This window comes from Tamandua tetradactyla, chromosome 3 (genome assembly GCF_023851605.1).
Source record: "Tamandua tetradactyla isolate mTamTet1 chromosome 3, mTamTet1.pri, whole genome shotgun sequence".
Lineage (NCBI taxonomy): Eukaryota > Metazoa > Chordata > Mammalia > Pilosa > Myrmecophagidae > Tamandua > Tamandua tetradactyla.
This window is the reverse complement of record NC_135329.1, coordinates 103,124,157-104,277,589: the sequence shown is the minus strand read 5'-3', so window position 1 is coordinate 104,277,589 and position 1,153,433 is coordinate 103,124,157. Positions and strand designations below refer to the sequence as shown.

Genomic DNA, 1,153,433 nt, shown 5'->3' with positions numbered 1-1,153,433 from the left:
TCTCTTTTTGGTAGAGCCACGAGAAAGCCAGCAGATGCTGCCATGTTCGCCATGTGCCCTTCCAGCTGAGAGAGAAACATTGAACGTTGGCCTTCTTGAACCAAGGTATCTTTCCCTGGATGCCTTAAATTGGACATTTCTATAGACTTGTTTTAATTGGGACATTTTTCTCGGCCTTAGAACCATAAATTAACAACTCATTAAATTCCTCTTTTTAAAAGCCGTTCCGTTTCTGGTATATTGCATTCCAGCAGCTAGCAAACTAGAACATGATTCTTTTAATTTGTTGTTAAATTCGATTTCCTAATATTTATTGAAAATTTTTGCATCTATGTTTATTAGGGAGATTGGTCTGTTGTTTTCCTTTCTTATAGTGTCTTTAACTGATTTTGGTATTAGAGTGATGTTAGCTTCATAAAATGAGTTAGGTAGTGTTCTTTTTTCCTCAATTTTCTGGAAAAGTTTGAGCAGGATCAGTGTTAGTTCTTTTTGGAATGTTTGACAAAATTCCCCTGGGAAGGCATGTGGTCCTGGCCTTTTCTTTGTAGTTAGATTTTTGACAGCTGATTTTCTCTCTTTACTTGTGACTGCTTTATTGAGAGCTTCTTTTTCTTCTCAAGTCAGTGTAGCTTGTTCGTGTGTTTCTAGGAATTTGTCTAGTTCATCTAAGTTGTATAGTTTGTTAGCATATTGTTGTTCATAGTATCCCCTTATGATTTATTTTATTTCTTCAGGGTCTGTGGTAATCCACCCCTTCTCATTTCTGATTTCGTTTATTTGAATCCTGTCTCTTTTTTTCTTTGTCAGTCTTGCTAGTGGCCAGTCAATTTTATTGATTTCTCAAAGAACCAACTTTTAGTTTTATTTATTCTTTCTATTGTTCTTTTGTTCTCCCATTCATTTAACTCTGCTTTAATCTTTGTTATTTCTCTTCTTCTGTTTGCTTTAGGGTTAGTTTGCTGTTCTTTCTCAAGTTCCTCCAAGTGAGCAGTTAAGTCCTTGATTTTTGCTCTTTCTTGTTTTTTAATATAGGCATTTAGGGCAATACATTTCCCTCTAATCACAGCCTTTGCTGCATCCTGTAAATTTCTTCTCATTTTCATTAGTCTCTAGATAGCTACTGATTTCTCTAGAAACTTCTTCTTTGATCCACTGGTTATTTAATCTCCATATATATGTGAAAGTTCTCATTCTTTGGTGGTTATTGATGTCCAACTTCATTCCATTGTGATCAGAGAAAGTGCTTTGAATTACTTCAGTGTTTTTAAATTTATAAAGACCTGTTTCATGCCCCAGCATATGATCTATCCTGGAGAATGTTCCATAAGCACTAGAAAAGAATGTATATACTGGTGTTTTGGGGTGTAATGACCTATATATGTCTGTTAAGTCTAGTTCATTTATCAAATTGTTTAACATCTCTGTTTCCTTGCTGATCCTCTGTCTGGTTGTTCTATCTATAGAGGAGAGTGGTGCATTGAAATCTCATACTATTTTTGTTGAAATATCTGTATAGCTCCTTTTAGTTTTGCCAGTGTTTGCCTTATGTACTTGGAGCTTCTTGATTGAGAGCATAAATATTTATGATTGTTATTTCTTCTTGATGAATTATCCCTTTTATTAATATGTAGTATCGTTCTTTGTCTCTTATGATGTATTTACATTTAAAGTCTATTTTGTCTGATATTACATAGCTATTCCTGCTTTCTTTTGGTTACAGCATGCGTGGGTCATCTTTTTCCATTCTTTCACTTTCAATCTATTTGTGTCCTTGGTCTAAGATGAGTGTCTTTTTTAATTTATTTTTGTTTTTATTTATGAAACATAACCACATACAAACACAAACATTCTTACCATATGATTATTCCATTCTTGTTATATAATCAATAACTCACAATATCATAAGATGAATGTCTTTTAAGCAGCATATAGCTGCATCATATTTCTTAATCCAGTCTGCCAACCTGTATCTTTTAATTGGTATGTCTAGTCTATTAACATTCAAAGTTATTACTGTAACAGCATCTCTTGAATCCATTATCTTATCCCTTGAATTTTACTCATTAGATCTATATATTCTTTTCCCTCTTTTTCTTTTTATCCTTTAAGTTACCCTTATTGGTACTCTTCAATTCTGTATTTCTTGTTGGACTGGTCTCTTTTCTGACAAAGTCTCTCAGCATTTGTTTGTCTATGAACATTTTAATCTCTCCCTCACTTTTGAAGGACAGTTTGGCTGGGTACAGAATTCTTGGCTAAAAGTCTTTATCTTTCACATCTCAAATACATTGTACCACTGCCTTCTCACCTCCATAATGCCTGTTGTGAAGTCTGAATTCAGTGTTATGTGGTTTCTTTTGTATGTAGCAGATTTTTTCTCTTGCCACTTTCAGGATTTTCTGCTTCTGTTTGACATCTGACAGCCAGATTAGTATGTGTCTTGAAGTAGCTTTTGGATTTATTCTACTTGGGTGTCTTTCATTTGCATATTTATATCTTTTATAAAGGTTGAGAAGTTTTCCCCCTTTATATCTTCAACTAATCTTCCTGGTCCTCAACTCTTCTCTTCCCCTTCTGGAACACCAATGATTTTTTTTTTATTTGTGCACTTTGTTATGTCCATCATTTCTCCAAGATCCTACTCAAGTTTTTCCATCTTTTTTATCATTTACTCTTTTGTGTGTTCAAAATCAATTGTCTTGTCCTCTAGTTCACTAATTTTTTCTTCTGCCTCTTCAAATCTGCTGTTGTGTCTCTAGTATGCTTTTTATTTGGTCTACAGCATTTTTAATCTCTGTGATACCTGTTTATTTTTTCAAATTCCTCCTTATGCTTTCCTAGTCTTTTCTTGGTATCCTTTATGTCATTAGCCAACCCACTGATTTTATTTAGTAGAGTTTATGAACATCTTTGATTAGTTGTTCTGAAGTTTGTATCTCCTCTGGTGTTTTAACTTGGTCATTAGGCTGGGCCATATCTGTCTGTATCTTTATATGTTTGTGATTTTCTGTTGCTTTGAGGATGTAATTATCTTGATAGAATTACTTTTGAAGTTGATTTTCTTCAGTAATCTAAAGTTTTGTATTTGGGTAATGGGTATGGGGCAGGATGCGGAGCTTGGGCTTGGGCACAGAGATGTGGTGATGGGTTGTGATGCAGGGATAGATGTTGGTTGGGGGTGCTATCTTGATGCCTATTAGCTTAGGGTACCTGGTTGTGGGATGATGGTGTGGGACGATGGTGTGGGACTTTGTGGCAGGGGGCAGCAAGGGTAGGCCTTGGAGCACAGGAGCAGGGCACGGCCTGGCAGACAAAAGGCAGGGCATGGCAGGAGATGGATAGTGGAGGGCTGTGCAGATAGATGCACAAGTGGACAGGTTGTGAGTGGGCACATGGAGTGTGGGGGTCATGGGAATCAGGGTGTGGGGTTCAGGGCACCGAGGTTGGTGGCAGAGTGGGTGAGGTGCAGGTGTGTGTTTGTGCAGGGGGAGGTGGTCCAAGGGGACTGGGATGAGGATGCTCACGTTTGCAGGAGAGGGGCACAGGTCTTGGAGGAAGCTGGGCAGGGATAGGGAGCAGAGTGTATGTGAGTGTGCATGGGGCATGTGGAGGGGGGCAGTGCAGGGGTGTGTAAGTGTGCAGGGCATGGTTGTGTGACCAGTGCCATGTGAGTACCTGCCAGGTGGAGGTTTGGGGAACTTGTGCTAGGGGGTGGGGCAAGTGTGTGCCTCTGTGTTGGGAAGGAGGGGCTGTGGTGGGGCTGCACTCCTGCTTAGCACAGTGGGGGCATGGTGTATGAGTCGAGGGGTTGGGGCACAGATGCGTGGGTGCCAGGGCAGGCTGTATGTGGATGTGCACCTGTAGTTGTCTAGGGTGGCTGACTGCTGATGTACATGTCAGCAGAGCTGGGGGGTGGGGTTATGTGCATTTGCAGTTCATGGGGGCTGGGTGCAGGGGTCAAGGGTTCAGGGCATGTATGTGTGGGTGCTGGAATGGATAAGATGCAGGTATGCGTGTACATGGATCTCAGGGAAGAGGGTCCTGGTGTGTGCGTGTGTAGAACTTGGGGTTCGGGTTGGGGTTGAGCATGTGCATGGACTCTGGTGGATGTGACCTGGATGTGCGGGTGAGTGTCTGTGTACAGTCTGAGGGCAGGGTGTGGGTGCATGTGTGTGCAGGGCAGGGTGGGGTAGGATGCAGGGGTGAGGGGATGGAGCATGGAATTGTGGGTGCTTGGGTAGTCAGAATGTGGGTCTCTGCATGTATGGGTCTGGGGCCACAGTGCTGGTGTGTATATGCGCAGAGCTCACGGGGGTGGGGGAGGTGGGGAGCGATGGGCTGGGCGCAGGTGCGTGAGGGGATGGGGTGAGAGTGTGTGCTTACATGGGAGAGGTGGGCAGGGATGGGATGGGTATGTGAGTGTGCATGAGGCAGTGGTTTGGGGCAGGAGTGCTTGAAGCACTATGGTTAGGGCTTTGGTACATGGGCGTGGTGGTGGGGCCAGGGGGTGGGGTTCAGGTGCGTTGGGTGTGGGGGTGGTCATAGGTCATGTTGGGGTGGGAGGCACACATTGTGGGACATATTCAAGAAATGAATCGTTGCTTACTTCCTAGCTCTTGTCTTCTCGTCTGTGCACTCCTGAGGGTTCTGTGCCGTTTTGAAAGGGGTGCTTTAGGCTGTTTGCACTAGCTGGATTGTCTTCAGTTCTCTGAGTGTGAATTCCTCAGCTTTTGCAACTAGGGCCTCCCTGTGTGGTACAGAACATGCAGGTCACTTACACCCTGGAATTGCTGTCCTGGTCATTTTCCCATTATTTCTGTAGCTGTTCCTTGGAACAGGGGTGAACCTGACCTTTCCTATTATGCCATCTTGGAAATTTTGATACTCAAAAGTTTTTAATTCTGAGGAGATCCTATTTGTCTATTATTTCTTTCATTGCTTGTACTTTTGGTGTGAAGTCTAAGAAACCATTACCTACCACAAGATCTTAAAGATGTTTGCCTATGTTGTCTTCTAGGAATTTTATAGACCTGGTTCTTATTTTAGGTCTTTGATCATTTTGAGTTAATTTTTTTGTATGATGTGAGATAGGGCTCCTCATTCATTCTTTTGGATATGGATATCCAGTTCTCCCAACACCACTTATTGAACAGACTGCTTGCCAGTTGGGTGGACTTGACAGCCTTGTCAAAAATCAGTTGGCTGGGCAAGCCACGGTGGCTCAGCAGGCAGAGTTCTCACCTGCCATGCCAGAGGACCTGGGTTCGATTCCTGGTGCCTGCCCATGTTAAAAAAAAATCAGTTGGCCATCTGAAGGGGGGATGGCATATCTAGGAGGGGGGAGGAGGCTACATGGGAGATGGGGTGCCCGCCTCAGCCTCTGAAGGACCCAATACCTGATTCTTGTGTGTAAACAGCTGGTTTGGGGGTGTGTGTGCCCCGCTGATGGTGTGCTCAGTAGGTGAAAACCAGATTGGTGAGGGATAGATGGGCACCAGTCCCTCACAATCATCTCGACATTTATTCAGTGAATGATCATTTTGAAGATGCCTCCATGGAAGACAGTACATTGAATTCAACAAGTATTTATTGAGCATCCGCTGTATGCCATATATTAAGCTTGAAAATGGGGCTTTGGAATTGCAGCAGTGACTAAGACAATGTCCCTTTTCTCAAGGAGTAATTGGTAGCAACAGGAAAAATCACACAACTAAACTAATAAGATAATTTCTGATGGTTGTGCCAGCTATGATGAAAATAAGATGATGAAGAACAAGTGACTGAAACAGAGAGGATGTTCAGGATGGGGCCCGATGATGAAAAGGAGCCATTCGTGCAAAGGTTTGGGGGAAGTACATTCCAGGCAGAGGAAATAGCAATGGCAAGGGCTGGGAGATGAAAAAGAGATAGAGATGGAGTCTTGAGGATTTGGGGGCATGGAAAGGCCCCAAGACCAGTGAGTATGGGGTGTACTTGAGGAACATGATGGCTTTATGTTGAACTGAAGCTGGAGGGCAAATGGTTGGATAGGCCTTACAACTCTAGTTAAGGAGTTCTCTGGGCTGTGGGCAGTCAGGGAACATTTCTGAGCTGGAGGATGACATGATTAGAGCTGTGCTTTAGGGAGATGAAGGGGTGTCCATGTGTTGTGCATGGACCCATAAGAGGGAAGTTTGACTATAGGAAGATTGACAAAACGTTTTAAAATATGTCCACAAATTCTTTGATACTCCTCCCTTCAAAAGGAGGAGCCCAAACACCACACCCAGTCCCCTTCATTGTGAACTGTGTTTAGTAGACTTGGTTCTAACTAATGAAATGTGGCAAAAGGGCTGGTGTGAGAGATCTGAGATTAGGACATAAAGGCATTGTGGTTTCTGCCATGCTCTCTATTTTTTATTGTTCACTCCATGGGAAGCCAGCTGCCATGACCTGAGAACTGGAGCAGCCCTGTGAAGAGGCCACGTGGCCAGACATTCTAGTGATCCAACCTGAAATGATCCTCTAGCCCTGGTCAGGCCTTCACATGATGCAGCCAGAGCCATCATCTTCACTGTAGCCTTTGCAGAGACCCTGAGCTAGAACTATGCAGTTAAGCTGCTCCCCGATTCCTGACCCAAAGTGTGCTGGTTTGAAAGGATGTATGTATGTACCCTAGAAAATTCATGTTATAATCCTAATCCCATTTTGTAAAGGCAGCCGTTTCTTCTAATCCCTATTCAGTACTGTATGTTGGAAATTTTAATTAGCTTATCTCCATGGAAATGTGATTTAGTCAGTGTGGGTATTAAACTTGATTAGGTAGAGACATGTCTCCACCCATTCCAGGTGGGTCTTGGTTAGTTTTACTGGAATCTTTTAAAAGAAGCAGCTTTGGAAAAAGCTAGAGCACGACATAGCCACGAGAAGCAGAGAGTCCACCAGCCGGCGACCTTTGGAGATGAAGAAAATGCCTCCCAGGGAGCCTCATGAAGCAAGAAGCCAGGAGAGAAAGCTAGCAGATGGCACCATGTTCACCAAGTGCCTTTCCAGACGAGAGAGAAACTCTGACCATGTTTGCCATGTGCCTTTCCATTTGAGAGAAACCCTGAACTCCATCAGTTTTCTTGAATCAAGGTATCTTTTCCCTGGGTGCCTTAATTTGGACATTTTTTTTTTCATTCTAAAGAGCATGTGTTTATGTGTGTTATGCCTATTGGTATTTATTTATTTATTTATTTATTTATTTTTTATTAATTAAAAAAATTAACTAACAAAACATTTAGAAATCATTCCATTCTACATATACAATCAGTAATTCTTAATATCATCACATAGTTGCATATTCATCATTTCTTAGTACATTTGCATCGATTTAGAAAAAGAAATAAAAAGACAACAGAAAAAAATAAAACGATAATAGAGAGAAAAAAAAGAACTACCTCACATGCAGCTTCATTCAGTGTTTTAACATAATTACATTACAATTAGGTAGTATTGTGCTGTCCATTTCTGAGTTTTTGTATCCAGTCCTGTTGCACAGTCTGTATCCCTTCAGCTCCAATTACCCATTATCTTACCCTATTTCTATCTCCTGATGGTCTCTGTTACCAATGACATATTCCAAGTTTATTCACTAATGTTGGTTCATATCAGTGAGACCATACAGTATTTGTCCTTTAGTTTTTGGCTAGTCTCACTCAGCATAATGTTCTCTAGGTCCATCCATGTTATTACATACTTCATAAGTTTATTCTGTCTTAGAGCTGCATAATATTCCATCGTATGTATATACCACAGTTTGTTTAGCCATTCGTCTGTTGATGGACATTTTGGCTGTTTCCATCTCTTTGCAATTGTAAATAATGCTGCTATAAACATTGGTGTGCAAATGTCCGTTTGTGTCTTTGCCCTTAAGTCCTCTGAGTAGATACCTAGCAGTGGTATTGCTGGGTCATATGGCAATTCTATATTCAGCTTTTTGAGGAACCGCCAAACTGGCTTCCACAGTGGTTGCACCATTTGACATTCCCACCAACAGTGGATAAGTGTGCCTCTTTCTCCACATCCTCTCCAGCACTTGTCATTTTCTGTTTTGTTGATAATGGCCATTCTGGTGGGTGTGAGATGATATCTCATTTAATTTGGACATTTTTATAGACTTGCTTTAATTGGGACATTTTCTCGGCCTTGGAACTGTAAACTAGCAACTTATTAAATTCCCCCTTTTAAAACCATTCCGTTTCTGGTATATTGTATTCTGGCAGCTAGCAAACTAGAACACACAGAAACTGAGCTTCATAGATGTTTGGGGGATAATATGTTAATGCAGCAACAGATAATTAACACAAGTATATTACCAAGCTGTTGAATTGGAAAAAGAGAAAAAGAAAGAAAAACACTTCAGGCCACAAAATATTCATTGTGTAAAACTTCAAAAATACTGTAATTGAGGGAAAAAATATTTTGTTGTGATTCATCCACCAATATCAAAAAACATCCACTCTTGACAATTTGATTTATTTCTAGTTATTTTTCCTCTATGTATTTTTTTTTAATCTGGCTGATCTCATTTTATATCATGCAATTTTCATGTAAAGTAATAATTTAAGCATTTTTCCATGTGGCTACTAAGTTTTCACAGCACAGGCTTCTCCCCAATTAAATGCCAAACCACTTGGAAGGACATTGACTTTGAAAACCTTTATTTCAAGTCTTATTGGTATTTTCTTTATCAAAGTTAAAGTATCTTATCTGTTGTTATTGCAAAAGTAAAATATGCTGGTAATAAAAAGTCATACTACACAAAATTATATAAGGTAAAAAGCAAACACCTCCCTGAACTCTAGAAAAAGGGCACTGCTTTAAATGTGATATATAAACTTCCAGAATGTTAATGTATATAAGTACACACATGTGTATAAAGTTATTTATACCATTAGAGTAGTACTATATGTAATTTTTAGTAATCTGTTTTTTTTTTTTTTTTGTATGGCAGGGGTCACATTCCATTCTTTTTCCATGTGATTATCCTCTTATTGCAGCACCATTTGTTGAATTTTTGTTTGGTTTTCTTTTCTTTCTTGGCTTGTTTGTTTGTTTTGGGAAGTGCATGGGCTGGGAATCGAACCTGGGTCTCTCACATGGCAGGTGAGAATTCTACCACTGAACTACCCTTGTACCCCCAGTAACCTGCTATTTACACATAATATTATAATCCCTTTTCTCTTTCCATGTAGTATATAGATCCTTCTCCAGACCAGCCTAATACATGTTGTATGGTTATACTGTAATTTATTTAATCAATCCCTTCTCAAAGGACATTTAGGTTGTTTTCATCTTCTTTGCTGTTAGAAACAATACTACAGTGAACATCTTTGGTATGTATGTTATTGCACACTTGTCAGTTATTTCCTTAGGATAAATTCACAGAAAGAGATTAAGCAGTCTAAGGAGATGCATATTTAAACTGTTCATCTATATAATTACTGTTAAGCCTCTGAAAGTTTGCAGCTGTCTGCTCTCCCTGCAGAGCATAGACTTACCTGTTTCCCCACATTTTCACCAACCCTGGCCATTATTAGCCTTTTATATCTTTGCCAATCCGACAAGTGCAATGTAATGCAGCTCGTTGTTTTCACTTGCATTTCTTTGATGAATAAAAATGTGAATATCTTTTTGTATGTTAAAAAAAATCAGTTGGCCATAGATGCAAGAGTCTGTCTTTGAACTCTCAATTCAATTCCATTACTCAATATTTCTATCCTTATGCCAGTACCATGCTGTTTTGACCACTGTAGTTTTGTTACATGCTTTAAGGTCAGGAGGTGTGAGTCCTCCAAATTTGTTCTTTTTCAAAATGTTTATGGCTATTTGGGGTCCCTTATTCTTCCAAATAAATTTGATAATTGTTTTTCATTTCTGTGAAGTTGTCTGTTGGAATTTTGATTGGGATTGCATTGAATCTGTAAAAAAATTAGGGTAGAATTGACAACTTATTAATATTTCTTCCAATCTATGATCTTTGATTTCTTTTAGCAGTATTTTGTATTATTCTGTGTTTAAGTCTTTTACATCCTTGGTTGAATTTATTCTTAAGTATTTGATTCTTTTAGTTGCTTTGAAGGTGAAACTTTTTTCTTGATTACCTCCTCAGATTGCTCATTACTAGTGTATAGAAACACCACTGATTTTTTGCTTGTGGATCTTGTAGATCTTGTATCTTGCCCTTTGCTGAACTTGTTTATTAGTTCAAGTAGTTTTGTCATAGATTTCTCAGGATTTTCCAAGTGTAGTATCAGGTTACTTGCAAATAGTGAAAGTTTGACTTCTTCCTTTCCAAACTGGATGTCTTTTATTTTTCTTGCCCAACTGTTCAAGGTAGATCTAGCGCAGTGTTGAATAACAATGGTGACAGTGGGCATCCTTATCTTGTTTTATGTCCTAGTAGGGGAGCCCTTTGTCTTTCACCATTGAGTATAATGTTAGCTGTAGGTTTTTCATATATGCCCTTTATCATGTTGAGTAAATTTCCTTGTAGTTCTTGTTTTTGAAATGTTTTTATCAAGGAAGGATGCTGGAGTTTGTCAAATGCCTTTACTGTATCAATTGAGTTGATCATTTTGTTTTCTCCCTCCTGTTTATTAATACGGTGTATCACATTAATTGAGTTTCTTGTGCTGAAACATTCATGCATACCTGAGATAAAACCCACATGATGGTAGGAAATTCTTTTAATGTGCTGTTGAATTCAATGTGCAATTATTTTGGTGAAGATTTTTGAGTCTATATTCATAAGAGAAACTGGTCCATAATTTTGTTTTCTTGTAGTATCTTTATCTACCTTTGGTATTAGGGTGATATTGGCTTCATAGAATGAATTAAGTAGCATTCCCTCCTCTTTACTTTTGTGGAAGTTTTTGAACAAGAGTGGTATTAATTCTTCTTGGAATGTTTGGTAGAATTCACCTGTCAAGTCATTTGTTCCTGGTCTTTTCTTTATTAGGAGATTTTTGATGACTGATTCAATCTCTTTATGTAATTGTCTGTTGAGGTCTTTTGTTTCTTCTAGAGTCAGTGTGGGTTATTCATGTTTCTAGGAGTTTGTCCATTTCATCTAAGTTGTCTAATTTGTTGGCATGCAGTTCATAGTATCATCTTATGATCCTTTTTTATTTCTGTGGGATCAGTAGTCAAGTCTCCCCGTTTGATTTCTGATTTTATTTATTTGCATCTTCTCTGTTTTTTTCTTTACAAGTCTTTTACATCCTTGGTTAAATTTATTCCTAGATATTTGACTCTTTTAGTTACTTTTTTTTGGGTGCATGACTGGGAATCGAACTCGGATCTCCTGCATGGATAGCAAGCATTCTACCACTGAACCACCCATGCACCCTCTTTTAGTTACTTTTTAAATGGAATTTTTTTTCTTGATTTCCTCTTCAGTTTGCTTGCTACAATGAGCTAAGAGTTTTTCAATTTTATCAGTATTTTCAAAGAACAACTTTTGGTTTTATTAATGATTTCTATTGTTTTTAATTTCTCATTTTCATTTATTTCTGCTTTTGTCTGGGGAGGGCTGAAAGAACAGCTCAGAGCTAGGACCCAGCAATCAGGATTCGCTAATCAAAAGCCAGATCAGTGCTCAGTCATGCTCCTCCACCCCATTCTTCAGGAAGATAATTTTTATGTTCCTTTCTGATAGCAGCAGATACCCAGGGACCATGTCCCAAGATGGCCTTCCAGGAGAATGGGGAATGGGTGCTGTTAGCTGCCATGTGGAGGGAGCTACTCAAAGTTGTTTTTTTTTTTTTTTTTTTTTAACCACAGTTTATCATCCTTTTACTCCTACTCTTCCCTGGATACTTTTCTCATGACCATGGCCTAGTGTTCTGGCCAAACTCTTGGCTTCATTTGCGATCTCTCTCTTCCTTGTTCACTAGCTCCATCCGCAATCTCTTTCCTGCCTCAGAGCCTATCCACTTTGCCTACAAGCTCTTCAATGTGGTTATTGTCTTCTATCATTCAAATCTTAGTTCAAAGCCCTCTTTAAATATGCTTCCTCTTGCTCCACAGTGTACTATTTACCCCCATTGTTCTGTTAATTACTCTCTATTGTGTTTCCATTTTCATTTGATTAGATTACTTTTTATAATAAAAACAGCCATTAAGCACTATCTTAAAAGTATTCAAATATAGAATATTTTTTTAAAAAAATAGACATTTCTCTCAAAGAATGGGGAAGGAAAAACAGTAATTTATGCTTGCAGATTGGAGTAGTAAGCAGAGTGTGGGTGGGTAAAGTCCTAGAAAGCAATAGGAGGGAAAAGAAAGAAATAGAATGATGAACTAAAAAAAGTGAAAATAATGGGATTGGCTTATGTTAGCAAGAATTGATTATCTTTTTTTACTCTGGAGAGGTGCCAGCACAAATTACATGTCAGTACTCAACTCTTGATTTAATGGACTAATGAAAGGCAAAAGGAAGTATAAATGAATCCAAAGTAAGGGTAATTTTGAAAAATTATATTTGATTTTAGAATTCAGTCAGAGGTACATGAACCGCAGATGTTCACCATCCCTCCTAGGACCATGCTTATTTTTAGCAGCCCAGGCAGCAACTGTTAATGAAGACTATAGAGCAGGCTGCCCTCCCCAACCCCCACAGCTAGATTTACAACTTCTACTCATCTTTTAAATTAAAAAGGTATAAAAGTAAATCAATAGACTGAAACATTTTTCTAGTATAGATTGATGGAACTAACAAACTGACCTAACCTGTCACGGCTGATTGAACTTCACCTACCCCTGGCGAACTGGAGAGCCCCACCTTCCTATTCCTAACAATCTCTGAAGCGTACCAAATGTTTAAGCACAGAAGTGTAACCAGAAAAGACATTGTTCTTAATTTTTCTTGGTTTCAATAAACCCTGCTCTATAAATATGCCACTCTTCCTCCCCTTAGCATGGTTCTTGGTTCAGTCAGCTTGACTGCTTCTCGGGCTGTCCCTCTCAAGCTCTCTATAAAGCGTGCCTTGATCTGTTGAGGTCTGTCTGCTTCTTCTTTTCATGCACACTTCACCTCTACTCTCCTTCACTTTCCTTTCACGGATAAGTCTCATTCAGTCTGAAATGTATTTCTATAGTTTTGCCTTCCTGCTTCACATCCTCTAATCGTAAATAAACCTAGCCTATATTCCAACTTTGCCAGCAGTTTGAGCCCAAACTGACTTCCTCTTACTGAAACTTCTTTGATTCTTATGCTGTATGGCTTAGTAATTATTACATGAGTATATATCTTATTTTCTTAATGGTTCTATAAGCTCCTTGAGATTATGAAATATGTATGCCCTGTATTTTGGTGAAATCTAAAGCATTCCCAGCTCAGTTCAGGGCTAAAGGAAGGTATTAAAATTTTTAAAAAGAATTTTTTTGAGGGTTCTATTAATATATACTTGCTCAAAGTGGAAAACTTACTTGAGCTCTCTAGGCTGAATCTCATTTTGGCCTATGTCTATATGTGTATCATTAATGATATTTAATTTTTTATTTCTCCCCGATTAGTTTAAAAAGCACTGGGAAAATTACTTATTTTTGATTCACATGTGAAACAGTGTACTGCTTTTTAAGAATGAAAATACTTCTGAATAATTATAAATATGTTTGGATATTTGGGAATATTCTATATCTGGGTAAAATCGTTCAAAATAGGATTTTAGTAATGGATATGTGATACATATTTTAAAACAAACATAAAATATCTTCTTGAAAATTTGCCTTTGTAGCAAATCCAGCTATTCAAATTCTTTTCTCTCAAGCCCCAAAAATGCTAGGGCATTTCCAGCTTTGAGTTTATCCTGAAAAAGAAAGAGAAAGTTTTATTTTCAAGTATTATTGGTTGTTTTAAAGTACTTTATTGACTACCTTTATCAGGTTTAAAAAAAAATCAACTCCCCAAAATGAGAGAAAAATATTAGCTGATTAAACAGTTAACTCATAAAAATCTTCTTGATCCATGTCAAGATTTAGATTGATTAAATATGAAACTTAATTGTACAGGGGGAGGAAAGAACTTAGAAGGGGGAGACCTATCTTAGAAAAGTCTCCTTCTTTAGAACCTCTGGAGGACTCTGTAATGGGTCTTGAAGAATAATTAGAGGCAAATACAGAGAAAAGGTACAATTTAGGTCTATGGGACAAGAGGACTGGAAACTGCCTAGAAGTCATCTAGCCATCCCCAATCTAAGATATGTGTTGTCCTTTCACATGGACTCAAATAAAAGGGAAGCTCTTTTGGGAGCAAGAGAAAAGATATAGATGAGCGATCTCAAAATATTGCATAAATCTGTACGTTTCATTAATTTCTCATGAGAAAAGGACTCCCCCCAATTTTTTGGCCTTCTCCACGGCTACAAATTATATGAACTCCTCAGTAAGCGTGCCCATGATTTAAGTTCTAACTTTGTCGTACCTTAATGATATGTGTCCAACTTGCAAAGGGCAGGCATATAGCTGAGGGTGGAAGGAACCTATATGGGGTAATGTAACATCCATGCCATTTAATGGATACCTATACACTGCGACCACTTCCAGGTTCTTAGATAGCCATGAAGAGTGGGTGATTCAAGGCAGAAACCTCTTACTCAGAGGTCTTCCCTGATCCAGACTTGGTCATCTTCCTTTGGAGGAAGATTTCAGAAGATACCATTATTGCCCTTCTTGCTTCTCTGAGAAACCATCTGCTTTAAAATAAGTTGGTATCAGGTGTCCTTTGAAGGATATACACTTTGGTTTGTTGGACGGAAACCTGATGCTGCAGTTAGGAGATTTAGGATTGCATCCATGTGCTGCAACCCAACAGTTAAATCACAATAGACAAACTACTCAACCCTGAATCTCATCTCCTTTCCACATCTACATAGTGGAATGCATCTACTATCTCCCATTGTCCTCATCAAATAGATTTTTTTGTTGTTGTTCTCTCTCTCTCTCTCTCTCTTTTTTTAAACTTTTAAAATTCTATAGCATAACATATATATAAAGCAAAAAATTAAAAATAAAAGTTTTCAAAGTACTCTTCAACAAGTGGTTACAGGACAGATCTGGGAGTTTGTCATGGGCTACCATATGATCCTCTCATATTTTTCCTTTTAGCTAGAGGATAATGGGCTTAAATCCTTTTTTATCATCACAATCGACTTTTTCTTTTCCTTCTTTTTTTGTGAAAAATAACGTATATACAAAAAAGCTATAAATTTCAAAGCACAACACCACCATTAGTTGTAGAACATATTTCAGACTTTGACATGGGTTACAATTTTACAATTTTAGGTTTTTACTTCTAGCTGCTCTAAAATACTGGAGACTAAAAGAGATATAGATTTAATGATTCAGATTCTCATTCATTTGTTAAGTCCTGTCTTCACTGTATAATTTCACCTCACCTTTGATCTTTCTGTCCTTCCCTTTAGGTGTGTTTGGGGTATGGCCATTCTAAATTTTTGATATTGGAAGTGTCTGTCACTAATATGGGGTAGGGAGATGGAACTATCTGATGTTCTGGAGAGGCTGGACTAGGTTTCAGGACTTATCTGGACCAGGGACCCACTTGGAGGTTGTAGGTTTCTGGAAAGTTACTCTAGTGCCTGGAACCTTTGTGGAATCTTATATATTGCCCTAGGTTTTTTTTAGGATTGGCTGGAATGGTCCTGGTTGGGGGTTGGCAGTTTATGATAGGTAGCAAGGTCAAACGGAAGCTTGCGTAAGAGCAACCTCCAGAGTAGCCTCTGGACTCTATTTGAACTCATCAAACAGAATTTAAAATTTTATTTTATTTAGCAGTCGTAACTTCGTATTGTTCTAAAATTCAAGTAGTATAAAGTTTTTCTTCTGCTACTACCACCCAGTTTTTCTTCCCAGAGTTAGTTTTTTGTCTGTTTTCCCAGAGATATTTTAAACATAATAATTATATTTAGGAATATAGATATAGATATTCTTTTTTTCTCGTACACAAATGGAAATATTCTATATACAGTTTTACAGCTTGCTTTTTAACTTAAAATCTTAGAAATTAAGTTCGAATTCCTTTTTATGCTGCATATATTCCACTATAAAGGTATATTATTATTTATTTAGCTGTTGTCCTATAGATGGTTTTCAGAATTTTGTCATTACATTGTTACAATGAGTAACTTTGCACAGAATGTCACTTCAAATTAATGAGACAGTATAAAAAACTTTATGCAAGCTTTTAAAAAAGACCTGAAAGTGATAAGCCAATAAAAATTAATAATAAAAGCCATAATATGATTATTTTTCCAAGAAACTCTTAAGCTATTTGGGGTGATATGATTTCAGTTTAATTTTGGTTAACTGTATAGAAAGTGTTTCATTATCAACCTTTATTGTAAGAAAAACACAACTTAAAATCTTAGGTAGAGGTTTCTACCTTAATAAGTAACTATTTACCAATTCAATACTACTGTCTTAAAGTGGGTAAGTGCCAAAGGACACATTTCTTGAGTAAAACAGTCTGAGGGTCCCCAGTTAACAAATTTCAACTAGTAAGCATCAGAATGGATGCTATTTGGCATCTATTGATGTGCTTTAGGCCTACTGAGAAGAAAGATTTTCTTAAGGATTAAAGCAGAGTTAAAGCTCAAGGGAACTTTTGGATTGTAGTTCTCATGAAAGATGAGATTTATGTAAGAAGATTATGACTAAGACTTTTGTAAGATCGGTTAAATGCTTTTATATATCCCCATGTTTGCCCTTTTGTCATTCCTGACTCCTGGTAGTGACTGGTAGTGAAGCCCTGTAGGAAGAGCTTATGTTTCTAGGGAGAGGGGTGGAGGAGAGGCAATAGTAAGGGAGAAGATTTTGAAGAGAGTGCATTACATTCTAAATCCATCTTGGTTTAGGAGCCCCAGGGATAGAATAGGTGGTGGCAGCATTATAGTACATTTTTGTATCATTTATCCACTCTAAAAGTCAAATGCTAAAAAAAAAAAAAAAAAAATAGTTGTTTGAGTATTATGATTCCTTGCACTTTGTTATTCAAGATTTTAGTATCAATAGCAAAATAACAATCATTGCAACCTTTGAAATGGGAAGTTTTATAACAAATATCAAAAGTAGAATTTTAACATTTTTTTATGATTCATCTAACATGCAAACATAAATATATGCTTCTTTACAGTTTTCTTTCTTACTATTATGAATTTGGTTGTACTAGGTTGACTTTCCTTTGCCCTTTAATAGTTCAGCTATTTCTGGATATAGAGTTAACAATTCCAGGAATATTAAGGTTAACGCTTCTTCTGTTCTTTGTTATCATTTGTCAGAGTACTCTGAAAACAAACCCAATTAGGGCAAGAAAAGTCAGGAGGGAGACCATAAAGTAAAAGGCATTTACCTTTGTTTCTTCGTCAAATTTTTCCATCGACTCTATCAATTTCCCAGGTTCCAGTTCACCTAATGGAAAGGGGTAGTCAGATCCCAAAATGACTTTATCCTGAGAAAAGGAAAATATATTTCGTCAGTCATAATGTTTACCTCCTGTAAACTTAATTGTACTTACTTATTACAAGGACTTTTATGGTAAAATACCAGATTTCTTCCTGATTAATAGAAACATAAAACTGGTCTAAAATTTTAAAGATTTAATACATTCAGAATGTATCATGACTTTTTCTCCAGAAGATGTCGCTATTAGGTCTTAAATCAGTCCATATCCTCCCTTTGTTTTCTTTTCCTCCCTTCCCTGCCTACCACTCTACCTTTCAGATGAAATATAGAATACTGAAATATAGGAAGCAGGCTTTTGTTTAATAAAACATACTGATGGCTTCAGATGAAGTTAAGAATTCTATCTTTAAATGATATATTGCAATTGATTCCACAATTTCTGCAAACACGCTAGTTGAAAAGGAGAAATAAAATACAAATAATTAGATGAAAAGTCAAAAAGCAAACAAAAAAAACCTCACAACTCTTGTTTCTACTAACTGGATTTTGTCTGTTTTAAAAAATGACGTATGTTCAAATTTCCATTTAACACTGTAAACAGGCTTTTCCATGTCTACAATTATATTAAGCAGCATGTTAGCCAATGTGCTAGCATCTATGTGTACCCTGGTCAACAAAACAGATGTGGTTTCTGTCCTTAAGGAACTCATAATCTAGTGATTAAGACAGATATTTAAATCAACAGTGGCAATCTATCAAAATAAAACATGAGATACAAAACAAATTTTGAGCTAGAAACTTCTAAAGTTATATCCCACCCACATACATGTACAGGAAATATATACAGAGAATTTAATGCGATGTTATTTGTAACAGCAATATCTGGCCAACTAAATTATAGTATATCCAAAAATAAAAAAGCATGAGGATTATGTACATATACTGAAATGGAATAATCTCCAAGTTGTATTTAAAGACAGATAAAAGGTCTAGAACCCATGTGTCTACCAAAGCTTCTGTTTCTGTTTTTAAGAAAGGACTTAAAGACACATAAATATATGTTTGCATGTATACAGTCTATTTCAGGGATAATACCTAAGAATCAGGTAATATTAGTTGCCTAACAGGTGATCTCCTATTATTTCCAAAAATACATATTTTACATATAATAAAATTCACCCTAAGTGTACAATTCAGTGTTTTTTTGTATATTCACAAAGTTGTATAATTACTCCTATGTACTTCCAGACCATTTATATCATTCCCTCCCCAAATAAACCCCATACCCATTAGTATTAATTCCCCAATCTTCTCTCCCTAGTCCCTGGAAAACATGAATCTATTTTCTGTCTCTGTGGAAGTACCTATTCTGGACTTTTCATATACATGGAGTCATAAAATATGTAGCCCTCTTTCATTTAGCATAATTATTTCCAAGTTCATCTATGTTGTAGCATGAGTCAGTACTTTATTCCCTTCTATGGCTATAGAATATTCCAGTGTTTAAATATACTACGTTTTATTTATCCATTTATCAGATAATGGACATTTGGGTTGTTTACATTTTCAGCTATTATGAATAATGCTTCTATGAACATTTGTATACACGCTTTTATATAAACATATGTTTTCATTTTTCTAGGGTTTATCCCTAGGAGTGGAATTATTGGGCTGTATGATGATTCCATGATTAACATTTTGAGGAACTGCCACACTGCTTTCCATAGTGTCTGGACTATTCTACATTCCCACCAGTAATATATGAGGGTTCTAATTTCTCCATGTCCTTGTTAGCACTTGTTTTGTCCGTCTCTTTGATGATAGCCATGCTAGTGCATGTGAAGTATCTCATTGTGGTTTTGATCTGTATTTCCCTAATTATTAATTATTTTGAGCACCTGTTCATGTGCTTGTTGTCTGTTTGTATGTCTTCTTTGGAGAAATGTCTATTCAGATCCTTTGCCCATTTAAAAAATGGGTTGTGTTTTTATTATTGAGATGTGAGAGTTCTTTATATTCTTCTGGATACTAGACCCTTATCAAGATTATGATTTGCAGATATTTTCTCCCCTATTAGGTTGTCTTTTCACTTTATTGATAGTGTCCTTTGAGACACAAATATTTTTATTTTTAAAATTCCAATTTATTTAATTTTTTGTATATGGTGAGAAGTAGGAGTCTACCTTCATTCTTTTGCATATGGATATCTAGTTTTCCTAGCATCATTTGTTGAAGAGAGTATTCTTTCCCCATTGAGTGGACTCTGCATACTTGTCAAAAATAAATTGGCCATAAATGTGAGGGTTTATTTCTGACCACTTGACTTGGTTTCATTGGGCTATATGTCTGTCCTTTCCTATTACCATACTTTTTTGATTATAGTAGCTTGTAATAAATTTTAAAATCGCGAGATCTGAGCCCTCCAATTCTGTTCTTTATCAAGAAAGTTTTGGCTATTTGGGGCTGCTTATCCTTCCAAATAAATTTGATTTTTGGTATTCCATTCCTGCAAAGAAGGCTGTTGGACTCTTGAGTTGGATTGCATTGAATCTGTAAATGGCTTTGGGTAGAACTGACAGCTTAACAAGTTAGTCTTCCAATCCATGAGCATGGAGTGATCTTCCATTGATTTAGGTCTTTAATTTCTTTCAGCAATGTTTTGTAATTTTCCATGTACAAGTCCTTTATATCCTTGGTTAGATTTATTCCTAGATACTTAATTCTTTTACTTTACTTTACTTGGAAATGGAATTGTTTTCCTTATTTCTGGATTAGATTGTTCATTACTATGAACATATTATTATTATGAGAGTATAGAAACACCACTCATTTTGTATGTTGCTCTTTTTTTAACTGTAATTTTTTAAATTGAAAAACAAACATACAACTTGCAATGGATTTGAGGCAAATTGTGCCATAAGCAGATTTTCTTTAAGTAGCTAAACAAAGTTTAGAAAGCAAGTAATATTAAAAGAAAATGTTTCTGGGGCGGGCCGCGGTGGCTCAGCGGGCAAAGTGCTTGCCTGCCATGCCGGAGGACCTCGGTTCGATTCCCGGCCCCAGCCCATGTAAAAAACAAACAAACAAACAAAATACAATAAAACAAGAAAATGTTTAAAGATGTTTCCCTTTCTTCCTTCCTTCCTTCCTTCTCTCTGTCTTTCCTTCCCTTCCTAAAAAAAAAAATAAAAAAAAAAAAAAAAAAAAAAAAGAAAATGTTTCTGGTACAGGACCAGCAGTACAAAAAAATAGTGTATGAGTATCTGGATTATACACCCATTTTGCAATAGTGCAACTTTAAGTACATATTGTTGACTGTCCATGGTCCACACAAAGTTACAGCTCCATACTTCAACAGCAACATGCCAACAATTCCTAAAGAAATCTACTTTTAGAAAGGCATAACCCAGGTATTCTCTCATTTGACCAACTCCATCTAAGTTTAGATGTGCAGAAGGGCTTAGATATATTCAGAGTAAGCCACATGCAACATGTTACTTGATCAATTTTCTAAAATAAGGTTCAGGACAATGACAGTAAGATAAGGGAAGGAAATATGGAGGAATGAAATCTGAATTACTATACATGCATATTTTTTTGACAGTAGGGGAAACCTTTTACAGATAAGTTACAAACAAAGAAAAGGCAAATAAACAATTTTGTACAAGAAATTTAACACATTCTGTACAATGTCTTCACTTTGCTGTCATCATTTGTACAAACTCTTCATAGTTTACTTGACCATCCCCATCAATATCTGCTTCCCTGATCATTTCATCAACATTTTCATCTGTTACCTTCTCTCCAAGGTTTATCATCACAAGGTAAAGCTCTGCTGCACTAATATAGCCATTACTATCTTTATCAAACACATGGAATGCTCCTCTAATTTCTTCTTTACCGTATGTGTCTTTCATTTTCCTTACCATCATTGTCAGATATTCTGGAAAGTCGATTGTACCATTACCATCAGCATCTCTACTTCATTAATCATGTTCTGTAACTCTGCTTCTGTGGGATTCTGCCCAAGAGACCTCATTACAGTTCCCAGTTCCTTTGCTGTTATAGTTCGATCACCATCCTTGTCAAATAATGAAAAAGCTTCTTTGAATTCTGCAATCTGCTCTTCAGTCAGTTGGTCAGCCATGCTGCAAGTGTTACCGGTCTCCCAGACGCGACCACAGAAGTGCTCTACTCACTAGCTCCATTCGGATTAATACATGTTGATCTTATATCCTGCCACTTTGCTGAATTCATTAATTAGCTTTGTTGTGGATTTCTCAGAATTTTATCTATATAGGATCACATCACCTCAAATAGGGAAAGTTTGACTTCCTTTCCAATTTGGATATTTAAAATTTCTTTTTATTGTCTAATAATTCTGGCTAAAACTTCCAGAAGAATGTTGAGTAACAGTGGTGACAGTGAACATCCTTGCTTTTTTCCTTATTTTAAGGGGAAAGCTTTCAGTCTTTTACAGTAATTATTATATTAGCTGTGGGTTTTTAATATATACTTTATATTATGTTGAGGAAGTTTTCCTTCAATTTCTAGTTTTCTGAGTATAATAGTAGGGTATTACATTAAGTGCTTTACTTATGTTGAACCTTTGCATACCTGGGATAAATCCCACTTGATCATGGTGTGTAATTTTTAAAATATGCTGTTGGATTTGGTTTGCTAGTACTTTGCTGAGCATATTCATAAAGGATATTGTTTTGTCATTTTCTTTTCTTGGGGTATCTTTATCTAGCTTTGATACTAGAGTGATGCTAGCCTTTGAGAATGAGTTAAGAAGTATTCTTTCCTCTTCAACTTTTTAGAAGAGTTGGGAAAGTGTTAATTCTTGCATGTTTGGCAGAATTCACCAGTAAAGCCATCTGGTCTTGTATTTTTGTTGTTGGCAAGTTTTTGATGAATGATTCAATCTTTTTATTTATAATTGGTGTGTGAAAGTGTTTTGTTTTTTCTAGAGTCAGTATAGGTTGTTTATGTGTTTCCAGGAATTTGTCCATTTCATCTAAATTGTCTGATATTTTGTATTCCATCATCGATTGCCCAATTTCTGCCATCTTCTATCTCTTAATAACTGTGCCCTTAAATTTAATTCTCAGAATTTTCTCATTATAGTTAGTTTATATTAGTGAGACCATATATTATCTGTCCTTTTGTTTCTGGTGTATTTCACTCAACATGATGTCCTCAAGGTTTATTTACCTCATTGCATGCCTCATGTGGGTCAGTCTTTTTTAATTTTTTCTGCCTATCTCAGCCTTTTGACTGGAGAATTTAATCATTTTACATTTAAACTTACTACTGATAATATTGGACTTTTTTCCTGCCATTTTGCTACTTGTTTTTTGTAAGTCTTATACTTTTTTGGTCCTCAGTTTTTCTGTTAATGCCTGCTTTCATATTTATTTGATTTATTTTTAGTGTACTATTTTGGATTCCTTCTTATTTCTTTGTGTATGTATGTGTGTGTTTTCAGATATTTTCTTTGAGGCTACAAGGGGGTTTAAATCTAACAATTTCCTAAGTATATAAATATCATGTTGGTTTTAATACCAGTTACAAACCCATACCCCTCCATCCTCCTTACTTTCTTTTTTTTTGTACTTGCCACAAACTCTGTCTTTATATATTTCATGTTCAAAGCCTTAGATTTAATTTAACATTAATTTTTGGCATTTGCATTTTAAGGTCTACAAGAAGTGAAAAATGGAGTTACATACCAAAAATACAATATAATAATACTGGCTTTTATGATTTCTGATATAATTACCTTTGTAAAGTTACCAGAGATCTTTCTTTCTTTCTTTTTTTTTTTTTTAATTGTTATTAGAGAAGGTGGGTTTACAGAAAAATCATTCAGAAAATACAGAGTGTTTCTGTATTTTCTGCTGTTGTTGGGTGGAATGTTCCATAAATGTCTATAAGGTTTAATTCTTTAATAATTTTGTCTGTTTTTTCTTTTTGATCTTCCATCTAGTTGTGTCTGTTATTGAAAGTGGGATATTGAAGTCTCCCACTATTATTGTTGAATTGTCTCACTTGTCAATAATCAGTCTTTTCTTCATGTATATTGAGGTTGTGTTGTCAAGTACATATTCGTTTATAATTATTATATCTTTTAGATGGATTGTTCCTTTTATTGTTATAAAATATCCTTTGTCCCAGTAACAATTTTTTTTGGCATGGGCAGGCTCTGGGAAGTGAGCCCAGTAAAAATTTTTGTCTCTAAGTCTATATTGTCATATATTAGTATAGCCACTCCATCCCACTTTTGGTTACTGTTTGCATGGTATATCTTTTTCTATTATTTTACTTCTAACTTGTTTATGTCTTTGTATCCAAAGGGTGTTTCTTGTAGAAAGCCTATATTTGGATAATTTTTAAAATCTACTTTTCCAATCTCTGCCTTTTAATAGAGTATTAAATTCATTTATATTTATTGATAAATTTACAATGGACATTTTGCATTTTTTTCCTGCATGCATGCCTTATATCTTTTTTATTCTTCTTTTTCCCAGTGCTGCCTTCTTTTGTGTTAAACATATATAAATTAAAAATATATGTATTAAATATATATATTAAAATATATTTTTAAATATTTTTATTGTCAAACCTTAGCAAACATACAAATATTCTTTACATACAAATATTCTATACATGGTGCACAAACAATGGCTCACAATATCATCATATAGTTGTATATTCATCACCATGATTATTTCTTTGAATATTTGCATCACTCTGGCAAAAGAAATAAAAAAGAAAAAACTCATACATACCATACCCCTTACCCCTCCCTCTCATTGATCACTAGTATTTCCATCTACCCAATTTATTTTAACCTTTGTTCACCCCATTCTTTATTTTTTATCCATATTTTTTTACTCATCTGTTCGTATCCTAGATAAAAAGAGCATCAGACATAAGGTTTTCACAATCACACAGCCACGTTGTAAAAGCTATATCATTATATAATCATCTTCAAGAAACAAGACTGCTGGTACATAGCTCTACAGTTTCAGGTACTTCACTCTAGCCACTCCAATATACCATAAACTAAAAAGGGATATCTATATAATGCATAAAATAACTTCCAGGATAACCTCTCAACTCTGTTTGAAATCTCTCAGCCACTGACAGTTTATTTTTTCTCATTTCTCTCTTCCCCCTTTTTGTTGAGAAGGTTTTCTCAACGCCTTGATGTTGAGTCCTGGCTCCTCCTAGAATTTCTGTCCCATGTTGCCAGGGAGATTTACACTCCTGGGAGTCATGTTCCACACAGAAGGGGGAGGGCAGTGAGTTCACGTGCCACATCAGCTTAGAGAGAGAGATCACATCTGAGCAACAAAAGAGGTTCACTGGGAGTGACTCTTAGGCCTAATTTTAAGTAGGCTAAGCCTATCCTTTGCAGGGATAAGTTTCATAGAGGCGAACCCCAAAACTGAGGGCTTGGTCCTTTGATCTGGCTGTCCCCACTGTTTGCGAGAACATCAGAAATTCTCCAAATGGGAAAGTTGAATACCTCCCCATTTCTCCCCATTCCTGCAAGGGCACTTTGCAAATATTTCTTTATTCACTGTCCAAATCACTCTGAGATTTATTGGGGCATCACACTAACATGGACAATGCAATAAGATCTAAGGTCCTATTCAAGATTCCATATACTTATGATGTTCAATTAAACTGACCATACAGTTAAATTAGGAAATGCACTCACCAAAATATAAATTTTGCACCAAATAAACATTTCTCTATTTAGTCTCACATAGAAGTTGAAGTTTTAAAATATGGATATCATCCTTTACCCAGTCTTCTGATAAACCTTAGTCCTATCCAGATGAGCTTCATTCATATATCTACTTGATGTCTGATCACTTTCTAATAAAGAGTTCTTGTGTGGGGTACTGCTAACTTTCATAGCTTCAGAGCTCTAACTCTGAGTCTCAGGTGTCACATAAATACCCAATGTTTCTGGGAAACACTATGTTATATACAAGTATCTCAGTATCTGAGAATTTAGAGTTAACAGTTACACCTCCTGAATATATATGACTGCTGTAAGAGCTTATAATCTAGGACCTTTTACAATATGTCCCAACCAGATATCCCATGCTCTCAACTTTAGTTCACCAAAGTTTTATATTATATTTAGTCCATATGATTGAGGTATGATAATATTTGTCTTTTTGGTTCTGATATTTCATTCAACATATAGCTCTTAGGTTCATTCATCTAGTTGCATACCTCGCAACTTCATTCCTTCCTGTAGCCTCTCAATAGTCTATAGTATGTATACACCGTGGTCCTCCCTTCCATTCCTTAGTTGTTGTACACTTAGGCCACCCCCATTCATTGTGGGTTTATTTTTTTTTCCTGCATGCCTTATGTCTTTTTATTCTTCTTTTTCCAATACTGCCTTCTTTTGTGTTAAACGTATATTTTCTCGTGTACAATTTTAATTCACTTTTCTGTTCTTTACCTATATTTTTGTTAGTGTTTAAGCTAGGAATTACAATTAACACCTTAGTTTATAATAATCAAGTTTAGATGAACAGCAATTTAATTTCTAAGTACATTTTAACAAGTAGTTATAGAATAGATTTTAAAATTTGGTATGGGTTTACAGTTCCAGGATTTTTCATTTTTTATTCTAGTTGTTCCAAGGTACTGGAGACCAAAAAAAATCAATATAATGATTCAGCAGTCATACTCATTTGTTAAATTCTATCTTCTCTGTTATACTCTTCCTTCTCTCTTTTTTTTTTGTGATAAATAACATATATACAAAAAAGCGATACATTTCAAAACACAGCACAATTACTCATAGAACAGATTTCAGAGTTTGATATGGGTTACAATTCCACAATTTTAGGTTTTTACTTCTAGCTGCTCTAAGATACCGGAGATTAAAAAAATATATATCAGTATAATGATTCATCAGTCATACTCATTTGTTAAACCTTCCCTTCTCTGTATAATTCTACCATCAACTTTGATCTTTCTCCCATTCTTTAGGGGCATTTGTGCTATATCCATTCTAACTTTTTCATGTTGGAAAGAACTATTGGTAATATGGGATGGGAGGATGGAACTATTTGATGTTCTGGAGAGCCTGGCCACTCTGCATTTCAGGACTTTTCTGGTTCAGGACCCATCTGGAGACTGTAGGTTTCTAGATAGTTGTCCTAATGCATGGAACCTTTGTAGAATCTTATATATTGTCGTAGGTATTCTTTATGATTGGCTGGAATGGTTTTGTTTGGGGTTTGGCAAGTTAATGTAGATAGTAATGTCTAACCGAAGCTTTAGTAAGAGTGACCTCCATGTAGCCTCTCAAGTCTATTTGAACTCTCTGACACTGATACCTTATTTGTTATACTTCTTTCCCCCCTTTTGGTCAGGATGGCATTGTTGATCCCAGGCTCATCCATGGGAGTCATCTTCCACACCACCAGGGAGAGTTTCACCCCTGGATGTCATGTCCCACATAGGGGAAGGGCAATGGTTTCACTTGCAGAGTTTGGCTTAGAGAGAGAGGCCATATCTGAGCAACAAAAGAGGTCCTCTGTATATGACTCTAAGTCATACTTATAGATAGGCTAAGCTTCTCTGCTACAAGAGTAAGCCACAAGATGAAGGGCTTGGTCTATTGATTTGGGTGTTCCTAATGTTTTTTTTTCTTTCAATTTTATATTAATTAAAAAAAAATTAGAACGAAATACAAAAATTCCCAACACATACACTCAGCAGTTCACAATATCATCACATAGTTGCACAATCATCATCATGATCATTTTCCAGAACATTTGCATCAATTCAGAAAAAGAACTAAAAAGACAACAGAAAAATAAAACAAAAACAGAAAAAAAATTTTTTTTACATACCATACCCCTTACCCCTCCCTTTCATTGATCACTAGCATTTCAAACTAAATTTATTTTAGCATTTTTTTCCCTTATTATTTATTTTTATTCCATATGTTCTACTCATCTGTTGACAAGGTAGATAAAAGGAGCATTTGACACAAGTTTTTCACAATCACACAGTCACGTTGTGAAAGCTATATCATTATACAATCATCATCAAGAAACATGGCTCCTGGAACACAGCTCTACATTTTCAGGCAGTTCCTTCCAGCCTCTCCACTACATCTAGGATAACAAGGTGATATCTACTTAATGCGTAAGAATAACCTCCAGGATAACCTCTTGACTCTGTTTGAAATCTCTCAGCCATTGACACTGTGTTTCATTTCACTCTTCCCCCTTTTGGTTGAGAAGGTTTTCTCAATCCCTTGATGCTGGGTCTCAGCTCATTCTAGAGTTTTTCTCAATCCCTTGATGCTGAATCTCAGCTCATTCTGGGATTTCTGTCCCACATTGCCAGGAAGATCCACATCCCTGAGAGTCATGTCCCATGTAGACAGGGGGAGTGTGGTGAGTTTGCTTGCTGTGTTGGCTGGAGAGAGAGGCCACATCTGAGCAATAAGAGAGGTTCTCTTGGGGGTGACCCTTAGGCCTAATTTTAAGTAGGTTTGACCTATCCCCTGTGGGGTTAAGTTTCATATGAACAAACCCCAAGACTGGGGGCTCAGCCTATAGCTTTGGTTGCCCACACTGCTTGTGAGAATATCAAGAATTCAACTTGGGAAGGTTGAATTTTCCCCCATTCTCACCATTCCCTGAAGGGGACTTTGCATATACTTTTCCACTTACTGATCAGATCACTCTGGGATTCATCAGGGCATCACCTGGACAAACCAACAAAATCTCATGTCCTACACAAAGTTCCACATACTTAAGGTGTTCAACCAACTATCTACGTAAGTTATATTAGGAGATGCACTAGTCAAAGTATAAATTTGTACCAAATAAACATTTTTTGCTTTAGTTTCACACATAAGTTGAAATTTTAAAATGTTAATTACCATCTATTTTCAGCACACTGCAGTAATGACATTCTTTTGTTCTTCCTCATGCAAAAACATTTTTTAAATTTGTACATTTAGTCACTATCATTATACACTCTAGACATTCCTAGATTATACCATCTCAATCTTTATCGTCTTTCTTTGTGATTTCATTTATGCCCCAGCCCTTCTCCCTCTATCATTCTCATATGCAGCTTCATTCAGTGTTTTAACATAATTGTATTATAGTTAGGTAATATTATGCTGTCCATTTATGAGTTTTTAATTTATTAATTAAAAAAATTAACAAACAAAAATATTAACATATCATTCCATTCTACATATATAATCAGTAATTCTTAATATCATCACATAATTGCATATTCATCATTTCTTAGAACATTTGCATCAATTTAGAAATAGAAATAAAAAGACAACAGAAAAAGAAAGAAAGTGATAACAGAAAAAAAAGATTATAACATACCATACCCCTTACCCCTCGCTTTCATTTATCACCAGCATTTCAAACCAGATTTATTTTAACATCTGTTCCCCCTATTATTTATTTTTATTCCATATGTTCTACTCATCTGTTGATATGTAGATAAAAGGAGCATCAGACACAAGGTTTTCACAATCACGCAGTCACATTGTGAAAGCTATATATCATTGTTCAATCATCATCAAGTAACATGGCTACTGGAACACAGCTCAACATTTTCAGGCAGTTCCCTCTAGCCTCTCCGCTACATCTTGAACAACAAGGTGATATCTACTTAATGCATAAGAATAACCTCCAGGATAACCTCTTGACTCTGTTTGGAATCTCTCAGCCATTGACACTTAGTCTCATTTCACTCTTCCCCCTTTTGGTTGAGAAGGTTTTCTCAATCACTTGATGTTAGTTCTCAGCTCATTCTAGGGTTTTTTTCAGTCCCTTGATGCTGAGTCTCAGCTCATTCCAGGATCTCTGTCCCACGTTGCCAGGAAGTTCCACACCCCTGGGAGTCATGTCCCATGCAAAGAGGGGGAGGGTGGTGAGTCTGCTCATCATGTTGGCTGGAGAGAGAGGCCACATCTGAGTAATAAAAGAGGCTCTTTTGGGGATGACTCTTAGGCCTAGATTTTAAGTAGACTTGACCTATTCTTTGTGGGATTAAGTTTCATATGAACAAACCCCAAGACTGGGGGCTCAGCCTATAGCTTTGGTTGTCCACACTGCTTGTGAGAATATCAAGAATTCAACTTGGGAAGGTTGAATTTTACCCCATTCTCACCATTCCCCGAAGGGGATTTTGCAAATACTTTCCCACTCACTGATCAAATCACTCTGGGATTTATCAGGGCATCACTCTGGACAAACCAACAAAATCTCCTGTCCTACCTGAGACTCCAAGTACTTATGGCATTCAATCAAGCTATGTACATAAGTTGTATTAGGAAACGCACTAGTCAAAATATAAATTTTGTACCAAATAAACATTTTTTGCTTTAGTCTCACACATAAGGTGACATTTTAAAATATTAATTACCATCTATTTTCAGCACCCTGCAATAATGACATTCCTTTGTTCTTCCTCGTGCAAAAACATTTTTAAAATTTGTACATTGTACATTTCACTATTATTATACACTCTAGGCATTCCTAGATTATACTATCTCAATCTTTAACATCTATCTTTCTTTCTGATTTCATTTATGTCCCCAGCCTTCCTCCCTCTATCATTCTCGCATGCAGTTTCATTCAATGTTTTAACATAATTACATTACAGTTAGGTAGTATTGTGCTGTCCATTTCTGAGTTTTTGTATTCAGTCCTGTTGCATATTCTGTATCCCTTCAGCTCCAATTACCCAATATCTTACCCTATTTCTATCTCCTGATGGTCTCTGTTACCAACGAAATATTCCAAGTTTCTTCACTAATGTCAGTTCATATCAGTGAGACCATACAGTATTTGTCCTTTTGTTTCTGGCTAACCACACTTAGCATAATGTCCTTAAGGTCCATTCATGTCATCACATACTTCATAACTTTATTCTGTTTTACAGCTGCATAATATTCCATCTTATATAAATGCCAGTTTGTTTAGCCAACCTCTGTTGATGGACATTTTGGCTGCTTCCATCTCTTGGTAATTGTAAATAATGCTGCTATAAACATTGGTGTGTAAATGTCCGTTTGTGTCCTTGCCCTCATGTTCTTCGAGTAGAGACAGCACATAGATGGGTCGTGTTTTTTAATCCATTCTACCAGGCTATGTCTTTTGACTGGAAAGTTTAATCCATTAATATTCAATGTTATTACTGCATGGGTAGTACTTTCTTCTACTACTTTGCCTTCTGGATTTTATACGTCATATCTGATTTTTATTATTTATTTTTATTCCATATGTTCTACTAGTCTGTTGACAAGGTAGATAAAAGGAGTATCAGACACAGTCACACTACAAAAGCTATATCATTATACAATCGTCATCAAGAAACATGGCTACTGGAACACAGCTCTACATTTTCAGGCAATTCCCTCCAGCCTCTCCATTACATCTTTTTTTTTTTTTTTCCATTACGTCTTGAATCAGTTATTTTTCTGAAATAAAAGCTCACTTGATTGCTGCAAATTTTTGGCTAATTTCCAGAGTCCTGAAAAAGTTGATTCTGACATATTTCCAGTATTGTTCCTTTTATGGAGGAAAGGATTTTTGGAGATCCTTATTCTATCATCTTCACTATTACTTGTATTACATTTTGAATTGGAGATAGGCATTGTTGGATAATTGCTACCACATTTTATCCCTCAGGTGGACAATTCTGAGCAAATTCTCATAGTTCTCTTGAAGGTCCCAGAGGATTGAGTCCCAGTTGCATTAAGTGATGGCTGGCTTGATAATCCACCTTTATATTGGCTTTCCCTCCTAAACAGTCTCACTCTTTCATTTCCTCCACTCCCATTATCTGGAATTGTTTCCCCAAATAAAGCCTTTTTCTCAGGCTCTGTTTTCACAGGGAACCCAAGAAAAACAAAAAAAATGGTCAACACTTGCTTTTCATGTTTTCATCACACTTTTACTTTTTTTATCGAATGTATCTGACTTTCTCCCCATAAGTCCACCGAAACTGCACTTTAATAAGGCTGCCAAATCTGATGGACCTTCAATCCTTATCTTTTAAACACTTTTTCCTTCAAATTTCTTGCATTTTTCCTTCAATATCACTCTTCTGGTTTTCCTTCTACCTCATTGGTTCTCTGTCTCTTTTGTGGGCATCCTTCCTCTGTCTTCCATTTCTGCAACCACTGTACCCCCAGTGTTGATTTTACGTATTGCTCTATCCTTAGCCATCTTCTCTTTCATTGTTACTCTACTCATGCTGCTTGGGAGTCTTATCCATAAGACCTCATCTTAACTAAATGCCTAACTCCTAAGATTCAAGTTCTTGATATATGGCTCTTGGATACCTTCTCTTTTCTGCCTCACAAACAATTAAAACTCAACATGTTCTATAATATAGAACTCCTAATATTTATCTGACAACATAGTCACTCTCATTCTTTCTTGCTTCCTTGTACTCTTCTCTCACTCTTTTGCTTTCTTCCCCATTCCCAGTTCCTACATTCTGTATTTCTTCTATTTGCTCCCTCAGATCTTCTCTCTATCCCTTTTCACTTTTTTTTCTTCTCCAGGAGGCTGACTTATATGAACTACAAAGCAGGCTCCCTTGCCTTCTGGTTTACAGTTGATCTTATTGGACAACAGAGACAGGAGATGGGAGGATGGAAAGCAAATGTCTCCCTGCTCCACCCTGTGGGGTTATTGCAGACTGGCTTCAACTAAAGGTATCAATTCTTTTCTTTTCTGCTAACCTTCTTCACAGAGACCCTTCTGTCTTCAGGTTTTGGTATGGAATGGTAAATGGAGCTTCCCACACTTTTGTAAATAATTCATTTATTAGTTTATCTCAAATTCTTCCAGTTTGAGCATGCCATCTTATTTTCTGCTAAATCAATAATTCTGTGTTCCAGCTGTACCACCCTTTATAAGGTTTCCTAACTCTACTGAGTGGATTCCTCTGGTTGGAATGCTTTGTCCAGCTCAGAACTTCTATTTTTATTGATTAATTAATCAACATTCGGTTGACTTTTTTATTTTGACAGAATTGCAAACTTACAGAAAAGTTACAAGAACATTCAATATAACCTTTACCAAGATTCACCATTTGTGTAGATTTTTTGTCCTCTTTGCTTTATCATTCTTTCTGTATAGATATTTACATATATAGGCATATTTTTCTGAACTGTGAGTAATTTGGAGACATTTTTGCCTCTTATTTCTAAATAAATCAGTATGTATTGCCAAAGAAAAGACACTCTCATGTATAACCATGGCGTATTTCTCAAAAATCACAAAACTAATATTGATACATTACTATTTTATTAACCACAGTCCATATACAAAGATCACTATTGGCCCAATAATGCGCTTTTCAGCTAATTATTTTTCTTAGTCCAGGATCCAATTGATCACCCATTAATTGCAGTTATGTGTCTGAAGTTTCCCTTAATTTTGAAAAAGTTCTCCTTTTTTTTTTTTCATTGTTGACTTGAATATTTTCAAATAGTACAGGTCAGTTATTTTGTAGAATATCCCTCAGTTCTGGTTTGTCTTATGTCTCATGATTAGATATAAATTATCCACTTTTTAAGAAATACTACAGAAGTGATATTGTGTCTTCCAGTGCATATTTACTAGCTAGAAAGCTAGAATTCCTTATCTGTTATTTTTAGGTAATATTTAGGTGATAATTACTTTGTAAAATACAACATTCAATTTGATGAGTTTTGGCAAATGTATACATCCATGTTACTCATACCCTATATACAGAACATTTCTACCAACTCAGAAACACTTTTTAATCATTCTCCTCTCTGGTAATGATTTTTACCAGACAACTGATTTTTTTTCACCATAGACAAGTTTTGCCTGTTTAAAATTCCTCCTGAATGGAATCATACATTATATGCTCTTTCATGTCCAGTTTCTTTTACTGAGCCTTCTGTGAGAAATATTTATATTTTTATGAGCCCCAGTAATTTTATTCTTTTTTGTTGCTGAGTAATATTCCTTGTATATTTTCCAAATATACTACAATTTGTTTACTTATTCTTCTGCTGATGGACATTGAAGTAATTTCCAGTTTTTGGCTATTTTGAATAGAGCTACCATGAACATTCTTGTCCAAGCCTTTTTTGTGGATATATATTTTAATTTCTTTTGGGTAAATACCTAAGTGTAAAACTGTCAGGTCATAGGGTAAAAGATATTCTACTGGCAGTGTAAGAAAGTCCTAGTTGCTCCACGTCCTTGCCAACAATTTTTCTGTTTTTAGGCATTCTAATAGATGTGTAGTGGTTTCTTATTGTTGATTTGTATTTCCCTGATGAACTAATGGTATTATTATAAGCCTTAACATATGAGTATTGGTTAGCTGTATATCTTCTTTTGGGGAGCATCTATTAAAGTCTTTTGTCATTTAAAATTAGTTATTGTTTAGTTGTAGTAGTTCTTTGTATATTTTCAATATAATGCCAATGTTAAATATATGATTTGGGAATATTTTATCCCATTCTGTGGCTTTCCTATTTTATTAATATTATCTGTTGATTAGGTACAATATTTAACCTGATGAAATCTAATTTGTTTTTTAATGGTCATTGTTTCTGTGTCCTGGCCAAGACATCTTGTCCTACTTCAAGCTCTGAGCCCAGGTCTGGTATAGAGTGGGTGTTTATTTATTTATTTATTTATTTTTTAATTAAACTGGGCCACTATTACAGTTTTCTTTACTACTCTCCATGATTCCATTTATCTACTTCAATCAGTACCAAATGCTGGAGAGAATGATCTTTGAAAATACACATCTGATCATTCTATATCCCTGCTTAAAATTCTTTAATAATTTCCCATTGCCTAGAAGGTAAAGCTCAAATTTTTTAGCATGGCATAAGTGGCCCCCAGAAAATGTGAGAAAGAATTTTTCCAAACCTGAGCTGGGGCAGAAGTTTGTTGACTGATGTGAAGAGCTGTTTTTTTCTGGGGAACAATTAGTAGTCCTGACAAAATGTTTGAGCAGTTTTTTTAATGGACTTTAATGAGCTGAAGAACCCCTTAGAAAACCCATTCAATTGACTGTTAGTTTTAGAACTAGTCTAAGACTTCACTAGTCTTACAAAGAGGCTAATTGTCCTTAACTAGTTATTCTTTCCCTCCTCTTCTTCAAATACAGTTTAACAATTATCTAACCACTTTTTCCCCTTATAAAATGTCTCTGCCGAGATGGAGTCTTTAATTTGGACATTTTAGAAATCCTCTTCTCTCTAGGCAAGTTTGAAATAAATCTCTGACACATGCTTATAATCAGTCTGAAGGTTGCTTTAACAAATATGTGTTGAAGTAGTGAGTGCCTGAATATGTGAAAGAGGAATGTCTTACAGTAATGAGACCCAAAATAGTAAATGTTTTCTAAATACTCTAAACTTGAGCTGTTGTGAGGATAAATGACGCTTTAATTTCTATCAAATAAGAAAAGATTTTCCTAGGTTTTATAAATACATTACATGAAATAATATGGGAAAGTATATAACAAAGTTTAAGAGAAGGTCATGATAGACTAAAAGTCTATTTGTAGATTTCCATATTCATTACAGTATGAAACCAAACAAATATATGTGCTGATAGAAGCCCCAAAGACCCAAAGTAATGTCTATTCACATCTGTAGCAACAGCTGATCTCATTCTGAACTGCCCGCTTCATAGTCACTGGGGGTTCATTTGTCCTTATTTCTAATCTCCTCTTGCTTAAGCTGTTTACAATTCCCAAGCACAACATGCTTTCTTTATTTTTTTAAATTTTTTTATAATTAAAAAAAAATTAACTAACACATTTAGAAATCATTCCATTCTACATATGTAATCAGTAATTCTTAATATCATCACATAGATGTATGATCATCATTTCTTAGTACATTTGTATCGATTTAGAAAAAGAAATAGCAAGACAACAGAAAAAGAAATAAAATGAAATATAGAGAAAAAAATAAAAATAAAAAATACAAAAAATATATATAAAAACAAAGAAACAAACTAACAAAAAAACTATAGCTCAGATGCAGCTTCATTCAGTGTTTTAACATAATTACATTACAATTAGGTAGTATTGTGCTGTCCATTTTTGAGTTTTAGTATCTAGTCCTGTTGCACAGTCTGTATCCCTTCAGCTCCAATTACCCATTATCTTACCCTGTTTCTAACTCCTGATGGTCTCTGTTACCAATGACATATACAACATGCTTTTAAATGTCCCATGCTTATATTACATTTTTCAGCTACTTTTATTGAAATCTAAACTTTAATTTTGCTTTCTAGCCAGGAATTCTTCCATTCTTAGTGTTATAGTTTCCTTAGATATAACTATGTTTTGAAGATGTTCTGTTCTGTTTTCCTTTGTAGAAAGCAAATGATTTAAAAGCAGAAGTGAAAACCACTCTTCTGTAATTCATCTTTCCCAATTAAGATGCTTTCTGGTTTTCCTTCCTATCATGAATTTGGATGCCCATTGCAGAGCACCAAGGAAATCATGGTTTGACTATTTTAAATTATTTAGTAGCTATTGTTCACAACTTCTCTCTATAGGAGGTTAATTATCCACTTGTGATTACCTGGTTTGTGAATTTTTCATACTTTTTATCTATCTTACAGCTTTCATTGATATCTGCTGGTAAACTTTTGGCCATTTATAGATTATTAGTAATTTCATAATGGAGAAGGAAACATATAAAAGAACTGGAAATTAAAGTCTGTTAGTGGAGTTTCTTTTTTCAAAGGGAGAAGAGGGGAAGACAGGCAGAGGAAAAGATGGGCAGAAGAGATCCCTTAAGAATTGCAGATACTGTAGGATGAAGGTCACATTCCATGATGCATAATATCTGTCTTTTACTGGATAGAAACTTAATAAATACTGCTTGAGTTAAAAATATTTTTTTCTGTTGTTATTTTGATCATCCATTGTTTTATAATTCCAAATATATTATGTTAAGGAGGAATTCAATGTAGCCTTGGGTGACTGTTGCCCCATTTCTCATTGACTTAAGCCCTCTCTAATACCCAGGGCATTCATGACATCTTAGATTTCCAAATAACATATGTATAAGGTAATTTCCCAGAAACCTACAACTGCCAGATGAGTCCCTGGACCAGAAAAGTCCTGAAACCTAGAGGGCCCAGCCTCTGCAGAACATCAGCTAGTTGCATCTCCCTATCTCATATTATTGACAGCCCCTTCCAATACGAAAAAGGTAGAATGGCCATAGCCTAGATACCCCTAAAGAGAGGGATACAAAGATCAAAGGTAATGGTGGAGTTATACAGAGAAGATAGGGTTGAACAAATGAATATGATTGCTGAATCACTAAATTGATATTTCTTCTAATCTCCAGTATCTTAGAGCAGCTAGAAGTAAAAACCTAAAATGGTAAAATTGTAACCCACACCAAACTCTGAAATCTGTTCTACAACTAATTGTTGTGCTGTGCTTTGAAATTTATTGCTTTTCTGTATATATGTTATTTTTCACAAAAAAGAAAAAAAAAAGGTCGATTGTAATGATAAAAAATATTTATTCCTTGTAGCCTCCTATATTGTGGAGCAGTTAGCAGGAAAAAATCTGAGAGGACTGAATGGTAGCCCATGACAAACTCTGGCATCAATCCTGTAACTACTTGTTGAAAAGTGCTTTGAAAACTGTTGCTTTTTTCCTTCTTTGCTTTGTATATATGTTATATTATACAATTAAAAAGTTAAAAAAAATCGGTGGTGTTTCTAAACACTAGTAATGAGTAATCTGAGGAGGAAATCAAGAAAAAAATTCCATTTACTATAGCAACTAAGAATCAACTATGTAGGAATGAATTTAACCAAGGATGTAAAGGATTTGTACATGGAAAACTACAAAAACTTGCTAAAATAACTCAAAGATGATCTCAGTGAATGGAAGGACATTCCATGCTCATGGATTAGAAGACTAAATATTGTTAATATGTCAGTTCTACCTAAATTGATTTACAGATTCAACGCAATGCCAATAAAAATTCCAACAGCATATGTTGCAAAAATGGTAAAGTCAACCATCAAATATATTTGGAAGGGTAAGGAACCCCCAAAAGCCAACACCGTCTGGAAATGAAGAACAAAGTTGGAGGACTCACAGTCCCTGACTTTAAAGCATATTACAAAGCTACAGTGGTCAAAACAGCATGGGGAGAGGGGGCCCAAGATGGCGGCTTAGTAAGGTGTGCGCGTTTTAGTTCGTCCTCCAGAGCAACTAATAAATAACCAGAAACAGTACAGAACAGCTCCCGGAGCCACAACAGAGACCGGACACACAGCGTACACCGGTCTGGACCAGCTGGACTGGCTGCGAATCTCCACAACAGTGAGTTCCCCGAGCTGCGCGCACTTCCCCAAGCCGTGGCGGCCGGGGTCCCTCCCTCACAGGCGGCTTTCTGGACTGGCTGCGAGTCTCGGAATAGCGAGTTCCCCAAGTCATCGCGGCCGGCGGCTGGCTGCGAGTCTCCGGACCGGCTGCGAGTCTCGGAACAGCGAGTTTCCCAAGCCGCGGTGGCCGGCGGCCAGCGCCCCTTCCCCACAGGCAGCTTCCCAGACCGGCTGCGAGTCTCCAGACTGGCTGTGATCTCGGAACAGTGAGTTCCCCAAGCCGCAGCGGCTGGCGACTGGCGCCCCTCCCCCACAGACGACTTCCCGGATGGAAAGGAAAGAGTCTCCAACAGTAGCAGGGACTGAGTCCAACCAAACACCAATAGTGGCATTAATAAACAAATTCTGACTACTAAAAATAGGCCCCCAGCTCAGGCGAAACTGATCAAGGTGGAAGTCGCCTATTGGGCTAACTGAAAAAGAGGAAAGAGGACGAAACAGAGCCTTCTGCGGCTGTTTCTACAGAGGCTTGGTTGCCTCTGGACTCAGCACCAGGATTACACAGGCTGCAACTGCCCCAAATGCAGAAACAGGCTGCTTTCAGGGCTGTCTACCACCTGAACCTTCCCCACGGGAGGGGTGAAACGCAACTCAGGTGGAATCTCTCTCTCAAGGAATTCAGATCCCAGGGCTTCGCAATTTGAAGCCATTAAAACCAGCCTACAACCTTTCCTCTGTCTCCACCACGCCCCCAGCAGGGAGAGCCTTCCAAAGTTAAAGGAGCCACAACATATTTTGCTGGTGGGACCCGCAGACAGACAAGCGCCACATACTGGGCAGGATAAGAAAAACAGAGCCCAGAGACTTCACAGGAAAGTCTTTCAACCTGCTGGGTCTCACACTCAGGGAAAACTGACGCAGGTGATTCCTCGTCCCCGAAAGGAGGCCAGCTTAGTCCGGGAAAACCCGGCTGGAGTCTGTGATACCTATGTAGACCCTCCTAAGGGTAGGGAGGGAAAAGGCACCTTACAAGCAGGATAAGAAACAAGAAAATAAGAATGGAAAATTTACCCTCTGTTAAACAAAACTTAAGCTAGAGGCCCAGAAAAAGCTGAACTGAAGGTCAATGAACAGATAGACAACAAACTCATCTAGCAAGAAAACCCTAGGTAAGATAAGTGAAAGAAATCTCCAGAATAAACTAATTAAGGTAATTAAATGTTCAGACGCCAGCAAAAAATAACAAATCACACCAAAAAATTGAAGATATGGCCCAGTCAAAGGAACAAACCAATAGTTCAAATGAGATACAGGAGCTGAGACAACTAATTCTGAATATACAAACAGAAATGGAAAACCTCTTCAAAAACCAAATCAATAAATTGAGGGAGGACATGAAGAAGGCAAGGAATGAACAAAAAGAAGAAATGGAAAGTCTGAAAAGACAAATCACAGAACTTATGGGAATGAAAGATACAGTAGAAGAGATGAAAAAAACAATGGAAACCTACAATGGTAGATTTCGAGAGACAGAGGTTAGAAATAGTGACCTGGAGGAAGGAATATCTGAAATCCAAAAAGAAACAGAAACTATAGGGAAGAGAATGGAAAAATTTGAGCAGGGGCTCAGGTAATTGAATGATAATATGAAGTGCACAAATAGACGTGTTGTGGGTGTCCCAGAAGGAGAAGAGAAGGGAAAAGGAGGAGAAAAACTAATGGAAGAAATTATCACTGAAAATTTCCCCACTCTTTTGAAAGACTTAAAATTACAGATCCAAGAAGTGCAGCGCACCCCAAAGAGAATAGATCCAAATAGGTGTTCTCCAAGACACTTACTAGTTAGAATGTCAGAGGTTAAAGAGGAAGAGAAGATCTTGAAAGCAGCAAGAGAAAAACAATCCATCACATACAAGGGAAACCCAATAAGACTATGTGTAGATTTCTCAGCAGAAACCATAGAGACAAGAAGACAATGGCATGATATATTTAAATTACTAAAAGAGAAAAACTGCCAACCAAGACTCCTATATCCAGCAAAATTGTCCTTCAAAAATGAGGGAGAAATTAAAACATTTTCATACAAAAAGACACTGAGAGAATTTGGGACCAAGAGACCAGCTCTGCAAGAAATACTAAAGGGAACACTAGAGACAGATACGAAAAGACAGAAGAGAAAGGTATGGAGAAGAGTGTAGAAAGAAGGAAAATTAGGTATGATATATATAATACAAAAGGCAAAATGGTAGAGGAAAGTATTACCCAAACAGTAATAACACTAAATGTTAATGGACTGAATTCCCCAATCAAAAGACATAGACTGGCAGAATGGATTAAAAAACAGGATCCTTCTATATGCTGTCTACAGGAAACACATCTTAGACCCAAAGATAAACCTAGGTTGAAAGTGAAAGGTTGGGAAAAGATATTTCATGCAAATAACAACCAGAAAATAGCAGGAGTAGCTATACTAATATCCAATAAATTAGACTTCAAATGTAAAACAGTTAAAAGAGACAAAGAAGGACACTATCTACTAATAAAAGGAACAATTCAACAAGAAAACATAACAATCATAAATATTTATGCACCGAATCAGAATGCCCCAAATACGTGAGGAATACACAGCAAACACTGAAAAGGGAAATAGACACATATACCATAATAGTTGGAGACTTCAATTCCCCACTCTCATCAATGGACAGAACATCTAGACAGAGGATCAATAAAGAAATAGAGAATCTGAAAATTACTATAAATGAGCTAGACTTAACAGACATTTATAGGACATTACACCCCACAACAGCAGGATACACCTTTTTCTCAAGTGCTCATGGATCATTCTCAAAGATAGACCATATGCTGGGTCACAAAACAAGTCTCAACAAATTTAAAAAGATTAAATTATACACAACACTTTCTCGGATCATAAAGGAATGAAGTTGGAAATCAATAATAGGCAGAGTGCCAGAAAATTCACAAATACGTGGAGGCTCAACAACACACTCTTAAACAACAAGTGGGTCAAGGAATAAATTACAAGAGAAATTAGTAAATATCTCGAGGCGAATGAAAATGAAAACACAACATATCAAAATCTATGGGATGCAGCAAAGGCAGTGCTAAGAGGGAAATTTATTGCCCTAAATGCCTATATCAAAAAAGAAGAAAGGGCAAAAATTCAGGAATTAACTATCCACTTGGAAGAACTGGAGAAAGAACAGCAAACTAACCCCAAAGCAAGCAAAAGGAAAGAAATAACAAAGATTAGAGCAGAAATAAATGAACTTGAGAACATGAAAACAATAGAGAAAATGAGTAAGACCAGAAATTGGTTCTATGAGAAAATCAATAAGATTGATGGGCCCTTAGCAAGATTGACAAAAAGAAGAAGAGAGAGGATGCAAATAAATAAGATCAGAAATGGAAGAGGAGACATAATCACTGACCTCACAGAAATAAAGGAGGTAATAACAGGATACTATGAACAACTTTATGCTAATAAAAACAACAATGTAGATGAAATGGACAAGTTCCTAGAAAGGCATGAACAACCAACTTTGACTCAAGAAGAAATAGATGACCTCAACAAACCAATCACAAGTGAAGAAATTGAATCAGTCATTCAAAAGCTTCCCAAAAAGAAAAGTCCAGGACCAGATGGCTTCACATGTGAATTCTACCAAACATTCCAGAAAGAATTAGTACCAACCCTGCTCAAACTCTTCAAAAAAATTGAAGTGGAGGGAAAGCTACCTAAATCATTCTATGAAACCAACATCACCCTCATACCAAAACCAGGCAAAGATATTACAAAAAAAAAGAAAACTACAGACCAATCTCTTTAATGAATATAGATGGAAAAATCCTCAACAAAATTCTAGCAAATCAAATCCAGCAACACATTAAAAGAATTATACATCATGACCAAGTAGGATTCATCCCAGGTATGCAAGGATGGTTCAACATAAGAAAATCAATTAATGTAATACACCATATCAACAAATCAAAGCAGAAAAATCACATGATCATCTCAATTGATGCAGAGAAGGCATTTGACAAGATTCAACATCCTTTCCTGTTGAAAACACTTCAAAAGATAGGAATACAAGGGAACTTCCTTAAAATGATAGAGGGAATATATGAAAAACCCACAGCTAATATCATCCTCAATGGGGAAAAATTGAAACCTTTCCCCCTAAGATCAGGAACAAGACAAGGATGTCCACTATCACCACTGTTATTCAACATCATGTTGGAAGTTCTAGCCAGACCAATTAGACAAGAAAAAGAAATACAAGGCATCAAAATTGGAAAGGAAGAAGTAAAACTATCACTGTTTGCAGATGATATGACACTATACATCGAAAACCCTGAAAAATCCATAGCAAAACTACTAGAGCTAATAAATGAGTACAGCAAAGTAGCAGGTTACAAGATCAACATTCAAAAATCTGTAGTGTTTCTATACACTAGTAATGAACAAGCTGAGGGGGAAATCAAGAAACAAATTCCATTTACAATTGCAACTAAAAGAATAAAATACTTAGGAATAAATTTAACCAAAGAGACAAAAGACCTATATAAAGAAAACTACAAAAAACTGTTAAAAGAAATCACAGAAGAACTAAATAGATGCAAGGGCATACCGTGTTCATGGATTGGAAGACTAAATATAGTTAAGATGTCAGTTCTACCTAAATTGATTTACAGATTCAACGCAATACCAATCAAAATCCCAACAACTTATTTTTCAGAAATAGAAAAACCAATAAGCAAATTTATCTGGAAGGGCAGGGTGTCCCGAATTGCTAAAAGTATCTTGAGGAAAAAAAACGAAGTTGGAGGTCTCACGCTGCCGGACATTAAGGCATATTATGAAGCCACAGTGGTCAAAACAGCATGGTATTGGCATAAAGATAGATGTATCGACCAATGGAATCGAATAGAGTGCTCAGATATAGACCCTCTCATCTATGGACATTTGATCTTTGATAAGGCAGTCAAGCCAACTCACCTGGGACAGAACAGTCTCTTCAATAAATGGTGCCTAAAGAAATGGATATCCATATGCAAAAGAATGAAAGAGGACCTGTATCTCACACCCTATACAAAAGTTAACTCAAAATGGATCAAAGATCTAAACATTAGGTCTAAGACCATAAAACAGTTAGAGGAAAATGTAGGGAGATATCTTATGAAACTTACAATGGGAGGCAGTTTTATGGACCTTAAACCTAAAGCAAGAGCACTGAAGAAAGAAAGAAAGAAATGGGAGCTCCTCAAAATTAAACACTTTTGTCCATCAAAGAACTTCATCAAGAAAGTAAAAAGACAGCCTACACAGTGGGAGACAATATTTGGAAACAACATATCAGATAAAGGTCTAGTATCCAGAATTTATAAAGAGATTGTTCAACTCAACAAAAAAAGACAGCCAATCCAATTACAAAATGGGAAATAGACTTGAACAGACACTTCTCAGAATAGGAAATACAAATGGCCAAAAGGCACATGAAGAGATGCTCAATGTCCCTGGCCATTAGAGAAATGCAAATCAAAACCACAATGAGATATCATCTCACACCCTCCAGAATGGCCATTATCAACAGAACAGAAAATGACAAGTGCTGGAGAGGATGTGGAGAAAGAGGCACACTTATCCACTGTTGGTGGGAATGTCAAATGGTGCAACCACTGTGGAAGGCAGTTTGGCGGTTCCTCAAAAAGCTGAATATAGAATTGCCATATGACCCACCAATACCATTGCTAGGTATCTACTCAGAGGTCTTAAGGGCAAAGACACAAATGGACATTTGCACACCAATGTTTATAGCAGCATTATTTACAATTGCAAAGAGATGGAAACAGCCAAAATGTCCATCAACAGACGAGTGGCTAAACAAACTGTGTTATATACATACGATGAAATATTATGCAGCTCTAAGACAGAATAAACTCATGAAGCATGTAATAATACGGATGGACTTAGAGAACATTATGCTGAGTGAGACTAGCCAAAAACTAAAGGACAAATACTGTATGGTCTCACTGATATGAACCGACATTAGTGAACAAACTTGGAATATGTCATTGGTAACAGAGACCATCAGGAGATAGAAATAGGGCAAGATAATGGGTAATTGGAGCTGAAGGGATACAGACTCTGCAACAGGACTGGATACAAAAACTCAGAAATGGACAGCACAATACTACCTAATTGTAATGTAATTATGTTAAAACATTGAAAAAAAAAAAGATAGGTCTCCAGGATCTAATTACAGAGTCAGGACTCTTAACTTTTTAACTACTTAAGGAGTCTGTGTGCCTCAGTATATGCCAGAAAATGATAAATACTAGGAATTTCTGACTTGGAGAATATTGCCTGTAGCTACTTATGGAATGAATGAAATTTTGAATAAGCTAAAGGACTGTGAAATTAAAGATAATTAAGACAAGAGCGAAAATGTGATAATTGATCCAGCAAGTGATTTACTGGAACTCTGGTTGCTGACTGATCCTATGTGAACCAGAATTTGTGAAAGGTGGGATGTTAGGCAAACTTATAGAAGGACACCCTGCAATAACCCAAAGGAATGGTTAATAACTTTCTTAAGTGGTTATAATAGACTGTGGATACCAACTTCCTAGCAGACTCTATTTTCTTATCAAATTGTAGGTTGGAAGAAGCAAACACCCATGTGGGAGAGCCTAGATGGCAGACAAATGAGAATAACCTCTAGCCAACAGCCATAGACCAAGGTCTTCAATCCATCAGTTAGTTTAAGAGGAAGTAAATGCTGCTAAATGCTAGCTGAATGAGCTTGTAAGTGGATCCTCTCCAAACCAATCCTTCAGATGAGACCATAATTCTTGGTCAAGGTTTAGCTGTCTGCTAACATCATGCAGTTTGTGTCCAAATGCTAATACAATGTTGTTGGTGGTTTGAAAATATTATGTATCCTACAAAAGCCATGTTTTAATCCTGAACCAAACTTGTGCAGGCAGCCATTTCTTTTAATCCTGATTCAATACTGCAACTCAGAAGCTTTTAATTAGATAGTCTCCATGGGGATGTGACACATTCAATTGTGAGTGTGACCATTTTAATTAGATGAAGATGTGATGCCATCCATCCCAGGTGGATCTTGATTAGTTTACTAGCATTTTTAAAAAGGAAATAATTTGAAGAAACCTCAGAAATGACAGAGCTTCCAGAACTTCAGAGCATAGTTGACACAGATGCTAAAACTTGGAGAAGAGAGTCATGGGTATTTGGAAATGATTGTAGCCCAGCAGACATTGCCATGAGACATTAAGCAAGTCAGAAACTGGAGAGACCATGGGAAATCAAGAGACGAATGCCAGTCCGTGAAAGTGAGAAACCCCCACAGGAACAGAGTCTTAAAGCAACCAAGCCCATGGGCAAGGGACCTTCAGATGCCAGCCATGTAATTACCCAGCTGACAGATCTATTCCTGATCCATTGGCCTTCCTTGAATTGTGGTATATTCCTTCAATGCCTTAATTTGGACATTTTTATATGTTTAGAACTGTAATCTTTAAATCAATAAATTCCCTTTATAAAAAAAAAAACTGCATGGTACTGACACAAGAATAGCTATATTGACTAATGGAATCAAATCAAGAATTCAGATATAGGCCCTTACATCTATGGCCAATTAATATCACAAAAGTGAATAGATAAGCCACTCAAGGGGAGAAAATGTCTAAAATGCTGTTCAAGAAAAGTAAATAAAAACCACTATGAGATACCACTTCATACCCTCTAGAATGGCTACTATTTAACAACATCAACAAAAAAAGAAAACTACAAGTTTTGGAGGGGATATGGCAAAATAGGAACATGGGGCTGAGATGGCGGCTTAACAATGTGTGCATTTTAGTTTGTCTTCCAGAACAACTACTAAATAACCAGAAACAGAACAGAACAGCTCCTAGGGCCACATCAGTGACTGGACACACAGTGTACCCCAGTCTGCACCAGCTGGACTGGCTGCAAGCTGCCCCAGAACCATGAGTTCCCCAAGCCGCGGCTGCCGGTGCTTCTCCCCCACAGGCTGCTTCCCAGAGGGGGAAGGAAAGAGACTTTACCAGTAGCAGCGGCTGAGGCCAACCAAATGCCAATTGTGGAATTAATTAACAAATTCTGACTGCTAAAAATAGGCCCCCAGCTCAGGAGAACCTGGTCAAAGTGGAGGTCGCTCATTTTAGCCCCCACACCAAGGGGGCAGGGCTGACAGAAAAAGGAAAAGAAGGAAACAGAGGTTTTTGTGTGGCTATGTTTCTACAAAGGCTTGACTGCTTTTGGATACAGCAGCAGGGCTCCTTAGGCTGCAGCTGCCCCAGGCATAGGCAGAAACAAGCTCGTCTGAGGGCTTCTCTGGAACCTGTGCCTTCCCCAGGGATGGGTGAAGCCCAACTCAGGTGGAATCCCTCCCTCAAGGAATTCAGACACCAGGACTTGGTAATTTGAAGCCATTAAAACCAGCCTACAGGCGGCCACGGTGGCTCAGCAGGCAAAAATGCTCGCCTGCCATGCTAGAGGACCCGGGTTTGATTCTTGGTGCCTGCCCATGTAAAAAAAAAAAAAAAAAAAAAACCAGCCTACAACGTCTCCTCTGTCTCCACCACATCCCCAGCAGAGAGAGTCTGCCAAAGTTAAAGATACCACATCATTTCATGCTGGTGGGACCTGCAGGCAGACAAGCACCACATACTGGGGAGGATAAGAAAAACAGAGCCCAGAGACTTCACAGGAAAGTCTTTCAACCTGCTGGGTCTCACCCTCAGGGAAAACTGATGCAGGTGACTCTTTCCTCCTGATAAGAGGTCAGTTTGGTCTGGGAAAATCTAGCTTGGTTCTATAATACCTAAGTAGACCCTCCTAAGTGTGTGTGGGGGAAAGGCACCATACAAGTAGGGCAAGAAACAAGAAAACAAGAACTGAAAAATTCACCTCTGTTAAACAAAACTTAAGCTAGAGGCCCAGAGAAAGCTGAATTGAATGTCAAAGAACAGACAGACAACAAATTCATCCAGCAAGAAAACCCTAGATAAAAGAAGTGAAAGTAATTAAATGCCTAGATGCCAGCAAAAAATAACAAATCACACTAGGAAAATTGAAGATATGGCCCAGTCAAAGGAACAAGCCAACAATTCAAATGAGATACAGGAGCTGAAACAATTAATTCAGAATATACAAACAGACATGGAAAACCTCATCAAAAACCAAATCAATGAATTGAGGGAGGATATAAAGAAGGGAAGGAATGAACAAAAAGAAAAAATCAAAAGTCTGGAAAAACAAATCACAGAACTTATGGGAATGAAAGGCATGGTAGAAGAGATGAAAAAAAAATGGAAACCTACAATGGTAGATTTCGAGAGACAGAAGATAGGATTAGTGAACTGGAGGACGGAACATCTGAAATCTGGCAAGGAAAAGAAAATTTAGGGAAAAAAATGGAAAAATATGAGCAGGGACTCAGGGAACTGAAGGACAATAAGAAGCGCACAAATATAAGTGTTGTGGGTGTCCCAGAAGGAGAAGAGAAGGGAAAAGGAGGAGAAAAACTAATGGAGAAAATTATCACTGAAAATTTCCCAACTCTTATGAGAGACTTAAAATTACAGATCCAAGAAGTACAACATACCCCAGAGAGAATAGATCCAAATAGACGTACTCCAAGACATTTACTAATCACAATGTCAGAGGTCAAAGAGAAACAGAGAATCTTGAAAGCAACAAAAGAAAAGCAATCCATCACGTAAAAAGGAAGCCCAATAAGACTGTGCGTAGATTTCTCAGTAGAAACCATGGAGGCAAGAAGACAGTGGGATGATATATTTAAATTATTAAAAGAGAAAAATTGCCAACCAAGAATTCTATATCCAGCAAAATTGTCCTTCAAAAATGAGGGGGAAATTAAAGCATTTTCAGACAAAAAATCACTGAGAGAATTTGTGACCAAGAGACTGGCTCTGCAAGAAATACTAAAGGGAGCACTAGAGACAGATATGAAAAGACAGAATAGAGAGGTGTGGAGAAGAGTATAGAAAGGAAGACTATGAGTAAAGGTAAAAAGAAGGAAAATTAGATATGACATATAAAATCCAGAAGGCAAAACAGTAGAAGAAAGTACTTCCCTTGCTGTAATAACTCTAAATTTTAATGATTAAACTCCCCAATCAAGAGACATAGACTGGCAATATGGATTAAAAAACAGGACCCATCTATATTCTGTCTCTACTCAAAGGACATGAGGGCAAGGACACAAATGGACATCTGCACACCAATGTTTATAGCAGCATTATTTACAATTACCAAGAGATGGAAACACCCAAAATGTCCATCAGCAGATGGTTAGCTAAACAAACTGTGGCATATACATACAATGGAATATTATGCAGCTGTAAGACAGAATAGAGTTATGAAGTATGTAACAACATGGATGGACCTTAAGGACATTATGCTGAGTGTGATTAGCCAAAAACGAAGGACAAATACTGTATGGTCTCACTGAAATGAACTGACGTTAGTGAATAAATTTGGAATATTTCATTGATAATAGAGACCATCAGGAGATAGAAATAGGGTAAGATATTGGGTAACTGGAATTGAAGGGATACAGATTGTGCAACAGGACTGAATATAAAAACTCAGAAATGGACAGCACAATACTACCTAACTGTAATGTAATTATGTTAAAACACTGAATGAAGCTGAATGTGAGAATGATAGAGGGAGGATGGCTGGGGGCATAAATGAAATCACAAAGAAAGATACACGATAAAGATTGAGATGGTATAATCTAGGAATGCCTGGAGTGTATAATGATAGTGAGTAACTGTACAAATTTAAAAATGTTTTTGCATGAGGAAGAACAAAGAAATGTCATTACTGCAGGGTGCTGAAAATAGATGGTAATTAATATTTTAAAATTTTAACTTTGTGAGACTAAAGTAAAAAATGTTTATTTGGTACAAAATTTATATTTTGTCTAGTTCATCTTATAATATAACTTATGTAGATAGTTAGTTGAACAACATAAGTACATGGAACCTTGGGTAGGACATGAGATTTTGTTGGTCTGTCCAGAGTGATGCCCTGATATATCCCAGAGTGATTTGATCAGTGAGTGGAAAAGTATTTGCAAAGTCCCCTTCGGGGAATGGTGAGAACGGGGGAAAATTCAACCTTCCCAAGTTGAATTCTTGATATTCTCACAAGCAGCATGGACAACCAAAGCTATAGGCTGAGCCCCCGGTCTTGGGGTTTGTTCATATGAAACCTAACCCCACAGGGGATAGGTCAAACCTACTTAAAATTAGGCCTAAGATTCACCCCCCAGAAAGCCTCTTTCGTTGCTCAGATGTGGCCTCTCTCGCCAGCCAACACGACGAGCAGATTCACCACCCTCCCCCTGTCTGCGTGGGACATGACTCCCAGGGGTGTGGACCTTTCTGGCAACGTGGGACAGAAATCCGAGAATGAGCTGAGACCCAGCATCAAGGGATTGAGAAAACCTTCTCGACCAAAAGGGGGAAGAGTGAAATGAGGCAAAGTGTCAATGGCTGAGAGATTCCAGACAGAGTCAAGAGGTTATCCTGGAGGTTATTCTTATGCATTAAGTAGATATGACCTTGTTATCCAAGATGTAATGGAGAGTCTGGAGGGAACTGCCTGAAAATGTAGAGCTGTGTTCCAGTAGCCATGTTTCTTGAGGATGACTGAATAATGATATAGCTTTCACAATGTGACTGTGTGATTGTGAAAACTTTGTGTCTGATGCTCCTTTTATCTACCTTGTCAATAGACAAGTAGAACATAGGGAATAAAAATAAATAATAGGGGGAGCAAATGTTAAAATAAATTTAGTTTGAAACACTAGTGATCAATGAAAGGGAAGGATAAGGTGTATGGTATATAAAATTTTTTTTTTCTGTTTTCGTTTTATTTTTCTGTTGTCTTTTTAGTTCTTTTTCTGAATTGATGCAAATGTTCCAAGAAATGATCATGATGATGAATATGCAACTATGTTTTGATATTGTGAATTACTGATTATATATGTAGAACGGAATGAGCATATATTAGGAATATTTTTGTTTCTTTCTTGTAACTTTTTTTAATTAATAAAAGATTAAAAAAAATAGGAAAACTTGTTCTTTGCTGGTGGGAATATAAAATGGTGTAGCCACTGTGGAAGACAGTTTGGCAGTTCCTCAGAAAACTAAGTATAAAATTACCACGTGACCTGCAATCCCTCTGCTAGGGATATACCCAAAAGAATAGAAAGCGGTGAATTGAACAGATATTTGCACATTAATGATCATAGTAGCATTATTCACAATTGCCAAAAGATAGAAGCAACCCAAATGTCTATTACTGATGAATGGATAAACAAAATGTAAATATGTACTGGAATATTACTCAGCATTAAAAAGCAATGAATTTCTGGTTCATATGGCAACATGGTTGAACCTTTAGAACATCATGTTGAGTGAATTAAGCCAGACACAAAGGGACAGATATTGTATGTTCTCAATATGAAATAATTTAGAATAAGGAAACTCATAGAACTAGAGTCTAGAATATAGATTATCAGGGGCTGAGTTAGGAGTAGCGAATGGGAAGTTAATGCTTAATTTGTACAACATTTCTATTTCGATTAATTGTAAAGTTTGGGAAATGGATGGTGATGATAGTACAACATTGTGAGTGTAATTAACAGTTCTGGATTACATATTGAATGTGGTTAGAAGGGGATATTTTAGGGTGTATATATGTTACAAGAATAAATTTAAAGGATGAAACATGGAACTATACAATACAATAAACTCGATTGTAAATTATGGGCTATAGTTATTAGTACAATTATAAAAATGTTCTTTCATGAATTATAAAAAATGTATCACACTAATGCAAGGTGTTAATAATAGGGTGGTATATGGAAAATCACACCCTAATGTAAACTAGAGTATAGGTAATGGTACAATTATGATAAATTATAATATTCTTTCATCAATTGTAACAGAGGCATCACACTAACGCAAAGTATTAATAATGGGGGTAGGGGTAAATGGTAATGCTATATTTTTTACCTAATTTTTCTATTACCTACAACTTCTCTAATTAAATAATTAAACAAAAAAGATTCTATTAAACCTAAGGGAGTAATTCTAATGGTGAACATTTCAGGTACCATGGCTGCCTCTTCTCTGATTCTGAAATTATAACTTCTAGACAGATGCTGGCTTTCCATATTTGACAGTAAAGCAGTGGATTATCTTGATCGATTTCCCAGTATCAACACTCTGCTTTAATATATGTATTCTTCTCCAAAGCCAGAGCACACATCTCTGTATGAGGTGAAAATCTTACTGAGGTGATAATAATAGTGATTAATATTCCTGCCAGGGATGAGGAATAAACTGCTCACTTGCTGGGATGCATTAACATTTTCAAATTATCAGGGAATGCTGCAAACATCAAAAGATGTGTCTTACTAAATACATTCTAACAGTGGAAGAGACTTCATTTATCTTTTTTTTTTTTTTTTTTTTTTTTTTAAAGACAGAGAGAAGGAAGGAAGGATAGAAGGAAGGAAGGGAAACATCTTTAAACATTTTCTTGTTTTATTGTATTCTGTTTCTCCGTTTTTGTTACATGGGCTAGGGCCGGGAATCGAACCGAGGTCCTCTGGCATAGCAGGCAAGCACTTTGCCCGCTGAGCCACCGCGGCCCGCCCTCATTTATCTTTTTAAAAATAGAACAATAAATGGTATTCTCATGAGCATATTTCATTAGTAGCATTTGTAGTAAATATGACATAATTAGGTTATAACATAGCTTAATACAAAAATTTAAGTATACCCAGGGTTCAATTTGTTCCCTGAGACATAACTTCCTAAGAAAGACCCAAGTTTAATTCAGGCAATGCAAAGTAAGATTAGCCTTATATATCCAAGGTCATCACACACTTCAATTAAATAAATATTGACTTAGCACCTCCTATTTGTGAATCACTGGAAGAGGTGATATGAATCCATGACGTTTGTATAGTCCTTTGGCATATTATTATATTAAATCTTCACATCAACTCTGTGTGGTTATCATCCCTTGATATAAGGTCATCCAGCAAATATGTAGTAGAGCTCGAGTTGAATGTTTCATTTCTCACAACTTCTTGAGGAAATGAGTAAGTTATGCCCTTGTTCTCAGGAAGCTAATATGCAGCATAACAGGGCTATGCTCTATTGAGTATTGTAGTGCATGGGAAAATATCATTTAACCAGAATACCTAGATTCTGAAATATTAAAATAAATTTAAATTTGAGGTTATGTGGGGATTAGGCAGAAAGCTCTTTTTGTTTTAATCCATGTTGGAAATCTTTCTAATATTTATGGTGCATTCTACTGTCTAGAATACCCTGTAAATAATCAAAGCTTTTTGTGATGGTAAAAGATCTTTTCAGTGCTTCCAGATCATTTTGATCATTTACTTTAGAACCCCTTGCACAGGACAGTCCTGAATGTTGAAGATATAGAAGGTTCAGAAAAGCCATGAAGCTTTGGCCTTTGGGCTTGACTGTTCTCTAGTTTAGGTTAATCTTCTAACCTATAGGCCAAATGCCCAAGACAAGGTCTCATTAATGCCTATTTTGAGAGTTTGGAGCATAAATGCTTGAAATGACACACTGTTGTTCCTAAAAAGTGAACTGATCTGTGAGATAAAAACTTTCTATTTTGCTGACCAGGAATTTCTGGTTTCTATTTTAAAAATAAAGAAAAGAACATATTGAATAGATATTTTGGTTTTAGTGGTTGAAGTCGAACTTGCAAAGAAAAACTTCTACACGTTTTCTTTAAAAATGAGGTAAAACTCATAAGATAAAATTATCTATTTTAAAGTGCACAATTCAGTAACATTTAGGACATTCACAATATTGTGCAAACATCACCTCTGTCTAGTTCCAAAACATTTTTATCTTCCTATAGTGTTGCACCATTTTACATTCTAAGCAGCAACATACAAAATCATAATTTCTCCACAGCCTTGTCAACTCTTGCTATTTTCCTCTTTTTTTTTTTAAAGCTAATCTAGTGGGTTTTTTTAAGTGGTATCTCATTGCAGTTTGAATTTACATTTCTCTAATGATTAATAATGTTAGGCATCTTTTCATGTAGGTATTGACCATGTGTAGATATTCTTTGCAAATGTCTATTCAAGTCCTTTTTAAATTACTTTTTTTTTTGTCTTTTTTCTTGTTGAGTTGTAGGAGTTAATGATATATTCTGGATATTAAACCCTTGTCACATATATGATTGTCAACTATTTTCTCCCAGGATTAGTTTGCACTAACCTTTGATACATTAAAGTTTTTAATTTTGATGAAGTTTAATTTATCTATTGCTACTGTTGCTCATGCTTTTGGTATTCTATCTAAGAATTCATTGCCCAATCTGAGTGTTCTAGCTTGCTAGCTGCCAGAATGCAACACCCCAGAGACAACTGGCTTTCAATAAAAGGGAATTTATTCAGTTAATGTATAGTTCTTCAGAGCAAAGGCACCTAACTTTCAACCGAGGTTCTTTCTTACATGGGAAGGCACAGGACTCTGCTGACCTTCTCTCCAGGCGTCTGGGTTCAACAGCTTTCCCCAGGGCAATTCCTTTCTGCATCTCCAAAGACCTGGGCTGAGCTGTGAGTGCTGAGATGAGGTATGCTGAGCTGCTTGGGCTGTGCTACGATGAGCTCTCTCATTTAAACACCAGCCAATTAAATCAAACATCATTCACTGTAGCAAGCATGCCTCCTAGCTAACTGCAGATGTAATCAGCAACAGATGAGGTTCACATGCCATGGGCTCATGTCCATAGCAATATATGGCACCTTCACCTGGCCAAGTTGACACCTGAATCTAACTACCACACCAAGTCTACAAGACTTGGAAACTATAAGAATTTCTCCTATGTTATCTTCTACATTTTAGCTCTTATTTATAGGTCATTGATCCATTTTCAGTTTTTATATATATTATGAGGTAGGGGATCAATGTGGTGCACTACACTGATTGATTTTTACACATTCCTGAAATAAATCCCAATTGGTAAAGGTGTATAGTTCTTTTAATGTACTGGTGGGTTCAATTTGCTAGTATTTTGTTGAGGATTTTGCATCTGTATTCATAATTATGTTAGATTGAATAAGGAACTGTAGAGGAAACATGTTCTTAATCTTAATCTCATTCCTGTGGGCATGAACCCATTGTAAATAGGACTTTTCGAAGATGTTAATTTTAGTTAAGGTGTGGCTAATGGAATAAGGATGGGGCTTAATCCTATTTTTGGAGGCCTTATAAAGAAAAAGCTTTTTTTTTTCTTGCATTTTGAAATCCAGTTTTCCCAACACTATTTGTTGAAAATACTATTCTTTCTTTCTCTAAGTTGCATGGACTTGACACCCTTGTTGAAAATCAATTGGATATAGATGTATGGGTTTATTTATGAACTTTGAATTCTATTCCCTTGATCTATTTGTCCTTATGTTAGTACTACATTATTTTGGTTATTGGTAGCTTTGTAATAAGTTTGGAAATCAGGAAGTGTGAGTCTGGTTTTTGCAGATTGATCCTGCCTCCTGCAACTTTGCTGAATTCACTTATTAGCTTCAGTAGCTTTCTTGTGGATTCTTAGGGATTTTCTATTTAGGATCATGTCATATATAATTAGCGATAGTTTTTCTTCTTCCTTTCCAATACAGATGCTTTTCTTATTCAGTTATTCTGGAGAGAATGTCCAGAAAAAATCGAGTAGCAGTGGTAAATGCAAACATCCTTGTCTTGTTTCTGATCTTCAGAGGGAAATCTTGCAGTCCTTCACCATTGGGTATGATGTTTTTGTGGTGTTTTTTTTCTTTTTTCTTTCCATAAACGCCCTTTATCGTGTTGAGGAAGTTGCTTCTCTTCCTAGTTTTTGAGTGATTTTTATCATGAAAGAGTGCTGGGTTTTGTGAATGCCTTTTCTGTGTCAGTTGTGATATTCCTGAGTTTTTTTTTTTTTCTCTTCTATCAATGTGGTGTACTACATTGATTGATTTTTATATGAAGAACTATCCTTATGTTCCTGGAATAAATTCCACTTGTTACCATATAGTCCTTTTAATGTACTGTGGGTTCAAATTGCTAATATTTTGTTGAGGATTTTGTATCTGTATTGATAATATGTTAGATTGAGTTAGGAAATTCAGAAAGGAAAAATGTTCTTAATCTTAATCTCATTCCTATGGGCTGTTGAACCCACTGTAAATAGGACCTTTTGAAGATGTTACTTTTAGTTGTGGCCAATGGAATGTGGATGGGGCTTAATCCTATTACTGGAGGCCTTATAAAGAAGAAGCCAGGGTTTTTTTTTTTTTTTCTTTCTTTTGCTGGAGAGATGCAAATGTTAAAAAAAAATGATCATGGTGATGAATACACAACTATGTGATGATATTTTGAGCTATTGATTGTAACCATGTCAAGAATGTTTGTATGGCTCTTCTTTATAATAAAAATATTTAGAAAAAGAAAGAAAGAAAGAAAGAAAAAAAGAAGCCATAGGGAGGAGCCAGAAACTGGAAGTCAGTGGGAACACAGAAGAGAAAGGAGAGGAATTTGCTGTGTGATGGGAAAGCCAAGGAACCCACGGATTGCCAGCCAGCTCTAATACTATATTGACCTTAGGAGGAAGTAAGCCTCCCAGCCTCTGAAAACATGAAACAATAAATACTCATTGTTTAAACCAACCCATTGTGTGGAATTTACCATAGGAGCATGGAAACCAAGACAATAAAGGACATTGATCTGTAATTTTTCCTTTTCTTCTGATGTGTTTATTTAGCTTGGTATCAGGTTGGTGCTGGCCTCCCAAAATGATTTAAGAAACATTCCTTCCTCTTCAATTTTTTTGAAGAACTTGAAAAGGATTGGTGTTAATTCTTCTTTGAATGTTGGTAGAATTCACCAGTGAAGCCATCTGGTCTTTTGGATTTTTCTTTATTGGGAAAGTTTTAAATACTAATTCAATCTCTTTACTTGTTATAGGTTTGCTGAGATTTTCTACTTTTTCTGTAGTCAATTTAGGTAATTTGTGTGTTTCTAGGAATTTGTCTGTTTCATCTAGGTTATCTAATTTGTTGGCCTATCATTTTTATTGTATTCTCTTATGATCCTTTTATTTCTGTAAGGTTTGTAGTAATGTTCCCAGTTTTATTTTCTAATTTTAGATATTTGTAACTTTTGTCTTTTTTTGTCAGTGTAGCTAAAGGTTTGTCAATTTTATTGATACTTTCAAAGAGCAAACTTTTGGCTTTGTTGATTTTCTCTACTATTTTTCTATTCTCTATTCTACTTATTTTTGTTCTAATCTTCAGTATTTCCTTCCTTCTGCTAGCTTTAGGTTGTGTTGCTCTTCTTTCTCTAGCTTGTTAAGGTATAAGGTTAGGTTGTGTTTCTTTTTTTTAATGTAATAATGAACATCCATACATTTCCCTCTGAGCACTTATTTTCTGTATCCCATAAGTTATGATGTGTTTCTGTTTTTACTCATCAAGGCATTTTCTCATTTCCCTTGCAATTTCTTTTTTGATCCATTAGCTTTTTAAGAGTGTATTTGATGGTGTATGGGTTCAGTGGAGTAGTTTGTAGCTGTTAATGAGAATAAGGTAGACCTATGTATTAAAGTAAAGAGAGCTCCATGATTTTCACTACTAAAATAAGTAAAATAATATTGTGTGGACTCTCAAGTGGCACTTTGGAGAGGGCCCATCTGGGGATGAACTTTTCCTCCCATCCAAACCCAGCACCAATGTACAAGCCATGTGTAAAAACCACCTTTGAAATAAAACCTTCAGCTCCAGTCAAGCCTTCAGATGACTGCAGCCCAGACTGACATCTTGCCTGCAACCTAATGAGAAACCTGAGCCAATTAAGGTGCTCCTAAATTCCTGACACACAGAGACCATGAGAGAGAATAGGTGCTTATTATTATTTTAAGCCACTAGGTTTTAGGGTAATACTTATGCAGCAATAGATTACCAGTAATCTAGTCAATATTATGATATAGCCATAATAGGATGATGACTGACTTCTCAAAAATCTCTCCGTCTAACTATGTAAAGTATATTTTCTAGAATCAAGTTAATATAAGGCAAAAAAGTTTCCCTTTTTCTCATATTTTCACAGTGATAGACTGAAAATGTATAACTAGCTTTCTTTGTATCTGACTTAAAAAATAAGTAATTGTAGATTAAAAACACAGAATTTTAGAGATGGAAGGAAGCTTAAAGATTATGTAGTTTAAGTCCTCCTTGACCAGATATCAAAGTTTGATATATTTGGTGCTATAACTGATTTTGGTTTGCATGTATGAATGACATATATTTATTCTTAAAATATTTAAGTTTTTTGATATGTAAAAGCGATGCCTATATTTAAACAATCAAATGTTACTAATATATAATAAATATAAAAAATATATAATCTGGACAGGTTGCTCTCTAGCCCAGCTGTCATGCTTGTACTTTTCTTAGCCAGTCTGTTTTGGGGATTGGTTTTGAAAGAGAATTTGCTGACGCCAATATAAGTAGAATAAGGAGGCATTACTATTTTCAAGACAATCTCTAAATTTTTAATATATACTCCTGATATGTCCTGGATTCACCAGCTTGTGAGGTCACATAAAAAGAAGTCACATTTGTTTTTGATGCCCAATTTGTAATAGTTCAAGTTTTCATAGTTTGAATGTAAGATCTCAGCACCATTAACATTGCCAAGTGCTTTCTGAGTTTTTGTGGGTGTTCCCAAAAGGTGTGCATGCACATGTGCTCATCATCTACTCTATCCACGAGCTGCCATGAGATATTTGCCATATTCTTCCTTTTCTGCTCTGGCCCCTTAACGTGTATTGCCCTGGGTGCTATTTAAAGGTGCTGATAGTATCCTTCATTAGGGTGGATTTTGTATTTGTCAAGGGTATTGTCTTCTGTTGTTGCCATTTCTAAGAATACTAGGGGAGTATACTAGGCTTGATGTGGTGGTAAATAGAATGACACCTTTCCCCAATTCTGTGCTATCCCCCTCCTCCCTTACTCTAAGTCCAGAATCTTACAAAGTCTCTCAAAAAGAGCCACTTATTCATCTTCTCTCCTTTGTAGTTCATACATATATCTCCCCATTGCCCCTCCCTCCAAATCAATAACAATCAGCTGTCACAACCAACTGTTAACCACCCATCTCTTTTAGCAACAACACAAAAGCTAGAAGGCTCAAAGACAGAGCCCAATCACATACGTAATTACCTAACTAGAATGTTTGATGATTGTATTCTAGTGTTTTTCTCAAACCAGATAAAATGACTTTCACCTTTCAAATGACAGAACTCTTTTTCTGCTAAACAAAATTTCAAAAACCTTAGGGTCTAATCTTAACCCAAGTATCCTGTTGCAAATCTTTAAGTATGTCCAAAAGAAGCCCTCAAAGATTTTTGCTTGTTGAAACTGGGGAAACATTTTAGAGATATCTGGAAGTATTAAAATGGAATTGGAATAGTAAATACTTCAGACTTTTCACTACTTCAGACTTTTGCTTTTGCCTTAAAACTTATCTAACTTGCTGAGTTAGCATTTCCAAAGAATACTTCAAGGTAGAGGTGCCATCAACAGGGAAATCGGCTGGCAGATCACAACAGAGGAAAAACTTCTCCTTATGGAGTTTAAAGTAACACTGTGCTGATATTTTCAGCTAAGCAAGAGAATCATTTTCAAAACTTAGGCCATATTATGCCAGGAAGAAATTTTGCAGCCTGGTGTTATATAGACCTTTCATCATCTTGATTGCTGCCTACCTACGGAGTGCGATTTTCCAGCACTGCATTTCTTCTCTCTCTCTAATGTTTCAGTTATCCCCATTTAGAGGATGAAGACAATTGTGTTCACAATAAGAGGTAGAGCAAGGACTTTAACCTAGGTGGATTTGTTGGCTCTTCCCTGTTTACCACATTTTCACCTATCTTTTTTTTTTTTTTACGGTATAGGAATGTCCCTAGGAAAGAAGCCAGGTATGTGGATTATCTGGAATTTCTCCAGCATGCATAAAAGTTCTCTGGTGATATATACCCTATGTTGAGAGGGGTCCTGGAGAGGATCCCTGTGCAAGCAGATCTAATCTCAAACCTCATTGTCTTCCTTTCTTCTAGTGCCTTTTCTTCTATCCTTCTTCTGGAAGGAGGTCAATTAACTGATTGCTGATCCTGAATCTGCTCACATAACCAATCTGAATGGCAATTTGGTCTTACCTTTCCTATGACATCTATTAACAGCTTGAGAGCCAGAGGATCATGAACCAAGGAATCTGTATAAAAAGAACCAAGGTATTTCCTTGGATTGGTTGGATTGTCCTGGGCACACAGATCTGGGCGCATGTTAAATCCATGTGATATTCTTCCCACTGTGAAGGGGAAGGCACCGCCTGCAAGTAAAACACATTACTGAGGGGCTAGTATTGATTGGAAAGGATTCCTTTCAGTCTTAACATTATGTGCAAGAAGTTACTTGAGCTCATTTTATTAACAGTATTAACAAAGGAACTTTTGGCTTCCAAATGCTGGGAGAAGACCCAGGAGAAATGACCTGAACTCTTCTAGGAATTCTGACTTGAGGAATTTATCCTAAAGAGACAAGACAAGTATGTTAAGATATGTGGCCAAAGGTCTCAAATATAGTGTGACTGTATTAGCAAAATATAGAGAAAATCTATTTCTGGGTTGGTAAATGTCTGAATTATGATGGCATACATGTATGCAACTATCAAAAATGATGGAGCTCTGTATTTATTGACATGGAAAGATGTCTTTTTCATGCTGAGTGGGAAAACCAAGTTAGAGAATAACATGTATAGTTTGATGTTATGTGTCTGTTATGTGTTTTAGACCTATCCATAAACAGTAAGGAATGGTAGGGACTATGGAAAACTGGAGAGCTTATAGTCTTATTAGAGGAACTTAAATAAAAAACAAAATAAAAACTTCCCACCAAACTTTACCTGCAAAAATGGGTTTTGTCTCCAAACAGTTATATATTTGATGACTAAAATGATGGCTGGAAGGAAAGGTTCTTACCTCCATGTGCAAAACACACTTTCAGGTTAGGAAACTTCGTAAACACTCCACCCATGATCATGGAGCAAATGGCCATAGTGGTCTCTGCAGGCATTCCTGAAGGTGGAAACAATCATAAGGTGTAATAGGGGCTTGTTACCTCAAGCAAGAAGCAGCTCAGTTGTACTAAGGGAAGTGGCAATTTGTCATAATTGTTTGTGCCCCAGCATGGTTAGATGGTGAACCATTTGAAGTTTCCTATTTGCTGTTAGATGGTAGAGACATCTAGAGGCTAGAACACAGTCAAGAAACCAGAGTACCCAGCTTTAGTCTTCATTCCCTTTGAGTTCAGTTTTGGATGCCATGGGGCAAGTGGAATGCGGAAGTCAGTTCAACCGTAGGACGACCTGATTTTTTTGCCTCCTGGCCTTTGACAAGTTACTTAATGCCTCTGAGGCTTTGGGTCTTTATCTGTAAGGTGTTGCTCATCTTGCAAGGCTTTTATGGAGCTCTGAAAGGTGATTATGTTAGCAAAGTTCCTGGCTAGAACTTCGCATTGGAGGTGCTCAGCAAATATTAATTATCTCTCTGTGCCTTGGATTTTCTTTTTCTTTAAAATTGGAATAATAATGGTTCATTTCTGCCAATGGGTCAATTGGAGATTCAGCAGACAGCACTCAGCACTTAGTAAGCATTCAATAAACATTAACTTTTATTTTTCCTGGCAAATCTTTGCCACCTCTTGGAGCTGAGGTTGAAAATAACCAAATGAAAATGAATTATTTAAACTGCTTTGGGCTCCTAACAGAAGCAGCTGGTCCATGTCTGATGTCTTTATCCTCATGGAGCTGGTCCTGTCTACTTTTCCAGATCACTGATTTTCAGACCGACTCAGAAATCTCTGATTACTCCATAGCTAAAGCTGTGCCTTCTGGGGAAGTCTGACCCTCCAGATGCCAAAAGTGGCCTTCGTCTGATGCTTATTCTGTCCTAGACCATCGCTGTTCCATTTTCTGGGTCCCTGATCACCTGAGAAGTGCTGGTAAGTCTGTCCCTGGGCATTCTAGAAACCTCATGTACTCTTAACTATCTGGGAGTGGCTTGTGGGCAAAACTTCCTGAAGGCAGGGGAATGAACAGCTCCCTTCTAGTCCTGTAATTCTGTTCTCCATTGATTACTTGGATCATATCCCCATAATCCATTATTCACACGGTTAGCCAAAATGGAATCTTTATAATAAATGAGATCATGACCTCCCCTGCTTGAAATCCTTCAATCCTCTAATGGTCATCCTCTACCTTTAGAATAAAATTCAAACTCTTTACCATTAGTCATAAGGCCCTGTACAGTTTTGGCCCTGCGTTCTTCCCTACCCTCACCTCAAGCCACTTCTCCCACTCATGCCAGTCACCTAAAATCTTTTCATTCATTCACCAGATATTTATTAGGCAGTAAACGAGGAAAACAAGGTCCCTGAACTAAAAAATTATGTTCTAGTTGGGTTAATAGATATCAGACAAATGAATGAAAAAGATAATTTCGGATTATGAACAGTGCAATGAAGACACTAAATTAGGTACCATGAAATTGAGTGGGTAGTCAGGGAAGCCTTCTCTGCATAGGTGACTTTTGGATGGATAACCCGAATAAAGAACAGGGACCAGCTATATGTAGATCTGAAGAGGAGGTTTAGAACAGGAGGAAGAGGAGATGATGCCCGTAGATGAGACTTTTGAAAAGCTTTGCTCTGAAGCAGGGTGAAAGGACTGGAAGATGAAGGGAAATGTGGAAATGTGAGATCAACGAAGGCTTTGTTTTGTTTTGTTTTGGCCTGAGGCCTTTGTATCTGCTGTTTATGCTGTCCATTTCCGTCTTTTCCTGGTTCTTTGTACAGCAACTTGTACTGGTTTGAAACTGTTTTGTACCCCAGAAAAGCCATGCACCTAATCCTAATGCAATCATTTGGGGACAGACCTATTTGGGTGGGATATTTTGATTAGGTTGTTTCCATGGAAATGTGACTCATGCAGTTGTGGGTGGGACCTTTTGATTAGATTTCTTCCATGAGATGTGACCCTGCCCATTCAAGGTGGGTCTTAATTAGCTTCCTGAAATTGTCTAAGAATGGAGCATTTTGGAGATTGCTCCAGACACTGATGTTTGGAGATGCTTGGAGAGCTGACAATAAGAGGGGATGCCTAGACACAGATATCTGGAGATGCTTGGAGATAGATAGAAGCTCAAAGAGGAGGCCACTGAAACCAGGAGATGAAGCAACGAAATCCAGGAGCAAAGGGCCAGTAGACATTGCCAGATACCTTTCCATGTGACAGAGAAACCCTGTATAGGATTGGCCTTTCTTGAGTGAAGATTCCTTTTGCTGAGGGCTTAATTTGGACATTTTTATGATTTTAGAATTGTAACTTGTGACTTAATAAATCCCCTTTATAAAAGCTAATCCATTTCTTGTACATTGCGTTCAGGCAGCATTAGCAAACTGAAACACTCCTTATACTTCAAGCCTTAACTAAAATACTATTTCCTCACATGGGCCTTTTCTGGCATCTTCTAAAACATCTGCCACCAACCACATTCCACTCCCTACCCCCATTACCTCCTCAAAGCACTTGGTATTGCCTGAAAGCCTGTTTGTCTGTTTATTTGTATGCTTGTTTATGTTCTATTTCCTCAAACCAGAATATGATCTCTATGAAAGCAGAGGTTTTGTTCATCTTTCTATCCTTGGTGCCTGGAATAGGGCCTGGCATGCTAGAGGGGATCAATATATTCTTGCTGGAGAAATGAATGATGAAATGACTTTATATACAAATTTTATCCTCTGTTTTACATATGGGGAACTTCTGACTATAAATCAGTTTGTGGCACTTTTTGAAGTTGTATGAACCAGAATGAGAATTTCTTTCAAGGTGACCAGCACTCACAGGAGCAAACAATGCCAGAGCAGAAAGAGACCTTGAAAGAATCCAGACCAACTCTTTTGTTTTATGAATAAGTAACTGGGGTCTAAAGAGTTGAAGTGACTTGCTGTAGGTTATACAGCAAAATAGAGACTAAGCTATGACAAACATTCAGTTTTTTGACTTTCAGTATATTACTCTAATTCTTCATGATAGTGCCATTTAAGTTACTTCCTAATTATTTATGCTAATTATACTGGAGAAAGTATAGATAATGGCCCTTTAAAAAAACCCACAGCTTTTCAGTTAAGAACTGGCTTTTCCTTGGTTTGTAGATAACCTTGTACTTTTTACTTGTGGTTTCAGAAGTATACATGGGTTTTGCATCTGGCTCCATCTCTTCTTTTCAGGACTCATAGCAAGGGGTTGGATATACCAAACAGGAGTTCCTCCTCTCTCACTTGCCATTTCCCTCTTGTGGAACCATGAATGAAAACTGCAGGAGGCAAAGGGCAGAGTAGACAATTGGAAAATTAAAAGCCTGGATCATCTACAATCTAGTACTTCAGATCTTTGTTTGGTGGAAGCTGAACTCCACGTTTCTCATTTCTAAGAGGTGATGCTATTATCAGCTTCTTTAAATCTCCTAGACAGGCCTTGTTTCTTTTCTCTGGAGCCTCTTTGGGAAGCTGTGCAGTGAGATGGTTAAGAGCATGAGCTTTGGAATCAGACAGATCTATGCTTAAATTCCATTTCCATGTATTTGCTTTGTGACTTGGGCAGCTTACCTAACCACTCCGAGACTTGTTCTCTCCATGTATAAAATGGTCATTATAATGTTAACCTCAAAGAGTTCTGTGTGAATATGGTTAAAATTAAATGAAATAATATACATAGTACTTGTCTGAGTAAGGACTCAATAAATGGTAATTGTTACTACTCACAATCCTGTTAATTATTTGTATTTTCTTTCTTTGGAATAATAAGGTTACATAGATGTTTGGTTTGATGGTTTGGAGCTATGTGTTCAGGAAAACATGTTCTTAAATTTGGCCTATACCTGTAAGTGTGAACTCTTATAAATAGGATCTATTGATAAGGTTACTTCAGATAAAGTGTGGTCCTGGATGAGTTGTAATCCTATTTCTGAAGGCCTTACAGGGAAGGTCAGGGAGAGAAAAAGCTACAGAGGAAGCAGCCAGAAGCTGAAAGTCAATGTACCCTGGAAGACATGGACAAAGTTAGGAGAGGCCACCATGTGCATTGCTATGTGTCAGAGGAGCCAAGGAGTAAGAATTACCATCAGCCAGCCCCAGAAATCCCGTTTTCAGTAAGAAAGCATAACCTTAATGGTAGCTTGATTTGGATCTCTTCTAGCCTCAAAACTGTGAGCCAGTAAATTCCCAATGTTTAAGGCAGCCCAAGAATTGGTCCTTTTTTCCTGGACTTCCAAGTAACACAAACCTACGAGCCAAGGGAGCCAGTACTTGGCCATCCTTCCATCCATTTGCATGTCCCAGGGGTGCACAAACAGGGAGCATTTGAGTCTTTCAGCTACCTTCAAAGAAACAATGAGAGAGGGTTACTTGGATGAGCCAGCACCTAAAGGGTACTGTTTTAGAGAAAATGTTTTTCTCTGGTCTTCATTGATCTGAATACATTAAAAATAGTCTGAAGTTGTTTCTTGATCTTTGTAAAAGAGTCATTGGTAAACGCTGCTTCTGGTTGGGAAGAAAAGGACACCTAGAATTAACGAGGGGAGCTGATAGATTTACCATTGAGGTGGATACATTTAATATATTTATTGGCAAAACTCTTCACAAGAAACATCTAACAGTCAAACACTTTGGGTGAGAACAAATGTTCAAGCACTAATCTGCAATTCAAATGCAGGGGAAGTTTTCCTTGTTGACTCCTACTTAGTCCACTCCCTTGGAAAGACTGCTGGGATTGTATCCTTGGAGTCAGGGCTGATGTTTTCACTCTTTTCCCCCATTTTCTAAATCTGAGGATATATAAAGTAAAAGAGGCAGGAGCTCAGGGCTAATCTGGGGCAGGGTGGCTTGACACAAGCTATCTGGCCATTCATCCACCTGACACTAGGTAGGAATTACTGGGGTCTTCAGGTATTGACAAAACCCTATGAGTCCAACTGAATCCCTTAACAGTTTGCTGTGAATGAGATGATCACAAAGAGGAAATAACTCTCAGTTCCTTAGCCAGGCAGGTACTGAGCTGAATGTCATGGACAAACTTGTTGTTAAAGTACTTAATTGCCAGAGACAAGGTGGAGGTGACTCTTGTTATGAACAGCGAAGTCCGAAAGCAGTATTCAGAATAGTATGACTTGCAGAGACCTTTGGCATTGGCTAGTTGATCATGGGGAATTTAGAAGGGAAATAGATGGTCAGTCCACTAAATTCTTACTTGATCTGTATAAATATAAGAGTTCTGGGCAAAGCAAACGAAATTCTTACTTGAATCACACAGACAAGAGAGTCAGAGCCCCTTAAACAAAACCCAGACTTGAGACAGTTTACAGACTGAGAACCCCTTGAAGGAAAGGAAGGCTGGGTCCCACTGGGGAAGGATCCTGCTATATTGCCAAAGATTTATACCATTTATCTTCCTCCAAACCTTCCCCAAAGGGATCTAAGGCCTTTACTAGGTGACTGTGCAATGGGGAAAGAAAATTATTAGACATTTTGGGAATTATTAAGACACTGGCTTGGACCTGACATTAATTCCAGGAGACCCAAAATATCACTTTTGGAGAACAGGTGATTAATGGAGTTTTAGCTCAGGCCCATCTCATAGTAGGGTCAGTGGGGCCCTGAACCCATTCCACAGTTATTTTCCCAGTCCTGGAATGCATAATTTGAAATGGACATACTGAGTAAATGACAGAATCCCCACAATTCGTTCCCTGACTTGTAAAGTGAAAGCTATTTTGGTATGAAAGGCCAAGTGAAAACCACTAGAACTGTCTCTACCTAGTAAAAGAGTAAATCAAAAGTAATTCCACATTCCTGGGGGGATCACAGAGATGAGTGCCACCATCAAGGACTGAAGGATGCAGGGTGATTCTCATCACATCCCCGTTTAACTCTCCTATTTGGTCTGTGCAGTAAACAGATGGATCTTGGGGGATGACTGTAGATTATCATAAACTCAGCCAGGTGGTGATTCCAAATGTAGCTGTTATTCCAGACGTGTTATCATTGCTTGAGAAAATCAACATATCCCCTAGTACCTGGTATGCAGCTACTGATTTTGCAAATGCTTTTCTTCTCAATACTGAAAGTTTACTTTCAGCTGGCAAGGTCAGCAATACATCTTTACTGTCCTATCTCAGGGGTAAATCAATCAACTCATTCTCCAGCCCTGTGCCATAATCTAGACCACAGGGAAGTTGATCACCTCTCCCATGAGACATCACACTGCCTTGTATATTGTTGACATTATGCTGATTGGACCTAGTGAGCACGAAGTAGCAACTACTCAAGATTTATGGTAAGATATTTGCATGTCAGAGGATGGGAGACAAATCCAACAAAAATTCAGGGTTCTTTCACCTGAGTGAAATGTCTAGATATCCAGTGGTATGGCATATGTTGAGATATCCCTTCTAAAGTGGAGGCTAAGATATTACATTTGGCCCCTCCTACAACTAAGAGCACAATGGCTAGTTGGCCTTTATGGATTTTGGAGGCAACATATTCCTTTTTTGGGTGTTCTACTTGAGCCCATTTATGCAGTGACCTGAAAAGGTGCTAGTTTTGAGGGCAGACTGGAACTAAAGGAGGATCTCCAACAGGTCCAGAATACTGTACAAGTTGCTCTGCCACTTGTGCCATATGATCCAGCAGATCCAATGGTACTAGACATTTCAGTTGCAAATAGGCATGCTGTTTGGAGCCTTTGGCAGGCCCCTATAGGGGAATCACAGCGTAGACCCTTAGGATCTTGGAGCAAAGCACTGCAATCCTATGGAGATAACTACTTTTCATTTGATAAAGAGCTTTTGGCCTGGGTCTTTGCAGAGACTGACCATCAAGTTGCCATGAGACCTGAATTGCCTATCAAGTCCTGGGTATTGTCTGACCCACCAAGTCATAAATTTGGGTGTGCATAGCAGCACTCTATCAGCTAATGAAAGTGGGGTATATGAGATTGGCCTTGAGTAAGCCCTGAAGGTGCAAGTAAGTTACATGAGAAAGTGTCCCAAATACCCATGTCCCCCACTCTTGCCATGTTTCCTTCCCTTTTCCAGACTATACCTATGGGCTCATGGGAAATTCCCTATTATCACTTGACTGAGGAAGAGAAAACTTAGGCCAAGTTTATAGACATTTCTTCATGATATGAAGCTACCACCAAAAAGTGGACAGCTACAGCACAACTGCCCCTTTCTGGGACAATCCTAAAGGACAGAGGTAAAGGGAAACCCTCCTATTAGGCAGAACTTTGAACAGTATACTTGGTTGTTTATTTTGCTTGAAAGGAGAAATAGGTACAGGTGCATTTGTCTGCTGACTCGTGGGCTGTGGCCAATGGTTTGGCTGGATGGTAAGGGACTTGGAAAATTGGTAACAGTGATGTCTGGAGAAGAGGTATGTGGATAGACATTTCTGAATGAGTGAAAAACATGGAAGATATTTGTGTCCCATTTGAATGCTTACCCAAGAGTGATTTCAGCACAGAAAGATTTTAATAATCCAGTGGATAGGGTGGCCTGTTCTGTGGATACCAGTTAAGGTCTTTCCCCATTCACTCCTGTGATTGCCCAGTGGGTTCCCTCTAAAGTGGTAGGAATGGAGGTTATGCATGGACTCAGCAACATGGTCTTCCACTCACTGAGGATCACCTGATGAGCCAGTACTGAGGGCCCGTATTCCAGCATCAGAGATCAACATTTAGTCTCTGATATGGCACCATTCCCCACGATCTCTGGTGGTAAGTTGATTACATTGGGCTATTCCAGCATGGAATGGGGGGTGTTTTGTTCTCATTGTTCTATTCCAGCATGGAATGGGGGGTGTTCTTACGGGAATAGACACATACTCCAGGTATGGATTTGCCTTCCCTGCACACAATCCGACTTCCAAAACTCCCACCCAAGGATTTACAGAATTTTTTATCCACCATTGTGGTATTCCACATAGCATCACTTCTGATCAAGGAATGCAGTTCACAGCAACTGAAATATGGGTATGGACACATGCTTATGGAATTCACTGAACTTATTTGCATTCCATCATCCTGAAACAAGAGATTGATAGAATGGTGGAATGCCTTTCTGAAGACTTAATTACAGTGCCAACTAGGTGACAGTACCTTGCAGAGTTGGGGCAATATTCTTAAGGAGGCCATTTGTGCTCTAAATTAGCATCTACTCTGCCGTGCTGTTTCTTCCATAGCCAGTGCTCATGGGCTTAGGAATCAAGGGGTGAAGATGGGAGTGGCACCACTTACAATTATCTCTAGTGATCCACATTTTTTACTTCCTGTCCCTGAGACTTTAAGCTCTGCTGGTCTTATTTCCAAAAGGAGGAATGCTACCACAAAGAGACATAACTAATTCCACTGAACTAGAATTTCAGGCGCCACCCAGTCACTTTGGGCTTATGCCTCTGAATCAACAGGCAAATAAGGGAATTACTGTGCCTACTGGGGTGAGTGATCCTGATTATCCAAGAGGAAATAGGATTGCTACTACATAAGGGAGGTAATGAGAAGTTTGATTGGGACATAGGAGACTCCCAATGGCATCTTTTAGTACTACCATGCTCTGTGACTAAAGGCAGTGGAAAACTGCAACAACATAATCTGGAAGAACCACTAATGACCCAGGCCCTTCAGAAATGGAGGTTTGGATCACCCTATCAGGCAAAGAAGCAAGATCAGTTGAGTTACTTGCTGAGAGGAAAGGGAATATGGAATGGATAATAGAAGAAGGTAATTATAAGTATGAGTTATGTCCACTTAACCAGTTGCAGAAATGAGAACTATAGTGGTTATGAGTATTTTGTCATTGTTTCATTATGAATATGTTTGTATATATACATAGAACAAATATCTTTCTTTTCCCTCTTACCTCCTTTTCATATAAGAAGAAATGATTAATTTTATGTCATAGTATTGAAGTTTGAGGATATCAATTTAACAGTAATTATTACAAAAGACTTGCATCTTGTTCTGGGGAAAGTGTTAGTGTGTTTCCAGTTGTACACAGGATACTTGAATTATGTTAGGTGAAAATATGACTGTTATTATTTTTCTTTAGAGGTTAAATACAGCTTAAAAAGATGTGTATGATTGTCAAGTTGATAAGGGGAGAACCAAGCTGCTGTAAAGATGTGTCCCAGAATTGAAAAGTGTATAGAAAAGGGGGCACTGAGAGAGAGAATTTAAACAAAACATCGGGGCTAGAGATAAAATTGTGCACACAACCAAGCAGAACAGATCAAAATTTCCAGAGAAGAACAGAGGAAAGGAAGCTTTCTCCTCTTAGTGCAAGACAGAAAAAGTGCAATCTTAAAAACTGTACTGATATCCAAGACAATAAACAGATGAAGAAGAGTAGAGTAAATCTGAATACACATGGGCTACTCTAAAGGTCTAGAATAAGTTGGACCAAGCATCAAAGAAAACCTTAACACAAAGCCAGCCAACAATAAAACTCTAGACCATAGGGAGAAACTGATCTTCAGAATTAACACATCAAAATAAATAGATACCCAGACATCAGCCAAAAGTTTATAAGCCAGAAATAAATGGTTCAGTCAGGAGAAAAATTAAAACTTTGGAGGATATTTAGAAGTTGGTACAACTAATGAAAGATGTTCATGCAAATATCCAAAGTCAGTTCAAGGAGATGAAGGCAAATAGGCATAAAGAGAGAAAGGATATTAGGAAGACAATAGTATAAAGAGTATAAAGAGAAATTTGAAATTATAAAAAGAAACAATAGAAACTATCAGGATCAAAGGCATAATAGTAGAAATTAAAAATAAAATAGAGGAGCAGACAGGGCAAGGTGGTGACATAGGGAGATGTGGAATTTAGTTCATCCTCTAGGGCAGCTAGTAAACAGTAAGAGCTGTCTGGAAAACTGGGGAACTTCTGTGATCAGACACACATCATATACCAGTTTGGAATGGGTGGAATGGCTGAGATCAAAGCACAGAACTGTAAGTAACGTTTCTGAAACTGTGGAGGCTGGCCCCCCTTCCCCACTGGCATGGTAGACAGTTTTTTTTTTAGAAATCAAACCATTCTACATATGCAATCAGTAATTCTTAACATCATCACATAGATGCATGATCATCGCTTCTTAGTACATTTGCATCAGTTTAGAAGAACTAGCAACACGACAGAAAAAGATATAGAATGTTAATATAGAGAAAAAAAATAAAAGTAATAATAATAGTAAAAAAAAAAAAAACAAAAAACCTATAGCTCAGATGCAGCTTCATTCAGTGTTTTAACATGATTACTTTACAATTAGGTATTATCGTGCTGTCCATTTTTGAGTTTTTGTATCTAGTCTTGTTGCACAGTCTGTATCCCTTCAGCTCCAATTACACATAATATTACCCTGTTTCTAACTCCTGCTGGACTCTGTTACCAATGACATATTCCAAGTTTATTCTGGAATGTCTGTTCACATCAGTGGGACCATACAGTATTTGTCCTTTAGTTTTTGGCTAGACTCACTCAGCATAATGTTCTCTAGGTCCATCCATGTTATTACATGCTTCATGAGTTTATCCTGTCTTAAAGCTGCATAATATTCCATCGTATGTATATACCACAGTTTGTTTAGCCACTCGTCTGTTGATGGACATTTTGGCTGTTTCCATCTCTTTGCAATTGTAAATAACGCTGCTATAAACATTGGTGTGCAAATGTCCATTTGTGTCTTTGCCCTTAAATCCTTTGAGTAGATACCCAGCAATGGTATTGCTGGGTCATATGGCAATTCTATATTCAGCTTTTTGAGGAACCGCCAAACTGCCTTCCACAGTGGTTGCACCATTTGACATTCCCACCAACAGTGGATAAGTGTGCCTCTTTCTCCACATCCTCTCCAGCACTTGTCATTTTCTGTTTTGTTGATAATGGCCATTCTGGTGGGTGTGAGATGATATCTCATTGTGGTTTTGATTTGCATTTCTCTAATGGCCAGGGACATTGAGCATCTCTTCATGTGCCTTTTGGCCATTTGTATTTCCTCTTCTGGTAGGTGTCTGTTCAAGTCTTTTTCCCATTTTGTAATTGGGTTGGCTGTCTTTTTGTTGTTGAGTTGAACAATCTCTTTATAAATTCTGGATACTAGACCTTTATCTGATATGTCATTTCCAAATATTGTCTCCCATTGTGTAGGCTGTCTTTCTACTTTCTTGATGAAGTTCTTTGATGCACAAAAGTGTTTAATTTTGAGGAGCTCCCATTTATTTATTTCGTTCTTCAGTGCTCTTGCTTTAGGTTTAAGGTCCATAAAACCGCCTCCCATTGTAAGTTTCATAAGATATCTCCCTACATTTTCCTCTAACTGTTTTATGGTCTTAGACCTAATGTTTAGATCTTTGATCCATTTTGAGTTAACTTTTGTATAAGGTGTGAGATACGGGTCTTCTTTCATTCTTTTGCATATGGATATCCAGTTCTCTAGGCACCATTTATTGAAGAGACTGCTCTGTCCCAGGTGAGTTGGCTTGACTGCCTTATCAAAGATCAAATGTCCATAGATGAGAGGGTCTATATCTGAGCACTCTATTCGATTCCATTGGTCGATATATCTATCTTTATGCCAATACCATGCTGTTTTGACCACTGTGGCTTCATAATATGCCTTAAAGTCAGGCAGCGCGAGACCTCCAGCTTCGTTTTTTTCCTCAAGATGTTTTTAGCAATTCGGGGCACCCTGCCCTTGCAGATAAATTTGCTTATTGGTTTTTCTATTTCTGAAAAATAAGTTGTTGGGATTTTGATTGGTATTGCATTGAATCTGTAAATCAATTTAGGTAGGATTGACATCTTAACTATATTTAGTCTTCCAATCCATGAACACGGTATGCCCTTCCATCTATTTAGGTCTTCTGTGATTTCTTTTAGCAGTTTTTTGTAGTTTTCTTTATATAGGTTTTTTGTCTCTTTAGTTAAATTTATTCCTAGGTATTTTATTCTTTTAGTTGCAATTGTAAATGGGATTCGTTTCTTGATTTCCCCCTCAGCTTGTTCATTACTAGTGTATAGAAATGCTACAGATTTTTGAATGTTGATCTTGTAACCTGCTACTTTGCTGTACTCATTTATTAGCTCTAGTAGTTTTGTTGTGGATTTTTCCGGGTTTTCGACGTATAGTATCATATCGTCTGCAAACAGTGATAGTTTTACTTCTTCCTTTCCAATTTTGATGCCTTGTATTTCTTTTTCTTGTCTAATTGCTCTGGCTAGAACCTCCAACACAATGTTGAATAATAGTGGTGATAGTGGACATCCTTGTCTTGTTCCTGATCTTAGGGGGAAAGTTTTCAATTTTTCCCCATTGAGGATGATATTAGCTGTGGGTTTTTCATATATTCCCTCTATCATTTTAAGGAAGTTCCCTTGTATTCCTATCTTTTGAAGTGTTTTCAACAGGAAAGGATGTTGAATCTTGTCGAATGCCTTCTCTGCATCAATTGAGATGATCATGTGATTTTTCTGCTTTGATTTGTTGATATGGTGTATTACATTAATTGATTTTCTTATGTTGAACCATCCTTGCATACCTGGGATGAATCCTACTTGGTCATGATGTATAATTCTTTTAATGTGTTGTTGGATACGATTTGCTAGAATTTTATTGAGGATTTTTGCATCTGTATTCATTAGAGAGATTGGTCTGTAGTTTTCTTTTTTTGTAATATCTTTGCCTGGTTTTGGTATGAGGGTGATGTTGGCTTCATAGAATGAATTAGATAGTTTTCCCTCCACTTCGATTTTTTTGAAGAGTTTGAAGAGAATTGGTACTAATTCTTTCTGGAACGTTTGGTAGAATTCACATGTGAAACCATCTGGTCCTGGACTTTTCTTTTTAGGAAGCTTTTGAATGACTAATTCAATTTCTTTACTTGTGATTGGTTTGTTGAGGTCATCTATGTCTTCTTGAGTCAAAGTTGGTTGTTCATGTCTTTCCAGGAACCCGTCCATTTCCTCTAAATTGTTGTATTTATTAGCGTAAAGTTGTTCATAGTATCCTGTTATTACCTCCTTTATTTCTGTGAGGTCAGTAGTTATGTCTCCTCTTCCATTTCTGATCTTATTTATTTGCATCCTCTCTCTTCTTCTTTTTGTCAATCTTGCTAAGGGCCCATCAATCTTATTGATTTTCTCATAGAACCAACTTCTGACCTTATTGATTTTCTCTATTGTTTTCATGTTTTCAATTTCATTTATTTGTGCTCTAATCTTTGTTATTTCTTTCCTTTTGCTTGCTTTGGGGTTAGCTTGCTGTTCTTTCTCCAGTTCTTCCAAATGGATAGTTAATTCCTGAATTTTTGCCTTTTCTTCTTTTCTGATATAGGCATTTAGAGCAATAAATTTCCCTCTTAGCACTGCCTTTGCTGCGTCCCATAAGTTTTGATATGTTGTGTTTTCATTTTCATTCGCCTCGAGGTATTTGCTAATTTCTCTTGCAATTTCTTCTTTGACCCAGTCGTTGTTTAGGAGTGTGTTGTTGAGCCTCCACGTATTTGTGAATTTTCTGGCACTCTGCCTATTATTGATTTCCAACATCATTCCTTTATTGTCCGAGAAAGTGTTGTGTAAGATTTCAATCTTTTTAAATTTGTTGAGACTTGCTTTGTGACCCAGCATATGGTCTATCTTTGAGAATGATCCATGAGCACTTGAGAAAAAGGTGTATCCTGCTGTTGTGGGATGTAATGTCCTATAAATATCTATTAAGTCTAGTTCATTTATAGTAATATTCAGATTCTCTATTTCTTTGTTGATCCTCTGTCTAGATGTTCTGTCCCTTGATGAGAGTGGTGAGTTGAAGTCTCCAACTATTATGGTATATGAGTCTATTTCCCTTTTCAGTGTTTGCAGTATATTCCTCACGTATTTTGGGGCATTCTGATTCGGTGCGTAAATATTTATGATTGTTATGTCTTCTTGTTTAATTGTTCCTTTTATTAGTATATAGTGTCCTTCTTTGTCTCTTTTAACTGTTTTACATTTGAAGTCTAATTTGTTGGATATTAGTATAGCCACTCCTGCTCTTTTCTGGTTGTTATTTGCATGAAATATCTTTTCCCAACCTTTCACTTTCAACCTATGTTTATCTTTGGGTCTAAGATGTGTTTCCTGTAGACAGCATATCGAAGGATCCTGTTTTTTAATCCATTCTGCCAATCTATATCTTTTGATTGGGGAATTCAGTCCATTGACATTTAGTGTTATTACTGTTTGGATAATATTTTCCTCTAACATTTTGCCTTTTGTATTATATATATCATATCTGATTTTCCTTCTTTCTACACTCTTCTCCATACCTCTCTCTTCTGTCTTTTCGTATCTGACTCTAGTGCTCCCTTTAGTATTTCTTGCAGAGCTGGTCTCTTGGTCACGAATTCTTTCAGTGACTTTTTGTCTGAGAATGTTTTAATTTCTCCCTCATTTTTGAAGGATAATTTTGCTGGATATAGGAATCTTGGTTGGCAGTTTTTCTCTTTTAGTATTTTAAATATATCATCCCACTGTCTTCTAGCTTCCATGGTTTCTGCTGAGAAATCTACACAAAGTCTTATTGGGTTTCCCTTGTATGTAATGGATTGTTTTTCTCTTGCTGCTTTCAAGATCTTCTCTTTCTCTTTGACCTCTGACATTCTAACTAGTAAGTGTCTTGGAGAACGCCTATTTGGGTCTAATCTCTTTGGGGTGCGCTGCACTTCTTGGATCTGTAATTTTAGGTCTTTCATAAGAGTTGGGAAATTTTCAGTGAAAATTTCTTCCATTAGTTTTTCTCCTCCTTTTCCCTTCTCTTCTCCTTCTGGGACACCCACAACACGTATATTTGTGCGGTTCATATTGTCCTTGAGTTCCCTGATACCCTGTTCAAATTTTTCCATTCTTTTCCCGATAGTTTCTGTTTCTTTTTGGAATTCAGATGTTCCATCCTCCAAATCACTAATTCTATCTTCTGTCTCTTTAAATCTATCATTGTAGCTATCCATTATTTTTTCTATGTTTGCTACTTTATCCTTCACTTCCATAAGTTCTGCGATTTGTTTTTTCAGTTTTTCTATTTCTTCTTTATGTTCAGCCCATGTCCTCTTCATGTCCTCCCTCAATTTATCGATTTCATTTTTGAAGAGGTTTTCCATTTCTGTTCGTATATTCAGCATTAGTTGTCTCAGCTCCTGTGTCTCATTTGAGCTATTGGTTTGTTCCTTTGACTGAGCCATATTCTCGATCTTTTGAGCGTGGACAGTTATCTTCTGCTGCTGGCGTCTGGGCATTTATTCAGATTTCTCTTGGTGTTGGACCCAGCAAGGTTGTAATATTTTTCTGTGAAATCTCTGGGTTCTGTTTTTCTTATCCTGCCCAGTAGGTGGCGCTCGTGGCACACGTTTGTCTGCGGGTCCCACCAGTAAAAGGTGCTGTGGGACCTTAAACTTTGGAAAACTCTCGCCGTCCTGGGGGTTCGCTAGCCGAAGCGGCTTGAGCTGGCCCGGGGTCCGAACGCAGGGAGGGTGTCCGAACGCAGGGAGGGTTGCTGGTCGCCGCAGCCAGCGAAAGAGCCCATCCGAATTTCCTAGTCGGCCCTGGGCAACAAGCGTGGCGGGAGGGCGCCAGCGGCAGCGGCCCGCCCGAGAGAGTGCACGTTCCCCGGGAGTCACGGGGTCACCGTTCTCCGCGGCCTGGGGGTTTCCGATCCAATTCTCTCAGTTGGTCCGGGGGCTGCGCGTGGTGTGGGCGCCAGTCACCTTGGTTTCAGGGGACCACCTCTCCAATTCTCCCAGCCGGCCCGGGAAGGGGGAAGGGAGTAACTCCGGCCGCTTGCCACCCCGCCCGGTAAGGCCCGCGTGCCTCGGCGATCTCACCCGAGCTGCTTCTCTCAGCCAGCCAGCCGTTCCAGGATGGGGTACGCTGTCTTTTTTATCTCTGTTGTGGCTTTGGGCGCTTTCTGTATCGTTTCTACTCCCCTAGTAGGTGTCCTGGAGAAGAAACTAAGATCCGCGCGTCTTACTAAGCCGCCATCTTCCAGGAAGTCCCCATAAGTTTTGATATGTTGTGTTTTCATTTTCATTCACCTCTAGGTATTTACTAATTTCTCTTGCAATTTCTTCTTTGACCCACTTGTTGTTTAAGAGTGTGTTGTTGAGCCTCCACGTATTTGTGAATTTGCTGGCACTCTGCCTATTATTGATTTCCAACTTCATTCCTTTATGATCCGAGAAAGTGTTGTGTATGATTTCAATCTTTTTAAATTTGTTAAGACTTGCTTTGTGACCCAGCATATGGTCTATCTTTGAGAATGATCCATGAGCACTTGAGAAAAAGGTGTATCCTGCTGTTGTGGGATGTAATGTCCTATTAATGTCTGTTAAGTCTAGCTCATTTATAGTAATATTCAGATTCTCTATTTCTTTATTGATCCTCTGTCTAGATGTTCTGTCCATTGATGAGAGTGGGGAATTGAAGTCTCCAACTATTATGGTATATGAGTCTATTTCCCTTTTCAGTGTTTGCAGTGTATTCCTCACGTATTTTGGGGTATTCTGGTTCGGTGCATAAATATTTATGATTGTTATGTCTTCTTGTTTAATTGTTCCTTTTATTAGTAGATAGTGTCCTTCTTTGTCTCTTTTAACTGTTTCACATTTGAAGTCTAATTTGTTGGATATTAGTATAGCCACTCCTGCTCTTTTCTGGTTGTTATTTGCATGAAATATCTTTTCCCAACCTTTCACTTTCAACCTATGTTTATCTTTGGGTCTAAGATGTGTTTCCTGTAGACAGCATATAGAAGGATCCTGTTTTTTAATCCATTCTGCCAGTCTGTGTCTATTGAGTGGGGAATTCAGTCCTTTAACATTTAGTGTTATTACTGTTTGGATAATATTTTCCTCTACCATTTTGCCTTTTGTATTATATATATCATATCTGACTTTCCTTCTTACTACACTCTTCTCCATACCTCTCTCTTCTGTCTTTTCGTTTCTGACTCTAGTGCTCCCTTTAGTATTTCTTGCAGAGCTGGTCTCTTGGTCACCAATTCTCTCAGTGACTTTTTGTCTGAGAATGTTTTAATTTCTCCCTCATTTTTGAAGGACGATTTTGCTGGATATAGGAGTCTTGGTTGGCAGTTTTTCTTTTTAGTAATTTAAATATATCATCCCACTGTCTTCTAGCTTCCATGGTTTCTGCTGAGAAATGTACACATAATCTTATTGGGTTTCCCTTGTATGTGATGGATTGTTTTTCTCTTGCTGCTTTCAAGATCCTCTCTTTCTCTTTGACCTCTGACATTCTAACTAATAAGTGTCTTGGAGAACGCCTATTTGAGTCTGATCTCTTTGGGGTGCACTGCACTTCTTGGATCTGTAATTTTATGTCTTTCATAAGAGTTGGGAAATTTTCAGTGATAATTTCTTCCATTATTTTTTCTCCTCCTTTTCCCTTCTCTTCTCCTTCTGGGACACCCACAACACGTATATTTGTGCGGTTCATATTGTCCTTGAGTTCCCTGATACCCTGTTCAAATTTTTCCATTCTTTTCCCTAAAGTTTCTGTTTCTTTTTGGAATTCAGATGTGCCACCCTCCAAATCACTAATTCTATCTTCTGTCTCTTTAAATCTATCATTGTAGGTATCCATTGTTTTTTCCATCTTTTCTACTTTGTCCTTCAATCCCATAAGTTCTGTGATTTGTTTATTCAGCCTTTCTATTTCTTCTTTTTGTTCAGCCCATGTCTTCTTCATGTCCTCCCTCAATTTATCGATTTCGGTTTTGAAGAGGTTTTCCATTTCTCTTTGTATATTCAGAATTAGTTGTCTCAGCTCCTGTATCTCATTTGAACTATTGGTTTGTTCCTTTGACTGGGCCATATTTTCATATTTCTGACCGTGATCCGTTATCTTCTGCCTGCGTCTGGGCATTTAGTCAGATTTCCCCGGGTGTTGGACCCAAGAGGTTGAAAGATTTTTCTGTGAAATCTCTGGGTTCTTTTTTTCTTATCCTGCCCATTAGGTGGCGCTCGTGGCACACGTTTGTCTGTGGGTCCCACCAGTAAAAGGTACTGTGGGTCCTTTAACTTTGGAAAACTCTCACCGTGGGGTGGTTCGTCAGCCGAAGCGGCTTGGAAGAGTGCCAGCCGGGCCGGGGGTCCAAACGCCGGGAGGGTCGCCAACCGCCACAGTCCAGGAGAGCGCCCGTCCAAATTTCGTAGTCGGTCTGGGGTGTCAAGCGTGGCGGGAGGGCGCCAGCCACCGCGGCCCGGGAGAGTGCACCGTTCCCAGCCAGACTGGGGAGTCACGTGTTTGGAAGGGACTCCCCCCGTCACCCTTTTCTGTGGCCTGGGGATTTCCGATCCAATTATCTCAGTTGGTCTGGGGGGCCGTGCATGGTGGGGGCGCCCGTTGCCGCGGCTTGTGGGGACCGCCTGCCGAATTCTGCCAGCTGGCCCGGGAAGGAGGGGGGAGGGACTCCGGCCGCTTGCCACCCTGGCCCGGGGAACCCCGCGCCCCTCGGCGATCTCACCGGAGCGGGTTCTCCCAACCAGTCAGCCATTCCAGGATGGGGTATGCTGTCTTTTTAATCTCTGTCGTGGCTCCAGGAGCTGTTCTGTATCGTTTCTACTCCCCTAGTAGCTGTTCTGGAGGAGGAAAGGTGAGGATGGCAAGGCTGTCAAGGACGGTGGCGGAGGAGCCGGTGAAGGTGGAAGAGGGCACGGTGGTGGTTGGAGAGCCTCTGGAGTAGGAGGAGAAAGGGAAGGATAAGATGGCGAATGGAGTGCCGCCGGAGCCTAAGGGGAAAGAGAAGGGCAAGATGGCGGCGGGCGCGCTGGCAGAGAAGGGGGAAGAGGAGGGCTAGATGGCCGCGGGAGTGCCGGCGGAGAAAGAGGAAGAGGAGGGCTAGATGGCGGCGGGCACGCCGGCGGAGAAGGGGGAAGAGGAGGTCTAGGGTAGACTGTTTTTTAATCAGTTCCCCAGGGGAAAAATAAGCAATCTCTACTAGAAGTAAGGCAAGGAGAGCTCAAGCAAGCTCCAATTGGGGATTTAATTAACAAATTTGGACTGCTGAATACAAGCTCTGAGCACAGATAAACATGGAGTAATCACAAAAGGGACCCGAAGGTTTCTCCTGGCAGAGAGGCGGCAGGACTGACGAAAAAGAAAAGAAAACAAAACAAAACAAAGCAGGCTTTTGTCATTAGCTAAGCTCAGAATACTGGAAAATGGCTGTGCTCCAAAAAAAAGGGGCACACAAAACTGGGTACCAAATCCCACTCTTGATTGGCAAACCCAGGAGGCTGAGGACTGGCTCTGAAAAGGATTATTTTTCTTTTTTCCTTTAAAGAAAACAAACAAAACTTTTTAGCAGCCCATTAAAGAAAAACACAGGTATTTTCAATTTTCAGCATTGTCCTAGGCAAGGGCAGAGTTAAGATATGTTTGAGAGACAAAGTTACTAGGTGAAGGAGATAATTCCGTCAAGGGCATCTCTTCCCCAAGAAAAGGGGCTGCCAGGTTTCAGCACCAATGGCAGCTCTTATTCAGAGAATTCAGAATCTAGGGGCTGAGAAACTGAAACAGCTTCAGCCTGCCTTCAGCCTCAGCAGTTGTCTCAACCACAGCCCTGGCAGTTACAGAGTTTGCTGAGAATTCATGGCACCATACCACTTTACACCAGTGGGGATCTGTGTGGTAACAAGCACTACCTGCTGGGAAGTATAGGAAGAGCACAGAATCAAGAGGCCTCACAGGAAAGACTGGCACAACTGATAGGTCTCATTCTCAAGAAACTTTGATACTGATTACATCCTCTTCCTGGGATCTTGGTCCGTCTTGTCTGGGAAAATATGACTGGAGTAGATCATATCTAGGGAGGCCCTCTTTAAAAAAAATTCCATATAGGCAGGGCAAGAACCAGAAAAACAAGAGCTGAAAAATTCTGATCAATTAAACAGAAGCTATGCTAGAGATCTAGAATAAGTTGAACTGAATGTGAAAGAGCAGATAGATAACAAAGCCAACCAAGAAGAAAATTCTAGGTGAGGGAAAACATCCTTCAGAATAGACTAATCAAAGGAACCAGATGCTTAGACACCAACAAAAATTCATGAGTCATACTAGGAAGCACAAAGATATGGCCCAATGTAAGGAATGAACTAACACTTCACATGAGATACAGGAATTGAAACAACTAGTTAAAAATGTTCAAGCTAATCTTCAAAATCAAATCAATATTTGAAGGAAAATATTGCCAAAGAGATGAAGGATATAAAGAAGACACTGGAGGACCAGATGGAAGAACTTGAAAGCCTGGAAGAACAACAATGGCAGAACTTAAGTGAATGAAAGACACAATAGTAGATTTGAAAAACACAGTTGAGACATATAACAGCAGATTTGAAGAGGCAGGAGAAAGGATTAGTGAACTAGAGGACAGGACATCTGAAATCCTACATACAAAGAACAGATAGGAAAAGAATGGAAAAATATGAGCAAGGTCTGAGGGAATTGAATGATAACATGAAGCACATGAATATACTTGTTATTGTTTTCCCAGAAGGAAAAGAGAAGAGAAAAGGGGCAGAAAGAATAATAGAGGAAATAATCACTGGACATTCCCCAACTCTTGTGAAAGACATAAAATTAAAGATCCAAGAAGCACAGTGTTCTAGTTTGCTAGCTGCTGGAATGCAATATACCAGAAATGGAATGGCTATTAAAAAGGGAAATTTAATGAGTTGCTAGTTTACAGTTCTAAGGCCGAGAAAATGTCCCAATTAAAACAAGTCTAAAGAAATGTCCAATCAAAGGCATCTAGGGAAAGATACCTTGGTTCAAGAAGGCCGATGAAGTTCAGGGTTTCTCTCTCAAGTGAGAAGGCACATGGCGAACACAGTCAGGGCTTCTCTCTCAGCTGGAAGGGCACATGGTGAGCACGGTGTCATCTGCTAGCTTTCTCTCCTGGTTTCCTATTTCATGAAGCTCCCCGGGAGGTGTCTTCTTCTTCATCTCTGAAGGTCGCTGGCTGGTGGACTCTCTGCTTTGTAGTGTTGCCCCCCCAATCTCTCTGAATCTCTCATTCTCCAAAATGTTTCCTCTTTTATAGGACTTCAGAAACTAATCAAGACCCACTCAAATGGGTGGAGACATGTCATCCCCTAATCCAGTTTAACAACCATTCTTAACTAAATCACATCAACTAGGGAAATGATCTCATTACAGTTTCAAACATACAGTATTGAATAGAGATTATTCTACCTTTATGAACTGGGATTTATATTAAAACATGGTTTTTCTTAGGGGGCATGCTTCCTTTCAAACCAGCACACACAGAGACCCTAAACAGACTAGATCTGAATAGACCTACTCCAAGACACTTACAAATCAGATTGTCAAATGTCAAAGGCAAAGAGAAGCAGTAAGAGAAGAGCAACCCATCACATACAAAGGATAAAACTATGTACAGATTTCTCAGCAGAAATCAGGGCGGCAAGAAGGCAGTGGTATGATATGTTAAGATACTGAAAACAAAACACTGTCAACCAAGAATTCTCTATCTGGCAAAACTGTCCTTCAAAAATGAGGGGGAGTTTAAAATATATTCAGATATTTATTTTGTACAAAATTTATATTTTCTGTAACACATTATCTAATTTAACCTGTATGGTCAGTTTATTTAAACAACTTAATTGCATGGATCCTAGAATAGGGAATGAGATCTTTCTTGTATAATACTCTGATATACCCCAGAGTATTTTGAGGAGGAAATAAAAATGTGTTGACAAAGTCTCCTTGAGGGACTGGGGAAAATGTGGAAATATTAAACTTCCCAACCTGGGAAATTCCTGATACTCTCTCAAGCATTAGGGATTCCCAATTTAATAAGTCAAGCCTCCTATCTTGGGACGTGCCCTTAAGAAACTTATTCCTGCAAAGGAGAAGCTAAAACTACTGATAATTATGCGTGAGTCACCTCAGAGAACCACTTTTGTGCTCAGATATGGCCTCTCTCTCTATGCCAATTCTTCAGGTAAACTCATTACTCCTCCCCCCCCCCCCCACCATGTGGGACATGACTCCCAGGGACAAGTCTCCCTGGCAACACAGGACATGACAACCAGAGATGAGCCTGGTCCTGGCATCATGGGATTGTGAAAGTCTTCTGGACCAAGAGGGGAAAAAGAAATGAAACAAAATAAAGTTTCAATGGCTAAGAGATTTCAAATGGAGTCAATAGGTCACTCTGCAGGTTATTCTTTTGCATTATATAGATATTCCTTTTTAGTTTCTAGAGTATTAGAATAGCTAAAAGAAAAGACTTGAAACTTTTGAATTGTAATCCAGTAGCCTTGATTCTTGAAAGTTATTGTACAACTGTGTGGCTTTGGTGGTGTGACTGTGTGATTGTGAAAATCTTATGACTGACTCTCTTTATCCTGTATACAGCCTGGTGAGTAATAAAATAGAGACAAAAATTAAACAAACAAACAATAGAGGAATAAGCATCATGGGATATTTGGGGTTTTCTTTATTTTTACTTTTATTTTTATGGAGTAATGAAAATGTTCTAAAATTGTGGTGGTTAATGCACAACTGTATGATTATAATGTGAGCCATTGATTGTATACTTTGGATGGATTATATGATGTGTGAGTATATCTCAATAAAACTGCATTTAAAAAAAATTACAATAGAGGCATGCAATGCAGATTTGAGCATGCAGAATGAAGAATTAGTGAATTAGAATACAGGACACTGAAAACAATACAGGCAGAAAACAGAGAAAAGAATAGAAAAAATTGAGCAGTGTGTTAGGGATTTCAGTAACAGCAGGAAATGCACAAACATATATGTCTTGGATGTCCTAGAAGGCAAAAAGAAGGAAAAAGGGACAGAATATGTGAGGAAATAATGGCTATAACTTCCTATAGGTATACCTGCCTAAGAAGCACAATATACTCCAAGTATCATAAACCCCAATAGACCCACTTGGAGACATATTAATCATAATGCCAATTGCCAAAGATCAAATGGAATTTTGAAAGCAGCAGGAGAAAGCAGTTTGTCACATACAAGAGATCCTCAATAAGACTAAGTGCCAATTTCACATAAAAAACCATGGAGGTGAGAAGACAGTAGTATAATATATTTATGGTACTGAAAGGCAAAAACTACCAATCAAAATTCTTTATCCAGAAAAATTGTCCTTCAGAAATAGGGGAGAGTTTAAAATATTCACAGATAAGAGAGTTTGTCAGCAAAATGCCTGCACTACAAGAATTACTAAAGGGAGTACCGAGGATGAAAGACAGGAGAGAGAGTGGCTTGGAATAGTGTGAAGAAATGAAGATCTTCAGTATAGGTAATTGAAAGAGTGAATACAAAACTCAGAAGTACTGTATCTTCAATATACAGCTCTACCCTTTAATTCCTATGAGTTAGAATATAATCAAACTTGAAAAAGACATTTTCCCTCATAATGGGCATGCAAAATATAAACATAATGTGGACAAAATAAGATAAATATAGAAAATCAATAAGGAAATAGAGAACTTGAATAATATCATAATTGAACTAGACCACACAGGCATATATAGAACATTGAACCCCAAACATATTTATACCTTCTTCTCTATTACATGGGTTGTTCTCCAGGATAGACCACATATTGGGTCATGAAACAAGTTTCAATAAATTTAGAAAGATTGAAATTACACAAAGCATCTTCTCTGACCATAATGAAATGAAGCTGGGAATAATAACTGGCAGAGAACTGGAAAATCCACAAATATGTGGAAGTTAACACACTCTTAAACAATCAATGGTTCAGAGAATAAATTGCAAGAGAAATTGTAAATATCTTGAGACTTAGAAAACAAGACCATGACATTTCAAAACTTATGGGATGGATCAGAGGCAATGCAGAAGGGGAAAATTTATAGCCCTAAATGCCTACATTAAAAAGAGGACAGAGCTAAAATCAAAACTTAACTGCACACCTGGAGGAACTAGAAGAATAAAAGAAAAATAAATCCAGAGTAAGTAGAAGGAAAGAAATAACAAAAATCTGAATAGAAATAAATGAATTGAGAATGATAAAACAATAGAGTATTGACAATACCAAAAGTTGGTTCTTTGAAAACATCAATAAAGTTGATAAACCCTTAGCTTGACCGACAAATTAAAAAAGAGAGAAGACGCAAATAAATAAAATCAGAAACAGACAGACATTACTATAGACTCCACAGAAATAAAAATATCATGAGAGGATACTATGAACAATTGTATGCCAACAAATTAAACTACCTGCATGAAATGGACAGACTCCTAGAAATACATGAACAACCTATACTGACTCTAGAAGAAATAGATGTCAGCAGACCATTTATAAGTAATGTGATTGATTCAGTTATAAAAAATGTTCCAAAAAAGAAAAGCCCACTCTTATTCAACATTGTGTTAGAAGTTGAAGCCAAAGCAATTAGGCAAGAAAAAGAAATAGAAGGAATCCAAGTTGCAAAAGAAGAAGTAAACTTTCTTTATTTGCAGATGATGTGATCCTATATATAGCTAGTACTAAAAAAACTACAATGATGCTACTAAAGTTAAGAACAAATTCAGAAAAGTGACAAGTATCAGTGTTTCTATATACTAGTGTTCTAGTTTGCAAGCTTCCAGAATGTGATATACCAGAAATGGAATGGCTTTTAAAAAGGGGAATTTATTAAGTTGCAAGTTCACATGTTCTAAGGCCATGAAAATGTTCCAATTAAGGCAAGTCTATAAAAATGTCCAAATTAAGGCACCAACAAGAGGTTACCTCCACTCAAGAAAGGCTGATAAAGTTCAGGGTTTCTTTCTCAGCTAGAAAGATACATGGCTAACATGGCAATGTCTGCTGGCTTTCTCTCCAGGCTTCTTGTTTTCATGTAGCTCCCCCAGGGGTGTTTTCCTTCATCTCCAAAGGTCTTTGAGTATGTGGGCTCTAGGGGCGCTGCAGTTTTTTCCAAATGTTTTAAAGGATTCCAGTAAACTAATCAATACCCACCTGGAATAGGTGGAATCACATCTTTCTCTAATCAAAGATTAATACTCACAATTGTGTGTGCCACATGTCCATGGAGATAATCTAATCAAGCCTCCAACCTACAATGCTGAATAGTGATTAAAAGAAATGACTGCCTCCACAAGATGGATCAGAATTGAAATATGGCTTTTCTAGGGTACATAATCGTTTCAAACCAGCACAACTAGTAATGAACACTCTGAGGAGGAATTAAAAAAAATTCCATTTTTAATAGCAACTAAAGTAATCAAATATCTAAGATTATATCTCACTGAGGATATAAAAGACTTGTACACAGAAAACTATTAGACATTGCTAAAAGAAATCAAAGAAGACCCAATAAATGGAAGGACATGTATTTATTTGTTCATGGATTGGAAGACTAAATATTGTTAAGATGCCAATTCTACTCAAAATGATTTCCAGATTAAATAAAATCCCAATCAAAATTCCAACAGCTTTCTGTGCATAAATGGAAAAGGTAATGATCAAATTTATTTGGAAAGGTAAGTTGGCCTGAATAGCTAAGACCAATCTTAAAAAAGAAGAATGAAGTTGAAGGACTCACACTTCCTGACTTTAAAATTATTACAAAGCTTTGGTGGTCAAAACAGCATGGTACTCGCACAAGGATAGCTATTTAGACAAATAAATCAAACTGAGACTCAGAAATAGATATTCACACCTATGGCCAATTGCTTTTTAATAAGGCTATCAAGTCCATTCAATTGGGAAAGAGTAGCCTCTTTAACAATTGGTGCTGGGAGAATTGGATGTGTATGCACAAAAGAATGAAGGAGGACCCCTATCTCATACTATATACAAAAATTAACTCAAAATGGATCAAAGACCCAAATACAAGAACCAGGACTATAAAGATCCAAGAAGAAAATGTAGGAAAGCCTGTTCAGGATCTGGTATTAGGCAATGGTTGCTCAGACTTTACATCCAAAGCACGAGCTACAAAAAAAGTAGATAAATAGAACCTCATCAAAATTATGAATTTCATGCATCAAAGGACTTTATCATGAAAGCCAAAAAGACAACCTACTCAATGGGAGAAAATATTTGGAAACCACAAATCACATAATTGTGAATGTAATTAACAGTACCGAATTATGTACGTGAATGTGGTTAAAATGTGGTTTCAGGTCATGTATATGTTACTAGAATAGAAATTCAAATGTAAAACATGGAACTATACAACATAGTAAACCCTATATTAAGCAATGGACAGTAGTTAATACTACAAGTATATTCTTTCTTCAGTTATGGCCAGGGTACCACACTGATGCAAGGCATTTTATGGCTGGAGGGGTGTACACCCATAAACTTGTGGTTTTTACATGGTCTTTCTGTAGATCTATAATATTCTAATCACACACACAAAAATTGCCGATCAAGAGTTCAATACCTGTCAAAATGTTTTTTAAAAATTAGGGAGGGTTTAAGACATTCCCAGCTAAACAAAAGCTGAGCCAGTGACTTCCTTACCGCTAGACTGACCCTACAAGAAATGCTAAAGGGAATTTTCCTGGTTGAAAGAAAAGGACAATAGACAATAGATTAAAGCCACATTAAGAAATACTGACTGGTAAGGGTAATTACATGGGTAAATATAAATGTCAGTACTATTGTATTTTTGGTTTGTCAATCCACTTTTTACTTTCTACAGGATCTAAAAGGCAAATGCATATCAAGTAAAGATAAATCAATGGTTTAGGCTCAGGACATACATATATATATATATATCACACACACAAATTATGTATATGATGTATAGGATTCAGAATGTGTGTATATATAAATTACATATATATAATATATCTTTAAAATTATATATATATAATGTAAAGATAAATCAATGGTTTAGGACAAGACAGGTTCTTCTTGTGACAAGAACTACATAAAGGTAAAGGGATGGAGGGGTATAGGATCGAAGTTTTTGTGTGCTTCTGAAGTTAAGATGATTTTAAAACAAATGAGATCGTTTAGACTTATAATGTTAAATTGAAGCCCAATGGTAACCACAAAGAAAATATCAGATAATGTGCAAATTAATAGAGACAGAAATTAGAGTATAGGTTGCAAGGGGTAGGGGGCAAGGCAATAAGTAGTTGATGCAAAATGAGTGTAGGGTTTCTGTTTGGTGTGAGGGAAAGGTTCTGGTAATGGATTGTGGTGAGGAGTATATTGCAACATTGTGAATTGACTGATCCCTTTGAATGGTATGCTTGGGAGGGGGTAGGATGGAAAGATTTATGTTGTATATATGCTTTCACAATTAAAAAAAAAAGGAAAGATAAAATAAACAGACAATGGCAACTAAGTGCAATACATGATACTGGAGGGAATCTAAGAATATAGGAGAAAAGGCTCAAAAGGACATTATTGGGACATAAAAATATTGGAATATAGAATGTAAGATTTATATCAATGTTAAATTTCTTGAACTTGATAGCTGGTGATTATGTAAGTGAATAACCTTGTTCATGGGAAATGTACATGGAAGTATTACGTGTCCAAGGACTATGATATGTGCAACATGCTCTTAAATGTTGAGAATATAGTTAGATGATAGAAAAATAGATAGATAGATGGATGGGTGGACGGATGGGTGGATGGGTGGGTGGGTGAGAGAGAGAGAGATGGCAAAGGTGACAAAATGTTAAAATCGGTGGATCTGAGTATGTGGAGGTGTAGTGGGAACATGGAGTTCTCTGTATGGGGCTTTTATTATTTTGCAACTGCCCTATTTGTTTGAAATTATTTCAAAATAAAAAGTTAAAAATTTTCCTTAACAGATATTGAATTTTGGTGCTTATCAAAGTTTAAAACAGATTTTCTGTTGAGTATTTCCTTTACAACTATATTGCAGTGCTTGAATGACTCATCATATCTTTACGTACCCCAGGAAGGGAAATATTTTGGCTGACACCAGAATTTTTAAAATGAAGAAACATTTCTGGAACAACAGGGGATTCTGGAAATGGCAGGCAAAGGTTGGATTAGAGAACAATCATCAAATTCTATAGTTTCTAACAAGCAGAAGAGATATGCATCTTTTGAGAGGAGAGGAATTATTTGGTTTCTGACAATAGGTATAGGGTAAAAAGAGAATATTGAGTTCTTGGGATGGTTTGGGCCTAGCGAAGGCATGTTCTGGTGGCATCTCAGTGTAATTGACTTCTCTGAGGATTAAACTTTTCCTATGTGCCTATGCTGCTTCATTTTTATTCAATTCAAGTCAACTCATATTTTTGAGCATCTTCTAAATGTGAGGCATTGTAGAGGTCACAAAAAGAAGTCACAAAGAAAAGTTATACTCTAAAAATCATAAGTAATGTTAACAGAGAACTTACCATTTCCCAAAGCTCTCATAAGAATTTACATTTATTAACTAGTTTAATTATTTATGAGATGAGCACTATTATTATTCCTTCCATTTCACAGAGAAGGAAATTAAAGCAGATAGAGACTAAATAACTTATCCAGGCTTTGTGACTGATAAATGCCTATCTGCATCAGTAACTGAAAACAACTGAGCATTTACTATTGGGTTCACTACCTAAGAAGAGTGGTCCAGGAGCTAAGGAGGACTGCTAGATGCTCGGGAGTGCCAGGCTTACTGCCCCCCCCCTTTTTTAAACATTTCTTATTGTGAAATACAACATAAATACAAAAAAAGCAATAATTTTCAAAGTACATTTTAAGAGATAGTTATAGAACAGATTTCAAAGTTTGGTATGAGTTACAGTTCTACAATTTCAGGTTTTTCCTTCTAGCTGCTCAAAGACACTGTAAACTAAAAGAAATATCAATATAATGATTCAGCAGTCATACTCATTTGTTAAATTCTATCTTCTCTGTTATAAGTCCTCCTTCTACTTTGATCCTTCTCCCAGTCTTTAGGGATCTTTGGGTTATGCCCATTCTAATTTTTGCATGTTGAAAAGGGGTGTCGACAATATGAGATGGGGGTTGGAACTGGTTGATGTTCTTAGAGACGTTTTCCCCTCTGGGTTTCAGGACTTATTTTGCCTAGGAATCACCTGGAGGTCACAGGTTTCTGGAAAGTAAACATAGTGCCTGCAACTTTTGTAGAAACTCAGAGCTATAGGTGCTCCTTAGGGTTAACAGGAATGATGTTGGTTGAGGTTTGGCAAACCATGACAATTAGCAATATCTAGCTGAAGCTTGCATGTAAGTAGCCTCCAGAATAGCCTTCAACTCTATTTGAAGTCTTTTAGCCACTGATACCTTATTTTGTTATATATTTTCCCCCACTCTTTGGTCAGGAAGGTGTTGTTGATCATACAGTGGTAGGGCCAGGCTCATCCCTGAGAGTCATGTCCCACATTGCCAGAGAGACTCTCACCTCTGGATGTATGGGGGTGGGGCTAATGGTTTTCCTTCTAGAGCTTAGAGAGAGAGAAAGGCGATATATGAGCAACAAAAGAGGTTTCCTGAAGTAACTCTTAGGCATAATTTTAGGTAGGGTTAGCTTCTTTGCTGCAGAGATAAGTTTCATAAGAGCAAGCCTCAAGATCAAGGGTTTGGCCTATCAACTTGGGAGTCCCTAATATTTGTGAGAGTATCAAGAGTCTCCAGGATGGGAAAGTTTAATAGTTCTATACTTTTTCTCCAATTTTTACCAATACTTTAAAATTATCTACCTAATATACTCTGGAATGTATCAGGGTATTACATTAAGCTAAATAGAATTACAGGCTCTCCTTGCCATTCTGGGTCCATGTATTTGGGTTGTTTAAATGAGCTGTCTAGACAGGCTGAGTTAGAGTGTGTGCTACAGAAAATTTAGGTTTTGGATAAAATAAACCTCTCTTCCTTTGGTCTCATATAGTAGATGAAGTTCTAAAATATAGACAGTATATTCTTTTGCCCTGTTTTCTGATTTATCTTAGTTCCAACCAGATGCTTCATTCTTATCTTTCATTGAGGGCTTATCTCTTTTTTGGTTTCTTTAACAGTTATATGTAGTAATGATGACTTTCAGAGCTGTAGAGCTCTAATTCTGAGTCATAGGTGTCACACATGTAACCACAGATCCAGGGAAATACCAGGTTATACACATATATTACAGTATCTCGGAATCTAGAAATAACACAATTCTGGACTAAATGTGACTGCTTACAGTCTAGGCCCCAAATTTCTAAAAGTATTTTCTAAAAGAGTCCATACAATATTTGTTCTTTTGTTTCTGGCTTATTTTGCACAACATAATGTCCCCCCAAGGTTCATTCACCTTGTTGCATGCCTTATGACTTTGTCTCTTTCTGTAGCCATACAATATTCTGTCATATTTATACAACACAGTTCACCTTTCTGCTTCTCAGTCAATGTGCCCCTCGGCCACCTCCATCCATTGGCCACCAAGGATAAGATCTAAAACAAACAATTCATGTCTCCAGTATCCTTATTTAGTTGTATAATCATCAACACTCTCAATTTTAGACAATTTTCATTGCTCCAAAGGGAAAAATAATAGATAAACACATCTTCACCAAATAGAAAATTAAAATTCCCCTTAACTCTTGTCTCTCCCCTCCCCCCAATTATTCACCCCCCATATTGCTGTGGTACTGTTGATGTCTTCCTATTAACTATAGGCCATAGCAAGCAATAGTAGTTTTCCTCCTTTACCCCTCTATTATTGACTCTTTGTGCAAGATTAATAGCTTTTAAGTAGTTCATGCAAGAACTTATTTATATTTGTAGTGCTAATCAGTGGGATACATGGCTCTATATGCCTTTCAATCATATTCACTTTCAATATGGCAATATTACTTATATTACTTATAACCCCATTAATAAACTACCATCACTTTTTTCCATTCCCTTATATTTAAATTCAGCCTCATTAAGTTCAACCTCTAGCTTTGGTGTATCTCTAGGTCCCCTATATTCTACATTATAAGCCTCTGAGTCCACCATTACCAGGGTCATAATAGCAAAATCATACAGTATCTATCATTTTGTGTCTGGCTTATTTTAATCAGCATTACGTCCTCCTGGTTCATCCGTGTTGCCATATGCTTCAGGACCTTAGTTCATCTTTCTGTTGCATAATAAATTCCACCATATGCATATGCCATATTTTGTTATCCATTTGTTTGTGGTTAGGCACTTGGGTTTTCATCTTTTGGCTTTTGTGAATAATACTGCTATGAACATCGGTGTGCAAATGTCTGTTTATGTCACTACTTTTAGCTCTTCTGGGTATATACCAAGTAGTGGTATTGCTGGGTCATAGGGCAACTTGATAGTTCTGTGGAATCGCCAAACTGCCTTCCACAGTGGCTGTACCATTATACATTCCCACCAGCAGTGAATAGGTGTTTCAGTTTCTCCACATCCTCTCTAATATTTGTAGTTTCCTGTTTGTTTAATAGCAGTCATTCTTATTTATTGTAGTTTTGATTTGCATTTTCCTTATAGTTATTGAAGATGAGTGTCTCTTCATGTGCTTTTTAGCCATTTGTGTTTGTTCTTTGGAAAAAATGTGTGTTTATAACTTTTGTCCATTTTATAATTGGGTTGTTTGTTCTTTTGTTGTTGAGCTGTATGATTTCTTTATGAATACAGGACATCAAACTTTTATCCGATATGTGGTTTCCAAATATTTTCTCCCTTTGACTTGGCTGCTTCTTCACCTTTTGATGAAGTCATTTAAGGCATAGAAGTATTTGATTTTGAGGAGTTCACATTTATCTACTTTTTCTTTTGTTGCTTGTGCTTTGGGTGTAAAGTTTAAGAAACTTCCTATTACTAGGTCTTGAGGATGTTTCCCTGTATTATCTTCTAGAAGTTTTATGGTACAGGCTCTTATATTAGGCCTTTGATGCACTTTAAGTTAATTTTTGTATAGATTGTAAAGTAGAGGTCCTCTTTCATTCTTTTGCTATTGATATTAAGTTCTCCCATACTCATTTATTGAAAAGACTATTCTTTTCCAGTTCAGAATAGAGCAACTTGTCGAAGAGCAACTGACCATGATTTGTTCATCTATCTCCCCAGTCTCAATTCAATTCCACTGGTCAGTACTTCTGTTTTTGTGCCAGCATCATGTTGTTTTGACCACTGTGGCTTTATAATAAGCTGTAAAATCAGGAAGTGTTAGTCCTCCCACTTACCTCTTCTTTTAGGCTATTTTTAGCGATTGGAGGTCTCTTTCCCATCCAAATAAATTTGATAACTTGCTTTTCCAAATCTTCAAGGTAACTTGTTTGAATTTTGATTGGTATTGCATTGAATCTGTAGATCAGTTTGGGTAGAATTGAAATCTTAACTACATTTTACCTTCCTACCCATGAGCATGAAATGTCTTTCTACTTGTTTAAATCTTCTTTGAGTTCTTTTAGCAATGTTTTGTAGTTTTCTGTGTATAGGTCTTTTACATCTCTGGTTAAGTTTATTCTGAGATGGTTGATTCTTTTAATTGCTCTTTTGAAGGGAATTTTCCCCTTAATATTCTCCTCAGTTAGGTCATTACTTATATATAGAAATATTACTAATTTTTTGTACATGAATCTTTTATCCCGCCACTTTACTGAGTATGTTTATTAGCTCAAGTAGCTTTGTCGTAGATTTCTCAGGATTTTCCAAGTATGGTATCATGTCATCTGCAAATAATGAAAGTTTTACTTCTTCCTTTCTGATTTAGATACCTTTTATTCTTTTTCCTGCCTCTAGCTATAACTTCTACTACTATGTTGAATAATAGTGGTGACAGAGGGTATCCTTGTCTCATTCCTGATCCTAAAAGGAAGGCTTTCAATCGCTCTCTGTTAAGTACGATGCTGGCTATGGTTTTTTCATATATGCCCTTTATCATATTGAGGAAATTTCTTTCAATTCCTACCTTTTGAAGTGTTTTTATCAGAAAGGGATGCGAATTTTGTTTAATGCCTTTTCAGCATCACTCAAGATGATCATGTCATTTTTCCCTTTCAATTTGTTAACGTGGTGTATTACATTGATTATTTTCCTGTGTTGATGCAACCTTGCATTCTTGGTATAAAAGCTACTTGGTTGTAGTACATAATTCTTTTCATGTGTCATTGGATTTCCTATTATTTTGTTGAGAATTTCTGCATCTATATTTATTAGGGAGATTGGCCTGTATTTTTCCTTCCTTGTAGCTTCTTTACATGGTTTTGGTATTTAAGTGATAGTAGCTCCATAAAATAAGTTACGTAGTTTTCCTTTTTCCTCAATATTTTGGAAGAGTTCTTTTTGGGATGTTTGATAAAATTTCCCTGTGAAGCTATCTGGCCCTGGGCTTTTCTTTGTAGGAAGATTTTTGATGACAGATTGAATCTCTTTAGTTGTGATTAGTTTGTTGAGATTTTCTATTTCTTCTTGAGTCAGTGTAGGTTGTTCATGTGTTTCTAGAAATTTGTCCATTTCCTCTAAGTTGTCTAGTTTTTTTGGCATATAGTTGTTCATACTATCCTCTTTTACATTTTTTTTTATTTCTTTAGGATCCATGGTAACAACCCCCCTCTCATTTCTTATCTTGTTGATTCACATCCTCTCTCTTTTTTTCTTTTTCAGCCTAGCAAGGGATTTATTGATTTTTTTCAAAAAGCCAACTTTTGGTTTTGTTAATTCTTTCTATTGCATTTTTTTTTTGTTCTCCAGTTTGTTTATTTCTGCTTTAATCTTTGCTATTTCTCTTTTTCTCCTTGCCTTGGGGTTAGCTCACTGTTCTTTTTGTAGTTCCTCCAGGTAAATACTTAAGTCCTCGATTTTGCTCATTCTTCTTTTTTCATATGGGCTTTTAGGGTGATCAATTTCCCTCTCAGCAACACTTGTCACATCCCATAAGTTTTGATATGTTGTATTCTCATTTTCATTTGTCTCCAGATATTTACCAATTTCTCTTTTGACTCACTTATTGTTTAAGAGTGTGTTATTAATCTCCATACATTTGTGAAAGTTCTGGTTCTGTGGTGGTTATTAATTTCCATCTTCATTCTATTGTGATCAGAGAAAGTGCTGTGAGTAATTTCAGTCTTTAAAAATTTATAAGGACCTGTTTTGTGGCCCAGCATATGAGATGTCCTGGAAAATGTTCCATGAGCACTAGAGAGTATATCCCCGTGTTTTGGGGTGTAATGATCTATCTATCTATCTATCTATCTATCATCTATCTATCTATCTATCTATCTATCTATCTATCTATCTATCTATCTATATATCTGTTAGGCCTTTTTCATTTATTGTTTTAAGTTCTCTATTTCCTTGTTGATATTCTGTCTAGTTGTTCTATCTATAGAGGAAAATGGTGTATTGAAGTCTCTCATTATTATTGTTGAAACGTCTATTGTTTCCTTCAATTTTTTTCACACTTTCCTCCTTTTATTAAATAAACTTTTTAGCTTAGAAAAATTTTAGATTTTGCAACAGCAAAAGTTGCAAAGATAATGCAGTTTCCTGTGTACTCTTCACTTATCTGGAAAAATGCGAACATCTTACAGAACTATGGTACATTTGTCAAAACCAAGAGATCGACACTGGTATATTGCTATTCACTAAATCTAGACCTTATTCACATTTCCAGTTTTCTCCCATATGTTTTCTTTTGTTGTTGTTGTTCCAAGATTCAATCCAGGATACCACATTGCATTTAGGGTTGCATCTCTTTCAAATTCTATTGGTCATCTTTCCATGAGATAGAGAATGTGTGGGAAAGCTTTTGCCATTACTGAGCTGGGGAAACTAGGGGTTGAAAAACATATGTGACTGAGTTCTCGTAGCAGGATAGTGAGAGTGAGAGGACTGTTGATCACTCTGGACCTTCCTCTAGCTCCCACCACCCAGGACTCCTGGTTTTTAGACGCCTCTCTGTAATATCCCACCACTGCAATTAGACAATGAAAGATGTTCCAACCAGAGAGGGCATGGCCCTTAAGAAGATCTGGTCCCTGTCCCATTACTTCTTTCCCTAGACTCTGAGGGCCAGGACACTGTCTTAATACTTCAGATGGGCAGAGCAAGGCCCTGTGCAAGAGAAAGAGAATGGTAGAGAGAGGGAATGGAAGAGGGAAGAGAGTGGGAACACTGTTATTTGCCTACCCCAAATAATTTGTGATAGATTTAAAATGACTACAAACTAAAGAATAAAAAAGTATTTGCAAAGTCCCTTTGAGGGGTTGGGGAGAAAGGAGGAAATATTCAACTTCCCTATCTGGGAAATTCCTGATATTCTCACAAGCAATTGGGACAATGAAATTAATAAGGCTGAGCCCTCAATCTTGGGGCTCACCCCTATGAAGCTTTTTCCAGCAAAGGAGAAGCTAAGCCTACTCATAATTATGCCCAAAATCACTCCTAGAGAATCTCTTTTGTTGCTCATATGTAACCTTTCTCTGTAAGCCAACCGGGCAGGTGAACTCATTGCCCACCGCCCCCACCCCCGCCCCCAATTGGGACATGACTCCCAGAGGTGTAAATATCCCTGGCAACATGTGACAGAACTCCTGGGATCAGCAGGGACCCAGCATCAAGGGATTGAGAAAGCCTTCTCCCCCTTCTTGATCAAAAGGGGAAGAGGGAAATGAGACAAAACAAATTCTCAGTGGCTGAGAGACTTCAAACAGAGTCAAAAGGTTATCCTAGAGATTATTATTTTGCATTATATACATATTCCTTTTTAGTTTATGGTATATTGGATGGCTGAAGGGAAGTACCTGAAATTGTCAAATGGTGTTCCAGTAGCCTTGATTCTTGTAGAGGTTTGTATAACTATATAGCTTTTACAATGTAACTGTAACTGTGTGATTGTGTGAATCTTGTGTCTGATGCTCCTTTTATCCAGGGTGTGGACAGATGAGTTAAAAAAACAAAGATAAAAAAATTAAATAATAGGGGGAGATAAAGGGTAAAAACAGGGTAGATTGAAATACTGTTGGTCAGTGAGAGAGAGAGGGGTAAGTGGTATGGGATGTATGAGTTCATTTTTTCTTCTTTTTATTTATTTTTCTGGAGTGATAAAAATATTCTAAAAATGATCATAGTGAATAACTCACAACTATGTGATTAAAAAAAGAATTGAAAATGTTGCATGTACTATATGGGGTCTAGTGGATGTGTTGTCACTAGAAGATAAACAACTTTGCATTGTCTTCTTGGGAAACCACTAATTTCTTACTCTGAGAAAGTCAGTGTTTATAAACATGTTTATAGGGCTTACCTCTCTGAGAGCACATTAAATTGGCCCAAAATAGAGTAGACAATTAATACATGTGAAATTGCTGAATGTTTCAAACTATGACATATTGAGTATTTTATATTGAAAGTGATAAATATTTATATCAATAAACATCTTTAGAACTGTTAAAAAAAAATGGCCACAAACTCTTTGCCACTCCTCCAATCATGAGGTGTAGTCTGTTTCACCACCCCTTGAATCTAGACCAGCCTTGTGATTTGCTTTGATCAGAAGAAGTTAGCAGAAGTGGTGCTTTACCAGTTGTGGGCCTATGTCTCAAGAAGCCTTGCAGCCTCTACTCTCTTTCTTCAAAACTTGAGGTTATCATGTTAATGAGTCTGAGTTAGCCTGCTGTAGAAGAGAACTGTGTCAACCTAACCAATAGCTGGTCAATTGCAAGACAAGTCAGTAAGGCTGCCCTAGACCATCCCACCCCAGCTGAGCTGACCACTCACTGCAGCTCCTGAGTGACCCAAGATGATATCAGTAGAACTGCCCAGATAAGTCCAGCCAATATTGCAAAACCATAGAATTGTGGGCAAATAATTGTTAGGTTTTGGGATCGTTTGGTACACAGCAAAGGCTAGCTGATACATGAATCCTTATTTCTCTCTTGGTAACAGGATTCCAATTAATTTTAGAAGACAGCATGCACCAGTCCCAGAAGATGGAACATGATTGGTTTCCCAGTCATGACAATTTTGTTCTTTACTGTCTTAAGCTTTACAGCAAGGGGTGGCAATGGTACCTGGTTTGAACCAAGAAGACATAAGTGGAAATATGCATGATGGGGAGAGGAAGAAAGTTACTCTCTGGGAAAGGTTTTACATCCTGATAGAAGTGGACAGGACCAACTCCTCCCAAGCTCCTTCCTTCCTTGAATGCAGGCATGATTCCAGGAGGTGTAACAGTCATCTTGTGATCATGAAGTAACAATGACGGAAAGGCCAAAAGGATCAGAGACATGAGCTTTGACTTAGCTGAGCTGCTAAACCAGTGCCAATGGGCTATCAGTCTCCATATTTCATGTCATATGAATAAACAAATCTCTCTGTTTAAGCCACTTTAACCTAAGTTTCCATTTGCTTTCAGCTGAAGTATTCCACAAAATAGGGTATATAAAGATGAAAAATTTTAAAGCCCTATAACCTGACTTGATAGGGGGCATGTTGTGGGGGTCCTCTGAGATCATGTCTACGAGGTTCTGCACCTTAGCTGGATCCAGGACCAATGGCAGCAGCTGGATGAGCATGTGTAGTGGCACTTTGTGCACGGTGGCAAAGCAGCCTGAGTGGATGTACCACCCTGTGCACTTCTGCTCATCCCAGGTCCCTTGGATGCCCCTGGCCTGCCTCGGCCCTACCTAGCACTTCTTCCATGTGCAGCTCCATCACCCCACTGATGTAGCCAGAGGTGCTCTCTTCAGTTTTGCCAGTGTTTGCCTCATGTACTTTGCACCTAGTTGATTAGGAAAATAAATATTTATGATTGCTATTTCTTCTTGGTGAATTTTCCCTTTTATTAATATATATTGTCCTTCCTTGTCTCTATGATAACTTCATGTTTGAAGTCTATTTTGCCTGATATTAGTAAAGCCACTCCTGCTTTCTTTTGGCTATAGCTTGCGTGGAACATCTTTTCTCATGCTTTTACGTTCAATCTATGTGTATCTAAGATGAGTCTCTTGTAAGCAGCATATAGATAGATCATATTTTAATCCATTCTGCCAATCTGTATCTTTTAATTGGTGAGTTTAGCAATTAACATTAAAAATCATTACTGTAAAGGCTGCTCTTGAATCTACCATCTTTTCCTTTGGTTTTTATTTGTGACATCTATATATTCTTTTCCCTCTTTCTCTTTTTATCCTTTAAGTCACCCTGCTGATACTCTTCAATTCTGTGCCCTCCTCCAGACCTCCCTCTCCTGTCTTTTTTTCCCAGCCAATACAACTCCCTTTAGTATTTCTTGTAGGGCTGGTCTCTTGTTAACAGATCCTCTCAGCCTTCGTTTTTCTGTGAAAATTTTAATTTCTCCCTCACTTTTGAAGGACAACTTAGCTGGATAAAGAATTCTTGACTAGAAGTCTTCCTCTTTCAGGAACTTAAATATATCATACCATTGCCCTCTCATCTCCATAATACTTGTTAAGTAGTTTGAACTCAGTCTTATGTGGTTTTTCTTGTATGTAGTGAATCACCTTTTCTCTTGCTGCTTTAAGGACTTTATGTTTCTCTTCAACATTTGACAGACTAATTAGTATGTTTCTTGGAGTAGGCTTATTTGGATTTGTTCTATTTGAGATTTGTTGGCCTTCTCTGTTTTGCGTATTTATATATATTATAAGGGTTGGGAAGTTTTCCCCCTTTATTTCTTCAACTAATCTTCCTAGCCATTTACTCTTCTCTTCTCCTTCTGGGACACCAGTGATTCTTGTCCATGATTTCCCTGAGATCCAACTCTAATTTTTCCAACTTTCTTGCCGTTTGTTCTTTTCTGTGCTCATATTCAATTGTCCTATTCTTTAGATTGCTTATTCCTTCTTCTACCTCTTCAAATCTGCTGTTGTATGTCTCTAGTATATTTTTAATTTGGTCTATAGTAGCTTTCATCTCTGTGAGATCTGCTATTTTTCTATTTATTCCTTGAAATTCTTCTTTATGCTCTTGTAGTGTCTTCTCAATCTCCTTTAATGGGTCGTTAGTCAACTCATTGAATATATTTAGGAGATTTGTATGGAATATCTTTGATTAGTTCAAAATGCTATGCCTCCTCTAGTATTTTAATTTGGTCATTTTCTGGGCCGTATCTGCCTGCATCTTCATACACTTTGTGATTTTCTGTTGGCTTCAAGGCATTTGATTATCTTGATAAAGTTGTTTTGAAAGTTAACTTCCCTCACCTTCTAAGGTTTTGTATTTGCTTGGGTTTACATTGAAGGCCTCCTTTTGTGCTTGGTTTGTCAGTAATTCCCCACCAAGCCAAGGCCTGGACCTCATAGTGGGGATGCAACTCCACTTGAGGTCTGTAAAATGCTAGGCAGATAGGCCATTTTTCATACTTACTTTCCACTTCTTCCCAGTAGATGAAACTCTTGGGCCACCTCTTACCCTCAGGCTCATCTCTCCCTGACAGTGGCAGCCAGCTGAGCTGGATGAGGATCCAGTGCTTATTCCAATTAGGGCCACTGGTCTTGGTCCACACTGAAAGCTGCCAATCCCAGAGTTGTAGGTTGGGTAGTGTGCACCTTGGCAGAGACATCTCACGGTGGCCCCCATGTTTCTGCTTAGAATGGCCTTGGACTGTGGGACTACATGCTTAAATTGCCTCTGCCCAAATCAGAAATGCCTGGTGGCTCAGCTCAGCATGCATCTTGCTTCCACATTTTCCCTGTCTCTTTGTCTGTGCATGCCTGAGGTCACCATGCCTTTGTGTGGAATGGGGAGTGGTATCAGGACCCAGAAAATCTGTCTTGACTGCCAATTTGCAGATTGGCTCCACTCTGTGTTTCCCCCTCCTCCTAAGGGGAGATCCTGTCAGTCTCTGCCAAATAACCAGGCACTCAGACTAGCCTTTCTCAGGGGTTGGGGGCAGGCACTGTGCTCTGACTGGATGGTCTCTGTGAGGCAGAGAAAACAAATCTTCTGGTGTGTGGGGTCCCCATGGGAGTTCCCAGGTGCAAAGCTATGAGGGAAGATCTCCCAGGCTAGCTGCTGGGGTAGTGTATTAGCTAGGGTTCTCTAGAGAAACAGATTCAGCAGGAGATATCTATAAATATAAAATGTATTAAAGTGTCTTGTGTAACCATGGGAATATACAGTCCAAGGTCTGTATTGCAGGCTGTGAGCTGGCAGCTCTAATGAAGGTCCTCAGTGAACTCTCAGGAGAGGCTGGCTGGCTGAAGCAGGAAGAGTGATAGTCTCTTCTGAATCCTCCTTAAAAGCCTTCTTGCAGAAGACAGTCCTCTTAGCAAATGCAATCAGCTGTGGATGCAGCCAACATGGCCATGATTTAAGTTCATGAAATGTCCTTGCAGCAACAAACAGGCCAGTGCTTTCCCAACCAGACAACTGGGCACCATTACTTGGCCAAGTTGACAAATGAACCTGACCATGACAGGTAGATTGGAGGTCAGGGGCATTCTGTTCCTTTGGATGCCTCACCTTCCTGCATGCTGTCACCCCCCCCCCCACCGTGGGGTCACAATGGAGCACACTCACCCCATTTTCTCATCCAAGTTTCTCTGCTTTTTCATCCAGGACCTCCTTATATAGTATAAAGACCCTCTTGGAATTGCAGTCCCAGTCATTTTTTTTGTCACGTCTCTCATTATTCCATGGAGCAGGGGTGAACTCAGCCTATTCTATTCTGCCATCTTCTCAGAAATCCCCCTGGATTGCTCTTTTGGTGTAGGTGTTGGGAAAAATAGCAAAGGAGAATATGGATGGCTTTGCAATAATTTTCCCCTGGGAAGCCCCTGGCTTAGGGCTGGATAGTGAAATGAGGGTATCAAAGTTGCTGAAGCACTCAAAGATACAAAGGGTTCAAAGGAACAGAGGAAGAGATAATTTCATGGCTTTTTCCCCTACAGAAAGTCAACTGCTCCAATCTTACCAGGCTCACCTTTAAATGACAATCCAACTAGGCTCCCAGTAATTCCTCTCATTCGTTTCAGCATATATTACTGACGTAAGTTAGTGTATTGTGAGGTAGGCAAGCCTGGTAATCAAATGCAGTGTCAGTCTCAGGATATTGCAAGTCAACTGGGATCAGAATGCATTCCATGAATCCCCTGAGAGATGGGTAGCCCCCAAACAGCCTAGTTAGAATGATTGATGGGTTGTGCTAGTCGCACAAAAGAAAATACCCATTTGGATTCTAGCCGGCTGTTGTTGCTTTTTAAGCCTTTTCGTAATTCATAAACCAAATTCCAATAAATAATAAAATAACTTGCAGCTGAAATCTCTCTCACACTGTGCTGAAATGATTTGGATTCACAAGTAAATAAATCCTATTTCAAAGCACATCAGAATGATGAAAACACTCACTGCACCAGCTAAGCCATTACAGCCAACAAGCTTCAGGGAGTTCAATATTTAGAGGAACATTAAATCTTTCAAATCATTAAGAAGTAATTTAACAGTCAGGCTCCCAATTTGTGGGCCATCTCCATAGATACAAGCATGGAAAAGAGTTTGCATGTAGTAAGAGCTCAGTAAATATTGAATGATCAGTGATTAGAATGCCTAGTTAGTTCACAACCATCTATTTACTTTATAATTAAAGATTTTATCTTTGCAGTGAAAATCATAGAAAACAGTACTATCATAATTCTAGGGGGAAAGTAAGAAATTCAAAAAGTAATTATGCATCTTGAATGTTGTTAGTGAGGAAAGCAGGCTTAGTAACGCAAAGTAGAGGAAAAGGTAGAGGAAGACTGATGGAGATGACTATGGGGCTGTGGACATTTCAAGTTGGGCACTTCAAAAACTGATGACATTGAGGTTTTTTAAAAAATATTTTTATTGTAAACAAACTACAAACATTCTTGACATGGTTACAATCAATGCTTCACAATATCATCACATAGTTGTGTATTCATCACCATGATCATTTTTTTGAATATTTGCATCTCTCCAGTAAAAGAAATAAAAAAGAAAAAAAAGAAAAACTCGTACATGCCATACTCCTTACCCGTCCATAACATTGACTAATTGTATTTCAATCTACTCAATTTATTTTAACCTTTGTTCCCCCCATTATTTGTTTATTTTTTTCCATATTTTTTGCTCATCTGTCCATACCATAGATAAAAGGAGCAGCAGAGTTTTCACACACAGTCACATTGTAAAAGCTATATCATTATACAGTCATCTTCAAGAAACATGGCTACTGGAACACAGCTCCACAGTTTCAGGTACTTCCCTCTAGCCACTCCAATACACCATAAATTAAAAAGGAGATATCTATATAATGTGTAAGAATAACCTCTTGACTCGGTTTGAAATCTCTCAGCCACAGATAGTTTGTTTATTTTATTTATTTATTTATTTATTTTTGCAAGGGCAGGTACCGGGAATTGAACCTGGGTCTCTGGTATGGCAGGCAAGAACTCTGCCTGCTGAGCCACCGTGGCCCACCCTGACATTATTTTGTCTCATTTCTCTCTCCCTATTTTGGTCAAGAAAGTTTTCTCAACCCTTTGATGCTGAGTTCCAGCTCATCCTAGGATTTCTGTCCCATGTTGCCAGCGAGGTTTATACCCCTGGGAATCATGCCCCACTGGCACTGAGCTTTTAAAAGTTTATTTTATTGTGAAACATTTTGAGTACAGAAAGGTGTGAAGGGTAGTACAGTGAACATACACATACCATCTAGTTTCATCAAATGTTAACATTTTGATGGCCTTATTTTTCATTACACATTTTCGAAAGACATGGTTTAGAAACTATCTTAATAAAGAACTGGCTAAATCATAATGTATGAGTATATTAAAAATTATGCAGTTATTTAAAAATGATACCTTCTGAGAATTTTCAGTCAGTTTGGAAATTATCAGTTAGGATATAAAATCACATGTAGAATTCCAATCTTGTTAAAATATAGGTATAAAAAACCCAGATGATAACAGTAATTATCTGTCTTTGAGTGTTGAAATTATGATTTTTGTTTTCCTTTTTAATTTCCACAATTCTTTCAAAATTATGAAATAATTTCACAGTTTTGAAAAACAGTAACTGTTTCTATTCAAAGCAAAAATAAATGCATTTCTTTTTCTTTGAATGTCATTGACATGATAATTACACACAGTGGCAGTGAAAGGGTAACAGTTTGGCTTCCCAATGAAAGCTTATAAGGAGATCAAGGTGGGTATGAAGATGAGAGGTTTCACTGAGTCTCAGGGATGGCCTATGAAGCATTTTCCCTGTCCATCTTCTGCAGAATGGCCCACTCCCTTCTGGGAACTCCTTCCCACACCTCCTACTCACATGTAACATGTCATTTCTAATTCTCCCTCCCCTCTTCCCTTCAGCTCCCAGCACAGTGACTGGCCTGGCCTGGCAGTCATTTGCACCTTGGGTGAGTGAGCAAGTGTGGGGAACTCACCGCATAGACTGGGAAGAGTTCTGGTGCATTCAGGTCCCACTCGTTGATGTGGGAGCCAATCTGAACCCCTGGAAAGTCCAGCTCCCTCACACAGCGCTCCAGCTCCTTGATAGCCAGCATGGGGTCCTGCATGGGCAATGTCCCCAGACCCACGAACCTCCTGGGGTAGCTGGCAACAGTAGCAGCTAGGTCGTTGTTTAAAAGCTGGCACAGTTCTAAAGTGTCCTGAGGCTTAGCCTGGTCAAGACAAGAAAGGGAAAACCACATGGATCAAAGCCTACTTCTTTGGACATTTACTGTGAGCAACACCTCCCCTGGGCTAATTTTTTCATCACTATCAGTGGTTTTACCCCTCAGAAAACTGAAGTACAGAGTGGCAGAGGCCTTAGCCACAGAAGACCCAGAAGCCAATCTTTGTAAAAGCAAAGAAAACTTCTAATGAGAAAAATCGAGGCTATCATCAGAAGGGAAAGACACATCCTACCCTAGGGATGGAGTGAGGATTGGTTGCCTGACAAACCACAGACAGGATCCTGAGGACTATATTCTACTTTCCAGTGGAAATAAAATGTGTTCCATAGATCTAATTTTAAGTTTACAGTACATCTCACTTCCAACTAGGCATAACTGAATGCTCAGTAGTAGCATGCAACTAGTGGCTACTGTACTGACAGTGCGTCTAGAGCAGAGGCTTGGCTGAGAAGACAGGTCCTGAGGAGACTTCAGTATGAGAGGCAAAGGGACTCTGATCTCTAAAGGGGAGAAAAGTGGGGGGCTTCTTCTTCTCCCCCCAGTGAGACTGATTTCAAGGCTTAAATCATCTGACTACTTGCAAGGGAGCTGGACACGAGCCTTCACCCACAAAGGAGATGGTTTGAGGGTTCAAACTTACCCAGTAGCTAAACATAACAGGAACTGTGGAAAGGGCTTGCACCGTCACTCCTGGACACAGACATAAACAAAGGCAAAGCTGGTGAGAAAGGTAGTCCAGACACTTCTTCTGTATTACCCTAGGACCAAGGAGCTCAGGAGGTTTCCCACCAACCTTCTCTGTTGCTCTCTTCCCCTCATTACTTCCCCTCCTCCTTCTCACAGGTCGTCTGTCCTAGCCTTCCTCATCCCTCAGCCTGAGGTCTTAGGGAGAGGTAAAGGTTGGAGAAAAATGAGAAAGTTAAAGGAAAAATGATTGCCCCCATTTTTCTATCCTCCTTCATGGCTTATTTTGTCTCATCAAATGTCCCACAGGTTCATTCACATTGTTGCATGCCTCACAACTTTGTTCCTTTTTGTAGCAGCACAACCTTTGTTCATAAGTATACACCACCGTTTGCCATTCTACTTCTCTGTCAGTGCATCCTTCAGCCACCTGTATTCATCGGGCATCATGTAGAGGGCCCAAAGTCCGCAGTCTATCAACATTCTCAATTTTAGGTAATCTCATCGGTCCCAAGAGAAAGAAAACCAATAAACACACCCTCGCCAAATAGGAAATCTAAACCTTCTCTTAACTCTTGTTCCTCCCCCCATTATTTACCTCTGCTGATGCTGGGGTAGTGCTGATGGTTTCCTTTTGAAAATTGCTCATAGCATGCAATAGCAATTTTCCCCCTGTACCCTGGACTTAAACATTTTTATACAAGAATCATATTTTTGAAGTAATTCTTACAAGAACTAATTCATATCTTTAGTGTTAATCAGTGGGACACATAGGTCTATACAACTCCTTTCAATCTTGTTCATCTTCCATATGGTAATATTACTTACAGACCCACTAGAGAATCACCTTCACTCCTATCTATTCCCCAATATTGTAGTTCAACCTCGTTAGCTAATGGGTCACCCATCTCTAGCTTTTATGTATCTCTTAGTCCCCTATATTCTGTATTATAAACCTCTGATTATACTTTTATGCTGGTCATAAAAGTGGAATCATGCAGTATCTATCCTTTTACGTCTGGCTAACTTCACCCAGCATTATGTCCTCAAGGGTCATCCATCTTGTCATGTGCTTCAGGATGTCAGTTTGTCATACTGCTGCATAATATTCCATCTTATGTGTATACCACATTTTGTTGATGCATTCTTTTGTTGATGGGCATTTGGTGTGTTTCCATCTTTTGGCGATTGTGAATAATGCTGCTATGAACATCAGTGTGCAAATGTCTGTTTGTGTCATTGCTTTCAGCTCTTCTGGGTATATGCCAAGTAATGCTATTGCTGGGTCATAGGGCAACTTGATATTTAGTTTCCTAAGGAACCGCCAAACAAGTCTTCCATAGTGGCTGCACCATTATACATTCCCACCAACAGTGCGTAAGTGTTTCAGTTTCTCCACATCCTCTGTAATATTTATAGTTTCCTGATTGTTTAATAGCAGCATTCTTATGGCGTGAGGTGGTATCTCATTGTAGTCTTGATTTCCCTTATAGCCAATGAAAATGAGCATCTCTTCATGTGTTTTTGAGCCATCTGTATTTGCTCTTCAGAGGAATGCCTATTTATATCTTTAGCCCATTTTATGCTTGGATTGTTTGTTCTTTTGTTGTTGAGTTGTACGATTTCTCTGTATATAGAGGAAATCAAACCTTTGTCTGATATGTGATTCCCAGAATATTTTCTCCCATTGGGTTGGTTGCCTCCCCACCTTTTTCACAAAGTCTTTCAAAGTGAAGAAGCATTTGATTTTGAGGAGTTCCCATTTATCTATTTTTTCTTTTGTTGCTTGTGCTTTGGGTGTAAAGTTTAGGAAGATACCTCCTAATATTAGGCCTTGAAGATGTTTCCCTACGTTTTCTTCTAGATGCTTTATGGTGCAAGGTTCTTATATTTAGGTGTTTGATCCACTTTGAGTCAGTTTTTGTGTAGGGTATAAGATAGGGGTCCTCTTTCATTCTTTTGGCTACTGATATCCAGTTCTTCCATGCCCAGATATTGAAAACACTGTTTTTTTCCCAGTTCAGAGGATTTGGGAACCTTATCAGAAATCAGTTGACCATAGATTTGGCGGTCTATTTTCTGCACTCTCGATTCAATTCCATTGGTCAGTGCTTCTATATTTGTGCCAGGACCATGCTGTTTTAATCACTGTGGCTTTATAATAGGTTTTAAAGTCAGGGAGTGTTAATCCTCCCACTTTGTTCTTCTTTTTTACGATGTGTTTAGCTATTCGGGGTCTCTTTCCCTTCCAAATGAACTTGGTAGTTAGCTTTTCTAAATCTTCAAAGTAGGTTTTTGGAATTTTGATTGGTACTGTGTTGAATCTTTAGATCAATTTGGGGAGAACTGACATCTAAACTATATTTAGCCTACCTATTAATGAGCAGGGAATGTCTTTCAAGTTATTTAGATCTCCTTTGATTTCTTTTATTAATGTTATGTAGTTTTCTGTGTACAAGTCCTTGACATCTCTAGTTAAGTTCATTCCTAAGTACTTGATTCTTTTGAATTGCTATTTTGAATGGAATTTTTTCCTTAACTTACTCCTCAGCTAGGTCATTGCTTGTGTATAGAAATGTTACTGATTTTCACACATTCATTTTATATCCTGCCACCTTGCTGAATTTGTTTATCAGCTGAAGTAAATTTGCTGTAGATTTCTCAGGATCTTCCAAGTATAGAATCATATCATCTGCAAATAATGAGAGCTTTACTTCTTCCTTTCCAATTTGGATGCCTTTTATTTTTTCGTCCTGACTGATTGCTCTAGCTAGAACTTCTAGCACAATGTTGAATAATAGTGATCTTAGGGGGAAAGCTTTCAGTCTCTCTCCATTGTGTATGATGCTAGCTTTTGGTTTTTCATATATTCCCTTTTTATTTTTATCATATTGAGGTAATTACATTTGATTCCTATCTTTTGGAGTGTTTTTATTAGAAAAGGATGCCGAATTTTGTCAAATGCTCTTTCAGCATCAATCGAGATGATCATGTGATTTTACCTTTTTGATTTGTTAGTGTGCTATATTATATTAATTGATTTCCTTGTGTTGAACCATCCTTGCATTCCTGGTATAAACCCCACTTGGTCATGGTGTATAATTCTTTTAATGTGTTGTTGGATTCAATTTGCTAATATTTTATTGAGAATTTTTGCATCTATATTCATTAGGGAGATTGGTCTGTAGTATTCCTTTCTTATAGCATCTTTACCCAGTTTTTTGGTATTAAAATGATATTAGTTTCATAAAATGAGTTAGGTAGAGTTCCTTTTTCCTCAATTTTTTGGAAAAAATTGAGCAGCATTGGTGTTAGTTCTTTTTGGAATGTTTGATAAAATTCCCCCATGAAGCCGTCTGGCCCTGGGCTTTTCTTTCTAGGAAGATTTTTGATGACTGATTGAGTCTCTTTACTTGTGATTGGTTTGCTGAGATCTTCTGTTTCTTCCTGGGTCAGTGCAGTTTGTTTGTGTGTCTCCAGGAATTTGTCCATTTCATCTAAGTTGTCTAGTTTGTTGGTGTATAGTTGTTCGTAGTATCCTCTTATGATTTCTTTTATTTCTTCAGGGTCTGTAGTAATGCACCCCTTCTCATTTCTGATTTTGTTTATTTGCATCCTGTCTCATTTTTTCTTTGTCAATCTTACTAATGGCCCACCAATTTTATTGATTTTCTCAAGGACCCAACTTTTGGCTTTATTGATTGTTTCTATTGTTCTTTTGTACTTCCACTCATTTATCTCTGCTTTAATCTTTGTTATTCCTCTTCTTTTATTTGCTTTGGGGTTAGTTTGCTGTTCTTTCTCAAGTTCCTCAAGGCATGCTGTTGTCATTGATTTTTGCTTTTTCTTGTTTTTTTTTTTGCATGGGCAGGCACTGGGAATTGAACCTGGGTCTCCGGCATGGCAGGTGAGAACTCTGCCTGCTGAGCCCTGTGGCCCACCCTCTTGATTTTTAATATAGGCATTTAGGGCAATAAATTTCCCTCTTAGCACAGCCTTTGCGACATCCCATGAATTCTGATAAGTTGTATTTTCATTTTCATTCATCTCCAGATAGCTACTGATTTCTCTAGCAATTTCTTCTTAGACCCTCTGGTTGTTTAAGAGGGTGTTATTTAGTCTCCTCATGGTTGTGAATGCTCTTCTTCTTTGGTGGTTATTGAGATCCAGCTTCATCCCATTGTGATCAGAGAAAGTGCTTTGAATAATTTCAGTGTTTTTAAATTTATAGAAACCTGTTTTGTGCCTCAGTATATGCTCTATCCTGGAAAATGTTCTGTGAGCACTAGAGAAGAATGCATATCCTTGAGCTTTGGGGTGCAATGACCTGTATGTGTCTGTTATGTCTAATTCACTTATCAAGTTATTTAGCTTCTCTATTTCTTGTAGATCTTCTGTCTGGTTGTTGTATCTATAGAAGGGTGTGGTGCATTAAAATCTCCTACTATTATTGTTGAAACATCTGTTGCTCCCTTCAGTTTTTCTTTTCTATTTTTAACATGGGCAGGCACCGGGAATTGAACCTGGGTCTCCGGCATGGCAGGCGAGAACTCGACCTCCTGAGCCACCGTGGCCCACCCACTCCCTTCAGTTTTGCCAATGTCTGTCTCATGTACTTTAGAGCTCCTTGCTTGGGAGCATAAACATTTATGATTGTTATATCTTCTTGGTGAATTGACCCTTTAATTAGTATATAATGTCCTTTGTCTCTTATGTTGTCTTTACATTTAAAGTCTATTTTGTCCGATATTAGTGTAGCTACTCCTGCTTTCTTTTGGTTACAACTTGCATGGAAAATCTTTTTCCATCCTTTCACTTTCAATCTATTTATATCTTTGTGTCTAAGATGAGTGTCTTGTAAGCAGCATATAGCTGGATTATGTTTCTTGATCCATTTTGCCAATCTGTATCTTTTAATTGGTAAATTTAGTTCATTAACATTCAAAATTATTACTGAAAAGGTGTTTCTTGATTCCACCATCTTATCTTTTTAAATTTTATTTGTCAGCTCTATCTGTTCTTACAGTAGTTTGCTAGTTGCCAAATGCAACACACTAGAGATGGATTGGCTTTTAATAAAAAGGGATTTATTTTGTCAGTTCTTCAGAGGAAAGGCAGCTAACTTTCAACTGAGGTTCTTTCTTATGTGGGAAGGCACAGGATGGTCTCTGCGGCCTTCTCTCCAGGCCTCTTGTTCCAACAACTTTCCCTGGGGTGATTTCTTTCTGCATCTCCAAAGGCCTGGGCTGAGCTGCAAGTGCTGAGATGAGGTATGCTGAGCTGCTTGGGCTGTGCTACATTGCCGCTTTCTCATTTAAGCTCCAGCCAATTAAGTCAAACATCATTCATTGCAGCAGGCATGCCTCCTAGCCGACTGCTGATGTAATCAGCAACAGATGAGGTTCACATACCATTGGCTCATGTCCACGGCAACAGAACTAGGTGCTTTCACCTGGCCAAGTTGACAACTGACTCTAACTGCCACAGTTCTTTCTTGTCTTTCTTTTTGTATTATTTAAATTACCCTTAGTGGTACTCTTCAATTCTGTGCCCTCCTCCAGACCACCCTCTCCTGTCTTTTTTTCAGCTGGCAGAACTCCTTTTAGTATTTCTTATAGGGCTAGTCTCTCTCTCTCTCTCTCTCTCTTTTTTCATATGATCATTCCATTCTTGTTATATAATCAATAACTCACATTATCATCACATAGTTGTATATTCATTATCATGATCATTTCTTAGAACATCTGGATCAATTCAGAAAAAGCAATAAAAAGAAAACTGAAAAAAATTCATACATACCATATCCCTTACCCCTCCCCTTCACCGATCACCAGCATTTCAATCTACTAAATTTCTTTTAATATTTGTTCCCCTTATTATTTATTTTTAATCCATATGTTTTACTTGTCCGTTGGTAAGGTAGACAAAAGGAGCATCAGACACAAGATTCTCACAACCACACAGTCACACTGCGACAGCCATATCATCAAACAATTATGTTCAAGAAACACGGCCACCAGAGCTCAGCTCCACAATTTCAGGCAGTTCCCTCCAGCCTCTCCATTACACCTTAACTAAACAGGTGATATCTATTTAATGCATAAGCCTAACCTCCAGGATAACCTCTTGACTCTGTTTGGAATCTCTCAGCCATTGACACATTATTTTGTTTCATTTTGCTCTTTCCCTTTTTTTGTTGAGAAGATTTTCTCAATCCCTTGATGCTGAGTTCCAGCTCATTCTAGGATTTCTGTCCCATGTTGCCAGGAAGGTCCACACCCCTGGGAATCATGTCCCATATAGAGAGGGGGAGGGCAGTTAGTTTGCTTGCTGTGTCAGCTGAGAGAGAGAGGCCACATCTGAGAAACAGAAAAGGTTCTCTTGGGGGTGACTCTAAGGCCTAATTTTAAGTAGGCTTATCCTATCCTTTTTGGGGTTAAGTTTCATATGAACAAAATAAGGCTGGTCTCTTGTTGATGAATTCCTTCAGGACTTCTTTGTCTGTGAAAACTTTAATCTCTCCCTCAGTTTCGAAGGACAATTTGGCTCGGTACAGAATTCTTGGCTGGAATTCTTCCTCTTTCAGGATCTTGAATATATCATACCACTGCCTTCTCACCTCCAGGGTGCTAGTTGAGTAGTCTGAACTCAGTCTTATTTGGTTTCCCTTGTAGTAGAAGATTGTTTTTCTCTTGCCACTTTCAGGATTTTCTGCTTCTCTTCAACATTTGACAGACTGATTAATATGTGCCTTCGGGAAGGCCTATTTGGATTTATTCTGTTTAGAGTTCATTGGGCTTCTTTAACTTGTATATTTATGTCCTTTATGAAGGTTGGGAAGTTTTCCCCCATTATATTCTCAACTACTCTTCCTAGCACTTTACTCCTCTCTTTTCCTTCTGGAACACCAGTGATTTGTTGTGTGCTTCTAGTATGTTTTTTATTTGGTCAACAGAGTCTTTAATCTCTGTGATATCCGCTATTTTTCTATTTATTCTTTCGGATTCCTTTTTATGCTCTTCTACTGTCTTCTTGATCTACTTTATGTCATTTGCTATCCCACTTATTTTATTTTAAGTAGAGTTGTATGAACATCTTTGATTAGTTGTTCCAATGTCTGTGTCTCTTCTGGTGTTTTAATTTGGTCATTAGGCAGGGCTATATCTGTCTGCATTGTGATATGCTTAGTGATCTTCTGCTGTCTTCATGGCATGTAAATATCTTGATTGATTTTCTTTGGGAGCTGATTTCTTTCAGTAGTCTAAGGCCTTCTGTTTGTGGGATGGTCGTACAGCAGGAAGCAGGGCACGGAGTGGGGCATTCAGTTCGGTGATTTGTTTCATGGCAGGTACAGATGCAGGTTGGGGATGTTTCATTGATGTTTATGGATATGGGTGTCCAGCACCCATGAAGGATGTAGCTGTGCAGGTGCACTGGTCTGAGGGGTGTAACCCTGGCGTGTGTGGGTTTAAGGCATCGGGCCCTTTGTGTGCATGCGTAGAGCTGTGGCAGTAGGTCGTCATTATGCCTTCGTGGATTGGGGATAGATGTGACCTGGCTGCACAGATCGGCACTTTCTCAGAGCTGGGAAGAGAGGCTAGGGCCATCTGCATGCATGGCTCTAGGACTGCTGTACAGTGCAGTTCCCAGAGCTGAATGACATGATTAAGGGCCTGTGCACATGTGTCGGCCTGGGAGTGCTGTAAACTGATGCGCAGACTTGGGGGTCGTGGTGGAGTGAGGCTGTGCGACACTATGGGCAGGGGTAGCTTAGGTATCGAGGTCAGTACCTGCAGCCTTTATGCACTAGCAACAGCCTACAGGGAACAGGGAGGGGGAGATAGTGCTCAGGAGGGGTGCAGGAGAGGTGGGCTGCACTTGGGGTGGGGGTTTGGTGCAGGTACGTGCACTGGGGGCTGGTGGGGTGGGGGCGCCTGGATTGCAGGAAATGGGAATGGGTGATGGGGTTCAGGTGCATGGGGTGTGGGTGGGTCGCAGGTCACTGGGTGCGCTGGTGAGGGTAGCACGTCCAGGGACTGTGGCCTGACCTACTTCCTAGTCCTAGGGTCCCGTCTGTGCACTCCTGCGGGCTCCGTGGCTCCTTGGCTCCACACCAGTCTCCAGTTTTCTACTTCTCAGTTCCTCAGCCTCTGCAACCCAGGCTTGTGGTGCAGGTAGCTCTCCGAGGTCAGCTGCATTCCCATATTCCCACCTCAGTCACCCTCCTGTCCCTTCTCTAAGTTTTCCGTGGAGCAGGGCTAATCTCGAGCTTCTCTATTTGGCTATCTTCCCAGAAGCCCCCTCCTCCTGCATTGTGTCCCTGCCCCACACCCTGCAGGTTTTGGCCTTAAAATTTTAACAAGTGTCCCAAGTGATTCTTATCATGAGGAGATTTGGAAGAAAGCATTTGTGGTGGAAGAGAGGGGCTGCTTTAGGAAGAATCCCAACTTTGCCATTTACTAGTTGTGTGATCCTGAGTTGTGCCCTATTTAGGAACTAGCTTCATTAGTAACTCAACCTTGTTGAAGCCTTAAGAGATTTACACATATTATCTCATTGTTACCTTAGTATTTTGTTCTTTCTCACCTATGTGTGGGATCTTGTGATAAAGTGACCCAGGGGCCACCAATTCCATTTCCCTCTCTGTGAAGGTGGCGTAGACTGCTTGAATCTTTTGCTCTGGGCCACCATCATTTAATTTTCTCTCCTCTGCAGAAGCAGTAGGATGTGGTGGTTATGCCCCTGGGGCCACACTGAGTTCAAATACTGTTTGTGCCACTTACAAATTGTGCAGTCTTGGGAAAATTTTTAACCTCTGTTCCTTGGTCTCTTTATGTGCCCAATGGGCATGATATTAGATCCTACATCATAGGGTTGTCATAGGGATTAAAGTGAGCTGAGATATTTTAAGAATTTACCACAGTGTCTGGCACGGTCAATGCTCAGCAATGGATAGCCATGACCATCCATTCAAGGACAGCCATGGGATGAAGCAACAAAACCAAAGGAGACACAAGTGCAGGCATAGGCAATGGCTTCTGACATGAATCATCTGAGTTTCATTCCCACAGATTTTCTCCATGAAAGTGTGGGCCTTGTCCTAGCTTCATATTTGTTGTAGGTCTGTAGAGGACGTCCTCTTTCCACCACCTCTCCCATGCCAACAGACCTCTAGAACTGGGGTTTATACGCTACATTTTGTGGAATGGTCTGTGGAGGTGCTTCAGGTTTTTGGCAGAGTTTATATATAATATGAATTTGCATATATAATGTATATGCAAAAAAGTGAGAGATTTCTAAGTACATTTTAAAAAGTAATTATAGAACAAATTTCAAAGTATGGTATGGGTTACAGTTTTACAAGTTATAAGAGCAGGTATTTTTTTTCTACCTGCTCTAGACACTGGAGAGTAAAAAGAAATACCAATATAATGATTCAGTAGTCATATTTATTTGTAATATCCTATCTTCTCTGTTACAATTCCTCCCTCTAATTTGATCCTTCTCCTAATCTTTAGGGATATTTGGGAAGTGATTATTTTAACTTCTTCATGTTGAAAAGAGGTATCAACATTTAAATATATTTTTAGCTATTAAACAATCTATAAAGCAATAGTCACCTGGAAAAAATGTATCTCTTATGGGTGGAATTGTGTCCCACAAAAAAAACATGTTCAAGTTCCAATCTCTGGTCCTGTGAATTTGGGAATAAGATCTTTGGACCCTATTTATTTGGAAGTAGGGTCTTTAAAGATATTATTAGCTAAGATGAAGCCAAAATGAAGTAGGGTGGGTGCTAATCAATATTACTGATGTCCTTATAAGAAGGGGAGAATTGGACACACAGAGACAGATGAGAGGAGAATGTCATGCGATAACTGAGGCAGAGTTGAGCCACCACAGAAGCCAGGAGAGGGGCATGGAACAGATTCTTCCTGACAGACTTCAGTGGACGTACAACCCTGCTGACACTTTGATTTTGGGCTTCTAGTCTCCAGAGCTGTGAGAGACTAGATATCTGTAGTTTTTAAGCCACATGGTTTGTGATAACTTTGTTACAGCAGCCTTAAGAAAATAAGATAATATCTTACTCCAAATTCTAATATGCCAGAGACCACCTACTCATTTGGGCTGAGGTTAATTTATTTTGTGCAGACCTTGGAATAAAATGACTCCTATCATCTCTATGTATATATTTGAACTTTCTTGTAAAGTTATCTTTGATTAGGGAGGGATTAGTTCTAGCCTGTTATTTTATTTATGGGTATGTCTGAATTGTTTGTTTTCTTGTTAACATTTAGGCCTGGCAATGTCAGTGGTGTTGACTACCTCATCTCAGCCTGTGAGCATGCCCACACATGCCCTGGTGGCTCTGAGTGTCCTCTTGGATTGTGTGCCCCTCCAGTGTCACAGCCAGCCACGCAGTCACAAGTGCAAGTATAATGTAGCCATCACATCACATTTTAGATAGTATTTGAAATTATTTTAAATGATGGGGACTTGTGTAATCTTTAAATATAAGATAAGGAATACCAACTGTTGTTAGAAATTGTTAGTGCTTCAGCTCTGAAATGAAGATTTCCTAATTCTCCTCGCTCAGACTTCTAGATTTGTTTCTTCATTGAGTATTCTGAGACAATACAATTAACTTGAATTTTTTTTTAACTGTACATCAAAACAAGCTGCAGGAAGAAACTGCAATCCAAGCAGGTAATTGGCATCCATAGTCTGTGATTTCTAATGTTTACTGTTTGTACTGACGTTATAATAAGTAAATATGATACACTTGAACTTAATTTTTAAAAAATGATAAAATGCTACTTTTTACTTTCTTATGATATAGGATTTATTTTAAAAGCTATGCCTGATTAAAAACAAAATAAAGCCAGAGTCTAACAGCATTGTAGTGGAAGGTCCCATACCTTCTCCAGAGCAGCTGATGGTAGAAAGGAGGTTAGAGGTCGCCATCACCTAAAGTGGGCCAAATTCCATCAAACTTAAACAATAAACTTTAAGGGCAGACACTGCTTTTGTGTCTGAGGCAAACACTGGTAGCATTTCTCACTGTAAGTACCTGTTTGGTCCATTTCTCTTATACGAACTTCTGGATCCCAGCAGTTCTCTTGGATCACCCTGAAGACCTTCCCATCTTTCACCATCTTTGCTTCTCCCTAGAGCAGAAAACTCACATCAGCAAAAAAGTAACCGAAGTGCACTTGGATTAACCCTTCCTGGCCTGGCTTGGAATGTTTCTCCCCTAACATTTTCAGGGATTTGTACTTAATCCTCACAGAAGTAGAAATCTGTTTATTTACCAGAATGCAGCTTCTCTTCCTCATGCCTTTTTATTGGCCATGAGCTGATACTCTGTGGATGTCAGTGGCTGGACACAGAGATAGCAAGGCCAAGGTTGTGGGCTTTTTGGGCTGCATGAGTGAGGATGGCTTGTCACCTTGCCAATCTGAACCACTGAAAGACTATAATAAGGACTGAAGAGGATGGCCCAGTTGGCAACTGGGAAGCTCTATGTCCATATCATTTCACAACTAGTAAAGACTTAGGAGATAGATCATCTAGTCTAATTCTCTTGTTTTATAGAGAAGAAACAGATGGATAGTGAGAGTAAGTGATTTGTCTAATGGAGCAGGGCCTGCTGATAACAGTGCCTGCAGAAGGAGGCAAAGGAGTGAATCAGTCTAGCAGCACATATAAAATTTGGTACCAAGCTGCTTGCTTCCACCAGGTTTCATACCTGCCAGTGTCTACTGCCTTTTAATGCTCAGTGCAAGGGGCCAAACTAAATGGCCATGCAAAATATGGCAGGGGGCTCTACTTTGGACCTCTAGCTTGTGATTCCTAAAGGAATGTCTCCCTTTTCTTTTGGAGTCAAGTCTCTGAAATCACCTTTCCCAGGTTCAAATCTCTGCTCCACAGCATACTATATGGACTTGAGCATGTTAACACACCTGAGCCTCAGTTTGCTCATCTTTAAAATAGGGACAGTCCATATGACTTACCTTAAAGGGACCTTGTGAAGATGAAATAGGATAATCCATTCAAAGCACTGAGTGCGGTATATGCCATGTGTTAAATGTTAGTTACCACCCTCACTAGTTATTAATGATGTGTGGCTAATTAGGGCCTAGCCCATCACCTGGTGTTTTCTGCTTCAGGGCCTTGTGGTTACCCTTAGGCCTTATGGCATGGCCAAGTGAGCATGTGGTCAGCAAAGACCTTGAACTTGTCTTGTTGAGTCCTCTCAAGGACTTGATCATGATTTGCATCCTGGCCTCACCACAGTTTCCTTCTTCATACTTCTGTTCTACAGACTAGTCCTCTTTCCCTGCTCCTACATGGAGAAGCCTACCCACTTTTCACCTTGGGATTCAATAGCACCTTCATATCTTACATGTGTAAGGAAGAAATCAAATTTCTGTTTTCATTTCTCATGGACTGGAGAAAAGGTCAGTGAGCTAGTGGCTTGTATAACTGTGACAGTGTCTACACTATGACAGTTCTGGGTCTCTGACACCAAGGCTTCAGAATTAACTTGGTTCTATTCTGATCCTCTGCTGACCACACCAGCAACTAAACCATCTCCCTAGGTTGAGGAATGTCATGCAGGAGCCTTGTTGAAGGCAAGGCCTAGCCTCTCTACAAAAATCCAATAGCACTTGCCCAACTTGGTCCAAGTTTGGGCGGTTGATACTTAGTCTTAATCTGGATCAAGTGATACAAATAGACAGGAACAGTTGACTTTATTCTGGTAGTGGTTCTAGCCATAACCATGGGCAATGCCCAATTAGCAGTGGTGCTGGTGCCTGTGTCTGGTATCTAGCTGAGAGGCAGCAGCACCCTGAATAGGCCATTCCTATTGTATGGCCTTGGCCATACACCTGGGTTCCCTTAATCTCTGCATTTTATAAGCTTTGTTCTCCAAACTTTTTGTAATCCCTGAGGAGGTTAAAATAATTTCAACACATTCTTTTTCTGTGTATACTAAATGTTGTTGATTTCTGTTATTTGCAAGCAAGAGTCCTGACATGCTATTTCAGACAAAGCAGAGCATGTTAAAGCTGGAATGAATCATTTAGTCCAACTCTTGCTTTTTACCAATGAATCCATGAGATGCAGTGACTTGTCCAAGGCCACATACTTAGTTGGTATAGAGCTGGGACAAGAACCTAGGTTTATATAGGCATTTCTTACCCCGCCAGGGTAATATTTGGTAATAGGTAGGCAAAAGTTAATTACTATAATTTTTAAAGAGGTTTGATTATTTGGGGTTACTATTCTCCTTACATGGTAGGAAAATCAGACTCACTAAATTTCTCTCCCCACATCCTTTATGCTCTATCCTTGGTAAGGAAAATGAATGTCAGCAGTTGTCAGTGGTGCTCTCTCCAAGTAAGCCCTGCTATAGAGCAGCTACAGCCCTATAATAGGCCACCAATTCTCATTGGTTTTTCAGCCAGAATTTTGGGACTTGATAGCTCTTATAAAGGGTCAATTATGGATCCCTCTCACTTTGCATTCAGAAATCCAGTATCCCTGCTACAAATGTGCCTCAGGAATCAGTACCTGTTTCCAGTGAAGGAAGAGGGAAAGGCTGAGGCTGAGGTCTCCTATATACTGTTTCTAACTTGGACTGCAATATGATCCAAGATCTTAAACTAGACTAAGAAACAAGTTCTTGGAGTAATCTGCTCTAATTTATTCAACCCTTAACTCAATCCTTATTTGTCTTAAACTCACAGAAAACATTCTTTTTTTTTTAATTAAAGAATTCCTCCAACCAACCATGAGCACCTAGACAATTCTTTCAAATATATTTCTAATAATTTAAAGCCAGAACAATGCGGATTAGTGGAAAGTGTGGGACAGTGAAGGGCAGGAGCCCTGGATCCTATGTGGAACCTTTCACCTTTTTGGAACCTCAGGTTCAAAAGCTATGAATTAAGGGCTTTGAGTAAAGGGTGGATGGGTAGTGTGATGTACCACCTAGACCCAACCCCACCCCCTTTTAGGAATAAAAGACTTATTATCCTAGTGGCTGGGAATGTTGCTAGCAGCCCCTATGGGGATTGCCTTGGCTGAAGAGGGTCATCTCCCTCAAGGTCAAACTCTCTTTCCAGAACATCTGACTTCCAGTGAATAATATAGGGTTATAAAGGTCCCTTACCCTTTTTCCCCTTGCCCAACTTGGGACACCTCTGAAAGTTAGCTTTAGAGCTCTTTGTAGGGCCAGCTGAGACCTCCAATGAGGCTCTATCACAGTTGGGCTTCTCCCTCTGTTCCATCCTGCTTCCTTCTCTTCCCTTCCACTGGTGTTGATCTAAGCACACTCTCTAATCAACTTCCCATAGTCTAATCTCCATCTCAGAGTCAGATTCCCTGGGAACCTAACCTGTGACACTTCTGGATCTTAATTTCTGGTTTTAATACTATCCCAAAGTAAGTCCAGACATGATTGGTATTTCAAATGTCTGGTATTGCATATATTATCAAAAACGTATTTTCAGATCCAGTCTTTCACCATTAGATTAACCTTTTCCCGAGCTCCAGTGCCCACTCAGGCTACCCACCTTTGGCTATGCAAACCATGCTGGTTGGTGTGAGATACAGGATTGGCAGAAACAGCCCCAGACCTTGTCACTAGGAAGCATTCTCTGTGACCACTCAAACTACCTCATCCTAAGGTTCTGAAGAACAGTTCCATGGAAGGCATTCAGCCGACTCAAATTCAAATGCTCAAGGCTATTGTTTATCTCTCTCCCAGATCCATCCATACTCTTGGCTAGGCGCTTTCTTTCCTTGATGACCATACTTTCTCATCCTTCTGAGACTATGTCACTTTTTCACTTTTCTCTGCCCAAATACTCATCATCCAATCAGTTTCCCAATGCCCCTGATTCTATCTCCAAAATATATCCTACAACAATCCACTTTTCTTCATTTCCACTGCTTCAGCCCTGGTCTAAGCTGCCATCCCCTGGATGACCCCTCCAGCCTCATAGCTGATCTCTCCCTGTTTCCACTGTTGCTCTTCTCTGCCCAGGCTCTACAAAGCAACCAGAGCTAAAATTTTAAATCCTGAGTGTCATGGCCCAACTAAAAACTCTTGAATTGACTCCCATTTCATTGGAGGCAAAATAGAAATTCCATTACCAGGTCTATAAGACCCTGAATGATCTACCCCCTGCCAACATCTATAACTTTGCCACATGCCTTATACATTTATCAATAGTCTCTTTATTAACTCTTTTCAAAGTATTCCAATTTGACTATTTCATCTATTTTCTGTTTAGAATCTGGCTGATCTAGCTAAAAAAAGAACCATGTATGTAAACATATTAACTAAAGCTATATAGTTTCTTTGGGTACATGTATATGTATATCAAGCCATAGAAAAAGGTCTGGAAAGATAATCACCGAACTTTGGGGTTAGAGAGTGATGGTCTAAAAGAAGTTTTGTTTTATCTCTAATAGCTTAAATTTTTAAAAGGAGGATTTATTCAACTATTACTTATATAGTGAAAAAAAAATCTTAAAAATTAAAATGTGAAATGAGGGCATTGGCTGTGATTCCAAATAAAGATACATAATTTTTATAGTGATCCACCATACCCATGCATATCTATTTACACAGATAGAAACTGAAACAAAGTTTTCTGAAGCAATATTTACTCTTACCGTGAGCAGTGCATTCTACTATTTTCTTTTACTAATCTATTTTCTTTTTTAAGCTGTCCTGATTTAACAAACTGATATTATGACTCAGTATTTGGTTGTAATAAATATTTTCAAACACTGGATGAAGATCACTAGCCCTAATATTCTATGTTTATCTTCATAAAGATTGCCCCCAGCCTTGGATTCTCTACCTCTTCTGAAATCTGTTGCTATTTATTTTCTCTTTTGCTCCTATAACACAACATTGCATTTTCTTTATATATTTGGATGTCTGCCTGGCTCCCAGTGAGGAGAAAATCTCATCTTGAAGGATGGGCAGTGGGAGTCACACAAAATTATGTGTGTGGAAATGCTAGGTGTAATAGAAATGGTGTGTTTGTGTGCGTGTGTGGGTTTTGCATTCCCAAGGACCAAAAAACACTCAGTGGATATTTCCACATGCTGCTGACCCGGGAACTTCCTGGGTTGTAGTCTTTGAAAGGCACCTAGGTATTCTCACTGCCAGGAAGCGATTTCATCCCCATTCCATGTAGTTCCTTTGAGGTCATCATATAAACCAAGGACTATCTTGCTATTTATGCTTTAATATTCAACCAAAGGACAAATGGTGTTTTTCAATTCTGAGCAAGGTTTTACTGTGGCAAACAAATACCCCTGGATTTGTTTCAGGAGCATTGAAAAACCAAAGGTTAAGAAAAAAAAAAGTAGGGCCCACCAGAGAAATGTTTTGGAAAGATCTCTCAGAGAACAACAATCTCTGAGGTAAATCAGTCATATAAATCAGAGGGGGCAGAAGATTTGTTCACTGAAGGAATGTAGGAGAATTAAAAAGAACACTTTTAAGCCTCAAACACTGGATTTTCTTATTGTTCTTGGTCCAATTTGCATATTTTTATACATTAGCATATTGCTTTTCAGGGACTCTAATCACTGACCACTATCATTTTGCAAAATACAGAATTGTTTCTGTTTTTCTTTCTTTTTTTTTCTGGGTTGCATGGGCCAGGAATCAAACCCAGGTCTCCTGCATGGCACGTGAGCATTCTACCACTGAATCACCTGTACACTCCCTTTTGCTTTGCTTTTGAAAGAGGAAAAGAGAATGTCAGTGTTTTGTTCTATGAAACTAACATTGTATGCAATTTTGCTGGACATAAGTAGGTCTGTAGATGTGATTGGTAAATATTTTCCTTGTTTTCTTATGAAGATTTGCTGCTAAGTTTATGCAATCATTTGACGTTAAAACAAATGAAATGAAGACTATTCAAATCCAGATTGTAGCCTGGGACAAAAATATCACAACGTGTCCCTGAAATTTGGGCTTTCTAATAGCACTGTAATTAGGTCCACTTTCTCCCTTTGGGAGACTTGAGGCCAGCTTACATCACCAGCTCTTCAGGCTGGCAACAAATGCTTTTACCGGGAAAAGTGTGGCATTGTGTCTAAATCAGCATTTAATGGACACTTTTCCAAGAAGATGAGAATAAACTTCCCCAAAGATTATGATGTTTAAACCTCTTCAGTGGTGTCCCACTGTCCCCATGTTCAAGTCCAGGGGCCTCAACCAGGCCTCCAAGGCCCTGTCTGATGAGGCTTCTATCCACCTCTCCAGTTCCTTCCTTACCACTTTGCCCCCAAGCCTTTTGCCTGCCTCTTTCCACTCTCCATAGAACAACCAAGGTGGTCTTTTTTTTTTTTTATTAATTAAAAAAAAAATAAACTAACACAACATTTAGAAATCATTCCATTCTACATATGCAATCAGTAATTCTTAATATCATCACATAGATGTATGATCATCATTTCTCAGTACATTTGCATCGATTTAGGAAAAGAACTAGCAAAACAACAAAAAGATATAGAATGATAATATAGAGAAAAAAATAATAATAAAAATAAAAAATATATATATAAAAAGGAAAAAGAAAAAAAAAACAAAAAACACAAACCAACCAACCAACCAACCAACAAACAAACAACAACAAAAAAACTATAGCTCAGATGCAGCTTCATTCAGTGTTTTAACATAATTACATTACAATTACGTAGTACTCTGCTGTCCATTTTTGAGTTTTTGTGTCTAGTCCTGTTGCACAGTCTGTATCCCTTCAGCTCCAATTACCCATTATCTTACCCTGTTTATAACTCCTGCTGGTCTCTGTTACCAATCACATATTCCAAGTTTATTCTCTAATGTCGGTTCACATCAGTGGGACCATACAGTATTTGTCTTTTAGTTTTTGGCTAGACTCACTCAGCATAATGTTCTCTAGGTCCATCCATGTTATTACATGCTTCATAAGTTTATCCTTTCTTAAAGCTGCATAATATTCCATCGTAGGTATATACCACAGCTTGTTTAGCCACTCGTCTGTTGATGGACATTTTGGCTGTTTCCATCTCTTTGCAATTGTAAATAATGCTGCTATAAACATTGGTGTGCAAATGTCCGTTTGTGTCTTTGCCCTTAAGTCCTTTGAGTAGATACCCAGCAATGGTATTGCTGGGTCGTATGGCAATTCTATATTCAGCTTTTTGAGGAACCGCCAAACTGCCTTCCACAGTGGTTGCACCATTTGACGTTCCCACCAACAGTGGATAAGTGTGCCTCTTTCTCTGCATCCTCTCCAGCACTTGTCATTTTCTGTTTTGTTGATAATGGCCATTCTGGTGGGTGTGAGATGATATCTCATTGTGGTTTTGATTTGCATTTCTCTAATGGCCAGGGACATTGAGCATCTCTTCATGTGCCTTTTGGCCATTTGTATTTCCTCTTCTGGTAGGTGTCTGTTCAAGTCTTTTTCCCATTTTGTAATTGGGTTGGCTGTCTTTTTGTTGTTGAGTTGAACAATCTCTTTATAAATTCTGGATACTAGACCTTTATCTGATATGTCGTTTCCAAATATTGTATCCCATTGTGTAGGCTGTCTTTCTACTTTCTTGATGAAGTTCTTTGATGCACAAAAGTGTTTAATTTTGAGGAGCTCCCATTTCTTTCTTTCTTTCTTCAGTGCTCTTGCTTTAGGTTTAAGGTCCATAAAACCGCCTCCAATTGTAAGTTTCATAAGACATCTCCCTACATTTTCCTCTAACTGTTTTATGGTCTTAGACCTAATGTTTAGATCTTTGATCCATTTTGAGTTAACTTTTATATAGGGTGTGAGATATGGGTCTTCTTTCATTCTTTTGCATATGGATATCCAGTTCTCTAGACACCATTTTGAAGAGACTGTTCTGTCCCCGGTGAGTTGGCTTGACTGCCTTATCAAAGATCAAATGTCCATAGATGAGAGGGTCTATATCTGAGCACTCTATTCGATTCCATTGGTCGATATATCTATCTTTATGTCAGTACCATGCTGTTTTGACCACTGTGGCTTCATAATATGCCTTAGAGTCAGGCAGCGCGAGACCTCTAGCTTCGTTTCTTTTCCTCAAGATGTTTTTAGCAATTTGGGGCACCCTGCCCTTGCAGATAAATTTGCTTATTGGTTTTTCTATTTCTGAAAAATAAGTTGTTGGGATTTTGATTGGTATTGCATTGAATCTATAAATCAATTTAGGTAGGATTGACATCTTAACTATATTTAGTCTTCCAATCCATGAACACGGTATGCCCTTCCATCTAGTTAGGTCTTCTGTGATTTCTTTTAACAGTTTTTTGTAGTTTTCTTTGTATAGGTTTTTTGTCTCTTTAGTTAAATTTATTCCTAGGTATTTCATTCTTTTAGTTGCAATTGTAAATGGAATTTGTTTCTTGATTTCTCCCTCAGCTTGTTCATTGCTAGTGTATAGAAATGCTACAGATTTTTGAATGTTGATCTTGTAGCCTGCTACTTTGCTGTACTCATTTATTAGCTCTAGTAGTTTTGTTGTGGATTTTTCTGGGTTTTCAACATATAGTATCATATCATCTGCAAACAGTGATAGTTTTACTTCTTCCTTTCCAATTTTGATGCCTTGTATTTCTTTTTCTTGTCTAATTGCTCTGGCTAGAACTTCCAACACAATGTTGAATAATAGTGGTGATAGTGGACATCCTTGTCTTGTTCCTCATCTTATGGGGAAAGGTTTCAGTTTTTCCCCATTGAGGATGATCTTAGCTGTGGGTTTTTCATATATTCCCTCTATCATTTTAAGGAAGTTCCCTTGTATTCCTATCTTTTGAAGTGTTTTCAACAGGAAAGGATATTGAATCTTGTCAAATGCCTTCTCTGCATCAATTGAGATGATCATGTGATTTTTCTGCTTTGATTTGTTGATATGGTGTATTACATTAATTGATTTTCTTATGTTGAACCATCCTTGCATACCTGGGATTAATCCTACTTGGTCATGATGTATAATTCTTTTAATGTGTTGCTGGATTCGATTTGCTAGAATTTTGTTGAGGATTTTTGCATGTATATTCATTAGAGAGATTGGTCTGTAGTTTTCTTTTTTTGTAATATCTTTGCCTGTTTTTGGAATGAGGGTGATGTTGGCTTCATAGAATGAATTAGGTAGCTTTCCCTCCACTTCGATTTTTTTTGAAGAGTTTGAGGAGAGTTGGTACTAATTCTTTCTGGAATGTTTGGTAGAATTCACATGTGAAGCCGTCTGGTCCTGGACTTTTCTTTTTGGGAAGCTTTTGAATGACTGATTCAATTTCTTTACTTGTGATTGGTTTGTTGAGGTCATCTATTTCTTCTTGAGTCAAAGTTGGTTGTTCATGTCTTTCCAGGAACCCATCCATTTCATCTAAATTGTTGTATTTATTAGCGTAAAGTTGTTTATAGTATCCTGTTATTACCTCCTTTATTTCTGTGAGGTCAGTGGTTATGTTTCCTCTTCCATTTCTGATCTTATTTATTTGCATCCTCTCTCTTCTTCTTGTTGTCAATCTTGCTAAGGGCCCATCAATCTTATTGATTTTCTCATAGAACCAACTTCTGGTCTTATTGATTTTCTCTATTGTTTTCATGTTTTCAATTTCATTAATTTCTGCTCTAATCTTTGTTGTTTCTTTCTTTTTGCTTGCTTTGGGGTTAGTTTGCTGTTCTTTCTCCAGTTCTTCCAAGTGAACAGTTAATTCCTGAATTTTTGCCTTTTCTTCTTTTCTGATATAGGCATTTAGGGCAATAAATTTCCCTCTTAGCACTGCCTTTGCTGCGTCCCATATGTTTTGAAATGTTGTGTTTTCGTTTTCATTCGCCTCAAGATATTTACTAATTTCCCTTGCAATTTCTTCCTTGACCCACTCGTTGTTTAAGAGTGTGTTGTTGAGCCTCCACGTATTTGTGAATTTCCTGGCACTCCGCCTATTATTGATTTCCAACTTCATTCCTTTATGATCCGAGAAAGTGTTGTGTATGATTTCAATCTTTTTAAATTTGTTAAGACTTGCTTTGTGACCCAGCATATGGTCTATCTTTGAGAATGATCCATGAGCACTTGAGAAAAAGGTATATCCTGCTGTTGTGGGATGTAATGTCCTATAAATGTCTGTTAAGTCTAGCTCATTTATTGTAATATTCAAATTCTCTGTTTCTTTATTGATCCTCTGTCTAGATGTTCTGTCCGTTGATGAGAGTGGGGAATTGAAGTCTCCAACTATTATGGTATATGTGTCTATTTCCCTTTTCAGTGTTTGTAGTGTATTCCTCACGTATTTTGGGGTATTCTGGTTCGGTGCATAAATATTTATGATTGTTATGTCTTCTTGTTGAATTGTTCCTTTTATTAGTAGATAGTGTCCTTCTTTTTCTCTTTTAACTGTTTCACATTTGAAGTCTAATTTTTTGGATATTAGTATAGCTACTCCTGCTCTTTTCTGGTTGTTATTTGCATGAAATATCTTTTGCCAACCTTTCACTTTCAACCTATGTTTATCTTTGGGTCTAAGATGTGTTTCTTGTAGACAGTATATAGAAGGATCCTGTTTTTTAATCCATTCTGCCAGTCTATGTCTTTTGATTGGGGAATTCAGTCCATTAACATTTAGAGTTATTACTGTTTGGATAATATTTTCCTCTACCATTTTGCCTTTTGTATTATATATATCATATCTGATTTTCCTTCTTTCTACACTCTTCTCCATACCTCTCTCTTCTGTCTTTTCATATCTGACTCTAGTGCTCCCTTTAGTATTTCTTGCAGAGCTGGTCTCTTGGTCACAAATTCTCTCAGTGACTTTTTGTCTGAAAATGTTTTGATTTCTCCCTCATTTTTGAAGGACAATTTTGCTGGATATAGGAGTCTTGGTTGGCAGTTTTTCTCTTTTAGTAATTTAAAGATATCATCCCACTGTCTTCTAGCTTCCATGGTTTCTGCTGAGAAATCTACACATAGTCTTATTGGGTTTCCCTTGTATGTGATGGATTGTTTTTCTCTTGCTGCTTTCAAGATCCTCTCTTTCTCTTTGACCTCTGACATTCTAAGTAGTAAGTGTCTTGGAGAATGCCTATTTGGGTCTAATCTCTTTGGGGTGCGCTGCACTTCTTTGATCTGTAATTTTATGTCTTTCATAAGAGTTAGGAAATTTTCAGTGATAATTTCTTCCATTAGTTTTTCTCCTCCTTTTCCCTTCTCTTCTCCTTCTGCGACACCCACAACACGTATATTTGTGCACTTCATATTATCATTCAATTCCCTGATCCCCTGCTCAAATTTTTCCATTCTTTTCCCTATAATTTCTGTTTCTTTTTGGAATTCAGGTATTCCATCCTCCAGTTCACTAATTCTAGGCTCTGTCTCTTTAAATCTACCATTGTAGGTATCCATTGTTTTTTCCATCTTTTCTACTTTGTCCTTCAATCCCATAAGTTCTGTGATTTGTTTTTTCAGCCTTTCTATTTCTTCTTTTTGTTCAGCCCATGCCTTCTTCATGTCCTCCCTCAATTTATGGATTTGGTTTTTGAAGAGGTTTTCCATTTCTGTTTGTATATTCAGAATTAGTTGTCTCAGCTTCTATATCTCATTTGAACTATTGGTTTATTCCTTTGACTGGGCCATATCTTCAATTTTCCTGGCGTGATCCGTTATTTTTTGCTGGCGTCTGCACATTTAATCAGATTTCCCTGGGTGTGGAACCCAGCTGGTTGAAAGATTTTCCTGTGAAATCTCTGGGCTCTGTTTTTCTTATCCTGCCCAGTATGTGGTGCTCGTCTGTCTGTGAGTCCCACCAGTAAAAGATGCTGTGGCTCCTTTAACTTTGGAAGACTCTCACTGTGGGGGAGGGTCGCCAGCCGAAGCGGCTTGGGGGAGTGCCGATCCAAATCTCCCAGCCTGCCGGGAAACCAAGCGTGGCAGGGGGCGCTGGCCGCCGCGGCTTGGGGGAGTGCCAATCCAAAGTTCCCAGCCGGACCGGGAAGCCACATGTGTGGAATGGACCCCGGTCGCTGGCCTCCACGGCTTGGGAGACCTCCGCTCCAAATCTTCCAGCCGGCCCGGGAGGCTGCGCATGGGGGGGGGGGGCGCCCGCCACCATGGTTTGAGGGGACCGCCTGTCCAAATCTCCCAGCTGGCCCGAGAAGGAGGGAGGGAGGGGCTCCGGCCACCAGCCGCCATGGCCTGGGGAAGCGCGCGCCCCTCGGGGATCTCACCGTCGCAGATTCTCCCAGCCGGTTCAGCCGTTCCAGAATGGGGTACGCTGTCTTTTTGGTCTCTGTCGTGGCTCCTGTAGCTGTTCTGTACCATTTCTGTTTCTTTAGTAGCTGTTCTGGAGGAGGAACTAAGACCCGCGTGTCTTACTAAGCCGCCATCTTCTCTGGAAGTCCAAGGTAGTCTTTTTAAGTCACTAAAACCTTTCAAAGGATTTGCATTGTGTTCAGAATAAAATCCAGATTACTTAGCATTCCCTATAAGCCACTCCATGACCTGGCCTCTGCCAGCCTTCCCAGTCTCATTTCCTACCATCTCCCTCTTTCACTGCATTTCAGCCACATCATTCTCCTTTCTGTTCCTTGGGCACATCAATTTGTTCTCACTTTGTGGCTTTTGTAACTTCTGTTCCCTCAGTAGTAATACTCTTCTAGGCTTTCCCTACCTGATCTCCAAGCTACTGTTCTCACCAGTCAGTCCAAATGATGCCTTCCTAGTCATTCTCTATTACAGCATTGTTTGGTTCTTCATTCTCTGAAAGGATCATGCCAAATTTCCCCTATAATTATTTGAGAACCATGATGTTTGAGACAATATTCCAGTATCTAAATTGGTAAGCCTGACAAAAAGTCGATTTCATACTAATAGTGAGTAAATGAATGCACCAGCCAGTGGCTCTCAAACTTGAGTATGTGTCAGATTTACCTGGAAGACTTGCTAAAAGACAGATTTCTGGGCTTCACCTTCAGAATTTCTGATTTGGTAGGTGTTTTCATTTGCTAAAGCTGCTGGAATGCAATATACTAGAAATGGGTTGGGTTTTTCAATGGGTTTTTATTCAGTTACAAATTTATAGTTCTAAAGCCATAAAAATGTCCAAATTAAGGCATTAATTCAAGAGGAAGATACCTTCTCTCAGGAAAGGCTGCGGGCATCTGGGGTTCCTCTGTCACACAGGAAGGCACATGACAATGTCTGCTCAACTTTCTTTCCTGGTTCTGGTTTCAATGGATATCTCCAAATGTCTCTGGGCATTTCTCTCTAAGCTCTTTGGGCTTTCACTATCTTTTATCCTCTTCACAAAAGACTCCAGTAAAGGATTAAGATCCGTCTTGAATGGGCTGTTTCACTTCTCCATGGAAACAACCTAATGAAAGGGTTCCCACCTAACAATAGGTCTGCTTCCAACAGGGATGGGTTAAGACAACATGGCCTTTTATGGGGTTCATTACAGCTTCAAACTAGCACAATGGGTCTGGTGTGGGGCCTGATAATTTATATTTTTTACAAGTCCTCAGGTGATGTTGGTGCTTCTGGTCTGGGGAACATATTGAGAAACATGGTACCTGCTTGAGGTTATAGGTTCATATATGTTTAATATCTCATATGTTTGCTCCCTGCCTTCTCTTGAACAGAATTTTCTTTACTTTTTGTACAAAGCTCCACTCCTGCTTCATGACTCAGAATGGGCAACTCTTCCTTCAGGAATCCTTTCCTGATCCATAGTGCCCAGCTCCATGCCCCTTACTGCTTGGTGCAAAGGCCATCCTAACCTTATCACACTACATCACATTAACCCTGCAACTCAATTGTGTCTTCCCAGACCGTGAGTCCTCCAGGGACTGTCTTAAGATGTCTGTATTCCAACTAGGAGCTCAGGACTACCCCTCTGAACTCCAGGAGGACATATTTTGCCTCTGAAAATAAAAGTCAGATCTGACCTCTGTGCAGACCAGAATTCCCAGCTTACTCCTGGGTCTCATTATTTGCTTTCTCCAAGCTTTACTCCTCTTGCTTTTTCCTCTTATCAAACTAAACCCTTAATAATAGCAACTTCTCCTTTTGTCTGCAATGTTTAATTTTTCTAGCTTGTGCTGAGATTGAAACCATTCCATTTATTTGGTGGGCCTTAATATACTTAATAACCTGGAGAGGGCCAAGTCACTTCCTTGAGGCAGAGCAGTAAATACTAAAACTGGTTCCAGGGAAAAATAAAAATGGGGTCGGTTTATGGGAGAGGAAGGGGACTTTGAATGGGTTTTCAAATTATAATTTCATCTTCCTAATACTGTTATTTGAATATACCCCCATTTAGCATAATAATTTTGAGGAATCTCTGTTCTGCTCCCCTGCCTACTACAAAGTTAATAAGAGAGCAGAAGAGTTGAGCTCTCTGGAGACCCAGCCTGAAGTAGGTATGGCAAGTCTCAGGATGTCTATGGGTGCAAAGCGTGCTCGCACTTTGGGAGAAACTCACCTTGCTATGGTGTTCGAGCTGCACCCAGCCTCCATAACCGAATCTCTGCAGGGAAGAAACTCAGTTAGACTCAAAGAGCAAAGAAGAAAGGATTGCAGTAACAGGGGCTTTTTTATGTCAGGGATCTCTTCTCCATCCTTTTGAGTATACCATGTTCTCATTTTTCTGCTACAACTTTCTCACCTTCCTTCTGCAGGGAACAGGAGTCTGGGCCAGAATCATAGGGCAGGATAGATGGGGTATCTATCTCAGTGTGATCTCTGTGTCTATGATGGAATCTGTCCCAACAGATTTCTTAAGATCTGGGTCCATGCTCTGCTAGTCTATTCCACCCAGTCATAGTTCTGTTCTTGAGTTTTAGCTCCAAGTAATTAGTTTAGCTCTAGAAATGCTGCCTCTTTCTGAATGATATCAGAGGACCTAGTTTAGCTGACTGGGTATGCAAGGCAAAGTGTCATCCAGGGGCCCCATCTACTCTTACTACTCACAGTTTCTCCCTTGCCTGTTCCTGCTCTCCACCATCATCAGTTTTATCCTTTTGTGCCTTTAATATCCCCATGATTTCCCTTTCTTTTCCTCTTGAAAAAGCTGACATGAGCTAAATATTGGAGGAGGGGGTGGAATCTGACTTTGATCACTTATTCTTTAGAGTGAACTTAAGACTGTGTACTCTCTCAAACTGAACATTTGCCACTGAAATCTTATCTTTAATATAGAAAAAAGGTTTTCTTTTCCTTATGAAATTAAGAAAAAAGAAACCTATAGGTTAGTGGGTTGGAGAAGTATCACAATGGGAAAGGGTGGAGAGGCAGAGGGAGGCAAAGCAAAGGTATCTTGCCACACCTGGCAAATCACTTACAAGATACTCAACTTTTTTGAAGTAACCAACATCTAATTCACTGTCTCCTTATGTGTAAAATGAGGCTAATAGGAGTGCTATGGCATAGGTCTTTAAAAAAATAGTTAATAATAGTTTTTAAGAATATTTTATTTAACTTTTTGTTTAGAAACGTTGTAAGTTTACAGAAAAATCATATAAAAATTACAGCATTCCCCATGTGTATAAGTTGGTATTTCCCTGGAACTTTGGGTACATGTGTGACAACTCAGTCTCAGAGTTGGAATTCTGCAGATCTGACAGTCATCACTACTCCATACAGCAACTGTTAAAGATGCCAAAAAAGGAGATCAGACTTCTATTAGTGGTACAAATGAAGCTGATCTGGCTGGGACTAAGGTAAATCAGATTACAGGGTAAAGGATGACAGTATCCGTATTCTAACTTCACCTTCTATCTGTGACCAAAGGAAGAGATGTTTATTTTCTCCAAAATGTAAATGTTCTGTAGCACACAATCTAACTTAACCTGTCTGGCCAGTAGATTTAAACAACCTAAGCACATGGAGCCTAGAATAGGGAATGAGATCTTATACTTCTGTATAGCTTAATGCAATACCCTGATACATCCCAGAGTATGTTGGACAGGTAAAAAAAAAAGTATTTACAAAGTCCCTTGAGGATTGGAGAAAAAAATATGGAAGTATAAAACTTTCCAACCTGGTAAATTCCTGATACTTTCTCAAGTATTAGGGACTTCCAAGATAATAGGCCAAGTCCTCAATCTTGAGGCCAGCTATTATGAAATTCATTTCTGTAATGGGGAAGCAAAACCTCTCTATAATTGTGCCTAAGAGTCTCTTCTAGAGAGCCTCTTTTGTTGCTCACATGTAGCACCTCTCTCTCTTTAAGCCCAATTCTGCAAATAAACTCATTACTCTCCCCATTACGTGGGACATGACTTCCAGGGGTTTAAGTCTTCCTGGCAACATGGGACATGACTCCCAGGGATGAGACTGGTCTTGGCATTATGAATTGACAATGCATTCTTGACCAAAAGGGGGAAATGAAATGTAGCAAAATAAGGTTTCAGTGGCTAAGAGAGTTCAAATAGAGTCAAAAGGCTATTCAAATAGAGTCAAATAGAGTCAAAAGGCTATTCTGGATGTTACTCTTATGCAAGCTTCAGCTAGATATTTCAAATGGTATACCAAACTCCAACCAGCAGTATTCCTGAAAACCTTAAAGAATACCTAGGGCTCTATCTGAGATCCTATAAAAGTTTCACTCAGTTTATTTTACAGAAATCTAAAACCTCCAGATAGTTCCTATGCCAGATAAGTCCTGAAACCCAGAGGTACCAGTTTCTCCATGAACAACAACTAGTTGTAGGGATACAACTAGTTGTAGGGATACAACTAGTCCCCCTACCTCATAATGTTGATACCCCTTCTAAACATGAAGAAGTTAGAGTGGTCACTGCCCAAATATACCTGAAGATAGAGAGAAGGATCAAATGAGAGGGAGGAGTTGTAAGAGAGAAGATAGGATTTTATAAATGAGTATGACTACTGAATCATTCTCTTGATATTTCTTTTTAGTCTCCAATGTACTGAGCAGCTAGAAGAAATTACCTGAAATTGTGGAACTGTAACCATACCATTCATTGGAGTTTGTTCTATAACTGCTTGTTACAATGTGCTTTTAAATCTATTGATTTTCTGTATATATGTTATATTTCACAATGAATAATGTTTGAAAAAATTGCAGCATTCCCATATACCTCTTTGCCTTAGTGTGGTTCCCTTTTTACAACTGATGAAAGAATATTAAAATTGTACAATTAAATATACACCATAGTTTACATTATGTGTACTTTCCCCCACATAGCACCTTATTCATACCATGTATTAGTATGGCACATTTACTATAATTCGTGAAAGAACATTTTTATACTTGTAATATTAACTATAGTCCATTGTTTACAATAGGGTCCACAATGGTATACAGTCCTATGTTTTATCTTTTAATTATTTTCTAATAACATATATACAACCCATAATTTCCTCTTTTAGCATCATTCATATATATGTAAGTCAGTGCTGTTAATTACACTTCTAATAATGTGCTACCACCACCACCATCCACATCCAAAACTTTTAAATCAGCCTAAATAGAGCACCCCATTCTCTACCCCCAACCCAAGCCCTGGTAACCAAAAAAACTGGATTTTAACTCTATAAGTTTGCTTATTCAAATTTTACAGGTACAAGCACTGGGAAATGAACCCGGGTCTCCGGTATGGCGGGCAAGAATTCTGCCTGCTGAGCACCACCCTATTCAAATTATTTTAAATCAGTGAGATCATACAATATTTGTCTTTTTGTGTCTGGCTTAATTCAATCTCATGATGTCCTCAGGGTTCATTCATCTTGTTGCATGTATCAGGACTTCGTACCTTTTACAACTGAATAAAATTTCACTGTATGTAATTACCACATTTTGCTTATCCATTTATTGGTTGAATGGATACTTCAGTTGGGTCCATCTTTTGGCAGTTATGAATAATGCCACTAGGAATATTGATGTGCAAATATCTATTTGAGTCTCTGCTTTAAATTCTTTTGGGTAAATACCTACTAGAGGGATTGTGTGTCCAATGGTAGTTCTATACTTAGCTTTCTGAGGAACCATCAACTGTTTTCCACAGCAGCTACACTATTTAACATTTCCATCACAATGAGTAAATGTTCCTATTTCGCCATATGTTCTCCAGCACTTGTAATTTTATGTTCTTTTTTTTAAAAAATAGTAGCTATTCTAGTAGGTATATAATGGTCTCTATTATGGATTTGATTTGCATTTCCCTAATAGCTAATGATAGTTGAGCATCTTTTCATGTGCTTTTTAGGCACTTGTGTTTTGGAAAGATGTCTGTTCAAGTCTTTTGCTCATATTTTATTGGGTTGTTTGTCTTTTTGTTGTTGAGTTGTAGGATTTCATTGTATATTCTGGCTATTAAACTTTTATTGGATATATGGGTTCCAAAGATTTTCTCCCATTGAGTAAGTTGTCTTTTCACTTTCATGATAAAGTCCTTCGATGCAGAAAAGTTTCTAATTTTGATAAGGTACCATTTACCTATATTTTCTTTGGTTGCTTGAGCTTTCAATGTAAAGTCTAAGAAACCATTGCCTAACACAAGATCCTGAAGATGGCTTCTCACATTCTTTAAAAGGAATTTTATAGACCCAATTCTACATTTTGACCATTTTGATTTAATTTTTGTATATGGTGAGAAATAGAGGTCCTCTTTCATTCTTCTGGGCATGGATATCCAATTTTTCCAGTACCATTTGTTGAAGAGGTTATTCTTCCTTAATTGAGTAGACACAGCAGTCCTGTCAAAAATCAATTGATCATAGATAAGAGGGTCTATTTCTGAACTCTCAATTCAATTTCATTGGTCGATATATCTATCCTTATGCCCATACCATGCTGTTTTGACCACTCTAGCTTTGCAATAAACTTTAAAGTCAGAAAGTGTGAATCCTCCAACTTCATTATTCTTTTAAAAGATATTTTTGCCTATTTGGGCCCCCTAACCATTCCAAATAAATTTGGTAATTGGCTTTTCCATTTATGCAAAGAAATTGTTGAAATTTTGATTGGTATTGCATTCAGTCTGTAAATCATTTTGGGTAGAATTGGATCTTCATGACATTTGTTCTTCCAATCCATGAATACAGAATTCCCTTCCATTTATTTAGGTCTTCTTTGATTTCTTTTAGCAACATTTTATAGTTTTCTGTTTACAAGTCCATTATATCCTTGGTTAAATTTATTCCTAGAATTAAAAATTTTTTTAGTTGCTATTGTAAATGGATTTTTAAAAATTTTCTCCTCAGCTTAATCATTACTATTGTATAGAAATACTATTGATTTTTGCATGTTGATCTTGTATCCCACCACTGAATTTGCTTATTACCTTATTAACTCTGGTAGCTTTAATAAACTGAATTTGTTTTGTTGTATATTTTGTTGAGCTATCTATCTATAGGATCAAACCATCTGCAACTAGTAAAATTTTTACTTCTTTTCCAATTTGGATGCCTTTTATTTCCTTTTCTTGCCCAACTGCTCTGGCTAGAACTTCCAGCATAATGTTGAATAACAGTGGTAATGGTGGGCATACTTGTCTTGTTGCATAAATTTAGGGTTATACATTTTCCTCCTTCTCTACATCCCATAAGATTTGATATGTCATATCTGCATTTTAATTTGTCTGAAGATATTTACTGATTTCTTTGACCCACTGATTGTTTAAGAGTATGTTAACTGACTTCCACATATTTGTGTGTTTTCCAGTTCTCTGCCTGTTACTGATTTCCAGTGTTATTCTCTTATGGCCAGAAAAGATGCTTTGTATGATTTCAATCTTTCTAACTTTATTGAGTATTGTTTTGTGACCCAGAATGTGGTCTGTCCTGGAGAATGGTCCATGCGCAATTGAGAAGAATGTATATCCTGCTGTTGTGGGGTACAATGCTCTGTATATATCTACTAAGTCTAGTTCATTTATTATATTATTAAAGTTTACTGTTTCCTTGTTGATATTCTATCTAGATGTTCTATGTATTGAAAAGAGTGGTGTATTGAAATCTCCAACTATAATTGTAGAGGTGTCTTTTTTTCCCTTCAATTTTACTATTGTTTGCCTCATGTATTTTGGGGAATTATAGTTAGTTGCATAAATATTTATGATTGTTATTTCTTCTTGGTGGATTATCTCTTTTATTAATATATAGTTTCTTTCTTGTTTCTTGTAACAGCTTTTTACATAAAGTCTATTTTGTCTGCTATTAGTATAGCTATTTTGATTGCTATTTGCATGGATCATCTTTTTTCCATCCTTTTACTTTCAACTTATTTGTGTCTTTAAGTCTAAGGTGAAACTCTTCTGTTCAATTATTGCAAGTTCCTGTTCTGTATAGTTGAGCTTTTGTGATGTGTCTGACTGGCTCCCTTCTCATTTCTGTTCCTGTGTATTTTTAGCACGATTTCTTTGTGATTACCTTGGGGTTAATATCACACAACCTACATTTATAACCTATTAATTTGTAAAGATACCACCTTCGCTTCTATAGCATACACATTCTCTGCTCCCATATCTCTCTGTTTCCTTTCTCTCTATTTTTTTGGTCCCATTTTCTGCTTTATATTTTGCATATCCATTATCAGGAAATATGTCTTTTTCTAGTTCAACCGCATCCTGACTCACAGGAATTGGAGAGTAGAGTTGTACATTGAGCATCCAGTACTATTGGACTTTGCATTTATTATTTTAGTTACTTTACCAAAGATATCTATTTCTTTTCACTATTCCAAGCCAGTTTCTCCTGTCTTTTCCTTTCTTCCTGAAGAACTCCCTTTAATAATTCTTATAGGGTAGATCTTTTGTTGTGAAACTCTCTTGGTTTTTGTTTATCTATGAATATTTTAAACTCTCCCCCATTTTTTAAGGACAGTTTTTCTGGATAAAGAATTTTTGGCTGACAGTTTTTGTCTTTCAGTACCTTCAATATATCATACTATTGCCTTCTTGCCTCTATTGTTTCTGATAAGAAATCAGTACTTAGTCTTATTGACTAAGTACTGTCTTTGGCATTTGGCATTCTGATTAGTATGTGTCTCAGAGTGGGTCTATTAGGGTTTATTTTGTTTGGCATATATTGTGCTTCTTGGACATGTATATTTATATTTTTCCTAAGAGTTGGGAAATTTTTGGCCATTATTTCTTCAAATAATCTTTCTGACCTTTTTTCCTTCTCTTCTCTTTCTGGGACATCCAGATGCATATCTTTATATGCTTTGTGCTATCACTGAAATCCCTGAGACACTGCTCTGTTTTTTTCTATTCTTTTCTCTATATATTCTTCTGCCTGTATGATTTCATTTGCCCTGTTTTTTGGTTCACAGACTTTTGTCTTCTCTCTTTTCAAATCTGTACTTTTATGCCTCCAGTGTATTTTTAATCCCTGCTATTGTGCCTTTCATCCCCTTAGTTTCTGTTATTTTTTTTCAAGTTTTCCAAATCAATTTATTAATTCTTATTATCCTGAATTAATACTGGCATTATTAATACTTAGTTTAACAAAACCATAAAATTAGCCAAATATCTAAGATAGTTACATGTACAAAAGATATACAAATTAAAGCCTTTTATATATACTAGATATCATAATTTGTAATTGACCAGAACTTCTGTATTCAGAAATAATTGTAAAATTAAAACCTAATATAAAAGCCATACACCATATACTTTGAATGATTTACATTTTAGAATAGAAAGTCAGTCTCTTCACTGTTACATATTTAGTATCTTTTGTGGGTTGAGGAGAGAAATACCATGATACTTTGAATGTTTACACTTTTCTCTTATTGACTGTTGTCCATGCTATGGTACTCTGAGGCAGGTCTGATGAAGGTCCTGAGACAAGGCTGAAGACTTTCCAGGTTATATCCAGAATTTCATACTAATGACTCAGGTCAGCTTTGTCCTGTGACTATGTAGAATGCAGTAGAAAGGCTGCTCCAGCAATAACTGATGGGAAATACTTTAGGAACAGGTCAGCATCTATCAAACTTTACTCTCCCCAAAACATTGCCAAACTTTCATCTTTGCAGTTTGCAAGCTGATGATACAGAAAATATTGGGTAAGAAGCGATTTATTGTTGGTGTTGTTAAGTCAAATGCAAGGACTTTCAAAACTAGATAGCTCCCTTCTAAGAACTTGTTCTTCATATAGGTATCATCTGTAACCTATACAAACTCAGCTCCTTTGGTGGGGGTGGGGGTATATTTCTTCAAACTATGAAACTAATAGCATAGCAGCAGTGCCCACAAGCTGAGGTTTCCCCCTCAAAACAGACATCAATGAAAGGAACTTATCAGTGTAGTTCACAGCCAAGTATAGGGTCTGTCTCATTCTGTAGTTTATATTTTTTTCCTGCTTCAACTAACCAGTCCATGAGGATATCCCTCATACTGTTTATGATATCTGGCTGTTTCTTCATGTAACCCACGTTAGACTTACATTTAACCTCCATTTCCCTAAAATATATGTAAATATCCTCATGGTAGTCTAGCACTTTATTACTACTCACTGGTTTTTCATCTTCTAATACAATTGACATGTCCATAGTATGTGATGACTCAAAACTACCATCCTTTGGATAATCAAGGGGTGTGAGCAGTTTTCTTGGTTCAAGTAAAGGATAGCTGCATTAAAAGCCAGGGTATCTTCACATTCCATTTGTTTAGAGTCCCCTGGCCTTTTTTGAGTCTCTTCTTCATCCACATGGATGGTGAATGCAGGCTGTTTGGTTCACTTTCTAGGAAGGAATAGTTGACAAGCTCTTCATTTACAGAAAGATCCTTAAGAGGTGCAACCCCTCTCATCTTGGACCTCTGCTGTGGAGCTGGACCTTATGCATGCCCCACCTTCAGCCCCACCAGCCCTGCCAGTGTCTGTGGCTGCTGGGAAGGCACTATCTTCTGGTGGTTATGGTCTCTTAGTCCTCTTGGAGAGCCGACTGCTGCCATGTTAGCAGCTCCCAGCCTGCCCCATGGACCACAGGCCCTGGCACAGAGTTGCCCAACATCATTACTACCAGGAGTGGACCTGTTATGTTTCTTTTTGTATTTTCACATTCTTCTTTATGCTTACACATTGTCTTCATAATATATTTTCCTTTATCTCCTTGAATTGATTTAGAAAATTTGTTTGAATTTCTTTGATTTGGAACAATTAGAATTGTTTCAAATTCTGTCTCCTCTGAAGTTTTCATTTGTTTCTGTGAGCCATATATTCCTGTTTCTCAGCATAGCGTGTAATTTTTGCTGATGTCTGGGCATTTGAATATTTTGATGAGTTAACTCTGAAGGTCAGGTTCTCTCTTTTATCTAGGGTTTATTGTTAATTGGCTTTGTGTTAAGGCTTTTCTTTGATGCTTGGTCCAATTTATACTAGTCCTTTAGAATAGCCATGTTTAACTGTTCAGATTTTCTCAGTCTTCTTCATCTGGTTCTTGCTCTGGATATGTGGAATAATTTTTAAGATTGTACTTTTGCTTCATCTCCAGGAGAAAGCTTCCTATCCTGTGTTGCTTCTCTGGGAATCTTGATGGTTTCTGTTTGTTTTTGTGCAGAATTATCTCCCCCGTTGCTATGATTTGTTTAAATTCTCCCCTCATTCAGTGCTTCCTTTTCCATATCTTTTTGGTTCTGGGACTCTTCTGTCTTACATTAGTTCTGTTTTAAGTACACCTTTTTTTTTTTTTTTTTTCCCTCTGTGAGGCTTTTCTTTCTCCAGTTTCTTTTAGTTATTGTATCCTACCCTAGGGAACCAACTGGGGTCTACCTAGGGAAGATAAGTCACTTCAGAAAAGTCTGTTCTGTGTTTAGGTGTTTTAGCCACCAGAAACTGGATTTGGTAAGCATAACTTTTGTCAACAGTTCTGTGTCTCTCCCTTTTTTTTTTTTTTTTACCCCTGGAAGACCTTTTAGGTGCTGCATGACTTAGAGGCTTGTCTTTCATCCTGGGGTTGCTGCAGACTAAGGTCCATGTGCCTGGATATGTGGAGGGTTCTATTCTGCTGCTGTAAGTGGCTCTATATTCTCTCTTTCCAGTAGGAGGGACCCAGCCTATGCTGCCTCTGCAGACTCCCCAGCTGTGTGGGACTGAGGGGGAGGGGCAGGGACCAGCAGGTCCAGGATGGAAATTTCCTACCTACTTTTGTAGATTATCTTCCTTTTTCTTTGATTCAACTTTTATGGATTCTTTCTCTAGTCTCTATCATCCTCCAAAGTTCCAAGGAAGTGGGATTTGTCCTTTTAGTAGCTGTTTCTGAGAGAAGGCTTTTTCAGGGGATGTCTTATGTCACCCTATTGATGACATTTGACATAGGGTTTTATGGGATTTAGTTGCGATTAATGCAGGTAAAGCTATTGACAACAACTGTGGCTTATAAAAAGGGCTTCATCAATGCGAACAATGATTATGATGGTGTGGCTGTGGTTAAGGTAGAAGTGTTAGTCACAGCTGTGGAGGTAATAATGGTGATGGTGGTGGTGGTGGTAGCGGCAGTGGTGGTGATAGGGGTGATTGTGGCAGTGGTGGTGGTGATTGTGGTGGCAGTGACAGTGATAGAGGTTATTCTGATGGTGGTGGTGGAGGTGATAGTGTTGGTGGTGGTAGAGGCGATGGTGGTGATGATGGTGGAGGTGTTAGTGGTGGTGGTACTGGTGGTGTTGGCAGCAGTGGTTGTGGCATGCCTGGGGATCAGGCACTAAGAACTATGAAGGAAAGGGCTCTTTGTCACTCTGTATTCCTCTCTCCTCTTACCTAGAAAGCATAAAGTATTTAAGTTACTTCACAGGTCTCTTCAAAGACCTAAATTATTTGGGGGAAACTTTATTCTTGTCCTAGTTGGGACTCCACACAGTCCCTGAGCTCTCATCCTAGATCGAGCCAAACCTGGGGTCTTACATTTATGACATCAGAATAGTTTTGGCCTGAGGATATTCGCTAGGAGGCATTTAAAGTCTGAAAGGTTTTAACTGGCAATGGTCCATGTCCCACAGGCATTCATGGGTATGAGAACTAAAAGCTTCCAAGGGAATTCACTTCTTTATACAAAGGTGTTTCTGAAATGCACACATGTGAATCAGAGGTTGTTGAATTGAAATTACATTTTTAATGTTTCAGGGAGCTCAGACTTTCCTGGGGTGAATAATGAGTCTCTTGGGTGATGAAACCAGATATTTGTTTCTTCAGAAGAGTTGCTCGAAAGTCATGTTATGTTTGTGATATTGTCTCCTAAAAACTTACAGTGATCAAGTACAATTAACAGAAAGAAGATGCAAATATATAATTTTTATTAAGGGACAGAATTTTTTAAATCCCATTTAAAAAGAGAAGAATTGCAAATCCAACCATTGAGGACATAGTAGTCAATAATGTCTTGCTAAAGAAAAAGCCCAACAAAGCCTTGTCATCATCATTATGACTAATCTCATGGTTTTGTGGTTCACAATCCTCCTATTTATTTTTCTCTCTTTTTTTTTCTATTTTTTCCCCAATCCTCCTATTTGTGAAAGCGGAGAGTACAGGTACTGATTTGTAAGAAATGATTTAATCCAGTGCTCCCTTGAAGCCACTCTCTTTTCACCTTAGATGTTTTCTCCCAAGGATCCTAACTGTAGCTTTGACTAAAATCATTATTAGGAAGAAAGGATGAGATTTTTCTCTTTCTCATATCCCAGTCCTTTGCAGATATTAGTTAATCATCAACCCAGGCATGTTGACTCTGCTTTTCCATTTCTTCATTTCACAAGGAGGTCAAGATTATTGAGGTGTTTCCATTAATATTTAATAAGGAAAGGCAGCTGTGAAAAGAGACACTGATTCTTCTGAAGGTGCTGTGAAAAGAGACACTGATTCTTCTGAAGGTGTTAGTTACCTCTTCTAAAATCAAAATAGTACTGACTTATTCTTTTCATTCTTTTATTAGGAGCTTTGAAAAAAAATGATGAGAAGAGAACAGAGACTGATGTTTGTAATAATATTTTTCCCACTAACGCACACTTTGAAGACAAAGGAATATTTGCTGTAGTTAATGAAATTTCAATGCTCGCTTTACTCTGACCGTATAGACTGGAAATGGGGCAGGGGTTTAGGTCACTGTTTTAGTGTATCTTCATTTATCTCATACATCCCAGTTTTACAATGCACTGCTGTTTTCTATTAGTTGTTTCATCCCTGGCTGTCCTGTACTCAAACACAAACTTCTACCATGTAATAGATCTGGTTGCTTGACCTGATGGCTGGAAGCCAGGCTCCAGTCACTCTGTTAGAAGCCCTCAGAGGGTTTCCATGGGCGTGAGGACTTGCGGGAGCAGGCAGAGCAGGCTGGAAATATTCTCCTGGGCCAGCTCTGCCAGGATGGGTGTGGGGTGCAGCAGGTGGTACTTTGGAGGAAGGCCCACGTACTCTGGGATTCTAGGCTCATTTTTGAGCCTCAAGAACTCATCTTTCAAGCAGGGTGAGTAATATGAGTCCTATCTGCATATGTCACAAGATTTTTATGTTAATCAAATATTATGTATATATATATATATATATATATATATAGTTATATATATCCCTACAAGTACAAGAATATTATTGCTATTCTTTTATTACTATTTTAGGCATGTCTCCTGTCTGCTTACAGCACATGAGACTGCTAGACAGAAGTCTGTTGGGCTATAACCAGCAGATTGGAAGGGGAGGCTGCATAAAGAGAGCGCATCTGGGACATTTTCAGGGCACATATCTTTTGCTCTGCCATCCCCCACCCCATGCTCTTAAGTGCCTCTGTTCCCTAAACAGGTTTTTTTTTTTTTTTTTTTTGGTTTCTTATTTAATCAAGGTGACATGAAAATTTGAATGTATATAGAGGAATTAACATGATTTTCAAAAGACATATTTTTTTAAAGTGAGGAGGCATTGTCTAAAACAATAAGGAAGGAGATGGTCAACATACCTATTAATAAGTATATTGGTCTGATAAGGCATAGACTTTGTTATCTAAGCAGATTACTCAGATGGTTAAAAACCTTTATAGCTTCTCACTAAGAGCAAAGAAATAATCCCCCCAAACATTGTCATTTTAACAGAATGGAAACCAAATTCTTGTCTTAAACAGTTTTAACAATGCCTTTAAGGCCCTACATTAGGAGGGTACCAAGAAATTGTCAGCTCTTGGTGATGAGTTCTCTGCTTAAACTGAAAGCAGGCTTGAGGGAGGGAGGTAGTTAATGGGAGGTGAGGGTTATAGCACAGAATACTTGCTGGGAAGTTTGTTTTCTTTCTTCAGTAAAGAGGAAGCATTTGTTCCAGGTTCTTGTCTTTGGGAGAGTTTCACTGGATCCTGGTTTCTTGGGAAGAAACAGTCCTTCAGAAGGAATTGAAGAGTGTGGTTCCCAGATATAAATGATATTTTCCTGGACATTGGCTTAAATAAGTTTGAGGGCTTAAGAAGCTTGGGTCTAAGTCCAATTCCCATTGTGATAATCAACAAGAACAGATAGAACAGTGTCATGGTCAGGTTTATGTGTCAACTTGGCCAGGTGGTGGTACTTGTCTGTCTGGTTGGGCAAGTGCTGGCTTGTCTTTTGCTATGAGGACATTTCACAGAATTAAATCATCATCACATTGTCTACATCCACAGCTGATTCCATTTGTAATCAGCCAAGGGGAGTGTCTTCTTTAATGAGTGATGCTTAATCTAATCACTGGAAGCCTTTTAAGGAGGATTCAGAAGAGACAGTTTCTCTTCCTGCTTCGGCCAGCGAGCCTCTCCTGTGGGTTCGTCCAGAGCTTCCATCGGAATCATCAGCTTCACAGCCTGCCCTACAGATCTTGGACTCTACGTTCCCATGGTTATGTGAGACACTTTTATAAATTTTATATTTACGAATATTTCCTGTTGATTCTATTTCTCTAGAGAACCCGAACTAATGCAAACAGATAGGCTGTTCTTTGCGTAACATACCTTGCCTGTGAGAGGAATTGAAGTCTTCCCTCTAATGATGAAAGAGCACCTTAACTATGATTTGCTTCTTCCTCTCTAAGATTCAGAATTCCTATCTGGACTAAGGGGGGGATACTGTGGAGCAGCATCCCTGCTGTGGAGCCCCTTACTTCTGTGATGTTACCTGTTACCTTAGAGAGTAAGCCTTTGGGGCTGAATCCCACAGGGTAGGAGAGAGTACAGATGGGCAGTGTCCTTTAGAGACCACTATGCAATCCCAAGGCATTTCCTGCAAGTGTTATTTGAGCCTCAAAGAAAGAGAAAAGCTATAAGGTTGGAGTTAATGCTAGTTGCTGGGAATATTTTGACCTATTGTAAAATACCATATCATAAAATCTGGATTTTTCTAAAACTTACCTGTATCATACATTAACTAAGTCATTGATTCTATCATTCATCAGACAAATAACCATAATGAGGGATAGAAAATGAAGAGTTACATAAGAAGTAAGAAACTGCATACTTCATTAAAACAAGCCAAATGTATTTCCATGAAGAAACTAATGAACTAAAAGTCCTTGTGCATTCCCTTCATAAAATCATTAACACCATGAAGTGGTTGTTTACACTTTAACAAAATATAGTGAGGACAACAGCATTCAAGACAGCCTATTCTCATCTAGGAATTAATAGACTCCTTTTGGGGTGATTAGTTTGGTAGGTTTAGCTTTTACCCCTAACTGTGATAGAAAGCCTTTCCAGCATATATCTGCATCATTTGTATTTTCAATCAACATCTTACCTGAGATACAGATACAAATGGACAAAGAAACACTTGTCAGTAACCCTAGCCCAGAAAATATCCATGAGAAGAAAATAGTCTCACCTACCCACACACTAAAACACATTTTAATTAGAGGTTGGATTAATCCATCTTTCTTCACTTGGATTAGAAAGGGATGTAGCATTATTAGGAGTGTGGAAGTTCTAAAGGAAGGCTGAATATTGGGTAAAACAAACTTCAAGCCCATTTTAGTTTTCTTTGATGTTCCCCACCTTCCTCTTTTAGTATTCATTTAAAAGTTCTTAAGGACAAAAAGAAAATTCCATCTTTAGAGAAACACAGATAATACTCTTTAGAGACATTCACTGTGCAAAGGAGTCATCGCTTTGATGTACTACACCCTAGTTCTTCCTAACAAGGATTTATAGCTTAAAGAACATCAAAAAGAAAAGATTTCAGACAGTGTCCTAAAATAAACTAAAAAAAAAATCACAAAGCTATCTGTTGGTGCTTTTAAAATTTATTTTAAGAATTTTGGAAAGGAGGTATGTTTCAGAAGACCTAGAAACCGATCACATTTCATTTTTTTAATAGTCTCTTACTTGAAACTGAAACTTTTAGTTCTGTAGCTGGCATGTATCTTTCTAGCAGCTGAATATAATGTGATTTAAATGGAAGTAAAACTGCCTGACTTAATTTGTCCACAAATTTTAAATAATATTTCATTTGAGGGGAAACGGGGATTTTGAGAAAGTACCTTTTTTTTTGTCTCAATGTTCTTACAAAATAATATGAAAGTTGTTTTTTAAAATTGGAAATTGGAGCTACCAAATAACTTTAAATCACCCCCCCAAAGCAGAGAAACTTCACATCTAATTTCCAAGGAAGAGAAAGGCATTGAAAAATCCAGGAGAAGTTCCAGAAAAATTTCAGCAAATTAATCACCATTACCTTTTTTAGATCTGGCCATTCTTTTGGTAGAATATGACTGTGGATGTCAATTTTCATTTCCACAGGATTGGAGAAGGAGAAGCTTGTAAGGAAAGAAGTTTTGTTATCCAGGAATCACCATGAAAATCACGAAGTTAATTGATTTACTCAGTCCCTGTATGGTTACCTGCAGGGTCCAATCAGTAGCCCTGTCCAGTCAATCCTTGACCATTGGAGCTACCTTATTAAAGTTCAAAGTTCTGTTTATTTGTCAACCTGGCTTTGGATTAACAATGCTTTAGTAAGCAAGTCTCTGGGCACAAAATAAAATTTTAAAAAGGACTGCACTCAGCTCTATGAGGTCAAAAGTACTGCAGGCTGCTTTAAGTCCAAAATAGATTAATTGTTGTTTTAAATATTCTAATTTTTATCAAGATAATACATGTACATTGTTAAAAATCAAGTAGTTAGAGGGGATTTTGAAGAAAAATAATAGAACCCTGACTCACTTCCTACCCTTGGTTTCACATCCCAGAAGCAACCAAATTTAATGTTTCTAGCTTTTTGTTTAGTTGATTATCTCCCTATCTTTAAATAATATTTGGTATTTGGTTTGTTTGTGAAAATTCAGTATGTTGAAAAAATTGTGGGGTAAATTTCATCTTTAATGTCATAGAAAAAGTTCACACTACATATACTTTATTTCTTCCATTGCCTTTGCCTTTTGCTCATCCAGTGCTCATTCATTCATGCATTAAAAAACATTTACTCAGAACTACTGAGTGATGAAGATATAGGTGGAATGAGAGGGAAATCATGTATATGCCATAATAGGTTAGTGTACACAGCCTAAGTGTGGAAAAAGAAGAGAATAGCCATGTCCACTGAGGGGTGGCGGAGCAGTCTAGGGAGGGGGCTTATACTGGGGCATGGAGTAGTCCTGCCTCGAAAGAAATCTCGGAACAATTCACCCCTTTATTACTCTGCTTTTACTTCCCCCCTTCCTGGAAATCTTAAAATGTTCAAGGTACCTCAGAGGCCTATGGCAAAGCTTTGAACTTGCTTTGGGATACTCTCTTTGACTCAGTCTCCCTATTGAGGGGGACTAAGTAATCAAGAAAAGCTTTCCTACTCCAATTTAACTTGATTCCAGATAATTTGACATATACAGTTTTAAATGTTGCTCAGCTTGAAAGAAAATAAGGGAAATCCTCATGATCCATTTAAAAAAAAAGTTCAGAAAGTGGAAACCAAATGGCTGAACCTTAAACTAATATGGACATTAACCCTGCCCTGGAGGCATTTGCCAATGCCCAGAGTAAGAGCAAGTACGTTAGAGCACTTTCTATGAGCCAGCAGCATTCCAAGCATTTTCATTATGTCAGTTCATTTATTCTTCATAACGCCCAGTGAGGGAGGAACTATTACCAATGTCCATTTTACAGATGAAGAAACTGAGTCACAGAGACATTAAATAATGTGGACGAGGTCACATTATAGTAACAGGCAGAGCCAGGTTTTGAACCAGACAGCCTGGCTGCAGAATCCTACAGCTTTGGGGATTAACATCCACAGATATTTTAGTTTGCTGATGAAATGCAGCATACCGGAAGTGGGCTGGTTTTTAACAATGAGGATTTGTTAGTTTACAAGCTTATAGTTCTGAGGCCATGAAAATGTACGAATCAAGGCAATAACAAGGGATCCGGCGATCCTGAACTCCTCTGTCATGTGGCAAGTCATGTGGCAGCGTCTGCTGGTCCTTCTCTCCTGGGTTTTGTCGCTTTCAAGCTTCTGGTGGCTATGTCTCTGGCTTTCTTTCTGAGCTTTCTGTTCATGTCATCTCTCAGCATCCATGCTTTCTCTCTATCTCTTGCTCTTATAAAGAACTCCAGTAAGAGGTTTAAGGTCCACCTGGGGCATGCCTTAACTGAAATAACCTAATCAAAAGGTCCCACTCACAAGAGGTCTACATCCACAGGAATGGATGAGCTTTAATAACGTGAACTTTTCTCCAAAGCCATCACAACAGGGTATTGCCAAAATCTGTTTTAGTTTTCTATTGCTGATATAACAAAGTACTACAAACTTAGCAGCTTAATGCAGTGCAAATTTATTCTCATATAATCCTGGAGATCAGAAGTCCACGGTGGGTCAGCAGAGCTGTTTACCTTCTGGAAGCTCTAGGAAATAATTCATTTCCATGCCTTTTCTAGTTTGTAGAGTCTTCCTACATCCTCAACTCATGACCCATCCTCCGTCTTCCAAGCCAGCACTGTCACATCTTCCAGGCCTTCTTTCCTTGTGTTTTGGTTTGCTGAAGCTGTGGAATGCAATATACCAGAAATCGAATGGCTTTTAAAAAGAGAATTCATTAAGTTGCCAGTTTATAGTTTTAAGGCTATAAAAATGTCCAAACTAAGGCATCCAGGCCAATGGGTCACCTCTGTCAGCTGGGAAGGCACATGGCTGGCATCTCCTGTTTCCCTAGCCCTTCTCCTTTGATCCTTCTCTCAATCTTTAGGGATATTTAGGCTATGCCCATATCAACAATATGGCATAGGGATATGAAACTGGTTGAAGTTTTTGGAGAGACTGGAACCTCTGGGTTTCAGGACTTATCTGGCCTAGGAACCATCTGAGGTTTTAGTATTCTGAAAAGTAAATATACAGCATGCAAGTTTTGTAGAATCTCTGATAGAGCTCTGAGTGTTCTTTAGGGTTAACAGGAATGATGTTGCTTGGGATTTGGCAGACCCTGGGAATTAACAATATCGAGCTGAAGCTTACATAAGAGTAGCCTCCAGAATAGCCTCTTGACTCTATTTGAACTCTCTTAGCCACTGATATCTTTTTTTGTTACATTTCTTTTCCCCCTTTTGGTCAAGAAAGCATTGTTGATACCACTGTGCCAGAGCCAGACTCATCCCTGAGAGTCATGTCCTACATTGTCAGGGAGACTCACACCCCGGACATCATTTCCTACATAGGGCGGAGAATAATAATTTTCCTTGCGAAATTGGGCTTAGAAAGAGAGGCTACATCTGAGCAACAAAGGTGGTTCTCTGGAAGTGACTCTTAGGCATAATTATAGGTAGACTTAGCTTCTCTGTTACAGAAATAAGTTTCATAAGATCAAGGCCTTGGCCTAACAACTTGGGAGTCTCTAGTGTTTGAGAGAGTATCTGGGGTTTTCCAGGTGGAATAGTTTAATAGTTCCATATATGTTTTTAATAGTTCCATATTTTTTCTCCAATCCCTCAAGGGACTTTGCCAATACTTTAAAAATATCTGCTCAACATACTCTGGGATTTATCTAGGTATTAGGTTAAGCTATACAGAATTGGAATTAATGAATTTTTTAGTAGACACCCTGGAACCAGACACTATGTATGTTCTATTCTCTGTTACATTCTCAATGCAAAGCAACTAAAGAGGTGCTTTACAAATGAATTGATTAATTAGTAAATGAATATTTCTATCTAAGGAATATTTCTATCTAAGCACTATGTGGAACTGTTATATGAATGATTTTAGCCCTTATTCAACATTATGGAAAAATAGATGCAATTCCTGGTATTTCCTTAAACCTCTGGCTCTTTTTTTTAAAAAAACATTTTTTATTGTGAATACAATATATATTCAAAAAAAAGCAATAAATTCACAAGTACATTGTAATAAGTAGTTATAGAACAGATTTCAGAGTTCATATGAACTCTGAACCCATTCATATGAACCCATTCATATCAATGGGTTACTGTTCCACAATTTTAGAGTTTTCCTTTTAGCTTCTCCAAGACACTGGAAACTGAAAGCAATATCAACATAATGATTCAGCAGCCATACTAATTTGTTAAATCCTGTCTTCTCTGTAATAACTCTTCCTTCTCCTTTTATCTTTCTCCTAATCTTTAAGAGTATTTGGGCTATTCCCATTCTAACTTTTTCATGTTGAAAATGGGTGTTGATAATATGGGATGGGGGGATGGAACTACTTGATGCTCTTTGGGAGGGTGGCCCCTCTGGATTTCAGGACATATCTGGCCTAGAAACCCATCCGGAGGTTGTAGGTTTGTGGAAAGTAATTTTTTTTAACACTTTTTTATTAATAAAACCAATCAACATACAACACAAACATTCTTAATGTATGAACATTCCATACTTTGTGTGTAATCTGTGGCTTACAATATCATCACATAGTTGAATATTCATCACTATAATAATTTCTCAGGACATTTACATCACTCCGGAAAAAGAAATAAAAAGAAAAAAGAAAAAACTCATACATACCATACCCCTTACTCCTCCCTCTCATTGACCACTACTATTTCCCTCTACCAAATTTATTTTAACATTTGTTCCCCCTATTATTTATTTATTTTTAATCCATATTTTTTACTCATCTATCCATACCATAGATAAAAGGAGCATCAGAATAAGGTTTTCACAATCACACCTTATGTGATTTTTTGAAATCATTTTAATGATTTCATTTTATGAATGCTAAATCATTATGCAATCGTCTTAAAGAAACATGGCTACTGGAACACAGCTCTACAGTTTCAGGCACTTCCTTCTAGCCTCTCTAATATACCTTAAACTAAAAAGGGGTTATTTATATAAAGTATAAGAATAACCTCCAGGATAACCTCTTGACTGTATTTGAAATCTCTCATCCACTGACACTTTATTTTGTCTCATTTCTCTCTTCCCCCTTTCAATCGAAAAGGTTTTCTCAATCCCTTGATGCTGAGTTTCAGCTTATTCTAGGATTTCGGTCCCATGTTGCCAGGGAGGTTTATACCCTTGGGAATCATGTCTCACATAGAGAGCGGGAGGGCAGTGAGTATGCTTGCTGTGTTGGCTTAGAGACACGCCACATCTGAGCAACAGACAAGGTTCTCTGGGGGTGACTTTTAGGCCTAATTTTGAGTGAGCTTAGCCTATCCTTTGTGGGGATAAGCTTCATATGAACAGAATCCAAGATTGAGGGCATGGCCTATTGATTTTGTTGTCCTCACTGCTTGCAAGAATATCAGGCCTTCTCCAAATGGGGAAGTTGAATATTCCCTCTTCTGGAAAGTAATCTTAGTGCATGAAACTTTTGTGGAATTTCAGATAGAGCCCTGAGTGTTCCTTAGTGTTGACTGGAATGGTTTTGTCTTGGGTTTGGCAAACCCTGGTAGTTAGCAATATCCAGCTGAAGCTAGCATAAGATAGCCTCCAGAATAGCTTCTCAACTCTATTTGAATTCTCTTAACCACTAGTAACATATTTTGTTACATTTATTTTCCCCTTTTGGGTCAAGAAGACATTGTTGATCTCATGGTGCCAGGGTCAGGCTCATTCCTGGGAAACATGTCCTACACATGTTTTCTGTATTACCCCTGTATTCTGATTTACCTTAATCACAATCAGATCAGCTTCATTCTCATCTCTATTGGAAGCCTGATCTCTTTTTTTGTTCCATTAACACTTGATTTAGAGCTGCAGAACTCAAAATCTGAGCTTAGGTGTTGCACAGGTAGCCAAAGTTCCAGGGAGATACCAGGTTATTCATATATAGCACAGAATCTCAAAATCTAGAAATAACATTTACAGCTCTGGATTAAATGTGCCTGCTATAAGAGTTTATAATCTAGGCCCCAATTTTCTTATAAGAATTTCCTAAAAGAGACCATACAATATTTATTGTTTTGTTTTTGGCTTATTTTGTACCACATAATGTCCCCAAGTTTCATTCACCTCATTGGATTTCTCACGACTTTGTTCCTTTCTGTAGTTGCACAATATTTGATGATATGTATACACCACAGTTGGTTATTCTACTTCTCAATGTATTCTTCAGTCACCTCCTTCCAATGGGCATCATGTATAATGTATGCAATCAATAATCCCTGTCTCACATTATTCTCAGTTAATTGTACAATCATCTACACTCTCAATTTTAGACAATTTTCATTGCTCCAAAGAGAAAAATAACAGATAAACACACCCACACCAAATAGAAAATCCAAACCTCCCTTTAACTCTTGTCCTTTCCCCCCAATTATTTACCCTTGGTATTGTGATACTATTGATGTTTTCCTGTTAAATATAGACCTTAGCCTACAATAGTAGTTTTCTCCCGTATACTGCTTTGTATAAAATTTTATACAAATTCATATAAAATTCAAAGATTTGAAGTAGTCATGCAGGAACTTATTTACATTTGTAGTGTTAATCATTGGGATACATGGCTTTATGTAACCCCTTTCAATAATGTTTACCTTCGATATGGCAATATTACTTATAGACCCATTAATGAACTGCCTTCACTTCTGTCCATTACCTTACATTTAAGATCAACCACATTGACTAACTGTTCACCTATCTCTAGTTTTTGTGTATCTCAAGGTCTCCTATGTTCTACATTATAAGCCTCTGAGTTTACTTTTACAAAGGTCTTAATAGTGAAATCATACAGTATCTATCCTTTTGTGCTGGCTTATTTCACTCAGCATTGTGTTCATCATGTTGTCAAATGATTCAGGAACTCATTTGTCTTACTGCTGCATAATATTCCATTGTATGTATACACCACATTTTGTTTATATATTTGTCTGTTGATGGGCACTTGAATTGTTTCTATCTTTTGGCAATTGTGAATAATGCTGCTATGAACATCAGTGTGCAAATGTCTGTTTGTGTCACTGCTTTCAACTCTTCTGGGTATAAGTGGTATTATGGGGTCATAGATCAACTCAATATTTAGTTTTCTAATGAACCACCAAAACTGTCTTCCATAGCAGCTGTAACACTATACATTCCCACTAGCAGTGGATGTGTTTCAATTTCTCCACATCTCCAACATTTTTAGTTTCCTGTTTGTTTAATAGCAACCGTTGTTATAGGGTGAGGTGGTATCTCATTGTAGTCTTGATCTGCATTTCCCTTATAGCCAACGAAAATGAACATCTCTTCATGTGCCTTTTAGCCACTTGTATTTGCTCTTTGGAAAAATATAATTTTTTTTAATAAAAAGATTAGTTTATATCTTTTGCTCATTTTATAATTGGGTTGTTTATTCTTTTGTTGTTGAGTTGTATGATTTCTTTATGTATAGAGTATATCAAGCCTTTATTTGATATGTGATTTCCAAATATTTTCTCCCATTGAGTTGCCTGCCTCTTTACTTTTTTGACAAAATCTTTTGAGGCACAGGAGCATTTGATTTTGGGGAGGTCCCCCTTGTCTGTTTTTTGTTTCATTGCTTGTGTTTTGGGTGTAAAATTTCGGAAACTACCTCCCATTACTAGGTCCTGAAGATTTTCCCCTTCGTTTTCCTCTAGTAGTTTTATGCTACTGGCTTTTCATATTTAGGTTATTGATCTACTTTGAATTATTTTTGTATAGGGTGTAAAGAAGGGTCCTTTTTCATTCTTTTGACTATTGATATCCAATTCTTTCATGCCCATTTATTGAAAAGACTATTCTGTCTCAGCAGTGGATTTGGGGACTTTGTCAAATATCAGTTGACCATAGATTTGTTGGTCTATCTCTGCAGTCTCAATTCAATTCCATTGGTCAATGCCTTTATCTTTGTGCTAGTACCATGCTGTTTTGACTACTGTGGCTTTGTATTAGCATTAAAATCAGGAAGTGTTAATCCTTCCACTTCATTCTTCTTTTTTAGGATATTTTTAGCACTTGAGGTCTTCCAAATGAATTTGATAACTAGTTTTTCCAAGTCTTCAAAGTAGGTTGTTAGAATTTTGATTGGTATTTCATTGAATCTGTGGATCAATTTGGGTAGAGTTAACTACATTTTGCTTTCCTATCCATGAGCATGTAATGTCTTTCCACCTATTTAGATCTTTTTTATTCCATTTAGCAATGTTATGTAGTTTTCTGTGTATTGGTCCTTTTCCTCTCTCATTAGGTTTATTCTTAGATTCTTGATTGTTTTAGTTCTTATTTTGAATGGAATTTTTTCCTTAATTGTCTCCTCAGTCAGGTCATTGCTTGTGTATAGAAACATTACTGATTTTTTTGTACATTAATCTTGTATCCCACCACTTTGCTGAATTTGTTTATTAGCTCAAGTAGCTTTGTCATAGATTTCTCAGAATATTCTAGGTATAGGATCATGTTATCTGCAAATAATGAAAGTTTTACTTCTTCCTTTCCAATTTGGGTGCCTTTTATTTATTTCTCTGTCTAATTGCTCTAGCTAAAACTTCTAGTACAATATTAAATAACAGTGGTGACAGAGGGCATCCTTGTCTTGTTCCCAATTTTAGGAGGAAGGCTTTCAGTTCCCTTCCATCGAGTATGATGCTGGTTATATCGTTTTTTCATATATACCTTTTATCACATTGAGGATGTTTCCTTCAATTCTTACCCTTTGAAGTTTTTTTTTTTTTATCAGAAAGAGAAGCTGAATTTTGTTTGATGCTTTTTCAGCATCAACTGAGATGATCGTATGATTTTTCCCTTTCGATTTGTTAATGTGCTGTACTAACTTGATTGATTTTCTTGTGTTGAACCACCCCTTGGGTTTTACTGGTATAAACCCCATTTGATCATGGTGTATAAATTTTTAAATATGTCATTGGATTCAATTTATTTATTTATTATTCAATTTATTTATTTCAATTATTATTTATTTCAATTATTCAATTATTATTTATTATTCAATTTATTATTTCAATATTTTCTTGAGAAATTTTGCATCTATATTCATTAGGGAAACTGGCCTATAGTTTTCCTTTCTTATAGCATCTTTTCCCAGTCTTCCTAGTAGAATGATATTAGCTTCATAAAATGAGTTGGGGAGAGTTCCTTTTTCTTTAATTTTTTGGAAGGATTTGAGCAGGATTGGTTTTAGTTCTTTTTAGAATGTTTTATAAAATTTCATCTGTCCCTGGGCTTTTCTTTGTAGGAAGATTTTTGATGACTAATTTAATCTCTTTACTTGTGATGGTTTGTTGAGACTTTGTATTTCTTCTCAAGTCAGTGTAGGTAGTTTGTGTGTTTCTCGGTATTTGTCATTCTATAGTTGTTCATAGTATCCTCTTATGATTGTTTTTATTTCTTCAGGTTCTATGGCAATGACCCCCCCCCCCCCCCATTTCTAATTTTGTTTATTTGCATCCTTTCTCTTTTTGTCTTTGCCAGCCTAGCTAGGGCTCTATCAATTTTATCGATTTTCTCAAAGAACCAAATCTTGGTTTTATTGATTTTATTTTTTTTCCCAATTCCTTTATTTCTGCTTTAACCTTTGTTAATTTCTTTTCTTCAATATTTGTAATTTCTCTTTGCTTTTGGGTTAGTTTGCTGTTCTTTCTCTAGTTCCTCTAGGTGAGCAGTTAAGTCTTCAATTTTTGATCTTTCTTCTTTTTTAATATGGACATTTAAGCAGTAAGTTTCCCTTTCTGCAATGTGGCCTTGGCCATATCCCATAAGTTCTGATATATTGTATTCTCATTTTCATTCATCTCCAGATATTTATCAATTTCTCTAGCAATTTCTTCTTTGACCCATTGATTGCTTATGAGTGCATTATTTAATCTCCACATATTTGTGAAAGCTCTGGTTCTTTGGTGGTTATTGATTCCAGCTTGATTTCCCTGTGATCAGAGAAAGTGCTTTGAATAATTTCAGTCTTTTTAAATTTATAAAGACCTGTTTTGTGCCCCAGCATATATCTGTCCTGGAAAGCATTCCCTAAGCACTAGAGAAGAATGTATATCCTGGTGTTTTAGGGTATAACGATCTATATATGCCTCAGGTCTAATTCATTTACACATTGTTTAAGTTCTCTATCTCATTGTTAATCCACTATCTGTTGTGTTATCTATAGAGAAGAGTGGTATATTGAAGTCTCCCACTATTATTATTGAAACATCTATTGTTCTCTTTAAGAGTTTTGCCAGTCTTTGCCTTGTGTATTTTGGAGCTCCCTGATTGGGAGCATACACATTTATGATTGTTATTTCTTCTTGGTGAATTGTCCCTTCTATTAATATGTACTATCCCTGTCTCTTATGAATATAGATTTAAAGTGTATTTTGTCTGATATTTGTATAGCTGCTTCTGCTTTCTTTTGGGTACAGCTTGCATGGAACAGCTTTTCCCATCCCTTCACTTTCAATCTGTTTGTGTTCTTGGGTCTCAGATGAGTCTCTTGTTAGCAGCATATAGACGGATCATATTTCTTAATCCATTCTGCCAATGTGTACCTTTTAATTGGTGAGTTTAGTCCATTAGCATTCAAAGTTATTATTGTAAAGGCATTTCTTGAATCTGACATTCTAACATCTTATCCTGTGGTTTTTATTTGTCAGCTCTCTCTATATATTTCCCCTCTTTCTCTTTTTATCCTTTAAGTTACCCTTACTGATACTCTTCAATTCTGTGCCTCCTCCAGACCTGCAGACCTCCTTCTCCTGTATTTTTTTTTTTTTTTTTTTTTTTTGCTGACAGAACTTCCTTTAGTATTTCTTGTAGGGCTGATCTCTTGTTAACAAATTCTTTCAGCCTTTGTCTGTCTGTGAAAATTTTAATCTGTCCCCCACTTTTGAAGGACAGTTTGGCTGGATAAAGAATTCTTGGCTAGAAGTCTTTCTCTTTCATATCTTAAATATATCATACCACTACCTTCTCGCCTGTATCGTGCCTGTTGAGTAGTCCAAACTCAGTCTTATATGGTTTCCATTTTATATAGTGAATCACTTTTCTTTTGTCACTTTATAGGACTTTCTGCTTCTCTACAACATTTGATAGATTGATTATTATGAATTTTGGGGTAGGCCTATTTGGATTTACTCTATTTCGGATTAATTGGGCTTCTTTGATTTGCATACTTCTGTCTTTTATGTAGGTTAGGAAGTTTTCCCCAATTATGTCCTCAAAGTGCTCTTCCTATTCCTTTACTTTTCTCTTCTCTTCCTGGGACACTGGTGATTCTTATGTTTGTGCACTTCATATTGTCCATCTTTTCCCTGAGATCCAATTCCATTTTTTTGCTGTTTGTTCTTTTGTGTGCTTGGATTCAATTGTCTGTCTTCTAGATCACTTATTTTTCTTCTGCCTCTTCATATCTGCTGTTGTGTTGTCTCTAGTATATTTTAAATTTGGTCTGCAATATCTTTTATCTCCATGATATCTATTTTTGTTTCAAATTTTTCTTTTTGCTCTTCTAGTTTCTTCTGGATATCCTTTATGCCATTAGCTAATCCATTGAATTTATTTAGGAAAGTTGTATGAACATAGTTGTTCCAGAGTCTGTGTCTTCTCTGGTGTTTCAATTTGGCTATTTGGCTGGGCTGTATCTGCCTGCATCTTCACATGCTTTGTGATTTTCTATTGGCTTTAAGGCATTTGATGATTTAATAGGGCTATTTTGGAAGTTGATTTCCCTCAGTCATCTAAGGTTTTATATTTGTTTGGATTGTGTTGAAGGTCTCGTTTTGTACTTGATTTGTCAGTAATTCCCTCACAAACCAAGGCCCGGACCTAATGCAGTGGATGCACCTCTACTTGAGAATCTGTTTGAAGTTAGATAAATAGACACTTTTCCAGACTGCACTTTCCCCACAGTTGGCTCTCTTTGGCCTCTCTCTCTTCCCTCAGTTTCGCCTCTCCCAACCTGCAGCAGCCAACTGAGCTGGATGGAGACTGTGCAATTCCAGCCAGATGTCTTGGTTCTGATGCACTCTGAAAGCCACAATTCTGGGGTTAGGGGGTAGGCAGTGTGTACCTCAGTGCACCTCAGTGGAGAGTCTGCTTGTGGACCTCACGGCCCCCAGACTCCTGCTTGGAATGACCTTGGGTTGTGGGATTGGATATGTCAGTTGCCCCTCTCCACAGATCACCTGAAAAGTGGGGACATGGGTTGTGGTGTAGGGTATGTGGCATGGGGGTGGGGCAGGCACAGGGTTTGGTGTGGTGCTTGATGGGTGAGGTGCAGTGGCAGGGTACAGGGAGGAGCATGGCACAAGGGGTGCCAGGATGTAGCATGATTCTGGGGTGTGGGGTGTGGCATGTGTGCATGTGTGGGTATGTGGGGCACAGGTGCACACTTGAGCATGGCGTGGGGGGAAGGTGTGCATATGTGTAGGGCATGGGGAATGACGGCCTGGGGCATAGAGGTGTGTGGTTATGTGGGATGGCAGAGTGTGGGGCTGGGTGCTGGAGGGCGAGGCTTATGTGTATGGGGCCTGGAGGAACTGGTGAAGAGAGAGGGGGGCATATGTGCACAGTGCCTGTGTGCAACATGGGGCGCGGGGGGTAGCACAAAAGTGTGCAGGGTGGGCACGTGGCATTAGGTGCGGTACTGGGTGATGACACATGTGGGTGCAGGGTGCAGAGTACATGGGTGCTGGGGCATTGGGGCTAGAGGCACAGCATGGCTTTCTTCCTCATCCCTGCCTCAGTATACACGTACTCCTGAGAGCTCCGGTCTCCATAGGAAAAGGGAAGTGATATGCTGTGTGCACCAGCTGGATGATATGCTGTGTGCACCTCTTTATGAGCAGGGAAATAAGTTTACTGGCTTCCATGTTCCCCAAGGGAGCTCTGACCTATGGAGTTGAGGGGCCTGATACCCTAAGCTAGCTATGGGGGCAGGCATTTTACTGGGCATGGCGTTTTGATCCCTGGTGGAATTCCAACAGAGCCCACTTACCGTGTTCTCTGCAACTCAGTTCCTCAGCTTTTTTATCCAGAACCTCCCTATTTAGTATAGAAGACCCTCTCAGATCACTTGCCTCTGGAACTGCTGTCCCAGTCATTTTTCTGTCACTTCTCTAGCTGTTCTTTGGAGCAGGGGTGAAATTGGCCTATCCTATTCTCCTGTCTTCCCAGAAGTCCCCCCTCTGGCTCTTATTATATTTGGACAATTAGGTATTCATTGATCTGAAAAGAAGCCAGCTCATGGATTTTGTGTTTTAAAAGCCTCAGCTTCAGTAGGTGATGGAAAAACTTGGGAAGATCCAGAGTTGAGTCAGACCAAATTTTACCCACTCTCTGTCTAAATAAAGACTATCAGACCTATCAGACCAGGCAGAGGGGAATCAGAGGAGAGGGGAGTGTGCAGATACTGTGGTCCTCAAGGAGGCTGTCCCTTTGCCCTGCCTGGGTGAGGTAGAGAAAAAGACCCCAGAGGGGCTGGGTGATCTTGGGGTGCAGGGGAACTGTGCCTTGACTCCCAGCTACCTTCTGGGGAGATGATAAGAAAAAGTGGGTTAGATTATAGGTGGAGGGTTAGCCCAGGGGATGCATGGAGTGTTGGGGACCAGAGAACAAGCATAGAGTTAGCTCAGAGAGGTCATGGAGGAATGGGACCAGATTACAGATGGAGGGCTAGCTCAGGGTGTCATGGAGAGATGAGACCAGCTCAGGACAGGGGATGGAGTAATGAGAACAAGATTATAGGTTGAGGATTATTTTTGGAGAGAAATGGTTATCCTCTTTCCTTTTGAGGGTGAAGGAGAAGATGAAAAGATAGGAGGGAAGGGGCCGGAAAGTGTTAAGCTGAAGGCAGTGAATCAAGAGCTGTTAGTATCTAGTGTTTTTCTGAGGTAGGAAGTGAGGTCATCCACTGAGAGACAGAGTTAGATAGTTAAAAAGAAAAAAAAAAAGAGAGAAGAAGCTCTAAAATGGCATTTGTGTTGATTTGTGTGATAAATGACAATCTCAGGGCTACAGTGCAGATAGACTTTAAGAATTTTTAAAGGACATTAAAATTCTATGTTGAAAACACACAAAGGAATTTTCTTTTAAGTCTAGAATAAAATGCAGCCAAATGCAAATATGATTTTATTAGAATGGTGAGATTATGCATTACTTTTTATTGCTGTATTTTCTGAATATTCTGTTTTGATGCTGGAAAGTTTTATAAAAATCTAGTAGGAAATAATTTACAGTGTATCACATTGTCAGTGTCTTAAAAGTGAGTAATGGCGGGGTGCAGTGGTGGTTCCGTGATAGATTTCTTGCCTGCCATGCGGGATACCTGGGTTTCATTTCCGGTCCATGTACTTCTTAAAAAACAAATAAGCAAGCAAAACAGACAAACAAAAATCAATAAATGTTGCTGCAAAATGGGATACTCATATGGAAAAATAATGAAATGTGACCTAGCCATACAGCATACAAAAAAAAAAGTAAAAAAGTAATGGCATATATATATGATTTAACAGTTTTACTCACATGCCATATAATCCATCCCAAGTGTATAATCAGTGGCTCCTTGTATTATCACACAGTTATATATTCACCACCACAGTGTATATGGAAACATTCACATTTCTTTCAAAGAGAAAAAAAATCTCATCTCCCTGTATTGACATTTAGCTTTGGTATAGTGCCTTTGTTAAAATTAATGACAGAATAGTACAATGTTACTGTTAACTGTAGACCTTAGTTTGCATTAACACCTTGTAATAGTGACATACATTTGTTCTAGTTCATGTAAAAACTTTCTTATATTTGTACAATTAACCATGATCATCATTGACTGTAGGTTTCGCTAAGTTATACAGTTCTAGTTTTTATCCTTTAGCTCTCCTTCTGGTGACATACAAGACCCTAATCTTCTTTCAACCATACTCACACTCAGATTTGTTAATTACATTTACAGTACTGTGTTACCATCACACAGTATTGTGCTATCCACTTCCAAACCTTTACAATCAACTTTAGTAAACATTCTATACTCCACAAACATCAACTACCCAGTCTCTGCCCACTTTCTATCTCCTGATAATCTATAGTCTCATATTTAACTCTCAGAGTTTGTTCATTCTAGTTAGTTTGTTTTAGAGAAACCATACAGTATCTGTCCCTTTGTTTCTGGTTTATTTTGCTCAACATAATGTCCTCAGGGTTCATTCACACCATTGAATGCCCCACTACTTCATTCTGCAGCCATATAATAGTCCATCATATGTATAACACAGTTTGTCCTTCCACTTGTCAACTGATGGATCCTTGGGCTGCCTCCATCCATTGACAATCATGAATAAAGCAACCATAAACATTGGTGTGCATATGTCTATTCATGTCCCTGCTTTCAGTTCTTCCAAGTATATACCTAGTAACAGGATTGCTGGATCATATGCCAATTTTTTCATAGTTATATTTTCATTCAATCATCCATAGATAGCATTTACCACAACTAATGTCATTTTGACTATGAAGGACGTTGGCTTGTCTTCTTTGAGCAGTTTTAGTCGTGGGCTATTCCAATGTCATTGCCCTCTGTTAATCTAGATAGCATAAATCATTTACCTGTTTGCCTCATAATTGAGTCAGTAATCCCAGATCCCTGTGAATTCTACTCTAGTTGTCTTCTAAACTCTTTTAAAAATCAACTGCAGGGGATACATGGTGGTTCAGTGGTAGAATGCTTGCCTTCCATGCAGGAGACCCGGGTTTGATTCCCTGACCATGCACAACCCCCCTCCAAAAAAAATATATATATATATATCAACTGCAGAAACCTAAAACAGACTCAATCCAAAATCTCCTCTGATTATATCACCTTTTTTTCCCCCCATATCAGAGTAACCTAGAAAGGTTCTGCACTCAAAGAAGAGCTATGATTACTGGAACTCAAGAAAAATGATTGGCTTACTCTACATTAGATTTGAGTGCCAATCTAAAAACTTGTGGTACCTTTGAATTTTTATTCATCTTTTCCTCACTCTGACTTTGAAGCAGGGATCAGTTTTCCTCCATGACTAAGCCTCTTCTCTCATTATTTTTATAATTGATCTCTATTCAGAAATGAGGTGGTAGGCATTTCCATGATGGGGGATTATGTGCTATTTACTCATAATGACAATGCTTGTATTATCAATCATTGCACACTCTTACAGTGCTATCAAAGAGAGAAGCAGAAAGAAATGAATGTGAAATCCATCACCTGAGTGTGTTTAAAAAGAGAATGAATTATGCGCTCAGAGCTCTGAAGATTGAAAAGAATAATAACCCATTATACCGTACAGTTGACCAAAACCAGAGCTCCACATCTTAAGATGCAGACAGTAATCATTTGGGGAACTTTAAAAATACTGATATTCCCTTTGTTCTTGCCACATAGGCATTTTCTAGTTAAATTTGAATTTCAGATAGTTTGTCTCAAATATTGCATGGGACATACTTATACTAAAAATTATTCATTATTTATTGGAAATTCAAATTTAGCTGTGCATCCTGTATTTTTATGATTGGTAATGGAAGCAGAATCAATTAGGATAGGTTTCGCCAGTGCTTCTCAAATTTTAGTGAGCATTAAGATAATCTGCAGGGCTTATTAAAACACAGATTGCTAGACTCCATTTCCTGAGTTTCTGATTCAGTAGGTATGGACTGGAGCCCGAGAGTTTGCTTTTCTAATAAATTCCCAAGTGATGCTTCTGCTTTAGATTCCTGGACTACATTTTGAGAATTACTGAGTTACATCATGCTTCAGTAACAACTCCAAATCTCAGCAGTTTAACAAAACAAAAATTTATTACTTGCTTGTGCCACTGTTCATTGTGGGTTGGCTGGGTGCTCTGCCCCACAATGTCAGTTTCTTCACTCTGGTGAGGCTTTAATATTCTCAGAACACAACCAACAAAAAAGAAAATGCTAAATTTTCATTGTTGCTCAACTGCCAATCATTTAAATTTGAGCCCAGACATGTCCGATAACCTCACCACTGCACCAGAGTTTGAGGTCTACTCTGGTTGCTTTCCCCATCATTCATTTCCCCAACACATTACTTCATCATGAATCACAGATTCTTTCTTCTCACTACTCTCTCCTGTTCACCAAGTGATTGACTGAGCTTGAGTCCTATCTCTTATCTGTTTCCCAGGATCCCATTTGTGATAATTTTTGGGTCTAGGCAGTATTTCTTTTGGACCTGAGAATGAGGGATTCCTGCCCTGGGCCCCATGCTTTAGAGGACCTTGGCTCTGGCCTCAGCCCTTCCCGTAAGACAAGAAGTCTGGAGGCCAAGGGCCATGCCCACTTAGAGTTATTCCTCTTACCATTTAGACCATGGGCTGGGAATTCCCAGTGCTCTTGAGCCTTCTGCTGGGGCTGTGGGCCTTGTCCCTGCCCTGTGCATACCCCAGAGATCCACAGTGTGACCAAGGGGTGGCTGTGTGTGGAATGCGTAGATGGAGCATGGACATGTAGACTGGAAGGTCACAGGCATACGTTTGAGGCTCATTTGGGAACTGGTGGTGAGAAGAGAAGGTGGAATTAGTTGATCACCAGGAACTAGCTCTTTCTGTAATACCACGTTCTAGCATAGAACTTTTAGTTGTCCAAGAATTTAAAATTCAAACCTGGTGTTCTAGGTTGTTCTGAAGGTATATTTATCAAGGCAATGGGATAGAATATATTTTATCTAATAGTTTCTTAGTTTGATTTGAAACTTTTAAATTTTCATAAATATGGCACATGAGTCTCATTTATATTCTTTTCCCCAACCTACAAAATGTTAGGCTCTTGCCTTGGGTCAGATGAAAAACTCAAGACGCCCAAGAGAGTAAGGAAGAACCTGTCAAATTAATTCTATGGCATCAACACTATTGAGACCTCTTTGACGATATAATTTTGCGTATGTAAAAAAAATAATGGATTGTAGCTAAATCAAGTTCTCCAAAGCCTTCCAGAAAAGCCTGGCAAAAATCAAGAATCAGTGCTATATTTCACTTAGCCAGCTTGACTTTTGCTTTAGTCGCCAACTTTTAAAAATTTTTTTAATTTGTAACTTTTTTTATTGTATAGTATAACATACATGTACAGAGCAAAGAAATAAAACAGCGATAGTTTTCAAAGCACTCTTCAATAAGTAGTTATAGGACAGATCCCAGAGTTTGTCATGGGCTATACCATACAATCCTCTCATATTTTTCCTTCTAGCTGCTTCATAATATTGGAGGCTAGAGGACTTAAATTTTTTTTATCATCACAATCGACTTTTTTTTTTTTGAAAAATAACATATATACAAAAAAGCTGTAAATTTCAAAGCACAGCACCAAATTATTATAGAACATATTTCAGAGTTTGACATGGGTTACAGTTCCACAATTTTAGGTTTTTACTTCTAGCTATTCTAAAATGCTGGAGACTAAAAGAGGTACCAATTAATGATTCAGCATTCATATTCATTTGTTAAATCCTATCTTCTCTGTATAACTCCACCATCACCTTTGATCTTTCCATCCCTCTCTTTAGGGGTGTTTGGGCTATGGCAATTCTAAACTTTTCATATTGGAAGGGTCTGTGACTAATATGGGGTAGGGAGATGGAACTACCTGATGTTCTGGAGAGGCTGGGCTAGGTTTCAGGACTTATCTGGACCAGGGACCCATCTGGAAGCTGTAGGTTTCTGGAAAGTCACTCTAGTGCATGAAACCCATGTGGAATCTTATATATTACCCTAGGTGTTCTTTAAGTCAACAACTTTTATGTGAGGCACTGTGTTGTAATATTAAGAACACTATGCTGGAAGCCAAAAGATGTGAGCTTTAAGTATTATGGTCTAATGACTAAGACTCTAGACTGTGGAGTCAGAAAGACCTAGACTAGAATTTCAGCTCCTGTTTGAAAGCTGAGTGACCTCAGGTAAATCACTCAACCTCACTGAGCTTCAATTTCCTTATCCATAAATTGAGGATAATGATCCCTGCTTCACAGGTGTTTTGTAGGGAATAAAAAAAGACCTATGAATGCTCAGTACATAACACATGCAGTAGTTTTTACTACTGCTGTACTGCTATTTTTGCTATTACTGCCATTGGTATTGTTGATGATGTGACCTTAAGCCGGTGAATTACTTAACCTCATTTCTTAATTGATTAGAAAAAGATAGTGCAGTCACATAGTTTAAAAATTAGATTTGAAAAGATGTACATTGCAAAATCCTTTTCCCACCTCTTTTCCTGTTCACCTCATTCCACACAACCATCTTCCATAAGTAGCCACTTTTATTAGCTTTTGGTGTATCCTTCTAGTATTTATTTATGCAAATATAAGAAAATATGAATATATATCCATATTCTCTTGTCTTTTTGTTCACAAAATGTAGCACACAATATGTACTATTCTATACCGTGCTTTTTTACTTAGCAATATATCTTGGTGATCTTTTCATATCAGAATGTAGGAAGTTTCCTCAACTTTTTTCACAGCGGTGTACTATTCCACCATGAAATTTATTTTACTATCCCCCTAGAGATAAACACCTGGATTATTTCCAATATTTTGCTGTAAAAACAAGACTGCTGACTGAATTTGAACATGTGCCATTTCATGCAAAACACGTGTATCTTTAAGAGTGTGATAAGTGGAATAAAGGCATTGGCAATTGATAGGTAATACCAAAATGCCTCCATGTGGCTGTAGCATTTTGTACTCCCTCCACAAATGTATGAGATCACATGAACTTTTTACTCATCTTTCTCGTCCGTACATGAGACCAGTAATGTTGCTCAACTCTCTGTCCCATTACTACTGTAACAAATTACCACACAGTTAGTGGCTTGAAACAACATAAATTTATTCTTCAGTAAAATAAATACAGTCAGTCTGAGTGGGTTGAAATCAAGGTGTCAACAGGACTGCATTCTTCCTAGAGGCTTCTAGGAGAGAATTAGTTTCTTGCCTTTTCCAGCTTCTAGATGCTGCTCTCATTCCTTGGTTCACAGTCCCACGTTATTCTGACCACTGCTTCCATCATTTTAGCTCCTCTCTCTGACCCTCCTGATGTCCTCTTCTGAAGACTCTCATGATTACATTAGACCAATTCAGATAATCCAGAATAATCCTCCCATCTCAAGATCCTTAACATAATCACATCACAAAGACCCTTTTGCCGTGAAAGGAAACATAGTCACAGGTTTGAGGAATTAGGATGTGGACGGCTTTGGGAAGGCATCGTTCTGCCTACTATGACTACCTGAGTTACAGGATGTTGGGAGACTCAAGATTGAGAAATTACCTGTGGGAATGTATATAGTTTACCCTTTCCTTGCCTGTCTCGCCAACTACTCTTGTCCTTAAGGATAATTTTGGTGTGTTTGGTTCAGCTCTTTAGTCTGCCTATGCCTTGATACTACCTGATCACAGAGTAGATGCTCTATGTTTTTAAAAAAGATTTAATTTCTGAAGGAAAAAATGAAATTCTTAGAAGAAATATAAAGCATTATGCAAAAAAGCCATTATTATTTGTTAAAGGGAATCTATATCCCAGCTGGAAAGAAAGCCTGTTTTATCCATCTCTAGGCATTAGAAGAGAATGGTGGCTAAGACAACTGTGAACTCTTGAGCTATTATTTTGTCAGCTTTTGCAAATCAGTGATACAATCCATTCTTATTCCAAACATATGTTTTATATCTCCTTGAAGAAAATGCATCTGACTGTATCTCAAAAAAAGAAAGAATTTCAGTTCCAAGTTAACATGTAAATAGTCTGTCCTACTTTTTTCCAGACTCACTGCTTAATGGCAGTGCTTCAAGTCACACATCCATGGACCCTGGAACAGACTGGAATAAAATCTAAGAATACACAAGCAGGGAAGAAAAGTCTAATTTCTATGCATTGAATGAAAGCAACTATTGCAGGAGAAAGTGGAGGTGACAGCATCTCTAGGAAAAACATCCCGGATGCCCACATCTTATCTGTCTGGGTCTTCACCATTGTGTTTTCTTCCTTTTCATCACCTCCTAAGTACAAACTTTCTTTCTTACATAACAAAGGCTTCATAAGACTGGTTTCCTAATACCCCCACTCTGTTGAGGGTGGGAGATTCTTATATAGTGGTAATGGCCTCAGGTTTGCATACCTAGGTTTGAAACGCAATTCCAATACAAAGTGATCTTAAGTAAAGTATTTAATCTCCCTCTGCCCTGCCTCTTGTATTTTGTTATAAAAAGCATTATAAAGTTTACTTTATAAAGTAAAGATTAAATGGCACATTTATAAGGTGTTTAGCATATCACCTCAATAAATGTGAGCTATTTTTCTTATTGCTGTTTGTCATTGATAGGGTCATACTTGAGGCTTGAAATCACAAATAATTTCAATACCTCTGGCATCTCAATAGCAAACATCCTACTCGTACCATCACCCCCATCTTTCCATTGAGCATACCACTTTCTCACTATCCATTGCCCTTTTTTCATTCTCAGTTCACTTCTTTCTCTACTTAGATTCCAAAGTCCATGCTATATGCTTTCCCTTGTAAACACTATTGACTCCCTCGGTACTGTATGCCTGTCTTACCCCTCCCTGGCACAATCCCTGCTTTGGTTAGACACAATTGCCTGCCTCCTTAGCACCTGCACCTGAGCATATGACAGACACTGGAGAAAAAAACCACACAATAGTTCAATTAAAAAAAATTAAATAATAATATCAAAATGTAATTTGCCTTTTTCACTATTAACATTTGAACTAGTAGTGCAAAAGCAGAGGTGGGACAAACTGCTGATTCCTTTGTAGGAATCAAGGTAATAGCACCAAACTGCACTAGAAGTCATTGTATTTTTCACCATCATATACTCACAATTAAAAAAAGCCAGTTTCACTTAAGAATGTTCCTGATGAGGTCATAAAAATTATTAATTATATTAAATATCAACCCTTGAATATGTATCTTTTTACTCTTCTGTGTGGCAAAGTGGGACATATTCATGAAGTACTGCTGCTGCATACTAAAGTATGATGATAATCTTGTACCTGTGTAATTATTTGAGTTATAAGATAAACTAACCACTTTTTAGTGAAATATCATTTTTTACTTGAAAGAATGACTGGCAAACAAGCTATGGCTACTCAGACGTGGATATCTGACACTGTTTCCCAAAAGTTAACAAGCAAGACTGTTTCTTAAAGGAAAACAACGGACAATATTTTTTGCCAATGACAACATTTGAGTTTTCAGCCCAAAATTATAATTTTGGAAAACTTGTATCCACTTCCATGAGCTCAATAGCTTCCAAATACTTAAATACATTTCTGTTGGGAATGGTAGTAATATTAATGAATGCAATTTTCTATTTTTTATATTGTGTAATGAAACGTGTCAACATTTGGAAGATCTGCATAATTCAGACAACCAATATTTCCAGATGACCTATGCATGATGTTACAAAATAATTCAAAAAGCAAGGTAGGTTTTAATGTAGCAGAGAACAAAAAGTTCATCAACATGGTTTCAGATTCCACATTGTAACTAACCTTTAAGAAACTACCACTTGTCAAGTTTTGGTGTAGATCAAAGAAGAATATACACAGTTATCTGTAAAGACTACTATAATGGTTCTCCCTTTTCCAGCTCTATATCTATAGAGGCCCAGATAATCTTTATATCCTTTAACCAAAACAACCTATCCTAACAGGTTAAGTGCAGAAACAGATATGAGAATCCAGGTATATTCCACTAAGTCAGGCAGTAAAGAGATTTGCAAAATTGTAAAATATTGCCATGCTTGTCACTAATTTTTTTATTTTGGAAAGTATGGTTATTTTTCATAAACATATGTTAGTTATGTTAACATATAATAGGATTATTGTTATTTTAAATGAATTAATATTTTTTAATTTCTCAGTTTTAATTTCTAATATTATAGATATTTATAGATCTAACCCACATTAACAAAAGCCCTTTGGAATCAATTATTTTTAAGAGTGTGAAGAGGTCCTGAAACAAAAGTGTTCGAGAACCACTGATATAATTCAGGGTGGATAATACTACCCTTACCTAGAAAGTACAGCAGGGAAGACCCCAATAACACTTTACACTTTTTTTCTTCCCATAGGTTTAGCAAAGATCTGTTTCATTATTGATGGCCAGCATTTTACAGATAAATATATTTAAATAATGTGAGTGGGTAATCAATTTAACCAGAAGTAAGCAGATAAGTAATTGTCTAAATGGTCTTGTTCTGATCATCCCTTGTTTTTTTCACTCTCTTGGGGGAAAAAATTGAATTTATTAATAAGGCCAAATCTTCTGCTATCCATACTCAGAAGTTTCTGAAGTAGGATTAAGCCTCCAATTCCAGATGAGTTAGCAAAAATTTCATAGATGTCCTCAGGGTCTCTTCCAATGAAAGCAGTGTTGTTGATTTTTTACAACTAAGGAAACAGTGGGATCAATGGATATTTAGCTACAGTACCAATCTGAATTTGGTTGAGGCCTGATGTCCAAACTGAGTATCAAATAAGGTCTTTCCCTATTCCTATCAAATTCTGCCTGTTGTTGATACTTGTGCACAGTTGCTTAACTGCAAACTTTTTCCTTCTCAGATTTGATTTAGTCCTGTCAGTGGTCAGCTGGTCAAACTGCCAGCCTTCCAAATGCAAGGAGGACAGACCTGGCAAAATCAAAGTCAACATCATGTCAAGGTTTATTCACTCCTGTTCATAAAAGGACTTAATTTTCCACTTTCCTTTCCTGCATGTGTTAAGACACTGTTATCAAATGTCAGTTTCAAACCATGGCAAATCTGCTCTTCGATTTCTATTCCCAGTGTTATCAGTGCTCTTGATTTTCTATGAAAATTGGACAGTATCACACCATTTGTATGTGATCTCCAAGGTCTCACTAACTTTCCTACATGACTTTTCACATCCAGTTTTACCAACCCCAAATTAAATACTTTGTTGAAAATATCTTTGGTTGCTTTGCTAAAGTCTGCATATGGCAGAGACTATGCATTGGCCTTAGTAATGTCTGTTCACAAGTCATCGTGATAAGGCCTCAGAAGGGAGCAGTTTGCGGGTTTCCTGAGCAGAATGGCTACTGTCAGTGCTGACTGGCTAAGCTGCTGCAGCTGGAGAGCAAAGTGAAGAATCATTTATATTTACGACTTCTACTCTGGTGGTGCTTTTTGCTTTTTTCTCTTCCTATTTCTAATATCTGTTGAGTATACATAGCCATCAATGTTCTTAGATCCAGAAGGACCCTGTTTTGCTGTGGAGAACATTGAAGCAGGGAGAGAAAATTATCTGAAGGTCCTGGGTCACTTTGTGTGGTCACCCTGGGATTCCTCACCTCTTTTCTTTCTCCTACCTTGCAAATGCAGTAACATCGAAGCTGGTCTCTAGACCCTGGAGTTGGGTTGTTTAGCTCCAGCCTAGTAGATATTTCTGATGTTTCCCTCCCTAGGATTTATCCCTCTTCTTTACCTTATAGCACCCTAGTTCCCTTTCCCATTCTTGGTCATAGCTACAGGATCCCATCGTCTCTTGAATGCATTTCTGGGCTTCATTAACTCCTTCTGATCTGGAAGGAGTAGCTTCCCTTTATTACTTTCCCTATTCCCTTATTTGCTGTGTTTTCTACTTAGGAAGAATTGCCGAAAAAGGATCCTGGCAACCAAACACTATTATCTCACAAAAGTTCACCTTACTCACATTGTTGAACAATATATAGTAAAAAGCCATCAGAAGCTGTGGCTAAGGGTTGACCGGATATTCCAACTCCCATCCTTTAACATCTGATCAAGTGTATGGACTTGCCTTTATATTTATGCTATTAGGAAATTCTGATGATCACTACCACTCATTGATTCAGACAACGAGGCAGACATTCTTTTTCATTAAAGACTTTTAAGCACATCTGTGGATTTTTCTGAAATATTCAGAAATGCTAATTTCAGGCCTAACCACAAGTGGAATCTTATAATAGGAGTGAGGAGAGGGTGACTTTGAATGGTTTTATGGGCACATGCTTTTAAGTTCTCTAAGCAACACAGCTTTAAGTGAGAGTGAATCTCCCTTGTTAAACCTTTGGATTTAGTTTCATCAGCTGCTTCTAATCATAAACATTTTGTTAAAATAGATTTTGGTTTAAATAATGTAGTGTTCTAAGTATGCTTTAAGACTATGATTTACCTACGTGTGTGCATATATTTTATACTAAACCAGCCATTTACTCTGGCAGAGTAGGAAACCTTGTTAAATATATTTAGTTTCTGAATCAATTGAGCTAAATCCAAATTATTTTCAGAATTTCCTAAAATCATAAGACACTAAGGACCAATATTTTCCATGCTAGAGATCTACTGTTATTAGCTGGAAAGACCAATTCTAAGAGCAAATAACAGTCTAACTATTCATACCTCAGTGCTTAGAAACACATCCCTCCTGAGCTAAAGTGGAGGGGAGGGGATTGTTGCCATCTAGCCCAAGTTGGCATGCTGAAAGGACATTGATTCCTTTTGTGATCATTGCTTAACTTCTCATTGGTGGTCCCAGAGAGGCTTTTCATGAAGCTGGGCAATCCCTGTGCTTTACAGACAGGAAAGTTCTAAAAACTTAATTCTGAAAGACTTTTGAGCAAATGGTGTGGAATACTTTTTTTTTTAAGCTGCAGTTTCATTAACTGGATTATTAAATGATGATTTAAAACTAATTTTTTTGTTGGAAATTTCAAATATAACAACTTTGAAACTAGAATAAGTGTTTGTTTTCTATTAATAAAAATGAATTTTGGTAAAATGTTTATATAGCCATTAAAAATGAATTTTGGTAAAATGTTTATATAGCCATTAACATAGATGGGAACTGCACTAAGATTGATAGTGCTTCATGCTTATGTTGTTTTTGCCTGCCTTGTACCTTTTGGTAACAATGCTCTGGCTTTTCTTTGGGGATCCCCCTGCCCCATGTGATTTGGGTTGGGTTGACTGACTGATCACAGATGCTCCCCTGTGATGTCAGCTGTAGAGTTGGGTGTGGGGGTGGAACACACAGGGGTATATGTCCAGGGATGGGTACATGATGTCAGTTAGTCGTGTGAGACCCAATCCTGAAAACCCTGTAGCAGATTTTAAGAGTTGCCCTCTTCTCACTGAAATGACCAGATGTAAGCAGGTTTGCCTGGGCTTGCTAGAGTGCCTGTTGGAGTGTGACATCAAAACAGAAAAACAGAGCCAGGAAATGGAGAGAGAGGGAAAGTCCTGATGACTTTCTTCAAGCCCCCAGATCTGGGTCTGCCTGAGGGCAACTCCACTTGGAACCAGCACAATGGCTTTTTTTTTTTTGCATGGGCAGGCACCGGGAATCGAACTCGTGTCTCCGGCATGGCAGGTGAGAACTCTGCCACTGTGCTACCGATGTACTGCCCAGCACAATGGCTTTTTAACTTAGGCCAACTTAGTTGAGGCTCTGTCACTCACAACTGAAACTGATCTAACAATTTATATTAATTTTTTTCTGTGAATTTGACTATAAAGATCCTAATAAGAACAAATCTGAATAATTCTTCCTTAGGGTGATAATAATTGCTAATGTTTATTGAATATCTACTATTTACCAGGCACTGTTCTAAGAGTTTTACATTACCCACCTAATCCTCACAATAACTTGCAAGGGAGTAGATCCCTATTTTACAGAGGGAGAAACTAAAGCACTTAGTAAACCCATTTCTGTCAATCCTGTGTTTAATATATTTCTGCTCCTATGTCAGGCAAATATTCTGGGGACCTAGTCTACTATTTGGGAAGTCAACCATTTTGGTGAATTATTGTATTTTTTAGGGTTCAATGTTTATTGCCGCTTCCAGAATTGTCTCACTGAAGCCTTGTAAGAACAAAAAAGTATAATGGCAACTATAGCCCCAAATCTCAAAGGAAAGGTCAGTGGTAAGTTGAAACTGCAGGAAGTGTCACTTTGTGTAGAGGGAAGGTTAGAAGGATTTTCTTCTTTCTGCAAGATTAACTAAATAGTCAAGGGTAGCATACTACTCTCAGAAATCTAGACTCTGCAGAAAGGAGATGGATTAGGAAATAACTGCCCGTTGCCATGGCAGAGGAAATGGGGAGTTGGCTCCTGTGGTATCTCCTGGCAACCATTTGATTGGGAGCTGCACTTGACTTTGAATTACAAGCAAGGAAGCTACCACTTGGGGATCATTTGAACGAGAACTTTAATCAAGCTAACCTTGGTGCCTCGAGAGAGGTCCAAATTTATTAGTAGAAAATAAATATGATTTCAGGTGCCCCCAATGTATACCTCAGTGGACTATTTCCTTGGCCTAACTGGTCATGAAAACAAGGAAGTTTTTGCACTTGAAAGGGCCTTCCACTGAAATTTTCTCTTAGCAGCACATCCCATGCCAAGGAAGTATTAGCTCTTATTTCCAAATGTTTCCACCCCAGGGGCCAGCCCATGGGAGATGATGGAAACTGGGATAACTTCTGTAAGGGAGTGCCTTGAGTTACTCAGAATCTTCTCCTTGTCCAATAAAAGGAGCAAAACCCTTGTTTAGAAAGAGGAATGCCATACATGGGACAAGGGTGACCCACGCGGCTTATTTGGGGCTTTCCCTGTTTTAGCATTGAAAGCCCATGACTTAGGAAACCCTTCAGTCCCAGGCTTGCTGGGATGGATTTCTTGGGACTGTCTGGGTTTTAAAATGGAAATCCCTGCATCCTGGTCAAACTGTGGGCCATTGGTCATCTGGTGGTGACCCATTTTTCCTCACTAGCCCATCTTTTTAATGCTTTCCTGGAGTAGAGAAGTAAACTCTGAACATGCAGATATATTTACCTTCTCTTTTGAATTTCCCACAGGCCTAGCCCACATTGACTAAATTGCCAACGTACAATGAATGATCTGCTGGCCTCTAATGTGCATATCTTGTCCACTTTGTGAACACTGTCTCAAGCACACCTTGAGCTTCATATACTCAGAGTTTTTCTTGACCCTCTCATCCTTCCTTAAGCTCAGAGTCTGTGTCCTATTCTGAAAGGCCCAGAGTAGGAAGTAAATGCTCAATAAATAACCAACTGAATCAGTCTTCTCTAATTATATTTGTGTTTAAAGTTCCTTACAGGTGTGTGGGGATGGCTTTCAGAATTCTGTTTGACCAGTATGATGATTCAAAAAAAAAAAAATTGAATTGGAATGACTGCAATTGAGAGGTTATCTTCTCAGCTGGCCACATTCCTCACAACTTCCAGATGTTTTACTTCCTCCTGCTTAATGGCCGGTGGAGATACTGGAGTTTGGGCCTTCAGGGATAGTTTGCCAAAGGCACCTCTTCTGTGAGAGGGCAGTTCTGGGCCATCCAATATGCCATATTTATCCAAGTGGAATGGGTTAAATTACCCTCAAGGGCAGAATTGGAGGGGGAAGGAAATGACAACATAGGGAGCAACCTGAGGAAGGGGAGATGGTGATGCTCCATTCCCAGTCCTTGGGATGGGGATGGGAGCAGGGCTAGATCCCGTGCCCAGCCCACAGAGATGCAGGAAGCACTGCATGCCTCCAGAACCTGGCCTACCCCCGCATGCCCATTAGGTAGAATCTGGGCCAGCTGACCTGCTTGTTCTGCCCTTAAAGACATTTTCCTGAAATTTCAGATGAATGTCTTAGGCCATCAGGAAGCAGACAAGGACCTGCTGCCTATCCAGAGAAGACAGTTTTCCCAGTACCTAGAATGTCTGTTAAGCACACACATTTAAATTTCTAACCATCTGGGGTGAAATCTTTTGGTAAATATTTTAATATTTTGCTACACTGCCAGGTAAAATGATGGTAGTAGACATAAAGTACAGTGCAGTCTCACCTGAATTCATTGTAGTTTCATACTGCAGGGATTTCCTCTGTGTTCATAGACCCCTTCACTGAGCACCCCAAGCAATTTTCCTTTAGTATATATCACTTGTTGGATTTTCATATCTTTTAACTGATTGATAGTTAACTTTTTGCTGCCATCAGTATTCTCATGGAGTCCTGAAAACCGGCAGGAACAGACTGAGCAGGCAGACCTGAGTTGTTTAAGCCTTCAAAAGCAGGAAAAAATGGTTTGGAAATGCCACAGTAGAATTTGCAGTGGTTCTGTACTCTGCAGGATTAGCTCTGGGTCCTTCTCTTAGTCCCAGTCTATCTGGTTTCCTGGTCAGGGCTTGTGTTAGTTAGATTCAGTTGTCAACTTGGCCAGGTGAGCATACCTAGTTTTGTTGCTGCAGACATAAGCCAATGGTACGTGAACCTCATCTGTTGCTAATTACATCTGCAGTTAGCTAGGAGGCGTGTCTGCTGCAATGAGTGACGTTTGACTTAATTGACTGGTGCTTAAATGAGAGAGCGCAATGTAGCACAGCCTAAGCAGCTCAGCATTCCTCATCTCAGCACTTGCAGCTCAGCCTAGGCCTTTGGAGATGCAGAAAGAAGTCACCCCTGGGAAAGTTGTTGGAACTCAGGCGCCTGGAGAGAAGACCAGCAGAGACCATCCTGACCTTCCACATAAGAAAGAACCTCAGTGGAAAGTTAGCTGCCTTTCCTCTGAAGAACTAACAAAATAAACCCCCTTTTATAAAAAGCCAATCCGTCTCTGGTGTGTTGCATTCCGGCAGCTAGCAAACTAGAACAGGGCTTTCAATTCAAAGACAAAGACCCATGTCCCCATGTCCCTTCAACTTAGCCTTGGTCCTGACCTTCAAGTAACAATCCCACTTGTTCCTGCCACGCTGTAGTCTTTACAAACTGGACCGACAACCTTGACATCTCCCATACAGCCTAGGCTTTGTAGTAGCTCCTCTTGTACTGCTCACCCACCTTGTGATTTAGCTGTTGAGGTTGGTGCTGCCTGCTGGAAAGATGGGTTATGATGGTGTGCAGCTTGAAAGCTAAACCTCAGAACTAGGTGTAGCACTCAGAGATGGAGAAAGTGTGTAGAAAGGAGATTTCAACAGTTGGGAGATTACCAGGGTGATAGTTTTTTCCTCAATAGGTGAATAGCATGAACTAATCTAATGCTTGAACTATCTGAAGCAGTTTCTAGAAAGCTTGTTGGGCGCTACTTCCAGGAACATAAATTTTCTAGCAATTCCACAATCAATTTAACAAAAACATAAGTTTTTCTGCCTGGAACTAATATTGAAATTCTACCAAGCATTGGCCTCCTGGCACCAGTTAACTCTCCATGGAAAAAAGTGTTCTTCCTCTTTCTGGAGATGGCACCATTTCCACCTGGTCCACCAGGCGAGGGGCCAGGGATGCACAACAGACATATCCTTTCCTCTCATTCCCCACAACCAATCTGTCTCCAAGTTCCATCGCTACATCACCCAATATTGCTTGCATTTGTCCAGTCTTCCCCCTGCCTGGTTGCAGGTTTTGGTCTCCCTTTCACCAGAGACCCTCCTATAATGCCAAACCTATTGTATTTTCCCTTTACTCATCATTAGCAAGAAAAGCTGGGTCTCAATAGCCTGGAATGTGCAGCCCGTCCTTGATCTTGCCTACAAAACATGTGCTGGTCATCAGCTTGGGACCCTTCAGTTTTCCTGGTAGTTCCTAAATAGATATTAAAGCTAGAAAGATGAGGGTCTGAATCCCAGTGTTATCATCTACTACCTCTGTAACCCTAGGCAAGCCACTTAATTATTTTTGAGACTTGATTTTTCCATCTATAAAATGGGAATACTAATATTTAACTTTAATATTCACAAAGCTGTTGATACTGGCTCCCTTTTGGAAATGGAATCAGGGGAAGGGTACAGAAACTACTTACATTTTATACAACCTTAAATTCTTTAACAAGAATATGTATATTTTAAATTTTATTGTGGTAATGTATATATACATTAAATGTGCCATTTAAACCCATTTTAAGTGTACAATTAAGCAGCATTACTTATTTTTACAAGGTTGTTTTACCATTACGGCCATCCATTACCAAAACCTTTTTGTCACCCAAAACGAAACTCTATATCAATTAAACAATAACTTCCATTCCCCCTCCCCCCAACCTGTGGTAATTTCTAGTCTAATTTCTTCTCTCTGAATTTGCTTATTCTAGATATTTCAAAAAGTGGAATCATACGATATTTGTCATTTTGTTTCTGGTTTATTTTATTCAACATAATAATGTTCTGAAAGTTCATATATGTCATAGAATATATCAGAACATCATCACTTTTTATGGCAGAATAATATTCTATTGTTTGTGTATGTGTGTGTAAACACAAGTATATATAACATTTTTTTACCCATCCTTCTGTCAAGAGACATCTAGGTTGTTTCTACCTTTCAGCTATTGTGAATCTTACTATGGATATTGGCATTCGAGTATCTTTTTGAGTCTCTGCTTTCAATTTTTTTGGTCTGTGTCCTAAGAGTGGAATTGCTGGGAGAATATGCATACTTTTGCCATTAAAAATACTAACAGGATTAACAGGATGAGAAAATTAATCTGGTAGCGGTAGATAGAGTTCACCAATTTACTCACTGTGTGACCATAGGCAAATTATTTAACCTCTCTGAGCCTGGTCTATTAATTTGTAATGTTAATTACAGGGTTGTTAGAAGGATTAAATGACTGACAATCAAGATGCATTTGGAACAATGCAACGCCCAGAGAAAGTGCTCCTTATGAGTTTGTTGTTCTTCATAAAGGATATATGAAACACAGTAAGTGAATCCCTTACCTCTCCCATGGATTTCGTAGGGTTGCTGTGAGGATTAAATCAGAATTAATATATGAGCGGCTCTTGGTTCATGTTGAGTACATTGTACCTGCTGAATAAGGGCTAATTCCCTTCCCTTCTGTTTTTCTTTCCTTTCAAGGCTCAGGTCAAGGAATTTCCTTTGGAAAGGTGTTTCTGACCACTCCCTGTATTTTCTTTATTAGGACACTTTTCACTACCTGTAATTGCTGCTTTACTTTTTTGTTCCATGCTGACTCTAAGAATTTAGAAGATTAGGATTGTCTTAATTTATCCTTATATTTCTATTGCTTGGCACAGACCCTGGCAAATAGTAGGAGCTCAATATGTATGTTACATTTTGCATGAATAAATGTAATCACCACCTTTGAATGATTTGAAAAGATAAACATTGAAAAATTCAATGCCAGTAAAATATACAGACTTGTCATAATACAGTAGGCCTGAGAGGCAGCCTGGGGTGTGGGACCAAGAGTTAGAAAGGGCTCAGAAGACTTGGCTATAGTGTCCACTCTGATGTTGATGTGTTTTATTTTTTTATTTATTTTTTGCATGGGCAGGCACTGAGAATCGAACCCAGGTCTCCGGCATGGCAGGTGAGAATTCTGCCACTGGACCACCGTCGCACTGCCCTGTGTTTTTGTTTTGAATGGGAATAAACTATTTTCTTTATTTCTTCTTGATTTTCTCTGCTCTGGAGAGAGTGGCACAAATTCACCTTTTGACATAGATGCTGATATTTTTATATGACTTTGGGACAGTCACTTAACCTCCCTAAGAGGATGTCCCCTTAGCTGTAAAAGCTAAGGAAAATAATAACAGGCTACATGAAAATGATTGATGAACATATTGTGATGAAGTATCAGACTTGGGTTAGACTGGCAGTTCTGTATAAACTCAGAAGGGGAAGAAATCCGTTTTGGCTTCCGGGGTTCCTAAGGCTTTGTGGAAAAGGCAAAATTTGAGCTGAGCTTGGAAGGGGTGGGCAGAAATTGGGCAAATAGGTAGGAAGGCAGATTATTTCAGGCAGGATAACATCTTGAGAAGGCAAAGATAAAGAGTATAAAGGAAATGAAGAGATACAGAAGAAATAACCAAATTCCTTTATTTTTGTGTCTAAAAGAGGAATTCAAAGAAAAGGCTCATTGGCATGTGAATTCTGGCATTTTATTTAATCTTTCAACCCTTAAGGAAGGATTAAAAATAGTAACTGGAGGCTGTAGAAGAAAAGCTGGGGTACAACAGGATCTGCCCAAACCTGGAGAAAGCTGTGACTTTAAACCCAGTAACACAGTGAGATTATTATTTTTTAAATGCCACACTTGAGTTTTAAATGAACAAATATAAGTGTGAAGATAGTTAAACTAGTAGCCAAATGTTCTTTGGGTTTTCAAACTGAGTTTAAATGTTTGAATTAATTTTAATCTTTTAATCCCACAACTCAGTAAAAAGGTCTTTTTTAAAAAATGAAACAGGACACAATTATTTTGTTTTTAGAATTTGATAACCAAAAGTGAGAGTAAAAACATTTTTTGTTTGTATTTATTTTCTAATTTTCCTACAATGCTGCATTACTTGAGTAACTTAAAGTATTCTAAAATAAAAACAAAATAAATTACAATAACCCCTAAGTTTTTGAACTCAGAATCTCTCTTCTCTGGCTTGCTGCCTTCTACATAGTAATAGCAAAAGAGATAACTTTAGAAAGGAATGCTGATTGGAACCACAGGTCCTCTAGCATATATTGATGTATGTTTTGCAGCCCTACATTTTTGTGATGCATAGTTAGCGTAAAATTAGAAACATCTCTTTGGTTAACTGTTAGCCAATGTTAGATGAGTGACAAAGAAATCCTGTTATTAATGGATATTTACACGTAATGGAAAATCCACAGACCTATATACATTTGGGAAGGCTAATTAGGAATGGTACACTATGTCTGTAATGTTAGAGAGGTGAAAGACCCCAGTTTAAAGCTGTTCTATCTAATGTAGTGGTAGCAGACAGAATGCTGGCCCCCAAAGGTGTCCAAGTCCTAATCGCCAAAACTAAAGGGACTTTGCAGATATGATAAATCTAAGAGCTTGAGGTGAGGAGATTATCTGGGATTATCCAGATGGGCTGCACGTAACCATAAGAGTCCTTAGAAGGCAAGAGGGTCAAAGTGAGAAAAGATGATGTAAAGATGGAAGCAGAGAGTTGAAGATACGACACTGCTGACTTTGAGGATGGAAGGAGGCACCACAAGTTAAGGTATGCAGGCAGCCTCTAGAAGCTGGAAAAGGCAAGGAAACATGCTCTTTGCTGCAACCCCCTAGAAACAGGTCTGGTATACTGTTTTGAAATTGTTCTGTACCTCAGAAAACCCATGTTCTTTAATCCTCATTCAATATTGCTGGGTGAAATATTTTTGATTAAGTTGGTTCCGTGGAGGTGTGATCCACCCATTGTGGTGGGACCTTTTGATTAGGTGGATCTCATGGAGATGTTTCTACCCATTCAAGGTGGGGTTGCTTACTGGAGTCCTTTTAGAGGGAACCATTTTAAAGAGCTTCAATGCCAACAGAACCCACACAGCTAGAGACCATTGGAGATGCAGAGAGAAAATGCCCCAGGGGAAGGAGTATGAAGAAGCCTGGAGAGAAAGCTAGCAGTTGCCATGTGCCTTTCCAGCTGACAGAGGTGTTCCAGGCCATTCGGCCTTTCTCTGTCTTTTTTTTGCTTTCACTTTATCTTCATCTACTCTTTTTTAAAAAAAATTTTTGTTGACAAATCTTTACAAACATACAGTCCATACATAGTGTACAATCAGTGGCTCACAATATCACGTAGTTGTGTATTCGTCAACATGATCATTTTTAGAACATTTGCATCACTCCAGAAAAAGAAATAAAAAGAAAAAACCCATACATTCCATACCCCTTACCCCTCCCTCTCACTGACCCCATTTATTTTACTCCTTATTCCCCCTATTGTTTACTTATTTTTTATCCATATTTTTTTACTCATCTGTCCATACCATGGGTAAAAGGAGCATCAGACATAAGGTTTTCACAATCCTACAGTCACATTGTAAAATTTCTATAGTTACACAATCATTTTCAAGAATCAAGGCTACTGGAACACAGCTCAACATTTTCAGGTACTTCCATCCAGCCACTACAATACATCATAAACTAAAAAGGGTTATCTACAAAATGTGTAAGAATAACCTCCAGGATAACCTCTCAACTCTGTTTGAAATCTCTCAGCCACTGACACTTTATTTTGTCTCATTTCTCACTTCTCCTTTTTGGTCAAGAAGGTTTGTCAGTGCCATGATGCTGGGTCATGGCTCATCCCAGGACTCCTGTCCCATGTTGTCAGGGATTTTTAAACCACTGGAAGTCATGTCCACTCACATAGTGAGGAGGGCAGTGAGTTCACCTGCTAAGTTGGCTTAGAGAGAGAGGCCATGTCTGAGCAACAAAAGAGGTTCTCTGGAGGTGAGTCTTAGGCATAATTATAAGTAGGCTTAGCTTATCCTTTGCAGGAACAAGTTTCATAAGGAGAAACCCAAGATTGAGGGCTCAGCCTATTGTTTGGTTGTCCCCACTGCTTGCAAGAATATCAGAAATTCTCCAGATTGGGAAGTTGAGTATTTCCTCCTTTCTCCCCAGTCCACCAAGGGGAACCTTACAGATTCTTTTTTATTCACCACCCAGATTACTCTGGGATTTATCAGGGCATCACACTAACCTGGACAAACCAACAAGATCTCACGCCCTATTCAAGATTCCATGTACTTATGGTGTTCAAATAAACTGACCATAAAGTTAAATTAGGTAATGTGCTACCCAAAATATAAATTTTACACCAAATAAACATCTTTTCCTTTGGTCTCAAGCAGAAGTTGAAGTTTTAAAATATGTACACTATCATATTTTACCCTGTATTCTGATTTATTCCAGTCCTACCCAGATCAGCTTCATTCATATCTCTACTTGAAGTCTAATCACTTTTTCAACTTTTTAAACTATTCCTGTTTGGGGGTTCTACTGACTTTCATAGCTTCAGAGCTCTAACTGTGAGTCTCAGGTGTCGCATAAATACCCTAAGTTTCAGGAAATGACCAGGTTATATTCAAACAGCTCAGTATCTCAGAATTTATAAATAACAGTTACAATTCCTGAATATACGTGACTTTTATAAGAGCTTACCATCTAGGACCCTTTACAATAGGCCCCAACCTGATGTAACCCATACTCTTGACTTCCGTTCACCGAGTTTTTGTATTGTTGTTAGTTCATATGAGTGAGGCATGATAGTATTTGCCTTTTTGTTTCTGACATTTCATTCAACATACAGTGCTTAAGTTTCATTCACCTAGTTGCATGCCTCACAACTTCATTCCTTCTTGTGGTGGTTTAGTAGTCCATTGTATGTATACGTTATAGTTCTGCCTTCCATTCCTCACTCATTGTATCCTTAGGCCACCTCCATCCATTGTAAATTGTGAGCACTGCGGCTATACACACCAGTGTGCAAATGTCCATTGGTGTCCCCACACTCAGTTCCTCCAGGTATATACTGAGCAACTGGGTTGCAGGATCATATGGCAACCCCACCCCTAGCCTCCTGTGGAACCACCACACTGTCCTCCAAGGGGCTGCACCTCTCAGTTTCCTCTACCAATGGTGAATAGGTACATCTCTTTCTCTACATTTTCTCTAGTACATGTTTCTCTCTGTTCATTTTTAAACAGCTTTATTTGCACATCATACAATCCAACGTAAGTAAAGAGACTTGCCTTTGTCACCATAATCTATATGAAGACATTTCCTTTTCTTTCACAAAGACTCCATACCCTTCCCCATGCCCCCCACCTGTTGTCATTTAGTTTTGACATAAAGCCTTTGTTACATTCAGTGGGAGTGTATTACAATGTTACTGTTGACTATAGACCCTAGATTGCATTGATTGTATTTTTTCCTGTACACCACCCACTTTCAACACTGTTAAGCATGGGGTTGCTAAAGGATTCTGCATGAGACGGTGAGTTAAAGCTTAATAGTTTATTGCTAGAAAGAAACAGAGAGCTAAGGTAGAGCAGGCAGGCTGGGAGCCAGCAAAAAAAAAAATGGCTCCAACTCTCTTTCTCACAGCTTGTGGTTTTAAAGGAAAAACCATGCTGTTCTAGTTTGCTAGCTGCCAGAATGCAATATACCAGAAATGCAGTGGTTTTTAAAAAGGGGAATTTAATAAGTTGCTAGTTTACAGTTCTAAGGCCGAGAAAATGTCCCAATTACAACAAGTCTATAGAAATGTCCAATCAAAGGCATCCAGGAAAAGATACCTTGGTTCAAGAAGGCTGATGAAGTTCAGGGTTTCTCTCTCAAGTGAGAAGGCACATGGCGAACACAGTCAGAATTTCTCTCTCATCTGGAAAGGCACATGGTAAACATGGTCAGGGTTCCTCTCTCATCTGGAAGGGCACATGGCGAACACAGTGTCATCTGCTAGCTTCTTATTCTGGCTTCCTGTTTCATGAAACTCCCTGGGAGGTGTTTTCCTTCATCTCCAAAGGTCGCTGGCTGGTGGACTCTGTTTCTCAGGGCTATGTCATTCTGCTCTGTTCTCTCTGAATCTCTGGCTTTCTCCAAAATGTTTCCTCTTTTATAGGACTCCAGAAACTTATCAAAACCCACCCAAATAGGTGAAGATATGTCGTCACCTAATCCAGTTTAACAACCACTCTTGATTAAATCGCATCTCCAGGGAGATGATCTGATTACAGTTTCAAACATACAGTATTGAATAGGGATTATTCTGCCTTTATGAAATGGGATTTAGATTAAAACATGGCTTTTCTAGGGGACATACATCCTTTCAAACAAGCACATATGCCATGAGGGGTGGAGGTCATGTGTGGCCACAGGCGTCTCTGGGAGATATCAGGCTGGTGCAGATCATGACTTCACACTCATGGTTATCTGATCTGGCCACTGGTGGGTGGGGTGTTGGCATATTTGTTCTCACTATCTTGCTGTCACATCAGGTCCTGTCAGAAGAGCTGCTGAGGGAGAGAAACTGAAGGGTCCCCTATGTCACAGAATCCATTTTGTATAGTAAGTTTTATTCTCTGATACCTGACAAATCCCTTGCAATATTGATATTCATTTGTTCTCCCTCATGCAAAAACTTTTTTTTTTCCTTTGTACATTTAATCACCATCATTGTCCACTCTAGGAATTCCTAAGTTATACAGTCTCTGCCTTTACCCTCTATCTCTCCTTCTGGTGTCATACATGCCCCCCAGCCCTTCTCCCTCAATCATACATTCAGCTTCATTCAGTATACTTATATTATTGTGCTACAAGCAGGCAGTATTGTGCTATCCATTTCTGAATTTTTATAATCAATCCTGCTACATCCTTAAGCACCAAATGCCCAATCTCTACCCTATTTCTATCTCCTGATAACCTATGTTCTTAACTTCAACTCTCAAAGTTCATTCATTAATGTTAGTTCATATTAGTGATACCACACAGTATTTGTCCTTTTGTTTCTGGCTAATTTCACTCAGCATTATGACCTCAAGTTTCATCCACGTTGTTACATGCTTCATGATTTTATTCTGTCTTACAACTGTGTAATATTCCATTGTGTGTATGTATCACGGTTTTTTAAGCCACTCATCCATTGATGGACATTTGGGCTGTTTCCATCTCTTGCCATCAGCCTTTCTTGAATCATGGAATCTTTCCTGGATACCTTAGTTTGGACATTTTTATAGCCTTAGAACTGTACACTTGCAACTTAGTAAATTTCCCTTTTGAAAGCTGTTCCATTTCTGGTATATTGCATTCTGGCAGCTTTCACAAACCAAAAGCACCTGGTGACATCTTGAGTTTAGTCCAGTGAAACCCATTTCAGATGTTTGACCCCTGGAACTGCAAAGATAATAAATCTGTGTTGCTTTAAGCCATCAAGTTTATGTGATTTGTTCCAGCAGCAAGAGGAAACTAATACTCTAGTCTTGAGGAAAGGAAAAGCATCTATGAGGTATGCTGCTTGGGAGACCTGAAACCCTGGCCCAGGTACTCTTGCTTTTGTGTTAATCACCAGGAAGACAATGAAGTGGATCTGCAAGAGTCATTAAACTATGAAAATGCACTTTACAAAGGAAAATTTTCCTTTCTCTTACCCAAAGGAAGGTCGACAAAGGATGAGAATAACATCATGTTTCCTGATTGGTAAGAACACAGATTGTTGTGAGGAGGGGGACTTTCATTTTTGTTAAGAAACATGTTTCCCGCTGATTGATAGATAGATATTACATATGCATTGTGGAAACCTGGGAAAAAATAGAAAAACAGAGAATCAAAGTCACCCAAAATTCAACCACTCAGAAAACCACTGTTAATATTTTAGCATTTCCTTCTTACCAGTCTTTGCTGAGGTTATATAGTATGAGCAATTTTGAATCTTTTTTTATTTACCATTAAATCATAAGCATCTCCCACATCATTATAAATTCTCTGAAAATACTGCTTTTAATGCTAACACATTACTTAACTGGTTTTCATACTCTAAAATTGACTTAATGTTGCCTTGTTATCAGCATTTAAACTGTAGTTTTCAGCATAATGGACTAATAACGCAGTGAATATTTTTGCATCTAGATCTTTGTCTAAATTTTGGATTATTTCTTTAAGATATATCCAATGATGGTTCAGAGGTTGTGGATAATGTCAAGACCTATCAAACTTATTGAAAAGTTATTTTCCATCAGGTTTGTACAAATTTCTTTTCCTGCTTGTAGTATATATCTTCTGCAAAATCTGCATGTAGAAATCTCAGGTCAGTAGGTTTCCAATTTTTTAAAATTGTGATTCACCTCAACAACCACATTTTATATCATAACCAAACACACACACACACACAAACTGAATAAAATATTTTTCCTTCAGTTTATGATACACTACTATGATGTTATATATTATATTTATCTATTAAATTGATTTCAGGACCTATGACTGGGTTGTGATCCTATTTGAAAAACACTGCTTTAGAGCATGGAAATGGACCCAGCTGATCTTAATTCCTCTGTGCAGCTAGGAGTATCATAGGGACTACCCCCATTTAAAAATATCTAAAACTCCTAATTTCTGTCACTTTAAGAAATATGTTCATCTGATGAAATGATCATAGCACTAGATAAAAACAGCATCTGCATTGAGCAGCTGACCAACCTTTTCTAAATCTGAATTTAGCTTTGCCTCAAAGCCTAAATGTCATCTCCATTAGTTCTACATTTTTGGATGTTTAATTCAAGAAATTCTCACAGGTACACACCTTGTGATTTCTTTGCATTTAATAATGGAAGTTGAAGTGGCAGTAACAGATCTTTAAAATTTTAAATTCTGTGAGATTTTGATGTAAGTTGCACCTTTGGTGTTATCAACACTTTTGTATATCTGTGAGTTCTTCTAGCTAGGCTTTAAAAAAGAATTTAGATTTCCTAGCTAACATCTGGAAAAGGGGAAGGAGCAATAGTGAGCTTTTAAAAATAGAGAAAAGGGCAGAAAAGAATGAAAGAGTTTCTATTTTTAGATCGATGTCTGGTTACTCTTCTGAGTTCAGGTGTAAGAGGCATTCCTTCTCATATGCTAAATACTGCCATTGTGATGACATTTAAAAAAATCAGCCAACAAATATATTAAACACCTACTGTATGCCGTTCAGCTCTAAATTTCATGAGAGATTTAAATGTCAAATATTTCATGAAACGTATTTTTTTATTGGTATCCTTCTTTTTTCGAGCTGGCAAAGACATGGAGAACCCTGGAAGAAAGACAACAATGATGTGGCAGGTAAGCATTCCCGTGGCTGTTCTCAGTCCTTCACTGTGAGAAATAGGCAAAACAGTCTTATATGTACTGTATAAAGAGATTTAGGGGGAAAGAATGGCTCCTCAAGAGACTGAGGTTCTGAGAGCAGTTTGTTTAACAACCGTGTACTAGACAGTATCCCAAGTGCTTTCCAAATATCAAACTCATTTCATATTCATAATGGATACTAGGCAATGGATACTACTATTATTTCCATTTTACTTATGAGGAAATGAAGGTACTGATATGTAGATATCTTGCCCAAGGTCTCTGCTAGTTCAGTGATGGAACCAGGGTATGAAGATTAGAAGTCTGGCACGGTGGCCAAGATTAGAAGTCTGGCACGGTGGCCTTAACAATTACCCTTTGTTGTTATCTAATAAATGAACCCTCAGCCTTTTTATTTGAAAAATCAACCTTCTTTAGGATTTTATATTGCCTGTTACTTTGGGGCACATTCTTGGACATGGTGATTTTTGTTAGGGGAGGAATTCAAGAGCCTGTGTATGTGTGTGTGTGTGTGTGTGTATTTGTGTGAACTCACCCACCTATGTGCTCACACACATATGTGGCAGGATTGGAGTTTACAAATGCAAACAGATTATGAATTAATTGGAGATAAATAGTGGGTTTAAATCACATTCCCTTTCAGGGGTGTATCTCCTCTCTTGTTGGGCACTTGAGTGCGGGATGGAGGTCTTCTGGGTTCTTTTTGCCTTCCATCAGATGGCGTCCATCCTGCGAGATCTCTGGACCACCTCTACCTATGGTGAAGAGGAGTAACAGGTCCTGGCTAGAATTTTGCATGTCACTGCTAAGCAGTGAGGGCTACAGCCTTTAGTTATAGTTTCCTCTACTTGATGCCCAGGCTTCCTCTGGTCTATTAGTTCCTTAGTAATTCCACGCCCCTCCTGGTACATGTGGGCCTTCCTATACCACCACATACTCCAGGTAGGCTGTGGTCCACTGGGACCACTAACTCTGCTTGAAGGAAGCTGCTCTACCACTCCCTCGCTGCATCAAATGCAGGGCCATTGCCTGAAATGGGACTTCTTTGAGTGCCCTGAAGTCTCCTCTGAAATGGAATCCCAGGGGTCTCAGGTTTTCTGAAACCTATCTGTATATTCCTTTTGGAAGTGTCTACTCTGCAGGAGGAGCAGGGACATTTGCTTCTAAACAGCCCTCTTTCCCTTTAACCTTTCAAATATTTTTTCTTCATCCAAATTCTTCCCTTCTCTGTGATCCAACTTTTGATTCTACTTGTTTGGAGGGGATGTTTTGGAATTTAGAAAATAACTTTGTCACCCAGCCTACAAGGTAATTATGTTCATTATGGATTTCCAAATCTATTTCAAAGCTGAGCTATGATTCTTTGACCCCAGTGGCATCTGCCTTCTCTCTAAAGCAAAGAATGTCCTCTTTTTAACAGGTGGGAAGTCGCTCAAGCAACACAATTTACCAGGAATGATAAATAGCATTCTTTGACTCAGATACAACTTAAAAACCTTAATTATAGGCTAGTTACAGGAGAAACTGATATTGAGATAAATATACCTGAATGGGGCGCCTATAAAAAATCACCTTGTAAATCATTGCCATGACCCTGTCCTCAGTCTCTTGTTTTCCTAGCACAGTCTTTGACCTCCACTAACAAAAATATTTTTGTAAAACTTTCCTTCTCTGTTTAAAATTATTTGACTTCCAATCACCTTTAGGATTAAGTTCAGTTTCCTCTGTGATCTGGGCCGTGTCTGGTACTACAGCTTTATCTTACGATTCCATCCGCTGTCCCAAGGTATCCTATGATCCAACCTCCAAAGAGTAGTCCTTCCCACTCCCTTTCCACCGCAACCATCCCTTATGCCTGCTCAGATGCCGCTTGCCTATGTGGAATTCCTTTCATCCTAGTTCTTTGCCTTGGCAACTCAGCTTGTCTTCAAGACTCAAGAGCAAGTGACATGATCAACAGGGAGATAGCCTGCACAGCCTGGGCATAGTTTCCGAGTTTGATGTGTCGCCTGTGTTTGTCTGTTTATCTATTTCTTCCTACCACTATCCCCATAGACACAAACACAAACAAATATATATATATGTATATATATGTGTCCTAGTTTCATAGCTGCCAGAATGCAACACACTAGAGATGGATTGGCTTTTAATAAAAGGGAATTTATTTCATTAATTCTTCAGAAGAAAGGCAGCTAACTTTCATCTGAGGTTCTTGCTTACGTGGGAAGGCACAGGATGGTCTCTGCTGGCCTTCTCTCCAGGTCTCTGGGTTTCAACAATTTTCCCTGTGGTGATTTCGCTCTGCATCTCCAAAGGCCTGGGCTGAGGTGCGAGTGCTGAGATGAGGTATGCTGAGCTGCTTGGGCTGTACTACATTGAGTCTCTCATTTAAGCACCAGCCAATTAAGTCAAACATCATTCATTGCCCCAGGTACACCTCCTAGCTGACTACAGATGTAATCAGCAATAGATGAGGTTCACGTACCATCAGCTCATGTCCACAGCAATATAACGAGGCACCTTCACCTGGCCAAGTTGACAACTGAATCTAACTACCACAATATGCATACCCGAGATCATCCATTCCAAAAGGCCATACATTGTGTTTTCACCTCTGTGTCCTCAGAAACTAACAGAAGTGTTTGGAGCAAATTTGATACTCAAAAAATGCTTGATTACAGGTAATAAGTGAGGAAGAGAGGTAGAGCCTGAAGATGTTCAATTGATCCTAACAAATTAGCTAGAATGCCCAACGCCAGCTCCTAATGGCACAGGCTTTTGTTTTCCACTTGATTTGCAACTCATAGCATGTTTTATTTTGTATTTGTCATCAACAGGACTATTCAAAGCAAGATTTGATCCCATCACCTAGTATAAGAGCTCAGTACCTCTTTGTGGATTGACCTGCCAAACTGTCCATTTTGCCTCCCAGGAAACAAGGCAAAGTGTCCTCATGCTAACCCGTGGTAGTGAGCCCACCTCCATCTTAATGCCCCATGTAAATTTTCCCTTCTCATGGGGTAAATTTGAATCATCATCCCAACAAAATGGCCTCTTGAGATAAAACAAAAATCGAAGATACCCCAAATCTCCCACTCTTGTCAGTAATTGTTATTTAATACTACCAGTCAGAAGGTCCTATGACAAGCCTTTGGCACCACAAGATTTACCACCCAACTCCACTTCTTCACCTTTCACACATAAAATCACTGGAAGTGGTGAATAAAACTTTTTTTACACGTTTAGAAGAGGGAAAAGGCCTCTGTCTCCATTAAACCAAACCATAACTTGGATATGAATACCTTCACTCTGTCTCAACTGTATTTTTCCAGGATAGTTTACACAGAAGCCATTATGCATTAAAAATGATTTCTTATAAATAATTGTGCTTAGTTTCACTGAATGAAACTGATATTCAGGTATCTCCAGCATGTGTGTGTGTGTGTGAAATGAAGTTGTAATTGCTTTTTATGCTCAAACTAAAATGGCTCAAGCCCCAATCAGCTTTACTGAAAGAATTGGCAGCCCCTTAACAAGTACCTTCTATTTATTTCTGGAAGTCACAAAAGGGGTGACTTTCTAGTGCTTATAAACCCCTTTGTCCACTTGTTACCAAATAGTGTCCCCATGTTCTTTCTCTTTCATCCACCATTATTCTTTCTCTCATGTTCTAACTCCACCAGGCTGATGATCTAGAAACTTCCCAAAGGAAACTTATTGTGTGTTGCTAGTGCTGATGGTCCCCTGTTGCAAAACAACTTCAGGAGTTCTTTTGGTAGATTTTGGTGAGCCCTCTAATCTCATTATAATAAAAACAGTCCTCATACCAAATTCTGCCCTCATGCAGATATTTATCATGCAAACATTCATCAACAAGCAACAGGCACCAAAAAAAAAAAAAGTCATACACTCTCTTAGACCACATCCTCACCTGGAAGTTCACTTGAAGACACACCAACATTCCAGAGACTAGATTCTGTTAGGGTTTAGAGTTGTCGTGAGTAATCAAAAATCCTCTGAAACCAATGAGTGGATACAGGACAATTTAGGAACTGTTGTCTCTTAGGGTGCAGGATTCTTTTTTTTAGCCTTGGGTATTTTTAAAAAATATTTTTATTTCAAACATTAACAAACATACAAACATTTTATACATGGTGTATAATCAGTGTCTCACATTAGCATCACATAGTTGCATATTCATCACCATGACCATTTTTTTGAACATTTGCATCACTCCAGAGAAAGAAATAGAAAAGAAAAAACTCACACATACCATACCCCTTACCCTTCCATCTCATGGACCACTAGTATTTCTGTCTACTCAATTTATTTTACCTTTGTTCCCCCTATTATTTGTTTATTTTTTATCCATATTTTTTACTCATCCATCCTCCTGGATAAAAGGAGCATCAGACACAAGGTTTTCACAATCACACAGACACATTGTAAAAGTTATATCGTTATACAATCACCTTCAAGAAACATGGCTACTGGAACACAGCTCTACAGTTTCAGGCACTTCCCTCTAGTCACTCCAATACACCATAAACTAAAAAGGGGATATCTACATAATGCATAAGAATAACCTCCAGGATACCTTATCAACTCTCTTTGAAATCTCTCAGCCACTGACACTTTGTTTTGTCTCATTTCTCTATTCCCCCTTTTCATTGAGAAGGTTTTCTCAATCCCTTGATACCAAATCCCAGCTCACCCCAGGATTTCTGTCCCCATTTTGCCACGGAGGTTTATACCCCTTGGAGTTATGTCCCATGTAGAGGGGGAGGGCAGTGAGTTTGCTTGCTTTGTAGGCTTAGGAGAGAGAGAGGGGCCACATATGAGCAACAAAAAGGGTTCTCTGGGGGTGACTCTTAGGCCCAGTTTTAAGTAGGCTTAACCTATCCTTTGCAGGGATAAGTTTCATAGCCCCAAGATCGAGGGCTTGGCCTATTGATTTAGTTGTCCCCACTGCTTGCAAGAATATTAGGAATTCTCAAAATGGGAAAATTGAATATTTCCCCCTTTCTCCCCATTCCCCCAAGGAAACTTTGCAAATACTTCATTATTCACTGTTCAAATCACTCTGGGATTTTTTTTGGCATCACACTAACCTCGGCAAACCTATAAAATCTCATGCCCTATTCAAGGTTCCATGTACTTATGGTGTTCAATTAAACTGACCATACAAGTTAAATTAGGAAATGCACTAGTCAAAATATAAATTTGGCACCAAATAAATGTGTCTCCTTTTGGTCTTACACAGAAGTTGAAGTTTTAAAATATGGATGACCATCTATTTTCAACACCCTGCAATACTGACATTCCTTTGTTCTTCCTCATGAAAAAACATTTTTTTTAATTTATACATTTAATCACCGTCATTGTATACTCTAGGCATTCCTATATTATACCATCTCAGTCTTTATCGTCTATCTTTCCTTCTTGTTCCATATGTAGGGTGCAGGATTCTTAATTCCTGATTAGAAAGGGTGGAAATGTCTCTAAAATATTTTATCCAGTCCACATATCTTAAATTCCATTATTTCCACTACTGAGAATGTATTTCTAACCATCAATCGTATTAGCCAACTAGTCACTAATTTCATCATTAAAAAGCAGTTTGTGATACTCATGATTCTAATTAGCTAGCAAAGCACTGATGGAAATACTATATCAGAAGCACCTGTTGTGGCCCTTCTACTGAAAGTCAGCTGATCACTTTTGGATTGCATATTCTTGATTAGGACATCTGATATGTTTAGAGATGATGTGTGAACTAACTAGCATATATGTAGTCACACCTGGTCTATGATGACGTATTTAGAGCGATTTACAGACACTGTGGCACATTCCACATAGCTCTCTCTTACTGTTGGTGAAGTTCCTACTTCATGGATTTTTAGAGCAGTTGTGGGCTAAATATGGGCATAGGTCTTCTCCCTGCTCCATGACCTCTATGCCACGCTTTGTTACCTGGCTTTGAAGCAACTCTTACCCTATAGCACCTTTGTGCTGGTTAGAAAAATGCACCCCTTCCTCCAGGTGGATGCAGCCTGTGCCAGAAAGCTTCACTTAATGCATAGAGTGGGCTGGATTTTAACGATGACTCACTCCTTGACCAAATTCAGGGCAGAAGAGATGCCCCAACTGTCAACATATATATTCCCATAAAACCTCTTGCAAAATCAATCCTTCAGCTTTTCTTTTCAGCTCCTTGTCATCTGATCTGCAAATAATTTTCCAAATGCATACTCTTCTTTGAAGCACACACATCCACAAACCCTGGTGAAATGTGAAAAAGCAATCACTTGTCTCCACAGGAACAATAAATCATTCAGGCAATTTATAGAAAGCCCAGAAAGATTCTGCTTCCTCTTCCTCACCATGCCCCCAATTTTCCACACTGCCTCAACAAACTAGAAGCCTTGGAGAAAGACAATTTAGGCGTGTGAATATTAAAATTTGACTTTAAATCAAGGGGGCCATGTATGAGTTAGGATGTCTTCAGTGATAACTAACAAAATAGGTCACAAAATGATTAAAACTATAAAGAAAATGGATTATCTTGCTTAACAAGAAGTCCTGAGATAGGGCAACTGCAGGGTTGATTAGTCCAATGGCTGAAACAGTGTCATAAAAAAAGCTAGATTTTTTTCATCTTTCTACTTTGCCATATGCATGTTTGCTTCGCTACCTCCATGTTACAAAATGGCTGCCATGGTTCCAGGCTTCACACACAGACATGACAACATCCAGCAGAATAAGAGGAACTTTTGTGATTAATCTGCTTTTTGTTTAATCAGCAAGGAAAACACTTCCCAGAAGCCTCCCTCCCCCATATTTCCCTTCCATCTTTGTCAGAACTGTATTACAAGCTTACCAGAAACCAATCAGCAGCAAGGGAAATGGGATCATCAGGACTGGCTTAGATGCCACCACCATTGCCCTGGAGCTGGTATCAGGAACAAGGTTGGGTTTTTGTGGAGGTGGACGTGTGAGAGGCACTTATGTTCAAGGAAGGGAGTAAAGTTCCGGGTGGCTAGGTGTGCAATACACAAAGTGGGGACACGGCCATGCGTGTTATGTTGAGGGATTGACTTTTGTCCTGCTGGTCCCACCCTAGGCATTTAATCCCCATTTGTAGAAATAATCTTGAGATCAGCATCTTTACTTTAAATCAAGATTGTTTTCATTCACCACTGCTCTCCACTGTGTATCTTCCAAGGAACCCCTAAGGAGGAAAGGTGAAGATCACTTATTTTGTACTTTCCCATATCCTTTGGGGAAGACTCTCCCTGCGAGGTACTGGTCGGATCATCTGAGGAAGCCATCCTATAGCAGTGCTGCTCCGGGACCCACATGTGCTTTTCGTCTGCAGGCCAGAGCCACGGTTCTGATCCTTGAGACCCCTCAGGCTACAGGGCAGGAACTTCCATTCCTCTACCCTGACCACCCACAGGCCTCCTGTACTGAACACTGTTGTCAGGGGCAACTTTAGAGAGAATCTACATTTTTCCCCTCCAAAGATATTTACTCACATTTTCCCAGATTAATCTTCTTGCCCCTATTTTGGTCCCTCCCCTTAGGCTCTGAACTGTGTGTGACTTTTTGAGTCTTGGCACCTCATATCACCTCCTATTTTGGCATCGACTGCAAATATCAAGGTAATGACATGTGATTCCTTTTCTGGAGTAGGACTGAAGATGCAAAGTGAGAAGTGTGCTGCCAGATGACCTTGTGAGGCTCCCAAACGGATCAGAGAGGTAATCCACGCTAACAAGCCTGGCTGGGGTGAGTTGGGGGAGAGGATCCTATGATAGATAGGTCAGGGGCTAGGCAGCCATTTTATTAAACTGCTCTAGAGACCCTGACAGGCTGGTATTATCATTCTCACTTTGCAGGTGTGGAAACCGAGTCTCGGGGAGGTTGGGTCACTTGTTCCATGTGGGATTTAGGCCCAGGTGTGCTGCCTCTAAAATCTGTGCTTTTAACCATGCATCATGCTGGCCAGGCTCTTGCAGGGGTAAGGAAATCTAAGCGTACTGAGGCCATTGTTGTGGGAGAATACTGACCTCCACAGTAATGATAGACGGGTGCCCTGTGATTTTGTCCATGTCACAGGTTCACCTTCTGGTCGAAGCAGATGGGAGGATGGGGCAAGGGAGGTGGGAGAGGAATGGAGGTGGGGCTGCAGGGTTTTACTCCCCACCCTCTGCTCCTCTCGCTCCTCGGTATTTGGAGCAGCAGCTACAGGAGAACTCTCTCACTCCTCACATTTTCAGAAAAATTCAGGCTAAAGGTAGGCAGGCCATCAGTTCTGAGCTCAGGAATAGAAAGGTACAGCTCCTCTCTGAATGAGATGTTCTGGCAGCTGAAAAGATAAAATGAATTCCTGAGATTTTTCCCTCCCTTTTGTCTGAGACAGTTTTCTCTTTCTACTGTGAAAATGCTGCTGAATCACCTCTCTTGAACCTCGCAGTTTGGGGAAGGAAACCAATTTCTTGCTGCCACAGAAACAGCCTCTCTCTTACTCAATTACGGAATTAGGTAGAAGCCAAATGGGAAGACATATACTCAAGACACAGTCACACTAGCCAGGTGCCTGTTTACATGTTTATGTGTCAGGTGCCAGGCCGCCCACTGGGAAGCCCAGCTCCCTTATTGGCTCAACAGTTAGCTGAGCCCAGTGGGCACGCCACCCAGGATGAGGCACTGACCAGCAATGCAAAATAAAACATCACTGGACAGGAGCCTGCACTTGGATATTGAAAGGGGTAGTTGTTTCTCCATTCAGGTCACCAGGGTGACTCCTGGGTGGACCCTGATTTCCCTTCTCACATTCCTGTTTTGGGGGGGAGCATGGGGGGAGGGAAGGGCCCAGAAATCGAACCCGGGTCTCCCCCATGGCAGACGAGAATTCTACCAATGAGCTACCCTTGCACTGCCCCTCACATTCCTTTTTAAATTAACATGCAAAATCTATTACTACTTGTTGGGTACTGTATGCATACAAAACATATAGTCTGGATTGTGAAAAATCTGAAAGGAAATGTGCCAAGTATTTGTGTATGCTACTTTGTGGGTCATGAGATTATAAGTAATTTTAAGTTTTAGTGTTTGTTGTCTGTTTTTTTCTCTAAAGTCTATCTAGTTTTCTAGGCTGCTGTGACAAATATCGCACAATGGGTTGTCTTAGATGATGGGAATTATCTCACAGTGTACAGACTAGAAGGCTTGCTTCCTCCCACAGTCCATAGCATTCTGGGTGGCTGGAAATCCTTGGGTTCCTTGGCTTTCCCGTCACATGGCTATGGCCTCTTTTCTCTTCTGGGTTCTATTGACTTCTGGTTTTTGGCTCTTCCCCCTGGCTTTTTCCCTGTGTCTGAATTTCTTCTACTTCTAAATATTCCAGTAATCTGGATTGAGACCTGGTATCATTCAGTTAGGCCACACTTTCAAGCACATCTTCAAGAGAACCTAATGGCATTGGGTTCACACACAAGGGAATGCAGACCAAGACCAAGAACATGTCTACATTGGAGTACATAATTTAATCCACCATGGTCTCTAAATGGAAAATGAAATACTTTTCTGTTATAAAAAGAAAAACAGAAGTTGATTCTTTTTAAACAAAGAAAACAAGACTAAGAAATAGACACAATTCTTAGCCTAAAATCACTAACATAGGAAGGCAAAAATGAGGAGTTTTGGTCTAAGCCTTGGCTTTGCCACTGGGTGGTTCATTTTCATCTTTTTCAATGCCAGTTCTTTGAATCCCAATTTTTATTTCCAAATGACCTCTCTTCTGAACTCAGTATTTACAGATACCCATTCTTCACCACCATTTTGAGGCCTAATCTTAAAATCAACATGTCCAAAACTGAACTGTGAATTATTGTCCCCAAATCCACTTCTCTCATAGTTCTTCCCCATCTTCAATGATGGCAGCTCCATCTTTCCAAGTGTTCGGGCCAAAATCCTTACAGTTGTTCTTTATTCTCACGGTCACATCCTGTATCTAATTTGTCTGTAAATCCGGTAGTGTATAATCACATTGTAACAAATCATAAAATCAAATTGCTTCCCTTCACCTCCACAGGTACTCCTATGGACAATGCTGTCTCTCCCTGGATGACCACAGTAGTCTCTTGGCTTCCTCCCTTGCTAGTGTGGTCCTGTGTTTTAGCAGAATTTTAGTAAAACAGAGCTTGTTTTACCCACACTGTCTCAGTATGAGTAAATGGGAGCCCTTACAATGGCCTAGATTAATTTATGGACCACTGATATGCTTACCAAGTCTAAATGATGTGTACCTCTTTCCCCACCGTCTCTGGCCTCATCTCCTACCATCTCCCTCTCCCTCCCTCACTCTTCTCCAGCCACACTTTGTTACCTTCTGTTCCATAAACATTTCAAATGCACTCCTACTTCAGGGCCTTTGTACTTGCCTTTCCCTCCGCTTGAAACTTTCTTCCCCCAGATGGCCACAGGGCTACTCCCTTACCTCTCCCAGATCTTTATTCTAATGTCACCTTCCCAGTAAGGACTTCCCAGTTCTAAACTAACCCCCTCCCTGGCCCCCAACTCTCCTTAGTCCCTTTTCCTGCTCTCTCTTTCTCTACAGCACTAATTGCCATCTAACATATTATTAATTTTACTTGTTTATATTGTTTGTTGTCTCTCTCCCCCTTGAAGAGAGTAAGCTCCATGAGGCAGAGACAGTGTGTTGTTGTCACTGTTGTATCCTCAGGATCTGTGGCAGAGAAAGCACCAGCACAGCGAGAGTACTTGTGGACAGAATACAGGTGCTTCAAAGATGTCCCATATCTTGATTTCCAGAACCTGTGAATATGTTACTGTATATAGCAAAAGGGCTTTGCAGACGTGATTAAGTAAAGGATTTTGAGTTGAGGAGATTATCCTGGAATATCCAGTCAGGCACAATGTAATCTCAGGGACCTTAGAAGAGGGAGGTAGGCGCATCAGAGGGTCTAGAGGAGATAATATGACTGGAGCAGAGGTTGGAGTGATGTCACTGCTTGAAGAGTACGAGGAGTCAAAGGGATGTGACAACCTCTAGAAGCTGGAAAAGGCAAAGAAGTGGATTCTCTCCTAGAGCCCCTGGAAGGAATGCAGCCCTGTCCACCCATTCTAGACTTCTGACCCCCAGAGTTGTAAGAGAATAAAGTTGTATTATTTTAAGCCACCAATTTTGCAGTAATTTTATGGCAACAATAGGAAACGTATACAGCACATAAAAACAGCTGTTAAAGGAATGAATGAAAGGGCTGAAACTCCTTTTCCTTGTTTATAAAATATAGGGTTTGGCCTTAGTTAATGACCTCTATCATTTGTATTTTTAAAATTGAAGTGATATTCACATAACATAAAATTAACCATTTTAAAGTGAACAATTCAGTGACATTTAGTGAATTTATAATGTTGTTATAATATACCAACTCTACCTAGTTCCAAAAGTTTTACATCACCCCGAAAGGAAACCCCTATACCCATAAAAGCAGTTACTTTCCATTCCTCTCTCTCTCTAGCCCCTGGCAACCACCCATCTGCTTTCTTTTTTTTATGGATTTATCTTTTCTAGCTATTGCCTATAAATGGAATCAAATAATATGCGACCTTTTGTATCTATTTTTTTCTCACTTAGCATAATGCTGTTGCTAATCATTTGCATTTTAAATGTAATACATGCACTTGGAAAACAATTCAAATGGTCTCAATAAAGATGCATGTATAAAAAATTTTTCTTCTGCCCCACACTAGCAGTCCTTGGTCTCCTCCCCAGGAACAAACACTGTACCAGTTTCCTGTGTATGCTTCCAGAGATTCTGTGATATCTAAGCAAATATAGATACAATTTACCTCCTTGTCCACAAATTGCAGGTTATTACACACATCTCTAAAAATCAGTGCGAAATTTGTTCTACATCAGCACATATAAAATTATTTCATTCTTTTCTATAGCTGTGTAATGTTCCTTTCCCTTAGATGGATATATTTCAATCTAACCACTTCCCTGGTGATAGATAAGTTGTTCCCAATCTTTTGGTATTACAGATAATCTGTGAATATGCATCTTTGTTGTATCAAACAACCTTAAATATGCAACATTGTGCATATGTACAAATATATCTGAAGGTTAAATTATTCGAAGTGGAATGCTGGGTGAAGGCGAGGAGTAGATGCACATTTTATTCTGATATTGCCAAATTTCCTTCTAAAGAGGATGTATCTATGCTTGCCAACAGTGTAGGGGTCTCTATTTTCTCATAGCCTTATTAAATATTTATTATCAAACTTAAGAAAATAGTGGTCAAGTTAATAGAAAAGAGATTATAATAGGTTGTTTCAAATGCGGTTGACCATCTTTTATGTGACTGTTAAGTCCTTTGTATTTATATTTCTGTGAATTTCCTACTCATGCTTTTGCTCATTTTTTCCTATTAATTTGTTGACTTTTTTTGTTGCTTTAGAATGCCTCTATGTATTAAGGAAATTCGCTCTCTGCCATCTATTATGCAGATATTTTCTCCAATTGGGAATTTTTCTGTTTAACTTTGCCCATGATATTTATTGCCATGTTGAAAATTGTTAATTTTTTAAGTCAAAATGCATTGATAACTTCCTTTATAGCTTCTGGGTTTAAAGGGTTATTGTTTATAAAGGCATTCTCCTATTCTATATCATAAAATATTCTCCCATACTTTATTGTAATACTTTTATGTTTTTTCTTTTTTATGTTTAAATCAACTGGAATTTATTAGGCGTAGGGATCAAATGAAAGATCTAATACTTCTCCCCAAGCTGGTAACCTGTTTGTCCCAACATCATTTATTGAATGACTTGTTTTTACCCCAGTGATGCGAAGTGCCATCTTTATCCAATAGCACATTTTCATAAGCATTTGGGTCCATTTCTGGTCTCTTTTTCTACTAAATTGATCTGCTATTTATTCATGGGTCAGTACCCATGTAATTCTGCTAATTCTATAGTTTTGATGGTACCTTTTAATACCTATTAGGGTTTGCCTCTTTTCATTCTCTTCTTCTTCAGAAGTTTTCTGGTTATTCTAGTATGTTTATTTTTCCATATGAACTTTATAATCAGCTTACTATATTCCAAAAAAAAAAAAAAAGCCCTTGTTTTTTCCCACCGGGATAATATTACAGTTATAGAATAATTTATGGTGCACTGACATACTTACAATGCTGGATATTTTAAAATTGGTTTAAAATGCTGGTTTTATTATAGAAGTAATACATGTTCATTTAATTAAAAAGTTCTTGCATGGGGGTGCAAAGGTAGGTCAGTGGTAGAATTCTCACCCGCCATGTGAGAGACCTGGTTTGATTCCTGGTCCATGTACTTCCCAAAACAAACAAGCAAAACAAACAAACAAAAAGCAAACAAAAACTCAACGAATGGTGCTGCAATAATGGGATACTCACATGGAAAAATAATGAACTGTGATCCTGCCATACAGCATACAAAAAAAAAAGTTCTTGCAATTCTGTAATGTGTGAAGTTGAGTATGAAGTCTCATTTCTTCTCTCCTTAAACGTCCTCTAGAGGTCACCACTGTTAATCATTAGGTGTGCATCCTACCAGACGTTTTTCTTTTTTTTTTTAGATATTTCTATTTATTTATTTATTTAAAATTTTTTTTATTAATTAAAAAAATTAACATACAAAACATTAAGATATCATTCCATTCTACATATACAATCAGTAATTCTTAATATTATCACATAGTTGCATATTCATCATTTCTTACAACATTTGCATCGATTTAGAAAAAGAAATAAAAAGACAACAGAAAAAGAAATAAAATGATAACAGAGAAAAAAAAGATTATACATACCATACCCCTTAGCCCTCGCTTTCATTTACCACTAGCATTTCAAACTAAATTTATTTTAACATTTGTTCCCCCTATTATTTATTTTTATTCCATATGTTCTACTCTTCTGTTGATATAGTAGCTAAAAGGAGCATCAGACACAAGGTTTTCACAATCACACAGTAACATTGTGAAAGCTATATCATTGTTCAATCATCATCAAGAAACATGGCTACTGGAACACAGCTCTACATTTTCAGGCAGTTCCCTCCAGCCTCTCGCTACATCTTGAACAACAAGGTGATATCTACTTAATGCATAAGAATAACCTCCAGGATAACCTCTCGACTCTGTTTGGAATCTCTCAGCCATTGACACTTAGTCTCATTTCACTCTTTCCCCTTTGGTCAAGAAGGTTCTCTCAATCCCTTGATGCCAAGTCTCAGTTAATTCTAGGGTTTTTCTTAATCCCTTGATGCTGAATCTCAGCTCATTCCAGGATCTCTGTCCCACGTTGCCAGGAAGGTCCACACTCCTGGGAGTCATGTCCCATGCAGAGAGGGGGAGGGTGGTGAGACTGCTCGTCATGTTTGCTGGAGAGTGAGGCCACATCTGAGCAACAAAGGCTCTTTTGGGGGTGACTCTTAGGCCTAAATTTTTTTTTTTTGGCATTTTTAATTTAGGTTTGTTTTATTTAAGTTTAATGTTAATTCCATGCTGTGTTTCAGTAAGAACAATACAGATTCTGTATCTGTGGCTCCAGTCAGATATCCAGTAGTACAAATTAGCTTCAAGTTACACATACTGAACAAAAGAGGTTGAGCGAGCGAAGGAGGGGGCAAGGGAGGGGGAGGGAGACAGGGAAGGAGAAGAAACAAAGAACTGAACACGCATGCAGGCTTTTCCATACCACCTTCAATGCTAACCTGCTTCAGAGGGTGAGTAAAAGTAGGCAAGAATGAGTAGCCACGGATTGTTGAACTGTTACCAGCACCATACTTTTCAGCAACATTTCAGCAGAGTTTGAAACACTTTTTACAGCAAAACCATTATAAGTTTCCCAAACAACCTTTAGCCCATCAAACTAAGACCCAATTAACTTTAAACATTGGTATAAAATTTGATTTAAACATTTAGAAAAAGGAAAACTGTAACCACCACATATGTCTCTACAGTGTGATTAATCTCTCTTAGATGCTCACATTGCCTAGAAATCTAATGGCTTTCTAATGTAATTTCCATTTCTAATGGTGATCTTGCCACATCTGGCACACAGACAATACAGTAATGCTGAAAAAGCATCTATGTAGTCCTGTTAGTGTCTTAAAGAACCTAATAGCTGGGACCATTAAAATCCACAGAAATTCACTCTTGCCTTTAAGAACTTTTGAAAACTGTTTTTTTAAAAACAAAAACAAAAACAAAAACAAACAAACAAACAAACAAAAACCTAAAATAAAAATAAAAACAAAAACAAAAACCAGGGCAGGAACCTAAATTCTGAGACCAAATGTAAAAGTCAGATTTGGTGGTTCTCAGTGACAATGGGGAATTTCCAAGGGGTGGGAATGGGGAGGAGTGGGGTGGTCAGAGATGGTTTCTCTTGTTGGCTTTTATGTCTCACTGATTTTCATCTTCCACATCCTGCAGCGCTTCTTTATTCTGCTCTTCACCATCACCCTGCATGTCTGAAGTCCATAGTGTCAGATTATCACGTAACAACTGCATGATAAGTGTAGAGTCCTTATAGCTTTCTTCACTTAGGGTATCCAGTTCTGCAATTGCATCATCAAAAGCTGCTTTTGCCAACCTGCAGGCACAGTCAGGGGAATTAAGAATTTCATAGTAGAATACAGAAAAATTGAGAGCAAGACCTAAGCGAATTGGATGCGTTGGTGGAAGTTCTGTCATTGCAATATCACTAGCAGCTTTATAAGTCACTAGGCTGTTCTCCGCAGCCTCCTTCCTGTCATTTCCTGTGGCAAATTCAGCCAGATACCTGTGGTAGTCCCCTTTCATTTTATAATAGAAAACCTTGGACTCGCCAGTGTTAGCTGCTGGAATGAGATGTTTGTCCAGTACATCCAGTATGTCACAACAGATTAACTTTAGTTCGGTCTCAACCATTTGCCAATATTCCCGAATCATTTTTAGTTTGTCTTCTCCTCACTTGTTTTCTTCTTTCTGTTCAATGCTGCTGATTATTCTCCAGGAGGCTCTTCTGGCTCCAATCACATTTATTTTTTATTTTTTTATTATTTTTATTTTTTTTATTAACGGAAAGAAAGAAAAAAAAAGAAATTAACACGACATTTAGAAATCATACCGTTCTACATATGCACTCAGTAATTCTTAACATCATCACATAGATGCATGATCATTATTTCTTAGTACATTTGCATCGGTTTAGAGGAACTAGGAACACAACAGAAAAAGATATAAAATGTTAATATAAAGAAAAGAAATAAAAGTAGTAATAATAGTAAACAACAACAACAAACAAACCAACAAACAAACAAAAACAAAAAAAACCCTATAGCTCAGATGCAGCTTCATTCAGTGTTTCAACATGATTACTTTATAATTAGGTATTATTGTGCTGTCCATTTTTGAGTTTTTGTATCTAGTCCTGTTGCACAGTCTGTATCCCTTCAGCTCCAATTACACATTGTCTTACCCTGTTTCTAACTCCTGCTGAACTCTGTTACCAATGACATATTTCAAGTTTATTCTCGAATGTCCGTTCACATCAGTGGGACCATACAGTATTTGTCCTTTAGTTTTTGGCTGGATTCACTCAGCATAATATTCTCTAGGTCCATCCATGTTATTACATGGTTCATAAGTTTATCTTGTCTTAAAGCTGCATAATATTCCATCGTATGTATATACCACAGTTTGTTTAGCCACTCTTCTGTTGATGGAGATTTTGGCTGTTTCCATCTCTTTGCAATTGTAAATAACGCTGCTATAAACATTGGTGTGCAAATGTCCGTTTGTGTCTTTGCCCTTAAGTCCTTTGAGTAGATACCTAGCAATGGTATTGCTGGGTCATATGGCAATTCTATATTCAGCTTTTTGAGGAACCGCCAAACTGCCTTCCACAGTGGTTGCACCCTTTGACATTTCCACCAACAGTGGATAAGTGTGCCTCTTTCTCCGCATCCTCTCCAGCACTTGTCATTTTCTGTTTTGTTGATAATGGCCATTGTGGTGGGTGTGAGATGATATCTCATTGTGGTTTTGATTTGCATTTCTCTAATGGCCAGGGACATTGAGCATCTCTTCATGTGCCTCTTGGCCATCCATATTTCTTCTTCTGGTAGGTGTCTGTTCAAGTCTTTTTCCCATTTTGTAATTGGGTTGGCTGTCTTTTTGTTGTTGAGTTGAACAATCTCTTTATAAATTCTGGATACTAGACCTTTATCTGATAGGTCGTTTCCAAATATTGTCTCCCATTGTGTAGGCTGTCTTTCTACTTTCTTGATGAAGTTCTTTGATGCACAAAAGTGTTTAATTTTGAAGAGCTCCCATTTATTTCTTTCTTTCTTCAGTGCTCTTGCTTTAGGTTTAAGGTGCATAAAACCGCCTCCAGTTGTAAGATTCGTAAGATATCTCCCTACATTTTCCTCTAACTGTTTTATGGTCTTAGACCTAATGTTTAGATCTTTGATCCATTTTGAGTTAACTTTTGTGTAGGGTGTGAGATATGGGTCTTCTTTCATTCTTTTGCATATGGATATCCAATTCTCTAAGCACCATTTATTGAAGAGACTGTTCTGTCCCAGGTGAGTTGGCTTGACTGCCTTATCAAAGATCAAATGTCCATAGATGAGAGGGTCTATATCTGAGCACTCTATTCGATTCCATTGGTCGATATATCTATCTTTATGCCAATACCATGCTGTTTTGACCACTGTGGCTTCATAATATGCCTTAAAGTCCGGCATCGCGAGACCTCCAGCTTCGTTTTTTTTCCTCAAGATGTTTTTAGCAATTCGGGGTACCCTGCCCTTCCAGATAAATTTGCTTATTGGTTTTTCTATTTCTGAAAAATAAGTTGTTGGGATTTTGATTGGTATTGCATTGAATCTGTAAATCAATTTAGGTAGGATTGACATCTTAACTATATTTAGTCTTCCAATCCATGAACACAGTATGCCCTTCCATCTATTTAGGTCTTCTGTGATTTCTTTTAACAGTTTTTTGTAGTTTTCTTTATATAGGTTTTTTGTCTCTTTAGTTAAATTTATTCCTAGGTATTTTATTCTTTTAGTTGCAATTGTAAATGGGATTCGTTTCTTGATTTCCCCCTTCGCTTGTTCATTGCTAGTGTATAGAAAAGCTACAGATTTTTGAATGTTGATCTTGTAGCCTGCTACTTTGCTGTACTCATTTATTAGCTCTAGTAGTTTTGTTGTGGATTTTTCCAGGTTTTCGACGTATAGTATCATATCGTCTGCAAACAGTGATAGTTTTACTTCTTCCTTTCCAATTTTGATGCCTTGTATTTCTTTTTCTTGTCTAATTGCTCTGGCTAGAACCTCCAACACAGTGTTGAATAATAGTGGTGATAGTGGACATCCTTGTCTTGTTCCTGATCTTAGGGGGAAAGTTTTCAATTTTTCCCCATTAGGATGATATTAGCTGTGGGTTTTTCATATATTCCCTCTATCATTTTAAGGAAGTTCCCTTGTATTCCTATCCTTTGAAGTGTTTTCAACAGGAAAGGATGTTGAATCTTGTCAAATGCCTTCTCTGCATCAATTGAGATGATCATGTGATTTTCTGCTTTGATTTGTTGATAGGGTGTATTACATTAATTGATTTTCTTATGTTGAACCATCCTTGCATACCTGGGATGAATCCTACTTGGTCATGATGTATAATTCTTTTAATGTGTTGTTGGATACGATTTGCTAGAATTTTATTGAGGATTTTTGCATCTATATTGATTAGAGAGATTGGCCTGTAGTTTTCTTTTTTTGTAATATCTTTGCCTGGTTTTGGTATGAGGGTGATGTTGGCTTCATAGAATGAATTACGTAGTTTTCCCTCTGCTTCGATTTTTTTGAAGAGTTTGAGGAGAGTAGGTACTAATTCTTTCTGGAATGTTTGATAGAATTCACATGTGAAGCCGTCTGGTCCTGGACTTTTCTTTTTAGGGAGCTTTTGAATAACTAATTCAATCTCTTTACTTGTGATTGGTTTGTTGAGGTCATCTATTTCTTCTTGAGTCAAAGTTGGTTGTTCATGTCTTTCCAGGAACCTGTCCATTTCCTCTAAATTGTTGTATTTATTAGCGTAAAGTTGTTCATAGTATCCTGTTATTACCTCCTTTATTTCTGTGAGGTCAGTAGTTATGTCTCCTCTTCCATTTCTAATCTTATTTATTTGCATCCTCTCTCTTCTTCTTTTTGTCAATCTTGCTAAGGGCCCATCAATCTTATTGATTTTCTCATAGAACCAACTTCTGGTCTTATTGATTTTCTCTATTGTTTTCATGTTTTCAATTTCATTTATTTCTGCTCTAATCTTTGTTATTTCTTTCCTTTTGCTTGCTTTGGGATTAGTTTGCTGTTCTTTCTCCAGTTCTTCCAAGTGGTCAGTTAATTCCTGCATTTTTGCCTTTTCTTCTTTTCTGAAAAGGCATTTAGGGCAATAAATTTCCCTCTTAGCACTGCCTTTGCTGCGTCCCATAAGTTTTGATATGTTGTGTCTTCATTTTCATTTGCCTTGAGGTATTTGCTAATTTCTCTAGCAATTTCTTCTTTGACCCACTTGTTGTTTAAGAGTGTGTTGTGAGCCTCCATGTATTTATGAATTTTCTGGCACTCTGCCTATTATTGATTTACAACTTCATTCCTTTATGATCCGAGAAAGTGTGTATGATTTCAATCTTTTTAAATTTGTTAAGACTTGCTTTGTGACCCAGCATATGGTCTATCTTTGAGAATGATCCATGAGCACTTGAGAAAAAGGTGTATCCTGCTGTTGTGGGATGTAATGTCCTATAAATGTCTGTTAAGTCAAGCTCATTTATAGTAATATTCAGGTTCTCTATTTCTTTATTGATCCTCTGTCTAGATGTTCTGTCCATTGATGAGAGTGGTGAATTGAAGTCTCCAACTATTATGGTATATGTGTCTATTTCCCTTTTCAGTGTTTGTAGTGTATTCCTCACATATTTTGGGGCATTCTGGTTCGGTGCATAAATATTTATGATTGTTATGTCTTCTTGCTTAATTGTTCCTTTTAATAGTATATAGTGTCCTTCTTTGTCTCTTTTAACTGTTTCACATTTGAAGTCTAATTTGTTGGATATTAGTATAGCCACTCCTGCTCTTTTCTGGTTGTTATTTGCATGAAATATCTTTTCCCAACCTTTCACTTTCAACCTATATTTATCTTTGGGTCTAAGATGTGTTTCCTGTAGACAGCATATAGAAGGATCCTGTTTTTTAATCCATTCTGCCAGTCTATGTCTTTTGATTGGGGAATTCAGTCCATTAACATTTAGAGTTATTACTGTTTGGATAATATTTTCCTCTACCATTTTGCCTTTTGTATTATATATATCATATCTGACTTTCCTTCTTTCTACACTTTTCTCCATGCCTCTCTCTTCTGTCTTTTTGTATCTGACTCTAGTGCTTCCTTTAGTATTTCTTGCAGAGCTGGTCTCTTGGTCACAAATTCTCTCAGTGACTTTTTGTCTGAGAATGTTTTAATTTCTCCCTCATTTTTGAAGGACAATTTTGCTGGATATAGGAGTCTTGGCTGGCAGTTTTTCTCTTTTAGTAACTTAAATATATCATCCCACTGTCTTCTAGCTTCCATGGTTTCTGCTGAGAAATCTACACATAGTCTTATTGGGTTTCCCTTGTATGTGATGGATTGTTTTTCTCTTGCTGCTTTCAAGATCCTCTCTTTCTCTTTGACCTCTGACAGTCTAACTAGTAAGTGTCTTGGGGAATGCCTATTTGTGTCTAATCTCTTTGGGGTGTGCTGCACTTCTTGGATCTGTAATTTTAGGTCTTTCATAAGAGTTGGGAAATTTTCAGTGATAATTTCTTCCATTAGTTTTTCTCCTCCTTTTCCCTTCTCTTCTCCTTCTGGGACACCCACTACATGTATATTTGTACGGTTCACATTGTCCTTGAGTTCCCTGATACCTTGTTCAAATTTTTCCATTCTTTTCCGGATAGTTTCTGTTTCTTTTTGGAATTCAGATGTTTCATCCTCCAAATCACAATTCTATCTTCTGTCTCTTTAAATCTGTCATTGTAGGTATCCATTGTTTTTTCCATCTTTTCTACTTTATCTTTCACTTCCATAAGTTCTGTGATTTGTTTTTTCAGTTTTTCTATTTCTTCTTTATGTTCAGCCCATGTCTTCTTCATGTCCTCCCTCAATTTATCGATTTCGTTTTTGAAGAGGTTTTCCATTTCTGTTCGTATATTCAGCATTAGTTGTTTCAGCTCCTGTATCTCATTTGAACTATTGGTTTCTTCATTTGACTGGGCTATATGTTCAATTTTCTGAATGTGATCCGTTATCTTCTGCTGGCGTCTGGGCATTTAGTCAGATTTCCCTGGGTGTTGGACCCCACAGGTTGAAAGATTTTTCTGTGCAATCTCTGGGTTCTGTTTTTCTTATCCTGCCCAGTAGGTGGTGCTTGTGGCACACGTTTGTCTACGGGTTCCACCAGTGAAAGTTGCTGTGGGTCCTTTAACTCTGGAAAATTCTCGCCGTAGGGGAGGTTCGGCAGCCGAAGCATCTTGGAAGAATGCCAGCCGGCCTGGGGTTCCAAATGCGGGGAGGGTCGCCGGCTGCCGCAGCACGGGAGAGCGTCCGGCCGAATTAGCTAGTCGGCCCGGGGCATCAAGCGTGGCAGGAGGGCGCCAGCTGTCGCAGCCTGGGAGAGTGCACTGTTCCCAGCCGGACGGGGGAGTCACGTGTTTGGAAGGGATCCCCTGGTCACTGTTCTCCGCAGTCTGGGGATTTCCGACCCAACTATCTCAGTTGGTCTGGGGGGCCTCGCGTGGTGGGGGCACCAGCCGCCGCGGCCTAAGGGGACCGCCTGTCCAATTCTACCAGCTGGCCTGGGAAGGTGAAAGGGAGGGACTCCGGTCGCTTGCCGTCCCACCCAGGAAAGCCCGTGCCCCTTGGTGATCTCACCGGAGCTGGTTCTCCCAGATAGTCAGCCGTTTCAGGATGGGGTACGCCGTCCCTTTGATCTCCCTCGTGGCTCCGGGAGCTGCTCTGTATTATCTCCACTCCCCCAGTAGCTGTTCTGGAGGAGGAAAGGTGAGGGCGGCAAGGCTGTCGAGGCTGGTGGCGGAGGAGCCGGTGAAGGCAGGGGAAGAGGTCACCGTGGTGATTGGAGAGCCGCTGGAGCAGGAGGAGAAAGAGGGGGGAGAAGGCGGGCGGGCGGGTCGGCTGCTGCGGGGCATGGGCGCTGCGCGGCGGGCCGGCGGAGAAAGAGGGGGGAGAAGGCGGGGGGGGCGAGTCAGCTGCTGCGGGGCGTGGGCGCCACATGGCGGGCCGGCGGAGAAAGAGGGGGGAGAAGGCGGGCGGGCGGGTCGGCTGCTGTGGGGCTCCAATCACATTTTTATATGCAACAGATAGGAGGTTTCTTTCTTCAACTGTCAACTCCACATCCATCCCTGCTACTTTCTTCATAGATTCCACCATTTCGTCGTATCGCTCAGCCTGCTCGGCCAGCTTCGCCTGGTATACCAGATCTTCCCGATCATCCATAGCCGCGGCGGCTTCGGCAGGGTGTGCACGACGGATGGAAGCAGATAGCGTCTCGACTCTCTCAGCCTCTTGCTCCCAATTTTTTTTTTTAATAATTTTTATTAATAAAAACAATCAACATACAATGTGAACATTCTTTTTTTTTCATCACATAGTTGTATATTCATCATCATGATCATCTCTTAGAACATTTGCAAGTGATAGTGTTTTAAAAAGCCATGGCAGTGGCAGAGAGCAGTCTGAGGAACTACTCAGCTATTGTTGGAGACGGTGTGGTTGTGGAGGAACAGTAAAGGGTCCTCATGGCTTCATGATTGCTTTAGCAGCACTTGGGAACTTGGAGGTTAAAGGAGAGGGGGGCATTTGTATTCAAGTAGGAGATGTATAGACAATAGAACAAATGGAACAAAGGTATGGGTCAAGGGGTCTAGGATATAGGTGATTGGTTTCATCTAGGTTTGCTAGAGAAATGAATGCTAGGTGACACAAGGATAGGGAGGGGATGTTGAGGGGAAATCACAATGAAGGTGAAGAACAGAAGCTGTGGAAGACTAGGGGTGGTAGAAATATAGGAGTATATAGGTCATGACCAGGTGAAGGGTTTGACTTTGCGGACTGAGACGGGTGGAAAAGCAGGCTGTGATGACCAGGTCAGTAGATGACAACCCGGAGAAGTATAGTTGTTTGTTGTGAGATTTAGCAAAGGTAGTTCTTTTTTTATGTTTGTAGGAATAATGGCTTTGGAAAATCATTGAGAGAGTGTCTGTTTTTCCTCCTGGTACCTCTGGGTACTGACAAATGATTTTATGGTAGACCCTTCTTTACCCAGAAAGCAGATTCCTAAGGGGGTGTCAGGTTTCATCTGGAGGGAAGGAGACCATGGCTGTCTTCCCTGTTTGCTTCCTGCCCTGCCTGCCTAAAAAATGTGGAGTTTTAATAGCAGGGCAGTTCTGGCCAAGTAGGACTGGGCTTTTAGGCAGAACTTTCAGAAACTGGTTCAAATACTCTTGGGGGAAAAAACCTGTACATTCTTTTTTTTTTTTTTTTTTTTACATTTTTTTATTAATTAAAAAAATTAACTAACACAACATTTAGAAATCATTCCATTCTACATATGCGATCAGTTATTCTTAATATCATCACATAGATGTATGATCATCATTTTTTAGTACATATGCATCGATTTAGAAAAAGAAATAGCAAGACAACAGAAAAAGAGATAAAATGATAATATAGAGAAAAGATAAAAATAAAAATAAAAAATACAAAAATATATAAGAAAAAAAATAAAAATAAAAAAACAAAAAAAACTATAGCTCAGATGCAGCTTCATTCAGTGTTTTAACATAATTACATTACAACATTACAATTAGGTAGTATTGTGCTGTCCTTTTTTTTTTTTTTTTTTTTTTAGAAATCATACCATTCTACATATGCAATCAGTAATTCTTAACATCATCACATAGATGCATGATCATCGTTTCTTAGTACATTTGCATCGGTTTAGAAGAACTAGCAATACAACCGAAAAAGATATAGAATGTTAATATAGAGAAAAAAAATAAAAGTAATAATAGTAAGAAGAAAACAAAACAAAACAAAAACCTATAGCTCGGATGCAGCTTCATTCAGTGTTTTAACATGATTACTTTACAATTAGATATTATTGCGCTGTCCATTTTTGAGTTTTTGTATCTAGTCCTATTGCACAGTCTGTTTCCCATCAGTTCCAATTACCCATTATCTTACCCTGTTTCTAACTCCTGCTGAACTCTGTTACCAATGACATATTCCAAGTTTATTCTCGAATGTCAATTCACATCATTGGGACCATACAGTATTTGTCTTTTAGTTTTTGGCTAGACTCACTCAGCATAATGTTCTCTAGGTCCATCCATGTTATTACATGCTTCATAATTTATCCTGCCTTAAAGCTGTATAATATTCCATCGTATGTATATACCACAGTTTGTTTAGCCACTCATCTGTTGATGGACATTTTGGCTGTTTCCATCTCTTTGCAATTGTAAATAACGCTGCTATAAACATTGATGTGCAAATGTCCGTTTGAGTTTTTGCCCTTAATTCCTTTGAGTAGATTCCCAGCAATGGTATTGCTGGGTCGTATGGCAATTCTATATTCAGCTTTTTGAGGAACCGCCAAACTGCCTTCCACAGTGGTTGCACCCTTTGACATTCCCACCAACAGTGGATAAGTGTGCCTCTTTCTCCGCATCCTCTCCAGCACTTGTCATTTTCTGTTTTGTTGATAATGGCCATTCTGGTGGGTGTGAGATGATATCTCATTGTGGTTTTGATTTGCATTTCTCTAATGGCCAGGGACATTGAGCATCTCTTCATGTGCCTTTTGGCCATTTGTATTTCCTCCTCTGAGAGGTGTCTATTCAAGTCTTTTTCCCATTTTGTAATTGGGTTGGCTGTCTTTTTGTTGTTGAGTTGAACAATCTCTTTATAAACTCTGGATACTAGACCTTTATCTGATAGGTCGTTTCCAAATATTGTCTCCCATTGTGTAGGCTGTCTTTCTACTTTCTTGATGAAGTTCTTTGATGCACAGAAGTGTTTAATTTTGAGGAGCTCCCATTTATTTATTTCCTTCTTCAGTGCTCTTGCTTTAGGTGTAAGGTCCATAAAACTGCCTCCAATTGTAAGATTCATAAGATATCTCCCTACATTTTCCTCTAACTGTTTTATGGTCTTAGACCTAATGTTTAGATCTTTGATCCATTTTGAGTTAACTTTTGTGTAGGGTGTGAGATATGGGTCTTCTTTCATTCTTTTGCATATGGATATCCAATTCTCTAAGCACCATTTATTGAAGAGACTGTTCTGTCCCAGGTGAGTTGGCTTGACTGCCTTATCAAAGATCAAATGTCCATAGATGAGAGGGTCTATATCTGAGCACTCTATTCGATTCCATTGGTCGATATATCTATCTTTATGCCAATACCATGCTGTTTTGACCACTGTGGCTTCATAATATGCCTTAAAGTCCGGCATCGCGAGACCTCCAGCTTCGTTTTTTTTCCTCAAGATGTTTTTAGCAATTCGGGGTACCCTGCCCTTCCAGATAAATTTGCTTATTGGTTTTTCTATTTCTGAAAAATAAGTTGTTGGGATTTTGATTGGTATTGCATTGAATCTGTAAATCAATTTAGGTAGGATTGACATCTTAACTATATTTAGTCTTCCAATCCATGAACACAGTATGCCCTTCCATCTATTTAGGTCTTCTGTGATTTCTTTTAACAGTTTTTTGTAGTTTTCTTTATATAGGTTTTTTGTCTCTTTAGTTAAATTTATTCCTAGGTATTTTATTCTTTTAGTTGCAATTGTAAATGGGATTCGTTTCTTGATTTCCCCCTTCGCTTGTTCATTGCTAGTGTATAGAAAAGCTACAGATTTTTGAATGTTGATCTTGTAGCCTGCTACTTTGCTGTACTCATTTATTAGCTCTAGTAGTTTTGTTGTGGATTTTTCCAGGTTTTCGACGTATAGTATCATATCGTCTGCAAACAGTGATAGTTTTACTTCTTCCTTTCCAATTTTGATGCCTTGTATTTCTTTTTCTTGTCTAATTGCTCTGGCTAGAACCTCCAACACAGTGTTGAATAATAGTGGTGATAGTGGACATCCTTGTCTTGTTCCTGATCTTAGGGGGAAAGTTTTCAATTTTTCCCCATTAGGATGATATTAGCTGTGGGTTTTTCATATATTCCCTCTATCATTTTAAGGAAGTTCCCTTGTATTCCTATCCTTTGAAGTGTTTTCAACAGGAAAGGATGTTGAATCTTGTCAAATGCCTTCTCTGCATCAATTGAGATGATCATGTGATTTTCTGCTTTGATTTGTTGATAGGGTGTATTACATTAATTGATTTTCTTATGTTGAACCATCCTTGCATACCTGGGATGAATCCTACTTGGTCATGATGTATAATTCTTTTAATGTGTTGTTGGATACGATTTGCTAGAATTTTATTGAGGATTTTTGCATCTATATTGATTAGAGAGATTGGCCTGTAGTTTTCTTTTTTTGTAATATCTTTGCCTGGTTTTGGTATGAGGGTGATGTTGGCTTCATAGAATGAATTACGTAGTTTTCCCTCTGCTTCGATTTTTTTGAAGAGTTTGAGGAGAGTAGGTACTAATTCTTTCTGGAATGTTTGATAGAATTCACATGTGAAGCCGTCTGGTCCTGGACTTTTCTTTTTAGGGAGCTTTTGAATAACTAATTCAATCTCTTTACTTGTGATTGGTTTGTTGAGGTCATCTATTTCTTCTTGAGTCAAAGTTGGTTGTTCATGTCTTTCCAGGAACCTGTCCATTTCCTCTAAATTGTTGTATTTATTAGCGTAAAGTTGTTCATAGTATCCTGTTATTACCTCCTTTATTTCTGTGAGGTCAGTAGTTATGTCTCCTCTTCCATTTCTAATCTTATTTATTTGCATCCTCTCTCTTCTTCTTTTTGTCAATCTTGCTAAGGGCCCATCAATCTTATTGATTTTCTCATAGAACCAACTTCTGGTCTTATTGATTTTCTCTATTGTTTTCATGTTTTCAATTTCATTTATTTCTGCTCTAATCTTTGTTATTTCTTTCCTTTTGCTTGCTTTGGGATTAGTTTGCTGTTCTTTCTCCAGTTCTTCCAAGTGGTCAGTTAATTCCTGCATTTTTGCCTTTTCTTCTTTTCTGAAAAGGCATTTAGGGCAATAAATTTCCCTCTTAGCACTGCCTTTGCTGCGTCCCATAAGTTTTGATATGTTGTGTCTTCATTTTCATTTGCCTTGAGGTATTTGCTAATTTCTCTAGCAATTTCTTCTTTGACCCACTTGTTGTTTAAGAGTGTGTTGTGAGCCTCCATGTATTTATGAATTTTCTGGCACTCTGCCTATTATTGATTTACAACTTCATTCCTTTATGATCCGAGAAAGTGTGTATGATTTCAATCTTTTTAAATTTGTTAAGACTTGCTTTGTGACCCAGCATATGGTCTATCTTTGAGAATGATCCATGAGCACTTGAGAAAAAGGTGTATCCTGCTGTTGTGGGATGTAATGTCCTATAAATGTCTGTTAAGTCAAGCTCATTTATAGTAATATTCAGGTTCTCTATTTCTTTATTGATCCTCTGTCTAGATGTTCTGTCCATTGATGAGAGTGGTGAATTGAAGTCTCCAACTATTATGGTATATGTGTCTATTTCCCTTTTCAGTGTTTGTAGTGTATTCCTCACATATTTTGGGGCATTCTGGTTCGGTGCATAAATATTTATGATTGTTATGTCTTCTTGCTTAATTGTTCCTTTTAATAGTATATAGTGTCCTTCTTTGTCTCTTTTAACTGTTTCACATTTGAAGTCTAATTTGTTGGATATTAGTATAGCCACTCCTGCTCTTTTCTGGTTGTTATTTGCATGAAATATCTTTTCCCAACCTTTCACTTTCAACCTATATTTATCTTTGGGTCTAAGATGTGTTTCCTGTAGACAGCATATAGAAGGATCCTGTTTTTTAATCCATTCTGCCAGTCTATGTCTTTTGATTGGGGAATTCAGTCCATTAACATTTAGAGTTATTACTGTTTGGATAATATTTTCCTCTACCATTTTGCCTTTTGTATTATATATATCATATCTGACTTTCCTTCTTTCTACACTTTTCTCCATGCCTCTCTCTTCTGTCTTTTTGTATCTGACTCTAGTGCTTCCTTTAGTATTTCTTGCAGAGCTGGTCTCTTGGTCACAAATTCTCTCAGTGACTTTTTGTCTGAGAATGTTTTAATTTCTCCCTCATTTTTGAAGGACAATTTTGCTGGATATAGGAGTCTTGGCTGGCAGTTTTTCTCTTTTAGTAACTTAAATATATCATCCCACTGTCTTCTAGCTTCCATGGTTTCTGCTGAGAAATCTACACATAGTCTTATTGGGTTTCCCTTGTATGTGATGGATTGTTTTTCTCTTGCTGCTTTCAAGATCCTCTCTTTCTCTTTGACCTCTGACAGTCTAACTAGTAAGTGTCTTGGGGAATGCCTATTTGTGTCTAATCTCTTTGGGGTGTGCTGCACTTCTTGGATCTGTAATTTTAGGTCTTTCATAAGAGTTGGGAAATTTTCAGTGATAATTTCTTCCATTAGTTTTTCTCCTCCTTTTCCCTTCTCTTCTCCTTCTGGGACACCCACTACATGTATATTTGTACGGTTCACATTGTCCTTGAGTTCCCTGATACCTTGTTCAAATTTTTCCATTCTTTTCCGGATAGTTTCTGTTTCTTTTTGGAATTCAGATGTTTCATCCTCCAAATCACAATTCTATCTTCTGTCTCTTTAAATCTGTCATTGTAGGTATCCATTGTTTTTTCCATCTTTTCTACTTTATCTTTCACTTCCATAAGTTCTGTGATTTGTTTTTTCAGTTTTTCTATTTCTTCTTTATGTTCAGCCCATGTCTTCTTCATGTCCTCCCTCAATTTATCGATTTCGTTTTTGAAGAGGTTTTCCATTTCTGTTCGTATATTCAGCATTAGTTGTTTCAGCTCCTGTATCTCATTTGAACTATTGGTTTCTTCATTTGACTGGGCTATATGTTCAATTTTCTGAATGTGATCCGTTATCTTCTGCTGGCGTCTGGGCATTTAGTCAGATTTCCCTGGGTGTTGGACCCCACAGGTTGAAAGATTTTTCTGTGCAATCTCTGGGTTCTGTTTTTCTTATCCTGCCCAGTAGGTGGTGCTTGTGGCACACGTTTGTCTACGGGTTCCACCAGTGAAAGTTGCTGTGGGTCCTTTAACTCTGGAAAATTCTCGCCGTAGGGGAGGTTCGGCAGCCGAAGCATCTTGGAAGAATGCCAGCCGGCCTGGGGTTCCAAATGCGGGGAGGGTCGCCGGCTGCCGCAGCACGGGAGAGCGTCCGGCCGAATTAGCTAGTCGGCCCGGGGCATCAAGCGTGGCAGGAGGGCGCCAGCTGTCGCAGCCTGGGAGAGTGCACTGTTCCCAGCCGGACGGGGGAGTCACGTGTTTGGAAGGGATCCCCTGGTCACTGTTCTCCGCAGTCTGGGGATTTCCGACCCAACTATCTCAGTTGGTCTGGGGGGCCTCGCGTGGTGGGGGCACCAGCCGCCGCGGCCTAAGGGGACCGCCTGTCCAATTCTACCAGCTGGCCTGGGAAGGTGAAAGGGAGGGACTCCGGTCGCTTGCCGTCCCACCCAGGAAAGCCCGTGCCCCTTGGTGATCTCACCGGAGCTGGTTCTCCCAGATAGTCAGCCGTTTCAGGATGGGGTACGCCGTCCCTTTGATCTCCCTCGTGGCTCCGGGAGCTGCTCTGTATTATCTCCACTCCCCCAGTAGCTGTTCTGGAGGAGGAAAGGTGAGGGCGGCAAGGCTGTCGAGGCTGGTGGCGGAGGAGCCGGTGAAGGCAGGGGAAGAGGTCACCGTGGTGATTGGAGAGCCGCTGGAGCAGGAGGAGAAAGAGGGGGGAGAAGGCGGGCGGGCGGGTCGGCTGCTGCGGGGCATGGGCGCTGCGCGGCGGGCCGGCGGAGAAAGAGGGGGGAGAAGGCGGGGGGGCGAGTCAGCTGCTGCGGGGCGTGGGCGCCACATGGCGGGCCGGCGGAGAAAGAGGGGGGAGAAGGCGGGCGGGCGGGTCGGCTGCTGTGGGGCTCCAATCACATTTTTATATGCAACAGATAGGAGGTTTCTTTCTTCAACTGTCAACTCCACATCCATCCCTGCTACTTTCTTCATAGATTCCACCATTTCGTCGTATCGCTCAGCCTGCTCGGCCAGCTTCGCCTGGTATACCAGATCTTCCCGATCATCCATAGCCGCGGCGGCTTCGGCAGGGTGTGCACGACGGATGGAAGCAGATAGCGTCTCGACTCTCTCAGCCTCTTGCTCCCAATTTTTTTTTTTAATAATTTTTATTAATAAAAACAATCAACATACAATGTGAACATTCTTTTTTTTTCATCACATAGTTGTATATTCATCATCATGATCATCTCTTAGAACATTTGCAAGTGATAGTGTTTTAAAAAGCCATGGCAGTGGCAGAGAGCAGTCTGAGGAACTACTCAGCTATTGTTGGAGACGGTGTGGTTGTGGAGGAACAGTAAAGGGTCCTCATGGCTTCATGATTGCTTTAGCAGCACTTGGGAACTTGGAGGTTAAAGGAGAGGGGGGCATTTGTATTCAAGTAGGAGATGTATAGACAATAGAACAAATGGAACAAAGGTATGGGTCAAGGGGTCTAGGATATAGGTGATTGGTTTCATCTAGGTTTGCTAGAGAAATGAATGCTAGGTGACACAAGGATAGGGAGGGGATGTTGAGGGGAAATCACAATGAAGGTGAAGAACAGAAGCTGTGGAAGACTAGGGGTGGTAGAAATATAGGAGTATATAGGTCATGACCAGGTGAAGGGTTTGACTTTGCGGACTGAGACGGGTGGAAAAGCAGGCTGTGATGACCAGGTCAGTAGATGACAACCCTGAGAAGTATAGTTGTTTGTTGTGAGATTTAGCAAAGGTAGTTCTTTTTTTATGTTTGTAGGAATAATGGCTTTGGAAAATCATTGAGAGAGTGTCTGTTTTTCCTCCTGGTACCTCTGGGTACTGACAAATGATTTTATGGTAGACCCTTCTTTACCCAGAAAGCAGATTCCTAAGGGGGTGTCAGGTTTCATCTGGAGGGAAGGAGACCATGGCTGTCTTCCCTGTTTGCTTCCTGCCCTGCCTGCCTAAAAAATGTGGAGTTTTAATAGCAGGGCAGTTCTGGCCAAGTAGGACTGGGCTTTTAGGCAGAACTTTCAGAAACTGGTTCAAATACTCTTGGGGGAAAAAACCTGTACATTCTTTTTTTTTTTTTTTTTTTTACATTTTTTTATTAATTAAAAAAATTAACTAACACAACATTTAGAAATCATTCCATTCTACATATGCGATCAGTTATTCTTAATATCATCACATAGATGTATGATCATCATTTTTTAGTACATATGCATCGATTTAGAAAAAGAAATAGCAAGACAACAGAAAAAGAGATAAAATGATAATATAGAGAAAAGATAAAAATAAAAATAAAAAATACAAAAATATATAAGAAAAAAAATAAAAATAAAAAAACAAAAAAAACTATAGCTCAGATGCAGCTTCATTCAGTGTTTTAACATAATTACATTACAACATTACAATTAGGTAGTATTGTGCTGTCCTTTTTTTTTTTTTTTTTTTTTTAGAAATCATACCATTCTACATATGCAATCAGTAATTCTTAACATCATCACATAGATGCATGATCATCGTTTCTTAGTACATTTGCATCGGTTTAGAAGAACTAGCAATACAACCGAAAAAGATATAGAATGTTAATATAGAGAAAAAAAATAAAAGTAATAATAGTAAGAAGAAAACAAAACAAAACAAAAACCTATAGCTCGGATGCAGCTTCATTCAGTGTTTTAACATGATTACTTTACAATTAGATATTATTGCGCTGTCCATTTTTGAGTTTTTGTATCTAGTCCTATTGCACAGTCTGTTTCCCATCAGTTCCAATTACCCATTATCTTACCCTGTTTCTAACTCCTGCTGAACTCTGTTACCAATGACATATTCCAAGTTTATTCTCGAATGTCAATTCACATCATTGGGACCATACAGTATTTGTCTTTTAGTTTTTGGCTAGACTCACTCAGCATAATGTTCTCTAGGTCCATCCATGTTATTACATGCTTCATAATTTATCCTGCCTTAAAGCTGTATAATATTCCATCGTATGTATATACCACAGTTTGTTTAGCCACTCATCTGTTGATGGACATTTTGGCTGTTTCCATCTCTTTGCAATTGTAAATAACGCTGCTATAAACATTGATGTGCAAATGTCCGTTTGAGTTTTTGCCCTTAATTCCTTTGAGTAGATTCCCAGCAATGGTATTGCTGGGTCGTATGGCAATTCTATATTCAGCTTTTTGAGGAACCGCCAAACTGCCTTCCACAGTGGTTGCACCATTTGACATTCCCACCAACAGTGGATAAGTGTGCCTCTTTCTCCGCATCCTCTCCAGCACTTGTCATTTTCTGTTTTGTTGATAATGGCCATTCTGGTGGGTGTGAGATGATATCTCATTGTGGTTTTGATTTGCATTTCTCTAATGGCCAGGGACATTGAGCATCTCTTCATGTGCCTTTTGGCCATTTGTATTTCCTCCTCTGAGAGGTGTCTATTCAAGTCTTTTTCCCATTTTGTAATTGGGTTGGCTGTCTTTTTGTTGTTGAGTTGAACAATCTCTTTATAAACTCTGGATACTAGACCTTTATCTGATAGGTCGTTTCCAAATATTGTCTCCCATTGTGTAGGCTGTCTTTCTACTTTCTTGATGAAGTTCTTTGATGCACAGAAGTGTTTAATTTTGAGGAGCTCCCATTTATTTATTTCCTTCTTCAGTGCTCTTGCTTTAGGTGTAAGGTCCATAAAACTGCCTCCAATTGTAAGATTCATAAGATATCTCCCTACATTTTCCTCTAACTGTTTTATGGTCTTAGACCTAATGTTTAGATCTTTGATCCATTTTGAGTTAACTTTTGTGTAGGGTGTGAGATATGGGTCTTCTTTCATTCTTTTGCATATGGATATCCAATTCTCTAAGCACCATTTATTGAAGAGACTGTTCTGTCCCAGGTGAGTTGGCTTGACTGCCTTATCAAAGATCAAATGTCCATAGATGAGAGGGTCTATATCTGAGCACTCTATTCGATTCCATTGGTCGATATATCTATCTTTATGCCAATACCATGCTGTTTTGACCACTGTGGCTTCATAATATGCCTTAAAGTCCGGCATCGCGAGACCTCCAGCTTCGTTTTTTTTCCTCAAGATGTTTTTAGCAATTCGGGGTACCCTGCCCTTCCAGATAAATTTGCTTATTGGTTTTTCTATTTCTGAAAAATAAGTTGTTGGGATTTTGATTGGTATTGCATTGAATCTGTAAATCAATTTAGGTAGGATTGACATCTTAACTATATTTAGTCTTCCAATCCATGAACACAGTATGCCCTTCCATCTATTTAGGTCTTCTGTGATTTCTTTTAACAGTTTTTTGTAGTTTTCTTTATATAGGTTTTTTGTCTCTTTAGTTAAATTTATTCCTAGGTATTTTATTCTTTTAGTTGCAATTGTAAATGGGATTCGTTTCTTGATTTCCCCCTTCGCTTGTTCATTGCTAGTGTATAGAAAAGCTACAGATTTTTGAATGTTGATCTTGTAGCCTGCTACTTTGCTGTACTCATTTATTAGCTCTAGTAGTTTTGTTGTGGATTTTTCCAGGTTTTCGACGTATAGTATCATATCGTCTGCAAACAGTGATAGTTTTACTTCTTCCTTTCCAATTTTGATGCCTTGTATTTCTTTTTCTTGTCTAATTGCTCTGGCTAGAACCTCCAACACAGTGTTGAATAATAGTGGTGATAGTGGACATCCTTGTCTTGTTCCTGATCTTAGGGGGAAAGTTTTCAATTTTTCCCCATTAGGATGATATTAGCTGTGGGTTTTTCATATATTCCCTCTATCATTTTAAGGAAGTTCCCTTGTATTCCTATCCTTTGAAGTGTTTTCAACAGGAAAGGATGTTGAATCTTGTCAAATGCCTTCTCTGCATCAATTGAGATGATCATGTGATTTTCTGCTTTGATTTGTTGATAGGGTGTATTACATTAATTGATTTTCTTATGTTGAACCATCCTTGCATACCTGGGATGAATCCTACTTGGTCATGATGTATAATTCTTTTAATGTGTTGTTGGATACGATTTGCTAGAATTTTATTGAGGATTTTTGCATCTATATTGATTAGAGAGATTGGCCTGTAGTTTTCTTTTTTTGTAATATCTTTGCCTGGTTTTGGTATGAGGGTGATGTTGGCTTCATAGAATGAATTACGTAGTTTTCCCTCTGCTTCGATTTTTTTGAAGAGTTTGAGGAGAGTAGGTACTAATTCTTTCTGGAATGTTTGATAGAATTCACATGTGAAGCCGTCTGGTCCTGGACTTTTCTTTTTAGGGAGCTTTTGAATAACTAATTCAATCTCTTTACTTGTGATTGGTTTGTTGAGGTCATCTATTTCTTCTTGAGTCAAAGTTGGTTGTTCATGTCTTTCCAGGAACCTGTCCATTTCCTCTAAATTGTTGTATTTATTAGCGTAAAGTTGTTCATAGTATCCTGTTATTACCTCCTTTATTTCTGTGAGGTCAGTAGTTATGTCTCCTCTTCCATTTCTAATCTTATTTATTTGCATCCTCTCTCTTCTTCTTTTTGTCAATCTTGCTAAGGGCCCATCAATCTTATTGATTTTCTCATAGAACCAACTTCTGGTCTTATTGATTTTCTCTATTGTTTTCATGTTTTCAATTTCATTTATTTCTGCTCTAATCTTTGTTATTTCTTTCCTTTTGCTTGCTTTGGGATTAGTTTGCTGTTCTTTCTCCAGTTCTTCCAAGTGGTCAGTTAATTCCTGCATTTTTGCCTTTTCTTCTTTTCTGAAAAGGCATTTAGGGCAATAAATTTCCCTCTTAGCACTGCCTTTGCTGCGTCCCATAAGTTTTGATATGTTGTGTCTTCATTTTCATTTGCCTTGAGGTATTTGCTAATTTCTCTAGCAATTTCTTCTTTGACCCACTTGTTGTTTAAGAGTGTGTTGTGAGCCTCCATGTATTTATGAATTTTCTGGCACTCTGCCTATTATTGATTTACAACTTCATTCCTTTATGATCCGAGAAAGTGTGTATGATTTCAATCTTTTTAAATTTGTTAAGACTTGCTTTGTGACCCAGCATATGGTCTATCTTTGAGAATGATCCATGAGCACTTGAGAAAAAGGTGTATCCTGCTGTTGTGGGATGTAATGTCCTATAAATGTCTGTTAAGTCAAGCTCATTTATAGTAATATTCAGGTTCTCTATTTCTTTATTGATCCTCTGTCTAGATGTTCTGTCCATTGATGAGAGTGGTGAATTGAAGTCTCCAACTATTATGGTATATGTGTCTATTTCCCTTTTCAGTGTTTGTAGTGTATTCCTCACATATTTTGGGGCATTCTGGTTCGGTGCATAAATATTTATGATTGTTATGTCTTCTTGCTTAATTGTTCCTTTTAATAGTATATAGTGTCCTTCTTTGTCTCTTTTAACTGTTTCACATTTGAAGTCTAATTTGTTGGATATTAGTATAGCCACTCCTGCTCTTTTCTGGTTGTTATTTGCATGAAATATCTTTTCCCAACCTTTCACTTTCAACCTATATTTATCTTTGGGTCTAAGATGTGTTTCCTGTAGACAGCATATAGAAGGATCCTGTTTTTTAATCCATTCTGCCAGTCTATGTCTTTTGATTGGGGAATTCAGTCCATTAACATTTAGAGTTATTACTGTTTGGATAATATTTTCCTCTACCATTTTGCCTTTTGTATTATATATATCATATCTGACTTTCCTTCTTTCTACACTTTTCTCCATGCCTCTCTCTTCTGTCTTTTTGTATCTGACTCTAGTGCTTCCTTTAGTATTTCTTGCAGAGCTGGTCTCTTGGTCACAAATTCTCTCAGTGACTTTTTGTCTGAGAATGTTTTAATTTCTCCCTCATTTTTGAAGGACAATTTTGCTGGATATAGGAGTCTTGGCTGGCAGTTTTTCTCTTTTAGTAACTTAAATATATCATCCCACTGTCTTCTAGCTTCCATGGTTTCTGCTGAGAAATCTACACATAGTCTTATTGGGTTTCCCTTGTATGTGATGGATTGTTTTTCTCTTGCTGCTTTCAAGATCCTCTCTTTCTCTTTGACCTCTGACAGTCTAACTAGTAAGTGTCTTGGGGAATGCCTATTTGTGTCTAATCTCTTTGGGGTGTGCTGCACTTCTTGGATCTGTAATTTTAGGTCTTTCATAAGAGTTGGGAAATTTTCAGTGATAATTTCTTCCATTAGTTTTTCTCCTCCTTTTCCCTTCTCTTCTCCTTCTGGGACACCCACTACATGTATATTTGTACGGTTCACATTGTCCTTGAGTTCCCTGATACCTTGTTCAAATTTTTCCATTCTTTTCCGGATAGTTTCTGTTTCTTTTTGGAATTCAGATGTTTCATCCTCCAAATCACAATTCTATCTTCTGTCTCTTTAAATCTGTCATTGTAGGTATCCATTGTTTTTTCCATCTTTTCTACTTTATCTTTCACTTCCATAAGTTCTGTGATTTGTTTTTTCAGTTTTTCTATTTCTTCTTTATGTTCAGCCCATGTCTTCTTCATGTCCTCCCTCAATTTATCGATTTCGTTTTTGAAGAGGTTTTCCATTTCTGTTCGTATATTCAGCATTAGTTGTTTCAGCTCCTGTATCTCATTTGAACTATTGGTTTCTTCATTTGACTGGGCTATATGTTCAATTTTCTGAATGTGATCCGTTATCTTCTGCTGGCGTCTGGGCATTTAGTCAGATTTCCCTGGGTGTTGGACCCCACAGGTTGAAAGATTTTTCTGTGCAATCTCTGGGTTCTGTTTTTCTTATCCTGCCCAGTAGGTGGTGCTTGTGGCACACGTTTGTCTACGGGTTCCACCAGTGAAAGTTGCTGTGGGTCCTTTAACTCTGGAAAATTCTCGCCGTAGGGGAGGTTCGGCAGCCGAAGCATCTTGGAAGAATGCCAGCCGGCCTGGGGTTCCAAATGCGGGGAGGGTCGCCGGCTGCCGCAGCACGGGAGAGCGTCCGGCCGAATTAGCTAGTCGGCCCGGGGCATCAAGCGTGGCAGGAGGGCGCCAGCTGTCGCAGCCTGGGAGAGTGCACTGTTCCCAGCCGGACGGGGGAGTCACGTGTTTGGAAGGGATCCCCTGGTCACTGTTCTCCGCAGTCTGGGGATTTCCGACCCAACTATCTCAGTTGGTCTGGGGGGCCTCGCGTGGTGGGGGCACCAGCCGCCGCGGCCTAAGGGGACCGCCTGTCCAATTCTACCAGCTGGCCTGGGAAGGTGAAAGGGAGGGACTCCGGTCGCTTGCCGTCCCACCCAGGAAAGCCCGTGCCCCTTGGTGATCTCACCGGAGCTGGTTCTCCCAGATAGTCAGCCGTTTCAGGATGGGGTACGCCGTCCCTTTGATCTCCCTCGTGGCTCCGGGAGCTGCTCTGTATTATCTCCACTCCCCCAGTAGCTGTTCTGGAGGAGGAAAGGTGAGGGCGGCAAGGCTGTCGAGGCTGGTGGCGGAGGAGCCGGTGAAGGCAGGGGAAGAGGTCACCGTGGTGATTGGAGAGCCGCTGGAGCAGGAGGAGAAAGAGGGGGGAGAAGGCGGGCGGGCGGGTCGGCTGCTGCGGGGCATGGGCGCTGCGCGGCGGGCCGGCGGAGAAAGAGGGGGGAGAAGGCGGGGGGGCGAGTCAGCTGCTGCGGGGCGTGGGCGCCACATGGCGGGCCGGTGGAGAAAGAGGGGGGAGAAGGCGGGCGGGCGGGTCGGCTGCTGTGGGGCTCCAATCACATTTTTATATGCAACAGATAGGAGGTTTCTTTCTTCAACTGTCAACTCCACATCCATCCCTGCTACTTTCTTCATAGATTCCACCATTTCGTCGTATCGCTCAGCCTGCTCGGCCAGCTTCGCCTGGTATACCAGATCTTCCCGATCATCCATAGCCGCGGCGGCTTCGGCAGGGTGTGCACGACGGATGGAAGCAGATAGCGTCTCGACTCTCTCAGCCTCTTGCTCCCAATTTTTTTTTTAATAATTTTTATTAATAAAAACAATCAACATACAATGTGAACATTCTTTTTTTTTCATCACATAGTTGTATATTCATCATCATGATCATCTCTTAGAACATTTGCAAGTGATAGTGTTTTAAAAAGCCATGGCAGTGGCAGAGAGCAGTCTGAGGAACTACTCAGCTATTGTTGGAGACGGTGTGGTTGTGGAGGAACAGTAAAGGGTCCTCATGGCTTCATGATTGCTTTAGCAGCACTTGGGAACTTGGAGGTTAAAGGAGAGGGGGGCATTTGTATTCAAGTAGGAGATGTATAGACAATAGAACAAATGGAACAAAGGTATGGGTCAAGGGGTCTAGGATATAGGTGATTGGTTTCATCTAGGTTTGCTAGAGAAATGAATGCTAGGTGACACAAGGATAGGGAGGGGATGTTGAGGGGAAATCACAATGAAGGTGAAGAACAGAAGCTGTGGAAGACTAGGGGTGGTAGAAATATAGGAGTATATAGGTCATGACCAGGTGAAGGGTTTGACTTTGCGGACTGAGACGGGTGGAAAAGCAGGCTGTGATGACCAGGTCAGTAGATGACAACCCTGAGAAGTATAGTTGTTTGTTGTGAGATTTAGCAAAGGTAGTTCTTTTTTTATGTTTGTAGGAATAATGGCTTTGGAAAATCATTGAGAGAGTGTCTGTTTTTCCTCCTGGTACCTCTGGGTACTGACAAATGATTTTATGGTAGACCCTTCTTTACCCAGAAAGCAGATTCCTAAGGGGGTGTCAGGTTTCATCTGGAGGGAAGGAGACCATGGCTGTCTTCCCTGTTTGCTTCCTGCCCTGCCTGCCTAAAAAATGTGGAGTTTTAATAGCAGGGCAGTTCTGGCCAAGTAGGACTGGGCTTTTAGGCAGAACTTTCAGAAACTGGTTCAAATACTCTTGGGGGAAAAAACCTGTACATTCTTTTTTTTTTTTTTTTTTTACATTTTTTTATTAATTAAAAAAATTAACTAACACAACATTTAGAAATCATTCCATTCTACATATGCGATCAGTTATTCTTAATATCATCACATAGATGTATGATCATCATTTTTTAGTACATATGCATCGATTTAGAAAAAGAAATAGCAAGACAACAGAAAAAGAGATAAAATGATAATATAGAGAAAAGATAAAAATAAAAATAAAAAATACAAAAATATATAAGAAAAAAAATAAAAATAAAAAAACAAAAAAAACTATAGCTCAGATGCAGCTTCATTCAGTGTTTTAACATAATTACATTACAACATTACAATTAGGTAGTATTGTGCTGTCCTTTTTTTTTTTTTTTTTTTTTAGAAATCATACCATTCTACATATGCAATCAGTAATTCTTAACATCATCACATAGATGCATGATCATCGTTTCTTAGTACATTTGCATCGGTTTAGAAGAACTAGCAATACAACCGAAAAAGATATAGAATGTTAATATAGAGAAAAAAAATAAAAGTAATAATAGTAAGAAGAAAACAAAACAAAACAAAAACCTATAGCTCGGATGCAGCTTCATTCAGTGTTTTAACATGATTACTTTACAATTAGATATTATTGCGCTGTCCATTTTTGAGTTTTTGTATCTAGTCCTATTGCACAGTCTGTTTCCCATCAGTTCCAATTACCCATTATCTTACCCTGTTTCTAACTCCTGCTGAACTCTGTTACCAATGACATATTCCAAGTTTATTCTCGAATGTCAATTCACATCATTGGGACCATACAGTATTTGTCTTTTAGTTTTTGGCTAGACTCACTCAGCATAATGTTCTCTAGGTCCATCCATGTTATTACATGCTTCATAATTTATCCTGCCTTAAAGCTGTATAATATTCCATCGTATGTATATACCACAGTTTGTTTAGCCACTCATCTGTTGATGGACATTTTGGCTGTTTCCATCTCTTTGCAATTGTAAATAACGCTGCTATAAACATTGATGTGCAAATGTCCGTTTGAGTTTTTGCCCTTAATTCCTTTGAGTAGATTCCCAGCAATGGTATTGCTGGGTCGTATGGCAATTCTATATTCAGCTTTTTGAGGAACCGCCAAACTGCCTTCCACAGTGGTTGCACCATTTGACATTCCCACCAACAGTGGATAAGTGTGCCTCTTTCTCCGCATCCTCTCCAGCACTTGTCATTTTCTGTTTTGTTGATAATGGCCATTCTGGTGGGTGTGAGATGATATCTCATTGTGGTTTTGATTTGCATTTCTCTAATGGCCAGGGACATTGAGCATCTCTTCATGTGCCTTTTGGCCATTTGTATTTCCTCCTCTGAGAGGTGTCTATTCAAGTCTTTTTCCCATTTTGTAATTGGGTTGGCTGTCTTTTTGTTGTTGAGTTGAACAATCTCTTTATAAACTCTGGATACTAGACCTTTATCTGATAGGTCGTTTCCAAATATTGTCTCCCATTGTGTAGGCTGTCTTTCTACTTTCTTGATGAAGTTCTTTGATGCACAGAAGTGTTTAATTTTGAGGAGCTCCCATTTATTTATTTCCTTCTTCAGTGCTCTTGCTTTAGGTGTAAGGTCCATAAAACTGCCTCCAATTGTAAGATTCATAAGATATCTCCCTACATTTTCCTCTAACTGTTTTATGGTCTTAGACCTAATGTTTAGATCTTTGATCCATTTTGAGTTAACTTTTGTGTAGGGTGTGAGATATGGGTCTTCTTTCATTCTTTTGCATATGGATATCCAATTCTCTAAGCACCATTTATTGAAGAGACTGTTCTGTCCCAGGTGAGTTGGCTTGACTGCCTTATCAAAGATCAAATGTCCATAGATGAGAGGGTCTATATCTGAGCACTCTATTCGATTCCATTGGTCGATATATCTATCTTTATGCCAATACCATGCTGTTTTGACCACTGTGGCTTCATAATATGCCTTAAAGTCCGGCATCGCGAGACCTCCAGCTTCGTTTTTTTTCCTCAAGATGTTTTTAGCAATTCGGGGTACCCTGCCCTTCCAGATAAATTTGCTTATTGGTTTTTCTATTTCTGAAAAATAAGTTGTTGGGATTTTGATTGGTATTGCATTGAATCTGTAAATCAATTTAGGTAGGATTGACATCTTAACTATATTTAGTCTTCCAATCCATGAACACAGTATGCCCTTCCATCTATTTAGGTCTTCTGTGATTTCTTTTAACAGTTTTTTGTAGTTTTCTTTATATAGGTTTTTTGTCTCTTTAGTTAAATTTATTCCTAGGTATTTTATTCTTTTAGTTGCAATTGTAAATGGGATTCGTTTCTTGATTTCCCCCTTCGCTTGTTCATTGCTAGTGTATAGAAAAGCTACAGATTTTTGAATGTTGATCTTGTAGCCTGCTACTTTGCTGTACTCATTTATTAGCTCTAGTAGTTTTGTTGTGGATTTTTCCAGGTTTTCGACGTATAGTATCATATCGTCTGCAAACAGTGATAGTTTTACTTCTTCCTTTCCAATTTTGATGCCTTGTATTTCTTTTTCTTGTCTAATTGCTCTGGCTAGAACCTCCAACACAGTGTTGAATAATAGTGGTGATAGTGGACATCCTTGTCTTGTTCCTGATCTTAGGGGGAAAGTTTTCAATTTTTCCCCATTAGGATGATATTAGCTGTGGGTTTTTCATATATTCCCTCTATCATTTTAAGGAAGTTCCCTTGTATTCCTATCCTTTGAAGTGTTTTCAACAGGAAAGGATGTTGAATCTTGTCAAATGCCTTCTCTGCATCAATTGAGATGATCATGTGATTTTCTGCTTTGATTTGTTGATAGGGTGTATTACATTAATTGATTTTCTTATGTTGAACCATCCTTGCATACCTGGGATGAATCCTACTTGGTCATGATGTATAATTCTTTTAATGTGTTGTTGGATACGATTTGCTAGAATTTTATTGAGGATTTTTGCATCTATATTGATTAGAGAGATTGGCCTGTAGTTTTCTTTTTTTGTAATATCTTTGCCTGGTTTTGGTATGAGGGTGATGTTGGCTTCATAGAATGAATTACGTAGTTTTCCCTCTGCTTCGATTTTTTTGAAGAGTTTGAGGAGAGTAGGTACTAATTCTTTCTGGAATGTTTGATAGAATTCACATGTGAAGCCGTCTGGTCCTGGACTTTTCTTTTTAGGGAGCTTTTGAATAACTAATTCAATCTCTTTACTTGTGATTGGTTTGTTGAGGTCATCTATGTCTTCTTGAGTCAAAGTTGGTTGTTCATGTCTTTCCAGGAACCCGTCCATTTCCTCTAAATTGTTGTATTTATTAGCGTAAAGTTGTTCATAGTATCCTGTTATTACCTCCTTTATTTCTGTGAGGTCAGTAGTTATGTCTCCTCTTCCATTTCTAATCTTATTTATTTGCATCCTCTCTCTTCTTCTTTTTGTCAATCTTGCTAAGGGCCCATCAATCTTATTGATTTTCTCATAGAACCAACTTCTGGTCTTATTGATTTTCTCTATTGTTTTCATGTTTTCAATTTCATTTATTTCTGCTCTAATCTTTGTTATTTCTTTCCTTTTGCTTGCTTTGGGATTAGTTTGCTGTTCTTTCTCCAGTTCTTCCAAGTGGTCAGTTAATTCCTGCATTTTTGCCTTTTCTTCTTTTCTGATATAGGCATTTAGGGCAATAAATTTCCCTCTTAGCACTGCCTTTGTTTGCTGCGTCCCATAAGTTTTGATATGTTGTGTCTTCATTTTCATTTGCCTCGAGGTATTTGCTAATTTCTCTAGCAATTTCTTCTTTGACCCACTCGTTGTTTAGGAGTGTGTTGTTGAGCCTCCACGTATTTGTGAATTTTCTGGCACTCCTCCTATTATTGATTTCCAACTTCATTCCTTTATCATCCGAGAAAGTGTTGTGTATGATTTCAATCTTTTTAAATTTGTTAAGACTTGCTTTGTGACCCAGCATATGGTCTATCTTTGAGAATGATCCATGAGCACTTGAGAAAAAGGTGTATCCTGCTGTTGTGGGATGTAATGTCCTATAAATGTCTGTTAAGTCTAGCTCATTTATAGGAATATTCAGATTCTCTATTTCTTTACTGATCCTCTGTCTTGATGTTCTGTCCATTGATGAGAGTGGTGAATTGAAGTCTCCAACTATTATGGTATATGAGTCTATTTCCCTTTTCAGTGTTTGCAGTGTATTCCTCACGTATTTTGGGGCATTCTGGTTCAGTGCATAAATATTTATGATTGTTATGTGTTCTTGTTTAATTAGGCCTAAATTCTAAGTAGACTTGACCTATCCTTTGTGGGGTTAAGTTTCATATGAACAAACCCCAAGACTGGGGCTCAGCCTATAGCTTTGGTTGTCCACACTGCTTGTGAGAATATCAAGAATTCAACTTGGGAAAGTTGAATTTCTCCCCACTCTCACCATTTCCCAAAGGGGGCTTGCGAATACTTTTCCAGTCACTGATCAAATCACTCTGGGATTCATCGGGGCATCACTCTGGACAAACCAACAAAATCCCATGTCCTACCTGAGATTCCAAGTACTTATGACATTCAATCAAACTATCTACATGAGTTATATTAGGAAATGCTCTAGTCAAAATATAAATTTTGTAACAAATAAACATATTTTGCTTTAGTCTCACACATAAGGTGACATTTTAAAATATTAATTATCATCTATTTTCAGCACCCTGCAGTAATGACATTCCTTTGTTCTTCCTCATGCAAAAACATTTTTAAAAATTGTACATTGTACATTGTACATTTCACTATTATTATACACTCTAGGCATCCCTAGATTATGCCATCTCGATCTTTACCATCTATCTTTCTTTCTGATTTCATTTATGTCCCTAGCCCTCCTCCCTCTATCATTCTCACATGCAGCTTCATTCAATGTTTTAACATAATTACATTACAGTTAGGTAGTATTGTGCTGTCCATTTCTGAGTTTTTATATTCAGTCCTGTTGCACAATCTGTATCCCTTCAGCTCCAATTACCCAATATCTCACCCTCTTTCTATCTCCTGATGGTCTCTGTTACCAAGGAAATATTCCAAGTTTCTTCACTAATGTCAGTTCATATCAGTGAGACCATACAGTATTTGTCCTTTTGTTTCTGGCTAATCACACTCAGCATAATGTCCTTAAGGGCCATTCATGTTGTTACATACTTCATAACTTTATTCTGTCTTACAGCTGCATAATATTCCATCTTATGTAAATGTCACAGTTTGTTTAGCCAACTGTCTGTTGATGGACATTTTGGCTGTTTGCATCTCTTGGTAATTGTTAATAATGCTGCTATAAACATTGGTGTGTAAATGTCCATTTGTGTCCTTGGCCTCATGTCATTTGAGTAGACACAGCATATAGATGGGTCCTGTTTTTTAATCCATTCTGCCAGACTATGTCTTTTGTTTGGAGTGTTTAATCCATTAACACTCAGTGTTATTACTGCATGGGTAGTACTTTCTTCTACTATTTTGCCTTCTGGATTTTATATGTCATATCTAATTTTCCTTCTTTTTACCTTTACTCATAGTCTTCCTTTCTACACTCTTCTCCACACCTCTCTCTTCTGTCTTCATATCTGTCTCTAGTGTTCCCTTTAGTATTTCTTGCAGAGCTGGTCTCTTGGTCACAAATTCTCTCAGTGATTTTTTTGTCTGAAAATGTTTTAATTTCTCCCTCATTTTTGAAGGACAGTTTTGCTGGATATAGAATTCTTGGTTGGCAGTTTCTCTCTTTTAATAATTTAAATATGTTATCCCACTGTCTTCTCGCCTCCATGGTTTCTGCTGAGAGATCAGTGCATAGTCTTATTGGGCTTCCCTTGTATGTGATGGATTGCTTTTCTCTTGCTGCTTTCAAGATCCTCTCTTTCTCTTTGACCACATTGTCTTTCAATTCCCTGAGTCCCTGCTCATATTTTTCCATTTTTTCCCTATAGTTTCTGTTTCTTGTCGGATTTCAGATGTTCCGTCCTCCAGTTTTGAAATCCTATGTTCTGTCTCTCGAAATCTACCATTGTAGGTTTCCATTGTTTTTTTCATCTCTTCTACTGTGTCTTTCATTCCCATAAGTTCTGTGATTTGTTTTTTCAGACTTTCAGTTTCTTCTTTTTGTTCTTTCCTTCCTTCTTTATATCCTCCCTCAATTTATTGATTTGGTTTTTGATGAGGTTTCCATGTCTGTTCGTACATTCTGAATTAATTGTTTCAGCTCCTGTATGTCATTTGAATTGTTGGTTTGTTCCTTTGACTGGGCCATATCTTCAATTTTCCTAGTGTGATTTGTTATTTTTTGCTGGCGACTAGGCATTTAATTATCTTAATTAGTTTATTCTGGAGATTGCTTTCACTTCTTTTATCTAGGGTTTTCTTGATGGATGAATTTTTTGTCTATCTGTTCTTTGACATTCCGTTCAGCTTTATCTGGACCTTTAGCTTAAGTTTTGTTTAACAGAGGAGAATTTTTCAGTTCTTGTTTTCTTGTTTCTTGCGCTGCTTGTGTGGTGCCTCCCCCCCACACACACACACTTAGGAGGGTCTACTTAGATATTATAGACCCCAGCCAGATTTTCCCAGACCAAACTGGCCTCTTTTCAGGAGGAAAGAGTCGCCTCTGTCGGTTTTACCTGAGCGTGAGACCCAGCACGTTGAAAGACTTTCCTGTGAAGTCTCTGGACTCTGTTTTTCTTATCCTGCCCTGTGTGTGGTGCTTGTCTGACTGCAGGTCCCACCAGCATAAGATGATGCAGTACCTTTAACTTTGGCAGACTCTCCCTGCTGGGGGTGTGGTGGAGACAGAGTTGAGGTTGTAGGCTGTTTTTAATGGCTTCAAATTACCAAGCCCTGGGGTCTGAATTCCTTGAGGGAGGGATTCCACCTGAGTTGGGCTTCACCCCTCCCCTGGGGAAGGCACAGGCTCCAGACAAGCCCCCAAAAGAGCTCACTTCTGCCTATGCCTGGGGCAGTTGCAGCCTGAAAAGTCCTGCCGTTGTATCCAGAGGCAGTCAAGCCTTTGTAGATACACAGCCACAAAAACCTCTGTTTCCTTCTTTTTTTTTCCCCCTTTTTCTGTCAGTCCTGCCCCTTTGGCGCCGGGGCAAAAATGAGCAACCTCCGCTTTGATCAGGTTCACCTAAGCTGGGGCCTATTTTTAGTAGTCAGAATTTGTAAATTAGTTCCACAATTGGCATTTGATTGTGCCCAGTCCCTCCTGCTGGTAAAGTCCTTTCCTTTCCCCTCTGGGAAGCGGCCTGTGGGGGAGGGGTGCTGGCCGCCGCAGCTTTAGGAACTCATGGTTCTGGGGGGTGCTCGCAGCCAGTTCAGCTGGTCCAGACTTGGGTACGCTGTGTGTCTGGTCACTGACATGGCCCCAGGAGCTGTCCTGTACTGTTTCTGGTCATTTAGTAGTTGTTCTGGAGGACAAACTAAAATGCGCATGTTGTTAAGCCGCCATCTTGACCCGGAAGAAGGTACCAGATGTTTTTAAATAAACCCATTGTATTCATACATACACATCTATATTTTAATGTGAATATTGTGTTAATAAAGTATATATTCTGTCGTTAACCCTCTTTTTTTCATCCATCATATATCATGGACAGATTACCATGTCAATACCTGTAGATCTACCATTCTTTTAAAAGGTCACATGGTGGCCCACTGTATTGGGGGCTGGCAGGGACACTAATTAATTTACTCAGCTCCCCTTTGATGGATATTTGTACTGTTTCCAGTTTTTCTAAATAACAAATGATGCTGCAGTGAATAGCTTTGAGCATTTACTTTATATGCATGTGCAGATATTTCAACCAGATAAATTCCTAGAAATAGAAGTGCTGCATCAAAGTCTGAACCTTTTCAATGATCCAGTGTTATGATGTAGAAATGGCTTCTCATCAAAAGGATACTTGTCAAGGAATCTTTCCTTCTCTAACACTGTTCTCCCCCAAGCCAATGGTGCCTACCATTAGCATGGAATTCAGAACTTCTGGTGATGGGGGGGCACTTGGTCTCTTGACAGATATGTGCTTATCCAGTGCCTGGTTCAGTGAATGGAATTAACAAGCTTGATGAGCACAGAAGCCTTGGACTTGCTGGAGGACCTGACACTGAAGGCTGGCACTGGGGGAGTCTCTGAGATGTGTGGTTGGGAAGAGGTGTCCCTAGTCTGCTGATCTGTAACTTATCATATATTTTCCAATACAAAGGTTCTAACCAGTAATACTGGGAGGTGACATTGCCATATTGATGCAGCATTAACTCATGACTACAGATTTTGGAGGGTTACTGGCTGGGGAACCAAACCTCTACAGCTCCAATGGAATGATGCTTACTGAATTCAGACAACTCACTTAAAAACAAATTTGTAAGGCCTCAATTAGAGATAAAAATGAAGCAGGGTGGGCCACGGTGGCTCAGGGGTGGGCCACGGTGGCTCAGCAGAGTTCTCGCCTGCCATGCTGGAGACCCGGGTTCGATCCCCGGTGCTTGCCCATGCAAAAATAAAAAAATAAAATGAATTAAAAAAGCAAAAAATGAAGCCAGTCTGTTTAGGAGTAAGACAAATCAGAATATAGGGTAAAAGATGATAGTGTATGTACTCTAGAACTCCACCTACTATATGAGACCAGAGGCAAAGAGGTTTATTGTGTCTAAAACCTAAATTTTCTGTAATACACACTCAGAATCAACCTGTCTGGATAGCTCATATAAACAACCCAAACTTCTGGAGTAAAGAATGGAAAAAAGGCTGCATAACACTGTATAATTTAATGTAATACCCGGATACATCTTAGACTATGGTGGACTGATAATTAAAAAGTATTGATAGAGTCCCTTGAGGGTCTGAATGGAAAAAAAAAAAAAAAGAAGCTATTAAACTTTCCCATCTGGGAAACCCCAGGTACATTCTCAAACATTGGGGACTCCCAAGAAAATAGGCCAACCCCTTGATTTTGAGGCTTGCCCTTATGAAACTTATTTCTGTGGTAGAGAAGGTAAGACTAACTATTATGAGGTATAAGAGTTGCTTCCAGGAAACCTCTTTGTTCCTCAGATGTGGCCTCTCTCTCTCTAAGCCCAACTCTGCAAGGAAAATCATTACCCTCCCCACTACATGGGACATGACATTCAGGGTTGAAAGTCTCCCTGAAAATATGGGTCATGATTCCCATGGTTGACTCTGGCCCTGGCACCATGGGATCAACCATGCCTTCCTGAATAGAGTGGGGAAAGAAGTGTAATAAAATAAGGCATCAGTGAATAAGAGAAATAAAATAGAGTCAAGAGTCTATTCTGGAGGCTACTCATGTAAGTTTCAGTTAGATAGTGCTAATTGCATGGTTTGCTAAACCCCAACAAACATCACTCCTCTTAACTCTTGAGAACACCTAGGGCTGGGCAGTGCAACCATGGCTCAGTGGCAAGAATTCTTGCCTGCCAAATCGGAGACCTGAGTTCGCTTCCTGGAACCTGCTCATGCAAAAATAAATAAATAAAAAATACAAAGCATACTTAGGGCTTGAACTGAGACTCTATAAATATTTCATGCACTAACTTTGCTTTCCTGGAACCTATAATTTCCAGAGGGCTCCTAGGCCAGATGAATCCTGAAACCCAGAGACACCAGCTTCTCCAAGATCATGAACTAATTGCATCCCCCTATCCTTTAGTGTCCACCCCCCTTCTCAACATGAGAATGGGCATTACCTAAAGATCCCTATAGATTGGGAGAAGAATCAATAGAGAAGGAAGAGTAATAACAGAGAAAATAGGATTTAACAAATGAGTATGACTGCTGAATCACTATATTGATATTTCTTTTAGCCTCCAGTGTTTTGGAGCAGCTAGAAGAAAATGTCTGAAGTAGTAAAATCGTAACCGATAACAAACCCTGAAATCTGTTCTGTAACTACTTGTTGAAGTGCACTTTTTCTTCTTTCCTTTGTGTATATGTTATATTTCACAATGTTAAATGTTGAAAAAAACACAAATTTTCTAGCCATTTGAAAATTGGAAACTTCACATGAAAGATACCCTTCCAGCTTTCACTGGTCTCCCCACTTCACTTCCCAGCTCTCTTCTTTTCCCTTTGATTCTAAGATCTCCCAAAATCCTTTGTTAGTGCCAAACCCAGGTCTGTGATCTCTAGAATGTCCCATGTGACTTAGTAACATTCTTTGAATTATCTTTGCTCAAGTCTCTTTCCCCCTCCAAACTCTTATCACTTTCCTTTAGCCCCTCATATAGCCCTGGCTTTCTCATGGTTGGATGGTTTCATCTCCTACATGACCAAAAAAATTAGGCCATTGGGCAAAAACTGTCCTAATTCCTACCTCCCACTCTATCCTTATATTTCCACCTCTCTATCTCAGGGGATGAGCACCCCAAATTAAAGCCAACCTATGCTCCAAATCCATCCCTGCCTATCTTTCTCTCAGACTTTTCATCAGTTATGACTCTTTATATGCAACTGGGCCATTGCATTGCCCAAGTATAGGGGGTACCATTCACATGGAATATGATATAAATGATGCCACCTGGAGTTAGCAATGGGTAGCACTGATGTGAAAACCCTACTTCTCTACCAGCTCTTTCTCCCCTAGTATCATGTTAGCAATGATAACAAAAATTTCTTTTCCTTCTCTGTCCTTCTTTAGCTACCATTTATTCTCTCTTCTCAGCAAGCTTCTTAACATAATAATGTAAACTTGTCTTCATTTGCCTTTCTTTCACTCTCCATTTCACTGAAATTCAGAGTTGTGGAGTTGGAATTACATGAGGAACTGGACAGAGCAAGAGCCTGCCCACTTAGGCTTTGCAGGCAGACAGACAGATCAACACACATGGCTCCATAGCCTGTGTGGTTCCTTCCTTACCATGTGTCCTTAGGCAAATTACTTCATGTACCAGGATGCTTTAGGATTCCTGATCAGCTTGGCATAATTCATAAGGACATATATGGTTCACAAACCCAGAGGTAAGCAGTACCAAGTAGTTCAGTGGCTTAATGAGACTATCAAGAACCAAATTTCTCTCGTTTTCTCCTTCCATCCTCAGACGTATCCCTACGGATGATTGCTGGAAGGCTGGCAAAGCCCCCAGCCTTATCCCCTCACCCAATAACATCCAAAGTAGGAAGCAACAGGGGCAGAGACCTTTCCCAGGAGTCTCCAACAAGCTTTCCTTTGCCTTTCATGCCCACGCTGTACCAATGATGGGTGAAATGGAGTAAGGTTGCCAACACTGACCTTGAGTCATTTTTACTCACTGACTCACGAGGGGCTGGGCTTCCTGTCACCCCCAACAAAATCATATTAACAAGGAGGCCTGAGCGAGTGGATGCTGGATGGGCAGCCAGCAGTGTCTGTCCCTCTTCTCTTCAAAGGGGGGTGTTCGAGTTTGCAGGCTGCCGGAATGTGATATACCAGGAATGAAATGGCTTTTAAAAAGAGGAATTTAGAACATATTTCAGAGTTTGACATGGGTTACAATTCCACAATCTTAGGTTATTACTTCTAGCTGCTCTAAGATACTGGAGACCAAAAGAAATATCAATTTAACAATTCAGCAATTATATTCATTTGTTCTACAACTAATTGTGGTGCTGTGCTTTGAAATTTATTACTCTTTTGTCTACATGTTATTTTTCACAAAAAAGAGAGAAAAAATATTTCTTTATCAATTGTGGCGATGAAAAAATATTTAAGCCTTCTAGCCATCTATATTCTGGAGCAGCTAGAAAGAAAAATCTGTAGAGGATCGTATGGTAGCCCATGACAACCTCTGGTTCTGTCCTGTAACTGCTTGTTGAAGAGTTCTTTGAAAATGATTGCTTTTTTGTTTCTTTGGTTTGTATATATGTTGTACATAGTAAAAAAGGTTAAAAAAAAAAAGGAATTTAATAAGTTGCTATTTTACAGTTCTAAGGCCATGAAAATGTTCCAATTAAAGCAAGTCTATAAAAATGTCCAAATTAAGGCACCAACAAGAGGTTACCTTCATTCAAGAAAGTCCGATGAAGTTCAGGGTTTCACTCTCAGCTGGAGAGACACATGGCAAACATGGTAATGTCTGCTGGCTTTCTCTCGGGCCTCTTGCTTCATGAATCTCCCCCAGGGGCATTTTCTTCTTCATTTCCATGGACTCTGTGTCTCATGGATCTGCTGTGGGTCTGCTCTTGGAATCTCAAGCTTTCTCCGAAATGCTTCCTCTTAAAGGATTCCAGTAAAATAATCAGACTCACCTGGAATGAGTGGAGTCACATCTTCCTCTATTCAAAAGTTAATACCCACAATTGGTTGAGTCACATCTCCATGGAGATAAACTAATCAAGTTTCCAACCTACAGTACTGAATAGGGATTAGAAGAAATGGTTGTTCCCACAAGATTGATTAGGATTAAAACATGGCTTTTCTAGGGTACATAAATCCGTTCAAACCAGGACAGGGGGTTAATAGTACCTGCCTCATTGGGTTCATGTCAGCACTAGGGATCACACAAGTTGAGTACCTGGTACATAGTGAGCACTTAGCAAATGTCCACTGTCTTCTACTGGTTAGAATCTAGAATTTTAGGACTAGCAGCGGTTCCTGAGATTAGCTAGGCCAACCTCCTTTTTTGGGTCTTTCCCAAAGTTATGTAACAAATGTGTGTGACTCAGATCCAGGAAACATGACAGTGGCTTAGACAAGGGTGGCGAGGGAAGGTCAGTTAGGCTTATAATATGAAGGTGTTGCTGAAAGGATGAGCAAATGGATTAGGCATAGAAGTGTGAAAGAGCAAAGTCAGGGATGGCTCAGGTTTTGAAACATGGTGGGGGTTAGAATTGCCACAGCTAAAATGGAAGATGGCAATTTAAAGATTTTAAACATTCTTATTGTCTTCAAAGTATTTGTTTCACAGGTTTAGAAATAATATATACTATATAGAGTAATGAGCAATTTCTAAATCCATAGAAAACTAAGATGTTTAGAGGTTTCCAAACAATTTAGCTTCATACAAATTTCCCAGGATTCTGTTACCTAATGTTGACACCTGATTCCAAAAAGTCAGATTCATGTTTAAAAATAGTCTGCTTTGTGAAAGCAACACTGCCCTCTTTTTCACTCATTCCAGTTGGCAGAGACAAAGGATGAAAAAAAAAACCATCATTATCTTTCTGTAGATTTTGAAGGCTTATGGGCAATGCCTTTAGTAGATATAACCCCTACTGTCCATAAAGTGGTGGTTTTTCTTATTTTAAGAGGCATTAAAGGCAGGGTCTTACATATAACCCAGGGAGGTTGGTTTTGCCTACCCACTCAAGAACACACCTTCCAAGACTCCCTGACTAACATGTTTTACCTGGTCATTCTTGCATTGGAGATATCATAGGTGGGAATTATAGGAGCCAAAGAAAAGACAGATCAGAGAAAGAGTTTAAGGATCCTAATAGTTACTGAGGTTGATGGTTCTAAGTTTTGTCTGCACATTTGATTCACACAGGGATTTTCCTAGAAGAGTGACACCTGAGCCCACCACCCAGAGATTCCCTGATGTAATTTGTCTAGGGTGTAGCCTGGGCATCAGCAATTGTAAACTCCCCCAGTGATTCCAACATGTAGCCAGGGTGCTAAGAACCACTGTCCTTCATTCCAAGAAACTTTGGGTATTTATGTGACACCTGAGACACAGAGTTAGAGCTCCAAGGCTATGAAAGTCAGCACTACCCCATAAAGGAACTGTTTAAAAAAAAGTTGAAAAAGTTATCAGACATCAACTAGAGATATGAATGAAGCTGATCTGGATAGGACTAAGGTAAATCAGAATACAGAGTACAGGATGATGTGGTCCATATTTTAAAACTTCAACTTCTGTGTGAGACCAAAGGAAAAGATGTTTATTTGGTATAAAATTTACATTTTGGGTCATACATTACCTAATTTGACTTGTGTGGTCAGTTTATTTGAACATCATGAAATCTTGAATAGGGCATGACATTTTGTTGGTTTGTACAGGTTAATGTGATGCCCTGATATATCCCAGAATAATTTGGGTAGAGAATAAAAAAGTATTTGTAAAGTCTCCTTGGGGGACTGGGGAGAAAGGAGGAAATATTCAACTTCCCCATTTGGGGAACCCCTGATATTCTCACAAGCAGTGGGGACAACCAAACCAATAGGCTGAGCCCTTGACCTTGGGGTTCACCCCTATGAAACTTATTCCTGCAAAGGATAGACTAAGCCTACTTATAATTATGCCCAAGGTCATCCCTAGAAAACCTCTTTTGTTGCTCAAGAGAGAGATATGGTCTCTCTTTCTAAGCCAACTCGGCAGTTGAACTCACTGCCCTCCTCCCTGCATGGGACATGACTCCCAGGGGTATAAATCTTTTTGGCAACATGGCATGGGACTCTCAGGATCAGCAGGGACCCAGCATCAAGGGATCGAAAAAGCCTTCTTGACCAAAAGGGGGAAGAGAGAAATAAGACAAAATAAAATTTCAGTGGCTGAGAGATTTCAGAGTTGAGAGGTTATCCTGGAAGTAGTTCTTAGGCATTACATAGATACCTCTTTTTAGCTTTTGATGTATTAGACAGGCTTGAGGGAAGTACCTGAAACTGTTGAGTTGTGTTTTAGTAGCCTTGATTCTTGAAGATAATCAAAGATATAGCTTTTACAATGTGACCATGTGATTGTGAAAATCTTGTGTCTGATGCTCCTTTTATTGAGGTATGGACAAATGAGTAAAAAAAAAAAGGATATAAATAAATAACGGGAGGATAAAGGATAAAAAGTTGGGTAGATTAAAATACTGGTGATCAATGAGAGGGAGGGAATAAGAGGTATAGGTTGTATGAGGTTTTATTTTCTTTTCATTTCTTTCTCTGGAGTGATGCAAATGTTCTAAAAATGATCATGGTGATGAATACACAACTAATATGATGATATTGTGAGCCACTGATGGTACACCATGTATGGACTATATGTTTATGAAGATTTCTCAATTAAAGTATTAAGAAAAGGAAAAATAACCACTGACTTTGTTTCTCTTTACTGATAGGCTAATTGGGTCACAGATACACTAAGTGCCCTGCCAGTCAGGTGGTAAACTCAGGTTTCGCAAATCTTAAATCAATGATCTTAAGAGTTGGGGGTATAGCCAGAGAGAAAAGAGATGGCTAGCTTAGAAAGTCCGGTGGGAACCCTTGTGAATTCAATGTATATCTGCAGTTCATGAAAGAACTGTGGTTAGGACACTTCAAAGTATTCCCCGGTAGGAGGGCACACCCTGGGAAACCCCAGGCATGAGCACTGGTCAACCTTTCTCCTCTTCTCTTTGGAGTGGTGGTCATCACTCTGGGTAAACAGAATTAACTGTGAAAACATTGAGGGCATAGAGAAAGCTGGAAGTCCCTTAAGGAACTTTTGATTTTAGTGTTCTCAGAGCCAAAGGACTGTGAGTAGGACAGGACACCTATGCTAATAACACTGGAGAGGGCCTAAATATGTTTCTAGGAATCAATGAACAAATGTCATGCATTGCAACATTTAAAAAATTATGTCCCTGACAGATTAATTTTCAACCTTACAGTGCTTCTGATTTATCTAAGGGAGCTTGTAAAAATGCAATTTACAGAGAGCAATCTCCAACGATTCTATCTTGAATAGGAGAAATGGGGGAAAGAAGTCATATCAAGAATGAAGTTAGGAGTAGGTTTTTCATAGCTGTCCTTTATCAGGTTGAACAATTTCCCTCTTTTTCCTATTTTATAGAGAGATTTGATCATGAATGGATGTTGGATTTTGTCAACTGTTTTGTTTTGTGTTTTTCTGGTAGCTCTTGAGATGAACATGTGTGGTTTTGTTCCTTATTCTTTTAATATGGTGTATTACATTAATTGACTTTCAGATGTTATTTATCTCATATTCCTGAAATAAATCCCACTTGTTCATGGTGTACAATCCTTTTTATTTGTTGCTAGATTCAGTTTGCTGGTATTTGGTTATGGACCTTTGTGTCTATTTTCATGGGAGATCTTGGTCTATAATTTTATTTTCTTGTGATGTCTTTGTCTGGCTTTGGCATTAAGATAATGCCAGCCACATATAACGAGTTAGAAAGTGTTCCCTCCACCTTGATTTTCTGAAATAGTTTATGTAAAAAATTGGTATAATTTCTTCTTTAAATATTTGATGAAATTACCTGAGAAAACTCTTGAAAGCATATCTTAGACTATGTCTCTCCTTAGCCTAAAATCCTTTTGTTGTGTTTCCAGCCCATTTAGATTAAGATGGTCTCCTCACCCCCTTGCCCCACCTACTCTTCCAAACCCATTTCTCGCCAGTCCACCGCCATCTCACACTGCATATCAGCCACCGTGGCCATTTTTGTGTTCTTGAAACACATTGAGCTTATTCTCATAATACTCAGCCTGTTTCCATGTCAGGGCCTTGGCACGACCTATTCCCAGTACTTGAAATGAGCTTTCCCCAGGTCATCTCATCACTGGTGCTATTTTGTCTTTCAGATCTTCCAGCCTGAACATCACTTCCTCAGAGTGGCCTTTCTAAAGAAGAGGCTAGACCGAAGGATCTATCCAGTCACTCTCTATCATATCACCCTCTTTTAATTCCCTGCATAATACTCATCATAGTTTACCAGCGCTGCTAGGACAAATTAAACCACAAGCAGTTATTAGCTTGCAGTTTTAGAGGTTAGAAGTCCCAAATCGAGGCATTGGTAAGACCATGCTTTCTCCCCGAAGGCTGTAGCATTCTGCTGCTGACTCGCTGCAGTCTTGGGATTCACTGACTTGCATTTCTGCCTCCCGCCACGTGGTGATCTCACTCTCCTGTGTCTGCTCTTCGTGTTTCCACTGACCTCTGGTTTCTTCCTGGGTGGCCTTCTCTGACTCTCTGCATCCAAATTTCTTCTGCGTATAAAGGACTTCATTATAAGCAGATTAAGTCCCATTCTGATTCAGTTGGGCTGCACTTAACTAAAAATAACATCTTCAGAAGGTCGTATTTACACATGAGTTCACACCAACAGGAACTCATATTACAAAACTGTCTTTGCTGGGGTACATAATTCAATCTACCATAACAAGTAACCACCATTTGGAGTTTTTCTTGTTTCTTTATTAACTGTCTCTCTTCACTTGAATGTAAGCTCCTTAAGAATAAGAACCTCATGGAGTTTTTAGGTTTTTTTTTTTTCCCATTGTCTTCACACTACCAGGAACAGTGCTGACACATAGCAGGCAATCAATAAATATTTGTTGAATAAATAAATATCAATATCAACAATACTTGGGAGCAGTTACTGATTTAAGATTTTACGGATATTTCATTTAATTCTCTGTAATAACCCTAAATGCAGATATTATTTTCTACTATTAACTGAGAGAAGCTAAATTACTTGTTCACAGGCGCTCAGAGGTCAGGGTGCAGGGCCCAGGGTAAGATCTCACATTTGTCTGACTTCAGAGCCTAAATTACTCTGTACCTCTTTTCTCTTGGTTATAAGCAGGAAGAAAGGAAAACCAACTCTGGCAATTTTCAGGAGCAAGCTGATCAACCAAATTAAAAGCTAGAAGTGGCCTCAGGCTGACTAACCCTTGAGAGAGTTAAGGTGAGGCCCCTTGGTTCCATGCAGTGATCTGCATGGGCTGGAGGAGCTGCTGCAGGGCCAAGTACCCTGAGCAAACCACCCCACCACTGTCTTGGTGGATAATGCACATCCTCACAGTGGGCTCAGGCTACTTGCAGCTGAGCTTTCATATCCTCTTTTTTGAAAACAGTTTTGCTTCTTTAAACACAATTGTCCTTGCCCTTATCGTAATGCATATACCTATTCCTATGTTTTGTGCTACCAGTGAGTGTTCTCATAACCTCTGTGTGTCTGTCAGCTAAAGTGCTGTTTCAGACAGTCCAGCTGTAGAAGCTAATAGTAACTAATCAGCAGTGCCTCTGCTCCAAGCTCTGCATCGAGGGCATCCCAAGCAAGACCTCTGATCATCTTCACAGCAGCCCAGGAGGCAGCCCATTTTACAGATTAGAACTCTGAGACTCAAAGGGGTTAAATGCCTCACCCAAGGTCACTTCACTAGTACATGGCAGGGCTGGAACAAGATTTGAGCCCAGGTCTGTCTAGACTCTTGATGCCAATACATGCCTATGTTACGGAGTTCAGTGTCTAGCGGAGAATTACTCGTAGTGCGATGTTCACTATTACTTTTGAAGGTGGGGTAAAATACTAATGCTGATGATAACCGCCAGCATTGACTTTCCTCCTGTGGGCCGGCAATGTGACAGATACTTTAAATACATGACCTCACAAGCACCCTGTGGGCGGTTCTGCTGCAGCCTGGCTCAGGGTACTCTCCCTAGGTGCTTCAAGGGTTGGCTACTTACAGCTAACAGCTCACAGCAACTTCCTTCTTCTGAGTCCTTAGCTAACAGAAACCATCTTGCCTAGCAATGGCTGCTCTCCCTCTGGGGGTGGCCCCCAGCCAATGACTGGCTGACAAGTTAATCCCTTGTCTTGAGGCCAGACAATTCTGTGGTGTCATTTGTGCTACAGGGGCTGGAAGTCAGCTGATCCTACATTTTCCTTGGTTTCTTCCTCTATTCTGTCCTGTTTCCCACACTCCCCTTTTCCTGAGACCATTAGCAGCAAGAATCTCTGTCTCAGCAAGAATCTCTTGTCTGTAGAACTTCAGACAAGCCCCGTTGAGTCCAGAACCACCATTTGCATTTGCAGAGGAGGACTGTGAACTGGAGGTTGTGGTCGTCGCTTGGGCACTCCCTCTAGCTGCTGGCAGGATGAGATGCATGGGCTCCCTGCCTATGATGGGGGTGTTCTTCCCCAGCTTTCCTCTTCCGTACTACTGCCTCCCAAGGATAAGAAGAGGAGCAATTTCCCCTTCACAGGCTGTACATACTCTGGGATCATGCTTTCTTGTCCTCCTTCTGTCCCAGGTTTCTGTTCCATTGTTGCCTCCCATCCTCACCATGGGTTTGGCTATTGGACACATGCAGACAAATTGGAGGCTGAGATAGCCATGGAATTTGGATGCTTAGCATGATTTTCCTCCAGTTCCTTCCACTACCTCTACACCTGCACCACCATGTAGGCGTGTGACTCAGAGTGGGCCAATGTCCCATCCCCTCCCAGTTATAGAGATTGGTTCAGAAATGAGTGTGTGACCAAGATGGGCCAAGCAAGGCCTCTTTGAAACTTTCCCTGTAAAAACTAAGGGGAAAGCTGGCCTCCTGCCTCTGGGGTGGGCTGTCAGTGGCCATCTTTGCTGCCACATGGGCAACTTCTGAGTGCTAGAGCATAAGCCAACACCCAGGCTACATGGCACCTAGAAATGAAGAGAGAGAAAGCAGTGGCCTTGAGAGCATGGATTCAGTCCTGGATCCACTACCCAGATGTATGCTATCCTTCCCACTTACCCAGCCTGTGCAGGCCTTTCATTGAATTAAAATAGTTAGGGTTGATTTCTGCCTGATGCAACTGAAGAAGTTCTGATCAACACTGAGCACAGCTAGATGTCACTTCTAGATGAAGGAATTCCAGGGAATAGGCTTGCGCTGGTTTGAAAGGATGCATGTCCCCTAAGAAAAGCCATGTTTTAATATAAATCCCATTTCATAAAGGTAGAATAATCTCTATTCAATACCGTATGTTTGAAACTGTAATGAGATCATCTCCCTGGTTGATGTGATTTAGTCAAGAATGGTTGTTAAACTGGATTAGGGGATGACATGTCTCCACCCATTTGAGTGGGTCTTGATTAGTTTCTGAAGCTCTATAAAAGAGGAAACATTTTGGAGAGAGGGATTTGGAGAGAGCAGAGAATGCTGCAGCACCACGAAGCAGAGAGTCCACCAGCCAGCGACCTTTGGAGATGAAGAAGGAAAATGCCTCCCACAGAGCTTCATGAAACAGTAAGCCAGGAGACAAAGCTAGTAGATGACACCGTATTCACCATGTGCCCTTCTGGCCGAGAGAGAAGCCCTGACTGTGTTCACCATGTGCCGTCTCACTTGAGAGAGAGACCCTGAACTTCATCTGCCTTCTTGAACCAAGGTATCTTTCCCTGGATGCCTTAGATTGGACATTTCTATAGACTTGTTTTAATTGGGACATTTTCTTGGGCTCAGAACTGTAAACTAGCAACTTATTAAATTCCCCATTTTAAAAGCCATTCTTTTTCTAGTACATTGCATTCCAGCAGCTGGCAAGCTAGAACAGATGCTTTGAATCCCTCCATTCCCACTAAGAAATACGTTCCACTCTTATTACTCCCTGAAAGTCTTTTAATGATGTGCAGATTGAGTCTGGACCTCAGAAAGGAAAAAAAGAAAAAGGAAAAAAAATCATGTTCTTAACCTTAACCCCATTCCTGTAGGTTTTGTGAACCCATTGTAAATAGGACCTTTCTGGTGTTATTTTTACATAAGGTGTGGCCTTATATTTTACAGAAGGTGTGGTGAACTGAATCAGGATTAACTAATAGGATTAACTATTACTGGAAGCCTTATAAAGATAAAGGTACAGGGTAGAGGTCAGAAGCCAGAACCCCAGAAAGAAAGGAGTGGACATCATCACATGACAGAAAAGCCAAGGAACCCAAGGATTGCCAGCCAACCAGAATGCTAGCGGCCCCAGGAGGAAGTAAGCCTTCCAATCTCCAAAACCATGAGACGGTAAATTCCCATTGTTTAAGTCAGTCGTGTAGTATTTGTCAAAGCATCCTGGAAAACTAAGACAAATTGGGAACAGTATTTTTTATTATCCAAATAAAGAGCTAGCTTCCAAATTCTCCTAGGGAAGAGTATGCAGTATCCCAAGTTCATATACAGGTATAATGAGCCAAAATCAAAGTATATAGGATGTGCCCCATGTGACATGGGAGGAAGTCAGAGAGGGAAAACTGACACTGACTTCACTCCTTCACCCAGGCCAAAACTGTTGCTTCAGTCTCCCATCAGTGCAAACTTGTTCATCAGAACTCCCAGCCTCACTCACCCTGACTAGATTTCTAAGTTTTCCTGAAGTAATAAATGCATTGGAGAAGGACAGTAGGACAGAAAGTCCCATGAGAACACTCTCTGCTGGAGTTGAACAAAGGCCAAAAAATACCCCTGGAACCTGCCTTTCATCAGCACCTCCCGACTTCAGCTCCTGATCTTTCTTCGATGGGAAGACCTGCATGAGACAGCCTAGCCTGAGGGATCTCTGGTGGGGATATATCCACCAGCTAATCCACAGCCTCAACATTGAATCCACAGGGGCAAGGCCTGGTGGTGACCCCACCGGAAAACCTGGGGTATTGGACTAAAGTGAACCACACCCTGAGTCAGGAGACCTGATTTCTGGTCCTAGTTCTCACCTTCCGATTGAGCTGCTGGTATCCCTTTGGAAAGTATAGCCTTGTTCTAGTTTGCTAGCTGCTGGAATGCAATATACCAGAAATGGAATGGCTTTTAACAAGGGGAATTTAATGAATTGCTAGTTTACAGTTCTAAGGCCGAGAAAATGTCCCAATTAAAACAAGTCTATAGAAATGTCCAATCAAAGGCATCCAAGGAAAGATACCTTGGTTCAAGAAGGCAGATGAAGTTCAGTGTTTCTATCTCAAGTGGAAGGGTACATGGGGAACACAGTCAGGGTTTCTCTCTTATCTGGAAAGGCATGTGGTGAACATGGCATCATCTGCTAGCTTTCTCTCCTGGCTTCCTGTTTCATGAAGCTCTGCAGGAGGCATTTTCCCTTCTTCATCTCCAAAGGTCGCTGGCTGGTGGACTCTGCTTCTCATGGCTGCATTGTTCTCTGCTCTCTCACAATCTCCCTCATTCTCCAAAATGTTTCCTCTTTTATAGGACTTCAGAAACGAATCAAGACCCACCCAAATGGGTGGAGACATGTCTCCCCTAATCCAGTTTAGCAATCACTCTTGGTTAAATCACATCTCCATGGAGAAGATCTAATTACAGTTTCAAACATACAATGCTGAATAGAGATGAGAAGAAATGGCTGCCTTTACAAAATGGGATTAGGATTACAACATGGCTTTTCTAGGGTACATACATAATTTCAAACCAGCACAGCATCCTTCCAGAATCTTCTGTTTTTATATGCAAGAATATTCCTGGCTACAGGTATCTTTATCCTTTTGAAAGTATAAGTGTGTAATCACAGATTCCTTCTGCAGACTCTCTTCCCACTGATGTGGCTAACTCTAGTGGACTGATTTTACTTATTGCCTTGGCTGTAATAGTTCCAGAGACATACCCTGAGGTAAGAAGTTGAGTGCAAATACTTCATTTGGGTAATGATCTCAGGAAGAACTGATAATGGGGTGGAAAACTGAGACAGAGAAGGGATGAAAACAAATACACGGTGTTTTATCAAGTCAGTTACCTCTTTGGGTAACTTGGGCTCAATCCTCTAGAGAACTTTGAATGAATAAAGGGATGAATATATACATGAATGCAAGTGATTGCCTCTTTGAGTGGTTTTGGAGTAAATCAAGGAAAGGGGCTAAGTCCTTTGCCTGGGTCAGTGCAAGGTGGGAGAGGACAAGCAGCAGAGAGAAGTGCTGGAGGAGTTAAGATGCAAGGGAAATAAGGAGTTCAATGATGACAGGAGCTTAGATGGTGTGGGGGAGAGGTGAACTCAAGAAGGTATGACTCCAGGCATAGCCAAATCTTGCAGAGTACATTAAATTTATACAAGCTGTGATGGAGGCTGGATTCAATTTTACTTAACCCCAAAGGACAGAGAGGCCTCAGCTGACACCCAGGGCAGTTGACAAAGTGCAGTAGCCCAGAGTTCTGAGTCCTAGGTTTTACTCTGCCCTATGTTATCAACACAAGCAAATCTCCTTACCCCATGTAGTGGGCTGAAGAATGGCCTTACAAAGATAACCATGTCCTAATCCCTGTGACCTGTGAATGCTACCTTACAAGGCAAAAGGGACTACGCAGATGTGATTAAATAAAGGATCTTGAGTTGGGAGCTTATCCTGGCTTATCATGGTGGGCCCAATGTAATCATAAAGGTCCTTATAAGAGGCAGGGAGGAGGGTCAGTCAGAAGAGGTGATGTGATGACAGAAAACAGGGATTGGAGGGATGCAGCCACAAGCCAAGGAATGCCAATATCTCTAGGAGCTGGTAGAAGCAAGAACAGATTCTCCCCTGGAGCCTCTAGAAAGAACCAGCCTGCTAATGCTTGGTTTTAGTGACATAGGACTCATTTTGGATTTCTGACCCCCAGAACTGTAAGAATACATTTGATTGTTTAAAGCCACCACGTTTGTAGCAATTTGTTACAGCAGCAATGAGAAACCAATACATTCCACTGTACTCAGTTTCCTCGTCTGTAAAGTGGGAGCCTCCACCAAATTTCGGTGACCACTGAGGCCCTATCTCACTCTCCTTTTTTGTCATATTTGGGTTCTGTACTGATTCATTCAGTTTTGTTTTAGGCAAGGTAGGATACATACTTTCTGATTGGCTTTTTTCAGACATTAAGAAACTGAGGTCCATTGAGAATACACTGCTATGGCTGAGGTGAACTAAACCTCAGTCAGTTGTCTCTTTATTTCCATTAGATTAAAAAGTTATAGGTGCCTTAGAAGAGGTTTTCCTTGTGTATGTTTTATTTGGATATAGACAATTTGGGCCAATTTCAACAATTGGCAACATGAGATGAGAGCTTAAGGGCAGAGTCAGAGAGGACTTGAACGTCAAGAGTCAAGAGCTCTTTCTCTAAAAGGTGGTGACAAATTAGAACCAATTTTCAAGTTTATAAATGGTTACAAAGCCTCACAGTCTCCTAAAATGGTACCACCCAGATATGCTATTTTGGAACTGAAATATCATCAGGACATGTTTTCACCTATTAAAGGGATTTTCTATCCAAAAGGGAAAGAAGACGTCACTGAGAAGAGAAAGAACAAAGAAACAAATAACAAAATTTCTAACCTTTGTGTGGGCTCATTGGAACTGGGTTCTAAAGGCCTGCACAGTGGTGAGCTGGACTACACGGCTCTCTAACTGTATTAATTTTAATTATTTCAATAGGGTGAGTCTTATGAAGTCCTTCTTTCCACTAAACCAACAAATATTTATTAAACATCTGTCTTGAAACAGGTACTGTTTTAGGGATTTGGGATATATCAATGAATAAAACAGGCAAAATTCCTCCTGTGGACCACATTTGCTAAAGATAATTGATGGAATATGGCGTTATGGACATATCACTTGAGTACAGCAGACGCTGAGGGTTTTAGAATTAGGGGACTGCCCTGGGGTCCATTCAAGGGAATGGAATCACTCTGCCTCAACTCCAGCAGCCATTCCTCCTTCCTCACCCTTCCAGCCCTATCTCCTTTCAGTTTTTGTGCACGTGGTTCTGTAAGCAGGAAGGGTGTGGCTCATGGAATCAAATAGGCATGTGTTCAGCTCTGGCCTGGCCACCCAGTAGCTGTGTGATCTTGGGAAAGTCACTTTCAACCTCTATGAGCCTCTGTTCCCTCCATGGTAAAATGGAGATGATAATAACTACTTAGTATTGCTGTTGTGATCATTAAATATTGGCAAGGACCTATCCTAGACTAGCTCTGATTCCATTACCTATTCTCAGGTAAATGACTCCATTACCTGTTCTTGGCTGGATGAGCCCTGGTGTTAACAATACTCTGGGATTTAAGTAGACATGGAACACAGTAGTAAGGTGGAGTATTGAAATGGAGGGAGCCATCCCACTTGTCTGTAAGCAGGCAGGTGGGTGGTACCAGGAGGAGAAGAGCTGGAGAGACCTGGTATGAGAAGTCCAGGCGAGGGGAAGGTGAGAGGTGTTGTGCAGTCCCTCAGAGAGCTCTCATTTTACCAGGCCCCCGGCTTGTGGCAACTTCTTTCTCCATGGGTATGGGGGGGACCCCTGGCTTTGGACTTTGCCTTGTCACCTCACCAGGTGGTGGAGACTATGGGCCAGGAGGGCCAGAGTCAGGCTAGGTTGAACCTTGGACTTGGCTGAACTTCCAAGGCCCTTAGTAGGTTAGGAATCAAAGCATGGGTTGGACTGGGTGCTGAAGACTGGAGGAATCCCCTATGCCTGATGTCTCCATCCCTGTAAGCATTCTATGGAGGGACAGCATCCTGTGACCTTCAGGTTGGAGAGTGGCTAGTGCCCTAAAGTGGCCTGGAGACCCCTCAGCTGAAGGTGAGACAGGGGCTGGGGCTGAGAGCAACTCAAGAGCCCCCATTGTGCCCCTTGGTGCCATGAAGCTGGATAAGGAGACGCTGGAGCAATCACTACCCCTGAAGAGTCTCAGAACATCTAAACTCTCCAGAAAGCAGTGGAGCAATCTACCAAGCTCCTGAAGCAGAAGAGGATCACCCTGGGGTATACCTGGCTGATATGGGGCTCACCCTGGGGGCTCTGTTTGGGAAGGTGTTCAGCCAAATGACCATTGGTCATTTATGGGCCCTGTAGCTGAGTTCCAAGAATATGTGTAAACTGCAATCCCTGCTACATAAGAGGGTGGAGAAGGCTGACAACAGGATGTGCAAGATAGAGACCTTCCTGCAGCAGGCCAGAAAGAGAAAGTGGAAGAGCATTTAGAACTGGTGAACATATTTCTGCTGGAGGACAAGCGATTAAGCAGAGACTATTCACAATGAGAAGATTTTGATGCTGCTGGGTCTCTTTTTCCAGGGGAACCAATGTCTTTTTCTCTGGCACCAGGGCCCCATTCTGGTACCCAGGCTATGGGGGCCCTCACTTCACTAGTCTGTATACCTCTGACCCCTTCCCTGAGGGTGAAGCCTTCTCCTCTGTCCAGGTCACCATTCTGGGCTCTTCTGTGCATTCATTCAAACTGAGGTGACCAGACATCCAGGAGCAAGGGCAAAAGGGGGAGAAACTGTGGACATGGGACACTGGGTTTGTATAAGGGCTTTTGGGATTAAGTTCTTCACTCACTAAGGTAGGAATTGGAAACACAAAGGGTGAGGGCAGGGAGTTTTAGGGTAGCTGGTTGGAGAGAAGGTGAAGTTCAATGATATTCTTGATTTTAATCTCTGCATCACTCCTAAAGAAGGCTGGGACACAGTTAAATAAAAAAAGAAGAAAAAGTTCAGGGGCACACAGGGCAGTAGACACCCAGGAGCCACCCAGATAGCGATGGAAGGTTTAAGAGGCTCAATTTAGGCCCAGCCCAGAGTTACCTATTATACTCTCAAGTCATCAGAGCTGGAAAGAGAGCCTAAAAGGGAAGAGAGGAAGACAGGTGGGCTCCGGCACCCATAAGAAATGGAATGTTTCCACCAAGGGCAGGGTGAGAGAACATAGGCCTAAAATATAACAGGAGGGTTTTAGGTTAGACTTCAGGAAGAACTGGCCCACGGGAAGAAACACAGGACATTAGAACATCTAGTTCAGGCAGGGGACTGACTCTCCCTCAGGGAGATGAGTAAAATGGACAAAAGTTGTTATAAAAATTAGAAACAATAACAGAGAGGATAGAAAACAAAAAAATAGTTTCAGGATTGAAGGCTTATACAAGTATGAAGTTATTTGATGGAAAACTCTGTATCAATATTTCAAACTTTTTCATTATTATCATATCAGTTGTGGTGATCTGTGATCAGTGACACTTGATGTTACTGTTGAAATTGTTTTTGGGTGCCACAAACTGCACCCATATAAGATGGCAAAATTGATAAATGTGTATGTTCTGACTGCTCCACCTACCATCTGCTCCCCCATCTCTCTACCTCTCCTCCGGCCTCCCTATTCCCTGAGACACAATATTGAAATTAGGCCAAGTAATAACCATACAATGACCTCTAAGTGTTCAAGTGAAAGGAAGAGTCAATTAATGCGGCAAAACTCATTGTTGTCTTATTTTAAGAAATTGCTGCAGCCACCCCCACCTTCAGCAACCACCACCCTGATCAGTCAGCAGCTGTCAACATCGAGGCAAGACCCTCCACCAGCAAAAGATTACAACTCGCTGAAGTCTCAGATAATGATTAGTACTTTTTAGTAATAAAGTATTTTAAAATTAAGGTGTATATATATATATATATATATATATATATATATATATATATATATATATATAGTTTTTTAAGATATAATGCTGTTGCACATTAATAGACTAAATATAGTGCTAACATAACTTTTATATGCACTAGGAAACCAAAAAATTTGAGTGATTCACTTTATTGCTACATTTGCTTTATTGTAGTGGTTTGGAACTGAATTTGTGATATCTCTGAGGTATGCCTATAGATGGGTTCATAAATATATGACTGTATGCTTAGAAAAAAATTGCCTCAAAGGATGTGCATTGTAGTGAATATTATGATTATCTTCCTTGCATGTTTATCACTCATACCCCATTGCATAGCAGCCATTTATTTATTTGCTTTGGGTGGAGCTAACATGAGCTCCTTCTCCAGAGGTTGGCCCTATGAACGGAGCCAATTAGAATAATCCCATCCTTTCTGCAATGGAGATTGCTTCAGGAATCAAAAATGACCCAGTCAATACTTGACATTCCTCTGGCCTCAGTGACTGATTCCTAAATAGACACATCACAGAATTTGGGCCATTCAGAATAACGCTTAGGACTTTAGATCCATGGTTGTAACTTTCTCTCTTCCCTCTCTCTTTCCCTCCCTATTCCCTTTCCTCTGAGATATGTAGCCCTGTTGGCAGCTATTTTGTAATCATGAGGCAAGCCAGCCTTAGGATGGAGCTGATAGCCTTTTTTTTGGTCATTGGTGATGTAGTCAAGTGACTGAATTAAACAAATCCCAAAGCCTGCTCTGCCTGTGGATTTTCAAAGCCTCCATTTTCTATTTGGGATGTTCAAAGTGAAATGGCCAATGTGGCATTATTTGTGACATCAAAAATTAAAAACAATCTAAATATTCATCTGCTTGAAAATTATTAAATTAGGAGACCCAACAAATTCTCTTATTAGTTATATAATCTTAAACGATACATGCACTAAACTGTCATAATAATGTTTAACCTGGGGAATGAGGCAAGTGTGTGTGTGTGTGTGTCTGTGTGTGTGTGTGTCTATGTGTGTGTGGCCTGAGGATAGATGGGGGAAACTTTTACTTTCTCTATTTTTACACTGCTGTTTAGTTGCAATGTTTTAGCATAAGCTTATGTTACTTTCTTTAATCATTAAAAACTGAAGTTGTTGCTTTTTTATGAAATAATACAACATAAACTTATCCCAAAATAGATTGTGCCAAAGCAATGCTGGACATATTTCAGTCAACTGTTTGAGGTTAATGACTGGAAAGGGACAAAGGGGAGATTTTTGAGTGCTGTTAATATTATTTACTGAAGTGGTTCCAGGTGTGTGTTCACTGTGAAAATTTATTGACTTTTAACTTTAAGATTTGCTTTCTACATGCATATTTGTGTTAGTCAGGGTTGTCTAGGGAAACAGAATTTACAGGAGATATCTCTAAATATTATGAGATTTTATAAAATCTGTGGAGATGCACAAATCCAAATTCCATACGGCAGGCTATAAGCTGGGAACTCTGATGAAGGTTTTTGATGATTTCCCCAGGAGAAGCTGGCTGGCTTAAAGCAGAGATGAAAATTCTCTCTTCTGACTGCTGAAGTCATCACTTCTTTTAAAGCCTTCATCTGATTGGATGAAACATCTCTCATTGCTTAAGGCAGTCTTCTCAATTTATTGCAGATGTAATTAACCATAGGAACAATCAACTTACTGATTGATGACTTAAGTCCTCACAGTGACAGTTAGGCCAGTGCTTGCTTGACCAAACAACTGGGCACCATTACCTGGCCAAGTTGACACATGAGCCTATTATACTCATCATAATATTACACTCTGATTAAAAGTTTACATAGGGACGCAAGAGTAGTTCAGTGGTAGAATTCTTGCCTGCCATGCAGGAGACCTAGGTTCGATTCCCAGTTCATACACTTTCCAAAAAACAAACAAGCAAAACAAAACAAACAAAATTTCAACAAATGGTGATGCAATAATAGGATATTCACATGCAAAAATAGTGAAGTGTGACCCTACCACATAGCATACAAAAAAAAAGTTTACATTAAACAATTGTGGGCTTTTGGGAAGGGGCTAAAGAGAATGCCAAATTAAAATTATGCAATTGCAACTGCCTCTGGTGTTGTACATGCCAGTGGGAGAGGAAGGTTTCTTGTCATCTTGAAGAGTGTAATAAAATGTTATAGAATTTTTTTTCTGAAAATTCCTCTCTTACAGCGATTTAAAAGCTGGAGCTTTTCCTACTGATGGAAGGGGGTCAAGGGAAGGCTAGGAGGAAAATGGAATCTCAGGGAACTGTTTTAGTGGCTGGCTGTGAGAGAAACTCACAATCTTCTGGCCAGTTCAACTTGAACCTGAGGCTTTGACGTGGAGCAGCTAAGAGTTTATTCCTTCAACAACATTTTTTTTTTCTTTCTGACCACTTTCTCTGTGCAGGCATTGTGGTAAATGCTTGAAACACTAGGATGAATACAATGTGTTCTTACCTTTAAGGAATTTCGAATCAGACAGAAAAAATTGGTGAAGTTAGAGGAATAAAGTGTTCTAAGGACTACAGTGGAGGTAACCATAGAGGGTAAATAGTGGGAGAGAAACAGAGGGAGTCATCAGACACTTCCAAAAAACCAAAAAAAAAAAAAAAAAAACAAAAAACCCTGAACAAATTTCTAGGCAAGTTTGAAGAGCTGAAGAAATGTCTGTCCATCTGGAGAGATGGGGCTGGAGGTTTTTCAGGAGGGCAAGTACAGTGAGAGAGAGGCTGAGGCAGTGGGTAGGGTACAGATTAAGGAGGGTCTTCCCTACCACCTAAAAGACTTTATTCTACAAGTGATGGTGAGTAGAGGAATAGTACAGTGAGTGCGATTTCTTGGAAAGACACTGTAACAGGACTGCGCGGGATGGCACAGGGGCCAAGAACAGAGGCAGAAATTTAAGCCAGGATGTAATGAGGGTCTGAAATAAAAGCAACAAGGAGCCTGGTTGAAATGGCAGGAGAATTGTAGGGAGCATTAGGAAGGTGGAATCCACAGGGACGTTCAGGACTGAGGGCGTTTGACTCTGACGGGTCAGAGTTTGAGGAGGTTGCAGGATTCTGGTTCCAGGTGATGGGGTAGATGGTGTTGCAGTTTGCCAAGAATGCGAGCCCAAAGATGCATAGGTTTTATGGGAAGGACAGTGGATTCTGCTCTGGGGCTTATTGAATTTGAGGGGGGTAGTCTTCCTTAGCTGGATGTATTCAGGGACAGTGGGATTCCTGGATCTGGGGTGCTGGGGACAGGTCAGGTTGTAGGAGGAGAATTAGGGACGAGTTGATGCCATAAGCCTTTTTTTTTTGTATATGAGCAGAAGAAACTGAGACACACCTTTTGCTGAGCTTATGTAACTCCTTTCTCAAATCAGATTCAGTTGGCTTTGCACTTAATTCTTTTTAATTCTTTACTCCTCCATATCTTTGACATTATTGAGCGGAGTCAGATGACTCATCAGCCTGTACCTGCAGCATTCCCTACCAACCCCTGACTAGCTTTAGGACAAATGGCTTTAGCCAAGGGAGACATATATCTGGTTATTCTTGATATAACTAAAAATATATTTTTATTGTAAAATATAAAAAATTTTTATTGTAAAATAAAAAATATATAGAAAACTATACAAGTCAAATGTATGACTTAAATGATTACAAGGTAAACACCACCCAAGTCAATAGAACTTTCCCAGTTGCCCCAGAAGCCTCTATAACATTCTCCATCCCAACCATAAACCTTTTCTTGTCCCCCAGAGTGGCCACTATCTGGACAGAATTTTGGACATGCACATCTGCATGAAGTTTTTGCTAACTTCATCCCAGAACTTTTCATGCCCACCATTGCTCTTTCCTGGGACAACCTCTTGCCCTGTCAAGTAAATCTCTGTTGGTAATCACTTCTACGAGGCATTTCCAGTTAAACCCCATCTATGTGCTGAGTGCTCATGAGGCATAATCAGTGTGCTGTGTGAGGAATCCAGGAGGGCAGCTTATCCTAGAACCTGTTCTCTCTCTCTGTGCTGCATCGCTAGTTTATATTTTGTTAATCTGATTTTTTCCTTTTCTTAATTTTGTTCTGATACACCCCCCTTCTGCCTAAATTGTAGGCTCTTTCAAACTAGAAACAAACCTACTGTACCTTATGTATTCCAGAACCTTCCTACTCAGAAAGCTTGTTAGAGATTCAGGAAATCAGGTCCCATCCCAGACTTACTGAATTAAAATCTTCCCTTTTGATAAGACCCCAGGTGATCCTAGAGCACTGCTCTCTCATGCATGGACTGCACATTGGAACCATCTGGGGGACTTCCAGAATCACTGCTGCCTGGGCATCACCTCCAGAGATTCTGATGTGGTTCGTCTGAGCATCAGGATATTTGAAAGTTCAGATAGGGTAACTAACTACCCCAGTTTTCTCGGACTGCGGGGTTTCCCAGAATGTGGAGTTTTCAGGGCTAAAACTGGGAAAGTCTGGGATGAACCAGGATGAGTTGGTTACCCTATTCCCAGTGATTGTAATGGGCACACAGAGTTGAGACCCACTGTTCTAGAGAGTACTAGGCAGTGGAGGTCAGGGCAAATCCTGTTTAGATTGTAAGACCCCTAAAGGCAGAGGTGGCATTTAAAAATTATTTTTGTGTCCTCTACGACAATGTTTTGCACACAAAGCTTCTTAATAATGCTGATTTTCAATATGGCATTTCTCCAAATATTTCCTAGTCATGCCCTAGTTTTAATACTTTTTTTTTTATGGGAGATGGAGTTTATACACTTAACACTCACACCTGCACGCACGTGTGCACCGACACTTCCCACGTTCCAAGAGAAGATTTTCATTGCAGTCCCATTTGTGAGGGTGCAATAACTCTCAGGCATCACTTAAATTTGTCGGTTTAACCCCCAAAACTTCAAGACTTGCAAAAGATGAATAGCATGCTTGTATTTGATTTGCCCAAGCCCATGCATGTCAAAACGTATAACAAGTATACTTTAATCTGAAATCAGATGGAGTGAAATCAAGTACAGATGGCACATTCTTGGTCATCTTTAGAATCACCTGTTGAGGCCATACGGTATAGTGTTTAGAAGCTTCAGGAGCTCCGCTGTGTGAGTCCTTCAGCAGTGTTATTCAACCTGTGCCTCAGTTTCCTAATCTTTAAATGAAGATAATGGTAATACTGTACCTGCTTTATCAGGGTTTGAGGATGGAATGTTCTTCCAAGCAGGTACTTAGCAGGTGGCTCTTCCAGGGGTAACTGCTATTTTAGTACCCACTGGAGGCGCATACTGCCTGCTTTGTTTCCTCTGGCTTCTTGGCCTTTCAGCCCTTTCCTGTGTGTATTCCTGGGATTAGGATTTGGGGAAAATTTACCAAAAATGTAAAAGGGAATACATAAGACCAAAAAGCGAAGGCACCACCCAACTTATCAACTTTTAACAGTCTGGTTCTATGTCTCCATGCTTTTCCCCAAATGTGACTTTCTCAAGTGTCCTAGTGGGAGTCCACTAATTGAAGAAGTTGGGATTTCACAAAATTCACAAAACTCCCTCAGTTTTTAAATATACAAAAATAAGTCCCAGAAAAAGCCAGTGGAATACAGTTGAAATACTAAATATCACTTATCTCTTGTCCTAGTCCGTCTTTCTTACCAGTGTTAACATTGCACTCCTAATGACTGTATTCAAGTTTCCGAGTACCTAATGGACTTGGTCTTTCCACTGTCTCTCTTCTGCAGTGGGCACTGAAAGTTCAAGGTAGGATATCTCCTCTTAGACTCAAGGCTCCCCCACTTTATTAAATTTTAAAAAATACTTTACTTTTTAGACTAGGTTTAGCTATGCAAAATTGAGGGGATAGTACAGAGTTCCCATACTCTGCACCCAGTTTCCTCTATTAACATCTTACATTGGTATGATACATTTGTTATAATTAATGAACTAAGATTGATATGTTATTATTAATGAAGGTCCATACTTTATTCAAATTTCCTTAATTTTTACCTAATGTCCCCCTTTTCCCAAGTATGCCATCAGGATACCACATTACATTTAGTTAGGATACTCTAGGCTATGACAGTTTTCTCCCTTTATGAAACAAGTACTATCCATGGAAATCAAGGATAATATTCATATACATAATTAAAAAAATCAATAATTATAAATGCACATATGTATATCAATAGGAATAAGGAGTAATAAAAATAAAGCAATACATAATTTTAAATTATGCCCAGTCACAACTGCAACAGAAGTCAAAAAAATTAATTAGATATTTGCACCTACTTATAATTTAAGAGCAGTAAGACAAGTCTTTGGAATACTATTGATGCGTTTTATTTTTGGCATTTTGAAAGAAGAACTAAATAAGTACATTCTTATATACATATGGAATGACTGGGCCGTGGTATTCATACATGTGACAGGCACAGATGTGTTGATTACTGACTCAGATGCCATGCATGGAACTGCCTTCAGTGTCCTGATTTTCCAAAACAGTGAACAAAGCACCATCTTTCCTAGGTTTATGTAGCAGTTTCATTTCCAGAAAATTCAATGTGCATTCAAATGGTGCAAAAATATTTTGTGTTTATGTGTGAAATGGAGCCAAGGCTCTAATGTAACTAGAAGCACATTTTAATGGACCCAAATGTCTAGTCTGACTTAGGAAAGTCATGTGGGAGGCAACAGTTCTTCATTGTGCTGGACAGTCTTGCACACCGGGTCATCTCTTGTGTCCCTGGCCAGCCCCCACTAAATGCCCAGTGCCAACACCTTTGAATCCTTTTGAGATCAGTTAAAGCATCTACACATTTCCAATGTGTCCCCTAAACTACTGCTGTGGGGTGTGAAGCCAGCCTGAGCTTAGCTCCCAGAGAATTACCTTGGTTTCCTCGTCTGTAAATGGGGGCATAGTACCTGAGTGAGTGAGACAATGCATGTAAAAACACTTAGCAAGTTGCCTGGCAAGAACGTAAGCAAATATTATCTTCCAGGGAATCAGCAGGGCTTGTTTGGGGAACACTATATATATCCTTAGCAGGTAGATGTGTGCACATGGGGATAGAATCAGAGAAGCATAATCCCCGCCCCAACATGTGAAATACGCTATGAATTATGAAATACTTAAAGTTCCGAAAAAGAAACACCCAGAGGTGAGCTGGAGTCGGAGAAATCTTTCTGGAGGAGTCAATACTTATTGAACCAGGGCAGCTGGAACAAGAAGGAAAATATATTTATCTCCTGAATAACAGCTCCTGGATCCTTACTTCTCAAAGTACGGTCAGTATAAGCATCACTCTGGAGTTTGTTAGAAATACAGAATCTCAAGCTCTAGCCCAGAACTACGGAATTAGAATTTGCATTTTCATAAGAACCCTGGGTGTTTTATCTGCACATTTAAGTTTCAGATGTGCTGGATTAGAGAACCAGTTGAGGAACCAAAGAAAAAAATAGTGATCGTCGTTCCTTTAATGCAGGTCTGCTGCAGACCTGAGTGTGTGGGTGCAGCCAGACAGTACATATTGTAGAGAGCAGTTAAACAGTGAGATTCTCAAAGGGTGGGTCTGGAAGAATCTGCATCAGAATCCCTGTGGAGTGTGCATGTGTGTGCATGCGTGTGTGTGTGCGTGCGTGTGTGTGGATTCAAACGCAGATCCCCAGCCAGACTTCAGATCTACAGAATCAGAATCTCTGCAAGAGCTACTGAGAAATCAGTAATTTTTTTTAAAAAGCATCTCATATGACTCTTCCCTTATGACTCTTAAATTGGGAGTAGGGGTCGGGAGGAAGGCTTTAAAAAATACCCATGCCAGGGCCCCAGCCCAGGCCAATCTCATCAGCTATGATATAAGAATATCTAGTCGAGGGGCCAGACTACAGCATTTTTGTTCTTAGACTTCCAGGTGATTCTAATATTTGAGAGTCATTGACAGGTGAAGTGGGCTAACCTGGAGAAAAAACCCCAACTGGTAGGTGGGAGAGACCAAGGAAGTGGGGAAGGAAGAGTCTTCAAATATTTGAACGATTGTCTACTTCAGAGCATAGAACCAGGGCTAGAGGGTGGAGGTTTTCACTGTTTTTTAATCCAAATAATCATTGCCTGTTTTTTTTTTTTCAGCAAAAAGGGGGACTTTGAAATTAGTAGTTCAACCCTTTCAGTCTGTAGTAGAAGAAGGTCGAGAAGGTATAGCCTGTTGCCAAGTCAGTTCAGTTCTAATTTCTACCCAACAACAAAATAAGACTCTCCCTCACCGTATTTCCAGAGCTGTTTCCATGCACCACAGAAAGCATTCAAATCGCACTCCAATCTCTAGCAAAAAGTGAATGAGAAAAGAAACAGATCGCTCTTCAAAAAAAGACTCTGAGCCCCTCCCCCAACCCCACACACAAAGTAGGTAGGTTTCAAAGTGGGGAATTGACATTTTAGAGTGCTCAGATTAAATTTAAAGATTGACAGTAATCTAAAGATGAACTCTAGACTGCAGATACCAATAAATCCAACCCGAATGTCTTAAAGGATCGATTCGGCTCTGTGACTCTCCGGGCTACAAAACAGCCGGTGTGGGCCCCGCGTGGACGAGGTCGTGGCCTCGCTTCCGAGTCCAGTTGACAGCGCAAGGGTTAAAAGCACCACGCGAGTTCCTAACTCAGAAATGCCACGGGCTCGAGCTCTGCACGATCAGAGGTGGCGAATGTCAACGGCACCTGGACCGCCAGAGAAGACCTGTCGTGGGAGGGAAGCTTCAATCCAAGTCCTGAAGTCCGAGCAAGATTTGCACACATTCAGAGGGGAAATGGCTACTCGGGGGTGGCTGGGGGTGGGGATGGGGGGACTGGCTGGGACATAAGCCCAGTGATAGCCGTGCTGGGGAAACCTCGGGGTCCAAGCAACTCCTAGGACACGCAGTGATCCCAAATATACCCGGTCCCCACGATAAGTAGGTGCTCGAGAAAGGAGCTCCTAGTTAAACACGAGACCTAAGGACTCGGGAGGAGGCTAATCCCATTTTCATCGGATGGTCGGTGAAGATAGCGGCCCAGGCGGAGACCCTACACAGCCCCTGAAGCTTGTGGAGCTCGGGAAGAGAAAGATGCCAAATTAGAGCGCTCTCTGCTCTCCTACCCTAGCGCAGCCGCTGGCTCCTCGGACGGCAGAGGCAACCGGCACCATCCCACGGCCCGGGTGGGGCGAGTACCGGTCTCTGGCCACGCCCTCGCCTGGATCCGCCTGAGCCACCTGCTGGTCCCAACGCCTTGGGTTGCCTCCCAGTCCCCGTGCGTCTGGTCAGGCCGGCTCTCTCCCTCCTCATCCGCCACGGTGCACCAGCGCCTGGGCCTCGGGGCGGGTCCCTCCCGCCGGCACCTGCCCCGGGGGCGGAGCGCGGCGCCGCCAACGCAGCACCAGCCTCTGCGACCCGCCGCGCCAGCCGCGCGGCTCCGCGACACCCTCTCCCCTTCGCCCCGAGCGCACCTCCACCCCTCGGCTTCCGCTGTCCCCCGTCCCTCTCCGCGGTGTCCTGCAGTGCCTCTGCTCGTTTCGAGCCACGGGGCCTCGCACTTCTGACTCGGGTCCTCGCAGCGCTCGCCGCCGCCACACGGATCCGCTGGGATCCGCCGGGATCCGCCGCCCAGCGCCATGGATCCGACAGCTGGCAGCGTGCGCCGCAGCCCTCCGGGTCCTGCTGTCCCGCAGCCGCCCCGAGGCCACGCGCCCTTGGCCACCGCCCCCGCCCCGGGTCCGCTGAGCTCCCCGGCGCTCGAGCCGCAGGAGCCGGAGGAGCGGCAGCTACGGATCAGCGAGAGCGGCCAGTTCAGCGACGGGCTGGAGGACCGAGGTGAGCGCGCGCCACCCCGGCCTGTCCCGCCGAGGCACGATAAGGGACCGCTCCTCGGGCTCCCCTTCTCTCCACCCGAGCAGGTTGGACCGGGCAGTCCGTGGGACTCCGCGCCTCGGGGCGCGCGGAGCCGGCACTTCCTTGCGAGGGTGCGGGGAGCAGAGGGCGCCAGCCTCACAGCCTGTGCAGCAGCTCCTTTGCCGGAACACGGCGTACCCGGGCTGCCTCTGGGTGGCCCCGCGCCCTCCTCTCTGAACGACTCAGCCCTGCCAGCGTCCACTGGAAAAGTTTGCAGGAGGCTTTTATTTGCTTTCAGCGCCAAGCCGGGGACTGTGGAGCTCGTAGGGGCCCGGACTCGGGGCGTCTTCCTTCTAGATCCCACTCCCGGCCCGGCCCTCGCCTATTCCGCGGGAGAATGTCCCTCTGTGGGTTTGGCCTCGTGGTGTGCTAGGCTCTCTGCCTCGGCGAAGGGCGCGGGAAGTGGAGCGAGTGGGAACCGGGACCGCCGCCGCTGGACTCCCGCCCCTTGGGCGCCCCCGACCCTCGCTTACCGGGGATTACCTTGATTTGAGACCCCAACCTCAGTTAGACGGATATCACTGAGATCCTAGTCATCTCCAGGGCGTGCCTTCCCTGCCCCTATGGAATCCTCCCCAGGCACTGGCTAGGGACCTCGCAAACACCCCTTACATTAGAGGCCCAAACCCTACCTCTCAATATACAGCCGACGCCCCTTTTAAGTTTCCTGCTTGAAACCGGGGAGACTCCCGGATTCACGCCAGCGTTTGTCTTGCATCTCTCCCTCGATCCCTCCATTCCTTATGGTTTGGCTTCTTTGAAGAGGGAACCCTTTTGGGTGCGTCTGCACCTCTTCTGTTTCTTGCTGAATCCAAATCCAAGCCTACACTCTCGAAGAGAATCAGTGGTTCTATTCAAACCACTTAGTGTTGGAAGCGAATTTTTGCAGCTAGGCCCTTCGCGGAGCCGGCTCATCGCCAGCCGTCATCCCCTTTTCTGAGTCGTTATTGGAAGCCTCATTTTGTTGGCTGTGGCCGGTTTATATATTTTAGTCTTAGCAGGTTGCCGCCCTATTCTTAGTATCTACTGTACATTTTTATTCCGAGTTTGGTGTTCGGATGCACAAGCTCTTTCCCTTTAGAAATTCTAAACTGTAGAATGTGGAATGGAATAACATGAAAATGGCACTTCCCAAGGAATCAGCAGAGATGCTGGCTGAGAACTGGAGCTGCTCCAGTCGCACCTTTGTTGCAGTTTTTCTCTGAGTATCACATAGTATTAACAGATGTCATTTTAGAACCCATGACTGGTGACTTCGCAAGCACGAAGTAAAACGTATCCGTTTCATTATAGGGCATGTTAATTACCTTTCTCCCCTGCAACTAATATTGTAGAATTAAAATTTTTTTGTCATGAAAGACAGACCCCAGAAGTGTGCTTATTTTTGTAGCATTGCAGGGTCATTTGTAAAACCTTGACTATTTCTCCTCATCCCACAAAATGATGAGGGGGGGGAATAGTTAATAGGATGAGTTAATATTTAGCATCATTTTACAACTCATGCTCTATTATAAAAAACCCTTCTGAATTCATTCTTAAGGTGATTTTTTTCATTGGTCAACTGAATTCCTTTTTCTATTATATTATAGCATGAAAGAATTCACTGTCTGTTCATAAACCATCTCTGTGTATTGCATGTCACACACTGCCTCTCTGTTAGGATGAGTCCTGTCCTCCAAAGAACCCAATGTCGTATGGCATTGAAAGCTGAAAGTCAGCGTGACATTCGTTTGTTTGACCTATTCCTTAATGCGAAGTTTTAATGATGAACGAGTCATTTTAATTAAACATATCAGAGGTTTACCTGGGGAGTTTTATTATATTTTATGTTTGTGTGTGTGTTTTTTCTTCTTTCTTCTGGGGCTGTATCTTTCCAATATTGCTTTTTTGTATCGGTTGGGGATGGTTCAAGTGCTGCTACCTTTTTCCTGATAATGGGAGGTTTGGGGAGGAGGAAACCTCAGCATTTTACTGCTCTGTGTCTCTCCATCATGCTTGGCTTGCTTTCTTCTGGGGCCTAAATACCTATAGGGTAATGTGGGGTTTGGAAATCAGGTATTCTGAATCTGCACCTTTACCTGTGTTTGTTCTAATGGGCTCTTGGAGTCTGTTCAGACTGCCTTTAACTCAGATCGAAGTGTTGCCTTATAATCTAGTGTTTTGAGACTCTGAAGGTATTTTCCCCTTAGAAGTGATGTGAGTTGGTCCCAGAAACCTAGCCACCTCAATACGTCTGTAACTACGGTGCTGTTTGGTTGAAATTCCAGTTCAGGGGGCAAGAGTTCTGTGATCCAAGAGGGCCAGTGTCTTGGTGGACTAAATACACCTCAGAGTTTTATATGCTTTAACATTTCCCACTACCTCCTCCATCTAATGAAAATACACCTTCCTTCAGAGCATCTAAGCTTGACCCACTAAGAGGGGTTCTCAGTGAAGAAAGTACTCAGAACTAATTCATACTGTTATAGGAATGACTGATGGTTTCACCTTCCCTGCAGATATTTGTGTTTCCGAAAAGGGAATAATTTCTGCATCAATACAACCCTTATGCTTATGGTTGCCAGACCCTAATCTCAAATATGTGAAATTTGTGTGTGTTTTAGAAATTTGAATATGGAGTAGGGAGGACCCAGTCCTGTGTGCAAATGTGAGGCCTGCCTTAGTTTCCCTGGGCGGTGCTGCCTTCCCAGGCTGCTGCTGCACTCTGAAGCCCAGCTTCCTGAAAATGTTAAGAATTCCCAGGGCACCCATGTTTGGTGAGTATGCCTGCACCCAACACATGTGTGCAGAAGAATATGGACCACTTGTTTGTAAGCCGGATTTTTGTAGGTGGAGGGAGGCCAGCCTTTCTCATTATATTCTGCTTCTCTTTGAGAAGTAGAAAGTTTTTCTTGGAATTGGCTTGTTTTTGGAAAGGAAAACCAGGGGGAAATCAAGTTTGAATAGAAATGGGACAATCTCTCCCTCCTTGGGTAATCTTCCCATTGCATTTACTCCAATGTTTTAATTTTAAACATGTCATGGGGGGACGATCAGGTCTAGAGAAGATTCCCCCCTCCTGTGACTGGGAGGACCCAAATACTATGTTATCAGGGGCTGCCCAACTCATGCTGGCTGTCATGCGAGCTGGCCTGCTGGTGGGGTGAGACCTGTACGGTGGCCACGACCAGCAACATTGTTACAACCAGCTGGCTTTGCAAGGAAAATAAATGTAACTGGCAAAATAGAAAATGCAGAATGTTGATCCACTTAGAAAATGCAGTCTACTTCTAAAAGGAACCTTGGTTTTTGCCCGCCTGGATAAGCCTCTCGAGATTAATGTTACTGTCCAAATATCCAGCAAATGAAGGGCTTATTTAAGTCAGGACTCAAATGTTACATCCTCCCAGACTCTTGAAAATCAATTGGCTAGAATGAAAGGGAGGTTTTTATATCATTTGGGAAAAAGGGACATACATTATTGAGGGTACATAGGACCTCCTCATTTTAGGTCATGGCTTTGATGGAGAAAGGGGTAAGTGTAGTTGAAAATTACAGTGGGATTTTTTTTTGGCAGCTAAGAAAGAAAACACAAAGGGACATGCTGCATATTCATTTGAAACCATTTTTCCTAGGACATAATTTGTCAGGAGAGAAGACTTTTCCCTTTTCCATCCAAATACATGTATTAAAGAAGGTTTGGGGAGAGCTCTACAGCTAGGTGATGGAAATGATATTTATTCCTACCTTCTGCAATTTCATTTACCTGCTTTGATCCTAAGCGAGCATTTAGGTTTCAGTTACTTAAAATATCTGAGTTGTAAACTGGGCTCACTAAGTGTCCTTTTTGACATTCCCTCTTGCTTTGGTCAGGAATTGTTCAGGGATGCTTGGGTCTAGGTAATAAATGGAGCTGAATAGTTTTAACAGGGTCCTTGTTATAATTTTTAACAGGATCTAGTTTTCAGCAATGAGAGCTTTAATGTGATACCCAGACAGTCACATAGGGTGGTGGTGTCTTTTACTTGATGTGTAGGTGTGGTATGTCACAGGCTGTGTGATATTTTACAAATGGGTGCCTGAGCTTAAACTACCAATTCCTTCATCATTTGGAGCTGTTTTGAGGAAACTGCCCAAACTCCAAAAGGTTTATTGTGGGTTGTTTACCCAGGGATTGTATAATAAACTCCTGTGTCTCTGTAGAATGAATGAATGAGAATTTGGTTCTCTGTGCAACTAAGAGGTGCCATATATGAGCTTTCCTTAAAGGACAAGAAAAAATATGAATCGTGATCAGACAGAATAGGTTTTAGTCTTTGACCCAAGGCTTTGAAGCTCGGACATTGCCTTGGAATTATCATCAATTTCTTTCGGAGAAATTCAATGTTGAAAGGATAGGAGGCAAAAATAAAACTTTTCTTACATGTGGTTAACCTGGAAAGTTATCTCCAGTTGTAACAGATTCACACCACTTTAATGTCCAAGAAATCTTTGACAGGTTCTTCATACAAGAGGCTAGATATTACAGGGCAGTAAGAGAAAGGAAGAAGCTGTGGCATATAATTTGGGCCTGGGGGCTACTGTTGATTGCATTAAAGATAAATGTTCCTTCTATTACTTGTCTGGGGGAGCAATAAGGCATTTGCATTCCGTGGTGACACATTGTTTTGGGCAAAACCCAGTCAACCACTTGGGACCCATGCTGGTGGATCAGTGACAATCCATATCCTCATCAGAGGGAACCCAGTGTCCAACCAAATGTGGGCTGTTCATGTTGTTTGCCTAATGGAAGGCCCTTGTAAAGAGCAGCACTTTCCTGAGCCAAGCAGGTTAGTACACGGGCAAAGGAATGACCTGGTATAATATTTGGGCGAGTGATGGGTCTGCAGAGCTCTTCTAAAGAGGACAGTGGCTCCTTACTGGGAAAGAATACATGCCTCACATTGCCAGAGCACATGATCTTTCAGGAGTTTCCCGAAAGTTTGATTTTCCTGTGAAATCTCCTAATTGTTAAAACACAGCATTGGCCAAACAAAACATCTCGGCCCATGGGCTGTTCATTCGCAGTCCTTGGATAGGAAATTGTAGCTGGGGCTGTGGGTTTCTTAAGGAAGTGCCTAACTTCCTCTTCTCCTTGTTTTTGTCAGGCTTGCTAGAAAGCAGCACCCGACTGAAGCCTCACGAAGCCCAGAACTACCGAAAGAAGGCCTTGTGGGTCTCCTGGTTCTCTATCATTGTCACGTTGGCCCTTGCGGTGGCTGCCTTTAGTGAGTATCGGAGGTCTTACCAATCAATACATGCTGGGGTTGCCTGTTTTGTTCTCTCACTACCGTGGGATGATCTTTTGCTTTTAGTTGAACGTTATCGATGAGTAAAATTTTTTTCAGGATGTTAGATAGCCAGGGTATTTATAAATTAGTAAAATGGCTTCTCTCCTTTGCAGAGGGAAGAGGTGGTTAAGAAGGAAAAATGAGAGTGGTACTGGAGATGTTGGTTCTCATCGGAATGTGGGTTTGTGAAAGTGGATTCTGGTGAAATGGTGAAAACATTCTCTTGGTGGAATGCCTTCAGCTCGGACTGACAAGTGACAAATAGATATCCTTGAGATTGGTATTTTGAGCCTAATGTGACAAATGAAAGAAATATTGCAGTGCATCCTCTCCCTTCCCTGGATCTTATCTTTGTAAGGTTTGAAATGAAATAACATGTGAATTTTAATGAAAGAAAAATGGTAGGGTCCTCTCTCAAGTTTCTAGCGACCACAGAAACAAAAACATTTATTATAATTAAGAAAAACTAAGAGCAGCAAACAATTTCTGCCCATGGATAACCCTGTTTGGGGGTTAGGAAGCATTATGATGTGTGTTTTCTAGCTAACATTTGCAGCTTATGATAATGTGCATGTGATATTTATTTTTGTTAATTGTGCAGTGATTCACACACCTAAGCAATGACATTCAGTGTAGCTCAGCCTTGGGAGAGACTGTTTTATTTTGTGTCGAGGAAATGAGTACTGTATCTTGTGTATTTTGTGATTAATTTATTACCTTAACAGAAAGGTCTGCATTCTCAGTGACAAGTGTCACATAAGGTGATTTATATGACCTCAGAGTAGGGGAGGAAAGGACTATGCTTGCTGAAAGATGTGGCTGTATGTGTGTGTGTGTGTTAAAATTCTATTCTGTACATTTGGACCTGCTGCTAGAAGTTGGCATTGGCTCCCAAGAGTGATTATTAGAATTTGACCAAATGTTGCCTGCAAAACTTGACATATATTATTTTAAGCAGTTTAGATTGCAAACACTGTGCCATATCTTGCCTCTAAAAAAGGCCAAACATTTAGAAGCAGAGGGTGATGCATTTCGGGGTATAAACATTTACCAGGAGCCAGAAATCTAATCAAGAGGAATTCTGATTGCTGAAAATAGCTTCTTCCTCCCTGCTTCCCCTTTACCCCCCCCCCCCCCTTTTTTTTACACTGACACAAGAATTACAAGCCAGATTGATGTCCCTGGAGGATAATTTAGCTGTGGTGGCTGGTGGTGGACCCTGGATCAGACACCATCATTTACATATGTAAAGAAAGAGGAGTGGAAAGAAGGGAGGTGATTTGCAAACCAGATAATAGCTACCCAGCCATGACCATGTGCCTAATAAAGCAGTTATGACTGTATTGTGTGGGAATTTGAATGAAGAGACCTGAGTGTGAAGAAATATAAAGCAAGTCTCTCCTTCCGGAGAGTGATTTTTTTATTTGATGTACTTGGGTTTCAAAATAAGAAAAAATTACGAGGCAATTTTGGCTTCACGTGCTTTGCCTGATCAGTTGGGTTTATCTTGAAAATGCTATTCCATTTCCTTTAATGGAAAGAGATTGTTGCCTAATACATATGGGAATTAGAACAGTGCTTTGTGAAAAGGAGTTTCTTTTCTTCTCAATGATTTAATCTCTTTATTGTGGCAAGTGTTTAATTTAAATCCTCTAATTTCTTGCCTATAAAATATTGAAATTGGCATATAACATCATGATCTGTGTTATTTTCTACATACATTCAGTTATCATCAATTTGCTTTCAACTTGTTCTGATTTAGGTAAACCAAAAAATGTAAAAGACGAGCTGTACTTTTTCCCCACATTAACCATCGAGTTGCTTTATTGTATGTGCGCATATGTTTCATATTTAAAACGCTTGAGATAGTTACTGTGTTGTTAGGGTTGTTTTTACCCTTTTAGTTTCCTAAATGTATTTGTGATATAAATATTTAAAATCCTTTCTAAAGCATCCATTACATGTCAACGCATTTTTGTGCAATCTTTTTCATAGCTTCAGATGGAAAGAAAATCAACAAGGATTAAACCATATTTTGCAGCTATGTTTAAATTAGTGTCTAAAGGAAAACTGCACATTTCAGAAATGATAATTAATATGTATATATTTTAAAGTGTCACCAGGAGACACTTTATTTTCCAGGGAGGAGGTTGACAGAGAGATAGGATAGACTAATGTTGTCCAGCTTGGAAACTGTTGAATTGAACCAATTAGTATTTTAAAGAGAATTCCTATAGAATTTCTATCTGTGATGTTTTGGTATCTCTGCCTGTGGAGGCGAGAGAGGGGGATGATGATCACATAAAGGGAAGACAATTGTGTTTGTGGTGGTGGCTTCACGATTGCTGGCTGGTAAACACTTTAGGGGCCCGAAGAGGCATCTTCCTTGCCGGGAATCAGTACTCAAGATTGTTGAATGGTTGAGAGGTAATTTAGAATAAATCATTTTTTTTTTTAAGTTAAATGGAAGGGAAATATATCTTGGAAAATGATAAATTCCATCCTAAAGATTTGTTCAGAAACCAGGCTTCGTCTCATGTATTTAGTGAGCAAAGTTTTTGAGACAATAGCATTCCACCACTAAAGGTCCTGACTTGGTGCTACATCTACTGCTACCGGCTGGAACTCTTGTCTTCACTTCCTCAGCTGTCACTCTCTATTTAATCGTCCATGCTGGTTTTTACTGCAGCATCTTTTCAAGAAAGACTGTTGCTTCTTTTGTGTTCGGAAATGAGAGTGATGGATAATGCATAATTTGGGGGGCACCTCTTTTCTCCATCATCTTGAAAGTTTCCTGTTTTTACATTTTATGTGCTTTGCAGATAAAGGCGATTACCCTGTTCTATCTACCGCTTTCCAGGAAATCAAGTTAGGAATTTCTAAAACTCCTAATGGTAAAACTAGCTTAGGTCAGTATTACTGAGTTACTTGTGATAAATCAGTTATCTATGTCACTAGTATGATTGATGTCCACTTGCCTGGCACAGTTAGAAAAATTAGGTGACCTTTTGAAGTTTACATCTTTAGTTCATGTGATATGAAAAGAATGTGAGCTATTTTTGAGAATACTTAAATTTCAGACCTGATTTCAGACCTGGTAAAATGCTGATATAAAACCAGATGGTAATCCATCTTGAACATTTCAAGGAGAGCCCTGGTTTGATTTGAAAATTACTTCTGTTTATAATCGGTAGGCAGCATGGAAAATGGCAATCCTATCGTGACCAAACATTTCAAAAAAGTCTACTTTAATAATGAGGCTAAAAAGAGAACAGAAGTTTTGTTTCAGAATTCAGGGTCTTGTCATCACTGATGTCTCCTTTAGAATGATTTAGGAAAATGCATTCTGACTGTGTTCCTGAGGTTTGTATAAGTGCTAGTTAATTTTTAGGCACTGAAGAAGTTCTGTGGGAAAGGAAGATATATTTGAAGCATTCTCAGGGGAAAACCTTTCCTAAGATACATAGCTCTATTAAAAAAAAAAAAAAGAAAGTATTCCGAGCCCAGATCTCAGAAAAAGCTCACTCAAAAATTTAGTGAATCAGTAGATTTAAGAATTTAAGAATTAGAAAACTCTCTGAAAGGAGTGATTTTCTTTTTATACGTGGAGATTTAAAAAAATAAGTCACTTGAGTTTGGTGTAAATTCTTGACTCTTAAAAATGGTAAAAAATGGGCCTTTATCCTCCTCATTTTTTAAAAAAATTGTAAGGCCAGGAGTTGAGAGGCAGATGAAATGAAATTACATGACTCTTCTAGAAACTCAGCCAAATGTCTGGGAACTTTCTTAGATATTCTCTCAGCCAAAGCATTCTGAAATGGAAAGGCAGGAGACCTTCCAGTGGCTTTCCAGTAACATGTAAGTCATCACAATGGCTTAAACCTGCCCAGGCATTTGTTCCCCTTTCTCAGTCGCTTCGAACTTCTCAGGACTACAGAGTGTGTCCTTCCAATGATTTTACCTTCTCACTTATCTCCAAATGACTGATGCCTCCTTTGCAGGTCACCTCTTCAAAGAGGCCTCGCCAACTACACCTTCTCACCTCTCTGAGTAGTTTTACCTCATCATCATCACAGTTCTTCCCTTTACTTCCCTGTCCCCTTGCTATTAGATGGTAAAGGTCTGCGCAGTCCTTAACTCTTTTGCCCTGGGTCCCTATGAGCCTCTACCCCTGAAATACTCTAGTGAACCAAAGACTTAAACGTGTAGCTTAACATGTCCTCTTAGAATGATCCTTTGCCTGATCTGCTGGTCTCGTTTTTATTTCTATTGAAAAAAAGCAGTATATGTATACTGTCAGAGTTCGCAGGACCAAAGGTACATTCCAAAGATGGAAATTTCTGTCCCATCCTAACACCTCTCTTTGTGCATTCTTCAGCACACTTTCTGGGCATGTACATACCTCCTGCCTCCTACTTAGGTTAGATGTGGTGTCTTATCCTTGCTGGGTTTTTAAGCAACAGGGACCTCTTACAAGCCACTGTTTTCATGGTTCTGTAGGAAGTGGAATCAATGTGGAGAATCTTCGGGTTCTAACTCCTGTGGCCTCTGAGCTTAGTGGCACAGGGGGGATGTGGGCAGGAAGTCTGTGAGCCACATCCTGGTGCTTTTCGGGGGGATAACTGGCTCCTCCAAAGCCTGCTTTGTGTTTGATAACTATGGATGTTGCTTCCTAGAAGTGGCAGCCAGGAGAGAGGGGCAGGCAGAAATGCTGTTTGGGAACCTCCCCCTGAGGCTTCTCCCTGCCTCTGGCAGCCTTCCTGCCCTCATGGGCATGCCATCGAAGTCTCCATGCTTGCCACCCCGGGATATGGAGTAGGGTTTTTGTCAGGCCCTTTTAGCTGACCACAAAGAGGCCCCTCATAATCTCGCCTATCCTTTCTGGCTAGAACCTTCTCCTCCATTTTCCAACTACCTGTCTCCTTTAGCCTACAAATGCTCCTCATAGTTCCCCAAATGCAACATCCTGCTCTTTGTCTCCCTGCCCACACACCTCTTTTTGGACTCGAATAACCTTTGTTTCTGATCTCCACCCTTTTTTCTATCCAAATTTTATTTATCCCTCAAAATCTAGATCAAAGATCATCACTTCCAGGAAGCCTTCCCTGGTTTTCCAGGCTGATTTAAATCCCTCTGTGTTTCCCATAGCCCTATAGGTAGCACCTTAACACCCAGGGCTTGGATAGTTGCTTTCTGCAATAATATGAAGTCCTCAAAGGCAGGTCTCCTTTCTCCTCCAGGGCTGTATTTTCAGTCCATAACATATTTGGCACTCAGATATTGGTTGAGGGAATGGCGTAAGTATTCACCTCTCTCTGCTAAGGCCACGGAGGCTCCAGCAGGTTAAGAATGCATGTTTGCAGGTAAAGGGCCAGGACAAAGGAATAGCAGCCTTTTTCTGTGTGGATAGAAATAAGGGGAAAGGCTACAACTTTGTAAATAGACTGGATGCAGGAGCCCATTTTCTCTCCCCTTTCCTTTGGCTTCCCCATTTCCCCTCTCTCCCCTCTCCCTTGCCTCCTCTTGGACTGAAGGACCCAAGATTCTGCTGACAGGGCCTCCTTGGTGCATTAGAGAGCACATCTTCCTGAGGCTCCATGCTCACAATGAGCTGCTGTTTCTACCCGGGAGTGGAGGAGGGGTCCCCGCAGCTGCAGGCGTGATCGGCCTCCCTTCTCTGTGTGTTCTGCACACAGCCTTTAATTAAAACTGTGACCAGAGTGCATTAGCGTGAGGGTGTCCTTGTAGCGCAGCCGTGGTGGTGTCACAGGGGAGTTGGGCCGTGGGCCTCAGCTGGACTCATCTCACAGGCCTGGGGCGGTGGGGGAGGGCGGATCCTCACCCCCTTCTTGCTTAAGCCCTGGGTTCTCTGCGAGGAAATTAGCAGACATCCCTTGGGAAATTCACGAGGATTTTCCCCATTGTCTCTCCATCTCTTTCCAGTCGTACTTGCTATCCATTTGGACGAGACAGGGTTTTCTGGTCTGGTTATATTGCAGAGATGTGATTTGGTCCTTTTCAAGGCCCATTTCTGCTGTAGCTGCTCCTGGACAAAGGATGACTCCCTGCTGCTCTGCACTGGGGGCTGAGAAGTCAAGTACTGAGATGTGGTGGAAGAAACAGATGGGGCCGGAGGGAAGGGTAGACCCCCACCCCCAGCCCCCAGTGAAAGAATCCGTTACTCACATTCGGCTCTCTTCCTTGCATAAGGCCTCCTTTGGCTACTGTGTACAGCTGGTCCTTGGTCAGTGCTGGCAGTAAAGCATAGTCTGCTCTGCTGGATGCCGCCTGGGACATCAGGAAGTGCTGTCATCCACCCCCGTGAGAGCTCAGGTCTGAGGGAGAAGGTGAGCTCTATAAATGTAAGAGGAAGTGACAGAGCACAGGGGTAGATGAGCTAACCTGAAAACTCTCCTTGGGTTAGACACAGGGGTGCTGGAAAAGAGCATCACAGACCTGTCAGAGTGAGGGTGGTCACCAACTCCTGGCAGCCCCCTCCCTCCCAAAAAGAATGAGGTGGAGATCAGCACTCTCAAGGCAGAAGCTAAGACTGCCAAGGTGGGATTAGGGTAAGGCTGCTGGTCTTGGTAAGAGGCGCTTGGCCTGTGATGTCCACAAAGGGATGGAACATGGCCTTGGCTAGCACCTGGCAGGTAGAAGAAACAAAGATCCCAGCAGGAAGTATATGCTTCAAAAGGACTTTACCTTCCATGAAGGGGTGGATCAGAATAAATGTACCGATCAGCCCAGGAAGAGCATGCAGAGGCTTGTCTGTCTAGCGGGGCTCTATGTGGGATGGGCATGGGGGAGCCTCCCACAGATTTTGTAGCCATGAGACTGACCTCGCATAAATTTGCACTTGAAATTTTCGCAGATTGGAATTTTCATAGGTTGGCTCCCTGAGGCTCTGAGATTTACAGCAGGAAGACCCTTCCTGGGGGAGGCTCTCAGGAATAAGACCTGTAAGGTAGCATGGGAAGCAGGATTGGACAGAGGAGAAGTCACAGTGCGGTGCTGTGGCTCAGAGGTTTATCCCACAGGGAGCTTGGAAACTGGGATGGCACCTCAGAGTTGTCCAGTTGAGGGAAGGGGGACAGATCACCAGGGTGTAGACTACCCCAGGGAGGGCTGTAAGCTTGGGAGAGGTAGCATTTTTCAGAAGGGGGATGCAGCTCTAGGAGGGGAATGCAGCTGTGGGATTGAGGGCTGAGGTTCTAACGAGGGACCCAGAAGGCACATCCTGATGTCCGCTTTAGGAGTTTATACCACCCATTTAGCCTGGGAATCCTCAGCCTAAGAAGCTAACATGGACATCACCGTAGGCTGGAAATACCCTTGAAGCTTCTCAAAGAAGCAAGTGTAAGACCTCACCCAAGGCCCAATGGGGGATGAAGCCCCACCAAAGATGAGCACACAATCCAACATTAGAAAGTTCTTGAAGAAAGGATCCACCATGATTGAGAGTCATACAAAACTGTCTTGATCTGAATGAAAATTTCAGATGAGAGAATTTTCTGACAAAATCCATTTAAAAATGTATACTAAATGTGAGTAGATAATAAAAAACCTATCAAATACATGAAAGGAAGAGAACTGAAAAGGGAATTTGGGAAATAACTGAATAAATGTATTTTTATATTTTTATTTTGAAACTATAACATGGGTATGGTTCTGAAGGAGTTAAGGACTACACTCATCCCCCATTCTTCCTAGACCCTCTTCCAGCAACCACTTTTACCTCTTCTAGCTGATTCTTTTATGTACTTATTATATGTAGAAATAATAAGCTTGTGAGTGCTAATTCTTGACTTTTTTTTTCAAGGTTTAGATATTATTTGTTGACTTCCCACCATGGAAGAAGATAATTTAGATCTTCTACCCTTCCCTGGCCCCATACAAACATGCTGACTTCCTGAATTTCCATCCCTGCATAATAGTTTTATTTTGCATTATTATGACTATATAAATCTTGCTTGCTGAGCGATGTAGTGAAGTATGATTACTTCTCATTTCTTACACAGGTTTTTATATTCTCTCGGTTTAATGTTTGTCTTGTTTATTCCTGTGTTTGCAACGAATTGGTTGCTTCTCCTTTTGGCTAATGTGAATAATACTGCTATGAACATGGTGTATGAATACCAGTTCAAGTTTATCTTTTCAATTCTTTTGAAAACCTGTTTTAGTTTGTTAATGCTTCCAGAAATGCAATATACCAGAAATGGGTTGGCTTTTATAAAGGAATTTATTAAGTTACAAATTTACAGTTCTAAGGCCATAAAATGTCCAAACTAAGGCATCCAGAAAAAGATACCTTGACTCAAGAAAGGCTGATCTGGGAAGGCATGTTGCCGGCATCTGCTGGTCCTCTTGGTATTGTTTCAAAACAGCTTCCCTGGCATTTTCTTTCTGCACTTCCAAAGGTCTCTTTCTGTGTCAGCATTGAAGCTTTTTGCAAAATGATTCCCTCTTATAGGACTCCAGTAGGCAACCCCATCTTGAATGGGCATAGACATAGCTCCATGAGAGCCACCTAATCAAAAAATCCACCCACAATTGGGTGGGTCACATCTCCATGAACACAACTTAATAAGAAAGATCCTTCCCTATGGGATTAAGTCTGGATTAAAGAACATGGCTTTTCTGGACTACACAACAGTTTCAAACCAGCACAATACCTAAAAAATGGAGTTGCTGTGTCATATAGTAATCATATGCTTAACTTTCTGAGGAAATGCCAAACTGTTTTCCACAGTGGCTGCCCCATTTTGTGTTCTTATCAGCAATGTTCAAACCTTCTAATTGCTCCACAGCTTCACCAACACTAGTTATTTTCTATTATTAAAGAAATAGCCATCGTAGTACGACGTAATATCTCATTGGGTCTGATTTGCATTTCTCTGGTGACTAACAATCTTGAGCATCTTTTCATGTGCTCATTGGTCATTTGTATATCTTCTTTGGAGAAATATCTATTTGAGTCCTTTAGGCCCTTTTAAAAACAGGGCTGTGTGTCATTTTGTTGTTGTAGTATTTTTTGTACATTCTGGATATTAAACTCTTATCAAATATATGATTTCCAAAGATTTTTTCCTATTCTTGAGGTTGTCTTTTCACTTTCTTTATATTGTCCTTTGATGTGTGAAGGTTTTTAATTATGATAAAGTCTAGTTTATATATATTTTTCTTTTGTTGTTCATGCTTTTTGTGTCACATTTAAGAATCCAACGTCTAATAAATACAAGGCCCTGAAGATTTTCCCTGGTGTTTTCTTCTAAGAATTTTATGGTTTTTAACTCTTATATTTAAGTTGTTGATTCACTTTAGGTTAATTTTGGTATGTGGAGCAAGTTAGAGTTTCAGTTTTATTCTTTACATGTGGATATCCAGTTTTCCCATCACCTTTGGTTATTAAAGAGATTATTTTCCCCTCATTACCTGGACTTGACATTCTCATTGAAATTCAGTTAACTATGGAGTTGTGGGATTATTTCAGTTTTATTCTATTAATATGTTTGTATAGTTGCTGTAGCTTTGTAACAGGTTTTGAAATAAGGAAATTTGGATCTCCCAGCTTTCTTCCTTTTCAAGATGGATTTGGTTATTTGATGCCCTTTGCCCTTCAATATGAATTTGATGATTGGCTTTTCACTTCTGAAAAGAAGGATGCTGGAATTTTGATAAGGATTGCAGTGAATTTTTTTATCATTTGTGATCAACAGATAATAGTGATATCTTAACAATATTATGTCTTCTAATGCATGAACACAGGATGTCTTTCCTTTTATTTAGGTCTTCTTTAATTTGTTTAAATAGTGTTTTGTAGTTTTCAGTGTACAAATCTTTTAAATTCTTGGTTGAATTTATTCCTAGATATTTTATTCTTTCAGTTGCTATTGTGAATGGAATTGTTTTCTAATTTCCTTTTCAGATTGTGCATTGCTGATGTATAGAAATACAACTGACTTTTGAGTGTGGCTCTTCTACCCTGCCACTTGCTGAATTCATTTATTTGCACCAGTAGTTTTCTTGCAGATGCTTTGGGATTTTCTATGTAAAGGGTCATTACATCTATGAATAGTGATAGTTTTACCTCTTCCTTTCCAAATTTGATGTCTTATTTACTTTTTCTTCCCACATTTCTCTGGCTGACACTTCCAGTGAAATGTTGAATAGCAGTTGTAAAAGTGGGGCATTCTTGTCTTGTACCTGCAATTTGGGGGAAACTGTTCAGTCTTTCACCATTGAGTATGATGTTAGCTGTGGGGGTTTCATATATCACTATCATGTTGAGGAAATTTCCTTCTATTCCTAGTTTTTATAAAGTGTTTTTATAAAGAAATGGTGTTGGATTCTGTCAAATGCCTTTTTTGCATCAATGTTATTAATATATTATTAATTTTCTTATGTTGAACTATCTTTGCATTTCTGGGATAAATTCCATTTGATCATGATGTATAATTCTTGGATTAGGTTTGCTAGTATTTTGTTGAGGATTTTCCCCTCTATATTCATAAGGGATATTGGCCAACAATTTTCTTTTCTTGTGATATCTCTTTCTGCCTTTGGTATGAGTTAGAAAGTATTTTTTTTTTTTACTGCTCTTCAGTTTTTTGGAAGAGTTTGCAAAGGATTGGTATTAATTTTTTCTTTGAATGTTTAGTAAAATTCACTGGAGAAGCCATATGGTCCTGGACCTTTTCTTTGTTAAGTGTTTTTTGATTACTGAGTCAATCTTTCTATTTGTTATTGGTCTGTTGAGATCTTCTATTTCTCTTGAGTCAGTTTAGGTAATTTGTGTGTTTTGAGAAATTTATCCATTTCATCTGGATTATCTAATTTGTTGATGTACATTTGTTCATAGAGTTATCTTATAATCCTTTTTATTTCTATACCATTGGTAACAATAACCCCCTTTTTATTTCTGATTTTAGTTTTTTGCATCCTCTCTCTTTTTTTCTTTACCGGTTTTGCTAAAGGTTTGTCAATTTTATTGATCTTCTCATAGAATCAACTTTCAGTTCTATTGAGTCTCTTGTTTTTCTACTCTCTGTCTCATTTATCTCCACTATAATCTTAATTATTCCATGTTATCACCTTTTCTGGAGATGTTTATTTCTTCATATGGCTTTGAGTTAGTGTCTAGTGTCTTTTCCTTTCAATACGAAGAACTTCCTTTAGCATTGCTTGAAGGGCAGGTCTAGTGGTGATGAACTGCTTGAGCTTTTGTTTATCAGGGAATGTTTTATGTCTTCTTTGTGTTTAGAGGACAGTTTTGCCAGACATGGAATTTGGTTAGCAATTTTTTCTCAGTACTTTAAATGTATCATCCGAACACAAAAATCAATTGTGTGTTATATAAAACAGCCACACAGAAATAGAAATATCATTTAGATATAATAGAAAAAGAAATATCATTTCTTGATGATACTATTTCTTTCATTAGGAATACGTCTAATATATGAACAATTCCATAATGAGGAAGGTTATAAAATGTTCAGAAATTCATTTAAGATCTACATAAGTAAATAAATCCTGTGTTTGTGATTTGGAAGACAATATAATAAAGATATGGGTTTTTGTTAGATTAGCCTAAATTCATACTATGGTAAAAAGATTCCAATAGTTTATTTTCAATAAATTTGATAAGCTTCAACATTTGTGTGGAGAAATAAAGAGCAAGGAAGAGTCAAGATGATTTCAAAAACAAGAAGCAGGTACTTGTCAAAACTTTAAAAATTAAGGCAGTTGAGATTGTGATATTGATGAAGGAAAAATAAACCAAGGAAGTTGGACAGGGAGTCCAGAAATAGAACCACACATTTATGGAAATTTCATATTTAACAGAAGATGTATCACAAATCAGGAAGGGAAATAATGATACTTGGACAGTTGGCTGTCTACATGGAAGAAATGAAAATAACTCTCTACTTTCCATTATACCCAAATAAGAATTTAAAGTGAATTAAGAACCTACACCTAGAAAGTAGAAATTAAAACATTTAGATGAAAATATTCATATGGCCTGGCAGTAAAGAGTTTTTATTTAAGACACAGAAAGCATGAAGTATGTAGGAAAACATCAATACATTTAATAACAGAAGACTAAAAATTTTGTGCATCAGAAAATGCCATAGAAAATAAAAGATGAGCCATAGACTAGGGGAAGATTTTACAAAACATGTATCTATAATATGTGTTCAAGGAGACACAAAATCATCCATAGTACTTTTGTTTGTAATAGAGGATAGCTAGGCAGGAGAGAGATTTGATAAAGAAATGACAGTATCTTGATACAGTGGATCTATTCACAGCAGTGGTATTCAGTTTTATTAGATACAATGTACCCTTTTTTTAGCCAATATTTTATCACTCATTTTATCTTAAAATGAACTTCCATTTATACATAAGGCTTAAAATAGTATTACATTCTCAATGTAATATAAAATAAATAAAGGGAAAGTAATTTTGAAGAAAAGATTGTATATTTGAATATATGAATGCTTGGCATGATGATGTTAATAGATATAATTAAGTAGTTTGTTGTTTGAAACTGCATGTAATGGATAACTTTGAATCTAAGAGAGATATGAAAATAGTCATACTCTATTTTTAACATTTTCATTTGTATGCCATTTTGAAGTAAGAACTTAATAGGTATATGAGTATGCAGAAGTAGTATCATCATGAATGTGATAGCTACGAAAGCAGACTGTTACCACTGCTCTTTATTGTCTCGAATACCTTGAGTGGAATTGCCATTGGTGACCTAATTTTTTTCGAATTGGTTTATAACTCTGTATAGCCTAATCTAAATCAGGAACACTGTTCTCTTGATTTACATGGTAGCTACATTCCTGGGAAAATTAGTGTACATTTAGAATTATGCAAATGAAAATAAAATGTGCTCTCCGGTATAGGTAAGATAGATTTAAGTTCTAGATGCATTTCCACCTCTTCCCCACCGTGGGGTGGATGGGAAGCCTTTCCAACCTTCCTGACTGCAGCGCTGTCTCTTCAGTGTGGACTGAACTCAGCTCTAAGGCTCTTTGTGTTCTGAAGCTGGTTGCTTATTAATATTATTTTTATTGGAGAAGTTGTAGGTTTACAGAAAAATCATGCAAAAAGTAGAGTTCTCATACATCTCTCCTCACACACCGAGTTTTCTCTATTATTAACATGTTGCATTAGTGTGGTACCTTTGTTACAATAGATGAAACAATGTAATAATTTTACAAGCCATAGTTTACATTAGCATTTACTTTTGGTGGTGTACTGAATTATTTTTTTTAATTGTTCCAGTACCATATGTGTAACATTCATACCTAAGACTTCCTTTTTAAAAAACCACATTCACCTATATACAATTCCGTGGTGTTAATCACATTCACAATGTTTGCTACCATCATCACCATTCATTACCGAAACTTTTCTAGACTCAGTTAATTTATTACCTAAATGAGTATCTTGTGAGAGCTATCTGAGAGTCCTATGGGACAACAGTAAGTTCTTCATTGTGGAGGATTATTTTGAACATTTCAGGATATCTAAGATCCCTGGCTCCCTCTTACTCACTAAATACCATGATCTCTCCACTCAAAGTTGTGACAACCAATGATAACCCTACAGATTTCCACCATGTCCCCTAAGGTGCGCAGCTGTCCTACTGAGAACTGCTGAGCTAGACCACTAACAAGTGAATTTGCAAAACAATGCTAAGGGGAAAAATTGCAGTATACCACCTATTAGATAATCTTAAATAATACAATATATTGTTTGTGGATATATAAGTAGAATATAATGACAAGTATGGGGATGATAAACTAAACTCAGGATAGTAGATAAATTGGTGTGGGTGGAGGCATATAATCGCTGAAGAATTTGTTAAAGCTGGACAGACAGTATACTGGTGTCATTTCTTTTGTTCTCTATAGTTGATCATGTGTTTAAAAACCTTACAAAATAATCTCAAGTGAGACAACAAACCAAGAGGTTGAATAAAGTAAAGGTCAGATGAATGGTTACCATTATAGATGTATATATGATACCTTTTGTCCCTTCTTTTTTGGCTGTCATTTGTTGATTCCCTGCTATGAATTAGTAACCCTTTCTTCACTCTCTCCTCTCTTTCCCACTGCATCTAATTTGAAATAGTATCTTTTCGCTCCTATTCTATATCTATAAGGCAATCAGTGAATATATTCTTTTCATATATTCCCGTCAATTCTTTCACCCTTTAAAATATTGTACAGTATGTACATTGTCAGGTTATATAGACATTACATACTCTACCATCTTACTTAATAACCATATTTTTGTCTTAATTCCACAGGTAAATAAAATTTTAATTGTCACTTCCAGTCCTTGTGCTGGTGCTTCATTTCACCTCTGTCTCCACTAGATTCTTCAGGAAGAGTTCATGAGAACAGTATTTCTTGAGCTCTTGCTTGTTGCAATAGTTTTCCCATGGTATTTAAACTTAAAGGTCATTTTGACTGGATGTAAAATCCTTTGTTCACATTTTCTTTTCCAAATGTCTTAAATATATTACTTCATTGTCTAAGGCATAAAGCCCTGATGTCAACGTGTAATCTGATTTTCTTTCCTTTGAGAATGACTTGGTCTGTTTTTGGATGCCCAAAGACTTACTATTTTTTTTGATATCTAAGAGTTTTGCCAAACTAAATCTTGATGATGGCTATCCTGGGTCAACTTGTCCCAGGTATGAGATGCAGTTTCATGTCTTTTTATTTCAGAAAAGTTGAGTTATAGTTTCTAGTATTTATACTGTTTTATTGCTTTGGTTTTATTCCTTAGGGATTTCCATATCTGTATGTTGGATCTTCTTAGCCTGTAATCTACATCTGTCACTTCTTCCTGAAATCTTTCGTATCTTTCATTTTTGTTTAAGTTTAAAAATGTTCCTCCCTTACAGTGTCTAGTTCTCTAAAGGTGCTAGAGATTTATTTGCCTTGTGTCACTTCTAGTGTTCTTTTCATTTTTAAAGGATATTTTAATTTTGTTTCTAAGCTTTTTTTGTTCTTTAATCTTTAAAAAAATTCTTCATTTCTCCAATCCCATGTTTCTAAAGGTTTAAATTATGAATTGTGTAATTTTCTATACATGTGCATTTTCTCTATTTCTTTTTGCTTGTTTTGGTATATGTTAGAATTTTCATCAGTTTTGTGATCATATTTATTGGGTGTACTCTCATCATCTACAGGGACATTTTTTCTGCTTCTCGTTTTTTTTATCTAACTCTATGATATTTGACTACAGTCTTTTCTGTTACTCATGCTTAAGTGAAATAAGTCTACTTTTGTGAGGAATAGTAGGTCTGGAGAGCTTTTTGAGCACCATAGCTCTAGAGCTCCTTTTCTCCCCCCCCATGAAGTGAATTTTAAAAATATGGCTGCCTTTTTTTTCATTGTCTACTCCATTTTTCATCATGATTGAGATTTACTTTGCCCCAATTGCCCCCATCCTGTTTAATTGAGATTCTGCTTCCAGAATTTTATTTTCCAGTATGGGGCTCTGTCCTGGACAGAAACTTTGACTTATTAGTTCATAGAACACAGAATTACTGTCATTGCAAACTGGAGCTTTGTAAAGCTCCCTCTTGGTCCTGGTTACCTTTTTCACATCTATCTACCATCCATTTCAGCAATCGCCTCTTGGTGATTGGATGGTGCTACTTTCCATCCTGTCCTTCTTTTTGATCAGTGCAGATCTTGTAGTTCTCACTGCTTGTATTTTAGGTTTTATGGCAATACCTTTCACTTAGTTTTGTTGTAAATGTTTATGAGTTTTTTGTTTTGCTGCCTTTGTTTCTCTGCTGTTTTTGGGGGGAATTCAGGAAGATTGAACAACTATTTTATCATCATTTATATCCAGAAAACCTGGAAGTTTGGGCTTCCTTTTTCCATTGTCCCTTTATTTACCCAGGGAAATTTCTGGCATTCCTGTTAATTGCACTTGGAGACATTTTTGCATTTGTAGATGACAAGTAAACTTTGTTCACTTGATGAAGTACATTTTCAAAATAGAGACTTTTCGCTATTTTTTAAAAAGGGTAATGTGTATATGTAGTCATTTTGTGGAAGTCTGGCTCTAATCCCAGGTTATTCCTTAGAAGGAAGGAGGAGATACAGTAACATAACTGAATAGGTGTTTATTATAAAGTAATTGATATACCAGTCTCCTGAAGGCAGAAGCTTAAACTCTACATGTCCTCTAAAGGGAGGATTCTTAGGGAATGACTTATATTACAAAAGATGGCTATTTTTATTCTTAGTGAGGACAGATATGATTTATTTCTGGTGAAATAAGAACAAATTCTTAGTTGTAAGTAAATCTTATAACCTTTAAGTGGTAAAGTCACCATTCTAAAGCACTAGTCCCTAAGTTTTCCAATGTTGGCAGTGTCAGAGGGCAGTGGGAAGGTTCCTTATTTCAGATGCCACCATATCTACATTGCCATCATTAGAGATTCTTTACCCTCTTTAGTTAAATTCTAATTGCCGTTCAGTTTTTGTTTGAGTACTGAGATTTATGTTGGCCTTTATGTTGGCCACGTCTAATTTTTAGAAAGTTTTTTTAATGATCAGCTGAGATTTGCCTTTTTCTAACTACTGCTTCTTAGTAGATGTTTCCTTAGCTAACGTTTAGCCAGCATGTATGTATCTGGAACTGTGTAAAGTGATTTACATGCACTATTGTACTTAATTTTCACAACAGTGCTCTGAGATTGCATAATCATTCCCATTTTATAGGTAGGCATCGTAAGACCCTGATAAGTCATGGAACTTTCCTGAGGCCCCTTAGCTAATAAGAGATGGAATCAAATCATAATCGAAGGAAGAATCTGTGCTCACAGCTGCAGAATGAGCCTCCATTTTGGATAAGGCAGAGCTTCAGCATGAGGTTATCGTGTTGTCTTGCTGCCTCTTCTAAAATCCAAGCAGCCCAAAGCTCCTAAGCTTTCCCTTGTGTGAGATTTGTGAGGTGGTTTTTGGGACCCGCTATCTTGGTCACCTTGTTCTGACCTTGTAGGTTGCCTTGTTCTTAAAGGGATGCCCAGAGGTGAAAACTTTCTTCTAAGTTATGTGATAGGGAGTATAGAGGACATGCTACCTGTGGAGGTGTGGAATTTACAATTACACTCATGCACCCAAAGATTACACTAGTTTTTAGAAGCTTCACCATGTTGTAGACTCTGGTTCAGTTTTTGGTCACTTAAGATTGCTAGAGTTTAAAAAACAACATTTTGCATGTCTTACTCTTTAGGCAGAGCCCATCATTTGTTCTTGGACTTGAATATAATATTTTACCTTTATCCCTGTAAAATTGCATTTGTTGCTATCAGTTGTTTACTCATTCATATAATCTATTCATTATTTGTAAAAGTATATATCCTAGTGTATATGCTAGTGTATAGACAATAAGCAAGGGAACAAACAAAATATCACAAGTTGGGATGGTGCTATGTGGTGGATCTCTTTCAGCTAGTGTCCTTTGCACAATTGAAGGCATATTCGATATAACTCATCAAATAAAATTGTTGTGGGGAAAATAGCCCGGGCCAGAGTCCTCTCCAGGGAGGTCTTTTGATGCATTGAATAATTTCTATAAGCTTATGCAGGATGCAAGGAAATATGAGGTGAGTCCCTGCTTTTAAGAAGGCTGTATTTTAATTTACAATAGAATCAATATGTATTTTGCATCACAGCAAGGCTTTAACTGTGCAATAACCAGGATACTTAAGGGTTCATGGAAGTGAAAGATGTATTTGGCAGAGCTTACCAGGAAGGGCTTTACAGAATGGTGGTACATGTCTCACTTGACAGATGTGTGGAAATCAATTTAGGCTGAGGGTATAGCCCCTGTTTCTTTAGGGGTCAATTTGGAAATAGGGTAGAGAGGTCAGATTTTTAGGGACTTCTACTCCATTCTGAGGAATGGCAAGTCATTGGAGGTTTCTAAATAAGACAATATTATGATAAAAAACAATGTTTTTTGGTAGGAAATGTAATACAGTTGTTGAGAGGATATTGGAGTCAGATCGATGATTAAGCTCTCTGTTCTTTAATAACTTGATGATCTTGGGAAATGTATTAAACCACTCTTATCCTCAGTTTCCTCATCTGGAAGAGGGAAATAATGTAGTTCCTGTCTCATGGAACAATTGTGAGGATTAAAAAAATGAACATGTGAAAAGTGTTTGACTATGCAGTGTTGGCTGTAGCAGGAGTAGGTACCCTTCAGCAAAGTCATAGTTTTAGTCAAGTCAACTCTTCTCTCTTTCCATGGGATGTTTTACCTGCTTCAACTCCCTCAGGCCTATCCCCAAGAACTTACTTTCCCTTGGGGTTTCCCTCTTCTTTGTCCCAACCTTGGCAAAATCATCCTTTTATTAAATCCTCTCTGAATTATTCTAATTTGAGTATGCCATTTGTTTCTTTCTGGGACCTACTTATACACAAGGTTTGTGGATGAAGGGTGAAGGGGTGAGAGAGAGCAAAGAGTTTAAGAGCCAAGAGGACAGAGGAAATGTCAGATTCTCTACAAAAATTAGGGTTTAGAGAAAAAAGGTGGTTCTGGTGGTAGTGATGAGGGAATTGAAACGGCTTCAGTTTAGCAATACGGAGTTTAGGTTCTGGCAATACTTTATGCAGGAAGGAGTTGGTGGTCAGTTGGAAGCATGGGACTGCACAGTGAAAGGGGTCAAGGCAGAAGAGATTCTGGGTGTGTTTTATGTTAGGGCAGCGGCTGAGGCAGCGGGGTGGGTAAGACAGCCACAGATCATGACTGTGAGAGAGGAGAGGGCAGAGGACAAAATACGGAGAATGACTCCTTTTGGGGTGAGAAAAGGACAAAGAAGTAGCAGAAGACTTAGAGTTCAGAACAGTTGGAGCAGAACATGATTTGTGAGGGGATCCAAGAAGCCAAATACAACACTTCAAAAAGTTAGTGTGACCAGCAGCGTTACATGCTGCCCAAGGTCAAGTTCAAGAGACTGCCCATTGGATTTGGTGAACAGCAGATCACTAGTGACCTTGCAGAGAGCAGTTGGTCACGGTGCCAAGAGATGGGAGCAAGGGTCAGGGAAGGAAAGGGACAGTGTTATGCACAGAGAGACTTGGGGATGATAGCTTGAGGGCAGACCAGAGTCATTTAAAAAAAAAAGTGTGTGTGTGTGTTGTTTGGGGACCCAGTAAATAGCATCCCTTATCTCTTCCCAACTTCAGAACCAGTTGAAAGAAAGATATAGAGAAGTTGAACAGATGGAGAGCAAAATATTGTCTTTATAACTGATAAGCCCGGTTTGGACGTGGGAGTTCCTAGGTTGTCACAGTGGCCTCCAAATTAGCCAAATTTTGTGACTTGGTTGCTGCCAAATGAAAGGGTGCTGGCTGGGGGTCCTGTTCTCCAACAAGAAGCCCGCAGTGGAGGGGTGTGGAGGGGCTTTGTATGGACTACCACCCTCAAGATTCCCCTGGATTGTGAGGGTGCAGCAGCACCTTGAATACAGGGGCTGGTTCTCTGCTGTTTCAAGTTCCTGACACCTGGATGCTGCCTTCCTGAAGCAGGTAAATGATCAGTTAAGGGCTGTTGAACAAATTAATGAATAAATTGTTATTCAGGGCTCTGCCTTTATTTGGTAGTATAGTTGGGTTTCACAGGTAATTGCATTTTGTAGGTAGTCTTTACACTGATGGGAGCCAAAATTTTAATTGTACAAGTCTAATTTGTTAGTCTTAAGAATAGCAGTGTAAACAGAGCCAAGGGCTTCAAGTTTTTAGTTGTGCTGAGGGGAAATCAGAGGGAAGGGTTATTTTTCTTTTTCTTTTTTAACAGTTTAAATCTCTGAAGAATTCAGTAACTTTTCCTATGATGAGTTAAGTTCATCCTTCAACTTGGTTAGTGACTTTTCTTTTCTAAAAAAACATAAAGCTAAACTTAGATGAATCAATGGATATCCAGTTTAAATGAAAGCAACAAGGCAGAATGAACTTTTCATTTGGGCTATATGTGCAGTTCTTTGTAGAAGCCATTTTTTTTGTGGGGGGGGAGGGAGCAGGGGCTGTACTGGTTTGGGTATTGATTTGAAATAAAGCTCACACATCATAACTTTATGGTACATTTGGCTATTGAAATTTAAGAAGCAAAAATATTTAGTCATAAAAGCTTTTCTAACTGCATCTTTCCCTCTTCATTCATTCATATGTAATCCAGGGAAAGAGGTCCTGCAAGCATTTTCCCCACCTCTCTTACCTCTCTTTCCTTTTCAGTGGAGGTCCCAGGCCTGGAGCTGGTCTCACTGAAAGCCTTCTGAGCCCCTGAGTTCTCTAGAGACGCTTGGCCTCTCGGGAGGGGCTGCGGTGGAGGGAATGTTATGGGCTAATCATCATCTGTGCATGTGAGCTGGATGGATTGTGGGTGTCTAGAGCAGTGCTAACCAATGGGCACAAAATATAATTTGAGTTACGAGTATGAACCACATGTAATTTTAAGTTTTCTAGGTACTACATTGGGCAAAGTAAAAAGGAACAGGTAAAATTAATTGTACTGACTTTTAATTTAATCTGCTATCATATCAAAATGTAATGAAAGGTAAGAAATACTGAGATACTTTACATTCTTATTTTCACATTAAGTCTTTGAAATCTAGCATGTTGTTTATACTTACCGTACATTTTGGTTTGGACCAGTCACGTTTCACGTGTTTGGTAGTTACCTGTGACTAATAGCTGTTATTATGCACAGCACAGTACTTGTGTGTGTGTGTGTGTGTCCTGAGAGGAAGACACTCCATTTTCAGTATTATAAGATATTTGAAATATTCATTGATATTTCGATGAAAATTAAAGGAGGTCAGTTTTGCATTGCTGCTAAACGTCTAGTACCCCCCAGAAATATGTAAGGAAGAGCGTCAGAATTCTCCTAGTGGGCGGGCCATGATGGCTCAGCAGGCAGAGTTCTCACCTGCCGGGCTGGAGACTCGGGTTCGAGTCCCGGTGCCTGCCCATGCAAAAAAAAAAGAATGCTCCCAGTGGAGACAAAATGGACAGTCATAGCTGAAGGATTTGGATTTGGGTGATGAGAGAACTAACATTACGTCTTCTCCCAACTCCAAATGATATATGATCTGATTATTCTTACCTGTTAAGGATATTCTGAGGGTCAGTGCATTCACATGTAGAATTGGGAGAATCTAGAACTTCTTATAGAGAGCAAATTTATGAGGATTAGAGCTCTTTCCTTTCTCCTTTGCAGTTTGTTGGCTGCTGACTTTATCTGCATGTGTTTCCTGTAGATTCCCACCATGGTAACATTCCTTTTGCTTTATTTTCTGGCTGCCAGCCTCTGAGCCCCTCTCCTGTGTTTGGGGACACCCCAGTGCACATGACTTGGTGGAAGGGGAGGTAGGGCGAATCAAGCTCCTTCTGTTCAAGGAGCATGATGCATATAACCTACTCTCAAATACGTCGAAAATAGATAGATTGAGAGATAGATGGATAGATAGAATAAAGAAAGCAAATGTGGCAAAATGTTAAAAGTCGGTACATCTGGGCTTCTGGTGTGAGGTATGCTGGTGTTCCCTGTAGGGGTTTGGTATTAATTTTGTAACTGCCCTGTAAGTTTGAAATTATTTCAAAGTAAAATATTAAAAAAAAAAAAAAGAATTAAGCTCCTCAGGTTAGGGAGTGTTTGATATTTCATAATTCATTATTCCATTCTTTGTTTGACATAACCTGTTCTGCTTTTTACCAGCAATCCATTTTCAGATGAAAATAATACAAAATAGATAAATGGGATGTTGATCATGGAATGTGTGGTTAATAAAAATTGACCTTTGCTTATAAGAGCTTTCCTTAACTGTCAGCCGGGCAATGTGTCTCATAGTTAATATCATTTGAGAATGAGTATTGTCACTTCGGCTGCTGGTACTTTGCCACAGCCACACTGCGTCACTTTTAGAGAGAAGTCATGGTCTTCAAGTGTTTCCATGACATGCAGAGATGAATACGCACTGGCTATGTTTTGTTGTTACATTTTTTCCTACTTTAAAGTTAATCATGTTTGTCAAAATGCTATATGGTCATGATTGAAGTCAAATAGCGCTAAAATCGATTACAAAAAGTAGCTCTGTTAGTCCCCCTGACTACTGCCACCTCCCATGGCCACTTCTTGCCCAGGAAACAACCACTTCCAAATGTTCTGTGCCTTTCGGTGAGTGCTGAGTTTCTAAAGTCCATTCCTTTTAGGCATTTCTATTGACTTCTTATTTTAGTAGGTGGAGATTTTACCTCTCTTCCCTGTTGGGAGACAATTCTTTGTGGGTCTCTCAGGTTTCTGCTCATCTTGCTGGCAGGGGCACTGACTGGCTTTGTTTCAGACTATCTTTTCTGATTTTATATAGTGACAACTTTGGAAGATGTAGTAGTTCTTTCTCCAGAGCAAAGGGTAGTTTTATAATAGCCTTATTAGAGAGAGACATTGTTTTCCTCCAGAGCAAAGAGCAGGCATGCTTACTATCCATTATGAAAAATTCAGCTTCCCTAAGCTCAGAATTCCTCTGTAATGCAACCCACTGTGTGTGCTGTTGTCACCTGGACCTCTTTACATGGCTCATGCGGGAATTGGGACTGGGAGACGCAAAATGAAATTGTTGATACCCCGGCTATTGCTATTGCTGTGAGTAATAAATTGTCCTTTGTCTCTGACCCAGAAGTCTTCTGTCTCGTTCTAGTGTCCATGATACTGTGGCAGGCTAACTTGTTATTTGGCAAGTAGGGTAAAATCTCAGACCCTACAGTTTTTACTTTCACCTTCCCATTTTCTTAATATGATAGTAATTTTCCAAGTCTACATCATATGCTTATGATTTTTTTCTATATAAACATTGTGACTGCTGAAGTGAATGGCATGCCATGATTGTACTTCCTTTTCTGTACAACTTTTGTTGCTCCTGAAGTTAATAATTGCCCTCTTTTTTTCATTGATGCGTTTTCTTCTAATCCCTGGCCATGTCTTCCCTTGCTTTTTAAGTACTCTGTAATATAACTCCTCATGAATAAACTGTCACATACTCTACTAGTTCTTTTTCTTTCTAACTGGAGATCTACCCCTTAGAGCCACTCCCTCCTGCCCTAATCTGAACTGATTGCTTTTTGGCCCTTATAGCTGCTTTGACAGAGCCAGATGGCAGATTTCCTAACCCCCATTCACAAACTCATCTCCATTCCTCCATCTGCTTTGGAGGCTGGATAATCCATATCTTCTCTTCCACAGCTTCTCCTGCAGTCCAGAGTTGCCACATAAAATTTCTGTCAGATGAAAAAAAAAGCTTCTGGCAGGTGATATGTGAGCAAATATTTATTGGGCTGGAGTGGAGAGGGGGTTTGGGTTCAGGGAAAGTTTTTACTTTCCTGATAAAAGAATAGGTGGAACCAAACGGCACTCTTCTCCTGCCTTGATTGTGGATATGACAATTGCAGCCATTTCTGTGACTAGGACAGACATCTACGCAGGATGGCAGAGTCTTTGAATCAGGATCAAGCAATATCTAAAACTTGTTTGGCTCTGCACTGTTTTTGTGACATGAGTCTGTAAATTTCCTTTTTTTGCTTAGGCCAGTTTGGGGCCCATTTTTAGACTCTTGTAATGAGAAAATCCAAATGAATGCCAAACCTATCTGCCATCCCTAAATAGGGGGCAGAGAATATGATCATGGTGAAGAATCTAGAAGGTGGTGGGTTCAGAAAATGGGGTTCCCTCTGTGACCTTGGACAAGCAACTGAGTCTTGCTTTTCTCATCTGTAAAGTGGAATAATGGTTCCACTTTACATAGTGGTTTAATAGTGATTGACTACGTGATTGATTTATAGTCAGAGAAACTGTTCCTTGTTTTGATGTTTTCCCTTTTATATTCATTTAAGGTAATTGCATGAAATGTTAAGGAAGAGGAGTAGGAGACTGGGGCCATGGTAGGGAGGCCCCAGATTCAATTAAACTACTGCTGGACCTGTCAAGATTTTTCCAGAGAACTCCTTTATAGCTTAAATAGATATAACATGATGCTAAATTATGCTTTCTTACCCATAAATAATTCAGTTTCATAATTTGACGTGCTGAACTGCTACTCTTATGAAACAGCAAAATTGTTTCCCCCAAATTGCTCACGATAAAAGACTGTTTCAGTCTCTGGTCTGGTTGTTGGTCTTTTGTCTTCTACCCACGCAGAGCACTTCCTGGACTAGGTGTAAATATGCTATGTGGATGTCTTGATGACGTGTATAAAGAAAGAGAGTCCCGAGTGGTGGGTTTGTAGTGGAAGTTCAGGACAATTAAATGGGAAATATGAAAACGGGTAATTTTGAGAGTCAGACATCTCTAGAGTGTAATGACTGGTTTCAGGAGCTTTTGCTCAGCCAGGAACTTTAAATACAATACTCTATCTGGGTCCCGAGGGGGCACACAGTCAGCCAATTCGTTTGTCAGCTCAGTACCCAAGGAAAGGTCCAGAGAAGCATTTCTGTTTTATTTTAGTTACAACCTCAGTGAAGTGAGGATGTGAAAATTGAGAACTGGATTGGCAAGAGTGGAGATTCTTGGAATACCATGTTTTGCATGGAACTTCTTCTTGAAGCTGGTTCTCTCTATTCCTCTTGGGCCTCTACATGTTTTCAGAGTGGTGGGGTTATAGGTCTCAATCTTGTCCTTGTGACTTTCTATTTGATACCCTTGGAGTTTAGTCTCACTAGCTGATGGTTCCAACTCAAAGCTGCCCCTGGACTTCCCTCATAAGATAATGCCCTACCCATTGTACTTGGCTTTGGGAGAGCCTGTTGTTCCTTTAAGACCCTGCCCAAGCTTTCACTTGTGCTCAGGGCCAGAATTATTTATTCTCCTGGCCTGTGCTCCTCCAACACTGCTGCTATGATTCTAGTAGTTGCTCATTGCATTCTGCCTTGTAGGTGAGAGTTGGATGTGTTTCTGACCCTCACTAAAGAAACCCCTTGATAGTTAAGTTTATGTATGATAAATCTTTTCATAGTTATTAGTAGATAGAAGTTCAGTTCCACATTTGCTAAGGGAAGAATGAATAAGGGGTATATAAAAAATATATATAGTCCGGATGTGCGTCATGCGGTGAGCAGCCGGGCCTGCGTGCACAGAGGCAATCATCTTGGTAAACCTGGTATACCATCATCATGCTGGCAGCAAGGTTTGTGTGTCTCCGGACACTGCCTTCCAGGGTTTTCCACCCAGCTTTCACCAAGGCCTCCCCTGGTCTGAGGAATTCCATCACAAAGAATCAATGGCTTTCAACACCTAGCAGGGAGTATGCCAGCAAGACAAGAATTGGAATCCGGCGTGGGAAAACTGGCCAGGAACTCAAAGATGCAGCATTGGAGCCATCGATAGAAAAAATATTTAAAATTGATCAGATGGGAAGATGGTTTGTTGCTGGAGTTGCTGCTGTTGGTCTTGGAGCACTATGTTACTATGGCTTGGGAATGTCTAATGAGATTGGAGCTATTGAAAAAGCTGTAATTTGGCCTCAGTATGTGAAGGATAGAATTCATTCTACCTATATGTACTTAGCAGGAAGTATTGGTTTAACAGCTTTGTCTGCCTTGGCATTGAGCAGATCTCCTGTTCTCATGAACTTCATGATGAGAGGCTCTTGGGTGACAATTGGTGCAACCTTTGCAGCCATGATTGGAGCTGGAATGCTGGTACGATCGATACCCTATGACCAGAGCCCTGGCCCAAAGCATCTTGCTTGGTTACTACATTCTGGTGTGATGGGTGCAGTGGTGGCTCCTCTGCGATACTTGGGGGCCCTCTTCTCATCAGAGCTGCTTGGTACACAGCCGGCATTGTGGGTGGCCTGTCTACCGTGGCCATGTGTGCTCCCAGTGAGAAGTTTATGAACATGGGTGCACCGCTGGGAGTGGGCCTCGGTCTCGTCTTTGTGTCCTCACTGGGATCTATGTTTCTTCCACCCACCACAGTGGCTGGTGCCACCCTGTACTCAGTGGCGATTTATGGTGGATTGGTTCTTTTCAGCATGTTCCTCCTGTATGACACCAGAAGGTGATCAGGCATGCCGAAGTAGCCCCATTATATGGAGGTCAGAAATATGATCCCATCAATTCGATGATGGGAATCTACATGGATACATTAAATATATTTATGTGAGTTGCCAGTATGCTAGCAACTGGAAGCAACAGAAAGAAATGAAGGGACATATCATCTGGCTTCTCTAATACTTCAGATATCTTGCTTGTTTAAAAGGGACAGATATTCATTAAATAGTTTGTACAAGCAGCTTTCGTTGAAGTTTAGAAGTTAAGAGCATGTCAACATGTTTAAAATGTTTCAGTATAATGTGTTGCCTCGGGTCTGCTTTTTCTCCTAGAGAATAAATCCAGTAGTTCTCTTGCATATAAGCCCTCAGATTTCCAGTTCTCATGCTTGAGTAATTTAAAATGTTTTAATGAATATGAAAAATGAGGTTGTGTTATCAAAATTAAAGTATTTCATCTATTTTTAAATTTATTTGGTTAAGTAAAAATGAACAAACTTGTGTTTACCTGTATATTTTTGGATTGTAGAATATTATAAGTAATGTCAAAAGTGATAGAGAGATTTGGTAAAGGGACCAGAGGAGAAGGGTTACCACCATTTTTCTTAGAATATTTTGAAGTTAGGACTTGTGTAAATGGTGGAAAGCTAGTGGGAGTTGTTTTGACTGTTTGGAAACAAATAGTTGTTCACTGTTTTTTTTCATCTCCTGGACTTAACAAAAGTAGTGATCATAAAACAGAGACGGGTAATTAATTCCTCTGCCACTTCTCAGTACTTCAAGGTAGATGTGGTCACGCTTGGTCTCTTGTTACAGTAGTCCAGGTGTAAATCATGGGGAAAGCTTAATATTGTATAAATCAGTAAATTTTACTTTTGGGCTTCAACAATAAAATATTCTTAAAATTATTATCAAGATAAAATATGCAAAGCAGGAGACTCGTTGTGTATTCAAGTATACAGTAATGTGTTCATAATTATTGAGGGTTTTTTGCCTGTTTATTGAAATGTGTAATAGTATACATTCTTACCTTCCTCGTCTCTTGAAGATTTATCACAAAAATTGTATCACAAAAATTGTATCACAAAAGCCTGTCTGTGGCTTACACTTGAGAACTTGGAAGCAGTTTTTCTCCTGAGACTATTGATTTCTTATGTTTCCTCTCAAATTAAGCACTAAAAAGCAAGGCAAAACTAGTTCTGTCTTTATGAACTCTATCAATAAAAGTGGAATGGGGAAACTGCTGCCTTAGGATTTCTCCTCACAGCACTTTCCTTCTGCATAGACCATTACTTAAGTTTCTTTTGACATCTGTAAATTTTTTGATACAGAAGAGTTATTTTTGGAAGTCTTCAATGAGTAAAATGTCTATGTGGTTATTGAGATGATTGCTATTTTTGACAAATATTTATTACATAAACTAGAAGTAATTATTCTAACCATCTCATTATATAGAGTACTTATTTCTAAAATAAAGTTCTAGCCAGAAAAAAAAAAAATATATATATATATATATAAAAGGCAAAGCCAAGTTCTGCTTATTCACTCTGTGACCCTGGACACATTACTGAACCTTTCTGTAGGTCTTGCTTTCCTCTTTGTAAATCAGGCATCAATGGAACACCAGGACATAACTCAGGGTTGTGGTGAGGGTTGGCTCTAATGCATGCTACTACTTAGGTCATTATAGCACAAGGAAATGGCAGCTGTTATCATCGGGCATTGGTAGTAAATTTCTCTCACTTTACCAGAGACCACTAGAAACTGAGGGTATATTGCATGTGTGGTCACTAATGTTAAAAAAAAAAAAAGTGTCATTCCTGTGTTTTCTAATGGTGATATCCCTGGTGTTGACCATCGAGTTTAAGGAATTGCTGGAGCAAGTCACTCTTGTGTCCTCATTGTCCTTTGTCCTGTTGCTGGCCATCTCTGTTTTCATAGTGAAGTCTGATCAACTTTCTCCTTCTTCCCTCCCCATGTCAATGAGGGACTACAGATGGGGACATGGAAGTAAGCAGGACATGCTGCCTGCCATCCAGCATACTCAGAAATTAGCATGCCTTATTATAAATTTCATCCGTACAGTTGCAGAATCTTTAACAAGCAGAATTTTAGATTCTAGTGTCAAGTTATAATACATTTTAATTGTCCCTGTTGTGTCTTCTGTAATCAGAAAATTTCTTCTAGTTGTTTATAGCATTACAGATGAACTTGGTTTTAAATTGAGTAGTTGAGTGCAGTGGAAAGAGTACTCAGTTTAAAGTCAAGAGACTTGAGTTCCAAGCTTGTTATTTCACCTCCTTGAGCCTTGGTTTCCATATTCTTTTTTTTTTTTTAAATCAGAGAAGTTGTAGTTTTACAGAAAAATCACGTAGAAAATACAGACTATCCATCTACTCCCCTATTATTAACACCTTGTCTTAGTGTAGTGCTTTATTTATGGTTGATGAATAAATATTATTATAATTGTACTGATGACTATGTAATCCATGGTTTACTTTAGGATTCCCTGTTTTTGTTGTATAGTCTCATTTTTAAAAATTTAATTCTAGTAACATAGACAACCTGAAACTTCCTCTTTCAATCGCATTCATATATATGGTTCAGTTCTGTGAATGACATTCACAATGCTGTGCTACCATCACCACTATCTATTTCTCCAAATACAAAAGTTTCTCCAAATACAAAAGTTTCTATTACTCCGAATAGAAACTCTGTACAATTTAGGCATTAATCCATTTTCTTTTGTAAGGTGTGAGGCTGAGGCACTCTCTCAAGGCTCAACCAGATCTGCCAGCCTGTGTTTTGAAGGACTTGGGCCATTTTCTCGCCTTTTTCTTTTCATATGTCTCTGATAAAGGGACAGATAACATTTGCCTCATTTTACTCAGGAGGATGATGAGGCATAAAATGGTCAGCTAACTGAGGCATGGCTCTGATACCCAGAGATAAGCTGAACATAGCCTGGGTACAGGCTGAACTTCTTCCCAAACAGGAAGAGAAGTTTTCGACTTTATGAAGTGCTGAGGGAAAGTGTATAAAAAATTGTGAGCAAGCCCTCCTCCTACCCTTTCTCACCCAAGTTCTGCAGTTACCTAATGCCCTAAGGTGATTGCTGTATGCAGTGAATTAACTTCTCTTCCATGCGTTTAGAACAGCAGTAGTCACGTGCCATGCTTTGGAGAACTGAGAAGCTCACTCAAGTATTTTCTGCATCCTTTGGCTCAGATGAGAAACCCCAATTGAGAAGAGTGGCAAGCCTCTTTGGGTAGCATTCTTGGGCTCACAAAAGCTGATTGCAGGCAGATTTTGGTTTTTTTCAGACATCTCTTAAATAAGTACTTGATAACCTAAAGTTGTGTACCACACATAATATGCATCCTCCTCCTCCAACCATATACTTTTTTTTGTTTTCTTTTTATTTCTTTTTCTGAATTGATCCAACCATATACTTTTAAAGTTTCCTTTGTGTGTGGGTTCTTAGGAAAATATGTTTACTGTCAGGGTGCTTATGGGCATGTGAAAACCAAACTGGCAGTATTCAGACCACAGGCTATTTTGTTTTTAGAAGAAAAAGGTGCTTATGGGTTATTGCCCATCGGTTCCACAGACCTTGACTGAGGTCTCTAGGTGTGAGGCACCAGGACCCTCATGGGGAATGCAGGGCAAGATGACTTATAATCCAAGAGAATACTGTATACTGTGGTTGAGGCTCTGCTAGGGGAAGGTACAGACATTCTCTGCACCCAGGTGTGGGAGTTGAGCGGCAGTAGGACTTAGAGATGGGCTCTTCTCTTTCTTTTTGGGTGGCTGTGTGTGTGTGTGTGTGTGTGTGTGCATGCGTGTGTGTTGTGGGGGGCAGAGTTCCTCAGAAGGCTTATGCCTTTGAAGTTGTAGGTGGTTTGTTCAGGTTTTTGAGAGCCCAGGGATGGAGTTTGTGTGAGAGAAGCTACAAGAAGCGAAGCTGTAGGGCAGTTTGGGGTGCAGGGCTTAGAGGGTGACCTGCCTGGCAGTGAGCTGATATTCTATTCTTTTCAGTACCAAGGAATTATCAGAGTCAGGTTAGCATGTTGCATGGCCACATGTCCACGTGAGAGGTTTCCATGGTGACCCTGTGGAGGCTGGATTGGGACACATCCTATTAGGTGACTGGGGCATCCATCTGGGTGAGAAGGGAGGGGTTCAATAAAAGCGTAGGGTAAGTTGGATGGGGAGAAGAAGATGTCTTAGGAATTTGGGGACCTGCCAGGAACTCTTTACCCTAAATGACCCAAGAAATCTTAGACAGTTGGTCTGTGTGGTTATAAAGATGGTGACGGCATAAATTTACTCTTCAGATTCCATCCAAGATTGACATGTATGTCCTGTTTAACTTTTTAAATTTAATTTTGAGCTTTGTGTTTTGAAACGCTTTTCAAACTTACAGGACAGTTACAAAAATAAGGTAAACCTTAAACAGAGAAATCTAACATACTCCTATACCTTCAGGTACTCAGATTCATTAACTTTCACGTTTTGTCACATTTACTATATTATTCTATCTGTCCATTAATCTGTCAATCCATTTATCTATCCATATATTTTCTGAACACTTGAACGTAGGTTGTATATATCATGTTCCTTGAACACTTTATACTGCCATGTATATTTCTTTTTTTAATGCAATTTTATTTACCTTTGTATTATGTATTCACAAACCATATAATCATCCAAAGTGTATAATTAGTGGTTCATGGTATCATCATACAGCTGTGCATTATCACAATTGATTTTTAAAAACATTGATTACTCCAAAAAATAATAAAAATAAAAGTAAAAAAGAACACTTAAAACATCCCATCCCCTCATCCCCCCATATTATTTGTTTATTTTTTGTCTTTTTTTTTCTTACTCATCTGTCCATACACTGGATAAAGGGAGTGTCAGTCACAAGTTTTTCACAATCACATAGTCACACCTTAAAAGCTACATAGTTATACAATCATATTCAAGAATCAAGGCTATTGGATTATAGTTCAACAGTTTCAGGGATTTCCTTCTAGCTGCTCCAATACACCAAAAACTGAAAGGGATATCTATGTATTGCATAAGAATAACCTCCAGAATGACTTCTTGATTCAGCCATTGAAACGTTATTTTATTTCATTTCTTTTCCCCGTTTCTGTCAAGAAGTCTTTTTCAATCCCTTGACACCAGGGCCAGGCTCATCCCTGGGAGTTGTGTTGTACATTGCCAGGGAGATTTACAACCCTAGGAGTAGGGAAGAGGGCAGTGAGTTCACCTGCCAAGTTGGCTTATAGAGAGAGACCACATCTGAGTAACAAAAGAGATTATCTGGGGTTGACTCTTAGGCATAATAATATGTAGGCTTAGCTTTTCCTTTGCAGGAATAGGTTTCATAAAGGCAAGCCCCAAGGCTGAGGGCCTGGTCCATCAAACTGGTAGTCTCCAAGGCTTGTGAGATTATCAGCTCTTTCCCAGGTGGGGAAGTTTAATATTTCTACTTTTTCCCCCAATCCCTCTAGGGGATTTTGCAAATACTTTTTAACCATTTGCCCATATTACTCTGGGATGTATCAAGGCATCCCACCAACCTGTACAAACCAACAAGATCTCACTCCCCCTTCAAGGTTCCATGTAATTATGGTATTTGAATAAACTGACCTACCATATATATTGAATTAGATAATGTGCTACTGAAAATATAAGTTGTGCACCAAATAAACATTTCTTCCTTTAATCTCACGCAGAAGCTATATTTAAAATACAGTCAATACCAATACCATCCTTTACCCTTTAGTCTGATTTACGTTAGTCCTACCCAGATCAGCTCCATTCAGATCTCTAATTGAAGTCTGATCACTTGTACAGTATTTTTAACAGTTGCTGTATGGGGTAATGCTAACTTTCATAGCTGCAGAACCTACCTAGCTCTGAATCTCAAGTGTCACACAAATACCCAAAGTTCCAGGAAACCATCATGTTCTACACAAGGAGCTCAGAATCCCAGAATTTAGAAACAACAATTACAACTCCAGAATAGACATAACTGCTGCAAGAGATTATAATCTAGGAACCTTTACAGTAGGCCTTCACCTGATAACCTATGCTCTTAAATTCAGTTCTCTGAGTTTGCACATTATAGTTAATTCATATTAGTGAGGTGTCTTTGTCTTTTTGTTTCTGGCTTATTTCACTCAACATGCTGTCCTTAAGGTTCATTCACCCAGTTGTGTGAGTCATCCCTGCGTATTTCTTAAGACCAAAGAGATACACTTATGTAACTACCTTAAGTACAGTTCTCAAGTTCAAGAAATTTAACATTGATATAAAGATTACATTAATACTCCAAGTTTTTCATATGCCCCAGTAAAGCCCTTTTGAATCTTTTTTCTTCATTGATAGATCCCTTCCAAGGTCACATATTGCATTTAATTGACATTGTCTCTTTAGTTGCTCATTCTTTTCTTTAATCGTGGGAATATCTATATAGCATAAACATTTCCCCCAAGCAAACCATTCAGTGAAGTTACTCATATTTACAATGTTTGCAGTGCCCTCACCACCTTCTGTTACTAAAACTTCCCCATCTTCCCAAACAGAAACCCTACACCCATTATACATTGACTCCCCATTTCCCCTGCTGCTCCTGGAAAACTGTACTCTAATTTCTGCCTCTATGAGCTTGCATATTCACTGATATTTTCTTTATAGTTATCATGGGATTAAATTTAACATCCTAAATCTTATCATCCTCATTTGCTTAGAAACCAGCTTAACTTCAATAATATATACAACCTATATTTTTATACCCCTCCAACCCCCACCTTTAAGTAGTTCTTGTCACAAATTGCATGTTTATATATTAGGAGTCCGTAACCACTGATTTATCATTATATTTTGTGCATTTATATTTTAGATCCTGTAGAAGTAAAGAGTGGAGTTACAAACCAAAAATACAATGTAGTGGCATTAATATTTACCTGTGTTATTACTTTTACTAGAGATCCTTATTTCTTCTTGTGACTTTGACGTAATGTCTAGTGTCCTTTCCTTTCAACCTGCCAAACTCTCTTTAGCTTCTCCTGTGGGGCAGGTCTAGTGGTGATGAACTCCCTCAGCTTTTGCTTAGCTGGGAATGTCTTAGTTTCTCCCTCAGTTTTATTTTATTTATTTATTTTTTTACATGGGCAGGCACCAGGAATCGAACCCGGGTCCTCTGGCATGGCAGGCTCTGCTGAGCCACCGTGGCCCGCCCTCTCCCTCAGTTTTGAAAGATAATTTTGCTGGATATGTAATTCTTGGTTGTTAAATTTTTGCTTTCAGCATGCTAAATGTGCTCTCCAACTACCATTCTGCTTCCATGGTTTCCATTGTTTCTCATGAGAAATTGACACTTAATCTTATTGAGATGCCCTTATATGTGACTTGTTGCTACTTTCTTGCAGCTCTCAGAATTCTCTCCTTATCTTTGGCGTTTGACTGTTTGGTCATGATATATCATGGTGTAGGTCTATTTGAGTTTATCCTGCTTGGAATTTGTTGAGTATCTTGGATGTACATATTTATATCTTTCATTAAATTTGGGAAGTTTTCTGCCATTAGTTTTTGAATATTTTCTCCACCCCTTTCTCTCTACTCCTTCTGGGACTCCCACAGTGTATATACCTGTATGCTTGATGGTATTTCACAGGTTCCTCAGTCTCTGTTCAATTTTCTTCATTCTTTCTTCTTTCTGCTCTTCAGACTGATTTCAATTGTCTTATCTGTAAGTTCACTGATTCTTTCTTCTGTCAGCTTCAATCTGCTGTTGTACCCCACCAAGGAATTTCTAATTTTGTTACTGTGGTCTTAAGTTCTGTTTGGTTCCTTTTCATAATTTCTATCTCTTTATTGATATTCTCTTAATTTTCCTGATTTCTTTTAGTTCTTTATCTATGTTTTCCTTTAGCATTTTGAGCATAATTAGGCTCATTTAAAAAAAATATTTGTCTGATGTGTCCCAGGTCTATCCTTCTCATTGACGGATTCTAATGCTCTCATTTTCTCTTTTGCCTTGGCCATGATTTCCTATTTCTTTGTATGTTTTGTAATTCTTTGTTGAAACATGGACATCTTGATATTTTAATGTGTTATTGGTGGATTTGAGGCTCTTGAAGTGTCTGTTCTTTAAGCTTGTATCCAGTTAGTGTTTGATAGAGTTTTCCTTGAACTCCAGGAACTAAAAAAAAAAAAAAAAAACACAAGAAAAAAAGAAAGCACCTTTCCCAGTATTTGCAGACCTGTATGAGTACTGTCCTTCAGGGCTTGTCCATACAATGAGTTTAGAGACTAGCTCCAGGCCAAAGCATAGGGCCTTCCCTGATCTTTTGTGTACATGTAACTTGTCTTGGGCATGTTATACTTGGCCCAGTGAATTTTTCCATCTACACAGATATGAATGCCCCCTTTTCTCTTGTCTGTTGGTTTGCAAGCTGCTGGAATGCGATATACCAGAACTGGAATGGCTTTTACAAAGAAGAATTTAATAAGTTGCAAATTTACAGTTCTAAGTCCATGAAAATGTCCAAATTAAGGCATCAACAAGAGGTTACCTTAAGGCCAATGAAGTTCGGGGTTTCTCTCTCAGCTGAGAGGGTGTATAGTGACGTTTGCTAGCATTCTCTCTTGGCTTTTGATTTCATGAAGCTTCTCTGGGGGCATTTTCCTGCTTCATCTCCAGAACTTTCTGACTGTGTGGATTCTGTTGGTTCTGGTTGCTCTAAAAAGCTTTTTCCAAAACAAAAAAGAGCTCTGGTAAGCAACCCCACCTTGAATACATGGAGACACATCTCCTTGGAAGCCATCTAATCAAAAGTTACCACCCACAATTGGGGGGGGTCACATCTCCAGGGAAACAATAAAAAAGATACCACCCAGCAATATTGAATGAGGATTAATGAACATGGCTTTTCTCAGGTATACAATAGATTCAAACTGGCACATCTAGGAAACAGTTTTCTTACTGTACAGGACACTGCATTATATTCCTTACATCCAGCAGTCCCTTGCCCCAGGCAGCCACATGACTATTCTCCCACAATATTCTATAGATATTAGAATGCTTTCTACTTACAGGGCAAATTTTGAAATGGTGAGTCCTTCAGGCAATCACCAGACAAATTGTGCCAGACATATATGCTTCCAGTATATGCATGAGGGTTTCTCTGCTCCCTCTAGAACTGAGACTGGGGATCTGTGTGGGGAGTGTGGGCCATCTCTGCACCCAGCATGTAAAGGTTGAGGGTGGGGCCACCTAGAGTACTATGAGATCCTATTGCTTTTAAGATGACCTTTTCTTGATTCATAGCTTGCCCTGTTACAGTAGTCCTTTAACTGTATTTTAGAGCTTTGAAAAAGATGTTTCAGCCAGTTCTAGCTGGTTGTTCAAAGTGTCTGTTGGGGGATGGAGCTCTGAAGCATCTCACTCCACCATCTTGATCAGAGTGGGTTCCCTATTTAAGTTTTTCTTTCAAGGAGAACACGGTGGTTGTAGTGATAATAATTATAAAGCTAATTTTACTGAGTACTTACTATGTGCCAGGTGATCTTTTAAGACCTTTACATGTCCCCTCTGTGGGGAGGAGTTGACTTTCCCCATTCCTCTGACAAAGACAGTATGTAGATAAGTGTCCAATATATAAATGTCCTGTCTAAAGCACTGATAGAAACGTCACGTTCCAGGCAACTTTAATAACCTCCTCGAGGAGCCTTTTGGAATATAATGCTGGAGGAGGATGATGTATTTTGGCCAATCAGTTAATGAAAAAGTGAAAGATTTGAAGGAGGCAGGGGTTCAGTTAAATTTGAGAAGTTGACTTTAAAGGCCAACTTCTTTTAAGTCTCATCTTTATGTGTTAAATCCTTTCTTTGATTTTAATCTTTTCATTTAATTATTTTCTTTATCCCTTGAGTTGAATAACCATTCAAAATGAAAATTCCATTTTAGGAAAACAGTAATTATTTAGAAAAGTATTAAAAATTCTTTTAAGGTTTTATTTTACTTTTTTTTTTTTTACTCCAAGGCATTATGCTGAAAAACTTATTTTTTTATGCAACTTCTTGCATGGTTAAGAGACTTCTAAAACAGTCAGTTTTTGCCTCAGCAGCCTCCCTTTTTAGGCCATCATGCGGCCTGGCACAAAGCCACATAATCTGAATTTTCCTATGTTTTCTGAGCCTCTTATATGGCTTGGTTCCTTTGCATTTTGCAGGAATTAATGTTTAAAGAGCAATTTAAAATACATTTATTCTGGGTAGGCCTAGGGCTGAGTCATTTGTGGAGCTGGAGAAGCTGATGTGGTTAAAGAGGGAAATGAGGGCCCAGGGACTGGGCTGTGGATGTGGACCTGCAGTGAGCCCATCATCTTGGCAGAGTTCACTTGTGGGGTGGTGGAGGCAGCTGGGAATGGTGGTCTTTGTGAGTGAGAAAGCTTGTTTGTAGGCAAGGCACCACTTCTTGCTCTGAGACTTATACAAGATGTAGACTTTCCCTGAGCCTCTTATACCATTTGTAGAATGGTGTTCTAGTTTGCTAGCTGCGAGAATGTGATGTACCAGAAACATAATAGCTTTTTAAAAAGGGAAATTTATTAAGTTGCAAGTTTATAGTTCTAAGCCCACGAAAATGTCCCATTTAAAGCAAGGCTGAGAAAATGTCCAATCTCAGACATCAGAGAAAGATACCTTGGTTCAGGAAGGCTGATGAAGTTTAGGGTTTCTCTCTCAACTGGAAAGGCACATGGTGAACATGGCGACATCTGCTGGCTTTCTCTATAGACTTCTTGTTTTGTGATGCTCTCCCCCAGGGGCATATTCCTTCTTCATCTCCAAAGGTCTCTGGCTACATGGGCTCTGTGGCTCTGGCTCTCTCATCCTTCTCCAGCTTTCTTGAAGATACTTCCTCCTTTAAAGGATTCTAGTAAAGTAATCAAGACCAATCTGGAATGGGTGGAGAGACATCTCCATGGAAACCATCTAATCAAAAGTTACCATCCACAGTTGGGTGGGTCACATCTCCATGGGAACAATCAAAAAGCTCCCAACTAGCAGTACTGAATGAAGATTAAAGGACATGGCTTTTCTGGCATCCACCACAGATTCAAACTGGCACAAATGGGTATTATGGGTTGACTCATGTTTCCCAAAAAGACATGTTCAAGTCCTAACCCCCATTCCCATGAATGTGACCTTATTTGGAAGTAGGGTCTTTGAAGATGTGATTAAGATGAGTCCAAAGTAGATTAGAGTGGGTGCTAGACCAATATAATTTGTGTCCTTATAAGAAGGAGAAATTCAGACTGAGACTGAGACTCAGAGGAATGCCAGGGAACACTGAGGATGGCCAGCTAACACCAGAAGCTGAAAGTGCCAAGAAAGGGTTCTCCCCTGGGTTTCGGAGGAAGTGGAACCCTGCCGACACCTTGATTCCAGACTTCTAGCCCCCAGAACTGGGAGACAATACGTTTTTGTTGTTTTCATCCACCCATGGTTTGTGGTAATTTGTTCTGGCATCCTGAGGAAACTAAGATGGAATACGATCTTCACATTGGGTCTTTCCCAAGATACAGGTATAAAAACCAAATAGCAACTTTAGGCAGCTCCTGGTAAGTTCCTGAATCAGTCTGTACTACTTCACTTTCCACTCTGCCTTCCACCCTGGAGCACATTGTCTCTCATGCCCATCCCTTGGGTGATATTGTTCTCCTTAATGTAAATTCTCAGCAGCCGGGATCTCACAGGCAGGTCTAGAATTGCATGACATGGGCCAAGTGGGTGGGGTCAGTGGCTCACCCCCTTCACCTACCTGAAATGCCAATCTTGCCCTCAATTCAGGCAGCCTCTCTTAACATCATTATACATGCCCTAAAATGAATGAATGAAATTCTCCTAAAATAGATGGGTCAAGCAAGTGGGTTGGACTTCATATTCACATAGACACCACAAATACATGTAAACACATTCATATACACAGACACATAACACAGATGGGGCTGCTATTTGGCTGGGATGGTTCTCCTGGTTATTAAAACATCACTTGGTAAACAGCCATGGCCCACAGCCCCATACCTCTGCCCAGTCCCCCTCCCTGAGAGCAACTGGACTCACCCATAAGCCAGCAGCTGAAAGGCCTCCGGGAGGTACCTTGGTCTCACAGCAGATGCTTTGCCTTTTACCCCTTTTAGCTGGCAGGATCTGGAGCTCTAGCAGTAGTTAGTATATTGTTTGTTAGTTCCAGATATGAATCCATTATTTTCACAGTTCCTGGAAGAAATTTTTTTCTTGGTGAAAGACTGACATTTCAGAAGGTGAAGTGACAGTTATCCTCAAATACAGTGGGCTCATTAAAATGTAGCTTATCTACTTGAAGCTAGAGGAGAACCAAACAGCTCAATAAAAATTCATTTTAAAGCAATTAAAAGTCAATAATGTGAGAGGATTAATTTATTCAGCAGACATTTATTGATCCCATGCTTTGTGCCTGGAAAAATAATAACTTATTCGAAGTGGCTACCTTTGGCCTGCCTGAAATGAGCATACCAGTACTAGTTACTGCTTTTGGTACGTGAGGTTCTGTGTGGGACTTGAAAGAACTTGCCAGGGTGACCCAGTAGCAGAGTGTGGGCATCTTGACTTGCTGCTGCTTCGGCTTTGGTTTTCGCCTCATTCCACTGGGTGACAGTGCCAAATAAGGCAGAGTTGACACGGTCCTTTCTCACAGGAGCTTGTTCTAGGGGGAGAATCTGTATGTAAATGTGGACAGTCCCCACAGTAACATGTTACTTAAAAAAAAGACAAATGCTTTTCTCCTTGTTTCTTTCTTCTCTGGAGTGAGTTTTAACCCACAGAGTCTGAAAAGGTAGCTAAGAGAGTAACAATGTCATGTGCTAGTAACGGTGGGCCTGAGAAGGAGACAGGGCAACATGTTGACATCTGCCATGTATCAGTTGACATTTGCCTAGATTCTGGAGCAGCAAGATTCCTTCTTGCTCTGATGGGAATCCACAGAGCTCCTCAGGGTCTCTCCAAAGAGAATGAATCTCTTTGCCTGTGGATGTCTGCTAGTAGACCAGGAAAGGGGAAGTTGTGTTTTTTTTCAAAGTATTTAAAATAACCCTGTGAATTTCCATAAAATGTACAATCCAGACTTGAAAAAGCAGAATCAGTTATCTAGGATCCGTTTGCTTTCCCGAAGCCAGAAAGAAACGATATCATACAGAATGTCCCATGTCAGGTTAAGGCATCATTGCCTAAATTGGTTTGTTGATGCTGCCAGAATGCAATATACCAGAAATGGAATGGCTTTTATAAAGGGAATTTATTAAGTTGCAAGTTTACAGTTCTAAGGCCATAAAATGTCCAAACTAAGGCATCCAGAAAAAGACACCTTGACTCAGGAAAGGCTGATGGGTCCATAACACCTTGGTCAGAAGGGAAGGCACGTGGCTGGCATCTGCTGGGGTCTTTGGCTTCTGGTTTCAAACAGCTTCCTGGGGGTGTGTGTTTTCTTTCTGCATCTAGTGTTGGCTCTGAAGCAACTGTATTTTCTCCAAAATGTTTCCTCTTTTAAAGGACTCCAGTAAACTAGTCAAGACCCATATTGAATGGGTGGGGTCCCATCTCTATCTAATCAAAAGGCCATACCCACAAATGGGTGTGATATAGCTCCATGAAACAAACAATCCAATCAAAGATTCCACCCTATAATATTGAATCAGGATTAAAAGAAACATGGCTGCCCTCATAAGGTTTGATGAGGAAAAAGGACATGGCCTTTTGGGGTACATGACAGCTTCAAACTGGCACACTGCCCTTCCCTCTTTTTCTGTGTTGGGCAGCAGTTGGGTTCCCTGGAAAGCAGAGGGCCTTTTCATAGCCAGAGCACTTTCCTTTACTGTTAAACTGTATGTGGGGCCTAATGGCCTCATTAGCTCATTCCTATGTAACTAGTGAGATTGAAAGAACTGCTGCCCATTTCCTTATAAACAGGTGACCAATGAGTGCGGTTTTATTTTCCTGCCTGCTAAGACAAATACTGCACAATGGGTAGGCTTAAACAATGGGAATTTGTTGGCTCATGATTTTGAGGTTAGGAGAAGTCCAAAATCAAGGCATCAGCAAGGTGATGCTTTGCCCCAAAGACTGACATTCTGGGGCTGGCTGCCAGTGATACTTGGTCCTTGGTTTTTTCATCATATGGTAATGCACATGGTGGCAGCTTCTCCTTTCCGTTCTGGGTTCTGTTGACTTCCAGTTTCTGGTTGCTTCCCACGGTTTTAGTTTTTGGGGTCCAATTTCCTTTGCTTATAAGGACTTCACCCATATTGGATTAAGGCCCACCCTCTTTCAGTTTGGGCATAATTTAACTAGTAACACCTTAAAAGTCCTATTTACAAATGGATTTACGCCCACAGTACCAGGAGTTGCCTTTTGTGGGGGACATGATTCAATCCCAACAGTTGCATTTAGTTAAAAAGATTAGATTTCCTAGGTATTTCATTACAAAATAATATCATAAAAGTAGCACATCATTTTGAGAAAAACTAGAAAAGAATCCTCTACTCTCCCTTATCTCAGGGACAGCCATTTTAATATTTTCATATATCCCTACAATCTTCTTAATCTATTTTAAGAAATTTATAGCTGTGGACATATTATAAATACAGTTTTATATTCTGCTGGGTTTGGGTGATCTTATTACAAAAAGACCTTTTGGAGATTGAAACTATCTTTCTTGTCTCACCAAAAATTAACTTTTGGCGGTGGAGGGTGTTCTTTTGTAAAAGAGTAATACATGGTATGGTTCAAGAAAAAAAAAAGGAAACGATACTTAAAAGCTGGTGGTTTCTTTATGTTCAGTTTCTTTATGTTCCAAAATGCCTTTTCCTCCATAGTTTTTGCAATAAGCTTTTTGTCTGTGGTGTTCTCTTTTACAATGAATGCAGTTTTGTTCTGACGTAGGAGACATGGCACAATCCATTAGTAGCACTTTAGAGACGCCTTTAAAAATCGCCCTGTCATCTTAGTCCAGCTGAGATCTCACTCTTCTGCCACCTCTGTCACCGAAGTCAGAATCTGGGACATCTTCAAAGCCATCATTCTCTCTGCACAGTTTAAGGTGCTGGATAGACTGAGTGGCCCTTCAGCTCTGCTCTGAGAAGAGCAGGGGTCTCTAGAAACTGGTCCACTTTGATTTTGGAGCATCACAAGTTACACTAATGGCATGTGAGCATTTTAATGGTATTTTACTTCTCTTTCTGCTTGACAGGCTGTGTTTTGTTAAAATGGCCTCTTTAGAAGGAAAATTGCTGAAGGCAAGCATAGCTGTTATTAGACATTCCTATATATTTTTTCTGCCCATTTGGGTGTTTGTCAGTTGGTTTTACAAGGTAATGATAAGGGTGGTTTATTTCATTTTACTGTCTCATACAACACTGATTCATAATGGCTTCTGTTCATCTCAAAGAAATTGTATATTTGAAAATACATGTATGATATTCCATTTCTTGAAATATCCAAAATGGGCAAATGTATAGCCAAAGTAGATTAATGGCTACCTTGGGCTGAGAGAGTTGGACAGGTAGAAGGGGTGACTTCTGAAGAGTAAGGACCTGTTTTGGGAGTGATGGAAATGTTCTAAAATTGAATGCAGTGATGTGAAACTCTGTGAATATATCAGAAGCCACTGAATTTTATACTTTGAATAGTTGAATGTGTAGTATGTGAGTTGTATCTCAATAAATGCTATTATAAAACAGTTGCCTAGATTTAGATGACTGTATGTACATCCACTGAAGCATTAAACAATGTGTTGAATATATAATGCATTGGAAGACTATACTTTTAAAGAAAGAACATACACACAAAGACTAATTCTTCACTCATAAGAATGAATGGAGATTCAGGCATCTGGATGTGATATATATATATTCTTCTTGAGCAAGGGTGGAGGGCTACTCAGTAGTGTATTGGAATTGGCCAGCTCAGGATTCTGCAAATTATTTACTTCTCAGGATTTTTGTCAGCTGGTTGCTATCAAGTTGGCAGTTTGAAATCAGTGAGGATGGGAGTACTTACACCATAAAAATTGGCAAATGCTCCCAGTCAGGGATTCTACCCATCTAGGAACCAGTTGTTAAGCATTTACCATCACACCACAGACCCCATATCATTGAACCTTGCATCGTGGATCAGCTTTCCTCCTGGCAATTGAATTAAGACTGGGTGTCTGTGGGAGGTGAGGAGGATGGACTCTGTGGGACCCTGTAGATGTCCACATTCTTTCTGTCAGAAAGCATCTGACCAACTGTTTAGGGATAGGGGGATCATCTGAGGAGTCTTCTCTGTTTGGAAGCTGTGCTCTGTGGAATGTCTGCCAGTAATTAGTGATTGCCTTTGCTTTTCCTTATTGCTTTTGAGAAAAAAAGAAAAAAAAATACATCTCCAAATCCTGGGGTTGGGGTCAGGTTTGTTAATTAGTGCTGCTCCCTTGCTTGAAGGCTAACCTATTGGGAGCTCTGGATGAAATTTGCAGCTGTAAATTGTGAAGCCAAACAACAATGAACTTCACTTCTTATTCATCTTCTTTGATTCAATCTATTTGGGATTAGATATCTAAAAGTCATTTTTTTTCAGACAGGAGATAACTGAATTATTCATAGACTTCCTGTTATGAACTATGCTTATTGATCCCTTGAGAAATCACTGCTACATATCTTACTGTTGTTCCTGTGAGTTGGTTTGTCAACATCTATCACTGAGGTTAGTAACTAGACAGCCAACCTCGCCGGATATGGTGGAAATAATAGAGGGTTGGGGAAAACCTCAGGTGATACAGTAGCTAAAGTTTAAATCCAGATAGAATTTTCTTCATGTCGCCATGGTTCATATTTGTTTTATTGGTTGGTTATGTTTTTATTAATAAGAAAAGTAGCCAGATGATCTGAATATTTTATTAAATTTTGCTAAATTGTGGTCTGACTTTTTTGTAATGTTCAAGATAGGCTTTTGACTTAAAACCTTTCTTAGAGTGGGCTTTCCCCCCAAATAAAAATGTATGTATGCATTTCTCTTTTTTTGTTTTTGCATGGGCAGGCACCGGGAAACGAGCCCAGGTCTCTGGCATGGCAGGCGAGAACTGTACCATGGCCCTGTATTTCTTTTTGATAATCTATGTTTATTATGAAATTAAAATAGTACATAGAAAGTAAAAGTTGATACTTTATCCTGTCCCTGAGAGGTGAAGGAGAGAGTATTAAGTGCAAAAGGTATGGTAGAGAGCAGTACGTATTGTATGAATTGACTTACATACTGAAAATATATCCCGAGATATGGAAGAAATTACACCATTAATATAAGGGTGTATTTGTGTGTACGTATAAATTAACAAGCAAGAAATAGTGACCTTTTACTTTCTAATGGCTGAGAGATACTTCATTTGTTATGCATGCATCTTAATACATTCATCAGTCAACTTTTGATGGATGCTTAGAATATTACAATTAAAGAACCATGAACAGTCATGTAATGAGAAAATGCAACCTCATGTTGGTATAGTAATTTTTAATAGTTTCTATTGCTACTGAAACAAGTTACTATAAAGTTAGTGGTTTAATATCATACAAAGTTACATTTCTGGAGTTCAGGAGTCTGGAATAGGTTTCACTTGGCTGAAATCAAGCTGTCTATAGGACCATGTTCCCTTTGGAGACTTTGGGGAAATCTGTTTCCTTGACTTTCCCAACTTCTAGAAGTTGTTTGCATTCCTTGGTTCACAGGCCCCTTCCAGCCAACAATTGCATCACTCCAACTTCTGTTTCCATTGTTACATCTCCTTCTCTGACTTCCTAACTCCCTTTTTAATTTATAAAGACCTTTTTGTAACATTGGCTGCACCCATATGACCCAAGATAATCTCCCCATCTCAAGATCCTAAATTTAAGCACATCTGAAAATCCTTCTTTTAAGAGTAACATATTCATAGGAACATACTTATACCTCATGTGTAAGGTATCATTCACAGTTCTTGAGGATTTGGATGTGGGGTATCTTTGAGGAGGCATCATTCTGCCTACCATATAATTTAAGACAAACTATTAGTTTATAGTAAATTTGCTAAATTTTGTTTAACTCATTTCCATGTCTGAGTACTTGGTCCTCGGGAATCAAAATTGAATGTCAGATATTGCTGCCTATTATAATTTGCCAAAACCCAACCAAAACCATTCCAGCCAATCCTAAAGAACACCTAGGGCAATATATTCTACAAAGGCATAAGGTAACTTCCCAGAAACCTACAACCTCCAGATGGGTTCTTGGGCCAAATAAGTCCTGAAACCTAGAGGGGCCAGCCTCTCCAGAACATCAATTAGTTCCATCCCCCATCCCATATTATTGACAGCCCCTTCCAACATTAAAGGTTAGAATGGACATAGCCCAAATATCCCTAAAGACTGGGATAAAAAGATCAAAGGTGATGGTGCGGTTATACAGAGAAGGTAGGGTATAACAAACAAATATGATTGCTGAATCATTAAATTGATACTTCTTTAGTCTCCAGTAACTTAGAGCAACTAGAAGTAAAAACCTAAAATTGTGTAATTGTAACCCATACCAAAGTCTGAAATCTGTTCTACAATTAATTGCTGTGCTGCGCTTTGAAATTTATTGCTTTTTTTTTTTTTGGTACATATGTTATTTTTCACAGAAAAGAAAAAAGTTGATTGTGATGATAAAAAAAAATGTTTATTCCTTCTAGCCTCCTATATTCTGGCGTAGCAAGAAGGAGAAATCTGAGATGATGATATGGTAGCCCATGACAAATTCTGGGATCTGTCCTATAACTACTTATTGAAGAGTGCTTTGAAAACTATTGCTTTTTTCTTTCTTTGCTGTGTATATATGTTGTATTATACAATAAAAAAGTTAAAAAAAAGCAAATGAAAAAAATTGAATGTCAGAGTATTATGTTTTTGGGGGTGAGATGGTTAAATTCATGTGTCAACTTGACTAGGTAATGGTGTCCTGTTGTTTGGTCAGGTAAACACTGGCCTGATTGTTACTGTAGTGATGTATCATGGATTTAAATCACCAGTAAGTTGATTGTATCTGTGACTGATTACATCTGCAATCACCCGAGAGATTGCCTTTAACATTGAGAGAGGTCTCATCCATTCAGTTGAAGGCCTTAAAAGGAGAACCAATGATTCAGTAGTTAGAAGGAAGAATTTCTATTTCCACTTCAGCCAGCCTGGTGGGGAATTAATGAAAGACCTTCACTGGACTTCTCTGTTTGCAGCCAGCCCCACCTGATTCAGACTTGCCTATCTCCATGGTTACATGAGCCAATTCCAGTAATAAATCTCATAATATTTGTATTATATATATATCTCCTGTAGGTTCTCTTTTCTTGGAGAACCCTGACTAGTACTAATTTAGTACCACGAGTGGTTCTTTAGAAACATAATCTTAAGGATGATATTTCTGAGTTGGTTCTGGGTTTTTGAAATCGGTTCTCCAATCTGATTAGATTCAAAGGCATTAATGACTCTTTCCAATGATCAAAATGGCACTGATATGTCCGTGGTGCGAATTGGCAATAGATATATGCAAAATATTACCATTGGATACTGCTACTCAAATTCGTATAAGAGGCAAGGCTCTCAGCGACAGTGTATTTGAACCTTAACAGAGTTTTGTGAACTAAAAAGTATGATATGTTGTTGTTTCTACATACTCTGAATGCAGTTGTTAAAGAAAGGGGTGAGCTCAAGGCCTCAAATTCCCACCTTAAGTGATGGATGAAGGACATGAACATTTCTGTGTGTGCCCTGAAAGAAACTTATTTCATGTAGCTTCAAACTTGAGATTTCTGAAAATGAGACTCAGAGTTTCATTGTGCAAGTAGCTGAAATACAACTTAAATTGAACTCCTAACCTTGCAGAATATCTGCTATTAAAATGAAGGCATTGATTAAAAAAGAATGGGATCCTGAAAATTGGAATGGGGTCACATGGGTTGATAATGAGGAAGGTGGAGACATTGAAACCTTAGATTCTGCTACGTTTTCTTTGCCAGATAAGCCTGTAATGGTCTGGCCTGAGGAATCAGCTACCTGACATCCAGTCTGCTCTGAGAAAACAGAGATGAACCCTGCTGTGCCTTATACACCTGTAACTGCCTCCCCTGAAGAAAAGTTCCGTCTGAAGAGATTAATCCTGTTTCACTAGGTGAAACTGCAATGGAATACCTTGAGGTAGTTGGCTTGCAAGACACTGCTAATTCCTCACACAATCCACCCCACCCCTACTCTTTTCTCTCAGACCTGTAATTAGGCTGAATTTTCAACAGGTCCCAAAAGATGAGGTACAAAGTGTGATCCATGAGGAGGTGCACAACACTGATTTTTCCAATTTATATAGACAGAAATCAGGAGACTATGTAGGGGGCAGTGGTCGAAGGAATATAAAATTGGGTCAGGCTGAATTTGTGGATATGGGCCCACCATGCAGAGATTCTGGATTCAGTATTTTAGTTTGAGGAGTTATAAAAGGTTCTAGCAGTTTGTTTGGTGGTTAGCTGAAGTAGGAAGTCCAAATGCCAGAACTTCCCTGGTAAAATATAAATGAGGGGATTCGAAAGCTTAGAGAGATTGGAATGTTAGAGTAGATTTATCATGTTAGACCTGCTCAGCTACCCCTGGAATGTTCTGAGGTCACACATTTTGGCAGGACTGTGAGGAATAAATTCATGAGACTAACTCTAATTTCCCTGAAGTGCTCTATAGTTACTCTTCTTGGTAGGTCACATATTATTGTGGGAACTGCTGTCACTGGACTTGAATCCTTAAAACTTGGATCCTGGGTTGGCAGAAGGCAAGTGGCAGTACTTAATCACCAAAGACAAGGTGGGTCATAATGGAGACCTACCATGCAGAGTCAAAGCAGAAATTAGAGTAGTCTGACTTACAAGAGACCTATGACATTGGCTGGTTGATCATGGAGTACACAGAAGTGAAACAGATGGTCAGTCTACTGAATTCTTTCTTGAGCTGTATAAGTGAAAGAGTTTTAGGTCAAATGAACAAAAGTCTAACTTGAAGCACGGAAATGGAGAGTCATGGCCCCTTTACCAATTCCTAAACTTGGGATGGTTTACAGGCCCAAAACTCCTTGAATGAAGGGAAGGCCAGGTCTCCTTGGGGAAGGACCCTGCCACAATGCCAAAAATTTATACCATTAATCTTCTTCCCAGCTTCTCCAAAGGGACCCATGGGTTTTTTTTTTTTTCTTTTTTTTTTTGCAGGTTTTTTTTTTATTAATTAAAAAAAGAATTAACAAAACAATTAGAAATCATTCCAATCTACATGTACAATCAGTAATTCTTAATAACATCACATAGTTGCATATTCATCATTTCTTAGTACATTTGCATCGATTTAGAAAAAGAAATAAAAAGACAACAGAATAAGAATTAAAACAATAATAGAAAGAAAAAAAAACAAAAAAAACAAAAACAAAAAACCTATACCTCACATGCAGCTTCATTCAGTGTTTTAACATAATTGCATTACAATTGGGTAGTATTGTGCTGTCCATTTCTGAGTTTTTATATCCAGTCCCGTTGTACAGTCTGTATCCCTTCATCTCCAATTATCCCTTCTCTTTTTTTTTTTTTTTAATTAACGGAAAAAAAGAAATTAACCCAACATTTAGAGATCATACCATTCTACACATGCAATCATTAATTCTTAACATCATCACATAGATGCATGATCATCATTTCTTAGTACATTTGCATTGGTTTAGAAGAACTAGCAACATAACCGAAAAAGATATAGAATGTTAATATAGAGAAAAAAATAAAAGTAATAATAGTAAAATCCCGACTTCCGGAGAAGATGGCGGCTTAGTAAGACGCGCGGGTCTTAGTTCCTCCTTCAGAAAAGCAACTAAAGAAACAGAAACAATACAAAACAGCTCCCGGAGTCACGACAGAGACCAAAAAAGACAGCGTACCCCATTCTGGAACGGCTGAACGGGTAGGGAGAATCCACTGCTGTGAGATACCCGAGGGGTGCACGTTTTCCCGGCTGGGGTGGCTGGCGTCTGGGGTCCCCTCCACGCACGTGGCTCCCCGGTCTGACTGGGAACATTGGATAGCGGGGCCCTCCCGTCACGCTTGGCGTCTCGGGCCAGCTGGGCAATTTGGACCAGCACTCCCCCAAGCCACGGCCAGCGACCCCCGCCTCCACGCGCGGTTTCCCGGGCCGACTGCCCCGCAGACAAACGACCGCCACGAGCGCCACCTACTGGGCAGGAAAAGAAAAACAGAGCCCAGAGATTCCACAGAAAAACCTTTCAACCAGCTGGGTCCCACATCCAGGGAGATCTGATCAAATGCCCAGACACCAGCAGAAAATAATGGATGACGCTCGGAAAATTGAAGATATGGCCCAATCAAAGGAACAAACCAATAGTTCAAATGAGATACAGGAGCTGAGACAACTAATGCTGAATATACGAACAGAAATGGAAAAACTCTTCAAAAACCAAATCAATAAATTGAGGGAGGACATGAAGAAGATATGGGCTGAACAAAAAGAAGAAATAGAAAATCTGAAAAAACAAATCACAGAACTTGTGGGAGTGAAGGACAAAGAAGAAAAAATGGAAAAAACAATGGATACCTACAATGGTAGATCTAAAGAGACAGAAGCTACAATTAGTGAACTGGAGGATGGAACAACTGAATTCCAAAAAGAAGCAGAAACTATAGGGAAAAGAATGGAAAAACTTGAGCAGGGAATCAGGGAACTGAATGACAATATGAAGCGCACAAATATACGTGTTGTGGGTGTCCCAGAAGGAGAAGAGAAGGGAAAAGGAGGAGAAAAACTAATGGAAGAAATTATCACTGAAAATTTCCCAACTCTTATGAAAGACCTAAATATACAGATCCAAGAAGTGCAGCGCACCCCAAAGAGAATAGACCCAAATAGGCGTTCTCCAAGACATTTACTAGTTAGAATGTCAGAGGTCAAAGAGAAAGAGAGGATCTTGAAAGCAGCAAGAGAAAAACAATCTGTCACATACAAGGGAAACCCAATAAGACTATGTGTAGATTTCTCAGCAGAAACCATGGAAGCTAGAAGACAGTGGGATGATATATTTAAATCACTAAAAGAGAAAAACTGCCAACCAAGACTTCTATATCCAGCAAAATTGTCCTTCAAAAATGAAGGAGAAATTAAAACATTTATAGACAAAAAGTCACTGAGAGAATTTGTGACCAAGAGACCAGCTCTGCAAGAAATACTAAAGGGAGCACTAGAGTCAGATACGAAAAGACAGAAGAGAGAGGTATGGAGTAAAGTGTAGAAAGAAGGAAAATCAGATATGATATATATAATACAAAAGCCAAAATGGTAGAGGAAAATATTATCCAAACAGTAATAACACTAAAAGTTAATGGACTGAATTTCCCAATCAAAAGACATAGAATGGCAGAATGGATTCAGCTTTAAGACAAGATAAACTTATGAACCATGTAATAACATGGATGGACCTAGAGAATATTATGCTGAGTGAATCCAGCCAAAAACTAAAGGACAAATACTGTATGGTCCCACTGATGTGAACGGACATTCGAGAATAAACTTGAAATATGTCATTGGTAACAGAGTTCAGCAGGAGTTAGAAACAGGGTAAGACAATGGGTAATTGAAGCTGAAGGGATACAGACTGTGCAACAGGACTAGATACAAAAACTCAAAAATGGACAGCACAATAATACCTAATTGTAAAGTAATCATGTTAAAACACTGAATGAAGCTGCATCTGAGCTATAGGTTTTTGTTTTGTTTTGTTTTGTTTTGTTTTGATTTTACTATTATTACTTTTATTTTTTTCTCTATTTTAACATTCTATATCTTTTTCGGTTATGTTGCTAGTTCTTCTAAACCAATGCAAATGTACTAAGAAATGATGATCATGCATCTATGTGATGATGTTAAGAATTAATGATTGCATGTGTAGAATGGTATGATCTCTAAATGTTTGGTTAATTTCTTTTTTTCCGTTAATTAAAAAAAAAAAAGAGAGAAGGGATAATTGGAGATGAAGGGATACAGACTGTACAACGGGACTGGATATAAAAACTCAGAAATGGACAGCACAATACTACCCAATTGTAATGCAATTATATTAAAACACTGAATGAAGCAGCATGTGAGGTATAGGTTTTTTGTTTTTGTTTTTTTTGTTTTTTTTTCTTTCTATTATTGTTTTAATTCTTATTCTGTTGTCTTTTCATTTCTTTTTCTAAATTGATGCAAATGTACTAAGAAATGATGAATATGCAACTATGTGATGTTATTAAGAATTACTGATTGTACATGTAGATTGGAATGATCTCTAATTGTTTTGTTAATTCTTTTTTTAATTAATAAAAAAAAAAAAAAAAAAGAGATTGAGAAAACCTTCTCGACTGAAAGGGGGAAGAGAGAAATGAGACAAAATAAAGTGTCCGTGGCTGAGAGATTCCAAACAGAGTTGAGAGGTTATCCTGGAAGTTATTCTTATGCATTATATAGATATCCCCTTTTTGGTTTAAGGTGTATTAGAGAGGCTGAAGGGAAGTGCCTGAAAATGTAGAGCTGTGTTCCAGTAGCCATGTTTCTTGAGGATGATTGAATAATGATACAGCTGTCACAATGTGACTGTGTGATTGTGAAAACCTTGTGTCTGATGCTCCTTTTATCTACCTTGTCAACAAAAGAGTAGAACATATGGAATAAAAATAAATAATAGGGGGAACAAATGCTAAAATAAATTTAGTTTAAATGCTAGTGATCAATGAAAGCAAGGGGTAAGGGGTATGGTAGGTATAATCTTTTTTTTTCTTTCCTGTGTTCGTTTTATTTCTTTTTCTATTGTCTTTTTGTTTCTTTTTCTGAATTAATGCAAATGTTCTAAGAAATGATGAATATGCAACTAAGTGATGATATTGTGAATTACTGATTATGTATGTTTTATTTTGTTTCACTTTTTAAATTAATAAACAAATTTAAAAAAGAAAAAAAAACAAAAAACAAAAACAAAAACAAAAAAACAAAAAAACAAAAAAAAATAATAGTAAAATCAAAACAAAACAAAACAAAACAAAACAAAAACCTATAGCTCAGATGCAGCTTCATTCAGTGTTTTAACATGATTACTTTACAATTAGGTATTATTGTGCTGTCCATTTTTGAGTTTTTGTATCTAGTCCTGTTGCACAGTCTGTATCCCTTCAGCTTCAGTTACCCATTGTCTTACCCTGTTTCTAACTCCTGCTGAACTCTGTTACCAATGACATATTTCAAGTTTATTCTTGAATGTCCGTTCACATCAGTGGGACCATACAGTATTTGTCCTTTAGTTTTAGGCTGGATTCACTCAGCATAACATTCTCTAGGTCCATCCATGTTATTACATGGTTCATAAGTTTATCTTGTCTTAAAGCTGCATAATATTCCATCGTATGTATATACCACAGTTTGTTTAGCCACTCTTCTGTTGATGGAGATTTTGGCTGTTTCCATCTCTTTGCAATTGTAAATAATGCTGCTATAAACATTGGTGTGCAAATGTCCGTTTGTGTCTTTGCCCTTAAGTCCTTTGAGTAGATACCTAGCAATGGTATTGCTGGGTCGTATGGCAATTCTATATTCAGCTTTTTGAGGAACCGCCAAACTGCCTTCCACAGTGGTTGCACCCTTTGACATTCCCACCAACAGTGGATAAGTGTGCCTCTTTCTCCGCATCCTCTCCAGCACTTGTCATTTTCTGTTTTGTTGATAATGGCCATTCTGGTGGGTGTGAGATGATATCTCATTGTGGTTTTGATTTGCATTTCTCTAATGGCCAGGGACATTGAGCATCTCTTCATGTGCCTCTTGGCCATCCGTATTTCCTCTTCTGAGAGGTGTCTGTTCAAGTCTTTTTCCCATTTTGTAATTGGGTTGGCTGTCTTTTTGTTGTTGAGATGAACAATCTCTTTATAAATTCTGGATACTAGACCTTTATCTGATATATCATTTCCAAATATTGTCTCCCATTGTGAAGGCTGTCTTTCTACTTTCTTGATGAAGTTCTTTGATGCACAAAAGTGTTTAATTTTGAGGAGTTCCCATTTATTTATTTCCTTCTTCAGTGCTCTTGCTTTAGGTTTAAGGTCCATAAAACCGCCTCCAGTTGTAAGATCCATAAGATATCTCCCAACATTTTCCTCTAACTGTTTTATGGTCTTAGACCTAATGTTTAGATCTTTGATCCATTTTGAGTTAACTTTTGTATAGGGTGTGAGAGATGGGTCTTCTTTCATTCTTTTGCATATGGATATCCAGTTCTCTAGGCACCATTTATTGAAGAGACTGCTCTATCCCAGGTGAGTTGGCTTGACTGCCTTATCAAAGATCAAATGTCCATAGATGAGAGGGTCTATATCTGAGCACTCTATTCGATTCCATTGGTCGATATATCTATCTTTATGCCAATACCATGCTGTTTTGACCACTGTGGCTTCATAATATGCCTTAAAGTCAGGCAGCGCGAGACCTCCAGCTTCGTTTTTTTTCCTCAAGATGTTTTTAGCAATTCGGGGCACCCTGCCCTTCCAGATAAATTTGCTTATTGGTTTTTCTATTTCTGAAAAATACGTTGTTGGGATTTTGATTGGTATTGCATTGAATCTGTAAATCAATTTAGGTAGGATTGACATCTTAACTATATTTAGTCTTCCAATCCATGAACACGGTATGCCCTTCCATCTGTTTAGGTCTTCTGTGATTTCTTTTAGCAGTTTTTTGTAGTTTTCTTTATATAGGTTTTTTGTCTCTTTAGTTAAATTTATTCCTAGGTATTTTATTCTTTTAGTTGCAATTGTAAATGGGATTCGTTTCTTGATTTCCCCCTCAGCTTGTTCATTACGAGTGTATAGAAATGCTACAGATTTTTGAATGTTGATCTTGTAACCTGCTACTTTGCTGTACTCATTTATTAGCTCTAGTAGTTTTGTTGTGGATTTTTCCGGGTTTTCGACGTATAGTATCATATCGTCTGCAAACAGTGATAGTTTTACTTCTTCCTTTCCAATTTTGATGCCTTGTATTTCTTTTTCTTGTCTAATTGCTCTGGTTAGAACCTCCAACACAATGTTGAATAATAGTGGTGATAGTGGACATCCTTGTCTTGTTCCTGATCTTAGGGGGAAAGTTTTCAATTTTTCCCCATTGAGGATGATATTAGCTGTGGGTTTTTCATATATTCCCTCTATCATTTTAAGGAAGTTCCCTTGTATTCCTATCTTTTGAAGTGTTTTCAACAGGAAAGGATGTTGAATCTTGTCGAATGCCTTCTCTGCATCAATTGAGATGATCATGTGATTTTTCTGCTTTGATTTGTTGATATGGTGTATTACATTAATTGATTTCCTTATGTTGAACCATCCTTGCATACCTGGGATGAATCCTACTTGGTCATGATGTATAATTCTTTTAATGTGTTGTTGGATACGATTTGCTAGAATTTTATTGAGGATTTTTGCATCTGTATTCATTAGAGAGATTGGTCTGTAGTTTTCTTTTTTTGTAATATCTTTGCCTGGTTTTGGTATGAGGGTGATGTTGGCTTCATAGAATGAATTAGGTAGTTTTCCCTCCAGTTCGATTTTTTTGAAGAGTTTGAAGAGAATTGGTACTAATTCTTTCTGGAACGTTTGGTAGAATTCACATGTGAAGCCATCTGGTCCTGGACTTTTCTTTTTAGGAAGCTTTTGAATGACTAATTCAATTTCTTTACTTGTGATTGGTTTGTTGAGGTCATCTATGTCTTCTTGAGTCAAAGTTGGTTGTTCATGTCTTTCCAGGAACCCGTCCATTTCCTCTAAATTGTTGTATTTATTAGCGTAAAGTTGTTCATAGTATCCTGTTATTACCTCCTTTATTTCTGTGAGGTCAGTAGTTATGTCTCCTCTTCCATTTCTGATCTTATTTATTTGCATCCTCTCTCTTCTTCTTTTTGTCAATCTTGCTAAGGGCCCATCAATCTTATTGATTTTCTCATAGAACCAACTTCTGGCCTTATTGATTTTCTCTATTGTTTTCATGTTTTCAATTTCATTTATTTGTGCTCTAATCTTTGTTATTTCTTTCCTTTTGCTTGCTTTGGGGTTAGCTTGCTGTTCTTTCTCCAGTTCTTCCAAATGGATAGTTAATTCCTGAATTTTTGCCTTTTCTTCTTTTCTGATATAGGCATTTAGAGCAATAAATTTCCCTCTTAGCACTGCCTTTGCTGCGTCCCATAAGTTTTGATATGTTGTGTTTTCATTTTCATTCGCCTCGAGGTATTTGCTAATTTCTCTTGCAATTTCTTCTTTGACCCAGTCGTTGTTTAGGAGTGTGTTGTTGAGCCTCCACGTATTTGTGAATTTTCTGGCACTCTGCCTATTATTGATTTCCAACATCATTCCTTTATGGTCCGAGAAAGTGTTGTGTAAGATTTCAATCTTTTTAAATTTGTTGAGACTTGCTTTGTGACCCAGCATATGGTCTATCTTTGAGAATGATCCATGAGCACTTGAGAAAAAGGTGTATCCTGCTGTTGTGGGATGTAATGTCCTATAAATGTCTATTAAGTCTAGTTCATTTATAGTAATATTCAGATTCTCTATTTCTTTGTTGATCCTCTGTCTAGATGTTCTGTCCCTTGATGAGAGTGGTGAGTTGAAGTCTCCAACTATTATGGTATATGAGTCTATTTCCCTTTTCAGTGTTTGTAGTATATTCCTCACGTATTTTGGGGCATTCTGATTCGGTGCGTAAATATTTATGATTGTTATGTCTTCTTGTTTAATTGTTCCTTTTATTAGTATATAGTGTCCTTCTTTGTCTCTTTTAACTGTTTTACATTTGAAGTCTAATTTGTTGGATATTAGTATAGCCACTCCTGCTCTTTTCTGGTTGTTATTTGCATGAAATATCTTTTCCCAACCTTTCACTTTCAACCTATATTTATCTTTGGGTCTAAGATGTGTTTCCTGTAGACAGCATATCGAAGGATCCTGTTTTTTAATCCATTCTGCCAATCTATGTCTTTTGATTGGGGAATTCAGTCCATTGACATTTAGTGTTATTACTGTTTGGATAATATTTTCCTCTAACATTTTGCCTTTTGTATTATATATATCATATCTGATTTTCCTTCTTTCTACACTCTTCTCCATACCTCTGTCTTCTGTCTTTTTGTATCTGACTCTAGTGCTCCATTGAGTATTTCTTGCAGAGCTGGTCTGTTGGTCACAAATTCTCTCAGTGACTTTTTGTCTGAGAATGTTTTAATTTCTCCCTCATTTTTGAAGGATAATTTTGCTGGATATAGGAGTCTTGGTTGGCAGTTTTTCTCTTTTAGTAATTTAAATATATCATCCCACTGTCTTCTAGCTTCCATGGTTTCTGCTGAGAAATCTACACATAGTCTTATTGGGTTTCCCTTGTATGTGATGGATTGTTTTTCTCTTGCTGCTTTCAAGATCATCTCTTTCTCTTTGACCTCTGACATTCTAACTAGTAAGTGTCTTGGAGAATGCCTATTTGGGTCTGGGGTGCGCTGCACTTCTTGGATCTGTAATTTTAGGTCTTTCATAAGAGTTGGGGAATTTTCAGTGATAATTTCTTCCATTAGTTTTTCTCCTCCTTTTCCCTTCTCTTCTCCTTCTGGGACACCCACAACACGTATATTTGTGCGGTTCATATTGTCCTTGAGTTCCCTGATACCCTGTTCAAATTTTTCCATTCTTTTCCCTATAGTTTCTGTTTCTTTTTGGAATTCAGATGTTCCATCCTCCAAATCACTAATTCTATCTTCTGTCTCTTTAAATCTATCATTGTAGCTATCCATTATTTTTTCTATGTTTGCTACTTTATCCTTCACTTCCATAAGTTCCGCGATTTGTTTTTTCAGTTTTTCTATTTCTTCTTTATGTTCAGCCCATGTCCTCTTCATGTCCTCCCTCAATTTATCGATTTCATTTTTGAAGAGGTTTTCCATTTCTGTTCGTATATTCAGCATTAGTTGTCTCAGCTCTTGTGTCTCATTTGAGCTATTGGTTTGTTCCTTTGACTGAGCCATATTCTCAATCTTTTGAGCGTGGACAGTTATCTTCTGCTGCTGGCGTCTGGGCATTTATTCAGATTTCTCTTGGTGTTGGACCCAGCAAGGTTGTAATATTTTTCTGTGAAATCTCTGGGTTCTGTTTTTCTTATCCTGCCCAGTAGGTGGCACTCGTGGCACACGTTTGTCTGCGGGTCCCACCAGTAAAAGGTGCTGTGGGACCTTAAACTTTGGAAAACTCTCGCCGTCCTGGGGGTTCGCTAGCCGAAGCGGCTTGAGCCGGCCCGGGGTCCGAACGCAGGGAGGGTGTCCGAACGCAGGGAGGGTTGCTGGTCGCCGCAGCCAGGGAAAGAGCCCGTCCGAATTTCCTAGTCGGTCCTGGGCAACAAGCGTGGCGGGAGGGCGCCAGCGGCAGCGGCGCGCCCGAGAGAGTGCACGTTCCCCGGGATTCACGGGGTCACCGTTCTCCGCGGCCTGGGGGTTTCCGATCCAATTCTCTCAGTTGGTCCGGGGGCTGCGCGTGGTGTGGGCGCCAGTCGCCTTGGTTTCAGGGGACCACCTCTCCAATTCTCCCAGCCGGCCCGGGAAGGGGGAAGGGAGTAACTCCGACCGCTTGCCACCCCGCCCGGTAAGGCCCGCGTGCCTCGGCGATCTCACCCGAGCTGCTTCTCTCAGCCAGCCAGCCGTTCCAGGATGGGGTACGCTGTCTTTTTTATCTCTGTTGTGGCTTTGGGCGCTTTCTGTATCGTTTCTACTCCCCTAGTAGGTGTCCTGGAGAAGAAACTAAGATCCGCGCGTCTTACTAAGCCGCCATCTTCCAGGAAGTCCCGACCCATGGGTTTTTTACCATGGTAACTGTGCTTTGGAGAAAAGGACATGATCACAGATTTGGGGGATTATTAGACACTGGCTCAGAAGTGATATTAATCCCAGGATTATGGAGGTCAGGTGATTATTGGAGTTTTCTCTCAGGTGTGTCTCACAGTGAATCCGTGGGTCCTGGACCCATCTTGTGGTTGTTTTCCAAGTTCCAGAATGCATAATTGAAATAGACATACTTAGCAACTGGCAAAATCTCCACATTGGTTCTCTGACTTGTGGAGTGAGGGCTGTTATGATAAGAAAGGCCAAGTGGAAGCCACTAGAATTGCTTTCACATAGTAAAATAGTAAGCCAAAAGCAATATCATATTCCTGGAGGGATTGCAGAGATTAGTGCCACTGTGTTAGTTAGATTCAGTTGTCAACTTGGCCAGCTGAGCATACCTAGTCTTGTTGCTGCGGACACAAACCAATGGTACGTGAACCTCATCTGTTGCTAATTACATCTGCAGTTGGCTAGGAGGCGTGTCTGCTGCAATGAGTGATGTTTGACTTAATTGGCTGGTGCTTAAATGGGAGAACGCAATGTAGCACAGCCTAGCAGCTCAGCATTCCTCATCTCAGCACTAGCAGCTCAGCCCAGGCCTTTGGAGATGCAGAAAGAAGTCACCCCAGGGAAAGTTGTTGGAACCCAGGGGCCTGGAGAGAAGACCAGCAGAGACCATCTTGTGCCTTCCACGTAAGAAAGAACCTCAGTGGAAAGTTAGCTGCCTTTCCTCTGAAGAACCAACAAAATAAATCCCCTTTTATTAAAAGCCAATCCATCTCTGGTGTGTTGCATTCCAGCAGCTAGCAAACTAGAACAGCCACCATCATGGGCTTGGAGGATGCAGGTGTGGTGATTCCCACCACATCCCCATTCAACTCTTTTATTTGGCCAGTGCAGAAAACAGATGGATCTTAGAGGATGGCAGTGGATTATTGTAAGCTCAACCAGGTGGTGACTCCAATTGCTGCAGTTATTCCAGATATGGTATCATTGCCTTACCAAATCAACACATCCCTTGATATGTAGCTGTTGATTAGGCAAATGCTTTTTTCTCAATAGCTGTCAGTAAGGAACACCATAAACAGTTTGTGTTCAGCTGGCAAGATTACACTGTCCTACCTCAGGGATATATCAACTCTCCAACCTTGTGTTATGATCTTCCACAGGGAACTCTATTGTCGCTCCCTTCCACAAAACACCTCACTGGTCCATATCATTGATGATATCATGTTGATTGGATCTAGTGAGCAAGAAGGAAGTAATACTTTAGACTTATTGATAAGATAGTTGTATGTTGGAGGGTGAGAGATAAATCCATGAAAACTAAGGTCTTTCAACCTCAGTGAAATGTCTAGTCATCCAGTGGGTGTGGGACATGCCAAGGCATCCCTTCTTCTTCTTTTTTTTTTTTTTTTTACCAAAAACAAATCTTTTATAACTGTATAAATGTGATCCATGTGTCCACCACTAGATTTTTCACAAGGAAACATGCTATGAATAAGCAAACTACATTTGCCCACTGATGTGTATGGACTCCCTAGATGTCTCGTTGGGCTTAATTACTGACCACTCACAGTAAAACATTTTTAGTATAAAGTGTAGCATGATGTTAAGCCATTTTGATTTTTGCACATACATGTTGCACTTCTGCTGACAATGCAGAAAAATTTGCAGTATTACACTGTTAAGCTAGGTTGTATCCATCACTTTAAATAGCATCAATGTCAATGTCATCATCCTTGTTGTCAGACTTCACACTTTCAACTTTAGGTTTATTGGCAGTCTTTGAACATACCACCTCAATGTTCTCATTTTCATCTTCCTCTTCTCCACCAGAAGATTTCTCCTCTGCTTCCTTCAACCATTTAATAAATGGTTCCGCTTTGACACTAATCTCTTTGGCAAGTTTTGCTGAGACATATTTCTTAGAGGCCTTTTCCGACCAGCTGATGATAACTTCTTCCAAAGGGTCTGCGTCATACATCTCCTTCAAGATATGTGGAATCGGAGCTGAGCTGAGCTAGATGCATGGCTACCACACACTCCAAACTATGAAGAAGGTACCATTGAGCCGTTTTGTAGTTATGACAAAATCGGAGGAAATAGCTCCTGTATTTCTTAATCTGCTCCCTAATTTTCTCATTAAAAAGAACTTCAGTCAAAACAAGAGGGTCCACGGCTTTTACATCCAGTCTTTCTGCTTCAGCAACAATTTCTTTGCCAGATGAGTCAATAATACCCTCTTCTTTCTTTTTCTTAACAAAATCAAACAAGATGTTGACTTGCTCTCCAACAGTCCTTTCCAAATCATCACTGAGTGTTAAAGCTTTTGCATGGTCACTAATTTCATCCATTCTGCGCCTTTGAGCTTCCTCAGTTGTATCTTCTCCCCATCATCATCCTATTCCTCTTCCATAACATGTGGAGGAGGACTGATTTCATTTGGTGGTGGTGGTGTCTCACTGCTGGATAGGGAGCTATTTTCCTTGTCTTTGCCCTTCCTGTTTTTCTTTTCCTTTTCTTTCTTTCCAGTACCACTGTCACTATTCTCAGGTGGGTTTTTGAGAATGAATGTGCAGAGTTTAAGATGTATGTCAAGCATGCCTCGATAGCCACAGGCTTTACAAAAATTACCTATTGTTTGCTTCTTTGGATTGATATGCAGATCTGTTTCGGGATTCTCACACACAGGACAGAGAACAAATATTTTTAATGAATCCATCCAACATATCTTGCAGCTTATTTGCCTCATGAGATCCGTTGACGATGTAACGGTCATTTTTTTAAAACTTTTTTTATTAATTAAAAAAATTAACAAACAAAACATTCAGAAATCATTCCATTCTACATATATAATCAGTAATTCTTAATATCATCACATAGTTGCATAGTCATCATTTCTTAGTACATTTGCATCGATTTAGAAAAAGAAATAAAAAGAACAGAAAAAGAAATAAAATGATAATAGAGAAAAAAACTATACGTACCATACCCCTTACCCCTCAATTTCATTTACCACTATTTCAAACTGAATTTATTTTAACATTTGTTCCCCCTATTATTTATTTTTGTTCCATATGTTCTACTCTTCTGTTGATATATTAGCTAAAAGGAGCATCAGACATAAGGTTTTCACATTCACAGAGTCTCATTGTGAAAGCTATATCATTGTTCAATCATCATCAGGAAACATGGCTACTAGAACACAGCACTACATTTTCAGGCAATTCCCTCCAGCCTCTCTACTAGATCTTGAACAACAAGGTGATATCTACTTAATGCGTAAGAATAACCTCCAGGATAACCTGTCGACTCTGTTTGGAATCTCTCAGCCATTGATACTTTGTCTCATTTTACTCTTCCCCCTTTTGGTCGAGAAGGTTCTCTCAGTCTCTTGATGTTAATTCTCAGCTCATTCTAGGGTTTTTTTCAATCCCTTGATGCTGAGCCTCAGCTCATTCCAAGATCTCTGTCCCACGTTGCCCAGAAGGTCCATACCCCTGGGAGTCATGTCCCACGCAGAGAGGGGGAGGGTGGTGAGGCTGCTCATCATATTGGCTGGAGAGAGAGGCCACATCTGAGCAACAAAAGAGGCTCTCTTGGGGGTGACTCTTAGGCCTAAATTTTAAGTAGACTTGACCTATCTTTTGTTGGGTTAAGTTTCATGTGAACAAACCCCAAGACTGGGGGCTCAGCCTATAGCTTTGGTTGTCCACACTGCTTGTGAGAATATCAAGAATTCAACTTGGGGAAGTTGAATTTCTCCCCACTCTCACCATTCCCCGAAGGGGGCTTGCAAATACTTTTCCAGTCACTGATCAAATCATTCTGGGATTCATCGGGGCATCACTCTGGACAAACCAACAAAATCTCATGTGCTACCTGAGATTCCAAGTACTTATGATATTCAAACTATCTACATGAGTTATATTAGGAAATGCTCTAGTCAAAATCTAAATTTTGTAACAAATAAACATTTTTTGCTTTAGTCTCACACATAAGGTGACATTTTAAAGTATTAGTTATCATCTATTTTCAGCACCCTGCAATAATGACAATCCTTTGTTCTTCCTCATGCAAAAACATTTTTAAAATTTGTACATTGTACATTTCACTATTGTTATACACTCTAGGCATTCATTTCTAGATTATACCATCTCTATCTTTAACATCTATCTTTCTTTCTCATTTCATTTATGTCCCCAGCCCTCCTCCCTTTATCATTCCCACATGCAGCTTCATTCAGTGTTTTAACATAATTACATTACAGTTAGGTAGTATTGTGCTGTCCATTTCTGAATTTTTGTATCCAGTCCTGTTGCACAGTCCGTATGCCTTCAGCTCCAATTACCCACTATCTTACCCTATTTCTATCTCCTGATGGTCTCTGTTACCAATAACATATTCCAAGTTTATTCACTAATGTCAGTTCATATCAGTGAGACCATACAGTATTTGTCCTTTAGTTTTTGGCTAGTCTTACTCAGCATAATGTTCTCTAGGTCCATCCATGTTGTTACATACTTCATAAGTTTATTCTGTCTTAGAGCTGCATAATATTCCATCGTATGTATATACCACAGTTTGTTTAGCCACTCGTCTGTTGATGGACATTTTGGCTGTTTCCATCTCTTTGCAATTGTAAATAATGCTGCTATAAACATTGTTGTGCAAATGTCCGTTTGTGTCTTTGCCCTTAAGTCCTCTGAGTAGATACCTAGCAATGGTATTGCTGGGTCATATGGCAATTCTATATTCAGCTTTTTGAGGAACCGCCAAACTGCCTTCCACAGTGGTTGCACCATTTGACATTCCCACCAACAGTGGATAAGTGTGCCTCTTTCTCCGCATCCTCTCCAGCACTTGTCATTTTCTGTTTTGTTGATAATGGCCATTCTGGTGGGTGTGAGATGATATCTCATTGTGGTTTTGATTTGCATTTCTCTAATGGCCAGGGACATTGAGCATCTCTTCATGTGCCTTTAGCTATTTGTATTTCCTCTTCTGAGAAGTGTCTGTTCAAGTCTTTCTCCCATTTTTTAATTGGATTGGCTGTCTTTTCGTTGTTGAGTTGAACAATCTCTTTATAAACTCTGGATACTAGACCTTTATCTGATAGGTCGTTTCCAAATATTGTTTCCCATTTGTAGGCTGTCTTTCTACTTTCTTGATGAAGTTCTTTGATGCACAAAAGTGTTTAATTTTGAGGAGCTCCCATTTATTTATTTATTTCTTCAGTGCTCTTGCTTTAGGTGTAAGGTCCATAAAACCACCTCCAATTATAAGATTCATAAGATATCTCCCTACATTTTCCTCTAACTGTTTTATGGTCTTAGACCTAATGTTTAGATCTTTGATCCATTTTGAGTTAACTTTTGTGTAGGGTGTGAGATACGGGTCTTCTTTCATTCTTTTGCATATGGATATCCAGTTCTCTAGGCACCATTTATTGAAGAGACTGTTCTGTCCCAGGTGAGTTGGCTTGACTGCCTTATCAAAGATCAAATGTCCATAGATGAGAGGGTCTATATCTGAGCACTCTATTCAATTCCATTGGTTGATATATCTATCTTTATGCCAGTACCATGCTGTTTTGACCACTGTGGCTTCATAATATGCCTTAAAGTCCGGCAGCGTGAGACCTCCAGCTTCGTTTTTTTCCCTCAAGATACTTTTAGCAATTCGGGGCACCCTGCCCTTCCAGATAAATTTGCTTATTGGTTTTTCTATTTCTTGAAAAGTAAGTTGTTGGGATTTTGATTGGTATTGCATTGAATCTGTAAATCAATTTAGGTAGGATTGACATCTTAACTATATTTAGTCTTCCAATCCATGAACACGGTATGCCCTTCCATCTATTTAGGTCTTCTGTGATTTCTTTTAACAGTTTTTTGTAGTTTTCTTTGTATATGTTTTTTGTCTCTTTAGTTAAATTTATTCCTAGGTATTTTATTCTTTTAGTTGCAACTGTAAATGGGATTCGTTTCTTGATTCCCCCCTCAGCTTGTTCATTACTAGTGTATAGAAATGCTACAGATTTTTGAATGTTGATCTTGTAACCTGCTACTTTGCTGTACACATTTATTAGCTTTAGTAGTTTTGTTGTGGATTTTTCCGGGTTTTCGACATATAGTATCATATCATCTGCAAACAGTGATAGTTTTACTTCTTCCTTTCCAATTTTGATGCCTTGTATTTCTTTTTCTTGTCTAATTGCTCTGGCTAGAACCTCCAACACGATGTTGAATAATAGTGGTGATAATGGACATCCTTGTCTTGTTCCTGATCTTAGGGGGAAAGTTTTCAATTTTCCCCATTGAGGATGATATTAGCTATGGGTTTTTCATATATTCCCTCTATCATTTTAAGGAAGTTCCCTTGTATTCCTATCTTTTGAAGTGTTTTCAACAGGAAAGGATGTTGAATCTTGTCAAATGCCTTCTCTGCATCAATTGAGATGATCATGTGATTTTTCTGCTTTGATTTGTTGATATGGTATATTACATTAATTGATTTTCTTATGTTGAACCATCCTTGCATACCTGGGATGAATCCTACTTGGTTATGATGTATAATTCTTTTAATGTGTTGTTGGATTCTATTTGCTAGAACTTTGTTGAGGATTTTTGCATGTATATTCATTAGAGAGATTGGTCTGTAGTTTTCTTTTTTTGTAATATCTTTGCCTGGTTTTGGTATGAGGGTGATGTAGGCTTCATAGAATGAATTAGGTAGCTTTCCCTCCGCTTTGATTTTTTTGTAGAGTTTGAGGAGAGTTGGTACTAATTCTTTCTGGAATGTTTGGTAGAATTCACATGTGAAGCCGTCTGGTCCTGGACTTTTCTTTTTAGGAAGCTTTTGAATGACTGATTCAATTTCTTTACTTGCGATTGGTTTGTTGAGGTCATCTATTTCTTCTTGAGTCAAAGTTGGTTGTTCATGTCTTTCCAGGAACCCATCCATTTCATCTAAATTGTTGTATTTATTAGCGTAAAGTTGTTTATAGTATCCTGTTATTACCTCCTTTATTTCTGTGAGGTCAGTGGTTATGTCTCCTCTTCCATTTCTGATCTTATTTATTTGCGTTCTGTCTCTTCTTCTTTTTGTCAATCTTGCTAAGGGCCCATCAATCTTATTGATTTTCTCATAGAACCAACTTCTGGTCTTATTGATTTTCTCTATTGATTTCATGTGTTCAATTTCATTTATTTCTGCTCTAATCTTTGTTATTTCTTTCCTTTTGCTTGCTTTGGGATTAGTTTGCTATTCTTTCTCCAGTTCTTCCAAGTGGTCAGTTAATTCCTGCATTTTTGCCTTTTCTTCTTTTCTGATATAGGCATTTAGGGCAATAAATTTCCCTCTTAGCACTGCCTTTGCTGCGTCCCATAAGTTTTGATATGTAGTGTTTTCATTTTCATTCGCCTCGAGGTATTTACTAATTTCTCTTGCAATTTCTTCTTTGACCACTCATTGTTTAAGAGTGTGTTGTTGAGCCTCCACGTATTTGTGAATTTTCTGGCACTCCATCTATTATTGATTTCCAACTTCATTCCTTTATGATCCGAGAAAGTGTTGTGTATGATTTCAATGTGTTTAAATTTTTTAAGACTTACTTTGTGACCCAGCATATGGTCTATCTTTGAGAATGATCCATGAGCACTTGAGAAAAAGGTGTATCCTGCTGTTGTGGGATGTAATGTCCTATAAATATCTGTTAAGTCTAGCTCATTTATTGTAATATTCAGATTCTCTATTTCTTTGTTGATCCTCTGTCTAGATGTTCTGTCCATTGATGAGAGTGGTGAATTGAAGTCTCCAACTATTATGGTATATGTGTCTATTTCCCTTTTCAGTGTTTGCAGTGTATTCCTCACGTATTTTGGGGCATTCTGGTTCGGTGCATAAATATTTATGATTGTTATGTCTTCTTGTTTAATTGTTCCTTTTATTAGTAGATAGTATCCTTCTTTGTCTCTTTTAACTGTTTTACATTTGAAGTCTAATTTGTTGGATATTAGTATAGCCACTCCTGCTCTTTTCTGGTTGTTATTTGCATGAAATATCTTTTCCCAACCTTTCACTTTCAACCTAGGTTTATCTTTGGGTCTAAGATGTGTTTCCTGTAGACAGCATATAGAAGGATCCTGTTTTTTAATCCATTCTGCCAGTCTATGTCTTTTGATTGGGAAATTCAGTCCATTTGCATTTAGTGTTATTACTGTTTGGATAATATTTTCCTCTACTATTTTGCCTTTTGTATTATATATATCATATCTGATTTTCCTTCTTTCTACACTCTTCTCCATACCTCTCTCTTCTGTCTTTTCGTATCTGAGTCTAGTGCTCCCTTTAGTATTTCTTGCAGAGCTGGTCTCTTGGTCACAAATTCTCTCAGTGACTTTTTGTCTGAGAATGTTTTAATTTCTCCCTCATTTTTGAGGGACAATTTTGCTGGATATAGGAGTCTTGGTTGGCAGTTTTTCTCTTTTAGTAATTTAAATATATCATCCCACTGTCTTCTAGCTTCCATGGTTTCTGCTGAGAAATCTACACATAGTCTTATTGGGTTTCCCTTGTATGTGATGGATTGTTTTTCTCTTGCTGCTTTCAAGATCCTCTCTTTCTCTTTGACCTCTGACATTCTAACTAGTAAGTGTCTTGGAGAATGCCTATTTGGGTCTATTCTCTTTGGGGTGCGCTGCACTTCTTGGATCTGTATATTTAGGTCTTTCATAAGAGTTGGGAAATTTTCAGTGATAATTTCTTCCATTAGTTTTTCTCCTCCTTTTCCCTTCTCTTCTCCTTCTGGGACACCCACAACACGTATATTTGTGCGCTTCATATTGTCATTCAGTTCCCTGATCCCCTGTTCAAATTTTTCCATTCTTTTCCCTATAGTTTCTGTTTCTTTTTGGAATTCAGATGTTCCATCCTCCAATTCACTAATTCTAGCTTCTGTCTCTTTAAATCTACCATTGTAGGTACCCATTTTTTCCAGCTTTTCTACTTTGTCCTTCACTCCCATAAGTTCTGTGATTTGTTTTTTCAGTTTTTCTATTTCTTCTTTTTGTTCAGCCCATGTCTTCTTCATGTCCTCCCTCAATTTATCGATTTGGTTTTTGAAGAGGTTTTCCATTTCTGTTCATATATTCAGCATTAGTTGTCTCAGCTCCTGTATCTCATTTGAACTATTGGTTTGTTCCTTTGACTGGGCCATATTTTCAATTTTCTGAGCGTGATCCGTTATCTTTTGCTGGCGTCTGGGCATTTAATCAGATTTCCCTGGGTGTAAGACCCCGCAGGTTGAAAGATTTTTCTGTGAAATCTCTGGGCTCTGTTTTTCTTATCCTACCCAGTAGGTGGCGCTTGTGGCGGTCATCTGTCTGTGGGTCCCACCAGTAAAAGATGCTGTGGCCCCTTTAACTTTGGAAAACTCTCACTGTAGGGGGGGTTCACCAGCTGAAGCAGCTTGGGGGAGTGCCAATCTGAATCTCCCAGCTGGCCCGGGGATCGCGCGCTGTAGGGTCGCCGGCCTCCACGGCTTGGGGGAGCGCCTGTCTAAATTTCCCAGCCGGCCCAGGGCACCAAGCGTGGTGGGGGGGTGCCAGCCACCGCGGCTTGGGGGAGTGTCTATCCACCGTTCCCAGCTGGACCAGGAAGCCATGTGTTTGAAAGGGAACCTGGTTGCTATTTTCTGCAGCTTGGGGATCTCCTATCCAATTCTCCCAGCCGGCCTGGGAAGGAGGGAGGGAGGGACTCTGGCCGCCTGCCACCCCGGCCCGGGGAAGCCCGCGCCCCTCGGCGATCTCACCCGAGCGGGTTCTCCCAGCCAGTCAGCTGTTCCAGAATGGGGTATGCTGTCTTCTTGGTCTCTGTCGTGGCTCCAGGAGCTGTTCTGTATCGTTTCTACTTCTCTAGTAGCTGTTCTAGAGGAGGAACTAAGACCCGCGCGTCTTACTAAGCCGCCATCTTCTCCGGAAGTCATAACAGTTATTTTTAACACCAAACTGGGTCTGTGCTCCCAGCTCACAACCAAAACATTTGGTGGGATACATTGGAGGCTGATTAAGTGCCTTTGCAATGCCAACCATGTTGACTATAACTATCTTGATTCCATTTCCTTTCACCTCAACCTTGGGAATCAGACGGGGCATCTTGTAGTGATCAAACAGTTCTGACATGCTGCTGTTGTCCTTGACAGGCAATTTGGCTTATTAGTGGCTTTATCAATAAGATCTTTGATTGTAGCTTTTTGGTATCTTCTATCTGGAGAAGAAGGGATCACATAAACGACTGCAAGAGTTCTCCATCTCTGACATGCAAAAATTTTCGCCACCAAGGCATACCATACTTTGTATGCTGTTTCCCCAATACAGGTACCAGTGGCTGCGCAACAGCTTATTTTTGTCAAATAAAGACATAAACCCAATGCTGCTCACCAGGACTGGGATGAAGTGAGGCGCATTATAAACCAGAGTCCCAGACAGTGGCAGAGGAGCAGCCGGGCGAGGTACCACCGCCAAGCAACAGAGAAGGGCTGTCCCAGCGACGTCCAGCGTCCACATCCGTTAGCGCCTGAGCTGGATGGATGTGGGAGACACGGCGCCGTGAGCTCTCTGAGCTGCCTTCCCCACCAGCCAGTGGCCCACAGAGGTTGAGGAGGGCTGTGGAGGGCTGCGGAGGGGGCGTGGTGCAGGGCCGTCGCCCCTCCACCTGACTCCAAGACATCCCTTCTAAGCTGCTCCATCTGGCCCCTCCTACAACCGAAAAACGAGGCACAATATCCTGATTGGCTTCTTTGGATTTTGGAGGCAACATATTCCTCATTTGGGTGTGCTACGCCAGCCTGTTTACTGAGTGACCCTACAAGGTGCTAGTTTTGAGAGGGCTTGGAACAAAAGGAGGCTCTACAAGAAGGCCAGGTTGCTACAGGCCACTCTACCATTTGGTGCATATGATTCAGCAGATCCAATGGTGGTAGAAGTTTTGTTTCGAATAGGGATGCTGTTTGGAGCCTTTGGCAAGCCCCTATGGGAGAATCATAGCACAGACCCTTAAGATTTTGGGGTGAAGCCCTGTTATCCTCTGCAGTTAACTATTCTCCTTTTGAGAAACAGCTTTTGGACTGCTACTGGGCCTTTTTAGGGATTGAAAGCTTAACAATGGACTACCAAGTTACCGTGAGACTGATTTGCCCATCAGGAACTGGGTGTGATCTGACCACACAAGCTATAAATTTGGGTGTGCACAGCAGCACTCTATCATCAAATAAAAGTGAATGCTTACCAGAGGGAGACTTCTGCAGGGGAGGATTTTAATAATCAAGTGAATAGGATGGCCTGTTCTGTGGATGCCAGTTAGGCTTTGTCCCTAGCCATTCCTGCCCTTGCCCAATGGGCTCATGAAAAAGTGTTCGTGGTGGTAGGGATGGAGGTTATATGTGATTCCATTCACCAAGACTGACCTGGCTCAAGCCACTGCCAATTGTCTAATCTGCTAATAGCAGAGACCCAGTACTGAGTCCGTATAGATTATGACACCATTTCCCAAAGTAATCAACTTGCTACCTGATGGCAGGTTGATTACACTGGACCATTTCCATCATGGAAGGGGCAGCATTTTGTTCTAATTGATTTAGGCACATACTCCGAATATGGGTTTGTCTTCCCTGCACACAATGCTTCTGCAAAAACTATCATTCATGGACTTATAGAATGCCTTACCCACTACCATGGGTAAGCATCACTTCTGATCAAGGAATATACTTCACAGCAAATGAAGTATGGGAATTGACACATCCTCATAGAATTCACCGGTCTTACCACATTCCCCATTATTCTGAGGCAGTTGAATTGATAGAATGGTGGAATGGCCCTTTGAAGATTCAATTATGGTGCCAAGTGGGAAGGAAAATCTGATGGTGCTGGTGCAGTGTTCTCTAGATGCCTGCATATGCTCTCAATCAGCATCCACTCTATGGTGCTGTTTCTCCCATAGCTAGAATCCGTGGTTCCAGGATTCAAGGGGTGGAAATGGGTGTGACACCACTCATTATTATTCCTAGTAATCTACTAGAAAAATTTTTGCTTTCTGTCCCCACAACCTTAAGTTCTGCTGTTCTAAATGTCTTCATTCCAAGGTGTTTCTACCTGGGGATACAACAGTGATTCCTTTGAGTTGGAAGTTGAGACTGCCACCTGGCTACTTTGAGCTTCTCATATCTCTGAATCAACAGGCAAAGAAAGGAATTACTGCACTGGCTGGATTGTTTGATCCTGATTATCAACAGGAAATAGGGTTGCAGCTACACAATGGAGGTCAAGAACAGTTTTCCAGGAATACAGGAGATCCCTTGGGGTATCTATTACTACTACCATGCCCTGTGATTAAAGTCTGTGGAAAAGTGCAACAACTGAATCCAGGAAGGACTACTAATAGCCCAGAAACTTCAGTAATGGTGGTTTGGATCACCTCACCAGGCAAAAGGACCACGGCCAACTGAGGTGCTTACTGAGGGTAAAGGAAACATGGAATGCGTAGTGGAAGAATGTAGTTTGTAATATGATCTACGACCACATGTGACCAGTTATAGAAACAAGGACTGTAATGGCTATGAATATTTCTTCCTTGTTTTGTTATGAATATGTTTGTATATATACATAAAGCCAATATCTTTTTTTCTCCCTCTTTTGTCCCCCTATCATATAATGTAATCTGTATTAACTTTGTCTCTTAGTGTTTAAGTTATAGGATATCATGTTTAATAGTGGATATTACCCAAGGACTTGTACCCTCTTCTGGGGAAAGACTGTGTTTCTGGTTGTACACAGGGCTGTCAAGTATTATTAGGTGAAAATATAACTGTTGATTTTATTTTAAGATTAAATATAAAGTAAATGTGTACAGATACTAAGTTGAGAAGACTATGATGGTTATCTTTATGTGTCCACTTGTTGGTCAAGCAAGCATAGGCCTGCTTACTATGAGGGTATTTCATGGATTTAAATATCATAAGTTGACTGTATCTATGGCTAACTACATCTACAATCAACGGAGGAGAGTGCCTTCACCAATGAGAGAAGTGTTATCCAATCATTTGAAGGCCTCTAAGGAAGAACTAATGATTTCAGGAGTCAGAAAGAAGAATTTCCATCTCCACTTCAGCCAATCAGCTTCTCCTATAAAATTCATCAAAAATTAGGGGGTGCAAGGGTGGTTCAGTGGTAGAATTCTCACCTGCCATGGGGGAGACCCGGGTTTGATTCCTGGCTCATGCACTTCCAAAGGAAAAAAAAAATCAACGAATAATGTTGCAACAAATAATACGGGATACTCACATGGAAAAAGAATGAAATGTGACCCCCAGCATACAGGATAGAAGAGAAAATTCACCAAAAGTCTTCATCAGAGTTCTCGGTTTGCAGCCTGCTGGTAATATATGTATCATATATATACATATATGCACAGCTACATATATACATATACATCTATATACATACATATATTTATACACGTACATGTATCTTCTCTAGGTTTTGTTTCCCTGCAGAACCCTGACCAATACATGGAGTCATAGCCTTGACGAGGAAATGAGGACTAATGAAAGGTAAAGTGTTGGATGAACTACAGGTCATGCACAGTCTCTGCATCTGGGGTAGGAAGGTAGGAGATGGCCAGAATTAGAGATGAAGGCCAGACCAACATGTCCTTGTATCTCCTTATGAATTGAGAACTTATCTTGCATATTAGGGTTTCTTATCCTACAGCTAGAGGATGAATACCAGAGTTGGTACCTGGTATCGCCTGAATTTGTATAAAAATTTTAAGCATGTGTATGTTTTCCTATGGAAAGGGGTCCATAGCTATTCATCAGACTTTCAGTAGAGTTCATGAACTAAAGTTCAGTGCCACAGCTATGGTGGGGAAATGACATGATTCAGTTTGTGCCTTAGAAGTCTGGAATATAGGGAAGTGAGCAGGTTTAGGGCTCAATGTGGGGTCAGAGATGATTAACTTAATATTGTACATATTGATATCATAGATCTGTGGGACATCCACATGGAGGTGAGTAGTATACAGTATATGGGCATAGAAAATTTTTAGAATACAGAGGTATAGAAATTCATGAACTACCCTTCTATATTTTTATTTGTTCTTATTTGGGACTGCCCTACTCTTTCTCTAGAGTAGAACTAAACTCTTAAAATGAGCAGGGCCTAAGTTAGGAATTTTTTTTTTTGAGACAAAAATAGTATTAGTTATTAAATTTTCAGTACTTTATCATTTTTTGGGTAGTTTTCACAGCAATGAGGAATGGTGATGGGTGTACTAACAAATAATAATAGTAAGTATGTTTTAGTTTGTTAATGCTTCTGGAATGCACTATACCAGAAATGGGATAGCTTTTAGAAAAGGAACTTAGTAAGTTATAAGTTTACAGTTTTAAGGCCATAAAAATGTTCACACTAAGGCATCCACAGAAAGTTGCCTTGACTCAAGAAAAGCTGGTGTCTGTCATATGGGAAGGCACATGGCTGGCATCTGCTGGCCCTTGTTGCTTGTTCTGATGCCAGTGGTTTCCTCGTTAAGCATTTGTAGGCCTTTACTTAGCTCCTTTGGGATACGACTCTGGGTTCTGACTTGCTTAGCATCTCATGGGAAGGTACATGGCCATGTCTACAGGGCTCTGTATCTCCAAACATCTGCTTCTAGGTGTCTCTCTCTCTGTCAGCACTTCAAGGATCTCCAAATGTCTGTGTCTCTGTTGCTCTGAAGCAACTGTGTTTTCTCCCTTTTAAGGAGAGACGCTCCTTTAAAGACTCCAGTAAACTAATCACAATCAACCTTGAATGGATGGAATCATATCTCCATCTAATAAAAAAGGCTACACCCACAATTTGGTGTCACATCTGCATGGAGTAATCTAATCACAAGGTGGGTCGGTTTCCATGGAAACAATCTAATCAAAGGTTTCCACCCTACAATATTGAATCAGGATTAAAGGTCATGGCTTTTCTGGGGTACACAACACTTTCAAACCAGCACATAGTAATACTAATTTTAGATAACATGTGCTGAGCATCTACCATGCCAGGCTAGGTTCTGAGCACTTCAGTTATTAGCTTTATCTATCCACACCATAGCCTTACTTTTATTTTTCCATTTAAAGAATAAGCAACCATTGTTCAGAGAAGTTGCGTAACTTGCCCTAAGACACACAGCTAGTGAGTGGTGGAGCTAGGATTTGAACCTAGACAGACTAGTGGTGATCTAGAGCCTAAGTCAGGCCCATCAGTGGTGGGGCTCAGACTGGTATTCTTGCTCATCAGCCTCAGTGCTTCTTCTCTATCACGTGTCTCACCAAGGAAGGAGGAGGTTAACAACAGCACTTCTGTTTCATAGCCAGTAATAGAAAGAAAAGAAAGGGACCCCAGATGAGGGTGGGTGGGGGCAGTGTCAGACGTGAGCTGAGAGCAGCAACATCTCTGGCATCTGCAGGATGATGGAAAGGTAGCCTTGGTGGTCAGATGTGGATAGAGAAGTCATTTGACACCACCCCAAAGGAAGTATCCTGGTGTTCCTGGATAGCCTGAAAGCAGCTGAGTGAGCCCCTGCCAGGCTAGAGAGAGAGAGACAACAGACACAGGAGAGGAAGTGCTATGTCCTGGGCATCTGTGGCTGGTTCCAAGGTAGTTGGGGAAGAAGTGGGACTGATCCCAGAGACTTGTAAGGACCAGCAGTGGGGAGGATGGGGCTCAGTGCTGGTGGAGCAGCATGGGCCTGCCACAGATGGAGTTGGCTTTTGTGCCTCAGCACAGAATCCTTGGGCCCGCTGACTTGGCTTTGCTACTAGAGAGAATTCTGAAATGCAGGTAGGACTTGCAGCCAGGGGGAACCTGAGAGCTATAGGTCAGGGGCCAGTTGCTGCATTATGAGCTGTTAGCTTTTCTTGAGGGTCAATTCTTTGCTCCATGAGGCCTGGGGCTGTGCACGTGTGATAGGAGGCTACATATCTCCCAAAGGGAGCCTTTGAAAGCAGCTCTGTGGGTACTGGGTGGGGCTGTCACTGGATAGGGACAGAGCTCTTTAGCTAGTGTGCAGAGAGCACGGTCTATTGGGAAGAAAGGATCAGTGCTCAAAAGAAACGAAATGAGCCAGAACATGGCAGGTGGGTATTTTGTTTATGTAAGCGCTTACATGGGGTTGGTTTCAAAGTCATTTAAAATCAGAGACTTTAATGCCAGATAATTGGCTCTTTATGGATAGGTTTTCAATTACAAATGGCGGGGGGGTGGGGGGGCGTAGGTGATCTCAGATTTCTGCCCAACTCAGAATCGCCTGCCCAGTATTCAGTTAAAAAGCCCAAAGTCTTTGCTTTTCTGAAATTGAAGATTTCATTCCCCTTCCCCGTTTTCCCAGCCCTTGACTGAAATCACTGAGGACCTGCCCCTGTATGTCATTTGCCACTGTTGCCCAAAGCCATGGCTTCTAGAAACAATTTGGGCAGTTCAAAGAATGCCACCAGTCTTGCTTTGTTTTTATTTGTTAACAAGTGAGCCAGATTCTGGGTTTCCAGAAGCCTACTCGATCTGAGTGGCTGTTGAGGTGGAGGGCATGCAGGACATGTGATGTAAGGGCATGAAACTCAAGAGGGAGAGGGGAAGGCCTGAGTCTTGCCCAGTTCCTCCAGCCACCCACTCAGGGCCCTTTGGAAGCACAGTAGGGTCATTCACTTCCAGCCATGGGGATTGCCCAACCCCAGTTGAAGCCGCTTCAAGGCCTCTCAAATGACTTTGGAAGAGGGATGGTGAAATTTTCAGAATCTTGAAGTAAAAATTTAAACACTTATTTCTTAAAAAAAAAAAAGGTGCCATTTACTCACTTTACTAGGAGGTTGAATTGTGAGATTAAACACTGAGAAGAAGTTCTAAATCTACTTAGAGGTGGTAACATGCTATCTTGGGAGAAGGGGTGATGTCTACTGTAGACTCTGTTTTCTAGTTGCTATGACTGCATAGTCACCCCACAATGTAGTGTTTTAAAAGAGCAATGGTCATTTAGTATCTTGCTTGGTTTCTGAGGGTAAGGAATTTGGGAGCAGCTCAGCTGGCTGGTTCTGGCCAGGGCTCCCTTATGAGTTACAGTCAGAGATGGAGCTTCTTCATTCACATGTCTGGCACCAGGTCAGCTGGGGTTGGAGCAGAGGGGGCTCCTTGGACTTATCTATCTCTTTGTAGTCTGATGGTCACAGGGTCTGTCTAGTATGGTGGCTTTGGAGTAGCCAGACTTCTGCATCTTGGCTCAGGACTCCAAAGGCACATATCCTAGCAGAAAATCAGGTGGAAGCTGATTTGCCTTTTATGACCCAGCCTCAGACATTGAACGATATTACTTTGGCCATATTCTGTTGGTTGAGGAACTCTGGTTCAAGGGGAGGGAACATAGACCCCACCTCTAATTGTCAGTGTCACATTGTGAAAAGAGCCCATGGGATGGGATAGATTTTAGTGCAGCTAGTTTTGGAAAATTCAGTTAGTTTGCTCTGAGAGAGGGAGCTTAGCTGGAAGTTGACTTAGGAGTGATGAGCTTTGGTTCCACAGTGCTAGGGAATCTTCACCAGGGATCAGGTTTCTTCATTCCACTTGGATGTGATCAGATGTTAAAGCAAAGAGGGATAGGGAGGCAGTGAGAACTCTTGACTTTTATTTTTTTTCCTTTCCATGTGACTGGAGGATATAACTAGGTCTAGAGCCACTCAGGAGGCCATCCGCAAGGTAGGAAAGAATCTTCAAGGGGAAAACAATGCTCAGGATCACGTGAGCAGGTATCAAAAGGGGTTGGTATTAGTATTGAGTAGGGGCTTTTGGTCCTTATAGTCCTGGCATATCCAGAATTGATCAAAAGGCTTTCCGTTCCCTCCTGTGTACGTCCCCCTCCCTCCAGTTCTTCAGAAGCACAGGGCAGCAGCCCAGAGTTTCTGCTCCCACAGGATGCTTCTGGGGGTAGGAAGGGGCCCCAGATGCCCATCTCTTAGTTGATTCACTAACTGGTGGTGGTCTCTTTCATCTAATTATGCTGGAGGCAGTGAACGAGTGAACCAATGAGTTTTGGCTGATTTTCCTTTAGGTAATGTTGGAGTTGTTTAGTAATACCCATGGGAAAATGGCCGCACATGGTAGATTTTGGCCTCACAAGGGTGAAACTGACACAGGCCCATCTTGCCTCCAAAGGAAAATGCTGTATACACTTTACCCCCTTTGCAGGTTATCTGTTGTGGGTTTCTTCTGTGGGATCAGTCATTTGTTAAAAATGGATTATTTAACTATGTGCTCTGCATGTGCAGGTTCATGTAACGGCCTGGAGAAGAGAAGGAGTACTAGAGGGCCCATGTGTTACAGCCTCTGTATTAAGATAGTAAAAGATGAACCAGAAATGGTAGAAAAGACCAAAAAAAAAAAAAAGACAAGGATTAGCTAATGGGGGTCTTTGGGACTTGAATTTAGGGTCTGAATATTGGAAGAATGTTAATGTAATGAACAGGAGATGGGACTCTGTAGATGAGGTCTTCCCCTCCCTCCCCTGTATACCAGCCCACAGAACTCTGTGAGGGGATGTGCAGCCAGCAGTGACCATGAAACAGAGACTCCCAGTTTGCTGCAGGAGGGAGTTGGGTGCTGTGTGGGGAATATGGGCCCTCATGTGGCAAGACTATATGTTTGACCAGCAATTCTTGGGATTCAGTGTTTTCCATTTCGATCCTTAAATTTTTTCTTCTCTTTCTGGCTGCTAGTTTTGGGCCCTTTCTTCAGTTTGTAGAGTTTTGGTCTCTGACCCTTTCTGAGTCCCACAGTCTCAATGTTTCACAGATGTAAGAGGTGAGGCCCAACAGGTCTTGCCATCCTTGGCAGGGCCAGGTCCACAGCCCAGGTCTTCTAGCAGCTGGGCTAGAGCTTTACTCATTACAGTGGTCCATATTGTTCCAACTGTGTTGTTCAAACAGTTTGTCAGAAGAAAACATTGGATATGTCACTGAACATATTGAGGTGAGACAGGTTGATTTAGACCTTTGGGTTGGTTTTTCTTCCCATTTCAGTAACGCAGTAATAATTAACTGTACACAGTGTGACTCATTAAACAAACAAACCCACTAATACTCCAGCTCGATGAGTGTTCCCTTCCAAGTAGTCACTTTGGGAAAATTCAAATAATGTTGTCCTTGCGTAAACATATTTTGACCTTTTCTTTTGCAGGTACCTTTAGAAGCTGGCATATGTGTACATTAGTTGGTCTATAGATTTGGTTGCTAAAAAAAAAGACACCACAGAGAATCATGGCTTAACCCAGTAGCCTGAGCTGCTGTGATGCTCCATGCATCAGAGATACCTTTTCCTTCCTCATTTTTGCTCTGATGTCCCTAGAATGTTGAGTGTATCCCTATGGTTAGTGGAGGTTTCCCACTATGTTGACCACTTTCCAACCAATGTGGAGCTCTCCTTTTTGTGTAAGACACACCTGGAAGAGGCAGCCCACACTCACATCTCATTGGCCAGAACTTAGCTACAGAGAAGGCTGGAAGTAAAATCTCTTCTGGATACCCATGTGCCCAGACAAAAACTGGGGCCCTATTATCTTAGAAGAAGGAGAGTTTCAAAATTCCTGGGCCACAATATTATTTTTGATTATTCTCAGAACGAGTCTTCACTGGGTGTGGACTTCATTTGGGTATCATTAGAACACTCGAGCCATGCCATGTGAATAAGCTGCTTAGCACTAAGTCATCCTGCCAGGATAAATAAGGGGTGATGCAGGGATGAATGGTCTTTCTAGTGTGACTTATACCCTGGTTCTGAAAGCTACAGCATCACAGGAGGCTTCAGTGATGTTCTGATGAGTGGAAGCTTGGATGGGAAAGAAGACTGGCTCCCAAGATGATGTCTCCAGAGGGTGACTCTTGCTTAGATTATGTGAGGTTTGCTAGCCCCTTCACTTATTGGGCACTTACCTTTGTCTGACATTATTTATTATGTGGATGATCCCATTTAATCCACATAAATCCTTATGTGCTAGGCAGGAAAAATTGCATCTCCTTTTTATAAATGAGGAAATGAGTCCCTTACCAGGGTCATAAAATAAGTAAGTGATGGAACCAGGTTTTGGACCTGGGTCATCTGGCTCCGATTCCTACTGTTAGCCTATGTGAAAGTCTTCCTTCAGTATAGTGAGACCCTGGAGTCCACTTTCCTGTCTGGTTCCAGAATAGCAATAGCCAGACCCACTAACACCCAGCAGGAACCTGGAGGATTCCTCTCTGGAGAGCTCCTCTTGACTGCACTGAAGAGAAGGTGGGAGCTGGGGGAGGGCTTTTAAGGTAGAGGAGGCAGCACAGTTAGAGAAGCAAGGTTGAATTTCGAGATACTGGAAATGGTTTAGCGAGTCTGGCTGTAGCTGTGGGTAAGGGCGAGTGGTGAGACATGAGGCTGGAGACATGGGCAGGGCCTGAGAGATGGAATGTGTATTAGGCTGTGCCCAGGAACTGGGGTTTCATTTTTTAATTTATTTTTTAGAATTATTTTTAGAGAATGGGGTTCTGTGATATAATTGCAGTCAGGGCATGGTTTCAAGTGTGGAGATTGGACTGGGGAGAGGCAAGACCAAAGTAATGAGCCATCAACAGTTGGAATTAAGATTGATTAGCTGTGTATGCTGTGCAATGTAGAGAATGCAATTTTTTTCTAATTTGCTATTCATTCTGATAATTTGTAAATGACAGGATTAGATCTCAGAGGAAGCTACTTACTAATTTGTACCAATAAAAATACATCATCAAAGAGGAGGCTTCTGTTAAAGAACAGAGTAGGGCATATACATTCAGCTACTTTAAAAGCAGTTTCATGTCATAAAAATAACAACAGTAGCAGATGTTTGGAGAGTGCTTTCTGGGAGCTAGGCAGAATGAGCACATACTCCCTGGTTTAGTGCTCTTCATAGTGCTTCGTGGCTCGTGGGGTTTATCCCTGTTACAGATGCACAAACTGAGGCACAGGGACTGGCCTAAACCACAGAGCTCCTGAGCAGCAGAGCCGGGCTTTGAGCTCAGCATTGTAGCCGCTTTGCTGTGTGCAGTTAAATAGTAGGGAGTTGCGTGCTTCTCACCTTGTGTTCCGCCATTTAGAATCCTCGTTAGATCTCCCAGGAGAATTGTTCCTGTAGATCCTGAGCCTCAGAGTTGTGTGAAGTGGCCAGGATTAGATGCAGGGTATGGTGGAAATGTAGGTTGAGGGGTAGATGCGGTAGAGTGGAGGAGTAGGTAGAGAGTAGATGTGGGACTGTGGAGGGTAGATGCAGTACAGTGGAAGAATAGGTGGACGATATATGCAGCAGGGTAGAAGGTAGATGCAGTAGGGTGGAGGGTAGATGCAGTAGGGTAGAGGGTAGATACAGCAGGATGGAGGGTAGATGCAGTAGAGTGGAGGGGTAGGTGGAGGGTAGATGTGATACCGTTGTGGTTCTGAGTGCACCCCAACCAACAATCTCAGTATCTCCTGCTCTACTAGTTTCCTATGGAGGTTGTTACAAATCACCACAAACTTAGTGACTTAAAACAATTTATTCTCTTGAAGTCCTAGAGTCCAGAAGTCTAAACTGAGTCTTATGGGGCTAAAATCAAGGTGCCAGCGGGGCTGGTTCATCTTGGGGTCTCCTGGGGAGAACCTACTCTTGCCTCTCCCAGCTCCTACAAGCAAAAGCTGTTGGTGTTGCTTGGCTTGTGGCAGCATCACTATAGTCTCTGCTTCGTCATTATGTCACCTGCCTCTCTCTGATTGTGAGCCTCCTGCTTCCCTCTTATAAAAACGCTGGTGATTATGTTAGGCCCACCTGGGATAATCCAGGACTTTACTCATGTTAAAATCCTTAATTTCAACACACACGCAAAGGATCCTTTTGCCATACTAGGAAACCTTCACAGGTTCCAGGGATTAGGACGTAGCTATTTTGGGAGCCAGCATTCAGCCCACCTCACCTGGAACTTGTTAGAAATGTAAGTTCTAGACCCCGCCTTGGCCCTACAGAATCAGAGACTCTGGGGAGTGGGGCCGAGCAATCTTGGCTTATCAAGCTCTCCAGGTGATTCTGATGGACCTCCAGTTTGAAACCCTCTGAAGTAGCCATGAGGCCCAGTCTAGCTGGAAACATCCTTGAGCCAGAGGCTGGGAAGGGACAGCCAGAGCTGTATGCATCTCGTGTTGCTCCTGACTGACGGATGGTAAGGGGAAACCCTGTACCCTGGCTGTGCTGAAAGACTGCCTTTGCCATTCCTGAAGAACGGTGGTCTGCGAGATCCCGACCTGGAATCCATCAGGGAGGAAAGGGGCATGTGTTTTAGATGACCATGCTATGCTACAAATGGGGGAGTAATAGGGTCCCTGAACAAAACTGGGAGGGATGGCATAGGGTCCCTTATGCAGGACCAAGCCTGAAGGTCACACGTTGGCCAGGATGCTTTCCTGTCCCAGTGGCTTTAAGGAGGAGCGGAGGCAGAAAATCTTCCCTAGAAACTCCTGTAGCATCCGAGAGCGAGCAGGGTATGTTGGACACAGCAGGAGACTGAAGTTGAGAGTCCTGGTTTTGCCCCCTCCTAGCTGGGCAGCCTGGGCCCCTTGTCTAACCATGCAGCATCTTGGTTGTGGGATGGAGACAATTTTGGCCTTGCAGCATGTGGGGAGCAGCAGGGAGGATGTGTGCAGGGCCTGATAAGGGTCAGGGCAGCTGTGGCTGGCGATAGTTCAAAGTGAGGCATAGCAGGACACCCAGGCAGAAAGGGACCTGTGGTGCACACATTTCGATCACCCAACACTGGCTCCCAGGATGTCCCTCTGCAGATTCAGACTGTGGGAGGATACTTCTCAGGACCCGATGCAATTCTAGTCCATACGGCAAAAGTGCAGCTTCCCTCAAGGCTCTGTTATCTCTGAATTTTTAGGAAGTAGCAAGGAATTTTGAATTGGATGAGCCTCTGGGGCATCTGCTAAATTCCGTCCTGCATGTTTGCCTCAATCCCCTGAACAAACACTTAGGGCCCACCCACCAGAACTTGAAATATCACGGCTTCTAGAAGCCAGCCTGAGATGTCTCAAGCCAAAATCAGGGCTTATTTTTAGGGCTTTTTTTTGTTTGTTTGTTTTTTTGGCAAAATAGAGTCATGGAGTGGGTGGATGGGGGCAGGGAGGGGAGGGAGAAGGGGGACTGTCATCAGGTTCTGGGAGCCATCGAGACTCTGGCCGCCATCTCATCTCTGGTCTCTGCACCTCTCTCGGGCCTGTTCAGTTCTTCTTTCTCTGCTGCCAGGCTTCCTTTGCTCTCCAGTCCACAGGGTGAAGTGTGGCTGCCCACAGTTCTAAAGGGTCAATCACACAAAAAGGTGGCAACTATTCTGCAAACCCGTTGCAAGTTGCCCAGGTGAAAGAGTCTAAAGGGCTGAGGGGAACAGCTAATTTAAGCCATGCCATTTCCTGAGGCTGCAGGTGGGACACGGTGGATACATGCCATGAGGCACCCACTGGAGTGGGACTGGGGCACACTAGCTCTGCAGAAGTGGGTTTTGTCAGCTCTAAAGCCAGCCCCGGGTCTGTGCAAGCAGCAGAGAAGCTGTAATTTAGTTATTAAACATAGAGTGATAACAGAATCTTGTTAGAAAGCTCCTTGTTCTTCCTCACTCTTTTGAAACCCAGGATCTCATGTCTCAGGAATGCTGGTGGATTTCAGGTTGGCAATGCCAAGAGATTAAAAGAAATAATTTATTCCCTTTGCTTTCCTCGTGGGAGCAAAGTATAAATGGGAGAAGAGTCACTCATTTCACCAAATCCCAGAATGAATCACTATTAACATTTTAGGCATATTTACAGATGATCTTTTTTTAAATTTTTCTGCATACAGACTTAGAAATTATATGAATAATGATCTTTAAGATAGAACATTATAGATACAGTTAAAGGTCTTTTTGGCCATCAGCCCCATACTGGTCTTGCCTCTATGTCTAAAGGCTTCCACGTTTATGAGTTTGGCATATAGTCTTCCCATTCTTTTTTGATACCTTTCCTTACGTTTTTATGCTTGAAGAGATCACTTTCTATCCCATTCAAAATAACACCTTTAAGAAAGAGACAGTATGTAATATAATTGGACATTGGTTCCAAGGGTGAAAAAGTAATAAACCCATTAATACTTCCTTGAAAAACTGGGTAAGAGTTTCTTATTTATTTCCAGCTCTGACTCCATTAAAATCGGCCTCTGTGAAACCTCCCACAAACCTCCAGAAAATATGCAGAACTAGATCCTTTGGGCTTGTGATTTTGGGTTAGCAAAATGTCAAGAGTGTGCATGTGTGAGCATGCAGATTTGTGTAACATATGAATGTAAAAAGTTAGAATGGTCTTCTCTAGAATTTAAATGCGTCGTAAATGGCTTCCTACTGTCGTCATAACCTCTTCAAACTAGCAAAATGTTGTATCCCACCTGAAAAATTGAGGAACCCTATACTTTAAGTCTTAGGATCATGTCACATGAGTTTCGTCTTCAACCTGCTACAAAGGAAAAATTAGAATGTTGTGGTGCTGTTTGAAGCCATTGTTTTGGAGACTATGGCTGCAGATTTCATTGGCCCTTTGATATAAGTTTTGTGGATAGTGAAAATTAAGCATTTGTGTGTGAAAGTGCTTTTTTTCCCCCCAGGGTCTCATTTCCAAATGGTCAGGCTAACTGTTATTAATTTTTGAAGTAACTAGACACATTTTGAGATCTTAGCCAATACCAGTGCATTCAGGTGACCTCTTTGCTTGGCTGGTTAAATTGTGCAGCTAGCATACACATTGGCTTTGTCCAGGGGCCTGGTGTCTTTTGGTTCTGGGCCATGTCTGACTCCACAGTGGACCTCAGATGGCTAACTTTCAAATGCTGGCTGTGGGTTACCAGGTGAGGTTTGGAAGACCAGGAAACACTTCACATTACAGAGAGACACTGCATTGCTCATCTTTGGATCAGGAGAGTAATTGTTTTTGTTTAAAAAAGAATTCCTTCTAGAGTAAGGTTTGAAATTCTATATATGACTTCCTTGATTTCTGTCTTTTTCTTTCCTTGCATGTAGATGACTTCTACAAGTTCTCTTAGCAATAATCCAGAGCGTGCCCCCAGTCTGTCCATTTCTCTCCTGTCTCGGCTGCTTTGAACACCATTCTCTCTCTGCTTCCTTGCTTCCAGTCCCCTCCAAGCTGGTTCTACCTGCCTTTCCCCCATATTATTTCAGAGTTATCTTTAAAAATTATCACTAAATCTTCTCACTTTTTCAAAAATCTTCCAGTTGTTCTCCATTGCACTTAAATGAAAATCTAAATTCTTTGCCAAGACTGCCTGGTACGGGTCCAGTGAGGTCAGGCCCCTGCCTACCATAGGACCTGTTCCCCTCATTTCCTCTCTGACCACAGCTGTCCTCAGGATCTTCCTACATTCCCAGATCTTGGTAACGCTGGCTCCTTCACTCCTTCAGGTCTCAGTTGAGTTGTCCTCAGAGGTGCCTTCCCTGACCCCTATCTAGCACCCCCACCCATATCGCTTGAGCAAATCACCCTCCAGTGCTTTCTTCATAAACTAAACATTACATGACATTTTATTTTCTTGCCTTCGTGAGCTTTTCCATGACGTGCTTCCCTTTGCTTGAATGTAGGTCCACTAAGAGCAGTGGTAATGACTTGCTTTTCTTTTGATGCATAGTAAACACTTAGTAAATGGATGTGAGAACGCAAAACGAGTGAGTGCCCTGCCTGGCCCCGCCTGTTTAGGGGTGGAGGCCCCCAGCACTGCTTTAAGTTGTCGTAGGATCTGTGCAGTTTGGAAACTTGGTCCAAAACACTGGAGGTAGAAGGAATATTAATATAGTGATTTAGCAGCCATATTCATTAGTTAAATCCCATTTTCTATATTATACCTCCTCCCTGCCCTTTAATCCCTCTCCCACTGTATAGGGATTCTTAGGGAATGCCCATCCTGACTCTTTCATGCTGAGAAGGGGTGTCCACATTGAAGGATAGGGGAATGAAATCAATTGATAATCCTGGAGAGGCTGGCCCCTCTGGGTTTTGGGATTTATCTGATCTAGGAACTCTCTGGGAATTATATGTTCTGGGAAGGCAAACCTAGTGCATGAAATTTTATAGAGTCACAGTTTGAGCCCCAGGTGCTCTTAAGAGACAACAGAAGTGATCTTGATTGCATTAGCACTAGTTAACTGCCTGTTAACTATTTGCTATAGCATGCATTTTTAGTTTTCTTCTTATATTCCTCTACCATTGACTCCGTGTCCACTACCAAACCATTGAAATAGTTCATGAAAGAACTTATTTATCATCATAAACTTAATCATTGGAATACATGGCACTATACATCCCCTTTCAGCCATATACTTTCAATGTGGCAATGTTACTTATAAACCCACTAATTAGTTATAATCGGTTTTATCCATTTCCTTGCATTTATTCACCCTATTTGGGTAGCTTTTCCTCTGCCTCTAGCTTCTGAGTATCTCTAGGTCTGCTATGTTCTACAATATAACTGTATTAGTCAGGGTTCTCTAGAAAAACAGAACAAAAGGAGATACGTGTAAGAATGAGATTCATAAACCTATCTCATGCAACCATGGCAGTGGAAGAGTCCAAAATTTGTAGGGCAGGCTGCGAATCTGGAGTCTCTGATGAAGGGTCAGAACCAAATTCCACAGGAGAGGCTCCCTGATTGAAGAAGCAGTGAAAAAGTCTCTCTTCTTCCTTAAAAAATTCTTCAGCTGATTAAATTATCTCATTGGTGGGAGGCACGCCTTAGTTGATTGTAGATGTAATCAGCCACAGATGCAATCAGCTGACTGATGATTTAATACACCAGCTTCTGGTTTATCACCTAGCCAAGAAATGTCCTTGCAGCAATGGTCAGGCCAGTACCTGCCTGACCAGACAACTGGACATTATCACTTGGCCAAGCTGACACTAGAATCTAACCATCACGGTAACCTCTGAGATTACCTTTCCCAGAGTCATAATAATGAAATCATACAGTATCTGTCCTTTTGTGTTTGACTTTTTTCACTCAGCATTGTGTCCTCAAGGTTCATTCACATTCTCATATGTTTCGGGACATCATTTTGTCTTACTGCTGCATAATATTCCATTGTACGTATATACCACATTTTGTTTATTTACATGTCTGTTGATGGGCACTTGGATTGTTTCTGTCTCTTGGCAATTGTGAATAGTGCTACTGTGAATATTAGTATGCAAATGTCTGTGTCACTGCCCTTAGCTTTTCTGGGTTTATAGCAAGTATTTGCATTGCCAGGTCATAAGGCAACTCAGTACTTGGTGGGAATGTATAATGGTACAGCTGCTGTAGAGGGCAGTTTGGTGATTCCTCAGAAAGCCATCCTTTGTTAAAAACTTGTTTTTATTATAGAAGTCATAAGTTTACTGAAAAATCTTGCATAAAATACAGAGTTCCTGTATACCACCTGTTTTAGTTTGCTAATGCTGCCAGAATGCAATATATCAGAAATGGATTGGCTTTTATAAATGGGATTTATTAAGTTACATGTTACAGTTCTAAGGCCATACAAATGTCCAAACTAAGGCATCCAGAGAAAGATATTTTAACTTAAGAAAGGCCAGATGATGTTCCCAATTTCTCTGTTAGCTGGGTAGGTATGTGGCTGGCATCTGAGGTCCTTGCTCTAGTTTGTTGCTTTGTGCTTTTGATTCCAGTGGGTTCTTCTTTAAGCATCTGTGGGTCTCACTTAGCTGTGCCAGGGCAAAACTCTGAGTCTGCCCTGCTTAGCATCTCATGGGAAGGTACATGGCAATGTCTGCTGGGCTTTGCATCTTCTGTATCTCCAAATGTCTGTATCTATGTTGGCCCTGGTTCCTGTCTAGCTTCTCTTGGCTCTCTCAGCTCCTGGTGTCTCCTGGGGCTTCTACATTTCCAAAGTCTGTGTCTGCATCTGAATCTGATGTTTCTCCAAAATGTTTCTCTTTTTAAAGGACTCTAGTAAACTAATCAAGACCCACCTTGAGCAGGTAGAGTCATATCTACATATAATCAAAAGGTCACACCCACAATTGAGTGGGTCAATTTCCATGGAAACAATCCAGTCAAAAGTTTCCCCACTAACCTAAACAGTAGGTCTGGCACCACAAGACTGGGTCAGGGTTAAAACATGGCTTTTCTGGGGTACATAATAGTTTCAAACTTTCACACCACCCGACTATTAACAGCCTACATTATTTAAAAATAATTTGTTGCAATTGATGAAAGAACTTTTTATAATATTACTGTTAACTATAGTCTGTGGTTTACTTTAGGGTTCATTGTTTGTGTTACACAGTCCTATGGATTTTTAAAAATGTTTTATTCTAGTCACAAATATTCAACCTATGCTACCATCACCACCATCCATTACCAAAACTTTTCCATCATCCCAATCAGAAACTCTGTACAATTTAAGCATTAACTGCCTATTTCCTATTCCCACCCTGACTCCTATTAGGGTAATAGGAGTAGGACTTCATTATACACAAACTTAGCACACACGAATGCAGGTATATGTGACTGGCAATTGAAAAAAATAAGAGAGAGATAAAATAAAGATTTAAAAAAAATATTTGTATGATTAATTCTTTTTACTTCTTGGTTCTAGAGTGTTTATTTCCCTTATTTATAAAAAAATGTGTAATAGATATGTTTACATACGAAATACTTACTAAATAATGGAGTTCACCATTATGTGTGATTTTCAGTTTAAGCCAAGTATCCTGGAACATATTGGTCAAGTAAAGTGAGGTCTTACTGTATTGTGGTATCTGACTTTATGAGTTAGCTTATTCTAATTATTTCATATCAGTGAGTTTGTACAATATCTGTCCTTTTATGTCTGACTTATTTCACTCACTATGATGTCTTTAAGGTTCATCCATGTTGTCACGTGTATCAGGACTTCATTTCTTTTTACAGCTGAATAATATTTTGTTGGGAGGGTTTTGATGACTGATTTTAATCTCTATAATTATTAGTTTGTTGTGATCTTCTGTTTCTTTCTGAGTTGGTGTAGATAGTTTGTGTGTGTCTAGGAATTTGTCCATTTGCTTAGGTTATCTAATTTGTTGGCATAAATTGTTCATAGTACCCTCTTATATGCCTTTTTATTTCTGTGGGGTAAGTAGCAATGTCCCCGTTTTCAATTTTAATTTTAATTATTTTTATCTTTTCTCAGTTGGTCAGTCTAGCTAAAGTTTGTCAATTTTATTGATCTTTATAAAAACTGACTTTTGGTGTTGCTGTTTCTCTCTCTCTTTTTTCTGTTTTATTTATCTTTAATCTTTATTACCTTCTTTCTGTTCACTTTGGGTTTAGTTTGCTTTTGTTTCTCCGGATCCTCCAGTTTTGAGGTTAGGTCTCTGATTTGAGATCTTTCTCTTTTTTAAATATAAACATTTAGAGCTATAAATTTTCCTCTCAGAGCTGCCTTTGCTGCATCGCACAAGTTTTTGTATGTTGTGTTTTCATTTTTGTTCATCTCAAGATATTTCCTAATTTCTCATATGATTTATTCTTTGACCTATTGGCTGTTTAAGAGTATGTTGTTTAATTTCTACATATTTTTGAACTTTCCATTCTCCCTCTGTTACTGATTTCTAGCTTCATTCCATGTGGATGGAGAAGACAAATTGTATTATTTCAATATTTTTTTAATTTATTGAGACTTGTTTTGTGACCTAACATATGGTCAATCCTAGAGAATGATCCAGAGCACTTGAAAAGAGTGTTTATTCAGTTGCTGTTGGATGAAGTATTTAATGTATGTCTGTTAGGTCTAGCTGGTTTAGAGTATCATTCAAGTCTTCTATTTCCTGATTGCTCTTTTGTCTAGATGTTCTATTATTGAAAGTGGTGTATTAAAGACTCCTATTGATGTAAAACTATTTCTTCTTTCATAATGTCAATATTTGCTTCATTTATTTTGGGTCTTGACTTTTAGGTGCATTTATATTTATGGCCCTTCATCGATCTTTAATGACCTTCTTTGTCCCTTGTAACAGTTTATGATTTAAAATCTATTTTATCTGATATTAGTATAGTACTCCAGCTCTCTTTTGGTTATACTACTTGTTTTCTATTTGTTTTTCTGTCCTCTCACTTTCAATCCAATTGTGTCTTTGAATTTTAGGTGAGCCTTGTATAAGCAACATATATTTGGGTCATTTTTTCTTATCCATTCTGCCAATCTCTGCCTTTTGACTACAGAGTTTAATCCATTTACATTTTAAGTCACTGTTGATAATGCAGGACCTTCCTCTTTTTTTTCTTAGCTTTTCCAAGTCTTGTATGCTTTTTGTCCCCCAATTCTTCTCCTAATGTCTGCTTTCATATTTACTTGATGTTTTTTTTTGTGTGTTATACCATATTGATTCCCTTTTCTTTTGGTTCTGGAGATATTTATCATATATTTTTCTTGTTACCATGATGTAGTGGTTTGAAACTGTACGTACCTCAGAAAAAAAACATGTTCTTAAAGTTAATGCATTCCTGTGGGTATCAAACCCATTTTAAGTGGGACCTGTTGATAAGGCTACCTCAATCTTTTGATAAGGCCACCTTAATCAGGATGGGATTTAATCCTATTACTCAAATCCTTTATAAGAGAATGTAATTCAAACAGAGAGAAAGCCACAGAGTAAGCAGTCAGAAGCTGAAATCAATGGAACTCAGAAGAGAAGGGAAAGACCAGGAAATGCTGTCATGTGCCTTGCCATGTCATAGACTAAGGGCCAAGTATTGCCAGCAGCCAGCCCCAGAACTCTACAGTCTTTGAGGAGAAAGCATCGCCTTAATGATGTCTTGATTTGGACTTTGGTTTAGCCTCAAAATCGTAAACTAATAAATTCCCATTGTTAAGTCAACTCATTGTATGGTATTTGCTTAAGCAGCCTAGGAAATGAAAACATATGGGTTTAATATTTAATGTCCCAAATATGACAGTTCTTTAAAATTTGATATCAACCAAACTTCAGTAGCATACATATATGCTGTTCCTCTGCCCCTCTGTCCTCTCACCTTTTTTTTTTTTGCACTTATTATACATTACATCTTTGTACTTTGTATGTGCTAACCATGGAATTATCATCACTTTTAAACATTTGCATTTTAACACCGGTTAGAAGTAAGAAGTGAAGTTACATACCAAAAAAAGATAATACAATAGTACTGGCATTTATAATTATCCATTTAGTTATCTTTACTGGAGGCTTTTATTTCTTTATACCACTTTAATCCACTATCTAGCATCCTTTCCTTTCAGTCTGAAGAACTCCCTTTAATAGCAGGTTGAAACAATGGCTGCCCTTAGATCTGGGCCCTCAGTGATCTGAAGTAGCTGATCTAAAGCAGTGATCAATGATGGCTCTGTACACCACACCCCTGGATCTTGGGAACCTAGGCCTTTATATCCCTCCCTGACACCAAGAAAGTGGAACCAGGGACTCAGGTAGAGGACCTCAGTGCTGCCTGCTGTGAGGGTGCAGGATGGGCAGTGGTGGCCGCTCTATAGAAGGTGAAGATTTTCAGTATTTACTATAATTTACCAGCTGCGTCCTCCCATTTTACTTGGATGCTACATAGTGATCTGTTAGACTCAAGTTTCAAACAGTTGATCCAGACAGTTCCTGCTTGTTTAATAGTTGTTCTGGTGCAGGTGGGAGGGGACTGATTCCTGTAGGTTCTTAACTCCATCATCTTCAATTGCTTCCCTTTTCTTTTTCACCCAATAATACGTTATGGATATTTTTGCATGCCCACACATCGAGACCTTCTGCTTTTTTTTTTTTTTAAACTTTTTTTTATTGTTAATATAACATATGTACAAAGCAAAGAAAGAATAAAGCAATAGTTTTCAAAGCACTCTTCAACAGATAGTTATAGGACAGATCCCAGAGTTTGTCATGGGCTACCGTACGGTCCTATCAGATTTTTCCTTCTAGTTGCCCCAGAATATAGGTGGCTAGAAGGAATAAATACTACTTATCATCACAATCGACTTTGTTTTCTTTTTGTGAAAAATAATATATATACAAAAAGGCAATATGCTTCAAAGCACAGTACCACAAATTAGTAGAACAGATTTCGGAGTTTGACATGGGTTACAACTCCACAATTTTAGGTTTTTACTTCTAGCTGCTCTAAGATACTGGAGACTAAAAGAGATATCAATTTAATGATAGAATTCATATTCATTTGTCAAATCCTATCTTTTCTATATAACTCCACCCTCATCTTTGATCTTTCTGTCACTCTCTTTAGGGGTATTTGGGCTATGGCCATTCTTTTTCATGTTAGAAGGGGCTGTCAGTAATATGGGGTAGGGAGATGAAACCATCTGATGTTCTGGAGAGGCTGGGCCCTCTAGGTTTCAGGACTTATCTGGTTCAGGGATCTATCTGGAGGTTGTAGGTTTCTGGAAAGTTACTCTAGTGCCTTCTAGAACCTTAGGATTGGCTGGAATGGTTTTGGTTAGGATTTGGCAAGTTTGATAGGTAGCTATCAGACTTCCTGCTTTTTTTTTTTTTTTTTGCATGGGCAGGCACCAGGAATTGAACCTGGGAATCGAACCCAAGTCTCTGGCATGGCAGGTGAGAATTTTGTCACTGAGCCACTGTCGCACTGTCCCCTACTGCTTTTTTTTTTAATCATGGCTGCATCATGTTCTATGCAAAGACCATTCATTTTTTTACCCATTCTGAGACTGGTTGATATTTAAGTGGTTCCAATTTTTTTATATTAAAGTATGCATCCATATTTGATATTAAAATATACATCCCAAACCAGCATACTTGTAAGTTATTAGCCATGATCATAAATATTTTTCCATGTATTTCATAGTTATTATTTGACTGACATCTTACAGTCAATAATTTATGTAAACATCACCCAATTGTTATTTTCCCACTACAATACTAGGTGTTTCTGTGGGCTACATCATGCTACTGTTTGCAAAAGAGATTGTAAGAATTTCCAATGCAGCTGGCACTTTGAAGGTGTTGGATTAATTATGACCCCACTACTCCTGGTTATGTTCACTGGGGAATGAGAAAGATGGAGACCAGGAATAACGTTTGTACCTCCAAAAGCTTGAGGATTCCTCCTGTTTTGTTAGATTATTAGTTGACGCTGAACATTTCAAGTGTTTGTATCCCTTTCTGGTGAATTATGTGTATATTTTTGCTTGTTTACTTCTTGAGGCCTTAATTTTTTATGGGTTTGGGAAGAACTATAAAAAACTTTGTTATATTTCATGCAAATGTTTTCTTTAGCCTATTTGCCTATTATTTTCTTTAGCCTATTTGCCTACAAATCTTTTTAGTTGGATAGACTTAAATGTGTTAAACTTGTTTTTGATACATCACAGCTCAGGGAGTTATCATGTCTCCACAATTCTATATTCAGTTCTTTTTTTCTATTATATTTTTCCCTCTACAGGTAAATGGATATATAATGATCCTTTTGTAGTCTAAATGATTCTTTAGCATTGTGGACATTTTTAGCCATGAGCTGCCACATTACCCCAAGGAAGTATTTACTTGTGGTTGAAGTGTATCATTTCTGTCCCTTCTTAGCAAGGGTTCAAAGAGTATGAAAAATATCACAATTAATACCACTGGCTAGGAAGCAGGCTCTTAGTACTGTGAACCATGCTATGCATGTCAGAAAGTTTATTATAATGAGCAGCAGCAAGGCTTATACAAATTGACTATCAACAAATTTCCATGGGGTTATTGTTTTTTCTGTTTACGTCTTTATACATACAATTCAAATGTAAATGCAGTATTTTGTTGTTGCCACCCAAAGGTGGTTTTTCTTTGTGTCTTCCTTATTCATTAACTGGATTTTCCAAATATTCAAAACTGGTCTTGGGTGATATGTTCTTGAACCGTTGGTCATTTTAATAATATCTGTAGAGTGCAGGGGACATAAATACCCCTAAATGTTGTGCCAGGAGACCCAGTCTATAACCTCCACGACTACCTTGAACTTGGCTGCCTAATGTATAGTCTGAAGAGGTGAGAGTCTAAGCTTAAGCCCCACAGTACAGAAATGCTTAGGAATTGTTGTAGAGAATCCTTCAGAAATTTTAGAGGTTGGAAGGGCAATGAAAGAACATTTAAATTCAAACTTCTTTGAGAGGGGAGGAATGCTAGGGTAAACTAGTAGTTTTCCTATTTAAATTTCATAAGAAAAAAATTGAAAATGTTCCTTTTATGGCTTTCTATTGGGCATAAATGCTTCCTCTTTTAGCTTTTTAAAAAAGATTTGATAAATGTAGTTCCTTAAATACATATTTTGATGTAGGGGTTAATGGATAATAATAACATAACTCAATTCAAGCTGGAATGAATATAAATAATGTGTCAGGTTTTAAACAGTAGCCAACTGAGAAATCAGAGAAACTGAGTCTGAGTTTAAAATTTTATTGTCCCGGGGCGAGGTTCCCAGGTCCAGGTGCTCAGGGTGCGGGCCGGGGAAGTCGTGCCCCCACTAGGGGCGGTGGGGTTAGATATAGGCTAGCTAGTGGGGGTGCTGACGATGCCTATGGGGCCTCCTGTGGTAGGTTAGGAGTTTCCCATGCTTTAGGGCCAGGGGCATAGCTACGGGCCTTGGCTGGGGGGCATAACTATGGGCCGTGTGCAGTGAGCATAGCTATGGGCCATGTGCAGTGGGGGGTCCTTTTTTTGTCAGGGCAGGTCCTGACTGGCTGAGTTTGAACAGCTGTATGCCTGGATGTTCACGGTTCTAGTTTGGGTGGGGGCCTTCCAGCCAGAGGCTGCGGGGCCAGGCCTTACAATTTGGTCACCCCCTCATGTTCTGAATGCTGAAATCCAGGCTTGGAGAGGTTAAATGACTTGGTCGAGAACGTACAGCTGGTTAATGGCAGATCTGATTTTTGTGAGGTTAGGAAAGTGTCCTATTTGACTTTCTCAATCTATAAGTGACCTGTTTGCTTTTTGTCACTGTTCATAGACCATTACGAGAAACTGGAAGAAGTAACCCAAATTTGGAATGAATTTCACCTGATTTCCCTGTAGCAATGATGATACTCCAGGTGGATGTGAATTATGAGGTGAATTGTCTATGAATGTGAATTATTCTGCAGTGTCCTGGGACCATTTCTTGTGCACCTTTAATGTGATCATTTAATTAATTATTTATTTTTTTCATTGCAAAAGGTATATCTTTATACAATTGTCTTCAAGAAACAAGGCTACTGGAACACAGCTCAACGGTTTTAGGTACTTCCCTTCAGCCACTCCAATACACCATAAACTAAAAAGGGATTTCTATATAATGTAAAAGAATAACTTCCAGGATAACCTCTTGACTCTGTTTGAAGTCTCTCAACCTCTGAAACTTTCTTTTGTCTCATTTCTCACTTCTCCCTTTTTGTCAAGAAGGCTTTCTCAGTCCCTGGATGCTGGGTCCGCAGCTCATCCCAGAAGTTCTGTCCCACATTGCCAAGGAGATTTACACCCTGGGGAGTCATGTCCCATGTAAAAGGGAGGGCAGTGAGTTCACCTGCTGAGTTGTCTTAGAGAGAGAGGCCACATATGAGCAACAAAAGAGGTTCTCTTGGGGTGACTCATAGGCCTAATTTTAAGTAGGCTTACCCTATCTTTTGCAAGAATAAGTTTCATAGGGGTGAACCTCAAGATTAATTTGGTTGTCCCCAGTGCTTACGGAATATCAGAAATTCTCCAAATGGGGAAGTTAAATATTTCCTTCTTTCTCCCCAGTTCCCCCAAGGGGACTTTGCAAATACTTCTTTATTCACTGCTCATATTACCCTGAGATATATCAGAGCATCACATTTACCTGGATAAACCAACAAAATCTCATGCCGTGTTCAAAATTGCATATACTTTGGTGTTCAACTAAACTGACTATACAAGTTAAATTAGGAAATGCATTATCCAAAATATAAATTTTTTACCACATAAACATCTCTCCCTTTGGTCTCACACAGAAGTTGAAGTTTTAAAATACGGACAGTATCATCCTTTAACCTGTATTCTGATCTACCTTAGTCCTATCCAGATCAGCTTCATTTATATCTCTACTTGAAGTCTGATCACTTTTTCAACTTTTTAAATAGTTTCTGTTTGGGACAGTGCTGACTTTCATAGCTTCAGAGCTCTAACTCTGAGTTCCAGGTGTTACACAAATACCTGAAGTTTCTGGAAAAGACCATGTTATATACAAACAGCTCAGTATCTCTGAATTTAGAATTAACAGTTACACCTCCTGAATATATGTGACTGCTGTAGGAGCTTACAATCTAGGACCCATTACAATAGAACCCGACCTGATAACCCATATTTCGACTTCAGTTCGCTTAGCTTTTATATTATAATTAGTCCATATGATTGAGGCATGATAATATTTGTCTTTTTGTTGCTGACATTTCACTCAACATACAATCCTTAAGGTTCATTCACCTAGTTGCATGTCTTATAACTTCATTCCTTCTTGTGGCCACTCAGTTGTTTGTTGTATGTATCTACCACAGTTCCCCCTTACAATCCTCAGTTGTTGTACCCTTAAGCCACTTCCTTTCGTTGTGAATCCCAAACACCGCCGCCATAAACACCAGTGTGCAAATGTCCATTCATGTCCCCATGTTCAGTTCCTCCAGGTATATACTGAGCAACGGTGTTGCAGGATCATATGGCAACCCCACCCCTAACCTCCTGTGGAACCACCACACTGCCTTCCAAGGGGCTGCACCTCTCAACTTCCATACTGACAGTGAATAGGTACATCCCTTTCTCCACATTTTCTCTAGCACTTGTTTCTTTCTGTTCATTTTTAAACAGTTTTATTCACACTTGTGAATAAAACATACAATCCAACCTAAGCATATAGACATGCCTTCACCACCATAATCTGTATGAAAACATTCCCTTTTCTTCCACAGAGAATCCATACCCCTTCCCCATGCCACCCATCTATTGACATTTAGTTTTGGCATAATGCCTTTGTTACATTCAGTGGAAACATACTACAACATTACTGATGGCTATAGGCCGTAGCTTGCATTGATTGTATTTTTTCCCATATATCATCTATTTTCAACACCCTGTAATACTGAAGTTCATTTGTTCTCCCTCATGCAAAAATGTTTTTTTATTTGTACATTTAATCATCATTGTCCACCCTAGGCATCCCTAAATTATACCATCTAAGTCTTTATCCCCTGTCTTTCCTTCTGTTTTGTGTGTTCCCCCAGCCCTTCTCCCTCTATCGTACTCACATTCAGCTTCATTCAGTGGAGTTATATTATTGTGATTCCATCAGGTAGTATTGTGCTATCCATTTCTGAATTTTTACAATCAGTCCTGTTACACAATCTGTATTCCTTCAGCACCAATTGCCCAACCTCTACCCTATTTCTATCTCCTGATAACCTGTGCTCTTCAATTCTCCAAATTCACTCATTAATGTTAGTTCATATTAGTGAGACCATACAGTATTTGTCCTTTTGTTTCTGTCTAATTTCACTCAGTATAATGTCCTCAAGGTTCATCCATGCTGTTAAATTCTTTATCATGGTCAGGTTCATGTGTCAAATTGGCCAGGTGGTGGTACCTGTTTGTCTGGTTGGGCAAGTGCTGGCCTGTCTGTTGCTATGAGGACATTTCATAGAATTAAATCATGAACACATCGGCTGCATCCACAGCTGATTCCATTTGTAATCAGCCAAGGGGAGTGTCTTCTGCAAGGAGTGTTGCTTAATCTAATTACTGGGAGCCTTTTAAGGAGGATTCAGAAGAGACAGGCTCTCTTTCTGCTTCGTCCAGTGAGCCTCTCCTGTGGAGTTCATTCAGACCCTCCATCAGAGTCATTAGCTTCACAGTCTGCTCTACGGATTTTGGACTCTATGTTCTCACAGTTACATGAAACACTTTTATAAATTTTATATTTACGGATATTTCTTGTTAATTCTGTTTCTCTAGAGAACCATAGATAATACATGCTTCGTGACTATTCTGTCTTATAGCTATATAATATTCCATGTATGTAATATATGGAATACATGGAATATAGCATACCTTGTTGAGCCACTCATCTGTTGTTGGACATTTGGGCTGTTTCCATCTCTTGGCAAGTGTAAATAATGCTGCTGTAAACATTGGTGTACAAATGTCCATTTATGTCTTTGCTCTCAGATCCTCTGGATATACACCTGGTAATGGGATTACTGGGCCATATAGTAATTCTATACTTAGCTTCCTGAGGAACCACTAAACTGCCTTCCAGAGTGGTTGTACCATTTTACATTCCCACCAACAGTGGATAAGTGTGCCTCTTTCTCTACAACCTCTTCAGCACTTGTTGTTTTCTGGGTTTTTTTTGATAATGACCATTCTAGTGGGTATCAGATGATATCTCGTTGTGGTTTTGATTTGCATTTCCCTAATAGCCAGGGAAGTTGAGCATCTTTTCATGTGCCTTTTAGCCATTTGGATTTCCTCTTCTGAGAAGTGTCTGTTTATGTCTTTTGCCCATTTTTTAATTGGGTTGCTTGTCTTTTATTGTTGAGTTGAACAATCTCTTCATATATTGTGACTACAAAACCCTTATCTGATATGTGATTTCCAAGTATTGTCTCCCATTGCATAGGCTGCCTTTTTACTATCTTGACAATGTTTTTGATGCACAAAGTATTTAATTTTGAGCAGTTCCCATTTATCTATTTCTTTTCTCAGTGCTCATGCTTTGGGCGTAAGATCTAGGAAACCACCTCCTATTACAAGATTTATGAGATATTTCCCTTCATTTTCTTCTTAAAGTTTTATGGTCTTAGTTCTAATGTTTAGGTCTTTGATCCATTTTGAGTTAATTTTTGTATAGGGTGTGCGATATGGGTCCTCTTTCATTCTTTTGTATATGGATATCCAGTTCTCCAAGAACAATTTATTGAAGAGGCTGCTCTGCCCCAGGTGGGTTGGCTTGACCACCTTATCAAAGTTCAATTGTCCATAGATGAGAAGGTCTCTATCTCAACACTCTATTCAATTCCATTGGTCAGTATATCTATCTTTATGCCAGTACCATGCTGTTTTGACCACTGTAGCTTCATAGTATGCTTTCAAGGCAGGTAGTGTGTGACCTATTTTGATCTTTTCTCAAGATAGTTTTAGCTATTTGGGACACTCTCTCCTTCCAAATAAATTTGGTTATTGGTTTTTCTGTTTCTTCAAAGTAAGCTGTTGTGATTTTAATTGGTATTGCATTGAATCTATAAATCAATTTGGGTAGAATTGACATCTTAACTATATTTAGTCTTCAAATCCATGAACATGGTATGCCTTTTCATTTATTCAGGTCTTCCATGATTTCTTTAAGCAATTTCTTGAGGTTTTCTATGTATAGGTCTTCTGTATCATAAAATATTCCTCAATATTTTATTCTTTTGGTTGCTATTGTAAATGGAATTTTTTTCTTGATTTCTTCTTCAGATTGCTCATTACTAGTGTATAGAAACACTACTGATTTTTGGATGTCAATCTTATACTCTGCCACTTTGTCGTACTTGTTTATTAGCTCTAGTAGCTTTACTGTAGACTTTTTGGGACTTTTGAAACATAGTATCATATCATCTGTAAATAGTGAGAGTTTTACTTCTTCCTTTCCAATTTGGTGCCCTTCATTTCTTTTTCTTGTCTAATTGCTCTGGCTAGAACTTCCAGCCAATGTTGAATAACAATGGTGACAATGGGCATCCTTGTCTTGATCTTAGAGGGAAAGCTATTGGCTAGGTTTTATTAATTTATAATTGTACCAGTATGGACTCATGGATATTTGTTTTATACTTTGGTTTATAATTCAATGCTACTGTATTTATTTTATTGCTCAAATTGTTCCAGCTTTGGCCATTAGGAGCTCATTCAGTTGGCCCTGTGTCCCTTTAACATAATAAATCATTTCTGTTGTTATTTTTTGAGTGTAGTGTGTGTAGATTAAATAATTTCTTATTTTGTTGAATTAAAAGATACTCTGGGCATATCTTTCATATTTCCTGTCTCAGTCATAGAATAAATTTCTCCAAGGATCCCTAGTTCCTTTTATTGGAGAATGGTCTTAGAGACCAAGGTCTGACTCTAGGTATGCTCTTTACTAATGGAATACTACTTCTTTTAGCACCTCTCAGCTGAAGGTGCAAGGAGATACATGTATGACTAACCTGTGTATATACACATATCTATAAATATTTCTATGTGTAACCATCTGTACCTATATTAATATAAACATGAATTAATGCTGATATCTCCAACTATAATCCATTATCATACAGACCATTCTAGTCTTCTCTGCTGTTTACCTGGAAATTCTCATTAACAATGAAAAACCTGACTAACTCTTGTACTCTCCATCCATTTAATTAATTGTTTAACTTCAGTATACATGTATAGCAGTATCACAGACATTAACCATATGCTCATGGGAAATAACTGGAGTATAGTGCTTATGTGAGGTTCCTTTTGCCTTTATTTTTACAGACTTCATTCAGTTACCAAGTTATTTAGATCAGCACCTGTTCCCCTTACTCCTTCAGTAGGCTTTTTATACATTTGTAATACAGTTTAGATTTAAGAATGTCCTATAAATGAAATTACTAAGTATGTGGCCTTTCCAAACTGCCTTCTATCATATAGCAATATGCATTTAAGGTTCTTTTGTGTCTTTTCATGGCATGACATCTCATTTCTTTTTATTACTTAATAATATTCCCTAATATGGATATGCCACAGTTAGTTTATTCGTTTACCTGTTGAAGGACATCTTGGTTGCTTCAGGGTTTTGGTGATTATGAATAAAACTGTTATAAACATACACATAAGGGATTTTGTGCAGATCATATGTAAGAAACTGCACAACAGTCTTCTAAAGTGGCTTTACAATTTTTCATTCCCACCAGCAAAGATGAGAATTCTCACTTCTCCGCATCCTTGTCAGCAATTGTTATTGCGAGTGTTTTGGATTTTAACCAGGAGTGGTATCTCTTTATTTTAATTTGCAGTTCCATTATAGCATATGTTGAACTTCTATTTATATGCTTATTTTCCATCTGTCTATCTTCTTTGGTGAGGTGTCTATTCTGATCTCTGTCTGTTTTTCAATTGGGTTGCTTATTTTCTTATTGTTAAGTTTTAGGAGTTCTTTATAAAATTTGAGTGCAAGTTCTTTATCAGATTTATGTTTTGCATGTATTTTCTCCAAGTCTGTGGCTTTTCTTTTCATTTTCTTAACAGTATCTTCTATACAGCAGAAGTTTTCCACTTTTAATAATGTTCAACTTATCAAAAATTTTTTTCATGGATCATGTTTTTGATGCTGTATGTATCATTTATTGTCAAATCCAATCCAAGTTCACCTAGATTTTAGCCTATGTCATTTTCTAGAGGTTTTATTGTTTTGCTTTTTACATTTAGGTATATGAGCCATTTTGAATTACTTTATAATGAAAAATATAAGGTCTGTATTTAGATTCATTTTTTTTGCACATGTACATCTAATTGTTCCAACTCCATTTGTTGAAAAGACTATCTCCATTGAATTTCCTTTTCTCTTCTGTCAAACATAAGTTGAATGTGTTGTGTGAGTCTATTTCTGGACTCTATTCTGTACCATTGATCTTTGTGTCCATTCTTTCACCAGTACCATGCTGTATTGATTACTGTAGCTTTGAAGTTGGGTAGTGTCATTCCAACTTTGATCTTCTTCAGTATCATGTTTGCTATTCCAGGTCTTTTGCCTTTTCATATATACCTTAGATTCACTACATCAATGTCTGAAAAATTGCTTGCTGGAATTTTGATTGGGATTACATTGGATCTGTAGGTCAAGTTGGGAGGAACTGACATCTTAATGATATTGAGCCTTCAAATCCATGAACATGGAATATCCTTCCATTTACCTAAACCTTATTTGATTTCATTTTCAGTTGGAGGAGGTTTTGCTGACATATCTTCAAGCTCACTGGTGCTTTCTTTAGCAGAATCCGGTCTACTGAGGAGCCTAAAACAGGGCATTCTTCATTTCTGTTACAGTGTGTTTTTTATTTCTAGCATTTCCTTTTGATTCTCTATTGCCATTATGTATCTGTTCTTGCACGTTGTTTATTTTTCCATTAGAACCCAAAACGTATTAATCATACTTATTTAAAATTCCCTGTCTGAGAATTCTAAAATATGGTGATATCTGAGTTTGGTTCTGATGTTTGTTTTTTCTTTCCAGACTGCTTTTTTTCTTGTCTTTTTGCATGCTCTCTAATTTCTTATTGAAAGCAATACATAATATTTTGGTTAGTAGAAACTGGGTAACAGGTCTTTAGTGAGGTTTCATGCTCACCTTACTAGGATTTAGGCTGTGTTTAGTGTAGTAATTGTAGGTGCCAGAGGCTTCAGATTCCTCTAGTGTCCTTGTTTATGTTTCTCCTGTTTTCTTTGAGTTTCCCAAAGACTGTTTTCTTAAAAGGAGTCTGAGTCTTGCAGCTCTTTCAGGTATAGTCACTGTTATTTTCCTGGAGTACTCGATGTAGTGGTAGGGTAGAAGAGGGAAGGTGTTCTCTGATGCTGTGGTTAAATCTCAATTTCTTAGTGGGCTGGTGTATCTGAACTGTGAAACTCATAAGGGTTGATTTATCTTCCTAATATCCCTTTCTTCTCCTTCCCTTGAGTTGGGGACATGTTATACCCCCTAGGTGGTTTAAAGCTCTGGTATAGTCTTTTGTCAAATAGAGTAGGCCTTTCTTATAGAGAATGCTATGGACTTGTTTCAAAATGGTTACTTTTCTTCTTCCCCTGCCAGACACATGGGGGGCTTTTCTTGGCTCTTTATGATGAGAGCCGAGAGCCTGGTGGGAATCCTGGAGGTAAAACCCCTGGCAGCGTGGGGGCTCCCTAAGACTCCAAGAATTTCTCACCCACATTAGTCCACATGCAACCTCCAGCAGTTACCACAATTGCCATTTAAGTGTCCCTATCAGTTTTTGGCTCAGTGGTTCTATTCCAAGTAAGCTATGATTCTCTGTATCACTTTATTCCCCATGTTTTGTGGTAGTGCTTTTCCCTGTCACTGATTTTCAGTTTTTCAGCATTTTTCTTGTTGTCAGGATAATAGTGATGACTTCTAAGCCTTTTATATATCAGAGCTGAAATGGGAAATTCTGTTCCCTTTATTCTTTGTTCCTCAATTTCCCCTTTCTTGCCTTTTTTTTGTGTTTTTTTTTAACAATTTTTAGTATTCCATTTTAATTTAATGATTCTGTTTTGACTATATCTTACCTTATCACCATATATCCATATATATCCTTTTATCCTCCCCAGTTTATGGTATAGTTGGCTTGTCTATTATATCTCATAGATGGGAAAACCCCATCAGGCAGTGTTATAATAGTTTTCAACCATTATTTTAAAAACCCGAGAGGAGAAGAATCATCTATTTGCCCAGGTTCTTACCATTTCTTTTGTTTTTCTTTCATCCTCTTTTATCATTTTTCTTTTATCCTCTTTCGTTTCATTGACCTTCTTGAATTGGTAAGTTTGTATCTTTGGACTAATTTGGGAAGTTTTCAGCCATTATTTATTCACTTTTCTTTTCAGTATTGCACTCTTTCTCCTTTCCTTCTGAGTTTCTCATAATATGAGCTTTGTGTCCTTTCTTATTGTTCTGCAAGTCCTTGAGGCTCTATTCAGTTTTTTCTAAATCTATTTTTCCTCTCTTTTGTTCAGATTGTGTTATTTAAGTTCATCTAACTTCAGTTTTCCTGCTTTTCCCCTCTGTCTTCTCCAGTCTACTGTTGAGCTCCTCCAAGGGGATTTTTTTTTTTTAATTTAGTTATTGTGGTTTTCAGTACTAAAATTTCCATTTGATTTTCCTTCGTGTCTTCTGTTTCTTTGCTGTGATTTTCTATTTTTCCACCAGTTTAAGGAGTATTGCAATTGCTTGCTGGGGCATTTAATAATAGTTGCTTTAAAGTTGCCACATAATTCCAACATCTCTATCATCTCGACATTGCATCTGTTGATTGTCTTTGCTGATTGAGTTGAAGTTTTCCTACTTCTTTGTATGTCAAATAACGTTGGATTGTAAACTGGTCTTTTTAAATTTTATACCATGAACTCTGGGTCTGGTTCAAATCCCATGGATATTTTTGTTTTAGCAGCAAACTGGTTAGGTTCAGACAATACAACCCACCACCTGTGGGCTCTGCTTTTGATGTCAGTTCAGGTTTTAAAGCCTTGTAACGTTATTGGGATCAACAATCTGGGACCTGAACAATGGTGTATGTATTAGTCGAATTCTCAAAGTCTTTGGTGTGCCAAATAGGATGAGATCCGTGCATGCTCAGCTAAAGTAGGAGTTGGAGGAAAGGCTGAGGGTGAGCCACAGGGTAAAAAAATAACTTTGAGAGTTCACTTTCCTGATTTCCTCCTCTCTACTCCCCAATACTTCAGTACTTTCTGGTTCCCTGAGGACCTGGGATAAAATTCCCTGGCCATGAAGCTTAGGCTTTTGTACATTGCTCTGTCTTGCTATTCTACAGCTATGCCCATGTCTGGGCTCAGGTGGCAAGAGGATAGAGAAGTAAAAGAGTGAAAGGGTTGGCTCCACTGATTGAAGAAGAATATTTCCCTTCCTTAGAGTTTTGGCTCCTCTGGTTTTCCCTGGCCATTGGCTCCTGCTGCCATCACAGGAATACTTGAGAATTGGAATATGGGAAAATAGCAACAAAAAATAAAGAAGAAACACCCCAGAAATTGCATACTTTTTCTGAGGTAAAGGAGTTCCCTTTCTCACCCCTTGAGCTAAAACTAAAAATCTTCTCCTGGAACTCTGTGTCTGGGTTCCTTTTCTAGTGTGTTGAGTTTGGTCCAGGGAATAATGAGGGGTGGGGTGAGGGATTGTAGTCATTGTTGTTTTGGGATACCTTTGAATTCCAGTCTTCTTCCCCAATCTACTGTACTTATTGGCAATTTCCTTTTGTTCTTCCAGTTATGTTTTCTTTCTGACAGTGCCTTCATACATTTTCTTAAGAATGCTAAGTATCTTTCTTTTTCCTGTTTACAATATATTTGTACATTTGCTTGCTGTTTGGACTGTTCTATCTAGACCTGTTCTTTCTTTTAATAAGGTAGAGGTGGTTTCTCCATGACATACTTCCCTTTCCGAGCTACAGTTGGAGGACATTGAGTATTGATTATTTTACCTTTTCAGTGTCCTGAAGGTATATGGTAGGTGAAAGGGGATGGGGGTAGGAGCTTTGCTGGGCCTGGGTGCAGTCTTTTCTGGGGGAAGACCTGAGTTCTATTTTCTCTTCTGAGAGTTGGCTAAAAGTCTTGGACCAGGTTTTACCCCTCACATTTAGAGATGTCTCTCTGTTCTTGTGGTGGTGATGTACTCAGGCTTGAAGCATTTCTCCAGTTTACATGGATCTGCCATAAACCTTGGCAGTTTTCCCAGCTTTTATTGCAGTCTAGAAATCCTCCAGTGATGGTTAAGGCTCATCCTCACTAGTGTCATTTTGCTTGACATGTCTAGGCTACTATCTCTTTCCTCATCTTGCTTCTCTCTAAATTGAAGGGTGTTGGTAAAAATTTTCAGGATGTTCTCATCTTCTGCAGGCTGGTGCTGAAGCTTAGGTGCCCTGCAGCAACCATTTCTTTTCTTTTCTTTTTTTAGGTAGAGGGAATAAAGTTTTCCCTATTCCTTTTATGGACTTTATTATTATTATTTTTTAGTCATTTTGTTAGCTATTAATGAAAGAAGGAGCCTGATCTCTGAGCCATCTTTCATCGAAGAATGGCTCATCCTTTTTTCCCTTCGACATTTGTTTATCTTTTTGATTTTACATTCATTTCCTGTCTTATTGACTTAAGTTTTAACTTTTGCCCCTAAGTACTGATTGCAGAATTGGTACTTTGAAAATTAAGTCTTTATTACTAATAAATAGAAGTAAAAGTAGAACCAAAGTCTTGGATAAGTCTCAACCTGGGAAAACTGTTTCTTTTAAGGAAAATTGAATTGTAAATGCTCATTGTGTCTGGGAGAGAAGTGACTTAATATAAGGATATTAAATATCTGAATTTAATGATGTTCCTGACGTGACAATAAAGGAATGTGCCAGAGAGTCATTAATGTCTTCTTTTCTTGAGAGACATAGGGCATATTCAGAAAAAAAATTTTTTGTTTATTTCTGAAAGTAGCTTGAAAAATATTTAATACTCCAGTTTGGAAGAGTTGTATACCATCTTTTATCTTGCTGCTTGTTTTTTTGTGGCATTTTTTATATCTTTATTTCTGACTTAGCAGACAGATTGCTAGAACTAGGCAAAAGAGTCCTCCATGGACAAGATTGTATACAAATATACTACATTTAGTCAGCAGCTTGTGTTGGTGACATTTTGCTGTGAGCCTTTCTTTTTGAGAAGCTTCGCCAACTACAGAAACTCCATTGGGGATTAGTAGATCACACCATCTCCAATGGAAGGAAAAGGCTACCAGAAATGGAAGATTGAAGTTGGAACGAGAACCCACAAATAAAAGAAACTGTAGCAGTTTCTAAATATTGTTGACAGTAGACTGAGTCTCAGTTGATCAGAATTTCTTAGCTGTCATGATAACAAGACTTTGGGGCCAGTTGTATTTAGATTTTGCTATCAGTTACCTTCTCTGTCGTCTTTTCTTCAGCTCCATGCTCTCTTCACTGAAGTCCTCCCTTTGGCTATGACACTGAAAAATGTTCCTGGCCTAAGAAACACTCTCATTTTACTGCTCTTCAACGCCTCGGTTGATTTCTGCCTAGTGCCAGCTTGTTCAAACACAGCTCGAGGCTTGCTTCCTTTCCTTCTTTTGGTGTCCCTCCAGGTATGCTGAATGACAACAGTGGGTCCCAGCTACTCTTCCCTCCACTGCTGCAGACTTGCCTCCCTCTGTCCACTTGAGCATTGTGACAGGCCACTCTGATGGCTTCCACAACTTACCACTGGACTTGTTTCCCACTTCTGTAGCACTCATCTCGTCCTGACTCCCTGAGTGTCAATGATCAGAGGGAGCCGGGCCTTGGCGCCTTTCTCTCCCTGGGTGGTCCAGGCTCTGGCCATCTTCTCTGTGGGTGGTGCCTAAATCCCTATCCCCATTCCTGTCCCCTCTCCTGAGCTAACTGATGCATTTCCAGCTGCAGTTAAGAAAGTCTTCTTCATTGCCCCACAAAGGTCTCAGTGTTACCATGGGTGACACGGAGCTCTCCTTCCCCAGGCCACTGTCCCCTGCTGCGGCTTTTGTTTGATAGCCATGTCCTCCTGGCATCTCAGGCTTAGAATTTCAGCCTGAGCCTTCGAGCCCTCCCCTTCCTTTCCTTGCTGCTCTGCCCATCCTCCTCCAGTTTCTGCCTCTGTCTGTCAGTTGCTAACTCAGTATATTTTTCTTCTTTGATTTCATCTGCATTGGCTCTGAATCCCTTTCCCTCTGTTTTTTTTTCCTGAACTCTCATTCATATCCTCTCAGCTACACATTGCTCAAGCCTCCTAAGTGCTCTTTCTTTATCTTCCCCCTTCCTTTAATCCATTTTACTCTTATGTGCAGATATCCCACATTGACACACAGATCTCCTTCTCCCTTCCTCTCCACCTTATTTTATTGCCTCTGGAACTCCTTCTGGAACCTTTGGTGGCATGTACTCTTTGGTCTAGAAGCCCAGATTTGTTTTGCGATTTGCCTAGATGTGTGTGTGCACAAAAATTGATACACGACAGTGTTTGCTGTCCCATTGTTTGTAGCAGCACAAGTGGGTAATAACCTTGGTGTCTGTCAATACGGCATTGCTTAAGTAAATTAAGGTACTGCCATGTAATGCATAGAACACCCTGCTTCTGTTAGTAATAATGAAGTACATGAATATTTTCTTATATGGAATAAACTTCCAGACACATTGAGTTGAAAAAAATAAGGAGCAAAACAGTGTATGTATTAATATATTTGTATAAAAACAAAGCAAAGATGAGTTTATATATACCGTTGAATATTCATAATTCATATTTGTAGAAGGTTGCTTAACACTGTTTTCTATAGTTTATTTTTTAAACCGTATAAGTACAAACATTTTTTTCTGAAGAAAACTTAGTTAAAGAATAAATAAGCAAAACCTTGCAGGTACGTCTTATGGATGAGAGTAAGGTGTGAATTTCTGAGGAGGCTTCTGTTAAAGCACCTTTAGGTTCGGCACCCAGGGGTGTTTCCAGTCTCCTTTCCATTCCTCTCTTTTGTGTGGTCTTTGTTAGCCAGCCTGAATGCAATGAGGAATGACACTGACCACTACCTTCTGGTCTGCTTAGGTGTGGTGTGCTTGGTGTGGGCAGAGCCTGCACAGAACAGGCTTAGTAGTGGCTGGGTCCTGGCAGACCTGCGGCACCGTGAGCTCTCACTGTGGATATCATGGCAGTGATGGCAGCGCTGCTTAAGGCAGCCAAGAGTAGATTTGGGTTTAGGGTATTCTAACAAGAGGCATGGTTATTTTCTTGTCTCCCCTCTTACTGTGAGCCCTGCATGTTCTTTATGGCGCCTCTGCCAAGTGTGTGTGCCTGTGCTGCTGTGGTCTTTTCCCACCATTTCCTAATCTCTGCCTTTCTAGATCTTGCCCACCCTCAGAGGCAGGCTGAGATAGTCATCTCTGCTTGCTCCTGGCTGCAAGTCATCACTCTCCACTCTCTGAAGCTCAAGTCCTTTATCTGTGTCAGGGTTTCAACATTTAGCTCTTTCCAAAGGGACTCTGTGTTTATTCCTTCTTATCTCCCCTGCTTAAGACGTTAATGACATGCTGATGTGACCAGAATCATTCATCTTTTATCCCTTCCACTACAGTGAGGGGATTGCCCAAGACGCCTACAGTGTTGAATATTTTTTTGGTCTTTATGAGTATGGTTGTACTTGTCAGTCCAAACGTCTTGACTTCCTGTCTGGACAATTTTGGCACTCCTTGCAAGATACCTCAAATGGTAGTGCAGCTGTTGAATGATGAGAAAGGAATGGAGAAGGATGAATTGCTAGTCCTTTGGCAAAGGAAGTACATGGCATTTTAAGAAGCAATTCTGGGTCAAGGAGGGGAAATCTCAAGGATATATGGGACCAAGGACTGGAAAAGCCTTCCAGGGAGCATTGGGTACAGGTCCTTTCCATCAGGAAATAAGGTAGAAGTGGTAGCAACAGTAGTAGTAGAAAGTGTAGAAGGAGCATTCTTTTCCAGATCAGCTGAGGAAGCTTAGCAGGGAATCAGCAACTATAATTCTCTCAATTTGCAATATAGATGGATTTTCTAAATATTTTTACTTTTGTATTTCTCTGTCTTGCTCTTTATTTTTTCATGAGAGCTGTTTACGTTTTTCATTCCATTTCTTTGTCCCCTGCCTCCTTCTGCCTCCCCAACAACAGTGAAACACTAAGTGTATACATTTTGCTGCCTGGGATTCTTTAAAATTGGACCTTGCTTATCTTAGTGTATTTCTTTTATCACTGTTATTCTTTTCTCTCAATTTGGCAGCTATTCTAGAGTTCGAGATTTAAGGATGCTACCATGGTTTTGGCCTTATTCCATCTTTTATTGTAGGGGTCAGCAAATGATGGACTACAGGCCAATCATTGCCTATCTTTATAATAAAGTTTTATTGGAATGCAATCGTGCCCAATCATTTTTGAATTGCCTATGGCAGCTTTTTCACTGCAAGCATAGAGTTGAGTAGTTGCAACAGAGACCATATGGCCCTCAGACCTAAATACCTACCTTCTAGTGCTTTTCAGAAGTTTGCTGACCCCTACTTCATTGCAATTCAAACTGTCATTCCACTCCCCACCCGACCCCCATGACTACATTTTTTTTTTGGTTGGTTCTTCTATCATGCACATGTATTCAACCGCCCCACAATTTTTTTCTGAGCTCCTACTACCTACCAGACACTGTGATAGGCACATAATATGAACAACTGGTACTAAAAGTAGGGGTAAAATCTTGAATCTATTAAGGCCAGGGTATATCTAAACTGTTCTCTTCAACAAGTCCGTTATACCCTGTATGGTCCATTATACCATAATTTTAAAATTATAACATTATTATTTTAATTTTGGCTTTTCAGGAAGAAAGAAGAAACTCATTAAGGGTACTTTGATTTCAGAACTATAAATTGTGAAAAAGCTCCAGGCCTCAAAATACACTCACAATGGACACAGAAAGAAGAGTGACACTTGATTGTTAGCTGTCCATATGTGTGAAACCCTTATGCAAGGAGGCTGGAGCACATGGTTTAGTCTGTGTTCCTAAGAAGCCCCTTGTTCCCCCTTTACCCATAGCCACATCTTACCATCTGCTGGACAGGAGAGGACAGGAGGGTGAAGTGATGAGAATGTCTAGGCCAGGAAGAGAAGAAAAGATTGAAAAAGAAGTCCAGATTCTTCCCAAATAGGAGAAGGGCATGACAGAGAGTTCAGGACCTTTAAATTGTACATTAGTAACTTGTCTTATCAGCAAACGTGTCCCAGTAACTGACTTGCAGTCTGATCAAGTCAGTGCAACTTTTCTTCCATTGCAGAGAAGTCAGGATGCCCAGAAAGAGTACGGATGCTTTCCCTGGATGCTCCACATCTGGCAGGAGAGGTCACTGTGTCAAGACCCCTAAACTCACTTCTCCCAACTTGATATAGCTCCTCTCTATTCCCTGTAGACCTACGGTTCCCCCTTTCCCTCATCTGTGTTAATGATGTAACCTTCCAGGGACAATCCTCCCCAGCTGCGGAACAACTTGCCAGGCCACCAGGTCCCAGGCTGGACCATGTGGGTGTGAATTTGAGCTTTCACCTCTCTGATCTTCAGCTTCCTCAACTGTAAGACCAGATGGCACTAAATATAGAGCTCTCTCCTTGTGGAATCTTAAAAGTAAACAAAGCACCTGCTCTGACCAATGGAGCAACCCAAATTCTACTTTGATTCCTCCAGGAGGGCATTTAAATGTTTAGAGGTGTTATTCATATTTACACTGTTTAATTGTCTGGCTGCTAAAGCAAATACCATATAATGGGGTGGCTTAAATAATGGAAATTTATTGGCTCACGGTTTTGAGACTAGGAGAAGTTCAAGATAGAGCCAGTGCTTTCTCTCTGAAAACTGGCTTTCTGAGGCTGTCTGGCTGCCAGAAAATCCTTGGTCCTTGGCTTTTCTGTAAAATGGCAGTGCACCTGGCCACCTCTCCTGACTTCTTCCTTCTCTTCTGGTTCCCTTGACTTTCAGCTTCTGGCTGCTTCATGTAGCTTTCTCTGTCCCTCTGACCTTCCTTTTAAAGCCTTAAGTAATAGATTAAGACCCATCTTGATTCAACTGGGTCACAGCTTCATTGATGAAACCTCAACAAAAGCTCCTATTTATAATGGATTAAAAAAAAAAACAAGAAAAAACAAACAAAAAAAAAAAAAAGAAAAAAATATAATGGATTCATACCCATGGGAATGGATTAAGTTTTTTCTGGGGTGCATAGCTCCAAACCACCACATATCCCTTATGCTGAGACTAAAGGACATTAGCTCTAACCCTACCCAAGGAGTCACTCTGCCTCTGTACATACACCTGTCCTGGCTGGGGAAAGATCCTTTGCTCAGGAAGAAACTGTTTTATATCCTTGACCTTATTTCTTGGTCTGGCTTTCATCCCTTTCCCCACATGATGGCATCTGACTTTTCTGAAGACACAACCCTTCTTATGTCCCCAGCATTCCCTCATTTGCCTCCAGACCATGGCGCCTGCTTTTCGCTCAGCAACCTCTCCTCCCTGAAACATAGGGCCTTTTCCAGACATGCTCATTCCTCCTTGCAACTACGAGAATCAATGATTCTCCAACTTTAGTGTGCACTAAAATTGGTAAATTGATAAATGGGTAAAATGCAGATCCAGGGACCCTGACCCCCAGAGGTTCTGATACAGTTGGTCTCCCATGGGGCAAGGAATATGCCATTTACAAACCCACCAAGTTGGATGCTGATGCAGCTGGTTTGTAGCTACACATAGAGCAACAGGAGCTGGAGGTCTACAGATCTGCCCTTCCTGGGGCTTTCCTCACCTGATTCTCAGTAGACAATCCTTTGCTCCTTTGTGTCTGTGATGGTGGAGATAGTGGAGGTGGGGGGTAGATAGAGTGGAGGTGAGAGCAGTGAAGGTGGGATTGGAGGTGGTGGGGGAAGAAGTGGTAGAGGTGTTGAGGCGAGGATGGAGGTGGTGGAAGCGGTAGAGATAGAGATGGTGTTAGCAGTTACAGATACTGAAGGACCAGGCACTAGGCTAAGTGGTTTACATATTTCCTCCTTCAAGGAGCTTTGTGATTATATCGGCCATCTAGAAAATCCTTCCAGGGGAGGATTTTGGAGTAAGTTCGGAAAACAAGATTCTTTCTTGCTTCTTCCTGTTGTCTATTATTCTTTTCACAGCTGGGCTTTGGAAAGCTACTGTACAGAAGAGAGAAGGTAATTTAATTTAGGGAGAATCATATTTTTGGAATCATCTTAGAACTGCAGTCTAAGAAGTTAATGTGAAGCTAGCATAATTGGAATGATTGGTAAAAATATGAAAATAACTTAGTTATTGGAAGAGTGCAAAATATTTAGAAATTAAAAATATCAAATGATTTGGCACTTATACTGCTTTGTACTTTACTGCTATGCTACTAACTGATGTTTGAGAAAGAACTCAAACTCCATGATTTCCTCAGACTCCCAAGAGCATTTTCCTCTTTGCTGATCCCTCAGTCAGCAAAGACATGCAGCTGCAGGTGATAGAAAACCCGGGTGACTGTGGTAGTTAGGTTCAGGTGTCAACTTGGCCAGGTGATGGGTGCATAGTTCTGTTTTTGCGAACTTGAATCATTAGCATGTGAAACTCATCTGTGGCTGATTACATCTGCAGTTGGTTAAGGAGAGAGCCTTCTGCAGTGAGTAGTGTTTAACTTAATTAGCTGGAGGCTTAAAAGAGAGAGGTCAGAAGCCAGCTCAATGCAGCACATCTGGAGCAGCTCAACATACGTCATCTTAGCACTTGCAGCTCAGCCCAGACGTTTGGAAATAAAGGAATCACCCCGGGGAAAGCTGTTGGAACTCAGAAGTTGGGAGAGAAGGCCAGCAGACATTGCCCTGTGCCTTCCTCTGTAAGAGAGAACCTCAGATGAAAGTTGGCTGCCTTTCCTCTGAAGAACTGTAAGTTTTGACCTAAATAAATCCCCTTTTATTAAAAGCTTTGATCCATCTCTGGTGTGTTGCATTCCAGCAGCTTTGGCAGACTGAAACAGTGACTTAGTCAAATAAGTGGTTATTTTCCACATATGAATCCAGAGGAAGGCATTTCACAAAGCTAGGGATCCAGAATCTCCAGGCTTTCTTCTCCACCCTTAGCACCTTGATGATTTATTTTCATGCTTATAGGGGAGTTTTTTACTTTCTGGTACAGCATCCATAGTGTCTGGAAGGAAGGAGACGGAACGGTGAGCACAAATGGTCAGTACCCATTCTGCTAACATCTTCCTGGTGAGTCCGGTTCACATGACCACCTCTAGTGGCCGGGGACTCTGGGAATCGGGAGTCTTAGCCAGACCTTTTGGTGTCCTATCAGACTCAGAAGTCTTATGGCAAGGGAAAAGGGAGGATGGATATTGGGGAGGCAATAGGAGCGTCTGCTGCCTGGTGTTTTTGCCTGTCACCCAAGAGACTTGCTCAGAGATTGTCAACTCTTTCCTTTGTTGGCCAAGGAGAAGTAGATCAGGAGAAGTAAATTTGTCCCAGTAAAGTCATTCTTCCCTGTCGCTTCTCTCTTTCACTGGCTTTAAAGTTGACTGTCCTGTGTTGTTGTTCATTTTTATTGTCAGAAAGACAATAAGCTGTCTTGAGGTGTGGGGTAGCATCACTGTATTTGATTTAAGTGCAGAACTAAAATTCTCTCTTCCCACTCTGGGATGTAAATCTACCTAAAACGCCCTTTAGTGCTTGATGTATTGAGAGAGGATAAAGAAAAGAGCCACTTCTTAGTGGCTTAGAGAGGTACAGGCCCCTCTCTACTTTCATGTTGGTTAAATGTCTGGTGGGATGATCTGTGAGAGATGGTGCACAGGTTACCTGTGTTTCTGGAGTTTTCTTTTCCCACATGGATGTAGCAAGGGGGAGTTTTGTGGAAGCTGGTAAGTGGTAATAGCCACAAGGTGTTGGCTCAGGTATCGTGTGCTCTGTCTGTGAAGCATGCGCACACGTGCCTGATCACGCTTCTACACGTTTTCTTGTTTGCTTGGAGTTCTGAAGGTTCACAATTAAAGTAGCAAGAAGTTAATATGATGCGTATATATATTTGACCCTCCCCAACTGCCAGTGAAAGTCAGAGCTGCAGTTCCCATCTTGATTTATCTCTAGCCCAGTCTAGTCAACGATCTGGCCAACCTCTTTTGGACCTGCTTTTTAAAATTTTTTTATTGATAAGTCCCCCTCTTTGCCTTTAAGAGGCTCTAGGCTGCCTTTAATTCTTCCCTTTTAGATTGTTATTGTGCTTAGTTGCTGATTTTTTTTTTCTTTTTAAACTGATTTTTCATTTTCTCAAGTGTTTGACACTTAGCTGAGTGAGGCTGTCAAAATGTTTTACTTCTATCATTAGCATAGTCTGACTTAGCTCAGTACGGTGTGTGTCTGTGGTAGTTTTTTGTTTAATCTTCTGAGCCACAGATTAGCAGCTAGAACCACCCCCCCATCCCTTTCCCCTCACACATCTCCCAAACAGAACACACACACATATATATAGATGAAACAGTAGCTTCGAAAAGCATTCTAGGCATTTCCCAGTGTTGAAGTGGAGGAAGGGCCGCCCATTTCCCAGCCCTGAGGTGATGTGCCTTCTGACAGAGGGTTGCCGTGGCAACCATTTGAACTATAACTAAACCTGGGCAGGAGGGTGGCGGGCAGGGCCCCGTTGAGCTCTTTGGAAACGTCTTATTTCTTACCACGTTCTCAGGATTGGCATTTGATGTCTGCGAGGATGATGGAAGCAGGGGTGGGGAGATGGCGTTGTTGGCTGTGCCCACAGCTCAGGTCTTCTTCCCTCTCACCCTCCAGCTCTCATTCTGGGCACAGTGCTGCTTTGGAGGCTGGGAAGATAAGAGGATTCAGATATATTAAGTCTTCACTAAAATAAAAAAATAAAAAAATGTCAAAACTCTATCTACATAAAATTTTATCCTGAGAAGTCAAAAAAAAAAAAAAAAAACAGACCAGCAAATGTCACCATGTGGCCTCCCTTGTGACAGAGGAGCCCCAGATGCTGTTGGCCTTTCTTCAGTGAAGGTATCCTCTTGTTGATGCCTTAGTTTGGACATTTGTCTGGCCTTAGAACTGTACATTTGCAACCTAATAAATCTCCTTTGTAAAAGCCAAAAGAAAAAAAAAAAAAGCCCGAGGCGTTTTGTTTTGTTTCTTTTCAGAAATGAGCTATTTCTTTGAAATAAGGTGGTCGGATGAAATATGGCGGTCACGTGGCAGTGTGACATCCATGGTGGTTGCTCTCATTTCCTAGATATCTATGGTGTCCTAAAAACTGGCCATGTGAGGCCTCATGCGAGCCTGAGGGTGCTCCTGTCTGTGACAGAGTGAGTAATTATTATTCCCACTGTGCATATGAGCAAAATGAGGCTCAGGGAGATTAAGTAACATGCCTAAGGTCACACAGCTGCTGAGCATCAGGGTTTATGCCCAGAGCTTTAGGTGATCAAGCACCGTGAAGGGCCCTGGCATGTGGTGGGTGTGCAGCAATTCATTTGTGCAGCACAGATGAATTCAGCCTCTACCCACGGGGGCCTCAGGACCTGTGGACGCTGATCCTGATGTATACTCAGCATGGCCTTCGCCAGCTCATTAGAAAAGCAGACCAGGGGTGTTTAGATGTGGTTGTTCCCATGAGTTTACATGGCCTTCTGGAAAGCCTGATCCACACTTGGTTCATCAAACCCATTCTTCACTGACAGCAGAAGTCAACCTTCTGGCAGAAGCCAGTACCCTTGGAATCATGGATTCTGAATTGGCATTCTCTTTCTTAACGAGTCCAGGTATCTGTGTGGAACCTGTGCACGTAACTCCAATTAATGTACTAATGGAATTTTATTTGAGAACTTTATAAAGGGATGCTAAGATATATTTGGAAAAATCAATATGTAAAAATAACCAAGTGTTTGGCAGAGATTAGCGAGGAGGGACTATATAATCAGAATTATAGTGAAGTTTAATGAAATAGAAGACCTTAAATGGAAGCAGAATGGTGCTAGGGGCTGATCAGAGAAAAGACATTGAAAGGCCACAAAACAAGCTCCAGTGTATCTATAAAAACATGCATGATAAGGTATATCTCCTAATTTAGACGAAGTTCTTATTAATACATGCTTGTTGCCAAAACATCAAAAATACCATACATGTGAAAGTGCAATTTAAAAGTTATAGCTTTCCTTAGTGTAATCCCATTCCCATTAAGAAACTACTATTAATGTATTTTTGAGGTACAGTATAAATGTATAGACATGCATAGTTTTGGGGAGAGAGGCAGTGTGCTGTATTATTTAAGTAAGCAAGACAGTCAGGTGTCAAATCCTGTCTGTGTGGCCATGGATGACTTATTTAAACTGTACCTCAATAATCCCATCTTTAAAATGGTAATGAAAATAGTGCTTCTCTCACAAGGTTGTCAGGAGGATCAAATGAGAAAATACATGTGAAATTCTTAGCTAAGCTCTGGCACATTATAAATAAAATGTTAGCTATAAACAATACAAGGTCATTATCAATCCTATGTTTTGAATGAACTTGGATCATTTGCAATATATTATAGACATCCATCTTTGAATATATGCTTATACATATATATGTGTCTCATTCTTTTAATGGATGTATACTATGTCATTGTACGATGTACTATTGATTTATCACAATTCCTTGTTGGTAGGCATTTAGGAATTTTGTAGTTTTTTTGCTACTGTAAACAGTTCTTAAAGTAACTGTGTACACTTCCTTTGTGAACTTCTGTGAGAGTTTTAGAAATATGAATTCCTAAAATTTAAATGGTCAAAAATCCTATAGAATTCAACTTTTAATAGTTTTTTCTTATTGCACCAAGACGGTTGCTCTATCCCACCAAGAGAATTAGAGCTGTTTTCCCACCTTCTCTCCAATGTTGTATATTATAAACCTTTGTAATTTTTTCTAATCTGTAGATAAAAAGTGATATCCTAGTAATGTAATTTTCAATTTGTCGTAAGTAGAAAGAGTGTACATTTTTTATTCCTGTACAGGCCACCTGTATTTCTTCTTTGTGTTGAAAAGTGGCATTTCAAATCCAAAGAAGAGAAATATTTAATTGTGCTGGGCAGTTGGTTAGATTACTTTGAAAAATAGATTTATATATTTCCCCCATAATCTAAAGTACATTTCATATGGATTACTTTTTCTGTAAAGGACAGGTAGTAAATATTTTAGACTTCATGGGACACGTATCCTGTCTGTTGCATATCTTTCTTTGTTTTTTTTTTTTTTCTTTCCCAAACAACTTTTAGGCTGTCTCTTAAGAACAAGTGGGGGTCATAGTTTGCCAAGCCCTTGATTAAATGATTAAAGGCAAAAAAAATAAGTCATCTGTATCTTATGAGGTTCTAATTGATCTTGTGATCTTAATATGAGAATGTTTTTGTGATAAGTAAAACCCAAACATCCAAGTTTAGGTCTTTAAGCACTTAAGGGTGAAAACATAAGGCAAAATATGTACAAAGGAAAAAAGCTGATAGCTAAAAAAAGTTTTTATGAAGGTTTAATTATCTAGTCCCAAACATACACAAATAAAAAACAAAAATTAAATGAAGAACTAGATATTTGTAATATATTTAAGGGAATAAAATGGAAAGTTTAACAGCTTTAAAGAAAGATATTTTTCAAACACGTAAGAAGAAATGCCTATTGCATTAGAGAAACAGGATAAGGTCATGATTGGACAATTTCAAAGGAAGAGGTGCAAATTATTAGTAAATAAAATATAGAGGGCATGACATGACTGCAAGTAAATGCAGATTTAAACATTAAACTAATATTTCCTGTTGAATTAGCAAAGATTGAAATAAAAAAAAAATCACTGTTGGTGGGAGTGATATGAAATGGGCACTCTTGGATGCTGCCACTCAACATATAAACTTCCAGAAGGCAGTTTGGAAGCATTTATCAAAGACATTATCAATGTACTCAGATCTCTGGATCTGGAAATAACTGCAGAAGTGCTTAAACATTGCATAGCAGAGTATCTATCTATTTCAGCAGTATTTATAATAGCAAAATATTTAGAAGCAACCTTAAAAGAAACAATAGAATGTTTGTCTCACCAATAAGATGGAATATTAAGCATCTATTTAAAAATCATGCTTGAAGATTGTTTTATGAATAAGTTAGCAGGCTGAGTGATGGACCCCAATCCCCATAACCTGTGAATATGTTACCTTATATGGCAAAAGGCACTTTGCAGTTGTAACTAAGAGGATGATTGGAGTGGGGAAGACAAGCCGGGATTTTCCAGGGGGCCCAATATAACTAGGAGGCTTCTAGAAGGAGGGGGAAGGATCAGGGCCAGAGAAGGCAATGTGATGATGGGGCCACAAACCAAGGAATGAGAGCAGCCTTTAGAAGCTGGAAAAAGCAGGGAAACAGGTTTGCCCATAGAGCCTCCAGAAGGAACAGGCCCTGCTGACACCTGGTTTATAGCTCACTGAGACTGATTTTTGACTTCTGACCTCCAGAATTTTAAGAACATAAATTTTTGTTTAAAGCCATTGAGTTTGTGGTAATTTGTTATAGCAACAATAGGAAGCTAATACATCAGGGGAAAGCCCACCTCCAATAAGTGGGTTAGGAAGACAGGATATTATCACAGTTGGGATCCTGTCTGCTAAAAGTGCAGTCTTACCAGATTAGAAATACTTAATTGTGTCACGTATCACAGTTTCTTCTGTACCTTTTGTATCACTGTTCAGGAAGGACATAAGAAATGGTCCATGTCTTCAAGAGGCAGTGTTTTTTGCCATTTAGCACCAACTTGGATTTCAAGCCAAACTTAGCATCACCAAGGCCCCATCTTAAGTGAAGGGAAAATCAGAATCACTACCCAGGTACCTCTGCTTCCAACTTCCTGTTATCCTCAAATGCCCCTCTCCCTGGCTCTTATTTTTACATTTTGTGTGTGTGTGTGTGTGTGTGTGTGTGTGTGTGTGTGTGTGTGTGGAATATAACATGTACGCACACAAAAAAGAAAAAAGCAGTAATTATCAAAATACACTCCAACAAGTAGCTAAAGAACAGATTTCACGGTTTGGTATGGGTTGCCATTTCAGTTTAGGTTTTTTCTTCTAGCTGCTCCAAAACGTTGAGGCTAAAAGAAAAATCAATACAGTAATTCAGCAGTCATACTCATTTGTTAAATCCTATCTTCTCTGTTATAAGCCCTCCTTACCCTTTGTTCCTTTTCCTACTCTGTAAGGATCTTTGGGCTATGCCCTTTCTGATTTTTTTCACATTGAAAAGGGGTGTCGATAATAAAGGATGGGGGATGGAATTAGTTGATATTCTTGTAGAGGGTGGCCCCTCTGGGTTTTGGGGCTTATCCGGCCAAGGAACCCTCTTTTCCCTGAGTCTTGATTCATTGCTGCTTGTGACTTATAATCATATCTACCCTTCTTCCCCATCAAAGGCAGTAAATGTGTCTGTGCAGCATGGTTCCATTAAGAAATGGCTCTGTGTCATTCTAAGCAGAAGAGACTGGTGACCCTCTCTGGATGGTGGAGTTAGGGTTGATTTCTATTTTCTTGACTGAGCTCTTTTGTTTAACCTACTTGAGGCAATGAATATGTTTTGATTTTGTAAACATAGCACTGCATTTATTTTTTAAAGAAAGAAGAGACATTTCTATGCGCACTCAATGCTTCTTTCTATGTAGCTCTACCATCTTAGTTTTCAGCAATATGTATCCCTTCAGTGTTGGAAGGACATAGGTATTTATTTCAAGACCTGCCTTTATGTGCCCACCCCAAGTTATGGAGGAGGGTGATGGTGGTGCCTGGGAGTTCTCATTTCTGAGCAATCATAGAAGTACCATATAGACCAGGGATTGTCTGCTGTCTTCAATCAGTAACTACCTCATGCTAATGTCTTGACATGGATCAAGAAACTCTAATTGTGGAGTGAAATGTTTCTATGTGTTTATTGGCAAGGACAAATAGTCATCTTAATTGGCAGTTGTCTTTTTTTGGTTTCAGATGGTTCTCTCTGCTGCAAAAGCACAGCATGGAGAAATGAAAAGAGTACTCAACTCAGATCCAGAAGGCCATACTTCTTGCTGTAACACTATTGCAGCTGAACCTTGTGAAAGTCATTTTATCCCTCCAGGTCCCAATGCCTATATCATAAAATAGTTGAATCGGGACATTGTGAACTTCCTGGTCCTTTCCATGTCTAAGATTTAGAATCCTTAGATGAGCCTGGCCCTTGAATGCAAGTAATGCTTGACGAATTCTAAATGGATGTCATAAGATAAAGTTAAGAATGGGCCTGTAGAAGAGTGAAGTGGCCACCTTAGAATTCGCTAGAGGTCTGCATTGTTATGTAAAGAGGGAAAAAAAGACAAACTAAGTCAATGTTGAAGTTTATTCAAGAAAATGAAGTTTCTGTCCTTTTATCTTTCTCTTCTAACCGCCATTAGAAACTTAGAGACAAGAGAAATGACAAATAGGATGGAAGGGAAGAACTGGTGCCATCCACAAAAATCTCTTTTAGGAAATAAACAGGGCTTTCGTCAGAGGCTAGAGAATATTGCTAACTCAATTGTATGTTTTAGATACCATCCTCTTGCTTCTGCCCTTATCTTTTTTCCTACTTTCACCCTGTGGTAAGAAGTGGAGATTTTGTTTAATATTAGGCAAATGAATTCAACTGAAGTATCCCAAGAGCCTATTCTGTGCTTCCATGAATGACATAGTACCCCATTCAGTGAGTCGGCTGAAAGTTTCTCAAGACTTGAGAAAAACACATGATTTAAAATAACGGAAATCAGTATACACTCTAATTAAGTGGACTTGTCCATACTACTTTTTTAGTTGTCTTCTCATACATTCTGTTAGGAACTCACATATAAGTCAGTGGGATAAGGCGAAACCAGTTTGTGTTTGTCCTACCACAGAATAATGAGACTCTGTTCACTTCGTGTCTTTTGCATGCTGAAGCCCAATACTTCGGTACTGTACAATTTCACCCCAGTTTTGTTGGTTGTATAAAAATGTTGCCTTTCCTGTCATTCAGCAAAGAGATCTTCCTGAAATGATTCATTATAGCCCCTGGTATACTTGACTCTGGACAGAAGTGAAGCCATCGATTCCAGAGACAGGGGGATGGTCAACAAATATTTTTACTGTATCCACTAAGCTATCGTTTTTAAATTGAGATGTAATTTACAAATCCTGAAACTTATCTGCTGTAATATTGATCTGGTTCTAAAACATTTTCATCACCCCCCAAATTTCCCTGATCTTTGTTTGCATTCAATCCCTGCTGTCAGCCCCAAGCAACCACAGATGGGTTTTGTGTTTCTAGAGATATGCCTTTTCTGGAAATTTCCTGTAAATGGAACCATCCAATATGTAATCTTCTGCGTTTTGCTTCTTTCACTTAGCATCAAGTATTTGTGCTTCATCCTTATCATAGCATGTATCAGCAGATTGTTCCTTTTAATTGTTGAATAATATTCCATTTTATACTTGTATCACATTTGATTGAGTTGAGGGATATTTGGATTGCTTCTGGTTTGGGGGCTATTATGAATCTGCTAAGAATATTTGCATAAAAGGCTTTGTGTGGACATATATTTTAATTTCTTTTGAGTATATATTTAGTAGTGGAATTGCTGAGTTAAATGATAAGCCTTATGTTTAACCTTTTAAGAAACTGTCAAACTGGTTTCTGAAGTGGCAGTACCATTTTTATATGCCCCCCAGCAGTGGATGAGGGTTCCAGCTTGTCAGCTGTCAACACTTGACATTGTCTTTTAAATATGGCCATTCTAATGGATATATAATGGTATGTTATTTTTGTTTAAATTTGTGTTTTTCTAACGAGTTATGATACTAAGTTTCTTTTCATGTGCTTATTAGCCATTTGTATATTCTTGGAGAAATGTGTATTCAGATTGAGTTTGACTTTTTCTTTTATGGATTGTGCTTTTGGTGCCGTATCTAAAAATATTTTCGCTTTTAATCCAAGGTCATGAATATGTTTGCCTTTCTTCCACAGGATTTTCTTCCACAGGATTTATAGTTTCATAATTTGATAATTTTTGGCTGAGGATGACTATTTAGGGTTACTTTGCTTATATGGTGTGAGTTAAGAGTCTAAGTTTGTTTTTCTCCTTTGGCATATGGGTATTCAGTTGTCCCAGCACCATTTCTTGAAAAGACTAATCTTTACCCCCCTGAATTGCATTGGCACTTTTGTCAAAAGTTGTTTGCTATAAATGTAAGGATGCTTTCTCCCAGATTTTCAATTCTGTTTCATTGATAAATATGCCTGTCTTTATTATAATACCATGTTGTTTTGATTATTATAAGCTTTACAGTTTTGAAATCACTAGGTCCTCTAACTTCATTCTTCTTTTTAATAATTGTGTGCTAGTTTGAAGCTATTATGTACCCCAGAAGAGCCATGTTTTAATCCTGATCCAATCTTGTGGAGGCAGTCGTTTCTTTTAATCCTGATTCAACATGGTAGGGTGGGAACTTTTGATTAGATTATTCCCCCACAGAGATGTGGCATGCCCAATTGTGGGTGTGACCTTTTGATTAGATGGAGATATGGCTCCGCCCATTCAAGGTAGGCCTTGATTCGTTTATTGAAGTCTTTTAAAAGAGGAAATGTCTTGGAGAAAGCTCAGAGCCAATGAACACATTTGGGGATCGAGACAAATAGCCTGGATGCTAAGCAAGGAATCAGAGAAATAGACAAAACCTAAATAGAAGAAATCTCCTACCCAAGAGATAAAACCCAGAGTTTGTCCCAGAGCAAGCTAAGTGAAGGCCCACAGATGCTTAGAGAGGAAACCACTAGCATTAGAAGCTGAAGCAATGAAACCAGATGGCAGAGCCATGACCAGCAGATGCCAGCCATGTGCCTTCCCAGCCACCCTTCCTTGAGCCAAGGTATCTTTCTCTGGAGGCCTAAGGAGATATTTATGGCCTTAGAACTGTAAACTTGTAACTTATTAAATTCCTCTTTTAAAAGCTGTTCCTTTTCTGATATGTTGCTTTCTGGCAGGATTAGCAAACTAATACAAGTTGCTTTGGCTATTCTGGATCCTTTGATGTCCATATAAATTTTAGGATCAGCTTGTGAATTTCTAAAAAAAACAAACAAACAAACAAATACTGCTTGGATTTTTTTTAGTATTTGCATTGAATCTGTAGATCAATTTGGTGAGAATTTCCACCTTAACTTACTGGATATGAAAAGGAAATTGCTCCCTTTTATTTAGATCTTTAATTTCAGTAATGCCTGTAGTTTCTAATGCACAAGTTTTATAATTCTTTTGATTATTTTGTTCCTAAGTATTTTATTATTTTTGAAGTTACAGGGAATGGAATTGTTTTCTTAATTTCAATTTCGGATTAATTGTTAGTATAAAGAAATACAATTAATATTTGTACATTGATCTTATGTCTTGCAACCCACTACCCTTGTTATTAGTTCTAGTAACTTTTTTTTATAGATTCTTTAGGATCATATTGTCTGCAAATAAATAGTTTTATTTCCTTTCCAATCTGGATGCCTGTTAATTGCTTTTACTTGCTTTATTGTACTACCAGAACCTCCAATACAGAGTTGTATTGGAGTTGCAAGAGTATTTATCTTTGACTAATTCCTGATCTCAGTGGGAAAGCATTCAATCTTTCACTACTTTTTTAATTTTTAAATTTTTTATTGATATATATTTTATGTTCACATACCGTGAAATCATCCAAAGCTCACACTCAGTGGTTCACAATATCATCATATAGCTGTGCATTTGTCATCACAGTTGACTTTTTTCTTTTTTGTGAAAAATGACATATATACCCAAAAAAGTAATAACTTTCAAAGCACATTGCAACAATTAATTGTAGAACAGATTTCAGAGTTTTGTATGGGTTACAATTCCATAATTTTAGGTTTTTATTTCTGGAATCTTATACATTACCCTAGGTGTTCTTTAGGATTGGCAGGAATGGTTTTGGTTGGGGTTTAGCAAGCTATGATAGGTAACTAAAGCTTGTGTGAGTCACTTACAGAGTAGCCTCTGGACTCTATTTAAACTCTCTCAGCCACTGTTACTTTATTTGTTGCACTTCTTTCCCCACCTTTTGTCCAGGAATGCATAGTTGATCCCACAGTGCCAGAGCTGGACTCATCCCTGGGAGTCATCTTCCACTCCACCAGGGAGACTCTCACCCCTGGATGTCATGTCCCACGTAGAGGGGAAGGCAATGTCAATCTTTTACTATTAAGTAGTTTGTTAGCTCTAGGTTTCTCATAGATTTCTTTTATCAGGTTGAGGAAGCTCCATTTATAGTTTCTTGAGATTTTTTTTTTTTTTTACCTGAGTGGGTATTGTCAAATGCTCTTTCTACATGTATTGACTTGACCATACAGTTTTTGTTCTTTATATTATTAATATAATGGTATATTACATTATTTGATTTTTGGGTATTAAACCAAAACTAAAACTAAATCTCATTTGATCATCATATATAATCCTTTTTATATGTTGTCTCTCCTAATATTCCTCAAGGAGTTCACGAAGGATATTGGTCTGTACATTTCTCATGATGTCTATCCAGCTTTGGTATCGGTATTATTGGCTTCTTAAAACGAACTGGGAAGTGTTCTCTCTTTTTATCCATTTTTTTTGGACAAGATTGTGTAGAATTACTGTTCTTTCTTATTTAAATAAATCATCATTAGAGCCTCTTGAACCTGGGCTTTCCTTTGTGGAAAGATTTGTCATTACAAATTCAGCTTTTCACATGTAATAGTCTTGTTATTGTTAGTCTGAAGATTTATAAGTTTATTAACTTTCAAATGATCATGCCTTAGATTTATTGATTTTCTGTTTTCTTTTTTCTTAGGTTTTATTTTTTCATTTGTTATTATTCCTATTTTGTTTACTTTAGGTTAATTTTCTCTCATTTAAGGGGGGAAGCTTTGATTTTTGTATTTGAGACCTTTCTTTTCCAATAGTCATTTAAAGGTGTAAAGTTCTCTATAAGCCCTGTTTCATTGGTATCCTATAAGCTTTATAGTTTTGTTCTCATTCAGCTCAAAGATTTTTAAAATTGTGATTCTTTTCTTCTGCCCCTGAGTTATTTAGAAATTTACTGTGTGATTTCTATATACTTTCTGATTTCCCAAACTTCATTCTGTTGTTGTTTTCTGATTTGATTCTCAAGTGGCTGGGGAACATACTTTGAATGAATTCAGTCCTCTTAAGTTTATTGAGATATGGTTATGTTCTATAACATATGGCCTATCCTAGACAGGGTTCCAAATACATTTGAAAATAATGTGTATTATGCTGTTGTTAGATGGAGTGTCCTGTAAATGTTAGATCGTAACGGCTGTTAGTGTTGTTCAAGTTTTCTATATCTTTACTGATTTTCTGTCTCATTCTGTCAATTATTGAGAAAGGGAAGGTATCATAATCTCCAAGTATAATTGCTGAATTATCTAATTTTCCTTTTAATTCTGTAAGTTTTGACTCCACATGTTTTGGAGTCTTTTGTTAAGTGCATGTACATTTATTATATATTCTTTATTGAACATTTTTTCATGGTGAAATGCCTCTTTTTGTCTCTAGTAATAGTCCTTCTCTCAAAGCCTATTTTGTTGTCTATTAATATAGCCAGTCCAGTTTTCTTATGATTACTTATAAATGGTGTATCTTTTTCATCCATGTACTTTCAATGTTATTGTATATTTAAATTGAACGTATGTCTCTTCTACAGTGTATAGTTAGACCTTGTTTTCTTATCCAACTGACAATCTCTGTTTCTGACTGAATTGTTTAGTTTATTCAAATTTAATGTAATTATTGATATGATAATTTCACATCTTTCATATGCTATTTGTTTTCTATGTCTCATATCGTTTGTTTTGTTTCTTTGTTTATCCTCTATTGCTTATTGTGTTAAGTAGATATTTTCCAATGTACTATTTTAATTCCTCAGATTTTCAAACAACGTTTTTGGGTTTTAAAAGTGATTTTTTTCCTAGGGATTTACGATTTGATTTAAACATCATAACCCTCTAAACATTAATGCTAACTTAATTTCAGTAAAATATAGAATTTGCTCCAGATAGTTCAATTTCCTTCTTTTGCTTTGTGCCATTATTGTCTTATAAATTATATCTTTATTTTTTATAAACTCACAAATATTGGGCTTTTACAATTTTATGTGATTTAAAGAAATTGAAAGAAAAAAAGAGAAAAATATATATTCATAGGGTCTTATATTTTTAGCTTCATGCTTACTGTTTCTAGTGCTCTTTATTTCTGTGCATTTGTTTACCATCTGGAGCAAATTCCTTTCAGTATGAGGGACTTCCTTAGATTTTTTTCTTCAGGCAGGTCTGCTACTTATGTTTCTTCTCTGTCTTCATTTGGCAGGGTGTGTCTTTGTTTTGTGTTCATTTTTTAACAAAATTTATTTTGAAATAATTATAGATTCACTGAAAGTCGCAAAGAAGTATATAGGGAAGTATTCTGTACTTTAGCCCAGCCTTCCCCAATGTAAATATCTTGGCTTACTATGGTACAACATGAAAACCAGTCATTGACATTGGTACAACTTCCAGAGCTTATTTAGATTTTACCAGTTATACATGAACTTGTGTGTGTGTGTGTTACTATATTTTGCCCATCTCTAATAGGATTTTTTTCTTTTCAGAGGAAAAGTTATTTTCATTTTTGACTTTTTTTTTAACAATAAACTTTTTATTTTGGGATAATTTTAAATTCACAGAAAAGTTGTAGAGACAATTCAGAGAGTTTTCATATACACCTCACCTAGTTTTCTCTAATCTTAATATCTTATACAACCATGGTACATTTGTCAAAAAGGAAAAAACATCATAACTATTTTTTTTCACCAAAAATGGATATCTTAGTTAGTTTAACCATAGGCATATTTAAATAACATATCCATATAATCATTGTAAAGGCTGTGTTTGCACTGTAAGTTTCATAAACCAATGTAAAATAAGACAACAAGGAGAACAATCTCCATATTCAGATAGCAAAGTTCTTAAACTCTAAGTATTAAACACTAGCTTAGATACCATTTGATCAGCTGTCAAAACTGGGAATGTTCTCAACATAGCAAGTAGAAAGTTCTTACAAATAACTGTATTGGTATAGTGATGGCCTATGCTTCTAAATATTTTCCTGATTTCAAGAAAATATGAAGATACAAATATTTTTACCATTAACATATAAAAATCTTAACCATCTAAAATGGATATCCTGATTAGCTTATCCATAGGCATATTTAAAAAAAATCTAAGTAATTATTGTAAAGCCTGTTTGTATAATATGTTTCATAAACCAATTTCAAATTAAAGCAAGGAAGGAAAAATAATCTATAAATATAGATATCAGTGTTACTTGACCTCTAAATATTAAATAGCATCTTTTTTAATCCACCATTCCATTTAAATCTCATAACATTCTTCTTTTTGTGCAAAATAATATACAAAAAAGCTATAAATTTCAAAGCACAGCACCACAATTAGTTATAGAATATATTTCAGACTTTGACATGGGTTACAATTTCACAATTTTAGGTTTTTACTTCTAGCTGTTCTAAAATACTGGAGACTAAAAGAGATATCAATTTAATGATTCAACATTCATATTCATTTGTATAATTCCACCATCACCTTTGATCTTTCTGTACCTCTTTTTAGGGTTGTTTGGGCTATGGCAATTCTAAATTTTTGGTATTGCAAGGGTCTGTCACTAATATGGAGTAGGGAGATGGAACTACCTGATGTTCTGGAGAGGTTGGGATAGGGTTCAGGACTTACTGGACCAGGGACCCATCTGGACATTGTAGGTTTCTGGAAAGTTACTCTAGTGCCTGGAACACTTGTGGAGTGTTAGATAGTACCCTATAGTGCCCATTATGCCCTAGAGGATCATCCATCTTGTCATGGGCTTCAGGATGTCATTTTGTCTTACTGTTGCATAATCTTCCATCATATGTACATACCACATTTTATTGATCCACTCATCTGTTGATGGGCATTTGGTTTGTTCCCATCTTTTGGCAATTGTGAATAATGCTGCTATGAACATCAGTGTGCAAGAATCTGTTTGTATCGTTGCTTTCAGCTCTTCTAGGTATATACCAAGTAGTGCTACTGCTGGGTCATATGGCGACTAAATATTTAATTTCCTAAGGAATCACCAGTTTTCTATTGTGGCTGCACCATCATACATTCCCACCAGCAGTGCATAAGTGTCTCAATTTCTCCACATCCTGTTCAATATTTATAGTTTCCTGTTTGTTAATAGCTACAATTCTTATAGGTGTGTTGTGCTATTTCATTGGTCTTGATCTGCATTTCCCTTATAGCCAATGAAAATGAGCATCTCTTCATGTGTTTTTGAGCCATCTGTATTTGCTCTTCAGAAAAATTCCTATTCATATCTTTAGCCCATTTTATAATTGGGTTGTTTGTTCTTTTGTTGTTGAGTTGTATGATTTCTCTGTATATACAGGAAATCAAACCTTTGTCTGATGTGTGATTTCCAAATATTTTCTCCCATTGAGTTGGCTGCCTCTTCACCTTTTTGACAGTCTTTTGAGGTGCAAAAGCATTAGATTTTTAGGAGTTCCCATTTATCTATTTTTTCTTTTGTTGCTTATGCTTTGGGTGTAAAGTTTAGGAAGCTACCTCCTATTACTAGGTCTTGAAGATGTTTCCTTTCATTTTTTTCTAGACGCTTTATAGTGCTAGTTCTTATATTTGGGTACTTGATTAACTTTGAGTTAATTTTTGTGTAGGGTGTAAGATAGGGTCCTCCTCTTTCATTCTCTTGGCTATTGATATCCAGTTCTTCCATGCCCTATTATTGAAAAGACTATTTTGTCCCAGTTCAGAGGATTTGGGGGTCTTGTCAAAAATCAGTTGACCATAGATTTAGTGGTCTATTTCTGCACTCTTGATTCAATTCCATTGGTCAATGCTTCTGTCTTTGTGCCAGTACCATACTGTTTTGACCACTGTGGCTTTATAATAGGTTTTAAAGTCAGGAAGTGTTAATTCTCCCACTTCATCCTTTTATTTTTTTAGGATGGCTTTAGCTATTCAGACTCTCTTTTCCTTCCAGGTGAATTTGATAGTTAGCTTTTCCAAATCTTCAAAGTAGGTTTTTGGAATTTTGATTGGTACTGTGTTGAATCTGTAGATGAATTTGGGGAGAATTGACATGTTAATTATATTTAGCCTTCCTATCCATGAGCAGGGAATGTCTTTCTACCTATTTAGAGCTCCTTTGATTTCTTTTAGCAGTGTTATGTAGTTTTCTGTGTACAAGTCCTTTATGTCCCTAGTTACATTCATTCCTAAGTATTTGATTCTTTTAGTTGTTATTTTGAATGGAATTTTTTCCTTAACTGACTCCTGAGCTAGGTCATTGTTTGTGTATAGAAGTGTTACTGATTTTTGTACATTAATTTTATATCCCACCATGTTGCTGAATTTGTTTATTAGCTCAAGTAACTTTGCCGGAGATTTCTCAGGATCTCCTAAGTACAATATTATCTCATCTGCAAATAACGAGAGTTTTCCTTCTTCCTTTCCAATTCAGATGCCTTTTATTTCCTAGTCTTGCCTGATTGCTCTACTTAGAACTTCTAGCATAGTATTGAATAATAGTGACAGTGGGCATCCTTGTCTTGTACCTGATCTTAGGGGGAAAGCTCTCAGTCTCTCTCCGTTGAGTATGATGCTGACTATCATTTTTTCACATATCCCCTTTATCATATTGAGGTATTCACCTTTGATTCCTATCTTTTGGAGTGTTTTATCAGAAAAGGAGACTGAATTTTGTCGAATGCTATTTCAGCATCAATCGAGATGATCATATGATTTTTCCTTTTGATTTGTTAAGGTGGTGTGTTACATTAATTGATTTTCTTGTGCTGAACCATCCTTACCTTCCTGATATAAACCTCACTTGGTCATGGTGTATAATTCTTTCAATGTACTGTTGAATTTGATTTGCTAATATTTTATTGAGAATTTTTGCATCTATGTTTGTTAGGGAGATTGGCCTGTAGTTTTGCTTTCTTATAGCATCTTTACCCGGTTTTGGTATTAAAATATTAGCTTTGTACAATGAGTTAGGTAGAGTACCTTTTTTCTCAATTTTTTGAAAAGTTTGAGCAAGATTGGTGTTAGTTCTCTCCAGAATGTTTGATAAAATTCCCCTGTGATGCCATCTGGCCCTGGGCTTTTCTTTGTGGGAAGATTTTTGGTGACTGATTGAATGTCTTTACTTGTGATTGGTTTGTTGAGATCTGTTTCTTCCTGAGTCATTGTAGCTTGTTTGTGTGTCTCCGGGAATTTGTCCATTTCATCTAAGTTGTCTGGTTTTTTGGTGTACAGTTGTACATAGTATCCTGTTATGATTTCTTTTATTTCTTCAGGCTCTGTGGTAATGCTCCTCTTCATTTCTGATTTCATTTGCATCCTCTTCCTTTTATTCTCTTTTAGTCTTGCTAGTGGCCCATAAATTTTATTGATTTTCTCAAAGAACCAACTTTTGGTTTCACTGATTGTTTGTGTTGTTCTTTTGTTCTCCCATTCATTTTTCTCTGCTTTAATATTTGTTATTTATCTTCTATTTGCTTTGGGGTTAGTTTGCTGTTCTTTCTCAAGTTCCTCCAGGTTTGCCCTTAAGTCCTCAATTTTTGCTCTTTCTTGTTTTTTAATATAGGCATTTAGGGCAATAAATTTCCCTTTGCCACATCCCGTGAATTCTGATAAGTTGTATTCTCATTTTCTTTCATCTCCAGATAGCTACTGATTTCTCTAGCAATATTTTCCTGACCTACTGGTTGTTTAAGGGTGTGTTATTTAATCTCCATATATTTGTGATTGTCTCATTCTTTGGTGGTTATTGAGATCCAGCTTCATCCCATGGTGATCAGAGAAAGTGCTTTGAATGCTTTCAGTATTTTTAAATTTATAAAGACCTGTTCTGTGCCCCAGCATATGATCTACTCTGGAGAATGTTTCATGAGCACTGGAGAAGAATGTATAACCTTGTGCTTTAGGGTGCAGTGACCTATATATGTCTGTTAGTTGTAATTCATTTATCAAGTTATCTAACTTCTCTATTTCCATGTTGATCTTCTGTCTGGTTGTTCTGTCCATAGAGGAGAGTGTTGTATTGAAGTTTCCTACTATTATTGCTGAAACATCTATCACTCCCTTCAATTTTGCCAATGTCTGTCTCATGTACTTTGGAGCTCCTTGATTGGGAGCATAAAGATTTATGATTGTTACATCTTCTTGGTGAATTGACCCTTTAATTAGTATCCAGTGTCCTTCTTTGCCTCTTATAATGTCTTTACATTTAAAGTCTATTTTGTCCGATATTAGTATAGCTACTCCTGCTTTCTTCTGGTTACAACTTGTGTGGAAAATCTTTTTCCATCCTTTTACTTTCAATCTATTTGTATCCTTTTGTCTAAGATGAATCTCTTGGAAGCAGCATAAAGCTAGATTTTGTTTCTTAATCTATTCTGCCAATCTGTACCTTCTAATTGGCAATTTCTGTTAACATTCAAAGTTATTACTGAAAAGGCATTTCTTGATTCTACCATCTTATCTTTTTAATTTTATTTGTTATATCTATATATTCTTTTCCCTCTTTCTCTTTGTATTATTCACATTACCCTTGGTGTGCTCTTCAATTCTGTGCCTTCCTCCAGATTTCCCTCTCCTGTCATTTTTTTTTTTTTTCAGCTGGTAGAACTCCTTTTAGTATTTCTTGTAGGGCTGGTCTCTTGTTGACGTTCTTTCAGGGCTTCTTTGTCCGTGAAAACTTGAATCTCTCCCTCAGTTTTGAAAGACAATTTAGCTGGGTACAGAATTGTTGGCTGGAAGTCTTTCTCTTCGGGGTTTGAATATATCATACCACTGCCTTCTCACCTCTAGGGTGCTAGCTGAGTAGTCTGAACTCAGTCTTTCTTGGTTTCCCTTGTATGTAGTAGGTTGTCCTCTTGCCAATTTCAGGATTTTCTGTTTCTCTTCAGCATTTGACAGACTGATTAGTATGTGTCTTGGGGAAGGCCTATTTGGATTTATTCTGTTTGGAGTTCTTTGGGCTTCTTTGACTTGTATGTCTATGTCCTCTATGAGGGTTGGGAAGTTTTCCCCCATTATATCCTCAACTACTTTTCCTAGCCCTTTATTCTTCTCTTCTTCTGGGACTCCAGTGATTCTCATATATGCATGCTTTGTTTTGTCTATCATTTCTCTGAGTTCCCATTCAAGTTTTCCATCTATTTTTGCCATTTGCTGTTTTGAGTCTTTGAAGTCAATTATCCTGTCCTCTATGTCACTTATTGTTTCTTCTGTCTCTTCAAATCTGATGTTGTATGTCTTTAGTATGTTTTTTATTTGGTAAAAAGAGTCTTTAATCTCTGTGATTTCTGCTACTTTTCTATTTATTCTTTCAAATTTCTCACTGTGCGCTTCTACTGTCTTCTTGATCTCCTTTATGTCATTTGCTATCCTACTTATTTTATTAAATAGAGTTGTATGAACACCTTTGATTAGTTCCAACATCTGTGTCTCCTCTGGTGTTTTGATTTGGTCATTAGGCAGGGATATATCTGTCTGCATTGTGATATGCTTAGTGATCTTTGCTGTCTTCATGGCATGTAAATATCTTGATTGCTTTGCTTTGGGAGTTGATTTCTTTCAGTGGTCTAAGGCCTTGTGTTTGTGGGATGATTGTACAGCAGGGAGCAGGGCTTGGGGTGGAGCACTCGGTACGGTGATTTGTTTCAGGACAGGTATAGGTGCAGGTTGGGGATGTTAATGCTGATGCTTGTGATTGTGGGTGCCCAGTGGCGAGGGAGGATGTAGCTGTGCAGGTGCATGGGTCTGGGGGTGTAACCCTGGTGCGTGCTGGTCTAAGGCATGGGCCCCTTTGTGCACATGTGTAGAGCTTTGGCAGCAGGTCAGCCCTTGGTCAGAGCTGGGAAGTGAGGCTGAGATCTGTGTGCATGCTCAGTTTTAGGATTGCTGTAAAGTGTGGCTCCCAGAGCTGAATTATGTGATTGTGGGCCCACACACATGCATGGGCCTGGTATTGCTGTAAACAGATGCACTGACCTTAGGGAGGGGGAGGGGAGGCTGTGCAACACTATGGGTGGGTCAAGGGCATAGCCTAGGTATGGAGGTTAGTGCCCGCAACCTTTATGCACTAGCAATAGCCTGTAGGGAACAGGGAGGGGTAGATAGTACTCAGGAGGTATGCAGGAGAGGTGGGTTGGGCTACACTTTGTGTGAGCGTGGGAGGCAGGTATATGCGCATGGGGGCTGGTGGGGTGGGGTCACCTGGAGCACGGAGAATGGAAGTGGGCAATGGGGTTCTGGTGCGTGGGATGTGGGGTAAATCACCAGTCACGGGCCTGGCTTACTTCCTAGTCCTGCATTCCCGTCTGTGCACTCCTGTGGTCTCTAGGGCTCTGCACCTCTGCGCCAGGCTTGAGCTTTCTGCCTCTCAGTTCCTTGGCCTCAGCAACCAGGGCTGCTGCATATGGTGCAGAAGGCTCTCCCAGGTCAGCCCCATTCCCAGATTGTCACCTCAGTCACCCTTCTGTCCCTTCTCTAACTTTTCTGTGGAGCAGGGCTCATCTCAGGCTACTCTAGTTGGCCATCTTCCTGGAAGTTGATTGTGTGTCTTTTTCTGTTTTTTTTAATGTTGAGTTTTGAGAGTTCTTTATATATTCTAAATACAGTCCATTGTTTAATATGTAATTTGCAAATGTTTTCTTACAGTAATTTGTCTTTTCATCCTCTTGACAGTCTTTCACAGAGTAAAGGTATACATTTTGATTAGCTCTAATATATAATCTTTTATCTTATGGATAGTGTATTTTATGCTTTTTGTGTCAAGTCTAAGAACTCTTGGCCTAGTTCTAAGTCCTTAATATGTTCTTCTTTGTTTTTTTTTTTCCAAATGCTTTATAGCTTTATATTTTACTGTTAAAACCATGATCCATTTTGCTTAATTTTTATTTAAGGTGTGAGGTCAAGACTAGCTATTTTTGTCGTTAATTGTCTTGATTTCTCCAGCACTATATCACTCTTCCATTGAATTGCTTTTAAACTTTGTCAAAATAATTGAGCATATTTATGTAGGTGTATTTCTAGGTCCTCTGTTCTGTTTCATTAATATATGTGCCTATATCTCTGCTGGTACCACACTGGGTGGATTTCTGTAGCTCTAGAATATAAGCCTTAACATCAGAAAGAGTAATTCCTCTCATTTAATTCTTCTTCTCAAAATTCTTAACAGCTATTAGGGCCTTTCTCTTTCATATAAATATTAGAGTACCTTACTGGGAGTTTGACTGAAATTGAATTAAACCTATAGGTGAATTTGTGGAGAATTGACAGCTTTACTATGTTGAGTCTTCCAAACCATGAACACTGTAAGACTCACCAGTTGTTTGTCTTTTTCAATTTCTTTTGTCAGCATTTTATAATTTTCTGCATCTAGATCCAGAAAATGCTGTTAGATTTACACCTATTTCATTTCCTTTTGAGCAGTTGCAAATGGTATTGCATTGGTTTCCACCTGTTTGTTGTTAGTTGCCTTTGTTCTTTGAAGAACAGTTTTGCTGTGTATAGAATTCTAGATAGACATCTTTTTTTTTTTCTGTCAGCACTTTGAATATGTCACTCTACTACCTTTTGGTTACCATTATTTCTGATGAGAAGTCCGCCACTAATTGTATTGTTGTACCACAATACATGGTGAATTGTTTTTCTCTTGCTGTTTTCCATACTTTCTCTGTTTTTGGCTTTCAACATTCTGACTCTCTGTCTTTGGCTTTGAACATTTTGACTCTGTGTCTATAGGCACAGATCTCTTTGTGTTGTGCTGCTTGGAGTTCATTGAGCTTTTAGGATTTTTTAGACTAATGCCTTTTCATAAACATTTGGAAATTTTGGGTTATTTCTTAAAAAATGTTTTCTGTCTCACTCCTCTGGACAAAACTCCTGTTGTACATATCTTGGTGGGCTTGATGTCCTCCGGTTTCTGAACATTGTTCATTTTTCTTTCACTCTTTTCTTTTTATTTCTTAGGCTGGATAATCTCCATTGACTTATCTTCAAGTTCACTGCTTCTTTTGCCAGCTCAAATTTGCTGTTGAACTTCTGTGGTGATGTTGTCACTTCAGTTATTGTACTTTTCAACCCCAGAATTTGTAAATGGTTCTTCTTAATCATTTAAATCTTCTTTACTGCTATTCTTTATTTGGTGAAGCATTGTTGTGATACTTCCCTTTAATTCTTTACACATGGGTTCCTTTAGTTATTTGAACATATTTATAATAGCTGATTTAAAATTCTTGTCTAGTAAGTCCAGTTTCTAGGTCATTAGAGACTGTTTATATTGACTGTTTTTTTTCTCTGCACATGGGCCATACTTTTCTGTGTCTTTGGATATCTTGTAAAATTTGTTGAAAATGAGGCATTTAAAATAAAAGAAAAGACAATTATATAAGTAGGTAAAACTATCCAAAACAATCATTTCAGGTCTCTGGAAATCAAAGACAAACAACAAATTGGGAGCATATGTTTGCAAAATGCTGAGGCTATTGTGAGCTTTAAAATTCACAAGTGTTGGGACATAAATTAATCACCTAGCATAGTCGATATTATTTTTAAATCACTAAGACCAGTGGTCACTCTTTAGTGCAATATTCTATTTTTAATAATTACCCAAAAAATTTCTCAAAAAGGCAAGATTATTTTATTCTTTAAGTTAAAAGTTGAGATATAGGCTATATATTTGCAAACCCAATCCAACAGTGTGTGAAAAGGACCATACATCAAGAGTGGGAATTATTCCAAGAATGCTAGATCAGTTTAACATCTGAAAATCAATGAATGCCATTTCCCATATCAATAGAATCAAGGACAAACACACAATCTGAATACATATAGGAAAAAACATTCACAAAATCTATCCTTTCATGATAAAAACATTCAAAAACTAGGAATAGACAGGAACTCAACCTGATAGAGGGCATTTGTGAAATACCCAGTGCTAAGTACTGGTAACTTCACCATTCATATGTAATGGTGAATGAATGAAGACTGTTCTCTTAAGATTGATAACAGGATAAGAGGTTTGTCCTTGCCACTTCTTTTCAACATTGTAGTGGAGGCTATTGATAGAGCAATTAGGCAAGAAAAAGAAACAAAATGCATCCAGATAGAAAAGAAAGAAGTAAAACTATCTCTATTTGCAGGTGTCATAGTCTTTGATATAAAAATCCTAATAAATCCACTAAAAACTATTATAAATAATAAATGATTTCAGCAATACTGCAGGATACAAGATCAATATATAGAATTTAACTGTATTATACCCAAGCAATGAATTTGTATACACCAGCAATGAACAACTGAAAATGAATGAAAACAGAAACATTCCACTTACAATTGCATTACAAATAGTGAGAATACTTAGGAATAAACATACCAAAAGAAGTGCAGAAGTTACACTTTAAAACTACAAACCATTGAAAGAAAATAAAGAAGACCTAGAAAAATGGAAAGATTCCCCGTGTTTGTGGATTTTAAGACTTAAGTGTTTAGATGGTATTACTGCCCAACTTGATCTACAGATTCAGTCTAGACCTTATTGAAATCCCAGCTTCTGTACAGAAATTGACAAGCTGATTTTAAAATTCACTTAAAAATGCAAAGGACCCAGAATAGCCAAAATGATCTTGGAAAGAGAATAAAGTTGGTGGACTTATATTTTCCAATTTCAAAGCTTATCACAAAGCTGTTATGCCCTGGGTTACAAGCACTCAGGTCTTGCTGATGCCCATGATTTTGCTCTTTTCTTTGAGCTACATTGTCCCTCAGAAATAAAATGATAGGATGATGTTCTAATCAAAGCAGTGTCATATTGTCATGAGGATAGGCATAGATCAACTAACAGAATTGAGTGTCCAGAAATAGACCTTTATGTTTATGGATAATTGGTTTTTGAAAGGGTGAGATGAAAATTCAGTGGGGGAAAGAATAATCTTTTCAACCAGTAATTTTGAAACAAATAGATATCCATATGAGAGAGAATGATTTTGAGCCCCTTCCTCATGCCAAGCACAAACATTACCTTGAAATGGACCATAGACCTAAATGTAAAAATTAAAACTGTGAAACTCTTAGAAGAAAACATAGGTGTAAATTTTTGTGACCTTGGCTTATGGAAAACTTTTAAAATGACTATAAAAGGACAAGCAACAAATAAAAAAATAGATAAATTGAAGTTCATCAAAATTAAAGCTTATGATGCAAATGATACCCTCAAGAAAGTGAAAAGAAACTTACAGAATGGGAGAAAGTACTTTGAAATCATATATTTAATAAGGTGGTAGCATCCAGAATATATAATCTCTGACAAGTTTCAGGTGTTGAGCACTTTGCCCTGGGTTACAAGCACTCAGGTCTTGCTGATGCCCATGATTTTGCTCTTTTCTTTGAGCTACATTGTCCCTCAGAAATAAAACGATAGGATGATGTTTTCCAGCTTGTTTTTAATCAGCTTCCTGGGCAGGTTCTATTTGTTGGGCTTATTTTGAAGATATGCTGGGTTTATTTTGGAGCCTATCATTGGGCTACTATTTAAATTGCTTTTCTGCAGGTGTTGGTCTTTTGTAGGGTTCACCCCAACTGGTGCTGGGCTTGTTACTACCTGCTCAGGTGAACTGATAAAAGTCTGCTGGTGGTTCCTGATGGGCTGGCATTTCTTTCTCTGGAAGGGCATGTTGTAAATTGAAAGTGTGAAGAGTTCACTGTTCCAGGTCTCCTTGAAATTCCAAAAAAAATGTGTTGAGTGGATTGAGTCCGGCATTATTTTCAGGAGAATAATATAATATCATTTTAGGCCTATGTATTTTTCCCTTTACTCTGAAACGCCCTTCTTTATGATCATCTTGCCTCTCCCCCACCCCTAGGGACACCTCTGAACCCTTCAGGTTTCTATCAAGTGCCTGTCTCTCTTGAGTCACACTTACCACCCCCTTCTCCCCAGTTACATATGGCGCGCCCTCTAGGGTTTCTCTGGACTTCATAGAAAAGGCTATCACACCACCTTTAACACTTGATTGTGCTTTTGATTGTTAGAAATTTGTGGCTTTCCCCCAGCCTGTGAATCCCTTGGATAGAGACTGTATTTCTCAGTCTCATTAATTTTAGTATTTCTGGCCCTGTGCCTGAGGGTCCAGTGGATTTTCAGTACATGGCAAATAAATGGGTGAGTAAATGAGGTGAGGCCCACAAATGGATGTATGCTCTTTGCCATTCTGGGATAACCCAGCTTCTAGTTGGGTGGACATCGTAATGCTTTTTTATGCAGACACGTTGAAACTGGCCTTTGGTCACAGGGTATATAGCCAGAGCAACAGTCCTTTAAATTTTATTTTTATTTGTTTTGCTTCTTAAAAAAATGCTTGAGTAAATAGCATCTGCTTTCAATTATTTATATCTGATTTGTCAGCTGTGTGTACAACATCCTACGTGCTAGTCATTTGGGCTAATAACTGCGAAACTGCCTCTTTCCAAGGACAGCTTAGGGGTGGAAATTGCAATCTTGGCAAGGAAGCTGTTTGGATTGTAAGGGTTTTGCCTAATCGACCTAATTACTCCAAGCTTTGGGTCATTTCCATACACTCGACTTTCATCCTACTGATCCCCTAAAGTTGTGATTCTCAACCCTGGTACATTAGATCTACCAAGGGTGCGTAACAAAATATTCCTGGGCCCCCTCCCAAGACAAACTGCCTCTGAATTGCTGGGGGTGGGACCCTCTTTTTGCAGCTGAATTAAAGTGTGGTTCTGAGAGAAGCAGCTTCAGTATCATCTGGGAATTTGTTGGGGATGCAGAGTTTTGGGCCTCCTCCCAGAAAAGATGAATGAGAAACTCAGGGGGTGGGGCCCAACTATCTCATTTAACAAGCCCTCCTGGTGATTCTGATGTGCACCAAAGTGGATGAAACACTGACTTAGAAGAAGGGCCCTGCCCTCGGAGCTAGGCTTGGCGACTTGAGTCCTGCTAGCCCGGCTTGCTGAGCAGCAGCTGCCTCACTGAGGGTGGTAGTGGCCCAGGTTCTGAGTCTGAACTTCTCTGGACGCCTGTATCCTCAGTCTGCCTTGATAAGAAGGGAAGGCCCGCCCATCCTTAGATATTTTTGTTCTCAGCAGTTTTTACACATTGCACCGCCTTCCCCCACCCCCTCTCTGCAATAACTGACCTGTCAGAAGAGGTGTCAGAACCTCCTTGTCCTTTCTAACGCCGACACAGGGTCTTGAATTTTTTCTCTTTCTGCGTTGCCCTCTCTCTTTGCCTGTAGATAATCGCGGTCTCCCAGAAAGCCTGTAAAACCTTCCCTCAAGCCTTCTGGGCCCTTTTCAGCAGCAGAGTTGGGTCTGCACAGAAGGCTGCACCACTTGCAAACCTGATCAACCATAGCTCTTTGCATCACCATTCTTTTGCAACTGCATTTCACCAAGCTGGAAGTTCATCAAATGTGAAGATTTTTTTCTCCTCCTCAACCCTGATATAACGGATTCCTGGCTGGCAATGGTGCCAGCTGAGCCCAATCCAGGTTCATTAGTCTCAACTAAAAGAGGCTAGAGAGGAGAGGGGCAATAGGAATAAATAGTAAAATGTGTTAAAGAGAAGGAGAGAGAGTACACGTTAAAGAATTTAACGCAGAAGTGCCCAACGGAGGGACACGCACTGATTGGAGTGGGCCGACTTGTTTTATAGGAAAGTCTTGTTGGTGGCAGGATTTTGTAGAAACCTTTGAATACTAGGTGTCTCCTCAGTTCTAAGGAGGAGATAGCTAGCAGAATTCGTGGCTTGTTGTTACCTAAAATTTGTCTTTGAGAAAATGATTAACAATCTTTATGGCCCTATGCTTACTACCATTAACTGAGACTTTGCTTTGGGCCCAGACTTCTACAGGCTTTCATGGTTTAGGGAGGTTCCAATGGTTTGGGGAGGTTTTGGGACTTGAGAGAAATTTTTGTCCCAGGACATTTGCAGCTCGGCGTTAGTTCCTTTGGAGCTAGGTAAGAAGCAAGGGCCTTGGCGTTGTCCGTTAACTCTTTCAGAGCTGAATAGGAAACCAGGGATTTAGAGTTGTCCAGTTTTATTCTGCTTCACTGGTCTTCCCAGAATTTTCTGCGGTGGTCAGTAAAGCTGCCCACCCTTTCCTGATGAGCTTTTTTTTTTTTTTTTTTTTTTGCTGTTTGACTGCCACGTACTCTCTTGATTTCCTTGCCTTCCTCTGGCTAACCCTTCTATTTCATTGGCCACTGACTTCCCTCCTAGCCTCCTATTTTGCTTGTTCTGTGGTGCTCTGTCCTGTGCCTGCTTGTTCCACAAATATTGAACCCCCACTGTGTGCTTGCTCTGCACCCCACATGGCTGCACACGACACAGCCTGGCTTTCCTAGAGCTCACGGTCATGCAGCCTGGCGCCTACAGATTGATAGGGGCTGTGTAAGGCACTCATTGCATAGCCGAGAAAACTCTGGAGAGAGTGATGATGTAGCGCTGCTCAGAAGTGAGGTCCTGGAGGGAAGGGCCTTTGGGTCTAGGGCAGACAGATACCCAGAAATTTGTTTTTGGTGAGAGCATGGAAGAAGACATTCATTCTGAGCAGAGAGAAGAACATGACATTTTTTGGAGAGCAGAAATGCTAGAGTTGAGAGTACAGGATTCACAAAGGCAAGGAAGGGAAGTCGGCACTGGAGGTGGTCTGGGTGCCAGATAAGGACATTATATGCTGTGTTTAGAAATTTGTAATTTACTCTGAGAGCAGTATGTTTAAAAAGACATATTTTAAGTTGCCAGTGTAAGTTTCACCCAAAATAACACATTCTCATTATACCCTCTTCCAAAAAAGAAACCTCTTCTTCTGTCATACTCAAATATTTAATACGCAAAGTGAATGTTCTCCTCCACCACAATCACCCAGACATAACTTCTGTTACCATTTTCGTGTGTCCTAGACTTTTTTCTGTGCATGCATAAGATAAGCGTTTCTAAAATGGTATCATGTTCTATATACTGTTCTGCTTCCACTAAAGTAATACCTTGCTGCCTTTCTTCCCATGTCAGCATGTCTGTGTCTGCCTTATTCTTTCTCAAATTTGTGGCATTTCATGAAATCAGTGTCCTATATTTCGGTTAAACAGTTTTCTGTTGATGGGCTTTGAGGCTGCCAGATTTCCCCAATTATAAATTCCATGGCAACAAACTTCTCAGGGCTCGTGTGTGTGCGTGCTTGTTCAGGTAAACTTTTATAAGATAGAACACAAAGAAGAAATTGCCTTGTCCAAGTTTAAGCCCATCCAGAATGTCCCTCCAAGGAGTTTGTAGCAGTACTGGGAGAGGATTATGCCCAGTGCAGACTTTTAAAATAATTGCCAAACTTATAGTTGGAAGATAAGCATTTAAATATTTTAATAGGAATTCTTTTACTAGTGAAATTGCTGATATATTTCCAGTGATTTCGTCCATGAAGTGCCTCTGCATATTATTTATCCTTTTTTTTCTTTCTTTTTTTTTTGTTTTTGTAATCGGGCTGCTTTTCTTCCTGAAGTGTGAAGGATTTAAAAAATATTTGATGTTGTATATTACATATATGTTATTGCAATAAAAGATTAAATGAACTTTTCAAATCTACCCCCAAAATATTTTGAATGTTTTTCTTTTATGTCAATTTAGCATTTTAAATATTTGATTGAATTAAAATTTTCAGCTGCATATTTGGGATGTGACTACTGATGCCTTGTAAATCTGATGTTTTGCATTCCCTTGGGGCTCTCTCCGCAATCACATTCCTCTCCCCCCAACCCCCTCCCTAATACCGCTTGGGGAGAGACTTTTCAGGACCTTTTCTATTCCTTTACACACAAATATGGACCTAGAAAAAACATTTTACATGTTTTGACAATTTTTATTTTAGTAAGTGTTACACCATGCTTTTCACTTGATAGTACGTTTGGTCCATCTTTCTATGCTACTACATATAAACCCAGGGTTGCCTTTACCTGCTGCATAGTGTTCTAGGGGGTGTAAGAGGATTTATTTACCCGTTCCTCATGGTGGGCAGTGCTTTCCCCCCAGTTTTCCCCTGTATTATAAACAGCACCCCACTTATCCTTACGCAGGTCTCCTTGGGTACATCAGTATTTTCCATGGAAAGATTTTAGCAGGGAGATTTAGGATCAGGTACACCTGTCAGAAGCCCCCCTGGCCGCAGAGTGAAGGAAAGGGACTTAGGTTGGAACCAGTTAGCAGGTGATTGCAGCAGCCCAGGTGGCAGAGAAAGTGGACCTGAATTGATGCTGTGGGTGGAGAGGATACATGGGAAAGAATTGCAGAGTGTTTCAGACTGGCCAAAGACTAACTTCTAGAGTTCAGACACTGAAACAAAGGTTCTTTCTTATTGATTGAGCTCCGACATAGACCACCAGATGTGCACAGAATCATGTCAGCTAAATCCATGTCTCCTGCCCTGCTAAGGAGAAGGGGAGGGTCCTGAGTCCAGGAGAATGAAGGTTACAGACTTGACCCTGTCAGGCAGGACACAGCATGTGCTGAAACTGGGTGTGGGCTTGTGTGTGGGGGCGTTGGGTGGGGTGGGTGAACCAGTGCCCATGTCCTCATAGAGCACTTTATGACTTTTTTTTTTTTGTCAGAGAAGGGAAAGAACTTTCTCTAGTGGTTTTCAGAAGGTACCACAGTAGTGGGTGTGTCTTCTTAGCTTACCTTGTCCTGGCAGAGGGCCAGAAGATATCGTCTTTTCATTTACAAATTTTTTTTTTTTTACTGGGGCCTTTGGGCTTTCGTGGGCCTTTTATGCTTCACTCATCCTCTTAAATTGCTTCACTAAAATCCACCAAGATCTTCAGTCTCATAAACATGCCTTCGTGGCCAAATACAAACTATTGTACAATAATGAAATTCCGTCATCTTTTAGATTATATTTAGGAGATTTAAACTTGGATTAATTTATGGGACAGTCTAGAAACCAAAACAAAAAGCCTTGATAAAAGGTAAAATTTCCCCTCACCCCTTGAGGGGGATCTTCTGGGTGCTTGCTTCTAGCAGAGAGTGATAAAAGGAAAATTGTAACTGAGAAATTAAGAATTAACAAATGATTATGATTACTGAATCATTATATAGATGTTTTTCTTTCCATATTGTAGGATAGACAGAAATTAATACCTGAAATTACTGAAATTCAGCTAGTCTCACCCTTGTTTACACTTACTATTGTAATGGCTATTTTAGCCTAGACGCAAGCCCTGTGTATACTTAGGTGTTGTAATGGTAGTAGCTCCATCCTTTCCATCACCTTATGTGAATCCATAAAAACCCTGAACTCTTTACACTCAGGAAGACAGATTTTTTTTTCTCCTGCTTTGCGCGTAACATTAAACTCTTTCTCTCTTTGAAGTCCTGGGGTCATAGATTGGCTGTTATGCACATCAGGCAGAGAACCCACCACTTTTATCTGGTCTCAACTTGGCGACCCAAGAAAACACAGAAGTCCCTTACCGTGGGAGGCTCACCTGAAGTCCTGGAGCCCCGGAGGGACAGATAAATGCAGTCATCGAGTCTTTTGCAGCTGCTAGACTCTTTTAATCTAGAGGCTCAGCAACTGTTTTCTCTATTTTGCTAGCACTCCAGACCTTCAGCATCTTAAAAGCCTTCAAAGAGAGACATGGTTTCCAGTTCCATGTCCAGACATCTGAATGGAGTGGATCATCAAGGTAAAAGTGCATCAAGAACTTAATACAGCAGTTTGAGTCCCTATACCAGGGTGTGACAGCCTGGATCCTGTTTTAGTAACAGGCTGCCTTGCTCTGACCTCTACACCTTTCTGTTTCCTGGGTGCCATTCTGTACAGGATTCGAGTTTGTTGAGTATTCCCCTGTAAAATAAGCAATTCAACAATTAATTGGTATTTAATGAAATTAGGTATGCCTGTTTAACTGTTAACTGGTGTGTTACTTAGGTATAGTAAGTATCTAATGCCTGTTTAATTGTTAATTGGTATGTTCAAGCTAGTTATTAATTGGTGTGTTACTTAAATACATAGTGTTAAGCGTATATTTAAATTTCTTACTTGGTGTGTTACTGCATTTCTATTGTTCAAGTGTTCCTAATTGGTTACTGATTACGGAAATGCTTAAAAATGGGAAACTCTAATAGCGTACCTGAAGATAGACCTTTGGGCAGTATTTTGAAAAATTAGAATGGTTTAAGTTATGAGCCTATGGAAAAAAATAATTGTTTACTTCTATAACACAGTCTGGCCTCAGTATGATTTAGAATCAGGGGAGAAGTGGCCTGAGGATGCATCTATAGAAAAAAAATGCTGTATTGAAGTTGCTCTTCAAGAGAGAGTAGAAATGGGATGTGATGATACATACTCAATCCTTTATTTGTCTCTCCTAGCAATCACTGTTGAGAAAATGTAAACTTTTCCCTGTAAAGATTAGCAGCCACCTGCACCCTGTAACTGAGGGGACAATAGATCAGGAAAGGAGGAAGCTTTCCTACCTCTTCCTCCTCCTCATCTATATCCCTCTTATCAGAGGTGAAAGACTCTGAGATAGAAACAGTGTCCCCCTCCCATACCCACCAGTGTCCTCAATTCAGACAAGGCTACTGTTTAAAACCAGCAGCAGAGCTACTGGCAAAACTTCTGCCCCTCTGGCAAGTGCCTGTAGGAGTAGATGAGCAGAGAGGCATGAGAGGATGTATAATATTCAAGCATACCAGAAGAAGATGAAAATGTAGGGTTCAAATTAGTGGATTTTTTGTGTATCTAATTTTCTATGTGTGTCTGTTTGTGCAGTGTATATTTTTCTATCTCCGGATGGTAATACCAAATTGGCAAATAGAAATTCTTGAAGGAGCTTTATTCGATTTGCTTAAGGTAAATAAGAACATATAGGTATATGCATATGTATCAATTAGTATTTCTGGAGACCTGAAAAGAAGGAAAAACCCTGTAGGCTTCAGGGTTCAAAAACTTAGTTTTGTGATTATTGTAAACAAACCTCGACATTGGAAAGAAACCATCCCTGGAATCTCCCTAAGGCAGCAGAGAGCAGTCAGAGGGCTACCTCTGGAAATGGCAAAAACTTTTCCAATTTTCCTGCTCACAGCTTTAGGTGAAATAGGTGTAATAATTGGAAACAATTAAAAGAAGGGCATAGGCCTCCCCTGTACGTGGGACATGACATCCAGGGGTGAAAGTCTCCCTGGCGGCATGGGAGTTGACTCCCAGGGATGAGCCTCCCTGGTAGTGTGGGTTCAACAATGCCATCCTCAACTAAAGGGGGAAAAGAAGTGTAACAAATAAGGTATCAGTGGCTGAGAAAGTTCAAATAGAATTGAGAGGCTACTCTGGAGGTCACTCTTAAGCAAACTTCAGTTATACTTTGCTGCTTATCATAACTTGCCAAACCCCAACCAGAACTGTTCCTGCCAATCCTTAAGGAATACCTAGCACACTGCATAAGATTCTACAAAGGTTCCGTGCACTAGGGTAACTTTCCAGAAACCCAGATGGGTCCCTGGACCAGATAAGTCCTGAAATACAGAGAGGCCAGCCTCTCCAGAACATCAACTAGTTCCATCTCCCTATCCCATATTATTGACAACTCCTTCCAACATGAAGAAGTTAGAATGGGTATAGCTCAATGCCTCTGAAGAGTGGGAGAAAGGTCAAAGGTGATGGTGGAGTTATACAGAGAAGGTAGGGTTTAACCAACGAGTATGACTGCTGAATCATTATATTGATATTTATTTTAGTCTCTAGTATCTTAAAGCAGCTAGAAGTAAAAACCTAAAATTGTGGAATTGTAACCCATACCAAACTCTGAAATCTGTTCTACGACTAATTGTTGTGCTGTGCTTTGAAAGTTGCTGCTATTGTGTATATGTTATTTTTCACACACACATAAAAGATACATTATAAATAACCTAGTTAAAAAAAAATAAAAACAAAGACAAAAGAAAGAAGGGCATAGTAACTCATCAACACTAAGGCCTCCTTAGGGGTCTTAAATCCCACCACCCTCATTTAAAACTTTTAAAACCAGGCCTCATTCTTTCTGTTTCATCTATCCCTGCCCCCAGGACCTAACCATCTAAGGCAGCTATGGGGTAAGGGTTGGATGTGGAAAGATGTGGGAGGATAGGCTTGGTTTAGAATTCTTTCTCCTGGACCTGGAGATTAGAAATGGTAGGCACAAAGGAAATGTGGAATAGCCATGTCTGGTCTGAGAGAATTCCCCAATTAAAAGTTTTTTTTTTTTTTTTTTTCCAATAATACCTTTGCAAGGGTAACTGCAATATACAAATCATTTAAAAAAATATAAATAGCCTGTGGGATAGAACTAATTGAATAGGATCTAATTGCCAAATTTCAGTTAAATAAGATAAAATATCCTTGAACACTATGGAAAAGTTTTCCTGGATTTATGCTGTGGACAGATTAAACAATTGTTGTATATTTTCCAGAGTTTGATGCTTTTGAGATTGTCCATAATTTTAGTGCATTATGAAAACAGATTTTTTTTTTACCTCCAACAGAAAAAAGGACATTATGTATATCTATTATATCTATTAGAACTTTAAGATGGTGAAAAATTAAGTTTGAGTTTGTGCTGATTTGAAACTGTTGTGTACCCCCGAAAAGCCATGTTCTTTTCATCCTAATCCAGTCTTGTGGGGGCAGACCTATTGTTTGAGTGGGACATTTTGAATGAGTTTATGGAAATGTGACCCACCAAATTGTGGGTGGAATATTTTGGTGATATGGAAATGTGACCCCACCCACTCAAGGTAGGTCTTCATCCTTTTGTTGGGACCCTGTTTGAACAGAATATAAGGCAAAAAAACATAGAGCTCACAGAAGGCAGAGAGGTGAAATGAGACACAGATGTTTGGGGATAGAAGCTCAGAGAGGAGGCCAGTGGAATCAGGAGTGGAAAGCAATGAAACCTGGGAACAAAGGGCCAGCAGACATCACCATGTGCCTTCCCATGTGACAGAGAAATCCTGGATGTGATCAGCCTTTCTTGAGTGAAGTATCCTCTTATAAATGCCTTACGCTGGACATTTCCATGACCTTGAATTGTAACTTGTAACTTAATCCCTTTTATTAAAGTCAACTCATTTCTAGGATATTGCATTTGGGCAATATTAGCAAACTGAAACAATGGTTAATGAAATTAAATCATTAGTTTGGCAAACTATTTTAAAATAATCATACTTTGCAGGATCGTTAAAGACAGTATTGAAGCTCTTTTTGGTAACTATTAAGGTACGTGAGTATGTAAAGTATACAGGATGTGCCGCATTAAAGGAAGAGGTGTAGATTTATCCTCAAGGAGGTGTAGGACAAAGCCTGGGTGAATATGGAAAGTTGTGGAAGTTTGTGGAGGTGAATTTTGTTTGTCATCGTCAATGCTGACTAAAATTTGATAAGCTTCTCTAAGGGAGCGTAGTTTTGTAAACAACTAATTTTAATGTGTAAGATAAGACCTGAATGGACATGGAAAGCTGTAGAAGGGTTGTGAAAATGAATTCTGTTTGCCATAGTCAATGCCGACCAAAAATTTGATAGGCTTGTTTATAATATTTTGTAAGAGTTTTTTTGTGTTAAACTGTGTATTCATACAAAGCCAGAGTTTACTTTTCTCTCTGCTAAAATAATGCAGATTGTTGGTGTGCTCTTAATGAAAGATTAAAAAAACTTTTTTTTTAAACCATGTGAGCACTCTGTCTAGAAGACAAGGATTCTGTGTCATATCAGAATAATGTCCTTGTTGATGTTTATGTTGACCTTATTGTCTGAATTTTAAAACTTTAATTTCTGTGTGAGACCAAAGGAGGAAATATTTATTTTGTCCAGAATTTAAATTTTCTGTGGAACACTTTCTGTGACACTTTTTCTAATTTAACCTGTCTGGTCAATTTATTTAAACAACCTAACTCAGCTTTATGTGGCATGGAATCTATGGAATGAGATCTTAGTATTCCATATTCTGATATATTTCAGTGTTTTGGGTATAAAATGAAAAAGTACATGCAAGTTCCATTGAAGAACTGGGGAAAGAAAGTGTGGAACTATTCAATTTCCCCACTGGGGAATTCAAGCAAAAAGGGTTCCTAATTTACTCTAAAATATATGAGCCCTGCCTGATATAACATAATCCCTAAGAGTCACTCCCTGAAAATCTCTGTGTTGCTCAAATGTGGTCTCTCTCTAAGCTAAACTCTGCAAATAAACCCTCTACCTTCCCCCCTTATATGGGACATAACTTTCAGGAGTAAATTTCTCTAACACTGTGGGATTAGGAATGGATTTGTGATCTAGAGGAGGAAAAGAATGTTTCAGTGGCTAAAAGATTTCAAATAAGGTAAGGAGCTTATTCTGAAAGTTGTTATTATGCAGGTCTCGGCCAGATACTGCCAACACTATTCCTGAAAAGCCTACAGAACACTGCAGGTCCTATCTAAAATATATAAAAAGTTATTTTCACATATATGAATCATCTGCTTCTATTCCTTATTTAAACCTATAATTTTTAACGTATTTATCACCTAAAGCCTGCAGATTATTCCTAAACCCCTTAAGCTCTGAAACCCAGAAGTATCAGTTTCTCCAAGAATGTCAACCAGTTTCATTCCTCTACCCCATAATATAGACACTGTTTTTCAGCATGAGGAAGTTAGAATACTGCTCAGATACCTGTTAAGATTGAGGGATGAATTAAAAAAAAAAATGAAAGGAACTGTAACCAAGAAATTAAGAATTAAGAAATAAGTATGATTACTGAATAATTATATAGATTTTTTTTCTATATTGTAGAATAGGCAGAAATTAATACCTGAAATTACTCAAACTCAACTAGTTTCACCCTTGTTTAATCTTACTATTATAATGGTTATTCTAGCCTAGTTTCAACCCTGTTGATACTATTGTAATGATAGCAACTCCACACCCCCACCACTTGTTTGAATCCATAAAATCCCTTAAAACCTTAGACTGAGGGAGACAGATTTTTGGGCCAATAGGCCATCTGACCTCCTACTTCATGCATAACATTAAACTCTTTCTTTCTTTTAAACCTCTATGTCATAGATTGACTGTTATGCGCATCAGGCAGAATCAAAATGACTCAGTATCGGCTATGGGGTACTGAAAGAAAAGTAAGAGTCAATAGTAACTCTGAGACTTACATTCAGTGGCTGAAAGGAGAGTGGTATAATTGATCCAGGTGGTGACTGTAGATGAAGTGGCATGTTTTGGAGGCCGAATCAACCTTGCATTGGACATATGGATTTAAGTTTGCAATGTCCAGACCCCATAAGGTGGATATGTCTAGGAGGGATTGTAGCTCAAGAGTGAGGTAAGGACCAAAAATCTAGATGAAGCAGTCATGCATGTGTTAAGTAGGAGCTGAAGGATTGAGAACACAGAGGATCCCCAGGCAGAATGTGTAGAGAGATAACACATTCACTCAAAGCAAGCCATGAGCTGAGACAGAGCATTCCTGTCTTTGGAGTAGGCAGAAGAGGAGAAGTAACATCAGTGAGGTGGTAAGGCTGTGGGTACTGGGGACAAGTGGGTTCTAGGAGCCTCAGGAAGAGAGGGTGCCAAGGAAGAGTGTGGCTGAGGAATGAAATAATTCAGACTTATCAAAGAAGATAAAGGTTTAATTAGCATCTTTTTAATCTTTTAATTTTAATTTCAAGGCAGTTTCAAATGAGGACTGATCCCTTGGTGATATTGGTCCTTTCAGCTGTATAAGTATCTCCTCTATAGAGATGTCTATTGCACTAGTCAGGGCAACTCAGACTAGCTGCTCTAACAACAACCCTAGAAACCCCCGGGGGTTAACCCAGTTAAGTTATGGCTTCAAACTCATACCACATCCTCTGTGGGATAGGTAGTCCTCCTTGGCAGTCTTCCTCCAAGCAGTGACTTGTGAGTCAGACAGGTTTTATCTTAAGGCGCTGCTGTCCTAAAGATGAGGTTACTGCAGTTGTGGAAGAAGAGAGACCAATGCACGTGAGGGTTTATGGCCAGGTCTGGAAGCAGCATAGTTAACTTCCATCCAAATTCTGTTGACCAGGACATAATGGCACAGAAAAGCCAAGTATAGAAAAAGGAATTGGTGAGCATTTAACTCATCTCTGTGAAGAGCACCAAAAGTGAATCTTTAGTGGCACCTTCTGTCTCAAGTTACGGGGCATTCCAAACTCAGCTTTTTCAAATTAGACTTTGACTACCTTAAAGCAGTTTCTCTTCCTTCTAAGTAGATACTGCTTTCAGCTGCTTGTAAACAGATTTGAATTTTCTCCTGTAAGGGCAAGTTTGAGGGTAATCATAGAGGCACATTCCTGCCTCTGAATCTTTGCTCAAGCTCTTCCCTTTTCTTGGAATGCTTTTCCCCCAGTCAGCTATCTCAGTATCTTCCTCCTGAGGCCTGCCCTTATCAGCTCTACTTAATTCTGTAGCATTCACCCCATCTGGAATTCCTGATCACTCTTACCTTGTTCTAGGTCATTTTTTCCCCCAAAGCTGTTGCCACTGTTGGACGCTATAATATACACTATAATATACTTATTTATTGTGTTTATTGTTTAACATTGTCATCTCTAGAAGAATATTAGTACCAGGTCAGGGCTCTTTGTTTTTTGTTGCCCTGCTGAGGAGACCAAGTGTCTTAACAGTGTCTAGAATATTGCAGGCACTCTGTAATTACAGTTTTTGTTGAGTCAACAGAATCTGAATCACTTACACCAGAATATCTTGGAACCAGTTCAGGGGCAGGAGGACAGTGGGTGGTCAAGCCTGCAGCATTGTCTTTGCAGTTTGCTTTGGCATCTGTTTCCTGGCATGTTTCTAGTTTAGTACCTACTGGGCTCTGGGGTTGGTTTCCACCTCATGGCCTCTGGCCTCCAGCCTTGCCTTTCTCCTGCCCTCTTATACATGTTGCCAGATGGCCCTTCCTGCAGTGCCACTCTGATCTCATGGTCACATGTTGTTTGAACACAGCTCCTGTGTATGGTCTGGTTTGAGTGGGAGGAAAGGAAGGGGGAGGGCTGGTGTTACTTGTTCCCGTGATCTGGGCTTAGTTGGGGCCGGGGCTTACTTTGGGTGCAGTAGCACGGTGCCTAGGGCTCCCACAGTACTTTTGTATTGTGTCCATGAAAATATTTTAGTTTCAGGTTAGAACAACAACAAAAAAGAGCTTCAAATCAAAGAAAATTTTTTAATATATAATACTAACAGATAGGCTTTTTGACCAAGAGGGAGGGAGAAGAGACCAAAGCTTGATCTCAAAGGAGTTCTATTGTGAGGCTATGTACAGATGGGCTGAAGCCTTAAAATAGCGACAGCCCTGAGCAGGGGAAGGGGTACAGGTTATATAGGATGGTTGGTAGGAAATAGGGAAAGGAAGGCGGTGGATTTTCATTTTCTAGTTTGGACGCAGGAAATTGGCATGTTCTTATTGGCTGGTTTAGAAGTGGAGGGCTAAGGGGGAAGTTGGCAACTTTTCATTGGTGAGGTTTAAAATTTAAATGCCGCATTAGTCTTGCAGGGTTGCAAGTGCCAGAGGGTGGATGTAGGCTAAGGGGAGCTATGGCAAGTTTACAGCTGCCAGAGGGCAAGAGTGCTTGAGCTGGGGTAGGCTCAGTGGGTTTCCTGGAAATCATGGGTGGGGGAAGATTCTTGGAATATTTGCTAGGGATCAGTCACGTCATGGGGAAGGGTTCTGCCTAACATTCCAGCCTTTTCCTTTTAGTTTTCTTGGGATGCTGAAGGGCGAAGGTCTGTCTTCTATTTCTGCTTCTGGCTGGTTGAGGGCATAGAGCTGTCGCTACGTTTAGTCACAGGGCAGTGGCTGGTACTGATGTTTTTGTCGGCAGAGTAGCATATCACTGACAGCCTGATTCGTCGTTGTTTGGACTATTCTGCAAATAAAACTGGTTAAGAATTTTAAGAGCCAGGACTCAAAAATGAGAAGTATAATTATGAGAAGGGTATTAGAAGTGGAATTCGCGACAGGAGTGTATAGGAATTTGGGACAATGGGGTGGAAAGAATTGATGATGGCCTGGTTAGTGATGTGCAAGGCTTGAACTAGCCAACATGTCCCATTTGGCTCTTTAACTGGTAAAATGGGGTTGTTATAAAGAGAATTAGTTAGCTTTAAGAGTCGCATTAGAAGGAGGCCTTTAACAACGGGTTCAATTCCTTGGAGGGCTTCAGGGGGTATTAGGGATGGGTAGGAAAGGAGTTGGGGTTCTTAAGGTGAATAGCAATTAGTTTTTGGTGCCCTATGACAATGGGACTTTCTGTGTTCTATACTTCAGGGTCTACAAGAGAGGGAGAGAAGAGGGGTAGTTAGGGTCTGTTAGAGAGGTTGCGTTGACTAAAGACAGAGGAAAGATGCCTGATGCGGTTTGTGGAGAAGAAATGAGTATTTGGGCTTTTACCCCAGCTAGGATGTCCTTTCCTAAGATTGGTGTGGGGCAGTGTGGGAGGATAAGGAATGAATAAATGCATGGTTGTCCAATGAACAGGGTAGAAGTAGAGTAGCTAAAGGCTGTGAAATGATGCCATCAAACCCAATTATTGAGACCAGAGAAGTGTTAGTTGGCCCTTCATACTTGGGGAGAGCCGAGTTGGTGGCCCCTGTTTCTATAAGAAATAAAATTGGCTTACCTGCCAGCCTTTTTTGGGTGAGGTTTAAAATCTAAATGCCACCATAGTTATACAGGGTTGCAACTGCCAGAGTGTGGGTGTTGGGCAAGGGGAGCTTATCACAAGATTACAGCTGCCAGAGAGCAAGAGGGCCTTGGCTGGGGTGGGATTGGTGGGTTTCCTGGAAATCATGGGTTGGGGAAGTTTCTTGGAATATTTGCTAGGGGTTGGTCACATCATAGGAGAAGGAGTTTTGCCCAACACTAACATACTTGTCTTCATACCAACATGGCTGTGAAACATACTTTTTAATATTTTTTGATGGAAGAAGGGACCCGTGAAGACAAATGTGCCCAGGGCCCTTGAAAGTCATGGTACCACCAGGTTGTGACATGCCAGGGGTCACCCAGAATAGGATGAACTTGGGATTAAAGTTGTCTTTGGGTTCATGGGATAAATTTAGTCCCTTCTTTCATAGATAAGGGAACTGGGGCCCCGAGAGGCTGCACTTAGCTGAAAACCACATGGCTATTGAACCATGAAGGTCATAGTTGGCTCTTCTGAACCCTTGGCTAATGCTTCTTGCCATATGCTATGCTCCTCCCCTTGAAAAACCTTCCAACCAAGTAACTTAGGATGAGTGCAGTTTCTAAGTTTATCTTTTTTATCTTAATTATTCAATACGTGCTCATTCTCTAGTCATTTGTGAAGAGGTTACCTCTGATTGCCTTTGAAGCTTCCCTCCCATTCTTCAATCATTCTGGATAATAATTTCCTAAGTGTCCCTAGTACTAACAAGCCAGGTATTGAAGGGAGTAAGGAGCTATTAGGTAAGTAGATAAAAATCTTAAAGGGGTTAAAACCTGCATTACGAATTTTTGTGTTTTAAAGCAAAAATGTATTTGGAGGCATTAGGTGCTTAGTAGGTCTCAAGTATTGATTTATGTCCTCCCCTTTTATCAGTCAACATTTTTTGAGCATACATTATATTTTATGCCAGTACTTATGCATTACCTGTTGGACCAGTGAAGAATTGTATTACTAAACAGTCAAGTCACAGAAAAACCACTTTTACCTTCATTACTTGAGAGGAATCTTTTCCTGGAAACCTTTTAAATTCCCTGTGCTATTTTGATTGGATGTAACTCATTTCACTGAGCCAATATTATAGCTCTACATAATTTGCACTAATTTATTTATGCATTAATCCACTTGATATTAATGATTGCTTATCTTTTATGGGGAGGGTGTCTCTCTAGGGTCTCTAGGGTCTAAGATACAGCAGTGAACACAGCACTCAACCCCTGCTCTCAGGGGTGTTGCATTTCAATGGGGGCCACCGGAGAACTGCTTAGATAATTTTTTCTATTTTAAGGTTCTTTTTCTTTTTTTCCTGTCGTCACATTGTAAGCTCTTGATATTTATTAACTAAATTAATTTTCACAATAACCTTGTGAGGGGGCTCTGCTATTGGCCCCAGTTTATTTTATTCATTTATTTTAATTTTTTTTATTGTGAAAAATAACATATACAAAAAAAGCAATACATTTCAAAGCACACTTCAACAATTAGTTGTAGAACAGATTTCAGAGTTTGGTATGGATTACAAATTCCACAGATTTTGGTTTTGGCTTCTAGCTGCTCCAAGACACTGGAGACTAAAAGAAATATCAATATAATGATTCAGCAATCATACTCATTTGTTAAACTGTATCTTTTCTATGTAACTCCACTTTCTCTTCTGATGTTTCTCCCAACCTTTAGGGGTCTTTGAGCTATGCCCATTCTATCTTTTTCATGTTGGAAAGGGCTATCGATAATATGGGATAGGGGAATGGGACTGGTTGATGTTCTGCACTGGCTGGCCACTCTGGGTTTTAGGACTTACCTGGTCCAGGAACCCATCTGAAAGTTGTAGGTTTCTGGAAAATAATCATAATATGTGGAACCTTTGTAGAATCTCATATAAAGCCCTGGTGTTCTTTAGGGTTGGCAGGAATGGTTTTGGTTGGGGTTTGGCAAACCATAAATAGCAATATCTAGCTGAAGCTTGTGTAAGAGTAGCCTCCAGAGTAGCCTCTCCAGTCTATTTGAACTTTCTCAGCCACTGATACTGTATTGTTACACTTCTTTTGTCTCTTTTGGTCAGAAAGGCATTGTAAATCCCATGGTGCCAGTGCCAAGCTCATCCCTGGAAGTTATGTCCCGCATCGCCAGGGGGACTTTCTAATTTGAGGTTCTGTGATAAGCTCTGTGTGTGTGTGTGTAAGCACATCTACACATAGTAGAAGCTTCCTTACCTGAGGTGACTGGAATCAGTAGTTTTTGGTTTTTACAAGAGTAGAAGAAAGCTGGGAACACAGACATCTTCAATGTTATATTCCTACTGTATATGTCTATACCTAAAACATATAAACTCTTTCTTTGAATGTGGATTCAGTGACAGGAATGCTGAATTGTCCTTCTTGTTATGAACCGTATCCAAAACGTGGGTCTCAGATGTCCGGTTTGCTTGGTTAAAGCTGAATATGCACCTAAGACGCTTGTAAGGTGATCTGTGCCCCGAATTCAAAATCTGAGGCTTTTCTTCTTCTTGCTGGTCTTTCACAATTGTCTTGCTCACACCTGTTTTGAAGTCAATTATTGTTCATCAAGATGGCTTTATTGAGTTTTTACAAAGTATTTAATCTAATTCATAGAAACTACTCTTTTTCTTTTTGCTTTCACATGTATCAATTTACCTGATAAAGTAGGTTGCAAAGATTGGTAGCTAAAAGCACGGGCCACAGAGCCAGACTGCTAAATTCTTATCTGAGCTCTGCTACTTGCCAGCTTCAAGCTGGGCTGTGGCCTCAGTCTTTTCATTGTTAAAATAAAGCTAATGCTCACATATACGTCATAGGATTGCTGTGAGAATTATAGCAATTAATACAGACGAAATCCTTAGAACAATGTCTGGTACATAGTAAGTACTAGCTATTGTTATTACTGTACATGTTTAGTATTATGTAATTGTGCTAACAGTACATAAGCAGCCTGGGAGCAGACAACACTGGCTCTTGACTAATGATTGGTGAAAGTAAAATGGAGCAAGTACCCAGAGAGAGTAGCCTCGATCAATCGGGGTGTTTTACAGAGGCTGTGGAGTGACCCTTCCTCTGGCATGTGGGCAGTGGAGGTCATTAAAAGAGTGTATGCTCCATGTATAATTGATCATACACTTGCACATACTGTAATTCAGAACGTGCATCAAGCTGCCTGCAATAGATTTTTCCATCTTTTTTGTTCAACGAAACCCATTATCTTGCTACTTTGCCAAAACCTCCCCCTTGTTGTTCTTTCTTCTCTTGAGGGAGGGAATGAGGGAGAGAGAGAGATGGAGAGAAAGACTGACGTTGAGTCCATGCTGCACATTGTACCTTCGAGTATAATCTGCAGATTCTGTGGGATTGAGAGAATTGGCTGCTGGGTTCACTTCTGAATTTGGCTCATTTGTGTGCTTGATGAGATGATATTTACTTACTAATTATCGAAACTGGTAGATGGAAATGAACCTAAATTAATGAACTCAGCAAGCAGGATTTCTGCCAGTGGGTGTGCCTCCCCCATTTATAGTTCTGCTGTATCTTGGGCTCTTGGGGAATGGCAGAGTAGCTTTTTGTGTCACATGTCTTTGTTTGGAATCCGCTGTGTGTGTGAGAGGTCATGGTGACAGGCAGCATGTAAATAACTAGCCTCCATTTTTATCTGGTAATGACTTTTTTATGAAATAGGGTTTCTTATTTAGTAAATTATGGGATGTAATTACCACCCAGCAGAAGGCAGAGCACATAATACTTGTTTGAAACTCTCAGTCAAGTGAAGGCCAACACATAGCCAAATAAAATAAACCTGATGATGAAATAGATAACCTTTGGATTGCCTTCATGTTCAATATTTCCATCTATCCCTCTCTCCTTTACTTCGTTTCTTTCTCATAAATTGGGTTGACAGATTAAAAAGTGTTACCGGAGTGAGCCAAATGCCCACCTTTTCTGCTGCTAGGTGGGGCGAGGTACTTCTGCCGTTTGTGCTCTCCCTTTGTTAAAGGGTTGTACCTGTAACTGGATGTTTTTTTCTTGCATCTTTGTATCAGTAGTTTCCCAAACTTTTATGTTCTCCACCGGGAGAACCCAAGGACCTCAGCAAGGGGCCATTCTGTGCCTTCTGGTATATTGCTCTGTGGCACTCATGCTCTGGGAAGATGACCTGGTTTGTGCCTGAGCAGTCTGCGTCAGGGTTAATCATGGCGAGGTGCTGGCATCTAACCAAGCTAAACCTCTGCGTGTAAAAATAGTCCCAGAGCCAGAGCAGTCTTCAATTTTTTATGAATCAAGCTTTTAGTCACTCGAAATGATTCGTCCTGCGGCAGCACACATTCCAAGCTGACTATATGTGAAATGATCGACAGGAGACAACAGCAGTCGTTTCTGTACTTGGCTCATCTTCCACCCCCTCTCCTCCCTCCCGCCCCCCACCCCCTTGTCTCGTGATTGCTTGGGGGAGCGCCTCCCAATAGAGCCGGACACCGAGCTGGAACTGTGCCATGTCAGGTGTCCTGAACAGGCCTGCTTGGTTCTTGGGAGATACTAGTGGGGGAAGAGAGGGCTCTCTGCTTGGGCTGCTCTTTTTTCCCAGCAGTCTCAGGAGGGGACGCTGTCTCACATCAGCTGTCGGACTGACTGGGTGCTGCAGGAAGGGGGTTCTAGATATAATCTTACATGAATGCACGTGCAATCACAGTGGAGCTTCTAGGGATTTTGTGTGTCCCTGAGAAGACAAAAGTGCCTCTCTCCCTCCTTCCTACCTGTTTAAATTCCACCTCACCTTTAATGGACAGCTCACATTCTAATCCACCTCTGACATCAGTTCACATGAGTTTCTTCTCTGAGCTCATAGAAGCTTAATATGTGCCACATAATCCAGTTACTGATCCCTCATTGTCTGGTCTTCCTAAACACTTCATATCTTGTGTTCCCAATGAAACAGGAGTTCCTGGAGGCTGAGGATGCTGTATAATACTGGAAAAAAGCCAAGTCAAGCTCTGTACAAAAATAGATAAGTATGATATTGCTTTTCTAATTCAATCATTTCCAAGGATATAGGATATGTATATATATACACACACACTCATATATATATATATATATATATATATATATATGTATATGAATAAATGATCCTATATATATAACTGAATGACTACCTTCTGTGTGCACATTTATGAGCTATGAGGTTTGCAGGAGAATCTAAGATGGTTATTGCTTCTGAGAACTAAATGGAAAGTAGCAACATACGAAAGTGGTGGCATCTGACCAGTGGTGGGAGTTCCAGAATGTCAGGCCATATTACTGGGGCTTTATTTGGTTAGCAAAGAGGAGCCATGAACATGCGTAAATGGAAAAGATGTGATGCAAACATGGCTTTAGGCAGATTTACCCTAAAGCACTGTGCAGGAACTGGGGAAAATGAGATCAGAGGATGATGAGGAGCAGTCAGATCAGTCCAGGTGCCAAGTGACAGATGCCAGGCTGAGCTGGGGACTCTCAGTAGGGGAAAGAAGGGTTGAGTGACAGATATCAGAGAAGGGAAGCAGTTAAAAAATACAGACTTAGAGATAAGACAAGCAGGCTTGCTCAATGATAGGCTGTGTGTCCTTGGACAAGTTACTTGACTCTTCTGTATCTCCATTTCCTTGTCTGAAAATGGTGACCCAACTTTAAACAGCATAGGATTAGATTGAATGTAAGTCATCAATAGCTGTTAGTGGAAAAAATAAGAATCAGTGAGCTTGGGACTGGAGGGTGGGTGAGATATGAATGATGATGGGAATTTTAAGTCTAAGTGAGTAATGAAAAAGAGCGAGTTCACTTATCCTTAAAGCTAGATCACGTAGCTGCTGATGCTAAGTACTGTGTCTGTTTCCCCAGATTTCTTGGGTGTTAGGGGTGTGTCTTATTCATATTTGCACCACATATGATGTTTATGCAATAGACTCTCAGAAAGTGTTGACTGGATCTTACTCCTTTAAGTCTGTGCCCTGTTCTTTCATCCATGCCTTCTCTTGTTCCTTTTTCATTTCTCAAGTCTTGTGTGTTCTGTTTGTTCAGAAGAGCTTACCTGAGTCCCTGCAGGCGACAACTTCCAAATATCAAGGAACTTGTGTATAAATTATTGTAATAGTTTCATAATTGCATGTCTGCCTTCGGTTTGAAGGCCCCTTCCAATTCTTCTTAGTGGTTGCAGATATTAGACTGAATGTTTTAAAGCACATCTTGTTCCCTCTAATCTGAAATGGCCCCTCATTCTCTACCAAATGAAGACCACACTCTGTCGTTTGCTGTTTGTGACCCTGCAGGGGCCGTGCACTTCAGTCACTTCAGTCAGGTCCTAATAGCCTCTACCAGGAATATCTGCCTCCTCCCCCAGTTTTTGCATGTCCACTTTCCATACCAGCTAAATACCACCTATTCCATGCAGCCCTTCTGAATTCTCTCACAGTCAAGGTACAATTCCTGCAGCACTTCATGCTCATAGGAGAGGTGAACCTCACACTTTGATACCCTTGCCTTACTGAAATAAGCTCCCTGGGATCAGGGTCCATGTTTATGTTGATTCTTTCCTACCCCATTTAACACATGTTGCTTTGCACACAGTAGGCATATAATAAATGTTTGAATGGAAAAACTGCCTTGGGGAGGAACTGTAGTGTTACCTTGGTTGATGTCAGGTGGTGGTTGAGTGCCTTCTACCCGCCCCTAGAGTTGCCCTTGTCTTGCCTTTCAGATGCTATGCCACTCTATTTTCATCAGATTTAGGAACTGCAGATTGGACCTCAAGGAGATAATTGCCTTTTTTGTTTGGCTTTGCTTCTGTGGACTGAATAATGATGTGATGAGGCATGATTGGCATTGTTTAACGGTGGTGGCAGGTCTCCATTGCAGAATTGCTTGTATCTTTCCAGCTCCTTTCTTGCTCTCTACTCACTCTTTCCATGTGGGGTTGGCAGAGATTGGCTTTTAATTCCCTTAACAAGTTAACAGCCTCCCAGGCCTGTGGCTTGGCTGATTCCTAGGCTCTTCTCAGAGCTCTGCATGTAGAGGAGGATTTGGGGCAGACGACAACAATCCTCACATTCACACCGTGGATTCTCGTCAGGAAGTATCATTGTAAGACAAGCAGTTAAGCGGACTTTGGTCCATGGAGCCAAATTTCTTTTGGGCTCCTGTAACATTTTACTTTCCTTTGGATGTGGTGATTTACAGAGTCGGTAAATGATAGAGTTATTTTTTATAACACAACAGGGAATACTATGAAGTTGCTTTCTTTCTAAAAGTAAATTAAATATAAATACTCTGCAGTAATTGGGTTTGAAGTGTATGCCTTCTTGTCATTCATTTGAATACTCTTCATCAACCCAGGAAGATGTCTTTGGAATCTTCCAGGTTTTGACATTAGTGGTTAAAGTAAGCCCTTATTACCAAAAAAAAGGATAGAAGGATCTGTTTGGATTTGCCCGATGGATTAAATTACCAAATATATGTGATGCTTGGCTTAAGATGGTGTCTGAGTTTGCTCGGGCTGCTCCAACAAAGTACCATAAATGGGGTGGATTTAAAAACAGAAAATTATTGTTTCACAGTTGTGGAGGCCAGAATCTGAACTCAAGGTATCTGCAACGCCAGGCTCCCTCTGAAACTTGTAGGGGAGAATCCTTCCTTGCCTTACCTTGCTTCTGGTGGTTTGCTAGCAATCCTCAGAGCTCTTTGGCTTGTGGCATAACTCAGTATCTGTCTTACTTGTCACGTGGTGCACTCCCTATGTCTGTCTGTCTGTCTGTCTCCCCTTCTTATAAGAACACCAGTTATATAGGATTTGGGTCCTCCCTAATCCAATTTGGCCTCATCTTAACTAATTGTGTCTTTTTAAAGACACTGTCTCTAAATAGGGTTACATTCACTGGATTAGGTGTTAGGACTGGAACATGGATTTTGTGGGGGGGGGGGAAACGACACAATTTAACCCATAACAAATGACTTGGTGTAATATCTACTCCACTTTGATACATTTCTGTGGTTCATTAAAGCCCTCAAGTCACAGCCAATGGTGGTTCTTATGGCCATTTTGCAATGGGACCATAAGTTCTGCTGTCACCCCCTACACACACCCCTAGAGGCCCTGGTTTTTTCACCAGGCCTGGGCTTAGTCATCAGCCCAGCTGGAGTACAAGGGACCCCAGAGCAAAATGTTGCCCTGGAAATGGCCCTTTCTCCAAGTAACCATCCTAAGACTTTTAGTGGTATTTATGTACCTTGAATCAACTGTAAAACTTCTTGCAGGTGATAACATAAACTTTGAACAGTGCACAAAAGTCCTTGGAGCCTTGCTTAAGGATTCTTTAGTATAAACTTCATTGAAGCTCTTTTTTCAAAAAATCTACAACCTATATACAACCTACCCCCCAAAATACCAAGGAACAGTTATAATAAGCCTTTTATACCAAAATGTAGCTTTATTTATATTTAACAAAAGTTTGAAAAAACAGCTCTTTCTTTCTTTTCATTATTACCTTTTTTTTCCTTTTTACATGGGCAGGCACTGGGAATCAAACCCAGGTCTCCAGCATGGCAGGTGAGAACTCTGCCACTGAGCCGCCGTGGCCCACCTTTCATTATTACTTTTTATAACATGGACTATCCCGATTTTATATTATGTTTATAAGGAATATTAATGACATTAGCTAACATTTATTGAGTACTTACCCTGAGTGGGCCTGGTACTAATAATTTTTAAAGCATTAATTCAATGGATTCTCACAACAGTCCTCAAAGAGGAAACCGAGATAAGTCACCGGCTCAAGGTCACCCAGCTAGGAAGTGGAAGTGAGTTGAAGAGTTTTCCCAGATAATGCAATTTGCAGCTATTACCTGGGAATCCGTGAAGATTAGGTCAAGAGTATAAAGTTGCTCTCTTTCGACCCATTTCTGGAGAGGGGTAGAAATTTACTAAACAAATTTGATGAACATCTGTACATGTGATGTGGTTATAACAGAATGAAAATGTCTGTGGGCAGAACCTGCAGCTTGAGGGGCTTCCTCTCGAGTTCCTAGTTAAACAAGGCCCTGGTGTCCAGGAACTGTCTTGGCTGTGAGGCAGCTGGGGGGTGGGTAGTGGGCAGGTCCCAGTGTGCAGTCTGGCTCAGAGCTGGAGCCCTGACCCTGCCGCTCCCTATCTCTGTGACGCTGGGTGAGTCCCTGCCTGTGGCCAGCCTCTGCCTCCCTTTCTGTTAAGTGAGAATACTACCCTACATTTATATGCCAAGCTTGATGCCCAGCACATAGTAGATACTTTTAATTTTAATAGGCATTTGTGTCTCAATCCAATGAAAGTCACTGCCCACACTTTCTTCTTTTCTTTGCAAGAATCTTGAACCCTCATACCGTGTTTCTGGACTACATCATTACAGTCAACTTCAAAGAAGTCTTCCAAAATGAAACAGTCAGCAAACTCACTTTCCAAATAAACTTTGAAGATTATGTCTTGCTTGAAACTTAGCTTGGGGGGGGGGGGAGCGAATTTTCTGCTTGTGATTTTCCTGTGAGAGATCTAACCCTAGTTAGCACTCTTCGTGCATCCGAGCAGATACTCCTCCTGTGATTTATGCCTTGTAGACACTCAGGGAGCACATGCTTTTGTGGATGTTGCTTTGAACACTATGGCTGGTTGAATTGTGTCCTCCACAAATACATGTTCAAATACAGGTTCACATCCCAGCCCTGTAGATGTGAACCCATTTGTAAACAGGATCTGTGAAGCCATTAATAGTTAAGGCAAGGGTGGGCCTTAATCCAATGTGGCTGAACTCCTTATAAGCAGAAATAGGAGATGGATGGGGATGTAGGTAACCAGGTGATGGAGGCAGAGGTTGAGGTTTATGTTGCTGGCAGGCTACCACCAGGATGCTGTGGACTCCAGAGAAAGCCTGATCTTCATGACATCTTGATTTTGGACTTCTGGCTTCCCAAACTGAGACAATAAATACCTGCTTAAGCCGACCTGTGTTATTAGTTTGCAGCCCTGGCAAAGTAAGACAGCTGGCCAGTAAATTTATGGTTTCTATTCTGTGCGGATACCGTTCCCTGATCCAACCCTTTCCAGGCAGTATGATTTGCTTCAAGGGTTTGCATCATTTATCAGCTGCCTCTGACTGCAGTTGGAAAATTTAACTTGTATATCAGTTAGGGCATCCAGAAATGTGACTTTATCCTAGCAGAAGAGCAAGGAGAATTTAGTGCTGTGTTTGCTTTATCATTTAACCTTTATTTCTGCCAAGCAGTAGTATAAATTTACTGTACGTAAATCTTGTGTACATAAATCCATTTTTTCAGTACATATTTATTGAGCACCTACTCTATGCACCATTCTAGGTCCCGAGGATAGAGGAGGGAACAAATCAAACAGAAATCTCTGCCCTTAATGAGTCCAAAACAAATAAAATGCAGGCTAGATAGTGAGTAGTGCTATAGAGAATAGTAAAGCTGGAAAAGGACTGAAGCAGGACAGATACAGCAGAGACAATGTTAACTGATGTGGTCTGAGAAAGCTGTATGAAGAAAATTCACAAAAACATGAAGAATATAAGGGAACAAGCATGCTGTTTCAATTTCCTTGTTGCTAAAACAAATATTGTGTACTGGGTTGGCTTACACAACAGGAACTTATTGGCTCAGGGCTTTGAGGCTAGAAAAGTTCCAAAATCAAGGCACCAGCAGGACTATGCTTTCTCCCACAAGACTGTGGCATTCTGGGCCTGGCTGTCAGTGATCCCTGTCCTTGGCTTTTCTGTCACATGGGAGTGTACATGGCTGTCTCTCCTGGCTTCTCTCTCCATTTAACTTTCACTCCGTCTGTGGATGGCTCCAGGAATCTGTATTAAAGCCTGATTGGGTGGTGCCACACCTTAACTGATGTAACATCTTGAAGAGATCTTATTTATAATGGTCCACACCTCCCAGAATGCAGACCAAGACCAAGAAAAAGTATAAACTGAGGTACACAGCTCACTCCACCACACGTGCAGATATCTGGGAGGAAAACATTCCACTCAGAGGAAGGAGCAAGGGCAAAGGTCATGAGGGAAGCAGACTTCTCAGACCCACTAGGTGGTTCGTTTACCTGGAACAAAAAGAGGTGAAGAGGGAGAATGTAGTGATGAGGTCCTGTGAGGTCGTGGAGAGTCTCCGAGCTGGGTACGAAAGGTCTGCTAAAGGTTTTAGAGTGTGGGCTGGAGATAGCACTCGGGCTGGTGAGGCCCTTTCCCCAGAATTCCATTGGCCTCAGCTCTCTTATTGTCTATTGATTCCATCTTGACTGTAGACTGGGTACTTCCCAGTTTTGAGGTTGTGATCTTTTCCATGAAATCCAGGTCTCCATTCTAGGACCTAGACTGGTACCTGGCATAGAGTAGGTGCTCAATAAATATGTACTGAAAAAATGGATTTATATACACAAGATTTACGTACGGTAAATTTATACTACTGCTTGGCAGAAATAAAGGTTAAATGATAAAGCAAACACATCACTAAATTCTCCTTGCTCTTCTGCTAGGATAAAGTCACATTTCTGGATGCCCTGATATATAAGTTAAATGTATATAAATAAAAAGTTTTATTGAGATACATTCACATACCATACAATTCATCCATAGTGTACCATCAGTGACTTTTAGTGTAATCATAGAGTTGCACATTCATCACCACAATCAATTTTGGAAAATTTTCATTACTTCAAGAAGAAAAACCTCATATCCCTTAGCAGTTACCTCTCAATCCCTCTATCCTCCAGCCCTGCATAACCACTGATCTAATTTTATAAATCTATAATTTTCTATAATTATATAGATTTATTTATATTTATATATTTTAAAAAATGGCATCATGCCATATGTAGTACTTTGGTTTCTTTCACTTAGCATGGTATTTTAAAAAATCATTTTTACTTTTTTTAATTAGTGAAGTTGTAGGTTTATTTGAAAGTCATATAAAAAATATAGCATGCCAAAAAAAATACAGCATTCTCATATAATTCCCTCTTATTGACACATTGCATTGTATGGTATCTTTGTTACAATTAGAAGAATAAAAAGTAGATAAATGGGACCTCCTCAAACTTTTGTGCTTCAAAAGACTTTTTCAAGAAAGTATAAAGGCAGCCTTCAAGTAGTGAGAGACTTCTTTGCTTGGGACTTGGTTTGCCCTCTTACGATGGAGAGGCTGCCCTGGGATCCCCAACCTGAGATACAGCCTCCACCACGTCTGCTTCATCTGCCAGAAAATTTTCCTTTTCCTTCAAGCTGTAGGAGCTTCTTATCAGATTGTTGTCCTCTGAAAGTTTTATCACAGAAAGTGACAAATATGGAGAGTCTGGGAGTTGATGATGGTGAGAGCTTATTTATTGAAAACCTGTTTGCTTACAAGAGGTGCTTAGTATGTGCTCTGACTCCTTTTATGAGCATTAATTCCCTTAGTGCACAGCAACTCAGTGAACTAGAGATCATGATTCCCATTTTATAAGTGAAGAAACCAAGGCATGAAGATGGCCCATAAATTGCCCCATGTTACATAGCTAACAAGGTGAGGGTTCAGATCCAGGCAGTAGGGTTATGAAGCTGGTGTTGTACCTGCTATGATGAAAGGAGAATTCCTCTATCCCAGGAGTAAGCAAAAATGAAGTTATTCTAATATATTACTCTATTCAAACAATCGTTGCACAGAGAAAGATCTCTCTTGAAGTAGAGAAGTATGTTTTTGTGACATTTTTATAGGAAGAGGGGTCCCAGAAGTAGAGATGCCTTCGGAGACATGTGGGGTGTGTCCCATGAATGGGTATCTTCCTGCTCCTTGCATATAAGATGGACTTTAGGAGCTTTGAACTCTGGAAGTGGTTTCTCTGTCCTTCTACCCTCTTAAGATGGAGAGGTTGCCCTGGGATCCCCAACCTGAGACATAGCCTCCACCTCCTCTGCTTCATCTGCCAATGTCTTAAGGTTACCACAAAATAAGACATCATTGATGCAAGATTATTTTTTTCTTCCATCTCCCAGAGACTGGGCATTTATTATTGTGCTGGTTTAAAAGGATGTATGGACCTCTGAAAAGCCATGTTTTAATCCTAATCCCATTTTGTAAATGTAGCCATTTCTTCTAATCCCTATTCAGTACTGTATGTCTGAATCTGTAATTAGTCATCTCTAATTACAATCAAGGGTGGTTGTTAGACTGGGTGGGTCTTAATTAGTTTACTGGAATCCTATAAAAGAGGAAACATTTGGAGAAAGGGAGCGATTTGGAGACAGCAGAACGACATAGCCATGAGAAGCAGAGAGTCCACCAGCCAGCGACCTTTGGAAATGAAGAAGGAAAACACCTCCTGGGGAGCTTCCTGAAGGGAAGTCAGGAGAGAAAGCTAGTAGATAATGCTGTGTTCACCACATGTCTTTTCAGATGAGAGAGAAACCCTGACCCTGTTCGCCAGGTGCCTTCTCACTTGTGAGAGTAACCCTGAACTTTCTCAGCCTTCTTGAACCAAAGTATCTTTTCCTGGATGCCTTAGATTGGACATTTCTATAGACTTGTTTTAATTGAGGCATTTTCTCGGTCTTAGAACTATAAGCTAGCAATTTATTAAATTCCCCTTTTAAGAGCCATTCCGTTTCTGTTATACTGCATTCTGGCAGCTAGCAAACTAGAACAACCATGAATCATTGTTTTTATGCAGCTCATTATAATTGTATGACAGGAAACAGTGCCAGGATTCACCAACTTGGTCTGGGGTTTCTCTTTAGTCTGGGTAGACTTCTATCATGTGTTTGTAAAACTTACCTTTTCCTAAGAATTTGCTCCTCTGTAGTTCCTTTGTGTCTCATCAGGCATCTTTCTGTAGCACATGAGTATCTTTCCTTTCTCCCCATTTGAAATGATCATACCTTCAGGAAACCCTCTGCAAGTTTCCTCAAGTTCTTGCATTTCATATGCTCTCTCATGGTCCTTTGCTTTTCATCGTGTGTGTGTGTGTGTGTGTGTGTGTGTGTATTTGTGAACCCAAGCAGTTCTGGTATTTCTACCCAAATTCACAGTGACAAAATTACCCCTGAAATTTCATGACACCGCTAAGAAAGTCAAAGTCCTCAGTTAGGGCTAGTCATATTCTGAGTCATGGAATATTAAAAATGTAAAGTCAGTGGTCCAAGGGCAGGAGGGGAACTGAGGGGTCCCTAACTTTTTGCTTCTAATGTTCCATGTAAAGCTGTGTTCCTTAGTGCTCTTTGACTAATGAGATATAACTAGCATATGTGTGGATACATGTGTGTTGGCATGCACAGTGGGAAAGAATATGGAAACAGATAAAATATTATTCCCTCAAAATGAGCTGACTTGGCTTCCAAAGTTGTTCCCTTATCACTTTCATTAAAGGCAACCCCATCCCCAAATAGTGTGAAGAATGTTCCTGGCTTGTGGGCTGGGGTGGGGGACCTGAGAAAGGTTAGTGTAGCAACGTTGCCGGAGTGGGACGGAAGCTTCTATTTTGTATTCAGTTGGAAATGGATCCAGATCTGGGATGAATGTGAATGTTGATATTAAGTTTCACTCACCAAAATAAAGTGGAGAATTTTAGGTATTTTCTGAGAGAAGCGTGGTATGTCATTGAGGCTATTAGCATGTTGACACTTATTAAGTGCTTCTGGCTGAAGAGGGTGTGAAAATTACTTCTGTGGTATGTATTTTCTAGTCAATTAAGTAAAATTAATTGGTTTTCTAAGGAGATGAAGAGTGTTAAAAGTTATTTTTCAGATAGCTACCTTAAGTGATACAAGCTTGGTTTAAAAGAAAAGGAAAGACCAGGGTCAACTCGAGATGGCATCCCAGGATGCAAATGATCTCTACTGGACTCCGAATTCTTCCCCACCTAATTTACCTAATGTGTCTTTGATCCTTAACTCAGCACCCCCTCTACCTTACCTCTTTTCTTTTCAGCACTAGAAGCTATAAGAAAAAAAGTCAAGAAGTTTAACTCCTCATTCTGGGATATTGGATCTGAATGAAGCCTCAGAGGTCATCTCATGAAATTCCTCTTGGAGAGGTCGGTTGGCCTAACTGAGTCTAAGCCAGAACTACCATCCCCATCTTGCCTCCATCCCAAGGCTGTCAGTTGAACTTTAATTGCTTTGGTCTTCAGCCCAATTCCATATTAATGAATTGTTGTCCAAAGGCTGATGTACTTTGTGTAATAAAAGAATGGATTAATTTTATTATGTTTATAATATTATGTTTTGTGGGGGGTAGATAGCTGGTGAGTTCCTGAACAAGGATTTTATTTCACGCCTCTTTTGCAAAAGGACACTTTATAACTCCACATGCTATGTTCCATCAACCCGCTTAATTGGGCTTGACCATTGGGTTTTGATTCTTTAACAGTTTTTGCATCCTTCCTCATTAAAATCCACTGTATAGTGTTATGTCTCTTAAATTGATGGCTAACTTATGGGGTTGAGATGGACTAATTAATTTTCAGCCCTTAATGGATGCTAACTCTCTTCACCTTTGTTCCCCTCAATGGGAAAGGCATTGAGATACAGACAGGAAGCAATTAATGTGCCATGAAAATGTATCTTCTCAATTTAAGAAAATTCCTTTATCATTATTTAATTGGACAGGTGAAATATGTCTGCTTCATTTAGTAGTGTTCTTCATGAAATTTGGGATTGAGATTTATTTCATGTACTGAATTTTATCTAAGGTACTCTTTTGTTTGTTCGTTTGTCATCATTTTACTTTATTTTTTTAAAACTAGATCCTCAATTTGGAATCGTATGAGATCTTTCATGTCATGTATAAGAGGAAACATTTATTACTATTAGTTCAAGGGCCAAGTATTAGCAAGAAATACTCAGATGGTAAGCAGGAAGTTGTTTACTACATTACCGGTACTTTACATATATTCCTTCTAGTTTTCATCACAACTTTACAAGCTAGTATCTCACTCTTCTGATAAGATAACTGAAATGTAGAAGCGCTAGACACTTTGCCCCATCCTTATGGCTGGTATGTGGACCTCTCTGTGCAGCCAGCTTCACAGCCCTGCCTGAAGGGAAGCTTAGCCCTTCCCTTTAGTTCCCTGGTGAGGGGACAGTTAGGGCAAAAAGTTTGACTGTGGTTCAGGAGTTGCTTACGAGGGACCTTCAGAACCTGGATGTGCTGAGAGCTTCATAATTCAGTGGATCTGTCAAGATGTTTATGGAAAGCTCTCAGGAGAAGGGTTGCCCCTTTTGGATATGTAATACTCATCTCTTGAATGGACTTGAGTGGCACTGGGGGCTGGCTGCTGTAGAAAAGTGCAATGTGTGGCTCAGGGTTCCCTCCCATTCCAGGAGGTCTGATTCCAGAGGTCTGCCCCTCCAAGTACCCTGCCTACTAGAAACTTCTGTTCCTTCTTTTGATCTCCTATGGGAATAATTGAACCATCCTTTCTCTTTTTGTCATTATCTCACCAGGCATGCTGGGGCTACAATGGAGGACTGTATCATTGTAGTAAAGAATTTGAGGATGGCGAGTATAGAAAGTAAAGTTGTTGAGGAACAGAACAGTGTCTTTTTACTTCTCCCCTTCCTGAGAACATGGTCAGGCTCTCCTTGGCTGTACTTGTAGGAAAGTTGTTGCCTTGTATGCACACACACAACGCAGTTACTTATCCTCTTGGGCTGTGAGATTTTATATGATCAGAATTACTGCTCTGAGATTCTGACAGATCAGAATCTGTCAGATACTGAAATAAGCAGAGCATAATCACCACTACATATTAATATTATTTTGGATGTGTACAATATTTTTCATATTAACTGCACCATGGGTAGTGTTGTCTGATGTCCTTGCAGTCCATTATGAAATTAATCTTCTCAAGTGGCTGCACACAAATCTAACCATGATGGCAAATGCTTCGCTATTCACGTGCCTGGCAGGGCGGAAAGGTAATTGGCTGACGACAATGTTGGACGTGACATTTCTGGTTCTAGAAAGGCTGTGTCAGTGCATCCGAGACATTAACATAAACTAAATGTTACAGCGTTCATTAAGTTGGGTATGTCCAGGTTCTCCTCTTTGGTTTACACCTTATGGTTTTAAAAGGGGGCAAAACCCAGAAGAGAAAATAAAGTGAGCAGAATCTATACAGGGGCCTTTCTTTTTCCAGCTAGATCCTCTGATCAAAACTTTGTATGAAAGCCTGCTAGAATACTGCACATCTCATTGGAAACTACCGTTTCTCTTTCTCTTATTTTAATTTGTTCTTATTTTAAAAATATTTCTATTGAGATGTCTTCACACACAGTCCATTCAAAGTATGCAATTAGTGGCTCATAGTATCATCACATAGTTGTGTGTTCATCACCATGATCATTTTTAGAACATTTGTATCACTCCAGAAAAAAAATAAAAAGACAAAAGAAGTAACTCATACATCCCATATCCCTTGCCCTTCCTTGTCCTTGACCACTAGTATTTCCAACTACCCAGTTCTCTTATTTTTAAATTATGAATGAGCATAACTGTATTACCAAAGGTAGGGCGGTGGAGAGCTTTATCATCCAGCCACAATTTCCCCTTATTTATGATGGAAGTGAATATCCTGTGGGCCCGGAGGGCACAATGGCAGGTGGGAGAGAGCCTGGAAAGCACCTCCCAGGTGACGTGGGAGGACAGAGGGTAGAATACTGCTTCCTGCTCCCTCTCTGGCTGAGCAGCTCTGCAGTAACCCCTTTTGCCGGCTGGCACCTCCTCCCAGGCTCTGGGGACACTGCCTCCTCTCCTTGTCCCTCCCAGCCCTGGGAGAGGCGCCAGCTCCACCCCCACTTGTGTTTTCTGGGTACCTTGCCATCCCAGCCTTGCTCCCTTACCCTGCAGGTTACAGTAAGTGACAGTCTCTTCATTTGCATCTTCTAGGGTGACTTCTGTCCCCTGCCTGGACCCTGCTTGACACAGAGGATTCCTGATGGGAGAAAACAGGCCATCTAGAAGAGAGATGATGGGGGCCATTGAGAAAGATTTTGGCCCCCCAAGAGTTGACTGAAAGTTCTTGACATACATATTTCTGTGTGTGTATGTGTGTGTGTATGTGTGCATGCATGTGTGTATGTATATGATATGTCTATCAGCTTATAGTAAATGCTCAGAAAATGGCAGTCACCTTCATTAAGTTCAGGAAGTATTTTTTGGTGGCTGTTCTAAGCCAACCTCTTTACCTAGCACCAAGGTGTGGCTGGGGAAGGGACTTACAAATAGGAGTGAGACAGCTGTGACCCTTAGAGTGCTTCCAGGACAGAGGAATCAAAATATGGAACAGTGGTTTGTATGGGATGTGATCGTGCATAGATGACGGTACTTACAAGGTTTAGAAAGCGTTGGCTCTGTAGCATAGCAGCAGGGAATAAATATTAGCATCTCTCTTTAATGACATTTCCATATAGAAGATTTAAAGGGTGTGCTCACCTTCCATTCCCTGATACAGGTTATGCGGGGTCGGGGAGGGGAGGGGAGGGAAGGGATCCCTTTGCTTCAGACCTATACAGGTGGGCCTGGTGCAAGGTGTCCTTTTTTTCTGTTTGAGACTTGAAAATGTCTGCAGATGCATTAGGCTTTGAGAAAGGTGTGACCTCCGTTGACCCTCAACCCCTCAGCTTGGTAAGCAGAGAGGCTCTGAAGAGGCCAGGCTATTATCTGCTTCTCCTGCTGTTTCTTTTTATTTGCGGAGACCTTTCTTTCCTACAAAGAAAACCTGACCTCCGAGAGGCATTCTGCCTGATCGGTAGAATCCTGCTGGGCCATTTTCTCAAGGTTAAAATTCTTACTGCCTTTTGAAGTGGGGGGAGGAGCGGAGTGCAGGCTTATTTTGCAAGCTGAAATTAGGCCTTAGTGGGTCAAGCTCTCATAACTGCGATGCAGCTTATCCCAAACATGGCTACAGAGGCCCTTATGGGCATTTGGTTTTCCCAATTTAGGGCTTAGGAAGAGAGATGACAATATAACAGTAACCGGGTCTTATGATGACTAAACTCTCTGTAGAATTTCACAGGCAGTTCACAATCCCCGGCCTAATTTTTAGTCTCTTTCTCCTGAAGACCTCCAAGAGTTTTCAGAATCCTCCTGTCCCCTCTGTTCTTCCTTTGCATGTCCCCCCCTACCCTCAGCTCACCGGTCAAGTGCCCTTACCTCAGGGGCTTGTCCTCAGACATAGCTGTAAGTAGGACCTGTTAATGAGGTATGACCCACCTTATTCAGGATGGGTCTTAATCCTATCACTGGAGTCCTTTATAAATGCAATGAATGCAGGGAGAGAGAGAAAGCCACGAAATCAATGAAACCCAGGAGAGGAGAGACCAGCAGACACTGCCACATGCCTTGCCATGCGGCAGAGGAGCCAAGGGTTGCTAGGAGTCAGTCTTCAGGAAGAAAGAATTGCCTTGATGGTACCTTGATTGATTTGGATGTTTTTCCAGCCTCTAAACTATGAGGAATCTTATTGTGTAAGCCAATCCATTTCATGGTATTTTCTGCGACAGCCTGAGAAACTTAATGTCAGGTCTCAGGAAAAGAACTCTATAGGTACTCGCTATCCCTTGTGGACTGCTTAATGACTCCGTGCCTAACACCAAACACATTCATTTCTTTCACTGACTCTTCCATCTTTTCCCACCTCTTAAGTACAGGCATTTCTCAAGGTCCTTCCTCATCCTTCTCTCCCTGAAAAGCAGCTCCCATCCTCTCCCCTTGGCTCCCCCACTGGGTCCTCCATAGCCCTAGGGACCCTCCTGGTGGTGTTGGGGGTGAGGGGGGTCACCCCTACTTGGTGACTTGTTTAGACTTAGGGAGTTCTTTCAGCACCGCTGTTGTAATCCCATCTAAAGTTTGAACTACAGTTGTCTTGGAAAACTTTTGTGTTCTCTCCCAACAAAATTGGGCTCCCTGGGCTATTGTATCAAAATTGTTCTCCTTCCTAGGGAGTGGGCTGTCCTTCTGTGTGATGAGAGACATTTCTTATGGGAATGAGATGTAGAGAAAAGGCATGGAGGGAGAGGAAGAGCTGAGAGCACTGCCAGTGTATCTGTCCCTCCCACTAAACCATGTGCTTCCAGGCGGAGATTGTTGTCTCACTTCTGTGCCTGTAGCCTTGACACGTAGCTGCCCTCAGAGCAGGGGTGTCCAGTTGTAAAAAAGGCAACTGTGTGGGTTACACCAGGGGCATGGCTGACAGCAGAGGGGGCAATTCTGGACCTCAGGTCCATAACATGCATAAAATACAGAGTTCCTGTACTATCCTAACTGTGGGTTGAATTGTTGCTCCAAAATACATGTTCAAGTGCTCATTCCTGGTCCTGCGAATGTGCCCTTATTTTGAAATAGTGTCTTTGAAGATACTATTCATTAAAATGAGCTCAAAGAGCTTGAGAGGCCCGAGATTGAGTTACTCCACAATAACGAAGGATTGCCAGTCACCACCAGAAAGCCAAGAGGGAGGCATGAACAGATCTTTTGTGACAGACTTCAGAGGGAACCTGGCCCTGCCGATGCCTTTATTTTGGATTTCTAGCCTCCAGTTCTGTAAGAAAAAATTTCTGTTGTTTTAAGCCAGAGACTTGTGGTACTTTGTTACAGCAGCTGTAGGAAACTCAGAAAGTGCTTCAGATGGATTCATATCCATGACTGGCCCCATTTTGTAGATGAGAAAAATCAAGGCCAAGCCTTTGTATATGGTTGTCCCCAGCTATCAGTTCTTGTGCTTTATGATGATTTCCTTCCTCTTGATTCTTCTCCTCAAAGCTGTGCCAAAGAAAAATCAGATGGGGACAAGTGGGTTGCCATTTTCCCCATCTCGTCCTTCCATCTAGCCTCCAATTCTGCATGTAGGGGACCCCTGCTCAGGCCCCTTTCCCCCAGGAGCCCCACATTCATGGGCTATCCTTGCTAGGCTATGGGGTACCTTTGTAGTGTTAGAAAAAGTCCCCTGTCTTCTGTTTGGATGTATCCTCATGCCGGCGTGCAAGACCCATGCTTGACTTTGAGCTCCCACTCAACCCCTTGGCTGGAAGCCCTTGGGCCAGGAACAGCCTAAAAAGCCTTACCTGGTTACTTTGCATCAAACTGACCTGACTGCAATAATTGTTCTCTTTAGCTGGGGAGATTGGTAGGCACCTGGATCCTGTTAATGAGATAACCCTCCCATTTGGTCTTCAGATAATTTCTTAATCCAAATGAGTATTTTCTTGATGTTCTTCAGTAATACTTGGCCCTGATAAGTACTAAATAATTTGGGAAAACATACCATTGTATGAATGCAGCTTCCAAGATTTTTGGTATGGTTTGTGACTTGGCTCTTTTTAACTCTCTCAATGCTTGGCTTTTTTCCCCCCTACAAACACACAGTTTGCTGTTATTGTTTATTGTGTGTTCACCCACTCCTAAATTATCAGGATTTGCTTTGTCACTATTTTGTAATACGGGTTTTACTTCTCTTAATTTCTGTCTTGATTTATCAGTGTTTTCCTAGGGATATAAATATATATAAAATAAAAATACAAACTGCTAGGCGGTAGCTGGAGATGCTGAAACACAGGCTGTGTAATAGTTTATGGCTCTCTGGGCAAGCTCTGTGCCCGGAGGCCCTCGTGGCATTTACCCTGAGGCTCCTTAACTCCTCGGCTTCTATAATGGAGGCATAACTACAACTGGCATCCTAAGGATAATGACCAAATTCTAACCAAAAGACAGTTTAAGTGTTTCAGGAAAAAGGACACAAGCCTTAAAACAGGTCCAGTAAATAAACTCTATCCAAAATGTATGGGAACTAGAATCCTCTAGTTTATTGAGTTATGTTTTTAATTCCATTTTCTCATCTTTATATATCATCGTACCTAGTCCTGAAGTAGCACGGAACTCTCATAACCGATCTCCCTACATACTTTCAAGAACTACAAATTGGCCTTTATCTGTTCAGACCAAAGTTTTTCAGTCTTGGCACTGTTGACATTTTGGGCTGGAGAATTCTTTGTTGTTAGGACCAGTCCTGTGCTCTGAAGGATGTTTATCAGTATCCTTGGCCTCTACTTACTAGATACCAGTAGCACCCTTCCCTCAAAATGTGACAATCAAAGACATCTCCAAATATTCTCCATTGTCTTCTGGGGAAACACAAGTACCCCCAGTTGAGAAGCACTGGTTTATACCTTTCAGACACACCTTGAATGTCACTTTCTTGACTGAGCCCATTGTAGCTATCAGATTTTTTTAATTCAACATGCTCTTCACTTTAGAATATGAAAAAATTCTCATCTTTTTTTTTTTTTTTGCTTCCAGTTACCAGATTACATGAGATACAGTTATGTAGTGAAATGACTGGTCTGTACTAGGATGCGTTTGCATCTCTGTATGGTGTAATAATAGTAACATGCTGAGAAACCTGAATCTGTCTCCTCTGGCCATATAAACAAGACCCTTTATTTTCTTTTGGGCTGCATACAGCTCATTTGAGAGGTATCCAGGATATAGACAGCTCGGTGGTGGTCAGTACAGCTGGCCTGGCTTTGGGTTGTGGGGCATGGAAATCTTGGCTATTTTGGATCTTTGCAGATTCACCCCTGTGTTGTACTTCTGGGTAACTGCTTATTTTTAAAAGGGGATGCATAGAAATAGTATTTAAATGTCATATGAAATCTCTTTCTGTGCAGCAATGATTTTTATTAATTCTCTATTTGAGGAATATCAGCTCTTTGCATGGTTATGCAGACTCCCTTGCACCATTCATGAAGAGGAATTTATTTCAGATCATTAAGCACTGTGCCAGTCTGAAACTATTATATACCCCAGAAAAGTCATATCCTTTAATCTTCATTCAATATTGTGGGGTAGAAGGCTTTTGATTGTTTCTGTGGAGATGTGACCCACCCTATTGTAGGTGGTAACTTTTGATTAGATGGTTCCATGGAGATAGTGTTTCCACCCATTCAAGGTGTGGTTGCTTTCTGGAGCCCTTTAAGATGGAACCATTTTGGAAAAAGCTTAGAACCAACAAAGCCCATGCAGCCAGAGACCTTTGGAGAGATAGAAGGAAGATGCCCTGTGGTACTTAGGTTCAGGTGTCAACGTGGCCAGGTGAAGGTGCCTAGTTCTATTGTTGTGAACCTGAGCCAATGGCGTGTGAACCTCATCTGTCGCTGATTACACCTGCAGTCAGCTAGGAGGAGTGCCTGCTGCAATGTATGATATTTGATTTAATTGTCTAGAAGCTTAAATGAGAGACCTCAATGTAGCACAGCCCAAGCAGCTCAGCATACCTCATCTCAGCACTCATAGCTTAGCCCAGGCCTTTGGAGATGCAGAAAGGAATCACCCTGGGGAAAGTTGTTGGAACCCAGAAGCCTGGAGAGAAGGCCAGCAGAGATCACCCTGTGCCTTCCTGTGTTAAAAAGAACCTCAGTTGTAAGCTGCCTTTCCTTTGAAGAAGTATATATTTTTAACTAAATAAATCCATTTTATTGAAAACCAATTCATCTGTGGGTGTGTTGCATTCTGGCAGCTTTGGTAGACTAAAATACGGCCCCAGGGAAGCTTTGTGAAATGAAGAGAGAAAGCTAGCAGACGTTACCATGTGCTCTTCCAACTGAGACAGAAACTCCAAACTTTATCGGCCCTTTCTGTGGAGCTAAGGTATCTTTCCCTCGATGCCTTAATTTGGACATTTTCATGGCCTTAGATCTGTAAACTTGCAACTTAATACATTCCCTTTTTAAAAGCCATTCCATTTCTGGCATATTGCATTCTGGCAGCCTACAAACTAGAACAAGCACTTAAGGGTCTATAAAAAGAACAAGGTCTCTCAAGCCCTGAGAAGCTGGGTTGGGAGAATGGCAAGATGTATTAGAAAGAGCACATGTTTACAAGTCAGGAGGTGAGGGCTCTGGCTCTGACTTTTAGACATGATGGGGCTTCAGTCACGTTGCTTCATTCTTTGGACCCCAGTGCCTTTCCTGTTAAATAATGATGTTGGACTAAATAGACAATCTCTGAGGACCCTTCCAGCTTAATCAAAAATGTATGATTTAAATAAAGTGATAATGATCTTGGTATTTTCAAATACAATTTAATTTAGTTGGAAGGGTATCTTTTTCCTAAGATAGTGGTAGAATATTAAAAATTATATTTGTTCCATCAGTGAAACTTTCAAGCGATGGATGTAATTAATGTTGCCATGGAGAATTTGTGGATTGAGAATGAGAGCTGCCTTTGTAGCCCCTTTGTTTCCAGTCTCTACTCTGAGAGGGGCCAATTTCTTTGGAAGATGTGGGTGCATACTCCTGGTGGCTAAGGGTGGGGGTGCAATTGTATTTGCTGCTATCTGTGAATCAGGATACCTGGGTGATAGTTTTAGCCTAGCCATGTGATTTTGGGCAAGTGACTTCACCTCTCAGGGTTCATTTTTCTCTCTAATGTGAGAAATCGAGCTTTGGTCCTGTGCAGAAAAAGGGTGACCATCACAGGCTTGAGACTGCATGTCCTTAGGAAAGTCTGCTTGCAAGTTGGCCCTTGGCTGGCAACTGAGCAAATGGTTCCCTACACTGATATAAAACTGAATCTAACTAATAGGACTGCTCACTGTACCTAAACTGTACAAACAATGTAATCTACGCGGAATGCTTAATTTCCTTCTAGGTATCTGGAATTTTAGTACATGCCGGGAAGAGGGTGCCAACATGGTAAGCCCTTAATACAAGCCCTGGGCACTCAGACTCTAATGAGCTTCCCTGGTAGGTAACATTTCTCCAGCTTGATGCGGGAGGAATTAAGCATCCCTGTAACTCTACTGGGAGAGGACTCTTGGAAGCTTGTACCTGGTTTCTACAGACTTTGCTTCATGTACTTTTCCTTTTAGCTAATTTTACTTTGTATCTTTGTGCTGTAATAAATCTGAGCCATGAATAGCACTAGATGCTAAGTTCTGTGAGTTCTAGTCAATCCTGGGACCTGACAGAGGTCCTTAAAAATGCTGTGAAAATTTTTAATTATGGGTTTAAACCTTTGAACTTTTCTTTTCCCAAGTGAAAATTATTTGAAAACCTTAGACTTTTTTCCCCCCTTTAACTTATTGATGGGAAGAAGGTGATGGCGGCTGAAAGTGGAAGTGAGTTAGCAGAAGCCTTCCTGTTCTGAGGTCAGACCATAACTTGTTGGTCACGAAACATTTATTTTTCATTGTGAGAAGGTGAATGTGAATGAGAAAGTGAGACAGTAACAGGCAACACCATTTCAGCCATTATCCTATTAGCTGTCTATTTTATATATTGGTGTGTCCTTCTATGTACTTGAATTGGATTTTTAGGACTGAAGCTCTTTGAAGTGCTCAAGGGGAGTTTATTGTTTGAAGAGATCCTCATGAAAATTGGTTCCTAATTTACCTTTGAGTTGATACCAACATGGATGGGAAAGTATTATGAGCCTTAGTGTCTAGTATTCCAATCAGAGACATATACGTGTTATAATAGTTGACTCTAACAGGTTTTCTGTTCCCAAAACCCCTCATATTAGCCGAAGCAAAAGATGAGAACATATTATAAAACCTGGGTGGCTGGATCCGTGGGCTCAAATAATGCTGTCAGAATATCCTTTCTCTCTCTCCCTCCTTCCTTTTCTCTCTCTACTCACTCTCTGCTCTCTCTTTGCCAGCTTCATTCTCAGGCTGTCTGCATGTACAATGTTGAGTTGTCCCTAAAGGGTCTTTAGCCCTTATAATTTCAGGAGAAGAATATCTCTTCTATTCCACCATGTTTCTCAGTTTCCTGAAAAGGATTCTGATTGCCCAGTCATCATGTCCAGAGGATGAGACACTGGCAAATCTGTTCCTCCAATGGAAGAAGGCGTGACCAACTTATTGTTAATCACCCCCCACTGGGAAGGACAGGTCCCTCAAAATAAAGAGAAGAAGGAAAAAGCTGAATGAGCAAAAATTGCTGCTTTGTACAAGTGGGTGCCAGGCAAAGGCTGTGTGGCATCTGTGGAGTTGAAAGTTGTGGGTAGTAGGTGAGAGACACTGAAGACCATGTCGGAGAATGTGAAGAGAATATTGCCTTATCCTCCTGATAAGCAATAATTGTATTAGGAACTTTATCTGGGCCAGGGTGTGGGAATCTGAGGGCAGGTAGAACACTGGTACTACCTACAGAGTGTGGTATGTGGTGTGAAGGTTATCTTCCTTATTGTGGATTGGGAGTTCTAGTTTGCTAGAATGCAATATACCAGAAACAGAATGGCTTTTAAAAAGGGGAATTAAATGAGTTGCTAGTTTACAGTTCCAAAGCCGAGAAAATGTCCAATTAAAACAAGTCTATAGAAATGCCCAATCAAAGGTATCCAGGAAAAGATACCTTGGTTCATGAAGGCCGATGAGGTTCAGGGTCTCTCTCTCATTCGAGAAAGCACATGGCAAACACAGTCACGGTTTCTCCCTCAGCTGAGTAAGGCACATGGCGAGCATGGCCTCATCTGCTAGCTTTCTCTCCTGGCTTCCGGTCTCATGAAGCTCCCCGGGAGGCGTTTTCCTTCTTCATCTCCAAAGTGCTGGCTGATGGACTCTCTGCTTCATGGTGCTGCAGCATTCTCTGCTCTCTCTGAATCTCCTTCATTCTCCAAAATGTTTCCTCTTTTATAGGACTCCAGAAACTCATCAAGACCCACCCCAAATGGGTGGAGACATGTTGTCACCTAATCCAGCTTAACAACCACTCTTGATTAAATCACATCTCCAGGGAGATGATCTGATTACAGTTCCAAACATACAGTATTGAATAGGGATTATTCTGCCTTTACAAAATGAGACTTTGATTAAAACATGGCTTTTCTAGGGGACATACATCCTTTCAAACCAGCACAGGAGTTTTCATTTGCATATGTGTTTTTCAAAGCTTTCTTTTTAGTTAAATCTTTGCCAGAATTCTAATCTTAAGAGAGATGGGAAGGAAGCTGCTCTGGTTCAAAAGGTGGGGATGGGATTGGAGACCCAGCATGGACCCTAAAGCCTTAAACCTCCAGGGTCTAAGGAACTAATTTGAAAAACCCTGAGGTAAATGGGCTAACCATGGCAGAGTTTGGAAACATTCAATTCATTGTCTTTGGTTGTTATTTATCAGCATTGAGTGGAAAGCAAGCTGGTCCTATCAGGGAAAAATTACTGTCACAGAGTCAAGAAAAGCCATGACTCTTTATTTTTATTTTCTTTTGGGGCATCAACACTGATTCATCTTTGATTTATAGCTCAATATCACGGAAATATGGTCCTGATTCTAGTAAAGTGCCAACAACATAGCTCTCCATCTTGAAAATCTTATCAGCACTCGATTTGTATCAATCTAAGCAGCTGTACATAGTTTTTTTAGCATAATTGCATGAGGAAGTGTCTATAATTTCATCTTGAGGTTTGTATCTTTCATATTTGTTCTTGTCATCAGTTCCCTGGATTTCTCTTGAAATTATACTGGTTGGATGGTGGATCTCATGACATTTTTTTTTGCCTCCCTTATTCTTCGAACTTTGGAATGCTCACAGGGCATGCATATAGTTAATGCATTTGTTGACTTAGAAGCCATACCTAAGCTTTCTTTCCCTTGCTCTTTTCCTACCTATGTGTGGAATCTGAAAACACGTGCCCAAGGTTAATAAAGTCAGTGATACCTTACTGAAATGTAATAGATCTAGGACACCCTACAATAACATATCAATACAGCCTTTCAAGTAAAGTGAGTCATGTTTGTTAAATAAATTGCCTTAGTCTAGTATAAACCTTATATGAGTCTAGTTTTTTTTTTAAATGAGAAGAATGCTAAGGTTATGCAATAAACTACCTCAGATTTTATGGCAGATTTCAAAAAAGCAGGCAAATTTCAAGCCCTAACAGAGGAGATGATATAGCCAACTAGAGACCTGACCTTTTTAAGCATTGCAAAATGTTTTCTGACCTTCATATCTTCTCAGCAAATGCCCAGGATAGTTATATCATTGAGAATATTTACATTTGTTCTTTTCCTCTTGATTCTCCATTAGCGTCTTCCCAAAATAGGGAAAAAAAAAAAGTTTTGTTGTAAATGAAGAAATGTGTTTTCTTGGAGACTTTAATTTTGGGAAATCCCTGACTTTTTTTTTTTCTAATTTTATTTTGTGGAGTTTGACATGTAGTAGATCTTAGATTTCTAACTTAAGCATAACTGGAGAGTAAGCCCAGGAAGTTTAAAAATTCTGCAACTGAAGTCTCCATGTGCACAAGTGCTTTGTGGCCATATTCAGTCTGAGTTTATGATGGTCAGCAACCACATAATTCTGATTCATAGCAGTAGTATCAAAAGTGGTTCAATATGATTCATTGATTTTAGCACATGACTGTCTATTCCTGTCTTGGAAACACATATACATACATACGATGAAAAATCAAAGCATACAAAAGAAGATACAGTGGAATGACAGGATCCTTTCAATATCACATTATCAGTCCCCCTTTTCTGACCATGCTGGTTTTATCTGCATATGTATTTATTTATTTCTGGTGTCAGGAAATAAAAGCTAAATTGCAGTGACATCATCAATGCAGTGATATAAGACAACCCTTGAAAAAGCCTCCTGAGAGACTTAGTGAATCAAAGGACAAATTCCACTTGCTTAGAATTCTGGAGGATGGTAGAGACTGGAGAAGGACACTACAAATGGTGAATCAAAGAAAAAGAAAAATACTATATAAGAAATTTCTGTCCTTGAACTATAGACCCTTTTCAGTTCCCCTCTGCCTCAATTAGACCTATGCAGCCTGGTAGCTGCTCAGAAGCAGTGGCATGACTCCCTCCTTCCACTGAGAGAGACTATAGAGTAACTCAATGGTCAGTTATACCCCCATGCATATCCAGGTACAGGTGACTCAGAGACTCAGGGTGGAAAACAAGGCACTGAAGAGTGCTACATAAAAAAAAGAGCTGCCAGGGGAAATAAAGAAAATGAGACCATAGGAGAAATGCTGGCAAGAAATGTTGTGCCCTCACTCAATCCAGTTTCTGTTGTCTGGGATACCTAACCAAAATGGACTTTTCTGGAGTGACATATTTTTTTGGATTGATCCCATCTGGCTTCACTGGGGTGGCATGCCCTAACAGTGAAGAAACTAGAAGCAAAAAGTCTCATGGGAAAAAAAGAGGGGTGTTTAAACTGAACTGCTTTAGGACAGGACAGTTCCCAGAAGAAAAATGTAGGGAAAACAGAGTACTGAGTGAGGGAAAGAAACAAGTCACAGGACCTGGGAGATAATTCTGTACAGAAACAAATAGGATAGATTAAGTTTCCAGAGAAGGGACAGAGGAAAGGAAACTTTTTCCTGGAGATGGAATAATTGCACAAAAAGTACAATCTTAAAACTTATACCACATATCCAAGGCAAGAACCAGATGAAAAGCTGAGAAAATCTTAATAGTTAAACACAGGCTATTTGGAAAGACTAGAGTAAGGTGGACCAGGCAACAAAGAAGAGCCTTAATATGAAGCCAATCAGCAATAAAACTCTAGACAAGATGGAGAAATGCATCTTCTGAGTTAACTGACAAAAATAATCAGATGCCTAGACATCAGGAAAAGATTACAATCCATGCTAAGATATAGAAAGATATGGCTCAGCCAAGGAAAGGAATAAAAAATTCAGAGGAGACTCAGAAGCTGAAACAACTAATCAAAGATGTTAAGATAAATATCCTAAATTCGTTCAAGGAGATGAAGGAAAATATGGATAAACAGCTAAAGGTTATTAAGACAATGTGAGCATAAAGAATAATTTGTAGCTATAAAAAGAAACATAACAAAAATTATGTGGATGAAAGGTGCAACAGTAGAGAATAAAAATACACTAGAGGCTTATAGTAGCAGATTGAATTGGTAGAAGAAAGAATCAGTGAACTAGAAGACAGAACAATCAAAACCATATAGGCAAAAGGACAGAGAAAAGAATAGAAAAAATTGAGTGGTCTCTCAAGAATAAGACAGCACAAAGCACAAAAACATATGTATCATGGGTGTCCCACAAGGAAAAGAGGAAGGAAGAGGGGCAGAAAGGATATTTGAGGAAATTATGGCCAAAATTTCCCAACTATTTTGAAAGACATACATATGCCTATCCAAGAAGTTCATTTAACACCAAACAGTAAATCCTAATAGATCTATGCTAAGACACATATTAATCAGAATGTTAAATGGTAAAGGTAGAGAATTCTGAAGCAGCAAGAGAAAAGTGATTCTTCACTTACAAGGGATCCTCAATAAGATTAAGTGCTGATTTCTCATCAGAAACCATGGAGGTGAGAAGGCAGTGGTAAGATACTGAAAGAGAAAAACTGCCATCCAAAAATTCTTTATCAGCAAAACTGTCCTTCAAAAATAGGGGAGAGTTTAAAATATTCATGGATAAACAGAAATTGAGATAGTTTATCAACAAAGGAACTCTGCTATAGGAATTACTAAAGGGAGTTATGCTAGTTCAAAGGAGAAGAAAGGAGAGAGTGGTTGGAGTAGTATGAAGAAATGACCGTCAGTAAGGATAATTGAAAGGCTAAATGCACAATCCAAGAGTAATATATCTTTACTATACAGCTCTACTCTTAATTCCAATAAGAATCAGAATATATTTAAACAATAAGAAAGTGCTTTTCCTGATATAGATGTGGAAAATATAAAATGGTAAAATGGGGCAGAACAACACAAAGAGGGGAAACAGGGTTATGGGGCCAGAGAATGTGAATGCTATAAAAGCTAAGTTAGTATCTTTTCAAATTAGTAGGCTATAGATGTGGGTTGTGTAATATAACTCCAGGGTAACCACAAAGAAGGTATTTAAGAAGTATATAGAAATAGAAATGAGAAAGGGACCAGTCAGATACATCACAAAATATCACCTATATAGAAAAGAGATTGCAATAATTGAACAGAGTTTAAAAAAAAAGATATGACATACAAACCACAGACAAACTGGAAGAAGGAAGTATTGCCATTACAATAATTACACTGACTGTCGATGGTTTAAACCCCTCAATCAAAAGGCAAAGATTGGCAGAATGGATTAAAAAAAAAATGAACCAACTATATATGTTGCTTACAAGAGACTCACCTTAGATCCAAAATAGGTTGAATGTAAAGTGAGGTAAAAAGATATTCCATAAGAATAGTGTATTGTTTGAAAGTATTATGTACCCTAGAAAAGCCATGTTTTAATCCTGATCCAATTTTGTGGGGGCAATCATTTCTTTTAATCCTGATTTGATATTGCATGTAGAAGCTCTTGATTAGATTATCTCCATGGAGATGTGGCATACCCAGTGTGGTTGTGATCTTTGTTTAGAGGGAGATGTGAATCCTCCCATTCTGGGTAGGTCTTGATTAGTTTCTTGGAATCCTTTAAAAGAGGAAACGTGTTTTGGAGAGAGCTAGAAATGATAGAAACAACAGAAGCCTCCAAGTTGATAAGAAACTTCACAGCAGAGCTGACACATATGCAAGACATGTGGAGAACAGAGACACAGATGTTGGGGATTCTTGGAGACCAGCATACATTGCCATGAGATGTTCAGCAAGCCAGAACTTGGAGAGAGCCAAGGGAAGCCAAGAGATGAAAGCCAGCCCTGGAGAAATAAAGTGAGGAACCCTCACAGGAACAGCCTGAAAGCAACAGAGTCCAGCAGCAAGGGACCAGCAGATGCCAGCCATGTGACTACCCAGCTGACAGAGGTGTTCCTGACTCATTGACCCTTCTTGAATGAAGTAACCTCTTATGGGTGCCTTAATTTGTATACTTTCATTTCCTTAGAACTATAAACTTGTAACCTGTTAAATTCTCCTTTAAAAGAGCCATTCCACTTCTGGTATATTGCATTCCAGCAGCTTGCAAATGAATACAAATAGTAACCAAGAAAAGAGCTGGGGTAGCTAGACTGATTTCCGACAAAATAGACTTTGAATCAAAAGCTATTGTGAGAGGTAAAGAAGAACACTACATATTAATAAATGGGGCAATTCATCAAGAAGAAGTAAGTCATAAATATTTATGTACCCAACTATGGTGTCCCAAATACATGAGGCAAACATTGGGAAAACTGAAGAGAGAAATAGACACTTCTACAATAATGTTTGGAGACTTCAATATTCCACTCTCTTCAATAGATGGAACATCTAGTCAGAATATCATTAAGAAAACAGAATTTGGATATGATTAAATGAACTAGACCCAACAGACACATGAAGAGCATTGTATTCCAAAACAGCAAGATAGGCATTCTTCTCAATTATACATGGATCATTCTCCAGGATAGGCCACATGGCGGGTCACAAAATAAGTCTCAATAAATTTAGAAAGATTCAAATTATACAAAGCATCTTCTCTGACCATAATGGAATGAAGCTGGAAATCTATTACAGGTGGAGACCTGGAAAATCCACAAATTTATGAATGTTAAATAATACTGTTTTAAACAATCAGTTTGTCAAAGAGGAAGTTGCAAGAGAGATCAGTAAATATCTTGAGACAAATGAAAACGAGAGCACAATATATAAAAATATGGAATACAGCAAAGGCAGTGCTGAGAAGTAAATTTTTATAGTCCTAAATGCTTACATTAAAAAAGAAGACCAAAACTCAAAGACTTAACTGCATATCTGAAAGAACTAGAAAAAGAACAGTACATCTCAAAGTCAGCAGTAGATGAGAAATCACAAAGATTAGAGTAGAAATAAATGGAATCAAGGATAATAAAACAATAGAATTAACAAGACCAACATTTGACCATTCTAAAATATCAATAAAATTGACAAACCCTTAGCTAAACTGACAAAGAACAAAAGAAGATACAAATAAATAAAATTCTATGATCCCAGAAATAAAAAGAATATTTTATTTCTTTTAATATTTTATTAAAAATAAATAATAAAAAGAAGCATAAGCAGCTACTATGAACAACTGTATGTCAACATATTAGGCAACCTAGAAGAAATGTACAAATTCCTAGAAACACACAAGCAACCTACACTGACTAGAGAAAATAGAAGACCTCAATAGACCAGTTATAAGATATTCAATCAGTCATTAGAAACCTCCTGACAAAGAAAAGCCTAGGACCACATGGCTTTACAGGGGGAATCCTGTCAAACATTTCAAGAAGAATTAACTCCAATTCTGTTCAAACTCTTCTAAAAAAAAAGTTAAGAGGCAACCTTCCAAAACTCATTCTATGAAGCCAACATCACCCTAAAACAAAAGCCAGATAGTGATACTACAGTAAAAGGAAATTACAGACCACATCCCCTTATGCATATAGATGCAAAAATCCTCAATGAAATACTTGCAAATTGAATCCAGCAGCACATCAAAAGAATTATACACCATGATCAAGTGGGTTTTATTCAACATAAGGAAGTCAATTAATGTAATAAACTACATTAATAAAATGAAAGGAAAAATGCATAATCATCTCCATTGGCACAGAAAAAGGCATTTGACAAAATCTAGCAATCTTTTTGATAAAAGCACATAGAAAAACAGGGCTAGAAATACACTTCTTCAACATAAAGATCATATTAAAAAAAAAACACAGCTGACATCATACTCAATGGTGAAAGACTGAAAGCTTTCCCTTTGAGATCTGGAACATGACAAGGATGTCCACTGTCACCATTGTTTTTCCACACTGTACTGGAAGTTCTGGCCAGAACAGTTAGACAAGAAAAATAAATACTGGAAAAGAGAAAGTAAAATTTTCACTATTTGCGGATGTGATCCTATATATAGAAATTCCTGAAAAATCTACAGCAAATCTACTGGAGGGCAATAAACAAATTCAGCAAGTTGTGAGGTATAAGATCAACAAGCAAAAATCAGTAGTGTTTCTACATATAGTTACAAGTGATCTGAGGAGAAAAATTAAGAAAAACATCCATTTATAATAGTAACTAAAAGAATTAAATATCTGGAATAAATTTAACTCAGGATGTAAAGGACTTGGCACACGGAAAACTACAGAACATTTCTAAAAGAAATCGAAGAGTGCTTAAATAAATGGAAGGATGTTCTATGTTCATGAATTGGAAGACTGAATATCATTAAGATGTAAATTCTACCCAAAATTATTTACAGATTCATACAGTCCAAATCCAATTTCAACAGCCTATTTGCAGTAATGGGAAAGCCAGTAATCAAATTTATTTGAAAGGGTAAGGGACTCCAAATACCAGAAACATCACTGAAAAAAGTAGAGTGAAGTTGGAGGACTCACCTTCCTGATTTTAAAGCTCATTACAAAGCTACGTTGGTTAAAAAAATATATGACACAAGGATAGATATATTAACCATTGGAATTAATTGAGAGTTTAGAAATAGGCTCTCACATCTATGGCCAATTGATTTTTCTTTTTAAGCAGGTTGGATTTCTTATTCCTTGCAGTGGGAGAGAACACAAACCTTGGTGAACCTTGAGGCATCTCAGAGGGCATTGGGAAGAACTGGTTAGGTTATAAAATTTGAACTCTGGTTGGGTGATTGTGGGGAGGGACTAAGGAGGTTGGGTTGCGGGGATTGGATGCTGTTAGAAAATGGTGGCAATTTGATAATTGGGTAACTCAGTTAATTGTATTCTGTAGGAGGGGAGACAATCACCAAAGATAAAGCTATAATTAGTAGAGAAGTACCTGTCACTCATTTTGGCCATGGAAAGGAGAGTGTTAGATATTTTGTGGGTGTTTGATATTTTGTGATCTCGTTTTTGTTAATGCTTACATGAAATGGCCTTGCTTTGTTTCATTTTATCAGTTTTGTCTGAGGTTGGTGTTCTGTCAGATTGCTTTTATTTAGAACAACATGGCCTGGTTGCGAGTGCCAAGGCCAGTTTCTGAATGTCAGGGGCTGCTTTTTAAAATTTTTACTTTCTTATTTTTCAATTGATTGCTTTGTGCAGGGCCTCATGAAACCAGTGGTTCTGGCTTAGGATGAAGCAGTTCATTTCTTTGTTCAATAAAAAAAATTTGCTCTCATCTGGCTTGAGCCAATTGATTTTTGACAAGGCTGTCAAGTCTACCCGATTGAGAAAGGACAGTATCTTCAACAAATAGTTCTGGGAGAATTGGATATCCATATCCAAAAGAATAAAAGAGGACCTGTATCTCACAGTTATACAAAAATTAACTCAAGATGGATCCAACACTTAAATTTAAGAGCCAAAGCTATACAACCCCTAGAGGAAAATGTAAGGAAGCATCTTCAAGATCTTGTGCTAGCTAGTGGCTTCTTAGACTTTACACCCAAAGCATAAGCAATGAAAGAAAAAATGGATAAATGGAACCTCCTCAAAATTAAAAACTTGTGCATCAAAGAATTTGTCATGAAAGTGCAAAGACAACCTGTTCAATGTGAAAAAATATTAGGAAAACACATATTGGATAAGGGTTTAATATCCAGAATACATAAAGAAATCTTATAAGTTAATAATAAAAAGACAACCCAATTTAAATGTGGGCATAAGTCTTGAATCAGCATATCTCTGGAGAGGATATACAATGGCTAAAAAAAAACACATGAAAATATGCTCAACATCACTAGCTATTAGGGAAATGCAAATGAAAACACCATAATGAGATACCATTTCACATCCCCTAGAATAGCTACTATTAAAGAATCAGAAAATTACAAGTGTTAGAGAAGATACAAGGAAATAGGAACACTCATTCATTGCTGGTGGGAATATAAAGTGGTGCAACTGCTGTGAAAGACAAGTTCACAGTTCTTCAGGACGCTATGCATAAAGTACCATTTGATAATTTATGGTAATCTATAGTCCAGCAATCCCACTACTAAGTTTATACCCAGAATTGAAAGTAGAGACTAGAACAGATATTTGCATACTGAAGTTCGTAGCAGCATTATTTACAGTTGCCATAAAATGGAAGCAATAGAAATATCCATCAGCTGAAGAATGGATAAACAAAATATGGTATATACATATGTTGGAATATTATTCAGCTACAAGAAGTAATGGAGTTCTGATGCATGTGGCAACATGGATGAGCCATATTCATATTGAATGAAATAAGCCAAACATAAAAGGGCAAATATGGTATGATCTCATGATATGAACTAAATATAATAAGCAAACTCATAGTATTAGAATCTAGAATATAGATTACCAGGGGATAGATGGGGTAGACAATGGGGAGTTGATGCTTCATTTATGTGGAATTTCCATTTAGATTGATTGGAAATGTTTGGGAATGGATGGTGGTGATGGCTTGTGAGTGTAACTAACATTGCTGAATTATGTATGTGAGTGTGGTCGAAGGGGGAAGTTTTGGGTAATGTATGTCACTAGAATGAAAGCTAGAGGATAACATATGGGGTTGTATGAGACAGTGGACCTTTTTTGTGGATGATGTATGGGAGTTAATAGTGCAAGTATAAGAAAGTTCTTTTGTAAATTATAACAAATGTCTGACACTAATACATGGTGTTAGTAATATTACCATGGAAGGGCTTGCTGTCTGACCACACAGAGGCTAATACTATGAAATCAGGATTTTGAAAACAGAAAGCGCTTTAATGTAATGTCAACTGGCATGGGGACAGAAGTCCAGGCTCAAATGTTTCTCCAAGATCTGAGAGTTAAGGTAGATTTTATGGGAATGGGAAGTGAGAGGTGGGGATAGAAGTATGAAGGTTTGATTTAGCTTGGTCCAGCTGATTAATTATAGAGTTGTCCATATGTGGTAGAGTGGATTTTAGGCTGGATGTTCCCTATTGAAGGACCTCTCACCTTTGATTTACTTCTGATGTCTCCCTGTCCTTGCAATTTTGGTTTCGAGGGAGGGGACCTCTTTTCCTGGTGTTTCGAAGATCATCTAAACTAGAGGATTTTTCTGTGCACGCTCAGGTTACATGACCTGCAGTTCAAACAAGCTCAGGAGAAAAGTGTACATGAACAGATGATATCTCCACAAGCAGCCTATAGTTTCAATAATAGGGTGGTATATAGGAAAAAATATACCTAATGTAAACTATGGACTATAATTAATAGTACTCTTTTAATACTTTCATCAATTGTAGCAAAGGTACAACCCTAATGCAAAGTGTCAATAATCGGGGGTATATGGGAAAGAGATATTTTTTACATGATTTTTCTGTAAACCTAAAACTTCTCTAATTAAAAATAATGATAATGGATAATATTTGGGTACTGGGAGCTTTAAATACGGTAATTCATGCTTCACACAGTGCCTGGAACATAGACTCTCTCAATACATGTGGCTACTACTATTAAAAAAAAATAGTACAATTATAAAAAAGTGCTATCAACAATAGTTTCAAATGTTCCACACTGATGCAGGGTGTTGGGTAGGGTGGTGTTTGGGGAAACTTGTATGTTATGCATTATTGTTCTATAAACCCACAACTTCTCTATTAATTAAAAAAATACATTAAAAAGAACAACCAAGTGACAGTGCTGCAGTTGAAGATGTGCAGTTGAGTGGGTTAAGCAGTAGTTTGGTTGCTTTTGTTTTTCCAACTGCCTTTCCCCCTCTCCCTTCAGGTATGACTGCATTCTATATTCCTATTACTAATTTTTGTGGTATACTCTGTATCTGTATATGTGTTTGAGTGGGAGAGTGATTCTGTTGAAGTGAGTTAGAGATAAATTTATGAATTTTGACCCCTCTTAATCCCCACCCCCCTTGGTCCTGGCAAATGTTAGCACGCCAGCCTCGGTCAGAAGCATAGTTGGTGGTGAAGTTGTCGCCTGGTGTCTGAGTGATGGAGGCGGTCTAATTAAAGTGGGATTGATTTATTAACAGAGCTTTACTGGTCTCATAATTTAGCAACTTGGAGGTGTTATGGGGCCTGGGGTCTTGGTGCAGAGTGCTAAGGCACAAGATAATTACTGCCTGACTTGGAGAGACTGACAGATGGGTCCTCATTGTTGCTCTAAATCTAGCATGCAATTGAAATGGCATTCTTTGTTTAGTGTTGTTGTTGAGGGATCTCTGCATTGATCCTCAGTTGCCTTGCTAGCTCGGTTTCATCTCTCTTCACAGTTCCAAGGGGCTTTGTCTGAACCTTCTGCAGCCTGCAGCTACTCCCAGCCCTCCCTGGAAGCCTGCTTATTCAGCTGCCCAATTTGCATTTAGCTTCCACCTAACAATAGGTTGCCCCAGTCCCCTCCAATTCCCAGCTGTCTTGCTGTTTGAGTTTGAATTTTCAGATGATGTGCTTTCTGGCCTGGTGTGAGTGGACTTAGTTAAAGAAGGTAAGGTTAAATATATAAATATTTATTTACGACTTCTATAGTGTGTGTGCTTCTGGGGATGTAGCTGTTATTACCCCCTTGGCACATGAATGAAAATGGAGTGTAGGCCAAGCAAAACCCAGGAAGGCAGCAGGTCCCTTAGACTGCAGTGAGATTTTGCCTGTGTCCCACACCCTAGCTTACCCCCTCCGGCATTCTCCCATGAACTCTTAGTCCTGCCTCAGGTAGGTGATTTGGTGTAGAAAGATGGTTTTCAGAAACTTAGAAGTAATAAAGACATGTGGCTGTGTGGCTGTGTGCTTTTCTGTTAGCCAGAAGTACTTATGAGCTCACAATGCAACCTCCTCCTAAATGTACATCATAAATCCAGTTTCTGCTATTCTGTTTTAGACCTTTGGTTATATTTTTTGTTAGATAATGGTTCCAAGTAAAACGGGTTGTTTTTCTGATCTGAATGGTTATATATAATTGTTTTTGGAAAATAGAAAAAAGTAGAAAGAAATTGCCTCAAACATCTCTACCCCCCAAAGATTAACCACTATTATCATTTTTGAGCATTTTTTCTAGTTTTGGTACCAGACAAAGGCCATGGATTCTTTTGCCTGATGCAATCTAATGACCAGTTGCTGAAACACGAGGGTTTGAAAGACACAAAGAGTTTATTACTAGGCACATAGTAGTAGAGCAGGTGCCTCGCGGCCCAAAATCTGTGTCCTTGAGTTTAGGGGGTTCAAGGTTTTTATGCATTTTGCAAGGGGAGATAAGGTCATTACAATTTCAAATAGCAAGTTCTAAGCAGAAAAGGACAGTGTTACATTATCATTTCAATATTAATGATACAAGCTGAAAGGAAGGAAGACAAATTATCTTTTCAGTTTCAGAGGCTAGGCCTGTACAATTTACAAACATAAGGAGCTAAAACTGGTTAATAGCTGACTTCAAATTCCTCATAAGCTTTAAGGTCTTTGCCCTACAAGTTACTTTAAGAAAATGACCCAGTAAAGGGGGTAACAGCTCTTAGAATCACAGAGACACAAGATAAGGGCTTTTATAGTCATTTCAGGTATCTGGACACCTGAATCATAGTTGAGGGATTTCAGGTATTCCTCTCTCTCTATTCAATATACCAGAAAGCAAAAAAGAATGTCTATATAATGATTCAGTAATCAAAATCATCCCTTAAATCCTAATTTAGTTTTTAGCGAATTTTTAAATTATTGGACTCTAGGTCATTCATATTGCATATATCATCTGTATCCTGCTGCTGGTATACATACAGTTTTGCTTAAAATGCAAGGACATTTATCACCTTACACAGCTCTCCTTCTGCTCCCTTTTGCTTCAGCCAGAATGACTTCCAGCATGCCAGGCGCACCCGCCTGGGGCCTCTGTATGGATTCCGCCCACTTTCTGGAAAGTTCTTCCTCTATGTCCCTGCATGGCTCACTCCAGGCAGGACTGATTCCAGAGGTTCAGTCAATGTCATCAAGGGTCTGATTTGCCTTATCTTTAATATCTGCTTTTCTCTGTGTCTGCTTTATTCTGAAGCAGTCTCTCTGCATTTAGGGCAACATCGCTACCTGCTGCACCCGTATTCATCCTACCAGCTCTTCATTTCCCTCTTAGAAAGACATTGCCTTCCCAGTATTTTCTGCCAAAAACAAAAAAACCTGGGACAAGTTCTTACTGGCTCAAATTGACTTGTGCCCAACCTTGAGTCATTAACTTTGGTCATGGGATAAGGATTGACTCAAGTTGGGGAAATGTCATCTCACCCAAACAATATTGTCTGATGGGGAAGAATCAGAGGAGAATCAGGGTGTTCCTTCCAGAATGGGGGAAAGGGTACTGGGCAGGCCCCAGAGGAGAATCAGGGTGTTCCTTCCAGGGTGGGGGAAAGGGTACTGGGCAGGCCCCACAGAAAAGATCTTCATTGCTTATGAACTCTGTGTCCCAGTTAAAAAAGAAAAAGAAAGCAGGGAGAGATTGGAGCTTAGCTGCATCTTAAGCACCTTTGCATCTTAAACATTTGTTGGTGGGTAAGGCCGGCCCAATCAAATAACAGTACCTGCTCTCACCACAGTAAGAGGAGCAAGAGGTGGGGAGCAGAGGCCAGAGCTCCCTGGGAACCTGGTGAGGCTCCCACAGCCTGTGATGGCCACCAGGTCCCTGGTGCATGCTTAAACTATGAGCAGTGAAAACTGGTGATATACTAGGAGAAATAGAAATATTTTTAAAATTTCCATAACAGTGCTTTCCAGATAAACTTGGAGGCTGCTGACAGTCAGGTGCTGCATTCAGAGTGACACAGTATTTATTCCCCGGCCTCTGCTCCTGTGTGTTGACAGCCATGGAGGCTTCATTACCTTCAGCTCTGTGCCCCCCTGCCTTGACCCAAGCAATGTTCATCCAAGGGCCCTGCTTCACCCTGACTGATTGCCTGTCTCTTCCTGGATGTTTTCAGCTTACAGCATAATTATCTGAGGTCGAAAGGGTCCTGGCCTCTTGTCTGTTGAGTAGAGAAACTACCTTAAATGCTCCTCAGGTCTTTTGTTGGGTTTATGGTGGCTTTTAGCCATGCTCAGCCAAGTGTCTGTGGGATTCAAGGGGTTCCTACCATGTCATCTCAGCTGTGGGGAGTGCATCCTGGCCCAGGCCTGCTCTTGTCCAAGTGGAACTCATTTTTACCATGAGGATGTTGGAAATGCCTGGATTTTCATAGTCCTTGGAGATAGGAGCTGTCTAAGCCAGTTTGACCCTTTCTCTTGAGTTCATTCTTATCCCAGAATTAGTTTGTGTCATGGAAAAGAAAACAAGTTATGACTTGATACTCTTCAGAAATTCCTAGATGGCTGGCTGACTTCTTTCATTTGTGTCCTGTGCTAATGACTATTTATTTGCCAGTTATTTAGTAGCAAGACCTGAGGAGTCAGCCAATAAAGGAGGCAGTGCTAGGCCCTGCCCTAAACCCTTGACCCCCCCCTCCCCAGGCAATTTGTGGCTCATCAAGGACTTTAGATGGAGCCAATTAATAAGTAAATTCACTTGTTAACCCTTCCCTTCTGTTAAGGGCCCTGTATTAAACTGGAGCCCACTTGGTATATTTTCCTTGGTACACAGGGGACAATGAAACAATATTAACATTCCGCTCACATCTAGCTTACCTCTTCCGCTTGGCATGCTTAACTCACACAAGCAGGAACTTGTCAGCATAATTCTGAGAGTGTTTGTCATCCTGCACATTTGACTCTGATTGAGTCAAGGAAACCATTCAGTGGCTGCACCCCTATATTTGCTTCTAGGATCTGAGACAAGATTCCTGATTCTCAACATACAGAAGCGAGAGACAACCAGTTTGAAATCTGTTACTTATGATATAAATGCCCATTATGAAATAACTCAGAAGGATTTAAAGTAATGGTTTATTGCTTGTAAAGATAACTTTGCAAAGCAGACGGTTCTCCATGATGGCACATGGAGTGGTTTCCAGCTGTGACCTTTCCATGGGGTACTGTGCCCAGGCTGGAAGGAAGTATGGATGGAGACAAAAGCAGAATCTTTGCTTTTAATGTATGTTGTATTGGTCATCTATGCATGACTTTACTACAATTTAAAAAGGTTTCCACTGCTGATCAACAAACAAGTCACAAAAAGCCCAGAGCTAAGATATTCTAAAAACACGGTCATAAAGGGAAAAGCAGATTCTCATGTTGACTTGTTTCTATGAAATTTTATCATGCTTGGTTAACAGTCACCTGATACTTGCCATGGCCAGGCTCAGAGTTTGCTAGGGCATCACAGAATGCAGGACACCTGCAAGAGTTCAGCTCCCTTTTTGCATAGCCTACAGGGCCCATGAGTTGAGGATCTTTGGGAAGATCCTGTGCCCCTCTCCCCATCATACTTGTATAATCCATGAGAGCTACAGCTGATCACTGCACATAGCTGGCTCTACCTTTCCCCCTGTGCTGGGACCACTGGAGCCCAAACCCAATGAAAACTCAAAAAGCTCCGGAATTTAATGGATTTAATGGTCCTCATCACACAGGCTGAGGACCAGAACCTAGCTGAGTTTCTAAGGGGCTGGGCCACATTGGGAAGCCAGTGGTTCCATCCTGCCCGAGGGCTGTGTTTATCCCAGACTTGTCTCTCTGCTCCTCAGTCCCTGTAGCAAATGATGACCCATCCTGGCTCCGTTGTTCCCAAGTTCAGGTTCTAGCAATGTAAATGGATCAATTAGACACTCTCAGTCTTAATTCCTAATTCAGAGAGCATGAAATGTTTGGGTCCACGTTGTATCTGGAGACCCCTTGGTCCAATCAATTTGTGGTTGCTAGACCTTGTGGACAGCCAAACAGCAGAAAGGAAAGTGTGGCGAGCTGAATGGGAGTCCAAATAGGGATGACCCCTATGCCTCACCCTCCCTCCCAATACCTCTCTTGTCCCATGAGTTATCACTTGCAACACCAGAATGAAGAGGTCAGTGCCAGTGCCCAGAAACAACCCATTTCAAAGCTTTGCTGACCTTTCAGGTGTTGGAGGATGAATGATTGTTAATAATTGTTAAAGATGACTTTTAGTTGGACATCTGCCTGTATTGTCACACTGATAATAGTTTTTAGAGCTGGGCATTACTTAGGCATGGAACACGTCACAAAATTAGGCACAAGTGACACATAAGTGATTTGTCTCAAAAAGGTCAATAAATTTTTGAATATAGATAAAATATTTTGAAATTAAAATGCATCTACATCTATAGACCTCTATTGATTAATCTAAGATAATTTGTTACTGTTTTCCTAAACAGCTTTATTGAGATTTACACTTGATTTTTAGCTCTAGTGGGCAAGAAATTTTTTCTGCTTTTAGTAATGGCATGCACATGCCCATACCCCCACCAATTACTTAATATTGGAGGAATTGTGATGGTTGTGTTTTCACTTTGAGAGTTTCATCTAGTCCCACTTGTTAAATTTTCAACATCTAAGAAATCATTTGATTGATACCCACTTAAGCATTTTGTTCTGAAGTTGGCCTTTTGGTGCTTTCAAATGCACTGGTAAGGGAAATTGTTGAAAGTGGAGTCCGGGAATCTTCACTTTGCACTTCCCTTTTTTAATTATCAGAATTTGCACATACAGTTAACTTTTATGTTTTTTCTCTTAGAACTTTTCCATCGATGTTGAAAAGGCCCTTTGAGATAGACAAATACTATATTACAAATGAGAGAAAATATCCATGAGGTTTTAAAATATTCTGAACACTATTTTCTTTCCTTTTAGCTGTCTCCGTTATGAGGTACAGCGCCTCTGCTTTTGGGTTTGCAGTAAGTAATGTACTCTTATGTACATTTTATGCACTTTTATGAAGTTTTGCACGTTTTTTTCTGAGCCAACCAATCTCACCCCAGGCCCTCATATAAAAGAGGGCAGTTAGCAAATGAGAACTTAGCATTAGAAATATACCTTTTATGGAAATAGCTGCTCTGACAAATTATTATTGAATAGAAATAAATTGCAATGGGACTGTATAATTCTTAAGCTCAGATCAGTGGTACCACATTTTTCCAGAACTGGTTGCCAGGCTGTTTTAGGAGTTTAGCCCTCTTTATTCCTCTGGATTTATGGGCTCATGCTGGAACAAAGCCTTTGGCCTGTGTAGGCAGAAGTGCTTGGGAGTCAAGATTGGGGCTGTTCATACAGTCTCTAGCTTGGCTAGGGGGAGCCCGTGTTCCAAGCCGGCTTCCTGATGGGACTTGGTCAGAGAAAATGGTTCTTGCAAACTGCTTTGCAGACAATGTATATTCAAAGAGTCATGTGAAGTTTCCCCATTCCTCTTCATTCTCCAGGTGAAAGTGTATAGTCCCCCCATGTAGTTTGAGGGTTTTTTGTGCTTGCGGGTATTTGTTTCTGTTCCCATACTTATTCCCTTTGTTATGAAGACTTAATGTTTTATGGGTATTCTGAAAGATGTGGACTCTTTTCCCAGAAAAAATGTATACCACACTCACCCGTACATATATATACCTATATACACAGTTCCTTTTCCCTCCCTCTCACTTGCTCACTCACTCGCTCAAACAAAAACGTTTAATTTTTTATACAATCTCAAAATGTTGGCAAACTTTCTGGGAGCTCTTGGGTGACCCCCACCCTTCTCCCTGAACCCCAGGAAGTGCAGTCCCAGTGAGAGAGAGAAAAGAATCCTTACCCTGAATCTTTAATTCAGAATATGCAGGGAAATGCTGAAATAATTTTTCCTGCTACAGGGAAACCAGTGTCATATGTTTCAGAACAGGATTAACCCCAGTATCTCCAGAGTGCCAGGAAGCAGGGGCTGGGGGCGCAGAACCCACCACGTGGCAGAGTGTGATTTCTCAGATCCTGGAGAGCGAGGGGTGCTGGTCAGGTGCCTGGGCTACAGAGCCTCCAGACCCTCTGTAAGGTCACAGGGGCCTGCCTTGTGAAGGTGGGAAGCCTCTCTGCATGGAAGTAACCCGTTCAGATGTTCTGGGTCACGGCACAGTTGTCCTGTGTCTTCACAGTCGTGCCCTGTTAACTGTGGAAAAGCACTAATGCCATGTCTCCTTCTCCTAGTTTGATGCCATCCTCGATGTCCTGTCATCGGCAATTGTCCTGTGGCGTTACAGCAATGCAGCTGCTGTACATTCAGCCCACAGGGAATACATGTAAGTGACTTTTTCTCTTTTTCCAGAGTAAAGGCTCCTTGCCAATGAAGGCCATGTAATTAGGGTGTCAGTACAGTCCATCCTGATATTCCAGCCCCAATGATGAGAATAAGATCCCCAACTTGTCTTTTTTTTTTTTTTTTTTTCTTAGAGAGAGGGAGGAAGGGAAGGAAAGACAGAGAAGGAAGGAAGGATAGAAGGAAGGAAGGGAGGAAGAAAGGGAAACATCTTTAAACATTTTCTTGTTTTATTATATTTTGTTTGTTTGTTTGTTTTTTACATGGGCTAGGGCCGGGAATCGAACCGGGGTCCTCCGGCATGGCAGGCAAGCACTCTTGCCCGCTGAGCCACCGCGGCCCGCCCCCCAACTTGTCTTTGATAGTAGTTGGAGTGATATCAGCCTTGTGCTAGGTCCCTCTAGTCAGAGATGGCGATATTCCCTATACTCTCTTCTTGAGTCATACTGAATATTTGTTTGCTCATTCATTTGCCCACCCACCGCTTCATCCATCCATCTATCCACCCACCCACACACCCATCTACTATCTATCCTTTTTTTCTGTTATTAGAATCTTTGTTCCCTTGCATTTTCATGTTTTTTCTTTCTTCTAAATAAGATGAGTTCTCTACTGTAATTTACATAAGATGCCTCAAGGGTCTTCTAAATTATTCGATTTGTCCTCCATCCCATTCTCCTTAGAATGTGGCTTGACCCAGTCTCCATTCCCAGTAGGTTATGATTTTATATTTGAGGGATTTATGTTTGTGACCATAAAACATTTGTTTTTTTTTTCCAACTTTCATCTCTTTATGCCATTTGTAACCCTAGGGTAGTCAGTGCGCAGGTTCTAGAGTTAGATTTCTGGAGTTTCAGTCTCAGCTCCACCGCTTGCAGGCTCTCTGACCATGGGAAAATGCTCTATGCCTCAAGTTTCCCCATCTGGAAAACTAGGAAAGCAACAATTCCTCCTTTCATACAGTTATTGCAATGATTGTATGAGCTAATATACATAGTATTATGTGTATTTGTATGCACATAGAACTTACTTTGGCATGTAGTTTAGTAAACCTTAGTAGCCATTGTTATTGAGTGGCCTTCCCAGGGCTGAACTCCCATCAGGTCATCAGGGCAAGAGTTTTGTCCCACTGCTGTGGTTTGTTGGAGTATCTAAACAGAAGGTAATCTTGATGGGGATATTAAGTTGTACTCAAACATATAAATGCTTGGAAATCTCTTTGGTGCCAAGGGATTCAGATGGTAATGTTTCTGAGGTTTATCTGCCAAATGAAAAGCTTTTGAGAGCTGATGCCATAGCTGGCTTGCTCGTGATAACAAACTGTAGTTTAGTTCAGAGCTGGCTTTAGATAGTATGTAAAAACTTCTTTTAAATGCTAAATATTTATTTCAATGTACATTCTTTTCTTTTAAAGGATATGATTAAAGTGGCAAACCCATTATATCATCGATGATATAGTTTAGGATAAGATTAATTTTTTTTAGATGAGCCACTTTATGATTGAAAGAAATTTAAGAAATAGTAGTGAAAAATTGTGAAAATGTGATAGTACCATAAGGACCAAAGTTGAGTTAACAGTGGGTTAGCTGAAGGAACAACTAATACAGTCACCCACTCTGTTGATGACTGGTATTTGAGGAATATAATGAGTGCAAAGTAGAGATATTCCCATGTCTCAAGAGCTAGCCCCTGTGCTGTCAGAAGAACATATAATATAATCCTTGGTTCTTTTGTCTCACTGTCCAGTAGGGTAGCTACAGTGGCTATTTTAATACTCAAATTTATATGTGTCATAAGTATACACCAGATTCCAGAGACTTAGTAAGAAAAAAAAGAATGTAAACCTATTAATAATTTTTAAAATATCGATTACATGGTGTTCAGAATATTTTGGGTTAAAAGAACTAACTTTCATTTTGCTTGTTTCTTTTTTCCATTTTTAGCATGGCTTCTAGAAGTTTACAATTACATATGTGGCTCACATAATATTTCTATTGGTCAATATCTTCAAGAATGAAAGTTTTTCTCCGGGCTTTTTCTTTCTTAGTTTATAGTTAATAATCTATAATTTGAAAGTCCTCTTAGAAATTTTGGTTTGTAGGTCCAGAAAGAATTGATTTTACCATTTCCCAGTTTCTCTCTTGGAATTTGCTTTTCTCTTGGGTTTCCTTTCTTCTGAACTGCGTTTCTTACCCTGTCATCCTGGGTGCAAAGTAGTGTGACTTTTCTCTGGCATTGGGATCTCTGGGGGCATTCTCAAGGTGGCCTGGAGTTTTTCCAAAATCAAGATTGGAGACATGAAAACTTTAATAATCCCAAAACAGGTACCATTTAATAAGTGCATATCCATATTTTTACCCCAAAGGCAAAAACTCACCGAAGAGTTGCTCATATAATTCCTAGGTGATCAGATTCCAATGAATTCATTTGGAGATTCTTCATCTATGGGTTAAAATGACATTCATGATTCACTTTAAAGTTGGCTATAGTTTAAAATTTTAATCTCTGGCTCATCCTATTGTAAGTTAAAAATTTATGAAATCACTGCCAGCTGAGCAGTTGATGTTTGCATATTAATGAGCATGAATAAGTTATGACGGGTATAGTTAGAAAAGTCATTGACTTTCAGTGAGTGACTGAAGAATAGATATTAGAGGTGTCAAGAAAAAACTGCAGCAGACAAGGATGACTTTATGAAAGGACTGCTCTAGCAGGGGAGAGAGAGTAGAGCTCAACTCTCTTGAAACAAAGGATGACCAGCTTTTTAAGGCTGGGGGTGGGTAGGAGGTAAAGCACTGGCAGAAGGTCAGGGAGTTGATCCCTGGGACAGGCTAGTGGTTTACTGAGGTTGTATTAGGACCCCTTGCTTTGGAATCTTTTCCTTTGTAGTAATTATGCCCTCAGGAATCTGTGAGGGTAGGAGACGAGGAAATCTAGTTAGGAGCCTCTCAGGTGCATGGAGAGTTTAAGGGCTGGCTTGAGAGGGAAGTCTGGGATCTGGAGTCAGGAAAAGCCTGTCTAAAGTTTAGTTAAGCTAAAGGGAAGTTAAGGTAATCTTGGTCAGAGGAAATATGAAAATACCCAACTGGCCTTCAGTTAATTCCTCTTATATTTATGAATTGAACATTGTGATGGTTTGAAGCTGCATGCACCCCAGAAAAACATGTTCTTAAATCTAATCCATTCCTGTGAGTTTGAGCCCATCATAAGCAGGACCTTTTGAAGAGGCTACTTCAGTTAAGGTGTCACCCACCTCATTTAGGTTGGGTATTAATGCTATCACTGGAGTCCTTTATAAACAGAATGAATATATAGAGAGAGAGCGAGAGAAGAGAGAGAGCTAGAGAGAACGAGAGCCGTGTAAGCAAGAAGCTGAAATCAAACCCAGAAAAGAAGAGTGAGATCAGCAGATACTGCCATGTACCTTGCCATGTGGCAGAGGAGACAAAGATCGCCAGCAGCCTGTCTTGGGATGAAAGTGATGCCTTGATTTGGACAATCTCTTGGCTTCAAAGTGTAAGCTGATAAATTCCCATTGTTTAAGTAAATCTATATCATGGTATCTGTTTTAAGCAGCCTAGGAAACAAAAACAGACACAAAACCTTATAATGAATCTTGAGCTTGGAATTGCCAGTGCAAAGAGAACAAAAATCTTCCTCAGCTCTGCCACCCTGATGACTGTCCTGCCTTGGAGATGATGGGATGCTTGATGCTCATTGGAAGAGAGAGTATGCCACTGCAGAGTATGGCCCTGAGAGTTGTTTATAAAAAGCTCCAAATTTTATCAGTTGCCTTCCAGTGGTAAAGAATACAGGTGTGAGTAAGGCAGAACATGAGGTTTACTCATGGTTGAGGTTTTCAGCAGGTGAATTTGATAGAAATAGGTGCAAGGAAGTCAAGTTTATTTGCAAGAGAGGGATTCCAAGAAAAGACCAGGATCTCCAAACTGAGTGGGGAGAGATGGATGGGAGGACAATCGCAGGGTTGATGTTTTAGAGACTGTTGATTAGAAGTCTTGATTAGGTCAACAGTTGTATATTTTGGGGAACTAATCTAACAGTGGGATGCTGACAATCAGGATTTTACAGGTGGTTTATTTATTGGTGTAGCTTTCTAGTGGGAGTGGATGGCTGAGCAAGGGTGGGCACATAAGGTCAGGGACATGCATGAGGTAAGGTGTTGCCTGGCTACTCCATCTGGGACTGAGATTATCAGGAGTCTGTACAAATTGGGGGAGACCATGTGCAGTTGTCCTCAATAAATGAAGGTAGGGGCCAGGAGGTTGGGGGTTCATGGTAACAGGGAGGCATGGTAGGTGGTTTAGACTGATGGCAGCTGGGAGTGTTGAGGGGGGAAAGCTGGAGAACTTGTTTGGAGGTGATCACAAGGACAAGGAGGCTTTGGGAATGTGGAATGAAAGAAAAAATACCTCTGACTCAAAGGGAGGGAAAGCAGCTTCCTCAGAGAACATCCAGGCTCTTGTTAGGGTAGTAAAGTGAAAGGAGCAGTCAGAAAAGAGGTTGAGGATGCGGAGACTGAATATATGGTGAAAGTGTTTGGGAGGGAAGGGGGCTGGGGGGTTTTCAGAGGAGTATGGATGAGGGGTGGATGGTCGCAACTGGCCTGGCTGCCTTGGATTGTTCTGCAGTCACTCAAAGGAATGGAACAGTTTGTACACGGACATAGTAATTTCCAAGCCACGTCAACTGAAGAAGGCACAGAGCAAAACAATGTTTATGCTATGTTCACATTTGTTTTAACAAAGGACTTTCACATGCATATACTCTTGTCAAGGCATATAAAAGATCTCTGCAAGGATACAAAGGACACTGGCATCAGGATCGCCTCTGGGTGGGTGGTTGGGGGCTGGGGAAGGCGAGGAAACATGTTCTTTATACCCAGAAGCCATCCAATGGATGTGCAACATCTGCGAGGCCCAGTGCAGCAGCCACTAGCCACACAGGGCCACTGGGAGCTTGACGGGTGACTGGAACGACTGAGGAATGAGCTTTTAAATTTTATTTGATTTCAATTCATTTAAAAACTTTAATAGTCACATGTGGCTAGTAGCCACTGTGTTGAACAGTATAGCTTTAAACAGTTCAATATTTTTATCTATGTTTTAAAAAACAAAGTTGTTAATACACCAAAGGTCAGAGGTTTGGGAAATGGGAGAAGAGTGAGGGAAGGGCAGAGGTGTTGGAGGTGGAGGGTGTGGGGAGAAATCAGGGTAAGGGGACCTGGACCAGACCAGATGACATGGGGAGCTCATAGTTCTGTGTACTGGCCGAGGTGCGGCTTCCCGCTGCTGTGGGCTGAGGTGGCCATGGGATGCTTGCCACAAGAGGTACAGCTTGGCTTTGGTTGGGAGCGTGCTACAATTTATACATGATAGCAGCACAGGTGGGGTCACGCAGATGCTCCCCAGTCCCAGCTGTGTCTTTGGGCCATCCGTCAGCTCTTTGAGACAGAGAGGTGGAGGCAGGTGGGAAGTGATGCTCACCTTTGCAGGCTTCTAATTCCCCACACTGAAGCAAACACACAGCGCAGGAGGTTGCCCTCATGTTCCAAATGTTGCCTCCAAATGGCATTAAGCTCAGCAGCATATTGGAAAGGGAATCTGAGCATGCTGGGATGGATATTCTTAGGTATACATCCTTTGTGTGTCTTCTCATGTGAAATAAATGGGGCTGCAGGTTTTCATCCAGGGAGGTTGCTCTGCTTTCTTTTCCAACTTGCTGAGCCATATGCCTTGGCCTGAAAACTACCAGTCGACAGGATGTCTTGATAGCCTTTTGATTACTGGCTTCAGCAACACTTTCGCTGCTTTTGGAAATAGCTTCAGAAGTTGGAAAAGGGAAGTAACTGATTCAGTCAAGAACTGATGGATTGGTAATATGCATTGAATGTGTGATCTAAGTGGAGTGCAAAGGCAATGAGTTATACGAAGAACATTAAAATAGTACTGTATTTTCCCTCTCTTCTCTTGGGGAGAAGAAGTATTCAATCTGAGCCTAAATCAGAGGCTCTGGAAAAGCAAATCCCGTTCACTCTACATTTATCTAGTGCTCTTAACTTTACAAAGCTCTTGAATGTATTTTCACTCAAGAATAGAACCTAATCTAGAAGAAAAAATGACTTCAGAGATTCCCTCAGTGGAAGAATTCCAAGGCAGAAACTGGAGCCTTTGTAGCAGGACATGGGCTCATCTGCCTTGAAATACTTGAATTTAGTCTTGTCTGAAGGCCGAAGGGGGTTGTCTTCTTCTGTCATGAAAATAATGCATGAAGCCCACCACTGACCCAGACGTGACACAGGCAGGTTGTGGCTCTGCGGGCAACACACGTTAGTGGAAGAATGTGGGTGGTTTCCACAAGAGCCCTCCATCAAAGCTGTACTCTGCCACTCACCTGCTCTGTGACTCTAAGGATTTATTAATCTTATAAAACCTCAGTTTTCTCATCCGTGAAAGGGATATCTTGAGAGCTACCAAACTGTAGTGAAAATGAAACACCAGTATGTGCTAAAAAAAAAAAATACTAGATAATTTTATTTCTTATCCCTAGAATTTTTTTTAAAAACTTTTTACAGTAAACAACGAAAAACATACAAACATTCTTGACATGGTTACATTCAGTGGCTTACAGTATCATTACATAGTTGTGTATTCATTGCCAGGATAATTTTTTTTGAACATTTGCATCACTCCAGCGAAAGAAATAAAAAAGAAAAAAGAAAAACTCACACATGCCATACCCCTTACCCCTCCCTCTCATTGACCTCTAGTATTTTAATCAGCTCAATTTATTTTAACCTTTGTAAATTCTATTATTTGTTTATTTCTTATCCATATTTTTTACTCATCTGTCCATACCCTAGATAAAAGGAGCATCAGACACAAAGTTTTCACAATCACACATTCACATTGCAAAAGCTATATCATTATACAATCATCTTCAAGAAACATGGCTACTGGAACACAGCTCCAGTTTCAGGCACTTCTCTCTAGCCACTCTAGTACACCATAAACTAAAAAGGGGATACCCATATAATGCATAAGATTGTCCAGGATAACCTCTCAACTCTGAAATCTTTCAGCCACTGACACTTTATTTTGCTTCATTTCTCTTTTCCCCCTTTTGGTCGAGAAGGTTTTCTCAATCCCTTGATGCCAAGTCACAGCCCATCCTAGGATTTCTGTCCCACATTGCCAGGGAAGTTTATACCCCTGGGAATCATGTTTCATGTAGAGGAGGAAGGGTAGTGAGTTCTCTTGCCAGTACTGGCTAAGAGAAAGAGAGAGGCCACATCTGAGCAACAAAAGAGGTTTCTGGGGGGTGACTCTTAGGCCTAATTTTAAGTAGGCTTAGCCTATCCTTTGCAGGAATAAGTTTCATAGGGACAACCCCCAAGATTGAGGGCTCGGCCTATTGATTTGGTTGTCCCCACTGCTTGTGAGAATATCAGAAATTCTCCAAATGGGGAAGTTGAATTTTTTCCCCTGTCTCCCAGTTCCCCCAAAGGGACATTGCAAATACTTCTGTATTCACTATTTGAATCACTCTGGGATTTATCAGGGCATCACACTAACCTGGATAAACCACAAAATCTGATGCCCTATTCAAAGTTCCATATACTTATGGTGTTCAGTTAAACTGTCCATATAAGTTATATTAAATGCACTAGTCAAAATAAAAATTTTGCACCAAATAAACATTTCTTGCTTTAGTCTGATACAGAAGTTGAAGTTTTAAAATATGGATGACCATCTATTTTCAGCACTCTGCAATATTGACATTCCTTTGTTCTTCTTCATGCAAAAACATTTTTTAATTTGTACATTTAATCACTAACATTGCACATTCTAGGCATTCATAAATTATACCATCTCAATCTTTATCCTCTATCTTTCCTTCTGGTTTCATATGTGCCCCAGCCCTTCTTCCTCTATCAATCTCACATTCAGCTTAATTCAGTGTACTTAACATTATTGTGCTACAACCAGGTAGTATTGTGCAATCCATTTCTGAAATTTTATAATCAGTCCTCTTGTACAATCTGTATCCCTTCATCACCAATTACCCAATCTCTACCCTATTTCTATCTCCTAATAACCTGTGTTCTTTACTGAAATTCTCCAAGTTCACTCATTAATGTTAGTTCGTATCGGTGAGACCATATAGTATCTGTCCTTTTGTTTCTGGCTAATTTCACCCAGCATAGTGTCCTCTAGGTCCATCCACATTGCTAAATGCTTCATGACTATTCTGTCTTACAGCTGTGTAATATTCCATTGTATATATATCCCAAACCTTATTTAGCTACTCATCTGTTGATGGAAATTTGGGCTGTTTCCATCTCTTGGCAATTGTAAATAAAGCTGCTATACACATTGGTGTGCAAATGTCCATTTGTGTCCTTGCCCTCATGTCCTCTGAGTAGATACCTGGCAATGGTATTGCTGGATCACATGGCAATTCTATCTACTTAGTTTCCTGAGGAACTGCAAGACAACCTTCCACAGTGGTTGTACCATTTTACATTCCCTCTAACAGTGGATAAGTGTGTCTCTTTCACCACATCCTCTCCAGCACTTGTTGTTTTCTGTTTTTTTTTTTTTTTATAATGGTCGTTCTACTGCATATCATATGATACCTCATTGTGGTTTTGAGTTGCATTTCCCTAATAGCCAGTGAAGTTGAATGTCTTTTCATGTGCCTTTTAGACATTTGTATTTCCTCTTCTGAGAAGTGTCTGTTCATGTATTTTGTTCAGTTTTTAATTGGGTCATTTGTCTTTTTGTTGTTGAGTTGAAGAATCTCTTTATATATTCTGGCTATAAGACCCTTATCTGATATGTGTTTTCCAACTATTGTCTTGCATTGCGTGGACTACCTTTTCACTTTCCTGACCAAGTTTTTGATGTAAAAAAGTGTTTACTTTTGAGGAGTGCCCATTTATCTCTTTCTTTCTTCGATGCTCATGCTTTGGGTGTAAGATTTAGGAAACCATCTCCTATTACAAGTTTTATAAGATATTTCCCCCACATTTTCTTCTAACAGTTTTATGGTCTTAGCTCTAATGTTTAGGTCTTTGATCCATTTTGAGTTAATTTTTGTACAAGGTGTGAGATAATGGTCCTCTTTCATTCTCTTGCATACGGATATACAGTTCTCTAAGCACCATTAATTGAAGAGACTGTTCTGTCCCAGGTGAGTTGGCTTGACTACCTTATCAAAAGTCAATTATCCACAGATGAGAGGGTCTATATCTGAACACCCATCAGATTTTCCCAGACCGGACTGACCTCCTCTCAGGAAGAAAGAGTCACCTGCATCTGTTTTCCCTGAGGGTGAGACTCAGCAGGTTGACAGACTTTCCTATGAAGCCTCTAGACTCTGTGTTTTTCCTATCCTGCCCATATGTGGTACTTGTCTGCCTGTGGTTTTCTACCAGCATAAAATGATGCAGTGCTTTTAACTTCAGCAGACTCTCCGCTGGGGCTGGTTGAGACAGAGGAGAGGTTGCAGACTGGCTTTTAATGTTTCAGTTTTCCAGTCCCTGGATTCTGAATTCCTTGAGGGAGGGATTCCACCTGAGCTGGGTCTCGCCTCTCTCCTGGGGAAGGCACAGCCTCTAGGGGATTAACTCCTTTCACCTGACCAGCCTCTTTATCTCTCAGACAAGCTTAATTCTGCCCTTGCCTGGGGCAGTTGGAGCCTAAAATGCCTTGCAGTTCTATCTAATGGTTGTTAAGTAGTAGAAACAAAGCAAAAAAGAAAAGTCCTTTTCAGAGCAGGACCCCTGTTCCTCAGGTTTGTTAATCAAGAGTTTAAGTTGGTAAATTGCTCTGTGAATCTCCAGGTTCTATGTGCCCCCACCTTTATTTAGGGTCCAGCCCTTTTCAAGTATTATGTGCTGTCCAATCCAAAAAGCCTCTGTCCTCTCTGCCAGGGCAAAAATCTTAGTACCTTTAGCTCTTATTTGAGGTTTATCTGAGGGGGGGGGCTATTTTCAGTAGTCAGAATTTGTTAATTAATTCTGCAATTGGACCTTGGTTGAGCTAAGCCCCTGCTGCTAGCAAAGTCTCCTTCCTTTCCCCTCTGGAAACCAACCTGTGAGGGTGGGGCACCAGCCTCCAGGGCTTTTGGGGACTTAACAGTTCTGTGTGGGATTGCAGCTCGTCCATCTTGTCCAGACTGGTATATGCTGTGTGGCCCCAGCAGTTGTCCTTTACCGATCCTAGCTATTTATTAGCTGCTCTGGAGGATGAACTAAATTCCACACCTCACTAAGCCGCCATCTTGGAACCTCTCCCATTCCTCGAATTTTGAAAATGTTTTTCATTAGAGTTGGTCATCCTGGGATAGTTTGAATTTGTCCACCCTATTGTTTTATTTTGCTTTTCAAGAGTTTAGAATTAGGGAGTTTGCAAAGAAAAACAAACAACCAAACAAACATTTGGCATATTTAGAAAGCTAACTTGACCTCGGATCATGGGTTAGTTGTGCAGTGAGGTGATAAAAGATTATTCCTTGTCTCCTCTTGGCCCCAAAGAAATTTGATTCTCATGGGACTAGACAGTCATAGGATTATTGTAAAAAAATTAGGGAATTTGTAGTGGTATGAGGAACAAAGTAAAACTCAGTTGTTAAGGGGCCTCCCAGGGATAACCCCAGTTCATATTTCAGTGCATGCTGTGTGTGGGGGGGTGCACACATTTGCACAGTTACATGCACACTTACAAAAAATAACAAATACAGATAGGCTTTATATAGTCTTTTGCAAACTTTTTCTCTACTTATCATATTTTACACATATTTCCATTTTAGGATAAATAGAGGTATGCTATTGTTTGATAGCTATGAGGTATTCTACATATGGATTTAGTGTATTTTGTTTAAGCAGTTTACTACTGAAAGATATTGGTTGTTTCCAATGTCTTACTGTTAGAAACGACCCTGAAATAACTGTCCTTACACATTTGTATTTCAGTGCTTGCCCTCTTATTTCTTTAGGATAAATTACTGGAAGTAGAAGTCTGGGTCAAAGAATATGCAAACTGATCATTTTGATGCCTAGCGTTCAACTGTCCTCCAAAAGAATTATACTAATTTATCTTCCCACTGGCAGGAGATAGGAGTGCCTGTTTACTAACCTTTGCCAGCATTAAGTGCTATAATTCTTTTTGATCTTCGCCAGTTATCTAGGTGGAAAATTGGATTCTCCATATTAATATGCAGTTTCTTTAGTTACCAGTATAGTTGAATATATTCTCAATATGCTTTTTTGGCATTTGTATTTCTTTTGGGAAATGGGTTGCCAGATTTTCAGATGGGAATGGGAAACCTTTTATTTCTGTTTTGGGACAGTTCCCAGACTCTAGCTACTAGAACTTAGGTGATTAGGAAAATCCAACTTAATAACATACCAGGGAGTTCCAGCCTCACACTCAGCACCCATATTCACGTTTTACATCATCTTTCTTTTTTTGTTTTTTCTTCTTTTACAGATCTAATGACCTGTATTTAATTTGTGTATTGATCTATTTGTTTATTGATTACTTCTCTTGTAAGACTTGGAGTTCATAAAGGCAAGGAGTATTAACTGTCTTACTCTTTTTATTCTCAATCCCTAGGATGATGGTTGGCACTTAGCAAGTACTCAATAAAGAGTTTTTAAAAGAAGGATTGAACTATGAAACCCTGTTCAAACCATTAACTGATAACCTGTTTGGTACCAGATATCAAGCTGGACTCTGCATTAGGTAGAGGTGTTATTTACTACCTGGTTGAGAAGGTAAATATTGGTCCTGAAGACTCATGGTTAGTGGTGGATGGAGTTGGGATTCTAACCTACATCTGACATGCTCTGAAATTTGTTCATGACCATTCTGCAACTCTACTGCTCCAGATCATCACTTGCATGTCCTAGGTTTACAAGGCCTCCTTCCTTCCTCCTGGAAATGTCCCTTCCTAGCAGTTAGCTAGAATCAAAATTTATGGGAGAGAGCGAGGAAGTAGTTGTGGGTCCAGGAGAACTAGGAACTATAAAATTATCTGACCTGAAGTGCAGTCCTTGGCTTTGGGTTTTACTCTACAGGTGAAGAAATGTTTGGTTGCTAGCCAGACATGGACAAATTCTTGGGCCACCACAGGGCAGCCTCGGCTAGATTGGCTTTCCCAGAAGCTGCTGTTCATGTTTCAGATCCTTTAGCTAATGGCTTCCACGGGGGGCAGTGCAGTTCTCTGATATCCCTAAAGCCAAGCAAAGAAGGAGGACTGTTTGTCTTCAGCATGCTCTTGGAAACTTTGGTTTTGAGTTTCATGCCATGCTGGCAGCCAAGTAGGGCCCATAGGGTCTTCCAGCTGAGTTCTGTGGCTTTGCCACCAAGGAACAGGACTCTGCCTTTGGCTACGGCTGTGGCCTTGCTAAATGGAAAACATTTTAGCCCTATGTGAGCCAGGACCCAGCACTGTGGAAGGTGCCTCTCTTTTACCCTGAGGATTGTCACCTGAAGCCTGAAAGTCATGGTGTCTCAAACTGTAGCTGCAGAATGAAGCTGCCTGTGCATCCAGGTGAACAGACTTAGTTTAGGAGCCCTCCAGGAAGAGGTGAGATTTCAGGAAGACAGTTGAGGATGAGATCCTTTCTCTTTTGTGACCAATTGAGGGCATATTTCTTCTCACTTTAGTCTCTAGGATTTGCCCTATGTATTAGCTATTGAATATTTTTAACTCAGTTTGACTTTGCAAAGTACTCACTACTGACCTCCTGATCAAGACCAAAATGTCGATGTTGATTATTGCTAATGTGTACTTTCTTAAGTATACTTTTTGAAATTTTTTTATAAAGTACATATATGAGACTTTTTGGTAATCATGTCAAGAAACCTTTATTTCCCTTTTGGAGAATTAGAGAAAAGCAAGCCTTTCTTTTCTCTACATTGACATTGCCTTTTGGTGATTATCCTCCTGGCTGTTGGTATATTTCCCATCAGCCCAAAAAGCTGAGTGCTTATTCACACATTTGAAATCACTTTTCAGACAATTACTTGAGTTATGAAAGAACTACCATGTAGCCTCCATTGGGTGGTGAAGTTCTTAAAAGGGTATTGAATGAAATTAGGGTAATTTATTTTCCTCCATTCCTCCCTTTCTCTAAGTAACTGTGCCCATTGAGCTTTTGGTCATCATGGCTTGTATCAGCATCTCCCTGCATCAAGATTCAGCTTTTTATATCATTATGTTCCGTGCATGAGGGCTACTTTCCAGAAACTTACAACCTCCAGATGGCTCCCTGGACCAGATAAAACCTGAAACCTAGAGGGCCCAGCCTTTCCAGAACATCAGATAGTTCCATCCACCTATCCCATATTATCAACAGCCCCTTCCAACATGAAAAACTTAGAATGGGCATAGCCCAAATACCTCTAAAGAATGGGAGAAAGATAAAAGGTGATGGTGGAGTTATATGGAGAAGGTAGGGTTTAACAAAGGAGTTTGAATGCTGAATCATATTATTTCATTTTGTCTCCAGTATCTTAGAGCAGCTAGAAGTAAACCTAAAATTGTGGAATTGTAACCTGTATCAAACTCTGAAATCTCTTCTATAACTAATTGTTGTGGTATGAATTGAAATATATTACTATTTTTGTTAATAAAAGCAAGATTCAGCTTATGCTTATTATTAAATAGCAGGTATCTGCCAGAATATTTGAGGGTCTTTTTTTTTTTTAAAAAAGTTGCTTCTACTTACCTCATGGAATTACTAAAAGAAACAAATGAGACGCTATAGGTGATTTGCTTGGCATGGTACTTGACATGTAGTAAGAACCCAATAAATGGTGCCAATTTTAAATAGTATGCTTTCCAGGCATAATAGAGAAAGTTTTTTTTTTTTTAAAAAAAAAGAAAGCCAATTTTATTGAGAAATAATTCACACACCATACAATTCATCCAATTAAATTGTATGATCAGTGGCTTTTAGTATAATTACAGAGTTGTTTATACATCACCACAATCAGTTTTAGAACATTTTTGTTTCCCCTAAAAAGGAAACCCTGTATCTTTTAGCCATTACTCAATACCCTCAGTTCCTCCATCTTTTCTCACCCAGCCCTAGGGAACCACTAATTTACTAATTTAAAAGATTATTAAATCTTGTGATTTACTAATCACGAGAAGGCAATGAATAATACTACTATGGACCTTTGTGAACAAGTTTTGTGACGATCCATGTTTTCTTTTATCTTGGCTATATACCCATGAGTCGAATTGTGGAGTCTTATGGTAATGCTATGCGTAACTTTCTGAGGAATTGCCAGACTGTTTTCCACAGTGGCTTCACCATTTTACAATTCCACCAATGCCTATCAGTTCTAATTTCTCTACCTCCTCGTCAACTCTTGTTGTTATCTGTGTTTTTGGTTCTAGCCACCCCAGTGGTATCTCATTGTCATTTTCATTTATACCTGAGTGTTTTTATGCTTTAAAAAATCTGCCTTTTTCATCCCTTGTCTGATTCCTGGTCTTGAATATCACAGACTGTAGAACTTCTGTTAACCAGGCTGTTGAGGCACAAAGCTTCATCTGAGAGGCTCTTTACGCCACTAATTCGTACCCTCCTGGTCTCTTTGTGCCTATGCAGAATATGGCTTTTGCGTTTACAGACCAAGACTTGATTATAATGGTACAAGACAGAGGTATCAGGTTAATCAAGCTCATAGAAGTGGATGTGCTAAAATAGGCTAACTTATTAGTGGATGCAAAATATTTTCATCTTAAGAACTTGTCTGCATGTCCATGAATTTCTTCCATTTTCCTCCTGGTAGGTAGACACATGTGGGTATTGTGAGAATGGGAGAAAAGCAGGGGCTAGATGACCACTTTGTTGAATGGCATCAGGCTTTGAGAGCCCAATCTATCAGGCTATATGTCGGAGAGGCTGTTAAGTCTAGAAGGGGTGACCAGTGAGACCAGAGGACACTGACTAAACTTCCTTTGCCTTTGGGTAGCGAGCGGTGTTTGGAGGAAACTACTCAAAAAAATATATACTTTTTGTGTTTCCCAAGAGGACCCACTTCTTTCTGCTCTATGAGCTTTTTCTTTGGTTATGATAATACCCTCACTGCTAACAATTGAAGCTTCCTATTCATTTTTTTTGTTCCATATTTTCTGAATGTCTGTGGGTCCTAGAAATAGAGCTGTGGATTATACAGTCTGGCAGAGAACAGCCTGGAAACCAAGGGATTCAGGATAATTCTTGTTGTGATCAGAAAGGTTTTGCTCTGAACGTTTAACTCTGAGAATAGTCTTAATTACTTATTTTCTTTCTGTGTTTTCATCACTGTGCTAAGTGCTTTCCATGCTTTGTCACATTTAACCCTCAGAACAATCCTATGAGATAGAGGTTTTGCAGTCTCCATTTCAGAGAAGAGGAAACAGAGGCAGAGAGAGACACAGTGACTTGCCCGGAGTTGCAGAGCTGGGATTTAGGCTGATGGGGCAAAGATTTGAACTCTAGCCATGCCCAATTCCAAAGCCAGGAGTTGCTTTCTTTTCTAGTGAGTACCATTACCTGCTCAGGTGAGATGCCTGGTGATGTGTGGTGTGCTGAAGACAGGTGTAAGTAGGAGCATGGGTGGATTGAGTGTGAGCAGCCCCAAACACAGTTGGCTCCTGCAGTAATACCCCATGACTTCACAGGACATTCCCTTCTAGCAGCTTGTATTTAAGAGTCCTGCACCTGGGCAAAAAGGCTCCTCTAAGCTTTGGATAGAAGGGTTCCATACCTTCTCTTTCCGTGGCTCTCCTCGGCAACAGAACAGGCAAAACTGCCATTTTTCTATTTGCTAGAGTGTCTGCTGCCATGATGGGGTCATGTAGTATGGATGTCAGCGCCCACCCAAATTTGTTTCTTGGCATTTTCAACCAAGAAAATCTCTTGCTCTGACTATACTTCTGTTTTTATGCAGAAGAGATGTGTTCGTGATATGTCAGCGGCGTGGGAGTCACCTAAAAACAAGCAGTTCATGGACCTTGCTCTTTAAACCGCAGTTCAAATTCTTCTCCTCTCCTGGGGTGGCAGAGGCTGAGATCGTGGAAAACCGGGTTATTACTGGTGTAATTCTTCCTGAGCAGGCAGGCGCATGTGTGTTGGAATCTGAAATTGAGTCCTCTTCAAAATAGCAGCGGTGTGAGGGGCTGAGAGAACAGATGGAAGTTTGGAAAATGATGCATTTAGGCCCCTGTGTCTCAATACTGCCCCCCGCGCCCCCCGTCCCTTCACCTCTATTCTGAGTGAGATATTTTATTGGCTTCTGGCAAGAACAATCTGGCTAAATATCTGCTTTTCTCTGAGGACACATTTTACTGTCTGGATTGACAAGTCAGGAAAAGCAACAACGGAAAGCTTCCCGTTACCGTATCATCTGAACATAGTAAGAATTAATGGTTAAATAACTCTCGAGGGATTTCTGCAGAATCTGAGTATATCTCAACTCCATCCTCATTGTGGATTTTCTGGGTAATCTTCTGTACTTCTGAAATGGTGAATGATTATCTGCATATTCTGGTGTCTTGGTTGATAAGTGTTCCCACAGTTTCACGTGCGTTTTGTTTCAGGTGTGAGAAGGTAAAAATCTGAGTTACTCGTTTTGAAAAAAGTACTTTTAATGGTCAGCTTCCTATCAAGAGAAGCATTGTTTAACACCTGATTGACATACATTCATTCATCCAACAATATTCATTTAGATGTCGGGTACTTTTACCTGCACTATCTATCGATCTAGGAGAAATAAGACAAAGAAGCTCCCTGGTCTCATGTACCTAAAAGTAGGAGATGGGGGATATAGTAATTTCAAAGGAAATCAGCCAGGGTGATGGGATATAGAGAGTATGTGATCGGCTACCCTAAAGCTGGGAGCTAAAGAAGGTCCTTGAATGGAGTGCTTTGCCCAGCAGAAAGGAGCCCAGAGAAAAACGGCTCCTGGCCAAAGAGATTCGGGGCTACAGGTGCCCTGACGTGGGAATCTTCTTGGTATTTTGAGGGTCAGAGAAATGGGTTCTTGTGTCTGGACCACAGTTAACGAGGACAAAGGGGAAATGAGACTGGGGAGGAAATCTTCTTTCTAAGAGCAGTGGGAAGCCATTGGAGACTTATTAAGCCAGGAGATAAAGTGATTTGATTATATAATTAATGCCAGAGAGCTCAGATGGTTTATCAAGGGAATTCTGCCATCCTCTTGAATCTGTGAGGCCCTATGTTGTTTCTTTAAAAATGAAAATATTTTCATTCATTTCGCTGATTATAATTATGGTGCATATTGGTAGAACAAAACAATTTTATATAAACTTTAAAATGGAAGCCTTCCCTCATTCATATATACCCTCACCTCCCTCCCCAATAAAAAATAATCTTAATGAACAATTTGGCATCAGAGCTTCCAAGGAATTTTCTATGCAAATAAAAAATATAATGCATAGCTATCTGCATTACACACTCACACATACACGCATAACTAGGTATAAATGAAAGGATTTTTCTGGGCATGTTGTTCCAGAACTTGCCTCTTTCACTTAATGAAAAACTAAGGATATTTTTAAAGCTCCTGCCTATATATCTAACCTGTTCTTTTTAGTGCCTCAGGAAGTTGTGCTGTTGGCTGTACCATAATTTATTTAATACTCTCCTATTAGGAAATTTGAGCTGTCCTAGATTTTGTCATTTTAAGCTATAGTGTAGCTATGCGTGCTCATGAATCTGTGCACACTTCCTTGTTTATTCTGTTAAGGTCTGTTTTTGAGCTGTAGGATATGTTTTCCTTTAAGAAGCAAGTGAACAGTGAGTTTAAAAATCCTTGAGCAAATCTGTATTCTGAGTGAGGATGCAAGCTGGTTTGTCGGTAAGGGTACGCCTGATATGGGAGACCCGTCAGTCCCTGAGGATGGTGGGGCCGTTGTTTGCCACTGGCCTGTGATCTCGATTGTTCACTGAATGGCTGCTGTGACTGGAAATGCTGCCAGCCACAAATACACAGAGAATGAGGAGCATATGCAGGGACTGGTAAGTTCACCAATTTCATATGCTTGGCACAGGGACAGCATTCCCCAAGCACCCTTCACCGTGTGGGCCCAGCTGTGGTCTGTATTGGGCTGCTTTTCTGAATATCAGGAGTAACTACAGCCAGGGACAGGCTGACAAACAATAGACTACACAAATCCAGTCCGCCCTTTGCATAATTAACCCATGATTCTGCATTTCGAGAAACGTGATTGTCTGAGGCAGTGGCAAGCACACTTGGGATCAAATACACATTTCCTTATTATCCGATTTACATTTTGCAAATATCACATCCTATTAAAACAAAGGAGCTTAGGGAGGAGGATTTGGCTGATGAAAGGGCTTGCAAGAAAGAAACCACTTCGAGTAATTTTTCTGTATGTGCTGTTATACCCGAAACCTTAGGACAGTCCAAGAAAGCTGGGCTTACAGAGATCTTCGGGGAGGAACAAGTTTGGGAAGAATGCATAGTATTTGGGGCTTGTGTATTGCTTGGACATGAGGTCTGATGTGGAGATTTGGGAGAGCAATTTGTTTGTTCATGGTGCAGCCATTTCTAACAGCTGAGCCTATTGGGAGGCCAAGGTCAGGTGAATGATCCCAGGGGAAAGACAGCATCAGCACATATCTGCTTTGTCCAGGGTCCTTGACTTCAGGCAGCTCCTGGTTTCAAGAGAGCTGTGACTCTGCAGATGACCAAGGAACAATGAGAGGAATAACACAGAGTTGATGGAAAACAGGGAGGGAGATGCGGTGCAATGGGGAGGACAAGGTAGCAGGAGAAGGTAGTGGTAACTGCAGAGAGAAAGGAGAACAAGGGAGAAACTGGCATTGTAAAAGGTGCAGACTTCAACTGGCCACATCCCAGCAGAATTTTTCCTTTAGAGGGGGTGTGAGGAGAGTCAACTGTTGAAAGACTCCTTTTGGCTCTAATCATAGAGTGGAGCCTTTGAGAGGGGTGGGGCAGACTCACAGTGACCTGGCTGGGTCCAGGACCCCTGGCCAAAGCAGCCTTTTCTCCCAGCTCTGGAGGCACACCACTGGCTCCAACCATAGCTTCCCCACTCCTTAGTTACCTGACTTTAGGTAAAATACTTAACCTTTCCCCTCATATAGATAAAGTGGAAAATGATGGCATTGATGCCATAAGGTTTCTAGGGACATTGAAAGTGCTTAGCTGGTGTTGAGTTCACTGAAGTATGACAAAAATATGAGCTGTCATATAGATGTCCTGCCACAGCACTGCTTCATCTGCAGGTTGTTTGTTAGGTGCCTTATTAAGTGCCCAGCACTGAGTGAACGAGGCCCTAGATGTGGGGTCTCCTCCTCAATGAGCAGTTCAAGATAACTAGAAAGGCATGTGGCCAGAGGAGACCCACTGGTTCTGCAGGGTAGCTTCGCAGGTTCCTGGCACAGGGCAAGCCTGTGTCCATGTCAGCTATAATAGGCATTACCTGCAGTCACTGGTTATTTTAGGACATGAAGCCTGGGGGGCTCCATGGCCAGAAACAAGCTTATGAAGGAGAGGGACTAAGTGGGGCATTGAAAGATGGTGGGATTTGAGCAATGGTGGGTCTCAACTGGACTCAATCCCATTGGGCGATGACATATTCACTAGTATACTGCTTGGGAGATATTAACAATAGCAACAATAATTAGTATTAATAGCAGCAGTTACTGCTTGTAGATGCTTACTAGATGCTGGCATGGAACTAAGTGTTTTACTTACTTTACTCATTTCGTCATTATAGTAAAGATCAGGTACCTGTTTCTATCCCTGTTTTATAAGGAAGCAACCAAGGCACAGAGAAGAGTAAGTAATTACGTTGTGTATTTTTAACCCCTTCCCTTCCCTCCTCACCCTCACTCCTCAGTCAGAATTCTACCAAGTAAATCAGGCTATAATGATCCTTTGGGAGGGGCTGCATCAAGGAGGAAAATGCCATAAAACACCATTTGAAGATGCTGAATATGTGTGTGTTGGAGGGGGAGGGGGAGAGGAAAGAGGAAATATATGGAAATGAAGGTGGAGGAAGCAGAGGAAACTCTCACTTTATAAGTGCTCCTTACTATGCACTGGGCTGGGCTGTGTGTTAGGTGCTTTACACCTGACCTTGTTGAATTTTCAATAGTATGAAATTTCATCTCCATTTTACAGATGAGGAAATTAAGGCTCAGAAAGGCCAATGGAATTCACTTAGGGTCATGTAGCTAGGATCTAGTAGAGCCAAGAATTTGGCCCAGATGGGTATCTCTGCCTAATCATGCGATTCCTAGGTGTGTTTGGGCTGTATTTTGATTTATCAAGGAGGCAGTAATGTTGACCTGTGTTGAATGTACACACCTGAGCTTTGTTTTGAAGCCAGCTGGCTCTACCCCTCCTCACTATGGCTGACCTCTGGGCACTGCCTCTTTCTGCCCATCCACTACCAGGCAGGCACCTGCATAAATCTCTTTAGAATATTAGTTAGTCAAAGAATATATCTACATGGGCTTATAAAGGGGCGGGGGGCGGGGTTTAATGGTAAGTAGAACAAGTATAACTGCCCTGCCCCTCTCCCTTCTCTACATCAAAACCAGACCATGATATAAGCTGATAAAAGAATTGGAGCTCAGGCAAGAAAGAATCAAAGAATAGTTGACTAAAAGTAGAAAAGTATTGAATCAGTTTCCCCTTTGATCTTAAGCATTATAGTATTGGATTGGCCCAGTACCGACAAAGTATGCTGGTTTGAAACTGTTATGTACCCCGGAAAAGCCAAGCCTTAATCCTAATCCAATTTGGTGTCAGACCTATGTTTAAGGTGTAAACCTTTGATTAGATTGTTTCCTTGGAAACTGACCCACCCAGTTTTGGGTGTGACCTTTTGATTAGGTAGAGATGTGACTCTGCTCATTCAAGGTGGGCCTTGATTAGTTTACTGGAGTCCTTTAAAAGGGGAAACATTCTGGAGAAAGCTCAGAGCCATCACGAGACCCAGACGGACATTTGAAGATGCAGAAAGAAAATGCCCTGTGGAAGCTGTTTGAAACCAGAAGCCAAAGAACCAGCAGACACCCAGCCACATGGCTTCCCAGCTGATAGAGGTGTTCCAGACCCATTAACCATGTTTGAGTCAGAGTTATCTTTCCATGGATGCCTTGGTTTGGGCATTTTTATAGCCTTAGAACTGTAAACTTGTTACTTAATAAATTCCACTTATTAAGGCAGATGAGGTCAGAATGATAATGGCACCAGATCATGTTAGACTTGGACTTTTACTCAAGGGAAGTCAAGAGATGAAAACCAGACCTGGAGAAGCCAAATGAGGAACCCCCACAGGAACAGAGGCTGAAAGCAATGGACCCCAGGAACAAGGGACCAGCACATGCCAGCCATGTGACTATCCAGCTGATAGAGCTGTTCCAGACCCATCAGCCTTTCTTGAATTAAGGTATCTTTACCTGGATGCCTTAGTTGGGACATTTTTATAGGCTTAGAACTGTAAATTTGTAACTTATTTAATTCTGCTTTTTAAAAGCTGTTCTATTTCTGGTATATCACATTCTGGCAGCTTATAAACTAATACAGCGACTAAAACAATCAAATATTCAGGGATAAATCTAGCCAAGGATGTAAAAGACTTGTACGCAGAAAACTATTAGACATTGCTAAAAGAAATTAAAGAAGACCTAAATATGTGGAAGGACATTCCTTGTTCATGGAATGGAAGACTGTTAAGCTGTCAGTATTGCCCAAAGCAATTTATAGATTCAATGCAACTCCAATCAAAAGTCCAAAAACCTTTGCAGAAATGGAAACACCAACCACCAAATTTATATGGAAGAGCATGGGACCCTGAATAGCTAAAACCATCTTGAGAAAGAAGAATGAAGTTGGAGGACTATCACTCCTGATCTTAAAACTTATTACAAAGCCACAGTAACCAAAACAGCATGGTACGGGCACAAGGGTAGACATACAAACCAGTGGAATAGAATTTAGAGCTCAGAAATTAACCCTTACATATAGGGCCAACTAATATTTTAAAGGGTGATGCAGGCCACTCAGTTGGGAAAGAACAGTCTCTTCAACAAATGATACCGGGAAAACTGGATATTTCTTTGCAAAATAAAGAGGGGGACCCCTACCTCACATTATATACAAAAATCAACTCAAAATAGATCAAAGATCTAAATATAAGGGCTGGAGCTATCAAATTCCAAGAAGAAAATGTACGGAAGCATCTTCAGGACTTTGTATAAGGCAATGGTTACATCCAAAGAACAAGCAGAAAAAGAAAAAATAGGTCAATGGGACTGCCTCAAAATTAAAATCTTTTGTTCCTCCAAGGACTTTATCATGAAAGTGAAACAACAACTTACACAATGGGGGAAAATATTTGGAAATCATATATCTAATAAAGGTTTAATATCCAGTATATGTGAAGAAATCCTTCAGCTTAACAACCAAAAGGCAAACAACCCAATTTTTAAAATGGACAAAAGAATTGAACAGATATCATTCCAAGGAGGATATACTAATGGCCAGAAGGCACATGAAAAGATGCTCAATATCATTACCTATCCAGGGAATGTAAATCAAAACCATGAGATGCCATTTCATACTTATTAGAATGGCCACTATTTAAAGTATGGATGCTGTGGAAGATTTGGCAGTTCCTCAGTGTCATGGTTAGGTTCGTGTGTCAACTTAGTCAAGTGGTGGTATCTGTTTGTCTGGTTGGGCAAGTACTGGCCTGTCTGTTGTGATGAGGACATTTCATAGAATTAAATCATGATCATGTCAGATCATTACATTTGTAATCAGCCAAAGGGGAGTGTCTTCTGCAATGAGTAATGCTTAATCTGATCACTGGAAGCCATTTAAGGAAGATTCAGAAGAGACAGGTTCTGTTCCTACTTTGGCTGGTGAGCCTCTCCTGTGGAGTTCATCCAGACCCTCCATCGGAGTCGTTGGCTTCACAGCCTGCCCTGTGGATTTTGGACTCTGCCTTCCCATGGTCACGTGAGACACTTTTATAAATTTTATATTTGCAAGTGTTTCCTGTTGATTCTGTTTCTCTAGAGAACTCTAACTAATACACTAAGATAGTTAAGGTATAGAACTACCACATGACCTGGAGATCCACTACTATAAATATATATATCCCGAAGAACTGAAAGTAGGGACTCAGATATTTGCACACCAATATTCATAACGGCATTATTTACAGTTGCCAGAAGATGAAGCAACCAAAGTGTCCATCAGCTGATGGATGGATAAACAAAATGTAGTATGTACATAAAATTTGAATATTCTTCAGCTGTAAAGAGGAGTGAAGTGCTGATACGTGGGACAAGATGGATGGACCTCAAGGATATCACGTTGAGTAAAAGAAGCCAGATACAAAAAGACAGATATTGTATGAGCTCATTCTTTAGAAACAAATTAGAATAAGCAAACTCACAGAGTTATAGTCTTTACCAGGGTGGGGCAATGAGGAGGAGTCTGGAATGGGAAGTTAAGGCTTAAAATGTACAGGGTTCCTGTTTGTAATAATGGAAATAGTTTTGTTTTGGTAATGGATGCTGGTGATGGTAGCACAAAACTGCAGATGCGATTAACAGCACTGAAATCTATATCTGATATGATTAAAAGGGGAAAAGTCAGATTGTATATGTGCTAGTTTACATTCTTTAGAGAAACAGAACCAACAGGAGAGATCTGTAAACATGAGATTTATAAAGGTGTCTCATGCAACCATAGGAATGGAAGAGTCCAAAATTCTTAGGGCAGGTTGTGAAGCTGGTGGCTCTGATGAAGGGTCCAGACGAACACCATAGGAGAGGCTCATTGGCTGAAGAAGCAGTAAAAGAGTCTTTCTTCTCCCTTAGATGCCATCAACTGATTGGAGTATCTCAGTGTGGGAGGCCGCTTTAGTAGACAGCAGATATACTCAGCCGCAGATACGATCAGATGACTGATAACTTAATACACCAACCTTCTGGTTTATCAACCAGCCACAAAATGTGCTTGCAGCAAAAGTCAGGCCAGTGCCTGCCTGATGAGACGACTGGGCGTCATCATTTGGCCGAGTTAACACCAGAACCTAACCATCACAGTATATATGGAAACAGAATAAAACATTTTAAGAAATAATTCAGTGAACCCTAAGTTAAACCATGGGCTTTAGTTATAGTACAACTATAAATCTGGCCTGTCATCAAGTCCACACCAATTCAAGGTGTTGCTGGTGGCGTTATATATTGGAATCCTGTAACATATACATGATTGCTCTGTAAATCCTAAACTTCTCTAATAAAAAAAACGAGATACTTTAATATCTGTCTGATAATGCTCTATCTTATGGATGCTCCATTATTAACCATTCCCCTCCAACTAAATATTGAAGTTTAAAAAGATTATGACATAGCAGTGAAGAGTCTTGCACATTTTTGCATGTGTCTGATTATTTCCTTAGGAAGAAAATCTCTTGAAATGGAATTTCTAAGTCAGAGATGTAATACATATTACTAAGTTAGCCTGTGAGAAGATTATAACAATTTATATTCCAGTTGGCCCTGGGTATATTCATTTTAAAAAAAAAAAAGCCTTGGCAGTTTGAGGGTTAAGATGTTGTCCACTGCAACTTTGATTTTCAAATTGATTGGTGAATTTTTTCCCAGTATACTTAGGTAAACGGATTTTAGTTCGCCAAACTGTACCATCATTTCTCTATTTGTTCATAGGGATATTATGAGAAAGTCTTAGGGATACCTTTGTAAAATAAAAAGGTATTATCCAAGGCAATTTGTCCTTGTTTACTAGGCCAGTAAAGCCATCTGTAAAGGAAGCCAGGTTAGTTCAGTGCACTTTATTTCAGGTGAACCCGTGTTAGTTGGACAAAATCTTCTTTGTTTTGGAATGTTGATAATAATCTGTTGAAGAGCCATCTAAGAATTTGAAGCGATGCTTTTATGAGCCTTTAATTGCAAAGAACTGCTTAAAATATTAAGACATCTTTCCATCTTTATAGAATTGTTTCCTGTTCGCCTTGATTCTTTTGCAAAGGCTGCCACCACTTTTCCCCCAGCAACACTGAATGATCTTTCAGTTTTAGGATATTGAGATTGGGAATATGGATGCTTTAGCGTAATCAGGTGCTTCTATTCAGGTTTCTCTTGTGGAACTTCTTTGTCCTTTTAACAAATTTTATTTTCTTTGCCTTGTCCACTTGAAAGGCCAGGGGAAAGAAACTATGAGGAAATGGTGCTGTTCTCTGTTCTTTGACTCCTGTTTAAATTGAGCATTTTTCTCAGGTTGTGGCCAACCTGAGCGTTTTGCTCTGAAGTGTACTTGAAAAGAGTTTTGTTGTTTTTTTTTTTTCTTTTTTGCCTTAAATACCATGTGGTAATTTGCAAGGCTTATCCCCTTTTGGGCCTATGTCTAATATATATTTGTGTGCTGCTCCTTTAATTATGTCTTTTAATGAATTGATTATTTTCCTGTGTTCCTCTTATATTCCACCTCATCAGAGAGCTCCTCCTGTGCAATCACATGGAATTATTTTCAGTGTCCTTTTTTTCAATCTTATCATTTTCCAAGCCATTGTTCATGGTTTAAGACAGAACCATGGTGTGTCCCCTGGTTATACAGGTAATTCCTGTAGCCTAGCTGAGAACACACTAGAGAAGCTGGAATTGAAACTGTAGTAGATCCCTGGTTTGTTGGTCTCATTGCCATAAAAGCTCTTATGCTTTAAAAAAAAATTGTGGTAAGTACATATAAGGTGACATTTTCCGGTTTAACGACTTTTAAGTGTACAGTTCAGTGGCATTAAAACCCTTTCACCTTTAAAACATCCCATCATACCAGCTTCTCCTACCTTAACTCCAAGCACTATTATAGCAAGATTCTTGAATCTAGAGCAATTGTTTGGCAAGTATCTTTTTCAAATGTTAAGAATTTGTTGTATTTCCTTCTAGAACATTTTCTGTGATATCTCTGAAGATATTTTACGAGTTTTTAAAAAGTTCCTCCCCACTCTTCTCCCCTCCCTTCCTCTCTCCTCTGTATTTATACATGTACATGATTAATGTGTGTGTATATACAAATATGTACAGACACAGTATATGTTTACACACATGACATGCACGCACATGTATGTAGACCCACACACATACATAAATACATGCATGTTTATAGATTTGTAGAGGACAAGTGAGAGTGAGGGGAAGGAGATGAGCAAGGGGTGTTTTAGTTACTAAGAAGATGACATTTGTCCTTAGTTATATTTAGTAGTCATGTCTGAAAAATAGTCTCTTAGGTTTCAGAAGGAAATGAAGACTCTGGAAGAGAGAATTACCAGAGATCATTGATAGCTTTTACCAGAGTCCTTTCTCTTGGCCCCTTCTTGTTTTGAGGTGAGACATCTCTATAAGGTCTGAGTTATGTGGCCAAGACCTAGACAGTGGAAGAGAAAGCGGATCTGTTCACCCATCTTGACCAAAACACACTGGGCCTTGTTGCCTCTTTTTTTCTCCAAAAAAAAAAGCTACTATATATCTTCTCTCCAGGATCCTAAAGATTTGAAAGATTATTATTGTGTGGCTGGAGGTGAAATTCATTATTCATTATTCTAAACATTTTCTTAAAGACCACAGACTTGACATTGTGTAGTATATTCTGGTGAAGGGATGGATCTTGTCGCCTCATGCTTCTTTGGCAGCCTTTCTACCTGAAATGACTTACCTCCATTTTCTCCCTGCCAACTCCTCCCAGGCTATGTACTTCAGAGCAGGGAATCTTGCTGGAACCTGGGGTCTGACTTAGATACCCTCCCCTGTCTGAGCAGCCACAGCTGTCTGTGTACACATAATTAGTGACTGCTTGTAGTTGCCCCTTTTGCCATGTTTTCTGAAGAAGGCAGGTCTAATTTTTTCATTTGCTTTTAAATCCTGGGAACCTAGCACAATGTTAGTTAAGATCTCAATAAAAATTACTACTACTACTGCTGCTATTGCCATTTGCTGCTGCCAGGACACTGGTGAGCTAGGGGAATGCACATCCTTTCACATTGTGGCCCCTTTTGGCCACCCTGAAGAAATGGCCTTCCTGCCTTTTAAGTGTATGTTGTTTAGGTTTATATTATTAAGTTTTCTTGTTGAAAATTTTATTGGGGTTTGTAAAAGGAAGGACGAGTATTTACCATGTCTTTCGTAAAATAAATTATAATATCCAAATAGGACACAACTAGACTTTGAACTTCAGAAACAATGATGTTTTGGAACCAGTTCACTGCAGGACCTATCAGTGCATTGTTGGACTGTTTTCACTGTGGTTTTTCAAGTAGCTGTAGCTTTGGTTTCTGAAAGTAGCTGATCCAGATAGAGAAACTTCATTATGTACATAAAGAATCATGTCAAGCAGTTGATTAGGCCAATGTAGTTATAGAGTAGGCTGGTTTATTTGTTATTTTTTAGAGCAGTTGTCAGTTTACAGAAAAATATAGGGTAGATTTGAATTCAGTTTTGCCTTGAGAGACTTTTGATGTAGATAACTATTTTACTTAAAATATTTCACAAACTTGAGTGGTTCTATGATGTTCTTTTATCATAGTAAATATGTTCTAATGTGCCCTTCCCCTTTCTTTCAATAAAATAGGGCAAAAAAGTCCTTCTTATTCCCCGTTGCCTTCAGAAAAGATAATGTGACATACAAAGAGTGAAAGTAATCATGTTTTGACCTGCCGTGAACTGATCAGAGTCAGCTTTGAAGCTGCTGTGCAAAGTTTATGCCCTGAGTTGTAGTTGGCCCTGGAACCCATGCAGTTCACACCTGGGACATACCTGAGCCCTGGCCCAGACCATCTGTCCAGCCTTATTCTCTATTCCCCTTGCTCACCCCCCCCCACCCCCATCTGCTAGCTTTATGGGCAAATTTGTTGTGTGGGCTAAATGCCCACAGCAGTCCTGCTCCTTGTGCTTCTTCCTTTGTCACATACTCCACTGATGTCAACCCAGTCTCCCAGGGCTGCTGTCACAAATCACCTCAAACTAGGTGGCTTCAAACAATGGACATTTATTATCTCTCAGTTCTGGAGTCTAGATATCTGAAATTAAGGTGTCAGCAGGGCCACGCTTTCTTTGCAACCTATAGGGGAGAATCCTTCCTTGCCTCTTCCTAGCTCCTTGTGGTTTGCTGGCAGTTCTGACATTCCTTGTCTTGCAGCTGTAGCACTTGGGTGTGTGTTTCCATTGTCACATGGCTTTGTCCCTTATGTCTGCGTATCCTCTCCCCTTCTTATAAGGACACCACTCACCCAGGATTAAGGACCTACCTTACTCCAGTTTGACCTTGTCTTAACTCAGTCCATCTGAAATGGAACTCAATTTCCAAGTCAGGCCACATTCTGAGCTACTGCAGAGTTAGGACCCCAGCATATCTTTTTGGAAGGGATACAGTTCAACCCATGATATCCTGCAAGGCCTGCTCAACTCTGGGGGGCTTTTCGAGACCACTGTGTACTCAGTAGGTCTAGGAGATCTGTCAAGGGGACATATCCCTATGAAGTTTGGGCCTGGAGTTGGAGGCAGCCTCCTGCAGCAGTTTGCAAGTGGTGCCCAGTTTGCCTTCGGTTGTGTGAGATGGGGGCAGGGGGCAGATCCTGTTTTCCAATATAAAGTTAGAGTTCCAAATCCTTTGAGAAGTTCCAAACTGTGTAGTGGACTTCTTCCTTTAGCCCGGGGTCAGCGTCAAAAGCAGGCTGTCTGTACCATCGGGTGCTGTCTTCATACAATATTTCCAGTGTCACAACAAAGGAAATCAGGACCCTCACAATGCTGGCGGGTGATAGGCTTTGTAGTTGATTTCCGCAAAATGAAATCTCCTTTAATCTGGAGATCATTGTAATCCTCATAGGCTGAAGAACACAATGATATAATCCCAAATTATTAGCACTTGCCGGAAGTCCAGGGTATATCCTTTAAGGCATTGAGTGCTGCTCCGACTCAGCGAGGCTCCAGAATCAGCTGAGGGCTTGTGAAAGCACACATTGCTGGACCCCGTCCATGCCTTTCCCATTCCTTGAGTCTAGAGTGAGGATGAGGATTTGCATTTCTAACAAATTCTTAGCTGATGCTGAGGCTGGTAGTTGTGGCACTACATTTTGAGTAGCACCTATTTAATATACTTGAAGACAGTAGGTTTTGCACTTGGCCACATGTAGAATCACCTGTAGAGCTTTAAAAAGTCTTGATGCTCATGCTGCCCCCTGACCCATCGCACCTGTACGTCTGAGTGTGGGACCTACATGTCCATCTACCCTATATTTCTAGGGTGCCAGCCACCTTTGAGAACCAATGTTCTAAGACAGTGCTGCTCGAATTTCAATCACTTACAAATCGCCTTGGGATGTTAAAATGCAGATTCGGGTTCAGGACCTCTGGGAGGGACCTGAGATTCTAATGAGCTCCCACGGGATGTTGGTCCACGAACCTCACTTTGAATCACGAGCTCAAATATTAAAGTGAAACCGAGTTTTTCAATATCAGCTCCTTAGGTGTTTGGGGTGGATAATTTACTGTTGTGGGGAGCTGTCCTGTGCAGCATAGGATGTTAAGCAGAATTCCTGACCTCTACTCGCTAGATGCCAGTAGAAACCTCCTCCCTAATTGTGGCAACAAAAACATCTCCAGAGGCGGTCATATGTCCCCAGTGGGACAAAAATTCCCCTGGGTGAGAAGCACAGGAGGAGAGTCACATATTGAGGCTGGATTTCAGGACTCTTTCCCCCCTTCTTCACATGTCGCTGTTTAATAAAATGTTCGGTCCTTTGATCAGGAGAAAAACCATTTATTCACATTTAGACTGGTCCTAAAAACCTGGAGGAGGCCACACGATGACTAGAGTAATTCATACTAAGATGAATTAAATATCAGCTCCTCTGCCTAAGGCAAAGGAAGGTGGCAGACAGAGTGGGGTAAAGCAGCCAGTAGTTGCCCGAGGAGTGGAGATTGGAATGGAGCTGTGAACAAAGTGCCTTTCTAGGTGTCCTCCGAAGTGGATTTTGAAAAGCATCAGTAATAGCTTTACATATATTTCTAAATGAAATTGTGCTTGTCTCCATTTCCAATCAGCCGCGTTTAAAATGAGAAATTGAGTACTACGCCTCAGCTTTTTTCTGTTAAATGAAGTTTTTGGCATGTGACCTTTCAACAAGCCCATGAATAATTCCCAGAATTTCTGACTGCGGATGTTTTTATTCTGTAGCATCGTCACAGTTCACTGATAGCGTGCACACACACACACACACTCTCTCTCACGCACATACACACACTCACACACTCTCTACCCTCCACCTATTTACATCTACAGACAAGCTACTAAATCTGGGAGGGTTGAAAATGGCATCTCTCTCTCACTGTTTTGAATTGGAGGCCTTTGTAAACAAAGTTAATGGTTAATAAAATCACTGTGTATACATGCACCGGCTTTATACACAAGACCCTAATTCTCTAATTTGGTGGAACCACCTCTGTCATTAATGGTGCAGATTGAATGTTGAGCTGTGATCACCCAGGGCCTCATTATGTGTAAGCCCTGTTGGGGGTGGTGTCATTTTCTCCCATCTGTCAGAAAGCCAATGGGCTGGTAATTGGGAAGGGAATGGGTATGGAAAGGGCTGCTTAAAGCCACAAAGCATTTTTCTTTCAGTATGCATGGGATTCAACTCCCCCTACCCCCATTTGAAAAAAAGCAGTGGCAAGTGACTTTAATTCAAAACCATTGGGCAAACAAATTAGAGCAAAATGGGGTGCTTGCAAGAGCAGGGCAAATTGTAATGTGCCTTAGATAAGCTAGTACAATAATTATAGTGGGAATGAGAAATGACTGTCCTCTTTATTGCTCTCATAATCAGTCATCCCCTCTGCTGGCAGCCTGTCCCTACGAGGCCATCTCTGTTGGCAAAATAAAGCATGCAGTTGGAAAGTCTCTGCTAGATCTCAGGCTCTGACTCAGGCACAGTGGATTATTTACCAACCTGCCCTTGTAACCTCTACCTGTGGGACTTTTAGGAGGGCACATTATTCATTTCCAACACCATTTGTACCAGCCAACTAACCTGCTTAGGGTAAAGCTCATCCTCTTCTAGGAGCTGTCCCTACCCCAGATAAAGGAAAGCAAATTCAAATGCTCTCTTTCTATTTGATCAAATCAGTCAGTGTTGCATTTTGTTTCTCTTAAGGGGAACCCAATGCTGGTCCTTATGTATCAGAGCCAGCCTCTGCCCTCTGTGGGAAACAACCCCTCATCCGCAGGCCTGTCGATAATATGCCTGGGCAAAAAAGGTCGATGAAAATTGTGGATTCTGTGCCTACCCGCCTCCAGAAATTTTGATTCAGCACATCTGGGGATGCAACCTGTAATGTACACTATAGCAAGTGCCTGGAATCATGCTTGCAGGAAACAGAGACATAGAGATGATAAACAGAACTGAAGGCAGCCAGAGCATGGCTTCAAGTGGTAAGGATGGACGAGGTTCACAGCCCAGCTTGACTGCTTTAAATACGTTTCTTTTTTTTTTAAATTAATTTATTTATTAATTAAAAAAAAACTAACAACAAAGGAACAAAAACATTCTTAACATATGATCACTCCGTTCTACATATATAATCAGTAATTCACAATATCATCACATAGTTACATATTCATCATCATGATCATTTCTTAGAACATTTGCATCAATTCAGAAAAAGAAATACAAAGACAACAGAAAAAAAATAAAACGAGAACAGAAAAAAAGAGATTATACATACCATACCCCTTACCCTTCCCTTTCATTGACCACTAGCATTTCAAACTAAATTTATTTTAACATTTGTTCCCCCTATTATTTATTTTTATTCCATATGTTCTACTCGCCTGTTGACAAGGCAGATAAAATGAGCATCAGACACAAGGTTTTCACAATCACACAGACATGTTGTGAAGCTATATCCAAATATGTTTCTTAAACCCTCTGAAACTTGACTTCCTCAACTGCTAAAAGGGGTTGATGACTTTTGTCTTACCAGACCGCTGTGCAGCATAAATACAGCAGGGTATGCAAAGCATTCACCAGAGTACCTGGTACTTAGGAGGTGTTTAGCAGGTGAAGGAGATACTAATGGTTAATAGGAGTGTCTTTGTCATCTACCTCTTCTCATTATTGGTGTGCAGGGTCCTTAAATGAAGTTTATGTTCACTCTGGGGGCCCAGAGGTTATAGTGGCCTTTTTGTGAATTTGTCCCTGCTCTTTCGAAATGATTCCCCATTCGTCAGTCCAACATGTAGTTATACAATTTGGTCCTCTTGACTCTGTTCTAAGTAGTGCTGCTCACATTTTAATGGCTTGCAAATTACCTTAGGATATAAAAGTACAGATTCCAGTTTAGGAGGCCTTAGGAGGGACATGAGATTCTAATGAGCTGTTAGGTGATGGTCTGTGGACTACACTTAGGTTTGCAAGTCTCCAAAATATTGGAGTAGAGCAAGGTTTCTCACCCTCAGCTTTAGTGACATTTGGGCCAGGTAGTACTTTGTTGTAGGGAGCTGTCCTGCACTTTGTAAGATGTTTATCAGAATCCCTGACCCCTACCCACTAAGATGCACCTGCCCTTAAGTTCTGACAACTAAATGTGTCTCCAGACATTGTCAAATGTCCTCTTGTCTCCTGGGGCCAAAATCACCCTTGGTTGAGGACCACTGACTTGGAGTGATGCCTTTGCCTTAGAATGGAAGTTCTTAAGCCTCTTACTTCATAAGATAAACCTGGAGAGCTTTATGAAAATACAAATAAAACAAATATTGTCTGTCCAGGCCTTCTTCCAGCTTTGGGGTCAGAAACTTTTGGAGCCTAGTAATCTGAATTCTCTAAGAACCCCACCGATAGTTCTGAGGAACAGCCAGTTTAGGGTCTATATTCATTTCTTAGGGCTGCCTTAACAAATGACCACAAACTGGATGGCTTAAAACACCAGAGATCTATTCTCTCACAGTTCTGGAGGCTTAAAGTCCAAAATCACAGTGTCAGCAGGGCTGTCCTCTCTCTAGGGGAGGATCCTTCCTTGCCTCTTCCACCTTCTGGTTCCTTGACTTATAGCAGGATAATTCCAACCTCCACCTCGTTTTCACAGGGCTGTCTTCCCTCTGTGTTTGAGAGTCTCTGCTCTGTGTGTAAATTTCCTTCTTCTCATAAGGACACTAGTCATATTGGACTTAGCTCCCTCCCACCTCCCAAATCTAGTGTGACCTCATCTTAGCTAATTACCTCTGTAAAAATATTATTTACAAAAAAAAGATCACAATGATAGGCAGAGGTGTTGGGACTTGAACTTTTTTTTTTTTTGGGGGGGGGGGGACAATTTAACCCACAGCAGAGACTAAAAACCTTACCCTGTCATGGTACCTTTGCAAATAGCTCTGGGTGAACTTTTCTACTATAGTCTTTTTCTGTTGATGAGTTTAATATCTGCCGTTGCCAGGCCACCAGGTTGTTATTGGAGAAGTGAGGTTGTAGAGGAGAAGGTATTTTAAACTTCAGGTGGTATGTTATAGGCCTTGTAATAGGATCATGGAAGTGTGGTCCAAGAAAATGGGCAGGGTTTGTGTATTTGGATCAGTTACATTTCATGCATTGTTCAGATAACTTTTTTTTTCTCTCTTCTTCTATACCAGGCTAAGCTCTGAATGTGAATTAATCCATTTTATCCTCTCAATAATTCTGTTCTCCCTGTTTTATAGACAATTAAATTGCAGCAGCAAGTGGTTAGATAGTTTTCTTGACCTAAGTGCTGGTCCCATAATGAGGTAGTCGGACACTGTGGTTCTGGGGCCTGTGCTATGACTAGTGCACTGGATGATTATTTTCATAAGCCTGATGAAGGCTGAGTCTGAGCTTCCACTGTCGGTGCCAGGAATACGGGCATTATGATAGATTTCACATAAATTATTGAGGAAGATACTATTCATAAGGGGTGTCCACATCCATGATTAATGAATGGACAAATCAGTCATTTATAGGGCACTGATTTGATTCTCTGGGGGAATGTGTAGATATATCACATGTAGCATCACAAATTATCTTATTAAAGTCAGGTGATAGGGCATGCAGTTAGATAAATGCAAATCACGTCTTCTTCCTCTCCTGCCACTTCACCTTGACATTGGCACGAGTGCTTTGCTTACAGATGAGTCTGGGGAGGTGGGACTAGCGATGTGAATGCCCTTTGCTTCTACCTTGTGCCGAAGAACAGGGTCCTGGATGCCTTTGGCACGGTCGCTCATTCTTGCTTCCATGCTCAAATTCACATTAAGGTGGGGGGACATATTGGATTTTAAAGATGGCACCCATTGCTGCCCTTTTCTGCCTTTCTGACAGAGCTTGTTCAGATGACTGAACACTCAGATCATCCCTTCCCCAAGACAGAGGGGCACTACCATCCTGGGAAGTGCCTGCCATCCCAAGGACCAGTGGCCCTCCCCCTCGGTGGCCAGCTGGCTGCTGGAAGCTCAAGTCTTTTCTGCTCCAGAGTTGTTCACCTTCCCTGTTCACCCTCAAATGGGATCTTTGCTTAATGTGCTGATTTGAGACAGACACAAACCTCCTCGTGGACTTAAGAAGCTCCTTTTAAGGAGCTGCAGAAGAATTTAAAGACTGCCCCAATAGAGAGGAAATTTGATAGATTCTGTGAGGGCCAAATTTAATAATTTGAAGAGGAAAAGTTTCACTTTTGTTGGCTCTTTAACCTAATTGATTTCAGTTGGTTTATGCATGGCCTTGCTTTTATATACGTCTTTGAATTTCTTAAATATGGGACTATATGCCCCTACGATTATTGTCCCAAAGTCTGCTTTGCATTTGTTTGTTTGTTTTGGGTGGTGGTGGGGTGTATGTATGTTGGAGGATGTGCATATGAGTATACATTTTTTAAAACCTTTTTATTTTAAAAAATATTCAAAATCACAGGACAGTTACAAAACTAAAACAAACCCAATACAGAGAACTTCAGTGTATGTCCCCACCCCCAGATATCAAGATCCACCAATTTAACATTTCGGCATATTTGCTGTGTCATTCTGTCTATCTATCTACCTCTCTATTTGCCTGTCTACCTATTTGTCAATCCACTTTATGACCATTTGAGTGTAGGCTGTATACAGCACACTCCTTGAACACTTAATTCTGCCATGTATGTTTCCTAAGAACAAGGATATTCATTTATGTAACCATCTTTAGTGTAATTGTCAAATTCAAGAAATTTAACACTGATATAAAGCTTACAGTGTATGTTCTGATTTTTTTCTCGTCTCAGTAATGTCTCTTTGAGACCTTTCTCCTTATTCATTAGATCCTGCCCAGGATCAAACATTTCATTTGATTGTCATTGTTTTTAAATTGTACTTTCTATTTATTTAGTTGTGGGAACATATATACAACATAAACTTTCCCATGTCAGTCACTCCCAAACATAGCGTTCAATGGGATTAATTACATTCACAATCTTACAGTTCCCACCACTCCGAACAGAAAGACAATATCTATTATGCATTAATTCCCTGTTTCCCCTGCCCCTGGAAATCTGTATTCTAATTTCTTTGTCTATGAGCTTACATGTTCTCTGATATTTTTGTAATTACCATGGGGCTTAAATTTAACATCCCAAGACTATTACAATCTCATTTGCTTTAGTGCCAACTCAACTTCAGTAGTAAACACAAACTGTGCTCTGATCCCCCCATCTTTATATAGTTTTTGTCACAATTACATATTTATCCATTATGAGTTGAAAACTACTGTTTTATCATTACATTTTACGCATTTGCCTTTTAGATCCTGTAGGAAGTAAAAAGTGGAGTCACAAACCAAAAATATAATAGTAGTGGTATGTTATATTTATCCATGTCATTACCTTCACCAGAAATCTTTATTTCTTTGTGTGTCTTCAGTCTGTTGTCTATTCTTTCCTTTCAACCTGCAGAGCTCTCTTTAGCATTTCTTGTACTGCTGGTCTAGTGGTGGTGAATACTCTCAACCTTTGTTTTCCTAGGTATGTCTTAATCTCACCTTCATTTTTTTTTAACTTCTTTTTTTTTGTATACTATAACATTTATATGAAGCAAAGTAAGAGAAAAGCAATAGCTTTCAAAGCACTCTACAACCAGTACTTACAGGACAGACTCAAGAGTTTGTCATGGGCTACCATACCATCCTCTCATATTTTTCCTCTAGTTGCTACAGGACATTGGAATTGCTCCCTTGTTTCTGAAGACTGTTTTTCTGGACATAGAATTCTTATTTGGCACTTTTTAAAATTTTGCTTTCAGCACTTTAAATATGTCATCCCACTGCCTTCTTGACTCCATAGTTTCTGATGAGAAATTGGCATTTAATCTTATTGAGGTTCCCTTGTATGTGACACATTGCTTCTCTTTTGTGGTTTTCAGAATTCTCTTTATTTTTGGCAGTCAGTAGTTTGATTATAATATACCGTAGTATGGGTCCATTTGGGCTTATCCTGTTTATAATTTGTTGAGTGTATTGGATGTGTATATTCATGTCTTCTGTTAAATTTGGGTGATTTCAGCCATTATTTCTTTGAGTATTTTCTCTGCCCCTTCCTCTTTTCTCCTCTGGGACTCCCATAATGCATATATCAGTGCAGTTGATGGTGTTACACAGATTCCTCAAGCTCTGTTCAACTTTTCTTCATTCTTTCTTCTTTCTGCTCTTCAGACTGATTTTAATTGCCTTGTTTTCAAGTCCACAGATTCTTCCTTCTCCTATCTCCAATCTGCTGTTGAACCTCTTTTTCAGGTTCTTTAGGGGACTTTTAATTTCTATAACTGTGACTTTTAGCTCTGTTTGATTCCTTTCAATAATTTCCATCTCTTTATTGATATTCTTTGTGTTCCTCTATCATTTCTCCTGATTTCCTGTAGTTCTTTGTCCTTGTTTTCTTCATGTTTTCCTTTAGTTCTTTGAGCATATTCCAGACCATTTTTTAAAAGTCTTTGTTTGGTGTGTCCAGGTCTGGTCTTTCTTTTTGATGGTTTCTAATATTTTAATCTTCTCCTTTGCTTGGGCCATTGTTGACTGTTTCTTTGTATGTTTTGCAATCTTTTGTTGAAACCTGGACATTTTGTATTTTAAACTGCTGTAACTTGAATTTAGACTCTGAGGCATCTGTTCCTTAAGCTTTTATCCAGCTAGTGCTGTGACAGGGCTTTCCTTGAAAGTCAGGGGCTAACCAAAAAAAGAGGAGGAGGAGGAAGAAGGAGGAAGAAAAGAAAACACTTTTTCCTGTCTTTGCAGATTAACCTATGCTCTGCTTCAGGGTTTATCCATACAATGACCTTGGAGAATAACTGCAGGCCAAAGCATAGGGGTCTCCCTGATCCTATCTGTCCTTTAGGCTTGTCTTGGGCATTTGCATCTAGCCCTAGGAATTCCTCCATTTATGTGGATATGAGTATCTCCCCTTCCCTAGCTAACCATTTCCCCACAGTCCTGGACTTATCCATACTATATGTTCTACAGCCAGAAATCTCCTGTTCCAGGTGGCACAACTTGACTGTTCTCCCGTAGGAGAGGTCAGTGAACCACCTTCCACCCACAGGGCAAGTTCTGGGACAGGTAGACATGCATACCCGTAATTTATAGGGGAGGTTTAGCATTTTGTGCATCTAATAAGAGATTTCAACAAAACAAAGTTCCAGGATTTAGGAAGTGTGAAGGGTTTAGGATTGATCAGTAGTGTGCTGCCCAGTCCATAATACAATGAGCTTCCTGTATATTCATTTTCTTCAAATGACTTTAACTCACTTTTTGCTTAGAAAACCAGCTTACAAACTCAATGGATAAATAACATCTTCCTTTAAAAAGCTTTCTGTTTTAGTTGATCTACTTTTTCTTTCTTACTCTGGGAAATGTCAGCCCTTTAAAATAGTAGAGTATGTAAGGTCATAGAGAAGTTGTGAAAGTAAGTAGGATACAGCCCAAATCCAAGTCCATCTTTTCTGCAATCTGACAACTCTGTAGTGAGATATGAAAGGGAGCCTTTAATTTGTGGGTTGCTCTGGGAAAGCTCATATTTTTTCCTGTAACTTGCCAGCGGTTAAATAATACCTACTGTTCAATTCTTATGTTTTGGGTATGCAAATAAATCTGTGCCTCAAATCTGTTGATTTAAAATAAAAATCTTTAATGAGCCAGATTGCCTGTTGCCACTTTAGGTTAGAATTTTAGAGTGTAAGGTTTGGGGGAAATACTAGTAACTAATAATTACCAATAACTACAGCTATACTGCTGTTGAAGTTAGAACATTTTGTACACATATTGTGCCTGTGTATTTGTGTGTGTTTAAATCCACAGAACACCCAGATAAGGAAAATTGGAGCTTGTCTATGTTTAAAGCCTCCAATTTGGACTTGAGTCTCAGCTCAGCTCTTGACTAGCTTTGTAAACCTGGGAAGGTCATGGACTTTTCCATAGCCTTCCCCATCTCTCTTTTTCTTTCCTCGCCCTTCTAACTTTTCAGATGGGAGAGATGATTCATATTCCACAATGCAGCGTTAATGAAAAGCATTTCATTTCATTAAAAGGTCTGTGAGAGTCCTCTGTAAATGATGCATTCCTTTACACATGCCACGAGTATTTGCTCTGGGGAATTCATGGCCATAGAACTTGACTACAAGAATGCTTCAGAAAGGACATGTTTAATATTGGATTTTATCAGAAGTCATAATGATGGTAGAAAATGTGACAGGAGTTAACTAGAAATGTTACCTTTAGTATTTATATATGCTTGATATCATCTTGATAATGCATGGCGTTTTATCCACCATCTTATTTATGCCCACATTTATTTGAGGAGGGAAATACTATTATCATTTCCATTTTATATATAAGGAAACTGAGTCTTGGAAAAGGAGATAAAAACAGTTGAGCTTGGCATAAGCTTATTATATTGCCTCTGAACCAGTGCTATAATTTGCTACAAACCATGTCCTCCACATCTGTCCCCTACTTCAGGGTATAGGAAATACAGTAGGTGCTCAGTTAAAATTGATGAATTTATGTCATCTAGTTTGAGTCTTGTTAGATACAAGGAAATGTTAAAAATGATGTCGCAGAAGAAGGCATTTTTAGAAAAATTCTTTTCATTTTAAAAGTAGAAGGAAAGGAAGTCCATTCTCTCATCAATGCTACTTTTTAGTGTAATTCCTTCCAAAATTTTATTTCCTAAGTTTAGATTTATTTTTACATAGTTCTAGTCTATATACCTGAAATTTCATATCTTGAATTTTCACTTAATACTATGTGTTTAGGATATTTTTCTTTCCTCTACTGACAAAACCAATTTTATATGGCATCTAATGGTCTACTGAGTTCATGTATCATAGTGACTTAAACACTCCTATTGTGGCACATTTAAATTTCCCATTTTTAAATATGATTAATGCCACTGTGAACATTCTTCCGTGAAAAGCATTTCCTTAGGCTTAGATTCACAGGCATATATAAAACCGACTAAACAAATTAAGCCTGGAAATACTATAATCAAGAGGGATAGAAATACTGGAGAAGAGGTTACCAAGGAAATGATAGAGTATTTTCATTGAGATGAAAATAAACAAAAGACTCGATTAACAAGTCATGGTATTAAGCCTGTGTCCTGGAGGGTCACAATGACAGGTTACCAAGGGTTTGGACTTTAGCATATCTTTTCAGGAGACCCAATTTAACCCACATCGCAGACACAAACACCAAATCAGACTATATCTAAAGGCCTACCTGCTACACTGCCACCGTTCTGATTCAGGACACCGTGCTTGCCATTCTCTCACCACCTCGTTGCAGTGGCCTCCTAACTGGTCTCCCCGTTTCTGCCCTTGTCCAGCAGCTGGTGATCCTGTGAAGCCCAAGTCACATCATGCCATTCCCCAGCCAGGGCCCAGCAATGGCTCCCCATCTCTGGGCATGCCTGTATCCTTATCATGGCCTCTGAGAATTGCACATCTGCTCCCTTCCTCATGACTACATCATCATCGTCCCCCTTGCTTGGTCCCTTCAGCCCACAGGCTGCTTTGATGTTTCTTGAGAAAGTCGGGCAGACGTCTACCTCAGAGCCGTGTTCTCCTTCTTCCCCCAAATATCTATGTAGCTGCTCCTCAGAACAACGCCTGGCACAGTGTAGGTTTGCAGTGAAAGTGTGCTGAATGAGTAAACTCAGTGTGCCTTTGCACGTGCTTTTTCCTCACCCTGGAATGTACTACCCACTCCTGCTTATCACGCTAACTTCTTTCGAATTTAGCTCAAATCACAACTTCTCTAGGAAGATTCTTGTGTGATTTAAACGCTCCCTTTCTCTACTTTCTGAGGAAAGGATTGTATCTTATTTGTCATCTTATTTAATGCATAGCAGGTTTCTTGGCATATGGTAGACCCTCAGTGAATATTCCCGTCAATCTCAACACTGGGTTATGTTTATTTATGTTGAATAGGTGATGCATGTACATTGTGAAAACAAAACAGAACACACAATAGGCCTTATAGAAGGGCCTCTCTTCCCTTGTGTTTTCTGCAGAAGTTCTTAGCAGTTTCTTTGGGAATCCTGCCTAGATATATTGTATGCATAGAGAAAAAATTGAAATTCATACCGAGTAATTGACTTGACATTGAAAATACCTAAATGGTTTTCTTTAAATAACCAGTTTTCTTAAGTAGTAAGATTTCTGGGTGTTGTAATTTCCCAGAGAAAGACCTTGGCAGGCCTTTGTAATCCTTTCTAAAACCCAGCAGTCCATTTATTATTTCAGTAGGTCCAATACGCTGAATATCAGGAAATCTGCCTGGGGTTGTGGGCACGTTTTAGAAACTTGTAGGATGGTGCCCCTTCTCCCCACAGCTGCTCTAGTGTTGTTTTTCCCAGGACATTGCAGTTAAATGTTCTCACTGATCTCTTTGCCACACTACCTTTGTCCCTCTTTCCTCTGTTCTCACCACAGCAGCCAGAGTGATCCTATTTAAATATGAGTCACATCATGGCATTTCTCTGCTCGGGTCCTCAATTTGTTTCCTGCCTTACCAACCTGTCTTAAAGCCCATGTCCTTACGGTGACTGGAAGGCCTGTTGTGATCGCTGTGTTCCAGCTCTAGGCCTGGTTGCTGTCCATTGAACGTGCTGCTTCTCCCCTGCACTCACTGTTCCCTGTGCTGAAGGAGCGCTTCCCCAGCCAGCTACCGCATTTCCTTTCTCACCTTTCAGGTCAAGTGTCCCCTCATTAGGGAGACCTTCTTTGACCATTGTCTATAAAGCAGCACTCCCACTAGTCTCTCCTTTCATGCTGCTCTGTTTCTATACCTCATGGGCTTCCTCGTTCGCCCATTCATTGTCTGTCTCCCCCCATGTAAACTCCAGGAAAGCAGGGAATCGGTCTTTCTCATTTACTGTTGAATCCTTGTTCACAGAAGGCATGAAATGGTGTTTATTGGTTGATTGGAAGAGTGGGAGCTGGGCACATTGGAAGTGGAGGTAGGGTTGGGGTTGGGTACAACTTTCAGATGTGCCGTTCCCTGCCCTCTCTCTATACCCCAGAAAGAGCAGTATGGAACCCGGGGGCCCTAGGAAAATGCTCTGGGAGCACAGATTCAGAGATGCCTCCCTGGCCCCAGCTCAGGGTATCTGGCTGTCTGGATACTCTTCCTCAATCTTAGCATGTTGCAGCTTCCCACTCCAGCTGCATGACACCCATTCCTGGGATGTACAACTACCTCTTCCCTTTGGGACAATCTTGACTTTGGGGCTGTCCTTGCAACCTTCTCCTCCCTCTTGCCCCCATATTCAGTCTGCTGCCAGACCCATCAATCTTTCTTTCATATCTCAATCCCCCTCAGGGTGCAGCCCCCATGGAGAGGCATCATTGTTTTTCCTTGACTGCTAGCATTGCCTCCCAGTTGATTTCCATGCCTCTACTTTCTTTCCCTTCAATCCTTTCAACCCATAACCACAACCAGAGGGGTCTCTTAAAGCCCAGATTAGATTATGGGAAGCCCTTGTTGAAAATCCTTTAGTGACTTCCTGACACCCTCTGACACCCCCTCCCCACAGGGTTTTCCAGCCTTGATGATCTGCATATCACCTACTTATTTATTTAAATGTAGTTGCATTTACATTTTTCCCTTAACAGCAAATCCCCTGAAGTCATGGAATGTTTTATCATTTTTTTGTTGTTGTTCTCGTTCTCATGTACATTAAAATACAGAACTATTAAAATACAGCATGTTGGTCCATTCCCCATCCCAGACTGACTGTGTGCCTGCTCTCCTGAGGGCACTCCCAGGACACACAGGGCCCTTCTTTGGGTGGCCCTGACCCTGCCTCCCAGCCTCATTGCCCACTGCTTCTCCCCTCAACACAAATGCTCACAAAACAGCATCTCCATTTTGAGTTTCTACTGCCACAGGGCCTCACTGAGTGGTTTCTTCATGCTTTCGTTCATGGCATTCCCTCTGCCTCGAGCATCCTCCACAGCCTTCTGGTCTCTCTGCTTAATGATTCCTCTTCATTGCTCCTGACCCAGCTTAAAGTTCACACTCTGCAGTGCTACCTTTCTATCCCCATTCCATCCCCAGGTTGTGTTTTATCACTCTCACCCCTTTGTCCACTTCATTCCTATGGTCACATTTGTAAGCAGTGACTGTCCTGTAATGATTTTCAGGTTTCACCACTTAGATGTGTGCTGCCTGGAGTCTGGGAATAGTTTTTATTTGCCTTAGCTTGGGGCCTTGGCATATAGAACTTAAGACATGAATGACTGAAGCTTCTAAGTCCCTTTCTAAAATGCAGTTACCCCTGGTGGAGCAGTATTGGTGCTCCACCAGGGGTAACTGGTGGCTGGGATTGATTGACCTTAGTTGCTAGCAGGTGTAGGCTGGGCATATAAACCTGGGGGGCTTGCTGGGTTTATTGGAGGGAGGGAATGATGCACTGGTCAATGGGAGGTACCAAAGCCACAGTGCCCCTTTATTGGGTTTCCTATAGAAGACCCTGCTAGCCCATGTAAATCTACCCAATCGGGGGAGTGGCTTCTGGGCTGAAATTCCCTTTGGCGAGCATCTGTATTTTCAGCTCAAACTTTACCGTTGAACTGTCCAATATAAGAGTCACTAACTACATGTGGGTATTTAAATTTTAATTGACTAAATTAAATAAAATAAAAATTTCACTTCTTCTGTTGCAATAGCCACATTTGCCATGCTCAATTATCACATGTGGCTAGGGGTTACTATATTAGGTAGTGCCCAATAGAACATTTCCATCATCAGAATTCTGTTGAACTGTGTTGTCCTGGGGTTCAAGTCTTTATGGAATTCCTCATGTTTACTTTTGTCTCTAAACTTGAGAGAAAAAAAAGAAAAGGTCCTATCTAAGTGAGATTTCAGTGGGATGGGTTTTATTCCACTCCTCCTATTTCAGATATAAGCAAAGGGCTATTTTGCTGAGTAAGGAAAGATTTTAAGTGGTAGCATATTGGAGGGTGGGTGGACATCTTACCATGGGGAGGGTATGGGCCACTTGTTTGGAGAGCTCCTGGCCTGGATGACCATCACTGGTCCAAGTCACCCCCAAGACACCCCCACTTTAACCAACCTGTTCACAATGCAGCAGGTGGATGAGGTTGAAGATAGAAAAAGGAGATGGAAACATGGAGGGCGAGAGCTGAGATAGGGTCCAGCTGCCAGGAAAGTCAAGGGCAGGGGATAAAGGTGGTTGAAAATACAAAGAGAAATGGAGGGAGCTCCTGAAGTTGGAGAGATGGCCAGTGTTGACGGTGATGGGGTGAGGAAGGGGTAGAGTCTCAGAATGGTGGCCAGCATAGCTTTGTGGAGAATAGGAAGTGGCTCAGAAATATCTCCTTCCCTTTAAACTGATTTTGTTTTGTGGCCTTATTTAAAATAGTAGACCATATGGAGGAAAAGAGGGCTTAGCTAGAATAAAACATTAGAAACTGCACAACCCTTGCCTGTCTTTTATTTTACATTATTTGCCTCACATTTGAACACTGTTGCAGATGATAAGTGCTTTGGAGACGAGGGTGAAAGATGATAAATAAAACAATTACACTTTAAGCTGTGGACTGAATTAGTTAATCGCTGGGGTAACTCTGCCTCAATTAGAGGATGATTAGAAGCAGCCTCTATCCTCGGCTTTGGGATCTGGTGGGAAGTAACTTGGAATTGGGAAGCTAAGTCTCCAGCCATAATTGACAAGGGGTTGAACTTTCAACTTGACATCATTTTGGATGTGAGAGTGTGTGTCAGGAGGCTTTGCCCATGTGATTTCAGAGGCAAAATTCATGCTTAGGTTATTTAGAGATGTATAGTATGTGCACAATTAGTAATTTATGGCCTTTAGCAGCAGCAAAAAAAAAGGTAGATGCAAACCAAACTGCAAATTTCTGTTGCGTTTCATGCCATTTCTGAGTGGTTTTACCATGTGGACATTTGGCCCATGTGCTGGGAGCCTCTTTCCTCCTTTAACCATTACTTTGGCTTTTAGTAGCCATCTTTCAGACAACATTAAATGTGTCTTTGTCACGACCGATGCAGTGCTGCTCACACTCAAGTGTGCAACAGAATCACCTGGAGGGCTTGTTAAAACTCAGATGGCTGTCAGAGTTTCTGATTCAGCAGGTCTGGAGTGGAGCTTGAGAATTTGCATTTCTAATAAGCCCCCAGGTGCTGCTTCTGCTGAGCAAGAGACCCTAATTCGACAGCCACTGGTTCAGCAGCAATATAAATTCAGTTTCAGTCTGGGCAGATTGGGGTATTATTTTGAAGGGGGTAGCAGTTGATGTGCTTCCTTCTGGCTCTCAGTTTTCCTCCTCTGGGGTTTGGGCAGGAGGGAGATGGAACCTGCCTTAATTCTGGGAACCTGGCTCCTCCGTGCCATCTTTTTCCCTGGGGCTGGGATGGGGCCCAGTCTCTCCAGGTGATGGCCATTGAGTGCTGATGGAGCAGCCCCAGTCCTAAACACACCTGGAAGCAGAATGCACTTGCAGATTCACAATCACCCAGATGGCACCATTTGCTCCTGACCCTCATCTTGGCTGCATCCCGAGACTGCTGCAGTCCCCAGGCGGGGGTGGAGTGAGGATGTGATGCTGAGCCTTCCAATGGCCAGACTGTTGACCCCGTGACTGGGTACAGAGCTGCAGTCAGGCGACCTGGGTTCTATTTCTGGGAGGGCTTCAAACACCTTGGATGACCTCGGGCCAGCCTCCTAATTCCTGGTTCCCCATTTTGATGACTGGTGTTGGTGAAACATACCTCCTTCCTCCATAAAATAGGAGAACATCAAAAGGCTGGGTCTGCTGAGTACCTCCAGGGGAATTTATGAGCTGATGTGGGGAAATCTGAGTGCCTAAGGAGAAAGCTGCTTTGTAAACACAATATATTATTAATAAAACGTTAAAAAAAATAACATCACACCCTCAGCTAATAATAGCTGCCTTGGGCTATCGCAGCAGCTCTGACAGACTCCAGTGGTGTCGAAGGAAGATTGACTATTTATTGCCTTTGAATTTGCAAAACTATTTAAAAGAACATGGAAATGAACTTTTAAGATATTTTTGAACCTATTCATGATATATTTGTGAATAAAATATGATTATGGTTCAGTAAAATTCAACTTTAACAAACCAAACTGCAAATTTCTGTTGATTTTCATGACATTTCAGAGTGGCTTTACCATGTGGATATTTGGCCTATGTGCTGGGAGCCTCTTTCCCCCTCATTGGTGAAATGGTGATGCCCTCTCAAGTTCCAAGGGCTGGGGACTTACAAATCCATTAGTGATCAATTAGTAGATAATTAGATGTGTATTGAGCACCTGTTACCTGGGGTATCCGTGATAGACACCAAGAGGTAAAGAATATAGATCTTGCCTGTCAGGAATTTGTAGTGGAATTCTGACTAAGGGTATATAAGCCAGTAACTGCACAGAGGCCACTGCATCCTCTACCCTCGTCTCCTTGAATAATGCTCACAAAATCCAAATCCTCTTGGAGTGCATTGCTGAGGCGTACCTGCAGTGGTCTGGTGGAAGGTAGATGCCTTTGCTGCAGCATTTCTTGCAGGCTGTGCCTGTCAGGGAGGAGCTCAGACATCTGCTCCATTTTCCTCAGGCAGGGGGTGGGGCAGAGTTGACCCTGTAGAAGGTCGGGTCCACAAACAGTGGCTGCCCTGCTGGTTTCTCAGGAAGGGAGGTTGGTTAGTAAACAGATGTACTGCAGGGCCTCTTGAGTGCCATTAGACTCCATTCCAGCCTCTCTAGCTCAGGTGATGCCCACCACCCTGCATTTTTTTCCTCAGTGGAAACCCTTTCAGGACAAGATCTCACCTGGGCCAAGGCCAGGGATGACCAGCCCAAGCTGTACATTAGAATTGTCGGGGGAGCTTTAAAAAAAAACATGCACAAATATCCAGGTTATCTCCCAGAGATTCTGATAACATTGAACTGGAGCAGGAAAAAAAATATATGTATATATATATATACCCATCCCCAGGTGAGTGCACCAGGGTTTATATGGCACCAGGGTTGAGTAGTTAGTTGGATTTAGTGCAAAGGGTGAATCAAAACCTCCATCTGTCACACAGGAGTTTTGTGAATGGGGTAAATAAATGTACTACAGAACCTGAAGTGAGCCCTCTCCCTGTCCTGTTTGCTCCTTTGAATGAACGGAAGCAAATCACTTGCAGGTAGAAATGGTTACTTCAGTGCTGGACAGAGCTGGCTGCTTGCCCTCTTCCATGTGGGCACAGCTGGAGCTCAGGGGCCAGCAGCTTTGAGAGCATTGCTCCCCCAGGCCCTGGGAGTGGTTGCTCTTGCTCCCAGGTCAGGTCACTGACAGGCCTTCCCAGTGAGGGCAGCTCACCTCTTTGCAGGACACCCCTCTCAGCTGTGGCCCCCACCATCCCCTGAGCCCCTGCCAGCATTGTCCACTCCTGTTGCTGATTCAGGCTGTACTTATTGCCTCAATTATCTTTTAATCCCTTGAGTGATTGTTTCCTTCCTCGGGACTCATAAGGATGCATAGCACCCAGGGCAGGTTATCCTTTGGCTCAGGTCTTTTCACAGATCCCCGGCCCATACCAAATTCCTCTCTCTCTCTCTGTTGTATTCAGGGCTTCATTTTTATGTTTAGCCCCAGGCTACAGTTACTCCTTCTTTATGTCTCTGCTTCGAAAGAATACAATTTACAACTGGAGTGTGGGTTAGGAAGCTTTGGTGGACTTATCTACTGGCTTTGATTTCTGACTGTAATATTGGGGGGATCATGTCTGACCACAGGTTATTTAGAATTATAAGTACTTGGCAGAGAATGAAGGTGCCACTTCCATGTTTTGGGGGCAATTTGGGCTATGCTGTTGGTCCAGAGGAAGGAAACGAAGGTGGGTAATAAAAAATGCATTTTATTTGATTTTGGATTACATGACTGTCCTATGTGGGGGCAAAGGTGGGGGCTGTCCTTGACCCCAAATGAGGCTTAGTCCAACATAATGTTTTAACTGTCTTGATAACCCTTCAGTACAGGTGGGCCAATAGCTGGGGGAAAGTTAGCTAAGAAGGCTGAGGAAGGAGGAAGATACCAAGCTGGGGCAGGAAGGCTGAGCACTAACTATAGTCACTCGTGTATTTTTCCTCTTTCCTCTCCCTTTTCATTGTCAGCATTTGGTATTTTGACCCTTGTCTTACTACCATCATTTCCCAATGTCTACGTTCATTTTCCATCTCATTTTGTCCTGCTATTTACTGTATCTGGGTTTCCAAGTTGTGCCCTATGTCCTGAGCCCCACAGACTTCTTTGCCAGCCCCCACCTGACCATATTGCTGTGTGTGACTCCTCTGGCTTCGCCCTTTGCCTCATTTCTAACTCATTCCTGCCCCTCCAATGCCTGCTATCTTGTCCCTTTTCCCCTTGCTTCTTTTTATTGAATTGCTCCATCTTGCCCTAAACAGTTAATCTTTTGTCAGTACCAAAAGTGTTTTCATCTCATCTTTGGGAAAATCTGAAGGTGTTTGTCAGTTCATATCAGAAAGAGACATCCAGAGTAGGTTTTTTCTTTTCCTTTGTTTCAGCAAACATGAAGAGGGTAAGTTTTATGCTTGGTGCCTGCAAGGTCTCTTTTCATCTTCAGCAGGAACTGGAGAACATGATTTCATACTAAAATATGCCTTTGACCACCTTGTCCAGTGAGTGAGAGCCATTACCTGCCCTCTAATATTGGTATTCCCCCTTCTCCTTAGCCTAGTGATGTAGTTCATTTGTGTGTGTGTATAATTTTCTTATTCTCATTTGATAGGTGAGGGAATGGAGGCTAAGTAAGATTCAGTACCTTAATCAAGATCCTGCATAAATTAAATGGTAGAGCTTGGGGGATGTCTCATAGTAGAGCTTCCACTTTTCACTGTTAAACTTTGTACCCTCTAGCTGGAGGGGTCATCTAATGTGCTTGCCCGGGCAGGGGAGATGGATTTCAAGGCCTCAAAGACCCTTCCACCCCAGTGTTCATGGGATGCTGGGAGCTTGTGTATGATGTTGAGCCTCTTTCCCATGGAGTTGACTCTGGTGATAAAACTGAACAATATTGTCCTAGAGATGACTCAGAATCAGTCTTGGGACTGTGGGTGGTCACTGTGGGAATGTGACAATTATGATTGGATCCCAGTGCTCTAGGTGGAGTCACTGTCATTGTATTAACTCCTCAGCAGGGTGGCATTCCCCCAGTTGTATGATTCTCAGTGTTTTATTTCTTTGCAGAGCCTGTGTCATCTTGGGGGTGATATTCCTCCTGTCATCCATATGCATCGTGGTCAAAGCAATCCACGACCTCTCGACGAGGCTGCTGCCAGAAGTGGTAAGGTCCTTCTTTATATGGAACATTCTTTCCTAGCAGTGCCAACCTCTGTGCTGCCTCACCACCAGTTTACTGGGAGAGGGGAGTGAGTTGGGCACTGATGACTTGGCAGAGAGACTTACTGGGAGTGATGAAATGACCCCCAGATAGTTGGTCTGGTACTGGGTTCTTTGTCCCTCTCCTTAGGTCCTTTGACTGTTTTTGAAGCTAGATTTTATGTAGAGAGGCATTGTTATTTTTGTATAGCAGAGTGATCCTATTTGTGTTGTTTGCATGTGTGGTTCTGTGTCCATTCGCAGATTGTTGTAATAAGAAGTATATATATTTTTTTCCTGTGCATCTTTATTCAAAACATAAATCTATTCACATTAGATTTTCTGGCACCACTGACATTTGGATGCAGGAACTGGAGAACATGATTTCATACTAAAATATGCCTTTGACCACCTTGTCCAGTGAGTGAGAGCCATTACCTGCCCTCTAATATTGGTATTCCCCCTTCTCCTTATGAATGCCTGAGAAAAGAAATACTTTAACACCCTCCTGTCAGGCCATCTTCATAGCAGACAGCCACTTTAGTTACCAGGAAATGAGGATGCTACCATTATAATCATTCTTTTTTAACAGAATCTGCACAATGATTTAGATGTAAAACATGGGCTCCTTTCTTAGGATAGGATTTGACTTGAGCCTGGCTACCTGCTCAGATGATTGAGCACCTTATCATAGCAGGCCAAAATGATTAGATTTTTAACTTCACTTTTAGAAAAATATATGTTAGTCTTTTTTGGGGTGGTGATGGTGATGTAGTTCATTTGTGTGTGTGTATAATTTTGTGGGGAAGAAGAAAATGATGTGGTATGTTCTTTTGGGTTTAGGAGAGGTATTAAAGCAACTTCTTTAAATTGCCTCCCTCGCCCTCCCCCCCACCTTTTACACTGTGAGTAGAGCCATTTCTTTAATAATCCATCAGTATCTTAATTTATTTATCACTATGTTTAGTCAGGAGCTTACTCTCTAATACTTAGTGACAGGGAGGAAAGGCAGCTGCCAGGCTAGAAATGTACTTATCTGTGGTTTTCAGTCTTTTTCAGAAGTAGCACTAGCTCCAAAATATCACCACTCCCTATGCTCTTGTGATCTTCATCTCCTCCTAATTATTGCACTGTCTTTATCAGTGTGATATCCCTGATAACCCTACTAATCTGGGGCATTGGACTTTTGCATTCCTTTCCTCCACCAAACTTGCCTGTCTCGGGTGAGTCATGAAGGTATTAAGTGTGAGTAGACAATGAATATCAGGGAACATCTCCTTATTTTGAAAGAGATGGAAAATGTGCCTCAACCCTAAGAAATGTTTACTGTCGGGAATGTTCAGCACTATGATAGCTGCTGCATTCATTTACTTCGACATTAAAAATGAATTTGCAGCAAAGCTAAATTTATGTGGAATGGGTAACTGTGCCCACAGGCAGCTGCAAAAGCCCCCTTTGATTTTCTCTTGGTAGCTAAAGCACTTTTACTGGGAGTGGTCTAGTAGACACTTATGGTTTAAGAGAGAGACTTAAATTCCACATCCAAGTGTAAAGGTCTAATGCTCTGCCCAAGGCAAGGTTTGGAGAGGTTGAACCCACACCCACTGCATCTTTAAAAGTTCTGATGCAGGGTTTAAAAATCACAGCCCTTTGAGGTCTTCTTGTCCTAAATTTGAAGAAAAGCCATGGGACTTTTTGTTTGGTTTTGTTTTTCAAGCCTTCAAGGATATGAAAGGCTAACCTAGGAGTCTCATGCTGGGTGAGTTCAGGTCTCAGAGGGTAGTCCTTCTAATTTGCCCTGTGGCATGGGGGCCAGGAAAATGCTACCAGGTCCTAGCCACAGTGTTTCAATCCCAGGGTGTCCAGTCTCCTGACTCTGCTGCATGGTCTATGGAAGCCAGCAGGCTACTGCCTGGCCCCCATCAGTGGCTGATAATTCAGAATGTGCCTTGGTCCACAATGCAGCCTCCAAATTAGGAGCCACATGCCCATATGCCTGCAGAAGCCAGTCCTGAGCTGGCCAGACCTGAAGCACCAACAGAACATGCGGCTGGGTGGGTGGCCTCATCTGTGCTTGGCAGTGTTGACCTGTACCAAGGTGGGCCCAGTCTGTTAGATCTTCCCATTTTTAATGTGAAAGTGGAAGTCTATGTGTGATGTGAAATAAATTGGCAATGGATTCAATATTTTAAAAGGCCCTGGTTGGGGTGGGGAGTAGGTGACAGTGTCACACAGGCTAAATTGGTTGCATTTGGCTTATAGGCTGTGAATTTTGATATTTTTGGTCAAAACCAGGCAGTGAATTCAAGATCTCTGGTCAAAACTGGGGAGCCTGGTCTTCAGGACCTTGAGGTCTTCTTGAATTTAGCTCTAAGTTGCATCTGCATCCTTGCTCTCAACTGCTGAATTCCATTTGCATATGTGATATCTGTCAAGTTGTTACCAGGGGCTCCATCAGAAGTGGCATCTTTCCTCCCCCAACCTCATTTCCCTGGCTGTGTTCTTTTCATTTCATCTGCACAGTTGTGAAGGTGAGAGCAATCTCAAATTTTGCATAAGACAGAGCACAGTTAGGAATTTCCAAAAGGTGAACCTGGTCAGTGCTAAACCTTGCTGGTGGTGGTGACCATCCTTGGGGTTTTGCTGTGGAAAAGCCAGGCCAGCCCCAAAACCTGGGTGTCCTGGACTGTGAAACCAGGATGTGTTGTCAGGGGTTCATGAGCACATGGTAGTAGTTCCCTTCCTCACAACATACACCAGCTCTCCTTGGGTTCTTGATGAAACAGGAGCTACCTGTAAAGCTATATATGAGCCATGGCTCCAAAAGTAGAAGGAAGAGTGGCCAAAGTTGCATCTTGAGCAAGAATGGTGTTTTGTCTTTGTCTGTAAGTTGCTTTAAAAGAGTACCATTCTCCCAACAAACTGGACAATTTAGATGAAATGGAAAAATTCCTGGAGACACATAAACAAGCTACACTGACTCAGGAAGAAATAGAAGATCTCAACAAACCAGTCAGGCAGTCATCAAAAATCTTCCTACAAAGAAAAGCCCAGGGCCACATGGCTTCACAGGGGAATTTTATCAAAAATTCCAAAAAGAACAACACCAATCCTGCTCAAACTTTCTCAAAAAATTGAGGAAAAAGGAATTCTATCTAACTCATTTCATGAAGCTAATATCATGTTAATACCAAAACCGGGTAACAATGCTATAAAAAACTAAAACTAAAAACTGATCTCCCTAATGAACATAGATGCAAAAATTCTCAATAAAATACTGACAAATTGAATCCAACAGCACATTAAAAGAATAATACACCATGACCAAGTGGAGTTTATATCAGGAATGCAAGGATGTTTCAACACGAGGAAATCAATTAATGTAATACAGAACATTAACAAATCAAAAGGGAAAAATCACATGATCATCTTGATTGATGTTGAAAAAGCATTCAACAAAATTCAGCATCCTTTTCTGATAAAAACACTCCAAAAGATAGGCATGAAAGGTAACTACCTCAATATAATAAAGGGAATATATGAAAAACCAATAGCCAGCATCATACTCAATGGAGAGAGACTGAAAGTCTTCCCCGTAAGATCAGGTACAAGACAAGCATGGCCACTGTCACTACTATTATTCAACATTGTGCTAGAAGTTCTAGCTAGAGCAATCAGACAGGACAAAAAAATAAAAGGCCTCCAAATTGGAAAGGAAGAATAAAACTCTAATTATTTGCAGAAGATATGATACTACACTTGGAAGATCCTGAGAAACCTACAGCAAAGTTACTTGAGCTAATAACAAATTCAGCAAGGTGGAGGAATATTAAATGAATGTGCAAAAATAAGTAACATTTTTATATGCAAGTAATGACCTAGCTAGGAGTCAGTTAAGGAAAAAATTCCATTCCAAATAGCAACTAAAAGAATCAAATACTTAGGAATGAACTTAATTAGGAATGTAAAGGACTTGTACATAGAACACTATATAACATTGCTAAAAGAAATCAAAGGAGATCTAAATAGGTGGAAAGACATTCCCTGCTCATGGATAGGGAGACTAAATATAGTTAAGATGTCGGTTCTCCCCAGATTGATCTACAGATTCAACACAGTACCAATCAAAGTTCCAACTACCTACTTTGAAGATTTGGAAAAGCTAACTACTAAATTCATCAGGAAGGGAAAGAGACCACAAATAGCTAAAAACATCCTGAAAAAGCAGAACGAAATGGAAGGATTAATACTCCCTGACTTTAAGATGTATTATAAAGCCACAGTGGTCAAAACAGCATGGTACTGGTACAAAGATGGAAGCACTGACCAATGGAATCAAGTCAAGAGTGCAGAACTAGACCACCAGATCTATGGTCAAGCGATTTTTGACAAGGCCCCCAAATCTTCTAAACTGGGACAAAATAGTCTTTTCAATTATTGACCATGGAAGAACTGGATATCAATAGCTGAGAGAATGAAAGAGGACCCCTATCTTACACCCTACACAACAATTAACTCAAAGTAGATCAAAACCTACTACCATTAAGCTTCTAAAGAAAATGTAGACAAACATCTTCAAGACCTAGTAATAGGAGGTGGCTTCCTAAACTTTACACCCAAAGCACAAGCACCAAAAGAAAAAACAGATAATTGGTAACTCCTCAAAATCAAATCTTCTGCACCTCAAAAGACTTTGCCAAAAAGGTGAAGAGACATCCAACTCAATGGGAGAAAATATTTGGAAATCACATATCAGACAAAGGTTTGATTTCCTGTATATAAAAAGAAATCATGCAACTCGAGAACAAACGAACAATCCAATTATAAAATGGGCTAAAGATATGACTAGGCATTTTTCTGAAGAGCAAATACAGATAGCTCAAAAGCATATGAAGAGATGCTCATTTTCACTGGCTATAAGGGAAGTGCAGATCAAGACTACAATGAGATACCACCTCATACCTATAAGAATGGCTACTATTAAACAAACAGGAAACTATAAATTTTGGAGAGGATGTGGAATAACTGGGACACTTATGCACTGCTGGTGGGAATGTATAATGGTACAGCCATTATGGAAGAGTGTTTGGCGGTTCCTTAGGAAACGAAATATCAATTTGCCCTAAGACCCAGCAATAGCACTACTTGCTATATACCTAGTAGAGCTGAAAGCAACAACACAGACATTTGCACACCGATGTTCATAGCAACCTTATTTATAATCACCGAAAGTTGGAAACAAATGCTCATCAACAGATGAGTGGATCAATAAAATGTGGTATATACATACGATGGAATATTCTGCTGCAGTAAGACAAAATGATGTCCTGAAGCACATGACAAGATGGATGAACCTTGAGGACATGATGTTGAGTGAAGTTAGCCAGACACAAAAGGGTAGATACTGTATGATTCCACTTTTATGACCAGCATAAAAGTATAATCAAAGGCTTATAATACAGAAGTTAGGGGACTTAGAGATACATAGAAGCTAGAGATGGGTGAACTGTTATCTAGTGAGGTTGAACTCCAGTGTAAGGAAATAGATAGGAGTGAAGGTGATTCTCTAGTGGGTCTATAAGTAATATTACCATATTGATGATAAGCAAGATTGAAAGGGGTTGTATAGACCTACGTGTCCCACTGACTCACACTAGAAATATGAATGAGTTCTCATAAGAATTACTTCAAAGATATGATTCTTATACAAAGAGTGTTTAAGTGTTAAGGATACAGGGGGAAAATTGCTATTGCATGCTGTGAGCTATGTTCAAGAAGAAACCATCAGCACTACCACAGCAACAGCAGATGTAAATAATGGGGGGACGAACAAGAGTTAAGAGGAGGTTTAGATTTCCTATTTGGTGAGGATGTGTTTATTGATTTTCTGTTTCTTGGAAACAATGAAATTATCTAAAATTGAGAATGTTGATGGATTGTGGACTTTGGGCCCTCTGTATGATGCTGGATGAATGCAGGTGGCTGAAGGATGCACTGAAGGAGATTAGATCGGTGAACGTTGTGTATACTTATGAAGGAAGGTTGTGCTGCTACAAAAAGGAACAATGTGAAACATGCAGCAATGTAAATGAGCATGTGGGATATTTGGTGAGATAAAATAAGCCAGAAAAGAAAGAACGAAAATGGTATGGTCACCTTTAGAAAATACTTATAAGAAAACAGGGGCCTAGACTATAGGCTTTTAGAGCAGACACATTAAGTCTGGAGTGGTGATTATTATTTCTGGATTTTGAGAGGCTGTTTTATATATGTAACCTAATATTTAAACATAAGAACGAAGCCAAACAGATTGGGGTTAAAGTAATTCAGAATATAGGGGTAAGGAAGACGGTGTCTGTATTTTAGAACCACACATACTCTTTGAGACCAATGGAAGAAAGGTTTATTTGATCTGGAACTGAAATTTTCTGTAGTGCATAATCTAATTCAACCTATCTGTATAGCTCATTTGAACAATTGAAACACAGGAAGCACAGAATAAGAAAGAGGTCCTTTAATTCTGTATAGATTATTGTAATGCCTGGAAACACCCTAGAGTATATTAAGCAGATAATCAAAAAGTATTGGCAAAGTCCCCTGAGGGAGGGGAGAAAGAATATGGAACTATTAAACCTTACCATCAGAGAATCACCTGATACTGTGTCAAACTTTAGGGACACCCAAATCAATAGGCCATGACCTCGATCATGAGGCTTACTCTTGTGAAGCTTATGTAGGTAGTGGAGAAGCTTAGACTACCTATAGGCATGCCTAAGAGATACATCTGGAGGACCTCTGTTGTTGCTTAGATGTGGCCTCAGTCTCTCTAAGCCCAACTGTATGCATGAAATCACTGCCCTCCCCACTACGTGGGAATGACATCCAGGGGTGCAAGTGTCTCTGGTGATGTGGGAGATGACTCCCAGGGATGAATCCTGACCTGCACTATGGGATCAACAATTACATCCTGACCAAAAGTGGGAAAAGAAGTGTATTAATGAAGTATCGATGGCAGAGAGTGTCCAAATAAAGTCCAGAGGCTACTCTGAAGGTTGCTCTTATGCAAGCTCTTATGAATGCTGAATCCTTAAATTGGTATCTCTTTTAGTCTCCAGTATTTTATAGCAGCTAGAAGTAAAAACCTAAAATTGTGAAATTGTAACCCATGTCAAAGTCTGAAATATGTACTACAACAAATTGTGGTACTGTGCTTTGAGATTTATAGCTTTTTTGTATATATGTTATTGTTCACGAAAAAAAAGAGGGAAAAAATTGATTGTGATGATGAAAAAGTATTTCAACCCTCTAGCCTCTTATAGTCTGGAGCAGCTAGAAGGAAAAATGAGAGGATCGTATGGTCACCCATGACAAACTCTGGGATCTGTCCTGTCACCACTTGTTGAAGAATACTTTGAAAACTATTGCTTTTTTATTTTTTTTACTTTGTATATATGTTATACTATACAGTAAAAAATGTAAAAAAATAAAGGAGTTCTAGATAACTCCAAGAACTTTGAAACTTATAGGGGGAAAAAAAAGAGTACCATTCTCTTCCTGTTGTGCCTCCCATTCCCACACCTCCCATTGGTAAGAAGGCCAGATGGTATTCTTGGCCCCTCCTTAGTTAGGACATCAGAGCTCTCAATGCTAAAGTGGCTTACCTATATTCAACAGCTGGCTCTCGTGGCCAGACAGAACCCCTGTCTTCTAGTGTGGGGTTATAGGCCACAGGGCTATAAGGTCCTGCAGTCCATTGCTTCTTGGATCTGCCTACCTGTCTTCTCATGCTCCCAGAGGGAGAGTGTCCAGGCTCATCCCACCCCTGGCCTTTCTGGCTACTCCTGCCACCCCTGTCCCTCACCACCCATATCCCCTGCATTCCGTGTACTGACCAAAGTGTGCTGTCCGTGCTTTGCCTCTTGGAAAGCTCATAAGCTGTTTAACCAAGAAGCAATGGAAAATGTGGTAGGACAGGTAGGACAGGAGGTGGACATGGGTGGATGGAATCACAAGTAAGGAAATGCTTTTGAGAAGCTACTTAGCATGGTGGAAAGGATGTGGGCTTTCTGGGGAAATGTGCCAGAGGTGTGACTCTCCTCTCTGGCTCTTCTTACCTGCATAACCGCAGGCATGTCCTACGGCCTCTCTGACCCTTGGTTTCCTTGGACGTAAATGGAGTCAACATTTACCCCATAGGTTTAGGGTAGAGATCAAGTGAGCACTTTATTTAAAATGATGAACATTAGAACCCCATAATACTGAGGTGGCTGTTGTTCTCGACATTCTGAATTTTGAGGTTTCCAAAGTACTAATCACGTTACCCCAATTGCTGGCTTGAGGCAATTTCAAACTCAGCTTCTTGGTGTCCCTGCCTGCCCCTGTCCCCCTGCCCCTGGTCTGGGCCCGAGACATCCTGGTCTGGCTGCTCTGATGCCCGCTGAGGAATCTTCTGGACTCTGGGTGTCCTGCCTTGGCTCCCTGGATGGGAAGAGGTTGCTTTCCCTTGGACTTCAGGCAGCCATAGCTAACTGTGGGCTTCTGCCTTGGAGAATACTGGACACCTGTCAGAAGCCCTGACCTCTAAGCCTAACTCACCACTTGTTGGCTGTGTGACTTCTGGCAAAGCCCTCTTGCACTCTGAGTAATAGTTTTTTCATTTGTAAAATGGTGTGGTATTACCCTCTGCACAGCAGATATTGTTAGAATTAAAGGAAGTAATGGACATGGGTATGCTTTATACACTGTTTGTGTGCTTTACAAAAGAAAGGAGCTGTGATGACACTGCTTTTGGTTCCAAGGCCCTAGAAGTCCCATCCTTTCCCTGAATCTTTCTCTCAGCATCTTTTTCAGTTAGACCAGCTCATTAGCATCTTCTGCCTTGACTAGACCATGACTTTACCTTGAGTTTTTGGCCAGTGTCTGGACCCATCGCTTCAGCAATCATGTAATGCTGAATACAGTTGTCATTTCCATAATGAATAAGTAATTCACAGCCACGTGTTGATACTAATGATAACTGCTACCATTTGAATGCCTGCACATTTCCAGACTCTAGGCACTGGATGTTCAAGATCAAATAGCAATAACTGCTCTCAGCACACTTTACTTCTCAGAGACCTTGGCTTTTGTTCCCAAGACATTCACAACTGGGGAGAGACCCATAATCAGATACATTCAGTACATGGTGATAGAAGTTCTGAGACAGGCAGTCCCAGAAGAACACAGCGGGGGTTCTGTTTTTGAGCATGCAGGTGGAGGTTGCATGTCAGGGCCATTCTGGAGAAGGAGCCCCTCAACCTGACATCTGGAAGAAGAGTGGGGGTAAGCAAGGCAAGTGGCTGAGGTGAAGAGGGGTAGAGGCAAGGCATGGGGTGGAGAAGGCTGCTCCAGGCAGAGTAAGCAGTGGGAGCCACAGATTCTGTGGAAATGGGCTCTTTCTCTCACATATTTTTGTTTCCTATTTATATAAGAATCTCTATGTACTGGAAGGAGGAAGCAATTAAAAAAAAGGGTGTGGGGGGGCAGTGGGCCAGTGGCTCAGCAGGCAGAGTTCTCTCTGCTGCCATGCCAGAGACCTGGGAATTGAAGAAAACAAAGAGGAGGAGGCCAAAGGGAAAAAGGAAGGGCCACTTTGTGTTTTTAATATTTTTACTGAGGAATCTTCACACACATACAGTCCATACATGGCATACAATCAGTGGCTATATCCTCATCATATAGTTGTGTATTCATCACCATAATCATTTTTAGAATATTTGCATTACTCCAGAAAAAGAAGTAAAAGGAAAAACGAAAAAAATCATACATCCTCTACTCCTTAACCCTCCTTCTCATTGCCAATTTGTGCTTTAAGTTAGAAAGGATTGCTTAGCAAAATTTTGTTTCATTTTTTTGGGGGAAGGGAGGGTGGAGGGTTGTCTTTCAGGCCTTCCCTTACCCATCTCCCCACTGAATTCCCACCCTAGCGACAAAAGGAAGCTCCTCTTGATGGCTCACTCTCTTGCAGAAGGCCAGTCATTAGCTTTGCTTCCTTTCTACTCCCTGCAGAATGTGAGGGTGATTTCTCACAGGCTGTTTGAGTGCATCTATCCAACATCAAGTGCTGAGTGTCTTCCACACCTGAAGGATGGGTTGAGTTCTGCAGACCCCACAGAGGTCAGTGTTATTCCCACAAGTGCCTCAGATGGGATTCCACTCTCATGAGCAAAAGAGAAATAAAACTCTTTGGGAGTTTTATTAACTCCTTTAAGCTTGTATTTTCGAGGCTAGGCAAGAAACTTTTTTGACCATCTTCCTACGTGTGGAGTGACTATGATTCTTTGGATTTATAGACTTTTGGTGTTTGCAGGATGTTGAGCATTCGACATTTAGCTTGGGTTGGTCGGAGCGATTTCTGCAGTCTTTAGCCCTTTTATTAGCTCTCTCTCAGTGTATCTTTACCTTGTAGGGAGGATGCAGGCAGCCTGGACTGCCTTCTTCCCATCCTTCCACTTTTAGTACAATGTCCTATTTGTTCTCTCCCACTCGTGGTCTCTCCCTTCCCCACAGCTAACCTCCTGAGCCCCGTCCTTGCCCACAGTCATGGAAACATCACTTCTACAAACATTGCTTCTCTCTCTACTATCGTCAGTCATTCTCTGCCTGCCATGTCCTACCCGGGCATTTAATTTCAAGGTCTCCCTACCCCTTTAGCCTCTACCTGTCTTGAAAGTGTGCTACTTGAAGACACTCATTTTTTCCTTTCCATTCCTTTTGCCACCTCAAATTCAGGCTCTGCCTCTTCTCAGGCACCTTTGGCAGTAGATTCCCCATGGCGTAGTTTTTAAGGTAGGAAATAGCTAAAAGAATAAAATGAGGGAGAATGGAGATGTGAACAGTAAAGGCTTGGAGCTGGGTGAGAGAGTGCACAGAGGTGCTCCCCACTTTGTCAGCCTCTAGGTCTCCTGAGGTTCGTGTCCATCCATGGGAGTGAGGTTCTAAAGGGTTCTCTCATTCTGAGTGAGCCCTGCGGCAGCGGTTGCTGGGGTTGGGGATTTGGGAGTGAAAGTGGAGACAGACCCCTAGCTCTGCCACTTCCTAACTGGGGGAATTAAGATAGATTATTCAGTCTTTCTCATGTGTAAAATTAGAAATGCTAACAGCCCCTTTTTGGTCTGTCAGGAAAATACGATGAAAGGATGTTGGTAACATGCTTAGTGTTTAACTGTTGAAGTAGTTGGCTGATAGTATTGTCAGGCTAGAGAAGAAGCGTCTCAGGAAGTTGGTGGATATCCTTGATGCCTTTAGTTCTGGAAGCTTAGCCCATGTGGAAATGTCCCCAGGATGTTCTTCTCAGCTTGGGTTGGGTAATGCTGTGGATTCCTTCTTATGCAGTAACCTATAATTCCTGAATGTACCATCAGTAATGGAGAGATTTGTCTCCCAGTATGACCTGCTGAAAAGTATAACTCTGATTTTAACTTGAGATGTATTGACTGACCCTTTTTCATAAATAATGATGTCTGGTCAAGGCTGGCCACATCCTCTGTCCTTACCATCTCCCTAACAAGCACAAGAAAGACAGAAATTCATGGTGTCAGACTATTGATGGTACCCCACTCTTGTTACTTCAGACAGAATAATTCCATTTTATCAACAAAATTGGCCTCTTCATTCATCCTAGTGCAAGGATCTACCAGCTTTTAACAGCAGAGGACTGAGTACTGGTGAACACAGATTATAACTGGCTTGAATAAGCATGTGTTCAAGGAGAATAGAGTCCTGAAATAGACCAACCCATGTATGGTCAACTGATTTTCAACAAAGTTGCAAAGGCAATTCAGTGACAGAAAGGAAAAATTCTTACCAAATGATGTTGGGTCAGCTGGATATCCATATAGAAAATAAAAATCCTTATGCCAAAAAAAAAATACTTATATAAAAACTAACTCGAAATGAAGTATAAGCCTTAATGTAAAACCTGAGACCACAAAACTCCCAGAAAAAAGCATAAGAAAAAAATCTTTGAAACCTTGGGACAGGCAAAATTTTCTTAAATGTGGCACTGAAAGAAAGCATGAGCCATTTAAAAAGCCCAATAATTTGGAGTTCAGCAAAAGAAATATTTTCTGTTCAAAAGATGCTATTAAGAAAATTATGAGATAGCACATACATCAGTCGAAGAATTGGTATTCAGAATATATAAAGAAGTAATACAACCTAAGACAAAGAAGACAAATGACCTGGTAAGAGAATGGTCAAAAGATTTATATAGACACTTCACAAGAGAAAATATGAATGGTCAGTAAGCACATGAAAAGATGCTCAACATTATTAGTCATTATGGAATTACAAATTGAAATCACCACTATGTCCCCATTCTAAAATTTAAAAACAAAAGTACTGACCATATCAAGAGTTTGCAAAGATATTGAGCATCTGGAACATTCATACATTGATAATAAGAGTAAAGTGGGAAAACTGCTTTGAAAATAGTTCAGAAGTTCCTTAAAAAGTTAAACGTATATTTACCATATGACCCAGTCTTTCTACTCCTAGATATTTACCTAAGACAATTGAAAATATATATACACAAAGATGTATTGCAATGTTTACTCTCAAGTAAAAAACTAGAAACAGCATAAATTCCATCAAAGGATAAATGGATAAACAAATTATGGTACATTATACAATGGAATACTAACTCTTGACCTGTGAAACAATATGGATGAATCTCAAATTAATTAAGCTGGGTAAAAGAAGCTAGGCCAGGAAGGTTATATACTGTTTGGTTTCATTTATATAAAATTTTAGATACAAGCAAATCTAATAGTGGTGAAAAGCAGATCAGTGTTTACCCAAGGATGGGAGTTGAAGGAGGGAGAGATTTTAAACGGGCATAAGGAAACTCTTGAGGGTGATGGAAATGTTATCTTTCATTTAGTGATGGTTTCACAGATATAGACATACATAAAAATGACCAAACTGTATTCTTCAAACATGTGCAGTTTAAGAGCATCCAAGGGCTGTACTTGGCCACAGATGACCTTACATTACTAAGCCAGATAAGAATCCTGCCCAGATCCAAACAGGATAAATATTCTAAGTTGCTAAGAAGTGAGGGTTTATTTTCTTGACTATAATCCATACATTCAATACCTGAGGTATTGACAGCATTACTAAAAGTCAAATTATAAATAGAGCAGTATTAAGGCAACGTGTTTGATAAGAAGGGGAAATGTGAATAGTAGGCTAAATATAACAGCTCTTACCAGAGGCAGATAGAAAGAGTTGCTTTTGCTGAAATGTGACAGCTATTGTGCAGTTTCCAGAAACACCAGGAAGTACCTGGTGGGGGCTCGGGCTCTTGAGAATATTAACCATTTTAAACCTCTGAAAGCATGGACAGTTTATCCCTTTGGTCTCTTGCATACAGTATGATTTGTTTCTCAGTTCAACTGTTACCTAGGAAATGACTGCATGAGAGTCCCTGATTGGTTCTCCTTTCTTCTCTGTGGCAGTCTTGGGTTTTAATAAGAACATGATATGTCTGTGAGCAGTCTGCTGTGGTCACCCTGTTTGGTCTGTAATGTGCCCTGTGTTTTCCACCTCAAAAAAAAAAAGTGCTTTTCAGCTTGTTGTTTCAGCCGTTCGCAGTGTCTCTGAAGTAGGTGGCGTTAGAGTCGCTGCCATTTTATAATAAGGAAATGAATTCTCAGGTAAAGAAGCAACATGAGCTCTTCCAGATGGCACAAATTCAGTGTGAGAGACACACGATGCATAAACAGGGGCTCTTGACAAGTGGTCAAAGGCTCTTTCTGTTCTGTGGTTGCATCTTGAAGTACACAGAATTTGAGATCCGAAAGTCAGCCTTCAAGAGAAGCTAATACACCTGGCTCATTGCCCAATGGAGGAAATACTGCCCAAGGGAGACTCAGTCTCACAGAAGGTTCTGAATAAATTCCAAGCCTAGGATTCTTCCACCCCCTAATGGGAGTGAGCTCCTCCCACCCCCACACACCCGCCTCATGGCCTTGACATTTCTGACCAGACCGAGACTATGAAAACCTAGCTTAGGTGGGTCAAAGTAACACAAATGCAGAAGAGAAAGGGAGGGAGGGAGACGTGTTTGTTCCTGCCCCCTCCCCGTCCCAGCCTACCCTAGGGTGTCTGTGTATTTAAGGGCACTAGTGTTTATCAAATACGGGTGTTGGTGGATCAAGTTTGAGTGCTTTGCTCTTCTCATATGTCTCTACTTGACCTTGGGAAAATTATTTGATCTCTTAGTACTTGCTTTTCCATCTGGAATGTGAGAACCAACAAGCACATCACTTCTTTGTCTTTTGTGAGGTTTCAAGAGTACTTTGTTATCTTTTGGAGAAAGAAAAAAATTGTAAAAGGTGTTTATTTAACAGTTTAAGGTACATGTATTTATTTTTTTCATTCCCTTCCCCAAGTATAATATGAACAACAAGATCCTTCTAACATTTCTCTATTTTTCTGTTTCCTATTTAACAAATGGAGAGAATCACACTGAATGCTTTTTTATTTCTCAGGCTTTGACTAAAGCATCCCTGTGTATTTGGTACGCACTGGATGTCCTAGTACAGCGAAGCAGCCGGGAGATAAGTTCTTCCAGTGAGGAAGGCCCCACAGTTCCTTGTACTATATCCTGCCCATATGCTTTGTTGCTGGTGATTTGAAATATTCTGCTATAACCAGAATAGAAGTATTTGATGACAAAAGGACACAGGGTTGTTAGGTAAACATTAGCTATTGCTCTGGGAAGCAGTTTTGGAGTACTGGGTAAACGTTCTTGATCCTTAAATCATCCTATTGAAGTGGGCACTCTGCTCATCCCAGCCCCTGGGGAAGTTGAGAAGCAGATGAGACCAAGGTGGGCTGAATACGGGATCTTTACCCTGAAGAACTTTTCAAGGAGAAGCAAAACATGAAAACCATGCTGGCAGTGGGTCCTTGTGAAGATCAGCTGTTTTAGGGGGGCTCCCCAGACTTTCTCCTTTGTTTGCTGAATGACTGGCTGTTTAAAGGAAAAAACAGCTGAGGGGATGCTCTTACAGTTAAGTGCTATGGCCTTGGATCCTTCTCCCCACTGCTGATGAGAAGATGATGTTGGGTGAAAGTCTCTGTTGCACTGGGCTGCCTGCTTCCATCTATTCTCACTAACTCCATGCCATCCCCTCTGGCATTTCCCCACCACATTTGGGCCCCATGATGTGTGTCCATCTTTTGTGCTCCCATGATACCCCACGTTGGTCCCTGTGGAAGTTCTCAGTACACCGCAGTGTCATTTTTTGCCCACTTGTCCCCTCGGAGCAGACTGCCAGCTCTTAAAGAACTTAGACTCGCTGTCCGTCCCGCTCCTGAAATAGGGTATGACATGTAGCAGAACTCAGTGAATGTTTGTTGAATGAATTAATGCATACCTGGGGCATTGTCTCTGTTGGATAAGCTAGGGCAGCATCTGAAGAGGTGTAACCAAAAGGAGCTTATCTTTCCAGGAACTCCAAATAGAGGCCGCAGAAATCTTTCTTCCCCTGTGGGAGACAGATAGAAAGCAAAGAAGATTTGTCCCCAGAACACGCCCCCCCCCCCCCCCCCCCCCCAATATTCTCTACCTTCACTTCTTTACTCTTCTGTGCTATGGTACTAATGCTGCATGTGAACAGGTACTATGCAGGTGAGGCAACTCTCATCATATGGCCTGGCCAGGTTATAAACATCCAGAAGTTTCCATGCTTCCCTCCAGCACAGTCCCATCCATCCTGACCCTCAAGGGCACACTTGTTGGGCCCCCTGCTTTTCCTCCTAGGCTGAGTGAAAGGGCCCCCTCTCTCAGGCTCTGGAGGAAAGGAAGGAAGGAAGAAATGAAGGACCTCCTGAAGGAGTGAAGGAGTGAGTCTTGTTTGGAATGGGTGCTCTCTGGGTATTGTGCCACAGTCTTCTCTCCTTCCTTCTGCTCAGGGTGACTAACTTTGACCGTAGGAACTGTCTGCTCGTCCATTTTCCTGGTTTGGGTCTTTTAGCTCCTTGTTTTGAATCTTATGCTTGAACTCCTTACCTCTGAATGAATTTCTTAGGCTCCACCTCTTGCCTTTTTAGATTTCCTCTGCTACCCTTGCTCCTAGCTTTTCTAGGGGAAGTTCTCACAAACTTGCCCAACCTCTAGCCCAGACAAACCACTTTTGCTAGACTGCTCTCTTGTAACTTTTTTTTTTATTGAGGGGGGAGGCCTTACTTTTTTAATGCATATTTTTTCCTGATTACAAAAATGCATGATTATTTTGGAACCTGATGCAGAAATCTCTTGATCTTTGCAACATCTTCCTCCTAACCTGTGAGGTTTCCAATTTGACAGGCCCCATGGGTCCTCCCTTCTTCCTGGGGTCACCATAAAGAAGGTGAGGTTGTGAGCTCTTGGAAGGCAGAAACTGTGCTGTACATCACTGCATTCCCAGAGCAATAGAGAATCACTGAATGAATGATGTCATGTGGCTCAAATAAGCACTTGAAATTACTGTCATCTTGCTTGGGCCCTGTGGTCTGGGAAGGTCTGTGAAGGGCTTAAGAAACAGTGTAGCCCACACCCACTCTGTGCTGGTTTGATACCCTAGAAAAGCCATGTTTTAATCCTAATCCCCATGTAAAGGCATCCTTTGCTTCTAATCCCTATTCAGTACTATATATTTGAAACTGTAATTAGATCATCTCCCTAGAGATGTGACTCAGTCAAGAGTGGTTGTTAAGCTGGATTAGGTGGAGACATGTCTCCACCCATGCTGGTGGGTCTTGATTAGTTTACTGGAATCCTATAAAAGAGGAAGCATTTTGTATGTGTTCGTCACGTGCCCTTCCAGTCAAGAGAGAAACCCTGAATGTGTTCGCCTTGTGTCTTCTCACTTGAGAACTTCATCAGCCTTCTTGAACCAAGGTATCTTTCCCTGGATGCCTTTGATTGGACATTTCTATAGACTTGTTTTAATTGGGACATTTTCTCAGCCTTAGAACTGTAAACCAGCAGTTTATTAAATTCCCCTTTTAAAATGCCATTCTGTTCCTGGTATATTACATTCCAGCAACCTAGAACACGCCCCTTACCTGTTTTCTCCTAGAGCACATCAAATAAAATGTGGTGGTTGGGGCAGTGCTCTGGAATTGGGCAGCCTAGGTTTGAATCTTGGTACCATCCCTGCAGAAGTCTACTTACTCTCTCAGCCTCAGAAAAACTCTTAAAGACTGCCTCTAAGCCTATATCATCTACTGCTATTCACGGTCCAGAATGGTAACAGAGATTTGAAAAACATGTTAGGAAGTAGAAAACAAAAAACTGATCTCCATATTTGTTCCTACTACCCATATTTGCATAGTAATTGCATACTGTTAAAATTCTGGCATTTTTTAGTCTTTTCTTGCTAATGTAAAAAAAAATTATATCAAAGATATATGAATTCAATCCTATGTATACATATGTATGTTTCTAATTTTCGTATTATACATGCTTATATCCTTAAAGATACTGTGTTGTTATATGAATGGATATTATACATACCAGGCTGCAACATTTTACTCAATGTGTTTTTAAGATCTAGAATAAGTTTTATGTCCGTTGCTGTATACAGCCCATCATATGTATCCAGGTACTTTAGCCATTCTTCATTGATGGGCATTTGAGTAGTGGGGTGGTTTGAAGCTATTGTGTATCCCAGAAAAAACAAAGTTCTTAAATGTAATCCATTCATGTGGGTGTGCACCCATTGTAAATAGGATATTTTGATAAGGTTACTTCAGTTAAGACATGATCTCCCACCTCAATCATGATGGGTCTTAATCCTGTTTCTGAAGGCAATTAAATTGAATGAATTCAGACATGATAGCGAGAAAGCCACAGGAAGCAAGAAGCTAAAATAGAACCCAGAAGAGAAGGAGGAGACCAGGAGATCCTGCTATGTGGCTTTCCATGTGACAGAGAAACCAAGGATCATCAGCAGCCAGCCCCAGAATGCCACAGTCTTTGGGCAGAAAGCATCACCTTGATGATGCCTTGATTTGGATATTTTCCCAGCTTCAAAACTATTAGCAAAAAACATTGTTAAACCATTTCATGGTTATTTGCTTGAGCAAGCTAGAAAACGAAAACAGGTAGTTTTCCAGTTTTTTACTATTACGAAGATGCTACAGTGTTGTTGTATTTATGGCCAGGTGAAATGTGCAGATGGTGTTTCCCTAGGGTAAATATCTAGGAATGGAATTTTTGGATATTAATGTATGCACATTTTTAGTTTTAATAGTAACTGCCTGTCAAATTGCCCTCCATTGTGGCTGCAACAATTTATAGTCTAAGAATGTCACCATACTTGATATTGTCATTGTCAAGCTTTCACAATTTTCCAGTCCAATGGGTAAAAAAATTTTAATTTGCTTTCCCCGATTACTGGTGAGGTTTATTATACTTTTGTATAGTCATTTGGGTTGGCTTTTTTATAAATTGTGCTGCTTTTTTCCTTTACCCATTTTTCTATAGCAGTTGCCTTTTTCTTATTGGGTTCTGAAGTTATTTATACATTCTAAGAGCCAGGCTTGTGATAGATAAGTTGTAAATAATTTTTCCCAATAGCTTGTTTTTCTTTAATGGTGTGTAACTTTTGCTATTTAGAAAATGATTTTTTTCTCCTTTCATTTTTGTGAAATTAAATTTATTAATCTTTTTCTTTTTGAGGTTGTGGTGCTTTGAGGGATTTGGGAAGTTCATACCCTGGTGCCATGAGCTATATTTTCTTTAATGCATGTAAAGAAATGAAACATGAAAATTAGGCCCCTAATGTGGAATTGATTTTGGTTTTTGATAGAGGTTGAGATTCAATTTTGTTGTTCTTGTTGTTTTTCCCAGATGAACATATGACTTTCCTAACACCAATTCAAAAGTTACCGCCCATGTTTCATATACAAATTCCCATAGATGCATGACAGTCTCTGGACTTGTGGTTCCTTTCCATGGATCTGTTGGTACATTCTGTTACAGTTCATGATTTTTTTTTTTGCATAGGTAGGCACCGGGAATCGAACCCAGGTTTCCAGCATAGCAGACGAGAACTCTGCCAGTGAGCCACTGTTGCCCGCCCTCGTGATTTTTAATTACTGTGATTACCATAAGTTTAATGTTCCATAAGCTAATTCATCCATTTTCTTAGATTTTCAAAATTTTCTTGGCTAACGTTGCAATTATAGTATTCCATACGAATTTCAAAATCAATTCACCAAGTTTCATGAAAAATCCTGCTGGGGTTTTAAGTGGGATGACATTAAGTATATTGATGAACCTTTCAGAGCATTGGCCTTTTTCACCTATTGAGTCCTCCCTTCCATGTCAACCTTCACCATTTATTCAGGTTTTCCTTTATGTCATTTAGTGAAATGTTGTGATTTTCTCCTGTAAGGATGTTAGTTGTGTTTATTAGGACTATTTTAGATTACTGGGGTGCTTAAAGCAATACCATGAGATGGGTTTGACTTAAGCAATGGGAATTTATTTGCTCATGATTAGAGTCTGGGAAAATGTCCTAATCAAGGTATCATCAAGGTATTGCTTTCTTCCTGAAGACTGGCTACTGGCAATCCTTGGCTCCTTTGCCACATGACAAGGCCCATGGTGGAGTCTGCTGGCTCTTCCTTCTCTCTTGGGATTGTTGATTTCAGCTTCTTGCATCGGTGGCTTTCTCTCCCTCTCCCTTCATTCTGTTTCTAAGGACTCCACAGGTAGGATTAAGACCCATCCTAAATGAGGTGGGTCACTAACCAAAGTAGCCTCAACATACTTACCTACTTATAATGGGCTTACATCCACAGGATAGATTTTAAGAATATGTTTTTCTGGGGTATGTACAGCTTCAAACCACCACAGGCTCAATCCATTTTATTTTGTTTTACTGCTGTTTTAATGCTTTCTGTTTTATTAAGTTTCTAAATTAATATAGCATAAAAAGCTTTTGAATTTGAATAGTTATCTTTTTAAACAGTGACCCTACTGACTTTTTAGTTTTGTGTATCACTTGTATTTGGGATGTGTATGACAGTGTCATCTTTTCCTGTCCAATTCTAATATTTATTTTTCTTATTTATTAGACAATAACTTTAATACAATATTGAATTGTGGGGGTGATATGTGTTCTTGTGTTATTTTTTACTTTAGTGGAAATGCTTCTAAAATGCCATCATTTCATCACTGAGAATGATTTGCTGATGATATTGGGAGAGACCTTTCCAGTCCTTGTTTGAAAGATTTGTTTTGATTTGAATATCAAATACTTATTGAATTTTACATGTTTTTTTATGTGTGTGTGCTGAAACCTTTATTTTCCTTTAGGATGTTAATGTTTACAATTAGTTGATATTCTAACATTGCATTCTTGAGATAAACCCTATTTGATCAGAAAATGTTGAGTATCCATTGCTGGATTTAACTTATTGATAATTCCTTTAGGATTTTTGTATCTATGCTTATATGGCCCTGTCCTTGTATACCACATATAATGAGTTAAATAGCTTCTCTGTGATTTGGAATGCTTTGTTATATTGCACGAATTATCTGTTTCTTAAAAGTTTTAGTAGAACATACGTGCACAATTGGACTGTTGCTTTTGGAGAGGCAGGAGGGTATATTATATGTTAAGATAGTGGACTCTGGGGCCAGACTTCTTGAGTTATTACCTGTGGGAACTTGAACAAGTCCCAGTTTTCCCATCTGGAAAATAAACATAACAATAGTAGTTACCTCCTAGAGTTGTTGTAAGGCTGAACCTCATTAATGCGTTTAAAGCATTTTAAAAATTATCTGGCACTTAATGCCATGATCTGTGTTTGCAGCTTCTATTCTTACTACTATTATTATTGATGAGATTTTTGCCCTATCATTTCACGTATTTTTATAGTTTATATTCTTGGGACTGTTTTCAAAATTTGTTTTTCTAGACAATTTCCCATTTAATCTAGGCTTTTGAATATATTGCAATAAAATTTTACATATTACTGTCATATGAGTTTTCAAAATCTCTAATCAGTTTGTAATTATGTGCTGTTTTATTGTCAGTGGTGTTTATTTGTGCTTTTGCTTTATGTCTCTCCATCTACCTTACCAAAATATATCTTGTCAGATATGTCAAGGTTTATCTTATCAGTCTTTTCAAAGAACCAGCATTTGATTTTGTTGATAAAGTCTGATGATTTGCTTCCTGATTCATTAAGCTCCTCTCACCTTACATAACTCCTTCCTTCTACTTTGTGTATACTTTCTTTTTGGGTGATAGGTGAGTAAGCTTTTGCATTTATTCATTTTTGCTTCTTTTGTTTTTTTTTTTGCTGTTGGGGTTTTTTGGTTTGTTTGTTTTCAAACTACAAGAAAGAAAAAAAAAGTATTCCTTTTGTAAGGGGTGGCAAAGTTAGTTTGCCTGGAAGTGGCAAGAGCACTTTTCCACATTGTATCTTTTAGGTGTTGGGCAGCTTTCAGATTCTGGCCAGAAATGTACTCTGCTGTGTAAGCACCACTGAACCAGCTCTGATTGTTTATAAGTCACTGAAGCAATTCAAATTCTTCAGTATCTGAATCCCATGAGTGCTTTCAGGGCAACTACCCCATGGAGCAGATTAGGGACATACATGAGCTGCCCTGGGTGATGGGCAGGTTTGGGTGTGAACTGGGCTAGGCCGTAGTCCCCAGTTATTCAATCAGGAATCCGGTTTGGAGTTGTGGAAAAGCTTTGGTGATGGAATCATGGAAAAGCTGGTAGCACAACCTTATGAGTGTAATTAACCACTGAATTGTATACCTGAAGTGGTTAAAATGGTAAATTTGTGTTGTATATATGCTTCCATAAGTGTATATATATTTATATAAGCAAAAATTGTCCACATTGATAAAGCTTTGGCCTTAAAAAGTGAATAAAATAATGAAGTTGGGGGGAAAACCCCACATATCCTGGTATTGCTGTGAAGGTATTCTATAGATGTGAATAAAGTTCAGTTAATTGACCTTTAACATGGGAGATCAGCCTGTTGTAAAGGCTCTAAGAGCAGAACCGAAGTTTCTCTAAGAAAGAAGAAATTCCTGCCTGAGCACTTCACCTGCCCTGCGGATCCTGGCCTTGCCTAGCCAGCCAGCACAATCATGTCAGCCAGTTCGTTACAGTAAATCACTTCGCACATACCTCCTACCGGTTCTGTTTCTCTGGCTGAAGCCTGACCGATAGGCCCAGAAATGACTGCCCTGAAATAGTATTCATTATCTTTAGTATTAATTGTTATCCAAGTTAAACATTTATATAATTTGAATAGTCAATTGTCCTACAAGGCCCATTATAAAAATAGCTCCTGCCCTAGAGGCAACCATTTATAACTCCTTTCCCTCTCCACATGTCAAAATAAAAATGCTTATGTTGCTGCCTCTTTATTTTTCAATTATAGGCATTGTTTATTGACTTCCCATCTGCTTGGCTCCTGTAACAATCCTCTATTGTCAAACTATCCCACCCTTTTGGTATACTTCCATTTTTATTTTGACTAGATCAATACATTACTTTTATTATGATTATAAATATTGCTTTATAGCTGAGCACTGTAGTCTTGTATGAATTGTTTTTTTTTTCCTTCCTTTATTGCCCTACATTTTGGGCTTCCTGGCACTAACAAATGAATTTAAGACATAAATGTAAAAAAATATATAGTTTTAATGTGCTATTAATTTAAGGCCTAATTCGGGCCTTGCTATGTAAGTCTCCTCTGGATACATGTAACCGCCGTAGATATGCTACCAGTGAGTACACACTCATCTGTGAGGTCCCCCTGGAGCCTGGCCATGGGCTCTGGTCTGGACTGAGCGTGCTTGGGTTGGCTCCACAGCTGCCAACTTGGGATCCCATTAGTTCACATCCTGGGAACTTCTTTCCCTTTTCTTAGGTTGAATCCGTATTGTTACCTTCCCTGCTTACTCCATCATTTTGGAGAAGCGTGTCTTCCAGTGGCCTCCTAGGAATGGGTATGGGGGAAGCAACATTCTTTTGAGGCTTTGTATGCCTGGAAATGTGGGTATTCTGTCCTCACACTTACTGGGTAGTTTACCTGGGTGAAAATGCGTTTCCCCTTGGAACGTTTTTTTTTTTTTTTTTTTTTTAGTATTTTTATTGAGAAATCTTTACATGCATACAGTCCAATCATATTATACAATCATTGGCTCACGATAATGTGTATTCATCACCGTGATCATTTTTAGAACATTTGAAAAAAGAAAAAACTCATATATTTGTTACCCTTTATCACCCCCCTATTATTTATATATTTTTACTCATCTGTCTAAGCCCTGTTTTAAAGGAGCATCAGACGAAAGGTTTTCACAGTCACATGGTCACATTGTAAAAAATATATTGTTATACAGTTGTCTTCAGGAATCAAGGCTACTGGAACACAGCTCAACAGTTTCAATATTCTCCTTAGAATTTTGAAGGCCTTAATCCATTGTTTTCTGATTTCTGGTATTGCTTTTGAGTACTGCCCTTCTAGTAACCAGTCCTTTGTAACAAAACAAAGCAAAATAAAAAAAAAAAAACAAGCAAAACGCAACTCTGTTTTTTCTCTCTGGAAACTTGTAAAATAGTCTCTTTGTCTTCAGTGTTCTGAAGGTTTAAAGTTATTAGCATTGGTCAGGATTTTCTTTCTTTCTTATTTTTTAATTGAATTGTGCTTGGTACCCAGACCCTTTACTATGGAATGTGTGTCCTTCAGTCCTGGAAGATATGCTTGAATTATTTCATTAATGATTTTTTTACACTATTGTTTTCTCTGTTCTTTTTGGGTTTCCTATTATTGAAATGAGAGACCTCCTAACCTGGTCCTCCAATTTTCTCTTCTATATTTCATTTTTTGTCTTTTTATTCCACTTTGAGAGATTTCCTTGATATTATTTCTGATGCTTTTCCTGAGTTGTTGATTTTTATTAGGGTTTTAATTTCTAAGAACACTTTCTTTCTTTGTTCCTTTTGTATAACACATTTTCCTTGTCTGGCAAGGACAATATCTTTTCTCTCTGATTATGTTAATGATAGTTTTTGAAAGTCTTCTTCTCCCTGCATGCCATTTATACCAAATGAAATTTTTGGGTGTGTTTTGGTTTTTGCCTATCATTACATGGCTTCCCCAAAGTCTGTTGATTATTGGATGTCTGAGTGTATGTAAGAAGCAGCTCTGAGTATGGGTGAGGCTTGCCAATTGTGACTTTAATTCTAGGGCAGAGGTTTTAACCTGGCATTTGGGTCCATGTGTAGCATCTTAGGGGATTCCATGAACTTGCATTGAAAAAAGAATTTGCATCTTTATTTTCTCTTAACCTCTATCAGAAATATAGCATTTTCTTCAATTATAGAATTAGGCAACAAGCCCAGTAGTAATATTAGCTGTACTTGAGGCTTTGTCATCAATAAGAATCAGATATTTTCATCCGAGGTTAGTTTTGACAGATATCTCAAAATATTACTTGTGCTTATCAACAACTTCAAAATTACTGATTAGCGCTGCTGTTAGATTTTGTTATTTAATGCATTAATTTAGAAGCACTTATATTACTGTAGTTCAATTTTAAATATTTTATTAACTATGTTAATATAATTGGTGTCCTTTATAAATCTGTATATTTTATTTTATGCATTTAAAGTCACTTTCTGGGCTCTTTCCTGAGACAAGCCTATAGAATCTATTCTCCTGAGCTAGTCAAGTTCCTAGGGCAGTAGGTAAACTCCTTTAATCCTCCCATTTTCCACTCACCCCATGTGCTGGTTTGAAATGATGTATGTACCCTAGAAGAGCCATGTTTTAAATCCTAATCCCATTTTGTAAAGGCAGCTGTTTCTTCTAATCCCTATTCAGCATTGTATGTTTGAAACTGTAATTAGGTCATCTTCCTGGAGTGTGATTTAATCAAGAGTGGTTGTTAAACTGGATTAGATGATGACATGTCTCCACCCATTTGGGTGGGTCTAAATTAGTTTCTGTAGTCCTATAAAAGAGGAAACATTTTGCAGAATGAGAGATTCAGAGAGAGCAGAGCAGAATGACATAGCCACAAAAAGCAGAGTCCGTTAGCCAGCGACCTTTGGAGATGAAGAAGGTAAATGCCTCCCGGGAGCTTCATGAAACAGGAAGCCAGGAGAAGAAGCTAGCAGCTGATGCCATGTTCGCCATGTGCCCTTCCAGATGAGGGAGGAACCCTGACCGTGTTCACCATGTGCCTTTCTAGATGAGAGAGGAACTCTGACTGTGTTTATCATGTGCCCTTCCACTTGAGAAAGAAACCCTGAACTTATTCGGCCTTCTTGATCCAAGGTATCTTTACCTGGATGCCTTAGATTGGTCATTTCTATTGATTTGTTTTAATTGGGACAGTTTCTCAGTCGTAGAACTGTAAATTAGCATTTTATTAAATTCCCCTTTTTAAAAGCCACTGTTTCTGGTATATTGCATTCCAGCAGCTAGCAAACTAGAGCACCCCACCCTTGGCTAAGCCTGGGCACCAAGACGTTTATTTTACAGTCTGTGGTGAGCACAGCCTCCAGCTTTCTGTGCTCCTGGGGAACAGTAATTGGTACAATCTGGGCAGTGGGAGAGGGCTTCTGGTCTTCTTAAAGGCATGGTCAGTTAAACCTCCTGTTTTCAGTCTCAAATTTTTCACCCAGACTCCAGGGGTACTTAGTGGCACCAATTCCTGGGCCTTCAGGGGCCCTGACATCTTACCTCTCAAGCTTTGCCCATTCTGCCCTAGGGGTCCTGGCACTCCCCACTCCTCCACTGATCTCCGCAGCTCTGTCAATTTGGAGGCTGCTGTTCTTTCTCTTTTTCTTTTTCTAGGTATACACTCTCAAAGACAATAATTCCTATCTGCCATGTTAGTGGGCTTATGAAAGCTGAGATGTGTGTGTTCCTTCCACTGTCTTTAACTGGAATCTGTTCTGATTTTCTTAAGGCATTTTCAAATATATGAAGAGGTGAATTATTTGTTCTTTTACTTTTAATTGGCAAAATTTAAGTTAGGGGCCATCAGGCAAGGGCAATGCATTTTAGATAAACATACGTTGGAAAATTTTCATCATTACTGCCTAGCTGTGTGACCTAACCCAACAGATTGTTTAGCATCCCTATTTCTACTTAACGGGGATCCTGCAGTGGCTATATCTCAAATAAAATAAAACTGTTAGCCTTTGGAAGAGAGTCTCATCTCTGATCAGTGTTAACAAATAGTGTCACTGTTCCTTTAGGCATGCTCTAGTCTGGTCCTGGGGCGTTAGTGGGTGTTGTACCAATAGAGGGAGAAAAGGGCAGTGGACAGCAGGTCCTTCCCTGACCACTGCCCTTTTCTTCCACCATGTTGCAGAGCAGAGCTCTTCAGGGGTAGCAGCTCCTCTGTGTTAGGACACTTTAGCCCAGGGGATGCTATGCCTGGGTTGGGGTTCAGGGACCCCTGGAGGTGTTGGTTCCTTTAATTGCCCCATGCTTGCTGGGCCTCTGGTCCACCTGGAACCTCAGCTCTGGGCTTTTTTGAGGTGGCCTCCAAGGAACTATGAAGACGGTATCTGTACCCAGCCAGGATTGCTCATCTCAGATTCCATGGCAATGCTCAGGAATTAGAGTGCTTGTTCCCCAATGGGTTTCACACTCCCAGCTCCAGAGACCCTTACACTGCTTGTCTTGCATCAGAAACCACAAATCTGACCAATGCCTCCTTTAAAACAAGAGTGTCCTACAGTAGCAGTGGCCAGACTGTGTCTGGGGGTGTCAGCTCAGCACTTCAAACCACCCTCTCTGTCCCCATGGTACCTCAGCTGCCCCTGGTTGCCCTCCCCTATGGCATTCCTCGACCCGGTCAGCCTCCGTTTTCAGGTGTCCATGGAGCCGGCATCTGTTCCCTTCACAAGACATTTGCAGGGTCTCAACACTATGGTCTTCCAGTCTTGCTGGGAACCACCAGGGTCCAAGGTTTCCCAGTGTGTCCATAGTCCCACCTAGGACCCCGGTTTCTACAGGGGTAGGTAGTCTACCCCGCTTCCTGATAGTCTAAACACCAACTCCTGACCTTCCTGACATGGGAATGGTTTGATGCTAATTCAGAAGTTGGATGCCATTAAATGTGATTCCGTGGCAATTTGTCAATATAATTTAATAACTGAGGGAAATTGAAGGCTTTTGCTTGGCATAATTTCCTCCACATCTGTCAGCTTTCCTCATCTGCTGTGGGGAGACAAAGAGCTCTGAGGATGAAAGTAACTTTTAATTTTATGTGGGGCCATAAATCGATACACATTTATTATGTAGCCAGCACTAGCATTTCCCTAGGTAATAGTATAACACATGTAGTGTTAGAATGGTTTGAAATTTGTCCTCATTAAGAAGGCAAAGGATGCCATTTTTGCAAGTGTCAGCAAGCAAGCCTCCAGAGTCCTCCCTTTGCTGTCAGGCATCTTACCAAAAAGGACAGTGTTGGTCTTTGCAGGAAGGAGTGGGGTGGACATTCAGAAATGGCCTCTGTCAGGTTTTAGTGGCCGACAGTTCATTGCACTTGGGAATTGCAAATGCTGGTGTTGGCTACGGTAAGGTGAACATAAAACAAATAGATGGGTGACGGCTGATCCTGTAGAAAAGATGTATTTCATTTCTATAAAAGGTTTTCCTATGAGCAACACGGAGAATAAAAATGATCCCAAGAAGTGTAAGGGTAGTTCAGTGGTAGAAGTCTCGCCTGCCATGTGGGAGACCTAGGTTTGATTCCCAGTCCAGGTACTTCCCAAACAAACAAACAAGCAAAACAAACAAATAAAATAATTCAACAAATGGCACTGCGATAACAGGATACTGACATGGAAAATAATGAAATGTGACCCCACCACACAGCAGACCAAAAAAAAAAAAAAAGAAAAGATTCCAGATGAGACTGCATGGCAAAGTGAGGTTGGGGGAGGGTGGACAGAGAAACTTAGTGCCCCAATGATAGAATCTGCTGCTAGCTGCTAGCCAGCTTGAAGTGAGGGTTGTCTATTTATATTTCAGTGTGAATTAGTCAGAAAGTGGAATTTGATTTACGGGTGTTTTACTCTCACCCCATCTCTATAGTGGCACACATAGTATTGGGTGGGAGTATGGGGAGAGAAGGTGGGTATCATACTTAGCACTCAAGGAGTTGTGAAGTGGCATTGAGACATCCTGAGAGCTGAGGTCCTGATCACTGAGTGGACCTGCCCTCTTAGAGGCTAAATGCACAAATGTGCAATGAGCAGGAAACTCTGACCCACGTTCAGCAAGAATCAGACCAGAAAACTCTGCAACAATTGGTCCAGGAGCCAGCCACTATGTACAGTAAACACCCTGGGGAGTCAAACCACAAACCTGGCAACAATTGACCCAAAATAGCCTGGATTTAATCAATAACTGACAGCTTTCCTAATTTACGCCCCCACTCCCAGCTTTTAGGACCAGTGAGCAAAAGTCAAATATGCCCCCCTACCCAATCACATAGGATGCCCTCTCCAGCTTTCCATGCCAGCAGCTTCCAATAAGGGTATCCCCAAAGTCTTCCCTTTGTATGCTCTGTGAAGCTTTCCCACTCCCCTGCCTGCGTTTGAGTCTCTGCCAAATGCACGTGATGGTGGCTGACTCTCTTACAATGGCAAGCTCTGAATAAATAACCTTTGTCTGTACTTATTTGGGTTGTTTTTATTCCCACCCCACCCCGCAGTCCTGATGGGGGAAGTTGTTCTAGCAACTCCTCCATGTGAGGTCATTTCATTTTGATACTTTATCCTGAAGGTACAGCTCTGATAAAGGCAGATGGACTCCTAAGTAAGGGAAGGGGATTAGAACCATCAGCTTCCCTCCTATTTCCTCATGAGTTCTCTTTTCATTGGAACCCTAAATAAGTGAGCCTGGGACCAGCACATGGCATTTATATTAAATTACTTAAAAAATTTTTAAAAAATTTTTATTGACAAACCAAAACAACATGCAACATGAACATTCCTAACATACAAACATTCCATATATCATTATAATCAGTGGCTCACAATATCATCACGTAGTTGTATATTCATCACCATGATCATTTTTTAGAGCATTTGCATCACTCCAGAAAAATAAATAAAAAGAAAAAAACTCATACACACCATACCCCTTACCCTTCCTCCTCATTGATCACTAGTAGTAAATTGCAGTTTTAAAAAACCTCTTCCAGGGAAAGCGGTGAAACTAATTGCTAGAATAATACTCAGCAACAATAAAGAACAAACTACTGATGCCTACAATAATGTAGATGAATCTGAAAAATGGCATGTGGACAAAAGAAGCCTGAGAAAAAGTACATAGTATATAATGGCACTGGTATAAAATTGAAGAATGGACTAAATTAATCTATGATCACTGAACTCAGAAAGCTGTTGCAGGAGATGGGGAGAGGGGCAAATAATTAGAAGGGACAGGAGGAAACTTTCTGGGATTATGGAGATGTTCTGTATTTTATTTTGAGGTGGTTACGTGAATACCATTGACAAAATTCATCAAATTGAACATCTAAAATCTGTACTTTAAAATGTATGTGAATTATGTCTCAGTTAAAAAGTATATAGTAATTAAGAATTCCAGGAAGATGGCTGAATGGAGGACCTTGAGATTAGCTCTGCTCCACAGAAAAGTTAGAGAAGGGACAGGAGGGTGACTGAGGTAGTGATTCAGGAGTGCGGCTGACCTGGGAGAGCCTTCTGTACCACATAGTGCAGCCCTGGTTGCAGAGGCCAAGGAAATGAGAGGCAGAAAGCTGGAGCTTGGCACAGAGGCACACAGAGCCTGCAGGAGTGCACGGACGGGGGCCAGGGACTAGGAAGTAAGCCAGGCTACGTTCCTTGGGTGCAGCCCCATGATTGGCGACTCACCCCACAGCCCATGCACCTGAACCCCATCACCTGCTCCCATTCCCTGTGCTCTAGATGCCCCCACCCCACCAGCCCATGTACCTGCCCCCCACCCCCACCCCAAGTGCAGCCCAACTCGCCTCTCCTGCACCCTCCTGAGCACTACCTCCCTCTCACTGTTCCCTTCAGGCTGTTGCCAGCACATAAAGGCTGCAGGCACTTATCTCCATACCCAGGCTACCTCCACTCCCCACCCATAATGTTGCACGGCTTCATCCTGCCCCCCCCCATCACTGCGCATCAGTTTACAGCAGTCCTAGGCCCAAGCATGTGCATGGCCCCCAATCACATCATTCAGCTATGGGAATCACACTTTACAGTGGTCCTAGAGCTGCACATGCACACGGCCCTCAGCCTCACTTCCCAGCTCTGAGAAAGTGCTGACCTGCACAGCTGGGTCACAGCTGTCCCCAGTCCACGAAGGCATAATGCTGACTTGCTGCCATAGCTCTATACATGCACACAAAGGGCCCCATGCCTTAGACCAGTACATACCAGGGTTACGCTCTCCCCAGATGGGTGCACCTGTACAACTACATCCTCCCCCCTATCCACTGTGCACCCATGTTCACAAGCATCAGCATAACATCCCCAACCTGTACCTATACCTTCCCTGAAACAAATCACTGCACTGAGTGCCCCACCCCGTACCTTACTCCCTGATGTACAACCATCCTGCAAACACAAGACCTTAGACGACTGAAAGAAATCAACCCCCAAAGTAAATCGATGTATTTACATGCCACAAAGACAGCAGAAGATCACAAGCATATCACAATGCAGACAGATATAGGCCTGCCTAATGACCAAATTAAAACACCAGAGAAGACACAGATGTTGGAACAACTAACCAAAGATGTTCATACAACTCTACTTAAAATAAGTGGGATAGCAAATGACATAAAGTAAATCAAGAAGACAGTAGAAGAGCATGAAGAGGAATTTAAAAGAATAAATTAAAAAATAGCAGATATCACAGAGATTAAAGACTCTGTTAACTAAATAAAAAATGTACTAGAGGCACACAAGACCAGATTTGAAGAGACAGAAGAAAGAATAAGTGATATAGAGGACAGGATAATTGACTGTAAAGACTCAAAACAGCCAATGACAAAAAAGATGGAAAAAATTGAATTGGATCTCAGGGAAATGATAGACAAAACAAAACATGCAAATAAGGATCATTGGTGTCCCAGAAGGAGAGGATTAAAAGGCTAGGAAGAGTAGTTGAGGATATAATGGGGGAAGACTTCCTAACCCTTATAAAGGACATAAATATACAAGTCACAGAAGCCCAACAAACTCCAAACAGAATAAATCCAAATAGGCCTTCCCCAAGACACATACTAATCAGTCTGTTAAATGTTGAAGAGAAGCAGAAAATCCTGAAAGTGGCAAGAGAAAAACAATCTACTACATACAAGGGAAACCAAATAAGACTGAATTCAGACTACTCAACTAGCACCCTGAAGGTGAGAAGGCAGTGGTAAGATATATTCAAGATCTTGAAAAAGAAAGACTTCCAGCCAAGAGTTCTGTAACCAGTTAAATTGTCTTTCAAAACTAAGGGAGAGATTAAAGTTTTCATGGACAAAGAAGCCCTGAAAGAATATGTCATCAAGAGACCAGCCCTACAAGAAATACTAAAAGGAGTTCTGCCAGTTGGAAAAAAAAAAAAAAAAAAAAAAGACAAAAGAGGAAGGTCTGGAGGAGGGCAGAGAATTGAAGAGTACCACTAACGGTAATTTAAGGAATACAAAGAGAAAGAGGGAAAAGAAATAAAGATCTGACAAATAAAATAAAAAAGATGATGGATTCTAGAAATGCCTTTTCAATAATAACTTTGAATGCTAATGGACTAAACTTACCAATTGAAAGATACAGATTGGCAGAATGGATTAAGAAACATAAACCAGCTATATGCTGCTTACAAGAGACTCATCTTAAACACAAGGATACAAATAGATTGAAAGTGAAAGGATTGAAAAAGATTTTCCATTCAAGTTGCAACCAAAAGGAAAGCAGGAGTAGCTATACTAATATCAAAGTAGACTTTAAATGTAAAGACATCATAAGAGACAAAGAAGGGTCAATTAAAGGGTCAATTCGCCAAGAAGATATAACAGTCATAAATGTTTATGCTCCCTATCAAGGAGCTTCAAAGTACATGAGACGGACATTGGCAAAAGTGAAGGGAGTGATAAATATTTCAACAATAATAGTAAGGGACTTCAATACACCACTATCCTCTATAGATAGAACAACCAGACAGATGATCAACAGGGAAATAGAGAAGTTAAATAACTTGATAAATGAATTAGACCTAACAGACATATATAAGTCATTGCACCCCAAAGCACAAGGTTATACATCCTTCTTTAGTGCTTATGGAACATTCTCCAGGATAGATCATATACTGGGGCACAAAACAGGTCTTATAATTAAAAATATTGAAAGCATTCAAAGCACTTTCTCTGATCACAATGGGATGAAGCTGGATCTCATTAACATCAAAGAACGAGAACATTTATAAACATATGGAGATTAAATAATACACTCTTAAACAATCAGTGGCTCAAAGAAGAAATTGCTAGAGAAACCAGTAGCTATCTGGAGATGAATGAAAATGAGAATACAACTTATAAGAACTTATGGTACGTGGCAAAGGCTGTGCTGAAAGGGAAATTTATTGCTCTAAATGCCTATATTAAAAAACAAGAAAGATGGGCGGGCCACGGTGGCTCAGCAGGTAAGAATGCTTGCCTGCCATGCCCGAGGACCCAGGTTCGATTCCCAGTGCCTGCCCATGTAAAAAAAAACAAGAAAGAGCAAAAATTGAGTACTTAACAGCGCAACTGGAGGAACTTGAGAAAGAACAACAATCTAACCCCAAAACAAATAGAAGAAGAGAAATAACAAAGAGTAAAGCAGAGATGAATGGGAGAACAAAAGAACAATACAAAGAATCAGTAAAACTAAAAGTTGGTTCTTTGAGAAAATCAATAAAATTGATGGGCCACTAGCAAGACTGACAAAGGAAAAAAGAGAAAGGATGCAAATAAACAAAATCAGAAATGAGATGGGGTGCGTTATCACAGACCCTGAAGAAATAAAACACATCATTAGACGATACTATGAACAACTATACACCAGCAAACTAGACAACTTAGATGAAATGGTCAAATTCCTGGAGATACACAAGCAAGCTAATCTGACTTAGGAAGAAATAGAGGATCTCAACAAACCAATCACAAGTAAAGAGATTCAATCAGTCATCAAAAATCTTCCTACAAAGAAAAGCCCAGGGCCAGATGGCTTCATGGGGGAATTTTATCAAATATTCCCAAAAGAACTAACACCAATCCTCTTCAAACTTCTCCAAAAAATGAGGAAAAAGGAACTCTACCTAGCTCATTTAATGATGTAAGAAAGGAAAACTGCAGGCCAATATCCCTAATGAACATAGATGCAAAAATTCTCAATAAAATATAAGCAAATCGAATCCAACAACACATTAAAAGAATTATACACTATGACCAAGCGGGGTTTATATCAGGAATGCAAGGATGGTTCAGCACAAGAAAATCAATTAATATAATACAGCACATTAATTAAATCAAAAGGGAAAATCACACAATCATCTCAATTGATGCTGAAAAAGCAACATCAAAAAGCATTTGATGTTGACGAAATTCAACATCCTTTTCCAATAAAAACACTCCGAAGTGCTGGCATCAAAGGTAACTACCTCAATATGATAAAGGGAATATATGAAAAACCAGAAGCTGGCATCATACTCAATGGAGAGAGACTGAAAGCCTTCCCTGTAAGATCAGGTACAGACAAGGATGCCCACTGTCATCACTATTTTTCAACATTATGCTAAAAGTTCTAACTGGAGCAATCAGGCAGGACAAAGAAATAAAGAGCATCCAAATTGGAAAGGAAAAAATAAAGCTCTCATTATTTGCAGATGATATGATACTATACTTGGAAGATCCTGAGAAATCTACAGCAAAGTTACTTGAGCTAATAAACAAATTTAGCAAGGTGGTGGGATATAAAATTAATCTGCAAAAGCTAGTAACATTTCTATACACAAACAATGACCTAGCTGAGGAGTCAGTCAAGGAAAAAATTCCATTCAAAATAGAAACTAAAAAAATTAAGTACTTAGGAATGAACTTAACTAGGGACATAAAGGACTTGTACACAGAAAGCTACATAGCATTGCTAAAAGAAATCAAAGGGGTTCTAAATAGGTGGAAAGACATTCCTTGCTCATGGATAGGAAGGCTAAATATAGTAAATATAGTTAAGATGTCAAGTCTCACCAAATTGATCTACAGATTCAACACAGCACCAATCAAAATACCTAGAATAACTTTGAAAATTTGGAAAAGCTAATTACCAAATTCATCTGAAAGAGAAAGAGAACCCAAATAGCTAAAGGCATCCTAAAAAAGAAGAATGAAGTGGAAGGATTAACACTCTCTGACTTTAAAACCTATTGTAAAGCCACAGTGGTCAAAACAGCATAGTACTGGTAGAAAGATAAAAGCATTGACCAATGCAATCAATTGATAGTGCAGAAATAGACCACCAAATCTATGGTCACATGATTTTTGACAAGTCCCCCAAATCCTCTGAATGGGGACAAAATAGTCTTTTCAATAATTGGGCATGGAAGAACTGGATATCAATAGCCAAAAGAATGAAGAGGACCCCTATCTTATACCCTACACAAAATTAACTCAAAGTGGATCAAACAACTAAATGTAAGAACTAGCATCATAAACCTTCTAGAAGAAAATGTAGGGAAACATTTTCAAGACCTAGTATTAGGAGGTGGCTTCCTAAACTTTACACCCAAAGTGCAAGCAACAAAAGAAAAAATAGATAAATGAGAACTCATTGAAATCAAATGCTTCCTCACTTTCAAAGACTTTGTCAAAAAGGTGAAGAGGCAACCAAGTCCTCTTGGGAGAAAATATTTGTAAATCGCATATGGGACAAAGGTTTGATTTTCTGAATATACGAAGAAATCATACAAGTCAACAACAAAAGAACAAATAATCCAATTATAAAATAGGCTAACAATATGAATAGGCATTTTTCTGAAGAGCAAATACAGATGGCTCAAAAGCACATGAAGAGATGCTCATTTTCACTAGCTATAAAAAGGGACGTGCAGATCAAGACTGCAAAGAGATACCACCTCACACCTATAAGAATGGCTGCTATTAAACAAACAGGAAACTATAAATATTGGAGGGGATTTGGAGAAACTGGGATATGTATGCACTGCTGGTGGGAACGTATAATGATGCAGCCACTATGGAAGTCTGTTTGGCGGTTCCTTAGGAAACTAAATATCAATTTGCCCTATGACCCAGGAATAACACTACTTGATATAAACCCAGAAGAGCTGAAAGCAACAACACAAACAGACATTTGCATACTGATGTTCATAGCAGTATTATTCCCAATTACCAGAAGATGGAAACAAACCAAATGCCCATCAACAGATGAGTGGATCAATAAAATGTGGTATATACATACGATGGAATATTATGCCGCAGTAAGACAAAATGACGTCTTGAAGCACATGACAAGATGGATGAGCCTTGAAGACATGATGCTGAGTGAAATTAGCCAGACACAAAAGGATAGATACTATATGATTTCACTCTTATGACCAGCATAAAGTTATAATCAGTGGCCTAGAATACAAAATATAGGGGACTTAGAGATAATAGTAGAAGCTAGAGATGGGTGAACCATTAGCAAATGAGGTTGAACTCCGATGTTAGGGAATAGATAGGAGTGAATGTGGTTCTCTAGTGGGTTTATAAGTAATATTACCATATTGAAGATGAACAAGATTAAAAGGGTTGTATAGACTTACGTGTCCCATTGATTAACACTAGAAGTATGAATTAGTTCTCACAAGGATTACTTCAAAGATATGATTCTTATACAAAGAGTGTTTAAGTGTTAAGGGTGTAGGCGGAAAACAACTATTGCATGCTGTGAGCTATGTTCAAAAGGAAACCATCAGCACTACCCCAGCAACAGCAGGGGGGAGGGACAAGAGTTAAGAGGAGATTTAGATTTCCTATTTGGCAAGGGTGTGTTTATTGGTTTTCTGTTTCTTGGGAACAATGAAATTATCTAAAATTGAGAATGTTGATGGAATGTGGGCTTTGGGCCCTATGAATGCAGGTGGCTGAAGTATGCACTGAAGGAGAAGTAGATTGGTGAACGACTGTAGTTATGAATGAAGGTTGTGCTGCTGCAAAAAGAACAATGTCATTAGGCATGCAACAATGTGAATGAACATGTGGGACACTTGATGAGACAAAATAATCCAGAAACAAAAGAACAAGAATGCTATGATCACCTTTAGAAAATGCTTATAAGAAAACAGGGGCCTAAATTGTAGGCTTTTAGAGCAGACACATTAAGTCCAGAGTGGTGATTGTTATTTCTGGATTTTGAGAGGCTGTTATATATATATAACCTGATATTTAGAGATAAGAATGAAGCTGAATAGGTTGGGGTTAAAGTACTTCAGAACAGAGGGGTAAGGAAGATAGTGTCTATATATATAAATTGTTGTTGTTTTGACAGTGTCTGTATTTTAGAGCCACATATACTCTTTGAGACCAGTGGAAGAAAGGTTTATTTAGTCTGGAACTGAAATTTTCTGTAGTGCATAATCTAATTCATGCTATAAGTGTATAGCTCATTTGAACAATTGAAACACAGGGAGCACAAAATAAGGAAGAGGTCCTTTAATCCTATATAGATTATTGTAATGCCTGTACACATCCTAGATGCATATTAAGCAGATAATCAAAAAGTTTTGGCAAAGTCCCCTGAGGGATAGGAGAAAGAATATGGAACTATTAAAACCTTACTAGGAGGAAATCCCCTGATACTGTGTCAGACTTTAGGGAAACCCAAATCAATAGGCCATGCTCTCGATCATGAGGCTTACTTTTGTGCATATGTAGGTAGCAGAGAAGCCTAGACTACTTATAGGCTTGCCTAAGAGTTACTTCTGGAGGACCTCTGTTGTTGCTCAGATGTGGCCTCACTCTCTCTGTGCCCAACTCTGCAAGTGAAATCATTGCTCTCCCTCCTACGTTGGACATGACATCCAGGGGTGAAAGTCTCCCTGGTGATGTGGGAGATGACTCCCAGGGATGAATCCTGACCTGGCACTGTGGGATCAACAATTCCATCCTGACCAAAAGGGGGAAAAGAAGTGTAATTAATAAAGTATCAGTGGCAGAGAGAGTTCAAATAGAGTCGAGAGGCTACTCTGGAGGTTGCTCTTATGCAAGCTTCAGGTAGACTTTGCTGCCTAGAAGGAAAAATACTAGAGGATTGAGTGGTAGCAACTCTGGGATCTGTCCTATAACTACTTGTTGAGGAGTGCTTTGAGAACTACTGCTTTTTTATTTCTTTGCTTTGTATATATGTTATACTGTACAATTAAAAAAGTTAAAAGTATATAGTAATTAAAAAAACTAATTCTTAGGTGCATTTTGGAGGCAGGTGCATTTTAGTCCATCAGGATGAATTTTAGCACTAAGATTTGCTGAACTCATGGTCCAATCTCCTTGTCTATTTTTTTACTTTAACTACTTTTTGACCCTTTGCCAAGTCATAATCTCTAGCTCTCCTGTCTTGCGCTTGTCTGAACCTGTGTAGCCACTTATTCTTTATCCCAAGTTCAGAGGGACTGACCTACTTGTTTCTAAATCATTCTCCAATAAAGCTTCCTGTGATGATGGAAATGTTCTTTGCATTCTCCACTATGGAAAGCCATTGCCATATGCAGCGATTGAGCACTTGAAATGTGTCTCTTCAAATGAGGAACTGAATCTTAAATTTAAATTTAAATAGAGGTGAGTTTAAGTGTGAAATGTGCTATTAAAAAAAAAAGAAGAAAAGAGGAGGATAAGGGGATGCCTTACCGAGAAGGTGATATTTGAACAGAGACATGACCAAGGAGCCCTGTGGATGTGTAGGGCCTCCAGACAGAGGAAACAGCCTGTGCATTTTTTGAGAATGGGGAGGCAGCCAGCATGGCTTGGACTGAGTGAAAGGGGGGGGGGGGGTGATGGTAAGTGGTGAGGCTGAAGGATCAGTTTCACCCAGGTGCTTTGATTGGGTTTCACTTTTCTGAGAGGAGCTGGATAAGATCAAGGTCTTATCACTGTACATCAGGTCACAGAGACCCTTATCCACCAGGTCTCCAAAGAAAAACTGGTCGAGGCTTAGATAGGGCTGACCGAGGCCTCCCGAAAGGTGCAGTAGATGATAGCGCACCTCAGCACAAGAATCCTCACCCAATTCAGGTTTGGTCAGCTGTCTGCTAATTGCAGTTTAAATCCTAAACTTAGCCTTGTGGCTTGCAACCACATTCCAGCTGGGGCTGAGAGAATTAGAAGGGGAGGGTGTCCCAGGTGTTGGTAGTGCCAGGCTGCTGAGGCAGGGGTAGAGGAGTGTTGGGAGCCCTGAGCATGGAACACAGCTCTGCCACTGCCCCTCTGCTGCCTTTGGAGGCATTGCCTCCCCTCCTGGGGGCTCAGTTTCTTCATCTGCAGCCTGATGGGCACTGGGTTAGATGGTCTCTAAGCCCTTTTGCAATCCTACTACTCAACAATTTTAAGACCACCTCATGTTAATTCATAAGGTATGACCCCCTTCCCTGGTGGTATGCCCGCCTTGGAGGGCTTTACTGCTGGGGGCCTCAGCATATGTGTCTCCGTGGCCTGTTCTCTTAGGTAGGATAGGAATAGTCTTAGCATAGACCAAAGGGTTTGGAGTGGGAAGCTCTTTGAATCCAAGAGTCTATCAGGCAGAAATCCTCTGTAGGTGATTTGTTCTGTTAAGTAGGTGCTCCCCATGTTTTGGGACCAGTAAAATTAGAAAATACAGAGTTAAGGCATTACTAGTTCTTGGAAATGATACTCCACTCTGATGGACATGCCATTGACCTTCATGACATGTGGTTGGGAAGGTAGAGGACATGTTGGGACCAGGCTGAGGTAGTATCTCATAAACTTTCCAGAAGTTTAGGTTGGAAGACCAGGAAGGGTAGGGAGAGCTCAGCAATTCAAGACTCTGGGTCCCAGCATTGAGTGTTGGGAGAGCCATGGAGCCAGGCCTTGCCTGTTCCAGCTCATTTCTGATATCCTGGAGTGTGAATGTGACCATGAGGCTCTTGTCCAATGCAGGATCCTCCTGGTTCTCCTAGAAGTTCAGCCTTGCCCTTATAGCTGTCCCGCTTCCCTCCAAAGGTCCATGGAAACAGCTGATGATCCAGCAGACTGTCCCTAGGGCACTATTTCTTCCCATTCTAAGCTTCATTCCAGCATTCATTTGATTGTTAGAAAACTAATCAGTTGGACCTTATTACCTGAACCTTCTTGACTAGCTTTAACACCATGAACCTCTTTACTGAATTTGTTATGCTTTCCTGCACAGGCCTGAAGTCTCAACACGTAGGCCCCTCAGCCTTCATCCAGCCCAGCCCCCTCATTAAAAAGAAAAAAAAATTACTGTAAAATATATATAGCAGTTTTCCATTTTAAAGATTTTTAATTCAATTTTATTGAGATATATTTGCACACCATACAATCCATCCAAAATATAAAATCAGTGGCTCCCAGTATCATCCTGTAGTTGTGCATTCCTCACCACAGTCAATTTTAGAACATTTTCATTACTCCAGGAAAAAAAAGATAAAAATTAGAAAAAGAGAGAAAATCCAAAATATCCCATCCCCTTTATCCCCCCATTATTGATCCCTATCATTGATGTGGTACAAATGTTATCGCTGATGACAGATTATTAAAATATTAGTTAACTACAGTTCATAGCTTGCAATAGATGCATTTCCCCCCACATACCTTCTCTTAACTCTTTGTAATAGTTCTGTTCATTTATTCTAGTTCATGGAGAAAATTTTTTATATTTGCACTGTTAATCATAGTCATCGTTCACCGCAATATTTACTGAGTTATATAGTCCCATATTTTAACCTCTGGCTCTTCTTCTGGTGGCATATATGACTCTAAACTTCCCCTCCCAACCACATTCACACACGATTCAACTCTGTTAATTATAGTCACAATAATATGCTACATCACCTCTTTCCATTTCTACTCATTTAAATTCAACCTAGTTAAAAAATTCTGCACATCATAAGCAACTTCTCCCCATTCTCTAGCCTCATTCTATCTCCTGGTAACCTATATTCTAGGTTTTATGTCTATGGGTTTATATAGTATAATTAGTTCATATTAGAACATGTAATATTTTTGCTTTTGTGTTTGATTCTTTCATGCAACATAACATCCTCAAGGTTCATCTATGTTGTTACATGCTTCAGGACCTCATTCCTTCTTACTGCTGAATAATATTCCATCATATGTAAATACCACATTTTGTATTTAAACATCTTTAATGTACAGTTCAGTGGCATTAATTACAATTACAATGTTGTGCAACCATCATTACCACTATTTATTTCCAAAATCTTTTTATTTCCCCAGATGGAAATTCTGTACCCATTAAGCAATAACTCCAGCCCCACTCCCACCCCCCATCCCTGGTAACCTTAATCTACTTTCTGTCTCTAGGATGTGCCTATTCTAGATAAATCATATAAGTGGAATCATACGATCTTTGCCTCTTTGTGTCTGATTTATTTCACTTAGCATAATGTTTTCAGGGGTCATCCGTGTTGTAGCGTGCATCAGAATTTTATTTGCTTTTTGGTGAACTGAGTTAGGATTTTAACCTTATGACCTTTTTATTGAGTGTCAAGATGATGAAAGCCTCAATGAATAAACATTTCTGCATCTTCCATGAAACCCTTTGTAAAAGACTGGTTTATTGTGATCTTGATGTTCCCTCTAGTCAGTGTAGTAATTCATCTCACAGACATTTCTTATTGCAATAGGGTGGGGTACTGAGGTGGAAGAGAAGGGCTCCCTCTTCTCAGGATGCTCACAGTGTAGGAAAAGGAGACAAATTAGGAAACAAGTGCAAGGGCATTCACAGGACTGGGAGAACACGGCCTAGGGTGGTCATTCTCATGAGCATGCATCGTCAGGAAACCCTGAACAGAGGGAGGGGATGTCTATTGTCATCTTACTGAGTTGTAGAAATTCTTAATTCATTCTATACCCAAGTCCTTTATCAGATAAGGTTTGTAAATATTTTCTCCCTGTCTGTGTCTTGCCTTCATTCTCTTCACAGTATCTTTCAAATAATAAAAGTCTTTAATTTTGATAAAATCCAGTTTATCATTTGTTTTCTTTAATGGTTAGCACTCTTTTTTGTCCTGAAAAATCTCAGCCTAATCCAAGGTATAAACATATTTCCTATATTTTCTTCTAGACGTTTTAGTTCTTTTAGATCTACAATACGTATTAAATTAAGATTTCAGTTCAGTGTTAAGTAGAGAGCAGCATTCATTTTTTTCCATACTCATATCCAATGATTCAGCACCATTCGTTGAAAAGACTTTTCATTCTCCATCAGAATACTTTTTGAAAAGACTGACATAAGAGTGAGTCTATTTCTGAGTTCTCTATTTCGTCCTGTAGATGTCTGTCCTTATGGCAATACCAGATTGTCTTGATTACTATCAATTTATGGTAAGTTCTGAAATCAGGCATTGTAGATCTTCAAACTTAGTTCTTTCTCAAAATTGCATTTCCTATCCTCAGGCCTTTGCAATTAAATATAAATTTTAGATTCAGCTTGTCCAATTTTCCTTAAAAACAAAACAAAACAGTCTGCTGGTATTTACATCTAGATCAGATTTACATCTAGATGGCTTCCCATCTAAATCAGTTTGGAGAAAACTAATATCTTAATATCAAAAATTGTTTTCTCTGTCCATGTGTTTAAATCTTCTTTAATCTATTGCAGCAATATTTCCTAGTCTTGCTTAGATTTTTAAAAATTTATTCCTAAATATTTTGTATTTTTATGCTATCATAAATAGTGTTCATAAAGACTTTCAATTGTTTCAATTATATATGGCAATATTTGGGTTTTATGTATTAACTTTGTATCCTGTAAACTTCCTAATTCACTTATCAGTTGTAGGAGATTTTTTTTTTTACTGAGAATTTTCTAAATACAAAATAATATCATTTCATCCTCTCTCATTTTTACTTTATAGTCCTAGAGGTTTCTCAGTGTTATTCATCTTTGTCAAGTCTCAAATTTTCACTTTTCCCTTTCCTAATTGTATATTGGGTAGTACTTCCCAGTCAGTGTTGAATAAAAGTGATGCAAGTGGACATCCTTGCCCCTTTTCAAATCTTAGGGGAGATATATTCATTTGTTCTGATCATTTAATATTAGCTATAGGTTTTTCCTAGATATCCTTTATTAGATTCACGAAGTTCCTTTTCAAAGAAATGGTTGAATTGTGTCAAATTCTTTTTCTGCATCTATTGAGATGATTGTATGGAATATTCTTTTCTGGCTGTTAATATGAAAGATTGTCTTGGTTGATACTCTAATTTTAACCAATGTTGTATTTCCATGATAAACCCAACTTGGATATGAAGTATTGTCTTTTTTATATATGACTGGATTAAATTTGGTAATTCTTTAAGGAATTTTGCATTTGTGGTCATGAGGGATATTGGTCTGTAGTTTTCTTATAACTCCTTTGGGTTGTAGTATCAGGTAATGCTGGTCTAAGAAAATGAGTTGGGGATTGTTCTTTCATCTATTTTCTGGAAGTTTGTTTTAAAATAGGTTTTATTCCTTCCTTCTATGATTAAGTTTTTGGTGGAATTCACCAGTGAAACTATTTTGGCCTGAAGTTCCTTACGTAGAAAGGTTTCCAGTACAAATTCAATATCTTCAATAATTATAGGAGTATTTAGGTTATCTAATTCTTCTTGTGTAAACTTTGATTTGTTCATTTCATCTAAGTTGTCAAATTCATTGGCATAAAATGTGTCACATAACTATCTTATTATCCTTTTTATTTCTGTTGGAGCTCTCTTATTCCTGAGAGTAGTAACTTGCGTCCTCTCTCATTTTTTCTAGACAGCTTTAGAGGTTTCTCAGTGTTATTCATCTTTGTCAAGAACTAGTTTTTAATGTGGAGAAATGGAAAATCCACAGATATATGGAAGTTAAATAACACTCTCATGGGCAACCAGTGGGTCAAAGAAGAAATTGCAAGGGAAATCAGTAAATATCGTGATAAATTAAAATGAAAATAGAAAATATCAAAACTTATGGGATACAGAGAAGACAGTGCTGAGGAAGAATCTTAAAGCCCTAAATGCTTATGTTAAAAACTAAGAAAAAAATAAAAGTACTAACTACAAATCTGGAGGAAACAGAAAAAGGACAGCAGCTAACCCCAAAGCATGCTGAAGGAAAGAAATAACAAAGATTAGAGCTGAAATAAATGAAATTGAAAATTTTTTAAAAATAGTGAGTATTAACAAAAAAAGTTGGTTCTTAAAAAGATCAGTAGAATTGACAAACCCTTAACAAAGGCAAAGGAAAAAGAGAATTGAAAAAGAAGAATGAAGCTGGAGAACTCATACTTCCTTATTTTATAGCATATTACAAAGCTACAGTGGTCAAAATGACAAAACCACATATCCAATAAGCGTTTAATATCCAGAATATAAAAAGAAAACTTACAAGTCAATGATAAAATGATAAATAACTCAATTTAAAAATGAGCAAAACACTTGAATAGACATTTCTCCAATGTACAGATGTCTAAAAGTCAAATAAAAAATTGCTCATATCACTAGCTATTCAGGAAATACAAATCAATACTACAATGTGGTACCATTTTATGCCCAGTAGAATGGCTACTATTAAAAAAAAAAACGATAGAAAATTACAAGTGTTAGAGAGGATCTGGAGAAAGGAACACTCATTCATTGCTGTGGGGCAGCCACAGTCGAAGACATTCTGGCAGTTCCTCAGGAAGCCATATATGGAATTACCACGTGACCCCGTAATTCCACTACTGGTTCTATACCCCGAAGAACTGAAAGCAGGGATTCAAACAGGTATTGGCATACTAATGATCATGCCAGAATTATTCACAATTGCCAAAAGATAGTAGGACATATTTTACAGGCCTGCATAGTAGATGTTTTAAATGAGGTAATGCCTGGAACGTAGAATCTCTCACTAAATTATTACTAAATTAAATTATGTACTAAATTAAAACATAGTACAATTATAAAAGTGTCATTGTCAACTGAAATGACTGTTCCACACCAATGCAGGATGGTGGTGGTAGGGTGGTATATAGAAATCCTGTATTTTATGTATGATTGTTCTGTAAACCCACAACTTTTAAAAAGACAAAAAAAACCACTAGATTTTTATTTCATTGATTCTTCTCTATTGTTTATACGTTTTCTATGTCATGATTTCTGCTCAAATCTATTATTTATTTCCTTCTGCTTACTTTGGGTTCAATTTTCTGTTCTTTTAATTATATATATATGTGTATATATATATATATATTTTGGGGGGGTGGTGGCGCGTGGTCTGGGAATTGAACCCCAGTCTCCCACGTGGAAGGCGAGCATTCTGACCACTGACTTATTCGTGCACCCTCTTTTAATTATATTTTAAGGAGGATGCTTAGATCATTGATGTTTTCTGGCCCAGCATGTGGTCTATCCTGATGAATGCTTCATGTGTATTTGAAAAGAACACGTGTCCTGCTCCTGTAGGATAGAGTTCCATAAATGTCAATTAAGTCAAATTGATTGATAGTGCTGTCAAAGCCTTCTGTCTGCTTGTTGATTTTTTCTGTTTACTTGCTCTGTCAATTATTGTGTAATACAATCTTTATCTGCAATTTTGGATTTGTCTGTCCTTTTCAGTTCTAACATGGAATACCTCTGTATTTTCATACATGTACAGGTATAGCAGCAGCATAAATTCACAAATTGGGATGGCTTCTTCAAAGTAAGGATACATTTGTACTTTTCAGGGAAATTGCCAAATTGTTCTTTATAGGGATTGGACTATTTTGCACTGACAGCAGAATTATATGTGAGCCTTATAGCCTTTTAGTAGTTAGATAAGAAATGACATCTCAGTGTAGGTTTGGTTTTCATTTCTTTTATGAGTGTGTTTGAGTATCTTACATATGTTAACCTTCACTTTAATTTATTTTTCCTTTCTTTTTTTTATTACAAGTTGTAGCTTTACAGAAAAACACACATGTATAAACACAGAGTTCCTGTATACCACTTTATTATTAACACCTTGCATTAGTGTGGCACATTTGTTACAATTGATAAAAGAATAGTATGATAATTGTACTATTAACTATGGTTCATGGTTTACATTAGAGTTCACTGTTTTATGTCCACATTTTTTTTTTTTACATGGGCAGGCACCAGGAATCGAACCTGGGTCCTCGGGCATGGCAGGCAAGCATTCTTACCTGCTGAGCCACCGTGGCCTGCCCTCCATGTTTGTTTTGATTTTTATTCTAGTAACATATATACAACCTAAAATGTCCCTTTAGCCAAATTCAAATATAAAATCCAGTACTGTTGATTATTTTCTCACTGTTGTGTTACCATCATCACCATCCACATATTTATTTTTAAAGTTCCAGGTGAAAAATATTTAAGGAAAAAGAAGGCCTCTTTTTCTATTGTTCTTTTTTTTTTTAGTGTATTGTAGTAACAAATATACAAACATATAATTTCTCATTGTAGCCACTTGCAAGTGTGCAGTTCAGTGGTCGTAATTACATTCACAGTATTGGGCTACCATCATCACAATCCATTACCAAGACTTTTCCTTCATCCCAAACAGAAACTCTGCACCCACTATGCATTAACTCTCCATTCCCCCTTTCCTCCCACTCCTGGTAACCTGTCATCTATTTTCTGTGTTTATGAATAGCATATTCTAGTTATTCCATATATGTGAAATCATGCAATATCAGTCCTTTTATGTCTGGCTCATTTCACTCAACATGGTATATGCTATGAGGTTCATCCACGTTGTAGTATGTGTCATAACTTCATCCCTTCTTATGGTTGAATAGCATTCCATTGTGGAATATTATTTGGTTTATCCATTCATCTGTAGATGGACATTTGTTTCCACCTTTTTTGTTGTTATACCTTTTGGGAATAAGCCTGCTGTGAACATTGGTGCATGAATATCTCACTCTGCTTTCATTTCTTTTGGATATATACCTAGAAGTGCGGTTGCTGGATGATACAGTAATTCTGCTTTTCACTTTTCGAGGAACCCTTAAACTGTTTTCCACAGTGGCTATACTATTTTACATTCTAACCAACAATGTATATATCTGTGTCCTTGCCAACACTTGTTATTTTTCATTTGTTAAAAAAATTTTAATAGTAGACATTCTTTTGGGTGTGAAGTAGAGTCTCATTGTGGTTTTGATTTGCATTTCCCTAATGACTAGTGATGTTGAGTATCTTTTCATGTGCTTATTAGGCATTTACGTATATTCTTTGGAGAAATGTATTCAGGTTCTCTGCCACTGTTTTTAACGGACTGTTTGTCTTTCTGTTGTTGAGTTGTATATATTTTAAATTGTCTTTTGCCCCTGTTCTATTAGCTTGTTGTACTTTTTCATAAAGCATCTAGGAGCTCTTTACATATTAAGGAGATGAACCTTTATGATAATGTTTTTCCTAGTTTGTCTTTGAATATTACTTTTCCCCTTCATATGTCTCATTTAGTCAAATGTATCAATCTTTTATTATTTTGATGTGGTTAGAAAAAGCCTTTACCACTACATGGACATAAAGGAACACGCCAGCATGGAATAATTTATGTACCATTAACCTTTAATATATATTCATCCTTGGCTTTTGAGTTAGTGGCCATTTTTCTTAAACTTTTTTGACTTGATCTTCCATCCATTCAGTGAAGATTCAACTGTGAGAACTTTATAGGAATCCAGTGCTGGTAACAGTGGAAACTGAGTACTAAACCAGGAAGTGATTGTGCTGGTTTGAAAGGATTATATAACCTAGAAAAGTCATGTTTTAATCCTGATCCATCATGCGGAGGCAGCTGTTTCTCTTTAATTCCTATTCAGTACCATAGGTGGGAAAATTGATTAGGTTATCTCCACGGAGATACAACACACCCAATTGTGGGTATTAACCTTTGATTAGAGGGAGATGTGACTCCACCCATTCCAGGTGGGTTTTGATTACTTTACTGGAATCATTTAAAAGAGGAAACATTTTGGAGAAAGCTAGAGAGCCATGAGAGCCTACGCAGCCAGACCTTTGGAGATGAAGAAGGAAAACACCGCTGGGGGAGCTTCATGAAACAAGAAGCCTGGAGAGAAAGTTAGCAGACGTCACCAGGTTTGCCACATGCCTTTCCAGTTGAGAGAGAAACCCTGAACTTCATTGGCCTTCTTGACCAAGGTATCTTTCCCTGATACCTTAGATTGGACATTTTTATAGCCCTTGCTTTAATTTGGACATTTTTGCAGACTTTGAACTGTAAACTAGCAACTTAATAAATTCTCCCTTTTAAAAGCCACTCTGTTTCTGGTACATCTCATTCTGGCAGCTGGCAAACTAGAACAGTGGCCATTCCTGTTTTCATGGAGCCTTTCCCGGGCAAGTCATTTAGCCTCTCTGCGTCTGTCTCTGCATCTGCTTCTGGATCTGACGCCGACTTGTCTTGATGGTGAGAATAAAGTGAGATGGCAGGTGTGGCCACGCTTTGAAAGATGTTTAAGTGGGGTGGGTTGCATTTTTTCATCATCAGCTGTGTGTGGTCTGGCTCCCTGCCTCTTGGGGAGAAGTCCTCTCAGAAACTCCTTTTTATTAAACTTAGAGTCCAGGTGGTCTTGAGCAGGCTGATGACTGACATTGCTGTGACATTTATGCTAACAATAAACAGTGGTGGCTGTGTGGAGGCAGGCAGGTGGGGACAGGCAGATGGGCTGGCTAGGTGAGTGGGGGGTGAATCACAGAGCCCTCTGGGATGATGAAGAGTGGCTTTGGGAGAGGGACTCTGGCAACTCAGCATCTCCCCAGGTCCTCTGTGGATTCTTCAGCAGAGTTTGTTTTTTTTTTTTTTAGAGGCAGATCAGCTCAGCCAGAATGAACAAAGCCCTGTAGCTCCAGGGGAGGCCACCATCTCTTTTGTACCAGGTGGGATGGCAGTTGTGACTAGAGAGTGAATCCTGGGAGTAAAAGACGGTTGGGAGAAATAATCCGTGATAGGAAGAATTTGGGTTTTGCATCTTGGCTTTTCTACCTCTTAATTCATTAAAGTTTTTTTTTTATTAGAGAAATTATAGGTTTACAGAAAAATCAGGCAGAAAATACAGCGTTCCCAGTTTCCCCCATCATGTACTTTGTATTAGTGTGATATTTGTTATGATTAATGAAAGAATATTATAATTGTACTGTTACCTATATCGCATAGTTTATCTAGGGTTCACTACGTTGTATGGTCCTATGGTTTTTTTGTTTTTAATTTTTATTATAGTAAAAATGTTGGTTAATGGATCTTGGTGCTGGTAGCCCAATATTGAGAATGTGATTAACTCCACTGAAGCAGGGGAAACTTTAGGTTGTATGTATGTTGCTTGGCTTCACCGCTTTTTCAGATACTTGCTCAGCACTTACACTGTGCTGGGCACTGCTTAGGTGCTTTGCAGCATCCTCATGAGGTGCCGTGTCAGCACTCAGTAGAGAAGCAGCACCACGACAGGTGGGACAGAAGGGGTCTGTTATAGGGAATCCGCCTTGCAAAGGGGTAGGATTCAGTTAAGGAGTCCACGTGGGGTGGTTGCCTGAGTCTGGCACTGGGCTGTAAGTCATGGGGCTGGCAGTCAGGACGGAAAGCTGGATGTGAAGTTGAGCAGGGCAGAGGCACTCCGTAACCTGTGAGGGTGTAGCTCATGTCTGACTCCCTGCCTCAGCCCTGATGACTGGGTGACCTGCGGAAGCAGCTGGTGCCTTTGCCACAAAGGCTCAGGACTCAGAGAAGAGGAAAGAAGGGAGCCAGTGGACACTCGGCTGCCACCTACCTCCCCACCCCCATAGATTAGCAAAACATGCCTGAGCTGCAGCAGCCCCTGGCTCTGCACCCACCTCCGGGGAATGAAGGCTGCCCCCTCGCTGCTTCCTTCCAAAGGGTACACCAATCTCCCCGGTGACTAACTGTTTCTGAGTTTGCCAGGGCTGTTGTGACACCGGCCCGCTGGCTTAAGCCACAGGAATATGTCATCTCACAGTTTTGGAGAATAGAGGCTGAAACCAAGGTGTCAGCAGGGCCGTGCTGCCTCTGAAGCCCATGGCATTCTCAGGGTCGCTGGCTGGCAATGGGTAACTCACCCTCTGCCTCTGTTATAAGGTGCACACTTTCTCTCCCTCTCTCTCTCTCTCCCTCTGAGTGTCTCTCTGTCTTCACATTCATTGGTTGTGTCTCTGTCCAGATTTCCTCCTTATAAGGACTCTCGTCGTATCGGCCCACTCTAGTCCAGTTTGGCCGCATCCTAATGAGTAACATCTTCCCAGATCCTGCTCACAAATGAGTTCACATTCATGGGTCTGGGGCTGGAGCTTGAACTTGACCATGTCTCTTTTTGGGAGAAATGATTCAACCCGTAACACCATCTTTAACTCAGAACATAGGAAGGGACTTTGGGGAACCATATTCTTGCTGAGCTATTTTTTTTTTCTCCATTTTTAAGATGGGGGAATAGAAGGAGAGAGAAAGAGGGGTTCTGTGACGTGCTCAGAGACACCCAGCTGAGAAGTGGGGTCCCGTCTTTTGTGCGGTTAGCCACCACACGGCGCTTCTACTGGGTTATATCAGTAGCACACCCTCCCTTACCTCTGGGAGTTGGACCTTAGGACCATCAGATCCACGGGGAGCATCTCTGATATCAGGCTTTGAAGAATGGTTGCCAGCACCTCTTCCCCCTTGATAAGCTAGCTACCATGGGTCCCCAGTCTTGAGTTAAGTCATACTGTCTCTTGAATTTCTTTATATTTCATCGTACATACTTTTTAAAATTTATTTTTTATTTGTTGGGTTTTTTGCACATACTTCTTTCTAGGTAGTAAGTGCCCCAAGTTTCTTTTACAGGAATGCTTACTGTCCTTCATCCAGGACTCACCATTAGCATCTCATGAGGCTGTTGATGGAGTAAGTTGGTGTGTGGATGGTGTGTTTTAGTCTGTGAACAACAGTCACCTTTTGTTGCACACTATCTCCTTGCCAGGTGTGTCGAGTACCACACTCCTGTTTAGGGAAGAGGGAACTGAGGTTGGAGAGATAGAGCGTGTTTGTGCAGGGAGTGGTGGAGTCTAGATTTGTCTAGATTTGAACTTGGTCTCACTGCACTGCACTGCTCCTCCATCAGCCCAGCCCTCTGAAGCCGTGGGCACCCTAGATCAGTGCACCCACAGGAGAGGAACCTCAAACCCACAGCGGCTCTTCTCAAGATGCATCTGGGAGTGGGGCCACCCCAGCCTCACTCCCTGGGACTGAGAAAGGCTGCACACAGACTTGGTCCATTTCTGGAAATTTAGGAAGGATGTGTTCGCAGATGGAAAGATTGAATGGAGCCAGAAAGGCTGCAGGTGTGGAGAGAGCAAAGCAGGAATTCAGTCCCAGATTTGGAGGCCTCAGTTACTTAATTGGCAGCCTTGGTTCCCTGATCCTCTGCTCTCTCTCTGGGTCCTGTCAGCATGGGGACCATGTGGCTATGTGATTCCTTGATCACGTTCCCATCATTTCTGTGAGTGGCATCCCCCTGTAATGAGGCGGTGAGCCTCTGCAGAGGGAGCTTTGCTTTAGTGGTTTCTGCCTCCCCTGGGGCCCTTCTTGTGTCATCTCGCATGCAGCGGGGAACTAGGCTCTGCCAAGAGGCTGTGTTTGGCACAATGCTTGCCAATAGAATCTAAGGATGTGAAACTTTAGAGAAGTCACTATTTAAATTTTTTTTTAATTGGAAATAATTTTAGATTTACAAAAGGATTGCAGAAATAGTACAAAGAATTCCTGAATTGGATTTCACCAGTTTTTCTTCCAGCGTCCTTTTACCTTCCCAGGATCTGGTCTAGGGTACCACATTGTATTTTTGTCTTAGTCTTCCATCTGGGACTGTTTCTCGGTCACTCCTTGTCTTTTCGTGACCTTGATGCGAGAGAAGAATAGTGGGCAGGTATTTTCTAGACTGTCCCTCAGTCTGGGTCCATCTGGGGTTTTCTTCATGATTGAACTGAGGTCATGGGTTCTAGGGTGGAATACCACAGAGGTGGGCTGTCCATTCTGGTCACAATGTATCAGATGGCGCGTGCTGCCAGCATAGCTTAGTAATGGTGACATGAGGTTGAAGGGGTGGTCCAGTTGCTGGTTGCTGGGTTTCTCCACTGTGACGTTCCTGTTTTCCTCCTCCATGCTCTGCTTGTTCAGTGTGAGCCACAAAGTCCAGCCGGCATGCAAGGGGAATGGATTTCAGGCTCCGCTTCTTGGAGGAAGTGGGAAAGAATTGGTGGACCTCTGTTAAAACTACCACAGAAACTAATCAGCCTTTGGAAGGAGATACCGAGAGGCTATGCAGATTTCCTGTTTCCAGGAAGATGCATTTGCAAATGACTTTTTTCAGTTTTGAACCCAGGAAACAGGTTGTCTCCCCTTTCCCAGTTTTCCATCACTAGGTTGGTGAGTTTAATAAAATGCATAAGGAATTCTGTTTCTTTGCTTCTGTATGATGGTTTGTCAGATTTCTGCTGGCAGTTGCATTTTAATATCAGGGAATCTGGAGGCTGTGTCTCATGGAAGTGGGGCAGGTAGGAGCTCAAAGCTGAAGAGTTGCTGCTTCCTCAGATATTTAGGGCTTTGTGCCCTAATGTCAGGAGATGATAGTGTTTGCTTTTGCATAAATGACTCATTCATTTGCTTGCAAAGGTCAGGTTACAACTTACTGGGAATGTTAAGAGAATGTCAGTAGCAGACTATAAGTATTTTTAGATATTCTTTTCCCCACCTTGAAAGCTATATTTGAACTCCTGATTGTCTTGTGTGAATTTGAGGGAAAAATATGGTTATAAGTAGCTCTGGTCCTGGCCCTGTGGTAAATTCAGTTGGCCCTGTATTGAAGGGTTCTCCGGCCAGTGGTGTAGTTCTGTGTTCCATAATTCTCATTCAGCTTCTTTGTGAAACCTCTACACAGGAGACCCTTTGCTCTTAGCTTTCTGATCAATGCTGTTATGGATCGATGATTGCCAATCATTTAAGCAAAATAGTGGGAAGGTGAATCTCTTACAGGAAAAGAAATATATATGGGATTCCAAGTAAATATAAATCTACATGACCTATTTTTCATCATATTTTCTAATCTTCAGTAGCACAGGTAACTCAGAGTTGGAGAATTATACACTTCCACTTGGTGGCAGCGTACCTGACTGATTAATTGTATTTGGAACAAAGCTGGTCTTTTAGGAAAGTGGCCTGCCAGTATCTGTTCTAGCAGGAGGTGACTTGTTGAAATCTGTATCTTTCTCTTCCAGGATGATTTCCTGTTCAGTGTCTCCATTTTAAGTGGTATCCTTTGCAGCGTCCTGGCCGTGTTGAAGTTTATGCTGGGAAAGGTTCTGACCAGCAGAGCACTCATAACAGATGGTGAGTAAGACCAGCATGGCTAACCTCTGGGGGCTGAATTTGCAGTGAGAGAAGATGTTTTCTGAGTCACTTACATTTGTTTGTCATCCAGGAGAGCTCCTCATTTTGGAATCCATGCCTTACCACCTCCCTCTCCCAAGTTTATTTAACGAGTCTCAGGATTCCCACATCAGGGCAGATGTCTTGCACATCAGGATTTTCATAAACACTTCATGAATCAGCTCCAACCTTACCTCCTCAGAGGGAGGCCAGGGCTTCTTCACTCTTAATCATGAAGCACAAAGGGCTTCCTGGAGCCTTGGATTGTATGTGCATGGTTCCAAGTGCAAAGTAAGTGTCTTCTCTGGATTCTATAAACGTTTCCCTTATAAATTCTCCATGCTTATTTTCCCCTCCAGCCAAGGAGACGCTCACTTGGGAGATTAAACTGCAATTACCAGAGCACCTTAGCTGGAAAATGATCTGTGAGTTCTCTGCTCCAAGTCCCAACCTGCCAGAGAAGCCTCTTTGCATCCTTTGGGTCAGGAGGAACTTTCCATGTTGGACATTTGGGACGAGAGCAAGAAAGCTGTTGGAAAAGTAGGAAAAGCATTTTGGGTTCCAAACTATGCAGTGACATAGAGACAAGAAATTTGACAAATAGGACCACCTGGCTGCCTTGCTTTCTTCACTCTTGGGCATGTAAAGTTTCCGGGAGGTCAGGAGTAAAGGGTGAGCCCCTGTACACTAGGGTGGGACATCGAAGGCTAACAGCTGAAGGTGGGCTGGTGGAGGTATCTGCACACAAAAAAAGAGCAGGAAAGAAGCATGCCCCTCTTCCCCCAGATTTCATATGTAAAGTACGTGAATGTAGCCACAAATGGGTGGCTGCTGTCAGGCAGCGAATGGGGAAGATGGCGGTGCAGGGGGCTCTTCCTTCCCAAGTACTGGAGCACGGTGACTCAGTGTGGGCTCCTCTGCTGAGTTTGGACCCTGGGCTTTTCCACAGGGGGCAGGTGGGCAGGAAGTCAGATGTTTCCACCATGGGAATGACCTCAGGTCTAAGAATCCACAGAGTGGGCAAAACTGGGGGCAGATATGCTGACAGGTTGGAGGCATGGGGCGGAAGGGTCTGCAGACCCCCTAATGAGTGGACTGGTTATCCATGCCCGGAAGCCAGCAGTCCCAGTGGCCACCATCCTCTTCCCACTCCCCACTGCTGAGCAGCTGCACTGTCTCTCAGGACGACAAGAGAAGGGTCCCCCCACCGGGTTCTAATTCTCATTTGCCCTGGGAGCTGCATCCCCTGGCTGTGTGTATGCAGGCTGGAGTCCCTTTGAACATGGAGGAGGAAGTTGGGGGTTCCATAATTTGGCATCTTAACTGCAAAACTGGGCGGTCCCAGATGCAGGTCCCAGATGGACTGGCAGCTTCAGAATTGCTTGGGGTGTTAGTTAAAAACCGAGACTCCCGGTCCTCGTCATGGAAGCCTCTGGCTCCTGGGGTTTGAAATGGGCCCAGGAACTGATCTTTTAAACCAGCACCCTACTGCAGCCATGTACCCCAAGGCTTGGCCTTGATTGTGCTAGGTGATGCTGCTCCATGCCCAGCCCCAAGGACTACGAGATGGGGTCATAGCCATGGTTTCCAGGTCTCCTGCCTGCTGTATCCACATGCAAGGCCAGGAATCCTCCTCAAGCAAGCAGGATGCCTTTTTTCAGGGTGGGCATGGCCCTTCCAGGGGCCTTTGCCCATAGGAAACTAAACCTTTTTAAATATTGGAAGCACCTAGTAGGTGCTTGCCCATGCTACCTAAGATTGGCTGCTGGGATTGAGCCCCATCTTCCCTGCTGTGCTTTTAGCAGCATTAAGGTATGGCTCTGTATTCCAGGCAGCCCAGTTCCTGGCCTTTTTCAGTCTTCTGCATGAACTCAGAGATTGTCTTCCTCACTCAGGCTGGGTGCAGATCAGGCTTCTGCTCATGTCATGGCCTGGGTTTGAAGTTGTTGGAGCATGACATTTCGAGAGCAGCTTTTCAAGAGCATGGTTTTATGGACTTCTTTTGTGGCTGGCACTGGGACAAGTGCCATGTTTGCTGGGGAAACTAGCTGCTTGTACATCTGCTATGGCATCTGCCATGTTGCAGTGAGAGTTGCTGCCCTGGGATCTCCAAAAGTGTAGTTGCGACTGAATTAATCCCTCTAGTAGCACTTTCTACCAGAGCCTGCCCTACTGAACTTGTGCTCAGTCCTTGAGAGTGATACATGCGCGACCAAGGTTGCAGCCTGTCTAAGCGTTCTGGGGTCTCTGTCACCCACCGAGACGTCATGGAATTACAGGGTAGTTTGCATCAGGTTGACCCTCATGTATTGTTCAGCAAAATCCTGGCAGAATAGGGTGCCCTTGTCTATCTTGGGCAAACCAGAATTTGGGGGAAAGGGGTCAATTTGCTGTGAGTTTTGTGATCTGGTATTTTTCTTTTACATTTCCTTTTGAAATAATTTCAAACTCATGAAACAGTTGCAAAAAGAATGCAAACCCCAAACAGAGAACTCCATCATGCCCCCAGCCCTCCAGATACCCAGATCTACCAATCTTAACTTTTTGCCATCTTTGCTGTTTGCTTCCCTCTCTTCCTCTTCCTCTTTCTCTTTTCCTTCTTTCTTTCTCTTTATCTGTCTATCTAGCTATCTATCTATTTTCATCCATCCATTCATCCATTTTCTGAACTTTTGGGAGCAGGCCGTGCACATTATACTTCTTGAACATACTAACTCCATATACACTACCTATGAACAAGGATATTCACTTATGGAATCACCTTAACCTAATCCTAGCCCTAACTTTAACTCTGACCCTTAACACTTAACAAATTCAAGAAATTTTACATGGCTAGAAAGCTTACATTCTATATTCCAATTTTTGTCTCAATAAAGTCCATTTAAACCTTTTTCTCCTCATTTCTTAAGTCCCACCCAGTATCATGGAGTACATTTGTGATCTGTTGTTTTTTATTGTTTATTATTTTATTTATTTGTTTGTTTGTTTTTGCATGGGCTGGCACCAGGAATCGAACCCGGGTCTCTGGCATGGCAGACGAGAATTCTGCCACTGAGCCAACATCGCACTGCCCTGGTGTTTTTTAATCTGAAGAAGCAAATGCCTTCTTTGGCTGCAGGGTCCTTCTTTTCTTAGGGATAAATAGCACCAGGGAATGTTTGTGCTGAGAGCTGAGGGATGAGTGCCTTAATTAGGTGCTTCGGTTTGGATTTTCTAGCCATCCTCAGGGTCCTTTACTTTGGTCTGAGGGGCATAGCCCAGCACCTTGCCCTTTAGGGAGGGACAGAGCAGAGACCTGGACCTTGGCTTTTCTCAGTATGGATGTGCCTCCTTCTCCCCCAAGTCTCTTTACCTGGAACACAACAGAAAGGAAAGATGTGCTTGGGGGAGGCTCCACTGGGCAGAACAGCTTTCTGGGTTCCCAGGGGTGAGTACTCAGCAGGGGCTCCTCTCCCAGTTCTCAGGCAGACTCAGTTCACAGAGTTCTCTGGCCTGCAGGGGCTTTGAATTTTTATCCATTCAGTTGATGATGGTGGTGATGCTCTCCAGAAGCCTGAGTGTGGACCTGGCAGGCAGGAAGCCCCATCCTCATCCCCCAGGACTGTGGGCCTTGACAGGCTTCTTCTCAGAATGATGGGCCTTTGCCTTGGCCAGTGGTTTTCCCCTAATGCTGCGAATATTCCAGGTACTAAGTTTCTATTTAGGTTTCGCCTCTCCTGCCATTTTATGTATGTAGTGTAGAGAGGAGAACCCAGTGAGAAGTTTTTTCTTCATGAAATTACTTCTTACTTTATGATTTGCATGCAGAAGACAATACATACGTTTAAGCAATATCTCCATCACATTCTTGAGCTGGGGAAGACTCATAAAGAGAGAGTGGATGGCTTAAGTGAAAATGTCTTAACAGGCAAAACTGGGTAAGAGTGTTCCTTTAGACAGAGAGAGTGAGAGAAAGCTTGGGGTGTCTGAGGAGCTGAGGCCAGGCCTGAGAAGGGGATAGGACAGATCATGTCAGTTTTGAGGTCAAGGTCAGAATTTTAGAGATTTTGCTAAAAATAATGGACAGTCATTTACACAGATGGACTAACCTGAAACATCATCAGATTGATGTTTTCTGAAGAGACCTCTGGTCCCCAGTGGTGGAGAATAGAGGGGAGGGAATGAGTCAAGACCTGAAGCAGGGAGAGGTCTCTGGGAGCTGAGGTTGGTTGCGGATGGGTTGGAGGGAAGTGGTAGGATTTGAGGAAATGTTGGTGATATTTATAAGCCTGGCCAGGGGGGTTAAAGGGGAGGGGGAGAGCTGTTCCAAGGAGCACAACTGGAGTACCCCCCACTCTCCCACAAGCCTTGGGGTTGACACACTTGGCAATCCCTGCTTGGTGGGAGTGTCATCAAAGCCGGTGGCAGTAATTACAGCCTCCTGCTAATTGGATCACCTAAGATCTGGGCCTGCGCATTCACTGATTAGTAGAATTAGGGAGCAATCTGTGATAATGTCCTCTCTATTCTTCCCTCAAGAGGGGTGGGATGAGGGTCCGGGAGCTATGGCTTCCTCAGGATTGGGGTCCTCGGAGGAGGTGGCTCCAGGGAGTGGTCACTCTGCAGCACCTCCCCCCAGGGCAGGCAGCTGAGCTGAGGGTTTTTCATCCCAGAAGGAAGCAAGTGCAGCAAAAGGCAGGGAGGGAACGACCGATGGACAGACTGTGGGTGGTTGGTTCTCAAGGTAGAGCTGTACGTGAACCAACCGGCTCAGGCTGAGTGAGTTGCTGGGGCAGGTCCTTCCATCAGGGAAGCACATCCAGAGGGAAAAGGGACACGGGTGTGGCTAACGGAGATGTGGGCCAATTGTAGCACAGTAAAACTGGTCTAATTTGATTTGCTTGGTTTGAGTATTTAGTCAACATAAGTTTATGGCTGTTGGGACTAGGCTGAAGCTTGCCTTGGGTTATTTAAGGTAAATGTAATTTTGTACAGAAAATTAATACTACAAATCAGAGGAAGGATATGAATGGGTGCCAGGGGGAAAAGTTCCAAATGATGGTTCTCCCTGGCTGCTAGTCCAGCCTCTGCAACCCACCAGGGCTAGTCCACGAGCTTCTGAAATGAGGGATCTGGGCTGGCTCTTCCTCTAATGCCCAACTCTAAAACATACCAGGATTCCGTGATGACTTTCAAGCACATAAAAACTTTTTTAATTAGAATTTTCTGGAGAAAATTACTGTGCATAATTATACATACTCTGATCTAGTCATTAAAGCAAGCCTGGGAGAGCTTCTTGCAGAGATTGCCTGAGTCATTACTTTGTACCATTGTATGTCCTTGGGTCGCTGTCAACATTTATTCTGTAGAACAGCTCTGTGGCTGTAACCGAGAGGCCAGGGAGCTTGTGGACCTGCGGAGTGGCTGGAAGGGTCCTGCGTGCTGCCGGTGGGTGGGTAGGGCTTGTGACCTCAGGCTCCTGTGGAACGGCAGTGGCTGGGAAGTCTCTGGCAGGGTGGACATGGGACTGCTCCCCAGGCCAGTGTGCTGGTTCTAACCTTCTGCCCAGTCTGGAGAGGTGAAGCCGCAGGGAGTCAGGTTCTACCATTATAGAGCAGGCCAAGCAGGTCAGAGACACCCCTCCCTCACCAACACCCATCAGCTGTGAATTATCAGGGAGCAGGCTTGGGGAAGGAAGGGGTATCCAGCCTGCTCTTTGGACTCCGATGTCAGAAGTGAGGCTGGGTTGGCTGAGCTGTCCTTGGCGCTGGTAAAGGGGCGACTTGGTGGAACAGAGTGGACATCTAGTGGCTGTCTGGGGGAACCTCCTACTGTCTGCATCATTTCTGAGCTTCTCTGGGCTGGTTGTAGCTTTGCACAACCACAGCTGTGGAGAGGGGGAGCGGAGGGTCCTACCTGGGTGGGTGGGTATCTCCTCCTTGGCCCTGCCCTTCCTTTAGCTACTCCCCAAAACCTCCCCCAACTTTGACAGGTAAACTCTAGCCCAAGGTGATGGGACAGAGTGGGGCCTCTGTGGGAGCCTCCTCTGAGAAAAGATGTGAGCTACGAAGACTTTTGGAGGGGGTCAAGGGGTCTGCTCTGATTCTACCTGATAAAAGAACAGTTAGATTCGAGGGACTGTGGCAGGCCAAGAGAGCACATGCCAGCCTCTCATAAGGAGAGAAGGAAAATGTGCCGCTGATGTATCGGAAGACAGAAGGAAACTTCTCAGAGTGGGTCCTTAGAACCCACCCCCGCTTTGGGAGGAGGCAGACCTGAGGGGGTGATATGTAGAGATCAGAATCTAGGCCTGGGGGTGAGAGGGCAGACGCTGCAATGTGCTGTGCAGGCAAAAGGCTGGAAAGTGGCAGCAGAGAAAGGTCTGGAACACAGGGACAAAAGAGTGTGATTGGGCAGCTGTACTTTCCAAATATGTAAGAATTTGGTAGTTCTGACTACTTGGTTCATGAGGCAGGGGGAGCAGAGACTAAAAGGATGCTGGGGCCCGTTCTGCACTGTCCAGAGGCTAGTGAGCCTGAAGAAGCCAGAGACTCAAGTCACCCTGAGAAGGGGGAGCCAGGAGGCAGTGGGGCTCCTGACGGCCTGTGTGAGAGGCAGGCGGCTTGGCGTTCCGTCTCAGGGCTGAGAGCTAAAGTCCACCTGACCCTCCCCAAGGACAGCTCACCTTCAATGCTGGGGAGGAGAAACCGTAAGCGCAGCTCAGAGCATACCCCATGCCTTTCCTTCCTCATTCTACGAATCCATTCATTTGTCTAGCAGTCATTTGAGCCCCCGGTAAGTGCCAGGCCCTGATCCAGGACGTGGGATGCAACAGTGAAAGAGACTAGCCCCTGTACGTGGTCGTGAAGAACACACACAGAGAGAGATTGGAGGTAGAAAGAAAGATAGTACAACTATCATGCTAGGTAGGGAGGCAGTGGTGAGGATGATGGGGTGGGGAAAGAGGTCTTGCTTTACGGGCTCTGAGGGGCTGAGATTGCAGAATGGGGAAGGAGGGGCAGAGCTGAGTGCTCAGTTCAGGCAGATGGGCAGAAGTTCAAAGGCCCTGAGGCCAGGGCAGGGCTGGCTGGTGCAGGCGGCCAGTGTGGCTGGAGCATGTGAGCCAGGAGCAGCAAGTCTCAGCCATGGACAGTTGGGACAGTCTTCAGACTCTGGTTATGGGCAGCTATTCTGTTGGGCTTGTTTCTTTGTCTGTTAGGAGGGGTCGGATGGGAGTTGAGAGGAGGGTGGTGGGCCAGGAACCTGGGAAGAGGCCGCTGCAGGGATGCCGGCTTAAGTCAGGGCGGGAGCAGTGGGGGGGTGGGGGTGACAGGAAGAATGATGGGGTGTTGGGGGTGACAGCTGGCAAGAATTACTAGATGGATTGCATTTTGGGCGCAAAAGAAGTCAGGAAAGGGCTCCTCACTTTTTGATGGGCAGATCTTTTTTTTCTCTGCAGAAAGATTTGCAGAGAAAGGGGCCAGAGGGTGAGGCGTTTGGTGCTCAGGAATCGAGATTTCTGTTTGGAACACGTTGTGTCTGAAGTGCTCATATGAAACTGCAGCTGAAGGGAAAGGTCAGGAGAAAATATAGGAACTTGGAAGACGTGGGCTTATGGGGTTGGAGGTGGGAACCTGGGAAGCTGATCTAGCAAAGGAGATGGGGAATGATGAGCTAGAAAGGAAGGAGTGAAGCTAGCTGATGACAGTGTCCTGGGAGCTCCAGGGAAAGTTCCCGGAAGGAGGGAGTAAAATGAGGACCAGTTAATAACCAGTTTCTGGCAACATGGAACCACATGGCCCCAGTGAGGTCTGCTGGAAGAGGGGGCGTGGCTGGAATGGGTTAGCGAGCAAATGGAAGAGCGAGGCAGAGTCAGCTTGGGCTGATGTCACTTTGGGGAGGAAGGACTGAGTGTGTGTGTGGGGAATGCCTGGAGGGCGGGGTGTGGCCCTGTCCCAGTGGGAGCGAGCCAGGAGAAGAGGAGAACAATGGCAGGGACAGAGTCCTCGGAGTTGACCTGGGATGAAGAGCTGACCCTTGCATGGGAACAGGGACACCTGGCCAAGGAGCTGCAGCGGAGCAGCAGTTACTGGTGGGTGGTGGGTTTGGGGCTGGGAGCATGAGAAAGTTCTTGTCCAAACTTGTTTTTTTTTGAGAAGTACAGGGCAGAGTCAGGAGATGAGAACTGAAGTCTGGGGAGGAAACGTTGGAAGCTTGCGGGGATAGAAGATGCTATGATGCCCCAGGCAAGGGTGGGTTCACAGGCCCGTCGCTGAGACCTCTTTGTCAGCCCCACTTTCCTTCCTCCTGTTCCCTTTGGGGGGGCACCCATCCCTGCCCCCAGACCCACCCCCATTCCTCCCTCTGTGTCCAGCCCTGGACGAACGCATTGATCTCCGTTTTCCTGCTTGTACCTGGGGTAAGGGCCTTGTGAATTCAGCCAAAGTGTGGCTCTGTTATGCAGGTGGGGCTCTCTCAAGACTGTGCTCAAGCCTGGTTTGGAGGTGTCTGGCCCTGCGCAGGCCTCAGGGGACTCCAGGGCAGCGTCAGGCGAGGAGCCGTGGTCACTTGTTCTACAGGGAGACCCCAGAGCCACCCCGCGCCCCTCCCTTCCCATGGGGTGTTGAAAACTCACAGATGAAAATGCCAACGTGCTCCCTAAGTTGTGGGGGCCGAATGCGATGGCACGTGAGACTGCGGGTGGTCATCTGCAGCTTATCGGTCCATTTCTGTTTTTACTGCCCTTTCTGCAGTCACGCGGCTAGTTTTAGACTTGGTGTTTCTCTTCTTGGTAGAGACAGGGAGAAAATTAATAGATTACATAGTAGAGAGAATGGAGGGTGCCCGCCCTGCCACTCTCCCCCTGCACAGCTGCAGTCCAGGCATTTCACCCCACTTTGTAAGCATCGTCTTGAGTAAGATGGGCTGATAACCTAGCTTTGTGGGACCGAGCTGGCTTTCAGGTGATACCATGTCCAAGTGCTGAGTCAGCAGGTATTTGAATGTCGGGTCTGTGCCAGGGACTGTCCCGGGCACTGCGGGTTCAGCAGGAAGCAGAGCCCCACTGCCCACGAGGCTTCCACTCCACTGGGCGTGGGGGGAAGACCGACAGTGCCCACACACGTGCTGTGCCACACGAGTGCCTGGAAGAAAAATAGAATGTGGGAGGGTAGCGGTCCCTGCGGGCACCGAGGAGGGGCCCCTGGGCATCCTGGAGAGGGCTCTCTGGCCCCCGCTGCGGAATGCAGAGGCATGCCTGGCCATGGCGGCAGATTCCTGGGCTGCAGCCCCTCTCTCTGCTTCCCTTGCAGGCTTTAACTCCCTGGTGGGGGGCGTGATGGGCTTCTCCATCCTGCTGAGTGCAGAGGTGTTCAAGCACGACGCCGCGGTCTGGTACCTGGACGGCAGCATCGGGGTGCTCATCGGCCTCACCATATTTGCCTACGGGGTCAAGTGAGTCCCTGCTCTCCTCTTGGCTTCCTGGCCGGCTGCTTTCCACCCCATCCGCTTCCCCAGCCAGGAGATGACGGTGCAGGATCCTCGTGGCCAGCACAGACATGAGTGAGGCAGGGACCTTGGAGGCCACGAGAGGACTCCTGTGCTTTGGCTGCTGTCTTTACACCCACTCAGCGCTCCTCCCTTTAGCCCCTTGTGACCGGAAGGTTTGTGCTCCCTCCTGTCTCCCTAGCGGCGGGCACAGGGATGCACCAGGCCCAGCATCTCTGTGTCACCTCCTCAGGCTCTGGGGAGTGGGGCAGGGGAGGCAATGGTACCCCTCGGCCACGGGCCGGGCCCTCAGCCTTGTCAGCACAGGTGGGGTGCACCAAGAAGAAACTGCAGGCATGTTTGTCCATCTGAGAGAAAGCCCACTCCAGGCATGGGGTCCTGGTCCACTCTCCATCCTCCCACTGATGGCCAAGTCTGTATCCACCATGCCAGCCGGGGCCTGCCTTTGAGAGGACCATTTGGGAAAGGCACTGTGTTTTTAAATTGTGAAAAGCTTCCCGTCTCCCAGCCAGGGTGCATGTGTCAAAAAGACAAACAGTAGCGAGTGTTGGTGAGGATGTGGAGAAACTGGCACCCTTAACCATGGCTGGTGGGAGTGTAAAAATGGTGAAGCCACTTTGGAAGTGAGTTGGGTGATTTCCGAAAAAGTTAAGCATCGAGTTACCGTATAACCCAGTAATTGCACTCGTAGGTCTATACCCAAGAGAAGTGAAAACACACGTCCACGCTATAACTTGCACAGCAGTGTTCAAAACAACTCAAATGTCCATCACTGGAGGGATAAATAAAATATGGCATAAACACACAAACACACACAATCACAATGGAGCATTATCAGCCATAAAAAGGAATGAAGTAAGGATACATACTACAAGGTAGATGAAAACATTATGCTAAGTGAAAGAAGCCAGTCACAAGAGGCCATCTATTGTATGATTCTGTTTCTATGAGATGCGCAGGACAGGCCAATCCACAGAGACAGAAAGTAGATCAGTGGTGGCAGGGGGCTGGGGGCAGTGACTGCTCACGGGTACAAGTTCTCATTTGGGATGATGAAAATATTCTGAAATTAGATAGTGGTGACCCTGTGAAGCTACTACCAGCCGCAGAACTGCATGCTTCCAAAGGGTGAGTTTTATGGTTTGACAAAAGAAAAAAAGCATCCTGTCTGCTTTTGCAGGAGCTCCAGCCCGAGGGCTGCTCAGGGTGTGGTGCCCGGCTGACCCGGCCTCTCCCCTTCTCCACAGGCTCCTCATTGACATGGTGCCCAGGGTGAGGCAGACACGTCATTACGAAATGTTTGAGTGAAGGTGGGCTCGGGGCCAGAGCTGACCACTCCCTGTCACCAACCGCGAAGACCGTCGGGACAGCAGGCGCCTTTGGCACGGGCAGATGGTGCCAACCTTAACGGAACATCCCGTTTCTTTCTCAGAAGCTTTTTTGCGTAAGGTTTGTCATCACGGGAAGGACGTCTGCCCAGCAGGCCCATCGGCACTGCCCTCCCCTCCCCGACGCCTGCCCCCCTCCCCCCCATGACAGGTCCTGGAGGGAGGGGCAGTTCCCCATCGCCAGCTGCTACAGGCATTTTCTCTTTCTTGGAGTAAAATGGTCCTCCCGGGTGGGATAAGATCTCTGCTGGCCAGAATGTTCTTCCGTGGTGCTCGGAGCCTGAAATTGGAAAGCCGCAGGCCTGACCCAAGTCCCTCAGACTCTGTGTGGCCCCAGACGCTGCCTCCTTCTGACGTCTCATCTGGCGGACTCCAAGGGAGGATCCTCTCCTCTTGCCCCTTCCCGTCCTTCTGAGAACCTTCATCGTCACTTCCTTGTTTCTATCAGTGTGTTTCATTCGTTTCATACTGTTTTACTAATCCTAAATCTAAACAGATTGGTTCAAAGGAGACCATTCTATTTTTAAAGTACTTAGTGATAAATGTATGAGCTTTGCATGGATGAACTAAGCACATGACCCATCCTTGTACATGCAGACACTGAGCGTAAATGTAAAAAACAGGACCCATTTTTGAGACATGTGAAAGTAGTTTATTTGTAATAAATATATAGTCTCTCTATATGCATATATCTATATGCTGTGTTCAGTGGTAAAGGCACATCATTACAATTGGTTAGAGACGGCTGACCCCGTGTAAGGAGTGAGATGTTTTCAACGTATGTATTCGTTAGGTGCAGGTTCCGTAAAAATGTTCCCCGACACGCAACATTCTGTACCTCTAGCACTGCTGCGTCTCCAGGCATCGGTGTCTGACCAATAAAGACCTTGACCGGTTTTGTATGGTACGGCGAGGTGATCTTTTGACTTGTTGCTGTGCAGGCTCCAGCGTGCAGGCAGGGTTCCCATCGGGGCTCAAGGTCCCCCACTAAGGATGATGCCAAAGGGATTGACCGCAACGGGGAGGTTTGCGTGTGGCCTTTCCGCGGGCTGTTGTAAACAGCTGTGACTGCTGTAGGGCAGACGGGCCCACACCCGCCCGGCAGCCACCTGGTAGAGGAGGGCAGTGTGCGTTTGTTTGGTGGTGGCAACCCCCTCCCCCCAGGCCCTACCCCTTCCCTGTCCCTTCTCTCACAAGGCCTGATTCTGTGTGGTTAAGGGAAGGTGGTTTGCTCCATGAGGTCGCTGGACCTTGGGTCAATCTGATGTTTAACCCGAGAAATCGTGAGGCATGTTGCATGGGACGTTTATATGTAATGCACACGCAACAAAGGGTTGAGCGACCAGACAAGTGCAGGACTCGGGAGGTTCCTTTCTACAGGGTTTTTCATCTAGTTTGACATATAAGGTGGAAGTTCAGGGGGAGGAAAGCAATTACAAAGTATTCCCTAAACTGAAGCACTCACATTTTTTTCCTGGCACATTTTGGGGTCTTTCTGAGGCGCTGTGGAGACTCCGTTCTAGGCAGCAGCCAGCAGGTCTGACTGCTGCAGGGAGGCTGTGCTGCCAAAGCCAGCGCCTGCAGACGAGCCTCACTGTGACAGCCAACCACCTTCCTGGCGTTTCTGGGGCACTTACCTCACCCAGGGCGCATGCATCCAAGTTGCTAGGATAGGAGTAAGCCCATCCTAAATGACTTTTAAACATCTGGTGCAGCATAGTTATCCAAAAAGGAGAAAATAGTTAACAGTCCACTTTCTAATTCACCTCCCTTCTAGGTGACGACAGGGCAGAGCGTGCGCTGAGATTCGTACAGGTGGTTGTGATGTAAGGGACAGAAGGCTCAGTCGTGACACCCTTCTGCCACCACTCTTAAATGTACCCTCACAGTCAGTTTTTCCAACAGGGTGTTTGCAGAACGTGGCATGCAGTCAGGGCCCTTCAGTGCTGGGGCTGCAGCTAGACAGGGCAGGCTTTGCCCTACAGGTGACTCCATGCCCTGTCCGAATAAAAAATCACTTCCACCCATCACACAAGAAAAGTTTATTGAAAAATAAAGTTTTCCCTAGTGTTCTCTACAACAGTGGGAAACAAAGCAGTGCTCTCTAGGCCAGTACAGTACTTTTGGACAGCGACACCTTATTTGCAGAATCCTGCACACTGAACCCCAGAAGTGAACGGTAGAAAATGGTTGTACCCGGGAACTGTTTGGAGACACAGAGGCAAAATGCCATCAGCTCACAGATGTCAAGGTTGTGACAGCAGCTGCTGCAGAATGGATGGCACCATCCCCTTTGGCGTCAATTGTTATACTACTATCTAGGCATACTTGGGCAGGGCAGTGAGCAAAATGCTTCCCAAGTTTGTTTCAGTTTAGCTTTGGTGAAGGTGAGGAGGTTTCCAGCCAGCTGATCTAGCTGGGCCCCTAGACCCCTGTCTCCCAGCACCGTGAACACACTCTCAGTACTAACCCCCCGCCCCCCCCCACCAATGGCCCTATCCTCCAGACACGGGGGCTACCCGCTGCAGAAGCACATGGCTAACTACTTCCATTGGCTGGGGGAGGTGGGGCAGGGAGGAGGGGCAATCTTAAGACTCCACAAATTCTGGAGGACAGGGTGTGATAGAATTTGAAACAAAGATACTGAATTCTGGCAAATGCCCCCAATCCCCGATTTAAACTATCAGCCAGAGTTGTGCCAAGATAGGACAGGAGACAAAACTTGAAATTCTACAGGGAAGTAAGAAGCTAAAACCCCAACAAAACAAAGAGTGAATTGATATTTAGGTGATTTGGGAAAATGTAACCATTAAACCACGAGCAGCCCTTTGGGAGCTGTTCTGAAGGGGCTAGCAGTGCTGGACTGGCAGAGGGGGTTTTCTCTGGACCAAGACCACAGAATCGACCTCTGATTTGATGGCAACCTGGAGCGTGCAACAGCCTCAAGTCTGACCTTTGCAGACTGGACGGGCCACCCTGGCCAGCAGGGGACTAAAGGACTTTCTGGGAAAGGAGCAAGTTCAACTGGTCATTCCTTTAAATATTTCCCCTTAAATAAGAAACACAGCAAAGCCTCTGTTAGTGCATTTCAGAGGTATATAGTTAACTTTGGTTTAAGGGGTATAGTCTGTTAGAGAGCCCATTTAAACTTCTAGATCAAAGAGGAAAACCCTCAAAAGGGCCAGAAGACATCATGGGTTGGGGGGGGAGAGGGCAGTCTGGAAGTGTGGTCCCAAATCACACATTCCCATTTCATCTCCAGTTCACAAGTTCTCGCAGCCTTGTTTCACTGCGGGCTAAAGTATGGCATATTTTCAAATCACACAGTGCATTTACGCATACAGTAGAACTCCAACCAGCAAGGTAGGCACGGAACTTGGACATACTAAACTGGTAATTCCTATAACATCCAGTCAACTTGGAACAATTATTTTCAGATAATTTTTTTTTTTGAATCAACAGATAGTAAGCTCACGTCTTTATTTCTCAACTGTTCTGAAATGCTAATAATAACAATATTTAACATTTACTAGGACTTACTATGGGCCAGGCACTGTGCTACACACTGAATCCTCACGAAAACCTGAAGTGCTAACAAAGCTAGTGGAATTTTTATTTTTTTCCTGCATCTGACTATACAGCTAATTTGGCCGTTTGCTATAAAAGACTTGGTTCTGTACTTTTTGTGTGTGCGTGTGTTGCTGAGGCCAACGAGAACGGAAGGAACTTACCCTCAGCTTTAGGAAATTCGCACCTTCCAGAATGAGTATGGAACTATGTCTGTCCATCAGTCTATTCAGATGAAGGTGCTCTGTGGCCTCACGCAGATGGACGGGATTAGAAGGAAGCCAAGATGGAAATTAAAATATTTTAAATAAATAAAACAATCCAGGCTTGGGATAGAAACACATACAACAGAGCCTGTCGTTAACAAAATAGTCTTTCTTTCCCTTTAAATCAAGACATTTTGCAAGTGGGGGAAAGGGGCCATCTCCCAATTATATACATAATCTAGGTAAACTACCTTGGAGAAGTAGGTGGTCTGCCTGGGTCTAGTCTAAAAAGGATTCACCTGCTTATATACAATAGCTTCAGTCTAACCAGTGACACCTGTGCCTTCACTACCAGGCCTTTTCACTAGGGTTCTACTCCCACAGGGGAGAAATCACTCAGCTTCATTAAACACTGCATTCTCTAAGGAAACAAAAGAGGCGGGGGGCATATCCTTTCCCTTTCTTGATGCCCATCAGTTGAAGTATTTCTAAGCCACAGCTTCTACTAAGCCCAGAGGGGTCCTGTTCCCCTCCAGTGTGGCCCCCTCTGGTTGGGGGTTTGTTTGGCACGGGCAACACCATGGCAAGTACTCAGCACGTGTGCAACCAGCAGCCCCAAGACAAAGCCAAAGGTCTGGCTGAGCAGTGCAGGAAGGCCTGGTCTGGTCTGAGGAAGCCAGAGCTTTCCTTGGGGTTCTCATGGCTTCACCTCTTCCTTTGGGGGTATCTGGGCACGTGCTTGTGTGTCGCGGTCTAAGGGGGCTTAAAAGGTATTTTTGGAGCCCAGCCTCAAAGGGCAGCTGGAGTCTGCTATGGCCCTATGCACAGAACCCCAATTCTAAAATCAACCCCAAAGAAAAGGGAAGACATCAGAGACACAATAAATATCACCAAAGAAACAGACTCTGATATTTCTAAACATACGACACATACACACACACACAGAAGCTAAAATAAGCCGTGACAAACCCCCAACCTAAGTAAAAATGAAACAAGCTTCTCCATTTGTACATGTGCAAATCAATTTGCATACATGAAATAAATGAGGTGCTTACTGGTATTGAAAGAAGTGTGTTTTTCCACTTAACCTTCCAAAGGCAAGTGTTCTCTCTTTTTTTTTTTTATCAATTAGATGTTTTTCCTCAAGTTTTTCTAAGAATTGTGGATCCTGATGGGGGGAAATATTCAAATTTCACTTAGAAAAAAAAATGTACAAAAGTTAAAAGACAGGACAGACATGCTTAGAGCTTAGGAAAACACTGACCCTGACTTAGGATTTCTCTCCCCCAGGAACTATCATTCAGTTACAAGTTGGTTTAGGAGTCTATTGAGACAGTTACTGGCAAAGCCACCACCGTGGGCTCCTAGCTCATGTCGTCAATGGCTCCTTCCTCTCTGTCTGTTCCAGACACAGGAGATGGAGCCCCCACCTGCCCACGACACAGGTCACGGTTAGATCTTGGCTGAGGAGGGGGAGGCTGGGACGCGCCTACATCAGAGACCACTAACTCAACTGATAATGCCTTCAACAGCGGGACTGTGGGCTTTCTGTGTGAGCAGCCCATTGGCCAGAACTCTAGCTTGTGTCCAGCTGTAGGGCTGCCTGATCTTGGGGAGAAAAGGAATGTGAGAGCTGAGGGGCCATCAAGACAGCCTAAGTGGATCCTGAGCGCAGAGACAGCCAGCAAACCATCCCTGCAGTTTCTGAAGAGCGGCACATCCTCTTTTCACAGAACTCTGCTTTCCAGTTTCCTTTCTTTCTGAATTCCTGTGCTTGTTTAAACGGCTTTTGGCTAAGAGGTGGGTTAATGGAGCGTGGGAAATCAATCTTGGCCTGCAGGCTCCCCCTGCTGGTCAAATCCTGCACTGACGTCCTCAGCTTTTGAAGTTCTGAGAAGAGCCCACCAGAGGGAGGCATTAGCCCAGAAATTGCAACCCTGGGAACTCAAGTTACAGGTTCCCACTACCTAGGGCACAGCCTAGAGACCCGCTCAAGCACAAAAGCTGTCTTTAAGGGCAAGGAAGCCAACTGTTTCTCCTCCTACTGCAAGAAACTTAAGGAAACACACACAGACAGCCCCCTATCCTGCCACCACCAAAGTTTCCTTTGGACACCTGCACTTCTTTGTTGCTGGGCCCAGACAAAGGCTATTCTCATTCGGTTCTGGCCTTTGCCTCAATGCTCAGGACACAGGAGACCTCAGCTGCCCCTTCCTGTCACCTCGTCATTCTCCAGGATTGGGGGTGCAATTCAGACCCCCTTTGCTAGGAAGTAAAGTGCCTAAGGGAGAAAGGCTGGCTGTGCATTTGGTATGATTTATGTACCAGGCAGAATTTATGCTTCATTAGCAGGCAGAATCCAACTGCCCAGACTTGAAGGCTTTACATACCTTCTGGTCACCAGGAAACAGAATTCTTCCTTCCCTCCACTGCCCAAAGGGCCACGCACACATCAGCGTGGTCACGCTGCGGGTGCCAGGTGAGGGCAGATGTGTCCCCTCTATCTCCAACCCATGTGCCTTACTCTCTCAGAAATCATCTGCTCCCAGGAAGAGAGGCCCAGGCCTGCAGGTCTGCCTGGCTGCCCCGACACCAGGCAGGGTGCTGGGAAGCCTGAAGCATGGAGTGTGGCCCCAGGCAGCTGAGGGCTCAAAACCCCCAGCCAGGGCCGGGTTGATTACACTGACAGTTCACAACAGGGACAACTCAGCAAGTGGGAGAAGAGGGCTCACTCTTATCAGCAGGGAGACATCAAGAGGCTTCATAGGACACTCACCAACTTGCACATGGAGCGGACTCAAGCAACATGTTAGGGGTGGGGAGGTGGGAAACACACAGAGGCAGAGCACAGGGGCTCCGGGGCTTAGAAGGGGGTTCCAGCATCTGACAAGGCCAACTGGCCCCGGCTCATCCCCACTGCTGAAGGAATATTTGTGTCCGAAGGAAAAGCCGAGGTTAGATACCCACCCCGTTGCCAGCTGCACACACAGGTGAGCATCCAGGACACAGATCTGCTACAGAAACTGCCCTGTTCCCAGAGCGAACACAAAACTCACTGAGCATTCAGCCACGACGGTGGGCATCCGTACAAGCTCACCTGCCGTCGAGTCCCTGGCTAGGATGGAGCCACCTATTTGTAGGGGCCTGGAAAATCTCTGCTCAAAGACAGCTAAAGAGCAAGATCTCCAAGGCCAAGAGTGGCTCTTCTAGTGCCACATGCCTACTTTCTCTTGACAGCACCGGCGGAAGGAGAGCTTACCACAAGCAACGAGCAAAGGCAAATTCCTAGATCCCATGTTCCCTTTCTCAAGAATCAGAAACCGCGGCCAAGGAGGGACACACTGAGCACAGGGGCCTGGCCTCTCTGGACAGCAGAGCCGCCCTGCATTGGTCCCTGGCCAGGCCCTCTGAACCACAAGGCCTATCCCCCCTACGCTGAGCAAAGTGCCTGCTCCTGACTGCCTCTGCCGGGCTCACACACGGATTGGTTGCACCGACAGCATCCTGGAGTGTTTAGCTTAGTTCTGAAAGCAAGATTTCACTTGGAGGAGTGAAGTCCCCTCAGTGCCCCCCGCCCCAGCACACTCTGTCCCAGGGACAGCATCGTGAGGGTGGATGACGAACAGTGGGAAGTAAAAGAAGAAACAAGGCTTGTGATCTGTCCCTCGTCTCCCTCCCACCCTCCCAAATAAATAAGTTAACGGGTTTAGGAATTTTCCCCGATACAGTTCTTTCCAAGTCAGCTCACTTCTTCCTCTTGCCTTTTGTTTTTTTTTTTAAATGTATCTTGAGACTTTCTTTTTACCCTGGAGCGGTTGCATCCACAGACTTCCTGCAGTTGCTCCTCGAAAAATAAAAATGACGTTGGGACCAGGGAGAGAAGCCAGGCTCCGGGCCTGACTTGCACTCTCATTTGGTTTTGGTGAAAACTCCGCTGGGACGCTCTGACTGCGAAAGAGCCATCCCACGTGGGGAACCGCGGGAGCGGGAGTCCCCGAACGGCCTCTGTGCCTCGGCCCTGAAGCCTCTGTTGTCCCTGCAGAGTCAGCTTGGCTATAGGCAGTCTTTGCAGAGAGCCGCCTGGCCCTTGATGAAGTCCCGGCACGGGCAGATCCTCTGGTGCCGGGGATGGGCACCAGCACAGCTGAAGAGCAAGAGGTCACCTTGGAACACACAGTGCTTGTTCTTGGGGTCGAAGGAGGGCACCAGGATGTCCTTGGCCAGCTCTGAGGTTTGACAGGTCACCTGGTACCTGAAGAGAGAGAGTAAGTCACGTGGATTGGAGATTAAAGGGGGCACATCTGTCCTTGCCTGGCACCTGCAGCCACCTCCTGAGGGGCAGGCAGTGTGCTCCCATGTCCTGCTTTTAGAGCCTAAATGGCACCGGCCCTCGGACCCAGCCATTCTCCCCATCTAGGAGTCTAGTGTGGAGGGAGGTGGATGAGGGTAGGGACGTGTGTGCAGGGAGATGGGCTCAAGTCTGCTTGAGTGAAGCATTGTTGGCAATAGGGAAAAATTGGAAAAACGGTGAAAAATACTCACCAAGAAGTAAGTGGCTGAATAAATCATGACACATCTGTGCTTTTGGAGTTCTATGCAAAAAGAATGAGGGGGAGGTAGAAATGCATGCACCAGCAGGGAGGTGTGTCCATGAGGAAGGCAAATTGCAGAACTGGATGACAATGTTACAACCTGACCCGTGTGTGTGTGTGTGTGTGTGTGTGTGTGTGTGTGTGTGTGTGTGTGTGTGTATAAAAAGTTGAGAAGGCTACACGCTAACTTAGCACTCATTACTCCTGTGGAGTGAGATGGGGGCAAGGATGTATATTAATAAAAGATTTTTAAAAAGTATGTTTAATTGTTTTTGTTGTTGTTAATGGCTTAAAAATTCCCTGCTCCTCCTTGAAAAGCAATTTGATGGCTCCCTGGGAGAAGGTGCTATACCCGTGACTCAAAGGTCCTTTGCAGGCAGGCCCCTTTCGGCCATGGCAACAGCAGTCCCCCGTTAGGGTTAAGGATGCGTAGAGCTGGGGTCTGAGCCCCTGTCCCTCTGATCCCAAGCCCTGTGCTCCTGCTTCTCTGCCATCTTCTCTCCCAGTTTTCTGTGGCTTTGCTTTCTCAGGCTGGGACTTCAGCTTAAGGAGGGAGCAAGGGGGAGGGCGTGGCGGCTGCAGATATTTCTGTTTGAGACAATTTCAGCCTCTTATCTCAAAGAAGAACCTTTTATCTTTTCATCTGGCCCCAGGTCCTAGCCATGGTCCCACCCCATCATGGCTCCCACTGAACAAGGGGTGCTGGTGGGGAGCAGTGTGGCGCGAGCTGCTAGGAGATGGTATAGGGGGTCAGGTGGACCTGGGTTGGAATCCAGGGGCATCTCTTATAAGCTGCATGGCCCTGGACAAATGACTGAGCTTCAACATGCCTCAGTTTGCTCTTCTGTGAAATGGGGATAACTGCTCCTTAACCCAGAGGCAGGGTGCAGGAATGAGACTACCGACTATAGAGCACTGGGCAGTATCTGGCTGGTGAGAAGATGGTTAACTCTTGTTCTCACAGTCACCATCACTGGCCTCCTCCTTCTAAGCTGGCCTGGTGGACCCTGGATGGGCTGTGTCCCCTTCCTCCTTTGCCCTGCCCTGTGAAATCAGACATGTGCCAACCATTTCCATTTTTACTCAAGGAAGTCTCTCCCCTCGCTCACGGGGAGGGGGTTGAGATGGGGACAGTAAGGTTTCTGGCTGACTTTGGAAAGCATCCAGACTTAGTGGAAGAGCACCACTGACTCCAGCCCCTCTTTTTCCTGCGGCCACACATGGCCCAGGCCCTCCCTCTCTGCACCAGCGCTGATCCTGTTCTTCCCAGCACATCTGAGGAGCAGCCGATGCTGCCAGACCGGCCCCTGCCCACACGGACCTGACGGCTCAGGGAGCTCAGGGGCACTGCTCCCAGGCTCCCCCCCCGCCCCCCCCCTGCTGGAGGGCAGCACGGCCCCTTCTTATCTTGCTTCTGTAATCCACAGGGGAGTCCTGCGGCTGATCTAGATAACCCAGCATCTCTGATTAATGTGTTCCTGGGAGAGGGTAGGGTCAGGGGTTAAGGTCATGGGCCAGGAAGGGAGACGGGTGGAAGTGGGGATTTGCAGATTTCCTACAAGGAAAAAAGCGAGTCAGGGATTGGGGGACCCTGGTGGTTCACAGGCCAACCTGGAGACAGGGGGACATTCAGAGCTCAATTTTGACTGATGAGTCGAGCCTACCTACAGATTGTGTATTTGGGATGCAGATTTATTCTTATGTGGTCTTTTTATTTAGGCCTGTTATAGCAGCTGTTATACCTCAGCTCATACCACCTGCCTGTACACTGCTAAACGTGAGTGTAGACTTCTTCACAGCTAGTCTTGGACCTCACAGCAAAGAGAGGGGTGATTGCTAGAAGCTGAGAAAACCCAGAAAAACTCCTACTGCTCCCCCCGGGCCTCCTGGGCTTGGACTCAGGATGGCCTCCTTTTTGGCACTGCCGGCATGTGTGGGTCTGTGAGGGCAGCTGTTGCAGCAGACAGCACCTGCCCAGGGACTCTGGACAAAGAGCACCAGAGAGCATACCAGGTGGCGGATACTTCCAGGAATCACAGGTGAGATGGTACAATTCCATGAAGTTTTGATAGGTCGGGAGTGGCGGGCACATATGCCACCACCACCCGATGCCCTGGCCTGAGCTCCTTCCAGGCCCCAGGGACTGCTCCCTTTTCTGAGGATGCAGATACCTGCCATGAAGCTCCAGGCAGGTGTGAAGGCTACGCCACCAGCTGTGCTTCAAGGATGCAAAAGTCACCCAAGAGGTAAAGCCTGAAAGCATCTAAAGGTTGGAGCCCTTGTTTCCTCCGGCACCCCTGGCTTTTCACAGCTCTGCTTCTGCCTTTGGGTCTCTGTGACGGCCGTTGTGCACATGCACACACACACGTACTCACCCACACTCACACCGCTCATGCATATACTACCTTATACTCCCAAATGCACACACACTTGCACACTCACACCCACCCATATATACATGCACAGACACTCAACATACACGCTCCCACACACTCTCTTGGGAACACCTTCTGCTGGCCCTGACAGATCTCTCTGGCTCGCCAAAACAGCTTTTCTTAGAGGATGGGATTTGGGGTTTCTGGTGTACACAGTTCGCATTTTACAGTAATTAAAAAAAATAGCTCCCCTCTCCATCTACCCTTGCCCTGTCTGCCTACATCCTCGCCTGCATCATGGCTGTCAGTCTGGGGACCTGCCAGGGTGGGCTGAGAACCCCAGGCAGTAAGAGTGAGAGCAGAGCCCCCCATTCCCACACCTGTGCCCTATGGGGATGGGAAGGAAGCAGGGTCCCACCACCTGCTGCTTTTACTCCACCATGGCAGGGCCTTCTTGCCTCCACCCTCCTCTGTTCCAATTCAGGATCTGCCCAGTTCACCAAAGCTCTGTCAGGCAAATCTCTCTCCCCTCAGACTCTAAGGCTCTCGGAGCCACAGTTTTGAATTCCCCATTTCAACGAGAGACCCGCACATTCCAATATTTCAAAGTTTTGCAAGATTCAGCTTCAAGATGTGGCAAAATTAAAAGCTGGTGGATGCATCAGCATGGGTTCCCATTCACTGAGCTGAGGCTCCCCCACTGAGCCCCACGGGATGGGCTCTGGTTGTTCCCAGGGTCCCTTTGCCTTCTAGTGCCCCTGGTCCTGTGTGGGTAGGCAGAGGACAGGTCATGCCTACAGGATGTGTGCTTCGTGGATGGGGGGCTGCTGTACCCTCCAAGGTGCTCTGCACTGTGGCCTGAGAGCAGAGGAGCTCAAGAACTGGTTGTCTGACTCGCTGACTCAGTAAGACAGCGCAGGATGCTCATAAAGGACTTGTTTTATGTTGTACACTGAATTCATGCTATACTGTGAGACAGGTGGTTCTTAAAGGTTGTAGACACCCAAGGCTGAAAGGAGCCCCTGCTTGGCTCAGAACCAGGCCCCAAGTCAGAGCAGAGAAAGCAGTGCCAGCTTGTAGGCAACTGCTAATTGGCCAGGATTACCACCATACTGAGGAAGTGCTTAAGAGACTGCCAGATAGCTGGGGCTTTACGAGGTTATCAGTATTTACAAACGCATGAACAAGTTATTCAGTAGGGCTCTTATGCGCAGAGAATTAATTTCAGACAGCTTTATTGCAAAATTAGCATTCATTCCAGCCTCCTTGTAAGAAAGAAAGCACACACACCCATGTTGGGAAGCGGGCACAGCCCACCCTAAGTCGTTCTGTCCTGTGGGGTCTACAGATGCCCAGAGTTAGAGGGGAAGGCTAGGAAAAGGGAATGGCTTTGCAGACTCACTGGGTGGCTGGGAGGCTGGGCCTGCCACACCGCCCAAGGCTTTCTGAAGAGGGAGCCACTCTCATTTGTCTTTAGCTGCACTACATCTCATCATCATCTAGGATATCCCACTTTACAGATAAAGAAACTGATGGGATGGGGGAACCTCCCACTCACCCAGATTCCAGCCCCCCTCCTGCCCCCAGCTGGATCTACACATCCCCTGGAGATGGGCTGGCCGTGCAGGGCCCTGCTCACTGTTAACTGGGTGTTACGGGTTGAACTGCAGCACCCCGAAAAAGACATGCTCAACTCCTAACCCTCGTCCTGTGAATGTCACCTTATTGGGAAATGGATTTCTGAAGATGTGATTAGTTAAGATGAGGCCAACCTGGAGTAGGGTGGGAGCCGATCCATACGATCAGGAGAAGGGGATACAGGGGAGTGCCATGTGACGAGGGAGGCAGAGACTGAAGCGAAGGACCCACAGCCAAGGGGGCACTGAGGATGGCTGCAAACACCAAGAGCCAAGAAAAGGCATGGAAGGTGTGCCAGTTCGAAAGGATTCATGTGCCCTAAAAAGCCATGTTTTAATCCTAATCAGTCTCGTGGGAGCAGCCATTTCTTCTGATCCCTATTCAGTAGTGTAGGTTGGAAGGTTGATTAGGTTATCTCCATGGAGATGTGACTCACCCAATTGTGGGTATTAACTTTTGAATAGAGGGAGATGTGACTCCACCCATTCCAGGTGGGTCTTGATTAGTTTATTATAATCCTTTAAAAGAGGAAGCATTTTGGAGAAAGCTGGAGAATGATGAGGGCAGCAGATACATGAGAACTACAGAGCTCACCAGCCAGCAACCTTTGGAGATGGAGGAGAATGCCTATGCGAGAGCTTCATGAAGGAAGAAGCCTGGAGAGGAAGCTAGCAGATGCGGCCATGTTTGCCAGGTGCCTTTCCAGTTGAGAGAGAAACCCTGAACTTCACTGGCCTTCTTGAACCAAGGGATCTTTCCCTGGATGCCTTAATTTGGACATTTTTACAGTCTTGCTTTAATTGGGACATTTTCTCAGCCTTAGAACTAGCAACATATTAAATTCCCCCTTTTAAAAGCCATTCTGTTTCTGGTACGTTACATTCCGGCAGCTAGCAAACTACAACAGAAGGGTTCTCCCTACTGGTCTCAGAGGGAGCATGGCCCTGCCGGACTCTTGATTTTGGACTTCCAGGCTCCAGCACTGAGAGACCATACAATTTGTTCTAAGCTGCTTGTCTGTGGTCCTTTGCTACGGCAGCCCTAGGAAATGAAGACACAGACCAAGAGCCCTGGGCTCCTGGCGGGCCAGGAAGGAAGCTGCTCTAAGAGGTGGCTTCTCGTGAATCTTCTTCCAGAGGTGGGCAGAAGCCGGTCCCTGCTCTGTATCTGGACTTTTGATTCGAACACAGGGATACTCGGGGTTCTCAAAAAGCCACTCTGCTGTGGAAAATATCTGCAACAGGGGCCCGTGGGAAGCCTGCCCTGGAATGTCAGAATGTTAGGATCTGTGCTGTGGAAATGGAAACTTCTAGCACCGTTACAGGCATTCTGTGAAAATCAGACCCCCACCCTGCTTACCAAAGCTCAGTGACCGCAGAGCAGGGCCCTGCCCTGCATGATCTCTCCTGATCTGTGCTTTTATTTTCGGGGTGGAATCAAGGCAACCTCTCAGCCTGGTCTTCAGGTTAAAAGAACAGGAAGAGACAGCACACCCTACACCCTTAACTCAGGAGGTCTTCCCTGCAAGTGAGATACTAGAGGACACTAGCTCTCTACAGAGAAGGTTTTATGCCACAATGGAGAACAGTGAGATTTATGGGTGAGGCCAGGCCAGATGAGGCCACTACACAGATGCCCCAGCAGCCAACAGCTCTAATGAGGAAGTGAAGCCAGAACAAGGGATGGGCAAACCACATGCCCTGAGTCCATCCCATTCCTGAAACAGCATGAGCGTGGCTTGTACATCTAGAGTGCAGTGTCATTATTTATAGGCAGAACTCCTGGGGGGAAACACCTAACGCCCAGTATTTGGCAGGGGCTGGTGATAGGGTAAAGGCATAATGATTAAGCCGTATGAGAACCAGGGTTGGTGTGAAAAAGAATTGAGAGAAAAGATTTAGTGTTGATAGGGGGGGTTCATGAGTTGGAGACCAGAAGCCACCCCAGACATTTGGGAATTGCAAATGCCAAACTTGAGATGCCAGCGCCAAAGGGAAATGAATGAGAATAGAGCTAACAAGTGCAAAAGGGGATGTGGCTGCAGGAATGGAAGGTGGCCCATGGAATAGGGAGTGGGCAGTTGTGTGCCAGCTCCCTGCCCATAGTCCTTGCCCCTTTCCCACTTAGGGTTGCAGGCTGCCACCCAGTCCCTGCACTGATAGACTCTGCTGGGACCATCTGGGAACTGGTTGCTGCTCTGTGCCACCATGGCTCCCGGTTTTTAAGTGCAACGTTAGCAAACCAAACGGCTCTCACGATCCTCAAGCCCAGACAAAGTATCATTTATGCAAATAAATAAACCCCATTCTAAATCTGAACATATCACCATGCAGACTGACCTCATCCTTCCTAACAATAAAGACCACTAGGACTTGCTTCTTGTCCCATATCCTTTCCTTGAAGCCTGCAAGCCTGGGAGCCTGAACCCTGTACCTCTCAACCCAGCCAACACCCAGAAGGAGAGAAGGAAAGAGAGAGTCTGCGGAGGCCACCTGCCTCAGCCCCCCGGGCACTTACTTCAGCACGTCGCTGTCCTTGTTGAGGTGCTGGAAGAAAGACGGCTCGCAGATGAGCTGGTTCTCCTGGCACACCTGCTTGCAGCTCTTCCCGGGCTCGGCCACCTTCACCTGCAGGGCGCTGAGGGGCGGCCACATCACCTGCCCGTGGCAGAAGTCCTAGGGGAGGGACAAAGCCATCAGCCCGGGAATCAAGGAGGCGGCTGGGGGTCCCCTGCCTCCTCAGAAAATTACGACCAAGGGAGGGACCGCACTGGGGAAGAGCTCGGAGGCACACAGGTTGAGTGGGAGTCACGCTCAGAGAGATCCCACCATTGGGCCAGTATCTGACCCTTTAGCCACGGGTTTCCTCAACCACAAAGTGTGGACAAAAACAGTAGCTCCAACCAAAGACTTGAGGATGAGGGGTGGTCCATGAAATGTGCAGGCACTGTGTTTGTCGATTAAAAGGGGGTAGCGGGGAGACAGCGTCAGCATCCTCAACAATTATGCAGTCCAGCTATTCAAAGCCTCGGCCTTGGACTCTTCACCAGCTGTTCTGGTTTTCTCCCTCTAACTATAAAACCAGTTTTATTTTTAATTTTTTATTAATTTTTACATTTTTTAAAAAACATAACAACAGACAGACACAAAGATTCTTAACTTATGATCATTCTGTTCTACATATATAATCAGTCATTCACAATATCATCACATAGTTGCATATTCATCGTCATGATCATTTCTTGGAACATTTGCATCTATTCAGAAAAAGAAATAAAAATAAAACAGAAAAAATTCATACATACCATACCCCTTACCCCTCCCTTTCACTGATCACTAGCATTTCAATCTAAATTTATTTGAACATTTGTTCCCTATTATTTATTTTTATTCCATATGTTCTACTCATCTGTTGACAAGGTAGATAAAAGGAGCATCAGACACAAGGTTTTTACAATCACACAGTCACATAGTGAAAGCTATGTCATTCTACAATCACCAAGAAACAAGGCTACTGGAACACAGCTCTACCTTTTCAGGCAGTTCCCTCCAGCCTCTCCATTACATCTTGACTCACAAGGTGATATCTATTTAATGCCTAAGAATAACCTCCAGGATAACCTCTGGACTCTGTTTGGAATCTCTCAGCCATTGACACTTTATTTTACTGCAAAGACATTTTAAGTCCCTACCTAGTTTGGCAGTTACCTAATGTGACACTGTTTCACGAGCACTAATGTAACCAGTGGCACTATTTTTTCCTGCTTTACTAGTTCAAAGTCAATGGCAGGATTTGGACTTTGGGAGGTGATGGATAACACAAAGGAGTCCGTGGGTGTATCTGATATAATCCAACATGGTGTTTAAAGATTGCAGTGCTCCACCTGGAGAAGCTGTCTGAGCAAGGTGTGATGAGACGTGACATAGCATGGCCCCCACTGCAGGGGAAGGTGAGGGAGAATGGGACAGGGCCAGGCATTCCCAGGACAGAGGGGGAAATGGAAACTTGTGCACCGATGTTCATAGCAGCATTATGCACAATAACCAAAAGGTGGAAGCAAGCCAAGTGTCCATCAACAGATGACTGGCTAAACAAAATGTGGTGCCTATACACAATGTAATATTATCAGCCATAAAAAGGAATGAACTTCCGGTACATGCTACAACATGGAAGAACCCTGGAGACTTGTGAAGGTGACCTTATTTGGAAACTGGATCTTTGCAGTGTTAAAAGAAATAAAACAAAATAAAGTCACTATGGCTGAGAGATTTAAAATGGAGCTGAGCGGTCATTCTGGAAATTACTTGTGTATAGTTCTCAGCCAGATATCATAAAATGTCAAAGGACACAAAGCATCAAGGATGAGTATTCCTCAAAAGCCTGAGAACATGAGAAACCATACACAAACCACAAGATACAGAACTCAGCTATATAACCTAAAGAACAATTAGAGTACCCCAAATACCCCCAACCACAAACACCTTGTCTAATCTTCTTTTCCTTTAAAAACCCTTGCCTGGAAATGCCACGACAGAGCATGATTGGGATTGTCACCTGAACTGGTGCCCCCCAAATTGCAATTCTAAGACCCAAAATAAATGCCTTTGTTGCCTTGCAGCTTAAACTGCTATTTCTTGGTAAATAGCAGCTGTAACCAAATTAAGGTGAGGTCATGGAGAATTAGGGTGGGCCCCTAAAGTCCAACAGGACATGTGTCTTTCTAGGAAGGGGGGAATTTGGACAGAGACACAGACACACAGGGAGAAGAAGTGAAGATGGGGGCAGAGACTGGAATGATGCTGCCACATAAGCCAAGGAATGTCTGGGGCTCCCGGATGCTGGAAGAGGCAAGGATGGATCCTCTCCCAGGGGCTTTCCAGGGAGGCTGCTGTCACCTGGATTTCACACTGCAGAACTGAACCCTACTCTTTACGACTGTTTGGTCTGTGGAGCTTTGTTACAGCAGCTCCAGGAAATTAATGCATATATTAAAATCAAGGCTACTGGGGTGGATTCACTTTGAAACAGGGTGCCAGAGAAGATTCCAGAAAGACAAGAAGCAAGCGATGCAAATTTCTCAAAGAAACGGCCAGTCAGAGAGAAAACCTAGACCAAAGGCTCTGAGAAAGGCGAGTGCCAAACAGGTACCGGGCAGAGCAGGGTGTGTGTGTGTTGAGGTAGGAGGGCTCAGGGCTCAGGGCACAGAGGGCTCTTGGGCCAACGTAAATGTTCAACCTTTTCCTCAAAGTGGGATGGAAAGCACTGGAGAGTTCTGGGTAGAAGAGGGGAAGGATCTGTTGTGTTGCAAATAGACTTCAGGGGCAAAAGTGGAAACAGGAAGGCAGTCAGGAAGTTACTGTAACATCCAGTGGGAAATGATAGACTCAGACTTGACCCTCTGTTCAGCAAACCTCCATGAAAAGTGCATATCATATGTTGGCTTCGAAAGTTCCTTCTTGCTCATTCATTCAAAACTTGCAAATGACTATTAAGGCCTTGAGCTGAGGGTTGGAAATCAGAATATGCAAAAGACAGTCCCTGAGCTAACAGGTTCAGGCAGTCTAGTTAGGAAGGCAGACATTTAAGAAAGAAAAAAAAAAATGGAACAACACAAAACAGAAGTCCAAGCAACATACAGAGGCCACTTAGAGGGAGGAAATGATTAACGCTATGGAGGGTGGCAATCAGAGAAGACTTCTAGGCTGAATAGGAATTAATGCTTTGCAGGTAACTGGTGTTCAAAAGAGCTGTTAATTGAACTGAATGAATGGTTTTGGTATCATAGGGCTCACTCAGCAGCAGAAAGTAGAAAAGAAGGGCATTCCAATTCAGTGATGCAGCAAGAATGAGGAAGAAAAAGTAATTTCCAATCTGGTTAACAAGCCCATTTAGAACACAGAACATCTGTGTACCTCTCCAACAATTATTTCAACCAGTTACCATTTTCCCTAGATTTACTTCACTATTCTGAAATTTCTATGCACTCGCTGTTGTAAGAAAGGTTTATTAATCAACAAATTAATTAGAACAGGCAATGTTCTGAATAAAAGCAAACATGAGCCTCTACGAAGAAGAGGTGAGATGATGCCTTAGTAATGAAGGCTAAGAAACAGCAAGGAGAAGACCTTATTACAAAAATACCCCAAGGGTCAGAGAACACGGGGGCTGGAGGGGAGTGCTCCCTATGAGAGAAGCACTAGGTAGAGGAGCTGACTTGTCCTCTCAGCCGGGTATGCAAGGTAGGAAGAAGGGACTAAAGTAAAGAAGCCGATAGAGAAGAGCAGTAAGACAATGCTAACTGATGAATGATAGGCTCTTTTCCATGAAACCCTCACTTTACCCACTGCTGGCCAAAGTTTTAATAGCGTTACTAAGACCACGGTGCATTAGGCGCAAGTGGATTTCTGTGGAGACTTACATCGTTTGGAAAAAGATGACAGGTTTAGATTCAGGTCTGAAGACAGGATCAAGAGGAAGTAAGGCCAGGAATTTGCAAACAAACCAAACAAACAAAGAAAATGGGGAGTTCCCTGGTCATAAAAATGGGTTTGTACCAAGTTCGACCAGCTACTTAAGAGGGAGGGAATGCATTTGAGTCTATGCCATAGCTGACTGACTGAATGAAACACACTTCAGCTGCCTGGTTATACCTACAATTTTCAGCCTGTGCAGCCCCCTCAACAGGAAGCAGACAGCGCCTGGGCTGTTTCCCAGCAGTGGGTGTGAATTTGTGTTTCCAGAATGGCAACAGGGAAGGTGGCTGTGAAATAGGGACAGAAGGACAATCCGTGGATGACCTCTACATGCTCAAACCCACTCAGCCAACAAGCTCACTCTTGAACGAGCAGTTGTGTGGCTCCAGGTCTGGGGTTTAATCATTACCTACCTACTCTTCCATTCCCAGGAGCTTATCCAAGAGAAATGCAAACGGATACATGCAGGTGTGCCCAGCAGCATTATTCATAAAAGTCCCAAATGCAAACAACCCAAATGTCCATCAACCGGAGAATGTATAAACAAATTGTGGTACATCCATACTACGGAACACAGGTCAGCAATAAAGAGGAGAGACGTACTGATACATGCTACAACCTCGATGAATCTTGAAAACACTGTGCTAAGTGAAAGAAGCCAGAAATCTCCAGAGAAAGGAAATTTAGACAGACAGAAAGTAGATGAGTGGTTTCCTGGGGTTGGTGAATGGAGCAAAGGTTGACTGCAAAGAGACACAAGTGAACTTTTTGGGGGAGTGAAGGTGTAAAAGCAGATTGTGGGAGAGGTTGCACATTTACTAAAAAAGATAATGAATTACACCCCCACTTGGGTAAATTTTATGGTATGTCCAACATGCCTCAATGAGGTTGTATAGCAACATATCGTGGTTAGTTTCTGCAGTAGCAGCTCATAGCTAAGGCTTTCAGAGCACCTACTACCTGCCATCAGGCCCTCCCTTCAGGGAGGTAAGAGAACTCTCCAGAGATCCTGTTGTTTCCTCCCCACCCCTTCGGGTAGGTGCCATCACCCCCATTTCACGGAGGAAGAAATAACACAGAGAGGCTAGGCCACCTGCCCAAGGTCACGGAGACGATGGAGGTGGTGGGGACATGGACACAGGCAGTGTGGACTTCAGGTCCAGGGCCTAATCCCCCCCACCCATCTGGCTGAGGTCGCAGGTGGCAAGGGAAGCAGCAGCCTTTGATTTCTCCAGAGCAAACATTCCCCAAGCCGGTGCCAGCCTTCTCCCTTTCAATTCCTTTTCCTCTTTTCTTACAACCTCTGCCAGCTCCACCACTCCCTACCACTCCCCACTCCTATGCAGGTTCACAGACAGGCTCATTCATGCATCTAGAACACCCCCCAGGGAGCTGGGATGAGTCAGAGGCCTCAGGAGCTTCATCTGAGTCTACAAGAGCTCTGGAAATTAACTCTTCTTTCGCCTCCTTATCTTACATCAACTACATAGCTCTTTGCAAAACAGCATCATGGTGACCAGCCTGCATATTTTCAGGGTCTTTGCTCAAAGCAGAGGATAGGGTGATAAGAACACAGATATCATTTTCAGAAATCAATCTAAATGTTATCATTTCTTCAAAAGAACTTGATATATTCTCTGGCCTGGACAATTAGCACAGTTCTCCATACGAAGTGCATGAGAATCTTAAGGCTGGGTGGGGCACACTAAGGTCAGGGAGTCAAAATGCTCTGGGTGTTAGAAGACAAGGGATTTTCACCTTGGCACTGACTCTGGGGCCGCTAGAGACGGCCTATTTTAGATAACCATTTTGAAAATACAGTGCCATCAGTGGCAAAACTTTAGTAGAGTAAAAGGGAAGGGGAAGGATGCAGAAAGAGAAAGAGCAAGTGATTTGGCCAAAGCCAGGATCCTTTCCCATTGGATGCCTGGCCCCAGGTTGGCTGGTTAAGGGGTAGGTTTCCTGATGCCAGCTGCTCTGATGTACACGTAAGCCTGGGGCTTTCTCGACTGCTGTCAGTTGGCTTCCTGTAGCCTCTGCTGCCTTGGGCGAGTGGTGATGGACACCCTTGAAAGGTTTCTGGGGTAAAAGCTTGCTTGTTCCCCTGGCAGATGACACAGAGAACTCTGAAGGCAGGTATGAGCCCAATTAGAGCTACAGTATGTCTGCAGTTCAAAGTAAAGGAATCCTGAGATGCTGCCACCTCCTTCAGAGCTTGTGACTTCCCTGCTCACACCAGAAACACCCCTTTCTCTATGCTGGTTGCTCTTTGAAGATATTCTTCTACACCGCAAAAGTAATGAACATCCCAAGCACTAAAATACAGGGGCTTGGAGCTAATAGTCAGAAGTAGAAGATCCAACTTTTCAATTAATGGGGGCTCCCCACAGGCCTTGGAGGAACATTCTGGGGTTCAGCAGACTCTCTAGAAGCTGGGGCTATGCTTAAAATAGGTCCCTTTAATTATTCGTACATGGCATTGGGAGAATGCCTGATAAGAAGTACACCAAAACAAAATTCCTTGAAACACAAATCTGATAGCAGCAATGCCCCCTTGCCCTGTGTTAAAAGTCTTCTTTAGCTTCGCATTGTACTAGGGTGAAATCTGAAGTCCTCAGTTTGGCCTGGAGTCTCTTCAGGATCTGTCTCCTCCCCCAACCTCAGCTCTTACCTCACCCCTCCTCAGTCAGAGCTGAACTATCTGTAACTTCGCATCTCCTCAGTAAGCCTTCAAGGCTCACCTCCTGCAGGAGGCCTTTGGACAGACTCTCCCATCTTTTCCCCTTTCCCTCCCTCCTGCAGGCTAGGTGTGGGAACACCTGTGATCCAACCCACAGGTGGCAAAGCCTGCCAACCTGACTACCTTCTCCATGAAGCTGAAGCTACGTGAAGGCAGTCGCTGGCTGCACCTTGGGCACTTCCTCCTCCCCAGCTCCCAAGACAGTACATGGTACACTCTAGCTGACAAATATTTACTAAGCCAATGAATTAAAAAAAAAAAAACAGTAAAAGACAAAAAAGAAGTCTCTAGATTTCTGTGAACTGCAGAACACTGCAAAAGAAGTCTGTATCTAAGAGGTGGTGAAAAGGGCAGTTTATCAGCATGTTTTCCAGAAGACGATTCTAGTAACAGGTCTTCAAAATCATCAAGTTAAGGATGAGCTTCTGGTTCCCAGCACACAAGATGCATGGATGCATACTCATTCACTCACCAACCCGTTAATCTATTCAGTGATTCAGCTAGGAGTTCCTGTACGGTACTATGCCTAGCAGAGCTCCAGGCACTTTTACACAGTCTATTTTAGGAACAGGGCCTTCCTGTTTGAAAGGAAACCTACAAGAGATTTATAGAGAACAGGACCCAGAGGGACGTGGACTTTAAGGACTGGCTGCAGAGACTGGATTCATAAAGCCAGAGAACAAAGAAACAGCTTCCCAGGAAATCTTAGAATTGTTTATGAGTGGCAAGCCATCATTTTTCCTGAGAAGTAGTAGGGACAGGAGACAGAAAAGAGGGGGTTTCAGAAGCTGCAGTGGGGATCTGGGTTAGATCTCAGGGAGCCTCCTGTGATGATAAAAACTGGGATGTCTTGAAACCCGATGCCAACAGAGGCCGTGGCAGCTCCTCTGCATACCTTCAGAAAGGTCGGCGGCTCTTGCAGGTAAAAGTGGCTAGGAAAAGGGGCTCTGTGATGCCTGGCCTATCCTGAGGCCCCAGCAATGCCGGGTTTGGAGGTGGGTGGGGTACAGGCTTTGGCCTCAGACAGAGCCAGTGCCCTATGTCGATTCTATTCCCTAGAATCCCTGGCTGTGAGTCTCAGTTTCCATATCCAGCGAGTGAGATTATTACACCATCTCATAGGACTACTGTGAGGATTAAGTGGGGCAGTGTTCCACTGAGCATTTAATATAGTGCTTAGCACAAAGTCTGGATGTCAGTGGCCGTCAGGGTTATGATAACGGTGACAACGAAGTAACCAGATCGTTTTTAGCTAAGGCATCAAGGGAAGATGGAACAAGATGCTGATTCAAAGGCTTAGGCATCATGGGAAAATGTGACATTGTTTAATTATACTAGATAACCAATAGGACATGGTTTTATTTATTGAGCATTTCCTGAAGTGCTATGTGCCAGGTCCTATTCTCAGCACTTCACACGTAGTAGCCCAAGTCATCCTCACATCAGTTCTTTTTATATCTTTATCATACAGAGGAAGATACTAAGGGTGAGGGAGGGTGGCTGAGAAACACTCAGAGGGGCTGAGTCCAGAGTCACACCCAGAAACTCATGTAGCTGGACTGGAACCCAGGGGCCTGGGTACCTGAGTAGGCCCTCTGACCACTAAGGAGAACTCAGGACCCAGATGCAACAGCCAGAGGTTGGCTCTTTCCAATGGTGGCACCAGGGGCTGTTGAACACTGCTCGGCCCCGTTTCAGATTCCTCAAATCTCCAACTCTTCCTCTGAAATCTATCTTGGGCCTACAATTTCTGCCTGACATGCTCAAGACGCAGTTTCTATTTTCAGCTTGTGCCATCCTCTCCCCTATTGTGTTAAGATCTCTTGATCGCCCTAAGCTGCTCTGCTTTACACTTTAAGAGGAAGGTCCTATTTCTGGAATCCGGTCAAAGAGTTCATATTCCCCAACCCACGGGGCTTCTGGGTCTATTTCTAGCTGTGTGCTGCTTTTTTGAAGCCCAAGGAATTAAAATGTTATAAAAATGATGGCCGGCTACGTTCTTGGCCTTGACCTCTAAGAACACAAACTGTAGTGTACAAACGCCGTGGGGGTGGTGGAGCTCCCAGAAGCCTCCTCTGCTTTAGGGTTGAAGCTCTGCTTTTATCTGTTCTATATAATACTTAGATTTCACGTAAGGCTTCATCTGAGAAGGGCTCCTATTTTAAAAGATTTTTGAAAACCACTAAAGGGCCCTATATTTTTAGGATTACTGAACACTTATTATTAAAGGGAACGCTTAGAAACCACTGGGTTTAGACCCTGCCTTTCTTTGGGTGAGAAGTGAAGACTGGACAGGACTAGAATGTGTTTTATCCACTTTCTGCAAGTCTTCGTGATGCCCCTCTACACCCACTGCAGGTTAGAGACTCTGACAGTCAGGAGACCTGAAGTTTGGTCCACCAGTTTCTTCCACTGTAAGTTTCCAACTGACCTCTCACTGTCATAAAGAACATACTTGCCTAGAGAGAGACCGATGCCCTTGGGTGACCAACATGGTGCTGGCTTTTCAAGTCCAATACACCATCCTCTGGCTTCTGTAGTCTTCCAAAGCAGGAAAACAACCACATAAACATGCAAGCTCTTAACTGTTCTTGAGAACCTTTTGGACCAGGAAGCAGGGCACAGTAAAGAGCCTTACCTGTTTCTCTATGAAAGCGTTGATTCTCTGCAGCATCCCCTCGCATGTGAATTCATATGGCATGTATGGCTCAGTCTGTGGAAACAGAATGCTTCCATGAAATAGCAGGACATGGAGGACATGCAACTTTCTCCCAGTCTTCCATTAATTCAGTCAATCTTCAGGTGACAACACACCTGGGCAGCCCAGTAAGGGTTAAGTCTGTTACGACGATAGAGCTCAAAGTCAACCAACCTGGGTTCACAAGCTTACTCTGCTCTTTAGTAGCAGTGAAAACCTGAGCAGCTACCCATTGCCTCTGAGTCTCGGGTACCTCACGTGTAAAATGCCAATAAGAACTTCTTTTAAGATGTGGTGAAGCTGTATGAAAAAAACAATCAAGGGCTTAGTTCAGTGTCTGGCACACATAAACATTAAATAAAAGGGGGTGGTTACCACTTGCTGGAAGGTAAGTTTCAAGGGTCAGGGTACATGGCTGTTGGGACCACTTTGAATCCTAGTGATAAGCACAGCATGGCCCACCTGGGAACTTAATAAACACCTGTTAAACGAATGCAGGATCAATGCTCTGAGAAGGGCCCACGATGAACACTTTAAGAACATGAAGGTGCCAAAAGCATGGGCCTGTGTGAATAGGTGAGGTTAGCACGTACCCAAAGAGCTCATAATGTCCAAACAGAGAATGATAAAGTGCCACTGGGAGTCCAGATGGACTGACAGTTTCAAGTATGAGTCTAGCAAGCCTAGACTGGGGAGGGCCCAGATGAGGAAGACATACCATGTGGAGCAAATACTGTGATATCGGATGCAGAAATAGGAAAGCACATCATGGAGGGGAGACGGTGCCAGGAAAGAAGTTGACTGGATTCCCACAAAAGCCTTGAGATGTCCATACCAGTTTATTTAAGGGTAGTGGGAAACCCTAGAAGGTACTTTATTGGGTTAGGGAAGTCAATCTCGTGGATATGGTGAACACCTAATGAGGCAGAAGAGTGGGTTTGATACACGTGTCAGGGTTTATGTCAATAGCATGAGGCCTGTATTCGCAGGGGTGCCACCAGACACCATCACCAAACTAAATGGAAATTTCATCTGGGAGAAAATAGGGTAGTGACACACATTTGCTATCTCCCTCTTATGTGTGCACTTGCCTCTCTTGAATCTACAAGGTGGAGAAAATGGCAAAACATCTATGAGTTGAGGCCCTCTGAAAGCAGGCAGCCTACCAGTTGGTCTCAGGGTATCCTCTTCCCTTTTTTGGATATACTCTTTCACATGTTACATTTGAAATGCTCTTCAACCATGATTTTATAATCTTGCAACGAACCTTCAAATGAGCAACTGGATGGCGCACCACATCAGTTGCACGTTGACCCGTATCTGCTCATGCTCATCTGGATGGAGCTAAAAGGGACTGAACTGTAGAGCCACAGTATTGCAGCTGGACTATCCACAAGAACAAGAACAGGGAGGTCACTCGACTCCTAGAGAGCTCAATTCTGAAGAGCTCAGAGTACTTTGGAAAACTGTCTTCTGTGCTCTAGACACGCTACTTCTCATCTCAAGACTTTGCACTTACTGTGCTCCTCTATGACCAAGACTTAGTCCTTCACATTAAATGTAAAATTCTTCTTTTCTTTTGAAGGGATATTTATTTATTCAATAAACAGCCAACTCCAGAAGTTTTCCATAACTGACCAAAAGATATGTATTTTCTCAAAGGCTCAAAGAAGGAACAAAAGAAATGATCTACAACAGGGAATGGGGCATATTCAAGTCCACTTTTAATTGGGCAAGTGGAATATCTATAGTGAAGTAAACATTGGTGACAACTTGTCACCACACCAATGGATCAGGTTAGTGGTGGGAAGCAAGCTGAAAACCCAAGAGCCTTTCTATAACATATTGCATGTGGGATCCATTAGAAAAGGGAAGAGAATTAATTCAAAAGGCTCAATGTACTAAATTCAGAAAAATAGCTCTTCCTCTCTTCTCCTACCAACCAAGCTTTGTCTGACCAAAGGGATGCTGACTCATTAATTGCTTTGTGAGAAGTTGACTTTTTAAAGGATATGAAACCAAATAATTTTCCTATAAAGGAAAAGCAGTTAAAAAAAAACAAACAAAAAGGAAGTTGTATTCATAAATTCTCTGTGCTAGTAAGCTCCACTAGTTGCCCTTCTGTGGCCAGGGGAGCAGCAAGAGCCTTCCAGGTTGAAACTCTCTCAGACCTCTCTTGCTTTGGGGATAAAGAGCACTGACGTCTCTGAAGTTGGAGCTGTTTCGTAGATGGGGATGGCCAGGACAGTGGTTTTTCTGTAGAACAATTCTTTGGGACAAGTCAAGGCCTCTTTGAGGGATGGAATGAAGGAGAATGCTAGATCTACATCTGGCCACTGAGAAAGCAAAGTAGGGCCAGATGTGGAAAGGCAGGGGTTCTTCTTGGTGTTCTTGGTCATTCTGCCTTGTGGAAAAAGGATGCTGATTCATGTGGGCAAGACCACAGGAAGGATGCCTGCAGGCTGCACTGTGCAGTTCCCGCTGGCTTGGAGGCTTTCCATTATCTTCCCATGTTCTCCTCCATTTTCTTCTCTTGACCACTCTTCTTGGGAGATTTCCTGCCTCTTCTAGTAACAACATTTCCCCTGCCTCACCTCTGTAAGGCACCACATCAGGATACAATTCCTATAGGGGACTACTCTCAGCCTAACCTTTCATGGTGCTGACAGTGGAGGCGTGGCAGATTTAGGAGGTTTGAATCCTGTCTCTTCTATCTACCAGCCATGGGATTCTGAGTTAAGTACATCACTGGACCCTCTCTTAATGATTTAAAATGTAAAGAAGGTCACATCATTTAACTTCCCATCACACTTAGAATACAATCCAGAATCCTAGTCATAGACTGGTAAAGGTTGTACATGATCTGATTCCTAGAGACCTTTCTCTGGTCTTCATTATTTCTGATAACAAGTCAGCCATCTTTAAAACTGTTATTAAATAGAAATAACAACAACAAAATCTTGGCTGACTTGATTCTCTCTTGATTTCTCTTTATCTTTGGTTTTTAGCAGTTTGACTATGATGTGCCTAGGTGTGTTTTTCTTTGTATTTATCCTGCTTGGAGCTTATTAAGCTCCCAGCAGCGGTAGGTTGACGCCATTTGTTACTGTTAGAGAATTTTATCTCTTAAATATTTCTTCTGTCCCATTCTCTCTCTTTCTCCTGAGAGTCCAATGACTTGTAAGTTAGACTGATATTGTTTCATGGATCTTAGATGCTCTTTGTTCTTAAATTCTCTCTGTATTTCAATCTGGATACTTTCTGTTGATAGGCCTCAAGTTCGTTGATTCTTCATCTGTGGTGTACAGTCTGCTAATAAGCCCACCGAAAGAATTCTCCATCTCTGATACTAATTTTCATTTCTAGCACTTTAATTTGGCGTTTTAAAAAACAGTTTCTATATCTCTGCTGAAATTTCCCTGTTCAAACATGATGTCTACCTTTTATACTAAATCGTTTCATATATTTATCATAGTACTTTTCGAGAAACCCTGGACTAGGTGAAAGTGTATAGAACTCGACAGGTCAAAGGTAAATTTATTTTGCTCTACAGATTAGAGCTCACCTCTTTGGATAATTCATAATAGCAATAGCATAGAGAATAAAAATCTATGTTTCTTACATTTTTGCCATGTGTCAGGCACCATATTAAGATTTTCACAAGCATGATATTATTTAATTCTCTCAGCAGTTGGGTGTGTGAGAAACTATTATGAAACTAATTTTTCAGATGAGGAGATCAAGTCTTTGAGGTGTCAGAGAACTCATGGCTTAAGCATTTAAGAATTAGACCACAATGCCTTTCTCTATAAATAAAGTCTCCAGCTTAGAAAAGGAGAATTTCTGCCCTTGGTATTCAGTAGGAAACACAACTGAAGATGTAGAGGAAAATTATTTGGCTCATTTCAATGAAAAGAAAAAAAGATCATTATGGCTTAATTTTAAATTTGCACATATTTGAACAAAGATACAGTACACTGGCTGACGTGTGTAGGCTGTTGTTCATCCAAGGATCAGAACAAATCTGCTATCCACTGTCTATTTGTAGGATCCCCAGGAAGATCAAAGAAAGCTTAAAGAGCTCATCATAGTATTTTAAAGTTCTTGTCTGATAACTGCAACAACTGGGCCATCTCTAAGTCTCATTTTATTGACTGTTCCCTCCCAGTGATGGGTCCTACTCTTCTTCTAGTGTCCTGTAATTGAAAATTTTAAATCTTGTTATTAAATATGAGAAAGCTTGGCACCAAATTTCTGACCCATTTCTAGCAAGTGCAAGAATTTTTATGACCTTATTTTTTGTATCAGTCTCATTTCTACTCCATTTTTCTCCTACTTCATATTGTGCTCTTCGTTTTTAGATTCCATATTGTCTGAACACACTTGTCAAAAGGATCTGTTTGAATTCAGGCTCTACTACATACCAGTTGTGTGATTCTGGGAAAATACTTATTAAAACTTTAATTTTCTCATCAATAAAGTGCTAATAATAGTCTAAACTCCATAGACTAGTAGAAGGAGTAAGTGAAATTGGACTCATAAAAGAGTTTCCCTCTATATCAGCTGCTAACATTATTATTATATTTTTTAATGGCTTTAAATATTTGTTTTAGGAATAAAGCAATCAGGGTTGATCTGCCGTGTTAGAAATATATCTTCTTCATGATCTTTTCCTCAATAATAAGTAGCTCTTCCAAAGTATTAGTACTGATTTTATTTACATAGTTAAAATTTTAATATCTGGTTCAAATACCTAATTACTTATAGTTCTGCTAGTTACAGTTTTACATTATACTTAAATCTTCATTTAAATACTGAATGTTTTGTTAACGATGGCTGTATATTTCTGAATATTAAAACGTTTAATATTGATCACCATCATATACACTCTTGATAAAACATGCAACATTTTATTTTAAAAAGGAAACTACCAAATAATTCATTGTTTATATCTAGAGAATATAAAGTCTGAGTTAAATAACATCATTAAACGATAAATTCAAAGATGCTAAAACTGGCTCACCATTGAAAGACCTATTAAAATCTGTTCTGACGAAACTGACTATCAGACAGGTATACAGATGAGTTATTTCCATCCTTGCCATAACGTACTATATTTGAGACACTTGGACGGGGCTATCAAATGAGAAATTTGACAGCACAGGGAAACACTGGCCTTCCGTTTCCACTTTTTTTTTCCATCCCTCCCCTCTCCAGATCCCTCATGCAATATATTATTCATGTGGTTTTAATGGCTTCATAAATCTGCATGGTCTCCTGCCTGTTTGCCAAACTGTAACAAGATGTTGCTTCTTTCCTTTTCTGTATACAGCTGCTTGCTTTTAAGTAGTCAATTCTGAAACAGCTTTCCTGGCAGGTTTAAAATAAAGCATTGCATGTACCTTGGGGAAGGAAAAAGGTTGGCGTATGGAGTAAACGGAGGCAGCCTTATATTGGGATAAGCAGACAGCACTCAGTCCCCCACCCTCAGGGTTTTATGTATTGATCATTCCCATTAGATGTATTTGACAAATGGGATCCATAGCTTGAAAAGTTTTGGACACCATAATCCAATGTTTTCTGCCTTTTCATCCATTTTTAAAAGCTGTGCACTTTACTAAGGAATTCAGAGACTCAACAAACAGAGACTGTTCGGTTTTCATGGGAGGACTCCCCAGCAGTGAACTTTAGATATGGTAGCAGCTGTTTTCAGAGAGCCTGGTAGTCCCCTACCCCTAGTCAGCACTTCTACTGGCTTGGTCACCAGCTGTCTGGGGAACTTCTGCCCTGAGCTGTCCCAGCCCAGCCTGGGAACAGGAAGGCCTGACAATCTATGCGGAAACTCAGTAATTGAGCCATCTTTAACGAGAGCAGGCATAGGTAATAAATCAGAGTTTTGTTACTCCCGGGGATATGTTCCAGATGAACTGAACCTGGCAGTTCAGTGGGCCATGAACTGGTTATCCCATCTTATTTCCCAAAGTTGGAAAGAGGCCTTATATCATATAACTCATACCCAACTCTTTCACCGCAGTTGTTCTCAGTTGGGGGTGATATTGCCCCCCCTCCCCCCTGGGAGATACCTGCCAATGTCTGGAAATACTTTTGGCTGCCATATGTAGGGGGTTGGGGCGAGTGCTACTGGGTCTTAGCCTGGAATGCTGCCGGACATCCTACGATGCACAGGATAGCTGCTGTTCTGCAACAAAGAATTGTCCAGCCCAAATGTCAATAGTGCCAAGGTTAAGAAACCCTGATTTGTCATAGAAAGCCAACTTTTTTTTTTTTTTTTTATGTCATTACCGTTGGCTCCAATTGGAACAACACAGTCCTTTCTGCAAAACTTTCAGGAATTTGCTTGGGCCTCCTCCTTGACATGGTTGGTGTTCAAAGCTCCTCATGGGTGATTTTAGCCCATCTATTTAGTTCATTTCCCCGGAACTGCTTCAAGGTCAAAGTGGCTTAAGTGGTTTTTCACAACTATTCTTTCTAAGCGGCCCACACTCAGGGCAGGTCAAATGTTGATAAAAGTCCTTCCCGGGGGCAAACTGGAGATTTTCCCCCAGATACATATGTACCTTTCAGCTTTTTCCCTTTTACTCCCAGTACTATGCCTCGAATAAATGTCCTTCTGGACCCACTCCTCAATTCTGCTGTGTAAATGCCTGCTCATCCTACAAGACCAAATGTAAATGTGGCGCTGTCCAGAAGGTCTCACCCCACTCCCATTCCTAGGTTATTTGCGTGCTGCTTCTGGCACTGAACATAGTCTGCTTTGTGGTATTATTTGCAAATAAATATTCCTCTCTTCCTCCCTCCCATCTATCCATTCCATCAATCAGTGGGAATACAGTAGTGAGACAGATCTATTTTCTGCCCTCGTGTTGCATATGGTCTAATGGAATAAATAAGTAGATGTCAGTGCTGTTACATTTCACAGAACATCCATGCAGTTCTCAGGTCAAATCCTAGAGTTTCTTTCTAATTCCAGGGATAAGCTGATGTAGAAAAGCTCTATTTACTAAAACAAAGGGACTGTGACACTCTCCACATGTTCCAGTTCAAATTTCAAATGAGGGAAAATGGAATTACAAAAAAAGCAACAACACCTTTTGATTTAAAATTGCCTTCACTGCGTCTTCTACTTCCTCCTGATTGCTGAGATCAACAGTCCAAACATGGGGTCGCCCAATGAAAACTTCCGCGTAAGGATGCTGGGACGTCAGCTGGAGAAGAGTAAAAAAAAAAAAAGGTTTTCAGTTTCATGAGCACTGACTTTTTTTTTTTTAAAGCTTTTTATTGCACTAACATATATACAACTCAAAATTTCTCACTTTAACCACTCTCCAGTGCACAACTTAGTATCAATTACATTCACAGTACGGTGCTACCATCACCAGTATCCATTACCCCAACTTTCTCATCACCTCTAACAGAAACTCTGCACCCATTAAGTGATAAGTCCAGTCTTCTCCCCTACCTCCTGCCCCCTCCTCATCTAGAATCTACTGTCTCTATGAACTTTGCTTCAACTGAGTGTTTCATATAAGCAAGATCAAACAATATTTGTCTTTTGTATCTTGCCTACATCACTCACATGATGTCCTTGGGATTCATCTATGTTGTAGCATGTCTTAGAAATTCATTCCTTTTTACAGCTGAATAGTATTCCATTATGTATATATACCACATTGTGTTTATCCATTCCTCTGCGGATGGACACTGAGTTGCTTTCGCTTTTTGGCTCTTGTGAATGATGCATACTGGTGTAGCACTGACTTTTTAAACCTTCTGTGGTAGATTTTGTGATATGCCTTGTATCATACCCATACATACTTGTGTAGGTAGCATGACATTTCTGTCCTTCCCCTCAATGATCAAAACTTTCTGAATGCCCATAAGGAAATAACAATTAAATACAGTTGGCTCCAAAAACGCAAACACCACGTGAAAACAAGAGATTGAATTTTGGGGTGCAAGGGTAGTTCAGTGGTGGAATTCTCGCCTGCCGTGTCGAGACCCGGGTTCAATTCCTGGACCATGCACTTCCCAAGACAAACAAACAAAAAATAAAAACTCATCAAATGGTGATGCAATAACAGGATACTCACATGGAAAAAGAGTGAAATGTGATCCTGCAATACAGAATACATAAAAGACTGAATTTCACAGCCAGGTGATGTGGGCGCTGTTACAGGTAGCTCTGACTCCCAACCTCACACCAAGAAATCATAAATATCTACACTCAGCCATACTGCAGCCCTGAAAATCATGTACAGCAAACTAGTATCTATCAGAACTATTGGCTAGGGTAGACAGGTAAGTGTGGCAAATTTGCAGAAAAATTTAAGGTATTACCATAAACTTGGATACTTCAAATACATAAAGACAATTTGTAATCTGAAAAGCAAGGAAAGATAGAGTTTGCCCAAAAGTAGGTTTTATTTTAAGAACGAAGGGGTGACCAAAGAAACAAAGTATGGAATTGGCTATCAGGAGTTCTTTAGCAGTCCATTCTTTAAACAGTTAAATGTATCCCCCCCAAACAGGTTTCTACCTTTATTCTAGTATCCCTTTAAGGTTGTGGGTTAAAGAGACCATTCTGGTTATTTGTGAGAGGATCTTTGGCTAGCACAGTCATTGGGGGTGCTACAATTAATCCAAGGGTAGGGACATAGGATGCATCACAATGTCCACTCTCTACACAATTTACAGATGTCCTGCTGGGCTTTTGTGCTGGTTTGAAAGTATTATGTACCGTAGAAAAGCCATGTTTCAATCCTGATGCAATCTTGTGGGAGCAACCATTTATTTTAATCCTGATTCAATATTGTAGCCTGGAATATTTTGATATTCCATCCATGGAGATGTGACATGCCCAATTGTGGGTGTTAACTTTTGATTACATGGAGATGTGACTTCACCCATTCCAGGTGGGTCTTGATCAGTTTACTGGAATCCTTTAAAAGAGGAAACATTTTGGAGAGAAACTTCAGAAATGACAGAAATGACACAGCCTCAGAGCCTACAGAGTGAGAGACGACAGAAATTTCAGAGCAGAGCTGACTCTGTGGAGAACAGAGACACAGATGTTTGGAGATGCTTGGAGTCCAACAGAATTCCATGAGAAGTTAAGCAAACCAGAACCTGGAGAGAGCCACCGGAAGGCAAGAGATGAAAGACAGCCTTGGAGAAGCAAAGAGAGGAACCACCACAAGGACAGAGACTGAAAGCAATGGAGCCCAGGAGTGAGGGACCAGCAGATGCCAGGCATGTGATTTCCCAGCTGACACAGGGGTTCCTGACCTACAGGCCTTTCTTGAGTAAAGGCAATCTCTTGTTGGTGCCTTAATTTGGACATTTTCACTTCCTTAGAATTATAAATTTGTAACTTATTAAATTTCCCTTTATAAAAGCCGTTTCATTTCTGGTATATCACATTCCAGCAGTTTGCAAACTAACATAGCTTTCATCTGGGTCTATGGAATCTAACTCTTTGGCACCATTTTAATATGCATAGAGTTTTCCAGGAGGGTAATTACCATGTAAATCACAGGATATCTCTAGTCCTGTTTTATTTGGAACTTCACCAATAAGCTATTACCATTTTGGAAAAACCCTGTAAGCAATGTCAATGTCACTCATGATACCTGAGCCTCCACTACAACATACACAAATCAATCTACATTTGTAGCTACCACACTATTGGTAAGTGTGTGTGTGTGTGTGTTTGTGTATTTCATTATCTGGCTCCTGTCTTACAATGTCAAATATATCGAAAAAGCACTGACTACATTCAGTTGAATGTTTTATTCCTCTTGACTAACATATTGAGGATTGAGCCAGCCTGATGTCTTTTAGTATGGTTCTGGGGTATCAAGAGTTCTTGCGTATGTACATACTAAAATATGTATTACTTTATTATAAATTATTTTCCTTTTATTTCTCCTTTAAATTAGAATTAGGGAATGATCCTTTTCTCAAATTAGATGGAAAGGCAGGTTATATTATTTACAAATTTCATTTCAGGAGAGAAAAGTAGATGTTATGATACATTTGTTATAAAAAGGAGATATTGGATTTGGTAGGGTTGAGGATCCTTGCTTTAAAGGCAAAATCAGCACTCTTTTATTTTTCTTTACACTCCAATAAGAGGGCTGAGTGATTTATATGGTACTGCTCCATTCTGCTCTCAGCCACTGTTCTCTGTAGCCTACACCATGCCAACTGTGGGTGTCCAGTGGTCAGGGTGAGAACCTAGAACCCAAGTCACGGGCCCCAGCTCCAAGTCCTCGCTGGTGACAGCCCAGGCAATCACGATGGTGGGACTGCAGGTTACCCCAGCCTCCACTCCCACCTGCCGAGAATCCCCCGCCCCTAGCCTGCTCCCACCCCTTTGATTTGTACCCTCTTCTTTTGCTCAGCAATATGGCCAGTGACAGAAGCTACAGAATTTTTGCCTGCCCTCAGAGCTGGGAAGAAACCTCCTTCCTCTTTCTCATCACATATTTTGGATTCAACATATATTAATGAAGCTGTAGGTAGGCCAGGCACTGTGCGATTCAACAGCATGTATATTATCTATCTGGTTTGCCTGGTGTCAACAAGGATACAGAGGTCCAGAGGCGTTGACAGTTCCCCAAGACCACATAGCCAGGAAGTAAGGGCCAAATGCAAATCTAGATCCTCCAACAACTTATTGGCTTTGGGTAGAAAGGAAGATAATTTTTAGAGATGCTATTGCCTTCTTAACCCAGTGGCCAAAAAAGCCCAATGTGAAAACCAGCCTCTGAAAATCTGCTAACCTGAAAATCCCCATGACTGAATTTATGTCAGTACTGGACCTTTTCTGAAGATGAGCAAAATGTCACATCATTTTCATGTTGTGACCCTGAGAATGAACTAATTATTTCTTGCAATGGAGTCAGGCAGGTTAAAGTTACCATCAACATCAGTATTGAGCCATTCACACATCAGCAGTCTCTCTCCCCTCCCTGTCCTAAGGTCCCAGATTATTTACAAGGTTGCTCTAAGCACTTGGAAAATACAAAAGGCTGTGCCATTACCATTTCATTCATTTCCATTTATTGAGAGTTACTTAATTTTATGAGTAAGGCATTTTGTGATTCATCATTCCCCCATCGAATGTTATGTTCCTCCCTGTTAATTTATTGAGAACCCTCTGATCTGAGCTACTTCACTGTACATCAATCAGTAAATTTACTGGTGGATAGTTTATAAAAGCAATGAAAATCTTATTAAATATGAGACATTACTTCAGAGCCGCTATTAAATCTCTGAGGAGAACATGAGTTCTCTTTATGGAAAAAAACAATGAAGCCAGAGAATTTCTAATGGTTTGCAAAATGCCAGAATAATGATCAAGAACTTACTAATATGATTCCCAATATAAATATAAAAATCCAATTTATATTACATTTAAAGTGCAACTTGAACAGTCAAATTACTAAAGGCATTATGGAATATTTTTCCCCTTTGCATGAAGATTGCAGTTGTAAAAATTGGTCCAAAGCAAAAATAAAAACAAAGCTAAACTCACATTTAGAGATCCAGACTTTTACTTCTCTTCAATTAAAACAAAGAAGAGACACATGCAATTTATATAGGGAAAAGTGTTGGTTAACTTGGAAGATTTGTGTGGGCATAAAAAGCTGGCTTCGTAATCATGTACGCTGTGGTAGAAATCTTTTCATTTGATGAGCTAAGAAATAACTTCTAGGAATTGTTGACCCTTGGAAATCTGCAGAACTTTTGCTAGCTCTTTCCCAACTGTAAACATCGTTGGCTAGTAGGGGCTTGTGGCTTTCGAGAATTGAAAGAGCAAAGCCCAACAGTGCAAGTGGTTGTGAGAACAAGTTCTCGGGTTTATCTCATAACTGTGTGATTTTGCTGGCTACCAACTCCTCTCTCTGCAAAAAGTCAGGCGGACTCAGACGAATCCACACTTCTCCTTAAGGAAACTGACCTTCTTGGGGTCTCCCCCCCCTTCTCCATCACCCCCTTCCTGGTTAATCCCAGCACTTTCTTCTCCTGGGACAATTCCAAGTTAACTTCCCCCACTTCACTCACTTAGCCATTTCTTTATGTACTTCCCTCGGTTAGGTATTTGTCTTATCACTCCTCCATATCAGATTTTGAGCTCCAGGAAAACAGGAAATGCCTTTCGATAAGTTCCCCCAAGGCAGGGACTAGGACCTGCCCAACAGGACACAATAAACATCTGTCCACTGACCTCCTGTGTCCTGGCCCTCCTGTGGGAACACAGGTCCCATGAACTCACTGGCTGAGCAACTGATGAAAGGATCCTCTCATACATGATCCTCACAGATCATGTAAGGGCTGGTGGAAGTGTCTAAACAGGTGAGAGGAAGCAAATGCCCCAGGGCAGCTCAAAGGCAACTTTGGATACCAGAAGAACGAAATACCTCAATGACGCTACTAAAAATGCAAATCACTAAATGATAACAACCCACAGAAAACAAAGAACGTGTTTTTCTCAATAACTTCACACTGGCTGATCCCACCAGATAAGATTACATCATTCACTGGACAATGGTTAGACTGTGCTTTAAGAGTATCAAAATTTTTATAGGAAAAAAAAATACCAGATGACAGTACCAAAGCCTTCAGAATTATCAATAACAAAAAGGTGCCAGTTGCCAGCTTTAGTCTAACATACTTTTTTTTATATTAGAGGAGTTGTAGGTTTGCAGAGGAATCATAGAGAAGGTACAGAATTCCCACATACCCCCTTCACACATGCTGTTTTCCGTTTTATAAACATTTTGCATTAGCATGGTACTTTGTTACAACTGATGAAACAATGTTAATACAATTATACCATTTTACCGTATACCGTAGTTTACATTAGAGTTCATTCTTTGTGTTGTACAGTTCTACGGGCTTTCAAAAAGTATTATTCTGGTAATTTATATACCATCTAAAAGTCCCCCATTTTATTCACTTCTAAATATACAATCTGCTGGTGTTAGACATTCATAAACTTGTGCTGCCATCACCACTATCCACTGCCAAAACTCTTCTGTTGTCCCAAATAGCAACACCGTGCTTAAGCGTTAACTCCCCCATTCCCTGCCCCCATCCAGGCCCTGGTAATCTGTATTCTACTTTCTGATTTTACGAATTTGCATACTCTACTTATTTCATTCAATGATGTCATACAACATTTGTCCTTTTGTGTCTGGCTTATTTCACTCAACATGACGTTTTCAAGGCTCAGACTTGGTGTAGCACACATTGGAAATTCAGTCCTTTTTGTGGCCAAATAATATCCTATTATATATATATATATATATATATACACCACATTTTCTTTATCCATTCATCTGTTGCTGGACACATGGGTTGCACCCACTTTTTGGTAGTTGTAAATAATGCAGTGTGCTGGCATCTGAGTTCCTGCTTTCACTTCTTTTGGGCATATATCTAGAAGAGGGATTGCTGGTTCATATGGTAGTTCTATGCTCAATTTTCTGAGGAAGCACCAATTGTTTTCCAAAGTGGCTATACCATTTTACATTTCTACCAACAATGTAGATGGTTCCTATTTTCCCATATCCTCGTCAATGCTTGTCATCTCCCCCCTTTTTTTTTTCAAGCAGCCATTCTAGTGGGTGTGAAATGATATGTCATTGTGGTTTTGTTTTAAACTCCCTTGATGCTATTTGAGCATCTTTTCATGTGCCTTTTAGCCATTTGTATATCTTTTTTGGAGAAATGCCTATTCAAATCTTTTATCCATTTTTATGATTGGTTGTCATTTTTTTAATGAGTTGAAGGAGTTCTTTATACATTCTGGGTACTAAACCAATTTATCAGATACACAGTTTCCAAATATTTTCTTCTACTCTGTAGGCTATATTTTTACTTTCTTGATAAAGTTCTTTGATGCACAAATTTTTTTCATCTTGATGACGTTTCATTCATCTATTTATTTTTGTTTTGTTACCAGTGCTTTAGGTGTAAAGTTTAAGAAACCATTGCCTAACACAATGTCCTCAATTCAGAATTTGTGGAGTCATTCTCTAACTCAACCCAAAGAGAGCTGAGTTTGCCCTTTTATTTATCTGTCTCTAAGGGGTAGCATTCCCAGGGATGTTGAGGACATAACTCTCAGTTTAAGATACTTCTGATTAATTATTTTCCAAAGGCTTGCATATAGAAATTGCAGTAAGAAAAGAGGAGGGTTTCTTTGCTTTCCATGCATTAAAGAAATCACAATACGGGAAAAAGAAAATCACCATTGGAACACCATAATAATAATTGTTGCAAGTAAGATCCACTGATATATGGCAAAAACAAATGGGCAAAGGTTTGAGGAGAAAAAGGGTATTTGCACAGTCTGAAAGTATTTTTCCCAAGAGAGGGGAAAATAGTAACTTTATAGTGGAGAAACCCAGTAGATATCATCTTAGCTGAGTGATCAAAGTTAACATCACCAGTGGGAAGACACAGTGACAAACGTCCCCTGATATGACTTGAAAAGTGTCAAGGTGATGGATGACAATGGAAGACTGAGGAATTTTCACAGATTGTAGGCACCTAAGCACACTGACAACTAAATGCCACGTGGGGATCCTGGGTGGATCCTAAAGCAGAAAGGAAATCAGTGGGAAAACTGGTGAAGACCAACAGAATATGTGGTTTCAAGAACAGCGTCGTCTCAAGGTTAATTCTTGGTTTTGAGCACTGTTTTGTGGTTTTGTAAAATGTTACCATTGGGGGCAGCTCGGTGAAAGCTATCCAGGGACACTCTGCACGATTTTTGCAACTTCTTGGTAAGTCTAAAATTATTCCAAAATAAAAGTACAAGATATAATCATGGAAAATTACAAATAACATACACTATTTGGCCAGAAGTCAAACTACAGAGATTCTCTCCATGTACGTGAAATCCTAGGGATGATTTTTTTAGCCCATACTTTCCACCCAGAACTCCAAAGTTTCAGAGAAGTCAGTCACATGCTAATGTAGAGATTTCTAAATTGAGAAGTTCTGACTGCTATGGAGCTTCTTTTGAAAACCTTTTCAAAGAATATGCTTTTCAATGACAGTGACTGGCCCTGATCTCTGTATCCTAATAACTCACAGAGCATCTAGCAAATAGGAGCACGGTATGAGTGAATAATGAATGAATGGACTGATCCCTGCCCTCTCCTCACCAAACAAACAAACAAAACACAAAAATCTCTCCAAGATGAAGGATTCACATTTATCACATTGGTAAGCAAGCAAGCAAACAGACACAGTTAAGCCTTTTCAGAAGCTATCTGGGCTCCCGGTTAATCTCTTTTTGAGGATAATCTATGGATCCTATTGTCTTCCCTCCACCTCCTTTGGTGATTTCACCGATGGTAGGGAAGGTCAGAGAAAAGAACTCCCAAAATAATCAATTCTATGAACTGGTGAGAGTTCCGATTGATCAATAACGAATAATCAGTGAGAGGGCATTCTATACTATTTGAGGGAGGGGGTCAAGGAGGATTAAACCAGAAAGAATTAAAAGTAGCAGAACTGCAAACTACAAGCTTAGAGGCAGTATTTCCACATTGCTATGTCATGGGAGAGCTGCCCATCAGCGCCCCTTGCCCCACCCCACAGAAGACCTGAATGGCAAGGGTGCTGTTGTGATTACAAACTCTCAGGCGCTTCTTCTTCTTCTTTTTTTTTTTTTTTTTTTTTTTTTTTAATTTTTTTATTAATCAAAAAAAAGAAAAGAAATTAACACAACATTTAGAAATCATTCCATTCTACAAATGCACTCAGTAATTCTTAGTATCATCACATAGATGTATGATCATCATTTCTTAGTACATTTGCATCGATTTAGGAAAAGAACTAGCAACACAGCAGAAAAAAATCTAGAATGTTAATATAGAGAAGAGAATTAAAATACTAATACTAATAATATATATATATATATATATATAAAGGAAAAAGAAAAAAACAAAAACAAAAGATACAAACACACAAACAAACAAACAAAAAACCATATTTCAGGTGCAGCTTCATTCAGTGTTCCAACATAGTTACATTACACTTAGGTATTATTGTGCTGTCCATTTTTTAGTTTTTGTATCTAGTCCTGTTGCACAGTCTGTATCCCTTCAGCTCCAATTACCCATTATCTTACCCTGTTTCTAACTCCTGCTGGTCTCTGTTACCAATGATATATTCCAAGCTGATTCTCAAATGTCGGTTCACATCAGTGGGACCATACAGTATTTGTCCTTTAGTTTTGGGCTAGACTCACTCAGCATAATGTTCTCTAGGTCCATCCATGTTATTACATGCTTCATAAGTTTAGTCTGTCTTAAAGCTGCATAATATTCCATCGTAGGTATACGCCACAGTTTGTTTAGCCACTCGTCTGTTGATGAACATTTTGGCTGTTTCCATCTCTTTGCAATTGTAGATAATGCTGCTATAAACACTGGTGTGCAAATGTCCGTCTGTGTCTTTGCCCTTAAGTCCCTTGAGTAGATACTTAGCAGTGGTATTGCTGGGTCGTAATCCATTCTGCCATTCTATGTCTTTTGATTGGGAAATTCAGTTCATTAACTTTTAGTATTATTACTGTTTGGATAATATTTTCCTCTACCATTTTGGCTTTTGTATTATATATATCATATCTGATTTTCCTTCTTTCTACACTTTACTCCATACCTCTCTCTTCTGTCTTTTCGTATCTGACTCTAGTGCTCCCTTTAGTATTTCTTGCAGAGCTGGTCTCTTGGTCACAAATTCTCTCAGTGACTTTTTGTCTATAAATGTTTTAATTTCTCCTTCATTTTTGAAGGACAATTTTGCTGGATATAGGAGTCTTGGTTGGCAGTTTTTCTCTTTTAGTAATTTAAATATATCATCCCACTGTCTTCTAGCTTCCATGGTTTCTGCTGAGAAATCTACACATAGTCTTATTGGGTTTCCCTTGTATGTGACAGATTGTTTTTCTCTTGCTGCTTTCAAGATCCTCTCTTTCTCTTTGACCTCTGACATTCTAACTAGTAAGTGTCTTGGAGAACGCCTATTTGGGTCTATTCTCCTTGGGGTGCGCTGCACTTCTTGGATCTGTAAATTTGGGTCTTTCATAAGAGTTGGGAAATTTTCAGTGATAATTTCTTCCATTAGTTTTTCTCCTCCTTTTCCCTTCTCTTCTCCTTCTGGGACACCCACAACACGTATATTTGTGCGCTTCATATTGTCATTCAGTTCCCTGATCCCCTGCTCAAGTTTTTCCATTCTTTTCCCTATAGTTTCTGTTTCTTTTTGGAATTCAGATGTTCCATCCTCCAGTTCACTAATTGTAGCTTCTGCCTCTTTAGATCTACCATTGTAGGTATCCATTGTTTTTTCCATTTTTTCTTCTTTGTCCTTCACTCCCATAAGTTCTGTGATTTGTTTTTTCAGATTTTCTATTTCTTCTTTTTGTTCAGCCCATGTCTTCTCCATGTCCTCCCTCAATTTATTGATTTGGTTTTTGAAGAATTTTTCCATTTCTGTTCGTATATTCAGCATTAGTTGTCTCAGCTCCTGTATCTCATTTGAACTATTGGTTTGTTCCTTTGACTGGGCCATATCTTCAATTTTCCGAGCGTCATCCATTATTTTCTGCTGGTGTCTGGGCATTTGATCAGATTTCCCTGGGTGTGTTACGCAGCTGGTTGAAAGCTTTTTCTGTGAAATCTCTGGGCTCTGTTTTTCTTTTCCTGCCCAGTAGGTGGCGCTCGTGGCGCTCGTCTGTCTGCACCGCAGTTGGCCCGGGAAACCGCGCGTGGAGGTGGGGGTCGCTGGCCGCCGCGGCTTGGGAGAGTGCCGGTCCTAATTGCCCAGCTGGCCCGAAACGCCAAGCGTGACGGGAGGGCCCCGCTATCCAACGTTCCCAGTCAGGCCGGTGAGCCACGTGCGTGGAGGGGACCCCAGTCGCCAGCCGCCCCGGCCGGGAAAACGCGCGCCCCTCGGGTAGCTCACCGCAGCGGATTCTCCCTGCCCGTTCAGCTGTTCCAGAATGGGGTACGCTGTCTTTTTGGTCTCTGTCGTGACTCCGGGAGCTGTTTCGTATTGTTTCTGTTTCTTTAGTTGCTTTTCTGGAGGAGGAACTAAGACCCGCGCGTCTTACTAAGCCGCCATCTTCTCCGGAAGTCCCGCTTCTTCTTCTTGAGCAGACTGCAGAGCCACTTACTAACTACCCAGGAATAATAGGAGCATCAGTCTTATGGCTTCTTGCACACACCTGTTTCTACCCAGTCAGAAACATCCAACTTGGCTCACACTTGACTCTAAATGGCTTTTGTTTATTGCCCTAAATAATATCCAACTACCTTCCATGATGATTCATCACCCACTGCGGATTTCCAGAGGATCTCAGAAGGCAATTCAAATAAGGCTCCAGTGAACGGTTTCAGCAGTGGCAAGACTCCTTCTCAGGATGGTGCCTGCTGATGGCATGCTAGAACAGCAGGCACATAACTCCATCAGCCATGCTGTGTCCTGTTTCTCCAGGGTAACTGTTCTCTGAGGGCCTCCCAGCCCAATTTTTATTCTCCACGGTCCAGTGGCGAACGCTGGTTACCCACAAATGGCCACTGGCCAGTGGATCTCCTTATTCCCTAAATTCCAGCTGTTCAGAAAACCAGAACTCCACTCTAATCAGAAATTGGGAGATGCCTGCATTCATATTCAGATAGATTCGTGGTAGAAAGAGGGAGAAATAGCTTCAACCCTGGTTCTGCTAGTAAATAGCCAAGTAATATCATCAAGTCACCCAATCTACCTGAGCCTTTTGGTATAAGCTTCTCCACATGTCCCCACTGGATCCTGTTAAATGGAGTTAATAATACCTGCTTTCCAAGGCTACAGCGTTTAAGTGGTTTCTTAACAGTCAATAAATTACTATTAATCATATTATTGAAAGGAGAGTTATTTTGATAGATGCTTACCTCTCTCAGAGTTGGCTTGCCAATGAAAAAATCTGTGTTTTTGCTGCTTTTAGGTGGGTTGAACTTGGGATTCAGAAAAGCACATCCATTTGCGATCGCCTCCAGGGGAGCTGGGCCCTCATAAGGGAACCCGAGTCCAACAAACAACTGGAAGACAGAAAAAACACACAACACATAAGCACACCAACCAGGATGGGACTTCAGGTTCCCCAGGGGCTCTGTCTGATGGCATGTGGAAGCTTTGGACAATCTGGAAGTTTCTCAAACCCTTGGGGGCGGACGAAGAGAAGTATGCTTACATCAGGATCTGGAAAAAAAACTAAGAAGGGACCTTTAAAGGCTTCAGGAAACCATGAAGTTCATTATGTTCTCCTCTTCTGCTAAAGAAACGGAAAGAAATAACTGTTGTAGGGGTGTGGTGGGTAAGTAAAGGAGTATGAAAACAAAACAAAACAAACAAAAACAACAAACCAAGGGCTGACAATAATCTTTCTGTATTACCAGGAGACATGAGTGAAAAAACACTTGCTTAGCTAAACAGAATGTTTCTTCTCTGAGCTACTGGAACAAACGATGCTTTCAGGGAGGCTGGGCAGAGAGACAGAAAAGAGTGCATGCTGGTTTCATCACAGTACAAATAGATCTGTCTTAAAATTATGGGAGGTCCATAAACAGGTTTTTGTAATGGTGGGGGGGGGGACACCAACATGGTGGTTGTTATTTTCCCCTCAATGCAGGGGGAAAGGGCACTCATGGAGTCCCTAAATCACAAGGTAGCTTCCTTCTCCAGCACCCAATCTGAGTGTTCTTCCAAGGTGGGCAATAGATGGCAGCAAAAACACAGTCTTGAATCTCTCTGCTGCAATCACAGCTGAGAGCGGCTGTGACAAAGGAGGACTTGCTGCCTTGGGGCATCAACTCCTGGGTCCAAAGCAAACTAGCATCTCATAGATATGCCTTGCCGCCTCAACGCAGGCGGGAAGACGTCTGGAGGCATTGCAGGCGATGCATGGGCAGGGGCCAACCTGGGCTTGGTGAGAGGCCCGCCCTTCCTGCCCACCCTAGGGAACAGCATTCTGAGCTCCTCCAGTCCCCACAGGCAAATCCTGTGACAAAGGATTACCAGGCCCCAGGGCACTGAGTACTCAGAGGTACCAAGGGTGAAGGATATTGCCAAAGCAGACATGGTGTGATCCCTCAATTTCTCCTTTTCCTGGTCACTCTCCCCTGCCTTTGCAGCTGCTTTAATGGAATGATTATTTAGAACGGCTCTGCTAGGGAACGCCGCATCTGAGCAGCCGGGTTCCCTGGGCAACAGGCTGAGAGGCAGAGGCTGCGTGCTGGGCACCGAGTCCAGGGCTGAACACTGAGGATGGCCCTTGTTGGACTTACTAAAGTGTCCCACAGTCTCACACAGTGGTTTTCCTGGGGCAAGAAACTAAAATCTTGGGTTTTTTTTTTTTTTTTTTTTTTTTTGGAGAACCTCTGTATTCTATAACTATAGGCTCCTTTTTCCCGGGAGAGAGTCCTCAGCCTTTTGGAGGAATAACCTTTCCTCTAGACCTCAAAATCACTGGCTACTCTGTCAGGGAAGGTCAGTGCTGGAGGGCGTTGATGAGAGAAGCTGCCGGGCCAGGGTAGAACTCCTGCGGCTGGCTGGGATTGTTTCCACTGGAGACCAAGAAGGTGAGAAGGGAGCGTGGTAGCAGGTGCCTGGGGTACATGGGAAACCGCCAGTGCCATCTGGAAGCCTCTTCGCTTGGGTCTTCCATAGCCAGCAGTGATATCATTAGAAAACTTAGATGTATAGGGCTGAGGGGGTGGGGGTGGGTAGAAAGAGTGCCTAACTGTGGCAGAAAAAAATGGGAGGAAATAGCGGGAACTACTAGTCTCAAGACATCCCAGCTTCCTTGAATATGAACTTAAGAATCTAGCCTTAAATTCTGTGATCTGTCCACTCGATCATATTTTCAGGAGGATGTTCTACTCCACAGGGGAAAACAGATGACACTCTCAGACCATGGGTGGGCAAACAAAAGCATGGGGCTTCCAGATCTTTTCTGACCCTGAGAAGAAAAGTGAGAGAAGATGCAGATGGGTCTTCTGTGGGTTTAGCCAGAGACATGGAGCCCGTGCTGTTTCCTGAACTCTGAAAATAAAGGCCTGCTCTGATGTGCTAAAACCTTCAGGAGCTCTAAACTGCAAAGAAGAGTTCTGGAGGAAATGCAAGAAGCACAATGATTATCTATTTAAATAGAAAATCTTGGAAAAAAATTTAATTAGCTTGTTCAGACCAACCAATTTGAACCCATTAATTAAAAGGATTTGAAGCTGTTGCTTAATGGACTTGAATGTGACCTAGGTTTAATTATATCTGAATAACAATTTGCACCATCTCTCGTGCCCTGCTGGCATTTGCAAATCTCAGTATGCATAAAATAAGCATGTAGGGCTAACTCTCCGAAGCCTCATAATTTCAGATTTATGCTTAAGCAAAAGCATGTGATTTCTTGGCAATGAGTTTTCTTGCACACTAATTAGGATTGCAGGAAATGCATTACTTGGAAACACCAAAATAACTTTTTTCCCCTCCATTTTGCCAATATGCACTTTTTCGTGTTTCCTATGTACTCATTACCTGTGACATTACAATGGAGCAGATGTATTAAGGTCTAATAGCACACTTGAGGTCTGAATGACAACAGGAGAAGTAGATGGAATTCACCATCAAACAGCATTCTGGAAGCTTCCAGATGTTAAGGCTTTGCTGCACACTGGTATCTTACCACACTAAATTGCTTTTCCCTACCTCCCCACATCCCATATCATTCTGCCTGCTTACAGATTTCCTTAACATGGAGGCAAGAGACACACTGTACGAATGCATTCAAGTGCAGAGGCTTAAACTATTTAGGAGAAAACTAGGCATATTTTATTTATATCTAGCTGGCCTTCAGAAAACCTGAACCTAATGAGGATATTTCAGATGACAGACATCTATCTCCATGGCTGCAACTCCAGTTCCATCAATGCACATTTCTGGACAGAGGGAGTTTATGCTCTAAATCTAACATTTTAAACTAATATTAAGCAAGAGAGAACAGAGGATACACCAGATGCTTTACTCATGGCATAGGATTGGGATTCCGACATGTAGATCAACAGTTCAGTAAAATTATTCACATTCCTACTCCATGTGCAGGGAGAAGTGTAAATGCTTTTTTTTTTTCTGCATGGGCAGGCACCGGGAATTGAACCTGGTTCTCAGGCACGGCAAGTAAGAACTCTGCCTGCTGAGCTACCGTGGCCCACCCTGTAAATGCTTTTAAATCCCTAGGTGGAGCAGCAGTTGACAGATAATCCTTCAAACGTGGATAAGGTAGTTGTTCCAAAGACTCCATGGATTTGGTCAGTTTTCAGTTTTGAATGGGGAACACCAAGGTTAATTCAAAATAGGGGACACCCAATACAACCACTTTTCTGATTAATTGTAATTAACCACTTCGCTGGGATGGGGGAGGAGGAGTTGACCTCAGTGTACCCAATGAACACAGTACCTGCACAAAGGGGTCAGGACAATGTGGGGATTCACAGCACAGGTACGGAGTACAGGGGACCAGGGTTCAAGTCCCAATTTCATTACTGACTAGTTCTGTAGCCACAGCAAATGGGTAGATGCCTCTTTCTGAGCCCATTTATAATCTATTCTTTCCAGTGATGGGACCTTAGTCAAGGTAACACGAGTTCTCTTTTGTAAAACATTTTACAGTGGCTATATGTATTTATTATCGTAATGTTTTCCATTTTAACCACTTTTAAATGTATGATTCAATGGCATTACTTACATTTACAAAGACATCAATGTAATTAATGTAACTAACATCCATTACCAAGACTTATTCATCACCTGAAACAGAAACTCTGCACCCTTAAGCAATAATTCCCTATTACTGTCTTTCCCCAGCTCTTGGCAACCTCTAAGCTACTTTCTATCTCTATGAATTTGCTTATTCTAGATAATTCCTGTAGGTAGAATTATACAGTATTTGTTCTTTTGTGTCAGGCTTACTTCATTTAGCACAACGTTTTCAAGGTTCATTCATGCTATAGCACGTATCAGAGCTTCATTTCTTTACAGCTGAATAATATTCCGTTGTATGTATATACCGCATTGTATTTATTCATTCCTCCATTGGACTGTTTCCACCTTTTGGTTATTGTGAATTAATACTGCTAAGAACACTGGTGTACAAGTTTCTAAGTCCCTATTTTCAAATCTTTAGGGTATACACCTAGAAGTGGGATTGCTGGGTCATATGGTAATTGTATACTTAACATTTTAAGGACCCACGGAACTGTTTTCTTCAGAAACTGTACCATTTTACATTTCTACCACTAGTGCAATGTTTCCCATCCACAGTGACCGAAAACTGACCAAGCCCATGGAGTGCTTTGCAAAATGGGGAAAACAATAGTACTCTGTGCTACATGGGTTGCTATAAACGAGGTATTTTATGTAAAGTCTGTATTCCAAGGCTTGGCACTTGATAAATGTTCAATAAACAGCAGCTGTAGTTCAAATCCAGGTTCAACTTCACCCGGCTACATGTATACAGGACCTTGTATGGTTTAATCAGAGTTCAGATGTACGGGGGTGGTGGCTGTCAGTTTTTAGAAGATGTTTAGCACCTGCATGTGTATTTTAAGTTCTCACTGTTTTATAAAGTGCCTTGACTCAGGACTGTTAAAAAGGAGAGTAGCCTCCACCGAAGAGGAAGGTGACGAGGTGACGTGATTTATGTGATTTTAAGTGGCTGCTGTATGTGGAAAGGGCAGTCCCATGACTCACAAGTAATTGTTAAGTCACACTTTTCACTCCTCATAGAATGATAAGGAATCGTTACACGTTTTGTTTATATGTATCCCTTTTATATCTTAAAAAAAGAGCCCATAACATTGCTGGGTATGGAGAGAACATTTTCTTTTCCTGATCTGTGATGCTTTTGTGCAGCCCCGAGGGCCCTTTCCAGCCACCTATCTTTTACACACCCAACGCTGAAGGTTGAGACCACAGAGGCCAAATGCACCCCCTCCAGGCTGGCTGCCTTCTTCCCCTGGGCTCCGCAAGCCTGAGCTCCACTGCTCAAAGACCCGCCTGCAAAGAGCTAGAAAGACAAAGGTGACAAAGACAAACAAACCACTTGCCAAGTGCCAGGGGAAACGCACCAATCGTGCCCAGTCATTAAATGCCCTTGCGGGGGAAAAAAGCAAGACAAAACATAATCTCAACACCCATACAGCCCTCATGTCAGTCATTTGAAAGGCCCAGGACAAAATCGAATGACAAACTTTGCATCGCAAATTCATTGACTTGGAGATGGCGGGGGTGGCGAGAGGATGTTTGGATAAATGTTAAAATGTAGGTGCTGGACATCTACGTCTGGGCCAGCACGAAGGGCTCACGGTAAAGGTCAGCTCGGGTACCACCTCCTTGGCAGGGCCATTCGGGTCCTGCCTCAATCACCCGAATTCCACACCAGGTTGACAGATACCTCCCCCGCAGCACGGCAGCACAACAGGGCCTCATTCACTGCCCTCAGTCTCAACTTCTGCTTCATCAAAATGGGCAATGTAATAGTACCAAGCTCACAGGACTTTCCTGATAAAACGAGAGGATCCACAGAAGGTCCCAGGCACAGGGTCTGGCACGTGGCACACGGTGTGAGAAAACGGCTGCTACTGTCGTACTTATGAACCCCAGGATTCCCTATTGCATACCATGATGTGTTAAATGTACCAAGACACAACTGACCATCGCATCCTGTCCTCTGCAGTGGGCTCATCCTGGTCATTTCCTTAACTTCACAATTCACTGCCACACTTTACACAATTGAATCTTTGGCCCCAATTATAGCATTACAGTGAGTTTTTATTAAATATAATATTTCCATTATTACTAGCCCTACCTGTGTGCTTTCCACATTGTTGTCAGTACCTGTGTGCTTCCTCCACCACACCTGTATGCTCCTTGTGGGCAAAACTCTTAGATGCCCCTAGATCCACAATACCTACAATAAGGCTGGGAATACATTCGGCGCTTAAGACGCATATCTTGGATGAACAAAAGAATAAAAAAACTAACAGATTAGACCCTTTCAGCAATCAAGTGTCTCTGTGAGGATGGGCTGAACATTTTGGCATGCATTCGGGAGTGGGAAGAGGCTTCTGCTCTTGAATTCCAAAGGTTATTAAATCATACCTCCCTACACTCTTCCTTCTATATATGTATTTGGGCAGGGACGATAGGAGGGAGAAGGAGTGTATATGTGTCTAGATGTGTAATTTTTTTTCTATCTAGGTGGAATGGGAACACCTTTCTCTGCTGGCCACCTGTATGAAACCAGCTTGACCTGGCTGCCTGAGGGCAAATGGGAGTGGCTATTAAAATGGAAATGGAAGACGGACTGTGCCATCTAAAAAGTAAGCTCCTGGACTGTCACTCATAGTGCCTGGGGATATGGGCTGCCCCATGGAGAAGTGGATACGGAATGTCAGAAGGGCAGTGCCCCTTGTTAGAGAGATCTTGCAGATTTGGATAAACGACTCAAAAGAGCAGGGAAAAATCATTTCGAGAGGCATAGCCCCAAATCCTGGATGAACGATGGTTTCACCTTGTTCTTTAGATGATGGTCTGAAGGCCTTCTACAAGCCAGGCACTGTTCTAGGCCCTGTGATGTGCCAGTGAATAGAACAAGCAAATTCCCCTGACCTTGCTGCAGGATCTGTTTCTGGCAGGTGCTGCCTCCAGCTCTGGGTGTTTGAGGAAAGTTGTGCGGCCACATCTAAACTCAGTGGGAAGAGCCATGGTTGATAAGCAGGATAGATAGGGATGGGACCAGGGCTGCCCAGAACGTATCTCTGCCATCTCTGTCTCGGCTTCCTGGTGAGCCCTACAGGTCACCTGATGAGCAGATGTGCAAGGGAAACACTTGTGCCTGACCCACTGAGGTCCTGGAGCATGGGGAAGATCACCAGAAATCTGGACGGGGAGGGGCCCAACTGCATGAGCAGCAGCAGCAGCTGCTTCTTTTGCTTTTAGACAGCCAGACTTTGTTCTCGACTTTTCCTGCAGAAAGGGAAGTATTAGTTCTGGCTCTCAGATCAGGCTGATCCACTCCACATCCTCCTTCCCTCGATGTGGGATGTGGATGCCCTATTCCAGTATTTACTATGGAGTGTCCTTCCCGCGGGAAGACTGCGGTAGGTGGTATGAAGAGGTTAAAATTAGGAAGGTGGAGGAAGGAAACTTATTAAAGGAGATGGAGATTTATGGCAAAAAGAAAAACACACCACCCGGGCGGGCCATGGTGGCTCAGTGACAGAGTTCCTGCCGGCCATGCCGGACCTGGGTTCGATTCCTGGTGCCTGCCCATGTAATGAAAAGAAAAAAATCAGAAAAACATACCACCCGAGTGAGTCCTGATTTGCTGGCTTAAACGACACTCCTGGATTTGTTGGACTAAATAACTTGTCTGTGGTCCTCTGATAAATAATGCGTCCAAATTTATATTCCTATTAGAAGGGTCTTTTCAATTTAACAGTTCCCCAGCTCTTTTAGCCCTGATTTTAGTCACACAGAATTCCTCAGCTCTTCACCAGCTCCCTGCAGCAGGAGTCTGCTAATGATGCCGAGGCACCTCACGGCACTGCCAGGAAAATTCCGCTGAGCAGAGGGTTTCCTGGGCTTGGTGCAGAGATCCAAAGAGTGCTCATAAAGAAAAAAATAATGAGTCAGAAGCTGATGAAGCATCCATCATTTCTCTATGTCTCTAAACCTCTCGAGGAGCAACAGCCTTGCTTCCCTCTCAAATCACAAGTTGGAGAAGTATGTGAATCCCATTCATTCCACAGGCATTTGCCTCCCTGTGCATCCAGTTCTCCACTTCCAATGTGGATTGGAATAAATCACTTTTAAATTGCTCAGAGACACAGGGGAAGGAGTTAGAGGCAGAGAGGGTTATAAATGCAAAGGCTGACTGGTCTTTAGTGTCATTATTTCAGAGCCCCAGATTCATTCATTTTAGTGCTTGCTGCTGTGTTCTGGATAGACAGGGAGTCTTCGGTGAGGCATTGCCTCGTTTTCATCATATTTGCCAACTGTTTTAGTCGCAATTCCACTCAGAGCGTTTTAATGTATTCTAGTCAGATCAACAAGCAATACATAATGGGGTAGGTGACATCCTCTAAAGGCACCGGTTTTTCAAGGATGGATATCATGCCCCTCACACTCAAAATTCAAGCTGCAACCCAGGCAGTCACTGATATCACAAGCTTGGGCCTCTTGGGACTCCTCTCTTGTCCTCCCCTAGACATGAGGGATCTCGGCTTTGGCCTCTCTCCCATTCTCTAACAGGGTAAATGGATGGCAGGTAAGTACGGGTTCTTTTAAAATTTGCAAGGCTGAGTAAGATGTTCATCAGGTTAGGCTAATAGAAGTGTGTGAGACAGTAATGACATGCTGCTGAAAAACAGCTCTGCCAAATGTTATTTTAAAGGACCTTGAGCTTTTTCCGCCATCCTATGTGAGGAAAAGTAAAATGACGGAAATAGCAAAAATAGCATTGCCACCAAAGGGCCCAGACTTTCTGACAACCCTAAAATGTCAACCTATGGCAGAAGGTGACCGGAAGGCAAACTGTGCAACCTGGAAATGCAACTTCACTCTGGATCATCACTCACCATCATTAGGCTACAAATGCTACGTGAGGAGATAAACTCTTAATGAAAACAAACCAGGTCTTTGGCCAAGGAACTACAGAATTGTCAAACTGCTTATTCTGCTATCACACAAATGACCTGGAAACAGAAATGATCAAATGCATTTACAGATGGGGAAACTGAGGCAGAAAGGAGATACATATTCTTTGGCTGGTGGGCATATATTTTAAGTGTTCTTAAAGTTGAGTGTTAATTTAAGAGGATGGAAGGCTGAGAGCCTACAGAGCTTGTATTTGTGATTAAAAAAAAAAAAAACCAAAACTTGGAGTCAGGGCCACCTCTAAGACTTACTTGGCCCTGTGACTTTGGGACACTCAAAGTCTCTGGTCTATTTCCTCATTTATACAACAAAACTAATAATTGAACCTACGCTACCTTCCTCTAAAGGCCATTGTGAGAACTAAACAGTATGGCAACAGGTAAATGCACTTCCTAACAGTGAAGTCTGCAATGATTAGAAATTGCAATTATGCCATAAAAGTGCATCCAGGCACCCTTTCTCCACTACCAAAGAGTCAGAGACCAGAGTTAGAAAATGCACTCTCCATAACAAGCTTCCTATGTTTTAGAAAACATCAAGGCAGAGATCCTGTTGGTCTTGTTTACTCTTATATCCCTTGCACAGTGCCTGGCACACAGGAGCTACTCAATAAATATTTGTTGACTTCATATATGGGCCTATTAATGGGCATGATAGAGCTTATCTAATACATTAATACCTTCAAGGCCAAGCTCTGGCTTATTCACAAGTCCTCTAACTTCACTTGATACTTCCATAGCAGAATTACGAACAGACCATTAACCAGATTGGACATTGGATGACTTTCCCATGGGGCCACAAGACTGTGTGCATTGTGCCACCGCTCTGAAAAAAAATCCTCACTGTTCCAGTGGCTCCCCCAGATACCTACACCAGGTGATCTGAACTCCTGCCTATGTCTTTGACAATCAGATCCAATCACCCTATCAAATTTTATCTTCCATTATTATCCAAAATCTAGACTAGCTTGGTTGGTTTCTAGCTTTCTCCTGAATGTATCATCCCCACCTCTGCCACGTGATTCTCATGTCTGTCCACAAATGGCAAGTCTCTCCACAGTCCATACATCCTTCCTCTCTTGTATCTTTCATGATGCCCTCCCTATTCCTCAAGTTCACAGTGGCCGTCTCTTCATCTGAACTTCGTGTTCCGTCCACATGTATTGAATGAGGAGGTGTGAAGAAAAAGCTAACAGGGGACTGAGTCCTTGGACACTGGTGATGCGGGTGGGGTGGACAGTGATAAGCCAAGTGCCCCCGGCTTACTGAGAAAGGTGCTGCTCTATCAAAAGGTCCGTTTCTCTGGCTAGGGCCTTACCTTTTCTGCTTTCTACTGTATCCCCAGCACCTCGTGTGACAACTAGCACAGAGTAGGTCTTCAGTAAATTCTTTTTTTTATTATTTTTGGATTAAACAAATGAACAAAAGCTGTAGCAAGCTCCTTCCACAACTTGGTAACTTCTCCGTTACCAAGCTGGGTTTAGAAAACCACAGGAATGACCTAAGGAGATAAAGTAACATTAAAAAGAAAGCGAGACTCTGACCCCATTTTCAACACCAAAGGAAGCAAGCCTGTAAACAAAACTACTGTTGAAGTTTTCCAGAACTGATACTAAAAACTTACCTTGGTCTCTCGGAGAAGAAACTGCAGGTCCCGTCCACTGAGGATTCCGTGATTTTTCACATAACTGGGAATATACTTTGTGCTCGAGCCGTAAACAGTTGCATGCACTTCCATGTAAGTGTGGATAATGTCCAGGTAGATCTTCTTATTCTAAAGAGGGGAGAGGAGGAGAAGGCATTTCTCTTTTCCTTTCATTCATCTAACAACATGCTATTGCATAAGGACAAAATCTCTCCTAAGAACTAAAGGCTGCAAAAACAGCCATTCTGATTACGGAGATTGCAGGGGTTTGGCAACCCAATGCCTAAAATGAAAAAAATAAAATAAAATAAAACAATCTGGCCGGCTTTTAAAGGCAAAAGCATTTATGTTGCTGCTGTACATTTTTATAAGAAGAGGCATTTTACAGCAGCATATTACTGAATACCAAATGATAGCTTACAGCCAATTGTTCTGAAGCATCACCCTTACTTTGTAATTATCTGGGACCCAACACATCACTGTTGGCTCATTCTCCTTTCGAGGGAGGAAGTTTAGGGAAGGAAAGCCCGAAGTTGGACTAGGATTTTATCCCGAGACTCTAAGCTGTCCCCGAGGAACACAAACATCCTCAGCTCTCGCCAATATTTCTAGTAGTGATTAACTCATGTTGTCAGGACTGGATCCCACCTAATTCGGATCATGAGAGTTTCCCACAATATAGATTGATTAACTCGGCAGCTGGAGAGATGAGAAGACCCGTGTAGACAAAAGTGAAAAGAAGGTTAAGTGTAAAACTTGGTTAGCACTGAAACCCTCCAGAGTTTTACCTTTATTGAATACAAAACAAAATCCCTTTCCTGCATTTGGAGGCACGGAGTTTCAAGGCCCGTTTCTCGAAATCAAAACCACCTGTGGAGTGGGGCAAGCTCGCTTTCGGTTCCTCTTGAAGCACTTCACATCACCCCATGACTAAGCTGCGCCAGCTGGAGTGTTTGTGTGTGTGTGTGTGTATTTTTTTTTTAAGTTTGCAAGATCCGAGTTCTGTAATGTTCTCCAGTTACATAAAAGTGGGACAAGGTTTTCCCATCCTAAGCTTGTTCTCAGATACTCCAGACAAATCTAACCATAGCCTGTTTTGTGACTTAAGACCGTAAGGGATGCGGGGCTTGTGAGACCAACAGCCAGAGCGCGCAGAGGAGGGGAGAGGACTGGAGGGAGAAAAGGGGAAATAGCTCTTCTGCTTGGGCAGGAAAGTCCATAAGGGTTGGCCTGGGCAGCAGGGCCCCTGCCTCTGACCTGGAGGGCCAGCTCCCCAGGCTGCTGTGAGCCCAGTTCATGATCTGCCCTCTGCCATCCATAGCTCTGGTGGAGAATATTATACCTCGCTCTCAATCTGGGGGCACAGGAAATTGGTTATTTCAAAATCACCTATCAAAAGTCTGCCTGACTGGAAAGCAGCATAGTCCACATTCTCCATTTTATGCACCAGCATGAATTTGTTCATAAGCAAGTAAGTCCATCTCTGCACTCTAATGTATGAATTAAATGAACATTTGGACTCAAATTTAATTTCACGCCATGTTTGGTGTGGCTGGAAGATGCTAAATTCATTACTTCAGAATGAAGTACCCTTGAACTGGTGCAGAGGTGACTATAAATAGTTGAGAAACCATGACTTCCCGTTTGTAGCTAGTACCAAATTAAGGACCAGCTACCTGGTATAAGCTAATTTGCAGGGTTCTCTGATATAGTCCTGGAGCCAGATGTGACTCATTATTCCTAGTGCCCCCCATCTCCCCTTCTTGGGGACTTAATGCCACCCACGGCCCCAGTAAGTAGGCAGGGGCATCTGCCTAGGGTGCACATCTGACCCAGGGACCCCAACTCAGGCTCAGGAAGGCAAGCTGAGATCCTCTCTTGGGAACTCTGAATCCTGTGCACAGAAAGATTCTGCCAGATGGCCCTGGGATTTAGAACAAAAAAAAAAGTCAGTCGGTGTTGGTGTCTGGGCAATTATGGGCCAAATGCAAGTTTTGAAGAAACCAGCTGTTAGTTTGGAGGGTGAGGGTGGAAAGAGAACCAAGTAATTGCTGGAACAAGGGAGAAGAGGGAAAGATGGAAACAAATGGTAGTCAGAGGGATGCAAGGAGTGACCAAGCCTGAGACGTCACTCCTGAAAGCATTATATACATGTAACGTGGGTGTGTGTGTTTGTACATATGTGGGGAAGGAAGGAGGAGGGGAGAGGACAGAGAGGACAGAAAGCAGAGGCAGAACCATTTCTGGTCCCTACCCCATCTACAGCACCAGGGATATTTCCAGATTGAAGCTTTGATCAAATCACTGACCATCTTTAGAAAAACCATCACCTCTCTCCTGGAATAAAACAATAAAAACCCAACACCAACCCCGGCTAGTGTTTGCGATCTGAACCCAGCGCTGCTTAAAGTCCTTTACACATATTTACTCATTTAATCTTCCCGCAATCTGGTGAGACAGACATATGATGAGCATCTGTATTTCACAGGTGAAGACACCCATGCACAGGGAGACGCAGCAATATGCCCAGACAGGACGCACGGCAGGGCTGGGATTGAGCACTCGGGGATTACAGCCTCTCTGAAGCCAGCCCGGCACCTGGGCCCAGAAGGTGTCTAAGACCTGTGCCCTGCTGACCTCTCCAGCTTTGTCCAGACACTACCTGCTGCTGTGCCCCACACCCCACCCTTGTAATGTCTTCTTAGTCACTGTGAGCCACTGCCAGGTGCGGTCTCTGACTTCTACTCAGGACTTTTTCTGCATTTACCCAGGCTGTTTCCTCTGCCTGGAACACCCTCTACCTTCAAGTCCTGGCTCAGGTAGCACCTACCTCCCTTCCTCCCCAAGCCTTCAGCTCCCTGAGCTAACCTTATTCATCACCCCAGCAGCAGGCCACCACATTGCCCTGCGATCGTCAGGCTCTCCTCCTGCCAACCACCATCGCGGGGTCTACACACACTCAGCCCCCCAACGCCTGCAGCATATTCTCATGTAGCCAGGCAGCCTGAAGCAACAGGCAGGAACCTATACTTCGGGCTTATTTATTTTGCAGATAACCTTGTCTTTGGGTTGCAGGGCCCATGAATCACTGACTGCAGAAGAATTTATATGGTACCATGCCATTTTTGTAAATCTGTTGCAAAGCAATGTTATGCAAATGGACATTTATGCATATGGACATTTGCAGTAAAAGTACAAAAATATGCATTGGGCATGTTAAACAGAAACTTCCAGATACTGACTATCTGAGAGGAAGAAGGGAGGATTTAGGGTAGTGGATGGGGCTTTTAGCTATAATTGTGATATTTTATGGCCAACTATTAACACATAAATCTGAGTGTTAAGTATACAGATGTCTTATTTTCTAACTCTTTTGTATAATTGATAGATTTCATAGTTAAAGAAGAAAAAGTGTAACTAAACACAATCACAGTAAAATAGACAAGTCTGTTTGGCTTCAAAGCTTGTATCACTGCTCCCACACTGTAAGGCTCAACTCTTGTCACCAAGGGCTTTAAAGGGTCCCCTTTTCTCTTCAATGTGCATTATTGCCTTTTGGGTTTAAGAAACAGGATGCTAAGATTTCTTAGATTAAGCAGGCCCCTGCCTGCCTTTCCCCAACCCAAGGGAAGGTCTAAAGTGGGGAGGGGGTGTGCAGGAGTGAGGACTTCCTCCAGCATACCACCCTTCCCTTTTCCAAGCCCAGGTCCAAGAACTGAATCATGACAGCCCCTTAGAAAGCTTCCCCCTCTGACTCAGAGACCAAGGTCAAAGAAAATCCTCCACTCCAAAAACCCTACCATCTACAAATTTCTTAAAATGGAGTCATAGGGAACCTACACTCAGCATTATACCACAGCCTGCCACCCCCACCCCCGCCCTCAGGGCCTTGGGAAATGCCTCCAAAATGTCCCAGCTGAGCAACTTGCTGCCCCATAATGCTTTCAGTCTCCAGCGCAATTTAAATTCTCATTAAAAACAACCAATCAAACTGATTAAAATTTAAATCTACCTAAGCTCATTTATGGGAGTTGCTAAGGAAAAGGCAGAGGCATGCTAGAGCAACAAGCAGTTTTCAGTGTATCTTCGGCTTTTATGATTGTAGCTGGAGGCAGGTGCATTTGCAGAACTGGTAGTAAGATATTTAGAGCTTGACTCAGGAGCTTTAGGAAAACGATTCAATCTAAAGCAACACTACGGTGAATCTGACTTCCTCTTCTGCTGGTGAACTAGTGGTTTGAGGAATTTTTTTGGCAAATGGCAGCAATCTGAGCTTTGGGTTAGGGTGTACATCTACATACTTGTCTCCCCAGCCATGTCTTGACCCCCACATCAAATGCACATATGTCCCTTGTCCTGGATGATATTTTCTCTCACCCCCCAACGTACCCTGTCACCTGCCTTTATTGTGTTTTCATTTTTAATAATTCTGCAGCACCCACCCAAAGTTGACTCCTCCAGGCAGGAGCACAGGGCTAGTGAAGTCCTCCTCCAGGAAGTGCTGAATGAACATGCAAAAGTCCATCCCTCTCCAGAATCCAGGCAGTGAGCTGCAAAACCAGGCTGCTGAAGCTAGCATGGGTCCTGCTATGAGGAAGGGGGTCAGGTTCCAGTGAGAGAAAAGTGAAGTCCTCACCCAGAGGAGGCCAGACGTGAGAAGGCAAGTATCTCGGCAGGTCTAGCTTGCTGGTTCCATAATGTCTGAGCCCAGGGGCCTCCCGCTCTTGCCTGGGTTCTGAGCCAGCCAATCCCTACTTTGACCCAAACTAGTAAAGCTGGGCTTCTTGCATTTACAATAATAAGAGTCCTAAAAAGTATCCTTGGGATCTAATTCTTTGACTGCCATGGAATTTTTTTTTAAGGGGGAGGGGTTGCATGGGCCAGGAATCGAGCCCTGCTCTTCCCCATGGTGGTTGAGCATTCTACCACTGAACCACTTATGCACCCCTTACCATAGAGTTTTTAATCATTTATTAAACTTGTAGTTTTTCACCTGAGCCTCCTCACCCCATGCAGAAAATTGGTCTAGTTCATAGCTTAACTAATACGCATGGTGAATTGTGGCTTTTTTTTTTTAAAAACAAGAAACAGGGGCGGGCCGCGGTGGCTCAGCGGGCAAAGTGCTTGCCTGCTATGCCGGAGGACCTCGGTTCGATTCCCGGCCCCAGCCCATGTAACAAAAACGGAGAAACAGAATACAATAAAACAAGAAAATGTTTAAAGATGTTTCCCTTTCTTCCTTCCTTCCTTCCTTCTATCCTTCCTTCCTTCTCTCTGTCTTTCCTTTAAAAAAAAAAAAAAAAAAAAAAAAAAAAAGAAACAAAAAGCCATATAGTCTGCTTTGACCAAAGCTAGCCATAGAAACCCTCCAATAACTACCACTGCTGCATAACCCCTTGAAGGGTTGAAGCTGGATTTGTCAACTCTACTGAATGAAAGTCCTATAAATCTTTCTCCGCTACAGCCTTCCTCTATTCACTCCGGCATCTGTCACCTCCTGCTTGAAAGAATGTCATCATCTCTGAGCTGAGCTCCCTGTCTGAAGGGTGACACAAACCTTACGTGACTTCTCAGCTTGCCCTGCCTGCCTGTTCTCTCTCTTCCTCAGCCATCATTGCTCACAGGAGCCAGACTGCCCTCCACAGTCAGACTGGGAAGCAATGAACACCACGGGATGTAGCTGGAGAGCCCCCCTTCCTGAAAAGCAGCCTGAAAGCTCCCTAGGAGGTGAACCAAGGCCAATAAGAAACAGAAAATAGAGGGAGCTGGGCAAATAAACCTCCCAGCTTCTCTCTCCCTGGGCCTATGTCAAGGCACCACTCTTCTGGGCAAACCTTCAGGGTTGTACCGAGTGCCCAATGGACACATAACTAGGCAACTGCAGTGTCTGTGGGGCTCCCTGTGAAGCTCCATCACATTGTCTTGCATCCAACCTTGCCTCAACTCCATTTTTCCTTCCCTCTTACTGCTCTGGGCTTGTAGCATCCTCCCCTCAATGAAATATTAATATTTTAGTCTTCGCCTCAGGTTCTGCTCTTCAGAACCCTGGTCTGAGACATTAGCTCTAGGTTTTCACCTCTTCAATCCACCTTCCTCCTTGCCCCTATTTCCAAATTTCAGAGCAATTTGCTTCTTTACATAAAGATCTTCCAAGGTTCCTCATGGTAAATGAATAAGAGCCCATCTTCTCAGCAATGCCCACCGGGCCCTTTAGTCTGCCTTCTGACGTACTCTCCACTTTATCTCTTACTACTTCCACTCCTACTCGGCATATACTAACTTATTCCTCATTTCCAAACCACTCTTGCTCTGTCACATACATTTGGCCTGCCATTTTCTTTGCCTGGAACACCCTTCCTTTCTCTCTCTTTTTTTCTCCTGGATGGACTCATCATGGCCACTTCTCCTTCAAAAGCTAGCTTTCCCTCATGCTACTGGGTAAAGTCAGTAGATACTTCCTCTGTGCATGAGGTACCTTCCTGTTTGGCCTCAATGAGCTGAAATGCCACTGTGTGATTCTATCCTGAACTTGGCCCTGAGCAGGCACTTGATAAATGTATAGCTACTGAATGGAAAACAGAAATGGGCACACAGACCACAAGGCATTGATGAACTTAATGAAAAGGTGGCCTCAGGCACCACCTAGTTTCTTCAGTTGCTTTCTGTGAATCTGCTAGTCTTCCACCATTTCAACATTTAAGTTCTTCCACAACTAATATCCACAACTTCACCTACAGAGTGTATTTTAATAAAAATAAAGAGCATAGTCCAACCTGCTCAAGAAAGCAGAATGAGATGCTTTAGGGTCCCATCTCACAACAGAAGTGTTGAAAAACCAGCAAGAACTGGCAGAACCATCTTGCTAAAAGCTCCACAAAACAGCTAAAGGATTGTAGTAACACGGCAAGCATCAAATCAAGAAAGAGGCTACTTAAAGGCAGTATGATTTCATGGCGCCCTGGGTGGCCCTTCCCTCATCATTCAGGTGCTGAGCTGGCCCATGATCCTGTGCAAATCTCTGGTCCTGGTATAGAGGGAGCAGAATAACCCTTGTGTATATAGTGGGAGCTGGTATATGGTTCTTAAGTGGCCTGCAGGACATGCTACCCTAATTGGCCCTATATATGTAAGGTGTCTCACAGAGTTTACTAAGGGATGCTGTGGGAGAGTTGGCAAGCCATACTATTGGGGCAAGGGACTTGTAGCTGTAGGATATACAGTGCAATGCCCCAACTGTAAGGAAACTTTTCCCGGGGAAGAGGGGACATTTGTATTTGGGTAAATGGTGGAATTCCTAGAGCCACATGTGTAAGAGGCACATGGGAAAAGGATCAGGGAGGCTTTTACAATTTGCCTGGGGGCTATTCTTTAAACTCAGTGTATGCATAAGCCTTGAAGGAGAGGGTTCACACAGGTAAATTTGCAAAGACTAGGAAAGGGTTTACTTCCTCATCTTCTTCCTTTTTTTTTTTATTAGTTCCTGACATTCAAGGAAAGCTCTGTCATATTACCAGTTGGATGCAAGTGTAAGGAACAGATATCTCACAGTCTAAGTTCCAGCAATAGCATGCTAGAATATTAAAAATGTATGGGTTTTAATAGAAGTATAAAAAGAAACAAGAAGTAGTTACCCTGCAAAGGAGAAGATTAAGGCATTTTAAATCATCAGTGAGGAGGACCAGACCTAAGACAAAGATTTAAAAAAAAAATCTAAATATCTCAAAAACCTAAAGGAAAACATGTACAAGGAACTAAAAGAAGTCAGGAAAACGATAGATGAACACAGAGAGAATATGAATACAGAGATGGAAATTGTGAAAAGGAACTAAACAGAGGAGAAAACCATGGTAACAGACATTAAAAATTCCCTAAAATTTTTTTTAAATTTTTAAAAAGAGGGATTCAACAGCAGATTGGAGCTGGTAGAAGAAAGAATCAGTGACTTTGAAGATAACACAATTGAAATCATCCAGTCTGAGGAGCTTAGAAAGAAGAAGGGATGAAGAAAAATGAACAGTCTGAGGAAGCTGTGGGACACCCATCAAGCATAGCAAGATACACATTGTGGGATGTTCATACCAGTAGAAAGAGACAAAGGGGGAGAGAGAATTTTAAGAGAAATGGCTGGAAACTTCCAAAATCTAACAAAAGATATGACTGTACATGTCCAAGATGATCAATGAACTTCGAACAGGAAAAACCCAAGTTGACCCATGCCATGGCCTATAATAAACTGCCAAATACCAAAGATAATGAGAAAATTCTGAAAGTCGCTAGAGAGAAGCAACATGTCACACTCCAAGGGGCCTCAGAAGTGAATTCTAATCAGAATCCATGGAGGCAAGAGGGAAGTGGGAAGACGTATTTAAAGTCCCGACAGCAAGAAATTGTAAACCAAGAATTCTGTATCTGGCAAAACTGTCCTTCAAAAATGAGGGAGAAATTGGGGGTGCAAGGGTAGTTTGGCAGTAGAATTCTTGCCTGCCATTTGGTGACACAGGTCTGATTCCTGGCTGGTGTACTTTCACACTCCCCGCCCCCGCCTCCAAAAAAAATCAACAAATGGTGCTGTAATAATTGGATACTCACATGGAAAAAGAAATGTGACCGCCACTATATAGTGCACACACACACAAACACACACACACAAATTGGGAAAAATTAAGATATTTCCAGATAATAACTAAAGGAGTTTGTTACCACTAGATTGGCCTTATAGAAGATGCTAATGAGAGTTCTATAGGTTGAAAGGAAAGCATATTAGCAAATACATTGAAGCTGCATGAAGAAATAAAGATCTCTAGTCAGGGTAACAACATGGGTAAATATAAATGCCAGTGCCATTGTAATTTTGGCTTAAGCTCCAGTTTTTACTTTCTACAGACAAATGCATGAAATCAGTGATTTTGGACTCATAATGCATAAACATGTAATTGTGACAAAAAATACACAAAGGTGGGGGAGTAGAGGGGTATGGGAACAAAATTTGTATCTACTATTGAACTTAAATTGGTACCAAAGCAAACAAGAGTGGTATAGATTTAGGATGTTAAAAATTAAGCCCCATGATATCTACAACAAAAATACTGGAGAAGGGCGCATGGGTGGTTCAGTGGTAGAATGCCCACATCCATGTGGGGAGACCTGGGTTTGATTCCCGGACTATGCACCCAAAACAAACCAACCAAAAAAACAAAACAAAACAAAAATACTGAAGAACATACAAGTTCGTAGAGACAGAAATTAGAGTACAGACTGCCAGGGTTAAGGGACAAGGCGAATGGGGAATTGAAGCAAAATTGGTGTAGGGTTTATCTCTGGGAAGATGGGAAAGTTTTAGTAACAGAAGGTGACGAGGGTACTGCAATATTGTTAATGCTATACTTGGGAGTGGTTGAAAAGGGAAATTTTATGTTGTATATATGTACCCACAATTTAAAAAGAGAAAGGAAGAAAGAAGGAGCAACTAAAGAGACAATGATTAAAAAAAAAAACGCAGTCAATGATTATTAAATGTGATACATGATCCTCAATGGGATCTAACATGGGAGGAGAAAAGACTCAAAGACATTATTGGGACACAGAAAAAAATTGGAATACAAACTGTAAGCCATATATCAATGTTAACTTTCTTGAACTTGATAAACACTTAAGTGGCTACAGAAGTCAACAGTCTTGATCTTAGGAAATGTACATGGCAACAATAAGTGTCCAAGGGACATGATGCATACAACCTACACTCAAATGTTCAGAAAATGGACTGATAGTTATAGGTAGATAGGTAGGTAAGTGCGTAGGTAAATGGATAGATGGATAAAATGATATGGCAGAAGTGACAAAATGTTAAAATTGTTGTATCTGAGAAACTGAGGAGTTGGGTATGATGGAGTTCTCCAAATGGGGCTTTTATTATTTTTGTTATGGTCCTATAAGTTGAAAGCATTTCAAAATAAAAATAAAAAGTTGTTTTTTTTTTTAAAGAGCACAGTTGCTAACCTTAAGAGGTATATTTTATAACTCATGCATCTTCCTTTTAATGTAGCTACCAGATAAAAGCATCTCTCTCAGAAATTACGACACAAAAAGAAAGGAAGATGGAGGAAAGGTTAGAGAAAGGGAGGGAGGAAAGCAAAGAGAAACTCACTTATCTATCTATCTTGAAGCCTCAAATTCAAAAAGGATAAAAAAAATCTTTTACTCCAAGAATAAGGTGAGCTCTAAAGTACTCTATGAAAGGCAGCAGTGAAGCAGAAACAAGTCACAGAATAATTTAATTCATTTTTGCAGTCCCTAGCTCACGTATACCAAGTTCCACCATGGTTTAGGGGTGGGGGTCCTTGCTATGCTCCACTCAGGTCTCCTGAGAGGCTAAGAATCTGCCCCATTCCTGAAGAGCCCAGTCCTCTAGAAGAAATGCTGGCGGGCCACAATTACAGAGGGAACAGTGAGGGAAATATGTACCTTTATTTAATATATCCCTCCCCCCCCAAAAAAAAACACCAAAACCCATGATGCTAATCGTGCTCCCAAGCCATAAAATGGGATCAGCTAGAAATGAGTCCTAAAATTTCTGGCACCTCTCTTACGTCCACCAGGAACTGGTCCCCATGGTCCCTCCAGTTCTTTCAATCTGAAATGGTTAGTATAACTTCCCCATTTCCTAATACCACCAGGTTTCAGGGATTTCTCTGACTTAGCACCAGGGTTTTCTGCCATTTAACCAATGCCTCTAAAAGGACCCTGGGGAACCACCAGCCAGTTTGTGAAAACAAGAAACCCTTTGACATGACTTCCTTCCCGCTCTGAGAAGGGCAGGGGGTCTTTAAATTGTAAAGCTGGCTTCTCTCTCCTCAAGGTAAATGCAGTCACTTATGGCTAATGATGCCCCTTAATCTGCTCTGACTGCCATGGGCCTAAACCAACAAAGCCCACCAGTTATGCTATTATGCTCAGAGAACAGGCTGAAAGGTTGAAAACAAGAACACCATCCAGGGAAATGTGTCATTAGACTCCTCCAAGAGTTTTCTGTTATGAGCTCTATCTGGGCAGTAATCACAGAAAACAGATGGCTAAGTGACAAAGAGAAAGATGTCACGATGGAAGGCTGGAAACACTGAAGAGGCTGCCTTTGCAAAACCTGAAATGTATTTATTATAGAAACTCCAGAGGGTCAGCAAATTGTGGATTCAGAGGACTTGACCCGAGGTTCTCATCCCCTCGTGCAAGAGTGGACATGGTATCCTGACAGGGGCTTGGGCCAGTGGCTGATGGTCAAGTACTGTTTAAATGCAAAGGTAACTTGTGAGAACCACCATGTGACAGCCTTCAGGGAAGAATTCCTGAAAGGTTAGGGCTGGGTGTTGCCTTCATGGAGAGGAACATAGCATCACGGGTGGTGGGGGTGAGAGGGTGTGAACACGGGGCTTCCCATGCCCATTAAACTCAGGTTCCAAAGGCCGGGAACAGAACAATACCTCTCTGAGGGCAAGGTCTTAACTGGGCATGAGACCCACCCTGCTGTGGCCAAGTCTTAGCCTGCTTCCTGCCTCAAGAGAAGATGAGAAATGATGTCCTTGGAGAGCCGCTGGCTTGTTTTCTTCCTCTGTCCAGCCAGGGAGGAAGGGCCTCTGGGGATTTCTCAGGCTGTTCTTAGAAAAATCATCCTGTATTGTGGGAAGCTATGCAAGGCTAACCAGAATACGGTCTGGGAGACAGGAGACCTGGTACAAGTTTTATTTGGCTCTCCTGAGGCTGCCTGGGTAATCCTGGCAACCTACTTTACATTCCTTTGCAACTTCAATTTCTCCACGTGTGGAACGAGAGGCTTGATGATTTGAAGGACCTCTGAGCCCTAATGACCAAGAGCTTTCATCTAGGACGTCAAGCACTTCCCCTCCTTCTCTCCCAATGACCATGGCAATTAGTTCGCAAAGGAAAAGGGGCAGCTGACGGCTGCCAGGTCCCCTAACCTCAGCGTACCCAGCCTGGGGGCTGAGCGCTGGTTGTTGACCCCCCCAGCTGTCTTTCCCCAGAGAATCGCCCTCCACTGAGAGAGGTCATGACAGCCGGCCCCCTTGTCTCAAGGTGGGCCCCACTTGAGAAAAATTCCTGTTCCAGAGCTTTCCCAAAGAATTTGCCTGAAGTTGGGCTTCAAAGGAAAACCCTTGGCGTACCTGGAGCATTTGACAGTAAAGGAGCACATTATCTTAACACCCCTTCCTTCAGATCAAAGATCCTTGTCATGAGAGTTATGAAATGCATAATAATGGCCAGAAAAGAAATGTAGACAGTTAATCTTCTCTTTTCTGAACTTTGTATAGATAATATTAATAAAGAATAAATTAAAAATGCTACTAAATAGAAAAGGGAAAAAAGTAATAAAATAATACCTTTAATCACTTCAGTGCATCTTTTGTAAAGGGGGGGTGAGGTGGGGTGGAGAACTTTGTATACTGGCCTCTTCGGTAATGAATAATAACCTCACGGTTTCTGTTTTCAAGTTCTAATTTATTGGCACCAACAAAACTGATATTCTTCATATATTCATGTTAATGGACAGAACAGCCAGATTTGCCAATCTATCTTTACTCATAGGTGATCGAGGAACACTTTTTATTCATTTCAAAGAGTGCCTCTCATATGAAGTGAGATAGACAAGAAACACATAAGACAAAGCGGCAGGTAGAGCACATGTCAGATTGGTTACCATGGAAGGGAACTGCTTTCCTGCAATTTCCAACTTTTCCACCTGAGATTATTTTGAAACCAGGAAATCAAAAAGGACACTTGTTTCTACAATCACATCTGAAAAGCCCTAAAGGCACACTTCATGGGTAGTAATCAGGCAGAAATTTGGGAGGTGGGATAAGTGGAGGCAGCCCTCTTTCACTGGTGAGCAAAGAGCGGAAAGTTGGAAAACTGAATGAACCAAAGCCCGTGTCTACAGGAGAGCACACAACTTTATATTTTTCCAAAGAGAAGAGGTGCCACTGCACGGCCACCCCACCTCATACTCCCACCAGCATCCGGGCTAGGAACAAGGGAAATGTGATGGGCCTGAGTTTACATTTTGCTGACTAAGCACATATGGAGCAGCAGGACAGATGGGGGGGGAGGGTGAGTGGGGGGTGAGTGGCTCCCTTAATTGGAGTCTGAATTTTAAAACAGAAGACCAGGCCACTTTAAGGTGGAGAGCCACAGCCACACAGTCTGAGACTGCAAACACTTCATTTGGTGCTTAATTTATTATAAGACAATTAACAAAATGACTCTACAGTAGTGTTCCTCTTTGGAACCCGAATTAATAATATAAAGCACCTGTTGGGGACAATCTCATAGATTCAGGTGGGTCACAGATGTGCCCTCTGGTGCCTTCTGAGTTGCTGACTGCAAAGTCTGGGGGGAGGCTGACGGGGTCCTGGACGCTTTCACCTGCGTAGTGAACATATGCAAGGTAAATAGCACTGCTTCAAAGAGATGGAACACTTTTTGAAGATCTTTGTCTACAGGGCTCTTCACCAATGGACAGCACTCAGCCTCACAGCCGCCTTCCCACAGGCAGGCCAGGCCCCGAGGCTGCCGGCACTCGGCTCTGATACTCAGCCTTCCTGCGTTGCGGGCATCCTGGAGCAACACACCTCACTCAGGAAGCCCACGTGAGAGCCGTGTCCTGTGTGACACACAAAGAGTGCACCTGATTTCACCTAGAGCGGGAGGACATAGGTCAGCTCAAGAGAGGCTGAGAGCTAAGAACAAGGAGAATCCTCTGTGGCAAAGCACAGATTTCAGCAGTGCAGGTGACTGCTGTCTGCATAATGAGCAGACAGGACCACATATACCGCCAAGCAGAGCACGTGTGCGTGCACGTGTGAATGTGAGGGTGTGTGCATGCATCTATGTGTGAGAGTATAAGTGTGTGAGTGTGCATGTGTTAGAGTACGTGTGCACGCACATGTGTACATGTGTCAGTGTGTGAGATACGTAAGAGGCAGTCAGTACACGTGTGCATGAGTGTGTTTGTGCACATGCATGTGTGTGGTGGAGCACCCTACAGACCTGAAAATGAAAAGTGTCCTCTCCTTAGACATTTTTAATTTTGCAACTGCCTTGGAGAAAGGGAGGTGCTAAGTTTGTACCTGGGGCCTTTCGACTTAACGTACCTTGGTAGGTTCAAGAGCAGTGTTGTTGTGGTCAGTTGGCTGGTTTGGTTTGTCAGAATTAGATTTCATTCTTATATCATGAAAGCACTGTGATCAACTAGAATCTAATAGACTGTGTTAGGAAAGGTTATATACAAGGTTATCGCGGCGCTCTCCAAATTACAATGTCTTCAGAGTGCAACAGGGAAATCAAACCTTCATCTGCTTTCTGAATCATGCAGCTTTTCAGGATATCAGTAAGGTTGTGAAAAAACAGTGGATAGCTGTTGGGAGCAAGGGGTTCAGTTCTCCTATATATTTTTAAACGTACTGGGGTTGGGGGTGAGGTGGGGGTGGGGGGCTCAGAAACCCGGCATGGAACAGTTCTTCTTTGCTGTGTATATGTTAGATAGAGACTGAGACACCGAGCCCCCTCCCCCTCACTGATCTGAAATAATTTGGCCTTTTCTGGGGATCCATCCGCATTTATGTAAAACTTGGTCAGCTGTGTGTGGGGTCAAGCGTTAAGAAGTAGGGCTTTTGAGTCCAGCTTTGTGACTGCCTTCTCATGGGACCTTGGGCAACAAGGTTGTAAGCTCCACTTTCTTATCTATAAAATAAGGGGATCTTAAATCTTTATAGATAAATAAATAAATATATAAACTCTATTTATCTCATAGGGTTTTTCAGAGAAACAAACGAGGTGGGGGGCGGTGGCAGCCCTCAATGAGCAGGTTGATTTTTGAGTTACTCGAAAGGGCCATGCTGTAACCCCACCACATTTCCTCTCGTTCTCTCTCTTACACAGACAGACAGACAGATACCCCTCTATATGTCTGAAAGCGCTCCAACCCAGCACTCTGCTTTGGCATGCCTCTGTAGGGGGTAACGCAAACCCCTCATCACCAAGGAGTCTTTTGTCCTCAATATGGGGACCCCACCTCTGGGGAGCAGTGCAGGCCTGTCTCCAGTACTTCACTTTGGTGCTGCCCATTTCTAGTTTTAAATTCCAGGGCACAAGGCTGTGCCTGTGAAATTTCCCTTCCAAGGCACTACTCATCCCAGTGCCGTACGCATTACAAACCATGTTTCCTGATGATGGATGTGGCACTTTGTAATAATGTGCATAATATCTCCCCTCAGAATAGCAAGTGCCAACACATCTTTGTTGTAAGGCTGGGACCTGACATGTGATAAACCAGACTGTTTAAAACATAAGACTCTCTCTCTCTCTCTCTCTCGGGCTTCTTCCTTCCCCTGCTCCCATCAAACTGAAAACTGCCTTCTAAATTCCAGACATAATCTCTCTGTACTTTTCGAGGAAGCCACAGCATAGAGATTGAGACTCTGATTTTGGAACAGCAGTGAAAGTTTCCTCCAAAGGACAGCTCACTGCCAGACTTTAGGTGAAGGACTGATTTTAAGATGGGAGCTAAAAATACCCTCCCCTGAAATAAATCCCATGCCTCTTGAAATGGCTCTGCTTCATTCCTCATTTTTTGAAAACATTAAAATAGCAAAATAAAAATGCTCCACTTAACGAGAACACTTTCAAATCTAAAATGCTGCAAATAAATATATTTAGAAAGTGAAAGCTCAAGCATCTAATTTAGAAGCAGCGGTTTGGAAATAAGAACAATTAAATTGCATCAGGAAAGTCACGCTGAGGTCTCACATTTGTCAATCATTTTGGAAGTTCTTACACCTTCCACGTCCTCCTCTCTCCCACACAAGCAAAATGCTGCCTCCACTTCTGAGGCACTATTCAGGTTCCAAAGCTCTGCCCCAAAGCCCAAGGCTCACCAACACCTGCCCTAAGGAGCTGCAGTAAAAAGGAATAAGACCTGGAGTGAAGAAATTTGGGTTTCAGTCCCAGCTCTGCCACTTACTAGCCATGTAGTTTTGCCTACCTGAACCCAGACTCTACAGGTAATAAACACCTTCCCTCACATCAAGGTCCAAAGGATCCTATGATATGCCATGGGTAAATGCTGCACTAGTTAGGATTCTTCTCATGACTTCCCAACCTGGTGTTCTATACTAGCTGAGCCTTCCTATTCCATGCCCATGGCTAACCAATTTTTGTCTCTGGCCTCTGTCCAAGAGACTCCCTTCTGCGCAGAAATGCCACTAAGCCATTTACTATCTATAGTGGGTTGAGTAGCATTTCCCCCCAAATATGTCCAAGTCTGAACACTTGGAATCTTCGAATGGGCCCTTATTTGGAAATAGAGTCTTGGCAGATATAATTAAGTTAAGGATCTCAAGAGGAGCTCAACCAGGAGTCAGGATGGGCTCCAAATTCAATTACTGGTGTCCTTTTAGCAGAAAGGAGGGAGAGATTTGAGATACAGAGACTGAAGGAAGAAGGCCATGTGAAGACAGAGACGGAGTTCAGAGTGATGCTTCTGCAAAGCAAGAATGCCAGGCACTACCAGAAGCTGGAGGAAGCAAGAGAGGAATCTCCCCTAGAGCCTCTGGAGGGAGTGTAGCCCTGCTGTCACCTTGATTTCAGACTTTTGGCCTCCCTAAGCTGAGAGAACAAATTTCTGTTGTTTTAAGCCACGAAGTTGGTAGTAATTTTTGTTTTGTTGCTGCAGCAGCAGCCACAGGAAAATAATACACCATCTTAGGCAGCCCCCTTGGAAGCACTTTGCGTTGCACCTGCTTCTTGACACTTTCTTCAAGTGGATCACTAAGGGTGTCACCTCCCCCACCCATGCCCCTAGCAATTGCTGTCCCCTGCCGCTCCAGCAATGGAGCCCTAAGCCTCGACTCTCTTTTGTCCTCCACCTTATTACCACTACTTGAGGGTTCAGTTTGTATCCTTTCACTACTTGATTCCAAGCTTCAGGAGGGCAGGGACACTGCCATCTACATCTCTGATTGTTAGCCATAAAGAATGGCTCAGTAAACACCTGTCAAATCAAACAGTGAGGAGTCCAAGAAGCAAAGACCTTTGGGGTCTGAAAAAAGATGAAAAGCATAGAAAAATCTGAGGCTTAGCATAACACATGCTTAAATAGTGATGGGCCCTTGTAAAAGAAGCCATGGGGCTTCAAAGGGCTTTGTCAATAAAGTAAAAAGACAACCAATCAATGGGAGAAAATACTTAGAAATCACATACCTGATAAATTACTATCTACAATAAATAAAGAAATCCGACAACTCAAGGAAAAGACAACCCAATTAAAAATGGGCAAAAAACATGAATAGACACTTTTCTAAAGAGGAAATGGAAATGGCTAAAAGGTACAGGAAAAGATGCTCAACATCACTAGCTATTAGGGAAATGCAAACCTAAACCACAATGAGATATCATTTCACACCTACTAGAAGAGCCATTATAAAAAAAAATCCAGAAAACTCTAAGTGCTGGAGAGAATGTAGAAAAACAGAAACATTCATTCATTGCTGGTAGGGCTATAGAATGGTGCAGTTGCTTTGAAAGGCAATTTGGTGGTTCCTCAGCAAGCCAAGTATAGAACTGCATATGATCTGGCAATCCCATTACTAGGTATATACCCAGAAGAACTGAAAGCAGGGATGCAAACAAACACCTGCACGCTGTTGTTCACGTAGGTATTATTCACGATTACCGAAAGATGAAAACAGCTCAAGTACCAACCGATGAATGGGTAAACAAACTGCGGTATACACATATGACGGAATATTACTGAACTATAAAAAGAAAATGAAGAAGTCCTGATGCATGCAATACTGTGGATGAACTGGAGGACATAATGTTGAGTGAATTAAGCCAGACAAAAGGACACATATTGTATGGTCTCGCTAAGATGGACTAATTATAATGAGTACACTCTGGGAGTTAAAGTCTAGACTATAGGTTACCAGGAGATAGAAAGGGGGTAGATAATGGGCAGATGATGCTTAAGGTACACAGAATGTTTAATAAGGTTGATTGTAAATGTTTGGAAATTGATAGAGGTGATAGTACAACAATACTATAAGTGTAATTAAAAAGGCTGAGAGTGAGTATGGGTGAAAGGAAAGGTCTAGGATGTGTGCTGTTAGAAGGAAAGCTAGAGGATAAATCATGGGACTATATAATAGAGTGAAAACTGTAGTGGATGATGACTGTAGTTAATTGTACAAATATAAGACAGTTCTCACATGAAATAGTACAAATGTATGTCACCATTACAAGGTGCTGGTAACAGGGTGATATATATGAGGAAAAACACAATTAATGCAAACTAAAGATTATAGTTAACAGTAACATTGTAATATTCCTTCATCAACTTAACAAAGGTACTATACCAAAGCTAAGCATCAAAAAAGGGGGTTACTTGGGGTATGGGGAATTTTTTTTATTTTTGGATCAAACAAATGTTCTTGAATTGATCATGTAGGTGAGTCCATATCTATGTGATTATGCCAAGAGCCACTGACTGCACACTTTGGATGGATTACATTGCATATGAATAAAAACTTGAAAAAAGGAAAAACTTAAATTGATTTTTTCCTTTGAAATTTTAATAACAGGTTCACCAGCTAGTAGAAAATATAGACATATGATGGTTTGAAGTGAAAAAAATAAAAAAGGAAGAAGAAAGAAAGAAAAAAGAAACCATGGGGAAGGTTGTCCCACTTCAGTGGGCACAAATAACTTGATTTTAAAGAAACTCTACAGTGGCTATTTTAGGAAAAAATCAATGACTGCTGTCTAACTTAGATTCTCTTTTTCTTTGAGGAGGAGGGTGTTGGGTTTTCATATACTAGGTAGGATACATGTCATGCCACTTAAATTTTTCCTTGTTGGCAACCAGGTGATTCTATGCAGAAACTAGTAAAAACAGGGCAAGATAAAACTCCTTCAGGTCCTAAATTGTGAAAAGGTTATGATGTCCAGCCATGTGATTCAAAATAAATGTTCATTCATGAAAACAGAAATTTCGTATTTAAAGAAATATAATATATTTCCAGTTTCTGATTTTATAAGAATTAATTGAAGTTGAAATTTGCTTTTGGTTTTTGGTTTGCTTGGAAGGTGCTATCATCTTGCTGGAACCTCAATCAGTGTCTCAATGTAAGATGTACAAGACATAACATTAGGATATTAGAAGAAAATATGCAATCTCTATTTACAGTTTACAGTTTTTCAGAGTTTTTAAAATAACGTACATAACATTATTATAGTACTGCACATTTTATCAATTAATATCCACATGTGGAGAGCATATGCTCAAAATGTTTTACTAACATGGGTACAACAATCAAAAAGGAACTGAAGGGCGGGCCACGGTGGCTCAGCAGGCAAGAATGCTCGCCTGCCATGCCAGAGGACCCAGGTTCGATTCCCGGTGCCTGCCCATGTAAAAAATAAATAAATAAATAAATAAATAATTAAAAAAAAGGAACTGAAGTCCAAGCGACAATCTAGCCCCGAATAGAAATTTGCAAATAATACAAACTTGTAAATAACTACTCGCCTACAGTGAAAGGAAGTGGGCAAGCCGAACTCTGCTGACATCTATTTCTCTTAGAAGAAAAGGCTGGGAAAAGCTGATGAAACCACACTACCAAATGACCTGTCCTGATCATTTGCAATTCTCAATTCAGAAGGAGAATTCGTAAAAAGGAGAATGACAATAAATTGTAAATTTCAGCGGAATGCAGAAAAGGGTAAGTAAAGATCCTCTATCAAAAAGGTTCAAAAAAGGAAGCATTTGGTCTCCTGTGTCCTTGACAGATTTTCTGAGCTCAGATGACAAAGCTTCTCTCTGAGAGATTCATCTAACACCCACTTAGCTAAAAACAAAAATATTCCAAATTTATTATAGGAGCAGCTCTCCATAATCCACATTATTCTGATTTCAAATTTATTCAGGTGACCTTCACACACCATTAACTCAGCAACCCAGAAAGTCATCAGATACCATATGTGCATGACTCCAGGCCTCTGGGTCTACAGGAAAAAATTAATCACCCATCTAGCTGGTTGGTCTGATAATTCAGCTGGTAAAGCATATGGAGATAGCACAGAGGCTGAGGCTCAACTCTATTTAAAATAAAGTGAGAAAGCTTTCCTTTTAAAAAAGGAGCAAATCTGGAAAAGACAGAGGGTGCTAGCTCACAGCAGATGTCGCACAGATCTGTTCCCTGACATGACCTTCCAGATGTTCACACGCTTAGAATGTAGACACTAAATGGCAAAGTCAACATAGCATCCATACAAATAACTGCAATGGATTGAAAAGCATAAAATATACTTAAATCAAGTAAGTTCATAAAGACAATTAGAAAATCCCCATTCTGTAAGTACTAACGAACTAACAGTTCTAGGTAATGATGCTTAATGGCTGATAACTATGTGGCTGCTGATGAAAATACCAACAACACTGATGAAGTAGTCCTGCAAAAAATCCAACTTTAATTTGATCAAGCTGCATATTTTATCTACCAATTTCAGAAAATAGAGTAGAGAAAGGAAGACGGTAAATCACACCACAGGTATGCAATTAGTAAAACTCAGCTGGTAGGAAACTCTACGGGATAAACTGGTTTCTTCAACAAAGAAATTTCAATTAAAGGAAATGTAAGGAAAATTCCCAATTACAATAGGCAGATCTTCTTTGCACCTGGATTTGAACAAAATGAAAAAAAAATTACAAAACAATCAAAGAAATTTGACCACTGACTGTGTATTTAGTATTAAGAAGTTATTGTTAATTACTTTTAGGTGTGATAATGCCACAACAGATTATACTGTGTGCTTTTTAAAGACTCCTTATATTTTAGAGATACATAATAAAATATTTACTAGTAAAATAATAAGGCATTTTGGACTTGCTTCAAAACAATCTGGGGGTAGGTGGGGATAAAGTTGAGAGAAGACTGGTGGTGAGTTGACAATTGGTAAACTTGCGCAATGGGTACACTGGGGCTCAATAGCCTAGTTTCTCTTTCATGACAATTCTTCCATGATAAAAAGTAAAAAAAAAAAAAAGGTGTCACTGTAGTTTTATTCTGAGAGGTTTTCAAACATGCAAAACTTAGAAGAACTTTCTTATTGTCCTTGGCTTTTTTTTTTTTGGTGGGAGAAGGAAGAGGGGGCAACTTTTGGGCTATAGACTCTTCTAAGCCTACACTGTAGTTCTGTGCCCTCCTTTTTTCATCTTTTGTGCATCTCCTGAAATTCCAAGGCTCTGATGCACGTCTAGTGAAGCCGGTGATTTGGGGTTCTCCTGTTTTCTGACCATCAGGGTCACAGGTAGCACAGAAGACATCATGGAATGCTTCCTTCTTCTTCCATGGGGGGTTCCTGGTCACAGACTTGTGCTGTTTCTCCTCCTGGCTTTTGGGGTCTTGGGTACACATCTGAACACTCAACCCTCTGTGGCCACGAGAGCGCTGTGTTCCGGCCCTTCTCGTCACCTTTCACCAAACCACTTTTCCACGCCCATCAGGCCAGGTCACCAAGATGAGCATCACCCCTACCATTCGCTCTGCATGAGGTGGTACCAGGAACGCGCCTGGCAGCTGCTTTGCCCCTTCTAGCGGAGGCGGTGCAGTTGTAAATTTATTGTACTATTTACTTTTTAGGCGTTCAATGTCTTTTTAGCTCTGCTACCACTAGTAACTAGGATTGTCATAGTTTTTAAAACTGCTTTGACTCAAAGTTGCCTAGATCAGCAGTGATCTGGCTCAGCCCCGCTTTTCTCATAAGTTCTGTTACTGCACTCTGCAGTTCGTCATTTTTGGGATTTTTTTCAGGAATGCAGATATCATGATATAGAAGAGGTGCCTGTACTTCAAGCTTCACGAAGGTGATGGTGCTACTAAAAGTAAAGTTGGGGAATTTAAAATAAATGAAGATTTTTGAAAAAATTCAATAGTTATGAAGAACCCAGTTTGCATTTTGAAGAGCTGAGATGTGAGTTTACTGATATTTTAGGGTTCAAAAGAACTAGGAGTTGACACCGTAACGTGCCAAAGAACCGTCCTCAACTGATTAGGTGAGCAAAACACCCCTGAGAAATAGGCCCAATGGGATTCAATGCATTTCCTTTAAAAGGCAGGTTCTCAGCCAGCAAGACAGACAGTGGGAAGACAAGAGTAACTTAAAACTAGGATCAACGGATACCTAGGGTGACAACTAAAACAGGCAGGAGACTCAGGGACAGCCAGAATTTGGGGCAAAGGTTGCCAAGTTCTTTCCTTAAAGGAACAGAAAGTAAATATTTCATGCTTTGTGCTCCATGGTTTCTGTGTTCTCTGCTGCAACTCGGCCACTTTACTGTAAAAGCAGCTACAAACAACACATAAACAAGTGGGCGTGGCTTGTCCAATTGAACTTTATTGGACACTGAAAGTTGAATTTCCTATTATTTTCGCGTCAAAAAATATTCTTTTTTTTTTTTTTTTTTAACCATTTAAAAAATGTAAGGGCAGTGCAACAGTGGCTCATTGGCAGAATTCTCAGCTGCCATGCCAGAGACCTGGGTTTGATTCCTGGAGCCTGCTCATGCCAAAAAAAAAAAAAAATGAAACTCATTCTTACTTCGTGGGCCACACAAAACTAGGTGGCTGGGCAGGTCACAGTTTGCCAGTCACCCCAGATTCGGAGCTTTGAGATGTGTTAAGGAGGAGATTGGCTACTGTTAGTATGAATAACAGCTGGATATACACTGGCAAAAGCTGGCAACAGTGGTATTTAAAATAGCCCAGGGTGGCCAACGGGAGGATTAACAATTTCGAAAGCAAATATTTTTAAAAAGTATTGCTCAATAGCTAGATTAGTTACGAGGTGCAACTAATGTTTCCTTTCAATGCTTATTTTATATTAGAGGTATTTTTGTGTAATAAGGAAAATAGAAAGCTAACTAAACTGTGTATTATTTAAATAAACAAGTAGAACATAAAATGCTCAGGTGAGTATGCTACTGGTTTAGCACAGCTAGTTTTAATTATTCACAGTAAACATCCTTGCTCATTGTTTCCTATTCAACATAATAGGAAAAAATAGTTGGTCAGCTAATAGAAAGAATCCTTTAGAAAGCAGGCAACGTGAGAATTGATGCCTATTATCCTGGGGTCTGCTTTTTAACAACCTAAACTAAAACTATAAAGTAATCTCTAAACTTTCTTTAAAATGGCTTGCAAATGTCAAAGTACTTGCAAAGCAAGGTAAAAGCAGAACCCAAAATACTGTAATTTCCCCATTCTTTAATTACAAAAAAATTCAACAGCAATTTTTTTAAAGGCCTCACTTTTATCAAATCCTTCCAAAGCTACAACCTTAGCTTTTGTAGCAATGGCTGATCTGATATTCCACATTTATATTTCATCAAGTTATAAAACAGTAAATGAAAATGCATAATTATGAAACAAGAATGTAGCACAAACAGGTTTGTTAGCAAACACCTCGATTCAAGCTAGGGGTACAGAAGTGTTCAGCACTGTGTCCCCCCAAAATGAAGAGCAACTTTTGCCATTCCCGGTTTCCTTACCTTGTTCTATTGTTGTTCATAGAACTTGGTACCATGTCCCATATTTACTTAAGGTTTGTTGCCTGCCTTTTCCATACTAGAATATAAACTCCCTGAAGGCAAGCTTACCACAGATTGCTCTTGCATTACCAGAATTTCTGGCATAGAAAACGCATATCTGCTGAATGAATGAAACAAGGGTCCTGCCCTCTGGAAAATGAGAAATGGAATATAGCCAGGTTTCTACCACCTGGGGCAGAGTAAAAATAAGACAGCTAAATATGGCAACACCTAACCATAGGCACGGAAAATGAAAGCAATCCTAAACTGAGATATATTCATCAAAATGATGACAATCACTTGCCATCTGCTTACTACCTACATGATACCACTGTCTATACTCTTCTCTCCTGTTATCTCTGCAATAACCCTGCTGGGCAGTAGATGAGGAGACTGAAGCTCAGAGAAGACAAATAGCTTGTTCCAGGTTACTATGCTGGGGATCCAGGAGAAAGTCCGATGGACCTCACCTCCTTCTTCTTAAATACACTGCCTGCTGCACAGAAAGGCCAGGAAGGATGCACCTGCATTTCAATGGCACGATAGAGATGATTGTTTTCCTTTAAAAGGTTAACTTAGGAGAATTTACCAAAGATGACCATTTGGTGCTTAAGCAAAAAGATAAAAGAGCTACTGTTTATAGAGCACTTACTTTGTACCAGCAACTATGCTACATGCACATTCACAATCCTCCAAATTGGGTGGTACTATTATCCCTGTTTGGTACATGAAGTTCAAAAAAGTTTATGGATTAAGGGCTGGGATGGGAGAGGCTGTCCCAGAAAATGATATCTTAATCCCCTTCTTAGGGCTGAAAAATCTCTCAGTCTGAATGATGCCTTCCTAGTATTAGAAGAAATTAAGTTCTGAGCCAACATGATACTTCTTGACTTTCCTAATCTCATCTCTGGGGGCCTATGAGCCAGATACTGTAAGCATCACTCTGTTTTACAGATAAGGAAACTGGGGCTTACAGAGGTTAAACATGTGCCCAAGCCACAGAGCAAGTGAAGGACTCAAGGCCAAGTCCAGAGGCCATAGTGGAACCCCTGCACCACATGCAACACAGCTGGACTTGGTTACCTGAGATAAAATAAACTGCATACTCCAATGGACCATCTCCTTCAAATCCTCACCCTTTATTTTCTAACAATGTTTCTTTTGTACCTTCTAATGGGAATAAGACCACCTGGCTCCTGTCCTCAGAAAGCCCAACAATCCATGTGTTGGTTAGGATTCCCACCCCATCGGAAGCAGTTCTCACCCACAAAGCCACTTTCTCTGGGCTTCTGGGTGCTGGCTGGCTGCCTCCCTCTCTGGTTTGCCTACATGAAATTTCATTCTTTGAACTTCATATCCAACTGGCACAGGAAGTCCTCGAAAGTTACAGATGTTTCCTCACAAGGACAAGAAAGTACTTATGCCAAGATCTTTTTGTCTGCTCCTAAGCCATGACTCATCTGCCTTTTGGGTTCTGGCCACAGTAACATTTCCTTCTTAATTTATTTCTGAAAGAACAAGGCTGAAAAGGAATCCTTGACCCTGGAAACAAGTAATACTAGCAAGCCATCACCAGATAATAAAATAGATTCAGAACAAAGGCACGTGTTTTTCTGCAAGGCCCTAAGCAAATCTTTGTTAGCTGCTTTATCCATCCATTGTTAATTTACTATAGCAAACATCTGAAAGTAGAGAGCAATAATTGAGAGTGAAGAACAAGAAGCAAAAGAGCAAGGGAGAGATGAAAGAAAAGGAAAAAGCATAGAACAGATGGAGGAAGGGAGAGAAAACCAGATATGCAGATAAGGCAAGGCAGGAAGCAGGAAGCCAGACAGATAGATGCTATATTGAGGACTCAGAGTAGAAAGGCTATATCTAGGCCAGTCACCCACTGAGAGATAAGGTCCTTCAGCAAAAATATTTATTGAGAGATTACTATCTGCTTGGCACTATAATATTTTCTTTCTTTTTTTTTTTTTTTTTAAATTTATAAGCATTATCTCAAGTAATCCCAAGCGCTCTGTGAGTTCCATGCTATTATTATCCCCAGGCAGCAGTCGGGAACCCTGAGGCTGATGTTAGTTAAATCTCAGGAAAAAGAGCACGTAGGTGGCAGAGTCTGGAAATGAATTCCGGATGTCTCTAAAGCCCACTCTCTTTAACTGTTACATATCCTGCTTCTAGGGTTCTTTAGACTCTCCCAAAGATGGAATGGGGAAGTCATTCCTTGAATGATTTTGGGGAAGGTAAAAGGAAGAGAGTCGGAGGGAAAGAGGAGAGATGAAGACCTTGCCACAGGTTCTGCTTCCCAAATGCAGATGTGCTCATGCTCTTTTCCCCAGCCACGTGGTTCCCACTTCTCTTCAGCACCTGGGTTGCAGGACCCACTCAGGAACCAGGCACAAAATCCTTTTCCTCCTGCAATGACTTTTTAGTGTCCTCAATTGACAATGCTCTACTTGAGAAAATAAACCCTAGTTGAATCCACTGCCAACCAGGTATACTGTGTTGCTGTGATAGTTAGATTTGGGTGTCAACTTGGCCAGGTGATGGTGCCCAGTTGTTCTGTTGCTGAGGACTTAAATCATCAGCATATGAATTTCATCTATGGTGGATTACATCTGCCATCGGCTAAGGGGAGTGACTTCTGCAATGAATGATGTTTAATTTAATCAGCTGGAGGCTTATAAGGAGATGTCAGAAAAGAGAGAAGTATCTAAGCACAGCTCAGAGCCCAGAGCCAACACAGACCCAGACATTCGGAAAGGCAGAGAGGAAATACCCTGGGAAAGTTGTTTGAAATGAGAAGGTGGGAAAGGGTCTGCAGACATTGCTGTGTTCCTTCCCACGTGACACAGAGAATCAGCTGAAAGCTAGCTGCCTTTCCTTGGAGGAACTGCAAATTTGTAACTAAATAAATCCCTTCTGTAAAAGTCAATCCATTTCTGGTGCATTGCATTCCAGCAGCTTGAGCAAACTAAAAGTTACTTAGAGCTGAATGCACGAAAAGTATTTTCAGGGTGCAGACCCATTTTCACTGAACAGTCAGAAAGGGTGAATTGGAGCAGAAAGCAATAAACCGATGACTGGCATGATCCTTACCCTCCATGTCAATATCAGGGAGTTCAGCGCATCTGCAGGCCTTCTAAGTAGGGTTGGGAGTAGAAGGCAAGTACAGAGGGTAGATGCATGCTGGGTATAGCAGATGTCATGTGGACTTTGATGAGGACTGTGCCAGAATTAAGCCTGAGTTACCTGCTTGGACATAACCTGCTGCCTGGCCAGAGTGAGCATTAGGCCAGGCTCTCTCTAGAAGGGAGTGAGGGCAGTACCAACCAGAAAACAGGAGTGGGGCAACAGGGAGGGGAAAAAGGATCAAACCAAGAGAAAAAGACAATTATCACTTTTGATGGTTGGGAGCCCTTTGAATGGCCAAGTCATACCACAGGGAAGGAAGGACCATGGGGGGCGGGGGACATAAACTTTTACTCTGCTTTTGTCAATATTTCCTAAATTGTTTTTGTCCATAGAAATGTTGCCTGGCTTTCATAAAGAGAAAAGGTTAGGTGGATGTGCTGTAGACACAAAATCTATTTCCCTCATATTCTGCCTTGTGAAAAGAATCCCAATACTGCCAGGGAACAGCCAAGGAATCCTGACTGATAAGCCAATTACAACCATCCTGCTCCTTACTGTCTGGTCCTCCCTTGCAGCCAAGGACAGTCACGTGACCTTTACTGGATAATGAAAAATGTCAAGATGTACCAACCAGCCTCAGGGAAAGCCTGTGCTTCTTGATAAAGAGAACAGCCATGGCTGGCTCCACCTCCTCCCTGCTTGGCCATAAACATGGTGCTTGGAGCGGCAGAGGTTCTTGGAACCCAAGCAGTAAGTCAGCATGCCAAGAATGACCACGCAGAAACACAGACGCAGCCTGGGTCTTTAGAGATACTGTGGAGAAAATGCCCCAGCCCGGAGCTGCTGATACACAGACTGTGCTAGGTAAGAGAAGTCAACCCTTGTTTAATCCACTGGTGACCAGGGGTCATGTTATGTAAAGCTGAATGAATTTTTAACTGATCCAAAGAGGAGTCATTCCCAGTCACATTTGCCTCACTTGACATAGTTTAAAAAGCATTTTCATAACTATCTTCTTGCTTGACACTCTTTGTCAAGTCTATGAGCTGAGAAGAGGTTCCATGAACCCATTTGAAAGGCAAGGAAATGGTGTAGAGACAGGGAGAACCCTCATTAGGGGGATCTGTTTGGGTCTGCTGAGCTCTTACCCCTTTGGGTGGTGGTGCTGGGAAGACCCACCTGACAAATGAGTTCCATTTATTTGTGGGGGCATGGTGGGTACCCTCAGATTATGATCCTGCAAAAGCCAGCATATTCTCACAAGATGTAAGTCAAGCTCATTTAATATTTTAGACCCTGGTTTCAGTGAAGGATGGAAGGAGGCCCACTGGTTCCATCTGGGCCAGATCAGCTGCCAGATGAGAATGAGAGAAAATTTCTTTTTGTCCCTAGGTCCACTGTGCTGGCTTGAAAGGATTTATGTACCCTAGAAAAGTCATGTTTTCATCCTAGTCAATCTTGCAAGAGCAACGGTTGCTTCTAATCCATATTAAGTACTATAGGTTGGAAACTTGATTAGGTTATCTCCAGAGATGTGACAATCAATTGTGGGTATTAAACTTGATTAGATAGAGATGTGTCTCTACCCATTCTAAGTGGGTCTTGATGAGTTTACTGGAATCCAATAAAAGAGGAGACATTTTGGAGAGAGCTCCTTTTTGAGATCAAGAAGAGAGCCATGGAACCAGGACAGAGGACGAGAGAACCACAGAGCCCACCAGTCAGTGACCTTTGGAAATGAAGAAGGAAAATGCCTCCAGGGGAGCCTCGTGAAGTAAGAAGCCTGGAGAGCTAGCAGATGCTGCCATGTTTGCCATGTGCCCTTCCAGCTGGGAGAGAAATACTGAATGTCATCCACCTTTTTGAATCAAGTATCTTTTCCTGGATGCCTTAGATTGGACATTTCTATACACTTGCTTTAATTTGGAGATTTTCACAGCCTTAGAACTGTAAACTTGCAACTTATTAAATTCCCCTTTTTAAAAGCCCTTCCATCTCTGGTGTATTGCATTCTGGCAGCTAGCAAACTAGAACATCCACCTACAGGGTAGTTCCAGCCCAAGAGAGATGTGCTGTATTTATAGGTCACTGAGAAGGAATTTATACCTGCCCCAAATGAATGGTAAGGGATTCAGTCATGAAAGTGGCTACACTTGGCTTCTCAAAGCTGTTACTCAAACTGTCACCAGTTCAAATTACCCAACCGTCATTTTCATTTCATGTAACATCAACACTGAGTTAAGAATAAGAAAATAAAAAGACACTGTGTGATTCAGCAAGCATTCTCTACAACAAGTACAGCAAACGACCCGCATTAAACCAAAAAAGGAAGAAAAAGGGAGGGAACAGGAAGGAGAAGAAGAGAGGAAGAGAAAAGAGAAGAAAAGGAAAGTAAAGAAAATAGGAAGGAGAGAAAAGGATGCCTCTGAGCTGGATGCAGTCTCTCTCTGACCATCGGACAGACTGGAGTTCAAATTCCATGCCTCCCAGTCCTGCTCTGCAACACCTCTCTGAACCACGGTGCTGCCTCCAAGGACTGCCCAGAGGAAAGCTTCTGCCTTTTTGAGATTCTTCACAGCAAGTATGTTGGCATCATTTGGAGGACAGGCCAATCCTTTCCAGGTTCTGAGTCCTGAAATGATTTCAGCTGGTCTGGACCAACAAGTGTGTAAAGGCCCTACTCCCCACATTGCAAGGGGAGCAGTGTTCCTTGGAGTTGTGCCTGTGTGGCCTTATGGGGTTGCCCTCACTGACCCCACTTTGGGTCATCAAAGGCCCCGGACACCTATGGTTTGCTAAAGCTGATGGAAATGCAAAATACCAGAAATGGATTGGCTTTTATAAAGGGAATTTATTAAGTTATAAGTTTACAGTTATAAAGCCATAAAAATGTCTAAACTAAGGCATCCAGGAAATATCTTGACTCAAGAAAGGACGATGGCATCTGAGATTTCTCTGTCAGTTGGGAAGGCACATGGGGATATCTGTTAGCTTTCTCTCCCAGCTTCTCTTTCCAAAAGGCTTCCCTGGGGGTGTTTTCCTTCCATAGCTCCAAAGGTCTCTTGAAGCTGACACAGAGGGAACAGAATAGTTCCCTCTTAAAGGACTCCAGTCAGCAACCCCACCTTGAATGGTGGAGACACATCTCCATGGAAACCATCTAATCAAAAGTTACCACCCATAATTGGGTGGGTCACATCTCCATAGGAGCAATAAAAAAATATCCCACCCAATAAATTAAATCAGGATTAAAGAACATGGCTTTTCTGGGTACACAACAGTTCCAAACTGACAAACCTAGAGAGAAGATGAAGATACCCAGTCAAAGCTGGCCCCACTGTCTTCCCAGGACCCTTGCTCCATGACTACCACCACTCCTGCTTTCCTCTCTTTCCAAATTGAGTTGTGTGTTGTGACCTTAATTAAGGTAAGTAGATGGCTTCCCCCCATAACACACATGGATCAACAGTCACATGGATCAACAGTCAAATACCTGTGACAGGCTGTGGTATGCAGTTTTCTGTTTAATTTTAATATTTATCCCATGTTCCACTTGTCTTGGTCATTCTTTCTTTCTCTCCATGTTCCCCAAAGGCACACATGCCTTTGTAATTCCCAATATGCAAGTAGTTCAGAGTAACTGGTTTTAGATGACAATGATTATTAAAAATAACAAGGAAATGGGTAGATTTCTTACTGTCAAGAAGGCTGGATTTCACTTCTTTTGCATTGCACTCATTCTGTGTAAAGGATTTCAACTTTCCACATGGAATCCTATGGAACTTTTCCTTTAAACCTGCCTCTTGTCATCATGGGTGTATTCAGGCTGTTGGGATTTAAGGGGATGGGTAGAAGAGAGAGGAAGAAGTGGCCAGAGAGAGAGAGAGTCCAGTCCTTGGGAGGGGGCTCAGTGTGGCAGTCACCGTACAAGCTCCCTCAGTTCAAATCCCGACTTGATCACTTGCTGTCTGCAGGACCTTAACCTCGGTCTGTCTCAGTTTCCTCTCTCAAAAAGGGGTTTAATGATAGGACTGCCTTCATAGAGCTAGGACCACACCTGGAGACAGAGGAAGCCAGTATCATCTCACAGAACTCGATTTGGTCAAAAATAGAATCAGGGAGGAGAAAAGCAAAGACCATCCAGCTATGACTATTCCAACCAAGCACGGCCAAGTCCCATAATTTGCTGGAGCTCTGCTGTCCTTTGGGGTTAGATCAGGATTCTCGAAGGGGAGCCCTGATTTATCAGTACAGATGGCCTCATTCAGCCCACAGGAATGTGCAGTCAGAGTTTACGAGCATATGTTGCTTATATGAGCTTTATTTAACACAGAAAATCATACATGGATGCTAAATGTGATTTTAGGAGCACACACATTATGACATTTTTAAAAATAACTTCTAAATTGGTTTGTCATTGTTTCTCAATATCATAACACCTCTTCTTGAAACAAAACTATGGATCCTAATTCAAACACTTCTCAGTATTAAAGTATGTTCCCAGTCTAGATTCTTAATATAAAATCCACCAACAAACTCTCTCCTCACAGAAAAGTGCCCATCACAGGATCAATCCCATAGCTTCATTTTCTACCAAAAATCACTCAAGTGTTTGGTGGTGTGGGGAGTCAGCAGGGGGCCAAGCCACACCAACCTTTCTGATACCTGTTTTCCGTGGTGAAGTAAACAGCCACTTGAAAGAGGTCAGACTTCTTTCATGCAGCCTGACACCCTTGACTTGATTCATTTTAATCTCATTCCCAGATTTATGCATTGCTGCACCACTTCCATTTTTAAACAAAGCTTTGGTTTTCTAAGAAATGGCCAGAAATCCATACTTCTATTTCCTGCTACTGCCATGATTTTGCTATGTTTGTTCAGTTTTAAAATAAAGGTAGATACAAGGACCACGAGGAATATGGTCAAATGCACCCTTTCCCAAGTTATCGGAACCTCTTTCTCACTGATGAGCATTGTATCCCATGAAGAAGCTGGGGTGGCGTCGGCATCTTCATCCTTCAACTAAACAAAGACATCCGTGTTCCCCAGGCTTCCCTCAGGAAAAGCCGTCCTCAAGTTGGGAGGGCGGTGATGCTGTTAGCAGTCTCTCCACACCTGCAGCAGCCTGAGCTGTAAGAGCTGTGAGAGGATGCTTGAAGGAACTCCCACTCTGTATGTGACAGGGTGGCTCTCCCCTGCTAACCTGATGGCTGCCCAGAGAGGCAGATGTGGGGGTATCTCCTCGTGCTGGGACAGAGTTCTGGGAAGAACTGAGACTAAGCTGTACTTGACTGATGTCCTACTGAGGGGAAATACACCATCACCATCCTGGTATCTTGGTTCTTATAACTCTGCGCCTAAGCACATCAGGAAGCCACACCCTTCAGACGGTCATAAATTCAGAGTCTCTCCCTTCAAGAGCTATCATAATCCCTCCTCCCCGCCTGGAGAGCACAACCCGCAAAGCCTCTGCAAAAGCTTTCCTCATCATGGTGCTCTGGCTTCTTCCAGGGCGGATCATCATTTGGGCACGAAGACTCTTTGATCACTATGAGGGATCCTGTCTCTTCCATCCCGCCCCCACACACCTCAATCTGCTCAAGTGGCTTCTGTCCACTGAGCCTTTGCTCTTCGATCTCTTTGCTCTCACACAGCAAGTCCTCTTTCCATCCCTAAACACCGTTGTTCCTGTATCTGTTGCCAAACTGTTCGGGTTTGTGGTAATAGTAAAAAGTCTCGAGGCAAATTACAACCACAACAGCTGTGTTTACTGAGAGCTACAGATGAGCTCATCCCAGAGCTATCAGAGCCAGCAGGCAGTGATTTGGAACCTTCCAGAAGCACCCCACCCTCAGGATATTCGCTGGCTGCCTCAACCTCCTGCTCCCCAAGACAGTCCTGGCTTTCCAAGGAGACCCTCTGTTGAGCACAAAGGGCTTCTTTTCACTAATAACACTTGCTATGTTTTTTCTCATAGCCGCAGTGACTTGCACTTAGATGTTTATGCCTCTGGGAGGGTCACCAGTTACTGGGAAGTGGGCAACCAGCTAGTGGGGCTGGTGGGTCTTCCCAGGGAGCTAAGAAAACTATTCTCTACGCCCCTACCTCCAAATGTCTTCCCAAGCACCTGTAACAAAGTCTAAAATTCTACCATTCGACATTCGACATTCGACATTTTGGATCAAGTGACCTCTCTAAAATGCAAATGTCCTAGAATCCTATCAGCCCTCCACACCTTAAGGGGAATTAGCTTCTTCTAAATGTCTCTGAGGCTTCCTTTTATCACATGTAAAACTGACAGTCCATTTCACCAGCCTACATGGAAGTGCTTGTGACCTCTAAAATTCAGTCAGATCATATTAGTTGCTGGGCCAGAAGGCAAGCAAGGGAGGAATAGGGCATCACTGCTAAATAAATACAGAGTTTCTGGCTGATGAAATATAAAATGTTTGTAATGGACCATGATGGTGATTGTGCAACACTGTAAATGTAATTAATGTCACTGCACTGAATGCATAAAACATAAAATGGTTAAAAAGGCAAATTTTATGTCATATGTATGTGTGTGTGTATATATAATATAACCACAATCAAATTTTTTAAAAGAAGGCAAGCATTCTTCAGAGACTACAGGGGAATGCAATAGCTTTTAGGCCACCTAGAGTTACCATGACAAAAGAGGGCAAGTCCATGGTGACTGGGCCTGGCAGCTGGTGATTCTAAACCAGGAGGCACAGGACTGCAAAGCGGGAGGCTGCCTAGGAAGAACAAAGAGCACAACACGGTCTTTTCCAGCACGGGCTGGTGGCCAGCCACAATCCTGGCAGTCACACACCACCAAGGAAAGGAAGCCATTAAGGTCTTTTTTCTGATGTAGGAAGACTGGTACCCACCTGGCAAACGTGTCTGTTTATATGAGTCACTTGGCACACTTGCTGAACGTTCATATTCCCAGGTCCAGTCTCTGAATATACTGATTAGAGAAGGCTGGAGGTGTAACAAATTACCAGCCAGGGGTTCCTAAGGACCAGGAAGTTTGTCTAATAGTGACAAAGATTCAAAGAACCAACTTAAGTGGTCCTGCCTTTCCTTGGAACAGATGCTGGAAATTATCTCAGGAAAAATTTTAAAAAGAAAAAGGAATCAATGCTATTCCAGAGTGTCACACTGTGCTCCTGAATGGACACACAATCAAGCTATGGCTTGAAACTGTAACCACGAGCGCCTCTATCAGTTGTGTTTTAAGAAGGGTTTTTCTCTCTCAGGTGGGAAGAAAGTTACCACACTTAGGAAAGAGCAGCAAGTCAACAGGCTCAAAGTTCCAGATATAAGGTCGTACTGCCATGCATTCTTCTCACCTAATCCCCAACCCAAGAAGAAAAATCAGTTTCAATTATAAGCACAAATCTACAAACGCCCTGGGCAAACTATATCAGGGCCGGGCTGGGTTTTGGCAATAAGAAAATATTCCAATTCCAGCACATATATTTCAAGAACCTGGGGTTATTCCTGGAGATGCATTTTAAAGAAAAGGGCCTTGGTGTTTCTCTCCATTTCATTTCGTGCTCGACAAACTTCCCAACAGATCAAATGAAAGGAGGACTTGGCTTTGATGAAGCGGAATTCATTACTCAATTCAAAGTTTCTTCTACAGCTTCACCCTCTTCTTCCTGAGAGGACCAATCTTTGTAGAGCATGGGTTGCAAACTCACATGCCTCTGGGGACCAAACAAGTCATGGGGAATTACAGATGAAGGCCCTAGGAAGACTGTCTCCCCTGGAATTACCCAGTACCCGTAGATGGGTACAGCCACTGTTCAGCGTCAACCAGTTTTTGACATGCGAGGATGGAGAGTCCAACATGTTGTGTCATCTACATTTTTAAAAGAAATTGGCTTCTCAGACAAACTTTCCCAAATGGCAAATCTCCCACTTAAAAAAAAATTGTGCTGGCCAAACATTGCGAGTTAGATTCGGCTTGTGGGGTCTGAGGTGTCATCTTTTGCTTTAGGCAAAGAGCTGTGCCCTGATGAAACTACAGTGTGGGCAACACTTTTTTTTTTTCTTGACATCTCCAGCCCATGGATGACATTTTCTTCCTTGGAATGTTCCCTCCTGTTCCCCTCACTTACCCCTTTACACAAACATTCTACACACACAGGATCTCTGGGTTGCCAGTAACCTTAAAATTCAGGTCCCCCGACATCCCCCTGTTATTAGTAATGGTTCTCCAAGGCCCTGCCAACAGCTGCTTAGCCAACAGCAATGGTGGCTAACAGCTTCCCAGGTGGCTGGCCTCACCTTTGGACAATACTGATGGTTAAGTTATGCCTTGTCTAATATACTTCCAATGCTCAGCAAGTTCATTTGCTGCCCACCTTTTGTTCCCTCATGGGTCATGCTGAACAAATCTGTTCCTTATTCATTTGTCAGCCCTTCAGCATCCTGGTCATCCCATCCCCCCACCTCACCAACCTCAATCAGGCCTTTTTTTTTCATGGCCAAATATGCCAGTCTCTTAGTCTTCATAAGCATGGCTCTGAGTTCCCTACATCTTACTTCCTTCAACTCAAAGGGCTCTAATTTGCCTGGATAATACTGACAGCAAAAATGAATTCCAGGCATTGTTCTCATAGCTTTATATGTATTAGCTCATGCAATCTTTATAGGAACCCTACAGTAGGTGCTATTTTTGCCTACTCCCACACCCCTTCCCATTTTGCAGATGAGAGAACTGAGGCCCAGTTGCATACAACCACACAGTCAGTGGGGAGCTGGATTTAACCCTGGGTCCACCTGGCCCCACTGTCCATACTCTTAGCACTGTGAGTTTCCAGGTGGGCTCCCCTCTGAAGAAGGAAGAGGACCTACTGCCTGCTGCTTTATGAGGTCTCGAATTTATGACAATGATCACCCCGGTTCATTCTATATGCTATGCCTCAATTAGAGTTAACTGAAAGTCCATTATCACTTCTTGGCAACTCAGTTTACTGTTGACTCACTGGGAACTTGTGTTAACTAAAACCCTTAAATCTCTTCTATACACAAGGATACTAAATCACAGGAGCCGCTCCCTTCCTTGAGGCAGCTGGTTTTATGGACTCTGTGCCTGGCCTCTCAACCAGTGATCATTCTCCCCACCCCCCACTAGACTTCCTGGTTGGGGTCTGTCCTATTTCTCATGGCCCATAAAACTGTCTTCTAGGTTATCTTCTGCAGCCTCACCCTTGAAAGTATTAGAGAAGATCAAGAAGGAGTTTATATTATAGAATCATGGAACCCAGGGGACCAAAATAAAGGAACATCCAGTCCTCTGTTTCATTTTACAGATGAGGTGAGTAAGACACAGAGGGCAAATGACTTCCAAGGACATGCAGCCAGTTAGCAGTGCAGCTGAAATTAGAATCTGGGCATGTGCTTTCCTAACTACACCAGACTGTCTCCAATCAGCATCTGCTGGCTTAAAGCAAGGCCACTACAGAGAGAAGTGTTCTCCCTGCCCATCGACAAGTAAACTTGAACAGATCCAAGATGCTAGCAGGAAGTTTGCTGAAACAGGGAACAGACCACTAGGATGATGAAACAGGGAAAAAGGCCACCCGAGGGTCCTCTGCCCTCGTGTTCATTCCTGCATGCATAAGTTTAGCAAACCCTGAAGGGCTTAAGAAGGACACTGCACCAAAGTAGGTTACAAAGTCAGCATGTGGCCAATGCTGTTTTTGAAAATCCCCAAGTCTCCTGGACTTTATTAGCCCTTGGAATCTTAAAAGCCCACGATTCATTCTGATGTTTCTCTTTGCATTTGGTTTCTCCTCTCTGCTCCTTCCTTCCCCAACAAGCTCACAGATGAATGTGGGGAAAGGACTTGCAATGTGATTGTACTTTGTCAGGTATGAAGGACTAAGCAAGACAATGGACAGGCACAGCTGACCTGAGAGCTGTGAGTCCCCAGGGGTTCAGTAAATTCCCCAAGGATATACTACCTATTCCCTGCCTCTGGGAAGTTCAGCCTCCAAGGATATGACAAGGTCTTTTCTGATTAATTTTTTGCCCCAAGGCAAATAAGCTGGGAGAAATAAGGAGAGATCTCTGAATGTTCTTCCAGTTAGAACCAGAACCAAGAGCTGTGGTCATAGAGGATTTTCCAGCAAATTCAGTAAAATGAATTCTGACTACATTATCTTTGCCAATTTAACTTAAGGCGGATTTAAGTTTTTCTGGTTTATCTCTACATTATCTGGCTAAGTAGACTGAAAGAACAAATAGGATGATAGGGCTTAGCTAATTAAAAAAAAATGTGTTCTTTTCAAGGATTTCAGCACATTCATTAATTACAAAAGTATTTGGCGGTTCATTAAAACAATGTACTAAGAGCAGTTAAATCCTATTATAAAGTAAAATGGCATTTCTACAAACTAGTCTGGTTTCCCATTTTGCACTAATTCAAACTAAGCTCAAGTCAATCAAATTAGCGAGTGGGATAATTATGTAGGTTTTAGAATGGGAAGGGATCTCAGGAGTGGCCTCATTTAGAAGCTGGCTCAAGATTTTTTTTTTTTTGGTTGCTTAAAAACAGATGAACCTTTTTTCGCCTCTTGGTGAAATCCTACTGGAAATTCAAATCTGTGCCACAGATTAAATCAGAGCTGCTCAGGTGGGAAGGAGCCCACACGTGTGGCTCCCCCTTCATGCTGCTTGCCTCCCTTAGGGCACCAAAGAACACAGCAAAGAATTACTGACCTCAGTAAGGAGGGGATGGCAAACTTTTTCTGGTAAGGGCGAGAGAGTAAATATTTTGGGCTTTGTGTGGGTGCACACAATCTGTGTTGCATATTTTTTGTTTTGTTTCATTTCTTCACAAAGCTCCCAAAATGTAAAAACCATTTTTAGCTTGGAGGCTGTATGGACTCAGACTACACAATGGATTTAGTCTGCAGGCCACTGTTTTCCAACCTTCTATCTATTGATCGATCGATCTATCCATCCATCCATTTCTAAACTTTTTTTTATTGTGTAATATAACATATATACAAAGCAAAGAAAGAAAAAAGCAATAGTTTTCAAAGCACTCTTCAACAAGTAGTTACAGGATAGATCCCAGAGTTAGTCATGGCTACCATACCATCCTCTCAGATTTTTCCTTCTAGCTGCTCCAGAATATAGGAAGCCAAAAGAAATAAACATTTTTTTCATTATCACAATTGACATTTTTCTTCTTTTCTTGTGAGAAATAACACATTCAAAAAGGCAATAAATTTCAAAGCACAGCACAGGAAATAGTTGTAGAACAGATTTTAGAGTTTGGTATTAGTTACAATCGCACAATTTTAGGTTTTTACTTCTAGCTGCTCTAAGTTAAGGAGACTAAAAGAAATATGAATTTAATGATTCAGCACATACTCATTTGTTAAACCCTACCTTCTCTGTATAACTCCATCAACACCTTTGATCTTTCTGCCACTCTTTAGAGGTATTTTGGCTAAGGCCATTCTAACTTTTTCATGTTGGAAGGGGCTGCCAATAATTTGGGGTAGGGGGATGGAACTAGGTGATGTTCTGGAGAGGCTGGGCTCTTCTAGGTTTCAGGACTTATCTGGTCCAGAGACCCATCTGGAAGTTGTAGGTTTCTGGAAAATTACCCTCTTGCATGGGACCTTTGTAGAATCTTAGATATTGCCCTAGGTGTTCTTTAGGGTTGGCTGGAATGGTTTTGGTTGGGCTTTGGCAGGCTATGATAGGTAGCAATGTCTAACTGGAGCTTGAGTAAGAATGACCTCCAAAGTAGCCTCTCGACTCTATTTGAACTCTCTCAGTTGCTGATACTTTACTAGTTACACTTCTTTTCCACCTTTTGGTCAGGATGGAATTGTTGATCCCACGGTGCCAGGGCCAGACTCATCCCTGGGAGTCATCTTATACAACACCAGGGAGATTTTCACCCCTGGATGTAATGTCCCATGAAGGGAGAAGGACAATGATTTCACTTGCAGAGTTGGGCTTAGAGAGAGTGAGACCACATATGAACCATATAAGAGGTCCTCCAGAAGTAATTCTTAGCATACCTCTAAGTAGACTAAGTTTCTCTGTGTTCCAGTTTGCTAGCTGCTGGAATACAATATACCGGAAACAGAATGGCTTTTAAAAAGGGGAATTTAATAGTTTCTAATTTATAGTTCTAAGGCCAAGAAAATGTCCCAATTAAAACAAGTCTATAGATACGTCCAATCAAAGGCATCCAGGGAAAGATATCTTGATTCAAGAAGGCCGATGAAGTTCAGGGTTTCTATCTCAAGTGAGAAGGGACATGGCAAACACAGTCACAGTTTCTCTCTTGGCTGGAAGGGCACATGGAGAGCACAGCATCATCTGCTACTTTCTCTCCTGGCTTCTTGTTTCATGAAGCTCTGTGGGAGGCATTTTCCTTCTTCATCTCCAAAGCACTGGCTGATGGACTCCCTGCTTCATGGTGCTGCAGCATTCTCTGCTCTCTCTGAATCTCCCTTATTCTCCAAAATGTTTCCTCTTTTATAGGACTCCAGAAACTTATCAAGACCCACCCAAATGGGTGAAGACATGTTGTCACCTAATCTATCTTAACAACCACTCTTGATTAAATCACATCTCCAGGGAGATGATCTGATCACAGTTTCAAACATACAGTATTGAATAGGGATTATTCTGCCTTTATGAAATGGGATTTTGATTAAAACATGGCTTTTCTAGGGTCCATACATCCTTTCAAACCAGCATACTCCGCTATCTATATAAACTTCACAAGAGTCAACCTTAAGCTCAAGGGCTTGACCTATTGATATGGGTGTCCCTAATGTTATTTATTTTTAAAGGTATAGCTGATATGATGAACTGCATATAACGTGTACATTCTGTAAGTGTTGACATGTATCTATACCTGTGAAACATCTGCATAACCAAGACAGTTGGCTGTATCTATCACCCCTGCTATGCAACCCTAACAACAATGACCCTGAGTTAGAATTCACTAGAATGATTGCCAGAATTCAGGAAAACACTACACTTTTGATTCCAGCTGTATTCTTGCAAAAAGTTACAAATAAGAACTTGAAAGAAGAGACGCATTGGGTAAGGTCTGGGAAGATCCCAAAACAAGAAGCTTCTGTGTCCTCCCGCTGTGGGGTCATGCTGCATCATCTCCTAGCACACAGGTATGGGTTAACAATTAGGGACGCTCCCCTGAGCTTTGTACTCAGAGTTTTTATGGGAGTTTCATTGGGAAGGTATGCTTAACTGAAGAGATGTCCACTGGAATGAATTCAATCTCTAGTCATTCTCCTCTGCCTGGAGGTCAGGCTGACATGAAGTGGCTCAAATTCCCAACCCACTAATCACATGGCTGGGCTTTCCCCATAAGGCCATCCCCATTCTAAGAACAACTGTGTGGCTGGCCCCACCTGGAGTCATCTCATTAGCATAAACTATCAGGTATAGTCCTGGGGCCTATGAAAAACAAGATGACTTCCAAGTCATCTTCATTAGCTATAAGGGAAATGCAAATCAAAATAACAATGAGATATCACCACAGACCTATAAGAATGGCTGCTATTTAAACAGGTAACTACGAATATTGGAGAGAAGGTAGAGAGATTGGAATACTTATGCATTGCTGGTGGGAATGTACAATGATACAGCTGCTGTGGAAGACAGTTGGGTGGTTCCTTAGAAAACGAAACATTGAGTTGCCCTACCAATACCAATATTTGGTATATACCCAGAAGAGCTGAAAGCAGTGACATGAACAGACATTTGCACACCGAGGTTCATAGCAGCATTATTCACGATTGCCAAAAGATGGAAACAATCCAAGTGCCCATCAACAGACGAGTGGATAAACAAAATGTGGTATATACACATAATGGAATATTATGCAGCAGTGAAATGAAATGATGTCCTCAAACATATGACAAAGTGGATAAACCCTGAGGACACAATACTGAGTGAAATAAACCAGACACAAAAGGATAGATACCGTATGATTTCACTTTTATGACCTCAGTAATGGTAAACTCAGAGGCTTATAATGTAGAAGAATATAGGGGACCTAGAGATACACAGAAGCTAGAGAGGGGTGAATGATTAGCTAATAAAGTACAACCTAAATCTAAGGAAATGGACAGAAGAGAAGTTCATTAGTGGGTTTATAAGTAATATTGTCATATTGAAGGTGAACATGATCGAAAGGGGTTGTTAGAGCCATGTATCCCGCTGATTAACATTACAAATATAAATAAGTTCTTATATGAACTACTCCAAAGGTATAAATCTTGTACAAAGAGTCAATAATAGAGGGGTGCAGGGGAAAAACATTACATGCTATGGAATATATTTAACAGGAAGACAACAACAGTACCACAGCAATACCAAGGGTGAATAATTTGGGTGGGGAATAAAAGAATTAAGGTAGGTTTAGATTTTCTATTTGGTGAGGTTATTTTTCATTTTAGTTTTTCTATTTGGTGAGTGTTTATCGGTTATTCTTCTCTTTGAGCAATGAAAGCTATCTAAAATGAGAGTGTTGATGATTGTACAACTAAGTGAGGATAATGTGAGATATGGATGATGACCAATGGATGGAGGTGGCTGAAGGATACACTGAGGAGCAGAATGGTGAGCTGTGGTGTATACATATGATGAAATATTGCACGGCTACAGAAAGGAACAAAGTCACAAGGCATGAAATGAGGTTAGTGAACCTTGGGGACATTATGTGGTGTAAAAGAAGTCAACAAAAGAACAAATATTGTATGGTCTCTTTTAGAAAATACTCACAATAAAGTTGGGGCCTACGTTGTAAGCAGTCACATTTAGTCCAGAGTTGTTAATGTCATTCCTAGATTTTGAGATGTTGTGTTATATATGTACACCTGGTATTTCCCTGGAACTTTGGCTACCTGTGTGACACCTAAGATTCAGAGTTGGAGTTCTGTAGCTCTGATAATCATTACTGCTACATACAACAACTGCTAAGGAAACCGAAAAAGAAATCATGCTTCAATTAGAGATAAGAGCTAAGCCAATCTAGTTGGGACTAAGGTAAATCAGAATCAAGGGTTGTGCCAGCTTGAAAGGATTATGTACACTAGAAAAGCCGTGTTTTAATCCTGATCCAATTTGTGGAGGCAGCCATTTCTTTTAATCCCTATCCAGCACTATAGGTCAGAAATTTGATTAGATTATCTCCACAGAGATGTGATGTACCCAATTGTGTGTATTAACTTTCGATTAGAGGGAGCTGCGACTCCACCCATTCCAGGTGGGTCTTGATTAGTTTATTGGAATCCTTTAAAAGAGGAACCACTTTGGAAAATGCTTCAGAGCCCACATAGCCCAAGACCATTGGAGATGAAGAAGGAAAAGGCCCCTGGGGAAGCTTCATGAAACAAGAAGCCTAGAAAGAAGGCCATGTGTCTTCCAGTTGAGAAAGAGACTCTGAACATTCTTGAACCATGGTATCTTTCCTTGGATGCCTTAGATTGGACATTTCTATAGACTTGCCTTAATTTGGACATTTTGACAGCTTTAGAACTATAAACTTGCAACTCATTAAATTCCTCTTTTTAAAAGCTGTTCCATTTCTGGTATATCACATTCCAGGAGCTTGCAAACTAGAACAAGGGTAAGGGTTGACAGCATCTGTATTTTAGAATTTCACCTACTATATGAGATCAAAGAAAGAGAGGCTTATTTTGTATAAAACCTAAATTTTCTGTAGTACATAATCTAACTCAACCTTACTCAACCTGTCTAATTCAACCCAAAAACAGATCCCAGAATGGGAATGAGGGTTTAGCTAGATACTGCTAATTACCATGGTTTGTCAACCCCCAACAAAATCCATTCCTGCCAGCCCTAAAGAACACCTAGGGCCCATCTGAAATTCAACAAAAGTTTCACACACTAAGATAACTTTCCAGAAACCTACAACCTTCAAATGGTTCCCAGGCCAGATAAGTCCTGAAACCCAGAGAGGCCAGCCTCTCCAAGAATATCAACTAGTTCCATCTCCCTATCCTATACTGTCAACGCCCCTTTCCAACATGAAAAAGTGAAAACACCCCTTTCCAACATGAAAATTACTTGGGCATAGCCCAAATACCCCTAAAGATTGGGAGAAGGATCAAAGGAGAAGGGGGAGCTATAACAGAGGAGATAGGATTTAATAAATGAGCATGATTGTTGAATCATTATATTGATATTTCTTTTAGTCTCCAGTGTCTGGGAGCAGCCAGTAGGAAAAATCTGAAATTGTGGAACTGTAACCCGGACCAAGCTCTGAAATCTGTTCTTTAACTACTTGTTACAATGTACTTCAAATTGTTTTTTTTTTTTATTTATATATGTTATATTTCACACTAAGAAATGTAGGAAAAAAAAGGCCAAGTTATTTGTGAACGATACGCCCTTTATCCAGTATATGGACAGATGAATAACAAAATAAATAAACAACAGGGGGGTATGGATATTTTGGGTGTTCTTTTTTTATGTTTATTCTTATTTTATTTTTGGGGGGAGTAATGAGTATATTCAAAAATCTATTGCGATGATGAATGCACAACTCTATGATGATACTACGAACCACTGATTGCATATTTTGGATGGTTACATGGGATGTGAATACATATCTCAATAAAAAAAAGAATTTAATTCACTTATCCATGAGTTGTTGCGCGCCCACGAGTATTGCACTGGGTAAGCAAAACAGACACAAATCCTGCCCTCAGAGAATTAAGGAGAGACTGATAACAAAAGTTAAATAAATTACATGATTTACAAATTTCTTAAAATTTGCTTTACATAGCGAACCAACAGGCGCAGTGCAGTGATAGGCTGGGTGAGGGCAGGTATGAGGGAGAAGAGGTGGGCCAGGCCAGGTCGGAGACTTGAGCCAGAGAAGTCAGCACCCATTAAAAGAGCCTGGCTGAGCCCCAGCTTTGTGGGGTGGCACACAGGGGCCAATGTGACCACAGACTGGAGGGCCAGGGGGCTAATAAGCTGAGGCCAGCACGCAGAGATCCTCCCTAAGCCACGCAAAGAAACTGGATTTCGTGACAATTTTAATGTGTTCTGCGTTTTACATGAAGACCATGGAAGGGTTTGGGCAAAGGAGTAACATGATCCAATTTGCATTTTAACAAAGGCCACTTGGGCTGCTGCATGGAGAATGAATTAGAGAAGGGCAGGAAGTCAGGATGGAGGGTAGGGAAAGGACGACTCCTTTCTGAAAGGCCTACTGCCTGATTTCTGAGGCTCTGGGTGAGGGACCATGCGCGCATGTGAGGGGATGCTATAAAACCACACAGTCTGTGAGTTCTTGATAAAAAAGGAGCTTTTGGGATTCAGATGAGACAGGCTGACTTTAATTACTGCCAGCCAGGTTAGAGAGGGGATAAGCCAGGCCCTTGGGGTCTGGAGCCAGAAATCGGTTGAGTTCCTCAAATGAGGAGCATTTTCTCTGCTGAATGGGTTGCATGGTGGGCAGCCAGAAGCGACTGCTTTGCCAATATCTGCCCAAGGCTCCTGCTGCACATCTCACTCACCTTTACAGCTTCTGAATCCTGCTAAACATGTGCAATCACCCTTGGGGTTCTTAGCAAGAACTCACAGAAAGAGCAGAGAAGCAGCTCCATCAAGTAAGGAGCAGCAGGAAAGTCAGAACCCTGAGCCTGGTCCCGGTCCTGTCACTTCCCATGACTGCAACCATGGCCAAGTCACTCCATCTCTTTGTGTTGGCTTCTCATCTATCAACCGAGATGGTTAGAGCTAATAAACATCTGCTCTCACCTCCTCAAAGGGCAACTAGGTGTGCAGCACCTAAATAATCACCGTGAAAGGCTCTGAGAAGAGTAACACAAATGGAAAGCTTTTTCATTCTCAATGCATTTGTTCCAGAAAAAGCACAGGCCTTTGCTGAATGCCTCCGAAGAGGTGAAGATGAAGGTGCAGGCTTAGTGCTTGGGACCTCGTCTTTACAATGGCAAGGGTTTCAGTAAAAGTCACACTTGATTTTTCCATTTCACTTAGTCATCTGCGTCAACCACACAGAACATGATCAAGAACGTCAGAAACAAGCCACAGAGATCGCTGATATGAGCCCCTTGCCAGGGACTGTTTGCCCTTGACCATTAGCTGGACTGCTGAATAGCCACCTGACTGAACAAACCAGGAAAGCCGACAGTGAGAAAGACACAGCTGTGCATCTCTCACCTCTTCTTTGAGGCCACTGTTTGCCACAAGTTTACCCAGTTCTATGAAAACAGGCTGGCTCTTTTCTTAGCCCTCAGTAGACTAAAGTAACACACTTTGCAAATGTGTTTATTGGGATCTGAGACTGGAGGTGATAATTATCAAGCACCAACAGGGGCAATAAGTGACATCATAGCTGGCATTCTGAGGACATTAAAGGAGGACAAGAGAAGGAGAAAAGAGTTTTGCACATTGCATTCACCGATTGGTCAGCCACTCCTTGTCAAGCACTCTACACAACCCCAAACATGCCAAATAACTCAAGGCCTTGAGATGCAAACTGTGGTTTACCAACAGCACAGCAGCATCCCCTGGGCACTGGTGGGAAACGGGAAATCCGGGTTACCTCCCTTCCCAAAGATCTGAGGTTAAGGGGTGGGGGTGGGGGAGCAGGACACATGGGATGGGAAAAGCAGTTTACAAAACCTCCTGCCAAATAAAGTCGTATTACATGCAATTTTGGAATACACTGGGATGATAGCCCAGTGAAATCCACATCTGCCTTCTGTACACATTCACTAGATTCCCCCGAGGTAGGGAGATTTTAGGAAAAGAAACTAAACTCCCACATAATGAGCTAGTGTACAAAAGTTTGAGAGTACGCCCCGAATTCATGTGAAAACTTTACAGTGTTTCTCCTTGCTTTGGGCCTTTCGCAACGAAGAATGCCGGAATGATGTAATAAAACAGAAATAAAATCTTGGGTTGACTGGTTCCCAGGCAAAGGCTAACACAGCCTCACTGCCACCCAGACTTTTGTAGTGCTTGGGTGACATGCAGTGTGCAGGCCAGATCACCCGCACAGTTATCTCAGAATACGAGGAATTTCCCAACCATATTTCAAATCATACTGGTTAAGGTGGTTAATGCTTTTGGGATTCTGACCAATATCCAGTGAGTCATTTTTATAGCAGCAGCATTATTTTATCAGAAAAAAAGGGGAAAGCTTTCAGAACCCATTTATTGTTTTGTTTCTTTAGTGAATCTGAAAAAAATTGTCAAAAGCACCTAGGAAGAGGCTGTCCCTGTTTCCAAAACAGAAATGATACAATTTCAAGGTCAAGTTTGCACAGAGATGCACATTATTTTCTTCAAGCAGATGCAAAGGGAAGAAGGGAGTTACAACTTTTCTTTAAGATCTGGAGTCTTCCTAAAACCCATGGCACGATACATTCATTTCACAACCAAGCTGAGAATGAGAACACCCAACTTCCCCTCTTAATCCAAGCCAAAAGTCAGCTGAAACATGCTCTGTTTACATAGGGTAGGTTTTGATGCAAGGGAAGCAAAGATATATAAATTCATGGGACCATCTTAAATAGTCATTTATAATCTAGACTGATTTTTCTTTACTTGAGAAGAGGAAGGGGGGATAGCAAACATAGAAAATAAATCTTATTTACCAGACAAAGGTTTCTCAACCTCAGAACTACTGCTATCTTGTGCTGTGCAATTCTTTGTTTGGAAGGTGCTCTATGCATTTTAGATTGTTTAGCAGCATGTGTGGCCTCCCCCCAGCAGCACACTCTCCAGCTGTGACAACCAAATATTACCTGGGGGTCACAACTGCCCCTAGATGAGAACAAGGTATCAGAACTAGAAAAGAATTCTAGCTGTTTATCAAAGACAGTTATCAGGAATTAAATCAGCTTCCCTGGAAATAGGCCAATTTAATTGTCCCTTTGGTCGAGCTGGCATCTTAGAACTGAAGAAAAGAGGCAGGCAGGCAAGCTTTTCCTTTCGTGAATATGGGGTCAAAAAATCAATAGCAGGGAATACTTTATTGCCCCGTATATCACTTGTGGTCCCCCAGTTGTAGGATTTCTAACTTTCTAGATATGGGAGAAATGATAACAGCACCGTTGTGATCATTCTGGAAAAAGATTAACATGCAAATGTAGGAATATTTGTGTTTTTAAATCCGGAAGACTGTTGTGCCCCATGAAAAACATTTTGTTAAAAACAGGTTATGGCATTTGCATACTAAGGCAGACTTTCCACACAAAACAATTTGCATTGCTTGTCAACAGGTCACACCCAATCTGATTCAGTTCCTATTGAACCTTTCCCAGCTGCACTATGGAAATTAATCTAGGAGGTCAAGGGGCTCTTGAGGACCCATCAGTCCAACCCACCCTCTTGGAACACTTCCTTGACTCTGTGGCCAGGGACGCTGTTTAATCCAAGACCGTCCAGTGGTCAGCCCCATAGGCAGTTTCCTTTCCTGGTTGGTTGAGAACTGACTGGGACCCCTGATTCCACCCACAAAGATATGAAGGGCATTTCTTTTTCCAGCCAATGAGAGCTGCCTCACTATACAATCTCCAAGGGTAGAGGGAAAGACTCATTTAGCAAAGGGTCTCTAGGCAGTACCTAGCTCCAAAAGGGTATTCAATTCGTGTAGGGTGTGGGCTCAGAGAAACAGATTCGAACTATGAAAGAAGCTGTGCTGTGTCATTTCCAAAATGCAAAGAGCAAGTGATTTGGTATGCAGCTGCTGGCACTGCTTGTATTGGACACCCAAACGCTGAGCACCCAACTCCTTCATCATTCTTGCCTACAGACCTCATGAAGGTCTGGGCACTGGGCTTGCTTACTCCTTGGATCAAAGTTAAGTCAGCAACCTTCTCTTCACAGAGAGATGCACACATGCACGCACATACAGGCTCACCTTCCAGAAGCTGTCCACCTTGCCATACACGAGGGACTGGTTCTGCCTCTTGATTTCGTTGATGTGGTGGACGTCGCTGGAGTTCAGGTGCTGCTCTACCACGAACCCCAGGAAGCTGTTGTCTGGAGTGTGAGCTGATGTGGAAAGAAAAGGACAGGACAGTCAGGGTTCCATCGGCCAGAAGAAATAACAAACCTTCTCACATCCAATGAAATGTTTTTATTTTACCCAGTGTTCCTTCTTACCTAGGAGGGGTGGGGGACCACCTCTTCAAGATGAACCAAATACACCTCTTCATAGCACAAAACACATCTGTCTACAAATCACTAAGCTGTGCCTCCCCCACACCCCCACCCACCTCTGCCCTTCTTCCCTGTTCCCCCCGCATAAGGCTACTACATCTGAAGAGAAAGGCCCGTGCCTAGGTCTCACCTCCTAAAGGGCTGAAGCCTGTAAGGGAAAGGGGTGAACCAGGAAGTTCTCTCAGGGCTGGGACCTGTCATTTAGGGGACCCCATGCAATGTGTCCTGACCCCAGACACCCCTCACACCAGGTACATGAAAGAAACCATCTGATGGAGAAAAACAGGAGTTAGGAGACAAAATCAGGCAACATCACCCCAATCTTTCATCTCCTCTAAGAATTACTCACTAATGAAAGATGCAACTACAGAAGCATATCGAATAGGTCAGTGGTATAAAAACAGTAAGAAAAGGTGATGCTCAGTAAGTGAACCACCCCAAATGTCAACTACTGCAGAGAAACAATGTCTAGCCTACAGGGTAGATTAAGAAGAGAAAAAAGTATTTTCTGGTGGATCTCTTATAATTTTGGTTCTAAATCCTCTTCATTTTAACCTTTGACCCGGGACAAAAATAACCCCAAATCTTCCCCAAACGTGTATCTCTCTTGTGCCTATAATTTTAAAAGGAATCCAACAGGAAGTAACAACCAGAAAACAACTCTCTCGTGATTAAACAGAGAACCTCCATTCCTATGCATTCATTTTGCCTGGTGGAATCTCATGGTGTTTCAGGAGATGACTATGGAAGCCCCACGATGCTGATGTCAAATGAAATATCTGATCTTCTTGACTGTGACCCGCACAGAACAGCTATATATAAATAACGTCAGACCATATTTCTTCATAAGTGGGATGTAATTGGCCAAAACCACACAACTGAAGATTCAACCATAGTCATTCCCGGGGCGGGGGCTGGGTGGGTCGTGAGCAGAGGCCATGAGACCCCGTGTCCGGTTCCAGCTTTCTTGGGACTGAGGTGCCCTTCCCAGGTGAGGAAATCCATACAGAGGACTGTGAGGTGGGCAGGGACATGTCTGCTGCAAGGGCCTGGGGCCCCTAGCCCGAGCCCCATGCTTACACATGGGTGCCTGCACAAAGCCAGATGAGCAAACATCTAGAAAAGGCCATGAAGTATGGAGATGGAGCTGCACAGACAGGGTGTTATCACTGTGCCAGCTCCCACGCTGTTGCCTAATGGGGGTAACGAAATGAAGAGATAAAAGGACTGTGACTGTGCCTGGCCAACGTCATTTCATTTCTCTGTTTTTGAACAAGTGCCCAGAGGGGAAGGCAATGGCAGCAGAGGGCTGAGCAGTAAATTAGTAAATAAATTCTACAGCCAGTAAAAAGCAAAGTTGCCTTTTTTTTTCATTTTTTGAGGAGCTGAAGGAGGAAGTTTTGAGGGAGGGGGAAGAGGGGAAGTGATGTCAATAGGGCAGCTCAAATGACCTCTTCGTGAATTTTTGGTTAACCGTAGAAGTTTCTAAATACATTCTGATGCTAAACTTGGGGAGTGTATTTTTTACTTTAAAATTTGTAGCATCTCTAAAACCAGAAAATTTGTATGGTAGTGACTAAAGCTAGATGATTTCAGATGCCTGTTTCTGCAATTCAATTATGTATTTCCTATAATGGGAATACTTCCCTAAGTGGATGCTTATTTTTTCAAAAACGAAATATCTAGTATATTACAGTTAACATTTAATGCATTTTATCTCATTTCATGTCATAACATACTAAGGTGTAGTCACAAATAAAATGACTCTTGAAAAATCAAAAGAGAAAACAATTTATATATATACATCTTTATGTCAGAGTCCCCTGGCTTACTGTTTGGATGGTGAGAGGGAGGGTAGGAAGTAAATAATCTATCCAAAAAACCTGTGACAGATGGCAGGCTTTTGCTGCCTAGTGACTGTAATTTGGCACTAAAAAGGCTTTGACACCATATGAGGAATGAATTACCTATAGGAGCCCTCCCCTATCTGAGTTTTCATCCAAACACTTGATCGCGACTCTTCTCTCTCCGATCTTGAGAGAGATGTGAACTTGTGGACTGAAGTCCTCACCAGTGGGATTTAAGGGCCTCAGGTGGGCAGTAAGGAGATACAGGCAGGCTCACGGAGGATACACCATGTTAAACACTCGGAGGCTGGAGCACAGCTGGACCTCTCCTTCCTTCCTCCTGGGGAACATGGAACCTGCCCCAGGGTGCTGAGTCTCTGCAATGTGAGGGACTGTTCAGCTGGGCTGTACCACCGCAGGTGGATCTGGGAGAACCAAAGGCGGGAGTGACCTGCTTCCCAACAGTCAGCTGCCCGCCCGGGAACATCGGCACAGAGGGCCCGGGTTTTCACATGAGCCTTCCGAAATGGGCTTCTAACAACTCAAAGCCAAAGTAGAGAGAGATGGTGTCTGAAATGCTCTAACTTCAGACCACACTCTCTTTTGTGCCTTAAGATGGAATGGACATTAGTTTTGTGATGAGGATCTCAGGGAGAAGCTATCTGCCTTTCAAGGCAAATCACAGAAATCCCATCATAAACGAGATGCAGGAAATGCCATGCTTTTGGAAATCATTCCACCTCAGGAAATGAACAAATGGATTTCTTAGGAAAAAACAGCTCATACTGGAGTTCTGGCTACAGGCTAAGTGCTTAATAGTGACCGTTTCACTTAATTCTCAGGACAACCTTATTACGTGTGTACAGATGAGAAGAAAGAGGCAGAGAGTTACTTAAACTGGGAAGTGGCCAAGTGCGCTGGTTTCAGAGCCCAAGCTTGTGAATTCACACTAATACATGGCCTCTTAATCAAATATTTTATTTCCTGGGCTTTGTGCACTAATAGTGGTAAAATATGTATCAGAGAAAAATGTTATAAGAATGACCAAAATACACAAGAAAGACCCAGAATACACACACATACACACACACAATCACCTCAGTTTCATTAGGAACTTGCACCATGTATATAAAGAGTCTAGTTGATTTTTTATTGCAAAATACAAAACACAGAGATAATAGTCTTTTTTTTCCTAAATTAAAACAAGTTCTGAAAATCAAGTGTGAGATGGTGGAAATGCCTTAAAACCAAATCAACTAAGGCACAATTCCTTCGGAAAATTTTTGGTAGTCTCTACTAAAGTTGAGCACACATGTACCGTATGACTTGGTGATTTTATTTCTAAATAAAGAAACAATTTCACCAAGAGATACGGAGGAACATGTTCAGCAACAACATTCACAAAAGCCCAAACTGGGACAAGTCAGTCACCCATTACTGAAGGAGTTCATATATTTTTCAGAATCTAGACAGGGAAACAGAAAATATTTACTTTTTACTGAAGCCAAACCCATTATTTTAACAAAGGAAGGTTAATATAAGGAACTGTTTGGTTTCACAGGTGTTGGGAAGTGTAAAACTGGTAAAAGGGTCCTTGAGGTATCGCGGTAATAATGCAGGAATCAGCTACCACCCACAGAGCTGGGGAACAAAATAGAGTTGATACTGGGGTTAGTAAACCTGAGAAGCTTAGAGGACAAAGCTGGGACCCAGATCCCCGAGGAGGAGGTGCTGACCTACGCTGGCGGAACCTTTAAGGGGGCACGATGAGATTGGAAACATCTACTGCTGCCAGGGTAAAGGGCCGTGCAAGCAAGGAGGAAGGTGCAAGTTCTTTCTCTGCTTTTCAGCTCTTCAGTCTCCCTGTAGTGCTCCAAATGGCAGAACCAATGGCGAGCCAGCTGGGCAGCCAAGCCAGCATTGCAAAGCTGAGAAGGGAAGGGTGGGTTTGGGGCTAAGGGACAGTAATTTAATAAATGGTACCAACAGACTAAAAAAATGTGGCACATTCACATGATAGACAGAATGAGAATGAACAAAAAGATCACTACATACGACAAACAATATGGGTAAGTCTCCCAAGCATAACGCTGAGTCCAAGAAGCCATTTACAGATGAGCATCTGGTGAATGATTCCATTTCTATAGGCACAATCACAGGCAGTACTAATCTGTGGTGCGGGAAGATAGGACAGAGCTCTCCTTGGTGGGGAAGTGACTGAGGAGTCACAGTGACTGATGGGCCCTTTCGGGTACTCATAACGCTCTATGAGTTTATACTGTTTGGAACACTGAGGTCTTTACTGCGCACTTGTGATTCTATACGTATTATAACAGTAAAAATTGTTAAAAAATACGATTAACCATTATAATAGGAGTATGAAGCTGTTTGTTTCTTTGAACAGGTTTATTGGGATTTAATTCACGTAATATATAATTCACCCCTTTTAAAGTGAACAATCCAGTGGTTTTTAGTATAGTGATCGAGTTGTGAAGCCATTGGCACAACCAAATTTTAGAAGATTGATCACCTAAAAATGAACTCTTTACCCACCAGCAGGCACTCCTGACCTTCCTCCACCACCCCCCACCAGCCCTATCAACCACGAATCTACTTTCTATCTCCATGCAGTTGCCCATTCCAGACATTTCACATAAACAGAATCATTCCATATGTGGCCTGCTGTGTGCGGCTTCTTTCGTTTAGTGGAGTATTTTCAAAGTTCATCTTCTTCTTAGGAAAAGCATTATTTTAAGCACTTTGGAAGCACCTAATTATAACTGATTACAAATTGATGAGACAGGTTTACTGAGCAGATTACACCAACAGCTATGTTCAAGAAATGCCATTAGCTTCACTCGACTACTTCATTCAAAGACAAGCGTTTGAGAGAGCTCTTCTACCAACCAGGTTATAAGCTAGGAACTAAAGGATTATGACATTAAGATGAGTTCTGTCCTCAAGGAACTTAATAAGTGCTTAATAAATGAAGTATAAAATATATGCCTTATCTACCTAGCAGGAATAATGTCCCTCTTTTAAAACATAATTCAATCTTTTAAATTAAATCAAATTGAAATATTTTCTGATTGCAGGAATCTCTGCCATCTTTTGTTTTTTTTCTGCCATTATATCCCATCCATCTCCAAGAGGTGTAAATACTGATTTTAACAGTTTGTCTGGCCTTTAATCTCAGTTGGCCCTGCAGAAAACCAGAAGCCAGCCTGGGCTTCCCCCAGCGCTCACAGCCAATCCTTCACCTCTCAAAACCCATCAACTAACTTCCCTTCTCTTCACCTTAGTTCGGGGCCCAGCATTTCTTGCCAAAACGTCTGCAATAAGTTTTTCTTTTCCCAAGATAGGAATGGTTTTATTGACTTTCCTGATGTAATAGAAATAGACTCTCAGTATAAAACTTTTTCCTGGCAATAGAGAAAGGTAGAAGGGAAAAAGAAGTGGGTCATCAACTTGCCACCTAGAAATAACTACCACGAGAGGATTTTTTTACTGGGCTTACGGGTCTCTTTTATCCTCACACCAAAATTGGATCCTACTAACCCTGCTCTTTTGTAAACTTCTTTTTTCACTTACACAGGGTGTCAGGGGTGCCTTTCTGGGTTAATAACCCCAGCTCATCCTTGCTTGTTAAAGCAGCACCATACTTCACTATTTGGTGCTGCCCAAACTCTTCCATCAGATGTGGCCACCCTGTGACTCTGGTCTCCCCCACATCCCTATGTGCAGCTACCCACCCTTTCCCCAGACCCTAGGTTCTAACCAGGGGGTTGGAGTGGTGCCCACTCTGAGCCCCCTCCTCACTCCTCCGTGAAGGGCACATCATCAAAAGGTCCCTATTCTCACCAAGGATCAGCTCAGGGATGGGTTTGGGATCTAAGCCCAGCCACTCACAGTTTCTCCATGATTTGTCGGAGCTACTGTTGAAGACGGTGTCTTTCCATTACAGTCACTCAGCTGAAGGGTGCAAGTTTAGAGTGGCAGTTGGTAACCTCTGTGCCCAGGTGGGGACAGCTTGCCTGCATATTACGGCAACCCAGAGAAATGCAGAGCCAAGAGACAGAGAGGGTGAGGCTATCCCCTGACCCAGTAAGCACGTCAATTCCCAGTGGCATGAAGCAATAAACTCCCATCTGTGCCGATTTGATAGAAATCTTGTCTGACACACCCCAGCAAAAGACTCTTTAAATCCATGAATACCATGTCACTGCACTCTTGAAATTCTGCAGTGGATTTCTAAGTGGTCTCCACACCTACACCCTTGACCCTTCCTTTTCTTCTACCTTAAGCCCAATCCATCTTCCATGTTGCCTAACAAGGGATTCTTTGAAAAACATGTATGACTGTGCTAGTTTTCCATGAACAAATTTTCACCTCCTTCAAGATAAGGCAGGGCTCAGCATTCCTTTCATCCCAGCTTCGTTTCTGCTCACAAACCCACTGGTGCCCTCTGTTCCATGCTGACCTACTTGGGGATCTTTTAATGGACTGTGTTTCTATTATCCCTTGCTGGCATAAGTCTGATATCCCAGTTGAGGGATTTCTGATGCTCCAAGACTGAGATAATTCTCCCTCCTCTGTTCTCTTAGACCACAAAGAGTTAGAGCCCGTATCACACACACTATCTTCCCTAAAGGATTATATGCTCCTGAGAACATAGCCATGTAGTATGGATCTCTGGTTTCTCAGATCCCAATGCGTAGCAGGGCTTAAATAATATCTTCAGAATGCATGACTGGCTAAGCCAAGGATGAATGAGCAATTTAAGGTTATTACTGGCTTTGTAGTTGGATCCATATTACTAGGAAGGAGAGGTCACGCCTAAAATACAGAAATTCTAGCTTCATGTTCTTTGAACACATGCTGTAAACCCAAAGCCCAATTTTCTTAGGGTTAATCATTAGCCAAGGCAGACCAGAACTCTATCCCAGCCCAAACTCATCAAATGGTACATGTTCAATAAATACTAATGAGTGGATGAATTAACATATTTTATCTAGGCCTCAAAACAGATATTGGGAAGAAGGGAAACATCAGGGATACAAACATTTAGATTTTCAACATTAGAGGAGTCTAAATACTGCACTTCATTCAACATTTAGCATGTTTACTGAGCATCTACTATAAGCCAGGCAACAATTTAGGAGTTAAGAATATACCAGTGAAGAAGACAAATGTAGGTCTTATTCAGCTGGGGAATCAGACAATAAATAAATAAACAAAATAATCCAGGGTGGTACAGCAAAGAGAAAATAAAGACAATTGGTACTGTGACCAATATTAAACTCTAGTTAATGATATCATGTTGAAGCATCTGACAGTTCAGTGTCTTTTATGCATCAAAAAGAAAAGTAGAATGACAGATGGACGGAGGGTAGATATATGGATTGGCATGTCACAGGGCAAATACTATACATTTCTTTCACTTTTTTGTGTGGGTTTGAAAAATTTCATAATAAAATATTGAGGAAGAAAACTGGTCACCATCATTTCAATGTTGTTGCTGATTCTGGTGGTGATGAAACTGACACGCTAGAAAAACTTCCCTGGAAAATAAAGTGAGGTCATACAAGAAGTGATCTGGTTTTACAGAGCATACACATATACCAATGTCAGGCTTCAGATTTTATCAAAACTGTTTTTTAAAAAATGGCAGTGACAGTAGGTTCTCAGGGAGAGGAAGGCTGGGATGGCAGACTAAGGAAACCATATGCACAGCTGAGTTGAGAAGATGAGTGCCTGAACTTGATAGAAGGCATGGTGGAGTATATTCTTCAAGTGTCAAAAACCAATTTATGAGTGAATGGACTCCTTAGAAGAATATCACACTTGAAGGCTGAGAACGAAGGCACTATGTGATACAGAAGTAAAAGGCAAGAGTCCTTCTGATCCAAATTAAGGAACAAAATGAATCACAAGCAATCCTGTACTCAGGGTGTCCTAAAAATGAAATTGTATATGGAAGGGGCTGATTCTCAGCTGAAGCCAAGAGGTTTACCATCTGCATTAAGGGGAACAAGCTTATTTCTAAAATCCCTGTGCTATCAGGCAAATTTTTTGATTCACAAGCCATCAATCCAATTTGATCATGCGACTAAAAATGGCTCTGAATCCCAAATCCTGGGAGAAATTCAGGGAGTGAGAATGTCAATGACAATAACAATCAGTGTCATTTGAATAACTTGTGAGTCCAACCATGTGAATAAGTTCTGTAGGGAAGACAGAAGAGAGAAAATGAGGCCACTGGGCTCAAAAACTGCCTGTGATCTTGAATTAACACCACACTTCTTACCGTACACTGAACCACTGTATCAACTAAAAATAGAATATGGGCATTACCCTTCAATCTAACTGATTTCAATCAACAAATATTTTCGGAATACCTACTGTGTTCTAGGCACTCTTCAAAATGCTGGAGTTTTGACAATGAACAAAACTGACCAAAACGGTTGCCAACATCTACTTTCTATTCCAGGGGAAGAAAAATAAAATGAACAAAAATGAGTGAAACTTAAATGCTGGGTGATGATAAAGTCATGGAGGGAAATGAAGGGTTATAGGAAGCTAGAGGAAGAAGGAGTTTGAATTTCAAAAGGAAGTCAGGACATGCTTCACAGAAGGAGGGGAAAGGAACCACACAGAAGTCTATGAGAAGAGTGTCTCAGACAGTGAGAACCAGCAATGCAATGGTCCTGGGGCAGGAATGTGCCTGTGCTGTTCAAGAAACAGCAAGGAGACTAGAGAGCAGTGAACAAGAGGGAATGGACTGAGAGAGGATGTAGTGGGGTCAGACCACATTCATCCTTCCCTAGAGAGAGCTGCCAAAGGAACCACAGGGAAAGTTTCGAGCAGGACTAGCTGACCTGACTATGCTTTAACTGACTGCATTTTGTATCGGGAAAGCTGGATCTATTGGTTCTTTATTCATTAACTCAGCAAAACATTCACATACAGGTGACCCCTGAGGCACCAGGGATTCGGCAGGGATCATTCTCATGACACAGGGCCTGAGAGGGCCAACAAGGAGGGAAGCCTGCTCTGGGGAGGAAAGCTTTCTGGGGGTATGAGCACTGGAGTGTTAAGAGTACGTGTTGGGGGACAAAGTACGGGATAGGAGACCCCAGACAATGGGAACAGCACATGCATCAGACTGGAAGTCATCTTGAATTTGGTATCCTGGAAGATTCCTACAAGCCAAGGGGAGGAGGTAAGACAACTCAAGAGAGGCCAGCTGGGGCCGGACTGCATAGGAATCATGATAGAAAGTACAGATTTCAGAAATGGTGTGGGCAAGTGAATACAAAACCTCTTAAAAGGCTCCCCATGGTGCATCCATGTGTTCATTTGAGGAGAGAGAAAGTGAAGATGAGACCAGACAGGTGTTTTTCAGTATCCACCAGGACACCCTTGCAAAGGGACTGTGGGCAAGTTACGCTTTGGGGCCTCTTCTTCCCCCATCTTTAAACAGAGACACTGTCATGGGGACACTGGTGGAGACAAACAAGAGGACACAAATGGGGCCTCCCAGGCCTTGTGTCCTACTCTAGCCACTTCAATATGAAGCTCACTTCATACCAGCCAGAAGGGCCTGGTCTAATTACAGATAATCTGATCACTCTGCAATTATAAATTGTACTCTAAATGTTGTTCTGCTAGGCTAAGCAACTAAAATGATGCACTAAGACCATTTGCAGATTTCCAAGGAGCCAGTGAGGTGGCTGCCGAGTAAAGAGGTCAGAGGGGATTCACTTTCTTCTACTGGAAAAAGACGACATGGTGTCTCTCTAAATGAGGCACTGCAGCCTGTGCTTACCACCTCACCTTAGTTACCTGGTTCTCAACATGGAACAGGGCAGTGGTTCTCAAAGTGGGGTCCCAGGACCAGCCGCCTCACCTTTGGAAGGGTTAGAAATGCAAATCCTCAAGACCCACCCTGAATCACAGACTTCTGAGGAGGAAGTCAGCAATTTGCGTATTAACAAGCCCTAATCCATGTTGGAATTTAAGAACCACTGTTGTGACAGTGCTGGGTTCACATACCAGCTTTCTCACTTACCAGGCTCTTGGGTAAGTCACTTTAAATAATGTAATGGAATAAAGAGGATTCTGTACATGAATGAATGGCTTGGCCTTCTTGCGGCCCCTCTCCCCCACCAAAGCCTGATTCCAACTTGATAAACTGACACTGGCTCCAATTAGGTCCTCACCCACAGCTGTTTAATAAAAGGTCCTTTCCTCCTTTCTCCAACACCTACCTAGAATCCATTAAAGGAGAGAGAGCATTAGACCTGGGGAAGTACTGCCAGCACGAGAAGCCCACCCTGGAGAGCTGGATGCTGTAATTCTGCCACCCCCAAGGGGACCTAGGCATGAGCAACCCAGCATACTGCTTTTGGCCCCATTACTTTTGCCCAGGGAGTGGGTTTTGGTCAACCTTCTTTGTTTCTCCCCTCCTCCTCCACCTCTGGCTTGAGCCTACATTCCCTTCTCAAGACGAACCAGGGTGACCAACCATCATGGTGTGCCCTTGACACAGACCTTTTTTTTTTTTTTGCATCGACAGGTACGGGGAATCAAACATGGGTCTCCAGCATGGCCAGTGAGAACTCCGCCTGCTGAGCCACCTTGGTCCACCCCAACACAAGCCTTTTTTTTTGAAAACCAGGATAGTCCTAGGAAAAGTGGGCTGAGCTAGTGGTATTACTGTGTTTGAGAAGTACTCCCAGAACTGAGGGAAAGAACAATAGGGCTTGGCCTTGCCTGGTTGGTAAACTGTTTTCTGCTCCATTCAAATGGGTTGTAAATTCTACATTGGAGCCATGACAATAAGACTTTGCTTTTGTTTCTGTGCCTCCTGCCCCTATGAAAAAGAGTCTTAGGCATCCCACCCAGCCTGGCACACAGGAGGTGGTCAGTACACATGTAATGAACAAATGAATCAACTCCACAACCAAATAAAAACTCCGAAGTTTTAGATTCAATCCCTCAATGAAGAAGCAAAGGCCCAGGCTCGGTCACCTATTTAGCCCTTGCTAAAGAACACCTTACAGGGATTTGGGGACATACAAAGAAAAAGAGGCTGGAGGTAAAATAAATAAATTAATTAAATTAAATTAAATTAAAAAGGAGGGCTTTAGAGCCAAACACCTCCAGAATCCCCACTCTCTTTTGCATTCAACACTCTGATACAGATCCCTGCCTTCTCCGCCCCAATCTTCCACATGTACCAGGAAACACTGACCTCCAGGGACTATACCTACAGAATGTGCACATGCATGGGACAGAGTCTCTGGTGTCTAACTGCACAGGCTGCAGGGACCCAGAAAATAAAAATATAAACCTCCACAAATAGATTTTGCATAAAGAATAAAGCAATGCTCTATGAGAGTGGCACACACAGTGAGGTTGCTAGACAGACAGCTAAAGGTTATCGAACCTTTTCAATTAGAGGATGTAAAGAGAGGTCTGAGATGGAACTTGCTTGGAACCAGAAAGTGGAATCATATAATCTGCTATGGCCACTTTCACACAGTCTCCAGGGAAAGAGAGGGAGAAACTCAATTAGATAAAGACGTTTTACCGCCGCTGGTGTTTTTACAGAAGCCAGATGAAGTTGTGAAATAGGGCATCATGCTGATAATTAGAACTGTTCAAATTCCAAATACAGGAGAACTCGAGGTGCCAAGTCATCAATCTCAGGGTTTTATTTGTCTTTTCTAAATAATATCGGCGACTGCCTTCTATTTTATTTTATTCTGTGTGGGCAGATTTCTTTCATCTGTTTATTAAGGTATAGTGTACCTTGTCTGGAACTGTGAAAAATAAACTGCCTTCAGGAGTTTATAAGTAGTATGAAGAGGCAGGCACAGCAGATGGAAAGGTAGGCTGAAATAATGCCTAAAAAGGGTCAAGTCAAGTGCAGGGCTGACACAGAAAAAAAAACAAAAAAAAAGTAACAACTATCACGGAGAAATAAACAAAAATATACCAAAATAAATAGAAATGAGGAACTAGCCACTTGACAGAATCTCAAACAGATTCTAAATGATAGTTTTAAAGTCTGAGTAGAACCTTGAAAACAAGTGACATTTTAAATAAGGAAGAAAGGAGATGCAAAACTTAAGAATGTATGGCACGACTGTCTAAAAATATCCATGTGAAAAGAATCACTAAATGATAATAAAAGGTTCCATTTGGGGTTATGGGAGCCCTTTTGGGGTGGGGGAGGTGACTGCTGTGTTTTCTAAATAAGGTACCTTTCTTTTTAAGTTTGATTGTAAAGATGGAGGGAGTTATTTAAATAGCGTCTTAAAGAAAAGTGAAATTTTGCTAGCAGGGAAGTATGAAGGAGCCAGGGTAGTGAGGAGCTAGTTGGGCACGGGCAGAGACCAGCTGGCAGGGCAGCGAGGCTGGGTGCAGGACCTGGAGAGACGAGGGAGGGCGGCTTGAAGCCGGACTGCCACAGGACTTGAACACATGGCTATGGACTCTGGACTTGGCTCCGTGGGCCATGGGAAGGCGTGGCAGGATTTTTCAGGAGGAATACATTGATTCAAGCTGAGTTTTCTGGAGTAAGCTCTGGTGGCAAGAGAAAGTTCTCAGGGCCACTTCTGAGGACGGGCTAGATTTGGGCAAGAGGTGAAAGTAGAAACAAAGGCCTTGACCTTGGCCTTGAGGCTGAACAGGGAAGAACAACTGGAAGTACCTGCTTCCTGGGAAAAATCATCACTCAGTAAGAGTGATTCAAACAGCTTCAGTACAGTATGGTTACCTGGAAGCTGCCATGGAAGGGATCAGGAATGGTCTATGCTGACATGAGCTAGACCCAAATGAGCCCAAATGCAAACATGGTTCTAGTGAAGCTCTGAGATTTAGAGAAAAACACTAAAGAAACTCAAGGACTTTTCAACTTTTGGAACCCCCACCAACTTGGCAAAGAACTGACAACACTTCATACATGCCAGAACACTGCTAAATCTTATAAGACGGCTAAATTTCAACAAGTATTGATTCTACAAGTATAATAACATATTCTATTTCTGTGGTCTCCAAACTTGTGATGTCCTCCCTTATCAGTAGAAAACAAAGTACATTAAACTGAGTCCCCATTCACTATATGCGCATATTTATACATTAAATATATAATGACAAGTATCAGTCCATATATTAAAGCACCAGTACATTTATTTCATTTTTTTAAAGCTAGAAAGAAATATATATAACTTCTGACACTTTGTTATTATATACAAAGGAACAGTACTTACCCTTGGAACCACTAGAATACCCACAGTTACCCCAAGGCTGAGAGAATGGATGATTCTGTCGGGAAGACCTGGCTGAACTAGTCTCCAGCTCCTTGGCCAAGAGAGAAGGAAGGACCCCTTTCTCAAGGCTGCATCACAGAGGTCTGTGATGCAGGCTCTGGAAGGCAGGGTGTGGGGGATACCGCTTGCTCTTGCAATTTCTGCAGCCCAGATGTGTGTCGCATCATGATAAAGGCCTCAAACTTCTTTATTTCCCTACTTCCTCCAATTGAGGCAGCCTCATCCATGAGGCTGTTTCCCCCTCACCTCCTAGCTGGTGCAGCCAACAACCACTGGTGATCTCTGACTAGCTCCACTCTTTCATTAGTTTTCAAATGCTGATTTTCTAATTCTGCCATTCCTCTTGCATTTATTAGCTGTGATTTCTGTATAATTAACAACTTTCTCTCATCAAATTTTTGATTATCTTAAAATATAATTTGTGGGCTGGCCATGGTGGCTCAGCAGGCAGAGTTCTCGCCTGCCATGTGGGAGATGCAGGATCGATTCCCGGTGCCTGCCCATGTGACAAAAAAAAAAAAAAAAAAAAAGAAATTTTTAAAAATATAAATATATAATTTGTCCTACAAAAACAGGATAAAGGTTGGATTTTTCCCAATATTTTTCAGAATAATGAGTTGGGGTCCTATCAATTTGCAAAGGGACTGCCTGGATTCCAGAGGTTTGTTCAGAGTAGTATTATGAACAAATGGACTATTTTTCATCTGTTTGGTTTTGATCTACTTTAGCCATTGTTCTTTTTGATGTTTAAACTATCCCATATTTGGATGATGCAGGACCTTCAAACTGGCTCCTGTATCCTTCTGATTCCAGCAGGGTGCTCTTCTTTATCAGCACCCTTGCTTTCTTTCCCATTTTGAACATTTCCTACCCCTGACCTGTAATGATCTGCTCATCCTAGAAGATAGCTCCTTTCACTGGGAAAAGGTACTTAGGGAATCACAATTTGACTGTAAGGATATCCAACTCTACTGGGTTGCCCTTACTTTTAGCCTTTCCACAGCGTTGGGAAACATTTTCTTTTTGAAGAGGGAAAAAAAGAGTTCATGCTGATATTTCCTCTTTAAGCTGTAGACTATATGCTATTTACTTAAATTATTTTATTTTATACTACTACTACTCCTCGTACTTGTCTACTGAAAATTTCAGTTCCTACAATGTATCTATAATCTACCGAAGTTTCAAACAGCAATATGAATATTTTCCACTACAGATGTACAGATAAAATACTGTGTTTTTTTAAAAAAAAAATACTGTTTTAAAAGAAGTTGAAATAATTATTTTCTCTGTGTGAAGGATTAATACGAACCTGATATATTGTTCAGTTTGTATGTTCCATTTTTTTTCTGTCTGCTTTCAATATTTTATGGAGCTTTATTTTTTTTTACTAAAATTTAAATTTTTTAAAACATAACAACAAACACAAACATTCTTACCATATGATTAAGCCATTCTACATATATAATCAGTAATTCACAATATCATCACATAGTTGTATATTCATAATCATGATCATTTCTTAGAATATTTTTATCCATTCAGAAAAAGAAATAAAAAGAAAACAGAAAAAAATTCATACATACCATATCCCTTACCCCGCCCTTTCACTGATCACCAGCATTTCAATCTACTAAATTTATTTTAACATTTGTTCCCTAGTATTTATATTTTTAATCCATATGTTTTACTCATCTGTTGTTAAGCTAGATAAAAGTAGCATCAGACACAAGGTTTTCACAATCACACAGTCACATTGCGAAAGCTTTATCATTATACAATCATCTTCAAGAAACATGGCTACTAGAACACAGCTCTACATTTTCAGGCAGTTCCCTCCAGCCTCTCCATTACACCTTAACTAAAGAGGTGATATCTATTTAATGTTTAAGAATAACCTCCAGGATAACCTCTCGACTCTGTTAGGAATCTCTCAGCCATGGACACTTTATTTCGTTTCATTTCGCTCTTCCCCATTTTGGTGGAGGTTTTCTCAATCCCTTGATGCTGAGTCACAGCTCATTCTAGGATTTCTGTCCGACATTGCCAGGAAGATCCACACCCCTGGGAGTCATGTCCCATGTAAACAGGGGCAAGATGGTGAGTTTGTTTCTTGTGTTGGCTGAGAGAGAGAGGCCACATCTGAGTAACAAAAGAGGTTCTCTTGGGAGTGACTCTTAGGCCTAATTTAAGTAGGCTTAGCACATCCTGTGGAGGGTTAAGTTTCATATGAACAACCCCCAAGATTAGGGGCTCAGCCTATTGCTTTGGTTGTCCCCAGTGCTTATAAGAATATCGAGAATTCTCTACTTGGGGAAGTCAAATTGTTCCCATTTCTCACCACTACCCCAAGGAGACTGTGCAAATACTTTTTTATTCACTGGTCAAATCACTCTGGAATTTATCAGAGTATTACTCTGGACAAACCAACAAAATCTCATGCCCTACCCAAGGTTCCATTCACTTATGGTGTTCAGTTAAGCTGTCCACATAAGCTATATTAGGAACTGCACTAGTCAAAATATAAATTTTGTACCAAATAAATATTTTTTGCTTTATCACACATAAGTTAACATTTTACAATATTAATTACCATCTGTTTTCAACACCCTGCAGTATTGACATATTTTTGTTCTTCCTCATGCAAAAACATTTTAAATTTGTACATTTAGTCACTATCATTATACACTCTAGGCATTCCTAGATTATATCATCTCAGTCTTTATTGTACATCTTTCCTTCTGATTTCCTTTGTGCCCCCAGTCTTCCTCCCTCTATCATTCTCACATTCAGCTTCATTCAGTGTTCTAACATTATTGTATTACAGTTAGGTAGTACTGTGCTATCCATTTCTGAATTTTTACAATCAGTCCCGTTGCACAATCTGTATCCCTTCAGTTCTGATTACCCAATATCTACCCTATTTCTATCTCCTGTTTGTCTGTCTTCTAACTGAAATTCTCCAAGTTCATTCATTAATGTTAGCTCATTTCAGTGAGACCATACAGTATTTGTCCTTTTGTTTCTGGTTAATCCTACTCAGAGTAATATCCTTAAGGTCCATCCATGTTGTTACATACTTCATAACTTCATTCTGTCTTATAATGGCATAATATTCCATCTTATGTATATACCACAGCTTGTTTAGCCACTCGTTTGTTGATGGACATTTGGGCTGTTTCCATTTCATTGCAATTGTAAATAATGCTGCTATAAACACAGGTGTGCAAATGTCCGTTTCTGTCCTTGCCCTCATGTTCTCTGAGTAGATACCTAGTAATGGTATTGCTAGGTCATATGGCAATTCTATACTTAGCTTCCTGAGGACCCGCCAAATTGCCTTCCACAGCGGTTGTACCATTTGACATTCACACTAAAGTAGGTGTGCCTCTTTCTCCACATCCTCTCCAGCACTTGTCATTTTCTGTTTTATTGATAATGGCCATGCTGGTGGGTGTGAGATGATATCTCATTGTGGTTTTGATTTGCATTTCACTAATTGCCAGGGAAGTTGAGCATCTTTTCGTGTGCCTTTTGACCATTTGTATTTCCTCTTTTGAGAAGTGTCTGTTCAAGTCTTTTGCCCTTAAAATGGGCTGTCTTTCTTTTTGTTTTTGACTTGAACAATCTGTTTATATATTCCGGATACTAAACCTTTATCTGATATATCGTTTCCAACTATTGTCTCCCATTGTTTAGGCTGTCTTTTTACTTTCTTGACAAAGATTTTTGATGCATAAAGGTGTTTAATTCTGAGCAGTTTCCATTTATTTATTTCTTTCTTCAATGCTCGTGCTTTGGGTGTAAGATCTAGGAAACTGCCTCCTATTATAAGATTTTAAAGATATTTCCCTACATTTTCTTCTAACAGTTTTATGGTCTTAGATCTAATATTTAGGTCTTTGATCCATTTTGAGTTCAATTTTGTAAAGGGTGTGAGATATGGGGCCTCTTTCAGTCTTTTGTATGTGGATATACAGTTCTCTAGGCACCATTTATTGAAGAGACTGTTCTGTCCCAGGTGAGTTGGCTTGACTGCCTAATCAAAGATCAATTGTCCATAGATGAGAAGGTCTATATCTGAACACTCTATTCGATTCCATTGGTCAATATATCTATCTTTATGCCAGTACCATGCACTGTTTTGACCACTGTAGCTTTGTAATATGCCCAAGTCAGGTAGCGTGAGACCTCCGACTTCATTTTTCTTTCTCAGGATATTTTTAGCTATTCAGGGCACCCTGCCCTTCCAGATAAATTTGGTTATTGGTTTTTCTATTTCTGAAAAGTAAGTTTTTGGGATTTTAATTGGTATTGCATTGAATATGTAAATCAATTTAGGTAGAATTGACATCTTAACTATATTTAGTCTTCCAATCCATGAACATGGTATACACTTCCATTTATCTAGGTCTTCTGTGATTTCTTTGAACAATTTCTTATAGTTGTCTCTATGGTTAATTTATTCCTAAATATTTTATTCTATTGGTTGTAATTATAAATGGAATTTTTTTCTTGATTTCCCCCTCAGATTGTTTGTTATTAATGTATAGAAACACTACAGATTTTTGAGTGTTGATCTTGTAACCTGACACTTTGCTGTACTCATTTATTAACTCTAGTAGTTTTGCTGTGGATTTTTCTGGGTTTTCAACATATAGTATCATATTATCTGCAAACAGTGAGAGTTTTACTTCTTCCTTTCCAATTTTGATGCCTTGTATTTAATTTTTCTTGTCTAATTGCTCTGGCTAGAACTTCCAACACAATGTTGAATAACAATGTTTCTGAAATTAGGATGAACATTTTCAGTTTTTCCCCATTGAGGATGACGTTAGTTGTGGGTTTTTCATATATTCCCTTTATCATGTTGAGGAAGTTCCCTTCTATTCTATTCTATTTGACAAGCATTCTATTGTCAAATGCTTTTCTGCATCAATTGAGATGATCATGTGGGTTTTCTGCTTTGATTTATTGATATGATGTATTACATTAATTAATTTTCTTATGTTGAACCATTCTTGCATACCTGGGATGAATCCTACTTGCTCATGGTGTATAATTCTTTTAATGTGCTGCTGGATTCAATTTGCAAGGATTTTGTTGAGGATTTTTGCATCCATATTCATTAGACAGATTGGTCTGTAGTTTTCTTTTTTTGTAATATCTTTGTCTGGCTTTGGTATGAAGGTGATGTTGGCTTCATAGAATGAGTTAGGTAGTGTGCCAGTTTGACTCTGTGGTGGACCCCAGAAAAGCCATGCCCTTTAATCCTCATTCAATATTGCTGGGTGGGAGCATTTTGATTGTTTCCATGAAGATGTGATCCACCCAACTGTGGGTGGTAACTTTTGATTAGATGATTTCCATAGAGGTGTGTCTCCACCCACTGAAGGTGGAGTTTCTTACTGGAATCTTTTAAAAGAAGAAACATTTTGGAGAGAGTCTTTTTGGTAGAGCCACAAGAAAGTCAGCAGATGCCTTCATTTTCACCATGCGCCCTTGCAGCTGAGAGAGAAACAGTGAACTTGATCGGTCTTCTTAAACCAAGAGAAGAAGCTAGCGGATGACGCCATGTTCGCCATGTGCCCATCCAGATGAGAGAGAAACTCTGACCATGTTCACCATGTGCCTTCTCAGCTGAGAGAGATATCCTGAACTTCATCAGCCCTCTTGAACCAAGGTATCTTTCCCTGGATGCCTTTGATTGGACATTTCTATAGACTTGTTGTAATTGGGACATTTTCTTGGCCTTAGAACTGTAAACTAGCAACTTATTAAATTCCCCTTTTTAAACACCATTCTGTTTCTGGGATTGTTATTAATGTATAGAAACACTACAGATTTTTGAGCATTGATCTTGTAACCTGACACTTTGCTGTACTCATTTATTAACTCTAGTAGTTTTGCTGTGGATTTTTCTGGGTTTTCAACATATAGTATCATATTATCTGCAAACAGTGAGAGTTTTACTTCTTCCTTTACTTCTTCTTGCATTCTGGCAGCTAGCAAACTAGAACAGGTAGCTCTCCCTCCTCTTCAATTTTTTTTTGAAGAGTTTGGGCAGGATTGGTACTAATTCTTTCTTGAATGTTTGGTAGAATTCACATGTGAAGCCATCTGGTCCTAGACTTTTTTTGGGGGGGAGCTTCTTAATGACTGATTCCATTTCCTTACTTGTGATTGGTTTGTTGAGGTTGTCTATTTCTTCTCGAGTCAATGTTGGTTGTTCATGCCTTTCTAGGAAGTTGTCCATGTCATCTACATTGTCAAGTTTATTGTCATAAAGTTGTTTATAGTATCCTCTCATTACTTCCTTTATTTCTGTGGGGTCAGTGGTTATGTCTCCTCTTCCATTTCTGATTTTATTTATTTGCATCCTCTGCCTTCTTCTTTTCATCAATCTTGCTAAGGGTCCATCAATCTTATTGATTTTATCATAGAACTAACTTCTGAATTTTGTTGATTTTCTTGATTGTTTTCATGTTTTCAATTTCATTTATTTCTGCTCTAATCTTCATTATTTCTTTCTTTTTGCTTGCTTTGGGGTTAGTTTGCTGTTCTTTCTCTAGTTCTTCCAAGTTGATGGTTAATTCCTCAATTTTTGCTCTTTCTTCTTTTGTTGATATAGGCATTTAGGGCAATACATTTCTCTCTCAGCACTGCCTTTGCTGCATCCTATAAATTTTGATATGTTGTGTTTTCATTTTCATTTGCCTTGAGATATTTACTGATTTCTCTCGTAATTTCTTCCTTGACCCACTGGTTATTTACAAGGGCATTGTTGACTTTTGAAAAAAAAGGGCATTGTTGAGCCTCCATATATTTGTGAATTTTCTGGCACTCTGCCTATTATTGATTTCCAACTTCATTCCTTTATGATCTGATAAAGTGTTTTGTATGATTTCAAGCTTTTAAAATTTATTGAGACTTGCTTTGTGACCCAGCATATGGTCTATTCTTGAGAATGATCCATGAGCACTTGAGGAAAAGGTATATCCTGTTGTTGTGGGGTGTAATGTTCTAGAAATGTCTGTTAAGTCTAGCTCAACTATTGTATTATTCAAATTCTCTGTTTCTTTATTGATCCTCTGTCTAGATGTTCTGTCCATTGATGATTATGGGAAATTGAAGTCTCCAACTATTATGGTAGATGTGTCTAGTTCCCTTTTCAATGTTTGCTTCATGTATTTTGGAGCATTCTGGCTCAGTACATAAATATTTATGATTGTTACATCTTCTTGTTGAATTGTTCTTTTTATTAATACATAGTGTTCTTCTTTGTCTCTTTTAACTGTTTTATATTTGAAGTTTAATTTGTTGGATATTAGTGCAGCTACTCCTGTTCTTTTCTGATTGTTATTTGCATGGAATATCTTTTCCCAACCTTTCACTTTCAACCTAGGTTTATCCTCATTGAAAGATGCATTTCCTGTAGACAGCATATTGGGTCTAAGATGCATTTCTTGTAGACAGCATATTGATGGATCCTGTTTTTAATCCATTCTGCCATGTCTTTTGATTCGGGAGTTTAATCCATTAACATTTAGTGTTATTACTGTACAGGCAGTACTTTCTTCTACCATTTAGCGTTTGGATTTTATATGTCATATCTAATTTTTCTTCTTTTTCCTTTTACTGATAGTCTTCATTTCTACACTCTTCTCCACAGCTCCTTCTCCTGTCTTTCCTATCTGTCTCTAGTGTTCCCTTTAGTATTTCTTGCAGAGCTAGTCTCTTGGTCACAAATTCTCTCAGTGATTTTTTGCCTGAAAATGGTTTAATTTCCCCTCATTTTTGAAGGATGATTTTGCTGGATATAGAATTCTTGGTTAGCAGTTTTTCTCTTTTAGTAATCTAAATATATCATCCCAATGTCTTCTTGCCTCCATGGTTTCTGCTGAGAAATCTATGTATAGTCTTTTTGGGCTTCCCTTGAATGTGATGGATTGCTTTTCTCTTACTGCTTTCAAGATTTTCTCTTTCTCTTTGACATCTGACATTCTGATTAGTAAGTGTCTTGCAGTATGTCTATTTGGATCTATTCTGTTTGGGGTACGCTGCACTTCTTAGATCTGCAATTTTAAGTCTTTCATAAGAGTAGGGAAATTTTCAGTGATAATTTCCTCCCTAGTTTTTCTCCTCCTTTTCCCTTCTCTTCTCCTTCTGGGACACCCACAACATGTATATTCATGCACTTCATGTTGTCATTCAATTCCCTGAGTCCCTGCTCATATTTTTCCATTCTTTTCCCTATATTTTCTTTTGCTTGTTGGATTTCAGATGTTCTGTCCTCCAGTTCAGTAATCCAATCTTCTGCCTCTTGAAATCTGACATTGTAGGTTTCCATTGTTTTTTTTCATCTCTTCTACTGTGCCTTTCATTCCCATAAGTTTTATTTTTTTTTCAAACTTTTGATTTCTTCTTTTTGTTCATTCCTTACCTTCTTTATATCCTCCCTCAATTCATTGATTTGATTTTTGATGAATCCCTTTCCTTTCCCCTCTGGGAAGCAGCCTGTGGAGGGGGAGGGGTTGCTGGCTGCTGCAGCTTGGTGAACTCATTGTTCTGGGTGGGTTCGTAGCTGGTCCAGCTAGTCCAGACTGGGGTATATTGTGTGTCCAGTCACTGGCATGGCCCCAGCAGTTGTTCTGTACTATTCCTGGCTATTTACTGGCTGTTCTGGAAGATGAACTAAATCCCACCACTCACTAAGCCGCCATCTTGGCCCCTACCCTTTTTTTCTTTTTGACTTACTATGTTTTTTTATCATGTAGACCTCTTATATGGTTCCAGAGTCCAAACAAGACGCATTCAGAGATGTCTACTTTCTACCCCTTACCCTGCAAACCCCCCTCCTCCAATGATTATCTTATTAGTTTATTTACCCATCCAGGTTATTTTTTGAAATATAAGGCAATGAATATGCACTAACATATGCAGACACTCCTCTTCCCCCTCATTCTTGCTGACATAGCACTTCACTCTACCAATGGACCAGTTATTCACCCAGTCCCCTATGGTGAACATGGGGGCTGTTTCCAGTCCTTTCCTATTGCAATTAGTGCCAAAGTCAATGGTCCTTAGGCCACACCATTTCTTCCTTTTTCCTGTGTATCTCTAGGATAGATGTTAAGATGTGGGTCTTCTCAGTCAAAGGAAAAATGCACAGGTAATATTGCTGGCCCTTGACAAATATTCTTCCACAGGGCAATGTTGTGTTGCTTTCTTACCACCAGCATAGGAGGCAGCCAGTTTCCCTCAACCTCACCTATGCAAAAGCTATGTAGTCAAACTTTTGGATTTTGCCACCTGTATATGGGACATGGTATTCTGGTGCAGTTTTAAACTGCATTTCTCCTATTGTAACCAACGTTAACATTTTTTCATACACTTAGAGGCAGTAAATATCTTTTCTCTACACAGTTAATAGCTTTAGTCCATTTTTCAATTGGAGTGTACATTTTTTTCTTTTTAACTTTGAGAAGCTCTTTATATATTAAAGATATTAACTGCTTGTTGGCGATATACCTTGCTTACACAGTGTGATTATTTTATTTTATTTTTCTTGCCATACAGCCCCCTCTTTTTTTCAGACAAATATTGCCAAATGTACCAACTTTTCCCCAGATTGCTCCTAAATTCAGAGTCATTGATAGGAAACTTACTTCTCTCCCAAGATAAAAAGGAAGTGATCCATGTTTTCCTCTTCAGTTACATTTTAAGCAGTGAAGTTCTTTTAGTTCAGTCACCCACCAGTGCTGAATCTTCATCCATGGAGGATGGAATAGATTAGTAGGGCTCTGAATTCCAACATTTGGATAATTGCATACGTTCTGGAAAAGCCTCTCATCTCTACCTCATGGAGGACAAATACACACTGCACCACTCAGGCAGGTTGAGCCTTTGAGGACACAGCTCACATCTCCTCTCAGGTGACAGAACATGCAGGTGATTTCATCCTATCTCATATGCCAGCCCCTCAACGTCAGATGGCAAAGTCAAAGTTCAGGCTGATTTCCAGCCCTGCCTGGGCATGCTGGTAGCTATTTGTCATCCAATATGCCAGATTAGGCTGCTCCTAAGCCATGCCCCAAAGTCAAGGTGCCAGAGCAGGATGATAACAATCATAACGTCTATGATACACACAGCCCCCTTTCACAAATCTCTCTGAGCCACAAAGAACATTCAAAAACCAGTTACTTGATTGTTTACATTATTCTTCTCCTCATTCTTTACCCCCCTTCCTCTCCGCTGTTGCACCTACCACCCAAAGATTAGTCTGATGCGCTCACTCTGATACCTTAAGTGAGCAGGAGGACAGGGTCAACTTGGGATGGCTGCCTGCAAGCAGGGGGGACAACCACAGGGGAAGAGGCCAGGCAGGGCTCCCTTCAGCCTTGCCTCAACAAAGGAAACAGAGACACATCTCAGAAATTAATTCTAGGATGGGAAGCTCTGGCTTAAATTTATTCTAAAAATGTTGGTAATTGAGAACTCTCCCCTCTGAGCATCCAAATTAGCCACTGAACTCATGTGTTTTCGTTTCCAGAAGGGGATTTAACCTCATTAGGTAGGGCCTATTGCCTTAAACAACAATGGCGCAAATACTATCAAATTTGGTGGTTTGGCTTCATGGCCCTCAGCTAACAGAAAAGGAAATGAGACCAGATGCAGGGACACTGGTAGCAGCAGTAGGAAATGGTGAATGTGGGAAAAAGACACTTTTCAAAACAGAAAAATTATAGAAGGCTAGAAAAATTATAGAAGGCTAGAAGTTGGGGTCAGTTACCCCATCAGTTGCTAGTGTGCTGTTATCACTGCATTACCTCATGAAATAATAACTGCTATTGATAACAATGACAGCAGGTCAGCAAAGGAAGGTGAAATTTCATTCTGAGCCCAATACTTAAGAAATCAGTAAAGGATGATACAGATTTTAAAATAATTTCATTTTTAAAAGATTAATATACTGTTTTTTTTTTAATTACCTTGGTTAAGGAATGAAAGTTTAATTCTTTGGAAAATGTAGCTATGTGGAAGACCTCTTTCCTCATTGACAATGGAAGTGGAACCTACCCAGTAACTGTGGGACATGCAATCCATTTGGCACCAGCCAACCAACCTCAACCCAAAATCCTTTCCCAAGAGGTTTCCAATGAAACATCATATTGAACTTATTCTCCAGCACATTTCTAAGGCTATGTACATGTGGCCTTTCAGTTCTAATAAAAGAAATTCAGGTAATTCCAAGGAAAATGCTCAATTGGGCACATTTCCACAGCTAAGGGGGCCCTGAGAACCAGACTCCAAATAGATGACTGCGTAGTTTATTTTCCTTACCCCGTCTGGGTGGCACTCTGGGAAGCGGGGGTGAAAACATGAATACTCACGGAACATGGTATAAAACTGCTGAGGGTTCAGATTCCATTTTCCCCAGGGAGTCTTGTGGCCTTTGGACTGGGCGTAATTAGCATGATTAAACTCTGGTTCTGTGCCAAACGAGTCCAGGACTCGAAGCATGCACCTGAAAGAAAAAAGCGATGCGTGTACAGCTACGACTTTGGCTCTGAAATGCAGTAGTTAAAAGCTCCCCCCCCTCCTTCAGGGCCTATTTAAGTGGACAAACAGGGGTCACTGGAAGTGCTCCTGGGCAAGAACTGTGAGGTTTTATAAAGTCTGTGGAGCAAATACCTATACATGTGACTTCAGTGTCTCAGCCATCACATAGCAGACATTCTTTGCTTACGATCAGTCGGCTAATCATAGAAGATCACTCAAATGCCAGCTAAACAGAAAATACCGGGGAAGCTAGGGCTGCAGATTGCCACACACACTGCTATGCCTACTACCTCGCCAGGGCTGAGCATATAGTAGGTGCTTAGTGAATAGTTGTTGAAGAAACAAACAAATGCCATTTTTAGGGGTCCTATTGTGCTTCAAGTATATGGCATAAATATCTTTCAGTAATCATCCGACATTCTCATCCATTAATTATGTGATTTTAGGCAAAGCTTGAAAATCTCACTCAATGGGCAGTGAACTTCAATATTTGAAGTAGCAAAAGTTGAATTTCTTTTACTCTGAGAGTGAAAAAGTGACACTGAAGATATTTCATTTGGTCTGTTACTTCAAAGTCTTAGAGCAGAGGTCAGCAAACTAAAGCTGAAAGGGTTGCATGGCCTCTGGCTGTACATGCTAAGGATGGCTTTTACAATTTCAAATGGCTATACACACACACACACACACACACATAATGACATGTAAAAATTATATGAAATTAAAATTTCAACATTCATAAATAAAGTTTTGTTTGAATACAGCCAGGCCCAATCGTTTACATATTATCTCTGAATGTGTATCAGCTCTAATAGCAGAGTCGAGTAGCTACAACAGAGAACCCATGCCTTCAAAGCCTAAACTATTTACTATCTGGTCCTTTATAGAAAAAAAATGCTGACCCTTGCTTTAGACTGTACAAAAAATAATCAATCCAGACAAAGGAATTAACACTGAAAGAAAAGATATTGATTTTTGTTACAATTTTTTCATCACTGGTGAACTAAATCATAAAATAAATTCAAATAAATTTATCTCAAAACATTGATATAAATTTAGCTTGTGACTGGCCATTTAAAGCAACTCTGCTTTCATTCTGTATCAGTAATAATTCTGAATAATTCACAGGACCAATAAGGATAAAAGCAAATAAATCAAGATACAGCTATATTTCAGAATCAGATGACAGCAGTGACTTTTAAGTATCTGAATCAGTTTCTTCCTTCCCAAGGTTAGGAAGTCATTCTTTCAACTTCTTATTTTTATTTTAATATGCTGTTCAGAGAAAAATAAATCCAAACCCTAGATAGAATTTTCCAGGAGGAGCAATAGTAAATTGTCATTTCAGTGTGATCATTTTCTCATCAGTGATCACCACCATTTGTCTAGACAAGGAAGAGAAGAAAAGAAAGAGGGAGGGTGAGAGGAGGGAGGGTGAGAGGAGGGAGGGTGAGAGGAGGCAGGGCTCGACCACAGAAAGAAATACAAGCTGACCAGAGAATAGCTCCCTTCCTTTGGCTTGCTCTGTGGCTCTCACTGAGTACAGTCTCATCAGTCTGGCAATATTGGCACTATCTCCATGAACCCATCACAATGAGGTGGACAGTGATGGGCCCCCACTGAGGCTTGTTCTCCTTGCATTTTGTGTGTGTGTGGGGGGGGGGGTAGGGGGGAAGTACATGGTCTGGGAAACGAAATTTCCCTGCTTTTTGAGTAGCTCCAAGCAATCCTTTCCTCCTCTTAATAAGCAGCCTCATTTTGCAACATATCTTTTCCCTTTAAAAATAAGATAAAAAAGGAACTGGCTGTGCCCAGCATCCTGAGAAAGATGACAATGTTCAGAAAGCAGCAGGGACTGGCACAGCAGCTCTCCAGAGGGTGGCTGTGAGAGGTCAGAGGAGAAGGATGGACACACACTGTCCTGGTGGGGCTGTGGAAGGTCCAGCCCCTGGCCTGAGACGCTCCCCACTTCCGGTGCCTTAAGGGCCAGAACCTCCACGGGACCCCAGAAGAACAGAGCTCTGGGCAGCACGGCATGGAGAAAGAGACCACCCTGTTGGAAGGAACCATTTCCTTCAAGGCTTCAGCTCTTCCACTTATTCACAGCCGAGTCTTCCTAAGAGCCTGTGTCCCTCTCCAGTTTCGGCTTGTGACTGTATTTTTAACTTGGAGTTTTATTGGTGCTATTTTAAATACGGATAATTAAAACAAGCCCCGCTGAGCACAGATGCCTGCTAAGAGTCTCCTGAAAGCCTGGAGCATTGTAGATGTCTCCATGTGGTGGTGGGATCCTGACGATGAGACACTATAGAATGATGGGCAGTCTGTTTCAGAGACTTAGAAGTCTATGTCCTTATTTTAGAGGCTTGGCCTACAGCCCAAGCCAATGACTATTTTCTGTCTCATCCAGGTTTCTTTTATAAACCAGGGGCCAGAAACTGGTCCTTGGCTATGGACAAAGGAAGCCTAATATTATCATTTTCTTTCTTCTGTCACTTCCTAAATCTGTGCATGGTAGAGTTTTGTTTGTGTTGCTAATATTCATGCTTCCCCTCTAATATCCTTTTGTGTGTGTGAAGCATCCAGGGCAGACGAATAACTTAAAACGATGTTTGCCTTGATGCCCAAGCACTGGAATTCCTCTAATAGTGATTACCATATCACTGCCAGATGACCCCTAGAACATCGCCAGTGCCCTTGGCCACACTTCTGTGAGGACACTCACGACCTCCTTCTCAGGACCTACTTTCTGGTTTGGAGTTTCACGTAAAACATGGTAGGTATTGTGGCCTATTTGTATCTCACTTTTCTGTGTGTCCTCATGCTGAGAGCAGAGGCCTCATATGAATCTAAATGGGTATGAGTTTTGCAGTAACTAGCAGAATGCCAGGTATTTAATGTCTGCTTAACTGAATTTTTTGGGTCCCTGAATAAATTGGACACAATTTACAAGTAGTTTTTCCACATCAACCAGGACTCAAGTGTCTGCTCCTAATTGAAAGATCAAAGGATTATCTTCCCATTTAAAGGAACTCGTAACATCTGCCATCAGCCAAGATGAATACAGAGAGTGCTGACCACTTCCCAAAAGGGGAAAAAATGGACAAAAACCTTCAAGAGTACCTGCTTGGTGATCTGCTAAAATCTTAGCCTCTTCTCACCAGAAAGAATGCAGGGCTAAAGTATTAACAGATCTCCTGCCAGCTAACATCACTAACACAGATGATGTATCCTCAAGAATGGAGAAATAATCACTACACTGAGTCTGAAAAATTCCCTGAGACGGTGTTTTCTCATTCAGCAAAAATTAAATACCAATCAACAGTGATTGTTTTAATAAGGAAATTGCCCTTTTTAATCACCTTAAATAATACCTCTCAGAATAGTTTTCTATCCAAACAGTCCTTCCTAATAGCAAGGATATATGAGTCAAGAGATGGCTGTTCTAATCCCTTTCTCACATTTATCAGGTGTCTGCCATTTGCAAAATGCCAGAAACAGCAGCTTCTGTCTTTCTGTATTAATACTGTAGCTTAAAAAAAAAAAAGTCTACTACATGGCTTATTAACCAAGAAGAAAGATGGTTATTTCCACAGAATTGAGAACAAATGTGATGGCCTATGATTCTTGAAGATTTCAAGGGAAAAAACAAAACAAAACACAAAACAAAAAGGAAAAACCTAATAAAAAAGGTAGAGGGATATTATGGCCCCAACCAAGATTTTAATTTTGCCTTTTTATAAAATCATAACCGGAAGAAAACAGAATGGCAAATTCTCTATTCAATCAACCCCATTCCTCATCCATGAGTGTTTCAAGGCCCAGTGAGAAAATCCTTGCTGGAGGAGAAACAATTGCAACTAAATTCTATTGCCAATGGGTGTCACCACCAGCACCTCCATATTTCTGAAAGGATCACAAATATTTTCAACTTTATAAACTTTTAATTTCTTATAGCTCTCCAATCAGATATAGCCTTAGAGAGTAAAGTTAGCATTAAACTCTAAACTAATCTGACAATAAAAAAGAAACACAGGGAGGAATTTTCCAGGTCGACTAATGAAAAGATTTTCAGAATTTTCTGTTAGGAAGATGGTTCAACAATTACGTATTTACATAATTCATAATTTTTTGCCAAATTCATATACCATTTATACTATTAAATATATAATAGTTATTTATATTTACTCACTTTCAAGTTTAATTTTTAAAGGAAATTTTTATCAAGACCATAAATGAAAGCCAATATCCACTGTGCTAAACGGAATGTAACCAAAAAAAACACATGACCCCTCCAAAAAAACCACTATTAAATTCAAGTTAGATACTTTTGCCTGTTGAAACCTAAGACGAATGGCTTCTCTCACTTTGTTAAAAATGAATGCAAATTGATATTTATAATAACTTTTTACTTGATATTTTGAGGATGCACAGTTTTGATGGTTAATCAAATGGTATTTAAAATACTGTTTAATATTTAGAATTCAAGCAACTCTGATATTTGTATTATACTTTTTTCCTTCTTTGCTTTAATTTTAAATTGGTTTATGAAACACATTATATGAACAGGTTTTTACGATGATTACTTAGATATGTTTTTTTTAATATGCCTATGGATATGCTAACTAAGATTATCCATTTTAGGTTATATTTTAGTTAGATTTCCATAAGTTAATTGTAAAAATATTTGTGTCTTCATATTTTCCTGAAATAAGAGAATTATTTAGTAACATAGGTCATTACTAAAGCAATGCAGATATTTGTAAGAACTTTCTATGTGATACTTTGAGAACATTCAGTTTTGACAGCTGATTAAATGGTATCTAAGTTAGCTTTTTTTTTTTTTAATTTCTTAAATCTCTATTTCTCATTTGTAAAACAAGGACAAGAATTTGGTTAGGATGCTTTGGCTGTAAGAATAGAAATAAACTCTTTCCAGTTTAGGCAAAAAAAAAAAAATGCAAGCAAGTGGGAGATAAAGTAGCATCAAGCTAAGCCTTTTCTCAGAAAAACTGAAATGAATTTGAAATATTAATGAATTTATTATATAATTCAATGTTATTGGATATTATTCAGTGCTATAATTGTACAAGTAAAATCATTTAAAATACTAAGAAGTTGTCCCAAACCCACACCTGGGGAAACACTGAGTCAATCAAATGTCAAAGGCACTGCACAGACTAACGCATGTACCCTAGCCATGCTAAGCATGCCACTTATTTTACAAAGCACAGGCCCCCAGCCTTCACACAAGGCATTCCTAGTTTTCTCTTACAAGAATGACAAGAATACTGATGAGGGCAAAGGAAAGAGAAGTGAATTATCATGGCAAACTCAAGGAACACAAGAAATGACCCTGGCCATATTTTATCAAAATTGTTATTTGATGTTAAGCAGATGAGATAGGTTCCATCCCTGGGAGAGGAATGTTAAGTATTAAGGAAAGTAAAAAGGAGGTTGGACACACTTGTTTTCCATTATTAAGAAGTCAGTGAAAAAAATAAATAAACGAAAAGCCTTCAAAGTAAAAAGTCACTGTGAAGAACCTGAATTTCAATTAGGAATGAGAAAAATGCTCCATGCCATTGAAAATAGACTATCTGATAAGCTTATTCTATACGCAAGCATATAATCCTTGCTAAAAAAAAAAAAAAATCTCTACAAACATTAAATTAAGAAACGCACGGAGTACTTACTGGTAATGAACCCAGGAAGGTCCCAGAGTTTTCTTGAATTGAGCAAGTCCCACAATATCAATATAAATGAGCTCAACAATTCTGTCCCCTATAGTTGGGCAGCCAGATCGGTTTCCCACGACCTTCTTCATTATTCTAGAGAAAGGGCAGAGGAGAGGAAAAAAGAAATTGTTGACTTTGTGGCACTACAGTTGGCAACATTAATAGGCAAACAGTCATTCAAAGAAACCTCACTGCAGAGTTCGGCATGGACCTTCCAAGTCTACTGCCTTTCTGTTCAAATTCTCTCCACCCATCAGGGCCCACCCAGAGCTCTGATTTTGCATCTGGCAAAAGCAAACAGTGAAATGGAACAAGAACTGCCCTTGAAATAAGGGAAGATCTGGGTCTAAATCTGCCTCCACCGTCTAGCAGCTATGAAACCTTAGACAAGTTACGTAACTTCCCTGAGTCTTCCCTCATTCTTAAAAAACAAAAACAGTAGGGGGCAGTTGGATATGGAGAAGGTGATATCAACCTCTCTGGGGTTCTTAGAGGGATTAATGAGCTATCAAAAAGAAATTGCCTAATTTATACTAGACACTCAATGACTACTATTTTCCCCAACAGTCTGTCTAATTCCAGCTCTTACTGACCCCACCCCCTCCTCTAAATGTCTTTCAACACTGTCTTATCCTGTCACCTGATTTTTTCTTGTATTACAGAACTGGCACAATAGCTTATGCTTTATTTCTATACATCCATCAATCGCCCTAGTACTCACAAAGCATCAATCTACTCTATATGAGGGAATAAAAATTGCTAACTGTTCCATCATTCACCTAGAAAATCACTCACTGTCGATACCCCATACCCCTACTCACACCTCACAACCACTTTTTCCCAAATTCTAGATGTCCTACTTCAAAGGACAACACTCATACACAGGACACTGCTCCTCGAGGCTGCAGAGCCACAGCTCCATTCACTTTGACCTAGACTCTGGGCTTCTGAAAAGCTAGATTCCTTAAAACCAATTTGTACGCATGTGAATCTATCCCAAGAGTCTGAAACCCTTTTTGGTAAAGGGCCAGACAGTTAAGACTTTCATCTTTGCAGGTCGATTCAGTCTACCGCAACTGCAACCCTGCCGCTGTAGCATGAATGCAGCCTCAGAAGAGGTAAACAAACGAAGGTGGCTGTATTCTAATGAAACCTCACTTATAAAAACAGGCAGAGGGTTGAATTTGGCCTGGGAGCAATGGTTTGCTGACCCCTTTTTATCAAGTGGTCCCCAAACATGTCTGCATCTTGGCATCACCCAGTCTTCAAAAATACTTATGTCTATGTTATATCTCCAAAAGTTGTGATCTAATCAGTTGGGATGTGCTCTGGGCTTTGGAATCTTGTAAAAAGATCCCTAGGTGATTCAAATGTGCACACATGTTTAGAACCACCACTATATGAGGCTCCCACAATTATCGACTTCAATAAAGCATATCTGGCTCTGTCACCAGTGAGCTTAAAGACCTTGATCCTAAAATTTAATTTGCCCAAGAAATCCTAACACATGCCTTTCTTGCTCTTTCCAGGGAGCATCTGGGTCCTCTCTGGTTCTCCCACAGTATTTTATTTGTTAACCTGTCTGCTCATTCATTCATTCATTCCCTAACTCATTCATTCAATAAGTGAGTGCTAGGCACTGCTGTAGGTCCTAAATACACAGTGGTAATCAATACTTACACAGTTTGTGCACTCCCTATGCTTACACTACAGCATCCATACCTTAATTAGCATTAACTATATTGTGTTGTAATGAAGATTGGCAACTATTTGACCACATGCTAGCCATCTCTGTATATCCCATAAAAAGAACAGCCCACAGAAAGAAAGTGCTGAGGGAGTGATTGCTAAATGTATGAATGAATCCACTTTATACGGCATGTACCCAATGTATTTTAAGCAAGCAGGAAAAAGGCAACAGGAAGCTGCATAAAAAGGTGGCAAGAATAGTGACTCAGGGTTAGGAAAACTTCAGGTGTATCCAGATTTGAAAGGGGCAATTTGGCACAGTGGTCAAATGCACAGGTAATGATGTCACACAGACATGGGGTTCAAATCCTGGTTCTCCTATGTATTACTCTTGTGGCCTACAGCAACTCAGTTTTTGGTCTAAGCCTCAGTTTCCTCATCTGTGTAATGTGAGACCGTTAAAGCACCTACTTCCAGGTTGGAACTGAGGACTAAATAATATAAAATATGAACTGCTTTGTATCCATAGCATAGTATGTCGTCAATAAATGTCAGCGGTTAGGAGTTGTTTCTGTTGTAAAGGTGTACTGGGTTTTTAGCTATTACGTACTCCAGAAAAGCCATGTTCTTTAATCCTCTTTCAGTATTGCTGGGTAGAATCTTTTTATTGTTTCCATCAAGATGTGGCCCACCCAATTGCGGGTGGTAACTTTTGATTAGGTTTCCAAGGAGATGTGTCTCTACCCATTCAAGGTGGGGTTGCTTACTAGAGCCCCTTAAGAGTAAACCATTCTGGAAAATGATTCAGAGCCCACGCAGCCAGTGACTTTTGGTGATGGAGAAGGAAAAAATCCCAGGGATGGCACTGAAGAAGCCCAGAGAGTGAGCTAACAGACATCACCACAGGCCTTTGCAGCTGAGAGAGAGACCCCAAACATCACTGGCCTTCTTGAGCCAAGGTGTCTCTCCCTGGCTACCTTAGTTTGGGCATTTTTATATGCTTACCTTAATTTGGATATTTTCATGGCATTAGAACTATAAACTTGCAATTTAATAAATTTCCTTTTTAAAAAGCCATTCCGTTTCTGGTATATTATATCTGGCAGCTTTAGCAAACTAAAGCAAAGGGTGTCATAAAGTCTACTATGGTAATTCAAGCCCTTTCCACAGTAGCTGGTATAGGTAAATCATTGACCAACCGACACCTGGCATCATCATTATTGGTTTTATTGCTTTCACCTCAACATGGCCACTAACCAGGTGTGGACCTTGGACCTAGCACAAGAGACGTCGCAGGGCATCAAAGTCTTGGACAGTAAAGTAGGAACTGGGTGGAACATGTATTGCTGTAACATCCCTTCCAACTCTACAAGGTTCCTTCAGGGTATTTCTACTAGAGACATATGACATAACGCAATGAGATAACTTGGGTGTTCGGGTAGAAAGCCTCCATGGGTGGGTATCCAGAAGGAGTGAAGGGGATCGAAGCAGTCCTGCTTAGTCAGCTGTGTCAATCTGAAAGGGATTAAGATAATAGGACTGGAGCTAGAAGCAAATGTCAGTGAAATAGAAAACTGAGGTTAAAAAAAAAAAATCCAGGTAGAGTAAAGAGGCTCAGAGTTGAAAGTCAGATAATTGGAAAAGGATTGGATTGGTGCTTTCAGAAAATTCACACCATCCAGATTAAATTATAAACAAGAATCTGCCCTGTTTGAAGATTCACAAAGCTTGATGTTGAGTAAGGAATGTTATGAATGTCAGCAAGAGACAGGGAATTAGCAAAGTCAATAATGTTTTGTGCTGCAGATGTTGGAAGCACCTGTAACAGCACAGAATAAGCTTCTTAGTTTGAATTTTCTGGCATTCATTTATGAAGCCTCTGGAGCCTGCAGCTACAATGAAAACATATTATCCTTTCCGCGGTGTATGTATTTAGCTCCTGAAAATAATCTCCTTATCTCCTGTTTATTGAATTATCACTTTCATTTTCCTCCACAAGAAATTACACACTAATAGAAGGCTTTAGGAGTTTACAATTTCTTTTTTTGTATTCTGATTTTAAAATTGAAAAGTAATCTCCTTACTCCTTGAGCTCAGCCAGTGAAGCTGAAATCCTAATGTCATGGCCCAGTAAGTACAGAGATGTAATTAAATCACTCCACTGAACTAATTCACCAAGAGGGCCACCGCTGAAAGCTGTCTCTGCAATCTTAAATCCAGATTCCTTGGTCAGGAGTCCCAGATGAACGAGGACCTGTAAAAGATAAAAAAAAAAAAGACCGAGACTGATTCTCACTGAACCAAGTGCAAGACTCTGCAGTAAAACACCAAAAAAGTGACAAAACGTTCTAAAGTCATGCTTACATCCAAATGAAATATCAACATGGGGTACGCCATTTTTCTAGAAGGTACAGAGAAAGGAAAGAAATAGATTCATGGTTGTTTTAGAGAAATGAGAGCGCTATTACTGCCCTTGGCACGGCTATATACAAGAGCTGTGAGCAGATGACCCTGCTTTTAGAAAGCAGGAGAGATTAGGAAAATCAGAATTAAAGGAGAGGAAGCCAAGACAATGAAATATCTCAAGATATTTTCCACAGCTGGAATATTTTTAACCTTTTAACATGGAAAGGTGCAAACACACACATAATTAAACATGATAACACAGTCGATCCCAATGTACTGATCATGTAGCTGCAACAATTATTAGCTGATCAGAAATCATATATAATTCTCCTCCCTCTAGATTAATTTGAAGTAAATCCTAGACATCGTATTGCCTCATCTGTAAATACTTGGTATGAATATCTAAAAGCTATGAACCTTCAGTTAAAAAGAGAACCATAACACCAACACACCTAAAAAAGTTAGTAATTTCTTAGTATCATCCAATATCTAGTGTTCACATATCCTCAGTTATCCCTGATATTTTTTTTAAGTGTAGTTATTCAATTCAGAAATAAGGAAATTATAATTGCTGGTATATCTTCTCCTAACTACCTTTAACCTACAGTAATCCCCCCATACTTTTTGGGAAATTGTGCTTATAATGCATTTGTCGAAGAAACTGGGTTGAATTTCCAATAAAGTCTGGATTTTGCTGATTATAATCCCATGATATTGGATGACATATTATCTAGTCCCCTGTATTTACCATACATTAGTGATTAGATCTACAGATTTGATTAAATTTTATTTCAAATCTGCATTTGGAGGATGTAACTGAACTGAGAGAAATAGAAAGTTCCCAAAGGTTGGATGAAGGGAAAGAAAGGGGGACAGTCTCCTGACACCAGTGGGAGAGGAAGTTCAGTCAGACGGTCCAAAGGGCTTTCACTGGCAAAACCCATGTATCAGTCCCTGCTAAATAAAAGTATTGAAATTAGGGAAAGGGCCACCAAACAATGGCAGTACAAGAAAGCAAGCAGATTCACAGGGAGGCAATATTATCTGAGTGATGACATTTCATCTTTTTTCCAAGCGCAATCAAAATTTAAAAGAAAACTGGCATTTAATTGAACTGAAATAATAGGAAACTTACTTTCTTTCGCTTTCTCTTCTCAAGATTCTGCTTTTCTGCCAGTGATTTGATTGCCTGGATCCATGCATCAGCCATTCGCCGGATCCGTAGTCTCATCCAACGGAACTCCTCATGCTTTTTCATCATATTGTAGAGAATATTAAAGTCAGTACGAATTTCAGCCTAGAAACCAATTTGATAAAGTGAGTAGAAGATGAAGAAGTCATCAATCATAATGATTTTCATGATGTGACATTTGAAAACTTGAAAAAGATATTCAATTAAATACTGGACTGCTGATATGCTGTACGGGATCTCATTTTAAAAGGCGACACAGTCATTACAAAGCTCTGAGCTATGATAAAATGCATACATAGTATGTTTGATGTACCTTGAAATTCTCCATGCCCAAATTTATTGTGCCATGATGGCAAGACTCCTGGAAAAACTGAAGTAAATTGTTACGGGTAGCCGGTATTATGTAGAGGTTGCCAAGAAGCCTTTGTCTCTTCCACAGAGTTAAATGGAGAAATAAATCCTCTCCTTCCAATTTTGTCTCAGTCCAAACAAGGAAAATAGTCATTATTTTGTAAGGAATTCAAAAGCCAGGAATCCTATTTCTCTAATATAGCTGGATATAATATAAATTCAGGGAAGAATGACATAAAAGCCAGGAAAAACATTTTTCTAATGTAGTTGGATGCAACCAGTGATTGAAGTAACAGAGGAAAATGATGATACCATTGTTTATATCAAATAACATCTAAAGTGCTGAATTCATCTTTCAGCAGTCACCATAGTTCATTCTAAAATACTTAACCCACCATATCCCTCCTTAATTTCACAATTTCCCCCAGGATCCCAAGGTCTAAAGCCTGGGACAGCCAACTTCAGCCCTTGGGTCAAGTGTTTATAAATAAAGTTTTATTGTAACACTGCAACATCCATTAATTTACATACTGTCTACGGATGCTTTCTGTGCTGCAAAGGCAGAATTGAGTAGTTATGACAGAGGCCATTATGATCTGCAAAAATGAAAGTATTTACTATATGGCTTTTTACAGAAAGAAATATACTGATCTTTTGGTTCAAAGAATAGACTTAAGCTTTCAGTGTTGCATACAAAGCCTTCCACAGTTTCCTACTTACCTTTCCAATGTTATTTTCAACCCATGTCATCCAAACACCTTAAGCCCAACTGAACCATGTTCTACTCCCTGTAAATGCCAAGCTCTTTAACGACTGGTGGTTTTGCATACACTACCCTATATCAGGGACACCCTTCTCTCCCTGGCTTTTCTCATCATTTTATCTTCACCTTTCCCCTTACCCCAACTGCTTCAGGTACAGATTGCCACTTCATCTTTCATCCCCACGGGCCTCTCTTATAGCACTTAAGATGGGTATGGCCAACATCTCTATGAGGCCTAGTTTAAACCAATAGCCTATTATCAAGGGACCCTCAGAGAATGATTCAATTAAGAAATACATGATATGCTAAGTAGCTGACTGATTTGGTCACCCAGATAAAGCCACAGGTCTGGAGACACAAGTTCTTCTTTGGTTTAACACGATTTCACCTTGCAGCTGGAGTTTCTAGAAGGCATGCACTTACAGGGCAACTGTCCTAAATGCACAAGCCTAGTAAGAAGTTCCCAAGTCACTCACCAATGAATTATGATCGGCTTCTTCGTAGCGATTTTTTGCTCTCCAAGGTAAATGAGGACACCAATTTTCAACCTGAAATAATAAACCACAGATGCTAACTGTGCTGGTTCATCTTTATATGTATTAATACATAGGCAAAGCCTGAAGAACAGTACCCGGCATGCAATGGGTACTACATTACCGTTGGCTTTATTGTCAAAATTTCTTGCATTTAACTAGCTAGCCAGACAGAGGTACCCTCTGGGATGAAATAACAATCAGTAAAGATCAAAGGAACACTTCATTACACTTTACATCTGTCTTTCAGTGGGCTTTACAGCAACTGATTCCTTGATCATTTAATCTTCACAGTTCTACATTGGAAGTAGAGGGGTCTTATGGCAGAAAAAGGCGTGAGTCCTGCCTCAGGGGAATGAGAATGTAACATGCCTCAGAACTGTTTAGCAAAAGGACAGAGATGATCTGTTATCCACTATGGCATGTCTGGAAAGGAAACAGGATGATATTTGAGCCACAAAACTCTACCATTTATCTCAGAATTAGGAAGGCGAGCAATAGTTTAAGGCTAAATGGTCAAGATTCTCCCTCATTTTCTGGTTGTTCATTTCACACTATCTCAAGGAATAAGGTGGCAAAACCAATTGGAAAAGAGGATAAAAGAAAAAATAGGAAAAAAAAACAAAACTCAATGATTTTCAGAATGCCATTGTGGAAGATGCATTGTTCCATCAAAGCACAAGGGTTTAGAGTCGCACGGAGAAGGAAAGAGAAAGGAAAAGCACATGCTTCAGAAGCAAGTACTCTAAGAAAGCTTACACAAGAACATAAGGCAGATCAACAATTTATATCAAAGGAAAAATGAGAAATGCGTTGTGTAACACTGATATCTGGCCTCTTTATCAAAACCGGCTATATAATTTCAAGACAAGCTTAAGGCTGATTTACTATTTCATAGTAAGACAATTAAAGATGGATAATAAACAGCCATTGAGAATACTTTCCCTGTGGTTGGCCAGGTGGACCTATAACATTTAACAGAGCAGGGCAGTGAAAGGGGACCTTCTTGGAGGAGTTACTGAGACAGGAGTGACAGACGAGGGCACAGCCTGGGGGTTAGTACAGCGGTCACACAAGATGGCCTGCCCTCCGACTCTAGGCGCGTTTTCAAGGAAACATGTCAGCAGTTTTCCCTAACCTAGAAACTGCTGTTAAGGCAGGGCAATTTTGACTATGAACAAAAATAACTGGGCTGGTTTGCATAAAGCCATCTGCTGCGGTAAATGATCTGAAAACAACAAGCGGAGGGCAGCAAAGAATAGGGGAGGGTGGAATCCCTTGAAAGAAAAAGGGCAATGTTCTCTTTTCTTCCTGTGGAGTAAAATTTGACTTTAGCTTATTTGTGAATGACTTCAGAGACTCAAAAGGATTCCCTATAAGGAAAGTTGAAATTGTTCTTATAAATATATATATATATATATACACATATACACACACACACACACACACACACATATATGTAATAGCATGCTTGGGCTGCCCAGGTCTAATTACTAAGCTCACTGCAATTTCTCTAGGAAAGACAATATCTGGAGCTCCAGAGATGAGAAAAATTAGGGAAAACCAGCAGAAAAGATGTCTGTGAGTGGATGCAGCCCCGGAGGGTCCCTGCCACACTGCACACATCTGCGCCTTATATTCTTAGGCTGGATTGAATTATTTAGCTCAAATTGAATTTTTGCAAATGGACTCAATAAAACATTGCTATAAAGCCTATTTAGAGCATGAAGGCTTCCAACGGATTGTAGACGTGACTTGGAGGTCTCAAAATATAAGGTCGCAAAAAATAAGAGAAGGATGAGCAAACAGGATACACATTTGGAATAAATACCACACTAAGTAAATCACTAAATCCACACAGTAACACATCAGGATAAAAAATGTCCCTGTGAACAGCATGATGGGGAGAGATGAAACAAGACTGTGAATAAAGAAAGTCAAGCAAAAGGAGAAGAGTACACCAGATACTGATAGAGGATGGTGCATTCCCTCCCACTCGCCCACCTCCAAGAAACATCTCAGAGATTCACTCTGATGAAAACACAATCCAAGGTGATCTCCGAAAATACGGCTTTCTGACAGAATATTGGAGAATTTAATTCTTCTTCAAAACTCATCATTTATCTCGGCTCGTCTCACTCAGAATCTCTGGATAATACTTTGCAAGGCTTCAAGGGCATGCCTGCCAAGGATGGAAACTGGAGTCAGTCTATTTTAGCTTTTAGCTAGAAATTTTAGCGAAATGCTGAAAAATCACTTCTGGTCATCTTGACAACAGACTGACAAGGGTGGGTTTTTAAGGCTGCTATTTTCGTACACAGTATTGGAGTAGCCGGTTAAGAAAACAATTAGATTATACTTAAACCAATTACTCCATGGGATGGGGGAGGGGAAGGGGGGTTGTCTTCCTTTCTGAAACCTCAGAGGATTATTAGGACTGAACGAAAGCCAGCGCTGGCAGTGACGCCAAGGACTGAAACAAATAGCCCTCAAATGAGCAACATTTTCCTAAATAAGAGCGTCATTAATAATGTTCAGGGAAAATCTTGCTCAAGGCTAATAACTCAACCGCCTAATCCCTAACTTTGTTTTCTGTCTATTCCATCCGCAGTGTCCTTGAATGCGTTTAGTTCGCCAGTGCAGCCCCATACTCACCACATCTATTTTGGATGGTCCTTAGCCACCCTTCGCCTGCCTGGCTCCGGGAACTCTGCCCATGGTCAGCTTCCTTACCCATGACCTTGGCCAGACCTGTCCGGCTTTTCCCCGTGGGACTCAGCCTGCATCAGGATTTGGCATTCCCCCTCGCTGCAGACACCCAGGCTGCGGCACTGGGCAACCTCACCCCCGTCCAAGAGTGGGCCCTGCCTCGAGCCCTCTGCCACGACTAAGTCTCAGAACTGAAAACAACCCGAATTCGGGGCAACAAGCACACCACAATCGATAGAAGAGCAGCTTCATTTCTCTAATAGCCTTCGATTTAAAGGCAAAACTCCTTCAACATGAACTCATTCGTTTTGTGCGTTAGTCCCAGGCCACAAAATGCAGAGGCAGCAAAAAAAAAGAAAGAAAGAAAGAAAGAAAGAAAAGGACCTGCCAAGCGAGAACTTTGGAATATTAACACATTCCACGGAGAAGGCCCTATAAGTCACTTTGCTTGAACGAGAAGATATAAAATAAAACAATTTGATGTTTGACATTCCTCTTCCCATTGATTTAAACTTCTTTGATCTGAGTAGGTTTTGCAATGTAATCAGGAACACCATGAATCAAAGAAATTCTCTGAGTCCCTAAACAGAGCTAAACTAGGTCAGACTTACTTTCAAGGTCTGGAGGATGGACAATTCATTATATTTAAGGAAAAAGAAGTTGCTGGTAGGGATAGTCACAGTTCAAGTGGAATTTAAAGGAGGAAAGAGAGAGTAATAAAAGTATAGTAAAACTAGTCAGAGATTCAATATATATTCAACACGTATATGCATGCAGTCAGGCATTTATTTGTAGTAACGTTCTGCTCTTTTGAAAGATTAAACTAACAGGCCCTTCTACAGCCTCTTCTCTAGCGATTAACATGAAGTATTTTCTTCTAATGGATCAATGACATATAGACTCTCATGCTACATTTTTCAGATGGTAAGTGCACTCAAGTCTAATTGGGAAAAAGGAATAAGAAAAGTCTGAGGTGCTCTCTGGATGATGGTGCTATGTGTACATCTCTATTTTCTTCTTTTTGCTAATCTGCATATTATAACCCTTTACAATGAATATTTTTTAATAGCATAAATTTTAAAGGACTTACACTATATAAATATAACTACCACTTACTGAAGGATTACGTGTCAGGCTCTCTCAAAGAAGGAAAAAAAAACAAGGCAACTTGCAGGCATTCCATCGTTTAATGCTCTGAAGGCCCCAGAGGTAGGGTCCTATCACATGTAACATGTGGAAATCAAGGCTTAAAGGATTTGGGGAAGTATCCTCACTAGTAAGGGTCAGGACTGTGGGGTGGGGTGGGCAAAAATGTATAACAATAAAAGTTACACTACTCTAGGAGCCCAGTGCCAGGATAAGCACTTTCACGCATTATCTCATTTGGTCTTCTAAATAATCTTTGGGAAAGACCAGGCATCAGGCCAGATGAAATCACCAGGAGCAGAGAGGCAGAACCCCTTGCTCACACACACAGCAGATGCAGGAACCCGGGTGGTATGACGTGACCGTCTCTCCCTCTCCACCTTCCCCAAGGCCTGTGCACTTAATCGCTAGGCTCTTCACTTAGAAACCCGACGTCTTACCTCCACAGTCCCATAAGCACAGCCCAGTCTTCAGTATCAGGGCTTTACTGCCTACATCTTTTAAATTTATTTAAAATTTATTGTGCTTATGCTAGGCACTGTAAGGTTAATGAAAGGAATAACTCCCTGCTTCCAACTCCCGTCTTAGTCTGCATACAGCAGCACAGGTGATCTTTTTAAAACCTAAATTGGATCAAATTCTATACTACCTTGAACCTTCGATGGTCTTATCATTACAGTCAGAATAAAATCCAGAATTGATGCCGAGATCCTACAGAATCTGAACTCAGCCCTTACAACTGACTGTCTTACTCATGGTGCCCTGTGTATGTGGAGCTCCTTGAATGTCCCCAAACACGCTAAGCTCATCCCCACCTCAGTAAAAGTTGCCAGATTTGCAGGGCAGGGGGCTGGAGGGACTTGCAGTTAAATTTGAATTTTGAACAGTCATAAACAACTTCTTTATTTTAGAAATATGTCCCATGCAACATCTGGGACATAATCATCCTAAAAAAGTATTTTTTATCTGATGTTCACATTTAACTGAGCATCTTGTTATTTGGTGAGCTGGTTTAACAGGATTATGTACCCTAGAAAAGCCAGGTTTTAATCCTGATCCATCTTGTGGAGGCAGCTGTTTATTTTAAATCCCTACCAGCACTGTCAGTTGGAAACTTGATTAGGTTATCTCCATGGAGATGTGACACACCCAGTCATGGGTATTAACTTTTGATTAGAGGGAGACGTGACTCCACCCATTCCAAGTGGGTCTTGATTAATTTACTGGACTCCTTTAAAAGAGGAAACATTTTGGAAAAAGCTTGAGAGCCACGAGAACCACGAGAGCTCACATAGCCAGAGACCTTTGGAGATGAAGAAGGAAAAACGTCCCTGGGGGAGCTTCACGAAATAAGCAGCCTGGAGAGAAAGCTAGCAGACATTACCATGTTCAGCATGTGTCTTTCCAGTTGAAAGGGAAACCCTGAACATCTTCGGCGTTCCTTAAGTGAAAGTAACCTCTTGTTGGTGCCTTAATTTGGACATTTCTATAGACTTGCTTTAATTTGGGCATCCTTACAGCCTTAGAACTATAAATTTGCAACTTAATAAATTCCTCCTTTTTAAAAGCCGCTCTGCTTCTGGTATATGCCTTCCAGCAGCTTGCAAACTAGAACTTTTGGTAACCTACACCTCAGGGCTACCTGAAACATTTTCCAATGCTCCACTCCCTCCCTTCCTCCTACACGTCGTCACATTTCTCCTCAGCGAAGCCTTCCATTACCCCATTTAATTTTCCCCCAAAGCACTCACTGCTCGTGGAAACTATTTTATGTATTTGTTTAGTATTTATTGTTTGCTGCTCCATCCAAACATAATCTCCTCGAGGTAAAACTTCCTCTATCCCTAGCACTGAGAATGGGGCCTCGTACACAGCAGGTACTCAAGATTTGTTAAGCAATGAAGGACCAAAGCAAAGGCATGGTGTGAGCCAACAAGTTAACTATAACAACATTTTAAAATTTCCATTTATGTGGCCCCTTCCCATTTCATCATTTGTTTATCATTTTAACCTTTTGACTATACCCTGTGATAGGCAAGGCAGGTATCTTCTACCCCCCACCCCACCCCAGTGATGAGAAGCCAGGCTGAAAACTCCAGCAAAAGCTCAAAGCCACCTAGGGAAGTGATGGGCTCTAGATGGGGCAATTAGGCCTTGTGAGTTTCCTGTCATCCTTTATTTTCGCCCTCCACCAAGGGAGGCAGGGATATGATGGAGAAAAAACCTACAAATATCATGAAGATGAAGCAAAGGTGCAAAACCAATTTCATGCAAGGGGGAGCCAAGAGATGGGTGATCTAGGACAGCCCCGAGCAGAAGATGGAATTGCTCAGGACATCAGGGAAGGGGAAGAACTTAAAGAGAAGCTGGAGCAAGTTTTTCATGTGCTAGAAAATCACTGGGGTTCTAGGTGAGGATGGCACAGAGTTTCAAAAATTCCTCCCCCAATCACTGTAGGGGAAATGTCAATTTTCCTTTCCATGGGAGAGGCAGCAAATGAGTCCTGTACCCGACCACATAAGTTATATAGAGAGATGCTTCTTATACCAGTCCTTCTTTGGCACACCTTTCCTGCACACTGCATAGTGGCCACACTGGACCCATCTGGCCTTATCCAAACTGAGGACACTTTAAAAGCCAAAGTCATCCAATTTCAGGAGGTAGAAACATTCTCCAGATCAGGACCGTAGTTCCTCTTTTGTGTTTAATGTGCATTTTTACCTGGAACACAGATCCTAGCAAATAATGTTACATGATAATGAGAACAAATGATGGGCAAGAAAGCTGTACCTTTTAGTATAATTGACTTTTTTCATTCTAATTGTCTAATCTGTTCCCTTGCGCTCTCTTTTGATAATATTACAGAGCATCATATCAAAATTATTAATAAGTGCTCAAAATGTCCCTGCATTGTCTCAACATGAACGCCTTAGTCGATTTTGATGTTACTACATTTTACGGTGACATTTTTCTCAAGATTAGAAGGGTTATAGCTGGGAGGAATTAACCACTCAGAACAAACAAGCAAAAAACTACCACCTACTTTTTAAAATGCTTCAAAGAGATTCGTTCATTCAATAAATACTTGTGACAGTCACCTTTGTGCCTGTGAATAAAACAGGCAAAAATTTCCCTGGAGATTACCTTCCCTGTATATGCTGTTACTCTCCCATGTCCATGGCCACCGCAAGGCCTTTGTACTTGCTGCTCCCACTGCCTGCTAACACCTTGTGGTAGGTATCTGCACTTCTTGCTTTCTCGCCTCCTTCATACTGGTGCTCAAACATCACCTTCTCCTGGTCTCCTCTTCCTGACACTTAATCTAAAAGTGATACCATCATTCCTCAGAAGCATTTCTTAGTCCTCCTGTCCTGCTCTATTTCTCTCCATGGCACTTGCTATAGCCTAAGAGATTATATATTTTACCTTTTTTGGGGGGGGGGGTGTGTTCCTCTCCCCTCCCTCACTTAGAATGTCACCTTAATGAGACCTGGAATGTCTGTGTTTTTGGTCTTCGTTATATTCCCAACTTCCAGTACAACCCAATAGCAACAAGCCCATTCCTGGCACCAAAACTGTGACCCCCTAAGCATTATTTCCCACTAAGAGGAACCAAAGGTCCTTAGAGAAATGGCCAATCCAGGTCCAGGGCATGAACTGCACAAGGTGAACCTGGAAGATCTTGTCATACCAGGCAGCAAGAAAAGTTTCAAAAACTACCAGGGTTATACCAAAAGGACTCAGAAGGCAAACTGAGACAATGTGAAAATCAGTAAGTAAATAATTGCAAAGCATTGCAAATATCAAATATATTTAAATCAGTGAATTCACAATAAAAAGAAAACCAACAAATATACAAATAGAGCACAAAAAGAAAAGCATTGGTCACACTCGAGTATGCTAAGAAATCTACTGGAAAATAAATGAAGGTCTCTTATATGAACCGTACCTTAAAGTAACCAAATCTTCTCTCCATGGAGTGTTCCTAATAAATTAGGAAGGAAGACCTAATGAAGTAGTGAAGGATTATCTTCACTGATAATCAATGGCTACTAATATCAGGAAATGAGAGTCAACCATATTTGCAGGTTCCTCCTGAAAGACGTATATAAAGCGACCCATGAAGAGGGTCTTTTCTTTGGGGGGGGGGGGGCGGGTGCATGGTCTGGAAATTGAATCCGGGTCTCCCTCATGAAAGGTGAGCATTCTACCACTGAACCACCATACTCCCTCCATGAAGTGAGTGGTTTTGCAGAAAGTATTGAGCCTGACTCTTTCAATTTAAGGGGAATACAAAGGGCACAGAGACAGGTCTACAACAAGACAAGGGGTATTCATCAAAACTTAGAGGGCAAAAATTCTCAAAGACAAATGAAGCAGTTCTTTAACAAAAATATGCAGTGGGATAAAATAAGAGATGGAAAGGAATCTGAAATTGAAAGACACTTAAGGGACATCACTTGCAAAGATCCCTATTTGAAACCCAATTCCAGTAAGTAAACTTTAATTTATAAAATGATCTAGAAAATGTCAATACTAACTCGGTATTTGATAATATTAAGGAATTCCATGAACTCGTAGGTGTGAAATGATATTATAGTTTTGAGTTTTTAAAGAAACCCTTCCTTTAAAGATCCATAGTAAAATATTTATTGATATAGGACATCTAAGATTTCCTTCAAAGTGGTTATAGACAAAATGAGATTGGTCATGAATTGACAATTATTGAATCTGATTACTGGGTACATAGGAATTTGTTCTTATGTTCCTATGTTTGAAAATTTTGATATTAAAAAGGTTTTAAATTTTTAAAATAATTTACTGTCATGCAACAGAGATTACAAGACACAATATTTAAAAGAATATAGAAAAGCAAATTAGAGATGGGCACATTGACCCCCCAGCCCACTACCTTTGTCATAAGTACAAAGACATGTTGGCTTTGGGTTTGGTAAGTTCTGTCCTTATCCCTTCTAATTCTTTGTAAAGACGAGGCTAACATAGTAAGTCTAAATGTAAATACTGTAGGATATATAACTTACAGACAGATTGGAAGCATCACTAAGAAGATGTGGTGGGGGGAAGAAGATCATGAGGGAGAGAACTGAGAAATCTGTTAGGCTGACAAATTCAGGATTAATAAAAAATCCTTTTTCTAAGCTAGAACGGGCATAGCCCAAATACCCCTCAGAAGTGGGAGAAAGATCAAAGGTGATGGTGGAGTTATACAGAGAAGGTAGGGGTTAACAAACACGTATGACTGCTGAATCATTAAACTGATATTTCTTTTAGTCTCCAGTATGTTAGAGCAGCTAGAAATAAAAACTTAAAATTGTGGAATTGTAACCCATATCAAACTTTGAAATCTGTTCTACAACTAATTGTTGTGATGTGCTTTGAAATCTATTGCTTTTTTGTATATATGTTATTTTTCACAAAAAGAAAGTAAAAGAAAAAAATCCTTTTCCTAAGGATGCCTAGAACTGAAGTAATAAGAACAACAAATACATGTAGATGAGAAAGATAAAAATAAAGACTGAATTCAGAAAATGAAAAGGACATAATTATAAATCTATGCTACTTCCTTTTCTGCCAAGAAATATTATCTCAGTGAAAAGGAATTTCCCATCTCTAACGGCTACACATTTAAAAAGGTGTGCATTGGTATTATCGTGCCACAGTCTAGTGATATTTTTAAAGTACTTCCTGACTCCCCTAAAATGTTAGTTATACTTTCTCATTGAGGTTTTCATCAGCAACCTAAACAGTCATTCTTTATCACTGCTAGCTTTGACAAATTAGTCTGTGCAACACTATTTCCAAGTTATCTTTAGCAGCCAACACAGCCCATAAATCCAAATCATTGTACTGGTTATTAGGATTTCATTTCATGCTCACATTCACAAACATTTAAGCTTTCAACCTTTGCTGTTGGGCATTAATCTTGGCATTAATCAAGGGATTAAGTACGCTGAATTTAAACTCAAGGTTAATAGCAGGCTCAGCCAATATTAGTTTTACATTCTGCCAAGGGAGAAAGGAAAAAAGGAAAGACCTTTGTGCCTGTTGTTCATGGAATATAAGAAACAGATTGATGAGTAAGGCATGAAATTGCTTCTTTTGTTCCTTTATGCAGGAGTTACACACACACACACACGTTCATCCAGTCCAAATTGTCATCTGAAGCAACAGCTTAAACACATCTTATGATCTAGCAATCAATCATTATGCAATTTGGTTATTTCACAGTAACTATACCTGCAATGGCAACAGAAGTGCTTAAAAAAAAAAAAACTAGGACAAACAAATTAAGATGTTCAGAAAGATGTGATGCTTGCTAGTGGCTAGAACTGTACAGAGAAAATCAAATGTGTGACTGTCAAATATGTCAGCATCATCTATCAATATACTATCAATAGGGGTGAAGAAATTCATTCTCAATTTCATAAAAGCTAATAGCAGTAAAAGGCTCTGCAGAGAGCTAAGTTAATAAACCTGAGACAATGACATCCAGAGTAATTACTTTATCGGTTCTTGTCTCTATAATGGGAGTAGTTACATGGCTCAGAAAAACAGACACAGAAAATGAGCTGCCCAATGTTCTGGAAATGCAGGGCAGCCTAATGGATCATCCCCTCACTCCTACAATTTGGAGTAGCTGAGTCACTGGTATTCATGAGCTCTGGTCCCAGGACAGCAGGTGCTGCTTCTCTTTTTTGTAGGTAGGGTATCAAAATTATTGAGTATTAGAAAACCAGCAATGGAGAGTCATTGAAACTAGCTTAACCAGAGCTATGTTTCAAACAACTAGATTTGAACACAGAACTGAACACAAAGGAAATTGTTACAAGTCACTAAGTCTGATTTCAGCTTTCTTTTGCATGAAGGGGTAACACTACTGTAAAGTACTGGACACTGAAGACAAGCGGCTTAATCTCTCTGAGCCATCTCTGACTTGGCTAACCCCTAAGAGCTGGTGAGAAGTTTAAGTGCAATGGTAATTTGAGGAGACTGGCATACAATGGTGGCTCATAATGTTTCATTTCTCTCTTATTGTCTGTCCACCCGCAACCCTACCCCCCAAGGAGACTGGGACTAGATGTTTCTCCCTACCGTCCAGTACAGTGTCAGATGCATAACAAGCAGTGACAGGGATGTCACAGGGGAAATACTGCTGGCTTCGCTCCCAGGGATTTAGTCAGAAAAGCCTTGTTTGGTGAGGGAAAAGTGGACGTTTATAATTCCATAATTCAGTGGAAATCAGCAAGACTATGACAACCATGCAGAGAAAAAGGAAGGAAGAGTTCCATCTTCTAAAATTGGTTTGAATCTAAATGCCTCAATTCAAGAGACAATCTTCTATATGAGGAATATCTTACTTCATATCCTATTGATACCTGTCAAAGCTCTAAAGTTTAATGTGGATGGAAACAAGAATTGGCTCTTCAGTAAGGATCAGGAAATGAGTGAAAATCACTGGGACCTGTGCTGATCAAGTAAACACATCATTGCCATCTTCTCCAGGGAAGATGTCCCTCAATCATTTTTGCAATTGCAAGAGGAACCTGGCATAAGATACAGGAAATAAGCAGGCTTCAGGGTTTAATGAAGTAATAAAATAAGGAAAGTTGTTCAAGAAAGCAAGGGAATAAAAACAAACACTGGTGCCAGAGACCCAGGTTCGATTCCTAGAGATGGCCCATGCAAAAAATAAATAAATAAAATAAGAAAAAACCAAACACTGGACTACCAAACAATACTCCAAAGTCAAAGATGTTGTCCAGGACTAGAAAGGAATGAATTTGCTTTAGAAAATCTCTAATAATTTCACATTTAAAACAGACTAGGGCACTGGTGCTCCATGCACCCCTCTCTCTATACAAATGCAAGCAGAAGTATCACGTTTGAAGAAACGAAGTCAATGGAAGCAGCTAAACTTCTACATTACCAGAAGTCAAAATAACTCAAATTAAATTAGACTGGTCAATGAGAACCAGAAACTCGATTCTAAATCTAAAATGGAAACAAGGTTCCACCTATCATGAGCTGAGCTAAGTGACAGGCCACAATTGTCCTCTAATGACATCAAAAAAACATAAAAAGATCAGTTTACTAAGTGCCTTATATCTGCCAGGATCTATTCTAGAGAGGTTCCCACATAAATTCAGCAACCTCACAATATCCTCATGATAGGGTCCTTTATAAACACATAAATAAAATATAAAACTACCTTATAAATGATGAACGAAAGGCACAAGGAGGTTAAGTAATTTTTCAAAGTCATAGATCTTAGAGATGAGGATTAACAGAAATCATGTACCAAGGCTCCAATGAAGTGCTTCTAAGTGAAGTGACCGCACAGTGAAATCCTCCTCTGAATCTCATGTGGTACCTTATAAAGATGCTGTGATGAAGTAGAATTTTCTTAAAAGCCCAGAGGCTGAAAGCTATTTTCAGATTAAAACTTTGAGAAAAAAAGCAGTTCCTGGTTCTCTCTCCAGGGGAACCACGTCCACCCTTTCCTGCACAATTACTCGCATCCTTTTTCCTTCTCCACTGGGCTTTTTTTTTTAAAGCTAATGAACGCATAGCATGGTGCCAAGACCATGTGATTTCTCAACAATCAACGAATATAATAGATGCTCAATAAGTGCTCACTGAATTGAATTCAGCTGGACAAGAAGAAAAATCTGATCATCTGTGTAAGACGTGTGTAGAATCAGCTAAGGAAGCACAGACACAGGTTCTGAAATGAAATAGCCCAGTCTGCCCTCCGCTTCTCAATTTACCTTCCCAGAATCCTCCCTATTTTCACTCTCATCTTAAGCTAGATCCTGCCTTCAATGAGGTGAGGGCAGGGGCTTCAGGAAGAGAACTAGGCCAAAAGCAATTGGAGTCCTTTTCTCTCTGGACCTTTCTCCCACACCATCCCTGCTCCAACCTAGGATATGAGTACAAAGCTCAAGCGGGAACGGAAAACCCTCTACCTTTGCCTCAGCAATCCATCCTGACATGCAAACTCTCAGGAAGGTGGGAAATTAGCTCTGTGTGTCAATCAGGGGGCACAACAGGACTCCGGTGAAATTCTAACAAGTGGAAAGGGAAGAAAATTTTTGAAAATTAACCTGAATGAGGAACCTTTTCCTCAGGCAGGAAAGATGCTTCTAATTGACTTCTGACTGGAGTGAAGGCTCACCCATGGCCCCAGGTTCCATGACAAGGAAATGAGAAGTAGTCACAGGACACCCAAGTCAGAAACTTCAAATAAAGTCTCCAAAATCAATTTGCCAAGAGATTGCTAATGAGAGCATTGCATATCCAAACCCTCGGTGCTCTGGATTTCTAAGAGATATTTTAACCATCATTAGCTCTGGGGTTCTCGGGATGGGGTAGGCATGGGCAACCTTGCCAGGAAAAAAAAAACAAACCCACAGGCCTGTGACTGAACAGCACTGAGGAAAGAGAAGTACAGTCCTAGGAAAAGTGCAACAGAGGGGGCAAAGTCACAGGACCCCGGGCACAGCCATACAGATTTGTAGATTTGACCTCCAACCCAAAGACAGGCTGCCATCCTGGCACAGAGGAAAAATATGGCAACAGGACTTGATGTAGCTGTGCTTTCTCTTCAGTCTCAAAAGTGTAGTCATTCTCCTTCCTTCACATGGCATCACCACGCAGCTAATGCTAACAAGTCGACAACAGCAAGCAAAAGCTCAGGAGAGAATAAAAAAGAAATGGCAGCAGAGAGCCTGCCCAGCCACATTCTCTGAACTAAGCATCAGCACCTTTTTCCCAAGACCAAAGGGCAGCCTAAGTCCAAAAGAGAGAGGGGCAGGTTTCTACTCCTTACTAGATTTCTTCCTTACAGCTCGCCCTGCATAAAGCCCTAATTCTACCCACCCCTCGATTTTCCAAAAGGTGAAATGGAGATCATTTAAGCCTGTACCACATTCCATTGGCTCATGAATCGTGGTCTGTAAAATGTGCTATGACCCTTAAAAAAAAAAAAAGGTTGCTATTTAAAAGGTACAAATGAAAATGAAGCTCAGATAAAAAGGAAAAAAAAAAGATGAAAATGAAGGATGTAAAAGGCAAAATTAACTGGGATGGTTAATTTTAGCATGGTTATTTAGGCACGGCTATAGTACCCAGTTATTTTAATGGAACGCTCACCCAGGTGTTGCTGTGAAGGTACTCTATAGATGTGGCTAACATCAGTCACCTGACTTCAGTAAAGGATATATACCCTCCCTAAGGTGGACTGACCTCATGCGATCAGTTGATAGGATTCAAGAGCACAATTAAGGTTTTCAAGAGAAGAAATTCTGCCTCAAGACTGCACACCACCAGCTCCTACCCAGGTTTTAGCTTGCTGGCCTGCCCTGTGGATTTCAAACTTGTGGGAGCCAATTCCTTGAATAAATCTCTTGTGTTCTCCCTCTCCAGATGGATGGAGAATGGAGAGAGATAGGCAGATAGACTATACATCTGTGTATGTATATGTAATATCCTATTGGTTCTGCTTCTCTTGACACCCCTAATGTGGGTGTCCTATCTTCCTGCAGGTGAAAAAAAACCCTCCAATTTGAGGAGCAAAGTAGAAGGGAAATAAAGAAGGGAATCAATGTCCTTCATGTAAAATGAATACACATAATAAAACCTTTCAAATTCCAAGCTCAGTTACAATAACAGATAAGACACACCCACCCACCTCCAGAAGCCCCCCAAAAACTCCTACTCACCTCACTGAGGTAAATAAAAAAAGAGCACATGGACCCATCCACCCCGTAGTCTGCGTAGCAGGGATCCGAACGCCACATATCTTTCATCCACTGAAACAACAAGAGTCAGGTAAGAACCCCTCCCAGCGGCCCTCTCCGGGGGTACCTGCACCTCTGCTGACAGGGGGGTGGGGGTCACAGGGTGAAGACAAGTGAAGGGCTCAAAAGCTGTGGCCTCAGGACAAGGTAATGAGTCAGTGAACTCAAAGGGACAACCAGAATGATCAACAGGAGGTACTTGCATTGGCAAGAGATCATGGGGCAGACCCTGTTAATAAAAGCAGCGGCACTGGCTTGAAGAATTTTATTAAAAGCGAGTGCATAATGGAACACTTATCATCTAGATCCCTTTTCCCCAAAGAAATCCAGTTGCACCAGCCTTTTGCACAGCGCCCGGGAACACAGAGGGGAAGGGGTGCATGAACGTGCACTTACAGAGGTGCCAAACAGAGACTATGCCAATGCTTCCAGGGTTTCGACTCACAGTAGTAACTGTATATCTAAACTGAAACTCTCCTCTTTCAGCTACGGATCAGGGAGGGGTCCCCCCAAGGGCAGATCATTCAAATAGGATTTTTTTTAAATGTTATTAAGACTCAAGGGATGGGCAAGAGCCTCTGGGTATTCAATCCCAAATGCAGATGTGACATTTAAACCCCTATCTGGAGACCTCAGAGCAGGGACCTGGGGATGTTAGGAAAGGGAAGTTAGAACACTAAATAATAGCAGCCCTTTGTCAATAGCCCTTGAAGGATCTCCTGCTGGATGCTGGGAAAGAGAGAGGGGAAGGTGGCTTCAAAAACCCAGCAGGCACTTAGAAAGGCCCAGGCTCTTCCAGTCTGACCAGCTGGAGTCAGTTGTCTGGAGAGCCACATGGAATGGGCACAAAGAGAAAGGATTGTCACGACCATAGCCCAAAACCAGCAGGATAGAAGTACTATTTTAATGGCTGCCTTAAAGTGCTCCCTTGCTCATCTGTATCATTGAGGAGGGAAGTGAGGGGAGGGCATGCTAGTGCATTTCAAGGAGGATGGGAACGAACACACAGCACTTCTGCCTTACCTTGATTTTCCCCTCGCAGTGGGGGTAGCCATCCATAGGAGGCAATACACATTTTTCTTGAGCGCCATTAATGATATCTGTAAAAGATGGAAAACAACAAAGGATACCATGAAGTTTACAAAACACAAGGCTAACATCTTTCTAAGCAGAAAGATAGGATCCATGGAGTCCCACCAGCTCAACTGGTCCACAGTAAGGACATGACCCAACTATAGGAGAGACTACACAGAAACCTATGACATGTGTCTTCCACCCAGAAATTTGGAGTTGGGAAATTGAGAAACCAAGCAAGTGTTCAGAGTGGGAAATTAAGCCAGGAGATTAGGAGGGTCCACAAAGCTGGGGACGGGGGCATCCTAGGCTGTGCAGAATAACTGAAGTCATGAACTGACTTCATGAGAATCTGTGCATGAGCAGAGGAAGCCAGCAGGAGAAAGGGGCCGATTGAGCTAGGGCACTGAGGAGCAGAGATCCCCAGGGAAGGCCTGCTCTGCCTTGAGAAACTCTGTGGGTATGGCTTCTTATAGACACAGTCTCAGATTTCCATCAGGGTGTCCTCATTGGTTTGAACATTTCCTCATGGTAAACTTCCTTCTGATTAGCCACCTCAAGTGGATCCCCTATTCCTTATAACCAGAGTCAAAACCAAAAACTTGTCTTCAAGAAGTATGTTGTTGCCAGGGTGGATAATAGAAAAGTAAAGCAGCAGATGATCAAGAGTGCAGAAGACATTATGTTCAGGCAAGGCTAGGGAAGGACTTCCAGCCAGGTCTATAAGGGTCAAAGAAAACTTCCTGGCACCAGGGACAGCCTAGTCGGGGTGTAAAGATGAAGGAGTGAGCTGGGGCAAGGGAAGATAGAATTCAGGAACTGCGGTAGTTCCAAATGAAGGGAGGGGTTGGCTGAAATGAAGAGGCATGAAGTGCTGAGAAGAGAGGTCAGGCAGGAGAAGCAGGCAGAGGCCATAGAGGAAAGGTCTCTGAAGCCATAAAGACTCTGAACTTTCATACTGAGGTCATGGCAGAGCAATGAAAGCCTTTAACTAAAGGAATGGAATTATTAAGTGTTCATTTAGGAATGATCATGTCAGTTGAAATTAGGACAATCCTAAACTTACATGCTTCACTTTTTAGATTTACTCTATTTTCCAGAAATGCTTGGAAAATATCATCATTATTTACTAATTAGTTTTCTATACAAAGTACTAAATAGAAATTATATTCACAGTATTAGTGACTGCTGAGGCTAAAGCAGAGGTTAGTGCTAAGAAGGATTTTAATTTTTGAAACTTCCTCCTTGAAAACCAGTTCTTTTGAAACAGAGAAATTCTTGATCTTTTCAATGAGTGTTATACTTGCTAAGGATAATGATGGCATGGAAATCAATGTCCTCCTATCCTGGATTGGAGACAGCATCCTTTAGTAGTTAAAATGTAAGGTAACTAACTGTCAGAGCCTCTGTTTTCTGATCTATAAAATGGAAATTATTGTAGTTCTATATCAACACCTCTTATGACAATATCTCTAAAGAGTCTGGCTGGGAAATCCCAATGGCTGATACTTACTGAACATAGTAGGTGCTTCAAGTTGGCACTTGCTATTTAATTCCACACAACCCTCACTGGCTTTAGCCAGCAAGGCGAGATTTCAAATGCACAGTCCCTTCTGGAAATACACTCTCAGTGTTTCTGAAATACATTCAGGCTTGAGGTGGCAATTTGCCTACAGCTTCCCCTCTCCCAATCCTAAGGGACAGCCAGCTACTTCCTTTGGTTCCAGAAGCCATTAATAAACTCATAGCATCACCAAACAATACAGAGCATTTTTCAATGACTATTACCCCACCACTATTTTTAATTCTGATCTGGCTTGGCAACACTTACCAAACAAATACAAAAAAGCAGAGATTCCAGTAAATTAAGCGAAGTCTAGAACAGCCTGGAGTAGGGGTAATCAGATACTTTAGGGAAAATATCAAGAGTCTTCCCCTCTGTCCCAGCTGTAAAATAATCTAATATGTCCATGAAGACCTGCAAGCAAAGCTCAACCGCAAACACTATGAATCTTCTTGATCAAAAGTTTCAAGGGAGCAGGCCACGGTGGCTCAACAGGCAGAGTTCTTGCCTGCCATGCCAGAGACCTGGGTTTGATTCCTGGTGCCTGCCTATGCAAACAACAACAACAACAAAAAGCTTCAAGGAATAAAAATATGTTATGCCAGGAGCCAGCAAACTTTCTGTAAAGGGTCAGATGGTATACATTTTAGGCTTTGTAGGCTACATGGGTCTCTGTCATAACTAAACAACTCTCTTGCTGGAACTCAAAGGCAGCCAGAGACAATATGTAAAAGAATGGGCAGAGCTGTGTTTCAATAAAACTTAATTTACAATAACAGGAGCAGACTGCTGTGCTTGTGATGCTAGGACAGATTCCCTAAATGAGGACCCTTCCTTCTGTTAAGAGTTGTTCAATGGACTTCTTATAAGGATACCTTCAGGCATTCCTTTGCATGATCCCCCCTTCTTTTCACCCCACTGGGCACCTTTTCTCCCCCTGCTAAACCTCCCGTCCTTTAAGATGCAGCTCATGCGTCACCTCCTGGAAGAAACAGCCCTTTATCCCACCGTCCTGCTGCACCTGGATTCAGAGGCACCCTCTGTGCTGCTGCACACATCCCTCCCCTGGCAGTGAGCAGTACCATTCTTTCCTTTCTTTATACTTTCCCATCCCTCCTCCTTGAGTGTGAGTGCGTGTGCGTCATCGCCGAGCCCTCATCAGTGCAGTCTGACCGATGAAACACGTGCCTGTTCCCACCTGACCCAGCAGCCTGACGACTCCAGGCTCAGGGCTGCCACACTGGCTGGTTCAGGAGCAAGGGCTGAATAACCCAGATGGACATGTTCAAGCGCTAACCTCCACCCCTCCCGTGAATGTGACTCCACACGGAAATGGGGGTCTAGGAAGACATGATTAGTTAAGATGATGGCAAAACAGAATAGGATGGGGCCTGATCCAATAGTGTCTTTATAAGAAGGAGAGGACTGGACAGACAGAACGACCGACCCAGGGAAGAGCACCAGTGAAGACACAGACAGAGATCAAAGGCCAAGGCTGGCCAGCAAACCACCAGAAGCTAGAAAGAGGCAAAGAAGGACTGTCCCCTACAGATTTCAGGATTCTGGGCTCTAGAACCATGGGACAAGGAACTTCTATTGTTTTATGCCACCCAGTTGTGGTTCTTAGTAGCAGCAGCCCCAGAAAACTAAAACAAGGTTTTAACTCTTCTTGGGACCAGCAGTATTTTGGCTAATCCCACGGGGTCACCTCTGGAATTTACTTATTTTATGAATTTTCTCTCCTTGACTTAGTTATACAATGATGGGGCAAACAGACTGTGGGCTTCCAAAGCCATTGTTTTAACAGTTAGAAACCCAGGGGGCAGAGGAGCGCGTGGATGGAGAAACAGAAAGCTGCAGACCCACACTGACCAAGCTGCCTCCGGGATCTGATCACAGGAAACTCGAGGAAGACCTTCCAGTCGTTCGCGGTACCTGCGGGTTTCCAGGCCTTTCTCAGAGGGTTTCCAAAGAGTACAGCATGACCTGGCAGGAACTTATATCCCAACGATGACAAAAACTTAATAATAGTGTTCTCATCATTCTGTGCTCACAGAGGACTCTCCTACCTCTGGACCAACCTCTGAATTAAGTCTGGTTAAGAAACAAAAATTCAGGCCAACAAAAGCTCTTAGTGTTACTGCTTTCTGGGGGGAGACCTTACTCTATTTATACAAGGTCTCCTCAGAAGAGGGAGAAAGATTCCACAAGGATATATTGCTTGAATGTTCTCCCTGCTGCTCACCCCAAGCCCTCCCTTACACCATTTTTTTCAAAAAAAATGAGGCAGAGGCAAGGTAAAAAAAAAAAAAAAAGATTTCCAGACAGGCAATGAAACTCGGCTTTCTACTACTGAGGTTCAGTTTCTCCCCTTACCTTCGCACTAGCCCATATGTTCTTGCACAGAAAATTTCCCCTGTACTGATTCTACAGCACTGTCAAACAGGTAGCCACACACAGAAAAGCACCTGTCTGTACCCACACAATACAGTGGTGCTCAAACACTGCATTTATTCTAAGAGGAGAAATATTTTTCCCACTATCAAAAATGCTTCAGATTCAGGAGGGAAGCACATGCACACACACACGCACGCACACACACACACAGCAGGAGCAGAAGCAGCACAAGATGCCATAAAATTGCTAAGTGGAGTGGTCCTGTCAGGTGTGACACCAGATCTTTCCTGGCACTGTGAATACACGCACATCATAGAGACACGTACAGAGGAGAGACAATGGCATTTTAAATAGATATTTAGAGGCGAAAAGGACAAAGAGATATGGAGCCAGGGAGATAAGAATTTTGTTACTCATGCTTTTCTCAGCCTCTGAGGAAGGCAGGGAAGGGGTACAGGGAGAGAGCAGAAATAAATAGTCAAGAGGGTGTCAGAGACAGTGGTGCTAGAAATAGGTTGATATACAGGACAAGAAACCAAGTCAGATGATAATAACTTGCCTTTCTGAAGTGCTGTCACGTACATGATCGCATTTTACATTCACCACATCCTCCTGAAAAAGGAAGCTGCTTACACCTCATCTGCGAGTATGGAAAGGAGAAACTTCAAAACCCACATCATCGACCTCCAAACCCAGTCCGCAGTTCCTCAACGACGTCTCAAAGCCTGCTGCTGGCAGCATATTTCAAAGGTGATCCTCAGACAGGGTCCCTGCCATCAAAAGGCTTACCCCGTGCGGGGAGGAGGGCACGTGCGTAAAACTGTGAGCAGGGCACACATTCCAGGGAGCCTCTTCCACAGGCGGTATGTTCTAGAAGGGAGGACAGCTGTCCCCTGCCCTGTCCCAGTGCTAACGTACTACCTGGGCACACTGAGGGCTTCGTAAGAATGTGTGTGTGTGTGTGTGTGTGTGTGTGTGTGTATACACATGCTTAACAAAGGAATGAATAATGCAACAAAGGAACAAAGCTCAAATTCCAGGGAAGTGGGGGAGAACTAGGGGAGAATACACATGAGAAAAGGGAAGGAGGGATGCCCACCTGGAATCACTGGACCAGGAATTCCAAGTTCTGGACTATTCACTAAGTGCAGCAAAAGGAATCTGGGCGAGACACGGGAAAATGAGAAGAAGGGGCAGCAGTGAAGGGCAGAGTCATTTCTAGAGTCATTTCTCATGCTGGAAGATGGGCTGTGGCATGTCCCCTATGTGTACTACTGATATTCAGATCTTACTGTAATTTAGGAAGAGAGACTTACAGTTTTATGAGACATGATTTTAATGAATCATGTTAATTGACTCGATGCATTTACAAATCAAATACAAGGCTCATTGGGTTCTATACAAGGATAATTTTATCTTAACTGTCTAGTTCAATTCACATACATAACACAGATGTGCTGTCATGTGTTTCAACTAAACAGGATAAATACTCATGTACTAAATACTTACTGAAAGTTAGTGATAACCACTTCTCAACTGCTGAACAAAAGAAATCCAGAAATACACTAAGGTAAAAAGAGACTCAAAAAAAATTTTTTTTTAAATAGAAGAGGCTGACAGTTGGTGTCAGCTTTAGCCCCTAACACAGCCACGCTTATCGGTGCCACCTTGTGTAAGAAACTTGATCAAGTGAAGAGGTGGAGTGGAGCAGAAGGGATGGGGGACAAGAGAGTGCCAGGCAGTGATAGCAAGAGGAAGAGGATAAGAGGTTTTCAAGAGAGCGCTGAGCTTGAAAGAAACAGAAAACAGTCATTTCAGAGTGAAAGTTGACCCAATAATAAAGAGAGACGCCTTTGCCAAGACTCACTTTTCTGTACATTAATGTTAACAAAGATGACACGAGTTGGAAATGGCACTTCTTTTAAGAACTTGTAGAACACAGCACCATCAACTTTTTATCTAGAACTGCACAGATATTTGATATGTTAAGGGCATGTGGTTCCCTCACCATTGATATTTTAAAGGGAGGAGAAAAAAAGAAAAGAAAAGCGATGTTTATAAGCCAGAACTCTCAGAAACCTTAAACAGCATGACCATCAGTCCATCTCAGGAAATCTCAGGAAACTGAGTTCAAGCTCCTCATCCAGCAACTTTGCCAACAGCTACGATAATCATCGTCAAGAAAGAGGCCTCCGTGCAACCCAGAGACACCCCACACGTATTTCCTGTCCAAAGATAAAGGGTCTCCAGCGATCCTGTTTCGTGTGTTGGACAAAGGGGTTTTTCTCTTGGAACACCTGTTAGGAACACGCAGCTGAGCTTATCAGATAGTCGAGCAAATCGCGTCCCTGTGGGCACACGGCTGGCCCAGTGCTTGCTCCAAGCCCAGGACTGGCTTGGGCTCTGCTCTGCCTCGAGGCATGGTGCTTGCCAGAACTCCCATCAGCTGGCTTTGCTGTAGAAGTTATTAGCAGTAAATCAGACAGAGAATGGCTGTGGTGAAATACAGTCTCTTGCTAAAAATTACCTCAGCAGTCATCTTGGCTTGGCAAATAATTCACTTAAGGCTGTGCTACATTTACACGATGAAAAACGTGATTTAATTTCTACAACTGAATCATGTATGCACATTCTGGTCGCAGGGTCCCATGGGAAAAGGAAGTTTCCTGCCCACCAAAGGAGTTGAGGCAGGACGGGCAGGGAGCTGATTAGGCAGCAGTGTCACCTGACCCACACACCTCTAGAGATACATAAGGGCACCCTGAAAGGAATTGTGTTTTGTTTGGTTTTAATCTTAAAAGCTGATAATGCAATCACCAGTGCACCAAAGCATTTTAGAACTTCAAGGGACTTATGCAAGCCATGTTAATCAACTCTTTACTTTTAACTGGTAAGGAAGTCAGAGCTATTTTTTCAACATTAAGTCTAGAAAGATAAGTACAAATGTTCAGTGTCTTCTTTGGTTTATAGGAACTTCTACAGCTTTCTTAAATAACCCCTTAAATGTGTATTTTCATTTCATCAAACCCTCTTTGGTGCTTATGTAGGTGATTGGTAAGTCCTTTTTAGATTCTCAAATATATCTCTAAAATAAAATGGCATTGGCCCCTAAAGTTATAAAGCTACAAAAAGCTGTCTTTTCTAATTTTCAAAGGGGTAGTGAAATACCCTCTTCCCTCAGTGGCCACCACGTGAGATACCTCCCCATTTTGAAGTAAGATGTGCTCAACACAGACCATATAAAATGGGCCAAAGGAGAACAGCACACAAGTGTCCTGGTATTTTCAAGTGCTGCATGACATCAACACAGCAATGGAACAGGGGAAAATGTGAGTAAAGACTATGTCCTGGGAGAGGCAGGGCCTCATTCTCTAAGAGATCTCAGCTGGGATGAGATCCTGCCACTTACCAGCTGTACCATCTGGCAGTGTCAGAGTTTCTTCCCTCATGCAGAAAATAGAATTTTAACATCCTAAAGGATGTTAACTGTTTAACATCTGAGTTCCCCTTTCCATGCAGGGGCTGTGCCTGGCCCTTATTTGTCTCATATCATTGCCTGAACAACCTTCATAGTAGAATATAGAAAGCAGAGGGAGACAATGTCATGAGAAAGAGACACGACCTATACCACAATGAAACATCGTGCACCAGCTCTCGCTTGCTCAGTTCATTTATTTGTTCACTGTCTTTGTCCCACTTCCATATAGTCCTTGTGTCAGTCTTGCCTATCCCTGATTCATTTAAAAATTTTTTTTAATTGAGATATCTCTACATAGTACACAGTCCATCCAACGTATACAATTAATGGCTCAGAATATCATCACATAGTTGTATATTCATCATGATCATTTTAGAACATTGCATCCATACATACCATACCCTTTACCCCTCCCCCTCATTGACCACTAGTATTGCAATTTACCTAATTTTTTTTACCCCTTATCCCCCTCATTATTTATTTATTTTTGTTCTTATTTTTATTTATTCATTTATTTTTACTCATCTATCCATACCCTGAATAATGGGAGCATTAGACACAAGGTTTTCACAATCATATAGTCACACTGTAAAAGCTATATAGTTATACAACCTGATTTATTTTTTCTGTCACAATGTTTGGTGAAGCATGAGATATAGTCAGTGATATCGGACTTATGGAAGAAAAAAGTATTTTTAAATGAATATAATAGTACAACTCTTATATGGTATATACTAATAGCTCTGAGATTGAAAGATAAAATGGAATTTCCAATATAATTTTGATAATCAAGTTTCTTTATGCATATGTCTACATTGATCTCTATGTCAATGCCATTTTCTCCAAGTTTATCCTTAATTTCTGGTATAATTTTCTCTATAACAAAATGTTATTAGCACATAACATATGGAACATAGAATACTCTACATAAGTATATATGAGGTTTTATATTTGTATCCAGTTACAATAAATGGGCGCTACAGTCACTAAATTGGGAGACTGCTAGTTCCACAAATCAGAAGCAAAAACCCAATGCTTTTTGTTTCATAGTTCCAGAAGAGAAAGTTTCTCTATATAACTTTTTTTTAAAAAGATAGAATACTGACATATTTTGATACATCCTTTGCTGTCAATTTAGATTTAAGAAAATAAATGGGGAAGTAGGTGGCAGGCATTAAAAATTCAAGATTACAAGGGAAAACTACACTGTATTCTCAAGTTGGGGCCCTAAGCAATTTTTACTCTTCTCTTCCCCAATAAGGAAGATACGACATGGCTTTTTATAACCTTCCCTCTTTCACACATATAGTTTATGGAAGAGGGAAAAAATGTTATGAAAATGTCTCACTGGTTAATACAGTGGCACAGCCTGGACCATGGAGCTCTCACCTCTTTCTTCCCTCCTTCAAACAATTTTTGGTTCAATTTTTCTTCTAAAACAGGATTGAGTTAAGCATATTCTATACATTTCTGACTGGGTTTATCAGGCTGTCAGAGGTGCTTTGGGTTTAGATGTTTTGTTAAAGAAAAAAATAAATATATATACATTTTATGCGTGTGTATTTATGTTTCTTTTTTTTTTTTTAATGTGGGTAGCCACTGGGAATAGAACCCGGGTCTCCAGCATAGCAGGCAAGAACTCTGCCTGCTGAGCCACCGTGGCCCGCCCTGTATTTATGTTTCTTGAAACCGAAAAAGAAAAAAGAAATACAGAATTAGTAACTGTGCGGGGAAGGCTGTTCTATCTCTAGGTATTTCTTCAAAATACACCTTTCACCTTTTTCAAAGTCACTTGTCACAAGCCTTCGTGCGGCCACTGGCAAAGGACAGGGATTCCAGTTGGCCACCCAGATGTCTATAGGCAATGAGGAAGGACTTTGATTATTCTCTTACTAAGTGACCAAGACACATTTTTGTTTTCACTCTCTGATATGAACTGATTTTTTTTGTTTTGGTTTGGTTGGTTGTGGTTTCCCTCCCCCTCTTTCTCACATGGAAAAATAAATTGTAAAGTAATCCAGAATTAAGATGACACCTTGATCCTATGTTTCTGGTAATGTAAAAAGAAGCAGAGAGAGAAAAATAAGAGAAGCTGAAGGCCGAGGATACTGTGAAAATCCACAAGGACACCAAACCCTTGGGTACATTTGAGGAAAGGCTGAAAATTACTTAATTTTTAGGACTCAATTAATTTCTCCAAAGTTGCATGAAACCTATATGTCCACTGGAATAAAACATACATCTGATGCCTGCTAGATAATGCCCTTGGCTAAGCATGTAACTTAAACACCAGGTTCTTTTGTAAGTTAATTCCTTTTATAATCAACTCTAATACTATGAAGGTCTCCCTTCACATGGAAATGAAACATGCCTGCTATCAAGAGCATCTAATTTGGAAACTGATCATCCGCTTGTGAAGTTAAAAAGAGAAAAAGGCATAGTCTTAGACGCTATTCATGTACTCAAAAGGGAAGGCTAGTAATTATGTGGACACAAGTTCATCCTGAGATGAAGCATGAAAGTGTTCAAATGCCTGGGAATTTGTTTCAGGAAGCAGTTAATTCTCAGAGTGGTATTTGGTTTCTGAGTCAGTTCTTGGAAGGCTCTGCTCCTCAGGTTGTGGGATTGCTACCTGAAAGTTTTCACCTGATGGCCCTTTCCATCATGCAGTGCTCAGGACAAGCTGCATTAGTCACTCACCCTCTAGCCCTATTGTCCAAGGCAGAGAGAAAGTCATCATTAAAAACGAACTCTCTGAGGATGGTCTGGTAGCCCATGACAAACTCTGGGATCCGTCCCATAACTACTTGTTGAAGAGTGCTTTGAAAACTATTGCTTTTTTCTTTCCCTTTTTTTTGTGTGTGTATATGTTATATTGCACAATTTAAAAAGTTAAAAAAAACAACTCTCCTTGTCAACTTACATATGGGAGTTATGTATCTAAAGAAAGAAAGAGCTGGCATACAAAATTATAGAGCTTGATATCTGCAATGGCAGACATGCTTAAACCAGAATAACTTTCCCAGAGATAACAATTATAATAAGACATTGAAGAAGGAGAAAAAGCAGGGACCTGTTCTGGATGAGATCCATATTCATAAGCCTTTGCCCTCAAGGGAACTTCCTAGCCTGGGAGGTGGAAGAAGCTGGAATGCAAGCAAAAGGCTGCAGTCTTACTGGTATGAGGTGTCGAAGGACAAAGTTTGGGCAGTGTGGCTAGAAATTTCAGGTAGGGCATTTCCAAAGGGGGGAATCATAGAAGAGCCCTAAAATCTGCACATAAACCACCTAAAATCCTTGAGTATTCCCCTACCTGAGCATTTGTTAGGAAGATTCCAAGGAAAGCTCTAAAGGTATTCAGAGATTTCAGTTGCTACCCAATACAGGGGAGCAGGATTTTGAATCTCAACAAGTCAGAGGGATTTGGACAAGATTTCAGGTTTTCCCACTGAAATCCCAGGAGAGTCTCACCTCAGGCCCAAGACTCAGGATTTTTCCTAGAGGAAAAACTGAAATGGACCCACTCTAATAAAATAAAATCAAGTCTTCATAAATGGTAGATGATAGATTAGTAACCGAAGGCCTGCTAGAAGAAAAACAATACTCTTAAAAGGAAAATAACAATATCTGGAGCCCCTACAACATACCTTCTTTTTTTTTTTTTTTTAACATTTTAGTTTTACAAGATGATAGCCACAATTTTTATTTTAATTATAGCAGTTGTAGGTTTACAGAAAAATCATACAGAAAGTGGAGCTCCCACATACTACCCCCACCACACACACATACTTTTCCCTATTATTAACATTCTGCATTAGTGTGGCACTTTTGTTACAATAGATGAAACAGTATCATACTACTTACTATAGCCTATATTTTACATTAGGGTTCACTTTCTGTTGTACAGTTTATGTTTCATTTTATTCTGGCAACATATCTGAAAGTAGATAAAATGGTAAATTTTAAGCTGTATATGTTATATCATATCATTTTAACGTCCACAATATAAGTAAAAAGGACATATGAAGAACTAGAAAGAAAAAGAACCAAAGTCAAGAAAGCCAGTCAACAAAGACATATCCCAAGATGATACAGATGTTGGAATGAGCAAAGAATTTAGAGCAGGTATTTTAAGTATGATTAAAGACGAAGAAAAAGCTGGTCACCATCCGTGAATAAAAGGGGATTCTCGACAAGGACATGGACACTACTTTTCTTCATGGAAATTCCAGAACTGAAAAGTTTATGACTAACCTGAAAACTTCACAGGATGGAATCAGGAGCAGCTTAGAGATGGCAGAAGAATCAATGGTTTTGGAAAATACATGGAAATTATACACTTTGTAAAACAGAGAAAATAGAAATGGAAAAAAAATGATCAGAGCCACAGTGGTCTATAGGACAACATCATGCAGGCTGACCTCTGGATCCCCAGAAGTACAAGGAAGTGATTGAGGAAGAAAAGTATTTAAAGAAATAATGGCCAAAGCATCCCAAATTTGGTGAAAAACATTAGCGTCAGATACAATAACTCAGCAAACCACATTCAGGATAAACACAAAGACAATCACACTTAGCATATTCAAACTGCTAAGAGCTAAAAGTACAGAGGACATATGGGAAATAGGTACAGAAAGAAAGAGACACATTATATAAAAGGAAACAGAGTGAAACATCACCTGACATCTCATCAGAAAAAAAAAAAGGCTAGAAAACAAAGGAACAGCATCTTTAAAAGAGGAAAGAAAACTACTGTCATCCCTGGATTCTAAATCCCTAATTATATATTGATGTACTTGGAAAATGCTGTTGGAAAAAAAGCCATTTTGAGATAAATGATCGACGGGAGAACTCCATCAGCAAATCTACCCTGCGAGAGATCAGTTTTTGAAAGTTCTTTGTCTTGAAAGGGAAATTATATCAGTGGAAACTTGGAACTATAAATAGAAAGGAAAGAAGCACATCAGAAATGCCAGTATGTGGGTAAATACTAAAGACTACCATTTTTTTCCTTTTCAATTTCTTTATCAGACAAATTACTGTTTAATGCAAAACTTGTGGGATTTAAAACATTTGTAGATACAACAACAATACCACAAAAGATGGGAGGAGGGGTCAATGGAATTAAACATCAAAAGTGTAACATTAACTCCAAGTAGATGGTGATAAATTAAGAAACTGTACTGTATTTTCTAGAACAAAGGTTGGCAACTAGACCCCATAAACCAAATCTGTCCCAACACATGTTCTTATAAATAAAGTTTTATTGGAACATAGACATGACATTCATTAAGTATTGGCTGCTTTTATGCTCAAATAGTTCTCATTTTATGGATATATACATTTATCAAAGCACATAAAATGTAGTTTAAGACCTTGGCCTTGCAATATATGTAATTTTGAACTCGCAAAAAAAAAAAATGATGCTAAGTTGCTTTAAAAATGTCTGCCTTCAAATGTTCTAAAAATGATCATGGTGAAGAATACACAATTATGTGATGATATTGTGTCACTGATTGTGTAATATGGTTGGACTGTACGTGTGTGGGTATTTCTCAACAAAAATATGTACTTTTCAATGTCTGCTTTCTTTGATTTATAAATACAGACAAAGGAATATTAGTTTCCTTTACTGATCTCTACTTACTAACCCTTTGCTAACAATCTATGACACCGTAAAGTACCTCAAACAGTAGAACGTTCAATGACCTCGAATATTACACATTTCACTGTGGCAACCCATGATTGCCCAGGGCTCCATCCATTTAGGAGGTTACAAAAGCAGAGAGAACTGACGAGTATTCTGTATTCTGGAAATTACAATCATGGCGTTAAGTAGATTCTGCTGGCAAAGTGTTTTTCTCTGTCACTGACTGCATTTAGGTGTCTCACATTTGGAGTGGACTAGTTAACTGTGTATTTATTGTGCTCGGCCTGTAGCTCAAAAAAGGTTTAAATAACAGCCTTCGCTCTAAAAGGTAACTACACGTGTGCAGAAAGAGTCAGCCGTACCAGGAAATAATTCACCCTCAAGCCATTCAAAAGAAGAAAGCCTGTGATTTCACCCTTCTCCCTGTCTGTTGGCTCTGACAGAAATCGCCAGACTTCAATTTATGGCATGCAACCCTGATTTTTCAGCCTATTTGTAGTACGTGGCTTTTTACCTCTTTGACTAAGCCCCAAAGTAAGCATTTAAAAGGGAAGACTGACTAAATGAAAGAAATGCAATTAGGAATGAACTTCATAAATATATACACATCCCAGCCTCACGCATAGGAAAGAAACCAAAGGGTCAGAAAATGGTTGCTTTCTTCAAAAATTTTAACTAACAACCGAGGATATAAGGAATTAGCTCTTACTTTACTTCTACAGTGTTTTGCCCTTGAGGACACAAACTAATTTAATCGTAACCTCTTCAATAAAGCTCCAGATCAAAGGACAATCCCCCGTGATTTTGGGATTAGATGTGCTCAGAAAGTAATGCACACGTTCTATGTAAGGCCACATCGAAGCCAGGAAGCACCCTGCGGAGAAGGGGCAAAGCTTAGGAGTCCTGAGTCAAGTACCAGGAATGCTTGTTTGCTCCAAGAAGTGGGTTCTGTCCCAAGAAGCCTTCAGGCACTGATAATGGGATTAAAGGAAGGCAACTTTGAAGCGGGAACATTTTCATTATCTTCTTCAAGGGAATCTGTGCACAATCAAAGTTCCTGAAGAAATAAAGGATGTGAAAGAGGATAAATATGAAATAGAAGGAGGAGAGCCTCTCCAAGCAGTTCTTTAAGGTGCTCTTTTTTTGGCTTGGTCCTACCATCATGGAATCAGAAAGAAGGTGCATCTACCTTTACCAACACATTCATTTCAAATTCTGTTGTTACAAATCCTTACTTATCAAAACTAAATAATGACCAAACACTGTTCTCAGTTTGGTATGTCGGGAACTATTTCCAATTTGACATATTCATATTGGAATCCGCAATCCAGGAGTAGATCTAACAAGTTTCCCTGTGCTCGCCTGCAGTCATTCCCTACTCCCACTTCCAACCCTGGGAAACCATTGGAAGTGGGAGTAGGGAATGACTGCAGGCCTTAATTGTGGGCCTATATTTATGTCATATTGGAAATAGTTTGTTGATTTCAAGTAACCCTTTTAAATAGCTCCTCCAACTCTCTGACCATTCGTAGAAGGGGGTGGTGGTGGAGCAAATGCCTTTTTGCAAATGGGAATAATGATATAACTCTAAATTTCCAACCATGTTATTCATACACAGAGTTCAACAATTAAGACAGATACATGCATACCCTGAAAGAACACAGTTCATTAGGTGGACCTTAAACAACTTACATGAAAAGAAAATAGAGCAAGTGTAATGTTTGAGGACCTGGTAGACTATTTTAACCTATATTACTGAGATGGTTTGAAGCTCAGAAAAACATGTTCTTAAGCCTAATCCATTTCTGTAGGGGTGAACACACTATAAGCAGGACTTTGGATGAGGGCACTTCTGCTGAAGTATTGCCCTCCTCAGTTAGGCCAGGCCTTGATCCTATCACTGGAGTCCTTTGTAAGCAGAGTAAAGTTCAGACAGACAGAGGGAAATCCATGGGAAGCGGAAGCTGAATATCAACAGAAGATGGGAGAGAAGGGAGAGACCAGGAGATGCTGCCATATACATTGCCACTTGACAAACTAAGGACCAAGGGTTACCAGCAGCCAATCCCATAATGTCTTGGTCTTCTGGAAGAAAGCATCGCCTTGATGATGCCTTGTCTTAGACTTTTACCAGGCTCAAACCGTGAGTGAATAAATTCCCATTATTTAACCCGATCCATCTTATAGTGTTTGCTTGAGGAGCCTAGGAGACTAAAACAACGTCTTTTTCAAAATTTGAAATATATGCTAGATGTAATGGTATAATGAACCCCCACTATCACTTAGCTTCAAAAGTTAACGATATATTACCAAACATGTTTCATCTATACTATGCCCCATCCCTTATTCTTTATTTTTTTTAACAGCTTTATTGAGGTATAATTTACATGCCATAAAATTTACACACTATATGTGAACAATTAAATGAATTTTAATAAATTGACAACTGTCTTACCAACACCACAATCCAGGAGTAGATCTAACAAGTTTCCCTGTGCTCGCCTGCAGTCATTCCCTACTCCCACTTCCAACCCTGGGAAACCATTAACCTGCTGTCTCTATAGATTTGCCTTTTTCAGACATTCAATATAACTGGAATCATACAAACTGCAAGCTTTCTCATCTAGCCTTCTTTACTTATCATAATGTTTATGCAGTTCATCAACGTTAGAGCATATATCAGTAGTCCATTCCATTTTACTGCTAAAGAGTTTTCCATCTTATGGATATACTAGATTTGTTTATCCATTCAACAAATGATGGAATTTGGATTTTTCTAGGCTTCTGGTTATTATGTGTAATGCTGTTATGAACACTTACGTAAAAGTCCTTGTGGGATCATATCTTTTACTTCTCTTGTCTAAATATCTAGAAATGGAATTTCTGGGTCATATCATGAGTTTATGTTTCACTTTTCAAGAGACAGCCAAACCATTTTCCAAAGTGACTATACCATTTACCTCCCCAACAACAGTATTAAGGTTCCAGTTTTTCCAATTTTTGCCAACACTATTTATGATCTGTCTTTTGATCAAAGCCATTCTAATGGATGTATCAAGGTATCATTTTTTTCTTTACGTCCATTTTTAAAAAATATTTTTCTTTATTAGAGAAGTCATAGGTTTACAAAACAACCATGCATAAATTACAGGATTTTCACATACCACTCTACCATTAACACCTTGCACTGGTATGCAACATTTCTTACAGTTGATGATAGCACATTTTCATAAGTGTACTAGTAACTACAGTCCATGGTTCAACTGAGTGTCTTGGTTTGAAAGCTGCTGGAATGCAATATACCAGAACTGGAATGGCTTTTATAAAGGGAATCAATAAGTCACAAGTTTACAGTTCTAAGGAAGTGAAAGTGTTCAAATTAAGGCACCAACAAGAGGTTACCTTAACTCAAGAAAAGCCAATAGGTCAGGAACAGAATGGGAAAAGGGAATGGAAGTCACAGCTTAAAATGTACATCTGGGAAGTCGGTAACGTGGCTGGCATCTGCTGGTCCCTTGCTCCTGGGCTCTGATGCCCTCATAGCCTCTGTTCCTGTGGGGGTTCCTCACTTCACTTCTCAAGGATTGGCTTTCATCTCTTGGCTTCCCTTGGCTCTCTCTAGGTTCTGGCTTGTTTAACATCTCATGGCAACATCTGCTGGGCTCCAAGCATCTGCAAACATCCATGTCTCTACTCTCCAAGTATTCGCATCTGTGTCAGCTCTGCTGTGAAGTTTCTGTCAGCTCTGAGGCTTCTGTCATTTTTATCAGCTCTGTCCCCAAAACATTTCTTTTTTTAAAGAAGTCCAGTAAACTATTCAAGACCCACCTAGTATGGGTGAAGTCACACCTCCATCTAATCAAGTTAATACCCACAATGGGCCATATAACATTGCCATGGAGATAATCTAATCAAAATATTCACCCTACATTACTGAATCAGGATTAAAAGAAGTAGCTGCCTCCATAAGATGGAATCATGATTAAAACATGGCTTTTCTGGGATACATAATATTTTCTGAGGGTTCACTTTATAACTTAACATCTCTACTTTTAATCATATTCAAATAAAAAAATATATTCAGTGCTATTAATTATGTTCACAATGTTGTGCTATTATCACCACCATTCATTACCAAAATATTTCCAACATTTTAAACAGGAAACTTGTATATTTTAAGCCTTAACTTCCCATTCCCTTTCCCCACCCTGTCCCCTGGTAACTTTTACCCTAGATTCAGACTATGAGTTTTGCTTATTCTAATTGTTTCAAAGAGGGAGATCATACAATATTTGTCCTTTTGTGTCTGGCTTATTTCATACATGATGTCTTCATGTTCTTGCATGTAGCAGGACATCATTCTTTTTTTTACAGCTTCATAATATTCCATTGCATGCATATACCATATTTTATTTATCTATTCATTGGTTGATGGACACCTGGTTGCTTCTGTCTTTTGGCAACTGTGAATAATGCTGCTTTGAATTTTGGTGGACAAATATCTGTTTGGTGAACAAATACCTGTTTGATTCACTCCTTTTAATTATTTGGGGTATGTACCTAGAGTGGGATTGCCAGGTCATATGGAAGTTCTACACTTAACTTCCTGAGGCATCACCAAACCGTCTTCCACAGCAGCTGCACCATTTTACATTGCCGCCAGCAATGAGTACGTGCCCCTATGTCTCCTAGCTTCTCCATTTATTTTAATAGCAGCCATTCTAAAGGGTGTGAAATGGTATCTCATTGTGGTGTTTTGTTTATTTTTTGGGAGAGGGTGCATGGTCCAGGAATCAAACCTGGGTCTTCCATGTGAAAGGCGGGCACTCTAATCACTGAACTACCCATGCACCCATCATTGTGGTTTTGATTTGCATTTCCTTGAGGGCTAATGATGTTAAGCATCTTTTTATGTGCTTTCTGGCCATTGTATAACTTCTTCAGAGAGATGCCAGCTTAAGTCTTCTATCTTTTCATTTGGTTGTCTTTTCATTATTAAGGCAACAAGATACATCCAGGATATATTTAACCTTTATCAAATATGTGGTTTTAAAATATTTTCTCCTATTGTGTTGGTTATCATTTTACTTTCATGATAAAGTCTTTTGAGGCACAAAAGCTTTTTATTTTGATGAGGTTCCATTTATCTTTTTTTGTTTTGTTGTTTGTACCTCGGGTCAAGAGTCTAAGAAATCATACCTAACACAAAGTCCTGAAGATGGTTCCCTACGTTTTTTTCTGGGAGTTTGTTAGTTAGAGCTCTTATATTTAGGTCTTTGATCCATTTTGAGTTGATTTTTGTATAAGATGTGAGGTAGAAATCCTTTTGCAAATGGATATCCAGCTTTTCCAGCATCATTTGTTGGAGAGACTATTCTTTACAGATTGAGCAGTCTTTGCCTCCTTCTCAGAAATCAGTCCATAAACGTGAGGGGTAATTTCTGAGCTCTCAATTCAATTCCATTGGTTTATATGTCTGTCCTTGTGCCAGTACTAGGCTGTTTTGATTACTGTGGCTTTGAAATAAGTTTTCACCATGGAATCTTATTGTAGTTTTAATCTACATTTTCCTAATAGCTAATGATATTGAGTATCCTTTCATATACAAATTGCTAACCATTTGCATATTTTCTTTGGTGAAAAATCTGTGTCAATTATTTTTTCAGTTTTCTTTGATCATATATACAACCTAACATCTCTGTTTTCCACTATGTTTTCTTGGAGTTCTTTAGTTTTAGTGTCTACATGTAGGTCCATGATTCATTTTGAGTTCATTTATTTATATGGTGTGAGATAAAGGTTGGAATTCATCTACTTGCATGTAGATGTGTAACTGTCCCAGCACTGCTTGTGATACAGACTATCCTTTCCCCATTAAATTGCTTTATCACTTTGGTTGAATTGAGTGATCATAAATGCAAGGACTTATTTCTGGACTCTCAGTCCATTTGGCTGATTTATAGGCCAATACTTGCCTGAATCACTGTCTTGATTATTGTAGATTTGAACTCAGGTACCCTAAGTCCCCCAACATTGTTCTTTTCAAAACTGTTTTGACTATTCTGCGTCTTTTGCACCTCTAGGTAAGTTTTTGGATGAGCTTGTCAATTTTCACAAGAGTAGTCTGAAGGGATTTTGATAGGGATTTTATTAAATCTATATATCAACTCAGGAAAAATTGTCATGTTAACAATATTGAGTCTTCTGATCCATAAGAATAAAATATCTATCCATTTATTTAGATCTTTAATTTTCTCAGCAGTGATTTATAATTAAGTATAACAGAAACAGAATTTCTTTTGTCAAAGGTATTGCTAAATATTTTTTTCTTTTTTGATACTATTATGAATGACATTTTTCTCAATTTCAGTTTGGAATTATTTGTGCTAGTATATAAAATAATACAATTATTTTGTATAACAATCTTCTAATCTTATGACCTTGATTATTAGTAATACCATGTGTATTTTTGGATTCCTTAGAAGTTTTTATATAAAGGACCATGCCACGTGCTTAAAAAGGGGAGGGGGGGACAGCAGCTTAACATCTTTACTTTCTATCTGAATGTCTTTAATTCTTTCTTTTATTTTTATTTTATTATTTCTTTTCATTCATTCATTGACCTTATTGAACTGGCTAGTCAAATGTAGAAAAGAAGTGGTAGGAATGGACACTCTTGCCTTCTTCCTGATTTCAGGGAAAAAAAATTCATTTTTCCCCTGTTAACTATGATATATCTGTAGGCTTTTCTTGATGCTCTTTATCAGACTAATGAAGTTTCCTCTTTTTCCTAGTTTGTTGAGAAGTTTATTTCCTAAGTCAATACTGGATTCTTTCTATTGCTTTTCTTATCTATTAAGATGATGTAGTTTCTGATCTGTGTTCTTTTAATGATATATTAACAGATTTATAAATGTTAAACCAACCTTGCATTCCTGAGATAAACTGAACTTGGTCATGATAAATAATCCTTTTTGTATGTTGCTGGATTCAGACTCCTAATATTTTGACAAGAATTTTGGGGGGCATGCAAATAGGGGGCAGTGGTCTATAGTTTTATTCATTTGTGATCTTTGTCTAGCTTGGATGTCAGGGTAATATTGTACTCATAGAATGAGTTGAAAGGTACTCCTTCCTCCTATATTTTACAAATGAGTTTATGAAGGATTGGTATTATTTTCTATTTAAATATGTGATAGAATTCAATAATAAAATCATTTGAACCTGGACATTTTTTATGGGATAAATTTCAGTTACTGATTCAATTTCTTAGTTACTGAGCTATTCAGATTATATATTTTGAGACAATATCAATAATTGTGTCCTTCTAGGAATTTGTCTGTTTCATCTAAGTTGTCTGATTTGATGCCACAAACCAGTTCATAATATTCTCTTGTACTCTTTTTGAATTTCTGTAAGGTCATTAGTGGCATATCCTCTTTCATTAATGGTTTTGGTAGTTTGTGTCTACCCTTTTTTCCATAATCAGTCTAGCTAAAGGATGGACAATTTTCTTGATCATTTCAAAGAATGAACTTTTGGTTTTATTGATTTTCTCCATTCTTCATTGTTTCTTGACTTCTGGTTGCTTTGGTTTTAATTTGCTCTTTTTCTTATTGCTTAGGGTAGAAGCTTAAGTTATCAATTAGAACATTTTTAGTTTCTAATATAGTGTTTAAAATTTTAAATTATATTGACATGTGTAGCAATAATTCCAACAATAGTGTCATAATCATTTCTATGGTATCTTATGACTTAAGTCAAGAAAAGAAAAATATACCTGTGTCTACCCACAGTCTTTTATATTTACCCATTTTCTTTCTCTGGCACTCTTCATTTCTTTGTGTGGATTCAAGTTCCCATCTGGTGTTATTCTTATTAGCCAAAAGGATATCATTTGCCATTTCTCATAATGCAGTACTATTAGCAATATATTCCCCAAGTGTTCATTTTGGAATGTGTTTGTTTTGCCTTTATTGCTGAAAGATTGTTTTACTTGATACAGAATTGATTGCCAGGTTGTTTGTTTTCTATTTCAGCACTTTGTACAAAATTGCTTCTGGCATCCATTTGTTTCTGATATGGTAAGTTATTTTTCTCTTGTTGCATTCAAGATATTCTCTTAGTGTTTGTCATTCAAGAGTTTGACTATGATATGCTTAGGTATAAATCTCTGTTTACACTGCTTTGGGTTCATTGATCATCTTGGTCAGTAGATTAATATTCTTCATAAAGTTTAAAATGCTTTTGGAAATTATGTCTTCAGATGTCTTTAACGCTCCTTTTTCCTCTCTCCTTCCCTTCTGGCATTCTCATTAAGAGAATACGTTCATTACAGTAACATGTTCAAGGTTGTTACACAGGCATTTGGCTCTTTTTTCCTTCATTCTTTTTACATTTGTTCATCAGATTAGCTAGCTTCTATGTATCTGCCTTCAGTTTAGCTAATTATTTCTTTTGCCATCTCAAATATAGTCTGGAGTACCTTTAGTGAGTTTCCCATTTCAGTTACTGTACTTTTAAATGCAAGAATTTCCTTTTGGTTCTTTTTCTTTTTAAATATCTCTTTGCTGTGATATTTGTTGAGTCATTGTCATGTAGTTTTTTAAAACATGGTTTCCTTTAGTTCTAATAGTATGCGCTTCCAAAGGGCAGGGTGCCCTGAATAGCTAAAAGTATCCTGAGAAAGAAAAATGAAGTTGGAGGTCTCACGCTACCTGACTTTAAGGTGTATTACAAAACTATAGTGGTCAAAACAGCACGGTACTGGCATAAAGATAGATTACTGACCAATGGAATCAAATAGTGTGTTCAGATATAGACCGTCTCATCTATGTACACTTGATCATTGATTAGACAGTCAAGCCAACTCACCTGGGACAGAAAAGTCTCTTCAATAAATGGTGTTGAGAACTGGATACCCACATGCAAAAGAATGAAAGAGGATACATATCTCATACCCTACACAAAAATTAACTCAAAATGGATCAAAGACCTAAACATTAGATCTAAGACCATAAAACTGTTAGAAGAAAATGTAGGGAAATATCTTATAAATCTTATAATAGGAGGCAGTTTCCTAGACCTTACACCCAAAGCATGAGCATTGAAAAAATAAACAAATAAATGGAAGCTCCTCAAAATTAAACACTTTTGTGCATCAAAGAACTTCGCCAAGAAAGTAAAAAGACAGCCTACACAATGGGAGACAATATTTGGAAATGATATATCAAGTAAAGGCCTAGTATCCACAATATATAAAGAGATTGTTCAAGTCAACAACAAAAAGACAGACAACCCATTTTAAGGGCAAAAGACTTGAACAGACACTTCTCAAAAGAGGAAATACAAGAGGTCAAAAGGCACACGAAAAGATGTTCAACTTCCCTGGCTATTAGTGAAATGCAAATAAAAACCACAATGAGATATCATCTTACACCCACCAGAATGGCCATTATCAATAAAACAGAAAATGACAAGTGCTGGAGAGGATGTAGAGAAAGAGGCACACTTATCCACTGCTGGTGCGAATGTCAAATAGTACAACCACTGTGGAAGATAGTTTGGCGGGTCCTCAGGAAGCTAAGTATACAATTGCCATATGACCTGGCAATACCATTGCTAGGTATCTACTCAGAGGACATGAGGGCAAAGACACAAACAGACATTTGCACACCAATGTTTATAGCAGCATTATTTACAATTGTCAAGAAATGGAAACAGCCCAAATGTCCATCAACAGACAAGTGGCTAAACAAGCTGTGGTATAAACATATGATGGAATATTATACAGTTGTAAGATAGAATAAAGTTATGAAGTATATAACGACATGGATGGACCTTAAAGACACTATGCTGAGTGAGATTAGCCAGAAACAAAAGGACAAATACTGTATGGTCTCACTGATACGAACTAACATTAATGAATGAACTTGGAGAGTTTCAGTTAAGAACAGAGGTCATCAGGAGATAGAAATAGGGTAGATCTTGGTAAAACGGAACTGAAGGTATAGAGATTATACAATGAGACTGACTGTAAAAATTCAGAAAAGGATAGCACAATACTACCTGATTGCTGCACAATGTTAGAACACTGAATGAAGCTGAATCTGAGAATGATAGAGGGAGGAGGCCTGGGGGCACAAATGAAATCAGAAAGAAAGACGATAAAGACTGAGATGGCATAATCTAGGAATGCTTAGAGTGCATAATGTTAGTGACTAAATGTACAAATTTAAAAATGTTTGGCATGAGGAAGAACAAAGGAATGTCAATAATGCAGGGTGTTGAAAATAGATAGTAATTAATATTTTAAAACTTTAACTTATGTGTGAGGCCAAAGCAAAAAAATTTGGTACAAAATTTATATTTTGACTAGTGCATTTCCTAATATAACTTATATGGACAGCTTAATTGAACACTACAAGTACATGGAATGTTAAGTAGGGCATGAGATTTCGTAGGTTTGTCCAGAGTGATGCCTCGATGAATCCTAGAAGGATTTGAACAGTGAATAAAAAATATTTGCAAAGTCCCCTTGGGGGAATGGTGAGAAAGGGGGAAAATTCAACTTCCCCAAGTGGAGAATTCTTGATATTCTCACAAGCAGTATGGACAACCAAAGCTATAGGCTGAGCCCCCAGTCTTGGGGTTTGTTCATATGAAACTTAACCCTGCAAAGGATAGGCTAAGCCTACTTAAATTAGGCCTAAGAGTCACCCCCAAGAGAACCTCTTTTGTGGCTCAGATGTGGCCTCTCTCTCTCAGCCAACATGACAAGCAAACTCATTGCCTTCCCCCCTTCTCTGCGAGGGACTCCCAGGGTGTAGGCCTTCCTGGCAACGTGGGACAGAAATCCTAGAATGAGCTGAGACTCAGCACCAAGGGATTGAGAAAACCTTCTCGACCAAAAGGGGGAAGAGTGAAATGAGACAAAATAAAGTGTCAATGGCTGAGAGATTACAAACAGAGTCAAGAGGTTATCCTGGAGGTTATTCTTACGTATTAAATAGATATCATCTTTTTAGTTAAGGTGTAACAGAGAGGCTGGAGGGAACTGCCTGAAAATGTAGAGCTGTGTTCCAGTAGCCATATCTCTTGAAGATGATTGTATAATGATATAGCTTTCACAATGTGACTGTGTGACTGTGAAAACCTTGTGTCTTACGCTCCTTTTATCTATGGTATAGACATGAGTAAAATATATGGATTAAAAATAAATAAATAATAGGGGGAACAAATGTTAAAATAAATTTAGTACATTGAAATGCTAGTGATCAATGAAAGGGAGGGGTAAGGGGTACAGTATGTTTGAATTTTTTTCTGTTTTCTTTTTATTTCTTTTTCTGAATGGATGCAAATGTTCTAAGAAATGATCACGATGCTGAATATATAACTATGTGATGAAAAAAATACATATGTGCTTCCAAGTCTTTGCCAAGTTCAAGATCTGGGGCCACTTACAGAGAATTTCTATTAAATGCTCCCTTCCACCCTCCAAGTATGTATCACACTTTCTATTCCTTTGCATGTCTAATCATGTTTTACTTAAATCAGATATTTTAGATAATAGCTGCTCTGGATTCTGATCTGCTCTCATCAACCTGAGAGCCGCTGCTGCTATTATTGTGCTTAGTAACTGGACTAGACTAAATATGTGAAATCTGTTTTCCCTAAAATATGATGGTTTCTGGCTATTGATATTTTTTTCAAGTTGTTTTTTTTTTTTAGTTATTGTTTTTTTTTTTTTTTTTTAATTTTTAAGCCTGACATTCTACAGTTCATCTCTGTGTCTGCATATCTTAGGAAAGAGTCAATGGTGTTTTTGTTTGTTTTTTCCCTTGCTTTCCCTCTTATGTAGGGCCATGAGAGGCTTACATCCTCTACCAAATGGATTTGCATGTGTGTTGTTAGCACGCTCAATGTTTAACAGTATTTGAGTCTATCTAGTCTTTTATTTTCTGCTGGGCCCTCTCATGTATCCTTTGTGTGTGCACACAGGTGGACAATCAAAGCTGAGTGGACAGCAGGGGGTCCTTCCAGTCTCTCTAGAGTGAATTCACAGAAATGTTAACAAAAGCCCTTAAGACTGTCTCACCCAGATCTTCCTATTAAAAATGTGGATTTTCTTCTTGCTCACTGCTTGCCCCAAACGGGAAGGCAATCTCAGTCAGCCTGAGCCACTGATATTACCATTCGTTTGTCACCAATATCACTACTGTTACTAACTACATGGCTAGAGGTTGGATTTTTCTATGCTCTGCTCCAATTCAAGTGAGCTTCCTCCATCAGTGAAGCTGTTTGGTTTTCTTGGCCTGTCCTACCCATGCTAGAACTACCCTGCTGACAGGGTCTGGGTAGGGTACAGCAGCAACTCCAGGCAAAATAGCTCCTAACTCGTACTGTTCTTATCCGAAGTTCAGGACTTTTTCATAAATAATCACTTTTCAATTTGATGTATGTCTTCAATCAATTTCCAAAACCTGGAAATAGTTATGCCTGAAACTTTTGCTCAGTTTTATCATTGTTTTTCGTGGAAAACATTTGCCAAGTTCCTTTCTCCATCATGAAATATATATATATTATATTTAAATATACATATATATATATATATATTTAAGTCACATAACATATATCTTTTTTTTGCAGAAAGAGCTACAAATACTATGAAATATAGAACAGTATAGTTTCTTCATATGAACTAGACTGGGAAATCATAATTTTTCATTTATTTTCCTTCTCTGGACTCTTATTGCGCTTACCATTTTAATCTAAATTTTTCTTTTTCTAGAAACATCTCTTTTAGCAAAGTAAAATAAAGAACAGAAGAAAGAGAAGCCAAATGCAATAGGTAGATCATAACACCTGCAGAATAAGTTCAGCTGTATAAAAAGATTATTTTTTACTATTTCTCATGGCCCTACAAGGAACAGAGAAGTGTTCCTTTTTCCTTTCAAATACTAATATTACTTTCACAGAATGAGAGGGACAAAGGAGTGGAAAAAAGAAAGTGGAAGCAGAAGGACCCTAAAGTTTAGTTATGTACAGCAAGGGAAAAAACAAACAAACAAAAAGCTTTCCATCAATAAAAGCTTGAGCCCACGGATTTCAGAACAGGAAATTCAAATAAATTAAATGATCCAGGCAGCTACTCCCCCAATACCAAACCAAGTAATTTAACATTTGGTGTTTATTTACTGGTCACAAGTTCCAGAAATTAGGTCTGAGGTTTAGCTGATTATATATGATCACAGTAAATGTTTTAATTATGTGTGTTTTAAATACCAGGTATCCACCCCCAATTCCTGGAAACCTAGCCATGTAGAAAATACACTAACAAACACAACTGGCCCTGTCTTCCTGCTACATGAAATTTAATGGACTAAAACTTTAGTTTCCTCTCTCCCCACTCCACTTCTTCTCTAAAAACAATCAAAATTAAAATAAGAACAAACATGCATGAACGAGGCCACCAAAGATTACTAGGTGAAACCCTGTTCCTCTCCAAAGGATTTCACCTCTACTTTTCACCTACCTACCCTACCCCACCCCAAAGAAAGTTCCTGCAGTTTTTGGATCTCATTACAAATAATAAAACCACAGATTCCTATGACTTTGAAGGAATGCTGTTGAACTCACCTCATCCCTCTCCCTACCCTTAAGCAGAATTTAAGATGGGAATATTTGTTGTGTTGAGATTAAAAAGCTGATCTACATGCAGACTGCAGCTTGGTGTAACGTGAGCTTCCGGAAATCACAACTGGTGTCAGAGCAGCTCAGACAGTATTCCTGAGGGTTCCAACAGAAACCCACCACAGCTCTTTCCAATTTAGTTGAAATCAAATCACTGACAAACCACTGACACGCCACTACTGGAGGTTTTTTTAGTCTTTGGAGAGAATTCGTGTGATGACTCAAAATAGAATGAACACCCTTAGTAAAATGAAAATGAAACTACCTAATAAAATTATGACAGAGATGAAACAATGGGAATAAAAGAGAGGGCCAAAGTTAAATATGAAGGGGAGAAGCGGCAGACTTTACTTTCAGTACCATGAAGACTCTTCACAATTTTGACTTACTTTGTAGCTTCTAATGCTTGGAAAAAACTTCAAGACAACCCAAAATGATAGCATCTTCTCTGCCTAATTGGAGAAAGACTTGCTGAACTTGGGGCTGTTGAACTCCCAATTTCACTGCTGGCCCTTATCAATACTTCCAGCACAAAATGGATCTGCTACGGTTCATATTCAGCTCATACGTATCTTAACCTGGCCTCATTTCCATTTCAATTTTTCTTTGGTCATTTCCATTGGTCTGTTCTGGTGTCTTTAAACCACTTAAGAGCCCTCAAATAACAATCGCTGCATGGCAGCATCTAAAATTGTATCTATGCTCCTGCCTTTTATAAGACCACAGCCTTGAATGCAGGAATAAATCCCACTTAATAGACTGTGAGTTGGAGTGGGATGTACCTGATAAAAAACCTTTGTCAGATTATATATTTCTAAGCCAGTCCCAGAAATATGAGCAACATGCCCTGAATACTTACTCCTAAGTGATTTCTGAGACAAATATCACTCAGCATTCCAATAAAATCTCTATAGTAAGACTCAGAAACCAATGGAGAAAAAATTAAAACACTGAAATGGAAGAGCAATGCTGACTGTGCTACCAGTTTGGAAATCTTACTACTATTTATAAGCTCTAAGGGACTAGAATTGCAAAGAGAAATAGGTGCTCTGTCTATGGATTAACACATAAACCAGTGAATGAACAGTACCTCTACTGAATAGGCGAAGCTGCATGAAGCAGTCAGTATGCCATTTCCAAGGACATCACCTTCCATCCATTTAGAGACTGAACCAGGAGAACCACCAGGTGGGAATTTGGGAGAGGAAGAAAGGGAGCAGGTTATCTGGTGTACAGTGTGGTCCAGCACACCCCAACCCTGCTTTCACATGCTCCATGTATTCTGCATTAAGAGGCGAGAAAGAGTCAAGACAAAAGGGCTCACGTCCATCTAGCGAAACCACAGAGTTGGAGCAGGGGGAGCAGCTGCACACTCCTGTGCCAGCCAACAGTAGCTTCCAAGAGCTGTGTCACTATCGAACTAGACAACTGCCCTGTTTGGCTTTTCTTCTGTTCAAAAGAAGGGAAGAAGAGTGGAAGGGAAGGATTGTAGAAGAGAGGAAAAGACAGGGAGAGGGAAGACGGGGGGTGGTAAATATGTAGAAGAAGAAGGAAGGAAAAGAAGGGAACAAAGCAGGTACTCTCATTAACATCTGCAGACTTGTATTATTATTTTTTTCACACACACTTATTATACAAAAATCACACCACCAGTAACCAGCCTAGTGTTTGGAACAAGTACACAATGATAATGGATTCGTTTGCAATTTAATGAATCTATCACCCGTTTTCAATTTTCATATTTTCCACTCGTTGAACAGTAATGCTTATTAACATATCCATGTTATAAAAACATGAAGGAGGGGTTAGGGCACACAGTGGTAGCCCAAATGAATTGTAATGAAATGAGAATTGGCTAGCTTTCATGTATGAAGTTCTATTAAGGACCCATGCTCCAGTGGATATAGGCTTGCTTGCTATTTTCACCAGTGGTAAGAGTGGACTTGCCCTGAGCCAGGCATACATCTGCGATGGGTCTTAGTGAAGGCCCATGATCTATCTGAAAGCTATTCGGACACACCAGCCTGATTCATGGACTTCCAGATACTGGCCTGATTAACTCAGTCACCTGAATCAATTGCAGGGGCTTTTTAAAGAGCTACAAGGGCAGAAAGTCACATGATAATGTTTAACAAAGACCCCTTTGGGTCACTGAGAGTCCATAACACTGCCAATGCGTGTAAGTGTCACCCATGGGGAAGAAGCCCTTCAGACTGGAATCCTGCCACTAGCTGTGCAGATGGCGAAGACTGCAGAAGAAGATGGCTCCAAATGGAAAAAAGCCCCAGGGATGTCCAGGACCCTGAACTTCTTAAGAAGGGGGCTGGAAAAGGACTAACCTGAATCCTATTAGAATAATAGAATGTTGAAGCTGGTAGATCTTGGACAGAAACCAAAGCCCCTATTTTATAAAATAAAGGAAGCAGAACCTAGCTTTACTCTCAAATTAAAACTGTCAATGCTTAGCAGAGCTGCGGAATAAATGAGTCCTTCTGCCACCCAGTATACCATGTCAGAGGACAAAAAGCATGGAATCAGACCTCAGTTCTACTACTTAACAGCTGGGAGACCTTGGGCAAACCATACCGTCTGAGCTTTACTGCTCTCTCCCAGGAGAGAGAATGATGAGGAGGATTAAACGGCAGGCTATATGAGAAGCATCGAGTTGGTGCTAAAAAAAAATGGAAATGAGTCTTGGGTTGAGTTTTCTCCACCATGGACTTGCCACTTGGGCTTATCCTCTCTGTTCCACTTGTCCTTTTTCAGGAGTGTGTTGCTATACATTGTGTCATGAGAACACAGCCTCAGGCACAACAGAGGCTCCCAGCAAACAACCATTTTATTGCTTACATGGCACAAAAGGTCGAAAAGAGCAGGGGAAGAGATCCCACCTTGGCTGGTTCCATGGGGAGGCCAATTGCTCAGCTAAGTATCAGTGAATGACAGCTCCCCATGCCTTTCTTTATTTTAGAGATGAGGGACCAATTGAGGCTTGTTCCTTGAGTAGGCCAACTATTCAGGTCTGCATGCCTCTCTTTGTGTTAAAGATGAGGGGCCCTGGTACTGACTGAGTGCTGAGCTTTTATATACTCCAGGGCTGAATATCTCTACCAATGAGCAATGTCTGTGCACTGGCAAGCAGCTGGCATTGGTTAAGATTAGATGTCTTCCTGGCTGCCTATAGTTTTTTGCAGAAAAATACTAGTACGCAAATGACAAGCACAAATGGAAACATGCCAAACACCTGCATGCAAAGAAGAGTGGAAATCTAACAAATAGTTGCACACAAATAAGCAAAATAAGAAATAGAGGGAGATAGGACAGGGCTAGGAGATGGCCACTGAATGCGTCCTTGACTTCTCTAACATTCTATGTAATAAGTAAATAAATGGGGGGTGGGGGGAGCAGGGGAAAAATATTCTTACTGCTGTTTCCTGTTCTGCTTTTCCTGGGGTGCACACAGTTCCAGGGACAAATACAAGCTCTAAAAACCATACATTACTGCTCCAATATTTTTATTCATCAAATGAGTCAATACTTACCACTAAGGTAAAGGAAAGTTTAAGTATCCCCAACACTTTCATAAATTTAAAATATCAAACTCAAGCCACAAAAAAAAGGCAATATGGTCATGTGTGTCAATGGGCCTGACATGGCCTGGTGGGCAAAGAAATCTGAGAAGGAAACTTTCTAGAAAAACACTCATGAAGAGTCCTGGAATGTATTAGATCCCATGTCTCTGCTGATATAAAGAGAGAGGCAAAGCACCATGCATAATGCCTCTCGAGCAACCACCAAAACTGAAACGTCAAAAGACGACCCTAAGGTGAACAATGGTGGCTCAGTGGCAGAGTTCTCCCTTGTCATGCGGAGACCTGGGTTTGATTCCCAGAACCTGCCCATGCAAAAAAAAAAGAAGACCCTAGTAGGGTCTCTGAACTTTGTAAGCTTCTAGGAAAAATTCTAGACTGAACACACAGTCATAGAAACTGCTATCACATTTAGAATAAATATATTCTCAGAGCATCAGATGAGCAACCCTAACTTGACACATAGAGCTCTTACCCTCAGCTCTTCCCTCCACCCTGGCTCACGGCATTTTAGCCACAGTGGCCTCACTCTTGCCTGTGAACATGCTAAGGAATGTCTTGAGTCCCAAGCTCTGACCCTGCTGTTCCCTGTGCCTTGAATGCTTTTCCTGACAGTGGCTCCCTCACTTCATTCACAGTTCGGCTCAAATGGCATTGCTACAGAGTCCTAAACCTACCCTTAATCTGATCCAGGTAATTTTCTCTCTTGGGACCCTTGTTTATATTTTTTATTGCACTTGTCACTACCTGGCATTATTATTACATGCAAATATGTTATTGCCTGACTCCCCAACTAGAATGTGAGCTCCAAAAAGATCCTTGTCTATTTTGTCATGCATTATGCCCCCAGCAATCAGCTGAGTGTGTAGCATAGGGCAGAGGCTCCTACACCATTACTGAGTTAAGCAATTAATTTGCAAATGACATGGGCCCCAACCTGATCAGAACTGCCCTCACTCTACCTGGCTCTACTGGGGGAAGTATTTTCTGCCACATTTTTACTTTTCTTTGTAAGCACACCTGAAAATGCTGAAGAAATGGGTTTTGTTTTGTAGCTCAGAGTCCTTTCAGGATGATATTCTCTGCTGACAGCAGACACTAACGGAGACAAAGTCCACAGAACCCTGGAGCCCCTTAGTCCCAGAGATCAAGTTCTGCTTGACCCTCCTGCTGGGGCCACTGTTCAGGGGGACACCTCTTTTAATATAAAACTAGCCATGGAGGTCACACGTCCGATGGGAAACGGAAGAATGGTCAGGAGATGGTTTAGAATGATTCACAGGGTCAAAGATCAGTACCGAATTACAGGAAATAAACAGAGGCAGGAAGAAATGCCTCATGTTTGCATGTGGAAAGAGAACACAGGAAGGAGGCATGTTATGCAAGGGGAGCAGACCACCAGCCCCCAATTTATTGCAGTGCAATGGAATTGGGCTCTACCTGTTACCTGCCATGTAGTAAAGACTGTAATCTTTAAAGAAGTTAAAGATTTAACCCAAAGAGGCTGGGCCTTTGTCCTTGGCGTCTAGAAGGTTATCTCTGAGCTCTTGGAATGTCACACTGGTAGCAGCATCTTTGTTCGCCTGGGGCCCTGAGTCACCACAGTCTAACAATCTGACTTGGGGTGGGGGATGCCAACACCACCCAGACCAGCAATGAGATGTAGGGCAGGGGCTTTGTGTCTGGCTGTATCTGTCCACCTGGAGACTGAGAGCAACCACGTGGGAATGAATGAATAAATGAATCAACCAAACCTACATGATGGAGTGCTAATAAGAACTCTGGGCACTGAGTTTCCTAGGCTGGAAACACTCCATATAAATGATCAGATATCAATACCAGGAAAGTTATACAGCCTGTCTCCATGGAGAAAGGACAAAGGAAGTTCCATATTTGGTAATTTCCCTGGATTGTGCCCCATGAGCTTCTTCCCTTGGCTGATGACATTCACCATCCCTTCCCTACAATAAAACATAATCAGGAATGTAACAGCTTTCAGTGAGTTCTGTGAGGCCTTCAAGAGAATTACTGAGCCTGACGGCAGCTTGGGGAACCCCAGCACGTGCCACGGGTGTCAGAAGTGAGGGTGTCCTTGGGGAGGACTGCGCTCCCTCTAGCATCATAGTTGGCTCCAGCCTTTCACATCTGCTTCAATCCCCACCAAGCCCCAGTGACTTTTCCTACATAATATCCAAAGAGAAATAAAGAGGAGAGAGCACCATCCAGAATTGTTAAAAAATAAAAAAGGATCAGTCAGGGTTCTCCAGAGAAACAGAACCCACGGGATATACATATACATATATATATATATATACAGTTTGTTTATTATTTAATGATTTTTACTTTTTTTATTTTAGGAATTGGCTTACATGACTATGGGGATTGTGAAGCAGGCCACAGGTTAGAAACTCAGTGAAAATGAGGTTGCACTCCTCAGGAGAAGTCACAAGTCGGAAACCTGATGAAAGTGAAGTTGAATTGCCCAGGAGGATCTGGCTGGCTGAAGTAAAAAAATTATCCTTCTGACTATTGAAATCCTTAGCCCTGGCTTTGAGGTCTGCAACTGACTGGATGAGAAGACTTTCCTCATTGCTGAGGGCAATCTTCTTTATAGATTATAAATACAATCACCTGAATAATGATATAAAGCCATCTATGAAATATCCTCATGCTAACATTCATGCCAGTGCTTGTTTGACAAAACAATTGGACACACCCTGTGGCTATGCTGGTTTAAAATTGTTATATATCCAAGAAAAGCAATATTCCTCTAATCCTGATCCAATATCGTAGTGTGGTACCTTTGATTAGGTCGCTTCCACGACTGTGGGGTGACCTTTTGATAAGAGGGAAATGTGACTCCGCCCATAAAGGCAGGCCTTGACTAGTTTACTGCAGTCCTTAAAAGAGCCCCCAGAGTGAGAGAGATAGGTCAGAGCTGAAATAGATTCAGACATTAGGAATTGCTTGGAGTGTCACAGAGATGCTTGGATAGCCAAAACAGAGAAAGCTTAGACACAGACATCTGGAAATGGAGAAGACCCAGGAGAAGCCAGGAGTTGAGAGTCAACAGAAGTTTGACAGGAACCAGAGCCCAGCAGATGTCACCATTTGCCCTTCTGTGAGATTCTAAGCTAAGAGATGAAACCCAGAGTTTTGCACCAGAGGAGGCAAGACAGGATCCACTGACACCTAAGGAGAAAGCCAACAGAGTCAGAAGCTAAAGGCCATGGAACCCAGAAGAAGGACCCGCAGACACAAGTCTTCCCATGTGGCAGACAGTGGCCTTTCTTTGGAGTCAAGGTATCTTTCCCTGGATGCCTCAGTCTTGGCATTTTTAAGGCCTTAGAGCTGTAAACCTTTAACTTAATAAATTTCCTTTATAAAAGCTGATCCATTTCTAGCATATTCTACTGCCAAACAGCTTTAGCAAACTTAAACACTGGCCACGTAGGCACATAAAATTAACCACCACAAGAACCAAAGAGCTAAGAACACATCGAGATACACCAACCAAGTGAGATAAAGATAAAAGATGGTCAGAGGGAATGGCTCTTCTCAATATCATTTCACTGGTTTCTAAGTGTGTACTTTACAGAAGAAAGAGGATGGACACGAGAACATGTGTGTGGGAAAAAGCACACCTGATGGTAGGTCTTGAAGCTACATAGCCTGGGGAATTCAGGATTCCCTAAGAGATGGCCCTGAGAACAAGCCTTAAACACCACATCAAACCCCTCACATTTGCACATGCCTAATACACCATATGCTGCTGCCCAGCCATCCCTGCCTCCAGTAGCATAAAGGAGAACAGACAGCAGCTGATGGATTTACACTCAGGCCACTCTTATCAGGCGTTGTCATTGGTAGGGACTTGGGAAGGGGCATGGCAGGAGATCTGCACCTCCAGATTGCATGAAAGGTGGTCTTGAAAAGTGTGGAGCCCAGCAGTGATTCTTCTTCCAAAGTCTATCAGGGAGAAGCAGAACTGCCGAGCAAAGGCAGGGCAACCGAAGTGACAGCCAGGTAGGGTACCCAAGGAGCAAGAAGTCTGAGTGCTCAAGGGGATGGGGGTGTCAGCCCCATGTGCAGAGATGGAGAATCCAGGGGAGGAGATTGGCCCTACACAACAAGTGAGGTGAAGGACATCCAAAAGACTGACAGTTTAAACACACAGAATACCTTTCAGCTTCCACATGCTAACCACTACTCTCTAGCTACTAATATTGTTTTCTTTTAACCTCATTTCTTTTTGCAATCCCTGTGAAAAGAGTGACAATGAAATGCCTGAACAAGGCAAGCCCATTCTGTACGTGTGATATTTCTAGGAGGCGTTGGGAGTAGAGAGTAGAAAGGTGGTGAGGTGGCTTTCAGGGGAGAATGTGGCTGCAAAAGCAATAACCCTGGAAACCAATTATTTGGGGGATTCACTGAAGGGTAGACTGATGCAGATATTACACCTATATCATTTCAAGAACGATAACTGCCAGCAATATCTTACTGGTTTTGGCAGAAGGCATGACAATCACCCTTATTAGTTTCTATTCATGAGAATGAGGAACCATCACTTTTCATAAACCTCTGCAAATACTTACATGGTATTAAACACCAACAAACAAACACCTAATTCAGGGATTGGCAAGCTCTCTTTGAGGGCCAGATATAATCATTCTCGACTTGTGGGCCATAGCCTGCCCACGCAGGGGGAAGGCAGCCCTAGCCACAGGTAAACGAACAAACATAGCTGTGTTCCAGTAAAACGGTATTTACCAAAACAGGCCCTCGGCTACATTCTGGCCTACATAACAACACTTGCTGGTGGCTGGTCTATTTCATATACAGAACTTGTAAGAAGCAGGAACCACTGTTAGATGACCACTTAGGTTTTCAGAGGAAGCAGTGTTGACCTCATCTGATAGGAAATGCATATACTGTGTCAGCTAAAGCACTGCAGGTGCCTCTAGACTCATAGGAGACCACGGGGGCCAGGTCAGGGAGACAGAATTACACAAAACTCATTGAAATAATTGGAGACTTTACTTCCAGATGCCAGCAATAGTATTTAAACATCAATGAACGCACAAGACAAACGAAAAAAAAAAAAAAAGACATGACAGGAAATTCACACAATATGCAAGTCTCATAAAACATATGGAAACAGTCAACCTCTATAGTAATCAAAGAAATCAAAGAAACACCTGTAAAATAACATTTTCTATTTATTATACAGGCAAAGCTATTTTTAAAAGGAGAACGCCAGAAGCTATAAAACAGGTACCCTCATACTTAGCTGGTGAGAGTGTTACTTGTTATTTCTCTCAAATGTCTTAAAATACTTATACTAGAGACTTCCAGTTAAAAAGCATCACATGTTTATTCTCTGGCAGGATAGAACCAAAGAAGGTTCTGGACCCAAAACAGCAGAGAGGGTGAAGAGGTAAAGTGAGGTCCCTACTCCAAGTTTTAAAAGGCCCCAGCCTCCAGCTCTGTAGCAGGCTCTATCTTTGAGGAAATTAGCCAGCCTAGAGAAAAAGCTGATACTGACGTCTGGGGCTCTCACATCTCAACTTCTTGTTTCATGTGTGGGTTGAAGTCACAGTGCTCTAGCCAACCCTCAAATGTGAAATAACAACAAATATGAAGTAAATAAAACTAAACTAAAAAACAAACAAACAAAGATGGATGTAAGAGAATGAGTAAAATATGGAGAAAAAACAGTGCACAAAACAGAAAATGACTAAACAATATCTTCAAAATTCTGAGTGATAAGCAAAGACATTTATTGATCCATGGAATCAGAACAAGAACAGGGTGCTATTTTTAGAAAAGGAACTTTGAGAGAACACTTGGAAATGAAGACTAAAACAGAATAATTAAATCCAGTAAAGGAGCTGGAAGTAAAGTTGTGGAATCTTCCAGAAAAGATAGCAGAAAGATGAAGAGATAGGATGATAGGGGGTGGGCGAAGATCAATCACTGAAGAACAAAACACATCTAAAGAGTATTAGAAGAAAAAAGTGAGGTAGGGATTTCTGGGGATACAAGAGACAATTAAATAAATAGTTCAAGAAAATTTCCCAGATGAAAAAGGCATGTCCCAATTGAAAGGACTCTGATAGGTCTGGATAGTGAAGAAATATGGTCCATTCTTGATACAAGAAATATTGGAGCACCAGGGTAGAAAGCAAACCCCAGCAGCTTCCAGTGTGGCCACAGGTCACTAGCAGGTAAGAGATAAAGGCAGCGTATTCTTCAAAAACAACACTGAAAACCAGGAGCCAATGGAGCAAGGCCTTCAAAATTTTTAAGGAAAAATGATTTCAAACCTAAGAATTTTATCTTCAGCCAAATATCATCCAAGTATAAGGTTAGAATAATGATATTTTCAGCATTCAAAATAAAAAAAAAATTATTATCCATACACCCTCTCTCAGAAATCTACTAGAAGGTAAGCTTTACTGAACAATGAGGTAATAAAGTGAAAAAGAAGAAGATATAAGATCCAGGAAGTAGGAGACCCAGCACAGGAAAGAAGAAATGGGTGCTAGGAACAAGTAGCACAGGCCACAAGTGTACAGCAGGTCCAGAAAACAACCAGGCCAGGTTGCAGTAGGAGGATAGAAGGCTCCAGAAAGAAACCTGCTAAATAAAAAACATGTCAGATAGACGATCTGATCTGCTAGGCCAAGTTGATGCTCTGTTGGAAAGTTTAGGACTGAATTTCTGTGAGACATGCATGTCTGTTTTGTTCACAGCTTCAGTTTCTCAATGCCTAGAACAGTGTCTGGCACAAAGGAAGTAATTAGTAAGTATTTACTGTATTAATTAGAACTCAGCAAATATAAAAGAGTAAATTATTAACTCTGAAAAAAGCAAAAAGATGGATCAAAAGGGCAGTTCAGAGTCATCCCATTTCACCAGATTGCTAAGCAGTGTCTTTATAGAGTAAGCACTGACCACTGATTTGAACCAAAAAAAAAACCAACCAGGAGGGGTATATTGTGATCCTGGTCCAATGGAAAGAGGAAGTGTATTTGGCAGGAGTGGCTGGAAACAGTGGTGTGTAGTGCCAAGGAGAGAAATTCCCATCTTCCATAATAGAAAATCAGTAGCGTTGAAAATAAGCTAGAGAATATCAGCATAAACATGTTCCTGAGAAATATGAAGATCAATATTGGGAGAAACAGCTAAAAAGAGCTGAAAGTAACCGAATGTGAAGAACACCTGCCAGGAGCAGGGAGAAGGGAGCAGGGTAGGGCAGCGGAGTGTAATTTTTGTTACAAGCCTTCTATTGCTGAGCTTTTAAAATTATGTACACACTCTGATTTGAATAAAATAAAAATCAAACCTAGAAAATGTTATACCCTTTGACCTAGTCAATCTATATCTAAGAAACCCTCTCAAGAGAATAATCAGAGATACAAAGATTTATAATCACAGCTTTGATCTTTATCATAGAGGAAAACAAAAGGAAATAGGGATCTAGTTAACAAGATAAAGGAATAGTATGTAGTTACTAAAACTTAAGCTTCTGAAGAATAATAAAGACCCAAGAGAATGTTCCCTTAAAGACCAGGATTTAAAATTACACAGAGAGAGGGGACCATTACAATTTTTTTGCAAATGATGCATAGAGAAAAGACTGGCTGGAAATATACCACATGTTAACTGTCACACACTCTAGAGGTATTATTTATCTATTCTTCTCTATATTTTCAAGATTTGCTGCAATCAATTTGTATCACTTTTTCAAGCAACTAAAAAGTGTTTTTATTTTTAGGGCACAAAGAAATAAAAATTGGAAAGCAATGCTGGAAATTTCTCTAGGAAAAAAAACGACTTCATTTAAGGGTTAACATGAAACTCAAAGGACGATCAATGCACAATGGAAAAATGAAGACCCCCAAAATCAAAACTCACAGAGTATGACTGGCACCTGAAACATTTACAGTCACATCAGAAAAGGTTCTTGTCTCTTAAACTATCATCCATTCATAAGCTTTATCCTGCTCTCATCTTTAAAAACACCCTACTTGACTTTTCAGCATGACAGTCAGTGAAGTTTTATTATCTCAACTGTAGGCAGCACCTTGAACGTGGACTTAAGAGTTCAATGTACCCCCATCCTGGATAATAAGACCATCTTGGACAAATTATGCAGTATCTCCTACACTGGTACCATTTATTAAAGTGGGACAGTTTTCGCAGCTTTGCTCTAAGGACAGAACTAATAAAATATTTGTCAATTACTTGTGCCTGGGACATAGTAATCCCCCCTATACATAGTGGCTTTTTTTTTTTTAATTTTATAAACACCCACACCTACACTACACTCACTTATAGAAACTGTACCCATTCATTTATTGGCTCATTCTTGCAGACTCACCTTTATGCCACAGGCTAGTTCTGAGGACAATGAGCTCCATCAGATGCATTTAGAGAACCTACCAGTTTAACTCACGTCAGTCACATTTGTACAAATTCATCCTTTAGTAAGAAACGGGCTACTTCAAAGGGAATTTGATGCACTTACAAAGAATTTGTGAGTTTTTTTGTTTTTTCTTTTTGAAAATAATAAATGAAGTTTCAAGAGCTATAAAAGCCATGCAATAGTGTACTGAAATAACGAAAAGCTGTACAGCTGAAAAGGAAATCAATCACAGCATTATTAGTTAGGCTGGCACTTAACAAGTTCAGGGTGTTATAGTTCCACACGGGGTATGCCTAAGTGGTTATTTCCACTGCAATTGCCTATAGCACATTTAACATTTTTAACAGTGCTTTCAATGACTCTGCTTTTATTTTCTCCTTGCCCAAATCTGCACAATGGTAAAGTGCAAGTATGGTGCCAGTTTGAAGGGTAAGGAAGCTTTGCATCATTAGTAAGTATTAGCAGTCAAATTATGTCCCTCAAAATAGTATGTTCAAGTTCTATCCCCAGTACCTCAAGATGTGACCTTGTTTGGAAATAGTCATTTCAGATGGAATTAGTTAAGTTCAAAGGAGGTCACCTGCAGTAGAGCCCCCCCCCCCCACCATAGTCTAACACAGACAGGAAGGGGAGAACTCAGCCATATGATGACAGTGGCAGGGACTGACCTGAAAGGCCATGAGCCAAGGACTGCCAGCCACCACCAGAACCCAGAGAGGAACCTGGAATAGATACTTCACTGCACACTTCAGAGGGAGCATGACCCTTCTGCTACTTTGACTTCACAATTCCAGCCTGCAGGACCAGATTCCAACCTCCAGGTTGTTTTAAACCATCCTGTTTGTGGTACTTTGTTACAGAAGTCCCAGAAAACCATCAAGAAAGAGAGCATTTTCAGGAGTGGGCAAATATTTCCTCCACACCAAAATGTGGTGAGGAAGATAAAGTGATAAAAAGTAATAATAAGCTTCTAGTCCATTTCTGGCAAAGTTCTGAAATAACTATTAAAATATGATGTAAGAGTATATGGAATACTAACTAACCTAACATTATCTGAACCTCCCTCTTTTTTTTTAAATAGGATTACTAGACCAGGAGATGGAGGGAAAGGTAAAATGTTCTATGACACGCCAACTTGACTTTAGTCTTTTAACGATAGTCTTATGTAGAAAACAGGACAGTGAAAGGCTAAATTGTTGGATCTGTAGCTAGTTGAGCAATTATATTGAAATAATGTTAATCAATGGGCCATGTCAACTTGGAAGTTGGTTCCTGGGCTATACCTCTTCTCCTCAACCCATTTATTATTCTTTAAAATATCTTTAGTGACAAATCCTCATACACATACAGTCCATACATGCTGTACAATCAATGGCTCACAATGTCATCACATAGTTTGCATTCGTCACCAGGATCATTTTTTAGAACATCTGCATCACTCCAGAAAAAGAAATAAAAAGAAAAAAGAAAAAACTCACACATCCCATATCCTTTACCTCTCCCTCTAATTGACCACTATCAACCCATTTATTGATAGCTATAATGATATACTAATGACCCACATAGGAGAGAAAACTAACAATTCAGGAGAAAACAATACTTTAAATAAAAAGTCACAACATAATAATGTAATATCGCGAAAACAAGCAAAATAATATTCAGTGGGGATTAAGGTAAAATCCCACACTCAGATATAACGCATCAAAGTCAGAGAAGCAAAACGGAAGTAGAGTGGGAAGATGATTTGGCTCAACAGTAGTCCATACAGAAGAGACCAAGAGAATTAGTAAATGGCTGCTAAATAGGAGATAAAGTAAGATGTGGCTGACTTGCCTTCGGGCTACCTCAAGTGAGCCTGGTTATGGGAATAAAGTCTTTTATCTTCTGAGCTCTGTTCAGACAATTTCTGGATGAATGAATGCAGTTCACCAGAAGGAGAAGCTTGGCAAGATGGAGTATGCTCAGAGGAGGAAATCTGAAGAGGCTCCTGGATGCTACTTCAGCAGTGGACTGGTGACAGACCTGAGGATGTACTTCAGGAATACATCACAAAACACAACCTAAGTCTCCAAAGATTATGAGTTGCCCTCAAAGACTAAGCTGAGATCAGGAAGTAAAATTATCGTATTAGAACTGGCCCAAACCAAGATGGCTAACTTTTGCAATGCTTGAGCCCTTGGGCCAGGACCTTAGCACATGGGGACACAGGCTGTGCACTGTGATCCTAAGAGCAACATTCATTTAAGATCAGGATCTACACACTTTTTTTGTAAAGACCAAAATAGTAAATATTTCCAACTTTATGTGCTGTATGGACTCTGTCACAATTATTCAATTCTGCATTTGTAGTAGAAAGCAGCTACAGCCAGTAAGTAACAAATGGGCATGGCCATGTTTCAATAAAAATTTTTTTTATGAAAACAAGCAGTAGGCCCGATTTGCTCCACCAGCCAGTTTGCTGACTCAACATAGACTGTGATGTGAACGAAGCCCACAGACATTGCGTAACATGGCAGCTAAGCCCTATCACTAGATTTGTTTCGATTAGGTTGAAGAACCTTCCAGCAAGGATTTTGGAAAGTTGTAGTCCATCCCTTGATTTGGGGAAAAGGTTGGAGCTCCTCAATCTCATGCACGCCTAAAATCTCTGGCTGTGAAAGTGAAAACAGAGTGGGTGAGGTGCCAAAGACATCACAGCCAGTTGGACAGCAGCAGGCCTGGATACCTTGACCACAGCTCACAGTGACTAGCCTGGAATTCCCCAACCTGTGCTGGGTTACACACTAAAATCTTCAAATGGCCAGTCAGTCACATCTCTAGCCAGACACGTATTTCTCAGAGACTTCACTACAGTGAGGCCCATGTCTTTGCACCCAAGACATCACATAGAGAGAGCTCAGTGGTTAGGGGAGCATGCAGGACCCTTTCCTCTGAAGGCTGAGAAAAGAGGAGGAAGAGCCTGGCGGCCACCTACTAAGAATGCTGTAGAAGGGATTCTAGTAGAAGTGTGCCCAAGATCTTATCTGAAGCCAAAGGGAACAGAGTAGATGAATGAAATAATGAGAAAACCTATGCCTTGGATTAAGGCATGTCATGATTACTCCTTCAGCCAAGTATAGCTTTCATGAAGTGTTAAATCAAGCTAAAAGCAAGGAGTCAATTTAGGTCAAAGCCTCACAAATGCCGTGTAGGACCAAGTGATGAATTCAGTGGCCTTCTGAAGACTCAAGGTCACACACCAACATCCCAAAGCCCGAGAAGAATTATTATAAAGAACAAACTATTCATTCTCCAAGATGGCTTTAAATCTTAATAGAGAGAGGTATATAGAGACAGAAAGGTGACCTCCACAAAGTCTGTACTCACTTCGTGACTGAAAGCCTGCTCCAGATCTCACCCAAGATGCAAGGTCCTTCTGGCAAGGACTTGATCATATTTAGCTTATTCTTTGGCAAATAAATAGAACTTGCTCCACTTTGGTGCCTCTAATGCACTTTTCTGAAGCTCATTGGCTTTGACTAAAAAGGCCTATGGAACAAAGGGAGGCATAAAACCTTTCACCACCACTTGCTGAAGCCACATTTTGACAATTAAAATAATAGACAACACTTACTGCACACCTACTGTGTGCCAGCCTTCACTGAGGATCCACACAGTGCCCCTCTGAGCTGGTTCTTACTGCACGACCCAGGGAACTGGGACTCAACCTCTCTAAATGACTTGTCCAAAGTCACGCAGTTGGTGGGCTTCAGATTCAAACCCAAGCAGTCTGAAAACGGGATCTGCGTTCTTCACCACTGCATACACTTTGGGATCATCATGTGCTGAACCGCTGCACACACATCGGCATCTTATCAGGGTTCATGACCACCCCCTGAAATGCCCAGTGTGAGCCCAGCAGAAGTACAAATCACAGATAACACCACGTGGTAGTAAGCGGTCTCTTTTAAATTTGGAGGGGTTTGGTTTCGGATTTAGCATGCCACTTTTTGCTGTAGGATAAAAGAGTACAGGGACTCACCACAGCCAAAAGGTAGAAACCATCCACATGTCCATTGACAGATGAATGCATAAAAAAAATGTGGTACATACGCACAAGAAACAGTACTCAGCCATGAAATGGAATGAAATTCTGACACATACTATGACGTGGATGAAACTTGAGAATATTATGCCATAATATTATCGAGGTGAAATAAGCGAGACACAAAAGGATGAATATTATATGATTCCACTTATATGAATTACATGGAATCGGCAGGTTTATAGAGACAGAAAGTAGGGTAAAGGTTACCAGGGATGGGGAATGGGGCGCTGATGCATAATTGATAGAGAATTTCTGTCTAGGGTGAAGAATAAGTTTTGGTAACAGACGTTGGTGATGGCAGCACAATTTTGTGAATATAATTCAAGGCACTGAACTGTATACCTAAATATTGTAAAAATGGCAAACTTTATGTTTCTGTATCTATAGCCACAATAAAAAAGTTAAGATAGGAAAAGAAAAAGGGGGGCACAAGGGTATTCTTTGAAAACACCCAGGAAGACCTAACCTACCTGGGGGGTACAGAGGCTCATCTCTCCCCAGAGCGCCCCATGGCTCCCTTCTTCCTTCATGTGAATCTCTGCTCAGTGCCACCTCTGCAAAAAGACTTTACCTGACAACTGACCCGACCTAAAACACTAACCCCCTTCCCTTGCCACCTTCTCACCTGCTGTATTGCTCTCCATGGTGCTCATCACCCCCTGACATAACCTATTTTTGTATTTGCTTCTTCTTCTCCCTTCCCTGCTGGAGTGGAACCCCCACAAGGCAAGAGACTGACTTTCTTCTCCTCATCACTGCATCTCCTCCCAGTTCCCAGAAAGTGCCTGGCACAGGGCAGGTGCTCATTGTACCTGTTAGGAACAAACCAAATCAACAAATCTCTGGGTGGTAGAATGACAGCTGTATTGTATTTCCATCTCCTTGCTTAGCTGCAGTTTCCAAATTTTCAGCAGTGAACGGGTATCCCTCTTTATCATAAGGAAGAAAACTTCTATTTTGAAAGTCCTTCGTTTTGAGAACATGGCCCCGTTATTCACTTAGACATCCATAGGTTAAGGTAGGGATTATGACTGCTTTGGGTCACTGGGAGCCCATGGGAATGAAAACCTTTGCTAAGTAAGTCCCCGGGTGCCCTCGGATGACAGGCCAGCAGGAGACCGGGTCCAGGACCTGGCCGCGGGCACACACCCAGCATTCATGTGCCCAGCCAACTCGGCTGCTGCCCAGGGCCCTCTGTCCTCACCCTTGGCGAAGAACTGTCCTTGCACTGGGCACAGCCATAGGCCACTAGCCACCTTCTTAATCCTGATGACATTCCTGGGGGGTCCAGGGAAGGCAGTTTATCTTCATCGCCATGTAACTAATGTCTGTCCGAGGCCAGAAAAGTAAGGAGAGAACGGAGCTCATGACTGTCCGTAGGAGGATACCACCTCCCTCCCCGGTTAGGACTCTGGGAACCACTCCAGCCAAGTGGTTTGCTGTGTTAAGATGTTAGATGCCATCAAATACAGCTTTTACAAATCTTCTCTCTGCCCCAACCCAGCTGAAACAAAAACCCTGAAATAAAGTCTTAAATATTTACTTTGTTCTTCTGCTAATCTTACCATAACTTGTACTGCTCGCGTTAACCATGTTTAATGAAAGCAATTATTGGGAAAGTTTCATTAGCATAAAGTTTAGACAGGTTAATGACTGTCTTCCCTTGAGAGCTGAATACCATTGCACAGGAATTCCCCTCCCTTTTGGGGAGTGAGAAGGTAGAGTAAGGGGGTCAGGCACAGTTCCCAGATCTGCTCGAGTTTGCTGTGACAGGCGGTATGGGGCCCAACGACTTCCACCATGTGACAAGGGAAATGTCTCTGTGCCAAACCCCATCGGTCCTATCCCCATCCCCAAATGGTGAGAGAGTTTAGAGGTCCACAGCAAAAAATCCATGGTGAAAGTTGGCATGCTCTGGGAGTAGGATCTAGTGAGAGGTTGAGAATGACAACCTCTCAGTCCCTCTGCACCACTAGAAAGCAAGCCCTATGGTCACAACAGTAGCTCCAGCTTCTGACTTGGCTACACGTCCTCTACCTGACAGACCTGGTGGTGCCAGATGGTGAGTGTTGGAGCAGGACGTGATGGCAGTATCTCAGCATGCGTGAACTCACTGCATCCTCACTGAGAGCATGGAGTGTTAGCATGGTCACCTCCACTGCCCAGAGAATCAAGCTGGGGCTCAGCAATGGTAAGCAAACTTCCAGCAACAAGGAAAGATATGGGAAACTCTGCTCAAGACTGTCTAATACCAAAGACCAAGCAACTTCCAGAAAGTTCTTTGCCCAGATCTGGTTTTCTCTATAAACATAGCATTAAAACTGGGTAGTTTCTACACATTTCAAGCAAGGACCATCTGTTACCCACTTGGCCCTTTTTCAGGGGGAAGACCCATATCTGGATTCTTAAACAGCCCATGGCCTGGCACACAGGGATATAAGCAATGGCCAAAACTCATTTGGGCATCCAACATGTATAACTTATAATCCTCCCGACAGTCCATAGCATGGATACTGCTGCTATTCTAATCTTATAGAGGGGGAAATTGATTTGGCTCATTTTTGCCCATGCTCACGTGGCCGGGAGGTGGTAGACCTGGGATTTGAACCCACACAGTTGGATTCTAGGGTCTGTGTCCAAACACCAAGCCTATGGTTGCCATTCAGGCAAGCCGTCCCAACAGGGAAAGCATAGCTCATGCCATTTGCTGGATGTTCATCTTTAGCTGTCCCCTAATTACTGTGTGGAACATCTTAAGCTGCACCAAGGGAAAGAGAGTATCTCCACTATAAACAGTGACTTGAAAAGTTCACCAATGGGAAACAGAAAGACAGCTTAAAATTATCTAATACTGTAGCTGTCTAGCTCTGACAAGGCAAATAAAAATGCAGTTTAAAGCCCTCTGTCAACCTGAGCTGTGCAGTGTCCCCACTGGCTCTATCAGTGCTACCTGTCCTTGGACTGATGTGAATGGACTTGGAGCTAAAATGGCACAGGGAAGCCTCGGCTGAACGTCCAAGGGTAAAAGGAGGAGAAAGAGAAAGAGAGACTCTCCAATGCCTATTCTTTCCATTGTCCCCTGCTGTGGGGCTTGTGAGACCTCCTCGATCACATACCTAACTGGACATCTATCCCATCACAGGACTTTTTTTAATTTTAACTAAGAATTAAAATTAAGGCAAGGAATTTCAGACTGCCTTTACCACATATGCTTTCTCTCTTCCTTCTCTGGCATACAAGTGAGAAGAGAAAACAAATGACAACAAAAACTAGCAAGCCGTTTTCATTTAGGCCATCTAATTTTAGAAGCTGTGGCTATGCAAGGCCGAAAGCAGAGCTTAAAAGAAAATCCCTCAAACTCCCCCCAAGCCTAAAGAAAAACTTTAAAAACATGTGGTCAGATACATATCCTATCCCCTTCCCCACCAAAACAGACTTAATTCTAAAACTTTCCTGATTTTTTAAATCTCAGGGTCTAGAGTGAGACTACTGACATTATATGCTGATTAAAACAGGTAAAAGATGCAGCAGCAAAGACAAGGGAATATCTGAGGGAAAACATATGCTCCGTTTGAGCTGTGGAATGTCTATAGAGCCAATACCATATGTAAGCTGATATCACAACTGTATACACATACCTCATTAAGTCAAATTAGAGCAAGTAGAATCTGTCACCTTCTGATTAAAACAAACAAGTCTAATTTTAGTGTGTCTTATCTTGGATCCAAAGAACAATCCTGTGCAGAGGCATTTTCATAAACAATAGGAAAGTTTGTACAAGTACCCAAGGCTGTTACTGAGGACCCCTGTTCTTCCCAGTCTCTCCATCGAATGGCTGGGGGGGCAAACCACATTCCCCAGAGAGACATGAACTCTCACTTTCCAAAGTAAAAACAGTCATAGGTTTCCCAGTGGGTTGATACTTAGTCCAGAAGTGTTACGATGTCGGGGTCTCTGCCTCTTTTCTGCAAGGACTATTCATTCACAGCAACCTGTAATGGAGTATAGGTAGCTAGAGGTTTTTTTTTATTGTTGTTTTTATTTTTTGTTGTACTTCCAGTTTAATAATTAGCCACCAAGAAATAACAAAATAAGCTTCTTATGAAGTCTTAGTTTTCAGAGAACATAGCCAAGAAAAAGCATTTCCTATTTTAACAATATCTGAAGCAGCCAACTTTACAGATGTTTTCAAGAATCCCTAAACTATATGTCACCCAAAGAAGTGAATGGCAGAAATGGATTTCTGGAATTAAAGGCGTGGCCATCTGTGCCATAATAAAAGCTCTAGAACACAGCGGTGTGTCCTCAGAATATCAAGGGGGAGGTTCAGTTGGACACTTATTGAAAATTTGCTATTTGCCAGGTTCCCAGCTAGGTGCTGGATTAAAAGAAAAAGGCATGTTATCGCCCATCCCTTGGGAACATTAGGGCCTCTCCGTTGACACAGGCAAAGAATGGAAAGGTCGGGGACGCACACAGCAGTCGTGGCAGCAGATGTCTTTTTTAGGAGTGAGGGGGAGTCAAGGAACACTTCCTAGGGAAGACAGTGCTTCTAACAGATCATAAAAATTAAGACAAATAAGAGTTCCTCAGTTAAAGGAAAGGCTGAGGACAAAAACAGGCAAAACGATAAGGTTAAGGGCACATGGAAACAGTATGCAGTGGGCCAGCTTAGCTACAGCAGCATTTGAAGTCATGGCGGAAAAGACAGCATTTCAAAAACTTTGCCCTCTGAACCTTCAAAGGTGTAGAAAAGTTTTTCAGGCTTAGGATGATTCTGGAAATTCAAACCATGACATGGCCAGTGTCTCTTAACAGTCATACATATCTCATCTACTTGCCGGGCATCTCTTTAGGAACCCCCCCCCCCCCCCCCTCCCCCCCTCCCCCCCCTCCCCCCCCCCCCCCTCCCCCCCCCTCCCCCCCCCCCCCCCCCCCCCCTCCCCCCCCTCCCCCCCCCCTCCCCCCCCTCCCCCCCCCCCCCCCCCCCCCCCCTCCCCCCCCTCCCCCCCTCCCCCCCCTCCCCCCCTCCCCCCCTCCCCCCCCTCCCCCCCTCCCCCCCTCCCCCCCCTCCCCCCCCCTCCCCCCCTCCCCCCCCCATAGAACAAAATACGAACTCCTTAGATTTACATTCCAGACTCTTCTCAAATCCCCAAATCTTCTACACCCAAATCTCCTCTCTTTGTATTGCTACAACTATGCCATGCAGGATATTTTATGCGTAAAGTAGATATTTGGGGATCTGTCTTGTTTTCCTTAACGTATTTAACTTACTCTCTCATATCTTGATAATTATATACTCTGCTTTAACAAAATGGAGTTTCTTCTAAAATATTCTGCCATTTAATTCCACTCTCTCAGACTGCTTTGTCATTGTTGTTCTGAATTAGTGGCTCTTTCATGTAAAGAAATAATTGCCTTCTATATAAATAGGAGTAAAATGCAAATTGCCAAACATTTATTGGTTTGGGTCCAGGGAAGGCATTTCTTAAGGTCAGGATCCCAAAATAGTCTTCTGGGAGTTTATAAAAATTCCTTCTTTAGAGATCTCAAAGACCAGTTGAAAAGCTAAAAACGTAAGGTTGGCGGAAGGGACTTGTAAACAGCTTTGTTAGGGAGAGGGAAGGAGATTTTAGGTCTCAGGGGCCCAACTGGGAAGCTTCTACGTCTCAGGCATCTTTCTACATGGGCCAAAAGAAGGAATGGACACTTGTTGGGATCAGATTCCAACAATACCTTGTAGACCAGGGTTTCCCAACCATGGCATAATTAACATTTTGGACTGGATAATTCTCAGTTATGGGGGCCCTCCTGTGCATTGCAGCATGCTCAGCAGCTTCCCTCCACCCACCAGATGTGGAAAGCACCTGCCCACTTGTGGAAAATCAAAAATATCTCCAGACATTGCCAAAGGTCCCCAGAGGGCAAAGTCACCCCTTGCTGAGACCCACTGCTCTAAATACACATCCCCAAAGGCCAGTATCACTTTTGCTCAGCTGTATTTTTATTTTTCTTTTTTTAAACGTAAAACAGAAAAGCCCTTGACAAGATATTGTGAAAAAACCACACCACCAACGAAATGCATTTTTCTGGAATATACCAAAAGAGTGATTTCTTAAAAGTATCCAAATATTTATTGCTGCCCTTGCAAAGAGAGAATAGAGAAAGCAAGAGGTCATTTGTTTCTCACTCAAATTAACAGAAAAGGACCCTGGGATCTCATCTCTGTTGTGCCCTTTGGCAGCAGATGGAATCCTGCTGACTGGCCAATACTCAACCTTGGGAAAGCCACCCGTGGAGCACTGCCTGGGATGGGAGCTGAGAACTCTCAGGTGCTGCTTCACACAACTGATAATACAGGTACACAAATAGGGAGACAGCACAGGCGCAACTTAATTTCAAGGTCCATTAGCAGCACAAAGGGGGGAAAATTGCACTTCCAAATGTAAGCCCTGGAACTCAGCAGGGACATTTTTCATTTTCAATTCTCAAATGGTAAGAATAATAATTATGGTTATTTTTTTAAAGAATAGCATTCAAGTTCAAATACACAGCACCTTGTTCCCCAAATGCTAGAATATGCTACATGCTGCAGCTGATGCTTGAGAAATACAGGGCTGCCCCTTGCGTTGTGCCTGCAGTTTTGATTTCGTGACTGTGTTTCCCCAACTGACCTTGCAATTTCAAGTGCTCACCACACAAGGGGAATACTATCATTACATTTTGGCTTTTAGTGAACAGGCAGTGCTAGCCATTTACTCAGTTGATGCCAAATGACAAGTGGTTAGTAATAGGATAAACGCTCAAAAAAAAAAAAGAAAAGATACACATACTGTTCTCTATGTGTATCTGAGCTACACAATGTCCCTGTTATCTAAAATATGACAATCTAGAATTGTAACCATCACATTCTAGGAGGTTCCACAGCAGAAAACCACCATGGGAGGCTCAGTCATGATCAACAAAAAAGGAGCCCCACTTCTAGAGGGGTGTCTGCTGAGGTCTGAGAAAAGGAAATGAGATAGCAACTCCTAATGCCAAGCAAATTCCCACAATACAAATGGAGAAGAACTAGAAGGAGAAACTCCTTGTAGGGATACAACCAAATGCTGTCACCTCTAGCATCGTACAATCCACGTGCGCAGATTTACTGAGTCCCTTCAATGGGTGAAGCTTTGAACAAGATACTATGAGAAAACCAAAGATACAGCAAACACTGTCACAGGCCGCAGAAGACAAACGTTTTCATGATCAGATACCTACATTTTATAGTTTTCTCCCATTTAGGTATATGGCAAAGAATTATAGACCCAGTTTTAGTCTCTGTACTTCATAATTTAAAACCACAAAACTAGAGAAACACAGGATCAGTCTTTAAACAACAATGAACCATTCTCAAAGTAGAAAATTTTGACAAAAGGGCATGCAAGCCCTTTCAGGGAGAAATTAATTTACTGTGTGATTGGTTAAAGTGTGGGGATTTTAAAAACATCTCTTTTTATTCATTCAACTCCCCTTCCTCGTTAACAAGATAAACAGAGCTCAAAAATACAGTTCAATTCCATTCTTGATTTTAATAAAGTTCATTTCCACCTAAATTTCTCTAGGGGCACATTCACTTCCACACAATAAAAAAAATCCCTGGGGTGATAAATTTGGAAAGAAAAGCCGTTTTGGGTAAAATCTACATAGAACAGACCTAAACAGAGAAAGGAAAGGGGAGACACACAAACACACATGGCTACCTCTAAAAAAGAAAATAAGTTTAGAGAACCCTTCTTCAACTGCTAGGGTACTCAATTTAGAGGCAGTTTATAGACAACCAGAAGATACATCCACAAGCAATAACACACAACAGTAAGCAATCAGAGACATCAGCGAGCAATAAGACACCAGAGTAAGCAGCAAAGACACACCAGGGAGAACATTTCTGGGCAATTACCACATGGCTTAATGCAGGGAGGGAGTACAGAAACTTCATTTAACTAGGATAGGATCCCTATAAAAAGGCACATTCTCGCAGCTCAGGAGTCATTTCTGCGCCATGTGAAGATGGTCTGAGGACAGCCAACGAGAGAGTACAGAAAATCAGTGAGGACACCTCAGGATTGAAGACAGCAAACATACGCCCTGGTCCTTCCTTTTTTAGCACCAGAGCCTAACCTACTGACATGGAAAATATTTTTAAAAATAAATGTTGGTTAACTGACACAATATAACGGACCCTCCAGCCTCTGGGGGAAGTCAAGCAGGATGTTCAACATGCTGAAAGCCACTGCGGCCAACCGCGTGTCTAAGAAAGGGAAACAAACACACACACACACACACACACACACACACATACACAGAGAGAGAGAGAGAATTTATTTAACAGACAGGTCACCAAATACCCCAGGAAACTGCTGGCTCTCCTCCTCTAGGAACCTTTGAGAAAATGGCAGCACATGCTTTCAGGTTCATTCATGTAAGTTGATTTACAAATGGAAGGAGAGATGGAGCAAATGGTCACAGCCTCTTCTACACATGGCGCTGTGGGTCTCAGGCTGAGCTGGAGGGGGCTGTACCACCAGTGGTCCCCCTCTGGCCAAGTTCTTCAACTCAACAAGACATGTGAAACCACTTACTTCTCAAGAGTTGCTGAGAGGAAGTAAGAAAATCTGCATACCCCAAAGGATCAGAAACAACAACTAGCACCGACTAGATGGTCTCTAGATGTTAGTATCCTCTCCTCCTTCCAAGATTTATCTGGATCACCAACCATTTCTAGTCTGTCTCTCTTCCCTAAGACCCCTGTGGTTCAATCCTACCTACCTTCACCCCCAGCTCACACCGTGACCATGATTTGTGTTATTTTATGTATATGCATTATTTTCCGCACTGGTCAGTGAAAACCTTGGCGGTACAGGCTCCATACCCCATTCACATGAAAGATGCAGAGGTGTGAGACTGAGGTCAATTTGTTTCATTACTTTTTTATTTAGAGACTTTGTCGCTTCACAGAATTGAAGGGACAACTCTAAATTTGCTCCAAAATTCCCACAAAGGAGGGGGGAAACCCAAAAACAAAAGCAAAATGCTCTGCTTCTTTAAATATAACTGAAAGCACAGTGTTGGTGGCACACCTAAAGGAGACCCAAACTCTACGTTAATGGTTTAGGGAATATGCTCAAGAGATTACTTGTTAACTGAGTAAACCAGGTCAACACAAGGGGCCTGGATCCCACTCCAAGACTCACTGCCAGCTCCCTCCCCTTTCTTTCCTGGAGGTCCACCCACCACCTTCTGCCCTGTGACTTGATGTGCAGATGGGAAATCTCTCTGCAGAGCATGGCACACAAACAGGACAGCCAGAGGTAGTGTGATCCCCAAATCAGGGAAAAAAAAAGAATGACAGCAGAAATGTCTGCACGGGCCCTTAAGCTACAGGACAGAAGCAGTGGGGGGCAGCAGAGCTAAAGGCAGAACACCCCACTCTACCTCCAGAAATACAACACAGAACTGCGAGGAAATCAGACAGGACCTTTCCAATGGCATTCGCTACTGGGAATGGGAATGGGGGAGTAGAGCCCAGAGAGCCATGGGTTCCATTTATTAATAAGCCACTCAACACGGTGGGAGGTTTTCTTGTCTAATTACAGAAGCTGTTGGAAACTGCAGGGATGACAGGATTTATGGTCTAGATGACACTGCCTCTGTGTTGTAATTAAAAGTTATTTTTAATACCTTCGTTTGGTCAGACACTTTGGATTATTAGGAATATACTCTGCAATTTAAAACTTGCTAAAGGGCAAAGAACATAACAAAAAGGTAACACAACAAGCTTGCATAATGCGAAACAATTAAATGTTTTGATGCTGGGAGGTGGGGAAGGAAGAATCTCTACCACTTAAATCTGTTGAATTTTCACTAGAAAGAGGGAGAGGGAAACAAACAAGCTAAAAAGTGCATGAACCTAGATTTTCCAAATTCCAAAAGTAACCCAGCTATTTACTTTATTCATCAACTAGATTTTGGCTATCACCCACCAGAACTATAGACAGTTCCTCGTAACTGTTCACCCAGACCACCTCATTCTTGGGCTCTTCCCTTTCTCCTGGGACCCTAGGAAAAGACAGTGGTCCCTTATCAGGAGTGAGCCCTAGCTCAACACCAAGATGCAGGGGCAACCCCAGGGCTGTGCCGTAGGGAGTCCAGTGTAAGTTGTGGACCAAAACATGCTTTTTATATTATAAGGTTTGTTTTCACCCATTGCCCTTCTCTCATCCAAGATTCCAGTACCAAGAAGGCGCCAGACAAGATGCATCCCAGTGGGAATTATGTGGGGGTACTCATGAGCAGTACAGAGATTGGGAAAGGCCCACTTATTTCCCAAATATCTTTTCCAGAACTTATATTTCTTAACATATACATAGGAGGCATTTTCTACCATAGCAGCTCTAGCTTAACAAGAGTGGGGAGAGAATTTATTAGACATCACAGACTTTTGAGACTGACTGATAGAAGTGGGAAGGAGGATGGAATTCTAGCTGCTGATGGCTCCTCAGATGACCTCTATGTTCCATTTATCCATGCTATGAATCTTCTCATTACAAGTGACTGCTAGGAGCTCATCATGTGCAAATGTGTCATAAAAACTACCGCATATCACATATCATGATGAGGCTATAAAAACATTTTAACATCTGCTACTCAAACATAAATTTAAACCTAGCTTTACATGGTCATACCCAGCGTACAGAATTTGTATTTCACCACCGAGAACCACTGTGTTCCTTTATTCTTTTCCTAGTTCAAAGCAGGGTTTGATTCTATGCCAGGACATAGAAACGCCCACTCTTACCTGCCACATTAATTTTCTCAAGTGCCACTAAGCTGGGAACAGCTGTGGTGGAGTTGGTAGAGTTTGTTCCTGTGCCATTGATGACGAGATTGTCCACCTTTGACTCCAACTTGCCAATGCGCTGCAAAATATTATCCAATAACACAGCAAGGGTTTTCTTCAGATCTGTGAAAGAAAATACATACAAATATTTTTAAAGTCTTTGGCTACTACATGTCCACCTGACCCCTCTTTCTCTCTCCTCTCCTTTCTCCCTCTCTGTCTTTATCATAGAGAACAGACCTTCTCAAATGCTTCTGAAGTGGCACAAAGTACTGCTTGAAGACCTGTCCTAACAAGGCACATCTGAAAGATGACAGAAACCATCTTCGAGTGACCTAGAGCCTGTGAAACAAATCAATCTGTTCAGGAATGCATATCTGGCAACGCGTGGCATAATAAAATTATTTCCAGCTACTAGCCTGATAGAGAAAATGCTTTGTTACATAGTATCCTACCAGAGCACTTATTAAATTCCTCCGGCTTTAAGCAAGATGATTACTGCGGCACAAACTGACAACCCCAGTGTGCAACAAGGCCGTGAAGCAGCTTCTAGGTCATGGTCATCGCTACGTCTGTGGTTGTGTACTCGAGCACGCCCCAACTTTTTGGAACGTGTTTGACAATGCAGGTTACATATGCTAGTATTTAATAAAGGCTACAGTTCCAGATTTCCAGACAGGCGGATAGCCCAGAGTTGACAGTAATCAGATTTAGAAAAATACTTAAGGATGTAGAATAGGTTCATTTGTTTGTTCAACTTACTGAATAGCTACTATGTGCCCAGCATTCAGATGTTGCTCGAGATGCTGGGAATAGTCTCCCCTCTCCTCACAATCTGGCTCCAGATGAAGGAAGGAGTGGCACAAGCGCTTTGAGGATAAATTCTGGGAACATCGTCCTCACCCATAAACGAAACTTTACGAAGTTTGTACCCCAGACGGTGCACAAAGAAAGAGATGAACTTAGCCCCTCTGCTCTGGAAACTCAGACTCAAAGGAAAGCATGCTGGCATGCATATGTTGGAAAGACAGACGGACCACCCACTAGTCATCCACAAGAGTATAACCTAGACTCGTTTATAGACAGGGAGCGGGTAGGGGAGAAGAACACGGAAAGGGTAGCATGAAGTAGAAAAGTCCTGAGTTGAAACAAATGGTAAGGTGCCAGCTTCCATTCTGCTAGGAACACAGGCAAGCGACCTTTGAGAAGCTCTGATCGGGAAATAAAGACACACACGGTCAATTCACCGATTACAGACCACAGCCAATGAACCTGGGCCATGCTGCATTCACGTGGTTGTATTTTGCGAAGTGAAGGGAGAAACTCATCAAAGCAGAATCACAAATGCACAATTAATGTGAAAGCTTGTGTTATTAGTGGTTTACAGACAGCCTGGCTTGAATGGACGAAAAACTACAAACAGAAACAAAACCCACATCTTTACTTTACCCCAAAAGCCTGGGTTCTACATGTGTGGTATAATCTCATCTTGCTCTCACCCCCCGCCAAAGATCAGACTTCTGTACAATGTTAGGACTTATAGCAGTTTGTTCATTTGCTTATACAAATAAATACCTGACTAGGCCTATTTTTTTGTTCTTTGGTACGTACCTTATTTACAGGTACTAGCATGTGCTGGCCCCTGAATTAGAGCAGTGCAGTAAAACCACACAGCTTGTAGCAAAGAAAGTGGAAGTGAAGTAACATTTACCGAATGCCTATTACATGCCATGTATACATACAAGCAACTCAGTTCATCTCCCATCTTCCCTGTGAGGCAGGCACAACTCCATTTTACAGACAAGAAAACTGAGATTCACAGAACTCAAGTAATATGCTCAAATTCCATAAATAAGTCAGTATGGGAACTTAATTCATGTCTGCTTACTTCCCTGATGCCCGGCTGGGAACAGCCAGAAGTCGGGAACCAGGGTAGAGAAAAAGAAACCCCAAGTATGAAGTTCAGCATCTTCTGCCCACAGCCGAGTGGGGCCATGCTTCCTGGGTTTGAGTCCCGCTCTCCTTTCCTGTTTCCTTATTTGTAAGAGAGGGCTAAAAAAAAAAAGCCTACCACTTCGGGGTTGTTATGCAGACATAATGAGTTACTATTTACAAAATATTTTGCACATAGCCTGGCACATAATAAGCACTACATGGCTGCCTGTTAAATATATAAACATTTGGAAAAAAAAAAAAAACCCTTCCTCTGGAAAGTACTTTCATCCTTCCTAAATAAATCCCTGCCTGGGGAGTGATGCCAAGCTTCATCTCTTTATCCAAAGTGTCGTGAAGTCATTTTCTGCGAGACTCACAGTGTGTTCCTGGCACCTCATTAGCTGGCAGAGGCAGTAGGTGGCAGTCCCCAGCTCTGTTCTTACTCTGACCCTAAGGCACTGACAGGTTCTCCAGGGTTCTGGAGATTGCCAGAGGCAAGCTATGCACATGGGGCAACTGTGCCACTGAGAACGGTTGTGTGCAGCACAAAGAAGCAAGCCTCAGGCCTAGGGTGTCATCACCCAAGTCTCCAGCCTCTGCCTGGAGCCTGTCCCGCAGGCCAAGGCGCCCCTGCATAAGAATGGCATTTAACTATTACTGGCAATTAGAGTTAGAGACCCACAAGCTCTGGTTTGGTTTAACATAGGGTTTCACAGCCTGGGCACTTTTGACATTTGGGACTGAGGAGTCCTTTGTGGCAGGAGCTGTCCTGAGTGTTTCGGGACGTTTAGAAGTGTCCCTGACCTCCACTCACTGGATACCTGCAGCACCTCTCCAGCTAACAACCACAAGCGTTTCCAAACATTGCCAAATGCCCCCATTTGAGAACCACTGAATTAGGCTTATTTCCCCAACCCTGTTATTCCCCACTACCCCTCTGTGTGGGTATTCAGAGGGAATCATGGTGGAAGGGCACAGGAGAGGGAGCTGAAGAGTGAGGCACGTGCTTGCTGAATGCTCGTGAAATGCGCATTACACGTGACTCAAACTCATGGGGGAGCTGGAGGCATGGCTACAAATGCCATGCGAAGGGGCAGTGCAGGATGCCCGCCGTCCTCCCTGTGGAGGGTTAGCTGATGCCCATGGTCTCTCAGAGGCTGTTAAACTTTTTTTTTTTTTTTGTATGCTATATGGTGGGGTCACACTTCATTCTTTTTCCATGTGTGTATCCCATTATTGCAGCACCATTCATCGAATATTTGTTTGTTTTTCTTTCTTTCTTTGCTTGTTTTCGGGAAGTGCATGGGTGGGAGTTGAATCCTGTGTCTTCCGCAGGGCAGGTGAGAATTCTACCACTGAACTACCCTTGCACCCCCGAGGCTGTTAACCTTTTGGAACCATGTTACAGATTAACGGGATTACTGCACAGTCACTGACCCACAGCAGTCGGTGCTACTTGGTGGAGCACACCTGTGTTAGTTTCCTATTGCTGACAGGACAAACTATCACAAGCTTAGTGGCTTGGATTAGTGCAAATTAATTATCTTACATTTCTGGAGGTAAGGAGTCTGAAAATAGAGCTCTGGGGGCTAAAGTCAAGGTGTCGGCAAGGCTATCCTTTCCTGGAGACTCTCGGGAACAATTTGTTCTCAGTTTCTAGAGTCCGCCGGCATTCCTTGGTTCACAGCATCACTCCAGCCCCTGCCTCTGTCTTCCTATCTTTGTTCTCAGACAACCCTCCTTTCCCTCAGAAGGATCCTGTGAGCACCTTGGGCCTGCCTCACGATCTTTAACTTAATCCTGTGTGCAAAGTCACTTCCTCCATGTTGGTGGCATAGTCACGGGTTCTGAGGGCTAGGGTGGGGCCATCTTTGGGGGACCCCACCCCAAGGCCCTAGGTAGGCAGCAAAGTTTTCACGTCAACCGTTAAGATATCCTTCCTCCGTTCTCAAAGTACAGTCCCCTTATGAGGGTAATCTACTGCCTCCTGTTGAGCCCGTCTACCACAGATCGGTCTTTTCTGACCTTATGACATGCTAGGAAGAGGGGTGTTCATGATGGTGAAGAAGGACGCTGATACTCGGCATCACAACTGCCACCCCCAGTCTTCTTTTACCCTCCTGCCCGCCACCATCAATGGAGCAGCCACCGTCCTAAACTCTTCACACACAGAGACTCAGTGGATCCTGCCAAGATAATGAGGGTGGTGGTCTTGTTCCCATCCCCATTTTACAGACAAGTAAACCACAACCCAGAGAGCTTAAGCAACAGGCAGACCCAGGATTCAAACCCAGGCAGTCTCATTTCAGAGCCGACTGCTCTCATCCCCATACCAGACTGCCTCACAGGAAAACCCATGGGGCTGCCCACCAGCAAGCATTTTTGCCCTGTTGCTACTTGTTAGAGGTCAACACCCCAGGGCTTCAGCCATGTCTTCTTGTAAATCACGTCCCACCTACCCTTAAGACTTGCTGTGGCATCACTGTCCTGTGAGCAGCTCCATTGGCCTGACCCAGGGTCACTAAACATCAGCCAGCCGCCTGATAAATCAAGTGGCTCAACCTGAAACAATCAACAATCTGCCTTTATTCTTAGGGTCAACCCGTGTCCTCCCCAATGTATTGAGGTCCTAACCCCCAGTGCCTCAGAATGTGACCTTATCTGGTAATAGGGTCATTTCAGATGGAATTAGTTAAACTAAAAAGGCCAAAGTGGATTAGACAGAAAGGCCTAATGCACTATGATGGGCGCCGTAAAAAGAACAACTAGTCTGGGAGGAGAGGACACCATGTGAAGACTGGGGCAGATATGGCAGTTATGCTGTCACCACCCAAAGAACGGCAGTGATTGCCTGCAAACCACTGAAAATAGTCTAGAAGAGGCAGGAAAGGATTCTTCTCCCACGTTTCAGAAAAAGTATGACCATATCCACACCCTAAATTTGAACTTCCAGCCTCCAGGATTGTGAGAAGAGAAATTTCTGTTGTTACCCGGATTGTGTGTGGGACTTTGTTACAGCAGGCCCAGGACACTGAGATGGTTCCTTCTGACTTAAAATGAAGATGTACTATAAGGCTGTCAAAAACCTCAGACTCTCTAGTCACTTCAGGTGGGTAGGCAAACTCTCTATTCCAATATGAAAGTAACCAAAGCTCATTTGCAACTCAACCAGCAATTAGAGCCATTATTTCAAAGTAAGCCAACACAAAATTAAACATATTAGCAGTAAAATGTACAAAAACAAAGCTTACGCTGGGCCCCATCTTCGTACTCAGCAAATAGCACAGTACCCGGTACCCACAGGCACTCATACAAGTGTGTTGCCCAAGAGATTAAGTGGATGAATGAATGAATGAACTTCCCACAAATAAGACTAAATTATCACATCTTTCCAAGTGATGAAATTATTTCTTGCCTTTGAATTTTACCTGCCAAAACTGTTAAAAGTATTATTGCAATTTTAAACTAATACTGGAATATTTTCGGTTACATTTTAGTCTTGATGGTAACCCTTTTCTCCAATAAGACCATACACCCCAGAACAATTTCTATAGAATATTAATAAAGAAATGAGGGGGGAAATATTCCTCCAAGTTCTAGTGTAATATTTTTATATTTACCATTGTGTTTTACAACTGTTGGAGCAGTTAAATGTGCCCTCAGCAGAATTATAATTTTCAGGCACTAACAGTGCTTGAAACAAACTTCGTAAGTTTGTGCTTCAAAATCTTAGCAATAAAAATTTGATCCCAATGTTACTACTGCAATTTAGTGTTCCTAAGATACAGTAAATAGCACAGTGTCTGGTACCTTTATTGTAGACAATAAAGACGAGTTCAAAGTAGTAAAAAACATTTAAAATATCCATCTGGAGAAAGTGAATTTTCCTTCTTTATGCCAAAAGTTCTTTGATAAATAGTGAGATCTACAAAACTGCATTAGAACAGGTGCCAAAGGCTTCCATAGGTTTTCATTTCCAGGAAGCCATGAAATCAGGGAGCAAAAGGGAAGATTCTGACACATCCTTGAAGATGACAGTCAAGGAGATATCACTCTCTATACTTTCTTCCATATCTAGAAGCTGCTGAGACAATATTCGGTAGTAGAAAGGGTTTTTCCATCCTGCTGATGGAAAAAAGGTTTGTAGGTCTATCAGCTATGGCTGTGAGATCAGCTGATAAACCCCAACTGACCAGATCATCAAGTCAATCAGTATTTGAAGAAAGGCCATGGAAACCCCATTCCCCTGGGACATGCCTCTAAAAGCTGTGGTCCTCACCCCTGCTGCATATCACTCTCACCGTGGAGTAGGAGGTCCCAAGCCCCATCGTCAGCATAGGGCATCAGAATCTGTGGAACCTACATTTCAAGGATTCTGAGGCATGGTCAAGGTGGAGAACTACTTTTAAGGGGTAACCAGACCATGGTTTGCAGGCACAGAACAAACTGTGCCATGAGCAAGGACTTATCTAAGCTGCCAGAAATCATTTACACCGGTCCTTGCTCCTAACTCAAATCTCTCTTCACCATGGTTGCCCTGAGAGGCAGAGAGAGAACCAAGAAGAGAGCCACAGAACATCTTCACCTGCTGCTTTGCAGAAACCCAGCAAGACAGGGTGTTAATGAGAAAAGAAGGTGCTAATGAAATAAGAATTAACCCCGGCTTCTCATTTCCATCGACTGCCATGAACAGCAAGTTTCATCAATTACATATTTTTAAATTCACTTTAAAGTGACCTTCCTAGAGGAAGATAATACAGTTATTGACATGATGAAAATGCAATCCATTTATTATCTACGAAGGAGTGTTATCTATCAAAGCAACGCTATTTAGAAAAGACAAGAGTGATATTAATAACAGATAAGAGCTGGAAACAATGAAAACACCAAGCAATAAGATTAAATTAAATTATGACCATCCATTCAGAACAAAGAGTAAATTGCTAGACTGTAAGCTGGGTGAGGCCAGACGCATGCCTTGTCATCTCTGTTTATTGCCAGCAATTATCAATATCAGGAGCTCAATAAGTATTTACTGATGAATGGAAAATATCTAATGCACAAGGAAACACAACAAGGATGAGTTTTAAAAGCTGCATATAAAATATGATCGCAATTCTAAAAAGATTGTATAGATATGCCTCCATATATATACATCCATACCTATCTACACAAAAAATAAAAAGAACTGGAGGGAATAAAAATCATATCAGCGGTAAGATCTTGTGTCTGCGGATAAGTAGTAGTTTCATTTTTTAAATTTCTTCTTCAGAGTTCCTCATGTGCTTTCAATTTTACATAAAAATTCATAGTGCTTTCACAATCAGAAAGGGGCTAAAGCTATTTTTTATTGTAGTAATATATACATGCAACCCCAAATCTCCCATTTTAACCACATTCAGGTGACAATTCGCTGTTGTTAATTATATTCACAGCACTGTGCTATTAGCAACATCCATTATCCAAGTCAAATGCTATTTTAAACATACATACACTGGATTCTACCCTCAGAACTCAAGGTATTGGCCACAAGTACCCTGCTATTGGTAGAAAGGTCCTGCCAGGAATGCCTCCCCTCAGTGACCCTGTCTCTTTCATTGGAACGTTTCAGGCAATGCAAAGGACAATTCCCCTGCAGGTCACCTTACGAACAGGTGTTCATTGCAGTTGGCACCAGGCTGCAACGTGAAAGCGTGCTGCACAATTATCAGGCAGCACAAATGTGCCTGGGATGCTCGATATCATTGACCAACTTTCCCTCCTGAGTTCAAAGCTGCTGATTGAAGCACTGACCTCAACGTGTATCTGGAAGTGAAAGTTGTTCCTGGGAAAGCCATTAGTATTTCCAAGGAACTTTCTAAGGAGGAGAATCTGAGACAAGATTCTATCAAGGCCTGTTAGAGATATCCCTTATGGAAGTCGCAAATGCCAGAATGGAGTTCTCTGAAGTTTCCTTACACCCTGCCAGCTGCGCGGAATGGGAAATAAGCATCTGATCCCTTTTTCAGACCAGGAAAGGACTCAGAGGCGCTGAGACATCAAGCCCCTGGTAGCTCAAGGTGCATGCCACAGAGGGGCTGGGCGGATCTGGGATCTGCAGACTGGTCCAAAGCCCACATCCCTCCCCACCAGGGAAAAGCAGCCTTGCACACTGCTCCCTCTTGCTCATCACTCTACCGGAACTATCACCACCACCAACACCCACTGCAGATTCAAAGGTGAGCCTGGCCACACACAGCTGATCTTACCATTCACAGACAGGTCTCTACTGAACAGGACAATGACAATCATATCACCAGTCTCTAAAATGCCAAGTCACTCTGTGTAGTTAGCACACCTTTAGAAAGGGCCTGGGGAAGAGCCCAACAGCCCCTCTCTACACTAAGAGTCTGGAGCCCAGCATCGGTGTCATTTAAAAGTAGTCCCGGGTGATTCTCGTGCACCATCCTTTCCTTTCCTTGTGCAGGATGGAGACAAGCCTGCCGCCTCCTGGGGCAGTCATTTCCTCTCATATCTGGTCGGCTCAATCCCCTGTAATTAATTGCTAAGGACAGCTACCTCCAAGGCTCCAGAAACCGCATGTTCGATTCCAAGTAGACATGGAAAATTTTGGTTGTGTGATGACAACACAGGTACATTCAGGCCAGGGTTGGTAATGACCAAAAGTAAGAAATGCATTTTTCTAACCCAGGTGCTCTGTGAGGCTTGTCGCATGCAGTCTTCACCACCACCCTAGGAGGGTAAGTGATATCAACCTCTACAGGAGAGGAAGCAAGCTTGCCAGAGATCACTGACCTGCTCAAAGTCACATATCTAATAAGGGGCAGGGCCCTGCCACAGCCCATATATAAGCACTCCCTAAACTGCCTTCCAGAATAAACACTGGTTCCCATGTCAGAATCGTGCATAATAGCAACTTGCAGGCTTCCAGGATGAGGCATCTGTAGGCTTCTCTTTCCCTGCTGCACAAAAAAAACACGACTACTGTGACTTTCCAATTTATCCCAGCTGTGAGTCTGCCACACAGATACTCCAGGTTCCTGCCTGTTACTCACACCTGCAATGCCTACTGTGCACTGCAGTCACAGGTTCCTTCTGACAATCACTCATGTCTGCAATACCTACTATGCACCAAACACAGCTTCCTGCCAGTCATTCACACCTCAAATACCTACTATGTGCCTGACACAGCTTCCTGTTGCCAGTCACTCACAACTGCAATACCTACTGTGTGCCAGTCAGACCCTCACAGTTTCCTGCCACCATTTACTCAGGCTTCAATAACTATTGTGTGGAATCAGATACTCCAGGATTCCTGTCACCCGTCACTCACTCCTGCAATGCCTACTGTGCACCACACGGACACTCCCAGGTTCCTGCTGCCAGTCACTCACACCTGCAATACCTACTGTGTGCCAGGCACTATGCCAAGCCCCAGGAGTAGAGTGGGGAGACAAAGCAGGCAAAAATCCCTACTCTTTAGAAGATTTCCTTTGAAGTGGGGGAGAGAGGATAAATGAATGACATTAACAGGTGACCTTAGGTAGTTTACGTGCTGTGAAGCATGAGAACGACGGTGGGGATCAGGCACTTCAACAGTGAATCGAAGGAGAAAAGGAAGTGAACCCTGAGCTATCTGGAGGGAGGGGGCAGAGAAAACAGCAGATGCAAAGGCTTAGAGATATGAAAATGCCTAGGTGCCATCCCAAAGCCTCTTTTTAGAAGTAGCTGTGGTGCCCAGGTAGACATGAGAAGAGGGAAAAGCTCCTGAGGGTGGCCGTGGTGGCAGGAGATCTGCCTAGGCAATTCCGGCAGAAAGTCACCAGGAGACGACTGAGAATCGGGGTGAAGTGAGCTGAGGACCCATCCCTTTGGGGACTGGCACACTCTGAGCCTGACTGTCACATCCTCTTATGTTCGTCTTCAGCGACCCAGGACTTTAAAGCAGTGGAGTGAGGTCCCAGTGACAAGGGGGTAGAAAAATAAGCCCACACTTTTCCCAGAGACCCTTATTCTGATTTTACTCCTCCTGCCTAAAATCCTCCTGTGCTGCTCCACAAGCCTGTGGCAGGGCTGGGCCGGGCGGGGCGGGGCTGTCTCTACCACAGGAATGCCAGAGAGGCCTCAAGCCCCAAAGAGGCCCATTTTTAGGCACGCCGCTTTTCAAAGCGGAAAACCACTTATTCAATCGTGCCAACCACGTCACTGTAGAGCAACCCAGGCCTCCTTAGACACCCAGCTATTTTTACTTTTTCCCTACCAGTTTCACTCTCAGTCCAAGTTCAGGGTATTTCCCTCGAGGGCAGGGAATTTCTACCTCAGCAATGCTGGTTTCCCACACCACCCCACAAAAGTCCCAGCCTGCCGATAAACAGTCCCTTCGTCATATTTGTAGGAACAGAGGCAAAAAGAAAATAGTAAGTAATTTTAAAAAATAATAATAACCTTTACAGGTTTGTATTTCTATTCTAATTGAATTGTTTTTTTAAAATTCTTTATCATAGATGTTTTTATCTGCCAAAGTTGCCAGAATGCAACATACCAGAGATGGACTGGCTAAAAATAAAAGGGGATTTATTTACTTAAAAATGTATAATTCTTCAGAGGAAAGGCAGCTAGCTTTCATCTGAGGTTCTCTCTTACAAGGGAAGGCACAGGGTGATCTCTGCTGGCCTTCTCTCCAGGCCTCTGGGTTCCTATAGCTTTCCCCAGGGTGATTCCTTTCTGCATCTCCAAAGGCCTGGGTTGAGCAGCACTGCTGAGATGCGGTATGCTGAGCTGCTTGGGCTGTGCTACGTCTCCCATTTAAGCACCAGCCAATTAAATCAACCACATTCATTGCAGCAGGCACACCTCCTAGCCGAGCACAGATGTAATCAGCAACAGATGAGCTTCACATGCCATTGGCTCATGTCCACAGCAATAGAACTAGGCACCTTCACCTGGTCAAGTTGACACCTGAATCTAACTACCACAATAGACATGAAATGAAACACAGGTAAAAGCCCTTGTCTGAAGCTCAGACGTTACCTAGGTCTTGCAGCCTTGGGCAACCACAGTCTCACCGCGAGGAGCCTCCCCTGGGCTTCAGTGCAGAAGCTGAAATGGTGTGAAAGTCTGTGAAATGGGCATCATTTCCCAGTGAGGGCCACCTGAAGCCCGGAGTGGCCACCTCTCCGTTTTCCCCAAGCAGCATCCAAAAGCTCCACCCTGCTTTCCTCACCATACACACTCATGACCCTCCTTAAGGAAACAGGAGGAACTTCCTTCCTTTGTTATCTCCCACCCTCCTGTGCAGGTGGTTGTGGATTGCCAGGTGGGAGAGGAAGCCAGCACCAGGCAGGAGAAGCTGGCCCTGTTCAGGCACAAGAGCCTCCCCATCATCTCTCCCACCCAACCCTCTCAAAGCCTGCCCATCACCCAGAAACCGCTGCCCTCTGCTCACTTCTTGGGCTCTCCACCTTCCATGCTGCTTCCTGCTCACTTTGGGTGAGGGCAGGGCTCTCTCTGCTCTGCCCCCTGGATTAACATACCCACCCTGGGGTCTGGCACATGCGTGCCTTCCGCTTGGTGGGCGTGGCCTCACACCCCCCCAACGCCATCCCCAGGCCACTACTGGGTATCATCTGGGTTAAATGACAACTCCTCAGAAAGTCCACTTCTACCTTCTCTTCAGGTAGTTTTATCACATCCCCGCTTGTCACTTCCCGTCCTGAAATTTATTACCACTTGACAGTCTCTTGTTTATTATTTCTCCTCTCCAAAGAGAACATAGCATTAGGGAGAACAGGGATGTCTGACTCTTTCCTACCGTATCCCCAAAGCCCCGGCAGCCCTTGGCACACACCAGCTGGTGGCATGTACATTTCCCACGATGCCAGGCTTGAAGGGTAGGAGCGTCTAGACTCAAGAAGTTCAGGGAATTAGGAGGCAGCAGAAGGCAAGGAGGGGTAGGCGGACAGGACCCAGAAGTGGAAGCAGTAGTTGGGCATCCTGCAAACAGGATATGGGGAGTGAGGGGCTGGGTGCTGGCAGGGAGAAGCTGAGGGCCCACAGCTGCTGCAGCCAGAGCTGGGAGCTGCTCCCAGGGCAGAGCGCCCGGGTACAGGGAGGTAAGCCTGGGAGACTCCTCAGGGTTACCTCCTCCTTCCAGGATTGGTCATTAGCGAACAGAAATGGCCCAGGGCTGCCCTGCTAGAAAACAGGTGACCACAGAAGTTCACAATTTGGGTCAGATCATCACAAAAAGGGATCAGTTCACATCAGAAACAAGAATGGCATTAAGTGGGGTGAGTGACACCATTCATTGACACAATTTCTGGGACATCAGTGATAGGCGTGGTTCCCCTGCCATACTGATCTGGGAGGCACAGATGAGGCTGGACTGGGGAGAGCTCCTGAGGCTCTTATGGTTGAAGGCCAAGAGCCAACATGCTCCCCTCAGGACTATAGAAATATACACAGAAACACCCCCTACACCCCAAGATGAGGGCACCGAAGGACCCACCCACACTCTTAGTGCACTGGTTCTCAAAGAGAGGGGAGGGAGATGGAAGGGTGAGAGAAAATGAAGGGTGGGATTCAGTATGTTTTAGCTGTTATGTAAATAAATACTGGTAGTATCATTTTTCTGCTATTATAACCAATACAAATGAATGGATATGACTGTGTGCCAATAAAATTTTATTAATACAAACTGACAGAGGGCCAAAGTTGGCCCATAGACCAGTTTGTTGAACCCTACTCTAGGATCTTAATTTAGAGATTCTAATAAGTCAATAATAATCTAAAATCAGCTACTTAAATTCTTCAAATACCTGCCACAGTGACAGAAGACCCATTGATAACACACCCTGAGAGCCTCTGTCTAATTATACCAACACAGGGAAGGGAGAAAGAAGGATGGGGAGTCAATGAAAGCAGATGCAGACACAATCCCAGTCATATAAGACCAGCTCTTCATTTTTCCAGAGCAGACATTTGGGCATTATGCTGCATATGTAGCAAAAAAAGACTATAAATGGAAGACCCATGCATCCTCTTCACCACCCTGCCAAGTGAACCAAATCACTGAACGTCCTCCCATCCCTGCATCTCCATTCATAACTGCAGAGCTATCTGCCTGATACTAATGGATTACAGGAAAGCACACATCATTAAAACGGCTCCCCACTTCTCCAGGACTGGACCTGGACTGCACCAATTCCTGGCTCTACTCTCTTGCTCAATCCATGTTGTTGGTGCCCAGAACTGGGAAATGGGGGAAGACTGGCTGTCAATTTTTAATTTGTTTTTGCATGGGCAGGCATTAGGAATCGAACCTGGGTCTCTGGCATGGCAGGCAAAAAGTCTGCCTGCTGAGCTGCCATGGCCCGCCCTGGGCTGTCACATTTTAAATAACCAAAATCAGTTATCTGCTTGAGAATTTTCACAAGAGCATTGTGTTAAATAGCGTTTGCTGTTTCTACTCTTAGTGCACTGGTTCTCAAAGAGAGGGGAGGGAGATGGAAGGGTGAGAGAAAATTTGCCCCCTAGGAGACCATTTGCAATGTTGGGAGGCATTTTTGATCATCATAGCTAGGGGATGCCACATCTAATTGATAGAAGCCAGGGATGCTACAACACACAGCCTACAATATGTGGGACAGCTGCCCACAATAAGGAACTATCTACCCCAAGATGTCAGTAATGCCAAGGTTGAGAAACCAGTCTTAATGGGATTTCATCATGTGATGAGTCCCAACGTCTCAAGCATATATGCACAGTCCAATTAAATTGCAGAAATTTCACTCCCAAGACTATTTTGATTGGCATGTCAGGTTGATTTGATGAAAAAGAAATACAGCAGAGTAAGACTTGTTAATGGGGCCTTTTTGTTTGTTTCTGAGAAAAGATTTACTCTGCCAAGGTTCATCTATAAAGGAACAAGTTGGAATAAAGAATGTCTATGGTGTCTTTGAGGACCAAAGCCCTATGATTCTAAGCATACAAGGTGGTAGAAATTCTAATGTTCTACTCTGGGAGTGTCTGGTAATTTTTTAAAAATAATATCTCTGTATGGTGGAAGAGCTAAGACTATATCATTGCCCATTAGAATATGGAGGGCAGCCTGCTCTATGAGAATTTTAGCAGTGCACTGAAATAAAAACAGCCACAATAACTAGGGAAATTGATGGTCTAAAAATTTACTTTTCATGTGGCTTTTTCTTCCCATTGAAAATATGCGATAGACAGATAAAAAAAGAGGAGGAAATTACTATTGGGCTAATCCCTTTTCTCCTTTTTAGAGGCTGAATCACAAAAGACATGATCACATCTTAATCTGCTTTCCTGTGGGTGTGCACCCATTTGTAAACAGGACCTTTGAAGGTGTTATTATTAGTTAAGATGTGGACTCTTCTGAACAGGCTCTTCAAAGATCCGATTTAGATGAAGCCAAACTGAATCAGAGTGGGCCTCAATCATATGAATGGAGCCCTTATAAGCAAAGGAAATTTGGATACAGTCAGTAGTAGCCAAAAGCAGGAGAAACCACAGAGAGAAACTGTCATGTGAAGGGCAGCCATGCCCAGAGCCCTATAGACTTTGGAGAAAGGATATCTTACCAAAACCTTGGTTTTGGACTTCTAGACTCCAAACCTGTGAGCGAATAGGCTCCTGTTTTTTAAGTTTGTGTTGTACTTGTGATAGCAGCCCTGGAAAACTAAGCCACCCCCACAAATGTGTAACAAGGATGCATAGAACCAGGAACTTTAAAACATCATAAACGAAAGGCATGTGGCTCGTTACATAACTAGATGATGACAAATGGCTCTTTTTATTTTCCTGGTGGTTTATATACCTTATTCCGGAAATGTCACAGAAGATTTAAGATAATGAGTAATTTAAACATGTGTCCCCTAAAAAAACCACTTAGTTGTTCTTCAACATGGCCCTCAAAGTGAGGCTTCATTTTTTTACACCATCAGATCAAAACTGGTGACATTTTATTCAGATATTTGAAAAGCCAATACCTACAGACACTGCAATATCTTGAAGCGATAGACCAAAAGCAGATATGTGCAATGCAAATAAGCAATCAAAAAGTATTTCTAGGGCGGGCCGCGGTGGCTCAGCGGGCAGGAGTGCTTGCCTGCTATGCCGGAGGACCCCGGTTCGATTCCCGGCCCCAGCCCATGTAAAGAACAAACAAACAAACAAAATATAATAAAACAAGAAAATGTTTAAAGATGTTTCCCTTTCTTCCTCCCTTCCTTCCATCCTTCCTTCCTTCTCTCTGTCTTTCCTTCCCTTCCTCCCTCTCTCTAAAAAAAAAAAAAAAAAAAAAAAGTATTTCTACACTGTTCTTGAGAAGCAATCATGTTCTCCTTATGAAAAAAATACATGAAATAGAAAAATAAGCAAGTGCCTTGGACTTTTTTGAAAAGAAGAAATATACGTATAATAGAGTAGGATTTCATGTGTTTGCACGTTTTCAAGGTCATCATTTGAACTCTGCATACTTCAGAAAACCTTCCTTCATGGCGTCACAAAGTATAACCCCATCCTTTCTCCACCTCCTCCAGCCCATTCTTGTATTTCATTTATATTAAACATCTCAGACACTGAGACGAACTGAACTCAGACTCAATGATTAGACTTCGCCAATGAACAGTAACAACAGGTTACCTCCTACTACAGATCAAGCCTAATCCAGAAAAATCAGTGACCACAGCAGAACTGGGTTATGGATTTTCAAAAATACAGTATAATCCGAATTTTATTTCCAATTTTTGTTTTGTAAATATTTGTGTGTATATATATATATATATATATATATATATATATATATTTTTTTTTTTTTTTTGCATGTAAATATAAGGTACCAAGAAGTCATATCCTGGCATGTTATCTGCCACTACTTCCTGGAAGGGTAGATTTATATGTGATTTCTTCTTTTTTTTTTTTTACTCAATAGCTTCCAAATTCCCTGTATTAGATAAGCTGAAAGAGCCTTTCACCAAAAAATAAAAATAAAAATAAAGTTAATTCCATATATGTATCTTCTTTAACCCTGCCTCATTTCAAATAGGATTTGAGGCATGTAGCAACAACAGAAAAGCAACAGGTACAAAAAGATTTCTTTCAAACTAGGGGAAAATAAGGGCAAGAAAGGAGAGTAGTAAAATTTAAAAACCCAAAAGTTAAAAGTTACAGCTATTAGTCAGCATGGAACTCCTAAAATCCTGTACACTGGGGTAGAGGAAAGCATACATTTGACTCTGAGTTTCTTGGCATCCCTGGAACCTTCTTCCCTATCCCTCCCTAACTTACCCCCACCAGTCTTAATTAAGCTTTGCTGAGGGAAAGATAATAAGAATATTTTTCTGCATTCCATGAACATACTCCCGTAGGAGACCATGCAGTCCTAACATGTGCTGAAAGAAGAGGAACTAGCTAGAAATTCAAGACAACCAACAGACTCCTAACTGTACTCACTCATGGCTCCCGGGGTACATTGTCTGTGTACAGGAGCATGGAAAATCCAAAAGGGAATTGCTTTAACTCTCTAAGAGTGCGCTTCTGTGTGCAATTCCTTAAGGAATATGAGGGATGCACTTGGTCCGTGACAAGACCAAGGCCTGGGGAACCCCTGGAGTCTCTTCCAGGCAAAGCCACACACACTGGAGGGAGGTCCCACAGGCCCTCGCTTACCGTAAGCTGTCATGACCCCAGCGTAGGGCCCGTCCACCACATTCCTGTTTTCTTCGGCCAGTGCCTTGATGTACCTTTTGCTGAGGTCCAGGATCTGCTCCCGCAGCATGGAGCTGCTTTCGGGCTGAGTTCGCTGCTGGATGGTAAAATGCAGGAGCATCATACCCCAGATGAAGCCAAAAGTCACCAGGAAAAAACCCAGCTTCTGCGAGGACAACTTCCACGGGGTGAAGAGACCCATTGCTCTCTGGCCACTTCAGCTGCCCTAGGTTCTTAGAGTGCAAAAGGTTGACGCGAATTCATGGTGCAGGCTGGGTGTGCAGGTCGGGGGGAGGGGGGTCTCACTCGGGCTCCTGCGTCAGCCGATGTCCTTTCCTCTGTTCCATTCTGCTGCGAAGAATGGGGAAATTAGCAAAGAGCTCATGGTAAAACACAGAAATAAGCCAGAAGCCACGTTTTCACTCAAATAGCTTTAAGATGTGAACCAACTTTTTAAAAATTTATTATCTTTTTTTTTGATTGATCGCCGGCTCAATATTTTATGTTCTGATTCAGGATCTACAAGTCAAGAGGGGAAATTAGACTAGGTGACAAGAAGCCGTGCAAATACAGAGAGGGAAATGTGTGCCTGCAGGTATTAACAGGTAATAGTGGGGCTATTCCAATCTGGACCAAGTTCCAAATAGGAAGCTTGTTTTACAAGGTGGAGAGATGATGGAAGGATATTTCATAGAAGGTCAGCAAAAATTCAAGGGGAGGGTGGAATTGTATCACCAACTGGGCCCTTTTGTGTGCCTATAATTGAGCTTACCCAGTCATTATTAACGTGCTCCTGGCAGGAATTAGAGCATGCAGCTGGAGAGGTGAGCAGGAAAGTGGATGTCCCTCAGGGATAATATTAGCCAAGGAAGGGGTTATTATTGAAGCCTGACCAACTTCTATGATCAGCGTTCAGAGAAAGGATGAACATCTCAGGCTGCCAGGGGGCCTCTCCCCACCTTCACCAACCCACAGGGGCTCAGTTAGAGACCTTCAGCTCATGGTCCTTCCCTGCCATCTTCTCTGGGAGAAAACCCCACCTCCCTGCTCACTCCTACACTTCAACACAGGAAATGAGAGAGAGCTAACAGTCTGTGCTTCTCACTTTCACTGCCACCATGGGGCAGAATGAAAAGTTAAAAGGCACAGAGTCAATACCAATGGGACCAGATTCTATTTGCCATCAGCACAGATGGGCTCAAGATCCTAAATCGGGACTTGCTGACAAGTGGGGCCTTAGAACAAGTTGCAAACAGGTTACAGGCATGCCAAGATAGCCATTCTGCACCCAAGGACAAGTCACCTGTTGGGGACTGACTCGTGTCCCCCACAAATGGCATGTTCAGGTCCCAACCCCTGGTCCCGTGGGTGGGAATCCATTTGAAAATGGGACCTTTGAAGATGTTGCTGGTTAAGGTGTATCCAAATTGAATGAGGGTGGGCCTTTACCCAATACAGCTGAAGTCCTTTTAAGAAAAGGAAATCAGATGTAGACAGAGAAGGGAAGGGAAGCAGCCAGAAGCTGGAAAGTCCATAGAACCCAGAAGAGAAAGGAGACGATGCCGCCATGTGCATTGCCATGTGACAGAAAAGCCAAGGAACCACAAGATTGCCAGCCAGCTAGAAGATCCTGAGTCTAGAAGGAAGCAGGTCTTCTAGCCTCTGAAACGAAGAGCCAATAAATTCCTGTTGTGACGTCAACCCACTGCAAGGATTTGTTTTAGTAGCTGGGAGAATAAAGCACCACCCTACACATCCTTTTCTAAGTATGCCACAGGAAAGAGTGAGCAATGACACCCATGGGGCAAACCTAGGGCTTATATTTCAGTGTTCATATGTTCTAGTTCAAAGGATTCTTCTTCTCAAGTGCCTAAGAGGAAATAACGGCAGGATATTGGAGCAAATCGATTCCAACACAGGGGATCTGTTTTGGTCTGCCCCTCTCACTGTCTTCCCCCAGTACTATTAAATTGTAACAGTACACAATAAATACGAGCTATACATTCCAGGCATCATGCTAAATGCTTTTACTGCCTTAGCTCATTGAGTCTTCATGAGCATCTTATATGGTAAGAACTATTAATATTATGTCCATTTTTTCAGATGGCAAAATAAAGGCACAGAGAGATTAACTTGGCAAAAGTCAGCTTCTTCTTATTCAACAAAGGAGGGATGATCTAGGGAAGGCACAGGGCTCAGTAAACCATAATCCCTCCTCCCTTCACCACTCCCTTCACAACCTTGTCCCAACATGGCCTAGAATGGTTTGTCCCTTTTTTAAAGGGTATAAGAGCAGGAAATAAGTATTTGTGATTGAGATCCTCTGTTATCTGCAAAGCTTAAAATGTTTACTATCTGGTGTTTTACAGAAAAAGCTTGTAGACCCCTGAAGTCTAGGGCTTTTCAACATATAATCTCTAAACAGGTAGTATCACCTGTCAGGAATGCACATTCTGAGGCCCCATCCCAGACCTACTGAACCAACTCTCTGAGGCTGGGATGAGATGGGCCCAGCACCTGTGTTTTCCAAGCCCTCCAGGTGATTCCAGTGCTTACTGAAGTTGGAGAGCTCTGATCCAGACTGACTGATTCCCAGTCAATTCATTTCATCACTTTGCCACACCACCACACTGCCAATACAATTAGGCTCAAACCTCGCCTGACACTCCTTTATTACTGAAGTCTCCCAGCCTGTTCTCCAAGTCTCAGCTCAACCCCACCTGCCTCCTACCATTTTATCCCAGTTTCACTGGACATTGCTCGCCTCCCAGTCTCAAGTCTTCAAATATTTGTCTACCTTGGACTGTTAAGCAGTTTGGGTGTAGATTTTAGAGACACCTAAATCCTTTTAGGGACACCTCGCCACCCCACCACCACCCCACCTCCCACACATACACACACACATATCTGCTTAGAGAAGGACACAGGCTACAGGGACACAATAAAGTATCTGCTGACTCAAGGAACTTATCATCCAGGATGCTATGGTACCTTATATTGTCCTTCCAAATGCAGCCAAAGGAAAGTCACCTTCTTTCTTTCCTTGCTCCATTCATTCTAAGGTATGTCCTAAGTACTGCTTCCATCAGGCCCTGGAGGTTGAACAATGAACCTCACCAACAGCCCCCCTCTAAGTGGGTGCTATAAGAAGTTTCATGAATTCCCCTAGAAGCAGCTGCATTTATTAAGTCTGCTAACCAAAGGTGGCAAGCTTCCTTTTAGATTACTCACACCCATTGGTCAATTTTACCCCAGAGCTGAAGGGATTTTCCCAGGGCAAGAAAACAAGATGCTACACTAAGAAAGATGGTCTTCTGGTGACTTTCTTATACCATTTTAGGACTGAGCTAACAACATTGCCAGGAATTACCTATCAAGTTTTAGAGAGGAAGCCTACTCTGCTTTCTTAATTAACCCAAATGAAGAGGCAGTTCAAGACTGCAAAAGAAAGAAAGGCCAGGGGCCAGGAACTGCATGAGCTCCAGTAGAAGGTGGTGCAGGTCTCTGCCTTTGCCTTAGGGAAGGTCAGAACCACCTCCCTAAATCCTGGGAGCAAAAAGACAGCCAAGAAACTCTGCCTAGGTTAAATTATTCCAGCTCAGGACAAGCAAATTTGGAGTAGAAATCTCCAGCATTGCTGAGTCCAGAGCACAGGTGACTATTATGGGCCCAGGTTTAAGTGACTGTAGAATTGCCAACGAATGTACCTTTTCTCCAGTGGAATCTATAGCTTAAAGTAAGTGAAACTATACTGGCGTACACACAGCACACATGGAGAATTAAATTAGAATTCATCTCTACAATTCAGTTGAGAGAGAATTTTACAAGACTTCTCAAAATCTTTGTTCAGGAGACACTCTTTCATACACAGTTAATAAGAGGCTAATGATGAAAATACAGATCGGCTGACAAGAAAGAACCATGGTCCTCAGTAGAGGGTCCTGGTGCCACAAAAGGGCCATCAATAATGGCCACATAAATAATTAAGAGGCTCCAGACCAAAAGTGAACAAAAAGGCATGGACCAGGCTAAGATCTGCGAGACTCCAGACCTTCTAACAGCTGGATCCCCAAGCAAAGCAAATCCTTTGGGCACAAAAAGGACAATAGAGTCTATCTTAGAAAGCTTTGGTGCCAATCAGAGTAACAGCCTGAGGGCATAACTTTACCATCCACCTTTAGAAGGAACTCTGCATGCAAGTTTGTGTGCAATGGGTGAAGCTTGCAGGTCGACCACTGCCACTAATATGCATCCACCCTTCATCCTCATACGTCCTAAAGAACAATATTCACTTCCTTCCTTCCTGTTCACTCTTCAACATAGCATAACCTGGTTTCCACCTTTTCAAAAGAGGCACAAGATCTTAGACAGTTCTCTTAATTTAAGAAGTAAAAGCACATGAAAAGATATTCAACATCAATAACTATCAAAGAAATGCAAACCAAAACCCCAATGAAATGTAACTTCACATTCCCTAGGATGGCTAGAATAAAATTCAGATAAGTGCTGGTGAGGATTTAGAGAAACTGGAACTCTCATGCACTGCTGGTGGAAATATAAAATGGTATAGCCACTTTGGCAAACAGTGTGGTAGTTCTCATAATAAACATTTCACAAGTGTTCCCATATGACCAAGCATTTCGATTCCTAGGTATATGTGAAACTATATGTCCACATAAAGAATTACACATAAGTTTTTATAGCAGCATTATTCATAATATCCAAAAGGTGAAAAGAAACCAAATGCCCATTATCTGATGGATGGGTAAATAAAACGTGTAAATCCATACAATGGAATATTATTTGGCAATAAGAAGAAATGAAGCACTGATACATGCTACACCATGGATAAACCTTGAAAATATTAAGCGGAAGGAGCTAGTCACAAAGGATTACATATTGTATGAATCCACTTGTGTGAAATGTCCAGAACAAGTAGAACTACAGCGACAGAAAGGAGGTTAGTGATTTCTGAGGACTGGGGGAAATGAGAGGTTTGGGGTGACAGCTGAGGAATTCTGAGTTATTACAGTACGGAAAACATCCTAAGATTGACTGTAGTGATGTTTGCACATATCTGTGAATATGCTAAAAGCAACTGAGTTGTACACTTTATTTAAATGAGTCAATTACATGTAATTTGAAAATATTAAATACCCCAGAAAAGCCATGATTTAATATTGATTCAACCTAGTGGAAGTAACCATTAACCAACAATATAGATTGAAATCTTTTGATTAGATTATCTCCATGGAAATGTGGCATGCCCAATTGTGGGTGTTAACTTTTTTGTTTTCTGAGCCACCATAGCCCACCCTGGGTATTAACTTTTGATTAGATGGAGATGTGACTCCACCCATTCCAGGTGGGTCTTGATTCCTTTATTGGACTCCTTTAAAGAAGGGAACATTTTGGAGAGAGTCAGAAATGACAGAGCTGATAGAAACTTCAGAGCTGAGCTGACAGGCAGAGAGCAGTCACAGATGTTCAGAGACGCTTGGAGGCCAGCAGACATCATCAGGAGATGTTAAGTAAGCCAGAACCTGGAGAGAGCCAAGGGAAGCCAAGAGATGAAATCCAGCCCCAGAGAAGCCAAGTGAGCAACCCCTACAGGAACAGAGGCTGAAAGCATAGAGCTAAGGAGCAAAGGACCAGCAGATGCCAGCCATGGAACTTCCCGGCTGACCTCAGTGTTCCTGACCCATTGGCCTTTCTTGAGGGAAGGTAACCTTTTGTTGGTGCCTTAATTTGGACACAAGCACTTCCTTAGAACTGTAAACCTGTAACCTATTAAATTTCCCTTTTTAAAAAGCCATTCTAGTATATCGCATTCCAGTAGTTTACTGACTAGAACACATGGTATGTGAGTTAAATCTCAAAGTGGGAAGTAAAGGGAACAAAAGGGAAGGGAAGCCACCTCCACAGCTGGGGGTGGGAGAAGAAGCTGTGCTTGGAGATGGATACCTGAGCCTCATGGGCCTACTGCAGCTCCAACAAGGACCCACAAGGACCCACCCACTCCCCTCATTCCCTAGCACAGTCACTACCAGGCTGTGCCATTACTATGGGCTGACCATAAGCCAAGCAACTGAAGGGAATTACAACCTCACAGGCCCCCTTTCCAACGTCCTGTTGACTAAGCTCCTGGCCTGCCTCACCTGGAAGATGCCAATCTCTCAAACCACCTGAAATGCCCTGAAAAACACAGCCTAGTACCAATGGAGTGGAAACCAGACTGAGGAAGCTGCCCCATTTCTTCTATCAGGACCTATCCCTTCAGAAGAGGAAGGGAGTTGAAAGCACCTGTTGCTTTGGGACAACCACACAGATTTGGCCTTTTCCAAAAGAAAAGGCAGCATACAGCAGTCACATCACAGCACACTTGTCCAATGTTCACGTGAGACTGGGCTACCATGACCCTAGCCATTTGTATCTCTCTTCTGTCCTAACCATATACCACCTGAATTATTTAAGATTTGTCTTTAAACAGGGGATATTGGATCAACACAGATTCAAAATATCACAAGTCTATGATGCTCATCCATGTTTGCCTAGGGAAACCGCACCCACATTTCAAGCGTCATGTCCCTGATGACCCAGCCTGCAGTGAGCTCATTCTCCTTGGAATCTCACCACACTTTGTACACTTTCTGAAGAGCTTCTTACCTATGCTTTACAGGATAATTCTTTGCTTCGTCTCCCCTATAGGGTCTGTAAGATACTTCAGATGGAAAATACTGGGGATGGCTATGCTTACACACAACGGACAGTCATTAGGTGCTGCTCCATGAGAGGACATGGTGGAAATGAGATGAAGGGACAAGATTGAGCTGAGACCACCAGGATGCCTCCTGACGGTGGGAACAAGAAAGAACCTGGGCACTGTGAGACTGCACTTGCCCCTTCCCATAGGAGATTCTTACCCACAAATTTTTACCTAGGAAATTTTGTCACATAACAAGTGAAAATGGTTGTGCCCTTGAAGAAATGGAGTTAAATTTAAATGGAGATGATGGTAGATGGGTATGGAAAGAGAAGAAAAAGAAAAGACAGTTCCAGAAGAGCACTCTGCAGGGGCAGTGAGTGGAAATAAAATGGGATAGGAGAGAAATAAAGTGGAACAAAATCTATTGAGACTCTTTGCTTCATCAGTGGTTATTCTGAGATTGCTTCAGGAAAGGAAGCCAGAAAGGGTGGTGAGGAGAAGTTGAAAGAACAGCTGCACCTGAGCCTCGGACATTTTTGATTCACAGCTTATTCTACCTGTTCATCATATTGTGTGATTCCAGACAAGTTTCTCTGTCTGAGTTTCATGGGCGAAATCCTAAAACCACAGACATTGTTAGAGCTGGAAGAGTGGGTGAATGTTCTGAGTGACTATATATAAACTGTTCTCCAAGAACCCCCAAAGGTGTTTCAGAGATTCCACATATATTCTCATTTGAATTTGACTTTTAAGTGGTATTATTTTTTACAATGCTAATTTTTTTAACATAATTATTTTAAGTGTTTGGGACTAACTATATATTTTTGTTTTGTTCTTTTTATTTATTTTTTCAGTTTTTTTAACACTTAGGTTATTATTTTTTTTTGAAGACACTCATGGAATCCACATTTTAATGATGGTTTTTTTAATCATCACAATCAAACTTTTTCCTTTTTGTAAAAAATAACATATATACAAAAAAGCAATACATTTCAAAGCACAGCACCACAATTAGTTGTAGAACATATTTCAAAGCTTCACATGGGTTACAATTCTACAATTTTAGGTTTTAACTTCTAGCTGTTCTAAGATCCTGGAGACTAAAAGAGATATCAATTTAAGGATTCAGCAATCATATTCGTTTGTTAAGTCCTGTCTTCCCTGTATAACTCCACCATCACCTTTGATCTTTCTATCCCTCTCTTTAGGGGTTTTTGGGCTATGCCCATTCTAACCTTTTCATGTTGGATGGGGTAGGGAGCTCAAACTATTATACATATATATTTTTTTAAGTTTATTTGTTAATTAGAAAAGTCAATATCAGACACATATGCTCAAATATATTAACTGGTAGAGCTGTTACCATCAAATTGGTACAATTAATTTTCTAAATCAAAATAATGGCAATTTTGGCAAAGACAACTGCGGTGCTTAATCTATCAAAGACTTCCACGAAGTTGTTAAACAATTTTTTTTCAAAAATAAATTACATCGTTACAGCAGTTTTAGGTTTACAGAAAAACTAAAAATACAAAGAGTTCCCATATTACCAATCTACCCCCCATTACACACAATTTCCCTCATTACTGATATGTTACATTAGTGTGGTACATTTGTTACAATTGATGAAACCGATATTGATACATTTTAGTAACTAAAGTCCATAGTTTACATTAGGGCTCACTCTGTGTTTACATCAATACACAATGCCCTGTATCCACCATTACAGAATAGCTTCCCTGCCGGAAAGTTACTGTGTTCTACTTATTCATCCCTCCCTTGCACCCCACTGAACCCCTGGCAACCAATGATCTTTCTACAGTGTCTATAGCTATCTTTTTAACAGTGTCATATAGTGATATTAGTATAGGTAGAAAGACACATTATGTAACCTTTTCAGTCTGCCTTCTTTCACTTAGCAGCATGCATTTAAGGTTGCTTGCTCCATGTTCCTTCATGACTGGATATCACCAAATAAATAACCCCCTACATGGATGTGCCACCATTTATTTATCTATTCACCTATGGAAGGACATCTTGCTTGCTTCCAGTTTTTCACAATTATAAATGAAGGTGCTATAGACACTCGTGGGCATGTTTTTGTGTGGACCTAAGAGGTCATCTACTTTAGGTTAAAAATCTAGGAGCACAGTTGCTGGATAATATGGTAAACCTACATTTAGCTGTGTAAGAAACTTCCAAGCTGTCTGGACCACTTGGCATTCCCACCAGTGGTGAATGCGAGTTGGTGTTGCTCATACCAAATTCTAAGACACTGAAGATTTATCAGTATATGCATCAACTTGTAATGTACAGACTCAAAAAAAACTTCCCTGGCTACCTCTGTCCACCGAGTTCAAACTTCATACATCAATGTCGTTGGTCAGGAAATTGATACTTGCCAATTGTCATAATTGCTTTTTTTTTAGTAAGAGAAGTTATAAATTGCTTTTGTTTGTTTAAATTCAGGTCAACATAATTATTGCTACAACACTGCAGGACAGAGACTACCTAGACTATAGCATAATTAAAGGCCAGGTGAGAGTCAGTTATAGATGGCAAGCTTCTGGGGCTTTTTGTCCAATTTTCATATTTATAAGAAATACTGGCAGTCATTAGATCATGTTAATGATCCAACTTTGAAACAATTCCTTACTGAGTCTCTGTCCAGCCTTTGTATCAATTACATTAAGATCAACTTCAGAGTGCTGGGACAATTGTTTTTAAAAATAGTAGCCATTATCATTTGTACTCAGGGTGAACGCGAGCTTCCACTCCTGCACCATCAAAGCCTGGTACAGAAACAATCTGAGTGTTAATCTGGAAACAGCTGCATGCCTTTTGACCAAATTTCCAATTCTGGGCTCGCCAAGGCAGCTCAGTGGCCTTAACAACCAACTTGAAAAGGAAATAAGATCAATTAAAACACATGCAATACCCTTATACAGACTGGAATATTACATGAGATTTTGCTTAGAAAAATAATAACCAAGTCCAAACCCTCGATTCACAGAGGAAGATACGGAGAACCTGCTCCATCTCCCAGCTACAGACAAAAGTGAACAAGTAACCCCACTCAAACCCAGATCCTGCCATCCACAGGTCTCACAGTCTCTGCCAAACCACGCTGCGTCTACCAGCATCCCACAGAAACTCAGAATGGCAGAGACCTATAAAAGTGAAACACAAATCGGAAGCCACCGTCAAGAGACGTCAAGAAGCTGGGAGGGTATAATGCTATGTCCTACCAATCTCACAGGACTGGGAGAATCAACAGATGATGAGAAAAAAACAAACATTCATGGAATTATTGGTATAAGAAAAGCAAATGGATGGGTGGGGTGAAGGGAGAGTCTTGCTTTAAATATGGCTATTTCCTGTTGTAAAAGGAGAAGCTGAAGAGGGAGGAACAAGCAAAGCAGCTACTTTCTCCAAAATAAATCAACATTCTTGGGATGATGCCTTAAGGGAAATGACTCTTCCAGATGGCCTAGACACACCGGCCCAGTGCCACCAATCTGAAAACCATCTCTGGGCCCACTCAGCAGCAGTCCCAAACACTTGACAGTTGTGATACCCATGAAACTCTTCCAATTTTAGGTACTGAGTTAACTTAGGAGCAAACAGTGATGCTATACTGGAACAGGTATGAGCAGAGCCTTCTTTTTCACTTCCATGACCTTGGTCCACTGATGAATGCGAGTTCTTTTTTTAAAAATATATATACAAATGGGAAAAACACATTCTAAAAGAAAGCAATCTGTTCCTTTTAGAACTGGATAAACAAGTCTTATTTTGAGTCACTATCTGAAAAATATCAAGCTAAAACAAAACACCTTTCGTATTCTTAGGGAGGTTTTTCAACTTCTGGAAATTAAACAGCCCTGTCCCTTTTATCTTTGAAGTGATCAAACTGAGACAGCTCTACATCCAGAGTTTTCATTTATTATCCTACCTTTGAATTCTTGGTGTGGGCAGGTAGGGTAGATTGGATCTTGTCCTTCTCAGAGACATGTTCAAGTCCTAACCCGCCCCCCCCCCCCCATCCTCTGGGTGTGAGCTCATTTGTAAATAGGATCTTCAAAGATACTTTCTGGACGAGGCCGAATTGAATCAGGGTGTGCCTTAATCTAATATGGCTGAAGTCCTTATAAGGAGAGGATGCAATTAGGAAGAATGCAAGGAGACAGATGGCTGCATGATGGAGCATTGCGGGAAAGCCATCAACAGGATGCCATGGGCTTCAGAGAAAGCATGGTCTTCCAGGCACCTTGATTTTGCATTCCTACCCTCCAAAATGGTGAGCCGATGAGTTCCTGTTGTTTAGTACAATTTACTATATGGTATGTGTCACAGTAGTCTTGGAAAACTGAGACAACAAGGAATAAAAACATTCCAACCCCACCCACCTGCGATTACACTGTCCATTGAGTATAGTCTGGTTTGCCATATCATCTCATCAACAGCAAAATAGATTTTCAAATACCGTAAACAGTCTAATAGCTCCCATCTCTGGAATACAAACTCGTGCCTACACTCTCTATTCTTTCCTCCCCCACCTGTCACCTGAGGACATCATATCAAGACCATCTCCAATAGAGGGCTCACACTTGACCCCGTGGCTATGTGTATTACTCACATGTGGACAAAGCAGTGAGAAGGAGGCTGTCCCTCTTGGATCAGGTAAGAGCTTCACATGTGGAGTGAGTGACGTCATCAACTGATGTAAGACATCCCTGAAAAGGCCTAAATTCCCTAAATCTCTCTTCCCTAGAAGATATGGGTCAGTCCAGGGAACTAATTAAAACTTTAGAGGAGACTCAGAAGTTGGAATAACTAGAATTTGAAAGTATAAAAAGAAACACAATAGGCAGTACATGGGTAGTTCAGTGGTAGAATTCTTGCCTGCCATGAGGAGACCTAGATTCGATTCCTAGCCCATGCACTTCCCCAAAACAAAACAAACTAGCAAACAAACAAACAAAAATTCAACAGATGGTGCTGTAGTAACGGGTTACTCACATGGAAAAGGAATGAAATGTGATCCCCACTACAAAGCATACAAAAAAAGAAAAGAAACATAACAGAAATTATGGGGATGAAAGGCACTATTGTAGAGAATAAAAATGCAGGAGGATACAATAGCAGATTAGCATAGGCAAAAGAAAGAAACAGCAAACCAGATTCAGGACAATCTACATCATGCAGTCAGAAGAACAGATACTGAAAGAATAGAAAAAAAATCAAACAGAGTCCCAGTGATTTGAGTGACAGCACAAAGCTTACAAACATATGTGTCACAGGTATCCCAGAATAAGAGAAGGGGAAAAGGGACAAAAACAATATTTGGAGAAATTATGGCTGAAAATTTCCCAACTCTTTTGAAAGATAGAAATATACATGCCCAAGAAGTCCAAAGTACTCTAAACAGAATAAATCCTAATAGACTTACTCCAAGACACATATTAATCAGAATGTCAAATGTCATATATATATATAAAAAAATCTTGAAAGAAGCAAGAAAAAAGCTATGTGTCATCTAGAAGGAATACCAAACAAGACTAAGTTCTGAATTTTCATTAGAAAGCACGGAGGCGAGAGGGCAGTGGTATGATATATTTGAATGCTTAAATGGAAAAACTGTCAACTAAATTTTTTTTAACCAGCAAAACTGTTCTTCAAAAATGAAGGAGAATTTAAAATATTCAGATCAACAGAAACTGAGAGAGTTCATCAGCAAAAGATCTGCTATACAAAACTTACTAAAGGGAGTTCTGCATGTTAAAAAGCACAGACAAGAAAGAGTAACTTGGAGAAATGTGAAAAAATGAAGATCATAAGAAGGGGCACTAAAAGGGTGAATGCACAAGCCAACAGTACTGTAACCTCAATACACAACTCTACTCTTTCATTCCTATAAGAATCAGAATACAATTGAACAAGAAAAAGGCACACTTCCTGGTAATGGATGTGGAAAATATAAAGTAGTAAGGTGGGGCCAAAACAACATAAAAAGGTGAAATAGGGATATAGGAACAGAGAATATATATGCTATTGAAGCTAAGTTGGTATCTTTTCAAATTAGTAGGTCATAGATTTAGGTTGTGTAATATAAGCCCCAGAGTAACCACAAAGAAAGTATTTAAAATATATACCAGAAAGGGATCAGTTAAATACATTCCAAAAGTTCAACTCTAAAGTAAAGGAGGTTACAATAAAGAAAAAGAGGGACAAAAACATGACATATAAAAGCCAAAGGACAAAATGGATGAAGAAAGTACTGTCTTTACAATAATAAGACTGAATATTAAAGCATTAAACTCCCTCAAAGACACAAATTGGCGGAATAGATTAAAAAAACAATTCGATACAACTCTTGTTGTTTACAAGAGACTCACCTTAAACCCAAAGACACAAATAGGTTAAAAGGGAATGGATGGAAAAGATATTCCATGCAAATAAAAATTAAAAGAGAGCTAGAGTAGCTGTACTAAAACAAAACAGACTTTAAATCAAAACCTGTTATAAGAGGCAAAGACAGACAGTATATATTAATAAAAGGGAAATCAACCAAGAAGAAATAAAAACCGTAAATATTTATACACCTAACTACGGTACCCCAAAATGCATGAGGCAAACACTGGCAAAACTGAAGGGAGAATTAGACACTTCTACAATAATAGTTGGAGAATTCAATAAACCATTCTCTTCAATAGACAGACCATCTCAACAGAAAATCAATAAGAAAACAGAACTTGAATAATATGATAAATGTACTAGACCTTACAGACATATACAGAATACTGCACCCCAAAACAGGAGGATATACATTATTCTTATGTGCCCATGGATCATTCTCCAGGATAGACCACATGCTGGGTCACAAAACAAGTCTCAGTAAATTTCAAAAGATTGAAGTTACATAAAACATCTTCTCTGACCATAGTGGAATGAATTTGGAAATCAGTAATGGTCAGAAAATTTGAAAATTAAAAAATACATGGAAGTTAAATAACACTCTCTTAAACAATCAGTAGGTCCAAGAAGATGCTGCAATGGAAATCAGTAAATATCTTGAGACAAATGAAAACGAGAACACAATATATCAAAACATATGCCAAAACAAAACAACAGGGCTGAAAGGGAAACTTATAGCCCTAAACACTTAACTCTTTAAAAAGAAGAGAAAGCTAAAATCAAAGACCTAACTGCATACTTAAAAGAACTAGAAAAGAGAACAGCAAACTAACTCCAAAGCAAACAATAGGAAAGAAAGATTAGAGAAGTAAATGAAATTGAGAATGAAAAACAACAGAGAATTAACAAAACCAACAGTTGGTTCTTTGAAAAGAACAATAAAATTGACAAACACTTAGCTAAACTGACAAAGAAAAAAAAGGGAAGATGCAAATAACATCAGAAATGAAAGGGGGTGTGCCAGTTTGAAAATATACCCCCAGAAAAGCCATGTTTTAATCCTGATTCACTATTGTGGAGGCAGCCATTTCTTTTAACTCTTACTCAGTATGGGAGGCCAGAAACTTTTGATTGGACTGTCTCCAAGGAGATGTGACACACCTAGTTGTAGGTGTGGCCTTTTGAGTAGATGGAGATGTGATTCCAGCCACTCCAGACAGGTCTTGATTAGCTTACTGGCCTTTTTTAAAAAGGAAACATTTGGAAGAGAGCCAGAACAACAGAAGCCTCAGAAACAACAGAGCTGACAGAAACTTCGAATCAGAGCTCACACTGATGCCAACACTTGGAGAACAGAGACACGGATGTCTGGAGATGCTTGGAGCCCAGCAGACATCGCCATGAGATGTTAAGCAAGCCAGAACCTGGAGAGAGCCAAGGGAATTCAAGAGATGAAAGCCAGCCCCAGAGAAGCAAAATGAGGAGCCCCCACAAGGACAGAGGCTGAAAGCAACAGAGCCCCGGAGCAAGGGACCAGCAGATGCCAGTCACGTGACTTCCCAGGTAACAGAGGTGTTGGAGACCCACTGACATTTCTTGAGTGAAGGTAACCTCTTGTTGGTCCCTTCATTTGGACACTTTCACTTCCTTAGAGCTGTAAACTTCTAACTTATTAAATTCCCCTTTTTAAAAGCTGTTCCAGTTCTGGTATATCACATTCGGGCAGCTTGCAAACTAGAACGGGATGGTGGCATGGGGGTGGGGGTGGGGGGCACATTACTGCTGACTACACAAAACAAAAATAATAATAAGAGGATAGTACAAACAACTGCATGACAACAAATTAGAGAATCTAGTTGAAATGGACAAATTTCTGGAAACACACGAACAATCTATACTGACCCTAGAAGAAATAGAAGATTGAACAGACTAATAACAAGTAAAGAGATTGACTCAGTCATCAAAACCCTCCGAATTAAGAATAAAAAAAAAAAAAAAACAGACAGAAGTCTTCACAGGAGACGTCTACCAATCATTCAAAAAGTAATTAATATCAATGCTGTTCAAACTCTTCCAAAAAATCAAAGAGGAGACGATCTAACTCATTCTATGAGGCCAACATCACAACACCAAAGCCAGATAAAGATATTAAAAGAGAAGAAAACTACAGCCCAATTTTTCTTATAAATATAAATGCAAAAATCCTCAACAAAATACATGCAAATCAAATTGAATAGCATTAAAAGAATTATACACCAGGATTGAGTGGGTTTTATCCCAGGTATGCATGAATGGTTTGACATAAGAAAACCCATTAATGTAATATACCACATTAACAAAACAAAGGGGAAAAAATTGACACAGAAAAGGCGTGACAAAATTCAGTAACCTTTCTTAATCAAAACACTTTGAAAAATAGGAATTCAAGGAAACATCAACATGATAAAGGGGACATATGAAAAACCTACAGCTATCATCATACTCAATGGTGAGAAACTGAAAGTTTTCCATTTAACCATTTAAGATCTAGAACATGACAAGGATACCCACTATCGCCACTGTTAGTCAACACTGTACGGGAAGTTCTAGCCTGAACAAATAGGCAGGAAAAAAAAAGAGAGAGAGAGAGAGAAAGAAAGATAAGAAAGATAGGAAGATAGAAAGATGGAAAGAAAGCAAGAGAGCAAGACGGAGGGAGGGAGGGAGGGAGGGAGGGAGGGAGGGAGGAAGGAAGGAAGGAAGGAAGGAAGGAAGGAAGGAAGGAAGGAAGGAAGGAAGGAAGGAAGGAAGGAAGGAAGGAAGGATCTAAATTGGAAAGGAAGAAGTAAAACTTGCACTATTTGCAGATAGCATGATCCTATAGAAAGTTCTGAAAAATCTATAACAAAGCTCCTAGAGCTAATAAACAAATTCAACAAAGTGGCAGGGTATAAGATCAACATGCAAAAATCAGTAGTGTTTCTATACTGTAGCATTGAACATACTGAGAAAGAAATTAAGGGGAAAAAATTCCATTTACCACAGCAACTAAAAGAAGTAAATACCTAAGAATAAATTTAGCCAAGGATGTAAAAGACTTGAAAATAGAAAATTATTCAACATTGCTAAAATAAATCAAAGAAGACCTAAATAAATGGAAGGACATTCCATGTTCATTGACTGGACGACTAAATATCATTAAAATGTCAATTTTACCTAAAACAATATATAGATTTAACACAATCTCAATCAAAATTCCAACAGCCTACTTTGAAGAAATGGGAAAGCCAATTATCAAATGTGGGACAGTAAGGGGGCCTAAATAGCCAAAACCATTTTGAAAAAGAAGAATGAATTTGGAGAACTCACACATCCTGACTTTAAACCTTACTTCAAAGCTACAGTGGTCAAAACAACATGATACTGGCATATAGATAGATATCTCAACCAATGGAATTGAATTGAGAGTTCAGAAATAGACCCTCACATCTATGTTTGTGCTGGTTTGAAAGGATGTATGTACCCTAGAAAAGCCATGTTTTCATCAAAATCCCATTTCATAAAGGTAGAATAATCCCTATTCAATACTGTGTGTTTGAAACTGTAATCAGATCATCTCCCTGGATATGTGATTTAATCAAGAGTGGTTGTTAAGCTGGATTACGTGATGACATGTCTCCATCCATTTAAGTGGGTCTTGATTGGTTTACTGGAGTCCTATGAAAGAGGAAACATCTTAGAGAATGAGATATTCGGAGAGAGCAGAGAATGCTGCAGCACCATGAAGCCGAGAGTCCATGAGCCAGTGACCTTTGGAGATGAAGAAGGAAAATGCCTCCTGGGGAGCTTCATGAAACCAGAAGCCAGGAGAGAAAGCTAGCAGATGATGCTGTGTTCACCATGTGCCCTTCCAGCTGAGAGAGAAGCCCTGACTCTGTTCACCATGTGCCTTCTCACTTCAGAGAGAAACCCTGAACTTCATCGGCCTTCTTGAACCAAGGTATCTTTCCCTGGATGCCTTTGATTGAACATTTCTATAGACTTGTTTTAATTGGGACATTTTCTCAGCCTTAGAACTGTAAATTAGAAACTTACTAAATTCCCCTTTTTAAAAGCCATTCTGCTTCTGGTATATTGCATTCTGGCAGCTAGCAAACTAGAACAATGTTCAACTGATTTTTGACAAGGCTGTCAAATCAACTCAATTGGGATAGTCTCTTCAACAAATGATTGAATGTTTCTTCTTCAACAAATGTGGAAGAATATTCTCTTCAACAAACAGCACTGGGAGAACTGTATATCCATATGTGAAAGAATGAAAGAGGACCCCTATTTCATGTCACATATAAAAATTAATTCAAAATGGGTAAAAAAAACCTAAATATAAGATCCAGGACTCAAAAACCCCAAGAAGAAAAACTAAGGGAGCAACTTTAGGATCTGGAGTTAGGCAATTTTAACACTTTATAATAAAAACACAAGCAACAAAAGAAAATATAGGTATATGGGACCTCCTAAATATTAGAATTGTCATATGACCTGGTGATCCTGCTACTAGGTATATACCCAGAAGAATTGAATACACAGACTCAAACAGATATTTGTACACTGAAATCCATAGTAGTTTTTTTTTTACAATTATCAAAAGTTGGAAGAAATCCAAGTGTCCATCAACCAGTGAATGGATAAACAAAATGTGATAGGTGATACATAAGATGGAGTATTATTTAGTTATAGAAAGGAATGAAGTCCTGATGCATGCAACAACATGGATGAACCCCGAGGACATTATGCTGAATGAAATAAGCCTGAAACAGAAGGATAAATATTGTGTGATCTAATTGATATGAACTAATTAGAACATGCAAACTCATAGAGTTAGAATATAGGTTATCGGGAAACAGATTAGGGGTAGAGAATAAGGAGCTGATGCTTAATTTGTACAGAATTTCTGTTTAGGTTTATTTTAAAGTTTGGATATGGATGGTCATGATGGTACCATATTATTGAGTGCAATTAACAACACTAAATTGTGTATGTGAGGAAAAGTTTAGGGTTGTGCATATTAATAGAATGAAAGTTAAAGGATAAAGTCCAGGACCATATAACACAGTGAACCCTGTTGTGGACACTGAACTGGGGTTAATAATACAAGTGAATAATGTTGTTTCATGAATTATAATAAATGTATAACACTAATATGAAGTATTAATAATAGGTTGGTATGTGGGAAATATTTTTTAAAATTAAAGATCTTCACATGTTCTGGGATTTTCACACACGAGACTCAAAGATTATTCACAGTTGACAGTATTGCCCATCAACAATAATTTCCCAGAGCAACCCTGAGAATTCTGAAAACATTTCCTAAACCAATGCAGAAAAAGCAAGGTTCCCTGAAAAATGAAATAAATCTCCATAATCCAGGATTTCTGAACCACAGGACAATCAACTATGTGTGCTAGATAATTCTCTGTTATGGGGGCTGTCCTGTGCCTTGTAGGATGTTTAGCACCATCCTTATCTCCAACTCTTATATGCCAGTAACAACCCCCTGGCCCCCTGTTGTTGACCATCTAAAATGTCTCCCACCACTGCCAATGTCCTCAAGGGAGAGAAACACTGCCTTCATCAGCCTGCAGGATCTTTACCACCCTGTAGGACGATGCCCAGAGAAAGGGCAACCCCTAGTACTAGATCACATAGCAAGGGAAAAGCAAACCAAAGATAATCTGGAGTCCATTAGTATCAGCAGGTCCCTCTCCAGCTAGGAGGGCCAGAAGGCACAGAGCCCCATGCTAAAGCTGTGGGGAGCACAGATTGCTGAGGAAGGGGCTGATAAACTTGATAGTCCCAAGCTGACTGCTACATGAGGCTGCTTTTCTTCCACGTCCTTCAGTGTCACCAATGTCTTGGCACTAGCCAAGGAGCCCCATTCCTGGATGGGCTGTGCCACCACCAACTAATGAGTAACTGGCCCTGGGGCCGTGTCCCACAAAAACACTAGTCTATAATAGGGAAGAAGTCTTTGAGAAGACCAAATCTGGAAAAATGCTTCATCAGATAGTCTCAATAGTAGCAGGATTGCCATCAGGCTTTCAACCCAAAAAACCATCAACACACATTACGACAGGTCGATAATGACCATCTAAAAAGATAAAAGTAGTCGTCTGTGAAAGGAGCACATGAAGTATAGATTTCTCAGATAGGTCTCCTCGATGCTGAACAAAAACTCCCAAGATCTGCCTCCACTCAGAGCCGAAGGGCAGTACAAGCATGTAGGAATTTTACAGATATCAACTACCCCGTTTTCTCTGAGGATCAGGCTTAGGCAAACCCCCACATCTAGAAATCACCAGTGAATGCTAATAGGCCCCAAATGGCCCTAGTAATAAAGAATAAGGTAGCCTAAATTTCATAACAAGTATTTCATAAAAGTGGGGAAGTGCCCTCAACAGAATGAGGAACAAGATCCTCAAGCCCCACCACCCCCAGCCCAGGACACCCTCCCTACCTGGGAAGGAAGTGAGGTTGGTGCTGGGTTCTCCTATAATGTTCCAGCTGCACTGTCTGCAGAAATGGAACAGCCCTCCAAACACTTGATTTGAGAAAGACCATTAAGTCAAGATTTTTTTTTAAACTAGCTGAGTGAGAAGATGCATGCGCATGCACACACACACATACACAAATCTGAAGTGGTCACACAGAGGCTTATCAAATTTAAACCTGATAATGAGTTTCTCTCACTTCTACAATGACACAACAGCACATGTGTCTGGAGCACACAGCCCCAAGCCTTGGCAGATCCTGGGTTATAAATGGCCAAGGTCTGAATTTCCTTAGGAAAGAACTCTAAGTCAGATGCAGATTGAAGGTTTACTTGTTCCCCAATTTATAAACCAAGCTCATTTCTCCCAAATACTATAAATATCTGGGGTCAGCCTTACGGGGATCTGGTCACAAGCCAGAACTACTTACACTTAGAGTTTTTTGTATTTTTTTTTTAATCTTTGGTTTTGTTTTTTATGTATGGGCAGGCACCCAGGAACTGAACCCAGGTCTCTGGCCTCGCAGGCAAGAACTCTGCCACTGAGCCACCGTGGCCCGCCCTATACAAGAGTTTTTAAATGGATGCACCCAAGAATCAATTGAGGTACTTTTTATAAAAAGTACAGGTGCCCAGGCCTCACCCCCAAAGATTTCGGTTTACTTTATCTGATGTTGGCTAAGCAGGAATATTGTTCGTTTTAAGCTCCCCAGGAGCTTTATCACATCCTCGGAAAGATGTTCCTTTGGTCAATGAATGGGTCCCTATCTAGTGGGGTTAAATTGTGTTCTATCCCATCATTTAAAATAATAAGCTTTCTGCTTTCTACAAACGTGGGTCTACTGGCTTACTAGATGATCTATTTGTAAGCGTGGTGCTTTTCTCCTAAAGGAGACACAAAGCTAGCCTTCACAGGCCAAAGCTCTATCCGAGAAGCCAGCCACCCAAGCAACAGCCCGTCTGCTACAGAGCCCTGTGGTACCATCACTGCCTTGCAGAGGAATTCGCTGAGAATAATACTGACTGTTACATCATTATTAACCTTTCTTTGGCATTTGGCTTCTAAAGTGAGAAATTTATTTGAAGCTAATCTAATGGCCTCAATTTTGCCCAATGCTTCTAGTAACCAGCACCTCTACAACCTTCCTACTCAAAATGTGGTCCGTGGACTGGTACGCCGTCAGAAAGGCAGAATCTCATGCCCAGTCCCAGACCAATTGAATTAGAGTTGGCATTTTTTATAAGCTCCCCCCTCCCCCCCCCCCATTATTTGTTTGCACATTAGAGTTTAAGGAGCAGTCCTCTTATCCAGGACAGTAAAAGTTGGGGCAGGACCAGATACTAATTTCTAGAGGGGAGAGAGAATATGGCACAATTCTCCTCCTTTTAATATTATCACAGAATTTAATGATTTGGTATTACTTTCTCAATAAGCTGGAGGCATGTCCTACTGGCAACAGAAAGCTGATAATTTTATGTGCAGATGGCACGGTTCTATCATTGTGAACTAGTGGTGTCTAGCATCAGATCGCTAACATGGCCTCTTTTCTAATTGCTGACAAGAAAGATTTCTCATCCATTATGCTAAAACGAAAGTCAATTTGGATACATGTCTTCCCACTTATAACTTTGAAATAGCAAATAACTCCATACAGCAAATCGCCTTCTACAGCTATCCAGCATATACTCTGCTCTGCTCAAAGTTGGACATCATAGGAACATTTACTGAGTTTTTGTTGTTACTGTTTGTGCTGGTTTGAAACTGTTGTATACCCCAGAAAAGCCATGTTCTTTAATCCTAATCCAGTCTTGTGGGTGCAAACCTGTTGTGAGGTGGGTTATTTTGATTAGGATGTTTCCATGGAGATGTAACACACCCAATTGTGGGCGTGGCCTTAGATTAGATTATTGCTATGGAGATGTGACCCTATCCATTCAAGGTAGCTCTTAATTAGTGTAATAGATTCCTTAAAGAAGTTCATGGAGAAAGAGCTCAGAGCCAATACAAAGAGCAGACACAGATGTTCGCAGATGAAATCCAGAGTACGCCCTGGAGAAGCCGAGTGAGAGTTGGCAGAAGCTCAGAGAGGAGGCCACTGGAACCAGGTGCTAAAAGCAACAAAACCCAGGAGCCAAGGGTCAGCAGATGTCGCCATGTGCAAACAACCCCAGAAGTGATCACCTTTTCTAGAGTGAAGGTATCTTCTTGTTGATGCCTCAATTTGGACATTTCCACAGCATTAGAATTATAACTTGTAAGTTAATAAATCCCATTTCTGGTATACTGCATTCTGGCAGATTTTGCAAATGGAAACACTGTCGTTGTTTATAATTGCTTAAGTGCTCACTTTAGAAGATCTGCTTTAACAATTACAAGTACTTTCTCACTTGACTTCAGAGTGGAACAGCCTTTAACTGAGTTAAGCATCCTCATCAGGTGCCTGAGTTTTGCAGAAATGGATGTAAATCCATAGTTAAAGTCTCTGGAAATGGCCCTACTTCTGATATTTTCCAAGGCACATTATCTTGAGTTCTTGACCATTGAAAACCTTTCAAAGTTTTGCTGAAAGTACGTTTATGAAGGATACTTTAAATGTACTATCAATCCTCTAAATGAGCTTTGCCCCACCTTTTGTGACTAATGAGCTCCTTTCACAGTAATAAATAATCAGTCTCCCTGGCACGTGCATACACATACACACACACACACACACACACACACACACAAACCCTACCCCTTAGTAACTTTTTAATGAGTTAATTTTTACACATATGATAAAGACGTGATGTTAAAGTAAAAACAAACTTTGTTTATGAAACCAGACATTAAAGTTTATGAAGTTGATTCACTTCAGTAACTTCTTTAAGGTTCAAACTGATTAATGATAAATTACCTTTTGCCCACTTAGTCTGGAATATCCATCATTTAACTGTATAAACAAAAATAATTCCAAAATTACATATTTATTAGTATACATTTGGTGTGGGGACCAAATGGATAGTCAAAGTGTGGTGGTAATTTTACCTGCTACAACATCAAAAATAGACAAGAAATTACCCAATGTTTGGATGTCTTATTTCTGGATTTAACGACAACAACAAGAAAGCAACTGGTTTATAAAAGGAGACATACTTATTTCCCACAGACATGTTTACATGTAGAACGTGTGCTCCATTACCCAGGAAGAAACCCAAGAGGGGCTATGCCTGTTCCTTCTTTGGAGCCCCCACACTCCTACTCGGGGAGGACAGACAGGGGTCTCAGCTTGGTGGGACTGCTGGGTGTCCTAGCCACAGGGGCTGCACACTCTGTCACATAGCAGAGGCAGCCCACAGACCCCACCCATGGCTGTCCGGCCACCTCCACCGGGCATGTGGATTCCATCTAGGGCAGATGAAGAAGCCTTATTTTGGCCTTGCACCTGTGCCACATTTCCCAACTCAGCTTTGCACTAAGAAAAGCAGTACTGTATGTGAATCCTGGTCTAGCTTTTTCTGTCCATTTCCTCTAGTTTAGAATCCAGAAAGGAGGAGGGTCTGATTAACTGGCATCTCCAAATCCCATGTTACTTATTTTTATATAATCGTTCTGTTTTGTTTCTAAATATCAGGATAAGACAGGTGGTTTCCAGCAGTTCTTTGAAAGTATTCCTCCACAAATAACACACTGCAGGTGTATGAATCTTGAATCCTAATAAATTAAGAGATAAAATGACTGGAAGAGTCATAATATTTTCTCTTTTCAAATATTTGAAAGAGCTATACAAAAAGAATTTTGATCAGATGAATGCAACTTTTGGCTAGAGGGAAGATAATCTGGAGGAAAATTGGCAGAAATCTCAATATAATCCTCAATAATTTATAATTTGACCTAAGCATTCCTAATGCATCCTGTCTTTAACCAACAGTCCATTAAGGATATAAATAAATATTTTATCATAATATATAATGGTCAAAAACCTCGCAATCACTAGGCTCCTTCCGCCTGCCACTAACTGCCTGGCCCTCTCTCTTAATGAAGGCCTGCAGGCTTTCAAACTGCTCCATTTTAAAAGGGGATCATGTGTGTGTGTGTGTGTGTATATGTGTATATATATATATATATATATATGAATACTTAGTTGGTAACTTTCAAAAGTCAAAAAGGTAAAACACATATCACCGTCATTCAGAATGTAAGCTCCAGGGCACCCTCAGGAATCCTGGGGAATGCCTACAATGCAACAAGAAAAAGACAAACAACCCAATTAAAAATGAGCAAAGGACTTGCATAGACATTTCCCCAAAGAAGATAAACAAATGGCGGATAAACACATGAAAATGTGCTCAACATCACTAGCCATTAGGGAAATGCAAATTTAAACCACAGTAAGATGATACTTCATGCCCATGAGGATAACTAATATATTTGTTTTTTTTAAAAAAAGGGTGAAGGTAGGCAGAGAAAGGGGGATAAGTGTTAGAGAAAAGCTTGAGGAAAAGACTGGAGCCAAAATAACCATTCACCTCCAGGAAAGAAATTGATGCAGAGAAATTGAAACTCTGGTGCATTATTGGTGGGAATGTAAAATGATACAACCAATATGGAAAGCAGTATGTGGTTACTCAAAAAGAAAAATATAAAGATACCATTAGATGGCAATCCCACTTCTAGGTACATTCCCCAAAGACAGTGAAAACAGGGTTACAAACAGCTATTTCTATCCAATGTTTACAGCTAGACTTATTCACAATAACAAATGCTAGAAATAACCCAAGTATGTAGCAATAAATGAATGGATAAACAAAATGCAATATGTACACACGATGGAATATTATATGACCAAAGTAAAAATGAGGTTATAAAACATGCTGCAAATGTACTAAGAAATGATGAATATGCATCTATGTGATGATATTAAGAATTACTGATTGTATATGTAGAATGGAATGATTTCTAAATGTTGTGTTAGTTAATTTTTTTAATTAATAAAAACAAACAAACAAACAAAAAAACATGCTGCAATATGGAAAACATGCTCGGTGAAATAAGCTAGATACATAAGGACAAAAATGGTGTGATATCACTTACAACAGATGACTAAAAATAGCAAATGTGTAGCTATAAAAAACATTAGAGGTTACAAGAAGAAGGAGAAATTGTAAAAAAAAAATATTAAAATTTAGGGTTAGCTATATTCTCATGTTAAGTATGAACATCTTTGACATCCAAGAAGCTAAAAGAGAAAATATTATAGCTGCAATAGGTAAAAGGAATGGAAGGAGGGAATAATCTCTCTTGTGATAGGGAAACATTTATGGGCAAAAAAAAGAAAAAAGGATCCCGGTGAGGGGTCGGGGGGTGGTGGGGGGTGGGGGGAGAAAGCCACCAGCTGGAAATGGCTGCTCTAGATATTCCAAAGCACATCCCTGGATTTGGCCTGACCCTGTACCTGGAGCTCATGTCTTAGAAGAAATCAAACCATTACATACTGAACCGAAACTAGAGAACAGTTAAGAAAGGGTCCAGGGAAACACATCACTAGGTTTACCATAAACATGTCAAAAGTTTTCCTATTACCTTACATGTCTCCAGGAGGACCTCGAGAAAAAAACTTTTGCATTTTACTATCAAAAATATTCATTTTGGCATCTGAACAATAGGTTGTAACTTTGCTAGATTGACACAGTGCAACATCACTGACAGTGTTTCCCTCTTCCACAGAGCTGCCAGGAAAAGCTTGTAGCCAAAATCACCGTCCACCTGCAGGAAAGAAATTGAACTCCAGGGTAGATATTCTCTGTAAAATCCTCACTCTTGATCTACTCTTGTTTTCTCCTTGCCTCGTTGTTTCCCCTTACTCAGTTGAAAATACATCTATCTCTCTAGTATATGTGTTAACCTTTTTGGAATATACCTTGGCAATAATTAATTACATGAAAAGGAACAAGTCAGTTGTGGCGGTCAAAATAATGGTCCCCTAGAACCTACGCTATGCGGCAAAGGGGAAGTAAGTGATCAGATGGAATTACGGTTGCTACACAGCTGGCCTTAAAACAGGGAGATTAGCCTACATTATCCTGGTAGCTGGATGCAATGACAGGGTCCTTGAAAGTAGAAACATCACAGTCTTTCTTCAAGAACGGTGAGACTATTTACTGTGTAGTTTACATAAAAGCCAGGGCCCTGATTTAACAAGTCTGGTTATTTGGTTTTTCCTGGTAACTTTTGGTTCTATTTTGAGTTTGTGGTAACCAATTATATTAGGAATTTCAGAATTAGTCGGGGGGGGGGAGTTCCGTGATAGAGGTGATAGCGCCAAACTATTATTAGCTGCTAATACGGAAGAGAGAAAACCAAAGATACAGTGAGCAGTAAAGCGCAATCATTTAGGGCTATTCGGCATTAAGAGCAAACAGTTTCATCTACCCTAACAGCCCCCTGGGAGCATCACTCTACAAAGGCAAAGCAAAAGCGATTTTCACAATAGTGATGTAATATCACTCGGAGACATGGTGTAATACAGACTTGTGGAATATTTCCAAAAAAATCTGTACAGCTGAGCTCCTAACTGACAATGACAGATTAATGCAGCATTATTAGGAGATAGTGGGTGAAGAAAGAAGGGAAGACTATATGGTAAGATGGGAAAGCACAGAGGCTCAAATGCCACCTATGTCGCTTGCTGACCACTCTGCCTCTCCTCTGGAGACTGGTTTCCACTCAGCGAGACGCTCTGTGAAGGCAGAACTGTGTCTTGGCATTACTGCAATAAAGTCTAAGGGTTATCAATTTAATACACATCCTCTCATGTAATCCTCGTGCTAGGCCTAAGAGGTAGGTGCTATGATTATCACCCATTTTAAAGAGGGGGAAACTGAGGTATGAAGAACTATTAAATAATCTCTTTAGGGTCACAGAGCTACAGGTGCAAGAGCTGAGTAGGAGACTGGTTAACTGGTTGCTTAACCATGGCTCCGTAAGGCACCAAACTTATGAATGAGTAAACAGAAAGACTAAAAAAAAATGGCATGAAATGGCATCTAGCATGTAATAAGCAGCTAAAAAATACAGGTTGCTTTCCCTTGAGGGTTAGCCTCCCCTGCCCACCCTATTTCATCAACTGAACCCTCTAAATCAGCTGTTTTCAAATGAGGAACAAGGTAGGCATGTAAGAATCATCTCGAATGTTTTCAAAACACATAGCCCTCACCCTCCTCTCTAAATTTTTATTTTCATTTTCAATCTGGGTTGAGCTTCAGTCTGGGACTTAAAAAATAATAACTTTGCTGGAGATTCTGCCAAGACCTGACTATATCCTCCTCCCAACTCATTTCTGCTCTGCAGTGTCTTGGCTCCCGTAACAGGGAGTAGAATCTAGAATGGTGAAATGCAGAGCCTCATGGTAGGGACTTAATCTCAAAGACATCAAGAGGCACAGTGAAATGCAGGCAGCGAGCAAAGCGATCACACAGTTAAAGCTCGGCAGCCAGGTATAGAGCAAAAGGGTAACAACAAAACACAGGTTATCCTGAGAAAACAGGCTGCCAACAAATGTCACCAGTTTAGAAAGAGATATCCATCTTACTATTTTTCCCTTGCAATTACATCAAAGTGACATAAGAGCAGCATTTCAGAGTATTTTATTCAGAATGAAAACTAGATAAAAGGTCAAGGAGAAGCCAAATAGAGAGCCTGAGAACCGTCAGACAAATATTCAAGGAAGGGGCTTGCTGGGTGCTCCATCTTGTGTCACTAAGTACTGGGGAAAAAACCTGAAGGTTCAAGATACAGTCCCTCCCCCAAAACACATACACACTGGGCAGCACAGGACTCTGCTAACTCAGAGGCCCCACTGAGGGTCAGTGGATAGTGAGCCCCAGAGACCCTTATGGGCTCCAGAGAGAGCCTGGCAGGTGTCATAGAGACCATGCGACCTGAGTTGGGTCTCACTCCTTCATTCACCTTTTTGAAATCATCATTACCATCACCATGGTCATCAGCTCCAAATAATGCCATAGCCCAGGCTGGACACGAGGAGATACAAAAGCTAACAACCACAAAACAAAGTTCCTGATGCCAAGGTCCAAGCTTAAGGAAAGACACCCAGCACCACAGAGAGCCAGCCTTCTCTGTAGTCACGAAGACTTGAATGAAAGAGCCACAAAGACGGCTAGAAAACCATGGTGCACAGAGCTTCGGGCCAGCCACCCATCAGGGGCAGTGCCCCAAAAGGTCACTTTATTTTTCAAAACCTTAGTTTCATTTGATCATAAAATTTAGCAATAAAACTGAGTGGTTTTCAAGTTTAAGTTTCAAATGAGTATCTACCAGCTACTTGTTTTTTTTTTTTTTAATAATTCAGGACAATCACCCTCATAGTTTAAAGTATGATATGGGGGTGGGGAGGGCAGCGAGAGGCAGGGTAGGTAGCCGAAGGTGGAAATACATTTACAGTAAAAGAACGGATGAAGTCGTTAGGCAAAACAGAAAAACCACCCATACTAATTTTCACTGTGCCCCATCCCTTTTGTCCTCCACCTCAACCACACTAAACCCATGTCACTTGCCACCAATGATCACCAGATTTATAAAACCAATAAAATTTCTTTTATAATCACTCCACGTAAAAAACTATGAACACATTATGATTTAAATGCCTACAGCAGTACAGCAGGACCCAGGGGAAGTTTTATGGGTACCTTAGCAAAGCGTGCCAAGAATTTGTCATTTGCAAATCTGCTTTTCAGATATTTCCTGACTCTTTTCAATTAGTTCAGTTGACATTGAACTCCTTTTGTGACTGACCTGCACTCTAGAATGCTTGAACAATCAATGAAATTAGTTTCTCAATTTCTCTCTTCCACCCTGCTTTTCCCCATCAAAACCTATCACAGGACCAAGCTAAGGCAGTGGGTCTCAACTGTGGGAGGTTTTTTAAATGAAAATGCTAGCATCACCACACACTCCTTCATATTATGATTCAATTGGTCTGGGAAGGAACAAGAAATTGATGTAATTTTTAAGCACCTTAAGATATTCTTTTTTTGTTTGTTTGTTTGTTTTTTGCATGGGCAGGCACTGGGAATCGAACCTGGGTCTCCGGTATGGCAGGCAAGAACTCTGCCACTGAGCCACTGTGGCCCACCCACCTTAAGATATTCTAAGGTGACCAGTGTTGGGGACTTTTGAGTGAAGATATTCGCCTTGCCAGGCAGATAATTAAAGTGAATGAAAAAAAAGAGGAAGCAACAGGTCTGAGAAATGGGGGCAGAAAGGGAAGGAGCAGGGAAAGCTGTGTTGAACTGAAGAACACACAACCCACTCAGAGGGAAGTCCTTTCTCAAGTCTGGCCCCCAGACAACATGAGGATAGATAGCCTGGGGGCACCAGACCTTCCAATCTTTCAAGAGAAGTCAGACACCCAGAGTTTTAGGTTATATGTCTCTATTTTCAAAATTTTGGCATTAATTTAGATTTTTTTTTCCTTGAATTCTGGGTTGGCTAAACACACACACACACACACATACCCGCAGCCTTTCAATGCCCATAGCCACCCCAAATGAACACTTGCTGAGGGTAAAGCTGTGAAGCTCTCCAGAAAGACAGAAACAAAATACATATAAGACCTTGACTTCAAAGGAATTCACCATCTTCTCACCTGCTCAACCCACATCATTACAGGAGCCCAGTTACTTTACCCTAATTGCTCAACTATTCTCAACTTTCTAAAAAGTAAACAATACTGCTCCCAATCAGATTCCGATTTCTTTCAGAATCACTTTCAAAGGCTTCAGAGCACTAGATCTACTTTTTTCGACATTTCTACATTATACATTTCTATATTTTTCTACTTTGTTTACCCAACACAAGTTCGTGAATTAGTCATACCTGAGTAATAACCCTAAGAAACTGAAAGGGAACTGAAAAGTCATCTAGTGAGAGAGCTACAGACACTGGATCCAGAAAGTCTAAGTGACTCGCCTAGGGCCACAAAGAGTGTTGAAAACAGTGTCACCCACTTGCTCTGCTCTACCTGGGACTTTCCTGGTTTTAGCACTGGAAGACCCCTCTCCAGGATTAGATCACCCTAATTGAAAGACAGAGCCATGCTGCTGTCTCTTGTGTGTACACTCCATAATCCTATAATTTCTCATTCATACATACATACATAGTTGACTTTGAGTTGCATGGTCTGCTTTCCTATTAAGCTTAAAGTTCTTTGAAGGAAGGGATTTAAGTCCTTCTGTGAAGTTGAGCCCTTAATATTTGCTGGGAAAGGTAAGGATGCTTGTTGGTGCTGTCCTTGGAGAATACAAGCAGGGCTCCTCTGAGAATCTCTTTGAAGACCCCGAAGGTCTGGACAACCCACGAGAACCTTGTTTTCAGCCCCTACCTTCATCACCACTGTGCTAACTAAAAGTATGAGAAACACGAAACAATGAATCAGGTGAGCAACTTTCAGCTGGCTGCTTCCTTCTTTCCTTGGATTGCAAAGGCTCCTTCCAACTATAAGGAGGGTCATTACCCATCAAGGAACAGGATATCCAGTGTGTTCCCAATTCCCCCTGCAGAGATACACTTCAAAAGGCAGTTTCTCAGCTGTGAAGGAAGTCGGCCCTTGGAATCGTCCCTCTGAAGCCTGCTTCGGAATTATCTGAGAGCCAGGGGCAATTCCAAATGTTTTGCTTAGATGGAGAGGAAATATGGTAGAGCAGAAGAGCTTGGGACTTTGGTCCAGATTCATATCTCAGCACGCAGATCAATGGTTTCTGTGCTTCCTCTGGGAAGTTAAAGAAATGGTGATCCAGTTTCCTCAACTGTAAGATGTCTGCCTTGCATGGGTTTTTGTTTGCTTACTTTTAATTTTTATTGTGGTAACATACATACAATTCAAAATTTCCCATGTTAACCAGTTTCAAGTGTAGAATTCAGTGGCATTAATTACACTCATATTACCACCATCCATTACCGAAACTTTCCTCACCTCAAACTGAAACTCTACACCCATTAAGCAGCAACTCCCCATCTGTCCCACCCCAGTCCCTGATAATCTCTAATCTACTTCCTGTTTCTGTGAATTTGTGAATTCTAGGTATTTCATATAAGTAGACTTTCGCTATTTGTCTATTTGTGTCTGGCTTATCATACTCAACATGATGTCTTCAAGCTTCATGCACAGTGTATCAGACCATCCCATTGTACAGCTGAATAATATTCTGTCTTCTATACATACCATATTTTACATATCTATTCAGCTGTAGATGGACACTTGGGTTGCTTCCACCTTCTGGCAATTGTGGAAAATGCTGTTTTCAATGGGATTAGAAAAAGCATCCGCAATGGACCTAGTGCAGTGCCTGGTCCTCGATGAGTGGTGGGTATTATTGACAACGTCTCATCCTAAGGAGTCCCAGAGGCCTCCAGGAGGCAGGTGGGGGAAACCTACCCTTCTGCCTGATTTTAAAGTATAAAATCTGCCTTTCTCTGACTCGCTTTTATTCTGAAGCAGATTGTGGCTTGCTTCCTGTTCTCCAGTTCCTTTTCTCAAAAGATTTAAGCTTATCTGTGTGAGACACAGAACACATAGGCCAATATCAGCAAAATGTCACCATGACAGTCACAAAGGATCTTCCTATCTCGTATATCAGTTGTGATGGAGATGCCAAGCGGCCCCAGTCACTCAGAAGGATTCCCAGTGTTAGGGAAGATGATAATTTCAAAGAATTTCCTGGGTCAGCCCCTACAAATCTAAATCCATGCCACAGAATTCATTATAATCCATAATAATACTCCATCTCTCATAGCAAAACTACACTGTATGATTCACTGCATGGAGCTATTCCCTGGTAGACACTGTCTTTTAGAAATATGACCAAACCACCCCCTCTCAAAAAGACAAAAACAAACAAACAAACAAAAAAAAACACCCAGTCTCATGCCCTTATGTTTTACAATCTATACAAGATAAAACAATGCAAGATTTAAGCACACCTGGGAAACAATTCACACCAAAAATATTTTTAAGCTACCTCTTAGAGTCAAGAAGAATAAATGTCTGTACATTTCCTTTGTACTACTGCTTCTAGCATAAAACCTGTTGTGGCAGCCCTGACTTTTTACATAAGGAAGTTATGACCTGAGGTCACTATATAGAATTTCACTGCTCAAATTTATTCTTGGCAACCTCTTTCCAATGATAAACAAGGGGTTGCTATCAAAATCTCATACTTACATGCTCACATACTTAAACATACCACTACTACTCAGAGAATCAGGAATGCTCAGGGTCCTTCCTAAATTGAAATGTCTCTCAGCAGTTCACATAACAGGAACATTCTAACCTGGCCAGAGAAATGGGCACTAAAAGCCAGTCATTCTTAAGCCTACAGTCTGCTTACCAATAATAGACTGATGTCAATTTCCTCATTTTGATGTTGTACCTCAGCATATAAGATGTCACCATTGGGTGAAGCTGGTTTTACAAGACTTTTTGTACTATTTTTGCAACTTCCTGTAATATAATTATTTCAAAATAAGGTTGCTTTTTTATTAAAAAAAAAAAAAAAAAAACTATTGAAAGAATCTATTACTGATCGTTCTTCTGGGGCAAGTTTCCAAGAGGCAGAAACCTAGTTCCTCTTTCCCAGCACCCCCTTCTTGTGGGTCCCAGGTGGGACCAGGCCTAAATACTTTGAGGAAACTTCCTGGTTATGCTGAAAACCCTCCCCCTCTCAATGAGAACCAGCACAAAACGTAAATCACTGAAGAGGGGAGAGGTAGCTGTCACTGGCATTGGTTGCTGTGCAGGGCACCGCTGGACATGAGGAAGCCTAGGGAGGCAGCTCATGCAATAGTCTGGGTTAGAAAGGAGTCAGATAAAGGTCTACACAGAGCCGTGGCAGTCACAGCAGGTCGAGACCAGGAGCTAGAAACGCTGCAGAGGTCAAAGCAGCAGGAGGAGGATGGGGAGAGGGGGAGGAAGACGTAGTCCTGGGTGACAGCTTGGGCAGCTGAGGAACCAGGGGTGTATCATTCATGGAGAAGAGAAAATGGAAGAGGAGGTTTGTGAGGGAGCAGGAGGCAGCTAGCCTGGGGGCTCCAGAGGGGTAACAGGGCTATATTAGCTATTCCTGACACAACAGTCTTGTTCCTCTAGTGAGGAAATTCCTTCTTCCTCCTCTGACTGGGTATAAAATACCAGTCAACGGGCACAAATGGCAAGTCGGGCATCAGGTGCTCAGTCAAATAGGCCTCTAGGCCCCGTCCTGGCCAGGTCCCTCTCTCACCCAACCCTTTACCCTGCAAATCTTCAGTGGGGACAGAACTGCCAACTACCATTTCCCTAACAGGACCCAGGGGTTCTTGGCTTCTAGCATTCCCATAGCAAGACCTAAACTCCAGAAGAAATGTGACTTAAAAAAAGGTTTTTCCTAAGTGAGGAACATACTAAAACAAATGTTTTCAGATTATTTTTCTCACCTGTAAATACACCAGATACTGGGGATCCAAAAGAGGGGCCCCCCGGACAAACATTTCCCTGATGGACTGTCAGAGCCCCTCATGTTTCACTTGGAATGTCATTCCTTTGAGCTAGAGAATTAAAACTCCAGAAATCCTTAAAAAAAAATTCCTATAATAAACAACATAGAAACTGAGGCTGCAGAAGGGAGCTCAGAAATCCTTTCTACCACATCCTTGAGTATCAAAAACTGGCCTGTTCACCATGGCCCCATCCCCAAATCTCTGCTATGGAAAGGCCTTTTCCAAATGCAGCATGTCATTGTCAGAACCTTAAATCTGTCACCCTTGCCTGGCTGTATTACATAGTACGTACCATTTCCTGAGTACTTGCTGTGTGCCAGCTAGGTGCTTTGTCTGATTTTCCTAATTAACCCTCACAGCTAATACTCCTCATAGATGAGAAAACTGAGCTGGGAGAGAGACACTCTTTTTAATCTTTTTATTAACTTCCTGTAAACCCTTCTTTACTCCACGCTATTTATGTAACATGAGATCTTTATCCCCATAGCATCTAATAGAAACTTTCTCACGGAAGATACCTAACCATTTGCTCCACTGCATTCGCAGGTCCCAGCCCCTCTCCCATCAGGGACATCTTCCCCCTGCATTCTCCTTAAGTTGATGATTCTGTTTAACAAGATCCAATGCTCCAGATGGGATCTGCTCCTTGCCGTGTACTGGAGCTGTTAGCAACTTGATGCGGGATTCTAACTTCTACCAGTTTCTAATCACCCACGTCGACATCACACAGTGCCTACTATGTGCCAGGGACAGCTCTAAGTCTTTACATATAATTACCTTGGCCAATCATCCCAACAAGCCTGTGAAGTACATGCCGTTAACCCTGTTTTCCAGATGAGAAAACCGAGATCCAGCAAGGTTAAGTAGCCTGCTCCAGGCCACACAGTTACTTGCTAAGGGTCAGTTTTCTGTAAGTCACAGGAAATTGGGGGTTTTATGGAGCCTCCCCACACCCCACACCCCCAACTAAAGCCACCAGGACTTTTAACAGAATTGCCATTAAGTTAGGTCTTCTCTATTCTGGGTTGGTATGGGTGGTTGTTTCGGCCCTAGGTGGAAGACTTCCTATTTGTTCTCAATACATATTTTATATTGTTATTTCAGGTCCACTGCTCTACCCACTGGGTTCTCTTGGAATCTTGTGTCTGCCCACCAACATATTCAACATCATTTTGGTTCTCTAACAATTTCAAAAAGATAAATTAAAAACTTACTGATTCTTCCAGCAACTACCATCACAACCTCTTGAGAGAATAAAACATAAAATAAGGTATTAAACATTTAAGTAGTGACAGAAAAAAAAAAGCAGGAGGAATAAAAGTCTAGATAAAGCATCAGTTCTCCAAACAGCTTTCCATGGAGAAGGAAAAAATGCGAAGGGGAAGGGAAGCTGTCATCAAGAAATAGCATAGTTATTCATTTGACTTAGCAATAATCTCCCCTTAAGAAACGGTACACCAAATTTTTTTTAAAAGTTGTATCAGAGAATGTAGTAGTTAGAGTCAGTTGTCAACTTGGCCAGGTGAAGGCACCTAGTTCTGTTGCTGTGGACATGAGCCAATGGTACGTGAACCTCATTTGTTGTTCATTACATCTGCAGTCAGCTAAAAGGCGTACCTGCTGCAATAAATGTTTGGTTTAATTGGCTGGTGCTTAAATGAGAGTGCTCAATGTAGCACAGCCCAAGCAGCTCAGCATACCTCATCTCAGCACTGGCAGCTCAGCCCAGGCCTTTGGAGATGCAGAAAGGAATCACCCCGGGAAAAGTTGTTGGAACCCAGAGGCCTGGATAGAAAGACAGCAGAGATTGTCCTTCCCACGTAAAAAAGAACTTCAGTTGAAAGTTAGCTGCCTTTCCTCTGAAGAACTAATGAAATAAATCCCCTTTTATTAAAAGCCAACCTGTCTCAATTGTATTGCATTCTGGCAGCTAGCAAACTAGAACAAAGAACATTAAGAAGGCTGATGAACATTTGACATGCAGACCTCTGGTTTACACACCGATGCACAGATAGCATGTACTAACCATCAAACAATGTAGTTTATCCAATTATTATTTTTCTATTTATGAGGCTTTGTTTTGTAATAGCTTGGAGATATAATTCACATCCCATTTAAAGTGTGCAACTGAATGGGTTTTAATATATTCACAGAGTTGTGCAACCATCACTACAATTTTAGAACATTTTGATCAAACCAAACAGAAGCCCGAGACTGGAACCTTTAGCTATCACTTCCGTATCTCTCACCACTCCCCAAGTCCCAGGCAACCGCTAATCTACATTCTGTCTCTACAGGAAATAACCAGAAAATTGTGGTACTAACAGATTGGCTACTAAGAAATGAAAGGAATTCTAGGAACAGTGGATATGAGGGATAGCTACTACCTCTAGGACTGAGACAGAGCACCCAAGGGAGAGGCACCCAACCCTGGGCTTACATCCTTCCTGACTCTGTTGGAGAGGGTACAGTTATGGCTCAAAGGATGGCAGAGATGTTGCTATGGTACCACACTAGCAGAATATACTAGCAGTTCTCCCTCCAGAACTTACTGGAAATCTGTCCTCTATGCTATAAGGAAAAGCTGTTCACAGGGAAGTATGTCAAGGGAGGTCCTCTCCTATAAAACTGCCCACAGGCGCCCCAGGGGAAGCCTCTGGCTACTGGGTACTGCCGGCCTCCATGCACTATAGCAGTTGAACACTGGAGAAAACACACACCCCCGAGAGAGCCAACACACTGAGTCCATCAGGACCCCAAAGCAAAACCCTATTTTACTGCAATGTCTCTCCAGCACCCTCTACTGACAGGAATCAGAAGTGATGAATTTGGTGTTAAAAGGCCGTAAATCAATAACTGACATGCATGATTGTCAATTACATTTGGGAAATGCCAGATAAATCTCCAGGGAAAGACACTTATACAATGCGCCTTGGCTAGAAGACTGTAGACAACTTGGGTACCAAACATGAAAAATATTCCAATCAAGGCTTACTTTTGCCTGATGCTATTGCTAGGGCTGACCTGGCAGATGACCTGTGAATTCCCACCTTCCCCTCCTAAGGAAAACCCTTCTTACTTTCCACCTCACCCTTGTTCTTTATTCTCCAAAGCACTCACATTCACATGAGTGCACAGGCCATGTCTCTCTCTCTCATATACACACTCAAACAATCACAAACGCACATTATGTTTTAACAATAGTAACAATGCTGAGACTAATCTCATACTAATGCTGTGATCTTCTGATAATTATGCCCTGAAATGTTGACTGATAATATCCCTGACCTTTCCTCTTTCATCAGAGAAGTTGCCATCTCTGTATAAACACTTCTCACTTTGCACTAACATTCTCACTTGCAAATCACCACAATGACCTCTGCATTCTCTGGGTCTAATGTATCACCTCACCACCTTGAGCCTCTAAACCAGGCTGTGTTTTGTCTGTTGAATGGCTGGCAGGTGAGTGAAAAGCTCTATATCTGGGCCCCAGTCTAGTTAAAAGAAATGTGGCTTAGTCCTCTCTGTCATACCTAATAGCCATTGACAAAGCAACCCATCAGCACCAGTAAATGCCACTGCCAAAGTAACAGGAAAATGGCCGAAGAATCCAATGGTTCTCTCCCCTGCACAGACTCAGAGCCTTGGTAATTTCAAACCATACAAGATGCTGAGGAAAAGCACAACTAAAGAGGATCCCAGATTAGACCAAGGGACCCTTTCCTGCTAAGTTTGCCTCCAGGAACCACACATGCAATTCAAAGATAGGTAGAAAAGTGTCAGAGTCCAGCTTTCCCAGAATACAGCTGTTTTAAGTTTGATAAGCTGCCAGAATGCAATATACCAGAAATGGAACAGCTTTTAAAAAAGAAATTCATTAAATTATAAGTTTACAGTTCTGAGACCACAGAAATGTTCAAACTAAGGCATCCAGAGAAAGATACCTTAACTCCAAAGAAAGGGCTGATAAAGTTTGGGGTTTCACCCTCAGCTGGGAAGGTACGTGGCAACTTTCATAAGGCTTCCCCAGGAGTCTTTCCTTTTGTATCTCCAAAACCCTGGCTGTTTGGGCTCTGGTGGCTCTTTAGCCCTTTCCAAAATGGTTCCGTCTTAAAGGTCTCGGGTAAGCAATCCTACCTCGAATGGGTGGAGACATATCTCCATGGAAACCATCTAATCAAAAACTACAACCCACAATTGGGTAGGTCATGTCTCCATGGAAACAATCAAAAAGATCCCACCCAACAGAAACAATCAAAAAGATCCCACCCAACAAAATTTATATTTTGACTAGTGCATTTCCTAATATAACTTGTGTGGACAACTTAACTGAATACCATAATAGTTGGACCCTTGAGTAGGGCATGAGATTTTGTAGGTTTGTCCAGAGTGATCCCCCTATAAATTCCAGGGTAATTTGAATAGGGAATAAAAAAGTACTTGCACAGTCCCCTTGGGGGAATGATGAGAAAGAGGGAAAATTCAACTTCTCCAAGTGGAGAGTTTTTGATATTCTCACAAAAAGTGGGGACAACCAAAGCAATAGGCTGAGCCCCCAATCTTGGGGTTTGTTCATAAGAAACTTATCCCCACAAAGGAAAAGCTTAGCCTATTTAAAATAAGGCTGAGGCTCAGATGTGGCCTCTCTCTCTCAGTCAACAGGACAAGCAACTCACTGCCCTCCCCCTCTCTACATGGGACATGACTCCCAGGGGTGTGGGCCTTGCAGGCAACGTGGGACAGAAATCCTAGAATGAGCTGGGACTCAGCACCAAGGGATTGAGAAAACCTTCTTGACTGAAAGGGGGAAGAGTGAAATGAGACAAAAAAGTGTCAATAGCTAAGAGATTCCAAACAGAGTCAAGAGGTTATCCTGGAGGTTATTCTTATCCATTAAATAGATATCATCTTTTTAGTTAAGGTGTAATGGAGAGGCTGGAGGAAACTGCCTGAAAATGTAGAGCTGTGTTCCAGTAGCCGTGTTTCTTGAAGATGATTGTATAATGATAATAGCTTTTGCAATGTGACTGTGTGATTGTGAAAACCTTGTGTCTGATGCTCCTTTTATCTACCTTATCGATAGATGAGTAAACCATATGGATTAAAAATAAATAAATAGGGGGAAAAATATTAAAATAAATTTAGTAGATTGAAATGCTAGTGATCAAAGAAAGAGAGGGGTAAGGGGTGTGGTATATGTTAATTTTTTTTTCTGTTTTCTTATTTCTTTTTCTGAATTGATACAAATGTTCTAAGCAATGATCATGATGATGAATATACAACTACATGATGATATTTCGAGTTACTGATTATATAACAAAATGGAATGATCATATGGTAAGAATGTCTGTTTGTATGTGGTTATGTTTCATAAATAAATAAATAAAAAGATCCCACCTAGCTATATTGAATGAAGATTAAAGGAATGGCTTTTCTGCAGTATACGACAGTTTCAAATCGGCACAACAGTCCATAAAACAGGCCATTCTAACAAAGAGGTTGGTGCGTCTTTAGGTAGTTTGAGAGGTACCATTTTTTGTGTTTGTTTTCCACAACTGGTGGCTCAGAATTTGAGTGCTCATAAATGCTAAACCCTGCCGAGAATGAATACAAATGCAAGCCCTGCCTGCCAAGAATAACTAGTCTCTAAAACTTGCTATTTCCTCTACGGGTTCAGATGGATGGAGGGACACAGTAGTTGAAAGGGGGTGATAGATACTCAGAACTCAATCCCAGTATGGCTCTTATAACCTCAGTTTTGTTGCCCCAGGTAAGCAGTGGTCCCATGAGCCAAATTCCTTATTATTATGAGGAAGAGAGCATGGGCACGGCCCTAAGGTTGACACCCCAGGTCCCTGGTCTATTAGTGGGAAAGAGGATGGAGAAGGGGGCTGCAGCCATGCTTTGTGATACAAGTGACTGGGGTCACAGAAGGCAGGAAATCAAAGAACATTTATTGATAAAGTACACGTCTGTATTATTTCATGCTAGACTAGAGATCACAGGTTGGGAAGTATTTTGTTGTTACTATTATTATTGTTCTTTAATGAGTTACCAGCACTTGCAAAACAAGATTTCACACGTGAATCAGAGTTTCTGGCCTCACCTGGAAAGTGGGGCCAGCTGGTAATACTGACCCTTTTCCTGCGAGGCCACCTTCGCAGGAACTGAGTAGCTGGGCTCACTTGGATAACTTTTCCTGGAACCAGGGAGTCTGTGTCACATATTTGTGCTGCTTGCCCGGTCCCTGCCGACATTTTAGTTTCATCCTGCACTAAAGGACCTTAAGGTCCAACAGGGCAGTTGTGCTTCTTGTTTTAGTTCAGGCACACTTCAGCACAGTGCCCAGCATGAAGTTCCCAGCAGTTGTGCCTGCCATGGGCTAGGCATTCAATATCTGACAAATAAATGATTGTATGAACTGTACTGGGCCCTCTGTATACACTCATTTGATTCAAAAAATCATTCTGAAATATTTGCACCCCACTTTACACAGAAGGTTCAGAGAATTAGCCAACTGGACTCCCGAGGCTCACCCAGCTCGTAAGTGATTACAGAAATTGATCCCAAGTTTATATAACTCCAAAGCAAACGAGTGTGGAAAAGCAAGTCAGGGTACAGAAAAAAAGAATTTCTAGTTTAAAAGAAGGGGGTAAAAAGGCATTAGGCTGACTGCAAATATTCTCCGGTTTCCCAGATACTTTTGTTTCACACTTGTAAACAAAATATATTATCTGGTCATTGCTTCTCTCTTCTGCAAAACTCTTAAGAGTCTTGTATCAAGAAAGCCAAGCTCCACTTCCTCACTCTCCAAACAGGGTTAATTCTCCTACAGAGACTAGTGACCATGCTGTCCCTAGGCAACTCCTGAAGGGAAATCATTAAATTTAAACATGACATGCCTTCAATTGTAGTTCACAAAGACAAAAGCCATAGGGGGAAACTGTTCCACTCAATAGGAGGTAGGCGTTCTTAGCCAAGGAGCAAGAGAAGCTGAGCAAGCCCAACAAACAACGTTTTCTCAGACTACAGATGAGGAGGTTGGGAACCAAACATAAGCTCACTTAAGCTGCTAACTTTAAAGCACAAAAGGTTCTATCAACTCCCAGTGTGAAGAGGAATCATATGCAGCTCTATGAAGGGATCAGGAGTCAGGTAAAGCTCTAAAAAAAAATGCCTGTGCTGTATAGGGTGGACACTGGTGGAACCCCAGCTATGGGACAAAGAACTGCCCACTTTTTTCTCTGGTCCCTTGTGCTATGGTAAGATTTGACACACTGAGATGGAATTCCCTTTTAAATGTGCACCTCCCTGACCGGGCTGCTCCTGGGCAGAGTCAGAGGCTCACTGCTTTCCTCTCCAGTGCTGCTCTAGCAGGCTCACGCCGTGAGCATTATGGTATTTCCCCATCCCCAGACCTCCAGGTGGTCAGTCTGGAAAGGATTCTATCCCTGATCCATATATATGCAGGCGAACACCAATGGCAAGTTCCAAAGTCAAATCACATATGTATATAACATTTACATAATTTTTATTGGAAGATAAAAATGATAGGAAATCAGAATGACATCTAAAGGCTCCCAGGTGTGGTCGATGCTGCCAGATTGGGACACTGCTCTTTGGGTAGCAAGGCTATTCAGCTGGAACCCACACGCCCCTCTTTTCCTTGCAATCTACACCATTCTCTAAGAAGCTGAGCTAACTTGGAACCGAGGACAGAGCTTCAGGTGGTGTGCTATGGATAGGAAATTCTTAAGGCAAGGTCCTTTTTTTTTTTTTATTTCTCGGAGGGTCTAGCAAACCATCATGGTTAAGAATTAGTACAATGGGGAAACCATCAAAATCAAATATAAAACTCCTTTATTACCATTCCTTTTCTGGTTGCTATTATAGATTGCATTGTACCCCCATCCCTAACCTCTCCACCCATCCCCCAAAAGTTCCAAATTCCAGTCCTGTGACTATAATCCTATTTGGAAATAAGATATTTGAAGATGTTATCAGTTAAGCTGCGCAAAACTGTATTAAGGTGAATCTAATCTAATATGACTGGTGTCTTTATAAAGAGAGATGATGTGGATGCAGAAAGACAGTGAGAGAGAGACAGAGGGGTCAGACAGGTGACAGACAGAGACTGGTTATGCTCTAGACCGCCAGCAACCCACCACCAGAACCCTGCAGACTTTCAGAGGGAGCATGACCCTGCGAGAGTGTGACTGCAGACTTCTGGCTCCCAGAACTCTAGAAGGCTCTGTTGTTTTCAGCCACCTGTCTGTGGTACTTTGTTACAGCAGCCCCAGGAGGCTAGGACAGATGTCACAACTGTAGACGCCTGGGCTTGTGCACCTGCCACAGAAACAGGTTCACGTGTGCTCCTGTAGCCTTATCCTTCTGTCCCTGTGTACACATTAGAATTCCAAATTTCTTTACAGTTTCTATAATAAACCCTGCAGGAGGTCCTAATATTTGGGATCGTAGATTTCTATAGGTATCTGATAAAAACTATGAACAGTCGTCCCTCCAAAAATGTGGACACTCAAGGTGATTCAACACTTCAGGGATTTCAACAGGCTCGACCTGAATCTCTCGTGTAGAAGGAAGCCTGCTCCTTGTATTCTGGAGGACTTCCTTAAAGACACAAATTAATATCTATTCTGACCACTTTCTTTTTAAAATACGAATGCTTTCCAACAAAGACCCCATGGCAGACACCAACCACCTGTCTCTCAAAACTTACTCCAGATTGAAATGCAAGCAAACAGGTCATATACCTAATTTAGAGTGAGATGACGAGTAAATAAATCCAAAAATTTCAAGACAAAACCACAGCACTGGGAACAGTAATTGCAACTGGCATTGCTCCGAGCCACATTTTCTAAAAATCATATGAGAAATGGTGGGACTTGGACTGGTTATCCACAGAAGGACTTCAGGACCAACGGGTGGAGACAAGCCAGAGAGGAAAACTAATTAAAAAGCAAATGGGGAAAAATTAGCTTGGAAAGGGCTCACTGAACTGCTGACAGAATAGAGTGCTGAGGTGAAAAACAAATGCAAAGAGATCTGGCAGAATCCACAAGGAGCCTGATCAGCCTGAGAGATGAGAACACCACCAACTCCAGGCTCCGAGTCCGAGAGAACGGCAGTCACGGTGACATCTGTGGACGTGGAAAAAGACGAAAGTTCCCTGGACACAGACTGGATTGCAGGAGGGAGGGGTGAGGAGGAAAGGGGGTAGCCAGCTGCACCCCAGGGCCGGGCCAGATCCCTGCCATCAAAAACACAATAGTAGTGTTCACACAAACACACACATACACACACTCAGGACATGGGAGAATCAAGCCAATGCAATCTCAGGCCCCCTTAAGAAAAACAGGAAACCAACTGGAGATGGGGAACAAATGAGCTGCCCAAGCCATCACAAATCAGCTCATAATTACAAACAAAATCCTTCCTGGTGCAGAGAGAGGATTTCCTGGCACTGCATGAATCCCACCCTCCCACTCCCTCCCCCAAACCCCCCCACACACACACACTATCGGGCTGCCCCTGCCCCTTTCCATTAGTGCAGGAAACGACAAGGCAGATGCCATTTTATGTTCCTTTTATCTGAGCCATTTGTTGTACAGACAGGTCATTTCGCTTGGGGTGGGGATGAGGGCACACAGGAAAGAGCTAGAATATGAATGAATGTGCTCTAGTCCATCACTCTGAAACCACAGCTGCATTTGGAAAAGTTTCCTGAAATGAGGGGGTGGAGGAGAAGTAAGTTTGCATGGGCGAACATAAAGATATACAATGCTAGTTCAGCCTGTGATTTCATGCAGAATATAAAGTCCTGTTTGCTGTGCTGCATCCCAGGGCTCCACCCCCACCCCAGCAGTGGTATGTGTACTGGGCTTTTGTTTCTTTGCAGAAAGACGAGTGACCTAGCAATAGCCCAGGTCATGTGGCATCACAATTAATAATGATAATAAAGTAGCGATCACTTATTACCACTTTTGTTGTGCCAGATTCCATTTAAAACCCTTACAATGAACTCATTTATTCCTCTCAGTAATGCAGGGAGGGAGGTACTAATACCATCTTCAGTTAACAGATGAGGAAACAGGTCAGAGAAAGTAACAAATTTGCCCAAGGTCACACCCCTAATGAGACATAGGGGCAGGATTGCAACCCAGTTCTCACCAGAGGTTCCCACACTTTCTTGCTTTATGGTGCCCTCGGGGATTCAGTAATGTTTTCATGGCACCCTGGGGCCAAAAGAAATATCTAACAGTTTGCTTATTAGTTAGGCCCAACCGAGTTAAGAGTAGAAGCGTCAATGCCTGACTTTCAGATGCCTGAAAGATGTAGCTGTGTTTTCCCCGAATATTTAAAATATCTTATGACAGTCTGGGAACTTTGCTGTGGCATCCAGGGGCATCTCAGTTTGGAAACCACAGAACTATGCTATCCTGCCTTCCTCCTTCTGGTGAGTTAAAGGCAAAAGGCATCAGGGTGCAATAATCACATTGGCTGTTCCTTGAAGTGGATGAGTCACTGCAATGCCAAAAAAAAGGAAGAGAAACTGCTAACAATGCCCTGTTATCTATCAGTAGCTCTCACAGGATTTTCCACCTGGCCCAAGGATGCTTTTCCAGCCATATCTCATGCTGCTTTCAGCCCTATAGCAAACTGAGCATTCCAGAACCAGTCAGGCATGTTCTTTGGCCTTGCCCCCACCCTGTGCAATTTTTCAGGTTGTTGCACACCCTTCTGCATCTTCTCCTTCAGCCATTTTGTTCTCCAAGTGCCTGGGTCCCTTGGCTCCTCCTCTGGGAAGCCTCTTTACCCACTCAGTTCGCAGTCCGCTTTGCCCTCAACCTGCTTTGGGCCGACCCACATTCTAGCACCACTGCTAACCTGCATATCCATCTCCCCCTCCCCTATGGTTATGAACTCCTGCTGGGCAGGGCAACTGCCTGACTCACACTGGCAGCCTTGTCACAGCCTATGGACAGTAAATGTATAAAGCCTCTCAAGAGTTTTTAATTAATTAAGAATGGAACAAGAGCATGAAAGATTGCTTTAGGGACCGTGTGAAGGATTACAGGAATAAATGAATAAGGCAGTGAATGTGGGAGACTGGTTGCTTCTTGTCCCCCATTTATTGGTCTCCCAGTGTCTAAGCCCCTTGCAAGGAGATGACGCAGCCACTCCCATCAAAAAGGGTCTATTTCCTTATCCTTTGAATCTGGACTGTCCATGCACCTCATTTTGGCTGAGAGAATGCAGCAGAAATCATGATAGGTCAGTTCCAGACCTGAACCTCAAGAGGTATTGCACACTTCTGCATACCCTCTTAGAACTTGCAGAAAGATGAGAGGCCATGTGCAAGGGAGCCCAGCTGTCCCAACTGAGGCCATCCAACCCTCAAACCTCTGAGAAATCCAGCAAAGACCAATAGACTGACCCCAATCACAGGAATGAACTCAGCTGAGATGAGAAGCACCACCCAATTGGCCTATAGATTCATGTGCAATAAGGGCTTACTGTTTTAAGCCAACAGGTTTTGAAATAGGCTGTTATGTGGCAACAGCTAACTGATACAATGAATGGACAGTCAAATTCATGACAGTGAACTTACTGGAAGGTAGGAGTTGTCTTTGTACTGTAAGAAGAGAACAAAACTATGAGAATCATAGCTCTTAAACGTGGTATTATGACATAATGTTATGAGCCATATCATGATCTGTTGGGAGGTATCTGAACAAAACATTTCTCAATTATCCAAGAGATTTACTTTGAATTAGCGGGGATTCATCATCATCTTCATCTATAAACCACTCTGACTCAAGTGTTTCAACAAGCTTTCTTAAAGAGGACCAAGACACCACACTTCCCACCTCTCAGGAGTTTTATACCTGATAGCCAATAATCATAGGAACAGAAAGCATTTATTCATCCCCCATCAAATTCACCCTGTATGTACTACTGCATCATAGATGTGACTATCATCTACTCTGCATACCAGCTCATGGGGAATCAAAGACAATTTTGGGTGATGATGTTAAATCCTTTTGGGAAAGGGCTCATTTTTAAAGTTATGTTCCTCCCCCCCAGCCCCTCCCACCCCATCCCCCATCCCCCTTCAAGTCTCCATGCTTTTTCCCTTCCACTAACAAAAGTGATTAGTGCTGTGCTCAGTATGGAAGAGAAAAAAATAAAAGGTGTGGTCTTATGCTCTCAGGAAACTCAGTTTGGTGGACCACCAAGGCCTTCATTCAACAGGAAGCTATTCTCAAGTTGGAAATCACAAGGTGGTGAATTTGGGGCCTTGCCTTCTAAATAGAAAAAGCCCCAGTAGCCAAATTGGCCTTGGTTGTGGCAGTGGTACTTTGGGAAACTCCAGACTCAACCAATTAAGTTCTTTAACTAATGCCCCTGGCATAGGATAACTGCCGTACTGGTGGCTGACACAGGAAACTTTCCAAGGAGACTCTACCATAGCAAATGAGTAAGCCCTGTGCCCTCATTTCACATATATAAAATGGAGTGCAAATGAGGTTATGGAACATCAAAACTCACAAGCTTGGCATAGTCCTGGGCACTTATAAATGCTCAAAAGAGATTTCTTTCTTTCCTTTCAGCTACAAAAACACACTTGCCAGACAACACTATAGAAACACACACACACACACACACACACACACACACACACTCCTCCAGACCAACACATCCTCTTGTGCCCATTACAGAAGATGCCACCTTGGTAGTCAAAATAACAGCATAAAGTCCTGAAAATCGTATCCAAAAACCATACATATTTATTCCACTAATTCTCACCTAACACCACATTGGGTATGACTGACATGGGGCTCCTCTGCTAGCTTCCCTGTGCACCATTTCTCTTCCTAGAAGGGATTCAACCATCTCCATACACTATCCACAGAGGTAGCCACCAACAAAACAAGACACTGGCATCTTAGCAAACAGCATCCCCCTTCTCCAATTGAAGATGGCCTTCTGCCAAGCCCAGAGTGGTTCTAGTCTCTGAACAAGCATCCTCACAATAAGCAAGACTCCTGTTGTGTACAGACTAGAGCTCCAATCTCTATTTTTCCTCCCTCCTTCCGAAGATCTCATGCCTCCAACCCATCTCGCTTATTTGTTGAGCACCCGTCCTCTGACTGAATATAAACTCACCAGGAAACCACACAGATCTCCCCTAGATGAAGAGGAGAAATGGCAAACGTAGCAGCATGAGAAACGATGCCAAATCCGTCTTCATTAATCACCTTCTTATGTCGGGTGTGAAACTGTCTCGGAAAATAGCCAGAGAATGAATCATACTGCCCCGCTTACATAAGGAGACCTGAGTCTTTTTTAGTATGCTTCCCTTACTTGCACTATTTCCTTACCACACTTTAAATTTCCTTTAGCAACTTCACAGTAAACTCTTTAGATCATGAAACAGCCTCGAGTAGTAGAAAAACCTGGAATCTATGTTACAGAAGTAACACAACGGTTGTGTTTTCAGTTATCGAGTGGTTTGCAGCCACTTCACCTTTAGTGATTCTTCTTCTTTGTGATCCCTGTATTCTGGAAATGTGTTGGATTGCAGCATGGGAATTTCCCACTTAAAACCGGAAAGTCAAGTCTGGTCTCATAGCACCACAATCTGAACAAGCTCCAGCAAGGTTCAGATTTATATGTCTTTCCCCTGTTTAGAACTATAAATGCCCAGGTCTGGCATTAATAAATTCAACTAGGCCAAATTACACTAGCCTGACTTGGATCTTTTTCCTTATTTCAGCTAATCTCCCTGGAACAAACCAAACATACAATGAGAACAGAATATTAATCAAAATAAGATACCAACTCTACAAGCTTCTCTCTCTCACTTGCAGGAGAACAGCTGAGAGGAGATGGAGTCTGGTGCAACAAATCAGACTCTTGGAAATCTTAAAATAAAATCTAATATTCCCATCTAAAAACAGATTACGAAGTCCACTACAAGCACAAAGCAAAAACAAATAATGAAGCCCTTCATAATCAAATATAATGAGCAGAATTACGACTACAACATGACATCACTACATACCCACCTGAACAGCTAAAGTGAAAGGATAGAAAATACCAACTATGGTAAAGGAGGCTATGAAGGGAAGGAAACTCTCATTCACTGCTGATAAAAGTTTAAACTGGTACAACCACTTTGGAAAATTGTTCAGCAGTTTCTCATAAAGCTGAATATACACACCCACATGGTTGGGGGTGGGAGAAGTGACAGCTGGAAAGGAGCATGATCGGGGCTTCTCATCTGCTGGCAGTGGTCTTTTTTTTTTTTTTACTCTGTATAGTTACATAGGTGTAGGCACTTTATAAGAATTCACTAAGCCGTACACTTGTGATGTATACCTTTCTGCATGTATATTATACTTCAATGAAAAGTTAAAGACAGACTCAAGTGTGATACAGTTTTCCATGTTACAGGCTGATCTACAGCAACTGTCTGCCTCGGGAACTATCAACATCCTGGTCAGCTCTTAGGTACACCCAGGCTCTTAAAGATGGTTACCCTTGAATAGGTAACTCAACTTTGCCATTAGCTGGTTATGTGGCCTGAGGCAAATTCCTTCATCCTCCATGTTTCATACTCCTAATTTATCTATTTATTTTCTAATTTTTAAAGGAGATTGGACAATGTACCATTCCAGATTTCTTCTGCTCTAATTAATTCTGGAAGATTTTAAGAACACCGTCCTTATTCCTTCCCCATTCCCGGCCTTCATGAGATGGGTCAGTATACCAGGTGGATGTTGGCCAGGATTTAGTTTAGAGCCGTCCTTATTCCTTCCCCATTCCCGGCCTTCATGTGATGGGTCAGTATACCAGGTGGATGTTGGCCAGGATTTAGTTTAGAGCCGTCCTTATTCTTTCCCCATTCCCGGCCTTCATGAGATGGGTCAGTATACCAGGTGGATGTTGGCCAGGATTTAGTTTAGGGCCCAGACGGAACCTGAGAAAACTCTTCACTTGACCCTCTTCATCTTAGACTGCCCAAATCTCATTCACCTGGACTTGTTTAATTAGTAATGTTACTAAAGCTAGCCCAACATCTGATTAGACAAGAGCGCACTTCACTACCTAAGCCACCTGCTTACTGACCCGCAATTTCAACGCATTTTGTTGCCATCTCTTTGTTGGTTGCTTTTCTTTCTAGAAAAATGAGGTGGAGAGTGTGCAAAGAGATTCTTTTACCTCAAGTCAGCGGCAAAGAGTCCCTACAAATAAAATGCATATATTTCAAAGGTTTATCCAGACAGGACTCTTCCAAAGAGCAAAACAGTACCTCAACATCAAGGAGAAAGTAAGACAGACACTTTTCCACATGCATCTTCTTCAGCAAATCAGCATGCTGCCCAAATGCTGAAGGGCATTCAAGTTGGTTTATTTATCACCATCACTCAGAAGACATACAAGTCTCAAGGTCTTATTGACAAGGTCTTATTGACATGTGCAATCTCTCTGGAAAATAATGGTTTGATACACTACAACTAAACAATAAAAAGGGTATATCTGGAGAGCTGCAAAATGACAAAGGGGAAGAGAACATATGAGCATGAAGAAAACTCAAGTGTTTACCATGACTTTACAGGTAAAACTATATCTCCTGGCTCTCGAGTTCTGAAGAAGTTGGAAGTGCTCCAGAGAGCTCGGATTTAATATTCTCCCAAAGCTGGGCAAGAAGCAGCTCCAGAATCAAGTTAATTATTTTAAAAAGTTTAACGATGTTGTACAAATGAGGCAATCCCATATACAGCCCTCTGCCGCCCACCAAAGAAACAAAGGCAAGGAAAACAACTGTTGATGACACATGACGGCAGGAGCAGTCTAGGTATCATCATGGACACTGCCTCCCTCACACAGTACTCTCAGGAAATTTGGAAATACTGACAATATTCACCATAATGGGCCTTCCATTATTGATTCTCTTTGTTAGTTAATGCTTATTTTCTTTGCTTAATTCTTTCCTTAAATATTTTATAGGCGAACCATAAGCTCTTCCTTAACTTTTGCCTCCAAATAGGATAAAGACCAAATTTGTTGGTGTTTAAACTAATCTATGTTATTTATATTGCAAACACTAGAGTAAATAAGTGCATATTTCTGCCTACTGAGGCTAAAACCATGTCCATTTCTTGGTTCTCAGGTATTAAACTTGATATGTTCCAAAATAGCTAACCCATTGCACTCTTGGCTCCTAAAGCTAAAGTAAGTCTGGTTCAGGTTTCATGATCAAAAATTCCATTTCCCTTGACCACAGTCAGCTGGTCTAATACAGCCTGAGTATTGTACCTTTACCACAGTGGTACATGTGAAACATGGAGTAATGCTTCTTATTCTAATAGTTACGTATTTATTTTAACATGTGTAAGTACATCAAATCCAGAATTTTGTATATGCTGTCAATTACGATTACACCAAATTAAAACAAATGAGTAGGTTTGTGCTGGTTTGAAAGGATTATGTACCCTAGAAAAGCCATGTTTTAATCTTAACTCATCTTGTGGAGGCAGCTGTTTCTTTTAATCCCTATTCAGCACTGCAGGGTGGCAGCTTGATTAGATTATCTCCAGGGAGATTTGACATACCCAATTTGGGTAAGAACTTTTGATTAGAGGGAGATGGGACTCCACCCATTCCAGGTGGGTCTTTATTAGTTTACTGGAATCCTTTTAAAAAGGAAACATTTTGGAAAAAACTACAGAACTACCAGAATCAGCAGAGCCATGAGAACCACCAGAGCCCACACAGCCACAGACCTTTGGCGATGAAAAAGGAAAACACCCCCGGGGGACCTTCATCAAACAAAAAGCCTGGAGTGAAAGCTAGCAGACGTCATCATGTTCGCCACGTGCCTTTCCAGTTGAGAGAGAAAACCTGAACTTCATCAGCCTTTCCTGAGTGAAGGCAACCTCTTGTCAGTGCCTTAATTTGGACTTGTTATACAGTTGCTTTAATTTGGACATTCTCATGGCCTTAGAACTGTAAACTTGCAAGTTAATAAATTCCCCACTTTTAAAAGCCCTTCTGTTTCTGGTATATCACATTCCAGCAGCTAGCAAACTAGAATAAGCTCTGAATGAAATATGAAGATAAATATGTAAGGAGCAAGTGCAAATCCTAACACTGATATTATAAAAATTGTACCTGAAGTCTGGAAAATACTGGTCCCATTTGGGGAGGAAAAAAGAACTTCAGCCAAGGGTCAGAATCTAATACTGGTTTTTGGTGCTGACTTGCTGTATACTTCAGGATTCCTCACCCAGCTTCCCCAGGCCTCACACCAGGATGAATACAACAGTATGGACAGAGTTACGACAGGGTGACAAACGGGCAATCTTTTGCAAAGTGACCACAAGGTCTCTTCACCCTCCAATAAGGAGTGACTACTGTTCAGACAAGATTCATCAAGTTTTATTGAGTTTTGCCACATGAACCCACAATAGAGTAAAAGCTAATAATCCCTCTCCTTAAAACCTCCCTGCACTGTGGGAAGTGATTTTGCCAAGCCTGCGGGCACCATCCTCCTGAAATCTACTCAATGGCAGGCAAGAAACGGTAGATGGCAAGAACACAAGCAATATTTATCGCTGTAGCTTGGTGTCAGATCTCAACAACCACATGACAAGATTCCCAGTCATACAGGGCTCCCCAGGGTCAGTGATTCATTGCTAGGTACTTACAGTCACCTCTGAGCCTTGCAGAAATCAATTTTCAGCATCTCTGGCAAACAATCCTCTTTTCTTAACTTTTTAGTTTCATCATGGGGTTTACCATGTACCTTGAAAATTAATGCCTGATCTGGAGGCTCGGTTTGGAAAGGTTGTTTGACTAAGTTAGTTGGGAGAGGTGCTAATCAAGTCAAGGTAACCTCAGATGGATGAGTTAGGTATCCCAGAGAGAAGGGTCTAGCTCGTCACCTTCTATGCTATTCTTACTTAATAGTATATTACTTAATATACTTAAATACTTGCCCTCCTCATCATAGGCAGAATAATGGTTCCACAGAGATGTCCATAGCCTAATCCCAGAACCTGTGAATGTATTAGGTTACATGGCAGGGGAGAACAAAGGTTGCTAATCATCTGATTTTAAGATAAGAAGATTATCCTGGATTATTTAGCTGAGCCCAATGTAATTGTAAACCACACTTGTGATAACAGAGGTTTTTAATGCGGAAAAGAGAGGAAGAAGAGTCAGTGTCAGAGTAATATGATGTAAGAAAGACCCAACTGGCCAAGGCTGGCTTTGAAGACCAAAGAGGGTCAGGAGCCAAGGAATGCAGGTGGCCTCTAGGAAGCTGGAAAAGGCAAGAAATCAGATTCTCCCCCAGACCCTGCAGAAAGGAACATAGCCCTGTTGGCACTAATTTTAGCCCAGTGAGAACCTCTATTAGTTTCCTATTGCTATTGCAACAAATTACTGTGAACTTAGTGGCTTAAAACAACAGAAATTTCTTGTAGTTCTGAAGGCCAGAAATCCAAAATCAGTTTCACTGGGACAAAATCAAAATATTGGTAGGACTGGGCTTCCCCCAACGACTCTAGAGGAGACTCCGTTCCTTGCCTCTTCCAGTTTCTGGTGGCTGCCAGCACACCTTGGATTGTGGCCCTATCCCTCCAATCTTTGCCTTAATCACTATCAAACTGACCCTCTCTTATAAGCATATCTATGATTACCTTTAGGGCCCACCAGGATTATCTCCCCATCTCAAGATCCTTAACTTAATCCTATAGCCAAACATACTTTTTCCATATAAGATAAAATTTACAGATTCCAGGAATTAGAACAGCTATCTTTAGATAGCTTTCTAATTTCTTTATTCATCCTATTACAGATGCATTTCTGACTTCTGGCCTCCAGACAGTAAGATAATAAATTTGCATTGTTTTAAGCCACAAAATTTGTGATAATGTGTTACAAGAACAATAGGAAGCTAATACACTCCCTGTCTCCCCAAAACTACCTGGGTCTTCTTGTCAGCATCTTAGTGATTCTTTGTAGCTGAAAATGATGACTTTCTGAAAGATAATACAATAAAGACAGAGATGGCATAATCTAGGAATGCCTAGTATGTACAATGATAGTGACTAAATGTACAAATTTAAAAATGTTTTGCATGAGGAAGAACAAAAGAATGTCAATAATGCAGGGTGCTGAAAATAGATGGCAATTAGTATTTTAAAACTTTAACTTATATGTGAGACTAAAGCAAAAAATGTTTATTTGGTACAAAATTTGTATTTTGACTAGTGCATTTCCTAATATAACTTAGGTGGACAGCTTAATTGAACACCATAAATACCTGGAACCTTGAGTAGGGCATGAGATTTTGTAGGTTTGTCCAGAGTGATGCCTTGATAGATCCCAGAAGGATTTGACCAGTGAATAAAAAAGCATTTGCAAAGTCCCCTTGGGGGAATGGTGAGAAAGGGGGAAAATTCAACTTCCCCCCAGTGGAGAATTCTTGATATTCTCACAAGCAGTGGGGACAACCAAAACAATAGACTGAGCCCCCATTCTTGGGGTTTGTTCATATGGAATGTAACCCCACAAAGGAAAGGCTAAGCCTACTTAAAATTAGGCCTAAGAGTCACCCCCAAGACAACCTCTTTTGTTGCTCAGATGTGGTCTCTCTATCCAGCCAACACAACAAGCAAACTCACTGCCCTCCCCCCTCTCTACGTGGGACATCACTCCCAGGGGTGTGGACCTTGCAGGCAACGCAGGATAGAAATCCTAGAATGAGCTGAGACTCAGTATCAAGGGATTGAGAAAACCTTCTCGAACAAAAGGGGAGAGAAAGAAATGAGACAAAATAAAGTGTCAATGGCTGAGAGATTCCAAACAGAGTAGAGAGGTTATCCTGGAGGTTATTCTTATGCATTAAACAGATATCACCTTTTTAGTTAAGGCATAACAGAGAGGCTGGAGGGAACTGCCTGAAAATGTAGAGCTGTGTTCCAGTAGCCATGTTTCTTGAAGATGATTGTGTAATGACACAGCATTCACAATGTGACTGTGTGATTGTGAAAACCTTGTATCTGATGGTTCTTTTATCTACCTTATGGACAGATGAGTAAAACATATGGATTAAAAATAAATAAATAATAGGGGGAACAAATGTTAAAAGAAATTTAGGGATTGAAATGCTAGTGATCAATGAAAGGGAGGGGTAATGAGTATGGTATGTATGAATTTTTCTTCTCTTCTTTTTCTGAATTGATGCAAAATTCCTAAGAAATGATCATGATGATGGATATACAACTATGTGATGAAAAAACAAGACTGTTTATATTGTATGTTGATTGGTTTTATTAATAAAAATTAAAAAAAAAAAAGAATTATGCCCTTCCCGGCACTGATAAACCTGCATGAAAGAATGCTAAGATTCCACAACAGGGGGCCATTTTTTAAGATGCCTTCTCTCCTTTTCTCTTGCCTATCACAAGTTTTTTAAAATAAATTTTGTTGTAACTTGGAGCAAAGCTTAGGGAAAGAAAAGAAACTGACATTCATTTCAGAGACTTTCTCTTAATAATTGTGGATTTATTCCATCCACAAAAGTCAAAGAGCTTTGTTCACAAAGCCAATAATCCTTAAGCAAATATAAGAAAAAAGTAAGAACCTCAAGGACCAAATTCAATAATTAGGAACAGCCTCTTAGGTAGCTTTCCAGCATTCCAGTGGCAGAACATCACCCTTTTAAGCACCTATTAATCACTATTCCTTCTCTGGCGTGTTATACATCTAGCTGGTTTTCTGTGATTTCTGAGGGACTTTTATTTATAGAACTATTCATTTCATGCTGATCTGTCTTGAGGACGCTGCAGCAATCCCTGGCTGCCTTCTCCTCCTCTCCCAGGACGAACACTGTCAGGATGTCCCTGGGCCCTGAACTTGGACCTCTTCTCTATTTCTTCTCTCTCCATTAGTGATTGTACCTTGCCCCATGATTTCAATTACTAACTAGAAGCTGAGGATTTTAGACTCAAATATCCAGCCTTGACCCTTTTCCTGAGCAAGCCCTAGACTCAAATATCCAACTGTCTACAAAATAACTCCACGTGAATGTTTAGTATCTCCAGCACAGCATGCCCCAAACAACTGCTGATTTGATACAAGCGCACACATCAACTCAGCAAGTGGTACCACCATCCACCCAGCTGCTCAAACCAAGCCCTTTGACCTCACAGGCACCATCTTCTCATTTCCTCACACCCCTGGCATTTATTCCATCAGGAATTGTGCCAGCTCTGTCTCCAAAATTTATGACAAGTCTGACTATTTTTCCATCATCGACTTCAACCCCAGTCCAACTACCCCACCTCCCACCCAAATTACAGCAGAAGCCCCCTACCTCAGTTCCCCATGTCACTCACCATTGCCCCCAGATGACAATCAGCCATCTTTTTAAGGTGTACGTCAGATGTCATGCCCCAGTGCTTCCAACACTTCACCTCCAAACTTGACCATGACCTACATGATCTGGCCACTGCCTAGCCCGTGAACTCTCTCTCTCTGCTTGTGCCCTTCTTTACAAAGATGCTAACACAGCAACCTTCTGTCCTTTCCTGGAACATGCCAAGGCTCATTCCCAACCAGTTTTGTACTTGCTGCCTCTCCTACTGAGAATGTTTTTCCTCTGGACCAATGAAGACTTAGCCTCAAATGTGTACCTTACCACCCATGCTGATTTGGAGCTGCACTGTACCCCAGAAAAGACTATGCTCTTTTAATCCATTCTTGTGGGTGGCACCTTTTCATTAAGTTGTTTCAACTGAGATGTGACTCAGCCCATTCAAGGTAGGTCATTTACCAGAGTCCTTTATGAGGATAAAAAGATACAGTCTCAAAGAGAGAAAAGCCCAGAGAAGCAAGAAGGACTCAGAGGAGCTGAAAGAAAGAGCCACTGAAAGAGCCAGAACCTGAAAGCAACAAAACCCAGGAGAGAAGGATCAGTAGACGTAGATGATGTGCCTCCCCTTGTGACAGTGGAACCCCAGATGCCAGCAGCCTTTCAGAAAAGGTATTTTCCTTTTGATAGCTTAACTTGGACATTTTCATGGTCTTAGAATTGTACATTTGTAAACCAATAAATTCCCATTCTAAAAGTCAACCCATTTCTGGTTTATTGCATTCTGGCGGCTTTAGCAAACCAAAAGACCATCTTCGCCAGAGCAAAAAATACTCCCCACCCCCGTCACACTGCTATCTACTGTCCTGATTTGTCTTTTCATTTACACTGAAGAATACCTGAAATTGCCCTAATGGTTAGTGGATGCAGGGTGTCAGTCCTGCCCTCAGTGAGCTGATAATTCCTCCTGATACTATTTTGTAGCTTACTTGAAAGATCAACTGTTCTTAAGGAACATTAAATCAGCAAACCCCAGACATCCCATATCCCTAGAACATACCTCCAAGAGAATGCAAGGCCAAGAGAGACTGAATTCCATGCACTGGTTCTCAAATCTCATCCTGGACCAACTAACTGCATTTGGGATGACCTCGATATTCATTTGAAATGCATTTTCCAGACCTAGGCCCAGGCCTGCGGAGAGAAGGGGCCCAGAGTTTACATTATAAAGGAACGCCCAAAGGATTCTGACCTATTGTGGAGACTAAGCCTGCTGGTTAGAGAGCATATATTTGGACAAATTACTTTTTGCGTAGTTTGAACATATTCTAAATTTTCCCAGAATGCAACTGCCAGGCACAATATGACTTCTGAATTTTATTACTAGCTGTTAACCATTTAAAAAGAATCTTATCAATGATGACAAAGTCATTTCTGGAATATGATTCACCAAATGGATCCTGTGTTTGGAGTTGCTGCAGTTACAGGTGATTTTACCAACAGGTGCAAGTATCTGCCATTTTGTCTTAGTATGGTTATGCCCAACGATTTAGATAACAAAATGCCTATTATACTGTGCTTTCCTTTAGTTTCTCTTTTACATTACTGTTAGGATATTACAACGACTTTTAAACAATTGTGTGTCCTAAAAATGCACCACAAAGGTACCTCAACCATCATTCGCATTCAGGGTGGTAAAGGGAGCATACTAAAAAACTGTTATAAAACAAGACCACAGCCTTTATGGATTAAGAATGACTTAAAAAGATCCTGGCTAAGACATACTGTCTGAGACGTTCTTGATCTGACAAGAAGTAAGGGAGAATCCTCCCCTACCACACACAAAGAAATTAATAGTACAAAATGAGCTGGGCCAGAGTGGCTGGCAACCAGAAGCAGATGCCTGCAGCAGCACTGCTGTGGGGCCTGGCCAGCATCAAGGAAGAGAAACTGAGCACGAGAACAATAAATTCAAGTTTCTGGAGTGTGGCTGCTGGGGCAGAAGGCAAGGATGGGGATGGGAGAGGGAAGGTCCATGCAGATGGATGTTAGTTCATGGTAAGCCCCGGTTTTGGGGCTGGGTGATTTCAAGGCTATTCAATAATAATGATTAAAAAAAATAACAATAAACTGCTATGAAACTAGTTGCGTGTATTCATTAGTATCTATTAACTATTATATTAAAAATCACAGAGGGGAAAATAATTAATTTAGCCACCATACCAAAACCTGGCAGTTTGTATCACTGACAGCAAACTTCATATTAGCATAAGTCTTTTAAGCCTGAGTGTTAATCAGGAGCCAGCAGCTTTTGGGGGGGCAGGAGGGATGGGCTAATCACCATTATATATATTAAAGCAAAGCAGGCACTCTGCATTAGGAAGGGCAGCCTCCCCAGCAGCCTGTCAGGGCAGACAAAGACGCTGGCGCTGGCAACCATGGAAGCCACACCAGACAATCATTCTTCAGCTTTTTCTCATTAGCATTGTGCAGCTGTTACCTCAGTGGACAGTTAACATTCACCTCGGGGGATCAGACAAGCACCAGGTCACCCTGAAGGTGAAAGGAGATAAGCATAAGGAGACAAATTGCAATCATTTCACCTTGTCTGGTGCTGCCACAGGCTGACCCCATGCGGCAAAAGATGCTGACTTCTTCTCCAAGGGGGTCTGCCCTGGCTCCTGCGGGGCATTTGACTATTTACTCTTCCGCCTTCTCTCCCCTTCATCCCATCCCATCTTTTGTATCTGTCAGCTCCCAAACATAAAAGAATACGAAAAGAAAAAGGCTTTCTACATGGAACGGGCAGAGAAAAATAATTTGCTTATTATGGCCAAAGCTTGAGAGAGGATTAAAATATCCCCCCCCACCCCCCCAACCCATCAGCTCAAAGACAGCAGACAACCTTCTCTCAGTGCTCCCAAGAGACACTTCTTTGTGCTCCCACTGGCCCCTCGACCTCTGTGGTAATGTTCTAGTTGGCTAGCTGCTGGCATGCAATATACCAGAAACAGAATGGCTTTTAAAAGGGAGAATTTAATGAGTTGCAAGTTTACAGTTCTAAGGCCGAGAAAATGTCCCAATTACAACAAGTCTATAGAAATGTTCAGTCACAGGCATCCAGGGAAAGATACCTTGATTCAAGAAGGCCGATGAAATTCAGGGGCTAAGTGAGAAGGCATGTGGCGAACATAGTCAGGGCTTCTCTCTCAGCTGGAAGGGCACATGGTGAACATGTTGTCATCATCTGCTAGCTTTCTCTCCTGGCTTCTGGTTTCATGAAGCTCCCTGGGAGGCGTTTTCCTTCTTCATCTCCAAAGGTCACTGGCTGGTGAACTCTGCTTCATGGTGCTGCTCTCTCTGAATCTCTCATTCTCCAAAATATTTCCTCTTTTATAGGACTTCAATAAACCAATCAAGACCCATCCAAATGGGTGGAGACATGTCATCCCCTAATCCAGTTTAACAATCACTCTTTACTAAATCACATCATCTAGGGAGATGATCCAATCATAGTTTCAAACATACATATTGAACAGAGACCATTCTACCCTTATGAAATGGGATTTTGACCAAAACATGGCTTTTCTAGGGGGCATACCTCCTTTCAACCTAGCACAGGTAGTTATGTTCAGGTGTCAACTTGGCCAGGTGAAGGCACCTAGTTCTGTTGCTGCGGACATGAGTCATCGGTATGTGAACCTCATCTGTTGCTAATTACATCTGCAGTGGCTAGGAGGTGTGCCTGCTGCAATGAATGATGTTTGATTTAATTGGCTGGTGCTTAAATAAGAGAGTGCAATGTAACACAGCCCAAGCAGCTCAGCATACCTCATCTCAGCACTCACAGCTCAGCCCAGGCCTTTGGAGATGCAGAAAGAAGTCACCCCGGGGAAAGTTGTTGGAACCCAGAGGCCTGGAGAGAAGGCCAGCAGAGATCACCCTGTGCCTTTCCACATAAGAAAGAATCTCAGTTGCAAGTTAGTGGCCTTTCCTCTGAAAAACTATATGTTAACTAAATAACTCCCCTTTTATTGAAAGCCAATCGGTCTCTGGTGTGTTGCATTCCGGCAGCTAGCAAACTAGAACAACCTCCTTTTACACTGTTATTTAACACTTGATTGACCTCTTGATTCACAGGTTAACCTGCCTCAAGGAGACCCTAACAGACCCTTAAACAGCTAAAACTATGTCTCTTCCAACTTTAAAAACAGCCTCAGAAGTAAGGCTAGGCACAGAGAGGGTTCGTAAGAATGACAGCTGAATGGAGAAACACAATAGATAAGCTCCCCCCAAACTGAAGTGTAAAGCAATATTTCTTTTTAATTTTTGTTCAAAATCTAAAGTATCTTACAGAAAACCCAGGTGCTGTCGTAAGGTAAAGTCAACGTGTCTACATTTTATTATCCTGTGTAGCACACGACCTTCAGGCCCTTGTGGGCCCTGAAATGATTTACAACAACACAGGAGGAGAAAGAAAACCCATGGCACAACCCCACGTGGAGGTGGAGAAGAGAGGGGAGGCCCTGGGATGCAAGCACAGCCCTTGGAATGTGGATGACAAGGCCTTGGTCTGGGCACACTCTACTCCATTCCCTCTTCTTCTCACCACACCAGCAAGAGTCAAGCAGGAGCACTCGTCCACACAAGACAGGGACGAGGACTGTCGGCACTGCTGGAACTTACTTACCTTCCACTGCACCTCCACTAGCCACTGTCATCACAAAACACAGCTTCTGCTCTGGCAGATAAAGGCCTCATGCACGTGGGCTCAACCTACTGAGGCAATGAGGAAAGGACAGGTCCTCACTTCTAGGAAGGCAATAAAAGGTATAACCTGGTACTTGGCTCTCTGATGTCTCAACCAGTATGTGACCCAGATCATGGGCACTAAGGGAAACTCGAGGCTCTTTACCAGGTTTTCCTTGCTATTTCAATGACTTCCCAAGGTATTTAAGGGAAATTAGAAACATTTTACCCTGAGGCTGGAGAGCAGAAAATCCTGACCTGGCCTCTTCACTTGCTAGCTCACCATCCCTCATCTCATCTCATCCCATTCCTTCCCCCTTCCACCACCCCCACCCCTTCCAATGATGCTAATTCCATTCTCACCTCACAAAGTCTTTCTCCTCCTCCTGGCAAATTATTTGCCCATTATCTCCCCCCCTCCCACTGGCCCTTAATTTCCTTTTTTTCACAGTGCATGTAACTATCTGAAATTAACCACTTTCTTTTCTTTTCTTTTTTGCAGGGGCAGGCACCAGGAATCAAACCCGGGTCTGGCATGGCAGGCGAGAATTCTGCCTGCTGAGCCACTGTGGGCCGGTGGGAAGGTTCAAGTGACAGGGAGAAGAAAAAGCAAAGGACTCAGGATAAACCAGAGGAAGAAAAACCAAATGACTAAAGGACCCAAATGAATAAACAATGAATATCTGCATGATCAACAGTTTGTGAAAATGGTAGAATGCTGACATTAGGGAGTTGTTGAATGACAGGCAGAACAGGGTGGAAAAATCATTTTTCCCAAACAGAAATTTAATGTCCTATCCCCATAGCAAATAGCAGAAAGAGGTACAGACTACTGTTTACAGAAAAATTAAAAAAAAAAAAAGTGATCAAGCAAAAACACAAGTGAAATCCAGCAACTTCCCCTGAAATAACAGCCTCCAAAGAACTGACCCACCCCAGAAGTGGCACAAGATAGGAGAGTAGCACTCAAGTCCTCAGCTAGTGCCTTCTGCTTTTGCCACTTTGCCTTAAGTCCCTCCAAGACTTCAGGCCCCCTCCTGGGAGATTTTGTCTTATGGTATAATCATGCTTCTAAGCTAATTCATGGAATAAGACAGCACACTGCCCTCCTGTGAGAGGTGGCAATGGGAGGCAGAGAACATCTGCAGTTACAAAGAAACAGAGAATGCAGGGCTCTAAGAATTTTGTCAAATTACTTAGAGATTTCCCGAGAAACAGTGGCTTAGCATTAAAAAAAAAACTCCAGAATGGAGTCTGACGTTTACTTTCAAATGTATCACCAATTTTGGAAGATATAAAAGTATTTAACTTCTCTGAAATGATACAAATGCAACATTTCCTTGTGCACTAATTTTTACCTTCTGTTAACCAAAATGTTTCAAGACAAGTTAATATGGCATGAGAATGCATTTCAAGGGATCGGGGGAACTGTACACAAACACCATTCATTCAAAAAATACACTTCTGTCTCGTTCATACTGCTTTGAGTAGGAAACAGCACAACACCTAACATTTACAAGTTAGGCTGTCATATCAGCCCCCAATGGAAAAGAAAATGTAATGCAGTGACCAAAAGTTACACTGAGTAAGAGAAAGGTTCCAAAGCAGTGGTTCCCAATCCTAGCTCTTCCCAGAATTTACTTGAAGGAGGCATTGCTTAAATGCAAATTTCTAGACACCACCCTGAGAACTTGTTTGCTTGGTCTACAGTGGTTCAAAGGAACCCACACATTTAAATGGCCCTTCCTCCAGGTGATTCTGAGCATGAGGCAGGTTTGGGAGCAGTGGTTATAGGTAGTATATAACCTATATGCAGGGTGGGTGGATTATGCTCACCCATGTTAAAGGAAGTCCAGGTCAACAAGCTGCTTTGTGCTGAAATGCTCCAAAGATCCTATTAATGCAGCACCTTGGATGGAGTCCAGATGGTCCAAGACTGCCAAGCTCCTGGTCAGCTGGGCTTGTGAGCAAAAGGCGTCCTCCAGCAAACTTCCTGGGCATTGCTGCCAGTTGCTTGGCAGTTCTAAAGAATGCTGGGTCAAAATGCTGGACATGTTGAGTTCTGGGCAGACCTTGAAAGCAAGGCCTGTGCCTGGTCAGCAGTGCATTTTGTAGCCTGAATTGGAGAAGTTCATAGAGGGCAGCTTGAGGTTAGCTAAGAATCTCAATCTGAAGAAGCAGACAAAGCTTGTGAAATCAGTTGCCTTTCTCAATAAAGAGAACTACAAGAAAATGGGCTATGGCCACCCTTCTTGGCTACACCCAGTTACCAAGAGCTCCAGCTACAGATAGCAAGGTCCAAATACGGTTGTTAGACTGCTATTGTTCCCTCAAATCCATTCTTCCCTTCTTTCATAGAATCAGAAACATCACAGAGTAGCTGGCTATACAGAATAAAAGCATCCCTTACATCGAAGTGGCCAAGGGATCAAATTCCACCCAATGGGATGGGTATAGAAAAAATACATGCAACTTCTGGGTCATCACTTCACCCTGCCCTTCCTCCCACCCTTCCTTTGGACCCTACAGAGGACAGCAATGCTGGAGATGGAAGAGCCAAAAGACCCTCAAAGAACAGAAGTGCCACTTGAGCTGACTTTAACAAAAAGGAAAACTAAACCCTAGCTAATTTAAGTCACTATTGAACTGGGTTTCTTTTGGAGCACCTGAACATATATCCTAATATAAAGGTTTCCCATAATGGATTAGGATAAGAAGTGTTGATCAATAAGTGATACCTTCCTTTACTTTCTCAGCCTAACAATATGGCAGAAATGAATACCTCTCACTCCAAAGGATATCAAGTTTTACCAAGAAACTCAAAAATCTTTCTTTAATCCTCAACCTCAGATTTTAAGTGCTAGATATACCTAAAAGTACAAGCTTTCCTCTTTTGGCCAATCAATGCCTATTACCTTTAACTTTTTTTGTTGTTTTTATTAGAACAGTTGTAGGTTTATAGGAAAATCATGCCTCAATCTACCTTTTGCATGGCATTTTCTACCAGTGTCTCTCATATAAATTATTCACAATTTCTGGAACAAGTCAAGCATCACTTCCCCCAAGTGCTATGCCATTCCCCACCTAGAAAATTGTTCAATATTGTGGCCAAGTTCAAATGTAAAAATATTCCAATTTCTAAGGGCTTCCAAGATTTTTAAAAAGTAGATAGAAGTATACTGTGGTATACAAATATGATAATTCTACCAGTCTTTAGGGTTTTGATAGCAAAAATTGCTTTTTCATCACTACATCTCTGAACACACACCTCATCTCAGTAACTGGCACAGTAAAACTCAATAAATGTTTGAAGAATTAATGAGTGAATCTGTTGAATTGTGTTAATATTATCTTGGGAGTAATCTTTAAAATAGTTGAGAATTCAAAGGCAGAGCCTATCATATAAGGCAATTTCCTTGTAAATTAAACACAATGTCCCCTTAAACTATTTCACCTTAGTCTGTTAAAAATTTTAACTATAAAGATGGATCTGAAGATCCATGACACTTAGGATCATCAACTATTATTTAATAAGAGTTGCATGTAATACAAAAACAATTTTGCCCTGATGGAAAAACAATTCACCAGTGCTTAAAGAAACTGTAGCTGTCACGTACTTCTAAATAATTATTTTGCTTTGAAAACAGATTCTACATTGAATTAAAAAGAAAACACCAACACACTGAACATGTTTTAAAAAGCTCCTTTGGATACCATATAGATTTGTTTTCCATTAAAATCTGCACAAAAAGTGTACATAACCCTCCCACCCCTACAGAAACACACCCATATCTCATGTGTGTGCCTGAGCAACAGAAGCAGCAGTCCAAAACCTTCTCTTTTCAAAGATAAGGGAAAATATGCTTTCAAACACCAGGGACAGGTCATAAGTCACAATCCCCAAGCACAGGGCAAATCTGGACTGATGTGTACTCAACAGAAGTTTCTGTTCTGCTTATTTGCTGATAGCCTGACACAGGGATTAAACAAATGTTTAGTAGAAGGTTAAGGAACACAACAGGCAATAAGAAAATGAAGCTTCCAAAGAATACCAAGACCAGACTGCTAAACAGGAATCTCAGAGGAACCACCCTGAATGATGATTTGAGAAAAGGCTATTTTCAATTCCATGAGGATCATAACTTCTTACTCTGAAAGTCCCCCCAAAATAACGTAGGACTATTGTTTCAGTTTGCTAAGGCGGCCAGAATTCAACACACCAGAGATGGATTGACTTTTAATAAAGGGGGATCTATTTAGTTCAAAACTTATAGTTCTTCAGAGGAAAGGCAGCTAGCTTTCATCTGAGGTTCTCTCTTACACGGGAAGGCACAGGGAAGACTCTACCGGCTTCCTCTCCTGACTCTGGGTTCCCACAGCTTTCCCTGGGGTGATTCCTTTCTACATCTCCAAAGGTCTGGGCTGAGCTGAGCTGAGGTGTGCTGACCTCCTCTGAGATGAGGTGTGCTGAGTTGCTAGGGCTGTGCTGTACTGAGCGCTCTCATTTAAGCATCCAGCCAATTAAATTAAACATCACTCATTGCAGGAGGCCCTCCCCCTGGCCAACCATCGATGTAATCAGTGACAGGTGAGCTTCACATGCCAATGGCTCATGTCCACAGCAACAGAACTAGGCACCTTCACCTGGCAAGTTGACACCTGAACCCAACTGCCACAACTATCTTATGCATAGACTCACAACATTTTCAAAAGGAGAGGGAACTTCAAGACCATTTATTCCAAAAACATAAAGTGACTTAGTAAAGAACACACAGCGATAATGGGCATAGCAAAGCCTAGATAAATGCTCAAGGATCTAATCCAGTGTCTTCTCCAGCACAACGCACTAGATGGGACTCACTCCTAAATATAATCTTTGCAAATGAAACCAACTATGGGAATGAGATCAGCCCGCCTACTCAGAAGTTATTCCCAATGTGCACGCACTGACACACACACACACACACACACACACACACAGCAGGCATCACGTACTGAAAAGATTAAAGACATAAAAAGGCTCTAAGCAAACTTTATAATGGAATCCATTTAGTACAGCAAGTACCAGGAATTGAAAAATGATACGGCTACAGGAAACCCATTCCACCAAGAGCTCACAGATGGTAAGAGAACAGAGATCCATGTACAAAAATTATAAGGGAAACAACCACAGGGTATTATGGGAACTTTCTGACTCCATGATTAAAGTATTCGGGTCTTTCTTCTTCCTGTAATTTCTATGGTAACTTCTAGGAAATTGTACTCTAATTAAAGAGGATAAAAAAAGTAAGAATCATTTCACACAATGCCCATTCTAAAATTAAAAGACAATTTCAGAACCATTCTCCAAAACAGAACATTCACACTTGAGACATTTTTCTGAGTCACGTTTCAGATTCAAGTCACCCTCCTGGCTGGGAAAGAAATGAGCCCTGAAGGGATTCAAACTGTTTACAGGAATACTTCAAAAGAGTGTTTTGATCCTGGAGATTGGCAACCTCCACTATGGATAACACCAACTGTCATCTGTGTTCCGGGGGTCATTTGCGAGCAGAGACCAGGCAAATGAAACAGCTGTGTGACCTTCACAGCCACAAATAATACTCCACCGAGCACCAGGAGCTTGAACAACCCATGCAGACCATGGAGTGAAGACACCTAGGTACTAGGAGAGCAGCACCCAACTTCTTTATCTACATCCTGAGGTTCTTGTAGTAGTCTGGACTGCTTGAACCACAAAATACCAACTCCAACTAATACCAATGCTCACAGAAGCTACTGTATCAAGGCTCTGAGAAATATAGAAAGCAAGGGCAGGACTGAAGAACATGCCTTTCTCTCTAGAAAGGTTTAGTGAAGGAGGGAGGATTTCAGAGCCTGCTCAACAAGCGGAGCAAACTGTATTCACCGTCTGCACCCTACAGTCACCACAGCTACTCAAGGTCAGAAAGAATTTCTGCTGGCAGGTCCCAAAACTCCTGGATTATAAATATACCTCATCACTTGTTTCTTAGTGTGAGAGCAAAAGGTGAAATTGATTGAAACATTTATCATCACTGCACAGCACACACAGACTCCCTACCTCCAAGCTGGGACTTTCGAAGAGGTACTATTTGCCTCCCTATTACTGCCCAAGGTGGTGCAAGAATGACTGACTGACCATACAATCTGAATGTAGCAGAAGTGACCTCAAGGACCATTTTTCCTGCCCCTTCCCCCTATACTAATATCTATAAGCATCCTGTGCCACCAAACCCAAAAGAAGAACTGTATTTTAAAACTACCACTAATAGCTCTGAGAAGAAATTTACCTTTTCCAGAAGTTTGCACAACATATATTTACTTAGGGATGCATCTGTGTAACGATACCAGAAATAAAACCAATTCAACTCATAGGAAATTATTTCAGAAAGACAATGTCACCTCTTCCTCCTTTCTAAAATTGAAAGGGTGAGGAAAAAAGAAACAAATGCAAATTGCCACTGGCAGAGTTTAGTGTTTAAGGTACACAGAATGATTCAAGAGCAGCTCAAGGTTTTCAGCAAATGCCTATTCATTAACCCAGTAGGAGGTGCAATGCCATCTGGCACCCGCGTCCAGTTGAAGATAGATTGCTCGGGTGCAATTCTATGCACCAAGCAAGTTTATTTTTACCTTCTTAAAATATTATGCACAAAACGACAAGGGCATAAATGTCTGTATTAGGCATGCCAGAGAGACTTAACAAGACTGGAAAATGGGATCCAAAAACGGGATCCAACAGAACCCAGCTTTTCATGGTGATTGACTAAGCAATGGCCTCCCAGCACTCAAATCCTGGCAAACTCCATGGGGCCCCAGCCAGATGCTCTTTAAAAAAAAAAATCACAAGGACTCTGGGCGCATTAGAGAGGTGGAGATCCCACGTGCATCAACTGATGATCAGAGACTAGGGGAAGTTCATATTCAACCCTGGGTCTCCAGTAAGGCTAGACAGAAGGCCGGCCACTGTCCAGAATCTTAAACAGGAAAAGTCATCCAACCCTTGGGTGCTGGAAACCCCTATCGGGCCCACTGCAGGCTCTCCCTGTGGTCAATGCACCCTCTGAACTGCAGAATACCAACCATAATTCTCTTTTTTCAAACAAAATCACTTCCTTCTTTTCCCTAATAGAAATTTAATACTTGTTCAATGTCAAAAATCTGATAAATAATGGAAAATCATGCAGAAATTTTAACGATCACCCTCATCCCATTACCTGTAGATATTCACTAGTAAGATTTTGGTATATTTCAAAAACATATATCACAAATTAACATACTTGTTCTTTTATGTGGCCCATTTTTATGTCTTAATATGTTTATGTCTTAATACAATAATATTTCTCACCCACAATTTAAAAGCTAAGTAGTACTCCTTGGTACAGTCATACTACAATTTATTTACATAGTCCCATAATTTGGATATTTATTTGCTCCCAATTTTTCTATATTACAAATAGCCCAATAAACTGTCAGTCATTCCTACCTGTGCAATCTCAGATACTTCCTTATAAAGGGATTACCTGATTAAATGAGAAGATTTTTTGAGCTTGTGAAGTAGTAATATTGCAATGTGTTCATTCAGAAGGGTTGTACCAGTTTATTCTCCCCACTTGTGAGACATAAAATTACACATACCCCATGCTCTCACCAAAGTTTTTATTATTTCTATCTTCTTTTGATTCAAAAAAAAAAATTCATCAGTTAGGTGCAAAAAACTATTGCTAATATAAACCACAATATTTACTAAGCACTCAGTATGTGACAGGCATAGTTCTACATGATTAGGTGTTTGAAGTAGGACTAGGTTCTTAACCCCATTTTATGGATGGGGAAACTAAGGCAGGAAAGTTTGGTAAGTCACCCAGCTAGTATTGGAGGGGCTGGTGTTTGAACCCAGGAAGTCTGGTTCCAGAGGCAAGGCTCTTAATCCCCATACCATACAATCAACTCAATGAGCTGTCTGGAAGAATGATATAAAGAGTTCAGTGGAAACATCTTTAGCTGATCACACCCTCATCTTTATTCAGTTGTTCAACATCTCCATTTCTGAGGCTGTCCCATAGGCAATGGGCACAGTCCTCTACTTTTCAATCATATCTGAATATAGATTCTGAGCTTTCCATCGTTCACTCACCAAAAAGTGACTTGGATTTACTCCCATGACAATGTATCTACTTAGCCACACCAAACATGTAAAAAGAAGTGGGTTTATTGATTTTCTTGTATAAGACAGGATTTGGAGGCAAAGGGCCTCCCATGAGCTTTGTTTCTAATCAGGGTACTTTCTTTAGCCACGTGGATCCCAATCAGATACTTAAAAGTCTTTGTGGGCAACACTACTCCACAGAAGGATGGGGGAGGAAAGAATATAAATTCTAAAGAAAAAAATGACAACATCTCTGGAAACACTTCTTTAGCTGTAGGAGCCAAATCATATTGCTCACATTAGTGAGAAATCTAGAATAGCAAAAGAAAAAGACAGCTTCAAAGAGATGCACTAGAAAAACCATGTTTACTACAGAAACCAAAGCACAAAGGGGAAAAGCAGGCATACATTCACTAATGACCACTGAGAATGACCAGGAAGCCAAAGCAAAGATCTTAGCTCAAGCTTGCAGACCACCAGAACCTTCTGGTCTTCATTGGGCACAAAAGGTAAGTTGAGAGCATTAGGTGCAGAACTACTGCCCACTCACAAGCCAGCATTGCATCCCCATCCAAAAAGTCAGTTTATAGTCAGCCAGCAACTCACTGTATTCACACAGAGCATCACAGAGTAGTTTAAAACTATACTGCTGAAAAACTCAAACTCAAAAATAGTGTCTTTATGGCTTATATAATAGAAGGACACTCTGAAATTCCAAAAGAAAGTTTAATTACTATAAGACTAATTGAAGTTGTTTTAAAGAAAGAAAAGATAGAGCCACTGAGGCTAATCACATGCTACTGCTTAATCATAAACCCAACCTGATGTTACAGTAAAGCAACAGCACTCAACAAGAACAGAGCTGGACACCTTCCTTCAAAGTTTCCATTCCCAGGTCACCATTTTGTATAATGCTATCTTGCATATAGCCTTCCCCCACCCCATTTCCTCTCAATTCAAGGGCTGTATACTTGTTCAATATCCAGATCCAAATACCATACATTTATTTGCCAAAATTTACTAGAAATTGTCTCCCATTTAATAATAGCTAAAATGTTTTGAGTATTTACTACCCAGTATACCAGTTTCCTAGAGCTTCCATAAAAAATTACTACAAACTAGGTGAACTACAACAACTGCAACTTACTGTCTCACAGTTCTGGAGGCTATAAGTCCCAAATCAAGGTGTTGGCAGGGCCATGCTACCTCTGAAGGTTCTAGGGAAGAATCCTGCCCTGCTTCTTCCTAGTTTCTGGTGATCCCAGGTGTTCCTTGGTTTGTCAATGCTGAACTCTGGTCTCTGTCTCCATCTTTCCATGGTGGCCTTTTCTCCCTATGTGCCTCGTGCACTGCATGTCTCTTCTCCTCTTAAGAAGCCACCCATCATATACTCCAGTATGACCTCATCTCAACTTCACCAATTCCATCTGCAAAAACACTTTTTCCAAATAAGGTTGCATATTGGAGGTTAGCACTTCAATTTATCTTTTTGGGTGACATGATTCAATCCATAATACCCCAGCACGGTTCTAAGACCTTCTACAGGCTCAACTCAGTTATCCTCATAGCAAGCTCATAGGGCAGGGGCATTTGTGATTCCCATCTTACAGAGGAGCTCACAGAGGCACACAGAGGTTAAGTAACTTGCCCAAGTTGGAGTCGGTAGAAAGAGCCAAGATTCAAACAAGCTCCTCTGGCTCCAGAGGAAAGCACCATCTTTAAGAAAGACCACACAATGATTTCCTTGGGGAAGAATGTGTGCTTTCTGATGACAGAATTACTCAGCTTTGACAGCAGCTCAGGAGAACCAATTTTGAAGACACAGACAGTATTGGGGGAGGATAACGAGTTCCCTGAAAGTTTCTCCAACAAAACCACAAATTGGATGGCACTAAATGTATATGAAAATGACAAATTTCACTGCAGTAGAATACATGGATTTGAAGTTGTTCCTTTTTTTTACTATTCCATTCTCTCTCCACACAGGCAGAGCACCTCTGTGGCTGACACAAATCTCTTCTACCCTATTTTTTTCCTCTTAAACTCAAAAGTGTTAAATGATTTTACACATTCATTATATTGATAATACAATTGGATGCTTTCAGTGTGTTTAGCCCAGCAGCTGAGACCTCAAGCAGTTAAGGTATTAGTTTCTAAAATAAAAAATTAGATGAGCACATCCATTTCATTCATTCATTCAGTAGAGATATGAACGTCTACCAAAGGCTAGCTAGCACACTTTGCACTCGAGATGCAACAATAAATCTGATGAAGTCCCTGCCTGCCCTCAAGGCACTTATAGTTCAGGAGAGAAGAGTCAAAAAAGAAACAAATGTGTACATTATGCACATGTGTGTACAGTTTCAGGAAATATATAATATTAAAAAAATAAAGAGCAAATAAAGATCCGGTGGAAGTACAAAGAAGGCTTGTGTAGCTGGAGAGAAATGAATTATGAGAAAAGTAGCAGGAGATGAAGTCAAAGAGGAAGAAGGACCAGATCACTGTGAACCGATATATCCAACCCCTTCTCACCATCTCCCTCCCACACAGTATACATTGATTAATAGTCAAACCTTCCAAACTAGCATCATGGTTTCTACTCTTGCCCCATATAGCCATTTTTCCACATAAGCTAAATGATCTTTTAAATATCAGGTCATACCCCTGCTAAAACCCCTCCAAAAACTTCCATCACCATCACAAGAAAACCAAATTCCATACTATGTCCAGCAAGGCTCTCATGTTCCAGTACACCTTACCCTCCAACCTCAACTTTGCTCTTCTCCTTGCTCCCTTCCACAGGCCTTTGTGCCCAGTCAAGTTTGTTCCTGCCTCAGGACCCTTGTACATGCTGTTTTTTCCCCCTGGAACTCTTCTCAACCTGGATACTGTCTTGGCCCTTTGCCATCATTCACGACTCTGCTCCAATAAAATTCCCTCCAGCAATCTCCTCAAACACTGGAGGTGACACTCTCTATCCCTTGCAGTTCTTGATTTTTCTTCACAGCTGTTATCTCTACCTGACATATGATTGATTTCTCTACCTCCTCTTTCTTTATTCACCACTGTATCTCCAATGTCTAGAACGGTGCTGGATGCAGAGTGAGAATGCATTATATAAAATGTCGACTAAAGGAAAGACTGGGTTTGATGATTTCAGCACTGATAAGGTTATGTAGGATCAATACACAATCCACACAATCTACCCAGGGATAATCCCCTCTTGGTTGAGTTCTCATTTTCTGCAAACTCAGAAGACACCATCTTCCATTTGACTGCACCAGTGACTACAATTAACTGACCCCATGACTCTGGTATTCTCAGCCCCTTCATAAAATTTAGGCCTGGGTCTGAGGTGGGGACCTCATTGCTGAAGGAGGAAGCAGGGAAGAAGGAAAGAGGAGAACCTCACCATTACTTGCAATCTTGCTTCTAAAACTGCCTTTAGCACTTTCACTGAGTGAAACTTGTTTCCCCCTCCCTGGGCAAGAATGGTACCTTAGTTTCCTGGGGTTGCTGTAAGAAAGTACCACAAACTAGGTACCTTAAAACAGAATGGGATATCAAAACTAATGGAATGCAGCAAAGGCAGTACTAAGAGGGAAATTTATTGCCCTAAATGTCTATATCAAAAAAGAAGAAAGGGCAAAAATCGAGGAATTAACTGTCCACTTGGAAGAACTGGAGAAAGAACAGCAAACTAACCCCAAAGCAAGCAAAAGGAAAGAAATAACAAAGATTAGAGCAGAAATGAATGAAATTGAGAACATGAAAACAATTGAGAAAAATCAATAAAACTAGAAGCTGGTTGTATGAGAAAATCAGTAAGATTGATGGACCCTGAGCAAGACTGACAAAAAGAAGAAGAGAGAGGATGCAAATAAATAAGATCAGAAATGGAAGAGGAGACATAACCACTGACCCCACAGAAATAAAGGAAGTAATGACAGGATACTATGAACAACTTTATGCTAATAAATACAACAATGTATACGAAACTTCCTACAATGTAGATTCCTGTCAATGTAGATGACAACTTCCTAGAAAGGCATGAACAACCAACTTTGACTCGAGAAGAAATAGACGACCTCAACAAACCAATCAGAAGTAAAGAAACTGAATCAGTCATTAAGAAGCTCCCCAAAAAGAAAAGTCCAGGACCAGATGGCTTCACATGTGAATTCTACCAAACATTCCAGGAAGAATTAGTACCAGTCTTGCTCAAACTCTTCAAAAAAATTGAAGAGGAGGGAAAGCTACCTAATTCATTTTACAAAGCCAACATCACCCTCATACCAAAGCCAGACAAAGATATTACAAAAAAAGAAAACTACAGACCAAGCTCTCTAATGAATATAGATGCAAAAATCCTCAACAAAATTCTAGCAAATCGAATCCAGCAACACATTAAAAGAATTATACATCATGACCAAGTAGGATTCATCCCAGGTATGCAAGGATGGTTCAACATAAGAAAATCAATTAATGTAATACACCATATCAACAAATCAAAGCACAAAAACCACATAATCATCTCGATTGATGCAGAAAAGGCATTTGACAAAATTCAACATCCTTTCCTGTTGAAAACACTTCAAAGGATAGGAATACAAGGGAACTTCCTTAAAATGAAAAGGGAATATATGAAAAACCCACAGCTAATATCATCCTTAACTGAAAACTTTCCCCCTAAGATCAGGAACAAGACAAGGATGTCCACTATCACCACTGTTATTCAACATCGTGTTGGAAGTTCTAGCCAGAGAAATTAGACAAGAAAAAAACACAAGGCATCAAAATTGGAAAGGAAGAAGTAAAACTCTCACTGTTTGCAGTTGATATGATACTATACATCATAAACACTGAAAAATCCACAGCAAAACTACGAGAGCTAATAAACGAGTACAGCAAAGTGGCAGGGTACAAGATCAACACCCAAAAATCTGCAGTGTTTCTATACACTAGTAATGAACAATCTGAGGGGGAAATCAAGAAATGAATTCCATTTACAATTGCAACCAAAAGAATAAAATATTTAGGAATAAATTTAACTAAAGAGACAAAAGACCTATACAAAGAAAACTACAAAAAACTGTTAAAAGAAATCACAGAAGACCTAAATAGATGGAAGGGCATACTGTGTTCATGGATTGGAAGACTAAATATAGTTAAGATGTCAATTCTCCCTAAAATGACTTACAGATTCAATGCTATACCAATCAAAATCCCAACAACATACTTCTCAGAAATAGAAAAACCAATAACCAAATTTATCTGGAAGGGCAGGGTGCCCTGAATAGCTAAAAGTATCCTGAGGGAAAAAAATGAAATCAGAGGTCTCACACTGTCTGACTTTAAGGCATATTATGAAGCTACAGTGGTCAAAACAGCATGGTACTGGCATAAAGATAGATATATTGACCAATGGAATCGAATAGAGTGCTCAGATATAGACCCTATCATCTATGGACACTTGATCTTTGATAAGGCAGTCAAGCCAACTCACCTGGGACAGAACAGTCTCTTCAATAAATGGTGCCTAGAGAACTGGATATCCATATGCAAAAGAATGAAAGAGGACCCATATCTCACACCCTATACAAAAGTTAACTTAAAATGGATCAAAGACCTAAACATTAGGTCTAAGACCATAAAACAGTTAGAAGAAAATGTAGGGAAATATCTTATATATCTTATACTTGGAGGTGATTTTATAGACCTTATACCCAAAGCAAGAGCACCGAAGAAAGAAAGAAAGAAAGAAATGGGAACTCCTCAAAATTAAACACTTTTGTGCATCAAAGAACTTCATCAAGAAAGTAAAAAAAGTGGGCAGGCCACGGTGGCTCAGCAGGCAAGAACGCTTGCCTGTTGTGCCAGAGGACCCAGGTTCGATTCCCGGTGCCTGCCCATGTATAAAAAAAAAGAAAGTAAAAAGACAGCCTTCACAATGGGAGACAATATTTGGAAACGACCTATCAGATAAAGGTCTAGTATTCAGAATTTATAAAGAGATTGTTCAACTCAACAACAAAAAGACAGCCAATCCAATTACTAAATGGGCAGAAGATTTGAACAGACACTTCTCAGAAGAGGAAATACAAATGGCCAAAAGGCACATGAAGAGATACTCAATGTCCCTGGCCATTAGAGAAATGCAAATCAAAACCACAATGAGATATCATCTCACACCCACCAGAATGGCCATTATCAACAAAACAGAAAATGACAAGTGCTAGAGAGGATGTGGAGAAAGAGGCACACTTATCCACTGTTGGTGGGAATGTCAAATGGTACAACCACTGTGGAAGGTAGTTTGGTGGTTCCTCAAAAAGCTGAATATAGAATTGCCATATTACCCGGCAATACCACTGCTAGGTATTTACTCAAAGGACATAAGGGCAAAGACACAGACATTTGCACACCAATGTTTATAGCAGCATTATTTATAATTGCAAAGAGATGGAAACAGCCAAAATGTCCATCAACAGACGAGTGGCAAAACAAACTGTGGTATATACATACAATGGAATATTATGCAGCTTTAAGACAGAATAAAGTTATGAAGTATGTAACAACATGGATGGACCTTAAGGACATTATGCTGAGTGAGATTAGCCAAAACAAAAGGACAAATACTGTATGGTCTCACTGATATGAACTGACAGTAGTGAATAAACTCAGAATATTTTGTTGGTATCAGAGACCACCAAGAAATAGAAATAGGGTAAGATATTGGGTAATTGGAGCTGAAGCGATACAGATTGTGCAACAGGACAAATATAAAAACTCAAATGGACAGCACAATACTACCTAACTGTAATACAATTATTTTAAAACACTGAATGAAGCTGCATGTGAGAATGATGGAGGAGGGCTAGGGGCATAAATGAAATCAGAAAGAAAAGTGGATGTTAAAGATTGAGATGGTATAATCTAGGAAAGCTTAGAGTGTATAATAATAGTGACTAAATGTACAAATTTTAAAAATGCTTTTGTATGAGGAAGAACAAAGGAATGTCATTACTGCAGGATGCTGAAAACAGATGGTAATTAGTATTTTAAAATCTCACCTTATGTGTGAGACTAAAGCAAAAAAATGTTTATTTGGTATAAAATTTATATTTTGACTAGCGTATTTCCTAATATAACATTTGTAGATAGTTTGATTGAACACCTGAAGTACTTGGAATCTCAGGTAGGACATGAGATTTTGTTGGTTTGTCCAGAGTGATGCCCTGATGAATTCCAGAGTGATTCGATCAGTGAGTGGAAAAGTATTTGCAAAGTCCCCTTTGAGGAATGGTAAGACCGGGGAAATTCAACCTCCCCAAGTTGAATTCTTGATATTCTCACAAGCAGTGTGGACAACCAAAACTATAGGCCAAGGCCCTGTCTTGGGATTCGTTCACATGAAACTTAACCCCACAAAGGATAGGTCAAGTCTACTTAAAATTTAGGCCTAAGAGTCACCCCCAAGGGAGCCTCTTTTGTTGCTCAGATGTGGCCTCTCTCTCCAGCCAACACAATAAGCAATTACACCACCCTCCCCGTCTACGTGGGACATGACTCCCAGGGGTGTGCACCTTCCTGGCAATGTGGGACAGAAATCCTAGAGTGAGCTGAGACTCAGCATCAAGGGATTGAGAAAACCTTCTTGACCAAAAGGGGGAAGAGGGAAATGAGACAAAGTGTCAATGGCTGAGAGATTCCAAACAGAGTTGAGAGGTTATCCTGGAGGTTATTCTTACGCATTAAGTAGATATCACCTTGTTGTTCAAGATGTAATGGAGAGGCTGGAGGGAATTGCCTGAAAATGTAGAGCTGTGTTCCAGTAGCCATTTTTCTTGAGGATGATTGAATAATGATATAGCTTTCACAATGTGACTGTGTGACTGTGAAAACCTTGTGTCTGATTCTCCTTTTATCTACCTTGTCAACAGATGAGTAGAACATACAGAATAAAAATAAATAATAGGGGAACAAATGTTAAAATAAATTTAGTATGAAATTCTAATGAAAGCAAGAGGTAAGGGGTATGGTATGTATAATTTTTTTTCTGTTTTTGTTTTATTTCTTTTTCTGTTGTCTTTTTATTTCTTTTTCTGAATTGATTCAAATGTTCTAAGAAATGATGAATATGCAACTAAGTGATGATATTGTGAATTATCGATTATATATGTTGATGCTTTAGTTCATTCGTTAAATTTTTTAAATTAATAAATTAAAAAAGAAAAAAATTGTGCATAGTTCAATAATAGGGTCAATAAGGCTTGGGTGGGTAAGGGGTATGTGATTTTTGCGGTCTTCTTTTTATTTATTTTTCTGGAATAATGAAAATATTCTAAAATTGATCATGGTGATGAATGCACAGTTATGTGATGATACTGTGAAGCATTGCATATTTTGGATGGATTGTACGGTGTATGAATATATCTCAATAAAATTACATTAAAAAAAAACAGAATGAGGGGCAAGATGGTTGCTTAGTGAGGTATGGAATTTAGTTTGTCCTCCAGATAAGCTAATAGCTAGGAACAGTACAGAACAACTACTGTGGCTACATCAGTGACCAGACACCCAGCATACACCAGTCTGGAAAAGCTGGACCTGCTGAGATCCCACAAAGACCCATAAGTTTCCCAAAAGCCCCCAAGACTGGTGCCCCTCCCACATGGGCACAGCAGGCTGGTGCCACAAGGGGAAAGAAAACAGACTTGACTAGCAGCAAGGACTTATTAGCTCAACCAAGTTCCGCTTGCAGAATTAATTAACAAATTATGACTAATAAAAGCAGGCCTCCATCATAGATAAACCTGGAATAAGAGCTAAAGTACTAGAAGTTTTTGTCCCAGCAGAGACTGGGCAAGGATGAAGAATAAAAAAATAAATTTAAAAAATTTAAAAAAACCAAAACACAGAGGCTTTCTGAGTAAGACAGCATAAAATACTGGAAAAAGGCTGGATCAAAAAATCAAAAGGGGGGGGCATATAAAGCCTGGAGATACACACAGCCATATAACAAATTAAGCTCTTGATTGACAAACCCAAGGAACAGAGGTTCTGCTCTGAACAAGCTTTTTTTTTCCTATTACTTAAAAGTGCAGTAGATAGAACTGGAAGCCTTCTCAGACTCCAGCACTGGCTCAGGCAAGGGTAGAATTAAGTTGTATGAGAGACAAAGTAAGTATGCAGGTGAAAGGAATTAATTCCCTAAAGGCTGTTCCTTCACCAAGACAAAGGTGGGGCCCAGCTCAAGCAGGATCCACCCCCTTCAAGGAATTCAGGCCCCAAGGACTAGAAAACTGAAGCAATTAATGCAGCCTACAATCCCACCTCTGTCTCAAAGATGTCTTCAGCAAGGAGAGCTGAAATTAAAGGCACTACAAAACTTCATGCTGGTGAGAAGCCACAGGAAGACAAAAGCACCATATGCTGGGCAGAATAGGAAAAGCGCTGAATCTAGATGCTTCATAGGAAAGTCTGTCAACCTGCTGGGTCTCACCCTCAGGGAAAACTGATGCAGGTGCATCTTTCCTCCTGAGAGGAGGCCAGTTTAGTCTGGGAAAATCTGACTGGGGTCTATAATATCTAAGGAGATCTTACACACACACACATACACACACACGGAAAAAAAAAAAAAAGAGGCTCCACATAGGCAGGGCAAGAGACAGAAAAATAAGAACTGAAAAATTCTGACCAGTTAAACAAAACCTATGCTAGAGGTCTAGAATAAGTTGATCTTAATGTCAAAGAACAGATAGAGAACAAAGCCATGAAACAAGAAAATCCTAGGTAAAAGAGTGAAAACAATCTCCAGAATAAGCTAATTAAGGAAATCAAATACTTAGATACCAGCAAAGACTAATGAATTATACTAGGAAAATCAAAGATATGGCCGTTAAAGGAATAAACCAACAATACAAATGAGATAATGGAGTTGAAATAACTAATTCAGGATATTTGAAAGACATAGAAAATCTCATCAAAAATCAAATCAACAAACTGAGAAAGGATATAAAGACGGCATTGGGGGAATAAAAATTAATTGAAAGTTTGAAAAAAATCAAGAACTTATGGAAATGAAAGTCATAATAGAAGAAAGAAAAAGATAAAAAACAATGGAAATCTATAATGATACATTTAAAGAAGCAGAAGAAAGGATTAGTGACCTAGAGTCTATACAACTAAAATCTGACACACACACAAAAAAATACAAGAAAGGATTGGATAAATGTGAGCGGAGTCTCAGGGAACTGAACGAGAACATGAAGCACATGAACATACATGTTGTGGGTGTTCCAGAAGGAGAAGAGAAGGGAAAAAGAGGAGAAAGACTAATGGAGGAAATAATCACTTAAAATTTCCCATTTCTTATGAAAGACATAAAATTACACGTCCAAGAAGTACAGCGTACCCCAAACAAAATAGATCCAAATATTCATACTCCAAGACACTTACTAATCAGATTGTCAGATGTCAATCAGAAAGAGAGAATTTTGAAAGCAGCAAGAGAAAACCAATTCATCACAAAGTGTTCCAGTTTGTTAGCTGCCAGAATGCAACACACCAGAGATGGACTGGCTTTTAATAAATGGGGATTTATTTCATTAAAAATGTGTAGTTCTTCAGAGGAAAGGCAGCTAACTTTCAACTGAAGTTCTTTCTTACGTGGGAAGGACGACCTCTGCTGGCTTTCTTTCCAGGCCTCTGGGTTCCAACAACTTTCCCCAGGGTGATTTCTTTCTGCATCTCCAAAGGCCTGGGCTGAGCTGCTGAGTGCTGAGATGAGGTATGCTTAGCTGCTTGGGCTGTGGTATGTTGAGCTCTCTCATTTATGCTTCCAGCCAATTAAATCAAACATCGGCCTCCTAGCCAATTGCAGATGTAATCAGCAACAGATGAAGTTCACATGTCATTAGCTCATGTCCACAGCAATAGAACTAGGCACCTTCACCTGGCCAAGTTGACACCTGAACTTAACTATACACAAAGGAAGCCCATTAAAACTATGTGTGGATTTCTCAGCAGAAACCATGGAGGCAAGAAGGCAGTGGAATGATATATTTAATATGCTAAAAGAAAAAAGAGCTGCCAACTAAGAGCCTACATCCAACAAAACTGTTCTTCAAAAATGAGGGGGAGATTAAAACATTTCAGCAAACAATCACTGAGAGAATTTGTAACCAAGAGACTGGCTCTGCAAGAAATTCTAAAGGGAGCACTACAAGCAGATAGGAAAAGGAAGGAGAGAGAGGTCTGGAGAAGAGTGTAGAAATAAGACTATCAGTAAAGGTAAAAAGAGGAAAAGAAATTAGATATGACATATAAAATCCAAAAGACAAAAATGGTATAAGAAAGTACTGTCTTCACAGTAATAAAACTAAATGTAGGGTGGGCCATGGTAGCTCAGCAGGAAGAGTTCTCGCCTGCCATGCAGGAGACCCAGGTTCAATTTCCAGTGTCTGCCCATGTAAAAACAAACAAACAAAAACTAAATGTAAATGGATTTCAAAAGAAACAGACTGGCAGAATGGATTAAAAAACTGGTCTCATCTATATGCTGTCTACATGAGACTCATTTCAGACCCAAGGACAAAAGTAGGTTGAAAGTGAAAGGTTGGAAAAAAGATATTTCATAGAAACAACAATCAGAAAAGAGCAGGAGTACTTATACTAATATCCAAAAACAATAGACTTCAAACGTAAAACAACTAAAAGAGACAAAGAAGGATACTATGTATTAATAAAAGGGACAATGCAAAAAGAAGACATAACAATCATAAATATTTATGTGCCAAGCCAGAGTGGTCCAAAATACACCACTACCATAATTGGAGATTTCAATTCCCAGCTCTCATCAAAGGACTGAACAACTAGACAGAGGATCAATAAAGAAACCGAGAATTTGAATAATACAAGAAATGAACAAGACTCTACAGACATTTACAGAACATTACATACCACAATAGCAGGATACACATTTTTGCCTACTGCTCACAGATGATTCTCAAGGACAGACCATACACTGGGTCACAAAGCAAATCTCAATAACAGGCAGTGGGCCAGAAAATTCACAAATATATGGGAGCTAAACGACACACTCTTAAACAACCAGTGGGTCAAGAAAGAAATTACAAGAGAAATAGTAAATATCTCAAGGCAAATGCAAACAAAAACACAACATATCAAAATTTATGGGATGGAGCAAAGACAATTCCAAGAGAGAAATTTATTGCCTTAAATGCTCGTATTGAAAAAGAAGAAAGAGCAAAAATCAAGGAATTAACTCTTCACTTGGAAGAATTAGAGAAGGAACAGCAAACTAACCTCAAAGCAAACAAAAGAAAGAAATAACAAAGATTAGAGCAGAAATAAATGAAATTGAGATCATGAAAACAATCAAGAAAATCAACAAAACCAAAAGTTGGCTCTTTGAGAAAAATCAATAAAATCAAAGGACCCTTAGCTAGGCTGACAAAAAGAAAAAGAGAGAGGATATAAATAAATAAATAAAATCAGAAATGGAAGAGGAGACATAACCACTGACCACACAGTAATAAAGGAGGTAATGAGAGGATACTATGAGCAACTATATGCTAATAAACTAGACAATGTAGATGTAATGGACAACTTCCTAGAAAGGCATGAACAACCAACATTGACTTGAGAAGAAATAGATGACCTCAACAAACCAATCACAAGTAAAGAGATTAAATCAGTCATTAAGAAGCTCCCAAAAAAGCAAAGTCCAGGACCAGATTGGATTCACATGTGAATTCTATCAAGCATTCAAGAAATAATTAGTACCAATCCTGCTCAAACTCTTCAAAACAGATTGAAGAGGAGGGAAAGCTACCTAACTCATTCTATGAAGCTAACATCACCCTTATACCAAAGCCAGACAAAGACACTGAAAATTACAGATCAATATCTCTAATGAATATAGATGCAAAAGTCTTCAATAAAATGTTTGCAAATCTAATCCAGCAGCACATTAAAAGAATGATACATCATGACCAAGTGGAATTTATTCCAGGTTTGTAAGGATGGTTCAACATAAGAAAATCAATTAATGTAATATACCATATCAACAATTCAAAGCAGAAAAACCACATTATCATCTCAATTGATGCAGAAAAGGCATGTAACAAAATTCAACATCCTTTCCTAATGAGAACACTTCAAAGGATAGGAATAGAAGGGAATTTCCTCAACATGATAAAGGGAATATATGAAAAACCCACAGCTAACATCATCCTCAATAAGGAAAGACCCTAAAATCAGGAACAAGACAAGGATGTCCACCATCATCACTGTTATTCAACATTGTGTTGGATGTTCTAGCCAGAGCAGTTAAACAAGAAAAATAAATAAAAGGTATCCAAATTAGAAAGGAAGAAGTAAAACTCTTACTGTTTGCAGAAGATATGATACCGTATGTCAAAAATCCAAAAAAATCTACAGCAAAGCTACTACAGCTAATAAATAAGTACAGTAAAGTGGCAGGGTACAAGATCATCTCCCAAAAATCAGTAGTGTTTCTATACACCAGTAATGGGCAATCTGTGGAGGAAATCAAGAAAAAAAATCCATTTACAATAGCAACCAAAAGAATCAAATGTTTAGGAATAAATCTAACTAAGGATACAAAAGACTATCCACAGAAAACTACATGAAATTGCTAAAAGAAATCATGGAAGACCTAAATAAATGCAAGGGCATACCAAGTTCATGGACTGGAAGACTAAATATAGCTAAGATGTTAATTCTACTCAAATTGATTTACAGATTCAAGGCAATACCTATTGAAATCCCAAAAACTTGCTTTGCAGAAATGGAAATACCAATAACCAAATTTATTTGGAAGGGCAGGATGCCCCAAATAACTAAAAATATTTTGAGAAAGAAAAATTAAGTAGGAGGTTTCACACTACATGACCTTAAATCATATTACAAAGCTACAGTGGTCAAAGCAGCATAGGACTGGCATAAAGATAGAATACTGACCAATGGAATCAAATAGAGTGTTCAGATATAGACAAGCTCATCTGTGGACAATTGATCTTTGATAAATTGGTCAAACCAACTCACCTGGGACAGAGCAGCTTCTTCAATAAATGGTTTATTGTGAAATATAAGATATATACAAAAAAGCAATAAATTTCCAAGTACAGTTCAACAAGCAGTTATAGTACAAATTTTAAAGTTTGGTATGGGTTACAGTTACACTATTTTTTATTTTTTCTTCTAGCTGCTCCAAGACACTGGAGACCAACAGAAATATCAATATAACGATTCAGCAGTCACACTCATTTGTTAATCCTATCTTCTCTGTTATATTCCTCTCTCTCTTTAAATAACATATATATGGACAGGTTAATTGAACAATATACGTACATAGAACCTTGAATAGGGCATGAGATTTTGTAGTCTTGTCCAGTGTGATGCCCCGATAAATCCCAGAGTAATTTGAACAGTGAATAAAGAAGTAATTGCAAAGTCCCCTTGGGGGAATGGGGAGAAAGCAATTTCCCATTTGGAGAATTCCTGATACTCTCGCAAGCAGTGAGGACAATAAAATCAATAGACTGAGTCCTCAATCTTAGGGTTTGTCCCTATGAAACTTATCCCTGTAAGTGATAAGCTAAGCTTACTTAAAATTATGCCTAAGAGTCACCCCCAGAGAATCTTTTTTGTTGCTCAGATGTGGCCTTACCTCAGCCAATACAGCAAGCAAACTCACGGCCCTCCCCCTCTCTACATGGGTCATGACTCCAAGGGATGTAAACCTCCCTGGCAACATGGGACAGAAATCCTAGAATGAGCTAGGACTCAGCATCAAGGGATTGAGAAAACCTTCTCAACCAAAAGGAGGAAGAGAGAAATGAGACAAAATAAAGTGTCAATGGCTGAGAAATTTCAGAGTCAAGAGGTTATCCTAGAGGTTATTCTTACACATTTCATAGATATCCCCTTTTTAGTTTAAGGTGTATTAGAGAGGCTAGAGGGAAGTGCCTGAAACTGTAGAGCTGTGTTTCAGTAGCCATGTTTCTTGAAGATGAATGCACAATGATATAGCTTTTGCAATGTGACTATGTGATTGTGAAAACCTTCTGTCTGATGCTCTTTTATCTATGGTATGGACAGATGATAAAAAATATGGATTAAAAATAAATAAATAATAGGGGGAACAAATGTTAAAACAAACTGAGCAGACTGAAATACTAGTGATCAATGGAAGGAAGTGGTAAGGGGTATAGAAAAAAACTAGGGGGAACAAAGGTTAAAATACATTGGATAGATGGAAATACTAGTGGTCAATGAGAGGGAAGGGTAAGGGGTATGGTATGTATGAGTTTTTTCTTTTCTCTTTCTGGAGTGATGTCAGTGTTCTAAAAAATTATCATAGTGGTGAATATACTACTATGTGATGCTACTGTGAGCCACCGATTGTACACCATGTATGAAATGTTTGTATGTTAAGAATGTTCATGTTTGTAGATTGTTTTGATTTGTCAATTAAAAAAAGAAAAAAATAAAACTAAAATAAATAACATACGTACATAAGAGCAATAAATTTCAAAGTACACCACAACAATTAGTTGTAAAATAGGTTTCCGAGTTTGGTATGGGTTACAATTCTACAATTTCAGAATTTCTAGCTACTTTAAGGTACTAGAGGCTAAAAGAAATAATGATTCAGCACTCATACTCATTTGTTAATCCCGACCTTCTCTGCATAACTCCACCATCAACTTTGGTCTTTCTCCCACTTGTTAGGGATATTTGGGTTATGCCCATTCTACCTTTTTCATGTGGAAGGGGCTGTCAATAATATGAGAGAGGGAAATGGAACTAGTTGATGTTCTGGAGGGGCTGGACCCTCTGCATTTCAGGACATACCTGGTCCAGGACGCCATCTGGAGGTTGTAAGCGTTGGAGAGTTACCCTAGTGCACGGAACCTTTGTAGAATCTTATATAATGCCCTAGGTGTTCTTCAGGATTGGCAGGAATGGTTTTGGTTCGAGTTTGGCAAGTTTTGATAGGTAGCAATGTCTAACTGAAGCATGTATAAGAGCAACCTTCAGAGTAGCCTCTCAACTCTACTTGAATTCTCTCAGCCACTGATGATACCTTATTTGTTAAACTCCTTTTCCCCCATTTGGTCAGGATGGCATTGTTGATCCCTTGGTTCCAGGGCCAGGCTTATTCCTGGGAGTCATCTTCTATGCCTCCAGGGAGACTTTCATCCCTGGATGTCATGTCCCACATAGCGGGGGTGGGGGAGGATGTCAATGGTTTCACTTGCAGAGTTAGGCCTAGATAACAAAAGTCCACATCTGAGGAATAATGGAAATAGAGGCCCTCGGGAGGTGACTCTTAGGCATATCTATAGGTAGGCTAAGCTATTCCACTACATACATAAGCTTCACAAGAATAAGCCTCAAGATCAATGGCTTGGCCTATTGATTTGAGTGTCCCTTATGTTTGGCACAGTATCCAGGGTTTCCCTAGAGGTAAAGTTTAACAGTTCCATGTTTTTTCTCCCATTCCTCGAGGGACTTTTCTAATACTTTTTTATTATCTGCTTAATATACTCTGGGATGTATCCAGGCATTACATTAAGCTATACAAGATTAGAGACTCATTCTCATTCTGGGCTCCCTGTTTTTGAATTGTTTAAATGATCTATCCAGACAGGTTGAGTTAGCTTATGTACTACAAAAAACCTAGTTTCCAGACAAATTAAAACTTTCTTCCTTTGGCCTCAGAAAGTAGATGAAGTTCTAAAATACAGTCAATATCTTCTTTATCCTTGTATTCTGAATTATGTTAATCTCCAACCCAATCAGCTCCATTCTTATCTCTAAATATGAAGTTATATATTATATTATGTTATATATAATATTAACAATATTATATATATATAAAACAGCCTCTCAAAATCCAGAAATAACAATTACCAGTCCCTGAGCATGGTTTTAACTGTACCATCTTGATCTGCTCTATTTTCTCATTTGAGGAGATGGGTAGAACGAGGAAGGCATTGGAGTCCAGTCTTCTCTCTCATTTCCTTTTCTCCCAAAGTGGGAGCAGAGAACCATTCATGATTCAGGGGACCTCTGATTCGTGGAGATGGCAGAGACCCCAACATTACCACAGAATCCTAATGTTATGGAATCCCTTCTTCCAAATTCAAGAACATTCCAACTGGGGGGGAAATGACACCATGATGGGGACGCAGGCCTCTGCATCTCAGAAGGATGCAGAAATATTTTTAAGAAATGACATCCCTCTTCTTTCCTGCAGGATTTGACTTTTTCCTTGGTTAATCATTTTGCCACCCACTGGTACTCACTGGCAGATAAATGACTGCCAAAGATCTGAGCAGGTTAGAGCAAAAAAAGACTCAGAATTGGAAAAACTCTAGCCTGTCAATTTCTTCTTCTTGGAACTGAGAAAGCACCACTATGCTCTGATTGTACGAGCCGAGGACTGAAATTCAGATAAGCGCTCATATCAAAATTACTGCAGAAACGAAATAAGATATGCAACGCACTGGGCCTTTTTTTTGGGCTGCATAGTAATCATGTAAAAATGGCAATTAGTTCCCTTAAAAGATGATAATTAATACTGCCTTCACATACCCCACTCTTTTTAGTTCTTCTCTTTTGCTGATGTTTTCCTACATCAGCAATCAGCAAAGTAATCAACATCAATGTCAAGCATTTTCCCTGAGACAGGAATGCTTTCATCAACACCTTCATACACACAGAGACTTTCCCTTCTGGAAAGTGAAGGAGTGGAATGGGGTAGGGTGTTGGAAGGGCACAGTTCTCCCCCACCCCTACAGCATTCTGGAATTCCCTTGCTCTTGACCCCAGGGCCACAGGACATGGTGCTGCCCATACATACAAGATTTAAATATAAATGGTTGTGATGCAAGGAAAGTCTGTCCTTGTCTCTTAAGCTCTCCCCACAAACCAGCCCCACCTGCCCCCCACTCAAACATTTTTTCAACACCTTTGTCAGGCTCTGAACACAAGACAAGGCAGGATCCCTGACTTCTAACTGGAGTTGGGGGGAAGGGTTCATCAGCAGATGGTTCTACTATAATTTAAAAGTGAAATCCATCCACCCATTCAAGGAGTATTTATTTGTTGAGCACCTACTACATGCCATGTACAGTGCAGCGTAAAAATCCAACAGTACATAACATACACAGGGTGGTATATACACAAGAAGCAGCTCTCAACCAACCTGGGAGGACTGTGGAAAGCTTTTCTAAAGAGGAAAACTCCAGAATGAATCTTGGAGGATGAAAAGAACAGAGGAGGAGGAAGATATCCCTGGCAGGAGAGAAGCATGCATGCCGGCACAGAGCACACTCAAGGGCAGTGTATGCCTGGAATATAAAGGGGGTAAGGGAGGGCCAAGGATGGGGAATTAAGCCGAGGATGCCACAGTACAACTTAGGACTCAAAGGGAGACCTGGAAGAGCATGAAGCCCAAGATGGATGTGACTCTGTTTTTCTTTGCAAGCTGCATGGCAGGGGTCACATTTCATTCTTTTTCCATTATTGCAGCACCATTTGTTCATTTTGGTTTTTTTTTTCCTTTTTGGTTTTTCATTTTGTCTTTGTTTTCCTTGTTTGTTTGGGAAGTGCATGGGCCAGAAATCAAACTCAGTTCTTCTGCATGGCAGGTGAGAATTCCACCACTGAACTACCCTTCCAACCCCCCACCTCCCCCCAAGATGGATATGATCCAAAGCCCACCTCAGATATCATTTCCTGAACTGCCTTTTTATTTGCAAAGAGAACTTCTCCATCAGTTAGAAGCCAAAATGCAAAAACACTGGTAGATTCCACAACTGGATGTAAAACAAATAAGATTCTTCCCTATTATATATATGTGTGTGTGTATGTGTCTTCGTGTGTATGTACATTATATATATATGTAAAACTTGCCATTTTTAACTGGATGATTCAGTGGTATTATCTACAATGTTGTGGTACCAACACCACCATCTATTACCACAATGTTTCCATCACCCCAAACAGAGACTCTATACCCATTAGGCAATAAATTCCCATCTTCACCCCCCCCCCCAAGTGAATTTGCTTATTCTAGATTTCTCATATAAGTGGAATCGTACAATAACTGTCCTTTTGTGTCTGGCTTATTTCACTCAAGGTTCACCCATGTTGTGACATGTTATCAGAACTTCATTCCTTTCTACAACTAAATAATAGTTCATTGTGTGTATATACCAAATTTTGTATATCCATTCTTGTGTTGTTGGACACTTGGGTTTTTCCTACCTTTTGACTACTGTGTATAATGCTGCTGTGAACACTGGTGTATAAATATATCTTCAAGTTCCTGCTTTCAATTCTTTTGTGTATATACCTAGAAGTTGAACAGTTGGGTCAAATAGTAGCTATATATAACTTTCTGAGGCATCCACCAAACTGTTTCCCACAGCAGTTGTACCATTTTACATTCCCATCAGCAATGTCTTCTCTGCTTTAAGAGAACAAAAATCCTTTGAAGGGAGAAGAAGAGAATGCCCTGCATTAAAAGAACATTAAAGTGAGCAAAAGCAGCTTCCCAGAGACGAACATCCCTAACTTAGCAATTCTGCTACAACTGCTCATTTCCATCTTTGGTGGGACCAACAGACGCAGTGTGGCAAAAGGATTCTGCATCCCGCGTGGGCTGCTGCCCACGTGGCACCTTGGTGGGAGCTACAATCAAGCTCCAAACTTGGCCGCGATTGCTCACCAGGAATGTGCCAGCCTACGGCAGGTCCAGAACATAGTAAGAGCCCAAATTCTCACCAGGCATGATGGTTTCAGAAAAAGTTGTGTTCGAAAACTAATAGTTTCAAGTTAATTTAACAGACCAACATTCCCAAGGGCCTGCAAGCTGAGTATTAAATCTCCCCAACATGTGAAGGGCAATTTCAGATCCCTGTGGTCCAAGCTCCAACAATTAAACATTCCCATCCAGTTGGTCCCTATAGACAACACATGATTACCACCCAGAAAACAGCATGGTGAATATAACACACTGATGAAATAAGATTACACTACAGTGTTATGGTTTCCAATCCAAACCCAATTATAAGCTTCTATACAGTAGATTCAGCTTATTGACCATCCTAAAACCTATGAGCTACTCTAACTTTAAATGACTTGATTGTTTCAACCCATGCAAAAACTCCAGTTAGATATCTACACAATTATCTGCCTTCTGTATAAAAATATAATTAGGTTGTTTGCATTCTTCATTATAGGGGAAAGCACATCAAATTTTACTACCTTGAATACCAGTGTTTCTGTTGGTGGCACCACACTTGAGACAGACAGGGAAGATTTTGTTAATCTACCACCAGAAGCTGCCATGATATGTAAGGACCACATTTTAGAATGTCCCCAGTGTCTCCAGGCAGAACCAAAACCAAGAGATGTCTGCTCTTTATATATGGTTCAATTCCATTTAGGTAACATACAAAAACAGGCAAATCTGATTGGCGTTGTTAGAATCTGGGTCTGGTTACTCTTGGAATGTCAGGGTGATAGTTACTAGAAGGGGTCCAAGGGAAGCTTCTAGAACCTAAACATGCTTTGTTTCTCAGTCAGGGTACTGGTGACACAGGTATGTTCAGTTTGTGACAATTCATTGTGTTAAACTCTGTTCTGTATTGTATAAATCAATACAGTTCTAAAAATTGAGGGAGAGGACAAAATTCATCTATTCTCACAAAGACCATGATGGATCAGACGTTCAGTTCTCTGTGGCATCTAAAAGAGCACCAGTTTCGAAGGGATAGATATCAGGTCAACAAAAATAACTAGTTGCTTTACTGGAGTTGCTTTTGTTCTCTTCCATTTACCTGTCTCAAGGATCTCAACCATCCCAAGAGCAGCATACCCAGGAAATGTGATACCTCGTGCCAGTCACTGTTTAATATGTGCTTCTTCTATGCAATAGCATCATCTCCAGGAATAATCTTGTAATTATTAATAATCACTGTTTTTAATCATTCTTCGGTTTTAAAATTTCTATTTCTAAAGAATTCACATCAATTGTAAAGTTATTCAAACTCTATAAGCTATTCTGTCCATCACCTTTGTTATGGATGTACCAAACAATGCTATATCTGAGTTTTCACTCTTTCACTGTTTCAAAACTTAAATGCAAATAAAAACTCTAATGCCACAGAGAATGAAACAACTGAAGTTACCTGAGTACTGTTTCTTCATTGTAAATGGTACTATCAGTTTACTGCAAATTTCTGTTTAAATGTGAGAACGCTATCCAACAGACGTTAGAGACACGAACGGGGTCTATAACAAACACTAAAAGCTCTCAAGTTAGGCACCCACTCTCAAAGCGTAGCATGTGGCTGAGTCCACATGTGTAAGGGGTCAACTATATAACTGAGAATTCTCCAAACTAACTTCCACATAGAACACAATATTTATTAAAGGACAAGTAACATAAGTGTGCTCACCTGAAGCTTATAATTAAAACGCTCCACTAAAAGCAGTAATTGTTTAGAACAGATCAACAGAATATTTTTTTTAGAAAATATTTTCATTTGGACTTTGTTTAGCATTGTCTAGCCATTGTGATAATAAAAAGCAGAGCAGCTGAGGTTGGGTTTTATTTTCAGTCTCTACAGACACTGTACCTCCTTATTGCTGCACCTGGTGAGGTGCACAAGCAACACAAGCAGAAGCAAAAGAACTGAGCAAATAAAAAGCAGCAAAATAAATGACAAAAGCTCAGGCCTGAAGAATTTTGTGTCTGGCACATTAAGACAGATCCCAGTTTATATATGAGGGTTGAGCAGGCCTTCTTAACTTCAACACTACTGACATCCGGACAGGATAATTCTTTATTATGGGGTCTGCCCTGTGCATTCTAGGATGTTTGACAGCATCCCTGACCTCTAGCCACTAGAAGCTAGGTAAAAACATACCCAACAACCTTTGAATTATTAACCCGTGCATCTACTTTTACTTAAACAAATAAATGCAAATGCACAAAGAAAACTGAAGAAACAGAACAGGGAAGACTGTTTAAGGTGAGCAACAGATCACAAAAAAGTGCCAGCAGTCCTCTCAAATTATTTTTCCTTCCCTTATTTATTTTCTAAAATTTCCTTAATGAACCAAAAAATTTAAAAGTTAAAAAAATAACACCCTACCAGAAAAGGGCATTTCATCAACCAAAGAATAATTTTCTATAAATATGGAAATGGTCACTTAAAATACAAGATCCCAGGTCCCCCACTTAGAATCTCTTGTTTCTAACTTTGTCATGTGGTTGTTGCAGGTCAAAGCAGATTGGAAGCAGCAAATCAAAATAGTAGAAGCAAGCATGCTGGCAAGCCTCAGGAAGCTTAGCGGACTTGGATATAAAAACAGCAGGGGGGGAAAAAAAGACTAAAAAATAAAAGAAAAAGAACAGAAGAAAGGAAAAATCTGAGAGGATGGTATGACGGTCCACGACAAACTCTGGGATCTGTCCTGTAACTACTTGTTGAAGAGTGCTTTGAAAAACTATTGCTTTTTTCTTTCTTTGCTTTGTATATATGTTATATTATACAATTAAAAAGTTAAAAGAAAAAAAAAAAGAGCAGGAGGGAGGGATCTCAAGAGCTCTTGTTGGAGTTTCTGTCCTGTCACTTTCTAACCCTGTGACCTTGACCAAATCATGACCTCCCCAGAGTCCACTTAGTCACAAAATGGAGAACAAGACCCTAGGGGTGTGGGACAAAAACAGGCCACAGGAGCGTGGGGAGTTTGTTACACAGGTGTCAAATATGGTTAACTTCACTGCAGGGTTTTACACACCATGATTCTCAAGCCAAGGTAAACTGCTGGCTTGTTGTTAACTTGAATTGATACCAATTATCCTGAATTCCCCAAACACCGTAAACATGTTGACCACAATCAGAAGGTAAACAAGTTGAGAAAAATATGTTTGCATAACAGGTGATAACCAGGCTTTCTGGGAGTCCCCGATACGGACTGGCTTGACGCCTGCTGAGGGCTTTAAGGACCCTTGCAGGATAAAAGCCTCCAGCGCGGTAGTGGCGCTCCCACCGCCAAGCTGCGAGCAGCGCCTCCTGCCGGCGGCGTCCAAACCTCCACAGAGGCCGCGTGGGATCCGGCTCCTGAGACCACATGCTGTGTCGGCCGATGGACTTCACCTTTAAATGCGCCGTGTGCCCTTGACTTGATTAGTGCGTATTGGTTGTGTCCGAGGCGGGAAAACAAATTGCCCTGGTCATCCAAACTGTTGCTGTGTCAAATCTCTTTCTGATTTGCCATCATTTCTCAGGTCGCTTTAGGACAATTTCACACTCTTACAGGATGGAAAAGAATAGGGAACAGACAACTGGCAGCAGGACACGTTCGTGAATACCAGCGGTCAGAACCAGACAGCCCGGTCCTGGTCCTACAGGACAAACTTGGGCCACCTCTATCACCTCTACAGGCCTCCTCTTCCATCCTAAGCTGGAGATACGAATAGCACCTGCCACTGCAAGGGCGACTTTGTGAATTAATACCGGTCAAGGCCCGGGAACACTGTGTTCCTGACACATTCATAGTGAGCACTCAGTAACAGTGCTTATAGTGGAGTCGGGTATATCAATAAAATGCCATACGGTGGTACAGGCATGGCAGAAATAAGATAAAAGAACAGAGGTGGTAACAGAGAACCACCGAGGCAGGACTATGGTATGAGGGGAAGTGGAACCAGAATCAAAACTCAGAAAATTTGTTTCCTAAAGCATCACCCTATCTACTTAGCTGCCTTCCTTTTCACAGCCACCTGTCTCTTTGCTCTCAGACCCACTCCCTGCACACCTTCTCCTTTTTGCCAAATGTTGACAGGGAACTTCAGTTTCCAAATTCCTCAGCCAACTGTCTTCCACTAGGGTCCACTCATGGGAGGCATCAGCAGAAGCCAAGAGGGCAGGAGCAGGGATGCAGGGGCCAGGGTCTCTCTCCCTCTCTCAGCCCGCCTTCAGGGAAGGGGGTTATTTCCGCCACAGGTGCCACTCTCTCCAGATGTCCCGGCTTCACGTTCTGCTAACGCCAACTCCCAGCCCCTCTCCAGCTCTAGTGATAGTACATCCTCCAACATCCTCCTGCCATTGTAAATCTCAACTCTCTGGGATGCCACAACATACCCTGAATGGAATCTCACCTCTTCGATCACCTATATAATACTCAAGTTTCTGAGCTGAGTTCTCCATTTGAAATGCCTACTCCTAAAGCAAGTTTGTTTGCTTCCAATTTGCTTGACCTATCGGCTGATACTCACCAGCTCTAGAAAGGTGCGACCTCTTAAAACTCTTCTGCCAATTCCCTCCTTACCCCAACTAACTGTCCCTCCCACATTTTGACTCTCTGGCCTCTCTGAATTGGGGGCAAATAAAGGGTGGCTTTTGTGTTGTTGTTTTTTCATTCACTACAGGAAGAGAAAAGATACTTTTATGAAAATGTTCCTGCTATTTCAGCTTTTTATCAAGTTACATTATCTCTGCCACCTCTCAACAAGGTGAGAGGCTGCCCTTGTGCCAACATAGCAATGGCTTTCCCTCTACTTAAGTGCTTTTTACTTATTAAAAGACTAAGCATTTCTTTCAACTCATTTAGACACACACGTGCACCTTCCAATTCAGCTTCCGGCTCATCATAGCCACTTTATTCCCAAGTAAGCAGTCGACATCTCCCACCCCTGCCTGCTAGCCATGGCCTGCATAGCATGATCACTGTCCATTAATTCTGAGCCAACGTTCGTTCTTGTTTCTTTCCACTGTTTCTTCTCCTAGTGCGTAAGCATGCAGCCCCTGACTCTCACCACACTCGGGTGTGACAGATGAAGCAAGCTCATTATGACAGCAGAGTACAATGGTGAACCAGATTCCCATGAGCAAATCAGAGGAATAGAGGAAGGGGGCCGAGGGGAAGACCAGCTACTCGCTCCTCACCACAATCACATGTTCCTTCTTCCTGGGCCCACAGCCTGACTTATGGCTCCCAGTCCCTGTGCCCAGATGACCCTATACCAGGCAATGGGGTGTGAGTGGAAAGGGATGCTAACCACTGCCAGGCTGGCCAGGAAAACCATGCCTCCTCCCCTTCCAACGGGCTACAAAGAATTTATCCCAGTCTGAGCCTGGAAGGCTGGTATTCAAAAAGTCAAGATCAGCTGCAGCCTGGGTCACTGTATGATTTCTTGAAAGTGAGTCACTCCCACCTGACCTGTTCAGCTCCAAACCAAGCGCTAGAAATTATATCAGGTATAAAATTGGCCATATATGTGTGTGTGTGTGTGTGTGTGTGTCGGTATGGGTGTGTGTTGTGCATATACACAGACACACTCACACATTCATATATAAGTATATATACCTGCACACACACACAAATACATAGTCATGGGGTCCATTTGTTACAGCAGGTCACCAACGTAGGACACGTGCCTCTCAAATGAGCTGGCTAGCCATCCCATCAGGGTGGCCAAGGAAGGTATACAAGATAATCGCCAGCAAGCAGCCTTCCAGAAAGAATAGTAAAAAGAAACCCACTTGGACAAGGGACTCTGGAACAAGCCCACTTTCTTGGTCCTACTTCTCCTGGCAGGGAGAACAGCACAATGCTAACAAACCACAACGTTTACTTGGTAGCATTAAAACCAAATCTCAGGGAGGTGAGGGGCTGCCTCGTAGCATATGAGGACAGAAATAAAGCCGAGTCCAACATCCCCTAGGTGAGAACTACTCAAACTGTGCCAGTCCATAACATATTTGTTTCTGTTCTGTAAGGGGGTAAGTACAGAAACTGAAGGCAAGTGCTTTAGAAGCTTTGGCAGCAATCTGACAGGGTAATCTTAGGCCTGTGAGTCTAATAATAAAATTGGGAGCTAGTATTTTGTACAACTTTATTTCATTTTCCTAGTAGTTTCTTTTTATTCTATCAATCCAAAATAGTTCAAAAATTTGAAAAACCGTCCTTTTTCTCCAGCTATCCAGAGGCCCCCAATTCTTTGATTGATCCCCAAGGTCATCCCTCCCCTATCCTGTCTGCCTCACCCTCACCTGACTCACCTCAATCTTTCGGGCTCAGCAATCGCTTTCACCCTCCTTTCAAGGTGGCACTGCTCTCACTAAATGGGGTGTTAAACTCACACACACACCTCCAAAGCATCAGCTGTGAGTGCCAGGTCCTCTCATCAATCACCAGGCTTACACCAAACTGAAGCGTTAAGTGAATGATCAGTTATCCCGCAACAACCTGGCTGTGGGCTAAAGTGACACCAAACCCAGAAAACAGCCACAGAAAGGAAGAACGACTGGAAACCTGCCGATGGCTTCCTAGCACGTTAATCTACCTGAGGGAGAGACTTGGCCTGCCAGACAGATGCTGTCTATCCATCACTCTAAACCTGAAAGGAGAAGTAAAATGCCATCTGCCTCTCTCGGCCAGGGAGGTCTGACATCCAGGAAGAAATCCCGTATCTGGTTTGCGGAGCACTGAGAGGTTATTTACAAAGCAAGTCGTGTGAGGCAGCAAGTATGATAAAGTATTACGGGAAGGGAATGGGACATGGAGATAGCAAGCCTGGCTGAATCATCCATTAAGGGAGTCCTGAGCTGTTTGGAGAGGCAGAGAGATGGAGAGGGAAAGATTTAAAGCACATACCCATCTCTCTGAAACTGAATGAAGAGAAAAGCAAATAGATGGCGATGCTAGCAGTGACATAACAGCATAGATAAGTTCGGCTTCAGATAGTGCCAATTTTCCTGGGAGTGCAGGTCACTTGGTGCTCAGCATCGGCCTGGGTCAGGCAGAACTGCATTTTTCAGTACTTCCAGGTACAAAAAGGTCTGTAATTTTAGCACAGGCCTACATATGTGTCATTCGAGGTTAATCAAGACATGGGTCATCAGCCGGATCAGAAAGGCAGGGAATCTGAGGGGTTAGGTATATGAGTGATCATTAAGTCTGTACTTATCTGGATATTTTATTGAGTCAGATATTTGGGTCACTAGTAAAGCCAGAGAACAATGTGTGATGCTGTGTTGAAACCCCTTGTTTGAACTAGGGGTTCTGATTATACCCAGTCAAAGGCAGGAATTGACTGGGAAGAAATGCTGGGCCACACTTGGCCTGGTGATGTAGAGAACATGCTCTACACATTCAGCCCTCACCTCTGCCCTTGGGGTCTCTTCCCTTTGGGCCAGCTAGACGACAGTCCTACAGACTCACAGGCATCCTTGGACTCTTGAGAAAGAAGACTGAGCACAAGTGCTGATGTGTACCACATGCAAAGAGCAGGGAAGAGAAGTCAAACATCCTTCATCTGGGAACCTTGCCAATGCCTGCTGCCATCACCCGGCTGGCTCAGGAAATCTATGCCTGCCCCAGGCAAGCTTATGCATTGGATGTTCCCTTAGCTTCAAACAACATGCCCAAGATCAGGCATTAACATTTAATAATATTTGACTAACATCCTGGGGACCAAGGAAAGAAATGTAGACACAATAAAGGTGTTTCATTTCCATCACATCTGAAACCTGGCATCTAAGTCCCCAGGTCATGTCCCATGATCTGCCTTCACCCCAGATTACTTACTTACCTTTGTCACCAATAAGAAAACGTCATTAATTTCAAATTTTAATGCATTTTAAATCCCAGAGTCGGGATGTATCAGTATTTCAATAACACAATATTTCTTCTGCCCTAAAATAAGATTTCCATTCACACACCTGTTCGGCACTGCATGCTGCCACCTGACAGGCTCCATGCTGGCCACTGTGCTATGAAGGGAAATAAGACTAGTCCCAGCCCTTGGGGATTTTATAGGCTATACAGACCCATAAGTAACTAAAATGCATTCCAGTTCTCTTCGGCTCGGACTCCACTTTCTCTGGCCACGTGTACATATGTTCTCCTAGGATGCCTCTGGTTTCCAATTCATCACAACATTACATCTTTTTCTCCTAGTCATGTCTCAAGAAATGAAGCTTAGAAGCTGGTTCTTTGGGAAACTGGGGCATAAAAACTAAAAAAAAACCAAAAAAACAAAAAAACAAAAAAAGGCATCGGATGCACTGACTTGTCTGAAAAAATCTTTCCCAGCAGCAATTTCTCAGTAATACCCTCTCTTATCATGGGCTTTTTGGTAGCCAAAGTAAGGAGTCCTTTGGTCTTACACAGTTAATAATCCTCTTTACCTAAACTGACTCTCATGGTTACATATGAACCGAAGCATAAATCCAGGGTAAAACGTCTTTCTACCTAAATTAGAGAAAGATGCTTTCACTATGTGATAGGGTGTAGGGGGAGGGGGAGCATGGTGAGCTACTTCTCCACCTTTCAGGGAGACCCAACTACATGCATTCTCAGGGGGGCTGCCAAAGGGTGCTTTACATCCTGAGGCCAGGTGCTGTATATCCTGAAGGCTATTTAAAGGACTAGGCAATATGTAAAGTCACCTGTAATGGGGCTCTCAAGTTAAAATGTCAATGACAGCAAAGTCTGCTGCTGTGGGAACTCCTCCAACAACAACAGGTCGACAGCAGCCCGATTCCACAGCTCTGGAGGAGGCTGACAGACAGCTGCTCTTTCCATATTTATTCCCAAAGGAGCCAAGAGGCCTCTCCAAAGGCATCTGGGTATGGCATGCTCGAGGTGGAAAGTGACAACATATTTGGTGGCAGATAGACACAGCCCAGGAGTCCCACATGATGCCAACATGTCTGCCTGCCCCATGAAGGCTGTCGAAGCTGCACACTGCAGAGCTGAGCACAGGAGGGAGGTGCAGACACTGCCATAAAAACCACAGCACTAGGCAGGTGGAAAGATGCATGCCTTCCCCACAGAGTAAGCCATAGCAGCAGGATAGCAGGATCTGCAGACAAGGCTCCAAGGCTCCCCAACTCCATCCTGCAACCCACAGCTGCCCTGCTTGGCAACGCAACCTTCAGATAACAGCACTGAACCAGTTTTAAGAGGAACAGAGACCACTTAAGATAGAGCATTCTGTTGACCAGTCCCTGAAGTAAAGTCCTATTCACATTAAGTGATGTGTGGGGTGTGTACATGGAGGGGGCTGGGGGTGGACTCAATATGCTGGCTGCCCCTTCAACAAAATCTGTCTCTAGAGATTCAGAATCCCTTTGAGATTCCAAAGGAGACATTTCCTGTTTCTCTGGCTTCCCCTGGGGGGACCAACTCTGAGAATGAGAGCTAGAGAAAAGCCTCAGATAAGTCAGCTGGCCACGTGATTTTCTAGCTCTTAACATTAAGTAAGCTTTTATTCACATCAGACATTTGTCTGCTGTGGTTGTTAGCATATTTTCTCCCCCTGTGATGTTGTTAGAGACGAATCCTTTAATGGCCCATATACACAAAAGAAAGAAGAATTTAGGAATGTTGAATGTTTTATTCTATTGGCCCCATAACCTAGACACCTAAATCCTATCAGTCTTTGAAATCCAAATTCTGCTCTTAGTTGAATGTCAGATTTGCCAAGGTATCTCTCAAGGGTAGCCTGGGCAGCGTTTCTAAGCACCGCAAATTGTTTAGATGGCTGAAAATGAGGAAGTACTTAGCAAATTGTTGCTTCCATTAAATATACTTCTAGCTAGGGATTTAGGAAATTGGATTCCTCAAATAAAATGAACACACCAAAGTCTCATTTCTCCTTGATAAAGACACAGTTGAGATTATGAAACCCTTAGGAGCCATGCTTTCCAGCTCCATGGTGTTACTTATATTCCCATCCTGATATTCTTTGCTAGGTCCGGGACAGGACGTCTGAAAGAGGCAGCCTGTCTATGAAAGAGTAATTGGGTATGATCAAGCCCAGTGAATTTGCCCTTGATAATGACTGAATGAAGGAATAAATAGCCTTCTGCTCCAGTCATGTTACCAATTCTGAACAGATAAGTCATTCTTGCCCAATTATCCCCAAAGATCACTCTGCTGGGCCTTAAACAGAAAACCACAGTTGTCCCTTTCAACTTGGGGGTAGCACTAGGATAAGCCACCTCCTGACCCTTTGGGACTAGACCATCTGCAATTCGATGGCATCAAACATCTGCATCTGACTCAACAACTTGGTCCTCTCACTCCCAAGGGCAGATATCCCAAGGTCTGTTCCCAGCCAGGATGAGTCTTTGCTCACTCAAGTACTTACATGGCCTAAAGGATCCTCCTCCAGTGTCCACTTTGAGTAGTAATCACTCCTGAAATCACAAGGACAAAGGCATTTTTCAGTTCCTTCTCTTTTAGGACTTGACCCATTGCAAACAGACAGGCTAACAATGAACTCTTCTTAATTTTGCTTCTCCTTTTTGGAAACCCAAGTGCCTTTTAAGATAGTATTCCAATAAAAAGGTAGCTAAAAATATCTAGGTGGGAGGTCCTCTCACATCAACACCCAGATTGCGTTTATCTTAAAAAATTGTGTTATCTTGCTCGTTAGGATCAAAATCCATCTATTATTACTTCAGCAGGAGTAAGGCTACATTTGGCAAAAACAGCTCTTTGTTCCAAGTCTCAGGAGGTGTTAAACCAAAGCTTTTACCAATCCTAATGCTTTCCAGACTAGAATACATTAATATCTACACACAGTCCCTATATACATTTACACACAAATTTTAAAAATAGATAGCTCTATTACAAAAAAACTGAGGAGTTCACAATGGGCAACAAAGCCAATCAAATTACAAGTCTGTTCATTCAAACACAGTGGACTACTCTTAGCAGCTTCAGCTCGAAGACTAAAACAAAGAAAAGGAGCAAGAAGCCATTTCAGAAATGTATCTACCATGCACTTCGAATATAGCAAATAATTTCCCTTTATAAATCTCCTTTACAAAAAAGAAAAACGAGGGAAGCATACCCTCTGTTACATAAGTGTGTTTCTGATATTCATGATATTCACGGATCTTACCAGCAGAGAATCATAAAACTGAAAAGGACCCCAATAGGGAGGAAGGGTGGGAGGAAGTTGGGGAAAAAAAATAAAGACCACATTTCCCAGCCCAGTCTGCAAACTGTCTACCCACTTTAGTCTTCTAAAAACTGGCTTTCTGGTCTACCTCATTCTTAAGGACTTCATGGTAGAGCATGCTGTACCACATTCTTCTGAAAGATGTCTTGCAGGATTTTGTTATTTTTAACCCAAAAGAAGTCAATTCTCTATTTGTATGGTGTGAAGCATACAGCTACCCTTCATGGCATTAATACACCAGAGTCCTGTGCAGGAACAACTTAGGAGAGCAGGATCGATAACACTGTTACCAAGAACAGCCTGAGCTCAAAAATATTTACTAAACAAAAGGATCAACTGAGTCAATTCCAGTGACCATGAATCCCACCTTCCCATCCGGCCCCTTTCTATATTAACTTCTGTAGGAGATAGCTTTGAGGTGATGCAACAGGTTTTCAAACTGGATTACCATTGTAGCAAAAAAGATGCTACATGCCAGTAAGTGCAGTTATCAAGATACATTTTAGAAACATATGTCCCCATAAAAACCTTTACCCAAACGTTTACAGCAGCATTATAATGACCAGAAGTGGAAGCAACCCAAATGTCCGTTAACTGTCAAATAGATAAAGAAAATGCGGTACATCCATCCAGCAGAATATTATTCAGCAGTAAAAAAAGAATGAAGTACTGATTCATGCTACAACTTGGATGAACCTATAAAATGTTACATCAGGTAAAAGCAGCCGGTCACAAAAGTTCATGTCTTAAATGATTCCATTCATATGAGAGTCCAGAATAAGGACATTTATAGGGACAGAAAGGAGATTAATGGCTGCTTAGGGCTTGGGGGTGGTGGGAGGAGAGGGTAGTTATAGCTAAAGGGTACAGAGTTTCTTTCTGAGGTGATGAAAATGTCCTAAAATTGACTGTAGTGACAGCTGCACATATCTGTAAATATACCACAAACCACTGAACTGTACACTTTAAATGGGTTAACTATTTTGTATGTGAATTATATCTCAGTAAAGCTGTTACTATTTTGTTTTTAAAAAAGACAGATTTCTAGAAAACAATCCTCAGCATCTTGGTCGTGACCAAAAACAACTTGCTCATGCAGTGGTGTAATGAATGGAATAAATATCCACATGCCTCAGGCCTAAATAATATCAACTTCCTTTCAGTGCTTTACACTTCCTCCATGCTTTCCTAAGTATCTAATGTGGCACATGACATGGCCAGTTTTCCTTGTAAGTTCCTGGGAACGTCAAGTACATGGGTGGTAGGTGACCTAAGAATCATGCCCGTGGGAAAACTGCAGGGTGGAAAAAATTTCGTGATGTACAAAGGGTCTTCAAGAAGTTCATTATCCTTTACCTCCCTAATACATTCAAATCTGGATTTCTTCATCCTTGAACACACCAGCTCACAACATATTCTTGATTTTACCTTCAGTCAGGCAGCCATGTGAAAACTGCTGCAGTACCTTGGTTCTGGACATTAGCAATATTCATGGTTGCAGAGAAACCAAAAGGCCATTCTCTCCTCGGCAGAGCTTTAATGTTCAACTAATCTTAAATACCACTTCCTGCAGAACCAAGTATATAACATGAATGAAACTTTACAGCCATTTCTAGCTATTGTCTACAGATGAAGAAAATATTGAAGGACGTCCTTTCCCTTCCTAAGTTTCAAAACAGCACACCTTTACAGCTTTCATCAAGTTTTCACCCAAAAGCATCTTTTCTAGGGATTAATGGGTTCTCCCAATCTCTTCTTGGGCTAATGCTTTGATGTTCTCCCCTTTTGTAATTATGCCTAAACTGTGAAAGCATTTGTGGTTAGAGATCATGGATACACAATTATAGCTAGAAAAAAAGACTAAGGCAGCTATTATAGGGGACAGTGAGAACATAACCAGGAACAACTGGCACCCTGTTATCAAGCAGCATTTACCCCTTCCATTTTATATTTTGGATAAAATATATTTCAAATGGCCTACAAAATAACCTACTTGATAAGCTCTGCACTCTATGGCAGCTCTCTACTAGGATTCAACATTTGAGCTTCTTGCCTGTCTCCCTCTCCTCACGTTCAGAGCAACTCTAAAGGGGAGCCATGATAAACCAATGCAGAGAAATCATGAAAGACCCATGAATTCAGCCCTGTGAATCTCACACTTCCCAACCCCTCCTTGCCCTCCAGCACAGGAACCACCTGGTTGATTTTTTTTTTCCCCTTCAATTTTTACACTCTTCTTCCTCTTATTCCTTATGAATAATGCCTCTGAACAGAGAATCTCAGAATCTTGAAATATATAAACATCCATGGACCTAATGCAAAGCAGTCTTTCTCTTCCTTTTCCAGAGGCTGAGAATGCCAAAGCTGTGTAAGAAGTTTAAGGGAATTTGTGGTTCTACCTAAAATAACACTTCAAGCCTTAAGATTTCTAATGATAAGACCACTTAGTAGTGCATGCTAGAAATAAAGACTGTATTTATAAACTTCAAGTCACTCAATTTTCCTTATCATCCATTTATATTCACACAGGAAAAGGTCCCTATAATTAGAATACTGGTTTCACATGACTTTCATCCCATACTGGACAGGATAGCAAGATTCAACTCAGTAAAACTCTGCCCAGTTACAAAGACCTACAGTAGTCTTGGACACCAGAACTTAATATCAACATTAGATATGTTTGGTTTCATCACACTGTGAAACTTACTAGCATCTTCCCATTTCAATGAGGCTTCTGATCAAGTCTCTACTGAAAGCTGTCTAAAATACAATGCAATCTAAATCTGCCTCTGATGGTTAAGTTTTTGTGCCAACTTTACTAGGATATGGTGACCAGTTGTTTGGTCAAGGAAGCAACGGTCTGATTGTTACTGTGAGGATTTCTCATGGGTTTGAATAATTGGTTGGTTGATGCTATCTATGGTTGATGACATCTACAAACAACAAAGCAACCTGCCTACAGCAAGTGAGTAGTCTCATCCAATCAGTTAAAGGCCTTGAAGAGAGAACTGAAAATTACAGCATCAGAAAGAATTTCTATCTCTATTTCAGCCAGCCAGCTTCTCCTGGGGACTTCAACATTACCACTGAGTCTCCAATTTGTGGCCTGCCCTACGGAATTCAGACCCCATGGTTCAATCCCCATGGTTGCATGAACCAACAATTTCTATAATCAATCTCTTAATATTCACATATACATGCATATACTATTCTGTTGGTTCTGTTTTTCTTGAGAGCCCTAATTCACTGCCCCATTCAGAGAATAGTGGTGGAGATTTATGAGCTAAGACAAGGAAAACCTATCTGAAGGCATCATAAAGACAGTCAGCCCTCTACTATATAGCAATTACTGTTACTGTGCTTGCTGTTTCTAAAGGAGAAGAAATTAATAGGATAACAACAGAGGAGTTTTAGAACCCCTGGAACCAGCACACACTGGTGGTACCTGGTATACAACATACTCATTTTGCTGACACTCATTTTGTCAGGCAGGTGTGACAACAACCACGATATAGTGGCTTTGGATCTGGAATAAGCACCTTAGTTAAAAGGACTGTTCTCCTATAGATGGCCCCCAGATAAAACTTGTTTTATTAAGAATGGGAAAAAAATCTGAATGTTTCAACTTCTGAAATTCATCACTAACTTGGGTTATGGAGATAATACTTTTAACCAACAGAGCATACACAAGATTTTACCAAAACATGATAAAACCGAGCAGGAAGACCATATATCTAAGTTTGCAACAGTTTTCAGTTTTTGTTAACAATGGCACAATGAGCAGAAATTCTTTGCAAAAAAAGAAAGGAAAAAAAAAAAACTTGATCCCAAAAGAAATCCTGTATTTACATCAAAATTACTGTAAAAGGCACTAGGGGATTCATCTCAAAAGTCTGCTGGGGTTTTTTTTCCAAAGTGTAATACATACAGTGAAATATTATTCAAGCATATAAAGGAATGAAGTTCTGATACATGCTATAGCATAGATGAACCCTGAAATATTAGGCTAAGTGAAATAAGCAAGACACCAAAGGACAAATTATATGATTCTGCTTGTATGAAATGTCTAAAATCAGCAAACTCATAAAGACAGAAAGATTACAGGTTACCTGGGGGTGGGTGGTTGAGGGGAGTTATTGCTTAATCAGTGCTTGGGGTGATGGAAAAGTCATGGGAATGGGTGGTAACAATGGTAGCACAACATTGTAGATGTAATTAATGCCAGTAAATTGTGCACTTAAAAATGGCCCAAAATGGGAAACTCTGTGCCTAAAGCATGTTACCAAATATTTTAACAAAATTTTTAAAGTGTCTCTTTGGGGAACAATTCCCAAGTTACACCTGTTTCTTAACCTTAGCTCAACCGTTCTCAAAGGGCAACAGCATCTACATCACCTGAGAACTTGTTAGACATGCAAAATCCCAGATTCCACCACACACCTAGTGAACTGCAAACTCTGGACGGGGGCCCAGCAACCTGTTTTAGCAGGCCATGCAGGTCATCTGGGAACAGGCTCCAGCCTGGGGACAACTGCCATGAGGCTATTAACATGTGGGCTGGGAATTACTTCACACAATTCTTTTCCTTAAAAAACTAGCTGGCATTTTTCAGTTCCTTAAAAACCGGCTATAAGATGATGTCAACTGTTCCTTTCTATTTTTAATTCCTCATGATGAGGCTGACTATGATTCATTCAGCACCTTACGCGCTCACTTAAATAGTAAGGATCCTTTTTCTCCCACCCCTAATGAGAGGTGACTGCTGCCTTTTATTTCTGATGCAATTATAAGAACGAGTCAGTAACAAAAGTGTGTCCTTTATCAACCTTGGTAAAAGCTGTAATAGAAAATTGTAATTATAACACTCCATTCTTTTCCGTAATGTGTTCATAATAATGTATCCTTTGAAACTGATCTTACCACATGTCATAACAGGAAACACAGAACCCAGGATCAAATTTAGTTTATTGTAAATACAGAGCAAAACTGAGAGTATTTGGGCAAACCTTTTTCATTTGAAAAGAAACAAGCATGCATCAACCATCTGGCTTTATCTTATTTATCTAAGAGAAATATGCAAAAATAGAAGAGTGAATTCAGTGCTTTCTCTGGGTCCTAAGGTGACTTTACAATACTGAAAAGGTCTTTTCACTGTCTTCTAACTTAATTAATACCAGAGTTGAAATCACTAAGGGGCATTTTCTAAACAATAAGCAAAACATTTTCTGTAACTTTAATTTGTTGAGGTGTGCATTAATTCGGAGACATGAATTTCATACCTGCTGTGAGGTCTCCTGACAAATTGTGAATACCGATGTACTATTAATTTCCGTTTCCTTTTGATTAATTTCATACGTACGCTGGGTAAGAAAGCAAGATTAATGACATCTGGAAGACAATGTTCAGTTCTTGTAAGATACTGCATCAACCTCAAGTGTTCAAGTAAACAGAGAATACAGATAAGGAAAACGATGGAATCACTCCAGGAAGTGTCCAAGGTGCCATGCAAATAAATGCCCAGAAACCCACAGAGCAGGTATTAAACTCCATTTAATACTCTGGGGAGAGAAGGGAAATGAAAGTTGAAAGTCTGAACAAGATAAACTTCCGCCCTAACCGCCGACTCTTCAGAGATGGCCTTATTTATCACACTAACAACTCCCAATTTTCCAAGCATCCCTCTCTATATTACTTAGTCTCTTAACGCCATTCTTTCTATTTTCTGGACTCTCTGTCTGTGATTGTCTCATGACTCCTAGATACATGTGAAGAGACAGGACTCCCTCATAAACGGTTGGGAAGAAAAGAAGAGTGAACCCAGCCTCAGTACATAGTTTTAGACAATCAGGGACCGTGTGCATGCTCATCTTAGTCCCAATAATAATGCCTACATTGAGAACATTCCTGGCACCAAGACACTCAGAGGTTTGTATAATTAACCTAATACAACACTTGCCCTTTGAAGTATTACTATACTTATCTTACAGGTAAGAAAGTGAGGCTCAGAAAGCTAAATACCTTGCATACATGACTCTCATCTTCAGGCTCTGTAAACTTCCATATCATACTGCTTCATACTGGGAACATGAGTAATGGAACATTTTCAGCTGTCTAGACATTATTTCAGGAGATATGAAGAAGCTACAGGCATGCCGTCTTCCTCTACAAAACTTCCCTGCCTATTCCACCTCCAGCTCACTCAAGTTTTCTTTGAACTCTAACATTTAAATACAATTTCAAAATCAGACCCTATCTACTAAGTTCATTAGCGCCCACTAGAGTGTGCTATTTCTTAAGTGTCCCCTCACTGATAAATCTGCCTAACAAGGACCTAAATGCTAAGTACAGTGATGGGCCAGTCTCTGGCCATTTTCTAGAGCATGCTGTCCAAGATGGTAGCTGCTAGCCACATATGGCTACTGAAATTAATATTAAATACAGTTAAATAAAATGTAGAATTCAGTTCCTAAGATGCACAAGCCACATTTCAAGTGCTCAATAGCCACATGTGGCTAGTGGCTACTATATAGGAGAATGGAGTTATAGAATCTGTCCATCACTCCAAAAAGTCCTATTGGACAGGCTAGTCTAGAGATATTTCAGGTCAGCAGTACCTACAAACCCATGCAGGTGGGAACATAGCATTCGTTAAGGGCTTCGTCAGGCTAACTGTGGCCATGTGTCTTTAGGTCTCGTCTTTTAAGAGATAATCTTCCTTGAGGAGTTCAATCATCTGACAAACATAAGCAAGCCTTGAAGAGCAGAAAACAACAGAAATAATAAGCACTCAGAAATAATCATCATAAGCTTTCCACTCAGGTATAACCACCTGCGCAAGTACAGGTCAGGAAACACGCCCAGGCAACCACAGACACACACACTCAGCCTGTGCCTGGGCATGTCCTCATCAAAGCACTTTCCAAGTGAGAAGTTAATTTCTGCTATTCCTCCTTGACAAGAGGAAGTACCCAATTTGGTCCCTTCTTTCTCATTTAAAGAAAAAAAAAATGCAAGAAAGCCAACCCTGGAATCACTGTTACATACCAATCGCTCTCATCCAATGGCGTTGCTAAAAGCTGGCAAAATTTAGGAGCCAAGCTTCTGTTGACAATGACAGTGCAACAACAGTATACAAAGAGAGTCTTCCTTCCTTCAAGGAAAACTGGACTGTGAGGAGTGGTTCAAAAGATTTTCTTGAATTAGAGAATTATAATAGTCTTTCATCAACTGTAACAAATGTACCACATTAAAGCACAGTGTTATAATGGGGTAGGGGAAGTGGGTAATATGGAATCTCTGTATTTCCTGCATGATTTTTCCATAAACCCACTATTTCTACAAAAAACAGAAAAATTTAAAACCACGAGGAACACTGGGGATAGCTCCAGTTTGGGGAGGGAACCTAACACAGAGCACGCAGTGTTGGGTACTGTCGAATTAGCCTCCCTGCTGGAACAGGACAGCTATAGGGGAGAGCCACAGATGGGTAAGGAGGCCAAGCCATTGAAGCCAACTTTCTGCTGCTGTGCCCTGCAAGTTGCATTTCCTCTCCTCCCTGGGTTTTTATTGCGTTCCCCTTTTCATCCTGCCCCTCTCTCATCCTGTCTTATGTTGATAAGACTAAACTCAGTGCCCAAGATAAGCCAGCCTTTCCATGGCTAACAACATGGATCTATAAAAGAGGGGGACTCACCTCATAAACCCAGCTCCATTGCCAACTCCTTTGGAGTATTTTAGGCAACCCCCTTACCACCTCCAAACAAAAACAGGGAAACGGGTCAAACCTGGGCTTCTTACCTCCACAAGAAGGGACCTGAAACTCTGACAACATGCAAACACCTAATAAAAACACAAATAATGTCATCCCTCTGGGCACTGGGAGGGAAATTAAAAGACCAACATGTTCCTCATAAAAATCTATGAAAGTCATGTAAACCTAGGTAAATGTTCTCTTCTTTCTCTGGGCCAACTCTGGTTTCTGCCTGAAAATCCTGTTTCTGCCTCTCTTCCTAGCATTTCTCTCCTTTAGTTAAGGACTGCAGCCAACTCAACTATTAACCCCAAAGAGTTCCAGCCTTAATTAAACCTTTCTTACCCAGCAGCTCACAATAACCTCCTTCAGCTTTATAACCTGGCAGGCCCCATCTCCAGGCCCTCATCCCCTTCCCTCCCAGCCATTCCTAGACACTGCTGCCAGGTGAATCTTCTAAACCCCTCCCACCCCAACCCTGAGGCCTTTCCACTTCAATAAAGCAGCTAAGGCGTCACCATCTCTAAGATCAAACTTTGGCCTGTGAGGATGTGGGGTCAGAAAGGACTAGTCAGCTCAAGCCAACTGGTGTACCTCTTCTCTCTAAAGTTCTGTAGGTTTCTCCTCATTGTTGATGCATCCCCCTTTCCCCCACAACCCAAGCACCCAACTGATCCTTGCATAACACAAACAACATTCACTCTGGCAAACTTTCCCAGACCCGAGATGACCTCTCCCTCCTGCGGTGGTAACTCCCATAACCGGACCGTCTCACAGCATTTCAGACGCAGAATCTTAACAACAAACAGTCACCCCACAAATATTGGCTTATCCACTGAAAATACGTTTTTCTCTTCATACTCATGTGTTCGTTATTCAGACAGTGGATTCTCAGACCACCAAGGCAATGGGAAGGAGTGGGGTTTCTGTATTTAGACTGCCTGCTTAAATTCCAGTCTCACCACTTTCCCGGCAAGAGGCACTTCACCTCTCTCAGCCTCAGTTTCATTGGCTGGAAGATTGAGGTAGGAATACTACCTACCCCACAGAGTCGCTGGGGGTTAAAGAGAAGATGGTAGAGCACTTAGCTTAGTGCACAGTCCACAGCAAGTCTTCAAGAAGGGTTACCTCTACCCCCTCTACTTAGTAAGTCTCCTTAAAGGGACAATGCCACAGAGTAGAAATAACATGGGTCTTTAAAATATAACAGACCTATGCTCAAGTCCCAACTCTGTTCAGGCTCTAGCAGTGAGACCTTGGGGAAATTATGCAACCACTAGGCCTCACCATCCTCATCTATAAAATGGGACTGACAAATCAACTGCAGAGGGTTATTTTAAGGATTAAGTGATCGAATATACCTAAAGTTCCCAGTAAACAACTCAACTAGTATCAGTTACTGAACATGAGTTTAATTCAATGAGAAGCTCAAACATAACCAGAAGAGGAAAAAAGAAATCCCTCATCCTCCTTGCCCACATCACTCTCATCTCCAGTCACATTCTTTGCAGGAAACGCATCAACTGGGCCCTGGCCCGTTCAGCCGGCACCCCTCCCCCCAGCCTCAGCCAAAGGTCATCACACAGTGAGCACAAGGAAATTACTGCCTGCGAACTGCCACAAGACACGTTTCCTTAAGGAACACAGACATCCTCGTGTTTATCACTTCTCCCATCTGCACATCTGTCTCTTCATAAGCCCACATGAAACTGGAAGTCACTCCTGAGAGGAAAATACACTGGGCCTTAAGGTTATTATTTTTAATGAATCTAAGAGTGAAACTATTCTAACAAAAAAGACCCAAAGTGCTAAGAGAGGGGAAAAACAAAATCCACAGATTGGGAATGAATATTCCAGTGAGTCTATGAAATGTTACAATCCCACGGAAGGCAGTCCCGAGCCAGGACTCACTGGGAAGAAAAACAAATCCAACTCTTTCAGACTGATTAGTAAGATTCTGAAAAAGAAGGGAAGTGGGAGCTCGTGGGGGCTGTGTGGTTCCCTGATATCTGCCCCCCAGCAAGCTCAAGTCCAGAGGCCCAGAAGACAAGCCCTTAACTCAGGTCTCTGGGCTGCCAGAGGGGAGAGACTGGGTCACGAGGAGGCTGGTTTTCAGAAGTTAAGTTGTAAGAATTTGAGAATTTTGCCACGCAAAGGAGGACTCCAAGAGACGTTCTCTCATGCAACACGCAAGGGGTTTATTTTCCACACATGTGTGGGGCTCGCTGAACACGCAGGAACAGAGAGCCCCGAACTTAAGTTTGCAAAAGCTTTTTAAAGGGTAAGATGAGGGGGGTGGGGGTTGAGCATGGGTCACAGGTGCTGTTTTACAAAAAAGCAGATAAGAACAGTTTTACAACAAGCACTTTTAACAGTTTCACAGCGAGCATTTCTTGAGCATGAGTCATGGGAGTGGCTATTGCAGATAGCCACAGTTTTACAACAAGTGATTTAGGCGCAAGGAGTCGGGGGGGGGAAGGGCGAGAAACAGATAACCGCCCTGGGAAAGTCTCGGATTGTTTATTTTCAACCTGATGGGGCCCATAATTCTTTTCTTTATAATTCTTAACTCACACTAAATGCATAGCCATGAATACAAAATGACACAAATGCTTTTGCTGGATATTTCAGAAGCTAAGATATATGTAAATAGCTAAATTAAGCAGGAAAAATTAGCTACTGTTAAGCTTTATAAAATTCCTTTTTACATTCCCCACTCCTTTTCGTATATATCTCTAATCTTAGAGATTTTCTGGATTATTTAACACTGAGTACTGTTGTCTGATGAGCATTAGTTTGACATTTCTAATCTGCCCTTGTAAAAACTGTATAATTTTATTTAGAATACATGGTCTTATAGTTATTATTAAAAGTAACACAGTTAAGGGCCCAGCGAGAGCAGATAATAGCGTTGTCAACTAGGGGGACTTAGTAAACTAAGATTCAAACCACCCCTGTTGCGCCTCTCGTTCTTTTTGTCTTTCACGAAGGCGCTCTCTGAGTTTTGTCATGGACTCTTTAACAACACCAGAGTGATCCGCATAGAAACAGCACTGTTCTTTTAAAGCTGCACATAGTCCCCCCTCTTTGAGGAAAAGTAAGTCAAGTCCCCGCTTATTCTGCAGAACTACTTCTGAAAGGGAGGTTAGAGAGTTCTGAAGGGCTGAGACAGATCTTTCTATTTCTTTTAAGTCTTGATCTATCGCGGCCTGTAATTGACTGGTTTGTTGATTGCTATGTACAATGGCAGCAGTCCCTTTGCTTATACCGGCAGCGACAGTTACCCCCAGAGTGGTAAGATTACAAGGGGGTACCAGGAACGAAGGCCCCCCTGCTCCCTCCCAAGTTTTTATAGTCTTTCCATTTTCCCATCTGGATATTGTCCATTTCCAAGGCTTATGCGGGTTGGAATTGGGTTCCCCTGGGGGAAGGAGGAGAAGAAGTAGTAACCCTACGAACCCGCAGCTTGAGAGGATTGTCAGTCTTTTCCAGTTTCCACTGGGACTCAGAGGGCGAAGGCGCAGGTTTGAGATGAGACGCATGGATCCAGGATGCGATGCCATCGACCTTGACTGCGGTGGGGGTGGTCAAGAGTACTTGATACGGTCTTTTCCAGCGAGGTTTAAGAGTCTGTACTTGGTGGCGGCGGACGTAGACAAAGTCTCTCACCTGATATTGATGCGGAGTTCTGTTGTCTCCTGGCTGGTAGGAGGTGGAGAGCTGCTGCCACAGGAACCGCTAGGCTTTTTCTAAGGCTCGCAGCCTGTCAAGCAAGGGGGTATGAAGGGAACTATTAATCTCTAGAATGGAGGACATGTCCTTGACTGGAGTTGGCGCTCCATATAAGATTTTATAAGGGGCTAGATTACACAAGAGAGCAGAGGGGGTATTTCTGGTTCTGAACAGGGCATAAGGCAGGAGCATGGTCCAATCTTTCAAGCCAGTCTCTAAAGCTAATTTGGTTAGGGTCTCTTTAATTGTCCTGTTCATTTTTTTTACCTGTCTTGAACTTTGGGGTCTGTATGCGCAATGCAATTTCCAATCAATCCCCAATATCCTGGCCACACCCTGACTTACTTGGGCTACAAATGCGGGTCCGTTATCTGACCTTATTACCTTTGGTAGACCGAACCGGGGAAAAATTTTTTCCATAATCTTCTTGACTACGACCTGGGCCGTTTCTCTCTTAGTTGGGTAGGCTTCAACCCATCCTGAAAAGGTGTCTACAAAAACTAGTAAGTATTTAAGTCCATATTTTGCAGGTTTAATTTCAGTAAAGTCGACTTCCCAGAACTGCTTAGGTTGAGTTCCCCTTAGTCTTTTTCCGTTAGGAGCTTTGGTGGGGTAGGCGTTCACAATTTGACACGCCTGACATTTTCTAGCTACGCGATCTGCCAGCTTTTTCCTTTTTGAGGCTGTCAGAGGGTACAATTCCCTCCGGTCTTGCAGGAGCTGCTGTAGTTTCCCTGTCCCCAGGTGAGTGAGCTGGTGGACTTGCTGTATGTAAGCTAGGGCTTCCGATTCTCCTAGGGGTGCAACTTCAGATAGTGTTTCAGGGGGTTGCTGGGTTTTTTTTTTGGTTACTAGGACCAAGTTTATAAGGTCCCTTAATGCTGCCGCTTTTGCTTCTTCATCTGCTTGCTTATTACCCAGGGTTATTGGGTCAGAGCCTCTTTGTGTTTGATTTTTTACTAGCTGAGGTTAATAGCCCTCTTTGTTGGTAAATTGCCCCATGTACGTGGGCAGTAGCAAAGGCATAACGGCTATCTGTATAGATAGTCGCTCGCTTTTCTTTTGCTAATTTTAGAGCTTTTGTGAGGGCAATTAGTTCAGCCTTTTGGGCAGATGTTCCCTCCGGGAGGCTAGAAGACTAAATAACTTTTGTCTTACTGACTACCACCGCTCACGCTCGTTTTTTACCGTGTTGGAGAAAGCTGCTTCCGTCCGAAAACCAGGTTACTTCCGAGTTAGGCAATGATTGGTTTTTTAAGTCTCTGCGGATTCCGGTCTCTTCAGCTAATATCTCTTGGCAAGTGTGCAGCACAGGTCCCGCGGTCTCGTCCGGGAGCAGGGTAGCCGGGTTTAAAGCTGATGGGGCCCCAAAAGTCACCCTGTTTTTGTCTAGGAGGATGCTCTGATAGTGAGTAATTCTGGCATTTGACATCCATCTATCTGGAGGCTGGTGGATTATGCTCTCCAGGGCGTGAGGGGCTATTATGGTCAGCTTCTGTCCTAGAGTGAGTTTGTCTGCGTCTTTTGCCAGGAGGGCAGCTGCCACGATGGCTTTGAGACAGCGTGGCCATCCACTGGCAACTGAATTTAATCGCTTGGACAGATAGGCTACCGGTCTTTTCCATGGGCCTAAAGCCTGTGTTAGGACCCTTCTAGCCACGCCTCTCCTTTCTTCTATGTAGAGCGTGAAAGGTTTATTCACGTCTGGGAGGGTTAAAGCTGGAGCTGACAGGAGCGCTTTCTTAATGCTGTCGAAGGCTTCCTGCTGTGCTATTCCCCACTGGAAATCAGCGCTCCCTTTGAGCAAGGGGAATAATGGGGCAGCAAGGGCTGCAAACTCTGGGATTCACAACCGGCAGAATCCCGCTGTCCCTAAGAACTCTCGTAGCTGCTTTCGGGTCGTGGGCGGGGGTATTTGTGTTACAGTTTTCTTTCTAGCCTCGGTGAGCTATCGCTTTCCATTCTTAAGAGTATATCCCAGGAAGATTACTTCCCTTTTACAGATTTGGGCCTTTTTGGCCGAGGCTTGGTACCCCAGTGCGGCTAGCTCACTTAACAGTTTTCGGGTCTCATACTCACAGTCCTCCTTAGTGTCTGCTGCCAACAGTAAGTCATCCACATATTGTAGCAAGGTGACTCTGGGATGCTGAATTCTGAAGGAGCTTAAGTCTTTATGAAGAGCTTCATCAAAAATGGTGGGGGAGTTTTTGAACCCCTGGGGCAAGCGTGTCCAAGTCAGTTGGTTTGAGGACCCCGTCTCTGGATCGACCCACTCGAACGCAAACAAGGGTTGACTGTCTTTATGCAAGGGCAGGCAGAAGAAAGCATCTTTTAGATTAAGCACAGTATACCAAGTCTTTTCAGGAAGGAGAGTGCTGAGCAGGTTATAGGGATTTGGCACCGTAGGATGTATATCCTGCACTCTGCTATTTATTTCCCGTAAATCTTGCACCGGTCTATAGTCTCTAGTTCCTGGCTTTTTGACCGGCAATAAGGGAGTGTTCCAGGCTGATTGACAGGGCTTAAGTACTCCCAAGCCAAGGAATTTCTCTATATGGGGCTTGATTCCTTCCCGGGCTTCCTTGCTTAAGTAGTATTGTTTTACCCGAATTGGAGAAGCGGTGGGCTTTAGGGTCACCACTACTGGGGGCTGATTGACTGCCAACCCTAACCCAGCAACTTCTGCCCAGGAATTAGGGAATTCTTCAAGCCAGGCCTGAGGAATAGAACTGTGGAGCTGTTCTGATTTTACATACAGCTGATATTCTTCTTCGACTGGCAAGGTGAGGGCAGTTATTACAGGTTGGCTTACTAGCGGGTTTAAAAATTTCACCTTTGGCCCCTTAGGATTGAAGGTGATTCTCGCCCTTAGTTTAGTTAACAAGTCTCTTCCCATAAGCGGGGCAGGGCACTCAGGGATAACTAGGAAGGAGTGTTGAAGCTTCCCCTTCCCCAGGTCCATGGTTCTTTTAGTAGTCCAGGTGCAGTAGCGACTGCCATTTGCTCCCCGCATCAAGGACCTTTTTGTAGAGAGCGAGCCTATAGGTTCTTGGAGGGCCGATATTACTGCTCCCGTGTCGACTCCAAAATTAATTGGTACCTTCTCCACATTAAATTTTACCCTGAGCTCGGGGAGGGGTGCCGAGCCCTGACTCCCCTAGTCTTCACTTTCTAGAGCCAATGTGGCCAGTTGTTGCCAATTCGGGGGCCTAGTACCCCTCCGTTTTTTTTTTTTTTTTTTGGACAGTTTTTGGCCCAGTGCCCAGTTTCTTTGCAGTAGGCGCATTGGTTTGGACTAAGAGGGGTATGATAACACCGACCCGAGGATTTTCTTTAGCTTGTCTTCTACTTTCAGTGTTTCTTTCATCTACTGTGGTCAGGATTTTTGTTAATTCTTTCATTCTCCTTTTCTCTCTTACCAACTCTTTTTCCTCTCTCTTTTATAAAACATTTTTTTCAGCTTCTTTGATTAAATCTCGCAAGGCTAGGTCCTGCAACCCGTCTAAGTGCTGCAGCTTGCGTCTAATGTCTGGAGCTGATTGGCCGATAAAGGCCATGGCCACTGAGGCTCTTTGATCTTCTGATTGAGGGTCAAATGGAGTATACCTACGGTATGCTTTCATTAGTTTTTCTAAAAAGACTGAGGGCGATTCGTCCTCTCCCTGAATAACCCCTCTTACCTTGGCCAAATTGGTGGGCCGGCATGCGGCTGCTTGGAGACCCGCTACTAGAGTTTGGCGATAGATGGACAGATGCTCCCTACCTTCAGAGGTGTTCGGGTCCCAGTTAGGGCGGCGCAGCGGGAACTGATCATCGATGATATGCTGGAGTTGGGTGGGTCTCCCGTCTTGTCCAGGAACTTGCTTCCTGGCTTCCGGTAGGATTCGATCTCACTCCTCCGTGGTGAAGAGAGTCCCCAGGAGTTGTTGACAATCATCGCAAGTGGGCTGGTGAGAGAACATAAGGGACTCCACCAATCCAGTCAGCTTAGTGGGAGCCTCGGAAAAAGGAGGGTTATTATTTTTCCAGTTATATAAGTCAGAGGAGGAAAAGGGCCAGTATTGTAGAGCAGGCATTTCTCCCCCATGTCCATCATCCACTGGAGGCCCGTGCGGTCTGAGGGGGAGAGTGACCGCCACATCAGATGGGCTTAGTGCTCGTCTGCTTCGTGTACTATGTGCCAGTCCTGGTTCATCTGGGATAGTCTGTTGGTGAACCTGCGAAGAGGAAATGGAAGAGAGTGGGGAGAGAGAACTAGAGGAGGGAGAAGGTGAGCTGAGAGAAGGGGGGTCCTGTACCGGAGCTGAAGGGTAGGGAGGAGGGGAAGAAGGACCTGCGTCGAAGAGGAGTAGATCCGATTGGGATTCCGGTAGGACTGCAGGAGGTAAGGAAGGATAGAGTTTCTGAGCTTGAGAAGGACCTGGCTCTTTGATTGGAAGTACAGAGGGAGAGTCATGTTGACCAAGAGGAGTAAGAAACGGCTTTACCCACGGAGGTGGGTTTTCACACAGGTCCTGCCACACCATGATGTAGGGCTGCTGGTCCGGGTGGCCATACGGGTCAGGGCGGAAGATGACTGACTTGACGGCCTAAATCAAGGGTAGATGAAAAGCTCCTTCCCGAGGCCATTCCACGTTAAAAGAGGGCCACCCGGCCGAGCAGAACGTCTGCTATTTGCCTTTCTTTACAATAAAAGATAGATTCTGACTTCTTTCCCTGACCTCCGACCAGTGTCTTAAGGTCAGAGAAAGTGGAGTCGACATTCCCTGACCCATTTTCGGTAAAACAAAAACAATTCCCAACACACAAATACAGACAGACACACACAGAGCCGGCACACTACGTTTACACAGTTTCAGAGACACAGCTCAGACTGGCCTGATGACTATGATCGAGTTTCCCCCTGCCAGAAGGAAAACAGAATCAGAGTCGGCCTTGTAGGAATCTTCCAGGCGTCCCTAGAGGTCCCCCAATCCCGAGGCGTCCTTCGGGAGAGTGACCTGCAACCCCGGACACGTCTGTCGGTTGCGGTCGGGGAGTGCTCACGCGACTCCCCGACAGTCACTGCCAGTCTGACAGACTAAGCGATCGCACTTCAGACAAAAAGGCCTCACTTACCCCGAGAGAAAGAGCTGTTGGAGCCTCCCTTTACGAAGAGCCGATCTCGGTGGAACCTCCAAATGTAAGAATTTGAGAATTTTGCCACGCAAAGGAGGACTCCAAGAGACGTTCTCTCATGCAACACGCAAGGGGTTTATTTTCCACACATGTGTGGGGCTCGCTGAACACGCAGGAACAGAGAGCCCCGAACTTAAGTTTGCAAAAGCTTTTTAAAGGGTAAGATGAGGGGGGTGGGGGTTGAGCATGGGTCACAGGTGCTGTTTTACAAAAAAGCAGATAAGAACAGTTTTACAACAAGCACTTTTAACAGTTTCACAGCGAGCATTTCTTGAGCATGAGTCATGGGAGTGGCTATTGCAGATAGCCACAGTTTTACAACAAGTGATTTAAGCGCAAGGAGTCGGGGGGGGGAAGGGCGAGAAACAGATAACCGCCCTGGGAAAGTCTCGGATTGTTTATTTTCAACCTGATGGGGCCCATAATTCTTTTCTTTATAATTCTTAACTCACACTAAATGCATAGCCATGAATACAAAATGACACAAATGCTTTTGCTGGATATTTCAGAAGCTAAGATATATGTAAATAGCTAAATTAAGCAGGAAAAATTAGCTACTGTTAAGCTTTATAAAATTCCTTTTTACAAAGTGGGTTACCAGGTAACAAGGTTTCCAGAAGAAAAATGTGTCTTCCAGGAAATGGTCTCTTGCGCAAAACTGAAAAATGACTTCACTTTCTTCCCATGGTTCGGATGCTCAACCCAGCCCGCAAGACCAAGGCCAAGGGCCCCTACCTGCTCGTTCCACCGACCAGCCTGAAGAAGGCTTGTCAGAATCCATGCGGGTCTGAGCTTACAAAGACCCAGAATTTCTCTAAAGAGCAGCAAGTACTCCCCAATCATATCAAAACACACCGGCCTCTCTTGGCCCCCAGGCTTCCACCTGAACACCACCTACTTGCAGCTGTCCACCTTCTGAAGTCTCCCAAGCCAGCCTGGAGACTCACAGATGTTCCTTATTAAAATTGTGCAGTCTGTGCCTACCCTCCTGGCCATGCATAGCCTAGAGTTCCCCAGATGGATCAGATAACACTAAGGCAGCTAGAATTACTGAATGTTTACCAAGCTGCAGGGGCTTTGAGTACTCTGGAGCTACTCTTGAAGTAGCTACTGTTATTCATCCCAAGCTAATGGGGACACAGAGTGAAAGTAACTGCACAAAGCTATGCAGCTGGCCTTTCCTCTAACCTCTGTACTTCACACACACCACCTACCCTCCATCTTTTGCTCGTTCACTAACTACACTGGAAAACTGACTGACCTCTTAGGCTCAACAGACCATTGTAAAGTGTGGGGGAGGGGGTGGTGTGTAAGGGGAGGGGGCAGGAAGGAGGACCAGGTGTCAATCCTCCTGTGTGCTAAAGCTGTGGAGAATGGAATTTACTAGAAATGGGTTGGCTTTTACAATGGGGATTTAATAGCTTACCAATCTACAGTTCAAAGCCCGTGAAAATGTCCAAATTAAGGCATCACCAGGATGGTACCCTCTCTGAAGAAAGGCTCCTATCCTCTGGGACACCTCTGTCACACGGGAAGGCACATGGCCGGCATCTGTTGGTCCTCCTCTCTTGGATTTCACTGCTTTAAACTTCTAGTTCCAGTGACCTCCTCTCTGAGCTTCTGGAGGTCCTCTCTTAGTTTCTCCAGGGCTTTTCTCTATCATCTTCTCTGGGCTTTTTCAGCCTTTTATCTTCACAAGGATTAAGACCCACCTTGAATGGGTGAGACATATCTCAATTGAAATAACCTAATCAAAAGGTCCGACCTACAACAGGTCTGCAAGCACAGAAATAGACTAAAAGAACATGGCTTTCCTGGGATAAAGAACAGCTTTACAGCAGCACACCTTCCCTCCCCCAATCTACACTGACAACCACACCCCTTCACTGCCAACATTAATGACTGGCTTATGCAAGCGATAGGGAGTTGGGAGAAAAGGAAACTGAGGCTTACCAGGTACTGCACAGCCACACTAGGAAGGCAACTGTGTTCACTGATCCCTATTCTTAGGAAAACACAGTGGCACCCAGCTCAGGAATCTGCATTTTCAGAATGTTCCCCTGATGACCTTAATGCAGATTAGGAACCATGGAAGCACCACCCTTCATCGTCCAGGCAGAGATGAGAGAAGAATGTTAGAATCCCCTAATGAGCTTTTTAAAAGATCCCTCAGCACCCCAATGAAAAAACAAACACAAAACCCAGAACCTCTGAGGACGTGAGTGATAAGGGGAGCAGCTGGAAGTGGTGATTAACATCTATGGGCCCTTATCTTCTCTTCATTAATGGGGCAATTTCTTTCCAAAAGCAGCATCAACTGGTTTGTTGCGAGGGTCGTAAAATTAGATCCCGTGAAAGTACTCAGTAAAAATTGCAAAACCCTTTAGGAATTCTGCTGTTCACCATTATTTCAGGCAACATTGTGTCAAACTCTGTGGGCTGGTATAAAGCACTACAAGGCACCTTTTTTTGTGCTGTTTGTTTGAGTAGCCTTGTCATCGTTCCAATGATTTAACATCCCCATGCCCAGAGATTCATTTAACAGGCACATTGCAAACAAATGGGAGAAGAGGAGAGGAGCACATGGGAAGAGAGGAGTCCATGGGAGAAGAGGAGAGGAGCACATAGGAAGAGAGGAGTCCATGGGAGAAGAGGAGAGGAGCACACAGGAAGAGAGGAGTCCATGGGAGAAGAGGAGAGGAGCACACAGGAAGAGAGGAGTCCATGGGAGAAGAGGAGAGGAGCACATAGGAAGAGAGGAGTCCAAGGGAGAAGAGGAGAGGAGCACATAGGAAGAGAGGAGTCCATGGGAGAAGAGGAGAGGAGCACATGGGAAGAGAGGAGTCCATGGGAGAAGAGGAGAGGAGCACATGGGAAGAGAGGAGTCCATGGGAGAAGAGGAGAGGAGCACATGGGAAGAGAGGAGTCCAAGAGAGAAGAGGAGAGGAGCACATGGGAAGAGAGGAGTCCATGGGAGAAGAGGAGAGGAGCACATAGGAAGAGAGGAGTCCATGGGAGAAGAGGAGAGGAGCACATAGGAAGAGAGGAGTCCATGGGAGAAGAGGAGAGGAGCACATGGGAAGAGAGGAGTCCAAGAGAGAAGAGGAGAGGAGCACATGGGAAGAGAGGAGTCCATGGGAGAAGAGGAGAGGAGCACATGGGAAGAGAGGAGTCCATGGGAGAAGAGGAGAGGAGCACATGGGAAGAGAGGAGTCCATGGGAGAAGAGGAGAGGAGCACATGGGAAGAGAGGAGTCCAAGAGAGAAGAGGAGAGGAGCACATGGGAAGAGAGGAGTCCATGGGAGAAGAGGAGAGGAGCACATAGGAAGAGAGGAGTCCATGGGAGAAGAGGAGAGGAGCACATAGGAAGAGAGGAGTCCATGGGAGAAGAGGAGAGGAGCACATGGGAAGAGAGGAGTCCAAGAGAGAAGAGGAGAGGAGCACATGGGAAGAGAGGAGTCCATGGGAGAAGAGGAGAGGAGCACATGGGAAGAGAGGAGTCCATGGGAGAAGAGGAGAGGAGCACATGGGAAGAGAGGAGTCCATGGGAGAAGAGGAGAGGAGCACATGGGAAGAGAGGAGTCCATGGGAGAAGAGGAGAGGAGCACATGGGAAGAGAGGAGTCCATGGGAGAAGAGGAGAGGAGCACACAGGAAGAGAGGAGTCCATGGGAAAGCCTTTTGTGAACACAGTGATGGGAATACTGATGCACACATGCATCCACACATGAACACACACACACTCTAATTATGAGTAGGATTTACACCAGTACTCTCCAAGAGAAATATAATGCGAGCCACGTAGTGATTTTAAATATTCTAGTGGCCACAGTAGGTCAAAAGAAACAGGTGGAGTGCATTTTAATAATGTATTTTATTTAAGCTAATAAATCCCAGATGTCATCATTCAAAACACGCAGTCAATATTAACAAGTGATTAATGAAATATTTAACATTTCTTCTTTCATACGATGTCTTCAAAGCCCAGTCTGTGCTTTACATTTATAGCATATCTCAGTTTTGATAAGCTGCATTTCAGGTGCTCAATAGTCAAAGATTTCAACAAAAATAGGCCAGTAAAGAGGAAAGGAAAAGGTGGGAATAAAATCCTCAATGCTTTTAAGGATAGTGGGTAAACTATTTTAGTAAGAACCAAAAGACCAGAGCAGAAAGAAATCTAGGAAAGGAAGAGGAAGTCCTGTCAGTGACGGCCTTGAATGTGACCTGAGGGGTATGACATCCATCTATGACCCACAACCTATGTTCAAAGGGGCTGGGTGTGATCGGCCTGTGAACACAACCACAATCACACTGGCATCATTTGCTGATTGAGAAATAACTCAGATGGTATCACCCTTTTGTGTCCAGAGTACCAAGCCCCGAATGGACAGATCCAAGTCCAATACCGTATGATTATGAACACTGAGTGATGGGATCCCCAAGCTGGACATTCCACATTCCTGCCAAAGCTACCGTCTGGACCCTCATATCCCACCCACACAGAGCACAGGCAGAAAGCAACATTCCTCTCTCTGCCATTGGGCGTAAAGCATCACCCAAGGAAATAACAGGCCTTTCCCCTCTAGGAGTTACGTAGGGGACATGAGACATAGGCAGATGAAAAATGGGAGAAGGAAGACTGGTTTACTATTTGGGGGGCTACAAAGCCCCCCAAAACATCCACATCTGTTTAATCCTCAGAAGCTGCGACTGTGTTTGACCTTGGAGAGCAACAGGGACATTGGTGGTATGATTACATTAGGTTTCTCGATGTGGGAAGGGTAGCCCGAATTACCCAGGTGGGCCCAGTGTATTCACAACAGTCCTTATAAGGAAGAGGCAGGAAGATAAGAGTCAGAAAAGGAGGCATGAGGATGGATGGAAGCAGAGGTTGGAGTCATGCAATTCTGAGCTTTGAAGACGGAGCCACAAAACAAGGAATATAGGCAGCTGGAACACAGGAAGGTGGAGAAGGTGAGGAGAACAGATTCTCCCTTAGAGCTTCCAGAAGGAACACAGTCTTGATCTGAGTCCAGTGAGGCCTATTCTGTGGACTTCGGACTTCCAGATCTCTAAGGAAATAAACTGGGGTTGTTTGAAGCCACCGAGTGTGCAGTAATCTGTTATACAGCAATAGGAAACTAATGCACCATTTATAGAGCAGTGGGCTGGACACAACATGTTGGTTGCAGTGACCCCCGAAGGTATCAGTGGCAGTAACCACAATTGTTTTAGCAATGCTAGCAATGGTCACCATTTATGGAGGGCTTACTGAATCCCAAGTTAATGCTCCACAAGCATTCTTTTAAAACAAAGCTTTTCATTTTAAACCATTTTAGATTTGCAGGACAGTTGCAAAAGATAACCTAGGGTCCCTGAATACCTTTCACCCAGCTTCCTCTAAATGCTAACACCTCACATAACCATGATACTTTATCAAAACCAGAAATGAATATTGATAAAATGTAATTACTGAACTCTAGGTGCTATTCAGAGTCCACTGGTATTCACAGGCATTTTATCTTCATAAGAACCTGTGAGGTCCCTGGATCAGGTAAGTCCTGAAATGCAGAGGGCCCAGCCTCTCCAGAACATCAACCAGTTCCATCCCCCTCTCCCATATTATTGACAGCCCCTTTCAACATGAAAATGTTAGAAGGGCCATAGCTCAAATACCCCTAAAGAGTGGGAGAAAGATCAAAGGTGATGGTGGAGTTACACAGAGAAGGTAGGTAACACATGAGTACGGTTGCTGAATCATTATATTGATATTGCAGTATCTTAGAGCAGCTAGAAATAAAAACCTAAAATGGTGGAATTGTAACCCATACCAAACTCTGAACTCTATTCTACAACTAATTGTGATGTGCTTTGAAATGTATTGCTTTTCTGTACAGACATTATTTTTCACAAAAATGAAAAGTCGATTGTGATGAAAAAAAAGATAAATTAATTTAAAAAAACCATGAGGTAGGTGCTATCCTAATTTCCGGGTGAGGAAGGAGGACTCGGAGGCTGCACGGTGATTGCGTGGCCAGCTCGCAGTCGGCCTGTAAGGAGAGCGGAGGCGTGGATTTGGACTTGGGTTCCTCGGCCCCCAGGAGAGCAGGAGTCCAACCTGGCGTGTCACCGTCCCGCACCCCCACCCCCTGCTGGCAGCACCTGGAGGAGGAGTTGCTCAGGCCCATGAAAAGCCTGTGAAACCCATAACAAACGTCACGGTGGCCTTGAGGGGGGCAGGGGGCGGGGTGGTGCCTCCCAGTTCTAGGTCCCCTGATCAAACCTGAGGGCTTCCTGCAGCTCTCCCTCAGCGGAGAGCAGCACAAGGCTGCTAACTAAAGAAGCCTTTACCAGGGGCGTTTTCAGAGCAATGAGTAGCAGAAGGAGCTGCCATCAGTAACTAGCCCTCAATTCAGCTCCAATCAACCCACCCCCTTCCCCCCACCCTGATCCTTGCTCTGGGGCCTTTCCAACACAGTGAGAATGAATGCCTGTAGAGCATGCTTCTCCTGGGGAATCCTGTACCTCACATCTTTGCAGCTCCTACACTTTGCTATCAGCCTGACAAAAGAACTAAATGTGGTGCTTTTCCCACTCTGGGGTCCCTAATGACCTCATACAGAACTTTATGCTGGGGAGGGGGCACCCAGCACAGGACAAGCTAATCTGGATCACTCACAACAAACGAGGCTTTCCCCTAGTCTTTATTTCTTTTTTGCCATTCTGCAATCTAGCAGGCCACTGGGCGCAGTTAGGATAATTGTTTTGTGCTCTCTAGAGCTCTATCAGCAGTTCTCAAAGTGTGGGTCCCAGACCGACAACGTCAGCATCCTTAGGGAACTTACTAGAAACGCCAAGTTCTCAGGCCCCACCCCAGACCTCTTGAACCTAGAAACTCCAGGATGCAGCCCTGGAAGGGATGTTTTCACAAACGCGAAGTGTGATGCTGATGCTTGTGACAATTTGAGAACCACTGAGCTATATATAGTTCCCTCTCCTCCATGACTGACCTGCAACCTAGAACTGCTTTCTGGAGGGTCTCTGCAAATAAATACTGCATTGCACATGACTCTGGACCCAGGGAGGAAGCTCATGAGCCTGTCGAGTGTAGCAGCATGCATTCATCACCCAACTAGGAGGCCACATAGGCCAATATAGGATAGTCCTGTGCTATGTGCCAACAGCCCATCCTTGGTTTCATGAAGCTTAAAGCATAGGAGAGATGTCAACCAAGTAAACCTACAAATGACTATATATATATAATTACAAACCATGGCAAATGCTATGATGGAAAAGAATGGGGGAGCACTACAGAGGATGGTAGGGGTCTACTTTCACCTCGGTGGCCAAGGGAGGCCTCTCTGAAGAAGGGGTGTTTGAGCTGAAATATGAGGGAAAAGGAGCTGGCCACACGCAGAGGGAAGAAAGTAAGCCTTCTTGGTCCAGGGAAAGCTCATGCAAAGGTCCTGAAGCAGAAGTGAGCACGGTGCTTTGAAAGCACTGAAAACAGTGCGGTAGGCAGGTGGAATGGAGGGAGGGTTGAGGCTGGAGGAGCTGGAGGAGCCACCTGAGGACAGAGTACGCCAGGTCTCACAGGTAAGGTCAAGAGTCCATGCTAGAGATTAAGCTTCCAAGAGTTCCCTTGAACTATTGGCGGAATATTGATAATAAAAGTAACTCACCTTTAGTCAGCATTTACCCCACAATAAGCACTGCTCTCAATGTGCCATATAAAACTGTAATCCTTACAACCACCTCATAAAGTAGGTTCTATTATGACCATCATCTTCATCTCACAGATGAGGAACAAAGTTAAAACTAGCTTGCCCAAAATCGACTCAGTTAGTAAAGGGCTGGAACCTAGTTCACACCACTTCAGAACCGAGGCTCTGGACCACCTCGCCACGCTGCTACTCACCAGAAGAGAAGAGCCAGTGGCCGATGACAGCACTGGGTTTGCACTCTGGGAGGTTCCCTCTAAATGAGGTGTAGAAAAGGTCAGAGAAACAGAGGCTACAGCGGTGTCCAGACTAGAAGATGTCTGATGACAGAGAAAGAGAGGACTCTCCCAGGTGCTGCTTAACAAGTCCCATGACTCATGACAGCAAATAAAGTCAGAACATTTGAACCCCTGCTCTATCCCCACATGCCCAAGGGGCAGCTCCCCTCCTCTTGTACACTCGATCAAAACTGGCCCCATGAATCCAAGGGAAAGAGCCCCTCCATCTTCCCTCAGAGAATTGGTGTAAGGATTAAAATGAGGCACCCCTATCCTGTGGGACCTACCCAAAGCCAGGGCTATAATTGTGGCAGAAATATCACCCTTGGTCACTTTTATCTGAAGCAAGGTTATACCTAAACTTCAGCATGTTGAGGGAAAAGCCTGCTCGCTATGTAGAATAGATGTCATCATCCACCAGGAAAGGTCACAAATGGCCAAGAGACCTCTCATAACACAGTGATCAGATTTGAGCATAGGAATATAAAAGAGGCTTCTAGTTCACGTTTTTAACAAGAAGAGCTTCTCTTTAATGACCTTGATTACCTCCCAGTTCACTGGCGAGGGTGTGCACTTTAGGAGGTTCCCTCCAAATGTGGTGTAGAAAAGGTGAGAGAAACCGAGGCTACAACGGTGTCCACGCTAGAGGATGCCTGATGACAGAGGAAGAGGGACTGTCCCAGGTGCTGCTTAACAAGTTTCATGACCCGTGACAGCAAACAAATGTGATAACACATTTGTCTTGGGTGCTTTGGGTGGTTCGCACTTCTAGAAAAGTCCAAAGATGGCCTGGTAAAGTAGTAAGGATCTTGGAAAGGCCTGGTATTCAGCCATTTCCCTGGGTTAGATTTAGAGATTGCGGGTGTGGCCAGTGTTACCTGACTGTAGATAAAAGTGGAGTGGGAGGCTGTGGGTTGGGGAGTTGATGGCAGCTTCACACAAGCCATCTCACAAAGCCCCCAAACCAAAGTTCCTCTGTGGTCGATGCCAATGATCTGTGCTGGAGGTGAGGACACCCCTGGAGTACTCTGACCACTGACAGACAGGTTCAGGGAACCTGTTTCCATTTCCCTAAGATTAGCCCCACATTCACCCCAGACTAGTGTGCCTGGACACAACACGACCGGCCAGGAGTGGAGAGCGGCAGGCAGGCAGGTCACCTTGCAGGAGAAGAGGGCGGGGCAGTGGGAAGGTCACACCCCTACATAAACCAGAGAGCCAGAGGCACAGCCTAACTTCATGGGAAAGTCACAGCCTCTCGTACTAAGACAAATGTAGGAGTGCCACATGGATTGAGGAGTTTTGAATGGGTCTTATCTTAAAAAGTCATAAAGTGGCAACCATTCCTATGGAACTCTCTCTTGGAGGGCTGTCCATTCCCCGACCACGTAAGGGACGTCCCATTTCCTTCTTCCTCATACATGCTGCCTTAACTGGGCACAAAGCCTCTGTATTATGGAGTTAAATTTTAAAACCTGGTCGGTGAAAAAGTGCTACCATTTTGTTTTTCAATTTTTATAAGCTTTATTTTTTTAAAGCAATTGTAGTTTAACAGAAAAATTACAAAGAAAATACAGAGCCTCCTTATAACCCCCCCTACGCACACACACACACAGCTTTCCCTATCATCAGCATTTTATGTTAGTATGGTACGTTTGTTACAATTGATGACCAACATTGTTATAATTATACTATTAACTAACAACTATAGTTTTTACATTAGGGACCACTCTTTGTCTTGAACAGTTCTATGTTTGTTTCTTTTTTGATTACGTAGTAATGTATATTTCCATTTTATAAAATTTCCTATTTTAACCACTTTCAGGTACACACTTTGGTGATGTTATTCTCATTTACAATGGTGTGCTTCCATCACCACCATCCATGACCAAAACTCTTCTGTCACCCCAAACAGAAACTCTGTGCCCACTGAACATCAGCCCCATTCCCTGCTCTCGCCCCTGCTCCTGGTAACCCTTCCTCTACTTTCTGTCTCTAAATTTGCATATTCTGGACATTTTATATAAGTGAGTTCATGCGGTATTTGTCCTTCTGTGTCTGGCTTGTTTTATGCCACACGATGTCTTCCTCATTCATCCATGTTGGAGCAGTATCAGAACTGCATTCCTATTTACAGCAGATTAATATTCCGTTGTATGTGCATCTCTATTTCCGCACGATCCGCAGTTTATCAGAAGGCAGGCTGCCACATTCCACAATCAGCAGGATTATATCTTCTTCAGATTTCACAGGGTGAATTTCAAGAGTGAAAAGAAAATAGGAATTCAGGAGCTTGGACCACGTTTTACCTTAAAATTTAGATCTCTTCAGAAAGGAACCTTTGATTCTAAATATGGAGAATATGAATGGGTTCACAAGCCCCAGGAAATGGATACAAGTAGAAGAAAATTCCATTTATTAAAGTACTGAGGAAACAGTATTGGATTTTGCTAAAAGGACTATGTTGAATTTGGTAAATTATTTCTGATAGAAGACCGTTTTTTGTTTTGTTTTGTTTTTTGGGGGGGATTTTTTTTTTTCAAATTTTTTTTATTGTATAATACAAAGCAAATAAATAAGAAAGCCATAGTTTTCAAAGCACTCTTCAAAAAGTAGTTACAGGACAGATCCCAGAGTCTGTCATGGGCTACCATATGATCCTCTCACATTTTTCCTTCTAGCTGCTCCAGAATATAGGATGCTAGAGGGGTTAAATACTTTTTTATCATCACAATCGATTTGTCATTTTGTTTTTTAAAAAGTATCACTACCACTGATTTGGGGGGGGCAGTCTTTTTTCACATAGGATAATGAACCTTAAAAAGAAGAAGCTTAGCCCTGCCCAACTCCACTCAAAGAAGTTAAGAAGCTTCTAAAGACTCAATGAAAGGAAAAGGGGTAGAAGGGACCAAGACCTTCTGAGGAAGCAGTCACCCTCAAGATTGGGGAGCTGAGGGTTGGAGAGCTGGTAGTGGCTTCCCACAATGCCAGAGAGTTAGTCTCTGCAGCCCCTTGCCTCCTAAGGAACCATGAGCAACAGTAAATGCACACTCAGAGAACTCCCCAAGAAGTTCTGGAGTCTGCCATGAGCAAATAACAGTCGAGTGGCCTGTAAGATGCCGAGTGAGCAGCTTAATCACCCAGCAGGTTCTAGTAGGCAATACAGAAAACTCCTCGGAGACAGCAAGCCTGTATGCAAATGGAAAGCATTATCGTTTGTGATAGGTTTAATAACAACACAGGCTTGAAATAAACAGACACCACTGGATTTCTTTTCAAACCCCTTGGGGGAGGCCACCGAGTTGGACAGAGGGCTTTAGTTCTTTGTTTTTAAATAAGACCTCATTGCCCACCAGGTGACACCAGGGACTCATCTCTAGGGGAATTGCTTCTGGTATTCCTGTCCGGCCAATGACGAGCAGCCTGAAGTACAAGGGTTAAAAGACGACTGGAAGAGCCAAGTCCAGAAGGAACTTTACAATTATGATTAAAAACAACAACAAAGAAATCACCTGATAATTCCCAGGACCTTTTTAAAAAGGTGTAAGGGGCTCAATAGTCCATGTTGCAGAGCTTCCTAAATTGTGGTCTGTGGACCACCTGCTACAGAATGATCGGGAACCTTGGTTAAAAACGTGGACTTCATGATAGGAGGCTGGGGAGGTGAGGCCCAGGCGTCTGCCTTCTTACACAAGTTCCTTCCATCCATCTTATACAACTGAGGATGGCAAACCATTGCCCTGCTTTATTAATGCACTGCTGATCTACAGCTGAGGCAAAACAGCTCATGCTTTTCTCTTAAACCTAAGGAGATGGCCTAATCATATCTGCGCGTCACTTGGACATAAGACCTAGTTCATGACTTTCATCCGTCCACTCTCTGGTCCCCCCAGTCTTTCACTAGGGTGGTCTTTTTTTTTAAATAAAGACATAAATGTTATGCTTTTGCTTGCTTTCAATTTCTTCAGAGATGTGTCTATTGAGAGGTGATCAAAAAGGGTCAACATCTGGGAACAGATAGAAGAACTGTCACCACAGTGCTGAGCTGGATGCCTATGCTCTACAACAGTCTCCTGCAAGCAGTGTTTGGCTGCACTGGCTTAATAATTAAGCCAAATTCAGACATACCCAACCTCAAGTCTTTCCAAAGCTGGGTCTAAGGAAGCCTAATAGCGACAGGAATCAACATACACAGAATGCGGAAGAGTGGGGTTGTAGATTTGGCAAAAATGCAATTCACAGCAGCCGCAGATACAGACTTTTGATATTTCTTCCCTCTGGGGTCATTTAGCCTCACAGAGATACAATCATGGGGTTGCAAGCAGGAGACATTCATCACTTAACCTGAAAACTTGCATCCTTTTACCAAACCACACGATCTAGAGAATGCTGTGCCTATGTATATTTATATTTATATTGAAATAACAATTTAAATTCTCTTAAGGTGTTTCTCTCTTAGGTTATGCAATTTTCTCCTTTTCATTTTTTAGTAGATTGAAAGGATCAACTAAGAACTGGCCTGGTCTTCTCTTAAATTTTGAGAGACCAGAGCTGAAGAGCAGCTGACGAGGCTAATTCAGCACCAGCATGGTGGCAGACAGCACCCCTGATCCAGCCAGATGACACCTGGAAATATCCAGTTATGGGTATCAGGAAAAACAAGAGAAGGCATTTCTAAATTTACATTTCCTTGACTAGGTCTCCATGAATTTGGCTGACCAGTGGAAGCCATGGGCTATGATCTAGAATGATTCTAGGGGCAGGATGAGGGGAGGCCACAGATAGCTTATCGACCAGGTTCTGCATGGAACCTGGAGAGTCAAAGCTCAGGAAAATAGGACAGATTCCAATTCAGAGGGCTTGCTTCTTAGCACATGAAACTCTTCCTTCCTTCTTCCTCGGCTCCAGGGTCTTGCTGATGTGTCTCCAAGAGAGTCCAAATCCTAGGAGAGCAGGGAAAAGTGTACACATCTAAGAACCTCTGTACCGGTTATCAGGTTATTTTGGTTTCTTTCCATCATCACCCCCAGTCCATTCTTGGGTCTCCTCAATGCCTTGGTCAAAAGACCCCTGTAGATAACATCACCTGGATTCCCTTGCCTGCTGGCTTCTAGTTGAGTCAGCCAACCAGAGACCCAGTAAGAGCCTGGAGGAAAGAGGAGAGAGGTCAGGGTACTTAATCCCAGGTCTCTACCTCCTTGGATGCACTATCTTAGAGCAACTCCACTCTTCCTTGACTGTAACTCGTGTCATGCAGCCTCTCCTTCATGATTCCATATCTCACTTGGCTTCAGGAACTCAACTTCATCCCCTTTCCTGACTAGCCCAGGGGGTGATGTCAGTCTTCCACTGTTGTTAGTCCCTGGCTGCCTGCCTCACTTTGGGGGTTCCCTCAACTCACCCCCTCCCACACTTCTGTAACTGTTCCTTTTATTAGTCTTCTCTTAAACCATCTGGGGTGAATTCTGTTTCCTGCCAGAGGCCCTGATAATGACTTTTATACTAAATATAATTGCTTTGGCAAGTGACATGAAATGTGAAAATATGAGATTATAAGCAGTTAGGAGTTTGTTAACTTGGTTTCAGCACTAGGCTGCAGAAGAGCTGGTAAGGCTAATTTAACCTCAGCATGACCTTAGACCCAACTCTTAATCCAATCAGAAGAGGCTGCCATTCCGGGGCATGAGTTTAGGGCCTCTAAACCTGTCTGTAGTAGGTGCATGGGGATTTTTTTTTTTTAATCCTGTGCTTTCTGCAGACTTCTCACTAATGAGAAAAAGGGGCCCATGTAACATTTCAACCCACAAGGAGGAAACAACAGCTGCCGTCACTAGTCTTACACACGTCTCACAACAGCCCCATAAGGCCACATTCTTTATCTCTGTCTGACAAAGGAGCAAACAGATTTAAAGTTCAGCAACTTGCCCAAAATCCCGCACCCCAGATCTGCCTGACCCCAAGACTGTTCTTTCTTCTCAGCTGCACTGTTTCTCAAATGAAGGGAAACAGGATTCATGGTCTCCAAGTTACCCCCAGCTTGAGCCTGAAGGGATCAGGCTCTCCAATTTTTGGCAAATCAAGAACACCAATAGGAAATAATTAGAATAACAAAATTCATAGAGTCAGAATCTAGAATACAAGTTAACAGGGGCCGGGGTGGGGTAGGGAATGAGGAGGTAATGCTTAAATTGTACAGTTTCTATTTGGGGTGATGCAAAAGTTTTGGTTATGGATGGTAGTGATCGCAGCACAACACTGTGAATGTAATGAACAGCACTGAATTATATATCTGAATGTGGTTAAAAGGGGAAATTTTGGGTGGGCCATGGTGGCTCAGCAGGCAGGAATGCTTGCCTGCAATGACAGAGGACCCGGGTTCAGTTCCCGGTGCCTGCCCATGTCAAAAAAAAAAAGGGAGGGGGAATTTTAGGTTGTATGTCTATTTCTATAATAAAAACTAAAAAAAAACACATAGGACTGTACAATCCAAACAGTGGATCCTAATGTAAACCATGGACTGTAGCTAATACTGCAATTATAGAAATGTTCATTCATCAATTATAAAAAATACACCAGACTAGTGCAAGTTGTTAATAATAAGGTGGTATATAGGAACTCTGTATTTTATGCATAATTTTTCTGTAAACCTACAACTTTTTTAATTAAAAAAAGAGAGATTATTCTTTTCCCCACAGAGGGGAAAAAAAAACACCAAAGACAATTTTAATCTCAAAGACCAAGGTAGCTCAGAAATTGCTTTAAAAATCTCTCTACAATATAAGAGAGGAAATTCTATATTGTGTATAGTATAATATGCATTGTATAATCCCATCATTGATATATGTTTAGATGTGTGCCCAAAATGATTATTTATGCACAAAATTTGTCAGCAATAGATAGTTCTAGGAATGTAAGAGAGTTATATCCTTCTGTACAGTTTGAATTTTCCACCATGAGCATAAAACTTAATTTCCTATTTAAAGAACCAGAAAGGAGAGACCGAAGAAAACAAGTTGGTTTACATAAGCATTTAGAGAGTCTCAACCTTGGCTGCTCCCAGGAATCAATTAGAATTGAGTGGATCTTATCACCAGAGATTCACATTTAATTGGTCTAGGTAGTGTGTGGCCTGGACACTGAGATTTTTTTAACTCCCACAGACAATTCTAATGTGCAGTCAGGGTCGAGGCTGGGTTAACCCACCAGGAAAGTTTAGACTACTGGTAGAGAGCCACTGTCTTAACTTTTTGTATGCCATGAGCCTCTGGGGCAGTCTCGCGAAGACCACGGACTTCTCCAAGTCATGTTTTTAAATGCATAAATAAAGTAGAAAGGATTACAAAGGGAACAAATTATATTTAAAGACAGTTACATTATTTATTTAATTGTAGCATGATAATATGCTTCCTGGTGTTACTTCATTAGTACACCAAGTAATAAGACCTAAAAGTGGGTCAGTGACAGTATTGACCATAATTTTGAAGTAGTGTGAGTATAACTGATATTTGGAGATACTTGCAACAATGGAATGTGTTATGGATTAACTGATGACAAAGTCAGGGTACTTCTAATCCTACTTTGGTTTGTGGCCTGTATCCTTTACTGAAGAAAATGATACATTTCAGTTACAATTCAGTGTATTTAAATTAAAGATAATTTACTTTTCCCATCCAAGCTCACAGGCAGGCTATCAGTTATAGAGGGAGAAGGAAGAGAGGGTTCTTGTTAAGAGAAAGGACCTACAGGAATCCCAAGCCAAGAATGGGTTCTTCCACTCGGCGTAAAATCTTAAACAGAGAGGAAGAGAATGAAAAACAGCCATCACTTTCCTCATATGTTAATCTCCAATAAAGGCAGTATTTTTTTTTCCCTGGGAGTAATTTTATAAGTCTCCTCCAAGACATGAAAAATACACATTTCCTGAAAACTAACTACCCTGTACATTAAAATTACAGGAATATTTTTCAAGTACCACTTCACGTGAAAGGATCCCTGTTTCTCCCACGAAAAAGACCCAACTGTTTTATCTGCCTCGAGACATCCATCCCATGAGTGCCAATAGCTTGGGACTTAAAAGGGGTTTTTTTTGAAATTTTCTAAGTGTTTAATCAATAGGCCCCTTTTCATATAGTGCTACGCGTTCAGAACTGGGACACTTTTTCCTCCAGTCTGAATTTAAAATAGTATTTACCGGGTATTGCGTCACTGTGATACTTCTGGTACAGCGCCAAGCCTATTTTCTGAATTAGTTTTAATGCTAATACCCATGCTATACTAGGATCCCTTCTGACTAACAAGGGAATAAAATGATCAAGAACTTCAAAACAGAGACTGATGTTGCGAAATCACAGAAGAAAAGCAGGAAAGAAAGAAAGTTCAAAGTACATTAATATTTGTATTGAAATTCCTGCTACAAATTAAAAGGGAGTAATTGTTAATGAAACAATAAAATATTTTCCTGGGGTGGAGAGGAGTCACCACACTCACTGACTCTACCAACAGATTCAGCTAAGTAACTCAGAGGCCCACATTTCTGCATAGTCGCACTTTTCTAAAGACTCCAATATGACTTTTTGAAATTTCATCCATTCCTGACATAAGTACAACCACCCTATAAATGCAGGAGAGGATGGCATAGCCAGAAGACACTTCTGGCCATTCCCCAAAGGTGAGAGGACAGGTACCCAGCAGGCCCGGAGCTCTGGCCTACCTAATGCCACAAACAGGTGAGGGAGGGTCCCGGCTGTCAGGTCCCTCCGAGAGCAGGGCAGCACTACCTTCACACCAAGAGGCTGCTCATTCCATAATCACGACCTTTTGAAATACCCCTACTCAAGCATGTTGATTCTAGATTGTTCTCAGAACTCACTCTCTTTGACTTAAGAATATCTGAAATGGGAGCGGAAGGGGGAATGGGGCCAGTTATTATTTTGTTTTCTGACCCCTATGAAATCAGTTTCTCATTAAGGCATTTAAAGGGGTGGGAGAGGCTCATGATTAAAGGGTTGTTTTAATATTAACCATATACTACAGCATAATGTAAGATGGCGCCACACTCTCCTTAAAGCAGAACAGAGGCCAGGGAAAGAAACCCATGACCGAGAGATCACAAGGAAAAGTACAGCATAATCACATCCTGGACACCTTTAAAGCAGCCTAACAGGAAGGCACCCCAGTTGGTCATCTGTCTTTGCCACCAGGGTTGAAATGTACAAGAGGAAGTATAAGAGGAAACTCGGCAGGGGGTGAGGGGTGGGGGGGATGCTGAGGTAGAAAACTGGCACTTTAGTTCTGCTGAGTTTAAGGAGCTTTTGCATGTGTCATTATTTCCTTTAATTCTTCCTGCATTCTTGACAGGCAGACAGGTAATCACTTCTCCATCCTGAATGAAGAAATCCTACATCAGAGAAGTTAAACAACTTGCCCAGAAGCACACAGTGATTCACGGCAGAGTCAGAACTGGAAGCCAGGTCGTCCTGAATCTGCCTTTCACCCAGCACACACCAAACCTTTCACTCAACACATCCTGGTAGTGACTATCAGCTCAAATTTCAAGGCTTATGACAACTGTATCCCAGTTCATTAAAAAAAAAAAAAAAAACTTCTCTAGGTCATCATCTCAGGGGACTGAGGTGGGAGAGAGGTTGGTTCATCAGTGAACATCCAAGAAGTTGGGAGATGGGGGAAAAAAAGGCAAATAGCCTAATTTTCCCAAAAAAGGTGGGGAAGGGGTAGTCACCTGAAACTACTTATGATGGTAACTATTCAAGTTCTACAAGGGGGTTTGGGATCATTTTAAAAGGGTGATGTACCCCCACAGAATGAGATCAGAAAGAGCCAGCCATGCCAAGGTAGCCCCATTCCCTTTTGGAGGGGAGCCTAAATTGGTCAACGAGGGGACCGTGACACAGACACTGGGCTTCCGTATCAGTAAGCCATGTGACCAGGTCTCCCACGATAGCCCTGGGCAGACTTCCTGCATCTCTCCCCTGGTCATTGTCACAGGGACCTGCCCAACCTCCCATGCCAGCACCCTTCAAAACTACCATAGCCATGCATTCCATTGGTAGAAAGTAAGCATTCAGACTTAAAATACATTCATTTAGTTAAAAGTAATAAACATGTATATGTTTCAGTTTGCGAAGACTACCGGAATGCAATATACCAGGAATGGGCTGGCTTTTATGAAAGGAATTTATTAGGTTACAAATTTACAGTTCTAAGGCCATGAAAATGTCCAAATTAAGGCATCAATAAGAGGATACCTTTACTCAAGAAGGGCTGATTGTCCGGTTTCCTCTGTCACATGGGAAGGCAGCATCTACTGGCCCTTCTCTCCTGGGTTGGTTTCAAAATGGCCCTCTCAGCTCCTGTGGGTCCTTCTGGCTTCTGCTGGGACATTTTCTTTCTTCAAGCATCTGTGCTTTTCTCAAAATGTCTCTCTTAAAGGACTCCAGTAAACAGATTAAGACCCACCTTGAATGGGCGGGGTCACATCTCCATGGAAACAACCTAATCAAAGGGTCACACCCAACAGTAGGTCTGCCCCCATAAAATTGGATTAGGATTAAAAAGATTTGGCTTTTCTGGGGTACATAACATTTCAAACCAGCATATTGTACTACTGCCAACTTGTATGGTTAGTATTAGCAAAACTTAAGTTCTTCACTTTTACAGAGAAAATATAAGCTGAAGAGTTCATATTGTCTTCTCATACCCTAAAGGATTATTTTGCGCACCAAATTCTGGAAATCCCTGTCCTATGCTTGCAGCACAGGGACCACCTGGAGCCCAGTGGCCTTTCCCGTCACTCCACCTGAGTCCTAGACCACGGCCTAGACCACAGCCTAGACCACGGCATTCTCGTCAGCTGCCCTGCTCTCCAACTCAACCCCTGCCGGACCTTGAATCACTTCTTTCCAATTTCTTCTGGACCACAGCTACTCCCACTCCAGATTCATCCACTTCTCCAAACCATTTATTGCCAATGCCTACTTCTCGTCCACACTCTTGTCTCTCCAGTGCATTTGGCCAGCAAAATCCCCACCTTGTAACAACATGCTGGGGCTCACAGTCCACCTGCTCTTCTCCTGCTCTTGTCCTGCACTCCTGCACTCGGCTGAGTAGGCCTAGAAAAAAATAAATGAATCCATATAATCCCCTAAACCTGGTTGTCTGGGTCATCCATGCCCTCATCGTCTGATGGACTTTTAACATCAGGGACTCGGAGCTTTCCCTCTTCCTCAGTGGGCCCCATTTCCCTTTATCCTCAACCCTTCCACCCCTGTTACTCTCAGGAGGTCACCTGACCTCTACTTCATCTACCTGCTCAACCTTTCTCTCATTCATTTCCCATTTGCAGCATTACATAGGCCAGAAATGACAACCACTAATCTGCTTTCTGTCTCTATGGACTCACCTATTCTGGACATTTCATACAAAGGAAATTATACAATTTCCCCCCCCAGTTTTGGCAACAGCACTTGCTTTCTTCCCTCCAGTCTCTGCTGAGCAGCCTACTAGCCTATCTGTTGTGTTGTGATATACCCTCTCCCATTTGTCCTGACACCCCAAGCCATCTCCTGCCTGTATCTTCAAAATCTCCCTCTGAGCTGATTCTTTCCCTAAGCCTTTGAGCAACTCTCTCATACTTTAAAAAAACAAAACAGCGGTACGATGGTGGTTCAGTGGCAGGCTCAGTGGCAGAATTCTCACCTGCCACGCAGAAGACCTGGGTTCGGTTCCCAGTGCCTGCCCATGCAAAAGAAAAAAAAAAAAACAAAAAAAAACACCACCCTCAACTCTACACCCTCTTGTCCTCCAGACTGTTCCTATACTCTCCTCCCCATCTCAGCCTCTGAATCACAGGCCAAGATTTGCAAAGGTCACTGAAGATTTCCATATTGTCCAAAGCAATGGAAAGTTAGAAGGTATTCTCTTACCAGCCCCCTCTGGTCAAGGGATGCACATAAACTTGGGTAATTAGTGACTTAGATTCTCTGTACCTCAGTTTCTTCATCTGTAAAATGGAGATCAAAACAACAGCTAGTACTTAATTCATAGGGATTTTATAAAGAGCAAATGAGCAAAAGTATCTTCAAGTGCTCATAAGAATGGCAGGCCTACTCTAAGGGCTCAAAAAAATAGTACTTATCATGATGGAATTATCAGTCCTGTAAAACCCAGGACTCTTCCTCTGTTCAGGGCAAGACCAGTCCTTCAGGGCCTTCTTTCTTTTTTTGTAAATACAGCTTTCCAGGGGTTGGACTTTCTGAGGGGATAACACTTTTGGGGGTGATATAATCCACTCTCCTGGAGGTGACATCATCCACAGCTCCCTAATGCTAAATCCTAAATCCAGTCCTTACCAGCTTTCCACTCCCCATCTCCTACATTCAGAGTTCTAGTTATACCATGCAAATTTACCCTGATATAACAGTCATGGAGAGAATGCTAAAAACAGGGGTAGTATGTTTTATTTAAACAACTTCCTATTGCAGAATTCATTATATCACTCCGTATCTTAGCCCCTGGCTGTGACGATGTCTGCCCGGGATAAGAGAGTCTATGAACCTCACTCTAACTTTCATATAAATGCTACAGAAGACCTCATTCTTTAAAAATAAAAAAGAAGAAAAGACATTTATTTAGGAAAAGAAAAAGCATCTGACTTCCCAACAACACCCTTTCTGCATTTTGACCTAAAAGAAGATTCCTAGTAAAATGTTACTCTTGCTAAGCAGAAATTTTACCTAGCCTTAGAGGAATTTTCTTTGGCTCTACATCAAGTACAGAACTTGTCTTCACAAGTTTTTATTACAGAACAATATAATGCAACAGGGAAACTTGATCAATAACTAAACTCCAAAAAATGGAGGGAAAAAAACTGACCATTCAAGTCTAATCCTTGGCATGCTATTTTTTGACAGAATGAAGAAAAAAATTATTATTCCCATTATTATTAATTCCTATTATTATTAATGTATTAGTGTTGAACACCGTTCACCATCTTCAATTCCTGGGGAATTAGAAAGGAAATGCTCAGCATTTTCATACTCCAAATACAGACTTGGAAGCTGTGGGAGGAGAAAGATGCACATGGCAGCAGCAAAGTAACTCAGCGTCTAGAGGATAGCAAGGGTCGGGGTAATTGGTGCTTCTGGGGCAAAGTCATTTCCTAGTGACACGTTTCCAGGAACAGAAACCAGTTAGGGCCAGCAGCACCCCCTGGGGTAGCACAGCGCCAGCCAGAATGGAAAACACACCAATGGAACTGTCTGCCTCCACCCCAAACCTCAATTTCTGCCAGATGACCCTTCCCCCCAATAAGCCCTATGGCAACGGGAAAACGCCCCTGACAGTCATTCGTGCCCCATCTTTCTCAGGCAATGGGGTTCTCCCTAGAGTTGTGCTTCTGATGATGCGCATAATAATACAAGTATTTGTTTTGAAGCATATGAAGAGGGGAACAGAAGTCTGTCTGCAGGGAGGGAATTTTCCTGCAGGATGTTTGCATTTTTTCCCTTATTTATTATTTATTTATTTATCTACCTATTTATTTTCAACTTTTTTATTGTATAATATAACATATATACAAAGAAAAGAAATAAAAAAAAGCAGTAGTTTTCAAAGCACTCTTCAACAAGTAGTTATAGGGCAGATCCCAGAGTTTGTCATGGGCTACCATACAATCCTCTCATATTTTTTCCTTCTAGCTGCTCCAGAACATAGGAGGCTAGAGGGCTTAAATATTTTTTTATCACCACAATTGACTTTTTACCCTTCTTTCTTTTTTTTGAAAAATAATATATATACAAAAAAGCAATAAATATCAAAGCACAACACCGCAATTAGTTGTAGAACATATTTCAGAGTTTGACATGGGTTATATTTCCACAATTTTAGGTTTTTTCTTCTAGCTGCTCTAAAATACTGGAGACTAAAAGAGATATCAATTTAATGATTCGGCATTCATATTCATTTGTTAAATCCTATCTTTACTGTATAACTCCACCATCACCTTTGATCTTTCCATCTCTGTCTTTAGGGGTGTTTGAGCTATGTCCGTTCTAACTTTTTCATACTGGAAGGGTCTGTCACTTATATGGGATAGGTAGATGGAACTATCTGATGTTTTGGAGAGGCTGGGTCCTCTAAATTTCAGGACTTATCTGGTCCAGGGACCCATCTGGAGGTTGTAGGTTTCTGGAAAGTTACTCTAGTACATGGAACCCTTGTAGAATCTTATATATTGCCCTAGGTGTTCTTTAGGATTGACTGGAATGGTCCTGGTTGTGGTCTGGCAGGTTATGATAGGTAACAATGTCTAACCGAAGCTTGCATAAGAGCAACCTCCAGAGCAGCCTCTCAACTCTATTTGAAACCTCTCAGCCACTGATATTTTGTTAGTCATGCTTCTTTTCCCCATTTTGGTCAGGATGGAATTGTTGATCCCATGGTACCAGGGCCAGGCTCATCCCAGGGAGTCATCTACCATGCTACCAGGGAAACTTTCAACCCTGGATATCATGTCCCATGTAGGGGGAGGGCAATGATTTCACTTACAGAGTTGGGCTTAGAGAGAGTGAGGCCACATCTGAGCAACAAAAGAGGTCCTCCAGAGGTAACTCTAAGGAATGCCTATAGGTAATCTAAGCTTCTCTGCTACTACATAAGCTTCACAAGAGTAAGCCTCAAGAACGAGGACATGGCCTATTGATTTGGGTGTCCCTGAAGTTTGACACAACATCGGGGGATTCCCTGATGATAAGGTTTAACAGTTCCCACATTCTTTCTCCCCTCCCTCAAGGGACTTTGTCAATACTTTTTGATTATCTGCTTAATATACACTAGGTTGTATCCAGATAATCTATACAGGATTAAAAGACCTCTTATTCTATGCTCCTTGTGTTTCAATTGTTCAACTGAGCTATTCAGATAGGTTGAGTTATATTATGAGCTACAGAAAGTTTCCTCCTGAAGAACAGAAGCAGAAATGATCCTCCTGGTTGGGTCTTAGGTAACCAGCCTGCTTTGGCTTTTTCAGTGTATCATGGACCTTCTACTAACCAACACAGTCTTGCAGGATGAAGGTTCTGACCAACTTGTCTATTCCTGTTGACTAAAAGAGTGAGCCAGGGGTGGATCAGTCTCAATTCCTTCACCAGGTCAAAGAAGGAAAGAAGCCAAGGGAGACAAGCCACACCCATTCCACACTCATATCTGATAGCCTTGGGGAAAGGGCAAAGTCAGAAGGTCCCCAGTGAGTGACAGAATACCCATAGTTTTACTCTACATTTTCTGTACCATGACTCCACTGGCTGACTGGTGAGGCCTATGACCCCCTTCTCAGAAGTGTTTTTTTTTTTTAATGCATAGGATTACAAAGGATATCACTTCTACTTAATCGTGGCTGTCCAAAGATTTCTCAAATTGTGATATGGCATAACACATGTGCTTGTTTGTTAAGGCACTAAATAACACTATCAAATGGCAGGTCTAACAACCACCATAACTTAAAGTGGTAATGGGTACGGATTTTTCAAGATACCAGTTTACCATCTAGAATGTGACATGAAAATATCTGATTTCTATTGGTGACAGTCATAGACAATACCTATTGGTATTGTGATTTTGTTCCCAGCATTGAAAAGTTACAGAATTGGTAAGTTCTCATAGAGGGCCATGGAAATCAAGATGTAATATTTTCCCAAGTGGCCACAGACCCACTTTGCAAGGTGTTGGCGGCAGGGCACTCATATGAAACTCATCTTCTGCAAATGATATTCTGATTTCAGTTTCCAGGATGATGAGGATACCTACAACTGAGTCCTGGCCCATCAGGAACTATAAACCACATATAAGGGAGGGTAGAAGGTTTGCACCAATGAGAACCCACCACCCATGGGTGAAGCCAGGGGAGGGGCAGTAGAACTGCAGGGGGCCAGTATATTTATTCTTTTTTTCTCCTTTCTGCTCCACCCAATGCATGGGACACAGTTTGTACTTTTAAATGCTGAGTGTTCAGAGTATTTAATTCTGCTGAACCATTTCAAACATTAATTATTAATATATTATGCTAATATGTTATATGTTATAATGTTAATATTATATTAATTGCCCTAAAAACAACACAGATGAGACTGAAAGGAAAATAATTTATAACATACTAACAACATATTTCAATATGCCATCAGTTGGACAAGACTACTCAAGAAGGCACATGGAATCATTAAATGTTTGCACTTTAATGTAGAATCAAAAGGAGAGTGGGGCGGGTGCAAGGGTAGTTCAGTGGTAGAATTCTTGCCCGCCATGAGGGAGACCTGGGTTTGATTCTCAGTCCATGTACTTCCCACAAAACAAACAAACAAGCAAAAACAAAACAAGCAAACAAGAGTTCAACATATGGTGCTGCAATAACAGAATACTCACATGGAAAAATAATGAAATGTGACCCCATCCTACATCATACATAAATAGGACAGTAGGCTAGAAATATGGACTCAGACAGACATATTATATGAATGACTTAAACACACAAAAGGCTCTGCCATGGGCGATGTGATTTTCCAAAATGGCAAACACCTTTTGGTTAAATTTTTCCCCAATAAAACAAAGCGCAACCTTTCTTCATGACAGCAAAAGTCATTGCTTATTTAAAACATGCAAAAAATTACTTGCTTATAAGAAAGCTAGGTCTAGGCTCAGAAACTAAGCAGGTTATTCTTCTCCAGGATCATCTAGTAGTGGGACATGAGATACATTTTGGTGGAAGACAGCTCTACCTATCACAAAGGTATAGCATTCTTGCTCCCTATCCGATAAGCGCTAATAGCAACCCCCAATCACTGGCAACCAAAATTGCTCCACAAAATTCTAAAATGCCCCCAATAACAGCCTTGAGGTAGCCAAAATTTCATTGCAGGGGCTGCTGTTGGATTAGAATCTAGCTGACCCCAAACTGGGCCACTGAGAAGACACTCCCAGGCAAAGTGGAACTGGCATTACAAGATTAGCTGGGTGGCTTATCCTATAACAAGGACCTTGTCCAGAGTTCTGCCCTCAGAAAAAGAACAGCAGAATGAGGCAGGGGGTGGGGGTGTGGGGACAGACTAAAGTAGCCAGGCAGTGGGAGGTGGAGGAAAGGAAGGCAGAGAAGGTTTCTGGGGGTTCCCAGAGCCAGGTCCTGAGCTGCATTCCATTCCTGGACCCTGCCCTGTATACCTGAATTCTCAGCTTTTGTTTAACCAAGCCCCAGCAGGTTCCTGTAGCTAGTAGCTAAAAGGGACCTTACTAGCATCTAGCCACCTGGAGAGATGGCCCTATGTTAGTCAGCGTTCTCTAGAGAAACAGAATTTACAGGTTACATATTTATATATAAATATCAAGAAGTTTATTATAGGAATTGGCTCACATGATTGTGGGATTGGCAAGCCAGGATTTTGTAGGTCAGGCTGCAAACTGAAAGTTCTCATGATGGTGACAGTGAATTTCTCAGGAGAGGCTGGCTGGCTGAAGCAGGAGCAGAAACTCTTCCTACAGATTTCCAAAATCCTCATTCTGACTCTAAGACCTCCAACTGATTGGATAAGGAGGCTCCCCTCATTGCTGAGAGCAATTTCCTTTACTGATTATAGATGCAATCCATTGTAGATGCAATCAACTGACCAATGATGCAAATCCATCTAGGAAACACCCTCACAGGAATAATCAGGTCAGTGCTTGCCTGGCCAGACAACTGTACACCTGCTTTAGTTTTCTATGCTACTCTAAGTAAATACTATGAAATGGTTCTGCTTAAACAATGGGAACTTATTCACGTAACAGTTTTGAGACCATGAAAATGTCCAAATCCAAGCATCACTGAAGTGATGCTTTCTTCCCAAAGATGGGCTGCCAGCAATCCCTGGTTCCTCTGCCACACAGCAAGGCACATGGCTGCATTTGCTGGTCACCCTCTTCTCTCCTGGGTTTCACTGATCTCAGCTTCTTGCTTCCATGGCATTCTCTCTCTCTCCATATGCATTCCATTTATAATGGACTCTAGTCATAGGATTATGACCCATTTTGAATGAGGTGGGATTCATTTTAACTGAATAAATCATCCAAAAGGTCCTACATACAATGGGTTCACACTCACAGAAATGGGTTAGATTTAAGAACATGTTTTTCTGGGATACAGAGAGCTTCAAACCACCATAACACCATAACCTAGCCAAGCTGCCACATAAAACTATAATAGCCACCTACCTAAACTAAGGGAGACAGCTCAGGAGAACCTATTCCAATGTCAAAGAACCCTGCTTATTTAGAAAATGGACTTTAGACCTTGCCTAAGCTCTTCATGCTAAAGTTAAAGCTTCTTTACTTTGATTTCATTCTCACTGCCCATAAACAAATGGGCCAATGACCATTCTTCACCTGGTATTTCAGACTCTAGAAAGATATTTTCAGATCATTCTGAAGTCTTTTCTGCCTGTAGCTCCAACTCAGCAATCCCATTAGCCACATCATGGAAATAACAGCCTTGTCCTTCCTTGGCAGGCTTGAAAACTTTAGGTATCAGAGAAACTGGGCCTTTACGAGGCCAATTAGGTCTCAGTGCAAAAAAACAATCTTCCAAAATCCTTTCCAGCCCCAAAAGTCCATGATTCAACCACATTAAATTGTATTACATCCAGAAATAAGACTGCCGTGACTCAGAAATGTGACGATAAGGACCAGTCGCCAGAGAGGTGCTCAAAAAAAAGCCAGGATTACTGTTTCTCTACCTCTTTCACTAATGGACTCCATTATACCACCAAAAAACGCACAGCTGGAATCTAAGGAATAAATAACTAGCACTTGAATGAAATTTGTGTCCATTTTAACTCGTTAGTCTCCAAGAAAGTCTTATTTAAATATAAAACAAAACACCGTAACATTACTTAAAATGAAACATGAGAAATGCTTGAAGTCTTCCCCATTTAGGCCAATCAGGAATCATGTTAAATAGCCGAATCTTAATTGCTGCACCTCAGTGAAAGAAAAGAAAGTCTGAGTCTGATGTAGGGAAAGGGTTAAGGTTTCACATCTGCCAGATTTGTGGAGAGTCATTTCAAGAAGGAGAGCTGAGGTCCATTTGAGCAATATCTTCCAAACTGAGGGGTGCAACTAACTGATGGGTTATGAAATTTCCCCCAAGAATTAGAAACATTTCCGTCAAGAGCCAGATAGTCAATATTTTAGGTTTTCAGGCCTGGCTGCTAGCAACAGTTGTAATCTCTGTCACAACTACTCACCTCCGCTACTATAGCATAGAAAGAGCCAGAGACAATGTGAAAAGTAGGGGTGGGGCTGTGTTCCAATAAAACTTCATACACAAAACGAGGGAGCAGGCCCCAGTCTGTGGACCCCTGATCAGTATTTTGTGAGTTCAAATGATCTAGAATAGAATAAAATCATCAGTGGGCACCACAGGTAGTAAAGATAATTAGTGCTAAATGAAACTTTTTTTGCTGTTATATGTATAAATGAGTGAGCTCTGAGTCAAAGTGCATTTCTTACTGTAGGTTGAAGTCCAAAGTCACTGTACTAGAAAGGGGTAAACAGTTTAAGGAGGGAAAATAATTCTGATTCTAAAAGAAACAGATAATACTTTATCTTTAAAGATAGAAAGATACTAGAAAGGGGTAAACAGTTTGAGGATGGGAAATAATTCTGATTCTAAAAGAAACCAAAAATAATTATCTTTAAAGGACCTTAAGGTAAAAAAAAAAAAAAAAAAAGATATAGGCAAGTTCTTAAGACCAAAGTTTAATCTTAAAAGAACATTAATTAGTTACCAGTTGTCCAAAATGCTCTTCAAAGAGACACTGAAAATACTTTTTATGCTATTCAGATATCTCATATGAGCTGTGTATCAGTTAGCAAATACCGCATGACAAATTTCCCCAAAAACTTAGTGGCTTAAAACAACAACCATTTATTTCTTCCACAAGGCTACAAGTTCTACAAGTTGACTGAGTGGTTCCGGGGATCTGGGCTGGACGTGCTCATAAGCAGCTGACAGGTGGTGCCTACTGGTGCTAGCTGGTGTAGGGAGGCCTCAGCTGGCACATACCTCTCCATCAGGCCAGCCGGCTGTGTCCTTGAAGTAGTGGCAGGGGTCTGAGAGAGCAAGCCCCATAGTGTAGAAGGCAATCAGAAACACACGGATGCTTCTTAAGCTCTGCTTACATAACATCTGCTCACAACCCACTAGCAAAAGCAACTCACAAGGGCAGTCCCAGTGGCTGAGGGAAGGGGAGAGAGAACTGCAGAGTTGTAGAGCAAATGATGTGGACATGACGAGGTCATAACTGGGGCCATTAGTATAATCACTCTACCACAGGCAGTGTTTATTTCTTATTACCACCTGTGCTGGTTTGAATCTGTTATGTACCCCAGGAAAAACCATGTTCTTTTAATCCATTCGTAGGGGGCAGATCTATTATGGGTAGGACCTTTTGATTAAGTTGTTACAACTGAGATGTAACTGACCCAATTAAAGGTAAGACTTAATCCTTTACTAGACTCCTTTACGAGAGGATAAAAGGCAGAAAAAGAGAGAGAACTGAGAAAGAAAAACATCCAGGGAGCTTAGAGAGAAAAGCCCAGGGAGAAGCAAGCAAGAACTCACAGAAACTGAAAGCATCAGAACCTGAAAGCAATGAAACCCAGGAGCAAACGACGAGCAGACGTCACCATGTGCCTTCCCATGTGACAGAGGAACCATGGATGCCAGCAGCCTTTTCTCAGAGAAGGTATCATCCTGTTGATGCATTATTGGGACATTTGTATGGCCTCAGAACTGTAGATCTGTAAACCAATGTATCTCCCATTGTAAAAGCCAGCCCATTTCTGGTATATTCCTTCCTGGTAGCATTAGCAAAACCAAAACACCACCAACGGCAGATGCAGAAAGATTTCACATTACTTTAAGTTCTCTCATTACCATTTCTTATTTTAAGCTTGTCCATTATCACTTCTTAGGCAGAAAGGTGGAGTAAAAAGAATGCAGGAAGTGAGGAGATCCTGTTTTGATGCCTGCCTCTGCCATCTTTGCTCTTCAGTTACTGCATGAAAATAGCAGGACTGCTGGCAGTTATGTAAACCATGCACGGGAGCACATAAAAGGACTTAGTCAAATTCCTGGCCATGGCAGAACTCAACTTTATTTAGATACCAACGTGCTTAGTGAATAGTTGGTTGGGATATATTCATAAAGATAAGGAAGCAGGCAAATTTCCTGTTAACAGCAAAGTTGTTCTCTTACATAAAGAGTAAATAGGGTGCATGGGTGTTTCAGTGGTAGAATGCTCACCCTACAAGGAGTTTTGAGGACTGTGGTGGGCATAATAATGGTCCCTATAGACCCCCACCTCCTCATACACAGAATCTATTTATATGCTACCTTAGGTGGCAGATGTGATTCAGTGAAGGACCTTGAGGTGGGGAGAGGATCCTGGATTATTCAGGTGAACCGAATCTAATCACACGAATCTTTAAAACAGAGAACCTTTCCTGGCTATGGTCAGAGAGCCAGCACAACAGCTACAGGACAAGGACTCAGCTCAGCACTGCTGGTTGTGGACACGGAGGAAGGGGCCAGGAGCCAAGGAATGCAGGCGACCTCTGGAAGCTGGAAAAGGCAAAGACGTGGACTGTCCCCTAGACCCTCAGCAGAAATGAAGCCCGGTCCACGCCTGGGTTTCAGCCCACTGAGACAGATTTTGGACTTCTGGCCTCTGGCAACAGGTAATAAATTTGAATTGTTTTACACCCCCAAGCTTGTGACAGTGTGTTAGAGCAGCCACAGGAAACACATGGACAATAGGCTTTTATGATGTTTATATTAAAGGCTGATAGGGAGGGAATAGAAAAACCTCTCGTGAAGCCCCTGGACTAGACTGGGAGGAAGCAACTCTAGAACTTGGAGACCACTAACCAGATATGGCATGAAAAATGGAAAGCTGGGTCTGATTCTGGTCAGGGGCAGTGAGAGAAAAGGCAGTATCGTAGAATAAGCAACTTATTATGATGGAAATCACTTTTATTGAACTTTATAGAATAAAATCATCATCCACAGGTATCTCCACATTATCCGTGGTGTACCCTAACTATAGTTCCAACAAGCATGAAACAGGGGGGAAAGTCATATTAGCAAAATCCTTGCCCAGAGACTTTCTGGAGACTTCATTTAACTGATGGTTACTGCAGACCTGCAGCTCTAGCTCTGATCACTCCCTTTTTTTTTTTAAAATAGATTACAAGACAATAAGGCATTAAGCCATAGCGGTGCAGTGAGTGGACACACACAGACACATCCACAAACCCACACCCTCTCACACATACTGTCCCAATTTGCTGATCTTCATGTCCCTACAAATTATACTCGTTGTGAGGGAGAAAAAAATGTCCACAAAAAGTCTACTGATTGATTTTTTTTTTAAAGTACTCCACTAAACTACAACAAAACAGGACCTCAAAACTGGGAGCACTAATGGGGGCAGGTATATGGAAACTCAGTATTTTCTGCATGATCTTTCTGTAAACCTACAACTTCTCTAATATAAGTAAGTGAGTAAGTAAATCAGCAAGCACACCTTTGTAGAGGAGGAACTGGAGTTGTGAAGCACTTCACTGACCTGTACAAAGGCTGCCAGCCAACTTCAGAGGGCTCACCAGTGGAGTCAGAGCAGCCAGCTCATGGCTCAGCAGAAACCCTGTGACTCCAGACTCCCTGCGATGCATGAGGCCATGGGACCAGAGCTTTCCAGTCAGTGCCTAGTAGAGCTCTATTGCCCTTTCTGAGAAACCCTTGGGGCCAGAGGTGATTTGTACTGGAACAAAACTAGAAGCAAACTTCCCATTTCTCGGGCTCACTGGACATAAGATTTGCAAATAAGGAATGGTGAACCTAAGGAAGAAAAATTGGTAACATTGACCCATGAGATTAACAATTGGTAACTGAGAAAAAAAAAAAAACTGGTAACATTGACTCAAGAGAATACAATTGTTCAGTACCAAATAATCTACAATGAAAAGCTCACCCATGTAACAACGTTGCCTTTAAATCTGATAGGCATAATAGTTAAAAAATCAAATGGGGGGTTGGGGGGTGCCAGTGTTAGCCACTGAGGCTAGAAATTTGTTAAGGAGGAAAGATGATACAGAAGCTGGGCTTGCCAAGGTGTGACCTACCTGAACAGGGTGGGGGAGTAGTGAGCTCTCTCCCCTCCCAAATCTGCCCCCCCACACACACACCCTGTACTGCTCCTAAACTGCAGGACAGGGGGCAAAGGAGACATACTAAACAGAAACACTAAGTTGCCAAAAGAAAACAGAAAGACTGTATTTAGCATGAGGCATACCCAGGCTTTCTCTAAACAAGATGCATAAGAGAAAGAATTAGAATTGGTCATTTAGAAAACTCTTCAACGGCATGAACACTAGTAAATACACACACACACACACACACACACAAAGAGCTGAAAACAACAGATGGTTGGGAAAAAAAAAAAGCAGCTGCAAGGAGTTTGATATCCTACTCCCTTGTTCTTTAAATGTGTTGGTTTTACAGTGAGACAGCGATCAAGGCATGTTAACAGAATTTGGCCCAGGAAGTGGCGAGGTAAACACCTAGCAGACAGCCCCAGACTTTCAGGACCTTGGGCATCTTCTGCTCTGAATCTCAATTTTCCAAAAAGAGAATAAAACAGCTTCTCTCAGGAAAGCAGGTGATCTCTAGGCTGAGCAGTCAGGACCATGGCTTTTTATTTCTAAACATACTGTGATAAACAACCCAAAAGACAGTGACAACAAAGGGTTGCTTATTCTTAGGTAGGCATTCCAACTGTCTACTAAAAAGTCACCAGCAAGGAAAAAACAACTGGAATTGTTATTTCAACAAGGGAATTGTGCTGACTTGAAGCTGTCAGTACCCCAGAAAAGGCCCTGTTCTTTTAATTCATTGCTGTGGGTGGAGACCTATTGTGGGTGGGACCTTTGATTGGTCATTTCAATGGAGATGTGACCCACCCCATTCAAGGTGGGTCTTAATCCTTTTACTGAAGTCCTTTATGAAAGGATAAGGGACAGAAAAGAGCAGAGAGAACTTATTAGAGAAATGCCCCAGAGAAGCTAAGAGAGGACGCACAGAAGCTCAGAGAGGAGGCCACTGGAGTCAGGAACTGAAAGCAAAGAAACTCAGGAGAAAAGGGCGAGCAGACATTGCCATGTGCCTTCCCATGTGTTAGGAACCCCGGATGCCTGCAGCCTGTCTTCAGAGAAGGTTCTTTCCTCTTGATGCCTTAATTTGGACATTTTCATGGCATTAGAACTGTAAATTTGTAAGCTATTAAATCCCCGCCATAAAAGCCAACCCATTTCTAGTATATTGCATTCCAACAGCTTTAGCAAACTGTAACAGGGATTTTATTCAATTTCTTTATTCTGCAACTTCTTTCACCACATATGTGGAATTATATGATGCTGGGAATGAACATAACTTTGGCGCTCATTCAAAACCCTCTTACTTTCCACATCAGAGCTGAGGTTCAAAGTGGTCCTGTAGGCTGAATTATCATGCTCTTCATTTGCATACTGCTTTCTAAGCATACTTAACTCTTCTGTGTGGGCCGTGACCACTAGACTTAAAAGTCCTTGAGTGTCAAGGGACTATTTATTAACCAGAAATATCCAGAGGCAAGAGCAGGGTATGTGATACAATCCTGGGCACATAAAGGGAATTAGATGAAAGGAAACACTGTGGACTGATCTGCCCAAAGGAAAAATTCCAACAAGGAGAGCAATCCCAGCAGTCAGAGGAATAATTTGTAGGCCTCTGCTCTCCTTCTGAGAGCCCATCACACCATGGGAATGCCCACAGGGGTCACCTTTATTGGAACTTTTACAGAACATCCCGGATGCCTGCCTGCTTACTCCCTGCACACCCAATGCTCCTAAAGAGTGTCAGTCAACACCGAGAGGGGCGGAAAGGGAATTTAAGAAGAGGGAAGTGCAAAATCCATCCCCTGACTGTATTCGTAAGATGTCAAACTTAAAAGGTAACAGAGGAAGGGGGATCCCTCATTCAACAGCACCTAAGTCAGCTAGATTCTCCCAATCACCAATGGAGAAGAGACTCGGTCGGACACAAGTCTACCTCTTGACTGGATCCCAAGCACACAGAGAACTTCTAGGAGGAACAGATATCAAATGAACATCACATTCCCTTCCTGAACTGTCTCTACAAACAAAGTGGGCACACATCAGTGACTCCAACTTATCTATTGTTTCTGGAGGACCAAGGATCAGAATTTAGGCCCAGCTTTGCCACCGCCTCCTGGTGAGCTGTGGAGCAAGTTTCTCTACCTCTCTGTACCTCGGTGATCTCAGGCAGAAAGAAGTGAGTCATAGGGACTCACTTCTCTGATCCCTTCCACACAAACCCTAGAGTGTCCAGAAATCCTCTCTGCTTTGCTTGGAAAGCAGGTGCTCATTAGTACAGGGCAAGCCCTCCAGCCTTAACAACTAAGCACTGTGGTTAAGAACCAGGGCTCTGGACCAGGTCACCTGGGTTCAAACCTTTACTCTACCACTTGCTAACTGAGTGATCCTTGCTGGTTTTCATAGCCCCACAATATCTCAGTTTCCCCACCTGTAAACTGGGAAATCACAACGACATCCACCTCTGTGTTGTGGTTATGGTAAAAGGAAATAATATTTAAGAAGCATTTGAAATCATGTCAAATTTCATCAAAGTTAATTTTTATCATCACTGTCACACCCACTTTCCTGCCCAACTGTTACAATATCTCTGATGATCTCAAACACAACACACTCCCACGGGTGGACTGAGAGGTGGAAAAGACCCAAAACAACGGATAGCTGAAGACTTTTCTGTGCAGGATATTTGTGGAAAAAAAAAGCATTTCACCAGCATGATGTGGTTTATAGGCAGGCTGTGTGTAAAATGACAGTACTCAAGAGAAAGACACAGATGTGAGGGGTGGGCAGCAGAAACTCCCCCAGTGGCCACAGAAATCATAGAGGAATGCAAATAAGGGAGGCTGTAATTATTCTAGGGATAACCTGTGACATGCCGGCTTTTTAAAAAAAGTAAATCAATTGCAAATACCTATAGATAACTCCTGCTACTAATGAAGTACATGGGACACAGCCCACTCCTGAGTTCACAGACAAAAAGGGTGGAGAAATACCCCTTAACCATCCTAGGTAACAGTCCCAGCAGGGACCGAGGACCAGGAGGGACATCAGCACAGGTGTGGCAGTGGAAATGACTAAAAGACAGTGCTAGGTTCTCAAGGACAGCAGACCCACCAAGCGCAGCCAACTAGCTCACACCCCTTCACTCCTTGCCTGTCCAGATTTTTGAGGCCAAACATAGGGCACAGAGTGCCCTGAGAGGAAGGCCCTATTCTCTTCCCAGGAGGTTATGGTGTTCAGACAAGAGAACTGTGAGATTTTGAAGCAGTAAAGTGATTCTCTGATCCCTTCCACGTACACCTCTGACGAAGTCAGGGAAGGATGAGTTTAATTATGGCAATTAAAAAAAAAAAAAAAAAAAAGAAAAGGCAGCCCAAACGGGCAAACATAGCCGAAGTCTCAACTCTTCCAAGCTGAGAACGTGATTACAGGACTTAAGGCTCCTGGGACCCACCCTGGCAGCTTTCCAAGAGCTATTAGTTTGCATTAACACACTGAGAGAGAAGGTCAGATAAATTTAAAGTGAGAAAGTAATTTAAAAGAAGGACATCTTTATATCCCCAGCACCAGCACAGTGTATGGTAGATGCACAATAAATACTCAATGAGTGTACCTGCAGCCAGCACCTCAGCCGCAGCCAGATTTTTGATGGTGACACAAAATATCCACAGACAAGTGGCAAGGATGAGCAACTTTAAGAAGAGAGGGTCTGGGAGATCATTACTAAATTTCAAACAGAAGTTTACAAGTATAGCCATCTTTTGGCTGTTAGGAGTGGCTCTAGTTCAAAGCCATTATTAACTTTAAAGGCAGCTGGTGAAACTTGCACTGACAAGTCCCAGATACTTACTTATTTCTTACCCAAACTCTCAACTGTCACTCACATGGTCCTCTTTCACCCACCCCCCACCCCCCAAGAGAAAACTTATGTCTTCTCTCTTGCAAGTACTTGGGTTCTGGAGCACACATACCTTCCTTCCATCATCAGCTGTTCAATCTAACACCAGGAGCCTTCTTCAGACGTTGACACCCACTACAGCAAACCACCATGTTCCAGAAACTGAGCTCCCTGGTAGCAGCACACTCACCCTGAGACCTATTACAAATGCATCAACACAGACTGCCACCACCAACACCACCCCATCTTCCGAGAGCCAGGGGGCTGCCAACACAGAAAAAGGAGGGAATAGAGATGAAGCCTCACTGCTCTTTACACCTCGCCTCGGGCAGCCACCTCTCCAGGTCACCACAAGTGTGAGAGGATGTGAACTCCCCAACCCAGATCTTAATGATGATAAGTCTTGGTCATTTTCTAGATACCTCTGCAGGGAACACCAGCTGCTACCTGTCCCCTGCCAAAATCCATGGGGGTAGGAGGTGGAGGGAGGGTTTCTCTGCTGTGATTTAGAGCCCAAGCCAAATAATGTTTAGAAAAGTCAGGTCAGGTTTCAAGAGTGACATCTAGAAAGGGTCCTGAGCAGCCACATTTCAGGTCTCCTCAGCTGGGATCATGGGGGACTCTGATATTTCAATGCTTTGGGAGGTTGGTTGGTTATTTTTAAAGTGAGAAAACTGAATAGGAAGGGAGAAAACGTGAATTCCTGTGATCTCTTGTGGTCCTTTCTGGCTCCAGGATTCTACCAAGAATACCACATATGCATGTACATATGCACACGCTTTTTTATAAAAATGTAATGGATGTGTGAATATATATAAATGAGTACTGTATTCACACTTCCAAACACAAAGCATATTAAATGCTCAAAGATCCTAAGTGCTGCTCTGCAGCCGTGGCTGAAGCACACATGCTGCTGGCAGATCTGGGCAGGGCCCCCAGCCCTTCTGTCATTGCAATCCCACCTAAAACCAACTGGTTTTCGCATGTTAGATGTAAATCCTGCAGAGTCTCAAACCAAGGCTGTAGAATTCATTCTCCCAGTGACCCTTGGCCAAAGTGTCCCAGACCCTCAAAAGTGAGGCTCAAACCAAAGGCCAGACCAAACCTTATGCCCAGGCACCCAGGTATCCAACTCTGCAAGTGTCCGCCAGAGCAGCTTCCTTCTCCTCTTTCCTCAGTCTCTAAAAGGGGTAAAAAGCCACCCTCTTCCCCTCCTCCATTCCATTGCTTTTCAGGGCCTCTCCACACTGGGTTGATTGCATGGGCATTAAGTTTGCAACTGAAGATAACTAAAAAGGCCTACAGAAAGGAATGTTTCAAGTCTAACATTCCCAAACACATTCTAAGTTGCCCATCTCAGTCCTGAAGGATTGCAACAAAAAGAATTTTTAGGAAGGAAGGGGTTGAAAATTGATCCATCAAGACAGATCTGAAATGGCTTTTCCTTCACTAAAAGTATTCAGTGATTGTCTCTATCAGAGAGACAAGGGAATTCCGATCCCGCGTCAAAACTCGGGATGTGTGTGCCTGGCATAATGACTGATGAAAGTAGTTGAGACTCTCTGAGCAAATCCTCCAGGAAAATGGACCGGGGGAGAGAGCATCAGCTCCCCACCTGCTTTTCTCTGGAATGAGATCTGCCTCTAACACTTTGATCCAAGTGTACTTGGAGGTGCGCTATTGCCACTCAGCATGAACCTCCGCTTTCTCCCCTTCTCAACTTCTCGGTGTCTGATGCACCCAGCCGTCACTAACCGGGAGGCCAGAGCTGGGCACAGACAGCTGCGTGCGCCCTGGGCCAGGCCTGGTGGTCAGTGCCAGGAATGCGGCACCCTAGACCTCGATTCGGGCATCTCCAGGAAACAGACGCACCGCGAGCAACCGAAGTCCACGAGGCTCCAAGCACCCTGTTGGCGCTCCAAACGCGCTTGGACAATACAAGCGCCACCCCTTCCCTCTTAGGCGCGGTGGCTACGGAACTACGGCTTTGTGTGTGACAGTGAGCGTGTGCACGGACGTCCCCAGGCTCACACACCCCCTTCCACCAAGCTTCCTTACCGCGCGGGGTCTGTGCGCTCGGTGGGCGCTCATTGAGCGAGTCTACCCGGCAGCCGGCCCCACCGCCAGGCCTCCGGCCACCCGGCCTTGGACCCGGCCGCGGGGAGCGAGAGATGACATCCATTCTCCCGTCCTCTGTCACGGGGGCAGCCGGCGAGAGCCGCGCCGGGAGCCCGGCAGAGGCTAGACGGAGACCCAGGCCTTGGAAGGGCGACAAGCGGGCTCAGCGTCCCCGCCGCCCCCAACTTTGTTTGCCGCGGGCCGGGAGGGGGTCAGAGGGGGCCGAGAGAGGGCCGGGGCGGCTCGCGACTCGGCAGGAAGTTCCCAGGGCCGCACTGAGCATGCTCTCGGGGAGTGTGCGCGGGTGTGGGTTCGGCGATCCCCACAGCCTCGCGGGCTAGGCAGCCGCGCAACGGCAGGGTCGCCAGCAGGCTGACCAACCCCGCGGGCTGGAGGCGCACACAGGGCCTCCCAGGTTCTCGGGCCCGGAGCGCCCGCCGGCCGCTTCCTCCCTCCCCAGGGACATGAACCAGCCTTCCTCCCTCCTCCCGCTGGCTCGTGGCTGCGCCCGGGTCCCAGGGACCCTCGCCCGCCCACGCCAGCAACGTGACCCTTCTGGGGTCCTCTGCGGTCCGAGCGCCCATCTGCCATCCCCACCACTCACATCCAGCCCGCGCAACCGGAGCCTCATCTGGACTCCTAGAAAACCCACCACCTCCATTCCCCCCGGGCCCTAAGGGGGCTGCAGTCACTCCTCGGGAAGAGCTGCCCAGGCAGGTGGACGCCCCGGGACGCACCCACCGCTGCACTCCAGAGTCCTGTAGAGCTGCCACAGCACAGCCGGGGCACCCACGCAGGCGGCGGAGGAGCAGCGGGCGGAAGCCTGCGGCTCCGCCGCCCGCGGTGTGGGCTCTCCCGCCAGGCTCCTGCTCCCCGCGCCCGCCGCGGTCCCCTCTGCGCGTATCTCCCCGGGGGGATGGCGAGCTCCGACGCGATCACCCTGACCCAGTGGATCTCACCTACCAGTTAGAAAGCAGCAGCAGCAGCCTGGAGTGCCCTCCGGCCGCCGATCCCGTGGAGCTCAAGGCGCAGCCGGGCGCGAGATCGCAGCGCCGGGAGCCCGCGGCGCGGCTACCTGGGCTGGATCGCGCCCGGGGCCGCAGCCGCCGCGGGAGCCGCAGGGCCGCCGCCGAGCGGGCCGCGGCAGGGACGGTCTGCAAACTCCCAGCCCTGGCTGGGCCGAGCGGCGCGTCCACCCTCGGCCCGGACCCTGCAGAGACTCTCCGGAAGCTCAGCCGGTCAGGGCTGGGGTCTGCCCGCAATTTCTTCCAACCCTGCGGTACCCGATCTCTCCAACTTCGCCCGGCTTCTGGGCTCGCGGATCTGGGTGGCAGGGATTCCGGCCAGGGACGTTCTGCAAACTCCCCGCCCTCCCCGGCGGAGCGCTCAGCCAATTCGGTACGCCCCAGCCTCTCAGGGGCCGTCTGCAAACTCTCAACCCTGTCGGAGAGGACTTCTTCCAGTCTGAATTCCGCAGCCCAAAGGGAGAAAGGAGAAGGGCCGGCAACGAATAATATTCTAGAAAAGTCCTGCCTCTGTGCAAATGCTGATATGAGGACACATCCTCTAGAGGTATGCATTCCAGGCCTCCAAGTACCAGGGGCCCTATTGCAGTGAAGCCCAGTGAGGGTGAGACTGGCCTCCACCATCATTTTGCATGCAACATAAACTTCCTGACCCTCAGATTCCTCCCTTGTAGAATGGGTAATATGGAGCAGTATGAGTTTCTTCCCCTTGGTTTTTGTGATCTTGGCAAGCCACTTAACCATTTGAGTTTATTTTCTTTATCTTAACCACTGTTGGAATAAATGCTGCTTCATCAGGTTATAGTGAGGATGAAATGACATATATGTAAAGTATTTAGCATTGCCTGACACGTAGTAGATGCTCAATAAATGAATTCCGTTCCTCTTCTCTGCCCTTCCCACCCCCGATTTTATGAACACTGTGGGAGTGCTAGTTGCACATTGTACTATTAGACCTTGGGTAAATTAAAAAAGAAATAAAACACCTCTGTGCCCTGAAGGTATTACACAGAACGTTGACTGACATGACATTAAATCCAACCAAGCCCTGGGAGACAGAATATCACACATTTACATCGCTAAACATTATAACTTCTTGTTGAGTACTATCTGGAATGGAGGAAGAGTGCCCTGCTGGAATACCCATGGGTGCAAATGACCAGGCTCATAACTCCCAGCAAATTGCAGGCCCTGCAACCAGTCACTTCATCCAGTTATTGTGCTGGTGAGGGTTTATGTTTAAACTTTCCTCGAACTTCTTCTGGCTTGCTGTCATCCCTACTTCTTTCTTTGACTTGGTCACCCCACCCTGCTTCCCATCCTCCACAGGTCATGTACTTTCAGCCCTTAGAAATGACTTAGTCCATCTACCTCATTTTACAAGTGACCTAGGGCCACAGGGCTGGTTAGAGGTGCTGCAGTAGAAGACAGGTGGGTCTCCCTTACACTCAGCTAGCTATAGGCTCCAGGCACCATAGACCAGTCCTATCTTTAATTTCAAACTAGAGGAAATTACCCTAATCCTTCCTGACCAGTTGATCCCGGATTTATCAGCTACTTCTGTCCTCAGCTGTCAGAAACCGTATAGGTACTGTTCAAGAACCATGAGGAAATCAGCCTGGGCAGGGAGCCTCCTCTTATTATGAAAGGACCTCTTAGAGAAGTCCCAGAAATGTTCCCAGGTACATATTTCCCTTCATCCCTTGGGAAAAAATAATGTCTCCAGCGCTCTTCAGGCACAGGGAGGGAAATAGAAGGATGGTGACACCTGGTGGCTAGGACTTTCTGTGCTTTGGATACGATCTTACAAATCCTCATCATAATAGATTCACTTTGAAGCCAAGTTCCCGTAGCTGGTTAATAATTGTACCACCAGTTCCCCTACAGATTTCGGAAGTACATCAACCAGTTACTTGGTGGTCTCAGTGCTACAAAGGGCATAATAGTGGCTATTATTTCAGTTTTTTTTTATTAAAAAGGTGTATTGATTATAGAAAAATAAAGCATAAAGGTATAAAATTCATATGTACACACATTCATATGTACTTTATAGATTTGTATTATATATTCTATTTTTTTATATAAATTATATACTTGTAGTACCTTTGGGGGAAGCTAACACTATCTCAATTGTTTTTCTTACAGGGTTTAGAATGTAATTTATAGACATAGCTTGTAGATATAAAGATGCTTAGTAGGATGGAGTTGTATATTTCCTTAACATCCTCTCAAGAAAAAATTTGTTACTAAGTGAGAGAAGAGAAAAGTAAAAAACAGTGGGCTTTCATGCATACCTGGTGAACAGTTTCATTTTTAGCACATCCACCTGGTGTGAACAAAAGGGTTTAGATTAAAAGAAGAAAGAAGTCTGGGATTATTTCCCAGCAAAGCGACACCCCCTATTTCTACTGCTAAGTCTGCTTTAACCATATTGCTCTACTTCTTGCCACACTTTTGCCCCATGTGTATTTTAGATAATTGCTCAATTATAAACATAGGAAACACACCTCTGCACAATCAAGCCCATTATTACTCAGCATCTCTTACTAAACTTGATGTAAATTATATTTATCTTCATATCAAATCTATGGAGTAGATTTTACTGTACCCATTTTACAGATGAAGACAAGTCTTAGAAAAGTTAAGTAAGAAGACTAACAGTAAGCACTGTTGGTGAGGGCCAGAACCAGGATTGAATCCCAAGTTTGCCTGACTCCAAATGCCAGAATCTTTCTACTGCACCATAATGTCCAACCCAGGAAACCAGGAAGATATGAGATCAGGGCAGAAACTACTCTGAAGCACACACAAAATACTGAAAAGAATATTTGAGTTAGCATACATAAAATACATTTCTCAACCTATTCAAATTATATGAAGATTATAAGCAACAAAATAATTATTATGCATATGTGACATTATAAAGCTGGGACCCAGTGGTTCAGTCTTGGAGCAGGTCTCTGTGAAATAAACAAATGATTTTTGGTAAGCTGCCATATCCAGTGTGTAAAGGCAGAAGCAGCTGTTCTTCCTACCTTACTAATTCTCTGACATGCTCTCAAGAGTTGTTTCTAGATGCATGCCTCTGAGCCTGCCTTTCCATCTTTCCTTTTAAATAAATTCCTTTTCTCCTGAAGTTGGTCAGAGTAAATTTTGGTTGCTTCTAGCTAAGTATCCTGACATACACACATTAGAACTGGGAGGCACAGGTCCTCAAGAAAACAAAAATAAGTGGTGGTTTATCAAGTTTGATTAAGAAAGTTGAAAACCCAGCTGTTTAAAGAACTTAGGTGCTGCAACTTATGGCATACAATTCCAAAACTTTTTATCAAATTATCAACTGTTTTCACTTAGAATAAAATGCCCATGAAAATCAAGCTTTAGGGATGATATGGTTCATACTTTAAAACTTCAACTCCTTTGTGAGATCAAAGGGAGAGATGTTTAGTTGGTGCAAAATGTATATTTTGGGTAGCATTACCTAATTTAACTTGTATGGTCAGTTTAGCTGAACACCATAAGTACATGGAAGTTTGAATAGGGCATGAAGATCTTGTTGGTTTGCAGGGTTAGTGTCATGCCCAATATATCCCAGAGTAATTTGGGCAGTGAATAAAAAATTATTTGCAAAGTCCCCTTTGGGGACTGTGAAGAAAGGAAGAAATATTCAGTTTCCTCATTTAGGGAATTTCTGATATTCTTGTAAGCAGTGGACAAAACCAAATCAATGGGCCGAGCCCTCCATCTTGGGGTTCAGCCGTATGAAACTTATTCCTGCAAAGAAGAAGCTAAGCCTACTTATGATGATGCCTAAGAGAACCTCTATTGTTGCTCAGCTGTGGTCTCTCTCTCTAAGCCAACTAAGTAGGTGAACTCACTGCCCTCCCCCCACTGTGTGCAAAATGACTCCCAGGGGTGTAAGTCTCCTTGGCAATGTGGGACAGAACTCCTGGGATGAATTGGGACCCAGCATCATGGGATTGATAAAGCCTTCTTGATCAAAAGAGGGAAGAGAGAAATGAGACAAAATAAAATTTCAGCAGTTGAGAAATTTCAAACAGAGTCAAGAGGTTATCCTGGAGGTTATTCTTATGCATTATATAGATATCCCTTTTTAGTTTATGGTGTACTGGAGTGGCTGGAGGGAAATACCTGAAATTGAGCTCTGTTCCAATAGCCTTGATTCTTGAAGACAATTGTATAACAATATAACTTTTACAATGTGACTATGTGATTGTGAAAACCTTGTGACTGATGTGACTTTTATCCAGGATGTGAACAAATAAGTTAAAAAATAAGGATATAAAATAAATAAGTAATAGGGGGAAATAAAGGGTAAAAAAATGGGTAGATAGAAATACTGGTAGTCAGTGAGAGGGAGGGGTAAGGAGTATGGGATGTATGTATGAGATTTTTCTTTTTCTCTTTTTTTCCAGAGTGATGCAAATGTTCTAAAAATGATCATGGTGATGAATACACAACTATGTGATGATATTGTGAGCCATTGATTGTACACCATGTATGGACTGTATGTGTGTGTGAAGATATCTCAATAAAAAATATATTTTAAAATCAAGCTTTTGGGCAATAAGGAAAATGAGCAATGTAAGGAGTATGGGGTAGAGTGGTTCTTTTTTATGGAATTGACTCTTCAAGGAAAGAATAAGGAGTTCACATTCCTAATTTCTCAGCTCAATGCACATACAGACCAGGAATTTTCCATGAAACAAACAACAGTAAAACCAAACCTCTTATCTCTTGCAACCGAAGGCTAACATAAGTGAAAACCACAAATAGAGTTTGATCTTGTGGGCTGTCCAATTACAAAAGTCATTTGAATTCACAGCCTAACCATTCTCTTCTTTTAAACCATGGACTTTAAATTAGAACAGAGTAGGAACCCTGGGGACTGAATGGAGACACATCAAAGAACTCAGAATACTTAGTGTACCCCAACCCCCGAATTTACATTGGGTTCCCTTACCAAGGGGAAGTCAACCATGAAATTGTTACTGAGATCCTGTAATGATCTGACCTGAGGGTATTGCCTTGAAATGTCACTCATGACCCCAAATGATACTCATTTTCTTTGATTACAGAGTCAGACCTCTTGAGAGTCACGTCTCAAGAGGTCAGTTGAGAAGGCAGACCTCGAAGGAGGCAACTTAATGACCATAGGAGTTGTGAAAGTCTGCAAATTTGTAAAATTAAAAATCTGGGACTACCTGTGGAGAGAGATTCTGGAAGGCTAGACCATGAAAGGAAGAACATAGTTTTAGATCAGATTGAAAGTGTCGTTATGAAGGTAGTTATCAAAGATGCTCATTCTGTGTGCTCACTTGAGCAGCTGAGAATAACAGTAATGATCTGCTCTGTTGAGTGGGTGAAATCTGGACTCCTGAGGGACTGAGTCAACAGGAATGGAAGCTGGCACCCATAGAGTGCTTTCATATATTAAGTTGCTTCATCCTAATAAACCTATGAGATAGGTATCATGACTCCATTTATAAATGAGGAAACTGAGGCATATAGGAGTTCAACAGTTACTCATAGGCCACTTATAAGTGGTAAATCTGGGATCCTTGCTCTAGAGTCTGGGCCTTCAACTTCTGCCAAAGTTCTTCTTATGAAATTTGGATGCCAGAAATACCCTGAAATGATGTAGAGAAAGGAATTCAATTGCTTAGGAAAATGCTATAATAGGTTTATCGAGTATGAACTACTCATCCATCCGAATACCATGTCTCCTGAAGACACATAGTCTTGTCAGTACTGAGAAATCCACTGATGAGATTGCCAGCATTTTTGAAACACACTGCAGCTGCTGTTGTTTGGAGGCTCAGCTCTCACAACGAAGTTCTAAACCTGCTGCCTGCTACCCTAGGACACCTTTGATAAAAAGGAGACGGGGCACCTGCAGCAGACACCACTAGATGGCCATCTAAAAATCATTCCCGAGTCCATTTTCTTTTGCTACATCCCACAGCAGAGCCTGGAAAGTCTCATGCTTGCTTTCCCAGCTTCCTCCAGACCTGGGGAATGAGGCAGCATATGACCCAATTCTGGTAGTGAAATCTAAGGGAAAGTCTCCTGGGCAATTCTGAGAAATAAATATTTTGTTTTCTTTGAATAGAAGTGCAGAAGGAGGTGGCTTCTCTGGCCACCCCTGTACTTCCTGACTTGAATGATGTTGTGATGCCTGGAGCTGCAGCAGCCATCATTCAAACATAAGGTATAAGCCTAAACTGATAAGCCACTTGAGTGAGGCAGTGCAGACAGATGGAAAAGTCTGCATCCTTAAACAACCATTTCCCACAGCTGTGGCCCTCCAGGCTTCTAGTTATATGAGAAAAGCAAACCCCTGCTTTTAAAGGCATAATTGGCATCATTTCATTTTATTGAAACCTACAGCCTAAAGATTCCTTTATGAAAAACTGGCCCTTGAGGAATGACCCAAAAATAACATCATAGATATGTACTATGTATCTTCCTTCCAACAACCAGAAGGAATTTCAGAACAGCTTACATGGTATTTACTCTGTATTTCTTGAAAATTTTGAAGGGGATCCAAATATATTTGTGTAATTATAGCGATGTATTAGAAAAAAAAAATCTCCTTTCCTCTTTTATCCACTTAGATCACACTGTGCAGCTGCTCCAAAGCATCTAGCTCCACAGGTCTCCAACTCTCTTTCTTTGCTCCTTTCTTCTTCTCCATCATTTCCACATTCATAATGTAGACTCCCAGCTCTCTTTGAAGAAAAGAGGAGGGGGGAGGGAACATAGGTAATTCCAAAATTCCCTTTGATGACTATAAACCCTCTCACATTAATAATTGTTGTCCTATTACATTTATTCTTTATTTTTTATTGATATATATTATATATTCACACACTCTGTAGTCATCCAAAGTTCATAATCAATGGTCCACAATATCATCATATAGCCGTGCATTTATCATCACAATCGACTTTTTTTCTTTTTTGTGAAAAATAACTTAAATACAAAAAAGCAATAAATTTCAAAGCACATTGCAACAATTAGTTGTAGAACAGATTTCAGAGCTTGGTATGGGTTACTACATATATTTTTAACTTTTAACATTTTAAAGCTGTTTTATAGTTGCTTAGGAGATATTTTTGTATTTCAAATCCTGATCCTCACTGACTTTCATTTTAAAAGTAAAGGTGCATTCTTTTGGAAAATAAGGTTGGTCCAAATATGAGTTCGAATCATATTTGAAATTGTCAAATTTTCACAAATTTCATACCCTAAAATAATAACATATTTACAAATGGTGATAATGCTTAATATGACATTATATATGAAAACCGGGATCTAGGTTTACTCAAAAAGATTGTATTAATGGTCCTATATTAGTTTCCTATTGCTGTTGTAATAGATCACCCAAATTTAATGCCTTAAAACAACACAAATTTATTCTTTTAGTTTTGGGGATCAGAAGTCCAGAATGAGTCTTATGGGGCTAAAATCAAGGAGTCTTTGGGACCTATTTGCTCTGCTGAGACTCCAGGGGAGAGTTTGTTCCTTGCTTCTTCAAGTTTCTAGAGGCTGCAACACTAGTGGCTCATAGCCATTCACTCCAATCTCTGCTTCTGTCATCACATCCTCCTTTCCCATGGTTGACCGACTTGCCTCCCTTTTGTAGAGAACACTGTGTTTACCTTTAGGGCCCTCTGATAATCCAGGATAATCTCTCCATCTCAATTTCTTAACTTAATCACATCTTCAAAGTCCCTTTGCCACATCAGGCAACATTTACAGGTTCTGGGGCTTAGCATGGGAACATCTTTAGGGAGGGCTGTTTTGGTTTGCTGAAGCTGCTGGAAGGCAATATACTGGAAATGGATTGGCTTTTACAAAGGGGATTTATTAGGTTACAAATTTACAGTTCTAAGGCCATGAAAATGTCCAGTTAAGACATCAACAAAATGATACCTGGCCTCTGAGACCACCGTCATCTGGAACACCTCTGTCAGCTGGGAAGGCACGTGGCTGGCGTCTGCTGGTCTTTGCTCCTGGTTCGTTGCTTTAGCTTCTGATGCCAGTGGCTTTCTTTCTGTGTCCTGAAGATCTTCTCTTAGCATCTCTGGGGCATTTTCTTTCTCCAAGCATCTATGCTTTTTCCAAATGTCTCCCTCTTAAAGGACTACAGTAAGAAGGTTAAGACCCACCTTGAATGGATGGAGTCACATCTCCATGGAAACAACATAATCAAAAGATCCCACCCAACAACAGGTCTACTCCCATGAGATTGGATTAAAAGAACATGGCTTTTCTGGGGTACATAACAGTTTCAAACCAGCACAGAGGCCATAATTCAGCCTTCTGCAATCTGCCCTCTGCCTTTGAAGGTTCATATGCATCCAACATGCAAAATATATTCACCCCTCCCAACATACTCAAGGTCTTAATCCATGATAACATGCACTCAAAGTCCCAAATGTCTCCAAATATTCTTTCTAAAACCTCAAATCTCATGCTATACATCATCTAAATCATATATGGGTAGGACTCCTGATATAATTCATCCCAGGGCAAAATTTCACTCCATCTATTGACCTGTAAAACTAGAAAACAAGTTTTTCTGCTCCAAAAAATAGAATGGTGGGATAGTCAGAGTTATGGTCAGTCACAGTTTTAGATATTCCCATTCAATAAGGGAGAAAATGAAAGGGAAAAAGGAATTAGCATTCCCAAGTAATTTTGAAATCCAGTCAGGCAAGCTCCATTATGTTTCAAGGCTAGGAAAAATTCTCTCTGGCTCTCAACTCTGCTCTGAGACTCCACTCTGAGTCACCTTTCCTTTTTCATGAAGGGTAGTATATATTCGCAGCTGAGTATTATATCAGCCTGTGTACTGCCTGTAGAAGTCTGGGAGTCTGATAGTTTTTTGTTGTTTCATCCCCTTTCTGCCTTTTCAGTCCAATCTCTGTCAGTGTTAATTGTTTCTTCTCGAGAACCTTGTAGATCTTCCATAAATGTCATGTAATTTCACTCTGTTAGAAAGGAGTTACATTGATCTTTCCTGAATAATCCCATCTCTATTTTTTTTTTACTTCTGGTGAGATGGATGAGAAGATTCAAATCACATACCTAATTTCTTCAAAGAGTTCTCTATGAGATTGAATGCTGAACTTTTTTTCTTTCCAGGCATTAGCAAAGAGGTTGTCCAGCCAACACCCATGGCTTTCTTTCCAAAGCATATGCTCCTGACAGTACATCTCTTAGTTTTAGCCACTTTTGCACTCTGGATAGGCTGAGAATTTCCAAAATCATGAAGCTCTGGTTCCTTTTTGCTTAACAGTTCTACCTTCAATTTCTCTCTTTCCTCTTACATTTTAACTATTAACAGCAAGAAGAAGCCAGGCTGCATTGTCAACACTTTGCTTGGAAATTTCTTCAACTCAATAGTCAAGTTCCATAGCTTACAAGTTCTGTTTCCCACATAACTGTAGGACAAATTCAGCTAAGATTTCTGCTATTATGTAAGTGTCCTCCAGTTTCTAATAACACGTTTCACATTTCTTTCTGAGTTCTCACCAGCAGTGCCATTAATAGCCTTATTTCTAATAACAGTGGTGTTTAGGATGATTTATATATTCCCTAAGACAATATAGGTTTTCTTTACTGGGCTCCTTATTTTCTCCTGAGCCCTCATTAGCACAGGGTCTTTAACATCCATATTTCTACTAACAGTCTGTTCAGGGCAATCTAGATTTTTTTTTTTTTAATCATGCTACTCAAAATTCTCCCAGTCTCTACCCATTTCCCAATTCCAAAGCCTTCTCCACATTTTGGGTATTTGTTACAGCAATACCCATTTCCAAGTACCAAAATGTGTATTGGCTTCCAGTTGCTGCTATAACAAATTGCCACAAAATTAGTGTCTTAAAACAACACAAATCTATTTTTTGACAGTTCCGGAGATCAGAGCTATAAAATCAATATGTTGGTTGGTTTGTGTTATTTCTGGAGGATTCAAGGTAGAATCTATTTCCTTGCCTTTTCCATCTTCTGGAGGCTGTCTTCATTTCTTGGTGCATGAACCTCTCTCACATTGTCTTTTCTCCCTTTGCTTCCATCATCCCATCTCCTTCTAACTCTGATCTCCTGCCTCCCTCTTACAAGGAATCTTGTGATTATACTGGGCCCGCACAACTAATCCACGATAATCTTCCCATCTCAAGATCCTTAACTAAAACACATATGTAAAGAACTTTTATCTATATATCAAAGGAAACATTCTCATGTTCCAGGGACAGGATGGAAAAATGGGGGTGGGGGGGGAACAGAAACCATTTTTCAACCTCCCATAGTTCCTAATTCTTCACCCTTAACTTAAACAAATAATTGGGGGGAGGGGATACATTGTCTGGGAATCGAACCTGGGTCTCTCATATGGAAGACAAGCATTCTACCACTGAACCACCCATGCACCCCCTTAACCCTTAACTTTATAACCATGTCCTTTTTCACATAAGCTTATAGAAGCCCTCTGTTGGTGGGCCTCTTCCCTACTTGGGAAGCTTGAATTATGTACCCCAGTTTAAACATGTTCTTAATCTTAATCTGCATTTCTGAAGATGTGAACCCATTGGAAATAGAATCTCTTAAAGGTGTGATTTTAGTTAAGGTATGGTCGATCTAAATGAGGGTAGGCCTTACTCTGGATCATTGGAGTTCTTAATAAGCAGAAGAAATGCAGACATAGAGAAAGCCATGGGGAGACGCCAGAAGCCAGAAGTCAGTGTAACCTGAAATGGAAAGAGGATGTTCCATGTGTGTGAGTCAAGCCAAGGACTGCCAAGGATCACCAGTAGCCACCACCAGATTGTTATAGATTAGGGAAGAAAGCATCACCTCACTGATGCCTCAATTTTGCACTTCTCCTAGCATCAAAGCCATAAGCCAATAAACTCCCATTGTCTAAGCACAAAAATACTATTGTGTGGTGCTTGACATGGCAGCCTGGAAAACTGAGATGCTACTACTCTGGGCTCTAGGAATGGCTCTGTGACTTGTTTTGGCTAATAGAAAGAGTCAGAAGTGATGGCCTCAAAAGGTCTTTCAAGTTTCCTCCTGCTCTCCTGAGCTGTTGGCATTGCTACCAGAAGAAATACTTCCATCCTTCTATCCCAGCGGCTCCATGGAAGGGATCAGAGGTGTGTTGACCCCAGCTTAGATACGGGGACCCAGTCACTCTGAAAACTCAAGAGTAAAAGCAGCAAAGAGCAGATACTTCCAGCAGCTGCCTCCCAACTGTGTGAGAAATAAATGCTTATTGCTGCATACCACTGACTTTTAGGGGGATCTGTTACAAAGCAATAGAAGTCTTTAATTTACATGAGTGGCTTTAAGGCCCATGAGAAAACCACCAATATCCATTCAATTGTTCAAAATATTCAGAGTCATGTGAAGTTTATTACACATGCACTCACATGCAAACACACATTTATTTCTATTGTGCATCAGACTTAATTTGGGGGGTCTTTGTAAAACTACTTCCAAAGAAAATTTCATCTGGGATGAAGCAAAGAAGAAACAGATGAATCAGACAAGCCAGTGATTTAAAATAAAGGGGCCTCCTCTCTTAGAACATTACCAACCTAAGATTAAATTTTGAGAAAGAGTGTTTGCTGGAACAGGCTTCCAAAAGCCCTTACAATACTGTAAAGAAAAACTTACTGTATTGCACATCACCTCTTTTTTCTGATTTACGAATATTGCAATTTGGAAAGGGTCTCCCAAAGTGTGCTCACATGTATGTGCATACATGTGCATGTGTGCATGTGTGTGCACATGTATGTGTGTGCATGTGCACACAGGCATGCACATGTACATGTGTGCATGTGTGTCTTTGTGCACTTGTGTGTGTGCAGCAGTGGGGTGCCAACAGCCTATTGTGTGCATCTCCTCCCAACACCATATTCATTGGTTCAGTAACATTAGGTTGATTGGTAGTACTGAGTCATGGAAGAAGTATTAATACCACAGAAATCTTGCTTCAGTTACGGATGTATACATTGGGTCATAATGGAAAGAGTATGTCTTAAAATGGGTCATGGTCAAAAGCTCTGAAAGCCACAGCTCTCGTTGTGATTGAGTAAACTTCGACTCCTCCACAGTATTAACAAGAAATGTGTGTAAAACCTCCCTGTCCCTGGAAGCAAAGCTTGACACAGTTGCAAAGCAAATGGTGACACTGCCCAAATTAATTTGAAAACAGAGACATTTTTCTGCAGACATTTCTGCTGGAGGTATTAAGGTTTCTATGCTTCCCTTTGTCCTCTAGCTAAATGTGGAGGAAAATATTTCACCCTAATGTTTCAGACTGAGTATTGAAATTTATGTCAACAATGGGGGAAAAATGGACATTTTGCTTGCATGACTTCAAAAGATGGTGATGATCCTTGCCACTCTGCCCTCATACCGTGGCAGATGCCCCTGCAGTGCATTATTGACTGAGGTGGGGGCAATTAATTGGTTTTGAACCATGCTCGTGAGTTTGTCCATAACTGCCAGGCACTTGCACAGCTCTTTAAGAGACCTTATGCACCACAATAATTCATGTGCTCTGCTGAATTGGGAACTAGAAACAAACCGAGTTGGTGTTGCTAATGAAGGTTGGAACAATCTCTAGAATAGACAAGAATCTTAAAATCTTCTTCTGTGTGTCCATCCTGTTGAAGAGGCTGAGATGCTGCTGTTTGTTTGGTTTTTTTGAATGTCCCATATTTTGATGAAACCCATCATACATTTTGACAAACATAGTTAATTAACATTTCACCCTTGCTTTATGATGTCAGTGTTCCAAGTCTTGCTTCAGATGTATTTAGGTCTGTTCTGCTCCCTGCCCACTACACTTGAGATCCTCATTTTCAACATGGCAGAAGTTCAAACAGGGGATGCTGGGCAGACTCTGATGTGAAAGGATCCTCTCAGAGCTTTCTAATGCTAATCATTGCAATACAATTAAACGAAGCTTTTTTTCCTGTCCCCCTTCCCCAATAAGAGTAACACTGGAAAGACTTTAACCACCTCCCAATCTCCAAAACCCCAACTCTTTGATTTGATAAGTGGGGTTTTTTAGACATTCTTGCCTAAATAGCTATGCACACAAAGCATTCAGCTGAGCCCCTACCCACCCCACAACTTCCAATCAGATGTCTTCCATGGCATATTGTAGGCTCCCAAAGAGCAACACTGAGCTAAGAGAAGCATTTAAAAAGTAGTAGTCATAGCTAATTCTACATGCCAGGCAAAATCCTCATATTAAAATAAATATCCTCTTAAATAGATGCCATTATCGTCATTTTTACCAGTGAAGGAAACCAAGGTTCAGTCACTTGCTCAAGATCACAGTGCCAGTAAGTGGGAAAATCTGCCTCCAAACCCAGGGCTCAGGATCTTAGCAACATGGCACCACACACCTTTCTCCAAACCCTTCACATCTCTCTCCAGATTGGGTTATAACTTGTTACAGAGGCCCAGAGGGTCCTTCTTACCCTGCCTTTTGTCCAGCCTTGCCTTTCCCAGGCCCCTTCTCAGTCCACACTCTCCCCATACTAATTCAGTTTGCCCTGAAATTACATGACCATTAAAGACGGTTTTGGGTAAGTTATTCCCTTCCATATGCCCTATCAAGTGAGTAGGAATGCTACCCAATCTGCTATAAGTAATGTTTTTAAAGATAAATCACTTTAAAACACCAATAACTATTACTGGACTTGATGTCTAGTAAAACAAAATAAACAAAAAGCTTTCTTATGATGCAATCTGCAATGGAATCCAATAATCATTATTGAATGGTTCCAAAGTCAAAAGCCCCTGAAATAATAATAATAATAATCATAGCTCATACTTAGTTGCTTGATAAACTCTTGACAATATGAAAATTTACCTGAACCCTGTGCTCAAGGAAAAAAGCAACAGTCAAGAAATCCTACTCTCCTGTTTTCAGAAGTCTCTCTACCCTTTTATTTACCAGAATTCCCCACCCTTTTATATTCTGGGAAATGACCAGCTGCAAAGAACCACCCTTCCCCATGTGCTGTAGAGAAGCCCCACCTCCACTCTTCTTCATTTATTTGCCTCTACAAAGCACATTTCCCTTTCCTTTTCTCTGAGATGTTCCTCATTAATGACTGTTCTCCCTTTGGCAATTGTCTGAATAAAATCATCTCCTCAATGGTCCGGTGCATTTTGCCTTTTACACCCTGTTGAATAGATTCCAGCTACCAAGAAGAATAGGGTAGATATTACCTGGGAGTTGGGGGAAAGACCACTAGAAGTGGAGTACAATGGAAATGTGGTGGAGAGAGACCTAACCACACATGCTTCCCTCATGACTATCAAGTGAGCCAACAAGGCCAGCCATAGATGGCTGTATCTCTTCCTTTTGCCCACCGATCTTTATGGACTATGCCAAAGGACTCTGGCTTCTGGTTGAGTTGAGCCTACAAGAAGATTTGGAAGAAGATTGGCGGTAGAGCGGAAACGGAGGTCCAGGAATTTTTTTTTTTTTAGAAATCATTCCATTCTACATATGCAATCAGTAATTCTTAATATCATCACATAGATGAGGTCCAGGAATTTATCCCTCCCTGGCTGGGTCCCTCCACAGCTCTGTCCTACACCACTACCCCCTTTTGCATTCTCAAGCTACTCTCTCCCCTCATCCCTTCAGCCTTCAGGTGTCACCAGCTCCTCTGCCACTGGCTCTGGGGCTGCTTGTGGTGTTCCTATACCCACACTTTATCAGTAGCTCCTTTGTAAATCAACACATCCTTGAATTATCCTAATTTGAGTGTGTTGTTTTCTGTTGGAAAGCTGGTTGACACAGTTAGGATTTATTTTTAGGACCTTGGGAGAGGTCTTGATCTTTGGGAATCCACTCTCTGAACATCCTTAGGAAAGACAATAGTTAAATTATTTTCAGAGAACAAGGTCAACCGTAGTCTGGCCCCTTTCCCACCTGAGCACCTCCTCTTACTCATTCCACTCTAGAGTCAACTGAAATTATTTAAAATTTCCAAGCATGGAAAGTCATTTTACCCCATTGGACTTTGGCACTGGATGGACCTCTCTTACTTCTCCTACCCAAACATATCTGGACAACTCTTACCTACTTTTCAGGACCCAAGTCAAGCACCCTTCTCCAGAAGTCTCCCCCCAGGCCTCTCCAGCAGGGACACCCACTCCCTCCTCTACCACCCCTCTTGCACATCCAACTTGCTCTCTCCTGCCACACTCACTTGGATGGTTTGTCTCCATATCTGTCACCCCTGTACATTCCTAGCTCCTTGACAGGGATTGTGTCTTATTCACTTCATGCTAGCGTAGTCTTGCCTACAATCAACACCCCCAAAATATTGGCTTTTTTAAATTAACTTATAGCTGGTTAAACTGAGGGTCCAGTTTGTTTTGGGGATAGTAAAGAAAGAGAGAGGCATTGGAAAGAGAAGGGCTAGGATATTGGATCTTGACCTTTTGCCTAAGGCAGGCCCCAAATACCTTTTATAGGCATAACAAGAAAAGCGAGGAAAGAAAAATCTTCAGAGTTAACATCTCAGCTGCAAACTGGTTCATACTGAAGCTAAGGATATTCAAATTGATCTTTTGTCAAGGGAGGCAAACTAGATAAATTAGTACACTGAACTATGGCCTGAAGAACCCCAGAACTTTGATAAATAAAGAGCTGCACTGGGCCAAACAAGAACATAACACTGCCAAATGTCCTGAGATCTCAGTTACAATAACAGTGTTTCCTGGGCAGGGGCCAAAGAGCTGCAGAGAGTTAAAGAATTCATGTGCTTCTCTTAAAATCCCCTTTGAATGAAGAGACAACTTTGGCATCTCACAAAAGCAAAATGGGCATCTCCAGTCTGCTCAAGGCTCCTGCTCGACGCCAGCTTGTAATGAAAGGCTATTTCTGGATCCTTTCTCTCTACACTGTTCTCTCCTCTGTGGCTTTCCCATTTATTTAGGACAAAACGCCAGCTGGTATTAAAGGGATCATTCTGCTGAATGCGGTGGGGGGGAGTGGGGGGTGGGAGGGGAAATTATTAACAGAATCTCTTTTATAGAGAAAGAAGAGTCATTTCTAGGATGAATGCCTCCTACCCCACCATAGAAGGAACTATCAAATCTAGTAGAAGGGTCCTTAGAAATAATATCATAACAATATCTTTTTTTAAAGATGAAAAACTAAGGCCCAAATCAGTGATCAAACTGTTCAAGGTCAGGAAAAGGCAAAACTGTTTTTTTATTCCAACCTAGTACTTTATTCATTTAACACTCCTCATTATTTGAAATACCATTAACTTTCAAACCATTCATCAACCAAAAGATTATTCTTAAGTATCTATTAAGTGCACAATGCCTATAATTCCACTAATAGAAATGAAGCCTAATTTTTACAAACCCATGGTGTGGTAGAGACTTCTCGGGCTCACCCATATTCCATTTTCCTTTCCTTCTGGGCACATGGGCTGATTAGACTTCTGTTCCCCTTGCAGTTGGGAAGGATCATGTAACTAGTTCTAAACAATGGGCTGTGTCATCCTTGGGCCGAGGCATGAGATACCCGGTGTGATGGGTGGGTTAGAAAAAATCAAAATCTTTTGTTTTTGATAATTCTTCTATACTTTCCATAAATTCATTTTCTCATGATGTCTTTGCAACATCATGGTGACAGAAGAGAGTGACAGAATGCTATTATCCTTATTTGGTGTCCAAAGTCTCGTAGATGTCAGCCAGCGCTCAGGTCTTTTCAACTCTTGATGCTGTTCCAGGCACCATATCATGCTGCTAGAAACCCAGACTACGGACAATAATGTCTCATTTATAGGGTGCTCAATAAATGCTTATCAAATGAATCCATGGTACCAGACTGACAGGAAGGACAGAAGGGAGGGAAGAGAGAAGAAAGGAAATGCATCAATCTCTCATGGCTTCTGCCTTTAGGGAGTCCATAGGTCTGGTTTATACTTACTGAGTGACAATTATGTCCTAGAGCATAAGGAAATTAAAGCATATCACTGTTCTCCAGAAGCTTAGCATCCGGTGAGGTAAACAGACTAGTAAATAATACTACAGGTTCAGAGAGTTCATGTTGATTTGGGATGGAGGACTATTGTCAGGAAGTCCATTTTGGAAGCTATGGCAGTATGTAATCCCCATGGGAAGTGATGACATCTGAAATAAGGAGGGACAGTAGAAACCAAGAAGGGAGGATAGCTGAGTTGGGACCCTTGGAGCCTGGTTGTTAATACATAAGATTAGCAAGGGAGGAATGACTACACAGCTGGGGAGAAGGTCTCAAGAGCCAGGTTTCTCAACAGCCCCTTTTGATATTTTTGGCCAGACAATTTTTTGTTGCAAGAGTTGTCCCATGCATTTTAGAATATTCCACAGCATCCTTGACTTCTACCCACTGGATTCCAGTAACATCCCCTTCCCCAAGTTGTGACAATAAAACATGTCTCTAAGCATTGCCAAATGTGTAGGAGTCAGAGGAAAAAATCACATCCTACAAGGGTTCTCAATGTATGTGGTCCCCAGAGGAGGAGCATGGCATCACTGGGAAGTTTTTAATAATGCAAATTCCAGAGCCCCACCCTAGAACTTCTTAGTCAGAAACTCTAAGGTGGAGTCCAGTGATCTTGGTTTTAACAGGCATTCCCAGGGAATTTGGGTGTTTGCTAAAGTTTGAGAACCACTGGTTCCAGACAGGTAGGAGGAACCCTTGAGATCAAATGCTATGGCCAGGTCAGGCACACCAGATCTGGAGAGGGTGTGATCTAGATGAGTATTTGAAGATTCCTGGTAACCTTGGTAAAAGCAGAGTTGGAAGTGTGCTGAGTTTGAGGAAAATGAAAGCAAAAATTTGAGTAAATGGAAAACTGAGTGCAGACCACTCTTTAATGAAGTTTGGGTATAAGGGATGGAGAGAGAGAGAACTAGAGGGACATGTAAGGTTCAAGGAAGTTGAATTTTTGGTCAGTGCCTGAAAATATGTAGAAGTTTAGGCAAAAGTGCCAGATGGCACAGATTTTAAAGCTGTAAAAGAGATAAAGAAGTTTAAGGAGCGAGAAAGTGCTCAGATAAAAATGAAATTCATGAATAATAACAATTCCAAACATCAAGGACCCAGTGGCAGAGACCATGGTGTGGGTGAGATCAGAGACTTGTGGGAGAGGTAGGAAGGAATTCATTGTTTGGGTTCCAAGTCAGTGCTGGGCATGACCCTGAATCTGGGAAGGGTCTCACTGAAGACTCAGGCCTGGCCTATGCACTTGCAAAATACTTTTCCATTTATGCCAAGGACAAAAATACTTAGTCCTCAATTATTTGGACATACCAATTCAAAGGATTTTCCTTACTTAATGAGTTTCATTGCTCAACTTAAGAAGATCTCTTTTTCCTCCCCATCGATCCATTTATCTTGCGCATAGAAAGTCTGCTTCAGTGGCCTAGAAACTTAAGTTCATAAATCACTGTAGAATCCTAGATCCTTGGTGCGAGAGAGTACTTTAAGACGTGAACTGGTCCCAGCCCTATTCTTTGGGTAAGACAGATTTATGCCCACCGCCACGGTCAATTCAACTGAGCTCCTCAGAGAAAGAAACTTGCTCAAGGAAGCAGAGACTTGCTTGATTAGTATGTTAACGATGAGCTTGATACCAAAGCCTCCATAGCTGGATATCTGAGAATTAGCAGAGCACAAAACATAACTGACAGTTTCAAGAAGATAAATAAGAATCCTGAAATAAAGCAATCAATGTTGTTGAGGAAACAGCTAGTTAATGCTACACAACTGTAAAGACCATACAGCAACTTGCCGCACTCACAGCCTGCAATGAGGACTTCCTTTCAGTGTCCTCATGCTCGTGGCCTCTGAGCCTCTTCTCCTTCTAACTTCAGCTGATTGAACCAGAAGCAGAACCCTGACCCAAGCCATGACTAGGCTATAGGCTTCCTGAAAAATCTCTGCCCAAACAGGGCTGCCCTGATCAGCTGTGTGAACAAGCTTCCTTCTCTCTGTACTTTGTTCTAGAGTCAAGTGGTGGTTAGTTGGCAATGGGAGCACAGTGTAGAGAGGCCTGGAGAGAGGAGGAAGAAACCTCATCACACTAACAATGGGGGCCCTGGGATGAGGTTCACCGTGACCTTGATACTAGTGTTGTTTTGGATTCTGAGCAAGCTCTCAGTCCTGACTGGAGCTGGAGGCTCCGGGAAGCCCAGTTGCCCTGGGATTCTGTTCCTCATGGGAAGCTATACAGATGCTGTCCCTGGGCTAGCATGAGACCTGGCAAAGGTATGAAGATATCAAAAGGAATGCTGCTGAGATCCTATGGACTGCCACGAGCAGGTAGTTTACCTGGGTCCCATGGTGCTCAGCATTGCGCCTTTCCCTCACAATTTAGAAATATCCCAGGTGCCATGTGAGTTCACTACAGTGCTCTCAGCCATCCCAGTGCTCAGCTTGGGACCCACCCCACCTTGCCCCGTGCCTCCAAGTGCGTCGTTCAATGTAAGCCTCTAAATGAAATTGATAGGCAAAGAGAATGACTTGGAAAAATCCACAAACCACAAGATAAAGGGCCGGTTATAACCTAAGAAAATGTTAATTATTTTTAAGACCTTAGCATCCAATTTCTATGCCATGAATGTAAAGATTTCCTACATAAAAATCATTAGCTCCATACTGTTTCATTCATTCTCTAAAAGGGAGACAGCAATGAAACCTCAAAGCTCAAAACTCGGAGGTAACTGCGGGGGAGACAGTGGTTATTTATGCTGTAGTGAAAGGCCAAGAAAATCCTCCAACACGTGCAAAGCAAGTGGAGAAAGGAAACACTCAAAGGCAAAGATTACCACAAAGGTGAGCTTGTATGCTTGAGAGAGGAATTATCATTAATCCTTTGCATATGGTTTTGGGTTCTGTTATCGGGCAATAACCCAGCCCAGGTGGGTAGGGTCCGCTGAGCTGAAAAAGGGTCTCGACCAGAGTCATAGGTCCCCTCCCAGGCCTGACAGCACCCTGGTTAGCCACGACACCCACCTTTTTTGTTGTTCAGTCGGGGTTGCAACATACGTATGTGCAATTCTGTTCTGTTTCTACCAAGCATAGAATCATTCTGAGGTAAGTCCTGTGGCCTCTCATACTCTTACACTCCAGTCCCCAGCTTTCAATAAATTGTTGGTGGAATTCCAGGATTTCCAAAGGACTGTGTAGCAGCAACCACTGTCAAAGGAGACAGGAAAAAAGGACAGAAAAGAGAGAAAAAGTCAGCAGGCAGCAAAGACATAACATGCCCAGAATGGAAGGTCCCTTAGTGAAGGAGATAAAGGAGAGGTGATTGACCTTTATTTGTGGGAGATGAGATATAGTGAAAGGAGCTGTTGCTTTGGAAAGACAAGAGCACTAGAGAAAGGGGAGCATTTTCCTGTCACTCCAACAGTGGTGACATTATCGTGTCCAAGCCCATATTGCCTCTGACAGAAGTTGTCTCTCTGTGCTGCCTGAGGGATGGCTAGAGACACTCCTAGAAAGAGCAGGCAGCTGGCATGATTAGAAGGTCATGTAAACTCCTTGGCCCTGAACCAAAAATAACCTCCCAAAGGGTCTGACACCAACGCCTGAATGCTTACCATTGTCACAGCACTTTTGAATTGGGGCACTGTGTCTCCAGGGTTCCTCTGTTAAAATATAAAGGTGTTATTTCAGGAAGATAAAGCTTTAACCCACCAGTGTTTGTACAGTTTTAGCTCAGATTGAATAATTGTTAGTCAACACAATCTAATAAGGTATTCCACTGTACCTGATGTTAGCTCTTGCTGCACAAAAAATTATCCCAAAACTTCAGTGGCTTACAATGATCAACATTTGCTAGCTCACAGTTTCTGTGGGGCAGGAATTTGGGAGCAGCTTAACTGTTGGCTCTGGCTCAGGGTCTCTCATGGGGATGTGGTCAAGCTGTTGGCTGGAGTTGCACTCAATCTGATGGCTTGACTGGGGCTGGAGGAGCTGCTTTTAATGGGGCTCATTCACCTGGCTCCTGGCAGGACACCTTGGTTCCTTGCCACATATACATCTCCATGGGACTGTCTGAGTATCCTCACAACATGGTGGCTGGTTTCCCCCAAGAGTGAGTGATCCAAGAGTGTGTGGCATGGAGAAAGTTGTGATGCCCCTGATGACGTAGCCTCAGAAGTTATTTTTCATCACTTCTGCCATATGTTATTCATTAGGAGCAAGTCCTTAAGTCCAGCCCATCATTAAAGGAAGGGAAGTAAACTCCAACTATTGAAAGGAAGAATGTCAAAGAATCCTAGACATACTTAATAAACCAGATCAGGACAAGTTTCGACCCCAGTCTTCCATCTTGCTAAGAAAACTGGTCAATGGAGGGTGGACAGAAGACAAGCGCCTAAGGGAGATAGCAATAGAAGGAGTGACAGGCTTAACCGTATGCTATAAAACAGCTGCTCAAGGCCACCCTGGACCTCATCATCATGAGTAGCCAAAAGACAAGCATTGCTTGGGGATCTGGTTCTACCCGGTGGTCTTTAGTGGTGGTACCTGAGCACTGACCAGCAATCTGAGGATTCTGGTGCCTCATGGGAGAAAATAAAAGGAGCCCAAATGAAAGACTATGGGCTTGAGAGATACTGGATTGGTATTTTTGGTCAAGTTACATGACTTCATTTAAATCAAGGCTCCATCAGAGGCTGGTACAAATTTTACTTTTGATTTCTACCTCCTGCCCACCAATTCCTGAGACTCATTTTGGGAATATCAGCTCAAAGGGATGTTATAAGATTGGAGATATATGGAACGTTCTTGGCTTAGGGGCTTTGTACATAGTAGGTCTTCAGTTATTTTCATAGTTGCTTAGGAAGAACTTGAATTCAGGCTGGGTCTGAATTTTGTGGTTTGTAATCCAGCCAAGTCTACCCTAGATTAGCTTCCTGCAGTTTGAGACAAACCAGGCCATCACTTGCTTCCCCCTAGGGGATGCCTCACTCTTTCTCTTGAATCAAAGGTATATCTGAGATACTGTTATGCTTTCGCTGCATTCAGATGTACAATGAGAGCTTATAAACATGATTATATACATTTATGCATATTATATAAAAGTTGCTTCTACTTTGAATGCATCCATTTCATACACGCACACACCAATGCGCTGCTATACAACGTTAGCAGGAAAAAAAAAACACTCTAGAATCCCAACAAACAAAGTGCAGAGGTAATCTGGAAGAAAGGCAAATGGCAGAGCAGGCTTTCACCCTTGCCTCAGCCCCTCTAGGTCTGTTTACAGAAGAGAATAGCAGTACAAGAGCCCATGGCCTCCACTGCCTTGTTTGTGGCCACAAGCCCAAGGTTGCCTCCAAACAGTGAAAAGGCCAGGAGGGAGGAGCTTTGGTATGTAAAATGAGAAAACAACGCATCCCATCTGCTGCCCACCTTCCTCCTAGAGGCTGGCTTTCTTCTGTCATTGGGTGGACAGTGAGTTTAGATTTGGCCTCTGTACCATACTTGCACTGCATCGGGTGCAGGGCCAGCCTACAGGAACTCCTTGACCAGGTTGATTTCTGACTGCCCTACCTCACTTGGGCAGTCCCATCCAACCTCTCAGTATCAGATCTCCCTATTTGGTTGTTTTTCTTTCATAGCACCAAAACTCAAAACATCTTGTTCGTAGATTTATTTGCTTATTCTCCCCACACCAACAGAGTACAAGCAAAGGTGAATTCTGATCACCCATTTTGGGTTCCCCTGACATCCCACAAAAGCAGGCACAGGTAGCGGGTTCCAGGTGGAGGTATAAGGATCAGGTTCTATGTCAGTATTCATGCCCAGATAAGCCTAGACGAGTTGCTGGCCTCTGTAGGAAGTATATTCCCTGACACTGGAAGAGGACTTCCCTATTGGAGACCCCACCTTAGGTGCTCTGACTCCTTTCTCTCCAGATACAGAAGTAGAGGTGGGGTTGTGTAAAGCACTTGAGCAGCCACTTTCCTTAAGCACATGCCCTAAAAGGAAAGCCTTTCCAATATCTCCCTCCCAATCAAAGTCAAATAATTTGTTGATATGCTAGTGTGAAGACTACAATGTAAAACTCAGCAAGACCGCATGACACTAGCCAAGGTTGGCAAAGGGAGTTGCATGGCTATTTTTTTTTTTTTTAATCTTTTCACCCTCCCACCAACAATGACCCAAATGTCCAGGCTGGGGCACATCCCCTCCCCACTCACAGCTCCAGGAATTGGCTCCCACCTCCAGCAATTTTTTTTCTCTTTAAAGAATAAGTGGCGAGAATTACCCACAGTCAACTTAAGATCTCATTTTCCCCTTCTAGTCTCCATCTTCTGCTGAGACAACTAGCAATCCTTCCACAATGTCCTGGATCATAAAACCCAAGAAGCTTGCACAAGGCTTACAGAATTTATGGCAAGATGATTTCCTGTTTCCTATAACTCATCTTCCAAGGCATTAAGTGCGTGTTGTGGTCTCACTGGCACTCAAGGACCCTGAATTCTCCCCAGAAATTGCTTAACAAGCCAACACCATATCTACCTAAGTGGCCACTAAGTGCAGCCCCCTCTGTCAGACACTTATGGGGCAGAGGGTAAAAGTCAAGAGGAAAATCTTTACCACCGTCTGAGAATGTCTTGATTCAAATAAGGGGTAGAACACATCACACTTAAAAAAAAAAATCAAACCCAGTAGCATGGTGCAATATGCATAATGCAGCAGAAACACGTGTGCAACTATGAATAGGGAAGCAGACAGCCTCATCCTTGTGGAATATATGAGGAAAACCCCCTCAGAACAAAGTTAAATAATGGCTCTAATGGGAACGTGGCAGATGGAAGAAAGGCAGCCTTGTCTCCTGTCTCATCTGTCCTCCCCACCCTTTCAAGGCTGGGCGAATCCTCTGTCATTAGTGTGTCAGAATAACAGCCATAAACAAAGGGAAAATCCCCCACCTTCTTGGCAACTTGAAATGCTGAGAAGATAAAATAAGTCAAATGGAGGAAATAAATTGCTTGTATGGCATTTCCTCTCCCCTTCTTTTTGGCAGCATTCCACCCTCTGGATCTCCCTGAGTTGCCAGTTGTCTGCCACACTCAAATAGCTTGGAAAATGTGAAAATGTTTGCTTTTCACAGCTCCCTCATCTTGAGTAATGTGGTAGGAAGAAGGAAGAATAATGGCCCCCAAAGATGTCCATGTCCTAAGCCCCAGAACCTGTGACTATATTATGTTACACAGCAAGCGGAAATAAGGTTGTGATACTGATGAAATGTGGGGTTCTTTGCCTGATGCACATATCAGCCAATATATGATACTGGAGTTTTGAAAGGGGGAAAGAGTTTATTGCTATGTGAAGCAAGGACAAGAAACAGCCTATCATTTAAAAATCTGTTACCCAAAACTGAAACCCTGGTGGTTTCATAGTATCCAGAATAACCTCCTGACTCTATGTGAAATCTCTTAGCCATTGGAACTTTATTCTGTTTTATTCGGTTTTAAGATAATGAGTATAATGGCTTGAGATGACAAAGTTGGACATGATCTAATTATTGAGCATGCACAGATTGATTACATGCCTAGTCACAGAACGTACATAAGAAAATAGTGGCCATAACACAATCGTGGGCATGATTTTTAATGTTATAATGAGATTTAGGTCACTTATAGGTTAAAGTTTAAGCTACTGTGCATGCCAGGTGGACCAATTTTGGCTATATCTAGCTTTGTCCAGTAAGATAGTTTAGGAAACGGGATGGGTTAGTTCTCGGCTGACTCAAGTTCCTTCACTAATGAAGATTATGGGTTTGTCTTTGTGATCACTAAGACTCTACAGTTGTAAAACAGGATAAAGGGTTTCAAGCAGAGCCATTCACAACATTTTTACAATCACAAGATAAAGGTTATATAGTTATACAATCATCAAAGTTCAATGCATCTGGGTTATAGTTCAGTGTATTTCAATAATTTCAGGTGTTTCACTTTGGCTATGCTACAATATATTAGAAAGTAAGAAAAGGCATCCATATAATGATCCAGTCATCATAATTATGTTAACTCTTTGTATCTTGCTTATAATTTCTTCCTTTCATTTTGTCCATTCCCCAATCTAGAGGGGTATCTAGGCATCGACAGCTCTGATTTCTTCATGCTGAAAATGGGTGTTGACCTTAGGGGGTAAAGAAATTAAATTAGTTGTTTCTAGACAGACTGGTACTTCTGGGGTTTCAGGGCTTAACTGGCATAGGAACAATCAGCAGGCTTTAATTCTCTGAAAAGCAAATTTAACAAGTAAATTGAAAATTGTAGGTTTAAATAAAAGGAGTCGAAAGATTCCAATGAGATGACGTAACTATGTTACATGGGGAAAATAATTTTTTTGTGTGGATTTTCAGATGGTACCTAAGGTGTACCTTAGGTTTTTAGGAACAGTGTTGGCAATATCTGACTGAGATCTGCATAAGATAACCTCCAAAATAACCTTCTGACTCTGTGTGAAATCTCTTAGCCATTGAAGCTTTATTCTTTTTTAAATTTATTTTCCACTTTTTTGAACAAGAAAGCATTGCTAATCCCACAGTTCCAGGGAGACTCACCCCAGGGAGTCATGTCCCACAATGCCAGGGAGACTTATCCCTGGGATTCATGTCCCATGGAGAGGGCAGATAATGAATTCCTTTGCAGAGCTGGCTGAAAGACCACATCTGACTAACAAGGAAGTTTGCAAGAGGTGACTTTTAGGCATTAATTATAATTAAACTTAGTTCTGTCATTGCAGAAATAAGTTTCATAAGTTCAATCCTCAAGATATAAAGCTTGGCTTATTAGCATATTTCCTTTTCAGGAAGTAGGGTCCGTATATTCTAGATTTCATTTTCATAGTCTCCCTGCTATAAGTATGAATGGAATAATTTGTGCTTTACAAAAAGAAGTGGATTTTAGATATAGACCTTGCAATGTTCTTTGATTAGATTTTTATTAAATTGGGAGCCTCTTATTGCTTGAGAGAATAACAAGAATTCCACCAGGTGGGCAGGTTTAATAGTTTCATGCTTTCCTTCTTCAGTTCCTCAACATACCTTGCAGACACTTTTTATTTTATATCTAAATCACATTTAAATGTATCAAGGTATTACATTAGTCTGTACAGAAAACTAAGATCTTATTCTCTATCTTAGGTTCTATGTTAAATAAAGCTGAGTTATATTGTCTAAATGAGCTGACTAGACAGGTTAAATTAGATATGGAACTATAGTAAATTTTAAAATGTTTGATAAAATAAAATTCCCTTTTTGGTTCCCCATAGAAATTAAAGTTTTAAAATGCAGATAATATTATTTTTTACTTTTATTGACTTTAGTCTTTAACCATGTTAGCTCCATTTACCTCTTCAGTTGTTGTACAGAGTCATTTTTTTAGAAATTAAAAAATTGACCATTAACTTATTTTGAGGTTATTAAATTATAGACTACAGCCAAAAGTTTTGTTCTGTTTTATCTTTATACTTTACCAGGGTGATGTTAATTAATAGGCAGAACATAATTTATTGACTTGCCTTGTTTTTCTTTTGAAACCTCTGCTTTTTTTGTTGAAGATGACATTCTGACCATAGTTGGGTGCATGCATTTTTAGAAAAGCATCAGAGTAAACAATGTAACTAATAAGGAAATTTGATTGTTTCTGTGACATATAACATATTTAAAATAGCCAAAACTATGACTAATGTCTCTAGAAAGTTGTCTAATAGGTGGATTACTATTAGGACATAACATGGACAATGAGAAATTGTTAGGTATTTAAGAATTTTATACAATCTCTAAATATACATTTTACCCATACAAATTTAACCAACAGAAAATTAGAAAATCCCTTTTACTTTTTATAACATTTTGTAAACACTTTCCACACAACTTATATTAAATGAAGCTATTAGTACCTCAATTTTTTACAAGGTTAAAGAACAAATCCTTTGCAATAGTTTGAAATTTAAAAAATCCTTTAGTGTTTGAGTCAAAATGCTAACATGGAGTATTTGTTTTCTAACTAGAATACTTAGATGGTGAAGAAAAACTTTTCATAGCTTTTCACTAAGAACAGAACAGCAATTTTAATAAAATTTCATTATTTTAAAAGAGTAAATTAAATTTTAGTTTTGTATAAAGATAATGTTTGATATAAACCTTTTTGCTAAATTTTAGTAAAATTGACGCTAATAAACAAAATTCATTCCTATAAACCTTTTATATTCATTTAGGTTTTACACTACACATTTCTGCTTTATAGTCTGCAAAAATCAGTTATTTCTCCCTAGGACAAGGCCACATCCTTAAATAAGTTTATTAAATTTTAGTCATCATTGACTACAACAAGCAAAATTTATTTTTTGTATACTTTTACAACCTTCTACTTTTATTTAGGTCTTGTCTTATATATTCCTGCTTGTTATTATGTGAAAACTAATTATTTCCTTTTGGACAAAATTATACTCTTTAAACAAAGCATACTTTATTTTTCCACATACTTAAAAAAAATCTTTGAACTGCTTTTATTCATCTTAAAAACACAGTAAAATTTGTCAAAATAATAATCTGATTTCCTTAAACACAAGCTTACATTTTTCATTGCCTTAAATATCGAATAGAAGTAATGTTAGTTTTTTTAATCCATAAATTTATATAAATTGAGGGAGAACATCTCTCAGTAGAATAAAATTGTAGACTTGCATTGAACTTAACAATGATAATTTATAGGGGATGGTTTCCAGAAAAATTGCTTTCATTAGTTTACCTTTACCATTATTTAAGTAAGCTATAATATGTATAATTTCTGAAACAACTCTCTCGGTAATATTATAGTATCCAGTAATGCAAAAAAAAAAAAGAGTGTGTGTTTTTTCTCCATTTTAAGTTAAACACTTCTTTGTTTTTACAATACCTTAAAATTATGAGCAACTTCAAAATCATACTGATTATCAGGTTTGGAAAACATTTTATAGTTGTTTAATATGTTTCTTGCATAATCCAGGGAAACTTTTCATGGCTCTTCAATAATATTTTCATTACTTACTGGAGTTTTTAAATTTCACATTTGGATTTTATTAAATTACTTTTATACCAATGCTATAAATATATTTTAATAATGATTTGTCTTTTGTGGCCACCATTGCATTGGTTGTTCAAAAAAAAAATAGTTCTAAATTAGGGAATTACAGGATAAATACGTGAATTGTGTCCAATTCCTTAACATTCTTTCTGTCCTTACCACTCCTAACCTCCAGGCCCAGTAGAAAGAAGTTTGTAAGTCAAACCTACACTTCCCCCATCTCTTCTGCACCCAGCCCTCCCCCATAGCTGCCCTGACTGGTTTACTTTTTACTATTTCTGTTTGAACTTGGTCAAGGTTCAAAAGAAGTCCCTGAGGGTAGGGATAGGTGAGATATAAAGAATGTGAAGAATTTCTTTATCTTAGTTTTTATTTTCTTTTAAATAGTTTTGACTTTTATTTGCACATGACCTTCATCAGCAGTCCTTGCAGGGCTGGGCTTTGAATTTCAGTGCCCATGCTCTTACATACTTCTATATAGTACTGCCTCCTGAATCTTTCTGGCTTAGAGTAAAAAGGTCTGGGTATTCAGGCTTACAGGTCTGAAGGACAAGATCTAATTTATTCTAAACCCGCTGGGTCTTTGGTAGGATTTGGGAACTAGGTTAAGCCAAGATATAGAGGCGGAAGGCAGGAGAAGTATAAAGAACACTAAAAGCTTGGTTTCCTCAATTTCTGGGACTCCAGAAGCACATATATATATATATATATATATGATAAATATGTATATTTATCTTTAAGCAATTTGAACAGAGCTCTTTTAAGAATTTTTGTTAGTTCATGTGGGATTACTATCCAGAGGTAAGAAAATATACATTGAACAAACAAGCAAATACAGACAGGCACAAAAATACACAGAAACACAGAAAAATAAAACTCACTAATTTGAACTATAGTTTTTCTTTTTCTGGTATGACTTGCAATTAATGTATTATCTATATTAATGGAACAACTTCTTCTCTGGATTTTAGTTTAGTTTTAGCTTTTGTTTAATATGACGTACAGTACCTGGCTGTTGGAGTTTCACTTGAATCAGTTTTACTATTTTGCACATCAGGGTTTTATATAAGCTTATGTTTCTGGTATTATAGCTTTTAAGATTTCTTCTGGGACAAGGGTGATTTGCTTCTTTTTCTTAGTGAACAGCAGAGCCACTTACAATGCACCAGTTTGTCCTGGAGGTACTTCTACTGGTAAAACAATCTGGAGAAAAAGTTATTTGGGCATCTATCTTGGTTAACAGATTTTTCCCTAGCAAGGGAACCAAACATTTTAGGTTTGTACAGAAAGCTAATTTGGTTTTAATTGGGCAGTCTAACCATTGTTTCTTTGTATTTTTACTGGACACTCTTGTCATAGTAGCTTGTTGGTTTTAAATCATGATGAGTTTTTATTCCATCTCATGTATTAATACGAAAGTCAATTTAATTGTTTTCCACCTATATTATTACCCAAGGCTCCTGGTGGGAAATTTAAGGAAGTGATGTTGCAAGATTTTGGTTTCCAGGTTCTTGGCAGTGTTATGAGAAAGAATTCAAGGGCACAGCACAGCACAGAGTAAACAGATAGAAGATTTATTGAATACACATATGAGAAGACATGCAGGCACTCTCGTAAGAAAGAAAAGATGAAAGACGAGAGACCCCAGCAATGTGGGGCCATTTGCTTTTATAAATTAGCTTTTTTCCTACCCTTTGTTCTGTCCAGGATGGTGTCTAGTGGTAGGTAGTGCATTTGGGTGGGTCTGTTGGCTCCACTTTTTTCTGTAAATGACTAACTCCAGTGAGTGTCCTTTGGCTCCAGCTGGGTCACCTGCCACCGTGTGTTTGCCATTACTGGGTAGCCCCAAACCAGGCCCTCCTCACCTTAATTAACAACCCTTGCTTCAGGGCTCTGTGTTAATTTGCAAGCTGCCAGAATGTGATATACCAGAACTGGAACGACTTTTAAAAAGGGGAATTTAATAAGTTACAAATTTACAGTTCTAAGTCTATAAAAACGCCCAAACTAAGGGATCCAGGTAAAGATACCTTAACTCAAGGAAGGTTGATGTGTTAGGAACACCTCTGTCAACTGGGTAGTCACATGGCTGTTATATGCCTGTCCCTTATTCCTGGGTTACATTACTTTCAGCCTCTGCTCCTCACTTTGCTTCTCCAGGGCTGGCTTTCATTTCTTGGCTTCCCTTGGTTCTCTCCAGGTTCTCATTTGCTTAACATCTAATGGCAACATCTGCTGGGCTCCAAGCATCTGTGTCAACTCTCTTTCTCTATCGGCTCTGTCCTTTCAATAGGCTCTGTCATTTCTGGCTCTCTCCAAAATGTTTCTTCTTTTAAAGGATTCCAGTAAACCAATCAAGACTCACCTGGAATGGGTGGAGTCACATCTGCATCTAATCAAAGATCACACACATAATTGGATGTGCCACATCTCCATGAAGATAATCTAATCAAAAGAGTCCAACCTATAGTATTGAATCAGGATTAAAATAAATGGTTGTTCCCACAAGATTGAATCAGGATTAAAACTTGGCTTTTCTGGGATACATACTATTTTCAAACCAGCGCAGGCTTCTTACAGTATATTTCTCTCTCTCCACTCTCCAATTCTAGCCTGCCTCAGTGTTTCTTCTATTCAAGCTCCTGAGTCCCTTCATTCAAGATCCTGATGGTTGCATTGTTTCATTGGGGCATCTGAAATTCAGGTCACTAAGCACCCTTCGGCGTTTTTCCCAGGGATACCCAGGACAATCCCTCTTCCAGTATCCTGCTTTCTTGTAGTGTGCACATCAGGTGATTCTTAATTTAATAAGAATTTCTTTCATCCTTTGAGGGGGCCCACCAGGAATCTTACCTTTCTACTTTTGCCTTATCTTGGTTGATTTATTAGAGTTCCAAGAAGCTAGTAAGTACTATAAACTCTTTCAAGGAAAGTTGAAGGATTTTCCTTTGGTTCTTGTATTGTTTCATTATTTTTTTGTAAATTTATAGGTATAAGGACCCCTTTGGGCAGACTTGCAATAATATACTTTTTGTCATGCTCTAATTTAGCCCTGTCGTCAACATTGTTTGGATTCTATTCAGGATCCCTTACTGGTGCTGCTATATTTGCTCAGGCATACATTGGTTATCAGGATTTTCTCTGTCTATTTTTTTCTTGCTCTGTTTCTTCTATTACTATTTTCCATTCTTCTCCTGTTATCAGGGTATTTAACAAGGCCTGAATAGTAACCCAATTTAGGTTACAGGTTGCAAATATCAAAGCAGCTAAACTTTTTTATTTTCTTTGGGTCTGCTCTATAGATGGAGTATCATTTTCCCGGTTATATAAATCTGATGTGGAGAATGAGGCATATACAAATCTTCCTGAGCCTCCCTATTAGTCTAATCCTGTAGGTACTTGTCAAAGGGGTAGGAGCTTTGCTGCTGGTTCAATGGCCAGCCTTAGAGATCATTCTTGGCTGAACTGAGTACTCCGATAGGTATGGGAGGGAGAGACTATTTTTGTGTCAGACTCTTTTATCTCTTATAAAAGGGGATACAGAATTGGAGGATGAGAAAGTAGGGGGGCTTCTCCTCTCTTGATCTATCAAACCCTCAGTTATAGGATAGAGGTTGAGCAGGTGAAGGAGTTAATAAAGATTCTTTTGGATCCTCTGTATTAAATTAGGGAGGGCATTTTTCTTATCTCTGCTAATTTATACAGGTGAATTTTTACATTTTCGAATCAACATTGATTGCTGAGAGAGACAACTAAAGGATTGAACAATATCATTTCATCCCATATCTGGTCTCCTTTGCAGCATATAATGGTGTTCTTTTTTATGGAACCATTCTCAAGCCATTTATTTCTTGATTCTAAATCATATTGAAGCCAGACCATGTTACAGAAATAAACTCTTTTTTTTTTTTGCTTTTTCTTAGGCTTGTAACTAAAATCTTTCTAATTTTTTCAAAGTGCAGCCCAAAGGCTGCTTTTAGGAATGTTATTAGAATTAGAATTTACCATTTTAAAGCATTTCAGAAATTAATAACTATTAGAAACACTTGAACGATACAAATTCAGTAACATAGCACACTTAAACAGACACCAAATATTTAATTTCTTTAAATATTAGTTGTTAGATTGCTTATTTTTAATATATATATCAAAAGTATACTCAATAGGCAGACTCGGGTTGGGGCCTGAATACAGGTCCAAGGACCTCAAAGTCCTGTACTAACTTCCTGACCTACTTCTACCTTGTTGAGCTTCTCACGTACTCAGATATCCAGACTCTGAAAATGTTTCTCTCTTTCAAGCTACAAGGAGCCAATGACCTGGACTAACAGAAACTAGTAGGCCACAAAAGACTCAATTACCATGCTTATCTGTTTTACCTGGGCTACAGTACTTCAGGAAGTCAGACTCCTTATCTTTCCTTTTTTTAAAAATTTTTATTCGTAAAACCGATCAACATACAATATGAGCATTCTTTTTTTCATCACATGGTTCTATATTAATCATTATGATCATTACTTAGAACTTCTGCATCAATTCAGAAAAAGAAATAAAAAGAAAACAGAAAAAAATTCATGCATACCATATCCCTTACCCCTCCCTTTCATTGATCACTAGCATTTCAATCTACTAAATTTATTTTAACATTTGTTCCCCCATTATTTCTTTATTTTTAATCCATATGTTTTACTCATCTGTCCATTAAGTAGATTTAAAAAAGCATCAGACACAAGGTTGTCACAATCACACAGTCACATTGCAAAAGCTATATCATTACACAATCATCTTTAAGAAACATGGCTACTGGAACACAGCTCTATATTTTCAGGCAGTTCCCTCCAGCCTCTCTGCTATGCCTTAACTAAAAAGGTAATATCTATTTAATGCATAAGAATAACCTCCAGGATAGCCTGTTGACTCTGTTTGGAATCTCTCAGCCATTCACACTTTATTTTGTCTCATTTCTCTCTTCCCCCTTTCGGTCAAAGTTTTCTCAATCCCTTGGGGCTGAGTTCCAGCTCAGTCTAGGATTTCTGTCCCATGTTGCCAGAAAGGTCCACACCCCTGGGAGTCATGTCCCATGTAGAAATGGGGAGGGCAGTGAGTTTGCTTGCTGTATTGGCTGAGAGAGAGAGAGGCCACATCTGAGAAACAAAAGAGTTTCTCGTGGGGGTGACTCATAGGTCTAATTTTAAGTAGGCTTAGCCTATCCCTTCCAGGGTTAAATTTCATAGGAACAAACCCCAGTATTGGGGGTTCAGCCTATTGCTTTGGTTGTCCCCACTGCTTGTGAGAATATCGAGAATTCTCCACTTGGGGAAGTTGAATTTGGCCCCCTTTCTCACCATTCTCCCAAGAGGACTTTGCAAATACTTTTTTGTTCACTGGTCAAATCCTTCTGGGATTTATTGAGGCGTCACACTGGACAAGTCTACAAACTTTCATGCCCTATTTAAGCTCCCATATACTTACAGTGTTCAAATAAGTTATATTAGAAAATGCACTAGTCAAAATACAAATTTTGTACCAAATAAATATTTTTTTTGCTTTAGTCTCACACATAAGTTAAACCTTTAAAATATTAATTACACATTTATTTATTTTCAACACCCTGCATTATTGACATTCCTTTGTTCTTTCTCATGCAAAACATTTTTAAATGTGTACATTTAGTCACAATCATCATACACTCTAGGCATTCCTAGAAACTTTCCTCCTAAGATCAGGAACAAGACAAGGAAGTCTGCTATCACCATTGTTGTTCAACATCGTGTTGGAAGTTCTAGGCAGAGCAATTTAGACACAAAAAAGAAATACAAGGCATCAAAGTTAGAAAGGAAGAAGTAAAACTCTCACTGTTTGCAGATGATATGATACTATATGTTGAAAACCCTGAAAAATCCACAGCAAAACTACTAGAGCTAATAAATGAGTATAGCAAAGTGGCAGGTTACAAGATCAACACTCAAAAATCTGTAGTATTTCTATACACTAGTAATGAACAATCTGAGGGGGAAATCATGAAAAAAATTCCATTTACAATTGCAAGCAAAAGAATCAAATATCTAGGAATAAATTTAACTAAAGAGACAAAAGACCTAGGCAAAGAATACTACAAGAAATTGTTAAAAAAAATCACAGAAGACCTAAATATATGGAAGGGCATACCATGTTCATGGATTGGAAGACTAAATATAGTTAAGATGTCAATTTACCTAAATTGATTTACAGATTCAATGCAATACCAATTAAAATCTCAAAAACTTGCTTTTCAGAAATAGAAAAACCAATAACCAAATTTATCTGGAAGGGCAGGGTGCCCTGAATAGCTGAAAGCATCCTGAGAAAGAAAAATGAAGTCAGAGGTCTCATGCTACCTGACTTTAAGGCATATTACAAAGCTGCAGTGGTCAAAAAGGCATGGTACTGGCATAAAGATAGATATACTGACCAATGAAATAGAATAAATTGTTCAGATATATACCTTCTCATCTATGGACAATTGATCTTTGATAAGGCAGTCAAGCCAACTCACCTGGGACAGAACCGTCTCTTCAATAAATGGTACCTAGAGAACTGGATACCCATATATAAAAGAATGAAAAAGGATCCATATCTCACATCCTATACAAAAATTAACTCAAAATAGATCGAAGACCTAAACATTACATCTAAGACCATAAAACTGTTAGAATAAAATGTAGGGAAATATCTTATAAATCTTATAATAGGAGACGGTTTCCTAGGCCTTACACCCAAAGCACGAGCACTGAAGAAAGGAAGAAATCAATGGAAACTCCTCCAAATTAAACACTTTTGTGCATCAAAGAACTTCATCAAGAAAGTAAAAAGACAGCCTACACAATGGAACACAATATTTGGAAACAATATATCAGATAAAGGTCTAGTATCCAGAATATATAAAGAGATTGTTCAACTCAACAACAAAAAGACAGACAACCCAATTACAAAATGGGAAAAAGACTTGAACAGACACTTCTCAGAAGAGGAAATACAGATGACCAAGAGGCACATGAAAAGATGCTCAACTTCCCTCGCTATTAGGGAAATGAAACTCAAAACCACAATGAGATATCATCTCATACTCACCAGAATGGCCATTATCAATAAAATAGAAAATGACAAGTGCTGGAGAGGATTTAGAGAAAGAGGCACGCTTATCCACTGTTGGTGGGAATGTCAAATGGTACAATCACTGTGGAAGGCAGTTTGCCGGTTTCTCAGTAAGCTAAGTATAGACTTGCCATATGACCCGGCAATACCATTGCTAGGTATCTACTCAGAGGACATGAGGGCAAAGACACAAATGGACATTTTCACACCAATGTTTATAGCAGCATTATTTACAATTGCAAAGAGCTGGGAACAGTCCAAATGTCCATCAACAGACGAGTGGCTAAACAAACTGTGGTATGTACATACGATGGAATATTATGCAGCCATAAGACAGAATAAAGTTATGAAGTATGTAACATCATGGATGGACCTTAAGGACATTGTGCTGAGTGAGATTAGCCAGAAACAAAAGGACAATACTGTGTGGTCTCACTGATATGAACTGACATTAGTGAATAAACCTGGAGAATTTCATTGGTAAAAGAGACCATCAGGAGATAGAAATAGGTTAGATATTGGGTAATTGGAGCTGAAGTGATACAGATTGTGCAACAGGACTGATTGTAAAAATTCAGAAATGGATAGCAGAATATTACCTAACTGTAGTACAATTATGTTAAAATACTGAATAAAGCTGAATGTGAGAATGATAGAGGGAGGATGGCTGGGGGCACAAGTGAAATCAGAAAGAAAGACAGATGATAAAGACTGAGATGGTATAATCTAGGAATGCCTAGAGTGTATAATGATAGTGACTAAATATACAAATTTAAAAAATGTTTTTGCATGAATAAGAACACAGGAATGTCATTACTGCAGGGTGTTGAAAATGGAATGGTAATTAGTAGTTTAAAATTTTAACTTATGTGTGAGACTAACGTAAAAAATGTTTATTTGGTACAAAATTTATGTTTTGACTAGTGCATTTCCTAATATAACTTATGTAGACAGCTTAGTTGAACACCATAAGTACATGGAACCTTGAATAGGGCATGAAATTTTGTGGGTTTGTCCAGAGTGATGCCCCAATAAATCCAAGAGTGATTTGATCAGTGAATAAAAAAGCATTTGCAAAGTCCCCTTCGGGAAATGGTGAGAAAGGGGGAAAATTCAACTTCCTCAAGTTCTTGATATTCTCACAAGCAGTGTGGACAGCCAAAGCTATAGTCTGAGGCCCCAGTCTTGGGGTTTGATCATATAAAACTTAACCCCACAAAGGATAGGTCTAGCCTACTTAAAATTAGGCCTAAGAGTCACCCCCAAAAGAACCTCTTTTGTTGCTCAGATGTGGCCTCTCTCTCCAGACAACATAACACGCAAACTCACCAACCTTCCCCTGTCTACATGGGACATGACTCCCAGGGGTGTGGACCTTCCTGGAAATGTGGGACAGAAATCCTAGAATGAGCTGAGACTCAGCATCAAGCGATTGAGAAGACCCCTTGAATGAACTGAGACTCAGCATCAAGGGATTGAGAAAACCTTCTTGACCAAAAGGGGGAAGAGTGAAATGAGACAAATAAAGTGTTAATGGCTGAGAGATTCCAAACTGAGTCAAGAGGTTATCCTGGAGGTTATTCTTATTCATTAAATAGATATCACCTTGTTAGTCAAGATGTAATGAAGAAGCTGGAGGGAAATGCCTGAAAATGTAGGGCTGTGTTCCAGTAGCCATGTTTCTTGAAGATGATTGTATGATGATATAGCTTTCACAATGTAGCTGTGTGATTGTGAAAACCTTGTGTCTGATACTCCTTTTATCTACCTTGTCAACAGATGAGTAGAACATATGAAATAAAAATAAATAATGGGGGAACAAATGTTAAAATAAATTTAGTTTGAAATGCTAGTGATCGATGAAAGTTAGGGGTAAGAGGTATGGTATGTATGAATTTTTTTCTGTTTTCTTTTTATTTCTTTTTCTGAATAGATGCAAATGTTCCAAGAAATGATCATGATGATGAATATGCAACTATGTGATGATATTGTGAATTACTGATTATATATGTAGAATGGAATAATCAAAAGTTAAGAATGTTTGCATTTGGTGTTTTTTGGTATTTAAAAAAATTTTTAAAAACTTACAGGATACAGCAAACATGGTACTGAGAGGGCAATTCATAGCTCTATGTGCCTACATATATAGGAAAAAATACCTATATGAACATCTTAAGAAACCAGGGAAAGAGTAGCAAACTAACCTGAAAACAAATACAAGAAAAGAAAAAACAAAAACTAAAGCAGAAATAAATGAATTGGAGAACAAAAAACAACACAGTCAATAAAATCAAAAGTTGGTTCTTTGAGAAGATCAACAAGATTGACAAACCCTTAGCTAGAGTGACAAAGTGAAAAAGAAAGAAGATGCAGATAAATAAAATCAGATATAAGAGAACATCATTACCATGGATCACAAAGAAATAAAAAATAATAATAATAAGAGGATACTATGAACAACTCTATGCCAACAACCTAGATGACTTAGATGAAATGGACAATATCCTAGAAACTCATGAACAACCTATAGTGTCTCAAGAAGAAATAGATGTCAACAAACTGATCACAAGTCAAGAGATTCAGTAAGTTACCAAACCTCTTTACAAAGAAAAGCCCAGGGTCAGATGGTTTCACAGGGAATTTTTACCAAGCATTTCAAGAAAAAATAGCACAACATGCTGCTCAAACTCTTCCAAAAAACTGAAGAAAAGAGAACACTACCTAAGTCATTGTATGAGGCAAACATCATTCTAATACTAAAACATGATAAAGATACTACAAGAAAGGGAAACTAGATACCAATCTCTCTAATGAATATAGATGCAAAAATTCTCAACAAAATATTAGCAAATTGAATACAATGGCACATTAAAAGAATTGTACATCATGAACAAGTGGTGCTTTTTCCTGAAATGCAAAGGTGGTTCAACCCAAGAAAAATTAATCAATGTAATACAACACATTAAAAAACTGAAAAAAAAATCACATGACCATCTCAATTGACATAAAAAAGACACTGACAAAATTCAGCATCATTCCTTCATAAATCATTCAAAAGGTAGGAATCTAAGAATATTTCCTCAATGTGATAAAGGACATATATGAAAAACCCATAGCCAGCATCGTATCCAACAGTGAGAGACTAAAAGCCTTCCCCCCATGATTAGGAATGAAACAAGGATGTCTATTGTTATGCTGTATTCAACATTGTGCTAGAAGTTCTAGTTAAATCAATTCAGGCAAGCAAAAGAAATAAAAGACATCCAAATTGTAAAGAAAGAAGTAAAACTCTCATTATTTTCAGGTGACATGATCCTGTGTTTGGAAAATTCTGAGAAATCTATTACAAAGCTACATGAGCTATAAACAAATTCAGCAAAATGATGGGATAAGATACTAACAAATAAAATCGGTAGTGCTTCTATACACTAGAAATGATGTAACTGATGAGGCAATTGTTTTAGTTTGTAAAAGCTGCCAGAATGCAATATACCAGAAATGGAATGGTTTTGAAAAGGGGGAATTTATTAAGTTGCAAGTTTACCATTCTAAGGCTGTGAAAATGTCCAAATTAAGGGAAGACTATAAAAATGTTCAAACTAAGGCATCCAGATAAAGATGCCTAGTTTTAAGAAGGCTGATGATGTTCAGTTTCTCTCTCAGCTGGAAAGGCACATGGTGACATCCGCTAGATTTCTCTCAGACTTTTTCAATAGCTTTCCCATTTTCTTTCTTCATCTCCAAAGATCCCTGGCTTTGTGGGCTCTCCTGCCTCTAAAGCTTTCTCCAAAATGCTTCACTCTTAAAGGACTCCAGTAAGCAACCTCACCTTGAATGTATGGAGACACATCTCCATGAAAATCATCTAATCAAAAGTTATGATCCACAATTGGGTGGGTCACATTTGCATGGAAACAATCAAAACTATCCCACCCAGAAATACTGAATTAGGATTATAGAACATGGCTTTTCTGGGGTACAGATTCAATCTAGCACAGTAATTAGGAAAAAAATTCCACTCACAGTAGCAGCTAAAACAATCAAGTATCTAGGAATAGACTTATAAGGATGTAAAGGACCTGTATACAGAAATTACAAAACACTGCTAAAAGAAATCAAAGAAGACCTAAATAGATGGAAAGACATTCCATGCTCATGGATGAGAAGGCTAATTGTCATTAAGATGTCAATTCTACCCAAATTGATCTACAGATTCAATACAATATCAATAAAAATTCCAACAACCTACTTTGAAGACTTGGAAATTTTAGTTATTAAATTTATTTGGAAGGGATAGGGGCCTCAAATAGCCAAAAGCATCCTAAAAAAGGATGAAGTGGGAGGACTTATACTTCCCGACTTTAAAGCTTATTATAAAGCCACAGTGGTTAAAACAGCATGGTGGGTGGGCAATGGTGGCTTTGTGGCAGAATTCTCATCTGCTGTGCCTGCAACCCAGGTTTGATTCCCGGAGCCTGCCCATGTCAAAAACAAACAAACGAACAAGCAAAAAACAAAAAAATCCCAGCATGTTATGAGCACAAAAAAAGACATATGGATCAATGGAATCAAATTGAGAGTTCAGAAACAGACCCTCAGAGTTATGGTCAATTGATTTTGACATGGCCCCCAAATCCTCTGAACTGGAACAGAATCATCTTCAAAATGGGGCTGGGAGAACTGGATAGCCATATCCAAAGAAATGAAAGAGGACCCCTACCTCACACCCTATAGAAATATTAACTCAAAGTGGTTAAAAGACCTTAATTCAAGAGCCAGTACTAAAAACTCCTAGGAAAAAATATAGGGAAACATCTTCAAGACCTAGTGATAGATGTTAGCTTTTTAGACTTTATACCCAAAGTACAAGCAACAAAAGAAAAAGTAGATAAATGGGAATTCCTGAAAGTTGAAAATTTCTGTGCTTTAAAAGACTTTGTCAAAAAGGTGATGAGGCAGCCAACTCAATGGGAAAGAATATTTGGTAACAACATAAGGGTTTGATATCTAGTATTATAAAGAAACCCTACAGTTCAACAATAAAAGGGCAAACAATCCAATTATAAAATGTGCAAAAGATATGAACAGATATTTTTCCAAAGAGGAAATACAAATAGCTAAAAAGCACATTTGGAAAAATATTCATCTTCATTAGCTATTAGTGAAGCGCAAATCAAAACCTCAATAAGATGTCATCTCACACCTATAAGAATGACCAATATTAAGCAAACAGGAAACTACAAATGTTGGGAAAGATATGAAAAAATAGCAACACTTATTCACTGCTGGTTGGAATGTAAGATGGCACAGCCACTGTGGAAGACAGTTTGGCAGTTCCTTAGGAAACTGAGTATTGAGTTGGCCTAAGACCCAGCAATGCAGCTACTCAGAAGAACCAAAAGCAGGGACATGACAGAAATTTGCACACGAATGTTCATAGTGCCATTATCCTCAATTGCCAAAAGATAGAAACAATACAGAGTCCATCAACTGATGAGTATATAGAAAAAATGTGTTTTGTACATGCAATGGAACATTATGCAGCCATAAGAAGAAATCTGCTCTTGAAGCACGTGACAACACGGATGAACCTTGAGGACATAATGCTGAGTCAAATAAGCCCGACACAATAGGATAGATATTGTATGATTTCATGCCTACAAACTAACAATAATATGTGAATTGTGAGTTTTAAAATGTAAAATATAGGATACCTAGAGATAAACAGACCTAGAGAAGTGGGAGTAGTTACCAAATACATATAGATTTAACAAGGTTGAATGTAAATGTTTGGGAATAGATAGAGGTGATAGTAGCTCATCATTGGGATTATAAGTAACTGTGACTATTGTAGGTGAATTTGATTGAAAGTGGTTCTTTAAAGTCATGTATGTAAATAAGTTCTTGCATAAACTTACTAGAAATATGAAAAAATAATAGAAATAGAGGGGTATATGGGAAAAACAACTATTGTAAACTATGGACTATAGTTAACAGTAATATTTTAATATTCTGTTATTAACAGTAACAAATTTCCTACAACAATACTATGGGTGAATAATGGAGGGAATAAGGGGTCTGGGAGGATTTGGGTTTTATTTTTAATTCTTATTTATGTTCCGGAGTAATGAAAATGTTCTAAAATTGATTGTGGGAATGTACGCACAACCATCTGATGGTTCTGTGAGCTGGTGATTATATACTTTGGATGGTGTGCGTGGTATGTGACTCAATCTCAATGAAATTGAAAAAAATAGTTCCGTTCCGTCATTTATAAACATTAAGGGGTGGTCTTTTTATTCATAAGACTCTGAAGGTTTAAAAGAGAATAGGAGGGTTACAAGCAGGGCCAGTCACGAGGTTTGAACAAAAGTGTTCAATAGGTATATAACATTGTCAAAGATAAAGGCATTTGGGTAGTAGGTTTTAGTAATTTCAGGTATTTCCTTATGGCTTTTCTCCAAAATATTTGAAAGTAAGAAAAATGTATCTCTATAATGATTCAGTCATCATCACTATTTGTTAACTTTTTTTTTTTTTTTGCACGGGCAGGCACCAGGAATTGAACCCAGGTCTCTGGCATGGCAGGTGAGCCACTGTGGCCTGCCCTATTTGTTAACTTTTAATTGGTTACGGTTGCATACTGAATTAAGGTTGCTAATCACCTGATCTTAAAATAGAGAGATCATCCTAGATTACCCAGGTGGGTCCAGTATAAACACAAGGGTCCCTAATGTGGAAGAGAGAGGCAGAGCAGTCAGCTTCAGAGCGATGCAGCAGAGAAAGACTCTGTTGATCAAAGTAGGCCAGGAGCCAAGGAAACCAGGAAATCTCTAGCAGGTGGAAAAGCCAAGAAAATGGATTCACCCCTAAAACCTTCAGAAAGAATGTGGCCTTACTGATACCTTGATTTTAGCATAGCAAGACCCATTTTGGACTTCTGATCTTCAGAACTACAAGAGAATAAATTTGGGTTGTTTTAGACCACTATGTTGGTGGTAATTTGGTATAAAGCCATGATAGGAAACTCATAGAATTAAAAAATTAGCTCCTGCCTGCAAAGCCTTCTTGGTGGGGTTTGCTCCATTTTCATTATCAACAAAGAAAGATGGAATCCCACCCATTTGCTCTAAGTTGGGGCAGTAGGGAGTTCTGAAATAGGGTCTTTGATCTTTGACTCCTAATATTTTGGGGAGGGATGACATGGGGACCAATAATCATAAGAGGAGATGAGAGAGACAACTGCTTAGAGGTCCAGGCAGAAAGGAAGAGTTTATGGGGAGAAATAACTGTGTGGATTAGAGGGGCTAGAGTGTGCAAGCTCTGCCCTGCAGGTTGGCATGGTCTGGAGCCATGGACTCTCTCAGAGAAGGCTGCAGCAGGCAGGTCCCCAGGATGCTAGAGCACCCTATAGAGGGAGGGCCCTAGAGAGCTTTGGCTGGCTCCTTACAAAGAATGACCTTGGCCAGAAGATTCTCTTACATAGGGAATCTCTCCTGAAACTCTGCAAATTACAGAACTAAACCTTGTGGATGCCTCAAAAAAGGGTAATGGCCACTGAGTGGTGTGACAGATACAACTTTTAAAAGATTCAGTAGAAACTCACTATTAATTCATTCCTAAAGTCAGCTTTTAAAAATCCCTGCTCATGAGGTACAGTACTGGGCTTCACAGGCTGTTTTTCTTTTTCCCTAAAAGAAAGGTGACACAAATTGAGTCCAAGCCTCCCTCCACTCCTAACCCTCCTCCATGACCCTATCTCCTTTCCCCAGGTAAACAGTGGGGGGTGCAAGGAGGAGAAGAGGGCCCAGCATTGGATGAAACCCAGAAAATCATCTCTGGCCCCTCTTGCTCAGCAGAAGTGACCCCTGCTTACTGACCTAGTCATGGCAGACTGGCCATGGTGGCTCAGCAGACAGAGTTCTGGCCTACCATGCTGGAGACCCACGTTCAATTCCTAGTGCCTGCCCATGCCAAAAAAAAAAAAAAAGGTGTGGCCTGAGATGGAGTAGATTGGGAGGGGCAGTTAGAGGGGAAAGAACATGTCATAGCTACAGCTATTCCATGGAACTTTGCCCTTTCACTGGAATAAAACTCTTAGGTTTAGATCTTCTGGGAGAATCAATTGTATCCTCATTTTTCAACCCACCTCCAACTCCCATCTCAATGCCAAGTAGAATGCTGCCCATGTCATTCCATAAAACCCTTGATGAATTTCATGACCTTGAAAGTGGAGCCAAGGTCATCTCCCTTCCAGTAGCAGCACCTGAACGTGGATATTTCAGCAGACTCCAGACCTCTCAAGCCCCAGGAGTTTAAATGAGACCATGTAGCATTCACATAGGTATTCATATAGGATGGAAAGGTGCCATGAACTGAATGATTCTGATTTGAATGTAATTAAATGGCTATTGTCTTTGATATATAATCCAACTCTTTATTGAAGCATACTTATGCTAACTGAATCCATCTAGTGCCCCAACCATCCCCCTCCAGCTTACCTTTCTCATCCTGCTCCTCTCCTGGGCATACACCTGCCAGCCCCACCGAATTACTCAGTCCTCATAGCACAAATGATTCCTCAGTGGTTCTTTTTGCCACCTGGAATGCCCGGCCTGTACCCTCATCCTCACCTATCTGGCAAGTTCCCCTTCAATTTCCTAAGACTTTTTATGAGACATCCCCATCAGCCTTTCCAGATGCTCCAGGCTGGGAAAGGTGCCTCTTCCCCATACACCCCTAAAGACCTGGAGCTGTTTCCAGACTAGTTAATTCTCACCACCTTCAGGGTCTATGCCACTTATCTTCACACTGTCAGGAGCTAGCAAAGTGCCTGGTGTGCAGCAACTTATCAAAACGGCTACTGAATGAATGACTCAATAAGAACAATTACTATTTACTAATATTTAACTTCATGCAATGCACTGTGCTAAGCTCCCTCTATCTTATTTTGTAACCCCAACAATCTTATAAAGTGGTTTTCTTTCTTCTTCCATTTTAAAGATTCAGAAAAACTGGAGACTAAAAAAAAATAAATAATCTCCCCAAAGTTATCCAGCCAGCTAGTAGAGGAGCCAAAATTCAATCCAGAGCTTTTATCAGATTCTCTGTTGGAGCTTTAGTTTAAAATAGAAAAGGTTAAGGTGATAGATTGCATTATTGTCCCCAGTGTTCCTTCATTCCCCACACTTTGTCATGCAATTTTGCAGTTTCTACCACCAGAGATGGAGTTTATTTCTCAGACCCATTGATAACGGGATTGACCATGTAAATTCGCATTGGTTAATGGACAGTGAGTGTATGTGAACCGAGCATAGGCTTTAAAAGCATCAGTGGGGCTGGTCTTTTTCTTTTGTGTTCCTGTTTTCCTCCATGAAAAGAACAGGCCTGTTAGTCCAAGAATGACATACAAGTGGAGTAAACTTAGTCCCAACCTAGCTTAGTTCAATCTAGTCTAGTTGAATCCCAGCCAACTACAAATGCCTAACCAAGAAATAAACACTTCTGCTGTGCCACTGAATTTTGGGATTGTTGTATAAGCATATTTTTGGCAATAGCTGGCAAATACAGTTGGGAAATAACTTTACAGATGTATAATAATACCTAGAATAGTATCTCCCTCCTCATAAGGACTAAATAAGGTCTCTAACTTTTAGTTACATAGAAGGAAGAATGTGTTGCTGGTAACTGTGTTGTCCTGGATTGGTTAATTGGGGAACACTGGAGAATCATTTTCCCATGTAACCGGATGAAGAGTCATCTTTCTGAAATAATTTCTTGCAGAAACTCAGATGTGGCAAGAAAGTAAGCTAGACAACCTTTAAAAATCCCTTACAACTCTGCAAATTTTGTGGCCTGTGGTGGTTTAGGAAAGGAGTTTAACATTTTGAAGTCACAAATCCTTAATATTATTATTATTATTTTAATTGTCACATTTGACCAACAGTTTTTCATTTTCTGTTAAGGTTGCTCTGGAGAACAACCGAACCACTCCATGGTTAAGGTAGAAATGTATGTTAGAGGCCAAAGAAAAGGAAGATTTTGATTCAGAAATAATGGTGCACACACAGACTTAGAATATGAAAGCATCTAGCGAATTCGCATCACTCACACTCGCCTCCATCAAACCCTATGCCAGAGTTGCTGCTGAATCCTCGGTTTGTAAAGCCTTTCTCTGGGCTTTCTGGAGAGGATGTCAAGCCCAAAGAGTGGAGGTCATGCCAGGTTCCTCTTCCTGGAGCTTGGTCTTGGCCTCTCTCCGGAGCTGTGTCAGCCTCCTGCTCAAACACCAGGAGGGAGAAAGAATGCTTGTGGTCAACTGTGGCAGGCTACCGAAGCATCCGTCGTCCAGTAATTGCCCCACCACCAGTAACTCTATACATGATAATGTTCACGTTGATGAACTAATTTGGGGTGGAGATAAAGATCCTCAGCACCTCAGGAGTCTTTCTTTTTCTACTACAATTTTTCTTTAATTAATTGGACTGGTTCCCCTTACTCCTCGCCCCCAAGTGCAGCCAGTGAGAGAATTAAAGAGAACTATTAAGATTTATAGCAACACAGTTTGACCTACTTTGGAGCAAGCACATTCTGGGAAGGAAAGGAGCCCAGATTTCAGCTACCTGTTTTCTTTGTTTCTAAATCTTTCACTCTTTTTGTTAAGATGAGTCAAAGACAGACACTGTTTTCTTGAGCCTTAAGAGAATTTCATTTTCTGCCGTGGATGGCTGACTAATAAGCTCGATTTTCTGGCAAGCGAATAATGGAAGATCCTTTGTAGTTGGGTCAAGAAAGTAGTGTTAATTTCAGCTTCATCAAAAAAAAATCTAAACTCAGGGTAAAAATCTTAGTGCTTTCTAACACAGACCACATTGGAAGGAAAAACATTTAACTTGTTCTGAGAGTCTTAAAAACAGGAAGGGAGGATAGAACCTCATTCGAATATTTCTTGACAGTGTTACTTGAAGTGTAAGTGGAATTTAACTATTCCCAAACTATTTGGACTGTTTTGGGGGGAGGGGTCAGAAATTGTTCCAGATCCAGGCAATTAGTCAAATGTTTGAGAAGAACTTTAACATCTTATGACATTTTTATTTAATGATCAAAAAGATAAAGAAAGATCCAGACTTAACAACCCCTTTCCAATCAATAAGTGCTGATACATGACCCCCACATCTCCTGCAGGCTCCGGGCTTCCCAGGGAGAGGTTTGGGAACTGACGGGCACAGTTTCCTGTGAGGCTTCTTTGACTGATGACCCTTTTTAGTCAGTATTTCCTTCACATGCCGCAGATCGTGGTCCAATCCATCTATTCCATTAACCTCTATTTCTTTTTTTCCTCTCCAGGATGGCATCATACAAATTTAATTACAATGGAACCATACAAGTTGGTGTGTGTGATGCTATGAATATTTCCTCCTTGCTTTGAGTATGCTTGCATTTGTATATGAAGTAAATATTTTTCTTTTCTTCTCTATCTTATCCCTTTATTATATGACATAAGTTGTACTGTTCATATTGTAATATTTAAGTTATAGAACATCAAGTTTAAGAGTGAATGTTACCCAAGGACTTGCACCCTATTCTGGAGAGATTTAGTGCATTTCCAGTTGTACCAGGACAGTTGAGTACTGTTAGGTGAAGCATATGTCTGTTATTGTGTTCTATTTAAGATTAGGTATGGGTTACGGTGATGTGTATAGCTGCCAGGTTGACAAGGGGTGGAGTGTGATGGCTGAATTCATGTATCAATTTGGCCAGGTGAGGGTGCCTAGTTGTCTGGTCAGGCAAGCACAGGCCTGTTGCTGCAATGACGTTTCATGTTTGGTTAATGAACTGGGAGGCTGGCTTATTAAATCATCAGTCAGTTGATTGCATCTGTAACTGATCACATCTATGATCAACTAAGGGGAGTGGCTTCTGGAATGAGAGAACCTAATCAGTTGAATACTTTTAAGGGAGGAGAAAGAACTTTCATTTCATCTTTAGGTAGCCAGCCTTTCCTGGAGAGTTCATTGATGACCTTCATTGGAGTTGCCAACCAGTGGCCTTCCCTAAGGAATTTGGACTTGTGCATCCTCATAGCCGCATGAGACACTTTTATAAAATCTCATAGTTACAGTTATCTCCTGTTGGTTCTATTTCTCTAGAGAAGCCTGACTAATACAGTGTGTATCTCAAATTTATCCATCTTGGGGAAGTAGCTAATTATCCCAGCAGACAGAGCACTGGAGTTTCTAGGAGACCTGTGCATGGATATTCACCCTATACCAATACAAGTATGAAGTTTATCCTCAATGTCTACAAACATGAGATAGATGAATGTATTATGAAATATCCATAACGTGGAATATCACAGATGTTAAAAGATCAATGAAATTCAAAAAAACACCGAGCAAAAATGTTGCTGGAAGATTTTGCAATATGATAGCTGCATATAAATTTAAAAACATGCAAAAATCTTATTAGATGTGTATATATATATATATGTAGTAAAGATATGAAAACCTTCATGGGCATGAAAAACATATTCAGGATAGTTGTTACTATTTGGGGTGAAGTGGGGATAGAATGCTTTTTCGTATACCTAAAAAATCGTCATTATAACAAAAAATGAGAAGAAGAGGAAGCACCAGGGGGCAGGGCTAGAGTTCTCATTGCCCCTAAAAAGCTCCTTCACCCTCAGCTCTCTGGGCCAGCATTTCCTCCCCCATGAGGATGGAAGAGTTGGCCCCAGCAGCCTATGATTTTAGGCACCAGCTGCAGGAAAGAGACAAATACACATATCTGTTTTCCAACATTCTTCTAAGGCTGTATATGAACAATAGGGCAAGGAAAAATGTTGAAAAACCACATTGAACACGACTGGTGGGTCTGATTTTCTAAATTGCACTGACCTGCTGTTTTCAGCACCTGCTGAAACCGCCTCAGCTGGGTGGGACTCTTCTGTTCTTGCAAATTCTAGAGATAAAAGATTCTACAGTCTCAGTAACCCATCCTGATATCTGACAGTCGCTGCTGATGAGGGCAGAACATGAGGAAATTAAGCTAAAATCATCACTTTCCCTCCTACCTTTTAGTATTTTAATGTTAATAAATTCATGGACTTACACCTTAAAAATTCCACTAAAATAACCTTTTTTCTGCCAGGGGCCACTTGGCAGTGAGGTGGGTGGGAGGGCAGGAAATGAGAAGGCAAACATGGGAAGCCTTGCTTACATTTTCATCTATGGTAGGTGCATGGCACAGCTTTCTTTTTCCCTTGGCCCTGACACCGACATTTGGAAGTAGATTGGGGCCAGCTCTGAGTTAGTTAGAGGGATGGAGAGCAAATCCTCCCTGACAGTCATTCATATACTAAGCCAGGTTTTCAAAAGCTTAGTCTCATAGAGGCTTTTCAAACACCATTTTCTACATGGCAAGGGAACAAACATGCTGCTAGAGAAGATTCAGATGAACAGTGGGATGGAGTTGGTTATGATTGGCAACATAAGGTCTTAGGGATGCTAAGGTGCCCAACACATTTCCTCAGCCAGCTCAACAGCCCAAAGCTGATGTGAGATGTCCCCTTAAACCCAAGGGCCTCCTAACGGCTAATGTCAGGGAGAGCACAGTCTACTTTTTCTCTGGGGAGTCAGATTGCCAATAACTCCACCCCGCCTGCCTCGGCATGGACCACAACTTTGAAGAAAAGTGACAGAAAGGGAATAGGCAGAAGTACAAGTAGATGGTGAGTGTGTAGCAGTAGTGGGGAGTGTATGGGATGGAGACTACACAGGCTGACATCTGGGCAGGCATCTGTAAAGAAACCCCATGGGCTTCCTTAATTAACCCCCCCCCCCACACACACACACACCCTGGTCCAATAAGGTTGGGAGTGCAGGGAAAAATTCCAAGTGTGCAGAGCTGGTTGGAAATTGAAACCCAACAATTATCCTTCTTTCCAGAAATCTCTCCCAAATTACTGCTGACAACCACCATGATGGCCTCAGGGATGCCTGCTCCCTCATAACAATAACCCTCCCAAATATGTCCTCACCATTTTCATCATGGTTGCCTGAAGTACAATAGCAACCAGATGGGATCATTTACCCAGGATATTGTCAGAAGCTCAGGGGTTGCAAAAGGAAATAAACCAAGTGAGCACAATGTATCTGGATAATCACATCACTCCTCTTCCCTGTCTGACCCCCTATAGCTATTTCCATGCTTTGTACCTGGTTGGTTCACATATAACAGAGGCCAAGTTTTTCCCACTACCAGAGTGGGGTCAGGACCATGCAGAAGAGTTGTTTTTGTTTCCACGGCTGCTCAAGCAAAAACCAATGCAATGGGTTAGCTTAAGCAATGGGAATTTAATGGCTCACAGTTTTGAGGCTAGGAAAAAGTCAAATCAAGGCATCATCAAGCTGATGCTTTCTTCCTGAAGACTGGTGTTCCTAGGCTGGCTACTGGTGGTCCTCAGTCCTGGGCATCTCTGTCACATGGCAATGCACATGGGAGTATTTCTTGGCTCTCTTCTCTTCTGGGTTCTGTTAAATTTCAGCTTTTTGCTTCCAGTGACTTTTTCTCCATCTGAATTTCATTCCTCTTATAAAAGACTCCAGTAACAGAAATGGGGAGGGAAGAAGGAACATGGGTATTTCTTTATAGTATCTTGGGCACCCAGGGTTGACTTGTTCTTAGATTGAGTCATCCAGGAGGTTCCTTGGTTGACAATTCAGGGCTACTCTTGAAAAAGAAAATAACTATTTAGTTGGTAGAGACTAGTCTTGCTTTAGAACAGTGGGCAAGGTGAAAAGTGACTGAGAGATGAGTGTTGTCACCTTGACAGATGCCCATGCTGTGTGAGATTCATTACCAATTTATGACTGCAGCTGGGCCTCAGATATAGTTTACTATCCTCATTTAGAATCATGATAGGCTTTAAATGGCAACACCACCTGGCACTAACCCAGTGCCAGAATACTTGCATGAAAGAATTTGTTGAATACATGCATGAAAGAAATGGCCAGCCATGTGTGCTGAAAATCATCATCATCAACAATAATAATGAAAGCTTATGCTTATCGAGCATTTACTATGTGGTCAGAACTTTTGCAAGAACTTTTGAAAGGGAAAGCCATTCATCAAATCAAACACCCATGGAGGTCATGGAATCCAGTGATCCCACTTGAACTTCCAGGTTGCCCACTGGTGTCTCAGAGGGTTTGCACAAGGATAGCAAGGAGAGAATTGAAGGGCCCAGTGCTGGGTCTTGGCTCCTAGTTTTAATTGAAGCATCAGCATCTTCCATATTGCTAGTGCCCAAAAGGTATTTGAAAGAGGTTTCCACTACAAAAATTTGAATACCACTGATTCATTCAACATTCTTGCTGAGAAAACTTGAGTACCAGAATTAGACAGGGACTTAGCAAATGTCACATTCTTCTTAATAAGTAATAAAATTGAAACTAGACATCAAATTTCCAAAACAGTGCTCCCAGGAGGGAGATGGTGATGATCTGCTCAAGCAAAAAATGGCAGAGGTTCCAGAAAAATATTGGTAGGCAATGCACATACCTCAACCACTATGCATTTCAGGAATAAAAATTAATTCCTAACATCACTTAAGGTCTCAGGAAACCCTCTAGGGTTGCTTGGATATACAGATGGCTGAAGGTTTGCAGTATGTGAATAGTGATTAGAGATTTCAGACTAACTTGGGGTGACAAAGGAGGAAAATTAACATACATATTTATTACATGGTCAATGCTGGGAATTTAAAAGTAAATTATGGGTGCATGGGTGGTTCAGTGGTAGAATGCTAGCCTTACAGGTAGGAGACCCGGGTTCGATTCCTGGATCATGCACACCCTGCCAAAAAAAAAGTAAATTATGCAGCTAACAACAGTGTGGTGGTGAATGACAAAGGAAAGATGAGTTGGAAGAGATTCTTAATCTCCAGGATCTGTCAGTCTAATGGAGGAAACAAGATAAGGAAAATGTCCAACAATTGCCTGGTCGGATAAGGCAGCATATGATGAAGGATTAAGTGTGGGTAGTAAGAGTACAGGTATCTTGAGAGTTGGGGGATGAATGTTGGTGAAGATGTGGAAAAACTGGAACCCTCATGCATTTCTAGGGGGAATATAGAATGGTGCAGTTGCTGTGGAAAACAGTTTGACCATTTCTCAAAAAATTAAACATAGAATTTCCATATGACCTAGCAATTCTAATTCTAGGTATATACCCCCAAAGAACTGAAAGCAAGGACTTGAATGGATATTTACACATCAATGCTTATAGCAGTATTTTTTACAATAGTCAAAAGGTGGGAACAGCCAAGGGTCCACCAACAAATAAAATGGATAGACAAATGTGGTTTATATATGCGATGGAATATTATTCAGCCGTATAAAGGAATGCTGTTCTAATACATGCTACAACATGGTTGAAACTTGCAGACATCATGTTGAGTGAAATAAGTCATATATAAAAGAACAAATATTGCATGATCTCACTTATAGGAAATAACTGGAATACGTAAATTTATAGGGACTGAAATAAATTGATTGTTGGGTTACCAGGGAGGAGAGAGGAGGGACCAGGAAGAGGTGTGGCTTAAAGGCACAGAATTTTTGTTCGGGGTGATGTAAAAGTGTTGGTAATTGGATGATGATGTAATGCAAAATTGTAAATGTAATTAATGTCATTCTATTGTACACTTAAAAATGGCAAATTTTATGATGTATATATTACAACTACTGTTCATTAGGCATTTTGGGATTATATCAGCGAGCAAGAGAGACAAAACGTCCCTGACCGTGGGAAGCTTACATTCTTGGAAACACTGGGAGGATATGTGGCTTGGGCTGGATCCTGAAGGAAGGGGAGCCGGACTGGCAGAGAAAAGTTATGAAGCAGAGAGGGCCAGCAAGAGTGAAGCTCAGTCCCAGGAAATGCTCATGATGAGAAGTAATAAAAAGGGACTTGGGAAAGGGCAAAGACACGTTTGTACTTGAGGGAAAAGGAAAATCAAATTGGAGAGAGAGGTTGGGACTGGGCTTGAAAACCTGGTGGAGGAGACTGAACATTTTCCTGTAAACATTGCAGAGCCCAGGGGATGCGATGCAAGCTTCAAGTTGAATGAAGGAGGCAGAAAAGACAGCAGAGCAGATGGTGGGGCAGGACAATCTGTGGCCATTTCAGAAATTAATTATTTCTCTCTGCCTCTCTTTCTCTGTGCCTTGTCTTTTTGGTCCACCTGCTCAGTTTTTAAAGATATCAAAAATGCTGTAATTATGTTTGAATGCATAAGAAGAGTAGAATCAGATGGAAATGGCAAACAGATCCATGGGCATTATTATGTAAATGACCAGGGAGTCAACCAGATCGGGCTCCCATAGAGAGCACTCAACCAATCTTCTGGCTATTTAAGTATACTGTAAGTTTAAGAATAAATCCAGGTGATTGATGTGCTTGGGTGAGGGGTCTCTGGGCAGGGTCTTCTGAACATATTTCCTCTATTAGAAGCCCCTTGTGGGGCATTTAATTTTAAATAGGCTTTATAATAAAGTGGAGAATTACATTTCAATGAGTGGGAAGGGAGATGGATAAAAAGTCTCTAAATTCTTCTCTCTCTCTCTCCTCCATGTCATGCCTCGTTCTGACAATTGCCATCTATCTCCCCAGCATCTTCTACCACCAGATTTATTTCATTCTTACTGTGGAGGGGAATAAAGCTGCCTATGTAATTCTCCAGCTTCCTCTGAAAATTTAAAACCCCTGTGATGATTCCAATAGTCCCAAACCCTTGAATTGCTCAGAGCAAAGATATACATCATCTTCACCTTAAAAAGGAGACTGGTAGCCATCCTTACCAACCCAGATGTCTCCAAGCTGTAGCGACCTCATGATACAAATAATCATGGGGCAACTGTAGAAACTGAATACTTAGGCAAAGTTTCCTTCACTGATTTCTGGGAGGTTCCAGGACTATCTTGCCTGTGCTCAGGACCAAGTCTGCTCACGCTCTGCCTCTGCAGCTGGTGTCCTGTGTGAGAAGGCCCTGCCTGGCACAATGCTTTTCCAAACCTCAGATGACAAAGCTGTTGCATCTTATGATCTAGGCCCTGAAGCATCACTGCTTATATCCAGTCTCACAAAATCCATTGACTTTCAGCCTCTAACTCCTCTCTCCACAGAGTTCAATCTGAGGCTGTCAGAAATACACATAAGGATGTGTGCTGTAGACCCAGAAAATAAACTGATCGTCTATCAAGAGAAGAACTTGGCTGAATGAATCGTGATCTATCTATATCGTGGAATGATATGCAGACATTAGAAGGAATGAGTTTGAACTGTTTCATATGACTTGGAGAGATTTGAGCTACAAATGTTGTACATGCAAGTTGATTTTCTTCTTTGCACAACAAAAATGTTTTCGTACATGTGCATAGATAAAGGTATAGCTTATCTGTAGACTATAAGTGAAAAGAAACTAATGGAAGGACATGATTTAGGTTGTTAGAAAGGTATCAGACGCCTCTTCTGCTCTCTCACCTCCTCTCAGTCCACCTTTTATGCCATTTTTTGTTACAGCTACCGGCTTCAGGCAGATGTAAGCTGACAGCATCTCTCAGCCGCCATGCTTGCACTCACCCAGGGCTCTGAGGCCACGGTGTGGACTGCCTGTGGGTGTCCGCCTGCCCCCGCATTCTCACAGGCCTGCACAACCTGGGAGTTCCAAGTGGTTAACACCAGGTGAGCAGCGGGGCTTGGAGAGAGCTGGCCGAGGAATGCCCGCTTCTACCTTCCCTCAGGTGGGCATTTGAAGTGCTTACTCCAGGAATCCTCAGTTTCTGGGAGGCTGTAAAATGCCCCACAAGAGATATCTATGTGAAATAACCACATCAAATCCCTGAGAACCTGTGACTGTGAACTTCTTTAGAAAAAGGGTCTTTTTCAGATGGATTAAGTTAAAGATCTTTTGGGTAGAGCTTCTGGGTGAGGCCTTAATCCAATGACAAGTGTCTTCATAAGAGAAGCAGGGGAATATTTGAGTCATTTTGCCACAAGCCACGGAATGCCACCAGCCACCAGAAGCTGGGAGAGGCAAGGCATGGATTTTCCCCTATGGAGATGGAGATGGAGGCAGCATGGTCCTGCTGCCCTCTAATTTCAGACTTTTGGCCTCCAGAACTGTGAGCGAACAACTCTCTGTTGTTTAAAGACACTGATTTTGGGGTAATTTGTAATCACCGCCCTGGGAAACCAATAGAGCATCCTCAATAGGATCATCCCCAAGTTGCCATAGTGATGGGAAACTCACCAATGGAGGGACTGGCTTCCCTTCCTTACCCATCTCCCTCTTCCAAGTCCCCCTCCCATTTCCTGGGGTCATTTCCCCAAATAAATTCCCTATATGCAAGCCCTGGTCTCAGGCTCTGCTTTGGGAGGGACTAAGGGTGGTGGTTCCAGACATGGCCCTAGAAAGCAGAAACTCAAGATGGGATCCTGGAGCTAGTTCACTTGCTGGTCAGATGGTGGTAAGATGCTATTGCTGGTGTCCAGTGGGCTGGTAACAACTTCTGGCACATGGTGCATTACTGAAGTGTTTGGGGCCCAGTGGCCCAGGGCATGTGAGGATGGTCCTCCAAAGTAAAGGACCACGTACTGTTTCTTGAATTTGCTATTACTAAGAGACACAACATATGGTATGCCTTTGAGGCTGCATTTAACACATTTGGGAAACTTCTTTGTTCCCTTTTTTTTGATAACCAGGAATTTTGTCAGTTTTGAGTAAGGCCCAGAGCAAGACAAGGCTCTGCAGCAGATCTAGGCTCTGGGCAAGCAGCTCTGCCGCCTGGGGCATTTGACCCAGCAGATCCAATAGCACTAGCATGTTTGCAGTCCTTAGAAAACCCCAATAGGAGAATCACAGCCCAGACCCCTAGGCTTTTGGAATAAGGTCATGCTTTCTGTAGCAGAGAATTACCATTTGAGAGTGACTATTTGTGTCCTACCAAGTCCTAATAGAAGCTCAACACCTACCAGGAAACATCAAGTGACATGACTTGAGACCACCAAAAGCCAGGCATTATTACAAGTGCCAAATCATAGGGTTGGACAGACACGGCAGCAATCCATCATATAAAAAAATGGTAGTTTCTGGAGTGTTCATGAACAGAGGCACAGAGTGTACAAGTAAGATACTTAAACAGGTAGCCCTGATTTCCATGTTACCTTCCTCTCTTGTACTATTGTCTCATCTCAAATTACATCTATGGACTCATGGAGAGGTTCTTATGAGCAACTGACATAGGAGGAAAGAACTTAGCATTCTTAGATGGAAAAGCTTAAAATGTATGTGCTGACTGAAAATGGACTTTACTGTAGTATGCATTGTAGATTCATTCAGGCATTTCCTAAAGGACAGTAATGTTGAGAAATCCTCTTTGTGGGCAGAGCTGAAAATAATACATTGATCACGTAATTGGTACATAGGCAGAGATGGGATGAGGTATGGATATACAAAGTCTTCTTTGTGGCTGTTTGGGTGGCCAGGGACCTGGGAGGAACAAGATTATAAAATGACAGTCAAGGGAGCTAGGGAATGAGTCATTTGGGTAAACTTAAGGGGAGGGTACAAAATACAAGGACCTTAGGTTTAATGTTAATGCTTGCCAGAGACGCTCCTTGAGTATATAATAGCCAGGCTCGCTCTTCGGCCACCTCAGAGCTTGTGCAATGGGCACAGAAGTGTGAGTGTCTTCACATCAAGGGTGATCTAGCCACTGCCAAGATGAATACTCTGACTTCCAGGTGAAGAGATCATACTCAAAGCTCTTGATGTGTAACATTGCTCAAGGAGCCAGCTTAACACAGTGGCAGGCTGATTTCTTTGCATGCCTTTAACCTGTTCAGCATTTTGTTCCTATAAGAATTAATACCCCAGTCTCTCCAAGAACATTAACCAGTTGCATTCCACTACCCCATAATGTTGACACCCTTTTCCAGCATGAAAAAGTTTGAATGGTCGTTGCTCAAATACCCCTAAAGACTGAAAGATCGATCAATTGAGAGGGAGGAGTTGTAATAGAGAAGTTAGGATACTACAAATGATTATCACTACTGAATCATTATAAAGATATTTCTTTTTAGTTTCTCATGTATATGAATGGCCAGAAGGAAAAAATCTGGAATTGTTGACTTGCAACTCAGTAGTCTGGATCTTTAATAATGATTGTATGATTATATAGCTTTTATCTTATGACTGTGTGATTGTAAAAACCTTGTGACTGATACCCCTTTTATCCATTCAATGGTGAGATGAGTAATATAGTAAAGATATGCATGGGAAAAGTGTAGAATATAGGGTACCTAGAGAGAGATTGAAGCTAATGAAGGAAGAACGTTTACCTAATATGCACAGACTTGTTAATGAGGTTAAACATAAATGTTTGGGAATGGAGAGAGGTGATGGTAGTTCATTCTTGGGATTATAAGAAATAGTAAGATATTGTGGTCAAACTTTATTGATAGTGATTGTTTAAAGTAACTCATATACATAAGGTCTTCCATGAACCACTGCAAATGTAAAAATAATAATAGAGGGGTATATGCGAAAACTACTGCAAACTACTGCAAACTATGGACTATAGGTAACAGTAATATTTTAATATTTTTTCATCACAGTAACAAATGTACTACACCAATACTGTGAGCCAACAAAAGGGGGAAATGAGGGGTAGCCAAGGGTCTGGGTTTTATTTTTTAATTTTTATTTCTGTTCTGGAGTAATGGAAATGTTCTAAAATCAATCATGGGAATTTTAGAACATCACATGCAAAACTATGTGATGATATTTTGAGCCAGTGATTATATACTTCGGATGGTTTGTGAGATGTGTGAATAAATCTCAATAAAATTGAAAAAAGAAAAGAATTAACACGCATCTTGAATATGATGTTCCCTTCTCTGGCTGTGAGCATCCAAATTTACCAGCATAGATGCCGCATAACATTATCTCAGACTAAGTGACCCATTTTTGCTATTGAATGCATGACTATGAAATTTGCTAGTTTTACCATATAATGCATCAACTGGAAGTTGATATCTAATAGGAAGACCTATCATAGTTTCCTTTAAGATATTATCTCGAGGACAGCACCCTGAGGGATTAGAGCATATCTTTTAGGGTGGATTATATGCATTGAACCAAGGGCCAGTATATGTCTATGTTCACAATAGCTAGAAAACATGGATCCTGGAACCAAGGGGCAGAAAGTGTAACCAGTGCCTGGCTGGCAATGGTACCAGCCAGGCCTTGTTCCAGTTTCAGGAATCCTGCCACTAAAAGAATTTAGACAAATGAGAGGGCCAACGGAAATACATAGTAAAGTTTACCAAGGAGAAAGAAAGAGAGAGTACAAGTTAGAGAGGTTAATATGGACATGCCCAAGTGAGGGAGATGTACTGAGTGGATTGGGTTTAGCTCACTTTGTAGGAAGTTTTGTTGGTGGTAAGTTCCTATAGTAACTTTTAGGCACCAGGTATCTTCTTTCTGCAGGTTTCTACAGTGACCTCTGGACACCAGGTGTCTTCTCTGTTCTAGGAGGAAATAGCTGTTGGGATTTGTGGTTTGGTACCATGTACCCCAAACTTGTGTTTGGGCAGATGTTTAACAATCTTTATGACCCTATGATTTCTATAATTAGCTAAGAATTTGCTTTGGGCCTGGGGTTTTTACAAGCTTTTAGGGTTTGGGGAGGTTTCGATGGTTTGGGGAGGTCTCAGGACTTTAGGGGAAATTTTTGTCCAAGGATGTTTGCAGCTCTGCATTAACTTTTCTGAAGCTTAATAGAAGACCAGGGACCACAGCTTTAATGCCCTGTTCTATCCTTCCTCAAAAGCAAGATTAACCACTTTTGTCAATAACCCAGTTGAGAAATTTATATATACCATCCTGCAAACTTATGCTCTGCTGAACTAGAGGCTCTGGTTCTGGAGGGGAATATGCTGGTACCAAAAGATACAGTAAGAATTCTTTTGAATTTGACGCTATAACTACTGTTTAGTCATTTTAGGCTTCTTTGCCAGTGGACTCCCCAAAACTATATTGGTGGGGATAACTGATTCTGATTACCATGAAGAACTAGGGTTGCGTCTCTCCAGTGGGGCCAGGAAGGAGCCTATCTTGATCCTGGAGCATACTGGCACTTCATGCCAAGTGTCAAGTGCCTATAGGCCTTTAAGCAATCTTGATCTGACAGTTTCCAGTTGGTTGAGGATGAGGGGAGTCTGGGATGGGTGTGGGGGAGAAGGAGATAATGGACGTCAACAGCAGTATTGGAACCAATTGCAGCTGGGAGGCTTACAGCTTGGTCTCTGAACTCTCCTGTATGAAGCTTTTGTATACAGAGATGGCTGCTGGCCACCATATTAAAGACTCTGTGACTGATTGGACTTCAGGGAGGGCAGGAGTGGTGTGAGGGGGAGAAAGCAATGCCCACCCCACACACATCACACCTTACCTCCCTTCACTCCACCTTTCACAGTGGCCGTTGCTGCAGCTTCCAGCTTCATGCAGGTGTAACCCGCCAGCACCTTCCCTCAGCTTTACCTCATTTCTCACTTTCTGCCTTGGGGCCTCTCTGAAGCCACTGTGTGAGGTGATTGCTGAACTATTCTGGCCCTGACCCTTGCTCACTCATGCATAATTCAGATGTAAGAGGAAATTCACACTCCACCTGGCCATTCTAACCACTGGTAGCTAGAAGCTAGTGAGTAAGGCACCCATCTTCCTTCACACAGGTGGGCTATTCACCCACCTTACCTTAGAGGTCCTCAGGGAATTTGAGCCCTAGTTGCTCATAGCAGTGACCAGTTTAATGAAGCATCCTTGTATTGGCTTTCCTTCCCTCCCTATTTTACTCATTCCAGTTCCTCACTTCTGTCCCCTATGTCATTTCCCTAAACAAACTTTCTGCATGCAACCCTTTGTCTCAGATTCTGTTTTCTGGCTAAGAAACATGGACCCTGGGAAAAATGGCGATGGGTATGGGGTGCTGAGACAAGAGAGAAAGAAAGAGGTAGGAAAGGTGCTCACAGGAAGCAAATATCATTTGTACTACATTCAATTTTTGGGAAATTACATAGATGTTTGTATATATGTTTAAAAAGCATATATACAAATGCCTAAAAAGTTATATGTATATGCAAAAATGGCCACCAAAATACCAATGTTGGTTATCTTAGGATGGAGAGATATACTTTTGTTATATTTTTATATTTAAGAAATATTTATATTTTGTACATTTGAATTATTTATAGTGAACATGTCATATTTATATATTGTCATCAGAAAAACACTATAGGGAGGGGCATATAACTGGTGGGGAAAAAAGTAGACCTTCAGGCTAAGGTGAGATTCCTGTTCCCAGGCATCTGTGCATAAAACTCTCTCTTCTTCTTGAAACCAGAAAACAAATCCTTCTCTCAATATCAGCTCATGTAAATAGAAATACCCAGGGGTGATCAGGGTCCAATAGTTCCACAGCAGGACCCAGATTTTAATTTGGGCTCTAGTGGGATCCCTATTATACATACACACATTCAATCTTATTGCAATAGATGTAGTAAATCTGACTTGCAGAAAGAGCTAGAAGGAGAAAGAGAGGGAGGGGGAGGGGAGGAGAAAGAGAAGGAGAAGAAGGGAGGGAGCGGGAGACAGAGAGAGTGCTCTGAGTTTAGAGGAATTGGGTACTCAGAATTCTTACTGTGATAGACAGCAAGGTTTGATAAATAGGCTCATAGATTTCAGAGGAAAGGTAGTATTCTTTGAGAAATGATGCTTTCTATTCACTGCCTTCTGTCCCCCATCGGTCAGCCCTTCCCATTTCCAGAGGGTGCATGACTAGTTGACTTTAAATTCTATATCCCATTTGATTGACTCTAAAATCCTCCAAACAGTCCAAAGTTTCGCAAGTCTTATTAAAAATTAGCCCCCACATAGCTTGGCTCAGTTCTCAGCTGGCCAGCCTTCAGACAACACAGTGGAAGGGACCAGAAGCTGTGCTCTTGAAGGGAAGCTGTCAGACTCCTTCCTTGAACTAGGATTTGAGTTTTGGAAACTACAAGCAAGTTTCTAATTTGAAGAGGATGGAGTCATGCCCCCGGTGGAGAAAACTTTCTGGGTAGAAGACTTTAAGTATGAAGTCACTTCTAAAATGTGTTCTTGAACCAAGAAAGTTCATCAAGTCATAGCCCAAATCCTGGGTTGACAGCAGCTTCAAGTATTATTAAATCCTGACTGCAGTTATAGAGAATTTCCCACTGAAATGAATGAGAGAAGCTCATACTTGGCACCTGTATGCACAATCAAGAAGAAAGAAAAGACAGCTCCCTACAGACATCAGTTTAGGGATATAAAAGCACCAAGAGTGTCTCTTTTGTGACTTACACCAATGTTTCCATCTCTCAATGGCTATTGAGGAAGCTTCTGCACATTATCATTCTCTATTGAAAACCATAATTTACAAGTTAAGCCTCTCAAGTTTAGTTGTCACCTTTCCTCTGCCTCCAGCTCTAGCTTTTCATTAAAGCTCACATTCCTTACCATCCCCACCCAACCCTCATCCTCTTTTACCTTGTCAAGAAGAGGCTTTCAAGGGCATCCGCCTGCTTTGAGAAGGCAGGCTGGACGGCTGGCAGTTCTGGAATAATATGCCTGAATGTCTCCCAACTGCCTGGAGGATAAATGTGTCCTTCCATCTCAATTATCTGCCTAGGAGGTTGTCCCAGATCAGGCATGAGTTGACTGCTCAGGCTGGGAATGCTGGGGTTTTCGATTTGCAAGATATTTAAACCTTTATTTAAATGTTTGTGCCCCCAGGAATCTAGTGGGGGCGGGGGCGGAGAAATGTTCTATATCTTGATCTAGGTTGTGGTTACCAGGTATATAATACATATAAATTCATCCACTTTTGTACATTTGATTGCATATGTAAGTATATTTCAGTTAAAAGGTAGTTAAAATATATAGCTACATGCTTTCAAAATATCCAGTGCCATGGATAAGACCTTAAACCAATGGTCCTATGACTTTGGACTCTGCAACAGGAACCAGAGGCCATTGCTATTTTATTGAACATTAAACACCACTAAGATAGCATACATTTGGACTCAACCACACTTTGGGATAACATTCTCATATTGAAATGGCAAAAACATACATTTTCCCTATGAGAAGATGAGAACCCAGAGAAGAAATGAATGTTTTCTTGTAAGGCATTGTGATAGAAGGCAGCTATCTCAATTTAGTTGAGTAGTTTCTTTCCCTTTTTTTTTTAAAAGTGATATTTGATTTATAGTTGGCAACACCCTAGCATGCAATTTAATTTCAAAACTCAAAATGCTCAATGCTTGAGTTGTTTGTGGAGTATCTCTCCTTTCAGCATTCTTTGTAAGGGTGCAACTTCCCAGAATATCCCCCAGGGCAGATGGCTGTGCAGGTGGTGTGTTTTCGCCCAGAGCTTGCAGGTAGAAGGGGTCGGTCACCCCCAAAAGACTAGAGCTCTGCCATATGCCACTCCACCAGGGTAGGTTCTCTCAGCTGCCAAGGGGTTTCTGCTCCCTTTTCCACTGAAATAGAGCAGGATGCTCACAGACAGCTGGCCGGGTATCTGTTTGTAATTTAGAATTACAATTAATATAAATTATATAAATTATATTAATATAAATTATAATTAATTTAGAATTATAATTTTCATTATATCAGCCTCTCTCTGGATAACTTGGACAAATCACTTCACGTCGTGACATTTTTATCCCACTGGTGAATTCAGGGTGTTGGTCAGATCCAAGGGACTGCAGCCTTGGCTGCAGGTGAGGATCACCTGGGACTGGTTAAGCCAAGCAGGACAGCAGGTTGCCCTAACAGATCAGGGCTTTTGCTGCAAGAACATCAGTATTGAGGTTTTTCAGTCATGTAGGACATGGTTTTTAAAATGCATGCCTGATGCAACTAGTTTCTTCACCCTCCCTTTACTGACTGATGTTTAGAACACCCTACAATATACTAGTCTTGCAATTAGGTGTCCTAAACGGGTTCTGTAACTTGCCCATTCCTTCCCCTTTACCCAGCTAAAATTATCCATTCCCTGTAAGAATAAATGAAACCAACACTTTTAATAATAATAAATTATTGTTACTTAAAATTTTTTCTTTTGAAATAATTTTGCACTCACAAGAAGTTGTGAAAATAATACAGAGAGTTCCGGAGTTCCCTTCAGTCAGTTTTTCCCAAGGATAGCATCTTACGTAACCAGCATCCCCAGTTATTATTTAACATGAATAACCCCCTCCCCACCCTGAACTGGGGCCCTGAGCAATCAGTCTTGCAGCCTGAAAGAACCTGATATCAAATCGCAGGGTGTTCACAATGTAAAAGTGACAAGGCTAAAACAAAAACTCAAGCTTCCTGACTCCTCTGCCAGAGCTTATTGTCTCTTTACATGAGGTGACCTTCTAAGGAGGCTAAAAAGTCTGCAAGTGAAAATGGATGGCTTATTTTTTTAAAGTGGAGGTGGGAGAGTAACTCATCAACTCATGCATTTGCTTATTGCTCTCCCTTATGGTGGCAATGGATAGATAAATCAATTTCTCTCTGCCTACACGTCTTTCCACCATGCAAGGAAAATGAGATATCTTGGGAAAGGCAGTAAGGCATGGTGGAAAGAGGACATGGTGGAGATGTGGGTGACTGATTTAGTTCTGCAGACTGAGTGAACTCGATAAGTCATTCTTGGGGCCTTCATTTTTCTCATTTGTCAGATGGGAGTTGGGGACTCGTAGGAGTGGTGGTGGTGGTGGGGAGTTAGAGGATAAACAATGTATGACACTGTGGAAATGGGTGTGGCAGGTGGGGGTTCCCCAAAGCTAATTCTGAGAGGGGATTGAGCATACAGTTGCATGTTAAGGTGCTGTTGTGGGAAGAATATTGTGCAAGGAAGGAACCTTAGCAAAACTGGGCAAAAGGAGAAGTTGAGGTCCAACAACAACTTTGGCCACTCCCATGGAGAGCTCTGGAGCTAGAATGCCCCTTGGAGTAATGTTTAGTAGGGGCAAAAGGGCCAGGCCTTACTATCCCACATCCATCCCTGGGGGCTGTCCTGATTCCATCCACAGCACTCTCAAATACTGGACAACAAGGTCTGCATTGAAGGGGGATCTGGGCAGCTGTTCACCATGTCCATCACAACATCAAAGCATAAGGTTGCTGTTTAATAATTAAGAGAATAATCACAGAGATACATAGGGATCATGAGTTCAACCTCCTCATTTCACAGGGGAGGAAAATGAAGCCAAAGGGTTCAAGGACTTGCCCAAGGCCAAGTGGCAAGATCTTGGCCAACTGGACCTTGTCAGTCTCCACCTTTTCCAGGACATGGAGAGTCACACATTCTGTGCCTGCTGTCTGTCCTCCTCTCAAAGGAAGCATTCCGATGATGCCAGCATTTGTTTCCTGCAGCTGAGATAACAAGGTACCACAAACTTGGGGGCTTGAAACAACAGAAGTGGATTCTGTTCTGGAGAAGTCAAGGTGTCCACATAGCTGCACTTCCTCTGGAGGCCCTTGGGTCAAATCCAGTCTTCACCTCTTCCAGCTTCTAGTGGTTGCCTGCCTTCCTTGGCTTGTGGCCACATCTGTCTCTGCTTCATCTTCACATTGCCTCTTCTTCTAAGTGTCTGTTAACCTATCCCCCAAGTCCCTCTGCCTGTCTTTTAGAAGGACACATGTGACTGCATTGAGGGCCCATTTGAATGATCCTTCCAAGATCTTTGACTTAATCCCATCTTTTGCCTTGTAAGGTAATAGTCATAGGTTCTAGGGATTAGGATGTGGACATGTTTTTTGGGGGGCTGCCATTCAGCTCACTCCAATGCCAGAAAACTGCATTTTCTGGCCTTCTAACTCGCTAACAACTCTTCTGCTCTCAGTGCCTTCAGCCTTTGGAATACAGCGGTCCTCATCCCTCTGGCGTCCTGTGAACCTGTCCAAGGAAGGTTCAACTTCCCTCCTCTGTGGCTCCTGGTTGAAAGGGAAGAAAAGTTAAAAATGCAGTGGGATCAGGTCCAGTGGCAATGGTGCCTTGGTGACTTTGGCCTTGTGAAAAATTCTATTCATCATCAGAAGCTGGATTGACAGAGCACAATGCCAAGCCTGGAAGGATTTGGAGCAGGAATTTCCCCCTTGGAATTGCACAGTTCATCTGCAGGGGCCATCGGGACCTGGATTGGAGAGTCCCGTGTGGGCTCAGGTGTCTGCTAACTGCCGAGCTCTGTACCTGGCAACATTGTGGATGGGGGTGGGGGAGGAGGAGAAGGAACCATGAGTAAAGTGTGCCAGAAATGGTTACGATTTGTAGGAAATGTGTCTTATCTTGTTCCATTCACAATGGAAAAGAAAACATCAGCTCCAGAGCCAAGTTGCTTTCTTTGGGTAATCCATTTTTATACAACTGCTCCTTGCAAATCAATCCCTTTTGCATTAAGTTTCCCTGGCTTCAGACTAATGGATACATTGTATTCCTTGGAAATTTAATAAGAGACCTAAGTGTCTTTTCTAATTCATATTTCTGGGTCTTATCTCAACACAATGCATTAATATGGAAATTAATTTAGTGCTCATCAGATAGAGTAAATTGTCAAGGTATGGGTTTCTTTTAGCATCATTGGGAGTTTTCTCCACCCCCTCTCTGGCACCTGAATATTTACTATCATCCACACAGGGAAAAATGAACTCATCGCAAATACATAGAGACTAATTTAGAGCCGAAGAGATTCCTCAGCTTTGCAAGCGCGGATTTGACCAGGCCCTCTCTACCTGCTCAGGCTTTGATACCATCCCCCTCACCTGTCTTCCACCTGTGTGTGCTGTCTAATCTACCAACCTCTAGAAGTTTCCTTGAATGCATTACACATTCCAAGCCTCAGTCCTTTTGTAGATGCCAGTCGCTTTGCCAGGACCATGCTTCCTTCTGCATCTGAAAAACGTCTGTTTCACTCTGTAAGACTTTGCTGATGTGTCACTTTCTCCAAAGCCTTGGAGGTGGGCTCATTTTGTGTGCCCTCCCTTACCAATAAATGCTGAAAGTGTTAGCGGGTGCACTGCTGCCCGTGGGCATAGTGGCTGTCCCCGGGGAGATTCCCAGCCACCCTGCTCAGACTCTGAATCACTGCCTCCTAACTGCCTCATGAGAATTGCTGCTGGAGACCTGCTCTCCTTTGTGAGGGGCTCCCCTCTGTCAAGGCTGCCTTTGGAGTGTTGGTTTTTATTCAGCCCCTACTAGGACGGATTGTAGGGACCTGGTGTTCATTGCTTGTTTCCAGCAGCTTGCATAGGTCTAGGAAAATGGTAACTGGTAAGAGTTTCCTCAATGAACCTGTGAATGAAGTATGAACAGGAAGGAAACTTGTTTACAAGGGAAAATAATTTTCCCTCTTCTTTAGAAGAATACAGGCTTAAAAAAATAATCCCTTTCTCTTTGAAAGAGAAAAAATAAAAACTTCTCCCTAGTGAAGAGCAAGACAATTTTTTCATGACTTTGAAAAGATGAGAACAGCAAGTTCACTCCCCTGTCCCCAGTAGATATGTGCAACCCGGTTCGCCTCTCCCATTAAGGGTGGCTTCCTTTAGAGTATCTGGGAAGGAAGAAACTTGTCTGGAACTGGCTTCCCTGAGGCGTTCTGTGAAGTAGAAACCTTCCTCCTTTCCTCTCTCAGCATCACTGTGGGCCTCTTCCCTATCCACTTGTACCTCTGGTAACCCCGGGACTCCTGCCCCCCATACCCCATTCATGCCACACTCTCTACCCTGACAACATAAGTGGGGGGAAAAGCCCCCTTCTTTGTACGCCATCTTTCTATTTCTCACCAAAGGAAATGACAATATAGGAAGCAAAAGCTTTCTAAATTGCACTTTATATGATTGTCGTTGGTAGCCAAGAGCAAAATGCAGGAAGAGTTATCCCTTCGTGGAGAGTGCTGGGCCCCAGCTCCTCATCTTGTTCCCTGGCCCTCAGGCTTCTTTTCTTTGAAAGGGAATTGGGGGCTACTAAAGACATTCATACCCAGCTCCATTTACTTGGTGCAGGGTGCAAATGGCACCCCCTGGTGCTGTCAGTGCAGCAGCCCTGGAGAGCCCCCAGAGGGCTGGTCTTGTCTAAGGTCTGAGTCCTTCCACCCTGTGGCCCCAGCACCAAGGAGAGCTGGATAGTATTCGGTGGACCTCAGTACTTGATCTGGGCCCATTTTGAGCTCTTCCTGCTTATGTGAGGTTCATACAGATTCTTCTCTCGTTCTCCTAGTGGTAACTATTGACTCAAACACACACACAAATCCCCAAAGACATATGCTGATTCACTCGGATAGCAAAATCTCTCTATTCCATGTTAATAAAATAAAATATCTCCCTAGTAACAATCATCTACACAGGTAACCCATTGCACAATGAGGAATACTGTTTTTTATTATTATGCATGATGACCTCATAACCCCCTCTCTTTCCCTGCCCCCCCTCCCCCAGTCCCCTCTTCCAGGCTTGCCTGGTCCTATGGGAGGGATTCGTACCCAGCACACAGAACACCCATTGGGGCAATACATAGAGTAGTCAGGACTACTTTTGGGGCCCTGAGACCGGATCACAGCTGGGTCAGTCATCCCCATACCTGTAAGGGAAGCAATAAAAGGATTTCTTCTTGCACTAGCAACTTCTTTCTGGGAGTGTGGGGAGGGGCTGTGTTCACTCTCTGGTTTCCTATGTGAGTCAGTTTCCATGTGAGTCCCCCAGCAACTTCTAGGCACAGTGTTTCTACTCATTCCAAACACAATATACATATATTATGAAATGATGCATAAGGGATACACAGGCTTAGAAAACACTGCAGATTGGAGCCATTTGGAGACTTACTGTTTGTGGTTTCATAGTCCACCAAGATAATGCATGTGGTAACTGAACAGAAAGTGAGAATGACTTAGAAGATGTGGGGTCAGCCCTACTTCCAACACTTACCAGCCATGTGCCCTTCAGCAAGTCGCCTTACCGTAGTCCAGTGTCTTGTTTGCCAAATAGGGGTGAAGTGCATGACAATAGGTGAACACCTACTACAGGGTTCTTGAGAAGGCATGATAATATGCTTACAGAGTCCTCTGTGAGTTTAAAAGCACTAAACAAATGTTTGAGTTTAATTGTTCAGCTCGATATCTAAGGAGAAGTGAATGTGTGCAGTAAGGTTAAAGTAGTTCTCTCTGAATTTGGGGAAAAAGAGTTTGGGAATGGAGAGGGATCATTTTTAGTTCTTTGAAGATTTAACTTATGTGAAATACATGTACACATAAAGAAAAAGAGACAGACAGAGAGTGAGATAAACAGAGAGATAGGGACAGAGAAGTGGAAGGTGCCAGTGACGGCAAGAGCAAATTTTCAAGTCATGTATGTATATATGTATTATGTATGTGTATGTTCATCATTTGTTCATTTGCTAAGTATCTCCCATAAAGTAGGCACTGGACTAGATGTTGGGGAAACAACGGTAAGAAGAGACCAATATGATCCTTGTCCCTTTTGGTGCTTTTCAGTCTAATGAGAGAATTGACGAAATAACCCCACTAAGGAATTCATAGTTGCAAACCGCAATAGTGAGTCTGAAGTACAGCACAGTGGAGCTTGGGTTCAAATCCGCATTCTACAACTTGCTAGGTGGATGACATCGGGCATATTACTTAACTCCTTCAAGCCTGCATTTCCTCATCTGTTAAATGGAGCATAACAATAGTACTCACCTCTTAGGTTTATGTGAGGATTAAATGAGGTCCTACACCTAGAGGGGAGTTTCTGAACGTCAGCAGGAGTGAAATTTGGGGCCGGATAACTACTTGTCATTGAAGGAGTGGGGTGGGGGTGGGGCTGTCCTTGCATTGTAGGATGTTTAGTAGCATCCGTGGCTTCTACCCACTAGTTGCCTGTAGCATTATACCATAGTTGTGACAACTGAAAATGTCTCCAGCTATTACCAGTATCCCCTGGGGACAAAAGCATCCTTGATTGAAAAGTACTGGATTAGGACATTTTCACAGCCTTAGAACATGTAGACTTGCAACTTAATAAATTCCCCCTTTTAAAAAGCCATTCTGTTTCTAGTGTATCACATTCTGGCAGCCAACAAAGTAGAACAGCCTCCAACAGCCCTTAATCAAAGTGAACTGGTTTATTTCTCTGTAGCAGTTTCTTGAAGCAAAAGCATCTAAAGATGTGGGTCTGTTGTCAGTTAACATGGCCAACCACATGCCCAGGGCCACCAACCAGTGCCATTGGGTGAGTATCCAACTCTCAGCTATGTCCACACTCTCATGGCCTCCATTAGGCTTAATCCTGCAAGAAAATCAACCACCAACAACTCATGGCCAAACTCACTCTGGTTTGTCCATGTGCCATGGTCACCATTTCAGTTCTATTCCCTCTTTTGATGAAGAAAGGAGAGGGAACCTACTTCTACATCCCTTTCTATAGATGCTCATCTACTGGAGAACAGAAAGGGGGAAGGAGATCTAGTATTTGCTGAATGCTTACTACATGATCTTATTTAATATATACTAAGTAATGTAGCTGTGATAATTAACATTGTTCAAAGATGGAGAAACTGACATAGAGATAGCTTTATTAGTCTTCCCAAGATCACATAGCCAATAAATGGCAATAACAGGATTTGAGCCTAGGACTTTCTGTATAACTTATGTTCATGGAAATTATAAATGCTAACATATACTGAGTATTTACCATGCATCAGACCCTGTTCTAAATTACCTAATTCAGTGCTTTTCAGTCAAGGATGCTTTTGTCCCCAGGGGATACCGGTAATAGCTGGAGACATTTTCAGTTGTCACAACTATGGTATAATGCTGCAGGCAACTAGTGGGTAGAAGCCACGGATGCTACTAAACATCCTACAATGCACAGGACAGCCCCACCCCCACCCCACTCCTTCAATGACAAGTAGTTATCCGGCCCCAAATTTCACTCCTGCTGAGGTTCAGAAACTCCCCTCTAGGTGTAGGACCTCATTTAATCCTCACATAAACCTAAGAGGTGAGTACTATTGTTATGCTCCATTTAACAGATGAGGAAACGCAGGCTTGAAGGAGTTAAGTAATATGCCCGATGTCATCCACCTAGCAAGTTGTAGAATGCAGATTTGAACCCAAGCTCCACTGTGCTGTACTTCAGAATCACTATTGTGGTTTGCAACTATGAATTCCTTGGTGGGGTTATTTTGTCAATTCCCTCATTAGACTGAAAAGCACCAAAACGGACAAGGATCATATTGGTCTCTTCTTACCATTGTTTCCCCAACATCTAGTCCAGTGCCTACTTTATAGCAAATCTATAGAAATGTCCAATCTAAGGCATCCAGGGAAAGATATACTGGTTCAAGAAGGCTGGTGACATTCAGGGTTTCTCTCTCATCTGGAAAGGCACATGGCAAACATGGCAGCATCTGCTAGCTTTCTCTCTTGCTTCTGGTTTCATGAATTTCTCTCTGGGGCATTTTCCTTCTGCATCTCCAAAGGTCTCTGGTTGCACAGGCTCTGTCTCTCTTGGAGTCTCAAGCCTTTTCCAAAATGTTTCCTCTTTTAGAGGATTCCAGTAAAGTAACCAAGACCACCTGGAATGGGTGGAATCACATCTCCCTCTATTCAAAAGTTCATACCCACAATTGAGTGAGTCACATCTCCATGGAGATAACCTACTCAAGTCTTGAACCTACATTATTGAATAGGGATTAAGAGAACTGATGCTCCCACAAGATTGGATTAGGATTCTAGGGTGCATAAATCCTCTCAAACTGGCACAGGTAGCAAATGAGAGCTTCTTGGACAGGGGTTAAAAGATCAGAATAACAGAAGTAGGGAGAACTTAGTGACAAAGACGACAAAGAAAGCTGGTGTTAGATGTGGGCAAGGAGAAAAGAGATCTTTTCCTTCCAGTGAGAGCCAGGTAAAGGTGGTCCCAGAAACTGAGCACCTGGGAAGGTGGGGTTAACACTGGATATTCTAAAAGACTCTGGTGGTAAGGGTGAAGGATGAGGAGGTAGAGAGTGTACAGACCTGATGAGAAAATTTAATCATAAGGAAGAAGGACTTCATGTCACCTAGATGGTGATGAAGAATCCACTCTTCCCTTCCCCATTAGATGTGGCCTCAAGCTCCCCTGGCACCCCTGATGCGTCTTTCCTTACCTGTCCTATGTCACCAAGCTCCTGACTCCCAAGAAAACATTTTCTGGATAGACCTCTGATGGAACAGCCAAGTTATCGACTGAATTCTCTGTAGTAGCGCCCCAAATAACATTTGTATCTTTAAGACAAGGGTTGGCCAACAACAGCCCATGGGCTGAATTCAGCCTGCTGCCATCTGGTTTTGTTTGGCACACAAACTAAAATAGCTCCTAAATTTTTAATGGTTGTAAAGAAGTCAAAAGAAGAGCATTTCATGATGTGTGAAAAGTATATGAAATTCAACTTTTAGTGCCCATGAAATAAAGTTTTCATCTCATTCCATGGCTACTTTTGCAGAACTCAGCAGTTGAGTAGAGACCCTGTGACCCACAAAATCCAAAATATGTTCTATTTGACCCTTTGGAGGTAAAGTTTGCTGACCCTGCTTTACAGTATTAATGAAACTGAGGAGCTGAAATGCTTGTTTCTCCTTTTTCTTGGTGGCTAATTTTACTAAATGACAGAGTTTACTATATAACATGAGCTGCTGGTATTTGCAATAGTCAGCAGTCTGTAGCCATGTGGGGCCTGAGAATACTGAAGAGGACTGCAGTATGTGGTTCAAGGACACAGACAGAGACCAGTGTTATCTCGTTTTCAGTTCCTCTTCTTGATTTCCCTTTGTTCTGACGTTGGTGCACCTGTCTCTTCACGTGGACTGTGCCAGCTCAGAAGTCTTTGTCATTTCAAATTGGGGTCATAGGCTGAGCCTGTCCTTGGCAGTCTAATCTCTGAGTCTCTTCTTTCTTCTCTGTGATACCTTTATCATAAGGTCCCATAGAATTAGAGTATCCTATTTTCATCCCTCTTTGGGCTTTTTGCCCAAAGAAAGAAAGCTCTCTTTTTCCCTGAAATGGTGTGCGCTGGTTTGAAAACTGTTGTTTACCCTAGAGAAGCCATTTTCTTTAATCTTTATTCAATATTGCTGGGTGGGATATTTTTGGTTAAGTTGTTCCCATGGAGATGTGACCCACCAGTTGTGGATGGGACCTTTTGATTAGGTGGTTTCCACAGAGATGTGTCTCCATTCATTCAAGGTAGGCAGCTAGTAGATGTTGCTGCGTAGCTTCCCAGCTGACAGAGGTGTTCTGGATGGTATAAGCTTTTCTTGAGTGAAGATAACCTCTTGCTGATGCCTGAATTTGGACATTTTCACAGCCTCAGAGCTGTAAACTTGCAACTTAAAAAATTCTCTTTTTAAAAGCCGTTCTGTTTCTGGTATATTGCATTCCAGCAACTTTAACAAACTAAAACAAATAGGTAAGACTCCTTCCTGGGTGTACTCTTGGGATGTGGAATTCTCCACTGAACAAACTTTAATTTTCAATATTGGTAATTCTGTAGATCAGTCTAAACACCAAGCATCTCCTTGTCAAAAGTCATGTACTGATCCAGAAGTTCTTGTCCCTTAGGATCCTGGGCTGGGTCTGAAGAGTAACCATGGTCCAAATGTTCCTAAAACTTAGAGAGGAACTAGGAAGCATCAGAACAAAATTTGAAAGCATTTTTGATGTAGTAGATTTTACTTATGAGGATGTTTAAAAGCTTCTGGCAGTAATTTTGAGCTGCAACAAAGGTGAGCTTTGTTTCTTCCACAGGCAAACCAGAAACACCATTGACCCCAATCTGACAATCTTTTAGAACCTTTTATAATTCCTCAGCTCTGTGATAGTCAAGCTTGGAATAGAAAAGAATGAATAAGTGACATTAAGAACATTTTATTTTCATATCAGTGCCAAATACCCAAAATTAATGTATTATAAAGAGAAATTAAATGAATGCCCTCAAGATTAATAAAATCACTTTTGTGAATTTGATAGCCAATTTTCTGTGGTAGATGATTTCGAAGGCCCTCTGGGGGACATACTCCAAATTTTTGTCCAGGGTTTCTGTGGAAAGCTAAAACGCAGTCTTCAGATGAGAAGCCAGAACTGACTAAGGTTCATCTAGCCATCCATAGGCACAACAAGTTTCAAAACCTTAAAAAAGGATAGGAAGCTAATCTTATGTCCTTCCAAGTTAGTTAAGAGCTTACAAAAGCAATAGATCCCCGTTTCATCAACCAATCCTATATCCTATCATAAATAGACACATAATTTTATTACATTGGGCATCTGTATTGTGTTGTCATTTATTTACTCTGTCCATTGTCTGTTGGATGATTATTGGCTGCAAGACCTGAGGAAAAACAATCAGACATCACATTTCTAAATGACTTCCAACCATCCCTGAACATTGTGTGATGGAACACACCTTTCTCCTTGGTCTGCGTGTGTATTGAATTGAGATTTACTTTGCAGATTAAATACTTGATATACTGCAGGTTGAAAATGGTATATATGGACCAGATCACCCCAACCAAATAGCTTTGAGTGGAGAACTAACAATGATTAAGCCACAAGAACCAACCAGTTTGGATATGACACTTGCAGAAATCCCATCAATCTTGTGACCAGCTACCCTAACAAGATAGGGAATCAGCACAGAGTACCTCCTGTTAAAACCAAAGTCAAATTGCATATGTGGTCACTTTGATACCCTAATGCCTGTATTAAATATAAGCATAGTGGGGTATGAAGCCCTTCATTAAAAACTCCTTCAAGCAAGGTGTTTTAGTTCTAACCCAGAGCCATATACCTCTAGATACCTGGAAAAGAAGTCAAGAGATTTTTGAAGGCAGATGAGTCTACTGCTTTGTTGAGAACTCATGCACAGTAATGCACATGTCAGTCTCATTCATCCATAGTTCTTAATCCTAATACCAGCTTCTCCAGGATCCCAGCTTAGGTATCTGTTGTTTATCTGGTCAATGCATTATTTTTCTCCTATAGTTAACCCCAATTCCCAATATTTCTTGTCTTTTCTATCATAATGCATAAGCAACATCAGCAACAGAGATGAGGTAACTGCTTGAGTTGATTCAACCACTAAAGCTACTTTTCTCTAGTACCGTCTATTTCCTCTTGCCACCTACCAACCATAAAACAACTATATGACTTAAAGAATGAGACTCTTGGTTAAAAAAGGGCCACAAAGACAACAGCAGGATGCCTCCTTCACCCTGTTTTCAATTTACTTTCACCTATACAGACATCCTAACACTGCTAAGTCTCCTCCATTGGTCAATATGTCAGTTGGAGACCATACCTAGGAAAGCAGCAGGGTATAGAACATATCAGAACTGCCTTGTCAAGTCTGGATAATTCAGCAGAGCAACTTGTCATTGTGTCTTCTCTCTTACTTGCAGTGCTTGTAATGCAGGGAAGGTAGTCCAGCAACCATCAAGGATGTGGCCATGAGTTGGGTGCCTTTCACCCCTTAGCAAACTAATTGTATCAATCTTCTCCTCTTAAGGGATAACCTGTGTCCTAGTTATACTTATTTTCTGAAGGGTCCAAAGCATTCCCCTAGAGTTGTGTTTCTCAAACTTTAGTATGCATTAGGATCCTTTAGATAATTTGCTGAAACAGAGATTCTTGGGCTCCACTTCCAGTTTCTCATTCAGTAGATGTGGACTGGGGCCTAAAACCTGCATTTCTGACATGTTTCTAATTGATGCTGATGCTGTTTGTTTGGAGACCCCACTTTAAGAACCATTTCTGCAGAGGAAAGCAGACATTATTACTCAGCCAAACCATTGCTCCTAAAATACATTCCTCGACACAGATTCAGGTCTAGTTTCCAATTTTATGGAACAAGTCCTCTAACTTTGATGTAAAGATTTAAATATTGCAATCTAACCACAAGCAAAAATTATTTAATAAAAAAAGTATTAAAAAACCACAAGCAAGGATTGAGTAGAGTTTTCAATGAAGACCTTAAATGGCCTGTGACTTTCCCAATTACTATAATGAACATATACTTCTCCAGCCAGTGGGCTTATCCTGTATGATAGTTTAAGGGGGTGGCCCAGAATGGTTCCAGCTAATGTTCCAGCCATTTTCCTCTAACATCTTAGAGCAGGGGTTGGCAAACCACAGTCTGCAGATCAAATCTGTCCTGCCATCTGTTTTTGTATGGCCCTGTTTTCTTAGCCCAAGAGCTAAGAATGTTTTTTACATTTTATGAAAAATATAAAAAGAAGATGATTTCACAATTCATGAAAATTATATGAAATTCAAATTTCAATGCCCATAAATATAGTTTCATTGGAATAGAAATGCCAATCATTTATATCTATAGCAGAATTGATTAGTTGCAATAAAGACCATATCTATTACCTGGCTCTTTACAGAAAATTTGCTGTTTCCTAGTCTAGAGGAAAATGGGTTGCCTTGTGGCATCCATTGGACTGAGTGATGAACCCTGCAAAGAAGTCTCAAATTCCTTGGAGATTCAGTTCAAGTTTCCTCAGAACTTGTAGCATGGAATGCTGGGTTGTGAAATTACAATGGGATTATTAGTCATCTTTACTTTGTTTACCATCATAGTTGGTTATTTCTGCCAGAAACACCCTTTGTCCTGGCTTCTTCTTATGTCCCTCATCCCTCAGTATCTGAATTTTTTCCTGAACCATCCTTCCCCAACACCCCAGAAAATGGTTTAGTCTTCAGAACTCAACGGCTGCGCTGAGAAACAAAAATCAATGCTGCGTTTGGGTATACGACTCTCTAGATGGTTAGAGAGTTTTCACTCTGTGGTCTTCTGTAAATATTTTATTCTGGAGTAATTCTGTGGATTAGATGAAGCCCTCCAGATGGAAAGAGCTGGGACCGTGCCTGGCAAGATGCTGCATATCCATCAGGATGGTCTCATAGAAGCTCCGTAAGCTTCATAAGTGACATATATTCAACCATGAGGTCACTAGCGAAAGTGCAGCCTCACAGTCTCCAATGAGCAACCACTAATGGTACATGTTGGATCACGGGAAATTCCCCAAAGACAACCATTTTGCAAAAGAACAGGGATTTCTTAAATACTGGCTGTGCTAGTTTGAAAGGATTTATGTACCTTAGAAAAACCATTTTTCAATCCTAATCTCATTTTGTAACAGCAGCCATTTCTTCTAATCTCTATTTAGCACTATAGGTTGGAAACTTGATTAGGTTATTTCCATGGAGACATGACTCCACCCATTCCAGGTGGGTCTTGGTTACTTTACTGGAATCCTTAAAAAGAAGAAGCATTTTGGAAAAGGCTTGAGATCTGAGATAGCCGCCAGAATGACAAAGCAGAGAGCCGACGCCATCAGAGACCTTTGGAGATAAAGAAGGAATATGTCCTCAGGACAGCTTCGTGGGATGGGAAGCCTGGAGAGAAAGCTAGCAGGTGTCACCGCACTCACCACGTACCTTTCCAGTTGAGAGAGAAACCCTGAATTTCATTGGCCTTTTTTGAGTGAAGGTTACCTCTTATTAGTGCTGTAATTTGGACATTTTTATAGCCTTGTTTTAATTGGGACATTTTCTGGGCTTAGAACTGTAAACTTGCAACTCAATAAATTCCCTCTTTAAAAAGTCATTCTGTTTCTGATATATTGCATTCCAGCAGCTAGCAAACTAGAATATTGAATAAAATTGGTGTCTAATGATGTCAGGGTCTCAAGAATGACTGATTACTTGGGACATGCTCTCCAAGCAAACAAAACTTGCTTGATTGAAAATATGAAGTAGTCACTGATAAAACAATAATGTATTTCCAAATGAACATTTCTCTTCTTTTAAGTGTATGTAATTTTTCTGGCTAGAAAAAATAGTAAATTCATTTGTAGAAAGCTAAAAATTATGCTTTAATCTTTTTTAAAAAAACAATTCTATTTTTTCCAGCAAAGTCTTAACTGAAAAACCTTTCAATCTCCTGGTGCCTGCCCATGAAAAAAAAACAAAATCCCTTTCAATCTGTTAATAAGAGAACAACGGTCAAGGAATAAAAAGTCCTGGTTCTAGGAAAAGCAAAAATGTGGAGGTGGAGTTTTGATTTTAAAAGTTTTTGTGGATCATTTCTAAAACATATTTTACAAATATGGTACCTTTGAATAAAATTCCTTTTAAACTTCAAAAGGTGTTTTAAAACATTTATGTAATGAAAAATGGGAAATTCAACATTTTCCTTTAATTTTAAGACTGTCCACAGAGTAATGAGCGATGGCTTTATGCAAATGTAAGATGAAGTGGGATTTCATTTGAAATGTATTATGATTATTTTATGTTGGTTTCAATTATAAAATATGATATCTTTTGTGAATTGGTTCTAAGGAGACCCAGGTAATCTAAATTACATATGTGTCTAGAGAAATGTTTCCACTTGAACATTTTGGATACATTATATTTTATTTGAATAGGTAATACAGTTTCATGGTTCAATAAAATTGAAACAATACCTAAAAGCATGCACTAAAGTTTCTTCACACCCTTGTTTTGTCCCACTTCATCCAACTTGTTCCCTTAGGTAAAGAAATTTATATTAATTTCTTGTTTATCATCCCAATATTTCTTTTTGCAAAGATGAGCAAGTATGCATATTTATTCTTATTTCCCTGCTTTTTCTCATATCACAGATAACACAGTGAAGACATTGTTCCATATTTTCCTTTCTTCACTACCTATATGTCCTTAGATTGTTCTCTGCAACAAAGGAATACAGAGTGCCTCCTCTTATATTGAGTTTCCTTGTTTGTTTCCAAGCTTTTGCTGTTTCAAATAATGCTGCAAGGAAAAATCTGGTATAGGTCATTTTGTAGATGAGATGGTATATCTGTAGCTTTGGATGCCAGAGGTGGGATCCCAGGTGTAAACGATAAACACATCTGGAATTTTTATGGCTGTTGCCGGATTCTCCTTTATAGGGACGGTGCTGTTTTGTGCCCCCTGCCCGCCCCACTCTTGTTTCCCACAGCCTCCTCAAGACAATGCTGTTGAATTTTGGGGGTGTTGTCAACTAGGTAAGTGGAAAACGTTATCTCAGCATAGTACTTATTTGCAATTCTCATATTATGAGAGTGAGGTCGATGGTCTTCTGACATATATATTTATTTTGTGGGAATGCTCCAATCATGTCCTCTGTCCAGTCTTCTACTGAGTTTTTGTTTTTTGTGCAGTTCCAAGCACTTTTTATTTATTATGGTTATTTGGTCTCTGTGAGATGAATTGTAATTTTTTTTCTCAGTTTGTCACCTGTCTTTATAAAACGCTTATGCTTTTTGTTTTTCCATGTTGAATTTTTTTTCAATGTGGTTGAAAAAAATTTTTTTAAATTTATTTATTAATTAAAAAATAAAGAAACAAAATAAAACAACATACATAATCAGTAATTCACAATATCATCACTTAGTTGCATATTCATCATTTCTTAGAACATTTGCATTAATTCAGAAAAAGAAATAAAAAGACAATAGAAAAAGAAATAAAATGAACACAGGAAAGAAAAAAGAAAAAAAGATTATACCTACCATACCCCTTACCCCTTGCTTTCATTGATCACTAGCATTTAAACTAAATTTATTTTAGCATTTGTTCCCCCTATTATTTATTTTTATTCCATATGTTCTACTCCTTTGTTGACAAGGTAGATAAAAGGAGCATCAGACACAAGGTTTTCACAATCACACAGTTACATTGTGACAGCTGTATCATTATTCAATCATTCTCAAAAAACATGGCTACTGGAACACAACTCTACATTTTCAGGCAGTTCCCACCAGCCTCTCCATTACATCTTGAATAACAAGATGATATCTACTTGATGCATAAGAATAACCTCCAGGATAACCTCTCGACTCTGTTTGGAATCTCTCAGTCATTGACACTTTGTCTCATTTCCCTCTTCCCTCTTTTGGTCGAGAAGGTTTTCTCAATCCCTTGATGCTAAGTCTCAGTTCATTCTAGGGTTTTTCTCAATCCCTTGATGCTGAGTCTCCGTTCATTCCAAGATCTCTGTCCCACGTTGCCAGGAAGGTCCACACCCCTGGAGTCATGTCCCACGTAGAGAGGGGTAGGGTGGTGAGACTGCTCATTGTGTTGGCTGGAGAGAGAGGCCACATCTGAGCAACAAAAGAGGCTTCCTTGGGGGTGACTCTTAGGCCTAAATTTTAAGTACACTTGACCTATCGTTTGTGGGGTTACGTTTCATATGAACAAACCCCAAGACTGGGGGCTCTGCCTATAGCTTTGGTTGCCAACACTGCTTGTGAGAATATCAAGAATTCAACTTGGGGAAGTTGAATTTCTCCCCGTTCTCTCCACTCCCCGAAGGGGGCTTTGCAGATACTTTTCCACTCACTGATCAAATCACTCTGGGATTCATCTGGGCATCACTCTGGACAAACCAGCAAAATCTCATGTCCTACCTGAGATTCCAAGTACTTATGGTGTTCAATCAAACTATCTACATAAGTTATATTAGGAAATGCCAATGTGGTTGAAAATTTTAATTCTTTAGTTCATACATCTGGGTTTTGACTTTATTAACTCCAAGTTCATGAAATAGTCTCTCATGTTTTCCTCTAGTACTTTCATGTTCTTTCTTCTAGTATTTTCATTTTTTCTAAATGGTTATGCAGTAGTCTCAACATCATTTATTATAAAGACTTTACTTCCCTAATTGATTCTAGATGTTTCCTTTATAATATGCTAAATTTCAGTATGATATTTGGGTCCACTTCTGGTCTTCCTATTCTTTGGTTTGTTTTGTCTTTTACTTGTGTGTTAATAAGACATCATTTTTATTTTTAATGTTTTAATATCTGGTAGAGCTACTTCTCCATTTATTTACCCTTATCACATCACTCTTGCTGCTTGTTTAGTTTTAAAGTAGCTTTTCTAGTCCCACCATCTGGCTCCATTGCCCAAAGTAATACTGTTCTTTTTATTGGGATGACCTGTTTTAGTCCGCCAAAGCTGCCAGAATGCAACACACCAGAGATGGATTGGCTTTTAATAAAAGGGGATTTACTTAGTTAAAAATTTATAGTTCTTCAGAAGAAAGACAGCTAACTTTCATCTAAGGTTCTCTCTTACACGGGAAGGCACTCGCAACGTCTGCTGGCCTTCTCTCCCAGCTTCTCGGATCCAATAGCCTTCTCTGGGGTGATTCCTTTCTGCATCTCATCTAGGCTGAGCTGCAAGTGCTGAGCTACCTGGGCTGTGCTGTGCAGAGTGTTCTTTTGAGCTCTCTCTGTTAAGCCTCCAGTTAATTAAATTAAACATCACTCATTGTGGAAGGCAACCCCCTTAGCCAACTGCAGATGTAATCAGCCATAAATGAATTTCACATGCTAATGATTCACGTTCACAGTCATAGAACTTGGCACCATCGCCTGGCCAAGTTGACACCTGAACCTAACTACCACATGGCTTTAGCTTAGAGAGAAGGGTTTCTTTATGAGGTTAAATCTTCCTAGCCAAAAATGTGTTTTATCTTTCTATTTGTTTAAATGTACTGTTGTGCCCTTCAGGAATGTTTTACAGCTTTCTTCTACATGTTTTGTGCACTTCCTCTGAAGGAATTGGTTTTAGTTCATATGGCAGTTCTTTATCTTGTTCTCAGTAAAATGTTAAGGTATAATATCTGTCACATTTTTCTTACAATAGCTTACTAAGCAGTGTATTTTATTGGTGTCTTAGTTTCCTAGGGCTGCCGTAACAAAGTACTACAAACTGGTGACTTAAAACAGTAGAAATTTATTGCCTCATAGTTGTGGATGCTAAAAGTCCAATATCTGTAGAGGAGAGTCCTCCCTTGGCTTCCTAGCTTCTGCTGATTTGCCAGCAATACTTGGACTTTAATCTCTACCTCGGTTGCCGTGTATCCTTTTCCCTTTGTCCATTTCATCAGGTGGCATTCTCCCCATCTATGTCTAAATGTGTCTGGGTCAAAATTTCTTTTTGCAATGACTCTATTTCCAAATGAGATCACATTCCCAGATACCAGGGATGAGGACTTGAACGTGTCTTTTCTTTTGGAAGAGGGCGGGACACAATTCATCTCATAGCAATCTGGATACACTATGGATATTAATTTGCTTTTAGAAATTTGAATTCATATGACATTAGGATAATTAGCATTTTATAGAAAACATCTCAGAAATTGGCATTGCATACCAGGATTGCCTTTAATCAAAAGTAAAATTCCTAATAACGCACATCTTATATGAAGTGATGCTCTCAGTCATGACCATGATAACTTGTGGTTGCTTGTACACATCCTTAATAATCACATGGAATTCCAAGAAACTAGGGGTTTTCTTAAAATCCCCCTGAAGGAAAATCAAAGATGTTAACAAGAAATGATCTACAATAGCACTAAATGGGAGAATGATTTTGATTTATAAAGCTGCAATTTTTTTTTTGTATGCCGTGTGGCAGGGATCACATTTCCATCTTTTTCCATGTGTGTATCCCATTACGGCAGGACCATTTGTTCAATTTTTGTTTGTTTGTTTTTTGGGAGAAGTACATGGGCCAGAAGTCAAAACTGTGTCTCCCACATGGGCAGGCAAGACTTTTACCACTGAACTGCCCTTGCACCCCAAAGCTGTAAATCTTGATATAACAATACATGATGTAATTTTTATGAAAGGGAATATTTGTTGATCATTATAAGAGGGAAGAAGGACTGTAGCTCAGAAAGGGTATAAAGATTAGTAAAAGCTCCAATATATATCAGGATTTTGTAAACTAAAAATTTAATTGAATATGTCAAAGCATGTATGTTCTACTACTTCCAGAAATTGGATAATAGAAAATACAAATTTCTATTTCTAAAATTGGTCTGTCTATCTAGAATCTGTTTCTTCAGATACAACAACGCATATAGTCATTGCAGATAGACCTGAGGTGCTAAATAAAACTCTTATACAGGACTTTCCACATGTCTCTTGAAGTGGTGTGATTCTCTACTTCATCAGTTGAATATTGCCACCATGAAAACACTAGTAGCCAAAGCTACTCATTTTTTTAAGAACTTAGAACTATCATTTGTTAGATGTCAACACCTTCAATTGAAAAATAAACTAAAACAATGAGATCAAATCAAATACCAAGTTAGTACTTAAAAATATCACACTGAATGAAAGCTGATGCTTGATTTTAAAATCCATTCTTTCAACAGTATTTATTGAGTGAGGATCATGTATTAGACACTAATACTTGGAATGCTGGGGATACAACAGTCAATAAAATACAAAAATCCCCGTCCTTTGGATTTTGTATCCAAATGCATTTAGAATAAATTAAACTGCCCATTTTTTAGTGAGGTTAATTCTAAAGGTAAAAGGAACAGTGAATGCTGTCTTGAACTTTATTGGGTGTTATTGCTATACTAATATTGATATTGCTATTTTGGAATTTATTGTCAGTTAAAGCAAATAGGTAAGTTAATATTTTTAGGAACAAGATTTTCAGTGTGAAAAAAAGTTAACATAAACTGCAACTAAAGAAGATGAAGAGTACAGAATTTATTAAATGTTAAATATGACTTTTAGAAGGCATTATTTTACTTTGCATTTTAAGATGACGTGAAAAATTGTTATTTAAAACCAGACAAAGCTGCATGAAATTACCAGAATTCAATTGGACACATGTGTAAATATCAGTAAGAGTTGTAAGTTCCTAGGGATATGAAAGAATGACAGATCCAATCAAGTTCAAAGATCTTTAGCATTAGATAGAAAAAGATATTTACATAATCTTAGATCTCAACAAATCACCTAAAGCTAAGGTTCCCATTTATGGGATATATTTTCCAACAAATAATTATGTCTTAATGATTAAATTTCAATTATAGACAGTTTGAGAGAATGTGGTGCACTAAGTATCCAAATCAACCCTACTAATGAAAACTACTGGAACTGATGGGTAAATACATTTTTTAAATCTTCTTAAAAGCATCAAAGAGCCAATAAGGGATTAAGTCATTTCCTGACCAAAATCTAAGTGAAAGAGAAATACAGAACACAGCATAGAGAGATAGAGAGGTGAAAAATATGAAAAAGCATTTAAGAGACATTTTTTTTTTTTTGCAAACCAATTTGGAGTCTTTATTAGCCGGCCGGCGACTGCCTCAGAAACCTCCAAGAAAGAGGATTCAGAGAGCAGCCCCCAAAGGGTTTTCAAGGTGTGCTTATAAAGGCTAAAATCATGCTGTGGTTTTTTTGCAGTTGCAAAAAAGAGTAAGAAGGCTTAACATACATGTAATTGGAGTTCCAGAAGCAGAAGAGAGGGTTAGAGTTAATATTATAAAAGATAATTGTTGAGAATATCGCAGCACTGATAAAAGGCCCCAAAATGCAGATTTAAAAAGTACAACAAATCCCAAGAAAGAAATTTTAAAAAGAAAGAAAACAATGAAATCCTCATCTACAGAATACCAATGGTAAAAATATTTTAAAAGTCAGAAAAGAGAAAATACATATTACAAACCAAGGAGTTACAGTTAGACTGACAGCTGATTTCTCAATAGCAAATGTGGAAGACAGAAAATAACATCCGCAACGTGCTGAAAGAAAACAACTGTCAAATTAGAATTCTATAGACCAGAAAACTTCAGTTTTATAATGCTTCATGTGCTTCTCAACAGTCCTGGCTTGCTTTTGTAGCTTTTCTGGGAAAAAAAACTGCTCTCTCCCTGTCCTGCAGTTCTCTGACCTGATGCATGGTTGCCATGTGATATTTCCCTGTATCCTTCATTGAGAGCACTGCCAGCTTGGTGTAGTTGGATGGACAGATATCATTTTGCAGAAGAAATCTGTCTTTCTTCTTTGTACCCTGATACTACGGGTGCTGGTTTGAAAGGATGTAGGTCCCCTAGAAAAGCCATGTTTTAATCTAAATCCCATTTCATAAAGGCAGAATAATCCCTATTCAATACTGTAGGTTTGAAACAGTAATCAGATCATCTCCCTGGAGATGTGATTTAATCAAGAGTGGTTGTTAAACTGGATTAGGTGACGACATGTCTCCACCCATTTGGGTGGATCTTGATAAGTTTCTGGAGTCCTATCAAAGAGTAAACATTTTAGAGAATGAAAGATGCAGAGAGAGCAGAGCAGAATGACATAGCCACGAGAAGCAGAGTCTACCAGCCAGCGACCTTTGGAGATGAACAAGGAGCATGCCCCCCGGGGAGCTTTCTGAAACAGGAAACCAGGAGAAGAAACTAGCAGATGATGCTGTATTCGCCATGTGCCCTTCCACTTGAGAAAGAAACCCTTAACTTCTTTGGCCATCTTGGACCAAGGTATCATTCCCTGGATGCCTTAGATTGGACATTTCTACAGGCTTGTTTTAATTGGGACATTTTCTCGGCCTTAGAACTGTAAACTAGCAATTTATGAGATTCCCCTTTGTAAAAGCCATTCCATTTCTGGTATATTGCATTCCGGCAGCTAGCAAACTAGAACAATAGGGCTGTATGCCTCAGAGACTGCTGGTTAAGATCTTGGAAAACAAATAAGAACTTTATGTTTTACTTCTTCTGAACAAATACTGTGACCCCTTTCGAAAGTCGGTTATATGCATGCTTTACCATTGACTCTTTCGAAATTGCTAACCTAGGCTCTATTATAACACTTCACAGAATATTTTGCAATGTTGGGCTATTTTGCTAAGATTGATTTGCTTCTTAAGCTAATGTGACTAAAATAATCCATTGCTCTTTCTATTAGATTTAAAATGTATGTCTAGAAAGGCCAGTTAAGTAACTGGGCATGGAAGTTGCAGAACCTTAATGTTGTGTGTACTTACCTCAATCCTTCCTGTAAGAAGAATTTTAGCAAACAAAAAAGTCTTCCTTAAAGTCTGGAGCCTGAGGTCTTATTTTCTACAACAATTCACAAAATTCTGTTGAGCAGAACTGTTTAATAAGCCTATGGTATAGCAAACAAGACCCTGTCTGATTTTGCTAGAGCTGCTGTAGCAAATACCATAGTCTGCTTGGCTTAAAGAGTAACAATTTATCGTGTCACAGTTTTAGAGGCTGCAAGTCCAAAATCAAGGTTTTGGCAGACTTTCTCAAGTCTGTAGTATTCTGGTGGTCACTTGCCAATAATTCATAATTCAATTCCTGCCTCTGTTACATGGCTATCTCTCTCCCTCCCTGTCTTCTACTACTGTCTCCAAATTTCCTCTGCTTGTAAGGACCCCAGAAATATTGGACTAAGACCTACTCTGATTCAATTTGGCCTCACCTTAACTAATAGCATCTTCAAAGATGCTATTTACAAATGGGTTCACATCCACAGGACCAGGGATGTGAGAGTTAGGTTCAGGTGTCAATGCGGCCAGATGATGGATGGTGCCCAGTGGTGCTGTTGCTGAAAACCTAAAGATTAGCACGCGGAGTACACCCAGGGCTGATGACATCTATGATTGGCCAATGGGAGTGCCTTCTGCAATGACATTTTAATCTAGTCATCTGGAGGCTTAAAAGGAGAAGTCAGAAGAGAGAACCTCTCTCTCTTCATTTTGGATGGCCAGCCTCTCCTGGTGAATTCATCAAAGGCCCTCTTTGGAGCTGCCATCTCACCACCTGCCCTGCGGAGTTTGTCCTCATGGTTGAGTGAGACACTTTTAGAAAAACTCATATTTACAGATACCTCCTGCTGGTTCTTTTTCCCAGGAGAACCCTGACTCCTACGTGGGGTTAGGATTTCAACATATCTTTGTGTGGGACACTATTCCAACCGATCCTTTTCATAGGAAAATCACATTCTATAAAATGTCTTCACAGGAGTATGAATTTTGTCAGTGCAGAGCCCCTCGTCATGCTGGGCACCATGATAGGGTGGCTCAGCTGAACTGCTCTGTACAGTCAAGTGGGCCGAGGCATTCGAAGTTGAGGTGATTGTGTATGAGAATCTGGGAGTATGGAGAGAACAACCAGGGAGGATGAAGATGCAGAATGAGAAACAAAAATAAGGACACAACACCCTTGGAGGACATGTCTATTACTCCAGGATGAGAGTTCTTAACCTTTTACGTGCCATGTACTCCTTTGACAGTCTGGTAAAGCCTATAGATCTCTTAAGTGTGAAAAATAAAATATGTAGGATAACCAAGGAAACCTATTATATTGAAATATAGTGACAAAAAACAAATTTGAGATTTAGAAATATATGTGCTTCATTATTAAGTCGTTAATAAGACCTAGAAGTAGTTCTAATAATTACCATAAATTTTGAAGTAGTGATGGGCAGAAATGATTTCTTTCCACATGCGACTATAATGTGGTATATGATATGCACACACCGTGATTTCTGTTGGCAAGAAAGTCACAGGTAGTGCTAACACTGTCACCTACATTCGTAATGGAAGGAAATGCTTAACTTCAGTGTTTTTCTCCAGCCGATATCACAGACCCTACATTAGGAACCTCCGCGGTAGGGGGTAAAGTAAATTGCCTCTACCATGTGGGTTCTAGGAACGAGGACCTTGTAAGTCAAGGTTCTTGTATGAGTGGATTCTCTGGGGAAGACATCAAGGACAGGGAAGTGGGACAGAGACCCGGCCTGCAGCCAGTTCTCAACCCCAAGACATTTAACCAGGACCCAGAGGCCAGTGGCCTGCAGCTGCTGAGGCGGCATGTGGCCCCTGGCTTCCAACCCATAGGTGTGTAATGCAGGTGGCTAGGAAGGCCATACCACGGATGTTTGCTTAGAAGACAAATGCACCTAAAGACCAGGGGTTGAGTAGATTAAGTATTTCACTCAGGGATGTGAAGAGCCTTTATTAGGAAGGCTGAAAGGGTTTTGTGATTCCTCCCATCTTCTTCTCTCTGAGCAATGCTTTTAACTTCTCAAAGCATTTTTCTATCCATTATCTAATTTTTTTTTCCACAACCACCCTGGGGTTGACAGTACAGCTATTACTCCTTTGTTCCTCTTCTAAAAATATATATTTAAAACACAAATTTACCAGAATCAGAGCAAAAATTCAAGATGGAATAAGCAGTGATGTTTTTTGTGAAGACTATAACTCTTCCATGCTCAGAGGGAGAATTTAAATGAAATGAAATATTTAACATATAATCTCCCCTTGTGACTATCAGAGGAGAAATAGTACTAAGTGCTTATTAAGGAGAATGTATTTTTAGGTCAATTTTTTTTCAAAAAAAGTATATGCTTACAAAAATTCAAACAGTGCAGAAGCACTGAAGCGCGTAATTAAAAAAACTTTCCCCCACCTAATAAGAAAATATCAGAGTCTAGCTATGAGGCAGAAATTGCAACAGTTATTTAACAGTGAAAATTTAATATAAAGAACTATTAGCCAGGTATAAAGTTGTAAACTAGGTAACTGAAAGGGTAAACAAGGAAATGTTAGAGGTGGGTCTGCAAACTACAAACCCGATCCAGTTTGCAGCCTATTTTTTTTTTAATGAAGTTTTATTAGAACCCAGCCATGCTCATTTATTTATATATTGTTTATGGCTACTTTCTCACTGCAATGGCAGAGTTAAATAGCCTCAACAGATTCTGTATGGTCCACAAAGTCTAAATGTTTATATTTGGCTCTCTGTAGATAATGCTTGCCAACCGGTTCTCAGTATCAAGGCATCATGGTGGTAGCAATTTTGTAGGAAGAAGCTTCTACCACAAGAAGTGGGAGAAGCATAAATATTTTCTGGAGATAAAGCTTAAATTATATAACAGGCTTAATTGATACAATAAATACCTAACCACATAGTCCTAAGATACATGAAATAAAATTTGACAGTACTACTAGGAGATGCAGATTTATCTCACAACCATATTGAGAAACTTTAACATACCTATCTCAAGAATGGATGGTTCCAAGCAGGCAAAAGTTAAACAAATAAGGATATAGAATATTTGAACATCAAAAAATGATCTTAACTTAATAGTTACATGGAACGCTGGGCCCAATAATGAGGACAGATGAAGCATATATCATTTATAAAAATTGACTTTGTACTGGGTGTTAAGTAAGTCTTGATATACATAAAAACTGGTAGCATAAAACTGTTTTTATGATTCTAGTCTATTAATATAGAAATTCACAACTAAAAATGTTACATTGTGACTTTTAAAGAAAATGAATTTGAACCTTACCCAAACTATTGAAAGATTACAAAATAAACAAATATTCTCCAATTCAAATTATGAGACAAACATAACCTTGATTCAAAAAACATGGCAACAATATTACGAGAGAGCAATATTACAGTCCAACCTCACTCAGGAATACAAATGCAAAAATGCACTAGACTAAATTTTAGCAAACCAAATCCATCAATATATAGACGATAATAATTCATAACCAATTGGATTTTTCTCTGGTGTGGTGGATTGGATTGTTTGCCCCAGTTTGGACATGAGGAGTGAGTCTTGGTCCTCATTCTGGTGGCTATGGACCCAGGGTAAACAAACTCTCTTCAATATGTTACTTCACTTGAGGTATGGCCCTGCTCAATCAGGTTGGGCTCTAACCTGGATTGCTAGAGCCCTTTAAAGGCAGAGTGAAAGGCAGACAGAGAGGGAAGCCAGGGGATGCTGCCATGTGCATTGCTGTGTGGAGAAAAGCCAAAGACCAGGATCCCCTGCAGCCAGGCTCAGAATGCCTCTCAGCCTTAGGGGAGAACTCATCACCTTGCCAAGGCCTCATGTTTGAACTTCCTCTAGCCTCAAAACTGCGAGCCAATCAATTCCCATTATTTGTGCCAACCCATTGTATGGTACTTTAGCAGCCAGGAAAATAAAACACCCAGGATTGATTTTCATTTAGAAGATCAATGAAAACCATTTACCCTGTGAAATAAGAAAAAAGCACATAATTTTCTCAATTTCAAATTTGAAATGAAAACCTTCTAAATAATTCAGAAGTTAAAAAGAAATCATAACTGAAATGATAAAATGCTAACAATTAAATGATAAAAGTTCTATATATATTCAATATTTATGGGATGTATCTAAACCTGTCCTTAGAGGAAAATTACAACCTTAAATACAAGTAGTAGTAAATAAGGAAAACCAAAAATTAATGAACCAAACGGCCATCTCAATAAATTAAAGAAACCCAAGGAAAGGAGAAGACAGAACAAAAATAAATGTAACAGAAAATAAACAAACTGTAGAGATGATCGACGAGATTAAAATCGATTGTTTGACACGATTGATCACACACACACACGTACACACACACGATCATATACACATGTGCATGTGAAATTGCACAATGTAAATTAACCAATGTAATACAATGTACATGAGAAAGATGATAAAAGCATAATTTGAAAATGTAGACAAAATGGAAGAATCCTAGAAAAATATAACCAAATTAACTGAAAAAGAAAGAGGAAACGTGAAAAATCATATAACCACGAAAAAAGTGGGAATGGTTGTAACAATCCTCCCACCAAGAAGCCTCTTGGTTTAGTCACTTAAACTTGGAATTTCTACACATTCTTTAAGGAAGGTTCCAATCTTATATGACCTGTTGGGAGATTGTAAAATAAAGAAACTCCACAGCTCATTTTATGAGGCAAACATAACCTTGATACCAAGATAAGACAATTAAAATGTGAAAAAGTAACATTTCAGTTCAAGTTCACTCATAAAACATGGAAGCAAAGTCCTAAACTAAAATCCAAAATTAACTAAAACAAAGTCATCAATGTATATAAAAGATAGTATCTTATGAACAATTTTGATTTATTCCTAAATGGCTTGAATGAAAGTTTGAACGTTATGTAAAATATTTCTCCAAGCTGAATAAAGAAGAAACATTATATGAATATCACAACAGATGCATTAAAAAATGCTGAATAAAATTCAGCATCCATTGATAACAACTCTTAGAAAGCTCAACATGAAAGGGAACTTTCCAAACCGGATGAAGGGCATTTACCAAAAACCTGCAAAAACAAATCACTTTAATGTAAATATGGAAGTATTCCTTTAAGAACTGGAAAAGAAGATGTAAAACTATCATTATTTTCAGATGTTAAGTTTGTCTATACAATAAACCGAAATAGACAATTATTAATATATAAATATTAGATAATGAGACAGTGCAGTAACATTGCTAGATGCCAAATAAATATAATTCAACTTCATTTCCAAATGCCAGCAATAAAAAGATAGAAAGTGTAGTAATAAAAGGAAACCATTTAAAACAGCATAAAATGAAATGTCTAGGAATAAATCTCACAAAATATGTATAAGACCTTTATGGAGAAAACTGTAAAACTTGTTTTAAAAAAACTCAAAAATATCCTATATACTTGGAGAGACACACTAAATTTATGAATTGAAAAACTCACCATTATTAAGATGTCAATCCCCTTTGGATTAATATTTGGATTCCACACATTTACGATCAAAATCCTAACAAGTGTGTGTCTATGTGTGTGTGTGTGTGTAAAAAACTGATTTTTAAGTTTATATGGAAAAGAGCCAAATATAGCCAAGACATTCTTGAAGGAAAAGATAAAGTGATTTAGTCATCAAAAATTATCATGAAACTATTTTAACTAAGACTCTATGGTATTGGCATAGAGAGATGAAAGAGAATAGAATGCCCAGAAATCAACCACGTGTTAAGGGAACTTGATTTATGACATAGCTGACATTGGAGATTGGTGGGAATGTAATGCCCTTTTCAATAAATGCTTCAGTGTCAGTTGGTTATCGCTGTGGATAAAAATAAAACTGAACACTTACCATATGCCATACACAAAATCAATTCCACATTGAATAAAGACCCAAAGATGAGAGTTAAACTCTAAAATTCTATGAGCTATATCTTTATAAACGTAGAGTAGACAGAATCTCTTAAGCAAGAAGCAAAAAGTGTAAATTTTAAAGAATGAGATTGATAAATTCACTGCAGCAATGTTAAAAACAAATCCATGAACCAAGAGATCATACAGAGTTCAAATACAAGCCGCAGACTGGGATAAGATATTTGTAATATATAATTTCAACAAAGGATGGTACAAAACAATATGGAAAAGATAATCCAATAGAAAAATGGATAAAAGCCATAAAAGTGTACAAAAACATGAATATAAATGTTCCATATGCTAAGATGCTCAACCTCAGTCATAAGGAAAGAAATGCAGATTCAAAGTACAATGTGATATCCTTTTAAAAATTCCAGATTGGCAAAACTTTCAAAATCAGTTAAAACTATGTTTTAATGAATACATAGGGCAACAGGAATCTCCTTTCATTACTGATAGGCAGGGACACTCACTAGAAAACCTTTTTTGGCATTTTCCAGTGAAGCGGAAAATGCATGTATTCTATGACCCAAGCAATTCCATTATTAAGGAAATACTCATAAAATACTCTCTTTACACATCCACTGAAAGACACATATAAGAATGTTTACAACAGGGCGGGCCTTGGTGGCTCAGCAGGCAGAGTTCTTGCCTGCCATGCCAGAGACCAGGGTTCGTTTCCTGGTGCCTGACCACGTGAAAAAATAATAATAATGTTTATAACAGCATTGTTCACAGGAGCAAAATACTGGGAACAATCCAAATTTCCATCAGGAGTAGAAAGGTGATATGTTCATACATACATATAGCAGAATATTGTATAGCATTAAAACTGAACCACAGCTACTTGCTTCAAGATGAATGAATCTCAAAGCATAGTATTGAGTAATTAAAATAAATCACAGAAGTCTACAGAGTGATCCCATTGGCATGAAATTTTTTTGAAAAAAAGAGCAAAACAAAAAATATTATTTAATGATACATATACTATATGTTAAAACTATATGAAAAGCTAAGAAAGAACTCAAAATCTAAGGTGGTATTTATCTCTAGTGATAGGGAGTGCGGCATAGAGAGGAAAGTGACTGTGGAGGATGAGGAACACAGGGAACATTCAAGGTTCTGGGAATGTTTTATTTCTTAACCTAAGCGTGGATGTATGAGGTTTATCTTTATTGATACTTATTAAGTTTTACATATTTCTCGTATGTAATTTTGTTTTTTGTTTTTATTTTTTTGCATGGGTAGGCACCAGGAATTGAACCTGGGTCTCCAGGCATGTCAGGCAAGAACTTTGCCTCCTGAGCCACCATGGTCCGCCCTCATATATAGTTTTATGCTCTGTTTTGTATGTCTTCTATAGTTCACAATAAAAAATCAATCCTTTTAAATTTTAATGGCATGTCAAGGGAGCAGAAGTATAAATATATTCAATCTTCTGTCTTTAATCTGAAGTCTAATTCCATTTTCAAATCCATTAGTCACATAATAAATGATACACAGCTTTTCTGTCTGCATTTTAATAATGTGTTCCAAATAAAACATGGAATTAAGGGGCAGAAGAAATATAGAATATCAATTGGTATAATAAGTTTAAAAGGATTAAAAACCTTGATGGCCTTTTTCTTGCTCTCATGTGTCTTATACCATTGCTAATGATGATAAGTCTTCTCTGCTTGTCCATTAGAAAATGAATGCACACTATCTGATGCAAATCTACTGCAAGCATATTTATTGACGAGTTTATGTCACTTATGGTGATTAAATCTTCCACTGGTTTGGTGACTTCATGCTTGCTCCTTATTATCCATGAGATGCCACTTTCACATTTTTTTTTGTACTTCTTAAAATTACGTAAGCATGTCTGATCTTTTTAAAGGTATCTCTTGCTATGGGTGCCAGGTATTTATCTGAATGAAACTTTAAAGTAAGTTTTCTCTAATCTTTTATCAAGTCTTCCTCACCAAGGCCTTTCATGTCTCTAATAATTTGATGACAATTTTGTACTTGTTTGTGTCCAGGGTTCCATCATTGGTCTTTGGTATAACCATTTATACTTTCAGCACTGCTCAAAATTCTATTCTTTGAGCAAACAGGTTTATTCTCATGGCTATTTCTTTGTTGATTATATAAAACAGGGGCCATATCTTGCTGTATTTCCATTTTTCATCATTGCTTCTAATAGAGTAAAGGTATTGGGTTTGTTTAGAGCTTGTTTAACTTTGGAAGGAAGCGTAGTTTGCAGTCATGTTCACCTGCTCCTAGAGCCTCTCAAACATTTTTGTAGCATTTCTCTGATTTGCCCCAGTTTCCTTCTAAATTATGCTCCTGCGATTGGCAGAGAAAGAAGGGGACAGAAAGCAAAATGGGAAAATCAAGACCAACATCGGGGAGATGGCCACCCAAGGAATGGCCCCATAACGTCTGCTCAATACTGGAAGACTTCAGCTCTGTTTTGCAACAGAGTTTCTGAGTCTAAGCTCCAAATCCAAACCCTCACCTCTGTGTGTGTGTGTGTACCAAGATGTATTAGTTAGGGTTCTCCAGAGAAACAGAATCAACAGGGAACACTTGCAAATATAAAATTTATGAAAGTGTCTCACGTGACCGTAGGAATGCAGAGTCCAAAATCCACAGGGCAGGCTGCGAAGCCGATGACTCCAATGGATGGCCTGGATGAACTCCACAGGAGAGGCTCACCAGCCAAAGCAGGAATGGAACCTGTCTCCTCTGAGTCCTCCTTAAAAGGCTTCCCATGATTGGATTTAGCATCACTAATTGCAGAAGACACTCCCCTTTGGCTGATTACAAATGGAATCAGCTGTGGATGTAGCTGACGTGATCATGACCTAATCCTATGAAATGTCCTCATTGCAACAGACAGGCCAGCACTTGCCCAATCAGATGAACAGGTACCACAACTTGGCCAAGTTGACACCTGTCCCTAACCATGACAGTGTGTGTGCAATGTGAAGGGCTGTCTCACCTTTTCACTATGAAACCAATTTCACTATAAAATATTCGAGTCACTCTCCTTACCTGAGAACTTCGAGGTCTGATTTGTTCTGCTAGTTCTTTATTTTTTCCTCCATGGCCTGTTCATTCATCTCTTGATTAACCAGCTTTTGTTACAAAGTAGTTATGATTTATTTGCTCCCAGGATGTCTTGTAAATGCCTATTTCAATTCTTTCATGTTTGAGAAATGCTGATATAAGATATTTCACGTGTGTCACACTCTCCTTCATAGGTTTGCAGATATAGCATAATGAATGTTGCTATGCGAAATCTGAAAATAAACCGACCCCTGTTCTGAATACTTCCTTATTCTGAACAGTGATCTAAACAATGCTATTTTTTAACCCCTTCTCCAAAAAATTAACCTGGATACATCTCAGGGTTTACCAGCTAGATCAGTTTTTTCAACACAGTTTACCCTTTATATTAAACTCAGATATTCCTTTCAGGGAAACTTTTCTTCCATTAAATCTTTTCATATGTTTTCTATTTACTGGATTCTCTACTTCATAACTATCAACACTGGATCATTATAATTCTCTTCCATAGTTTTTCGTTCTCTAATTCCTTTATTGTCCCTTTAAATCATCTAAATTTATTGAAATTATCTCTAGACTCTCCTGGGTTCCAACGATTGCATTTTCAGCCCTTATTTTTCTAATCCTTCCTGTTTTTAATTTATTTACTACTTCTGTGGTGATGGTGCTTTATTCCTCATTTTGTTGTCTTATCTTTACAGTTTCCATTCTCATGTCACTCAGATGTTTTTTCATCTAATTTCTGAGCACTTCTGAGAATTGATTTCAGGTTCTTGTCAAATTGTTGTATAGAATGAAATACCTGCAAGGAATTTTCTTCTGCTCCTTAGGTTATTTTTTCCTCCAGAAAAGATTCTTCAGCTTTCAATTGTATTCTCTGTCCCTTCCCTTCTTTGTTATTGTTTCTATTACTACTGTTATTTTTGCTGGCTGTGGTATATCGGTTTAAGTGTCATGCAGTTTCTTCTGCTCTTGCTCATACTCAGCAGGGCAGCTCTGTCTTCTGATGGAGGACGGGTGAATTCTCCTTGACTCCTTTACACCTGAGCCCTGTTTCACATCCTTCCAAACTTCAGCCAATGGGCTGGGTATTAAATTTGATCCACTGGAAAGTAGAAGAGATGAGCTTGAGCTGAGAGCAGTCTTTGTTGGAAAACTTGGCTCTGACCTCTCTCTCTCACCTGGGGTTCAGTTAAATGTTCTATAGAAGGGTTCATTTCACTTAGTAAAATGGGTAATATTAGTCCTACCCTTGAGCTTTGGATCATTTTCTTAATTCATTGTGACACCCAGGAGACTATGTCAGTCCCAGTTGCTTACCTTGCCTTTTCCCCAACACTTCCCAGCAGCTGTGTTTACTTTCCCACCCAGAAAAGGACCTGAGCTTTGTGCTCAACTCTTTCTGCTTTTCTTACAAATTGGAGAATATTTGCAAAAATTCTCAGTCTTTGATTAATCTTCTTTTCTCATATCATATTTCTAGGGGTGATAAATAGAATCTTTTTTTTTTTTTGTCTTCTTGACCATGACTTATAGAAGTTTATGATGGGGTTGTGCTTCTTTCCTGTACTTAGTTAGCTGTTCATTAGTTCTTATTTATTGCTGATTTTGTTTGTGAAACATAAAGGGAAATAAATTCTATGCTCCAAATTCATTCTTATTCTTATACCTGGAAACCAGATTGATACAAACTGACATGTACGTTGTTGAGTAAAGAAGCAAGCTATGAAACAATATGTTTAATAAAATGAAAGTTTTATTAAAACATATTTGATTAAATTTTGCATGTAAATGTGTAAAACTCTAAATAAAAATAAGGGTATATTTTAAAATGCAAATAAAAAATCTTTATCTAAAAATACATAAGGGTATATTTAAGAATGTAAATACCAGAATGTAAGTGTAAATATTCTAAGTGGATACTTTTTCTTTCTTCTTTATGCCTGTCAACATTGCATGTCTCTATAATAAACATGTCTTGCTTTAAAAGAAATTTTTTTTAAAAGCATGCTATTACTTCACTTTTTTCTTGTTCTTTTTCTTTTTAATAGCCTGCCTTTTTCCAAAATGTATTTGAGGTGGCTTTCAGTAAAAAGAAAATACAACAGGGTTAATGAAATAGAAGATCAGGAGCAGAAGAAAACAAAGAAGACAAACAAAGAAGGTGGGAAGGAGCAGAGATGTTACAAGGAAAATCTAATTCAGTGTTGTGAAATGAATTTCAGGAGTAGCTGCTATCCCCACCATGTCCAGCCGATGGGGGTCAGTGGGTCCCCGGAGCAGCAAAGGAGCCATGCAAGGGAGTGAAGCAGAGATTAGACCTACACCTGTCCTCGAGCTGAGTGATAACGTCCCCACATTTCCCAGCAAGAAGTAGAATATGTAGGTGTGTAATAAATGAAAGAGCTGGTTTTTACACTTAGATCCCGCTCAGCCGAAGCCTTGAAGAACCATCTATGAATGTGCTTACAAGCTGATTCAAGCAAACCAACATTGGGAAGATTAAAATGGAACATTAAAATTGAAAAGCCAACAGAGGGACAATTCAGGAATTAGCTGATTGCTTCTTTCTGCAGGAAGAGCACTTACACAGGAATGGTCGTAATGTTTGAGGGAGATTATTATCTGGGGATGTGGGTTGGCCCAGCAGCCCAGTTGCCCTTCCTGCCTCCACACGTACCTACACTGTTCTTTTGTCTGATGCTCCCACATGTTTCTTAAGCATGACAGAGCCCATTTCATCACTTCCTGCCCACCCAGCCCCAATATGAATGCCTTCCCATTGTCTACAGTATAATATGCAAATTTCTGAAACTGATACGCAAAGCTCTCAACAAAATGATCATACCCATCCACCTAAAATATTCCCACTTCAAATAGCAAAGACTTAATAGATAAGTGTATAAAAAAAGACTTTCCTCTAAAATCTGTTTGCCTCACATGGAGAGAGATACATAGATAAGACCAATAATACTGTGCTGAGTGGCATTTATAATGGGATTCCATGTGATGGATTAATTTATTCCTCTATGTAGGCTAATAAACTGTTAGAAAGACCTAAGATGGTTGATTAGGAGTTATCTGAGCTAGGTCTTGGAGTATGCATAGGAGTTTTGCAGGTGGTTAGGTTCAGGAAGGGTATGCCAGGTGAGATGAGAAAAACACAAAGAAGGTTGAATGTGCATTTTTTCCAGGGATCTGAGAGCAATCTATAGATGCTAGAGAATAACAGGATGACTTCATTCTAAAAATCTAATGGTGTTATTGACATCGTAATCAAGAGATGTTGTTTAAATAGAAATATAATGTGAATGGTGTCCCCTGAAGTTTTGCAATGTCATTGGCCCCACAGCATCTTGGGGAACGGCTGGACCAGATAAGCTTGGGCTAGGTTAAGAGAGGCTTTAATTCTAAAAAGAATTATATTTTATTTTATGGAGAATAAGAGCACTCTCAGAAATTCTGAAGTCAGTGTGGCACTATCATATTGGTTTTCAAAGATCAGTCTTAAATTAGTCAGGAGGCTCACCTGGGGCCAGAAAGAAACCGGAGTTCAGTTGGGAGGCAATTGTGATAGTTTCGGCCAGCAACAATGAAGGCCTCAAGTAGAGAAGTGGTGGGAAGGTGGGGGACGAGGGAAGAGGATGGGGGTCTTTCAGGGATGGACTCCAATTGTTAGTGACCCACAGATGTCAGTGGTGAGAGAGAAGCAAGTGACAGGGTGGACAGGGAGGGCATTCATCAAGACAGGAATGGCCAGTTTATGGGGAAAGAGGTGAGCTCCTCCTAGGATATATACATTTAAGAAGCTTGTGGGACACTAGGATAAATAATGATAAAGGCTTAGAATTCACTAGAGAAGACTTGGCTCAAAAGAAAAATGAGAGAATTATCAATTTGTTTGTAGCTGAAATTTGGGGAACTAGGTTATAGTTTTGTTAGGTGGGTGACAATTGCAATGGATCATCACCCTCACTGTAACAACTAGAAAAAATGAAAATCCTAAAAAAAAAAAAAACTGTATAATTTTAAGAAGCATCAGACAGTTGTGGAAGCAAACAAGTCTAAAAGAAACAATGTACAGTGAAGGATGCACCCCTCCTAAGTGAGAAGAGATCAGGGACAGCTTTCTTCCTGGAGGTATCTGCTGAGTCTTGGCATAGGCAGAAGGACTCTGCAGAGTAAGGAGAAACCTGTGGAGCTTGGAACACCCTAGTGAGCTGGAAGAATGATAGAAATCAGAGAGCCAACATAGCCAGAGACCTTTAGAGAAGCAGAAGGAAAACACCCCCGAGGAATCCTGATGAAACGAGAAGCCAGGAGAGAAAGCTAGCAGATGTCGTCATGTGCCTTCCCAGCTGGCAGAGGTGTCCAGAAGTCAAAGACCTTGGCAAACACCAGCCATGTGCCTTCCCAGCTGGCAGAGGTTTTTTCTGAAAGGCATCAGCCTTTCTTGAGTGAAGTTCTGACTACAGGAATAAGACAACAGGATGCCATCAATAACACCCTGAATAGTTATTCAGGGTATCACTGAAGTGAATAATAGTCACTGAAGTGAATCAGTGACCTCTTTCTCAGAAGACAGAAGTTTGACATTCCTGCATGGTCATCTAAGAAAAGAGTCATGAAGACCCTGCATGTAAAAGCATCCAAATCTGTCCAAATCTAATCACTGAAGCTGGAACAAGAAGACATGCTTGAGAAATTTGTCCATGACTTTCCCATAAAGATGCAATGTCAATGCTGACCTGACAAAAATGCATTAGGCAGCCATTACTGAGTTTTTGATCCCTACCCCCTTTTCTTTACCTATTAAAACCCTAACTCACATACTCACTTCAAACTGGTTGTGGAAAATTTCCTCCAGTTCCTTGCCTGTACACTTGCAATAAAATCACCCTCTCGCTAAAAATAAAATAAAATGATAGGAATCTGTAGGAGTCTTAAATGCAGAACTAGTCCTCATTGGCCACTCCTTTCAAACCTTTTGCAGCGTGTGCAATATAGCAGCAGTAAGGGAAGCTGGGGCTGGGCTAGAAGGCAGAGAGGGATCTCCAGAGTCTATCAGTGCTTAGATCCCTAAGTTCTGCTAGAGTCAGGGACCTATTGATTCCGTGGTGCCAGAGCCAGGCTCATCCCTGGAAGTCATGTCCCACATTGCCAGGGAGACTCACACCCCTGGATGTCATGTCCCACAGAGGGGGGATACTTAAATTTTATGGACACTTTGAATGTCCAGGCTGATTATCCAAAAAATTCTACCTGCAGGTGTGTCTGGGTAGTGAATGACAGGTAATCCTTTTCTATTTTGTACTTTTCAGTCATTTTCAATTTGTTTTTTTACAATGACCAAGCATTACATTTGTTGTGGAAAAATTTTTTAAAAAAGAATTAGTCTTGTTTCTCAGTTTCTTCTTTCAATGTGTTTTCCCACATGAAATGACAGGGCCTGTATCAGTGACAGGTCAGCTGGCCACAGGCTTTGCTTCTCAGCAAAATGACCTCCTTGGTTCCCTCTGGTGCCTCCTTCCACAGTAGCTTCCTGGGGGTTGTGACATTCCTGCACCAGCCTCCTCAGGTGTGAGGATTTCCCCTGTCAGGTGGCTTTGTCTTACCTTCATTACACAAGAGCTGCTGCTCTGAAAATGACCTCACTCCATGAAAGGAACTTTATTTCGGGGCTTGCCTGCACCGGGGACCCAGGAAATGGAGCCACAGCGCTGGTAGCAAGCTGTCTGGGGAATGATGATTGCTCCCTGCTGTGATCTCAGCCCTGGGAACAGGCCAGCCTGAGCCTCTCTTTTCTGAGGGGAGCAAGGGCTGCTGCTTCCCTGCCTCCCATAGCCACCTTCCCAGCCAAGGCAGAAGCAGCCCCCACTGTGCAGGGTGGGAAGAGCCCATGCGTGGGGCAAGGAAGAGCCACAGAGGTCCTGCTGACATGAGTGCATGTATGTCATGGTTTCCTGCCCTGGTTTTCAGCCTGGGCTGCCTATCAGAATCTACTGGCGAGGTTTCAAAAATACTCACACCTGAGGGCCACCCTGCCTCAGTGATCCTAATTGAATATACCTGGGCTGTGACCTGAGCTTGGAGACCTGGTGGTGTTACGTCTTCTCTTCCAAGGCAGAAAGTGCTCCCCCTGCCATCATTCGGTCAGACTCTTTCCTTTCCTCTTTTGAAGCCAATTACAAAATCCCATTTCCTTGAGAAACTTCCAGTTCTGCCGCTAAGACTGTGTGATTGTAAGTCTCTGAAACCCCTCTGAGCCTCATTTCTTCATATAAATAGATCTGGTTTACAATTTTTCCAGCATGTGCAGAACCTGCTTCAAGGTGTCCCCTCCCCAGGAAATGCCAGCAGCAGTCAGACAGCATCTGCTCCCAGTTCATTACTCAGCATCCCAAACGATGCAGGACTTGGAATTTTTAATTTCAATCACCCCTTCTTTCCTCATATGCTATTTCTCCCCATAAGACATTATTCTTTGATATTTATTTGTTCATGGGTTCAAAATTCAAAATACAATATAAAATGGGAAAATTCAATGAGAAATTCTTTCTTCCATCACTGACTACAACCCATCTGTCCCTACACAGAAGCTTTCTGTAATCTTCTGGTGTTTCATAATATTCACACAAACGAATATAAATATAAATTCTTTTCTACGTTCTTAGACAGCAGTCAGCACCCTGGAAACATTGTTTTGTATTTTGATTTTTTAAACCTGATATAATTAGAAATCTTTTCATACTAATACTTAGAGTATGTTGTCATTCCTTTAAATATAGGGGCATAATATTCCATTGTATGGATGTAGTATAATTTATTGAATGAGGTCTTTATTGTTGGAAATTGGGTTGTCTTCACTCTCTTGCTACTACAAACACTGATGTAATTGGTACTCTAAATTGTAATGAGCACTTGTCATTTTATATGAGGGCAGTTAAATCTGTAGAATAAATTCCCAGAAGTATGATTGCCAGGTCAAAGAGTGCACACATTTTTAATTAAACAAATGTTGTCAAATTGCCATGATAGATTTGGTTTGCTAATACATTGATTTGGACTTTTGATGTATGCTCAGGAGTGAGACTGACATACGATTTTTGCTTTCTTGTTATGATCTTGCTAGGTTTGGGTATCAGGATTAGGTTTGCTTCAAACAAATGAATTTTGGTTGTCCCCTCATTTCCTTTTCTCTGGAAGAGTTTGTATAAGACTGGCTTTTTTTTTTTATGTCCTAATGAAGCCATCTGGGCCTGGAGTTTTCTTTTTCTTTTTTTATATTATAAGCATAGCTTTTATTTAGTTCAATCTACTCAAATACTGTCACTTCAATTTATTATCACTTTAATCAATGCAAAAAGTTATTTCCTTCGGAATACAGTGTGTGTTTACTCTATAGCATATTGAATTTGAATTAGCCACATCCCAAGTGCTCAATAGTTACTTGTGATCAGTTTCCACGGTATTGCACAGAATTCTAGATAAGGGGCCAGCAAACTACTGTCCATAGCCAAATTGGGCCTGCTGCCTGTTTTTGTATGGCCCTCAAGCTAAGTATGGTTTTTATATTTGTAAATGAATGGTTTGAAAAAAATAAATAAAAAGAACAATATTTTATGACAAAAAACTATATGAAATTCAAAGATCAGCATCCATAAATCAAATTTTTCCCTCTGTCAATGAAAAATTTATGGAAATTTGTTTTATCTCCTATTATATAAGTACCTATGCAATATCCTCATTTTGTCTCTTGGCTCATAAAGCCTAAGATATTTACTATCTGATCCTTTACAGAAAAGTTTCCTGACCCCTGATCTAAAACATTCATCTGCCCCCTTAACTCCAACACAGAAGCTCTAGGTTAAGCTTTGGACTCATGAAGGCTGAGCTCAAATCCCAGCTCAGCCAATTCCCAACTCTGTGATTTTGATTAAGTTACTTCCCCTATCTGGGCCTCAATTTTCTTTCTCTGAAACTGGGGTTAGCCTTCCCATGGGTGTAAGAGATGTGAGGTAACAGAGGGGAAAACCCAGAGTAGGCCATGAGACTTGGTCATCCTTCCTCACCAGTATCCCATTCGTCTCCCCCTCTTCACCCTCGGACTGCAACTCCTTGTTTCCCCAATACCCGAGTACTACTTGGTCCTGGGGATGGCTCACCAGTTGCCTTCTCCCAGCACCCTCAGCTATCGCCACTTCCACTGTACCAAAGGCTGGAGTCCAACATCAGTGGCTTCTATATAACTTTGGCATCCCAAACCTCCATCTGCCAGAGATCGCTTCCCACCTTCCTCATCAAACCCTGCTTCCTCCCAAGATGACCCCGAGCCTGGCCAACAGTCTCTCCAACCAGGCTCAAAGCTCTTCCCCTTCCCCACAGAACTTTTAGCACACTCTGTGAGTGACCTGAGCATGCTCAGTGGAGCACACAGCCTACAGGTGATGACCAGTTCTGGGCCAGTTTGTGGCTTATTCCTTTGCATACCCAGGCTGGCCCAACTAATGGCTTCCAACTGGCCTAGTGAGGCTGTGAGCCAGATTTCCAAGACTATGTCCTTGCGTTTTCCCTGACACTCCCCATGACAGAAATCTAGTCCTGTCTACTCCCAGTCTCAGCAGAGTTTCTTCAAAGGGAAATCCCCTGTCCACCTGCCCAGTCCTTCTGCCTGTTTGTGCCTTACAAGAATCAGCTACAGCCTTCCTCACTCCCTGGCCAGGCTTGGCCTGATCACCAATGTAGTTTGGGCTAGGGACTTGACCAAATGTTTGATTATAGATGTTCCTAGCAGCATTATTCACAATTGCTGAAAGATGGCAGCAACCCACGTGTTTATGAAGCAATGAAAGGGTAAACAAAATGTGGTATTTACACAGAATGGAACATGATTGAGCCATAAATAAGAATGAAGTTCTGATACATGCAGCAACATGGATGAACCTTGAAGACATCCTGTTGAGTAAAATAAGCCAGACACTTTCTATATATAGGATCATGTTATCTGCAAATAGAAAAAGTTTTATTTCTTCCTTTCCAATTTTGATGTCTTGTACTTCTTTTTCTTGTCCAATTGCCTAGCTAGAACTCCTAGTACAATGTTGAACAATAGTGGTGACAGTGGGCATCCTTGTTGTGTTCCATTTCTTAGAGGGAAAGCTTTCAATCTTTCGCCATTGAGTATGATGTTAGCCATGGGTTTTTCATATGCCCTTTATCATGTCAAGGAGTTTTTCTTCTATTCCTATTTTTCTAAGTGTTTTATCCAGAAAGGATGTTTAATTTTGTCACATGCTTATTCTGTACCAGTGAAGATGATCATGTGTTTTCTTCCCTTTGTCTTGCTGATATGGTGTATTACATTAATTGATTTTCTTGTCTTGAACCACCCTTTTCATGTCTTGGAGAAAACCTACTTGATCATGGTATATAGTTCTTTTGATGTAATGTTGGATTCAATATGCAGTAGTTTGTTGAGGATTTTTACACCAATATTCATAAGAAAAATTGGTCTGTAATATTTTTTCTTATAGTATCTTTATCTGGCTTTGGTATTAGGGCAATGCTGGTATCATAGAATGAGTCAGGTGGTGTTGTCTCCTCTTCAATTTTTTGGAAGGGTTTGAGCAGGATTGGTATTAATTCTTCTTGAAATGATTGGTAGAATTTGCCCATGAACCCATCTAGTCCAGGGCTTTTCTTTACTGGGAGTTTTTGATGACTGATTCAATCCCCTTACTTGCAATTGGTCTGTTGAGGTCTTCTGTTTCTTCTAGAATCAGTGTAGGTCATGCGTATGTTTCTAGGAATTCATCCATTTCATCCAGGTTGCCCAATTTTCTGGTGTACAGTTGTTCATAGTATCCTCTTATGATCCTATTTGTATCTGTGGGGTGAGTGGTAATGTCCCTCCTCATATTTCTGATTTTATTTGCATCTTCTCTGTTTCTTTGTCAGTCTAGCTAAGAGTTTGTCAATTTTATTGATCTTTTCAAAGAACCAACTTTTGCTTTTGTTAATTCTCTGTTATTGTTTTTTAATTCTCAATTTCGTTAATTTCTGCTCTAATCTTTGTTATTTCTTTCCTTCTGCTTGCTTGAGGTTAGTTTGCTGTTCTTTTTCTAGTTCTTCCAGGTATGCAGTTAGGTCTTTGATTTTAGCTATTTCTTTGTTTTTAATATATATACTTAAGGCTATACATTTCTCTCTCAGCACTGCCTTTACAGCGTCCCATAATATTTTTTTGCCTTTTATTCTAGAGTATTTATTTTCCTTTCCAATTTTTTAATTGTGAAAAATAACATCCAAAATCAATAAATTTCAAAGCATACCATAACAATTAGTCATAGGACAAAGTTAGTATGGTTACAATTCCAAATTTTAGGTTTTTACTTCTAGCTGCTATAAGATACTGAAGACTAAGAGAAATATCAATATATGATTCAGCAATCATATTCATTTGTTAAAGTCTGTCTTCTCAGTTATAACTCCTCCTTCTCCTTTGATCTTTCTCCCAATCTTTAGGGTATTTGAGCTATAGCCATTCTAAATTTCTCATGTTGGGTAGGGCTGTCATTAATATGGAATAAAGGGATGGAACTAGTTGATGTTCTGGAGAGGCTAGCCCCTCTAGGTTTCAGGACTTATTTGGCCTAGGAAGCCATCTGGAGTTTGTAGGTTTCTGGAAAGTAATAATAGTGCCTGGAACCTTTGTAGGATCTCAGGTAAAGCCCTAGGTATTCTTTAGTACTGGCAGAATTGGTTTTGGTTGGGGTTCAGCAAGCTATGATAGGTAGTGATGTCTAACAGAAGCTTGTGGAAGGGTGACCTCGAGAATCATCTGTCGACTCTATTTGAACTCTCTCAGCCACTGATACCTTATTTGTTATACTTCTTTTCACCTTTTGGTCAGGATGGCATTGTTGATCCCCCAGTACCAGGACTAGGCTCATCCCTGAGATTCATCTCCCACGTTGCCAGGGAGACTTTCATCCCTGGATGTCATGTCTCATGTAGGGGGTAGGGCAATGATTTCACTTGCACAGTTAGGCTTATTGACAGTGAGGCCACATCTGAGCAAGAAAAGAGGTCCTCTGGGAATAACTCTTAGGCATAACTATAGGTAGGATAAGCTTCTCTGCTACATAAATATGTTTCACAGTAGCAAGCCTCCAGATCAAGGGCTTAGCCTATTGACTTGGGAGTCCCTAATGTTTGAGATGATATCAAGGGCTTCCCCAGTAGTAAAGTTTAATAGTTCCTTATTTATTCTCCTGTTCCTCAGGGGATTTGTAAATACTTTTTAATTATCTGCTCAAGATACTCTGGGATGTATCTGAGCATTACATTCAACTATACAGAATTACAGGCCCTCATTCCCATTCTGGGCCCGTTGTGTTTGGGTTGTTTAAATGATCTATCCAGATGGTTGAGTTACATTATGTGCTACAGAAAATTTGTGTTCTGAACAAAATAAACCTCTAATTCTTTGGTCTCATAGAGTGGGTAAAGTTCTAAAACACAGACAATGTTTTCCTTACCCCTGTATTCTGATTTACCTTAGTACTGACACAATCAGCTTGGTTTTTATATCTAATTGAAGCCTGGTCTCTATTTCAGTTTCTTTAAGAGTTGTTGTATGTGGCAATGCTGACTTTCAGAACTGCAGAACTCCTACTCTGAGTCTCGGATGTCACATAGGTCTCCAAAGTTTCTGGGAAATACCAGATTATACATATATAGCACAGGTTCTCAATATCTAGAAATGACAATTACCCCTCTGGACTAAATGCGGCTGCTGTAAGAGTTTACAATCTAGGTCCCAATTTTCTTATAACTATTTTCTAAATGAGACTATACAATATTTGCTATTTTGTTTCTGGCTTATTTTATATCACATAATGTTCCACAGGTTCGTTTGCAATGTTGCAAACTTCATCACTTGTTCCTTTTTGTAGGAGCACAATATTAGATCATATATATATGCCAACATTCGCCATTCTACTTCTCAGTTAGGTATCCTTCAGCCACCTCTATCCATTGGGCATAATGTATAATGTCCAAAGTCAACAGTCCATCAACACTCTCAATTTTAGACAATTTTCCTTGCTCCCAAGAAAAAAATAACTGATAAACACATCCTTACCAAATAGAAAATCCAAACCGCCCCTTAACTCCCCCCCCCCCCCATTATTTACACCTGGTGTTGTTGTAGTACCGTTGATGTCTTCCTGTTAAACATAGCCCAAAAGAAGCAATAGCAGTTTTCCCCCTACACCCAATATTATACACTCTTTGCACAAGATTCATACCTTTGAAGTAGTTCATGCAGGAACTTATGTTTGTAGTGTTAATTGGTGGGATACATGTCTCTACATGTTTGCTTTCAATACAAGATTTGGGGGCCTTGTCAAAGATCAATTTATCACAGATTTGGTGGTCTATTTCCACACTGTTGATTCAAGTTCATTGGTCAATACTTCTATCTTGTGCCAGTACCTTGCTGTTTTGACCACTGTGGCTTTATAATAAGCTTCGGAATCAGGAAGTGTTAATTCCTCCACTTCGTTCGTTCTTCCTTTTAAAGATACTTTTAGCTATTCAAGTTCTCTTTTCCTTCCAAATGAATTTGATAGCTAGCTTTTCCAAATCTTCAAAGTAGATTGTTGGAATTTTGATTGGTATTACATTGAATCTGTAGATCGATTTGGGTAAAACTGACATCTTATCTACATTTATCCTTCCTATCCATGAGCAGGGAATGTCTTTCCTTCTATTTAGATCTTCTTTGGTTTCTTTTAGCAATGTTATGTAGTTTTCTGTGTACAAGTCCTTTTCAACCCTAGTTAAGTTTATTCCTAGATACTTAATTCTTTTAGTTGCTATTTTGAATGGCATTTTTTCCTTAATTGTCTCTTTAGTTAGGCCATTGTTTGTGTATAGAAAAATTACTAATTTTTGCACATTAATCTTATATCCCGTCACTTTGCTGAATTTGTTTATTAGCTTAAGAAGCTTTATCATAGATTTCTGAGGATTTTTTAAGTATAATATCATGTTATCTGCAAATAATGAAAGTTTTACTTCTTTCATTCCAATTTGGATGCCTTTTGTTTCTTTTTCCTGCCTGATTGCTCTAGCTAGAACTTCTAGTACAATGTTGAATAACAGTGGTGACAAAGGGCATCCTTTTCTTCTTCTTGATCTTTGGCAGAAGGCTTTCAGTCTCTCACCATTGAGTACAATGCTGGCCAATGTGTTTTTCATATATCCCCTTTGTTATATTGAGGAAGTTATCTTTTATTCCTACTTTTTGAAGCATTTTTATCAGAAAAAGATGTTGAATTTTGTTAAATGCCTTTTTAGCATTAATCAAGATGACATTATGATTATTCCCTTTCAATTTGTTAATGTACTGTGTTACATTGATTGATTCTCCTATGTTGAACCACCATTGTTTTCCTAGTACAAACCCCACTTCATTATGGTATGTAATTCTTTTAATGTGTCATTGGATTTGATTTGCTAGTATTTTGTTGAGAATTTTTGCATCTATAATCATTACGGAAATTGGTTTGTGGTTTTCCTTTTTTATAGCATCTGTACTCAGTTTTTGTATTAGAGTGACATTAGCTTCATAAAATGAGTTAGGTAGTGATCTTTTTCCTCAATTTTTTGGAAAAGTTTGTGCAGAATTGGTTAGTTCTTTTTGGAACGCTTGATAAAATTCTACTGTGACACCCTCTGGCTCTGGACTTTTCTTTGTGGGAAGATTTTTGATGACTGATTGGTTGAGATCTTCTATTTCTTCTTGAATCAGTGTAGCTTATTCATGTGTTTCTAGGAATGTGTCCATTTCATTAAGTTGTTTAGTTTGTTGATATATATGATATTTTTTTACTTCTACAGGGTCCTTGGTAATGGACCCCTTCATTTCTGATTTTGTTTATTTACATCCTCTCTCTTTTTTTTCCTTGTCACCCTAGCTAGGGGTCCATCAATTTTATTAACTTTTTCAAAGAACCAACAATTACTTTTGTTGATTCTTTCTATTGTTATTTTGTTCTCCAGTTCATTTAATTCAGCTTTAATTTTTGGTTTTTCTCTTATTCTATGTGCTTTGGGGTGGCAGGACAGAGGTGTGCGCATGCACGAGGAGGGGGAGGCAGGGTGTGGGTGTGCAAGTACACCAGGCACAGGGAGGCAGGGCCGGGGTGGGGTTGCATGTGTGTGCGGAAGGGCGGCTGGGGGGGGATGAGCTTGTACATGGGAGGGCAGGACGGTGATGCTGGGGTCACAGGGGGTGCTATGTGGGTTGAGTTGGGCTTGGGTGTGAGAGGTGCAGGGAAGTGTGGGTCACAAGTTGTAGGGGGATACAGGGACAAGTTCAAGTGTGTGGGGTGCAGGAGGGAGCTATGTTGTGGGTCGTGGGGGTGGGGTGGTACAGCACACGAGGATATGGCACGTTCAAGGAATGTGGCTTGGTTTACTTCCTAGTCCCTGTCTTCCTGTCCTTGCACTCTTGAGGGCTCCAGGCCTCAATTTGAAAGGGGCACATTAAGCTGTTTGTACTAGTCAGATGATCTTCAATTCCGTGCATCTCAGTTCCTCAGCTTTTTCAACCAGGGCCTCCCTAAGTGGTGTAGAAAGACCCTCTCAGGTCACTTGCACCCTGGACTCGCTATCCCAGGTGTTTTTCTGTCACTGCTCTAGCTGTTCTTCAGAGCAGGGGTGAACTCAACCTATCCTATTCTGCCATCTTCAAAATCCATGTATCAGCATCCCATAACTTTTGATACATTGTGTTCTCATTTTCATTCACCTCAAGCTATTTACTGATTTCCCTTGAAATTCTTCTTTCACCTACTGATTGTTTAAGGAAGTGTTATTTAACGTCCATGCATTTGTGGCTTTTGCAGTTCTCTGCCTGTTGTTGATTTCTTGCTTCATTCCTTTATGGCCAGAGAAGGTGCTTTGTATGATTTCAGTCTTTCTAAATTTATTGTGACTTGTTTTTTAACCCAACATGTGGTTTATAGTGGAGAGTGATCCATGTGCGCTTGAGAAGAATGTATATCCTGCTGCTTTGGGATGTCATATTCTGTACGTTTGTTTAAATCTAGTCCATTTATTGTATTATTCAAGTTCTCTGTTTTCTTACTGATCTTCCTACTAGAAGTTCTATCTATTGATAAGAGCCATGTCTTGAAATCTATGACTATTATTGCAGACGTGTCTATTTCTCTATTTATTTTGCTTTTGTTTGCCTCATATATTTTGGGGAACCATGGTTGGGTGTGGAAATATTTATGATTGTTATTTCTTCTTAGTGGATTGCCCCTTTTATTCATATATAGTGTCTTTCTTTGTCTCATCATAGGTTTTGACTTAAAGTCTATTTTGCCCAATGTTAGCATAGCCAGTCCAGATATTAATATTTGCATGAAGTATCTTTTCCATACCTTCACTTTCAATCTGTTTGTGTTCTGTGTCTAAAGTGAGACTCTTGTAAACGTGCTTTGTTAAAACTCATTCTGCCAACCTGTGTCTTTTGATTGGGGCATTTTAACCCATTAGCATTTAGTGTTCATACTGTGAAAGTAATACTTACTTTAGCCATTTTGTCCTTTGATTTTTATATGTCATATCTTTTTTTTCTCTCTTTTCCTTTTTCAAACCTCCTTTTCTGTATGATTGATCTTTTGTGATGTATATGATTGATTCCTTTCTCATTTCTGTTTCTGTGTATTTTAAAAATAATTTCTTTGTGGTTACCTTGGGGTTTATATTACATACCTATATTTATAACTTACTAATTTGGAAAGATATCAAGTTAACTTCAATAATATACACATTTTCTGTTTCTGTATCCCCCCCCCCATTTCCTCTCTTTATGCTGTTTTTGTCTCAGTTTACCACTTTATATTTTGCATATCTGTTATCAGGAAATATGCCTTTTCCTTGTTCAACTGTGTTCTCATTCTTATAGGAATTAAAGAATAGAGTTGTATGTTGAGGATACAGTACTATGTGTTTTGCATTTACCATTTAAGTTACCCTTTCTGATGATCTTCATTTCTTCACATTATCCCAAGCAACTCTTTCCTATCTTTTCCTTTTAACCTGCAGAACTTCCTTTAGTAATTCTTTTTTTTTTTTTGCATTGGCAGGCACCAGGAATCGAATCTGGGTCTCTAGCATGGCAGGTGAGAACTCTGCTTACTGAGCCACCGTGGCTCACCCTATAGTAATTCTTGTACAGCAGGTCTTTTGCTACAAACTATTTCAGTTTCTGTTTATCTGTTAATATTTTGAACTCTCCCTTTATTTTTTTTAACTTTAAATTCTTTATTCTTTCATGCAGTGCATGATTACATTATTAGTTTTCATCTTATACCTGTGCATTTATCATTACAATTGACTTTTTCTTTTTTGCAAAACATAACATATATACAAAAATGTAACAAATTTCACACATTTAGATGTAGAAAATATTTCAGAGTTTGGTATGGGTTACAATTTCACAATTTTAGGTTTTATTTCCAGCTGCTCTAAGATACTGAAGACTAAAAGAATATCAATATAATGACTCAGCTATCAGACTCATTTGTTAAACCCTACCTTGTCTGTATAACTCCACCATCACCTTAGATCTTTCTCCCACTCATTAGGGGTATTTGGTATATGCCCATTCTAATTTTGTCATGTTGGAAGGGGCTGTTGATAATATAGCATAGAGGAATGGAACTAGCAGATGTTCTGGAAAGCCTGGCCCCTTCACATTTCAAGATTTATCTGGTCCAGGGACCCATCTGGAGTTTGTAGGCTTCTGGAAAGTTATCCCAGTGCATGGAAACTTTGTTCTCCTTTATTTTTGAAGGACAGTTTGCTGTATAAAGAATTTTTAGCAGGCAATTTTTCTTTTTCATTAACTTAAGTATATAATACCACTGCCTCCTTCCTCTATGGTTTCTGTTGAGAAATCGAAACTTAGTCTTGATGAGGATCCCTTGCATATGATGAATTGCTTTTCTCTCTCTGCTTTCACAATTATTCCTTTATCTTCGGCACTTGAAATTCTGATTAGAATGTGTCTCAGAATGGATCTACCCGAGTTTACTCTGTTTGGAGTATGTTGAGCTTTTCCTGGACAATCATATTTGTGACTATCATGAAAGTTGGCAAGTTTTCAGCCATTATTTCCTCAAAATTTTTTTCTATCATGTTTCTCTTCTCTTCTCCATCTGGGACACTCATGATGCATATATTTGTGTGTGCTTCATGCTATCATTCAAATCCCTGAGACACTGCTCAACTTTTTCTATTGTTTTCTCTATCTGTTCAGGATGATGATTGCAATCATCCTGTCTTGTAGTTCATTGATAAATTCGTCATCCTATTCAAATCTGCTATTGTATGCCTCTAGTGTATTTTAAATTTCTACAATTGTGTCTTTCATCCGCATAAGTTCTGTAATCTTCTTTATGATCACACAGTCTTCTTAATATCCTTTAGCTCTTTATTCATATTTTCCTTCATCTCCTTGAATTGATTTGGAGAGAGAGGCCACATATGAGAAACAAAAGAGGTCCTCTGGGAGTAGCTCTTAGGCACACCTATCGATAGGCTAAGCTTCTTTGTGACATATATAAGCTTCACAAGAGCAAGCCTCAAGAGCAAAGGCTTGGTCTTTTGATTTGAGTGTCCCTAATGTTTGACATAGTATTAGGGGGATCCCCCATGGTTAAGTTTAATAGTTTCATATTTTTTCTCCCATCCCTCAAGGGACTTTGCCAATACTTTTTGATTATCTGCTTAATATATTCTGGGATGTATCCAGGCATCATGTATAGCTATATAGGACTAAAGGTCCTTATTTTTATTCTGGGCTCCCTGTTTGGATTGTTTAAATGATCTATCCAGACAGGTTGAGTTAGATTATGCACTACAGAAAATTTAGATTCTGGACAAAAGAAATCTTTCTTCCTTTGGTCTCATAGAGTAGATAAGGTTCTAAAATATAGACAATGTCTTCCTTACCCCTGTGTTCTGAATTACCTTAATCCCACATGATCAGCTTCATTTTTTTCTCTAGTACCAGGCTATACGTATATAAAATAGCCTCTCAAAATCCAGAAGTAACAGTTACTGTTCCACACTAAATGTGACTGCTATAACAGCTTACAATCTAAGCCTCTCTCTTCTCATAAGTATTTTCTAAATGAGATGATACAATATTTGCATTTTTGTTTCTGGCTTATATTGCCTCACCAAATGTCCCACAGGTTCATTCACAATGTTGCATGCCTTGCAACTTTGTTCCTTTTTGTAGCAGCACAATATTTGGTCATATAGATACACCATCGTTCGCCAATCTACTTCTCAGCCAGTGCATTCTTCAGCCACCTCCGTTCCGTGGCATCATGTATAATGCCCAAAATCAACAATCAATCAACACTCTCAATTTTAGATAACTTTCACTGTTCCCAAGGGAAAGATAACCAATAAACACACCCTCACCAAATAGAAAATCCAAACCTCCCCTTAACTCTTGTCCCTCCCCTCATTATTTATGCCTGGTATTGCGGTGGTACTCTTGATGTTTTCCTGTTAAACATAGCCCATACCATAAAATAGCAGTTTTCCCCCTCTACCTTGAACTTACATATTCTTTGTACAAGATTCTTACCTTTGCAGTAGTTTATGCAAGAACGTTTTTATATTTGTAGCGTTAATTGGTAGGATGCATTGGTCTATACAACCCCTTTCAATCATGTTCACCTTCAATATGGTAATATCATTTGTAGACCTGCTAGTGAACCACCTTCACTTCTATCTATTCCCTTACAATTAAGTTCAACTTCATTAGCTAGCTGCTTACCCATCTCAAGGTTTGCACATCTCTAGGTCCCCTATATTCTGTACTATAAGCCTCTGATTTTACCTATACCATGGTCATAAAATGGTCATGGTCATGGAATCAATACCATATCTATCCTTTTGTGTCTGGCTTTTTTCACTCAGCATTATGTCCTCAAGGTTTTCTCAATCCCTTATACCAGGCCCCAGCTCATCCTGGGATTTCTGTCCCACATTGCCAGGGAGAGTCACACCCCTGGCAGTCATGTCCCACAAAGGGGGGGAGGGCAGTGGGTTCCCTTGCTGTGTTGGCTTAGAGAGAGAAACCACATCTGAGCAACAAAAAAGGTTCTCTGTAGGTGATTCTTAGATCTAATTTTAAGTAGGCTTAGCCTGTCCTTTGCAGGGATGCTTCACAGGGGTGAAACTTAAGATCAAGGGCTTGGCCTATTGATTTGGTTGTCCCCACTGGTTATGAGAATATCAGAAATTCTCCAAATGGGGAAGTTGAATATTTCCCCCTTTCTCCTCATTCCTCCAAGGGAACTTTGCAAATATATCTTTATTCACTGTCCAAATCACTCTGGTATTTATTGGGCATCACACTAACCAATAAAATCTTCCATCCTATCCAAGATTCCATGTACTTACGGTGTTCAACTAAAATGACCATACAAATTAAATTAGGAAATGCAGTACTGAAAATATAAATTTTGCACCCAATAAACATCTCTCCCTTTAGTCTCACACAGAAGTTGAAGTTTTAAAACATGGACAATATCATCCTTTACCCAGTATTTTGATATACCTTAGTTCTATCCAGATCAGCTTCATTCATCTCTCTAGTTGAAGTCTGATACCTATTTCAACTTTTTAAACTGTCCTGAATGGGGTACTGCTGACTTTCATAGCTTCAGACTCTAACTCTGAGTCTCAGGTGTCACATAAATATCCGAAGTTTCTGGAAAAGACCATGTTATATACAAACAGTTCAATACCTCAGAGTTTAGAACTAACAACAACTCTTGAATATATGTGACTACTGTAAGAGCTTAACCCATGCTCTTGATTTTAGTTCACCAAATTTTTCTATTATAGTTAATCCATGTGATTGAGACATGGCAATATTCATCTTTTTGTTCCTGCCATTTCATTCAACATACAGCTCTTAAGGTTCATTCATCTAGTTGCATGCCTCACAACTTCATCCCTTCTTGACACAACTCAGTAGTCCTTGTATTTACACACCATAGCTCCCCCTTCCATTCTCTGTGGAGTTTTCTCCCTCTGGTTTCTTCCCTTTAGGGTATCCTACTCTGGGAAGCCAGATGGTGTCAATCCAAAAAAAGGTGGCTCACTTCTGAAAAGTCCATTTTGTATTTAGATGGTCCAGCCATCAGAAACTAGACTGAGGGCACAACAGTTTTATCATGGTCTCTCCCCCAGCCCCCACCCTGGAGGATCCTTTTGTATGCAGCAGTCCTCAGCTACTTGTGATCCACCCAGAGTCTCTGAGGACTGGGGTCCCTGGGCCTGGTCAGGCATCGAATTCTAAACTTGCTGCTGTGAGCTGCTCTGTGGTCTCTGCCTATGGTGGGAGAGCTGTGCTGCCTTTGTGTGACTCCCAAGCTGCATGGACTGAATGAGGGAGAGGAGAATGAGAACTGATTGGTGGTCAGGGACATGGTATTCCTAACTGACATTTTTCTGTTTCTTCAATTCAGCGTGTGTGGACTCCTTCTCCAGTCTCTACCATCCTCCAAAATTCTAAGCAAGTGGGTATGTCTTTTTTCTTTGCTAAATCTCTAGGGAGACTTTCAGGGGCCATCTTATCTCGCCATGTTGATGAATGTGGGAAGGTTTTTAATTACAGATTTGAATTTTAATTGAATGATGTAGTCTGACATTAGCAGAAGAGGAGATTACCTGTGGCTTCATTACAGAAAGAAACTTTCTTTCTGGCTAAGAAATTCAGGCTGATTGTTATTTTTCTCAGCACACAAAAACAATTGAAAAGAGTGTTTAAGATCATAGTCTCTGAAACAAGGCTGCCTCGATTTGAATTCTATATCCCTGACACTGACTGTGTGGATATAGGCAAATTATTAAGCATTTTGCCTCCATTTTATTATCTGTAAAATGGGAATAAGAGTAGTGCCCACCTCGTTGTAATCTGGAAGATTAATGGTTAACACAAGGCTTCAGATTACATTATAGATCCCATACAAATGCTAATTTCTGTTACTGAAAATATCATCCCATCTTCTGGTTTCTGTTGTTCCTTTGAAATTAGTTTTTCTCCTCGGCTTTGTTTATGCTCTTTTTTGATGTTGATATTTTCTAGTTTAAGTTTGATGTGTATTTCTTTTTATCTATCCTCTTTCTCCTTTGTAAATCTGTGGATAAGAATAATTTATCAATTCTAGAAAATGCCTAGATCTTATTTCTTCTGCATTTTCCTTCTCTTCTCTCTCTAGAATCCTAACTACAAATATATTAGACTTTCTTATTCTGTCTTTTATGCCTCAATTCTTTTTTTTTTCATATTTTTAAATCTCTGTCTCCTTGAGCTTTATTTTGTGTGACTACTTCCATTTTCACTCTTAGTTTGCTAGTTCTCTCTTAGATCTATCTACTCTGCTTTACGGCCAGTCATTGAGGTTTTGTTTTCAATTATTAGATTTTTTTTTTTCAATTTTGAAAGTTCTGCTTGGTTCCTCTTAAAATCCGTTTGTTCGTACGTCATAGTTTCTGGTTCTTGCTCATTTTCAAGTGTCCTCCTATTCCTTAAGCATATGAAACATAATTTAAAGTAATGTGTCTGACAGACAATTCTAGCATCTGAAATATTTCGTGTGTTCAAGCACTCTCGTTTTGACTTTCAATTTACGTGCCTTGTTTTCTAGAGTGTTCTGTAACATTAAACTACAAGCTGCTAATTTTCCCTGGAATATGATCTATAGGATCTCTCAGGCCTGGGATGAAAGCGGGCATCCCAGAGGGAAACTGCATTTGTTTTAGTTCTAGGATTTAAGATAATATCACAGTTTGGTTTGATAGGAAGTCTTAATTTTGGCTAGAGACTTTTCACACCATGAGAAGGTATAAATTGGGCTGCACATTTAAATAAAATTTAAGTAAAATTAACTTCAATACTTTAAAAATAAATAAAATTTATAATGTGATTCCATTTTAATAAATATCTCCTTGTCTGTTCAAGTGTCCATCTGGGCATCTATCTATTTGTCTATGTTTCTCTGTGTATCTGTGCTTCGAGAGTTGCCTGAAATGAAGTTTATCAAGCAGTAACAAAGTTTATTCTGAGGTAATGCAATTTAAGGAGTTTTATTCTGTTTTGCATTGCACAATTTTACTTTATTTTAGCCATGTTTTTCCCAAAAGAATGAAGCCCTTGCTTTTCAACAAACAAATACACAAACACTTGACTTTAGTATGATATTAAATCTCTTCCGTGGTCCTCCCTCGTGTCTCCATTCTGTAATTGGATTCCTGTCTTGTGTTCTGGGCCCAGTTCCTGTTAGTAGCCTTGGATTGGTGTCTGACCACTGGCTTTTAATCCAGTGCATCTTGCTTAAGAACTTGATGACAGATTTTTACCAAGCCTGCCTGATCAGTTTTCAAATCTGGCCTGGATGGAGAGTCCTTTTGCCAGAGCCTGCTGTCTGATGGGTCACTCTTCTCAGAAATGTGGTGCCACCTGCTGTGTTGGAATTACACCAGGGTCCTCTGGTCAACCCCTCCAGATGGTGCACTCAGCTGGCCCCACTGCAATCATCCCAGCACCTTCTGCTTCCCTTAGGAAGGTTACTTGCAGTATCCTTTAAATCTCTCCCTCCTTCTTTCTATTCCTTCTCTTCCCAATTCATCTCTCCTCTAACTTCCTATCTTTTCCCTCTCTCTTTCTTCCCTTCTCCTTTTCTCCCCCTTTCTTTCTCCTCCCCTTTGCCCCCTTCCCCTTCCCTCCCTTCATCCTTCTTTCCTCTCCTTCCTTTACTTCCTCATTGATTCTCCACCCACCCCCATTCATTTCTTATCTGTAAATGATTTGTTCGGAAAATTAAATGAAAGTACAATTTTTAATTGCTTAGCATGCTTTTTCTTTGGGAAGCATTAGGTTTATTGTTACGTATTTGTAGAATCATTCATTCATCTCATTCATTCATCAAACATTAATGAATCTACCATGCCCCGGGCACAGTGCTAGGCATTCAGGGTTTCAGGGATGATCAGATGTGATCCTTGCCCTCAAGGAGCTCACAGCAGAGTAGAGAGAATGTTGAGGGAACTGATAATCACCCCACAGTTAACTGGGCCACTGTGCCCCTTGGTGCAATGGAATATGTCACCTCAAATACAGGGGCTGTGGATTCTCAGTCCTGCAGTGAATTTAAGAAAATCACTGCAGAGTCTGCTAATGTTGCTGGCTGAAGGATTTGTAGTGGGATAACATTAGCAGAATGTTACAGCCAAAGGAGATGAATTTTAGTGCCTCTAAATGAATAGATCCTTTTGGTCTGCTTAGAGCTATGTCAGCCCACTCAGCCTCTAATCCTGGGACACTCCTGAAGCAGAGTTCAAGAAATATACCTTTGAGCCATTTTTATAATCAAGGCAGTAGATAAGAAATAAGATGGGGTGGAGGGGATTGCAGGAGGTCAGCTGGGTATCTGGAAGAACTGAGATTTCTTTTTAAAATGAATCACTATGCATTCTGCAGTGTTCATTATGAGCCAGATTTGGGCCTCCAGCACTGCTCCTTGCCCAGAAAATTTTGCCTTTGGAAAATAAAATGTCCTGAGACATTCAAAGGTCAATTTTCCACAAGCAGTTGAATTACTTTAAAAACTTAATTGAGAGTGAAATGTGCTATTTTCACCTGTGTTGGCCATTTGGCCTTCATAGCAGGCTCCCTACCAGACCTCTATGCTGATTAGTTGTGCTAGGCAGGCAGTGCAGGTACCAGCTCACCAACTACACTGAGTCACGGGGTGGGGGTGGGGTCATTACCAGGCTGGGGCCAGCAGGTGTTAATGTTGTTCATGAAAGTCTGCTTTAGCTCCCTCTCTCCAGGTCCCCTTTCCTGGGCTGACCCCTGGATGTCCACAGGTCCCCACTGTGGACCTTTAGGGTTGCAAACCCTAGAACTGTGATCACTAAACCCCCCATTCAAAATCTTTCTGTTTCTTCAACTTTTGCTGTATCCTCAGCAACACCTGTGGTCAGTCTTGGTGTTGTAATATATTTTAAATTTCCCTGGTTGCAAAGTTAATGAGGATCCCTGCAAGGTAACAAGTGGGAGGTCATTGCTGAGGCACCTCTTTGGAAATCTTGTAGGGCTTAGTCTGTTGTGTGATTTCCAGCACCATAGCAGGTGGGTGAGGGAGATATTTAAGGGCCTCTGGGATATTTACACCTCAAACCACACTATTTGGTGGCTTCTTTCTTCCTCTGTAAAAGGAACAGTCTTCATTCTAAAGTATCTGCAGCAAGAAGTTCAGAAAGGAGAGTGAGAGCTCAGCCTTCTGGTCAGTTTCATTTAATTGTCGTGTGCTGCTTTGGAGCTGTCAAGAGTTCCACAAAAGGCCATGTTTTTTAATCCATCTTTGTGGGGGCAGACCTATTGTGGGGGTGTGGGGGGTCTTTGGATTCAATTGAGATGTGACCCAACACATTCAGTGTGGGTCTTAAACTCTTTACTGGGGTCCTTTATGAGGATGAGAGAGACAAAATGCCCAGAGACATTGAGAAAGAGTCATTGCAACCAGAATCCAGGAGCAAAGGACCAGCAGAAATTGCCATGTGCCTTCCCATGTGACAGAGGAACCCCGGATGCCAGCAGCCTTTCCTCAAAGAAGATATCTTCCTTTTGATGCCTTAGTTTGGACATTTTCATGGCCTTAGAACTGTAAATGTGTAACCTAATAAATCCCCACTGGAAAAGTCAAATGATAGATTGCATTCTGGCAGCTTTAGCAAACAGAAACAGGCTGTGTTAGATCCCAACCAACATGTTTCTATTTTTTGTATGGTGCTTTATATATATATTTCAGATTTCGAAAATAATACATGCTCATTTTAGATAATTAGAAAAGCTCCAAATGCACAAAGTAAAAAAACAAAAATCATCCATAATCCTACAACCTACTTACTTTTAATGGTCACATTTGGTATATTTATTTCTGGTGGTAGAGAGACAGACAGACAGAGACAGACAGATAGATGGAGCAGCTTTGACATTACTACATTTAGATGCGCCAAGAAAAAAACTTGGTAGAAATATAAATTCGTCTGGAGTCTAAGGGCAGGCCCAGCAGTGGGTGGTTTAACCCATGGGAGATGCCCTCCAGGTAATTCCCATGTGCGCTAAAATCTGATCCTTCCCTTACACAGGGTTGTTAAGAAGTACTCTAAATTGGGCCCACTTGAATTTAAATGGAGGCCAAGCCAATCATTTATATGGTCTCTTTAGGTTTAATTTTGTGTCTTGGGATCATTGTTCAGTCTTTCAGATTCTCATCCTGCCTATCTCAGCCCGGCCTGGGGCTGGTCTCATTTTTGGATGATCTGTTGGTGTTTGGGCCTAACATCTGTGCCTACTCTTTCAAAGCCTATTGGGGGGTCCAAGGGCCATCTTCTGCTGATTTTCATGGCTCCTGCTTGCAGAGTAGTTCTCTGAGTTTTTCCCACCTCTTCTATTCACCCTTAGCCCACCAGATCTACTCATGTTGTCCACCTGTCCATATCTTCGCTCAGAGCCCATGTCCCTTGAGGACCCTCAGCCTGCTCAGCCTGGCACCTCTGCCCTGTTAGCCATGCTTGGGGTCATGTCATGTGTCAGAGGCTGGTTCCACACAGCAGTCTCCTCTCTGAGCCCAGAGTGGAGCTGAGGGTACGGTCCTACCTACCCTTGACCTTTCTCGGAGCTCACCAGGCACTCCTCCTCCTCCTCCTGGACATTGCCCTCCGGACATCTATTTAGTCTCCATTTCTTTCCCTCTAATCCCTTAGGCACAGCCATTGATACATTAAACGACCCTATTTTAACAATGCTCAGCTTTCAAGTAAAATCCTATTGTGAATGTCAAAAGCTAAATAATAACTCTTTCTCTTGGCACCTGTCATAATGCCTCACCACAAGTTAGGTGGGTATAGGAAAATAAAATTAAAAAGCGCAGTAACTTGTTTCCAAAATTTTACCCTCTCTTCGTAATCGAATAGATACACAACTTTTGCATAATTTAGATTCTACTGCATGTACTTTTTGATAGGTCTTTTTTTTTTTTCTCCTTTTTCTCACTAATCCACATGCCATGAGCACAGTTTCCAGGTCATTAAATACTTTTCTACAACCATGACTTTTAACAGCATTGGAGGATTCAATTAACTGTGTGGTGGGAAGGAGAATAAATTGCTATTTTAAAAGCTGCTGGCAGTTTGTGTTGGTTTCTCTAGGGTGTGGTAGAAAAATTCACTTGAGGGAGAAATTTATTTATTTTTATTGGGTAAAAGGAACACTTGGATAAGCCTCTTGATCATGCAAAGGCAAGAACAAATGCCTTCAAAGGAGCTGAAGTTTGAGACTAGGAGGGAGACTAATAGCAGGGGGAAAAGTCACCTCTGAGTTCTGAGAGTTGCAGATTTGTGGCTTTGTTTGGGAACATGGAATCAGGAGTTACAGGTCCAGGACTGAGGAAAGTGAGAAACACTTGGAAATAAGTTAAGAATGGACTCTAGTAGGGGAAGTGTGGACAAAGATGTTAGATTCTTAGCAAAGTGCTGAGCAGTTATACCGCATTGTATTGAAGCAGGAAAGATTGATTTAGGAATATTGAGGATTGAGTTTGAGATTTAAGTTTTGTTTTCCTGTGTTTCTTATGGTCTTATGTTTTCTCATTGTCCCCTTGGTAAAGACTGTTAAGCACACAGTTGCAGACCTCAGTGATGCCTTGAGGAATTAAGCAAAGGGAATTTTTCCAGGTTCTGGGTAAAGTGGCCTGGAGAAAGAGTAAAAATTGGCCAAAAGATATGAAGGGGAAGCCAAGAGCAGCATGCACCCAGAGGGTCCTGCCAGGCCGTCACAGCCCCTGAATTGTCAGAACCATTCAGGAATACCTGGGGCCATAAAGAATGGTAAGTCCAGTTATTTTATTTGAATATTAAACAGGGTAACTGCACAAGGCTGGAAACCCTGGGGACACTTTACAAGTATTTCATAATGTATTTAACTATCCTCTCTTGGGGGCATTCATTTGTTTTTCATTTTTCATCATTATTCATAGCACGGTTACAAACAGTCTTATACAGTTTTGGGTTTGTTACTGTTAGCTTCTTTGGTGCAAATTCCCTGGGACAAATTAAAAGAAAGATTGACTTGCATGGTTAACGGTATGTTCATTTTAAAGGCCCATAATAAAGAGAAATTTTGTTTTTATGTCTTTGAACTCTCTGGGAAGAGCAGGAATCTGTGGGGTCATGAGTCCTTAGCTACCTTCCCTGTAGTGTCTGAGTCAAATGGGGCATCACTGTGTTTGATGGAAAGCCTGTATCCTGGGTTCAAATCCTGAAACTACTAGTCAGACATCTCTCTAGACTTTGCTAGTTTCTAAAATAAGGATGATTCACTCTCTACATTGTCAGTTTGAGATCATGGAAATTACATTTAGAAAGGACACAAAATATAGTATGTACTAAAAAAATCGTGGATATTAATAATACTGCATTCTCTGTTACTTCTTTTTTCAGGGTGAGAGAAATAGGAAAATGTCGGTGCTTTACTCATCAAGATTCCAGAAAGGAAAGAAAAATAAACCATGTACCCATTTGTTGTGGTGTCCACCATTAGCTCCAGTAATTTGATTCAAGGATATTTATGACCTACTTTTGAATCACTGTAGTTCAGGCTGTGCTCGTTCTTATATTCCCTTGCAGAGATACTACCCTGCATGCAGCGATTGTGTTATTTCTGCAATGGGGTAGGTATGCTCCTCTGGAAATTCTGGAAACCTTTCCAGATTTATGGCACAAACTAACCCGGTGAGAGAAAAGGGCTGTTTTGAGATCTTAGTTCTGCTTTTCTAGGATTTTGCACCGGGCAGGAGCCTTGGGAAGTGTGCTTCTTGTCTTCTCTGGTGTTTATTCTGCCTCACAAGCTCACTGGCAGTAATTGGATCTCCTCTGGCACTGAGCACGGGATCCGCCTTGCTCCTGAATGCCTTCTTTCATTAAGAATGGAGTCATCTCGCTGTGGACAGCTGATGTAAGGGGAAAGAGATGTGTTTTCAACAGTGCTTGTTTACAAGTCCTTTGTGACCAAATTGGTACAAAGCAGACCACAAAGACACACTCCCTGATACCAAGGAGGTCAAATCCCAGAAAAAGATAATAGACCCTCACAAAAACACATGCGTATGGAACATAGTAATGGAAGAAATTTTTTAAACCCATAAAGACATGTATGGAGAAAGGAAAACAATGAATATGGATCGTGTCTTTCTAGCCTCCACATGCTCTCCTCGGGACTATTTCAGAGGTTCTCTCAGCTGTCCCAGGACTAGAGTGAGGCCACTCTATGTATGATCAGTGTCTGTCTTTTTTTTTTTATCTAAAATTTTGAAAATTTCATCATAGGTTTTTTGTATTAATTTTTATTTTTAAGAATGACTGCATTAAAATATTATTTATCTTAATTACTGAGGTTTTCGGTGCCCTCCTTAAACTTTGCACCTGATGAGTGTCTCACTTGCCTCACCCTAGTCCTGATTCTGTCTTCTCAATCATCACTTGTCACAATCCAATGAGGGAACATTATCTCCTTTTACAGATTTGAAAACTATTAATGCTAAAAGACGTGAACCCATCTCCCTGTGCTCATGCATATGCATGTACAAATTTTAAAACCCAGTCAATGAGAAAAGACCAGTGGAAGCCTTTGGAGAGTCTTTTGTCATAGTGTACAAAGGCCTTAAAATGCTCATATACCTTGTTTCAATAAATCCATCCCTGGTGATCCATCTATTTTGATATTGTGGACAACCCTTGCTTTATACATCAGAGAGGGCTGCATCTGGCTGCAAGCAACAGGAAACAGGTAATAGTGCCTTAAGCAAATTGAGGTCTGCTTTTCTACCTAAGAAGTCTGGCAGCAGGCAGCTGCTGGCCTTGTTTCAGTAGCCCTTAGCATTCCTGCAATTCTCATGGCCTTTTCCTCACGGTAGCAAAATGGTTGCTGCAGCTCCAGGTCTGGAATTCACAGCTGCCTCCCAAGGTAGAGAATAAAGCAAGGGCAAAAGGCCTTTTACCAGGCTTTGCTTTTTAATTCATGTTCTCATAGGAGAGAAGAGGAGGACATGGCTGCTGAGTAGGCAATGGCATGTCTCTCCACGTTATAGTTTTGTAACTGAACCACGGTGGTGGTTCCTCAGGTGGTGACCATTAGAGCCCAGGTATGACGGAAGAGTAGAGACCTGTGTGAAGTCAGGGTCACCTGCCAGTGGTCTGGAACTGCATCTCACTATACTGAGCAATAGAAAAAAGGAGGAAGTGGGCAAGACACAGCTCAGTTCTGAGATGCATTTTCAGGGATGTGCAGTTGCTATTTAGGTCTGTTTGTGGAAAGGGGCCCTCCCTTTACCTTACTACTGGGAATTGGAGTGAGTGACTTTTAACAAGTGGTCACCAAGAAGGACATGCTGGGCTCATGTGCAAAATGCATTTGGGAGCCATATGGACTCGAGGTAGACCAGGAACCCACTTTGGGATGGGTATGCCCCACCTCTGACACCTCATCTGAGGGTAACTTAGAATGGCCTTGAGTGAAAGCAAACGGAGCATGTGGCACTCAAGAAACTACTCGGTTTTACAGCAGGAAACTGTAATTGGAGGGACCCGTGAAGTGGAAAAATGGCAGGAGATGCTAGAACAATGAGGCAAACAAGGTGCTCCCTGTGAGGTCACAGGGTACTTCACCCAGTGCAGCACTGGGCCTTGGGGAGGAGATGTCATTTTGTAGTTAAAAGAAAGGACTACAAAATTGATATTTTCATAGCTTCTTGTGATAGGGTATTGTAGTAGCTGAGTCATAGGAGGGAAAAGAGAAAATAAACTAAACAGATACACAGAGGAAAATTGTGGATAGGCTTCTTTTCATCATAATATTAGGAAAGTGGAAAATATGTAATAGGTGGGAAAGGAGGCTGTAGGAATCAAAGGGGCAGGAGACCTGGAACTTAATCTAAAGGAATAATGCTTCTCTCCCAGAGGTGTTAACTGCAGCATTGTTTAGGATAGTAAAACTTAGAAACAGCTAAAAATCAAAGTCGTAGAGAAAGATTAAGTAAACTGAACATCTACTCAATGGACTATTACGCAGCCATTAAAAATAAAGCTTATAGGGCAGGCTACGGTGACTCAGTAAGCAGAGTTTTTGTCTAACATGCCAGAAATCAGGGTTCATTTCCCAGTGCCTTCCCATGCAAAAAATAAAATAAAGCTTATAAAATATGTGACAGCTTGCAAATGAATTAAAATTAATATAGAAAAAGTTTTTTACAGCATGATTCCAAACACACTAAAAAAATAAAACCATCTCTGCAGTGGCTGTCAGTGAGGGTGACATGGGTGATTATTGATTATCTATTTATTCCAAAATTCTTATCAATTGATTTGCTTTTGTGAGCATGTTTATTAGTGTTCTAATGCTGAGTAATAAATTACCACAAATTTAGCAGCTGAAAACAACACCTCTGATTTATCTCAGTACTGTAAGGCCAGAAACAACCCAACTGAGTCAGTCTTCTGCTCCAGGATTCACTAGGTGAAATTACAAGTGCCAGATTGCATCCTCAACTTCCAGGTTGATTCAGGTCGTTGGTAGGTTTCCAGCCCTTGCAGTTGTAGTACTGAAGTCCCTGTTCTCTTGTTGGCTCTCAACTGGGGGATCCTATAGGTCCTAGCCCTCTTACAACATGGCAGCCTCCTTCTTTGAAGCCAGCAGAATTCTCTCCTGTGTGCTGTGAGCTAGACAAGGGAGCGTCTATCCCATCACATTCACAGGTTCCTATTCATGCTCAAGGGGAGGAGTTTACATGGGGGAGGTCCACATGGGGGTGTGGGAATCTTGGGGGTCATCTTAGATTCCTGCCTACCGCAGTGTGTTTTCTTTCTAGAACAGAGGAGCAAGTGGGGGCTTGGAGTGCACCAGGCTGAGGTTGTTACTTCCACGTCCTTCTTGGCTGGTGGCCCCAAGTTTGCTCACTGCAGTTGGAGTCCTAGGACGAATACGAGGCCGTGCTGCTGGGAGATGATGTGCTGCTCTTTCCAAGCCAGCCCAGTCTTAAGCTGTTTTCCTTTCCTCCCTGTGCAGCTATCCTTCCCCTGTGTACACCAGACAGGATCCATTCCACTCCTCTCTGGTCATTAGTGGTATCTGTTGAAGGGGCACAAAAAAACTTACATTGCTGTGAGTCCAGGTTTGCTGGGGAGTGTGCAAAGGATTACCATGTTTCTCCTAAGAGCAGCAGAGAGACTCCTGAGCTCACCCAGAAGTTAAAATGGGCAGGTAGGACAGCCTGTTTCTAGATTGCATGCTTTCATTTATTTATTTAACCCAACTGATCTCAACCCAGGTGCACATGAGAACCACCAGGAGAGTTAAAAACAAAACGAAACCAATTTCCCTCCCTAGACCGGTTTATTGGGAATGTGGAGGTGTGGTGTTAGAATCAGTGTTTGCTTAAAGCTCCCAGATGACTCTCATGACCAGCCGGTTTTGAGAACCATTGACTTAATACTTATTAATTAAGGCTCACTCTGGGTCCCCTCTGTGCCAGGTGCTGACAAATGTTAGAGAACAGCTTAAGCTTGGCCCCTGTCCTTGTAGGGCTTCACTCACTCAGGAGAGTTTGCAGCACTGGATTATGTGCTCTTGGGTTCATTCATCCATTAATACTGCATCTGCTGTGCTCCCATCCTTGGAGATGGTGCCATGCCCCCGGCCAGCGCAGGCACATTTGTGTAAGCCTGGGTGAACGACCATGAGTCAGAATGGAGAGGAAGCAGCATGCAGAATGACAGAGGTGCACAGGGATGCCTAGTCACTCAGGCCTCAGGGACAAGGGACAGTCCCATAGCACAGAGTGGAGCACAGCCCTGAGCTAAAGGGAGTCAGTGACTGAGGACAATCACCATGGGGCTCTAGAATCAGGCCCTCCTGCCTTCCCCCTACTTTGGAGAGAGGTCTAGCCATGAAAGCATTCTTTCCCTACAACCCCAGCCAATAGTTCAAACAGACTGAAACCCAACCCAGAGGAGAGAGCTCCTCGTGGTTCATCTACAGTACCTCCTTTATGTCTCAGCCTGAGACTCCTTTGCCCTTTGACCCTTTTACTCTGAAATGAAGGTTCAAACTACATCATATCTGTGTGTCAAAAACAAAACAAAACAAAAACTGTTACAAAGGACACTTGGGATAATTGAGGAAAACTGAATAGGGATTGGATACTGGATGGCATTGTGGAATTGTTCTTAATTTTCTTAGTGTGAAAACGGTATCATGGTTATGTGAGAGATTGTCTTTTATTTACAGGAGATGTGTGCAGGAAATTTAGAAGTGATGCGTCATAATATAATATCTTCAACTTTGTTTCAAATGGTTTGTATTAGTTAGGGTTCTCTAGAGAAACAGAATCAACAGGAAACACTTGCAAATACAAAATTTATAAAAGTGTCTCACATGATTGCAGGAACGCAGAGTCCAAAATCCGCAGGGCAGGCTGTGAAGCTGACAATTCCAATGGAGGGTCTGGACGAACTCCACAGGAGAGGCTCACCAGCTGAAGCAGGAAGAGAGCCTGTCTCTTCTGAATCCTCCTTAAAATTTTTCCAGTGATTAGATTGAGCATCACTCATTGCAGAAGACACTCCCCTTAGCTGATCACAAATGGAATCAGCTGTGGATGCAGCTGACATGATCATGATTTAATTCTATGAAATGTCCTCATCACAACAGACAGACCAGCACTTGCCCAACCAGACAAATAGGTACCACCACTTGGCCAAGTTGACACATGAAGCTGACCATGACATGGTTTGTCCAAAAATATATTTCTAAACATACGTGTGTTTAGATAGATACAGATGAGGAGGGAGGGAGGGGAGAGAGAGAGAGAGAGAAGGCAAGTATAGCAAAATAGTAACAATTGTTGAAAACACATAGAGGTATAAAAGTGTTCCTGTACTAGTTTTTCATCTTTTCTGTATATTTAAATAAATATTTTCAAAATAAAATATTTGGGAGAAAATTGTACTTAAAATGAAAAAGAAAATCAGTCTTATTTGGGTTTATATCTTGGTTCTACCTCTTCCCAGTTAGAGGATTGGATACCTCTAAGCTTCCATTTCCTTATCCTGCCATTAAGGATAATGGTACCCACTCTATAGGAGAATTGGTAGGATTATTGGGGATAAAATGTAAATCACATAGCATAGGAACAGCCCAAGGTAATGCCACCCAGGATCCCATTGGGCCAGAGATGAGACTCAGATACATCCTAAGAGTGGAATTAGATGCCGCCCTTCTCCTAAGTATCTATTGATTACCTGCTTGCTGAGAATTCTCCTTGAATTTTGTCCATATTTGCGGTTCAGAGTCATCCAAATGCGGAAGTCAGATTGGGAAGAATGGGATTTGGAAGATGATAGGAAGTAGCAAACCATGATGACTCCTTGTAATAGAAAGAGTTTCTAAAATGAACACCTCCTGAAATCTCACCCTAACCTCTGGAACCTGTGAACGTGATGAGATGTCACTCCCGTGATTGTGCTGTATTACTTGGCAGAATTGACCTTAAGATGGAAGGTATCCAGGTGGGTCTGATCTATCACATGAGGATTCTTTGGCTGATGGTGGAAGAGGAAGTAAAGGTTTGAGGCACAGGGTTTACAACAAGCCATTGCTGACTTGAATCTGGAGGGGGCCATGTAGGAGAGACACGGTAGCCTTAATGAACTGGGAGGGGCTCCCGGCTGACAGCTAGCCAGGAAACAGGGATACCAGTCCTACAACTGCAAGGAATGGAATTCTGCCAACAACCTGAGTGAGTTTAGAAGAGGACTCTTCCCCAGACCATCCAGATAAGAGCTGAATAGGGCTGACACCTTGACCCTGAGCCCCTAAGTGGAGAACCAAGTCAAGCTTTCCTGGGCTTCTGACCCACAGAACTCTGAGCTAATAAATAGGTATAGTTTTAAGCTGCTAAACTTGTGGTAATCTGTTATATAGCAATAGAAAACTAATATAATTCCTCAGAGAGAATTCATCTTAAAAGAAGAAGGATCTAGCTGTGTTTTGTTACTGAGCAGAGAAACTAGCAGTTGAACCGCTGTCTTAACTCAGTCACAGGACTGAAGAATTCATCAAACTTGATAATGTTTTGGGAGTCCCAACAACTTTGCTATGGACTCTCCCTTTAAGGGATTGAATTGTGTCCCCCACAAAAGGCAAATTCAGTTCCCAAGCCCTGTCCTGTGGGTGTGAACCCATTTGTAATTAAGACCTTTGAAGATGCTATTAGTGAAGGTGTCCCCACACTGAATGAGGCAGACCTTCATTCAATAGGGCTGAAGTCCTTTTAAGCAAAGGAACTTAAAGTCCTTTAAGCAAAGGTCACAGAGTGAGGAAGCCAGGGGGAGCAGCCAGAAGCTGGAATTCCGCAGAACCCGGAAGAAAAAGGAGAAGATGCTATGTACATTGCCATGTGATGGAAAATCAAGGATCCCTAATGATTAACCACCCAGAAGATACTGCCCTGGAAAGGAAGCAAGCCTTAGAGGCTCTGAAGCTTTGAGCCAATAAATTCCTGTTTTTCAGCTGGGAAACTAACACACTGCCCTGTTCCCAAAACTGAATGATTCATGAGTGATAATGTGTGTTTTTGTTCCAGAAGGGACTGCTTAGTTTTCATTGTGCAGCACAAGGAGAAAGTACTGTCTACAGAAATCCTGTAAATTTCTCAAGAAAGAATCTACAGGATCTGAACCTCAGAGAGCAGAAGCAGCCTTGGTTAGCACTACAGTGGCACCATCCATGTGTCTCCAGCTCACCAACTCCATACCAATGACGTATCCATGGCAGAGCCTAGTGAGGGCTGAGCCTCAGGTCACAAAGATGGTTGTAGAGTTGGTGACAATGCAATAACAGCAGTGTCAATGAGCAAATGACCCAGACTGGTGTGTGGGGCATTGGAGATGCCCTTTGGAAGAACTCAAGGTATCTCCTTATGGTAGGAAAGACTTTTGCAGGGGACTGGAATAACTGTGATCAAGAGATGGCATTCATGTTAATGTGACTTTATTTGAACCCCAGGTTGGTGAGGTCTGAACATTTTCAGGTTTTAGAAGGATCCAATGCTGTTTGTTCATTTAATAAGCACTTACTCAGCATCTGCAGTGTCATACTGTGCTGGGTGACAACAGTAAAACATACAGTCTCTGCCTTTAAGGGGTTTGCAATACAGAAGGATAGAAAAGAGGTATGTGTAAGAGTCACAGGAGAAAGTGCTACAGGAGCAGGGAACATGCTCCCTCTGAGTTTGAGGTCCTCCCTTGAATCCTTGCAGGCCCTTTATCAGGAATCCTTCATGGGACAAGAAAGGAGAGATGCAGAGTTTCCTTTGCTCTCCCCTCTCCATCCTGGCTTCCCCATAGGCGTGGTCCTCTGAGGTGTCCTGCCAACACTATGTCCCTCTTGGCAAAGGTTGTGAGAGAGGTCATCAGGCTGAGGATGATGTGGTGGAGATACTAGGAGGCAGAGGGCCTGTGCTGGGGTTCAAAAAGTGCATTGTCAGAATAAAACTAGAAACACATATTTTCTTTGGAAATGGTGAGATAAGGACAAGGGCTCTGAATGGGGCTGACAGATACCATTTACTAGTGCAGCATAGTAAATCAGACATCCACTGGCTTGGGGAACCAGCTGGCAAGGAAGGGCAAGAAGGGAGAAGCAGGATGATGGGCCATGTGCCTGGGGCTTACAGGTGATGCCACATTGGAAGAAGAGCTCTGGAGAGAAGTGGGTGGGCAGGGACTTTGGCATGTGGTTTTTCCTGCTGGGGAAAACTTAGCCCTCTCCTATCCAGCTGTACATAACACCATTTGCCTTCATGACACAGGTTAAAAATAGTGGTAATTGCCAACTCCCTGAGTGTGGCCAATTATTCCCATTATTATAATTGGACTGGAAATTAACCAGTTATGTATAGGGAACCCACAACCTATTCAAACTTGTTTCAGGCCAGCTGGATTTGTGAAATGCTGGCATGGTTGGTGTGTTCTTGGAAGACTTAAAAGCAGAGGAGGGGGCGTGGTAGGTGGGATGGAGCCAGTTGCAGCCCTTCTTTCTTCCAGAACTGCAGCAGCATCCTGAAACCCACAGCAGTGAGAAGCAGATCTGTGCTGTGGGTCCGATTCGCTCTGCTCTTCCCATAAAGGGGTGTATCTAGTCCAGCCACCCAGATGCATCTGCCTGCTCTTGGTGGGGCCCAGGGACATGGTAGGGAGGTGAGGCCTGTGTGTCCTGCAGAGCCTGAAAGCCCCAAACAATCAGAGTGCTGAGGGCCTTGCAGAACCCTAAACTGATCCAATCACAGACTCACATGGACGGTTTGCCCATTTTGGAAAATCAGATGTAATGAGAAGAAAATACCCTGCACAATGTGGTAAGGAAAAAAGGGGCAGCCCTTTCCACCAGGACAGGCAAGGATGGCCTAAGATGAGGCAAGCAAGGGTCCAAGGACTCGAGATTTAAGGAGGCACTCACGCTCAGGTTTGTCCAAGTACACGGTGGGCACTTGTATGAACCCAAAAAGTGAGCACCTCCTTAAATTTTGCACCGTCTTCCCAGTCCTACTCTCTGGGTGCCTGACTCCTTCACCAGAGAGCAGGCTGCTGGGATGAGGACCTGGGAGGGGCAGGTGGGAGTGGCAGCCACTGTTCACTGCCTCAATTCCTCTTCTTTCTTAGTATCAGAAGCCCGATTTAATTTGGTTTAGTGAACAATGTGCCCAGATTTAAAAGTAAGCACATAAAAGAATATTTCTCAGACTCCTTTGCAGCTAGGTGTGGTCATGTGACCAATCTCTGCTCTTGCAAATGGAAGCAGTTGGGCAGGGGAGGCTGCTTAAAAGAGGCTGACTGAATGAGAAGAGGCTTCTTTTTTACCCCCCATTTTGAATTTTCTCTTCTTTCCAGCCTGCAAATTGGAAGTAATGTGTAGGGCTCCAAGTAGACTCTGGACCACTGAGGAGACCTTGAGGACAGAAGCTATGTACTAGGAAGACAGAGCAGGAAAGTCGCAATCTGGGTCCCTAAAAACACTAGCACTGCTAATGATGCAGTCATTAGATCTCACAACTGCTTATGAGACAAGTCTTTATGGACGAAGACTCTTAACTCTTGAGAGACAAAGTACCAGTTTAGGATCCTCTCCCAAGAAAGGTCAGAGCAGGAATTGAGACCGAGGACTATCTGAGTTCAAATCTGTGTTCTCAGCTACTCTCCTGTATAGCTGCAATTCCAAACTGCTCATGGCTAGACCTTGGGGAAACAAACATACACATGCTGTACTTGGGACAGAGCTGAAAAGTCAGCTCCTGCTCTGACTCTGCTGAAAGAGCTTCTGTTATGGCCACCTGAGCCCCTTGAGCATCCCCAGCCTGATGCCTCATCAATGGCTCTGCTGCCTTCCTCCCTCGGCAGGCTGGCCCTAAAAAGATCGGCTTTTGAGCTATCAGCTTCCAGCTCACCACCTGCATTTTGTTGGTCCTGCCTGCCTGCCTGATCAGGCAGGAAACACCTGTAGGTCTTTATTTTCCAAACTCCCTATGCTCAAGTAGATTAAGTTTCCATGAAATATTTATGCTTTTTCCTGAGGCCTTGGAAGTTCCATGTCTGTCCAGATAAGCTAGGCTGATTGAAAACTCAGGTTGAGGAGAGGCATCTCTTGTTCACCTGCTTTGCTCTTCACCAAGGGGGAAAGGGAGGAATTCTGGCTGGAGTACCATTGAGTTTCAAGGACAGCTCAGCATCAGCATGCCCCCCAAGGCCAGGCTATGCTCATGGCACTGTGTGTACTGGTTTATTCTCAGCAAAGCCGTTCATCCAGGCAAAAGGACATGGCCCACCTGGCTTATATGAGGTTCTCAGTTATAGCCTACTGCCCCCAAACTCCCAACTTCTCCACTCCCAGATGCCCAGGATGCTGCTGACAGCCACTTACTCCCTTTTCTCAAAGATTTTGAAATCTTCTGTGGAAGTCATGGCCTGGGTTTAAAGTTCGGATCATATTCATTTTAGGAGGCAGACTGGTCTGATTATGTGGAAGGCTGCTGGTGTGTGTGTGAGTGTGTGTGGTGTATGTGAAGGGGGTAGAGGGCAGGGAGGGAGGGGCCTGCCAGGGGGGTTATTTATGTGAAAATTAACAGAGGGAAATGAGCTCACTGTTTATTAAAGAAAGTACGTGAAAGTACATAAGTTTGGTTCAAAGCATGGGCCAGGGTGGGGCTGGGGCCAAAGGTGAGGTGCACTCCTTCAGCAGAGGCAGTGTGATGACATATTTGGTGCAAAGGACAGAGGTCTCTGCCTCATTCATTGTGGACTCAGGCTGCCCTGCATCAGCACCCTGGCTCCAGAAGCTTTGGCACAGAGAGTGCTGTGCGTGCCTGCGGAGTGATGGCGACAGGGCTGGGGCCATGTGCCCTTGGTGCCGAGCCTCATGGGCACCGGGCACGGTGCTGCTGCTTAACGACACCCGCTCCTGCAGAGCGCAGCTGGGGTCAAGCAGTGTGACTGCCACCTCTGCCACCAGCATCGCCAGGAGGCATCACCACCATCACCCAAACTGAAGGAGAGATGGCAACTGCCCTGGGGTGGTCAAAAGGGCTGCCTGAGCAGCACATCTGAGAACTCCAGAATTGTCTGACAGATGTCTTTAGGGGCAGCAGCCTTTTCCTTGAACTGAGTGAGAGCATAAAGGGCACAGCCAAAGAATACAGTTTTGAAGCCCTGTAATAGGCTGAACCCCCCCAAAGAGGTCCACATTTTACTTTCTGTAACCTACAAATACATTACCTTATGTGGCAAAAGAGCCTTTGCAGATGTGGTTAGTTTAAGGATATTGAATCGGGGAGATTATTCTGGATGATCCCGGCAGACCCTAAATGTGATCGCAAGTGTCCTTAGAAGAGGGATGCGAGAAGGAGAGGTGATGATGGAAACAGAGGCTGGAATGAGAAGCATGGAAGATGGGAGTAGGGGCCAGGAGCCAAGGACTGCAGGAGGCCTCCTGAAGCTAGAAAAGGCCTGGACACTAAACAGATGCCCTATCTGGGGAAGATACCTTCCTCTGGGCAGGGCAGGGCTTTAAGATGTTAGCCTGTGCAGGAAAGCAGGCCACTCTCTCCATAATTCCTATGGAGACACTAAGGATGGCCAACCAGTTACAGTGGCTGATGCCCGGATAATGTGGAACTGCTAAACTGAGCCTGGGATTACCTTCCTCCAAATGTCTTGTTACATTAAAACACACGCACACACACTGTCCTGATGAATTAAGTGTGATGTGGCAACCCAAAGCATCCTAAATTATCCCCCAGGCCTATAAGGCAGGTCCATCCCACCCGTGGCAGGGAATGGTGTAGACACCCCTCTGTCGTTACTGGGATTTTGTTTGATTCATGCACTCTATTAAACAAGGCAGTTTGATGATCTGATTTTCATGCTTCGATGTACAGTGAAGGTGACCTGAGATTGTTTTTACCGTGACGGCGACAGCAGGAGAGAATGCTGCTAAGCAGACAGAAAATAATCAGTGGGGTAATTATTGCCAGGGAGTGTGGCCAAGGTTCTGTTTCTTGATCTCCACCCATCTTGTAAGTTTTTCTAAATTTGGCTTGGCTTTCCGAATAATCTAATTTTCACATTCCATCTTTGTGTTACTTTGACTATTTTTAGACCCTTTGATTCAGCTTTGTTGGCAGCTGTTCTTCCCCCAAATACTTGAAGACCTTCCAATTCCACAGTCAGATGAGTCAAAGACATGGTGGCTGGGAAGTGGCTCTCTTTCTCTTGCAGCTTCCCTGGTTTCCCATGGCCCTGGGGTGGTCTGTGACTCCGCAGGACTCTGACTTGCCAGAATCAGCGCTCTCCATGGGAATGCTCCAACTGAGGCTTTCCCCTGTAGCTTCTGTGAACGCAGCACAGGGCAGAATGGGGAAGGGGGGTGGCTTTCTTTCAGACAGCATAAGATAGTTTTCCTGAGGCTCTCTCTGATTGAGTTTTGATTGACTCCATAGCAAATACACAGTTTTTAAATGCATTCGCGCTTCAATATTGCTCGGTGATCATTCACTTATTCCTGGGATATTCTTTCTCTAAATCTCAGCATTGGTTGCAGTGGTAGACTGATCAGACCTCCCAGGAAGACACCTTCAGGTCCTAACACCCGGACCTGTGGGTGTGGACTCATTTGTGAATGGGATCTTGAAGGATCTTTCTAAAATGAGGTCAAACTGAAACAGGGTGTGGCTTAAGCTGGTATGACTGGAGTCATCACAAGCTAAGGAATTTCGGACATGGACATACAGGCACAGGAGGAGACTGAAAGGGACGTGTCACCATGGGATGGAGACAGAGGCTGATTGCCAGTAAGCTACCACCAGAGAGCTAAAGACTTAGGAGGCATGGCCGGGCCCACACCTTGACCTTGGACTTGTAGCCTAATCTGTGAGTCAATAAATATCTGTTGTTTAAGCCAACCCCAACCTGTGGGAACTGCCTGGGTTTGAATCCTGACTTGGTCACTTACTACCTGTGTGACTGTGACCTCCCTGTGCCTCAGTTTCCTCTTCTGTAAAATGGGTATGACCTTAAGAGTACCCACCTCCTGGTGTTGTTTTGAAGATTAAATGAGGTGGTATATGTAAGACACTTAGAACAGTGCCTGGCACTTAATCCACACTGTGGAGGTTTCGATTGTTATTTGTTCCAAATCTCTGTGGCCCTTCCCAAGCTCCTACTCATAGCCCTGACCCTGCGTTCTCAGGCGTTGAGGATGCTGTTCTATTTACTGAGAAAATAGAGGCCTCTGAGCACAAATGATCTCAGCTGCTGTCCATGTAAAAAATTTGTAGTTCAGGAATTTTTACCTCCTTCTTTTTAATCTCAGAGGAGAAACGGCCTCTCCTTTCTGCCAGCGCTAACTCTTGTCCTTGTGAACTTTCTTTGCCCTTTCTGTATCTTCCAAGATCCTCCACCTTACTCTGAGATTCTAGGGGCATCTCTGTCCTTGTGTCACCCCTCCCCTTTCTCACCAAACTTACTAATTGCAAAGGAAGTGGAAGTGAAGTGCATGTGTGGTGGGAAAAATCAGAAGAAATCTCTGCGAATATAAAACTTGTCACCCTAAATCTCACCCAACTGGCCCCCTCTCCAATCCATTCTTTCCTCTGAGGTGAAAAGGAACTATTTATCAATGTTATCATGCCATTCCTTTCCTTAAAAATCTTCCAAGGGTTCTCCACTTTCTACAGAATAAAGTTTGTCATATGTAGCCTGCCATTCAGGACTCTGTCTTCCACCTCAAATCAATCTTACCATCCTTCTCTCCCTCCCAGGAGCGCTTGGTGCCGCTAGCCTCTTGTGCCTGATCTTTTCTCTACCGAGTTAAATTCTACTCCTTGTTTAAGCCCCAGATTAAATGTTGTCTGTTAAGTAAAAGCCTTCTCTTAACTATCTGCAGTCAGCAGTGATTGGTTCCTGTGTACTCTGTAGCATTTTGTTCTAGCTGCTATATAGCTCCTATCACACCTTAACACCTGTGCAGGGGCCAGGTTACATGTTTCTCTAGATTCACGGAATTTGGCTGCTGGATGATTCCCTCAGCACTCCTGGGGACTGCTGAAATATAGGCAAGCGAGTGGGGTCAAGGGACTTGTTTGAAAAGGCATTTAACTTACATTTGTAACTAGCACAAAGCAAACAGTTCCATGTCTCAGTTTGTGACTGTAACATAGCATTTTTTTTTTATTAACGGAAAGAAAAAAAAATTAACACAACATTTAGAAATCATACCATTCTACATATGCACTCAGTAATTCTTAACATCATCACATAGATGCATGATCATCGTTTCTTAGTACATTTGCATCGGTTTAGAGGAACTAGCAACACAACAGAAAAAGATATAAAATGTTAATATAGAGAAAAGAAATAAAAGTAGTAATAATAGTAAAAAAAAAAAAAACCCTATAGCTCAGATGCAGCTTCATTCAGTGTTTTAACATGATTACTTTACAATTAGGTATTATTGTGCTGTCCATTTTTGAGTTTTTGTATCTAGTCCTGTTGCACAGTCTGTATCCCTTCAGCTTCAATTACCCATTATCTTACCCTGTTTCTAACTACTGCTGGACTCTGTTACCAATGACATATTTCAAGTTTATTCTCGAATGTCCGTTCACATCAGTGGGACCATACAGTATAGGTCCTTTAGTTTTTGGCTAGACTCACTCAGCATAATATTCTCTAGGTCTATCCATGTTATTACATGCTTCATAAGTTTATCTTGTCTTAAAGTTGCATAATATTCCATCGTATGTATATACCACAGTTTGTTTAGCCATTCTTCTGTTGATGGACATTTTGGCTGTTTCCATCTCCTTGCAATTGTAAATAACGCTGCTATAAACATTGGTGTGCAAATGTCCGTTTGTGTCTTTGCCCTTAAGTCCTTTGAGTAGATACCTAGCAATGGTATTGCTGGGTCGTATGGCAGTTCTATATTCAGCTTTTTGAGGAACCGCCAAACTGCCTTCCACAGTGGTTGCACCCTTTGACATTCCCACCAACAGTGGATAAGTGTGCCTCTTTCTCCGCATCCTCTCCAGCACTTGTCATTTTCTGTTTTGTTGATAATGGCCATTCTGGTGGGTGTGAGATGATATCTCATTGTGGTTTTGATTTGCATTTCTCTAATGGCCAGGGACACTGAGCATCTCTTCATGTGCCTCTTGGCCATCCGTATTTCCTCTTCTGGTAGGTGTCTGTTCAAGTCTTTTTCCCATTTTGTAATTGGGTTGGCTGTCTTTTTGTTGTTGAGTTGAACAATCTCTTTATAAATTCTGGATACTAGACCTTTATCTGATATGTCATTTCCAAATATTATCTCCCATTGTGTAGGCTGTCTTTCTACTTTCTTGATGAAGTTCTTTGATGCACAAAAGTATTTAATTTTGAGGAGCTCCCATTTATTTATTTCTTTCTTCAGTGCTCTTGCTTTAGGTTTAAGGTCCATAAAACCGCCTCCAGTTGTAAGATTCATAAGATATCTCCCTACATTTTCCTCTTCAATAAATGGTGCCTAGAGAACTGGATATCCATATGTAAAAGAATGAAAGAAGAGCCGTATCTCACACCTTATACAAAAGTTAACTCAAAATGGAACAAAGATCTAAACATTAGGTCTAAGACCATAAAACAGTTAGAGGAAAACATAGCATTTGTTTGATTCACTTTCTAGAACCTCTGTCGGGGCACCACTTCTGGTCTTTCCAGGAGGCCCAGATTTCTTGCTCAGCGTTTGCTTTCCTGAGTTATTTAGAATCTGTCACTCACGAACCTTGGGTTTATTGCCTTGCAAGCTTCAGCATGCATTGGAAACACACAGGGGTAGGATGTGGGTGAAGAGGAGGGAAGGGGAGAACTTGTTAAAAAGCAGATTGCTGGGTGCCACCTCCAGAGTTTTGTCCCCTAGTAGGTCTTGGGTAGACCCCTCAAAACGTGCATTTCCAACATGGCCCCAGGAGATGCTGCTGCTCCTGGTTTGGGGACCACAATTTGAGAGCTAAGGTAATGGGCAAGCTTGGTCTTGTTTCCCTCGACTGTGACTATCTCGTATTTTCTCCCAATCTCTATGGCGATGGCAATGACTTTTCCTTTGCTGATTAGGATCACTTCTGGTAAGATCTACCAGTTTTGAAAACTGGTTTCTTGCTCCTCCCAGGCCCCCTTTGACCTTCCCCAACCTACCTAGTTTAAGCTCCCAAAGAACAAGGATTACGTCATTGTGCCTTTTGCATCCGGTGTGGACGATGAGATGCACACACTAGGAACTTGGAGGCCTGTGAGAATCATTGAACCAGATGTCTAGTTCTAGCCTGGCCATTGAATCAGACTCTTTGGCAGGGAGTTAAACACCATCTACTCAATTTTTATTGTTAGTAAATTGAAGGGAATGGTGTTTGACAGCAGCTCTGAATTTGAGAATTGGGTAGGAAAAATGTCTGCCTGGGAGGAGGGCTGATTAACACCCAGTCCTGAGAAATGAGCTGGAGCTCGTGGGGGCTGGTGTCAGCTGTAGGGGTCACTTCTAGGGAAGGATGGCTCCAGATTTTGTGTCTTAACTTCCTCCCTAAGAGCACAGCTACCACAGCATCCCTGAGAAAAATTTCCCCAAAGAAGCTCAGTGTGTGGGAAAGTAAGGAAAATGTGAGCCCTTTACAGGATGTGAATATAAATACTGACTATAAAAAGTAGTACTGCTTATTTTCTTTCCTAATGCAAAATATCCATACTTTAAATGTTCTAAGAATGCAATAAAGTATTCTCAAGGACATAAATTACCTATAATCTTAACATCCAGAAAACACCCGCATTTGCATGTTGAATTATTTCCTTACTTTCTTCTTTTTTGTAATATTGGTGGTTTTGTCCTGCTTTAAAAAATTAAACTTCTGTTTCGAACATCTTTCTAACACTTACCAGCCTCTGTCAATGTGATTTTTAATCCTTTTAATTACAAAAACAATACTTAATTATTGCGAGTAAACCAAGGATTCAGACATCTATCAAGTAGAACAGATTTTCTTCCCCACACCTACCTCTTCCCAGAAGAAATCACTGCTAACAGCTTGAGACATTTTTTTCCTGGGAAGAGTCAGTAATTAAAATTTTAAAGCAAATAAACAAAAGGGTTCATACTATTCTGCCACTTGTTGTTAAAAAAGATTTAATGTGTTTGGGCATTTCTCCATTTTTTTTGCTAAAAACAGTGAAAACGGGATGTTTAATAGCTCCTCAGTATTCTGTAATTGAGCATCTAGATAGTTTCCTGTTTCCATTCTACAAAGAATGCTGAGAAGAACGTCTTTGTCCTGTAAGAGGTATGGGTTTCTTTAATGGCTCTTCAATGCTAAGTAGCTCAGTACCAAGGATTGAGCCTCCAAATAGGGCTCTTGACTTGGCTCTCACCTGAATCCCTGACTCCACCCCTCACTTCAGTGAGACTCTCAAATCTCTGCCTCTTGGAGATTGTAGGTGATCAGCAATGGGGCACAGGTATCCCTGGGTATTATTCAGCTGTGGCATTTTCCCACAGGAAGGAGAACTTTAGGGGGATTCAGAGAAGCAGAAACTATCTGGGAGGAAAGCTACTCTGTCACTCACCACTATGAACATGGGGGAGGGCGGGATGTGCTTTGCTTCCCTGGCTCCCCCTGAAGTAGAAGACTTCCTTCTCCACCTCTGTTCCTGAGCTTTGAGGCATGAACACTTTTAAGGTACCGCGATGGTTGAAGGTAGATGACATTGTTATTGCCCTACCCAGAAAGGTCCCCTGCTCAGGTCCGGGTTTCAAAGAGAATAGCAGTGGAGACAATAGATGGGCAGGGCTGAAGGCATGTAGAATGGAGTTCACAGACCTTCCCTGATGAGAGCAGGAAGATGTGCAGTTTCTTGTAATAAGAATATATACTTCTTGCTGGAAGGCTGGAGGAGATTCATGGTTCACTGAGAATGAGCCACAAATGACTTCCTTCCAAGATGCAGAGATAAGGGAGGAATCTTGGGTCCTTGAGGAGAACAGTGATGTGTGATTATTTATTCAGCCAGGGTCATAGTTCAAGGAACTGTGCAGCCATTCCTCATTTCCTCTGGCCTTCCTTGCTCTGGCATCATCATTATCATAAACCCTTTCCTGAGAGTGCACTGGGACAAGGAAAGAAAAGAAGAAACCATGAAAGCATGAAGTCTTCTCCTTCTGACATGGAGGTGGGAGTTTTACAGTGCAATTGCCTAAAATGGAATTTCTTCAAAAGTTCACAAATGTGTGCCTGGTGGTCTCAGGTGTCTCATCCTCTGGGGTTAGACCTAGTGAGGGTCCAATCAGAGAAGCAGAACCCCTAGAAATACATTTATCTATCCAATTTATTACAGGGCTTTAACATTACTAATTGAAGAACTGGTTAAATGGTCTTTGTTAACCTGTAATCTTTTCTGGAGCTCAAACCCACAGAGCAGGCAGTCATAATGGGAGATAGGTGCATAGACTAGAAGAAACAAGGACAAGCTAGAACCTACAGCATGAGCTGGGAACCTCAAGGAGGACCTTTAACATATGCCAGTTCTGTTCCCTCTGATTTTGGTGGTATGGGCATCCTGCAGGAGCTGAGGCCCTTCATCAAGGAAAGGAACACATGCCTGTCCCAGGAGGCAGAGAAAGTGAAGGAGAATCTGGGGCTAAGGAGGAGTATTGCAGGCCTGACCACACCCTTACACCAAGGAGGGGCACAGCAGATAAGTGACAATATGTGTGAGCTACAGACACCTGCTTCACTTCTGTCCTTCAAATATCCCCCAAGAATATCTGTATCTCTTGTTGCCTACTTTGATGGGAAACATACATGAAAGGGAATTCTAGGAGATGTAGTTCAGCCTAGCCAAGTTGACTTGTTACAAAACCATCATGGTTTTCTTGTTGCCTACTTGGCTCTCATACACATCTCCCTAAACTATACTCAATCTCCAAATAAAGACAGTAACAAAATCGTGATTCCATCTAACATGACACAACTGTCCACTGTGGAAGCAGAAACCTGCTAACTCCTTCCCCTAAAGAGGATATAAAGTCCCTTTTTATCTCTGGGTAACACTCATTTTTCTTCTAAGAGATTCGTATCCCTCCCTCTAAGTAATCTACCTTAAATACTGAGATATAAAGCTAGCTTCTATTAATATATCTTAAGCTAGATGATGAGGGAAAGAAAGAGGTAAAGAAAATAAGTATATTTGGTTAATAGAAACATGAACATTCCTAGCAAAGTAAGGAAGAAGCATTAATAACTATGTGGTACTCATGCAAGTGCTCACATGGTCATAGTTAGTACTTAACTACCTTCTTCCACTACTTATTCCATATTCCCTTTGCCCTCTGAAATCATGTGGCTACTTGCCTAACAAGTGACCAAAATCTTCATTCCTGAAGGGTTTGGGCCACTAGCATTCCTGCCTGAATTGGGTTATTGAATTTAATCACAGGACATGGGAACACTAAGCGATGCCCCAGATCTTCTGTATTCCATGCACACTCTCCTTACTTACCCCCCATGGAATAACAACCCAGTTTCCCCTTGATAATCAGGATCAATTACCCCAAGCCAATACAGTAACTCCCTTTTTATGTCTGTTGATTCATTGGTATGAGGAACCCTAAGTGGCCAGATGGCAATCTCAATCTCCAGTTCAGTGGAATCACTGTTGTTCTGTTAGTGGAAGCATTTCTCCCTTGGAACTAAGATCTCTAGTCCAGCAGAATCTGAAATTGAGGGGATAGGAAGGAAAATTTGCTAGCGGATTGCTAAAAGTAAAAGTGAGTGGCAATCACTGCCTTTTCTGGCCCTTGATTTCCAGACCTGAGAATCCTGGCCATGGGAGAAACAGCACCATATTTTAGATGTAGAGTATATACAGCCTCCTGGAGAACATTGCCCTCCCCTGCAAAGTACTGCAGCATACCTATGTACTGTAACTGAGTGCCCCAAAGGCTATTCCACTGTCCTACCAATCTAGCTACTTTTCAATGATGGGGAACATCAGGGAACCAATGCAGTCCATGAACACGGGCACGTTGTCACACATCATTTGCTGTGAAGTGAGTTCCTTGGTGAGAAGCAGGGCTGTATGGAATACCATGGCAGTGGATAAGGCATTCTGTAAGTCCATGGATGGTCATTTTGGAAGAAGCATTGCAGGCAGGAAAAGCAAATCCAAATTCACAGTAAAAACAAAGCATTGTCCCTTCCATAAAGGAAGTAGTCAGATGTAACCAACTTGATATCCAATCCTCCTGAGGAATGGTGACTCATCAAGGGTTTAATGCACTATTGGCAGATTGGGCAGTCCATTGTGTTAGGAGGAGGCAGAGACAGCAACTTGTCCTTTACCTTGGAGGAGATGTCTCGATATGCCCCAGAGTACTGGCCCCTAGAAATTTCACTAAAGTTTTTGTGAGGCTTATTTCTCTTAACCTCTGTCACGCAAATGTCATATCACCATGCCTAAGGTAGTTGCTCATTAGGTCCAATCAGCATAATATCATCAGTGTAATGGGTTAGCATGGTGTCCTTAGAAATGGAAAGATAGTTATGTCCCTGCGGACTAGATTCTGGCATAGGGCTGGAAAGTTGGTATAGTATCATGGAAGAACAGTGAAGGAGCATTGCTGTCCTTGCCAACTGAAAGCAAACTCTTGATGGTCTTACCATTAGGCATAGAGAAAAAGCATTTTCTAAATCAGTAGATTTAGAAACCCACAGCTGGAATAGCAACTACTCTAAGATTTGCCACCTGATAAAGCTTGAAATAATCCACTGTCATGCTCCAAGCCCTATCTGTCCTCTACCTAGGCCAAATAGGCTAATTGTATGGAGATGATCTAGTAATCACCATTCCTGAAGCTTTCAAGTTCTTAATAAGGGTACTAGTCTCTGCAATATCTCCAGAAATATGGTATTGTTTTTAGTTTACTATATTCCTAGGCAGAAGCACTTGTAATGGCTTCTACTTGCCTTTCCTACCATAATAATGCTAATTCTACAGATTAGGGAACCACTATGGAGATTCTGGTGAGTATATATGTTCCAACTATGCATTCCAAAACTGGAGAAATAAATACAGATACAGTGACCCACTGGGCCCTCTGTGAGATACAACTGAACCAAAAGGCTATTAACCACCTGACATTTATAAATCCCTATATCTGACTTTTGTAAGTCCATGGTAGACCACATGGGCACTTTAGGTTTTCACTAATTAGTGCTAGTTCAAGTGGGTGTCTGATAATTCCTCAAAAGTGGGTGAGCCACAGTGGCTCAGCAGGCAGAGTTCTTGCCTGCTATACCAGAGACCCAGGTTCGATTTCTGGTGCCTGCCCAAGCAAAAAAACAAACAAAAAAATTGAACACAGGTCCTTTTGAGGAAGGCTTGGAGCAACATTAACAACGTAACAGTTTTGACATATACCTTTCTCAGGGACCTACTAATTTTGGGGTAGTGAACTGATTCATGTCTGGGAGTTGATTGAGAATCTGTGACTCTTCTTTTGGCGATTCTATCAGATGCCTCTGCTAGAGCTTTTCTTATTAAAGTAAGACTTTAATAGGCAACTTATCTGTTTCAGTAAATCAACTGGCCAATCCAAAGATCTCTGTGAGTCAGACTTTTTTGATTCCTGCTTTGACTCTACTGTTACCACCACTTGTCCCCTGCCACCCAGTTTCCTACCATCCCCACTGCATTTAGAAATCACAGTTTGATCACATTTCACCATGAATTTCCTGACCTACAGAGAAGAGCCACCACAGAGCTCTTCTAGGATCCTGGTAAGGGAAGTGGGGGGAAGGCTCCTCTCAGAAAGTTATTTAGCACAGCAAGGTGAAAAATGTGTTCTCTGGATCCTTCTAGGATGGTGAGAAGGTCTTACATGATAAATCCACTCCAGCATTCTAACTTCCCCAGGCCTTTCAATATCTTTCTTTATAGTATACTGAGGAAGTTATGGCACTTCAATTTTGTTTACTGAGGACACTTTCAGATACATATTTCAGTTAACCAGCCAGGCAAAATGTTAGCAGTATTCCCATCCCTTTGAACTAACTCATTAAATACAGAACCTCTTGATCCAAGTTTATATTTCTTCCACCTGAACTAAGACAGGAGAGGGGAGCATAGCGCAGAGAAGTGGAGTGGAAAATTAGGATAGAGAATCAACAACATTTAATTATGGTTTACATCATGACATACATTCTGTAGGGACCCCAGGAAACAGGTAACATATACCTCCTACTTAGCAAGGCAGTTAACTTTTACCTTAATTAGCCTAAGTTTACATTGTCAGTTCGTTCTTGGTTTTCAGTATTGAGGTGAGCAGACAACAGAATTGGAAAAAGATGCCATCTTGCCCTGAATTCTCTCCCTCTCGTTCTTATTGCTTGGAAGAGTAACTCGATCTCCAGTTTCCTTGTCTTTGAATGGGATACTGCTTTTATAAGGTGTGAGGTTTACAGAGATTATAAAGAACTTGGCACACATTAGATCTGTAATAAATGGTTGATTTCTATTCTTATTACCAGAATTAGCCATGGGATTAAAATCTATTCCCATTCTTTTTGCTTGGAATTCTGATGAGAGCTTTTTTGCTATTAGTTTTATCTCCCCCACCCATCCCCATATAGCCTGAATTTTTTTGTCACTAAAAAATTATGCCTTTCTGGTCTGTATGCTATCACTTCAGATAACCATCTGAGTGATATGAAATCAGAGAGAATCTGAATGTGCTGTTCCTGTACTATCAGATGTTATTCATGCACTGATTTTACTGTTGATCTTTACAGTTTGTTCCCTAGTGTTTGGAAGAGAAGTTTTCAAAAGTCATTCAATGAATATGGAGTATGGGTATGGAGAGAAAGAAAGGGAGCTGCAATTTAATAAGTACTGGGCTATGCCCATGTTTTGGTTTGCTAAAGCTGACAATATACAATATACCAGAAATGGATTGGCTTCTAACAATGGGGATTTATTAAGTTACAAGTTGCAATTCTAAGGCCATGGAAATGTCCAAATTAAGGCATCAAGAGGAAGATACCTTTAGGCTGATGGCATCTGGGGTTCCTCTGTCACATAGGAAGGTCCATGGTGATGTCTGTTGGTCCTCCTTTCCAATATTTCTCTGGGCTTCTGTGGGTCCTTCCTTGTTTCTCCTGGGTCATTTCCTTGGCTGAAAAATGAGGCTCCTACCCCTACTGCCAAAAGTTTTCTGTGAAGATTAGAAGAGTTAATGCAGGTAAAGCACTTAGAACAGATTCTGGCACACTGTATGTGTGCTCATTTAGTGGTTTGCTATTCAATGAACTGTGATTATGTAAGATATTATACTTGGAGGAAGCTGGGTGAAGGGTACATCGGGACTCTTTGTACTATTTTTATAACTTCACGTGACTCTTGACTTATTTGAAAATAAGAAGTTATAAAAAGCAACCCAAAACAAATCAAAATAAAATCAGGTCTCTTGGCTCAAAAATCCACAATTGTCCCTAGATATCCCTCTCTTCATCATTAGGGAAAGGATTTCTTAAAAATCCCACTGCAGCTGCTACTATGGCTTAACAGCTACAAGGTTAATCAATGGGAGAGTTTTTCAAGTTCCAACAATGCATTCATAGAACGTTTCAGCTCTTAGGGAGTAACTTATAAAACCTAGAAGAACTGCAAATCAGAAATGCCAAAATGCCCCAAATTTGAAAGCTGTGAGAAATATCTTTATGTCCAGATTAGTTATGAATGGAGGGCTTTGGCAAAAACAAGTAGTCTGTGTGTGTTCAGGTTGTGTGGGTGCACACAAACCACACACTTGTCTTAGAAACCTCAGAGGTTAGCTACTAGTTGTGTGTTTATGGCTCAAATATCAGACCAAACCCCCAAGTAAGCATGTGGAACTTATACTATAATTTTGGGCACCAAAGAAAATGAAAGAAATACTAGGAAAACAGCTGGGAATCTAATTTGTGAGACATTAGAAAGAATGATGCATCCATAACCCCCATATCAGATGATTTTGCTAGTCCAATAAGGCACATGAGGATTTTTAGAGCCAGGAATGAAGAAGAAACAAGGAGTTTTCTGACTCCTTGAACTTGTAGAGCTATTAACCCTTCATAAGCTTTTGGCAGTATTTCAGAGAAGATATGTTCACACAAAGTCTTCTAGCAGTCACAGCTTGTCCTCAGGGGCAATCTATGAAGGAGTGGGGTGTGAGTGGTTTTAAAACATTTTAAAATTATAACAAAATTTATATTTGGGAATCAAACAAAAAATTTCTTAATACAAATTGCAGACAGTATAGCTGAATAAAATCTTCTTGGCTGGTACAGATGTGTCAAAGACAGGGTGCTTTTGCACATTGATAATTCTTCTTAGATAAGAATGAAAATTTTCATCTAGTGGCATGGATTTAAGATAGATTGAAAGATTCTGGACTGGATGGTACAAAGTTTTGTCTGTCCTGCTTCTACTTTCCCTACACTCTAAGACAAATCAGATGACTGCTAAATTGTCAGCAGAAACTTCACTTTGGCATAATGAGGACTCAGAGTCTGGATGGGGGCTTAGACACAGAGTTTTCCATAGAGATCTACTTTCTCACGGTCAAAAAAAGCTCAGGCCATTGAGCTTCAGGGAATAGCTCAAGATGGATTTTTTTTTCAAGTAGGCTCCCGTGAACTATTGACCAATCTGATTGCTGGGTTTGAATCCGGGATCAACAACTCAATGACTAAATTTTCCTGGGTGAGATATCTAATTTCTGTGACCCTCTGTTTCCTCATCTATGAGATGAAAATGATGATGGGTGCTCCTAAGGTGGTGGTTGAAATGCTAAACTGAGACAATGCATTTCAAATGCCCAGCACTAGTAGGTGTTTAGTAATATTAGCTAATATTCTTGGGGTGGAATCCACTGATCTTCTGCCCTTCCCCAGCTTCCCCTTCCCACACCACTCTGTGCATATGTCAATGTCTTCAGGCCTACCATGGAATCATAGATAAGTGCTGGGTCATATTCCAACTACAACTTGTTGTATATGTAGGAAGACATAGTATACAGAAACTAGAACCAAGGTTAGGAAGATCTAGACATCTAATCTTTAATTCAGCCCCTATTCAAGATGGATTCTTGTATAAAAGTATAACAGGCTGAATTCCAGTTGCTGTGCCTGAGCAGGAGGGACAATGATAAATCCTAACAACCACCACTTCCCTTGCCTACTGATTCCCCAAATTCCAAGTGCTGTTCTGCCCAGGCTTTCTAGTGGGTGACATTCAACAACCCCACTTTTAGAAATTGGGACCCTTGCTGTCAACCTTCCTTCCAAGCGAAATTGCTTCCATCTGGTGAGAGCACAACTTAGAGGTCTTCATCCTGATAACAGATGGTCCTCTCTGCCAGCTGATGACCCAGTGCCTAAAGCTGATTTGACTGCCTACTGCCTAGCTCAGGGTTCCAGTCTTTGTGGTCCTCTCAGTGTGCTCAGTTCTTGGGCTGACTGCCAGCTCAGTGTTGTGAAAGTGCACAAAGGGTTACCAGCATTTGAATTTCCAACTTTTTCTCCCCCTTTTGGCATTTTATTCCTATTTTTTATGCTCCTTATTTTGTATTTTATGCATCTTTGTATGCCAGCTGCCATCCTTTCTGGAATGAGATGGCATATAAATGCATACACATATACATACATAAAATATATACTGATATTTGAGAAAGACACATCAAGTACAAGTGTACTCCTCTAGGTTATTGGTATTCAAGAGGGTGAACAGGAGAGGAAGAGGTAGGGAGGGAAATTAGAGAAGATTTTTCAAAATATATATAATCGCATATTCTTTCTGACTCTCACTACTCCCACTCTCAGGCACCCAGCTAATATAAGAGTGTTGGGAGTGGGGGGAGTATATTTTGAAAAATTCCTCCAGTTAATTCTGATGTAACTCTTTGTCCCCCTCACCCCCATGGCTCAGAGCCACATCTCCAGGTTTTCTCAGCTCTATTTCTGCAGTTGGTCAGAAAACAACCCACTCTGCCAGATTAGCTCATCTCTCCATAGAAATCCCATCCTGGAGTTGTGATGTAGTGCCATGCCCTTGGCTTTAAAAAAGGGATAAGGTAAAAAACAGACAATAGAAGGGTATTGATGAATAGTTTGCAAAGCCTTAGATGAGGCCATTGTCCATTGTGTGGCCAAATGTCACCCAAATAATAAAGATCGCTTCACAATTCTTTCCAATATTCAATGCTGGAGAAAAATTCAACTCTTCAGGAGAACTGAATCCCTCTTTTTTATTTTTGGTAGAAAAGGAGAATTATAGTGCCCATCATGCTGTCATTTTCCCCCCATTATTTTTCAGGGGATTCTGTGAAATCCAGCAAATATTGAGTGCCAGGCACATATTACACAGTGGATTATAAAGATCAGTGGGGGCAGTTTTGGGCTCTGGGATGCTTATATCTAGGTGAGGCAGAGTAAAATACTATTCCAGTGCAGTTATACTTTCCTTAAATTCTCCATATAGTCATCTCTCTCTTCCTTCTCAGTAGTTTCTGAAAAGCTTTGTTCTCTGAATTTTTAACTCTTCTGTTTGTTTATGGGTTTGTCCAGTGGAAAACAGACTTCTGAAGGGTATTTTGCTTGGTTGGGGCTCATTACCATACAACATTCTCTTCTGCTCACAGTCCCTTCTCAGAGCATTGTCACCTTCTTGAGACTTATTTATGATATAACCCTGCCTCCAAGAATTGTGAAGAGATCATTATTATTTGGGCGACATTTGGCCACACAATGGACAATGGCCTCATCTAAGGCTTTGCAAACTATTCATCAATACCCTTCTATTGTCTGTTTTTTACCTTATCCCCTTTTTAAAGGGATAAGTTGAACTGTGGGTGAACACCTGACCCAAGCTGAGACAATCAGATTTTTAATTTTGCAAATTTGTAATTGAAAGTCTCCGAAACAAGTCAGGTGGTTCTGGGGGCAGAGGCTGCCAATTTGGGGTAACTATGACAGACCTCAAGATCGTGGAAAAGTGAGAAAGGGATCATTGCCTTCAGAAGGAGAAGGTGGAGTTAAATACCCATAGAAAAACTGAGATAAAAGACCATGTAGAATGAAGAAGAAATTGAGTATGTGCCTGAGAGAGAGGAGAAAAGCAGATAGTACCTTCCAGATGACTATCCTATTTCTCAGAGGCCCAAATGTCCTCTTGCAGTTGGGTTCTTGGAGATCCTTCTACATTTTTATAGCAAAACCCCATTACTACTTTAATGACTTTAAGTGAATTTTTATTTCTTGCAATTAAATACTATCCAAATGCAGTTAGGGAGGAGTATAGGGTTGGGAGGGGTGGGAGTGTAGCTATAAAAGGGCAACAGGGCCTGGCTCTTGCAGCACGGGATCGACACTGCCTACCTGACCAAAGGGGAAAAAGAAATATAACAAGATAAGTTACAGTAACTAGGAGATTTCAAATAGAGTTGAAAAAACTATTCTGGAGGCTACTCTTATATAAGCTTCAGCTAGATATTGCTGATTGCCATGAGCATGCCAAGCCTAATAACAGTGTTCCTGCAAACCCTAAAGAACACCCAGGGCTCTATCTGAGATGTTATAAAAATTTCACTCACTAAGTTTGTTATTCAGAAACATAAAACCTCCAGGTATTTCCTAGGCCAAATAAGCCCTGAAACCCAGAGTTATCAGTCTCTCCAAGAAAAACAACCAGTTCCATCCCCCAGCTCCATAATGAAGAACTTAGAATGGTCATTGCCCAAATATCCCTAACAATTGGGAAAAGGATCAAAGAAGAAGGAGGAGTTATAACAGAGAAGATAGAATTTAACAAACACATATGACTTCTCATAGATAGTTCTTCTTTTTAGTCTCCAGTGTCTTAGAACAGCTAGAAAGAAATACCTGAATTTGCAGAACTGTGGCCCATAACATACTTTGAGCTTTTTCTGTAACTACTTGTTAAAATGTACTTTGAAATTTATTGCTTTTCTGTATATATGTTATATTTCACAATAAAAAGGGCTATGGGGGTCCTTGTGCTTATGAAAGTGTTCTGTATCTTGACTGTGAAAGTGGATACATGAATGAATACTTGTGACAAAATTGTATAGAATAAAACACACAACACATCCACAAGTGCAAATAAAACTGGAGAAATCTGGATAGTGACAAACTGGATTGTGTCAATGTCAAAATCCTGGTTGTGATATTGTGCAATAGTTTTGTAAGATGTTACCACTGGGGGAAAGAAGGTAAATCGTACCTGAGATCTGTCTATATTATTTCTTATGACTACATGGGAGTCTACAAGTTTTTCAAAATTGAAAAAATACAGTAAAAAAATACCCTAAAAGATGATTCAGAACTTAGTGCTATACCATCAAATCAGAAATTTTGGGTGGTGGCAATTTTCTTGCTGTAGCCATGTAATTGTTGTATCTGTGGACATTGCAAGGCCTGGCCTATTCAATAAAAATACTGGGGCCTAAAAATGTAGTGGTGTTTGTTGGAGGTGGAGTGTGGCTGATAGCACAGGCCCAAGATGAGTCATGCAAATATGTGGAGGGTATAGATTCTAGGGTGAGGAAGGGCAAGTGCAAGAGCCATGTGGGGGAACGTTCTTGGCATGTTATAAGAACAGCCTGGAGGCCAGAGTGGCTTGAAAGGAGTGAGGGGGAAAGGGAGGTGAGAAATGACAGTCTTGTGGAATCATTTCCCTAGCTATATTTCTCACTAGGAATTGCCCATTAGATTTTGGGATGTGATAACCTTGAGAAGAGCTGTCTTTGAAAAGTACAGAGTGGGAAGATTGAATCTGATTTGGAGGAGTCTTAAAGCAAGGAAGCACTGAGAAGGTAGCAGGATGTAGATAAGGGATTGAGAGACCTTTTTCAAGATGGGAGATTGTATTAGTCAGAGTTTTCTAGGGAAGCAGGAACAACAGGAGATCTATGTAAACTTGAGATTTTATGAAAGTGTCTCACACAACTGTGGGTATGCATGAATCCACAGTTGCCAGACTGTGACCTGGCAACAATGAAGAAAGTTGATGAATTCCCAAGAAAGGTTGACTGGCTAAAGTAGAGATGAAAGTTCTTTCTATGTGTGTGCTAACATTGTCACCACCCCCTTAAAAAAAAAATCTTCCATTGATTGGATTAAGTTCAACTGATTGGATTCTTTCATTGTGGAAGGCACTCCCCCCAGTTAATGATAGATGTAATCAGCTATAGATGCAATCAACTGACTGATGATTTAATAAACCAGCCTTCTAGTTCATTACCAGCCATGAAATGTCCTTGCAGTAATGGTTAGGCCAGTGCCTGCTTGACCAGACAACTGGGCACCATCACCTGGCCAAGTTGACACATGAGTCCAACTACAACAGTCCCACTCCTTGTCAACTTGACAGCTACGCACATCACCTTAAACTGTACTTACTCTCTTAATAAAACATAATAGCAGACATATTTTTCATCTAACAATACTCTCCTGTCTGGTGTACAACCAGAAACACACCAGAATAGGTGCAACTCCTTGGGTACCATTCATTCTTAAACTTGATATTCTATAACTTAAATACTATGACATGATAAAACAACTTATGTCACATGATAAGGAGATAAGATAGAGAAAACAAAAATATTTGCTTTATGTACAAATACAAACTTACTCATAACAAAGCAAGGAAGAAATATTCGTATCATTACAGTCCTCATTTCTGTAACTGGTTACATGGTTGTAGTTCATATTTATCACTACCTTCTTCCTCTATCCATTCTATGTCCCCTTTACCCTCAGCAAGTACTTCAATTGGCTATGGTTCTTTGCCTGGTGGGGTGACTCAAACCTTCTTTCCTGAAGTTTCAGGGCCATTGGTACTCCTGCCGGGATTGGGTTGTTGCAGTTTACAATTAACTTTAATCACAGGGCATGGTAGTACTAAGAGATGCCCCGGGGATCCACTGTATTCCAGGAAAACTCTTCTTTACCTCCATTGTGTAGTTGGAATCCCATTTCCCCTTAATAGTCAGGATCAATCACCTCAGACAGTACATCAATCCCTTTCCTTGCCTATTGACTCAGAAGCATGATGGGTAACCCAAAGTGGCCATGTGGCAGTGTTAAATTCCAGTTCAATGGAATCATTGCTGTACCTCCTGGTAGGAGGACTCCTCCTTTTGGAACTAAGATGTGTAGACCAGCAGAGCTTAAAATTTTAGAGACAGGAAATAAATTTTTTTCTAATGGATCACTATGTATTATAGTGAGTGGTGCCACTCCTATTTCCACCCCTGGATTCCTGGACCTGTGAATCCTGGCTATGGGAGAAACAGCACCATAGAGTGAATGCTGATTCAGCACATACACGGACTCCTGGAGAACATTTCCACATCCCTGTAAGATACTGCCACCTACCTGGCACCATAATTGGGTCTTCAAAAGGTTATTCCACCATTCTATCAACCCAGCTGCCTCTGGAGAGTGGGGAACATGGCAAGACCAGAGAATTCCATGAGCTGTGCAATTTATTTGCTGTGAAGTGGGTTCCTTGATCAGAAGCAATGCTGTGTGGAATACCATGATGGTGGATAAGGCATTTCATAAGTCCATGGATGGTAGTTTTTGCAGAAGCACTGCATGCAGAGAAGGCAAACCTATATCCGAAGTATGTGTCTATTCTAATTAGAACAAATCACTACCCCTTCCATGATGGAAGTGGTCCAACATAATCAACCTGCCACCATGTAGCAAGTTAATCACCTCAGGGAATGTTACCATATTGGGGACTGAGTGTGGGTCTGCTGCTGGCAGATTGGACACTACAGTTGTAGTAGTAGCCAGGTAGGCCTTGGTGAGTGGAAGTCCATGTTGCTGAGCCCATGCATAACCTCTGTCCCTACCACTATGACCATTTTGTTCATGAGCCTACTGGACAATGGCAGGAGTGGCTGGGGAACAAAGCTGAATTGTACTACAGAATGGGTCATCTTATCCACTTGATTATTAAACTTTCCTCTGCTGAAGTCACCCTCTGGTGTGCATTCACATGGGACACAAATATCTTCATGTTTTTTGCCCGTTCAGAAGGGTCTAGTTACATACCTCTTTCACAGACCTCTTTGTTGCCAATTTTTTGATTATGCTCCTTCTAAGTCCCTGACCATCCAGTCAAATTATTAGCAACAGCCCTGAGTCAGTATACAAACACACCTCTGGCCAGTTCTCTTTCCAAGCAAAATGAGCAACCAGGTGCACTGCTTGAAGTTCTGCCCACTGGGAGGATTTCTCCCAGTCCACTGTTCATGGACATCACAGAAAGGGGCTGCAGCACTGCTGCTGTCCACTTTTGGGTGGTGCCTGCATACCATGCAGAACCACCTGTGAACCAGGCCAGAATTTTCTCTTCCTCAGTCAACTGACTGTAAGGAACTTCCTAAGAGGCCATGCTCTGGGCTGGGACAGAGAAGGTAAGGGGGCCAAGAGCGTTTAGGCCACTTTCTCATATAACTTATTTTTGCCTTCAGGACCTGCTTGCGCTGTATCTCATATATACCATTTCCACTTTATGATGGAATGCTGCTGTATATGCCCAACTTTATGACTTGATGGGTCAGACAACACCCAGCTTATGATAGGCAACTCAGGTCTCATGATAACTTGGTGGCCCATGGTTGACTGTTCAGTCTTTACTGAGGCCCAGTAGCAGGCCAAAAGCTGTTTCTCAAAAGGAGAGTAGTTATCTGCAGAGGATATAAGGTTTTACTCAAAAATCCTAAGGGTCTGAATTATGATTCTCCTATTGGGGCCTGCCAAAGGCTCCAGACTGCATCCTTATTTGCCACTGATACTGCCAGCACCATTGGATCGGCTGGATTATATGGCCTAAGTGGCAGGGCAGCTTGTACAGCAGTCTGGACCTGTCACAGGGCTTCCTTTTGTTCTGGTCCACACTCAAAACTAGCAGCTTTTCTTGTCACTCAGTAAATGGACCAGAACAGCACACCCAAATAAAGAATATGTTGTCTCCAAATCCAAACAGGTTGATTGAGTGTTGTGCCACCTTTTGGGTCATAGGAGGGGCCAGATGGAACAGGTTATCCTTCACCTTAAAAAGGATATCTCAACATGTGTCACATCACTGGATACCTAGAAATTTCACTGAGGCAGAAGGCTCCTGCATTTTTGTTGGATTTATCTTCCATTCTCCAGCACAGAAATGCTCTATCAATAAGTCTAGAGTAGTTACTACTTCTTGCTCACTAGGTTAAGTCAAAGTGATATCATCAATATGACGGACTAGTGTAATGTCTTGTGGGAGAGAGAAACAATCAAGTCCCTGCGGACAAGATTGTGATATAGGGCTGGAGAGATGATATACCCCTGAGGCAGGACAGTGACGGTATACTTCTGGCCTTATCAGCTGAATGCAAACTATTTCTGGTGGTTCTTACTGACAGCTCTTGAGAAAAAAGCATTTGCCAGATCAATAGCTGCATACCAGGTACCAGGGGATGTGTTGATTTGCTCAAGCAATGATACTATATCTGGAACAGCAGCTGCAATTGGAGTAATTACCTGGTTAAGTTTACAATACTCCATTGCCAATCTCCATGACCCAACTGTTTTCTGCATAAGCCAAATAGGAGAGTTGAATGGGGATGTGGTGGGAATCACCACCCACGAATCCTTCAAGTCCTTAAGAGTGGCACTAATCTCTGCAATCTCTCCAATTATCCAGTTCTGATTCTGATTTACTATTCTGATAGTAGGGGCAGTCCTAGTGGCTTCCAGCTGGGTTTTCCTACCATAATAGCCCTCACTGCACGAGTTTGGGACCCAGCGTGGGGATTCTGCCAGTTATTGAGTATGTCGATTCCAACTATGCATTCTAGAACTGGGGAAATGACCACAGAATGGGTCTTGGGAACTACTGGAACCACTGTGAGACAGTCCTGAGTTAAAAATCATCATCGAACACCTGGCCTCCATAAGCCTCTACTCTGGTGGACCATAGTGACATTTTGGGTCTCCTGGAATTAATGTCACTTCTGAGCCAGTGTATAAGAATCTCTGAAATATCTTTTCTTCAATTCAGTTACCCTGTTAAAGACCATAGACTTCCTTGGGGAAGACTGAGAGGAAGATTTACAGTGTAAATATTTGTCAGTGTAACAGGGTCCTTCCCCAAGGTTACCTGGCCTTCCCCTCCATTCAAGGGTCTTTGAGTCTGTGAAACTGTCCAAAGTCTGGGAATTGATTAAGGTGCCAGGTCTTTCTGTTTTTGTAATGTAAGTTAGACTTTTGTTTACTTGACCTAGAACCTTTCTGCTTATATAGATTAAACATGAATTTAGAAGACTGCCCATCTATTTTACTTCTAGGTACCCCATGATCTACCAACCAATGCCATAAGTCTTTGCGAGTCAGATTATTTTAATTTCTGCTTGAAGTTGCTGTCCATTATGGCAGCCATGCTCACCTTGTATTTGGTGATTAACTGTTGCCACATGGGATCTCAGGATCTGATAATTCCCATTGTGTTTTAGGATTCCAGCTCAGTGACAGTAGTTCCCATAATATCTGACCTACAGAGAAAGGCAACTAAGAGCTTGTCAGGGATGATGGAGCTAGTTTCACAAATTTATTCCTCACAGTCCTGGTATAAGATGTGTCCTCTGGACATTCCTGCGGTGTGTTAGCAGGTCTTCTGTGATAAATCCAGTCTAACCTTCCAGTATCCCTAAGCATTCAAATCCCTTCATCTACATTAGACCATGGCAGTTTTGGCATTTCAGCTAATGTTGGCAGCTTTTTGATCCATGTTTGAGCCAACCACCCAAACAAACTCTAAGACCCCTTCTAACCCCTCATGCTACAATATTTAATGCAGAATCTCTGCTTAGTGGTCCTATATCAATAAATTAAGCTTGATCCAACTTTGTATTCCTTCCGCCATTATCCCACACCCTTAATATCCATTCTCTCGCATATTGCCCTGATTTCTGTCTAAATAAATTAGAAAACTCATGCAGTTCTTTTGGAGTATAGAGTATTTCCTCATGGGTCAAACTTTGTAACTCATATTTTGGGGCTTGTTGGGACTTTAGTCTAGTTATAAGTCTTGAAGAAAAAAGAGGTGGTGAGCTTGGGTCATGAAAAGGAATAGAAGTGTCCTTCAGTCAATTACTTCAGGGCATTCTATTGCAGTTTCATCTGGTGAAACAGAATTAACCTCTATGGACAGAGGAGTGACTGTGTTTCCCCAGGGGAGGTGGTTATGAGTTTAGCAGGTACTGAGGGGTTAATCTCTTTGCATGGAGGTTGGATAATGGACTCCTCAGGGCAGAATGGAAGTCTGGAAGTTATTTCCTCGAAGCAGGCTTGAGGTTGGGTAGCTGCCTCCTCAGGGCAGGCTGGAGATTGGGTGGCTGTTTCTTCAGGGCAGGCTAGAGGTGGGGGGCCTGTTTCCTCAGGACAGATCATTAGATGTTTATCTACCAAAGACTCACTAGAATCCAGGGTCCAAATGTCTCCACTGCCGTCCTTACCAATATATATGTCCCCAGCCCAAATTTCAGGATACCATTATTTTCCAATCAATGCCTTTACTTTAACAGCAGACATCCTGTAAGGTTGAGATTTTAGTTCATGTTGTAAATCTGCTATTTGCACAATAAGACTCTTGGTTTATTTTTCAGATATTTCAAGTCTGCAACCACAGGAAATAAGGTTTTCTTTCAGGGCAACATGGAAATGTTTACATCTTTCATGAGACATTTAAGTTGCAAATTTGGAGTCTTCAACTCATCCCTTTCTCTTATAACTGTATCTAGCATATCTAAGAACAACTAGCCAATATCATATACCTGTTAACTACACAAAACTCTAATAAGGTGTCAAAAACACTGTCACCCTGAGCCTTGCCTCATATAATAGTACAATTAGGTGAATCAAATGGTGATATTTTGCGTATATGTATTGCCACGTCACACCATGGACTATCAGTGCCATCTTGGTTTTTGGAAATAGAGTCATTAGTCCCTTTGAATCTAATCAGAGTATAAAATCAATTGTCAAAACCCATTTTTAAGATTCTGTCCCTCAAGAACCACTCCTAGTATCAAGATGTTAGTCAGGTTCTCTCAGAAACAAAACCAACAGGAGATATTATAAAAGTGTCTTATGCAACTGTAGGGATGCATGAGTCAAAATTCTATAGAGTAGGCCATGATGTGGCACCAACAATGAAGGCCGATGAAGGAGAGGTTGGCTGGCTAAAGTAGAGACAAAATTCTCTCTTCTGTGTGTGCTGACATCATTATCTCTCCCTTAAAAGTCGCCAATTGATTAGTTTATGTTCAACTGATTGGATTCTCTCATTGTGGAAGGGACTCCCCTTAGTTGATTATAGATGGAATAGGCCATAGATGCAATCAACTGACTGATAATTTAATAAAATGTCCTTGCAGTAATGGTTAAGCCAGTGCTTGTTTGACCAGACAACTGGGCACCATCATCTGGCCTAGTTGACACATGAACCCAATCACTACAGAGATTTATTGCAAGTTTTTATTCTGATGGGAAAGTTCCAGTAGAGAGTGGCAAATTTGATTATGCAGAAGGGGAAGGGAGAGGGGAAAACTGCAAAAGTGAAGACCTTGAGGTAGAAGTGAGATAGGATCCAGGTACAAAGGGAGGAGTTGGTCTTCCACTGTAGAGGAAAGCAAAGACACGGATACTGATTATTTGGGAAGATTTGGTGAAAAGAATAGAAAATTTTTCTTCAAATGGCTTCTGTTTCTCAGTGAGATAAAAGGCAAGATCTTCAGCTGAGAATAGAAATGAGAATGGGGTGGAAACCTGAGTAGAGAGAAAGTGTGTATGACTCTTCGTGGGAATTGGAGACTGAGTTGACTAAGGGAATGTAGTAAAAGGACCAACAGCAAAACGAGCCCATCTGAGGTTTCTGCCATGAATTTAAGCTAAGACAAGTCAGCCCAGTTGTGTGCCTTTTCTCTGGCCACTTTCATGTGTGTGGGTGTGTATGGCAGGCAGAAAAGGGGTTAACTAGGATTGGATTTTCTTCCAGGTGAGTATGACAGAAGTGAGAAACAGAGGAGTTGATTGTGTCTGTGAAGGAATGGTTATATAGTGGACCATGGAACCTAATGAGGGAGGTTAGGATATGAGTGGAGTGTTAGACAGTGAGATGTTGGCAGGTTTAAAGATACGCATGTTGTCTAAAAACCATTGGTATTGTAATCTGGAGGGAGTGAGATAGAGAGGTAAAAGATGGGGGTTGGAGAATGGGAAATTTGAAATAGATATTACGGAGAAACAGAAGACAGGTGTAGCTGCTTTCTATCATTTATCTGTGACCTAGGTTCTGGGTAGAAAGGAAGCTGCTAAAGGTGCCAATTTGCTGGACTGTCAGAAGCACAATGTTGAAAACTGGGCACAGATCAGAATTGGACAAGCCTTAAGACTGAGGTACACAGCTGGGGTTGCAGATTGTAGTGTCAAGGCCCTGATGAACAGGTCTCTCAGTATTGAAGTCCTTGTGCAGACCCCTTCCAGGTGGATGCTGGGCTTGGTCATGGGACTTGCTTTGGTTTATGAGATATCAGCAAATGTAATAAGTTAGAGGCCCAATAGGTACTTCCACACTGGGCCTGTGCTCTTGGAATGCTCGCTGTTTGAACCCTGAGATCACCAGGCTGGGAGGAAGCCCAAATTAGTCAGGTGGACGCTCCACGTGGAGGACAACTACAGAACTCAGCCAACAACAAAAATCGAGGCCCCAGACATATGGCCCTAGTTGAACAGTCCCTTCTAGCCCCCAGCCCCACTCCCCATTAATGCCCCACTTATCATGGAGCAGAGATGAGTCTTCTCCATTGTGTCCACTCAAATTCCTGACTTAAAGATTCTGTTTCTTAAGAACCACTCCTGGTACCAAGTTGTATTAGTTAGGGTTCTCTCGAGAAACAGAACCAACAGGGAACACTCACAAATATAAAATTTATAAAAGTGTCTCATGTGACCATGGGAACACAGAGTCCAAAATCCACAGGGCAGGCTATGAAGCTGATGATCCCGATGGAGGGTCTGGACAAATTCCACAGGAGAGGCTCATCAGCTGAAGCAGGAATAGAACCTATCCCTTCTGAATCCTCCTTAAAAGGCTTCACTCATTGCAGAAGACACTCCCCTTGGCTGATTACAAATGGAATCAGCTGTGGATGTAGCTGATGTGATCATGATTTAATTATATGAAATGTCCTCATTGCAACAGAAAGGCCAGCACTTGCCCAACCAGACAAACAGGTACTACCACTTGGCCAAGTTGACACATGAACCTGACCATGACAACTGCTTTAGGCTGCTAAGTTGCAGGGTTGTTTGTTATGCAGCATCAGATAACTGAAACAGGAGACATACATATAGAATTCCTCCCTCAGACCAGAACCCTAGAACTTCTAGAGTTGGAGGTGGAATGGAGGAAAACAATTGAGCCTATGGGTCTATGAAACTACTCTAGATGGGAGTGTACAGAGGCTGGAGAATTGGGTCAGGCCTGACAAAGAGATCTCAATGTCTGTAACAGGGTGTAATTAGTTGTCTAATATTTTCTCTTCCTTTTCTTTCCTAACATTTTTGTTCAGGTATCTACTGCTCCTCTAGATGATTTGTGGAAAGGGGCCCTGGACATCATGAACAGATTCTGAGTGTTCTAAACTAGAAACTGTTTTCAAAAGGGGCACATGATCCAGTTCTGGCTTAGGAAACAGGAAGTTAAAGTTCCAGATGGGGGAATTGATGGACTCTTGATCCTAAACAAAGAGCTGCAAAAAGTGATAGCCCTTCTTCCTTTTGACACTGCCATACCAGGGCATCTTTCTACAAGCTTGTGGATGAAGCCAGCACAAGAAGAATGAAAGAAACAGGAGAATTGCAGAGCTAGGGAGTTGGAACTGTACTGCAATGTGTCTGGTCCCCTCCATACCTCTGCTCTTTCTGTTATGTGATCTAAAAAATTAACTTAACAATATTTGGAAATGATATATCAGATAAAGGTCTAGTATCCAGAATTTATAAAGAGATTGTTCAACTGAACAACAAAAAGATAGCCAACCCAATTACAAAATGGGAAAAAGATTTGAACAGACACCTCTCAGAAGAGGAAATACGGATGGCCAAGAGGCACATGAAGAGATGCTCAATGTCCCTGGCCATTAGAGAAATGCAAATCAAAACCACAATGAGATATCATCTCACACCCACCAGAATGGCCATTATCAACAAAACAGAAAATGACAAGTGCTGGAGAGGATGCGGAGAAAGAGGCACACTTATCCACTGTTGGTGGGAATGTCAAAGGGTGCAACCACTGTGGAAGGCAGTTTGGCGGTTCCTCAAAAAGCTGAATATAGTATTGCCATACGACCCAGCAATACCATTGCTAGGTATCTACTCAAAGGACTTAAGGGCAAAGACACAAACGGACATTTGCACACCAATGTTTATAGCAGCATTATTTACAATTGCAAAGAGATGGAAACAGCCAAAATCTCCATCAACAGAAGAGTGGCTAAACAAACTGTGGTATATACATACGATGGAATATTATGCAGCTTTAAGACAAGATAAACTTATGAACCATGTAATAACATGGATGGACCTAGAGAATATTATGCTGAGTGAATCCAGACAAAAACTAAAGGACAAATACTGTATGGTCCCACTGATGTGAACGGACATTCGAGAATAAACTTGAAATATGTCATTGGTAACAGAGTTCAGCAGGAGTTAGAAACAGGGTAAGACAATGGGTAATTGAAGCTGAAGGGATACAGACTGTGCAACAGGACTAGATACAAAAACTCAAAAATGGACAGCACAATAATACCTAATTGTAAAGTAATCATGTTAAAACACTGAATGAAGCTGCATCTGAGCTATAGGTTTTTGTTTTGTTTTGTTTTGTTGTGTTTTGATTTTACTATTATTACTTTTATTTTTCTCTCTATATTAACATTCTATATCTTTTTCGGTTATGTTGCTAGTTCTTCTAAACCAATGCAAATGTACTAAGAAATGATGATCATACATCTATGTGATGATGTTAAGAATTAATGATTGCATATGTGGAATGGTATGATCTGTAAATGTTGGGTTAATTTCTTTTTTTCCGTTAATTAAAAAAAAAAAAAAAGAGAAGGGATAATTGGAGCTGAAGGGATACAGACTGTACAACGGGACTGGATATAAAAACTCAGAAATGGACAGCACAATACTACCCAATTGTAATGCAATTATGTTAAAACACTGAATGAAGCTGCATGTGAGGTATAGGTTTTTTGTTTTTGTTTTTTTTGTTTTTTTTTCTTTCTATTATTGTTTTAATTCTTATTCTGTTGTCTTTTTATTTCTTTTTCTAAATCGATGCAAATGTACTAAGAAATGATGAATATGCAACTATGTGATGTTATTAAGAATTACTGATTGTACATGTAGATTGGAATGATTTCTAATTGTTTTGTTAATTCTTTTTTTAATTAATAAAAAAAAAGTGATAAAAAAATTAACTTATTTATTAGGCTTATCAGAGTCAGGACATTCAGCTGCTGCAGTTGAAAGTGTCCTAACAAGATTTTTAACAAGCTGGAGATTCCAGAAGTAAAAAATGCTTGCCAAGCATTTCAAATCTTCAATGGGGAGGCTCTACCATACCTTCTCCTGACCTGATCTCCTCAGGACCAATTTCTGAAATGCCTGTCAGTTGAGATGGGATGAGGAGCCAGGCTGATAATTTTAAAGCATGCAAGCCATGCAGAATTATTGGGTTAGGTGTGTTTCTCTTGGGAAAAGACAGACTTTTTGGTTCCAGTTGTCCACTTATGATCCATTTACATTTGCTCTCAAGAAGCTTTAAGCAGGATACCAGATATAGTTACCTCTCATGTCCCTTACAGCTTAATGCCTAATAGACCTGCTGACTTTTTCTTTTAGTGCCTGAAGCTTTAAAATGACAACAAAAGACATGCAAATCAATATAATGAATAACTATATCCTCCAAATCTCATACTCTATTTCTAGACATCATAAACATTTAAATTGGTCTTGTACAAAAATAGAAGTACAATTTATAACATCATTTCTATCTGCTACATGGATAACTCCTTAATACCCAGCGTTCATTACGCTTTCCCCAATGTATTCTCCACTTGAATATTAAACACTTAAGGTATGATGCTATAGAAATGAGTAGCTATTTATCATAATTTTCCTCAGCTTTCACTGTGTCCATAATAAGCCAATGTAATTAGGTCACAGCTCTAAATAGGTCAGTGAGTATGAATGACTCCCCTCCATCCTAACCACTGGGGACAGCTCAAAGCACATCCTGTTGCTCATTCTGCAGTGTCTTCCCAAAGGGAGGAGAGCAAGGCTGTATCACTGGGGAAGAGCCAAGATCTGTGATTGCAGATGAGCAGAAATGATCAGTGGAGAGATCCTATCATTCATTACTGGGAAAACCCATTCTATTGTCTTTCTCTGCCCTCAATGGAATACAGATTTATCATTCTAACTTTCTTCTTAACCTCTGATGGAACAAATAGTTTGGGGATATACCCAATTTGAAGCAACCCCATAAAGTCAGAATAGCAAATGATGTAATGCATTAGACCTCCCTTCTGGAGAAGTTGGACAAACATTTCAGATGGGCTTCCTAGGTGAAGATTAGAGCAGTGCCTTAACTAGGTTTACACAAACAGCAGGGGCATTGCTCAGGAGAGGATCCCAAACTCTGTTACTACTTGATGTGATAGATATATTTAAGAGTTTGGATCTTCCCTGTGGTTGTAGTTCAGGTGAAGTAGTTCTTGGGTCACCCAGGCCAGATCTTTACCTTTGACAGAGTACTGCCACTCTAGGAAGACTCCACGGGAGGCATTAAATGGGCTGTATGTTATAATGCTCATCACTTGTTCAGCAGTGCTCTTGACCTGTTTCCTTCTGCCTTTTCAATCCTAGGCTCAGCTGTCTACAGCCTGAACGACTTCTTCCGCAGCCAACCAGGGGGTAACTGGTTACTACAGTCCCAGATGCTGCTAGAGGCTGATGGATGAGCAATGCTAGCACCTCCCTTTTCCCATAGGCAGATGTGATGCAAAGGCATTCCTTTTGGGTTCAGGTAAGCCTATATTGAGCACCCCTAATTAGCTAGACCCTGGGGGGACATAGAGATGAATAAAGCATGGCTGCCTCAAAGAGCTCACAGTCTAGCATAGGGGTTGGCAAACTACATCCATGGGCTGATACCCTCTGCCTGTTCTCATAAATAAATTTTTACTGGAACACACCATGCCAGTTTACTTACATATAGTCTGTGCTGTGTTTGCTGTCCAATGGCAGAGCCAAGTAGTTGCAATAGAGATTACATGGTTTGTAAAGCCTAAAATATTTACCATATGGCCTTCTATAGAGAAAGATTGTCCACCTCTGGTCTAGAGGGCCCTTTAGGTTTGTTTACCGTCAGTATCTTAAGCGTGGATGCCAAGAGAGGAAGGAAGTCCTTCCCTTAACTCCACCCTTCCTTTGGGCTGGAGTGCCTCCCACTCTGTTTTCATGAAACTCCTTTATTTTGAAGTGCCACCCACAGAACCATGGGTCTTGTAATGTGGGACTCATTCTCCTCTGTACCTCCGTGTTCCATTTGTACCTGGTTGCCTCCTCTGCCTCCCATCCCCGAATCTCTGTGCTATCTCATTATCCCCAGAGCTGCACACTATTGTCAGTTTTCCACATCCTGTGAGATTATAAGGGCCACAGGGTTCGGTCACTGCTTTCTCCCTGATGCCACACACAGTGCCTGGGATAATGTAGTCACTTTATTATCAGTCAAATGAATTAGTGAATTCTAAAGAGTTTCCACTTCCATATTTTATTTTTTCCTCTAGGATCAGTTTTATTTTTAAATGACAGCTTTACTGAGATACAGTTCACATACTGTAAAATTCATCCTTTAAAAGTGTACAATTTAATGATTTTTAGTTTATTCATGGAGGTTTACAACCATCACTACTATCTAATTTTAGAACATTTCATCTCCCCAAGAGAAACCCCAGATCCATTAATAGCCCCACTCCAAGCTGCTGACAACCACTAAATTCTTTCTCTATTCTGTACCAGACATCTCTTGTAAGTGGCCTTTTGGTGGTTGGCTTCTTCTCTTAGCATACTGTTTCTGAGGTTCTTCCATGTTGTAGCATCTATTAGTATTTCATTCATTTTTATTGATAAATAATATTCCATTTTTTATCAGTTGATGGACATTTGGAGTGTTTACATCTTTTTGGCTATTGTGAAGAATGCTGTTTCAAACATTTGTTTACAGTTTTTGTGTGGACATCTGTTTTAAATTCTCTAGGAATGGAATTGCTGGGTCATATGATAACTCTATGTTTAACATTTCAGGGAACTGCCCAAATGCTGTTTCCTGCAGTGCTCGCATCTATCACAATCCCACTAACAATGAATGAGGGATCCAATTTCTTTATATCCTTGTCCACAGTTGTTATTGCCTGTCTTTTTTTATCATAGCCATCTTAGTCGGTGTGAAGTATTATCTCATTGTGGTTTTCATTTGAGTTTCCCTAATGACTAAAGATGTTGAGCATCTTTTTGTGTGCTTATTGGCCATTTGGAGAAATGCCTATTCAAATGCTTTGCCCATTTTTATATTGGGTTATTTGTCTTTTTATTTTTGAGATATGAGTCCTTTATTTATTCTGGATACTAGTTCCTTACCAGATATATGATTTGCAAATATGTTCTCCCATTCTGTAGCTTGTCATTTTACTTTCTTTATAGTGTCCCTTTGAAATACAAAAGTTTTTTTATTTTGATGATTTCTAAGTTTGTCTGTTTTTTCTTTTATTACTTGTACTTTGATTTTATATCCAAACATTGCCTAATCCAAGTTCATAAAGATTTGCTCCCGTTTTCTTCTCAGAGTTAGAGTTTTAGCTCTTACATTGAGGTCTATTGTTCATTTTTAGTTAATTTGTATATATAGTATAAGGTAGGGTTCCAACTTCATTATTTTGCATGTAGACATCCAGTTGTCCCAGCACCAATTGTTGAAAAGACTATTCTTTCTCTATTGAATTATCCTTACCCCCTTGATGAAATCAATTGACTATAAATGTGAGGGTTTATTTCTGGACTCTCAATTCTACTGCATTGATTTATTTGTCCTTATGCCAACACCACACTATCTTGACTAGTGTAGTTTTGTAGTAGTTTGAAATCAGGAAATGTGAGTCCTTCTTCATTGTTTTTCCTTTTCAAGATTGTTTTGGCAATTTTGGAACACTTGTATTTTCATATGAATTTTTGTCAATTTCTGCAAAAAAATGCCAGCCAAGATTTTGGTTAAGATTGGGTTTAAGCTGTAGACCAGTTTGGCAAAATATTCCAGATCTGTTCTTTGGTATTATTTAAGCTTTTTTTTTATTGTTAAATATAACACATATTCAAAAAAGCAATACATTTCCAAGCACATTTTAAGAAGTAGCTATAGCACAGATTTTAAAGTTTGGTATGGGTTATAGTTCCACAATTTTTCATTTTTTTTTTTCTTCTGGCTGCTCCAAGACACTGGAGAACAACAGAGATTTTGATAGAATGATTCAGCAGTCATACTCATTTGTTAAACCTGACCTCCTCTGTATAACTTCACCATCATCTTTGATCTTTCTCCCACTGTTTAGGAGTATTTGGGCTATGCCCATTCTAACTTTTTCATGTTTGGAAGGGGCTGTCAAGAACACCCAGGATCTGTTTTAAATCTTTTTCTTCCAACATGTTTGAGCATAGATCACCTAGGTAATTTGCATCAGTGATTGCCAACATTTCTGAGTATCAAAATCCCTTTATAATTAAAAAAATTTATCATTGACTTCTCCTACGTTAATAATGCAATATTTTCTATTAAATAAACTTAATTTAATTTAATAAAATAAATTAATCATTTCTATTAAGATTATTCTTTCATTGCCTGAGTACATTAGGATTAAAACTATTATAAATTCAGGAATACTGTTAAGTGAATTTGTATTTCATTAATCCATAATAGCATCATCTGTAATTGAGAAATGAGAGCATAATATATCGAAATGTTAAATACTCTTTCAGCCAATGCTTGATGTATTTACAGCATCATGTACACTTTGCAAGCAAGCATTGTCAGCTCCCACTTTGGGAACTCCTGGTCAGCATCTAACTTTTCTTAGGTAGCAGCTCCATCTCTCTGTACAGAATGCTTCAGCCATCAAAAGAGAGAGATTTGGCTATGACTGGCCCCTGTCAGTGGGTAGTGCAAAATAGCCCGCAATCAACCCAAAGCTTACAATGAATTGATTTTCTTGTCAGGGAAGAAAATCATACCGAACTGCTTCCCCTGTGGTCTAAAGCTGAGGGAGCTGATTACTTCACCTGGCCTTGGAATCGTTTGTGAGATGCACAAAATCAGCCACAAAAAGCTTTAATTTTTTTCTTTCGCATCTCCACATACCCCTCCTTTTAATGAAAGAAAACAAGCAAACAGAAACTCTACGACAACATTCTAAATTTTCCTGATGCTACCCACCTTTCTTTATATTTGAAACAAAGTGGAGAAATGAAAAGTTATCTCATTTTTGTCTCTTAAGAAGCTCTATTGAGGAAAACAAGGAAGACAATTGGTTGCTTATGCCTGTCCAGAAAATTGTTCGGCTTTCAGTTCCTTCTATTTGGAAAGACACATTTTGCCATATTTTAATTGAAAGAGGACTGATTTTAGCATCAATATATCTGTGCCCAAGTCTCAAATACCTGTCTTCTGCACTGGTCTCAGATTCTTTAATAATAAAGTAGAGTTAATAATGCATGACTTGTGGATGCAAGAATTAAAGAGAAACTTGAAAAGGTAAGGTAGTTTAATAGTTAAAATATTGTTTTATTATTAGCACACCATTCTACGTTAAAAATAAATGTACTCCACCACCTCATGAGATTCCCAGGCTTTTCTAGGGCTTTGGCCATAACAACCAGAAGACCATCATTTTCTAGAGACATCCAAGTGGGCTTCCCTTATTACTGGAACAAGCCAAAACTGTGTACCTTGATGACGCGACCAGCACGGCTCAGTGTCGGGACTGAAGGGAGGCAAACAGGAAATAAGAAAGACAAGAGACAGAGATATAGTTAAAGCTGGACCAGGTGGGACTCTGAGCTCTGATGGAGACTCAAAGACCCCAAGAGGTTCCTTCAGCACTGTTTATTTTATAGGGCTGCAAGGTAAAGAAAGCAACAAAAGTGTAACTAAAGAACCAGGAAGGAGGAAGCACTGGCTGAATCATCTGCTTCCCTGTGCTCCCCAAGGCCTCCTTCCACTCCAGACTCAAGCAGTTTTGAAACACTTTAGTCTTTTCAGGACATCAGGTGCCTATTCCCACAGGAATATATCTCTGCAGGAAACATGTGACCTCTGTCTCATCTGTGCCCAACACCTTGACCCATGGACACTAGGGCTTAGGAGCTCCATTGTTTTCTGAAGCACGAATGGGCCAAAGGTGGAAGGCCAGAGGCCTTGTGTGGTCAGATCAAGAAAGCTGGGAGAAAAGGGGAAAAAAAGGCATCCATTAGAGAGATGAGCAGAGCACTTGATTTCCTTCCTTCCTGTTTCCACCTGTCTGCATAACCAAAGATACTTTCACCTTTGTGTGTATATATATTCTTTAAATCCCAGCGTCTTCCACTTCCTTTTTCAGGGGTCAACTGATTTTTTCTAGCTCTCTACCTCTGTGCAAAGTATTTGCCTTTGTAGAAAATATTTTTTTTGAATGCTTTACCAATTAAAAAAAAAATCCCCTCTGATCCCCCCCTTTCACTCCTACCTTCCCTCCAACCTGTGCCATATTCCCATCCTGTGTTCCTTGCCTTTGGGGAGGTGTTTGACAGGAAGGGGTCTGGGTGAACCCTGGCTTCATATTTCAGAAGGCTAACCCATTAAGAAGAGCTGATGAGTGGCCCAGAAGGTGGGGGTATAGTAAAAATAACAACAACAATAAAAACATGATAATGAAGACAGGAGGAGTGCTACTGAAGGAAAATTCCCAAGTTCAATACTGAGAGAGTGTGCCCTCTACTCTCTTGCCCCTAGACTAGGAAAAGTTCCTCTGGGCTGAGAGTCAGGCTCAGATTGACAAAGGCAGAGAGATGGAGAGGAAGCCAGGAGAGTAGAAAAGTCAACAAGTCTGAAAGGGATGTTGTGCAACCTGGATTAAAGGCAGGGTCTTGGGAGGTCATGGAGCTCCAAAGAGTTCTCAAGAGGCTGAAGAACATAGGAGTACTGCAACATTTCTCCTAGGCCAGACCGTGGAAGGCTGCAGGAGCCTAGATTGTGTCTGATGAGGATGCCTTGCAAGATGGACCACACAGAGCCTGGCTGAGCACCTCATGTCTCAAAACTTGCAAAAGGTCAGAAGTAGCAAAAAGTGGGGAGGCTCCAAAGGGACCATATAGACAAAAATCTCAGCACATGGACAGGAGACCTAGAAGCAAATACAGTGAGGCCAAAACTTAGGACCCAAGGATGAGCTGATGTCCAACTCCCACTTTTGGCCTTGGTACTAAGTAATCTTTCTAGAATTGAAATACTTCCTGGACACAGGTGAGGTGGAGTCCCACTGACTGAGGTTACATTTTTTCCCACCCTGGCAGGATAAGGGCCCAAATAAAAAGTAGGCTGTTTCATAAAAAAATGTATTTCTTGCATGATTGAGTTTGTGGAATGAAATTTATGCCCACTGCACCATTCTTTGTTTATTCCCAGTATATGTTCCACACTGCTTGGTGTCAATTGTGGTGTGTCAGTCCATTGGACAGGATTAAATATATTGCAGCAGGTATTTACTGAGCCTACCATTTACCAGGCTCTCTCTTAGCCACTGGGCACACTCACATGACTGAGTTGTGGTCTGTGGAAGGCAGCCTCTAACATGGCCCAGTTATCTCCACCTCCTGGTATTCATGAGCTTGTGTAATCTCCTCCCCTCCAGTATGGGCTGGACCTAGAGAGCCACTTTTAGAGACTATAATATGGCAAAAGTAATGGATGTCACTTTCAATATTAGGTTACAGTAAGAATGAGACTTGCATCTTACTCACATGCTCTCACTCTCTTACTCTGGCTTGTTCTGAGGGAAGCTGGCTGCCATGTTATGAGCTGCCCAATGAATCGGCCCATGTGGCAAGGACTCTGGCCAGTAGTCAGTGAGGGCTGAGTTCTGCGAACAGGCATGTGGGTGAGCCTGTCTTCTTCCCCCATTGAACCTTAGGATGACATCATCCCTAGACAACACTTTGATTGCAATCTTGGATTCCTGACTGAGGAATCTGGGAAATCCTGACTTGGGATTCCTCAGAAATGATGTCATAGCATTTTCCATTTTAAACTGCTTTGGTTTGGGATTATTTGTTATGCAGCTTTAGATTACTGACACATTAAGATTATGTTCTTTCCATGCCCTCAAGGAACTCTCATTCTAGCAGGAGAGTTTCTTTAGAAAGAAGACCCCTGATGGTAAAGACTGAAGAGCTGGGCATGATGACATAGATATCACCAATTGGGATTTCGGTGGTGAGCGGCAAAAGAAGGCAGACTCAGATGCTGAACAGACAGTAATAACTTTTGTGGTCTCTGATGGACTTCTTCTAGCCAACACATTGTGGGGTCTTTGTTTTTGTTTTTGTTTTTAATAAGCAAGGAATAGTTTTATTGTACTTGTATTCTCAAGCAACAACAAACAAACATACAAACAAAAAAAATCCCACAAAAACAGAAGCCCTAAACAAAAGCAAAGAACAAATTATTCTGGTCTCTCTGGAATACACAGGGGCTCCATTCTTTATAGAAACATAGCTAGTACAAGAAAAAAATGAATTAACATTACCTTTTGATTCCCCAGTCAAAAAAAAAAACACTTTAAGTTGTGTTCTAATATAAATTTGTTGCACACTTAAACTTCATCTTACTCAAAGAGTCATTGTATAGTAAATTGCAGAAAATAAAGTAAGCATTTAATAATCTGCTCACATTTAACAATTAAGCAATAGACACTTGAATAAATATAGTACGTAATACTTATTTGTTAAACTTCACATTTGCAATGAGTAGGTGATGTATGATTAATAGTAACTGGTTTCTTACATTTTAGGAGACATCAGATCCAGTAACAGAAGTAGAAAGTACTTTAAAGAAAGCCAATTTTTAAAAATATCTCCTTGGGTCTGAGCCACTACTGTATTTATTACACGCTTGGAACAGCTTTAAAAAAACATAGATACCAACAAACTTAATTCTTTAGAGGGAGCATAAAAGCAAAGTGACATATTCTAGAGCAATACTTCTGTTTATATTCTCTAGATAGCAAGACTACTAGTACATAGTAAACAGAGATTTACAAAGTAAAGAATAATTTGTTTCCATCTAATGACATTTCTATCACTTGGACTAATAAAGGCATCTCCATCACAAACATACTAGATATAAATATAAGGACCCTGCCCAGCATTCTGTATTTCTTAATCCCTACCTGTACCAACAAGCTTGAGTTTTCAAGAATAAAGGCCAATAAACTATTAAAGGATGAACTGTTTTAAATGACCCACTAAGGAGTAATATAGTTCAAATAAGGCAATAACGATATGTCTACCTGCACTTTCCTTATCTTCCTAGTCAGTAAAATTGAGAAAATAATTTCTGGCCATCTCTGTAAAAAATTATTATTACCCCCATATCTACCTAGTGTGTAACAGGGACAAGACAAGACTACCATGTGTGTTCGAAAAAATGATAACAGACTCAGGCAGAGAGAAAACCACATTCAAGTCTCTTCTTTCCTCTTCCAAGATACCCCACTCCAATTCTTCCTTAAATATAAATTTCCTTCTTGATTGACTTAACTTTCAACCTTAGCAGGTACTATCACAACCTTATGGTCTCTGTGAAACAACGTATTTTTCATTAAGAATGTTTTTAAAATAAAAAAAAAAGATTGAAAGCTATGGAGCATTTTCAGCAGCTGTGATATTCTGCCCAGTCCACCAGAGAAATGTTAAAAATTACATTTTACACAAGTTAAAGGAAAACAGAATCACAAGTCAGCACTTTTCGACAAGGCAAGGAATCAACCATATTCCATTTTCCTTTCAGCATTTAATAAAATCCCCAGGATAGCACCTTTGGATGGGCTGAATGATTAGCTGAACTAAAGTTAATACATGAAGCTTGACATTCAACATCGTGATTTAAAAGTTAACCAACACATTGATTTTAATTGCAAAGTTCATTTTCCTGAAATGACAATATTTGCATTTTCACTTAGTGGGCTGGCAGAAATTAGAGGGACATCTCCACACTGTAGAGATAAGAAAGCTGAACTGTCATGATATTGACTTGTATCAATACAATTGTATTAAAAATTATTTGTTGGATGTCTGTTGTGTCCTCACATGTGTCCTTCTACCTGCCCTGCACCAGCTTTTACTGAATCCTCCTTTATCAAGGACGCATTTGCTAGGAGGGCTGTTCCTGGGGGTTGCGGGGATAGCTTCAGCCAGTTGCGCAGCCGGGCGGTTTCGGCTCCAGACTTCGGGTGGTTCGGGGGGCGAGCTCGCTGGGATATAACCTGTGGTAAGCCGGGCCTGCTCGCCTAGTGTGGCGAGGGGTCTAAAGGACTTGAGCCAGAGGCCAATTAATCAGTACAAAGCGTCTTTATTGTTACATGGGACAAGCTTAGGTACCGAAGCGGCTCAAGTGCTCTAAAGACCCCGAGGCTACAGGGAGTTTAGGTTAAATACAGTTGCACAAGGGGGGGGGGGGGAGTAGGGGAGAGGGTAGGGGGTTCGGAGAGCCAATTACACAAGCTAAAAGGTAGTTGCTAGGCAAGGGCGGCAGAAGATAGCTAGAGGCAAGGACAGAATAACAAGAAGGCTTGTAGTTTTGAGATAAGCTACTGAGACGGGAGGTTACTGACGAGGGGGGGGAGGGAGAACAGTGAGTTAGGCTACAGACATGAGAGACAGGGAGAGAAGGTAGAAATGATTGACAATTTTTAAGTATGACTAGGCTCCAATCCCTGAGAAATATGCCACAGGGGTGACATCCTTCTTCCTGTCTCTTCTGTGAGTTGGGGAGTCCTCTGCCATCATATAGTTGCAACAAATTTATGGGCAACTTTGTTGAGAATGGAAAGAGGTGGTGGTGGTGTGGCAGTGAAGTAGGAATAGGACAACTTTCATTTCTCCTAAAAAGCCCTGACCCAGCCTGTATTGGTTTGAATCTGTTTTCCCCCCAGAGAAGCCAAGTTCTTTTACTCCGATCTTGTGGGGGAAAGACGTGTTGTTGGGTGGGATTTTTGATTAGGTTGTTTCAGTGGAGATGTGATGCCACCCATTCAAGATGGGTCTTAATCTGCTTACTGGAGTCCTGTAAGAGAGGTATTTTGGAGAAAGCTCAGACAGAAATGTCAAGCAAGATGCTAATCAACTCATTCCACCAACTCTCTGGTGAACGCTGAGAGAAACTAAGAGATGAAATCCAGAGTTTGCCCTGGAGAAGCTAAGAGAGAACCCACAGATGTTAGAAAGAGAAATGCTCCAGAGATGCTAAGAGAAGACCTGCAGGACAGAGAGAGAAAGCCATTAGAATGAGAAGCTGAAAGAAAATAACTGGGAGCAAAGACTAGCAGATGCCAGCCATGTGCCTTCCCAGCTGACAGAGGTGTTCCAGAGACCAGCAGCCTTTTTTCAGAAGTCAGGTATCTTGTTGATGCCTTAATTCGTACATTTTCATGGCCTTAGAACTGTAAATTTATAACCTAATAATAAACTAATGAATCCCCTTTATAAAAACTAATCCATTCCTGGTATGTTGCATTTCCTCAGCTTTTGAAAACTGAAACACAGCTGAAACATTAGGTGTGGTAGAATATTTTTGGTTTGCTACCTTAAGCCCCACAATCCACTAGTCGCCAAGAGGCTATATCCCCTTCTCCCTCAAAATATTTTGCTCTAACAATAGCATCACTGGGTGCCTTAATAATGTCCCTGTTTTCCCTTTGTGTGAGTGTATTGGAAAATTATTCATGGTTCTTGATTTTAGGAAAGTTTGGAAGAAAAGATCTATCAGACTGAGGGAGGGCATTGAAATAAATTATAAACCAATTAGCTTGGAATACTTCCTTGTTCTTTTATTTTCCTGCTCCTCTGTGTATTGGAAAATCCCCATGCACACTGTAAATTGGGTGCAGTCAAGTTCCTACAAGCTACTGATAACTGCCTCAACTGTCAGACATCAGAGAGAGTAGCAGCAGTCAGTCACCATTTCTGCAGCAGTACCACTGATGATTGTGGAACTTTGAGAATCTGATTGGAACAGCTCATCATCCCTAGTTCAGTGTTTATTTTGCCTTCTGGGAATTTGCTGCCTTCCCTTCTGTAAAGGGCACTTTGGTTTTCTTGGGGGAGAAATACCACTCTCAGTATACATGATTTCATAGGATGGATCCTACTTCTGGTTCTTTGAAGAGGGTATGTGACCCATGTATGGCCAATCAGATCACAGTATCACCCGGTCCAAATGTTTGGTTTAAGTTGGACAGGTGTCCCAGTCCAGGCCAAACGGAACCAATGAGCCTTAATTCCTAACTTATGTTAAAAATGTTAGGAAGAGGCATGCTCTGCTCCATTAGGGTTGATGCTACAGGCAGCCCTCTTATGATGACAAGGGGAGTACCTGCTGGTGAATGGATGCTTAAGACATGTCTTGAGGCACTTCTCTGGATTCCGTTTGCACAAAGAAACCTTGAGGGACTAGGTAAGCTTTCAGGCCAGTAAAAACCAGCCTGGGTTCTGCTTGCTATAAAAGCAAAATCTCCCAAGTTCAATATCCCTTTCCTATAATACAACCCACTGTGTTGCAGGCACCCATCTAGGCTAACTTACATTACCTAGTGTTGGGTTGGGCTGCTTGGGGAACAGATACAAACCAATAGTGTGCTCATGCATGCAGCCATTGTCTCTGATCTGGGAGTCTCGCGTCTTCTGCCAACACCCATGAAACTATAGCAGGCTAGTTTAGCAGCTTAAAAAGTAAGATAAAATCCTAGACTCCTAAAACTTCTTGACACTATTTCACTCTTTTGGGCTTTTACCCAGACTTGCCTGATAATGCATGCTTAATTGAAAGCAAGACTTGCATTGAGACCCAGCTTACTACTAACTGTGTAACCTTGACCAAGTTATTTAACTTCTCTGGCCCTCTGTTTCCTCCTATGTGGAATGAGGATGCCTATTACATAGTCTTTTATTGTAAATTGAATAAAAAAATATTTGTAATGCATTTGGCAGAAAGTAAGCTCAGTAAATGTTAGTTATTAACTACTTAGTACTAGTACTTATCACATTATACATATATTTTAAAATATCTTCAAACTTACAAACTCCATACAGAAAACTTCAGCATACCACTACCCCCAAGATACCCATTTCCACCAATTTAAACATTTTGCCACATTTGCTTTTATTTCCTTTCTTTTGTCTATTTATCAATCCATTTTTTGAACACTTGAGTGTAGGTTGATATTTATCAATTTGAGTGTAGGAATGATATTAACCCATGTCATTATCATCCCTGGAGATCTTTATTTCTTCATGTGTCTTTGATCTATTTTTTATTGCCCTCTTCTTTCATCCTACAGAACTCTCTTTAGCATACATCGTAGGTTTGGTGTAGTGGTGACAAATTCTCTCAGTTTTGTTTATCTGAGAATATCTTAATGTCTTAATTTTGAAAGACAGTTTTTCTAGACACAGAATTATTGTTCAGTGATTTTTTTTTTGTTTTGTTTTCAGCGCTTTAAATATATCAGCCCACTGCCTTTATGCCTCCATGGATTCCACTGAGAAATTGGGATGTTATCTTGTTGAGGCTTCCTTGTATGTGACAAGTTGCTTCTTGTGGCTTTCAGAATTCCCTGTTTTGGGTATTAGACAACGTGACCATAATATTTTTGGCATTAGATAATGTGATCATGGTGTAGCTCTATTTAGGTTTATCCTGTTTAGAGTTTGTGGAGCATCTTGGATATACATATTCATGTCTTTCATAAAATTTGGGAAATTTTCACCATTATTTCCTTGAATGTCTTTTCTACCACTTTCTTTTCCCTCTAGAATTCCCATAACGCATATATCAGTATGCTTAATGGTATCCCACAGGTTTCTCCTGCTCCATTCCCCTTCCTTCATTTTTTTTTCTACTCAGACTAAATGATTTCAATTGTCTTATCTGCATGTTCTCTGCCTTGTTGTTCTGCCAGTTCCTGTAAGCTATTGACCTGATCTAGAGGACTTTTAATTTCTCTTACTGTGATCTTTAGCTCTGTTTGGTTTAGTTTTATAATTTCTAACTCCTATTGATAAAATCTTATTGTGTCCATCTATCATTTTCCTTATGTCCTATAGTTCTTTGTCTGAATTTTCCTCTAACTTTATGAGCATATTTAGTACCATTTTTAAAAAGTTTTTGTTATGTTCCAGGTCTGGTCCTCCTTATTGATGGTTTGTAATGCTTCAATCTTCTCCTTTGCCTAGGCCATTGTTTTCTGTTTCTTTCTGTGTTTTGCATTCTTTTGTTGAAACATGAACATTTTGATATTTTAATGTGTTATCATTGAAATTTAGATATTGAGTCATCTGTTCCTTATGCATATATCTAGCTAGTTTGAATGCCAGGAGCTACAGATTGACCAGCGCCAAGTGCTGACCTTCAGGGCTTATCCACACAATGAGTTTTAGAGGATAGCTCCAGGCCAAACTGTAGGGACCTCCCTGATCCTTTTTTTTGCACAAATGGCTTGTCTTGGGCAGGTACATTAAGGCCCTTGGTATTCCTCCCTTTACATAATTCCAAATGTCCCCTCTTTTCTAGGAAACATTTTCCTCATGGTCATGGGCACAGCACTGTCCAAACAGTATTGAAAAGGCAAATGTGTATATTGTAATGATAAATCAGTGGTTTGACATAATGTATAAACATGAACTTTACAACAAGAACAACATACAAATGGGAGGGGATGGGGAATAAAAGCATAATTTATAGATATTATTGAAACTAATTTGTTATTAAAGCAAACAAGATATTATAGATTTAGGATGTTAAATTCCAGCCCTATAGTAACTACAAAAAATATTGAAATATGTAAGCTCACAGAGACAGAAATTAGAGTACAGATTGCCAGGGACGGGGGGCAGGCAGATGTGGAGTTAGTGGATAATGGGTTTTTCTGTTTGAGAAGAAGGGAAAGTTTTAGTAATGAAAGGTGGTAAGGGTACTGTAATATTGTAAATATGATTCCCATTTAATGGTATGCTTGGGAGTGGCTGAAATGGGAAACTTTAAACTGTATATGTGTTCCCCCAACTTAAAAAGAAGAAAGAGCAACTAAAAAGACAATGGCAAATGCAATATCTGATCCTGGACGGGATCTAGTAATGGAGGATAAAAGGCTCAGAGGAACATTATTAAGGCATTTGAATCAATTGGGATATAGATTGTAAGCTTTTCACCACCATTCAATGTGTAGAACTTGATGAGTGCACTAAGATGGTCATTCTTATTTTTAGGAAATGTACATGGCAGTATTAAGTGTTCAAGGAGCATGGTATGTAGAAGCTATACTCTTGGGCTCAGAAAATGGATTGAGAAATAGATATATCAATAGATGGATAGATATTAAAACTGGTAAAACTGAATATCTATGGAGGTAAGGGCTATGTCGGAGTTCTCTGTATGGGATTTGTATTATTTGGAGGGGGAAGATTAGTATTATTTTTTAACTATTCTGTAAGTCTAAAAGTATTTCAAAATAAAAAGTTAAAAAATAAAAGTAGAAATAAAAAATTTGAAAATAAAATACAATGAAGAAAATCCCTAAATTAAGATTCATTCCTTGAAAAAGATGAATCAAATTCATTAAGCCATGCATATTAGTTTGCTAATGCTGCTGGAATACAGTATACTGGAAATAGAATGGCTTTTATATAGTGAATTTATTAAGCTGCAAGTTTACAGTTTTAAAGCCCTCAAAATGTCCAAACTAAGGCATCCAGGAAAAGATACCTTGACTCAAGAAAGGCCAATGTCTGTCACATGGGAAAGCATGTGACTGGCTTTGCTGGTCCTTGTCCCTGATTCCATTCCTTCCAGTTTCTGACGCCAGTGGTTTCCTCTCTAAGTTTCTGTGGGCCTTCACTTAGCACCTCTGGGACACAACTCTGAGTTCTGGCTATTTAGCATCTCATGGGAAAGCCCATGGTGACATCTGCTGGGCTCTGAAGCAACTGTGTCTCCTGGGGATTCTGCATTTCCAAACATCTGCATCTGCATCTGCATCTGAGGTTTCTCCAAAATGTTTCCCCTTTTAAAGGACTCCGGTAAAGTATTCAAGATCCACCTTGAATGGGTGGAATCATGTCTTCATCTAATCAAAAGATTACACTCACAACTGGGCGTGCCACATATCTATGGAAACAATCTGAAATTTCCATTCTAAACAAGAGGTCTGGTCCCACACGGTTGGATCAGGATTAAAACATGGCTTTTCTGAGGTACATAATAATTTCAAACTGGCACACCCTGCTAAGACTGAAGGTAAATAAAGAGAAAGAAAATGAATTACTAAGATCAGTAATAAAAAAAGAGACATCAATGTAGAGTTTACAGACACTCAAAAGATAAGACAGTTTTACAAATAACTTTGTGTCAATTTAGATAAAATTGATAATTTCCTTGAAAATATATAGTTTTCCAAAACTGATACAGAAAAACAGAATCTGATTATAATGCATCTACTAACAAAGTTCAATGTTTTATTTAGAACTCCCCATAAAGTATACTCCTGGCCCAGATGACTTCTCTGGTGAATGCTAACAAATATTAAAGGAAGTAACAACTCCAATTTTATAGACATTCTTCAAGAAAATAGAAAAAGGAGGTGCCCTTTTTATAGGGCAAGCATAACATTGATCATGGTGTTTAATTAAGGACATTATAAGAAATGAAAATTTAGACAATTCTGCAGTATGAGTATAAATATAAAATTTATAAATGAAATATTAGTAAACAGAATTCAGTGCTACATAGAATGGATAATACATCATGACCACGTTTATTCCAGGAATGCTAATAATAGCGTACTGCTAATAATCAATCAATATAATTAATCACATTCACAGAAAAATTGAGATAAATAAATGATTATCATTATAACTGTATTAAAAACTTCTTTGAAACACATTACTGACTTATGATAAAAACTCTTAGCATATCAGGAAGAAAAGCTGACTTAATGGTGAATTATTGAAAATGTTCTTTCTGAGATTGGTAGCAAATGTGGATACCTGCTATTAAAAGAAAAGCAGAGATCCTGAGAATTTCAATAAGGCAATAAAAAGAAATAAAAGACAAGATAAGAAAGGATAAAGTAAAAGTGTCATTATTCACAGACAACATAATTATGTACATAAAAAAACAAAAAAATCTAGAGACAATTGAATAGAATTAATGAGTGAATTAGTCAAGTTGATTGATGCAATGTTAATCTATGAAATCAACTGCTTTCATTTATCAACAAAAATGCAAATGAAATTAAAATAAAATGATAGGTTTACATTAAACATTTCAAAACTAGGAATAAATTTAATGATGGATCTTCAAAGACCTCTACACTGAAAACTAAAAATATGGGGGAATGATGAAGAGGCTTAAGGAATAGATTGCAGAGCTGTTAAGGAGGCATGCCGCCAAAGATGATGTATTAGTTAGGATTCTCTGGAGAAACAGAATCAACAGGGAACACTCACAAACATAAAATTTATAAAAGTGTCTCACGTGACTGCTGGAACTCAGAGTCCAAAATCTGCAGGGCAGGCTGTGAAGCCGATGATTCCGATGGAGCGTCTGGATAAACTCCACAGGAGAGGCTCGCCAGCTGAAACAGGAAGAGAGTCTGTCTCTTCTGAATCCTCCTTAAAATGCTTCCAATGATTAGATTGAGCATCACTCATTGCAGAAGACACTCCCCTTGGCTGATTACAAGTGGAATCAGCTGTGGATGCAGCTGACGTAGATCATGATCTAATTCTATGAAATGTCTTCATTGCAACAGACACAGGCCAGCACTTGCCCAACCACACAAACAGGTACCACCACTTGGCCAAGTTGATACATGAAGCTGACCATGACAGTTCACCCCTTGTCAACTTGGCAGCTATATATATCACCTTAAACCATACCTAATTTCTAAATAAAAAACATTAAAACATTTTTTTTCTTTCACCTAACAATACTCAACTGTCCTGCACATAACTGGAAACACAGTAACTCCCTCCAGAATAGGGTGCAAGTCCTTGGGTAATATTCATTCTTAAACTTGATATCTTACAACTTAAACAGTATAACAGGAACAGAACAGTATCACAGTCCTAGTTTCTGTACCTGATCATGTGGTCGTAGTTCATATTTATCGCTACCTTCTTCCACTACCCATTCCATGTTCCCTTTACCCTCAGCAAGCACTTCAGCTGGCCATGGTTCTTTGACTGGTGGGGTGACCCAAACCTTCATTCCTGAAGTTTCTGACCCATTGGTAGTCCTGCCTGGATTGGGCTGTTGCAGTTTTCCATTGATTTTAATCACAGGGCATGGTAGTACTAAAAGATGCCCTAGGGGATCTCCTATATTCCAAGAAAACTCTTCTTTACCTCCATTGTATAGTCGCAGTCCTATTTCTCCCTGATAGTCAGGGTCAATCACCCCAGACAATAATGCAATCCCCTTCTTGGCTTGTTGATCCAGAGGCATTATTATTTAATAATAATAAAGAAATTGGAAAATTTGTACTATCAGATATCAGGACAGATAATGCTATTAAAATTAAGAGTGAATGAAATTTACCTAAGGATAGATAAAAAAGACCAATGGAATAAAACAGTCTCAAATCTGTACAGTTACCTGATATTTGACAAAGGTGACATCACAGTATAGTGAAGAAAGGATATTCTTCACTGAGCCAACTGGAAATCCAAATGTGAAAAATGAATCTTTATCCCTTCCTTATACAAATCAATTCCAAGTGGATTATAAGTCTGAATACAGAAGTTAAGTAAAAAGAAAAGTTTTAGAAAGTTTCAGAAGATATCTTCATTATCTTAACTAGGTAAAATGTTATATTGAACATTAGTGTTAGAAACATCCTATTCATCAAAAGACACCATGAATAGTGACACAAACAAGTCACACAATAGCAAATATATTGGCAATACATCTAAAAAGACTCATATCCAGAATACATAAAGAACTCCTACAATTGATAAGAAAAAATTAAATGACCAAAAATACATCAGCAAATCACTTAAATTGTTGCTTCAGCAAATAAGGTAAACAAATGGTCAATAAACATAAAAAGGCATTTCCTTTCATCAGCAATCAGCAGGGAATGCAAATTAAAATATAATGTTACTGCATATATCTTGGGATAGCCTAAACAGAGAAAATAGGCAAAACCAATGTTTGCAAGGATTTGGAGCAAATGGACTCTCACTCATTGCTGGCAGGAGTGTAGATTGGTACTACCACTTTGGAAAAATATTTGGTAGACTCTTCTAAAGCTGAACATGCATCTATTCTATAAGCCAACAATTCTACTCCTAGGTATATACCCAATAGACATGTGTATACAAGTGCATCCAAAAGTGGACAAGGGGAATTTCAGGAAGATGGTGGGATTGGACATGTCAAGTTCACCCCTACTCCAAAGAACAGCTAGAGAAGGGATGGGAAGGAGACTGGGACAGAGATTCCAGGATACAAGTGACCTGAGAAAGTCTTCTACAACACATAAGTAGGCCCTGGTTGCAAAAGCTGAAGAATTGAGACATAGAGAACCAGATGTCTAATGCATTTGACTAGTGCAAACAGCACAGCGTCCTCAGGAGTGCATGGACTAGGAGATGGAGCTAGGAAGTAAGCCAAGCCATGTTCCTTGAATGCATTACCCTCACGCACTGCTCCCGCCCATGGCCCATGACCCCCCTCCCACTCTCCAAGAGCCCTGCCCCAAACCCCCATACATCACTGCCCCACACCCGTGCCCCAGCCAAACCCACCTCTCCTGCACAAGCACACATTCTTGTACCATCCCTACTGAGACATGCCCACCTGCTTCCAGCCCCTTGACCCCCTGCTATTCCCCCTCCCTACCCCTGCAGGCACTTACCTTCATACCCAGGCATCACCCACTCCCAGCCCATACAGTCGTGCAACCCCTCCCAGCTCCCCTTGAGCTCTGCACACGTGTACATCAGTTTATAGCCCTTCCAGATTTGCACACACATGCAGCCCTGTCATGCCTCCAGCTCTGGGTACGTGCAGACCTGAGCATCCGAGCTACACCTGCCCCCAGCCCATGCAGGCACAACCCTAGCTGCTGCCCCTGAGCTCTGTGCACGTGCACACCAGGGCCCCTCCCACTAGACTAGCACAAACCCAGGCCTTGTCCCCCAGATGTGTGCATGTGCACAGGCACATTCTCCCTACTATGGGGCACCCACGCATTCGAGAACCGACCTCTTGACCCCTGCCTCATACACATGCACCCTAGCCCCACCCCCAGCACAAGCACTCATCTCCCACACCTGGCAGGGGCTCATGCATGCAACTGTGCTACATAGACCCCCTGCACACACATGCACCCCTGCCCCAACACCTCTACCCCAACACCTCCACACCTGTACCAGGGCCCCACCCACCTGACATCACATACCTTGGCCCATGTCCTACAATCCCTGAGACCTAAGCCCTAACCCTACACACTCGCACATCTGCATCATACACCCCTGACCCCCTCCACCTGTACAAGGACACACCTGGACTCTGCCTCCCTATGCACCAACCTCTGTGCCACCTACTCCATACCCTGATAACAATGAACCCATGCTCCACATGCCCGTCTACATCCTGTCTACTCACCAGCCCCTGTGCATCCACTCAGCCACCCCATCTGTCTACCATTGCACCCTACCTCTGTTCCCTACACCGTGCCCTGCTCCTGTGAACTAAGCCCTGCCTAAGCAGCACCCCACCACCATGGCCCCCATACCACACCTCCACATCATGCACCCCACATTCAGGCTTACAGATGCCAGTGTAGCAATGCCAATCCATGCCTATAACTGTGCTGCAACCTGTAACTGCCCTGTTGTGCCTTACATCCTGCTCTACAACCATCCTGCAAATACAAGGCTTTAGTCTACTGAAGGAAATCAACTTCCAAAATGTTTTAGTTTGCTAGCTGCCGGAAAGCAACACACCAGAGAAGGATTGGCTTTTAATAAAAGGGGATTTATTTCATTAGTTTTTCAGAGGAAAGGCAGCTAACTTTCATTTGAGTTTCTTTCTTAATGTGGGAAGGCTCAGGGTAATCTCTGCTGGCCTTCTCTCCAGGCCTCTGGGTTCCAACTTTCCCTGGGGTGATTCCTTTCTGCATCTCCAAAAGCCTGGGCTGAGCTGCGAGTGCTGAGATGAGGTATGCCAAGCTGCTTCGGCTGTGCTACGTAGTGCTCTCTCATTTAAATATCAGCCAATTAAGTCAAACATCATTCATTGCAGCAGGCACGCCTCCTAGCCAACTGCAGATGTAATCAGCAGCAGGTTCACGGTCCATTGGCTTATGTCCACAGCAGCAGAACTAGGTGCCTTCACCTGGCCAAGTTGACAACTGAATCTTAACTACCACACAAAGTAGCCCTCTCAATATGTTTACATGCCTCGAGGGCAACAGAAGACCACTAAGCAAATCATGATGCAGACAGATATAGCCCAACCTAATGACCAAATTAAAACACTAGAGGAGACATAGACTTTGGAACAACTAATCAAAGATGTTCATATAACTCTACTAAATAAAATTAGTGGGATGGGTAATGACATAAAGGAGATCAAAAAGACAATAGAGGAATTTGAAAGAATAAAGAGAAAAATAGCAGATACTACAGAGATTAAGGATGCAGTAGCATAAACTGCAAATATACTAGAGATGCACAACAGCAGATTTGAAGAGGCAGAAGAAAGAATAAGTGAACTAGAGGACAGGGCAGCTGATTTCAAACACACAAAAGAGCAAATGGCAACAAAAGATGGAAAAATCTGAATTAACTCTCAGAGAAATGATGTTTCCTCAGGGAAAACAAAGCAGACTAATATAAAAATCATTAGTGTCCCAGAAGGAGAAGAGAAGAGTAAAGGGCTAGGAAGATAGTGGAGGATATAATATGAGGAAATTTCCCAGTACTTAAGGACATACATATGCAAACCAAAGAAGACTAATGAACTCCAAATAGAAAAATCCAAATAGGCCTTCCCCCCAAAACACACTAATCAGTCTGTCAAATGTTGAAGAGAAGCAGACAATCCTGAAAGCAGGAGGAGAAAAACAATCAATTACGTACAAGGGAAACCACATAAGACTGAGTTCAGACTACTCAACTGGCACTATGGAGGCAAGAAGTCAGTGATATGATATATTTAAGATCCTGAAAGAGAAAAACTTTCAACCAAGAATTCTGCACCAAGCCAAAATGGCCTTCAAAACTGAGGGAGAGATAAACATTTTCACAGACAAACAAATGCTGAAAGAATTTGTCGACAAGAGATGGCCCTACAGAAATACTAATGGGAGTTTTGTCAGCCATAAAACAAAACAAAACAAAACAAACAAACAAACAAAAACAGAACAGGAGAGGGAGGACGGGAGGAGGACCCAGAATTAAAGAGTACCAGTAAGGGTAATTTAAAGGATAAAAAGAGAAAGAGGGAAAAGAATATATAGATCTAACAAATAAAATCCAAAAGATAAATGGTGGATTCAAAACACTTTTACAGTAATAACTTTGAATGTTAATGAACTAAACTTCCCACTTAAAAGATAGATTTGTAGAATGGATTAAGAAATATAATCTAGCTATATGCTACTTACGAGAGACTCATCTTAGAAACAAGGATGCAAATAGATTGAAAGTGAAAGGATGGTAAAAAATGTCCATGCAAGCTGTAACCAAAAGAAAGCTGGAGTAGCTATACTAATATCAGATAAAACAGACTTTAAATGTAAAGATATCATGACAGACTAAGAAGGACAGTATATATTAATAAAAGAGGCAATTCACTAAGAAGAAATAAAAATCATAAATATTTATTCTCCAAATCAAGGAGCAAAAAGTACATGAGACAAACATTGGCAAAACTGAAGGGAGTGTTAGCTGTTTCAATAATAATAGTTTCAATATACCACTCTCCTCTATTGATAGAACAACCAGAGGATCAACAAGGAAAAGAGAAGTTAAACAATTTGATAAATTAATTAGACCTAATAGGCATATGTAGGTCATTACACCCCAAAACACCAGGATATACATTCTTCTCTAGTGCTCATGGAATATTCTCCACTATAGATCATGTGCTGGGGCACAAAACAGGTCTTTATAAATTTTAAAACATTGAAATTATTCAAAGCACTTTCTCTGATCACAATGGAATGAATTTGGATATCAATAACCACCAAAGAACAAAAACTTTCACAAATATATGAAGATTAAATAATACTATTAAAAAACCAGTGGGTCAAAGAAGAAATTGCTAGGGAAATCAGTAGCTATCTGGAAATGAATAAAAATGAGAATACAACATATCAGAACTTATGGGATGTGGCAAAGGTTATGCTGAGAGGGAAATCTATTGCCCTAAATGCCTATATTAAAAAACAAGGAAGAGCAAAAATTGAGGACTTAACTGCTCACCTGGAGGAACTTGAGAAAGAGCAGCAAACTAACCACAAAACAAATAGAAGAGAAATAGCAAAGATTAAAGCAGAATTAAATGAATGCAAGAACAAAAGAACAATAGAAAGAATCAATAAAACCAAAAGTTGGTTCTTTGAGAAAATCAATAAAACTAATGGAACATTAGCAAGGCTGACAAAGGAAAAAAGAGAGAGGATGTGAATAAACAAAATCAGAAATGAGACAGGGGTCATTACCATAGACCTTGAAGAAATAAAAAAAATCATAAGAGGATTGTTCTAGTTTGCTAACTGCTAGAATGCAACACACCAGAGATGGATTGGCTTTTAATAAAAGAGGATTTATTTCATTAGTTCTTCAGAGGAAAGTCAGCTAACTTTCAACTGAGGTTCTTTCTTACATGAGAAGGCACAGGCTGATCTCTCCTGGCCTTCTCTCCAGGCCTCTGGGTTCCAACAACTTTCCCCAGGGTGATTTCTCTCTGCATCTCCAAAGGCCTAGGCTGAGCTGTGAGTGCTGAGATGAGGTATGCTGAGCTGCTTGGGCTGTGCTACATTGAGCTCTCTCATTTTAGCATCAGTCAATTAAGTCAAACATCATTCATTGCAGCAGGCACACCTCCTAGCCAACTGCAGATGTAATCAGCAACAGATGAGGTTCATGTACCATTGGCTCATGTCCACAGCAACAGAACTAGGTGCCTTCACCTAGCCAAGTTGACAACTGACTCTAACTACCACAAGGATGCTGTGAACAACTATACACCCACAAACTAGACAGCTTAGATCAAATGGACAAGTTCCTGGAAAGACACGAGTAAGCTACACTGACTCAAAAAGAAATAGAAGATCTCAACAAACCAATCACAAGTAAAGAAATTCAATCAGTCATCAAAAATCTACAAAGAAAAGCTTAAGGCCAGATGGCTTCACAGGGGGATTTTATCAAATATTCCAAAAAGAACTAACACCAATCCTGCTCAAACTTTTCCAAAAAATTGAGGAAAAAGGAACACTAACATAACTCATTTCATGAAGCTAACATCACTTTCATACCAAAACTGGGTATTAAAGATGCTATAAGAAAGGAAAACTACAGGCTAATCTCCTTAATGAACATAGATGCAAAAATTCTCAACAAAATATTAGCAAATTGAATCCAGCAACACATTAAATGAATTTTACAGCATGAACAAATGGGGTTTATACCAGGAATGCAAGGATGGTTCACCACAAGAAAATCAATAATGTTATATAGCACATTAGCAAATCAAAAGAAAAAAACTACGTGATCGTCTTGATTGATGCTGAAAAAGCATTTGACAAAATTCAACATCCTTTTCTGATAAAAACACTTCAAAAGGTAGGAATCAAAGTAACTTCCTCAAGATGAGAAAGGGCATATATGACAAACTGATAGCCAGCATCATACTCAATGGTGAGAGACCGAGAACTTTCTCCCTAAGATCGGGAACAAGACAAGGATGCCCTCCGTCACCACTATTATTCAACATTGTACTAGAAATTCTAGTTAGAGCAATCAGGCAGAGAAAAGAAATAAAAGGTATCCAAATTGGAAAAGAAGAAGTAAAACTTTCATTATTTGCAAATGACATGATACTATACTTAGAAAATTCTGAGACTTCTACAACACAGTTACTTAAGCTAATAAACAAATTCAGCAAGGTGGTGGGATATAAAATTAATGTGCAAAAATCAGTAATGTTTCTTTACACAAGCAATGATCTAACTGAAGAATCAATTAAGGAAAAAATTCCATTGAAAATAGCAACTAAAAAAACCAAGTGCTTAGGAATGAACTTAACTAAGGATGTAAAGGACTTGTACACCAAAAACCACATGATAGTGCTAAAAGAAATCAAAGGAGATCTAAATAAGTGGAAAGGCATTCCCTGTTCATGGATAGGAAGGTTAAATATAGTTAAGATGTCAATTCTACCCAAATTGATCTACAGGTTCTACACAATGCCAATCAAAATTCCTGCAACCTATTCTGAAGACTTGGAAAAGCTAGTTACCAAATTCATCTGGAAGGGAAAGAGACTCCCAAATACCTAAAAGCATCCTAAGAAAGAAGGATGAAGTGGGAGAATTAATGCTTCCTGATTTTAAAGCGTATTGTAAAGCCACAGTGGTCAAAACGACATGGTACTGGCACAAAGATAGATGTATTGACTATGAAATTGAATCGAGATCACAGAAATAGACCACCAAACCTATGGTTAACTGATCTACAACAAGGCCTCCAAATCCACTAAACTGGGATAAAATAGTCTTTTCAATAAATAGGTATGGGAGAACTGGATATCAATAGCCAAAAGAATGAAAGAGGACCCTTACCTTATACCCTATACAAAAATTAACTCAAAGTGGATCAAACACCCAAGGATAAGAACCAGTACCATAAAGCTACCAGAAGATAATATAGGGAAACCTCTTCAAGACCTAGTAATAGGAGGTAGTTTCCTAAACTTTACATCCAAAGCACAAGCAACAAAAGAAAAATTTTATAAATTGGAACACCTCAAAATCAAATGCTTTTGTGCCTCAAAAGACTTTGTCAAAAAGGTGAAGAGACAGCCAACCCAATGAGAGAAAATATTTGGAAATCACACATCAGACAAATGTTTGATATCTTGTATACATAAAGAAATCATACAACTCAACAACATAAGAAAAAACGAACCAATTATAAAATGGGCTAAAGATATGAATAGGCAATTTTCTGAAAAACAAATACTGATGGCTAAAAAGTACATGAAGAGATGCTCATTTTCCTTAGCTATAAGGGAAATGCAGATCAAGACTACAATGAGATACCACTTCACACCTATAAGAATGGCTGCTATTAAACAAACAGGAAACTACAAATGTTGAAGAGGCTGTAGAGAAATTGGGACACCTACGCACTGCTGATGGGAATGTGTAATGGTACAGCCACTATGGAAGACAGTTTGGCAATTCTTTAGAAAACTAAATATCGAGTTGCTTTGTGATCCAGCAATAGCACTACTATTTCAGAAAAGCTGAAAGCAGTGACACAAGCAGATTTTTGCACGCCAATGTTCATAGCAGCTTTATTTCCAATTGCCAAAAGATGGAAACAATCCAAGTGTTCATCAACAGATGAGCAGATCAACAAAATGTGGTATATACATATGATGGAATATTATGCAGCTGTAAGACAAAATGACATCCTGGAGCACATGACAAGATGGATTAGCCTTGAGGACATAATGCTGAGTGAAATAAGTCAGGCACAAAAAGATAAATACTGTATGACTCCACTTTTATGACCATGGTAAAGGTCAAAATCAGAGGCTTGTAATTACAGAATATAGGGCACCTAGAGATACACGGAAGCTAGAGATCGGTGAACCATTAGCTAATGAGGTTGAACTCAAATGTAAGGGAAGAGATAGAAGTGAAGGCAGTTCACTACTTGGTCTATATTACCATATTGAAGGTGAGCATGATTGAAAGGGGTTGTATAGACCCATGTGTCCCACTAGAAATATCAAAAAGTTCTTGCATGAACTACTCCAAAGGTATTAATCTTGTACAAAGAGTGTGTAAATTCGGGGTATAGAGGGAAAGCTACTATTGCATGCTATGGGCTATGTGTAACAGGAAACCATCAACAGTTGACAGCCCCTTCCAACATGAAAAGTTAGAATGGGCATAGCCCAAATACTCCTAAAGGGTGAGAAAAAGATCAAATGTGATAGTGGTGGTATAATTGTTGAATCATTACATTTATGTTTCTTTTAGTCTCCAGTATCTTAGAGCAGCTAGAAGTAAGAACCTAAAGCTGGGAATTGTAACCCACACCAAACTCTGAAATCTGTTCTACAACTAATTGTTGTGATGTGCTTTGACATTTATTGCTTTTTTGTATATATGTTATTTTTCACAAGGAAAAATTTGACAATGATGATAGAAGAAATAAATATTCCTTCTAACCTCCAGTGTTCTAGTGCAGCTAGAAGGAGGAAAAAAAAGTAGACAAGAATGCTCAATGCATTATTTGAAATAGTTCCAAACTGAAACAGTAGAATGAATAAGTAAACTTTGGAATATTGATGCAATTAATCATACACAGCACTGAAAGCTAATGAATCACTGTTACATACAACAATGTTGAATGTTCAGACGTAATGCTGAGAGAAATAAGCCTGACACAAAGAGTCCAGACTGTATGGCTCCAATTAAATAAATCACAAAAAGAAGTCAAAATTAATCTTTGGTTGTGAATGTTAGAATGGCCACTAAATGAGTGGGTCGGGTACTGGGATTAAGTTCAAGGGAGGTTTCTGGGTTACTTGTGATGCTTTGTATCTCAAGTTGGGTGGCACAATAAATTTTATAAGCCCTCATTGGGCTGTGTATTTAAGAATTGTATACTTTTTTGCATGCATATTATATTTCATAAGAAAATTTAGAAAACAAAATACAAAAAGGTGTGTGTGTATGTGTGTTCACTTGCAAGGACTGCCGACTGTCTCTATGCACTATAGGAAAAGGAGAGGTGCAGGAGGGAAATGGGAAATAGGTTTATTGACTTAAAGGGGTTGTAGCCCAAGTAAGGAAACCTGAATACAGTCATCAAGACAGAATCTTTCATGTTCTATGTTTTCTAACTCATTAAGGACTTCTCTATACATTAACTCAAAGGCTCTTTAAAATAGTCATTTTAATTAGAATGATTATTCTAATTATGCCCCTCAGGAAACTAAGACTCACATATATCAACTGATATTTCTAAGGGAACAAAGCCATGAAGTTTAAATCTCTTATGCTCTGGCTCCAAATCATATTCACTTTTCAGTACATACTTTTAGAAAACTGGATGTTTAAGATAAAAAATGCTATGTAGGCTAAATCATTTATTTCTCACAACTTCTCTATGAAATTGACATTATCATCTTCATTTTACTGATGTGGCTCAGAAAAATAAACTGTCTACGAATATGCAATCTAGTAAGCCACTGAGGCAGGATCTGAACATGGATCTGTCCCATACTAAAGCTCATTTCTTTCTATCAAATCTAGCTGCCCATGAGTGTATGAGCAATTCGATTACAAGAACTCAAGTCACTGCAGGTTGGGTTGTTTTGGGAACCTTTGTGGAGGAGAAGGTACACTTTGACATGGATTTAAATAGGAGATCATAGAGAAGAAAGAGCTCTTGGTCCAGGGAGCAAGGTAAAAAAGTGTTAAGAGATTCAGCAGTCCAATGAGCAGGCTTATTTGTATGAAGCATAGGATTTGCTGGGGCAGATTACGTATCATGAGGTCAGGGACTGTGTGTGTGTTCTAGTTTGCTAGGTGCCAGAAGACAATATACTAGAAATGGTATGGCTTTTTAAAAAGGGGAATTTATTAAATTGCAAGTTTACAGTTCTAAGGCCATCAAAATGTCCCAATTAAACCAAGTCTATAAAAATGTCCAAATTAAGGCACCAAAAGAGGTTCACTTTCACTCAAGAAAGGCCACTGAAGTTCAAAGTTTCTCTCTCAACTGCAAAGGTACATGGTGAACATGGCAATGTCTGCTAACTTTCTCTCTGGGCTTCTTATTTCATGAAGATCCCCTAAGGGCGTTTTCCTTCTTTATCTCCAAAAGTCTTTGACTGTGTGGGCTCTTGTAGCTCTCCTCATTCTGAAGCTTTGTACAAAATATTTCCTCTTTTTAAGGATTCCTGTAAACTGACCAAGTCACATCTCCCTCTAATCAAAGGTTAATACTCACGGTTGGGTGAGGCACATTTCCATGGAGATAACCTAGTCAAATTCACAACCTATAGTCCTGAATAGGGATTAAAAGAAATGGCTGCTCCCACAAGATTGGAGATTAAAACGTGGCTTTTCTAAAGTACATAATCCTTTCAAACCAGCACAGTGTGTTATGTGAATTTAGTTATCCCAAGCGCTTGACACATATTAAATGATTGAGGAATACCTGCTGAATGAATGGAAGGATAAGTGAATAAACTGTATCTTTAGCACCAAAATAGGGTTGAAGGTAACAATTCCTGGATGGTATGGTTCACTCACACCACTGTTAATACATTGGGGTTCAATTCAATACAATATGAAGATTACCTGGAAAATAAGATGGGAACAGCCAAGTCTATCGAGCAAATAGGGTAATCAGAACTTTCCCAGAAGGCTGTTGCTTTTGAGTGCTGAGGGAATCTTAGGACAAAGAGTAGAGACAGCTAAAATTACTACCTACTCTGAGGCCAGCATCTGACATTGTACCACCTGACTCAGCTCCTTCCATTTGGAGTTTTAGAACCATCCTCCTGTCAGTCTGGACTTGTGGGGATTTTTTTTTTTTGAAGCTTTGTTAGCAAGCTGCTGGAATGCTTTTAAAAAGGGGAATTTGATGAGTTGCTAGTTTACAGATCTAAGGCCGAGAAAATGTCCCAATTAAAACAAGTCTAAAGGAATGTCCAATCAAAGGCATCTAGGGAAAGATACCTTGCTTCAAGAAGGCTGATGAAGTTCAGGGTTTCTCTCTCAAGTGAGATGGCACATGGCGAACACAGTCAGGGCTTCTCTCTCAGCTGGAAGGGCACATGGCGAACACGGCGTCATCTGCTAGCTTTCTCTCCTGGCCTCCTATTTCATGAAGCTCCCCGGGAGGTGTCTTCCTTCTTCATCTCCAAAGGTCGCTGGCTGGTAGACTCTCTGTTTTGTAGTGTTGCTCTCTCTGAATCTCTCTGAATCTCTCTCTCCAAAATGTTTCCTCTTTTATAGGATTTCAGAAACTAATCAAGACCCACTCAAATGGGTGGAGACATGTCATCCCCTAATCCAGTTTAACAACCATTCTTAACTAAATCACATCAACTAGGGAGATGATCTCATTACAGTTTCAAATATACAGTATTGAGTAGGGATTATTCTACCTTTAAGAAATGGGATTTATATTAAAACATGGCTTTTCTTAGGGGGCATTCTTCCTTTCAAACCAGCACAAACTTCTTTCTGAGTTCTCATCACTATGAGAAAAATGATTCATTGAGATAATGATCCGTACAACGCTATGGGATATTTCAGGCACCACCTCTTTGAAGTGGGAAATCAGCATCTCAGGCCACTGTCTAGAAATTTTTCTCTTTTTTTTTGCCTTATAGCAACACTGCTCCTCAAATGGGTTCCACTCAGAGGATGTGGAGATGATGAATCTTCTAACCTCAATGTCCCTGACATTTAGATCCATGTGTTTCTGAAAAGACTCATTTTTAAGCAATCATGGCTATTTGAATGATTGCTCCCAAAAGGTATTGATTAATGGATCCTTGTCAACCCAGAAAGAAATTCCTAATGGACTGCAGCAAGGTTCTGTCTGTGAACTCAACCATTTTATCATCCACCCATGAAACTGTAAAAGTCAGATTTCAGACAGACAATTGGGATGTATTACTAATATAAGAAGGATGAAAAATTAAGATGCAAAATTTCAATAGGCTGCAAAGATGTCTTGCAATTCAGTAAGTATAAATGACATCATACGTTTAAGTAGCCAATATCACAAGTACAGGATGGGAAATGACAGACTGCACCACAACTTACCTGTAAATAGAGTGATGGGTTAAGCAACTGTCAGTCAAAAATCGAAAAATAAAACAATATAATCTAGAGTGGACCCTTGCAGGCCTGTTTTCTCAGCACATCTTTTCTAGAAATTGTCCCTTCTCCTCCTCCAAAAAGTCACACCAAAAAAAAAAAAAGTCACAACATGTCCTAGTCTCATGGCCACAGTTGCAGGGTCCAGGAGTGGACATTTAACCCAAGAATCAGGATCTTTGAGAATTGCAAAATCAGAAGTGAGAATGGAAAGTCAACTTCTCTTTGGAAATCAGGATTATATAATGTAAAACTTTAGGTTTGTAGACAACTGCATCTCCCACTGTGGGGAGTAGAGGAATCTGATCTGTGGAGGTGGGGAGCACATTTGAGAGATGGAAAAAGAGACTTATGCCTTCCTTTGGGTTCCTTGGGCCAATTGTTCCAATGGCTCAGCAGCCTCCCTCTTTCTTTGATATTGTTGTATTCCAATAATCCAGCAGCATCTAATAATTTCCCTTTTCACTCAAGCTTGTTGAATTTTTGCCCTTTGAAACAGAGACTATGCTGAGTAATAATACACAAATTTAAGCTCCAAATATAGTTCCCTGAATAAGGATGGGATAATCGCAATATTAAGTCTCTATAGAGTCATACACACACACACACACACACACACACAAGCTCTTCCTTGGCTATACAGTTGTGTTCATTTCCATGCTCAACTTTCTAAAGATGCCATTAAGAGGGCACAGATTTGGAGGAGGTGGTTGTGGCTGTTTACAAATATTTAAAGGGTTTCTGCATGGAAGACAGAGTAGATGGTCTGTGTTGCTCCCAAGGGCAAAACTGTCACCAACTGTTGAAGGTTGGAATGCAGATTTCTGCTCAATATATTTATAAATATAAATATATAACTAGATTGCTTCCTTCCTAAGCATTAGCATTATCCAGAAAAAGAATGGATGACCCAGTGAGATTTCAGGGTCTTCTTCATTGGGCAGGCTGTATTAGAACTTGGATATCCATTTATTTAGGAGTTTGTCAAATAGGTAGCTACTAATAACTATTACTAATTGAAGGTTTTCTATATGTCAAGTGCTACACTACATGCTTTATATAAATTTAATCATTTAATCTTGATAAAATCATGCAAAGTATTTCCATATCCATTTAAAAATATTTACCAAATATTGTGCATAAGGGCAATATTCTGGTTTTTTTAAATACAAAAAAAATTTGTAGAATTACACTACAATTAATACTGTTTTTGTCATAAGTATTTGTAATTTTACTTTTTCATGGCATATTTTGAGTTTTCAAGTAGATCTGTTTTGACTCAATTCTACAGCAAATGATCTTTCAGATTTTCAAAGAAGTACAAGCCATAGCATTTTCATTTTTATTATGATTAATTTGGCTACATGTACCCAATAAATGTTTAGTTTTTTTTTTCGAAACAAGTGGCTAATGTCCTTTCATTTATTATGTAGTGTGAAAAAAGACTTCTGTTATCTTAACAGTCCCCATTTAAGAAGCTCAACTACTTTATCTTTGGTAAGTTGGTAAGATAAGCAGTTGGTATAAGTAGATTTCCTGTTCTATTGTTGATAATCATCCCCACATCTTTAAAGCTATCAGTCCCATAAAGATTGTCAAACCAGCCACTGAAACAGCTTGAATGAACCATTTCTTTCAGAAGGTAACTCAAATTTGATAACTAACCCAATCTAAAATATTCTTCATGAAGTAAGAAAGTCCTATATATCACACTAATTTCTAAAATATGTTCTTGAGCTAGAAAATATTTTCTATAACCTTCTAGTTAGTTTTGTAGTCAATTTTTACCAGAGCCCATAAACATTGTGCTATGCCACATCATAGTTGCTTACTGTATATATTCTATTGTCCTACTTTGTCCGACATTCTTTTTCCTTATAAAATGTCAGTGAAAAGACTAAACATAAATATACAAAGATCACAGCTAAACCAGATGCACAGGGACTGACAGTTAATGCCAGGTGCTGGAGATTCTTTTCAAATTAAATATTTGACAGCAGGTGGTTGAGTTGCCCTAACAAAAGAACACCTGCTTATGCGGGATAGAAAGATGAGTTGGAGGTACCAGTGCTCATTTGGATAAAAATAAGTTGCTTAATGAAAATATGTGAGAAGAGTTTGAAATCAAAGTAAAAACAAGTCAAGTGAAATCATTCATTCACATCTAAACAGAAGGGAAATATTGCAATTTGCAGAATTTATTTTCAAAATTAATATGTAGGATAAATGCTGGTTGTTATAATATTACTTAAAGGAAAAATTCCTTTAATTATGCTTTTAGGACAGCATAACATTAAGTCTGTTTTCAACTCCTTACAGAGTGGTGATAATTATGATAATCAACTTTTCTTCATATGAGCTAATAAAGAAATGGAATTTCTTATAAAAACATCATATTTCTTTGAAAGATCTCAAGCTCAAATTCAGGTTGGTACCTTTGCAATTGACTACAATAAGTGAACAGACCACATAGTGTGACTTTACACTGCAACTAAATGACCTTGGAATTGTTTTGAGATGTTTTCTTAATACAAGTGAAGTGAGTTATCATAGAAATGCTGGGTATTCCTATGCAGTTGAATCTTGCTATTGCCAAACTGGCCGCTGTCTTAGAAAGCAATCAGATGAAGACAGAACGGCAATTTTACTAAAAGATGTCTTAGGAAAGCATTTCTCTGAATTAAATTAACTTTGTGTGTTACTTTTTAACTATGTACTATGTTAATGTGGGAGTAGCCTCCTCAAAATATATTAGATAATATTAAAAATATACCAAATGAGGGGTACACGGGTGGTAGAATGCTCAACTACCATGCAGTAGACCCAGGTTCAATTCCTGGACCATGCACCTCCCCCCTGCCCACACCAATAAATAAATAAATAAATAAATAAAATAAGTACATATATATACACAAATGAATAGATGTGTATTCAATATACTGGAGCACCTAGTTGCCCTTTTTTTACCTGCCTGCACCCTGCCCCTCACCTTGCAAGAGTAATCACCATCCTGAATTCAGAGTTTAATCATTCTGGAATGGCTTCTGTCAAGTCCCATTGGCAAATTATTTTTGTCACATATTTTGTTTCCATTATGGATGCTTTGTTAGAGTTACAGACAAAAAATACACTTCCATTGATATAAGCCTTACTCTATGCATCATCTTTCAGATCTAAAATCTCCAGAATGCTTAGATTTATTCCAAAGACCACGTGTCAGTCATGATCCTAAGGTGCCAAACATGGGAGGAAACAAGAAAATGGATATCTCACCAGTCAAGTGATAAAACTGTAAAGGAAACACTCTTGCACTAACATAGATGCCATAGTTTTCATAGTTTACAAATATGCTAATGCAAAATAGTCATAATTTTAAGCATATAAAATTGAATATATATATAATAATATTAAAAAAAATACAATGAACTATTTATTCTTGTGACCTAGACCATACCTTGTATGTTACAGAATGGCTGCACTGTAACTGCTTATTTTATCTATTCAGAGCATCGTTTCCAAATGCCTGTTTGTAGACCAGGTTGACTTCATCAGAACCTTCTGGGAAGCTTAGCTTTTTTTTGTAGTTTTATCTTTTTCTCTACAATATTGCAACATAATTTTAAAAGTCACATGGTTCTACAAGGCTTATGATAAAAGAGCAGACCCCTTATCTGCCCTTCCCCACCAGCAATCCCCTCTCCCTAGAGGCAGCAGTGTTCAATTCTTCTACAAGTTTCTTCTGCATTTTATTTTGCATTTCTAAATAGCATGCTTGTACTGTATTATTGCTTTCTAAAGGGATGCATTAATTTCCTGTTGCTGCTGTAACAAATTACCACTTAGTGGACTTAACACAGATTTATTGTCTTCCAGTTCTGTACGATAGAAGTCTGACATAGGTCGTACTTCGCTAAAATGACGGAGCCAGCTGATTTCCTTCCTGGAGGCTCTAGGGCAGAATTCATTTCTTTGCCTTTTTCAACTTCTAGAGGCGGCCCTCCTTCCTGAGGTCAGGGTTGCTTCCTCTGTCTTTAAAGTCAGCAGTATTGCATCTCTCTGTGCTTTTCTTCCACAGTCATATTTTCCTCTCCCTGACTCCCTGACTCCTTTTTCCTCTTTAAAGGACCCTTCTCATTATTTTGGCCCACTGAATAATCCAGTATAACCCTCAAATTTAGGGTCAACAGATATGCCATCTTCATTCCATTTGATACCTTATTTATCCTTTGCCATGTAATAGAACATGTTCACAAGTTCTGAAATTAAGATGTGGATGCCTTTGGAGGGCATTAATCTATGTAACACAGGGGATTTGAGGATTTCACCATTTTAAAGCAGACTTTTGATTCATCCCCTTGTTTTTACAGAGCAGCCCATCTTCTGCTCTATGGAGTGTCCCTAATTCTAGAGTTTCCTTGGTAGGGCAATTTCTCCTTGAGTCTCCTGCTATTTTGGGGGAAAGTAAAGTTCAAGTTTCTTGGAAGTGGGGAAGGAACTCGGGATAATCTGCTTCTTGCATGAACGTTTAAACCAGTTCTTCTCTTTTTGACTCAGATCTACAGACCCCACCTTTTGAAGATGCGATGTCCTTTAAATTCTTGATCCTCTGGGATTCTGTGTTGTGAACTTGCTGACTTTCAAGTTGAGTCCTTGGAAGAAGTTAGCTTCTGTGTGATGACAAACATTGCGGTCCACTAATTTTCCCTCTCCATTTCTCCTGTTCCTTGTAAAAATTATTTACTGCCATTTTAGAAGGGTTTCTTGAGAGAAAGAGGTGACAAATCGCACGTATTTGGCCACAGCAAACTGGAAGTCTGTGTATACTCATTTCACAGAGGAGAAGGCAAAGTCCGAAGGACATCAAATAACTTGCCCAAGGTCACAAAGTCAGTAAATTGGAATTTGAATTCTAAATTAGACTTTTCTGATTCCCGTATTGAGAGGAAGTTTAGATTAGATGAACTTTGAGATTTCTCCCTGCTATAAGTTTTTATGGATGCAACCAGCCTTCATATATTCTCATGATTTATTGGCTTTCTCATCCAGCAGACAGTTTGTACATCTTTACTTGTCTTCTAGCTTTTACACAGATATAATTAACTCGAGAAATTTACTTGTCTTTATAACTCCTGTTGTATCATAACGATCACCTGATAAATATTTGATGGATATTTGAAAATTTAATAAATATTAGATTGAAAGAATAATGATGCTCATTTGCTGAGCAGACATGACCTTCAAGGTCCCCTAATCTACAGTTCCAGCAGCAGTCATTGTTGGAAAGAGGACTAGGATTAAGCTCCTGATATAGTGTAGCTGTAAATTTATAGCTTAAGTTTATAATGAATAAAAGAGTCTTCATTTTGTGAGCCAGTGGTCTGCTCTCACAGTTTTCTCAACACCCTTTAATTAACCAGAAATTTGAAATAAAATAAGTTGGCCAGGCTCATTTGTGTGAATTGTAACTAATCGATAGATATTGGCATAGGAACTAAATCTCCAGCAGTTTTCCTTACTAATGCTTTTGTTATTTGGGGAATGGGAGGCATCAGTGGTAGAGATATATTTCTTAGCAGGTTCCTGATTTCCAGGATGGTGGAAACAGAGCCAAGCCTAGACTCTGACCTTACAGGCTTTAAGAATCAAAAAGTCTATAATACATCTCCCCACCCTCATGTAATGTTTAAATAGTAAACGTAAACATTTATGGCAAAAAAAAATTATGGCAGCCTCTATATGCAATTCAAAATATGAGCAGAACTAGATTATAAAATTTTATTTAAAATTATGATTTTTCCCATAATGGAAATGTCAGTGCTTTGGGGGCGGTGTGGGGGTGGGTAGGGGAAATAGCAAATTCTTTCAAATAAAATTTTTTATTCTCACTTTTGTGCGGATGCTTCTTTTCCTGAAGCTCATAATCTGCCTTTGGGGTTACCCAGCCATGGGTAAGAGGGCTTTACAATCCCTATAGCCCCTTCCCTTCTCCAGTTATTGCCTCCATCCCCAATGCTGAGACATATGGAAAACTATAAAGCTACTAATCTCCTACCCATGGTGAATCTTCAGAGAGCACTTGAAAGGCTGTGTGGTTGAAGACCAATGGATGTGAATTTGAAAGCTATCACCCTTGTCTAGCCATGTTTACTTGGGCAAATCATTTAAACGCTGGGAACCTCAGTGCGCTGGTTTGAATCTGTTATGTGCCCCAGGAAAGACCCTGTTCTTTTAGTCCATTCCTGTGTGGGCAGACTTATGGTGGATGGGACTTCTTCATTTAGCTATTTCAATTGAGATGTGACCCAGCCCATCCAAGGTGGGTCTTAATCCTTCACTGGAGTCCTTTGTGAAGAGGATAAAAGACATTAAAAGCCCAGAGAGGTGAGAGAGAAACTCCCCAGAGATGAAAAGAAAGGCACTATAGAAGCTGAGAAAGAAGACCACTGAAACCAGAAGCTAACCCAGGAGAGGAGGGCTAGCAGACAGTGCCATGTGCCTTCCCATGTGGCAGAGAAACCCTGGATGCCAGCAGCCTTTCCTCAGAGACAGTATCTTTTTGTCAATGCCTTAATTTCATAGCCTTAGAATTGTAACTTGTAACTTGTAACTTAAAGCCAGCCCATTTCTGGTATATTGTATTCTGGCAGCTTTAGCAAACTGAAAAATTCAGGTTTCTCTGAACTTTTGGAGAAAATATCAACTTTTTAGAGGGACTATGAAGAAGAAATAGAATGATAGCCTCAAAGGGTTTGGTGTGGTGGCTGTCAATAAGTATCAATTCTATTCTTCTCTTTCCCAATTCCACGATAAAGAAGATGATCAGGGTGTAATAATAATGCCTGTACATTTTATAATAATTTATAATTTACAAAGCAATTTCTTATGCATTCATAGACTTATGAGATATTAGTGTCTGAGAATAACTTAAAAATCATCTACCTTCTCTTCTTACTTTATCAGTGAATAAACTGAGGTGAAGAGACCTTCTGTAACCTCTCCTATGTCATGCAACCAGGTAATGACAAGATTTTTATGATGAAAAACATGGGTGATATTTTGCTCCCACATCTGCTTTCTGATATACCTTACGTTTATGAGTATTTATAGTTAAGGTCTTATAATATCTACTGTTTATAATCACCCACCAAATGCCAAGAATTTTTAATCTTTTCTCATTCAACCCCTACAACCTTCCAAAGTGGGTGCTATTATTTTCCCATTTAAGGAATCCAGAATGGAGGCTCAGAGAGGTTCAGTACCATATATAAGGTCAACCAACCAA

The 1,153,433-nt window shown here is 40.6% G+C and overlaps 4 protein-coding genes and 5 pseudogenes across 26 annotated transcripts; 3 read left to right on the top strand and 6 right to left on the bottom strand.

Moving 5' to 3' along the window:
- Positions 1-11,324: 11,324 nt before the first annotated feature.
- ACMSD (aminocarboxymuconate semialdehyde decarboxylase) lies at positions 11,325-145,364 on the bottom strand. 2 transcript variants are annotated; one of them, XM_077153636.1, is made up of 10 exons: positions 145,192-145,364; positions 130,041-130,085; positions 115,584-115,680; positions 104,466-104,515; positions 103,574-103,810; positions 64,398-64,491; positions 60,037-60,132; positions 59,215-59,387; positions 17,393-17,491; positions 11,325-13,835 (listed from the first exon to the last, which is right to left on the bottom strand). In XM_077153636.1, the coding sequence occupies exons 1-10, from the start codon at positions 145,246-145,248 to the stop codon at positions 13,773-13,775; spliced, it is 1,011 nt and encodes a 336-aa protein (XP_077009751.1). In that variant the 5' UTR covers positions 145,249-145,364; the 3' UTR covers positions 11,325-13,772. The 2 variants fall into 2 exon arrangements, with proteins under 2 accessions (XP_077009751.1, XP_077009750.1); XM_077153635.1 differs by lacking the exon at positions 130,041-130,085.
- Positions 21,091-21,667, bottom strand: LOC143676274 (calmodulin pseudogene; annotated as a pseudogene).
- LOC143676273 (cyclin-A2 pseudogene) lies at positions 137,245-138,542 on the bottom strand (annotated as a pseudogene).
- LOC143677567 (uncharacterized) lies at positions 141,708-242,102 on the top strand. Of its 14 annotated transcripts, none has more exons than XR_013172681.1 (9): positions 141,708-141,983; positions 143,154-143,369; positions 176,478-176,591; positions 182,664-182,733; positions 183,621-183,670; positions 183,819-184,400; positions 185,432-185,481; positions 193,204-193,271; positions 208,054-208,242. XR_013172681.1 is itself a non-coding variant. In XM_077153639.1 (6 exons), exons 2-5 carry the CDS (start codon positions 143,202-143,204, stop codon positions 193,239-193,241), a joined length of 384 nt encoding a protein of 127 aa, XP_077009754.1. In that variant the 5' UTR covers positions 141,708-141,983; positions 143,154-143,201; the 3' UTR covers positions 193,242-193,271; positions 241,388-242,102. The 14 variants fall into 14 exon arrangements, 4 of the variants coding, with proteins under 4 accessions (XP_077009754.1, XP_077009752.1, XP_077009755.1 ...); XR_013172680.1 differs by having other exon boundaries at positions 183,621-183,705; XR_013172682.1 differs by having other exon boundaries at positions 183,618-183,670.
- Positions 200,654-208,199, bottom strand: LOC143677570 (14-3-3 protein epsilon-like; annotated as a pseudogene).
- Positions 242,103-261,367: 19,265 nt separating the features above from the next.
- On the top strand, positions 261,368-576,140 carry TMEM163 (transmembrane protein 163). Its single transcript, XM_077153621.1, has 8 exons — positions 261,368-261,813; positions 267,018-267,137; positions 461,387-461,430; positions 462,701-462,792; positions 511,724-511,820; positions 564,435-564,546; positions 573,876-574,017; positions 575,319-576,140. Exons 1-8 carry the CDS (start codon positions 261,615-261,617, stop codon positions 575,377-575,379), a joined length of 867 nt encoding a protein of 288 aa, XP_077009736.1. The 5' UTR covers positions 261,368-261,614; the 3' UTR covers positions 575,380-576,140.
- Positions 292,175-294,587, top strand: LOC143677562 (growth hormone-inducible transmembrane protein pseudogene; annotated as a pseudogene).
- LOC143676768 (eukaryotic translation initiation factor 5 pseudogene) lies at positions 326,010-327,134 on the bottom strand (annotated as a pseudogene).
- A 1,346-nt stretch (positions 576,141-577,486) lies between the features above and the next one.
- On the bottom strand, positions 577,487-954,394 carry MGAT5 (alpha-1,6-mannosylglycoprotein 6-beta-N-acetylglucosaminyltransferase). 9 transcript variants are annotated; one of them, XM_077153611.1, is made up of 19 exons: positions 954,285-954,394; positions 898,576-898,624; positions 824,644-824,694; positions 800,794-801,180; positions 784,123-784,287; positions 730,343-730,419; positions 729,242-729,331; positions 714,588-714,659; positions 712,941-713,102; positions 711,484-711,653; positions 707,669-707,803; positions 701,807-701,940; positions 676,929-677,062; positions 629,170-629,319; positions 618,729-618,875; positions 606,858-606,974; positions 599,689-599,763; positions 590,355-590,512; positions 577,487-583,484 (listed from the first exon to the last, which is right to left on the bottom strand). In XM_077153611.1, exons 4-19 carry the CDS (start codon positions 801,032-801,034, stop codon positions 583,286-583,288), a joined length of 2,226 nt encoding a protein of 741 aa, XP_077009726.1. In that variant the 5' UTR covers positions 801,035-801,180; positions 824,644-824,694; positions 898,576-898,624; positions 954,285-954,394; the 3' UTR covers positions 577,487-583,285. The 9 variants fall into 9 exon arrangements, with proteins under 9 accessions (XP_077009726.1, XP_077009728.1, XP_077009730.1 ...); XM_077153613.1 differs by lacking the exon at positions 954,285-954,394 and adding an exon at positions 946,723-951,208; XM_077153615.1 differs by lacking the exon at positions 824,644-824,694 and having other exon boundaries at positions 800,794-801,183.
- Positions 954,395-1,153,433: the final 199,039 nt, after the last annotated feature.

What these genes read in the sequence shown, in the direction of transcription:
- LOC143677567 (XM_077153639.1), top strand. Translation starts at nt 143,202, where the DNA reads ATGCTTAATCTAATCACTGGAAGCCTTTTAAGGAGGATTCAGAAGAGA. An exon ending in CTCTACGTTCCCATGGTTAT is followed by an intron (nt 143,370 to 183,733) that starts GTGAGACACTTT and finishes GTTAATCACCAG; the next exon opens with GAAGACAATGAAGTGGATCT. An exon ending in AGACAACAATGATGTGGCAG is followed by an intron (nt 185,482 to 193,203) that starts GTAAGCATTCCC and finishes TTTCTGGAGTAG; the next exon opens with GACTGAAGATGCAAAGTGAG.
- ACMSD (XM_077153636.1), bottom strand. Translation starts at nt 145,248, where the DNA reads ATGAAAATTGACATCCACAGTCATATTCTACCAAAAGAATGGCCAGAT. An exon ending in AATGGCCAGATCTAAAAAAG is followed by an intron (nt 130,086 to 145,191) that starts GTAATGGTGATT and finishes TCTTCCCTGCAG; the next exon opens with AGATTCGGTTATGGAGGCTG. An exon ending in AGCTCGAACACCATAGCAAG is followed by an intron (nt 115,681 to 130,040) that starts GTGAGTTTCTCC and finishes TTTCTGCTCTAG; the next exon opens with GGAGAAGCAAAGATGGTGAA.
- TMEM163 (XM_077153621.1), top strand. Translation starts at nt 261,615, where the DNA reads ATGGATCCGACAGCTGGCAGCGTGCGCCGCAGCCCTCCGGGTCCTGCT. An exon ending in CGACGGGCTGGAGGACCGAG is followed by an intron (nt 261,814 to 267,017) that starts GTGAGCGCGCGC and finishes TGTTTTTGTCAG; the next exon opens with GCTTGCTAGAAAGCAGCACC. An exon ending in TCAGCCCACAGGGAATACAT is followed by an intron (nt 462,793 to 511,723) that starts GTAAGTGACTTT and finishes ATTTCTTTGCAG; the next exon opens with AGCCTGTGTCATCTTGGGGG.
- MGAT5 (XM_077153611.1), bottom strand. Translation starts at nt 801,034, where the DNA reads ATGGGTCTCTTCACCCCGTGGAAGTTGTCCTCGCAGAAGCTGGGTTTT. An exon ending in TCACTGGCTGAGCTCAAGGA is followed by an intron (nt 707,804 to 711,483) that starts GTAAGGAGATTA and finishes CCCTTTCTCTAG; the next exon opens with AATAATGAAGAAGGTCGTGG. An exon ending in GCAGTTTTATACCATGTTCC is followed by an intron (nt 677,063 to 701,806) that starts GTGAGTATTCAT and finishes TTTCCACATCAG; the next exon opens with CTCACACTCCAGACAACAGC.